Source organism: Anopheles maculipalpis, chromosome 2RL (genome assembly GCF_943734695.1).
Source record: "Anopheles maculipalpis chromosome 2RL, idAnoMacuDA_375_x, whole genome shotgun sequence".
NCBI lineage: Eukaryota > Metazoa > Arthropoda > Insecta > Diptera > Culicidae > Anopheles > Anopheles maculipalpis.
In genome coordinates this window covers 88186923-89146628 of record NC_064871.1, presented here as the reverse complement: position 1 = coordinate 89146628, position 959706 = coordinate 88186923, and the positions used below count along the sequence as shown (strand labels likewise).

At 43.6% G+C, this 959706-nt stretch overlaps 57 protein-coding genes across 69 annotated transcripts; 32 read left to right on the top strand and 25 right to left on the bottom strand.

Moving 5' to 3' along the window:
* The first annotated feature begins 52510 nt into the window (after window positions 1–52510).
* LOC126567895 (protein phosphatase 1 regulatory subunit 12B-like) lies at window positions 52511–87298 on the top strand. The gene is made up of 9 exons (XM_050224242.1): window positions 52511–52724; window positions 65382–65550; window positions 69687–70133; window positions 70216–70341; window positions 70415–70490; window positions 70584–70704; window positions 71206–71302; window positions 83513–84452; window positions 86833–87298. The coding sequence occupies exons 1-9, from the start codon at window positions 52645–52647 to the stop codon at window positions 87294–87296; spliced, it is 2520 nt and encodes an 839-aa protein (XP_050080199.1). The 5' UTR covers window positions 52511–52644; the 3' UTR covers window positions 87297–87298.
* Window positions 87299–93503: 6205 nt separating this feature from the next.
* On the bottom strand, window positions 93504–108303 carry LOC126567984 (uncharacterized). The gene is made up of 2 exons (XM_050224372.1): window positions 108122–108303; window positions 93504–95264 (listed from the first exon to the last, which is right to left on the bottom strand). Exons 1-2 carry the CDS (start codon window positions 108284–108286, stop codon window positions 93504–93506), a joined length of 1926 nt encoding a protein of 641 aa, XP_050080329.1. The 5' UTR covers window positions 108287–108303.
* An 865-nt stretch (window positions 108304–109168) lies between these two features.
* On the top strand, window positions 109169–110426 carry LOC126567610 (zinc finger protein 225-like). Its single transcript, XM_050223826.1, has one exon. It carries the CDS (start codon window positions 109236–109238, stop codon window positions 110424–110426), a length of 1191 nt encoding a protein of 396 aa, XP_050079783.1. The 5' UTR covers window positions 109169–109235.
* Window positions 110427–118004: 7578 nt separating this feature from the next.
* LOC126568400 (Na(+)/H(+) exchange regulatory cofactor NHE-RF1) lies at window positions 118005–118877 on the bottom strand. Its single transcript, XM_050224870.1, has one exon. It carries the CDS (start codon window positions 118875–118877, stop codon window positions 118005–118007), a length of 873 nt encoding a protein of 290 aa, XP_050080827.1.
* Window positions 118878–124059: 5182 nt separating this feature from the next.
* On the bottom strand, window positions 124060–606210 carry LOC126568516 (transmembrane protein 222). Its single transcript, XM_050225003.1, has 2 exons — window positions 605630–606210; window positions 124060–124072 (listed from the first exon to the last, which is right to left on the bottom strand). The coding sequence occupies exon 1, from the start codon at window positions 606199–606201 to the stop codon at window positions 605641–605643; it is 561 nt and encodes a 186-aa protein (XP_050080960.1). The 5' UTR covers window positions 606202–606210; the 3' UTR covers window positions 124060–124072; window positions 605630–605640.
* LOC126568660 (DNA-directed RNA polymerase I subunit RPA1) lies at window positions 137254–143434 on the top strand. The gene is given in 7 exon segments (XM_050225175.1): window positions 137254–137941; window positions 138025–139271; window positions 139336–139528; window positions 139834–140333; window positions 140432–141690; window positions 141773–141971; window positions 142277–143434. Coding segments are annotated over 7 exon segments (5235 nt in total). The 5' UTR covers window positions 137254–137260; the 3' UTR covers window positions 143433–143434.
* On the top strand, window positions 144284–152050 carry LOC126567730 (chromodomain-helicase-DNA-binding protein Mi-2 homolog). The gene is made up of 3 exons (XM_050223997.1): window positions 144284–144408; window positions 145526–151756; window positions 151874–152050. The coding sequence occupies exons 1-3, from the start codon at window positions 144372–144374 to the stop codon at window positions 152041–152043; spliced, it is 6438 nt and encodes a 2145-aa protein (XP_050079954.1). The 5' UTR covers window positions 144284–144371; the 3' UTR covers window positions 152044–152050.
* LOC126568077 (6-phosphofructo-2-kinase/fructose-2,6-bisphosphatase-like) lies at window positions 153415–167507 on the top strand. 3 transcript variants are annotated; one of them, XM_050224490.1, is made up of 8 exons: window positions 153415–153732; window positions 161869–162155; window positions 163066–163200; window positions 164442–164699; window positions 164769–164987; window positions 165058–165292; window positions 165365–165492; window positions 167436–167507. In XM_050224490.1, exons 1-8 carry the CDS (start codon window positions 153435–153437, stop codon window positions 167499–167501), a joined length of 1626 nt encoding a protein of 541 aa, XP_050080447.1. In that variant the 5' UTR covers window positions 153415–153434; the 3' UTR covers window positions 167502–167507. The 3 variants fall into 3 exon arrangements, with proteins under 3 accessions (XP_050080447.1, XP_050080446.1, XP_050080448.1); XM_050224489.1 differs by lacking the exon at window positions 167436–167507 and adding an exon at window positions 166667–166786; XM_050224491.1 differs by lacking the exons at window positions 153415–153732; window positions 167436–167507 and adding exons at window positions 161645–161762; window positions 166667–166786.
* On the bottom strand, window positions 169795–175278 carry LOC126568046 (sorting nexin-8-like). The gene is made up of 7 exons (XM_050224451.1): window positions 174588–175278; window positions 171507–171604; window positions 171335–171426; window positions 170380–170925; window positions 170178–170322; window positions 169943–170098; window positions 169795–169848 (listed from the first exon to the last, which is right to left on the bottom strand). The coding sequence occupies exons 1-7, from the start codon at window positions 175276–175278 to the stop codon at window positions 169795–169797; spliced, it is 1782 nt and encodes a 593-aa protein (XP_050080408.1).
* Window positions 177275–181352, top strand: LOC126567841 (mucin-19). The gene is made up of 5 exons (XM_050224154.1): window positions 177275–177669; window positions 177746–177827; window positions 178328–180645; window positions 180713–180851; window positions 181255–181352. Exons 1-5 carry the CDS (start codon window positions 177298–177300, stop codon window positions 181350–181352), a joined length of 3009 nt encoding a protein of 1002 aa, XP_050080111.1. The 5' UTR covers window positions 177275–177297.
* Window positions 186846–188093, top strand: LOC126568522 (ADP-ribosylation factor 1). The gene is made up of 4 exons (XM_050225011.1): window positions 186846–187028; window positions 187113–187222; window positions 187303–187428; window positions 187926–188093. Exons 1-4 carry the CDS (start codon window positions 186881–186883, stop codon window positions 188088–188090), a joined length of 549 nt encoding a protein of 182 aa, XP_050080968.1. The 5' UTR covers window positions 186846–186880; the 3' UTR covers window positions 188091–188093.
* On the top strand, window positions 198113–246189 carry LOC126567857 (uncharacterized). Its single transcript, XM_050224179.1, has 4 exons — window positions 198113–198158; window positions 229980–232243; window positions 245528–245752; window positions 245815–246189. The coding sequence occupies exons 1-4, from the start codon at window positions 198134–198136 to the stop codon at window positions 246187–246189; spliced, it is 2889 nt and encodes a 962-aa protein (XP_050080136.1). The 5' UTR covers window positions 198113–198133.
* Window positions 246800–247735, bottom strand: LOC126568412 (uncharacterized). The gene is made up of 2 exons (XM_050224882.1): window positions 247010–247735; window positions 246800–246934 (listed from the first exon to the last, which is right to left on the bottom strand). The coding sequence occupies exons 1-2, from the start codon at window positions 247715–247717 to the stop codon at window positions 246800–246802; spliced, it is 843 nt and encodes a 280-aa protein (XP_050080839.1). The 5' UTR covers window positions 247718–247735.
* Window positions 248425–252631, top strand: LOC126568363 (neuronal membrane glycoprotein M6-a). Of its 2 annotated transcripts, none has more exons than XM_050224828.1 (3): window positions 248425–248473; window positions 251702–252172; window positions 252251–252631. In XM_050224828.1, the coding sequence occupies exons 1-3, from the start codon at window positions 248470–248472 to the stop codon at window positions 252526–252528; spliced, it is 753 nt and encodes a 250-aa protein (XP_050080785.1). In that variant the 5' UTR covers window positions 248425–248469; the 3' UTR covers window positions 252529–252631. The 2 variants fall into 2 exon arrangements, with proteins under 2 accessions (XP_050080785.1, XP_050080784.1); XM_050224827.1 differs by lacking the exon at window positions 248425–248473 and adding an exon at window positions 249488–249830.
* LOC126567829 (transmembrane channel-like protein 7) lies at window positions 273777–279034 on the top strand. The gene is made up of 4 exons (XM_050224140.1): window positions 273777–273940; window positions 274035–274172; window positions 276046–276146; window positions 276227–279034. Exons 1-4 carry the CDS (start codon window positions 273778–273780, stop codon window positions 279032–279034), a joined length of 3210 nt encoding a protein of 1069 aa, XP_050080097.1. The 5' UTR covers window position 273777.
* LOC126567609 (uncharacterized) lies at window positions 281132–282277 on the bottom strand. The gene is made up of 3 exons (XM_050223825.1): window positions 282269–282277; window positions 281786–282122; window positions 281132–281487 (listed from the first exon to the last, which is right to left on the bottom strand). Exons 1-3 carry the CDS (start codon window positions 282275–282277, stop codon window positions 281132–281134), a joined length of 702 nt encoding a protein of 233 aa, XP_050079782.1.
* LOC126567608 (uncharacterized) lies at window positions 283617–285332 on the bottom strand. The gene is made up of 6 exons (XM_050223824.1): window positions 285201–285332; window positions 284944–285120; window positions 284711–284889; window positions 284405–284652; window positions 283694–284342; window positions 283617–283626 (listed from the first exon to the last, which is right to left on the bottom strand). The coding sequence occupies exons 1-6, from the start codon at window positions 285330–285332 to the stop codon at window positions 283617–283619; spliced, it is 1395 nt and encodes a 464-aa protein (XP_050079781.1).
* LOC126567903 (uncharacterized) lies at window positions 288406–292290 on the top strand. Its single transcript, XM_050224251.1, has 11 exons — window positions 288406–288460; window positions 288566–288604; window positions 289047–289245; window positions 289318–289485; window positions 289552–289646; window positions 289815–289969; window positions 290031–290467; window positions 290531–290763; window positions 290846–291447; window positions 291514–291850; window positions 291941–292290. The coding sequence occupies exons 1-11, from the start codon at window positions 288406–288408 to the stop codon at window positions 292288–292290; spliced, it is 2670 nt and encodes an 889-aa protein (XP_050080208.1).
* Window positions 293306–297213, top strand: LOC126567905 (uncharacterized). The gene is given in 11 exon segments (XM_050224254.1): window positions 293306–293360; window positions 293476–293514; window positions 293974–294172; window positions 294245–294412; window positions 294479–294573; window positions 294742–294896; window positions 294958–295394; window positions 295458–295690; window positions 295773–296374; window positions 296437–296773; window positions 296864–297213. Coding segments are annotated over 11 exon segments (2670 nt in total).
* On the top strand, window positions 298210–302086 carry LOC126567904 (uncharacterized). The gene is made up of 11 exons (XM_050224253.1): window positions 298210–298264; window positions 298382–298420; window positions 298872–299070; window positions 299143–299310; window positions 299377–299471; window positions 299640–299794; window positions 299856–300292; window positions 300356–300588; window positions 300671–301272; window positions 301335–301671; window positions 301737–302086. The coding sequence occupies exons 1-11, from the start codon at window positions 298210–298212 to the stop codon at window positions 302084–302086; spliced, it is 2670 nt and encodes an 889-aa protein (XP_050080210.1).
* On the top strand, window positions 309666–313461 carry LOC126567607 (uncharacterized). The gene is made up of 11 exons (XM_050223823.1): window positions 309666–309723; window positions 310122–310163; window positions 310234–310432; window positions 310509–310676; window positions 310743–310837; window positions 311006–311160; window positions 311222–311658; window positions 311722–311931; window positions 312020–312644; window positions 312707–313043; window positions 313109–313461. The coding sequence occupies exons 1-11, from the start codon at window positions 309666–309668 to the stop codon at window positions 313459–313461; spliced, it is 2679 nt and encodes an 892-aa protein (XP_050079780.1).
* Window positions 315729–336480, top strand: LOC126567719 (uncharacterized). Its single transcript, XM_050223985.1, has 6 exons — window positions 315729–315851; window positions 316590–316708; window positions 326275–326844; window positions 326922–331671; window positions 331995–333532; window positions 333581–336480. Exons 1-6 carry the CDS (start codon window positions 315737–315739, stop codon window positions 336473–336475), a joined length of 9987 nt encoding a protein of 3328 aa, XP_050079942.1. The 5' UTR covers window positions 315729–315736; the 3' UTR covers window positions 336476–336480.
* On the top strand, window positions 344640–446631 carry LOC126567934 (G protein-coupled receptor kinase 1). The gene is made up of 13 exons (XM_050224304.1): window positions 344640–344770; window positions 398378–398454; window positions 399465–399538; window positions 430812–430913; window positions 431044–431232; window positions 441223–441414; window positions 442537–442692; window positions 444056–444382; window positions 444844–444962; window positions 445060–445278; window positions 445359–445565; window positions 445959–446121; window positions 446205–446631. The coding sequence occupies exons 1-13, from the start codon at window positions 344658–344660 to the stop codon at window positions 446454–446456; spliced, it is 2190 nt and encodes a 729-aa protein (XP_050080261.1). The 5' UTR covers window positions 344640–344657; the 3' UTR covers window positions 446457–446631.
* Window positions 457998–459258, top strand: LOC126568556 (NPC intracellular cholesterol transporter 2 homolog a). The gene is made up of 4 exons (XM_050225054.1): window positions 457998–458094; window positions 458165–458284; window positions 458676–458851; window positions 459168–459258. The coding sequence occupies exons 1-4, from the start codon at window positions 457998–458000 to the stop codon at window positions 459246–459248; spliced, it is 474 nt and encodes a 157-aa protein (XP_050081011.1). The 3' UTR covers window positions 459249–459258.
* LOC126568430 (cytochrome c oxidase assembly factor 7 homolog) lies at window positions 460563–461432 on the top strand. Its single transcript, XM_050224902.1, has 2 exons — window positions 460563–460667; window positions 460744–461432. Exons 1-2 carry the CDS (start codon window positions 460565–460567, stop codon window positions 461430–461432), a joined length of 792 nt encoding a protein of 263 aa, XP_050080859.1. The 5' UTR covers window positions 460563–460564.
* On the bottom strand, window positions 462122–462474 carry LOC126568612 (cysteine-rich DPF motif domain-containing protein 1). Its single transcript, XM_050225119.1, has one exon. The coding sequence runs from the start codon at window positions 462458–462460 to the stop codon at window positions 462128–462130; it is 333 nt and encodes a 110-aa protein (XP_050081076.1). The 5' UTR covers window positions 462461–462474; the 3' UTR covers window positions 462122–462127.
* Window positions 462632–463735, bottom strand: LOC126567606 (putative transferase CAF17 homolog, mitochondrial). The gene has a single exon (XM_050223822.1). It carries the CDS (start codon window positions 463733–463735, stop codon window positions 462632–462634), a length of 1104 nt encoding a protein of 367 aa, XP_050079779.1.
* Window positions 464391–466159, top strand: LOC126567605 (zinc finger protein 660-like). The gene is made up of 3 exons (XM_050223820.1): window positions 464391–465230; window positions 465299–465664; window positions 465738–466159. The coding sequence occupies exons 1-3, from the start codon at window positions 464399–464401 to the stop codon at window positions 466157–466159; spliced, it is 1620 nt and encodes a 539-aa protein (XP_050079777.1). The 5' UTR covers window positions 464391–464398.
* On the bottom strand, window positions 466749–468322 carry LOC126567604 (zinc finger protein 239-like). Its single transcript, XM_050223819.1, has 4 exons — window positions 468162–468322; window positions 467294–468100; window positions 467070–467221; window positions 466749–466992 (listed from the first exon to the last, which is right to left on the bottom strand). Exons 1-4 carry the CDS (start codon window positions 468294–468296, stop codon window positions 466749–466751), a joined length of 1338 nt encoding a protein of 445 aa, XP_050079776.1. The 5' UTR covers window positions 468297–468322.
* On the top strand, window positions 469711–471455 carry LOC126567603 (uncharacterized). The gene is made up of 2 exons (XM_050223818.1): window positions 469711–470841; window positions 470910–471455. The coding sequence occupies exons 1-2, from the start codon at window positions 469711–469713 to the stop codon at window positions 471453–471455; spliced, it is 1677 nt and encodes a 558-aa protein (XP_050079775.1).
* LOC126568113 (protein DDI1 homolog 2) lies at window positions 472246–474897 on the bottom strand. The gene is given in 3 exon segments (XM_050224531.1): window positions 472246–472559; window positions 472561–473533; window positions 474587–474897. Coding segments are annotated over 3 exon segments (1596 nt in total). The 5' UTR covers window position 474897; the 3' UTR covers window position 472246.
* Window positions 475931–476640, top strand: LOC126568638 (copper transport protein ATOX1). The gene is made up of 3 exons (XM_050225150.1): window positions 475931–475998; window positions 476248–476326; window positions 476441–476640. Exons 1-3 carry the CDS (start codon window positions 475996–475998, stop codon window positions 476572–476574), a joined length of 216 nt encoding a protein of 71 aa, XP_050081107.1. The 5' UTR covers window positions 475931–475995; the 3' UTR covers window positions 476575–476640.
* Window positions 476840–483745, bottom strand: LOC126568705 (POC1 centriolar protein homolog). Its single transcript, XM_050225223.1, has 4 exons — window positions 483734–483745; window positions 477550–478431; window positions 477233–477478; window positions 476840–477100 (listed from the first exon to the last, which is right to left on the bottom strand). The coding sequence occupies exons 2-4, from the start codon at window positions 478414–478416 to the stop codon at window positions 476840–476842; spliced, it is 1374 nt and encodes a 457-aa protein (XP_050081180.1). The 5' UTR covers window positions 478417–478431; window positions 483734–483745.
* On the bottom strand, window positions 478933–479588 carry LOC126567601 (39S ribosomal protein L21, mitochondrial). The gene is made up of 2 exons (XM_050223817.1): window positions 479531–479588; window positions 478933–479471 (listed from the first exon to the last, which is right to left on the bottom strand). Exons 1-2 carry the CDS (start codon window positions 479586–479588, stop codon window positions 478933–478935), a joined length of 597 nt encoding a protein of 198 aa, XP_050079774.1.
* LOC126567851 (uncharacterized) lies at window positions 498173–502653 on the top strand. The gene is made up of 3 exons (XM_050224171.1): window positions 498173–498248; window positions 499712–500009; window positions 500073–502653. Exons 1-3 carry the CDS (start codon window positions 498209–498211, stop codon window positions 502651–502653), a joined length of 2919 nt encoding a protein of 972 aa, XP_050080128.1. The 5' UTR covers window positions 498173–498208.
* Window positions 528720–579631, bottom strand: LOC126567600 (putative transcription factor SOX-15). The gene is made up of 3 exons (XM_050223816.1): window positions 579588–579631; window positions 553602–554254; window positions 528720–530701 (listed from the first exon to the last, which is right to left on the bottom strand). Exons 1-3 carry the CDS (start codon window positions 579629–579631, stop codon window positions 528720–528722), a joined length of 2679 nt encoding a protein of 892 aa, XP_050079773.1.
* LOC126568257 (basement membrane-specific heparan sulfate proteoglycan core protein-like) lies at window positions 536272–537641 on the top strand. The gene is made up of 3 exons (XM_050224703.1): window positions 536272–536853; window positions 536914–537135; window positions 537204–537641. Exons 1-3 carry the CDS (start codon window positions 536272–536274, stop codon window positions 537639–537641), a joined length of 1242 nt encoding a protein of 413 aa, XP_050080660.1.
* On the top strand, window positions 562918–646045 carry LOC126568390 (CCR4-NOT transcription complex subunit 9-like). The gene is made up of 5 exons (XM_050224859.1): window positions 562918–562926; window positions 644674–645141; window positions 645211–645405; window positions 645473–645564; window positions 645708–646045. Exons 2-5 carry the CDS (start codon window positions 644704–644706, stop codon window positions 645886–645888), a joined length of 906 nt encoding a protein of 301 aa, XP_050080816.1. The 5' UTR covers window positions 562918–562926; window positions 644674–644703; the 3' UTR covers window positions 645889–646045.
* LOC126567599 (CLIP domain-containing serine protease B4-like) lies at window positions 580911–582593 on the bottom strand. The gene is made up of 4 exons (XM_050223815.1): window positions 582345–582593; window positions 581811–582280; window positions 581326–581600; window positions 580911–581254 (listed from the first exon to the last, which is right to left on the bottom strand). The coding sequence occupies exons 1-4, from the start codon at window positions 582591–582593 to the stop codon at window positions 580911–580913; spliced, it is 1338 nt and encodes a 445-aa protein (XP_050079772.1).
* Window positions 582915–584281, bottom strand: LOC126567598 (CLIP domain-containing serine protease B15-like). Its single transcript, XM_050223814.1, has 4 exons — window positions 584033–584281; window positions 583678–583967; window positions 583326–583609; window positions 582915–583255 (listed from the first exon to the last, which is right to left on the bottom strand). Exons 1-4 carry the CDS (start codon window positions 584279–584281, stop codon window positions 582915–582917), a joined length of 1164 nt encoding a protein of 387 aa, XP_050079771.1.
* Window positions 594653–600236, bottom strand: LOC126568411 (glutamate--cysteine ligase regulatory subunit). The gene is made up of 3 exons (XM_050224881.1): window positions 600125–600236; window positions 594898–595498; window positions 594653–594827 (listed from the first exon to the last, which is right to left on the bottom strand). Exons 1-3 carry the CDS (start codon window positions 600227–600229, stop codon window positions 594685–594687), a joined length of 849 nt encoding a protein of 282 aa, XP_050080838.1. The 5' UTR covers window positions 600230–600236; the 3' UTR covers window positions 594653–594684.
* LOC126568150 (uncharacterized) lies at window positions 602186–603905 on the top strand. Its single transcript, XM_050224575.1, has 2 exons — window positions 602186–602276; window positions 602478–603905. Exons 1-2 carry the CDS (start codon window positions 602190–602192, stop codon window positions 603903–603905), a joined length of 1515 nt encoding a protein of 504 aa, XP_050080532.1. The 5' UTR covers window positions 602186–602189.
* LOC126568619 (RNA polymerase II transcriptional coactivator) lies at window positions 604919–605320 on the top strand. The gene is made up of 2 exons (XM_050225127.1): window positions 604919–604975; window positions 605051–605320. Exons 1-2 carry the CDS (start codon window positions 604919–604921, stop codon window positions 605309–605311), a joined length of 318 nt encoding a protein of 105 aa, XP_050081084.1. The 3' UTR covers window positions 605312–605320.
* Window positions 607490–608451, top strand: LOC126568725 (uncharacterized). The gene is made up of 2 exons (XM_050225242.1): window positions 607490–607779; window positions 607849–608451. The coding sequence occupies exons 1-2, from the start codon at window positions 607492–607494 to the stop codon at window positions 608431–608433; spliced, it is 873 nt and encodes a 290-aa protein (XP_050081199.1). The 5' UTR covers window positions 607490–607491; the 3' UTR covers window positions 608434–608451.
* On the top strand, window positions 608735–610011 carry LOC126568268 (DNA polymerase interacting tetratricopeptide repeat-containing, protein of 47 kDa). Its single transcript, XM_050224714.1, has 2 exons — window positions 608735–609639; window positions 609735–610011. The coding sequence occupies exons 1-2, from the start codon at window positions 608735–608737 to the stop codon at window positions 610009–610011; spliced, it is 1182 nt and encodes a 393-aa protein (XP_050080671.1).
* LOC126567874 (uncharacterized) lies at window positions 620376–624457 on the bottom strand. The gene is made up of 2 exons (XM_050224214.1): window positions 623408–624457; window positions 620376–622087 (listed from the first exon to the last, which is right to left on the bottom strand). Exons 1-2 carry the CDS (start codon window positions 624452–624454, stop codon window positions 620384–620386), a joined length of 2751 nt encoding a protein of 916 aa, XP_050080171.1. The 5' UTR covers window positions 624455–624457; the 3' UTR covers window positions 620376–620383.
* On the top strand, window positions 626252–628785 carry LOC126568003 (zinc transporter 9). Its single transcript, XM_050224398.1, has 7 exons — window positions 626252–626305; window positions 626391–627111; window positions 627180–627306; window positions 627558–627964; window positions 628028–628356; window positions 628431–628619; window positions 628694–628785. The coding sequence occupies exons 1-7, from the start codon at window positions 626258–626260 to the stop codon at window positions 628736–628738; spliced, it is 1866 nt and encodes a 621-aa protein (XP_050080355.1). The 5' UTR covers window positions 626252–626257; the 3' UTR covers window positions 628739–628785.
* Window positions 629412–632306, bottom strand: LOC126567597 (arylsulfatase B-like). The gene is made up of 4 exons (XM_050223813.1): window positions 632302–632306; window positions 630841–631251; window positions 630084–630779; window positions 629412–630018 (listed from the first exon to the last, which is right to left on the bottom strand). The coding sequence occupies exons 1-4, from the start codon at window positions 632304–632306 to the stop codon at window positions 629412–629414; spliced, it is 1719 nt and encodes a 572-aa protein (XP_050079770.1).
* Window positions 633017–642507, top strand: LOC126568195 (probable citrate synthase 2, mitochondrial). Its single transcript, XM_050224636.1, has 4 exons — window positions 633017–633108; window positions 637530–637688; window positions 640612–640738; window positions 641444–642507. Exons 1-4 carry the CDS (start codon window positions 633061–633063, stop codon window positions 642505–642507), a joined length of 1398 nt encoding a protein of 465 aa, XP_050080593.1. The 5' UTR covers window positions 633017–633060.
* Window positions 646046–648145: 2100 nt separating the features above from the next.
* Window positions 648146–649254, top strand: LOC126567596 (CCR4-NOT transcription complex subunit 9-like). The gene is made up of 4 exons (XM_050223812.1): window positions 648146–648562; window positions 648632–648826; window positions 648894–648985; window positions 649128–649254. The coding sequence occupies exons 1-4, from the start codon at window positions 648146–648148 to the stop codon at window positions 649252–649254; spliced, it is 831 nt and encodes a 276-aa protein (XP_050079769.1).
* Window positions 649255–651134: 1880 nt separating this feature from the next.
* On the bottom strand, window positions 651135–673898 carry LOC126567761 (uncharacterized). Its single transcript, XM_050224043.1, has 6 exons — window positions 673753–673898; window positions 655848–655955; window positions 655427–655729; window positions 655128–655328; window positions 654444–655066; window positions 651135–654378 (listed from the first exon to the last, which is right to left on the bottom strand). The coding sequence occupies exons 1-6, from the start codon at window positions 673852–673854 to the stop codon at window positions 651135–651137; spliced, it is 4581 nt and encodes a 1526-aa protein (XP_050080000.1). The 5' UTR covers window positions 673855–673898.
* A 33859-nt stretch (window positions 673899–707757) lies between these two features.
* On the bottom strand, window positions 707758–714103 carry LOC126567735 (uncharacterized). The gene is made up of 2 exons (XM_050224003.1): window positions 713830–714103; window positions 707758–713744 (listed from the first exon to the last, which is right to left on the bottom strand). Exons 1-2 carry the CDS (start codon window positions 714101–714103, stop codon window positions 707758–707760), a joined length of 6261 nt encoding a protein of 2086 aa, XP_050079960.1.
* A 2066-nt stretch (window positions 714104–716169) lies between these two features.
* Window positions 716170–717666, top strand: LOC126568295 (G-box-binding factor-like). Its single transcript, XM_050224749.1, has 4 exons — window positions 716170–716385; window positions 716628–717260; window positions 717323–717487; window positions 717553–717666. The coding sequence occupies exons 1-4, from the start codon at window positions 716173–716175 to the stop codon at window positions 717664–717666; spliced, it is 1125 nt and encodes a 374-aa protein (XP_050080706.1). The 5' UTR covers window positions 716170–716172.
* Window positions 717667–722534: 4868 nt separating this feature from the next.
* On the bottom strand, window positions 722535–731857 carry LOC126568031 (trehalase). 3 transcript variants are annotated; one of them, XM_050224429.1, is made up of 6 exons: window positions 728141–728345; window positions 726666–727017; window positions 725468–726580; window positions 725271–725394; window positions 723211–723328; window positions 722535–722562 (listed from the first exon to the last, which is right to left on the bottom strand). In XM_050224429.1, the coding sequence occupies exons 1-6, from the start codon at window positions 728323–728325 to the stop codon at window positions 722535–722537; spliced, it is 1920 nt and encodes a 639-aa protein (XP_050080386.1). In that variant the 5' UTR covers window positions 728326–728345. The 3 variants fall into 3 exon arrangements, with proteins under 3 accessions (XP_050080386.1, XP_050080385.1, XP_050080384.1); XM_050224428.1 differs by lacking the exons at window positions 722535–722562; window positions 723211–723328; window positions 728141–728345 and adding an exon at window positions 731678–731857 and having other exon boundaries at window positions 725242–725394; XM_050224427.1 differs by lacking the exons at window positions 722535–722562; window positions 723211–723328 and having other exon boundaries at window positions 725242–725394.
* A 29977-nt stretch (window positions 731858–761834) lies between these two features.
* On the bottom strand, window positions 761835–933671 carry LOC126568130 (heterogeneous nuclear ribonucleoprotein L). Of its 8 annotated transcripts, none has more exons than XM_050224547.1 (13): window positions 933464–933671; window positions 858492–858608; window positions 812859–812944; window positions 805952–806048; window positions 803554–803611; window positions 795390–795479; window positions 791591–791659; window positions 769436–769614; window positions 768326–768418; window positions 762545–762669; window positions 762328–762478; window positions 762051–762255; window positions 761835–761987 (listed from the first exon to the last, which is right to left on the bottom strand). In XM_050224547.1, the coding sequence occupies exons 1-13, from the start codon at window positions 933593–933595 to the stop codon at window positions 761836–761838; spliced, it is 1554 nt and encodes a 517-aa protein (XP_050080504.1). In that variant the 5' UTR covers window positions 933596–933671; the 3' UTR covers window position 761835. The 8 variants fall into 8 exon arrangements, with proteins under 8 accessions (XP_050080504.1, XP_050080505.1, XP_050080506.1 ...); XM_050224548.1 differs by having other exon boundaries at window positions 795390–795476; XM_050224549.1 differs by lacking the exon at window positions 791591–791659 and having other exon boundaries at window positions 769436–769620.
* Window positions 933672–943224: 9553 nt separating this feature from the next.
* LOC126567595 (cofilin/actin-depolymerizing factor homolog) lies at window positions 943225–944399 on the bottom strand. The gene is made up of 4 exons (XM_050223810.1): window positions 944370–944399; window positions 943708–943898; window positions 943503–943608; window positions 943225–943397 (listed from the first exon to the last, which is right to left on the bottom strand). The coding sequence occupies exons 1-4, from the start codon at window positions 944397–944399 to the stop codon at window positions 943251–943253; spliced, it is 474 nt and encodes a 157-aa protein (XP_050079767.1). The 3' UTR covers window positions 943225–943250.
* Window positions 944400–955313: 10914 nt separating this feature from the next.
* LOC126567875 (RNA polymerase-associated protein Rtf1) lies at window positions 955314–958795 on the bottom strand. Its single transcript, XM_050224217.1, has 5 exons — window positions 958697–958795; window positions 957541–958618; window positions 956450–957474; window positions 955502–955940; window positions 955314–955423 (listed from the first exon to the last, which is right to left on the bottom strand). Exons 1-5 carry the CDS (start codon window positions 958772–958774, stop codon window positions 955314–955316), a joined length of 2730 nt encoding a protein of 909 aa, XP_050080174.1. The 5' UTR covers window positions 958775–958795.
* Window positions 958796–959706: the final 911 nt, after the last annotated feature.

Sequence of the window (959706 nt, the reverse complement as noted above, 5' to 3'; positions counted from 1 at the left end):
GGGAAAGGTTAAACAGTTCTTTTAAATCTGGTTCGGTGTTGGGTGAGGTGATACCGTTAGCAGAGCATAATTCAACCCCCCTGAGAGGCTGTCTATTTGTCGATTGTTTTGTTGGAAAGTTTTCCCTGCATTCGAAAAAGAAGACATCGAACAGCGCTGGCATAACAGTTGAGTCACAAAACAAGGTATGTAAAATCTCTATCTGTAAGGTTAACAAATACATTGGTCACTTTGATGCACGAGGATGCGATCCCTAACGACACTCTTATTTAATATCAATTTTGCTGTTACTTTTGGTTCCGAAACCCCTTTTTCAAGCAATGAGTTATGACCAGAGAGAAAAGCAACCAAATCACCATCCACTTCACTCCGGGGTCACCAATTCTGCTGTAACAAATCCACCATTTGTCACCCTTCTTTCAGCCACCCGGCCCACAGCTCCTTCCGGTCCGGATGGAGAAAGATGAAGTGAAGGAATTTTATTATGTTTTTCTTCCCTTCACCTCAATTTTTGTTTCCTTTTTCCCTAGTGCTTTGCTTTTTGGGGGCTGTGCGCGGTTTTCATGTCGCACTTGTGGGAAAACATTAATTCGTCAACTCGCTGTTGAAAGCGGTTTGTGACCCTCCATCTCCATTCCCTTCAAAAACATGACAATAGTGGACCAACGAACATGATCATTTTGGCTTTTGGTTGATGAATTGTTGAAAAAAAAAATAGAAATTAAACACACACTTGTTGGCGATGTTGGCAGGAATCAAAATAAGGGAGGAAGATTACGACACTACATCTCATTTGAGAGATTTTAACGAGGGAATCACAAGACAGGGATGGGTGAAGAAGTGAAGTTGGTTTCTGTGCACACCTGTCGTTTTTGGTGACTTATTTAGAATTAGTAGAAATTGAGAAAATGCTCTGTGTTCTTGATTAACCTAGTTAAGATTCTTCAAGTTTCAATAGGGTCAAATAGGTCGTTCCATCCCGGGACCTTCCATAGCCTTCATTTAAGGTGAATTTTCCATCTATTGGATCTGAGAAATTACTTACTTCTAATCGTGACAAACTGGCTGCCACTATTGGATCACTGCGGCTTGAAAACGACCTGTTAGGTCATGCCGGCCATGTAACGACATACTGGACCTATTGATACCACGTAATTGGATAGTCAGTCCTTCACTACGAAGGAACGCCCCGGATGTAATATAAATTGCGGTCCTACTGGGCTTGCATTGCTCCATTTGGGCTATGTTAAGTAAAACTCAACACAAAATAGACCCTTGAAACAAAGTTCAAAGATAGAAGAGATTGATCAGGCCACATACTACTTCGTATTCAGAATTCTTCGATAGGGTCCTGAACTAAACGTTTGGAGACTCTTGGTCTAGAGCACGAGCGTCAGCTCTTGGTCGCGCAAATGCTTGTATCTAGACTTCATCACAGCTCATCAAGCTTGACATCTCTGATCTTGAATGAATGAAGTGGCAAAATTTGGTGCGTTTCGTGTGAAAACATGTCGGTAAGCATTCGTTACCTTTATCTTTGCATGTAAATCTTTCGATAATGTCATCGGAATGTGTCACATTGTGTGGTCTCGGTCAACGGAAGAGATAAGTCAGTTCTCAGTGGTTAAGTTTATCTATCCGCTGTGTTGTGTGTGTGTATGTGAGGACATTTGGTGTTTTTCCCCTGATTTGATTTGCGATATAAAACCGCATGCCAGTCTCTTCTATCTCGCTTGGTTTTTTTAAAGGCAACCGATACTTCCGGCGTTTGAAAGTAATCAATTTGCCATCAAATTTAGATTAATATTTTAGCTCTCTCTCTCCCTGTGCTTTCCCTAGCTTCTTTAGATATTTTTTTTATAGTTCATTTACTTTTGACATTCATTTCCGCTTGTAGCTCATTGCTGCGTGATTTTTACGTCGAGTTAATTTGCGTATTAGATTAAACGATGGTTCCTCAGGTTCCTCAGGAGCGAAAACGAATGCATCCAACGGACAAAATAGAGCAATCACAAGAAGAAGATTAATCAAATTGGTTCCAGTTTCATGCACACACACGAGCCCTATGCTAACGAAGGCTCTGCTTGTATGTTGAAGTAATAGAAAAAGCGTTTGCTACGAATCGTTCATAATTATGTTGAGGTTTCTTCCATTTTTTCCTATCACCCTTCCTCCCTTCCTATTTCACTAGTACATGCCACTGTTTGCCAAGCGGGTGATGGTTATTTTCAAATTTATTTTTAATTACTTATCTTGCCCAACACGCGCAAACCTTCCCCGGTGGCGTTGCTCCGAATTAGACCCCTTCTAATACTTGTTTCGAGTTGCGCCTTGCCGGCTGTGTGTCCAGTTTACAGGTTCTGGAAACCGTTTTCGTATGCTGTTCTTGTGCAAAAGTCGTGTGGCAGAGAGAGCGAGAGCGAGATGCATCCGTTGGGGTCAGGTGGGCGACGGTTTCATGCTTGGCAAAGCGCATCGCCGCCGCCACCACACACAATTCGACGGGAGCTTGTTTCGAGCACACCACATGGGGGGAATAAAAGGGATTGTTTATCAAAGCAAAGGTCCCCCGGGAGAGCAGTGGACAACAACATGGCTTCGTTTACAGTCCGATGGATTTTCGGAGTAAGGTTGCGGGCACGTGGATGCTTTTTTTACGTTTTAATGTGCAATTGCACTCGGTCCACACTCCGGCGTGGTTTGAAAGAATGTGAGGAAAAACATTGAAACTCGCAAGAAAATGAAATTTTTTTAATTTCTGTTGCTTGAAACTTTAAATTCATTTAATCTTCAATTTTGTCTATTGTTATCTTATCCTTTTTTAGTGCTCATCAGATCAACTTAAAAATAATCTTTTATATTTATCCTCTTTGATGAATCGTTATTAATTTTATTGTTATCTGTGAATGTTTTCTTGTTTGTCTTTATTTTTTATATGTTACAACTTTATTTTTATCTTTTGTTTTTTAAAACATCTTCTTTATTTTTCCTTAATAAGTCTTTTTACTATTCTCATTTCTTTCTTTCTCTTAATTTTACCACAGATGTCTATGGAGACGTTAGTCTGTTTTTTCTATGTGTGCTATGACATTTGGAGGCTAAAATGCTGCTTGATATCCATACAAACTGTCAGTCAAAACTAGCCATTTGTCAAAAGATAGATTTTTCTCGAACAAAACAATAACTAAAACTCGACAAGTAGCTCTTCTCCTTAAGATATTCCGGCTTTAAAGCCATCATAAAACCCCACCCCATATAGTTAGAAAAATCAAACAACAAAGTCCTATCTATGACTGGCACTCTCGGATTTGATACTTTTACCTTCGTGTTAGCATCTAGCACCGCTAGCACTATGCTAGCTAGACTCTTTCCTCATTGCTCCTTTAAAATGATTAAAAGTTTGTAGCCAGTTTTGTATTTCTTTCGTCGTTTTTCGTTTGAAAAGAGAATGGAAAATAGAACCTCTACAATTTTGTTACAAAATATCAATTTCTCTTCTCCCAGAAGCTCATAGAAGACATATTAATGCTACATTCTGTTGCTTGATTACAACTATATTGAACTAAGCACACCACTTTTCCTACTGGCGACCGTTTAACCGGTCTTTGCCCTGCTGTCCGGTGATGTTTTGCTGATTGCCAACCACACCTTGTCTCATTTGCTTCCCTTTTCTTGGAATTTACAAAAAAAAAAAAAAACAACCAGCCCCATGAAGGATGGATAAGGGATGGAAATGTACAGACGGGAACTCGTCCGCTTAACTGACCAGAGACCGTTCATGTTGCGTATGTGTTATTCGTACAATGCTCCGTATGCGGTACAACAGTGAGGTGATGTTTCATTGTAGCAGAGGAACACCAAACAGACAAAACAGACAAAAAACATGTTTCAAACAAACACACACACACGCTTAAATGAAGAAGACTACCCCATGCATGCATTTTTTCAATGTTCATTTTCATTCGGAGGTTGAATAAAAATCCGCATTCGAACATAACAAAATTCGCATGCGCAACTCTGTTTCGTTTCGTTTGGTCCGGTCGGGACATTGCATGCCGGGAGGTTAAACAGAAAACTTCAAAAGAAACACGTTTTTCGTCCGGTTTTGCCACCTCATGTTTGAAGTTCACATTTCACCAGCACACAACATCGTCATCATCATCGGGTTTCTATCGCTGATCCTCTCGCCCTTGCTCTCGATCGCATCTAAGTTTTATGACCTTGTCCAGGTTTGTGTTTGTGTGTGTGCGCGTTTCTATGTTCACCACCTTTTGTGAGGTGGTTATCGAGATACCTAGCGAAAAGGCTGCGCAAAAACACAAACCCTCCCCAACTCGGCGAGAGACACGCCAACCGTAACGGAACTGGCTTGTTGGCGAAAATCTCAAAACTAGCTATAGTTCGATCGAGCCTGTGTTGTGTTGACCTGCTGCTTCAACCGCAGCAGCACACACATCATCCCGCTTTTGCAAACAAGCCTCCCGAGACTTCACTTCAACATCATCGTCTCCTTTTGCTGTCCGGCTCTCGAACCACCGGCTTCTTTAGTGTCTGTGGTGTTTCCTTCTTCGTTGGTTTACCGTTCCGGAGATGCGATCGTCGTGTCCCAGTTTTTGCATCCACCTTGCTCCCTATTTCTTGCGCCCCGGGAAAAGTTATGCTACGCGCACAGTGGGGTTATGATGTTTTCATGTTTGTGTTCTTAATTGTATTTTATTAATTTTTCATGTGATTAAATTCTCAAGTCAACAATTTTACAATTTGAAGCGATTTGGTAATCTTTTTTTATCGTTTGTTCATCATGAATTATTTGGTTTGTTTGATCTCTTGTTTTTTCTCATTTATCTTTTTCTTTTTGTACAGAAGACGTTCATTTTTTATTTATCTTTTTTTGTTTTATTTGTTTATTTTTTTTAATTTTGAATTTTTTAATTAGTTTTTTGTATTATTATTTCATCATGAAGTTTATTTACGTTTGCTTTGTTTAATACAAGTGATTTAGTGTATAAAAATGTAATGCATTGTATATTATGTCAGGTATCTGCGTTTTCATTTTTTATTTTCCTCTGTGCCTTTACACTTTACTTTTCTTATTTTTTTAATTCTTTTCAGTTTATCCTTAATTTTAATTTTAAAATTGGTTGGATTGATTATGTTGATATTGTGTTGTTTTTTCTTTAATATTTTGGAGTATTACTTTTTATCAAGAACGTATTTTTAATTTTTTTTTTTCAATTTTTTATTCTAAAGCGAACATTGAGGGAGATAAATAAAACAAATGTAAATTTATTTCCATTACCAATCCTGAGAATGCGTTGAAAAATGCAAGCAAACAGAAAGTTTTTACTTATTTACTTTCTCACTCTTCCTCTCCAGTAATCCCTTTCTCTCGCTCTCTCTTTTTGTCATTAGATTACATATTTACATTGCACTAAAGGTGCTATAATGCATGCCATTCAATTAATTCGCCACTGCTACTGAAAAAATCACACAATCATTTGGCTCGATTGGCTTCCTACGCTCGTTACATTGTCTCTGCCAATTTGCCACCCAGCCAACGCTCGTAGGCATTTCGTTCAAGGCTGCTGGATAGATCACGCCACGCGAAAAGCAATTTGTTAAGATTCTTTCGTGCCGTTATGGTTCTTTAAGCAGCGAAGTTAGGCGAAGTGCTTTGTAGGAATTTAATTTACTTTCCTCGAGCGTTGTTGGGTGGCAGTTTGAGGATGAGAAGTTTTTAATAGGGGAAAATTGCACTTACCTCCTTAGATATGGATTGAATATGGCGGAAAAAGTGGAGAAAAAAAACATGCGTTTGTTTTAATTAATTTTAGAGACTTTTTGGCGTGATTTATATCACTGATTGCTGGACGTTTCGTTTTCATTGAAACCGTGTGCATGACTATGGTTGACTGATCAGCTGTAAGCGTTCATGCATTCAAGCACTTCACCACTTGGAGCATAAGAAATCCCTACCTTACTCGTACGATAGGAAAATTTGTTTTTGCTACATGATTGTCTATGATTTTTCTAGGGTTGTTATCTATTCGCCCTTCCCTGCTTAACACATTCAACTTTGCAGTCTGTTAAAGATCTGACACTGTGAGAAACACTTTAGAACGGATCGTAGCAATGATCTATGCGAGAACCTAAGTGCTTAACCTCTTGAGCGCTGAATCACCGCCGCTTGAATGTCCGGATCGGATTTGATGAATGTTTATTTTCTCCTTTTCCAACAACAAAAACAGGCATGAAACGCGAATCATTACGCCGTGCTAAGCTGAAGTGGATCATCGCTCTAAACTGTACATTCATCCCCGTGTTCCTGCTTTTCTTCACCTACTAACGAAAGAAAAAAGAAGCTCACAAATATCTACTGATCGTACCGTTGGTTTGTGCTTTGTTGTGTGGTGTTGTTATCTTGCAATCCCCGCCCGATTCAACGCCGCCCCGTGCTTTTAGTGCTTTTTAATGATGAAAAGCAAGTAGTTCACCTGTTTTGGATGTTACCATCACCTAAATCGTTCCCAAATTAGGCTGCTGTGCTATCTAGTGGGGAAGCTATTTTTGGCAGGCAACTGGGGTGCGCTAACGGAGCTTTGAAGCTCTGCCGGGTGGGCAAACCCCCCACTGAAGGGGTCATGGAAGCCGATCGTTCATTACGGTCGGAAGGGAAGGGAAAGCGCGCGAACACCGCAACAGGAATATGCGAACAGAGGAAAATCAAGCCGGCGGGAGCTATAAATTGCACGACGATGAATGAAGCCTGAAACACACACAAATTAAAACGGTGTTTGCTTTCTTTGTTAATCGTTTGGTCTTTTTAGATTTGGTTTGGGGTTGGAAAGATTAGATGTTATGGCAATTTTTAGTGCTTATTTACGCTCATTACGCAACTCTAATCGCTCCTTCTTCATTTGTCATCGTTTAAAGTTTAAGGTCAAGCGAAACTAGTCGTTAGTACAGTGGTGGCTATGACAATAAGGCCATTTATCATGTTTTCAATGCGTTTTTTTAAAGTAATATTTTAATTTGCAGTTCGTTGAAGTTTAAATTGGTTAAACATAATATCTTTTCGATGTAGTAATACCGATTCGATTGTAGTATAGAAATAGAAGCAGTTTCAAAACAAGTTCTTGCTTTACGCGCTTTCATGTAGGATAATCAAAAGGCATTGTTCGTCATGGGTGACATTTCGGCGTGCGTGTATTCCAACGGGTTTGCTTCTTAATAATATTTTTTGACAAAAATTATATTCCAACACAATTTTGAAAGAAAACAGGTTCACCCAGTTGAAATACGCACCCAATACTCTGGATGAAGGTAGCCCTAAACTGTCAAAAGAAACGTAATTAAAAAGGTAAACAATTACGTTCTTCTTTTACTTGTTCTTCTTCTTCTTTTAAGCCTGCTCAGGATTGAACATGTCGCCTAGACATGACCATTTCGCCAGGAAACTCGGTCGAGGGCTGCTACAGTCCTCCATCAACGACTGTATCCGATCTCCGACAGGTTTAACTCCATTGGATCCAGCCAACGAGTTTGTTGTGCTCCTCTACGACTCGTGTCGAACGGGTCGCTGACGACCACGATAGTCCTTATCACCCTTCGTTCGAAAATGGCGAGTGCATTGGCGTCCTCCGTCAGTATAGTCCAAGTCTCGTACCCGTAGAGGACTACCGGATGTATCAAGGTGCGGTAAATCGTGCATTTCGTGTGTTGTTGGAGTCTTCTGGATTGCAGGAGTTTGTGGACTCCGTAGTAGGCACGATTCCACTGAACAATCCGAAGTTACGATCGTACCAAGGTAGCAAAACTCCTCTACCACCTCGAGATCGTCTCCGACAACTGATACTCTGCTTCCGAGTCGGGCATTATCACGGTCAGAGCCTCCGGCAAGCAGGTATTTTGTCTTCGTCTCATTGATCCTCAATCCAATTTTATCGGCGTCACGTTTCAGTCGGTTATACGCCTCGCACACCGCCGCAGATGTCCGTCCGATGATGTCGATGTCATCCGCAAAGCCAAGGAATTGAAGAGATCAGGTGAAAATCGTGCCCCGGATGACGAAGCCTGCGCTTTGCATGACACTCTCCACAGCGATGTTGAACAACAAACAGCAGAGTTCGTTTCCTTGCCACAGTATGCTCGAAACTCTCACCTTGCAATGCACCCCGTCCATAGTGGCCTTTTCCAGCCGTACCAGCTTCCCAGGAAATCTGTACCTGCTGTATGGTGTTCTATAGTTCGCTCCGTTCCATTGTATCATAGGCCGCCTTAAAGTCAATAAACAGGTGGTGCGTAGGGATCTGGTGCATTCGGCATTTTTGAAGGATATGCCACAGAGTAAAGATTTCGGTTGTCAATTTGCATCCAACAAATCCAGCTTGGTAGATTCGGACGAAAACTGCAGAATACTCATTCGAGACGTGATCTTATAGTCAAGCGTCAAGCCTCTCCAGACCCATCTTGAACAGTTAAGCCTCATATCAAACAGTCATGCTCATGTAAATAGAAAGAATTATCTTTTTTAGCCTAAAATTAGAAGAAGAAATGGAAAATGTGCAGCAATAACTTTTTTTTTAATTTATAATGTGTTATTTTCTAAGGACTAAGGTTTTATTCAAATCCCATCCAGACCGTCCCTCCGTAGTGAGGTCGGACTAACCAACTACGTGGTATCGGTTGTCTAATAAGCCATTTCGATGGCCGGCATGACCATAGAGGACGTTTAGAAGAAGAAGTGTAAAGTGTTGAATTAAAAAAAACTAACATGTTTAGTTTATTTTTTTCCAATTAATTCAAAGGCAGGGATGGTAATCTTATTTTATTGACACACACTGTAGAAAATATTACGAAAGCTGTTTATTGTTGTTTTCATCACAACTTACTTAAAATATTTATCAAAACTTTTCTTAACCTTTAACCTTTGTTTAAATAAGGATTTTTTCATACAATCATCGTTTTAGTAAAATAATAAAATTATTTTATCCGTTTGTATTACCGGAATTAATTGGGTTTTTTTTTAAATATTTTCGTCACGTCTACGTCTATTACGTCTCTCACCAACAAGATACGGCATAATCTGTACATTAATCGTTTCATTAATAGACACAACACTTACATTCCCCTTCGTGTGGGCCTCCATATCAGCTGTTTGTTTCACAGATTTCTTTGAATAATGAACGCGCACCGCGATTAATGCGTATCGCGTGCGTGTGTGGCATCGCCAACGATGTGACCGAGGTCGAACATATCGGCTACATCGGCAAAGAATGCGCTCCCAGACAGGCGGACCGACCGCACCGAAAGGAAAAGAAAGTGGCACCTTTCTTTGGGCCGGCGATGACACCGTCACGTCGTGTCGTCTAAAGAAAAGGCTCAGAGGCGTCGGCACTACTACTACTACTACTACTAGTACTGCCACATCGGAATTTCGCCCGCGTGTGTTTGCTGCAGACACTGGCAGGCAGCCGGCTTTCTTTGCGCGTTTATTTCTAGTAGCATAGTCTCTCCCCTCTTGGCGTTGAAAGCCGGCTGGCTGCGTATTTGAGTTCATTGATGAAGTTTAACCGTGTGTTGCCTTTGCACACGCACATTGGCATTCTTGTGTCGGCATATAAGGGAGCGAGAGTGAGCTGGGCCGTGTTTGGAAAGTTTCCCCCAGAACAAAGAGGGGGAAGAAAATCGAACAGCTGTGTGTGATATATTGTTGGGTTAGGATTTTGTTTGGATGTTCCCGAAGTGGCGGTTAAAATGAGGAAAAATAAATAGAAAAACAACACGTTTATGCTCCATGCTCTGAGAGAGCGAGGGAGAGAAAGAGTCTTCAGAACATGGGTAAATAAGAAATAGTAAATACAAGAGATATGTTGAAGGAAGAAACATCTGAAGTGTGTACCACAACATTCTTGCTTCTCACGCGTTTTATGTGGTGGGAAATTTTTTTACCAACAAAATGAGGGGAGAAAAAGTAAGAGAAGGTGCATACAAAATATCTAAAAGTCAGAAAATTCCTCACAAAGAGCACAAAACGGTGGAGCAAAGAGCGCGCACCTCGCAAGAACCGGGAGCATAAGCGCCACGGGTAATGAAACATCGAAAAACATCGCATCGCTCTATGCTGCTCTCCGTGCTCTCCAATCTATGCTGTCAGTGGTGTGTTTTTGTTCACCACCATGCCGGTGGGGCCTTTTTGGGGTTTTGGTCAGCAATGTTTTTGCAGAGAGTGCTACCACCAAAACATCCATCCTCACCTCACGCCTGGGGGGTGTATCATTGCACCAGCACCGCTTCATACCCTACCAAGCCGCACCCCCTCCCACAACCATCGCACAAGTGGTCCGATGTTCGATGTTGTTTTAGTACACCGGGGCGTCAGTGTCGTTAGTTGTGAATGAGAATTCAGCGCGTTCGCATGCACGTGTTCGTGGTGCTGAAGCCATTTAAAAAAAAATCTACGGCGTTGTGGTGATCGCAAGTGGTTCGGCGCGCGATTTTGTAACTACGCGACTTTTTTTTGGATACCGAACCGGTCGGTTCCTTACCTCTCTCTCTCGGGGGTTTCTGTTTATTTTAGTGCGCGTGTTTTTGCTGATATTTTGTGTATAGCGCGTCTCCGGTAAGATCTCAGTTCGGTTACAGTTTGCAATTATTAAATGGTGGTTTTGTGCGTGTTTAAATCCGTTTTCAGTTAGTTTATTTTTATTTTAAGAGTGAAAAGAGGGAATAGTTTTCATACCTCTTTAAAGTTAAGTGATTAAGGTAGGATTAAGTGATTTTTCATTATAATGTGCCTTGAAGAAGTTTCTTGTTTATATGGTGGTTTATGTGCAACGATGTGGGGCATCCCCGTTGGTGAAGGCGACAGAGGGAGCCGGTCTTCAAACGGCAGGACCGGGGTTCAAATCCCATCCGGACCGCGTCCACCCGTAGTGAGGAGTGACTATCCAACTACGTGGTATCGGCAAGTCTTGTTAGCCATTAGCAATGGCCACCTTAGAAAGGGGTCGTTAAGCCAAGAAGAAAAATAAGCTACGATTTTAAAATTATTGGTGCTCAATATTCCCAACGTGTATTATCGAAACATTTGCTAATTTATGTACTTCCTACATGACAATCATTCCTAGCCGTTTGAGTGTAAATTTTAGTTTAACATTTGCATGTCAGCTTCAAAATCTCCAATTTGGCGAATATTGATTTGCACGCGAAACATACAAAATATGTTCTACCAAATCCAAGTCAAGGCTGTCAGTTTCTTGTGTGTTTAGGTTTTTTTTTCCTCTGTGGTAAAGCTCGTGCTCCGCGGCAAGTGATCGTGACCATCGTGACATCTTCACACCGATCCGAAAATTCGTTACGAATGCAACACCCCCCCAAAACCTCCCTTGTGTTTGTATGTGGTTATATTTTGTCGTGTGCACTCCACAGTGAGATTCTAAATCGGTGACATCGCAGTGTTGGGATGGGTTTTGTCCGTGTCTGTTCCATCTTTACCCTCGTGTTGGCTTAATGAATTTGCTGCTGAGTCCCATGAACCACTGTGTGTGTTGTGTGGTGATGATTATCCCTCGGTTAAATATCCGCTTCTAACCCCCTTGTGGTGGGTTGGATGATGGTTTTTTGGTACTGTCTGGTTGTTCTGGCGCATCGGAAGCGCATAAACACGTTCAGCCTTCGCTACGGGATTTGCTCGTGCTGACACCGTTGTGCTCGATCGTGAGAGTACTTGACCTTGATGTTGCTGCAACAAGCGACAGAAGAAGCGTTAGCGTGAGCAAAAATTGTGCACACCGGACATCGGTGGTAGAGCAATGATGGGCCAAAGTGGTGGAGCTCTTGATGTGTGTAGCTGATTCAACGGTGCGCCGGTTTTGTGTGTCTGCCATTCGAACACTCTTCTAACGTTGATTTGTGTGCGTGTATGCGGGTTTCGAAGCACTAAAAAAGGTGAGTGGAACAAATTAATTTTTCGACATTGGTGACACGTGTTAAAATGAGCGTTTTGTTTGTGCAGGAAGAGATGACACAACATGTGACATCAATCGGATGTGTCCGGTGTGAGCATTGCAAGCGTAGATTTATTTTACATTATTTAATGCCCGAGGCAGTTTGGAGAGTTGCATTAGAGTAATTCTTCCGTTTCGCCATACAATTTTTTTCTCTTATGTAGATGACGTTTGTTTTACAATATGGAAGTTCGTTTAATCGCATATGCTGTCATCTTTCTCTCAAACATCACGACTTTTCTGAACCAACTATCGACCCCATTACTACTTCTCCTTCTGTCCATAGGACAATTTTTGCGATGGATCTGGAATCATGCTCATGACATGACCAACACACCGGAGCCGAAGAATATTGAAGATTGTGTGACTCCTCCATTGCTCATTCACAAATCCTCTAGAATCTCTAATTCAATTTTGCACGGAGTTCTTCTTGACTTAACGATCTACCATGTCACGCTGGACATTGAATGGCTTATTAGACTTACCGGTACCACTTAGATAGACAGTCAGTCCTCACTACGGTGTAATAGTCCGGATGGGATATGATTCCGGGTCCTACCGTGTGAAGGCCTACGGTATCTGGCCACCCTTTGGACAGACTTCATATATTAGAGTCTCCTAGACTCCTGCAATGTACTTCCAAACATACAAGACCCGAAAATATTCCTCACGAACGTGGCTAATTGAGCTATTAGCAATCCTCGAAATTGTCCACGGTCCAGTTGTTAACATATCAACTCCATTAATTAACGCCAACCTTCCATGACAACCCTCCCCCTTATGAAATATGGGGGTTGTCCGGTATATTTCCCATGTCCGGGATCATCCCACCGGAGCCTGACGAGTCTTATTTGCAGTACTTATCACTGTGCAGCTAAGAGAGACCGTCATCGTACTGTTTCTTCCATTGCCGTTCCACACACTCGAGACCTGCTTCTGAACATGTTCCGCTCGAACGCGATTAAGAAGATTTCGTCAGATTTCGATAAAGTCCATATTTTAGAGGCGTACTAGTGCACTGAAATTATATTTTTTTTACAGTCTCAGCTTCTGGTAGTTTACTCAGGATCGTATGAAAGTTTGAGAGTCAACACCATTTCTCATTTCTCAACCACAATGTTGTTGATGGCGCTGTTTTCTGACTTCTATCTGGTCAAGTTTTGGAAGACTTCGAAGGTGTGATTATTTGCCCCACATTACCTCTGCGTCAAATGGTATTACTTGTCAGTACAGATTAAAGCATTTCCTAGGCATATACGAACTAGTTATGGAAAAAGCAGGCTTTTAAATAAATCGGTTTTGTCATGCCAAAACCCGACAGTACCAAACTCGCAAGCAAAAAAATTCCTACCCAAATTGAAAGCTTTTACGCACCATTTCACACATTTTTCCGCGCGATTCGTTTTGTTTTTCCTACGGTTGTGTGCCGTCGTACGACGTACGTAACATTATGGAAACTTTCCCTTTCTCTTCGACTGTCGCTAGTAGCTAGTAGCCTCAGTAATAATAAAAGAAAAATATGAACACACACACACACACAGTTCCCAATCCCCTTTTACGTCACCTTCACCCGCCCCGTACACTACCCATTTGGTTGTAATTTTTCATCCCTTTGAAAAGAAAAAGACAAGCGTTTTCCATTTTGCAACGCATGATACGGCGGGTGGTTGGCGTAGTTCGGGGTTATTACATATTTCAGCATGTAAACCTTATACTACTCCCTTCGGTACGCGTAGTGTGGTCCAGAAGTTCAGGTCTGTGCCGATGCATTTTGTGTGTGGTGTGATGGCCGATGGGAGGGTAATGTAATGTTGGCCCTCTGGACCGTGCGAGATTTGTACCTCCCACGGAGAAAATTGTCCGATTGCAGACGAACCCTTTTGCACGCTACCGATGTGTTCCGACGTTGCGCTTCTTTTGGAACTTTGATGAAGAAGCGACATCGTGGGAACATTGTGCACATGTTCGTACGTAGTATCGGGTGTTCGGGAGAGTTTCGTATGTGCGTGTGTGTGTGTTATTGGAATCATGTAATTACTAATTTCCCAGCACGTTTGCAAGACGAGGCGCAACAAATGGCCGACCGTGCGCGTAGTCCATGGTTTTAAAGTTCAATCGTTGGGTTTTAGGGGAAAGTAATCGATTTTAGGTTTGTTTAGTGGTCGAAGCCACACCGCACTAAAGAAGCTCAACCGTAAATGCTCTAGTTTGCATACGGCAAAGCTTTATTTACACAGTGGCCACTCAAGGTAGGTGCGCTGGAAATGCTCCATAATCCTAATTATACAATCCATCCACCCTGGTTGAGTTCATCGTTGCGAATCGATTGTACGCGCTCTGTTTAATTATTCAAAGTGCTAGATCGAATCGATGTTACGGATGTATTCAGGTGTAAAGTGGTTACCTGACGATGAAAATCGCCGTATGTTCGAGGGTGGTTTATTAATGATGTACCTTTGTTATTTCAGTGTACAAAAGGATCAAATTTAAGTGTCCTGTTTGTGATTTTGTTAACTGATGAAGGCTTTGTTTGAGTAAGACAAACAGCAAAGCTCTATTGGACTATTTTTTTTCGAAATATGCAGCACCTTCTCAAAAGTTTTCTCGCTTTTCCATGGTAAGATTAACGTAAGGTACAATGTTTTTCCCCATCTCATGCTGTCATGTTATCGTTGCTATTTATATTTTCTCGGAAGAAAGCACTCCCATTGAGCATTGGTACGGTAGAGAGTGTACGGTGTCTGCTTCAAGATCATTGCCACAATTTGCTTCAAGATGACACGTACACGTAACACTTGATGAACGAATGAATCTGCCAATTCAATAGTATATCCGAATTCCAGGAACTTCATCGAACGCGTCTCCCTTCTCTAAAATCCTTGCTCATGGTTCGTTGGTGGTAGCATGATAGCTCACTTAGTATCAATCTATCGAGTTGGACGTATGATTGGTGGTTTGATTGATTTTTATACGTTTCGCAACGCTTCTGATGAACGGAGCTTGATATTTGTCACGTCTTATGTAATTCTGATGCTCAAGCATTCGGCAAAACTAGTTTAACTGTAGGTAAACAAAACTTGCGAACGTATTTCAACGGAGAATAAATCTTAGTACTTGCAAATTCCGATAGATGTCGCACATGTGTTTAAGTATATAAGTATTTCCATATGTCGTTTTTCTTTGGAAAGCTCTCGAAGCTGCAACCTTGTATTAAATTATATTGACAGCTAGGTTTTCCTGTTCCGACATTCTTAAGTACAGCACTTCTCATTTACCTCTATTTAAAATCCTCGCTCTCCTTGCCGAATAAGATCTCCATGATGATGCTGCCATGATTTTGGCACCGGATCACTGAACCTGTGAAGTGTCTTTAACCATATGCGTCCACATGTCTGATTTTGGTCATTTGTGCCCTTCAAAACATTCACATGTTTGCTAAATTTTCAACCACCCTCATGCACGTTCTACTGCACTCCTCCACTTCTCATCGATTTCTGATTCTCTGGTAGTTCGGCCGGATGACTAAATCTCAGTTTCGCTCCAATTAAATTTGACCTCCGGTCGTATTTTCATGTTCAGTTGTGTGCGGCGGCTGAGCGGCTGCCACTGGCCAGAACGGACGAAACAAATTGCCCTTGTCTTTCGTGCGCTAAACCGTGCCAAAAGCACACCCCTAAAAAAACAGAAAAAACAGCATGTTTCGGCATATTTGGAATAGTTTGTTTTACTTTTGTTTTAGTACGATTTTACCAACAAAAATAAAACGTACATGCTTAAGAGGTACTGAGCAGAAGTAGGCGAATGAACACGGCTCTCGTTGTCGACGGTGTCAAAATCAATCAGCTCATTTATATGGGGCACAAATCAGTGCCAACAGCCAGTGGATTGGCATTAATTGGCCGGTGACAGGTTTACTGCACGCGCTTACATAAAACCTATAGGGCGTTAAATTCGAACACGCATTCAAGATCCGAACAATGGTTCGAAATTGTTGGTGATATTGAGACGAAGAAAAAAAAAACAGGTCTAGACAGACGGGCACAGGTCCTGAGCATGATACGGGGTGGAGAAACAACGATTGGATGGATGATTCGCGATAGTCAATATGGGTTTTATTTGTTGAATCAATTGGATTAAATCGACACGACGGTAGATGATGAAGAGCAATTACAGGGTTGATTAGACAGTAGGACTCCTGGTGAGCGTAGGTTGTTTAAAGCTCATCCGGCAGGGTTTATTTTTGTTGGGGATTTTAAAACGTCAAAACCGAGGATTTTTCATGAGTAGTAAATTTTTAGTATCAAATCAACCTAACAATAACCTGTGTCTATAAACGCTCTGTCTCCTAATGGGAGATTTCTCTGCGTGTATTAATCCTACCACTGAAAAGTATCGCATCCGCTTGCTCACAAAGCCAGCTGACCAGCAGCTCATCGCTTAGTATAAAGCAGATGTGCTAAATAGCTTCGCTTGTTTACCTAACCTCATTAGCGCGTTGTGAAAATTAGCTGCTCGCATGCATTACCAGACACTACCGAGACACTTGTGATAGTGTTGTGCGAATTGTGACACGGTTAAGTGATAATGAAAAGGTTCAGCACAATGAATCAATCTATACCCCGGCGGTGAACAGTGTTGTGAGCATCGTTTTCCAATATTGATTATCTCTTATCGGCATTGTTAGCTGTTTGACATGTTTGTTTGTGAAAGTTATGTACACATATTACCTTCGGAGCTTCATAGAGTGCTGTTGGTTGTTTGTATTGTGATTGCATGTGAAAATTAGCCTGCTGTGTAATTTAATCGTCAAATAGAAATGACTTATCATCGGGAGAATTTTTGAAACTGAAATTTTAAAGTCGGAGGAGTCTTATGACACTTATTGATAATTACGTAGTTGGCTAATGCGAGTCCTCACGACGAGGCAACAATCCAGATCCAAACGATCGATCGATCCAAAGGAACGATTCAAACGATCCGCCCCATAGTCGACGAAGTATTTGTCTACATTTTCCCTGCCAGTTGGCCGAGCATCACTATCACTCCAGCATTCTCCTACAACTGTCAAGTGGATGCCGATTGATTGTCAAGTGTTGAAATAAACCCTTGCACGTCGCCCTTGCGGAGATGGGAAAATTCCTCAACGAAAATGAAACGCGTCTGTACACTCGTTTGTCACGACGGCACAGCGGACCACTTGCCTCCGTCGTTAGGTTTATAAAAAGATTTCCCTTCAGTTTTTGCAGACCGCGTAAATGGTGCGGGTTCGCGGGAGATGTGCGTCCATATTGAGGTTAGTCGGTCGAATGAAGGCGGTAGGGAAATCAAACGAGATTCGCGTAACGTACGCATCTTCCGAGTCCGAGTTTTCCTTGGTGAGCGGAAAGAGATAAATCATTCCCCAGTAGTATCACCCCAAAACGAGCAAAAAGTTTCTTCGGTGCGCCTATTACTGATCAGTATCCAACAATTTTCTTTTTTTGTTTTAGTATTTAGGAGGGGCATATCTTTCCATCCTCATTTACGCGTTCCGTGTTCGGCTTGGAGAGCATTTTTAGCAAGTGTTTACTTCAGAGGTGTCGAAAGAGCTTTTTGTAAATCCAGATTCGATTTGTTGAAATATTTTAACCAAATCTTAGCTACGCCTTGACACTGTCCATGTGGTTTTGTCCAAATTATTTTTCTCCATTGTTATCTTTCCGCCCGAAATCGACCACAACTTATCCACGGAAACTCGAAACTCCGCGAATGACGGTTACAGTGATTTTACATAGCTTACACACTAATATCATATGTTTATGCACGTGTACAGTAAGTGTGTACTTTCCGGCTATTCCGGTCACTTTCCCAAGCTGCACAGAGTGTCAGCAGATTTAGTCGGTCAGCAGCGCGCTCATCTCACACTCTGCCACGCGTCATCTACAAGTTTTATCTCGTTTTTTTTTCTCCTTCACGGTAACAGTATCGGTTTGTTTATTTATAAGCGTGGTCGCGCGTTTGTGTGTTTTGGTGGTCCTGACCTTGGTTAGAAATTTGTTGATGGTTTACTGTTTTTTTTTTATCTCTCTTGGGTCGTGAGTGCACTTTTGGCGGTTGTTTAATGGTCGGCTTCATTATCGAATATATCGATACGTTTTTTTTGTTACTTCGTTTTCCACCTTTTTACTCTTTTTACGATCTGTTTGATTAGTCACTTATGTTTCATGTTTAAGCATTTCGTTTCCCTTTGTTTTCCTATTTTTGAAATATATTTTTCTGTTTTATTGTATTTTAGCAGAACTTGTCATGTTGGTTTGGTTTATTTAATTATCTTTATCAATTTCGCACATTTTTATTGTTTTGATTTTTATTTCTGTATACTATTCATGCAGTATTTTCGATTTTATTATATTGAAACATTATTATATTTATGTTTTATTTCATTTATTGTTATTTTATTATTCGTTTTTTATTATTATCGATGTAGGTTTTGTCTCGTTTTATTTTAGTATATTGGTTTTATTTCACTAATTCTGTTACTTTTCATCGTTCCCAGTTGTTTTCATTTGGTTGTGCCTTTCTTATTATCGTATTTCATATTTTAACAAAATGAATGCGAGAATTTTTTTAAATTATCAAACCCGAGCTAGTGCTAAACGTTACAAGTCGAATATCATATCCGTTTGCCGGTGGTATGTCAGCACAGCACAGCATTTTTGTTTGCATTTTCTCACTATACAACCCCTGCCGACAGGTGGCCGTTTGGATAGCTTAGGACGATGACAAATCTCTTGTCACTCAAACGTCCCGAGCGTTGTACATATGTTTGTTTCTTTTTTTTGTAACATACAAAATTAAGAAACATCCTTCTTACCATATTGTGCCAGGTTGTGTAAAAAACAAATCGCTTTGCAACGATGAGAAGGTCAAATCGGTCGACGACAGCGGATGGGAAACGATTGAGTTATTAAAGAAGATTAGTACCGTAGTGGCAGCAGCCTGACCATGACACCAACGAACCGGTGAAAAATGAAGATACCGAAACAAGAGCAACGCAGCGTGTGTGTGTTGCAATCGCATTTCCGTTTAGTGTCTCGTTTCATGTAGGTTTTCCTTTTTTTGTTTTGTTTCTCCTATTCGTTTTTCATCCTCGAACCCTCCCACGCAAGACTGCGTACGTTGGCCTTTTCCATTTGACTGAGCAGAAGCAGTTTCGGTGCTGCGATGTTTTTTGTTTTTCTCTCACCGTACTCCATCTCTACTGGATGCTTATTCCATTTACAAACCAAGCGAAAACCGACACTGGGGCACACATTTTCGATGACCTCCTGATATCCACTGTGTCTTCGATTACTACGCGGTAGTTACGTAGCTCGCAGCGGGCACGTTGTTCGAACCACCTTACCTGTTGGTGTCTGGTTAATTCTGTTCGACGGGAGAATTAGTCCCATTTCCGGTCACATGTGAGCGTCGCGTATGTGGCGTATTGGATTACGTAAGAAGGGTTGGAGAAAATGGTGGGTTCCTTCTACCACTGTCTGTCTGTGGCCATTATCCAGCAGAAGTTGGATCTGCCGTGTTCGGGAGAGGGTGCAAATTTGTCCTCGCGTATGGCTTCCCCCGGAGCTGCCCGTTTTTCGCAGATTTTGGTTCGCAATGGGGGGTGACATGTGCAGTCCCCCTGGTTGAGTTGTGTATGGGTTGTTGTGGGAGTGTTCCATGAACCCCCCGCTGCACTCGCAGGCGACCCCGGCGCTCAAGATGCGTCGGTGTGAGCTGCGAAATTATAACACATTTGCCCGTTGTACCGTTGCGTACTTTTGATCAGTGTCACCCCCGCGTCGATTGCATGCCACGCCAGAAAGCGAAAGTGAAACGGAACACGGTGCACAAAGCCTTGTGTGCATGTCTCTCCCCCATTCTCCCTCGTTGGGTATCCCATTTTTGGATGTCTTTCGAGCGCACGAAACCTGTAGAAAAAGTACGAAAGCAAAAGGCAGTAAGCCGAGGGTTCAATGATTCATTGGTGTGGCTGCGCTGTGCCGTTTTTTTTTTCTTCTCTCTGGCGTGAGCAGAAAAACCGGAATTAAAGGTTTCTAAGTTGCGTAAGTGCAGCTTGGGCGGGGTGGCTGGTTTTTTTTTTTTTGCAGCAGCAGCAGTAGTGCGTATGTGTGAGTGTAATTGCACACAGTTTTGGTGCTTGTTACATTTGGAAGTTTGCCCTTACGGCTAATGGCTTGTTATGACGCCGGCGTTTGTCGGCCATTTTGATGCCTTTGTTTTTTACGAATGCTTGGTTTTCCAACTCTGTTTGTTTTCCCGGATGGTTTTTTTTGTGTATGTTTTGAACCATTTTTCGCTATTTAGTTTGACGTTAAGCTCTCTTCCTCCGTGTTGGAACAAACATCCATTGGCGCGTGGGAGCAAAGACTTTTTTTTGTGCGGCGTACCCCATCTGACCGTTGTTTGATCTTAATCCGACTGCCGGATCCGGTACGGTGTTGCCGCCAGCTTTTTATGTCGCTTTCCATTTTTTCCCGGTATACTTTTCGAGCTTCTGCAGGTCGTTCTTGGGTGTGTGTGCATGAACACACCACATTCGAATGCATTGACAGTCCGGGTTCGGGTGCTGGGGTTGATCCGATTTGAGCATTTCCTGGTGCAATGAATGGTTAAGCTCTTGGTTTGCCGACGGTAAATTTGATGCTTTATTTGTTTGCAACGTACTCTTTCCCGGGCGTCAGGCCTGTCTCGTAATTGCGTGATCCGTGGCAATGCTTCTTTGTAAGTTATGTAAAAAAAAGTCGTGTCGTTGATCGTGTTAAAGCTGTTTTCAACACCTCAAATATTAAGTACAATGGCACCTCGCCGACGGCATAATCTTTTCAGAGCCGAAAAGCAAAGTGAGTTTTTTGTGTGAAAGCTTTGAGGACATTTACAATTGTTTAAGAAATATTAAAATATGTTAGTGTTTAATGTAGCGAGGAAAAAAAGTCATTATAAACTCATTTATTTATAATTATTGACTACAGTTTTCGTTCAACTCTTAACATTTTTTTTAAACTCATTATTAATAATCATTAAAATCATAAAGAATCATTTTAAAAACTCGCAAATTGTCTATCATTAAAAAATGTCAGAGAATCGGTCTCTTTTTAATGATACCTCAAGGATTTTAATGATGAGTTAAAAAAATGTTAAGAGTTGAATAGAATTAAAACATATTAATAAACAATTGCTAAATGAAGAAAAATAGGAATAAAACTAACCTAAAAAGGTAACAATTGTATCCAAAGGCGGTGAAAAATATGCAAAAAGATAAATATATTTTATTAAACATAAAGGACTGAAGAGTAATAGTGAGGACTGACTATCCAATTAAGTAGTATCTGTAAGGCTAGCAACCTATTATACGGCCAGCATGACCTAGCAGGTTGCCAAGCCAACAAGAAGAAAAACTGTTAAATAAAGAAATCCTAAAGAATGGTAGAATATTTTAATCTTTTAATGTAAAGCATATTACAAAATTCTATAATTGTTTTAAATCTCCTCATATACGTGTGCTAGTGATGGGTTATCTGGAGTGAACCCATGGTTCCCGTCCGGTTCCAGCCCAGTGTGATTTCAGCTCCGATTCCGAAGAAATTGAATCGACGGTTTCTTTCGAAAACGTTAAGAATCGTTTAAAATCAACAGTACTGTTAGAAAAGTCAAAATTATCAGAACTGTCCGGAACCGTCGTAACCCTTGAGATCGTTGGAACCGTCGGAATCATCGGAATTGTCCGGAAACGTTCGAAACTGTCAGTACCGATGGAATCGGCGAGAAATGGAATCGTATTCGGCTATGATTTTAATAACACAATTACATTGTAGTTTTTGAGTTCATTTTTATTACACAGACGAAATGCCTTAAAGTATCCAATGGATTCCAAATTTTTTTTACAATGACTTAAGTTCGAAATCGTTTAGAAGAGTCTCTGAATTTAATGCACTGATACTGGTGGTAAAGGTAGCCCAAACACTTTTGCTGGAACCGGGCGTATACTTATGCTCATACTGATCGACTAAGCCGTTCGGATGGTTCCAACGGTTCCGGATTACACCTACCTGTCGGAATTGGTTCTGTTTTTTGGTGTGGAATTATGTGAAAAAAGTTCCCCTTGCCGTATGATAAATTCTCCCATCTCTAATCTGTGCACAGGTGCAGTGTGTTGTGTCAATCAAATTTAACTTCAAATTTTATTTTAATATTTAAAATACACATAAAAAAATGCCCGAAACAAGACGTGTGATGTGCTGTGTATGCAAATCTAACACGTTCTTTATCTGTTTTCTTCCCTTGCAGGTATGCTCGAAGACGATCAAGAGGAAAATACTCTCAAGCCCGACACCTGATCCGAATGTGTGGTAATCTTAGGAAAGCCTTAAGCGTTAGATAAAGTCAGAAGCACGTTTACCCTTTGTTTGGTGATGTAAACTTGGCGAAAGGATGAGTGCAGAGTTAAGGAAGGACTGTGTGAGATGAAAACAAAAAGCACAACAGGAAGCAAATATGGTAATGCGCAAATTCTTGCTGTTGTTTCAAAATTTGTAGCTGATTCAGCGGTTCCCTATTTCCTTTGTAACTGCTTTGTCATGTGGGTGTATTACTTTCGGATGATTATGTGATGAGCTTACGCTTTTGTACGCTTGTGAAAAATTGCAAAATGGACCAGGCCACATGTTTTAAAGATGCTTTTTTTCCCTTTCTTTCTATTAGAATTAAAACACATAACACAAGCAGTGTGCCATCGATACTCGTTACCAGCACAATTGGTCTCATTTGTATCCGGCCGAAAACAATTTGATCAATTTATTACACCCATCCAGTGTCCATTTGCTCACGCTGTGGTCAAGTGATTTCGGTGTCACATTTCAAATGAATCGTAGCTCAATCTTCAAGGAGCTTGCGTCTTTCGGGCTACGAGCGTAGAAGCTTTGAAGTGTCTCCCCTTATCGTTGGGCAACACTGCCATCCGATTGGGTGGGTGCGATTCTGGAGTTATTTATTATCATTGATTCGTTGAGCCCCATCCCAGATTGAACAGCCGATGTGTGTGTGTGTGTATGCCTTGGCCTTGCTATAGTAGGCAGTCCTTGGGACGGTAGTAGCTGTCTGTGATTAAGCGACATTAAAGAGATCGTTCGAAAAGTCAATTAAATCGATTGTTTGCATCGGAATGAGAACAATCATTCCGAGGGTGTAGAGCAGTTTGACGCTCAATAACAACATGCGAGTCTGACTCAGACTCGGCAGTCAAATTTGTAATGTCATTAGATAGGGTGATATGTTCAAGTCAAAAAATTGAGACAGAAAACGTACCCTTCTCGTTCTCGTTTTTATTATTATGAAACCTATATGTGAAGACTTTATTTTAAGAGTTCATTTGACGCTCTTGAACAACGTGTCTGTTGACACGTTTTCTTTTCAATAAAATCAAATTTTATTTACGCTAAGATGACGCCCTACACCTTTGCGTCTGCTGGATATTTATTTCTACCCATTCATTAATGGAATGAATCTTGCTTGAGCGTTTGAACTCGGCCTTCTTCTCAGCGTAGGACATATTGAATGCTATCTTATCACAGCCGGTCGTCGAACACCTCCCCCCCTCCCCCTCCCCAAGCCTCACTGATTCATCACAAAACCGAAACCTCCGGTTTGCTAGCCGTCTGGGTCGAGGTCTGGGTAATAGAAGTAACCGTAGTAGCAACATGATACAACATTCCAACCATTTCGATAAGGACGGTCCCCACCAGGACGGAGGGGCCCCGGGAAAATGGTTGCACACGCAACCAGTCCGGGCATGTTGAAACTGGATTTCGATTCGACTTTGGTCTGCGACCGCGCAGGTGGTTTTGGTGGATGACGTTTCTAAGTTTTCGCGTCTGGCTTGCGGCTGCTGCTGGCGGTGCTGATACATGATACCAGAAGTCATTGACATAGTTGGTTGCCTTTTTCTTCGCAACTCGGTGCGGGTTGCGTTTTGCAGTAGCTTCGACTTTGCAGTACAAATTCGAAGCGTAATCGTAAAATAAGGTTCACACCCGGCCCCTCTCCCTGTGAAGGATTAATCTGAAAAGAGTTTTCACCCGAAGAGTGGTCGATTGATCGAACCCGAAACAAATGGCTGTTCCCTGAGGCACAGCTGGTGTTTGTGTTCGGCACGGTGTTTATCAGTACCCGTGTTGTTGGTTAGGAGGGCCCCATATAAAACACAAACACCAGAAACGAACCGGGGTAATAAGTCTTATCGACACCTCTGGCTGCGCGTTATTGCGCATGTAATATGGGTGGCCGAGTGATGGAGGAGAAAAAAAAAACCTCATTCTACTTGTACCGACCAATACTCCATCAGTTTTCTGTGCGGCACGATGCCGCAATAGTGCTGGCGGATCTAATGCACACTCGTTTGGCGGGATAACCCAACCGTTTGCTTTCCGGCTGCCGACAAAACCCTTCCAGGTGTGGTAGTAGTGTGTTGATCCCTTACAAGACCTACCGGGTACACTTCAATTGGATTTCAGTCGCATTCGATTGTGAACGGAATTTTGATTAGCCGAGGGATTTGTCCTTACCTCGTGCGCTAGTTTGTAAACTTCATTATACAGCTGTGTTTTGGTGTGATTCTCGATTCTCGAAAAGGTAAAAGGTCCGATACGCATTGGTGGATAATTAAGATGGATTTAATTTAGTTCAGAATTCTGCGACTATTTCCAACAAATGGTACAATGAAAAAAGCCCGCTTCATTACGGAAACTAGCGGAACCAGCGTCTAGTTCCTGTTCGTGCGCCAAAAGGGGTTCTTTTTGCCAACTCTTTTCCTACCCATCCGTTGGGTTAGCAGTGTCGAGATGTGGAGATTCTGCCTCTGCAACGGTACCAGCGTAGTAAGCATATGCGTGGTCCAACACCGGTAAAGCACCGTAGAGAGCGGCACATGCAAGGGTACAGGTACTCAGGTTCCATCTGGCAGGAACGCGAATGCGAAAGAGAGCGTAAGAGGGCCTGTATCAATCGCTCCATAGTGTAACAATTTTATCAGCATGTTGTTATCGCCCGTTGTGCCTCAAGTGCAAAAAAAAAAACGCTAGATGGAAGGTGTCCCGGGCGGAAGCAACGGCACATCTTGTTGTTCTTGACTGAGCTGGCAACGAGCTGACTTGTTGGAGGCGTCCATGAACCGTTAGCGATAAAGACCACCAACCGCATCAGCGGATGGTGCGATGTACCGGTTATGCTGCTATCCGTGATGGGGTGAGGTTGGATTTTACGTGAAATACGAAATTAAAAGTATCCACCCGACACTATACACGGGCGGGTACTCATTCTCTGTACGATATTCACTCACGTCAGCTAGTTTTGATCTCTGCTCAAGCGAATATCTAGGTTTCTAGTGCGAGTAACTTATGTGGTGAAGAAGCATAATTTTTTTTTGTTGCATATTTATTGTACGGCCACCTATATGGGGCTTGATTTTTCTCTCTCTTCTCCATCCTTTCATCAACTTCCATCCCACAATCCATCTTGCGGTTTCAGCTTTTCGCTCGATGCGAGTCCTCGCTTGATTGGAATGTAAATGAGTGTATTACAGCCGTACGTTACCGCAAGGCAGCCAGGCAGGCAGGCAACCAGCCATTCACACACACACATATGTCGTGGCAGCATGGCCAGCAAATGGGGATTAGCTATGCGGAAAGTGAAGTTGAGTGTAAAACCTTCGCCATATGATCTACTGGTCTCACCATCACCGCCAGTGGGAATTGGATGGAGCGTGTACGGCTCGATGACTGCTGCTTCTATTTCTCGCCACCATCATCGTCAGAGTCTCCCGTTTGGTTGTGATCGAAAGTGCATTCAGCCGAACGATTCTGGTCTGGCGGCTGGAAGCTGACATTTTCCCTTCCCTAACCCACGATGTGTGTGTGTGTGTGTGTGTGCGCGCTAGTGTTCGGCTCGGTTCTGGTTGGATGATTAAATAGATGGTTGGACCAACAACCAAGGCACGCTAATGCCACAGTTTCAAATTAATATGACTCAATCCACTACCCGGGCAGAGCCGCAGATACATGGAAGCCATTATTTGTGTCTGGTGAAGAATTAGCAGACTGTTGGAATAAGAGCTTCGCTTATATGGTTGAGGCAAAGTGAGGCATCATCTTTCAAATTTGGACACCGATGGACATTATTTGTCGATTGCTGGATATAACTTGCAAGTCGAAAATCTGTTGTTTGTGATTTCTTGTTAAAGGGCAGTTGGCATAGAGGTATAAAGGGTACCCCCGAAAGTGTAAGCATGATTAAAAAATTAAACAAAAAATAAAACCTTTTCCAGAAACTGAACATTTATTTGATAAACAGTGTTTGTGGTGTGTTCTGGACTAATTCCCAAAAAAAAAAAAAATAATAAAAAATTCAATCGTATGCTAATGATCGCACTTTTCATCTGACGCCTCCCATCCAGATCAGCACAGAATTGTCCCGAACGATTTTTGACACTTTCTTCCAGGTTTTTTGAAAACTGTCGATGCTCTCCGTAGCTTTGAAATGCTTTCTCAAGTGTGCCTTGGTTAGCGCCCAAAACAACTCAATCGGTCTGGCAGGGCAGTTCGCGGGATTCATTTCTTTCGGCACGTACCGTACCTCATTTTCTTCATACCATGCGATCGTGTCTTTGGCATAGTGAACAGAGGCCAAATCCGGCCCAAAACAACACTGGACCTGCATGTGTTCGTATCATGGGCAGCAAACATCGATTCAAACACTCCCGGATGAAGGTATCGGTCCTCATCGTCTCCGTTGTCATGAAGCAGTTCGGACATCATCCCGCATTCGCAAATGGCTTGCCAAACCATCGTATTTTTTTTCTGAATTTTTCGAGACACATAGATTTGTCGGCTTCTTCGACATCCTGGCTTTCAGGCAGGGTGTAGTATTGACTACCTAGAAGAGTTTTGCAGTCAAAATTTACGTACGACTCATCGTCCATCACGATGCAAAAGGATTGGCGACACAGCAGCGCTTTGCTTGAACTCTTTCAGCTCTTCCTTTCTTTGGTTGAACGCTATTTCCCGGTCCAACTGTTGATCGACAGGACCAGGATTTTGGCCACTTTGCGGTGCATCCTCGAAGCTGGGCTCCCCACAAAACATTCGGATCACACCTTCGAATTCCGCTAACTGACTTAGCGAAATGTTAGGAGACGAGCACCATTTGTGTACAATGCTTTTGCGCTTTTCGACGGAAATGCCTCGCATTTAAACAGACGCTATTGAAAGAAATAGTTTCAATGCACTAGCTAGTAGCTTTGAATGTAAACAATCAAGCATATTAAGAATCAGTAGTTTTAAGTCATCCGTTTACTAGGAGCGTCATTTAGAAATCATGCTTACACTTTCGGGGGCACCCTTTAGATGTGTTCAGATTAATTGCAGTGGCATCTCCGTACATCGAATCATGAGATTGTGGTCTTCTTATTAGCTTAACGACCTTCTATAGGTCACGCCGGTCATCGAATGGCTTACTAGACTTGTTGATACCATGTAATTGGATATTCAATCCTCACCACTCCTGGGGAACGGTCCGGATGGGATTTGAAATTCGATCCTGCCGTGTGAAGCCCGGGGCATCCTATCACCACCCCATAGCCACCTGAAGTCATCATAGTCCCCATCATTATGTCATGAACTGTACTCTTAATGTACGAGTCTTGTTGTAATGATATGGATTCAAAAATCTTTTCTACTTAAACGGAAGGTGAATGCTAACGATCGATGGTAATGGAGTCCTCGATCGATGATTGATTGAAGGTTGAGCACTACACAGTATCGCTGATATGTGTGATTTTGAATACGAAATCGTACCGGAGATATTGTCAGCAACAATCATTTCGAACGTGCATGTCGAAAAGAAATGTCTGATGTCGTTACAGCAGAAAAAAAGACACCAAACTCAGAGACTTTGACCAACGTTTGATTCGTCTACATAAATGTAACACTCGCTCTATTATTTTACAACATTTCAAAGCATTCGATAGACTCTCTTCACAAGATAAATTTTATTTACTTCGAGCAGTTTTTACACTTGATTCCTGCCCCCATAACTGCCATTACTGCACAGCAGTCACGAACTTTATCTCGATCGAAACTTTGGCCGATAAATCTAAAGCACAAAACCATCCCCTCCCAAAGCCAATGCCCAGGGACCGAAGTGAATTTATCGTCGTAAGTTTCATTTATTGGTACACCCAATGCTCCCGTTCGTTCGTTGGTTTCGAAAAAATAAATAAACAAAATTTGGAAACAGTATTCCACCGGGATAGTGGAGAAGAAATATGTTGGAAATTCTATTTAGGGATATTGATAATGGCAATCGCTAAATATATTTACCAAGTGGATTATGCGAATCGTCCAGTAGGACGGTCACTTTGGAGTCGGTGTGACGGGTTAGATAGATTAATTGTGTTTTAATAACTTTTTGCACATAAAACTGGATAAAATTTCGATAAGATGAGCTCTGCAGGTATCCAACTAGCTATAAAGATATGTGGCTTCAGTTTCACCTTCTGTGATTTAAATTGCAGCATTGCAGCGCTGCGTTCGTGCGTGTATGCATGCATAACTCACCACATTACCGCAAACTAAATGATCATAAAATGCTTCCATAATAAATTCTTCCATTTCGCGAACCAGTGAGATGAAGAGAAAAATCCGTAGAAACCCCAAAACCATCATCATCATCATGAAAATGCAAAAAATGCGTTCCTGCAAACCATTTTCTCACTTGCCGTGCACGTGGCTCTGCCTGCCACCGGAATAATTTTCCAACCTTTTCCCATTCGCCGATACCATTTGTGCGAGAAGTGGGCCGTCCAAATGCTGTAAAGACTAGGCTGAAGGGGGTGTGAGAGGTGGGTGGATGGTATCGGAATCCGTGCGTGGAAGGTAACGAAATACACATTTATAGAATTGAAAATTGGCAATCAATTGAGCAACGCGCTTCTATCGAATGATTTTTCCCGCTCCTTTCGCCTCGATTTTTTGTTGCTGTATTCGCTCGAAAAGGAAAATTGCAGAATTGAGCCGTGGTGTGTACGTGTGTATGTGTGTGTGTGTATATCGTTAATCGCATCATAACTGAGCGCATAAATGCAATAAGCGGTACGACGGTTGGAAAGGATAGGCATGTTGGAAGGTACTCGTTTTCGGTTTCGTCAATCAAATTTATATCGCTTTCGAGCAAATTGGTGCATATCGTGTGCACGTTGCGGAACGCACGTGTCGGCGGTGCACTGCGTACAGGACTGCGTATTCAAAAACAGCTCATTGCTGGGCTCGTTCGTTCGAATCGTTTAATTAATGAAACACCTAACGCTGCAACGGTGCGCTTGTTTCGATCGTATTGCTGAGATCCGTCGGTGGAATGCAATCACTTCGTGATGAGGCACTGCTTCTTTGTGTAAGTTTGCACGTAGCATAATGGCAATGCTTCTATGGTCATATGATTTTCCAATCATTGATCGTAACGACTATTGGATGTGGTTTCGTGAAAACTGATGCGCGTCGTCTGGGAATGTCAGGATTTTCATGCTGTTTGATTGATCTATCTTTAGCATGAATTTAATTTTTCTTGTCTCTCTTTATGGCGTCAAACGTTCGTAAGGCACTTGAAGGTAATTTTAGCATATTTTTTTTAAGTTTTCATTCCTAGTTTTACAATAGTTAAACATTTTTGTGCTCTTTTTCGTTTCTTTTTGTGTTCTGCATGTTTTTTTTTACATTTTTTTCATCGTACGTTACTAGACTTATATTTTCTTTTTGTTCATTATCTGTTTTGTTTTATCTGTTCTTCTTCTCAATATTAGTTTTGTGTTTCTTCTACACTTTCCCTCTCACCCTTTTATATAATATTTTTTTGTTCTTTATGTTTTCTCGAATTACTTTTTTCTTATTTATATTTTCTCTTACTACATTTTTTGGTTTCGCATTTTTTTCGTGAATTTTAAATTTTATTTATTTATTTTGTTTCTCATTTTTATTAACTTATTTTAGTATGACGGCTCTACATGCTATTATTTCTCATGTTGAGCTATTTTTTGTTTATATTTCTGATTTAATGTTAGCTGAAAATGTCAGATTTTGTGTGTGTGTTATGTGCATTGTAAAACTCTGGTTTCTTGATTTTTTCTCTCGTTACAATTTATATATGTACCAATGTTTCACTTCGTCTAAAATTTTTATAAATTCATCGACCGTTATCTTTTGTATAAAGGTCGTTTTTACTTTAGTTCATCTTCTTTTTATTATTTATATTGCGTACATTGACTTTTTTTTTGCTTTTTTGGTTGTTAGTAACGCTTTAACGAAGAAATTTAAGGCATAAAGTACGGCCGGACCTCGTGAGATCCTACGGCACGAAATATTAGTAAAAAGAAAGACTGAATGTGGCCGATAAATACAAAGGGAAAAGACAAAATAGTCATCGTTTCACGGTTACGTCGAATGAAATGTACGCCATGGTGGCGTTGACTGTTATTTTGTTGCTCTGTTTCCACCGTTAAACCCGCGCTCAATAGATACATTTACAAATAGATGAATCATTGTAGAAAATGGTTACAAAGAAAGCATATTTTCCTCGGAAACAATTAGATCTTTTAAAAGCAATGAAGATACATTGTCGTTTGGTCCCAAGGTAGTAAAGATATGCCGCGTAGTGTTCGACGGACGTGTTTCTTTCCATTGTGCACTGTAAATCGTGTAATTTTTGATACCATAAATGTTTTATGCAACCATGCCCAGGAAGAACAGTTGGTGAGAAATATGGTCGTAAATGAAATAATGTTAAATTTAGTAACGTCTCCGGCTTTGTAAGTCATAAAACTGAATAGGATTGGGATGTACAAAATGATCCCTATATCAACCAATGCATCGTCCACTATCGTCCCGAGTAAGGCTTACGTATTTGTCAAGCCTGTCATCGTACAAAACTTCAATGATAAACATCAATCTCCACACAAATCTCACCACAGTGCTCCACGCACACGTGTGCGAGCCTCATATGGAATGTGTATTTTTTCTCCACTTTATACTCTCGTGGGTCTCGTCACGAACCTTCACGTGATTTTTCTACTTGCGTAAGCAAAGAAAAAATATGCTTCGCAATAGTCAATTTGTCGGTGTATCTTCTGTAAGAAAGTGCGCTAGAAAGAAGCACAAAAATAAAAGCAAGCAGAATACCACATTCCACATAACAAAGCGAGCACTTTTCTCTGCGATGTAGGCGAAACCTCATAAATATCTGCAGTGTGGAATAAATCCTCATCAAGCGTCCAGGGAAGCAGCAGGGCGGATATCTTGTCCTAAGTAGCTGATCCCGTGGCGTTCACAGCAGCGAAAATCATGCGTCATGTTGGCATCCAACTCATGCGTTGGGAAATCCTTGTGTGAAGCAGCAGATTTATAATGCGAGATAAAGTGGGCTAGAAAATTGTGTTTACTTTCATTATTTCTTGGGATTTGTAGGTAAATTTATATTGTTACTTAATCCTTAGGGAGACGGTGGTTAAACTATAAATTGCTTGTATGTGCTCGCTGCAGCTTTTGTTCTTGGAACGTTTTATATTTTGATTCAGTAAAGAGGGAAATAAGCGTGAAAAAAATCACAAAAGTATCGATGTACAATTCGATTGTAAAGTACAATGTAAAATGTGTGTTTTTTCAAACAAAAAGAACGCAGATTTCGATTTCCCATCGATATTGATCTTGTAAAAGAAAAAACGTAAATCGATTTTCGCGCTCCATACCAGTGCAAACAGAGCATGCCGGCAAACTCCTCTCCTCTGTCGGTGGGGAAACGCACGCCACTGCCATTTGAAATGTGTGCTTTTTGAACTGGCATAAAAAGCGTAACCGAATGGTACAAATGGTTGCAGAGCGCGCAGAATGGCAGAATTCGATTTATTAAAAATGCATTTACACGATTCTTTTATCTTAGCGCTGCAGCGTTCGGGTTTTTTGTTGAAGAACGAAACATATGTGGGAACAGATAAGGAAGAGAAAGAGAGCAAATGAAAAACTGAGCGGACTGTCTAAGAGGATAGGGAGCAGTGTGGAAGAGCGAGAGAAAGAGAGAGGGAGAGAGAGCGGAAAGAATATACTAGGAGGCGCGCAGTAGGATAAGACATTCGCGTATCGACAGTCAGAACGAAACGACCTTCGAACGTTGTTAATACCTTTACTTTGAAATTTTGTTTAATAAATTCAACTATTTCCTTACATGGGGGCTCAACCGGGATAGTGAGTGAGTTTAAAACAAAAGGATAAGTTGGTGTCAGTTTGAAACGTGTGATAACCAAAGACGATAATATGACGACGGTTGAAGAGCTGTGTGAGAATTTTACGAAGATCGGTTTGATACGCGAGTGCGAAAAGCTTGGTTTGCCAACCACTGGTGGAAAGATGGAAATTGCCGAAAAGATCATCAAACATCGGAGTAAGACGAGCTCCAATAGTGAAAACGGTGATGCTTTAGAAGGCGAAAAGGATGATGATCGTTGTTCGGACGACGGTAACTGTGAGAAAGACGACTCACAACACTCTGGCAACGAGGAACGTGATGAAGACGATGGCCCAAGCACTGATGACGAAGATGACGACGAGGACGATAATATTGATGAAGGAGATTCCGATTCAATATTTCAGACAGCAATTAAAGCTACATCAACACCCAAAAATCCACGACAACATGCACCGAAACTACTGAAAGTGTATTCTTTTAGAGACATGGAAGATAGCATCGAATCTTTCGGTGCCGAGGAAGGAGAAGATGTGAGGATGTGGCTGAAGCAGCTAAAGAGTGTATGCAAAGCAGCGCGATGGGACGACGAACAGCAGCTGATTATGTGCCGTAAGAAACTAGCCGGTACGGCTAGACGATTCGTATTCTCCCTTCGGACCAGTTTCAGTAGTTTTGCGAAGTTGGAGAAGGCGCTGATCAAAGAATTCGCTCCACGCATAAGAGCGAGTGATGTGCATCGTGCATTAACCAACCGGAAGAAAAAGACAAGTGAATCTATCCGAGATTATATTTACGAAATGCAACGGCTTGCGATACCGATCGATCTGGATGAGCCAAGCCTATGTGAGTATATAGTGAGTGGAATAACCGACGATGAGCATCATCAGTCGATATTATTAGAAGCTCAAAGCATCGAGCGACTAAAGAAAAAGTTGTTGAATTTCGAAAAGGTAACGAAGACTGCAAAGAGTAAGACGAAGCGTGAAGAGTTCACAAAAAAGGAAGATAAGCTACGACCGAACGAAAAGGCAAATAATAAACAGATCAAAAGGCAGAATTGTTTCAACTGTGGCGAAACGTCGCACATTTTGTCGGAATGCCCACAAAAGAACGAGGGACCGAAGTGCTTCTCGTGCAATATGTTCGGTCATCGGGCACGCGACTGTAAAAAGGGCAGTACCAGTAGCAAAAGTGGTAAACAAAATGTATCGATGTGCAGCGAACAACAAAGTCATTGTGTGCGCTCCCAGCCAATTCCTGTTAACCGAGAAGACGAAATTGTGACGAAGCAGTCTACGAAACTAACAGGAAAGAAAACAATGATAACCATGAAGATAGGAGCAATCGCCATAGAAACACTCTTCGATACCGGTAGTTCCTTAAACCTGATGACATATCGTACTTACAAGAAAATCGGACAGCCGGGTCTCGACGCTACCACAGTGAAATTTACGGGTTTCGGTGGAACAGAAATCGCGGCACAAGGGGTTTGTACAGTAGATGTGACTATCGAGAACGAACATTACCGGGAAGTGCAATTCTATGTGGTGACAAACGAAAGCATGCCATTCGAGGCTGTACTAGGAACGGCATCCCTAGAACATTTTGATGTGAGTGTGACCACTAACGGTGTTATGTTGAAAAGGAAAGTTAATATTTACGCAGACGTAGAAACATCCCCAGGGAACTTTATTTTCAATATTAATGTTGAAGAGGAAGAAGTGGAAGCACCCGTAAAATACAAGGACGCAATTTCAGAGTGTATTCGAAATTACAAGCCGAAAGATTGTCCGCATGAAGACAATGAATTGAAAATTCAAGTGAGTGATGATATCCCGGTGCGTGCGCACCCAAGACGTCTTGCGCCGCTGGAAAGGAAGGTGGTAAAATCGCAGGTAGACGAGTGGCTACGTGATGGTGTGGTGCGTCCATCAAACAGTCCATACGCTAGTGCAATCGTGGTCGTACCGAAGAAAGACGGGTCGCGTAGAGTGTGTGTGGACTATCGGGAAATTAACCGAAAAATCATACGCGATTCGTATCCCATGCCTATCGTAGAAGATCAAATCGATCAATTAGAAAGTGCTCGAGTGTATTCGACGTTAGACTTAAAAAATTCTTACTTCCATGTGCCGATCGCTGAAGATAGTCGTAAGTACACGTCATTTGTCACCCAAGAAGGACAATATGAGTTCTGCAGAGCTCCATTCGGATTGTGTCTCAGTGGCAGTGCGTTTGGCAGGTTTATAAATTCGGTATTGCGTGAGTTGATTAACGATGGAACCGTATTAGCATTCGTGGATGATATAATAGTGCCAGCGAAGGATGAAGAAGCGGGTTTAAAATCGGTAAAACGGTTGTTGAGTAATGCTGAGAAAGCAGGACTGCAATTTAATTGGAAGAAGTGCAGGTTCTTGCAAAGACGTATTGAGTACCTCGGATACACAATATACGAAGGACGCATAGAACCATCGCAGTTGAAAGTAGAGAAGGTGAAGAGATTTCCGATGCCAACTACGACGAAACAATTGCAGCGGTTTTACGGATTGGCGAGTTACTTTCGGAAATTTGTAGTGAATTTTGCGGAAGTGATGCGTCCATTATCGACATTACTAAGAAAAGACGAAAGATTTGAAGTAACCGATGATGTAAAGAAAGCGTTTGATCATATAAAAACAATATTAAGTCAATATCCAGTGCTTCGGATTTTCAAATCAGGGCTTGAAACGGAAATCCATACTGACGCAAGCAAGGAAGCGTTGGCAGGCATTTTAATGCAGCGGGCGGAAGACGACGGACAGTTCCATCCTTGCTATTATTATAGCCGGTTAACAAATCAGGCAGAAAAGAATTATCATTCTTTTGACTTGGAATCTTTGGCAGTGGTTGAGTCTGTGAAGAAGTTCCGGTGTTACTTGCTTGGACAACGGTTTAAGATAATAACGGACTGCATCGCGTTTAAGCAGTCCTTGGTGAAGAAGAATCCGAACGCGAGAACCAGCAGATGGCTAGATGTGCTAGCTGAATTCGAATACGCGGTGGAACATCGTTCAGCAGACAGGATGCGACACGTGGATGCCTTATCACGAGCGAACGTTATGGTGGTAACGTCAGTGGTGTGTGCGCGAATAGCCGCAGCGCAGCGTGCTGATTCGACTATAGCAGAGATAATACGCAGAATCGAACATGAAGGAAGCTATGATGAATTCACGGTAGTGGATGGTGTTCTTCATAAGGGCAGCGTGGGGGCAGAGAAGTTGTACGTACCGAGCGAAATGCAAAGTCAAATAATACGAAGCGCACATGAGCAAGGACATTTCGGTGTAAAAAAGACGAAAGAACGAATCGCGACAGATTATTTTATTCCCAATGTTGATAATAAGATCGCAAAAGTTATCGCGTCGTGCGTGAGATGCATAGTAGGAGAAAGAAAGCGGGGTAAGATGGAAGGAGAACTTCACTCCATCCCAAAGGGAAGCGTTCCTTTGGACACATTTCATATTGACCATATGGGACCTATGCCCTCAACTAGGAAGTCCTACAATCATATCTTTACGATAATAGATGCGTTCACCAAATTTGTTTGGCTATTTCCGGTAAAATCTACAACGGCAGAAGAAGCAATTAAAAAGTTAAAGATAGTTGCAAATACGTTTGGACATCCAAAAAGAATTATATCCGATAGAGCAACGGCGTTCACTTCGAAAGCGTTCGAAAACTATTGTATGGAAAATAATATAGAATCGCATAAGATTGTTACAGGAGTACCGCGAGGGAACGGGCAAGTCGAACGAATCCACGGCGTAATAATTCCGATCTTAACTAAATTATCTGTGGAAAAGTCAGACGAGTGGTTTAAGCACGTTGATAGGGTACAAACGGTCATAAACAACAGCTGGCAAAAGGCAATTGGAATGACTCCATTCGAGTTGTTCATTGGCGTGAAAATGAAAACGAAGGATGATGTTATGTTGGCGCAAATATTGAAGGAAGAAATGCAGAAAATCTTTAATGATGGACGAGACGAATTACGACAGCACGCGCGGCAAAACATTGTTAAGATGCAAGAGGAAAATAGAAAATACTACAATCTTCGCCGTAAGAAAACACGAATGTACAAGGTGGGTGATTTGGTAGCGTTGCCATTTACCCAATTCAGGACAGGAGGAAAGGTCAAAAAACGATACTTGGGTCCATATGAAATCCAAAGAACACTGCCGAATGATAGATATGAGGTTCGCAAAATAAACGAAGAAGATGAAGGGCCTCTTCTAACGACCACGGCAGGAGATATGTTGAAAAATTGGTCACAATCGGATTGATTGTTATCAGGAAAGGCCGTGTGGGAACAGATAAGGAAGAGAAAGAGAGCAAATGAAAAACTGAGCGGACTGTCTAAGAGGATAGGGAGCAGTGTGGAAGAGCGAGAGAAAGAGAGAGGGAGAGAGAGCGGAAAGAATATACTAGGAGGCGCGCAGTAGGATAAGACATTCGCGTATCGACAGTCAGAACGAAACGACCTTCGAACGTTGTTAATACCTTTACTTTGAAATTTTGTTTAATAAATTCAACTATTTCCTTACACATATGTCACAGGAATGGGTGCAATATGTTCACGATTTGTGAGCATCCATTTTTTGTGTATTTATTACTGTTGCGAACGCATCAATCTATTTCGATGAAATCCTGTTTTCAGTACTGTTTCGATTTGTCACTCTTCTAATCGAAAAATTCAAATAAAAATATAACAAATTTCAAGTCCTCTTTGGCTGTTCTGGCTGTGAATGGACAAACGCGAAAAACGCTACAAAAAGCAATCCACAAATGCACTACCGTTGGCGCTAAGCTGGAGAACATCATTTCGCCAATTTATTTTATCGTAGCATATTCTATTTTTGGACGGTCTGACTTTCTATACAGCCTTTATTTTCCATTGTGGCTTTTTTTTTTTTTTTTTGAACTTTTTGTTCGATCACTGCCATCGTTTTCCCTGTATGAATTCGGAATGATTTATGCGATATTTGCATAAATCGATCAGCGATGGAAAAAAGCAGATTTAGCTGCCAGATACGGGCGCACACGAGTGATCCTTCCGTTTGCTGTTTCCGTTTGTGCGTTGAGATGAATGGATTTTTCCGTTTACCTCTCTCGCGGGTGGTGGTTTGCGTGATTGAGTTAGAAGAATGAACAGAAGAGGTGTTCAAACCCGGAAGTGTGCAACGACTGAGTGTAATGGCTGCAAGAATAAAGGTAGAATAGTATGGTGGAATTTCGACCCGTGATAAATCATTGCACGCGGCATTGCCCGTACAATTGGTGTAAGATAGAAACTGGCTGTGAATAGTATTTTGATAATTTCAGTGTACGGAATCGCCCGGTGTACGATGCCAATGTACGAATCAATGTAGGAGCATCCCGGTGGTGTATGCGACAGCAACGCCGGTTTTATAGGGCACGACCGGGGTTCAAATTCCATCCGGACAGTACCCCCCGTAGTAAGGACTTACAATCCAACTACGTGGTATCGGCGAGTTTAGTAAGCCAACCGATGGCTGGCGTGAGCTATAGAAGGTCGTTAAGCCAAGAAGAAGCATTTTTGAATCCTTGCCTAAAGGCACTATCTACATTGTATGTCACTTCCTGTTTTGTTATTTATTTTACATGCGAAAACATTTATACGTTTTGCTTTTTAATTTCATGTTTTTATCAATAAAATTAATGATATAAGTAGACTTTAAAGCGTGATAAAATTAAAGCGTGTTGGCGCCTAAATGACTGCAATTAGTAATGCACTGGGGCAGTTTTGTGGTTGACACAGACACACGGCAGGTTTCAAAGGCAAAAGTGACACCAGAGGACCATAACGTCAGCTCCTATCCGAATCTGAACTCATCTGAATCACTACCGATCCCTCTTAGTGAAAACTGACTAGTCAAATACGTGGATGTCAATAAGTGTAAGGCCAGTGTGGCCACCTCCGAGGTCGTTAATCCAAGAAGAAGAAGAAGAAGAATAAGTAATACGTTAATCTCATAGTTGACGTTCTGATCCCGGTCCCCGCCGTGGAAGATCCTTATCATTCACATCGAGCATCTGCAGATATCCTGGACTAAGTATGTCCCAATGGCTCTCGGAAAAATTCATCTTACTGTTCATAGGTTCACTTTGAATTCCTTGCTGAAACATTTTGGCTTTCATATTTCCTTGTCATCTTTTCGTCTAGAATAACTTGATAAGTCAGAATATAGGTTTTAGGTTTTTATCAATTGGAGGTGGACTTTTATTATAAAACGAAGCTGTTTAAAGTCGAGGAATATAAAAAGGAAGCTCATGAGAAGAGCTAACAGCCTGTAAAATAATAATTGACATTTTATGGTGACATAACAGTAACATCTTTGTAAGATATGACTCATATCAATGACTTAAATCGAGGAGATATGGAGAGGTATCAGTGTTTTCGTGAATATTCCTACTTCTTTTAATTACTTCAGTCTCTTCCCAAATTTCCATATCAGTTGTAACCCAGTATCAACTCATATTGTTATTTATTGCTTCTTTTACTGTTTTCGACTTCCCTCTACGTTCACTAAAGTTGGCTTCCAATTCCCGCTAGAAAAAAAACTGTCTCAATTTCAATCCCACTTGGTATGATTACGTGTTTTTTCCTTCGTATCGAGCGGTTTGTCAATTCACATACCGTTTTGAGCACGGTAAGTCAAATTTGTGTCAAGTAAAGTGCGCAAAAAAAAAAAGATTTGCATCCCATCATTCACGCAGAGCTCAACCCACCCAGGAAGCGAAGCACGAACCTTTTCCAGTTGATGTGGAAAACATGACTAGCCGGCAAGCAAAAACCAACCGAAGTATGAAATCCTTAGTTAAAGGGTACTTTCGTTTGCAATCGGGAGCAATCATCGCCGAAGCAGGAAAACCGGGGGGAAAAGGGGCGCCAAGAGCAGGGGCAAAACAAACACGAAGCGTAACGACATGCTTTTACATGAGAAAATCACTGAATCATAGGATTTTATCCGTCTCTTTCACCCTTCTCCAGACAAGCGTCTTCTTCAACTTTTGCTGCATCCCAAGTTTTGCGTTCCACCTACCAAGGAGTTTGTGTTTTTTCTTCTGGCCGTAGCGAAAGGAAACTGGTCGGTGAAGAAACTCGGGCGACCCGAGGCGCTAATAATGTGTCTCGCAGCATAACGCGCCGTCTAAGAGTACTGTCGCGCCGTTTTCTTGAGATGTTTTTTCTTCCCTTCTGCTGGCTGGCTAGCATCTCTTGATCGTTTGCGATGAATTGAACGCACTAGACAGCCGATAAAACACCGTCTATAGTCATACCTAACTGTTCCCGGACAGTCACCGATCCGATCCGCTTTCGAACGATGTTCGCATGAATAAATTGTTTGTTTTTATTTTCATGGTTCGATATGTTTCGTTTTTCTCTCTTTGGTGTAGCGTCCCTTTTTTTTCTCTCTCGCCTGGAGGCTTTTCTTGTGAACTCCCATTTTGTACCATTTGTCTTTCACTTGATTGCATTGTTTGTGGTGCTTTCCTTTCTTTCCTCCCTCTTTGGTTATCCGAAATGCGAACGGTAATGGTATCGTTGTCATCTCGTCATCAGGTTCGGGCAGCATCGACGCAACGACGACATCATCATCATCATCGTCATGATTCCCCCATCGGTGGAGGAAAAGTCCAATTTTCTACCTCGCACGCTTCGCGACGCGTTTCCGCACTTCCATACGGCGTTACTGTTCGGTTGTAATCTCGGCGTTCGGTGAGTCGATCCCACGCAACAATCGACATTGCCGTTGTTGCCGCAATCGCGAACCGTTCCCTACTCTTCCGACTGTCGTTTGTAATCGTTAGAAAAGACAACATTATGTTGTAAGTTAAGCGTACGGACTGTTGTTTTTGTTTTTCCTTTACCGTTTTCCCTCCTTTTCGGTTTAGCCTTCCGGTAACGGACGGAAGCATCCAAATTGGTGGGAAGAATGTTGAAGTGGGGACTGAAGAAGCAGTAACATAACGAAGAATAGTTACACAGCTGCTTTGGTAGAGTTTTGTCGGTAAAATTGTTCCCACTTTTACTGGAGTTAATTGTTAGTTCGCGAAAAAAGTTGATTGAAAGTTTTCTGCCATCTACATATGTCAAACCAAGTCATCGAGGTAGGGAAAAGGGTTTATAAATGAAATGAATAGACGGCCATTTACAGTTCACTGAATGGAAGGGTTTCCATTCGGGCAGATATTGATGGAAAAATATTTCCAGGAAAATGGTGATGTTCTTATCCTAGAATGACACTGTACTTAGCGGATGAGATGATCTGCATGATGCTGATGCTGAAGCAATTTTTTATAATCCAAGCGATTGAAGATTTGCTTGCAAGAGCATAAAAGTTTATTATGAGACAGCAGATTGCAGATTGGATATTAACGCTGGCAAAATGGGGTGTAAAACAGTACAGTTTGATAAAGCAGCGGGTAATACTCTAGAGGGCGAGAGTTCAAATCCTTCATTTCCTTCTCAGGGCGGTCCGATGACCTAGGCCGAAAATGATTTCAGGACTCACACGAGACAAGACCGGTGATCGAATCCCATACGGAACGTTTACCGAACGTCGTATCAAAAAGTTTAGTAAGCCATTAGAAAACGGGCATGAAGATGAAACACAACATTCTAGGTCATATAATAGTTCTTTATACAAATTATTTATGATACGTACAGATGAGTAGCTAGAGCTTTAACAATTTGAATCAGACTTGATGCGGTTCCTGTCGTGTGGAAAATCGTGCCACTAACTCTGTACGAAGATCACCACCCTGGAAGCTAGCTGCTTCTGCTTTGGCGCTACAATAGCCAGAGGACTCGACTTTATGTGAAGACCGGCGCCACATAAGCCTCTTCTTCTCGACCGTCCCTAAAAACTATATCCGACTAAAACACAACATAACCAATAACAGTCCAACAAGCTAAGCTTTAACACAAAAGTAACGCGATTTTTGGATTTAATTTTTGTAATATATTTTTCATTTTGGTTCAACGAGGTCACGTTGGCCATCGAATAGTTTACTAGACTTGCTGCTACCACGTAGTTTGATAGTCAGACCTCGCTACGGGAATACGGAACGGATGGGATTTGAACACTGATCCGGTCGTGTGAAGACCTGCGACGTTGTGTTCTGTCGTGTGAAGGACCGTTGGCGTTGTTGTCTATGTCACAGGGAATTTCTAAAAAATCACTGACATTTAACTTTTATAAAAATGGCTATCATTAAAAAAGATAGCAAATACCTTTCTTTTCAGTTAATCGTACATTTTCCGCTGCTACCTGTTATTTATGTGCTTGTTTATCACGTTTTCCAAACAGAAACAAGAATACAAACTCTACCGAAAATATGGCTTCCAGCTAAGTAGAATACATCATTTCTGCTGCCATGTTTGTACATTTGCTTGTTTTCGCCTTGCCCCATTTATGGATGCGATCATATCGTCCATTTTCCCCGAACTCGCTTCAAGCCTCGAGCCAAGATAGATTGGCGTGGATCGTTTATCGTTATCACGCATGAATATTTATTAATTTATAGACCTTTCTGCATTATCGGACGCTTCTAATGGAGCATCCAACGGGGCAGTGGGAAGTTTTGATTGGTCCCATCGATAATGTTCGATAATGTATGTGGGCTTTAATGCGGTGACATTCGGCTTGCGGATAGGCGTCGCTCGGTGCAAGATATTGAACCATATGGTGTGTACACTATGGATATAAATTACAAAATTTGACAGATGTTGTGATTGAGACGAATGTTGCGGAAGGCTATAAATGCGTTGTGATATATTGCAGTCGCAAAATCGGTTAGTAAAGGTGTATATAATACCATGAAGAGCAGCCATTTTGGTTGTAAAAAAAACCTTCTTTCCAATAAGGTTGTCTTTGTCTGTTGCGTTTAACCAATGTCCTGGAGGCTGCCAATGGATCGCTCCACAGCAACCAAATCCATCACACACTGCGTTGATGAAACAAGTTTGATAAGCTTGTGACTATGCGCGACAAAAAAAGGATGTTGCGGTGTGGTGTACGTTGGTATAAAAGCTGACAAACCCAACGATGAGTGAGCGGCTAGGGAGTTGCATGCGATGCCGATCATACACCAGGCTGCCAGCAGATGAGCTATTGTGTAATTATTATCCCGCCAAGAGTTGTGGCGTCTAAACCATTACGGTACGGTACGATGCTCAGTCTCAACTCATTACGCTGTTCCATGCTTAAACAGGGACGATGAAGTGAAGTTACCCGCACGAACCACAACACATGGGAGGCATTCCTGTTTTCAGATGCAATATTGCGTTTCGTTTTACGCAAATGCTGCAGGCATCAGGAAAACTACGGAAAATTTAATGGCAAAATATGCAGCAAGCAAGCAATTGAGGAGAGGAGAATATTTCGAAATCCTTATTCCGTACCTCTTTACTTCGCTGTAAAATTATAGGTAGCGTATAAATTGTTGGAAATTGTATTTTTTTTTTTTACAGCTCAGTTCGTATGTTATTTCTTGGAAAGTAATTGCACTGTAATATGATTTAGTTGGCATGAACCGAAGGGTGTGTGTCGCTTCCATTATTTTGCCTTCTCTGCCGGTAATTCAATGTAGTTACTCTTCCCGTGTTGTGTCTACCGTACTGTCAACCACGTAGAAATTATCTCGCGGTGCGCTAGTGCTTTCGTTGGCAAAGACTTCACTTGGGAGAACGCCGTTACCGCGACAAAAGTCAGCATATATAATTAAATGAACGTAACATACCGGCAGTGTCGTTCTTGGAAACGCACACCAAAGCATGTTACGCGCTCGAACCCTTTTTAGTAAAATACACTGTGTACGTGATTACAGAAATTTAGTTGGCGTTGTACTCTCCAATCCCTGGGGTAGAGGCGAATGCAGTCTCAGAGACTAGAAGCCTCTATAGATAAACGAAACAACCCAAAATCTTTTGGGTTTTAAAATTTTGGAAGAATCTTTAATATTAGAAAAATATTTTATTTGTTTGTGAAGTGTCAGTTTAACCCTGTTTAGCAGTTATCTGAAAAGAAACAACCCATTTTAAAATGGTATGTAGTGTTGGGAGCTCAAGAGCTACCAGGAGGCCTCAACTCAATAAACTGAAGACTCTGAGTGCGCTCTTTTATTTATAAAAAGGTAAAGTTTGGAAGCCTCTTCTCAAATTCAAAGTATATTTCACTAGTGGAAAAACTCCTCGTCTACATTCCCCTTTCAACATTGGCAAGACAGAAACGAAGCGCTCTTCGCCCTCACAAGGTAGCTCTTCGCCCCCGAGGTAGCTCTTTGTGATCATCAAGCTCTTCTTCCTCAGATAGCTCTTTGCTCTTTTCAAGCTCTTCGCCCTAAATGAGCGTGGAGTTAGCGAGTGGCCTAACCTCTCCCATTTTAGTGAGCAGCTGACCTCTCCTTTTTAATAAGAGCTACTTTACATAGCATGAACTGTATGCAATGCTTCAACACAACCTCCATAAGTTTCGCTTTTGCCAAGTGTCAATAGTCTGATGAAAGTGCTGGCAAACATACGCCCGGAAGGAACACGCTTTCTACTGCTACTCCAAACGTCCCAACTAATGTCCTTACAGCGACTTCTGACTGCGAAGAAAACAAAAATCGCCTACATTTCCAAATCTGTCATAAAGCACAATATCCACCCGCACCCAGCATGTTCAACCTAGGACGAATGAAAAATAGGCACGACGGCAGTGGAGAAAAAAAAGAAACCTTTTTTCGGTTTGTTTGTTTGTTTGGAGTTTTTGGCTACTTTGCTTCTTTTTTTTATTATTATTTAGGAGGTTTCTGGGACTGTGTGTGTTGGCGTGGCTAACCGACACCGAATGTGCTTTTGCGAGCATTTGGACTGCTGCAGATTGTGGTGCAAAAAAACATTTTTTCTCCTTTCCGTTACATTCGGAACGGAAATTGAACGCCAACAAGTGTACATATTTAAACAGAAGTTCGAAAAAGGGATGGAACTTTTGGGAGGTTTTGCTTTGTCCCTTCTTCCGGTGACTTCCGGTTGTTTTACCATTCGGGTAGACTTTTGTTCGCGTGGGTCTCAGTTGGGACTGCTTCGGTTTTAGCCAGGACTCGAGGAATAAATAAAATCAACATGGACAATGCCGAACGGTGCTTTTGACGACCCCGAATGATGTGTGTGCCTGAGGATATTTTTTCTTTTGTGGCAAATGGTTTTGTTTTGCACTAACGATTAGTGGTTTGTTTCTTTGCTTAAAGAGCAGTTTGTTTGTTTTTTTTCCAGCATTTGGTTGTATATTTTTTATTCCGTTAGAATGGCCTGACCGCATTGCTGTTGGTATAGTTCTGTATTCATTACTATATTTAATTATTGTTTGTTTTGTTTTTGTTATGTTGTTTCTTCTTTTGTTTCCCATTGTTTGTATTATGTTGTTTTTTTTTATTAATCCGTTTTTCGTAATTTCTACAAAGTTTACCATTGAATAGAACTGTTTTATTCAACAGCTATGCTTCGTTATGTAATTTTTTTTTCTACAGTCATAGATACAGTTACAGTCCAAGTACAACGTTTCGTTTTCTCGTGAAAAATGTTTGAAGTAAAACGGATCAATCATTTTTCGTCTTCCAAATGAAAATTGAATTTCTTATTTCCATGTTTCATCTGAACAAAAATATTTAGATTTAAGAAAAACGCTTTAAGCTTATTTTTTATTTATTTATAATTAATAATGACGGTCCAGTGCCGTATTGTCAACACCGCTTGTGTTTTAAAAAATAAAAAAACAAAATTAAAAACGCTTTAAGCTTGTTTCATTTTTTTTAGTTCTTATTGCAACCCAAAACGATGAAACTACAATCTTACGTAACACTCTTTCTTTCGCCGAAATCCGCCTAGTTTTACGTGAATTCACTCATCATAATAGCAAACAATCAAGCACAAGCACATAAGTTGTAAACACCTTTTCTCTCTGTAGATTATTCCCGCACCTTCCTTCTTAACCCCCTCCCCACCCACATCAACATCGCACTAACCCAGAAAGCGTAGGTCGCAATACTTACCTAACCTCTGTGCCATGGCGAGTTTCACACGGTGTGTTCCTCTTCCAGGTTGCTACCATTTTATATCGTTCGCTTCCGGTGCAATAGCTTTCCAAGGATAGTAGGAACCGGCTGTCCACCTTTGTTTTCGGACTATGCACTCCCGTCAACTTCGGTGGCAGGACGCGAAACGCGTTCCGCATTAAACCAATGGTGGCCTCATTTTCTTGGAATGTTGAACTCCCTGTCGCTTTTTGGAGGGTATGTGGGCGCATTTCCCGTTCCTCCTTGGTGGTGTTTTCCGTACCGAAGCTGCACTTTATCGCGTGTGTTTCGTCTATTAACCTAGATGCTTTTGTGCAATAGTCGAACATATGTAGGGATACACGTCCAATGTGAGCGCACCTGCTTAACTAACCGATAGAACAAAGCTGGGGCAGGTGTTGGTGGTGTTGCAACCCGTAAGATTAGCGTTATAAATCGACCGAAGGCAAGCGTTGCGTGTCGCAAAACGGAGAAAGGAATACAACATCGTAAAACCATGGAAGTTCATTGCATTCCGGCAACCTTGCCCGGTTTGTTTACATGGGACTTTTTTGTTGTTGTTGTTATGTGCTACTGCTTCTCTATCCTTTTTGTCGCTCTATCGTACTCAAGGACCCCGGGAAGCTTAACCTCATTTCGATGTTCTGGAGGGGAACACATTCTGGAAACGGTCGAAAAGTCGGGAGCAGGAAGGAACACTCGTGCAAGTTTCAGAGCGATTGAAATGTGGATAAAAATAGTCGGAAGTCTATTTCTGGGTCATGGTGAAAACTTAAGGCGACTGTCAGGAAACTGTGGGAACGGACCAGCTGTGAATTTCATCAGATTATCGTAATTTAAAATTGTTTGTGGTGAAGCAAACTTTAATTAAAATTAAAATTATAAACATCTTCATAAAAATAGTTCAACTGAAATCCTTACAAACGAGACAGTCAGAACTCGGTCAACGTAATCCCCAAATCAATATAAACCAAATATCCATCACCAGTCGTTCATTTGCATACAGATACGCTATGAGTTTCACACAATTGATGTTTGATTTGCGGCAAAGGGTTGCCTATTTGTTGTGAGAATTTATAATTCCGCGATTGTAATGCGCTTTAGGACTCATTTTACAAACACAATCATTTACAGCACGCGAAAGAGAATAATGGAATCCGGTTTGGCATGCAAACTATAAATTTTGAACTTCTGGTTTGGTGAATTCTAATGAGTCGTGTGCGATGGATTCACGCTCAATTCATTCAATTCTCCATTCTCCACACCCCACCACATGCCAGTGTGTTCCGCGTACAGAAGGACGAATAATAGCGTTGGTTATTTGCTCAGCAGTTTTCAAATGCTCCACAGAATCGATCGTAATTAACACTTCTCCCGGTGGAGTTTTTCCCGGCTGCAAAATCAGATTCGAAACGTACGGTGAGTCGTTTGGCAGTGAAATTATTGCTGAGAACCGTTCGATGCAAACGAACCTTGACCGTTCGGTAGCTGGATTATTTGCGAACGTTTTAGCATCATCTAATGGGATTGAAAGTCGACGTGTCAGCCGTCGGCAATTAATCTCTCTCTCTGTCTCTCTTTCCCTATATCTCGCTCGTGTTGCTTCTAGTAGTGCGTCGGCGTTCCGCTGATCAACTAAAGCGCTCTGATTGAGGGCAGCTGGTTAGGATGGCATCCTGGGGACAGCGAGATGTTTGCCTGTTTCGGTCAAATTATTTCATGAATGGTGGCGGGAAACGTTCGTTCGTTCGCTCAATAAGCTCGATTGATGGACAGGTCTAAGGATTCATTGTCGAGAATCTTGTTAGGATACTTAGGCAACTGTCAATGGCGGTGACGATAGCGAGATGAAAATGATGTTAATTTATTAATGTTCTTCATTTACGCACACGCTCGCATGATTGTAGCATCGAAATGTTTGATAAATTCGCTAATGATGTTTAGTGTCGTAAATTGTAAACGTTGCTACCAAAATGATTATTCATCATTTATAGAGATGTATATTTTTGTTAGAATTGGAACGTATTTGTAACGTATGTTTATGCAACAAAAACATTGAATTTTATAATCAAAAAACTCCCAAAGTGTACATGATTTTCAACAAAAGCATTTCTTAATGGAGACGCCTGGTGGTTCACTCGACCTAACTGGCTGCGTACTGTGCCAACAAGCACGCAAACTAAATCTTTCATACTTTCGTTCCTCATTTGACACGTCTTAAGTTTATTTCATTCCACTTAAACTCTTTCTCTCTGTGGTTTTATCCTTCTACGGTATGAAAACGCAACCAGCCAGCCAATGTTCCCATGAAGCGTAACACTAAAGCAATTTCGCTCGACGAACAACGACGGTGTGGATGAACATCGATAAATCTACCTCCACTTTATCCATGAACCGTGCCAATTAAAATCTTAACCCACCCACGCTTCCTTTTCTGGTTTGTAGAGGTTCCCCTGAACTTGTCACTCGATGCGAACAGACAAACACCTGATCCTTTCGTACCTTTTATGGGCCGTTTAATGCGGCGCTGCCGCTCGTAAATCGACGCACTCATTATAATGTACCGCCGAATGAACGAAGACCCGAAACACCAGTGGGTTGCCGTTAAAGATGATTGATTTTTGTAGAATAAATCCAATTTATCAAAACCGTAGCAAATGGAGAAAAGTTTTATTTATTGCATCAAATGAAAATTTAAACACAGCCGGATTTTTTTGTGGTCTAGGGAGTGGGCTGTGGTGGGAAAATAAATGTTCCTTAAAGCGTTGCACGGTCCCTTTGGGAAATATTGATCGTTTATCATCGTAGCAGCTTTAACAGATTGAACATTTTTCTCACGTACATCGTCGAAATCGGTAAAGTTATATAACGGCCGGTACTTTACTTGCACCGCTTATAATGTTGTCCTGTCAGGTGCCGTCTAGGCGTTTGCTACTGTTGAGTTTGATGCGGCCGCACGATATTTAAATCTAGGCATGCGTGAAAAGAGTGTACGATTCGTGGAACGATTTTCGATGAAGCGAAATACTATCGAATGATTAATATTCCGGTAGAGTACGCGGCATGAATTTGTTGCATGGTTTGCCGGTGCTCCAATTTGTGTTCCATGAATGTTTGATGCGTTCTGTAGATGGAAATCAATCGGAAACAACTAAATCACGGTGCTTGGAGGTGGGTGTTGATATCAAGGGGGAGGCAAATGCATTTTCCGCAGCTTAGCGTACCTGATGTTTGATTTACATTACGAGTTCCGGATGTAGATTTATAAATCGTTTGATGAATTGATAATTTTGATTATGTTATACGTGTTAAATTGATAAACCTTTGTGGGAAATAATTGCAAAACTCATTTATGGTTTTTAATATGCAAAATGAAGTAAATTAAAAGGCTTTGAGTCTGTACAAAAGAGCAAGCTCATAAGAATGAGCTTTGCACTTGGACTAACGTCCTCCAAAGTCAAGGATTACTGGACTCACTGATTTCACGTAGTTGGACATTAAAACCCCTCTACGGGGTAACGGTAAGGACGAGAATTGAGCCCTGGTTCTGTCGTGTGAAGCCTAGCTTTATTGCCGCCTTACCACCGGACTGACCGGGTCTCGTGTACTCGACACTTTTTAGTTCTGATCGAAAAAAAAATAATTCGAAACCCTCAATAGGCCTTTGATGCAAATTGAAGCTGTTTTCCTTTAATAAGATAAATTTGTTTCTTCCGTATTCATAAGATATTCATAATGCTTTTGCTACATTCCCTTTCCTCAGTGGCTTCTTATGTTCAGTCATTATGAAAATCGCAGAGCAAAAATTTGTCGTAAAACCAGCTATAATAGCTCGTACAGCTTTAACCTCACCTCATTCTCAGTCTATTGTAAAATATCTTCCGCCAGGCATGAGTGCTAAAAGCAATGCCAAGTATTTAGCCAAGCAAATTGTTTCCAGGTCTTACGGTCGGCTTCCGTAAGATTAATATATGCCCCACACGGGATTCCAGTTCGGGGGGGAAAATGTTTACTTATCTGAAGAAAAACGACCCCGGGCAGATATCCGAGGCAGTCTGGTGCAAATGCAACAGTGTAAATAAATTAGCAAACTAAATGTAAACAACACGCACATCAGGACAAATTAAACGTTTATGGGTTGCAAGTGCTAAAAGAACATCTTTACGTAGTTATAAACTTTGAACGAAACATATTGTTTCACATCTTTACATTTGTCGCTTGTCGCGGCAATAAGGAAAGAAACATCTTAAAGACGCCCCATAAACGTCGCAATAAAATTATTCAAGCAGTAGCTGTGTCGTCGTCACCTGTTAAGGACGATTAAATTTGATTACACATTTCGCATTTTTGCTATTTTGCCCTTTCATCAACGCTGGCTGGAACGGTTGGAACGTGATTTGGTGCGCTTACGCAACGCTTCACAACGTGGCCGGCTTTTTGATTGGATGCAAAGTGTGCAATCAATTTTCCTCGCCCATTTGCTGCGCACCGGTAATTTAATTTTTGCTACCTGTGTATTAACGGAATCACTTTATCGTATCACTTTGAGCTTCATAAGCGCTCAAATAATATCTTCTATTTAATGTATTGAGCTTTTACTACGGCGGATTTCCGCTAGACCTATTTCTACCTAATAACACAGATTTTTCCTCGCGAGGTCAAGTGCTATTTATTTCACCAGGGTACGCCACGTTTTGTTCACTAATTGGCTCGAAACGATGCTTTCTTTTGCTGTTCCATTTGTTCAAAATTCGATTTGATTTGACCGGTGTGTACCGTTGATTTTGTTTTTTTTTTATTTAATTCACCTTAATCGTATCACCGCACTTACCCTGGTTACCCGGCTGCTCGGGAAGCGTTAAGCTCTCGGAGGGGGTCGAACCCCTAAGCTGCACTGACTGCCACTGACAATATGTGTGCGCTTCGGTATACCTTTCAGGCTTATACCTGGGCAATGTCTTTTTAAAGTTTGTTTTTCTCTTGAGCTTTTCCATTTTTTCTCCCGCATTTCGTGTGTGGTATCCCGTAAGAGTGATAAAGAGCAACACACACTCGTATCAGTTTCTGTCGTGCGAGAAGTAAACACGTGAACGAAATAAACGGCAAACGCTCGTTAGTAGTGGCCGGAGCAGACCTTTCCACACGACTGCAAAACAAAACAAAACAAAAAAAAAGGTGGCAAGGACTGCAAAACATCCCTCCATTTCTGCACATCGATTCATCGGTACAGAAATTCACAAACCGTGGGATCTTTCAACGGAGCTAACAGTTTTCCCTACCCATTTTCCGATGGAGCAAAATATCGTTAATTCGTGAACGTTGAAAACCACACCCGAAGATGAGAGTTTCGAGATGATTGATCGCACTTAGCCGGAGTAGGAATGTATCTCTTACCCGGACTAGGTCTTCCATTTTCTTTTTCCGATACTATTTTTTTTACGGAACTCATGCTCAACAGTGTGGTAGTTTTGCTGTGGCGTGTGTCAGTTACTTCGTGTCTGGCGGCATTTTCAAGCAAGTGCTTTGATAATGGTGATGAGCTGAGAATTAAATTACCGCCTCCTAGATGGGGAGGAGGGATGTGTGTTGCACGCAAGCTTAGCTGCAGCAGCAGCAGCAGCAGCAATCATTAACGCGAAGAAAAGTGGAGTTTAAAAATGTTATATTTACTGTTACACTAAATGAACATTACCAATTTTCCAAGGCGTAGAAAACGATTACTAGTGGCGTGGAAAATGCTTTGATGCGTTAGTTTTGAGAAACGCATCTAATAAGCTCCTAATTGATGTATAAATATGCAATTTAAATATATTTGTGCGTTGAATAAATTAAAATAGCTTCAAATTCGATTTTAATTTGTTGAGAATATGTTTTACATAAAGAGAATACATTAGTTAGACAAAAAATGAGAAAAAAATGAACTTGAAACTGCAAAACGAAAAAAATAATGGGCTCTTTTATCAATAATTAATAGAAGAAACATGTAAAAAAAATCCAAAAGAGGACGAATTAATTAGAAAAATTATACACAACATAAAAGAAAGAAGATGAAAAAATAGGAAAAACGTAAAGAGAAAAATAATAGAGAAATAAAATGTAAAAAAAGAGTATAGAGATACGGAATTAAAATAAAATAATAAAAAATAAAGAAGAAAACAAAACAGATAAGAAGGCGATGATGACGATTATGAAAGTTAAAATAAAGATAATGTAAAATATAAAGCTTACATGGTTACTAATAATTCTTTATATTTCTTTTCATTTTAGATGATTCTACCGGACTCGAACAACAGATCTATTCGATATGTTAAAGTAATCGAACCGATCCAAAGCATCGAAAACTTATAATTTATTTCAAAAAATCGTTTGTGTGAAGACTTGTGTGGATCATGTGATTTTTTTATTGCGTACGTTTGTGCTATACTTATTGTGTACTGTTCCAAAATTATTCAACAGAAAAGTGTCAATTGGTCGCATGATCTCCTTACGATCACTGTGTGTAAATATGAATCCGACGGAAGTGAGTGTGTTTGTTTTTTTTTACGATCTTCAAGTGTTGTTAGTTAAATAAACACAATAATGCAATATTCGTGAGATCAAGTTCAAGATCGTGTTATCACAGTTTTCACGTACAATACCGTAGTACCGAGTGCGTGTGTCTTTGTGTGAAGAGGATAGCGAGGTCACCTAATTATCACATTATCCACGCTCCATTGCGTACGACTGTGCAGTGGTGCAGCAGTGTATTGGTGACCATGACTCTTCCTCAGCTTACCGAAATGCCACGAAAGATGTCTTGTCTTGTGATGTTTGTTCTATGAAGAAAATTTAATCAAATATTAGCGCATAAGTAGTGAAATGCACACAAGATGATTATGTCTTTCTATTGTTTCCAGTTGCCTATCAGCAGGTCCTCTAAGAACGTAAAAACAAACCACCCTGTAACTGTAGTCCCAATGTCCGAATAAACGTGTAAACCCGTGTGTTAAATGTGTGTCAGTACGTGTCGATGTGTGTGTGTATGTGAAACGTCCGGTAAAGCACACAGTGGGTGGTAAGTGGTGCAGCAACGGCGGCGAACATCATCGTAACCGCAACAGCGGCCCCCGGCAGCCGCTTCCATTCCTCCACAAGCTCCGGCACCACCACCAGCGCCCCCGGTGGCGGGAGCCGTAAGCTGAGCTTCAACATCGGCAAGATGGAGCACGCCGATTTAGTCGCCGAGATGGCTCAGGTCGAGCATCTCTCCACGCAGGACCGGCTGCATCTCGCGCGCATGTAAGTAGTCCATTATTTTGGGGGTTTTCTGTTTAGTTTAGTGAACGGAATATAATAGTGTGCGTGTGTTTCATTTCTACGCTTCAGCGAGGGTCTACGATTTTGTGTGTTTGTGTGTGTGTTTTTTTTTGTTAAATCTTCTGCCGCAACTAACGCCCAAAGCGTCTCTAAGTGGTGTCATTAATTCGTTTAGTGCGAGCGAAACGTATTTGCAATTCGTGCCACCAACAACACACACACACACAAACATAGCCACCATACGTACAGTGGGTTGGAAAAGTCATGCAGGTGAAGCTTTCGTTAATTCGCTTATGTGCTCTTGTTGTTTGGTTTGGTGTGTTTTATCATCTCGGACTTAAGTTGGCTCCGGTTGTGGCTTACCCGCTCCGTTAGCTGATTTATTTATTCGGGTTGTTGTGTGCCTGGTGGGGGAGCTTAAATCATACGAGCCCCGTAAAGTGCAGTGTGCGTCGGTTTGTTGTTGGCTTTCGATTCGGTCCCCTTTCTTCCTTTGCACTTCCGTTCATTTCTTTTGCTTCCCTTTTTGCACAACCCTACGCCCGTCTTAAAGCTTGCACACCAAGTGGTTTGTTGCTTACTTTCTTCATCATGTGCCGTGCTGTTCGTGTTTTTTCTTCCTCTTACCACGATCGTCGTGTTGCCACACATTACCCGACGATGCGTAGGGAATCTTTCTTCCGCCATCTTTCGCACCACGTGCGCTCATCCATTCATTCATATGCGTGTGTGTGTGTGTTAGTGGTTTCTTTTCCACCCTTCATGGCTTCACTCACCGCAACAATCTACTTGCTGCTCGTCTCGTTTTCGAGCATTGCGCTTATCATTTGGAAGGTAGCTTGCTGTTTTTCGCTTAATCGCTAACACTTTTTTCCCCCCAATAGTGCTATAGCTTTCATATTTTTATGCGGATGTTTTCATCAGGTGGGGAAAGGTCTTTCTACTTTTGTTGGTGATGAACGATTTGTGCTTTTTTTTCCTCCTTCCCTCGCTATACTACTGCTGCTTACGAACGCAATGAAGATGTTAGTTTTCGGTAGCTTTTTCTCCCAAACTCACGATCACCCGAAGATGGTCGGCACCCTAAAGTGGCCTTTCTCTCTTCCCACCCCCTTCCTGTACTGAGAGGGTCGAACGCTTCGGCTATCGTGCCCTGCTTCTGCTCCTAAAGCTGCTGATGCCGAACCAAACCTCCCCCGGGTTGAAACTCGCTCGTCAAACACACTACTGCTCGGCCGGTCAGTTTTCGGTCGTGGTAAAATCGTGAAAATTGACTCATTACGAAGAGAAAAAAAAGTCACTCCCTTGGGTCGGTTAGCGGGGTCCGCGCATCCGGTTCAGTGCAGTACGATCCGGGTCCGGGTTCGGTAGGCTCAACACGAATTTTGGCAGCGCGTGATAGTGAGTTTGCGACCCAGACGGACGAGATTGATAAAACTGACCGGTGTGACAAAATCGCATCTCTTTGCATGTGTCTGTGTGTGTGTGTGTGTGTGTAGTTTTTTTTTCATTCGAGCCGATCATAAATCTCTCCCAGTGCAACAGTCCGGTGCATTAGTTGGTGAAGGTTTTAAGTTGTTTTGCATTTTTCCTTATCGGTTTTTGTGTCCGCTAAAAGTGACTTTGCACACAACAACAGCTACAAAAGTTGAATTCGGTAACATAAAGTGAAAAGTGACAAAAGTTGATTAAAAACATAATAAAGCATATCATATTGGCTTAATCGATTCGAATTGTCGATGAGAAAAGAATGTGAGATGCGAACCCTGTAACTACGAAGCACATCGCGTAGAATACGGAGAGCAGGAAATTAGGAGTAGCTGAGCTTTTTTTGTCTTGAAAAACTCTCAAAGTACACGATCGAGATATTCCTCCGAAAATGCAGTACCGTCTACCGGAGAGTCAGAATGGCGTTGGTGGCACTACAAGCGGTGGCCGCAGTCGCTCCAAACATCAACGGGGCAAAACCTGCCAACGATACAAGTAAACAAACAAAAACTGTCGAGATTCCTTTTTCTCTAACAACCCAAACCTTCGATCTCTGTGCTTGGTGCACTCTTCTAATTAAGCATCGCTCATTAAGTTATTACTGGTGACCCGCAAGAAGATGTCCTGCCCCCGCTTCACATTATTGTGTGAAAATGTCAACACAAAACATTCCATTTTGAGTCAGATTTGATGGTTTCTTGCTATGATGATACGCACCGGTGGAGGGGATTGTGAGACGAGCAGTAGCAGAAGCAGCACGAGCAGCAGTATTTAATTTAACTACTTACGAGCACATCCTTTGTTCGCCCTCTCTCTCGCTTCCTTGGCGTTTCCTGTGATGAAGCATAATTATGCTAATTCGTTGCCATCGCTCATTGCCTGTCTAACGTTCACCTGATGCGCATGGTATAGCCATTATGTGGCACATGCTCATGTTAATACGTGTGGATGTTTGTGTGAATCAAGCGGAGCACATGGACATAGAGAAAACCGTCTCCTTGTCCTAATCTACATTGAATGTTTAATGGCTTCAGCCAGCGTCGGTGCGCTGGGATTCCCGTACAACCATCGTAGCCTTACTATAGGGGACGCATTTTTTAACGCTTTTTCTTCTTCTAGACATTGAATAATAAACAAAAAGACGTGTAAATAAGAAAGGAATGGCGAATTTTCCCACTAACTCATCCCATTTTCCCGGTATTTGTTTAATCCTGTTCCCAAGAAAGGAGCTCGCTTTGTTGGAGTGTTTATTTTGTGCGTACGCTTTTTTTTGTGTGTGTTACGAATTTTTAATTATGAACCAAATTGACTAGCAAGACGTGTACGTAACGTTACGGAAAAGATCACACTTTTTGTTTGGGGATCTCGCATCTTGCGGGATTCTGTTAGCCTGAAAACTGGAAGAGGCTTTATAATTTAATTTAATATCACCCCAGAGTGCTGTTGATTATTATTAGATCGTAGCTACTGGAAGCCATTGGGATGAGTGGAAGGAGTGTTTATTTTATCCTGCAATTTATCGACAAATGCAGAATTTCTCCACAATTCCTCATGAATACTTTAAAATTCACTAAAAAATCTGAAAAACTCTGCAATATTGATAAGTAAAATCTTCTTCTTGGCCTACTACGTCTTGTCCGTTGTCGCTTCAACCACCGGGACTGTCTTTGTTGTTTGCTTTAGAATCCTTTTTTATGATCGAATACCAATATTTTGTATTTGATCTTGAAAAACTCCTTCTTTGACATTATAAGTTCGAGAATCCTTGTCTAATTAGTCAAGAATTCCTTAACTTGAACTTGCTAATAGCTTACGAATGTTTCCTTCTTATATGGGATTGTAATCCTCGTCATGTAGCGCCTCAAAATCTCTGTAGCAAAAGGTGTCAATATCTGATCTTATCCACCTCAAATTTTCCAATGATTGACATAATCATACTCTCAACTCCGTCAACTACGTGTTGGTTGGGGTGTCCCAAGCGTGTGTTTTTTTTATATTAACAACACAATACACACACGTCAAAGCGTAGAATGTGTCTATCCAAGCAATTATCATCGGCTTGTTAGAGCCAAAAATATATCAAATCCCTTGACCACCGTGTGTGTTACATGTTACGGTCTATCATTCGATCTCTTTCTTTCTGGGATGTTGCTTTCCATCCATCCTAAACTTGCCGTATGAATAACAAACCCTCTTCAAACGGTAGAAACTGTCACGTGTCCGTCAGATGAGTCTTTGATTGGTTAAAATAACTTTTCATTCTTTGGTCGCCTTAGTCTGTCGAAAGGGGAAATTGCTGTGGTCGTATATTATAAAGTTTTATTTAAAATTAATTTTAAATTTATCAAACCGCTTTATAGCCATTCTGGGAACAAAATTAAAACGTCCAGCGTACGTCTCTGGTGCTTAATATTTAAACATTATGTATGTTATTCTCTTGTGAGAATAACATGTAAGCGGAACTGGGAATTATTTATGAAGCTGAATTTAACAGCTCGTAAAATCATTATTATCCCATCCATCATGGTCGAGCAGAATGGAAGCAGGAATAGTGAGACTACCTTACAACTGCTATGTAACACACAACCACACCGTAGACCAGAGGGCTAGCGGAGGAACTCATAAAAATCCGTGCCTTCATCCTTCATGACCAGCTGCAAACTGCAGCTTCCCGATGTCCGGACCCGTCAGGATGAAAGTTATTCCCACTAGGAATTTTTTTTGTGTATGTAGGTTAGTTCCGGTTCTCTCTGTCCTTGTATCCTTCACATTGGAGAAGCGTTTGAACTATTATGTTTTTTTTTTCCAAAGACTATCGTGTGCCTTCAGCACAATTGGACAGCAAGTGTAGGCCAGCTTCCGATCGATGTAGCAAAAGCATCCCTTTTCTGTTTTGCTATCGGTGTGGCAACTATTTCCGAACGGTGTTTTCCCTTTTTCCGGTGAACTATCTATACAACAGCTTGTTCGTATGTTGTGAACCGTAGCAAGTCAAGATGGTTCCTTGCTGTTGCTACTACTGCTATTTTGCTTGATGTTTCTACCTACCGTTTGCTTTTGCCGATCTTCCTCCCACAAGCGTAGGGTCCGGTACGGTAACGGATCAATGTCGTCGTACGCTTTCCTTGTTTGCCCATTTTTCGCCTCTGCATAGGGGGGTTTTTTTGCTACGGTACCGTGAAGTATCGCTTTTATCCTCCTGGTGTCTTCATCACATACCGAAGGAGAAGGCAGCGTCTAATAACTTTTATGGCAAAAACTCTCCCTCGCTGTTTCACTCGCCTGGAGATTTATTTGTAGTACACACATTAAACTTCTGTGACGCGTCGTGAAAGATGTACATCAATAAAGCCGTATCCGGGAGTTTGGTAGAGAAGTGAGATATGGGCGTTAAAAGAAGCTATAAAGCAATTGTTAAAATGTTGTATTTATTGTCGGCAAGTTTGTATAATTGTAGCCAGGCAATCGTGGTTTGGCGTAGGCGAAGATAACATTTTATGGTTTAAAGATATCTTGAAAGGAGATCTTTCAAATAGTCATCTCCAAAAGCAACTTTCTTTCAAAAGTATTAAAATCTTGACACTGTTTAATAACGAATCTAAGAATTCAATTGCACATCTTCAGCTCTCTGTCACAGCTGGTCTCGCCAAGGTACAATTTTCCATTTCACTTCTACGAAACGTACGAAACGTGATGCATTTATCGTGAAGATAATGACCCATCGACCCAACATGTGCTCTGTCTGGGTCCGTGCCCTTCTGTGAAGATCGTGGAGCTGGTCCAAAAAAAAAAACCGCCCCATCTTCATAATTTGCAATCGTCGCAAGTTGTGCTGTCGGACATGACAGCTCAAGGACTGTCCACAGGGGGGTTTGTTTGCACGAACTCTGTCTGGACGCGACACGAGACGGGGGTGTTGCGATTTTTTTTACGTGTTCTAAATTCTGCGATCATTAGCAGATGAAATTTCTTGGAACCAAGTGACCATTCGCTACCCACTCGCTCTCGACCCAATACGTTTTGTAGCTTCAAATTTGTGCATAATTTGCTCTCACTTTTCCATCACATCACATCCTATGCCTCCACAGTTGGCAGACGTTTTCCAGTTTTTCGTTTTTGGTGTACTGCACGTGATATTTCGCTTATCAGCGATGCAATTAATTTTGTTCCAAGTTGCATTCACTCGGCGGCCCATTCCATAAGCACAATTAGGTGATATCTACTCCACCCGACCCTAACGAACCTAATGCTGAAGTGGAAGTAGTGGTTGTTGTTTGAGAACGATATTAAGTGTCCATGTGGTAGCTGTTGGTGGTGTTGATGGTGGAAACAGACGGAGGACGAGCGTTGTTATCTCCTCGCGCTTAGTATGATGGATGTTTGGTACGTTTAGTTATCTCCTAGATGTGTATCTTCTTTATTGGTTGAACAACTGTTGTCGCCGTACGCTTATCAATTGGCTTTCTTGGTGTAAATGGATGATTAAGGGTAGAAAAAAAGCTAACCCTTATTCATAGCTGTTTTTGGTTTAACTTAAGAGAAAAACTTTGTAAAATTCAAGTAAAAATATTGGAAATACAACAAAACAACCACTAGAAGTGAATGCAAGCATTCATCCAATTTTTATAGCATTTTTATAGCACGTTGTCGAAGAGTTAAAAAATATTTTGTACTCCAACTAAAACGATGTTTTTATTGAGTTTACCTTCAATTAGTATTGTGATAAAACTTTCTCAGTTTGTTTTGTTGGCTACAGGCTAGAGACAAACGACGAACATAAAGATATCAAATCAACCTTGAACACTATCGACATCTAACGATATACTGTGCTCAAAAGATACAGTATTTATGGTACAGAGAAAGCTGTAAGATGATTTATTTAACATTTTTCACTTCTATTATGTAGCCAAAAAAGGTTTCCACTGCATCCAATCGATTCTCTTAGCTTCAATCTCAGCAGTTCCGAGCAAGAAATCCAGTTGAGAGCATCAAGAATGCATACTGCTTGCAAGCAAAACTTACGCGAAGGCGTATCCGCCTTTCCTGTACGCTTGTTATTAGCGTAATTAAATGTAAACAACCAACACCTGTTCCCTGGAGCAGTACATGCTTCCACATGTGCCGGTTCTTCGCTTGTTGAAGAAAATTACTCGAAGATGGTAATGGAGAAGCGCACTCGAGGAATGGATGCAAATAGTGCTTTTTTTTCTTGTTTCATTTTTCGACACTCTTTCATCCGTTATTTATCGCCCGCTATCTCATGCAATCGGAAAAATCGATTATCAATGTTCATTATGAAATAGTGAAGTATTTAAAACGGTTATTGTACTGGTTGTTGCTGTTATGAAATGCGCTTGCCTCGCTCGAACATTCCGTTTCCGTCGTGCCTTTAGTTCAATCGATTGATAAACGGCCAAAAGGGGTGACGGACATGATGAACGGCGTTACATCTGTCAGTTATCGATGCTCAATTTCGTTCCATCAGCAGAAAAATTATGATGATGCACATAAATGTTCCCCATTAGGGGCAGCCATAAAGCTTTAACCCTTCACGGGGTGAACCGGACGGGTCGAAAGAGATGTAAAGTTATTTAACGCTGGAAACGTGTGAAAACCAAGGGATGGATACGCTTAATTTATTGTCTTTGGTTGGTTGAAGGTATTTTTTTATTATATTTTTTAAAACGAAAATGTAAGAATTATATTAATAATCACACTGGAAGATAATAGACACGTTTTTATTCTTCTTGACTTAACGACCTGGCTTGACTTGCTTATACACATAACCTTTGAAAAACATTGGATAAGTAAAATCCTTATTACGGGGGAACGGTCCGGATAGAATTTGAACCCCTACCCTGTCGTTTGTAGACCGGCGCCGTTGTCGCCCTACCACAAGGCCCCGAAACGGCACGTTAATGCTGTTGAAGCTGGTGGATTGGGTAAAGAAAGGTATAAAAAAGCGCATTTCATCTACAGTCGCCTAGTGCAGCTGGCTTCGCCGTAAAGGATGTTGATGAAGTTTAAAATCATAAACAAACTATGTGCTCTCGGGATCTCAGATCCGTGCTCTTGTCGGTGGTGGTAAAAGAAGATTTGTTAGCGCCTAGCGGGTCCTAAGGTCATCCGACGATGTTGCCAAAGTTAAACAAGTCATCAACATCTACTTTATCGCCGGATTAAGAATCTGTGAACGCAACGCTGTGTGCCGTTGGTTAAGATGTCTTCGCCTGGTTAGCTGGCAGTGAAAAATGGAGAAGAACTTTGCGTGCAACGAACTGTGGAAGGTCATCAATTTCGCTTAATGTGAGTTGATGCATTGATGTCCATTTTGTCCTGTTTATTGTTTTTGATTTGCCCGTAAACATTGTTTTAAAAACATGTTTCACTTTGCATTTGTCATTAAGAAAAATATTTAAAAAAAATTTTTCACGTTGTTATTTATTGTATTGTGTGTTCTTATTTTCGTGTTGTTTAATTCAAACAAACATAAAGCTCAACAACCAAAAAAAGCTCTTAAAAAAGCACATGCTTTTGTTCCTTTTACGCTATTGCTTTGACATAAAAAAAAATTTCCACAAAAGTTCATCCCATCGATTGTTTTTTCCCCTTTTTCCACTTTCTAGCAGGCTACAGCCAGCGTTCATCTTTTTGTGCGAGAAATGTCCCCGTTACGGTTCGATTCGTTTCATTACGCTTCCGTTCCGTTTCATTTCTAATAAATATAGAAAAGGAAAAACTTCAGGCCCCCAAACTTCCAACACAAACACAGCTGTAAAAAAAAGCGGTGAAAAAAAAAAAAAAAACTACTGCGCCGTTTGTTGATTATTTAGTGAACTGTGTGTTGTTGTGCCACCAGCTTCTTCGGTGCATTATTTGCTAGTTGTTGCCTGTATATATATTTGTTGAATTTATTTTCTACCCGACTGACCGACCCGTTGTTGTGCTGCTAGCCGTACGTTTGAACAATTGGATCATCGACACGGTATCGCGTTGGTCGGATTGGGGTAACGATTGTTGATTGTTGTTCGCTGCTGAACATCCTCCACTCCTGGTGTGTTTGTATATTGATAATAGTCAGCTGACTGGGACACACGTATTCCGTCGGTACTACTGGAACATTTGCTCGTAGTAGTAGTAGAAGAAGCTGTAGATTCTAATTACAATAGAATAGAGATGCTAAACCACGGGAGAGTGGTGTCGGTTTTCCCATTCATTTATCACGGCTGACGGGGGTTGGGTGTTTATGATTGCAATTAGTGTTGGTTCGGTGCATTCCCGCGCTACCGGTCAGCGCTATACCGCATTGAATGTGTGCACATCCCTCCGAAACGATCCGTTTTCGATTGTTTTTTCGCCAGTCGGTCACGGTCACTGTTGCAAAAGGCATCCATTGTTTAATTGAGATGAATGTGTTTTGCTACGGTACCATCGGGAGTTTAGAAGTTGTTTGATAAAATTTACAATTTTTAAGTGGCGAAACAAGTTCGATAGATATCAATTTAGTTGATTTTTCATTATTGAAACGTTTTCATAATTGTTTTTTTTTTGTTTTGCAAAATAATAATTTCTCCTAAACTAATCATTAACGATTTCTAAACGTGTTCAATTCAAAATTCCTAAATGTATGCAAAAAGCTTTCAACCTCAAAGGTGCAACGCGTGAAAGTAGCAATTTTCCCATCTTTTCCGAACAATCTGTCCAACACGGTGAACCTAATGCAAGTGGTCGTACGAAAACTTCAAATGAAATTCAATCACAAGTGTACATTGCTCCACTCGTTCGCAGTCTGCCCGACCTGCGGTACAGCACCGGCCGCTGAAATCGATCGATCGATAAATTGCACCACGGTTCTTGGTGCAGGTCGATTGAAAAGCATGCCGGTCGTGCCGAGTAAAGTGTCCCCACGACAAAACCCATCAACATCAGGGAAAGGAGGAACTACTTAACGAAGCGGGTGTTGAAATTATGGAAAATCTGTCGCACTAACGCGTGTGGGGAGAGTCCGAGAGTGTTGATCGGTGGTGTACAGTACGCTTACTGGAACGTGTTAAATGATGAATTTGTCCATTCCATTATTGCGGTGCGCTAATGCGTCTGATAAATAGACTGACGAGCAGGAAGATGTGGAAGCTTTTGCAGGAAGCACTCTTATTGTCAGGTCGCCCGCTCTCCGCTGGGAATTCTATGGTATGAAAGTGGGGGAATCGTTTTCGCATTCAATGGACGTTTTCCATCATTCCGTGGCGTGATTCTAGGTACGCTAGAATTCTTCCTCGTCTGATCGCTCGAAACCTACTGATAGTCGGGGTTTTTGCTTTAAAGCCGTTCAGCCATTATTATTGGTTGGTGTGTTTATGAAATATTTATCCATTTGTGCTTTATCTCACTGGCTGGAATGGTTGGATCGTGTAGAAAATCACCGTCAATGGTGGTGTGGCGTGCATTTGATGTGCAATCAATCATCCAACTGCCAGGCAACGGTGACAATGTGCAATAGGTTGTAGATTGAATAATGTAGAGAGAGATTGCTTCCTCAAAATGGTTATACATTACCATTTGGTCTTGGTCTGCTTGGAATATTTTAATTTTTTATTCCGGATTTTTCTCTGGTTATCTCGACCACACAGATAAACGAAACATTGGTTCTATGAACTGTGATATTTTCTGAGTTACCAAATAAGCATTGTCAAATAGTGATATCATATTCATTTTTCGATGTAAACATAAAATTACTGAATCTCCTAAAAAGGGCGGAGAATAAATATTGCCACATGTTTTCTGTAGTATGTGAGACATTTGACCTATTTATCCTGAGCGTTTTGGCAAGCCCCAACACCAAGAAGAACCTGTAAAATCCAGAAGATCGATCAAGAAGATTTCAAAAACACACGAATTTCGCGATTCATCGCAAACAAATACGCTCGATAGTTCTCCACGAATACGAGTCCCTGCCTATGCTTACGAAAGACTGCTAAAGATCATCTTAGGCCGTGTGTGCGCTAGGAGGGTGTGTGGAGCAGGAGAATGAACCACGATCTAGCTGAGTTGTTTGGTGGTGCAGATTTCCTGTCGATAGTCAAAGTTCGAAGGATACGATGAGTGAGGCACGTGCTGAGTATGCCGAATTCATGCCCCATCAGCAAGGTGTTCGTCAGCGACCCGTTCGACACGAGGCGTAACGTAGCAAAGCGAGCTCGTTCTATGATGAAGGATTGCTGCCCTAAACCGAGTTTCTTGGAAACGGGTTGGCGACCTGGCCATATCATCACTACTTATTCAACCCTGAGCGGATCAAGAAGACGAAGAAGATGCTCTAGAGGCAATCAATTACTATTAAATGAAAAATTAAATCATTTGCACGTACTATTGGATTAAAAATTTTCATTAGAGGTACCAAAACTTCTTGAAAATCGTTTCTTCTGGTATACGATACTAATCGCTTTAATTTAATAATATACTTCCATTCTCCAGTTAGGTCACATTATTGCATCAATGATGTGCACTAAATCTGCATATTTTCTACTTCAATGTGTAAACCTTATCCTTCTGGGAATCGTATCTCATCAGAGAAACATTATGTTTAATGTTCCATTTTGCAAAACTGGCCATAAAACCTCGTCGTTAGCAGTATTTTATAAAATTGTAACAATTTATGCAAATGCTATTCAAATGAAATTGGCAAAAAAGAAAAACAAACAAAGGAAGAAACAAAATCAAAAAAGCTCTGCTGCTTCTCGCTCAAAGCATATTTTTCTTCCATTTATTTGTGTGTCCATTTTTCGTACACCATTGAGGCAACGGGGAATCGTTGGGAGCAACTTTAAATTGTTCAATTTTCGTTCTTTTTTACCACGTTATGTTAAATAATCACAATTTAATTTGACACCATCGTTTTCATCGTTTAACCTTTTCCATCATCGGAGCGGAAACATTAAGCATGAGTTGGAACATACGTTGCAGTGGATACGTTTGCCAATTACTTCACCCTTGAGTTGACTGCAGTTTAATCACATTTTTTTGTACAAAACAAATTAAAAAAACAGATGAACAGTCTCGTGTGCTACTTCGAGTTATGTACGGAAATGTCATTAAAAAAGTCATTTTCCAGTAGCAGAAGTTCCCGGGATTTTCTATCATTACTGTGACCTTCCATGGTATTTATGGAGCTGGCAAAATACGACAAGAGAACCTTATGCGAATTCTTGTCAAGCTTTTACGACGCAGCACGATCAAGTTTAGTTCATTCCAAATGCAGTAAACAGTGTCCTTACCCCTGGTCAAACGGTCGGCAGTAAGACGGAAAATTACTCCTCCAAGAAGGCACAAGGATAAACGAAATCATCCTATCCTTCCAGCCGACAGAGAGCTATGTCCATACCCGGCCAACGTGGATACTAATGACCACCATGCCCACAGCTTCATTAATAAGAAACACACACGCGCACTTCCAGAGCTTTTCATGACAAAACCCAAAGCACGAAGGACCGAAATTCTTGACCGCACTTCACACAAAACCTTGGCCCCAAGCCTGATGGCGTAAATGGAGCTCCTTCTTTATTTTTAGCTGCTTCATTTTTTCACGCGAAAAGCTTGCCTTACGGTGCCCAAAGTGGAACAGTTTCGTGGTGCACCTAACACCACTAGCTTCGGGGCCGATTATCTGTCCACCGGTACGTGTTACGAATTGGATTGGAACTGGAAAATGGAAGGCAGCACGAAAGGATTTCCACTGTGGTCGCTTTACTACCTTACCATTGATGTTGCATGTCGTCGGCTATCGAATGGTCTGAAGTCAAGGCTTTAAACGGTCACCGTCCGCAGTTGCCTTTCAGTGTTTTCCTTCAAAGGTTGAACGTGTAATTAACCCGCCCAAGTTGACCGTCAACTTGTAACTGACCACACAGTGATGCGATGTTAGTTCAATGGTCTTGCAGTTGTTGTCCTTTGCCGTTCTTGCTGCGATACTTTTTCCCGATGTGGGCAAAGCAGCATGAAAACAGGAAAGGGGGTCGGGAAGTAAAGTGGATTTTTTTCTTCTGCATGATACCATCCTGCATGACACTTTGCAACATATTTTATATTAAATCCTCCACACAAGTTTAATGTATTCCATTTGGTTTCATTTTTGTTTATGCTTTCTCTTTGCAGGCGTCGAGCACAGCAGTTAAAGGTTGCAAAACAGAAGGAAAAAGAATGGCTAAAAGCACAGCGAAGTCGAGATCGGATGGGGACACAGACATCCTCATACAAACGGCACATCACGTTCGAGGACAGTGTCGTCCTGTTGGAGGCTGCGGCACGAAATGACATAGCAGAGGTTTGTATATTTTAATACTGGTTTGGATACACCTTACGCGCGCAAAGGTTGGAAGAAGGGTTTCGATAGCATTTTGATGGAATTTTTAAAGCTGACCAATCACGAATTGATGAAGGTTTAGTCTACGAAAATTATCCTTTTGATGCAACCGTGGCAGTGACTGTGAGGGAATTACAACATGAGAGGTATTGGGCCCGGCATTTCTAGCTATTTTAATTGAAGATAACAGGATAACTGAATATTCAATCCTGCAGCCAGATTTTAATATCTGATCTTGCGGCTGTTTGAAGGACCGGCATCGTAAAATCCCAAGCCGTACCAAAAAACTTACAATTGCAAAAATGCTCAAGCTTATATCGCGCAACGTTTCTCACGCCACTTCACGCCAACTTATTGAATACATTACAAGAGTCAAAGTAAAACTTCTTAAACTGCTTATAATCCCAAGCGAAAAGCTTTTGTCTTAATTGATTTCGCTGGTGGGAAAACTTTTTTCCCTTCATGCTACGGGAAAAAATTCGATTGCTTCTTGAAAGACAAAAATAGATACCGAAAATGAAACTTCCGCGACGCATACTGGGTCAATCCATCGTTATATGGCAATAGTAGATATCTTTCCCACAGTGCCCTGTTATCCTTGTGCTAAAAGCCTATCACCATTAGCAGCCTTTTTTGATGGCCATACGTGAGCTTTCTTCACATCCTAAGCCGTTCTAAGTGACTTTTTCTGTAACGAATTCTTCCCTGTTTTTTTTTACAATTCAACTTACACCCGGAACTAGGCCCTAGCTGTACACGGGGAATAAACGGGAAACAGATGAGTATCGGACCTACTCTATATCCTTCAGAATGAGGTCACTGAATCATTTTTGCTCTGTGCCGATTTTCCTACCATAAGCCCATTTCAACTGCAAACAGTTCCCGGTCACTTCCGGTTGCTATTAGTCAGGCCGCGTTGACCATGATTTCTTGGCTTTTGCAAAAATGCACTAAAGCCAAACACGTGGCAGTTGCATCGTTTGCACTTGGGTTGACGTTGGGCTACGTGTTTGCCACACATACGCCGTTTTGAAAACAGTGCCCAAATCGTGTAAGTACTAATGAGTGAGTACATTTTCTAGGTTAGTTGGGTCGCAAATCTACGAATGATCTATCATCCGTTGGCTGCATTTTCTGCCCAGTCTTTTAGTTGGTGCTGCAGTTGAAAGAAAAATGACCATTTCCGGTCCGAAAGGAGCCGCCGCACACAGTTTTGTTCACTTGTCACGCAAAGTGCTAGCGCCGTGACTAAATGATGTAATTCGGCTGCATACGTTTGCATAGTTTCAGGCGCGCTCAAGCACTTTCATCGAAACGTTTTCTCTTTGTCACTCGACTGTTCCGGGACCGACTTCCCGATGAAATTAATGTGTGCCAGGAAGCAATCGTTGTCCTTTAAGCTAAACTGAGGGGTAGTTTTTTTTTTGGTTCTTTGCATTGCCATATGTTTGGAAAATGTATAAGCATTGCATATCTTTAGGCTGAAATGAGGCCAACCGCGCCAAGGATTGCGATACTTAAGAGAATCAAAGCTCATTTACATACGAGAATACTTCAGAACAGAGAATTGCACACCGACCCATTTCCTCCACTGTGTCTGGAAGATACATTCCGACGAAGGACCTCATTTAAATACAATTCGCAATGCTAATCGACCGTTAAGCTCGGTAATTCAAAGCATACGTGCAGCAACTACTAATAGACAAACTCGACCGCGGAAGGCAAACAGCTTCATTTTTGCCGCCCGTGTGTGGTCTTTTTCAAACACTACTTGAACGTATTCCCTACAACCTATATTCTTTGCCCCTTTTGTGAAACCAAGTCATTTTTGTACCACCACACCGCCACATATAAAAGCGAAGGTCGATTTGCTTCCTTCTTACCACAAAGAAGATGTTTATTTACGAAATTTTACTACCCACTCTGTATCATCCCCTTTACACATAGCTACACATTGGGTTGATAATCTGTGGTGTCATAAAACTGCAAAGTAACGGGCATTAAACCGAGTTGTGGATAGCCGTAGCGAATGAATATTTGTGGCCTTCGGCTTTCTAGTGTAGTCATAAACCAAGTCCATTCAAGTGTGCACTTTGTTAGGTTAGATTTGTGTGTAGTTAATTACATTCAAATTTGATACTTGATGATGGATGGTTGGATATGTGATGGAGATACGACTTGCAGATAGGAATGCATTTTATGAATCTTTCTCAATTTTTGAGTTCGAAGTAAGGACCATGTACAGTGTTCCTCGAACGTAAATAAAATTATCCAGATTGCATCCAGATTGGCCAGTATTCACAGGTCAACCATCCATACCAACCTGACCTTGAAATACATCATCCTTGACCAACCACAACCGTTGCAAGCATGGTGTATGAGCGAAGAAAAAAGTAATCCAAACATGGCTGAAACTCGACAGACAAACCTGGTCCTTCATTCGTTAGCAAGAAATCAATAAACTCACAAACAACACTTCAAAACCACACAATACATCACTCCATCTCCATCTCACTCGCCGACACGATACAATTCGTAGCTCCATCACCATCGGTGTGCAAGTGCCGTTAAAAGATGATCCTGGAATACCTCCAACATGAGCGCCACCAGGGTTGGCGCAACGGACAAGGGACAGTGTACCGTAGAAGACGGGTCCGCAGGGGCTAAATTTACAGGATGGAAAATAAATTACTTTCGCTTCGTTTCATCAACTCCCGCTGGGATCAATTCTGCAGCATTCCGACGCTTGGGACTATCCGTCGGCCGACTGATCTCTGCTGCAGAAATAGCCGGTGTGTCAGGTCAAGGGCTGAATTTTGCAATTTCCCAGCATCCTATTAAATCCTTCGAATGCGACGCTCATCTCCGCGTCCGAGCCGTTTTATCCATTCGCAAACTCCCACACACACATATCGACAAAAGATTGGACGTTTAATCGGATAAGCTTATGGGATGAGTGTGACTCAACTATTAATTATCGCATTCGATGAGATTTAGGTGTTGTTTTTTGCAGTGGACTGAAAGGCGGTGATGAGGGTAAATTGATGTCTCTTTAGAAGGGAACATTATCTTTATAACCTATCGGTTGCTGAATTTGAAAAGGTTACAAATCTCTTGCCATAATTTAGTGTCTCTTTTTCTTATCTCTTAAGATATCTGGAAGATAATTTACAATTAGGCTTTAAAGCTATCCTTCCTTTAGTCCCTTCTCCCAACACCACACTCTAGTTCATTTCAATTGACTCTTGCATAAGCGTAGCTCCCTGATGGGAAACCTTTTTCTAAGAAGCACATTTTTCTCAACTGCAAAGTTTTGTCCCGGCACGGCAGCGATGAGAAAATAAAGCTCTCTAGACAAATAAAACTGCTTCACGCTTGCACCATACGAAATGAGTCCATATTCTCACATGAAATATAAGACGGCTGACAGCCGACAGTCGAGCATCTCCTGGCAAACCCTTTCGTTAGAGCAATTCTTTTCTTTTGCAAAGACTAGCAAACGGACAAACGAACAAACACACTTGACAAAGAAGAACAAATATACGCATCCGAGCGTAACTGGATTCTGATGTTGCTGTTTCGTTCGGCTAGTAAACTGTACGTACGGATTCTTACGCTGTCTTGAGTAGACTAAGTTAAAGCAAACATTCTTGACTTTGGAAACCAACTCCCGTATGACCTTCGTTGAAGGGTTAGTTTGTCCTTGCACTGAAGGTTGGGAAATAGTCGAGAAAGCTGGACATAACCTCAAGCGAAACATTGTATGTAGGTTGCAGTGTATGGGCATGAGGCGAAGAGAATTCCAACAAACTATAATAGTGTTGATGATGATGATGATGTAATGTCGGTTAGTAAGAGCATTTTTCTTGCAAAGGAATAGACCTATTGAAACATGAGCAGCTGATGAGTGGTCATTATCGACTGTGGGAAATGATACTTGCATCCGTTTCCGGTCTCCCACGCTTTTCTTGATTACTTCCGTAAAAGAGCGATAGGGTTGAGCTTGGCGGAGGGACTAGAACTTTCTCTTCTTTGTCTTTCCTTTTTGCTTCTTATTATAACGTCTACTTCTATCCATCTTACTCTTTCCCCCTCAGGTGGCAAAACTCCTCCAGAAGGGTGTCACACCGGATGCAACGAACATGGATGGACTGACAGCACTGCATCAGTGCTGCATCGACGACAATGCGGAAATGTTGAATCTGCTTCTCGATTACGGTGCGAACGTAAACGCACAGGATAGTGAACGGTGGACACCACTGCACGCCGCTGCCACCTGCGGGCATCTGAATCTGGTGAAGATATTGATAGCACGTGGTGCGAACCTGCTGGCGGTTAATGCGGACGGTAACATGCCGTATGACATCTGTGACGACGAGGAAGCGCTCGATTACATCGAGGCGGAAATGTCCAAGCGGGGCGTAACGCAGGAGCTGATCGACGAGACGCGGGCGGCTACCGAAACTCAGATGCTGCACGACCTGCAAGACATTGCGCTGCAGGGTGGTGATCTAGAAATACCGGATCCACAAGGTGCAACACCAGTAAGTGGCCCAATAATCCGTGCGACGATGCAAGAATGCTCGATAGTAGCTAATGCCGGTTTTTTGGTTTTATTCTTCGCAGCTTCACATAGCATCCGCCAACGGGTACACACGGGTCGTCGAGTTCCTACTGGAGCATCACACATCGACCGATGCTGTCGATAACGATCTCTGGACACCGGTACATGCAGCTGCCTGTTGGGGTCACGTAAGTTTCTCCGTCGCACAGTTACCAACTATGTTTAGAAATTTGGAACTAACCGTATCGTTAAACTTTGCAGCTGGAAGTCCTTGAAATGCTTGCCCAAAGTGGAGCCGATTTGAATGCCAAAAATAAGAACGACGAAACACCTTCCGGTGAGTAACTTTATCCTTCGCCAATTTGCACCATTCGAAAACTCTTCTTTAATAATTATTGATGAGTGCGTTTTGTTTTATCACTCATTTTAGATATTTGCGAAGATCCAGAAATACGAGAACGAATAGAGCAGCTGAAGACGGAACAGGAGAGCAAACGGTTAGCAGAAGCGCAACGCAAGCGTGTCCGGCGGTCGCAGAGTAACAACACGAGGTCAGTGGACAAACGCCCCCGCGTGTACAAATACTTGCTTTCATGCTAAGTGATAATTCGCAACGGCATTCTTCATTCTTCTAATTGTGAATCGAATCAAACGAACGATTCCCTTGGGATCATTTGAAGTAGAATTAAGATTTTACATAGGCAGCCCAGCGAAACATCTGAATTGTTGTAGTCCCTCGATAGATAATCCGATTACAAACTAAGCAAATTGTTTGGATAAAGTTTTCCTTTACGAGACCGAACCGGTGGAAAGTGTAAGACTCCCCAGAGAACTTAGTCTGCGGTGAGCTAAGTTAAGATATCATGTTCACACCACGTCGGTGTATTGTCTGCGCTTCCCAACAGCCGACTTGAGAAGTTGACGTCGTAATCCTTTCGCTGGTACTATGAAAACCACAAAACTAAATTGGAAAACGCTAGCCGGTTGTGTGTTAGTCCCAGTTCTAAACCACCACGTCTAACCGTTGCTCCATTTCTCTTGCACCAATACAGGGCACAATCGGTGAGACGAACATCACTGCGTGATAAGGGCCTAACTACCAAGAAGGATGCGGTGGAGGAGGCCCGTTTCCGACTACAAGCGCAAGAGGTAAGTTTCGTAGTGATAAAGTTTCGGATTTTAGGTTTTTAGGCACACGCCGCTGAGTACTGCGAAACATTAAACCTAGCTCGTGATATGGTGTAAAATTAAAGACAGCAGAAGAACTTGGCATTACACTGCCAGCAATTTAATCTCTGTTGTGAATCTCAAACCGTTTCGAATGATACTTCGGCCTCGGTTCCGTTTGGAGCTCAGACAGTAGTAATTAAATTTTAATTTTCTCAACACAAAATACTCTGCACCATCAACACTTTTGTTGGCAAATGCTGCTTTTTCCGCAAAAGGAAACGTTAACTGCGGGTAACTTAAAAGTTCATAAGCCTGGCACGAAAGTTTTCCGAATGGCGGCAATGCTGATTCAATTTCTCTGGCATGGGCCGTTGGTGTGGTAAAACGAGAATACCTTTGAAAACTTTTCACTGTTTGCAATAAAACTTGGCTCATTTTAGAACGGCAATAAGCTCCCTATTTAAAGCAATATTAAACACCAAAAATGAATACGTTGCACGTTTTGGGTAGATTGATACCGTATCGCGTAAGGACCTCATGTGCCTCAAAAAATAGGCATGAAATTGATGAATGTTTTCATAGCAATTTGCAAACTTTCACATCGCCATTTGACGTACTAATGATATTCCAAAACGGAACACAGCAAAATCCGTAACAAAGTATCATCGAACGTCAGTCTTTTTTCCTCGCTATCCCAAAATTCAATTTGCAGCACTGCACGTGACAATCCAATGTGCAAGCCAATGAAAGACTCACAGCAAACAAATGGACATCCAACATGCCTTCCTTCTCGACTAGCAATCCCTGCTGATGATGTTGATGATGATGGAGTGTGCAAAACTGCATCTGTGATGGCCATGAGAAAAGAACTGTTCAATTTCAAAATGGAATGTATTGAACCCACTCACAGCAGAAGGAGTGCCTGCTGTCGAGCTTGGTGCACCGATAACTAAGCCTTCAATAACTGTGGACGCCTGTGTCCTGTCAAATGGACGTTGAATATTTATGGCAGATTAGAAGCAGTGGACGAGTAACAGAAGCACCTGTTTTTTTTTGGGGGGAAGGTGATAGAAATCAGGAAATTTGGAACTTGATCTCTTGTGCATACATCGGAAATGGAAGTGTCCAAGCGAGCCGACACCCTAGTGTTGATAGGCTTGGAGTTGGCAATCGATAGACCGTACTGTCATCAGCATGTCCAGAAGTGCTCCAGGGGAACTTTTCCAGCTTTGCTTGTGATGTGCTGCTAGTTTCGACTTTTTGCTATAGATTTGACTTTGGAACGTTTTTTTTTATTAATAGACTTCAATTGAACAACTACATCAAATGTACACCTTAATCGAGCGCTTAAAGGTAACATGGTACCCATCATTCTTACCTTAACAAACGTTCCCACACATTTTTTTTCCATTTTTGATTGCTAAACTGTGGCCTCATCTGGCTGGAGGTTGTGAGCACAGGTGGATGGAAACATTGAAATTGTCTGCTCTTTATCGTATTCGGACCGGAAGCAAAGTTTAGACAAAAAAAGTGCTGGCTCAACGCTTTGCCGAACCGAGCAGTGTGGTTAGCGAGAAGCGCATTGTTGGTGGCTTAGACGAAAGGCAATCAAAAGTTTTTGAATTATGATGCAAACGACATGAGCATGGGGGAAGGTGCCAGAAATTGGTGCAGAATTTATGATCGGTTTTAGGTGAAGTTTCAATCTATTTATTTCTTTATGGCGGAATCGAAACATTTCAACCGTTAAAAAAAGTTAAGGTAAACAAAAAATCGACAATTATTCAATTCAAATAGACATAATTAAATCCGCGGTACAAAACAACACCGCTCCAATACGTTTCATTGAAAACATCAGCGGGATGAATTCTACTACAAAAGAAATTAACAAAACCGATCGACCTACGGCCTTTTTCCGTTTTGAATGGTTGGGTTAATTAATTTATCACTTTCAATCGATGGTGCTGCGTTCCTTTTGATTGCCACAGGCGACCAGAGACTTCCTCCTTTCGTAGTTATTATTTTACGGCAAAATGTTTCGATCTGATGGGCGAGGTTTATTTTTGTGTTCTCCAATGGAATGCAAGTTAATCTTTTCCTTGTGAAAGCAGCGTTTGATGATGTCAATGAAAAGGATTGTTTTTCTTGTTTTGCAAACCCTGCCAAACTTACTGCATCAGACAATGTTTAATTGGAGTCTGCGATTGACAGGAAACCTGTTTTTGATATTCATGTCACTCCAAGATGGAATAATGCTTTTTGCGACGGGATGAATATAACTGATAACGTTTACTATAATACATACAATTTATCAAGCACGTTGTAGTACAAAACAATATTTACAAATCCGTAAAAAGCAATATTATTTTAATTGCTACTCCACACACACACCCACATGCTTCCCTGTACTTCCTCTCATTTTTTAAATTCATCCGCCTACCTTTTTATACTACAAATCGGAATGTTAATGATGAGCGAACATTTGAAAAAGGGTTTCTCCCAACTACCCCCGAACCGGGTTCGATGGTGTGCACGGTTCCAGCTGAGCAGACATTTTGTGAACTTTGACGCGGAACCTGAAAATGGCGGCGTCGGCCGCAGTGCTGTGTGTCGAGTACGCTTCACTGCACCAACCAATGCATGATTGATGATGACGATTTTCCTACAAAACCTGGGGATTGATCGATTCGATCGGTTCACTTCAGGCTGTAGGGAAGCCAAGGTTAACATACGGAATGTTAGGTGAATTTTTCTTGTCCGATGGATTGAAAGTAGGAAATGAAATGGGATTGTATGGTACGTGGTGTTGGCAGACTGTACCGGGTACGTGCTATTAGTGTATTGGCTTCAAGCTCTTTAATTATCGCACCGGGTATAGGCAGAAAGATAGGGATAGTTACCTTTTTTTTTACAAATATGCCATCAAACGATGCTTTAAGCTATTATACAGGGCCAACATTCGCTTCATATTAACATTGTTGCACGCGTTGTACCAATATGGCGTTGGAAAGTCATGGCGGTAATACATTGTGAGCGATACATCAGTCAACGATGTAGCAAAACAAGACATGAAAGATCCGATTAAGTTTTTGGGATTCCTTACTGGCTTTTTTTTTTTGTTGGTTTGTTGGCAATAAACTTCATTGACTCTTTTACATATTTTGGGGCCCTCACAAGGTTTTTAACCTGCGTTATAGTATTTTTTTTAACTATTTTTTCAATTCTACTATGAAACCTAGCAAAGGATAACTACTTTAACGCCATTTCCATTTAATTAAACAAATAGAAAGATATTTTCACCAAGGTTTCCTTCAAAAACCTTATTATAAGCTAACGTATCGTGTTGCACACCCGTTAATCGTACTACTCTCGTCTTTATTTACGCTACTTGTGCAATCACGCCCCAACACAGTAGCGTCCCCGCGCCAAACCACGAGTGTCACTTCCGTTGATTGGCAAACTTTGTGCAAGCTGGCTGTGGTCGGTTTGCCCAACCCTAGAACCTTCTGCCGCGCAACGCAATGCCGAAACTTTCTCTCATTACTTTAGCTGCAGTTTATAATTGCATCACGACGCACAGCTAAAGGGTGTACCGTTGCGTTGGTCGTTAGAGTTTGCATTTATGCACACACACACACACACGCACACCACTTCCGGTGCTTGATATTCCGGGTTTTCTCTAGTCGGGAAGCGTTCATTGCACTATCGAACGGCCCCGTGGTAAAGAATCTTTGATCGATAGTTTCTTGACTAATTAAAAAGTTTGTTTTGTAGTCGTTTTAAAATGGCGTGACAGGGGCATTAAAGTGGGTATAAATGGAAAAAGCTGCTTTATGTTTCATCTTGACTGAACGACCTACTACGGTCACGCTGGCCATCGAATGGTTTATTATAGTCTTATTGATACCACGTTGTTGAATCGGTTCCGAGAATCGGGCTGGAAGGGATGAATTATTTCAGGCCAAACCAAATTTAGTCTGAATCTGGATGTCTGAAACAAATTTGCATTTTTTTGTGTGTTTATGTTTTTGTAACTGCGACAGTTGTTTAATTCAAGTGGACAATGTTGTGCACACGTTCGCAACACTGTAGTTTTCGGAAAAAGGGTTCATTTTGTTTTTAAACCCTGCTAGACCCTCTAAAAAATGCGTGTAATGTCGTTTTATTGCATAACGTTACAAAAGCAATTAATAATCAAACACTATCAACCGAAAACAAAAATGTAACAAATCATAAATAAACAAATATGCTTCTCGCCACCATCGTCGCCATCGCCATCCATATTTTCCATTTTCTCCGGGCGAGGAAACGTGCCATCTCGTTAAACGCTTTATCATATGTAACCAACCAACAGCAACAACAACAACAACAAAAATCACGCCAAGGAAACACGCCTCAAAGGGTCTATGTCCGTTTTTATTTTTTTCGTTTCTTCTCACTAAATATTCCACAAACCGAATGCACCTGTGTTAACAGCGACGCAAGTGCAACCCGGCACGCACCCACACTTGTTCAGGCGTAGCGAGACGACGGGAGTAACAAAAACACACCCTTAAACGCCATGGTGGCGCACATCGAACTCACGTCGGCCTTTATCCGCACTCTGCAGTGATTACGACGATGCATTCGGGGAGAGGGGGGGGGGAGGGGATTGTTTTTCGGCGATAGCACCCACCCCAAGCCACGTTCGTGTGTGATGGCTAGCGTTAGTCTGGTGCGCGCGTTTTTAAGTGATTTTTTGAAAACAACGCTTCACTTTGCATTACATTACGAACCACCGCATCATTATTAAGTGGTCGTCCCTGTTACACACTCACATGCAACAAAAGGAGCTCCACTCACACACAAAGATCCACCCGCGCTCACCGTCTCGGTATCGGATCCACGAACGCATGCAGGGTCGGCCGGAGAAGGAAAACGTTTTCCATCGCCAACCGAAATTCGCTCCCGAAACGTGCGCCACCGCCTAAACGCGTTTGATCCGGCAAGTAGCGCTCAGTTCAGTTCCAGCAACGGTCCATCGCACGTGCGCACACGTGTGCGATCGCGCGAAAAAGGGTTTTTGCTACTCGATTTGTTTAGTTTCGCGTGTTGTCCCGTGCAGATTTTTAGGCGCACGATTCCGCCTCATTTTGGTAGCATTATTAGGAGTGTTTCTGTTATTGAAAAATTGCAAGCACGAAGCAGTGGGCAGCAAAGCTTAAGTGAGGATCAGCTTTTAAAGTGTTGGTGTGGATGACGTGAGGACGTGAGGGCGTCACGTCCTAAATGTGATCTTCGTGTGTGCACAAAATTAACCGTCTATTGAGCTGCTGTACTGGTGGATTGAGTTTTTGGTGGTGAATAAGCAATCATACGTGTGCCAAGCTGCTAGTGCAAATCATTTTGTGGAAAGGAAGGTCCATAATTGTGTGAAGAAATGAGAGCAGAACGTGTGATAAAATTGCTTTATTTTAATTCGTTATAAATTAAGTGGATCAAACTGGCTGTTTACTGTAGCAAAAGCTGAATTTCATTACAGTTGTTAACATAACTGGATGATTGCTTTAGAACAGATGATGAAGAATAAATTTGAAAAAAAATGTTTCAAAGCTCAAAGCTTTTTTTGTTTTGCTTATAAAGTTAAATTACTTGCTACTAAAAAAAACTCCAAATAATTGTTACATTTTTCTGTGAAAAAGCCACCATTTTCACCAACGCTCTACAAGCAAAACATGCGCCCCTCTGTATGTCGATGTATTCTATTTTCTGCCATCCATTTTTTGCTTCATCAACCAAATTAGATTCCACGTGAGCAGCGCCCAAAATCGGATCCACACCATTGGTGCTAAAAAAAAACACACACAGCAAAAATCAATGTCAATTGAATTGAATGTCAGCAATCCGTATCCGTACCCGGAGCCGGTTATGGATCATTGATTCATTTCATCGCAATACCCACCATTACTTCGCGATTGTCTATTCTTTCGTGGTTCAAACGTCCATTGGGTTACGAAATCGGGATCGAAAAATTATTTTCTCTTACGCAAAAAAAAACATTAGATATGAAGGTATTTTGGGTTTTGAAGCTCATTAATCTTGGAGACAAAATTTCAATATGATCAAAAACATTCACATAACGCTCCACGATGCACACGAAAGCGAAGATGAGAGAGGAAATTAATTAAGCAATATTTAGTGTCCACAAAAGTCGACAATTTATTGTGACGAATATGGGTGCCGAAAAGGACAGACACGAGACACAGCAGCAGTATAAGCCCGTAAACCCAATATAGTAGCGCACCATCCTTGATTAAGTCAAGTTTTAATTATAACTGAAGCTTTGTCCATCATCATCTAACGATGTTTTTCTTTGCTTCCGCGAGCAAAAGAGTGAAGCCGCCTAGTCCTGATTTTCCCTGTTGAGAAGCAGCTGTTTTTATCCGTCCGCTTTTTATGTGTGCCAACAATTAACGTCCTGAAGGGGTTGATGTTTTCCTTCCTCTGCTTGTCATCTCTTTTTCGTCATCATTTGAAGTCCTCGGGCTTTATTTGCGGCGAAAGAATAGCTTCCTATTCCTTACCAAGCTTGCATGTCTTAGCGAAAGCAACGAAAACAAAATTGGATTTTAATTACTGCACAGGATTAAACTGTTCTGTTATCATGCTTAATAAGCTTCCAACAAGCTACCCAATAACGCACCGGTCATTAAATTTCGCTTATTGAAATTGTTGCGTTTAACCGTAGTACACGTACATCGACCCGCTTTTTTCATCCGGGGCCCACGGCTGGGAAAATCAATCACTTTCAATTGACCACTCCCTGTACACCGTACAGCGCGTACGGTGTGTGTACCGATGGTCGATGCAGAGTTGAACACACCGAAAACATTACCATGTTGCTCGTCCACCCATCCCAAACGCCCGTGAGTTGCATCGGATGTAACGTAATTGTGTTTAACGTACGCATCCACGCATTACAGGGTGGAAGTGGGCGTTTTTCATCGTTTTACCACACAGTTTACATCCTCTCTTTTGGCGCTAAAGCTTGCTACTAAATCTTTCTAACTTAGTTAAGTCCAATTATCAAATTATAAGTACTAAGTACCTGAGCATCGAACTCTTCTTTGCTCATAACCATTCTTTCGATAACAAGCCCAAGATCAAGACAGTCTCGATTGTTCCGGTTGCTCGTAAACAACAAACACAACGCCACATGGCGCTGAAAGTGTCTATCGACGCCCAACACCCCCCAAAAGGTTGGCTCGCTCAAGATCGCATGGCACTGAGTCACGCATCGTGCGTTTGTTGATTTCACTTTCAATTCGCGTATCCGTGTGTGTTACCTTATGTTTAGAGGGGGTTTTTTTCTAATAGGCTTTTCTCGTAATTTACCCTTTTTGGAGGAGGCATTAATTTCTTTTCCAATGTACTAGTACAGTATGAACATTATACAGCTTGCTTAACAACATTTGATTAACAACAACAGGAGATGATTGAATTCCTATTTTTCTACCCATCATAAATATTTACTCAAAAAAATCTTGTAATTGCAGTTCTAAGAAGAAACAATCGATTCGTCATTTTGCGTTTATTTCCTTATTTTTATACAACCATACACACACGTACCAACCGTATGACCTTCTGGAGGACGTTTCGGAAGTCGTCAAACACTTGAAGTGAGCTGTTAACCGTTTCACACTTTCCAGCATGATTTTAAATTCCATTCAATTCCTCATACGCCACCCGAAACGCGCTAGAAGGTCATACGGTAGTCCACGGCTTACGGCTCACTTCCGGGCGGCGATACGAACGAGCTTTCAACCGTAAAGCGTGATGTGCGAAACCTTTTTTCTTTCCACGGAACAACGGTGTGCGTGCCCGAAGGGGAAGCTTTTTTCCACCCCTGTGATCATCCTTCGGACAGCAACGCTTCCTTCTCATGGTTTGTTTTCTGTGCTGATTGGGTACTAATAAAGTAGGGCATTCACTTGTGTATTGTTAAAGAAAAAAAAAAACAACCCAGACGTTCCACTGTCGATGCTCTGATCGGAAGGACATGTATCAACAATTTGCACAGGAAACAGATTGACCGACTTCGCAATAGTACTTGTTTACTCGAGTTAAAAAAAGGCATTTTTTTCGTAGCAATTTTGAATTGACATTGGAGTTGCTCAGTGGAAGTAGAGTTATGAGACATAAAGATGATTTTAAAATATGTTTCAATTGACTTTAGAAGAAGTTCATATTAATCGTTGAAGGTTAAAGTTTAAGTCGTTAAACTTTGCAGATAGTTTCACAAGTATAATCAACCTTGCAGGCAACGACAGCACATGACAGCACAAGAGTATCAGTAGATATCAGAAAACTCTCACATTAAGGGCAAAATTCTCAGACGATATCTCATCGAACTTGCATAAAATTTGTTCTTTACACTTATTTTACTTCGTTGCACAGTTAGGCAGATTTTATTTATTTTACTCGTTATTACGGATAACGATCAGAATATCAGAATATTATATTCTGATATTGACATATTGTCTGATGACTTTGTTCTAAATAAGACATCATTGCTGCAGTTTTCATACGGCTGGAATGGGGTTCAACCCGAATCGGATCGTTCCCCCGTAGCCTCTGACGTAGAAGGGACTAACTAATAAGATGATCGATGCCCGGCGTAACTTAAAAGGTCGTTAAGCCAAAAAGAAGCCAAATTAAACTAATTCCTGGACAATACGGCATTGGACCGTCATAATCAATTGTAAATAAATAAACTGATTCCTGTTGTCTAAGCATGTACTTTTGCTCTTTAAGATATTGTTATCTTTATGAAATCAACTAAAAATCCCTTAAATCTCTGACCAAATGTTCAAACCTTCTAATCAAATCGTTTCGGTTGCTAAAGTTGCTGTACAAAGTTTGGTCCTTAGTTTTCAGCTTCTGATGGCGCTCATCAATTGTTAACTGTAAGGCATCCAGTTTTAGAAGTAATTCACAAATTTATTACGGACTACTGGCTGTTCACTGAGTCAAAATTTGGTGCCTTAAAGCTTAAAAATTGCAACGCTCCATAAAAAATGAATATCTTACAGATAAAAATTGATGAACGCTGTCAAAAATGTGTGACCTTTCAAGGCAAAATTAAGCAGCAACTACTGTGACAAACGGCCTACAGGAACTTCTAATTAAACCGGCCATCAATCCTTTTAAATTCGTAGCAAACCATATTAAATGTCAAAATATTCAATGCAAAAATATAAGATAAGAATGCTAAAAGTAAACAAAAACAGGACAGTCAAGCGAGCGAGGGAGTTTATCAAATTCCATTATCATCCGCAAGCATCCGGAGCTACCATTGTGTACCACCACCAGGTGTAGAAAATCTGCTTTACCACGGATCAGTTACTTCCTTGGGATTTGTTGTGGTATTTCTTTTGGTGGTGCAACGGAAAAGAAGTTTTTTGCTTCTTCTCCTCTTTTACTTTTGCTTTGGTTCGGCAGTCGGCTTCATTACTAAGCGTTAAGTAAAAATTACACCAAACGTGCCAGTTTTTCTTATTAACAACTCCGTCAACCACCGCATTCAATACCGCTGACATTCATTCGTCCGCCCCAAACGAAGCATTGTTTGTTGGAGAATTTTGATGAACGGAGAAGAATAGCAAAGTTAGGATTCTGCATCTTCATTCCCATTCTTTGAATGTTTGATTGTGTTTTCTTACCAAACAAATATTGGATCGAACTACCCGTTCTCGGTCAATAACTTGTAATCTTCGCTGCTTTAACTGCTTTTCTATCTGTGTGTGTTTGTACGAGAAAAAAACCTCTTCCAAGCTTTGAGGACTTTTTGAGGAGGAGAATTTTGAAGAATTTTTGAAAGTCAAACAACGAAACGCAATGAACGAAAACTTGAAACATTTCGCACACGACATAATCCATACATGCATAAAATTCTCACTAATCCGTATGCGTCGCGCCAACCACCAGAATATTGGGAGTTTTCCAAGCAGGACGAAAAACTTTAGCTTCTCCACGAGCTCCTCCATGAACCAATCCACCAGTGCTCAGTTGTTTGGTCGTGTACTCAAAAGAGAGAAAAACAATTCTTTAAAAAAATACGATTTTCTTCCCTACTCCGCGCCATTTGTGCAGAAGAAAGCTTCGTTCGTAGCATCTGTGGTTTGCTGAAACTTTGTGCATTTTAACAACAGTGATTGAATTTGTGTAAGTGTGTGCGTGAACAAGAGTATTGCTTTTTTAAGCGTGCTCTGTGTTGTGTGCCGTAAGGAAGCCCTCACAATTAAGTCCAAAATGAGACGCGTCTTTTATCTGGAGCGAGACAAGAAACGGGACTCCACGCTGGACGATACCATAATCGGTTTACGGTACAGGGTAGGTACACGGGAAAGGAAGCAGAATAGTCATAGTCCGGTGTTCCACGAGATGTTCTAAATATAATTAATTACGTATAAAAATATCCTTTCTTTCCCGTTCGTTTCCTTTTCGTCTTGCTGATCGTGAATTATCATCGTTTTGTTGTTTTTTTTCCTTTTAAGAGCTCTTCTTTGTTCTGTACAATACGATCTAGAAAAAAGGAACAAGCTCACCTGTCCGTCCGCGAGTGAAACAATAGATAAAAGCCCTTCAATTTAATAATAGATGACTGGACTAGCGAGAAGCGCCTTTATTGTTTTCTCCTGCCAAGCAATGGCTTTAGTTTGAGCCCTTCAAACAAAACTCATTACACAGTAAAGATGCCGTCAGCTAGGTGCAGCTTTCGGAAGCGTTCGCACAGGTTTTGAGGTGTAATTATAAATTTGTAATTATATTTCAAGTGTTTACTGGTACAGTCTTCGAATCCGATTCACTTGCCCAAAGTTGCCAAGGAGTGCACATTGTTCATTTTGCGAGCTAAAAGCTAAGTCGTGTTACGTTTTAAAGATTTAAACTTATGCATGTTTGTATTTTGTAAATTTTTGAAAAAAATCGCCTACGATTGGCATTTTGGAAATAACATTGAATGAAAATTTTATTAAAATTATTGAAACTTATGTCAACAGTTAAAAATATTTGCGTAACTGTTGTGCAGCAACAATTTTTGAAAAATTGACTTTTTAAAAGCTCTACCTTATAATTTAAAATTTATCTAAAAAAGCTCTAAGCTTTCAGATTTCAAGGACACGTTTTGACAACGCGTCGCAGTTTAGTCTTGATTTTTAAATTATAAATACCTTTGAGTTTCTTATTAAAACATATTTATGTCCAAAAAAAAAACTACAAATTCAAATTTTAAGCAATAAAAATCAAAGCATATTTTTGAAAGGTAGGTTAATAAGATGTGGTTCTTATATGCATAGATGATGCCACTAAGATTTAATAAATACGATTTTCTATTAGTTCATTTGACATCTGTCAGAAAATAGGTCTATGAATTAGGGTACTATAATGAGCTATGCTATTGACTTTCTAATCAGAAGAAAACAGTTCAAACTAAGCTTGATGAATGTTACCCACGCACGAATCTGACCTGTATGTTGCAAAGTTTCAAGAGAATGCTCACTGAAATGAAATCACCAGAATAGAACACCTATTTTGAGGCGATCTCTAAAGGCTTATTAGACTTGCTGGAGCCCTTTACTTGGACTGTCAGTTCTCACTATGGAGGAACGGTCCGGATAGGATTTGAGCCACGGTTCTGTCGTGCGAAGACAGGCGCCGTTATCTTTGCGGGGCTCTTATTGCAAATCTACAGCAAAAAACTTCACTGCGCGTTGCTATCCAAACTTAAAGGGGCTCATGTGGACGAGCCCTAAGGCGAAAAAGCGATAGTTAATCTTCCTTATCTTTAGGAGGGTAAAACTAAGCGACAATATTCATCTGGCAACCGTTTTACAATCCAAACCGTATCAAAAAGTATTTGAATGTTGCTTCCTTTGGAGGATGGGTCGCATCAGTTTATTCGGCCGGAAGTACTTCAAACCTATTAATTTTATCTAGTTTTAAAACAACTGTAAATAGCATATTCATGCCTTTGGAATCATCGAAATTTATTATTAAATGTTTTACATGTAAATTTGCCCGAAGAGCTGCTCACTGTGTCGAAAATTGCGCAGAATCCAACCTAAACCGATAGTTGCAGCATTTCACATTTCACTAATAAATCCTCCATTTTTCTGTTCTTCTCTGTTCCGTTCTTGTTCTGTTCTGTAGGGCTACACAACCCCGGACGGTGTGGCAGCAGCAACGGCAACCGCGACAACGATCGCAACCGCACCCGCGACAGCAAACGGTGACAATAACAATCAGTCATCGTCCACCGCCTCGGTTTCATCCTCCTCCGTGCGCACTAACGCATCCTCCCAGCATGCCAACAACTCCTCCGCATCTTCCACCACCACCACCAGCACCACATCCACCTCCAATACAAGCACGTCCAACAGCACAACCACCACCAGCAGCAGCAGCACTACCACCATCATCAGCAATGGCAGTAGCAATAACAATAACCTTCCCCACAATCACAACCTCCTGCATCACAACCATCACAACGGCAACGGTGTTGCCACCACCCATCTGCTGATGAACAGTGTAAATAACAACAGTCTCCCGAACGGTGGACCGATCGTGAACGGCGGCAGCGGTGGTGGTGGTGGCGGTGGACTAAGCAACAATGTGCGCCACATGAACAGCATCAACAACAACCAAAGTAGCAGCCTGCAGCGGCACCATCATCGGGGCAAGAATACGGGCTCGCCTGTGAGCGGTGGTGGCGGTTCGCCCACGCTCAATCAGTACGATAGGCGGTCGCCGGACGGTAAGGATAATGATGAGACGTACCTGATCGAGTCGAAGGGATCGGGGATCGGGTCGGGCGGTCCCGGCACGGGTGGTGTTGGTGTCGGTGGTCTAGTCAGCAATCATAACAGTAGCAATGGTGGTATGGGAGGTGGCCATCATCATCTGCACCATCACGGTTCGGTTAACATTCCAGCAGGAGGAGGAGGCGCCCTGTCGGCGGCCACTGTTACCGGGGGTGGTAGTGGTGGGGGTACGACGGCCGCCGTTGCAGCCACCGCCACCGCCGCCGAGGTGTACTCCACGTCCAACAGCGAGAACGGCAAGATCAACGTCCAGGTGACGGTCCTAGTCGGTACGTATCGTTCATTATGCTTTACCCATCGTCATCGTCCACGTCATCCTGCAATTCATCCTTCCATTCCATGTCCTTCCCATTGCACTCGCCAAAATGGTTTGTTTGTTTGTTTGTGTGCGTGTTTGTTTGTGTATCATGTATTTGTTGTGCTGCTTTCAGCGATTTTTCCTATGCACAAGATCATTTTCACAAGCTTACTTACTTACTTATCAGGCGCTAGAACCGCTTCACGGTCTTGGTCTGCTGCAATAATCCTCGATACCGCTCACAGTCTCCAGTACCGTTGTCGTTCAGTCCATTATTGCAGTTGTTTTACCGGACGCTTCAATGCCAACACTTCATATCAATTTCCCGTAAATCGTTCTCTCTGGATTGTTTGGTGCCATTCTTATGACAGCCCAACTGAGTAATGAGAGAGCTCTTCAGTGTAGCGAATCCTCTCCATTAAGAATCCAAAAATCCTTCTGAACATCTTCATCTCGAACACGGCTCAGAGAGGGTCTCGTCGCTTTTGGACAGAGTCCACTTCGTACTTTCAGGTAGTTTCCCTTTGCTCTTACCCGAGGTTTTGAGGAGTCTTCTCGATCCTTTGATAACCTTGTGCTACATAGGAGAGCCTCAAACCAACGATATTTATGTCATCAGCGTCATGCCAAGATTTGGATTGACTTTCTGACAAAATAATCCCCGAACTTTCGAATTGAAATTGTAACTAATGAAGAGATGGTAGGAGTTGCCGCATGGTCTTTCCATTTCGGAATCCTCTGCGATAGTTGCCAAATTACGCTGATGAATTCTTCCTCATAAAGTGATTCTGTTTGATCCCCGCGTAAAGAGATTAAAAAGCAAACTCTGCCTTTTTTTCATCCACGCTTCAAACGATAGAAAAGGATTCTCCGGTTCTTGGCGTACCAAAAAAAAAACGCCCGACAAGGAAACGTCTAAATTTATGACAACGTACCAAAAAAAAAAAACGACTTTGGCCTTCAATTTAACAGCCTTGTTGTATTGATCCCACACTCCAAACGAAAACCAGCCATAAAGATGTGTTTGGAGTTTTAACCCATTTTTTATTTTCTACCAAAGGCTAGGCGTCTCCATCAGTATCCCGTAAAAGGGAAGCTTTCACTTTCATTTCTGTTTCACACTTGCGGTTGAGTGCCTTTCGGATTGGAGATTTATTTATATCTTTGGGCTTCAGTTTTATACGTTCAGTTAAATTCCGTCACGGTTTTTTTTCCTAAGGAAGAATAAAAATGTCCGTTTAGGTTTTCTTATTGTCATGTTTTAATTGACTTGCGATAGTGCTTTATTTCTTTATTTTTCTGTTTTTTTTTATTGAAATAAAACGGTTGAGCATTATTTTAACTCATTCGCTTGAGAATTTCATCATGTTGAATCTGAAAAAATATGAACAGTTTTTTCATATTTTTCATAAAACTTTAGTTTGTTTTTTGTAAATTACTGTATTTTTCTTTCATGACCTATCGATTTTACGAAGGTTTCTTGTTCTTTTTCTGTTCACTACAAATCATCCATTAAATTGAGTTTTCCACAAGTGGTCACATAACAGTTTCCGGACGGGTTTTTGCTCTCTTCTGACCGCACCGGAAGCAAACATTAAAAACTTTTATTTGCCGCATCCTTTTTCCACCTTTTTATACATAATAGAAAAAAGAAAAAAATGAGTTACGTTTCTGTTGTGGAATATTGTTTTTTAACTCATACTTTTCGGTTTCCTGATGCGTTAATTTTTTTTCTGCCCATGAAGAGGAAACCCGAAAGTGTGGGTTTTTTTTTTAATAAAAAAATGGCATCTAATTAAGTGCACGTGCAAACAAATTCAGGAGAAAAAAGTGTTTTGCCATTGATTTCATTGAGTTTTTTTTAATGATTAAGACACAGTCAGAAAGCAGAGAAGTGTAATGGAAAAAGGCGACATCGTGATTTGTGATGCTTTTGAAATTCCTTGGTCCATCCACATCAGCGTGCCATTTCCTTCGGACGTTACCGTACGCACGGAACCATATTTGTCATTGAATGTTTTTCTACACCAATACCTTTCGTGTACTATATCTTAACCTTCACTTTTCTTCTCTCTTTCTCTCTTTCTCTCTCTTTCTACACACTTTCCCGTTTTCTAAACACAATTTGGCACAATTTTTGTTTTACGACCATTATTTTGCACCATTGTATTCCTTCCTGTCCTGCCTTCCTTTATATGATTTTTGTATGTTTTTTCTAAAATTTTGTATGCAAACAAATACAACAAAATATGGCTTCCTTGAAACAAAAATCCACACAAACACACACACACACACACACACTTCCCCTCCTGCAACGATAAAAATTCGATACAAAACCAATAAAACCTAAGATCCCTCTGTCGCAGGAACGCTGGCCGATCTGAAGAAACACCGATCACAGAATCGCTCCAGCGTTAGCCCGGAAAACGGTTCCCTGCTCAGCGGTACCGCCCCAAGCCTGGCGGGCAGCATCGGTAACGGCACGGGCAATGGTTCCACAACACCGAACGGTGCCAGTTCCGGTACGCCCCTGGAACTGTCGCTCGTATCGAACGATCTGCAGCATCACCATCATCTGCACCATCCGCAGCACGGCTCGCCACATCTCAACAATCGGCACCACGCGCAGCAACAGCATTACGGTGAAATCGGTACCGGAAACGGATCCCTGCACGGTGGGCCGATGGCGACGGTCGCTGCGAACGGGGAAAGTGAAGCGGGCACGCCGGGCGGTACGCTGTCGAAGTTTAGCGGCAATACCAGTGACGTCGTGAGTGATAGCACACGTTCCAGACGATGCTGTGTGGTGATGTAGAAAAGCGGAAAGCAAGTTCCTTCGGGCGTTTGTTTATCCACAAGAGAGAGAAAGGGAAGAAAAAAAAACCTCGACATTAGTACATCTCGCGGATTAAAACGAGCCTAGGGAGAGGTTTTCGCATCCATAAAATGATTTCTCCGCTTACTGCTGCTTGTCGCTCGTCGAATAAACGACGTTAGCGCCCTCTATGAAGTAATAGCGTAAACTAAATCTTAGCAGATAGCATGCTGTGAGTTTAGCAAGCGTAGCAGAGCAATGCTGTCAGCTGATGGTTCTGAACCAGAACTTCAGCGTAATGTAGGGGGAGAAAAGGAAGGATCCACGAATCCGAAAAACCCGACTGAGATAGAAAGCAATGCAGCAACAAAGTACTTAACATCACTTTATAAAAGCAAAACACACACAACACAACATTTAAAGCAATCTTTTTTTTCGTAATAAGAACTACGCGAAAGTAGGTTTTCAAGAAAATTCTAAATAAATGAAGAAAAGGATTCCGAACGGTATAAAAAGAAGGGAAGCGAATTACAAACCAAAAATACGAAGGAAGGAAAAAATAACAAGTAATCAAAAATACAGCTTTGCTTGGAGAAAATGGCACGGAGCTACAGAAGCTGAAAAAAATTGTGAAAATGTAAACGAAAGAACTGAACAGAAGCAAATAGCTAGGAAAAGCAAGAAAGGATAAAAGAAGAGGTAGAGAAAGCACGTTTGTGAAAGGTTGATTAGCAATAGCTTTTGCTATCACGCACACACATATAGGCAGACAGACAGACAGACAGACAGAGATTCAATTGTGATGGTCCAGATGAATTAAACAGAAAAAAAACCCGGACAATGCTACCCGGTAAGAGGTTGTACATAGGATTATTGTTATTTACTTTATTACTATTGATAAAAATTAATTATTATTATTATTATTTGCTTCTGCTAGAACTATTATAGCAAAAAAAAAACACACACACACACACTATTATTAATACTATTTTCCACCAACGGCCACACAACTTAAGCCAAGTGCAGCAGTGGTAGTAGCAGGACTATGTTTGCTCCTCATCCCCACATCCAGTGTAAAGTGAGTGTGAGGTAGTGTCGCGCGTTGTTTCACATCACACATATACATACTTACTATCAGATTTTGTTTTGATTTTGTTTTTTGTTGTCACATCAGTTATTTTTGTTTTCGTATGTTTTTGTGTTCAGTGTAATGTCATCATCGCAATCATTGTTATCCAATTCAAGAAGGGTTTGTTTTCCTCAACAAGCTTAGTAAGTAGTAAGTCAGAGACAAACAACCAACAAGCAGTAAAAAACGAGTGTGTTTTAAGCATTACAAAAAAAAAACAAAAACTGAGAATGAAATTACTTTCCTCACACAAAGAGCAAAAAACAAACAAAACACATAAAATACGAGCGTGTGTGTGTGCGCGCGTAACCTGTGAGATGTATTCATATATATATATATATATATATAAATATAAAACTATAAATAGTTAGCATGATGTGTAGTGACCGATCGCAAACGATAGTTGCAAGGATTGTGAACGAATCCCGCGGAAAAACACGTGTTCGAACAACAGCAAACTACAGTGAAACGAGTGAAAAGCAATGTAAAAACAAGCAAAAACAGCCAACAAACGCGAGAAGAGAGAAAATATATTCTATGTTGAGAAATGCAAAACGAAAAATGGATCTAGAAAAGGAAGTAAAAGAAGAATATAAAACAAACATCCGATGAAATGGTTATATAAATAACAAAAAAATATATTCTACAATAATTTTGTGGAGGGTGAAGGGATCGGGTTGGGGTGTTCTACAAAAAGGTGCGTGGCTTAAAGACGCATCCAACGGTAAGTCATTCACCCCGTTCGGACCAGGAAAGACCGAGTTATCGCCGATTTTCCACGGTAATGTTTTGGTTTTTCCGAAATAACTGGGCGAGGGGGTGGAGGGATCGGGTTGAGGTGTTCTACAAAAAGATGCGCGGCTCAAAGACCCATCCAACGGTATGCAGGACGCCAAGATCGAACTAGAAATGACCAAGGTATCGCCGATTTTCCACGGGAATGTTTTGGTTTTTCCGGAATAACTGGGCGAGGGGGTAGATGGATCGGGTTGAGGTGTTCTACAAAAAGGCGCGCGGCTCAAAGACTCATCCAACGGTATGCCGGAAGCCAGGATCGAACCAGGAATGACCGAGTTTTCGCTGATTTTCCACTGGAATGTTTTGGTTTTTCCGGAATAACTTGGCGGGGGGTGAAGGGATCGGGTTGGGGTGTTCGACAAAAAGGCGCGCGGTCCAAAGAACCATTCAACGGTATGCTGGACGCCAGGTTCGGACCAGGGATGACCGAGTTATCGCCGATTTTCCACGGGAATGCTGCTGGTGGAATTTCCCGGGAGTTTGTGGAAAATCCTCCTTTTCTCCCCTTCGATAATAAAAATCACGTTTCGGAGGTCTATTTGACAGATTTTTTAGGAAAGAAATAAAAATTAGAGGAAATTACTTAAAATTGTGGAAAAAGTTTAAATTGTGCCGGAAAATATTTGTCTTGTCGGAAAGAAATTATTTTCCAACTCGGTTTTTAAAACTTCCATTTGCTACCTCCTCGGATTCATGCTCTCCTGTTACTCCTGGTCGAATTTTGCCGCATAAAAATTTCCGGATTTTTGCCCAAAATTTCCAGATTTTTGCCACAAAAATCCGACCAGGAGTAACAGGAGAGCATGATTTCGTGGAGGTAGCTCGGGTCGGCCAAAAATGTCCAAAATCAGTTTTAAAATCCAAAGTCAGTTTTAAATTTGGGTTAGAAATTTTAAGTTTGGAATTCAACTAAAATTTTTGCCTCGGGATTTTAAAACTGATTTTGGATTTTAAGATTGGATTTTCGATTTTTCGACCGACCCGAGCTACCTCCTCGGAAACATGTTCTCCTGTTACTACAAGTCGCTCCCGGTGGCAGATTTTCGGCTGAAATCTGGCCGATTTCGATGCGGAAAAATCCGACCAGGAGTAATAGGAGAGCATGAATCCGAGGATGTAGCAAATGGAAGTTTTAAAAACCGATTGGCAAATAATTTCTTTCCGACGAGACAAATATATTCCGGCACAATTATACTTTTTCCACAATTTTAAGTAATTTCCTCTCATTTTTATTTCTTTCCTTAAAAATCGTTTAAATAGACCTCCGCAATGTGATTTTTATTATCGAAGGGGAATAAAGGGAGATTTTCCAGGTACTCCCGGGAAATTCCACCAGCAGCATTCCCGTGGAAAATCGGTGATAACTCAGCCATCCTTGGTTCGATTCTGGCGTCCGGCATACCGTTGGATGCGTATTTGGGCCGCGCATTTTTCTGTAGAACACCTCAACCCGATCCCTTCACCCCTCGCCCAGTTATTCCGGAAAAACCAAAACATTCCCGTGGAAAATCGGCGATAACTCGGTCATCCCTGGTCCGATCCTGGCGTCCAGCGTACCGTTGGATGGGTCTTTGGGCCGCCCACCTTTTTGTCGAACACCCCAACCCGATCCCTTCACCCCCCGCCAAGTTATTCCGGAAAAACCAAAACATTATCGTGGAAAACCGGCGATAACTCGGTCATTCCTAGTTCGATCCTGGCGTCCGGCATACCGTTGGATGGGTCTTTGAGCCGCGCAACTTTTTGTCGAACACCCCAACCCGACCCCTTCACCACCCGCCAAGTTATTCCGGAAAAACCAAAACATTCCCGTGGAAAATCAGCGATAACTCAGCCATCCTTGGTTCGATTCTGGCGTCCGGCATACCGTTGGATGCGTATTTGGGCCGCGCATTTTTTTGTAGAACACCCCAACCCGATCCATTCACCCCCCGCCAAGTTATTCCGGAAAAACCAAAACATTCCCGTGGAAAATCGGCGATAACTCGGTCATCCCTGGTCCGATCCTGGCGTCCAGCGTACCGTTGGATGGGTCTTTGGGCCGCCCACCTTTTTGTCGAACACCCCAACCCGATCCCTTCACCCCCCGCCAAGTTATTCCGGAAAAACCAAAACATTATCGTGGAAAACCGGCGATAACTCGGTCATTCCTAGTTCGATCCTGGCGTCCGGCATACCGTTGGATGGGTCTTTGAGCCGCGCAACTTTTTGTCGAACACCCCAACCCGATCCCTTCACCACCCGCCAAGTTATTCCGGAAAAACCAAAACATTCCCGTGGAAAATCAGCGATAACTCAGCCATCCTTGGTTCGATTCTGGCGTCCGGCATACCGTTGGATGCGTATTTGGGCCGCGCATTTTTTTGTAGAACACCCCAACCCGATCCATTCACCCCCCGCCAAGTTATTCCGGAAAAACCAAAACATTCCCGTGGAAAATCGGCGATAACTCGGTCATCCCTGGTCCGATCCTGGCGTCCAGCGTACCGTTGGATGGGTCTTTAGGCCGCCCACCTTTTTGTCGAACACCCCAACTCGATCCCTTCACCCCCCGCCAAGTTATTCCGGAAAAACCAAAACATTCCCGTGGAAAATCGGCGATAACTCGGTCATCCCTGGTCCGATCCTTTCGTCCAGCGTACCGTTGGATGGATCTTTGGGCCGCGCACCTTTTTGTCGAACACCCCAACCCGATCCCTCCATCCCCTTGCCCAGTTATTCCGGAAAAACCAAAACATTCCCGTGGAAAATCGGCGATAACTCGACCATTCCTAGTTCGATCCTGGCTTTCGGCACACCGTTGGATGCGTCTTAGGGCTGCACACCTTTTTGTAGAACACCCCAACCCGATCCCTCTACCCCCTCACCCAGTTATCCCGGAAAAAACAAAACATTCCTGTGGAAAATCGGCGATAACTCGGTCTTTCCTGGTCCGAACGGGGTGAATGACTTACCGTTGGATGCGTCTTTGAGCCACGCACCTTTTTGTAGAACACCTCAACCCGATCCCCCTACCCCCTCGCCCAGTTATTCCGGAAAAACCAAAACATTATCGTGGAAAATCGGCGATAACTCGGTCATTCCTGGTCCGAACGGGGTGAATGACTTACCGTTGGATGCGTCTTTAAGCCACGCACCTTTTTGTAGAACACCCCAACCCGATCCCTCTACCCCCTCGCCCAGTTATTCTGGAAAAAACAAAACATTCCCGTGGAAAAACGGCGATAACTCGGCCATTTCAGGTTCGATCCTGGCGTCTGGCTTACTGTTGGATGCGTCTTTGGGCCGTGAACCGTATTTTAGAACACCCCAACCCGATCCCTCAAGTTATTATTGTCGAAAAACAACAGCATTACCGTGGAAATTCAGTAATAACTCGCTCAGGTTTGGTCCGATCGATGCGTACAGCATACCGTTGGATGCATCTTTGGGCCGCGCGTCTTTTTCTGGAGTTCCCCGGCCCCATCCCTCTACCCTCCGCCCAACATTTCGCAAAACTCCAATTTTAAAACTCTGGAGATTTAAATTGAAACAAAAAAAACAACGCAACGCAGTTAGTTCAGTTCGGATATTCTGACCATTATTTCACCATGGTCGATGATGGTTGCAATCGTGTTTTAGGCTGTTTGAGCGTGTTTTTAGTGTTTTGCTGCACATGGCGATGGTATATCGTGTCGCCGTTCCACTTCCTTACCGGTTATCATCTCGCTTTCTCTCGCTATCCGTTGTCGCCTTCTTGGGCTTGACTCAAGTCAATTGAAGACAGACACTTCGACATCCGTGCTAGTCGCTTCATGAACTTGATGACCTCTTCTCTATTTTCTCGCCTTTATGCCCCTTTTCTCGTCGCCTTCGCGATAGACCTCCTCTGGGGATATATCCCATCCCGCCACACCCCCACTACAGCTCGGATGACCCCTTTTCTTGGGACTATCGACATTCATACTGCATACTGAATTCCATATCCTGTTTTAGGGGCCCAGGACTCTAGTTTTAGGGGGAGGGTGGAAGGATAGAGCTACAGGAGCGAAGGACAGAGGTAACCCAGGGAGTATTGAAAGACGACACAGCCTCATCGACAGGTGTAACATACGAACAACAAAAAAAAATACATGTATACTAATATTCAATGCTCTTGCTTGAAGGAAACTTTACTTGAGAACAGGAGTGGCAATAGTACATGCCTGAGTATTTTACCGTAATTATAGCTACCACTTATAGCAATTGAGTTTAAGTGTATGTTTGTGTGCGAATACTTTTTTTGAATATTAACTAGCCGTTTAAGTACATTTGCCCGCCTGTTGCTGCTGCTGCATTGTACGAACCGGATCCGCATTTATAAGCCGACAGGTTTGCTTCTCCAGATGCAGCGTGTAGTTTTGCCGATAGCGGAACCCTTTCTTACACCAACCACACCGATAAGCGCACGGCGAATCGTGCTGGTGCGATTTCTGATGATCCCTTAGTAGATCTTCCCTTGTGAAGGTGTGTCGGCAGAGATGACACCGATGGACACTGGTAGTGGCTGAAGAGAAGGACGAAGGTTGCTGCTGTTCCGGCTTTTGCTTCCGCTGAAGATCTTCTAGAGGGCGTGCTGTAAGGTGGTGTGACTTTTGGCTAGACACCGCTTGGTTGGTGTATTTAAGCTTCGAGGAAAGTGGTCCAGGTGGAGCACGTGAGGAAGGACCCGGTTTGGGTTGGCTTGGAGATGGGCTGCTTTGCCCTTCCTGGATCACCATAACGTCCTCATCCTCCTCCTTAATATGCGGTTCCGAAATAGCAGCAGCTGTAGCATCATCTTCTGCTCCAATTTGAACGATCGCAAGTGAGGAAGGATCAGGCCGTAGATCAGTCTCAAGTGAGCTGGTTTCCTTGGAACTATTGCCTTCCTCCTCATCAAATCCATCATCTAGTTCATCGCTCGCAAAGAATGTCCGGTGTAGGGACATTCCCTTCGCTTCCTCCTCCGGCGCCTCCTCCTGATCCTCATCATCATCGTCCGAAAGCTGTATAATATCGCTCTGATCGATCGTGGTGATCGTCGCCTTGCGCGTTCTATCCACCTCCGACGAAACTGCTGACGATGATCGCTCTCGGTGCTGTTGCTGCATCTGTCGCTTCTGTTGCTCGATCGCTCGCGACAGTTCCGACTGATCAAACTCGATCTGCCGATGCGTCTTCCTGTGGACCGCCAAATGGGCTGGCATTTTAAACGATCGTGGGCAAACCTCACACTTGTACGGTCCAGTGATTGGTGGATCCGTACTCTTCCTCTTCTTTTTCACCGCCGGTGGATGAGACATTTCTCCGTAGTTTGATGATTGTTCCGTAAACGATTGCATTGACCCATAGCCATAACATTCCGGTGGAGGACTTTCACCTTCAAGGACTTCATCCGCATGCAGTGCCTTTATGTGACGCCGTAAATTCGTACGATTGTTAAACATTCTACGGCAAACCTTACACTTGAACGGACGTGTCCCATTTCCCACCACCATTAGGTTGTTGACCCGTGCACAGTACTCTTTGGACCAGCTGGCCTGCTCGAGCAGTGTATTATCGATCGAGGAGAATCCGCCGTTCGACTTTCCCAACTCGAACGATGCGAGTGAGGAACGTTTGGCTTGCTCCGGTTCCTTAGAGACACCGAGCACCTCAACCACAACGGTCTGATCGGTCGGATTTCCCTTCCCATCGGAAACGGGAAACTCGAACGTGCTCTGTCGGCGTTTAGCTAAGCTTAAGCGGGACGAGGCTGGTGGTGGCGGTGTTTTGGACACGTTTCTACCGACAAGTGATGCTTTTGCTAACAGATCATCTGTACCTCCGGTAGACTGTGCAGGAGGAGAACTGCCGGGTGGTACGGGAATCGATGGATTGATTTGTGATGTTTGTCCTTCGTCCGGGTAGAATGCGTGCCGGAGCGTCACCCGAAGGTATTCGTCCGATCCGATACACTGTTCGCGGAAGGCGTGCCAATCCTCCAGGCGGACACTGCACAGTTCGCATATTGTGGCAGGGACACCTTCAGTTTGTTCGAGCTAAAATGAATAAAAAAAAAAAACGGGAAAAGAAAAATTAAATTAGTTTATTATTTTTTTTTAGGGTCGAAAACATCTCGGTTCAAATTAGGTTTCTTCTAACGCAAAATCGTAAAAGATAATGTTTTTTTTTTTGCTCCCTGATGACAAACTGCTCTCGTTTTTTTTGGAGAAGTTAAAGCCATTTACAGAGTCTCACAGACGCACAACCGCTCTCGAAATAGCGTGAAATGTTGTGGGTGTAACTGCTCTTTCTTGCGCCCTTCAAGGTTCTTCACAAATTCCAGCTATCCTTGGGCTGGAGTAAGCAGTTGACACAGTAAGCTGGAGAAACGAGTACTTCTTATAAAATAATATTCAAAATACATTATCTTTCGGTTGGGGACATGCCATTTTCGGTTGTGTTCCGTCCTCCAAAAGACGATTTTTTTTAAGATACAATTTGGAATGATCATTTTCTATAATCTATTTGTCTACAATGAAAATCTTTAGCTATCACATCCTAATGCTTGTTGCGCCTTTTTTGGAGGCCATTCTTTATGCTGCACGAAATTCAACACCGAAATCGTCCGGGAAATAAGATCTCTTTAAGATTTTTCTCAATTCTCTTTTCGCCCTAATTTGACCCGATCGTCACTCTAAGAAAAGTGAACGCGTTCTTCCCTTTTAGTGATGTGTGTTTATTTAAAGCTTGATGAATATTAAATGGACCTCATATTTTAAATAATAAACTTTAGAAAGCGTACACTAAAATTCCGATACAAAAACGATAAGTCGTTATTGTTCGTCTGCGTAGTTATTTCTATATTTAACGTTCAGTTATTGGCACCTCCTTGCCACGGAGACAACCGCATTAGATCTGCTGACACAGCATAACAACACAAGGCACATCGTCTGCTCAAGCGGTTTCTCCCATCACCCATAGACACATATAGCGAGCTGACGACGGCAACATCGACCACACTTCGCGCAACGATTTGCTTTACACAGCACAAAAAGGCTATCATAACTCTGGCGAACGTGTGAAATGTGTTGCTGACGCAGCCAATGTATCTTGTGTTCCAGAACGTTGTTGTGTTGTTGGTGGCAGAGACAGATGCAATTTAAAAACGGATGTTCTTGGTTTAAGAAATCAGTTCAGTGTTTGAACTCATGCGAACGAGTAGCTTCAGTTGGAGCTCAAGCTCACCAAGATTGTAGAGCCACACGAGAAGAAGGAGAACGAGTTAAAAACAAAACAAAATGCCCATCAAAGAGACGGACTCAACAGTCGAATAACACTGGTATTGGATTACCAGTGCTAACCTTCACAAAATAAAACATTTACGATTGGATTAATTCAATATCGGTCTCAATACCAGATATTGTAGTTGTTGGGCCACGTCAACGCATCATTGTTGATCCTTTTTTTATCTCATTCGTCGTTTTAATCCATTTTTATTGCTTCAATCTTTCTCTCGCACATAAGACAGAGTTTGATGTTCTTCTATCTTAACTTAGCGTCCTAAACTTATGAAGAAAATATTTTATTACGTCTAATAATTGAAACTGAAATCAAACGCCACAAGCAATTGGATTACTTTGCACAAAATGAGATTAGAAAATAGTCAGCTCAAAACATAATGGACAAAGACTATTCCTTACGGCAATACAGACGGTTTCAAATTCACCCTAGAAAGTAGAGCCAATGCCCACCGGATCCCTTCATTTTCAGCAGGCAGGCGCACGGTGTAGTGTCACAGCACATCCATGAAGAAGGAAATACAAAAAAGCAGCACTCACATGAAGACTTCCACGCCAATGTTGTAACATCAAGGCTCATAAAATTCTCAAGTGCCTGTGCTTTGTGCTCAACGACGGCTCGTGACGCTTGCTATGTTGCGTAAACGCACCCATGTAGAATAATGAGTGAGAACTCTAAAACTTATAAGAAAAAATAGCATTGGTCGTTTGAAGAGAACTATCAGAAACAAATTATTCTCATTGCACAACTGAATCTGCATCTCATTTAGATGGATCTTATGTGGAAATAAACATAAAGCACCGATTAATCCACTGCAGAAAAAACTTCTCATGAATACCCACCATAATGCAATGCTCTGTTCAGCTAATACCATCATCCAGATTGTCTACTGTGGAGTGCTATCCCTCAAGATCGTAATCTTCGAGTCATTGTATCACGCGGCGTCATGTTACAATTCCAATGGAACTTGTATTTCGACTTTCGATTTTCTGTCTGTTTACGGCCAACAGGCCGTTGCTGTTCGCAATATGCGACAGAAAATTCCCTAAACTTCTCTCAAGCTTAACTAACTGATAAGTCCCCGGTCTGGCTGATAAGTCCCCGGTCTAACAAAGAAAAACACATTTTTTGTCAAAATTCGTTTTTATTATTCAACATAGTTCCCTTCAAGAGCGATACAACGATTATAACGACCTTCCAATTTTTTGATACCATTTTGGTAGTACTCCTTCGGTTTTGCCTCAAAATAGGCCTCAGTTTCGGCGACCACCTCTTCATTGCAGCCAAATTTTTTCCCTGCGAGCATCCTTTTGAGATCTGAAAAAAAGAAAAAGTCGCTGGGGGCCAGATCTGGAGAATACGGTGGGTGGGGAAGCAATTCGAAGCCGAATTCATGAATTTTTGCCATCGTTCTCAATGACTTGTGGCACGGTGCGTTGTCTTGGTGGAACAACACTTTTTTCTTCTTCGTTCTTTTTTCGTTCGTCAAGCAACCAAAAGTTGCTTGACAAAAGATGCTCTGTCTCACAAACTAATTGACATACAGACGTCAAATTTTGACAGGAATCATTTGAAGGTTGGTGCTATATAAAAATAATATGCATTTAATACTAGCGGCGCATTCTATGTTTCAGACCGGGGACTTATCAGCCAACCTGTTATTTCTAGTTATTATCTCTTGGTAGTTGACGCAACAGCTGCGGGAAAGAGTTTCAAACCCCACCCGGACCGTTCCTCAATAGTGAGGACTGACTATCCGTGGTTACCAACAAGTCTAGAAAGCCATACGATGACCTGGTACACCTAGGACATAATAGGTCGTTAAGCCAAGCAGAAAAAGGTATTATTTCTTGTAAAACAATTACAGAACTACAGAAAAAGGATCCAATTCCTTACGACCTTGCTCATCTTCAACTTCATTTTGAAATATTTATATACTACTTTATCCGAAATTTATTATTAGGTCAAATGAAGGGTAATGAATGCCCTTCGAAGTAACCTCGTTCCGATGCAGTGTACCTCTTCCACCTCTTCTCCCACTCCTCGAAGCAGGCGGAAAACGCGGATGCAGGGATGTTCTTTTAGTTCCGCCGTCGCTGCGGCTTCTATCTCCTCGATAGTGTCAAAACAGTGTCCCCGAAGCGGCAGTTTAGGTGCCATTTGTTGCGAAAAACACCCTCAAAATGATGGCTGTATGGGAGGGCGCATTATCGTGGTACAAAAAGCAGCTTGTTGTTTTCTTGTTTTTCAGCAAAACCGTGTTGACCGAGGTTTTGGAAATCTGAACTCTTTCCGAAAGGTCTCGTATCGTCAACCGACGATTGTTGACCATCAAATCCTCAATTTGGACGACGTGGACGTCCTCGGTCGAGATGGATGATCTACCCGGACGGTCCTCACGGCCATTCTTGAAATCACTGTACCATTTGTACACATTTTTCTTCGACATAGATTCTTCCCCGAAGACTTTTTGTAACATCCGCAATGTTTTCGCAGCGTTTATTTGATTGCGCAAACAAAATTTTATACATGCGCTCTGCTCCACCAACTGTCATCTTACTTTTCGGACTTTTCGGATCCAATGTCACCTTACTTTTCGGGCAAAGTAGTAGAAATGTTTACCTTATCAACATAAAGCGTGACTTTCATAGCACCAAATTCTGCATGCGGGCAAAGAGACTTATTAAAGGAAATAGAAAAGTTAGTAGTCAAGGTACGTTCGGACCGTCGACAGTGCAATAAAACAGGATCGCTAAAACATATATAAACAAGTTAGGTTCAGACAAAACACGCTGCGTAGAATTTCTACGGGAAGTTACACTATTTATCGGAAGGGAAGCATGCATCGACCCATAGTTAATTTTTTTATACTACTAACATTATTATTTATGATGTTATTGTGAAAAAAAAACTTGTTTGAATGAATCAACGAAAATAAACATTCTTCAAGGGTCCGGTCTTCCAAATCCAGGAAAAAATTGAAAATTGTCAGTGATGTTGTTATTTTTGCACACAACAGTACGGCAATCAAATCCCATCCGGATCGTTCCCATATAACAAAGCTCCGCTATCTTGCTAGCTAGTAAAATTTGCTAACAAAACCTGCAACGTCGAATAGATTGTGTCGCCAAAAAAGAGAGAAAGCGAGGCATGAATAAATCTTGGATCGTTTCAAAATAATTCCAATAAATTCTTCCAACTATTGAAATCCTTCATTTTCTATCGAACCACTTAATCCCTAACTAATAGATCCAGCTTTATAAAAATACCAACAAAAAAAAAACTCCTTTAAACGGCATACACTTCCGAAAGCGAAACACCAATCCAATTTGCCTTACTACCAAAAGCAAAGTCGTCAAACGAAACGAAAAACTTTGTTCTTCGCATCGGCCGTAAAACGAAACAAAAATCGATAGAAAGCTGAAAGGATCTATCCCGAACACGTCCATTTTCCCACTCCGTGGAAGAATCTCTCTTACACAGAAAAGCGAAGATATTTTCGATGCCAGAAGCGTTCGCCAACAGCGATGAAAAGGAAGCAGAGCCCATCTGCCCGCCTGGGTTCTTCTGGCAAATCGATAATCCGACCGAGCGTACGGCAAACGGATGGAGCGATGAACACACATTCATCACCACCATATCATGCTCTACTACTCTGCTAGCTGGGCCTGGTGGACTACTCCCCAACAAGACCTCTACAGATTAGGCGAGCCCGTTCTTGCCAGTGTGGCTCTGGCACAGTAGCAGCACGTAGCAGCAGCAGCAGAGAGCTTGCCATATAGAAACTTGTTCGAACAGCACCATTAGAGGACGAAGATCTCTACCCCCGCGTTTGTAACCCCGGGAGCGAGGGAGGAAGTTTGTGCCCGAGTAAACCCGAAAGCCACACAGAGGAACACGCGGCAAAGTACGGTGCTTCTGCGCATGCTCTACAAATCATGCTGTGGGAGCAGCATCGGATCGCCGACCGGTGGAAACGGCGATGGGTGAAGGAAAGGCATGATGAAGTAGGCGACCGTTTCGATGGGATTTTGAATGAAGCCGGGTTCATGTACGTGAACAGCACGTCACGATGGTAGCCGGTATGCAAGAGGGCTGTATTCAAGAGGCTTCTTTTGCTCATCACACAGCATCAGTTCTCTGCCTCTGGCGTGCAGGCGTAGAGTGCTGCACGTAACGAGCGGAACTAATGACGGGGTAGTTCCGTTTTTGCGCTTTATCTCAAGTGACATGATCGAACTCGTTTGTAAAGACATAAGTAGATCAGTTACAAAACTTAATGCTCCAATTTAGGAAATTCATTCCAACAAGAGCTTTCAAGAGTTCTCATTAGTTGCTGCATATCAACTAGCAAATTTAGTACGGATAAATGCTTTAAGAATTTGCTTATGGGTACACGATCGCTCAAAAAACGAGTCTTCGTAGCTTATTAACACTTCAACTTCACTAAAAACAAGCTTCCAAACAATTCCCCCACAACAATAAAAGCGGTTGCAAAATGCTCTCTAGTTCATCTTACCATCCCATTGTATTCCGGTGGGGGCGAGGCGTGTGTTACCGGCCGCATTATCCGCAAAATCTTGCTTCCCTACCAACGAGAGACACGAGCCCGGAATACCGTCATCGGGCACCATCATCAGCATCATCATCATCGCCGTGACCAATTTTGTGCTCCCTCCCGTGCTTCGCCATCCGGGGTATCGGGCGCACATCATCATTCAGCCCAGCAGAGCTCGAAGGAAGCGGGTCTCTTTAGCGGGGGGGGGGGGGGGGGGAGATTGCTTTTCGAGAATGCTTAACACAGATCTTTAGCCGTACGAAGAATAAGTCCTTCGGCTCCCCCTCCCCCGCACACCCCGTCAGATACAGACATAGGTACGCCCCGTTAGTAAATCCCTTATCTGTCAGCTTTTGTTCCCAGCTAGTTTCCCACAGCACAGAGTAAGGTGCAGAGAGCATGTTTTGACCGACCGACTGGGACACTGGGGCTAGCATTAAAAGGATCTACTAGATTCTTTGCCAAGAGCGCTCTTTTTTTTTTTTTTTGTTGCTTTCTATTCTCCAAAATGTTTTCCAAACCTCACATTTCTTGGTACGAATTTCGTAACGGGTATGGACGGCGAAAGGGCTGTTCAAGGGTAAATCAACCCCGTCGAAAGTGTCGGGTTCGAATTCGAGGACTTTTTTTGTGGCCCGTCCGTTTGCCGTCGCATTTGGAAGGGAGTTGGGCGAACCACCGCATATACGGAGATCTGGACCACCCACAAACCACCAGACCCTTCGCGTTTGGGAGGGAATTAAAACTGAAGGGAGAGATCGCAGAATAATCTGAGCCATCTCTAAAACCCCGGCACTAAACAACGGAGGAAGAAGATATTTTCAAAAACCCACCACCTTCACAGTTTTTTGGGATTGGATAATCGATATGGCAGAGAAATCGTGTTGCCGTAGCAAATGGGGTATTTTAGCCCGACGTGGTGAGCAGAGCTGTGTAGGATGATAAAGTGTCTTCCACATTCTTACATAGCTCCAAAGAGAGAGAGATAGTCGGTGTTGAGCGTAGCAGTTCTAGCAATTTCGCTCATATATAGGGCGTCGTTGATGTTATTGAATGGAATGAAAGACGTTGGAAGTGTCTGCCCAAGGATAAAAATATTTAATGCCTATCTGGAATCTTGCCCGAAACGGGAACAACTTTCTACAAGTTTGGACGTGTTGTAGTGCCTTCCTCGACGGAGGATTATATACGCACTATGGACGAAAGTTTTTGCTTCGGTAAACGGAAAAATTTTCTATTTTTACTTAAAATAATATATTGATACAATTTCTAAAAATGATTGAAAAATATTTTAATATTTAACTAAGTATAATTTAAATTATTAAAAAATATTTCACATATATTCGAAAATTTACAATACTTTTTAATAACAACAATTATTATGTAAAAATATAAATTAAAATAGTAAAACTCGGATATTCCAAATACATATTCAAAATATAAAACTAAAATGTATAACAAAAAGTTAGTTTAATTGATCATTTATATACAAATAGTAGATGCTAATGACGTTGGTAACGTGCTTGACTGCTCACTCGCAACCAAATCGATAAACTTGATCGCTGCTGCTATGTTTGCATGTCGCTGCCCTGACATATAGCTAAGGCAAGCTGTTCGTTACCCGGGCACGCCTTGCAGAGTGTCTACCATACCCTGTGCGGTCTACCAAAAATAGAAAACCTCTACCTCTTAGTACCCACGGGACGCACGACCCAGCGCTATAATACCGTGCGGCATAGCGGCGTCAACGTTGACTGCCTCTATACCATCTCGCTCGCAGCACTGTACATACAAAGCGTCCTGCAGAGAAGTAGACCTCGTTCAAGCAACACGGTCCGTCCATCATCCCCAGAAACCCCGGTGGAGCGGTAAAGCGAAACACGTCTACCAGCACATAACGCCACTACGATGAACGAGCACCGCAAGCGAGGAGGCCGACACAACACCCTTGTGTAGAAAGACGACTTTTGGCACCGTTGTTGAACGGGCGAGTCGAGCTGGGGGTTAGTTATCGATTATTTTCGTACACCGCCTGGCTCTCGGTATGATTTCTCCGGCAAGCGAGCAGAGTGAGCCGGAGAGCAGACCACTGAGAGCAAAATCGTTCGCACAGCATCAGCAAAGGGATTGACTATCGTGGGGAAGGAGGAATTGCGGGCGTAATTCTGTTTTATAGCACAATATAGCTTTATGTGTGCACGGAGCACGGATGCTATACCAGAGGTACAGCACTGCCACGTAATGACCCTCTTCGGGCTGAGGGCACACTGGGCATGTAGAAAGATCCTCTCAAGGGTAAAGCAAAAATTGGACAAAATTTGTTCATTATCCTTTCGAACGTTATTTACTTATTTCACAATCCAAGATCACATTGCTACCCAACTTGATGCAAGTAGTATTGGTGCAAACGATTTTTTCTCCCTTGTTCATAGTATATAACAAGCAAGTCCACCTTGCATCATAGTTGGCCTCGCTCGAGCCAGTTGGAATCGTGAACATTCCATCTGCTGTGCTGTTTTGAAGTATCAAGGCGAGGCGTCGTAGTCTGCAGAGCGCTCTTGTTCGTTCACTCTGTGTACGATCCACCCCGATAAGGATGTTGCTGACGTGCGCCGTCGTTGTGAGGGGTAGGAGAGCCCTCCATTGTATATCAGCGCACAGCAGGCAGCAGTCGGCACACAAAACGCAACGTTGCCGTCATTTTCCATGCAAAGACGTTCGTAGCGCTCTCTCCTCAAGCAGTGCGAGCTTGAAATATAACACATCTAGCAGGCCCTGGTTGTGCAGAGCCCTCTCTCTCCCATCACAACGTTGCGCTGCCTACTAAACGCCGAACGAACCAGACAACACCACCATGTTCGAAATCGTTAGTAGCGCTGTGCACTGCGTACTGGGTAGCGCTGCTGTCCGGTTCGTGCAGGAATTTTGAAATTGAGGTCGCGGTTTTGAGACGGGAACTGGTGTCATTGTACCGGAACGAAACGGCGATGATGATGAGGAGGATGATGACGATGCCTTTCGACGAACGTACTAAGCTTTTGACATCTCCACCAACTTGACAGATGCGAGAGAATGAATGGCGAATCATCCAGAATGTTGCAATCGGGATAGATAACTTTGCACCATTCCAAACAGCAATTCCGAGCATTCCAACGCGAGCGCAAAAGTTTCTTCCTTCGTGCAATTCGTTCATGGATCTTTCATGGTGTACCGTAATGCATCGATTGAACTGCCAAGATCTGAAATGTGGATATCATCTCTGCTGCAAGTTGCCATGACATTGCGCTGATCCCTGCCCCTGCGTCCCACCATCTACCAAGGTTTCATTCGTGTCGGCGTGAGCAAAGCATTTCTCTGGACGTCTTTCTTGCGCCGTATGCGCCCAAAAAGGGAAGGGAAGCAGCAAAACACGTTCGCAACTTCGATGTGCCCGATGGCTTCGAATTACTGTGCGGGCCCCGCTGCAACAGGGTGTAAGCTCCGAGCACCAACGCACGGTTTACCCACTCATCTTGCAAACGAGGCGTCGAGATCGAGCCGAGAGTTGGTAGTTTTCCAAGTCTCTGCAGCACTTAGCGCGCGGCTTGGCCGCCTATATACCCAGGGCTCTTGTGCACGATAGCTTCCGAGGTGTGCGAAGACGAACGGACGGACGGCGAAGCAACGAAACCACACACTCGCAGCGGCACAGCTCTAGAGCAGCAGACGGTAGTCACACAGCATGGCATGTTTCGGAGTCCGATGTTTTCGAGAGCACATGATGCGTCGTCGTCGTCCATCGAGTACGGCGAGAGGAACCGGTCTCCGTGGTGCAAGCTGGGAGCGTAAGCGAGAGAACACAAACGACGCCTGGCACTTGCGGCTACACGGCAACGGTAAGCCAAACGAAACGTACGCAAAAGAAAAATCATCTTCTTTGTTCGCCTTCTCATCCCATCCCATCGGTTAGCAGCCATGAGATCCTTCGTCAACAAATCCAGCCAGCAGTGCGACGGTCGCTTCTTTTCTCTGTCGCTCGTGTACCGGGGCCACATAGCAACGCGTGCGTACTCTTCCCCTTCCGTTTGTATCTGGCGTATCTCCTCACGTATCAAGATACGGAATACGGTGTGACTCTCTGTTATAGCACACGGAGCACTGCACGCCATCACCCTATCCGATGGATCCGCTCGATTCTACCTGCAGCTGTACATTTCTGTCCGCCGTAGTGGTCTACACGACTGCCTGTCTCGTGATATGCTTTGCCGGGCGATTTTCTACAGGCACAAGGACAGTAACCGATTGTTCAAGCGGCATCTACCACACTGTGTGTCTATGTGTGTTGACACATGCACACGAGGGCAAACTGTTCGGCAACGGGTACGGATGTTGGATGTCTGTGATCCTTCCTTTTGCCCTTTTATGGGACTGCCAATTTATTTGACTAATCAGGACTTTTCAGAGCAGCATGGCTAAGCATATTCGACTTATTTTTCAATGTCTGGAAATCGTGTTGAATTCTCGGAAGTTTGGTAACTTAAAAGATAAAATTTACTTGTATTTAATTTACTATAAACTACTTTAACATAAAATTTGCTTCTAATTGATTCCTAAAATGATTTTAATCAACACTGGTTGAGTTAAAACTATTTACATTACAAATAACTTTTAATTTTAAAATAGAAACTTGAGCATCAGTTAATTTTAAACTTTAGTTTTCATATTTTGACATAAAGCGGATTAAGAGATTTCATTGATGCATTCATGTATCGAATTTGATACCCTCAAAACGCGATTTCTAGATGATACAGAAAACAGAAAATTACAGAAAAAAAGCTAAAATTCACTTTCAAACCTTGTTTTTCGTAGCATTCCCAAAACCTCCAGTCTGTGTAAAAATTTCTACTAGACACGGACTGAGCAATTTCAAGTCACAAAGCGCCAGCTATGAGGCCATGGAGGTCAACCCGACCTCAGATGCAAGAGACCAAAGAGAGCATGCGTTGCGTCACGCTCTTCCTTACGAAATTGCATTCACGATTATGCGATGTGTTAAGTACGAATGCAAGAAACTCTTGGAGCTATAAACTAGGTATTTGTATTGTCCATGGTACTGATGTGGACATCTAGAATTAATCACTACTTTTACAATACTTACGCTTGAGAGGAGTCAGTTTTTTCAAAGAATTTCTCTTTGGTGAGCTCTCTTCTAAGAATGCTATTCAAAGTTGTTTGAGGGATTGGAACTTTAGACAACAATTCGACGAATTGGATGGAAGCGAACGAATATGGATGCATAAAGATATGTGTATGCTACAGCTTCTTCTTCATGATTTAACGACCTTCTAGACTTACTGATACCACGTACTTGAATAGTCAGTCCTCACCACAGAGGAAGGTATTTGTACCCCCTGTCCTGCCGTGTGAAGACTGGCACCGTTGCCGAATCACCATCGGGCCGCCCCGTATCCTATATGTATTCTATGAATTCTCTTCAGTTGCAGACAAGGGTAAAACCCGTTTCAAGCAGAATGGCCTTTATGGAATACGAGTAGAAAACCACAAATTCCGCTTCTTTTGCTCTTCAGACATCTGAAGATCTTTGCTTTTTTGGAGAGATTGCCTATGCCACTGGACCACAGCGTATCTGCAGGTAATGGCTTTAAAGTTCTTCATTACTTCGTTTTCGTTGATAGGATAGGATATAGGATATAGGATATAGGATATAGGATAGGATCTTCTGACCAGTGTTGCTGTATGACGATTCATACCATACTACTTCTATTGCTTTGACGCTACAGTTCGGCGAGGTGTTGGGCGGTTCTTTTGATTTATTTGAATCTTGCATCTTGGATATAAAATCTGTAGAGTACATTATCTTTTTCAATATCTGAGCTCGAGCTAACTAACAACGAGTGACAGCGTTGAAGGTTTCATAGCGCTACAAACAAAGGATCGCGACAAATAAGAAGTCTAAGACGCGGATGATCAGTGATGTCCCTACGTCGACCAGCGTAGGAACTATACACTTTTGAGGCAAAAGCGCTCTGTACCTATCGTTCTATAGAAAACGCAAAGGTGTTCAACACTCACTCACACAATGATGAAGTATACCCCTCTAAACCTGACCGTTGTTTTTTCTATAGCCCTACATACCCATCTTATATGGCATTAGACATTCAGAAAATACTAATTAATCAAATCCCAAACATCGATTCGAGTAAGTCAAAATGTTCTATTTCCTTCTATAAAAATGGCTACTTTCTAAGAAAAATCCATAAGTCCATTTCGATATTGCAAACTTCTCCGTATTATAACATTGGCTTCATCCCATTCTACTGTTCATAGTTGCTATTCGTCATGTTGCAGGTACGTTTCATCCATTAGCTGCTGATAGAACCGATAGCTCCAAACTCCACGAAACATACAAAATTCCAGTCGGTTAGAAAGGTTCTGTTTTGACGGACGTATTTAGGTCATAGAGTCTTCTTCAACGACAAAATGGTGTCCTTCGTCAAACCATCTCAATTCTACGAATACTAGATCTAAAGCGTTGCTACGACTTCGACAAGAGCACTGTTGCCAAGCCAACCATGCCTTACTTTGTTCGAATTGAAGAGCACCTCAGACATACCCAGTAGGTAGAATAGTGCTCTTACCATCTCCTCTCTATACGCTTGCATCACCCCATTGCTAAGCCATACTCACTGAGATCACTTTTTACCCTGGTACGTTCCTGGCGGCTATTACACGCCCAAGAGAGAACACATCATCCATCACGTCTAATCTGGTCGATATGGGTAGACATGGTCAAACACCATACGTAGGAAACGCTATCGAGGCCACAGGAGAGTCTGTGCTCTGTATATTTCGAGGGCAATCGAAAAGGTGAGCATATTTCCATTTTCTTTTCCCATGGATTCGCTTTAAGGTAGCGACCTTTTCTACTGGCTTTCACTTAACTGAAGCATTTAGCAAGTCTAGTAAATCATAGCCAAATTTTAAATCTATTATAACCATACTTTTTTTCATCAAGCTAACACTTCTTCTGAAACACCACACCGTCATGGTACTTACCCTAAGGGATGTACACTGCAGTATCCGATGCACCACGGACGTTGAACTGTGTGGATTGCCACCACGTACAGGGAAGATCGGAAACATATCTCCCGCCTCGGAGGCATCCGTTAGGCAGAGGCGACAAACATTTTCGAGGTGCATTTTCTGCAACCCTTCCGACATCGGGCACCCTGAACACTAAAACCTCCCCGTTCGTTTCGAACCACTGCTCTAGATTGGATGATCTGGTCAGCTTTAGTATAGAACAACACTACACAAACTTTTCGTCGAGTTTCTGCAAACGTCTGAACGTTTATTTTGATCTAGTTCGCGAGCTCGCACAGCAGCACGGCATTAAGCACCAAATAACACCAACCGAACAACGTGAAGGCGTACACAACAATATCATCGAACGTACTCACCAACACCAACTAGACCGTTCAATTTGCTGAAAAGAAAAACTAAAAAAATACAACAATTCGACGTCAAAATTTGAATGTCAGATGGACCATCGCAAAGCTTTCTTTTATATTATATATGTTTTATTTACGGAATTTTTGGAACAAAAAGCGAGCCAATGACTAATATGTGCATATTATGTAATAGAGAGTCACAAATCAATAGCATTATTCATACAAAAATGAATAAATAATTTAGAAATAATCGTCATCCACGCGACCACAAAATCAATGCCAACATAATGCTCCGTCTTTGATGGAGCGAAGTAACGTCAAACTGCAAGTTGTTTGTAAACAACGTAAAATCTACGCGCAGGCGCACGAAAAAAAGCGTAGGGGGAGACGAAATGGATAAAACATGAAGTCAAGTAATAAAAAGGACATAAAATGTGTCTTTCAGCGGTTGTTCTGCATAGGAATCCACATGAAACAGGTTGATCGCAGATAATGACCTTAAAGTCAGGTTCAGTACATCGGAGACTGCCAGTGAACAACCGCTGCAGGAAACAAAACATGTCGATCATGTGAGTCACGTACGGTAGTTGACCAGTCTACCAGGGCTTTTAGGTAAACAAGGTAAAACATCTGTAAAACGATCTTGCACTTTAAAACGATGCTTGCTTTTCTAGTATGCCGCCAGTTCCCGTCGAATCTTAACCGCTTGTGGACGCAGGATGTGTGCACCAGCAGGTCCGCGCATCGATTGGTTTGTGGATGCAGGCGATGATGTTTGTGATATGTTGCCGCTGATTGAGGATGCCGATAGTAGTGTTATCGCTAAGGAGGTCACCTTTGATGCTAGTGAGTTTTTCGAGCCACCCGCATTCGAGGAGCTACCTTACGCAGCGGACTTTGTCCTGCACGGTGATCATCAGCTGTTTACGGAAATCGATTGGGGCATAGTGGCTGAAACAAACGTCCAGCAAGTAACATCGATTGCTACAGTTTTAGTGTGTGATATTTGTAACGTGAGATTCAGATGTAAAACGCATCTAAACCGTCACCGGCTTTTGCATCATGCAGAGGATTTGGAAAGCTCTAAGAAAGGCATCGTTTCTCGATGCCTCCAGTGTCGTCAGTGTGATGATCGTTTTGTATCGGCCAAGCAGTTGAAGCTACATCTAACGATACACCATTCAAAGCGCTTGGTGTGTGACCTATGTCTAACAGCATTTCAAAACGAAGCAGCCCTTGAATGGCACCGGAACGATCATCTGGCGAAGGAGAATGAAACCGGAAGATACGTATGTGACGTCTGCCGGAAACAATGTACGAGCTCAAGCCATCTGCATCTGCATCGGAAAATTCATCTCGAGCAGAAATCCTATCCTTGCCCTTTTGGTTGTGATCGTAGCTTCTCATCGTCCGGCAATCGGCAGAAACATATTGTAAGAATGCATACGCGCGAGAAAAAGTACAAATGCACAAACTGTAACGAATCGTTTGTATATGCTCGCCAACTACAGCGTCACCGCGAACGTAAACATGGTGAATTTAAAAAGTACTCCATAGGCAGGATCATTTGCACGAGATGCAAGGAGCCGTTTGATAGCGAGAGCTCTTTCCAGGACCATACAGCGTATGATGAGTGCTTGGAGCATCGTGCATTCCAATGTGTGTTTTGCAGCAAATCCTTCAAACAGGCCACACATCTACGAAACCATCTACTAACGCACAAGCAAGATGCACGGGCTTTTGGGTGTGAATTTTGCCCAAAACGATTCGCTTTGGCAGGGGATCTTAAAGTGCATCGGCGCATACACACAAAGGAGAAACCATTCCGGTGTAGTGTTTGTCCGGCCGCCTTCACGATGGGCAAGCAGTTGAACAAACATCGATTCAAAGCTCATCAAATTGCTAAATGAGCAGAATTGCACGTGAAATATGCCAATGAATTAAGACAATAATCCTCATGCTTAGCTCCTAATATTTAGTGGCAGTTTTGAAAGTGTTTTAGAAACATTAGTAGCAATCTGTTCCAAAAGATCCAAGGTCCCAAGGTTTCCTGAGCAAGCAGACCGGGCAGACAAAACGGGAAGAAAAAAATCTGTCAATTAAAAACAACATTCAGTGACAATAAATAGTATATAATAAGAAGATATTCGTCAGCGACCCCCAGTTCGGCACGAGGCGTCGGGGACCTCAGCGACTTCGTTGGCTGGATCAGGTGAAGGGAGACGTGTCGGAGAACGGATGTCTACATGGATGGGAAGCTGCAGCCAGCGATCTAGTTTCCTGGAGATCTATTGTTGACCGGGCCATGTCACGACGACGTGCTCTTTAAAAGAGCAGGCCAATATAATCATGATGATGATGAGTATATAATATGTAATCCAATAAGGAATTGATGAGCAATACGGTAAAGGAAAAGTGCCGGAGACTCTGATCCTGATAGCATCCGACTTGGATACAGATAGGATAAGTTGACGGCGACGATAACGTAGTGTTAAATGGGTTCTGTTACCTTGGCATGATCATCATCTCGGATATCCAAGAGCATCCTGGATCGTGTAATCAGTAATTATTGTAAGCCGCCATCCTAAACCTCCTGCATCGTGTTATCAATTATAATTGTAAGCCATTTGAAATCCGAAGTAACCTCGTTAGACCATCAAGTTCTTTAAGCCAAAAAGAAGAAGGAAGGATTTCGTCCGAACCGCAATTACTAACTTAGGCAGAATGTGCTAGCCGAACGTTTAACGGATCGTGAGGTCGAATGTGTCGGAGGAAATAGTTTCCAGCCATGACTGGAGGAATAAAACACTGGACCTATTATTTTCGAAACGAATTGGCGATATTGCCATGTCCAAACAACGCATTCAGTTTTTAGGGGGCCAAGAAATAGAAAAATACACAATCATATGATCAAAACAAACCCATAAAAGACTGCCTTTCTAGTCAAATCTTATGATGTGATGACTTAGATCGTATCCTGTTTTAGATGCGAGAGATTGCCAACTGATCGAGACAAACTGGCACCACAAATTAGCTTGAACGTATCTCATCTATATATATATAGACAGCTCTCGTGACAGGTAAAGGTAACGGTAGCAGATATTCCATCTGGCAAACAAGTGACAATGTAACTACTGATCAAGAATTGTGTAAGGTTCAGATAGCGGGTTCAACATCATACGATCGATTGTGTTCGACTTTCTCCTTTGCCTCGAGGCACAACGCGATCGCCCTTTATTCTTTAAACTATGATTAAAAATTTCATCTCTTGCAAAAAAAAAATCTACGGGAAACACACAGAGAGATTCATCCCAAAACGTTTCTTCCACGATCTACAAGGAACCCGTATGATCGATCACTTCTCCCTGACAGTCTCCTCCAACAGCTCCAACTCTAGACAGCTGCTAATTGTGATCCGTGGTACCATTTACAGCACCGCTTCCGGTGCTGAGTGTGTTGCGTGTGTGGGAAAGAACGCCCCGGTAATTAAATCACCACCTCGCTGGCGTCCAAGCAGTACACCGAAATTGATTCGTCTTACCGGCTGGGCTCGTTGCAAGCTACCGGGGCAAGATGGCGTAAGCAAAACTACTGGTAGGAATGCGTAATGTACGTTTAGTTCCCGCAGTGCCACAGAAGGGGTTGCGATAGAGTCCAATAGTTGAAGATCGTTCGGATGGACCGTTAGCTGACAACGATTACAAATTTTATATTCTAATACACCTTATTTGTCTGTTTTCTGGAGCATTCAAGGAGCTACTTTAGCCTCTGTGCCTCCGATTCTCCCAAGAGAATGACTTACAATCTTTCATGAGCTATCGACATAAATCAGTCGGTGTTGTTGTCTTGTCCACCATTTCTTCCTCTCAACTGTCCGTAAAGCGCAACCAGATGAAGTTACATTTTGCTTTTGCCCATTTTCGGTTTCGATTACTTCATACTCTTTCGGTATCGGTAACGTAAATTTTAGCAGCAGTAGCAGCAGCAGCAGCTGCAGACTAGTTAAAGTGCTGGAACGTTCATCACATAACATCATTATAGTGTGGCTAAGCGGATGAACGATTACCGTCCGGCGAGCAGCGACGGGGACAGAGTGTTGGGAACATTTCTTTGTTGCTGTTTGCATCGTCTTAAATGAAATAATGTAGCTGCCATTCCGAAACCTCGTTAATCGATAACGACTAAAGCCGGGTAGATGGAAACAATTCCCAAAAACAAAAAAAAAAAACTAACAGCTGAACAATGTTACTAAATGTCTGTAGACATAGTTTTAGAGAGGAAGAATTGTTTTTTTTACTCATAAAAATTTGTGATTGAAATTTTTATGAGGTACTCTGTTACGTAATTTCACAGAAGACAAACTTCACGATCGAAGAATTTCGAGATTGTACTGTACTTCCAGCTGTTGACAATTTTGTTTTCAAAATGTCCTCATACTTCAAGGCCATAAAAATTGCTGCAAGCTGATGAAAGAATACTGAGGACATGGTGATAGGCATTTTAGAACTATTACCACCTCTAAGCTCGAGACAATTCTTAGGGAGCTTACTGCGAATGGTGTCCTACGCTGTATCAACTAATTGTCGAGTGTTTTTGTCTTGCATTATGTGTTTTATCCGAGCCTGGGTCTTGGGGCAGATCGCTGGCTAGGAGTTAGCTGAATCTAAATCCCAGTGTCTTCTATAAATTGAAAACCTACTCCAATTATTTTGTGTCCAAAATTGAGATATCACTGATCAACAGTTGCACAAAGTGTTGTAAAATATGTCATCCAATCCAATGGCGGGTTTAAGGGTACGAAAAGTGGGCGGCGGAGGCGAAACTATAGCTAGAATCTACAAATGGGGATAGTAGATTCAACTTCCATTCCGCTGCGCTCATCCATCGTTAGCAATACAAGCTAATCTGATCAGGGTGTATGAAGATATTTTTTGCTTAGAAAAGTCATAAAATAGGCAGTTTTGAAATGTGTACCTTAGTAACACGACAGCTACTAAGAGGCTCCAAACTTTTCGATGACTTCAAGGTCGACTTCCAACTCTTGTACCCCGAGCCAACCATTCGTGGACCAATTTTTGGTGCTTAGAAACTCTTAGATATTCATCTTAATCTATATCCAAGTACAAAGCTGCATAAACATATTTAATTAGCTTTAAAAATAAAACGTTAAATACTCAATACTCGTTCAATATCGAAACTTTAGCCATCGCGTTGAACTGCCACTGCTACTGGTCATTATTTCCGATATCAAAAGGCAGGAAAGGCAGGCTGATCGACAATACCAGATACGTCAATACGGCTAACGAGCGTCGGTGTCCAGTACCGGTGGGCGACACCGAGAATCACCGTTGAGAATATTTATACGCTAAAGCTCTACGAAATTCTACGCGACAGCACGGTGTACACAGCTCGTCTAAACAATGGCTCAATGGTACCGAGAGCGATCGTTACCTATCGTAGCATATGCAAAGCACCTGGCACACAATCCACACCCGCACCGGAAATGGAACCGTTTGAAGCGTTCCGGGGTGGGAAAGGGGAGATGTGGGGGGGATGGGAGGTCTTGCTTCCCGGAGAGAAGTGCATTTGGAAACTGATCTACCGAATAATGGGAAGCCATTTGTAATGGGGTTGGGGAACGATCGGGATACACCGTAACCGTCGGATGTATCGGATTGCTACCGGTTAGTGTTAGCTTAGAACTGTATCTATGTGCATACTAAAACGAATCCATTGTTTGATATACCGGGAACGATTTTCTTGCTGCTTTTGTCACCATTTTTTCTCTCTATCGGACGTAATTTCATCCATCAAAACGTCCCTATACACTCACATTTATCATCAATTTTTGATTCACTTTTGAATACGTTTTTTCCCCCAACGTACATCGGGAGCACGTGACTGCATGCTTTGGCCACGTGTTTCTTTCCGTTCGGTACAAGGTCAGCGGGTGACAAATGCAATTGCGCTTTTTTTATTATTCACACACTCACATAAAGTTTCCGAATGATCGCTCCCGGCTACTTGCAACACGTGGTTGATGTCACGCGTAACCCGATCGTTCCCTGTCCCCTGCGTGTCTGAGTAGCATCGGGTGGCATCGGGTGCAGTATGGGTTAGTGAAATTAATTTTTAAACGCTTTTTAAATCCTACCATCCGACCGTAGTGTAGAATTTTATTGTTCTGCCAATATTTCACTTCCCCGATGTTTATTGAAGGAAGCAGAAGATGCCACATCCTGATGCCATGTTGAGCAAGTTCCGACGATGGGGGTAGATGCGATGGGGGTGGGTGGATTAATGATAATGCGCTTGGTCATTTTTTACCATTGTTTGCCATTTGTATGGGGACAGCAGACTCATCAGCGACAGCACAGACACGATAGGTACGTTAGATTATCAGTATCGTTGTTATTTTTGCATTTTACATCTTCGTGCTACGTCAGCCAAGTTTAACGGCCACAACACAATGGCCATAACCGCACCTGTCAAAAACGTGAAATGAATGCGGTGTTCTATGCGCGCGCGCACCATTCGCAAGGAAACACGTGTTTCCATTGTGCACGCACATGCTGCTGATCATGATGATCTTCGTGAGCGCGTTTTAAGATTTTGCTCAGGCTTCAAGCTCACGTACTTGCGCTGCACTGTTGGTAAAAACGTTATTCACGTGCGAAACCTGTAAGCTAACCCTGAAAGTGACCGGTTACAATGATGAGCATTGGGCCGTCGGAATAGTCATCCGCTTTCCGATCACGTTTTGACCATCATCTCATCATGGCCTGAAGCTGGATTGCTTTACAGAGTGCAATAACACCATTTTGGTATCCATAGCGATGATCTAAATCCTTGAAGGATTCTACGGCACGGTAACCTAACGGTACCGAAAGCTTGGTTGTTTTGGTTTGGAAGTTAAATTTCCTCATGTGGGCTCTCCTCAGACAGGGCTGTCAAATCATACCATGTTGTTAATGAAATGTTTCTCACTTCAATTGTCTCAGGGCACACTAGATTAAAATAAGCAAATCAGCAAATCGATCCCAGATGATCCCACCATGTAGGAAAAAGCATGACTTCTCACAATGAATGATCGTTGTGCGGACAATACCCTACAATATCATGCTGAAAGACAGTTTAAACCGAGCGGAAGGGAACACCATGTTAGTGGTGGCCTAGTTTCTTCTTCCTGGCATCCTACGGAACTTTAAATAACCAAAATGCGTAGGCCATTCGGCGAGCCTGGGATTTGGTCGCCCACAATATCATTGCAACGAATAGTCACTGATCAACGACTATGAGTTGGTACTAGGCTCATTTGCTTAAGTCAGTCCTTAAGCCTTATGACTAGTTTTCTCCTGATGCTCCTCCTGATGATGATTAGCCCCACGGAACTAACTTCAGAAGGATATACAATAGTGAAATCCTCTCACAGCTCTACATATACTTACTTGTCAATCTTAACAATTGCCATGAGATCTTGGCCAGATCTTGACCCTGTCAGGATCCGTTGTTTCAGTGAAGTCTGATCTTCGAATGTGCATTTCGAACACAGGCATCCGTTCTGAATAATGCCATGACCATTACTATCCATTTTTGCAGATTGCAGGTTAACAGGTTTTGAGAGGCGTATTCTCGAAAACCTGGAACATTTCGGAAGGGACTTCTTTCCATCTTACATCCTTGCCATTAACAAAACAGAAACACGCACACAAGTGAATTCTTTGCTTACATCATAAATACTTTATTCTACTTATTACAGCTTGGTTTATGCAATCGGTGCGGAATTGTATAACTCCAAGTATACGGCATTTTTTGTGTTTTCATTATTACTTGTACCATCTTAATTGTAACTTTCACTTTTCTTAACACTCTTTTCGCTTTATGTTGTGTGAACGTCTGTGACACACTGTCTCTTAACATTATGTTGCAGGCAATTTAACACCTCTGTGATGATAATAGTTGTGGTTTTTTTTTTTTTTTGTCTGGAGGAGGACGACCATTTTTTTAACCTCCTTTTTCCTATATGGCTACAAAACTAAATCCTAATCGATCGACCGTAAATAATGCAAGCTCAAAAATGCAAACTATGGTTAATTACCGTAAAGGGTTTAGGAGGAATGATTGGAACAGCAGGAGGTGGAGTATGGAGAATTTTGGCACACGTGTTCTCTTTTTGTTTCCGTTTCATCATGCTGTATGCTTGAAAAGTGATCTTTTTTCAACGTATAAAAGTATAGAAAGCGTTGGAACATTTTCGAGCGATGCTGTGCTGTTCACTATCACTTTCCCTATAACTGACCACAACAGTTACGCCTCCTATCTAAAGAATGTGCCAGTTATGTTCCGTATTTTTTTTCGTTTTTTTTTTTTTTGTCTTGTTTACAGCACAACTTCACACAATCAATTAATTTTCTCCACTCTCTCGACTCTGTACACCGTTGTCGTCGTCACATCACTCCGTACATCATATCGAAACAACGCGTGTTGTCAACGTTTTCCGGCTTATCTATCGATCCGATCACAAAGAAGGTGCTGATACAGTTGAGAATGGGTGGATGGGTTTACGTGTCAGACGCTATCAGCTCTCGCACAAACACATAAGTTCAAACGTGTCTTGATAGCGGGTAAACTGCGTTGCAACAAGCCAAACCAAAATATTCAACTTTTGCCGACATTTTTGCTTCCTTATCGGTTGGTCCACATGTCTGGGAGGGGGAGGGGATTTTAAGGTTTTTTTGGTGGGCAAGAAGGATAGTTTTTTTTTTTGTAATAAAACGCTGCCAAAGGTCAATTAGGCAAGCAATAAACCAAAACCCTGAAGGGAATGGGAAATAGGCACAATAAATTAGAACGCAACCATTTAACGCAATCAATCCGTGCCTGTAACAATCTCGATAGCTCTGGTGATAACCGACCGTACACACACACACACATGAGTTCCTCGCCCAACACGCGTTCTTATTGGGGTAGTCTTCTCTCGAGAAAAAAATATATCTTTGCTGCTTGACATTGATCACTTCCGGCACAATGCTTTCTCTGTCAAGTACACCTGTGTTGGCCATAGTAACGTCACAGGTCTACTATCTTTCTACGATGTTTGATCGTATCTAAAACACCTTCCGCCTCAACTTTAAATCCCTTAACAAACAAACAAAAGATTTACTATCTCCAAACACCACGTCCCCCCGGGTGTATCAACGGAGGTGCGCTGCGGATGGCGTTTGGATTTAGCACAAATTTCTTCATTCGAGGAGCTGTTTTGAATAAATATCCGGACCCCCACCGCAATGTTTGCCTGTGTCGTAACTGGCCACCAGCAATGCTTCGCAACAACGGGTTCTAGACAACGATAAGAACCTATCAGGAGAAGGAGGAAACCCTTCCCGAACGCGCGTGAACTAAACTAACTTTCACTTTTAACCGTCTTACACAGGTCTCGTCTACAGGATATCTTTCAGTTGCCAAACCTGCTGCTTACACCTGCTTCATTACATTTTCTGTATAATTTCATACTTTTTGCGCAAATCGCACACCTCACTCTTGGGATCGTACTTCTTGCGGGCGGCTAGCTGTGCCCTCATCTCCGCCGCCGTCATCGGTAGATTAAGCTTCTTGCCCTCGGTTGGCGGTGGTACGGTTTTGCTGGGTTCCGTAGCTGCCGGTGCAGTACCGTTCAGTGCCATCTTACCGACAGCAGCACCATCCGTCACGGTGAGGACCTTTTTCGTGTCGTCGATGATCTTCTCCATGATGGGCGACTCGGTGGCGAGGGGCGCAGTCGTCGTACCGTTGCCATTGCTGTGACTGTGATTGTTGTTGTTGTTGATATTATTATTATTATTCACGGTCGCCGACCCATTCGTGGTGGTGGACTTGGGTGATGACTTCTCTTCCATCTTGACGCCCGTATCCTTCGCGTCCTTCTTAGCTACCCCATTCACCCCATTGCTCTCGTGATGTCCGTTGCTCGTTCCATTACTGTTTGCCGTCCCGTTGCTAACCATCAAACCGGCGGCCGCTTTGGCCAGTGCCAGCTTCAGATCATTCGCATCCGCCCGCGGATCGATCACGAGCAGGCGCGTTTCGTTCGGGACGGCTTTGATCAGCTCGACCACCTTTTTGTGCGTTTCGGTCGTGATGTTCTGACCGTTCACCTCAATAATCCGATCGCCCTGCCGTAGGCCGGCCGATTCTGCCGGCGAACCATCGTCCACCTTGCCGATGTACTGGCCCGGCCGTCCCTTTTCCGCGTGCAGATTAAACCCGTACCCATCGAAATCGGGCCGCTTGACGACGTGACAGAGCCGGGGCTCGTACTTCGCGGTGGTCGAACCGTTCGTGGCGGCCGTTTTGGACGTCATATTGCTTCGCTCGAGGTAGGAGAAGCGCACTGATTGATTCGAGAATTGGGCTTATCAAACGGGGAGACTGCACACTGACACTACCCGTTACGAAGGTGGTCACGCAACTGCACACGCGCACACGAATCGCACTGCTCTGTAGGGTCCCCGTTCGTACGGTAAGAGCGTGCGCGCACTAGAGCTGGCTATCTCGTTTCTTGGACGCACCGTTTCTCACGCTCCACTCCACTCCTTGCGTGCTCCGGATGTTCCGTTATCTGTGAATGAAATCGAAATCGAAGGAAAAGAATTGTTAGTACACACTGTCCATGACTGCCCTACACAAGTGGTACACAAATAATGGGACGCAATTTTAATTCTGATTCATTCTTTTGCACACACACATTGCATCCGAATTGCAGATTGGACGAAAGCAATCCATATCTCACTGCTAGCGTATGTTAAGCTGTGATTAGGAGTGATTTTTTAAACGATCTTCAGACATCCCTTTTTGAATTTTGTACCAGGGGACATAACGAGTCGAAGCAGTTGCAAATTATATAACGAGCATGAGAAGACCAGTGACTCAACACTGTCTACTGCTAAATAGCAAAGCTTTTCTCACCGCACCGCACAAGTGTCGGTATGGTAAGAGGTCTTCTGCACTATGATTGACCCAAGTAACCACCGTAATAAAGTGCCGATCTTTATGAGCTTAACGCGCACTTCAAATCTAAGTCCACTTTCCAACTGCTATAAATATTTCTCCCCGTGGAATGATGGTAAATTCTGTACGTTTGCACCAATTCACTATCTGAATCAGTTATGGTTTAGGTTCGATATTGGGTGCGCAAACAAGTTTATAGCGTAGAGGGAAAATATTTTAATATCAATTATTGTTTTCCAGAAATCTTGAATTTCTCCATGAAAAAACGAAAACTAATTAACCCTGGCAAGGAGAGGTTTTTATTCATCAAAATAATTATCAGTCGAATGGTAACATAACCAAAACATTAAAGTTAAGTCCAATTGAATATTGCCGAAGTGATTTTTTTATCAGATCTACAGTTAAAGTTGTATTACGATACGGTAATGGTACTTTCCTATCATGATATAACTCTCTTAGGGGCGATCTGGTGGAAGAGGCGACAATGGCGCCGATCATCACACCACAGGACCTTCAAATACCGTCCGAACCGTTTTTCTACCGAACCGAAATTTTCTGCTTGATCTAAGGCCTCTTGTTTTCTCCCTGAAACTGCCAGAAACCAAAATCACCCTGTTATATATTTTCAAGTTTAAGTATATCGAACGATTCTGGTGCTTGATAATTTGTTAACTTGCGAAAATTGTTACAGAAACGTCTTAGACATGCCGCTATTCGTTTTTCGATCTATTAAACCCTTAAAATGTTCCCGTAAACTAAACTCAATTGTCTCAAAACATGTCTTGAGACTGATTATGATACAATCTTTAGTGAAAACATTAAAAACTTTCTTATCGACATAATAAGTATTTTATGCGACAACGATCATGCCTACCTACACACCCCCAACACATCTCTAACTAAAACATTGCCCACTGAAGGGTTTTTATTAGTGCACGAAGTTTAACTTTACTATCGCAATTGATTTACAACGATTTTCGGAAGGTCACACGTGAAGGTGATGACAGAAAAAAAGGGAATAAAAACACATCAAACACTGAGCAATCTAAGAGAAGGGACCATCATCACCATTGGTTTGTGAGGCTAAATTGAGCAAGGAAAAAAAGGGAAAACATAAAATAACTGGTTCAGTTTTTTTTGCTTCGATTACCAAGCCGGTGTTTGCGGTGGAGGCCGGTGGCAGTAGTTCTGTGGCAATACTCGCTGTATCGCTATGGAAGTATCGAGGTTAAAGCAAGTGTACTACAGTACATACAGTCTTACTATAGCGGCATCTAGCTCAGCTCTTCAGAGCAAGCGAAAGACCCATACATTCCATTCCTGCGACTTTGAAAGCATGGCCATATCATACGGTCGTACTGGTGCAGGTCATCAACCTGCAGATTCGAAGACTACAACACAAATGTGGCGCGGTAGACGAAGGTGTCCAACCGGACGATTGTATCTGATCTATTTCTGTAAAGCCCACCCCGGCGGCTTACAGGGCTCTCACTCTCTCCCGAGCGCGCGCGCGACGCTAGAAGATAGTTTGAGCTGCACTTTCAAACTTCCGGCGGCTTGCAGCCCCTAGCGATTAGCGCATAGATAGTGCACACGGGCGGCGTTGCAACAGGAAACGCTGATTAGAGCCGATTGCTCACCAAAGGGCCCCCGTCATTGCGTGCACAAGTGGGCACACCAGTGGGCGATCCATAAAAGAAGTCTTCTAGCGATCGGGGAGGGCGACCCTCTAATCAAACGAATAAAAGTGTTAGCGATCGAATTGAGAGCGGTACACCGGTACCAGGCGCAGGTGAAGCTGCTGCAGGTGATTGCTATTTCATGGTCGTACGTTTGCGAGCTGGAAAAGGGTGGCGGGTAACAACATAGCTGAAGATTAATTGCCAGGCTCCTTATTGAGCAACGGCGTCCATCGCATATACAGCAGCGTTTGAATGCGAAATGTGCATAGCTGTCTGCAAAAATCGGTTTCTTGCGATTGGTTTTGGTGCATATCTTGGATCAGTTTTATGCGCACTACCTCCCGCAAGACACTGGACCCCGGTGGGGCTACGTGAAACAGGGCAAGGTTGTGTGGACATTTGTGTAAACAGGTTTTCTTTTACACTACTCACAACAACCTAATATTGTAAGCATAACAAGTCGTCTAATTTTTTTTGTGCAGAAGAATTTTGAAAATCATGATCATTTGGGAGAAGAAATTCATTAAAATGTTATTTAAGCAGCTTGAAACAGTTACAGAATTCTTAGCACGGTCAAGAAAAGGTGCCAATCAGCACACTTTTTTTAATTGATTCCTTCTTGTAGTCGCAACAGACACCTAATAATGCTTCCAATTTGGTCGGTGTTTTTTCAAGAGCTTATCAGACCGTAGCAAATTATGAGATAATATTTTGCTCTGTGGTAAAGTGGAATAATTTAAGAAGCTCGTAAAAGTGTTGGCTCGAGCTAATTAACATTTGTATATAAATTAAAACCTACCACGCGCTCTGGAGGATTATGAGCCATTAAGATGATTGAAAGAGTTTTCCGTTTCTGAGCACTGTTAGTGTGGAATTGTGCGAGTTGCATCGCGTTGAAGTTCGATATGGGACGGAACGGTTCCATTGCGTTTTAGTAGAGAAAAGTGATAAGTGATCAGTCTGATAAGTGTCACCTTTGCTAATTCTTCACACTCTTGAGCGATTTCAGGCGTCTCTCTCGGCACGTGGATTCTCTGGATCATATCCAAAGAGGAGAGGACCAAGTTTGATTTGCGACCAAAATATACTGAAAAGTCTATAACTTACAGGACATAAGACTCTATATCGTGACTCAAGATCATCAAATCGTTCCCTAAATAACTCGCATCGTTAGGAGCTAATAACAAAGACCAGTTCAAATCAAGTTGAGCGATTAATACCGAACAAACCGAACTGTTGTTTCGGGTTGCCCCTCTCGAACAGACTATATGTACACAGACTTGCCCTCCGGTGTATGTAAATCCTAACTCCACATTCCCATGATCTGGGTGGGTTACGATTTAAAAATACAAATTACTAACGAAGACACAAAAGTACGTGCTCTAATACGGCGCAAAACGCAATATTTTACACGCATTAATATACACGTGCGTGCATGGGCAGAAGGTTCACCCGACGACTTTGACACCGCCTGATGTTTGCGACCTGCAAAAATGTGCCAGCGCTCAAGGTCTCTTCGACGGCACGAGAGAACCTGCCGCGGGAGCTTTTTTTGTTGGTGAATATGCATGAGAGTTTATTTGCTAGATGCAAAGCCATCCCCTATCTCCCACACAGCCAGAGATGGAAGCTTCTTCGGCAGCCGGTTTCGAGGGTGGATCGCTGGGCAGGGGTGGTGATCGATGATGCAGCTGCATTCTATTATTTATTCGTTGGAAACTAATTGCTCATTGCGCACGTTTTGCGCACTGCACCACCGGGAGGGGGTTTTTTTTTGAGCAGGTGAAACAACTAACAAACGAGGTTCGCCCATCCGAAGTGGAGTGCCACCCTTCTGCGCCCTAATGCGCTCGGGGGGTTGAATGAGAATCCGAAAACAAGAAATAAATGCAACAAAAGTGCATCTTCCAACACGTTGTTCACCCCCACACACACACACACATGCATGATCACAGATGCACTTTCTCGTTCCACGATGGGGTAAGCAACGAACTGGAAACAATGTGATACCCTGGGCTGGGTGGCTGGCTGGAGGATGTGAGACGGTCGTTTTTAGCGAGCATAGGTCATGAACGAGTCATACCGTGGCACACGGCAACATTAGCCACCACCGTAGTGCATTGTTTTCCCGACCTTACGTAAAATTCTCTGTTTTTGTTCGCGCTTCTCTTTTTGATTTATCACGGGGAAGAGATCCGCCACTGAAACTGAGCACGGAAGATTAATGAGGTGACACGGTTTTGCGTTTGATGAGCGCTTGGTGAATGGGTACGTAATTTTCGTTCGTGAGAATCTACGAAAATAGTCACGAACAGTCGGTAGTGGACGTGAAATGGTAGATATGCTCAATGGAATGAATGCGGTTTGGGTGAGTTATGAGTAAGGTAGCATTCACGTCACTATTCATTTTAATGCACCGGAACGGTGAAAACTTCAAGTACAATCCGCTTCATTAAGCTGTGAGGTAGTTGGGGGACGCATCTCACCGAAGTGGGCTACTGCGAAATAAACCACGTGCCATAAATGGAGGAGGTATGGCACTAAGGATGAAACTACTGATTCTCAAACTACCGCAGGATTCAAGATAGTGTTGGAAGATTCGGGACTCGGAAGAATCGAAGGTTCAATCCCTAGAAAGATTCGGATCGGATTGGATTCTAATTGACGGATGCGTTCCGATAAGGATTTGGATTCTGATGGTGTAATGTCTAAAAAATATGAAATTGAAATGTCAAGTGGTAAAATCGGTTTCAGGATTCGGATTCTTCGAATCCCAATTCAATACTTTGGTACCTCAATAATGGGCATAAATTATGCAAAGATTCAATGATTCAATGACTCATTAGGGCCATTTTTCTGCTCCAAAGCTGTTTCTTAAATAATCCTTGGAATAATCCATAACAATCTATTGCGAAGCGACAGAAAACAATAAGCATATAGATTAGTATACCCACTCGTAAGATGAACGAGAGTTAAGATCTTTCTGGACATGTGCTGCGGTGGTCAAGCCATGAGAATGACACCGGACAATCCATCCCCCAAACGGACAAAGAAGGCACGATAGGTGATCGAACTGATGTGGAGCGATCGCTCACAAAACATTCGTGAGGACACGCCTGAACCATATTCAACGAAAGCTTGTTCAAGCTCGATCAGTTGTGTGCGTGTGCTAGCTCAAGAGTGCCCAATATCTAGGCCTCTTCTTAACAATTCCCTCAAGAACCTAATAATCTACTTCCAAAAGAGAGAAAATGGAGACGATTCATTTCTACTTCTCTCCTCAAATACTTATCTCACGCTAGGATGCAGCATTGAGCCTGACACTTCTTGCAACGTTACGCCTTTATTTGCCACCGCACGGTAAGCTAATTATAATTTCACACAAATTTCATCTTCAAAATAGTGTGTGGGGAGGGTAAATGTACAACACAAATTTCCCGCATTCCCGCCCTTCCCTCCTCCTTCGCATGTGTGGCTTGTATCTTTGAATCTCATGGTGGGTTTTGTTTCCCATTTTCTCACAATTTAAACCACTGGCTGTGGCCTGGCGGCGAAAAGGGTTTACATCTGCATTCAAGCAAATAATGCATTCCAGGGTAAGAAAGGTTGATGTTTAGGTAACTTTTTTTGCTTTTTCGTTTTGCTTTGATTTTGGGGGATCGTGTGAGGGACGCAACGTGAGCGCTCACTTGTTTGCACACCACCCTGTCAGCGATTTTATCCGATTTCACGCACGTGGATTGAAAAGCGCTTGCAGCAAACATTTGCTAGGTTCGTAGAATAGATTAACATCGTCACCAAGCGGAGAGCTCCGCCAGCTACTTAATTTTCACTTATCTATTTCTCCAAAAAAAAAAACCATCAAGGCTCTGCTGCACTGTTGCTCGCTCTATATGGAGTCTGTTTGGCGGTGCGAATCGTGGAGGTGATTTTATATCAGCCTTACCTTTGGTGATTTTATGTGCCGTTTGTTGGATCGGTAAACAATCGTTTAGGATGCCCGACGATCCTCGCTTTCATCTCTCCCCCTCTCGGTGTAGACTTACGATTATTGCGCTTTCCTAATTTAGCCAACCCCAGACCAGATCACTTTCCGCCCATTGCATTACATATTTGAACAGGGATGGGTTTTAATCATTGCCACCGTTTGCTTTTTTATTTCCACCGTAAGATCTTGTTGGTTTAGGCGACAAGGTGAAGCAGAAGACTGCTTGTTAAATATTTTGTCACGAGATGGCGTTTGTCGGTTAGATAATCCCCCCCGAGAGCGAGCTCACACACAAGCCTCGATTGCATCGCGATCGTTTGTATAATGTTTGTGGTGGATTGCCGACTTTTACTTTTACCGCGGCCTGTATCTAGAGGACACATAACACTAAAGAATGTACTTTACCACCCCGTGCTACAATAATGGGGCGTAGCGTTATCAAAAGGAATTGAACCTGGATAAACAATCCACCAAAAAAGCATCCACCCTTGGAACGTCCTTGCTGCTCCCTCTCACCAGCAGCAGCGTAATCGAATCGACCGTTCGTCGTCCGCAAGATGTATTAGCTCATCAATTTAAAGGGCAAAGATATTCCATCAATTACTTCCCGCGCGTGTTCGTCCCGAAGGCTTCTTCCTCATCCGTCATCAGCCACATATGAGATCATCGAACAAGGCGAATAAACACAAGTCGCGCACAATACTCAAGGTCTGCGGTGGAAGGTCACGATCATCTTCTTCGTGTGCAGCAAAGGTAGAACACGGCGGGAAGAAGCGTTTAGAATAAATAATACCTCGGTAGCCTACCGCCAGCGGGATCTACACCGTCTACAGTGATCTAGGGGAAATGTCATCCGAGAGGGTTGTATCAACGTCGATTGTTCCCTCACCAAAAGATAGTGTCAAGTCATCCGGTAAGTGAGAAATGGTGAGAATTATTGGGTAGGAAGAATGGTCCATGCAAGCTAAATTCTCACCATCATCTCGCATCCGATTTCCGATACACGATTGTCAAATAATAACCGGAAACGAGTTTTGCTGAACGTTACCAACACGATCGTCACCGGTTCCTTTCTCGCCATCAATCCGAACGTCAACATGAGCCCTCCCTCATCCACCAAAGCCACCATTCGGCAAATACCGCGCACAGTGCAAATAAAACACTAATAAACACGTACCCCCGGTCCGGAGAAGCCACGTTCGGTGGTGAAACAACATCCCCGTTCGTTCGCCGCCGTTTGGTAGCCCGGTCCAACAGCTCCAAAATCCCGATATGGCAAAAAGAGGAAAACCCCGTCTCGGGGCAATGTCGTTGGAGAGAGGACACGGGAAGCGATAAAAATTTTACGCCACTTTTGCACCGTGTCAACTTTGCCAGTTACACACGTCGATTAAGTCTGTGACAGTCTGTGTTGGAAGCGGTGGATCGGAAATCGGAAATATGTTTGTGCTTCTCTACCGTGTGTTACGTCGTGTTACGTGTACCTCGCGGACTAGCCGAATAAGGGCAGGTGCGGTGGGTTGGAAGGTGTAGGTGAAAATTGGAAATTATTATTTTGCGTTTGCCATTATCAAACACTGTGAATGAGTGGTTTTCTCCATGCCCGTATGCTGGTAATTGCTATATTGGATGCAACAAGCAAATGTGCATGATCGTGGTGTATCATTTGAATGACTTGTACGGGGGAAAAGAAAAACAAGTTAAGAAATTGAAGCCACTCTCATGTCCGTTAGTTTCGGTGGATTTCACAAACGAGATTCGCTAAACGTCGTATAGTTTTTATTAAATTCTTTAGATGTTTGATTCAATTATGCAAAATTCTTACTCTGTCCATCAAATTCTGCAGATCTCATGCTTTTTTTTGGCACAATAAAAAAAGTCGACCTCTTGTTACTTGAAGACGGGCTAGTGGACCAGGAAGTTCTCCATACCCAGAGCTGACTATTCGTCCGGTAAACAACTGGTTCTCAGTCTTTAGCTAGTGCTAGTTAACATTCTCTATTCATGGATTCGAATCCATCGCGTACATTCTTATTTGTGACCGGTGAATGGAGGAGGGGTAGGAGGATTTGTTGTCAAATGTTTGGGGACAGATTCTTTTAAATATGAGGATCCAACCGTATCGGAATTCGGATTCTATTCCTATTCGCAGATTTCCGCGTTAAAATCCCGCATCGATCCAGAATTCGATCCGGAGTCGATCTGTGATCGATTCAGGATGCGTAAGGGATCGAATTCCGGTAGCAATGTGATGTGTATATATTTTACTAATTTGTTAATATTTCTGTCACAATTCTAAGCCGTCTCAATGATCAAGTTATAGTTGTGTTGACGGTTTTCTTTTAAAGACTTTTTTGAAACGTGTTCTAAGTACTTCACGATCATGATCGTACTACTGAATAACACAAGTCCGCCTCAGCACAGCAAAACCTAAAATTTAGTCAACGGCCTTCCTTCCTTAACCTGCAATGCGAAGCGATCGACGATTAAAACACTTCCGACAACGCGTCAAATGGACTTATTGGTCTAACCTTCAAACTCATGTGTGTTAGCAAACTTATTTTTGGTTCATCTATTTATTGTGGAATCATCAGGATTCCACTCTAAGTTGATCGAAATCAGGTATCGATTGTATGCTTAGTTTAGCAATAAAACTTTAAAAAAAGTTAGGTTGTTTTGAGTCATCCTAAATTTGGTTTCGCAATCACATGTTTTCAACAATACGATGCATTCCTGCATGTACATGGCAGCTTCCATTAGTAGACAAACAAATGACATGCACATCTTCGGCCATGACTCATCCGGTCTCGCCATTTATCTGTCTTGCAGAATATATTTAAACCTGACGACGGCACCCCGACAACGAGTCTTCCATTTATTGACTTTATATTGCACTCGGTTGGATTGCAGCCGGAACTGTTTCGCGTGTCACTGCGAGCAATTTCCCAACACAGCTGCGTGTGATATAATTAGCAGCAAACCATCCATGGGGGGATGGGAAGCAAACTGTACGGTTGACTAATGATCGCCTAGATTAAGAGTGAAAGTGGAGGCGAAGAGTTGCGAAAGTATTGCTCTGTACTGTTCAGTGTGTCGCTAGTGGCGGCACTAATGATGCCAGGCAGTATGATTAGAAGAACGTTTGCTACTGTTGAAAGTACCTGTGGCTTGAATGTCAAAGGCAGATGTGTTTTTTTCTCTCACGATCGATCCCCGGCCGGGGAGAGGTTAGTTGGAGTGCCGGTGAGCTTTCAAGCTGATCAAACAAAGATTTCCACACACAACGTGAAAAAATAACGAAATGAATGGTAGATGTTGCTAAATCGGGCACTATTCTCCTGATCAACACTTGCTTGAAATACATGATTGTCTAAAGCCTTACATCCAGTACGGAAGATAAGAATTCATTTTAAAAGCGTCTTTACGATCTGTCTCGAACCATTGCATAACTTCAAAACATTGTTTATCTCAGATAAGATCTCAACGTTTTGAAACTCTTAAAATGCACTCCAAAAGTTGCATCTCCACATCATCCAGCCGCATTCCAAACTCCTTCGAAGAAGCAGGTTTTCATCCATGTTTTTTTTTGTTTGTTTTGCTTTCTTCCTGCTCACCACAAGTATCCAATCCGGACGAACGACACCGTTGTGAAGCGAAAATTATCGTCATAGCACGAATTCCTGCGGTGCATTGTTTTGCACGGCAAGCTATCACCCGTGACGTGATCATCGCCGCACGTAATCGAATTGTGCCGTGCAATCGCTAGCGAAGAAGATGCGCCACAAAACGTAAATCCAAAGCGAAACGACCGATTGGAATGACTGGTTCCAAGGTTACGGTGCGATCGCGAGATCTTCTCCTCATCATCAACATTTTGCTAACCTGTCCACGGTTCGAGCTTGTCTCCCGAGCCCCATTTAGTGTCCTCTATCGTTTGGGACGATTAAATCTCGACACATTTCGACGTGGATGGCCTAAGAAGGTCTCTGAAGGGGGAGTTAGCTTCAGAACATCTAACTCCCCTGGTCGCACGAGCGCTTCTGTCCAATACGATGACGAAGCATCCAAAAACTGACCACGCGATTGAGCGAAACTGTGCTAGCAGAAAAGTGTCTTGGGTTGCTTTGCTTTGCTATGTCTCCAATGTCTAATTAGTTCTGGAGAGGTCCAGCACGCTGATTTCTGCGAACATTACCCCACCAACTCCGGTTGTATGTATATAGGTACCGTAAATGCGATCGACGGGTGTAGCAAACCGCCCAGAACCCAGGCACCAAACATCCCGCAATTGCGCAACTTACAAATTGCAGCCCAATGCGGGAACGCCGGGATCACGGGATCGCACATAGCGGTGACGAGCGCCATGAGTGCCCTGAAGCATGGAGAAAACGATGGACATTCGTTCCAAGCACCGTGACTTCGATGTTTTCTGGCTCCGGACACACAGACACACAGGCATAAAAAAGCCAAACGACAAGGAGATTGATGTAATTCTTTCCGATTTTCTCCACCAATGTGTGCTCCATTCTAGCCGTGTTTCTCTGTGTGTTGAGCGAGCCCTAAACTTGCTCAGAATGCGTTTGTGTGAGTAATGTGCCCACATGGGTCTCCCCACTTTTTGCCCTTCTGACAACCTGCCCAGCCAGCCCCGCACAAATAGCATGACGCATCATGAAAAGCAAAAACAAAAAAGCTTGACGATGCTTCTCCACAATACCGGTTAAAAAAGCGTGGAGGACCATCGAAGACTTCGCTTTCGTACAGGTCACAAACCGGTTCCTCAATTCGGTGGAGTTGGTGGGGTTTTTAGGGGTGGTTGGGTGAAGATATTTATTACCGTCATATACCTTTCTCGCATACACACACACACGTGTGAGGCTCTTCCGATTACACCAGCATCATACACGTTCGCATCTTGGGGAACCAGAACTTCGGTGCAGTGGAGCACACCATACATACACTTGGCCCATGCATATATGTTTGCACCCGCGATCTTTCGTTCCAAGAGCCTCGAAGCGGTTGTGGCGAATCAGGTCCTGATCATCGTCATGAAACTACTACTAGCGAAGGATGCGCCACCCATGAACCCATGTCATTGCCTCAGAACATCGCACAGAACATCATAGCGCTCTGGGTGGAACGCGAATCGTGACTTCTTGTGCTTTGATGCTTCAGATATAAGCCGAAGTTCCTTTGCGTGTTGCAATTTGTACCAGTCCGAGAAATCATGGTCCGAAAACGTACCCACAATAGCTGAACAGAGGTTCAGCTCGCCTGAGGTCAATACCATATGGAATGGGGCAGAGTCGCATAGGAAAGACTTAAACGAGCGTAAAGGAAAAAGAACTATTTACACACACCTCGTTCTTCGTGGTTCCTGCACCGGGGAGCTCTAACGATCCGCGGGCACCATAAACCTTCCAAGATCTTTAAAGCATTTGTCAGTCTTTTTTATTGAACATCCAGAATAATCGGACCGATTATTATGAGCGGCTCTTATTCAGGAATTAATGCTGGGCATTAGGAAAGAATGTAGGTCCAATCGTGGGGACTGATTTAAATTTTTGATTACACTTTAGACAATATTATTAGAAAACAGGTTGCGTGTTTCCACAAGTCGTTCTTGACGAGTTTCTTAGCTGGACTATTAATCCAAGCATTATTAAAGCTTACAACATACCCTATTTCTACTTCACCCAACTTTTACTTTTATATCGTTGTCCAGAATGCTTTCTCTTCTTCTTGCTTTGCGCGTATGGACCTCCTAGGTCACGCCGACCAACCTAGCGGATTTCTAGACATGCCGACACTTTGTGGTTGGATAGTCAGTCCCTAACTACGGGGGAACGGTCCGGATTAGATTTGAACTGCAGTCCTGCCGTGTTGCGACCAACGCCATTATCGCCTCCATCACCGAATCGGCGCACCTTCCAGAATACTATAATATCTCTAATAAATCTAAACATTTTGTTAAAAACACAACAAACGTTTCCTACCATCAGAGAAGAGAAGCATAATTGCGTTTGTTGTTCACTTTCACTTTTTAATGGCGTAATCTCCATTACACTGTCTCGGCCAGCCAAATCTTATTTTGCGTTTCGCCGAGACGCGATCAGCTGATCCAGCTGGTAGTCGGCGCACCGACGGGCTAATGAATTTGATCATTTAGCCCTCTTCTCATTACCCAAACGCTCGCAACGCAGAAGACGCAACCCCGGCACTGGTGAATTTTATCGTCCGCATCGTTCCAAAATCGAAATACAAAACCGGTATGAAAATGCATTGGCCGTATAAACAGATTCGTATAATGGATCATGATCGCACATTAGCAGCACTAGCCCGGTTAATGGGATTACGTTGTGTGACTACTACTGGCTAGGGCATCCACCAAGCAACCATCAAGGTTGCACTGAACCATGGAAGACATGTGTTTCGGTTTGCTTCCACGCATCATAATCTCCAAACGCTTCGCTTTTACAGCTTCCGTGGTGTGGCCGCTTTGCTACACGGAGAATAAATGCATTCTAAATTCGAATTAAATTTGTACGTGTAAATGGGTCACCCGTTTAGGAAGTGGCTTCTCTTCTTGAGACCAGAAGTTTTCGCCCAAACGACAAGCGCGTGTTTACGTGCTGACGCCCCATAGCAACTGCTGCTCGTGCGAATCGTTTTGAAGGGCATTTTTCGGTTTCGACGAGCGTTTTCGGTCACGTTTCTTCCGTCTCACAACGATGTGATATTGGCGTTCCGTTCTGCGTTTCAAAATTTAAATTCATTAGCCATTTATGCTCTCGCAGTTTAATAAACAAACTTAGCCACATCATGTACCGTACGAAATCGAACCGTTAAATGGCGACGGTTTCGCGGCTCGGCAGTAGTTTGACCTTAACTTTGTGGCGCGGATGATGTGGTTTGATGGACACAGTATGGCTAACGCTAGTCACTATTGGATCGTGGTTTTGGTTTTGCTATCAATGGCACATTAGGACGGTTCTATTTCGATTATCAACCGATAAATCCGGACTGACATTGAGCGATGGACATGGGTTGATCACCTCTACAAGCACCGTGCACCGTGGTGCAACCTTCGCGCATAGTCTCCTACCGTACACAATTCCATGCCTTTTTTTACATTGTTTGCGGGTGACTAGAAGAACATGGAATTGATTTTTGCACAGAACAATAAATGAGTCATGGATGAGAACGGATGGACTGATTCATTCGCTAGAATGCGCCCTTTATTCCGCTATTATTCTGGTGCAAAGAATATTAATCAACGCGGTAACTTCCTTGCTGGACAGGTCATACACATTGGAATGATTCTGGGGCTCCGAGTGATGGCGTTTATTTTTTTATTAGAATCTTAGAATTCACGACTGATGCAGATGCTTCTACTGCTGAACAAGGTAGGGGATCACATCTTGTGAAGTCATCCAACACTGAGTCAACATCGTATTGAGATATGGACAAGAGTTCTGGACGCCAACTAGAAGGGTCAGAGCACAGGCTAGTGAGGACCTACTAACCATCTTCTTGGTATCAATAATAGATGAAAAACAGAGAACAACTGGAGGGAGAAAGGGGAATTTCACCACTCAAAACACCTGCCGAAATTGAGTTCCATCACTTTTATAAGCCTATTAGGACATCCACTCTTTCCATGATCGACGAAATAAGAACCATCCACGATCAAGAGAAAGATTCTGCGTTGCAATATTTTGATTTTTTGAAGTTGATGTATTCCTGATGTCTCTTGATGCTCCTAAAACAGCAAAAATAATTACCCTTGTCGCACAGTAGTTTCTACCCCAAAAACGCATCCCAAAACCACATCCACATCTACCAGAACGTCCGCGATTGAATGCCGTTCCCCAAAACCGAAGCTGACCGGATGACGTAATTTGATCGTACGTTCCCGTCAACATGGGGGCACAAATAATGTCAGCAAAACAGCGCACGTCCGGTTGGCGGACGCCAAGAACCAACACAACTACAGAATTACGACGCATTTCATCGAGCAGAGCAACAACAGAAGATTCTGTTTTTTTATCGGTTAAAGATGGACAGAGATGGATATTTAAGAAAAAATCGCTACTGGAAAATCGCAACGCAACATAAACACACAGCCTCGCACGCATGGGAAACAGGCCAATCAGTGACGTGAGCACAAACCGAAAATAACCGAAACAGCAAACAGGTCTGTGCAACAGATGTCCCGTGTCGATCGATGGGAAAGTCCCGGGCAACTGACTGTGAGTGGTCGGCTTGTCAGTAGTGTTGTTTCGGTCCCGTTTTTTACCACTTACCACTGATAAGTGAATCGTATCTTCGATCTCGTAACATGAACCACACACTGCATGATTTTTGATGGCCGCCCGTCAATAGTTGACCCTGTAGCGAGGAGCTCGTTTGCAAGCCCGAGGTTTGCACTTTCATCCGGGATCTCTTCCCCCAAACATCCAAAACAACTCTCCAACGCAGACTTTCAAAGTGTGTCCAACGCGGAAACCTGACAGGGAAATATCATTACATGATCGCGATTTCCCAGGTCTCTGCGCTCTGTTTCACCGTTTGGTCGGCGCAATTTCTATCGCCCACCGGAGCTCAATGGGCACAAGACCTGACACTTTTGCGTAAAAGCTAAACCCCAAACCGTAAGAAAAGACACACGAACAAGTTAACCAAATGTTGCGTATTTACTTCTTCGGGGCAAATTTCAACAACCGGACCGGATTGGGATAGCTGCGGATAGAGGAACAGGTGGACACCACCTAGCCGGCTCTTGGTGGGACCGTAACAACCCTGTCAACCTGCAGTGTCTGTGGTTGCGAGAACAGGTTGTGCTAAGAGACTTCCAAACAAATGTCCCACGACGACGACGTTTCTAGAAAGAGAGTGATCTTCACTGGGTGCTGACCACGTGCACGTAGATTTTAATCGACCGGATGGTTCGGAGAGATTCATCAGGTAGAATCATCACACACACACACACACACACAAGAAAAGCATTAAGATGTCGTGTTGCTTGTTTGTGACGATGTTTTCAAGCTCCGAACGTTTGTTGCCGTTGGTGACACATTATCGTCGGCTGCGAAGTTTCACGTATCGCTGATAAATATGGATGAAAACATTGTCGTTCCTTCGCTCCAATCGTTGCTCAATCTCCAGTGTGAATGTGTTTATTTTCTTATCAAACAAATTTGCACTTTGCAACCACCTCAGGGAGACCTGGGGACCTTTCCTGGGGGAGTGGTGTCAAGATCGAAATCGTTCTATCAAGCTATTACTTCTCTCGAGGTGCTCTTGGCGCACAGAGCACGTGATTGATCAGCAACCGGACCGCAACCTTCATCCCTCTTCTGCCGACGAATGTCTTTCCAATTATCACCGGGCGCGAGGACACACCGAGCAAGAGAGACTAGAAAATCCAGTTCCAAACGCAGCAGCGCAGCTCAGGGAAGCTCAAAAAGTCGAATTCAAACCCAAACACACAGGACCGCAAAGTTTGACCTTGTGCCATCAAAACCAGAGCACAAACAGAATGCAGGTGTTCGGCTCTCTCTCACTTATTCAATTCTGCGTGTCTGAGGTTCGCGTATCGGTATCGGAAAACTAATTCCTTCCACCCCAAAAAGCTGAAGGTCTCTCAAGCTGCAGATAAAGCTCCAAAAAGCAGGGTAGAGATAAAGCTAAGCGAGCCTCGAATCCGACTATTCATGGGTGTTAAAAAGGCAACAAAAAATTGCATTAGTCAACCTGGTTTTGTCATTGATAGCTGTGAACTAGGATTTAATTATGCTTAATTTGATTAGCTCGTACGATCAAATGTGTTTTGGTTGTTGCATAGTAGGGCACCAGAATTAGCGCACTCGCTGAATGATCAATCGTGCGTGGACTTAAGGAAGACACATTCCTAAACATCTATGCTTCCTATATATTGTGTCACAAAGGCGTAAAACTTCATGTTCTTGAAGCTAGTGGAACGGAATGCGCAAAAACGGCCCAATCGGGTCGCGTAACGTAGTTTAGGCTCGTGGTCACGTTCAAGCTAGGCGCAGCAGGGGTTTATTAGAAGCCACCCCGGAGACTACACACATGAGAAGGGCCCTCAATTCTAAGCATCATTTACTCGATTGCTTGCACCGAGGCACGTACAAGAAGACTACTGGCTGCGGCTACTACTGATGCACCATAGTACTGACGCGATCGTACGGTGACAACTTGCACATTCTTTTGCTCAAGGTCTCCTCCGGGCCAGGTCAGATCCGGCTGCACAAAATCAGACGGATGGAGCAAAAGCATTCCTGCGCTGTTGGTGTGTCCAAAAACTTGATCACCTTTTCTCGATGACCTTGATGGACCGATCCGTTTTGTCAAAAATCTACTTTTGCGTATCGATTGTAGGTGTGCTGAGGATCAGATAACAGATATGGGTCTTACCTTGCAGACTGGAGATGCAATAATTACACCACAACTATAAAACTTTATGCTGGACTTGAAGGGCAAATCTGTTGGATTTTTAAATAACCAAACGCACACTGTAACTGCAAAACATAAAATTCAAAAACAAACTTTGTAAGCACACTGCACACGTGTCGATCGTGTAAGATAGTGTATTGGATCCGTCTGGAAATAGGTTTCACTTCATCAATGCAAAAGAAAAAATGATCCAATAAACTACCGATTTATCACTAGGCAAGGGATATGCGAGGATCTCACTGACAATAACGCATCAGGATCTCTGGAAACTCGCTCTGATACCTTAACCGAAAACTTAAGGAGACTTCCTATGATCATTTATTCTCAGCTGTACTTCAGGTAGTTTTGGCCCTTTTTCTGTTCCAGAAGGGCAGACATGAAAAGGAAGCTTAAAACACACACACGCACACAGCAACGCACACACGCACGCACGCACGATCTTGTGTAGAAAAGGGAATGGAAACTTTTCTTCCTTGCTGCAACTTTTCTTAAAGCTTTTGCGAGATGACACACGGATCACGCACACCACAAACAAAGGATCAATTTCATAACAGCACCATAATTATATGCTCCTTTTTTCTAGATTTTCTTTTCACATTCAACTGCACCAATTTAACCACACACTCACCGTTTTCTGAGGAGCGTAAAAACTCTGCTTGCTGTTAGTTAACCTTCCGGCAGCGAGCGGCAACAATATTAACACGGACTGGCGCTGTTTGTAACGAACGAAGTCTTTAAAAGAAGAAAACACAATGGTAGTGATGGGCACGCGTTTCTGGAGATGGAAGACCCAAGGAACGATTCGTACTAGTGGGGTGTCTTTGGTCCGAAAAGGATCAAATAGAAATGCTGAATTGAGTATGAACTGATTTAGCTTTTTCGTTTGTCTATTTTTATCTATATAATGGTTTTTCTTCTTTTTTGGATCTAGAACCTCGAGATGTCTAGGCCTAATATCACAGGATTCCCTTGACTTTATACTAGAAATAACTAAATGATAGGCAATCCTATTTACAAAAATTACTCAAATCGAGCTTTCTCATTCATTATATTGGTATTTCTTCTGCGGAGAAAACCAATCCCAGCAGAACAAAATCAAACGACGACTCGAAATGCCATAATTGACATTTGAACTATCGGGTTGTGTGTTCCGTTCTAATCCACAATCGGAATGATTCCGATCCGAGTGGGAAACAAGTTTAGTTCCAATCCAAAAACCAACTTTCAGAGTGCGAAAAATTACACCAAGCTATTTATTCTTAGTGTAAGAATGTAGTTTACTCCATTTCACATCGTTTTTCATGCTATATTCCTCATTTTTTCGAACAAAACAATAGAACACAGAGCTGGAACTGAGCACCGAGGGGTTAAGATCGCTCCGCATGTTTACATTTTGTAAACATTGCCGGCTCGCAGCTGTCAAACCCGTTGTCAACATCACCAGACCATGTGCGCGATTCAAATCTGTTGAATTTTCAGTGTAATTTAGTCAATTTAACAAACTTTTCCTGTGTGTGAACTTATATTTTCGTGTACCTAATACACGCTTCGTTCTAGAGTAATCGTGTAAAAAAGAAATTCCAGCAACATGACGATCGTCAATCTCGATCCAACAAACCTGGAGTTTACCGTGTTTACCACGGAAGATATACGGAAGATTAGCGTACTGAAGGTAACACAACCAAAGTCGTTCGATGATATGGGCAATACGATCCGGGGCGGACTGTACGATCCGGCCCTCGGTCCTGCCGGGTTCGGCGAGATCTGTACCACGTGCGCGCGCGACATCAACATGTGCGAAGGACACTTTGGTCACATCGAGCTCGATCTGGTCGTGTACAATCCGTTCTTCCTGCGCCCTATTTACAATCTGCTGCGCATCAGCTGCATGTCCTGTGCACGGTTGCAGTTGAACGATGGGGCAAAATCGTTGCTCGAGCTGCAGCTACGACTGGCCGATGCCGGGTACATTGTGGAGGCGGAAGAAATCGATGCGTACAAGACGCGGCTGCAAGCAAACCCGACGGAATCGATACCGGAGTGTGTAACGTATTACGAAGACCTGCTGCGCAAGGAACCGTACAACAAGCTGGGCGATACGAAGCTTTCTACCACGATCCGGACCGCAATAGTGAACAGTTCGTTCCGGCAGGAATGCAAAAAGTGTATCCACTGTACGCAGATGCTGCAGAAGGTACGAATATCCGAGGGGAAAATTGCGATACGATGGACGCAGGGCGATAAGAGAAAGTATTTGTAAGTACAATTGGCGTGGCAAGCAAGACTGCAGCTTACGCATATGTAGTTAGCTAATAATTTGATCATCTTGTTTTCTATTTTAGTGAGGAAAAGGGCAACAAAAATCCAAACGAGCAGCAAATAAAAGCTGCCTCTGTGGTGGTACTGGCACGCGAGAGTCAGCAATTTCTGAGGAAACTTTACGAAACAGATGGTACGCTGTTGAACCTACTGTTTCCGGTGCTGATCACAAACAAGCATTCTTATGCGAATGGTGCTACACCTTATCATCCGACCGATATCTTCTTCATGGAAGTTGTACCCGTAACACCGATAAAAACGCGTCCCATACGACGTCCGAGTAATACCGGTGGACGTGGCACAATCGTTGAGCACGCCCAGTCAGTCCTGCTCCGGAACATTCTACTAGCGAACTCAACCGTACGTGCTGTGCTGATTGCTGGCGAAGGCACCATCCCTCCGGACATGTCAGAAACGTTGTTCAACCAAATGAAGTCCATCAGCCAGTATGCGAAGGGTGAAACGGTGGCGGAAAAGATTTACAACGCCTGGTTTCAGCTGCAGACGAACGTCGATCAGCTGATGGACGTGGAGAAAGTGACCACCGGCAAGCAAACGGTATCGTTTGGGCTGAAACAGCTGATCGAGAAGAAAACCGGCCTGATACGTATGAATATGATGGGCAAACGGGTAAACCATGCCGCCCGTACGGTGATCACACCGGATCCGTACATCGGTGTGGAAGAGATTGGCATTCCGACCCGGTTTGCCAAGAAGCTTACCTATCCCGTGCCCGTCACACCTTGGAACGTGTCCGAGCTACGCCAGTGGGTACTAAACGGACCGGACGTTTATCCAGGCGCAAACATGATCGAAGATTCAAATGGACGTGTAAGCAAAATCTCACCCTCCAACGTGACGCAACGCCAATCGATGGCCAAAACACTGCTCACCCCGCAGGTCGCGGGGGGAGAAGCGGCCGGAGGCGATTCGATCAAAATCGTCCATCGGCATCTGCAGAACGGTGATATTTTGCTGCTTAACCGGCAACCGACACTGCATCGTCCGAGTATTATGGCGCACCGGGCAAAGATCCTTGGAAAGGAGAAGATTTTCCGCCTTCACTACTCAAACTGCAAATCGTACAATGCCGATTTCGATGGGGATGAAATGAACGCCCATTTACCGCAGAATGAGGTAGCGCGGGCGGAGGCATGCGGGCTGGTTGCGGTACCGTATCAGTATCTTGTCCCGAAGGATGGTACACCGCTCGGTGGCTTGATACAGGATCATATCGTGTCCGCCGTGAAGCTGTTTATTCGTGGGAAATTTTTCAATCGGTAAGTTAAGGTACCTTCGTCCTCTTAATGCTTTTTTGGTTGACTCTTTCTGTTACATTCCAAGGGATGATTATCAGCAGCTGGTGTTTCAAGCGCTGAGTAACATGAGAGGCAATATTGATCTGCTGCCACCGTCGATCCTGAAGCCGGTAAAACTTTGGTCGGGAAAGCAAATCATTTCGACCATCATCAAGAACAGTACGCCGAAGGGGATGCCCTACATCAACATGAATGGCAAATCAAAGCTGAATAATAAGGTATAACATATTTCTATTAGTGATGGGCCATACGACTCTTTATGGACTCTTTTTTATCGACTCGGACCTAGGTTCGTTCCTGTACGAAGCTAGCTGTTAGTTTTAATCATTTGAATCATTCTAAAAGGGTCTCCTCCCTGATCGGCGAGACTCCGTCGAGCCAACTCCGCCCATAGGTTGATCCACTACTGGATCCTCCCATAAATCTTTGTGAATTTTGTCCAGTCTGAATCGATTATATCCGCTTCAATGTGAAGTCGTAGGCAGCAAAAATTCTTAATCCTTTACTTTCTTCTCTTCCCCAGCACTGGTGTGTACTTCCTGCCCGCCCGTGGCATCACGGTGGCAGTCCGCTCAAGGAAAACGAACTCTCCGAATCGGAAGTGCTTATCCGTCAGGGCGAACTGCTGTGCGGCATCCTCGACAAGAACCATTTCGGTGCCACTCCGTACGGTCTCATTCACTGCATGTACGAACTGTACGGGGGCGTCTGCTCCTCCGCATTACTTTCGTCCCTTTCCCGGCTCTTCACCTACTACCTGCAGTGGGAAGGCTTCACGCTTGGCGTACGAGACATTTTGGTGCGCGCGAAGGCGGACAAGAAGCGGGCAAAAATTATACGCGAATGTCGCGAGCGGGCTGGCCACGAAGCCACAGCAGCTGCGCTGGAGCTGCCACCGACTGTATCACGCGACGTGCTTGTCAAACGTATGCGCGAGGCGTACGCAAAAAATCCAAAGTTTCGAGCGATTCTCGATCGCAAGTATAAGACGGCACTCGATACGTACACGAACCAGATTAATAAGTGAGTAGAGGAGAATTTCGATTAGTTTAGTGGTTTCTAAGGGTTTGTCCACATGAGAGCGGAAGCCTAACGCTTGCTGTCCTATTCCTTCCTTCCAGTGCCTGCCTTCCGGAAGGACTGATCAGCAAGTTCCCGGAGAACAATCTCCAGCTGATGGTACAGTCCGGTGCGAAAGGTTCAACCGTCAACACGATGCAAATTTCCTGCCTGCTCGGTCAGATCGAGCTCGAAGGCAAGCGTCCACCGCTCATGCTGTCCGGCCGTTCGTTGCCCAGCTTTGCCGATTTTGATACCTCACCGAAATCGGGAGGATTCATCGATGGACGCTTCATGACCGGTATACAACCGCAGGACTTTTTCTTCCATTGTATGGCGGGTCGTGAAGGATTGATCGATACCGCAGTCAAGACGAGTCGTTCCGGGTATTTGCAGCGCTGCTTGGTAAAGCATCTGGAGGGACTCTCGGTGCAGTATGACATGACGGTGCGCGATAGCGATGGAAGTGTGATACAGTTTATGTACGGCGAGGATGGGATGGACATTTCCAAAGCGCAATTCATCGGAAATAGCAAGCAAACGCGCTTCCTCGACATGAACCGGGATGTGATCGTGCAGAAGGACGTCCTGCAACGCTTGAAACCATCCAACGATGTGGATCCGGTCAATGAAGCACTTCGCAAGCACATAAAGAAAATGAAACGTTGGACCAAACAAAATGGTGACAACTTGACGGCGCGAAAAGTTCGCTCATCACCCTTCGCATTGTTCTCGGCGGAAAAGGCAGAAGAACTTCGCACCGATCTTGCAAAAGCGGACAAGCTGAAAAGTTCGGGTCGTACAAAGTTAACGGAAAAGTTACTCAAACGGTGGACTAAGCTGGGTGCGGCCGAAAGACGTGAGTTCGCGAAACGGACGGCTCATTGTCCCGATCCGGTTGCAGCCTTATTTCCACCCGATGCTAATTTTGGTGTGCTGTCCGAAAAGCTGGACGAGCTGGTGCGGAACTACAAGCGGACGGAAACACCGATCCACGATATCGATGAGTTGATGCAGGTTAAGGGAAGCGGTTCGTTGGCTGCCCCTGGTGAACCGGTCGGTGTGCTGGCGGCTCAATCGATCGGTGAACCATCGACACAGATGACGCTGAACACGTTCCACTTTGCGGGGCGTGGTGAAATGAACGTAACGCTCGGTATTCCTCGATTGCGTGAAATTTTACTGTTTGCCGGTGCGAACATTAAAACGCCGACGATGGAGATACCGTTTCTGCCGCACCGGAAACCGGAGCGCTTGAAAGCGGTAGCGGAAAAGTTGCGCAAATCGCTCAACCGTGTTACGGTGGCCGATGTGCTAGAGAGTAAGTGGGGGACAATGGAGTTCATTTCATACACGCGGACGAAATTTAAAATATATTTCGTTGTAATATATTTTTTTTACAGATATCAATATAAAATCGAAACTGGTAGTGATTCCTTCGCGCGGTATGCTTCACACGATCCGGTTCAACTTTCTCCCTCCGGATGCGTACGATCAGGATTATTGTGTGACGCCGGCCGCCATCATGCGCCACATGTCGCGCAAATTCTTCAAGGCAATGTTTATCGCGATTAGAAAAGCGGAAGCAACCAAGAACGTGCTGTAAGTACATTATTGAAGAAAATTAATAACTCTTTTCAAATAATTAATTTACTCTTGCTTATTCCCCGCTGGGATTTCATTCTTTTAATAACTCTTTTGGGAGTCGTTATATCGAGCCAGACGATCCTGTAAAGCAATGTAACATATTTCCTCTTTTAACTTAACCTTTATTTCAATTACCTACCCGTGTATGTTTACCATTTTTATTTTTCAATAACATATGATATGATGGATTAATCAACTTGAAACTTTTGGAATGCCTAGAAAAACATTTTACCTATAATATGTATTCATGTTTCCCGCAGAATCGACACGGAGACGGGAGAGAAGAAATCGCGCAAAGAAAAATCGAATGAAAATTACGAAGATGAACAAATCGATGAGAAGGAACCATCCAAGCGGGATAAAAGCAGGAAAGGGGTTTACTCGGAAAGCGATACCGATTCGGACGATGACGGTAAACTGGGTGCGGATGCAGATGCGTCGGAAGCTAAAATTAAGGATAAAACTTCCGACGAGCATGGTTATGAGGATGAGAACGAGAACGACGAGAGCAGTTCCGATTCCGACACTAGTGAGGCGGAAGATCCGGAAGCGGATCCTAAAAAGGATTTCTTCATTAAAGAATCATCCGATAAGAAAAAGCGAAAGAGTACGGGTACGGAAAGTGCTCCACAAGGACTGGAAGAAGCGCTAATTGACGAGTATGAAAAGGAGCAGGAAAAAATGGAACAAGAGCTTGCAGAACAGATGGCACCGAATGCGAACCAAGTGAATGAAGCCGAAGAAGCACAGTTTGTAAAGCAGCTAGGCAGTCATATCGGTATGTATCAGATCGATCGCGCCAATCATCGCTGGTGTCAAATAGTACTGCACATGTCGCTGAAGCTGAAGGAGATTGACTTTACCAAGCTGTTCCGTGAGGTGGCCGAGAAGTCGGTCATATGGGAAGTGCCACGCATCAAGCGTGCCATCACGTACATGCAGAACGATCAGCTGTACCTGAAAACGGAGGGTACCAATATGGCCGCCATGACGGCACACGCCAAGGTGCTGGATTTGAATCGGCTCTACACGAACGACATTCAGGCGGTGGCAAAACGGTACGGCATTGAGGCGGCTTCCCGTGTGGTGGTGAAGGAAATACAGAACGTGTTCAGTGTGTACGGTATTACGGTCGATCCGCGGCATTTGCTGCTGGTGGCGGACTACATGACCGCGAGCGGTATGTTCCAAGCGATGAACCGTATGTCAATGGAGTTTTCCGCCTCACCGTTACAGCAGATTTCGTTCGAAACTTCGATGAAGTTCCTGAAGGGTGCGCTGTCGAAGGGTATGCATGATCGTTTGGAATCGCCCTCCTCCCGGTTGATCGTGGGACAACCGTGCCGGCTCGGTACGGGTGCGTTTACGCTGTACTCGTCCGCACTGAAGGATTATGCCGATGCGGCAAGTCAGTAAAACAGGCGACGACGAAGAAAATGTGTTGAAGAAATAAATAATTCGCGAAAACTATTGTGAAACATTTTATCGATCGTGTAGCGTGTTTTGAATATTAGCACAAACGTGTTTCACAACTTTTATCAGATGCACTTAAAGGTGATTTTCTAACAAATATGTTCCAAACCGCATTGCTCTCCCGAAGTTCCTACTGAACAAGTGGTCAATTTGAACCAGAGTGGCGTAATCTAGCAGGATCCTAGCTCTATCAATTGTTAGATGTAAATTTTAAAATTAAAATACTTTTGGCATTGTTTTTATGAATATTTCACTCTAGAAAAATTATATTTCTATAACCTAAAGGGATAAAATAATTAATTAGAAATAATTTTGAAATAAATTCATGATCCGCAGACCGTCAAAGTCGACATAATTTGGCCGATATTACTGTCAAAAAATCTGCACATAGGTGTACAGTAGCATCCCAGGTACACAGTGGCCGGTTTGATTCTATATTTCTAAATTACGACCAAAAAAGCACTTTCAGCATCTATTTTTTAGTAAAGGTTCTAAGTTTTTCCGAATGCAATCAAACTACTACAAAATTTGGATGATACGGAGCTTCATTTCGAATATTTATTACAAAACCCGTGAGGCAAAAATCTCACCGACTCTACTGTATATACCTTGCGTCGCCGTTTGTTTTTGTCGTATACACAAGCGTTCGCGCGTTGCTCGCTTCAGCCCACGCCGCCATCTTGGATTGTGTTCGCATTGTGTGCGTGTGTGTCGTTTTGGTCGGTGCCTCGCAAAAGTGTTCCGTTTTTTCGCACGCTTTTAAGGCCCCAAACAGCGCGAAAAGGGCTCGAACAGGTAGAATAGAGTGTGCCCCACGGAAAGGGCAAACGGTGGAACAGTAAGTGTTTGCAGACAAATCAGAAATCCCGCCTCCGATTGACGATGGCTTCTGATGAGGAAATTGATGAATCCATTGCCGGTAAGTGGGCATGGGCAAGGGATGTGGGTGGCGGTGTGTGTATGTGTGCGGAATGGAAGGCTGGGGTGCCATTGTTCGGGGCTGAATATTGTACGCTGGTTGAGGAAATTTTGTGACTTTTTGTGTAAGAAAATACACCACCAACACCGTGTGTGCCGGTAAAATGAGGAAAAAACGTAAACAAAAGCATTTGATACGGCAACCTTGTGTGTGGAAATGGTCGTGAAAGGAGATCATCGGGAACAGTTTCGGGATGATCGGTGTCGAATTTTTTCGATGCGTAATGGCGGCAGTAAATGAGTAATTAGGAACACTATTTGAACAGATCTAGGATCGAAGTCCCACCAACCACTCGGACGAATAAGAGAATGTCCTGAAAATCATTCTTATTCCGGTAGACAAGCAGATCCCTCCCATACTCATACGGACTAGTGGAAGGGGTGGAATAATTACACCCTGCACCACAGCGGAGCGCTAGCGTTCCGCAATGGGGTCACAATGCGTGTGGCAGGATAGAGCGGGAGGGTTGTTTTCCTTCTCGACTTTTCTTTTCTTCCAGTTCTAGTCATTCTCACTTCCTCTACCTTTTTACGATCATATTTCACAGTCCGAATGTGCACCCTCGCCACGGTTTTGGTAACAAAATTTCCCATTTTCCACGATTTGGAGAATCGGGTTCCGCTTTGCTATACCTTCTCAACCCTTAAATAACCCTTAATATGTAGTTCTGAACCCACCGAGGGGTTTATTTATGTTAAATGATTTAGTCATGAGTGTAGTAAAGTAATTTAATGCCGTATTCTTAGCTCTTCTTGAGATAATTTTTTACAAATTCTCAAGGCATCCATGTTTTTTTTTGCCCTATCCCGGGTATGCTCGGTTAAATATAAATTAAATATTATGAAAGAATATATTTACAAACATTTTTCAATAAGCTAAGTCGTCTTCTAAGTCGTTATGAAGGTAATTTTGTCAATAGGGGCAAAGAGTAGGTAGTGGCAGGCGTCGAAATTTAATAATTTTTATTAATACTTTTAGTTATAAAAAACCTCGCTAATAAGCATTTCATTAAATTAAATCTTCTGTTTTCGCACATGTTAAACCCACCCCCGGACAGAGGAAGAGGGCGGTCTGATGGACGAAGCAGCAGACGCCTCGCTCGCCGCAGATGCGGATGACGCTTCGGACGAGGAGGCCAACACGAAGGGTACCGCGCACCAGGACGAGGATGACGATTACGAGCCGGAAGACAATCGCAAAAAGAAGAAGGGCAAAAAGCGCAAAGCCCGCAGCAGCGACGAGAAGCGCGGCCGGAAGAAGAAAAAGCGCAAGAAGAACGACAGCGGGGACGAGAGTGACCAGAAGCAGAGTGACGATGGTGGTAGTAGTAGTGCGGCGGCAGCAGCAGCGGCAGCCGCAGCAGCAGCAGCACAAGCCGAATCGGACTACGAATCGCGCCCGAAGCGGGGTCGCGATCGTAAGAAGGGAGGCAGCAGTAGCCGAGGTGGTGGAGCTAGCAGTGAGGTAGAGAAAAAGTCTGCGGCGGCTGCGGTGGCAGCATCGGTGGAGGAAAAGGAAAAGATGCCCACGATCCAAGAGGTGTGCAGTTCGTTCGATCTGACGGACGTGAAGATCGAGTACACGGAGGATGATTTCGAGAATCTGGTTACGTTCAAACTGTTCCAAACGCACGTGCGGCCGATTCTGACGAAGGAAAATCCGCGCGTCCCGATGGCGAAGCTGATGATGCTGGTTGCGGCCAAGTGGCGCGAGTTTTGCTCGTTGAATCCGAACATTTCGTGCGAGGACGCGACGACACAGGAAACGGGGAGGGAGGACGAAGCGCCGCCCACCCCGGAGTATGTGCCGAAGTCGAGCCGATCGCGCAGCAAGACGGAGAACAAGCACGAGGACATGGTGTATGATGATGAGGACGAGGATGAAGAGGAAGAGGTAGAGCGGGAGCGCACGCGGAAAAGCAAAAAGGGTAAGAGTGGTGGTGGTGGCGGTGGTGGAGGAGGAAGCAGCAGCAACAAGAAGGGTGGCGGTGGAAACAGCCGCAAGCAAAAGGTGCCGACGCTGAAGATTAAGTTCGGCAAACGTAAGAATGCCAGCTCGGACGAAGAGCCGGATGCGAGCGGTGGATCGGAGCGGGAATCGGACGCAGAGTTTGAAAAGATGCTGCAACAGTCCGAGTCGGAAAAGTCAGAAAAACCGGAACGAGAATCATCCACGGGGGGTGGAGGAGATGGAGGTGGAGCGGGCGGTGCGGATGATGCATCCGATCAGCCCCCGGTACGAAAGAAGGCCAAGACAAAGATTGGGAATAAATCAAAGAAGAAGAACAAGTCGAAGAAGAGCAAATTTCCGGACGGTGGGGAGGAGGGTGAGCACGAGCATCAGGATTACTGTGAGGTGTGCCAGCAGGGTGGTGAGATCATCCTGTGCGATACCTGCCCGAAAGCGTACCATCTCGTATGTCTCGATCCGGAGTTGGAAGATACGCCCGAGGGTAAGTGGTCGTGTCCGACGTGTGAAGCGGAAGGACCGGCAGACGAGGATGATGACGAGCATCAGGAGTTTTGCCGGGTGTGCAAGGATGGTGGCGAATTGCTGTGCTGTGACAATTGTCCCTCCGCTTACCATACGTTCTGCTTGAATCCACCGCTGGACGACATCCCCGATGGTGAGTGGCGATGCCCGCGCTGTAGCTGTCCACCGTTGCCGGAAAAGGTACAGAAGATTCTTACCTGGCGCTGGACCGATAAACCGATCAATCCGGATGAACCGTCCACATCGAAGGGTGGTGCCCCAGGTGGATCGACCCGTCGCCGAGAGTATTTCGTTAAGTGGGTCGAAAAATCGTACTGGCACTGTGACTGGATTACGGAACTACAGCTGGACGTGCATCATCCGCTCATGTTTCGGTACTATACGCGCAAGAACGATATGGAAGAACCGCCCAAGCTGGAGGAAGCTCTCGACGAGGAAGATAACCGTTACAAGCGCATCCAGCGCATGCGCGAAACGAACAGCAATTTGAATGAAACCGAGCTAGAGGAGAAGTACTACCGGTACGGCGTAAAACCGGAATGGCTCATGGTGCATCGCGTTATCAACCATCGTACGATGCGGGACGGTCGGACACTTTATTTGGTAAAATGGCGCGAACTACCGTACGATCAAGCGACTTGGGAAGATGAGGAGGATGATATTGCGGGGCTTAAGATGGCCATCGAGTATTATCTCGATCTTCGCGCCAACTGTTCCCAGGACATTGGAGGTTCGGGTAGCGGTGGTAGTGGAAATAGCAAGAAAAACAAAAAGAAAGGTCGTCGTCGTTTGCGTGAGTTGGAGGAGGAAGAGAGAACAGCTGGCGTGAAGCGGTACACACCACCGCCAGAGAAGCCTACGACTGATCTGAAGCGAAAGTTCGAAGTACAGCCACCGTACCTAGACGAAACGGGTATGCGACTTCATCCGTATCAACTCGAGGGTATTAACTGGTTGCGCTACTCATGGGCCAACGGGACGGATACAATTCTGGCCGATGAGATGGGATTGGGCAAAACAATTCAGACCGCAACTTTCCTTTACTCGCTGTACAAGGAAGGCCATTGCCGTGGACCGTTCCTGGTGGCGGTACCACTCTCGACCATCATTAACTGGGAGCGTGAGTTTGAAACATGGGCACCGGATTTCTATTGCATTACGTACGTTGGAGACAAAGAGTCGAGAGCGGTTATACGCGAAAATGAACTCTCATTTGAGGAGGGTGCTGTGCGGGGTGGAAAAGCATCCCGTATTAGGGCCAGCTCGATCAAGTTTAACGTTCTGCTGACGAGCTACGAACTCATCTCGATTGATGCCGCCTGTCTTGGTTCGATTGATTGGTCGGTGCTGGTGGTGGATGAGGCCCATCGGCTCAAGTCCAATCAGAGCAAGTTCTTCAAGGTGCTGAACGCGTACAATATCGCTTACAAGCTGTTGCTGACCGGTACACCGCTTCAAAACAATCTTGAGGAACTGTTCCATCTGCTCAACTTCCTCAACAAGAACAAGTTTAATGAGTTGGCCGAGTTCCAGAACGAATTTGCCGACATTTCCAAGGAGGAACAGGTAAAGCGACTGCACGAAATGTTGGGCCCTCACATGCTGCGTCGCTTGAAGGCGGACGTGCTGAAGAACATGCCCACCAAATCGGAATTTATCGTGCGTGTGGAGTTGTCGCCACTGCAGAAGAAGTACTACAAGTATATACTGACCCGGAACTACGAAGCGCTCAACCCGAAAGGTGGTGGCGGTGCTTGCTCGCTCATCAACATCATGATGGACCTGAAGAAGTGCTGCAACCATCCGTATCTGTTTGCGGCAGCAGCAGAAGAAGCTCAGCTAGGGCCGGGCGGTAACTACGAACTCCAGTCACTAACGAAAGCGGCCGGAAAGTTAGTGCTGTTGGAGAAAATGTTGAAGCTGCTGAAAGCACAGGGTCACCGTGTACTGATCTTTTCGCAGATGACGAAGATGTTGGACATTTTGGAGGATTTTTTGGAGGGATTGGGCTACAAGTACGAGCGTATTGATGGTGGCATTACAGGCAGCATTCGTCAGGAGGCGATCGATCGGTTCAATGCACCGGGTGCACCACAGTTCTGTTTCCTGTTGTCGACACGTGCCGGTGGTCTCGGTATCAATCTGGCTACCGCAGATACTGTCATCATTTACGATTCCGATTGGAATCCTCACAATGACATTCAGGCGTTTTCGCGTGCACATCGTATCGGACAGGCGAACAAGGTGATGATTTATCGGTTTGTGACGCGTAACTCGGTTGAGGAGCGTGTAACACAAGTCGCTAAGCGTAAGATGATGCTAACGCATCTCGTTGTACGGCCCGGTATGGGTGGTAAGGGTACGAATTTCACCAAGCAAGAGTTGGACGATATCTTGCGGTTCGGTACGGAGGAGCTGTTCAAGGAGGATGGAAAGGATGAGGAAGCGATCCATTATGATGATAAAGCGGTGGCAGAATTGTTGGACCGTTCGAACAAGGGCGTTGAGGAGAAGGAGAACTGGGCGAACGAGTATCTGTCGTCGTTTAAGGTCGCTTCCTACTCAACGAAGGAGGACGTTGAGGAGGAAACAGAGACGGAAGTAATTAAGCAGGAAGCGGAAAATTCCGATCCGGCTTACTGGGTGAAGCTGCTCCGGCATCATTACGAGCAGCATCAGGAAGATCTGTCCCGAACTCTTGGTAAAGGAAAGAGAGTTCGTAAGCAGGTCAACTACACCGATGGAGGCGTCATTCAGGCGGATCCTGTAAAGGAAGACTCGACCTGGCAGGAGAACGTTTCCGACTATAACAATTCTGACTATTCCGGTGCTTCGGATGAGGATCGCGATGAGGACGATGAAGAAAGTGAACTCGGTAGACGCAGCAGGCGACGCATTGAACGTAAAGAAGCGGAACGTGATAATCGTCCACTGCCTCCTTTGCTGGCCCGCGTTGGAGGAAATATTGAAGTACTCGGCTTTAATGCTCGTCAGCGCAAGAGCTTCCTGAACGCGATCATGCGATACGGTATGCCACCCCAAGATGCGTTCCATTCGCAGTGGTTGGTTCGTGACTTGCGTGGTAAATCGGAACGAATCTTCAAGGCGTACGTCTCGCTGTTTATGCGCCATCTTTGTGAGCCCGGTGCGGACAATGCGGAAACGTTTGCTGATGGTGTACCGAGGGAAGGACTCAGCCGACAACATGTGTTGACGCGAATCGGTGTAATGTCTTTAATTCGCAAGAAGGTGCAGGAGTTTGAGCACATTAACGGGTACTACAGTATGCCGGAACTGATCAAACGCCCTTGCGAGCCGGTAAAGATCGCAGTTCCTGCAGTTGCTGCTGCAGGTACGAGCGGAGAAGGTACCTCGGGAACTGCCGGTGGGGAAACGTCCAAATCGGCTACTACCAGTACGAGCGCTACACCGGCCACAAGTGCCGCACCAAGTCCAGCTCCGAATGCATCAGCTTCCGGTGAGAAAGAGGACGAAACACCTGTGGGAGCTGCAGGGGAAAAAGAGAAAGCGGACGGTGCTGAAAAGGAGAAATCGGCTGCCAGTGGAACGTCCGCAGCAGAGGGCGATAAAGTGTCCGAAGGTGTGAAGAAGGAAGCGACGGAAGATGGTGACGAATCAGCAGGAACAAGTGGCGAGAAAAAGAAGGATGATAGTGGAGCCACGGTTGCTGCGGTCTCAGCGAAGGTAGAACCAATGGAAACAGATGCAGAGAAGAAGGAGGAAAAATCTTCCACCGAGGAAACGGTTGACACGAAGAACATAAAAATGGAAGACGAGTCTGGCGCTGCGGCAACAGCGAAAAAGGAGGCTGATGATAAGGAAAAGGGAGACGAAAAGAAACCAGCTGTTGAGGGAGCTGTCACCAAGGAAGCTGAGGATACAAAGAAGGATACCGTAACCGGTCAGACGAAGCAGGAGGTAGAGGAAGAGGACGATGATGATGAGGTAAAGTTTGTGGAGGATGGCAGTACAATTCCACCGGTGAAGAAGCAGGAACCGGAGGTTAAGCCGACGCCTGCTCCTGCCCCAATCACGACCACAATTGACGATGACGATGATGATGTGGTGTTCGTGAAGGATGACGATGACGATGTGAAGAAACCGGAACCGGTGCAGGAGAATCTGGAGGTGCATAAGCGTGCCTTCATGTTCAACATCGCTGACGGTGGCTTTACCGAGCTGCACACGCTCTGGATCAATGAGGAAAAGGCGGCTGTCCCCGGGCGGGAGTACGAGATTTGGCACCGTCGCCATGACTACTGGCTGTTGGCAGGCATTGTGACGCACGGTTACGGACGTTGGCAGGACATTCAGAACGATATACGGTTCGCGATCATTAACGAACCGTTCAAGATGGATGTCGGTAAGGGCAATTTCCTCGAGATTAAAAACAAATTCTTGGCCCGTCGCTTCAAACTGCTCGAACAGTCGCTGGTGATTGAGGAGCAGTTGCGCCGCGCGGCACTGCTCAATCTTGCCCAGGATCCGAGCCATCCGGCAATGGCGCTGAATGCACGGTTTGCCGAAGTCGAGTGTTTGGCGGAATCGCATCAGCATCTGAGCAAGGAGTCGCTGGCAGGCAACAAGCCAGCCAATGCCGTACTGCACAAGGTGCTGAACCAGCTGGAGGAGTTGCTGTCGGACATGAAGTCGGACGTTTCGCGGTTGCCGGCGACGCTTGCACGCATTCCGCCCGTTGCCCAGCGGTTGCAGATGTCGGAACGGTCGATCCTGTCGAGGTTAGCGGCTACGGGCAACACCGTGCAGCAGAATCGTAAGTATCGGGCGTATGAATAAGTTGCGTGCCAGTTGAGATCATTGCTAGGCTTTTTTGGATCTGAATTGAAGGCAACCTTCCTATAATCTATTTTCACTTCATCATCCCTTCCAGCACCGATGTCTCAGTTCCCGCCAGGCTATCAGGGAACGACACTACCCGGCTTTGCAGCGGCCGCAGCAGCCAATTTTGCCACCTTCCGGCCAACCTTCTCCGTGCCCGGCCAACCGACCAACTTCCCCGGTGGATCGGGAGCTGCCGGTTCAAGCTCTTCCGGGAAGTAAATGTGCTTAGTAGGCCGTCAACTATCAAACACACATCTATCAGTTCCAGATCAAGAGCTCAGAATCGTGCACCTGTCTGCTGTCTGTCGTCGCGTGGACGATTGAATGTGATGTATCCGTTTTTACAATGACATTCTTCATATAAGTTCAATTCTCTTTTATCTAGACATATGGAAGAAACACACACACACACACACACACACACGCATACAAACACAAATTATGTAACACGATAACGCAAAAGGTTAATACTTCAAGAAGCTCATGTCCCCCAGCACATTGCACACTCATAATTGAACTCATTCGATTTTTGGTAAATGGTAAGGAACAAGTTTTAAGGCATATAGAATCAGATTGGAACGTTTTTAGAATCAGCATGGAGCTGGATCAGGACGAATGAACGGAAAAATATGATTGTAAGAATACAAAACACAACCCCACACACTTAAAGTATAAGAAAAGTTAGCAGTAAATTTCTTAGCGGTTAGGCTGTAGTTGCTTTCACAGCTAGAATGTATTGTAAGCATATATAAATTATCGACTTAATTGGTATACATATAAACGAGTCGGGCTTCTAAAACCCGGCTTAATAAAACTCTTGAAAAATAATTCTCGACGATCGGGGGTCGTCTTGAGTCGATGTTCAACAAGTCCGTCAATCTTGCCAGGATTGTTTCGGCAATTTCTTTAGTATTGAATGCTTTTTACAGGTACAGGGTGCCTATTTTGGTTATGCCTTCCGAACTTATTAGGGGTTTCGTTTCTGTCCAGAGAAGTGTTATGCTTTTTTTTAGGAAGAGTCCTTCATTTGAACCTTAATTGAAGAGTCATTCAAATCAAGAATCGGTCCAAATCGGATTGGTTACCAATCCATCATAATACCGACGTCAACGTTAATATTGTACTAGGATGACTTAAACAGGATGTTCAAATTATATCGTTCCGTTCGGTACAACAATAGATGACAGGATGACAATAGTAAAGAAAGGATATCAAAAGATTTTCCACACCTAATTCCCCTCTTTCCGATAGCTTTTTTCGAACACATTTTCCTTAAAATTCCACGCTGGAAAACGTAAAGCACGCGGCACCATACCTGAGGGGAAAATAAATGCAGCACGGAAGCCGAATCGAAGCAGACAAATGTAAACAAAACGCGCGTTGTTATGGCCCAAGGTCGCGTATTTACGGTGCCTCTTTCGCTTGCGCGCGTCTCTTTCTTGCCACTCTTTTCTCTCTCGCTCTCGTTTACATTTTGCAATTCTTGCTCGCAATTGCGAGAGAGCGCGCGAGAGTGCGCATTTGATCGCGAGATGGTGGCATTTTCGCATAGCGAGATGCGTGTTCGAGCGAAGCACCCACCTTTTGTTTAGCCGCGAAGCTCGTCGAAGATGGACGTGATTGTGAGTGCTGGTGCTACGACTGCGACTGCGACTGCTGGTAGTACCGGTGGCAGCAATCCGCCGGCTACCACGACGTTACCATCAACCGCCCCGACCGCTTCCGCCGTGGCCGCGGCCATCGCGTCTCGTTCGCTGCGAGTGCGCACATCGAGCCAGAGCGGTGGCAAGCAGTACGGTGAGGCGCTGAGCGAAATTCAACTCTGCCCGAGTGTGATGTCCGAGGGGACGCGCAAAATGCTGCCCCCAACGACGGAAACCATCCAGACGAAACCATTTCCAATACGGGGTAAGTTTTTTTCATTTGTAAATTGCGACCTGTTTGGTCAATCTGGCCCAGCGCTAAGACTGTGTGTAAGTGTGTGTGTTGGTAAAGGAATTTTCAGTCGATCAAAGTGACAACTGTTGTGTTTGCTGGCGCGATTTCCGCCGGCATAAGCATAATGGAAGCGTGTGTGAAGCGAGCTGCAGTTTTTTTTGTGCTTTCCTCCGATCCTCTTTTCGCGCCGTGTGCCTTTTTCCATCGTGCGTTCGGTGGAAACTATGGCAACGAGCGTAAATTGGAGCGAGATGGGTAAAAATGCTCGCACGCGAGCGAATGAGAGTAGAAAAGAGAGACCGCTGAGAACGCATAATCACGCCACCTTTCGTCGCACATTTCCACGTCCCCCTCCTTTCGCCCTCTTTCTATTCGCCGGCTTCTGACTCTCGAACGCACCCGTGATATGTGCGTGTCACCGTGACCATGAAAGTGTGATGTAGAGAAGGAGCGCGAGCAACGGAAGATGAAGGTGTGTTAAACATCCGGTCGGACGAAAAAGGGAAAATGGGAGAAAACTCGTCTCTTTTTCCTAGAGTGAGTTGATGAACCATTGACGCTCTCATCAAACACTTACACACCCACAGAGTCAAAATTGGGGTTGGAAAACACCTCAAAATGCTCTGTCTGTCTGGTGATGAACACGATGGAGGCGCGCGGTTGTGAAAATTTTGTTACACATTAAAAATAGAAATCCGTTTTTGCCCGATGTCCGCCATCGTTTTTCAATGGCGATGATGGCGCTAGTCCTGCTTGTAGTAGAGATATTAGTTATCCTTTTTTTTCTTGTTGTTGCTAGGGGGTTTATTGCATTCCTGTGACTCCGTGGCGCTCACACGAGACATGGGGACGCAATTTTCTCGGAAAAGAGCACGTTTTTTAATGGGAACCGTCGCAAGTCTTTACTGATCATTTGCTGTCCTCGTGTGTCCTTCTTGGTGAAAGGGAAAGGTGGAAGTTTCTAAGGGAAGTTTCAGGATTATTAAGTATACATGGAGATCTAGCATATTAGCAGCTTGCACGCCAGACATACATGCTCACATGGCAGGCTCTGTTGCTACTTTGATGGATGTACACGAGAAACGAGACACTTGTTGGCTTGATTCGAAGAAATGTTTCTCAAATTCTCCAGTTTCCAACTTTCCCTTATAGTTAGTTAGCTAGCACTCGGATGTTCTGTTTCTTTTTGTCCCCATTTTTCCCATCTCATTGTGCTCTCTCGCGTTGGAAAATTCGTCTACCATCGTCGATTGACACTCCTCCGGGGTGGGGTGGAAAATTAGCGTGATTCTCTAATCATAACCTCAACAGCGTGGATCAGCTGAGCGAGAACCCACAGCTGCTGTATTTTTAATGGCGAACGTACGTGAATCGTGCCAAAAAGGGGATCATTCAGCGTTTGGTGTGTGAGTGTGTCAAGTCAAAAGGGGAATAGTCTTGCATTCTTTCCTCATCACGACCTGAGCAAGGCCATCACAGTGTTTATATGTATACGGGGTCAGGGTTTTGGTGGAGTCGATCGTTGAACTCACGATTGGGTGGAAATTAAATTATTGAAGATTCGGCATAGAACTTCCCAAAACATTGCGTCTGGTTGGAATTTGGAGCAGTCCTCTGCAGCTACTAGATTCTTTTGACGGTTAAATATTGGAATGGTCCATCGTGTACCATCAATCATCAACAGATCTTGCGCTTTAATTAAGGAAGGTTATCCGGGATCAAACTTAATTTGGGTGAAGCCACCCACAGTCTACAAGTTTAGAAGTGAACCATATTTTTCGGCAAACCCGTGTCATTTTACATACATCATAGAAGGAACGAATCGTTCTCCATTTTCCGATTGCTACGCTACGTTGCTACGCTGTATTTCAATACCCCGTTCTGCGTTGCTAGGGCACCAGCAAGCAATGGAAAGAAGCGAACATTTTCCATTCGTTCGCATCATTCTTTATGAGAAGCCAATTGGACCTCGGGAGTGTGCAGCGCGCGCAAAAAGAAGCGTACATAAATGACACGGAACGCAAGAAGGGCGCAATTTCGCACAGCGTAGTAAAGTGCGATACAATGGAGAACCAGGTTCCAGACCTTCACGGTGGAATTATCCACCCGTAGCGTTGCACACAGAAGTTCTCCGTACGTAGCGTAGTTGGATAATGAGCGACTGCTACTCGTCATTCTCCCTCCCAAAGTTGGGGTACGGTCCGGTGGGCCTGTCGCCCTTGAACTTGATGGGGGAACAAGGGAAACACGGGACAGGCACCAGTTGCGCGTCCTCATTTCTTGCGCAAGACGCGATACAGTTTTGGCGTCGTATGCAGTTGGGTGGTGAAGTGTTGAAGATGCACCTGTTTTCCCCGATGGGTTGTTGTGTGTTTGTAGATCTTAACCACAAGCTGCATCACAGGGGGGGAAAGGCATCCTACCCGACTGTGGACAATGTACTACAATGTCCTTGGATTTTCCTATGCAATTTCCTTTTCCGTTTTGGGGTGTGGCGACCAACGACAAGGTAGAGAACTGTGCTGCATTCGGCGAGTGGTTGCATCTTTTCAAACCGAGCACGTGAATCGTCCTCGTGGTGAGCAGTGAGCGTTCCCGTAGTTTAGTTTATATAACCGGGGAAATGTAGATTGCACCCGAGTGAGTGTGAGTGGGTAGCGTTCCACTGTGCTCACAAGGGAATACGAGTGATGGAATAGTTTCTGATCGACGAAGCAATAGAAGTGTTATTTACGCCCAAACGGAAATGCGTATTCGGATGGCGAGTGGCAAGAGGCAGCAGAGGGTATGTAATTGATTTTCCAACTGGGTCAATAAATAGTGCGTGGGGTCTTCAAATACCGTAGAAAATTGCGAAGCCTATCGATTAGTTGGACTTGGCCATACACAGACAAGAAGATGAATCTGATTTTGCTGTCCTCAAAAGAGGATTGCACACGGCACTATAAAAAAGCAACTTAATTGAGAAAGTAGGGATTTCTAATGTCTTTTTCTTGACTTATTGACCTTGGAGGTTACATCGGCCATCAAATTACTTACTTACTAGACTTACTAGTAAGTACTTACTACTTACTAGACTGAAGCTCCTGAAGAGGACAATAAAATCATTGAATACTGTTTCTTGAAGCACTTCCAACTGTACCAATATAAAGGTATTGGACATGGACGACTTCACCGCTAAAAGGGTTGAGCATTTTAAAACGCAAAACGAAAACGTTATCCTCATGGGTAGTCATTAAATTTTTTGTTACCAATTTTTATTTTTATTTCCTGATCATGATACACGTGCCACAATCAGACCCTTAGAACGTGACCGTACCGCAAATGAAAATGGCTTCGTTGATTGATGTCGATATTATTGCTTTTTCGGTTTGTTTTGGTCAGCCGTTCACACGGTAAAACACCTGAGAGAACTCAATTAAATTACTCTGAAGCTGCCAGGTTTGACTGCCACTAGAATAGAGCGTGGTCTAGAGTCGTGTACCGAGACCGATTGATTGATGGATTGTAACGATCCAAAGGGGTGGCGTTGAAATCAATGAGAAGTGGTTTCGAAATTAAATTTGACATCAAAATTGTGTCTTTAACTTTTTCTGTTTTCATCCTAAAGCGTGTCGTGATACACACAACACACTCTGTCTGCTCTTATCGATAAGATACCGTGCGATGAGTTGCTGAGGTGTGAGTCGCTAAGTCGTCGGACAAGAAATGTAATAAAAAACACCGTAGACAACTCTAGCATGTAATTGCGTATTAATTGTTGCCGTTTGTTTTAAAGGAAATAGACATCCTTTTTTCCGCTTGCCAATTAGAATCTATCTACAAAAATTCAACTAACAATCGAAACCTAATTCTAATGAAGAGCAAAAACATATCTGTTTACGCCTGTGCTGTTATCGCCTTATCGTTCACGGCGCTGTGTGATGTTGTGTTGGCTAGACTTCGCAGCCATTGAACTCGTTGATGGACTTCTTGTCTACCGTACACGCAGCTATTAGGAGTTTTTGCCGCGTGCTAATCTTCCGGGTTCCGGGGTTGTGATAATGGGGTTTCTTGTCCTTTTGAACTCCTTTTGCAATAGAATTGTAGTTTAGTTTTTACACGTGTTTGAAGTTCTCAGTCTCCAGATTGTTTTAAAGTAAAATCTTTTCTAAACCCCCATTTTGGATATGTTCCTGTTCGAACAATTTCCACTAGAGAACTTTGTTTTGCAGTCGCCTTGCACGCCTAGCATGTCTGATAAGGCTTCACACTGAAGCCAAGGCACGGGATGACGCAAATCCTTTCCTAATCAGAGCGAATTTTAGCACACAACAACGAATGTGGAATCATCTCTCAACACACTGTCGGATCTTGTTGGGATTGAACGGGGGAAAAAATGGTCGCATCTTCGATCTTCCAATGACCCACAAGAACCGCTGCCCAGTGACGTGTTCTCCCGGCTTCTCCGCGTAATCGATTACGTCGCAGGGCGACGAAATCTTCTCGTCGGATGATCGGTTTGTTTGGAATGGCGCTTATCAGCGGCTACGTTCGTGGGTAGTAGTAGTAGTAGCTTCATAATTATTACCACCAATGGTCACATTATCAAGCGAAAGTGATTTACGATAGCGGCTTTTGCCGGGCGTGTGTAGCATTTTTGGGCTCTTGTTGCCGAGCGCACTAACCACTCCATGTGGGGTGAAGTGAAGTGAGTGGGTCCATTCGAGTAAATATAGCCCAGTCAGTCATAATGCAGTTATCTGTTTGGTGGCTATCACTTTCTGGCTTGGCCTCCCCTGTGCAATGATGGTTTGTGACCTTGCGAATGACATTAGCGAGCGAAAACCCGAGTACGGGAAGAGTGAGAGTTTGAAGATTAAAGCATAGAATACTCGTCAGAACTACATTCTTCCTCCTCTTGGCTTAACGACCTTCCAGGGGTCACGCCGGCCATCTAATGGCTTACTTGACTTGCTGATACCACGTTGTTGGATAGTCAGTCATGCCTAAGGCGCCCTAGAACTACTATACTAAGCTTCACAGGAACGAACCTAGTAGTTATCCCATATCCCCATCTGCCGTATCATGCGTTAGTCAACAGGTTCTCGGGAACGCTCAACAATTTGTCCATATCCAGCGAGATGACTCACGTCAATCGCATCGCAAAGCGCATTTAGCACTACGTTGCAATATTATTTTCCAGTCCCTAATCTCTGGTGTAACGAAATAGGAGATGTTTATTTTTCTTCCCTGTAACCTAACACACCCTTACATCATATATATGATAAACAAACCACAATCACCCCGCGGTTGCTTATGGCTGTGTGACTTGGGGTGTTGTCTTGATTGATTTGTTGCAAAGTTAATAAACATCATTTTGGATCTTAGCTGAATGTTGATAAATTTTTATTTTTTAGATAAATAACTAAAGCTATTATTACAAGCTCTGGTGTGTCGTTCGCCACTCTTGGACAGTTATTTAAATGTTTCGTGATAAAGAAACGCGTGACCAATTTACAAATAGAGCATAACATCCAATTACGGATGCAGGAAATTAGCGAAAACATTCAAATTAAATCCGGATCGTGGTGGATGACCGACCGGATGGTAGGTACGTGCACGTTAGGTAATTGAAGTAGACAGCAAAAAGGACTGCTGCTGCCTAATAATGTTTGAGGCACGTGTGTGGACCACGTTTTGGCGGTTGCGTGCCTTACGCACCTGTTCGATTCTGTTTGGTGCGCTTGGTGTTATCGATTATCGCTATATTAGAGCGCGGTTCCAAAAATGATGCTTTGGGGTTGATATATTGCGGCAAAAAAATAGTGGACATGTTTTAGATTGACAACTTCCTGGTCCATAAACCAGAACAACACAGATGCTCATTTTTATCTAGCTAAATAATATTTTCACCAACCGGTTTCTTAAGTGTCCGGAGAGATAATCATTCCTCGATCACGTGACCACCGCAAGCATGTATCATCCTACAGCTTCGTGCGTTTGTCCACTTGATCGAAGCGTGTCTTCATTATTACGTCCAAAAAACGAGCTTTTAAAAATAAGCCCAAACCCAAAACCGAAACACATGACACAAGAATGTGCCGGCGATCCACCACCGGTGGATTGGGGTGTAACGGACGTATGACGAATTGATTGCTAGAACAACGAATCCGGTTTTCGCGTCATCAAACGTGGCGTCGAGGTTTCGCGGTGGTGCGCATTTTCAACAAAACAAAACGAAAAAAAAAACCTTCCTTCCGTCGCATTGTCTGTCACTCATCACGGTGAGGAGCGAAGACAAGCTGTGATGCATACGCAGCTGTGTTTCGCCCGCCGCAATGTGTGTGGTTATGGTGTTTAACAGTATGTTTCTGTTGCTCTGTAATTTGTCATCAGCGTTCTTATGATATTTATGGGTGCGATCATTTGTGGTCCGTTCACTATTGCGAGACATTTGCAAACAAACTTGTTGAATGCATAGGTTCTTCTGCTGAATGCGCCGCATAACGTCTCGGAACGGAACCGAAGAGGAAGTGTTGGGGTGTGTGTGGATCAGAATTGCAAATTGATGCCAAACAAGCGCGCCAACCGGCGCACGTGTTCACACTTGTGGAAAGTAGTAGTTTGTAGCGATTTCCTATACGACGAGACAACACCCCATACCCCGAGGCAACTACAACAAAAACTCTTGATGGTGATTTCATGCACCAATCTTCTCCGTTGAAAGAGCGATAACGAGGGTGTGGGTTATAAATATGGGTAATGCAGCCAATGGTAAATTTGAACGTAATTCCAGTGTCTAGTGCAATTGAACCTAATGTAAAGTGCATTACGATTAACCGTTGTTGTGCTTTGTGATTATTCTATAGCGATGGAAAGTGTATTATCATTAATTTTTATCAGACAATAGTGGCACGTGGACTGAATGCTAACAAAATAATTCATATCGAACGTTTTTTGGAAGATTTAATGGAAAAGAAATAAATATTTTGGATGGTTTTTATCCTTGCCGAACGAGAAAATGCATAGGAAATGCATTTCTCCCGCCCACACGATCTGTGTCATCGCTAAATTGTACGTTAATGTAATCGATAGATGGCGCTTACACCACTTGAGAGAATGAAGAGAACTGCAAGGAAATTACTCAACCGAAAGGAAATTCGATTTTAGCACAAGTTGAATCACTTTAATGCAATTGTCTTAAATGTATTACAAGTGAAAATAAAATGTTTTAATTCGTTCAAACAATCTCCACCGTTGAACCCCCCCCCCCCCCCTCCAACGCTGCCCAACCAGCTGTACAACGGTTGGCAAAACTCTTGAACTAGATGCTGTAAACCCGCGGCGTTCGAATTTGACAGCTCCCGGCGCGCAGAACAGCAACGACAACAACATAACAGCAACATTTGGCAAAAAAACAACCAAACATTGTGCAACTTTTCCTTCGAATCGCTCCACGCAAGGTTTTCGTGGCACAAGAAGAAAGGTGCCGGTTTAGTACGAAGGCAAAAGGGATCCGGGTAGCAACAAGAGGAGTCATCTTATAAAGTAGCAGCATAATATCGTCGTTCCTTAAAAAAAATCATCTCTGTACAACGCTAAAGTGGGGGCAGTAGTGTGCGCGATTGCCGCTGTACATAAAGGAACATTGGGCCGACGATTGCATCGTTATCTAATTTCTAGGTCGATTTACTTGCCTCTTCCGTTTGGTGCATTGTGTTGCATCTCGCCTTCCCTAGCGCACCATTCGGTGTCGGTGATAGATTGCAGTAGGACACCTTCCTTGAGGAGAGAGAGAGAGTGTCGTTGAGCTAGGTTTCCTTTCACCGAAGGTCCGTGGCACAAGTGGCATCTAGTAGTTAGGCATTGGTTGTGAATAAGCGCTGCTAGAGTTTTTGCTAAGTAAAAGTAGTGCTCCGCGCCCTCCCCAGTAGGCATGGCCACGGGTGAAAAGGAATCCGGCGACAATATGATTTCCCTTGGTTGGAAATTTCTAAACAAGGAAACATTTGGCAATGGTGTGTGGATTGTTTCTAACTTTAATTTTTTGTTTTGTTTTCCCCATAAAATCCTCAACAAACTAATGGTTTTGTTTTTCATATTCACTTTTTTTTTCGCTTCCAGGTGAACGTGCCAACTATGTGAACAGTCCGCATGTGATTGCGATGGTCGGATTGCCGGCCCGCGGTAAAACGTACATTGCAAAGAAACTGTCCCGCTACCTGAACTGGATCGGCATCAACACGAAGGTGTTTAACCTGGGTGAATACCGGCGCCACGCGACCGACGCCTACCGTAGCCATGAGTTTTTCCGTCCGGATAATGAGGAAGCGATGGCCATCCGGCAGCACTGTGCCGAGCTGGCGCTGGAGGATGTTTGCAATTGGTTGGAAAATGGAGGAGAAGTTGCGGTAAGTTTGGGTTGTGGGGACACGTGTAACCCCCCGGGAGGGTACTGGGTCAAAAAGAGGGTGCGCAGTAGTGTTGTGTTTTGTTTCAAATCTTTCTTATTAATGGATTCTCTAAACTCCTCAAAAAGAGTTTTTAAACTCTGTTGGGAGTCGTTATTATCAAACTCACTCCCAAGGAGTCGCCAGACAAGGATTCGATTTGAAAAGAGAGTTCTGAAAATTGTTGTTTTGGAGTTCGAAGTTTTTAATGAATTCTATACTCTGTTTTGAGAAGGTTATCAAGGTTCTCTTAGCACTCGTAGCTCTAAACCTTTTGAAAAGAGTTGTTATTCTCTGGCTAGGGCGCAGTGACTCTGCGACAGATAAAACGAAGATAAGCTCGGTAAGAGGTAGTATCGATCAATCAAGTTGAAAGCTTTTACGATAATCCATCTAAATGACATCAATTTACGCGACTTAATTCGGGCGTGTTAGTAGTAAAACGATTAAGTTAATCTCGTAAAACTGCGCTGTTTTTAGTGACCGTAATAAAGCGCCTCTTAAAGAGGGCCAACACAGTTTGGACGCGTGTTGGTGATAGCTTTTGTTTACAGAAGCGGGGTGCAATCGATAAGCGGGAATGCACTTGTTGCAGATGCAGCGAGAAGGATGATGATGTAGACGCAACATACAAATTCGATTAAGCGATTGAGTGTAGAGACAAGCAAACGGGCCGTATTATTTACCGAGGTAGATTGTAGGATTGTTTATTTGCATGCATAGAACCATCGAGGTTGGAGGAGAGATTATGCTTGTTTGCTTATGTGAAGCATTTTACAAATGGATCAGAATGGCTTAGAAATACTCTAACTGCATGCTTTCCCTTAGTTAGTCAATTATTCTAACATTTTCCATTATTCCTTCTTTTTAGGTATTCGATGCCACAAATTCTACCCGTGACCGCCGTCAGATGATACGCGAAATTGTGGTAAAAAAAATGGGCTATAAGCTTTTCTTCGTCGAATCGATCTGCGACGATCCCAGCATTATCGAGCAAAACATCATGGTAAGCCTCATTCTTCCGTCCTAGGTGTGAAAACTGGAAAAAATCTGTCTTTTTGGACCATTTCTCATTTAACCGTTTTTCTCTGCAAAACGAAACAAAAAAAGGACGTTTCAGTAAGGAAACAATTGGTTATGAACAATCGAACAAAGACAGTAATTTACTTTACTTATACGAACCGATAACAAACGGTTTTCCTCCCCCCCATTCATCATGCCAGGTCAAGCTCAGTGGCTTGGAACATCATCCACCACTGGTTCCGAACGAGGTGACTATTGTTTGTGCAAAAATGTGTTTGCGTGTGTATTTATCGATGATTAACAACACAGCCGGCGCCCATTTTTTCCTGTTCCATCCTCCGTTTGTTTCTAATCCGTTGATCTATTCGTGTAGATTGCGTGTGTTTGTTTGGTACGTGTTTGGTGTGGTTTGCAACTGATGTAAAGGTTGTAACGGTAGTGATTCCATGGGCGAATTTAGAAGCACTAGCATCCGTTCAACGTTTGGCAAATGTTCACCTTTCACTATCGCTTCCTGAAGTACTTGTTCAAGATATGAGCGAGTGCTTTCCAATTGATAATTTGGTATATTGTTGCAGTTCGATGCCATCAGTGCCACGGTTGTGATGGTTTTCACAAGCTGTAACCCTTCTGCGGACATTTGGCAAGAGATTTGATTTATAATTTTATGGTGTTCAGTACAAAGTAAAGCCACAAAAAAAAATATGCGCGACGAAGGTTTAATAATAATAATAAGAGAATGTTCCAAAGCATACTTTGCTCATTTTTATCAAGCTAGGAGAAAAATAAATTAGATCGTGTGCTTGCTATTGATGGGAAAAACTGTTCTGTTACCGGAACCGGCTCCGATCGAGTACAGAAATAAGAGGAATCGGTGAGTGTGGAACCGGCTACGGATTGAAATCGAAACCGGCTCCGGAACCGTGGGTGCACTCTGTTGCGCCCATCAGTAGTGCTATCCCATTGTGTTGACCAATTTAAAAACTAACGCTTGAATATACCAATTCCGTGTGTAACAAACAACAACCATAAATTACGATAGCAAGACCTTTAACTCATCTACATTACTACATTTAAATTAAAAGACATTTTCCCAACTATAGATAACTGTGTAGCTATTTACCGATTTCCTAATCACACCGGTCACCCGACAGTAACTAACACAACACCGTATGATTTGTTGTTGTATTATTTCCGGTCATTGCGCTTGTTCTGCTCATGCAGGAAGTAAAAGTAAGTAGCCCCGATTACCGGAACATGAACATGGACGAGGCGTTGTCCGACTTCCGGCTACGCATCGAACACTACCAGGAACGGTATGAACCACTGAGCGAAGAGCTAGAGAAGGACCTCTCGTACATGAAGATCTACAACACGGGCGAAAAGGTGGTCGTGCACAAGCACGAGGGTCACATACAGTCGCGCATCGTGTACTACCTGATGAATATTCACATTACCCCGAGAACGATCTATCTCACCAGAGTAAGTGTGGCCTGATGTTAGCTCGAAATCGTAACTAATATCGTAAATTTATGTTTTTTTTCGTTCCAGCACGGAGAAAGTGAACACAATCTACAGGGTCTGATCGGTGGTGATTCTAACCTAAGCGAACGGGGCCGTCGCTATTCACAAGCGCTCGCCAAATACATCGACGAGCAACAGATTGAGGGACTCCGCGTATGGACATCCTGGCTGAAACGGACAATTCAAACGGTCGCCGATGTAAACGCACCTCAGGAACGCTGGAAGGCGCTTAACGAAATCGATGCTGTAAGTTACAGCTTTGCGGTCTCGAATATTAGATTGCCTTACTTAAAATCCCCAATTCATCACCACACAGGGAATTTGTGAGGAGATGACATATGAAGACATTCAGCAACGTTTCCCGGAAGAATTCAAAGCGCGTGATCAGAACAAATTTGCCTATCGCTATCCACGCGGTGAAAGCTACGAAGATTTGGTGGTACGGCTAGAACCGGTAATGATGGAACTCGAGCGGCAAGGAAACGTGCTCGTCGTATCCCATCAGGCGGTGTTGCGATGCGTGTTGGCATACTTTTTGGATAAATCTGCTGGTAAGAGGAAATCGCTTTTGGCATTAAGGATGGTTTCAATTTAAACGATTGATTCACGTTTTTTTTCCTAAGATGAGCTACCGTACTTGAAAGTGCCTCTACACACCATTATTAAGCTGACGCCGGTCGCGTACGGTTGCAAGGTGGAACACATTATGCTGCCGATTCACGCCGTCGATACACATCGCGCCAAACCGGAGGTGAGTGTTTGCTTCTTTTCATCATGAGTTCTCTGTTGCAGTGCTTTTTGACTTATTGCGCTAACATAATTGCTATTTACTGACCATTGTACTATTCGTCATCACTGTGGCGTCCTTAGCTGCGTTTGTTTTCCTTGTTTGATTGATTTAAGTGGAGCTTGTATTGATATCTCGTGCCTAATCCAGCGTTTTTCATATTGTAAGCGAGGTAGAGTAGCCTAATGCTGTTGTCGATGAAGAAAAGACCGTTCAGGTTAGTAATAATGAGTGGTTTTAGATTCCCTTTGCTGTGGATTTTCTTTCTTTCTTTGCAAACGTGTGTATCGTTTTGGAGAAGCTATACAGGGTTTTACTTGTCATCTTGCAAGTGTCATCAGTGTGAATTCTTACTTTTTAAGGGCAATTCTTATCTTATAATTCATACCAAAACGCTCCTTAAAATAATCGTTTGTTTAAATTTTGAACTATCAAACCATTTTTAATACCTTTCATGGACACATTTTTGTAATCCGTCTATGAACATTTCTTCAAAAACGGTTACGGCTTCTGCACAAAACTAGAAAAAATGAGCTTCAAAAAAAGGCCTCCTTGGCCCTTATACTTCAATTTCCAACATTAATTGTCATACAGATAGCGATTCCGAGATTCAGAGGCTTTCAAATTAATTGTTGAATAATTTTTCTTTGAACTAAGCAATGCGGCCAAACCATTTTTTGCATTGATATGAAGTTTATAATATTCAAGAATTAATCCCTTAAAAACCCTGTAAAATAGCTTCAAAACTGCCTATGGTTGAACGTTTATCTCCTGTTGATCCCTGCATCCTTACTGTCCTCCCGCTGGCATCACTCACATGTAACACGCTCCTCAACTAATTCCTCCCTAAATCCTCCTCTAGCTATTACGCTGATCTGATTTCAAACCCAATTCGGTTTTTACTACTAACTGCTGATGGTAGATGTCGTTTGTTTTACACACTTTAGAGTATCGAAAAATCGATTCAAAATTTAAAACATCCAACCTGTTCTGTTCTTTCCTTTCACCTTATAATTATCTACCCTCTGCCTCTCTGTTCACCATGAATACGATCCAAAACCGTACTCCTGTCCATTCCAACATCCATGAAACCATAAACCCCATCGTCCCCAACCTCCACCCTCCATTTCTCTTCCAGAGTGAGCTGGATCTGGACGATTCCTTCGACAGCACCGTGGGCGGTAGCCCTCCGAACGGAAAGCAGATCATTCTGAACGGCTCCAACGGAGAGTGTCGCTTCTTTCCCAACAATTCGTGAAAACACCTCACCCTCGTTTTGGGTTGGCCCTAGGCTCTTTATCGGGGCGGGGATTTTGATGTTTTTTTTTTCGGAGCTGTAAAATGTTCTACGTAATATGTTTAGGTGTTATTGTTTTTGAATTCTCTATGTTACGATAATGTTTTAGCTTTATTTGTCTTTTTCTGCCGCTTTCTCTTCTGATGGGTTAAATGTTTTCCTCTTACGGAATTAGTGCATAATATCATTTTCAAGTGGCATGTATTTAGTTTTTTGCGATTCAGTTTTTCAAATCAAGACAACTGCACCTGTTAAGTAACCTCCATTCAGGCTAAAGTGTCTCATCCATCGAAGCCTTTTATAATTTGTTTAAAAACTATTTTTGTCTGAAGTAGCTGTACGGGGAATAGGTTTTTTTTAAATAATTTTTGCGTGATAAATTCTCTCCTATAATCGTACCAATTTTCCGTTAATTGTTGGCAGGATTTAGGGATCGAATAAACGTACGTTGGTTACTTTCGTTTTCATTTCATTGGTCGCTTTTAGACGCTCTCTCACACACTTTCGCAACAGAATACTTTACATCAAACCGTTGACATTCATTCAATCATCAACGATCCTTCCTCGCTAACCTTGGGTCTCGTGGGATGGGGTTGTCGTTTTGTTTTAGGTGCCGGGCCAACTAGACTCCAAGTTTGTGGGGAAACCGAATCCAAATCCGGACGAGAAAAAGTAGATGATACACTCCTTTCCTCTCTCAACTGTTGACCATGTGGTGGTTTTCGGATTGATGGCAAATCGTATCCCTCCTCAGCAGTTTTAGTTATGTCATCTTACATGTATCACGTTCTGTGTGGAAAATCCATCCAGCGATAAACACGGAGTTTAATTTCTTGATACAAAAGGAAGAAGGCTAGCAGGACTCCCCAATCGAACATCCCAATACGGGTATTTGAACCGTCGAAATTAGCACGATGTGTGTTGTACATAGGGAACAAACAAGTGTTTTGTTGATTAGTTTTGCATTTTAATATGTTGTGCATAGTTTTTTCCACTTTTTTCATTTAAAAAAGCACAGACAAATGCATTTGCTGCTGGTAGGAAAACATTTTATGCTGACATGATAAAGAGAGCCTAGATATCTTAAGAGTGACGCCTGTAAGGATGAACATAACAAAAAGACAAGAGATTTTATAGTTCTTAGACATTAAATATCAAACCATAAAAAGCGAGAGATATAATCAAGAGAACGAACAAGAGAAAGCCAATTTATAGACAGCCAGTTTTGAGCAACAGAAATATGATCGTAGCTGGTCCTATATTTGTTGTCCAAACATTTAAGTTTCTTGTTATATTTTCCTGAACCTATGTCTCTTACTCTCCCTCTCTCTCATCTAAGGCGTAGGTTAGCGAATAAAAAAAAAACAAATCAAAGGATCAAATAATGATGCGCTTCTGAGGCGTGCACGTAAATATAGCAAAATCAGAGGAGCTCTTCTACACAGGGTCAGAAAATAATCGGTACTAGTATTAAGTGTAGCGTGAATAAAATACTAAGCACAGCAGAAGCTAGCAAACGGAGAAAAAAATCCTGAATACCGATATGAAAATCAAGGAAAAAAGGGTCGTTTCTTGAAGCAGTCTAACAGGGTAAGTAAAATTTATTTATCATGGTGTTTGGTTGAATTTTTAACTGGATGACATTACTAAAATCGCGCGTTGCGTTGGATGTGTTACTGTTTTTGTATGGGATTTGCATTAATACGCCATGTCTTTTGCATTTATTGCACTCTTTCATATCAAATTATTCTGCAATTTTACTCTTTTCAGACAATTACAATGCTGTGCACCGATCTGATAGAATTATTAATAGATTGAGTATTGAGTGAAAGTTTTTTAAAATTATTTTTATTATAATCTTATAAAATCTGTTAATCATATGATGTCTACGGTGTCAAAAAATACAAGTAATAATTCAACCACCATAAGTTAGCAATAAAGTGGATCTTATTGTCTACTTCCTAGTTAAATTTTTAATGGAGAATTTTCAGTTGTCATTTAAAAGTTTGAACTCTTCTTCATTTATATTATAACTGCCACAAAGGTTAGACGACTGGAAATCACTTGCATCATGATGTTGCGTGTCGGCCATCAGAATCGCGATATTAGGACTGATATAAAATTTAAAATTTATTTTAAAAACTTATCCCGAACACTATGAAGCTGTTGACAATATGGTATTGTACCTTATAATTTATTACAAAATTTTTTTGAAGTTGTTTCAAAGCGAACACGTGGAGCTTTGCGTCCACGTGGTTTCGTGAGCTGTTTGCGCTCGCGCAAAACAAAAACCGTGAGAGTCTGGTGAGCGAGTAACTCATTGCGTTCGGAACAGGAACTCACTTGAAGTCAGCAAACGATCAATTTTTGTTCAAGAATTAAAATAAGATAAATAATGAACAACAGTTATTAATTTTGTTTCATTTTATTATTTTATGATCATTCCCCTATTAATTCAATCAATAATTTTACGAACTGGCTTAGCTGAAAACGTATCTAATTAGATGGAAAATGTTAGAAAAACAGCACCTGTATCAGTACCAATACTATTTTTAAAGTTGAGATTGATATTCTACCTTTTTCCCTCCTTATTCACTTTCCATACTTGAAATTCAATCCACTATAGGTTGCTCTATTAGTAACATAATTAATTTGAAAAGTTTCCTAAAACAGAAGCCAATCAACTTAAGCACAATCTACACTGCATGTATTCCAACTTTTCTAAAGGTATACAAAATTAAGTGAAAGTGCACACTGAACTCAAACTCCGAAGTGATTCCTCCTAGTTATTGTATTATTTCACATTCTGTACTGAATTGTGCAATCTATTATTTCAAAAAGAAAAACTCATAAATGCGGATGTAATTGAACAAGCGCGCCTTTACTAATTCCTGTACTAATCCTCACAACACTGTTTTTGTGCGTGTGTATTTTTGTTTGTGGAAGAGTGTTAGGTAGCGAGCGTCCGATTAGTCGAGCCGGCTAGACTCGCTAACCACTAACCGATGCCATATCTTCGACATCTGGAGTAAAAGAAAGATTTACGAAACATTTCCAACGGTTAGTATGTGTTTGGTGGTGGCGTTCGCCGCCTCTAACGTGCGGTAGAACCATTACCTTCTGATGGTGCTGTTGCTCCTCGTGTGCGTATGAAAGTAGTATCGAAGGTAAAGATTGTAGATATCGTTCCGCTAGCAGTGTTTCGGCCTGGGCACAGCTAAAAGCGAATGCGGAACGACGAGCCAGGTGTTTGAAGTCGGAAGCCTCGATTTGCTGAGAGTAGATGATTATAGGAATTGTAGAATATCATCCGTACACCAAGGCTATATAGCCCTGCTTCACATCTACTTACCGGAGTAGTAGTGCTTTGATGAATGTTAGGGGCTTTGGATTTGGTACGAACACTGCTAGAACTACCGACTACTCCTCCTGCAGACTTTGCCAAAGCTCGCTGCTGATCCGACATTATGGTTTTTTCAATCCGTTCACACAGCTCGCTGTTCATGAGAGAAGAGTTAGTACACCAACAAATGGACATCGGGGCACTATCTTACCTATGAGCATGCAACACCTCCAGCAACACATCCAACCGCTCCGTGACGGCACGTTGCTGTACCAGCACATAGCGCTCATACTGTTTCGCAACAAGCTGCTCACCCGTCGACATATCCTCGAGCGTTCCATCCGCGTTAAATACTTCCCGCAAATCACAACTCTGCAAAATACCCTCAATTTCGGCACATTCCGCTGGTTGACACCGGGAGTGACACAACCGTCGATCGAACAGTTGCTTCAACCGTCCAATGCTATGCTGAACGCGGCACAAACGTGTTCGCGATTCAGCAAGCGTGTCGACATCCACCTCGGGTAGGGTTGCATCGGGTCGTAATCGGACCAGCTCGTCCATCTGCTTCTCGTACGCCACACGCAACCGGTACTGATGGTCGGTGGTGGTATCGCGCAGAAAGGTACCGACGATCGGTGAGCTTCCCAGTACGGGATGAAGCGAAACGATGATAAGCCATGTCTGAAGCCCTCGGCGGCGTTCCTCGAGTAGTGAGTCTAGCATCAATTGCTTTGGCGGAAGGGCTGGAAGTAGTCTAGTAGAGGTGGGAAGTGAAGTAGTAGCAGGATCTCAAAAATTGGAACAATTAAAACCAACGACTGTGTATGATTGATTGTTCGTTCTAGCCCTTAGCAATCGCCTCGTGTGTAATTAGCGTTATAATGAGAGAATTTTGCACCTAATCGACACTTCTCTAGCTACGCGAACGAAAACAAATTGCACCATCCATTTCATCTCTAGATGATTTACTACTCAACCATTCCTTGCCGTTGAAAGGCACGTGCACGTATGCAAAAGTTTACGACATATTGCTACCACCCTCACGTCACACGTCCGAACGGCTGTTCGTTTCTGCTGCTGCAGTTCTGATGATGCCCGTGCCCTGTACGTGATCGAACGCGGTGGTACATCCACACATAACAAGGTCGACTCTCGCTACTTACCGATATGGATACTTCTCCGCCAGATACCGATGGAGTGTGACGAAATCTTTATACCGCCGCCGTACCGTTTTTTCGACGCCTTTTAGCTTGATCTACAAAAAAAATGGGAAGCTAATCGTTACAACAGAACCTGTGTGAGTTGAGTATGGATGTGTAGAGTGGCATTCCTTACCTCATACTCGGAATGCTTTAGAAAGATTCCTTTTTTCTCCGGGACTATCTTTACACTGACATGGGATTCGTTTAGCTCCCGCTCGGATGATTCATCGGCTGCAGAAAATGTGGAAAAAGAATGGATTTTTAAGATCAGGATTAAGTTAGAAACGAGTGTTAGGAAACACCTGTAGCTTGGTGCTTGGTGAAGTCGAACGATTTTTCCATTTGTTCTATTTGGTAAATACTTGAGCTCAAAACAAAATGTTCTATTCTTCTCCTGCGTGTATAAGTAGAACAAAGCCACACGAAGATCGTTCGTTCTACGCTTTGTTGTTGATAGCACGTGCACTGGTGCCTGCAAGGCTTACCAAAAAGCACAACACAGATGGCAGTTGGCGGGAACTTCCATTAACAACGCCACAATGCAGAGGGTAGTTTAAGTTATATTTAGCATACGATGCTAAAGGAACAAACAGGCCTTTTTTGCATTTTTTTTATAATACTTTTAGATATGTTTTCATTGGATCGGTGCAATTCCTGGTTAATGCTTGGCTTTTAAGATGTATAAAATGTATGTGATGATCGGAATATATCTTGCCATTTGCTGTATTCTATCTATATTTGTTTTAGGTGCATACGATCAATGTCACATCAAAATATTCTTGTCGTAACATGCATACATATCTTGTCTTGCAGTTTCACTCCCATTTGTTTGTATGATCACAACGAACAAAACAAACAAAACAAGACGAGAATATTATCCAATTTCTAGCCGATTACGCATAATTTACGCACTGGAACCCTCCAATACCTGTCAGCACTAGCTCTCTCTCTCTCCCTCTCTGCCTGTGTATCGCATTGCCAAGGTTATCAAATCACCACAACCGCCGGACCGCATGGCCACGGTCGATGATGATATGGACACCTCGCAGAAACGCGATTCTACATCAGAGTACAGCTCACATCGCATCGGAACGCTTAATTCGCGTTAATGTTCTTGCATTCGTTATCAGCCTGGTGTATTTCAACTTGAACAACCTTTTGTTAATGCACCCGAAATCAGGTTCAAATGGCCAACAAATATTAATCAAAGGCAAGAAAAATCATAATAAAAGATCGGAATTTCTCATTGTAATGCATATATTTGCCTTACACCTAAACTTCCAACACCAGCTAATTGGCCAGCTAATTTTGATAATATTTTACTCTTAACGCAATGCTCAATTGCATGTAGGAATAACGATAATGATAAGGCCTGTATATAGGTTGCGTGTCTTTTCGTGCAGCGTTTTTTTTTAGGGCAGCGTTCCAGCAACATTTTGCCGCCACTTCCGTGCATTGTTATTGATTGCATTGCCTGGGTAGTGCGTCACAAGGTAGTGCTTTTCGAAACCGCAACAGTTTTTTTTTTGCTACACGGTTGTCGGTTGTGGTCTTGTGGTTGGATACAGAAGAACAAAAACTGGATAAATATCTGTATGACCTTTAGGTCTCCTCTGTAGGTCAGAAGTTTGTACTTGAGGTGTACTTGAAATAACAACAGATGCAGAATGTTGTGTTAACGGTCTAAGATATTTTTGCAGAACAGAAATAAACAGAAGAAGTTTCTATATTCTCCACAATTACTTCAAAAATGTTTACCTCATTAACTCCAAGTTACCACTTTTAAATGTGTCCAATCGTCAAAAATACAATCCTACGCATCAGACAAGCCCGACGCAAATGGCTCGCCAGGCATTAATGATGTCAGACACGAGTTCCGCATACTTGATCATTAAATAATTTCCACGGGACGAATTGTACAAAAACCGTCCAACGCCAGCTCTCATCAGGTGTAGTTTGACCATCATCAGTCATCATCGGCGTCCGCCGTGGACGCCTTTGGTATCAAAAACAAATCAAAAACCTGTCTGGCATTCTAATTGTTAATATCTTCAGGCAGCAGGCTTACGATCACCGCTGTTCGGTTTGCATGCTAAATACTTCCGAAATCTGAAACCCCGTTCACTGGAGAGGATAGGATTTGAAACCTGTTTACCACACCAACCCGTTCGAGGTCAATCATTGTTGTTGTATCGTGGTTGTTTTGCGACGTGTGACAACCTTTTTTTTCGAGTGAACAAGCGTGGAAGAGATCAGAGCGTTGTTTTTGTGTCCACATCTTACCTCTCCATTTTTTGTTAAACCGGTGTTTTGATAACACAGTTGGTGAAACACAGTAGAAAAGCGCCGTGAAGTAAAATGGAAATTATCGATCGTCGAAACATATGTGTAAACAGCAAGAGAAAAAAGAAACCCAGATCGTTGAAAGGTAACTTTGGCCCCAAGCATTAGCAATAGTAGAAGAGTAAGAAGTATTTTCTAGCATTGACAGACACCGATTAACGTATCAAGTTTTTGGGGAATTGATCGTGTTTGGCTGTAAATTTGTATCTCAAACATACGGCAATCATGTGGCCGTAAAACGATCGAGCCATTCATATTGGAGTGGATCGTGAACTCGTACCTTGTCGCAGTTTTATTAGCAAAGATGGAGGGATCATCCTGTGCTGTGATACGATTTTTTTGCTGTGATACGACGAGAAGAAGCTATTTGCAGGTGATCATGAACTGCCTGATGATCTCCAGCTCACTTTACTCCAGAATAGATGTTTTAGTAGGAACACTGCTTCATACAGAAATATCCCTCGATTATTATGACCATAAGTGCCTCAAGTAATTTAATTAAATCTATCATATTTTGTAGCCAACCGATTGGGCAAAGCCCCAAAATTAGTCTATTGTTCTGTGTGTAGCCGTTAGTTCTAATAAACAATTTTGCAGATGACTCGTATTAGTAGCCGGAAGCAACCGTCAATAGTAGTCAAAACATCTGAAGTGCGCCATCCATTTGCTTGTGTGACTCTTATTACTAATCTACACATTCTTGACTTAGAAAACACGATTAGTCAGTAAAATCAATCAAGATCTTTATCGGTAATCTGTGCTCCTGCTATTCATACCTTATCACACCTCGTAAAGAGATTATTTGCAAACTTCGCCAATACAATAAACATTCTGTTCCGTTATTTCCGTTTTATTGCCGTATACTACTTACCACCGGAACCGAGCGACACCGAAACAGACGTCGTTGCTGATGACGAAGATGGGCCTTGACCTGGTGAAAGTGCTCCTCCCTGCTGTAGAAGCGTATCTGGTGTGCTTTCACTTGCCAGTACGGGACCGGTTGAACCGAATCGATTGGAGGCCCCGTCAGCTGTCGGTGGAACTCGACGCGATCCTGTTACATCTGCCGGATCGATCGAATTATTATTGGCGCCACTGAGCGTAATGGTGGCGGTAGTTATGTACGCAAAGGGAGGAATCCTTTGCTCCGGTACGTCGTATACCACTTCCTCATCCGGACCGGATTCCGAATCATCCGTACTGTCGTCGGAGAATGAGGAAGGATAAGGCAGATCGGATGAGGCTGCCGCAGACACAAACGTATCGCCTACCGAGGGTGACCTGGAAAGGTCCGGGATGGTACCATTCCAGGGATGCAGCAGCAAACCGTTGGTCGAGGTGGTCGAACCATTAATGAAGGTACTATCGCCGAGATTGTCCGCGGATTCGAAGGGGGATTGTCGGGGATTGCCTGAAGCTCCCGACACTTCTCGCATAGCAATGGAGGTGGCAGCATCCGAGACGACAGTGTCCGGAGACATCGTTCTGGAGGAGGGTGTGGTGAGTAGGGATGCTGTTAGGGGGGGTTGACGAAAATCCGTCTCAACAACAACGACAAGCATTTCCTTAATCTAGCTTTCGTGTTGCTATAAATCACACACAATTCACAATTCTTTCTTTTTTTTCACATGTATTGCAGTATTTTAGTACACCGCATTTAATGCCACCCCGTAATAGCGAGGAACTGCATGAGCCGTGAATAATTAACAAAATGCTGCCTTTTGCTCGGACCGTGTAGAATGCTAGCGAGAGAGAGCACCACTAAACACCGAGTCCTCAGAACCGCAACACACCACAATTGCACAATTGTTTCGATTTTCACGGACACACGATTGCACACAGATGAGACAAGATGCTCTACATAGAGGAGGGAAAAAAAATGCACAGAAGCACGCGCGCGCTTTTTAACCAAACTTCTCTAGCCCGCTCCTATTATGCGTAGCTGGATATCGTAATGCACGATATCAACCCCCAGAGATGAGATATTTTCGGGACGGGGTGGGTTTTCCTTTTGTTATTTAGCTACAGGAGAGGAAAGCAATCCCGATGCACCGCGGAAATGCGCCTATATCTCTCGCCGACAAACGCCGACAATGCGCACGAGATAGGAAAATGAACGCCACACCGTTTGGAAGCGCCAGCGGTAAATAACAACCCCTAAACGTGTCGAATGCTCTCGGAGCTGTTCCGTGCGCCAACATCGCATGATTTATGGCGCCACAGTGAGAGCGAGAGAGAGAAATGGGGCGAGCGAGCGAGCATAAACATTTCACCCCTTCTTGGAGGTGTGTAAGTATGAACCCGGTTTGTTATTTTCACAGATTTTTACAGATGTAGATTATTTTATGATTTGATTAATTTATTTTTAACAAAAAGGGATATTTTTTGGCAAAGTAATAATTATCCAAAAATTCAAGTGCTTTGAGAGATAGTGTGAAAATAATTTTTCAGTCTTGCTAATTTTTTGTTTCGTTTTTATTTTTCATTTAAATTAGTATTTTAATTGAAAATTTATTGTAAACGTTTGTCCAAAATACTGTTAATATAATTATCATACAAAAATCATGCTTCGAAACTGAATGCAACGGTCATAAAAAGCGGCAATTTAAATTATTTCCATTTTTCCAATTTATCGCTCTCAGACATCAGATTTTCAGATTTGATGGACTCAAATCGACCATTGTTAGCGTGGGTCTGGCTTGGAAGCTCGATACAAGCGACGCGATCCAAACCAAGACAATTTAGGCTAGTTTTTATTAGATTTTACTGTGAAATAATTCGTGTTAATCGCGTTCCACATTTAGGTTTATTTTTAAAATCCTTCCAAAACGCGACATATATTAAAATCATAAATGTATCGTCGCGTTTGGCAGCATTTTTCGTCCTGTCGGTGAACTCGTACACGCAGCCCGACCACCGTGCGTTTGGTATTGCCCTGTACGCGGTACAAAATTAGCGAACGTACCGTACACCCGAACAGAACAAGCAAGCTAGTAAAAGGGCCACAAACAGTGTGCATGAAGATATTCCCGGTTGTTTTCCCGTTGCTGTGTATTGGCGGTTTCTCGGTACAATCGGGTTTAGGAAAATTGTTTATACGTGGTGTAGTAGTGTGTGATGTTGTGGGAATAAAACCAAAAATTTCCTTCGACTGACTTGGCATTGCGGGCTTTTCGCAAGGAGGGAAAAAATATTCATTGTGTCGCGCTTCTCGGAGTTCTAGCAAAAAGAGGCGCGCGCGTCAATAATCGCACGAAAGTGGTTCACCGTTCAATAATTGCTCGTATCGGATCATCGTTTAAAGTGAATTCAGCTTTTCCGTCAAGGTAAGGCGAACAAAAAAAAAACGAGAACATAAAAACATCCAGCAAATGGCAAATTTTCGCCAGCCCATCAAACGCCGCTAGACTCGCAGCGCACTGTTTCGCCGACGACGAAGCGTCTGTTTGTCTGTTTTATACAACTTGACCTGCATCCAAGTTCCGATGCAACAAACAAATCTCACAAATATCCGTTGATTCTTTCGATAAATATATATTTTTTTAATACGCACACAGATTCCGGCATTAAAGGGAAAAGAAATGGATCCGGCCGATATAGGGAAGCATCCGGATCTGATAAAAAAAGCCCAGTCCGATATATCGCAATGTGATGTGCTGGTGTGTGGACGTTGCCATTCCGTGTTCCATTTGATCGAGCTGTTCCGGGAACACAAGGAGAATGAGCCGGACTGTAAGCGATCGTCCAGCTCGACGCTGCACAACTGTGACGAGGCGCAGGCAAAGGTGTGGGCCTTTCTGCTGTGGAAATCGGCCCAGCGTCAAGCGACCGGAGAGGAGAAAAATACCGGACCAAACAATTCGTGGAAGCTGTACCAAACGTGGGTGAAGTTGGAGGAGTCCGTGCGTGATACGTGGATTGTGGCTGGTAAAACCATTCAATCGTTCTCGAAGGTAAACGTTAGTTGAGTTAAGGGTACAAGAAAGAAATGGTGAATAATACTTTTTAATAAAAAAAAATCCTTTACAGACCGGAGCTGGAAGTCTTCAGGAAATGCCAGTAAAAATTACAAAAACGATTCTTGAGCCGCAAAACGAAGCGCAGGATAAAGGTAAGTTTTATACATTTGTACAGTGCGTAACAGAACAATAGAGCTCGTTAGTTTTTGTTTAGCATAACTGAAAAAGTTGAAGAAATAGTTAAAAGCAGTATTCTGCAAAGTTGTAGAGATGTAAAACATACGTGTAATTACATGTTTTCGGATTTTTAAGCACAATACTACATATTTTTTACTGGGTTGAAAAAAGGTTTTAATATCGTAACTGTAGAGCCTTCTTACAAAGATTCGTTATTTATATGTAAATCATCATTTTAAAATTCGGATAAAATATAAGTAGTAAAAGAGGCTCCCTGGACAATCTAAAAACAATTTTAAACAATTTTTTTAAATGGTTAGCGTACTCTGCTTTGAATTATTTGAGTTTTTACACAAAAAATAGTATTTGAAGCTTTTTTTAACCCAGAAAAACATTTAATAGTATGTTCTGTTACGCATTGTAAATTGAATAATAGACTATTCTTTAAAAAATCGTCATTTAATCGTTATTGCAGCAAATGCTCAGAACCGCTTTACGCCAGCGGTACGCAAGATGGGAGACGGTAAACCAGCCACCACCCCGGTAGGCGACGCGAAAAATCGTATCGTCGTAGGTGCTCAGGCGGGAATCGCGAAGAAAACGGACGGTACCACCTCGGTAAAACCTTCCACTGCAGCAACCTCCGGCACGGGTGCCGCCACCGCAGGCACACCCGCCACCGGGCGACGTTCGTTTGCCACCCGCACCCACCCCAAAACCGGTGCCTGTTCCGAAGAGGAGGTGGAAAAAATTCTAGCCAAACGTTTCAGTCCCATCATCAAGATGCACGAGTATCTGGTAAAGTGGGCCAAAATGTTGAACGATCAAAATACCTGGGAACCGTTAACGCATCTCCACTCGTGCCAAAGCATACTGGAGCATTTCGAGGTACAGCTGGCCAAGCAGAAGGAACAGCGTGCCGCAACGGCAGCCCGCGCCTTACAGATGCAGCGGCAGGAGAAGGGAGGAACCGGTGGTACGACTACCGGTACTGGAACAACGACCACAACTACCACCACCACAGCCGGTGGTGGTTCTTCGATCGCAAATCAATTGCGCCCGATCCGCACCTCGAAAGCAAGCGCAATGGATCGTGTAAAGCAGTGGACGGCCGGTAATCGATCGCCGGGAGATTCCGCGGACGATATCACCAGCGGACAGGCCGGAAAGCGTAAGCTGGATGAATCCGAGTCCGACGCACCGAACGATACCGATGGTGGTGTGGATTCAGCGAAAAAACTGCGAACCGATTCCACTTCCGCCGTTAGCGAGGCACTGACGAAGGTGTCCCAAACGGGCAACGTAAAAATCGTGTCCGTTTCGGCAGCGGGTGCGGGTGGTGCGTCGTCGAGTATTGTAAAATCCACCATGAACGGTACGGTAGCGACTCATGCGAAGGATGGCAGTTCGGCCGAGGTTGTCATCATAAAATCGCCCAAAGACGGTATCGCTAGCGGAATAAGTAAACGATCACCCGGACAGCAGTTGGTTGTGGGTGGGGGCACCGGCGGTACGACAGGGGCCATCACGGCGCGCCTATCGCCACGCAGTGTCGGCGAAGCGGCCAAGGTAAAGATCATCTCGAAGTCGGAAGTGAGTGGTGGTGGTGGTGGTGGTGTGCACGGAATATTCAAAGTCAAATCCGAACCGACCGGTTCTTCCCCACAGAGCTCGGCCCCGAAAGCGACTGTAACGTCGGCATCTTCCGGTACAACAACGACCCATCATCCGCCGTCTCGTCCGATTACCATCGCGACCGGCGCTTCCACGACGGATTCGTCCGGAGTTACGACACGCATCATACGTCGGAACATCGACGGTACGGAGCAGCTGGTAAAGCAGACCATCCGCAAAACGCCCAGGTTGGTTCCGTTCTCGCCCGGGCAGCAGCCGCAGCAACAGCAGCAACGTCTTGCTGGAGATCCCGGCTCGAAGCCGACAGTTTATCCTTCTTCCACTCGGCTGCCTAAACCAGCCCCTTCGGCAGTTATGGGCGGTCAGCAGCGAACGACAGCCTCCCCACGGGTCATTTCAACTTCCCAACCAAAACCAACCGTGAGTCGGTTCGTATCATCCGCTTCCGGCACACCCGGTACGGTGGTCCGCACATCCACCATGACCCGTACCGTCGGTGGCAGCGCCTCGTCCGAGCAGAAGATTAACGCACTACGCCGACAAGGCGTAAATGTGGTGAAGCGTGTCATCACATCCAGTACGGTGGCCGGTGGCAAAAAGGCTATTGGCAATGAGGAGGAAGAGTCTGAACCGATGACCGATGGATTCTCGTCCAATATTTCAATTCCTGCTCCACCAAGTCCACCGCGTGCGATGACCCTCTGCCCGGTAACGGGTAAAGTACTCGCACAGGCAGAAGGTGAACCCACACCCGTTCCCAGCCCGGAAGCGGAACCGGAAGATAAAAAAGGAGGGGACTTGGTGAAGCAGGAATCGGTCGCAACCGCCAACACTGCGTCCTCCTCGGAGCAAGCTACCGCCGAAGGTGAGCAGATGGTAGTGGCAACCGGTGGCGATCAGACGGACACACAGGTTCAGCAACTACTGACGAACGAGGACGGTACACCGATACTGGTGGCGGGTGAGGATGGTACCGTGTATCAGGTGGCGGGCAAGAACGCCGAAGGCCAAACGATACTGATCGCGCAAGGTTCGGATGGGGAGCAGAGTTGTGTGTTGGTTGCATCGCAGGAGGGCGAGGAAGATGGGGCAGGTGGTGCGGGAGGAGTGCTGACGCTGGATGCAGCCGTTTCGGAAGCTGTTGCCGTACCGCAGGAGGTAAGTGTTTGCTTTCGCTAAACCGACAGGAAGAGATTTTACACGCTTTTTTTCCTTCTCATCACAGGGCCAGGAGATGACGGAAGAGCAGGCGGCACAGTATCAGCAGTCCGTCGATACCAACCAGGAGTTGACGATTTCGACCGAAGATTCGCAAGACACACAAATTACGGCCGAGGTTGTGCAAGCCGATCAACCGTCGCCTGGTAAGAGTAGTTTTTTGCTTATTATATTTACATTTGATCGTATTTTTTGTTTGAATCTTGCCATTGGGATAACATTCGAAAAAAATCGTTTGTAGATTGAATAAGTCAAGTTTCAAAATTAAGAAAGCTTTTCAATAATTAAATATAAACTCTAAGAAACAAGGATAAGTTGTTACTACATATAAGGCCATCAAATAAGACCTTTCATCAATTTTGAAATTCGAAATCAGCTTTTTTGGAAAGCGGACATAAAAATGTTCTTACTTTTGACATATTTGTCATTGGTTTGGTGCGACTCCATCGCGATTTTCGTTTTAATTATGAACAACAAAGCAATACAAATCATGTAACATATAGTACATTTATAACATATTCCACCTTTATATACATTTTTCTCCTACAGGCGGTACCAGGCGGGTCGTTCTCCTCCTTCCCGATGGCAGCTTCATGATGACGGAGGTTAATGACGAACAGTATCAATCATTAAATCTGGTTAACTAAAACACAAAAAATCCCAACTCTACACTCTGTAAAGTTGTAGATTGCTAGCCTACCCGAAAGGAGCCCGCTCAGCCAGCTACACGTTAACGTTTATAATTTCTTTTAAGCTACAACTATGCGTACATTGTATTGTTATGATTAAGTGTTATTTAGGGTAGATATTAACTTACTGCTGCTTGCAACTAATTTTCTTCGCATACGGCGGGCTAATTTTTATTCTCTCTCATCTTCATCGGCCCTCACTCCCTGAACCGAACGGTCATGTTTTATAAAAAAAAAAAACGGTAGTGAGTTTTAGTGACTAATTAAATGACCCAAACACACAAATTTAACCATATTAATTCATATGAAATATACACACAAGGGGAAAAGCAATCGATTTCTTTACTTTAACGAAAGTAAGGGAGCATGATCGTACGCTAAATAATCAACCAATCGGCTCACATTAGATCGACTGTCTTATTGTAAGAGAAAGGTTATAAATATAAGTTACAAAAAAAGAAAGTTTAATATTCAAAACTAGCCTTTTCAGATTTAGTTGTATGGAATTGTTTTGAATTGATTTCAGTGTGAGAGTCGCTTTCCCACACTTTTAGCTTGTTATTTAATTAGTAATCAATAAGCTAGCAAATGTCTCTCACGGATTGTCCCGAAAATGAGCGATCTTATCGTGCAGCACATGGTCACCATCGCGCATCCGAATTCTTTGGCTGATTTCAAGTTACAACTCGTGATGGTTTTGCATCGTGCAACTTATATATAACTTTATTGCTTTATTTGCTTTGCCCTGAAGGTTATTAGCTTTTGCCTTCGTTAGCCTTTCCTAGCTCTAACGATCATTTTAAATATTTACAGTAAAATTTCGCAGTTTTACCAATCGAACAAAAAAAATGGTAATAAATTGTGTAGCAATTAGATGAGGTTTACTACAAACCTTTAGGGCAGTTACAGCCCTAGGATCAACATTCTCCTCAGCAAATGTTAATTAAAAATGACCGGTCGATTGGATTGCGATGCGATCGGCGATATAGCTGTCATGTGGAATTAATCATCAAGTATGCGCACTGTTTGGTAGAGCGGTGTGACGAGTGAGAGTGCATAGAGGAAAATCACAACATCCAAATCATTCGGTTTTGCGTTTTGCATTTCCATCGTATCATCGAAAAAGTTGGCGAGAATCCCGATTCCAGGCTGATACGAAAGGTGCATATTACTGCAGATGGGAGGGCGTTTGTCGCGTGTCCTTTTAACGTCTTGCACGGTTCCATACCCATTTCATTGTAACGACGGCGAAAAGAGTGTGGCAATTTGACGACGTGGATACGGTGCGGCATATACCATGGCTTGCTGTGTTGTTTCGTGCATGTTGAGGAAACCGTTTGCAAAGCATATATAAATTACTACCAACTGAATTGTTTGCCGGAGCAGTGTACATTCGCTTTTGTTTGTTGTAGCAAGTGCATGTAGAATTAGAAGGAATAGGGCTAGAAGCATCGTAATTGTTTTTTTTTCTACGTAGAAGGAGGATATAGGACAATCTGAATATGAAGTTTAAAATGTGAAAAACAAAAAGCAATACAGAAAAAGTGCAAATAACATCCACGAAAGCAATATAATCCTGTGACGATGATACCAAAGGAACGAAAAAGTGTCAATATGGTACGGAATGGAAATAGCTTTATCGGCATACAAGCTTTCAAACAATTTTCTTTCCATCCAATACAAGGGCAATGTGTACCAGATACAAAGTGTTATATCCTCTGTGTAATACTTTGTTGTAATGAGTAAAACAAGCAAAATCAACAGCATCAACATCATTCGTGCATTCTGCCTTCTGGGGTGTGCTTTGTTGATGTATTGCCTGCCAGATGGAACCATTATTATGGTTTTTATTGTAATATTTTTCTCTTCCTGTTGGGTAAAATCAACTGTTTACCCGATTATTTGTGACCCTTTTTCTGGTTGTGTGCATTTTTGTTGTTGTAAGTAATATTTTTATTTCATTCCTAAGAAAAAAGGGAAAAACAGCGCCCCTTTGTGTCGACAAAACACCGTGTCTTGCAAAAGCGTTCAAGAAACAAGCTCGCACCACTAAACCTGCCACATGTCGGCCGACGTGGCAGCGAAAGTCGATCAAAACCTCCGGCGTGTGTATACCGGAATCGACATTAGCAGCAACTGTCAATAAAAAAGTAGGCGAAAAACAGAAATGCATGTGTGTGTGTTTGCGTGTGCATGCGTCCGCAGACGAAAGTTAGCTCGCCGCGAGCTTTGAATGTAATTCGTGGTGGCGAAAAGTGACGGAACAGGTCGAGACCGCGAGCACTGGGTTTTGGGCCGCGAATTGCAAAGAAAGTACGTAAGTGAAACGCTGCAAACAGGGATTCGTGCATCGGTGAACGGTCCGTGAATGTCGTGAGCTAGTTTGGTGGATGTGTTTCACGACGCAAGGGTGTGAAAAAATCGGTTTTAGTTGTGCACACGATTGTCGCCCTAGCGGTAACCCGCACAGTCGCCATCTTGGGGCTAGCGCTACCGTGCTGCTTCTTTCTTTTCCTGTGCCTTCTGTCTCGCTCTTGCTTGCTGCGCGTGTACAATTCGTGGTGGTTTTTTCGTTGCCGTCGTCAGCGGATCCGTGCGTTTGTGTATGGGGGTGTGTTTGTGTGTGTGTGCGCGCGTTGTGTGAAGCAAAGTCATCATCATCATCATCACCAACGTCACTCGCATACTACTAAGGAAAAAACCAAGTCAACCAATTTATTGGGCTTTTAATGTAGCGAAAAGGGTTGGCAAAAGCATGAAATACGTGATGTCGCTGTATTCCTGTAAGATAATAGCATAAATGTATGCTTTTTTCGTCCCGGACTTTTGTGAACTTTTCAAGTGTTTCACTATGGAAGAAAAGTGCCAGAAGAAGGGTGTATTTTCACCGTTGCGCTCTGACGTGTTCAAGCGAGAGAGCGAGAGAGAAATTGTGTGAATATGTGTGCAGGAGCAAGTGAGAGCAAAGAAGCATAAATAAGAAAAGAGCTCAAAGAACGAAGAGAAGAACAATGCCACATCTGACGACGACGACGACGTCGGGCGGCGGACAAGTGCACTGGAAATTAAGCCAAACGGCTAGTCTGTGGAAACGATACCCCAGATAGAGAGGGTCTCGATCAAGCGACTCAAGCTCGAAGCACGGCAAAATGTGTGTCCGCTTATGCTTATAGATTGTACCCAGATCTGTTATCAGCGGAAATGGGCGTTCGATTGATTTGGAACAAGTTGCGGAATTACGTGCGCTTTACTTGGTGTCTTCACCCACCGAGGGAAGTTATTTTGGGGTTGTATTCATTTTCAGGCCAATAAGGGGTCTCCGATAAGCGAACAAGAAGCCACGACGGTGTCCATCCATCCATCCATCCAGTAGTTGCGGTGGTGTGGCACAGGCTGATTCACCGTAGAACCCGACCCGATGTACACGTTACTTTACGTTGAAAGCCGTACAACACACATACACCTGCACGTAGAAGAGCGTAGCGTTCGCACCACTACACGCGCGCCCATGGACGGGAAGCCACCCATATGCGTCGGCTAATGTTCCGCAGCAGCAGCAGCCAACATACGGGCAGGGATCCCCCCCCTCTCCTTTTTTTTTAGCTTAGAGCCTGGTGCGTTAGAGTTTTGAACGCGCCTGTGTCAATCAGACACCTAAACCGTTGGGAAGATTACGGAATACCGAATACACTACACACGGGGGCCGTAGTAACAGGTTGGAGAGATGCTTCTTTTCGGCTGGCGGATGGTTGGAAATTTTTCCCGTCCCGGAAAGTCGATCGAATGTGGCTCTATGTCGGTGTGCGTGTGTGCCGTTATGCTCGATTTTCCCTACGCGAGACACACTCGTGTATGTGTGCGTACACGTTTGTGTGTCAGTATCGCAGCCTTATGTGGGGTAAAGTCGTATGCAGTTGATGCTTTCTCCACACATCACCGGCAGCATAAAAAAAGTTGTCCGGTCGGAGGAAAAATGTTGAGTCAACATAGTAACACGGCAACACGGTCACTGTGTTAAAAAATAAAGGAACGAATTGAAGAGGAATGCTTTGAATCCTTTGAAATTAATTAAACCCAATGTTGCTATGGTGATTGTTCCCCAAGTTACTTTGTTTCTAAAAAGCACTGATATTCGGATGCAACTTTCATCCAATGTTAACTTTTAAATCTACATTTCAGTGGTGTGAAACTACAACTTAACAAGGCTGTGAGTCACTAGCGATTTGAAAATCAAAATTTCAGGCTCAAATGAGTTTCTGTGAAATTTTCTCGCTTTGAAATCGTTTTTTGGAAACCTAAGCCAAAAAATTAATAATTAAAAATTTAAAATTAATTTAAATTTAATGTAAAAGTTCATAACAACCCGTGAAATTTTTGTGTGCCGAGCACGGGATCAGCAATTTTCAATCAACTGAAATGAAAATGTCAACTAATTGAAACTTGCTATCGTTTACAAGCGCTTTAGCTGTTTCTACACCGCAATCATCAAGTGATTGTACCCGAAAAGGGCCTTTGTTTTAAGCTAAAGTGTTGCAAATTAAGCCATTTTCGCAATGGGGGGATGAGGGTGATTCATTATCAGCGAAGTGGAGCGTCACGTGAACCAACCATGGCAGCCATACAGAGAGCTCCCCGGCTATCTGAAATATACGAAACGCGGTACAAAATTACCACAGGAAAGGCCCAAGGGATCGGTCGGAATGAATTGATTTGTGAGCACACAGCACAGAGTATCCGGGTATTGATTTTTATAACGAACACAAGAAACACGCACACGTCCGGCAAGCTATAGGGGAATGTTGTGTAGATCAAAACTGCATTCGAAGCACAACTGGCTAATTTAAATTTCCCTCTTTTCTTTCAGATATTATACTAGGCTGGACGCAAGTTCAACAAAAAAAGGCAACAACCCTTCAATAACAATTTCCGATCGTTCGGAATTAAGTGCTGAAGTGCGTGTGGAAAACCGGCAAAGACCGTACCCGCGTGTGTGTTTTAATGTTTCTTTAGCAAAGAACTATAAAGTTCAAACAACAGTATATTACATCCCGTCAGCCAATCGGTGAAAGTGTCGCGTAGTGAGTGGTGTACAAGACACAGACGAGAGAGATAGAGGGAGAGTGATCTAGGTTTATTAGTTTACTAGTAGATCGTGCGCTGTAAGTTAAGCCATTTGTGCTTTTCTGTAACACATTCCATTTACTCCCCAATTCATCATCCCCCACTCCCCCGGGCACACAATCTTGTTTGTGGTCCGGTTGTGTGTGTGATAGAGAGAGAGAAAAGCTTTCCAGCGTAACAAATCTGAGATCATATCGTGTCGATCTTTCAAGGAAAAAGGTGCGTAAGATGATACAAAAGAGGATCATATGAAAGTGGAAGATTGACGAATTTAATTTTAACATTTAACTGCTTTCTATTCTTTTTTAAGGTGTGCGCTTGTGTGTGTACGTGTGTAACAAAACGATAAATTTCAACACAGCAAAATGGGGAACGTATTCGCTAATCTGTTCAAAGGATTGTTCGGCAAAAAGGAGATGAGAATTCTGATGGTCGGATTGGACGCTGCCGGTAAAACCACGATCCTGTATAAACTAAAATTAGGTGAAATTGTTACAACGATTCCTACAATTGGTAAGTTTAAAACGGCAGCAGTGTGAGTGTGTGGATTAATCGTATATTAAATTAACAATTTGTGGAATGTTTCCAATTTTTCAGGTTTCAACGTCGAGACTGTAGAGTATAAAAACATTAGTTTTACGGTTTGGGATGTGGGCGGTCAGGATAAGATTCGGCCCCTCTGGAGGCATTACTTCCAAAACACACAAGTAAGTACTATCATTAGGAAGGTTTCTCGTGTCCCTTTTACTGATGTAAACATGATTCCTGTTCCCACAAAAACTTTCAGGGACTTATCTTCGTGGTCGATAGTAACGACAGAGAGCGTATCGGTGAGGCCCGGGAAGAACTGATGCGAATGCTGGCCGAGGATGAGCTCAGAGATGCTGTTCTACTGATATTCGCAAACAAACAGGTATGGTTCGATTTGAGGAGGGAGGGCAAAGAAGAAATCAAATTGGTTGAATTACACAATCAGTATAAATACTTTCGGGAACAAGCAAGCATCTGCCGTTATTGCAAGGACCGCTGTCCATTTTGTTCATTTTGTCTAGGTACAGACGGATGCTTTGATCCTTCGGATCATTCCTTCCTATGAGTGTACTTAAACGGACCAGCTGAGCTGTTTGTCACTCATTCTATTCTTCTACAAATGGGAAAATCTGAAAAAGAAATAATTTTACCCCAACATTGGTTCGCTACTGCTCTCTTCTGTGCAATGGGTTGATCTCTGTCGCTACTAACAAAGATGTTATTCTGCACGCCGGCGACTGTACGGGATGCGAAGTGTGAATTGCACTTTGCCCCGCTCATTATCACCAAAAATGACAACCAATACCACCAATTAGCATCTCGGCGCATACACACACATTTACACACGATTTAACCATCGTTTTTTTAACCGTTTTATAGGATCTACCAAACGCAATGAACGCGGCAGAAATCACCGACAAGCTAGGACTACACTCGCTACGAAACCGCAACTGGTACATTCAGGCAACCTGTGCAACTAGCGGCGACGGACTGTACGAAGGACTCGACTGGCTTTCCAACCAGCTGAAAAATGCGAACCGTTAAGTAGGCAGAGCGAGAGAGAGTGTGCAAGTGGCGGTGTTTTCGCGTCGCTACCGCCGTCTTAAGACCGGTGGTAAGCAAATTAGCTATTAGCGAAGCAGCAAGAAAAGAAAAGAAAAAAGAGGAAAAAAATACACACACACACATACACAAATAAACTACAAACACAACAAAACTGAAATCATCCATTTGATCGAGAGAGAGAGAGAGAGAAAAGTGTAGGGAAAAACAGAAGAGGAGGGTTCTACGCGCGCTCAGTCGTCATCGCCGGACGCGCCGATCAACTCGAGTTTATTCAGTTTATCTTCTTTTTTTTTGTTGTGGCCGCGTAAAAAGGAACAATGGGACAGTATAAGAAGCTTATAGTGTGTGCAAGAAAAGCGAAAGAGAAGGGGAGAGGGAGGGTAGGAGAGAGACAGGCAAGCAGGCAAACAGGCAAACAAGCGTGTTGTGTGTAGCAGAAGGATCGTTTACTAAGTTTATCCGCTTGCGTGTGTGTGTCCTGTGGTGGGTGTGATGGGTGCGTTGTTGCACTATATGTATGTGCGTGTGTTAAATGTTGGAAAACTGAGTGGCACGATTCCAGATACTACTACTACTGCTACTATTACCACTACAATGGGGTTTTTTTTTCAAGAACAACATCAAGCAGGCGCTGGCTTCAGGAAGAGTGTTGTATGACCTACAATGACTTGGAGAGTAATCTAATCGAACCGAGGACACATCATACTGTGACGCGAAGATAAATTACATACATACACTCCAACACGTAAAAACATACTAGTTTACACACACACACATACATATTCAACTTAAATACTACTACGGAGACAGTAAGGATACGGACTACTACTACTACTACTACACACACACACACACATTCTACGTAAGCTTAGTTTATGATAGGCAAAGAAAGCGAGAAAGCAGATACAAGATTATTTAACCAGGCAATGTAATGTAATAAGAGAGAAGCGCATTATACACATACACACTAACACACACTCTCTCGAGGAGTTAAGCGATAGGCAAATATGTGCGGGATACGATTGATGAGAATGGGTGAACATTTAAAGGATGAAATATAAGCCTCCTCAAAAGCGCGCTTCCGTTGTGTTGTGTTGTTTTTGCACTCTCTTCTCTTCGTAGTAGTAGTAGTAGTAGTATATTACAGTGCCCGTCAAGAGTATCTCCTATTGACAAAATTGCCACAATAATCACTACTAAGGGATTTTTCAATACACAATTGCCCCTTATAGTGCCTTAATTGGTAGATTTTGTCGATAGAGGGGGGTCGTCTCATGTAAAAAAAAGTCCACATGATTAAAACAATGCGGAATTTGAAGTATACAACGTATGCGTTGTGTATATTTTGAACTGTGCGTTGTTTAAAACATGTGGACGCTTGTCGTTTTTTATTGTTTTGTCTGGGCCCTATGCCATTGGTTTCTCATTGAATGTGGGAAAACGAATAGCCGGTTGATGTCTTCATCATTGTGTGGTAAAACAAGATGTCTTATCGATGTTTAAGCCAGGAAATGGAAAAGGACAAATTACACACACGCAAACGACACACAGCAAACACCCGATGATGGCAAAGTTGTGGGGAGGGTGATGACGATACCCGAAGATCATTCAACTCACGCGCATGTTTTGCTAAGCGGAAGGACGAAAATATATATAATTATGTATAATTACAGCTAATGAAACAACATGATGTTTAGGTAAACAAAAAAAAATCTTTAACAAAAATTCCGGGCCGGGTCGTCATATACGTTGCAGAAAAAAATAAATAAACGTAGACAAAGAGGAAAGCAACAGCAACAGCAACAGAACCCCACACCGCAAATGTGTGTGTGTGTGTGTTCCAATAGGAATGTGTGGTAGAATGAAGGATTTTTCATTTTCTTTTACCACCCCCCTGGCGGACACCGACGATAACAAATACCAATATATTATAGACCTTAGGATAAATGCAACACCCATTCCCCGCATCTGCTACTGCCGCCTCAGATGTAAAGCACACGAAAACGGTAAAATCGGTGTGGAGGAGGGTCACGCCCTAGTTGTATTAAGTTTCCCGGGGACGCAAAAAAACGACTTCTCAATAAGAAGTGAGTTTTTTCTTTTTTTTTCGTTTTTTTTCTTCCACAAAACTGAAGATCACTCCATTCTACTACTTAACTGCAGTAGTATGTACGTCTACTACCGCGACTCTCTAAACGCGCCAAGATTTGTAAATTTTCTGATGCAGAAGGCTTTTTCATGTTCATTTTGGCATGGCCTTAAAATCTTCAAACACAATACAGATTAGCAAAAGCAAAGGCAAGAAGTGTAGTGCCACACCTGTGCGAGATCGCAAAGTAATTGCAGAACAGGAGGCAGAAACAAAGGTATTTGCTTCCTCTATTTATTATTATTATTGTATCATCAGCTTATATATCTATTTTCAATGGCATACCACAAATGGATCGAGTAACAGAGAGAGAGAGAGAGAGAGAGAGAGAGAGAGAGAGAGAGAGAACTACAAATGGACGACATGATCAATATGAAGCCACATCTCTTTACTTTATTTTTACTGCAAGTGCAAGAGACTAGAAGGGCTAGTAGAAATAACGAGGAAGTTATTAAGCCAGCAACATTCGAACCACAACCACACATTCACATTCGCGGAGGAGAAGGATGATAGGCGAAACGGGAAGAAGGGTTGAGATCACCATTACTGTGGAGCGGCAAAAAATAAGGCACGGAAATGAAATAAATAAAAAAAAACAAAAACACTAAAAAAAATGATCGAATTGGAGAGAGCTTAACAAGTAGTGCGCTAAAACATGGCTAATAAAAGGATTGCGGTGGTAATAAAGGAATTGTCGAGGAATAAAAGGGGAAAGTCTTGATCAATCGAATCAGAATCTCAGTGGTGTTAGATTTGAGGTACCGTGTGACGAATCCGATCTGGGGTTGAGCGAGAATAGGGACGCTGATAAAAAATCTAGAGCCGCATTTTCCCTGGAGTATGGGAGTTCTGACCGTTTTTTACCAGATGATGATAGTTTTTAGGGTTCCAGATGATGGTCAAGTTGGGCAAAGTTGAAATGCTTGAGACATACGATGGAAATTTTCGTGCCATTAAAGTCTTAAGCGCGACCAACAGTGCTGCCTACAAGTAGTCTGGGGCTATTAACAGCTTAACATTTCGTATGTTCTCGCGTCCTAATCTCGTAACCCAATGTGTAGGGGCTACAAGACTGGGAAGCAGATGAGAGAACAAAGGTAAATGGGTGGTTGTCAAAAGTTCCAGGTTACTTATAGGCATTGGTTTCGGGCTGGCTTTAGGCGGAGAGCAATGCAGAGAACTCGAAGAACATTTGTAAGAGTGAGTAAATAAGCGTCTTTGATCACAAGAAAATGAGTAAGGTTAGCGGAACTGTACGGAAGATTGCTTAGAGGGTAAGCTTGTTCTGGGGATAAGAAACTATTGAATGTTGGATTCAGTTTGTTGGATCCGGATAGTACTCACGTTTTCAAGAATCCAATATGTCTTTGGCATAATACTCTAGTAGACGAAGCAGGGACCGTATAGAACTTTTATTAGTCCGGTATTCGCATACGCCACTGAGACATTCATATGAGTACAACAATCCTTCTGAGCATTATTCCTTCGAACGCTGCTAAGAGAGGTTTACCAGCGTTCATAAGAATAATCTTTAGATGGATTTTTGGCCCTGTATGTATGTCTTGTTTTGGGATTTTTTTATGCCGTCCATGAGGACAGGCTCAAACAGTGGTGAAGTGAAGTGAACATTTGATACCAGAATGACCGGGATAACGGATTGTGTAACGGCGATGGACCGTGAGGATAGCTGCAGCAGGCAAGAGACAACAAAACGGTTGCAGTCCTACCGATAAGCAAGTAAGTAGTAGATAATCATGTTTTCTAGTAATGAAAAATATTCATTACGGGGTTTCGATTACGATATAAATGGAGCTTTTCAATCACTCAGTGGAATTTTTCAAATTTATAGTGGAATTTTGCAATCTGCTGCAGAATTTCTGTCGAGCATTTGAAGTGTTCCCCTGTTAAACCGCCAAGTTAAAATTTAATCCAACAGTTTGATTACATATTCCATATTCCATATGAAAAAATCCTTTTTGAGTGCTGCTACTATTCTATTAAGTTCTCTGAAATTTAATATTTCGAATATTCCAACCAGCGTCTAAGTTTGTGCTTCACTGTAGCCTTAGCTGTCACTTTTCCTCCTTATGAAAATTGACAGTTCACTGACGTACCCGCCGCATTTGCAACTGTATTGGTGTAGCCACCTAGGCTACAGGGTTTGTACCGGAACGCATTTGTTTGCTTTCGGTCGTTCGGTTACCGCCGCCACTTGCGTGCCAAACAGAATTTGAACGTTGAACGTGAAGGGTGTGCGTATGCGCGCGCGAGTGCCTCGAGAGTGTGGTGATCGCGGAAATGTGTTTTGGCAGCGACGTAAATATTTCACCCCGTTTCGCGTTATCGGTGCGTAAGCAAATTAGAAGTGATTTGTTTTTGTTTTGTTTATAAAACACACACGCAAAGCTGAAGTTGTGAGCGAAACGCCTCGGACAACAATGTCACAGACCGCATGCCATTGTTATCACAAACGTATTCTTTCGCAAGTGTACAATGTGGTTCTGGTTTGCGAAAAGTGGGACGAAAGCACGCACGAAATTGGTAGCTCGGGGCGGGGACGTGATCGAAACGCTCGAAAGTGTCACATTTGAGTACAAAATTGCGGCGCGCTCGTGTCTCTGCAGTCACACGTTCGCGTGACTCGAGAAAACGCATATTCGATGACTCGTCGTGGAGGACGTGCCTGTACTCATCCGTGATTTATGGCCATCTTTCCGAGATGGGGCTGCGTGCATTCTTGCCTTTCAGAGCAACGTTTGTCTGTTCCGGCAATCGGTATGCGGGGAGTCTTTCCCGGCTTCGAGTGTTTCGTTCCGCGCTAGAAGAAATTTCAAAAAAGCAATACATTCTTTCGATCACGTCAGTAACCGTTGGCAAGCAAAAACAAAAAGAAAAGTGAATCTTCAATTCCGATATAGAACCAACCATATGGCGGCCATTGTTTGCTGTGGTTTTAGGAGAAGCTAAAGATTAAAAATTAATAATGTTTTCCCCTTTTTAATATTTAAATGTATGTTTCAGCAAAGTGCAAAGTGAAAATAGTGTGAAAAATTACGTTTATCGAAAGTGCACATAATTGTAAGAAGCAAATAGAAGTTAATTACGCTTACAGATTGTGTAAATAATCGAAATTAATTCAATACAAAACAACCAACAGCGCGCAAGCACGTCTTGTTAGTGGGGAAAGTGGAGCAAAACCCGAAAAAAACGAAATCAGCCAAACAGTCGAACCTATTGGCCCTTTTCACGCTGCCCTCGGCAGATAACAGACAAAGCCGAGCGAGAGACGCACATGTGATGCATTTAATTTTGGAAGCTCTTGAGATTGGGGCGTCGTTTTCTAATCGGAAAATTGTACAGATCAGTTCAGTGCATTGAAGTGTTTCGTACGAAAGCAAGCCGTTCGTTGGTTTACTCCTGCTTGGATCTATTTTTTTTTCTTAGCTCAAGTGAAGTGAATGTGTTTCTTATCTTTTTTGCCTCGGAGGTAAAAAAAATAACGAACCATAATCGGAGTAGCCGGGCAGACCGCCTAAGTGCGCCGTGGCCTTCGACTTCCCAGCCGAGAACATGAAATATTACAACGATGGAAGAAGGTAAGTTCACTTATTCATTTCCGTTAGAAAAACATACATCTTTTGGATTTGTGTATAAATATGTTGAGTTACATTACCGAGGCTCGAGGTGTGAGAGGTTAGATCGTTTCCTTCCGTTTACAAATCCTTATCGGGATGTTCCGCCGGGGCAGCACACTGCACCGGATGTTAATGCGAGGGAGGCATTCGTTCGTGCCTTTTTTGCTTCACTTCTTCCATTTCTTCAACACTCAAGTGAATCCTCTTCACAAGCAGAAAACCTGAACGCCACATGTGTTGTTGGAATGGTGGTAGAAATATGGATCATCTGTTTTTCTTCCTAGCGATTCGAAGTAGGCCACGGAAAAATATGTTTTTGCTCCTTGTGTGCTACGATCCTTGTTTTTGCGTTCAACGCCCAGCAGTATTTACAGCATCTTGAATAGAAATCCGTACTATGCTCATATTGAAATTTTTTTTGATTTTGACTCAGCATGATTGTTTGAGGTCTAGAAATAATGAACAATGAAAATTTATTACAAATTCCCTTGGAAAACTTAGTATTCAACAAAATCTTCTTTCGCTAGTAAGGGCTGACTTTCCAACTACGTGCTACCAACAAGTTTAGTAAGCCATTCGATGGCTGGCATTAATCAGGAAATCATTCTTCTTTTTCTAAAATGGCACTTAAATTTTGAAAAGTTCTAAACGGTCTTTAAAGGGCTTGGATAGGTTGTTTCTGTTCAGAGTCGGCTCGATGGTAATGCGAATACAGCGCCGGTCTGCACACGGCAAGACCGGAGTTCAAATCCGATCCGGGCCGTTTCTCCGTAGTGAGGATTGACTATCCAAATACGAGGTTATCAGCAAGCCTAGTTATTCGATAGTCGGCATGACCTTCGTCGTTGATCCAAGAAGTGGACGTATTTCTGTAACGAAAAAAAAAGATAAATAATTTTGAGGAATAATTTTTTTTATATTGTTGATTGGACATAGAATCATTAAGCTATTTAAAAAAAGCCTTCGAAATGTATGATTGCTTTTCTTTGATGCTTTTCTCTTGTCAGTAAATTCAGGCGACATGAGAATTGATTTTCTAAACATGTTTTTGTGACTAGTTAGTAGAAGGGTATTTAAAAATATTTAGAGAAAATCAGTATGTCCTTCACACTTTTTTTAAAATTTATTCCAATAAACGTTATCGATTAGCTAAAGCATCCTTAGCTGTTTTGAGCAGTTTGGAATGAAAAATGCCAAAATAATGGCTTCTTGGCGTTGTTACTCTTTTTCTCTGGGCAAACATTTTGGGGGATGTCACCGGATTTGTTACGCTTTTTAAGCGCTTTTTAAGAACTCATAACCGGTCGCTTAGGGACTCTCGTTAACCGTGCAGTACGATCACGCTTACCTGTCGACAAACACTAAACGGCCGCAGTGACAAATTTGACTTGAACCTAATAAAGCACTTCAGGAAGCTGGACGCGGCACTTTGGATAAAGTTGAAGCTGATGTTTTCCGTGCCAACGAAGTAATAAATTCAGGGAAGGTAAGATGGCCATACCTCGTTGTTTGGTCCTATGTGGTTTACCTTATTTTGTGTTGCCGATGAAATGCGAAGTGCGAGATAAGAGAGGCCCGTTTTTCTTGTTGTTTTTGGTACGCTAAGGGTCATAAAAGGTACTCCCCGGGGGAAGGAACGCACGCATGCCGTTAAAACATTCACACACACTCACACACACACTTGAACCGGAACTCGTTCGGAGATTTCGGAAAGGACGTATAAAACATCCCGAGGGGGTTTAACCGTACGGAGGGAACCATCTGTGGTTCATTAATAAAAACAGTACAGTACGCAGGCTGTTCGCTGGCTGCTAGGCGCCATCCTTCATGTGTCCTTACAGCAGGAAGTTAACGATTTTACCACGTTTCAGTTGCAATTAGTTTCACCGTGCAGCATCTCTGAAGCATCTTGTACATGGGCTTTCCACGAGGGGGAAAATCCACGTCCACAGAGAGTTAGACATCTTGTTAGGATGTTAGGTTAAAGCTGAAACCCTGCAATCGGTGCAACCTTCAATCCTTTTGAGAACGTCACCGGCCCTTAAAACGTTGACTTTGTGAGGATCGTTAATCTGTTAAAAAACGAGGGTTGCTTAACAGTGTGTTGAGGTGTTTATTGTTTGCGAGGAAGATTACCTAGTCGGTGACAATGTTCCGAAGCACCTTTTTTTTTTTTTTGCTGAAGATCCCTCGTTATTCTTGTCTATCAAAAGAAAGCTGGAAGCTGTAGTTGAAGTTCTTTTCTTACGCATTTTCCGATTCCCAAACTTAAGATAGAGAATGAAATTTATTGAGCCTTTTTCCGGTACTGCGCTTTTGTGGATTTATTATTTTCACATTATGCAAATCAAAACTATCGCGCTTTGTGATAATTTTTCCAGATAAATTATTCTATTGTGCGAAGCCTAATCAGCTCCAAATGAAAGCATTGTGGAGATGTAAATTAGTTTCTCAATCGATTCAATAAGGGTTTTTTTTAATTATCAAAGAATCGAATTGAAAAACTCTATTGCTTTCCATTCCAGCTGAGGTGTGAGCAAAAGGTCCTTGACAAACATTCAAACCGATTCCCGCATTCTACCAGCATCCTGCTGTAATTATTCTCCTCCATAAGAACTCTGCCAGCTAAGGAGCGTCCATAAATCGAACCACTTAAAGTTCGATTCGAAAATGTGCATGTGTGTGTGTGTGTGTTTTTTTTAAGCCGCTCGCTCGTCGTGATCCCATTTTCGGTGACGCGGCGGCATATGGAATGGATCGGATTACAGCACGACACCGCCGGACCCCGGTTTCTCGTTGCGCCCGAAGTGCATCTTTCGACTGTTTCCGACTGGAGTAAAATCCCTCACAAAACTCTCATCAGCGGTTTTCGAGTGTTTTTTTTTTATTTTTACTTTATTTTCCAAGCGGTTGTTTCGCGGATTCCGGAGGCTCAGGGGCATTCTACAAAAAAAAACCTCTATTGGGTCCGTTTCGGTTGGAAAAATATGGCATGAAAGACGACAACGACCTACTGCTCGTTACTTGATCCCTTTTGAACTGTTGTGCCCTGTTTTGGCAAAGTCTGCTGGTGAACTGGCGGTTTTGTGCCTTGTGTTACCAATTGTTTTGTGAGGTGACGCGTCTAGATTAGGGGTTTTGTGTTAAGGAATCATTCACATTCAGCAATATACTTCATACTTGAGCATGAAGTCAATTGGTGTAGAAGAAAGACTTTTGAAGTTGAATGGCATTGTTTTAACTCCTGTAGTAGTTACAAAAAAAAAAACAATTTTATTATTTAATAAATTCTTCCATTTCCTCTTCTTTTGCAGAACTCTACACAGTCACCCGAACTTCTCGCGATGATCAAGCTCCAACTCAACTAGATGAGCAATACGGCAGCCACGCGATAAGTTGAGCAACTAAAGTACAAGGTGTAACGCATAAACTTCTGAGCGCTCCAAACGTCGGAACTACAATTTGTTCTGATCCTCCCCCAAGACGGATCGTGCCCTTAAAAAGCGCAAAGGCCAGTGAGCAGTAGTGACACTGAAGCAGCTCCACGGTTCAGAATTACAGCTGATGTTGACAGTTGTGTTGCTTTATTTGCGCTCCATCGGTGGGTGTCAGATTTAGCCAAGATCAGCAGCAAGCAAGAACAAGATCCTCGTTTTGTTTTTTTTTTTTTTTTTGGAGTGAACCGTGTGTGTGCTGATGCAACCGGGTTGCAAAACTGTGCAAAGTGCACCATTTTTGTTGCTCTGATTCCGTTCCTGCAAAAAGGGAGCGGCTTCTCTAGGAGGAGACAAACGAGCACGGGGCGTAGTGAATCATCTTTGCGCCACGTTTTCTAGAGGTAGGCCATATTCCTGAGGAAAGCTTCCCTACCCTTTCCAGTGTTTTGTTTTGTTTGCGTTTGGAGTTTGTTGCTTGACAAAGTTTGCAAAGTTTTGTTTGTGCATGCAATAACAGTGCAGAGTGCATCTTCGTAGAGTGTGTTAACTTCCATTCTTTTCCTTCCCGGTGCATTTGGTTGGTGAAGATATAAATCTATGCAGAATACTTGCGATTAGTCACCGACTAACTCTTCTCTGTGTGTTGTGTGTCTGTGTGTGTGTTGAGCATCTTGAACTAGTGAGAGACATAGCCGGAAGTTGTCACCGATCGTTAGACGATCTAGAAAGACGGCGATTTTCTCTGCAATAGAAGCAGCAGTTACCAAAAACCGTCTCCCAAGCGAAGAAACGGCCCTCAAGATGGTACTCTGTGACAGTGATTTAGGTGAGTACAAATATGGAGTTTTTTTGTTCCTTACTCTCTTTCAGGTTTGATGTTGTTTGTTGTTTGCATTTTTTGTCCATCATTTCCAAGGAACTGCGTCTTGGAGCATGGGTTCCCGACAAAGATCTCTACCATTTGACATACGGGGATGCAATAGAATGGGTTGGATTGTAGTCATCCCCGCATCGGTACTGCATTCAGGGCTTCTTTCTATTTCGGGCATAAATCTTTACCGCAAACGGTTTGACATCTTGTCTGAGCCTACCCAGTCCCCAGTACTTCCGCCATAAGCAATGGATCAAACTTAAATGTCATAAAGTATGCCGCCGCACATAGACATCCCCATCCCGGCTACACGGTTTGAGTGATGCGATACGTCTGTCAATTGACTTTTATCTAATGCACTTTTACCGCCCAAGTTCCCACCGCAGTTGTTTGGCTGGTGTCACATGAACTTCACACGCCGTACTGCATTAATGGCTCTGTTCTGGATGTTCTGGCGGTTCTTTCTAGTGAGCGCGATTTTACGAGCGTCGTAAATCATGGTAATTTCTCACATCGTCTACCCCAATTCATAATCCAACAGATACATGGATTAGTTCTGGTGGGATGTTTTTTAAATGTTTGGCGTGACTTACTAAGCGCGGATATCGGTAAGGATAGTCTTCAAACGGTCAGAACTGTGTCTATTCCCCTGCCTAAGGCTATGTTCAATCGAATTGCATAATTTGATTAATCTCTTGGCACGCCGCGCACACCTTATGTCCCGAAATGTGTGTCTTTCTCCTCAAAAAAGAAACAACTTCGACAGCCGTGATGGTCACGATTTGTTGATTTTCACACATTATAAATGAAGAAAAGGACGCTCTTTTGGGTGCGAATAAAAGAAAGTTCAATTCAATTAATCAAATCGCTTCAAACTGTCCATTTTTATCTACGGCTTACACTGGAGCTGTGAAGTCAATGCCCATCCATCCATCCGTGTTCGTTCACTCGACTGGCCGATTGATGGTCCGTTTGACACATCAAGGGTTCATCGCCACAAACCACCATCCTGTGCCCCGTTCGAAAGATATGCCCCAAAGCCCGACACGTAATGACCTTTGCGTTTCATCGATTCCAAGATTTCCGCCGTTGGCGAAGATGTACGATTTTCACCACCAGCGAAACTATTCCGCCGTGATCGACTTCACACTTTGGCACCGTTTTGTGCTGCGGACTAAACCTCTCTAGACGATCGCTAGTGACCTCAGGATGGTGGTGGGTGCTAGTTGGGTTTTTGTTTCCCACACCGGTGCTATTCGGGTGAACTAGTCTTTCCTCACACCTCGTAATGGTTGGCTCGTTGATGGGCAATTGAAGAAAAGATTCTCTCATTGCTTAATACTGTTCTTCACCAAGTCAGTCCGCATTTTGGGAAATTCCAGAAGAAATTCCTAACCCTTTTGAGATTGAAGTATTGCGAGACGAAGGTGTTGGCATATTTTATAGCATCAAGTCTTTGCTAAGATGTAGTATAAATGTCGCTCTGCTGTTAGTATTTATAACTATAAATTAATGAGATGTTTTTCTATAGAATCTCGGTTAGAAAACTCATCAATAAAATCCTTACTCTTTACTCACCTTCCACTGCAATAGCTTTCATCACTTATAGCAATGTAAAGGTATTTAGCTCAACCATGTTTGTTGTGCCCTTAACTGGCACGCTCTTGGCAGGTACAGGTGACGGAATTGCAATTTTATCCTAAAGTTAAACAACGTTTAATCGGTGGTACAGATACCGCCCAGACCAGTGCAGAATCAACGCATTCAAATGGTATCTAATTAGAGGGAATCTCGCTCGGAACACGAGATGTTTGCAGTCAAAGTGAGACATAACGCATACACGTGTGACACATTATCAGCTTGTTGACGGTCGCCTTCGACATGCTTGCCGAACTGCAGAATGCCATTGCATGCGAAGCTATATGCGGCGAAACGGCTGACATGGAATGGAAGCCTAATTAACGGCACAGCGTTGCATCATTATTGTAATCTCGTCAGCAAGTTTCTCTCGGTGGCCCAACGTGCGAGTCCATCATTTAAATTACAGCGTAAGACGTTACCTGTCAAAAGTTTTGCTTCCTCGGCCGACCGTAAACCAGGTGACCAGGTGGCTAAAGCTGGCGTGCACGACTTTAATAGCTTCCAGGCCTGATTACCTGTGATTGTTTAGCCGTTTGTTTGTTTATTTGTTTGAACGGAGAAATAAAAGAAACACCTAACCGCTTGCTGAAGGGCAGATAAATTATGAAACAATAGACACCTATTTTGAACTTGTTAGGTTATGTGCTTAGGCACGCTGCTCAATGTCGAAGCCGTGATTGATCCACAAACTGATGGTGCCATAAAGAAAAACCTCAAGCTTCAAGGTAAATCTTTTAAAATGTGAAATGTGTAAAGATAGGTCAAGAATTTGAGGGGATGTTGCAGTGTAAAGCCCTATGGAGGAATTTCGTTGGATTGTTGTATTGTTAGAGCGCTCCCCACACGAAACCGGAGCCTAATGCGTGTTTATGAGCAACCAATTTGAAATCTTAACTCGTTCCAGAGACCAGATATTTTAATGGCTGTGGAAACTTATCGATCCGTGACCGACGAGCGGAAAATTCTTCCCTCGCCCGTATATTACGCTCCCTCGCAATTGCAACCACACAAGCATGGTTTGCGTGGTTTGGATGGAGGGCCTCATTTCTTCACTCGAGTTTAGCATTATAATTAGCAAGTATAATTTTTCCCCTCCTTGGTGGGGTGTCTAGAATTCGGATTTAACTCCATTTTAGGTTCTTCATCTGTACAGTGGAGTTCTTATGCTAGAGAGTGCGTGCAACGGCTCCATTGCGATGATGTGTACTTTTAGCAGTTTCAACCTGTCCGCTTGACGACTTACGATCTTTTTGGAACAGGTGAATCGTGCTGTGGTATGCCCGGGACCACCTAACGATGGCGTTGTGCGGTTCTGCTGGTTCACTTTCCTTTTCCTTCTAAGTGCTTAGCTATTTTCAATATTTGGATGTTTGCGTAGCGTTCTTAGCTTCTTAGAATGGAATGTGTCGGACGTGCACGATCGCTTGATGCGTTCCGAAATTATTCCGAATAGTAGAAACCCTGTGGAGATCTCACCGTTGCACAGCATGGAATTTTTCTTGGCTTGAAACCTTTCTCGGCTAGTTTATTCTAGCTGCATATTTTATACAAACGACCGTGGCATCTATGATGGATATTTACATTGACCAAAAACGGACGGAATTCTTCCAACGAACTAGAATGTCCCTCAAGGCACTCGGAACATGCACCAAATCCGATGCATCTCCGCTGCTGGTGGCTTGGTTGGTGGATTAAGAAATCGATGGCATGAAACATGTTTTTTAATGATATGTAGGGTTCCGGGCAGCGGACCATAGCCGGTACGGTGGTCGTAAAGCACGATGAGGTTCGAGACCGATCGCGCTTCTCCCTGATCCACACCACAACGGTGCGCTATCGTATTACAGGGCTTTATAAATCAAGTGGGTAATGAATTTTAATTCTCGGTTCAACCATGACAAGCACCGAATAATGGCTGCCGACTACCGTTGTATTCGTTTGGGGATTTGGGCATGGATACAGATGGGTTTTTATTGATCTTATAGACATATGACGCGTATGAAGCAATGCATAAATTGCAATTTAAGAGTTTCTGCAACGATGATCACCTGATTAAAGCGTATAATGATCCATACAACTACTGCACCAAAATACGTTTCACGTTTGATTCTGATTGTATATTGCACCATTCCTAGAATTGGACACCCTCAAATGATTCGACGATCGCACTCTTTAATACAGAGTTTGCTATAAAATCAACAAAATTCCATCACGCGCCTCAAGTCCCACCGCCGCGACACAGGATCTCTGTCAAGCGTGAAGGAACCGAAACATCCGTTCTAGAGCCGCGATCACGTACGAAGTCCACTGTCATCGTCCGGCACACAGGGGCTTTAAGGTGAGGCTTCACTGTCGCGGAAAGGCTTTGCTGCAGGCAACATCCGCCAAGCCCCGCGCAGTCCCAATAAATGGCTTTCGAATGCCGCAAGGGGTTAGCATGGGGGAATGGCTTTTAGAATTGTCTATCCACTTCAGGCTAGTGAAACAACAAAATAATGTGAAATTAAACAGGAAAGGCAAATAGACATTCATGTGAGAAGATGGGCAAGCGAATGGTGAATTGGTTGGACGTGTACCGGAAAAGCCATCAAGAATTGATCGATTAGCTCGGCCACGGTAACTGTCCGCTCTTCGGGGCTCAGTAGTTGGACGGGAACGGGTCGGGATGCAAGACAGTTCTAGGCAAAGTGGAAGTGATGGGTAAGAATTCTGTAGACAATCGATTTGAATTGTGTGGATATATTTGTAAGCTGATTCCTGATCTGTAAGCTTACCGAGGTGAGGTCGTTGGGTCGCGATGGTTAAAGTCATTAGCAAAAGCAACAACTGGAGAAAGAATACCTTTCTCCATCTGGCATTTGGCCCCTATTTTCCATGCTCCAGGGGTGAATGTTGGAAAGAAAGTTCTTTCTATCCTCGAGCGAAATTTCTTCCCCCGTTTTTGCACTATTGCATCCAAGAATTCTTCATCACGACCCTCCGCAGACGATCAAGCGCTTATTTTCACGTCATTTTGCCATGCTCTGGACGTTATTGTTATTTCACCCGTACGTAAGGTGTGTGCTTGGTGCTGCCCGTTAAAACAATAACACAGTTATTACTGTCAATCATCCAGAGACCCGAAAACCCTTCTACCTTATGGAAACTGTCAAAACTGTTGGACGTACGGTTGGAGATGTATCGCTTACGGCTCAGAACTGCCTCAACAAGCGGCGAACGATAGTCTCGATAAACCGTTGTTTGAATGGTGAAGCCAACGTACGCAATGGTCTTTAATTCCCTCGTCATCGAACTGATTACAGGTCGGCAGACGGCAGGACAAGAAAGATACCGTTCACGGCCCGGTGCATGCATGATTGCACCGAAAACATATACGGGGTGGATAATTTCGTAAAGGGAAAATTTACCTTTAAGCTGCTGCCCGGGTGACCTACGCGATGGGCAGCATCGTGCGTTGGCTTTGCATGCGTTGAGGACACGCGTGTTTGCAAATGAGCAAAAAAACACACTCACTGACCGGCAGTCGGTCGCTTGTTTCTTTCTTGCTTTCCGCTCTTCGCTCGGTGACTTGAAGTTCGTCACTTGGCGGAAGCAAAATTATAAAAGACAGGAAGGCATAATCTGCCACAATGTGCGCCGCCCTTACCATCTGTCGGTCCATTGCGTGCTTTTACTACGAGGATCGAGGATGGACGTGATCGTCAGGTTGATATGGCCTGTGTTTTCTCGACTCATTCGGAGCGAGTGTACAGGTGTGAAAATGATCACCGAGTAGCTACCCAGTGGCCAACTTTTGTAGCTTTGAAGGCATCAGCATTGCTGGACCTAGTTTTTGGTGCTTCGTTTTTGGTGCCAGTAAGTCAGAGGGCGTTTTACAAACCTTGGAGCGTCTAATAAAGCTGCTCTAATTGAAGATGCCACCTCTAAGTTCACATTACATTCTTTTTTGTCCCAAAAAAAACGAAGAAATAAAATTATTGATCTGATCCGAGCAAGATCAGGTTTTGCTTCGCCGATCGGCGAAATTTTCTCCAGCTCTCGAGTACAACAAAAAGGAAGTCCAATCAATATCATCGCGAGGGCTGTCTGAAACTCCAAAAGTGTAGCTTCAGGGCGCTCGCGTGGCATCGTGTTGCGCATGAGCGCTAGCGCCCTGGGTCTGGGGAAGAACATGCCGCATGTGAGGCTCATCGAGATATAGGGCTCCGATGTGCAACCTTCCCGAACGAGCGCACACACGTGCCCAGAGAAGAGTCATTGACGCTCGCACTAAAACTCGTTCACTGTGACAGACCATTTTTAGGACCGCGTGGCCCCCGTTTGGGGCGTACCGTTTCTCGGCTGACTCATCCCGGGAGGAGAGAACTTCCCCATCCAACCCATCACAAAAGGAGGCCGGTGGTGTGCGGTACTGGAATTTTAATGCTTTGGTACCACCCAATCTGACGTTTTGCTGCGTTGTGTATAACCTGAGGATGTTCTGGACGGTACCGTGGGTAGCTGGGTGGGAGGTTCGTCACGGTTGGGAGACATTTCTTTGTTGGAAGTGCTTTTACGGTGTACAACAAACAAAAATGAAAATGGCTAGTGTATTTTAGTAGTGTTGAAAAAGGAATTATAGAAGCCTATTGTGGACTGTTCGCACTGCAGTCACAATACAGTCCAAATTTTTCAAACTGCATCCGTGATGCGTGAACCCAGCGACTCGCCGCAGTATCGCACAGGAAATCAGCCCTGGAATCTGCGGCCGCCTTGCGGCGCATGAATTGCGCCCTATCTCGCGGAACTACGAAACTGACTGACGGGAAAGGAAAACCAAATTGGAAATGTAAAAATCCACTTAAATTGTTACGCTTCTGTGCTCTGCAGTAACTCTTCTCTGTGTGTACGTTTTGTATTGTTTCCCTTGTATTCACGCACATTTGCACACGCATATGCCAGAGCCCTTTTTCCGTGTCCGAAGCGGATGGTTTTCGCGATGTTCCTGATCGGTGATAATTTTATTTTATTTTATATATTCCCAAGAATATCTTGATACAGTTTTATTATAGCTCAAAAAACATCCTCGCGGAGCTGCCTTTTGTAACTGAATCGATGTGACTTTTCTTTATGTCTGCAAGTAATAATTGTATACCCATTAGAATTACAACAATCCGTTCCAGAGGGCTTAAATTCCCTGCTGGAAGCTCACATTGTAATCCTCTTCTCGTCCTCGTTTCTCGGTAAATCTCTTCTGCAAACAAACCAACTGATCCTTCGTGCAGCTTCATTATCCTGCAGTTAAATCGCCCGGAGGTGATGTGCCGTTTGCCGCGTCTGTTTGCTTTCTTTCTTTGCCCATCGCTTAGAGAGTATAGTTACCTATTAAACAGCCATCGGAACGGGGTCGCATGGCGTGATTAATTGCTATAAATTTTTATACCGCATCGGTTCGATACCCACTCTCTCACATCAGCACACACCCAGCGGGATAAATTAGGCGTTTGTTGCTCATTGTGTCGCAGCTATTTTGTTTGTTCGAGTTTGTTTTCCCGTCTATTTCCCCATCACCCTTCAGGATCGGCGCCTGGGGGACTTCGGCCCTTTGGGTTTGCATAAACAAGCGAGTGCTGGGCGAATGCTGCAATCCCGGATACCCGGAGGCCGGAAACAATGAGTGGCGGAACTGGTAGTTTGTTGTTTCGCTGTTGGTCGCGCCCGTAGGGTGAAAGTCATGCTTTATGGGAAAATGACAAACTTTTTGGTCGGTGGCATTTTGTGCAGCGGGAACTATGGGAGTATTTAATGCGCCGAGGGTATGACTGTGTGCAGTAGGGCGACAAAGCAAATTAAATGCAGTCTGATATACTTTGGAAGTGATGTTATATTTTAATTTAAATTCATGTTTTCAATTTTAATTTCATTTGTTTTGCAATTAAAACAACATAATAATTTAGTGTCTTCATGGTGTGGTATGAAGAGCAAACACAATCTTCACTTATTTCCTGGGTGTTAATGAATCTCTCTTCTGAAGAATGCTTCTGTTGTACGTTTCCCATCAATCTACTGCTACATCAGCATCAATTATGATAAAGTGCGCTGATGAAATAAATATGTTTGCACCCATCGAGCCGTCAATTGAGTGCAACAACCCGGGACGATGCGCGCGCATTGCAATATATGCAAACAATCAACCACAATTGAATGTCTTCATCCACTGACGCTGGACACACGTGCAGCTGAGCAACCCATTCCTTCGGTTGATTAGCCGTGGGAGTCCCAACAACGGGCCAGACACCCGTACACAATGAATACTACAAACACCCAGAGCTATTGGTGACTTTTGATTGTAATCATCTGCAAATGCCTGACAGAACTGAGCCGAAGAAGCGTTCTGCCGTTTGAACAGCGTGCCCGAACAGAATCTTGGGAAAAAAGCAACATTACAACTGTAAGTAATTATGCTTCTCGGGCCGGTCTTTGGACAACCACGCGCATTGGAAGCTTGGAAAGATGGAAAGCAGTAGATTAGAGAGAATCCAAATGAACTCGAAACTGGCGTGTGTATCGTGCCTATCGGCACAATGTGCCTTTTTGCGGGACAAAAGTCAAAACGTTGGCTTTATATTATTTTTCCGATTAATCGAAGATAAGGGCTGAGAACTGATACTCCATCTTAACATGAGGCTGTAACGTCTCATCGACAGATGTGGACCAAAAAAAAAAAAAGAAAGAAAAAGAGCTACGTCGTTCGGTGTCATTTGCAAGGCATCCTCAGAGACTAGTTCATCTAATTGCCTCTGCAAGATTGAGCTTTAGTGTCCATCTTACGTCTTCACACGGCAGGACAGGGGTTGAAATCCCATCCGGATTGTTCCCTCGTAGTGAGGATTGCCTAACCTTAGAAATAAGTAGTTTATCTTTATATACGATGGAGAACGTCTTACTCAGAAACATCAGTGATTACTAAGATTCTGTTGTTTTGGACGACTTCCACCGCCATATTATTCATAGAAAAGTTGAAGCAACTAAGAATTTAATTTTGTCCCTCCATTACGTTCTACAAAACCCACTGTGCATTTGTGCAGATTCAAATCGAACTGTTAAACAGCTATATGCTGATGACGTCGGTTAGCACACAAACAAAAAAAAAAAAACGACAATTATTCTGAAACACGCAGCAAACTGCAGTTTGCAATAAATGTGTTTCTATTTATTCGTTTCTTTTACTTTGCCGTTGAAAAATTCACGCATGCACGCACGCATGCTGCGCGAACGCATCTCGTCGCGCTGTGTGGAAAAATTAAATGCATCTTCTTTTATTAGGGATTAGTCTCGCTGGGGTCGCTCGCTGCTGCATCTCGTAATTGCAACGCTAATGTTGTTAGCTTTATGCTTTTGTTTGTTTGTGATGCTTCTCACCGCTCTCATGCTGCAAGCGCATACGTTCAATTGTACCGCGAGCCTCTCTCCATACCTGCGCCCATATCTCTGCCAGCGCATCGTAAGGTCTGCAGCGGTTCTTGTAGTTACTGTTGAAAGCAGCCCTGGTGCCTGCATCGAGATGCAAAACCGTATCGGTTTCATTGCAATTTTTTGTGCGTTACAGTCCGTCGTGCGTGTGTACAAACATTTACTCTTGTTGCTCCGTTTTAGGCAATCACAAAAGCGCTTACCCGTTGAACACGAGAGACCTTAAAAGAGGGTGGTATATGGGGGACAACATAAACGATAGGAGGAGATGAGAAGTGCATGTCAGGTGTAACGAGAGGCAGGAGGTGGAAAAGTGTTAATTGCTTAATTAATAATGCTACGTAATTGAATTCGTTTCGTCAAAAATGCCTAATTAATGTGTGGAAAACTGTGCAGATTTAGTCGAAAAGAAATGTCAAAGCAGCAGCTTGGGTTTGTGCCTTTTTTCTCTCTCTCTCTCTCTCTCGATATTATTTCAGATAGCCATTCCACCAGGCACGATATCAATCAGTTTTCCCTTTCGTTTGGTGGTTTTTCGTCCCGTAAGCGATTCGGTTATCGGATCCGGAGACACACGCACGCTTGTGGTGAGCTAATGTAATGTGTTGGCGCTTTTATTGCATAATATTGGTCTGCACTGAACGAGAGCAATAGGAAGCAGAGCGTTAGATTGTGTGGCGAGCAATTACCGACAGTGCCCCGGAGCCTTATGCTCTGAGATATTATGCGCACGACGATACGGTTCAGCGCCAAGGTGAACCTCCGGACGGTGTTTGGTGCTGGATTTTTTTTACATCTCATTTTTTGGACGCGTAACGATGATAGCATCTAATTATTGTGGTGAATGCACCCAAGTGCATCTACATTTGGTAGCTTGTTCGGTGGTACCGGTTGTGCTTGTAATTGCACGCTTAGCACCTTGCTTTTGCTTGCTTCTCGTAAAAAAAAGGTGAGGGCGATAATTGGGACGGTAATCTCAACGGTAAACGGTGATTTATCTGTATAATTGGATAATTTGTTTGCCTCCTGTTAGATCTCAATTCGTGAGCGATCGGGCGTGTGTGTTCTTTTTGCGAACGAAAAGTTGTTTCCTTTTAAAGATATAATTGGTTTTTTGTTGAGAATTTAATTGCAGCCCACGCGCATATATGTGTGTTGGAATTGGATTGGATGGTAAAATGAGGTTACTTTCGATGCAGTAGTAATCCCTAAATACTGAAATTATTCGTTGAAGTTGAGCCAGATGTTGGAGCTTTGGGTGTAGCGGCAACTTTGTAAACTGAAAAATGGATGATTTCTAATAGTTTTGGGCCTAAAGAGTCTATAAACAACCTGCTAAGGTCAACTCATAATACGAGACTTTCGAATAAAAACGTAGTTGTTCAAGTCAGTTATCAACTAAAGGCCAACGGTTCGTATGAGGTTACTTTCGATGCAGTAGTAATCCCTAAATACTGAAATTATTCGTTGAAGTTGAGCCAGATGTTGGAGCTTTGGGTGTAGCGGCAACTTTGTAAACTGAAAAATGGATGATTTCTAATAGTTTTGGACCTAAAGAGTCTATAAACAACCTGCTAAGGTCAACTCATAATACGAGACTTTCGAATAAAAACGTAGTTGTTCAAGTCAGTTATCAACTAAAGGCCAACGGTTCGTATGAGATTCGATCCCCGGGTTTGTAGTGTGCTAACCGGCGAAGCTATCGACTCTACCAAAGAGTCACCGCAGGTCTGATGTGTCTCTATGTATGCTAAAAGTGAGGATACTACATAGATAGGGATCTTCCTTCTGAAGACTTTGAATGTGGATTTGAGGACTTGCGTTTTTAAGCTTCTTTAGCACGTGATGCTGCAGAATTATGAGTAGAATCGCCTTGTAGAATCTGCCATTTTTGATGATTGTTTGTCAGAGCCATACGCTCTTCCCGGTACGCATAATCAAGATCATGATTTTCATTGAATTATTTAACGCCTTTCGTTTTTAAATATTGACATTGGACCCATTTTAGTCTTACCTACTTATTGGACAGTCCATACTGAAAACATTAGAACTCAACTCATTATAAAAAAATAAGGCACTTTGCATTGCGTTAGAAAAACAGACGTCAACGTCAACTTCACATCTAGAGGTCTTAGGGACCTTGTCTCTGGGAGTTGTCTCTGAAGAAGATGACGATCTGGACGAGATTATATACCCGTTTCGGGCGTGTGAGACACTTTTTTAATATAGTTCAATGGGACATTTTGAGAGCTATGAGATCGGGACCACCGATGATTAAACGCTTGAAAAAACACTTACATTATACACTCTACTCAAGTTACCACTTTCATAGTATTTCCTAGACCCCTAAACGCTTCAACCAAAGCAATAAAAAAGCATAAATTTCAGTAAACAAAAGTGACCTTATTTAAGCGCAGTGAACGCTGCCCCTGGACCCACATCGAACCGAATCGAAAAGATTAATTCTTTCGCCACAAAGAAAAAGGGCTGCCTGCAACGTGCGGCCACCGCCGCTCTCTCCGCGATCACTTTCCAAATATTTACTTCATTCTGCCCGGCCGGAGCCGGAATCCACACTCGGAGGGGAGATCAATTTTCCGCTGAGAATTCCCGAAAAAAAAAACGAGAGAATTGCCGATAACAATGGGTGCAAGATTGGTTTCGAACGGGAAAACTCGTGTTCATCGCTTGCGTCTTTTCTTTGCGGCAAACGCAAACCACCGGAACCACCAAAAAGCATTTTCTTTCTTTCGGCAATTTAATTGGTCCAAGCTGTTCTAAGCCCGGTCGTGGCGCAGTGTGGTAGGAACATGTGTGTTTGAGCTCATGTTTGGTGAGCGGAGTTTGGATCCAATCACTGTAACACAAGTTCTTGTCGGAGTTTTTTTTTTTGTTACTTACGCTGGAATTTGTCCGTTCTCATTCTCCAAATTTTCGAACCATTACACAATTTTGCGCAGATACTACTGCGAGAACCGAGGCTTTCCATTCTGTTGGATGCATGCACTCTAGCAGACGGGTAGAGGTCAAACCCGATGTAAGTACCGTTTTCAGTTGGGCGATCGCGCGCCGATCGAATTACGTCGGGAGATCAGCTTCAACCGCGGCGGCTTATCGAGGGTTCGTTCGCCCGAAAAACTCCACTTGCCGTCGTCCGTTGGCCCGATGAATATTAATTGAAAAATTATCACGAAACAACGGAACGCAGCATCGCTTCGAGTTCAAAGGAAACTCAATGTGTGAGCGAATGATGGAGGCGGAAAAGTTCTAGCTGTGGGGAGAAAAGAAAAACAAACGGGCTGTAGTGAGTGAGAAGATACAAGCCCGGGCTGTTGGATGACTTTACGCATCGAAAGACGCAAGAAATGTTGGCTTGAAGGTTGTGTGTGCCTCTTGAGAACTGCGTGCGTTGGCAGTTTACCGTAAATTGGATGTATGCCCTTTTGCGCAGGTGAATCATCTAATGTCACAGATTAAGAGAGTTTGTACGGCGCACAGCATTGTACTACAAGAAGACAGAGCCGTACAATGTCACATCACACATGTCAGGGACATGGAGAAGGTGCAGTATGGCATAAGCATAGCTTTGGGCACAGCAAACAATAGACAGTTGTTTGCGGGTCGTAAACGGAGAACCCATCATATTAGTAAGCCGACGACCTCCTTAGCTAACTAGATGGATCGAGGTGACATTCGTGCATTTTTACGCATCGTATTGGCCACGACTAGACGACCGCCGCATGACTTCGAATCACATGCATGCCGCCGTTGTGATTTAATCTTCTGACACAAAACAACGACAGACAAGAAGCTTGTGTTGCTACACACACACACACAACCACACAGAATTAGTTGTTGTGGGTGCTCCACCAAGACTTCAGTCTAGAGATATGGTTGAAAAGGTTAGGAAATGGGCCAGCCTTTTTGGATATGTCAGGCACGGCCGAGAATTGCTCACGTGCTTGCATCCGGACGAAGTCTCTTGCTTAAAGCTGTGCGCTGTCATCTACCACCCGCGGCGTAAGTATACGTACACCCATCCAGGTGTCAGGTGACTCCACTTGACATCGTCGGAAGACAACTTATTGTCGGGTTGTCTGATTTCCGGATCTTCGTTCTTCACGCTCCACTCGGTGCGGTTCCAGGTGTTCCCGCCGATTGTACGGAAATGATTTATTCTCTTGTCTTCCCTCTCAACTCGGCAAACACAAGCGTGACACAAATGTCGCCGAATGATTGCTTTAAACGCGGCAATCTTGAAGGTGCAGCGGGTGTTTGGCATGACTGGCTGAGATTTAATTTCACCGTTTGATTATGTCGTTCGCTGGTGGTATGTTGCCCATGCACTTCACAACAGTCGGGACCTCCACAGAGCCTGCCAGCTATTGTCTGTTGCACGGGAACGTGCTTCGGTGAATCGGTGCCCTAACCTCATAAACCGCCTGGTCGGTTTCTCGGACCGCTGGCAAGAATGCAAAATCACAACCAAAACGGAGGTCCCAAGATGGTGTTTTTGGTTTCGCGCAGGGGGAACAACCTGCTATTGAGCAATTACAAAACGCACAACTACGCCTGTATACGAATATGGCACCGAAATCGATTAAACACGCACGACTCGATCAAATAACACAAAAAAAAAGCTGCGAGATAATAGGGGCGAAAAAAACACCTGGCATAACCTTCGAGCAGATAGGAAACACGGTACAGCAATTCATTGTTGGGACGTTTAAATTCGCCACGGCTCATTGGGTTTTGTTTGCACGATCGTACGACAGCCGCGTTGGCGATCATCTGCATACATTTCGTGGTCCGCTGAGCAGCCGTGCCTGCGACGGTAGTAGAATCTTTGACTTTTCGTACACCGGGTCGTGGCCGGTGGCGTGTGGGTCTGCCTAATGTGGGTTACGCCATCGAATCAAACCTGGCACGCGCTTTGATGGAGGATCGATAGAATAGTCTAGCTGTTTTTCCTTACACGATCCATAATTTACCAAGTTAAAAGCTTAAGTGATATGTTTTATTCATCATGAAACATTCTCTTTCCAGTAATGATTTTAGAACGCTCGGAAGTACTCAAGGAATTATAAATTGGAACTGCTCGAATTTGGACACATTCATCAAACTTAAGCATGACCACGTGTGGCATTAGGTGACTTTAGTGTCATTAGGAGAGTGTTTTTAGTATATTCTTCCCCTCACACTATCCCACCGCAGGCATGTTAATCCCATTTCCAGTGTAGGTAGATGATGATCGTGCGATTACTTTTACAGCTTAACAGCTCTGGACGTGTGACACACAAGCGTGGTGGGCAGTATCGGCACCAGCAATTGTCAGTTTGATTTGTTCACGAACATAAACTAGACAAAACATATCCCGGATTGAAACAAGCATGCCCGCGTTCAGGCTGTCATTGCCTATTAACATTCCGTGCTCGTGGCTGTTGATGCTGTGGAACACTGTGTCGCTGGAGTCTGTTTTAGTCTGATCCTGGATCTTAGTTAAGTGGTCCTTGCCGGGTGCTCTGATGGCTGCAAATTGCGCCAAAGATCCAGCGTAGTACGATAGGTATTTTCACCAGTACTTGATGGCAAAAATGGCTGCCAGACTGTCTTTAGCCGAACGGTTAACCGGTTTCACAGTACTCCAAACAGTTCCCCTGCGGGGCGTGCGGATCTTGTCGTGAGATTTCGTGTCGTGGGTGCGCATAACCCTTTGCCACAGGCGGGTCGGAGCATTCGCATTGCATAAGCGCCTTCGGTGACTTCCAAAGGGCCACCGCGCATGCGACCAAGTACCGATGATTAATCCCTAGCTTCCACAAAGGCTTAACGCGCTTCCTTCTGGCGCTGTGCCGGTCGATTTTTGCCGATGCCCTTTTCGGGTGTCAGCTCTAAACTAATGTTTCGATCGATACCCGTTGCATGCACCAAAACAAAGTGTTGTGTGTATGCACTACTCTCTGGCTCCTCTGAAAGCTTTTCGAACAAAAAAACCCGCTAGCGAGCTCCGCGAGTTCCTTAAAATTGCTCTCATCCTGTGTTACACTTTGGTGTTATGCATGTTTGGTGCTTACACCGATCCCGAAGCGGGTAAGCCCTTCACACCCGTTCGGTGCTAGTTTCACGGTGGGGGCACTTGGCAGCAGAAATGGGCAGGCAGCAATTAAAAACCACCGTTGCCTCATGAAAGTGGTCGCCCTATGCAAAAAGGAGGAGTGTGTGTGTGTTGTGCGTAAATTTTTTTTGGAGCACTCCACGTACCCACATGTGACTCAACCCGTTCCGGAAAAGGGTAATTCTTTTTCGAAATACAGAGCCTAAGAGAGAACTCAAAAAAAAAAAACTGTTACACACCCCTTCGGGAGTGTAGCGTAATATATGGGGTAAGTTTAGCGACATAAGCGCTTAAGAGGAAAAAGTTTGATTATAGAATTCCTCCGGAAAGCCACCGTTGTCGGTAGCGTACGTTGGCCGGCGCCATACTGTGTAGTGAAAGTTCTTCTCGCCCGGACGGTTGGAGAAAAATCCATTAAAAAATGTTGCAGCTTATCGGTTTTGGTTCAATCAGCGGCACGATTTATCTGCTGTGATTTACTCACTTAAGATGGCTGTTCTTGTTAAAGCTCAAACCACTTATAAGGGTGGACGGAGCTCACGGCTCGCAGTGAAGCTAAGACCAGCCAAGAGGCTAGCTTAGCTAAGCTAAGTAGAAATAGAAAATGAAAACGTTTAGATTACACTCGAATGTGTGTGTCTGTGGCTTATCTGGTGTGTTGCGTTTAATGTTGTATTTTTTAACTGGAGAACGAAATGGGCCTCCCGGATTGGTACTGTAAAGCAGCGGCGTACCTCTGAAACCATATTGCTTCCGTCAGTAGTAACACAGACACAAAAAACGGCACAAGAATCTGATCTGTTATAGCGTGCCAAGCCTTATGGAACTGTGCCGTGCTTCTCGGCGTCTGGTTGAGCCGACCGCAAAGCGAAAAGGGCCGAGCTGTAGAATGGAATGGAACATTCCTGTCCTATGAAACATAGTGACGGTGGCTACATAAAAATGCCAGACACGCGCCACATATTCTCTCTTTGCGTTGGAGACTAAGAAATTCTACGCGAAAGGAAGCAAAATGGGGTCGTTCAACCCGCTGCGAGCAGTTGGCAGAATTGTTTGCAAGAACGCGCGGCCTCCACGGTGGCCTATTTGAAGCTGAAATTACAAATGTAAATAAAGTGCCAATACCGCGTCTCGCCAGACGTTGACTGGTGGTGATGTACTATTTGACAGAACCAGCTGACCGATCAGAATTTCCGTATTGGAGAATTCTTCTTTCTTCGTTCGCGATCCTCTTTGAAGGGGGAAAGGAGGAATGTGTATTGCTAATGAATTGCACTTGCAGCATTCTTGTGCGAAATTCTTCTGCATATTGACGTTTGTCACTCTAGTGGATCAGATATTGAGCAATGGAGGACGGTTAGGGCCTGTTCCGCAATAAATCTCTGTTTTCAAATTTTACCGATCGCTTTGAAATCGATGCATACCTTCGGTATGTTCGGATCGATCTGTTCATTGAAGCGTTAACTGGCAGAATGAATGGTCAGATGAATGGGAGTGATGTCGTAACCGCAGCACGGTCAGAGCTAGTCTTACCATACACGGGGCCCTGGTGTCGCCATCATCGGTGTCGCAGGCAGATAAACCACGGCGAGTTGTGGAATCGGAATATGGATTTTCGACCCATCCCAGGTGCCAGATGGTGGTGGTGTGATCCCGTGCTCGTCACCATTTATTAATACACATCACTCCACAACGCGTACCCTCTGGACGCGAGGGCTGACATCAGGCGACGGGTCGAGAATTGCGGCAATAATTCTTTGCAACCATTAAGCACTTGAACGGTATCGCAGCCGGGAAGGCGTTTTGGTTTTTTTTGTTCCTCTCCCGGGGAGGATCTCTGGAATACAGTGCTTGATCCGTTACAGTGATCCACACGTTTTCTCGGCAGAATTTAAATATCGCTGAGATCATCAGTGGGAAGTAGCGACGATTTGCGCCGCCGGTACACTGCCTCAGGGAATGCTGTGCCAATCATTAAGTATGATGTATTGTCTGTCGCAGAATTACTGCTATGCATTTTTAGCTACCATCAAATAAAATACAACACGGGTAGCGTGTTGTAGTTAAAGCTTTCCTTTTTTTAAAAGTAATCTTAAAAGTGTCCAATTTTTCTTTGCACCGTCTGTGCCCCTCTCCTCCAAGCTGTTTAAGTTCCGTGATGCAAAATAAATAATTGTATTATTGACACCACAGCACCCGTAACACTCTGACAGATGTCTTGAAGTGCGTGTTTTAGTGTCTCCCTGTACTGTCACTTGCCCATGTCATAACAAAGTAATTTATCATACAGCGCTAAACGGTTCCTTTTGTGGTTTCTCTCCTCCCTGTGCGTGTGGTTGTTGTTTTGCTGGGAAAGCCTTATTAAACTTATTATTTGTTATTCGTTCTTGCTCCCCCCAGGTATGTTGTACACACGTCGTACATCGAACATGATTGACATCACCCTCACGTTAACGTAGCGCTTCCATTAACGACTGTTTACACGATCGGTATGATGTTGATATTTTGATTAATTATAGTCGCAGCCATGACACATCCGTACGGGAACGGAGTAATATAAGTATTGTGACTTTTGACTCATATTGCCCTCATTGTGGTGTGCTCTAGGGGGAAAATTTGTTGATATTAAGTCACACAATTATTTCTTATCAATAGAAGAGCTCCGTATAATTGTGTAAAATCGTGGTTCAACGCACGATTGCACCCTAAGTAGAACGAAAGAGGGAGTTCCATGTAACTTATTACCCGCAGAACGAATTATTGGTGCGATCGAGAAAGTATCACATCACAATAATTAAATGTTTACCGAAAGCACCCCATTTCTTATTGGAACTGCCCTGGCGATGATTAGGAAAACATCTCAATTTCTATTCCGTTTGCCCTTTTATCGCAACTATCGTTTACCGCTGCTCCCCCTTTTCAGCTAAGAGACTTAATCAGTGGCCGGAAGCGTAGAAATGTCAATCGGCGGTTTTTATTTCCTGGGTGGACGTTAATTGGACGCACGTACACGTGTCACCATTTACACCACCATCTAAAAGGAGAGAGAACTACGTCGTAAGGAATGGTTCTTCCATAATGCTCTAGGAAAAAAAACCGAAATGGTTTCCAATTTCATTGCAAGAATTGTTGGGTGGCATCGAAGTTGAACCGTGTAGAAACATTTCCTACCGGTGTGAACTATGCACGGTGTTATTGAACTCCCAGGCCGCTTACAGTCCTAGAAGGGACACTTTTTTTTTTCTCACTACAATTCCGGCCCCGAAAGGGAAACGAACAACTGATAAGATATGCTATGAATCAACCAGCATATATGCTCTCCATGTGTGTTGTTCGCATGCTCTGCATTCCCACCTCTTTGTAGGTTGGCTAAGCATTTGTTGCTTATTTTGGATGGGAGACTACATACTAACAACGATACTTCTATTTCCTCCCTCCCAAAACGAGTTGGAACTTTTCAAGGAATACTCCCGGATTATAGTGCGGGAGTCAGGTTACTCAGTTTGATTAGAAGATTAGTTTTTGTGTTAGAAGTAAGGTTGGATTACTTCCAGTTCAATTGAGTAAAAGAGAAAAATTAAATACGGTTAATGCTCAAAACAACAGCAGGTACATTATGCTTTGTTAAACCACGTTTTACTAAGATGACTGAGTTTTGAAATGAGTACTATAATTAATTTGGAAAATATCGGCAAATATGTTTTGATCTTAGAAAAAAAAAATTGCATGATAAAATGCAAACCTCTTTACATTAGGCATTTATATTTTTTTATGTTTTTTCCAGAGTTTCCTCTTGTTATTTCGCTCTAAAAATTCGAGAGGTCTTAGCCTTTCATTTTTGACTTGATTTTACTCATAACTGAGCACTGCGCATAGAAGTACGGTCTGAATGATGTGCCAGGATTATTTATGTAAAGATAATATTTATTTAATAATACAATCGTTATTTTTTCGACAAATGAGCAGGAGGAAAAGTTACTTCAGCAAGTACTAGTAACATATAATTGGCTCATAAATTGATCTAAAGCGGCTCTCAAATGACAACGATCGGATCAAAATATTGTAATGTTCCTCGAAAAGAACGAAAATCGCAGTTGCGTGCGATGCTTTCTTCGAGGATCTTATTAAAGAGTGGGCAACGAGCCCTTATCAAAACAAAATGAAAAACTTAACCGTCAAAACTTTCGAAACCCTGTGTCAAAACGACAAAAGGTAATTTTTTAAATTATTAAACATTTTTCGTGCATTTCGTCATTTCGTGCATTAATATTTTTAAGTTCTCTGCTATTATTTTTCACACAACTGTATACTACAAAGCCACTGTCAACAAATTACGAAACCACACATGGTGGAGAGATGGTTTTGTGTATACAAGAGCGATAATGCGAAGTTCTGTTGTAAGTTCAATTTCAACATTCGTAAATTGATTTTTTAAGGTTTGATTCAAAATCGCACTTATCAGCCAGAACCTCTCAAGTCTGCTAGAGTTGGCATGGGTGTGTAAACGTTTTGTTTACCAATATTTAAAGAAAAACTCTTATCAGAGTATGATGTCACCATTGCGAAATAAAACCAATCATGGGAGTAGTGTAAGAAGAGGTAACTCGCATTAAATGTGTAGAACTTATCGCCTTTGTAAGCGAAATGTTTTACCACACAAAGCGCATCACTTTCACCACTTCCTACTCTAACGTACAAAAATGCATTGTGTGTGTTTTTGAAGGGAAAAAGGTTCGCTTAGGTTCATTTCTTTCATGCTCGTATCTATGTGTTGTGGTTACGTTGTGGTGCGTTAAAATGCGGGTTCTTTCAATGTGCTCTGTTTACCGATCGAGCTGAGGGCAGCAGCATGAATGGTGCTGCCGCTCTCTAGTTCAATACCTATGCTAATATGAGATAGTAGATAGGAACCATTCCCGGCTAGTGCAGGCTTCCTGCAGGTCGGCGTGAGAAAACCTGCATTTTGATGGAGGTGAACAGGTAGCTCTCGAACCGCTTCCATCCCTAAACCGCAAAAGGGCTTTCGGTACCTTTTTTTTTTTTTGAGCGTACCATCATCATCCTAAAGGGAGAAAAAGGGAAACACATTTCAGTTGATGGCAGCGGCTGGGAAAAAGGAAGGCACCTGCTTTCACAATACGTAAAAGCTCCGTTAGCTTGCCGGTTCCATGATCGAAGCGAGAAAAAGAGTCGTGGTGGCCGGCTTTTATCGCGTCATATTTTTGTACCGAGGTCCGTTTTCTTTTTTTCTGTTAATATCAGATAATAATTATGACAACAGTCTGAGTCTGAGTGTTATAAAGCCGATGTTCGCTCGATTTGATCACAAGCTAATCCGATTCCGATGCGGGATAAGGGCAATCGTTCCTTGTGCCTTGGGTGCTCGTGTGTAGTAAAGCTGTAGTTACGTGCTGTAAAGATTATGTTAATTAAAATTAATAAAACTGTTACTATTGATCCTGTAACTTTTGCGTTGATAATGCGGCAAAGACAAGAAGAAACGCTCAAACAGCCTTGAAGTGATGGTCGATTACACTCAGCTTTACAACACCTTCATTTTCCTCCAAGGGTTTTTTAAGGCCTTCTCCAGCTTCTTGTCTAATCTTTATTTATAACCCATTTATTTTTTCTTCGATCACGTCCTGTTTTGCTCTCTCTGCCGTTCCCGAACCTGAAGACATTTCGGGACATGTCTTTTGTGTGTGTCTGGAACTTTTTTTTTTTTAAAAAGAAGCAATTAAAATCTCGAACGTATCAAATGCATTTGGTCTGTTGAGCTCCAGTTCCTTTTTTTGCTTTCCTTGCCATCGACCAGGGCATCTCCCGTTGTGAGCAATTAAATCACGTCTTTTCTAACGACGGAACACGGAAGCTCTCTCCTGCGTCACGGTCACGGCCATCAGCCACATCTCATCTCCTTTGCACACTGCCTAGGGATGATCAGGTTCCTTGCTAGACTTTTTTTTTGGGAATTACGAGTGATCGTTTGAAGCACGTAGCTGTACAAAAGGCAGCGAAAAGAAAATCGATTCGAAAGCACACAAAAGAAAATCGATGCCCCCTGCCTAAAATGCACCACAAAAGAAGACGTCAATCCGAATTCTAGGCTACTGCATTGTGTCCTGTACCTTTTCATCCTGCATCCGATCCCACGGTACTGTCTTGGGGGTATCCGTGGGCTAATAGAATTAATTATAGTGCCCTTGATTATGTCGCCCTGCACATACGGGAGAGGGTTTGTTTTTATGCAGGAACCGAACGAAAAGCCATCATTTACGATCGAGATTAGATGGGTCTAGGAAGGTGGGCTCCATATATGAGGGTAGAAAGAGGAGAAGTTGATCCTTTTTTTTGTTTTGGAGGGAAAGATGTTCAAAGCAGCGGTTCTAGATCAAAGGATATTTGATTGCTTGAGTGATCTAGAATTTATTTCTCTATCCAAACATCAGACATTGATCTTGAGCTTACCGCGATCTAACTTTTGTTGCGTACATTAGCGGATCACAGAGTTGATCAGGTTTCGTCCAATATTCTGTACGAACAACATTCAAGTGTCGTTAAGCCCCTTCTTTAGAAAACACGACACAACCTTCCCTGTAAACCTAAGTAGGGCTTGTGATCTAACGCTAATTAAATCTCGTTAAGTACACTTCAACTTTGAAGAGATAATAGTCAAATTATGCACATTAAAAGTCAACCCTTTTAGATGTCCCTCATATCGCACGGAGACTTGTCTGGCTCGTAATATGACCTTAATTGCGGGCCTTGCAGGCCTTCCAAATTGAATCGTGTGCCCGTGTGTGTCCACATACATGCTTTAATTAATTAGCAGCTCTTGCAGTACAGCAGCTGAGCTTTAAAACACCACGGCGGATGTGAAGTTTGGCAAGCAGCGTTGTATCTTAAAAGTTGCTCAGATATCTCACCTGATGCGTACCATCCATGCAGTCCGGCTTGAAGCTTTAAATTTCGCAAACCATCAGGGTCATTTGGTTATGCTTTGGTACACAAACCAACAACCGGCCCATCCTCCATAAAACTGCATTCAATAAAGCGTGCGCCATTCACAGATCAACGGCTTAACCTGCACAGTCAATTGCACCTGCTGACGTGCGCCTGCTGCTATCAATGCGCGAGGAGATGCACGGTGGACGGGTCCACATTAATTCGCAACGGACCGGAACACGAGCTACTGCTGAGCTTTACCGGCTTTAAAAGACTGCGTTTGCATGAAACTTTGAAGCAGCAAAAAGTCACTGATCGACAAACTCCGCTCGTAAGACATCATTTAGGCCGGGTAAGAGATGAAAGATGGAGGCTTGGTTTTTTTTCGTTTCGCTTTGTTTTGGTGTCGGAAACCGTTTTTCGGGACCGCTTGCGTAATCCGTTGCGCGCTACAGGTTGCGATCACCTACAGTGATGAGCTGGTGGATGGACCACGCGCAATATCTCGGACCGGAAATTGTAGTCAGTATGGCTCTCGTGCGCAACGAGAAGCAATTTAAAGGAAGGCCACCGGCGGCGGGTTTGGCAGATGTCCGTCTTGTCCGATGGCGCTGATGACCGATAGTGTGCGAAGATTTCGGTTTCGGTTGGATGGGACCGTGAGCCGGATTGGCTCGTGCGCGCGGTCAGTGTCGTCCGTAATTGGCCCACCGGGGGAGGATTGCATCTTTTTTTTTCTTCTATATTTTCTGCTCTTGGAGGGTGGTGCATATTGCGTGCATGTCTAAGACACGAGTAAAGATGTCATATTTTGAGCAGACTAACCGAACCGCCAGAGAGAGGTCAGTAGGTTAGATGGTGCCTTCGTCAGTAGATCCGCGAACACGGTGCGTACTGGAGTGGTTTGGTCGTACGGCGAGCAACGGTTGAAGGTGTGTCGGACGTTTGGTGTGGCTAATCGAAAGTGAACCGAGTGTGTGAGCGTGGAAGGAAAATTGTGTGCTATAAATATCGTACAACAAACCGCAATCGCAGGTTCGTACCTATCGGTGACCCTTTTCTTCCGATCACGGCTGTACTACACGCCCTACGGAAAGGAAGTAGTGATTGTGTTTCCTGTTCGATTTGGGACCAATTGGAAAGCGGTTACGGTAGGCACCTGTTAAATAGAGGGCTCGAAGGTTTCTTCGGTCGAACGAGGACCTAAACATTTGGTAGGCTATAAAAATAAATACAATTTTAACGTCAGTTGGAAGTTCCAATTGACAGATGAAGCATAGAAAAATGAATTATCTGAAAAGGATTAATTGGAGTGAAACAAACGTAGTACTGCCTAAAGATACAACAAAGGTCTGTGAAGGTCATTTTATTTCGTAACATGCACAAGAAGCCATATTCAGGTGCTGCATGTACGTGAATTGTTTTGATTCTGTTGTGAATTCAATGTTTATTTATACTCAGGGCCATTCGAAACCGTCAAAACAATTTGAAAGGCTTCGAGCATGCCGAAAATGATATGCAGAGAGGCTGAAATTACCAAAAACCAACGGAATGTTATTGGAGCAATTGACTTTGAGGTGGAAGAAGGATCCGCTACTTCTGGATCTCTTAGACTGGTATCGTTTGACATGCAAGACTCGTTTTGTATTCTTAAACTGTCCTCGAATGCGTCAAAAGCGTATCGAATCGATAAGTAAGAAACCAAGTTGCTTCTTCGCCGCATTATTTTACTTTGATTTGCTTCTTACCTAACCAAGAGATACATTGAGCGCATTGCAGCTGATCGGAATGGAATGTTGTGGCCTACGGTCATTTCTCATTACCAGGCAGCTCGAAAGCAAGCGGTAACTGAGGTCGTTAAAAATTACCATACCGCAAGTAAAACCACAATTGCCCATTGCTCTGTGCGTCTATACTTGTGATGGGTCATGCGACTCTTTTTTACGGAACGATTCGGAGTCGGGTTCGTACCTAATGGTACCAGGTTTAACCCAAGGACGGGTGCGGATTGACTGGGACCCCAGTTTTCTAGTCGAGCTCGCATATGCTTTGATGCGATCCCCAGGTCGATCCGAACTCGTTATTGGGAATATGATCGGAACCGCTCCGGATCGTTTACGGAACGCTCCGACCCCGATAGGTTCGGTTCGACCCGCCCATCATGAGTCTATACCACGCAGCAATACGTCTTCTATGCGTTACGACCGATAATGATCACACTGCTGACTGTCTTTATTGTACCAAACCGTCGATCGATTGTTTGTCTTACACGCAACGGAATGGATTGTTTCCTATTTTACTCCTCCTGTACATCTCAATTTTGCATGTGGCTTTTGGTTTTCGAAATGGGTCCGGATTTTGTGTTGTCGTTGCGAAGCACACGTTGTCATCCTCACATTCACCCGGAGTTGCGGGTTTACTACATTCTGAACCTGTTTTGTTGAAGACAATATTTGCACCATCACCGCAAGACGTTATGTGTGCCGTGCGAGAGTTTGTTGAATGTTTATTTTGGCTACCGGGGTCGTGTATACACACATCGTGCCGTACTGTCTGGTGTGCGCCATGCGAAGGATAAACATGATCCGAGCGCCGAGGTTGGAATGTTGCCATGTTTCAGAATTTGTGCTTATTTGCCACATTTTATGTTCTTGGTGCGTAACTTCTCTGGAACTAGAACTAGTAGCAATCTTAGGTATCTTTAAAGATATTCATCCACATTGGAAGATCTTTTCCTCAGCTAGTGTTGGACTTTTGTTTCTGTTCACAAGACATTCAATACCTTACGACGTGTGGACAACGTGAAACTTTTACCAACAGCAATCACCACCGCTGCGGGCTGCTGTCACGATCCAGGTCCAATAAATTTCTGGCGTTGATATGCACCGACCGGACATATCGACGTGACGTGGTCGCCTGCGGTGATCGATATCAACGAAAGGAGCAGCAATGTCCCACAAGTTGATGGACATTGGCAACCCGAACTCCCCGTACCCCGCAAATTGCGTCAGGCTGCAGCTCATCGTCGGCAATAACATTAATAAGATTGATTGCATTGCAATTAATGGCAGCGCAGTGTGGGGGTCTCCGCTTTTCGGGGGGCAGCGCTGTAATCACCATCCACTGCGCGCCTGCGAAAAAAAAAACTGGAGGCGAAAGTAAAGCCACACAGCCGTGTTAGTAGATGCGCTCGGCGGGAAAAGGGTTTGAATGTAGGAAGATTGTGTGCCAAAAATTTGCACAAAATTTGTGACCTCCAGTGTAATAAGGGAGATCCGTGCGTGCCCGCGTACTGGCCTGAACAAGTAGGTCAAACGGTGGGTTATTGATCGTTGTCAACCGATGTGGCTGTTATTACTTCAGGCTTTTTTTTTTGCTCTCTTGGTGTTCAACTTTCGAGTGATCGAATTTCGCAAGATCGAGTTGAAGTTGGTACCAAAAAAACACGGCGATCAGTATGTGCGTGTGTGGTCGCGATTGCTGCAAATGATAAGCGACAAGTAGAGAGACAGAACCTAGTAACGATATTGTGGAATTGATCGTTCACCCTTCAAGCTCAAGTCATTTCAAGTCAGCAGCAACTGACAGTTTCTCTCTAGGTACAAATGGATACCTGTCAAAAGAAAGAAGATGATGCAAGTAAATGGCACATCGCAACCATCTTGCTACCACCGTTTGATATGTGTCTCCAACTAGCGTCACTTATTCGAAATTCGATTTGCGTAATTCGGTTCGCCCAGCGATACCAATGCCGCACGCACGATGATTAGTGGCAACACCACGATCAATGTGCAAGATCTTGCCATTATTGCGCCGTGCGTTGAGTGTTAAGCATTGGGTACAGGGAATGTAGTCTATGCCAACAACCTATCACCTCCAAAGTGACTCTCCTGTCATCAGGACGGACCAGTGATTGCTGCATCTGACGAGACCCTCACGGCTCGCGCCGGGAATACAATCGCGCAAGCATGTTCCACTCTCCTGATACATATTCATGAGCTGATGCGATGCGGTGAGTTACTGCAAGACTTCGATCTCTGTGATATCTTCACGGTGATGTGTTTTGGGTGAGCTTGCTGATGTTTTGCATTTGATTACACGTTTGGTTGCCTTCCACGCAACTTCCCAATGTGGGGCACGCCCTGCGGGGATATTTAGTTTTGGATACTATCGCGCACCGACTGGTGACGGATATGGGCGAATTATTCCCAATTTTTACAAAGCATCAGACCGCCTGTGGAGAATTATCCGGCAGACAAACCCTTTTGACAGAGTTATCATTAATGGTGGCTAAGATGGAACTCCACTGCGTTATTATTTTTATACTAAAAAAATACATCCTTTTGGTTGTGATGGTAATGTATTTCTATCTTGAGGCTTTGAGCATAACATTCCCTCTTTAATCCTATTAATACCATGCCCTACCGTGACTTAAGCTTTGCTTAATCCATTCTTTCCCCAAGTCTTTTGCCGATAGTTTTCTCGTCGATTCAGCCGTACCCGTTGACCACGATCCTACCACACAGTGAACCGCGCGCGTTGAACTGAAAGTGTTTTCTTGATTTGTTGGTTTTGATAAACGACCGGTGCCTCCGGCAATCCTTACGATCGCATCCACAATCAGGTTTTTTATTACGCAGTTTTGACTCCCTGTTTTTGGCGATTCCTTTTCGCTCGATGGAAGATGGTAATGCGAGAAAGAAATCGGAATCGGTTGAATTTTGACAGAAGTTTGAAATGCATTTGTTTCGTTTTTTTCCAATTTTATTTTTTTTTATGGCCACATAACCTGGTAGCCAAAATGTCAAGGTCAGTGTGCCGTGTTAAGCGCTACAATGTTTGTAAATTTCGTTTGTTTGACTTTCGCGTGCTTTTTTTACACTGTGTTTTGTTGGTTCGAGTTCAACATTTCTGTCGTTTGAAGCTGTGGTAAGATTTTGTTTGTCTGTTGCAAACTGTTTTACACAAAATGGAAACATTACGCTGAGGTGAACAAAAGGCTGTGTGCAACATATGTTTGATGTAACTTTTCTAAATATTTGATTCAAAAGTGTTTGCTGATCAATCTGCCATCTTGATGATAAGCTTTTAAATAGATTTGAAATGTTGTTTGTTACATGATTTATGATGATATTTTGGACAAACAATTTAAAGCAAAAAATTGATGCGATAGCGCTCTAGGAATCAATATAATTATTTCCAAAAGGGCATCGATTTATCACACCCTTACAGCCATATGTTTTATTGCTCTTTGCAAATTCCCATCCGGTAATTACTTCCCACACACTCACACAAACACAAACACACCTAAACCGAACCACAAACCACAAACAATTTCGTTGCTTGCAATTAAATTTAATCAGCTACAGTAAACCACCCCTGCTTGCCGTGGCAACTATTGCAGACTACGGTCGGTTACTTCAGCCTTACACCCTTAGCCCAAATCAATAAATTGACCCTCTTGTGCGTTATCGTTCTTGCCCTCTTTTTTTTGCAATAACAATATCCGGCACCAAAAATGCACTTCAAAAGCTAACGCAACAGAACGGAAGAATCGTCACTGGATTTGGTGCAATTTCTCATCTCATTGCAATCGATACAGCAAACAGTTTTGGGCGAGAAGAAAAAAATACGCTTCAAAATTAGGGGACAGACAACGGTAGGAATTGCACCCAAAAGCAAGTACAATCCTGCTGTGATGCAATCAAAATTTAATTGCAAAAGCCCAGGAACACATCCCCTACTGTTTTACCCAACATGTCCGGAGTCTTGTAATTCTATGTGCATTCGTGTGTTTTGCGCCGAGTAGCAATAGTCATTCGCGGCCGTGTCCCTACGGATGTGCGAGCATAAACATTATGCAACGGCTCGGGAGAAACCCTTGTGTGCCATACATCCCGAAAACTACACGTTCCCGGTGTCCGATTCCGGTTCTGGGCGCAGCTGCAACTTTCAGCTCGAGGTTTAAAAGGGTCCGTAATGCTCGTGCATTAAAGCCGTGGAAGATAGTCGCGTCGGGCGTGCTTTCCCTTATTTCTGTAAGCCAAACGCCACAATTGAAGGTCACGGACAGGAACGTAACGTAAAAACATATGGGAGGGATAGGAGAAAAAAAACACAACACAGCACCCCATTAGCCGGAGCGTTCCTATCGAAAATCGCTGGATTCATCATCCCGTGTAGTGGAGGCATTAAGCAAGGATGACTGCGGCCTCCTCTGCGCGTTCGATACGCATCGCACGCTTAATTGCACTTCTCGCCACCAAACCAAATGGAACCGATCGACAGTGCGACGGTCGGCGTATCCTTGTGTGATCCTGTGTTTTGCCAGCTGTTGGCTTGTGTTGCTTGGAAGCGTCGGTTAGTGAGGCGGTTCCGATGCATTTACCGATCTGTTTTGTTTAGGAAGGGTGGCATTGAGAAAGCGCCGATCAAAATAAACCTCACTTTTGACGGGTACTTCCGGGGTAAGGCTAGAGCGTCAGAAATCGGTAACCCCAATTCTTCTTTCGAATCACTTAGATAGGTGACTCTCGGTAGGGAAGAAAGCGGCATTCAGGCTAATAAGATGCATCCAGAATTTAGAGTCACTTTGGTGGTAATTGCAACGCTTAATTATCGCTGTCGCTTAAAAGATTCTTCTTCAGTTTTTTTTTGCAAATTTAAAATTTTGGAGATGGAGAAAGGTGTGCCTCAAGTCCCCGACTGTACGAAAATTGGGTCGTTCCATTGGGTTCCTGGGAACTACCACAGCAGATGAAACGTTTGCGTTGTTGTAGCCGTATTGCGGATGTCTTGCTGACACGAGAACAACTGTCGCCGGCTTAGTTAGTTGTGCGGACAAGCAGACGCATTAGCACACTGTCACCATGCCCGCTTTTTGGCACTAGCAAGACAGGCGCCAGCAAGACAGCTGCCGATGGACCGTCTGTGGTCAAGTTTTAGTGATGAGTCACGACCAAAAGCCGTTGTCCACTCAATAGGACGCACTTCAATGGCGTTAAGCTAAAGCAAAGTCTTCATCATCTCTATTTTCCGGAATATTACCTCTCTACACTGGGTTTAACTCACGAGGTTAAACAGAGGTTGTATTGTAACGTTCCAAAACAATTGCAACAAAAGGTGCCGGAACAGCAGTCAGCATCTAGATCGCTTATCGGTTGGCGAGTGATGAGAACAAGAGTAACGGACGGGCGGCTTTTAACTGTCCATTGGAGGTGCCACAAAACATTAGCTTTAGACGATCGTTTTTTTGTGGTGGAGCTCTCAAGTTCAATGTGACTGTTGCTGTAATAGGTGGGATAAATAACTTCAATATGAAGTTTACGAGTTCCTGGTCTGTCGCTAGATGTCTAGATTAAGCTGTTTATGAGAGCCGGTGCTCTTAAGTCGACTTTAGAACGGTATTTGTGAGAGGGATCGTCACAAGAAACCCACCGTAACCTTCTGCTCTGCAATAAGTTGTCCTCTAACTGTCGACTGTGTAAGAGTTGCGTAAGAAAATTCTGCACACCCTATTATCCACTTAAGTCAATTCGAGTGATACTCTCGGTGAGGAGATCACGATGGTCATCGCATTGCACTTGCAAATTATTGCATTTGCTAAATCGGCAACGTAGCAAAATAAACGTCCTTCGTGTCCGTAAGATCGCAAAGCCCGCCAAGTGTGCTGACTGGACGCTTTTATCCAAAAAGTAGCTTCACGAGCAAAACTCTCGGCACCAGGGTATCAGCTTATTGTAAATATTCAACCGTTCATCTCGACGAAGAGGTCTCGACGGCCCTATTAACCTCGCCGTCTCTCCAAGCGTCAACCGGCGGCCGGTGGTAAATTTATGCAAATTGTGTGGCCCGTTGCTTGGTGTGCCGCAAAACAAGAAATCTCAAACCCAATCATCGTCGCAATTGTGTACACTCGCACACACACGTGCACTCAAGCCCTGATTGATTTGTGGATTGTGCAGCGAGTAAGCGAATGCATATTTGCCTTATTTATTTGTCCATTGTTGCGTCTCGAAAGTGCAGTCTTGATCGAAACACGATATGCGTATATATCTACGGTGTGAAGTGGATTTTCTTGGTGGTTGACTTAGGGGATCCAGAATGTTCTAAAGATGGATTTTTTGAACCCAGAAAGCAACGGTAGACATCGCGTCTACGCACGATCACAAGGTCGCATAGCCGGCGTGTTGTATGATGCTTTGTGATGGTAATTAATGTGACTAATGTGTACTTGGCCTCCCCCACAATCACGCTGATCACGTTGGCGTGAAGTTGGAGTGATTTTGAACAATGTAGGGCTCGCTCCGATTTCCTGTTTGTGGGTGTTTGTAGTGACCATAGCCAGGAAGTGTAACATACCACATTGGAAATAGGTGTGGCAGTTGTGGCAGATATCCAAGTTATGATTAGGTGAGAACTGAAGATGTCTAGAATTGTATAGTTCATCATTTTTGTTTTCTTAGCATTTCATTTTGCGAATAAATTAATAAAACACAACCCACTCTAATGCTATGACCTTTTGAAATTTCCAAATGACTATAATAATACGGAGGAGCGACTGATCACTTCCAAAAAGCCTTGTGATCAGCACGATTCTCCACCGGCACGCAGCGCAGGATAAGTGCGTAGGATCGCCCGCTGAGGCACCTGCTGCAGCTCGAATGTATTTCCCTTTGTCGCCGTTGACCCTCACGGCGCAACTACCAATTAAAATCACCATTACCGTCTGCAGCCTACGATGGACAACGTTTCCACTCGGTAGCTCTTTGCTGTGCTAGAATTAAGTGTAATTATTGCTAGCATACCTTACACAAGGCTTTTCCAGCGTTGCCGAACCATTTTGGGAACCACGTTGTAATAAGTCCACCAACGCAACTTGAGTGTCGCACAGTCGCGGCACACATTTAACGTACACTTAAAAAAAAAACGCCCATCCCTTTGAGATTGGGCGAGCTCTGAGGCACCTCTCCGAACGGCTTGTTCGCATCATCGATCGATCCAAACAGCACAGTTCATTTATTCGTCATATTTGTTTAATGTAGTGAATCTAATTAAATGAGTAGTGTAGTGCGCATCGGTATGAGTGCATCGGATCCACCGAGAAGCCCTCGCCTCGCTATAGTCATCAGCTAATAAAGCAACAAATCATTTATCGTTCCATCGCGCCTTTGTGATCCATGCCGATCTCGTGCTCCCTCGGCAGATGACACAACCACTCGGAGGCATCGCCCTTCACATGGAAGTCGTTGTACGGATGATGCACCACATGCACCTAGAAGCATGCTAATAGTGTTTGGATACGTTCTTCCCATTTGGATGCGTGGATTGGGTTATTGTGTGGGTTAGGGTTTTGGGTGAAGGCAACTCGCGGTGCTCGAACTGAACTGAGACAAATAAAGTCAGTCATATTCACATCTCCAAAGGGCTCGGGTGTGCATATGCGTTGTGTGCATACTCGGACCAATCGTCTCGTAAACAGTGCAGCAAAAGCACAATCGTAACTGGGAATTCTTCCTTGAGCGGTGCGTGCCTCCGACCCGGGGCGGAGCGAGCGTCAATTAATTTCAATAATAACTCTCTTGTATTAATCGTCGTCTCCGACATTCGTTTATCGTTCCCAGATTCCGCGGGCATCTTGCAGAAGTGGAGCAAGCTACGACGCCGCTGTGCATCGTTCAAATCAGTCTCCGGTCCGGCATCGCTCGATTCGGACACCAACTTTATCTTGGCCGAGCATCCAGGTCACTATCAGATCATCAGTACGGCGACTGGCTCACCGGTTCCGCCTCGTGCCGCTCTCGTACCGAGCCAGTCGAAGCTGCAGTCACCGTCCCAGCCGCACCATCACCACCATCCACTGTACCACGGGCACCACCATCATCACCACGGTCACCATCCGCATCACCATCACCAACTTCACCATCTGTCGCACCGGGCCCATCCGCACCATCAACATCATCAGCATCATCACAGCCATTTGCATCAGCAGCAGCAGCAGCAGCAGCAACATCAGCTCCATCATCATCCGCTCGTCGATTATCCACTGCCCGGCAGTCATCTGCTGGACGGACCACCGCTTGTGTCCGGATACGATCCAAAAAACTGGGAGCTTCGCCATTCGAGCTCTTCCTCCGCATCTGCCTCGTCTTCCTCGACCATCGGTGCACCACCAGCCATACCGGCGACAGCAGCAGCCTTAGGCCTGCCCGGTGACGACTACTGGCAACACTTTACGCACGAACCGAGCGATGTCAAGCTGTGGCGTCTAGGTGCGCACCAGACGTACGCTCATCGAATACACGTGAATCCGCCCCAGCGGCGCAGTGCGCACAGCATCGACTGGGAGTACAACGTGCAGCGGTACGAGAACATGTGCGACAATATGGCACCACCACCGCAGCGTATCTTCCGCACCGAGAAGCTACAGTACTACGACGAGCTGTCGGATGTGAAGCGAACGAGTGCGACCGATGCTGCCGCCGGGATTGGTACAGGTCTTGAGGGCAACGGGGGCATCAAAGTGGCAAAGGAAATTAAGCTGCCTAGTCTGAAGACGTTCAAGTCGGCGTCGATGCGTCTACCGGGTCAGAAATCGTCCATTCACGAGGTGCAGCAGTTACTGCGCAGTAAGTTTAACCGAATACATGCGGGATTGCGCAAAAGGAGAGCACTTTCGGTGCAGGAGGTGTTCCAAATTCCCGGAACTCCTGGTGCCGCCAGCGTGCAAGCAACACCAACAAAACCAACGTTCTATGTGCCTTCGCCACTGGTTAGTGAACGAACTCCTCACCGCGGTGTACAGGCTCCACGCTACAATGAAGAGGATGAAGCGGACGGTAATAGAACTCCGCTCCTGGATGAGGAAGATCGACCCGATCGTCCGGACACGCTCCCCCCTGAACAGCAGGATGAAGACGATGGCCCTGTCAGCTTACCGTACATTAGCGAAACAATGCTGGCGGATGTGGCAGCATCGAAAAAGGTTACCCTACGAGCGGCGGACCACAGTCCAAGCCCGCGCAAAGAACGCACCAAAACCTGGTACCGGAGCATAGACTTTAATGCGGCGCTACAAAAACTTGACTCCCAGCGACACTCGCTCGACACTTCCGCCAAAGGTACACCAAAGAAACAGCCCGAACCAGAACCGGCAGCCAAGGAGCGTAATCGGACCACCGACGATCAACACCAGTCTGCTACGACCAAACCAAACTTTTCCATCGGTGGACGGGTCAGCCTGCGCGAGCGGGTAGAAAACATGAACTTGAGTCGATTGCGCCCATCAAAGATGTCTTCCAGCAACAGCGGGAGCCCAGTACCATCCCCAACACCGGTGGCCGTTGTGAAGAAGCTATCGGACGCACGCAAGGTACGACCCCGTAGCCATTCGCCGTTGAAAAACATCAAGATAAACCTGTCGCCGGTAAAGAAATCGAATGCTGCCGGTACACCGTCGCACGCTGGGGACAAATCGTCCAAGCGCGAATCGATCGGTCTGTTCGGACGGCTGAACCGGATGATGCATCAGCACGGTCTCGGTGGGCTTTCGTCGGGCGATAAAACGACGGACGCGGCTAGCAGCCGCAAGCAGAACGGTAAATCGGGACCGCTACTAGTAGCAGCCGGTAACAGTGCACCGTCCAAAAATGGAGTCGAGGACGGGTCGGTGACTTCCGCGGTCGGTACACGCACCGGAACCGATAAGGTAATCGTTGGCGGTGGGCCGAACAATGGCGTCAGCTACGGTGGGAATGTTAGTAAACAGTCGACGATACAGAAGCTGACGCAGCTCAGCAGTTGCAATAGGCGCGAGCAGCAGCAACAGCAGCAAATGCAACAGTCAAAGACGGAAACTACGCAGGAACGTGACCGGAAATCCAAACAGGTGAGTGAGAGAACAGCAGGGACTCTTTGAAAAGATGTGATTTTTTTTTCCTTTTGCCGGTGTGATGTATTGGTGTTTCGTGTTTTGAAATTATGAGCAGGTCTGAGAGGTGCATCTTGCTTTGTGTAGTTAAACGTCAGAAGATAGTATTTCTGGGCAATAGGAAAATCTGAACTGTGATCATATTATCAAAAAGTGTAACTTATTAGAACAAAACAAAGAACACTATGGAACAATCTGCACCAGATCATCGTAATTAAGAAGTGTCGTCTTTTCTAACGGGAAACATTAGTTCTAGCACCAGTTCCTTACTAGCAGCTCCTCTCTGCGGGTTTTCAGGGTCAGATCAGCTGATTGTGCTGTAAGTAAGTGTTGAAGTAGCAATACAAACGATGTAGCACGTTTAATTGGGCCCACTGTTGTTCCGGTAACATCTCCGTTCCGTTACAACATTTTTCCCAGCGTTTGTTCAGAAGCCTCAGAACCTCAGCAGCGCCCCCCGAAGAACGCTTCTGCCTTGATTGCATTATATGATTGTAAACATTATTATGCTAATCATGTACGACGATGTAAGAGCGGATGAACCTCCCCGGCCTCAGATCGCTGCCTAGAACAATAATCACTAAATGCGGGGAACCCCTTTGCGAGACAACTCCACGCGAACAATCGCCTTAGGCCACAGAAAGGTGATTAGTTTCACACCCACACGACGCACCGGGTGGTGAAAACGATCGGATGGTTAAGTTTTCTATCGAATCAACACCGTTCGTGTCCGACGAGGAGAAGTCTTGTTGTCAGCTCTCGGTCCTCTTCCCCGTTTATGCGTGGCGTCGATGTGCCTCTAACGCCCGGAAAAGTCGGAACTGATCAAAGCCAAAGCGAGTTCGGACTGTGGCGAATGCACTCCTACACGTGACCCGAGTAATTATTAGATGTTGAGAGCTGGGAACAGCGAGGGCACAAGTCTTTAGATTTATTTGAATGATTTTTTTTTTGGGGAAAAATTTAAAATGTTAATATGAGCTTTTCGGTTCTGGAGCTTTGTTTTTATTGGGGGCATCTGCGTGACCCGTCACAGTTTCTTGTATAGGGTTTTTTTCGCTCAGTTTTTCTTTGCCGGTTACTCGCGATAAAACATGGACCGTATTATAATTTCAAAGGTTTTACTTTGGTTTGCCTCTCGCTCTTCCAACGACGGGGACAGCTCCGCGGAGGTATGAATTTATAGCTCGGGTATATTGTTCGGTGTGGGGCCTTTAACACCGACTAAAGAACCTGCCGACACCGGTGGAATCACTTCAAAGTTGCGCTGTTGATTCGGACGAACCGTTCAACACGATGACCAATTTGTAACCATAAGCGGTTACATGTCGTACAGTCACAGGTTGTGCACGGAATTGCGCTGCAACCCCTTTTCCGTAAGTAAGTAGTTCGGTTGGGATGGGGCTGAGAACGAGCAGCAACGCTTTGCCCAATACGTACCGACCTCGGCATGACTGCTCCGATTCCACCGGAAGGTCCAATTAATCATAGGCACACTGGTACCGCGGATACCGATGTCACATACCACAGCTAATGCCGACCAAATGCCGACTTCGATGGTTGCGAGTCTAGGAATGGTTCACAATCGCGAACATCTGATCGACCGTCCGATCGCAAGCGGGCAGAGCACTGTGGAACCTGAGCGCGCTGATTGTCGAAGGCCAGGGCACATGTATAGCCTCCCATTCTTTCTCGGGAATTTCTTGACTAGAGCTTTTCTGTTTATTTTTTGTGTTCCTCGGAACGGAACACGCAATCAGATCAAAAAGCTGGAAAGGAGGTCTGGTGGACCCGATGATCGAGCCAGCAACACAAGAGACACAACGGCCAGATTTTGTGTGAATTAGTGCATCAAACCTTGATCATGATTAATAACTCTCGCGCGCGCTGGTGGAGTTGATTGTCGGTCGATAAGTGTGCCGTACGTCACGTCGGTTAATTTAAAGAAGCCGCCGAGGGATAAGCGCGTCAACTCTTGTTAAAGCATCATCCCAGCCGGTGGAGAGTTTGTTGAAATGATTGCGCTAGTTCCGGTAAAAATTGGGCACTTCCGTTCCACTGTTGCTACTGAGCTTGCTAGAAAGAATGGAACGGAAGTCACCGTAAGAGTTAATCTACTTACTTTGAACCTGATGTACTGACAGTGGTAATAGCTCAACGACCAGGGTAAATAGTTACGTATCCAACCACAAGAACAGGTGTTTCATCTATGCCCTTTGAGCAGTTGTAGCTACCGCGGTTGTAGTCAGTCAACAGCTCCAAGAAGCCAGTCCCTTCTTGTAGCTTTTCATTAATGTGGTTCCAAAAAAACCTAACAAGCTATTTCCATAACGGGCAGATGTGGACAGAACGAGTTTGTTTTGTGTGTTTTTCGTTTTTCGCGGCATCATCATACAGCTTGGACTAATTTTTGTTACCATTTCGAACAGATGAACCCATTCCCATGCTCGTTGGCGGTGGTTTGCCATGGCGCCTAATTTTGTGTTTTGTTGATGTCTCATTGTCGTTTCTTGCCCTGCGTGCCCTGCACTGGCCTAATTTTGCTGATGAGAAATCGGTTTAAACGCTTACACTGTGTAATAAGTCATTATTTCTTGAGAAAAGGTGAATAGGAAGGGGTCCTGGGATTTCGGAACTGATCAGAATTCGGATACGAGTGGTATGATTAATATATTTTGATATTCTAATCATGGATCATCAAGTTTATGGCAGGCCGGCGGAGTAGCGAAAGTCATGGTGATCTTACACTTGATTGGACTAGGGATGGTTCGGTGGTAGAGATCGCACTGGCACCAGTCTTGAAATCCGGACCGGGGTTCAAAACCAATCCAGATCATTCTCCCGTACTGACGGCTAACTGATCCCACTAATGGGTATGAAGGAACTACGTGTAACGTAAGTCAACGAACGCAGATCTCTCATGAGGTCAAGCCTCACAGGCTTTTTGCTGCGTATTTAGTTAATTTTGACATCTCGTCATAGTGTCAATTTTACCTGATCTCGTCTCGATTGAATCAAACACAAAGAACTCTTGTGTCATCTCTCGTAATAGAAAGGAAAAAATGCAGCAAGATTGCAATTTCCAAGTTTGGAGTATCGTTTTATGTCTTTTTTTGTTTTTGTTCTAACCATTTTAAACCAGCCCACAGAACCACAGATCTGTCTCTTATCTTTATGAGCATAATATCACGCAACCATCTTTGTGAATATCCACTTGTTGTCTATCCTACGACAACCATCATAAAGCGAGAGCTTCAACTTCTCAGCAAACCAACAAACGGGGCATCGTAAAACCCAAATATGTCAACTGCAGCTGCCCCGCCAGGTCCATGTCGGAAGTCGGACAGTTTAAAGCGATCGTAAAGTCGTTTGCAAAAGTAGTTTAAGTGTTTGTGTCATTTTCTGAAGATCATACACCGATGGCTGATTAGATCATCGGTACCAGAATCCGAGACGAGAATTTCAGCTGACGATGCAAATTCAGAAAAAAAAACTGTTATCTTCCCGGAAGCCTGGAACCGAGTTGAATCGTCGTGGTGAAGCGTGGCGTATTTCCGTTTAGGCTTCTATTTCAACCAAATCATATCACTTCGAATTGATACACATTTGTGGTGCTTGATTTTCTTCTGTTTCGCATATAAATTCATCCATTTTACGAAAAAAAAAACCGTTTGTCACCCTAGGTGGCCGGTCTGGAGCTGAACGATCCCTCAGCAGGAAAGAAAGCCTAAACGAAACAACGACAGGATGTGATCGCATTTAGCTGTCCCTCCCGCTGGAATGCATAATTTTTCCTCGTTTTGGTGATTTAATTGGGCCTAACCTTTGTTTTCTCGACCGATCGTACGCACAAGGGGTACATGGTTAGGCTTTCAGCACCTTTTTTTCCATGGAAGCGATGCACGAAATAAACAAAACCCGATCACAGATGCGTCCGGTGATAGTGTGTTGGATGGACCGGAACAACTCACCAAAAACGGTGCGCCCGGGGATTCCGGGATTCCGGTCGAGTAGTGGTGTGGAGTCGGGTGGTCTACCGGTGGCTAAACGATTTTAATAAACAACCAATGTTCAAGCAATTCATTAACAGCGCGACGATCCCGGATGCAGCTCGATGCAGTAGCTTCGCTCGGTGAGATCGTTTAGTTCGTCACTTTCTCATCATTCGGCTGCTGGGGCGATGAGTGGGAAAAATTCTGAGGGCGCCAGTATTCCAGTGCCAGAGTTGAAAGAGAGTATAGCGTTTTTGTTAATAATCTAAATAAGCCCAGAATTCGATTCCGGCATGAAATTGATATTTCGTGTTACCTTCTTTCCCTGCGTCCTTCTCCCCTATCCATCCTACCGTCGAATTGCATCGAACGAAAGATTCAATCGATGAAGCAAGAGGAAACCGTGTCCAAACTCATTTTGAACGTCTTCCTTTTGCCGGTCAAGAAAGCTGGGGTGAAACGAATGCAACCGTTCGCCGAGCTGCTTTCGGAAGCGCAAACCTTATTCGCATGATGTTTTAATTAACTTTCGTCGGGTTGCATCTTACTTTAGCTTGTCTGCCAAAGGAGTCTTCTTGGGTGCAATTGGAAGAGGAAGAAAATTAGCTTTGCAAAATCCATATCCGCTCGTACAGAACTGGTGCACGCATATCTATTTTTGGTACTCTGCGACACATTGTCACAGTTGAAATTTATATTTTCATTACAAGGTTGGTCCATATTTACCCAACTTTAACGTCATGGAACAGAGAGTGCTCTCGTCAAGATCAAGAGCACTTTTCTTCAATCTTTTCAACTTATAAGGTATAAGGACTTACTCGATTTGTTGACTAGATGAGATTTGAACTCCGGTCCTACCGTGCGAAGGCTGGCGCCACTGTCGCCGCCACCACACAACCCAATTCAAATCTGGTTTGATAAATAATCGATTTCCTGAGCATTGTAGCACTAATTGATCTTTTGCTGCTGCTAAACTGTCCTAATTGCCAACAGCAACATTATCCACGGTTTTTACACTACAAACTGCGGCGGGCTCACCCATCGATTTACCGAGCACGCTAAAACTTGATCGGATAAAGATCATACGTCCACCATTGGAAACTCGTTCTCTTTGTTTGGCCTACCAGCATGTTATGCTCCCAAAGCATTGAAACCACGCTGTCCAAACACGAAGAAGCATCGTTGGCACAGTTTAATCTGCCGCACAACATAGGCTTCGATCGGTTCAGTTAATCCAGGAAGTAAAACTGCGATCCCCAAGTACCAATTATTTCGACTTACAAATGCTGCCAGCCCCACAAGAACTGACACGAGGGAGATCTATTCCAGGTATTTTTTTTTTGTTTTCTTGCCTCTTTTTTTTGCCAATCATCGCGACGACCTTGAACAGTCCACGCGAACCGTTTCCCGCGGGTAATGAGCAAACGAGCAGAAATCGATCCAACAAATCTAGGCAAGATGATTCAACAACAACGTACGTTCTCATCTATTCGCGTTTTTCCTTAAGCTGACCCGGTCAATTTCAGCGCATTCCTTCCATCGTTCCATAAAGAGGGACAGGTAAACCGTGTTGAAATCAAAAGCAAAACCCGTCTGTAGGCGCAAGATCAATGTAGGTTCAGGGAAAGGAAGAATGTGGATAAAATCAGCAGCTCCCGGTTTGATGTCTTTGGACATAAGAAGTGGACAAGCTACTCGGTTAGGTTGCTTAACCTAAAGCAACAGGCACAGATTCTTTTGCCACTTAAAAATACGGAAGGATTTTCCAAGCTACTGGAGCTTCTTTACTTCCCCGAGTCCGGCGGGCCTTAAATTGGCGTGCTGCGGTATGGTGTGGGACTTGCGCTAAGCTACGTACAATAATCGCTTGCCGGCATCAGCCCTATCTGCCGCGGAATACTCAATTTCTCATGTCATGGTGACTTGTGTGTGCTCTTAAACGAAATTTGGCAAATGCGGTAGGCTGGTTGATTCTCGAGACCTTTTTTTTACGCGGGACACACTTAACCTCCCATTTTAATGTGATCGACATTAGACGAGATTTTGTGTTGTAGGTTTGCCGAGTAAAAGGTGATGACAGTAGGTAGACGACAAGTGCCGAAAAAAAAACAGCATTTGCTGTCCGTTGATCACTTCCTCGATGTTCATCTTCTTCGCTGTATGTTGCCAACATTGGCGATTGATTCGGACCTCGGTCGGTCTAGGTTAATCGATTCGCTATGTGTAAAATTGGTGTCGGCAAATTAAGAGGCATGCAATGATGGCCCCTATTGTGCCAATCCGGAGTAGTGGGGAAGGTGTTGCTGTCTTTCTCCCTTTCTTGCCCTACTACTACGGTGTGGGTCTCCGGATCCGGATGGAGAGGGAAACCAATTTTAGAGTGAGATCTATATTTTGGGTGCTGTTTTTTTGTTGGAGCGGCTATACCTCAAGTAACAACCGGATAATAAGTAGCTTGTCTGAGCATATAACTATTAAATCAGTTAAGGTTTACAAAGATACTTTTAATACTGTATCTAATATGGACGGATCTAGTTGTGCTACGGTTTCCCATAATTTTGTATCATTTATCAATTATAGTACGCACAATAACTTGATTCTCTGTCTGTAACGTACTTATCCAATACCGTCTAACAAGTGTGAAGTAATTGAGATGTCGATGCCGTTAGTACCACTTCGTCCCAATTTTAGACCATCATCCAAAACAGTCTTATTTTGGGGGTCCCCTCAACAGCAAACCGTGAGCTATAATTCCTTCTCAATGTTAAATGGTTCCCTCTCGTGCAAGATCGGCTAGAAATGGATCAGACGCGTATGGTATTGGTTTAATACCTTGTGTTACCAGTTCTTAATTTGAACTAGTTAGCCCGCTTTTTGTTTTTGCCTAATCACTCTCTGCCTACCGCTGAGCTACTTCTCATAACCTACAACGAGCTTCGGAATGGGTCATCAGCAGTGCAGACCTCCTTCAGTAGCATCGGTTTACGATCAAGCGCGCTAGCACATTGCCACGGTCAGTGGCGCTACGCGTACGACAAGACTCTATAGCTAGCATCCCAAAATGGCTACAAAACTGCCCACCGATGTATCAAATTTCTATTAACAAAAAACCCTCTTGTCAGCCCACGGCGTCAGGGACATTGTTGTCCGTCACACGAAAAACAAACATGTAAAATAGACAAACCGTTTGCGTGCGCCACCATTTTTCCATTCGCCATCTGCCTTATAAGTGATCGCGACGACAGGATCGCGTTTGACCAAATGTCACCGTCGTCGACACGCGTGCGACGGTTGCCGGCAACTATAAAAGCTGTCAAACCACTCAAACGCGTCAATCTAGCCTCTCTCGGTGAAGCAATCATCCAGGCAGTGCGGCACATATCCATGGCTTCATTAGAGGCCGAGAAGTGGATCGTTTTCCCTGACGGCGAACATATGCGAGATGTGCAAGGGTGTCAAATAAACAGCAACATTATTTGTACCACGTGGGCAGCTCACTCGCCCCGATGGACGTCGTCGGATCGGACATTTTAAAGTGCGCGTGTGTGTGTTTCACGAAACACCGAATCCACCGTGTGGGCGGGAACATAAAAAGCGCGAGTTTGTTGCGCGAGAACCGATCGATTGATTTGTAATTATGTTCGCGCGATCGCGTTTCGCGTAGGTTGTGATCGGGTAGATTTAGTAATTAAGAACATCAACGAACGAACCCCACACAGTGATCTACTTCGGTGCGGGTGTTTTCTTTGATAGATTTACAACATAATAAGACGCTTAAGAGCCAGATTAAGCTTGCTACAGTCGTACGTAGGAATAGTGATAAAAAATTTAAAAAAGCAATTGCATGGAGCAATCGCACCGGTAAAAGCTTTATGACACAGCTCTAACGACTAGAAGACCCTACCGCGCGGAGTTGTGATAATCTCCGCCAAAGTACCGTAATGTCTGCACAAATCGCGATGACCTTTTGGTTGAAATCGTATCGCTAAAGATACGGAAGCCACCGCCAGGGAATTAATACGCTCGAGATGAGCTGTTGGGTGGGTCGGTCCATTACAGCACGGAATGAAGTAGACTTGCCCATTCGGATGATGCTATTAATCTGGAAGCGAAAGAAATTGCACCGGAATTAGGCTTTTCGGACTTCATCAGCCAGGTCCAGAGACTAAATTACTATTTTTGCGAGCGCGTTTGCTGTAGCACGCTTACCATTTTATGTGCCATTGTTTTACAACCGAAGAAAGTTCGGTGGCTGAATGGTCCGGTTATTGTTTTCTTTCTCCAACTGCAGATTGGGAGAATCCCGACTGGAACGGATTGTTTTATGGCGTCATCGAGATACAGCGAGGAGGTAATAGGGATTGCTTTTTTTTTTTTAGTAAGACATTAGTGTTGTAAGGTGGTTCCAGTTCACAAGTCTATTAGGCTAGTGTTTAGGTTTCCATTACAGCGGACATTGGAGCAAAATAGATTTCTTGCCCTAGAATCGCGATGAGAGGGTGTCCCTCTTTTTTTGAAGGTGAGTTTTTTACTCAACGAAAGCTCCAGGAAGAGACTGTCGGACATTAAATGTCAATCGTCAAGCAGCTCTTTTTGATCCTTTCTCTCGATGCCCCAAAGACAAAGTCGTTGATGCATATGGAAGTCTTCGACATTTAAACTTTCTAACACAATGCCTTCCAAAACCTGCACCCATATAATACTGAGGCTCGATAGATGAAATCATTAACTCGATTGACTGCGGACATTATCACCACAGAATCGTTACATCGTAACAGATGGTGATTGAGCCACAAATCAATTCCAATGAAAAATGTATTTATTTCTTCGAAGTCACAACACCATTTCCCTAAACAAACTCGTGAAGATTAATGCCATAGGCCTGGCCTCGACAATGCGTATCGTTTAAATAAACAGTCAACTATCAACTGTTCGAAAAGCGCCAGGAAAGCCCCAAAAATCTCCGATTCGATGTGTTTAATGTGCGTTACTATTTACAGCCAACGGGATGGGGAGAAAAATAGTTCCGAAGGTCTTTTTCCAACATGGTGATTATCTCTACTCTACCCATACAACCAATCGATATGTGTTGATTGTTGGCGTTTACCGACCGTACCTCACCCAAGAGGACAAGAAGGAGGACGCCCACACCGGTTCGAATGCTCTCTTATCGCAGGTGATTCAACAACGGCGAACAACAACGACGAAAAAATCGTTGCAGAAGGGTGCACCAACTCGAACTGCTTTGCCATCATCCTACACACATTTTACCTGACCGTGCTGGTCCGCTGTCTGCAACCGAACGTTTAACTCACATGTGGCTTTTCTAATGCTGTTGTTTGTTGACCTAATCGCGAGCAGTTGCTCTGTCCCTCGAGACCACTGCAGCTGTACTTCAAATCCACGTGCCCGCCAGATCTCCGAGGGTACCTGCCAGAGCACGCCCACACGGTCGGATCATTATGCTTGTTTGACTCGTCCGGTTAGATTTGATTGCGTGAGGAAACATGGCACGATTTTGTTGGAAAAAACTAACCTCTCTATCTCTCTCTCTCTCCCCATAATCCATCTGCGCCGTGGCCTTCACCTAGGGGACGGCGTACGCGTCAGATCTCGTGCGGGATGGGTGGTTTGTTCATGACCCTTCGTGTGTCGTAACTGGATTTCGATTGTAACCGTCGACGCATAATGTGCATTATTTTTGTTTTTCAATGGAATCAATTCAAACGGTTTGTATACGGGATTCCTCGTGTAATTTCGATCCGCCGTGTGCCGTTGTCCACATGGCCATGAGTTGGGTAGGTCTTCAACTTCAACTCTCGGATCCAATTGGGATTGTTTGTTTTTACTGTTCCCCTTTCTTCATTAGTTTCAAGATCAACTCAGCGTATCTATCAGGTCAGAAACTGCTCTCAGAATTCTCCGGACAGTAGAGTTACAAGCCTGCGAGAATTCACCACGTTTCCGCCAATTCTAAGTCACTCCACGACGCCCGGTCAACGGCCAGAGTTGTCGATGATCGTTTACCATTTGCTGCGTGCGTGACAGCATTAGTCGGGGTAGAGGACGTGCTCAGAAGTCTTAATTGATAGAAATTGGAAAAAGATTTACTACCGACTTCTTCTTTCGCTTTGTGTGAAGCTCTTAAATGTTTTGCCGCAACTTCCATTTTTGCAAAGCACATCACCGTTACTGCGTCTACATGACTCACAATCAGTGGAACAATATGAAAATGTCGGTACCGCTATTAATGCCTTTTTTGGACCAGGAACATGCCTAAATTTGAGCTTGATTAGAATAGTTTGCTTTTTCTACACCACATTCGCGAACAGTTCGTGATCCGTTACATGCATTAAGCTTGAAGATCTTCGATATGGATGGAGTTCGAATGGCGTCGTAAAACGATGACTTTACTAGCAGAGTGAGCTCCGTTGACAACCGTTACCGAATTTGCTGTTGCATTATTAATTGCTCCATTTACGAGCCTCCTCATCAGCAGGAAGTTACATCATGCCCGATCCATCAAAATTATCTTCGATTTGGAATTTAACTAATGTTGTTGCTTGTACTTTCCCAAACCCCATCTTGAGATGGAAAATTTGCACAAAAAGCACTCTTTTTTGTGTGAGCTTTGTTTTACTATTCGGTCACTTTTCTGGCTGTCCACAAATTAATTTCCTTCTTCGTTTTTTTTGTTGCCAAACCACTCTAAACTGCTCACGATCTCTGATGGTGGGTTGTCTTACCACTATCCTAAGCTTTCTACCGGCAAATCGTTTCCATTTCGTTTGTTTTGCGATCTTTCACCGGTAGAAAAATGAAGCTGCTGCCCGATCATCCGACTCATCTAAATTAGGCAATTCAATTAAGACGGAGCCGAAGCTTAAGCGCAACATCCATCCAACCATCCGGACTGTGGTGTTTGCCACCAGTGTGAATTAGTGGACGAGAGAGCTTCTACACCGATGGACCGAGCATGCCAATATAATTAGACCAGCAATAATCAGGCACACTGGCCAAGACTGCCGGAGACTAGGGCTACAAAATCCGGTACCTGTCCGAAATGCAACCATGCAAACCGAGCCAGTTTCGATCGATTTTACACAAGACCTCCTTTTTTCGGCACGTTAGCTGGTTTAGCATTGTACTGGGTAGTGTTTCTTGTTGCGTTTTCGTTTGTGTCTCCGGCAAAAAGGCATGAGATCTCTTCCGCATTCGTTTGTGCTGACAATTAAAACACACCGGAAAAAAATCTGCAAGCTACCCCGCGCATTGAGATCAACAGGTCAGCGGTACAGTGCAGCAAGACAAGTAAAAAAAGAATACTTGTTTTTACTTGTGAATAATTCCTTTTCTTGCGGTTTCTTTGAACGTAGCTCCGTAGCGATCTTATGCGACTGAGATCTGTCCTTTTATTTCTTGTTATTTGTAAGACAAGCTTAAAAATAGACATATTAAGAAGGCTCGTGTAACTGGAGAGAACAGAAAAGCACTTTATGATAATCTTAAGCTCCACAAAGTTTAGGGAAACTCTGAGCTTGTGGCCCTGTTCTACTAGTCTCTAAGCTGGCTGGTCTCGCGCCGTGAGGAAGCAAGTGACTATCGAACTACTTGGGTTTGCGACATGATCAAGCAGGTCGTTAACCCAAGAAAAAGGGGAAGGAGAAGAATTGCCTTGAATTAAGTGTCGCTACAACCTCAAAAAAGTTACCAAAAGGAAGCTCGATTCATCCTTAAGTCTTCAGCAAAATGATGTCAAGGTCGATAGGGCAGCCAAAGAGGATTCCGCTATCATTAAGACTGTCTACCGTAGTTCGGTCCTGGAGTGTTCATGTGGTCTTTGGAGCCTCACAACTACCTTCTTAAGACACTTCTATGCACAATCTTCCATCGTAGGCTGCGCGACACCATCTTCTGGATTTGGAGCTTCTAAGACTTCTAAGGCTAAGACTTCTGTCGAGATCCTTGTTAAAGGACGATTTGGACGAGCATTACACTGTGAATACTGTGTAGTTGTTAATTTTTGTAATTCAATTATTGTATAATTTCGACGATCTTGTGATCTTGAGATGGATTAAATGTCCCAGTAATTTAAGCTGTTCTTTTTCTTTCAAGTAGAAGACTTAGAAGTAATCTCTGCATTCTATAAAAATATAAACATTCCTCTACGATTCAATATGCAATTGATATACAATTTCTGCACATCATCCATTAATGGCTAGAGGTTTTAACAGGCACTTCCTAGAAGATATACAATGGTTCATTAGGCATGTCGAAAAGCATGACGCACCAGCATCGTCTGTCAGCCATTAGGAATGTCCGCCCCCTTTTTTGGGGGGGATAAACAATGCGTCGGTCAACTGTACGGTAGCGAACCGTTCGAAAGTAAAACGACTAACGGTCTAACACAACATGCTAACCATATTATGCCACCAAACACTGCATGGTCAAAGAACGCCACTATCGGGTCTCTGTGTGTCTTTCTGCGAGACTTTCCAGTATCGACACGTTTTGTCAATGTCCATACTAAATGTCCACAACGCGAGGGTGAGGGTAACAAGCAGCCAACGGGTAGCGAAGAGGGGGAGTTTGGAAGAAATTTATGAGCTATCTAATTTTGTGTCATATAACGTTCCGGCGCGGGTCCTCTAGCGTTGTGTGGTGTTGAATTTTATATCCCTTCAATTGGCCATTCTGTTAGCGGGTGCGTCGGTACTATAAAACTTTTCCGGCAGACCAAAAACAATGTCTGGCTGCCCAGGTCAGCTGTACATGTTTGTGTTTCTTTGTGTACGTCGTCGACCGTCTATCGGATAACACTAATGCGAAACCGTTCATTCGATCGTCGGCTCGATCATGGTGCTGTTATGCATTTTATGGCAGATTGGGTGTCCCGTCGTAGCGAATTGGAGGAACCTACCACCCGTCGTGTGTTTTGGGCGTTTTGTTGATGACGCACGGTTTTTATACAAAAGATTGCGTTGGTGCGAGTTGATTAGATTCTAATCCAATTAATTGTTTTGAGATTTGACTTTGTGAGGATCTAACGAGGAAGAGCTACCTGTTGAGGAGAGAGCTACATATTGACAGCTCTAAGTAAGGATTAAGCTTCCTTTTTTTTAAAAAAAAGCGTGCCCTCAGTGTCCGCAGATTATTGGAGTGAGGCTTCAATATAGCGCTTAGGTTTAAACTACCTTCTATTGTAGCGAATAAATCCTAATCCTGTTATTTTCGTACCCTTTATTGATAGATTTCCGAGTCTACTATCAGTAGCAACGGCTTGACCAAATCGAACGCCGGCATAACATTCGCGGACAGCACTAAACTTGGATCGGATCATCTGCGTCATCTAAACCGTCACAACACTGCCAACGAGGATGAAGACGACGAGGACGAAGACGATGAGGATAGCATCGAGGAGAGCAAGTTCTGTACCCTTCCACGCCACGGTCCGAATGCATTTACCATCCGACAGGTGAGTATTGGAAGTGTGAAAATAAATACACGTATTAAACACGCCTCTATCCCATACTGCAGGCTCGCTTTTCGAAAGGCAACGGAGCAAAAGCGCTCGGATTTTCCATTGTCGGCGGTAAGGATTCGCCCAAGGGTTCGATGGGCATCTACGTGAAGACGATCTACCCGAACGGGCAGGCGGCCGAGAAGGGTACACTGCAGGCAGGGGACGAAATACTGTCCGTAAACGGGAAAGCATTCCAGGGCCTATCGCACCAGGAGGCGATCAATGTGTTCAAGGCGATCAAGACGGGGGAGGTGGTGATACTGATCGGGCGGCGCAATAATCGCCGGAAGCTGGAAACACCATCACCGACGGATTCGGGTACCGGTACGGCACCACCCTCTACGACCGGTTCGCCCACCAATACGATCATCGCGTGCAGTGACGATTGAGCGCTACACTAACAACGGCTACCGATACCAACTTAGTGCTAGGGTTAGGATGTACTGTATATGAAGACATTTTCTAGAACCGATAGGAAGTTGGAATATTTTGAGCGCAATATGATTGAAATATTTAATATTTTTGTACCAAATACCAAAGGCTTCAATATCAAAAAAGGCAAAGGATGACACACTAACAGTGCATTAGAAGAATGGAAAAGGATATTGTGTGTGTGTGTGGAAAAATAAGGGAATCCCAAGAGGCGAAGGGAAAAATCAATTACCAGAACAACATTCATCAACGCAAAACCAAATCGTATAAAGAGCGAAGCGGAAAACGGGAACAAAACAACCGACACAACAGAGTCAATTTCGGGGATATCCTTTCTAATCATTTTTTGTTGTTTTACGAATGTATTACGAATGGAAAATATATCTATTTACATGTAAAGTTGGAGTTTTATTCGCCCAAGAGCTGGAGCAGAGCTTCTCTTGAGTATCGAAAGGAACACACGATCGTTCCCTACAAAATTCCGGAACTTAATTGGAAAATACAACCAAAACGAAGCTTGAATGTTAACTGTTAAATATGTATTTAATAAATTGAATATCGTCCTTCCTACAGCTGCTTCTCTCTGATCGTTTCGTCAATCGTATCGAGACACTCGGACAGCGGAAACACGTCCTTGCTGAGCGTTTTGGTCATGTCGGGCAGTACGTCGGCTTTTTTAATCGATATCGCATAGTGTAATTTCTGCAAATGGACAAAAAGTAGCGCGTAAATTAGTTACCAATCCGAATTTCGCTTATCCAAATCACTCTAGCTTACCGTTTGTAATTGTTTCATCGACTTTACCAACTCACTGCTTATCAACGGTTCCTTCTTCATCGTAACCGATCCATTGCTTTCTGTCTGCTGTTTAAATTCATCCAGCAAGGCTTCCACGTTACGGCATGCCCTCAGATTGGCCGCCCATTCGCGCCGGAACTGTTGGCGCATCTGTGCCAAATCGATACATTCAATCTTTCCATTTTCGATCGCACCCAGCGCAGCGATCGACTGCCGTAAACGATCAACGAGCAATTCCACATCGATCGCTGGTTGCTTGGATGATTTGTTTACCAATGCGGTCATATCGGAGCAGGAACCTGTTAACGAGCTGGTTGAGTTCGCTATCAGATTGGTGTCGTTCAGCAATCGGGATTGTTGCAGAGGTGCGGCCGTTGTTTTCTTAAACGATCCATGCCGTTGGGTCTGCTTGTTGGCACCGGTACCGTTGCTGGTTTGCGACGATCGTGATCGGATTGTGTCGAAAAGTGTGTCAATTTCTTCCTCACTGGGTCGTTCCAGTGGATCGAATGCCTTCACCGGTACTTCTGGGATGTCTTCCTTTGTGAGGGCAAGCAGCGTTGCCGGCAGTTCGTCACTAGTGGTGTGGAATTTAGAAGCGATCTTTGCCTTACCGAGGTATCGATTTATGTGTTCGAGGTTTATGTACACATGCTTTGCCACGGAGTCGAAATCGGCCGGTGTCATAGTTGGAATTGCATTAGTACTGTTCGCACAACGGAGAAAAGAGTAAAATGCAACTGTAATTCGTTGATGAAGGATATTGCACAAACAAAACAAAGCCGCTGCTGCTGCTGTTCAGTTGGACTGGACGTTTCGTTTTCGAATTGAAACACCTGTACGAAACGTCAAACGTACGGACGTGTGCGTGAAGCGAGCCCTGTGTTTTTAGAACATCGTATGCTGGCAGTTTAAGCCGGTTTTAGTTTATTTAAATTAAAATTAATTTAAGTGCAAGATTATACTCCCACTCGCGGGAATAAACAATAATACTGCTCATTTCATGTACACTTCTACTTTATTGAAATTGAATTTCAAATTCAAAAAAAAATCAATTGTCAGCGCCTCTCTCTCGCTGTCGATATAGTCGACATGAAAGGAGAAAGCCAGCGTGAAATGTCAAACGCGCCTTAGCGTGCAACAAAATTTGTTTACGTGCAATTCTGTGTGCTCAGTTTTTTGTTGTTTATAATTATGTTTTACAAATGAAAACTTGCCCTTAATTGCCCACCGTGTGCAGTGATAGTGATCGCTTAAAGTGATACAAAAATTCACTCGAAACTCGTGCCAATCTGGCTTCAATTTCCTCCTCTCTGTTTTGGGGGGTGTGTGTGAACAACGCACATAAAAAAGGAGTGTACTACCTCTTTGCTCTCTCCACCAAGCAGCAGCGCCAGCACCACATTCCGTAGGAGAAAGAATTAAAAGCAACCAGCACGATGGGTAGGTATATGAGCAATGTTGTAGCTGCATCGTATGTTTATCGTTCCGGGGGAAAACAGAAGAGTTTTCTTATCCGTTTTTTGTCAGCGAAAGATAAGATAAAGGAAAAGTATAGTAAGGCTTCGACGAATACTGGTGTATCGCGAGTTACCTAAGCCCACAAAGAGATGTTGCTGGGGTAACCAACACACACACACACACACACACTCCAGCAGACGATCGGATAAGGTGGGGCTTCACTGGCTCTACTAAGGTGCAGCTCATTTAAATTTACTCATTTTAATCGGTAATTCTACGAAGAACAATTAGCATGCACTTTAATTCAGATTGTTCAAATTTCCAATTGGAACACCAGCATTTAATTTGTTCTTCAATCTGTATTTTATTCCCCCCACTTGTTGAGAGTGTTTTGATGTGCTTTGGTATTGGTGTGTTAAAGAACATCATCATCCCCCACCCCTTAACATTAGCAGCTCCGTTCGTTGGGGGGGTTGGAATGTTGTTGATCCAGTGCGTTGTCGGTAGTATTTTTTCCCTCATTCAAAACGACGGGCTCTTGCAACTGTGCGGTGCGCGCGTGCCATTCCCGTGTGCAATAATTAACGCACACTGTCTGACTCAATTATTGTGCCCTTAAGGTTAAACCCGTTAAACAGCAAGATAAAGAGCTGAGGGTGACACATTAGTTAAGTTTTAATTCAACGCACCCTTGGATGTGGTTTGTGAAGATCAACAACAAGTGGCTACGTAACTTGCTCGACGTTCAGCGGATCGATAAAGTAGGTCGCAGTAGGCGCACGTCGTTACCGTTGGATCCTCCCGGTTTGTGGAAAAAAGCGAGATGAGACGATAGAGTTTGGTGTGTTGTACCGTTTTGATTACACGATTATACAGTTCGTGTGTTTCTAGTTCGGTTTGGGACTGTTCCACCCTGTCCTCCTGTGTGACCCGGGACACTCTCTGTGAATCATCAACCAAACACGCGTACATTCACGCGCTTGTGTGTGTTCCGTGAGTCTATACCGCGCATCTCCGACAGTTCAAACGGTCAGCGGCCGAGTGTCAGCCACATCCGGCCACCACCACCATCATCATCCCGACCGGAAGTACCCGCCTGACCAGTGCACCATGACGAACAATCGTAACCGAACACCGACCGGACAGATACGGGACGATTTTCTACTCGAAACCAACTTCGACGACGATGGTGCGCTGACCCGTGCGTACAACACGCTTCCACAGCAACAGGCAGCAGCCCTTAACAGTGGGCTTCAGCGGCGTAGCATAGCTTATCGTTCGAACTTATCGGTGGATCGATACTCGGAGACGACCCTACACGGGAAACCACCGCGGAAAGGTATTTACCGGTGGAAACACAGCGGGTCAATGCACACAAATACACAAACACACACCACCATTGCAAAGTTTATGTGTTCCGCTTTTCACGGCCATCAGACATCAATGGCACCAGTGGCAATGATTCATGTCTGCTCTATTGCACTTGTGATTCTGTTGTTACACCGGCAACAACTGGAGAGCCGGCAAATTGTGTTGAACGTCGTGCTTCGTGGAAATTGTTTCACTTCCATCATCATCATCGTCATCCTCATCATCACCATAATTATCATCATCTGCGGTCAATTAGGGATCCAGATTCATTGGGGATATGTTTTATTCACCGTGTGTGTTATGTTATGTGTCGTATTGTTGTTAACACACTGCAGTAGAAACAGTTCCTTTTTGTATTAGCTTTAAATAATTAATTTTCCATTTTCGTTTTAGCTTGTCATTATGAAATTGCTTTTAAGCATCGATCACACTGCTTTGCGAAGCTCTTTATACATATTTTTTAAAGTTTAGACTGGACAAGGATGTTACAAGACAAGACAAGAAATATTAGCCTAAGAGGCTCGTCTATCAAATACTTAGATTTTTTTCCCAATACTAATCACTAAGGTTAGCAATAGCTCAACGTTCAGTTCATCTTTTACAATTAATTTTTGACAAAATGTGCCAAAATGCAGACCTAAAAATTGCCGAAAAGGATACGATTCTTGTTTTTGTGATCTTCTTCATGATAACGGCTGTTCATCGAAAGTCTTAAAGAAAATGCACTGAAGGAAATCTATCCGGGAACATGATCAGGAAGATTTTAGAGATAAAGTTCCCTTTTCCTCTCACAATTCAAAGAGATTTTTACGATTATTATCAGAGGATCATAGTATGGAAAAACTAAGCGGATTTTTGGGTCCCCAAATCTTCATGGGGCGTTGACGGAGATATCGATTTTTCTATAAGTAGAACCTCTTCGAAACTGTACTCCTAGAAAGGATACGCTCTTTCCAATGACAGAGACAGTAAATCGACTGTAATGTAAATCAACATCAGTCACACGGACGTGGTTTAGACAATTTTCTTGGATGTGTTGGAAAAATTCCTCGGTCGCGCTGTATTGTCGTCCCTGCGATCTGAACACACTAACAGATTCAATCTGGTAATCTGGTGGTGGTTCAAACCACTAACAGATTCAATCTGGTAGGAGCCTACACTTCCATTTAGCTGGGGGCCTCCAAGGAACTGACTCTTTTGATTTGGCCGCCTCCATTGGAAATATCTTTAGCTTCTCCATAAAGGAGAGAACGTTCTAAATCATGAGTCGGCTTAATTTGGTCGCAAGTTTAGTAATATTTCACCAAAAAGCTATGAAGCATACCTCCCATTAAAGTCAAATTTTATCTGTAAATAACCACCAGGTGCCAACAGTTAGGAAAAGCAATCCTTTTGTGGCCTATGCTGTACGTTACTTCCAATGAAATCATCTTCGCCAGCATCGTTAAATGCTCCGTTCTTCTTTATCCACTAAAAACATCAATAATATGTTTCTGTTTGCTGGTGTGTCGTACAGGCAGCAGCTACAAGCAAACAATGGTGATACACGCAATTAACGCTTCCGTGCTAAACAGAGCGGACAACATGCATTATTTATTCTCCGTGTATGGTACCACTTCACCATTTCTTTCCGTTTTTCAGCAACTAAATAGAGCAACGTTTGTGTCCCATCATCGTCCAATGTCGATTTTCATGTCACTTTCTGCTTCTTGTTGTCACAATTCCACGATCGTCTCGCACTAACAATTCATCGATCAAAATCATTCGAATATGTTTCATCCAATTGGCGTTTTCCAACTCCTTTAATCCGACCTTTTTTTTTTTTAAATCACCCACCAGGTGGATGCTGCAAATCATGCGTAACGCGGATACCGTACGCGACACTGATCGCGACGGTCATGTGCCTTATCGGAGTTGGCGTGTTCTGCGGTACGATGTTCCGCGGTACCTCGCTCGCGATCATCATGCTCGATCAGGTGTTCCATCTGCGTCTGCCCTGGATCGAAGCGGTGCAAATAATTTTCGTCGTAATCGGTGCATCGATGGCCGCGCTCGGGCTAATGATTCTGTTTGTGGGCTTCCTGGCGACTGGCGCTACCCGGCACAAGGTGTACCGGGCGTGGGGATCGCGCGTCGGTGGACGCATTTCCTGTGCCGTCTTTATGGCCATCTCGTACGTGCTAAACATTGCGTGGATTCTGATCCTCTGCTTCCTCTCGATCGTAACGTTTGTGTTTACGGTGTTTTGGAATATGTGTGCCAACACGAACGTACAGACGCACCGGGATTGTATCGATCTGACGCAGTTCTGTAAGTTATTTTGTCTTAGTATTGAAAGAAAAACAAAATGTTTACATTTAAATTGCATTTATCACCTTCAAATTCTAGACTTTATGTTCCCGGATGGCGTAAAGCAGGAGGACATGAAGATCTGCGAACCCGCAAAAGTGAAAGCATTCTGCAAGGATGGTGTGGAAAAGTGTGAAATCATGTTTATCCTTGCAACGGTTTCGTGCCTGCTGATCATACTTAGCTTCGTGCATTACCTGATGTGCCTGGCCGCCAACTATGCGCACATACGCGATCACGAAAAGTTCCAGGAGCTGCAGGAAATTCAAAATCTCACCGAGATGGAGTACAGTGCCGCGTCAAAGGATCGGTTCTAGGATACGGCCCAGGAGATCTACATTGAGCACAGCACATGAGGGTGGCCCCACACTGGTAAGCCCGCATATGGCGCTGTACGAGCAGCTTACGTTTAAATTTGCCACCCCTGTTTGAGGAGCGCCTGAAAAAGATGGCCTACTCTGTTCCATTTTCGCTTGTTGTTTCGCTTTTAAAGGGAAGTTAAGTTTACGCGAAGCTCGGATTCACAGTTGATGGGATCATGAATTTCCGCGCCAAAAACATTACGTTCACCACTGTGTGGATAGATTAGATTATGTTTAAAGAAAAAAAAGCCCTTTCACTGCCATGCTGCAGGTTTTTAGGTATTCCCTGCATCCTTATTTCCAACAAATCTTTCAAAAGATTTTTTAATTTCTGCATAATTTTTTGCCTCAATCCGTCCAACCCTGTCATTTGTTTTTCCTGATTTCTCGCTTACAGTTTGAACATAGGCACAGGTTCGTTTTGCCCAATATAGATACTCCTGGAGGCGCCCGCGTAGTAGTAGTAGGAAGCACGGCAACGACATAACTCAGAAAGAATAGAAGTAGCAGTTTGGAAGACGAAAACCCTTCTCAAAAAAAGTCTGACGAGGTAACAATAAGCAAACACACAACGGTTTATATATATAGCACAAAACAACACAAGAGAACAACCGAGATAAAATGGCTTTTGCTTTCGTGTATTCATGTCTTTTCTGGCCGAGATGTTGGAAGTAATATTAAGAGAGAGACATATCGATTGAAGCAAATAGGAATGCTGGTAGGAGCGTTTTTTTGGCACCGAAAAAGTGCCACAAAAACACGAACACAAAGCACAAAAGCCCAGCATACAGCCTGTTGAAGTAAAAGACAAAGCCCAGAAGAAAAAAAAAACATAAATACATTCCAGTGTGATAAAGCTTGGAGGCAATAATATTTGAAAGAGAGAATCCTTCAAACAATCCCCCGTGTAATAGAATGCACAAAACGGAACTAACGGTAGCGAAACGGATATAGTATTTTTATATCTATTGTATTGTAAAATGATAAATGCTACACAACCGATCACATTCCACGTACCCTGCGGTACAATGCATATACGTGCCGATATTTTTTTTATACATAAACAAACCCAGCAAAGCAAACAAAATCATACATTCCCGTTTGAAAGGCGAGTACCGTTTTCGGGACAAACTTGCACGATCTCCTCGAATTATACAGAGCAGACGGTGGAGGATGCATTAGCGATGGTTGCGGTTTCAAAAAGCGGCACACAAGAGTAGGATACTAGGATAAGAGATCCTTAACCGTAACTATATGTATAAAATTTAGTGTTTGTGTACGCATTTATAGTGCGTTCTAAAATTTGTCACAGCTCAGAAACGGAGGAAGGTTCACATATTTATAGCAATGCTTGTCTTTTTTGTTTGCATTTTGCAGAAAGGAAGCTAATATTTTCCGCCACATACGTATATATATATATATGGTGTACGCTTATTTACTCGCGTGTGCATTACATATTTACAAGCTCAATTCGAACTTCTTCCTCTGGGCCTAACACTTTCAGCCTAAAGAAGAAAACAATGCCCCACTATGCTTAAACAATCAATTCCCCTTTTCACTGTAATTCGTGTAAGTGTTTACATTCCCCGCAGTCAGTATTCAATTCAGTATTTAATCGTCGTTCTTGTTGTACACTTTTTACCCACCACATTTGTACCGTGTTCTACTAATTCTCGCTTTCACAATCTAATCATTAGCTTCCTTTCATAATGTTCAGTCTGTCCCTTTGGATGATGGAAGAAGAATGCAAAACAGAGGCATAGGAAGGCGTTTTTTATACTAAACGAGAAAAAAGGAACTAAAAAAATGCATTGAATTTGAAAAATTCATCCTTCTAAATCGTTCTAATTGATAGTGTGTAAGAAATTGTTCAATGGTAGCCGTTAGGTTAATTATTTTTGCACTGTTTGCATTGCATGCATAGGCATAATATTCGTTTTTATTATTTACACACGTATGCATCATTCAACCATTCAGGAAAAAAACGAATAGAAGAAGAGATTCACCAGGCAGTCGAGACATTTTAGTACTTTCTTTAGGAATTAGATTTCTGTTTGTTTCTTTTGCTTTCGTTTTTTATCCCATATTTAAATACTGTCCAATAAACAAAAAAGTATATATTTTAAAGTATCTTGAGCTTGTTACTGCCCCACTGTTATAAGTTAATTAATTTTTATTTGAAATGTGAGGTTAACAATAAGTGTGTAAAATTCAAATAAAAAATATTGAGAAAACTTCCACATTTATGAAAGGCTGGGTTTATAATAACGCATCTTAATAATGTTGAAAATGTAAATAAGGCTAAAAATAACTAGGAATCCGCGACAATTTCACTAATTTGCGTATTTTATTTCCATTTCAAAAGTAACAACCACAAGCAACGGAAACTTTGAATTTGACACTTCATTCAGCCCGTGTGCTGCTTCGACATTTCAATTGCCGTACATAGACCACAGCCTACGCAGTAAATACACAGCCACAGACAAAGTTTAGTCTACAGTCGGCTTTTGTTCTGTTCGCTGCGCGTGTTACGATGTGTTTCTTTCTTTTGAGCAAGAAAGAATTAAATTCGCGTTTTCAGGCATAAAAATGCTCTGTAAATACGTAAAACGTATCGATTTAGTGAAATAAGAAGCAAGTATTCTCAATTTGTAAAGGCGGCCGTAGTGCTGTCTCTTTCCCACGCCTTTCTCTCAATGGGCCGTGGACATCGAACAGCGCGCGCGTTCTCTCTGTATTTTGCTCATTATGTTTCACGCGCTCGAACCGTACGGGCGCGCTGTGCACAAGAAGCTGTCCGGTGCAGACAATTGGTGGTGTGTCGGTGTCGACGGCAAACGCACCGCGTTTTTGCTTTCTGCAGTAGCAGCAGCAGCAGCAGCATCGAGCCGGGGTTGCTGAACGGGCCCATTGTTGTCACAGCAACGCCAGCAAAAACGGAAAGAGAATATTTTGCAATCCAAAGCAAACCGTTCCCGTCGTCGTAGCATCATCCGGTAGGCAAAATTTTCACCTGTACCGTGTGTGTTTGGGTTCGCCGTGCCGTTGCATGTGTGTGTTTCGGGTGTTTTTCTTCTTCCTCTTTGTGCAGGGGTGTGACAACGTTGTGCTGGGTGGGGGTGGCTCGGTGGAGATGTGAAAGGCGCGCATGTGTATACGTGGTACGGTGAGAAGAGAAAGGGCTTCAAAATCATCATTTCTACACACACGGCTGCTTGCGTGTGTGTGTGTGTGTGTGTGTGCGGGCACGCGTTGGATGCTGGCGGAAAAGCTCTCTAAATGATGTGTTGACCGAAGCAGGCAAGCAAAATCAAAGTTCTCCGTGCGGAAGATCGTGCAAGCGTGTAGTTAGGATTGCGGTCAACCTGAATTTACCTTAAGAAAAATCTGTAACAAAAGTTCGCAGCACCGTTGTGTTGGCGATGTGGTGAAGTTTAGCTAAACTGTGAAAATCCGTGTGTTTCCGGAAGGAAGGTGTGTTGGGTCCGTACCGTTCCTCAAGTGTTTCAGCGTACAAGCGATAATGGGCGAAGAAAAAAGGGTGTTAAGCGCCATCATGGAACGAACGAGCGAAGAAGGATGCATCGAAGGAAAACAAAATTTCCTAGAAAATTGAAGTGAAAATTTGGGAAAGATTGCTTCAACCACGGAAAGTGCTCTGGATCCTTACTGTTCCTAGTTTTTCGCCCCACGCAAATCAACAATTGCTCCGGCTGCATTGTGCAAAGGGGTGCAGTCGTCATCTGCAGCACGGGAGGTTGACCAGCAAAAAAAGGCAGTGCCAGTGTTGTTGTAGCGATTCTAATCCATAGTAGGCGAGATGCAGCTTCACCACACCATCAACAGAGTGAGCAGCCGGAGTAAAAGCAGTGAATTGTGTGCGCGTGTGTTTGTGGTAGTGCGTGAAAGTGTGTGTTAAAAAACCGGTGCGTTTGTGTGCTTTTTTTATTCATATAAGTTTTTCGAAAAGTTGTGAAAATTTGTGAAAAAATTAGTTAAAAACAGTGCGCGTTTTATTTTTAAAAAAAGTTTCATAAAGTTTGACAGTTGTGAGTTTGTTTTTCTGTTTACGCAAGTCGGAATCGGTGCAAGCGTTTCCTGCTCCTGGTGTTCTGAAAATACATGTCCGGTTTCGCTAGTGTTCCCACCCGAGCGGTTCTTGTGGACCACATTCCCGAGGCTGTGCATCAAGGTTCTAGGAGCAGCAGCAGCCACCTTTAAGATGGAGTTACCGGTTTAGTGGCGTGCGCCCTACGCTGGTGGGTTGCCTTGGGCAATCAGAAGCAATCTCAGAGGCAATAGGCAATCGCAGTAGACGTGGTTGCCAGTGTGAAGAACAAAGAATTGTGTTTAGTCCCAGCAGTACGGGGCACACCCCGTTTCTCCTGAGCAAGTAGGCTGTTTTGGAGTGGATGCTGGTTAGAAGGTAAGTGGAGCATGTTTTCTACAGTTGGGGTTCTTTGCATTAATGTTACATTTCCCGTTCTGGTGGTGGTGATTTGGTGTTCGAATTAAATACATTCCAGCCACTGTCGTTACATTGTATGAAGGAAGTTGCAGTAGCATGACTTCATTTCATTCCCAATACTTTCTGTCTCATCTAAGGAGCGCTAATGCAGATTATTATTCTGGGCGTTACACGCCAATCTATCAAATGACAGCGTGTGTGGTGCAAACCAGTTCCAGACGTGTTTTGCTGGTGAAAGACGTTTCGAGACAGTCACTCTCTTCTCCACCCCCCCCCCCCCCTCACATGCTCACAATCCACTCATTACGGAAGCAGCACCAGCGGCCTGGATCAGGTTGTAATTACTGCGGTCTCGGTCGTGTACAATCCGCAGCGTTTGAAATGTGTTAGTAGAGTGTCACGACCGAGCATTCTCATCTGGAGCGCACATTATTCATTAGACAAGAAAAAAAAGGTTGGGTCATGAAGTTGATGATGACCTCAAAAAGAATGGTGCTTCGGAGCCTCACGGGAGCCTCGGGAGTTGTGATAAGCGGTTGCGATTAGTTGAGCAAGAAGAGGGCTGAAAAGGTATGAAACTTGTAACCGAAAAATGTTGGAATTTCAGCTCCGTTACGTTTATTACTTACATACTATTAGATCAGCTGAAGCTCTCTAAATCGCAATCTTCTGGCTTCGCGTCTTTCTGATAGAAACACCAACAACTAGATACGCTTAAGCATGGCAAGTCTAACTCGCCAAAGTCATTTCACAGATGCGGGGCTAAATATCCTTTCGAGACCTTCCTTATCTATAGAGTCTATATCTCAGAGACATATGTGAGTACTTGAGACTGTACATAATCTATTGCAGTCCCAGCTTTAGGCCAATTCTTCAACAAGAGCAGACCGATATCCCGTCAGGACCGTCTCCCCGTACACAGCACTGACTAATCAAATCAAGGGTGCCCGCTGCCCTCCAAGATCGCAGAGCCAAACAAGAAGATTGCCTAAGCTTACATTATGTGATCCAAGATAGATGGAATTAAAGATGATAAGAACAGACCGATTACGATTACCTAATGCGTTTGTTTAAGGTTCGATTGAAGTCTCTGATGATCGTTTTTGACGTCTAACTTCCTTCGAAAAAATTCTGGTTCATCGGAGAGCCTCAAACCAATGATGTGTCCCTGTCATCAGCGTATGCCAGGATCGGCATGCTCCCCAAAGATTCTACTTTTGAATCTGAGATGACAATCTCAATCTCATTCTCAGAGAGAGAGAGAGAGGGAGAGAGAGAGAGAGAGAGCGAGAGAGCGAGAGAGGTTGAAGAGGATCCTATCCTCAACGTTCCTCTGCATACAAGAACAATGATTATTGAGGGAAAAAGTAAGGAAGTTAAGAATTTGGCATGGCTGGCATTTGGTAAAGCATAACTTTGTGAAGATTTCGAAGGGTCTAGTGCTGCGGCTTCATTGTTGAATTGTATTGTACACCTGAACCGAGTTGAGCCTGTAAGCTACAGTGAATTGGCAGAAGAATTAAGATCCTTGCTCAATTCATTGACTAATCAGTATGATAGCTTCAAACACATTTACAAGCTACAACTCTGCGTCACACGGAAATGGACTCCCCAATGCAATGTGACCCCATTCGCTGTAATCAATGTTCATCAGTCGGTGCTGCCTTCCTGCCCGATTGCACATCATTCACTGCAATAACGCCGCCGCATCTTTATGCACCTCTCTTAGCACCGTGTGTTGCATAGCATTGCTCATGGCATTCAAAACCAGATCAAACGGCGGATGTGAAACCCCCCATAACACAAGGCAAAAGTGAAGCTCTTCGGACGGCGGCCGAAGTGGCGTATCGGTGCTTTTGCTGCTGTATTTATTCACCGTTGTTGCTTTCGATAAGCAACCGGAGCGTGCATAAATTGCTTATGTTTGTTTTTTTTTTTCTCAGGCTACCATTGCGCGTTATCAAATGTTTATACCTCTGAAACGTACAATAGCACGTGAGTGTTGTAGAACAAGCGATCTAATGCCAATTCTTGCCGCCGTAACACAGGAAACATTTGTCTTTGGTTTGCAACTGGCTTGAGGGGTTCACCTGGGGGAGACACCAAGGCAACTGCGACTCGAAGTAAAGATACACTTATCGTCATTTACCCAAGAGCTTCCCTTCCCCGGGAAGAAATGTAAATCGTTCGCTTCAAATAACAGTGATCGCATAGAACACACATCGCCTTCATCACACTTTAATATGTGATCAACTGACGCCTGACGGATCAACTGACGGATCCCAGACAAGTTTGAACTAAATAAAAACGGCTGAATGGTGGAGATGCACAGTGTTCGCACTCTATGATGGATGGATAAAACATCCAATTTTCATATGATTTAAAATACAAGTCTTAGAGTTGGTTTTGTGCAATGAAACGCTGTCAGTGCATAAATAGGAGTTCAACATCCGGGATCCCTCACTTAAAAAAACTTTTGCAATAATTTAACAAAGTCGTAATGCATTGGAAACTGATAAGATAATATTGGGGGCCTGGCAACTATCGTTCGGCATCTTGGGCTGAACTAGAGATGAGCTCTCCTTCCGATGCGGAGCAGGTCATCCATAGAACTCCCTAACTTCCCTTACCAACGTCTAACAGATTATTGGAGGAACCTCTGTCGAAGGATCAACCCCGATAAATGTTTGGTTTAGCCGGCAGGAACAACTGATGGAGCTAAAGGAGTCCTAAATCTGAAGGTATGTTAACATTTACCTCTAGGATAAACATTTTGAGTACAGATACAACATACGGGCGGTGGTGATTAGATCATCATAAGTAAGGTTTTATATGTAGTAAACTCCCAAGAGCTGAAATTTGCAGGAGCATTGTTGTGAACTCTCTAAACTCAACACATGTTTTTTGGACCTGTTTGGACTGTTACTCGTAGTTTAACAGTCAGACAACGGCCCTAAGTCCTGAGTGGCTAGTGAAGCATCGGGATCACTGGAACTTTGCCGACTTACCATCAATCTAAAGTCCGTTGTTGGGCTATCGCACAATGTGTGCTTTCCACGATGAGCATTATCACGTAATATTTATTTGAACCAGATGTTGTGGGGCAGTCTGGTGGTCGAGACGATACCGACGACTGCAGGACCGGTGATCCCCTTAGTGATGACTGACAATCCTATCAGCAAGTTTCGTAAGTCGCCATTATATGACCGCGCATGTCTTGCTCAGAATTCGCTAAAGTTACAAACTAATTTATCAAAAATAAAAGGATGAAGTTTGAATTCTCTTGATAGCATCATATCCACCAGAGTACGATAAGAACGCGAGGCAGCTGTTTGGAACCTACACACATTTCAACCAATCCAGCTCATCAGGCAGCAGTGCGCAATGGAGAATAATTTATCATAGTGCCATCTTGTCATCAAGCCAAACAATCATTTGTATATATTCCACCGGAGGATAGACCGTGTGATGTGTACAGCCACCTCGCCCAACAGCGCTCGATGATCTAATGCGATCCGTTGCCGCCAGAGATTAAACTCAAGTTAAACGATGTTTAACTCCCTTTCCCGCCATCAGCTCTGCTGCATATTTCGGTATGTTTTGCAGTGCTGCAACGGTGACGAAACAGCGGGAAGGGGGATAAAAATATAAAACACTGCAGCCGCCGTTTGTGTTCTCATCGTCAGTTCGTTCTTTTGCGCTTGCCGTGCGCCATGACCTTCCGGAGCCGCTCCTAAAGGTTGTAGATCCCGTCGCCGATTGGCAATGAGATGATTCGCTTAAAATAGTACCATCCTTGGAGCGTGGGGTTTGCTCGAGGAGTTTTAAATGAATGTTTCCTGCGTTTATGCGTTTAAAGTGCTGACAGTAGTTGGTGGGCAAATTTCGAGGATATTGCGAGTGTTTGAAGAACCTCTCTTTGTAGAGACGCCTTATCAATGATGCCAGACGAATGGAAGTGAAGGTTTGCTCTTGGTAGAGGTTAAAGGATGTGGAAGTTTGGGGGTCTTTGAACATCTCGCCACCCAAAATGAACGAAGTAACGGACTTCAACCACTCTGCAGACGGCACTTCATGCTTGAAAAATGGTTCCAATTATGTTGTTTCACTTTTTTCGGTTGTTTTGTTTCTTTGTGTTCGCTTTCTATCCGAAATTGGAACACTTTTTCCCGTGGCAAGAGAGAGAGAGAGAGAGAGAGAGAGAGAGATTTGTTTTTCACTATCTCGTACATGAACGCAGTGGTAACATTTGCCTTTTTTTATCGGGAGTCAGCTGTTGGTGGCTTCCGGCATCGCAACTATCACAGCTATAGAGAGTATGTACTGATATCAATGCGTTTTGGATGAAGAAAAGGGAAATTTTTTTTCTATTACGGATAGAAAACTGACTCAGAAGAACGTCGTACCACCGGTCTGCGATTGGCAGGGTTTTCATCCATTTCATGGAATAGATAATGGCCGATGAGATCTTCAATTCCAGGTTCTGAGTCTCCAATCGTAAGTCCTATTTCCTTGCGGGGGTCTGTATCGATTGGTCCGGTGCGGTATTTCCTGTTGTTGACTGTTCGTCGCGGTAGTTGTCGTTAGTTTTTTAGGGGTGGCTTGCAAGGTCTCTCCCCCAACCTTCTGTGTCGTTGTAGGGCCTACGCATCCTTGCTTAATGTCCAGGACAGAAGGGACAACCAGCCGCCCCTAACATGCAGAACAGACGCTGGCCCTCACCCGCTCAATTTAGCCATATAATCCATCCTCCTGATAAGGGGATGTGGATTTCCCCGTATACCTAAGCTCAGATATTTGGATATTCGGATTAGAGTATGGAGATCCTACATTAACCTTCAAGAGGTGTCGAACCATACCCGTACCAGTGCGGTATTGCTACAAACACTGACAATAGAACATTGGCGTTGTGTTCGAGCATAGAGTGTGAAGGAAAAGGATGAACCACGAGCTTGCTGAGCTATACGGGGAATCGGACATCCTGACGGTGGTCAAGACCGGCAGGATACGACGGCTGGAGTATGTTATGAGGATGCTGGACTCATGCCCCGCCAAAAAGGTATTCGTCAGCGACACCCCAATTCGCCATTTTACTCTATAATAATGCTCTCCGATCCACAGTCAGCACCTTCTATTTATCGAGTTTTCGATCGATTGTTTTTGTTTTGATCGTTCGATTGCTTGATTGAGTTGTTTATTTTTCCGTTGTTATTTATTTGATTTTTGAGAGTTAGAATCAGCCGTCACCAACAGTATCAGAACCCTCTGTAGCTGTAATAATTGCGAACAACACTCGTTCTTTTGCCAATGCAAATAAATGGAATCGTAATAGATAAACCATATTTGTATCCTCGCCATGCTGCTCTCTTTGTTAGCTGCTGCTGTATGTCACTCATTACTCATGTCACGATTTGCACCTCCCCAGCCGGAAACCATTTACCGTGCCATCTCCATGTTAGTAACAGACACGTTAGCACAAACCGGTAGATCACCGGTAGATCACAAGGGTGATGAGTGATAAGTCATAACCAAACTTTGCTGAGTATCTTTATTTATTTCGCGGTCAAAGTTTTTCCTATCGTTGTCAACGAGCATGATAAACATTTTTTTTGTAAAGAAAAGGATGACAATTTTTTGTCGAAATCCCAATTGTGGGTTGTAGATTTGGCGTGACAAATTTTGCGCAGATATTGATGCAGAGTGACATTCAAAGAGTAGGATCCCGGTCACGTCACCAAGCGTCAGTTGTGAAGGGGACAGTTGCGAAATAGGTGTAATTTAATTAGAGTGATTCTAATTGGAAAGATCGACGATGAATCGCATGCCCGATGGTGGTTTGTTTGGCAATTGCATATTCTCGCCCTTTAGCCAAACTCGGCTACGATCACCAGCAAGGATTATTCTTGATCATTTGTGAACAGTGGATGTTTCTAACGAGGAAATGTTTTCGCACCAAGCGGACGAGTGAAAGACAAAAATTGCGGACGTCTGATGATATATTTTTAACTGGTGCGAATTGAAGCTAGAAACAAGATGAAAGATTGTGGAAACATACACACACACACACACACACACACACACACACACACACACACAGGCGAGGTTTCTTCATTCAAACGTCATCATGTTGCGATCGTAAAGATGGTAACAAAAAAAAAAAAAAACGACAAACGAAACCATGTGCGCCGTTGCGCCGCGAACAATGTTTCCCCCATTTTTCTCGAGTGAGGGAAATTTATGGCCCAAGTGAACTTAACGCTCTCTGGTCGCTCACCAGAGGGCCGGGCAAGAAACAATACTTTTACACCTTCCCCTTAAGCTTTGGTGGTATCTTCTGGTGCGGATGAAGCAAAAAAAAAATTCAAGAGCAACAGCTGAACCGCCGCCAGTCTGATGGGAAATTGTACGCTAAAAAAATGAAAACAATACAAGATGGTTTCGTCGTCTGGCGAAAAACGAGGCGCCACGAGTTAATGCGAGAATTGGGCAATGAAAGTAGTGCCGACACACACACACACTCAGAGAAACATTGGGTGGAATGTTATTTTTGGCATTTAATTGTTTTAAATGTACATTTCGTTGACGAAATGGAGGAGTAAAGTGTTATTCATTTAAAATTCGGTCACTCCTAACAGGCAGGCTCCTCACAGGAATTTTTTATTGTTCGTTTATCACAAAATTCAAGAATAATATAATTGTAAATGTAAGAATGAATTTGAGCAACATTTTTTTTATACCACTCATAAGCTGCCGCACAACTGGTTCATCCACTTCAGTAAGTGTTTTTTCCAATAGTGTACGTGTTGGGTAGTTGGCAAATCTGGCCAGGGCTTAATTGGGCCTTTAAGAGCATTAATAAAAATCAAAAGACACTTTTTCAGGCACTGATCCTTATAAACTGTCAAGTTCATGGATTGATTTGTGGCAACATAGTATTTTTGGCCAGGAATCTGCCTGAAATCCGTTGTTATGTTCGTTTCGTCAGCGTTAAGAACGCAACCGGTGAACCTCGTCAGAATCTGGTCATACAATTTTCGGGCGCGTGTTTTAGCGATGAAATTTTGCCTCAGAATTCTGTTTGGTTGCTTTGAGGCACGAAAAGAGCGGTAGTTTTCACTCAGCCCGATTCCTCTGACGGTACTTATGCTGCACTGTATTTTTTTATTTTTTTTGCAATATCTCCATCCGAAAGTCCGAAGGTAAGCATGTAACGCTCTCAACACCTTCCAGTTCAGCCGACGATCCACTGTTCCTGAAAGACGATTTTGATGTACCTTTCTAGTGATGCTGTGATGTTCCCGAAACCGTTTCAAAACATATACAAAAGTGGAAGACGCATTTTTAAGGAATTTTCCTATTTTTTCAACTTGGCCCGGGAGCCAAGTTGAATTTTCGAAGTTGGTGTGCACAATTGATTGTCTACGTTGGAGCTCTAGCGTTAATAATAACTGAAACAAGCACGATCATCCCAAAATCACTCCATATTAGTACTGAAATGAAATGAGTAACGAACAGTACTTTATCGTTGCGTTGCTTTTAATTGTGTTAAATATCCTGATATTCTTTACTTCCTGACACAGTAAGTAGAATATTGTTCTCATTTTTGTTACCGCGGGTAAACCAACGTTTAATTTTCCAATCAAGTTGAATGATAGATGCGCCGTTTCGCCGTTCGCAAGTCACCACAAATGAATCGCAATTAGACGTTTGATTGCCAATCATTTGATCCATGTCGGGTGGAATAGCTGTGACCGGTGGGTACCCTGCCCTGCCATCTCTCTACGGTAACGTTCCGGTACGTTTATGTGGAATCAGCTGCATCGAACACTTCCCCAGACCAGGCGATCGTTGCGGTTGCCACGATCGCTCAACATCGTCGTTCCATTTCATTTTCTTACCTTTGCCTACCTTACTAGCTTTATCGAGGTTGGTTACATTTTTCCAAAGTTTTGCCAACAGTGTTTAAAAAAAAAAATAATAAAACGTTGGAGGTGAAAGTTTCGCAGTAGGAAAAAAAAGTGCCACCAACTAAGAGGAGTTGCCTGGTTGGTGTTTAACTGATGACACATTGCTTTTGTCCTACCTCACGACCTACCTGTGACTAACGTGTGCAGTTCGAATCGAGAGGAACAGAATAGGCATATAAAAAAATACAACGAATGCAGTGGTTTTTGCTGTTGCGTGCTTAGAGGACAAATACACTGTGGAAGGTGTGGTACACGCTTGATGTCTCTCGGGAAACCTCAAAATGGATTTTTTTGCTGATATTATTTTGATGAAAATTGGTGCCAAAAAGAAAGTACACAGAAATTGTTGGTGAGCTCGTGTCCAGCATGCCGCAAAAATAATGATGCGGTAGTTAGAGGTTTGAGAGGACATTAGAGTACGATTAGTGGTCGGGTGAATTAAGGTTGAGCTTATATATCTGATGTTATTACGTCTATGTAGGAACAAGCAGTCCTTGTTAAGTGGCGTTTGATTAGACGAAAAATGCTTTAGTATTTGAAACGTTTGACTGTTGTAGAAGAATATAAATTTTAAACAGATTTGATGGAGTATGTTGTCGCTTAGACGCGTTGAAGGGAAGCCCAACCAACCAACTATTTGGTATGAATAAGTAAAGTTAGTCATTCGATGGCTGGCGAGACCTAGTTGGTCTTAAAGCCAAGAATGTCAAAAGCTTTTATTATCTTGTCAGGAGCTTGTATTCCAAAATCTCTCTCAGCCTAGTGACCACAAAATTATCGATGATCCTTTCCATATTTTCAAGAAGTATTTAAGATTAATACTAAAGGAGCTTTCGCATACGGGATTGATAACATCTACAAATAATCCATAGGTGTATCGCAACACAAGCCCAAGGCTTTGAAGCGAACGGTCCTCCGAAAGGCTTCGATGAGGCAAAGTCATTCTCATAAACTTCGGCTTCGGCTTTCCATCATCTGATGCTGGTGCTGATGCTGAAGATGCCGTACGTTCATCCTACTTCTGCGTACGGATTCAGTAGTGGATATTGGAGTGCATCGTAAACACGGCTGAGAATTCCGGTGCTACGGTCCTGCAGGACAAAGCACGCGATTGTCCTTATTTGCTGACAAATACCCTCATCGTCAGTTGGACGATTATAGCGACGCATATCGAGACCTGGCAATCCTGCGTTGGTCAGGTTTCGCGTAGAGTGTCATACGTTCGTACGCATGTTGGAATATGGCAGCCAGCGGATTGCATGCGTCGAACATGCTTTGCAGGGTAGCTAAAATCACCCGATCCAGGTTTTTCACACGAATCATGGAAGCATAACTGCGCATACATTGGTGCTTGTCCAGGAAGACGATCAAGCGCTCCAATCCGTTAACACATGGCACCTTTGATACGGTTTGTTTGCGCCCCTCGTCCATCTGCTGCAGTGCGCACAGATGACGTACACGGTCATTCGAAATGGGTTGAACCGCGATTCGTAGCGTCCTATTCACAATTGTAGTGAACTTGTGGAATTGATAAGATTTCTAAGGGGTTTTATCGGCTCTGTAAGTGTTCCAAGAGGCCACCAAAGCATATACATCTTCGATATAATGATCCAGAGCCCTTGATGCAGTGATTCTGATGTTTAATATTACATCACTAACAGCATAACTCCAATACTTGTTCCGGCTCTCCAAATCGCTGGACCTCCATTTTTTCAAAGGCAAAATCGCATATGTACTACGCGGGAATTTCTCTCGATTTACGAGTCGATCCGTGATCAAAGTCGTCATTTAACACAGCAAGTCAATGACATGCAACAATAAATTCACTTTCCCTTTAGCAATGGCATTCAATTGTTTTGCGATTTTATACCCAACAGTAATTAACCGTCCAACCATTCAAAGCCTTCCTCCAAAACCTCCATAAGCTCCATGGTTTGATGTAACCCATTGGTCAACGAGAGTCTTGAACGAACGGTTTCGGCAAACGGTTTCAACGCTTCACCGGTCACTTTTTTAGACTAGCGGTCGGCTTGAGTCATCATTGACTCACACGGTACTCGGTGCTAAAATAGTAATGAAAACAAAACAAAAAAAAACTCTCACACTCTATATGCACGATTGCACAATATGCAACCAATCTAGACAGACGCGCGGACTCTTTTTGCTTTGGTTTTCCGTTGGATCAGAAGGAAGAAAACGGTAGCTGGCAACGCTAGCTGCTTGCTTCGCGATTGCTCTCTTACTATCTTTGCTTCCGTTTGGGCTTAGCACAACATCGCAAAGATAAAGTTAGCAGGGGTAAAGTTTTTTTGGTTTTCACTGCCCAGTCTCACGCAATATATAATTTTGCTGTTCCGGTGGGTGGTTGCCTGTTGGCTTTGGATGGTAATTTGTTTTCGAGTGTGAAGACCCTGCGTACCATTTCTACTTCCGCTAGCCTAGCACAGGCGAGACGATGAATCGAGTTTAAATGAGGGCATTTGTTACTTCTTTTTTTAACCATCTATAAAATCAGTAAGACATAAGATGTATCTTTTACCAAGAAGATGAGGTATGTTGAAAAATTGATTAATTTATAGGATCTATTTATTTACTTATTATAAAGTATGGCAGAAAAAAATGGTGCCTTCATTGCGGCAAATTATCAAACCAATACAGCCGCGAAAAAAAGAACGAAATGACTCATATAAATAGATTCCTAGACAAATGTCAAACGGCCCGGCAAACCTCAGCTGAAAATAGAACTCAAAACGCTTGTGTTCGTGTGCCCTGTTCTTAACTGGTTTGTGGTGGAGTGATCTTGTTGGTGTCTTCTCAATTGAACCCTGCCAAAGCGCATACCGATTGTTAATAAATAGATTAGAATTCGTGTCTTCGATAGGCAGAAGCACGGCCATCAATTTAATAATGCTTGTTTACTGTGTTTTCGATTGAGTGATGATTGAGCGATTGTTGGGAGGGATAAAGATATTAGGCCTGCACTACAATTTTACTACATTTTTTTTTTTTCGTAGGGATATTATTTGAAAAGTTTCATTTTTAATTGATTTTTAAAACTGCTATTTATCTTAGCCCTTAAATCCAGTGTTAGACGAAGCGCATCTAGCAGCTTCACTCTGATTTTGCGAAACGCCTCGACATCGGCGCTGATGTTCAAACGGCAGTACCGGGGTTCAAATTCCATCCGGACTGTACCCTAGTAGGCCATTCGATGACCGGCATGATCTTCGTTGAGCCAAGAAGAAGTATCTGAGTACATGATTGACAGCACGCATTTATTGCTGCATAAAAGTCATGAAACTGGGACTAATTTTTGGAGTCTATATTGAAGCTATCAACTCCTTAAGTGCTAATCTTTTGAAGGGTATCGAATCTGGATCAAATTCTGATATTCTTCTTCTTCTTCTTCTTCTTTTTGGCTTAATGAGCTTCTAAGTCCATGCCGGCCATCTAATGGCTTACTAGCCTTGCTGAGAAACCCCGTAGTTGGATAGTTAGTCTTTGCTACGGGGGGACTGGTTCGGATGGGATTTGAACACCGGTCCGTTCGTTTGATGACTTGTGCCGCTGTCGCCTGCACACCGAGGTTCTTGAGATTCCAAGATTCTAGCCGAAACCAAAACCGATCTCTAGTCGAATCCCGGATCAAATCCCAGATCGAATTCCGAATCGAATCCCGGATCGAATGCCGTATCAAATTTGGGATCGAATCCAGAATCGATGCGCGATTTAGATACGGAAACCCGTGAATAAATGTACGGTTCTAGAAGAGAGCATGGATTCCGAGCTTGAAATAATAGGATTTGGATCAGTTGAATCCTCGCGCAGCTTAAACCGTAAGTGAGATTTGGGTTCGTATTACAATGCAACAAGGATCTAACACGCCTTAATCTGTCACATCACTAACCAAACACATCACGGAAGGACTTTGAAAAAAGGTTTTGAAGTGTGACACATATATTTAAGGCTAAAGGGTTTAAACTGCGTTGAACAGACCTTAAATTGGGCTTAAATTTTAGCTGTTGAATTACATATATCCAAGCTGTCAAAAATGATGTCTTACTGACAATAATAGATGATCACGCAGTACAAAAAAAAGTGACAGCAGCTGTCTTATATTCTTAGCATCTTATAAATCACATCATAAATAAACGAATTAACGGCGGCAGGTCTGAAATAGCTTACCCCTATTTATGGATGATTTTAATAACTCACTGAATACTCTACCTCCTTAAGCACACTTGTGCCACCCTCCCAGCACTTGATCGTACTCTTCTCGACACAGCAAGACAACAATTCAAAGCTCGCTAGACAAATAAACGCACAAATCGAGGACAGGACAATGATCTGGATGATTTGTTTCTGTAGTACCACTTGCGTGCGTGTTGCACCGTAAGATTGCGATTGCTATCAATAAACAAACGCTTTATCCGGTCGGGAAGGGAGATTCAAACTTCTTACCCTGCAGACGACGTTCCTTCTCCGTTCCTGCTAATAGAAGTCTGGCACATTAAACAGACTTAATGCTCATTCAGACGCGCCAAACCATTCACTCCGGATCATGGAGGAGCGGTGGCAATTGGCGGTTGTAGTCTGTCAGGGTACCGATCGCGTTTACTCGTACCAAATAAATACGCTCGATACCACCACCGTCCACATGGATCTGGTTGTTTGCCCAAACGCGTTGTGTGCACGTGCTTCGTTTTGCTACAAACATTGAGTTAGCACCGGTTGTGTACCTTCGTGAGGTGGTGTTTTGCTCGGGGGAGATGTATTTCATTCGTTCGTCTGCGTCTGGCCGGACCAGTGCCTCCGTGTGAAAATGAATTGCAAATAGCGTCTGTTATGGTGAAATTTTGGATGGGGGTAGTTGCTGCAGAAAAACATTTTTCCAAAGCAGAAGTTCCTGTGGGTTTCTTGAAGGTTATATATTTTGGGTGTGTTTAAATAGAGAGGTTAGAAGAAGATGGGATAGTTATCGAGGTGATAAGGTCAGAAAATTTAGAAACCTGGGATATTTTTATTGAAAGCTTGAATCAACTTCAAATTTCTATATCTTCGGACACCATTGGACACCACACTTCCTTGGTACGTCGTCAGAACTACTTGGATCAGACCTGTTTCCTGAGTTAACCAGGACTAGTTTCTTCCGGTGGATCCAAGTGTCTGCTGACAATGCTTTGGGACTAAGCTCGGAGTCATTCTTTTGTCCTGGACTAAAGGAGAAGTATTGAACCCCGGACCAGAGTTCAACTAGCGACGTTTCTTGATCCCCGACGGAGCGGGGAAGCACTACTGCGGAACCGATATCCGTAAAAAAAGCAAAGACGAAACTTATCACAAATCTGAAGCACTGCTGCAGGTCCTAAAGGACTTAAATATGGCGAATAAAATAACCGTTCTTAAGTAGGGTTTCTGAGAAGGACAAGTAATGTTCTAGCGATCTAATGGCAGTCCTTAATCTACTTTGAAGAGAAATAATGCATCACGTCATGACCCTAGAATACAACAAAAAATGGTGTAATTCCAACATCCGTTCCCGTAATTTCGGGAACACAACGCATTCGCATCTATATCCGTCTAGTTGATGTTTAACGCAACCGAAGCGTCTGGAAAGGAAAATGTGTCTATTTACCTACTAATAAAGCACGGCGTGGTTTGAATCCATTTCGAACCGAAAAAGAAAACATCATCTAACCGTCAGCACAAGCCACCCTTCCGGCCAGTGGTGCCATTGCATGGATGCGGATCTTTCGGCGATCTTCATCTCAGATCGGCAAAAAATTCAAAAGAGTAAAACAAAAAATTGCAAGAAGATATTTATCGACACGTTTTCCCAGATCGTCATGACCGGAATGTTGATGTTGTTGTGCTGGTTTGTGTGTTTTTTTTTAAATGGTTGGCAGCCACGACCACACTAGCGCAATTCAAATGTCCGATCGTGCACGGAAACTGTTTAATAATTGTTGGTGTTTTATTTTTTTTCCTTCAAACCACGTCAGATAAGATGATCCAGCACCGTTGGGGATGACAGCACCCAAGCCAAATGAGGTTGCAATTTGGTGCTCTCCATCAACCTTTTTACCCCTTTGCAATTCTCGGGACCATCCAAATAAATGTTTATGCAACGCAACAACGAACCTTCCCGGGAGTGGGTTTTTGACGGACGACATAAACAGTTGCGAGTAAATAAAAATGGTTAAAAATTATGCCAATTCCAATTGCTTTTTATCGATCGACATCAAAAGCTGGTTCAATATCTGGTTTCGACAGTGAACGATCTTGAAATCATTCAAGCACACGAATGGTTTATGTGTTTTCGCTCTTGTATTTTCTCTTCTGCACTGTGTGCTGTGATTTATCGACACGATTGATGGATGATCGTGCGGCTTACAAATTGGCGAACTTCGGCCCATCCGACAAACGGCTTCGGTTCGTTTGAAGATCGCGATCGAGCAACACATCGACTGGTGGAGGTTTTTTTTTATTTTATTTTTAATTCTACTACTCTTACTACGTCTGGCCTCGGGTGAATTCGAGTCTGCAAATGCAACGCGAAGCGTCCATCGGTGGCCAAGACCGAGATGATGATGGCACCTTCTCTTTGAGGTCATGCCCGTCCAAGGTTCGACGCCACATTTTGACGTTTTGAACGACGTACGCAGGACAAAGTGCAGAAATTGACATGAAAACGTCACGTCGTTGTTTGTGTAGTGTCCCTATTTCTGGCGTGCGTGGCATACGCTTTACTTCTTCGAATCGGTAGGAGGTTTAGGAAATTTCGCCGGGTTTTTGCTGTCCGACGAGCTGTGAGCTAAGAGGAGTTGAGGTTAAGGCCAACGACACGCCTCTGTAATATGCGAGTTAAATATGGTAAATAAACTACTGTAAAAGTTTGACAGTCGTTCATGATTTTATAAGAATTGTGGCATATATAGCATAAGTCCTTATATTTGTTGTGAAAGTTCCTGATTCATCCGAGAGAAAATTAGTGACTTGATTTAACAATCATTTGATGGATCTATTTTAACGACTATCACCGTGGTAAACATTATCATAAAAATGTTATAATGTAGTAAAATAATTTTTTCTGTGCTTCTAAATGATTAGTCATCTGTGCGCTTATTTGAAAACCTTCAATTGCCACCAGTCGACGTAAGAAAAAGCACTTTAAAAGTACCTGTTGATTGAAAAAAAAACTCATTACTTTCTTTCTTCTTCTTTGGCCTGCTCAAGATTGAGCACGTCGTGTCGACATGGCCAGGTCTTAATGTGTTGGTTCCCTTTCGTTGCTATTGTATTGGAGGTGGCTTGCAAGGCCTCTCACCCAACCCCCTGTCTCGTCGGAGGGCCTACGCATCCTAGCTGATTAAAGTCCCGTAGGATGCCAGAACAGAAGGACAATCAGCTGCCCCAAACATGGAGAACAAACGCTTTAGCCATATAACCCATCTTCCCAAGGGGTTGGGTTTCCCCGTGTACCCAAGCTCTGATATTTGGAGAGATATGTTACCATTCTGTATGCCGTGGACGTTTTGAGTCGGAGCAGGGTATGGAGATCCTATATTAACCTTCAAGAGGTGTCGGACCATACCCGTATCAGTGCGGTATTGCTAAATACACTGACAACCTGAACCACTGAACCTCATTACTCATTACTTTATGAAATTCCAAATTCAAGTCAATTAAGTCCATGACCATTTCCACTTGAAAGACTACTTCAAAGATTCTCTAGTCACTGGCTTGATACAGTGACGTCCTGTTGATATAGACATTTCCGTTCCAGGGGTTAGTGCAAGAAACACGGAAGAAGGTTTACACATCGAACAACAAAAGCACTGTGAATAACCTCGTATGATTTGAACGACTTTTGAAGTATAATTTACCTTCAATAGCGTAATAAAGCTAGAGATCCTTTGACACGTACTGCTCGTTATGATAAACAACACTCGAGCACTTGGAGCAAGGGGGTCAAACCCAAGTACCGATCAATGCCAACAGATAAGATAACGACTTTCAACTGCAGAAATGCGAGCGAAAGTTTGTTCGATGGTGGCGGTTTTCCCCGGGGCACAGGTTGTCCATACGTTCTTTACGTGAAGAAAATCCTTCAATCAGAGCGGCTTATCTTATCACAATCAGTCACACATGTTTCAACCGACTGTCAATTGGTAATTGAGCCTATTAACGCCTCATCAACATGACGGCTGGTGGCGTATCGGTGATTCCGCTTGCTGTTATGACGTCCGATGTGTGTTGGGGGACATTTCCGATATGTTTGATGGTTGGCTTCAACTAGTGAGCTGGGAAGAGTGGATGCAACTCTCAAGCATACTTGGCGGTGACGAAGACGTGATGATGACAATTAAGCGCAACACTAGACACGATACATGAGTACCGAATGTGTCTGCTTGTCCGGCAGTGCCGATATAATCGTGTGTAATTGTGTAAAGGAAGAATCAAGCGTTCCAGAGGAGGGGGTGTGGGATACTTCCGGGGACTCGCAGGCACCATCATGTGGGTGCGATATGGCACGCTGTACAAATACACTTCATTTTCACCTGTCCACCTAGAACGCGGTATCAGTAACATGCACGGGTTCGCACATTTAGTCAATCGCGATTGAACATTCATTTAACTAACATGTGTGCTGGGCTTGTGCCTTTATTGGTTTCTTCTGTAGGAAACACAACGCATCGAGAGAAGAAATAGTTCATTTCAAGGAAATTCCAGATATTTTGGAGATAAAGAGCAGGCTGTGCATTAACTATGTCCGGCGGTAAGGATCGTCGATCCAGGGCGAGTAAAACGCAAGGATGGGAAGAAGCCGGTGGCGAATTTTACCAGGAAAGCTATCCCGCCGATCTGGAGGGTATGCAGCGAGATCCATCGAAGATCGCAACCCTCCTACCATCGAAACAAACGCGAAATGGTAAGAGATTTGTCGCAGGTCGCTCTCTGGGGTAGAGGAAGCCTCGTCCTGCCTTAGATCCGGAAGGAAACATTAATGTTTAACGTGATTTTAGCCACAACAAGACGAGCTCGGCCCGCACAAGGCCAGGACACGAAAGGAGGCACCCGGCGCAGGGCCAGCTTCTCTACCGTCGCCCGCCGGGGTTCACAATACCACGAAATGCAGGTGGCCACCCTTCCCGATCTTTCAGGTAAGTAGTGTTTGCGAAATCGTCCAAATTCGGTTGAATGTTTTGAACGAAAAAAATACTTGTTGCGTTTAAAAAGTAGAGCCTGGGTCCAGGTTAGATTTGAACCTAATAGCGGATGTAAGGAAGATACGCGCATTAATGATTGTGCTATCTGAAGATGCCGGTTTCAAAGTGCAATAGTGTCCAATTTATCTATTCGTGGCAACATTTTTCTGTATTGTCAATTTATTTGTGTAAATTTGTGAAATATTTAACATGTTGCTGACGACATGCGGAATCGTTTTAACTGTTCAAAATTCAAGATCATTTTGAACTGCCACCCTAATCGTTCCTAACACACACAGTTATTGTTCATTGTATTGCTTTTCGAGTGTTATTAACTTAATGCTTTCTCGTGACAAATGGAGCACCATTTTATCACTCCAAAATCGTTCCAAAATGGACGAAAAACCTATTTCAACCAGAAACCATTGGATTGTGAATGCTAATGAGTAAATTGTTAATAAAACCTTCCTGCATACGCCCTACAGTGTCGGCGACAGGGAATTGTCCCACGATGATGTTCAGTATCCAATCGTTTCACAGCAGTGCTGTCAGCTTTGTTGCTGTGCTTCTGGTTCTTTATCTTTTTTTTTACCTTAATTGTAGCCGGCTCCCTTGTGGGGACGGCACAGTTCAACGAACGTCCGCGTAGTTGATGCCGCCGCCGACTAAGTTCCCTTCGTGCGCGATACTCGAACGGCCAGAGGGTCGGTGCTCGTAAATTATCTCAAGAGCATCATCACGCATCGATGTCGGCATCTCTTCCTGTTGACAAGGGGTCGTCTAGCGTGGTAGCGCTCAATAGATATCCCGTTGCTTGTGGGTGGATGGAATATGATGTATTAGTTTTATTAGGGTCTGTTGGAGGATTCTACTATCCGTCAGATGACAATTCCGGATGAAATAATTTATTTAGTTATTTATCGTGTTTAAACCAAAACTTTTTTACAAGTCAAATTTTTAAATGTGCGTAAAAACTATAAAGATCGTTTACGATTCATGGCAAGATTTAAACTGCTTAAATCTGCTTTGTTTGAAGGTTCTGCAAGGTTGGCAGAAACATGAGTCATCATCTTTTTTTTTACGGACATTTCATCGGAACCCGTTTTGGTGTTTTTGTTCCTGTTCGTCGGCTAAGACTTTGAGAAAACTACCGACCTGGCGTTCCTGGCTTAGTCGACTTAAACTGCTCTTAACTGGATAACCAGTCTTGTGTATGGCTAATGCTCTACACCTGCTTTTTGGTATTAGAAGTTGTACATGAGGAGATTTTAATAAACTTTTGATTATTGTTTCAATATCTTGTTTCAATCACTATGTCACCAAATTAAAACATCTCGCCATCTCCTTAATGAGAATTCTGGAAAGTCTAGGGTGCATATAAGGCACCTTACAGTACGGTTTATATCATGCACAGCAAATCAAATGATTTGTCGCTTCGTTCTAACTATACACGATAACCGCTCGCAAACGGTTGATTGATCTCCATTAGATGACTGAAGGTTCAGAACAAAAGTGCAACGTGCAACGTCGTGATGGACAGTGCAGTTAAAATTGCGGCACTGACATTAACCTAGCACTTGGAACCCATTGTCATGCTGTGCTATGGTTGTTGTGCTTGTGCAAGTCTATACATGTATTACCCGTTGAAGGTACACGAAACAATGCTTCGGGTTGTCACTTGTACAAACGATCAGCGATGACCCGTGACCGTTGGTACAATACTGGAGTAACGTCGACGATCCATCTTCCATCCCGCATCATCAAGGCTTTCAGTTAGTGCATCAGCAGTTGTATTAATACTGTTTTCTACCGTCTCTATCCATCACAGAAAACCTCATCAACGAGGAACGAACATGGGAGGAGATCCGAGAGATCAAATCGATGCCCGTTCCGATGGCACAGAAGCGAGAAATGAAGGCCCAACTACAGGTAGCGATCCTCCACGCCCTCGTAGGTGGTGTCGTATCAGGCTGCTAATTATTGTTCGATGTGTTTGCATTCTCTTTTAGAACGCCACAAAGCTCCGGTTGCAGGGATTCGAGCAGATTAAATGGCGCCGGCGGAAAGCGTGGCAGAGCTTTCGCTCCAAGTGGGGCGAATATCAAACCAAGCTCGAGCTGTGGCGTATGTCGCTTAAAACGATTGAGGGTAATTTCGGCACCGGTGTCGTCGCGTACTTTCTCTTCCTGCGGTGGCTAGTCTTTCTCAACCTGTTGCTGTTTCTGCTAATCTTCGCCTTCGTAGTGCTGCCACATTTAGTGCTGCGCGAACCTAGCGATCTACCGTGTGATCTCGTGACGGACCCAACGTCGGTACAGTGTTGCTCCGAGAGCTACGAAAATGTGACACGCACGGCACAGTTCTCCGTTCTAGATCTTATCCAGGGAACGGGTTTCATGGAGGGAACGCTACTGTTCTACGGCATGTACACGAACCAAATCTATGGCTACAGCCCAATGGAGGATCGGGCGTACCAAAGGGCACGCTCGTTGCGTGTATCGGCGATTGCGGCCAACAACGGATCGAGAAACGGACTGAATGCTACCGGTACGTTAGAGGATAGAGAGGAAGTGTTGGACGAGGAGCGGCAAACGATTCTGTACTACGATTTGCCTCTAGTGTACGTCATTATTATAGCAATCTACTACGTGATAACGCTGGTCGCGATCATGCGTGCGGTTGTGCGACAATTTAAGGATCGCATCGCCGAGGGCGAGGGATTGTTCTACCAGTACTGCAATCTAGTGTTCGGTGGGTGGGACTTCTGTATCCACAACCAAAAATCAGCCGACATTAAGCATCGGGCACTGCACAACGAGATCAAGTCACTACTCTACCAGAAACGCTTTGAGCACGAGCGTAATAACCGGTCCCGCGAATTTATGGCCAAACTGATCGCCATCCGTATGCTGATCAATTTGATCGTGTTCATCATTTTGCTGCTCGCCGCAATCACAATCTACGTGCTGTTTAACGTATCACTTGCCGAGCTGGAACCAAACTTTACGCCCTCGCATCCGGTTAGCTTTAGCGAGAGTCTCGGCAATCGGACACTGTACATGAGCTGGCCGTCGTCTTGGTCGGTGTTTTCTTCGGCATCGCAGCGCGGTGCCATTACGTTTGCCAGCACCATCACACCCTTGCTGTCGTCGATGAATGATGAAATAGGTGGCATGGGAGGTGCATACAATTCCACCGATCCTACCCTGAACCGGCTTACGTTGGAGGAAAAGTTGCGCGTACTGTTTTACGAGTTCCTGCCGTATCTAGCGATAGTCTGCATGAATTTGGTCGTGCCGCAGTTGTTTAATTATTTGGTGCAATACGAGAAATATTCGCCCCTGTTCGTGATCAAGATCAGTCTCTTTCGGACGGTATTTTTGCGACTGTCGTCGCTGGCGGTGCTGCTTAGTCGATTCTACTTTCTCATAACGCCTATGAACGTGACGCAAAAGTTGCTGATCAATGCATCCTCCGAGCAGGGTATGGAACATACCTCCACCAGTACGCTGACTCCACCGACAACGACGACGACAACGATGGCAACCACGACGACTACGCTACCCTCCCTCAGTACCGCCTCCATCTTGGAGTATCAGATGTCCGAGCTAAATGCATCGTTCATCGCTAATCTGACCACGACTACGGTCTCCGTGCTAAGTACAGTGCTGCTGGAACAACAACCTGTAGCCGAGGCACAAACTCAGCAGCAGCAATTGCCACCGCAGCAACAGTGCTACGATGAGCAGAACGGTGCTCCACAGTGCTGGGAAACGTTCGTCGGCCAGCAATTCTACAAGCTGTTCATCGTCGACTTTGCTACACACTTTCTCGTGACGTTTTTCGTCAACTTTCCGCGTGCAATGTTTGCGCGTCATTCGAGCTCACGGTTGGCAAAGTTCATCGGTGAGCAGGAGTTTGAGCTGTCCAAGCACGTGCTGGATGTGATCTACTCGCAAACACTTTGCTGGCTTGGTACATTCTACACACCGTTTCTACCATCGATCGCTGCGCTGTTGACGTTTCTGATGTTCTACATTAAGAAGTTTGCCTGTTTGGTGAACTCTAATCCGTCGGCAATTCTGTACCGGGCGTCTCGATCGAAGTCGTTGTTTATGTCGACACTGCTGATCTCGTTCACGCTCGCACTGGTGCCGGTAGTGTACGCACTCGCGGAAATTGTGCCATCCAGGTCGTGTGGCCCATTCCGAGGACTGCCGTCCGTGTGGGATCGGGCAATAGCGGCGTTCATGAAGATGCCGCAGTTCTTCCAGAATGTGATTTTCTTCTTCGGCACGGCCAGTTTTGCCATACCATGTTTTGTGGTGCTGACATTCTTCATCTACTACTACTACGCTGTCTCGACGGCCAACCGGCATATGGTGCAGGTGTTGAAGCAGCAGCTCGTGCTCGAGGGCCACGATAAGCAATTTCTGCTGAGCCGGCTCAGTTTGTTCATCAAACAGCAGCAGGAGTATCAAAAGCGCATGATGCGGCAAGCTGCCGAACAACAACAGCAGCAGCAGCAGCAGCAGCATCAAATGCAGCAACAGTACCAGCAACACTCCGGTTCTGGTAACTCGGCAAACCATGTGATACCGCCTCCGCCACCATCGTCTTATCAACAGCCACCGATCGTGCCACCACCCCGTACCAACAGCCAATCGCAAGCATCGGAAGTGACGCCTGCCCTACCGCCGCGTGCGGATCGAGACTCGAAGCCAAGCAGTCGAGATCGACCGAAGGATCTGCCACCTCCTCCGATACCAGCTGGTGGTGGTCCTGCGACCACCAGCAATACCACGGCTGCGAATTAAAGATGGCCTACGTGTGCGATAACCATGAGATTAACTCCCCCCCCTCCCCCCATACACACACACACACATACCCACATACTTTTTTTCCTTCTGTCCTGTAGTGGACAACATCTCGAGCCGTGTTCAAGACACGGGATCCCGATATCGTGATATTATATTCCAACTGTTAGGTTTTCTCTTATGATTTTACAAAATTAGGCGAAATTATTATTATTTATTGTTTTAGCTTTAAGCGCACCTAAAACAAACTGTGTCAGGAAAATGAAGCACTGGGATGAAACGCTTCAAAAGGACGGTGAAACAGTTCAATAGAGGCCATTTAAGGTACAAGTCACGGATCACAAGCTCCTTCTTCACGAGATATTAGATTTTCATTTTTCAAGTATACAAGACTCCTCGATAAAGCTGTTGCAATGAGGTTTACAAAAAGAGCGGCAGAACATAATATTTGCACATACGATCAAACTCCAACCTAGCGCGGTGATCAACGAGCTGCGGTGGAGTATATTTCACTTTTAAAGTGTATTGTAAAGAGTTACTCTTAAAAAAGCAGTGCTTTCCTTATTTGCCGTACACTTTGTACATACATCTATATTAGCGTAATTATCTATGTGTGTTTGTGAATAGTTTTAAGTGAAATTATCGACCGACACTGCATGTGATTGATACGGGAACGTGTATCGTATCTTGCCTCTAGCTGCAAGAATGCTGGTAATGCAAAGTTGATCAGTGTTTTTTTTACGCTGTAGTCGGATAGGATTTTTCGGTTAGCAAATAATTTATAAAAAAAAACCTAGTATAAACTTATCGATCACCATTCGATGCAATGCGAAAGCATATTATGTCCAAACTTTAAAGAGTTTTTGATTTGTTTACCGACGAATAATAAATCATACATCGATTTCGATTCGCATGTCTTCCGGGGGACACGACCAAACCACTCACGGCAGCAACCTCCGGTCTCTCCGTTTGCGTTAAAAGTGATGGTCAATCATGCACGATAGTGTGAGTGAAATCGGTTTTTAAAAGCGAACAAGGTAGCGTACTACATGCAGATTAAAAGACTTAGTATAACGTACCAAAAAATCATACATAAACTAGCAAAAACTGGACAGAGCACGAAGCAATCGGGCAGAAAACATGAACGTTCTAACGCCACTTCAGTGCTGCATCCTTTACATGTGAGTGAACGTGAATGCCGATAATGAGACTGCCTATTTTTAAAACTCTTAGTTAGAACGTATACCGGCACGGAGATAAAAAATCAATGGAAGCTCAAATAAACGCACAGGTGCTTGATCTAAACCTCAATCGATATGCACTTACAATTTCGGACGGTCCGTGCAACCTCGAACCAGCTAGACTTGGTTACATATTACAACAAATGCTCAATATACTAGTAGATCCGCTTTTGGAATGATTTACCATAACTACAACAGCATATGTACAGAATGAATAAGACCGGAACATCTTGCATCCGTTCCTTCACCTCCGAGGATTCAGTGATTCATCAAAGATTCACCGTAACTGCATCGCCATCGCATCGTACAGCATCACGTCTTGACAAGCATTCTTCGGTGTTGTGTTTTCTAAATTATCAATCCTCATGTTTCCTTTTTTTTTTTAGTAAATCCACATGAATACCAATCCATGGAAAGACTATCGATATTTAAAAAGAAGATCATGTATAATTCGGCATCTTTCATAAATACAGCTAGTATAATATACGTAACCTACATAAGCTTATGTCGATGGATTAAACTAAGATCTCATTAGGAACAACACGCAACAATTATGTCAGTTAATTTTGTAACATCGGATGCCTCCGTAGCACTGGCAGTCGGTTAGCGACAGGACGAGGTTAAATCGAAAAAGCTTCCATATGGGTCTACCAGTTCGGAGCTTTAGGTAAAAGAAATAAAATCTTCATTAACGCGAAAACGCACCCGGTGTAAGGTTTTTCTTTCAGTGGAAGACATTGCATACACGTAAGAATCCCACTATCATATAAAATGTATTTCTTTTACATTGTATCTCAACTTTATGCTATCTATACACCATGAAATTACACCTTGGAATTGATCAAAATTGAATGTTTTATACAAGTGCTTTCTTAAACAAATCGATATACATGGCGACGCGCTCAACAATACGAATGAACGTATCATTGCATTTACCATGGTTGTAAATATGGACTATGTATTCGGTGTACGTGTTGTTTCGTGTAAAGTTTCTCCAGATCACTGGATTGCCCCTTTGAAAGCATAGAGATTTCATGGCAAAGCTATTTACTCTTTCTAAGAGGTATCCCAGGCCTGTCGAATATCTTACGTTATATTTGATCCATCCCGGATTCATACAAGTTGTTTCTGGTGCTTGAAAAATTGGATCATCGGCTACAGAATCGCAGTCACTTTTGTATATTGGATGAATAGAGAAATATTCGTTAGAATCTGTCGAATTGAAAATTTTTTTTTTTTCGGTGAATTCATTGTCTATTTTATGTTGTAAAATTTGTAAAACAGAAAAAATTGGTAATGATTCCTCCGCTGTTCGTTAGCTGAAACATTAGCAATATTTAGTTTTTTCTACGCCTCCGCTCGGTTAATATCCCCCTCTTGGACTAATAATTGTCATATAGAATTATGTATATGTACAATACGTTGTGTTGTACTTCAACCAGTTAAAATGTTATTAGGTTCAATTAGGTCAAATGTCAAATGTCTTGGCAATACTGTATCGCGTACCTACCAAAATCATACACCTGTTGCAGAAGTGGCGAATGAGTGACATCCTGCAATAGACATCCGGGGAAGACTTGCTCCGATGGTTCAACGGGTGATTCCAGCTTCACTACAGCGACGTTATTCTGTCGATTGACTCTACTATACTTTGGGTATATTTCTACTTTCTCGATTCGAATTGTTTGAGAACCGCCGGAGAATCCCAGGCCTCCCAATCGTACTAGATTTGGCAGTTTGGTCTTTTCTAGAAGACAAGATGCAGAAGTAACAACACCCCGAGTGCTAATCAGGTATCCGTAACAGTCGTGCTTTACTTTGTCTGCCTCTTGCCATCCTATCTCCTCCTGCGAAAGTTGATGTTTTATTTCTGAGCACCTGAGATCGATCTTAAATTGCTACGAAATACTTACGATATGTGTTGTTTACTAGACTTGTAGCTGGGTAGTCGATCCTCACTAACAACTGTTCGGATTTTTTATATTTGACATACCGAGACCATGGTGTGGCAGTTGTATAGCCTAATCTAATTCATTGTTTTATTAATAAGATGACAATGCAACCCTTTCATCGTTCCAAATGGCATGTTGTTACTGTTACTTGACGATACTGTTTGCTTCAAGCAGCTGTGAAATCCAATCGATGTAGAACGATACCCGGTGCGCTATACCAATGAAATTCGAAAAGTCAAAGTTTCGCAGTGTACTGTCCTCCTTATGGAAATCCAGCAGGCTCATCAAATATTCTATCCGTTTACCATCGTTATTCATTCGGTTCCAAACAATCGGAGTGTGAATATTGTAAAACTTTTGGTTTATCTTTCTATCAAGATGAAAAAAACTGCCGAACGCATCATTTGGTACGCATTTTGCTGATTTTTCCATGATTGAAGGGTTATAATAAGAACCACAGGTCCATGGGCTCAGAACCATACATGCTACCGACTCGGCTATCGGTCGTTTCAAGTAAATCTCACAGTCACTGCGGTATATCTGATGAATAGTTTCGCTCGCCTCTCGATTCTCTCCTGTTGGGATATTCCTGATTCCTGATTCTTTATTCTTGTCGGGTAGATTCTTTCCTGCAAAAGTTAACCGAAACCAAACAGCAAAAAAAAAAAATTAATTAGTATTCTTGTTCAACGAAATAATTTAGAAACGTTGGGTCAAATGCATGACCACACCCTACAACGTTAGTAGTGGGCGCTGATTTGTGGTAAGAATTTCTGAACTTTTGAAAGACTTTTCTTTTTCTTCAGTCTTTCTCTACAGTCTTGAAAAGTTTTGGTGAGGCATTACTGTGCTTCCTGGACTAGCTATTATCTCTCGCTGGATAGTCAGTCCTACGTACGGCGAGACTGTATTACTTGTCCATAGTTCTTCCTTGAAATTTGATCGTTCGTGCAAAGTATGTTTGTGTTTCATTAACGAACGCATTTGGTCGGAACACTTTAACTGAGTGAGAGTTGTTACCTTTAAGGGGTTTTACAACTATATAATACTACTTACTACTGTTATAGAACCGTTGTTTCACCGGAGTATAAGTACGGTCCAGCCAAATGCACCCAGGAAATAAGTTCCAGCTAAGAGTGATGGGTGATACCAGTGTCACTAGAGCGATATCATGCAATTGAGCTGTTTCGTTGTACATTGGGTGATAATGTATACTGCGAATCAGTATGAACGTTGCTGCCGCACTGCTATTGGCCCAAAGACCACCCACACGAACGAAATTAGGTTCAGAGCTCTTCCATTTTAGGCATGCAGCTGTTGTTACGATATCGCGAACAGTGATAAGGTAGCCGATACAGTTCAAGAATTTGTGAGATCCATAAACCCATCCTATTTCAACCTGTATAAAGAGAGACGAAGTTTGAGAAACGTCCGATTGGAAACGATTGTAGGCTGCTGCGGCATACCGTACCAGGTGTGGAGATGTGTCCGCTAGTGAGTCGTCCATTGCCAATCGTTCATGCCGTTCTTGGCGTAGATGACTGTAGTGGTTGTCACATTCTATGAGTTCATTTTTAAAGCGTTCAGCTGCCGCGTTTCCTTCCTGAGGGCAGCAAACTATGGTTTGGTTTCCGCAGAAAACGATTTGCTGTTTGGTGCTCACACGCTGTTGAATGCTACTGCAGGTTGCAATAGCTTCACACATTCCTTTAGTGCCGTCGGGGTATCCACATGGATCAGAATATGTAATGTCGTTATCAATGTACGTTAATGCGCTTAATGACTTTGTTGCGTCTGGTTTAGTCGGCGTCGGGAGTAGAATCGATTTCAGCCATGCTTCGTGAGCATCGAAGCGTATACCAATCATTGGAGTGCTGAAGCCACAATCACAGTTGTTCTGATTTAATCCAACTACGAAGCGTGCGGCGGTCCCAGTCATTTGTATCGGAGCTCCCAGCTGTATTTTGTAGGATTTTTGCCCATCAGAAGGATTGTGCAGGAAGCAGAAATACTTATCCCGAGAGTCGTTCGGAATTTGCGATCGATCATACTGCGCTGTGTTGCATTGTTGTTCGCTGAAGCTTGCAATCAGCAATGTTTTGGAAGTCCTGGTATCTACGCAAACATAGGAATCTGCTGTTCAGCAAAGCCATACACAATTTCAGATGTTGTCTTACCTGAACTGTAACCGATCACGCTTGGCAGCGTTGCGGTCACGATTGCATTTACTGCCACACTTCGCGAGGGATTTATGTTTCCATACCAACCGCAAACAGCGGGAATGATACCTGCTGGAGACTCTAGCTTCAAGACGGCAATATCGTTGAAGTTGGGATGCTCGGTGCGTGTGTAGTTGGGATGTACAATTATTTCGCTTATTTTCCGAACAGACGAATCATAAAACATAACCTCAGTGGGAGCGTTCCTGTGAAATGTGATGAGTTGAAAAAAATTGTCACATTTGGCACGTGGACTTATCTTACCCGAGGTAGGAGGTACATTGCGCCAAAGTGATGACTGCACCAGGATCCGTGTGTGCTCCGTAGCAAGTGAGCCCGTTCGTTTCGCCATTTTCCGGCCAGAGGATCTTAACCGTGTGTGAATTGAATTCCATTTTTACTTCGGAAGATTCGACGAACTCGCCAGGATTTGGGAGACCATGCTGATTTGCCCGTAAATGTAAATAACGTCGTGAGCAAGCATCTACATTAAATACAGTAGACGCCGCATCCCCATGTCCCAATTCTTTAAGAGTTCTAATGATCCACTCGCGGTATTTGGTAATTTTTGTGTATATGGCAACATTAGTCGGCATGCACATCATTCCAACCATCAGCGGCACTATTTTTCCATTGTTAATTCGTCTTGCATGTATTTGGCCACGTATGTATGTCTGATAAATAATAGATTTATTGTATAAATATAACTGATAACCCGCTATACGGTATCACTAGCACGCCAGGCCATACTTACGCTGCATGCTTGGTCGTCTTTCACGCATCGCGGTGAGACTGCAGATGAACTGTCGTATCCATAATAGGCATACGAGTACTCCCCGGTACATTTGGTATCGGCAATGGGATTAATGGAAACTGACACAGTCATGTCTGTTTTCGATCATGTGGTTTGGGTTAAAATGTGTTCTTTGCATAAGGACTTATCTCACATACTCACGCTGTGCATTATCTTCACTGTAGAAAAATTTCGATTGTGGTAGCTCTTTGTCAGACCACAAACAAATTGGCAGCACTGAGCGACTTGTGCTAGAAAAACAAGTCGAATGATGTTACGATACGAAGAACAGAGAAAAGTGTCTAGCATTGTTCATACATTACGTTTCTATCCACTTTCATGAGTGCAATGTTGAAGAGCCCCGAATATGGTGAATAATATGGATGCTTCGAGATATCCACAACCGTCAATGTTTGGTTGTAGTACAACTCGCCATTTTCGATGCTACGGTCTAATCCGACATAATATGTATCGCTGGTTGTGAAGTAAAGAAGCGTAATGTTTTCGTTTCATTATTCCTTGCTGAAAACTATGTCACGGGGTTTCCAACGCCCTGTCAGTTGGAAGCCAAATAGAAGTATGGAAAGAAGGAGCGTAAAAGGGTTAGGATTCACCTGCCCCAGGCTCAGTCTCGACGTAACATAGTGCTTAGAATCTTGTGTGAAATAAAAAAAAAGAAACCTTAAGCAGTACGATCTACTCCTGTTAATACCTTTCATCCTCAACGCAGTATGCTGGAGCTAAAACAACATTTTCCCAAATCAACGATCCAGAGCATTTAATCCGCAGGCCAGTTACTGAGTTCGTACCAACATGTACTAGATGCGGATATTCTCCAGCAGCTTCCTTTTGATAGTCACTTGGGTATTGATATGCGAATGGAAAGCGGGTTTTGCAATCTAGATGTATCAAACGTGGGAATTAGAAGAGCGGTGTGACGTAAACAGGAATAATATTTACCATCATACGTTGTTCTCTCGCTGAACACCAATTCCTGTGCTGTCAAGACTAAAGTAGATGTTATTAAAATATAGAGTGATATGCTGCAATGCGTTAGAACAAAAATGTAGAGCCATGCTCTACACAGTTAATCATTCATTCGACATGCTAATGGCAAGTCACTCAAATTCAACTGATCAAAACTACGTACTAGTCCAGAAGGAGGTAGCATTTAAAAGATTTAACTCTTGTTTTGGTCTATGAGGTCCCCTCTTCTTCTTGCTGGGCTGAATGACCTGCTATGTCAATGCCAACCATCGGAAGGCTTGCGAGTCTTCTACTACTTGGTTTAACGACCTTCTAAAGGCCGGGATGGCCATCGAGAAAATGGCTTTCTACCACGTAAGTATGTTAGTCAGTCCGGATGGGATTTGAACTCCGGTCGTGCCGTTTGAAAACCGGCGCCGCTGTTTGCCTACACCACCGGGACGCCCGTTTGCTTACGAGACTTATTCGCACTAAATAGTTGGATATTCATAGTCCTCACTCTCGGGGGAATATAATCCGGTTCGGATTTAAATCCTGGTCCGGACGTGTGAAGATCAGCAACGCTGTCGCCTGTACTGACGGACCACCACGTGCATTTGAAGTTACAGTCAGTCCATCATCAAGCACTGCCCTCCACTGGCATAGAAGTAGCATTAGAATATGATATGAATATGCTGTACTTCCAACGGATAGGGTGAGCTTCTTACATAGCTTATTTTTAATATTTTTGTGTAGTACTACAATACACGTTAGCACTAACACGGTTAAAAACAATCGAAACGCCAACAATTGTTTTGAACATCAGGAAATAGGTCGACACGCATAGGATGAATAATTGGCAGAACGTTTAGAGCCACGTAACACAAGGTCAGAATTGTTCCTCACTAAACCACTTCCCCTCAAGAAGTTACAGCCAATACAGTCATTGCCACAATGTGAAACAGCGCATTTTATGGCGAAGAGCGGTCATCCGAGATTCTTGCTTTATTTTTATCTTCACAGTTCACATCTTTATAGTACCGGGTATCAACGTTGACGCAAGTAACGCAACACACACGATCGACACAGTAGGCATCCTTACTGCTTCACAACTTCCACACTAATGATTTGGTGGACCGACGAGTTTTGCCAAATAGCCATGAATGTTAACAATTATCGCTACGCAATAAACTTGTTTTTCTGCTTAAACAGCTCGTCTAATACGTATGCCAGATACGAAACTCATGCATGTCTAAAATTTAAAAAAATAAATTTTCGCTACTGATATATTTCCTGACTTTTGAGAGACTTGTGGGGTTCTGCAGATGTATGTTTGCATGTTGATTAACTATGCTCCGTTAACACTAGAATGTAATCTATCATAGCTATCAAATTGTTTGGAAACCAGCAGATGATAATCTGCTGAGTCGTTCCTGCCAGAGTGGAACATTCTTATCAAAAGTTCAGAAGTTTCTAGTCTTCGTCGTCTTCTCTTCTGGTATAGCTCTTCTCGTATTCCTTAAAACGGTGTACTGAGACCACTCTTCTTGCTTTGCTGATGTATAATTTATGTAGCGTCCTGCCTCCTGATGGTTATTCTTTTGATGAGCTTTTTTTTATGACCATAATGTGATCAGCTTTGGAACTCGTTGCATTCCTTCATGGAGCCCTTCTAACTTATTTTCATGTTATTTTTTGGCTTTGCAGCGTTAAGCGGCCTGAGCTAGCAAGGGGGCCCGAGCTAGCAACGGGCCCCGAATCCATAAAGAACCTTCGCCCCGATCAGCAGGTTCAATGTGATAGCCCTCAACTTCCATTCCGCTTAGAGCTTCCGAGGGACTCAATCCCCCACTGACTCCATGTTTTATTCTAGGGTTTTCAAAAAGTTTCAATTCCACTACGATGAACACTTACTTGAAAGATTATGTTGCAGATTTGAAGTATAATTTAACCTCATATAAGCTTCTATCATCCAGTGTGGCCTTCAACCAGCCCTGTTTCTTATTTCAAACATTTGATCCAATTAAGAAAGGCGTGCCGAAACGCGTTAACAAATTATATTTCTGGTTGATGTATTCGGCACGTATTTTGTATGCCCAAACCAGTTTGTCCTGCGTCAACAATGCTTAAAGTGAACAGGCAGTCGGATGACCGCATGGGTTAATCTAATCATTAGTGTGGAAGTTCTCGTGCGGGAAGGATGTCTAGTGAGTTGATCGTTTACGTTGTGTTGCTTTTATCACCGTTCATAAGTGGTAAGCTGCGAGAAACACCATCATGTTTTGACACATTTTGTGACATCAAGATTTTTTTAAATTTCTGGTGAATAATTCGGTGGATGTGTTTTGTGTTTATTTTAGGTTACGAAATGATCCCATACGAAAGGTCCTCTATAGATGGTACGTTTGCAAACGCGAACAAAATATCACTCGAAATGCTCTTGCAACGAAATTTTAAACTAACGCGCGAATTAACAAAAACAAACTGGTGCAAATGTGCTTTTACACGTCGATCATGTTCTCCTTCCGCTTTTAAGCATGTGTTTTTGTACAGAGTACAGTACTAAAGTGTTAGAAAAACATTTCTTTTTAATTTCACACGTGTTAGCAAACCAGTAATTTTAAACATGCGGCGATGTATCGATCGAAGCTATGAACTCTATACTTATCTGTTCTACCCAATATATAGAAGATATGCATAAGAATATCCTGGACAGGGTGAATTTAATACGAACCTAGTATATTTTTGTGCAAACGTTGGAAGTCTTGGCGACATTTTTTGACGTTACAAGGTGTTGCATTTGCATGATTAAAGTTACAAAATCCCAAAACTTGATTGCAGATTGTGCAACACGGTTTTATAGATCTCACATTAGCAGTGCAGTAGCTCCTTCCGCCGGGTGGCCTGTGCGCTTGCGCGAGTTTGCTCATATTGCGGCGATTGGATGGACCAATGATGGTAGCAAACGTTGGCTCTGTGCTGGATCATTGATCTGGGAAAACTTCATCCTTACTGCGGCGCATTGTGCAGCCGACGAGAGGTGTGTATGAAATCACTGCAGTGACTGGATCATTTAAGATTTCCCTATCACACTAATCGTGTGTCCCTCAAGCCGTACTCCCCCAGATATTGCTAGGTTTGGAGATATCAATATCAACAGCGACGATGATGACGAATTTGCCCAAGAATTGAGGATCACCGAGATCATTCGTCATCCTAAACATCGGTTTAGTTCGACCTATTACGATATTGCGTTGATGAAGTTGGAGAGAAATGTTGTGTAAGAAATGTGGGCAGAGTGTTTCGCAAGAATACCTTCATGATCTCCGATTCACTCATGTTACAGAGTTACGGACACTGTTGCACCGACCTGTCTGTGGTTGGATGATGAGATACGCTTCCCGAAACTGTTAGCAGCCGGATGGGGTAGAACCGGAGTTGGTAAGACAATATAGTATATTCATAAATTGCGTAAGGATGGGCTCACTGGAATGGTGTTGAAGTCGTTGGTGTTTCGCCCAATGAAACTGTTATCAAAACTCCTGACAGTGTAGCGTTCAATAAGAGATAAAGGTGACTTTAATGTGCTTAACTTAACATCCAAATAAGGTGAGGAACAAACAGACATCCTGCTGAAGGTGGAACTAGCCCTAGTAAGTAACGAGAATTGCTCCAATTATTATGCTGGAGGCGATCGCTCTTTACGGGACGGACTTATGGATCACCAACTTTGTGCAGGTGATGAAAAGATGGATACATGTCCGGTAAGTAATGCTACGATGCATTTTTCACATTCACTTATTCAATCTTTCCACTGTGTGTTAGGGAGACTCCGGTGGGCCACTTCACGTGAAGCTTTTTGATGGCTGGAAACTGATCCCGTTTCTAGTTGGAGTGACATCCTTTGGACAGGCATGTGGTTTATCTGTGCCAGGTGTATATGTAAAGGTGTCCTCGTTCGGGGATTGGATAATTGAAACTCTTCAGCAGCATGGAGAACACGCTACTCGCTTCGAATTTGAGCCAATGGTTTGTACTAATCGCTATCACAAGATTCGAGAGTATAAGCCAGATGTTGTGGTTGTTTATAATGGGAAAGAACACATTAATTGGGAAAAAATATACGTAACCGACGAAAGTAGCGATTACATTGTAAGCTTCGGATGGCTAAATTCGACTGGCCCAGTGGATAGCGATTGCTTTGGAACGCTGGTTGAACCTAACGTTGTGGTGACGTTGGCGGAATGCATACTAAGTACTGAGTACGCGAAATGCAATCATTGCGATTCTGGCCATCGATAGTAACCAATGATCATCAATTATAGGTCGTTGCCAACGCAAATTATCCTGACAGATGCGAACATAGTAGACATCGCGGAAATCGTCGTGCACCCCTTGTATAATCCGTCGTCCAACCCCTACTACAACAACATCGCTGTGGTGAAGCTGAAAACCTTCGCATGGATTGAACCGTTCTGTGTGTGGTATGGTGAATCCATACCAGATGAACAGCTCTTGGTTACAGGAGAAAAAATTATACCGACTGAGAACTCCGAAGGTTTGGAATTACAATGAATCCTCACAATCCACTGCGCAGAGTGCACAGAGTTAATTATGGTCAACATGTCTGTTTGTTTTAGAACCTGATATCAGCAAGTTAATTACTCGTGTCTGGAAGCAGTCGCAGGAACAGTGTAACCTGCCTCGACAATATTCTGAGCGTCTTCCACAGGGTTTGCTAAGCGAGCATATATGTTACGAGAATCAGCCATTCTTTGTCCCTGGTGGGTGCGTTTCATTACCAGGGAGTCCAATCGAAAGGAATGGTGGTAAATATATTTACATCGATGGGATTCATTTGTTTGGACGCGACTGTGGATACGGAGAACCGGCCGTCGGTGTGCGATTGAGTGCACATAAGACGTGGCTGGAATCGGTGTTGCTTCCCCAACCGCAGAGAAGCGAAGCGTTGGTGCACGTTGATCCAGATTTAGATGTGTCAGACACATGCAGGTATGCTGATCGCACTACTGGAACTTGCACTCCTCAGCAAAATTGTCCAACTATTCATACACGTGTACAAAACAAGCAACAGCTATTGTTCTGTAAACGTACATCTGTTGTATGTTGTCCCGAGAAAGCTACCAACCTGGAGACTACGGCTATAGAAAGGGAATTCAATGAATGTGAAGAGCGATATAGACACCTCAGGACAAGCCGACAGGAAAATACAACACATATCGTAAGTATTTAGTAGCTATTTAAGACCGATCTCAGGAGCTCAGAAATAAAACATCAACTTTCCCAGGTGGAGATAGGATGGCAAGAGGCAGACAAAGTAAAGTACGACTGTTACGGATACCTGATCAGCACTCGGGGTGTTGTTACTTCTGCATCTTGTCTACTAGAAAAGACCAAACTGCCAAATCTAGTACGATTGGGAGGCCTGGGAATCTCCGGCGGTTCTCAAACAATTCGAATCGAGAAAGTAGAATTATACCCAAAGTATAGTAGAGTCAATCGACAGAATAACGTCGCTATAGTGAAGCTGGAATCACCCGTTGAACCATCGGCAGATGTGTACCCTGGGTGCCTGTGGCAGAATGTCAGCCACTCGCCATTGCAACAACAAGTGTTTGATATCGGTACGGTAAAATCTGCATTGTTTAGTATAGAACCTGATTTCCTATGTCAGTATAGAAGCTTATATCCTATGCTTTTGTTCTCTTTTACAGCTAAAAGACGTTTTGATCCCATTTACCCGATCTATAAGAGTGATTGCGCAATATTCTTGAAACGGTCGTTCGACGAACCGGAAACGATTTGTATGAACCCAGGATTGGAGTTCTATTATACAGTAATATATCACTTCCAGTTGCAATTTCGCTTTAAAAGAGTCACTCTAATCCCCGATCACTGTTACAACGCCGGAAGTCCGATCGTATGGAAGCAATTTATTGATGCAGATGTATACGTCGAATATCTGGTGAATGTTTATAGCCACGGAAGCTGCAATTCCCTTACCCCGCGTATAGTCAACCGAATGGCAGCATACATTGATTGGTTCAAGAAAGTGTTGCAATAGAAGATTGGGCAAATGACTGCTGCTCTAAACCCAACAAATAAGTGTTTCTCACAATCTAAATCTTGCGGTGCTCGTTAGGCAAGTCCTTTAGCTAATCTCACCCTTGGTTATAGTGTCATATTCCGGCTCGAAAGCTCAACACGGGGTACTTGCTTTGCTGTACTGGGAACACCTAATTTTTTCGACTTTCACAACACTTATCAGAAAGATGATGTGGATTTTAAGTTAGTTATGAGAAGAATTGTCTATACCAGCTGATATGAAAAAAAAAACTCCATCAAAGCAAACCTTCCTATTTTTTTGTTTAAATTCTATTGAGTTTAGGTTTTTCATCGGAGAAAATTACACCACCACTTTCGGCCAAGCAAAGTCTTATGAGTTTAACTTATTTGTTTGTTTTGAGCATCGGTACAGCGAAATGCAAATGTACGTACGGCGTATGTAGGTACGGCGGGCCAACTTTAGAGAATAGCACAAACGAATATGAAATCTTAGACTCTTGTTAAAGAAACACCCATTACATTAGCGAATCAGCAAAAATAGATACAGAATCACCAACAACAGTTATGGAAGTGCGGGCAATTGATGTGGGAAATGAAATTTGACAGGAAGTTTAATTAGTACCAGACTACTTTCAAAGTTCGGTAGGTAAATAAAAAAATAAAAAATACATTTTAACTTGTCCGGTCGTAGTGACAGAAATCTAAATGATTTTCAAAACTGCAACCAAAAATTTTAAGCCATTGGAAACACACGTTTTGATAGGTCAATAATTATCAGATCCAAATAATTTTCTAATTATTTTATCTAAGAAATTTTTTGCACTTTCAAGAGTAGCGAATGTGGTCTCAGAGAGTCAAAGCCTCTATAAAAAACTGAAAGAAAAAAAAACCAAACTCTTAAAATCTAAAACCAGTCAAAATGACTAGTAGATCGTTCTAGTGTTATAAACGAGCATTCGAATGACCGCATGGGTTAATCTAATCATTAGTGTGGAAGTTCTCGTGCGGGAAGGATGTCTAGTGAGTTGATCGTTTACGTTGTGTTGCTTTTATCACCGTTCATAAGTGGTAAGCTGCGAGAAACATCTAGTGCCACCATCATGTTTTGACACATTTTGTGACATCAAGATTTTTTTAAATTTCTGTTGAATAATTCGGTGGATGTGTTTTGTGTTTATTTTAGGTGACGAAATGATCCCATACGAAAGGTCCTCTATAGATGGTACGTTTGCAAACGCGAACAAAATATCAATCGAAATACTCTTGCAACGAAATTTTAAACTAACGCGCGAATTAACAAAAACAAACTGGTTTTTTTGTGCTTTTACACGTCGATCATGTTCTCCTTCCGCTTTTAAGCATTATTTTTAAGCATGTAGTACAGAGCACAGTACTACAGTGTTAGAAAAACATTTCTTTTTAATTTACACGTGTTAGCAAACCAGTAATTTTAAACATGCGGCGAAGTATCGATCGAAGCTATGAATCCTATATCTGTTCTACCCAATATATAGAAGATATGCACAAGAATATCCTGGACAGGGTGAATTTAATACGAACCTAGTATTTTTTTGTGCAAACGTTGGAAGTCTTGGCGACATTTCTTGACGTTACAAGGTGTTGCAAGTTCATTCGCATGATAAAGATTACGAAAAAAGTTAAATCCAAAATTTGCTTGCAGATTGTGCAACACGGTTTTATAGGTCTTACACTGTCAGTACAGTAGCTCCTTCCGCCGGATGGCCTGTGCGCTTGCGCGAGTTTGCCCATATTGCGGCGATTGGATGGACCAATGATGGTAGCAAACGTTGGCTCTGTGCTGGATCATTGATCTGGGAAAACTTCATCCTTACTGCGGCGCATTGTGCAGCCGACGAGAGGTGTGTATGAAATCACTGCAGTGACTGGATCGTTTAAGATTTCCCTATCACACTAATCGTGTGTCCCTCAAGCCGTACTCCCCCAGATATTGCTAGGTTTGGAGATATCAATATCAACAGCGACGATGATGACGAATTTGCCCAAGAATTGAGGATCACCGAGATCATTCGTCATCCTAAACATCGGTTTAGTTCGACCTATTACGATATTGCGTTGATGAAGTTGGAGAGAAATGTTGTGTAAGAAATGTGGGCAGAGTGTTTCGCAAGAATACCTTCATGATCTCCGATTCACTCATGTTACAGAGTTACGGATACTGTTGCACCGACCTGCCTGTGGTTGGATGATGAGATACGCTTCCCGAAACTGTTAGCAGCCGGTTGGGGTAGAACCGGATTTGGTAAGACAATATAGTATATTCATAAATTGCGTAAGGATGGGCTCACTGGAATGGTGTTGAAGTCGTTGGTGTTTCGCCCAATGAAACTGTTATCAAAACTCCTGACAGTGTAGCGTTCAATAAGAGATAAAGGTGACTTTAATGTGCTTAACTTAACATCCAAATAAGGTGAGGAACAAACAGACATCCTGCTGAAGGTGGAACTAGCCCTAGTAAGTAACGAGAATTGTTCCAATTATTATGCTGGAGGCGATCGCTCTTTACGGGACGGACTTATGGATCATCAACTTTGTGCAGGTGATGAAAAGATGGATACATGTCCGGTAAGTAATGCTACGATGCATTTTTCACATTCACTTATTCAATCTTTCCACTGTGTGTTAGGGAGACTCCGGTGGGCCACTTCACGTGAAGCTTTTTGATGGCTGGAAACTGATCCCGTTTCTAGTTGGAGTGACATCCTTTGGACAGGCATGTGGTTTATCTGTGCCAGGTGTATATGTAAAGGTGTCCTCGTTCGGAGATTGGATAATTGAAACTCTTCAGCAGCATGGAGAACACGCTACTCGCTTCGAATTTGAGCCAATGGTTTGTACTAATCGCTATCTCAAGTTTCGAGATTACAAACCAGATGTTGTGGTTATTTATCATGGCGAAGAGTCCATTAACTGGAGTAAAAAATACGTAACCGACGAAAGTAGCGATTACATCGTAAGCTTTGGATGGCCAAATTCGACTGGCCCAGTGGATAGCGATTGCTTTGGAACGTTGATTGAACCTAACGTTGTGGTGACGTTGGCGGAATGCATACTAAGTACTGAGTACGCGAAATGCAATCATTGCGATTCTGGCCATCGGTAGTAACCAATAATTATCCATCATAGATCACTCCCAACGCAAATTATCCTGACAGATGCGAACATAGTAGACATCGCGGAAATCGTCGTGCACCCCTTGTATAATCCGTCGTCCAACCCCTACTACAACAACATCGCTGTGGTGAAGCTGAAAACCTTCGCATGGATTGAACCGTTCTGTGTGTGGTATGGTGAATCCATACCAGATGAACAGCTCTTGGTTACAGGAGAAAAAATTATACCGACTGAGAACTCCGAAGGTTTGGAATCACAATGAATCCTCACAATCCACTGCGCAGAGTGCACAGAGTTAATTATGGTCAACATGTCTGTTTGTTTTAGAACCTGATATCAGCAAGTTAATTACTCGTGTCTGGAAGCAGTCGCAGGACCAGTGTAACCTGCCTCGACAATATTCTGAGCGTCTTCCACAGGGTTTGCTAAGCGAGCATATATGTTACGAGAATCAGCCATTCTTTGTCCCTGGTGGGTGCGTTTCATTACCAGGGAGTCCAATCGAAAGGAATGGTGGTAAATATATTTACATCGATGGGATTCATTTGTTTGGACGCGACTGTGGATACGGAGAACCGGCCGTCGGTGTGCGATTGAGTGCACATAAGGCGTGGCTGGAATCGGTGTTGCTTCCCCGACCGCAGAGAAGCGAAGCGTTGGTGCACGTTGATCCAGATTTGGATGTGTCAGACACATGCAGGTATGCTGATCGCACTACTGGAACTTGCACTCCTCAGCAAAATTGTCCAACTATTCATACACGTGTGCAAAACAAGCAACAGCTATTGTTCTGTAAACGTACATCTGTTGTATGTTGTCCCGAGAAAGCTACCAACCTGGAGACTACGGCTATAGAAAGGGAATTCAATGAATGTGAAGAGCGATATAGACACCTCAGGACAAGTCGACAGGAAAATACAACACATATCGTAAGTAGTAGCTTTTTAAGACCGATCTCAGTTGCTCAGAAATAAAACATCAACTTTCCCAGGTGGAGATAGGATGGCAAGAGGCAGACAAAGTAAAGTACGACTGTTACGGATACCTGATCAGCACTCGGGGTGTTGTTACTTCTGCATCTTGTCTACTAGAAAAGACCAAACTGCCAAATCTAGTACGATTGGGAGGCCTGGGAATCTCAGGCGGTTCTCAAACAATTCGAATCGAGAAAGTAGAATTATACCCAAAGTATAGTAGAGTCAATCGACAGAATAACGTCGCTATAGTGAAGCTGGAATCACCCATTGAACCATCGGCAGATGTGTACCCTGGGTGCCTGTGGCAGAATGTCAGCCACTCGCCATTGCAACAACAAGTGTTTGATATCGGTACGGTAAAATCTGCATTGTTTAGTATAGAACCTGATTTCCTATGTCAGTATAGAAGCTTATATCCTATGCTTTTGTTCTCTTTTACAGCTTAAAGACGTTTTGATCCCATTTACCCGATCTATAAGAGTGATTGCGCAATATTCTTGAAACGGTCGTTCGACGAACCGGAAACGATTTGTATGAACCCAGGATTGGAGTTCTATTATACAGTAATATATCACTTCCAGTTGCAATTTCGCTTTAAAAGAGTCACTCTAATCCCCGATCACTGTTATAACGCCGGAAGTCCGATCGTATGGAAGCAATTTATTGATGCAGATGTTTACGTCGAATATCTGGTGAATGTTTACAGCCACGGAAGCTGCAATTCCCTTACCCCGCGTATAGTCAACCGAATGGCAGCATACATTGATTGGTTCAAGAAAGTGTTGCAATAGAAGATTGGGCAAATGACTGCTGCTGTAAACCCAACCAATAAGTGTTTCTCACAATCTAAATCTTGCGGTGCTCGTTAGGCAAGTCCTTTAGCTAATCTCACCCTTGGTTATAGTGTCATATTCCGGCTCGAAAGCTCAACACGGGGTACTTGCTTTGCTGTACTGGGAACACCTAATTTTTTCGACTTTCACAACACTTATCAGAAAGATGGTTTGGATTTTAAGTTAGTTATGAGAAAAATTGTCTATACCAGCTGATATGAAAAAACTCCATCAAAGCAAACCTTTCTATTTTTTTGTTTAAATTCTATTGAGTTTAGGTTTTTCATCGGAGAAAATTACACCACCACTTTCGGCCAAGCAAAGTCTTGTGAGTTTAACTTATTTGTTTGTTTTGAGCATCGGTACAGCGAAATGCAAATGTACGTACAGCGGGCCAACTTTAGAGAAAAGCACAAACGAATATGAAATCTTAGACTCTTGTTAAAGAAACACCCATTACATTAGCGAATCAGCAAAAATAGATACAGAATCACCAACAACAGTTATGGAAGTGCGGGCAATTGATGTGGGAAATGAAATTTGACAGGAAGTTTAATTAGTACCAGACTACTTTCAAAGTTCGGTAGGTAAATAAAAAAATAAAAAATACATTTTAACTTGTCCGGTCGTAGTGACAGAAATCTAAATGATTTTCAAAACCGCAACCAAAAATTTTAAGCCATTGGAAACACACGTTTTGATAGGTCAATAATTATCAGATCCAAATAATTTTCTAATTATTTTATCTAAGAAATTTTTTGCACTTTCAAGAGTAGCGAATGTGGTCTCAGAGAGTCAAAGCCTCTATAAAAAACTGAAAGAAAAAAAAACCAAACTCTTAAAATCTAAAACCAGTCAAAATGACTAGTAGATCGTTCTAGTGTTATAAACGAGCATTCGAATGACCGCATGGGTTAATCTAATCATTAGTGTGGAAGTTCTCGTGCGGGAAGGATGTCTAGTGAGTTGATCGTTTACGTTGTGTTGCTTTTATCACCGTTCATAAGTGGTAAGCTGCGAGAAACATCTAGTGCCACCATCATGTTTTGACACATTGTGTGACATCAAGATTTTTTTTTTAATTTCTGGTGAATAATTCGGTGGATGTGTTTTGTGTTTATTTTAGGTGACGAAATGATCCCATACGAAAGGTCCTCTATAGAAGGTACGTTTGCAAACGCGAACCAAATATCAATCGAAATGCTCTTGCAACGAAATTTTAAACTAACGCGCGAATTAACAAAAACAAACTGGTGTAAATGTGCTTTTATGCGTCGATCATATCTCCTTCCGCTATTAAGCATGTGTTTTCCGTACAGAGCACAGTACTACAGTGTAAGAAAAACATTAGTTTTATTTTTACAGATGTTAGCAAACCAATAATTTTAAACATGCGGCGAAGTATCGATCGAAGCTATGAATCCTATATCTGTTCTACCCAATATATAGAAGATATGCACAAGAATATCCTGGACAGGGTGAATTTAATACGAACCTAGTATATTTTTGTGCAAACGTTGGAAGTCTTGGCGACATTTCTTGACGTTACAAGGTGTTGCAAGTTCATTTGCATGATTAAGATTACGAAAAAAGTTAAATCCAAAATTTGCTTGCAGATTGTGCAACACGGTTTTATAGGTCTTACACTGTCAGTGCAGTAGCTCCTTCCGCCGGATGGCCTGTGCGCTTGCGCGAGTTTGCCCATATTGCGGCGATTGGATGGACCAATGATGGTAGCAAACGTTGGCTCTGTGCTGGATCATTAATCTGGGAAAACTTCATCCTTACTGCGGCGCATTGTGCAGCCGACGAGAGGTGTGTATGAAATCACTGCAGTGACTGGATCGTTTAAGATTTCCCTATCACACTAATCGTGTGTCCCTCAAGCCGTACTCCCCCAGATATTGCTAGGTTTGGAGATATCAATATCAACAGCGACGATGATGACGAATTTGCCCAAGAATTGAGGATCACCGAGATCATTCGTCATCCTAAACATCGGTTTAGTTCGACCTATTACGATATTGCGCTGATGAAGTTGGAGAGAAATGTTGTGTAAGAAATGTGGGCAGAGTGTTTCGCAAGAATACCTTCGTGATCTCCGATTCACTCATGTTACAGAGTTACGACCACTGTTGCACCGACCTGTCTGTGGTTGGATGATGAGATACGCTTCCCGAAACTGTTAGCAGCCGGATGGGGTAGAACCGGATTTGGTAAGACAATATAGTATATTCATAAATTGCGTAAGGATGGGCTCACTGGAATGGTGTTGAAGTCGTTGGTGTTTCGCCCAATGAAACTGTTATCAAAACTCCTGACAGTGTAGCGTTCAATAAGAGATAAAGGTGACTTTAATGTGCTTAACTTAACATCCAAATAAGGTGAGGAACAAACAGACATCCTGCTGAAGGTGGAACTAGCCCTAGTAAATAACGAGAATTGCTCCAATTATTATGCTGGAGGCGATCGCTCTTTACGGGACGGACTTATGGATCACCAACTTTGTGCAGGTGATGAAAAGATGGATACATGTCCGGTAAGTAATGCTACGATGCATTTTTTACATTCACTTATTCAATCTTTCCACTGTGTGCTAGGGAGACTCCGGTGGGCCACTTCACGTGAAGCTTTTTGATGGCTGGAAACTGATCCCGTTTCTAGTTGGAGTGACATCCTTTGGAAAGGCTTGTGGCTTATCTGTGCCAGGTGTATATGTAAAGGTGTCCTCGTTCGGGGATTGGATAATTGAAACTCTTCAGCAGCATGGAGAACACGCTACTCGCTTAGAATTTGAGCCAATGGTTTGTACTAATCGCTATCTCAAGTTTCGAGATTACAAACCAGATGTTGTGGTTGTTTATAATGGGAAAGAACACATTAATTGGGAAAAAATATACGTAACCGACGAAAGTAGCGATTACATTGTAAGCTTCGGATGGCCAAATTCGACTGGCCCAGTGGATAGCGATTGCTTTGGAACGCTGGTTGAACCTAACGTTGTGGTGACGTTGGCGGAATGCATACTAAGTACTGAGTACGCGAAATGCAATCATTGCGATTCTGGCCATCGGTAGTAACCAATGATCATCAATTATAGGTCATTGCCAACGCAAATTATTCTGACAGATGCGAACATATTAGACATCGCCGAAATCGTCGTGCACCCCTTGTACAATCCGTCCTCCAATCCGTACTACAACAACATCGCTGTGGTGAAGCTGAAAACCTTCGCATGGATTGAACCGTTCTGTGTGTGGTATGGTGAATCCATACCAGATGAACAGCTCTTGATTACAGGAGAAAAAATTATACCGACTGAGAACTCCGAAGGTTTGGAATCACAATGGATCCTCACAATCCACTGCGCAGAGTGCACAGAGTTAATTATGGTCAACATGTCTGTTTGTTTTAGAACCTGATATCAGCAAGTTAATTACTCGTGTCTGGAAGCAGTCGCAGGACCAGTGTAACCTGCCTCGACAATATTCTGAGCGTCTTCCACAGGGTTTGCTGAGCGAGCATATATGTTACGAGAATCAGCCATTCTTTGTCCCTGGGGGGTGCGTTTCATTACCAGGGAGTCCAATCGAAAGGAATGGTGGTAAATATATTTACATCGATGGGATTCATTTGTTTGGACGCGACTGTGGATACGGAGAACCGGCAGTTGGTGTGCGATTGAGTGCACATAAGGCGTGGCTGGAATCGGTGTTGCTTCCCCAACCGCAGAGAAGCGAAGCGTTGGTGCACGTTGATCCAGATTTAGATGTGTCAGACACATGCAGGTATGCTGATCGCATTACTGGAACTTGCACTCCTCAGCAAAATTGTCCAGTTATTCATACACGTGTGCAGAACAAGCAACAGCTATTGTTCTGTAAACGTACATCTGTTGTATGTTGTCCCGAGAAAGCTACCAACCTGGAGACTACGGCTATAGAAAGGGAATTCAATGAATGTGAAGAGCGATATAGACACCTCAGGACAAGCCGACAGGAAACTACAACACATATCGTAAGTAGTAGCTATTTAAGACCGATCTCAGTTGCTCAGAAATAAAACATCAACTTTCCCAGGTGGAGATAGGATGGCAAGAGGCAGACAAAGTAAAGTACGACTGTTACGGATACCTGATCAGCGCTCGGGGTGTTGTTACTTCTGCATCTTGTCTACTAGAAAAGACCAAACTGCCAAATCTAGTACGATTGGGAGGCCTGGGAATCTCCGGCGGTTCTCAAACAATTCGAATCGAGAAAGTAGAATTATACCCAAAGTATAGTAGAGTCAATCGACAGAATAACGTCGCTATAGTGAAGCTGGAATCACCCGTTGAACCATCGGCAGATGTGTACCCTGGGTGCCTGTGGCAGAATGTCAGCCACTCGCCATTGCAACAACAAGTGTTGGATTTCGGTACGGTAAAATCTGCATTGTTTAGTATAGAACCTGATGTCCTATGTTTTTGTACTCTTTTACAGCTAAAGGACGTTTTGATCCTATTTATCCGATCTATAAGAGTGATTGCGCAATATTCTTGAAACGGTCGTTCGACGAACCGGAAACGATTTGTATGAACCCAGGATTGGAGAAGTATAATATCGAACGATATCACTTCCAGTTGCAATTTCGCTTTAAAAAAGTCACTCTAATCCCCGATCACTGTTACAACGCCGGAAGTCCGATCGTATGGAAGCAATTTATTGATGCAGATGTTTACGTTGAATATCTGGTGAATGTTTATAGCCACGGAAGCTGCAATTCCCTTACCCCGCGTATAGTCAACCGAATGGCAGCATACATTGATTGGTTCAAGAAAGTGTTGCAATAGAAGATTGGGCAAATGACTGCTGTAGCACAAACCCAAAACGGGAAAGTGGCTCCAAATAAATACGTGTCGTTACATCCCGTTTTGCTTTCATCCACAGGATTCTAAAGATCGAAGAAAGTCGCTCACCCAAGCCATTAGAAATTATTGTCTGTTTCGACCGTTGGAGTGGTCCAGTACCTTATAGGATTTTTTTTGTAATCTTACTAAACGAGAGCTCTTGCAGCCAACAGTCGATTCCCTAGCGATTGTACAGAATTGTTGATGAAGCATGATAGAGATGACTAATGGTGGAATGTACTTGTAAATTGAGGTCCATCGAATATTTTCAAACGCCATTAAAACATATATCTTGGTCGTCATTTTAAATTGACAACCCGATTGACCCCTACAAACAAGGTAGATGTAACTTTGGCCAGAAAATTTTCAAAAAATGTGCCAAGGTCACTGGAGTTTTATCTTCTTATCTTTCGATACTTACTGTTGGTGTCCATTGTCCGCCGTTTGGTCCTGCGTGATAGTCTGAGCAGCCGTAGAACTATGGGACGACAGCTGCTGAAACGCAAATGTTTGATGATGTTAGTTGCCAGATTGAAATGTGTCAACGATGTACAGCTGCGTCAGTTTGCCTCGTACCGACACCGTTGCTGATGTAACAGCAGGCCTTGTTCTGGCAATATGTTTTGAATCACACTTATAATATATGTCATTGATTTACGTTAAAATGTTCACACACGTTCTAATGCTCGATATAAGCCGTTTATTTGTGTTAATTTTCATAGAATAATTCTTTTAATGAATTTTTATTTGTGTTAATTTTCATAGAATAATTCTTTAAATTAATTTTTAGAATAATTTGACATCGTTTGTTTTAAGAAATGTTGGCAACAATCCAATCAGTGTAAAACCAAAGCCGGTGCACCGTTCCAAACGAACTAAAGAATGGAAACTTGGAAGACTCTTGGTCGTTGTTATTGTATATGCCCGTCAAATAATCAGTCAGTTGACCATTTTCATCCATTAGATTCCCTACAATCAGCGAGCGATAATCGCTGTAGCGATTACTTGTTGGACGTTGAAAGTCAGAAAGAAAACTGCTGAACGCATCATATGGCTTTACACATTTCGCCGACGTTTCCTTGATTGAGGGGTTATAATAATAACCACAACCGGACGGCTGCAAAAACATGCATGCTACCGACTCGTCTATCGTTCGGTTTAAGTAAGCCTCACAGTCGCTGCGGTACATTTGCTGAATGTAGTCGTATGTAATGCTCTCCAGATTCTCCTCATCTGTAATTGATAGAGCGTAACATATGGGGTTAGTTAAAGTTGAGTTATTGTTGCCATAACCAAATCATTGCAACAATTTGTTTTCGAACATAAAGCTAAGCCGAGAGACGCGACTAATTTACAAACGTAAACAGTAATTTGATATACAATCACATCTGACCGATCGCGAACGCCCTTCTGGACCGTTTTACCCGTAACAATTAATAATAAGTATGAGGTACAGGGTATCCCGGTGACTTTTTATGCTTCCCCGTATATTTTTGACTTCTGTTCTTTCTCTAAACGACCTTTTTCAGTCAGGCCGACCACATAATGGCTTACTAGATCCCCAGTGATACCACATACTTGAACAGTCAATTTTCATTACAGGGGGACGGTCCAGATGGGTTTTGAACCTCGGTCCCGTCGTGTGAAAACCTTTAGCGCCTTATTTTTGACGAAGCTCCATGATTTCTTGACGATTTCTGAAACATGTTTTTGTTCGTGTCTTTTTTGTTATTGCTTATTTAAAGATATTTTTGTTTTCGTCCCACAGAGCTTTTTGACCGGTTTCCAGAAATGTTTTAATAAGTTTAAACACACATTTTTTCTGTTAACGTTACTACAAAAACTGTATGAGATAGAACAAAATGATGTTCTAGTAAGTTAAAAAGAATAAATCGACACGTATTTTTACATTTTTTCTCTCATATCTTTAATCCTAATTTTAATATGTTTTTAAACTTAGAAAAAGTTACTACTTGTAACTTAACTTATAGTCTCACAGTTAGAATTGATTGGCTTATGTTTTTGGTGGTTTGAATAGTGGCATAAAATTCATTTCCAAAAATGAAACAGATGCCCGGGGAACGAAACGACGTGAACCAAGGGAAAGCGTCAATAATTCTCGGGATACCCTGTAACATTCCATTGCTCGCTAAAGTTCACACCGGTTAAGAACCAACTTGGTACAGAGTATCACGAGAATCGTCGAAGCATATGAGGTTGATGTTGCAATCATTCGACCAAGCCGTTAGTTTTATTATGTCTTATCTATTGCGCTCCAAACTGAGAGTAAAACAAGCACATAGAGAATAGTAACTCACCCAAGTTAAATTGATCCTTGGCAATCAGTTGTTGTACGAATGGCGAGTGAGTACGGTTCAACCAAATGCATCCAGGGAATAGATTCCAGCTCGGGTTGATGGGCATTTTTAAAGACACCAGTGCAATGTCATGCAGTCGGCTAGTTTCGTTGTACATTGGGTGAAATTCTATGCTGTGAATTGGAATAAAAGTACTGTTGATTGTCCATACGTCAGCCACTCTTACGACATTAGGTTTGGAGCTCTTCAATTTCAGGCATGAGGCTGTTGTTAAAATATCGCGAGTAGTGATGAGGTATCCGATACAATCCAAGAACCTGTCAGATCCGTAAACCCATCCTATGTAAATCTGTTGAAGAAAAACCAAATTTCAGAACCGTCATATTGTAGACCGTTGCGGCATACCATACCAGATGGGGAGATGTTTCCGTCACCGAGCTGTATATTTTCGAATTTTCATATCGTACTTGCCGTAGATGGCTGTAGTCCATTTCACATTCGAGTAGTTCTTTGTTCCGGCGTGTCTGATCTGCCGTGTCTTCTTTCTGCGGGCAGCAAACTATGGTTTGGTTTCCACAGAAAATGATTTGCCTATTCATGCTCAAGCGTCGTTGAATGCCCCTGCAGGATGCAATGGCTTCACACACTCCTTTAATGCCGTCGACGTATCCACATTGATCCGACTGTTGCAGATCGAAATCAATGTAAGAAAATGCGTTCAATGACTTTGCTGCTTCTGGTTGAGTCGGTGTCGGGAGTAGAATCGATTCCAGCCATGCTACGTGAGCATCGAAGCGTATACCAAGCATCGGAGTACTGAAGTCACAATCACACTCATTCAGATTCAATCCAAACACAAAGAAGTCTGTATCCTTCGTGCCTCGTATGGGAGCGCTGAGCTGTATTTTATAAGTCTCTTGCTTATAAGAAGAATTATGCAGGAAGCAGTAATACTTATCCCGAGAGTCGTCCGGAATTTGCGATCGATCGTACTGCGCCGTGTTGCATTGATTTTTCACAATGTTTGCAACCAGTGTTGTGCCGGTGTGTGTGGTTTCTGAAGAAAAAAAAATATTAGAAAGCATCAGCATCTAGCAAAGCTCGTACATATCATTAATAGTACCTGTCGATTTAGTAGTGACATCCGCTTTTACTTGTAAATCGCTTATTAAATGAATATCTCCATACCAACCACAAGTGGTCGGAAATAGGGCTGCTGGAGACTCTAGCTTCAAGACGGCAATATCGTTGAAGTTGGGATGCTCGGTGCGTGTGTAGTTGGGATGTACAATTATTTCGCTTATTTTCCGAACAGACGAATCGTAAAACATAACCTCAGTAGGAGCATTCCTGCGAAGTGTGATGAGTTGAAAAAAATTGTCACATTTGGCACGTGGATTTATCTTACCCGAGGTAGGAGGTACATTGCGCCAAAGTGATGACTGCACCAGGATCCGTGTGTGCTCCGTAACAAGTGAGCCCGTTTGCTCCGCCATTTTCCGGCCAGAGCAGCTTAACCGTGTGTGAATTGAATTCCATTTTTACATCGGAAGATTCGACGAAATCACCAGGGCTTGGGAGACCGTTTACATTCTCTCGCATGTGGATGAAACGTTGTGTGCATGCTTCAACATCAAAAACAGTAGACGCCGCATCGACTTTTCCAAGTTCTTCAAGTGTACTGATTATCCACTCGCGGTATTTCGTAATTCTTGTAATGCTCGTTTGGGAAAAAAGTACATCACACACCATACCGACCATCAGTGGAACGATTTTTCCATTGACATTTCGTCTCTGATGTATCTGCCCAAAGGGAAATATCTGAAAAGAAAACATTAAAAAACACACAGATTTAATGTGCTCGTGAATGCTTTTTTTTAATAAAATTACAATTTACCGAACATATTTTACTCGCTTCATCTACGCATTGTGAAGCGGTACTGTTGCTAGTCTCAGCGTAAAGGTACAAATAGTCCTCGGTGCATTTGGTATCGATAATGGGAGGCATGAAAATCGACTCAGTTCTTCCTGCTGTTCATCAGAATTTATGTTTTATAAATTGAAAAGTATTTTTTGCTGTTGTTCACTCACGTTCATCACTTTCGACGATATGGTAAAGATCAGAATTCGGTATCTCTTTGTAGGGCCATAAACAAATTGGAAGCACAGCTCGATTTATGCTTGCAATCGAAAACCAAGTGCCAACAGTAAATTAATAAGAAACGTAAGGCATAATCTAGTAGAGAAAATGTTAAAACATACTTTACGTTTCCTTCCAACCTCACCAGTGCAATGTTGAAGAGCATCGTGTAGCCGGAATAGAATGGATGAGTGGCAATTTGCACGATTCCCAGGATTTGATTGTAGCGGTAATTGTCATCTCGGAAGTAATGGTCGAATCCAACGAAATAAGGGTTCCTGGGTGCGAATGAAAATAGTCAAATGTTTGCATTAACCAATGGAAAATACGTACAGTACGTGTAGTTGGAATTTGGCGCCGGACTACACATGGAATAGATTTCAATCGGTAAATACCTACTTAAGTCCGTCCAAAAAATAACTTAAATTAATCGAAAAGTTGTTATCCGGTTCTACAATCGCTTAGCGATCCTGGCTCGATCCACAGATATCCTCGAAACCGCTTACGAATTTTACGGGCTCGGTCGTTCGGTGCTCAATTCTCAAGACGTGATCAACCGATCGGAGCTCCTGGCGAGTTTAGGAATTACTGTACAGTGGTATCTCGATGGACGAGTGCCCTACATGAACGCGTTTGCTTTGGCGAACCTAAACCCCGTGCCAGTGATAATTTGTTTTCTGATGTTTGATTGTGAATTGCGATATGAAACCGAGTTCGCTTCGATTGAGGTGTTAAAATTAGGTTTAACCAGGTAAAGGAAGGTTAGTTAGTTAGTGGACCTATTTATCCAATTTACAAACTTTTCCCTTGATATCTTAAATACCTTTCGTATTGAACGCAGGATGCTGGAGCTAGCACAACATCCTCCCAAATCAACGATCCGTAGCATTTGATTTGTTGACCTCGTTTAGAGCTTGTACCAATAATTGCTAGATGAGGATATTCGCCAACAGCGGCCGTCTGATATCCACCCGGGTCGTCGGAGTTGAAAGGAAATCTGGTTTCGCAATCTAAGCGTAAAGTATATGTGCAGCAATTAGCAGAAAATGGTTAAGTATAACATTTAAAAAACAAATCCCTTCACCTTGCAACGATCCTCTTTGATTGGACACCCATTCCTGTGCGGTTAATGCTGAAAGCAAATGTTATTAAAATACAGCATACAAATACGGAGCTGAAGTTCTCAAACATATAAAAATAAAACATAATATAACTATAACATTAGTGACGGGAAAATTCCATGGTTTTTGCAAACGTAATGGAAACAGTTTCTTCCTATTCCGTTAACCTACTTTAACAGGCATTTTAAAAAAGGCTTTGAAAGTCTTTACTAGTGAAAAAAACTAGTGAAAATTTCGTTCCGAACCTGCTACTTTCGATCCGCTTTTTTGATCAAACGGTTGTTACAGGGAACTGCAAATGATAGCGTGCGGCGAGCCAGCTTTGTAGAATAGCGCAAGCGCTTATGAAATCCTAAACTCTTGATATAGAAACACCCAATACATTATCGAATCAGCAAAAATAGACTCAAAATCATCCAAAATAGTTACGGAAGCCGGTGCAATTGATATGGAAAATGTATACTAGCCGGTTGGAGAGTTGCAAAATGGAAACAAGCTCTTTAAAGTTCTATATCAGTGGTTGAGGATTTGATAAGCGCCTGCGCTATTCTCTAAAGCTGGTCCGCAGCTCGCTATCATTTGCAGTTCCCTGTAAGACTTGCTTTGCTACTGTGAGTGATGCACTCATTCTAATATGAAACAGCTCTGGAACTGGGCATAAGAAGTATGAGTGTAGGTGCGGGAAAACTACTTCATAGTGATGAGACATTTTCATTAACTAGTTGTCATTCGGTAGTAGACGGATACAGCCAGCGTAACAGGCTAATTTCTGCGTATGAGGAAACCAGTTTTGTCTCATTTTACTGGCGTTGCATCGACACTGTTTTCTGAGTGGATTGATACAGGACCAACTCGTATGAGGTTCAAGCACAGCACTGCTTTAGTCAAAAAGTTATATTACAAAGATTAATTATAACAAAACAATATTTGTACGCCACTTGTCTGCTAACAAAAATCACGCCACATGCATTTCCAATTTAAAACAAAAAACCACACACGCAAACCCACGTCGTCGATTAATTCCTCATCACACGATCGTTTCATATTTTTCACCAAATGCTGCCAAACTTTGCTTTTACTAATGATTTCATCATTGTCACATCGAGGTTTCTTATGTTACTGTTGTTTTCACAGTACTCTACAATCAACATTGATACAGCTTACCATGCATCAACGCAGATACAATTATCACAACACATAAAGCCGACTCGATAGCCATCCTTCCGGCTTCACAACTTCCACGCTAATGCCTGATTCGGCTCAAGCGTTCCATCAAAAAAGGCGCCCGTATTGAATCATTTTTGATTTGTGAAAAACTGGTTTTTACTCACAAAATTCGTTTCTAATACAGAAACCTGAAACCAGTAGTGTGCCTACCCCAATGATTTTTTTGGTATTTGTATAATTTATCATACACCGGAAAGCTTTTGGATTGTCTACAAACATTGTAAAGTTCGCACACCTTGGCCCCTCGTACGTTGCAGAGCCGTTCGTATAGTTCGTTGATTTTTATATGCAAATTTCTGTCATCATCGTTGCCACCAATCACACCCATAACGAAGCTTCCGTAATGTGGCATACCAATGGACCGATGTTTTCTTTTTTTTTTAAATCATAACGAAGAAGTACAAAATCTATTCCCCGTCGGTGAAGCTGACACAATTGATCCTCGATACATCGTTAGTGCTTTGATTTGTTTCGAACTTAAACTACTACTAAACTTACTAAACTTGGTTTCCAATGCAAAACATTCGATAGATTAGCAAGAGCTTTAAAAAAAAATGTTCATAACTCAATGTTTCACGTTTCTGTCTTCGAAATGTAGTTTTTAAAATCGAAAACCAGTTTAGGTCGTGGCGCGAATTATTTAACTTCCTGGATGTGTTTGAATGTTCGGCTTGGAAATGTCTGACCATTAGTGTGGAAGCTATCTTATGGAAAGGATGTTCCCTAGTGAGTTGATCTTTTGTGCCGTGTTGCTATTATCACCGGTGATACATGGTAAGCTGTAATGATCGATCTTGTGAAGCCACAGTACGGCTGAATGATACTCTGCTCTTGCAGAACTTCACTCCGATTCGAATAGTTTAAATGAAACACGCAGTTTTGAGTGTCATTCCCGCGAATATTGATCACTTGTTCTGTTTAAAAAAAAAGCTCACCGGCCCCTCGATCGGTTTCGAGGGACCGCAAAATGGTTCCGCGAACTTCATCAGACGTTGGTTTGTCTTCGGCACCTTTTGTTAAAGACCAAGTTTTGTAACTTGGGATATTTTTTCTTACATTTCGCACAATTGTTCATGATCGAGGTACTAGGCTTCATGCGTTCATTCAGGAATTTAAATTAATTTCAATTTTCGTTCGTGGCTTTTTTGAATGGGTTTTATATTTTCTTAAAGGCAATGAACAAACGCTCCCCTACGACCGGACATCGATAGAAGGTACGTTCAGGAAGCGTGTACAACCTAAGATAGTGAGAACTGTGTTCTATATTTGATCAATCGGTTGCAGATTGTGGGCTACGGTTCTACAAACAAACATTTACCAAGGTAGCATTTCCTGCAGGAGGACAACCTGTGTTATTGCGCGAGTTTGCCCATATTGCGGCGATTGGATGGATCAATAACGGTAGCAAACGTTGGCTCTGTGCTGGATCATTGATCTGGGAAAACTTCATCCTTACTGCGGCGCATTGTGCAGCCGACGAGAAGTGTGTATGAAATAACTTTTTTCTTTTTGGATTATTAAACTATGGGCTTCAATTTGCTATTGGTATATCACTCAAGCAATAATCCTCCAGACATCGCTCGGTTTGGCGATATCAACATCAACAGCGACGGTGATGACGAATTTGCTCAGGAATTGGAGATCGTTGCAATCATCCGTCATCCCCAACATCGGTTTAGTTCGACCTATTACGATATTGCGCTGATGCAGCTGGAGAGGGGTGTTGTGTAAGAAATGTGGGCAGAATGTTTCGCAAGAATATCTTCATGATCTCCGATTCACCCATGTTATAGAGTTACGGACACTGTTGCACCGACCTGCCTGTGGTTGGATGATGAGATACGCTTCCCGAAACTGTTAGCAGCCGGTTGGGGTAGAACCGGAGTTGGTAAGACAATATAGTATATTCATAAATTGCGTAAGGATGGGCTCACTGGAATGGTGTTGAAGCCGTTGGTGTTTCGCACAACGAAACTGTTATCAAAACTCCTGACAGTGTAGCGTTCAATAAGAGATAAAGGTGACTTTAATGTGCTTAACTTAACATCCAAATAAGGTGAGGAACAAACAGACATCCTGCTGAAGGTGGAACTAGCCCTAGTAAGTAACGAGAATTGTTCCAATTATTATGCTGGAGGCGATCGCTCTTTACGGGACGGACTTATGGATCATCAACTTTGTGCAGGTGATGAAAAGATGGATACATGTCCGGTAAGTAATGCTACGATGCATTTTTCACATTCACTTGTTCAATCTTTCCACTGTGTGTTAGGGAGACTCCGGTGGGCCACTTCACGTGAAGCTTTTTGATGGCTGGAAACTGATCCCGTTTCTAGTTGGAGTGACATCCTTTGGAAAGGCTTGTGGTTTATCTGTGCCAGGTGTATATGTAAAGGTGTCCTCGTTCGGGGATTGGATAATTGAAACTCTTCAGCAGCATGGAGAACACGTTTCGGACTACCATTTCCAGCCAACAGTTTGTACTAATCGCTATCAAAAGTTTCGAGAGTACAAGCCAGATGTTGTGACTGTGGACCACGGTGTAGAAATGGTTGATTGGCATAATATATACGTAGCCTATGAAGGTAGTGACTATATCGTAAACTTTGGATGGCCAATTACGACTGGCCCAGTGGATAGCGATTGCTTTGGAACGCTGGTTGAACCTAACGTTGTGGTGACGTTGGCGGAATGCATACTAAGTACTGAGTACGCGAAATGCAATCATTGCGATTCTGGCCATCGGTAGTAACCAATGATCATCAATTATAGGTCATTGCCAACGCAAATTATTCTGACAGATGCGAACATAGTAGACATCGCGGAAATCGTCGTGCACCCCTTGTACAATTCGTCCTCCAACCCGTACTACAACAACATCGCTGTGGTGAAACTGAAAACATTCGCAAAAATACTACCATACTGTGTGTGGTATGGTGAATCCATTCCGGACCGACAGTTATTAGTTACAGGATATACACTGTTGGTTCCAGCTACAAAAAGATGGAACCTTCAAACCGAAGGTACAAACGAACAGTGAATGTTTTACACTAAAGAGCAGTTTGTAAAGGTCAACATTCCTTTTTCTGATAGAACTTCATTACAGCAAGTTAATTACTCGTGTCTGGAAGCAGTCGCAGGACCAGTGTAACCTGCCTCGACAATATTCTGAGCGTCTTCCACAGGGTTTGCTGAGCGAGCATATATGTTACGAGAATCAGCCATTCTTTGTCCCTGGTGGGTGCATTTCATTACCAGGGAGTCCAATCGAAAGGAATGGTGGTAAATATATTTACATCGATGGGATTCATTTGTTTGGACGCGACTGTGGATACGGAGAACCGGCGGTCGGTGTGCGATTGAGTGCACATAAGGCGTGGCTGGAATCGGTGTTGCTTCCCCAACCGCAGAGAAGCGAAGCGTTGGTGCACGTTGATCCAGATTTAGATGTGTCAGACACATGCAGGTATGCTGATCGCACTACTGGAACTTGCACTCCTCAGCAAAATTGTCCAGCTATTCATACACGTGTACAAAACAAGCAACAGCTATTGTTCTGTAAACGTACATCTGTTGTATGTTGTCCCGAGAAAGCTACCAACCTGGAGACTACGGCTATAGAAAGGGAATTCAATGAATGTGAAGAGCGATATAGACACCTCAGGACAAACCGACAGGAAAATACAACACATATCGTAAGTAGTAGCTATTTAAGACCGATCTCAGGTGCTCAGAAATAAAACATCAACTTTCCCAGGTGGAGATAGGATGGCAAGAGACAGACAAAGTAAAGTACGACTGTTACGGATACTTGATCAGCACTCGGGGTGTTGTTACTTCTGCATCTTGTGTACTAGAAAAGACCAAACTGCCAAATCTAGTACGATTGGGAGGCCTGGGATTCTTCGGCGGTTCTCAAACAATTCGAATCGAGAAAGTAGAAACATACCCAAACTACAACAAAACCATTCAAGAGAAGAACATCGCAATAGTGAAGCTCTCATCGCCCGTTGAACCAACGCAGAACGCATATCCGGGATGCTTGTGGCAGAATGTCAGCCACTCACCTTTGATACAACAAGTGTTGGATTTTGGTACGTACTTTGCTGTAGTTTTCAGTAAAAGCTTTATTTTAAATCAATTTTTCATTTTCACTCAGCGTCCATGTACAACGATCCCATTCATCCGATGTATAAAAGTGATTGTGAAATTATTTTAAATCGATCATTCGACCAACCGGAATCGATTTGCATGAATCCCGGAGTGCAGTCGTATAATAATGATCTATACCATTTTGACTTACAGTTAAATTTTAGTCGTAATAATGAGGATTTTATATATGATCGCTGCTATTCCCCTGGAAGTCCGATCGTATGGAAGCATGTTAGTGATGAAGATGTTTACGTCGAATATCTGGTGAATGTTTACAGCCACGGAAGTTGCGATTCCCTCACCCCGCGCATAGTCAACCGAATGGCAGCATACATTGATTGGTTCAAGAAAGTTTTATGATAAGTGTCACACGCGTCATGCTGATGAAATGACAGTCAAAGCATTAATAATACCTCATCTGTTTTGTTTTATATTACTGCTTGCATCTCCCGTGTAGCTCGTTTGTTAAGTATACAACTGTCGAGACAATCAACCATACCTATCGTGAAGAATATAGAATTTGAAAAGTGAAAAAAATCCACTGTTTACATAATGGGGCAAATTTCTTCATGAGCAGCATGGCGAAGATTCTGTAGTTTTTATAATAATAAAGTATTTCGGATCTACAAAAGACCAATTGAACGATAAGCTTCGACTGAAATCAATCTTGGCAGCACAAAATTGCAAGGTCAGAAGTGTGATCGATGTCTCTTTATTTCGAGCGCTTATGACACCCAACAAATAACTTATCAAATGACTCCTAGTTCACGTTTAAAAAAGTGAATGCAACGTAAATTCGGTAGTACATTATCAAATTGGATGATTAATTTGTTCAATTTAGTTCGTTTTAATCGCAGAATCGCATGCAACCGCAAATGAATCATTTCAATAAAGTATTCAACCCGACCATGTATCCGTACGGCATATCCGCACACTCGCTATTTGATGGCAGTGGAATGGCTAAAATATATGTATTCAGCAACATTTTTAATTATTTAATAATAAAAATCATAATAAAAACTAATGCTGGGCCACACATATTAAATTCATATATTCAGGCACAGAAAATAGGTAAAATTCTATTTGAAAAACACAATACAAACAGGATCTCTGTCAGCCTTTCATTTTTGCGTGCCCGTATGACTAACCAGTGTGAGCTCTCTGCTTTGCTGGTACGCGCTTCTAGTTACTTTTGCCGATTTCCAAGGATCTTTGCTGTTGTTATTCATTTCCATTTCACACATAAACAGGGTCGTGGTGCTGGCGCGGCGTAGTTTTACGGTGTACGGTACTGCTAGAAGAATTCTCGTTTTAGAAAAGCAAAAGAAACGGGAATATCTGCATCGAATAGTGCGTCTTTCGCGTGTTAGCTTAGCGTAGATGTGTTGTGTTGTGTGGATGCGTCGTTTTCTCGCTGAAACGTTCATTAATGCTTTCGCGCCATTTTTATAATCGGTATAGCTACAATCGGTGTTTGTCTGCTGTGATTTTCAATAATATTATAGATGGTAGGCAGGCGATAGAGCAGCTCGAGCTCGGTGAACAGTGATGCTCGTAGAATCGTACCACTTGCGTATGATAAGCGCCCCATTCGTTGTATAGAGCTTATTTCGTAATATTCGACGTTATCGCATTACCATCAAAACAAACGTCCATCATTGTCAAATTCGGTGTCCAAATCCGATGCATTTGTTCCCCGAAAAACTTTCCTTCGTGTCTTTTTACCCCATGCGAAGCAAGCTATGATTTGGTCGCTCGGGTGACTAACGGACGGCTTGTGCAGATGCAGGCAGAAGAGACACAACAGCAAATGGTCAGTTTAGGGGGCTTGCTCATCGTGTTGGGCTTCGGAGGGCGATAGAAAAAAAAACAACCATCTGCCGCTTGCATGACAACAATTTGCAAGGCAGGCGATGAAAAGCAATCCCCTACGATACCGTAAATCGTGCGTAAACACACACACACACATACGCCAAGGCTATTAATACGTGTCTGGTCGGGTGATGGTGTGAGTGTGCGTGAGACGCAGCGATGATGGAGCGTGAGGAGCAGCACGCACCGGCTTTTGATTTCGGGTGTGCTCGGCTGTATATTTGGCAACAGATTCGCATTCGAAGCAGGGGCAGCAGGCGGCGAAGTCGACGAAATAAAATGGCGCGCAATATTTCAATTTTTGGTTGCTTTTCGTAATATTGGCCTGTGTGGAAAATAGTGCTGAAGTATTGGCGTGTATTTATTGTGGTTCAGCATTGTGCAGTGTGCAATGTGTGTGTGTGACGCTTCTGTAGCATAAAAAAACCATCTTCAATTTGTATAAAAGAAACGTGGAAAAGGTAAAATAGTTTCTTTTCAATTAATTACCATCTTCTCCTATTGCGTTTGCCGAATAGAAATGGTTCCTAAACAATATAAATGTACGTGTGTGTGTGCGTGCGTGATTTGTGACAAGCGGTAAAAGTGTCTAAACTTTCCTTAACGGCGTATGTTTACGCGACCATCTATTTGTTCAGCGTTGTGCGAGACGTGTGAGATGTGTCTCGGTGTATAATTGAAATAGACGACGCGAGTCGCTGGTAACGCCTGTACGTTGCCGACTCAGCTCGGGAAGATTGTCCTACTGCGCTACGGCAGAGGAATGGTCTCACCCTCAAAAGCCAAACTTTCCAGGATCGCCGGCCAGCAACAGGAACAGGATCAACAGCCACAACAGCTTCCTCCATCTCAGCAGGCGGCGTCCCAAAGGAAGTCGTGTAAGTTGTTAGTTTCGCAAGCCGTGAGAACAAGAACCGACCGGTGGTGAAGTTGGTGAAGCAAAATTTTGATTACGTATTCATCGCAGAAAAACAAACAGGTTTCTGCTACTCTGGCCCCCAATAGGACGGCGTTGTTTACTTTTGACCGCTTCCTTTTTTTCTGATTGGCATTCCTGTCAAATACGTTTGCTGTGGTGTCAATGCCCCTGGACGTGTTGTGTTTTTCTTCTTTGCATACGCATAGCAGGCTCGTTAATTTGTGTCTTTCTATTAGAAAGACCCTATTCGCTGTTGCGGGTTCAGAAAAATGCTTTGGTATCAGCACAAGAACTCATCTGGAAACGCACAACGGGAATGGTGTCGAGGTAGAGCTGAGCAGACAAAAGCAATAATGACTGTGGTGATGATGATGATGATGATGCTCTGCCGTAATATACAATTTGCTGACGACGTCCGTGATGACTGTCTGCCCGTTGATTTGACAGATGCAGCTGTCGTCGCTATGGTAGCTCTCGTAGTGTGCGTATTAGCATTTACACACACAAACAGATAGTGGGACCGGCGGCCGCAATGGTTTTGTTTTGTTTGTGAACGATTTAAAATGTTTGCTTCTCCATAACTCTGAATATTTCCATCGCTTTAAATGCACGCAAAGAAGTGCTTTAATTTGATGTAAGTTCTAGACCTGTAATAGAGAGATTCATCTGTTCTTTGTTTTTTACTTTCATTTTACAGCTCAAAAGGTGCAGCTGGTCAAGGGCTCGAAGCCATTGGTGTACCATCGGTTCTATCTGGATATTGAGCAGCATCAGATCGCTACCAAGATCGAAAGCACTATCAAACAGCTGGGCGGTGTAAGTATGCAGTATGTAATATCGATGTCACAAAAATGCTTGGTTAGTAGAAAACCATGTTTGTAATGTGATTAGTGTAGTGAGGAAGTCTGCTGCATTGGTACGTTCGTAACTTCAAATTACAAAGGAAGCAGCTCAATCACGAAGTGCATTGTTCAAGGGAATCGTGTCTATTATAACTATGGAACTTTTGAATCACAAATTGGAATGTTTTGGAGCACGTGATGAAGATGTGGGACCCATCATCAGGCACGAGATGTAGAGAAGCACAGCAAGCTCGTTGGCTGGATCAAGTGGAGTCGAAACGATCGAAGATCGGATGCAATTTTGGTTGGAGGAGTGCAGCTTAGGTACCAAGTAGCCTGGAAACGGAGTGGAGTCTATTCTATGGCAGGTTTAACGCGGTGTGCGAAATAGGAGGCTATAGGGGGCTTGTAAGGGGCCACGAATCCACAAAGAATTTCGGCATTTTACTACCATATGCTCACACCTGAGCAGGCCAAGAAGAATATTTTATTGAAGATACATCTAATTGAAGTTTAGTACGCTTGCGGTACTCAATGTGACATAAAGCGTTGTTGAGTAATGATGAGTGAAGTGACCATTTTGCTGATTAAAAGTGGGTCTATAAAATATGATCATGGTCTTTTGGATTTTTCTTAAAAGGTAGCGCCATTTTAGCATTGAAACGTCAAAATACATGCACTACAGTTTCGTTTCCTTTCCCATCCTTTCGCTCTGTGTATGAAAATTTAGAAATTGCCGGCATTCGGGTGAGCGTATAAGAACACAAAAACGGCGAGAAATGCAAACAGGGACAGTTTCTATTTTCAATCCATGCGTAACGCAATTCGTGTGTGTACGTGTGTTCTACATGATCTAATAGAAAGTTGAGTAAGCATTTTATCGCCTAATTTTACAAACGGCGAGGAAATGCATTCACGCAGTAAACATCAAAAATTTTCGTACATTGCTAGAGCAATTTTTTTTGTTTTTTGGAAAAAAACGGGCAAAACAAATGTATGTCAAACTGGACCATAAACGAGCAAAACTTCAACTTCGCAATGTATCTGTCTCACTCGTGCACACGCTACACCCATCAAAACAAGATTGTTTTCTAAGCGTGCATGTGTGTGTATTGTTTGCCATGAAAGTAGTGTGGCGCATCCTGCTAGAAGCAACCCGGGTGTACCTTTAATGTGCCTGGAAATTTTTGTTAAATTGCGAATGAAAATGATTGTTTCGCTGCATCGAACGCCAACGCGTTTTCAATTCGCTCCTTTTTTCGGCCATTTTTGTTCGCTTGTTTCGCCCTGTATTGTCCATAGCTGCTCTGAAGTGACTTTCCGTAGAATTTTCATTGCGCAAACGTGTATGAATGAACGTGTGGGTGAGGAAGAGAGTGAGAGAGAGAGAGCGAAGAATTATGTGCGTATGTGTCTCTGCATGAATGATATTCGCTCTTTTTACTATCTCTCTCACTCTCCCTCTCTCTTTTACTCTTTTACGGGCTCTTCAATAGCATGTTAGAAAGAGAAAGAAGAAAGGAAAGGGAGTAAGCGAGAGAAACGAAAAGAAAGAGATCGATAAAATGGGGAAAAAAATAAGAGCGAGAGTAAATCCTGCAAAACAGTCAATCGCGTGCGGGTAGCTCAGCAACGGCTCAGCTCACCACTTCATTGATATTGTTGCATTTGAGCGGTTCGGACGTGCATGTACGGTTCAGCGCTCTGAGGGCGCGTCACTGAGCTCTGTGTGGGGGGTCGGTGTGTTTGTGGGTGGGGGTCCATCGCATCGGTGTGATGTTGTGCGGTGATGCCTCTGGATGCATGTGTGTGAATGCGTTATTGAAAAAAAAGAATACCCCGTTGTGAACCATACAGAGCGACCGTTTGTGTGTCAAAGAAAACTTCAAGAAAATAGAAAAAGGTGTTCCGGGTATGTGTCTGTGTGCGTCACTCTATAGTGCTTGATGGCAGTAGTGTTGGTGTAATTGAAAGAAAAAATATTGTGCTAAGAAGCAGAGGTTAGTTGGGTTTGTTCCTGTGTAGGAGTTCCGTTTTTTTTTGTTCTCTTTCCTTTACGAAAAATTCACATTCCCATTCTGAATCTAGTTGGCAGTGCGTGCCTGTAAGAAAGTGTATGTGTGTGATTGTTTCGCACCACGCAACCACACACAAACACATAAATTCTTGTTTGTATGGTGTACAGCTCTACCGTGCTGCGATCGATCGTGCTAGTAGTGTATGTGTGTGTGCGTGTACTGTGGGTTTGTGTGTGCGCTGATGCGTCCGACAAATTGCAGATTGTGTGAGAGTATGTGTTGTGGCGGTATGTTGTTTGGTGCTGGTCCGTTGGCTGGCTGGCCTGCTGCTCTGTGTCTACTGCGAGCAAGGGATTGTGTTAAGCGCGCGCGTTGGGCGTTGGAAATGATGGTGGCGTTGATATTGGGGCTTGTTTCTTCATGTTTGCTGCGTGCGGTTGCTTGTCCATCGTTCGTTCGTTCGGTCGACTCGTTTGTTCGGTCCGTTCGTTCGTTGTCGCGGGGCTTGAATTGCGAACGTGTGTGCATTGCGTTGCGGCAATTCTCCCATACCGACGACGTCGATGAACCTACAGGAATGAGCTGATATTCGCCATTTTCTCAACCGACTGACGGGACCGGGGGCTCACAGTGTTCTCCATTTCGCTCCTCGCTTCTGTTGGTTCGACGAATCGAACCGGTGAACCACCCTCCGGGAATAGAATATAGCTGATGATGACTCTGTTGTGTTGGGAGCTGTGTGCTCATGAAGCTATCTCATAGAAGAGAGCTAGCACATCGTCGGACAGGAGTTCCTGTAATGTGACCTTTTCGCTATAGGCCGAAATCGTAGGCTATGGTGAATGTTCTTTTTTGGGAATGTAAAAGTTTAAGGGTTTAATTGAACAGGGAAGTAGCATGAATGTTAAGCGATTTGATTTAAACGTTATAAAAGGGAAAGGAAGTTGTGCTACTTTTGTAGAAAACAATAGCGCGTACATCTCCAGGAGAGGGGTTATATTGATGTCTAATTAAGAGCAGGAAAATACGAAAGACTTCCATACAATGGATACAGGGCGTTTTCTTCAAAAAACGCGTTCAAAAATGGCGTTTTTCTTCGCCCAAATTTTTCATCGATGAAGCAGCAGCACCCACAAATTCCCGACAAGCGCAGCATGTACATGTCCACATACACACACACACACACACACACACACACACACACACACACACACACACAACACAACACATGTATGAAAAGCTTCTCTTTCATTACACATATTGGATGTGTATGCGTGATGTTTCGCTCAGGCAAACGCGCTCACAATAGGGAAATCACCAACCTCGGGAGGAAAGTAAAAACACACCACAAACAGCATTGTGCGCAATATTAATCAATATACGTACAGGTTAAGGAAGATACGGCAGCCGAAACATTGTGTGCTTGTGTGTGGAGTTTTTGTTTGTGTGCGTGTATGATGTGTACAAAAAAAAACAACAGTGAAATGTGTAAAAATTAGTAAGAGGTAGAGAGGTGACTTTGTGTGAGAGTGAAAAAGAGTGAGAGAGAGAGAGAGAGAGTAAGAAAAGTGCTTACTTGGATGCTTGTGTTGAACGGTTACCGTGCATGTGTGTTGGGTAAAGTGAAATCATGCTGCTGTTCTGCGCCAGTAGGGAAGCAACCGAATTTGTGCGAATGTATGGTTTTATTTCTTTTCCATTCCTATTTCCTCCACAAGTATTGTGTGAGAAAAAGCGCGCATGTACGTATGTGTGTGTATGTTTTTTTTTCTCTTCAGTGTGCTTTCCAATACGTGCTATTATTGGGTATCAGGAGCGCGGCTTTACGCTCACACACACTTATAGGCTATTTTATGTGATGCGTGGTCACATAGTTATGTTATGCGTGTGATGAAATACGAACGATTTTGTTTCGGGCGCTGTGTGTTCCGCCTCTTGTGCGCATAATGCATAATGATCGGAATGCTCTGCCACAGGAGAAAACACACGGGAGGAGAATCAATCGATATCAAAATGAGGTCAATTTTCTGCCACAACTACACACTGCGCGCCACGACTGAATTCACATGCAAGAAATAGAATGGTTGTGTTGGCCTAACCCCCCCCCCCCCCGCCCTCCCGTCGTCAAAGTAACCTTTTTCGTTCACTATCTTTCCATCGCACTCTTTCGTAAAACGCGCCACATCGTCCACTGTTCGATTTGAGAGAGCGAGTGAATGAGTGAGCGATAAGCAAAGAAAACGTATTCCACCGTCGATGGTACGCTTGTACGCCTTGATAATGTTTCCCTTCAGTTGTGTACGTGCTTTTTTTTTTGCTGTGAAAATGCTTTGTGGGAACGTGTGCTGACTGTTTTGCCCTGCTTTGTGGGGTGTGGGGGGAAGACTTGAGTGTGTGAGTGGCGTTGAAATGTTGCTTTTTTGGTGGCGTTTCTCGCATACTTCGTCGTCGGCTGTACAACGGCAGTGGATCGCTTAAAGTGGTTTGAAAGAAGCAAACCTACCCTTTTCCATGGTACACCTTGACCATCTCTGTACGAGCCAAGGCCCTCCCTTAACTGGTCCCGCAAAACCTGTGTGGCTTGAAATGTCCTCTCGTTTTCGTCTACTTTGTGATGCTCTGTATGCGCGACGCGATAGCAATAGGAAACACGAATGGTGTGCCTGTTCAAGTCAATTTTATTCCGTGAGGATAGGGAGTAAATGTAAAATTCATTGTATGAATATACGATTTACAAATTTGGAAGGTTTATAGGTTTGGATTAAACAGCCTGGGGTAACTTCTTCCTTTATTACATATTTCGTACTCGCATGCGTTTGTGTATTTGTGTGAAGGTGTCAAACGTCTATTTTGCTACATAAGAAATGACAGTTCGTCTCGAGGTTTGTTGATAGTCTAGGATGGCTACAGTATTCGTAAAAGAGAGTAAGAGAGAGGGTGAGAGCTGTGTTACCTTCCACCCTCTGTTGCGTTGTAGTAGTGAGCTGAGCATTTGTTTACAATGTTTTGTTGTTATTTGTCCTTTAGGAAATCAATTGTGGCAAATCCTAGTGTATAAATTATACAATGTTCAGAGGCAGATAGTTTGATACTGCAATTGATATTTTCTGTCAAAACACAGGCAAACTGTGAAGTATTTTGCAAAAGGAGAATTTAAGTTCCTTCCTCCTTGTTCACCGTTATCTTTGATGAGAAGAACTACAGAGTTTGTGTTAGTCCCATTCGTGTCGATTCCTCTTTTTATGGTGTCTCGCAGTATATAACCTTTTTTTTTTTGAAGTAAAAAGAGTGCTGCAACTTTGAACGGTTGAAAACGGAGGAACCGAAATCGAAATCAAATTAAAAAAATTTATTACCAAGGTCTACTCTCGAGCCCAGCTTTTAGGGAAGAACGCCTCTTCCGACATTCGGCAAGAACTTAATACGTGGCTGAACACACACCCATCACGCGTTTTACCCCAAAGAGATCTGTAATTTTCCAGACAGATGAAGAAGTCTTCGATGCCAAGGAAGAATAATTCTTCATAATATGTATGAAAGACAAAGATGGTTCATTATCCACGAAAGCATCAAAACTTTAGACCTGAAAGTGTGTAAAGGAAGAGTGTTGACGTGTTCGGATCAGCAAACCAGCTTTACGTGGCAAGTCATATATGCCCATGGTGCATGGGCAATGGTTCATTTACCGTGCAGCAAGGCAGAGATCAGAAGAAAGAAGCAAAGTGCAACTGCTTTGCCGTTCTAAAGCACCGTGAAGAAATAAAAAATATAAACGAGACATAAGTTTTGGAATTGCCTGCAGTAGAGTGAGAAACATGGGGGGCCCACACAAGCAAAAAGAAATATCTACCAGTGTATGAAGGCAACGAACATCAACCTTCATCGCATACCCGTGCTTCACCGCACGCTTGCTTCCACTGCTTACCGTAAGCGAATGTTAATAAACTGTCCGCTTCTTGCTGCTTCTACTGGCGAAGCGACTTAAAATATCGTACGTACGGTTGACTCTCGACTACGGAAACGAAAAAGAAAGGTTGGAAGGCACAGTAAGGCAATGAAATGCAGTACAGACGGTAGTACGCTCAAACTCCATAAAGGCCGATCTCAGCTCACACGCATAGCAGCTTTCCGACCATCGGACAGCTTCGTCTTGCTGTATGTGTGCGCGTGTTTAATACCCTCTGGAGGAGTGTGCCGAAGATGTGATATGTTGACGAAGACGTTCGAAGACCGTTTTACCGCTTGCTGCCGTCTGCTTGAATAGTGCCTTCTGTTGGGCGTTGTGGGTGACCATTTCTTCCATTCGGAAGAAGAATGCCTCCTATTCGTGAAGGTATATGCACACTGGTGCACACAAACACACAAATACAATGACGCGTTTGTGCTTCCAACGAGTTCGCTACATACACCGTTTTGTTCATGGTACACACGCTCCGAAAGCAAATTGCTCTTAGCGTTAGCGCGCGCGGACCCACGGACGATGACGACCATGCGCCTTGTATTTCATTATTTCGAACGCAAACGCCGACCATCACACGGTCATCTCCCGGGCACAAAACCACCACGGTTGAGTCGGTTGTTTCGTTGTGTACATCGAGACTGAGAAAACCCACCATTTTGTCGTGTGTAAATGCAACCGCAGCAAGCAAGAACACGTCGCCGTCGAAGTAGGTCCCGCCGTCGCTATGAAAACGGGGCGCGCGCGCTCACTCTACACACACTCTCTAGTTCGCTTTGTTTGCTGACTCAGCAGCAGTCGGTTGACTTTAATTTTCTTTTTCACCTCAATATATATATGGTGCGGTGAAGGCCTCTTCGTTTTTGTTAGCTACGGTGAAGTGTGGAGGTTTTGCGGCCTAAACTATAAAACGAGTTATGCTAGCCATTGTTTGTAGCAGTCGCGTGCGCGCGTGTGTGTGTGTCAAAAAACAAACGTCAAAGCAGCCTGCTCGTGGGGTCTGTTTTTTGACAGAGACACACAGGGAATTACTTCCCCGTTTCTCGCCTTTTCCATCGTTTGTTGATTATTTTGGTGTCGACTTGAGAGGTATATCATCTTCGCATGCTACCGTCATCTAGCGGATGTAATCGGAAGTGCGATTTTGTGTTATCGATTTCAAAATAAATGGATAAATCATGTAGCACCGGAAGGCAAACGGCCTACAGAGAAGGCAATCAGATTGAATTGCGAAGCTCTACCGTGCAAATGGCATTGATTATTTTTATCGCCATTGACGCCCAGCATGTGTCATACGGGCCACCCAGTGTGATTTTTATACAATTCAAAGTACAATCTTATATGAGACAAATTGCCGTTTGCCGATTTGTCAATGCACCTTAGGTATGCTAATCGTGTTGCAGCAGTGGCAGCAATCAGTGTAGACGAAGGTTGTTGTGTTGCAAGTAAAATTGCATTGTTTGCATGAAAGAGTGATGAGTTGGTTACAGGCCACACTGCAACGAGATTGCATTACAGCACACTGTGGAACACAACAAACACACACAAGCATTTGGGCACTGGTTCGATGATGGGAAGTGCCTATAGAAACATCGAGCCCTGTTGGAGCAAAATAGTAGGAAACTCTAGCAAAGCGCAATCAAACATGGCTGCTGCTGCTGCTGTAGCTCGACACGCACAACAGCAGGGCCTTGCCTTTTGCTAAAAGAGCACCAGCAAAAAGGAGGCACATGATTCAACTCCATTTTGTGTTGTGTGTGGTGTTACGCGGCGGCCAGCACCGGGTCTTTTACTCCGCTACGAGAAGAATAAACGAAGAGCGCCTTTTTTGTTGTGTTGTTGAATATGAAAGTTTTCTTGTGTGTGTGTATGTATATGCGAGAGAAATCTCACGAGAGTGGCATGTTTTTATGTTGCCTATGCAACGTTATATGGGTGTTGGTAATGGTTTGTTTACGTGGTGGAGAAAATGAAGAGAAAGAGAGAAAGAGAGCGTTCAATAAACTGCGGATGTATGTATATGTGTAACGGCTTTTCTTGGAACTGTTTTCTTATGTTTCGAGAAATTGTTGCCTTCTTCGATTTTAATTGTGCAAAAAAGGCAAACTGGTTCGCTGTATGGTATAATGATGGTGGAGAATATTGTATTTCTGTTATTTCTTCCCTGCTTTGAAGCGCCCATTTCGTTTAATAGTACTACAAATAAGATAAGTTTAATTTAATTATATATGTATGTACACTCTGTCAAATTTGTGTATATTCTGTCAGAAAAGTATGAACTTTAAAAGATTAAAATGCATCATAAAAAGCTGGAATTAATTATTGAAAGCATTGGGTAACGTTCCTTAGGAACAAACAAGCACAAACAAAAGCTACACCACACAGTACTATTTTAACGTACACCCTCACACATACACAACTCTAGCGTTTGATGGTGTTGGTGTCAGCGTAGTATGATTATGAAAATGTAACAAACTTTTTTGTTTACATCTCACGTTAGACGACCGATTTTTGTATCATGAAAAATGTTTGAGGAAAAATAAACGTTTTACACTTTAAACGTGGAAAAGCGGAACAATAATCGGGTTTAAAGTGAAAAATGTATCAAAAATAAATTATGAACACTATGAAATAGCTAGCTTTCGTTTAGTTAGTATCGCTTTTTTCTCCTGATGCAAGTTACGTTATTTTTGATGATGTGTTCTCCCTCCCGAATGCTCTTTAGGCACATAAAATCGGTAGAAGATCGGTACGTACCATCGTACTTTTTCCTCTGTGTTTGTGTGGCTCATGTTTTCTTCAGTACGAACATCAAATCATGAGCTGCAACGGTTCGTTGTTCTGCTGCACACAGTTAGAATTTACGCGGCCCGAGAGCATAAATTAAAAACTGATTTTTATTAATGCTTGTTGTTGTACTTCTTCGGTGGGTTTATAGGCTTAAGATATGTTAAACCTTTACACGATATAAATATAATATAATTTTTGTTTGCAAAATACAAATGATTTCAATGAAAAGTGTAGCAGTAGAAACTCCCCCAATGCCAACGGAAATCGATCGATTTCTCTCGATATCGAATTTTCGCTTACAAAACGAATAGACTCCCATCGAAAGAGGAGGAGTGTATGCTGCGTTGTATGCTGCACGAAACCTAAATCGCTCCAAACCGTACCCCGTTGTGTGGCAAGTTTGTTGTGGTATAGAAAGGAGAGGTTTGAGCTGAGCACGCGTACACTTGCACGCGTGAGATGGAAAGCATTTGTTAGCCGGGAACGATGATGCCGGGGAAGCAGTAGTAGTAGTAGTAGGACAATAAACACAAACACACACAAGCAAAGCAAGCATTGGGTTTTTTTCCTGTTTTGAAAGTGCTAAATTTGCATATGTTTGACGTTTGATCGTAGTATGCCAAGCAGGACTACAAAAGCACTAGAGAAATAGGGAAAGAGCGATTGAGAATGCAAATGGAGGGCGAGAAAACAAATAGCTGAAATGAAAAAATGTTCCTTGACTTTATACTAATATTTCTCTTGTTTTTTCTTGTTGTGCATCCCCCAAAACAGTCGGTAGAATTCTTCCTCAACAAGGATGTTACACACTTCATAACCGATAAACTACAACAAGGCGGACAATACTCCAACACAGTCACTGCTGGTGGCGGCGAGTCTGGTGAACGCAAGGAACAAAAAGCATCCGTTACTGGTTCGTACGAGAATCTAATCTCAAGTCACCGTAGTATATCGTCGTCGGTTGCATCTCCGGCAGCAGCCACAACCACCAGTGCCGGTACATCGTTTACGCCACCGCGACATTCACAGCAGTTGCAGCGCAGTTCGCGTCAGCTTCTTCATTTGACGCACCAGCAGCAAACCCACGGTCAATATGTAAATGACTACGAACCGGCGACCAGTCGTACATCGTCACCATGTCCACCAACGATAACATCCACCACAGCAGCAGCATCAGCAGCAGCGGCATCTTCCTCCTCAACGGTAGCATGCATCACACCCGGTGGTGGTGCAGCATCCGGGCAGCAGCTGAAGAAGAAGCAGCAGGTGGTGGTGGGATCAGGAGCTGCCTCCAGCAACAGCCTCACCGCCAATGCTTCGCTGTCGGTAGGGTTTGATGGGAAGGTGAGTGTTTGTTTTATATTTGATAAAAAAGTCTATAAATTTGTGTAAATTAATTACAATTCAATTTTAATTTATAGGTTAAACCAATCCACAACCCTTCGGCCAACAGTGTGCCGGCAGCGACAGCATTACCACCGCGCAGCCGTGCAGATGCTATGCTACAGCGTGTTCGTCAACAACAGCAGCATCCATACAGCCAACAGGCATCATCCTGCCATTTGCTAAACTCGTCACCACTAAATCCAACGTACGGCGGCGGATCCACACCGACCAAGCTCGGTACGCCGTCTCCATTCTTTTCGTCGTCGCATCACAAGCAAGCGTCGCCAAGCCCTAATTACAGCCCGACCGGTGCTGGAGTTGGGGTAGGCAATCGCCGGGGACCTGCCGCACCACGGCAAAACAGTCCCGTCCAGTTGGCCCGCTCTTGGGGTACGCTTATCTGGAGCGCGGAGTATGCGCTAAAGTTCTTGCGGAAAGTTCTCGCTTCGTTATCGAACGAAAACCGCGGCAGAACGAAAGGATCGCGCGAAGGCGTTGGTAATGAACAAGGACGGCATCATCATCGATCACACAGACACCATCATGGTTCGTCCGCAACTCGTGCAGCGCAGCATGTCCATCATCTGCGCGGACAGTTCCTAAAGATCGAGTGTCGTTCGGCACCGGGTAACTACCGGCCCGTTTACAAGGAATTTAAACGGTGGCCTGGTTTGTTGCTTAACGCGAAAGATCTTGCCGGTAGGCGGGCACCATTCGCCGACGCGAACGAACCATCGCCGGAGCGTGGCGTTAAGCAGGAACCACCGATCCAGGAGGTGGACGCTGGTGGTAGTGGTGGTGGTGGTGGTACGAGTGCAAATAGGATGACGCGAAAGCATTCTAGCAGTACTGCAACAACAACAACCAACACTACCACAGGAAAAAACGGCGAAAAGGTGGTGAAAAAACGAGTGTTGGAAAAATTGCCGCCAGTAGCTGTAGCGACCATTGCCGCCGCCGCCGCCGCACCACCCAGAGACTGTGGTTATTGTGAAATTTGTCGCATCGAGTACGATTCGCTGGCGGTACACGTACAATCGGAAAATCACCAAGCGTTCGTAAAGAACGATGACAACTTTACGTCACTCGACCGATTGCTAGGCTCTTTTAGTGAGGTGGATGACACCGACGATGACGATACACCGCTAAGGGTTGGTAGTGGTGGTGGTGATGCTGTTGCTGTCGAGACATTTTTTCAGCAGTTGCACAACACAACAACACGCATCAAGCTGAAAGCGGTCGGAGCAAAGCAGCAGCAGCAGCAGGAGGAGCTACTAGTGGACGGACATCAACAGCAGCGGAGGAGGAGGAAAACATCATCAACAACGGTGACGGTGGCGATGACGACGACGGCCGCCGCTGACGACGAACTGATCCAAGGACAACAAACACCGATCGGTGAAAGTAAACTTAAAAAGGAAGAGGAAGAAGAAATAGCGCAAAACCGACCAATAATACTGCAACAACTGCAGGGAAACAACACTACGGAGAAGGATAAAAATGACTGCAAACAACAAGTGTGCGTGCATGCAAAGGTGAAACGAAAGTGTGGTAGTGATGTGGCGGAAGATACTAAAAACCCGCAACAGCAGCAATTGTGTGAGAACAGGATAGTGGAAGTAGTGGTGGGAGGTAGTGGTGATTCGCACAAACCCTCAGCAACACCATCCGGTGTCATCAAGTTGCAGGATAGCTTTGATAGTCGCCGTACTGGTGGTGTTGGTGACAGTACAACACAAAAACTTAACAAAAAGCCTGCTACGATCGGTAAATCGGTGTCAGGAACTGCTTACGACTGCAGTGACAGTGATTTTTTAGCTGACGTTAACGAGGACGATTCGAAACGGATCGAGCCGGGTGGTGGTGGAAATAGTGGTGTGAAGGAAGTGGAGAAGAATCCTTGCGAAAGTGATAATAATAAGCGGTGCAGTGCTGCCAAGAATAGTAATAATAGTGGTAGTAGTAACTTAACAAACCTTGATAGTGTTAGTACGCAAGAGCAAAGAACGACCAGAACTCGGGCGTGCAAACAACAGCAGTCGGAAGCGGTAGTAGCAGTGGCCCGTTCTCGGGTAGGTGAGCGTAGAAGCAGTCGAACGGCATTGGTGGACGGCACGCGTAACAGTGAAGAAGGAATGTTTGGGCGACGGTCAGCAATTCATCATCATCCACATAATCAACTGAACCATCATAACCATCAGAAGCACAAATCAACACTCAGCGCACTATTGCTCAAACAGCAGCAGGAACGGGAACATCAGGAGCAGGCAAAAGCGGCGATCAGCGATTGTAAGAGTGGTGGTGATGATCATCATGCTGCTGCTACTGCCGCTATCGGGATGAAAGTAATAAACGAGTTTCGAAAGCAGCAGCGAGCAGCAGACGGCAGTGAGGCCCTTTTGACAGCAACGGAACCTCCACCGGCATCTATAGAAACGGCTGGTGTAAAATCACCTTCTACCGGTAACCGAAGGAAGCGTACTACTAGGCCGGATCCGCAGCAGCAACAGCAGCAGCAAGAGGAACAAGACCGGCACGCAATGGGATTAAAAGCGTCAACCGTTGCGATGAGTCATCACCATCATCATCTGAATGATGCTGGTGGTAATGGCGGTACAAAAACGCGCCACGCAACTGAACTGGCTGCTACACTGCTCGAATGCGAAGGGTTGGATCCGAAAAACACTAAACGAATCAGTCTTGGGTTACGGCAGAACCCAAAACGGGCAAACCTCAACGAAGACTTTACCAGCTTGCTGGACGAAACGTTGGAACGGTCGAAAGGGTCCGGTTCCGCAGCGACGCCACGTCGAACGGGTCAACAGCATCAGCAGCAGTCCCGGATACGGGTACAAACGAAGGGAAAGGAACAGGCGACCAAGCTAACCATTAAGGGCGAGGACGAAAAGCTTAACCGTGGCTGTGAGGAGGAGGAGGAGAAGGTAAAAAAGCGAGAGCACGATCGTCTGACAGAAGACGTGGATAGTAGTGTCGTCACACCGGCCACCAAGCAGCGAACCGCTGTCAGCAAAAAGGCGGCCACACTGGAGGACATCAAGGTGCGCGGTATACGATGGAGGGCACCGAGCCCGACGACGCGCCCACCGATCAAATCTCCCCTGCTGTACAAAGTAATTGATCATCAAGAAGCCGGAGAAGAGCAAATCTCACCCAACGAACGAATAACGACGTCATCTTCGTCGCGGATGTCCGCCACTTCCGCAACCGTAACATCGCGCAAGGACGACGCGTCAACTGTTGGATCTGCCCAGCAACATCAACCAAACCATCATCCAAGAGCGTCCAAAGCCTCGAAGGTAACGGGAGGACCCTCGCCCGTGAAAAAGAATGGACTGATCGTGAAGATACGACGGGTACGTCAATCCGAGCTTAGTCTGCTAAATGATGAGGCGGAAAACTTTATGTTTCCGAAGAAGGATGACAGTAGTTCGGAGGAGGATACCGATGACGATCGGCAAACATCGTCGGAAGGGTGCCATGCTCTTGGAGGAGGTACCAACAACTATTCGGTCGATTTGGCTAGCAGTAGTGAAGGTGATCACCGACGAGGAGTAGAGCAGGTGATGACTACCGCTACGACAGTAAAGCGGGACGATGAGAGATTTTCGGAGGAGGAACATGTGGTTACAGTAAGTGACGATAAGCATGTTACTGGTGGAAGAAAGCGTAAAAAGGCTGGTGAACAGTTGTCTTCATCACCGTCATCCACTCAGTCATCTCCACAAAAATCGGACGCGGAGCCGACGTTAAAGCGGGCTCGGTTAGATGTGAGTAGCTCACGCTCACGGAAAGGTCCTCGCCAACAGTCGGCTGACTTTGAGAAGGGTCAAGATCCTGCCAGTAGTAAAATGCGATTTCCAGAGGCCCCCATCCAGCCAAGCGCAGTAGCAGCAGCAGCAGCAGCGGCAGCGGCAGTGGTATCAAAAATGACGACTACCGATCGGTTACGCCGCAGTCAGTCGTGCCGCAGTGAATCGGAAGATAAAGTTCATGATGGTGAGAAGCATCATGCTGATGATGCTAGTTCTGGTGACGATGAGAAAGAAGAGGATACTCAGAGTGAGGAGGAGGAGAAGGAGGAGCAAGAACAGAAGCAAAAGGGAAAAGGGAGGAAAGGTACAACGAACTCCTCCGCCGTACGGGGACGACGGGTGCAGAAGAAAAAAGTGATCGAACACGACACGACGACGGTAGCGGATGTTTGCATAAGTTGCGTTGCCCGTTCGAGTCGTGGACGACGTGGTCGAGGAGCTGGAGGTCGCCGTGGCGTTCGGGGTGGTGTTGGTCGCGGAGGAGCGAGACGTGCAAATCGAACTGGTAGCAGTAGTGCGTCTTGTACTTGCCATTTGCTTGATGCTTCCCGGATGCCTCCACCATCCAGCAGACGGCGTACGAACGAATCCGTCGAGCGGTCGTGTACACCGGTGTCGCAACGTGGTGCCATCGGAACGACGCGTGCCTCGAAAACGAAAACTACACCACCGAGCACAGCCATTCCTTCTACTTCATCAACATCATCATCAACGCTAACATCCGCAGGTTGTGCGGCCATTATGACCGGCACCGGCAGCAGCAGCTACATCAAGGGCAAGGAGGATGGGATGGGGGCAGTATTCAAATGGATCAACTTTCGGAAACGATGCGAAGAGATTGAACCGTATCGGTTCGCGTTCGAGCGGGTCCCATCGCTGGAACCGTGGTACGAAACATTTCAGCGCCAGGATGACGGCACGGAGAAGGTGTACGAATATTTTGGCAGCACGGGTAAGTTTCAATGCTTTACAGTTTTTTTTAAATTTAGTTGAAATTGAGAGCAAGTGTGTCCACGTTGTGCAATTTATGCTATAACTTATTTTTAAATTTTATTTAACAGCTGGATTTTCTTTCTATTATTTACTTTTACTTTTCCTATTACTCACGAATTTACTATTATTTGCGTAATTCGTTATACTAGAACCAGTCACAGGTACAAAGAACTTTTCTGGAAAAAATAATAGGTGGCTCACATGGCCTCCATTTCCGCTACATTTTTTCATATTTCTGTTATATTTTAAATGTTCTTGCTTCTCTCTATCTTCCTTTTCCAGGCTACCGGAAATTACCGTACGAGATGGGTCCGTTACCGGCACTCGGTCAAAACTGTTGCATACTAAACTATAAGATGATCGCTAGCCGCAAATCGAACCGAACAACATCACTTCAATCGACCTCAACCGAACCGGCGTCACCAAGCGGCGGTGCTAAAAAAGGAGCTGGAGGATCGCGGCTCAACTCGTCCGATGCTGCTCAGCATACGGCAGCGACCTCTGTCAATGAGCCGGATACTAAGAAATCATCTCCATCCTCATCTTTGTCCTCGTTGCCGTTGAAAAAACGCAAACTATTACTCCAGGAAGCGGCAGCTGGTGCCGAAGCGTCGGCCGAAGCGAGCAGTAGTCACAGCAGCCGCATAGCGAGATTGATTGCCGGTGGTAATGAACGGCCACGTAAATCACCCCGAGAACATGCTTCAACGCTTGCGATTCTTAGTCTCCTTCAACAACAGCAACATCGCAAGCGGGCAGGCACTATTAAGATTCTTACCAGTCCAAAGAAAGCTACCACGGCTACGGCAACCACACAAACGACTGGCAGCAATAGCAGCCTTCTGCTGCAGCATCAGCCTCACCATCTGCTGCAGGACGCACCGGACAGCAATGGGGAAGAGTCGATCAGCCGTTCCTGTTCGCGGGCAAGCGATCAGGATAGTTCGCGGGCAGGTTCGTCCACCGGTGGCATCAAGTTCGAAAGACCGCTTTTCCCGGACAGTAACTACGTTAACAGTCGTACGTTGTGTCAGGAGCTGGATGCGTTCCTATCGGACGAGCTGAAGCGTGTCGCTGGCGGACAAATGGATGGAATTGTGAAGAAAGAGCTTACGGAAGATGACGAACTTCAGCAGGAGGCAAATAAAACATCGGAGAGTCCATCGCTTGGGCATCCTTCGGTGGAAGTGCCAGAAATGGAGCTAATTCCTCCACCTTCGGCTGTGCAGGAAGGGATCGCCATCGAACGGAACGGGCTGGCCGTAAGCAAGCGAGATCTGCTGGATGTTTTGCAGACGGTTGGTACGGAACCACCGCTTAGTTTGAAGCTCGTACAGCGATGTGAAACCGTGGTGAAGAAGATCGTGCAGTACGATCGGAAGGAACGTTCAATGCTAGCCAGTGGATCTGGGTCGGGGCTCGCCATTTCATCCTCCTCTCCAGTGATTGGTCTTCAGCTGTTTGACAGTGGTTCGAGCATGGGTCCGTGTGGTCCGGGTAGTGGTGTCGTCGGAAGTGTCGGTGGATCATTCCTGAAGAAGCGCATCAATCGAACCGGTTGGCCAACAAACAAGCGTAAAATCGGTACACGTACTAGGCAGCAATCGAGGTTCCTGTTACCATCGGTGACGGTTAAAAAATCACTCTCGAGCGAATCAGTTAAAAAGGAAGAACCGGGAGAGGAAGAAGAAGCGAAGAACTTAACCGATTTGTCTCGCGAGTGTGGTATGGTGAAGAAACAAGATGATGATGATGAAGAAGATGGCGAAGATGACGAAGACGAGGATGTGGAGGAGGATGATAATCCGGGTGAGGAGGACGTTGAGGACGAGGAGCTCGATGATGCTGATACGGTTTTGGAAGAGAAGGAGCACGAAGAACAAGAAGATGAAGAGGAGGAAGAAGCAGGTCCTGCTAGACGAAGGAATATTCCCAATGAAAAGACTGTCTGCAATCGTCGGAATCGTTCCGAAGATCCGAAACCACCTGTAGAGCGAAGAAGAAGGAAGCGTTCCTTTGGAAAGCAGCAAAAAGCAGCAGTTTGTGATGACGACGACCTTCACACGGATGATGAAAAAAGGAATGAAACGAATGTAGATGCTGGTTCGTTGCATGACAGCGATAAAGGAAGCAAAGCATTATCCGCCAGTTCTACCTACGATTCCATGCCAACGCTTCGTGCCGCGCTTATGCGTGACAACAGTCAACTGCAGCGGCATGTAACATCCTCGATGTTGCTCCAACCCTCATCACTACGACAAACGCCCACCGGTTTGGTAGCTCCCGGGAGTTTAAATCGTGGCACTGTTCCTTTCGCTTCAGCGACCATTGACCGAGAAACAAAACCGGCGCCGACGTCGGCGACTGGTTGTGAAGCGCTGTTGTGTCCAACTTCCGGTTCCGGCTCTTCAGGACAAACAGTTCTTGGTGCCAACTGTTGCAAGTACGTCACGAAAACAACTACCACCATGACGCGGGTTGATTACGATGGTGGAGGAGGGAACGTCACTTCCAGTGGATTGTCTCCGTTGGGTCGTGTCAAACATTCCCGCGAGGAAAACGATCAGCAGCCGGATCAAGACGATCAACAGAAGGAAGACAATCGACAAAAGCAATCCAGTAGTAGCAGCGGCACCTCGAATCGTTATCGAGGTGCTGCTACATCTGCACTGACGACGACGACGACGCACGATAGCGACGACAAGGAGTGTGATTCGATCAGCTCCCGTAGCATCTTCGTCAGCGATGACTGTGATACAACCTCCTCCTCGACCGCCATTAATCCGCCCGACGATCGTCCACCGTCGGCAACGAGTGAGCGGCCGCAATCTTCTCACCCAAACCACCACCACTGTGATCATCCCTCGGAGAGTGGCGTCCAAGAATCGGCCAAGCAAACAGAACTTGCCGATTCATCAACAACCCTCTTCCTGGACAGCAACAAACCTACCACCAAAACGCCTCGAACCCCGAGCGAAAGGATACGGAACAAAATGGTGAAAAATCGCCGTGCCGCTATCCGGATGGAGTTGGCCAGTAAGAAGAAGGAGTCGAAGGAACGCCACCACAACCATGACGTACAAACGAAGCGGCGAAAATCGTCCACGCTCGGTCCACCGTTACCACCTCCCTCCATGATGCCACTTTCGCCTCCACTAACCACCTCCACGTCCTCTTCATCCTCTTCATCGTACGGTGCGGATGATAAAGCACCTTTATCACCGCAACCCGTCACATCGATACAGCAGCACGATGACAACGACGACGATAACGACCTCCTATTGCCAGACAGCGGGCAACAACATTCTTCTTCCAGTGCCAACAATGGTGGCAGTAGTAGTAAGACTATCCTACTCACACCATCCAAAATAAAGACTCGCTCATCGACGTTTGGTTTTTCGCCACCGAAACGGACCTACGGAGGTGCGAAACTATCCTCCAAAAAGCTCCCCTTCGTAAGTTTGGTAAAGGCAACCTTTCTTCCAGCGAGCGAAATTACAACAGCAGTTGCAACATCTGCCACAATTGTTGTAAATGGTGGTATTGGAAAGAAGCAGAGAAGGATTAGTCTTAGCAGTAACAGTAAACGTAATCGGCGAAAGACAGCACCGCCTGTGATGGAAGGATGTGTTGCGCCGTCAGCTGGTGTGAAAAAGGTGCTCAAAAAGCGGTTGCTAGTAGTGGAACCGAAGCAGCAGCAAGTTGTTACGATGGCGAAGAAGAAACGATTACAACAGGGTACTGAGAAGAGTAGAAAGTTGTCTGCTTCGAGAGGAAAACAGCAAAAACACGTCGAGGAACTCTCTGCGCCTGTCGTTAGTAGTGCTGGCCATTTCAACAATAGCGAGGCTCCATCAAGTACGATTGATTGTGTGGAAAAAGACGAGGAAGAGGAGGATCCTTTGGGCATACTTCACAAGCATCAGAATCCCTTGCAACAGCAGCAGCAGAACCATCATCACGATCAAGGTATAGCTGATGAGGAGGAGGATGATCACCACAGTAGCAATCATCTAATGGAGGAGCATTTGCTAGAGGAGGAGGACGAAGTCGGCGGCGAACACCACCAAGATGAGGACGGAGAGGATCATGATCACGAGTTGTTGGATCGGAAGGAAGAAGAGGAAGAACTGGATGGAGTCGAGGAGGAAGAGGAACAGTACGAATTACTCGAGCTGTTGGAAGTTGATGAAGAACAAGAGATCGAGGCGAATGAAGAGGACGAGGAGGAGCATCAGGTGGAAACGGAGGAAGAGGAAGAGGATGGTTTCCTAATGCGCGACGATAAGGTAGCGGCTGACCGAGCCGAACAGAAGCGGAAGCGTCAAGATGATGAGGAACGCAAACTCGTTATGGCCGATCATGACTATAGTGATCAGCATGATCCCGGTGCGATCGTCGTAGATGCGGAGTTCGTTGAGGTAGAAGAAGAGCTGGAAGAGCATCACGATCTCGAGGAAGATGTAGACGAAGAGCAAGAAGAAGAGGAAGAAGAGCATAGTGATGATGAGGTAGATGAAGAAGCTGATCATGATCCACATGCTTCCGATTCCAACTTTGGCAAACTCCAGCAGCAGCAACGTGTAAAGCTAACCTTCGCCTCCTGCTCTGGGACGGCTTCGTCTGGTACGATGGTGGCGACTACAACGGCCAGTACAAGCACTGCCGCCGGTACAACTACGACAAAAGTCTCGTCCTCTCCGACAAAGTATAGCCCTCGGAAGTTGCGGAAACCTCGTGGCCGGTGGTATCGGGAACGATGAGTATGGAATGTATCAATCGATGAGCTGGAAAGGATCAATAATGGGCGTCACCCTGCTTGTGTAAGATATTGATAAAGAAGTAGAACCAGAAGGAAACCTATACACATATATACTTACACATACACACAACCATAGTTGGAAGAGGATGGATCTGTCTGCTCTCTATCAAAGGAAGAAAATTCATCCACACACACCCACACACCCACACACCCACACATACACACACCAGTTTTGCCTTTTAGTTTTCACTCCTTTCTGGTCAATTAGCTCGGCGCGTGTGTGTGTTTTGGGTTCCCTCCGCGCAGTTATCGAGCTTTTTAATTACTGTCCGTTTGCTTGTCGTTTTTTGTTTAAACGTGCTACATTCAACATATCCCGTCGTGTGGGATCGGTCGGCGTGAACGCGTGAATATTGTGTAAATGTATTTTAAGTTCGTGTTTAGATATTAGGCTTTTAGTTTAGTTGGTAGCAGATCATCATTTAGTACGACAAGGAATCCCCTTTTTGTTTTTCTTTTAAATGCAGCTTATAGAGAAAAAAGCGACTGTCACAACTATACACACACACACACACACACACACACACACACACACACACGCACACATACAGACATTTAAAGTAGGGAAAGCAAACGAAACACACACAGACAACCAGGAGTATTATATGGAAGGTAAATTATAAACAGCAGGAAAAAGAGGTAGCAGCTTTGTGCGAAAAATCACACGAAACAGCCTCTAATTTGTGTACAGAAAAAGAAAAAAAGCCGAATTAAACGATAAGCTACAAGTTGTGCAGGTGTAAAGGACACACCGAAGAAGAAGGAGGGACAAACATGCAATTTTGTCTCCCTCTTAGAGTGCCAAGAAGAAGTAAAAAATCGGTTCGAATCCAATGATATCAAATTCACAGAGTTGTTCACACAAAAGGGAAGGATCTATCCTTGCGCATTTCGTCGGGGGACTAGTAAAAGAAGAGAAAATAGAAATGTGAAAAAATAAGTTTTGTGCAAGTGTTTTTTGTTGGAGCCTTCGTGCAAAACAGGAAAAATGGGAGTAAAAACCCTGGGAAAGATTTAATTTGTGAAATGAAAAACAGAAACAAACACACAACTCGTGGTAGTAGAGCAAAGTGTTACACAAAAATATGAAGAAAGTTACACGCGAAACGATGGTATGTTTTGTTTTAATTTTATTTTCTTATGTTTTTGTGCTCTTTATGTTATTTTATTTCTTTTTTAATTTTTTATTCTACTATTTTGTTGTACAATGTACAATGTTTTTGAGGTGGATTTTATTCTGTTTATGCTTCTCGATCTCTTGTGTACTTTTTTAAACTATTTTTCACGTGTTTTACTACTTCTTCTGTTACTAATTGCTCGTCCAACGCGAGTTCTGCGCCATTCTTTTTTCTGTTCCTCTAGCACAAATTTTGTTATCGATAGCAATAATGGCTTAACATTTGCTTGTTTTCTGCTGCACAAAAACAAATTGCAGTTGCTGTTGGTGGTAGCCTAACAATCATCCCTTGTCGAGCAGAACTGAGGAATTAAGAAGAAACATTCGAATAAATCTGAAAGAGTAAATATAATCGAGCAGCAAAATTGAAGTTGAGACTCTTTTAGGGTTAAAATTCTGGACATATGGAATGGTAGATGGGTATCACCCATACCCTATATGCACAGATCCGCTCACATCTACCTATCGAAAAACAGAAGTTTTCAAAATTACGAACCAAACTACGAAGGAATAGCAACATACCATTTAACTAAAACTGAAGAAAAAGTAATTGTAGAAAACAAAAATACGGCGAAAAGAGCAAAATTGAAGCAGGGCTAAATTTAACACAAGAAATGTGTTGTGAAACAGTTTGGAACACAGAAAACAAAAGAAAAAAGACAAGAAAAAATAATCCGATGTTGGAATAAATACCTAAACACTGAATCGTCGAATAGGGGATGATGATGATGATGATGGTTGATGAACTGAAACAATGGTTTTGTGTGTGTTTGTTTAGTGGTGAAAGAAATTAACTTATAAGTACACAAGAATGTGCTAATAACCGCCATTTTAAAAAAACGTCCCTCTGCTCAAGAACGACAACAAACGGTATAAACGGAAAGGAATTCTCTTGGTTCGCAAAATATCATCACGATATATTTTTATATTTACAAAAAAAATGAGTTTTCACATAAAATGGTGCTTATCTTATTGTAATAACTACGTTGTCTTTTGTTTTTAGTTAAATTTCTACATTTTCTACTATAATGCTACACTAGCCAGGCGCCTCCATCTTCGTCTGTGTGGGGCACATGATTCATCGTTTAAAACAAACAGAAAAAAGGATGATTTCACATAAAATACACACTCACACATTTTTTTGTTTATCAATATAAACTAACTGTATAAAACAAAATTCGAATCGCATGTTATTGAGTTCGGTTTCATATTTACTCATCAAATGTTTACAATTTCATGTTCCTTCAAAATGTTAACCTCTCAACGAGACATTTTACCCCGAGCACATTAAAATAATAACAAAATAAGCAAATCAATATACTTTTACCGAAAGGAAGGGTATTATACATACTAGCGTGTACTACAGCAGCTCCAACCGCTTTCGAAGTGTAATTCAAATTTTGACAGCTCCACCCAAACCCTCGCTTTGACGTTTCGGCTCCACACGCTTCGTCCACCTGCACTATAGACCACAGCCTGCTCAGCAAACATTTCAATCGACTCCCCGCAAACGCAAGGTGCGCTGTTGTGTGTGTCCGCAAAAACCGACCGTGATTCAGACGAGTTTCGTTTCCTTTGCGTATCGCGGTGTTTTGCTTCCGGTTATTCAGGGCAACATCAGTAGCAGCAAAGCGTGTAAAATTCGTGTGACAAAACATTCGGGGGTGTCGGTCGGTAGTGTTCCGCTCCGTGCGGTGGAGTCTGCTGTCACGTTCGAAAACATTGCGCTAAAGGGAATCGCGCAGAAGAGTTTTTTTTTTCTTCCTGCGAGCGAGCAACACGACGACGCGGTGATCTCGTGTGTGTTCGACCACCATCGCCACAGTACACAGTAGGCATCGGTTCGATTCACACGCACCGCATTCGGATTCCCTGAAGCCAGCGGCTGCTGTGAACGGGCTTGTTTGGGCAGGCAAAGTAAAGCAGTAAAGGTAATGTAAAGTGTGTTAAAGCCGTGCAAGAAAAAGGTGGAGAAAAAAGTAAATAAGTATGTGTAGATATCTACGGGCGGAAAAGCACCCCAAAAGGAACCAGTTTTTACTGACCGTAAACCAAAATCTGTCGTCTGTTCTCAAGTGCGTCATACACACTTGTGGAGCGAAAAAAGTGTGTGTGTGTGGCCGAAGTGTTGCGAAAAGGGTTTTTTTTCTTCTGCGTATCGTAGTTGCAAAACCAATGTCCGGAAGTGATGAACTCACATACACACACGCACACAGGCAAACTCACATAGTTCACTTATCAATTTTATCAGTGTAAAATATAGTCCGTAATCAAAACTGGTCACAGGCGTGCTCCTACCACACGCGCGGGGCTGGGGCATTTATTATCTAAAGTGAAGTGTGAAAAAATCCCTTTCGTACAAATGAAAAGAAAAACCATGTAGAAAACAGTGTGACAAAATATATCTCCAGTGTGATGCTTTTAATGCCGCCGCCATCCATCATCACACATAATCGATTCTGCCGTATGCGTGCAAGTGTTTCTTCCTCCGTGTGCTTTTTGTTTCGTTGTTGCACTAAAAACAACAGAAACAAAAGGGAAGTAGCAAAAAAAAGGGGTGCGAAACACACAAATAGACGACCCACTCCGTGTGTCGCGTACACTGTTGCGTGTGCTGTCCGCGGGCTCGTATCCAAGCTGTGTGTGCGTGCGCGTAGTGCACACGGCAAGGGAAGGTTGATTCGTTTCTTCCCCGGGTTTGAAGCAACAGCAGTTGTTTTTCTGTGTATTAGCAAAAGCAGGCTGTGGAGGAAGCAAAAAAAACGGAGAGGCTATAAAGAGCGGCTTGTGCGCGTACGCAAATTACACCAACTGTTCTCCACTACCCCCAAGTGGATTCCGTGCGTTTGTAAGCGTGTGTGTGTGTGTGTGTGTTTTTGTGGGGGGGGGGGGGGGGGTTATGAAGTGAAAAAAAGCATTATTATACACATTCTTTACAAGCAGGAAAAAGTAATGATTCCAACAACAGTGTATACTGAAACAATTGCGTGAAGTTTGTTGTTTCTTTGTGTTGTTTTTTTTTCACTTGTCACCATTACTCTTTAGTTCTCTCTCACTAAGCGCGAGTGGCAAATAGTGAAGTGCTAAATGCGTTCTTTGTTTGTGCTAGTAGTTCGACAGCAGTTTGTAGTTTTCTTTAGCTAATTTGCTAGAAAATGGTGTGATTAGTAGTATAAAGTTTGAAGAAGGGCACACTTTTATCGAGAACGCCTGTGCGAGACGTGAGAGCGAATGCACGAATCGTGTGAGTGAGAATAAGCTTGTGAGAGCGAGAGCGGGCGCGCGCGTGAGAATGTGTCAAAATGTGTGTGACTGTTGTGGCAGCAAGCTCATTGATGCATTCATGTTTTTTTTTTAATTAGAAAATCAGTAAATAATGATTTAAATTTTGAAAGCCAAAAACAGATGTTTTTAAATGGAAGCTTAAAAGTGCAAAAAGATAGTCCAATTATCAGCATTTTTCCCCCTTTCTTATTGTTTTTGCACAACACCCGCCGGATATGATGATCAAGGTAGGAGCTTTATGCTTGGCCTACTCAGCAGCATCCAATAAAGACGAAATTTTTGAAAATTCTATTTCGAGAGAGTTAAATAGAGAGGAAGAGAGTTTCTTCTGAAAAATCTCTTTATTCCGTTTCATTCCCAACCCCCCCTTCTCATCCCCCCTGGTGGGGATGGTTATTCCATGTATTTTTTTTCTTCTGCCAGTCCTCTCAGGCTCCTACTTGGGGTTGCGAATTGTTGCGTTTAGTTTATATTTTGGACTCCTGACACGCGCATCGCACGGTTTGTCTGTGAGTGTATGTGTGAGTAGTATACCTTTGAATAGAGTTCCAAACCTACCGGCAAAGCGAGGTTCCAAGGGAGAGGTGAAAAGGGAAGCAAGAAATCGTGTACGAATGTTTACAAAACGCAGTTGGCCCATATTTTTAGCGCCCAGTTGCCCAGTTTACACAACAGTTCAGAACATGCAAAAAAGTTGGAATTTTGTGCTCAAGAATCGTTTTTTTCGGAAATTGAAAGTGCCTGCTTTTTTCGTCTGCAATCTTTAGTGCGCAAATGAGATAAAAGGGGAAAACCAATTGCTTGAAAAACACAACTACCACCCGTTCATCATTAGCGTCAAGTTGTTGTTGAGCGGGGAGAGCCATTTTGGAGGAGTCACATTCATCATACTAATCCCCCAAACACACCCTGCCGTTGGATGCGAAGGACGCAAACGACACAATTGCAGCCCTAGAGCAGTTGCTGTGCGTGAGTTTGTTTTATTGTGTCGCCTAGTTTTTTTTTTTCAATTAAAACTTCGCCCATCAATGGCTTTGTGTGGTGTAGGCAGTAGTGGTGCGTGTGTGTGTGTGTGTGTGTAGGTCATCGTGTTTCTCGCGGTCGTCGGCATTGGCAAGGCAAGTTGAAGGTTGGCGGTGTAACGCAAGGTTCGCCAAGGTTGGTGACTTCATGCACCGTGCTCTACACGTTTCGTGCACCCTTCACACCACCCATAAGAGAATGGACAGTGGAACATAACCACCCCGTATCAGAAGAAACGTCGTGAAACATCATCATCAGAATAATTTTGATTAGTTGGGCGATTTTCTTTGTCATAAAAAGATAAAAGAATCGGATGTTAAAGAATTGGAGGAGCAAGGCTCCAAGGTCACAGCCATATAAGTTGAATTTCTGAGTTGAATTTCTGACTAAAATCCTCACTAGTCATATGAAAAGCATGTAAAGAAAGATCGTTGATAAAGCAAATTAAGATGAAGACCTCCAGAAAAGTTGAGACTTCCCCAAACATCTCATTAGGATGTCCAGTAGAATAAGAGTAATATCACATAGTTTGTTATAATCTGAAGGTCCGATTCTATACACCTTATGAGGTTTTTGGTGACTTTAGCATGAAAATCTGAAGAATTTAAGCTAGCTTTTGTCGAACAATTATGTATAAGCAGTTAGGACCGCAACGAGCAAACTCATCACGAGGCGATGATGTATTGATTTGGAGGAGTCGTTGCTAAATGTATCAAAAAAAAAAAAAAAAAAAAAAAAAAAACATTTCGGACATCAGCTGGAATCGAATTTTTAAACTTTGAAATTAACAGGCTGGCCAGTTTGATTGGAAGGACAAGCAGTATTTTAGCCGAGTTTGCTCGTGAGTGAGCGCTGACTATCCTGCTACATAGAATCAATAAGCCATTAGATGGTCTATATGAACTAGTACGTTGTTTAACCCGAGGAGAATTAATAAAAACACTTACTCTGTGAGAGAGTCTTCCATAAATGCTTGCCAAATGTCTTGGCTCAAATGTCTGAGAGTCCTCCAGAGATTTGATCCACAATCTTCGGGCGTATCAAACCGCACACTGATGCCTTGGACGCTCATTCGATGGACACTTAATTCTAATTGGTTTCTAACCTACAGCCATGGGACATGTTGTATTGTATTGAAAAAAAACCTCTCTCTCTATCTCCTAACTTGTACTTCGTTCTCTAGAGAAGTTGAGATGGAAAACAAGTTGGAAGATTATTAGGAACTTATTAAACTCTACAACGAAGCTCTTTCATCATTATAAAATCTGCTTTTTGATTCATTAGAGTCGATTTTCAAGCCCTCTCCTATACATATTGAGGTGATCGAAAAGAATACTTACTTATTTATCAGTAACTCTCACCTCAATCTGGGTATACCACGCCTCCTCTGTCCGTGTGGATGGCCTAATTCGATGCACGACGGTGAGGTTGTCATAGAGTTCGTACAGCTCATCGTTGTTCCACACATACGGGGCCAACAATCCTTCTGAGCATCTTCCTCTCGAACGTGGCTAAGAGGTCTTCTTCTGTTTTGGATAGGGCCGCCATGTCACAGAGGCGTATGTGAGTACTGGGACTGTAAAGGTATGATACAGTCCCAGTTTCGACCGTCGCGACTGATTTTTTGAGGTGAGACGTTTCCTCAGGCTGTAGAATGACCGGCTGGTTGTCAGCATCCTAGCGCGCAACTCCGTCTCTATGCCGTCAGTTAGATCTTTGCCTCGTTAATCTGCAACACGATGCTTTCTGCCGCCAGCTCGATCCTCCAACTCCGAGTCACGGATGGCCCAAGTTGAATAGGAGATAGGCGAGCCCATCTCCCTGATGCGGATGATCTCCCGTCACCTGACATGTGACGTTGGTCATTCTAACAAGCCTGATCAGATTGGCCGTGATTCCAAAACAGCTCATCGCCTCGTAAAGTTTTACCCTGGTTATGCTGTCATATGTGGCCTTGAAGATCTGGTCCGTGGATCAAAAAAGAATACCATAAATAATTTAATTTCATCAACCCAAAAAATGTGTGGAAGAAACACTAAGGATTCACCATGCGCCATTCTTTATTTAAAGTGTTTCTGGCGTAAAGTTAAAAATGATTTGTTCTCCTACTTTCCAGGCTTGTTGCAGGCTTTAGTGTGACCTCTCGTATTGGATGTGTGTTGGCAAAACATTTGTCTCCAATTTTTTCTCGAAGCGTTAATGTGTTTTTTAAGCAAAACGTGCTAAAGTGTCCTGTGGCCGTGCGTTCTCGTGGTCCAATGTGATCCAAATAGTGTGTATGCGTGCGTGTGTGTGATTGAGTGGAAGTGGAGTACGCATGTCAAAAAGGGAGTGAAGGGAAAAGAAAGCATCATCCAAGTGATAGAAGAAGTATGTTAGCTAAAGTGTAAACCATTCTGAAAGAAGTAAAAATAACGCCAAAATAAAGGGGAAATCAACAAAGTTACTACACTGGCAAGTGTTGTGGAAGTTTGTTGGTGTGGCCTTGATTAAAGCAAGTGTTAGAGAACCCACAACACAACTACACCGATAAGAAACGACCCCACTGTTGTTGTGGCCTGTGGCGTGTGAAGTAGTGTAACACCCTCCCTTCCCCTGTCAGTGTAACGGCGGCTGCTGTCAAAACGCCAAACGCAAGATGGCGGACCTGGAAGCAGTGCTGGCAGACGTCAGCTATCTGATGGCGATGGAGAAATCCAAGTGTATGCCGGCGGCCCGGGCCAGCAAGAAAATCGTTCTGCCCGATCCAAGGTAAGTGTCTGTTTATTTCTGCTAAATAGCTACGTTTTCTCCAACAGCACAACAAAAAAAAAAATCTTCAATTTCCAAAGATGGCCTCAAGCTTTCCTTTTGAGAGAGATTGTTTTGTGGGACGAATTAGCGAACGCGAAATTAAGTTTTTGGTGCTGTAAATGTGTGTGTCTGCTTGCTGTCTTGATCTCTGCCCTGCTCATTTAGTAGCTCGAACGTTTAATTTATGCCTCGACCCAAAAACACCATATTCCTTTTCGACTTTTCGGCAAACGATCTCATCCAGCACGCTTCTCGTATCATCACTTTTCCCCCCATGTTTGTTTACGTTACGCCGATACTACTCCTCGGAGATTTAAGAGTGAGCCGGGGCGGGTCTACATTTCCAAACCACCGGGCGCCTCCATTTCCACCTGTAATGTGCTCCCGGTTTCGCCAGAGTGCGCGCACCGTGCCACAAAACAACCGATGGACCGTATATAAAGCAGTGTAAACAACAGGCGCAACAGACACAATGGCAATCGGCGGTGGATGGAAACTTGCGGCGGCCATATCGGCTTCAAACATCCATTTCCCGGGAAAAGAAAATAACTCTCCTAAGGGTTCTTTCGGTGTGGGTTTAGTGGTGGGGATGTAGACAATTTCGAACCCTCCCGCCACACGACACAGGATTAGTGGGGAAGGTGGGGGGAGGGGGGGGGGGAGTTATGTTGGCAAAAGTTGGAAGAAAATCCTCGCTATAGTAGCAAATGTTGTACTTATTTTGCTAGTAGCTCGTTTTTCGTTGTGCCTGCTTGCCATCCGTTTTGTAAAATCACATTAATCCTCGGATTCGGAGAATTTCTGCACCATCGAAACAGGTGGATGATGGGTGGGCGGACGGAAGGTTGCGTATCAAAACAATAGAATAGCTTGAATTTCATCAGTGTTTTTGGATGTTTAATTTTACGTTTTTTATTTAGGTTCGCCGGTAGGAACCATTTTGCAATTTTTATCCAGACTTTCAGTCTGATGTTTGATTTTTTTTAAATGTTTTGTTTCGTAATGACGGCCAGACCGTATTCCTTGAAATCTAATCTTATGTCTAGCTTTACAACTCATTCAACTTATATCCTATTTGGAGGGTAGCCATTTCCTTCTCCCTCAATTCAAGTGCACCTTATCCCGGGTGAGCTCGGTTGTGGATGTTGTTGATACGATTCTGATGTTGTCCTCTCTATTTTCGCTAAGGGGTTAGCGCCTCTTTGGAGTATCGTGCCGTGGAGACTGCTTCATATCGTTGCCAGCGTTTGGATGTTGTGGCTGGCGGTCCCACCATCGGCAGAACGCACGAGTCCTGTAAGCCACTACAACTTTGTGAAACTACAGTAGCATTTAATTCACGCATTCCGCCAACAGTAAAGCCGCCAGTCACCACTTCACGTCGTCCAAATCTAATTCAATTGGTTCAGAGCTGGCGACCCAGACGCCTGCAAAACGCAAACAGTGGATAGTCACAATAACCTTGTAAGGTTACTGAAGAATCGAATCCAGACATTTAACCAACGACAGAGTCGCCAGTTACGACCTTAGATCCCCTAAATCAAATTTTTATCGACTCTAGGGCCGAAATCTTGGAAACGGATCAAAGGACGATTCCCATCTTTTTGGCGAAGTCAAAAAAAATCCGCACATATTCGTAGTCGTTCGGCACAGCCGGGGGATTTTCCTGATGCCCGAACGGCTGCTAAGAGCCCGGGTCTAGCCGCATCGAACTCCACATATGACCAGAGTGTGTGGTCAATCATGCGAAAAAAGCACGATCTACCGGGAGCCCGTGAAACCAGGGACGCAGGGAAACCTGTGATGAGATGGAGTGCAGGAACTTCCCGAGTTTGTCCTCCTTCCACAGGTTCTGCCAGCGGGCCATGCACAGCTCTATGTTATTTGCTTGATTCGGTTTGAATTAACCGCAAGAGTTTTTTGACGATCGCTTTGAAAAATATTGTAGTGGACGCAAACATCCCTCCACTCTTTGTTTCTAAAATATCACTGATGATGTTGTTGAAGAATAGAGCTCTTCATTGTTTGCTACCCCATAGAAAATGGGTCCAAAATTCATACTTTACTTTATCCTCTACAAGTTATCCAAGTTCATGGATTCCAAGGATTGCATGGGCTTTCTAGGAGTGCTGATGTCTTCGTAGCTTATGTTAGAAATGATGTCAAATGACATGGTCGAGGATGAAAGTAGCGAGCATTGCGATATGCAGATATCTGATAAAAAATCTGATGAATTAATGAATGTTCCCTTTTTTTTGGAATCTTCGCTATTTGCTCCTGATGTTTCCATCTATCTCTTCTATGCAGGAATTTATTGGATCAATGGATACAGCTATAAGGGTGAGCGTATAATATGAGCTCAACAAATACACTTCTGATGTCATCTTGCAAAAAAAAAAATCACCTTCATAAAGCTTGTTTGGAGCTTCAATTACACACTCGATATAATGAAAATTGGATATTTTCATATTTCATTTTCATAACTGCCCTAGACTCCCTCCCCTATGATCCCTTTATTTCAATTTTGCACTCTCAATCACACACAACCACAAACAGCGAAGCCAAATATGTCAATTGAATCATCCCGATCACGGGGGTACGCACCATTATTTAATCAATTAAAATCGATTATCGAACCGAAATGTGGAACAAACGGCGACCCTTTTTCCTGAACACCTTCCCGCCTTCAGCTTCACCCACCTTTGGTTGCAATCCTGGGTAGGTGAGTGCGTGGGGGGGGGGGGGGGGGCGTGGGAGGATAGTTATGCACCAGCCCGACAGTGACAAACATCGACAAACGGGTGCGTGAATGCAATTGTACCCGGAGCAGAGAAGGATGGGAAACATGGGCAAATTGGTGGATCCCCATTTTCACCATTTTCCATTTCCGCTACTAACAACGGTTTAATTAAATCGAACCCAAGCGTCACCGTGGGTGAAACGTCCCAAGCGTTGGCGTTCGGTGACCATTCTCGGTGTTTTGGTGAATGATCAAAAAGTTTGTTGAATTTTGCTTTCGATCGGCTATAGTTGTTTTTGTCATCAATAACTTCGAATGCGGAATAAATGTGCCGGATGGTCTACCAATTATGGCTCGTTTGAATATAAAGCATGATGAAACCTGGTTTAAAAATAGTCTAGAAATACAAATTATAAAATAATCTTTTGAAATTCCCCATGTCATTCGAGGATGTAAAGAAAAATCAATTCAGATGCTATAATTTTTGCGCGCTTAAGTAGTATTCCTGTTTACATTAGCGGATCGAGTGTTTGAAAGCTATAAATGAACTACTAAGCACTTCCTTTATTCCCCGTTCCACTGTTTTTGTTTCACTAATGCACTAATTTAATAAATAATTAACAATTCCCCCTGACCCTCTCATTGGCATCCAAGAGGGGAAAATTGTGGCAGCTAGTGTCGACATTTCCCCAAAGGTAATTTCGCTGCCAGTACTCCTTGAGCTTTTGAAGCAATAGTAGGAACGCACTGCTGATGGAGCGTGTAAATGCGCTTGATAATTCATACCTGTGCTTTACAACTTGCCTCCTCATCCCCGCAGTTTCCAACCACCCTTATAGCGCTATAGGTCTCGCCCACTTTCGATGCGCGTGCGTCATTGTGGAACGGGGTGGAAAATTTAAAAAAAGAAAACACCTAGTACAACAATAGCACTAATAACTCTGATACGCTGATGATCTTGCTGGCAATGATGACGTTTGTAGAGAACCGTTTGCTTCGATTTCATTCTAAAAGGGATGGTCTGTGGGTACCGGAGCTCCGCCGGGTGTTTCACGCGACCATTTCGATTATTGTTTCCTCACTCGCAACGTTTCGACAGGGGCTGGCGGGATGAATTTTGGGGAGAGATGCTCAATTGATTGACCGCTTGGATGGATAATTAACTCGTAATAGTCGTTTGTGCCTCTCCGATCGAACGGTCCCAAATGCGTGTGCGGCGAGCTCTTGCGAGAGCACTCCCTGAAAGCTAACCGATAATTAAATTAATCTGTATTTGTAGAACATTCATTCCTAAAACTCATTTTGAGGAATAAGCTAAAGCCTCCACACTAGCGAACAAAGCTACAAAGTTCGTTTGGATGCAGCAAGCAAACCCCCTTGATGCCTCCCTTTCCATTACTGTAGTCATCTCGTAATAGTGCTCGGAGGTAAAATAAATCATACCGACACAATCTTCGCTCCGTTGTTCTACCACCAGCAGCATCCCCATAGAGCCTCCTAGAGGGGGGTAGGTGGGGTTTTTGGATTTAGAGTGTCCGGTTACGTTCCCGGCACTATGGGGTTTTACCGCAAACAGTGCCCCAAACACGCTCTAGGAGCCGAGAACTAGCCGACAGTAACGAGAATCGAGCGGGCGTGTACGTGCCCATGTGCAAATGTCACCGAGAAAGGGTACAATAAATCATCCCCGTACTCGTTTTGAGGGTCACGCTCTCTGTGACCAGTCCAAAAGCTGGGCGTAGTGCGAGTAGAATGTCTGATAGTTATGGTGGTTGATGGAGAGGTTTGAAGATACCACTTGAAGGGATAATATTATGAAGCTACATTTGGTTGGAATAGCTTTCTTAATGATAGAAATAAACATTATTTTCACAATGTTATTACGTGCTATAAATGGCAAAGTTTGGATGTATAGAAATACTTTAGCTTGCTTTGAATGATCTCAATGACCTCAATGTGTCAAATTGTGGCATAATTTGACTCAAAATGTCGTGTTCGAAGTTTCGGTCTAATGCTCCAGAGATCCTTACATCGAAGTTCACCTGAAACTTCCGTTCCCGAGTCTAAGTCTTAAGACCCTTAACAGACTTCTCATTTCTCAGATCGCTCAATCACACTTTGTTCATGAATCTGAAGTTCCGCTGAATGACTTCAAGCTCACTGCAAAAACGGGCCCCAACAAAGCCCGCAAGAAGAGAAATTTGGTTTCGATTGTTCATAGTCTTGGAGGAGTCTGATGGGCATCAAAATTAAGAAATTTGAAGTACTTCTTTTTCTAAGGGCTCTTAGCCTTTTGCTCTTGCCTGAGTGTCAACTCTTCTTCGTAATAGACCCAACACAATGTTATGATCTTTCCAACAAAACATCAATATTAATAATCAGTCCCAAGCACTACTACCGCCATTAGTTTAAATGCTCACCAGCCCCAGCGAAAGCCTGAAGAGAGCGGACAAAAACAAACAATCCACATCATTAAACCAATTTTCTTCCGCTCGAAATTTATTGTCGTGTTCCCTGTCCCTCCCCACGTCCGACTATCCTGAAAAACTAACATATGAAAGGATACAGACTCACACTATCTCTCGGTATCTCGGTGACGCGTTCGCGGCTGGTGCATCTGTCGGTGATGTTGGCTTGGCTGGCGTCTGGAAGTGAAATTCCTGTCACAAACAGTAATACACGTTGCTCCTGTGTCTAGAGTGTGTGCCCTTTGGAACACAGCAGCCAGGGTTACATACATGAGTAGGAAAAAAAATCGTGGCAAGCTCCCTGGCAGAAAGATGCCGCTTGTAAGATGGCTTACCCGAGTGGATGTGTTTGCGGTGTGTGTGTGTGTTTGTGTGTCCTAGACGGTGGCCGTATGTTTGAGGACAACACTTAGAAAATAAAATTATGTCCACACAGCACAAGGGCGCACAGACTGAAAGGAAGGAGGGATAAAATTATTAGAGGGTTTGTTGCTTGGCTGTTGTTGTGCTAGGGAAAGGTAGAGGAGGCGTAAGATGTTGATCTCTGTCTCGTAGTCTGTCTAGTTCATGCATGGGATCTTGAACGTGAGGCCCCTTCTGAAGGTTCTTCTGTAACCGAGTGTACAGCATTGGGGTTTTCTAATAGAGCTCTTGCACTTGATGTGTCTGTTAAGCTATCTATCATAAGATTTTATCAAAAAAGGGCATCAAAGAAACCTCGTTAAGTACATCAAAGTGATTTGAAATGTCTATTAATTCGCTACACCGTTAATATGCTAATTTGGCGAGTAATGCAGTGTAATTTAATTCTTCTCAGGGTATTACTAGTTTAAAAAGATTTACACAATTATTGCATCGTCTCTCCAAAATGTCCAGTACAGACAGTTGACCTACTCTTCTACAGCATTGTGCTAGATAAACATTTCCAATGCCAAAATGTGTGATTACACTCGTAGCTCTGTACAACAACGTCTGTACAATTTCTAGACAGACTCCTGCCAACGCCAAAACGTAACATTGTTATTGCTAGAACTTTCATAAAATCGAGATGAGCCAGCACGTTTTGCTTCTTTTGCCACGGATGATTATTTGATGACCGCTTTATGGCGATTTCTTGATGGGAAAGGGGGAACAACGTTCACGTGGCCACGGCTGACGCTCGCAGCGGATCTTGATGATGTTGTTTTAGTTTCACCCCTCTTTATCGTCTCCCAACATCTTCACCCCGTTAAAAGTGGTCGCTCGGTCGCTATAGGGGGGGAGGAAGGTAGCGTAGCGTCACAAAACGATACCCATTATGTGCGGCCGGGTCTCCGTAGTTGGCAAAAGATGGAGTTTGCTGCTGCCGGGTACGGGACGATCGATCGCGGTGAATTAAATATTGAAAAGGAAAGTATGCCATTGGTTTTCCGTTGGCCAAGTGAGCCGGTATGGTTGCTACATAATTTGTGTGTTTCGTTAATTAATTGATGTAACATTTAGCTTATTGTTTACGCCGTCGGAAATGAGAGTGTATTTGCGCTTTGGATCGATCTCAGCCAATCAGTTCGTCAGTTACGTCATTTATTTTTGCATAAATGGTAGGGTTGTGTTTTGCGGTGTAGTTTTTGGCTGTATTATTAATTGCTGCTGTTAAAGTAAAACATTTAAAGCAATTTTTCAGTTTTTAGGGCTTTTAAAAATTATAACTAGTTTGCGAAATGATCAGTGCTATGATTGGATATGATCATAACTGGTGTGTGTGTGTGTGTGTGTGTGGTTCATTTGCTTTCATTTTAGTTCATTTTTGTTGTTGTAGAGTACTAAATTGTCCATGGCAAATATCGTCTGAACCACTCATTTTCAATGTCATCTTGAAATCATAAGCGAAAGACTTGAGGAGGTTTTAGTAGGCAACAATTTGAGAGTACCCAATGGATTGTCCCAAGGGTCTCTATGAATATCTTCTTCTAGGTTTGCTCAGGTTTGAGCACATCGAGTAGACATGGTGAGGTCGTAAATCGGTTTTTCAGGAACCTCGGTCTAGGGCTGCAGACCTCCATCCATGGCTGCATCCGATCTCCGACAGGTTTGACTCCTTTTGATCGATTCTTCTACGCCTCGTGCTGAACGGGTCGCTGACGACCACGATAGTCTTTATCACTCTCCGTTCGAAAATGGCGAGAGCATTGCAGCCCTCCGTCTGTATAGTCCAGGAAATTTCGTGTGTTGTTGGAGTCTTCTGGATGGCAGAAGTTTGTGCAGTCCTTAGTAGGCACGATTCCCCTGAACAATGCGACTTCGTATTTCGCTGCTTACGTTATTTTCAGAAGTTACGATCGTACCAAGGTAGCAGAACTCCTCTACCTCCTCGAGATAGTCGCCGTCAACTGATATTATGATTCCGAGTCGGTCTCTGTAACGATCATAGCCTCCGGCAAGCAGGCATTTTGTCTTCGTCTTGTTGATCCTCAATCCAATTCTATTGGCCTTGTGTTTCAGTCGTGTGTATGTCTCGCATCGGCGAAGCCAAGGAATTGGAGAGATTGGGTGAAAATCGTGTCTCGAATATCGAAGCTCGCGCTTCGCATGACACCCTTCAGAGCGACTTTAAACAACAAACAGAATGAAGATCTACCACACGAAAAAAAAAAAAATAAGAACGATCTCCCTGCTTCATTTGAAGTGAATTCTGAGAGGTTCTTGGATGCAAACACGTTCAACAAAGTCCAGGGTGGTATTATTACACACACTGACGACAGAACCAGATACTTAACCTTTGTCGTATTGATCCTAACTCCAATTCTAGTTTCCCCCGTTGCAAATGAATCCTTTCAGATCTCCAAAAATATCGCCACATGCTCATGAAAGCAACAACCGCATCTTCTTCGGTGAATGCAATTAATACAGCTGCCAACTCACATCCACCGACCGTTCCACGCGCACCAAACCCACTCTCCGCTCGCTGCCTATTTAATAAAACAAACAACAAAACCATCGCAAGATAATGCAAGCCTTTCCAACGCTACAATCAAAACCACTGTCGGCGAATACACGTGATCACACACGCGCGCTTCCCCCCAAACCATAAGCTTAAAACCGGAGTCGGCCTCATTTTCTTCTGCCCCGTCCCGTTTGCGAGCCAGCACCGGATAAGCTTACCGAATCGTGATAGTTGTACGGTGTGATACCAGCGGGGCCAAGGCGGCACAGGTCGGCTCTTTGATGTGAGCAAAATGCGAATAAACATCGACATACAAAAATTGCGCGTACATTATAAGCGGTGAATGCGCGCGCACGCGCTAGCCGATTAATCGAATCCGTTCGTGCTGAGGGCGAAGGGGGGGAGGGTTTGTTCGACATTTTCGTATGACGAGAAATTGAATTTTGCAGTGCATTTTGTGTGGCGTTGGAAGTAGCAAAATGGAAATAAAAGGAGCAACAAAAAACGAACCGTAATCGCGCTTGATCGAGCTGGTTGATGTCATTAATGGCTTCCCTCCGATAGCTACGCACAGCTAGACACAGTCGCCTTTAGGGGGGTGTCGTTTCTTCAACGTCAGTCGAGTCAGTTTTGCAATCGATGGCGCGGTCTGTTGTTTTTTTTTTTTTGCAAAAATTGCAACTGCCGGCGCTTTTGCGACACATTGCTGGTCGAGTCTCGTGTGTGCTCCCCATATCAACTCACCCTTTGCTCAAGGGCTTTGCTTTTTGGATAGGTTAGTGAGGGAAGGGGAGGAAGGGTTTCGCGTTGCGTCACACGTGTGTGTGTGTGTTGTGCTGGAACACCATCGTCGAGACTCACCGTCGCCATATTTCGCGAACCGCCTTTGTGAATGTGCTGCCTCAAGGTGAGCCTGATCGATCGACGGGGCGCTTTAAGCTTTGGGCGCTAAAATGTTACTTGTGCAGCTGGGTCGACTTCAAAGGTGAACAGCATTACCTGCGATCCTCGCAGTCTGTGGGTACGATCACCAGGAGCTAGCAGTAGCAGCTACCGAGTGTGACAAATGAGCGCTTATTGTGAGGCTGTGAAATGAAGTTAAAGATGCTCAATTAAATATAAATAATGCGTACTTCGGGTCGAAGGGTCGAGCTATAAGTTAAACCAATTATTTTGGACTCGAAGAAGCGGGTAGATTTTATTTGAACAATGTTTGCCTCGTCATTTACCATTTGTTGAACAGATGTGCCTTTTGAAATTGTTTCTACAAACAGCGTGCAAAAGCATTCGCTTTCGTTTACATTGGCCCGTATTTGTACAAATAGCGAAATTGTGAATTCCCTCAACAATGAATAATTATTATGTCAATTGGGCGGCGTACTGCCTTTCCCCGTGTACCACGGTGGCACGATGATCTGATCACGTCGGACCAAGCCGTCCAAGTGGCCAAACAACCAGGGGTTAGTGATGATGGGTTTTGGGGGGAGGCTGGAAGCAGCAACCGGATAAGATAATATTTAACTAATGCTTTGACGCAAACGATCGAACCAATGTTTACACGATCAGTTACCGGACGTGTCGTACGCACGCTACTGGGGCCGCAAAACGGATTCGTACGCATTTGCGGTGATAAAATTGCTTTTCCCTTTGGCAAAACTTCTTCCGTCTCGATGCCTCCACAAAACGCCCAGTGGAATTTCGATAGAAGTGGTTTGTTTTATTTGTTATAATGAATTGTTTTCTTGTTCTTACTTTCATTCCAAAGCCAACAGGCTTAACCGAGTTGATAAAGCCGGATAATACTGTGAGAGATAAAAAATTGAGACACACATTTAGTGCTATATCGTTGGATTCGATCGTTTCCAAAGCGTTCGTTGCGATTGTCGACAATATTTGTTTGTCGATGATGATTTTCAGATCCATAATAAATTAATGTAGAAAAACAGTTACAGTCAAGCGGGGCGTTTCGAGCGAAAGCGGGAATTGCCATCGGCCCGATCCACTGCCAAAACTCATATAAAAATCAGTCGATAACAAATCACTTTTCGTTAAGTTTTAACTTCATTTACATAGTTTAATTACAAGAAATTTTTGAGGCGGTCCGGTGGCAGGACCTGAGGTTCGAATCCCAACCAGACCGTCCCCCCGTATTTCATTTTTCACATCAATTGCACGCGCTTCCTTACTTATTTTTGCCGATTCGCTTTTGTATAGAATTTCTTCTATGTCAAATGTGGAGCTCGCCGCTCCAAATAATTAGCATTTACCATTTAAACCACCTGTCCAATCTGATATTCCATATCTATTGCACGCGTTTCTATATCTACTTTTGCTGATTCCATATCATTTTTTGGCTGATTCGTCAATGAATTGGATATCTATATCAATGGTCGAGTATTTCATATTCGTTAGCACAGTTTATTTATATAGTATTTATTTTCAACTCCATGATGACGGCGCTTGATGGCATGTGTTGCCCAATTACAAATTTAATAAGGCATTTCTTTCTTGGATTTTACCTTATCTCCGTCATACTCGTTTAATTTGCTCCATTTACAGTTTTTAGCCATCAAAATATTGGTCATTTGTTGGTAAATTTCAGTAAATTGCAGTAGCAAACAAAACATTTATTGTATCCATGTTTTTTGTTCACAAAGGACGGCCAGGCCATATTGCTAGATTTTATCCATTAAATGAGTAAAATAAAAATATTTTTCATAAATATTTTTAACCTATTCGCACGCTCGCTCCATCTGTCTATTGGCATAAGAAAATCGGTATGAGTTACAAACGTTTCCGAACTCGATCGAATCCAACGATAGCTTCTTGATTAATACCCGTGTTTGGTGGGGAACAATGTATGATAAGCGTTTGACGTTTAATACCACTGCCCAGAGGAGGATACGAGTGGATTTTTATGTGGGGAGATAAGGGAAGTCAACCCACCACTCTCGCTTCCAGCGTTGCACTTGCATATTGTGTCGAGGCCATTCGTTGTATGCTGAACAAATAGATTGAGCGTTTGATTGGGCAATATTTGCAATGTTTGGCTCTTTTTGGGGCAGCCAAAGGAAAGGTGGGTTTAACGATTTAAAGGAAAATATCAAACAAAAAGGGTAGAAATCCATATGCAGGCAATAAATCAATCCTCCTCATAAAATCGGGCCTGTCTGTCCATCTTTTTTACGTCCTCAAAAAATGTGTGTTCCCGTGCAATTACTCATAAAGATGCTGCTTTTATTTGCACACTTTGCCAATTCTAATGCTCACTCTCGCTGTCCTTCTATGTTTGTCTGGCCGTTCGCGAAAGGTATTGTTTCAGTGTGCGCTATATTGCACACATAGAAACATAAAAATATATTATGCCCATGCATAAATGATGGGACGCGGAACCGAAACCTCGTGTTTTGCTCTCTCATTTCACCAAGGCTTCACACATTTTATCTGCAAAAACATATCCAAATCGATCGACCATCGAGCGAAGCTGCTGTGCTCTTGAGCTTCCCAATCCCAAAGCTCCCTTTTAAAGCTCGAACTGGTTCAAACATCTTTTGCTTAAGGTAAAACAGGAAATTTGCGTACTCTGTGGCATGGCGTGGGTAATATTATCCCCCCCCCCCCCCCCTTTGGGAAACACTTTTCCATCTGGCGCGATTCATTGTATTAGTATCGTGCCATCGGCCAACAAGAAATCGTCCCAAAGTTCCGTCAATGTGTTTGTTTTTTGTGCGACGGGGAAAAAAGTAGATAAAAATACTTCCTTCTGTTTAAAGAAAAGAACAACAAAAGGGAGCATCTTTTATGGTGCCTTCCCAGTTCCGGTCGTTTCGTCGCGTTCGCTGCGCGCCTGTTAATGTGCTTTTATGTTTGCGGCGCTGTATGCGCGCTCTGGTGTGTTTGTGCGCGGATGTTGCAATCATCCGCAGCTTTACGATGCTCACAGGTACGCAACGCACACAATGTCACCCGGCGAGGGGGGGGGGGGGGTTTGATAAGTCTGGTGGTGAGTTTTTTTTTATTTGCACAATATTCGACGGAAATATTTGGCTTCCCTTTTGGCTCGTTGGGGCGAGTGGATTGCTCGAAGATAGCGACGTTTGTTTTGCATCTTTGTGTTGTTCGAGGGAAGAAAGAAAGACAAGGGGAAGCTTGTGGGGGGCGCAAGGAAGGAAGTGTTTCTTTATATTGTTGTTGCATAGGCACAGTATTGATCTTAAACCTGGAGCCCCTTCAGGATGGATGGGCTTCTTACTTATCTTTTGGTTTCCTGGGTCTGGGTTTGTGTGGTGGCGTTGTTGAAGGTACAGACCTTCTGACATTGTGGGTCTGGGTGGGTGGTATGATGGTAGGAGCACAGGAAGCGAGCATGAATGGAATTAAATTTAATGTCAACAGCGTATGATGCCGTGCATAAAGTGGCGCACCAGATGCGGTGACGATCGTGTTTTTCGCGTGCGTTTGGTAGTTTTTTCTTTCTTTTCGCCCGTGAGTTGGTGCATATTTTATTTATCACTTTTTCTGCTCGGTACTCACTCGCCGTTTATTTTCCCGCTCGCTTAGTCTCCCGAAAAGAGGAAAAATGTTAGAGATTTTTGTGAAGCAAACCCGCCCACTTGACACTGGAGTGTCCGTTTTGTGTGGCCTTTTCCGCCATATATCGTGCACTAAGGGATGCTTCCTTTTTTCCTCTCTCTCTCTCTCTCTCTCTCTCTCTCTCTCTCTCTCTCTTTCTCTTTCTGTGTTACTGTGACGTTACTACAACTCTCCAGCCAGGTCAGAAAAAATCGAGCAAAAAAGCGGGAGAGAGAAAAGGGAAAGATTACCATGGAAATCAATTGCAATGTGTGGGCTTGGCAGGGTAGTGCACTATGGGTAATGCACTATGGATCAGGCATCAAATCCCATCCGAACCGTTTCCTCATGGGGAGGACTAAAGATCCAACTACTAGTCTAGTAAGTCATTATATGGCCGCCATGACCTCTCAGGTATTGAAGCCGACTTTAACTGCTTGCGATTGGTTTATTGTTTGACACAAGCTGGCTAAAAATGATCACATTTTTAAACTGAGGTTATCATATTCCTCAAAACAATATTTATCAATTTAAGAAAAAGTTTCTGTTGTTCATCTAGTGGTTTTTTTCCTAGCTTAATCAACATAATAATTTACTGCAGACTTGAAGCTAAATTTTGGCATTTAATTCCGGCCCATCGTGCGAGATGGTAGAAAATCATCTCGCAATAGAAACGATAAAAGAAAAGTAACGGGAAAAAAAGCAATTGCCTGTTGTTTTCATTTCATTAGATTGCCTAGCTCGCGCGGTTTCGCTCGCAAAGAGTAATGGTGGTGGGTAGAAAAATTCCACCGAACGATGCGCGTACACTGTCCGAAGGATAATTTTCCATTCGAACACCCGAACAGCCGAGCATTAAATGGGCTGATGGTAGCAAGGGAGAGGAAGAAAAATGATCTTCAATAAACGGAAAAATCGAGTAGAAAATAAAGGAAAAAGAAAATTTCCAACAGTAAGATAATTAAGTAATTGTGCTCGGTGCGCAATGTACAAGTCTGGGGTTTTTTGTCTCTCTTTTTCTGGCCTTCAAACGGTATGGAAAGTGTATCTTTCGCTGTACCCCATATTGCCTACTTATTATGAAGGAATTTCTATTTGAAACACTCCGGCGTTTAAGACTATCATTCCAGCTGACTGATGAGAGATGAAATAATTTTATTTTCTTTGAAGTTTACTGATGAAAAAAAAAAAATTGGGACGTCTGGGAAAAAAAGATGTCAATACAGTGGAAAAGAAAATGTAACTTAAGTTGCCAGCTGCCCCACAAATGACAAATGAGAAAGAGAGAAGCTCTTCATCCGCGTAATAGCGCCAGGAACGCGCGAAGCAGAAGCAAAACTGTCACGCTAATAAAATAAAGCTTCCCGGGACGAGTTTTCCCCTCAAACACGCACTCTTCCGAAGCTCTCCAACAGGCAGCGGGGAGGAAAAAGGGCCTCAAAGAAAATGAAATCCACCGCTCTCCGCCAACAACCGGTTGGTGAAGGTCGAAATGGTCAAAACATTTCACTAATTAATCACATCCAAACAGCAGCAACACGCACCGATAAAATCGGCGTTCGAGCCAGGCCTATGCGTTAATGATAGATGAATGAAACGAGAGTAGGGTGACTTTGAGGTTTTGCCCGTGCCGACTACCCTTAAGCCGAGAAAATGCGATATCGGAAAATTGGATGCCTTCAATCACGCAATACCTAGCACTTTCCCCACGCCATGTGATAAGAATGCCCCGAAATGGACGGAGGTTTGGTATGAAATAGGACTGAAATGAAGGGCTAGAATGAGGGGGGAAATTGTTTCCGCCGTTTTGCTAGGGAGAGATAAGAAGGTGTTACAACCATGGTGGCATAAAATAGATTACTGGGAAAATCCTGCTATTGTTACCGATTAAGCCACGTATTTGTGTTAATGCAATGTGTGATGGTAGTGCTTAATTTAATGGAATAATGGATGGAATAATTGAGGAATATTTTACGAAAATATGCGCACTAACTTACTGACTAACTGATATGAAGTTAAAACTGCTTTCTGAGTCTTAAGCTACTGTAAGAGTCCTCTGAACTGTCAACCAATTATTTCTATCGTTTTGGTTGGTTTTGGACACTGGCATCGACTAATTCAAGTTTAGGACAATGAAGTCTTTAAGTACTGATGGAATACAATGGAATACTTGTTCTTCTTGGTTTAATGATTTCCTAAGTCACGCAGACCATCGAAAGGTTTACTAGACATGCTGATACCACTTAGGTGGATAGTCAGTCTTCACAGGTCAACGAGGGAACAATCCGGAAGGGATTTGAGTCCTGGTCTTGCCGTGTGCAGAGTTTCGTCGCTGTAGCCTTACCACCGGACCACATTCAGTACCCGGATCGCCTCATAGTTCACATGAATCCTGAATACTTCACTGTCCAAAATCATCTCATCTCATCTCAGTACACATCTCATAGGTAATTTTTTCAGAATTTGGTGACATGCTGCTGCTTGTGGAGCGTATAGTCCGGTTCATATTTGAGTGTTGGCTACCTATGAGAGTTATAAACAAGTATTCTAATTATTTATTACTATTTATTATGTTCAATTGTTCGCCAACAATGGCTTAACAAAAAAGTATTCTTAAGTAACTAATTGGTAGAGGAGGTAAAGGATAGGGAGAGGGGATAGGTTGGGATAGGGAGGAAGAGCTAGATGGTAATCGGTAAGGAAGCGCTGAACAGCTACCTGCGTAAATTTGCGATGAACACTCTCCAGTCTGGCCATCGCGGTTGAGCCTGGAGGAGACCACAGCTGGGTATTCCAGGGAAGATCGAACCCAACAACAGGATTTCGGACGATAGCCTAACTATAGCCAAGCCCAATACCATGTTATCAGGATCTACTAGGCTCGGAATGAATCAGTAGAATATAATTCTAGAAGATATTACTTGTGGCTTCAGTATGTACAGCGACTGTAGACATTCAAGCTTATCCTCTTCCCTGGCATGAACTCCTGGTGATAGTATTGGCTTTTGAAAGTGCCTCCTATACCTGGTATGTTACGTGTTACGTTGTAGTAGTAAAGATGAAAGACTAAAGAATGAGAGGGTTAAGTATCTCTTGTATATAATCTGTCTGTCTGTCATGTGCAGCTTTGGATAGCCATCTTTTCCATAATTAATTATAGCTGCTACTATTTCCCTTTCCTTTGATATATTAAGAGACATCAAGTGATCTTTAACAATTGAAAATTATATAAAATACCAGTAATGGTATGGTTACTTTACATAGGCAAACACAGAAATATAGTGACAGCTGTCAGTCATACTGCAGCCTAAACAATATCCCCAGCAATGAGATAAAACTGCCAGCAGAAACCACACACTCCCTTTATAGAAACAACAAACCATGAATGCGAGCGAAGGAACTAAACCGGAAAAGCAGCCTCATGTCGCGAACCACTGTTCAACGTTCGCTCATCATCCAATGCTGATGAATTGTACAAAAACTGTCAACGCCTACGTCTGTCAGCGCATCCTGACGAGATGCCCGATTGTATGCGAAGCTTTCACTCTTAATATAACAGCGCTCCCGGACAGCTACCGGGGTGAGTGATGGGTAAAGTTCTCCTTACCACCAGTGTGGACCAGTGCAGTGATCCGTCCGGGTTCTGCTTTTCCGAATACTGTAATCACAATTGTAAGCAGTACGCAGCAGGGGTCCGCTTTGCCAACCTTCGGCCCATGGGACATTCTTAATTAGAAACCCCTCTTTGAATGCATCATGGACCGACACAAAATCGGATCCGTATGGGGTTTCACACCGACCACACTCGCGTTCGTCTTTCCATTGGACGAGGTTAGTTCATGGAATCCTGGTTCATGGTACCGGCGTTGAAGTGTGCCGGACAGAAGGATGCTCATGGGTTACACGGTCGCTTGCAAATGACATGAAACATGATCGATTCTTGTCCGATGAAGTAAACGAATCACATGTGTGTGTGGAGTGCTTTTCTAATATTGTGCGTTCCGTGTAAGTGTGTGGTCGTTTTGGTGTTGGTTGTTTTAGATTTTATTTTAAGATTTCCAGAAACTCGACCCGATCCGGCCACCGACCGATCCTTTTGTGTGGGTGTGTGTTCTACTTCATTGGTATCGCCGGTTCGGGTTGGCTGTCCCCTTGCTAGGGCTAAGTGAACGGAAATTGGGACTCCTTTGGGAGCTTTTTTGGGAAAGTTAAATTAATCCACTAAAACCGAACTTTTCATGAATGGATTCTTATTATAAAAAAAGGATTTTCCACGAAACTAATTGATACATTTTATCGGTCTACCATCATCATCGTCGGGATTAGGTAATTGAATACATCGTCGATTTTGGCGTGCGGCTTGCATAACTTCGGGCGTTAATTTAATTTTGAATAATCAAATTTTTCGCAATATCCACGGCCTGATGTTGGCCTGATGATTTGGAGAGAATTTCCATACCTTTCGGCCTGTTTGGCAAAATGATTCGCGCATGCCATGCTTGCCGAAAATCTTTTCCCTATCAATCATGTGTTTTTTTGGTTTCGGTTTTTACGCTGTTTATGGTGAATATTTCCTAATAAAGCATGACACTGACACAGCGTAAAACGTTGGGCTGTGTGTTGAAGAAAATGCAATATAGAAAAAAGGTAAACCTGTGATGAAAAATTAATTTTCCAATGCGGGCAGTCGCTTAGAAGTCTGTACAAAATAGCTTACTGAAAACGGCATAAACAAACCGAAAATTATGTTTCGTCCCCCCCTAAATAAAACAAGTAAAATTTGTGGGAAACAAAACTCATTTCCTTTCAAAGTTTTAACTGGTAGAAAGTAGGAAAAAACAACTTCTTGCTGCAAAAAAGACAATTTAGAACACTTTTGTTTTATTTATTTACCATCATAGCAACGTTCTGTTATGGATATTTCTATTCTCAGGCGAGTTGGCGCGCAATGAAAAAGCACAAAACCTCCCCAATGAAACTCATTTTAATTAACAAATGAGTTCGCACTCCTCACTTGCTCAGGTGGGTACGTCAGATGGCAGGGTCCCCCGTCCCCAGCTTGTCGTCTGCTTTTTCGTCGAGGGGGATGGAAACCATTACACCTTCGAACGATTCTCCGCCTCGTGAAGTGTGGTGTTGACCCAGTTCTCGCCACTGTGAATGATGTTGCTATTTTCATTCCGCCGGTGTATCAAATTCATCCAGCCGATGCGCGCTGTTTATTGATGAAGTGTTTCCTTTTCCACAGTTTTGGTTTGTTTTTAGTGATGGGGTTTTGCATTTTATCTGGCCATATGTTTGCATAAGTGCCGAGCCGAGAAGTAGGTGCAGATTAGTTGTATGAAGAGAAATTTATTTTAGAAGTATGTAACTCTGTAGAGCCCGTAATATGTTATCAAGCAACGGACCAGATTGCGTGCTTTAAATTATCGATAAAATGAAACGTATTACCCGTAGGCACTAAGTGCAATTTATGTTCGAAGAAGCATTGAATTTCTTCACCTCGCCACAGTTATCCTCATCCCGAAAAGGAAGTAAATTGTCACGCGCACGGAGACATTATAGCGAGAGGGATTAATGGATGCTTAAAAAGACACATTTGTTCCTATTACGTTTATGGGCAACGGTGTGATGCGCTCTAGAAGATTGCAGTGAGGTGACACATGCTGTAATAGACATAAATTATGATCAATATATTCACGTCTTTCGGGTGGGATGTTGAGCAAACGGAGAGAGATGTTAGGGATGTTCGGTGAGGTGTCTTTGCCAGTCTCTTAATTTTATGTGTCATTTTTGGTTATTGACGTAATATCTCTATGGCGGCACATGTGGACTAGACATGTGCTGTAGCTTAACTAAGGTTTGGTTCATTCAGATATGGGGAATTTTCTTTCAATGGTAGTGGCGCCACTTGTGGACAAAACTGGAAACTATTGACAGTGTTTTGTTGAGTAAAGGACCGAGGACATTGTTCGTGATCGATAAGTGTAATTGTTTTCTACACTAGAGCATCTGGCAGAGACCAGTCAAAGCTAGAGTCAATTGGCCCGGTTACAGGGCTACGCAGCATAACTCTGAGGTGTATTTTAACACCAGAGTGTACGCTTTTTAGGGATGCATAAAAACATGTTCAAATTTGATCGGTCAATAATTTAAGATTATTGACAAACAAAATGGTGACAAAATCAAAATGCTGCCTGCTGCCGTGATAATAAAAATTCTATCACCTATGCTGACAAATATGCCACCGCCTTCATCGTCAGTTGGACGATTATAGCGACGCATATCGAACCCTGGCAATCCTGCGTTGGTCAGGTTTTGCGTGGAGTGTCATACGTTCGTACGCATGCTGGAATATGGCAGTCAGCGGATTGCATGCGTCGAACATGGTTTGGAGGGTAGCCACAATCACCCGATCCAGGTTTTTCCACTCGAATCGTGGAAGCATAACTGTCCATCTGCTACAATGCAGTCCTGACGTACACGGTCATCCTGTCGCACTCATGCTCCCATCGATGTAAATTGTAAAATTGAATTGAAAGACTTGTCATATTGGTATACGATTTCGGAGAAACTGCAATCCAAGTTAGAGTAAAGTCTACTCTATTCTACGGCATCACACCTTTCCATACAATTTGTATGGAGACAAATTTACAAATTTGCCCATCGCAAAATATGTTACAGCGATTTTCACGCAATTTATTTATACCACGCATAACCTTCAATCAGTACATTTGCCAGGAGCTTACATCGTTCAATGCCAAAGTGCATTCCGTTTCCAATTATCGCTCGATTAACCTTCTTTGTCGATAGAAAGTCGAGGCTGCAGTAAAGGTGGGTATATAGCTGATAAAAGAAAGAGGTCAAGCGAACCTGGTTAGGTGTCGCCCGATAGAAGTGCATGGTGTTGTTACGTTACGCGAACCAGAGTAATGTAATAACGTTTCATCGACATGGTGGTGTCTCTTGTTTTATTTTCGATTTTATATACATATAATCCATTATTGTCGTTGATTGTTTATGCAACTTCCGTAGCTTTATGGTGCATCTGTATCGTTCGCATTTTCTATCCGTTATGAAGTTTATTTGTTCTTCGGGGTGGAATAAACTCGTTTGGATGGATGGGATGGGGATGCGGAAGGTATAATCAAAATAAAGGATTAAAATTAAACCAACAATTCATGGCTGCATTGGCCATTCCATGTACACTGAGCAAAAGGAGCCACGAATGGTAGAGCTCATCGTTTTTTCGTACCGGTCGTGATGTTATGCCCGTTTTATTTCACTTTTTATTACTACCCCAAAGCAACCACACAAACCACATAAAATGATATAATGGGAAGTTGTTGGTTTGGAATGTGTGTAGGTGAGGAGGAGGGGGGGGGGGGGTGGATTGTTTTGTGTGTCCTAGTGGGAAAATGCAAATATGTGCAAGGACTACGATACCAATCAGTAAACGCGTCTGAGCGCAAACAGTAATAATTTGAAACATACAAAAAAAAATTGGCAATCACTTTTACACACACACACACGTACACAAAAATACAGGCTAATAAGGACCGTTTATATTTTTGTTGAAATTCACATAGAACAGCCAAGGCCGTATTGCTATGGACAGTTTGTAAATAAAGAAGAAATGAAGCGATCATAAGCGGTCACTCCTGTGTGGGCAGGGTGGCAAAAAACTCCCATTAAAGGGTGTGATGTGTCGTGCGGGGAGAAGCTGGGGGAGGGGGGGGGGTAGTGAATAATAAACCTATTATGCGGCAGGTCAAACGAGCTAAATAAAGCCAAGCAAGGGACGTTGTACAGTAATTCGATAAAACGTGATTAAATTTAAATTATTTTTTTTTGGATTGCAAAAAATTTACTAATTTTATACATTACATATCTGCGAATGAAGTCTGATTTCTATGCCTTTGGAGCAATTTTCCAATTTAGCTGGAAAATGTAGTTCCAATGGGGATGGGAAACGTCGGGTTGTGGGACGGTTTTGGCTGATGGTTGAGCTTACTAATTGAATCAGTTTTCCATTAAAGCAACACCACCCCGACCCCAAAAACATCAAAGTGGGGCGCAGAGCGCTGAAGGATCATTTAATTTTAGTGAAACATTTTTACCCTGTCAGGCTTACGACAGGATCCTCCGGAGCTTCTAATTATGCTCAAGCGAGGGAGAGACAGAAGGGTTAATTTTTCGTGCAATGCTTTGGGGAAACCTTTGTAAAACCTACCTGCAATTAAAAAGGGCGAAATATTTGCGAACGGTTCGTTAAATACAGCCCAATAGGAGTGATTTTTTTTTATTGTTATGATAAATATAACAATCGATACACTTTTTTATCAAAGAAAAGTAGTATGTTTTCTAGGTCCGGTTACTTTGGACCTATGTTTGGGACACACGCACACGCACCTGATCGACAAGAAAGAAAACGAAGCTCGGAAATGGTTCAAAGGAAACCATATTTTCTCCCAATTCCTTCACGGATGCAACAAAAAAAAGGTTTGCTTGATCGTATTTGATTTTATGCTACGTAACATTCCTTCTATTTCTCGCTCCCGATCGAACCCGACCAAGCACCACACCCTTGCCAATTGCTCTTTAGCAACAAAAGCTCAATAAAGGTAAGGTAAAGATATATTTTCCCATCAAGTACGGTGTGCTATGAATGTGCCAAGCAAGTAAAAACAAACTTCCAAAAATAGCGTACGGAACGCCGGTTCGGCGTTCGACCGAAGCTGGGCAGGTTCGGGGCCGGTTCGGGATGCAGAATCGAATAGGGAAATGAGTTTTTCTTTCGGGCGTTTTCCCATGCGCACGTAGCTTTGAAAATCGTATTATGGCGCTATTTTTTTCGCTGATCTATTTTCACCCCACTCAAAACCCTTATTGAAGTGGAAGTTGCAAGCGAGCTTAAAAAAGGTAACCAAACCGGCCCAATGCTGCTAGGAGGAGGACAAGAGAAAACGTTGGCGGAACATCGTCGAAAGCTTAAAACAAAAATGGAAGTTTCGTTTGTAGATTGGTGATGTTGCAGAAAATGAAAGGCAATTGTAAAATTATTGATAATTTTGTATTTGTTTGTTAGCTTGTTTTTGTTATTTTTTGGCAAAAAACGGATTTCAAAAGGAACATTCAACAATTATTGTTTCTTTGCCCTTTTCGGAGTATCACATTTGACAGTGAATCAAAAAGCTCTTATCCTTTTTTGCAGGATTTCCATACAATTAATGCAACTTTTGAATCACCCAGTGGAAATTTTCTACTGTATGATGGAATATTGTAAGCTTTTTGTGGAATTTTGCAATCATTTAGTGGAATCTTGCATTCAGATGTCGATCGGTTCGGTCAATGATGATTTTTTTCAACTTATAAAATGAGAAATGTCGTCCAACAACTTTGTTTACGTCATGCACGCCATATAATACACATTTATTCCAAAAATTTGTTAGAAAAAATATTTTAACAGTCGCTTCATTCATCCAAAGCTCGTTACGAAATTTCTGATTTCTGTTTCCCTTCCAAATTCCTTTATATTAATGCAAAGGTTTAAAAACGTGCTTCCACTATTGCCATTATTGATTTGAAATCTTCCCTTAAGTGATTCTACAATTCCATTAAAAGGATCTAAACCCTCTTTGTTATTTAAAATATCGTTCTTTTTTAAATACAAAAAGGTGAAACAAAATCAATCTTTTTCAAGTGGTTGCTTTTCCATCTAAGCAAAACGTTCATTCATTAATATTTGTGTAGAAAAAATCTTACCAAAAAACCTTTTTCATCGAGAGAAAGAGAGACTGCGCGCAATAGAAAAAGGGTTTAATGTCCCTGTGTATGGGGCTCAGGCACCAAAGTAAAGCAGTTCTATTAAAACCCTCTTTAACCAGCACTAGCTATGATGTATTGATGCGTACCTAAAATAAATGCTCAACCAACCGTACGTAAAACGGTTGCCTCGCACGGTATAGGGATGGCAGTAAATTTTCGATCAAAGAAATTCTAGCAATAAGTTCGGATGGGGTTGAGCAATGCCTTTCGAATGCCGTTGAAGCGATCCGTAAGAAGACAAACGTGGCATCTAGCCACTGGTTGCTGACTGCAAATTTAGAACGAATGTAAACGAACGAAGGATACCTTCCTGGCCCAACTGTTGCTGGATGGGTCATAAAATTGGGTGAAAGGAAAATTGGACAAAGATATGAAATACTTGTTAATGTTTCATTCCACTTTTCAACCCCGGTCCTGACCGTGAATGGGACACCCCGCTCAAAATTACTCCATTCCGTGATTACCACGTATGATACGGATATTACGGGAATGGAAAAAGCTATTGACATATAATTCTGTAAATCGCTGTAAAGCTTGACATTTTTGGCTTTTTTTTAGTTTTTAATATCTTTTGTCTAGTTTTGCTAACTTTTTAGTGTTGCTTCCATTCCTGCTTCATCGAAAAGCCCTCACAATTTTGCCAAATGTTTTGTTTCTTATATTAAATTTAGTCATCCTGTGTTCTATGTTCGTTGTATGAACACGCACACCCTCGCTTTCATGTTTTGTTTTATTTACTTTAAACTTTTTATCATCTCTCTTCGTATCAATTTAAAGTTTTGCAATATTTTTTCCTCATACTTTGTTTTTGATCACAACAAAGCAAACACTTTTTATATACTGTTGCCTGCTGTACATCTTGCGTGCGTTAACGGTAAGGGTTTGTTATTCGGGAGATGGTATCAATTTTCCACACCGTGTCTCCTCAACGGTTTTAACCTGTGCGGGTTGCGGTGGCTGTCTAATCTTTCATCTCCGCCCAAGGGACGCTCCGGAGCCGAAGAGACGGAGAAAAGGATCAAACGATTTAAACGAGAAGAAAATTTATTCGCACCGAGCGCTCTCGGTTTATTGGCGATTTGGACGGTGGAATTTGATGCTGTTCCGCTTGTACCGCGTATCGTTCATCGTTCATCATCTTGGCGCTGAAAGATAATCCTTCAAATCTGTCCCCGTGTGCACTTTTTGTTGTTGCTCTGGACGATGTTTATTTCTTTTGCCCTTTGATGTTGTCGCCTTGCTTGTAGTGAGTGTGTTTTTTCGAGGGGATTTTTTTTGTCTCGGATTTGAAGTATATGTGCTTTGTGAAGGGAAAACGTTTGAAATAAATTTATATTTCTTTACGTTTTCGAATGCAAAACGATAGTAAACTACAACCAAGAATAGAAACAGTTTGTCGTGTTGCCAACGCAAGTGAAAGTCTACATTTTATTATCCTTATCCTCGCTCACTCACGCGAAAAATGTGTTAGTGTTCTGAACCTTCATAACTTCCGCTTGTCGTCTTAAAGCAACCATTTCGACGATTATTTCATCCCTCAAATGAAGAAATTCTGGATTAACATTCTCTCCGGCTCTCTACGCTTAGGGGGTTCCACGCTCGCCATCACTTCTGGACGCTAAGGAAGGACACCATCGCCAAATAAACGACCCAACAAGGGATGAAGTTTTTCTTCCCCTTCCCGCGAGGGTGATACTGATTAAGGGTGCGCTTTATTATTATGTGACTTTCATCCGGCACGATCACGGCTCATCCATCGCTCACCCTCCACCACCGAACCGCATTCTAACACCCCCTTTTTCGGTTTGGGGTCGAAAAATGGACGCGAACGATGACCTGAATAAGACAAACGATTATTATCCTTGTCGTCGCTGGAGACCGCCAAAGGGGACTTGTTGTGGGGGCGGGTTTTGTGCGTGTCTTATAACGGTTGCTGTGGTGCTTTGGTTCCGTACGTGAGTGTGGAGTGTTTCGCGTCGCGCGGACCCTCCAAAAAACTTTGCCCATGCGTTTTGTCGCTGTAGAAGTGTCGTCGATGGCGCAAGAAAGACGGGGGAAAAAATACTACGAATCGACCTCACTCGCGAAGATGCGTGAATGTGTGTGTGTGTGTGTACGTAGTGTGCTTGGTCGTTCCGAGTTTGTGGCTTTTTTGTTGGTCGGTTTCCAAGTGTTTCGATGCGACGGGGCGAAGGATAAGGGATTTATTTATTAACGAGAACGGAATCCATTTATCCTCAAATTCGCGCGCGTTTCTTTGTTGGGCGTGTTGTGGCTACTTCTTTCTGGTTTTACTATTGTTCGTGTTGCTTCAAAATCGTTTGGCATCGTACGTATATCGATCCTGGTTTTGTTTTTATTTGCTGCAGAATAGATTGGCGTGTTGGTTTATTTGTTTTCCATCTCATGGCATCAGCCGTTTGGTTTGATTTCTGTACACACAAGCCCCTACGTTGTGCTACAAAGAATCGTTGAGAAATGGAGCTTAATGTATGGTAGTAAACTCTGCTGTCGCACGCACATGAAACTGGTCTAGTAGTAGTAGTGTCCTTAGTCGGGTTACTATCACAAAACATAACACTAACACTTACCAAGCATGGCAAACAATTCCAACCTGGGGACGGATGGTAATAAATACAATAAGGAACTAATTAGAAAGAGAGCTTCCGAATATTGAGACAAGCGTACGCGAGCACAGTAGTGAAGTGTTCTGATGCGATTCGGTTGTTGAACTTAATTTTCCTCTTCTTGTTACTTGTCTTCTCATGCCTCTGCCAGTGGAACTGGTGGTGGAATTTTCCATTCCCTTCAATCTTCCTAACGATCGATGCGACTGTGTGTTTGTTCGGTTTTTGCCCTGGTAGATGGATATGTGGTGGTGAAGAATTGTGAACGTGACCGTTCGAAAATTGTTCATCCATCGTTCGTCCAGAAGTAGACGACCGTGCAGTGAGCATGACTCGGACGAGTATTTTATTTGTTCTGATTTAGTTTCCAGTTTTTATCGTTGTTTGCGGGTCGCTGTCTAAAGTGTGGTTTGGGGGAATTTTCTCTTTAGAATTGTTGGATCCGTCGCTCAAACACAGTTAGGTTTCAAGTGCAGACTAACTTCAGTATCTGATTATGATGAGTGACAGTTCGATTTGGCTGCAAGCTTTCATTGCCGTCGTCGAAAGAATGGTCTAGGAAAATTTTAGTTTGCATTTGAAGTTTGTAAATATATTGACTTTTTTTTATTGGAAAGAATATTCCTTCGTCGAAATGGCGTTTTGTATTATCAATCTGCGATAAAAACAAGTTACAATTTACCCAACACAATCTAAATCGTTGTCACTGGAAACTCTCGTAATGTCTATTAAGCTATCATATTGTTGAACCACGCTACAGGGGCAAATTGAGCTTGTTTGCGTGTATTACATGCTTCTATCAACGAATGAAAAATAACACACCACTAATGAGCCATGAGGGGTGGTAGGCGTTTGCGTAATGAAGTGTGGTGCGCGCTGTAATCGTTACGGGTCTCGCGTGTGTATCGCCACGAAAGTGATTCGCCTGAAATCGGAAACTTTCCTTTATTATCTACGAACAAATGGGACACAACAAGAACACAGCACAGGTGATTTATTTTCTCTTGATAATGAGCGAAAAAATTTTGCTTGACGTGAAAAGCACGTGCTCGATGGAGGCGCATGGTACTTCACGCTGGGAGACGATTTAAAAATGTATTTTTTTTGTGATAAATTTCTCTTTTGTTTTTATTGTTTTTTTAACAAATAACGCTCGTCCGTCCTCGCGTCGTGCAATCTTGCAAATTTCTAACTACAGTCTCTTTTTTTAACTACCAAATTATGATTTGCTCCAAAAACTTGTTTTGGATGGAGGCGCCTGGTACTTCACATTGAAAGAAGATTAAAAAAATTATTTTAGAAAAATTTGCTTTGCACAAATTTTTTTTTTTGTTTTAAATTTTTAAAGCAAAACGATCGAGAATGCTTTTGCACGAACAGCAAAAATAAATCCACCTACCATCTTGCTTCCTTGGCATCGATAAAAGTTACTCTGCAATCTCTGAAAGACGTTGTGCACGTGCCTCGACAAAAATCACTCCTCAAACCATGTACCCTTCCCTCGATCGAGGAGCGATAAAAAAACTCAACACAACATGTAAGGTTATGCAATTGCCGTGATTTGCGAAAGAACAAAACCAAAAGTTTCATCGCATCAAATCGGCTTGCATTGGAACTTTATAGTTCTAGCTCGAAGTTGGTCTCGTTGCTTTTTGTGTGGTGGGTTAGTTTTGAATGCCAAAAAAAAAAGTTTCCTTTTTGCACACTCGCCTCCCATACCAAGAGTGTGCCACTATTGCCACATGAGAATTGAGCTGCTTTGTTGTTTGTTATTGCTTCGCCGGTACACAGTGAATGTATCCTTTCCTTCAGCTCACCGTTTGAAAGAAGAAAAAGCTTGTGCTGAGTGGTCTCCCTATGTCTGTCGAGTTTGTCGAGAATATCGTTTCGTTGTGGTGCCGCGAGGGCTGTTGGGTGGGTGAGAATAAATGGAAAACTTCGCCCAAAAAACCTCACAGCTAAAGTCAAGCTAGGTTTCGAGTTTTGGCTTCCGACAGACTTGTGTTTGTGTGTGTGTGTGTGGGGGGGAGGGGGGGTTGGATTTTCGGGCTTTCGCAACATTGGATTGTGGCTTTAAGCGATACAATAAACGCTCTGAATAAAATTATGCATATCATATAGGTTAATTTAAATTATTTAAATATTAAATCTCTTCCATTTTCCTGCTGTGGAAGCATTCTTTTAATTTCGTTCTTAAGTTTTGTGTGTGTTAATTGATTGTAGGCTGTTAAATAAATGTCATAACCTCAAAGCAGGGCCAACAGACATGATCGATGATCGTGGTGGTGGTGAATCCCAAATGAAGAAGAGAAATCTCGCTCCTCGTTAAACTAAAAAAAGAAAAGCAGATGCCAGATATTTTACCATCGTTCGTGATTCACAAACGAAAAAAAAAACCGAAATGGTTGGTTGTGTTGTTGGATGTTGGATGTGGATGTGTATGTTGATGTAAACCTTGATGATGGTAGAGAATCAGTTCTCCGCCGTGATACATCTTCTTTGCACGAGAAAACGTAAAATTGCTGGAAAGAGATTGATTGCTTTCGCTTCGCTGGAGCTGATCGCTCGAACGTTTTCCATCGGGATTGGCCGAGTGGTTTTGGATGGCGATGCAAGGTTTACGCTCGAGGCCACGCTCTTCTACTTAAATCGTTGTCTTACGGTGTATTTATTTAGATGGAAAGTTTGTAATTAAAATCTGCCCGCGCCCGACGAGCTTGATCCGTCTTCAGTGGAAATCTTTATACAGATGTCACTCTTTTAAATGTTAATATTTATATAAAATTGGATAGAGTTCCTGAATCTCTTTCTCTTCTGAAGCTTCCCAGCTCTTCTTGAGCTGATTTTGTACAAATTTCTCAAGGGAATGTTCTGAACCTCCACGTGAAAGATTGTCGCTCACTAAACCGATTGGTAACACTATCCTCAGAAGAAGGACACGCTCCCTGAAAGTGCTTCAATTTCCTAGAGCTGATCGAAAGAAGATTATTACGATTTGGCAGATCAATAAACCAAAGTGACCCCCTTGGTGGCGCTTTCTCGCTCCAACAACGTTCGTTCCCGATTGTGCCAGTCTAGTTTTGAAAACTTTCCGTTCGACTTTTCCCCCGCGTTCGAGATGCTTTGATCAAATGTGGCGAAACTAATACGATTCATCTAAGCTTATCGGGGTCCCTGGGATAGATGGCTGCAGACTGTAACGAACTTCGGGTACACGGGATGTATTTAATTCCCAGCGGTCGCTTGACGTTTGCGCCTCGAACGTTTCTCGAACCAACTTGTCCGGGTGATGGGGACAAGTGCAATGAATCATGAACCGAAACCATTTTCCCTTCAGTGTACAAGCGCACTGCTGGGGCCGCCTTTTCTGGTAGAAGGCAAGAGCGAGAATGTCATCATCATTTTTCAACCGATAGACTAGAGGGGAGAGGATCTTAGGGGTGTGGTGGAAATGTAAGATAATCATCGTAATGCAATATGCAACCGTTCGCGTTCGCTCTCCCGTAGTGATGGGAGTTAGGGCTCGATGCAATGTAATGAAACACCACCGTGATTGGCGTGGAATAGTGGAGGAAATTGGGGAGCGAGAGCCGGATGAGGAATGAAGGGGCGGGGGGGGGGACAAGAGGGCAAGAGTAATAGAAAGAAGGAAAACTGTGACCTAATCGCTCCCCGTGCTTTGCTCGTTGCCAAGCGGAAGATCTTCGTTGTTACGAAAGATTAGTTTGATAATACAAGACGAAAAAGCCTGACAAGAGTGCAATGCTTGGAAACGCTTGGATTTTAACTGTTAAGAGAGGGTTAATGTTCGTCCCACATTGGTTAGAAGTATTAATTTAGGTTATTTAAAAAAAATGCATACTATCTCTTAAGTGTTACAAAAGATCTGACGAATGAAATGTGGGCACAGCGTCAATTATAATTTTACAGCAAGATTCAATAAAGTTTATGAATAAATTTTACTCGAAACGTGCACAAACCTGTCCCGGTTGTGGGGTGAAAAAATGCAAATGAAGTATGGAAATGTCTGGGAGCGTTTCGTGTCCTTCGTGTGTGTAAATTTCCCTTCATTTGCCGGAGCTGTGAGAGGGTCATTAGGAATGTTTGAAGGCCTGCCGAACATCGTAAACCACATGCTGTTTGCTGTTCGGTTTACTACTGAAGCAGGGAAACCCGACGTTCCCTTGTGCGTGTGTGTGTGGCCAATTTTGTGTGTGTAGCGCGCGGGATCAGATTCCGTTGGGGTTGTGATGCGATCCTAGGGATCCCCGTTCCATTGGACGACGGCTCGTTCGGCCCGGTGTATTCCGCTGTGATCTATATTAAGCAATCTGTGTATCACGTGGAGTGGAACGGTTTGCATAATCTAGCAAGCGGATGGTGAAGAACTTTTCATTCCTCACACCGCCCCACCCCGCCCCATTCCGAATCCGATTCACGGTGGTTCATATTTTCCACCAAAGTTGACTGTTGCAAGCGTAATATCATAAATGTTCGTAGCGCCGGGCGTGTGCGTGTGTGCGGTGGAATAAAATTGAATTTTCCAAAACTCTCCGGTAAAAGCTTTGGCGCTTTGGCCCCGGAGCAAAATGGAGAACACCGCAAGCGTTACGGCTGGAATCGAATAAACTAGGTGGATGATTTAACAAGCCTGGAGGAATTTTCGCTTGTAACCTTGCAACCCCGCTTAGGAGGAGGAGGAACCAATTGTCTTTGGGTTACATCAACTTCATCGCTTGATTGTGGTTGATGAGTTTTGTTGTTGTTGCTTTGGCATGTATAGGTTGATATTTATTAAACACAAAATGTGAATCATTCTGTAACGGCTTTAGGTGGGTGTGTCTTAAGCCTCCGGATTGAAAATTTGTTCAACACGAACATACCGCAGAGCTGTTAAATATCCATCGCAGCCATCTTGTTTTTCTCTCTTCCGTGGTTCGCGTTAGATGTGTGCTAATGACAGCTGCCACTGGGAGTGACAGCACGTTGTTTTTTTGTTCAATTATTTCGCTTGTTTCTGTTTGTTTTTCTTGGTTTGTGTTACAAGTTCACATCTAAGCAGAGGGTTTGCTTAAAATTCATGGTAACTTACGGGGGATTTTCTTCTTTTTGGCGCAATGACTTGGTAGGTCATGCTGGCCATCAAATGGCTTCCGAGATTTATTGATATCACGTGGTTGGATAGCCAGTTTTCACAGGTGCGGGATAATATGATGCTCATCTCTTGCAGTTTCTTTTATAACATGATAACGTACGTGTACCGGAAGAGTTCTAATAGCCGTGTGGATCGCTTTTGGAATTGCATATCGAAAGTTCGTGGATCAATTCTCAATGAGTCTTTGGAATTTTTTCTTGATTTAACGACGTACTAGGTCACGCCGGCCATCGAACGGCCTTACTACTAAGACTTGCTGATATTGCCTACTACTACTATTGCCTTTGGATAGTAGTAAGAAAGAGAGAGAGAAAGAGAGAGAAAGACATAAATAAACACAAAGAAATGTTGTGGAAATCCCCACAAAAAACTCACTCGCACGGCTGTGACAAAATAGAACCGTTTCTTCATGAAACAATTTTCGAAAATATAGACGAATTAATCCCTTTCTTTACCTTTTGTACAATCAAAATTTTACTAGATCCCCCCCCCCCCTCTCCCTCTCTCTCATCCATAGAAACATAAAACTTATCACTTTGGATTATCTTTTCCCCCGCTCGCTTCCTTAACGATTTCAGCTGCACGACGGCTACGACCGGCGGTTGCAATGTGTGTGCCCAATGGCAATATAGCTGTAAAATCTTTCCGATCGTTGGAATGAAAATTAATTCAATTCCAGCTTCTCCAGCCACCCAGCGCGCGCGCATACGTTGGTGTGATGGGGTGTGCGCTTGTCGCCGACGGGGCAACCGGGCTAGATTGAATTTGGATTTTATCCAATAATCCAATTACACACACACACATTGGCCCCCCGTTGAACGTGTACCCCGGGAAGAAGGCGGTAACATTCTACAATTGGCCAACACACAACACACTTGCACTGCATTTGTTGCACATGATTTGTTATCATGGCGAAACATCTAGCTGTGGCGTGGTGGCACGGGTAGTACCAGCATGGTGGTGGTGGTGGTGCAGATTTGTACAGTCTGTTTACAAATTAAATTAGCCTTTCGGACGGGGATGAGAGTGTCTTTGGTACTTTTTCGACAAAAGGACGTTTTATTGTGTGCGAACATTTTGTGATTTTTTGTTTGATTTGAGTGCTTTGCTATCGAACTTTTCGGGAGGTTTTTTTTTTTCGTTGTAATTCATGTTAAGTGCACTGCAATACTTGAGGATGTATGTGTTGCTCGTTTATGTATTTTTGTGTGACACACAATTCGGATGAGCAAAGATACATCATTTATTGGGCCTTTTATTTTGATACCGAAGTAAAGGTAAAAACAAATGCTTTTGCTTCGAGCAAACACACTCCATCCTGGCTCAAACCGCAATCGATCATAACGTTTCTTGTCACGTTTCTTGTATGGTGGAAAAACAAACATATCCCCCAAAATAAAAAGACAAGGGGAGATTTGCACCGCAAAAGGAAAACGCCAAGCCGAAACGAAACGCCTGCTCATATCTTGTTCGCTTTTAGGTGCTTTGTGACGGTTCTCAAATGTGTCACCGTTAGTTGGGTCCCCCCCCCCAAATTTCCCACCGGAAGATTGATCGGTCCGGGAAATGGAGATAAAATTCGATTCCATGTTCACTGACTGGCCCGTACACACATCCATACCGAGTGTTTGCTGGACATTTTGGAATTTCTCACACTGTCCGGAAATAACGAAGTTGACCTTTTATCGGGCAAACTAAAAAGACAAAACACTGTGGCAAGAAAGACAGATTTTTCGGTTGGCGTGAAATTCGCTTGTGCACGGTTCGTTTTGTGACAGGAGATTCTATGTCGTCCGGGTGACACCCTTCGTTCCTTCAGCGCTGTTAATATTGTTTCGTTGGTTGATCTAATCCACGGTCAGATCCTTCCTGTCTTTTTCCTAGCACCATTCGAACCTTTTGGGAATGCTTTTTCCTTGTGTTGGAGGGTTTCTTGAGCTCCTTCTTATGTTTACGCGTTTGCCGATAATGATAAAGTATGCCGGTACCGGAAGAAAAATCGATTGAAGTTCGGCAAATGTTGGGAGGCGAAAATTTAGGATCCATCCAAGTGCTTCCAACAACCACAGGCACGCACCCATGGCTTGTGTTTGTCGATGGAAACGCAAAATCGAAAATCAATTTTCCACTGTCTGAACAAACACACACACACACATGTGGCTGCTTCGGGTTGGAGCTAGAGGGAAGCAGCAAAAAGAAGGAAACGTCGCAATAATCGAAAATGATAAATAACGTGTAAACAAAATGAATAGCTAAGCTCTAAACAAAGATAAAACACATTAAAATAAACAAAAGAAAGCGAAATAAAAAAGGAGAAAAAAGAGAACTTCAAAACAGAAGGATAAAACAGGAAAATAACGCAACAAAGCAGAAAGCTGCCATTCGGTCTGCGTCGGGTTAGATCCTTTGGCAGCCTCAGGTCCCCAGGATAAAGGCGACAGGGATAAGGTTTTGATAGGATAACGAGAGCGTGGGCCGACAAAGATTTTCCGTTGCGCGAGACAGCGGTGCAGGACCTTCCGAACCAAGGGATTTGCTTGTGTCATGTTTTGTTTATTCGGACTTTTGCTCGTTTTTTTTTTTATCTGCGCATCCTTCTTCTGGTGAGATCCCAGATTTTTGGATTTCGTTTTGGGACCGTAGGGAGGTAAAAAAGGGATAAACTTGGTTGTTCGCCACCAAGAGAAGATGTTTTTTACTTCAAGCGTGTTGGCTTTTTCTGCGCTGGAAAGCAAACATACTCCAAAGCTGTATGACTTATCCGTCAGCTTAAGCTTTTGACGAAGGGAAAACTATAGAAGCAGGATTTAACGGTGGCTTTAACAGATGCGAAGAGGGTATGAAATCTTGTAGTAGATAAAATTAATAAACAAAGTAAAAGGTGTTAGTAGAAAACAAAGCCAAAGAAATACTTTAAAATGAAAAATTTATAAAAAAAGAACTGAATATTCTGAAAAGTATTAAAAATAATAAAAATTAAACAAGCGAATGAGTAAAACAGAAGAAAATAATATAAGGGAAAGAGATAACAAAAGCAGTAAATTGTAATGGAAAATAGACACACCTGGGCATTATCATACTTCCCCAGGACCAGGACAAATTAGGACAGGTAAAATGTTAATGCAGCTGTGGTGGTACAACACGGCTTCTCACGTCGTACTCGAACCACACCGGGAGTTCCCTCATTTGTCTTCGTCACAATGATGGTACTGGCCAATGTTTTTGTGGTCGTTTATTTATGCTCTCGAGGTTGTGTTGTTTTACTTCTACAGGAAAACAACACAACTATATCTGCCTAAAATGGAATGTAAAAGAAGATCCTCAAACAGCTGCTGCCAAAAGGTAAAACACAAAAAAGCAAAGAGAGTTCTCGCTCCGCCGACATCCAGTACCGAAGTGAACCCTTGGAGAGAACCAAGGAGCAACGAAAAACTGGACTAAATGTTGTGTTGTTGCGTGTTTTGCTTGATGAATTTTAATTCGGAGAACTAGAAGCTGGGTGCAAAACCAGGAACCAGCATGTATCAACTCAAGTTTCCAAAAAAAAAAGTACACCTATGAGGGTTGGATCCTGGATAGGAATGTTTGGGTTTTTGTTTGCTTTTGCTGCTCGGTTTTATGCTTGTTGTAGTTACCGAGTCGGTTGTGGTTTCGCCAGCTTAACACAAGGAAACAGAAGGACCAACCGAATGGACAAATTGGTAAGGTGTGTGTGTGTGTATGTGTAAGTTTACGTTTCAAATAAGGCAAACACCCAACGAAACTAGGAAGACTGCTGTATTCGAGATATTCGAGATAAGAGCCCAGTCAATCGAAACAAAAAATCGATAAACCCGCAGAGCAAATGAAAACCCGGAAATGGATTAGTCTTTTCTCCCGGGGCGCTCTGGGAGGACCCTTTTTACCGGTGTGATTGGGGGCGTTACCTTCTTGGACAAGAGGTGATTGTTTCAACCAATGTATACCACTGGTGTGCTATCGATTACGTGAAGCAGCTGATTGGTAGTACAAGAGTGTAGAAGAGTGAACAAAACCAACTAACAGATAAATAAACATGCCTCCTCGAGGAGGGGGGGGGGGGGGGGGGGTGGAAAGGACGAACATTCGATTGGTTCGGTAATGTAATTTATGTTCGACCTCCGAGGGCAGGTTTATGAATTGCTAAAAACAACCACCTTCTATCGATCGGGCCCGAAACACGGTCACAGAGTCATCGTTGAGTGTGGCTCATTGCTTGTGTTTGTGTTTGTTTTTTTTTTTTGTGGTACGGAGGGCTTTTTGGCAGCATTCGGTGGTGATGTTTTTCTGCTGACCGGCAAAAAAGGGGGCCATTAATCATCGAATTGGAATAGTTTGGCTCGGACTCGGTCTCATTGTCCGCGGCCCATGAAAGTCAAATCAGGTAACCGGAGCTGCTATTTTGTGTGATACTTTTGCTCATCAATAATTCATAATTGATGAGTTGAAACGAGATGAAAACTTTGCTGGACTGGTGGAGGGCTGCTGTGCGATCTTGGTGTTTGCGTTAAAATTTAATGAAAAGCCAGTTGTTTGCTGTTGTGTTGTGAGTGGGGAAAATTAATGACAATCTAATAGGATGTAATAGGTAGCTGGAACACAAGAGTTGAAATGAAGATCGAACAAAATGGTAAATGTCAAACAGGAAATGCCATTTGGCTTGGTGGTGTAAATAAGACTAGAATATGAGGTGAGCTAAAAATAGAAACAAATTGAGGCATTCTTAAGTTGAAGTTCTTATTCTTGTCTAGGATGTCAAAGTTACTCACTCGGGTATTGTTGTATCTTCAGAAATTCATCTGATTTTTTTGATTATAGCAGGATTATAGCAAGTCGTAAGCTTCATATTTTAAATAACAAAGACTCTAAACATGGTCGTCAAATCTTCACTGACTTCAAAGCGGCATTACCTCACGATATTATCCTAAAAAAATTGAAAAAACTTGAGCCCTCGGGCGACATTGTCTTGTGGCTTTTACTCATATTTATCAAACCGTGTATATCAAGTCAAACTTGAAAATATTTTTTCGTCATGCTTTATGGCTCACTCTGGCGTACCCCAAGGAATTGTTTTAAGTCCATGTCTATTTATTAACGATTTACGCGAGGTCTTACCTCAAGATTAATTTCTTTGTTATGCTAACGATGTTAAATTGTTCTCTCGGATATCCTCTTACTCTGACTGTTTGTCCCTACAATCCCATCTTGACAACTTCTACATGTGGTGTCAAACAATTTGCTCCTATCTTGGGTTGGACTGCATACTTTCATTCGCTGATCATTTAAATATAATCATAAAATAAGCGAACAAGTGTCTAGGCTTGATTCAGCGCCTAGCATCTTCTTGCGTGCCATTCTTTGCTTCAACAACAGTTATGCTCTGTTCGATTTTAGCCTTTCCTTAACATCTTTCCGTTCTCGCCTCCGTTTTCCAGCTTCCTCATAAGTGTTTCCCTTCCCTATCTACCTCCATGATGACGTGAAGCCCATGAAGACCCAACGTTTAGTCTTAAGAATTTTCAATATTGTTAACGCAATGGCGGACAATTCTTAATAAATAATACAACAACAATCCAAAATCAGGTCAGGATTAAGATCAGATGTCTTCCTCTTGGCTTAACTACATAGTGGAGTAGGTCGAATGACTTGCTAGTCTTATTTGCACCACTACCGGAAAACAGACGATCAGGTGTATAACTTTTGAACTGGCGAAAAACTCACCACTTTGAAGATACTTGATATTGTTTCAATCTTTGTGAGTGCTACTGATCTCTCCCAGGATTCTAGTCCCACAATCTGAGAGTTGCTTTAAGCTATCAGTGACAACAAAACAACAACTTCAAAGACCGGTTTCCAATGTCAATTGAAATTGTTTTCTGTTAACTCAGGTTTTCATTTCGAATTCGTCTGTTCGGGTAGAAAGAGAAAAAAAAGGAAAACACCACAACTTACAATTTGTGGTCTTGTTATTTGAGCCGTTTGTTAGCTCGCTTCGGAATGTGAAGAGTTGGTAAAAGCGAGCAAAACCTTAAGTATTTCAGAAATTAAAGCACTGCCTCAACAGCCAAATGAAATCGGAACTCGCAAAGCTAAACAATGCGACCAAACAAACATGAAACGAAAAAGTAGATGAAACACACTCGATCTAGACGTACGATACCTTTCCTTTTTGGACAGCTATTATGTTCTCCATGTCAAACGGCCGTCGAATCTGTATCGTCTAACAATTTCTTTCCAATTTTCTTTCTCTTTGCTAGGTAAGTCCTTAAACAACGCAAAAAAACGCCTACCGGTGAAGAAGATGCACAGTGCTACGTGATGATCGAGCTCTTGGACGGTGCGCAATTTCATCGATTTACACATTTGTATGATAACAACAGGAAGAAGTGAATGTGAAGAGATATTCTTATCGCCAATGACACTAACGCATCATGAGATTTACCACAAATTCATTCTCATTCTCATAAAAAACAACCCATCACCACGACCAATACCTACCTATCGTGAAGATGAGCCACTTTCGAGTGAATTGGTTCTACCGCCAGTGCGTTGTTTTGTTATTCTACAAAATCAAACACCATCAAATTGATTTGGATGAAATTGAACGACGTCGGATAGATGTCGTTCTTAAGTTCTTTCAGTCTAGCTGAGGCTGTCTGGCCTAGCTGGCAGTCTCTATCCCTCTCTTGCACTCCTTCTCTCTAAACACTCACTAATCCAATACGACGTCAAAATGATCTGACACAGTGATCGGAGCGTTCGTGCCGGTCGGATAGAAGACCGTGCCATCGGATAGAAGAAAGAAAAAACGGCTTTTTCGTAGGACATGAAAACCCATATACATTTTCCCGCACATCGCAAAGGCTTCGTATCGCACGAGGTGTGAGAGGGCCTGATTTTGGTTCGTCACGCCCCGCTCCTCTTCTGTTTGATCAGATCAGTGCTTGGGTTGTGCGTGCCTTTTCGACATCCTTTGGCTGGGCTTGTCTCGCTTGTGCCCCGTCGGCGTCTGTCTGCTATGTCTTACGGCAAGACTTTGCTCATATCTTGACAATTTCGCAGCAAATTATCCACCTTAATTTTGACGTGTTTCGGTATCGGATTACAAACGGTACCGGCGATGGCTTCGGTGTCGTTTGCAGGTGGTCGATTCGAACGGGAATACATGCCATATTGTGTGTGACCATGAAACGTGTTTCCGTTCGTGCGTTTGAAACCACCATCTGTGCTACCAGTGATAGGGCCGGGAATCAGTGGTTGGTTGACTTTTTTTTTTCCTCTATCGGCACTCGTCCATCAGTAACATCAGCAGCCCCTCCGGCATTCGTTTCGATACACCTGCCAAACAGTAGATGGCACGTGACGATCATATTAAATTCTTGTCGCTCGTGCATGTGCGACTAAATTGGCCACGGTCGTAACAAACAGGGAAGAGCAAGAGAGAGAGAAAAAAACAGGATAAGTTTGTACTTTAAATTTATTTAATATAATTTGACCTACTATTTTAGTTTGATAGTAAGATTCCCAAAACTATAAATTAAAGCTATGAAATAGTTGCTCAAAGTTGTATTTTAAGTATCCGTTGAGCCAGTTGTTTTGTGTCTCAAATAGCGTATTATAAGTTTTTGTTCCTTTCATGGCTGTTTGTTCATGAGAGATGCAATTTTTAATTCTGTTTTTATGTTCAACCTCAACAAAAAGTACTTTTCTACCTCTGTTGATGATACTGACAATCACATTTTCGTGGTGACACTGCACATGGATGCAGTTAGCAACATCTTTATCCGATAAAAATAATTTCAGATGAATAATTTCTCACGAGACGTGTGACCACTTGCCTTTAATCGCTTGTTTTTCTCGTGGCTTCTGTTGTGTTGTATAAATCTTCACAGAATTAGAATGAATTAAATAAAAGGACCCACGAAAAAATCCGTATCTTCGTCAAGAACGTGACTAGAATGTGAATTATATAGAAATATTAACAAAAAACCCGTAAGGTACACATAGCTCGAGCGGGAAACAAATAGAAAAGGGGAGATGAAATCATCCGCTGACGTTCATCAATATTGAGAAGAAGCGTTTTATACACCTGCAAAGAAAAAAAAGTATGTCCTGAAGTGACAAAGTTAGCCAGATTGAAAAATTATAACGCGTGGAAAGCGTCCCTTCAAGCTAGCGTAAAATGGCTACAATAAATAGACACGACGTGGATGAAATCTCGAACACAAAACCAGTTATACCAAGCACAGTACCCAGAGTAAGTAAGTTGCAAAACTTGAAAAGTTAAGTTTGCAGAAAGGAACGGCGGAGAGTAGTATGAAAAAAAAAACGAAACTTTCGACCCAACAAAACATCCAACGGTCGATTTAAGTTGCAACGACTTAGGACCGTTCCAGGAATCGCAAAAAAACCCTAAAAAGAAAACTCTTGAAGTCAAGGTCGTTGTTGGGCTCTTAACGTTGGGTTACTTTTTTACCCTCCCGCACCAGTGACAGTAAGGATTAAATGGTTGACGAGGGTTTGTTGTATGAGCTGGTAAACCTGGTTGCCAGCAGTCTATTCTTGATTCAAAATTGATTTTTTTTATATTTTCATTTCCATACTGCATTTTATTGCCTTTTAATATTAACTCTTGTCACGAATTCACTTCCTTAAGACGATATCAAACTGTCATACAGTAATGGCAGTTACAATAGTTGTCAATTCCCGCCTATCAATTGCATCCGACTGTCGAACGTCATCCGTGCCGATGGGGCGAACTATGGTGAGCACACATTGCTATGAAGCGTATCACGTTCGCGTTCAATAATTTTGTGTCGCGTTTCTATGCCTGCCACCGGAAGATTGCAGGAACCGTTTTCACATTTTGCGACATGCATCCACCGGGCGCGTAGCCGAGAGCCCGGGCTCTCGTTATCGAAAGCTGTCAGAGCCTAGCGTAATGCACTCTAGGATTGGCAAGAAATTGATATGCAAAAGGCATTCGCCTGGCGCTAGTCGAGCACACACACAAGCACATGGGTATCATTGTCTGAAGACGACTCTTCACGGGAGCTCATTAGAAGGTTTCGTGACAGAAATTCCACAAACCGAGCACCGGTTCCTTACATACGCTTGGAGAGCTTTACTCTGCCGCAGGCGCAAGCAAGAAAACAGTCAAGTTGATGAAGTTTTTTCAAAGAGTAACCTTATTTAGTATGCATGCTTTGGGAGGTTGCGATAGAAGGCTTCCCAATTCTTGGAGGAATTTAATTCTCACAAAACTTGCGATAATTCTGCGAAAACTTTTTGCCAAAATTACTAATAGGAATTATAATTCCGCTAACGAAGTAGCGTACGAGCATCAGTGTGATGCCACCGAACTGAAGTTTCGGATACCTTTTGGGAGGCTCAAAATTATCGGAGAAAAGCCTGTGACTTGGGATTGACCAACTTGATTGAAATTTGGCAGTAAAGATTGACATGAATTAGCAGGTCGTTAAGTCATGAAGAAGGCTTAATTTCTCTGGTGTCCTGGTCATGTCATGAAAATGGCACCGGACGATATAGCCCGCGAAGCCACCCATGTACAATGAGAGGTTTCGAATACTTATGCAGCAGGCTGATATCGTGAAACGGTTGGTAACGCTTGATAGTTTGGCCGATCGATCACGGTCAGCGAATTCTTAATATAGTTATCGCCAATCGCCAACTCAACCTTACACTGTCATTAATTTTCCCAGACTTGTCGCCCTAGTTCTTGCCGGGAGTCGATTGTTTTCAAATGTTGAAGCCGTCAGTGAAAAGAATAATTATCACTACTAAATACTTCTTCTTCGTGGCTTAACGACCTTCTATTCTAGGTCACGCCAGATATCAAATGACTTTTGAGACCTATTACCTAAACCTCACGTAGTTGGAGTCTATCCTCACTACGGGAGAATGGTTCATATAGGATTTAAACCTATAAACTCTGCACGCTGCCTTTGGATACTTAAAGGTGCTCAGAACAAATCGATGTCTTGACATTTCATGAGAGAACTTGAAGCACTAAAACTTGGATTAAAAATTTAAACGATAAATGGTTCTGCAAATGTTTTCTACTAGTGAGAAAATTGTCAAAATTTTCCAAAGTAATGATTCCAACAGCTAATGTTGCATACATCACGGGAAAACAAAATGTCAGCCCTTCAGACCGAATCCTTCATCCATTCCACCATCTTTATTCATGAGCGTTTTACTATCATCCACAAAAAAAAAGTTTCATATAATGGGAAATTTTTCTCTAGACTGGTTCAAGCTTTCCGCATGTTTTTTTTTTCCTTTATCCCATCAAGCATCAAAATCAGCCAAACCATAATGCGCTCCTTGGGAAATGTTTCCCACGCTTCCGGTTGAGGTCCATTTTCCGGTTTTTGGAGTTTTCTGGAGAAGCATTCGCTTTGTGGCTGCTCCATTTCATTCCGACTCATCCTATCACGCCACGGTGTAAAGAGCGTGAGAAATCGCCCGGCATGTGGTTAGAGGGAAGAATAAGCAACGAAAAAAAGCGAACAGTTAAGCGACGGATTCGTCGTTAAAATACCGGAAGTACATTTCTACAGTTCGGTGTCCATTTTCTGTTCTGAGATCTGGGCCAACGAATGGAATTGCAAGAAATATAAGAAAGAAAACAAACTCTTCTAGAATGTATTTTATCGTAAAAGTGACAGAAACGTAAGGAAAGCTCACCGGAAGAAGGGTGATCTTCTTTACCAATGCCACATCGAGCCTTTTACCTTCTGTTGTCTCTTGGTATTTCTTTTGAATTATTTCATGCCTTGGCCCTAGTGGCTATGCTTTTCTCTTTCGTCTTTTTTTTCCATTTGCGGGACAGGACCTTCCGGTGCAGAAAAAAGATACACTATCGTCAATTTTCAGAAAAGTAAAACGAAAATCTCCATTTATCAGGTGCTTTTGGGCTCGTTTGCCTCGTTTTGTCCGCAACGTACCAAACCACGAGGAACAACCGGACGAAGGTGCCTCTGCGGGTGTGGAGACGCCTATAGCGATACCCGTTGGGTATTTCTTTCAAGGCATGTCACGAAACCTTTTTCCCCAGTTCCCCGGGAGATCCATTCATTTTCCCGCGAAAAAATCGACCATAAAAGGTCGACCACTGCACTACTGTTTCGCTCGGGGAAGAAAGTACGGAATAATGCACGACCAAAAAGCTTTCCCGATCCTATTTTCCTGCTTTCGACCCCGGTCGGCAATTGTCGTGGCACAGTGAAAAGAGGGGAATCAATAAGAAGCCCGGCCACGAACGAACGAGGAACTGGTGCCGGTGAACTATTCTATCTTTTCCTTACTGTACTATCACTTAACTTACGTCTCGTTAGTGGTACAATCCGTGGCGGAGTCCCTTGCCTTACCGTAGGGTGGTACATCGACATTTTTGCTGTTCACTTTTTTCTCTTAAAGTAAGCTTTAGTTTTGATGAGTGAAACTGTGCGCGAGAGTTGAATAAAATATGATGCCAGCCTAACCGGGACCACCTGATGGTTGGTGTGTGGGCGGGGTGAGGAAATTTGGGATGCCCAAAATGGATGCAGTATCCGGTTCGCTTCATAGTTTTCCGGTGTGCCAACCAGGCGCCAAAGGGAGACAGATAGCGGCCCATTAGTGATGGATGAGCTGGGAGAGTTCTGCTTTTTTCCATTTACTTTTCGTTGGTTCCCTGTTCTTGGTTGGACACGGTGAATGATTATCGTAGTTCTGGTTGGGTGCTTAGTGTCCTGCCATGCGCTAGTTTCCGGGCTAGTACTGTGAAAGTGATACCGGGATGCATTTTCACTGGAGCTGGGGCATTGTGTACACGCTTAAGTGATGCGGTTTGGATTTAATTTTTGCCGATTTTAGGCTGGTAAAGCTTGTTTGTGATAGTACAGCGCTGCTTGTTGAAGCATTCGATTCGAATTATTATGAAGGATTTAGCTAAAGTGCTGTTAAAGCTCCCCTGCTAGTTTTTCAACCACTTTTGGCAGTACTTTAGTCTACTTTTGTAGGCACTTTGGTACATAATATAACTAATAAGCTTATAAATTTAAGCAGATGAGTAGCTGCCTCCAAATTTAAAGTAAGATTTTACTTCAGTCAAAATTTTTTTCTTCTTCGTGACTTAACGTCCTTCCAGGTCACACTGGCCATCAAATGCATGCTAGACTTCCTGATAGTCAATCCTCAACTATGGTGCAACTGTCCGGATGAGATTTGAACCCTAGGTCCTACCGTTTAAAGACGGGCATCGAACTGCTCTGATCGCATCAAACAGTGTTTATTTTAAACCGGTTGGGCTGTTGGAACATTTGTTGAGCCCAACTCAAGACACTTTGTTGAGTCTGAAAATGAGCCTACTTCGGAAAAGTCGTAGCGAGTAGCAGTCCTTCCTAGTAAAGAGAGACTTCGCAACTCACCTATATTAGGCCTCATTGTCAAACCCAAATGGAAATGGTCCGATGGTAGACTCTAACCAAACGGAAAACTGATTTATCTTTCATGCGAGGTAAGGTGTCGTCGCCCTACCGCATGGCCAATGCATCATGCATTTGCTTACAGTTTCGTGAAGCTCCTCGTTTGCAGAATCGGGAATTTCAGCCAAAACCAATCGGCCGTAATCCGCCGCCGACCGTGGTTTGTCCGCTTCACCGAAGATCAGCAAACAGTGAGCTTGGGGAAGACCATGTTTTTGATACTAAATTACATGAATGCGTGCGTTCGGAAGCCCAAGCACCTTCGCTAAAAGGTCCTCCAGGATTGCCTTAAGTCTCAGTTGAGAAACACGTGAAGTGAGATCTGGTCCATCGAAAGCTACCTGCCGTGATAATAAAGACTCGATCGCCACTGGCCACTTTGCGTTGCACGTTACTGTAATGAAGAGATCAGGCATAACATGCCTTCCTGCTTGCTCAAATGTTTGGCCTTGTTCAGGTGCTCCATTTTGCCAATGCTGATCGGCTGTACAGGTAAAGTCCATAATGTCATCGTATACATCAACACGCAGTTGTGCTTGATGGTTTTGTTGAAATTTTTAGGCGCTGCTCCTCGATTTTGCAACTCTGATCAACGCAGTACTGCTGCGTGTCATAAGTCGTCCGGAACAATGGATCAATGCATTTTCGCCTCTTCTTGTGCATGATCTGAGTCAAAGCCATTCTCACGAACCTTGGCTTTGGCTCCATCATCACCTGGTGCTGATATCTTCCGTGCGCGTTCACCTCGCGATGTATTTAAGATGCCGCACGTCCATCCTACTTCTGCCTACGAATTCAGAAGAGGATATTGGAATGTATTGTAAAACTGATGCGACTCGTAAACATGGCTGAGGATTCCGGTGGTACGGTTCTGCAGGACATCATATCACGCGGCTGTCCTTGTCCTTGACAAATTTTCCATTGCCATCATCGTCAATTGGACGATCTGTCATCGTCTTTTAAACGTCTGATTTAGTCAAACGCAAAGTCATAATACCAAAGTGACAACTATGTGTCATTTAAGAAGACTTTTGTTATTCAGGCTTATTATCTAGGCTTCTACAGAATATGAGTGTACTTGAAATAAGTTTTATAATATAAATGATTCATTCTTTATCCCAGATAACTTCAAGTCATTTTTTCGAGACTCTCAATGTACTATTCCGAACTGTTGCTCAACTGTTCACAAGTAAAATGTCAACAGTAGCTGGAAAATGGGGTAGTAATGCGCGGTATAAAAGCTCTCTGATAAGTATTCGGACATTGAAAACTGCATTTTATTTCCCTCATTGTTGAATGGTAGTATTATCTTGAACGACTATACATTTCCAGCCAAAAAAATCCTTTTCTCCGGCAAAATGTCGATCTCGCTGCGGTAGATTAGCAACCGGACAGAAAAAAAGATGATAGCATTATCTGTGATATTTGATTGCTAGGTAGACAAGTTTATTGCAAAGAGCGGATGCTAAATTGTACCCATCAGCTCATCTGCCCCATTCTTCCCGATCCGCTGAAGCTGACGCAGAACATGTGCATCTACAACGCAGACCCACCTTAAAACTCCGAACCACCGTAGCAATGGCTGCAGTTACGAAATGTAGTTTTTACAGCTCTAACGAACCAGTAATAGTCGAGTGAGAGGCAAGATCTGTAGCTAGCACGGATTGTTCTCTCCACCGGTTGGATTGTTATGCTTTGTCGAAGTCGAAAGCCAGCGCTCCTTTGCTTCTTTATCCTACCGAACCACGGTGAAGCGGGCAAAGAAATTATGGTCTTCAATTCTCAACTGAATTGCGGCGCTGCAACGGAGCTCCTCGCGCCTGACGATCCCACTTGCGTGCTCTCCACCCAGCCAAGTCAGCCGGAAGCCATTTGGCATCGGGATGTAAACATTTCAGTTCGTTCGCCCAGGGGCCTGGGAGTGTGGGCGAGAACCGTCCGTCCGTGTCGTCGTCGTCTGGTGGGTTGCGGGTTGGTTCCGGATCCGCGGTTTATGGTTCAACTTCCGCCCGTTCAGTTTTGTTCCAGTTTTTCGCCTCCCGTTCGGTTCAGGATTTGCACAACATAAAACATCATGCACCACCGCACCGGGGGAGGCTGTCTCCGGTCTCCGTCGGTTCGTGGTGTACACATTTTTATGGCATTACCTGGTGCCATTTTTCTTCGGCAACTGTTGGAACAAGCGCACCCACCTAAGGCGTGTGTATGTGTGGTGTGTTGTGTGCATTTCTCTTAAGCTTTCTGTTCTCTGCCCGGCCCCCGTTCGCCCTTCTGGCAAGTGTAATCCCTGAGGAACCGAGGACACACAATAATGATAATTTGCGACGTTTGTACAACGGATTATCGTCCTCGTCGCCCGTTTGTCCGTTTGTTGTAGGTCCTTGGTTCGGAAGGTCCTGTTTTGCTTTTAATGGCATAAAGTTAGGTTGGAAGTTTTCAATGGTGGCGATTGTCGTTCCCTTGTTAACGGTAGCCAGTGTTTAAATGCATGTTTTGTCGAAGCATGTGTCCTGTTTTGCCATCTTTAAATTGCCCAAACCATTTTTGTTTTATAATCGCAGACGAGTAGTAGCGCCGTAGCTTCGGTTTAACGGCAGTTTCGTTATTTAACGTAGCTGAAGGCTTTTAATTGAAAAATAAAAAACCAAGGTCATGCTTACGAAATATTCAATTTGATCATATACCAGATTGGAGTATAAAGTTTAACGCTCATTATTATAGCTACACAGGCTGGAAGTCACTCTGCTACCTTTTTACTCATCGTAACAACTAATTGGACGATCTCTGGACATCTTGATGGTATTCTACGAGCTCCAAAAAATGAACGGTTAGAATTGTTTTGCTTTCCCCATCGTTTTTTTTTTTTTCATCCAAAAACCTTCTCGGCAGACATTTTTGTGTTGTTTACGACAGCTAGAAGCTTCCATTTTGAGCCTGGATAATGAAGGAAACGAGTCTCCGGTGGGCAATTCCTCTTGGCCGTGCCGGCTGTAGACCTTGGGATGCAATCTAGCGGAAATTTTCGCAAGCAGCTAACCGAGGCTCACACCATTACTCGTAATAACATGTGACTCACTTCTCGTCCCACGTTAACCTCAGTTGAAGAACACTCCAACGGTGCACTTTAGCGCGATCCTTTTCCGTCCTTTTCCATGTTTGTTTGTAGCTGTTTTTTTTTCTCATGCTAGACGCAAGACACAGAGATCTGTGTTATTTCCTGAATTCTAGCAAAATTGTAAGGACATCCGACCACGCGGATGCGCAACACTTGCTAGTTGGCGGCGGCGGTGGTGGTGGCAACTGCCCATTTGGCCAGAAATAACAGGCTTCGACCCCATTAGTGGGAAGCGACCGAGATGGCCGCCGTACTAGAAGTGGAGTTTTTTTTTTTGTGTTTGACAAGGTTGTCCCGTGTGCTTCGTTCGTCCTGATCCCAAGATCACTTCAAACTCGGTCCACAGCTCATTATGCAGCAAGATGAACGAATGGGGCTTGGCGCTTCCTTATCGACGCGCGGGTAGAACGAAAATTCAGCCATGAGCATGCAGCAAGCAATTTAGTTCGTTACTTTTCGATTTTAAAATTCAGCAAAAGAAGCTTTGTGTTTGAGCTTTTATGTTACATTTTCTTTGAACGAAAAACAAAACGGCAACAATAGAATATCAAATCCTTTTTGAGGGTGCCACAAAAGCACCGGGACGCTAGGTCAACTGGTGGTGCTAGTCTAATCATATTTTTACGCTACGGTGCACTCATCGTTTGCATCGAATTTTTCCCCATCCATAAGGAGTCCTTTCGCCCTAGCCCGAAAGAACCTATCGCAGCACAAGCGACCGGAGTTAAGTTTGCATTGTTTACGGTTCGTTAGAGTACAGAGAGAAGCGTTGTATTCCTTCCGAATTCGAGCGGATGTGATACCAACACACACGCAAAACGATGAGCAAAAGCAGCAACTTTTGGAAGGATCCGCCACTACACTATGATCCTGTTTCCGGTTTTGGGGAGGATTTTAAGAGGACTGTGGCGGAAGATGTGAAGGACCCTCACGTGTATGTGTGTGTGAAGTCGTGTGTTTTTGTCTCTTTTTTTGCTTTTTACCATCCATTGATTCGCTCGTTACGCTCTTGACAGATTGTTTGCTTAGAGCGTCGCCGTTCGAACAAATCGAGTGGCTCTAGCTACTAGCGTTGTCAAGTGGAGCAAATTATATTATCCCATGCACATCATCGTTAGGCTACAGTTTTCTCTCTTCTTCTTTGTTGTTGATACTGTAAAATACGATTTATATGCTTTTTTTCGTCTTTATGGATTGGATGTGACATGGATTGGTTGGGAAGTTTCCTGTTTGTTTGTTCTTATTGTGCCACACTGATGGATTTGGTTTTTGAATAGGTAGAATACGGTAATTTTTAAAAGGATTTTCACCAACTCATCCCATTCAAGGTTTGACGGGATTTGGAATTAAAAATGGCGATAGAGGGCGCTAATGGTGGGACTCTTACTAAGTAAAACTCACTAAAGTAACAGAAAGAGAAGCAGCTAAGCATCAGTAGAGAGGTCTGGCTGTTTTATGATAAGAAATTGACAGCGATGGCAGCATTGATAGAACGCTTTTTGTCTAACGTGTGCCTTGAGAGGAATATGGCAAATTGGGGATTTAATTTTCCTTAGCTGTTACTTTAAAATGTGAAATATTACTGCAATGTATCTTTGAAGTTTTAATGCTCCCATTTTTGAATATGCTTAAGCCATTTATGAGATTGGCTAACATTAGAAGGGCCATGATTAAGAAAGTACCTTTTCGACTGGACCAGTCAAAATTACTGGTCATTTTTTAGAACGAATATCTCGAGTTGTACACACAAACACTGTAAAAAGATCGAACCCACTCCTGCCAAATTGTGTTTCATTTTTCTACAGCCGCAACTGTCAGATCTTTCGTGAAGAAGTCCACTACGGTACAATAAATTCTCAACATGCTGCTGACATGGCATGCAATTCGTTTCCAGGAAACTCTGTCTGTCGAATGCAGCTTCCCATCCACGGCTGCATTCGATCTCCGACAGGTTCGACTACACCTGATCCATCCAGCGAGCGAGTGAGCTGTGCTCCTCTACACCTTCTTGGTGGAGCATGAGTTCAGAATTCCCACCACGTGCCCCAACAATCGTGAGGATATTTTCAGCGCCAAACAGTTCAACAGCTAGCTCATGGTTCATTCACTTTCTCCACACGCCCTGCTCGCGTACTCCGCCAAAGATAGTTGGGAACCTTGACTGTTCTAAAATGGCTTATGTTTTTGCATCCTCTATCTGCATAGTACAGAGACTCGTCCCCGTAGTGTGCGATTCATCGTGCATTTTGTGTGTTGTTGTTGTCTTCAAAAGGCGTTGATCCTTACCCTTATCAGTGCGGTATTGCTACACCGACAGCAGAAGCTGATGATGGTTTAGAACAACTGATGGAATACTTGCGTTAGCCTAAACTCTTGGTAATCAAACTGCATCACTTTCTTGCTGGTAGTTCCTTTTCTGCGTAATATCTTTTCATCGAATGACTTATTAGACGCTCTTTAAAGTTATTATTACCGCTAGCGAAATGAATTTTGATCGACACCCTCCAGCTGAAAATCTGTCAAAATATTATAAAAAGCATGCTTTTCTGTGGTAAATGTAGTTTTCTGTGGTAAATACTTAATTTATAATGAAACCTCGTAGGCAGATTTCAGTAGAAAAAAATATCTTCAATTGTTGCTATTTTAATTTTTCTACCTCTACAATTGCCTGCTTTGAGCAAGTATAAATCTTTCTCCAATCCTTCAAGAAAGACAAATTTCTTTCCCCAAGCATTTTTTTTTCTTTCTTTCGGCAAAGCCGAAAAGGTCGAACCACACCTGCTTAAAGGCGGCTTAATCTTCATCTGACGTGGTTTGCCATTAATCAATTATTATCTGTCGGAATTATCTTTTCCACCGATAGACAAGTTTCGCTTGCCGTGCACAAATGCTCTTGCTAATCGTTGCTTGAAGCCAACCGCGAACTCCATGCACACACACACATAAAGGCACAAAGACCTAATCAGGTTGTGTGTTGGAGTCGAAAATTAGCAAAAACCGAACCGACCGACAAGATTGAGATCATTTTCTCGTCTCGCCGGTGAGAAGGCGTAGGTTTCGTTTTGCGTCCCCAACCACGCGTTACCACTTTCTTTCCGACCAAGCCACGCGCAAAGGGCGTTGGCGGGTTGCAACCTTCCTTCACCGACGTCCCACACAATCGCACTGAAGTTGTGCTACCAAGTGAAAGACGCTGCCAATTGCGTGTCTTTGCATTTAATTTGACACCAATTTGACGAACGGATCAGTTCGGTGACTTTCATCCAATGTTTTTGTTTGCATGTACTTGGGTTGCACAAGTGATTTGTTTTGAATTGACAATGTGATGTGAATTTGAGGCTCTTTTCTGTGTATATTAGTAGTCTTCAATTCGTTGGTTTGGTGTTGCAATGAAATATGCAGCTTGTTTTCGTGGAAGTAAATATGATATTTAAATTTTATATGCTTTTTTCGGTTGTTGATGTACTTTTAAATTATCTTAAAATTAATCTACCATATTTATACAACCCAAATTTAAATTGAAACGTGATCATCTTATTTTCCTAGCAACAGGAACATCTCTTTATTAGGATGTTATTTACTTCCTAATTAGAGCCGGGCCAGTGGTGTGACAGTGGCGCCGGTCTTCACACGGCAGAAGCAGGATTCAAATCCCACCCAGACCGATCCCTCGAAAAATGCTCGAAACTCGATGTTATCGGACAAAAATTTAAGATCTTTCTGTGTTTCTCCCATCTACCAGCACACCGGAGCGCTTCGACGATTAATGAGGCTAACATGGTTTGACCTTAACCCACACAAAAGACGGCCGGTGAAAGTTTCTTTGCGGATTTTTTGTGCTTATGTTGTCGGCTGTCGGACAAACAGCTTATGGCGGCGTAGAGTTGTTTTCTGTGTACGATGATTCATGATGGAGAGAATGAAGCAACAAAAAAAAAAAAAAAAACCGGCATGTCCCATCCGTAACCAGTTTGTTTTACGAGTTTTTGCTTTGTTCGGTTGGTTGGTTTGCTGTGACTGGATCTCAAGTGTCTCCTTCAGCTCGAGTCGGTGGTTGTAGCAGCCTGGTTGAAAGCTTGTTTGATATTAAAACCTCCAGCCATTTAAAAAACCTTACTGCAATGCCGAAATGTGCACATACTTCCCACACGCGTATCGAGTTCGAACTTTGAGCATGCTGAGTTGAGGTGTGTGTGTGTGTGTGTGTCTTTAGGTCTTTTGCTTGTTCTGTTCTGTGGAATGTCAAATGGTACGAAGTGCTAAATTGAATCAATCCCCCTGTCCCGATCAACCGGGTGTCATTTACGTGTCATCAACCTTTTTGCGGTTCCATATGATGGTTAACATTTTTCAACACGTTCCACCCGAACGCAAATTAATCATATTCAATCACAATTGATGTTTGATCACAATCGCCGAGATGGAGATTTTTTTTTTTTTTTTTGGGAGGGAGGTCATCATGGGCATACCAACAACAACTCCTTTCTGTTTAAGGGTGTATTCGTTGCGGTCCGGGTCGTTGCTCTAATCGATGGGGATGGTAGTCTGAAATGATGTTAAGCAAGCTTGTCGTTTTTTGTCGTTGCTGCTTTGTTTGGACACCCCCGACAATAAAATATAGGTCAGTCTGTTATGCTTCCGGACTCTGACTTCTGGTCCATAGCCGAGGGTGCTGTAATTTCTTGGTTGGTTGACTTCATTTCCTGATTATTACTTGTCGAGACATCCGGCTTTGTCCTACTTTTTTTTTTTTTTGAGGTTGTGTGTACTGTTGCCAAAAATACCAAATGTCATGTGAATTGATAAATGTTATGCTTTCATGGAGATGAACCGTCCTGTCGTTGTGGATGTTGGACATACTTTTGGTTCACCACAAAATGAAATAAATCAAATTGATTAATTTATCATCGTGCTGCAATGGTGTGTTTGGGCTGTATCTTTTGCATCGCATGGGAGAATGGTTTTTTAGAGCATAAAGTTGATGGATTGCGGAGTAATTGTTTAATTAATATGATGGGAGTTCAAATAGGATGGCCCGGTGGTAAGGCTCAAACGGCGCCGGTCTTCACTCGGCAGGACCAGAGTTCCTGCCCGGATTTTAATCCTCGTTCTACTATGGGTATCCTCTAATTACTGAAGTCCTTAACAGCCTTGCAATTTTCTAAACCTGGTTCTTAGGTTTTAAAACATTTCTGTGGAGTTTTTGGTCCAAATCAGAAGTGTAACCGGGGCCGAGTGCTTGTCTCGTCGCGATCGGGTGGAGTGTTTCGGATGAAAGATTTAGGCGGATGGCAATTAGCCGGGACCGAATTCTAGCCTCATCGAAGATTGTTTTCAAATTGACCATGAGTGTATTCTAATTATTCGTTCTTATGTACCTAAAAATTGCTTACAATTACTTCGTTTTTTAATTGTGCGTACGATTTTATTCGATTATAAATCGATGTTGCTGGTCAGCACATAAGGCCCATGACGACCCATCTTGGGCGCTGCCAGTGTCAGCATCTGAGGACTCTGAGCCAGAGTCATCTGAGTCTGAGTACAATACTCAACAAAACAATCGAGGATTGCCCAAGACAGTCTCGGACGAAACTGTAAAGGAGTTAACTTAATTTTTCCTCATTTATAGGACGAAAAGTTGGACTTTATTCCTCAAAGCAGTAATCCAAACATTCCTTTCTTTAACGAGTTTTGCAGCATAGCGAAAGCTGCAAATATGCTTTGCTGTTCATCATCGGATAGATTTATCACGTGCACAGGATAATTAAGTTCTTACCACAGCCGGACAGGATCGGCATTAAACAGTAATTTATGGCACAATAGCATTACGATTAGTATGGCAATGTTTGACGATTAATCAGGCGGACAGAAAACCTGAAACCTCCCCCTCCCCCTCCCCGTTTTGAGTTACGCCGCCTGGGAAAAAGGAGTCGCCGATGAAGTGTTTCTGATCCCAACATTGTACCCGACAATCGAAGTTAAGATCGGTACAAGCTGGTAGATAAGGTGTGATGCCCCGACGTGCTCCCACCAATATCTCATTGGGGCGCTCACTGGAAGCGCCGTCACACCGAGAGTTGGGAGTAAAAATGATCGGGTTGAAAAATTAATCACCGATTGTGTTTTGTGTTCGGAAAGTTCACACAACGCAAGGCACAAATATAACACCCCATCGCGCCCGCTGGGCCTTTTGAGTTATTAATGGAATTTATAATTAACTAAAAGGCTTTGGCTCTAGTTTCTTTCTGTGTGTGTGTGTATGGATGGTTGGTGAAAACGTTGGAAATGTGGCAGCACGGGATAAAGAGAGAGAGAGAGTGTCATCATTCTCGATTCAATAAAACATCCTGTCCCGCTGGAAGAAGTGTTCACCGGGACAAAGCTCGTTGGTGTTTGGGAATCTGGTGTTGGGCATGAAATAGTGAAAATGAAAACTTTTCCCAACCTACAACCCTGGCATAACTAATCGGTAGTTTTATGCACTAGTGAGCGAACGCAAAAACGAAGAACGCGCGTGTGTGCACACTTTCGGGAGCGAGGCCCAACTAAACCTAAAACTAGATTGAGTAATTAATTACCCTCCGGATTGTGTAGCGCGGGTGCGGCCGTCAAATAGATTCTGTCGAGTTTTAGGACACTTCAAATTCTAACCTCAACCGTGTCCCTTCTATCACCACGGGTTAGGAAGCTACAGAATCATCCTGCCCTGCCGAGGAAGCAATTAAGCGATAGTCATCCAAATCACGCGAGAAAAAGAGACACGCTTACCGAAGGAACAGGATGGAAACGAAGGCCAAAATGGGGCGAATGTTTTACTCGAGTTCTTCAAGCATACTTTAGCTAGGGTATGTCCTTGCGCTTAAAACCCAAACCCGACGAACTCTCCTTTGGGAATCCTTTCACGTATCCTGCAACGAAGTCACACTTGTTCGTTTTTCACCTCGGATCGGTCGCACAACTTTTGGCCTGATAGTGGGGTCCAACGATGATGGCATGTCTGGTTGGACGTTTGAGTTTAATTAATTATGAATGGTCTTCATCGCTGTCGCCATCGTCGTAATGGTCCGTCGAGGTGTACTTGTGAAACGATTGGAGCATACTGCTCGACCATCACCACCACCACCTACCAGTCCATACCCAGCCAGGTACCGCAGGATGAGAATTTACAATTCAAAAATCTAGTCCCCAAAACCACCCAAACCCAACGTTAGGGGCACGACTTTGGAAGCGGATTGAGCTGCAACTTTGTGCGCTCAGAGCCACGGGACGCGGGTGAATGGTTCGTAAGATATTCCATAAATATGTAACACCCACTTTTCAGGACAGAGCGCTCTCCCTTCTCTCGTGAAGGGAGATGCGGCATTGATGATCCTCAAACTGCCAAAAACGGAGCCATCTTATCACCATTACCATCCTCATTTTCATCCTTACATGCTCTCTCTCTTTCTCTTTTTGGTACCATTCAACTCAGTTTCGATCAACTCATCCTGAGGAATCCATTATTAGCTAGTTCTGATGGAATAGTTTACCATAGTTCACAACCAGTATGGTTTGATTTGATTAATCTTCTTCCAATTTGATGAATTTTTACTTATGTCTGTCTCTCTCTCCATATCTTTCTCTTTCAGTGTTCGAAGTGTGATGCACAAATATCTGGAGAAGGAAAACGAGGTCAACTTTGATAAAATTTTCAACCAAGTATTAGGTGAGTAATTTCGTCCTAAAAACTGCTTCAAATTACCCTTGCTAGAAACATTTTTTCTCAGTAAAGGTCCATGTACTGTTCGTCCCATAAAAACTCCCTTGCCGTACGTGTAAATGATTTGGAGTTGGTCTAACGTCTCAAGTGTCGAGTGATTCCCTTACACTGGTGGGAAAATGGAAACGATTGATGTCGTTTCAGTTGTCTTTGACTCAAGCATGCAGAGTTATAATCATCAATTCCTCAGTAGATACTAGTTGTGTTTGATTATGTTAAATTTTTGGGAATGGTTGATTTGTCGAGAGTTAAATACGAGTTTTATTGCAGTTTCTAATCATAGGAATACAAATTATATAATATAATTGCTCGCAATACATTTTTAATTGTTAACAGTTGGTTTATTTGCCCATACGGCAGTTATACGTATTTCGATGGCCGATCTTACCTTAGAGGTCGTTAAACCAAGAAACTAATATGAGGAGTGTATAGCGATCGCTGTAATGTACGGAAGTCGACTAGGAGCGTAGTTTTGTGAGATTTCGTTGGATGAACTTCGGGCGGGCCGAAGATCAAGCAGCTGTAGGCCACACCATTACGAGTGCGTGCTCTACGATTGATTGGACTATCGAACAGTAGATCGATTCAGCTGTCCAATGCTTCTGATGACTAAGTGCTCTAACTGGTTGTGGTATTTCACTATTTATTACAGTAAGAAGAGTTAGTATGCTATTTTACTATTCATAGAAGTTCAACTTATCGCTAAGGAGTACTACAAAGTCCCGCAGTATTCTCTTGAGGCACCCGTGAGGTTGTGTCAATGCCTCATTTTCACGCAATACTTTCGATTGCTCAAACAAGAGCGCAACCACCCAATTAGATCATCTGTCACTCGATTCCGGTTTGATAGATAATTAATTCATCTTGATTCTTGAACAAGAATCTTATCTGTTATTTAATGTAATTAATTGGAATATCCATTCGCATTCTAAAACCCATTTATTTTTCCATTCTAGGCTATCTATTATTCAGAGACTTTTGCGACAATGTTTCAGAGGAACCGGTGCCACATTTGAAGTTCTACGAAGAGGTGAGTTTCGCAATGTTTTTAAATGTATTTCAGCTGCGCTTTTACTTAGTACATATTTGGGATCGAATAGGAAAATTAATTTCTACCGAATGCAGGAAAATGCTAATTCTGTATTAAGCTTTATTTATTTCCGGAGCTTTTTCCTGGTGAACGTAGCCTTAAACTACGATTATGGTATTTTATGGTTGCTCATAACAATTCCGGAACTCGTTTTGTAGCGCACCCTTTTTCTCTAAAAGCAAAAGAAGTAGAAACAGTATTAGGTGGTTGTATTTATTGCCTCGGGGGCAATATTACTTCAATTTATCTCAACAACATGCTAATTACTCTTTTCATTATGACGATGCGTTTTGCTCACGCACACCAAGAAGCACATGCAAATTATGGTAGAAAGAGAAGCTGCCGGCAAACGAATTACCAGTACCAACGAAGAATGGAAGGGGAGGGGAGGGGGGGGGGGTGTTTGTTTTAAGGTGTAATCTTTCGAACAGTTTGCTTGCGGGGGAAGCAAGCAGCAAAACAAATCGCAGAAATTACTCACAAAAAGGCATGAAATTAAATGAATTGTATGGAATACTTTTTTGTTGGGATTTTGCTTTCTTCTGTACGTCCTTCAACTCATGTAGCCTTTCCTCCTCTGTGTGTTGTGTGTGTGCATCTTTCGGGACAGAATTTCTTCAATCTCTCGTTGAACGAAAACAGAAGAAAAAACCTTCTCAAGCTTCAAACGGAAGACACTAAGCCTCAGTCATTCGCCCCGGTTTCTGCTAATTAAAGGCGGCGATTTAGGCACTGATCCTAATTTCCCGTAACTTTTCTACCCGTCCGACAAGGGAAAGGTTCCGTGTAGGCGTAACCGAAATGAAGGCACGATCATTAGAACCTACGCCCTGTTGGTCGTGTGCTTCCGATTATTCACCCATGCAGAACTCATAAATTACGAAAAAGTCGAAAAAACGAGCCACTGCCTACGGAGAGACGTAATGGGGAAAATGCTCCCGAGAGTGTGCGAGGGAATGATTATCACGAGCTAGGGAATTGGAAGGAATTGGAAGGTCGCAGCAAACGATGAGTGTGCGCTTAATCTTTGCCTCTTCCGTGAGTCCTTTTTGGAGTAAACCGCAAAAAAAAAACGTACAAAGGTATACCCCGGAAGGTGAATTGGATTTCTTGGAAGTGGAGTTTTCTCACCCAGATCGGGCTGGCACTTGCAACTGTGTGGTGGGCAATTTGTGTGCAGTTTTATTGCCCAAAGATTACCAAACTTCGTTGCTTCATTGTGTTTGTAATAATATTTCGTTGTCGGTTCGGTTTTGGGGATTGTTGGAAAGAATTTTTTAAATTTTCTAGATTTTCCTAGTATCCTTGATTTTTTTTTCGGATGGTTACGAGACAAAATCATCTCACCACCAGAGGGACCACAATAATTCGCATGAAAAAGCATGTAAAGCATGGTTTTCCAACTGATGAGAAGCGTACTGTGTGTACTCGACAAAATTAATTCTCGGAAAATGGAATGATATTTCTGGGCAAAATTATCTCTACTTGATACAACGAATTATTGGAAGTGTCTCGAGCATAATGATGTAGACATAAACCAGATTCTCCTTAACTGAGAGTTCGATAAGGTAGAATCTCTTTTCTGGTTTATGCGAACAAAGTTTGCTGATAAAAAGAGGTCCGTAAAATACAAGATATACTGAACGAACCTTCGTCATACGATGGCCCTAATATTGTGTCCTACTACTTGATAAAATGGAGACTAAAAAATGAAGCTAACAATCTTAATGGATGACTAACATACGGTTGGTGCATCATGACGACGGTATGTTGACAAATCGCTTCCTGTGATGCAAGGCCATCACAGATATCCCTCTCACGTTTCTTCCTGCGTACGGACAAACACGGTTTAAGTAGCTTCACCTTTTCCAACGAAAAGAGGTAAGCAAAGGTGGCCAAAGAAGTGCAGAAAAACAGGAAGGAACAGAAAGAAAAATCGAAACATGTTTGAAGATGTAAAATTTCTCATTTAAATGCAAATTAGTTGATAGCGGCGGTGGCGTTTGTTTGAGGTTTTGCGGTGATCTTGACGAGTTTGGCAGCGACGGCTCGAAGTTTCACTCGCCAGTGGACGCTAGGCTCCAGACGAACCTAGACGGTTGTTGACAAGGAGAAGTACTCTCTTCCCAGAGCCTATGCTTCCCGCTAGCGCAATATATTCCACAACGGTTTCAAAACATCAAGCCCCGCGTCTTCACTTCGATCAAGCTTCCGTTTTTCCGCGGTGATTATAACCGAGCCGGTCGGCGACCTAGTTTGACTTTCTTTTAACCTCACGGCTGTTTGTTTTTTGTGTTCCGTGCACTTCTGTTCCGTCGGAGCTTCTAACTCTTCCTAGCGGACCTGCTAGACACACTGGCACCCACGGTATAACCGTTTTCTTGCATCTCATTTCGGTGGTGGTTTTGTTTGCTTCTAACTCTACCACCTGCGCAAGACGCTGGCAGGCGGGTAAGTGTTTGTGATAAATGGAGCGAACGCCACGGATGAGTTATGGCCATCGGCGACAACGCGCGCAATCGATCGATATGAAATCAAAGGCGTAACTTTCGATAAAGTAGTTGTTGGAACTTGCGAATTTTGTTGAAGTTCGCAAAAAATGACAACAAAGATTGTAGAATTTCTAGTTTGCCATCGACTCGGTTCTTTCAAATAGCGTTTTTCTCCGGGTACTTCAAACCACATCCATTTCTCAGCCACACATGATAAATGGCGACATTCACTAATCGGTTTTTGCATGCTGTCAGTTACAAAACGGCAGCTGGGGTGAGGTGAAAAATTGGACCACCAAAAATGTTGGGCATGACAAATGTATGCAATCGGTGTGGTGACTTGAAAGCAATAAACTATTTTAAACAAGCGCGCACGTACACACAGACAGACACGACACGCCACCCGGTTACCTCGGCCTTGCCCTTGGCGACTTAACAAGGCGCTAAGAAACACAAGTGCAAGCTGTGATCGCGCAAGGCGGCCACTAGCGCACGATCTTGTTGGCATGGAATATCAAAACAAACTTCGCCTTGTCACAAACAGACCTCAAGGTTGTGCACGGAAACAAGCGGCGGCCCTCTGTATGTGCCGAGAGCTGCTGCTGCTGCCCAGTGATTATTATTTTTAGTCCTGCCACATGTGACACAGCTGCAGTTTATTAGTGCCTGCACGTGGGTAAACGGTAAAATCGCTTCGATTGGTTTAAATTGTCACGAAATGTGTGGGTTCGAATGTGTGTGTGTGTGTGGTTGGTTTGGAAAAATGGATCACAAACAGTCGCACGACTGAGCACACTCACTCTTGTCCACAGTGAAATGTCAACGACTTTTCTCTACGGTCATTTTACTCTATTGAATTAACCGCTTAAGTGTCCAGCGGCTAGACCCCGCTCGAACCGCCCCCGTTGCATACGTTTGGGCAAATTGCTGGACTTCAATTGGATGACTTTTAGTATTTTAGCTGTGCACAATACCAAAACGAATGGGATTTTAAATTGTGATAAAACGTGGGCGTGAATTCATCGGAAGGGAGAAGTGTGTTGTTTATGTTTGGAAAGCAAGCTGGTTAGTTTGTGGTTGTTTGTTTGCATTTATTTGCGTTGAAGCAACCAGATGGTTACGGGTTAGATCGAGCAATGTCCACGCTTCATGATGAGATCAATGTCCGAGTAAATTGATCCATAAAATTATAGCTTTGCTCGATGCTTGATCGTTCTGCGAGTGTTCATTTGTGGTTCATTTTCTCGTTTAAAGTGACTTAGTTGAGGATCTCAGTTGAAAGTTCAGATTGTTGATAGTTGCATAAAAATAGACTAATACAGTAAGCCGACATAATTTTTGGTAGAAATAGAGATAGAACTCGTTCACGATTGAATCGCCTTCAAACTTACCTCATATAACGCCATAAAAAAGGCTGATTGTACAGTTTTTATGGCAAATAAGTATCCTTGAAGCACAACCATATACTCCACACCTTTTTTTCCATGTGCACAGAGCACATTTGTTGGAAAAGGAAATTCAATCTGCCAAAATTGAAATCCTTTCCTTGCCGCCTTTGCCGAGCGATGTTCATCGTAATGTTTGCTTTCTTCCACCTACCGACAGCTGTTTGGCTGAAGACTTTTGGCAGAATAGAACTGAGCAGAATAACAGCGACAACAACAAAAATATACCCCAAACACACACACACAGTACTCGCTTCAAATATTGTCAAAATAGAGCGATTCCACCGTGGGAAGTAATGCAATCCCTTAGCACGGTTCAAAAGAACGAAGGAATCCTAGTGAGAGTGGGAATCCAGGTTGTTCAGGAGGCTCTGGGGGGTTTCTCTTTCTCCCTCCTTATAACCACAGCATCCGTTGGCTTGAACGTGGCATCCACCAAGCGTCCCGAACTCATCGTTTTCATCCGGCACTTTCGGATTCTTTTTCGTATTACAGCCGCCATATTGGGTTTTGTTTGTGTCTTTGCGTGTCGGACGTGTTTTTTCCTCGATTCGTGTGCATTCTTTTGCCACAGTTGATCCAAGGATATCCGCCGGATGGTTGTGAGTATGTCTCTGTGTGTGTGTTTTTCACTCGCCCGTATGATTCTTGATTGCAGTAAACTTTCAAGTCACCAAAGGAGGATGTTCGACGAGAGATGTATTGCTGGGATATGCCGGCTGTGGTCTTGATTGTCGGTTGCCGAAGATATCGATGTATAAAATGGCAAGAATTACCTCTCTAGGTACAACCTCGTTGATTGTTGTCCATCCTAAAGGACTATGTTTTTTTTTTCAAGTTCGCTATTGATGTAGAACTCATACTCAACGAAAGACTCGCTCACAAGCTTTGAACATTCAGAGGAAACCCTTTTCCCATGAGCTTTACGCTTATTCTTTTTTCCATCATGCTACTAACTCCCAGGTCCATTGAATCCTATACTGGAGGAAACAAAATTGAAAGCACACATGGGAATAGGTTTGAAACGAAATGAGGAAACATCTCGCAATAGCTACATTCAAACTGTCTTTTTTCTGGTTTTACTGTAATGTTCAGCAGAAAAAGAGGAACAAGGAATTCTTCATCATATTAATAGCTTTAAAAAAGAAACCTTCCATACTATTCTCCACGCTATTTACTTTGTGAAATAACTTACCCGTAACTATCCTTCCGATACGTTCACATTGCGAGCGTTTGTTTCGTTGCATTCTTATCGTTCTGTCAGGATATTCTGCAACTTATGACATTTCCGATAGCCAGCAACTTTGTGCACAGGAAGTAGTAAAAAGCCAACCACAGGTGTCTCTTGCTGTTTCTGGCCCAAGCTTTATGTTCTTCATCCATTTCATTAGTCGGTAGTAGTAGAAGCAGCAGTACGCGACAGCCAATGCCGTAAGTTTTCAACCGAGAAGGCATAAAAGGGGTAACTGACCATGTAACGTTTGTCGCTTGCCCACCATTCGATTGCCATTCGAATGCAACACCCAGTTACAAGAGCTTTTTTCGTAATCTTCTTTTGTTTCTGTATCGGTGTGTAAGGTAGTAGTGGTAGCTGGATGCAGGTGTGCAGGTTGAATGGTGTTACATTATGATGATTACTTCCCCCAACCGATAGTGATACTGTCCTAGTTCAGTGTATCGTACGAAGGAAGTATAGTTTGCTTTTAAAAAGGAAACTCTAAAACGACTCCCTTTGTGTGTATGTGTGTTGAAATGGGTTTATTTCTTACATAACAGTGCCATTTTCTTTCCATTCTTTCGTTTCTTCCGGTGTACAGGGTTTCACGGAGCATTTTTAAAGGATTCTTATTTTTTGAGTTGGAATGTGTATTCACATTGTGATATCTCAGCGAAAAACGTAGACATGGTAGAATACAACTTCTCCCATTTTCTGACTTCATCAGACTGACACGATAACTTTTGTCGTCCTTAATTTTACAAACAAATCCAAATCTTATCACTCCCAACCATGGTGTAACAATAACCGGTTCCACCGTAACAAAACATGTTGCCAATACACCTACCAAGATCAAAAGGCGCCGATCGTCACACCAATGTATCAACGGTGGCCTATGGAAAGGATGATATCCATCTCTCTTAACAAACCCCAAAAAAATATTAAAAAATCACTCGATTTAACATTGCTTCAAAATGAATTGACAAAACGAAAATTTATTTGTACACACGGAAAAGAAATATGCCTGGCATTGTGGAAAATACCTATACAGAAAAGGCAACTGAGGTTCGCATTTTAAAAGTAGCCTGTAAAACCCTGTATGTATTTTTTTAAAACATTTTTTCCAATTTAATTTTCGACTATCGAGTTTAAAAGTTTTCCTTTTGTTCAATTCTACTAATCGTATTTATTCGTTTATTTTTTATTTTTATTTCGCACGGTATGTTTTGTGTCTTGCATTCTTTCTCTGTTGGGAAAGTTTATCTGTTTATTCGATGATTTATTTTGGCATTGTTATCATAAAAAAGTTTGCTTTTTCATTTGTTTGCCTTCCCAAAAGTTTTTTGTTTTTGTTGTGCTTTCACCCACGGTTTTAAAACTTTTTTTTCTACTGTTTTTTACTCTATTTTAATGCATCATTTGTGTGAATTATCGCTTTGAAGTTGTGTTGCGCGTTCGAAGCAAAAGTTTGCTGTCGCCTGCTCTGCGCTCGAACTCCAAGTTTTTAGGGTCACCCTGAACTATTCTTTTTTTTTTTTTGTTCTTGTTTTAGTCACCCTCAATTTACGTTCTCCTTTGATCATTTCCCATTTACCAAGCGAGCAATAAAACAATTCCCAAGAATTGCATTCTCGTTCTGGCTTTTACTATCGCCATCTAGCGCTCCCGAACCCGGATAGCTAGAATAGTTCCTTCGACGGTCATCCAATATTTTTTCTTCCACTTTCCATCCTACTTTCTTGTTTTCCCGAGCATTCAAACAATTTATTATCCCCTCCACCGCCTTCAACACGCTTTCAGTTGGTTGTTTACTGGGCAAAGTTGAATACCATATTTCCTTCCCTCCACCCGAAGGGTTTGACCCGGTGGACCGGAATATATTTTGTAATTTATTACAACTTATCGGTAGCGTTCGGTCGTTTCTTTGGGAAGTGGTCTCGTCACTAGAAGCACACATAAAACTAGATCAAGAGAGCGATTTCGTTTCCGTGACCTGGAAAAAAAACCCCAGCAGAAAGATCACTGACAGAGGTTAGTTCTGGCGGGGGAGTGGCGAAGTTGAGGACATCACTTTAGAGTTACGGTGGAACACGACAAATATATTGCTCACGTACAATACTGTTGACTCGTTTTAATGGTTGCATTTTATCTTCAATTGTGGATGCACAATGCACCATAAAGTTGCGTTGTGTTTCTATCTTTCTTCTCGATCGATTTATGTACAGCGTCATGTTTTATTTAATGTGTTTTCTTATCTCCAAAACGATGTGGAGTAAAATAATTCTAGCCTTAATTTCCAAGACTTGTTTAATGTAGGGCGAAATTGTTTCCACTTTAATCGCTTTAATTTGTAGCTAAAAAGTAATCTCGTTAGGAATTGCTCTTATTAAGACAAAAGCCAACTTTTCCTTTAGATATAAATATTAAACTTAACAGGAGAAAAAATGAAAGCAATCAATACAACAAACTTTTACTGCCAAACCTAGCACGGTACCCGGCACACTAAGCTTACACACCGGGCTTCGAGAACGAAATCGAATGAAAGTTTTAATTACAACTCTATTAGTGGCGCCAAACGTCTCGAAGAAAGGTTCAACCTTTCTTCTCCGAAAGGTGTGTCCGGGAAATGGTGACGACTACCGACGTTTCTCGGGTTGTTGGTGGAGAAAATTACCAACAACTTCAGTGTAACGTAACTATCCGCCAGGCAGAGTTTCATTTGGGAGAAGGTGAAGGTCCAAAAACAAAGTTAATCTAATGGTGCACAAAGAAACCAAAAGTAAAACCCGTACTTAGATCGTTGTGTGGGGGGTTTTCTTAATTTCCGGAAACTGCTGGTTCGTAGGTGCGCGAGCAATCACACAGTGGCAAACCGTGGCTATGACACTTTTTCTTTGTACGGAAATCTGACACAGCAGCAAGGTAACGGGGCGCACTAAGGCTGATTAGTTTGGCAGCAGTAAGCGTGGAAAGTGGTCCGCAACTGTGGGTGATTTGAAGTTTGTCGCTTCTTTATTGTTATTTTGTTGCCGTTTGTTGCCAAGCGGGGTTATGTTTGTAATTTCCTCTGTCAAAAATCCATTGTAAATTGATATTGCTCCAATAAGAGAACCTTATTGACACTTAAACAGTGCTTAAACAGTTCGTAAGCAGCAATCAATACTCACTAGAGCCCCCTTGCTCGTAACAGTCACAAATAAACGTCGCTGAGAACACAAGGGACATTCTTCAGCAGCTGGAAAAGAACCTAATAAGGACCGCGTCCTACTACAACTGTTGAGGCAGAAATGTCATTTTCACGTACTTAGCCGGGTACGTGCCTCTTGTGAGATGTGTAATTGAAAGCTCTGAATCGATTTCTACTCGTTGAGCGTACTCATTGAACGGAGAAAAACAATTAACACAAAAGAGGACGCAGAAAGCATAACAATCAAAGTCGATAAGTTGAAGCTTCCCACAATGGGGCAACTGGTGGGACTGCAAAAACTGCACAAAAGTTGTGATGACAGATTATCTCTAAGTGAGTGTGTGTGTGTGTGTGAACGCCAATATTCTACCCCCTCTCAATTGTTCCAATGAGGATGAAAATCGATTCGTTTCCACTGAAGAGCAGCTAATTCTGCAGCGTTGTGTGTGAACAGGGGTTTTAAGCAGTGTTCATTATGATTTTACCATGAAACAATTATTTAAGCCATTCACTGTTACAAATTGCACGTTTGCTTTTGCGACTTGTTTTTCAACAAATTAATTTAATTGATTTTTTTTTTTTGGCTCGAAATTGTAAATTGCCCCTTTCGCGGGAACTTGCTGTAATATGAAACGATTCGTCTGAATTGTGAACAAATGGTTTAACTTCCATTCTTGGAACGTGAACCTGTATTCCTACACGAGGGTTTATTCATGGAATTGAGAGAAAATTGAATGGGAATGTTTAAAAATGATTGCATTTGCAAACCAAAGCTTGACAGAAATTACACAGCAGGTAGCGAAATCCTACAGTTGAGTTAGAAGAATCCCCTAACTGAATGCAAGATTCCTCTTTAAGCCTGCAATATTCCACAAAATGGTGCTTTATTCCGCTCAAAAACCCTATAAAATCCCCCGTAAAAATCCCCTGCAAAAATCATGTAAAGTTTTGCGCTAACCCTTTAAAACTTCACTATTAATTCTGATTTTTCTTCCTTAAGCATAATTCTTAACGCTTGGATGCGCATTTTCCACTCACACCGGTAATGAGGTACTGACGGCTTGTAAAACTTGTAATCCACATCCAGGGGGCCTCTATGGGGCTGGTTGCGTGGTGTGTAGCAAGGAACCAGCAAGACTCTAAAACTGGTGCCGAACTCCATTCCGCTCTACAGAGCGTAAGTGAACGAGCCGGAAACTCCGGTACTTACCTTTGGGTACGGTGTGTGTGTGTATGTATGTAAAGGGGTTTTTCATGCGAAATATGCTTGCCACAGCGCCGCAATTCGACAGAACACGTGTGTGCGACGCAGTGTTTGTCTTATATTGTATTTAAAGCCTCTTTTCCCACTTGCCGGCGAGCAAATGTGCAATGTAACTTAATTATTTGTGAGTGGCGTGGTACGCCATTTTTCATGTGCTTGTCCGTAATTAAGGTGTGCCAGGTTTTACTATCGAGGTGCAAATGATATTTTGCATTTGTATTTATTTATTCCTGTTATTTCTAGATGATTTTTTTTTTTTTAAAAGCCATTATTATGTTTATTTCTCTTCTTTATCTTCGTTTATGAAATCTTAAAGATTTCAAACGGCGATTTTCAGTCCCGTGTCTCACAGTCGTGCGTTAATGCGTTTTCAATTTCCCGGCAACATCGCATAGCACCCCAACGCTCAAAAGGCGGGCGTGTCGTAAAAATTAATGGCACCATCTGCATAAAGAAATTGAATATGTCCCTTCCCAACCTCAATAACACTCCCTTGAATCACGCACACACCCACTGCCATATTCCAGACTTGTACGAAAACGTTAACGAATGGGACAAGCAACGAGTCAGGCGGACGCAAAAAGCTATGCAAAATGGGATCTCTCTTGGGCATTGCACGAATCGGACCTCGGGTTTGCTCGTACATTTGCTGGATAACTTTAGCGAGACACCCCCGTTTTTCCCGGAAGGGTTGAGTGCAAGAGTGCAAATCCCTTCCCACGCAAAGTGGTGTCACCCTTGCAGGTCTACCGAAAGATGCTTTATGGACTTCTGGATAACCTTACCAAACCTCTCTGTGTGTGTATGCTATCGATGTAGATTTTAGTTCGTGGTAGGGCCTCATAACATCCCCAAGCGCATCGAGTCGTCCGAGAGAGCGATACCAAGTGCCACGGTATGGGGTGCTGCTGTACATTATTCGTGGAAGGTTTTTATTCCAACCAACATCAGCCGTACGGCTGAGGAGGCTTGTGGAGGAAGGAAAAAGGGTTCCCACCCACGGCTCGAAGGACAAACAAGCTGCTGCTAGATGGAAGGTGAATGATAACAACGTTTTGCCATTGTGTATCCCATTCCTGTCAGCTCATGCCGTGTCTAAATCATGGTCGCCTGCATCCGGCATCCTCGGAATATCGTGTGTGTGTGTGCAAGTGTTTTCCGCTTCCGCTTCGGATCTCTACCATTTCGAGCCGAAGAAGCAACTGAAGCGCGTTTTCCTTCCTGTCCTTCCAGGCAGTTGGAATATCTTTGCGAAACGGATAAGTCACCTACCAAAAGTAGCAGCTTGGTGTGATATGCACCCACTTCTGCTGCTGCTGCTGCTACCTCATTGTGACCTGTACCTTTAATGGATACCGGGAGGCCAACCTCCACCAGTCCTGCAGGAACTAACCTTACAAAACACGCTGTCTTTCCGGGAAAGCTCCTGGGAGTGTGCGCTACGAGAAGGTTCTGTGCGGTTTGCACCAATAGATAAACGTAATCTTCTCTCCCTCTGCACAGACTCACACGCTTACATACGACACACACACGTACGCGCACGTATGCGGACTTCTGTTGCGTAAGTTTCTCCGGCTTCGGGCGCGAAGGGAGTTTTAGGCTGCAGGCACTACTGGTGGGTGCCGCTCGTAACAATCGAGATGTTGCAACATGACAATCTTGTTACATTTTAAGTGCACATCCTTGCAGAACCCCGTGGGCGCATGCTGCTGGTTGGGGAAAGGTTGGGAGTCAACTGTGCTGTGCTTTATTGTGACCGCACTTGAACAGATGCGCTCGATGCGGCGCCATCCCTTACTCATATCTGTGGGACGGACAAAAGAATCAACCCGGAAGAATGTTCCCCAGCCAGAGTGGTTCTTTGTAATGTTCTGATTTGCATTTATTTATTTTTTTTTCCAAGGAGATAACTTGTTTGCTTGTTTTGGAAGCATTTAAAGGAGATTCGCTTATTAACTCTTCTGCACTCTTTGTTATGAATTGTTTTGTTTGTTAATTGTTTTCTAAACCACTTAAATTATTAACTTAAAATTTTTATTCTATTACAGTGTTTCACGGGTCATTATTTAGTTGTCAGCCGCAGTTTTTATTTCGTAAATGAGCTTTTTCGCATTTTCTTCGACAATTATTTTCTGTTGATAAAAAAGTATGTTTTGTCACACGTGTCAAACCGAGAGTTTAACAACACTTTTTGCAAGTTTTCACAAGCCAGATGAATGCCATTAATTTCAACATGTTACAATAACTTAGAATTAAACAATTGAGTTACATCCAGATGGAATTCCTAATACTTCTTATACCTAAAAATCTTCCTCCCCTTCTTGGTTTAACGACCTATTAGGACATGCAGGCCACTGAATTGCTTGAAAGATTTATGGATGAATACTACGTATTTGAATAGTCAATCCTCACTACGGGAGAACGGCCTGAATGTCATTTGAACCTTGGTGCTGTCGTGTGATGACCGGCCCCGCTGTCGCCTCTGCATCAGGCCGTCCTACTCATTGGTCTGGTTCTTCTTCTTGGCTTAACGTGTTTCGAAGGTCACGCCGGCCATCGAAATGGCTTACTAGACTGCCGATACCACGTATTTGTTAAAAAAAATTAACATTGGATGGCGAAAAAGTCCTTTAGGAAATGAAAAATGTAATTTTCATTTCAAAATAGCCTTTAAAATTCTGTGTTGATTATCAACTCTTTGCTTCAATTGTTTTTCTTTGTGTTTTGTTTTGTTTATCGTTTTATTAAATATAAATTTTAAATGGTTTTTCTATAATTTTTTATTGTATTTAATTAACTTATATGTTTTTTTGTGTGTGAGTTTCTTTCGAGAATTTATGTTTTGCAAATAAAGTACATATCGTGTTTTTTTTTTCATTGGGTTTCTTTCAAAATATGTTTATTAAATCGTTTGTCGTTTGTAAAACTGATTCAACTTCTTCTGTAAACAATTTTGGTTGTTTTCTTTAGTTTATGTTTATTTTAAAAAAACAGTATTTCTTATTTTTGAAAAAAGTTATATAATGCTATTTTTTTAAACCCCTTATCATCATGTTGTTGTTACTGCTTTGGTAGATTTTTCTCACCAGAAACATCAACACCAACGAACGATAAACTATTGCCAAAGCACATCTACCTTGCCAGCCTAGCAACTGGCCACCATCAACTTGCTGTTCGCCTATGAAAAGACAACGTTTTTCCCTCCACAACGTTGCCTCGGCCGGTTCTCTCAGCGAGTGTATAATGAAAAATGTAGAGAAAAGAAAACACTGAAAACAAACTCTGGGTGTTTGATGAGCTGCAGAAGGGATGTGTGTGTGTGTGTGAGTGCTGAGCAGGGCAAAGTATGTTTTTGTATGGGAATGTGATTGCTTTCGCTAGCACTTCGAATGGAAAATGATAGAGCTTTGGCTGATGAATGAATGAATGAATGATGTTTACTAAACAGCTGTAGCTGAAAGCAGCAATATCAATAGCACAGTTAGAGGTGGGTTCGAGTTGATGTAAAGTCCGGGCAGTTTTATGTTTTACGTGTGTGTCGTGGGAAGAGATCTGCCGCCCATGGATACATTCTTTGTCGTGCCGTAGCGTGGCACAGGCTGGGTAGGAGTTTCATTTTATAGGTAGGGTTTTGAAGGAAGAAGTTGTGAGTCTAAAACATGAAAGAGAAGCAAAATAAAAAACAAAAAACAGTGACAAGTATGGAACAAAAACGGGCAGTTTAATACTTTATTAGGCTCTTCATTACTGTTTGTTTGGTGTTATGCATTTGGGTTGAAAGTTTTTTTTAGTGATGTTTTGTTTGTTTTCTTAAGAAAAACTTTAAGAAAATGATATTGAATTTTTTTGTTCATTTCGATCTACCTTACTGTCAAAATAACCAAATATAGGACAATATAAAATTCAACGAAATAGATTTCTTATAGAAAGAAAATTTGTGCAATGTAAATAAAATTATATAACACGATAATCCTTCTTGAAATTACTGCAGCACGTGGGAAACAAACTTTTGCTCGCGTGTGGCCTTGTCCTACTTCCCGATCACCTTTCAAAAGCAGTTTCGTTTGAAAAAAAAAGCACACCAACCAACGGAACTCATCTTATAAATGCTTCATAACGCTCCGGGCTATCGTCACAATAGCGGAACAGCGAAATAAAAAGTTAAGGAAAAAGAAAATCCCGCTGCTGAGTCGCGCGCGCGCTTTGCCCCGATTCATGACGGTGCAGTTATGTAGATTTTAATTTCACTCCAGCATACGCCGGGAAAGCGCAAACCGGATGAATAATAGTGTTGGTTTAGGTGGTCATGCCCCCGTACCATGCCCAGAAACCGACTGGAGTTTCGCGTCATGCGAGCGCATGGGTTTTTCGTCCCCCGACATTTGAATTGGATTTATCGAGCACCAGGCGCCTCCATTGGATGATGGAAATTTGAAAAGCTTACGGGTGGGTTGGTTGATTTTAGAAAGGCTGTAAGTAACAGTGAAGCGTGGTAGAATGGAGGCATTTTTCAGACACTTTTCAAGGTTTTTGCATATTAGCTTCGGGGCTTTTGCTTTTACAGTAAATAAGCGGCTGTACTCTGGCGCATTTCTACGACAACTTTAGAGTATTATTAGCAATCATTGAAGCACAATGTTTTACAAGAAAATGCGGTGTTTTGCTAATCTAAACTCTATTAATTTTGTTTTAATACACTACCGTTGCAGTTGAAGGCGACTGCCTGTCAACCGTCATTGCTCATTTCGAAATATCACACACACAGCTGAAGAGGCTTGGCGCTGCACGCTACCAGCAAGATAAAGTCGTCTTTGTTTGCTCAACAATCGTTTCCTTCTGTATGCATTATCTTCCGCTGCGTGCAGACATAATACGATGCTGTTCAAAGTGCTGCTGGTTGCATCACGATATCCTAAGATGGTGCAGAAAACAACAGCAAACGCGCTTATAAGCGCAACATCAACATACTCCGACACGGGATGCAATCGATCTATCAGAGCGATAAGCGTTGATGAAGTAATTGTGCAGCTCGGTAAAGCTATTAATCTTGCCGGAAGAAAGGGTTTTTCCCTATCGTACCCTGGCCAAAGCAAGTTTCTACACCCTATCATCAGTCTTCATCATCGTCATTGTGTTGTGTGACCCTTACATATATGTTTTTGAAGGCAGGGATCGATTTTATTATTCGCGGTCCGGAAAACTCTCACGGGACCAATTGCCTGGTGAGCCCGGGATCGCATGATCGAAGGTAATGGTAAAGAGGTTAAGGTTGGCCATTTTCCTTATCTTCTTTTTTGCCGTGGTCATGTATGGGGGAAGCTATGGTACGTCGGAGGATGCCATTCTTTATCGGTGAAATATGGGATTTTTCTCGATGGTGAAGGTGTGTATGTGTGTGATACTATGATTGTAATAATCATGATGATAATGATGATGATAATGCATAAGCGCTGCTGAGAGTGATTTATTTGAGGACATTTATTCTGGTCGTTCGACAAATTTCGCTTAGGAGGTAATTTTTTTTTCTCCATTCATTCAATTTTTGCGATGTTTGCGCCAAGTGAGCACATGGTAAAAATTCACTGTGTTTGTGAGCATCGAATATAATGTTATCTTTTTTTTTAATATTGTTTAATTAATTTTTGCGTTTACGATGAAAACGTTTACAATTTTTTTTATTGTTTCGTATTTGAAAATATTCTAAGCAATTTAAAAGTCATTTATTCAATTCTACTTATGTAAAAATATTTGGAATACATTTTCTCGTAAAAGTTTTGTTGAGAATTAAACGAATATAGTTTGAATATCTCTAGACCAATTGTGGTGAAGAATCAAGCAACGCATTTTCCAGGGTCGATTTGGCGATTTACGGATTATCGTTCATTGATACCCAACTCGATAGGGGTTAACGATTCCTAATTGCATCTGAAATTTCGGAGAATCGTTTTACATTGCTGAACAGCCAATGTTACACCACTGCGCGGGCCTGAGAAACCCTGTAAGGGGATTACCTTCGGAAAATTCTCACCTTCCCTGGAAAATCCAAACACCCCAAAACACCCGCTAATGCGCAAACGTTTCCTCATCAACGCCAACCGAACAATGACCCGATTAGAGTACACCGTGAAGGTAAAGTTTTCTTCGTTCCACTCGATTTTGTCGGCCCTCGCCAACGCTACCAACTGAAAGGGAAGGGGTGCGCGCGCGCTCGGGGAATTCGGCGGATAAGAGACACCGAAAAACCTCGTCATGCGTTATTAATCGCATCGTTTCGTATGAAGCCATGGTTCGAGGTTTCGAGGATTTGTGGAAATTTCATGATTGTAAATACTTCATCACCCTTCGATCGGGGATCGTTCGCGCTAGAGATGTCCGCGCTGGGTAAGAGTGAGTGAGTGAGTTTAATCCTGCATAGGGAATTATGGTTTCAAGTTAGCACAAAGCGGTTATGTGATTGTTTTTGCTATTCAATGTTCACTTTTTTATGACTCATTCTTTTCGCTCTATACTCATACACTCAATCTGTGTGCGAAGTGATACCGTAAGGTGACCCCTTGGGAGGTTGTGTAGGGTTCCAGGAGAGTTTTTTTCTAGAATTTTAGAGTTAATATTCATCCTAGAAAGCCTACGAGCGTCACTCCCTATGCAGGCTCCCAAGGAATCGCTTAAGGTAATACGTCTTAGGTAATTGCGCTTCGCGTGGAGCGGATTTAAAGCGCAAGAGAGTCATAGAGAGTCATTTTACGGCACAGAAAAGAGTGAGTGAGTCATTAGTCAACAAAAAGAGTGAGTGAGTAATCATCCGAATAAAAGAATTGTAGTGCATTGCTCTTTAATAAATCTTTAAAGAGTAAGCGAAGTATTTTAAGTCTCTTTAACCACACTCCTTTTCTGATTCAAACCACTAAAAAGAGTCAGTTTTCTCATCTCTAGTTTGCACCCTTTTAATACTGTTGCTTGGGTGCTTTCCTTTTAAATTTGTGAGTTTGTGCGTGTGGTAGCTTCGTTTTGGTTAGTTCTCAATTTTCCGTTTCTCAGTATTTTGCACGTTCGGGACATAATTTTCAAAGTAGTGGAAAAAAGACTAGGCCATACAGTCTCCCGCTCTTTCTTGTTCTTCAGTTTAAGTTTCCCTTTTCCTTTTTTGTAAATATTATTTTCCCTTTCACGCTCTGTTCCTCTATGTGCGTGTCTGTGTATTGGAGTTTAATTTCGGAAAAAGCTTTGCCTCTAATTAGTAGCTGCGTGCTTGCTTGTGGATGACCCAGTAGTATGGGTAGATCCGTACTGTGATTTTGATAGTAATTTTCCTTACCACACGGACAAAACGTGACGAATAATGCGGCGATACGTGTTTGAAGCTAAGCTCAAGGATATTCCCCGAATGCTTTTGGATTCTGATGAAATCGTTCTTTCGGTGTACGATTTTGTTAGGATTTTAGTTCATACATGACAGTCATGCATGTTTCTCTGTCAGGATTAAGCATGAAAAATTCCTCTTGCAGTTTCAAAGCAGCATTAAAGAGCAAACTAAGATGATACGGATCTTCGCGTATTTATTAAAAAAAAAACACACACACAATCGTAAAATTAAATTCCACTCCTGCTAGAATTCATCTGCACCCCTCCCCCATCCGCGGACGGTTGCAGACCGTTCGAGTGTGCCAGCATAGAAAATCGCTTCATCAGCGACATCGTTCAATGGAGCAGAAAATTGGACCCAATTCATGCGATAAAATGTGTTCTCAATCGTTTGCCTACGGTCGAGGGCAGACAGGCAGGTGATGGTCCATCTACTATCATAGAATATGAAAATCTACTTCATCATAAACTGACGAACGCATCGAAAAAGTTTGCCCCCTGCCCTGCGGTATGAAGTTGGCCAAATCCGACGCAAAAATCTGCAGGTGGTGGTGCCGTGAGGCGTGTTTCTGTTGGATTTTCTTGTTGCTTTCCTCTATCTACCTTGTTTATCTTGCTGATCCTTATATCCAATATGGGCCGATAGGGAGGTCGCTTCTTGGAAAACAATTTTGAGCTACAAATAATGAACCAATCATGTGCTCGTCGCGCCTTTATTTTGCCTTTAAACTACACGATAATGAAATAAACATTTCAAGCCGAATACACAGCAAAAGCAAACTTGTTGTTTTCATGTTAAGCAGCAAATAAATAAGGAAGCGGGGATTGGGTTTTTTTTGTCAATAGTCTGATTTTATTAAAACTTTCCAAACCCACTGTTGGAATTAGAATAATTATTTTCGAACATAAATTTGAATTGCATAAAACAAAGCGTTAGGAAACTAAGATTAGGTTATAAACTACTCGACGTTAGAAACTGCTCGATCTACACGAATTATGAACTGCATGAAATATTATATACAAAAAAGGACAAACGAATATACAGTTGCAAACCGACCAGCGATAAAGGTGTACACTTTCCTATTCAAATTTCCTCCAAATATCACAGCCAGCCCCTTTTCGTGAATATATTTCACATTTCTGGTCCTTCGAACCGGATCTTGATATACGGAGAAGAAATAAGTTTCATTCTGCATCAAGAGTGGAATTCGGTATTCGTCGTCAAGTGTGCAAGTCATTCCGTGACAATTCCCGCCATCGCATATCGCCCCGCATCAAGGGCATCGGTCGGTTACACGCCTTCATTTTGAATTTCGCGCCATCGCTTTGTTCGTTATTTTCGTGTGATATCGCAGTATTTTCTTTGTGCAATGGATAAGAAAATTAAAGCAGTGCAACTGAAAAAGAGAATCGCCCTGGAGAACATAAAATCGCTGGAACGGTTCCAGGCGAAATATTCGAGTGATGATGCCAAGCAGATTCCGGAGGTGTTAGAAGATCTGGCGAAACATAAGGAAGAGTTTTTCACCGCAGTTTCGAAACTGGAAGAGCTTGAAGATAAAGACGAAGCGGTCGAAGCCAGCATAATGGAACGGATCGACATTGAAGAACGCTGTCGCAAGCTAAAATCATTTCTACGGGAAAGACAGCCAAAGGAAGAAGGTTCGCTCAACGATACAACGGGCTTGGCTTCCTCAACGCTTGCATTCGGTCGACCCCACGCGCCAAATTTACGTTTGCCCAAAATCGAACTTCCAACATTTGACGGAGATCACACAAAATGGCTTTCTTTCCGAGATCGCTTCATCGCAATGATCGACGCTTCAGCCGAGCTTCCATCTATCGCGAAGCTACAATACTTACTGTCATCGTTGAAGGGGGACGCGGCGGTACCCTTCGAGCATACACCTTTAACGGCGGACAACTATTCGGTTACCTGGGCGGCGCTTCTTAAACGGTACGACAATTCTCGTCTTTTGATTCGCGAATACTATCGCAAATTGCACTACCTTCCGGGAGTGCAATTGGTGTGCGTTGACAAGCTCACGCACCTGGTGGATGAATTCACCCGCTTCGTCAACGGGTTGAAAAAGCTGAACGAACCGGTTGACTCGTGGGACACACCCCTCTCAAACATGCTGCTGATGAAGTTGGATCGAGAGACATTGTTGGCTTGGGAGAAACATTCCGTGCACTTCACGACGGACAAATATAAGGATGTGATCGACTTCGTGCAAGATCGTATCCAAATCTTGAAATCGACCAACAACTTCGTGAAGGATCAAGCAGCTAGTGGTATCAAGGTGGCCGGTCTCATTCGTCAACCAGGGCAACGGAGATTCATCGCGAATGCAGCTACATCTCGCTCGGCTCCTGCTGCATCGACTGCGCACACCCAACAGCCAAAGTGTCCATTGGAGTGTTCCGAAGACCACACACTGCGCAACTGTCCAGTGTTCATCGCCAAGGAGGTCCAACAGCGACGGGACGTCGTCGCATCGAAGCGGCTGTGCTGGAACTGTTTGAGCAGCAATCATCAGGTTAGAGCGTGCAAGTCGGATTATTCGTGTCGCACGTGTCGTGAGCGTCATCACACACTTCTACATCATTCACCACCCTATGCTCCACCCGCAACGGTAACATTGTCAGCTCAGTCGAATGAAGACAATGTGTTTCTGGCGACGGCAAACATCCAGATCAAGGATGACTACGGGAACACCCATGAAGCAAGGGCGTTGTTGGATTCGGGATCCATGTCGAATTTCATCGCTGAGGAGTTCGCACGGAAACTGCTGACGAGTCGCAAAAGGGTCAACGTCGCTGTATCGGGCATCGGCAATGCAGTACAGCAGATCAAGGGTTCCATCGTCGCTACCGTTCAGTCCAAGACACAACCCTTCGCAACGGAGATGACTTTCTTGGTTCTGGACACGCCATCCGCAAACATCCCTACATCACCAACGGACGTCTCTTCATGGAAAATGCCGGACGTGGCATTGGCGGACAGCACCTTTAACAGTCCGGGGCAAATCGACATCGTCATCGGAGGCGATACGTTCTGGGAGCTCCACACCGGTCGCAAGTGCTCTATCGGTAGAGGCAAACCGTGGCTGGTCGAAACCCACTTTGGTTGGGTTGTCACCGGCAACACTCATCATTCGTCAGTCGGTCCGCGGCTGTGCCATCTATCTGCATACGACACCCCACTGGAGGAGACCATGCAGCGGTTCTGGGAGAGTGAAACCATAGCCGAGGATCCTGTGCTATCGGTTGAGGAGAATGCTTGCGAGAAGCATTTCGCAGCAACAACTGTTCGCAACTCAAGTGGAAGGTATGTCGTTAGTTTGCCATTTAACTCCAACCCTAATATCGTTTTAGGAGAGTCGAAGGAAATAGCCGATCGCAGACTGCGTTCTATCGAACGGCGGTTGAATACCAATGCTAAAATGAAAGAAGAGTATGTGAAATTTATGAAAGAATATGAGCATTTGGGGCATATGAAGCGGCTTACCAGTCCTGCAAACGATTCGGTAGAGCATTACTACCTCCCACATCACGCTGTCGTTAAAGAGTCAAGCACAACCACGAAGGTGCGTGTCGTGTTCGATGCATCCTGTAAGACTTCGAGTGGTTACTCATTGAACGATAAACTCTTAGTGGGACCAGTCGTTCAAGAAGATCTTTTATCGCTTATCCTTCGGTTTCGTTCTCGTGCCATTGCTCTCACTGCAGACGTAGAGAAGATGTATCGGCAAATTTTACATAGCCCTCATGATCGTAACTATCTACGCATCCGGTACAGAGAACATCATGCAGATCCTATATCGACCTTTGAGCTACAGACGGTTACGTACGGCACAGCCTCTGCTCCATTTTTGGCAACCAGGACCCTCAAACAGATTGCTCTTGACCACAAGGAAGAGTATCCTTTGGCAATGAACGCGGTCATGAACGATTTTTACGTAGATGATTTGCTAACGGGTACCGATGATTTGTCCGAAGCAATCGTTATACAAAGGCAAATCTCAGACATGCTAAATTCAGCTGGTTTCACGCTGAAGAAATGGGCATCGAACCGCTCCGAAGCATTGAAGAACGTTCCTTCAGAAGATGTGGCGGTACAACTCTCGCACGAGTGGAAGAGCTCGAAACAAGTATCCACACTAGGCATCGTTTGGGAACCGGCAACTGATACACTACGGTTTCGTATTGAGATACCACCTACAACACCCAGCATGACGAAAAGGTTAATTTTGTCATATATCGCCAAGATATTTGATCCCCTCGGGCTACTGGGCCCAACGATCATCATCGCAAAGATGTTCATGCAGCAACTATGGGCTCTCAAGATTCATGGAAAGGCATATGACTGGGACAGCGAGCTACCATCGCACTTACAGCATGAATGGTCGAAATTTCACTCTACATTATCTTCACTACGCAATTTGACAGTCCCACGGTACATATCGCAATGCACGGCAACAAGTCTGCAAATTCATATCTTTGCTGACGCATCACAACTAGCATATGGTGCTTGTTGCTACATTCGGGCTGAAAGCATGGAAGGAGTCACCGTGCAGCTGCTAACAGCCAAGTCAAAGGTCGTTGCGTTATCCAATTCACATTCCATAGCTCGATTGGAATTATGTGCAGCACGACTAGCCACACTTCTTTACGAGAAAGTCCAGCAATCACTGAAAATTTCTGCTACCACCATCTGTTGGACCGATTCCATGACTGTCCTTCACTGGCTGAATTCAGCACCAAATCGATGGAAGCCCTTCGTTGCAAACAGGGTTGCAAAAATTCAGCACACGGCTGGAATACAATGCTGGAAGCATGTTCCAGGCTCGGACAATCCAGCAGACGACATTTCGCGAGGTTTAACGCCGGAAAAGTTGCTAGTGTGTGAGCGCTGGTGGCACGGGCCACATTGGTTAGCACGCAACTCGGAAGAATGGCCACAGAACACACCATCACCAAGCGAAGATGAGAGCGCAGAAGAAGAAAAACTATCGTCACGGGTTGCAAGCACAGCATTAATCTGCGAATTTCGAAACAGTTTGTTCTCACGATTTTCGATCTACCACAAACTGCAAAGAGTTGTTGCACATTGTTTGCGCTTTATACAAAACGCAAAGCGCCGCGTAGGAAACAAGGTCCATGCTAAGGATATCCCACCGCTCACTGTAGACGAACTCAAGGCGGCAGAACTCAAGTTGTGTTATCTTTCGCAACAAGACACCTTTTCCGAGGAGATACAACACCTGCAGAAGGGCAAAGAGATTCCGAAGAACTCCAAACTGAAATGGATTTCCCCTTTCATAGATACGCAAGGTATTCTGCGCATTGGTGGCCGGCTCAGTAACGCACATCTGTCGGAATCAGAAAAACACCCGGTAATATTATCATCGAAACATCCACTGTCCGCACTACTAGCTGTTTCGATACACTTGAGTAAGCTGCATGCTGCACCACAACTGCTTTTAACAACACTACGCCAAAGCTTTTGGATAATTGGCGGTCGCAATTTATGCAAGTCTGTGTACCACAGTTGCCACGCATGTTTTAAGGCCAAACCCACACTTATTAAGCAAAGTATCGCCGATTTGCCAACATCACGAGTCACACCAACAAGACCATTCTCAGTATGCGGAGTAGACTATTGCGGACCAATCTATATAAAACAAACCATACGCAACAGAAGTCCGATTAAAGCATACATCGCCATATTTGTATGTTTTTCAACAAGAGCGGTACATATCGAACTGGTTGGCGATTTAACATCAACAGCATTTATCAATGCACTTCGTCGTTTGATTGCACGTCGTGGTCAAATCAGTGAACTGCATTCCGACAATGCAACCACCTTTAAGGGAGCGGCACATGAGCTGAATCGCGTCTACAAGATGCTAAAGAGCGACGAACACGATCGAGCTGCTATATTTGATTGGTGCGCGATGAATCATATGAAGTGGAAGTTTATCCCACCAAGAGCACCACATTTTGGAGGTTTATGGGAGGCGGCGGTGAAGGCAGCTAAAAAGCATATAGTCAGAACAATAGGAACAACAAGCATCACACAGGAGAGCATGCTTACCCTACTTGCCCAGGTAGAGCAATGTTTGAATTCGCGACCAATTACACCTCTATCCGATGAGCCGTCGGACTTGGAACCATTGACACCGGGACACTTCCTCGTCGGTGGCAATCTGCAAGCGGTACCAATCATCGATTACACCGAGACACCGAGCAACTATTTGAGGGAATACCAGTTGGTACAAAAACATCTGCAAACCATTTGGGCTCGATGGTATCCGGAGTACCTGCAGCAGTTACAAGCTCGAGCCAAATATTGCAACGGGAAATCAGCGGTTCTGAAAGAAAATACACTGGTGATTATTAAGGAAGACAATGTACATCCTACCTCGTGGCCGATGGGGCGCATCGTTGCAGTACACCCTGGAAAGGACGATGTTGTTCGCGTCGTTACACTGCGCACTGCTTCAGGGAAGCAAATCGTCCGCGCAGCTAATCGTCTGGCAGTTTTGCCTAATCCGGACGTAATTGGCAACTTAGAACAGAAGGAAACCACTGGCACTGAGTAACGCGCAGCTGCAAGCCACGCGACATTGTTTACATTTCGCACTCATGGCAGAACAAGATACACGCAACACACATTCACACACCTACACACACGAGCAGTATGATAGGAGATAAGCGTCAGGTTCCAGAGTCGAACTGTTTTTGAATTCTTTTTTGAACTCATTTTTGGATTTATATTTTGCATGAAATTTAAAGAAGTTCTTCTTTGGTGGCCGGGAATGTTGGAATTAGAATAATTATTTTCGAACATAAATTTGAATTGCATAAAACAAAGCGTTAGGAAACTAAGATTAGGTTATAAACTACTCGACGTTAGAAACTGCTCGATCTACACGAATTATGAACTGCATGAAATATTATATACAAAAAAGGACAAACGAATATACAGTTGCAAACCGACCAGCGATAAAGGTGTACACTTTCCTATTCAAATTTCCTCCAAATATCACAGCCAGCCCCTTTTCGTGAATATATTTCACACCCACCGAACGATGTTTTGTTTTGTTTCCACGCTGAACGGAAAATTAATTTTCACTCGCAAAACGTTCCGTGCAAAACAAAACAATCATTCAGCTTTTTTTCTGCGGATTTCTCCCCTCCTCGTTTGGATCGGACACGAGATCGACAAACAAATCCACCACAGACGGCTTTTCCCCCCACAAGCGCATACGCGTGCGTGTGTGTACCACCCGCCGAGTTTGGCCGCGTTCCGTTCGGTGGAAAATTCAGCGAACCGCGTTTCTGTTAGTGGTCGCTGGCTGGATGATAAAACATTGCCAACAGTTGGCGTTGAGGTAGACTGCTGCTGGCTGCTGCTGAAAGATTGCAAATTTAGTACCATCGAAGAGAGTTGCAGAGGACACGACGACGACGGCTAGTGCTGCCTCGGGGGAATATGCTGCCTGGCGATTGAAAGGATGAAGTGAGAAAGCGAACGAGTTCTAAAAATAGTCTATAAACTCCGGTGAATCGGTGATAGACATTCCGTGCAGAACGGGGGTGGGGGAGAAATTCATTCGTGCCTTGGTACACCCGAAACAGATCAACCGACCGGACACAGTACGGTGCGAAGTTTTGGCTGCACGCATCCTTGTGTTGGTGCTATGGAATTTGGCAGATAGAATAGTGTCGGAAACAATTGGGCGGTACTTGGTATCGGTACGGGGGATTATGTTCACAAATATGAATTTTGTTGATAAACAGACACGCACGCACGCACGACAGGAGGCGTACATATTTTTTATCCGTTTCTGTCGACCAACGCAACGTTGCCCACTGCTATGGCGATTTATGAAACCCCGTCCCCGACTACTATACAGGTGAGCAACGATTGCTTGCCGAGATTCCAGTCCGCATGACGAGGGAAACCATTATCCCTTTTTTTTTGTTCTACGCTGACTGACTGGGCGGACAAAAAAGGATTAAAGTATGTGAAGGTGTTTCTTGGTAGTGGTAGAAAATTCGGATTTGTATTTATGAATCTCCTTTTCCGGTTTTGTCGCTGAAGTATTTGATTTTAGTTCGAGGAAATTCTGTAGCTCCGCACAGTCCAGCACATTTCCTATGGTCGAGCAAATCTGGATTGTTTCGAAAAATTTTCCAACTAACTTATGCCAATCATATCAGTAGTTTGCACCAAAAGATTCCTCACCAGCCTAGGGGAAGTTTGAGATTTGTTTGTAAATTGATTCCAAAATCACTTCTTAAACTCTGGATCTATTTTTGAGGAAATTCTAGAGAAGATTTTGGCACTTTATAGAGTCTGGTCCGGTGGTAGATGCAACAGCGCTGGTCGTCATAAGGCAGAACCGGTATTTAAATCACATTCGTACTGTTTCTTCGGCAATTAGACCTGACCTGGAAGGTCGTTAAACTAAGAATTAGAAGAAGAAGCCAACATTATTCGTACTGTTTCGAACCACTCCGGTGGACTGCTTCATAAAGCTTCAGATGCTTCCCACGTACTTTGGCACCTCTTCGAAACTACGAGGGACTTCTATAGCCGTGTCCAGTGTTTCGAGGGTTCAGAACTCTTCCGGGTTGCTTCAACTTATTACGATTACTCCACAGTTTGTTTAAATTACTCGATCTCAATGGATTTGAGGTTGACTCCAAAGGTTAATGGAGGTTCTTCGATCTTCTTCGATTCCATTCTCACTTTGTTAGGTTCTCAGTTTGGAGAGTTCGATTTCCATTTCAGGATTGCTTCAAAAAAGCTCCATACAGTTGGGAAGTACCAACAAAAAATTCAACGATTAATCCATTGTGCTCTTAGTTTAAACAAAACATTCTCGGAAAAGATTTATAAATTCACGTAGAGCTTAAACGTAGAGAAGAGCTAACATACCTCTTTAATGTTTCTTCATAGCATGACTCCACTCGATCGGATAAATATAAAAATCAAAATAAAGGTTTTATAGGTCTCAAGTTGTATGGCGGTTGACATGATACTAATCCATACCTACGCACTTCACATCAAAAGGGTTGGTACCGTTTGGTGTATGACAAGAAATGTTATCCAAAATTCGTTGAAGCGTTCCACGAATAAAAATTCCACCCAACAACACACGGACAGAAGCAGCTTCCCCGGACACAAACGTATATTGAAAAGGGAAGGTATAGATTTCAACTCCTTTTCATCTTCCGGCGCTTTCCTTTGCACACAACCACTACAGCACCATGCGAAACGTAACCCTCGTTTTTGGGAATGTTTTGCAGACACAACCCAAACGGTGACGTCTGCTCGAAAGAGTTCAAGTAGATCAAATAAATCAAACTACAATCAGAGAGCAGTGATATAAAATCTCCATAAACAATGGACAGCTTTCGGACAAGTTTCTCCATTCACTTACGCGTACCGTGCAGCGGATGTGTTGGAGAAAGAACTAAAATAGAGCTTGCTGCAGTAGGTGGAATTGCTGATCGATCGAACGAAGTGATGGAACGAAATCAATGGAAAGAAAAGGGATAAGCCATCGCGCTCATTGATTGCTTGGGGAAAAGTTTATCCTCACCACTTATAACATTCTTTGTTGCATGCTGTATTACGAGCAATTTGCAAGTTTGTCTCGAAAATCAAATAAAAATAGGGTGCCCGAAAAATTACTTTTACGTGAAGTAGTTTTGGTAGCACCACAAGGCTCTATCCCTTTTTGGTGAGCGTAAAAAAAGGGGTTTCACATAATACAGATACATTTTTGGTCGGTGCATGTATGAGATCCGTGTTTTTCCTTCTATTTTTTTGTATAATCCTTGCCCATCCGTTTGCCAAGGGAAAACACCCATATTACGAAACCTCGGCAGAAGAGGTAAAATGCAAACATTAAGCACACAATCGGTAACGTTCGCCCTGTTCATCTCTAAATGTGCGGATGGGAATACTTTTGCTGTTTCGGCGCATGAGATTGGGTCCATTTTTCTGTCGAAATGGTTCTCTTCTGCTCGAATCCATTCGCCCCCTTTCCCCCCACATTGGATTAGATTTTCTCGATCGAATGTCGGGTATTGAGAGCACATGGTCAATTGTATACAGGAGCGAAATAGAGCCGAAGCGCGCCGTTGGGCAGCTCTTTTTAAAATGGAAAGACTCTTCCATCGGATTGGGTTTTCCACACACAGAGGGGAAAAAATCCATTTCATCTGAGAGCAATAACCAGAAAGTGATTTTTTTTAACAATGTTTTGTTGAATTCGAGACCGTTTTGTGTTGCAACGTGCTCAATTTGTAGTATCAAGTTTCAATTAATTTTTAGCCAGGATTCGATCAACGAGATTACCTTAAGTTGGTGTCCTTTAAATTCCCTTCCGTTAGCTGTCAAAGGTATCAAACAGTTTTATCAAAACAACTTGCAAAAACTTACTTAACAACACTCCAATTTCGTGCTATAAACGTAGCTACATAATTTTTGCTGTCAATTGTACAATCATTTCCCAACCAAACAGATTGAGAACTGTCATTCGAAAACATCCGCCAACGAACATAAAGACAACTAATTAAAACTATATCTCATCAATGAAGGTATCACAAATCAATGAAAAGCAATACGTACTGTGTGTGTTAATGATTGCGTTCCCCCCACACCACCGTTCAAAGACTGTTTCATCGACCAAGTTTCATCAGTTCATGGACCATTAAATTTCGTTACTTTGGTCGCGCCAAGCCAATCGAACGCCCGGTGCTATGTTTTCGCTTCCTTTTTGCTCCGATACTCGGGGGGGGGGGGGGGGGGGTACAAAGGAAGCAATGCCGGATTTTACGCGTCCAGCATTGTACCGGCAGGATGGCAGGGGCGTGGGAAAAAAAAACGGTCGTCGAAGTCGAAATGCAAACCGTACTAAAATTGGACAGACGTTGTTAAACCATTTCCTGTGCTCTTTTTTTTCTGGGAGGATGATGATTAGGTTGTGCTAAGGAGTTGAGGGAACGAGGTAGCGCAATAATAATGTTGTTGGAAGGTGCTTGGGCTGTAGCCGGGTGGCTCGTTGAATAGATTTGAATTGAAATGACGCTGTTAGTCTTGTTGCTACTGTTCCAAGTGTTCCGTGCGTCGGGGGTTTTTGATTAGTTTTCCCGGTACCGGGGGTTATTTCGAGACATGACTTCCGAAGTTTCATCTGATCATCATAGAACCCTTTTCCGGAGCGGTGCGGGTCGTAATTTGCTTTGGAAATTGAACCGAACGAAGGACATTGCTATCGAAAATGGTAGTGAAATGATGATTTACAGTCCAGTTTTTATTAGCGTTCGGTCGGTTACGGAAGGAAGTTTTCTGGCCGGAAAGATTATGGGTGCTACCACCCATTCTGCTGAATTGCAGCACAATTTAGCAAAGTTTAATGTGAATGAAGGGTGTATTTTATGTTATTTTTGAAAGAGTTTATTATAATGATTTATTGGGCAGGAATGTCATGAAAAGAACTGAAGGAGGGAAATTTGCCTTGTAGCAAAGCTAAATCGAAATCGAAATCAAGTTTCCAACGGTACAGTTTCCATCGCATCGCAAGGTGATCATCGCCACAACTCTGCTTTAGCTCACTTACCTCTTGTGCAACACAAACAAATGCCGCTGCTCAACAAGCCAACAGCCATTGCGCACCGCATCAGCAAACAGTGCGGCGCTCCAACATTCCAACATTGCGCAATTCGAATGGGTTTATGTGTGTGTGTGTGTTTCGGTGGCTGAGCAGATTTCTGGGCCGTATTTGCGCGGCCCAAATAAATAAACAAACAAACAGCGTCTCATTCAAACAGCCACGAGCAATCCTGGAGGTTAATTGAACAGTCCATTTGGAGATCGGAAACGTGGCAAGGTGGTGGCTCATCCGAGGGTTGAAGCGGATGATTTCATATTCGGTACATCCACACGCACGCACACACGTTTCCACTTTCGCGCAAGCTAATGAATGAAATTTCACGCGCCCCTTTTGTGCCAAACGAACAAGTAAAGTGGCCAGTTTTAGAAGACAATATTTTATTCCTTTTGATTTGCTTGTGTTTTTGCATGGACACACGTGCGCTCGCGCCCCAAACCCACCACAAAACAAAGCCCGAACCAACAATTGGATTAAGAAGAGAGCGAGCTTAAAAGAATTAACAATTAAGAGTGCAAATGAAAATGGAAAGCTGTCACATTTCCTTTTGTACAGAGAGGGTGTAGGGAAAACAAGAAAATTGAACTCGACCAACAACAGCAAAAAAAAAAGTGGGTAATTTTTGTGTGTTTTTACTTCGACCTTTTTGCATAAAATAAAAAGTTCCTTTTACCACCCCAATGACGCTCATGAGTTCCGCGCTGTTGTTTTTCTTTTTCTGTTGGTCCCGTCATAGGTATGGGAACGGCTCAGGGAATTGTAAACACAATTAAACGAAGTTAAAAACATTATTTCTTATCGTGCTCTCCTTCCCAGTGAAGGGGGGGGGGGGGGGGGCGAGATGGCAAACTGTGTGGCTGTGTATATTTCTCATTCTGGTGTGTTTTTTATTGCGCCCGCGTTGTGCTGCACCTCAAAACCACCTGAATAGAGGCGAGTTTTGTGGTACAAAAAATGGCCGCTTTGTGCCATGGTTGTAGGCAAATTGTTCCGCAAGAGATCCTAGCCACGAACACACCCGACGATGGCTCTTCGGGGCAAGTTGGTAAAGTTGTAAACAGTTAACTCTGGAACGAGTGTAATGGAAAGTGGATGGCAAAGAAGAAGTTTTTTTTTTATTGATAATATTAACTGGAGCTTTTGCTTGCGGAAGGCCATTTAATGTTCGTTATACATTGATTTACTACACATGCTTTATTGAGGTTAAAAATTGTCCAAGAAGATTTTTTTAATGAATTTTCATTACACCCTTTAATTTTGAAACTATTTTAACAAATCCCCAATATTTTTCTCTTTGTTTTTTCCCCTAATAATTTAATTTAAAATTCAAATAAAATTCTTTCTTTCCACTGCTTCCTGCCCATCTTCTTTTTCTTGGCTGTTCGGTGTACTAGGTCGCTAGGTCGCCGGCCATCAAATGGCTTACTAGGCTTTAATCGGTTTAACTGCGTTTCAAAAAGCTAAAATTTTCGAATTGAAAACTGAAATTATCATTAACCCCAGATTCAGAATAGTAAGGACTATCTGGTGGTAGCGCAAAAGCGGCCCCAATTTTCACACTGCAAAAGGTGGCGTTCAAATCCCATCGAAACCGTTTACCCGCAGTGTAGACTGGCTATTCAGAAGATTAGTGTTAGTTTTAAAAATATTTATTATCGAAAAAGGAACCATTTTTCATCACTAAACAGATCAATGTTACTCTAGGAATTTGTTGGAAAAGTTTAGTTTTCTGCTTAATAGTTTCTCAATATTTTTGCTGCAATGCCTGCATGTTTTTTTACTTCAACCCAACAACTTCTCAACAAAAAGCCATTCGTGCCATTACGGAAAAGGTTCCATGAAAAACAGCACATGAAAAGGGCTCAGACAAAAAGCCTAAGCTTCGGAAGCCTAAAACTTGAGCTAAACCTAAACTAAACAGAACCGGCATATCGGCATGAAAAGAAATTGGGTTTTGATGTTGCGAAAAGGGAAGAAAGGAGGGGAGATGAGGGCGGTATGCAAGGCTTCACAGGTTTTTTATGTTTCGTGCAGATAGAATATTGGAAATTTACACTAGATTCAAGATGGAAGCTTCTCTCATTTTTACTATGAAAACCATTTACATATTCAAGAAAAAAGTTTATTGTTTTCTGCAAAAAGCTCTCGATCGAAATGTTTAATTTAACTAAATATGTTTTGCAAAGCAGCATGATGATATAGCACAGCCTTCGGTAGCGGAAAACCTTCAATTAGACGTTCACTCGTTCCAACTACGGTCGTTCGTTCGAAAATTTGTGAAATAAAAACAAATCAAAGATCCTTCGCAGAATAAAAGAAATCATTTTGTTTGCGTTTATTTAAGAACAGAAAATATGGTCGCACAACGCTTCTCGTTTGTTGTTATTATAGGATGAAAAACACTTTTCATTCGGTCAAATTTTAAAGAAAAATATTTACACAAAACTCTTGATTTGCTTGTTTTCCCTCCCTCCAACGCCTTTTCTCCATTATTCTCTGGATCGTTGCATTCAAATTAACCCCTTTTTTCGATGTCCGGTTCCTTTTCCAGATCAAAGCCTACGAAAAGACAGAGTGCCATGATGAGAGGCGGAAGCAAGCGCGCGACATCTACGACAATTACATCATGAAGGAAATGTTGTCCCACACACACGTAAGTACCAAGAAAGACCAATAAAAACAATCAATCGAACCAATTAGGGTCATTCATTAGCATTTAATGATTATCATTTCTCTTCACACGTCTCTCGCTCTCACTCTCTCTCTCTCGCGCGCGCTTGTAGGAATATTCCAAGGAAGCGGTCGCACACGTCCAGAAGTATCTGATGAAAAACGAGGTGCCAGTGAACCTGTTCGAGCCGTACATTGAGGAAATATTTCACCATCTGCGGGGCGAACCGTTTCGAAAGTTTCTCGAAAGCGACAAGTACACCCGCTTCTGCCAGTGGAAAAACTTGGAACTCAACATACAGGTAGGTGCCGAGGACGAGATCCGTGTTCGTTACAGTGTGCACACGTGGGAAATGGGGTGGAAATTTGATAATTCACCTCCGCGATTGAACCGCTCTCTCGGGTTGCGCTACCAACCGTTTTTCCTCGAATCGTTCGGAATGGATCATAAGCGTTAGAATGTTGCAGGCCACAGCAGGCCACCGGGAATGGTGGATTTGGCTATTTTTAGATTCGCTCTTCACACACACTCTCTCTCTGTCTCTCCGTTTCCAGATCCGTTTCCACCAGTCGGGGAGACGCGATGATGAGATTTATTTGGAGAGAGAGAGAGAGAGAGAGAGAGAGAGAGAGAGGGAGAGAGAGAAACAGATGGATGGTTTTGTGAGGAAAAACGGAAATGGATCCTTCAGTTGGCCATGGCGGGCGTTGGCAGTGATGGTGGTACTGTTTGGGTCCAATTGATTCTATTTTTAGCTTCCACGCTGGCTTCTATGTGCGGGAAGAGGTCCTTTAGACAAGGTTGGCATATATTTACACAGGCGCAAATCTACATCGTACACCGGTATCTGCTTCCATATTACCTGGCCGGCTGTTCGGTTGTTGATTTCGTTTTCTTTTGTATGATTTTGTTGCTTATCCTAGAATAGGACACAACCACCCACCCACCATTAAGGACTTGTGAATGGAGATACGCTATTCAACCTAGAATTTCCAGGAATTCCTTAACTACTTCTCTTTGATTTTGTATCATCCAGGTGCGGTTCATACGATGATGATATTTTAGTATTAAAGCTGCCGCTTAAAGTCTCGCTTAAAGTCGTTTGCTAGCGAGCTTCTCCTTCAAAGAAAAACAAAAATGGTACTAACTTCGAACCGCATTTGCGACAAAAACTGTAACTAGTGTAAAAGGGTGCAAATAAAATTTCATCCTTCCTACAATCCACTTAGCTAGCTGCCCCCGAAGGTGTTGCCGAACCGAAATTCGGACGCCTTTGCCTTAAGGGCGGTAAAGAAGCGGTGTGGACCTTTTTATCCGTTTCCGGGGAAGAGTGAGGGAAAAGGATTACCGGTACCGGTATTTTCCCACGAGTCAGCACCATATTACCCTTGAGGCGGTTGAGCTTAGCGTCGCGAAACAGCAGTTTTTTTGTGAGCGGCCAGGCGCCTCCATCGCGTACAATCGACCTATCTTTCCTTTCATTTTTCCAAGTCCCTCGAGAGGAGCGTTAGGTTAGGAAGCGAATTTGCGCTTCTCAAGCATTGCACTGACACTGTGCGAAGAAATCTGATTAGAATATTGGTTGCCGCGTGCTTTTGGCCGACGCTGACGTGGCGACTGCTGACTGTCTCGAGATAAGCTTTATCACCCGGGAGGGAATAAAATATTTGGGGCGGGGTTTTTTCTGTACTATCTCTTTCTCCTCTAAGGGAACTTTAGTGTGTGAGTATGTGGAGCAGCTAAACGGATGATTTCTTGTCAGGTTTTTGTGTATTCAGATCAGCTTTCAACGGGGGAAATATCACTTTGAACACGAGGCGTCTTTATTTTTTTTTGTTGGCCTGCCAGTACTCTACACGTGTTGGATGGTGATAACTTCCACTCGTTACCAGTTCTCGCACGTCGAGTTTATCATCCTTTTTTTTTCTAAACACTGAAACGGAATTGCAAATTCCACAACCCCGCTGACAGGTTGTTTGAAAGGCAAGACAGCAAAAGAAAAACCCTCCCAAAGGCGCAGGGATGCACGGGACGGCTTTCAATGTCACACATTCGCACCGAACTAGATATATGCATGTGTGAATGTAACACTAGCCGGAAGCTAAATGAGCCAGTAAGTAGCCACCCTGTTGATGCTCCCTAGCCTGACTACAATGTGCTGTCTGCTGTCAGCTAGAGCGGGGTGGTAGTTGGCAAACTTTTCTTCAACAACTGTATCCGGGATTTGTTGCCCGGCGGTGTAATGAAAAAACAAGTCGACATACATACCGTAGGCTCTTCCGTTTGCTTGCGTGTACGTTCCTCATCCGGGAGGAAAGCTTTTTCCTAGTGGCAAAGAGTAGCAGAATGTCATTAACTTGTCGCTGGTTTGCTGATAGGTAGCAGTAGCTGTACTACTGGTCTAGCCCGGGGTACGTCTTCCGGATATGGTTCTTATCTTTGCCTTTGATCAAAGGTAGCAGCGACGTACGGTACCTCTGTCACGCATCCGGCTGTAGCGTGCGAGAGGAAGCTTAATCGCTCATATAGACGGAACTTCACAAGGATTACGGATGAGCCTTGCGTAATCTATGCTGCTGCTGCTGCTGGATGACTAACACATCAGAAGAGTCTGTCATCTTTCTGTGCTAATTTTTCTCAAGACTACACTTTATTTTGCCTGACACCAAACCACGAACGCTACTATCCTTTTGTAGCTGTTTATGTACTCCTTATCGCTTAGCTATTTTGAGGATTGTTTATTTTTTAGTTCAGTGTTTCCTCCCAATCTCTCCCAATCTACCCTCCAAAAATGGCCTTTTTCTAGTCTTCTCCATGTTCTTCTGTAAAACAATTTAATAATACTTTCGCCTTAATTATCTCTAATGATTTGCCCCATAGTTTCTGTGATGTTTCATAACAGCTTTATGCTGCTTCAATTTCACTAATCACATTTTCATTTTTGCCATCCACTTGTTGTATGAAAAAGGCGTGCCATAGTACCTAGCTTCTGCTCGCACAGAAAATGCTACCCACGCCAACAAAACACAGCTCAGCTCACAGCCCCAAAAAGCAACACAAGTGAAAACACTTCTCCCAGCGAAAAGTTTCTCTAGATGGAATGAAGTTTTCTGCTTTCATAGGTACTTCCTTTTTTTTTTTTGAGAGGGAGGGAATTATTTTAACGATACTGTAGACATCAGGCATCAAGCTCTCTGAACCATATGTTGTCCGTCCGGGAAGATACCTTACCTTATCAGAAAAAGCAGCCCTACACGAGATCCCCTTTCCACTAGCAATTTCATTACACTTGTCTCCATCAACACTCGGGCAGCGATTTGGGTCAACGTTCGGTCATTCGGTTGGTGTTTCACTTTCTCATTTGCTGTCTCTCTTTCGCTCTCTCACATTGAACTATGCTAATGCTTGGCACAGAGAGTATGCCTAGGAATAGGCAATTTTACCTACCAGCAAACGGTGCTGTGTCTGTGTAATGTGTTGAGACTATTTTGTGGTCATCATTTTCCCACCTCCACCCCAAAAGACCCACCTTTTGTGAAGGGTAATAACAAAATAAAATGTTGACTTTTTAATAAAACAAAAAAAAAGAGAAGGAAAAGCTCTTCACATTTTACAGCACACAAAAGCCGCCACCGAAAAGCGCCGTCCGTTGGGACTGAGTCGAGTTTCGAGTTGAAACTCGACTGATTAGATTAGTTTTTATGAGGTTTTATGTCTTCTGAATAGGTGAAACTTTTGCTCCACTGTATCGACGGTTTTGTCCGGTGTGTGCATTATGGTGCGCGCGTGGAAGGAAGGAAAATAATAAAAACAGTCAATATGAGCGGTTGGAGCCGTTTGCTTCGTTCATCCTCCGGGGACTCTGGAGGCTCGTTTAGTGTGTTTATTTCCCCTTTCCGCATATTGCTTGTTTGGTTGTTTCCATTTTTAAAAAGGATACCAAGTGTGTGTGTGCGTGTGTTTAAACGTAGAGCTATTATAAATTTTTAACCGCTGATAGATATATTCAGAGGGAATTGCGTTGTGTTTTCCTACCACACCGATCAATATCGTCCCGGTTATAGTGAGTGCAGAAAACATTGCATTTGGTTGTACTTTACCATTAAAGAAGGGTTCATTTTGGCTTTCTACTACTTATTAGGTCACGACGGCCATCGATTAACTTACTAGACTTGCTGATAGTTGAATAGTCAATCCTCGTAGTTTGATAGTTAGTCAACACTGCGGGAAAACGGTATGGATAAGATTTAAATCGCGGTCTAACCGCCCCTATTACTGCAGGTTTGTTTAGAAGATTATTCAGTTTTGCCCAAAAATTAAACTTACGGTTTTTATTTTTTTATTTTAAAATGAGATGAGGATGCTAGAAAATCAATTGACTCTTGACACCTTTTCCATTAGGATTATTTATTGTAACAATTCTTTTCAGAGGCTTTATAGTTAAAATCACCCTAAGGCAGTTGGTAATCGCCAAAGCGACTCAAATTAAAGAAGAGAAACGTGTCTCATATCAGTGATTTGAATCAGAAAAAGAGTGTGGTGACTAAAGAGATTTAAATCATTTACTTACACTTCCAAGATCCATAAATAAATTATACACCACAATCGTTTAATTCGGAATACACTGCCTCGCTCTCTCTGTTGACGATTCTCTCTTTTCGCATTATATTCACTCTTTTGGTTTATACTTTCTCACTAATTCACTTATTTTAATCCTTAAAGAGTTGAGGATGTTTTTTTCATTTAAAATGAGCTTTTTATTCAGTATAGTCAATATAAAAAAGCTATCGATTCTAAAGGTTTTTCCTTTTAATTGACTTTTCATAGCAAATAATTGCTTTGAATTAGTAATTTACAGAATATATGCAAAGCAAAAGTAGGTAATAGACAAATTATTTAGCTTACTGATCGTCACCTTTATTTATATAAAAATTATTCTTCGAAATGTTTCAACCGCAAGCTGATTTGCCAGGCGTCGTCTTTGGGTCAGAAGGTGGTTGGTCTAATTAAGAAAGCCTATGCGGAGAACAATGATTTCTTGCAAATTTTATTCTCATTAACAGGAACAGATGTGACTGACTGATCATCTTGAACATGGCATCTCAAAATACGCAACTAATTATTTTATATTAAAATTCTTGTAGCAACACTGATTAGCGTGTTTATGGCGAAACACAAATTTTCTTCTCTCCGCCACCGTAATCTAGTTCCATAACGTTATCACATGCGGTGTTGACAATACGTCACAAGCCGTAATATTTAAAATAAATGTAAAACATATTTTCTCCGCTCTGTACAAACTGTAATGAAAAAGAACGATCCATCCTTCTTTTGTCAAGCGAGCTCTCTCTACGCTGTCATTTAAAGTGACAGTTAAATTACTCAAAGATCGAACCAATTTGCGCCATTCGACGGACGTGCCCAAAACGCTCGGCGCTATTCAACCGAAGCGCATGCCGCGTCACCACATGTGACCGGCGGCGCGTCCCGATGCTAAACACCCAGCCCGCCTTTCGTTATCTTTCCGCCAGAGAGCAGACACTTTTTCCCATTTTCACCAATAATGGAGCCAACCCTGCCATCATCACAGGCACACACGCTCATCAAGAGTTATCCTGTGAAGCTTTTAGCATGGTTGGTTGGTTGGTTGGTTGGTGGGTGTGTGTGTATACGCTGTTGGAACGGTGAAGCTTAACCGGATGAGTGATTTCATTTTTTCGCTCCACCGATGAGGAATGAAATGACTTGATTTCATTCTCCATTTCTTTCGACTTTATTTTTCGCTAGGATTTTTCGTTTCGTTTGTTCGTGCCGCGCGTTGTAAGAGCCGTACACCATCGTAGATAACATTCTTTTGGCACTTTAGGGGGGGTTAGCTTTCAGAAATGAGCTGCTGACTCGACACTCGACGCCGTACAAAAGCAAATCGCAGTGAAATGTGTTGATCCTTCCAATCTTCCACATATCCACTCAGGCACACGAACACATACGCGCACCGTACTATCGAAACGATCCGAGCAAAGGAAGAGCACCGCACCGAAGGCATAAAGAGGAAAAGTAAAGCGGGAACAGATACGCATCCAACACTTCTACGCCCAACGGTCCCGCGGTCCCGGTGTGTTTCGCCTAGCGCCAGCCAGGATCCGTTTCTTGCGATAACTCATACGCGCTTAAAGTCGTAAAAAATAACGATAATGATAGCTACGTGATATTTATTCAGCACCAGAGTGGCGTCGATTCCTGAAGACTGTCATTCCCGCTTATACTGTTCGCACTGTTCGCTGCTGCTGATCCATTTTTTTTTTTTTGTTTTTTGTTTTGCACCGTGGTAACGGTGACGCTCGGGTGTCGTTCAAAGGCACAGTAATAAATGATTGCTTCTGGGTAATTAGTGAATCAAACGGGCTCGATCTTTTCGCTTTTTTTTTAGATCTGGTTTTATTATGTGAGTGTGCGTCAGACAGCAAGAAAGTGTGAGTAGGATCAATTTTGAACCTTCTGAACAGGGGGCCCTCTTGTCTGTTCGGAGGGTTTCATTGTTGCAAAATTGAGATTGGACTCGTGGCACAATGGGATTCTGGCGCGATTCGAAATTCGAAATTCAGAGGGAAAAATGATCTATTTCTTGGATTTAGTTTGTTTATTTGTACACAAATAATATACAGGCTAACAACAAATGGTGTTCAAAGTTTAATTTACAACATTAAAAATATTTTATCTGAGCTTGAGCATCATTCAAAAGCCTTATTTAATCTAAAACTGTACTCAAATTGTGTCAATTGGATTCGAAAAGCAAGCATAGATTAATTTGATAAAAATGTCTCTAAACTACATGGCCCGTTAGTTAAAAGTCCCAACATGATATTTATAAAAAAATGCTACAAATTCTTTCCATCTTCCGCTTACAATCAATCACGTTACTTTAGCAAAAAAAAAAAAACTGTAAATTTAATTACAAGAAATACAGCTATGTGAGGCCTTTTTCCACGTATTTTTACTGGGTTTGCCCAGAGAGCACACTCGCATGGCCATTCAAGGAATTTTATTCCTAGTAATAGTGTTAAGTATATCATCATTTCACATAAAATTTGTAATTATTTTGCCCCAAAATTGGTTCTTAAATGTTTACTATGCCTAGGGAGAGATTTATGTTTGAAGTGGTACGCCAAAAGACGATTCTTTGCCTGTGTGTATGTGTTTTTGGTGGAAACCGGGCACGAATGCAAGTGAAGCGTGTCACGGGAAATTCAATCATCCAATCACACAACTTAAACGACTCCCGAAAACGATTTGGAACGTTACCTCTACCCTCATAATAGAGGCGTTTGTCAAAAGTGCGGCATGGACACAGCGGATTGCCGGAAATTTTAAAGCCAAAGACGAATTTTCATTTTAAGATAGTTTTTTTTTTTCTTTCTTTCTTTGCTACTTAGAAATTCACTTTCATCGATTCGAAATTGCGCACCATATTTGGAGTGCGGTTTTTCCATCGCATCGTCTCGCAAATCGTCTCACAATATCTCCAGAGTTTTGATCATGATGCTCCCTTTGGCAGGGCTTCCGGCTTTACTACCATAAACTCTCAACTTCATTCGACGTTTGCATTCGTTTGCTTCAGCCGAATTGAAGCGACGGGTGTTTCATCTTTTTGTATAAATTTTCCATTTCCCTCAGCTGAGGGAAGCAATGGAACAAACGGAAGACAGCAGAGCAGCGCCCCTGAAATGTATGGACGGGACGGACAAATCTCCGGCAAATTGAAATCGAGGAATTCAATTAGCGAGTGTTCGTGATCTATATTTCCTACCTTTTGCCCTCGTTTGGTTGGCTGCCGCCCAGTTGCATTACCACTCACACCGATCGTACCGGTTTCATCAGCTTTGTGCGCCACTGCGCTTGACAGTTTTTTCGGTGGGTTCGGAAATAAAATCCGAAAACCGTGCGAAAAGTAAGTGTGCTGGTGACAGTTTTTCTGTCAATTTCTTCTCGGTTTTTTTTTTCTTTTGTGGTCGCTTGTTAGCTTGAGTTTTCTTTCTATTCTGTCTGCAGGCAATTTTCCCAATCCGGGGATCCCGGATGCTGCGGCGAAAAGATTTCGATATCATTTTAAACCAATTTAATTAAGCCTCTTTCGGGGTGGTGGATGGATTAGGGTAAAAGTAAAAAAAAAAGTTTAAAAAAGACCGAATGTTGCAAAAGAAATATAGAATTGACAGAGAATCGATTTTGTGTAGGATATTTTCGTTTAATTTTTAGAAGAATTTGACGCACACAATGCATTCATTTTGGTTACTTAAAACAAAGCAAGCTCATGTATTGTTCTTGCCAATAATCCGAGCCCAACCTAAAGGGCTCTATTAGATTTTATTGAAATTACTTCCGTATTAAGCCCATCTTAAATAGAGCACAATCCAGCAACGAAAACACCCACTTCTATAAAGTGAATGTAACTCCACGCCCATGGATGAGCCGATGTTAGCGCGCGCGTGTTAGTTAATTAATCGAATTATCTAATCGTAAAACCGCACGAAACGGCATGCGGCATGCAAACCGCGACAAGTTTAATGGCCAACAAGGACGCACAATGTGCTGCTAGGCATTTAAATCGTGCTCGGTACGATTTTATCCCGCTCCGAAGTAATCGAACCACTTCTCACTTCTCCAGTCAGCCCTTACTCGGTTCGGCAATAAAAACCGAACCCGCGTCCTCGTTATCTTGGTACTTTATCGACGAGAAATCATTTCGTCCTGTTTTGCGCTATTGTCTGATCGTGTTGCTTTTTATTTTCGCCTTGTTTCTTACGTTTAAAGACTATTTTCACGTTCGCTCTTTTTCCAAAGTTTTGAAATCGATCGTGGATTAGAAGTGTGGCTGCGTGCTGATTGCATACTGCAGCCGTGGGGAGGTGACCCCCCTCCCCAGCGGGCCCGCGTAAATGTGCTTCATTAAGAGTGTTCGATTGGCGGTCGTTCGCTAATCCCGCGGGTCCCGCGGAAAGTACGTGATTTGTAAGCGAAACGGAACAGAAAGATATACGCGCGTATTAGTCTTCGGTTGGTTGTGGGTTTTAGGTGGTATTTTAGGTGGAAGGTGCGTTGATTGATCTCACATTTTCATGGTGGTGTCATTGGTTTAATGTAGGTTCTCCCTTTGGGAGGTATTAAATACGGTTGAGGCTTCAGTTTCGGATTTAAAAGGAAACGCAATGGCAATTAATCAGCTGATTCGCTGGAAATGAGAACAAAATGTTTCCTATCAAAATAATCCTTAACAATGCTTTTTTGTGGTAGAAATGTCATTGTTTGTCTGTCGATTGTTTTGATTGTCTTTTACCGTCATTGTAATTATGTTTAATTTAATATTATTTGAATGAAATAAGCAATAGCAACGGCTTTACATTTTCCATCACCATTAAATTGCTATTTTCTAATATTTGGTTTCAAGGCTGTCATGCCTATAGTCCTTGCTTTGAACTGACATTCCAAGATTTAGCGAACAAAGCCGCGCTTTAAATAATTTTTATATGAAATTTGAATTTATTTTTAACCAATTATTGATTTTCTAGATTGTTTTATGCTTTATATAGTTTTGAAGGTTTTTACGAGATTATTTACGATAATCTAAAACGTTAGATGTTTTCCGTTGTCCCATTCTATAGAAAATATCGAATCAAATCACCTACTTCGATCAACCAATACACGCTGTTCTAGCATAAATGACTAAGCGCCTCCATCGCTTCACGAAACAAAAATCGTCTACGAATGTCTCCCTAATTTCCTTTTATAATCACCGCATAAAGACCCAATTATAATTTTATTAGACTAGAATCTAGTATTACGACGCGCTACCGTTCTGTCAATTATAATTTTGTCACACATTTTAATAACGTTGATTGTGTCATTCACATCCCGTCTTTCACAATGGTTATGAAGAACCAAAGTGATTTTTTGTTGCTAAATTCATGCTTAGCACTTGTTATTCTTACAGATAATTACTATCCGCTTTTCACGTTGAATCTAACCCAAAACACGTCCCATTTTCCAACAGTCAAAAGATGTATCCTTCTTTACGAAATGCACATTTTACCCTAATAAGCGGTCAGGCGTCTCCATCCGCACAAAAATTCGTCTGCAAATGTCAACCTACCCTACTCATTCCTTCATCAACTGTTTAAAGACGCTCGAAATAAAATAAAAGAATCACAACTTTGTTCTATATTGTTTGCAATTTAATTGTATCTTTCTTACACTTCTTCTCAACCTTCTCTCCCTCGTTCACTTCTTTTCGCAGCTAACGATGAACGATTTCAGTGTCCATCGAATCATCGGCCGGGGTGGTTTCGGTGAGGTGTACGGTTGCCGCAAGGCGGACACAGGCAAGATGTACGCGATGAAGTGCTTGGACAAGAAGCGCATCAAAATGAAGCAGGGCGAAACGTTAGCACTGAACGAACGGACAATGCTGTCACTCGTCAGCACGGGGGTAAGTAAGTTTTCCCGGTGGGGAAATTGTGGGTCAGGGGGCGAGCATGAAATTACACTACCCCGCGGTTGCAAACGAGCAAACGAAAAATGTTCCAAACTGCGTATTTGGTAACAGTAGCAAAGTAAACATTTTAATAACTGCGGCAAGGTAGCATTGAACCTCAGTGAAGACAAAAAATCCAACAAATTAACGACACACACTGCTCTACTTAGCACAGAAACTGTAAGATTGCTGACGGTACCATAAATCCGACAGTGGGTTATGGGGAAGTTTTACTCGTCACGTGTAGATTTACAGCAAGAAACGTAGAGGACACTGTGCCGGTCTTTCACTCCAGGGCAGTCAGAAATCGCCCACTTTATTTACACACACACACACACACACACACACACACACCACCCTGTTGGAGGAAAAGTTTCCGAGCAAGTGCTCGTCGAGAAAGGATAGGATGAGAAAGGTGCACACCCCGAACGCTTCATTATGCGGAAGACTCGTTTATAATGGCTTTGGTAGAAGATTAAGCAAGACATGACATGGCAGACAGACACCGTGGAGAGCGTGGACACCGTAGAAAGCACTCCGTAAAAAAGCGGAAACGGAAAGTCCCAGAAGTCGGCAAATGATCATCATATGGCGTACAAGTGTCGTTCAACGTTTCCGGACCATTCGAGCACAGGTCCCCCTTAATGTTCTAGAGCAGAAGCCCATCTCCCTCTTCCCCATCAAGAAGTAGGAGAAAGTTTCCCCGAGAGTCCTCACTTACGTCATTTGACGTCCATCAATTACTTTAGCCCCGTCGTAGCAGTTTGCAGCACTTAATATGAAAAGTTTTGCACCGAAACTTTCCCACTAAACCGTCATAGACACAACCGTAGTGGTCCGCAAGTACCTAGGTCCTAGGCTCTGATCTTTGCCGCACAGTGTGTCGGGTAATGGGTGATAAAGAAAGAGAGAGAGATGCCCCGGGATGGAAGCCTCTCAACCAGCTGTACTCACACAGCTTCACGTACTGTAGCACCCACTGGTTACTGATGCGTTCTTCACATCCGTTTCTTTCTTTTCCGGTTCCCTGGGACGACGTGCTTTTACCGTTGTGAACCTCATCATCCATTCTCGCAGGTCGATTGCCCATTCATCGTGTGCATGACGTACGCTTTCCACACACCGGACAAGCTCTGCTTCATCCTGGACCTCATGAACGGTGGCGACCTGCACTACCATCTGTCCCAGCACGGTGTCTTCAACGAATCGGACATGAAGTTCTACGCGGCGGAGGTAAGTGACATGTGTCCAACCGTGCGTGCCAAGCTAGGCGCACAAAACTTGACTTTCCTCGCCTTTTGTTTGCTGCCGGAGCTGAACCGAGCAAGCATTAATGTCACACGAGAACGAGAGAACCTGAGTTTAATTATGGGCAACTGTCCTGGGTGTCCGTCGATCGTTGGGAAAACTTTCCACCAGCTCGGGGCACACCTGTACACGAATTGACCGTTAATCCAAACTATCCGACAGTTTGCTCCGCGTGCGGCATTGAAACCGTAAACCGGGAATGGTCTGCCATTCGCCAGTCTGTTAGATGATGATTAACGAGCATGAGTCGAACGATAGAGCGAGAGAGTAGAGCAAGTGACTATGGCAATGGCTCATTTCGTGCCATGACACATCGGTCCCTGATTACGGTGCTTTTACGGTGGAAGTTTTAACGATCGATTTATTACACACCGGAGCTTTGTTTCAAAGATTCGCCGAAAGGTGTGTGTATGTTTCTGTGAGTAGAGCAGAGTAGAACACAATAAGTGCACCTCACTATTTTCGCTGTGTTTCGCGCTGTATTGGTGTATCATCAAAAAAGGATTAAGAGCGCACCGTTTGGGGACATTACTTAAACCATCGGTTTGAGGATGATAAATGGGTTTTCCCGCTTTCGTTTTTTCGTCTATTTATTTTTCAATAAAATAATAAGAAAATTCCCATGCTGAGAACCGCTGAATGAATGAATGAATGTTCTACTCCTATCTCATTTTAATTTGAAATTCCTTTCTGCAAAAAAAAAAAGAACTGTTTTCCAACTTCCAAGAACAACTTCATACCATCACCGTACACGTGCGAGACAAATTAATTAAATTACATGTACCACTTACCGTCCCACTTGTTGTTCTGCCGCCCGTGAATTGATTTTAAATTGTAGCATTCAAATCGTTTCCGACGTACGGCGGTTAGAGTTGCCTAGCACTAGCGCTGCACCACCTTCCGATTAAAGCAATAATTTAGAAATTCTGTCAGCAATTTACAATAATTACGTTAGCGTTTAGCAGGAAACGCCAACGCTTCGCTTCGGGAACGCTGCAGCGATGTGTGTCTCGACGAATTGGCGCACAAGTTAGCGCGTCTTCAAAATGATTACGTTCTTTTGGAATAAATCGTTGCTGCAGGTAGCTTGATATAATCGTAAAATTCAACTTTCATGCCATATCGCATTCATTTATTTGTAAATTAGTAGATAAATGAATGCAGTTAGCGCTGCTGTGGTTCGCTATAGTGTATTGAAATTTAAAATCGTTTTTAATTATTTCATAATTAAACAATTTTTTTTAATATTCCTTTCTCTTTCCTCTACACGCCTTTTTCTTCGTTCCAGGTAATCCTCGGACTCGAACACATGCACAAACGGTTCATCGTATACCGGGATCTCAAACCGGCCAACATACTGCTGGACGAGAACGGTCACGTGCGCATCTCCGATCTCGGGCTGGCCTGTGATTTTAGCAAAAAGAAACCGCACGCCTCGGTCGGCACCCACGGCTACATGGCGCCGGAGGTCCTGTCCAAGGGTACGCCGTACGATTCAAGCGCGGACTGGTTCAGCTTTGGCTGCATGCTGTACAAACTGCTCAAGGGCCACTCGCCGTTCCGGCAGCACAAAACCAAGGACAAGCACGAGATCGACCGGATGACACTAACGATGGTAGGTTGAAAGAATTACTTCTTGAAAACACCTGGCACCTTTGTGTTCCTTAAATCTTGGCGGTTTTTTTTTTTTGTTTTCTTTGTGTGAGAAGCTCACTTTTAACGTTTAGCTGAATGGTGAAAGGAAAAATCCACAAAGAAAATTTAAAAAAAAAAACCAAACAAGGCTTCAAAAGAAAGAAAAAAGAACCATTTTCAAAAGGATTCTATTTGGCACGATTATTGACCCTTGTACCGCAAAACGCGAACAAATCATTTTGCAAAATTGAACAGTAAGTGTTCTTTCTTTCCCCACCTAGATTAAGAGCTCTCTATTGGCTACTCTATTACTACCACTCCTGCAAGGACATCTTTCCTAAATCCCTTTTTTTGTCATCCCTTCCCCCTTGATGCTAAACCATAACCCGAACGATGCGAACAGAATTTGTGTATGAATATTAAATGGCTGTTTTAAAAAAGCAACCTTCCTCCTTGCAGAACGTGGAGCTGCCGGAATCGTTCAGCAAAGAACTGAGAGACCTGCTGGAGGGCTTGCTGCAGCGCGACATCGACAAGCGGTTAGGCTGTAAGGGTGGCGGGTAAGTTACGCTTTGGCTAGTGCTGCTCGGTGGCACACATACCGTGCCGCGGATAAATAATTCATGCCTGAATCAACATTCCACCAACACGCACTAGTGCCGAGGAGGTCAAGTCACATCCGTTCTTTGCCGGTATTGACTGGAATCAGGTGTACTACCAGAAGTACACGCCACCACTAATACCACCGCGCGGTGAGGTCAATGCCGCGGATGCGTTCGATATCGGTTCATTCGATGAGGAGGACACGAAGGGCATCAAGCTGACCGAACAGGATCAGGAACTGTACCGATACTTCCCGCTAACGATCTCGGAACGGTATGTAACGGTGCTACAATGGACCGCATGTAGTTCTGCTAAAAGTAAATTTTTCACCCACATTTTCTCTCTCTCTCCAGATGGCAACAGGAGGTGGCCGAAACGGTGTTCGAAACGGTCAACACGGAAGCGGACAAGGTGGAACAGAAACGCAAAGCCAAACAGAAGCAGCGCTTCGATGCGGACGAGAAGGATTCGGATTGCATACTACACGGGTATATTAAAAAGTATGGCGGTTCGTTTGCGTCCGTCTGGCAGACGCGCTACGCCAAACTCTATCCTAACAGGTACGAAGGTCTCTTTATTTTTTTGTCACACATTTACCTCTTGCACTATGGGGTGCAAGTGATCGGTCTTTTGTGTATATTTGGTTCAATTTTTTGTGCGATTATTGATTTTAATGTTGGCGTTATAAAGGTTGTTAAAAAAGTCTTAAAGTTGTTGTGTCGTTGAAGTTAAGAAAGCTCATTCAAGCTTTACCCAAACATTAACATTACCCGAAGTGAGGTCTGAATAGATTCTCTACTCAGAGCCGAGGCTAGATTCTCGGCATTAGTAGATTGTTATGCTAAGATGAAGAATCTTATTATTCGATTGATAGATCGTTCCATAGTGTTTCTAATTCGCAAAGGATTGAAATGATACTAATCTTTTCTTACCTCTTTCTTTTCTCTTCTCAGACTGGAGCTGCACACGGAAAGCGGCAGCACCAAACCGGAACTGGTGTTCATGGATCAGATCGAGGAGGTGTCACCGGACTTTGTCCAGTTCAAGAACGAGCAGTGCGTGCAGATCCGGTTTCGCGACGGTATACGCGACGGCAAGCTAATCCTAACGAACTCGGTAAGTATAACTGGTGCACTGTTATTTCCATCAGCAGCATGCTTTTACTAATACGTCCGAATGTTTTCCACCTGCTTTCGTAGGATGAAATCGGTTTGAAGGAATGGGCCTTATCACTGCGCGCCGCACACAAAGAAAGCCAGGAGCTGCTCGGTTCGATGGCGAAAAAGGCGGGCAAAATCTATGGCACCGAGGGTCAACGGGGTGCTGGACCGGACGGTAACAGGCAGATGGGTGCAACGGGTATGGTTATCTCGAGCGGTGGTGGTGCGGCAGCGGGCGGTGGTGTGATCGCTGCCGGTGGTCAAAAGAATGCGAACGGTGGCTCTAACTAGCGGTTACTGTTGCGATCTCGGTCCTGCTTCATAGAACCGAATCGTTTGAAGGAACCGCTGCTAAAGATGAAGTGCAAGGACACATAAGCGTGATCTTTACTCATCGTACGCGCTAAGTATTAACCACTTTCATGACTCCGAGTTGCAAATAAACGGGTTTTTTCTACTAGTGAAAATTAAATTATGTCACGCACACGCACCTCCTGCGCGTGTGCGTCCGTGCGCAAACACATATATTCGATGTGATTGAGCGTCGTGGACTTGTTGAATGTTTCGGTAACCAGTGCAGCCAGCAGCAAACAGCGCAGTGATATATTTGAACGCAGGGTCGCATCCAAAGAATGCCAGTGTTATGCGAAACAGGTATGTGCGCTCCATGACGGTGGTATTTAGAATTTTTGAGACTTAAAAAGAAGGATGGTCATACCTGGACAATCCCACCACACACACACAGGGGGAAACCGGGAGGAGATTTGATTCGGTTTTTTTTTTGTGACAAACACACAAAAAAACAAGTCCTAGGCGAACAGAACAAAAAGTGAAGAAGAAGAAGCAAAAAACTTGAAAACAAAACATTAACTCTAGAATAATGAATGTGTCAATTTAGTATTGTATTATTACGACGTGATATAAATAAAGGGTAGAGAAGGCACATGGGAGGTGTGAGGAGGAGAAGCAAAGGGATACTCACACAAATACACGTACACACCTCCCACCACGTGTAGTTCGTACACGATCGATAATATCCCTCGCGGCAGGTTGGATGAGAGGGAATAAAGCAAAGTATAGTAGCATTACTTAACGGCCATAGTTACACGCAATACAGTTTATACAACAGAACTAGAAGGAAAGATAGGGAATGTTTCGCGCGCCTCTAGAGAGAGATAGAGAGGCGACAATCTTCCATTAAACACAAATAAACAAAAAAAAAGCAGGGCCTAGCCAGCTAGCTAGCCTGCTACTGCGGCGGGTCTGTATGCAATATTGTTCCTTACTTTTGTATTTAAAAAAAAATAGGACAAAGAAAGTTAGATTCGTTTTGTGACAATTTTATTTTTATTTTCCATTTTTAAAGCATCAAAGCACAATCAATGACAATAGAAAGATCGCAACCAAATCTGCACACACACAAACACATACAAATAGCACAGACAGACATTACAATAATCGTACTAATAAGCAAACCATATTCAGAGCTGGGCTTTATTAAGACGAGAGAGAGAGTTTATGTGAGCGATTTCATAGAAATTCGTTTCTTGATCGCCTCTTCCCGTACAAACACTCATCCACCATCACGCGTCACTACCCCGCAAAGCGACAACCCCTTACCGAAGGGAGGGGATATAAAATATAAATTCTTTAGAGAAGCATTATGTAGGCATTATTACAGAGAGAGAAAGAGAGAGAGAGAGAGAGAGAGAGAGAGAGAGAGAGAGAGCGAAAAAAATACAAAACATTATTACAAACAAACAACGCGCACGAACAATCCTCAACATATAGTGAGTAGGTAGTGGACCGGCGGATAAAACGCTGTGTCCTCGCGTGTGAGATGAGTTTGGCGGGGGTTTTATTTTTTTTTTAGAGAATGTAAAGAAAATCCTCCTCCTCCTCCTCCTCCGGCTATAATGTATGTGAGGTGTGAGGATTGTGTGTGTGTGTTTTTTTTCTTCTTCTATTGTTTGCGGGAGATCGTACATCCCCATAAGCCACGAGACTACTTTACAATCAATTAGCTAGCGAGGTAGGAGTGCCTGTGGGTGTGCGTGTTTAAAGTTTAAAGCTGTTTTTTAATAGTCGACGTCGTGTATGTATAAACAAATCACAAAATCGCCCAACCGAACCCTTTCTGATATCATAACCTTTCCCCTATATTAGTGAATCGGGAGCGTTGATATCGTGCACTCACTCTGCATGGATGTACAATGTCCTTCGCGTGTATGTTAATCACAACTCAATGTGAAAAAGAAAAACGCTACTTACAGTACGATTCAATCAGCGATGTGTGTCTATTTGTAGCAACAAACAAAAATGGGACTGGTTTTTTTTTATTTTAAAAGGATAGTAATGTGGCTTACATGTGGCATTCATCTTTACGCTGGCAGGGTGATGATAAGAAAAAAAAGAAAGAAAGAAAGAAGGGCAGCAGATGAAAGCAAAAACAAGGCAAAGAAAAAGTATATTCAAAGAAAAAACGAACAAAAAAAACAAAACAAGTATATAACGTAAAAAAATCAGCAGCTCACTGTTATGCAACACCAAGACTTTAGAGTAGATGATTTGATTTTTGTTCTTTCATCGTTCAAAACACACACTAACACACTGGCGCAATGTGCGATATATTATTGTTGTTGTGCTGTGTGGTTGTGGTAGACACACACACACACACACACGCATGCCGGAAATTAAAGTATTTAACGTGATTAACCGACACAGCATCGCCCTTTGATTGTATGTAACTCTCGGATAATAATAACACGAAACAAACAGTAAGCAAGCAAAACAGGCAGAACATTTAGGAGCTCACCAACATTTTTACTAGGAAAGCGATCAGACGGTACAAGTGGGGAAGTCTAATGTTTAAAGTCCTAAATTCTTGCGCCTTGTAATCAAGAATACCCTTTTAAAAAAGGTTTACCAAAGCAAAATCAATCGATCCTTCAACGTGAGGTAATTTTTTTTTTTGGCTTGTCTTTGTGTCGGGAGAGGGAGCTGCATTTAAACCTCCAGCGCAACTCCCCTAGTGAAGGAAACAAAGCAGCTTCATTAGGTTGATGAATTAATTTCTCTAGAATAGAAATATCATGCTCTATTCCTGGGCAAAGTTCGTTGAACGTTGAAGTCTCTTGGTAGACGTAGATGCATCGCATCAACTACAAGGCCTCTTAGAAGAAGAAGACGAAAATCTGCTAGGTCTCTTGATAGGCGAGGAGAGCCTTTTAGACGAAGAAGAATCCTTTACCAACTACATTAGAGAACCATATCCCTTGATCGATGGGTATTTTTAAACGACGAGGTTATTTAGAAGATGAATTCTCCCCTTGAAAGACAAGTAAGCTCTTGGTCCTTAACACGTTGTATGCCACACACATTTTGGTGATGGTTTCCTAGCAGGCCATGGCATTTTTTGTTTACAAATTGACTGTCTATCGTTTTTGATGGACATGCAAATTTCAAACTGTTATTTATCCTCGGTGAATGCACTTTTTTACTTACAACGTTCGGCAAGTATGCAGATTAGACTTTTATAAAACTAATTTGTAGTTGTTTTTTGCAAAAACGTTTAGTCAAACAATTTATACAAGCATTCGTCGTGCGATCGTCTGTTATGCAAAGATATATTTGTCTCACTCGCACAGCAGACGAATGAACGGCGCGACATGAGAGATAGCAATATGAACAAAAGGTAAGATTTTTTGAAAAAAAAGGAATCCCAAAAACATACTTTTATCAAATGATTGACTAAGGATTTGCGCAAAACCAACTATATAATTAGTTTCTTACAAGTCTAATCTGCATATTTGCAGAAGGTTTTCAGTAAAAAAGTGATTTCTCCGCGGTGAAATAACAGTTTGAAAATCACTGACTACTGTCCATCGAAAATGATAGACATGGCACACAACGTGTTAAAAACGACACCGCCATTGCTCAACAAATTAAAAGGGCACGGCTAGTTTATGGTGTTTGACAGCCCCCTAAGCACAGCAATTTTGCAGTAGTATTTAATATACTGCTTTGGTAAGCTACCTTTTTTGTTTTGGCTCTGGAACCCTGCTTTCTACATCTTCGGAGACTTAAGTTACGCGTAGCAGTTTGCATTGGATGTTTAGTGCCAGAGACACGGACCGTAGTGAGGACTGACTTTCCAACTACATGGCATCAACAAGTCTAGTAAAAGATCGTTAAACCAAGAAGAAGTTTAGTGCCAGGGATCTTCTAGAATGCTTAGAACTACAGGTCAGCCCCCGCAATGTTCCTACTTGTACCGTGTCTGATATTCATTCATTCTCTTATGGCTTGATTTCTCGTAACGCTTGTCTAATTTTGAACAATCGAAGCAAAAACCTTGTTAATAGTGCAGACACTTTAGCAACAGTATTGTGGTGCACCCCTTCGAATGTACATCATAAAATAGTAGCTGAAGCCACAACACACATATTAGACCGACCTAAACGTAAAAACGGGATAGAGTCATTGCCAAGTAAATAGTACGCGGCAGGGAACCAGCGTTAGTGATCGGCTCCCGCACACCGGCGGACACTTTCAATAGTGAGTAGTAGTACGATTTAGTTGAATTATTCACTTTCATTACACACACAAAAAAGGGTAAAATCCTTACAACAAATTCTAATGTAAATAAGTCATCGTTGCTCCCCTCTCTTCCAAAAACCTAACAGCTCTTTGTTCGGTGGTTTTACTCTCTCTGTACATGGGTGTATAAGTGTCCGTTGCCTGTGGTGTGCGTGTACAAAAAAAAAAAGAATCGGACCCTTGATATTATAGTTTCCTTCTTAAAACAAAGCCAAGAAGCAACAGCATGCGCGCCGATACGAAAACGGATTCCGATAGCTCTAAATAAAAACTACGCAGTGTACGTGTACGTCGATGTGTGGTGGTGGTGTGGTGGGGGAGTGTCCCCAAGCAGAGAATGGCCATATACATATACCGTACACTAACACCCCACGACGATAAGCCCCAAATTAACTGGAAAAAAAGTTTAGACGTTAGTGTGTAAGTAAATAGGGATTTAAATGACGTGAGTTGAGAAGTTCTAGCGCGCCACCCTTAATCAGGTGTCCGGAAGATGGCGCTGCCTGGGGGAGGGTACGAGCTGTATAGTAAGTAGTGTGCCGTATTAAGTAACCCTGTGAAACATTTGCTGTTCCCCGGGGGGACAATCCCTCAGTAGTATTAAAGAGAGAAAGAGAGAGAGAGAGACATTAAAGAGAGCGGAAGCTAAGCGGTAGTCGATTGATCGCGCAGAGGGGTCTTCTTACAAGAATAAAAGGAAGGCGCCCTCCCCCTCCATTAGCACAAATATTAATAATCGATAAAACACACACACACACACACAAAAGGAAACAGCAAAAAGAATGTAAAGAACATAGTGATTGAACAAGCTAGTGCAAAACTTTAGAAGCGTATTACATTAATGCATTAATACTGTGTCTGTATGTGTCTTGATGGGGGAAAAAAGAGCAAGAATACTAATCCGCTGGTGGTGGAGAAGTAGTAGAAAAGAGAAAGTGGAGAAGAGAGAAGAGTGAGGTGTAGTAGGAAGGAACGAACTGGTAGAAATCGTGTGTATTATGTGTGCGTTTTGTTTGTCACAAAACAAATCAAGTGACCGTGGTGTGTGCATTTACCATATACACATATACACACACATATATATATATTGAGCCAGTTACTTTTGTGCATGAAGATGTTGATATTTTTAAGAATAATTTACCCCTTAGCAGCAGAAGCAGCAGCAGCAGCAAGCAGAAGAAGAATATAGCTCTCCCAAAAACAAAAAGAAAAAGGGTTCTAAACATTGCACCTTTGCCAAAAATTAAGTAAAGAACACACACTGTAGATGGGAAAACCCTGCATTTAACAAGCAAGTACACTGTCACAGCTATCGTGCACGATTAGGAGGGGAAAAATAGTAAAAAAATAGAAAAGAGAAGAAAGAAGTTAGCTGCCCTTTTCCTCTTCTTCCTCCTCTGGCTCCTCCCCCTTCCCCACCTCTACCCCAAGCGTGAATTGTATGTGTTAATTAAATTGTGTAGCATTTACTGAGCACACACACACACACACACACACGCACGCAAACACAAAGAAAATACATATAAGCAAATATTATTCAAACAATCGGAAGCACACACACACACACACACACACACACTCATAAATGCACAAGAAAAACAAAAAGAGAAAAAGAGAAAACAGCACACAGTGTTAACATGCAATGTATTATGTGTGTGCGTAATAGAACAAGACGCGAGCAAAACTGAACAAATATGCAGAGGAAAAAGGTACACAAAAAAAAAGTATCAAAAAATATTTAATATGAAACAAAACAGAAATTGTGCGTATGAGTACGTGTGAGTGTGTGTGTGTGTGTGTGCATGCTGATGAAAAAAGTGGTAAAACACTGAAAAATTGTTACGATTGCCTGTTTAGATCGAGGATGTATGCGTCGCGTGCGTGCGTGTGTGTGTGTGTGTGTCAGTGTATCTAAATTTGAAAAAAATCAAATGAAGTAAAGTCAAACATGATAGGATGGAAAGTATTTCAATGAAAATGCGAAATGGGAAAACGCGTAAAAGTAGCATTGTAGGAAGCAAAGAAGAAGAGAAAACGATTGCAAGCATCGTTAAGCATTCAAACAAAACAAAAACAAACAAACAAACAAACAAACAAAGAGAACATTTGTATATAACACCGGGTGTTACAAACATTGCAACGTGTTACAAAATAATAAAAAAACAACATGCAAGAAAAAAAACATAACAAAAAAACTCTGAATGTAAATCAATTGTAAAGTGCAGAAAGAAATGGAATTTTCCGAATTGGAAATCAAAACATGTCTCCTCCTAAATGGTTTTGGTACAAACGACTCCTCCTAAATGACTCCTCCTGGCAACAGAAATCAATAAAAAGATCACAAAACGCAAAGACGCATCCAACGGTATGCCGCATGTCAAGATCGGACCAGGAATGGCCGAGTTATCGTCGATTTTCCACGGGAATGTTTTGGTTTTTTCTCAATAACTAGGTGAGGGGGTGGAGGGATCGGGTTGAGGTGTTCTACATAAAGGTGGGCGGCTCCAAGACGCATCCAACGGTATGCCGGACGCTAGGATCGGACCAGGAATGGCCGAGTTATCGCCGATTTTCCACGGGAATGTTTTGGTTTTTCCTCAATAACTAGGTGAGGGGGTGGATGGATCGGGTTGAGGTGTTCTACAAAAAGGTGGGCGGCTTAAAGACGCATCCAACGGTATGCCGGACGCCAGGATCGGACCAGGAATGGCCGAGTTATCGTCGATTTTCCACGGGAATTCTTTTGGCGGAATTTCCCGGGAGTGTGTGGAAAATCTCCCTTTATACCCCTTCGATATCAAAAACCACGTGTTTGAGGTCTATTTGACAGATTTTTGAGGAAAGAAATAAAAATGAGAGAAAATGACTCAAAATTGAAGAAAAAGTTTAAATTGTGCCGGAAAATATTTGTCTTGTCGGAAAGAAATTATTTTCCAATCAGTTTTTAAAACTTCCATTTGCTACCTCCTCGGATTCATGCTCTCCTGTTACTCCTGGTCGGATTTTGCCGCATCAAAATTGGCCAGATTTTAGCCGAAAATCTGCCACCGGGAGCGACTTGTAGTAACAGGAGAACATGTTTCCGAGGAGGTAGCTCGGGTCGGCCGAAAAATCGAAAATCCAATCTTAAAATCCAAAATCAGTTTTAAAATCCCGAGGCAAAAATTTTAGTTGAATTCCAAACTTAAAATTTCCAACCCAAATTTAAAACTGACTTTGGATTATAAAACTGATTTTGGAAATTTTTGGCTGACCCGAGCTTCCTCCACGAAATCATGCTCTCCTGTTACTCCTGGTTGGATTTTTGTGGCAAAAATCTGGAAATTTTGGGCAAAAATCCGGAAATTTTATGCGGCAAAATTCGACCAGGAGTAACAGGAGAGCATGAATCCGAGGAGGTAGCAAATGGAAGTTTTAAAAACCGATTGGAAAATAATTTCTTTCCGACAAGACAAATATTTTCCGGCACAATTTTAACTTTTTCTTCAATTTTAAGTCATTTTCTCTCATTTTTATTTCTTTCCTTAAAAATCGTTTTAAAAGACCTCAAACACGTGGTTTTTGCTATCGAAGGGGTATAAAGGGAGATTTTCCACACACTCCCGGGAAATTCCGCCAAAAGTATTCCCGTGGAAAATCGACGATAACTCGGCCATTCCTGGTCCGATCCTGGCGTCCGGCATACCGTTGGATGCGTCTTGAGGCCGTCCACCTTTTTGTAGAACACCTCAACCCGATCCCTCCACCCCTTCACCTAGTTATTGAGGAAAAACCAAAACATTCCCGTGGAAAATCGACGATAACTCGGCCATTCCTGGGCCGACCCTGGCGTCCGGCATACCGTTGGATGGGTCTTTAAGCCGTCCACCTTTTTGTAGAACACCTCAACCCGATCCCTCCACCCCTTCACCTAGTTATTGAGGAAAAACCAAAACATTCCCGTGGAAAATCGACGATAACTCGGCCATTCCTGGTCCGATCCTAGTGTCCGGCATACCGTTGGATGGGTCTTTAAGCCGTCCACCTTTTTGTAGAACACCTCAACCCGATCCCTCCACCCCTTCACCTAGTTATTGAGGAAAAACCAAAACATTCCCGTGGAAAATCGACGATAACTCGGCCATTCCTGGGCCGACCCTGGCGTCCGGCATACCGTTGGATGGGTCTTTAAGCCGTCCACCTTTTTGTAGAACACCTCAACCCGATCCCTCCACCCCTTCACCTAGTTATTGAGGAAAAACCAAAACATTCCCATGGAAAATCAACGATAACTCGGCCATTCCTGGGCCGACCCTGGCGTCCGGCATACCGTTGGATGGGTCTTTAAGCCGTCCACCTTTTTGTAGAACACCTCAACCCGATCCCTCCACCCCTTCACCTAGTTATTGAGGAAAAACCAAAACATTCCCGTGGAAAATCGACGATAACTCGGCCATTCCTGGGCCGACCCTGGCGTCCGGCATACCGTTGGATGGGTCTTTAAGCCGTCCACCTTTTTGTAGAACACCTCAACCCGATCCCTCCACCCCTTCACCTAGTTATTGAGGAAAAACCAAAACATTCCCGTGGAAAATCGACGATAACTCGGCCATTCCTGGGCCGACCCTGGCGTCCGGCATACCGTTGGATGGGTCTTTAAGCCGTCCACCTTTTTGTAGAACACCTCAACCCGATCCCTCCACCCCTTCACCTAGTTATTGAGGAAAAACCAAAACATTCCCGTGGAAAATCGACGATAACTCGGCCATTCCTGGGCCGACCCTGGCGTCCGGCATACCGTTGGATGGGTCTTTAAGCCGCCTACCTTTTTGTAGAACACCTCAACCCGATCCCTCCACCCCCTCACCTAGTTATTGAGGAAAAAACAAAACATTCCCGTGAAAATCGACGATAACTCGGCCATTCCTGGTCCGATCCTGGCGTCCGGCATACCGTTGGATGGGTCTTTAAGCCGTCCACCTTTTTGTAGAACACCTCAACCCGATCCCTCCACCCCTTCACCTAGTTATTGAGGAAAAACCAAAACATTCCCGTGGAAAATCGACGATAACTCGGCCATTCCTGGTCCGATCCTGGCGTCCGGCATACCGTTGGATGGGTCTTTAAGCCGTCCACCTTTTTGTAGAACACCTCAACCCGATCCCTCCACCCCCTCACCTAGTTATTGAGGAAAAAACAAAACATCTCCGTGAAAATCGACGATAACTCGGCCATTCCTGGTCCGATCTTGACATGCGGCATACTGTTGGATGGGTCTTTAAGCCGCCTACCTTTTTGTAGAACACCTCAACCCGATCCCTCCACCCCTCGCCAAGTTATTCCGGAAAAACCAAAACACTCCCGTGAGAAATCGGCGATAACTCGGCCATTTCTGGTCCGATCCTGGCGTCCGGCATACCGTTGGATGGGTCTTTGGGCCGCGCACCTTTTTGTAGTACACCTCAACCCGATCCCTCCACCCCTTCACCTAGTTATTGAGGAAAAACCAAAACATTCCCGTGGAAAATAGACGATAACTCGGCCATTCCTGGTCCGATCCTGGCGTCCGGCATACCGTTGGATGCGTCTTTAAGCCGCCTACCTTTTTGTAGAACTTCTCAACCCGATCCCTCCTCCCCCTGCCAAGTTTTTCCGGAAAAACCAAAACACTCCCGTGAGAAATCGACGATAACTCGGCCATTTCTGGTCCGATCTTGTCATGCGACATACCATTGTAAGCATCTTTGGACCGCGCCACCCCACACCATCCCATCCGATTTCTGTACAGACTTTGTTCACATTATTGTTTAATGTATTGTGTTTGGAGTTTGGAATGTGTTTTTCTTTCTTTCACTATGGAGAGTAATCGAAGCAAAGAAGGAGATACTAAAATTAGGTTAATAACCAAATTAGAATAAATGTTCGCAACTCTGCGCCCTTTTTCCATCACTTCCTGTGCTGTACGTATTAGTCAAGGCATTTCCTTTATTTGCTCATTGGCCGGGAGCGGGAGGGGTGCCATTGACAAACTGAACCAATCCCTAGTCTGCTCTGGCGAGGATGGAAGATTGATGGGGTTTGCCCATCTAAGACAAAAGAGGTTCTCCAGCCGGCGAGGTCCTTGGCGATCGCCAGCTCCGATCATAGGTTCATCCTCCACTAATCATTAGTTCGGGCATTCGCTTCATGTGCATCGCATAAAGTGCTTTGCACTTTAGCGGGCATTAGGTGTCGAAACGATGCAACCATAAACATCCGTTTGCTGACCATTGTACATTCCTGTTCACGTCCATTGTCTTGCCCAAAGCTCCTTAAGGTCGCCTGAATAGAGTAGCACTACCACTGGAAGCACCTAGCGCGTACGCTTCCGAAACCCATCCGACCGCATGGTTATCGCTGCGAATGCTGTTCACGAGTCACTCGAGTAACCAATTGTTTGGAAATGAGGCACCCATTTGAGGGAAATTCGTCACAAAATCCCGTACACCGTGCACGAGCTGCGTTCAGTGAAACCATCTAGTTGAGCTAACAGGCCAGTTTAAAGTGTGGTAGTGTGGGTTTCCGCTCGTTGCGCTTTGACAGTCAGGGCGGGCAGGTACGTCATCCAGTGTATTGTATGCATTTTTTCACAAGGTGGAGCGTTAGCGTTTTAATGTGCTACGACCGTTAGGCTAAGGATGAGACTAAGAAAATTATTTTATAATTAACCATTCACGAAAAAGAACTCGAAAAATATAAACGCGTATGCTAACGCTTTGCAAACATAAAAAAATATGATAAATATACTGACTTTTAATTCCTTACCATAATTTTTTAAAAAGTAAATCTGGGATTATTATCGCTTCCAATGTCGCAATTTATCACCGTCACTTATTAACGGTGTAAAAAAAATGTGTCCCATTCTACATGCAATCCACTACAATTCATCCATTCATCCGCGCGCACAAGCGTATGCGTGTATGCGCTCGTTCACCGGCGGGCTTCGCCATTCCGTCTCGTGTTACGATCATTTAAATACGTGCCAGCGTTCAAGCCAATCGGACGTGTCCGAAGTGTGGTGTAGTAAGTTCCGTTTCAAGCAACTTTGTTGCATCTTTCAGCAGCGACAACAACCTCTGACCTGTGTGTTTCCTGCTACTGATAACAACAAGCAAGCGTGGTACCGAACAACATACCGTGTGACTCAACGCAGACATCGCAAGAAAAGGCTTTGTGAAGAAAAGAAGAAAAACGAAACCCCAAATTCTCACAACCATGATGAGCAAGTCGGCAGCGATAATTCTTCTAGCGGGAGCAATTTGTTTCACGCTCATGCCAACGTTGACTCGGGCAGCAGAGTTCGCCAATTGTGGTACGTGGAAGCTTCTAAATTAAACGCCAATTGTGGCTGGCTTTGTAAACCGTCCCTTCTTTACCCGCAGCCAATGCAACGGCCATCGGAAAGTATACCTTGGTGGAGGTGTCAAACTGTGCCGACACGGATGCGTCCTGTGTCCTTAAGCGCAACTCCAACGCTACCATCTCCATCACCTTCACGAGCGGTACGTATCGATCGGTGGAAGTGACGATAAAGAACCCGCCAGCCAGGCACGCGTAGTTCAACGTGAGAACCGCGAAGAATGCATTCTGATAGTTTTCTCGTTCTCGCCATACGATAAGCGAGAAGCCATAACAATTCTACACACCTTTGCAAGGTCGCTCTTTGTTGCTGTCCTTGAAAAATGGAACAATCGGCACGGACACACACGAGCGTAGGAGTGATTTTAATTAACTAATTGGTTTCAGCTTTTGTTCTCGGCTTAACGAGCTAAAGGTCGCCATTTGTACTAATTCTATTCTTCGCGAACAGATGCAGATGAGTCACACACCATGTCACCCAGCAAAAGCCTGATCTTATTCATCGTTTATATCGCTTCTTATCTCCCTAACTAGCCGAGGACTTGACGGAACTGAAAGCGGTCGTGCACGGTATCATTCTCGGTATGCAGGTACCATTCAAGCTACCGAATGATGACGGCTGTAAGGATAGTGGACTTGAATGTCCGCTCTCGAAGGATACCAGCTACCGTTACAGTACCACGCTGCCCGTGCTGAAGCAATATCCCAAGGTAGGGCTATTAAAATTAACGAATAGTTCTTTTCTAGACTTTTCTAGTTGCCAGTAGTTTTTCCCCCACTAATAGAGTTTGTTCATGCCCCAAAATCCGTCAACAATGCGGAACATATTTACACAGACACAAAAAAAAAGCCGAACATGAACTCATCGTTGCGTATCAAAACAAATAATCTGGTCGATGTTGTTTTTTTTTTTTCGTTTGCTTACTGGCACTACTGGCAGTTTTTCAGTCGCCGTCGATACAGTTGGCGTTGAGAGGTGTTATTCTATGTTCTAAGTGGTTGTTTTTCTGTTCATTTCTTTTGCAGGTGTCGGTCGAGGTAAAGTGGGAACTTATGGCAGGCGACAAGGATGTTCTATGCGTGCTGATTCCCGCCAAAATTCAGTAGACGAGACGGACTTTACTAAAATAAAACGCAAGCAGCTCTCTTACTCAGTATACCCTTTGGTGGATTCTGCAGCGAAAAGAAGGTCAAACACGTGCTTTCTTTGCGAGTATCCGCCTAACTCTCTACGTCTGTCCGATGCAAATGGGCAATCGTCCCAAATCTCGAATGCATCATTGGACAGGCCAGTTCTTGCTTGCGAAACGCAACCAGATCACACCAGCAGTCAAAACCGGATGAGTGCATTATTATACATTCTCTTTCGTTCCGGATTCTTGCCGTCCCGCCAGCCATATCGCAAACCAGCAGCAGCTGCAAGGTGCCGAGCTGCTTCTTAACCCGTTAATTAGATTACAATTGAACGTTTGTGTAGTCGTCAATCTAATAAACATCATCCAAATACTGGATCCCCAGTTTTACAACCATCCGCGTGCAGGCGGCCCCTTGCTGGGTGATTGCTTTATTCTTCCGCTTTTCTAAGCGCTCCCGGATTCTTACAAATCACAATCACTCAGAGTCAGCCGATCGGTCCACGGCGACACATCTGCGGAAATGAAAATTTTTCAAACTCAATCCATTCTATCCCGCATGGTACCGCATCGGCGGTGTGGCAGATGGCAGGCGTTCGAGGGGGACTCGCTCGTTGATTGTTTGATTGCATTTAACCAAACGAGCGGAACGTGCTTGAAATCATGGCATGGTGTGGTAGGGGATTATCGCGTGTTAACGCATGGAATTAGGTAAGGGTGATGCCTAGATGGGGATGATTCATCGCGGATGATAGCTGTGTTTGTGACTTTTTCTGCTGATCGTTCTTCCAAGATCCATCACATGTTACATTACTTTGATAAGAATTTGTAATAACGGATACTGGGATCAGATTTGGATTTTTTCTGCTAACAGGCTAAGTACATGAGGAATCCTCGTTCAAAAAGAATCTCAAATATGTCCTTTACCATATTACATTCGATCAATGTAGAAACGATCAACTGTTCCTTTCCTCGATAGTTTTTTTTTCATAAAATTCTATTCACCTCGGGCTGTTGTAGCTTCACCTCGGGCCAACCAAGTTGTAGCTGCCGCAAGTGTCAACTCCATCAAAACACTCGCCTAACAGCTCGAGTGGAAATGAAAAAAAAAAAACAAAGCAAAATATTTTGCATCTGTCAAAAGTTACGTGAAGTTGCGAATTGCATCTATTTTCACTCTCTAGATCCGGGAGAGAAACCTTTCGCGCGGTTTGTTATAGAATAATTTCTTCCTACAGATAAAGTGTTTAATCGCGTTATCACACACACGGATTACGTTACATTCGAAAAATGTCCTCGTTTGATTTGAAAAACGAGACCGAAGTGAAGGAGTACATCGACAAGCTGGGCGTCGAGTACCGGTTCGGTTGTTATTCGGAGAAAAAACCGGAAGGTATGACTGAAAGTGGTTTTTAAGAGCACTAGAAACAAACTATACCCCCCCTCTCCCCTCTTTGTATCTTCTCCAGTGTGCCACCTGTTGGGCGACTATCTAGAAGGCATCCGCAAAGACTTTGAGAAAGCCGCCAAAGTGTACCGATCGAACTGTGACGATTACAACTACGGCAAGAGTTGTCTCAAGTATGGCAACTACACGTTCCTAGGCAAGGGTCGCACGTCGGAAAAGGGTGACCCAGCGAAAGCGTTCAGCTACTACGAAAAGGGTTGCACACTGAACGATCCCGACGCTTGTCTGCACAGTGGACTGCTGCTTGTGTCGAAGCTAATGCCCAAAGAAATCACCCGCGACGTGCCGAAGGGTTTTGAGCTGTTAAAGAAAAGCTGCGAAATGAACAATGCGGGGGCTTGCTTTTACCTTTCCGGCATGTATATCTCCGGTGTGCTGAAGGAGGAGTACCAGCAACAGCAACAGCAGGCAGCAAAAGCAGCCGAATCAAAGCCCACGACAGAACAACGACCACCCGGTGCGTACGTTGTCGAACGCAACATGGAAAAAGCTTTCGAGTTCGCGTACAAAGCGTGTGAGCTGCGCAACATGTACGCTTGTGCCAATTTGAGCCAGATGTACGCGAAGGGCGACGGTACAGCGCGCGATGAAAAGAAGGCCGAAAAGTACAAAAAGCTCGCCCTGGAAATGCAGGACGAGGTAAAGAAGCAGCAGCAACTCACATTCCAGCAGGGTTTGAATCCGACGTAAGCGAACAGTGATGCAACCGGATTGCACTGGTGGAGAGAAGAAAAAAAAGGAAATTGATAAAAATCGAAAGAGGATTAATTATTGGAAAAAGTAAAGTAACGTTTTGTAAACGTATGTGGATATGTTCCGTTGAGACCGTAGCATAACCACCTTTCTACCGTTTTAGTAAGCGTTCAGTTATGATGTAAAAAAATGGACTGCTTACCACATTATATCCCAAAGCTGGGAAAATGTGAATTGTATGTTGGACAGTTAGTATCAGTGAAAATAGATAACGGTAAATGTTGTTCCGCTTGAGAAGTAGTAATACAATTTGAAACAAACAAAAAACCTTCAATGAATTAATCCCTGTTTTACAATGAGCGAAAATAGAATAGTACCACCATGTTCTTTGACTATTTCTTACATAACATATTGAACTTCATGTTTGTTTTGCCATTTTTTGTACGAAACTTTACCTCCAGTGAGAATTAACTTCACTCGTAGTCAAAAGCTGACAAAAATTTAACTTTTTCATAAATTTAACGGCGTTAAGGTGAATGGTTCATTCAAATTTCGATGCAATGATTCAAAAAAATTCAACGTCCAAACTCTCTAAACTTCTCTGGCTCTCTAAACTTAACAAAACGCAAATTCGGAATTGTCAAAACACATGGTGGTGCTATTCTTATTTCGCTCAGTGTAGCTATCGTAACTTATGCAAATTGCTTTTTTATTTTGCTCCGCACTTCGAGCGGAAATTCCTGCACCCGTGCCGTGGCGCAGTGCCGGCAAAAGGTAGCTCCGTAGAAAAAACTACACTCACTCGCTTTACAGACACTCTTCTGGCAAAGATTACAATCCGCACCCAGCAGAAGATAGTGTTCGCTCGACGGTTTATCCGGTACGGCTTGTGGTGGTGGTGCGAACGGATCCCGCATTACATAACACTCTTCGGAAAGTTCGATTTTGCCTGCAAACGGTGGTCGACGGCCTCGATAGTCGCAGCTTTCGCTTAATCCGCACAGCTCGCACCGGAAAGCGATCATGGTGTGCTTTGTTTCTGCTGGTCCGGTCGAAGCATGCTGTGATGTTGTCATGTCTGCTGTACAGCGAGATTGTTTTCAGGATGCAAAGAGGGATAGAAAGAGAAAAGAAAGTCTCATAATCCTTTGCAGAATTAATCGTATTTTGTAGCTCTTTTTAAAAATTTAAACAAATTAAACTCGTGAGTTGATTTCCTTGGGCCACCAGGAAGGTTTGCCCGTGCTGCACGGAACGGGACTAGCTACACCCGCCACATTCAACGTTAGCTGTCCTCCCGGTTGAACCTTCTCGATTCGCAACAATCCCACTCCACGATCGCCGGTCAGCCCACGCAACTTTCCAACTACAGCTCCTTCTCCATTTTTAATCTCAGCATCACGCAACGTTTCTGGGTCTGCACCGGACAAATTAGGCGCAATTTCAAACACGAGCGGCATCAACCTTTTTCTTATCACACCTGTGTGGTACGTTCTTGCAGTTAGCTCCTGCCCGATATAGCATCCTTTATGAAAGCTAACACCGTGCAGCAGATCGCAGTTGCACTCCAGTGGGAAACATTTCCCGTCTGGTAGATTTTCTTCTCCCTCTCCAATGCCGAGAGAATAACGGAAACGGGTGTATGGTTGTGATGTGTCCACGATTGGTCCTGCATCAGGGAAAACGCTCTTCAAAAGCTCCTTACTGTTGGCTTCATCCGCACGACTGAGCACCCGATATCCGAGCCTTGGCATTCGTGGATCTTTAATCGTATATAATGGACTGTTTGTAGCCGGTCCTCCTTCTTCCCCATTCGCCATTTCTTCCTTGAACGCGACCCACACCCGGTATTCTTCGTCCAACCCCACCTGCACCTTCTTTCGCAGCCGGTATAGCTTCAAATGCCTCTCCAACCTTGGTGCCACCGTTGCATCACACTCGAGTAGATAATCGTGCTGCTCCTTCTCCACTGCCAGTGGTCGTTTGTAGATGAGTGTATCACAAAAGACGCGTCCATTTGCTTTCAGAAACATCGCATAAATTGCCCCACTGTGTTCAAAGTGACGCATATCGTTCGTCATCAGTCCTTGCAGAAAGCTCACCGAATCGGAACCTTGCACACGCACAAACTTTCGCTCGGGAAGCGGTGCTATGGTGAATGGCGCTTGTACTAGGCCGGTTCGATGAAGCCATCGGGTATTTTTCACCGGTAGGTGTAGATTATCTCCTGTGGTTAGCTTCATCGTAGCAGGCCATCGTAGATGCTGTACGGTGGCGATTGTACAGCGTCTGAGCAACATTTTGTTTTATGCTGGTTTGTTCCTAGCGATAGAATGGTGTGTTCAGTGTGCAACTATCATCCGCGCACACATGGTAACATCGGGTTTCACGATTAAATGCTTACCTATAGCGAATTATGCTGTTCAGGTCGCGGTATGGTCTAAGCAAATCCAATGTAAACAATGCACAGCTGTATGAATGACAGTTGCGAGTGCTTGGAAGTTGTAGGTCCGTTGCGCGTTGTGTGCTGTAAAAAAGCAGAATTATTTTAATGTTTTATCCACACAAGTTTACGCATAATTTATTGGTAATAATAATCATTTTTACAAATTGAATATTAAATTGCTACTAATTATATTCCATCCCGTTCAGAAATAGATGAAAACGCATTTCCATCCACGCGACTATAGAGGCAATAAATGGAATTTTAAATCTGGCATTTGACCGAAGTGTCAAGTCGTCAGCAAACAAGCGCTTGCCAGCAAACAAACTGTACCGAAATCGCAAAACAATCGAACGGCAGTGCAAACTTATTAATTAAAAACACTCCATTTCGGTTCAAACTATTGTACATAGGAGCTTTCACTGTTAATACTCAGTCAATCAACGTTGGCAAATAACCTTCCTCCTTCATTCAACTGTCCAACGGTCGAAAGGTGTGCTACTAAGGGTCAATCTTTACGATGGCGTCATCGGAGATGGAGGATCTTATGTTTGGCGAGATCTGCCGATGCTGCATGGCTAGCAAACCCCGCATGAAGCCTCTGTACGAAACCAACTTATTCACAATGCTCAACGCCATCACCGGACTAAACGTGCATCAAAACGATGGACTACCATCGCAGCTTTGCGTACCGTGCATGCTTCAGATCAGACGTTCCCACTTCTTCAAGCTGCAGTGCGAAACTACGGACCTAACTTTACGTAGCTACGCGATAGAGACGACGAAACTTGAGCCAACGATGGATGAAGGCGGGAACATAAAAAAGAAAGCCGATTCCTCATCGAAAAACGATAGCCAAATTGAGAAGGTATATCCAACCACCACCACAACTAATACGCTGATAAGACAACCGCTATCCATAAAATTTTTCTGCCAGGAGTGTTCGAAAGAGTTTGAAACGGACAAAAAGCTGAAGCGCCACATACGTACGCACTACGTCGAGAAGCCACACGCGTGCCACGTATGTGGGGTGGCATTTCTGGAGAAGTGTAATCTTAACAAGCACATGCTCAAGCACACGGGCGAATTACGGAACAGCACGGATAAGCCGCACCTGTGCTGTGAGTGTGGAAAATCTTTCAAGTACAGTACCTCACTGTCACGACACAAACGGTTCCACGCACAGCGTAATCTGTTCGATTGTCCGATCTGTTCGAGATCGTACGTCGAGCAAAGCTCACTCGATGTCCACATACGGACACACACGAACGAGCGACCGTTTCTGTGTGTCACCTGCAACAAAGCATTCTCGTTGAAAGCTAATCTCGAACGGCACGAGCGGACACACACGGGTAATGCAACGACCGGGGTCCGATCGGGCTAGGTGTGATTCTGTATAATGGGAGTTTCTTTTTCACAGGTGAAAAACCCTACAGCTGTGATCTGTGCGGCAAGTGCTTCTCGCAGAAGAGCTACCTGTGCATTCACAAGCGGATACACGCGAGAGAAAAACCATTCAGTTGTCCTAACTGTAGCATGTGCTTTGTTTCGCGCAATGCGCTGCTAAAACATCAGCAGAAACCGTGCTCGACCAGCGCGCACCGATGTAATACGTGTGAGAAAACGTTCCGCTACAAGAGCCGGCTTCGTTTGCATCGGCGGACCCATCATTTAAAAAATGTCGCTTACCCTTGTCCGATCTGCGATCGAGGATTTGTGCAGGCGAAAAGGCTGAATTCGCACATAAAGATCGAACATCCAGATGTACCGATGTCGAGTGAGGGAGGTAAGCATTTCGAACGCCAGTTTTATGCTAATGAAGATGGTGTGTAATATGTTGCACATGTTTCTCTCTTTAGAGTTTCTTTTCAACGAAGGAGAAGCAAACGGTACCGTTCGAAAAACATCCTGGAGGAGACAGAGAACGAAACGATCAGCTAATAGCATCGGTTATGATGAAGCATACACCGAACAAGGGGAAGAGGAGGAGCAAGCGGAAGAGGAACTAGAAGCAGAGGAAGAAGGAGAAGAGGAGGAGGAGGAAGAGGTAGAAATGGAGGAGAGTTTAAGCATACTGGAAGATTACGAAGAAGGCGAAGAGGAAGAAATACATTCAAACGAGGAGTATCTGGTGGATGTGTTGTCCAATGTTGGTAGCATGGTCGATCAGGACGCTTATGAAGACATTGGCACTGAGTACGATGATGTAGTGAAAGAGGAACCACTGCTCGAAATTAGTATCATGAACCCGGACGAACACGAGAATCGACAAATTGAATAATAGGAATAATACAGTTTATCTAGTTCTTTTTATACTTTTCTTTGTTAATTAGAGTTCTTTTTTTAGAAATGCTTGCTACTATTAGAAGAAAAAAATTAAGGATTAGAATTAAACAATGCTAATGACCGTATAAATCTAATTCGAAAACAACAAACCAATAGTCTATTGCCACCTTCTTCACGAGATACGAATCACATTTGCTTTACCTTCGTTTCAATGACCAAAAATACGCCATAACCACCCGCACGGGTAAGACATATATTTTGCATGGGAAAAGCCAATAACTTTAAACCTGCTGTTCGTCATATCAACATGAAAATTTAAAGAAAGATGAGGCTATTCGTTGTGTAACTAATCAAAGTTATTTGAGACTTTTTTAAATAAATAATTCAAGCAATTACACAGACGAACGTAAGTGAAGACTGGCAAAAATATTTCACCCGTAGTTGGATAGTCAGTCTTCACTACGAGGGAATGATTTGGATGGGATTAGTACTTCGGTCCTGTCGTGTGTAGAGCGATGTCCCTTCATCACTGGACCGTTCGAAATAAAACTGTATACTTATCTGCAAACAGTCGATATGATGAATCATAATCCATCGTTGACATCCGCTGCGCTTACGCTTAATTCTGGATGATCCTTCTTTATGTGTATGCTTAGAAGGCATTTGTAGCGGTAGGATTTATCACAGGACGTACATTGGAAGATGACACCACTGTGCGTTAGTTCGTGCGTTTTTCGAGCGTACTCACTTTTGAAACCTTTCGGACATTGGCTGCAGGTAAACGGTTTTTCGTTTGAATGCACACGCTGATGATTCCGATGGTCACGTCTACCAGAAGACAATAGACAAACGAAAGATATTTTGAAAAAAAAAAAACTGTGGTACGAAATAATATCCATGCATACCTTTCTTTGAACTGTTTCCCGCACGTGGAGCAGGCGAATTTTCTTTCATCGCTATGACAACGGAGATTGTGTATGCGATAGTTGCCGGGATGATTGAATGTTTTTGGGCACAGCTTACATGAGTACGTTTCCCCTATATCATGTTCCGATCGCTAAAAAGAAATTGAAAAAAAAGCGATGAACCTCCATTATTGCCCTTTTTCCCTGTATCGCGTCCAAATTACCATGTGCGATTTGTAAGAGCCTTTGCTGGTAAATCCTTTCCCACAAACTTCGCACGATTTTATCACCTTCTTCAGATGGACTGCTTGAACATGGCGATACAAATTCCCATGATTCGCCATCCGCACAGGACAGTGGGGACATGCGTACCTCAGTTCCTTCGTGTGGGTCGTCATATGGTCACTGATCTTTTGTACCACTTTCCCGCATACGTCACACAGTTGAGATCGGTTTCCTTTGGATAATTTTTCCCGTAGAAGGAGCGTATTGTTGGAGCTGCTCTCACAGCCACTGCTTTCGTTGGTCCTTATCTCTTCCTGTTGTTGCTGCTGCTGCTCCTGTGCAGCACGTATAAGGCGCATACTTTCTGCAAACAGTGCATCCTTGTCCAGTGTTACTGGATTTCCAAGGTGTTTCGCTGGCACCGTTTCATCGTCCTCACCATCGCTGGAGTACAATTCGCCTGGCTCGATACGATTTGCACAGTAATCGAATTCGACTATTTCTTCCTCTTTCACGAAGGCACACGGAGTTCGTTCTATTGCATCTTCTTGCTTAATCTCTCTTGCTTTCCTTCTCTTGGGCTTATCAACAATAACAATTTCGATTTCCGATACTCTTTCGATGGGTTCCAGCACGGAAATTTTATCCGTTTCATCACAACTCTCTACCAACTCTTCCACTTTCGGACAAAATTCTCTAAAGAAAGCTTCATTAGCCAAGCAACTGTGACGGAAAGTTACGGCATTAATCAACTTGATGTGGCAATCCCTACACAGCACGTACGAGCCATGGTCCTCCTCTAGATTCTGCAAGTAGCTCTTGGTGTAACAAAGAAGCAACAGGAAATGAGAAGAGATGCAAACATACCTCGATTCCAGTAAATCGTTCAACATCCTCCGGAGTCAGTGTACTGTTCATTATCGTGCTTAATGGAACCAGATTATGCCAATCCTGGCTCAAACAGAAACGACAAATCTGTGAATAATGTAGGTGGAGCGCCATGTCGTACGGAATGCTGTTGTTTAATAACAAACAACCCTTGAATGTGGAGCGATTATAGAGCAAGCAGATGACAGCAGTCAGTCAGCTATAAATAAAAAACTGAGAAGCTATAAAATCATTTTATAGCATTGGCAGTTCTTTTAAATCCAGCGGCAATCGAGGAGCAATTTTGAAAATAAAATATTTAAGCCTCGGTGCATTGCTTAGCTGGCAATTGCTGGTCCTCTCTACATTCATAAGTACGCTCCGTCTGGCTCGTAGCCAACAACATCTAAAAATAGGCACCGGCTGATGATGAAAACAAGCGATGATTTTGATACATCCGGTAGAAAGTCAGGATTATTGAACTGCTGCAACAGATTCTCACCATAATATCAATTTTAAGTTGAACTGGAATGGAACATCGTGTGATTTTTTGGTGCTGGTCTAAAAAAGGGAATTAAGAAATTAAATTTAACACCACAAGCTTACTGAATGTTGATGGAGGGAGATGGGCGCATTTCCTTTTCCCCGTTGAACCATATGTGCTAGGATGGTTGAAATTTCTGCCACATATGCCACCATCTTGCGTTCTTCTGATCGCATTTTGTCATCACTGAAAATCAAAATTGAATTGTTAAAAGCGACATTCGAAAAGGCTATCTATTTACTTAGCATATGCGACACATGCGATGATGGTAAACACTTTATCACAAATTTCGCAACATCTAACATTTTGTATGAACGAATGTCATTTCAGATTTCGACTACCGGACACTTGCCTTTCGCAGTTCAGCAAACTTCTCTTCCTTCGTTTGGGTTCGTATGACGTACGTGAATATAAGTTTCTTGCAGTCTTCCTGTATCTTCTTCTTCAACGTTCTCTTCGCTTTCATTTGCCGTCCCTCCATAAGCACATTTGTCCATGACTGTATCGCGAAATAATACAGCTGCACAACCAGTGCGGGCCGCGAGCAATACGTTGCCAATTTATTACAATGAGAAGGAATAAAACACATTACCGACTGATGATGCTTTGCGAAGTGGATAAGCAAACGAAGCTGCTGCAGAACGATCTACAGTTTCAGCGGCAACAGCCTCACTTACAACTTCCGAAGATGGAATCAAATACTCCGCCTCCTGGAGTATGCGCGCTTTTTTATTGTTTTGGGCTGTATTATGTGTCACAACTGTCAACACAGTGACGTACAACACAATTCAAATGCACCAACCGGCTATTGACAAAAGCTTTGTAAATACGTCAACCAAGGCACTACTAAGGAAGTTTGTTCTGAAAAACCCTCACAAGTGGTTATTAAGGCAATTTTGTCAATAGATTTCTAATCGCTCTACCACATGCTCGTCTAGCTAACATCGGTGTACCATTCCGATTTCATTTGTCTACAGTGCAGGTTAAGAATCATTCTTTTTTCGAATGAGAACGACACGGAGTGCGGCTAAAGCCGCTAGCGAAAAGGTCCATTGCAAACAGGAGCGGAAATATATTCGTCAGCTGAAGAAGAAACCACAAAAACACAAACAGTTCGAAGTTTCGCAGCATGGTCCTCCGGGAGAGCAGAAGCAAGAAAGCATTCCTACCATTAATTTTGATTCGTCGCTTGAATCTGCTCTACCTCTTCTTGAAGAAGGACCTCCTAATGACCCTAGCCCAATAGCTGAACTGGGCCCAGAAGATGTCGTCGAAAACCAACCAAAGACGTACGAGTGTCACCAACTGGTAGCAGGACACGATACGATTAGCGATCCCTTGGTACTGCTTGCCGGGTGCTTGGAAGACGTAAAGTATGAAGTGATCAATTTTGAGAGTCAGCCAAACAAATTAATTGAAGAAGATAAAACCAAACTGCTTCAGACACTAGCAGCTGATAAAATGGTGACAGTGTTGAAGCTTCATGATGAAGATGCAATCGAAACCATTATGCCATCATCAAAGGAGTCTGAACCGGCACCATCATGTTCCATGGCAATGCAAGCAGAAAAGCTTCCGATCAGTCAATCGAACAAGCAAGCTTCCTCCTCGTCGTTCAACGGTGCCTTTAAGCTGTATCGCTTTATGGTATGCGAATGGTTTTATAGCCACATCGATCGTCCACTGTTTGCCGATGGATACAGCAAGAATTTGGATTTGGGTGCACTGTTAAAAACCCATTTTCCAACCCTTTTTACACGTTCGCTGAATCGAGCAGAGTGGAACTATGTCCGCATGGGACTGCGTAAGGAAAGGCCGGTTCGTCGCTTGTCACCCACGTTCTTACTTCAGGAGCGTCTCAATCTCGAGCGCCGCCGCGAAAAGTTGCGCTTTCTGATGGAAAATTCAATGATAGAATATTTGGACGACGATATACCGTCTACCATTCCGAAACCGATCGACGTTGGCAGTAAGGTTAGAAGCACATCATTCGTCCCACACTACGGATCCTACTCGGGGGAGGTGGTTGGCGTAGAAAACCTGGACATGCCATATTTTCGAGTACGCTTTAGCAATACTGGGGGTGCCAGTGCCAGTGAGCAACTACTTCCAGACTATCGCGTAGCGCTGGAGCAGGTAAGTCAACATGTTCTCGTGTTCTCGTTTTTACAACTCTTCACATAATGCCATACTTTTGCTCAAAGTCATTTCAAATCACAGATGCTTCGGATACAGTTATGGTAACATTTAGGCACCTCAAACAGATCGCTCTACTGGAAGAAAATTTGAATGAGAAAATCCGTCTACTACAGGCATTGGAAAACATTCGACTCAACATGGCCGCCAGACATGTGCTGGGGACTCTCAACACGGACCAAACCCGTGAGCAAATCGAGCGTTATGATCACACCGTGCGAAACTTGTTTCAGCTGAATCGCACCTTGGTGCAACTAATGAAGCAGGTCACCGCGGACTATGAACAGCACGTGTCCGAACCGCTGACAGTAGAAGATGATAAGGAGGACATTGTCATAGTAGATAGGTACGTCGTTGAGCTGTCCGATCAGCTGCTCGCGGCATACGCTCAGATGGATAACGTTCACAACAATCCTGCTGCGAGCCAGCTTTGGCAGGACACGATGCAACGCTTACGTAGACGTCCCGAATATTTGCAACAGTTCGAGACGTACCTTGCGTCCAACGTTGGAACGTTATTTAATGCTTACTGTACGACACAAGAGTCAAGTTAAATGTTAACAATAGGCCAAAGATTTTTGTTTTGTTTCTCAATTTGTGTTCACATATGGAACATTAAAAAACGATTGTTTTTACCAGTAATGTCCTAATAGGTTTTATTCTTATGTATCTTACACCTAGTAGAAAATTCGTTAAACCCTGAAGCCCACCCAAACACAAGTACAGTGGTAGAAAGAAGAGAAGGAGCAAGAAAAACCGATGTATAAAGCAGACAAAAACTGATGAACAAGGTGGTGCTGCGACCCTAATTTACCCAGCTCATCTTCATCCTCGAAGCAAATTCAGTCCTTTTTCTCCATTAAATTGTAGACGATCGAAACACCCTACGATTTTAACCATCTTCCCCACTTGGCGCTTACTCAGTTTTGCGTTATATCGATCGCGACCGTGAAACAGCGATGAAGATTTAAGGGATGAAGAACACTTGGATTGAGGATCCTCAAGCCATGTGGTCACAATAAATCTAGAAAGTCAGTCCAGAAGATTATAAAGTTATAAAGAAAAAAAAATTATAAAGAAAAAATAATTATGTCAATCATAAGCCGAAAAAGATCCAAATCTCAGCGAGTCACACGATAGTGAAGTGCAAAACATTCGACTAAATTATTAACAGGAACCAACCGGATAGTACGCTCAAATTGAGACCCAAAAACAGTTGTCGTCGTCGTGGTCGTTGTATGTGTGTAAAATGGTGCACAACAGTCAGGGATTTTTCAGGATGTGTTGTTAGCAGGATCCCTTTTTTGCCTGAGAATGGTGATTGTGGGGCTGTGCTCCAATTATATTATCCTAGTTTCGAAAACAGGCCCGCAGTGGCCTTCGTTTTGTCACCGTTCGCCGCCCGGAGTTCATCGATCACCATCTGTCGCTTGAAGCCCATCGATTCCAGCTCAACGACATCCATTTCGGTGAAGCGATCTGTCGGCAGAAGCGTCAGCGGTGGATCGTCGTCTTGCTGCATAGGTTCCGGTTCCGACGATGGAGGAATTTTTGTTGTAGCGGCGCTGCTGGCAGGAGCTTCTGTGGTCGGTGTGACATTGCTACCACTGCTTCCAGCACCACTCGATGATGCTACAAGAAGAAGAGAGGAAACGCCAGTTAGAATTGATCCCGAAAACCTTAACTCCCAATAGCACACCTTGATCACTTTGACTCTTGCTTAGTGCTTCCTTGATGGCAAGTTCTTCGGCTAGCTTTGCCGATTCGGCCAGGACACGCTTTTCCTCCTCCGGACTGCCCGTCAGACGGGCACATTCGGGCAGATCGCCTTCCGCCAAAAACGGAGTCTCCGTACCGGTCGTTCCTATGCGCAGCACATTGTTCTTCAGATCGATATTGCACTGGTGACGCTTGAGCATGTCCAGCCCCAGCAACATATCCATCGGCTGTTCCTCTAGCACTGAAAAGCTGGACGTCAGGAAATCCTTCTCTATCTGTATCTGCACCATATGAATACGCCCGATAATGCGCTGCACACCGACACCTTTCGCAATGCCGGCCCATCTCGTGTCGACCAGCCGCATAATGTTGCAGCGTTCTGCCGCCGCTGCACTCATAATCGTTGCTTGTGCACCGGAATCGATGAACGCTTTTACTGGATAGCCGTTTACCTTGCAGTTGATGTACAGCATCACGACAGTGCCGAACGTTTCCGGATTGTACTCCATCGCCGCTTCCATGTTCGCTTCGATATTTTTCTGCTTAATTTCCTCCGCAATCAGGCGCTGTGCTTCGGCATCGAACGGGCTGGCCTGCAGTATTCGGAGCCGCTGCTGCTGCTTTTCCATACGTTCGGCAATCTGTTTCCGCAGTACGGTCGCAAAAGTTTCCAGATTGCCGGAGAGAAGGGCTTCCGCTAGGCGCGGATTATTTTGCTTTAGCAGCGCCAGTTGGTCCGGTTTAGAGAGGAACATTTCGCGAACAACTGCAGGATCATCCTCGAGACCGACGGACGGTGAGGGACGGTTTAATCCGCTAGAGGAACCATTTCCTCCGTTACCACCGGCACCGGAACGGACCGAGTAGGGTACTTGAATCGAACTAAAGTCCAAATTGGCCAGTGCCGCTGGTTCTGTGTGTGGATATAGATATAAATCATTTAGCTAGAAGCTAGAGTTGGTAAAGTTCTTACATTCAGTTCAGTTCCTATTTCATTGAACTGAACGAACTGTACAGTTACCGTTCTTTGGACCCAACTCTAATTTGGATGATGCTTGGGTATATTGACCTTCATAAAATCATTAAATTCTTTGTCTATAAAAAAACATCCTGAGTATGGAAAGTCCAAGAAGGCACATATTTCATTGCTATGGTGACTCAAGAAATTGTCACACGGGAGAAACCCTGATGTCTAGACGAAATTGCTGCCCACCTGGCTCAGCGTGTTTGCGGTAAACATTCCGGTGCCAAATAAAAATTAATTTTACTTTCTTCATATTCCAAATATTCTATTGCAGGTGTTGGGGAAAAATATCGACGAAATCATTGCACCATGTTCTCGGTGGTTTTTAGTGAAATGAATCTGCGCCGAGGTGGAAAAACTTGCCGCGCGCCTGAGCTCATCTGAGGTCATCTTTCGCGCGAAAAACGCAAGCGACGCAAAACCGCCTCACATACACACGCGCTACTCGCATTGCAGCAAATGCCGATGCAGTTCATTGCACTTTGCGAGCAGTAGTAGTAGGCAGCAAGCAGACCAAACACCCCAAACGTGTGAATGGGCGCGCAATCGTACTAAGAGGAGCTCTCGGATGTTGTTGACGCGCGAAATTTTATATTTTTTGTTGTTGTTGTGGTCGTACAATTGAACAACGGGATGCGAATAACGAAAAACCGCGATGTGTTTTCAACCATTTTTGTGAGATGCGTGGGATGAAAATTTAAACCGTGCTCTGTGTGTGGGGCCTTTAGAAGGTTGTCCAGAGCTTATACGAATAGAAGTTTAAAATTGGACATTCATTCCTTTTTTCTTGCATTGTTATTCTGATTTCAACATGCATAAAAGCTAGATCGTGTGCTAATGCGTTTCATACTAATTGCACCGCGGCCATTCTTTGTCTTGGACTCGAAGACCCCCTAATGAGTTGGCAAATTTGTAAATGAGTTGTGAGTGCGTTTCGCTTACCCTCCCGGTTAGAAGGCGGCGGCATCATTGGACGGGCCCGAGCGGCTGAAGATCCGGTCGCTACTCCGGGCGTTTGTGCAATCGGTGTCTTATGGAGCAGCAGCATATCACCATCCTTGACATCGTAATGCGTAAGCGTTTGTTTCTGGTCCAGCAGCATCTGCTGTTTGGCCGACAGTACCAGCTCCAGATGTGCAGGTATGCTGAATTCCATCCGGCAGAGGGCGATCAAATTTTCCAGCTCCATATCATCGGCCACCTCGAACGTGGACATGTCCGAGGAATTAGCGTCCATCACGGTGATGCGCATTGTGTGGCGTTGTTGAAAGTGCCCGCGTTTTGAACCGAAGGAGGTCTTGACTTGCGGAAGGGTTCGGGGGGTGCACACGCACAGCTTTCTTCTATCACTGAATTTATCTTTACGGTGCAGAATAAATTAATATATGACGCGATCCTGTGACACGATGGCCGGAGTAGTATCGGACTCAACTTTCACTAGCGAATTACGGAGACAACTGTGATAAAGAACGCAAGGGTGCGATATGAATGAGCAAAACCTGTGCTCGATGTTTGTTTGTTGTAGGTACAGCCAGCCGTGATATGACAACGCACAAACTGAATGATTGGTCAGAACGTGCATTGACCGAAACCGAATGGAAAACCTGTTCGAACCCAAAGCCTACCGGGGAAACTGTTAGAATCAGGTGAAAAAACGGAGAATTTTTAAACTTTCCGTACGGGATCTAATAAAAGAAATGCCGAATGTATTGCACAAACACACTGCTTCATAACAATAGCGGATCGAGTGCGGTGTGATAGGTGTAAACCTTGGTTGCATGCTGCTGTCAAATCGGATTCGAACGCCGGGGTAATTTGAAATAGATTTCTGTTATTTTAACCTCAGAGAACAATTTCTGAATGCTTTAATATAATAGAAAATTAAAATTTCCCAAATTGTTTGCGTGCAAGAGGCTGATTGTTTAAAAAAATCGATAAATAAATGTTCAATTCGAACTCAAGTTTACCACTAGCCTGTATAAGCACAACCACACGCACACACATTAACAAACATGCATTTTCCTGTGTCAAGTATGCAGAGTGCCAAAAAGCAAACAAACTCTCATCTCGTATCTGCTTGTGTGTATCGCTAGTTTTGCCTCTAGAAGAAAGCTTCTATTTACTATTCTGATCCAGTTTGGACACGTATTATAATATTTGCATAATCAACTACATCCGATTAATTTTAAACAACAAAGTGTGACGTTCTTGAATCGCAAAAATTGAGTGTTAAACTGTTTTTAGTAAAGTTTTAAAAGTAGATCGCGCTTTGTGGAACTTTCCTTCGACTATCAAACATATTGAATAATTGACTCGATTGGAACGCTTCCCACACCAACGACACGAGCATAATGGTAAGTGGTCTATTCAGCGCGGTAGATTAGATTATACCCATCGGAAATGGTATCGTACATCAGAATCACTGCTACCACCCCAACGGAATATCTCATGCTCAACAGCCCATTTTGCTGGACACGGTGTCATTGTGCGATAAGAAAGTTCAACGATGACCAGAACTGGACCATCCTTTCCAGGATGGATCCTGTACTGAATCGGAATCAGCGATGAAATATTAATCTTCGATTCACTACCGTTTTTTATAGGCTGTTCACGAATTTAAAGTCGAAATGACATGTACCGGTTGTTCGGGAGCGGTTGAGCGTGTGCTCGGCAAACTAAAAGGTAAGCAAATAGCCAACAGTTGGCCTACGGTTACCCTTGGATACCATTGGCGGTTGTTGAAGAACATTGAATATAACCCACCCATATGTACATCGTTTTTCTCTTGCATTACAGAAAAAGTCGAAAAGGTTGAAATCGATTTAGATAATAAAAAAGTGTTTGTCACTTCATCGTTGTCTGCCGACGAGCTGCTGGAAACGATTAAGAAAACCGGAAAGGAAACCAGCTACGTTGGAGTTAAGAATTAAGAGGTGCTGTTCCTGTGTACTCGTAAATGGCTGGGACGTGCAAAGTACAGGGAGGAAAGGAGTTACGACGAGAGATATTACTGATAAGAACGTATCTGAAGTGACTGTTTTGGGTAACTTTATGTTTTAAATGTGTCTTTTTTCATTTACTGTATGCAAATAGTATATTATAAATCGTATAGCAAAATAAGCGAATTATGATGAACGATAAAGGATCGTACAAATAAACGTGTAAAATTGCTCAACCCTAGCCTTGTGTGTTGGCTTATGATCGTTCGAGGAGAATATCTTCAAGCAACGAAATTCGTCTATGAAAACTGTCCATCCTTCGGCTGATGCTGTTCAGACACACAAGGACATGTGCTTCAAATTCGTTTCGATTGCTTGTAGAAGGTTCGTGCGTCAGATTTGGAGCACCAGAACATTGTGCCTGTTGGCGTTTCCCCGTAAAACTGACACTCAATCCGTGCGTCGTTTCGTTTCGAGACTTTTCGGGAGTGGATTTATTCAGCTTGATTACGATTTCCTTTGGGAGGGACAACATGAGAACGGCATTAAAGCATATATTTTAAGTTCATGATTAGTGGGAAGAAGGAAATATAACTTCTCAGATAAATATATAGAAACAATTAAGCCTAGTCGTGTACTACTCGCTAACCTCGACGGCGTCCGATATTTTGAAATTTTCCGTCTTTGTCGCATCGACAAAAATGCTCGTATCCGGGAGATTCTCTTTGTTGCAACTGTAGGCCGAATCTTCGTCGGCATGTGCCTCTGTAACGTCACGATTGAAGCTAAATTTGCGCTGGCCACCGGTTGCATTCGTTATCTCGCAGGTGCTCTCCGGTGAGTACAGTGAGCTTTGTGTCGAATCTGGTTCTAAATTTGCTTTCCACAACATGACCTGTGAAAAGAGGAACAAAAGGAGAGTTACAGAACTTTTCTTTCTGGATTATAAAACGCTACTCCACTTACATGACAATCATCGCTACCTGTCGCAAATAGCTGCCCATCTTTCGAAAATTTTACCGTCGTCACCGGACCACGGTGCCCGGTAAGTGTAAATATTTGCCGCCCTTCCAGCAGATCGATGATTTTCGTCACACCATCGTCGCTTCCCGTAATAAGATAATTGCCAGACGGATGGAAGTCTAACGAATTCACGGCACCATCATAGATCCGGTAGTACTGAATCAATTTCCTTATGTTCACATCGAAGATCTTCACCCGGCAGTTGTCCAACGCGATAGCTACCAGTGTGCTGTCCGGATGCCAAGCCACCTTACATCCCGCTCCTTTCTGATCGTGAAAGGTATGAACACACTGGCCAGTTGCAGGGTCAAACAACTTCAGCGAACGATCATCACCACAAGAAGCGATCATTTTACCGTTTGGCGAGAAGCGAGCACAGCGCACCCAATTTGTATGCCCAGTGAAGGACGACAGGAACTGCTTCCGGGACACCTTCCACAGCTTGACCGTTTTGTCATCTGAAGCGGTTAAAAGCTTCTTCCCGGTCGGATCAAAGTCTACCGAGCGTACGTTAGAGGTGTGACCCCGAAACTCGTCACAATTACCAAGCATGGATGGTACCCATATCTTTACGGAGCGATCCTTGGAGACGGTTGCTATGATTCTACCGTCCGGCGACCAGCAAACATCATTCACAACATCCGTGTGTGCCTCGAATCGCATGCAGCGTACCTGCTCGTTGTTGGTCCAAACGATTGCCGAATGGTCGAGGGAGCTTGTCACGAAACGTGTCCCTTCCGGATTGAAGGAAAGCCCGGTCAGCTTACCCCGATGGCCCTTTAGGTGCCGCTGCAGTACAGGATCCAACATTTCCAGCAGGTTTCACTCTTTTTCCGAAAGATAGTTACGAACGATTGCCACGGACTGGTACAACAAGAGGAGCTACAAAATACAACCGTTTGGTCTGCGGAGCCGTTTGCTTTGAAGTTTTGACAGGTCCTTTTGACAGCAGTACATTTGGATTGAAAATTCACAAGCCGGCTTGAATGTGGATTGTGTTGTACTAAAAATGAATACCCTTGTAGGACACCCTGTTGCTGTTGAAACGAAGTAAAGCTGTGCACGGAAATTGCTTCTCTTTGTGTTAAAACTAGCAAAATCTATAAAAATACTTTCAAATACAACTTACACGGTGAAATTTCACGAATATTTTTTGAACATTTGCTCATGATATACACCTCATGTATCAAGGTACGCCTGAAGTATTTCTACCTAACCAGAATAAACAAAAAAAAAACGCTTTGACGATAATAGCAAGATTAGTTTTATATCTTCCTGCTGCAATTGGAGCTTCTACAAACTACAACTTGAAATAAACCAAATAAACTAGAAAAATCTTTCCTCGCTAGTTTCCTTGCCCAAGCTCGATTCACTCAGCTTTCGCGTAATATCGATCGAATTGATACGAATCATCGTCTGCTGTGTGCGGTAGAAATTGATACGAGTGTACTGCTTTCGGCGCTTCTTGCGAAAATGTGTCCGGGTATGGGAAAGCGTTTTCTCGATAATGGTAGCTTGTACATCAACCAGTCCGGGAGTTAACAGTGGACGACCGATAAGCGAAAAGTCCTTGCCGCCTGCAAGCAGCACTTTATCCAGCCGCAACCGATCACCATTCTCCGGAGGCCAATAACCTTCAACGACGATTATATCGCCAGAAGTGATTTTAAACTGCTTGCCACACAACTGGACGACGGCGAACAATCTTCCTTCTGATCCAGTTTCTAGCTGCTGGTTTACGGTATCGATGGTAGATTTGTCTGCGGAGATGGCTGTGGCAGCAGCGCTAGTGCTATTCCAACGAAGGTTTGCAAATGCAGGCACGTTGCTCCATCGTGCGGCTAGTGGTACTGATTTGAGTGGATCTGTAAAGATGAGAAAACGGTCGGTAATCAGCTCCTATTTACACTGAATTGTGATTTACCAATGAGCGTGCTGATTGTGGAAGGCTTCAACAAGCCGGTCAATTGCCTGAGGAACATTTTGGGAAGCAGTTGAAGGCTTGTCCGTTATGATAATGCTTATTACGGAACAACTTGGTTCCGATCCCTTCCCGTACTACTGGACCTAGAAGCACAACACACCATCAGAACCGGCAAAACAAGTGGAGCACTCGCTGGTTGCGATGTTACCTCTAGCGTCCGATCAATTCCGTTATTGACGTTAAACAATCAACATCGGAAGTACTTTCACGAGCTAAATATACAGAAAGGCAACCTATTATTATCAAATTCAGTGCGAATTGTTGTTTTTAATCACAAGGAAAAGCACCTGCATTTATTTAGATGGTTTTGTAACCAAAATGCCTGCTGTCATCAGTAGATGCTGATGACATTAATGACAAACAGACAGCATTGGTGCATTGGTGTGCGTGTGATCTGTAGCTATGGCGGTAAAATTCAAAACGACGGTTAGAGGTTGAATGAATGAATGCGTTTTGGTATTTCGCATTATAAACTTAGAAAACTTTAATTGTACTGATTATTAATTGATTTTTTTGCTGTGGTAATAGCTTTTCGTAGACATAACTCCAATACTCTACATAATACAATAACTCCATAACTCCGGAGATAACAAACCACACCGTAATTTGTGTAAAATGTTGTCTTGACTTGACTCTCGCCTACCAAAATTGTGCAATAAAATGGGTGATTTTTTCCTTTACTTTAAACTGAGACACAACCTACAATAAGTTTATCCCCGGCCTCTAATTAAAAAGTAATTTACTTGAAAATATTCTTTTCAAGCAAAATAACTCATTAGAACCTTTTGCATGCGATACCAAAACCGGTCCCGACCCAACCCCCTTGCAACCAAGTCAAGCTCATGTCCAGATTTGTCACATTATTTAACAAAAAGACGGACCGGTGTTGGGTGTTTTTACGTGTCCAGTGGTCACGCTCTTGTGTAAACAAAAGAAAGGTATTCGCGACCCACACGCGGACTCCAACTATTTGTGTAACAAAAACCAACGCATTTTTGCAAAGCAAAGACACGGCATTTTATTCCGGCTGAAGTATCGCGGACGATTTGTTTCCAAATTTTCAAAAATCCTAAACAGTAACGCTGTTGTGTTTCATGTTACAAAATGTTGAAGCAAAAAACAAAACTAAAATTACCAAACAGGTATGTCGGAATCGGAATTGGTTGTTGTTAGACAAAACTGTTCGCGCAAAGCACAAGACACGCGACCATTGGCAGCGTTGGAATGGTTCGGCAAATAGCAGCTCTTTTCCCGTCAAGTTCAAACGGTCAGCTCGCGCGGGCGGAACGAACCGTGCTACGGTTTTGTGGTCTTTATTTACATTGCTCTACAATTGTCATCGTAAATTGCCCTTTGTTTGGAGGTCCGGTAGTCTCGTAAAAGGAAACGGAATGTTTCACCAACGGTGTTGAATGTTACTTTGTGTGTAAGCTTTCAGCTGGTGATTTAGACGATTTTGGGACGGGATCGGGCTTGGAAGCTGTGTACTTTGGTACCGCGCACCAATCACGCAAAACAGTTGAATAGTATTCCAATTATTTTCGTTGCTTTATGTTAAATTGCTAATAATATTCGCAAAATCCATACTGGGAGATGTATCGTTGCTATAAAACTTGCACAAGTCTTCGCATTCTTGTTATAAAACGGGTAGTAAAACAGTACGAAACAAATCTAAATTGTATAAAATGATGATTTTACAGCAAACGTTCAAGATACGTGGGTAGCTACGTGATGCGACACTGATGACTTCCTTCCCGTATTGTACGAAATTAGCAACGGGCAGAGCTTCAGTTTTCGCAAACAACTACTTCGTCTTCGCGAGTTCTTGTATCCAGCGATGCGATGGCAGTGAAGAATCGTTACAACTTGTGTGATTTATGGTGGGTGACGAACACCGTCGTCCTCCTCGGTCACCCGTGATTATCGCGGAAGAAAGACATAAAAAAAGGTATCCGCCACACTTCATGTCCACCGGGAGGGGGTGTTAGAGATTATGATTTGCTCACTTCATCAGCTTTAATTTGACAAACGGGCCGAGGATCAACCTGGACGCTAATGAAGATTTATTTACGAGCAATTCGAATGCTTTGAATCTCCCCTGGGACATAGCCCCGGGGATTCGAGCTACCGGGAGGTTGTCCGCTGTGGTCTATGTCTAGTGTTTGACCGTAGCGGACCTACATCGATAGCTGCTAAGGGTGCTTTTTAGCATAAGAAATAGCACCCGGTTTTTGAGTGGGCGCCTCCATCGTAAATTTTTACTTGCAAACCATGCTTCAAGGTGTCATCGGGCATGTTCGAGGAGGCTGTTCGAATGAGTTTCAACTATCTAGAAACTAGGTAGAGGTAGCTTGTCGTAGGCAGGATAGAACCCATGCCGTGTTGCAATAAGTGACGGGGACGGGTGGGCTTATACTAATTACCGATCGAACAAGTAAGACCCAACAACGCTCCACCGATACCGAGGGCAAAGGAAAAGGAGTACTCACGCTGGCAAGCTGACATCCAAACCATGAATGGCAACCGGAGAATCGTCATCCCGGCAGATCCCGAACCGGTCGTCAATTGACAGTTTCTTGCTTTCCCACCACAATCTAGTCAACCGCCCTAAACGATCGGTAATTTCCCAAAGCATCTCTACCACCATTCGTACCATAAATATAAGCAGTTGTAAAGTGTTTTTACTTTCGAGTCGTGCGTGTCGTTGCTGTGTGGGATGTGTTCTTCACACCGATGGTCGGCGCTTCCTCACACTTGGTCTGTGCCACCAATTTCCGTAGATGGTAGTTAATCGCGCTGCATGCTTGTCCTCGGACAGGTTCGTAACTTCCACGCTTCACTTTCGGTGCTCGTCCTTGTGGGGTCAGATCTACGGTTGAGATTCTGCAAAAGCAACGTCAACGGGTTACGATCGGTGTCCACAATCGGACGGCGAATCAAGTCACGAAGGTGGTACGGTACAGTTGTTTTCGAAAGATACGTCGCTGTATCTTCCCTTTCGTTCCTTGAGAAATCTTTGTTCCTTATAATTCATCCACAAGCTCAGCAAAATCTGCAAAATCTCCACGATACACTGTGTAACTCCCACCCAACAAAAGGCTCGAAAGAAACAGACGAAGGTGATGGGTTTTATATTTTACTGCCCTTAATTTTAACATGCGCTCGCTTTACGCTTTGCACATTTGTTTTGGATTATTAATTTTCTCTCGAATTCACGCGGCTTTCGGGTTCTGGGGTGGTATACGTGGTCGGCGTTGATTGTTTCCGATGTTACTTTAAATTCATCGGTTCAATTAGGTTACTTTGGCAATTTGGGTTTCCAAATCGATCGAACGCACACCGTTCGTTGAGCCCATTAAATGTCCGCTTGGAAAACTGTAAGTCCTAGGTTTAGCGAGGTTCTCCGGCTCCTGCTGGGGACAACAAGAGACTTTCACCTTGAGGGGTTTAGCCCCTGCTCTGGGAATATGCAGTTTTGTGCGCTTTGTTTGCAGTTCAACGGACGTTGCAGATCGGTGTGACGCACACAGAAGCAGACTGAACTGCAGATGCATCTCAATAACCATATCTGTTTTATTTGATGTCTGAATATGGAAGATCTTCTCCGCGCGTGGGAATAACTGACCCCATAATACTAAGCTAAAGGACACAGGAAATGTAGGACTCGTCCGATGATTGCAACCAGCACGCAAAACGGTAACTTTGAAATACTCGTTCGGGAATGTTGGTTGGCACTGTACAACTATGCAATCAGTGTACTAGAGTTGTCCAAAATCATGTCCAAGCTGAAGAAAAAAAAAAACAGTTAAACTGCATAGCAAGTTGTGTTGCAAGCATGTAATTAATAGTGGCAAACCGATTGCAGTGGACTGGACGGGGTCGTTATAAATCGGTGATCGAGACTTGCTGTATAGCTGCCACCTGATTATGTCATTTTGTGCATATGATCTCGATGCATCTGGCCGGTGCAATGGTCGTGCAGCTCTCTCTCTCTCTCTCTCCCTTTTGACCACCGCCTGAACTACCGTAATGAAGGTAATAACAATAATAAAGCGGACAAAATCAGACACGCCGGAGTAGTAGTTACTGGGACGCCCGAGGGTAAAATGGCACCAAAGGGGACCATTCGAACCTAACGGTAACGCTCAATCGCCGTTGCTGGATGCTTCGTAATTTATTTCAATTAATTTTAATGCTAATTTAGATTAGAGTCGGCGCATAAATTAACACCGCTCATGATTATGGTGCGGCTGGATCGGTTTGAATTCGCTTGCTCCTACGGTTCGATCCGAAACGGTCGATCCGGTTTTTTTCGCTCGTTACAGTTCTGGACGCTTGGTTGCTGTTTCCCCCTGTATGTTTACCGATGTAATTTCGTATCGAGATCGAACATGGGTTGTGGCGCCCAAAGACGGGATTTAGTTTGAAGTCTGCGAGATGACGAGCATTCGGTAGTCGGTTTTTAGTAGGCGATTTTTATTGCTGATCAATCATGTCAATTTCAATACGAAGACTTACCACTTGCTCAATTATATTCATATTGAATAATTTGTATTCTTACAAAAAATAAAAATAAAAAGCTTTCAGTTGATCAATTTGCTTGTAGGATTACTTTTGCAAGTTTCCTTGTAGGAAGTTCACCATAGGAATATTGAAAGACGCCATGTTTAGCGGATAAATACTACCATTGCCCATTACCCAGTATCGTACCCTAGTGTCTAATGATATGCAACTACTTAAATGGAACTGACCCTCGCCTTTGGATGGGGTGCGCGAGGGTGAGACGACCTGCCGGTTCTTAACAAGCTTCAGCAAGGATGATGTCAAAACACGGCCATGCTCGCCCTCGTGCATCGCAATCGATTGCAATGATGCAGGGAAATGATTTATGAACTTAATCCTGGTTTCCATAAGCGGGAACGCGATCGCCAAAACCAACCAACCAGTAGTGCAACATCTTCTGAGGGAAGTGCGTGCAGAAAACAAAACAAAAAAATTGCGACACTTCCCAGCAGCCGACCACCCAGGCCCAGACTCATTTATGGCTTCATTGCGACCTGTTTGTTCTTGGGCGCACAATTAAGCGACGAAAAAGAGCGCGCTGTGCCATCGCTCGTTCGATTGTGCCGTGTACCAAGATGGTCATTATTATTGGATTAAGGAAAATACACAAGGTATACGGTATTCATTATTCGCGTAATGTGTTGCTGATTCTTGCTGCTGCTGGCCACGAAGCGAAAGCTGACACGTTTTGGGGGAGCGTTAAGTTCCCATTCCTTTCAGCGGTGCTGTTTTGGCCAAAAAATATGGTCCGATCGAAGGATATATTTGGCATTAGGCCCAAACTAGGTGCATCAATGACTGTTGTTTGAGATGATGCCAAACATGGATGATCGCGGATGTGCAATAGATCCCCCGGGCCAGAGATGGCCTCACCGATCCTCCTGGAGGTGTGTTTGGATGGATCCAGAAGAATAAAATAGTAAACAATTCTATTAAGACTACTATTTCCAAATCGGAATGCTAAGCAGCGAGTGGTATAAGTAGATGTATTTAGGCTAGCTACAAATTCCTTCAAGACTAGCTCCACACTACACAGCCACTACCACTTCGCTTAATGTCAACCTACTTTCAACGGTAGAGTGCGTTCGTGTCGCTACAAATGCAGGTGCTTGTTGCACATTTGTAGCTTGGGCCGATAGGCGAAAAACATAATTCAGTAATCAATTCCAGGCATACCAGGGGGCATAGCAAATAACTTCACATTCCACCGGAGCCCTGGAGCATGTACCATGCCGTAGGGTACATGTCACCTGAGAGGACAATTCTGCTAATGTACATAGTCGGTAAGGGCACACAGACACACAATCGTTGCATGGCCGTTCCACGACCGTAGTTGGGCTTTCCCATGCCCAATCGCCGGTAGTCGACCAACGCAGTTATGGTGAATGCCCTAGACAATCGTACCACCGTGCGCCCTCCTCGGCAAAACATGGTCAAACGGACGAAGAACACAAAACATGTAAAAGTCTCCGTTCTTTGGCCGGACAGTTTGTGTTTTACCTTCACCTACGCATGATTGTCCGTATTTGGAAGAATAAAATTTCGCCATCGAGAATTCATAATTTATAAAGCTTTTTTCATCCCCTCAACGTCTCTCTCCCGCACTGTTTTTCATCCAGAGCCCGGGAATGGCCTTGCTCCCCGGAGCAAGGCATGGTTGTCCGGGTAGCAAAAGGTTTTGGTATTTGACGCTCGTTGCCCAAACATGGGGAGACGACGCACGGTTTTCTGCGTCGCGGTGGGCACACAATTAGGATATGCAGGTTGGGTCGAATGGCGGTACTCTGGGCACTGTTTTTGTCCGATTAATTATAGATACCCGAATAGGGCCAGCTGGCCATAGCTCCGGTTGATGGTGCAGGCATATCTAATGGCAATGGCGGTGGTGGCAACGCGGATGCTTTTGGGCAAACAAAAGCATCCAGCAACCATTATGGATCCGAGTTCTGACTCGGTGCGAAAAGTTCTGGGGTTGGGCAAAATGGGGCCCAAAAGAAGATTTCTACTGGGGATCTCATTCGCTTTGGCAGTGGCTCAATAAGGAAGTAAGAAAAAGATGAATCATTTACGTTGTTGTTAAGTGTAGCTCAGCTCGTTTTTACAACCGGATTTATCTCCCAAACGAACAAGATATTGCACTTATCTTGCTTGTACAATTGGTATGGTTTACACCGAGGTCCTCTATTGCTAGTTATAACAGTTAGGAGATTAAATTGTTGTATGGTTCTCCCTACGGATACGGGACATCCAGAGCAGGAAAGATGACAAATACTGTTGATCGTGAACAACATATCCCGAGACCGTAGCAGTAACGCGTTCGAAAAACGGGACAACTATTGGGAAGCGCTGAAAGACGTTCGATACAAATTCGCAACACTTCCTCCACTGCAACTAACGCCAAGGGACCGGTTTGATTGCAAGCAGCGGTAGGTCCGCATCCATATAACTTGCCAATGCAGCTGCAGATTGATACCAAACGCCCGTCCGCGTCCATGAGGGTAGGCTTGGGCTTGGGTCTCTACAACACCACCACTTCATGTAAGGTCCACTCCACTTCACTTTATCTGCAAAGCATGCGCGACAGAACACGATCAGCTTGAAGGGTTCTCCTCGCAAGTGCGAATGAAATGGCAACAATAATAAATACACGTGGGTGTCTAGCTGGTTTTTCGAGTTGTACACTTCACCTCCCATCTTCCAACATCTCCCAGTTTTTGGGGTGAACCTTCCCTTCCCTTCGTACTTGGAGCCAACGGGTTGTGTTGGGGCGCCCTGTGCCAGTCGATGATCGCGTACCCGCAAACTCGCGACACGGTCCACCAATGTCCCCAATTGTACCATCGTGTAGTCTGTGTGTGCGTTTGTTTGTATAGACTCGTTATTGCCATATAAGCAATCAAAGAAGCGAAGAGAGAAGTAGGAGCCAACGGCTAAAAGCCCATCGCAGCCCGCCGCACAGGTATATGTTGGAATATGAGCAAAACGAAACGGTACCCCACAAAGGGGAGACAACTCATTCATTCCAATCACCGTGGCGTGTGGTGGGGGCATATGGGCGGACCGGTTGCGGTGGAGAAGCGTCCACGGAATTGCTGAAGCAGCCAGTCTGTCTACGAGTGGGCGCTAAGATATCGACGAGTTATCGTTGGAGGGTGGAAAAAACACGGGGGGTTTTGCGCGAGAATGGCAAGCGAGATTGACTCTGGGGTATCTCTTGAAGGGCTGCACTTCCTATCCACCATGATCCATTGGAGTTGCAGAGATGTTGAGGTAAACTTGCATGAGTTCAATGATAAAAATATGCACCATTATATTAAATGGGTTATTAAGAGATGTTGAACGAATTTTATCACGCCCTTGAAGTCCTTGATGTTGAATATACTATCATCATGGACTCTCTGAACTCCTCAATAACCGATACCCCATTTTTAATCCTCACAAGATGACGTTGCTTTCGAACATCTTGGTCAGATTGAGCCATAAAATACTACCTCTGCAAAGTTATAAAGCTTTGTACAGTGTTCACGTACATGCCGAGAACCGTAAGAACAGTACACTCGCCATTCAGTTTGTGAACGCACAAAACAAACGCCCCTACTGAGGTAGTGGCGGATGGACGGCCAACCGTATGCAAAAAGGGAAATATACAATGCACTGTCAACAAAGCGCATGTTGCCGTAGTATACTCGAACTATTATCACCTTAAATGACGACCTCCGGGTTTGGTGCGTGTGTGCGCCGCTATAATCTCTGCTCGCTTGCACCAGTGGACGGTGCGTTTACGATTACAGCTTCGAGACTCGACGGACGACGGCCCAAGGCCAGGTTCGGTTGTGAAGTGTTCCTGAAGTGGTTGTCCGCTGCATTTGACCTCTCTTCTCGAGAGGCGTTGCACTGATCAAACCAAGCCTAAGTGTGCAGAGCATTATACTGCCTTTTATGGTACATTTCCGGGGGAGCCTGTAGGAGGTCCCGCGCGTGATGTCCAATTAATGTGGACAGGTATTTTCTGTCATCTGCCGCGATCGCGATCGTTAAATTATATATTTCGTATAATCAGCTCATTTCGCACAGCAGGCGTCGAACGCTTAGAACGCTGGCCGTTTCGTTGACCGTTGGCTGGATGGTTCGCGCGTCCTAGCTAGTACACGCGCGCGCGCTGCCTAAGGTGCTGATGCTCCGTTTCACCTGTCGGATTTTGGTGGCAATCGGGTCGTGCGTGGCAATTGTCACCGACGGAGTGTAATTAATTATCTAGTAAACTAAATCGGTAACGGATACGCTGAGCTAGAAAGAGGGACGGCCCGTCAACGTTCCGCTGCGTTGCGTTGTACATGCGGAGGAGTTGCAAATGGATCGAACGATTTTGTCGCAGGTTGGAACAGGTTGGTCCGCACGGCATATTTGATGGCTGGTGGACCAGTTTAGAAGAAACAGAAAAAAAGTGTGCTGCCGAAAATCCATCCATCCCCTCGATCCCGTCGACAGTTCCAGCGCCTCGCAATGCAACGGGGGTAGGCTCTTCTGTTGGCGATAGCCATCCTTAAGCCGCTTTTCGTGTATTTTGGTTAAACTGAGCCATTTGCTACGAATGATCGATTGGAGATATTAATCAGATAAAACGCGCGGTGATTTGGGGGGACTATATTCGCTTCCTTTTTTGACGAAACGCAACACATCAAGAATGTACCCATACGTCTTCGTCATCGATACTGCCAAAGCTGGTAAAAAGCTCGGTACGAAGTGGCACAGTGAAGTGGTTTTGCCATACTCTGGTTCCTTTCTGCAGTATCAATATTTGAAGAGTGAGTCAGCTTGTACGACGAAGCTGTCGAAATGGTAATTATAACAGGTACAGGAGGGTGGTAAAAGGCCAACCCTCGTTGAACCGGGTTGTCAAATCGGAAGTTGAAATATCTGAAGAGTGATGTTTCACAAACTATGGCATCCAAAGTGTTTGCAAGTTTTTTTTTCTTTTACGACTCCGAGACTCCGCACCGGTAATCCGACGCGCCTACGCAGCGCGAACTGCGTGCTCCAACAAACAAAGCTCCAGTGAAAAAGTTCGTAAAGTTACTCTACTTTTAACGATGCTCATTATACGCCATGACTGGCGCGAAGCTAAACAATAGTGCCTGCGCCTTAAATAGTCACAAAAATCGTGTGACACTCTTGAAAACTACTTCGTCCGCTTCGTTAAGCCGATTCGTTTTAGGGCTCGGCGAGGGGAAAATAAACCGGTGGACGGTGTACAAATATTGATTCCGTAAAGCTGTGGAGGATTTGTTTGGTTTTGATTTGAGCGTGACTTCGAAGTGGCACTTCGAGGAGCCATTCCATGCTTTTGGGTATGTGTTTTTTTTTTTTGGAAAGCTATCCCGATCCGGACCGAACTGGGTAGTAGCAATATCTTAAGCAGACCGGGAAGATAGATACCTTCGGGCTGAAGGATAGGCTACCGCGAAGAAAGCGGAACCGGCCTCGGACAAAAATGCAGATGAAAATGGACATAATACACGACACACTCCAGTTTGCGCACCAAGCAACGCACTGGATGCTGGGGGAGGCGCAATTTTAAACACCAACGCAACGTTTACGTCTCGCGTAAGTGGTGGTCGGGCGCAGGTCGTGTGCTGTTGTCATCAAGGCACCGGGCGTGTATGCCCCATTAGCTATGCATGTATTCTGAAGCTACGCGAGTGCGCCTCGCCGTTGGTTCGATCGGTTCGGAACGATCGACGCGGCATTTTCTTCCTGCTCCAGCAGCAGCCCACAGCAGTGCGCCTGGGCCGCGCACGTTGGTCGGAACCCGTAATATCTTCATTTGTTTAGAAGCGGTGCTCGCGAGCGGTCGTGTATGCTGCCGTGTCCGGTGTGACGGAGATGTGAATCTGTGTGGCCTATCGGTCGTGATAAAGAAGTGGGTGATGATAGTGTTCCCACCAGTGTGAGCTAGGAAACGATGAGATATGTAACTGACCTATCGAACAAAGATCAACTCGTTTGTGTCGTTGCCTGAGAGGAGTTGTCATTTAAATTAATTATCATTCCGGTTGCAGTGGGACCGGGCAAAGTCACCCGTTCGCTGGTGATCTCATGAAGCTAAAACGACTTTTAATTTCTACTCCATACGCCTTCATCTTGTGAGACGTTTTGCTGTTGTGCTGTGGTGCTGTGCCATTAAACTATTCTCACCACTGTACAGAGCACTCAGAGAACGAAAGTGTCACATGGTGGCAGTGTTCTGAGTGGATTATTGCTGTGTTATGAATGAATTTATCTTACGTCACGGCGATCGGTGCTGTCTGTCTGTGTGTAGCGCATGGTGATGATAATAAAAGCAGGCCTTGCTGTAACTGTGTGCCACTGGAATTAAGGAAGAATAATCGACGCATTCTTCTCCGTGCCGTTGGCAACGGAAGTGACCGGCCATTTCGGTGTAAAGAAAAAGGTGTGACTCAACGAAGCTGTGAAGTGATAGTGATTCAAACCGGAGCAAGAAGCGTTTTTGGTTGCTATGGCAAATCGTCTCAACTCGGGCGAGCTGTTGTGACACGGTTGCGTGTCACAGTGTGGTTATGTATCATTTGTGCCACAAGGTTACATTCAAGCCGGAATTTGTTAGTGATTCATATCGGTTCAGCAGCTACTGGAGGTGATTGAGGAAATTAACGAACATCATTCAGCAGCCTCATAATGGATTTGTATAAGGTTGGTCAGTAGTTGATAATTACGTCGGAATGTAAACAGATCAAGGTCTGTGTAATGAATTCGTTAGGTGATTGTTTATGTTATCCTTATTGAGATCTTGAAATATTACAGGTTAAGCTATTTGTGATGTAGGAAACATAAGAAGGAAAATATTTGAAGTGTTTGTTAGCAATAACTATAGAGGCTGGAACTCATACAAGTGTTATTTGTATGGTTTAGTTTGTGAATCTTTGGTGTAAAACCAGTGGCGAATTTAGACCCTTGGAGAACCAAAGTTAAACCCGCCACTGTGTATGTGAATTTTAGTAATTATTTACATGATGCCTTCAACAGCATTGCTTTTTTATAGGTAAAGTCGTATACATCTTTATGGATTTAATCAACAATTTTGTCTACTCAAGATGTTGAGGCATTTCTTTACTAATCAACTTTTCATCGCTGGTAATTGATGGTAATTTATATTATTGATATTTTGAGCACTTTAGCAACTCAAGAAAGACCTCTGATAAGAAAAATCAGCTACCGATTTAATGTTGAAATTGTTAAGAATTATTTTCAAAAATTTTCGGCCATAAAATGACGTTATCTGTAGGGCTTATCGATGAAGTGGTCCTACACAGGTGTCATTGACCAATTAAGTTGATAGTAAGTGATTTGTGATAGTGCTTGTAGTAGGCATTTCTAAATAAAGTACATTGATACAGGGTTTTGATCTATTTTTATTAGAATTCTACTATATCTGAGGGGAAATTGGTTCAAATTTCTTATACGATGGTGATGATACGGTCTGCTGATGTAAACAAGGCATTTTTTCATTTTGCTAGTGTAAAAGAAGAGCAGGAAACGTTCAGGAGAAATTCCACTATATCATTGTAATTTTACTCTAATTAAATGTAAGATTCCACTGTATAATTGTAAAGATGCCCAAGAGGCTTTTAATATTGCCACTAACTATTTTAAAAGTTCTGAACTCCCACTAAATTATTTGAGTGATTCAAAAGCTCCGTTGCGTGGATTGAAAACCTGTTACGCTCCTTAAATTCCAAAAGCTAGACTCCACCATTAAAGCACCTGCAACTCGTAATAACGATATTTCTTATGCTTCTTTGTTTAAAGGCCTACTAGGATCACTTACTGAGCCCGGCCTGGTGGTATAGGCGACAGCGGCGCCGGTCTTCAAACGGCAGGAACGGGGCTCAAATCCCATCCGGACCGTCCCCCCGTAGTGAGGACTGACTAACCAACTACGTGGTATCGGCAGTCTAGAAAGCCATTTCGATGGCCGGCATGACCTGAGAGGTCGTTAAGCCAAGAAGAAAAATGGTCACTTACTAGACGGATACCACGTAGCTAGATAGAAAGGGGGGCCCTTACGATGAAACGGTCCGAATGGGATTTGAGCCCCAATTCTGTCTATGAAGTTCTATAACGCTACGTTGATAACGTTATTTTCTGAGGTGCAATTTCTAGCACGGCTGTAAACCGATCGAACTGATCGAGGAACGCTGATGTACAACCTTTTTTAAAACGATTTATTTGGATTACAACCATTAACGTCCATTCGACGAGAGTATCCTTTTGGGAGCGTCTCGTATGGTACGCAATTTAATGTGATATACTCCCATTTACTAAACAAATGGCCGGCAAGTGATTACATCAATCGAACAGTCCCATAGTTTTTTAATGAAAACAAAGGTGATGTTCATTTGCCATAACGGGGAAGGTAACGCTTAGACGAATAAATTTAGCACACACCCAAGTTCGGACCACAAAGCGACAAAAAATAAATTAAAATAGATAAAACCATATTGTCACCGCGTGGTGCGTGTTGCGCAATGCGTCATCGATTTAATAATCTGTGTAGGATATCTCCTACCAAAATATGTTACGTTTGATTGGCAATATTGAATCGTAAAATCGTTTACAAATTCGGCATTTTGCATTGGGCTGGTGTTTGATGCTTTGTAGCGCGGGGTCTGCTCAATTTTGTTGTTTTTTTTTTTCGGTTCGTTTTTTCACCAAATTCTGCGCGGGTGGATTTTAGTTTCTGATCGTGGAAGAAGCAAAAGCTACAACGCTACAACTATACAGCCACAGCCACATATTCATCAATGAAAAGTGGTAAATGAGAGAAGGGGGAAAAAAACATGCTAATTCTGATGTTTCATGTCCCCAATGTCTACACATCCTCTTGGCGAACATCTTACTTCAGCGGTAGTGGACCCGTTCGCCGTAGTCTCGGTGCCAAAATCGTATGGAAATGTTTAGCCATATTTACGGCCGATCAGCCCGCATATGCACCCGCGCCTGCCGATCGTTTCTGGAATGGAATCGATTTTCGAATCTTTTGGACGCGCTCGCGAATCGACCGTTATTACACGGCTCACGACTGTAAACAGCCATCACACCCATCAGCGTAAGCCTGAAAAATGACGACTGGCTCAATGGGGCACAGGCTTAGGCGCGGGTCCTCCGGCACTCCAAAATCAATATTCGTCGAGACGAGCTTGTCAGTCAGCGATAAGTCTGGCCCGAGCATATGCGCGGCCTATCTTGCTTACCCTTTGCCCGTTCGTGTGCGACTTCCAGAGCAGTTGAGGGAGCTTAGGTGAGCGTTTGTATCTTCATTGCTGGATTCGGATAAGCTACAGCGCTTAAGCGACAAAAAAAGACCTATCGAGTGCACTCGTAACAACCAGACAGTGGAATTCTACGCCATTTCAACGCCCTGCTTGAGTGTTATTCGAAAACAATCTCTTGCGAACAAGTGCCACCATCAAGCGGCTCCCGCGTCCTCCATGCAACTTCACCAAGCGCACGAACTGGGTGCTAAATAAACACCCAAACCCGTGGTGTGGCAGTGTCGCCTAATTTTTTTGTCACTTTGCAGCATGGATCCGCATCCTACGGAGGAACAGGCAAGGCGAGAGTGTTTGTGTGTCGTTCAATATTCATAGAGAGCCAAAACCATTTAATACCTTTTCGGGCCGAAGTCACACGGCGTCGTAATAAACATTAGAGAAGGCGAGAGAGAGAGAGAGAGAGAGAGAGAGAGAGCGCGGGAAAGGTGAGCAGTTTTTATGTGCCTACCTGTGTGGGTGGATGTTGAATTGGCCGCCCAACTTCACCCGGTCCCAATCCCACAACTTCTGCGCACAGTGTAGTTGGTCTGGTCTTACGGTTTGGGGATGGAAATACTTTCAAATTTAGAAGCGAACAGGTTCGAGGATGGAGGACTTTGGGCCGTTTGACGATTTTTGGTCTTATCTATTATGACTGACATCGACAAACTGCAAGTCAGAGGGAGGGAGAGAGAGAGAGAGAGAGAGAGAGAGAGAGAGGGAGAGGTGGTGACGAGGGGGAGGGGGTTTCAGTTTGATTTTTAATGGACACTGAACGACAACAACGATCATCATCACTCCCATCGCAAAGACCTGATCCTGCCTGATCGGCAGGGAATTGCGGGTGTTGAGCAGCAAGTTGAACCGAGTCCCACGGCCTCTGCCCTCCATAACCATTCACGTATTCCATTCCGACAAAAGGCAGCCAAGGTGTGGCTTTATGGAGCCGGCCCAGGTAAGGTATTGGGACGGAACAGCATCCACGGAACAAATCGACATAAAACTCACCAAAACACGACGCTAGACCTGACCAGTTGACTATGCGGGAAACGCATTGATTAGCTCATTACCGTGGCGTAAGTAGGCGAACGGACGTTTTCGGACCGCCTTCTGCGTCTTCTCGATCGGCGCTAATCAATAGTGTGTGACAGAAAAATTGACAGCGACAGGAAATGGTTCGTGTTTCCCCCCCGGTGTATCACATGATTCACACCGATACCGAAATTGTGCGCATTGTGACATTTACGGGTCACAAAAAAACAACAGTTTTACAGACCCATACCCCGACGTGCTTGTTGCACGGTACCGAACGCCCACCTGAACTGGCTGCAATCATCTGTTTGCATATGGCGCAATTCTGGTGAGGAACTCTCACGACGCGTGTACCTGTCGCGTACTTCACATGACGGATCGTTCGGTTTCACTGGCGTCGATTTCGTTTAGTTTATTTTTTTTATGGCGCTAGACCTGGTTTGCGAGCTGGCGCTATAGGTTCGCATCCGTCAGGATCCGTGGGAGAACACTCGTAAAAGAAGTGTTATAAAAGGGTTTTGTTTAAATTGCGGAAATGCGGTCACCGGGGGAAGGGGTCTGAGTGGGATATGAAACCGTGGATTATGGACCAATTCATTCGGAGCTTTCAGGGTTACTAAAGGTGTTGGTGCAATTTGTGTATGTCACTCAGAAGGGGGAGGAGAACGCTGTTGAATATAGTTGATTTTAATGTATACGATCGCTGTCCTACTATTGTGATTGTTGTTTATTGTAGTAGCGTAACGTCTCAATTTACGCAATGTTTGATTGGTTGGTAATACTGTCTAAATGGCTAGAGATACTCATTTTGAGAAGGGGTGGTTCTGTGGTCCTGTATTTTTGAACTGTAAAAACAGGCTTATGAGTCTATTTCGATGGATACGTTGTCCATGCCACGAGACTTTGATCAATAACATGCTGTGGAGGATCTTCATCGGTCGCTGCGCCAAATGGCGATTAGAAGTTCTCATAGACAGAAGTTTGAATTGCAGTCACACAGAACACACTGAAAATTGCTACCTTTGAGAGTGACAAATTTAGACTTTGCTTACTTACTCCTTAGATACATTAACTTTATCCAAAGGCTAAGGAAATTTTATTGACTGCATTGAAGAGGATAACGTTGAAAAAAAAAAATTCAGGTCACGAGCGTAAACAAACATGGATGACTCAGACCAAAAAGTTGCAGATATTACAGACATTGCTTGGTTGTAATACCATGTTGTAGAAGAAAAAGTTGTGTGGAAGCGATGACTAACTTTGTGATCTGTACTGAGACCTCAATATTCTAGAGCTTATTCGAATCACCATCGTATTGGGGTGTTCAAACCGTAGTACAAAACCAGTCCTCCATACGCAGGGCAATATTAAATAAAGAAAGTTAGAAATTTGCTGGCCAAGAACTCTCGGGGATTGTAAATTGAGATAGAGTGACGATTTTTGGAAGGCAGGCTAGCCTTTATCCTATTGAGATTTCTCTTGGCTTACGAGACAAACGTATGTATATCACGTCGTTGAACAGTCAGTCCTGACTACGGCAAAACGGTCTAGATTAAATTTGAACTCCGGTTCTGCCGTGTGAAGACCGGCGCTGCTGTACACCACCACCGCACTGGCCTTTCGTACTTGACTTAGAGCAGCTTAATGGAGGCAGACCAAGATTGAGTAGAAGATATAATTTCCCATCTTACCACAATCCCAACAACACCGCAAACGTCAGAATTAGTTTACTAAATTCAACAAATTAGCAATTATAATTGAATTTCAAAGCACAAGGAAAACCAAACATACCACATCTCGGGTGATATATAGGCATTTGAAAAATGTAACACCCATCAAAATATATTGCTATCCACGTATGTGCTGTTCCCCGTCTGTTTCGAAACACATGTTTCTCCGATCGTTTTGCCATCCATTCGCCCCGAAAAATAACCCCCCCGTTTGGGATCGCCGCCGGGTGGCTTTGAGGGGTGAGTGATCGCTCGATTAGATTATGTTTACATGATGAATCACATCCACGCTGGGCCGGGCCCCACTTTTGGCAAGACCCGTAAGCTTCGTAATGCAATGCTCTCAAATGGACTAATTTTAGTACGTGAGAATTGACACCCCGATCGTTCCGAGGTTACTCGACAATCTTACGCGCTCGCTTGTGAGATTATTGTGAAGATGGGGAGAAACTATAGAGACTGAGGCGAAGAACACAGTGTAATCTCAACTGAAATCGGATACTGTAGACAGAGAGCAGTGAGAGGTGAGAGAAGGGAGCAGCCCATGTCGTGTGATAAGTTCTGACGAAGTCCATATATGGGCAAATGGCGCAAATGGAAGTCAAGAACCGATTTACAGCCAATCACTACACCGGTGATCGGTATTTCTTGGCTCATAAAGAATTTGACTGTCAATATCCTTTGTATTCCTCTGGGACATAATAAAAAGTGAAGCTTGTTGTTCAATTTTGTAACTTGATACGCTCAGTGATCGCTCTTCATGCAGCCAGACAACAGATGCAATGCGATACATCCTGCCCACGGCTACAAGCAAATCTAATTCAAGTACTTTGACACCTCGAAACGGATCCGACAGGCAGCGGGTGTCTCTAGTGTCTCGATCCACCCGATCGCGGGTCACCCGGTCGATCAGTGTTGCAACATTGTAGCGTACTGTTGCGATGCAATTGAGTCCCATCCCCCCAGCGTTCGAGGCAGAAAATTGTCCTCCGATCATCGACACGAACAACAACGCAACGAACATTTCCTTTTACGGACCTAGAGACGACGACTCTGCTCTCTACTCGTAGCCGTGGAAACTCAAAACAAAATCCGTCTGGCCGTAGAATGTAGGTCGAGAGAACGTTGTCGGGAAATTGTGCTCCTCGGGGCGTTGAGGTTTTTCCACCGGTTTTTCCTTCTCTCGGCACCCATCCGGGCGTGCTGCATAAGGGATTAATGGGGAGAGACCCTTTGCGCCATATGAATGAAAAGAAAATTTGTTTCGGGAAATGGACCGCGATCGCGCCGAGCAACGTAGCCGTCATGTGCTCCTGCGCAGATCGGGATTGCGCATTCTAGCCAAATATTAACCACCGTCTCAGCGTACGCAGCATAGGTACGGTGCGGGAAAACTACGGATCGTTGAATATGGGAGAGAGAGAGAGAGAGAAAATAGAGAGAGAGAGAGCGAGAGAGAAGGCTATGTGTGGGGTGGAAGGCTCGCATGTTTTCGCTGGTCGCCTGGTAGCCGTTTGGTGTGTTACCAATTTCTGCTATTATTATTTTGATCCCTTTCCGGCCTATCGTCGATCGCCGATCGCGTGTACGGGTCGGGTCGGGGATGAGATTTTCAGCTCAATCTAGTCATGTTCCGTGCGCTGCCGTCTTGAGACGTGCAGGTCGTCAGGGGTGTTTTGGTGCGTGCGCGAGATTTTCTTCTTACTCAATTTCGGGTTCGGATCGTGCCTCGATCGGCACTCGATTACGGCTTCGGACACGCAGCTCAGTAATACCATATAAGGAAGCAAGTGATTGTGCTTGAGTGTGGAGGTTTTTTTTTTTTTGTATGAATGTGGACGTTGTTTATCAGCCGCGTATTGGCTTTTAGTTGAGAGCGAGTGAAAATACTGTTTCCTTCGTGCTTCTCCTGCTCAAGCGTCGCGAAAATTGAATGAACAGTTACAGGCAACGGCAGCTATATGATCATATCGGAAATGCTACCAGAACTGCTGTTTTCGGGTAAACACCGATTTATCTCGCATGTTCCTGCTTCCCCAGAAAAACAATATTAGCTAAATTTAGCATCAACCAGACCAGAATGGCCCACAATAACCGGTGGGCCCATTAAACATCGCCATGCGAATGTGCCAAAGCCGGACAGACAGGGTGATGTTGATCTGCCACAAATGATGTAGAATTAAGAAGGCTGCACGGGTTTCCGTGCATAAAACCATCGAAACACGACAAAACTACAAACGCGGGTTTTACCGCAGAACCAACGCGAGAGCGCGGCTATGTTGTCGAAAACCCGGGGTGCCGGGAGTGATGATATGCAACCACTTTGCAACCAGACGATCCTCCCCACACTGTACAGCAGAACACCGAGAGTGTGAATGCCGAATGTGTGTGTGTGTGTGTTCAGGAAAAAGCTGAATATAGAATTCCGAACCGAGAAATCCATTTTTTGCGTGAAGGGACATTTTTTAAATTTCTTCTACCAAAACGGTCCCGGTCTTAGCGGGAGTGCTGGGGGTTTTTTTCGCTCGTGTTTGGCCCGTAATTCGGGGTAATTCTTTACGACGCGCGGTACACGACATTGCGTAGCGTGCCAAGATTTTGGGTACATAGATCGTGCGATCGTACTTTCTGCGATTATTTTGTACTATCTGCGAACTTTTTTTCCCCCGGGCTAGATATCTCCCGGTCTGTATCAGGGATATCTTGACATGAGCAGAGATTAGTTTTGTAAGGTGTTTGAAGTTATTTATTTTTGATTTAAAGTACAAGTCTCTTGGAGGATGTATGGTCGAAGATGCAGTTGAACTAAGCACTTCGATCTTCTTAAGCTGAGCCTCACCGTTCCAGTCACAAGAACACTCTTTGTGACTCCCATGGAAACCACTCAAAAATCAACACGTGTTCCTGCTGACATCGGAGCCAGATATTTCTAAATTAGTACCATTTTCCATCGTGCGTTCCATTTTCCTTCTTCCCCCAAAAAAAAAAACCTTCCAACGAAGGCAAAGATCGCTCGGTGGAGTGGAGATTGTAAAAATTTATCACAATATGGAAATTCGTTGTGCGTACCGCGGTGCCAGCAGCAGTGGCCGCACGGTGGCAGTAGTTATTTTGGTCCCAGTGAATCAGATGTGCGCTCCAAACGCGGTCCGGGTCGCATGGACAACCAATGTGCATGAGGTGGCGCTCACGATGAAAATGAGCGCAGTTTTTTCCCGACTGCACGAACGAGCGGCTTATGCTGCTTCGCATATTTATTGCTCCGGTGGACCTATTTTTGTACTATTAAGAATATTTTGTTGTTGGTGTGGATTTGGTCAGGAAATACCAATCAAGGTTTATTCAAAAGCAGTGTGGAGTATTTTTATTGTTTGTGTTAAATTTCCAGATACTTATTTTTTAGGTTTCTTTCAAGAGATTTTAATAGATTTCCGGTTTTCATCTTTCTTTTTACTCAAAACTAGTTGGAGGTGGCATGCAAGACTTCTCGAAGGATGATCTAGGATTGCTGGGTTCTAGTGGCGTCAGTCACGAAAAAGACACTCTCGTACATACGCACGCACAGCACGATCATCACAACGCCGTTCACCAGAGTCATTTGAGTTCAACCGGAAGCGGACACTCGGTGGGCCTTGTAGTGGATGAGATTAAGCTAACGCACATACCGGATCTACTGGAACCGGGCGATGGTGGCAAGTTGGAAGAATCAGATCGTGACTTATATCCCTGGCATACTGGAGCTACCATTGGGAGTAGGTTTCTGTAAGTACAAGTAATGTAGATAAACGTCTCCCGGTACTAATAGGACACTTTTTCCTCTTCTAGGCGCAGTTCAGATGATCCGTTGATCTCCGGTGGTACCAACGATAATCCGCACGATAATGAGCTTAGTGTGCCCACGGTCAGCCAGTCTATGTGTCCGTCGCCAATCACACCACCACCACCAGCCAAACATCGTCACCCGAGCGTCATCCTATCACCGGTCGACCTGCCGGACGCGACCCTCTCACCCTTACCGACACCACCGAAGGTCGTCGGCCCGAAGGAGCAACCGCAAAAGCGCACCAACGGTGCTCCTAGGGCGCGCCGAAAGGGACCGCTCAAGCTGCGGTTCCACCACCAGGCACTGCCCCAGGAATATCTCGACCACTATGAGGCAACGCAAAACAATCTGCAAACCAAGAGGGATAATCCAGTGCCTGCATCGTCCAATCAATCGAAACCATCGTCACAGCGGCAGCTGGCGAAAGCAAACCACACCACGGCACACACATCAAGGAAGGGAATGATGGAACGGCAAGCCGCCCTAGAGCGTGAGGAACGTACGAACGAATCGGTACGGAGCTGGCTGCAGAAGATACTGGAGCTGCAAAAGGAAGGTGTGTCAATGGCACCGCTCAAGGAAGAGATAGTGCCACCGTCCCAGACCTCGCCGTGCAGTGTGGTGAGCGATGGTGCCACCAGCAATCAGAACGGTGTGCAGCAGAAAAGGATCGTAAGCTACACGGATCTACCGTACATGGGGGAAATAACGCTCGAGAACTCGAAACCGAGACGTGGAAGAAAGCCAAAAAAGGCCGATATTTGTCACTTGATCTACAAGAACTATGGCACCATTCTCCCGGGCACTCCTAGCCGAGAGCTTGGGCTGGAGAAAGGGATGCTACCGAAGGGATGTTCAAAGTCTGTCGCTAGCCTCCTCGAGCGACGTCTCACGTCGTCCGATGAGAGGAAACAGTTGTGTGTTGGGGACAGCAAACCACTAGACGCATTGGAACTGGTTGCAAGCAAAGGACGACGGAAAGAGGAACCCTTAAATCTGTGTGTCCGTGATTCGGGTGGCAATGTCCTACCGGCGCCCGGTGGAGAAACGTTTAGTGTTTCTAGCTCCGAAGAAGATCCCGATGAGGTGTTTGCATCGTCGTGTCCAACGCCCATAATTACTCCATCGGACATTTACACCGATCAAGCGCTGGCTGCCAACATGAAGCTCTCACTGCCAACTTTGCAATCATCAGCGGGAAGTACAACGGAGACACCGTCAACCGCTGAAACTCCACCCGGATGCACGTACTGGTCTTCCAGTGCGAATGGTCTATTTGCTCATCCAATATCGATGTACAAATCGGCATCCTCGGTCCCCTCTGGGGAAGTTCACAGTAAGCTTCCGGAAGATCACTTGAGTAGAGATAGTCGCCCGGTACCCCCTTCCTCGAGCGCATCGTCTCCTCCGAACTCTCCGGATGCTGCGAAGGCTAATCATCAGCTGCATCCTCTGCTTGTTCCGAAGCACATATCGCAGCTGATCAAGCACGATAAGCAATCGTCACCTACTAGCACCGGATCAGCAGCAGGACAGCGATCTCCCCCGGCACAGAAACGGAAACGATCGGCCATTTTTATCCCACCGGTCCCGGCAGAGAACAGTCCCAATCCGGCGACGGAGGTGAGCATCTGTAAGTTTAAGTTCACCGGCGGTGCCAAACCATGTCTGCAGGAGAAGAAGATACTGAGCGTTGATTCGGGTGGTAACTTCCGATACTACTCCGGCACGGGCGATAAATCGATGCGTGGCTATGAGTTTTTCCCGCGCGAAAGTCTTCAGCAGAGCAGCATCAATGCCACCAGCACTACGGGTGCTTTTTTGAATGCATCCGGTGAACGGATTGCCTGTGACCTTCCACCTCCTTCGCTCGGGTTAAGTAACGATCTGCTTCAAATACCGGAGTTCCCAACATCACCCCAACCGTGCGGATCACTGCCAGGAGATCCATCATCGCCGGTTCCATGCAATGGGAACCAACCGTACCGGATGAACGTGGCCAACAGTGCGGCCGATAGAAGGCGCCGGAAAACTCGTCGTGCAACGCAGCGTGAGTCGCTGGAAAAGACGTTCAAGGAAAAGGGATTCCTCATCCAAACGCAACAGCTCCAATCGGCCGAAGGTGCGACCTACTGTAAATTTAGACAATTACGCAAATTTACCCGCTATCTCTTCCGAAGCTGGAAAGACTATCTGCCCGGAGAGCTGCAGCAGCAGCAACAACAATCGCCGGAGCAACAGACACACCCGCTACCGGATGGAGAGCTTACTAACATGACACTGCCAGCTCGGGAGGATCACACGATCGACGAAGAGTCCTTGCTTGCTTCCTCAACCAGCAGCGCTCAGCGAATGGACACGGTGGAGGTTTGTGAGAATGGCAATTCACCGAATAGGGCACCATCGAGGACATATCATCGCTTACCAGGACGAAATCATGAGTCTTCTGCTAGCGTTACAGCGCAGCAGGTCGTCCATTCCGAAACGCTGGTGATCGATTCCACCTACCATCGACACGGAACTTCCTCACCGGTGGTCAACTATCGCCGTCATGCGGATGAAGCGAAAAGCGTTCTGCCTTAGATGTAGCGTCTGCTTAACATATCATCTTCTTCGTTTGTTACGAACAACCAAGACCAAAGAGTACTTTTATGCTAGGTTAAGTACTAGAGATAGCTGCATAAGTCTCAGCTTCGATAAAAAAACTGGAACCACTTTTATTTAAATTCTGCTTTTACTGCATATCCTTCTAATTTAATCACACAACAGACCGTGTGCGAATGCTTGCCACTTTCCGTTCGTACCAGTTCGGATGCAATCTAGTCTCTCTTATCGTTTGGATTAATATCGGCAAAGATGACCCTACAATAACTTAATACCTTGCCTTTCTCGACTGTTGGCTGAAATACGGCAAAGGAGGGTTTCAGCTTGTATTGTTGTTAATTTTCGTAGCTGAATAATACGGTTTTAGTAATGATTTTGTCTGGAATGTTTTATTTTATGATCGATCCACTTCGATCACGATGGAAAGGAAATCTTTTTTTTAAATAACTGAAAAAAAATAAAGTGATTGACAGAATTAATCAAACAACATGTTGTGTATTTGTTTATCTTTTTTTTTAATTTTCTTATCAGCATCTCTACCACGTTTTTTACCATTCTTGTTTAAGCTTCTGGCAGCAGCACGGTAAAGCCAAGAAAATGAAGCTTCTCATCGAAATAATTCAACATAAAATATTTTTTGGGTGTAAAGTTGACCAATTACTAACTTTTTCAATGAAAATGCGTGAAATTAATCCAAACGCTATTTACATTTAAAATTTAAAAATATTCGAGTCTAGTTTTCTCATGCACCATGCTTGCGTACAATACTTAATCGTACAAAAGCTTGTATACAAGCCTTTCGTACAGCTTACAGGTAGCTTAAACTGCGAAGCGAGTTGAGTGGTTTATGTCTTGAGAGCTAGCCGATGATGTTGTACTAAAATTTCAAATAATGTGATCATACGATTATTGCATGAATTTATGTAAACATTGTTTCTTGTAATACAAACTGCATTCACTTCTTTTCCACTTCTTCATTTTAATAACATAACAGTACATAGAGCTAGACGTAGAAAAATATTTATAGATGATCTGTTATTAGTACAAAGGTTCACACAGGCAAATTTGAGGTTAATTTTGCCATTTGTTTAAAAAAGAAACTAAGACTTTAAAGTCTTAATTTTGGAGGGCTTCGTAAGCTCTTGCAGCGTACAATTAATAATTTTATTGATAGGCAGCTGCAGCTTTCAATAACAATAGAAGAATGGTGCGTTCGGTACAGTTAGCTGGAGGCGCCCAGTACTTGAGAGAAGTAAGCTTTAAAAGTAACCTCAATATTATGCTCTAAACTGTGTATAGAAAGTCAAATGGTAACAGGAGCACTTGAAATATGTTTTATTATTTAATTAAATTACTTTAAGTAAAAAATTTCACCCTATTTTATTAACTAAATGTTTGCTTGGTATGAAAATATAAAAATTTAACCATTTTGAGTTACAAATTGATAACTTGAAAATATTTTTTATACTCAGAAATGAAATGTCTAATTCTAGAACGAAGGAGAGTTACGAAGGGACAAGTTTTCTTACGCATCTGTTGTGTGGTGGCCTACTGCTGCTCTGGTCTCTGGCGCGCTTGGAGTTCATCCACTGAAAATTCATCAAATTCCCGCTACATTCCTGGTAGACTACCGCCGATTATAGCGGTCTCTGTGCACTACTCGGGCCTGTAACACGCAGAGATCCTTTGTAACGAACCTTTTGGACAATCGGTTCGACTCGCCGGATTTACTCTCTGCACTTAGTGTTTACGTTCCGGTAAGAACTCTCCGAGGTAGGAAACTACTAGACGCTGAGGAACGCCGCATTCGCTTTTGGTTCCTCATTAATTTACGTGTTAGTTTATTCGTTTAATAATAAAATTCGAAATTATTAATAAATAAACAAATTGAGCTTCCCTCTTCTTTTTGATATAACGACCTTCTAAAGACATGCTGGCAGTTGGATAGTCAGTCCTCACTACGGGGACACGTGATTGGATGGGATTTGAACCCGGGCCTCACCACCGACAGTTTTATTGAGCAACAAAAGCTAAAAAGGTCCATGACTGGAGGATTTATATTCATCTGAAGAGTCATACTTGAAGCAATTATTCCTAACTGTCTGTTATTATCAAGTACAATGACGACGATGACTTGCTTATGGTCTCAAATTGTGTGTTTTTGAGTTACAATTCAATCAAGTTGTGCTTATTCATCCTAGCCTAGCTTTATATTAACTTCCAATAATGGATTGAAAAATTACAATGAATCTTACAACTTCCGAATAGAAATTATGATCATTCACGAGAAAAGCGTTACTTTACGTTACAGCATTCAATGCAATGCAAATAGCGCTGTGAACAAAGATGCAAATTACCATCACCTTCAATTTTCCTTATCCATCCATCTAATCCTTCGACTGATCGACACCGGTGATAATCTCGCATCTTGAATCTGGACAGCGTGTCCAAAGTGTGGCAGATCGATAAGGTAAGTAACGTGTTGTTTATCTTTCATTTCCATACTGACCACCCTCGGTACGGTAGCCGGCATCAAATGCCGTCCAAAATCCGATGTAAACATATGCAAATGAACTGCAGTGCTGTACTGTGCTGGTCATATTCACACGCGCAACAAAACCGCAGGCAGAATAGAAGCCCCTAAACATACCTAGAGCGGAGGAGGAACTGTACACACGCAACGGAACACAACCGTTGTTTCAAATATGGCCAGGATTTATTGTGTGCGAAGAGGAAAGCTCCGTGATCTCCCTCTCTCTCTCTCTCGTTTGGTATCGAGATCGGCGAGTGCAATTACACTTCGACTAAAGGATGTTGCAAGGTTAATCGAGGTTAGGCTCCCTCGAGGTGGTCAACTCCCGAACAACATCGCCCGCCCGACGCTTATCGTTTACCCGTGGCACATCGGACTTCGGGGGAGTCTCGGTGGAGTCACGCTTTTTGCGGTTCACGTTCCGGCGCAAGACATTTCAATTCAATGGAGTTTGCCTGTGGACCTGCGCTCGTTTGCGCGCGAAACAATTTTACCTATGCATGTCGATTTTAATGCCGACACTGGGTAGACACTTCTAGCACTTGACAAGCCGTTGGCGGGGTTTGAACAGCTAGAACAGCTAGGATTGTTGTCCACCAGCTTGAATCGTGGTGGTCGACGATTGGCGACTAATTCATCATATCGCTACAAATTGGGATTTGGCTAGGCGAGCGAAGTAGGGAAGAGGTGCGATGGACACGCTTGGAATTGGTAAATCATGAACCGTGCACTCTAGTTGCAGGGGGGGGGGGGTGGAAGAATAGGGCAGAAACAAAGCCAAAAAGACACCCTCGGCTCACGAACCACGAGCGGAGAAGAAAAACAGGACAGGAGAAGGAAAAAAAACGGTTCGAATGTAACGGCTTCTTCCTTCGCGCGCGCGCCATTTCCATGCGAAACGTTTGCGACTCATCAAGCGTGTATCTGGAGCGGAATCACGGTGCATCGGAATACATCAAAAGGAGGCCCGGCGTTAAGCTGAAGCGCGTTTTGGGCTTTCGGACACGCTACGCTTTGAAATGCAAAGGGCCGCCATCTTGAAAATCAAACCACTAGAACCGCAATTTCCAATGGTCATTCTCACACCACTCAAGTTCGTCAAGGTTTGTTTTTTTTTTCCGCTGTGATGTCTCCAGATGGTACGATCGATCGCGATGAAGTTGCTCAAATTGCCGCGGACGATCGGTAGGCACTTGGGGAGGCGGGATGAGGAATCGTATTTCAATATGGCGTCCCGGTCCGTGCCGAAAACCTGCTGCACGAAATCACCTTTCGTCATCGTGATCCCCGTGGTAAATTAATTAAAATAGCACAGTCTCCGGATCGAAGAATATATCGCCAGAATGATTGAGTAATCGTACTTCGGGGCGAAGTATATGTGAGGATGGTAAGGTGGAGAAGGTTTACAGGCTTGACAGGCGCGTGATGAGCAGCGCAGCGGTGATTTTGAATTTCGAGCACGATCCATTTGACTGGTTAAGTTGGAAGGAAGTGAACACGAAGCGATGAAAAAAATCACCCTAAAGAATGATCGAAGCGGAGAATCATGGTCCCTAAACAGAAGCTTTTGCCGGTCTAGAATTCGCTCCATCTGATCAATAGATAATGGCGGTGGGTATGCTCGATCGTGTAGAAAAAGCGTGCCAGTAGTATTGCATTGGTTTTTGTTGTGCGATGTAACCAAAGTGACCGTGGAACTGCTGTAGGCATTTAGGTTGGCAGGTTTTCCCATCGAAAACCTGAATGCGGTTGCTGACCAAGTGTTTGGCAAGGAAACTCACAAAACGCAGAACAAAACGAAGAAATGATCGACAAAGTGGTTGCAACCGCTTCAAATGCTCTTAATTGTCAAAGACCGATGGAATTCTTGACCTATAGCAGTCAGGTATTAAAATTAATTCATCTCTGCAAGTAGAAAAATAGTAATAATTCTCAAGGCTAATTCAATATTCGTAGATTACTACTGGAATTTACAAACAAACAATTATAATTGTTTCTGGAATATCTGGTGCATTGTTGACAAGAACGCCCTCTATCGAGCTTCAAGTGGTCCAATGTACTTAGCTAGTCATGGTCAAGCTAACGCTGAGCTGGGATTGATTCCAAGCTTTCTGTGACTTAACCATCTATTAGAGCAGATTTCTCAGAATAGTTTAGCTAACTCACTACTAATCTTTTGCGAGGCATCTTTCGCTCTCTACGAGCAGTAGGTTGAGTCTTGTATAATAGTCCAGAGAGCCTCAGTGAATCAGGAGAGCCTAAAATTGATCAAAAGGCTTCTTGGCATGGTTCTGTTCATGTATCTGTAGGATTCGGGAAGAGTTTTCACCATTTAAATGCTTTTAGTAATATTTGAGAAGTTGATCGTCATAAGGATAAGGCTGGACTCTATGACTATATTATTTTTAATAAACTCTTCTCGTTTTCTCAAACCCTAAGATACATTACTGCAATCTCTCTCATGTACCATTCCATCCATCCAAGGGGTTGCAGCACCCTAGCTTAAACTCGTGTGCCACAAGCAAGCTGCCAAGTAGATAAATTATTCCACTCGCAAAACATTTCCGCCCCGAATCTGTTGCACAAGTTGCATCGCGACCGCACGCCAGCACGACCCCGCGGCATGGTGCAATTGCCGACACGAACAACCCTGCCATCCGTCAGAACAAGCGTGTGCAAGCGGGGTCGACACACACAAATACAGAACGTTTCGGCTGGCCTGGTGTGGACAAGAATTTCGAAAGTACCGTCACTCGGCGCAGTTGTTCGGTCGGTTTGGTCGGGAAATCCGCTACGGTATCGTTCATCGGTGTGCGCGGGAAAAAATGTCCCCTCTCCGTTTTCCCGCCTTCCACGGCTCATACCGTTGGGTGGAAAACAATCGCTTCCATTTTATAACATACCCCAATTCACACGGATTTATTATTTTTTATTGCTACCGCGCGCGCCGACCAAACCGTATCGCTTTTCTTCTTGGTTGGGCCGATCGGCTTAAGATCTGCTTGCTCTTTCTCTCCTGCACCGTTTTAGACACGGCTTTCCACACCCGCTACTTGAGCGAATCGAGATCGCTCATTTTCCATAGGTTTTTCCTGCTCTAGCGTGGTTCTCTGTTCGGCGCTCTAGCACCAGCGGCCAGCAGTAAGAGCACGGCAAAAGCACAAGCACGGTGGAATGTGGTTCGCTTATCGTGTGGATGATTGAAGAACCGCTTGAGCTGTTTAGCCGCTGTTCGGGGGAGATTGTTTTCTCTCTTACTAAGCACCGTACCAAGGCAATGCATGTCCTCACATGTTAGAAAAAATATTTCATAGAAGTAGTGCCGGCGATTCAAGGTGTTGTAGACCGTTTATTAGAAAAAGATTCTGACCTGATGATGTAGTATATTAAATTAATATTTTGTTTGGAAATTTTATAGCAATAAAGTGCACCGATCATGGTACTGATCATGTGAATTAAGTGTATCTGTGACGCTTCTAATTTGCTCTCTTCCATGTATTAATCTTTGCCTACTAGATCTGCTCTAAAGATATGGTTGGTCTAAAGATATGTTTATCTATTATAATATTCTGTATTAATCAAATTTAATAGCATTTTTAGCAAAGCAATAGCAATAAAATAAGCGAGAAAGGACAGCTTAGACATTACACATAACTTATAAAAAAAAGCATATAAAAAGTGTGTACAAATTTCAATAAATAACACTAAAATACTCAAAGATTATTTTCCAAACACAGTACCAAAGCAAAGCCCCCAGCTATGACAGCTCCATGCGGTCTTTGTCTGAAATCTTCACAACTGAAGTCTTATGCCACCTGTTTCGTTACGTGCTGTGTCGGTTTCTTGCATTGCATGAACTAACTACAGGTCTCAACCACCAGTCCAGTGTTAGTGCTCCAAACCGGAAAGAAGCTATGAAATATGGAGCAAAGCAAAGTACTAATCGCGCAACTCCAGCGCCTGCAAAGTTGAGATTGCAAATAGGGTACTCATTTCGACATCTTCACCCTCGCACAAGCAAAAAGGGGGGTTCGATGGAGCCAGAGTTCAACACCTATGCTACTCCCTCTTGCGACAGCCACACACACACGGCAGCTAAGGTTTTGTTACTGCGCGAACGCTTCCCTTGTCTTAGACGTACGGCCCCACATTAGTCTACTTAACCTTACCGGTACGCTTGCATGCAGTACGTTGCAGAAGTATGCTAACGATATGGATACAGGTGAACTTCTTCTTGCCCCTATGACCATGGGGGTGATGTGTTTTTTTTTGCTCTCCATTACTTGCTTCTTTTCCGTGTCGGCTAAACTTATCATGCCACCTTAAAATGATGGATCGTTTCCACTTGTCCCGGCACAAACTGTTAGCCCATTTTTTTTCTGAGCAGTTTGCTGTCTTTTTGCACCACTCGTCACGAGATGGACACTTTCAATGGGTGCTTTTTGTGGATGTTTTGTATGGGTGTGCTAGTGAAAGGTGCTGCATATTTTGGTGCTGCTTATGGTCTAAAGTCAGCCAAGACAAGCAGGATTTCTGGTGAACTAGCTGGTAGTTTTTTGTAGTTTGAATATTTTTTCGTTATTTTTTAAATTGCAATACACGCAGGATTGAACCAACATATGACATTTAGCTGTACAAATCTTCACATCGCACCTCAACACGATTTATCAAAGCAATCCACTATCCTTTACAGAATCACCTGCTGTAAACCTTCAACCCACCCATATAAATGCGATAGCAAAATGCCATAATCGGACAAAAATCAAACAAACCTACAAATTCTTCCGCCGACCGATCGAAGATTAAACCATCCCGGGCGGGAATTCAAATAAAGCAAAATGCTCTCCCCCCGCCCCTCCGTTCCTTTCTCTCTCCTCACAGCTCCATCACCAAAAAAACCCATAACCTCAAAGTGGGCCGTAGTGGAAAACATTTATCAATGCAAAACGTCAGTATCGGTGCCGCCCTAGCGCGATGTTGGAAAGCGGACTCTGAAACTGATCTTCCACAGCCAACACACACACACACACACACAAAAGGAGGGGGGGGGAACATATCTTCGAAGCCCTTTTGGAAGCGGAGTTCGAACGGTTTTCGCACTTTTATGCATACATTTATGTCTTTGTTGGCACCTCCTTCTCGTGCGATAAAGGCCCGGGGCACATCATGGTTGTTGGTTGTTTTGCCCCCCCGAAGAGGGCCAGAATCCGTGGCACTGACCGTGCCTTATGATGATGCATCGCTTTTTGCTCATGTTTACCGATCGCGTCGGCTGATAATCGGCAGTGCGAAAGGCATCGTGCGAAGGAATCGAGTCGAAGGAGATTTTCTGTTGTTACCGTGCCCTCCCCGAGGATCGCCGAGGAGTGCGTGCGTGTGGTTAAAGAACGCTTTTAGCATGTTGTTGAACATGTTAATGAACTTGTTCCTGTGGTAGGATGCATGAGGCGAAGGATGCACATGGCAATAATTTAAGATAACGTTTTAAAATACATCTGTTTCTTTAATTATCATTTAGCGATACAGCTTCGAAAGCGGAAATTCGATTTGTGTTTTTGCTTTTCTTAGCGTAGTTATTTGTGTAGTAGCATTTTTTACATTAAGTTCATTCATATCAAAGTACTAAGTTATTCAGGTGAAGATGATATAACCATTGCTGATCAAGGTAAGATACGCAGACGTGAACGATTTATGAACATGTCCCAACGGAAGAAACCGGGGGCTTCGTCATTCAGAAGATCTCGCTATCAAAGACTTAACAAAGTTCTTTATCATTCCTGGGTTTCTTCTATCAAAAGATCTCCTCTTCTAAGGAAACTCATCGCATTACAGGCCTTGTCTTTCAAAGGAAGTCGTCTACCGAGACACATGGTCTACCAACCTCATCTGCCAAAGAGTATTTTCTTCCAAAAAACTTCGAAGACGTTACAATAGTATCTAAGAAGCCTCGTTGCCCAAAGAGTATCATCGAGTAAGGACTTTGTCATACGTTTGGTCCTAAAAGCTTCAAGAACCTCAACACAGGGCCTGTTAATGCCAGAATCCATCCCAATTCAACTATTATAATGAACATTTTTGCTAAAAAAATCAGACGAAAAAGGTAAAGCACACATGCATGGGCCTTTACAAACCTGTCACAGAAATCTCCGATTGTCTCTCTTTAACAGCTTTTTATCGACCTCATATCAGATCAAGCTTACCTCCAAATCATAACTTATTCGAAGAGCTTTTTAAGCCACCGGGGGTCAACCAACAGCTCTTTCCCAACTGCCTTAAAATTTGCACACCCAAGTCAACCGAGGCTCAACTTAGCGCTGAGGGGTTACTTGTCACTCGCCCGTTTAAATCGTCCTGGACTGACACGTTTGGTCAACGCCACCATCACCCCATCACTGACGCCGCCGTTCTTCGTTTGGCAATAAAAATAAATAATGGATTTATAATTCATTCATTAAGATAGATATCGTCCGGACTGCTCTTGAATTTTAATTTTCCCTTCTCGTGGTCTCCAGGGCTGTCGTGGGTTTCTCGCGCGTACTGCACGCACGCAACTCTCGGCATGGGTCGTTTTGCTAAAAGCTTACGCCCAGTTACAGCCTCCAAAAAAAGAGGGGATGAGGAGGGACTGTAGAGGGAGGGGAGGAGGTGTCTGAAGGAGGAGTTGAGTGAGGTTTAATGCTAAAATGCTCTGCATCGTTAAAGCGCACCTGTTGGAAAGTGGTCGCGCACTCATCTGACATATTCTAGCGTGGAGACACAGCCACACACAAAAAACGGTAAAAATGAAATTTGACCCCCTTCGGCCATTCCATTTTTCCAACAGAAGGTGCCAAATGTACGCAATCTTCGTGTAGAAGCTCGTTGCTGAAGGCCATCCCGACCAAAAAGAAAAGCCCCCACAGCAGAAGGGTCATCGTCACAGCGCCATCGCCCTTACCCGTCGGGGAATGGTTTATTTTGGGAAAAATTCAAATCAATCCCATTGTGTGCGGAGTTTGGGCGGTCGGCCGGTGACATTCGGCCAATTCCGAGTAAACGTTGCGCCAGTTTTCAGTTTTCACTTCAACCGAAAAGAATGGAAATGCGCGTTAACGCCGGGACACTTTCCCGGGTTGAGCTGGCCGACAACCGGACTGGGTAGGAGGTGGAGAATGGAAAATGGGGAGGGTTTTTTTTTCGAAATTGGCGTGATAATTTGTTCGCTGATTTAATAACCGTTGCACCGTTAGCAGTCAGTTTGAAGGTTAGCTTTGGTGGCCGGAGGCTTGCTCAGATGTTTGCCTTATTTCGTTGCAATATTTGCACATTACGGTTCAAGGGAAGTCAAGCTGGGAGTTGAAGCTGCAACACAGGTGCATTGGAAGCTTTTAAGTTTAATCGGTTTTTGTTACCGGTCGGCTTCAAACTCGCTGCTGAAGGTGATGAGAGTGTAAGAGGGTATAGTTGATCGTTAAAGTTTGCAAAAATCTGGTCGGCAAAACCTTGGACGATGAGGTCGCTTAAGATGAGCCAAGCAAGCACCAGACGGGCAAGAAAATGGAATACTCTTCATCTTCATAATAGATAATAATTCATCAGGAAAATTGGACGCCCATTTTGCGAAAATCAAATCGAACTTCAGCACGCGTAAATTCTAGGAATAATGACAAGTCGAAATCGGAACTCGGACATCGAACATCGCCCGCACAGGATAACTTATCTCGCGCGCGCACTGTTGCTGTCTCCACAAAATGCCTCTTCGACTTCGACCCATCGTTGTCAAGTGAATGGTCCTCGAACGCTGCCGGAGACAGACAGACTCGGTACGTACGTTAAGGACACACCGATAGGAGGTTGTTGACGACACAGAGACACCTGTTGTGCGCCAAACAACTGATCTACCATCAGTTGCGCGGGGAGTTTGTTGTTTGTTAAGTGCCCGAGTGCGACTTTCTGTGTGGCTGTGCGACGTTAGTGACTGGAGTGTGCGCTATGTTTTCGTTAGTTTTCAGTCAATGGATTAGCGTCAGTTGCGTCCATATCTAAGCAAGCACACACTGATCATACTGCGCTTGTGTAAGTGAAAACAGCTTCGAAAGCAAGACCCATCACGCACACTAGCGGTAGCCTGAGCTGTGACTAAGTGAGGTGGGTCAAGACCCAAAGTGAACGTATGCGTGCGCGCTAGCAACTTAGTGCCTTGTGAGTGTCCTGAGAGTGTGAGTGTCCTGTGAGAGTGAGTGTCCTGAGAGCGTCCAGTGTGGGTGCCGTAAACGTTAAGTGTCAGTGCTTAAGGCTCATATCCACGAAGCGCGATCAAGCATCCCAAATGTGATGAGCAACCACGGCGCGAATCACCCAAATCCTTTGGGTATTACCTCCTTCTTTGGGAGGAGCAATAAAACCGTACGATCACCACCGGTAGGAGATGCCCAGCAGGATGCAGTAGAAACTGGAGATGAAGGTGGTGTGGCAGGTAAGCCAACTTGTGCTGTAGAAGGAGAACTGGTTGTGCTGGAATCGTACAGCAAGATGCCTGCAGATGATTCCGTGCAAATTGTAAGCCGTGACGAAGGAAACCATGTTCAGAGGACTGAGCCATTATCGCGTGTTCCGCTGAGCCAGGCTTTCCAAAAAAACATGGATCTGCAGGAAGCCCTGGAGACTGCCAAGGAATTGCACCTTTTCACAAAGGATCGCAACAACGTCCATGCTCCCATTAAGAAAATGGCGGTGAAGATCTTGGCATCCCTTAGCCGTGTAGAAAGTGACCTGCTCACTTGGAGGTTACGGGCGGAAAAGGCAGAAAAGGCACTCAGCGAGGCTCGAGACGCTAGAAGCCTACCTTCTACACCCTTCTTTCCGTTAGTGGGAGGGTCTAAAAGGGGCATGAAAGACCGAACGCCGGAAGCGGAGGAGGAAGAGGAAGCACAAAAGAAGCAGAAAAAAGGTGAGGCAACAAAGCCTGAAAACAAAACTGTGCTCCAAGAACGATGGACTACAGTAGTGAAACGAAAGCAGCAGAGGGCGATTCATACCGGCGAAAATGCAGCAAAAACACCAACTGGGCATATTGGCATTGAGCCCAAGCCGAGAAAGACTACACGGCCGAAGACGGAGGCGATCATGGTTGGGCTAAACGATAAGGAGTCCTACGCATCAGTTCTCCAGAAGGTGAAAGCAGATCCCAAGCTCAAAACGCTAGCAAAGCAAGTATCGAAGATCAGGCGCTCCAGGGAGGGCAACATGATCTTTGAACTGAAGACAGAGGATACTGCATGTGGAGCTGACTACAAGGATCTTCTGCAGGATTCGATAGGAGAAGTCGGCCAGGTCACCGTTCGCGGAAATGACGCGACTATTGAATGTCGCGACATAGACGAGGTGACAACCACGGAAATGGTAGAGGGTGTTTTGCGGAAGAGATTCGAGCTTGGCAATGTTCGGCTGGAAACAAGAATAAAGCCAGCTTTTAACGGGACACGAACAGCCTACATAAAGATGCCTGCTAAGGCAGCATCGCTAGTGGCTGCAGCCGGTGAAGTGGAGATAGACTGGTCTATCTGCCGTGTCCGCATCCTCCCCCAAACAAGGAGGTGTTTCCGCTGCTGGGAGTTCAACCATGTCCAGCGGGATTGCAAGGGTCCTGACAGAAGGGACAACTGTCTTCGCTGCGGAGATAAGGGACATCAGGCCCGCACTTGCGTAAAACCAGCCTTATGCCTGGTGTGTGCTCCTGACAACAACGCGCACCAAGTCGGAGGAATGTACTGCATGGCTGCAAGAAAAGCATGGAAATAGTACAAGCAAATCTGAACCACTGCGAGGCTGCGCAGGATCTACTGTGGCAGACGATGCGCGAGGAGAAAGGAGATGTTGCCATCTTGTCGGAGCCATATCGGAAACCAAATGGCAATAACAATTGGGTATCAGACAAGACGGGGATGGCCGTAATCTGCGCGGCGGGAAAATATCCCATCCAGAAGGTGGTCTCTTCGACCTACGAGGGTTTTGTGATTGCAGAAATCAACAGCATTTGTTTCTGCAGCTGCTACGCTCCCCCAAGCTGGGATGAGCAGAGGTTCGAAACAATGCTAGACAACCTCACATCGGAACTCTGTGGACGAAATACGGTGGTGATTGCGGGAGATTTTAATGCCTGGGCGGTTGAGTGGGGCAGCAGGCACACAAACAGCAGGGGCGATGCGGTTTTGGAGAGCTTCGCCCGCTTGAATCTCGTGTTGGGTAATGTTGGCTCCGTACCAACGTTCACCAGAAACGATAGGTCCTCTATTGTGGACATCACGTTCTGCAGCCCAGTACTATCGCGTGACCTGAACTGGAGAGTGGGTGATACCTACACGCTCAGCGACCACCGTGTGATTCGGTACACCGTCGGAAGAAAAAGGCAGCCGACCCAATGGCCCTCTGTAAGCACTCGTGGTTGGAGACTACAATTCTTCGACGAGGAACTGTTTGTGGAGGCTCTAAGCTTTGGCGGCTTCGGAGAGGTGCAGAACGCCCAAGAGTTGGTATCCGCTCTGGCAGGGGCCTGTGATGCAACGATGCCGAGGAGGAATTTTGCTGGCTGTAGGCGGGCTCCCGTGTATTGGTGGAACGACAGCATCAAAATTCAGCGTGCCGAGTGCATCGCATCCCGGAGAAAGCTACAACGTGAGACAAGTCCTGCGATCAGAGAGCGGTTGCGAGTCGACTACGTTACGGCCAGATCAAATCTGAAACGCGAAATAAAGGCGAGTAAACGACGCTGCTTCCTTGAGCTCTGTGCAGAGATCGCCCATAAACCCTGGGGTTTTGCATACAAAACAATTATGCACAAGGTGAAAAGCAGTCGCGAGCCGGTCGAGCGCAGCCCTTCAAAACTTAAGGAGATTGTAGAGCAGCTGTTCCCCACCCACGATCCTCCGGTATTAAGCTCAACGTTCAATACACCGGAGACAGAAGCAGAGCATATAACAACGGCCGAGATCCTGAAGCTAGCGGACCGCCTCAAACCTGGGAAAGCACCCGGTCCTGATGGCATCCCCAACGAGGCAGTGAAGGCAGCGATGCAGGCCTACCCCGAGGTTTTTCGAACGGTGCTTCAGTGTCCTCTATCGACAGGACAATTTCCAGCATTTTGGAAGAAGCAGAAACTGGTGTTGATTCCAAAGCCGGGTAAACCAGCAGGCGATCCGTCAGCCCTTAGGCCATTGGGACTCGTCGACTCCCTGGCTAAGGCACAAGAGATTCCAATCCTGGATCGCTTGGCTGTCTACACTGAAGGACGACACGGCCTTTCAGAGAGGCAGTACGGATTTCGGAAGGGGAGGTCAACGGTCGACGCCATGTTAGCTGTGCTGAAAAGAGGCGAGGCCGCGTTCAAACGGAAGAGAGGTGGAGCTCGCTACTGTGCCGTCATCACAATTGATGTTAAGAATGCCTTCAACAGTGCAAGCTGGGCAGCAATTGCGATGGCGCTGGATCGCATGAAGGTTCCCCCGTACCTGTGTAGGCTGCTAAGGAGTTATCTCGACGAACGAGTTCTGCTGTACGACACGGAAGAAGGGCCGAAAACAGCCAAAATAACCGCTGGCGTTCCGCAGGGCTCAGTTCTCGGTCCCACTCTATGGAACGCCATGTATGACGCAGTGCTTACTCTCTCACTCCCGCCCGGAGCAGAGCTCACCGGATTTGCAGACGACATCGCACTGACAGTCACCGGGGAGTCGATAGAAGAGGTTGAAGTGTTGGCTACTGAAGCGGTCGGTACGATCGATGCATGGATGCGGGAGGCTCATCTCCAGATAGCTCACTCGAAAACTGAGTTTATCATCATTAGCAGCCATAAAGAAGTGCAGAAGGCGACGATACGAGTTGGCTCGAGCAACATCGAATCTGTACGACACCTCAGGTACCTTGGAGTTACCATCGATGATCGTTTAAACTTCAAGAAACACCTTGAGGAGTCCTGCACGAAAGCGATGAAAATATTCAACGCGTTGGCGTCCTTCATGCCCAATATTGGAGGAGCAAGCAGCAGAATAAGACGACTTCATTGCAACGTAGCCACTTCAGTGTTGAGATATGGTGCGCCAGTTTGGGCGCACATTTTGCAGCAGAAGCAGCACCAAGACGCAGTGAACAAAATACATAGGCGGCTGGCTATGCGAGTCGCTAGCGCCTATCGTACGATCTCGTACGAAGCAGTTTGCGTGATTGCTGGGTTGACGCCTGTGTGCATAACGCTCGAGGAGGACTCAGAGTGCTTCCAAATTGCACGTACGGGGGAACCCAACGCGGGAGCTGCTAGAAAGGCTGCGAGGGCGAACTCCATCAGGATGTGGCAGAACAGCTGGTCCAACGCTGTGAACGGTAGGTGGACACACACGCTGATCCCTGATATAGCAGCATGGTTGGATAGGAAGCACGGTGACGTGGACTTCTTTGTCACCCAGATACTTTCTGGCCATGGCTGTTTTAGGCACTACCTGTACAGGTTTCGGCACACGTCTTCACCTCAATGTCCAGCGTGTCCGGATGCAGACGAGACGGCAGAACATGTCATGTTCCGCTGCCCAAGATTCAGCGCAGAACGGCAGCAGCTGAACGGCATATGCGGTACAGAGGTGAGCCAGTCGAACCTGGTGCAGCTGATGCTGCAGAGCAGGGAGTTGTGGGAAGCAGCGTCAACAACGATGCGGCTGATAACGTCCAAACTGCAGCAGTGGTGGAAAGACGACCAGCTACATAGTCGTGCCTAAGCATTAAGCGTTCAGTGTTAAATGGTGTGCTGTTTGTATAGTGAATGTCCGTAAATGTCTGTGAACGTTTGTGTAGTGAACGAGAGTGTTATAGTTGCTAGCGCGTATTAGTCAGACTAAGTGCACAGCACTGCCCCTCCCATGAAGTAATACCGCGAGGTGATCCCGTGGGAGGGTGCATAGGGTCCAAGGAGAGTTTTTTACTGGGTAAAAATCCCATGTCGCCTCACCAGGTGTCTTTATGAAGATTTTAAACTCCTTGTATAAAAAAAAAAAAAAAAAAAAAAAAAAAAAAAAAAAAAAAACACCGATAGGGGGGGGGGGGGGGGGAAACAAAACCTCCCTACACACACACACACACACACAGACACACACACACTCGTAGTCATCGAAACGTCGCGGTAAAGGTATAAAAGAAATAAAAACTTTGACACTTATTAATGTTTATATCGGGCTCATGCATAAAACATCGTGGCGCGACAGGAAGAATCAGTGGGGTCGATCAGGGAGAGCGAAAGAGGATCGCATGGTAGGGCTCGCGATAATCGCGGAAAAATCGAACAGCAAAGCGTGGTGGTAGATGTCACGCGTGGTTAGGCCCTTTTTTGTGCCACCGATCCGCATCTTCGGTGTATTTACTTGCGTTTTGGCTTTTTCGCTTATTTTCCTCTCTCTCTCTCTCTTTTTCTCTTTTTTGTTGGTGCCGATGATAAGCATAAGAAGACTTGCCGGGATGGAATGGGGGTCCGGCCGTTTGACAGCGTAGCATAAGAAGCGCATAATTTTGCACACGGAACCGAAAACGGACTTCCGAAGAAGACAACCCAATTGAATCCCGCAGCAGCAGCAGCAGCAGCAACGGGATAACCGTGCATAACGACTTCAAACGAAACAGGAGAAGCAAGCAAAAAAAAAAAAAGAGGCGAGGATAAATAAAATCCCATGACCGTGTGCAGGGTGAGGGTGAATGGTTGTGCTGCAAAAACCGAAACAGCAGGGAGACTTGAAAGTCCCCAAAGATTCAACCCTAAAAAAGGTGCTTCTATCGAAAAACGAAAAACACCAACAACTGCAACTGCCGTCACTTGGCTTGCCGATCGACATCGAATGATATTGAATCGGCAAAACTGCTGGACAGGATGGGCAGGACGAGCCGTGGCGATCTGCTCTACATAGGCAGATCGCGCTGCCGCCCTTCTTCCGCGGTATTCCTTCCAGCGCATGCCAGCCAGTACCGTGTCCGTGTCCAGTGGATTTTTATTGGATTTTTAAAGAAATCGAAAGCGCGGTACGGTTGGGTATTTTGCAAACTAATTCAAAACGCGCGACGTGCGGTGAGATAGAGTATACACAGTGGTGTACGGATGTTTGGTGGAAATCGATGAGTGTGTTTTGTACGGATATTGGTGCGGGATCGTTTAAAACTTTCTGCTTATTAGAATATTCTTAAAGTATAGTAATGCCTCTGGGACAGCAGAATAAACTGAGAATGAGAAAATATTTGTACTAAGTCATGCATACGAATTGGGACTTACAGGTGAGATTACGGTCGTTTTGAGGATAATTTTGTGCGTGTATACAATTGGCAAAAAAGCTCTTTTACGCAGGACTGATTTTTGGGTCAAAAATGCCTAATATGTCAGGTCAAGACTTCTCGAGGTTTTTCTCCTGAAGAAGAAGTTAATTAATGATACAGAAAATTGCTCAAATTCAGTGCTTTGCTGATAATCGTCATCTAGATTTAACGATTTGAAATACGAATGACCTAATTTAAACGCAACCTAGGCAACATTATCTCAGTCATCTCACTACAGTGAGAAGTAAAATTTAGTAAGTAAAATAGTATATAAAGTTTATGAAGTCCCAAAAAATGCGGAGTAATAATCTTCCTTAAATTGTCTTTACATTAGGAACTATGGTTTTAAAGAAGGGCCTTCAGGGTCATAAAAGGCAACATTTTTCACTTAGTATGCTCAGCAACTTAATTCGTTAATCGTTATGGTGGTTACGGTTTATACACAGAAATCTTGTAGAATATGCTGTTGGATGAGACCTAAATTTATTGGAAAACTGCTCTTGAAAGTTGACAATCTTCAATGCTCTCAGCCTTCGCTGTAGAGACATCTATTGGGAAATACTATAAGTAAAGGGCTCTGAAGAGGGTTCCTTACTGATAAAAACGAAAATGGATAAAGTAAAGCTCCTCGTTGAACATAAATCGAATTCAAATCGATGTTTTCCAAATAAAAAAAGCTGCACACCACACTGTAAAACCAGAGATTCTTCCCATCCTCGCTGCTTGCTCGCTTGTTATCGTTTGCGTTCGCCCCGTTATTCGACGACCCTGCCAAAACATTATCGTCAACGTCCCAGCGTCGTTTGTTGATGTCACCGGTGTGTGCCGGCAACCGTTGCGAGCTTTGCATCCACCGTGCATATATGTGTGAGCGGCTGCATCTCATGCATTGCTCGCCAACCGACCAGTCGGTTCCGACAGTTTTCCTGGAACACCGAAGCACCGCAAGCAGCAAAGATGCAGATGCACACCGCTGGGCCGTAGTGCAAGGGAGCGTGAAGATCCACTCGGCACTGAAGCGTCCGACCCTGTCTGAGTCGGTCGATTTCTTTGAGCAAATTTAATTTCCAATCCTGCGACTTTGACGCCGAAGCCGATTCCGATACCGGGCGGCAGATTTGCATCCATTCGCTGTTTCCTGCTTGTTCTCCTGCTTTGCTCCGCTTTCCCGCCACCTGCAGACGTGGTGAAGACGATTGCGCACCGCGTAATGCTGCGGGTATTGGACAATTTTAATAATCCTGCACGGTACGACGGGGAAGCAAAGGGGAACTACACGTTGGTGGACTGGATTTTATTCTGTACCTCGAGCGCTTGTCTTTGGCTCGACAAAGGCGACATTTGCCGCACCGTACCGAGATACGCGATGGCCCAATGGAGATGACACTCGAGCTCTCGAAAGGCTCTCGTTGACTACTGCAGCGGCTTCAGACTAGAACGAAGTCACGAGCCGCCGGGCCAGCGGATGCTCGTATCGTTTTAATTCAGTGATTTCTGCGCGCGCGCGCTTGCGAGTATCAAAGTCGCAATGTCATCGGAAAAAAACTGCGCCCGGATGGTTGGACGAGGGGATCCTGGAGTGGACCGATCAGTCGCCAGTACAGCCCGCATTACGCATTAAAGTGTGTACCGGTTGCGAAGTTGGCATGCGCCCGATAAGACAGTTTGTCGACAATTTATTGTCAAACCGGACGGTTAAATTTAATCGCAAAAATGTAGAATATATTATATCATTAAACGCCTAGGCGGTGCTGACCGGTTGCGTGGTGCACCGGAAATCAAAATGGCCTCCAAGACTAGGCAAGTAACATCGAGAGTATGAGCGGTCGGTACGGTACAGTTTGATCGAGACCATATCGAGGCGGATCACAACTTACGACCGAAACTCTGTCGCGGTGTAATTCCATCGATCGCACACGGTTGGCATTTTTGCCACGCATCGGGCACGGGCTCGGTTCTACTACGATCCGCGGGCGGGCGGAAACGATCCTCGCATCCACGCCATACCATACATACCGTAACGGGGATCTCAGTTAGGGGGGTGGAGGAGCCTCGCTGAAATATCTTGCGTAGATCACACAGTAAAACGAGCGGGTGCCATGACACGAAACAAATCTGACCAACCGGACCAGCCGGTGGTACCGTTTTGCTCATTTCCATTTCACTGTTGCACCGCTTGTTAAGACTGCTGCCCGTTGCTGCTATGGTGAATCAGGGACAGGACACGGCAGGGCTATAAATTTCCACCGGAACAGATTTACTGCTACCGAGCACGGTTGTACCAAGGGGATCGTTAGAGGGTGCTCGTGTCGAAAAAGGCGATCGAATGGAAACGGGCCGGCGATCGCTGGGCCGTTGTAATGCGGTGCTATAAACTTACATGCATACCGGGAGGTTACCTGGATCGGGTGTCTTATTTCGAGGGAGATGTGGAACTGAAACGTCTAACCAGACCCGGGGGACATAGAACATGCAGAAGGAGATTTGTAATTACTTGTCGATGGTTTAGCTGTGAGTTTTCCATTCCTACTAATAACTAGGATATGGAGATTGGCTGTTAGAATTGATCACTGAATAAGTCATTTGACAACTAGGACATTGAGCTCCTTGAGTCCTTGTAATCGTTAGCGTGGCTATCTATTTTCATTTGAATTATTTGTATTTTGATTTTATGTTAGCTTTAAGATGCTTCAAGAGAGCTTTGTGATCCGTTGAAGTTTCCACACTTCACACACCAACAAAACAAATTGTTTGAAAGAATCATCCAACCTATCCCTTGATTATATGAGTTTTTGATAACCTGACATTCTATCTCTTTATTTTTTACTACAAACCATTCTGATCTTTCTGCAATCATCAGATGCATTTAATTGTTTCTAAAAGACTAGAAACAATTGATGATTAAATTGCTTCAAAGTGGTTCAGGAGTCCATCGCATGCTCATAATACTATTCATCGTGTGGACATTTTGCAGTAAGATATGTTGGAAAAACCCTGGAATCATTCCACCAAATCACAATCCCGTCATGAGATGACATTTCCTGATGAAGGTATTGAAGTTGTTTGGCTAAGTCTCTATGCAATTTTAATTCGTGAAAAGTAGGCAAAGGCGGCCCCGGTCGTCAAACGGCAGAACTTCAAGGGTTTCAGTCACATCCGGACCCCTTTAGTGAGGACGTCAATTGCCAACATGACCTATTAGATTGTTAAGCCAAGAAGAAAAAGAAGTAGACAAGAGGCTTGCTTCAATAACTCTCGAGATGAATGAACGAAACTGTCTTTACCCCGTACATTTTCTTCCTGTTGGCTTAACGGTCATACTAGGTCATAAGGTACGGATTGAATTTCATCAACGGTCCTGTCGCGTTTTTTGGACCTTTGGAAGCACCAAGTAATTTGGATGTTGGGACTACCACCAGAGGTGGATTTTGCCCTTCTGTGGCCCCTTCTCGGAGGGGGGGGGGGTCATGATTCCCTTGCACAAGAGGTACCCTAACCTGTGAGGCTCCATGATCGGTGAAGCTCCCCTCTCCAGCGAGGCTTCGCCTGGTCGACGAAGCCTCCCTTAATCGAAGAGGTCCCCTGGCCTTCGAGACTTCTCAGGACGGTGAGTCTGCCAGATCGGCGAGGCATCCCTTGGAGCTCTGGGTGGGGGCCCCACGTGGCCGCTCAGTCCGCTTATAGGCAGATCCACCACTGGCTACCACAGCTAACTACCAGCGTAACGATAGCTTTCCTCATGGTGTCTCTGTCTTTGGAAGAGGCCTCCTTAAAACGTTCGGGAATTGATCTATACGTCCAATAATCCTATAATCAAATAGGCTCTTATAGAAAGATCTAACTCTGTCTGGGCCTCATGAAAAAAGCTCTAGGACGCAAGTTTTGCTTGCTTCCAAACTCTCCAAGAATCTCCGAACTTTCACTTAAAACTTGCCATTCAGTTTTGTGTCCCGGGCAATCGGTATCATGAATACAACACAGGGAAATAGAGAGTTCTCTCTCCAGCTTCCCTAAACATCATGTCCGGTTACAGTAATGTGATAGTCGAGCGAAAGCCTAGCCACATTAGCTACAACACTCGGTACAAGGGTTTGTTTGTAATCTACCATGTGAAACTCCCGGAACTTTTGTACGAATATCTGGATCTGGACAATTCTCTGCTGGCACAGAATGCCCAATCGGTTCCCCGGAATCGATCCTTTTTTGCCATCTTCGTACGGTGGGAACAAGGTTACAAGCAACAAGTGGTTTATCTGGAGAGGATGTGCCCACTTCCCGAAAGGTTGCAGCAGGCGCATGTAAAAGGGCGAATTAGCTTTTTTTCCCCCGCTGTCTTAACACACCGTGGTGGTGATGGTGTTCGAATGTGTTAAAAAGATTTCTTCTACCATCGTACCCGAACCTGATATCGCCTGATTTGCCAAGAAAAGCTCTCGACCACACGACCTGGGCCATGAATGAAGCGAAGCGGGTTAATGAAACGTACGTGTGTGTGTGCGAAATTTGGTCCAGCGTTGTTTTTCTTCTCCGAGGTTACAGATCTCTTTACAAACCACCGTTCAAGTCCATTAATCCTCCAACCCCCCCCCCCCCCCCCCCCTCGAGGCTCGGGCTCGAGCGGGCTGCACTCCCCACGGATAGGAAAGAATTCCCTGTTTCGTATTAATTATAAACGCAAAAGTGTATCATTACAGCGTGTTTTCTACCGACGGGATGATGTTTGGCCTTTCGGTTGAACGGTGGGTTTCACCACCAGCGCTCGGGTGGGTGGTGACTGCGATGCTGCTGCTTGCTGCTGCTTGCAAGTTAGCGCTACAAGCGTGCGGGACATGTTGCGCATGTTACGGATGTTTTGCCGCACAACCCCCTCCCCACCTCCCTTCTGAGCACATTGCACCTGGATCGTGGCAGAAGTACGCCGGAGAAGGTGCACCTTCCAATTCCAATGTTAACGGACCCAATGCTACCTCAGATCTCAGCTGTCCCGGTGCGTACATCGGGCGCGGGTGGTGGTAATTGTGGCATGTTGCCACTTTGCCGCACCTCCCTCACCCACTTATCTAGAGTGCACGGGTCAGATTAAGTCTCGCCACGGTGTGTTGCGTTACGTTGCGTTTCGAAATGCGTTTTTCCTCGTTCCAGGTGTTCCGAGAGCAGGACAACCAACCTCCTTCCCAGCTTTCCCCTTACGTGTTGATACGAGTGTCCCCTGCCCCTCCCTACCTTACCCACCCTTCCCTCCAATGGAATTAAAGAGGAGAAAAATCACAATCAAGCCGAGATCAAAGCCTTTGGGGTGTGTTACTACTACAACCGCACCATATACGCCACACGCCACACGGGCCACCCGTGGAAAACCGTGGGAAAATTTTGATTGTTTTTTCCCCTCTTTATCATCCCCGCAATCCTCTCCCCCACCACCGCTCCTCTCTCCTCCGCCATCCAACGAACCAAATCACACAACACGCTGCTGCCTGTTGCTCCCTTGTGCTGGCATTAATTAAATATGCGATTTAATTTATAATTTTATCATCATTATATACGGCTTCTCTTTCTTTCACTCTTGTTCTTTCCTTTCCTTCCTACTGTTTTCTCTTGTTTTTACGATTTAGATTACGTGTCTATGTGTGTTTGTAGATGTTTTTTTTCTTTTTGCATCTTCAAAGGCTTCATGTGTAACTCTCTCCATCTCGAGTACATTTCTTTCATGTTGTGTGTGTGTTTGTTTTCCTTTTCTTCTTATTTACATTTTTTACGCATTTTTTCCCTCTCTATCTCTTTTCCTTTTCACCTCCTGCATGCGTCCCTTTTCTTATTGATGCACTTTTCCTTGCTTCCGATTGCACTTGTTACCACTAAGCCTTTTCGCGTATCGACACGATCACTTTGAAAGGTTCTATGCTTAATGGGAGTTTTAGTTTTTATTTTAGTTTCTAGTAAGCACGCTATGGTCAAAAGGAGAGTGAATAACAGTGTGAGAATGAGGAGAAGATGAACATTGTTTGACCAATTGGAATAAAACCTAAGATAATATTTTTTAGTTTTGTGTTATTCATTTTGCTATCCACTTGTTAACAAGTTACCAACAATATTTACTACTTTTCGCGTTGTTTTATACTCCTTTTGCTTATTACCTTTAAAAAGCATTAACTAGTACAAAGTCTAGAGTCTTTAAGAACTATAAAGCTATAAGACAAACCAACACAAGGCACCGTTTTCAAAACGTTTACAGTTAAAATGGCAAAACACATGAAGTACCAGTGACGCTAGCAAAATAGACCGACTAGATAGGTTTAGAATTTTCACCGTCGTTTCTTCTTTTTTCACTAACAGGTACCGAGGTTCGAGGTTCGTATTTACGACATTTCCGCAAGATAATAAAGCTTGTTAAGCTCCCCCGTTAATGATTTCCGCCATTCATTTCCATTTGCTTCACTGCTTTCTTCGGTGTGCTTTCTTTCCTTGTTTCTTATCGTTCTTGTGTTTGGCTGGATGCAAATGAGAGGGAAAAAAGAGGTCTTAGCAGCTGTTCTTCTGATAAAAATGGAAGCCTTTTATTACTCAACGAAAAAATGGATCAACATCACCTCGTCTAAGAATGTCGTAAAATAGGATTGAGTGCAGTTTCGGTATTCTTTTTTCTTTCTTTCTTTTCCTTTCTTCTTTCAGCATTGGCGTCAGGTCGATCCGTTTGATGGTGTTAGAGTGCCACCCTTCAAAAAGGGTTATACTATCTTCCGGGAATGAAAATCATCTTTTTCTCCTTCACACACGCTCTCCCCGCGTGCTTGCATTGGCATGAAAATGAGTGTGGCAAAGAAGATAAAGGCGAAACGACGGTGGGGTGGGAGTTGAGGGGGAGACCAGATAGGAGTGAAACCGACGCCAACGCTAGAAGAAATAACAGCAAGCTCCAACCCACCGGCAACAGCAGAAGTAACAAACGGGGAAAACGTTTCGGGCGCATTTCCCATGAAAACTCACCGAACCGGAACGGAACAGCGCACAAACACACCAACATGTATGTGTGTTGGTGTACTGCGTTCCTTCAGCATGCCGTCACGCAGAGTTGCAAGGGGAGAGATGGGCAGAAAAGGGGGTATGAGTTGCCCATTTGACCCCCGAGCGGAACCCCTGTTGGAACGCCTGGCGGGCGCGCTTTCTCCTTATCACTAAAGGCCTTCCCGATTGCGTTCATGTTTTGCGGTTGGTTGGGGGGGGGGGGGGGGGGGGGCAGATGGAGGAGAGTTCCAGCGAGGGTGGAAAAAAGGCATACCCAATTCACGCACCGGTTGGTAGAAGAAATCTGAACGAGCTAGCACTTAACAAGCGCACTGCGCGGCGAACCAGATTCCAAACAACTGGGAAAGGGAAGGTCTTAAAACGGCGCATCTTAAAATTGCTAATGGCCAGAAGTCAGCAGGCTCTGGACGACCGAATGTCTTCGGATAAGTTTGCGGATAAGGACGGATCGCGATTTGGCGTAAATGCGCATGCGGGAGATTGGTGTGCTAAGTGCTGCAAAGAGCTGTTTTGAGGTCGTAGTAGGCTCTGAGCCCGTTAGGATTTGTGGATTTGTGAGTTACTTACCGAATAAAGTCTAAAAAGTAACAAAATTAAATTTTAAAAGGCCAAAATAATAGCAATAAAAAGCGTGCGTGTGTGTATTGGTTGAACATCTATCATTGCGTTTTAATTTATTTCTCATTCTTTTATTTTATGGTGCCACAAGTTTCGCATTAAAACGGCGTTCCGGCAACCGATGAGGAGCCTGCGTGACATGAAAGTGTGACCCTAACAAACCGACTCGAACCCGAAAGTCCCGAAAATGTGGAAAACTCCACAATAATGACATCTTCTCCCCCTCTTCATCGTCAATTAAAAAGCTCAAGAAGAAAAAAATGCCGAAGCAGCTCCACAGGTGACTTTGATGTGATTCCAATTTAATGATCTCCAACATAAATGATTCATCGAGATACGGCTTGCTTTGATTTACGTCTTTAAGTTTTCCCATCACTAAAAATCAAGAAAACAAAGAAGATGGCGCATTTTCGAATCTTCGATCGTTAGGGCATCACCACCTCCCATGCACTCGGTCACTCTACAGGTCACTAGGGAGTCGTGTCGTCCGGTTTCCGGGTCTCTGGCGCGCTCGTAATACCTAGCGATTAATTAACCTATAATCATGTATTTTCATGTTTCTTCCACTAATCTACTAATCATTATTCTATTGCTTGGAATCGCGTGTCGATGCGTGTTTTTGCTTCTCTTTTCTTTTCGTTTTCGGTTTTTTTCTCTTTTTCCATCTACTTTTTCTCTGTTTTTTTCTATTCTTTTTTTCGCATTTTACTATAAATGTACGCAATTTTCTACAACTTTTCATTTACTTCAACCTTCTCCTTTTTTCTGTACAGTGCAGTTTCACGAAGAAACCGAACAAAAGATAACACACAAATCTATAAAACAAATGTCAAACATTATAAAAATACCGAAAAGAAGTGGGTACTAACCTTGTGTGTCTGTTCTTTGAAATAAGATGAAGTAAAACAGCTTACCTCAACTATTAATATGTCTGCCCACTACTTACATCGCTAACACTCTTGTATGTTTTTGCTCGCACTTGTTGTTTGCGAAAGATAGAAAACCTTTGGTTCACTCGTGTTTGCAAGGGCATTTATATATTGATTCTTAAACTCATTTCCCACACACACACACACACTGATCGCATAACACATTGATCGTCGGAATGATCGATGGAATTTGTCGGTGGGTGCCAACGAATGTGTGATTGAGTGACGGGAAGTCAGACGCGATACTATCTGATTCCGAGTCTGCTTCCGGAACCGATTCCGACTCCGAAACAGAATCTGATTCCGAGCTCGATTCCGACAAAAATTGCATTTTACCCATCTATAGTGTGTGGCGTGCAGCTGATGAGTACGACTGACTACTACTTCTACTAGCATTTACAAGAGAGAGAAAAAAAAACACTTACACACTTAACCTAAGCGAATATTACTATTGCAGTACCGTAACGAGTGAATGAATGAATGTGGAAGGGTTTGTTGAATTTTTATGCTAGATTACTGAAATGAAGCTACCAACTACCACTATTACTAGCATTTTTTGGAAGAAGGGTCTACTATCTACACACAACTGAGTATTTCCACGTAGTGTCTGTAGCTCACGCACATTAGTTGCTGTAGCAGGTTTTACGCACACCGGCCAGTATGTTGCTAAACTCGTCATCCTTTAGCTGCTGCTCGTTGGCGACGTAAATGTCCGCCATGGTACCGTTTGGGCCGAGTGGATGAACGCCATGCTGGACGGACACGACCTGAGCTCCATTACCGGCAGCTGCGGCAAGATGTTGTGCGTGTTGAAGCTGTGGCAAAGCGTACAGTGCTACCGGAGTTGATGGGTGTTGATGTGACGCCGGGCCTCCTCCACCTTGTAGCATCACGTCCGAGAGCTTAGCGATGCCTTGTCCTCCGTTTGCCGATAACGATAGTTGATGGGGCTGTTGGTGTTGATGCTGCTGTTGGTGTTGCTGCTGTTGATGCTGCTGCTGCTGCTGTCCCTGATGTTGGGGAGACTGATGAGCGAGCACCGCACCTCCATAGCTGTAGTACTCGCCTTGCGATAATCCATAGATGGAACCACCGGCGGGTGAGGATGCCGCCGACTGATGATAGGACGCACTATCGTACCCGTTGAAGTTGTGATTGCTGTCCGGATACTTTAGATATTTGTCCAGATCGCGGGCATCAACCGCATCCACATCCTGGCCGGGCAGGGTGTGCGTTTCGTACATGATGCCATAGTCTTTGTAGGCGTACGAGTACGTCGGCAGTGTTCCGTTCGGTAGCGATGCCGTCCCGTAGTAGCTATTGAGTTGATCCTGCTGTTGCTGCTGTTGCTGCTGGTGCTGCTGCTGCTGCATATGCTGTTGCGCACTGCTGTTACTAATCTGGGACATCTGCGTGTTTGCGGTGGACACACCAGCGCCCAGCAATCCGTTGGAGTTTTTAATCGGATTCTGAGCACCTGTGCCGCTATTGCTATTCCCACTACTGTGATTGTTTGTACTGAGATGCGGACCATGGCTGCTGGTCGTCATGGTGGTCGTTCCGAGTGTCTGGTGATCCTCGGACGTAGCCAACGGTGGGAAGTAGGTGCCAGTCACAATGTGACCCTGGTCCAGAATGCTCCGGTTCGTGCACATTACGTACATCCCGTTCACCATGGCGGTGGTTGTCGTCGAGCCGGAACTTACCGATAGGTAGTTGCGCTTCTCGTGAAGTCCTCCTCCGTTGACGAGCTGACCTTCGTACGTGTACCGCTTATCACCTCCAAGCCCGAATCCTCCATACTCGCGCTTCACCAAACCCTCCTGTTGGTGATGTTGATGGGAATTCTGGTGATGTTGCTGTTGCTGCTGCTGCTGCTGCTGCTGATGTGAATGATGCGTCTCATGATCGTACGCATGTGACGGGAAGGTAGCCGGCAACTTCTGCTCACTCTTCACCCCATACACCCCATCGTACGTCAGCTTCTGCTTGCTCTTCAGGTCATCGTAACTGCCCGCGTGCGTGGAATGTAGCCCACCTCCAAAGCCCGGTTCCTTCTCCAACTCCAACGGACTCATCTCAGGTGTTGGCAGTGCGGACGATACGTCCTCCATCTTCTGTCCAGCCGCATCACCGTTCGTCGAAACTCCTCCATTAGCAGCAGCTGCGGCTGCTGCTGCCGCTACCGCTGCCAGTTTGCGACTTCCGACCGTCGGTGGGACAGCGATCGGTTCCGGGCTCTGGGTGGGGCTCGAGTCAGGTGTGTTGAGTGCATTGTTGCTACCGGCATAGTAGTGCGGGTTGTACGTGAACGGGCTCATACGCTGCGAAGAGTCACCCTCACCGTAGTTCAGCTCGCTCGGGGACGAATTGTTGACCGTGAGGTTTGCTCCAGCTGCCGAACCTTGACTGTTTGCCGTCGGACCCGTTCCGAGAGAGCCTGCCGTCGGTCCGGTCCCTGGACCTGCTCTTGCTTTGGCATGCTTTCGGCGCCGTGGACGGTACTTGTAGTTCGGGTGTTCGGTCATGTGGATCACTCGTAGCCGTTCCGCTTCTTCGACGTACGGACGACGATCCTGGGGCGTTAGAGAGCGCCACTTTTTACCTTTGAAAGGAGAGAGGGAGATTAAGAGACAGTAAAACTATTAATATTCTTTATCAAAATGAGCATTTTTTTAGAGGAAAGTATTTAAAGAATTTTCCAAAAAATAATCCATTCTTCAACTCTCGAACTATAAACGCAATCCTTCCCAAAAAAAAGAGTCGTCTAATTGCGTCATCATTCTCTAATTCTGGAGCAACAAAGTAAAGACTGTTCCTCTTCACACTCACCCATCGCGATAAAGGCGCGTGCCAATTATATTCTGAAGCCATTAAGCTCATCACACAAACACCGAAAAGGGCGAAGCCAATGAAGAACAACAAACCACTGGCTAAAGAGATCTCATCCAAAAGCTTGGAGATTCAATGTTGGGTGCAGTGCAGCAAAATAAAAAAAAACCCGGCAAACACCGCCCGAGATGAATCGATGATGCTGACGGTGAGGTACTACCCTCGCGGTACGACCTAACACCCAAAGTTTGCGAATATTATTCTTTCGCTGTTCCATCCTTCCGCACTATGTAGAGGTGCCGCAACAAACAAAAACCAGAGGAGCAAAACGCCCGCCGACTTCGACTTCAATATCGTCCGCTCGTGGGAGAGTAAATTATGTTCTGGCGATAAATAATTCTGCCCTGCACACACACACACACACGCGCGCGCTGGCGGTCCTTCTGGGCGGCATTTATCGCTCTCGTCTGCTTTCGCCTTTCAAACTCACTATCAGGCAAGAATCGCACACACATGGTCCCTGAGTCCCATGCCTCGTCTGGCTGCTGTTCATTTCGAGGCGTTTTTTTTTTTTGTATTTATCTCCCTGACGTCCAAGTAATCGGCCATCGGGTGATGACACACGCGGTAGAGCAACGGCACAGCACCGTACCACACCGATGCGATGACATTGGTAAATTAAGTTTGACATTTATTATCAGTGCGGCATATGCTGGTTGGTTTGTTTGCTGCCGGTTTGCCGGTTGAGCGCAGTTGAGCTCATAAATCTGGCGATTGTTAGCGCTGCAGCAGCCGTAAGCCGCTCTCGGTATGGCTAAGGTGGATGGCGATTCGTTTCGGTGCTGTCGAATTCAATTTAGCGGTAGACTTGGGGTTGAGTGCTTGATTTACCGGGCTTCCCAATTACCGAATCCTGGGCCCGGTGGCTTCCGCTTCGTTCCGGTTGGGCTGATTATCACCGGAGCATTCCGGGGGATACGACGAGATCACGGCATCTTGTTCTGATCGAATTTCGCCCCAGGTGATGCATTTAATTGATAGTCTAGAATTATGCGATGATGGCCGCAGTGAGGGCTTTACAGCCACAAGACCATGTGCCCCAAATCAGGATAGTCTAATCTCCAAACATTGATTACTTTTGGGTTCTCTGGACACATTAGCGAAGGTAATTTTCATCCCTTAATAGCCTTAAAGCATGCATATCCTACGGACGAATCTACTTAAGCCACTAAATGCATTCGATCAGAGCGTTATGGCAAAGCGAGTGAACCTGAGATGTCTTTAGCTGTCACCCTGTCAACCGTAGCTGGCAAAAACAACGACCAACAAGCGCTCTAACAATCGAACAGTTATGGGACAGTAAATTTGTTTATGCTTTCTCATACCCTTTCGCCGTGCCGCTGGCTAGCTATCCCGCGAACTGAGCTCTCCACGTACATGGAGTAATATGAGACGTACCGAGAGTATAGCCCTACCAAACAGCAGCAACAAAAATCTCGACACAAACCTATTATTCAAATAGACGTTGGCGTGCTGCTGCTGGCGGTCATTGTACCGTTGTTCTTTTCCCTTCCCTTCCCTGGTTCCCCCGTTTGCTGGGAGCACCCTTTTTTGGGCTCGTGCTAAATGGAGCTGGAACACGTGGTCAGCTTGAATATTAATGTTGCAATGTTGGTTGGTAGGAGGGCTTTTTGTCTGTCTTTGTGTGTGTGTGTGTGTATGTGCACAACATAAACGGAACATCACCGTAGAAAGGCGAGTGCTGGCGAGTGTCTTTTTTTTCTGTCGCTTCTTTTTGCAACAGCAAGCAACAGGTGCCCTCCGTCCGCAGATCGGTCGAAGACATGTTTTCGAGAACCGTTTGAAATGTTTAGCGGTTGTTGGATTGTTTTTCTTCCTGTTTTGCTGCTGCCGCGCAGTGTTGTGGGTGAATTTTAATAACGAAAAGCTCTGTTAAAACTCCTCCTCTCTTTATCCCTCTTCCTTCCTTCTGGTGAGCTAATTGCTTCTACGAGTCACCTTTCCTTACCATCGATCGCAAGGGACTTAAAATTCATCGCCACGAAAAGAAAGGTGAATCATGCGCTTTTTTTTTTTTTTGGGAAGGGTTTGCCTCCTGTACGATTTTGATCGTTGCTCGATGATTAATGCTCGAAGATGCTACTACCATTCCGAAATGGCGCATGGCGGGGAACAAAAAACAATGGCTGGTAATTAATCAACAATTACATTGCCCGGTCGGTGGCATCACGCAGTAAAATTGCCTCTTTTAGCGAGCAATTTGAGCTACGATGAGTTCATCATCGACTCCATCCAGTCGCGAAAAGGAGTTCTTGACTGTAAAGCCAGACACAGGCGCGTAGAACTCTGCCTTAAGTCGGGGAGGTTGGAATCTCGCTACACCATCCACACTTAAGTTTATTATTAAGATCCTTTTTTTCTCTCTCTGTCTCCCTTCCTTTCCCTCTATACCTCTTTGCTATCCTTCCGCTGCATTGATTTAGCAAAATCCGATTGAGCGTGACTAAAAGCGCGTAGGAATTATTGGGCGAGTGGTGAAGCTCTAATCGTACATCTTGCACTTCATCGCCAATTAGCGTGGCATAAGCGTGCAGGGAAGCAATTATTTTTGCAATTTTCTTCCCTTCTCGCCCTCCTGGGAACGTGGAATGTCGTGTACGGCGGCGTGACGGAGTAGATGTCATCTTCAATCGCCGTGTGTAGGATATGCGTCTTGTTTTTTGAAGATGTATGAGTGCATATTGGTTTGAAAGATCTCTTTCAGGAGTTGTCTTTGCAGCACAATTTTGCCATGGAAATTCAATTTAATTACACTACAAATTAGAAACCGTATAAATTCAACTGATTTTATCTCCACTCTCTTTTATATGATGGAATTTATTTATTTATTTTAAGAAAGTGTTCTGGAAACAACTCAACAATTCAAAAAAAATCCTTTTACCTTAAAATAGGACCCTAGATTCCCGCGCGGCCTGGTCGTGTATGCGACAGCGGCGCCGGTCTTTAATCTGCAGGATCGGAGTTCAAATCTCATCCAGACCAGTCCTCCCGTAGTGAGGACTCTGACTATCCAACTACGTGGCATCGACAAGTCTAGTAACCCATTCTATGGCCAGCGTGACCTTAGAGGGGTCATTAAGCCAAGAAGAAGAAGGACCCTAGACTCAGCAAAGTCCGCGCTAGTGTCTAGGCGAGAAACCGCTGCTGGGATTTTCAGGTGAGTTTAAATCCTATCCGGATCGTCCTCTGTCAGCATAGTCTAAGACGCGTATTGGAGAACGTTTCGTGCATTATTGTAGTCTTCTGGTTCGCAGAAGTTTGTGGATCGGATCGTAGAAGAAGCGCAAAGCCCGTAGTAGACATCCTGTGGTTCAAAGTGACGATCGTACTAAAGTAAGTGAACCCTTCCATCACCTCAAGATCGTCACCATCAACTGGTAATGGTGGCATCAATAAAGTCTACTGAGCCATTAGATGAACGGCAAGTCCTGCAGTCCTGAAGAGTCTTGGAACCGATTTGATCGTTTTAATTGAAAGATCTCAATGTTTCCTCACTATCTCGACTTTATTGGGAAAAAGTGTGAAAGAGTCTAGGTTTCATTGAATTTTATTCTATTATTATTCCCAATAAGACTCAATGGAGAATTTTTATCCGAAGCAATATCTGATCTCGTACGGTCGCTCTAGATAACATAAAAATTATCCATCCTAGCTTTGATGCCACAAGACCTCATACTTGGGGAACAAGAATACTGTCTTCTTAAACCAGCATGGACCGCTTCTCCAGCATAAAGTACTAATGGTGACCGAAAACCAAAATCATTCAAAAGGGACAAGAAAATTCTACGAAAGGTGCAAATCGATGGGTGCAAAGCATTTTTTTTTTATAACGACATACAACATTCAAGCCACAGGGCATAAGAGCGTTTAAGTTTTATTCCTTTTTTCGCCATATAATATACAACAACCGCAAAGTAAAAAACCCTCGAAATGAAAAGCATCACAAAATCGCAAGCATTTTGATGAGTTTTGAATTATTCATTCGATGCAGTTCGTGGCAAGCTGGTTGGCGCTCGACGTTCTGTAAGCTGGCGCAGAACTTTTGAGGCATTTTCTCTTCATTTCAATGGAGAGAGAGAGAGAGAGAGAACTGTATCGCAGTTGACACACACGCACATTGGGGGTTTTGGGGCGCTGTGGATTAAAAATTCTAATCAGCCGCCGGATTTGGTGTTGCTCACTTTTCCGAGAATGGAGCTGACGATTTCAGTTCAGGTTTTTTTTTTCGGACACGGGTTGGATAGTTTAAGCGGGACTGCAGGGACAAGCGTCCTGCAGAATTTATGATTCCTCTCCCCCTCCCCCTCCAACACCAAAACAAACCGAAACTCCTCAACAAGTACAAGGGCTTTCGGGGTAACGAGCATAACTGAATGTCATTGCTCCGTTTCCGCCATGGCGCCACACGTTTTACCTCTTCTTGTCGTCTAATGTTTGTCCGTTTCAGTTTAAATAATAAGGGATAATCCACCCGATCCTCGCGATCCTCTGGCCTACCCCAAGGCCCCATGAAGGTAATGATTTATGGATCGGGTTTTTTGGTTGCTACTTTTAATAAAAATCTAATAAAGTACCCGTGCACCCCCTTGAGCGATCCCCTTGCGCCACCACCAGTCACGATTTCGACAAATCAAATTCGAAAAAATAGGCATAATAAATCAATATTCGAACGCACCGCACCAGCGTACGAGGGAAATGGGGACCGTCACCCGAAAACGCACACGAAAGTGCGTGCCCAATCAGAGCCGATGAACGACGGCTAAAACCATGCTACAAACAATTGAAAATCGAAACGAAGAACACAACGCACGCGTCGGTAAAGAATCGTTAATAGACTAACGCCTTTTGCGGCCGAAACTGGCCGGGTGACACGCGCGGGCTCGTGCTTACTGTCGATCCCGCAACGATCGGTTCGAGCGGCATTTATTGCGTCTTCCTAAGCTAAAAAGGCCCTTTGATTTGGCCGGGGTACAACAGAAGAAATCGACGAGTCGGTGGAAGGATGGGAACACATTTACCGCTTTTCCGGTGCGTTGGATGGAATTGATATTTTGAAGTTTGATCAACTTACATCGACAGAATATCAGAATCACTAACAAACAGAGGGAGAGAGAGTGAGGTTATGTTGATATGTTCCCTAGCCTTATCCAACAAACGAATATGAGTCCCGTCGCGGCGACTATCATCACAAAAACAAAACCCAGATGCCCATCCGGGAACGATCTGCGTCGCGTTATCAGTCGCGAAATACCAGTCCCAGCTATGACACACAAATGGCTGCTCATTGTGGTACTAACTGTTCCAGCCGTCAGTGTCATCGCTGTCGATAGAACACCTCTAAGATACATCCCGTTCCGGTGTCGAAGTGGTATATCCGTCTCGCTAACGTTCCGTTGTGATGGATTTGCTCACTGTCCGGACGGATCGGATGAGGACGGATGTGTGGCTGCATCAGTGGTGCAACGTCCCCCCGAGATGGTTAAAGTTCGCGTCGGCGAGTGGATGAATCTAACCTGTCAAGGAGCTGGCGTTCCGCCTCCAACAGTACGTTGGAAAATGAATGGAAACGAGCTGCTGGATCCTGTTTGCGATTGGATTACGGAAGATGGAACCGGACACTTATCCTGCCGGATGAGGCTGATCGATACGGGTAATTATTCGTGTCATCTGGCACATCCACTTGGGATGGTTGATGTCCAGCCGGTAACGATGGCCGTTGTGGAAGGTAATCCTTGTCCGAAAGGAGAGTTTCTAGCCGGCGAGGAACACGCCGAAACATGCATCAAATGTTTCTGTTCCGGTGTGTCTGAGCTGTGTCATAAGTTTGAGCTGTTTCGATGGAATGTAAGTCCCTTCGGAGAGTAAAAGACCAAATTCGTTAAGTCGACTCCTGCTCCTCTTTAGTACACGATGGCAATGAACGATTGGAAAATGGGATTTGCTACGTGGGACGGCCATGGACCGGTGGAAACAGTGAAGAGTATCAAAGAGTTCTCTGCAAATCGTACCCTTTACTACAGCCTACCGTATCGATTTATTGAGCATCAAGTAAAGTCTTACGGAGGGTATCTACGGATTCCACTGGCATCAGACGCACTTGACGAGATTCCAGACGTTATTCTAATGGTTAGGTGGAACGTTTATTGGATCTCTGATGACGGAAGTGAAGAGAACACTTTTCTTCCTAATTTCAGGGCTACAACAGAACCATCGTATACAAGAAGAACCCCACCAATACCGTCTTCAATCGAACGCTTCAAATTAAGCTCCAAGAATCAAGCTTCATCCACCAAAATGGCTCTTCCCTCGATCGTACCGACTTCCTGACGGTGTTTGCCTACATTGACCGATTTCTGATTCGCATGCGCCCAACAAATGGACGCTTTGAGCCAAGCGAACAGAGCATCGTGATGGATTCTGCCAGTGACTATCAGCGTGGCATAGGCCATGCTGGTCACATCGAACAGTGTCGCTGTCCGGTCGGGTTTCGTGGTACATCTTGTGAGCGATGTGACTTTGGCTACAACCGGGCGTTTATAGGACCACCGATGGGTTTGTGCATGCCTTGGGAGTGGCACCGGAAGCGATACGTCCCCAAGAGTACTACACCAAGAACTTACCATTACGTGTAGATGGATGTTAGCGAGTAAAGGGTTTAGGAGAGACTTACCTAAAAATAGACGAGAAAAGAAAAAAACGTTATTAAAGTATACAATTTATGGTAAACATAACATTGTAAATCGATTAAAGTTCTTGAATGACTTGTGTGCATTTTATGGTATGTTGATCTTGAATCTTCCTCCTTTCTACGTCATCCAGCTCCTCTTCTTCTAGCATATCTCTCACTTTCTTGCCCTTTAGCCGTTCCGGTTCGTGGACTGTTGGTGAGAAATTTTACCCACCCTGGGAAAATTTCACCCCGAACCGATCCGTCACCCTTCCGTGCGTTTGTTGTGCGGGCGCAAATGTTTATGTATGTGTGTATCTACCTTTCACCCACACCAAACCGAAGGGGTGTATTTGTAGTATCTTGAGGTTCAAAACAGCACATCTTAACAACAACAACGTAAAGCTAACGGGTAAATAAAAGTCTTCCCTCATGAAACTCCCTCACACCGACACCGACGGGGCGTCTTGGGTGTCTTTGGATCAAAAACATTCCATCCAGTTTGGGCTGGTGTGCGTGTTTTTCTTCCCTTCCCTTCGCGAGACATTATACGGGTGAACGAACCCGAGGAAGTGTGTATGTTGCGCCAATTCCTTCCAGCGCTCTTGCTGTCTTGCTGCCCGCTCCGGCGCTTCCCCTCATAAACGGGGCGAGCTGATATTTCCGTTCCAGTGAACACCAGGTGTCTTCACTTCCGTCCGGATGTTCCACAATCCTCATGCAAAAGAAGGTAGCCGTGAGAGGTCTCGGTACGAGTTTTCGCGCGACTAGTCGTCTTTTTCATAGATGGATCCACATATGTGGTGATTGGGGTTTTGTTTTCGCTACTTGCAACAGCTCCAGACGACCAGCAGCACTGCTCTCGGCGGATCTATGGTACGTTTCTTAGCGCGAGGATTAATTGCTAGCTCGCTACGTTTGTAAATCTTGACCACCACACGCTTCACTGAACCGGAGAATAGCACACAACACATCGCACCCGAACACGGTTCAATTAAGACGGCCGTAAAGGGATGTCTGCTTGCTTCACGCTTCAGCCGAGAGTGTGGGAAAAACGGGCTTTGCTGCAGAAAGAACATTTGACGCGGTGGAAAATGTTTAACACACGGGCGGACATGTTTGTTGAGGTTGAGCTGCTGAGCTTGATTAAAAGCAAAAAATCGTTCGAAAGGAATCACTCAATAAATATGTTTCCACAAGAGACTTGGTACAAGGAACGTAAGCTGGACTCCACAAAAAAAAAAACAGACGACGAAACCTGCCTGTCAGATTAATTTATCTTTCATCGAACGCTAAAAACTGCTAAATTTGATGGGCTGCCGCAAAACAAAAAACCAGCATAAAAATCCAACAAATTCCATTCCAAGAAATCGTCACACGTCCGAACGCTCCAACGTCAGGTGATTGATCGACATCGATCCGCAAACGCAAAACGCAACCCCAAAAACGAACCATACAAATACAGCTCCAGTTCGCTGAAGCCCGGCTTGATTTGTAACTTCCTTTCCATTGGTTTTTCGTCTCGTGCGCTAAGACGACGCAATTGATATTTGACAAGTTGCTCCTAAAGGCCACACCCAGCCCGCAAGATGATCGTGCGTCCCTTGGACGCATCTGATCTGACATCAGCCATTTGGTCAACTCGCTAGGCTCGAAGCAAAATCACGTTCTGCTGAGAGCCGCCACCGTCTTGTCAGCAGCGATCGGAGTCGGCGCAAACCCGGTAGCCAGGCACTGTCAGTAGCAGGCAGGTTGATTGAGGATTTGAATCTCCCCATCTCGATCACATCGAAGACAAATGTCAGTCAAATCAAGGTAGGGTTTAAGGTAGATGGAGCGGCGAGAATGTTCCCGATCTTACCCTTACTCCCTTCATGCGTTTGAGGATCGAATCGAAACTTGGCAACAAGTTGTATGTGTGTAGTTGTGCGTATACCTTCGAAATGTCCAGATGAGCTTGCGAGACCGTAATTAAGCCGTCTTTACTGCAAATTACCTACAATTGCGTTGGGTTGCGTGGAAATGTGTGAGGTGGAAAATTATCGGCATCGGTGAGATGATTTCATCGATTATGCAGCTGCGAGACACCGGGGCGATTTTGTGTAGATCTAGGCGATTGATCGCGTGCAAGGATAGGAGCATTTTTTTAAAGACAGACTTTTGCTGGAATTGAGAAAATCGATGCCAGGCACTCAGGCCTGGGTTGTTCGGAAAATGATCAGCACTGATCTTTATCAAGAGAACGCCGTGTTGATAATGAATTGCTGGAAGGTAATCAACGGTAAGAGTAGAGTGTATCAGAGTATGAGTTATTGATGAGTTGTTTACCATTTTTTAAGTTTCTTTTTCACACAGCAGCAGGAAAAGACTTTATTAAACCATTTCCGCTTGCCAAAATGAAGCCATTTTCTTCCAAATCTGTGAGCTTTCCTTTCCTTTCCTGCACAAAACACACCACAATCATTGTAGGCGAAAACGATTAAACGACTGATTAAAAGGTCGCACCATAAATCATTGTTCAGCACTCATCGTCGCATCATCCTCGACTCGCTTTCTAGTGCAGGTCTAATCCGGCGTCCGACAATTATTTCGCCTGGGAATTGTGTCAATGCGAGCTGTGTGACCTCTCTCCCGTCCCGAGATCTACCAAGTTGGTCCGGGAAAAGGGCGTGAAAAATGGTTTCTCGATGTAAATGAGGATGTGCTCCCGTTTGATGGACGACACCAGTTCTGTCGTCGGTGATTGTGATTTACCGCTAAAATATACCGATAAGTCTTGACGAACAAGCCCTCGGTCCTTACCGGCAGTGAAGGATATAACAAATTAGTCTAATATCCTAGGACCTAAGGCATTCATAATTTGGAGAGAATAAAACATGAGGCTTATTTGTATTTTTGCTGATGACTTTTATCCAAATACACTACTTTAACAACAATTCTCGACACCTCCAACTGAGACAGACAGAAGAAGAAAGTAGAGAGTACTGTGCTCTTGTTTCTCTTCGTCTTCGGTTGCTTGTGCTCAAGCAAAACATTTAATTAGCATAATCTCCCACGCGACGCAACGCACCAAAACATCGTTTTTTTTTTTGAGTTCGTGCCCAACAAGACTCGCGCCACACCGGTACACAAGTCAAACAACATAAATTTTCATGTACACTTTCTCTGCCCTTCCCTCTCACTCCTAAGCTGCTTCCTGAAGATCCCTCCCTGAAGCTTAGTTCCTCCACTAAATAAAAGGAAACCAAGCAGCTTGGAAGAGGTTCACGGTTGAGGATTAGACGGGCGTGGATTGCGTGCGGCCCAATCCCGGGACCCAAAACAATAGCAACATCAAAACGCACACACTTCAGCAACGCGGACCCCTGCCCCTTATCCAAGGGGAGCGGTCGAGGGAATCCGTAATGCGGAAGGTTTACTTTTAGTTTTTAATTTCCTCACCATGTCGTCTAGCGTCTTTCTCCGCTAATCGGGACGGCTCGATCTGATATTCAGTGCGTTCCATCCGCCTAGATGGGAGGTATGAAGATCGACCGATCGAGATTGTTGCACCTGCACCAGGTTGATGTGTATAGGGTAGCGGGCAAGAGATGAGATCATGTGCCGTTAGATGTTTAAAAACGCGGGTGGCGTTATCAAGCATCGCTTTCTAGTGATGGGGGCGCAGTTTTTTGCGTTTTGTTCGATCGGATCACGGCTACAAACTCGCGCATTCGCTCAATGTGGGTAGGATTGATTTTTATCGCACATCATAGACACACGAGGGGCACATCTTACAATGTATCTACTGTGCGCCTGTAGCGGAATGTGCTGCACAGCGCGTTTTCAAAGAGAATGCTTTCTGTTTAGTTGTTTTGTGTTGTTTACAGTGATATGAATATCTGGCAGCTGGCACAGCTATAGGGCAGAGTGGTCAGCAGTTCTAGGAGTCTTAGCTATCAAGCGGTCTGGTAGTCGTAAGGGTATCTCCTCGTCTTCTTAGTACCCTCCTAGTCGAAGCTGGTTCATTTACCAAGAGTCCTTAATATCCACGCTTCGTCCATCAAGACATCTTCAAGAGATCTTGCTAACTTCAAGGTGCCTTATCTATCAAGAGTCCTAGTAGTTGTAGGGGCCTCCTGGTCTGGGATTTATTTACCAAGATCCATTGCAATCGAAGAATCCTTATCTTCCATGTTTCCTCCTAGTTGAAGGTGAAGTCAGGAACAGGAGACCTTTTTCATATAACTTTCATCTACCAGGGTATGTCGCAGACATACAGGATACCGCTTTGGTACAAGCTTAATCCATCAAGAAACAGTAATGTACAAGGCCTCTTCGCCCAACTGTAATCTACGATGCCTCTTGACCTAAGATAAATTTTGCCATCCACGAAGATCCAAGAAGAGATTCAAAAAGGTATTTTCGCCCAAAGGATTTTGTTATGAAAGAGGTTTCACCCTGCAAGAGGTCTCCGCCCAGAATCCAAGAGTTCTTTCCGAGACAACCCTCCTAGAATCTATTCGGAAGAGACTAGCAAGTTTAGAGCGAAGTCACTGAACTTCAATATGTAGTTTTCAAAACTAATCTTAACCAATACCTCCAGAAAATCTTCTACTTCCTGTTTAGTGAGCACTCATGACTAGTTTCTTTGTCGTCATAGACTGAGACATGCAACATTTGACCTGCGTCACCGATGTAAGGGAAGAATTCAGAAGATATCGCATTGAACAATCTACTAGCACCGCACACAAAGTGACAAGCCGTGTCCCCGTGTCATCGTGCTCGTTGATGACGAATGACGGAACCGGAAAGTAAAAAAGATGGCAGCTTAATGTGTGCGTTGATAAGGAAGCAGAATTGAACTAGCATTTCATTATTTTTAATACTTGTAACACGACAACTTTATGAAGATTTTTTAAAAGCAAACTTTATAGCAGCTGTTAACATGGTCCATTCGGACAATCTTTTTCGCAATATCTATCCGCCCTCCCAACACACCCGACATCGCTCCGAATCTCATCTTCGATAATGTTTTCCAACTACGATCCAAGTGCTAGAGCTCTTAGCAGCCGTACCTAACGTATCTAATACTTCATCGTTCAAGTGTGACTACATCTCCAACACAGATCGGTAGGAAAATATCCGGAGAAAACAGCAAAAAATCGCGCAATACCCCGAGAGCCAAGCGAGCGAGTGCAGATTAGTTACCGCAGTAAGTATTGCTGCAGTTTCCAAGTGCAATTGCAGCGCACCGTTTCACGTGTGCTAGTACTATAATTGCACACTCTGCCTCTACATCTGTGTGTTTGTGTGTGTGTAAGGTTTTTTTCTTCTTTTGCAAAATATCCACCCCATTGTTCTCCGACGCAAGCGTCTTGTTGTTGTTCCCACAGTCTAGATTCTCTCTGTTTTTTTGTTGTTGTTGCGCCCTCTGCCCGCCATGTCCGTGTTGTTTGCTGCCTGATGTCTGATAGTAATTTTCGCGTGGCAGCGACAGACAGCAGTAGCAACAGCTGCAGCTGCTGCTGATGATGATGATGCTACTGCAATCCGAGCGATTTTGCCACCCAGCCATTCCGTGGCAAGTGCAACAACTGCAGCAATTGTAGCGCTCTCGTTCCTGGAGGTTTCCTAGCCCTCGCGGCAGCGGAAAGTTTGCACGCGCTTGTCTCGGGAGTGTTTAAGCGTAATTCGTCCGTTGCTAAATGTGTATTAACTGTAATGCGATTGCTGTTTTGCTGGCTTCTACGCCTCCCAAAAAAAAAAAAAAAAAGAACCGACCCCATCATCATTATCAATGGTGATGCTGTCAGCGGCGTAATGAGTTGCACATTGCATTGCGACATCCGTGCCTCAAACGAATCAACCACATACACACACACTAAGAAGGAAGCGTTTTTCTAAGCAAACGCTTCAAGTGTCATCCATCAGTAAGAATAGCAAATGTCAAGTTGCTGATGCGACTCTAAGCATTCTTAGCTTACCAACGTATCGAAACGAGCATGATTCATGTGATTCACCGCAAAAAAGCACACACATCGGGACGCTCTACAGGAAACGCCTGTAATTGAAATGCATAACACGGGGGGCCAGATTAAATCTACCTTTGCCCTACATTTGCGCCTCCAATCAGCCCCCGAACAAGCGCGATCGAGCTCGTCACACGGCGCACTGTACAAACCCAGGGACCGTGCTTCTCATTCACCCTCGCGGACCCTCCGAAACGGTACTTTTCGGGAACGACAGCATAACCGGATGCTAAAAGAGATTAATGTACATCCAGTACTCCGTTTGGCCACCACTATACCACCCATCCCATATGCTGCCCGGGCATTCACTGTGTCTGTGATGAATGAAAAATTAACTCCAACTAATCGATCGCCCTTCATAGTGCACACACATAAGCCTCCACTGTGTCTTCTATCTCCTATTTCCCGTTCTTTTTTTTTTTGTCTTCATTTCTCCCAATAAGCCGGGATCGAGTGCATAGCATAGACAAACCCATTCGAACGTTCTCCGTTCCTACCGTTTCGATTAAAAATTAAATTAAACAAAATTCTTACCCCACTCGCATACACACCTACCCAGGGTACGACGTACGACACGCAATATCGCTTATAAAATAAATTTTTATTTCCCTCTTTTGGCTTTGGGTGCGAGCGAGCGGAGGTGCCTTCAACGGCTCGCCGAATGCGTACGCTGGGCACGCTTTCGTCCGGAAAATGTTTATTTCAATCACTGGCAGCTGATCAGAATACGTAATACCCGGCGGGTCAGTGCTGTTGTACCATCCGTTCGTGGCACGTCTTCGCTAGGTTCTTCTATCCCGGTCGAGCTGACCCGTAGAAGGAGATTTCAGTTGCAATTATTAGAGTTCAGCTTCAACCAAAATAAATATCCTCAAGAGCACATATTTCCCGAAGAAAAAAAGGTTAGCAACCCTAAAGGGAATTGCGCAACACTAATGAGTATTAATCATGTTAGGCTTCTTTTTTTTTTTGGCATCCAAACACCATAAATTATGTGCCACTTTGTATCACAACAAGAGGAAGAATTGCAGCATGATCACGTGCGCAAGTGCCCGAGTGCGTCCGAAAGCGAAGCCACAAATTGAGGCAAAATTTATTATGTGTCAAAATGCATTTTTGTTCATTCAAGCGAGCTTCCGGCCCTTCAGAAACGGTCTTGCTGGACCTTTTCTTCCTTTTTTTCAGATTTCCATACCTTTCTTGGTTTGCAGAACTTTTTTGCCAGGAATGCCCCTTTACGCATCGCAATAAATTGCAATTTATTAAGGCGACACTCTACCGAGGTGCTGATTTGCACCCGTGAAGAACATCGAACGCATAAGGAACGGGCAAAAGCGGGCTGCTTGTCACAGAGGATCCGATGCCTGTTCCACCGCCAAATTCTTCCCGTCTTCGCGTTGCCCTGTGGCCCACGCTACTGTTCGATGGTAATTTTGCGTGCTTTTCATCGTTAATTATCACCCAACGGTGTGTCGTCGTCGAAGGCGTCGGTCTGCACTCTTTGCAAAATGCCGGTAGGGTTGCCATTTTTGGGGAATTTTGCTGTCGGCAAAAAACTTCAGGCAGCGCCATCGGGTTCAGCAAGCGCCTCCAACCCGATACCGATGAACGCCCTGTGTGTGCGCCAAAGTGTGCGCGGTTGTTGCTTTATGGCGATATACAGCGCCCTTCGGAATACCAAAACAGGGGGCTAACCTAACTTTTTAGCAGCTTTGGCAGCAGCTTGTATGGCGATGTGGCTTGTGTGGCGCGTGTTTGCGAAACCATACGGAAAGGGGAAGAAAATATGTTTATGTACTTTATGGCGCAGAAGCGAAGGCAACTGAAAAGCGAAATATAACGCACACCGCCGCTTGGTTGGTTAGGAAGCAACGATGTGAAGTTTGGCGCTGATCGATCCCGCACTGAATGAAGTGATCGTAAAATTAGCGGGCGTTGAAAACATATTTATTTTCTGTTAACCTTTTTTGAGCGTTTCTTGCTGCGAGCGATGAGTAGAAAATCAATTTTCCACACACGAAACGGACATTGAGTTTTTATTTTATATATTTTATGAGGTTCGACGGGTGGTTAGGAGCTTCTCGGAGGTGACGAGTTTTTGGAAATGATTATTTCTTTTATTACTAGAGTTGTGGATCCGGTCTCTCTTGCTTTATGATAGTATTAGTTGAGAGTCAAGTTTGAATCGAGATTCTCAGCAGAACCCATTAAGGTCTTCGCCATTTTAAGTCTGAACAAGATTTGAGATTGGGAGGTCCTGGAGATCCGGATAGTTCAACTACAACGCTAAGGCTCGTGGTAGCACAATTCCTAAAAAAACCGTACTCCAAGATACCAAATGAAAGATCTTTTAGAATCCAAAGAATCCTTAGCATCAATTCTTAGTAGTAGAGAGATTTCAGAGCAAATACCACAAAATAATTGAAGAATCATCAGACAGCTCTAGATAGCAAGTGCTAGATGGCAAAGAAAACTAGACTTTGATATCCGGATTTATGTAACAAAAGTCCTACCTAGGTCCTAGCCACGACCAACAGTTTTTGGAGAGCTCCTGAGTAACTAAATAACCGCAACTACTGTTCATTCAATCACTGCTCAAACGCCATTACAGTCTTCCACTTGCTCTTAGCTTGCCTTCACGATGCTAACCTTCAGCTGCCGTCCTTCGCACAAGAAATAAATCTGCACAACGCAGTCACTCGCGTTTGCGTTCTAGGACTACGACCACCCGAACAGCTCTGCCGACACAAAACAACCTTGGCACGCAGATTCCCCGGCTCGCAAGCGGATGCAATAAATGTCAACGGAAATGTTAAAATGCACACCGAACCGTGCACGTGCTCTCGGCCCCGAAGGTTTCGAGCAGTCGTCATTCATCCATCAGGCCCTGTGTGTACGTCTTCGGGTAAGGAAGAATCGCAATCGAATCTCGGACCAGTGAAGGTTCCGACGACAAAATGGCAGCACCAGGCATCAGATATCGATCGCAAGATCGCGGGGAGTCAACAATTGCCCATTTTTAGCTACATTCTCGTCCCCTTTAGTCTGCGAATGTAAACGAATGTCGAAGGATTTGTAAATCATTGATATCGGTCCAGCACCCGGGCAGCTTATCTGTCGTGTGCAATCGAGCTGGATGGGCAGGCAACATGACGAACGAAGAGTGAATGCAATTGCGCCCATTAAGCCGGGCTCTCCCCGCTAACAATGCTAAGCAGGATCGATCTGTCTTCGGGATGGTTGGGCAGATCGTGTGAGTGGATAGGGCGAATTTTTGCACTACACCATCATGTTTGCGCCCTTTTGCGCCGATTCGAAATGTGATCTAGGAAGTACTCCGTGTAAGGCATTTGACGAGCAGCGTTGATAGATCGCCTACTTTAATAATCTCCATCTTTAGGAAGAAACAACAGCAACAAGCGTTTAAATCACCGAAAGGCAGCGAGATTCTGATTCTTGATGGCACAACCATATACTCTGGATCACAAGTGTGCTTCAAGTGAGTCGGATTTGATGTCGATAAATGTTAATGTCATCCTTCCTTCCTCCTTAGTCACGGTTTCACGGCTTCTTCTGCTGCCCAAAAGCAGGCAACATTTGGCATTAAAGCTAATGACGCGTCTGCGTTCTCTTATTCGACGCAATTGAACGATCTTTTCGAGGGGTCGTTCCGGCAAACTACGAGCCACGAAATAAATCTAATTACGGCACCATTTTTTCGACGTCTTCTTTATCTTCCAGCGAGTGGAAGACACATGAAACTTAATTTCAACCCAATGAGAACATCTATTAGCGCCCTACCGGGTGAACATCCGTGAACGGGTTTAGATACGGTTTTATACTTCTTTCCAAACTCTGCACACCACTCACTCACTAGTTGGAGGTGATCTGTGCCTCGGCTACTATTGCTTAGAGGTTGTAAGCTAAACGGACAGACACACACACACACACCACACAAGCAATCACGGCCAGACCTCAAAACCGTTCAAAACACGCGGTGGCCATTTTGGGGTAAGATACCCGCGGCGAGATCCGAAAAAATCTTCCTCCCGTGTGGAGGTGGGTTTGGTGGTCGATTTCGTCGAAGCAATTATTGGTGTCTATCTTTCCACGCCGACTAAAAAGGGGGTGTCTATCTGTCGTTCATTAGTGAAGCCCCCTCTCGGTGGCCAGGTTTGGAGGTTGTGTGAGTTGAAGAAGAAGAAAAAAATCTGTTCCATTTCGAAACTCTGCTTTTCTGAGGTTTTACGAGGCCTTTTTTCTGCTTCAACTTCAGCAGTCTGTGCCGTAACGGAAGAGCTTTTTTTTTTGAAGCGGTTGAAACTATACTCTCCTCGGCAAGAAAGTGGGTTGGTACTCGTTTGGTGGGCAATGCGAGGTTGTTTTTGAGTGGTTGCGATGGGGGCAATGGAAAAAAAAACATTAACTTCTTTGAGTCTGAGGGTCCAAGGAAAAAAAATGAACGCCGACTAATGAACTATCCGGTGGAAGAGCATGTCAAAATTCCTGCATTTAAGAAGAAGTTTTCTCCATTTTAAGCGAAATCATGTGATACTGTAATGTATGAATAATTTATTTATCATTTCAAAGAAATTTCTTAAAATTTCGATACTTTACTCGTTTGACATGTAGAGGGCACTCTGTGGTATACTTATGATTTTCACTGGATAAAGATTGGCGTAAGTTCTGATAATAATTTATACAAACGAGCAGAGAGCAAAGCAACGCATATGTCAAACTATCGATAATGGAAGATCCAGACTGAATCCAGAGCTCTGTAGCGAAATTCACTCCGAGCATGACTCTTATAAATATGGCCTAGACGGATCTCTTTTAAGATTTGCTTTCGTGGCAAGAACTCTTCGATTATATGGTTTCTTGGTATATGAAGCTTGAACGAGTAAGATCTGCTGACTACAAGACCTCCTATACTTTCGAGTTTGTTTTGACTGAGAAAGCTCTTGATAGAGAAGCTTGCACAAACAGACTGCTTGTTAGATAGGACTACGAGAACTCTTGGACTATGAGGACTCTTCAATTGTTTGGTCTCTCGGTACATGAGGATTTAACGAAGAGGTCGCTTCGAAGATGAGGTCCTTTGAAAGACAATTAGTCTTGATTGATAAGGACTCATCGATGAAGAACCTCCTTCAACGAGGAGATCGTTTAAATTATAGCATATAGTCTGTAGATCTCTTGAACGACCTCCTTTGGCTGCTTACCTGTGCATGGATAATATTTGGGGAATATTATGTTAAAAAACCTTCACCACATGGAAGAATTCCTATTCAAAAATAACAACTTATTACGAGATTCCTCGATGAAAACATGCCAGCGTGGCGCCTGTTTGTAGATTTAATTTTAATTCTAATTAAATTTTAGGGATGGTGATTTATCTTCAATCCAGGCCAGCCAGCACATGTGGGGTACCCACACCCTGAATATCGCTGCTTGGTGCTCCGGAAACGGCCTTCCACTTAATTTAGTTGTTTCTTTCTTACCTTACACATCTCTCTACCTCTCCCTCTCTCTCTCTTTCTGTACTCTACTCTGCTTGTGCAATAACAGCATTGATGACATCGAACGTATCGTACGCACGAGATCGTCGGCAAGTCACAGCCAGGGTTCGTTGTTTGCGTTCTTCATCTCATCCCACCCTCATGCGTCCTACCCTTCCATGCCCTCGCACAAAACGGCCACGCTTCGCGCTTGGTTGCATCGGCCCCAAAAAAGGAAGGGATCGTCATTTCCGGCTTCGGTTGCGCCCTCTTCAGCTGACCGCCCGGAAACCCCTCCCCCCCCCGCGCTCTCTTCATCCTAAAAAAAAACTGCACCCATCCATCACCATCGGTCGATTTTGTTGAAGCAATCGAGGTGGTGTGTTTTTACGCGTTGCCTTCTTTTAAGCCCAACCCGAACTTTACGATGACGAGAATTTAGGTTGATCAGTTTAGACTGAGGGTGGAGGGAGAGGGGGGACTTTTTTACGCCTAGTCTTCTTTTCCATTCTGTTTTTTTTTTTTCTGTAGGGGAATTCATTCATCACCATCACCGATGTGGAGCGATTTTTAGTTCAACCGAAAAGCTCATTTGCATGTCGCTTGATCGGTTGGATGATTCGAGTTCCCCCCCCCCCATCCCTTCCCCTATCCAGCTTTCTGTCGGTGGCTGCGGTTCACGCAACATCGCATCAAAAACCGTCTGCAAAACCGTGGACTTGATGGATGGATTGGTTTCAAATGCCTCACGAAAGTGGCAGCGACCGGATTGAATCTCCGTGAAATCGACCTCGAAAAGCCGCGTCGGTGAGGTAAAAATCAAACTGCCACTCTAGTATTTTTGGACTTTATTCCGTCACCGTCGGGTAAGTTGGTTGTGTACCTTCGCGACTTGTTCAATGTGGGTAAGGACGCACGAGAAAGACGAAAAAACGAAGCGAATAATTAACGTACTACGCAGTAATGTAACCCGCAAAGCAGTAGTCATTTTGAGGAGGCTGTTTTGCCGCAATAAAATTGCTTCAATAATTACTCGCCCTAGAAAACTGGACCAGATTTCGAGGTCTGTCAAAATGGTTGCGTACCATCGGATAATGGTGCAATTCACTCTCTAATGACCTCTAGCGTGAAAATGGAAGCTATGATGAGAGGTTGCAGTAAGGTTCGGTCCAATATTGATGGCAGAGAGATCGCTTTATGTGCAATCTTGAAGGGGCCACTTTTTTCGCAAAAGAAGTCATTCAAAGCCTCATAATTCATGCATCCACCCCATTCTCAATAGTCGCGTAAAATATAAACTACCCTCAAGCATAGTTTGTACCATTACAAGCTTCCGTTTAAAGGCTTGCGGTCCTCCTCATTAGCTCGGTTACCCGTTGGCCGGGTTTAGTATCGTGTCACGACTAGCTCAATTTATTGCATATCCGCGATTAAAAACGATTAAACTGATGAATGTACGAATATATGCCGCAAACAAACCGACACTGCTGCCGAACGCCATTCTACCGTTTGCTTGATTTATTTGTAAACAATCTGATTTACAGCCAGCGCGACCCGAAAGACGTCGGCACCGAACAACCATTGCACCAACAACCCCAAACCTCAAAACGGAAACGTGCGCTTTTTTTTTGCTAATAACGAAAATAAAACGAAAGACTCACGCCTAGCGAGAGACGCCTGCACAAGCGACGAACCCGACGCGCGTATTTGCACGGATTGGACGCACGTACCGGTACCGGGGAAAATCATACACAACATTATGGTAAATCAACCAATCGGATCGAATTAAAAGAGGGCGGTGTCTATAATTGCCCGATTTGCTTTCTGCGGCGGATCTGCCCGCTCCTCGTTACGGTGAGAAGCTGTGAGAAGAGCGAGCAGGGGCACAATATGTGCTGCTGCGGAGCGCTGAGAATGAAACGGGCGCGTGCAAGTGAGAAAACAGAGAGAGAGAGATAACTGGATTACAAAATCGCTCTCGCGTGAAGAGTGAACAAGTGAGAGAGAACAAGATCGTGCTCTGTGATTTCTCACCTGCAGCATCTCATCTCATCTTAATCTTGTGGCAAAAGCAATGGAACGATACGAAGGAAATCCACGGCTTCTTTGAATCTTGCTTGGCTTCTTTGGAGTTTCAAGATTAACCGGAGTCTTCTTGAGCCCACATTACCAATCGGAAAACGAGTCACACTGCATTCGCCGTCTGTAACCGTGCCTTTCCATGATGTTCTCCATTGCAAATGTGCATTATATTCCCTTTGCTTAAGATCTTCTTGCCTGAGGACTCCCAATACGTAGCATGCCTTGGACGCTGTGCCATAAACAACAGCCGAGTAGGCAAAGAAATAAATATAAATAAACCCGAATCACCACTACAAACCGGGGGCCCGGTTACACACCCGGTACGGAGATAATTTATGCGGCACACTTGGCGGCCCTAATTGGAGTTCGAGCAAATCGAAGTCTTCGGTCCGCCCGGGTTTGGGGCTTTATTTCCAAGCTCGTCCGTCCTCAAGTTGTCTTTGCTTTGTATGGGAACAACGCTTCTTGTAAAAGGAAATGGCTGCTTTGATGGCAGAGAGCTCAGTCTTTTTTTTTTTGCTTCCCATTAGAAGTCGAATCAGTATGATGCTATAAAAACAGAAGACACTTTTTTATAGCATACAACTAAAACTCGTGGGGTGGTTAGTCATGCGTGTTTTGCCACCTACGCGGAATTTTTATCACTAAACCACTTTTTCCAAAGATGGATGTGTCATCCAATGTTTGGTCAAAACCATTTTACTAATCTTATCTATCAAAAGCGGCCGGGCCGGTTTAAGACTCGGTGGATTAAAAAACCATCCCGTGGTTTCGTGCTTTTGGTTTATGGTTTATGGTTGATTTGTAATTTTGTTGTTGTTGTGCCCTCCTCTGATCCAACCGACAAATTAGTCAACCTTTGTGCGTCAACCAGTAGCTCTACTAAACGATCTCTGCCCAGCAACGTGACAATTTCCTGTCCAACAGTCACAATCGATCGTCTCTAGGAGTGGTCACGTGGAAGATCATGTAATCATCAGCCACACTTCTTGTTCCACCTATTTCCAACCAGGTCAATTCAATTCTAACCCAAATGTCCTATCAATAGCTAATTTGTCGTTCAATTCGTTTCCGATCAATGTCGAAAATCTGTCAAACAGCCTCCAGCTGGGCCTTGCATACACGCAAGCAGGAAATTGTTCTCGTTTGCAATAGGATGGGATGGATTTTCATTTGATGTTTAACTCGCGTGTTAGGCCAGATGCGAGTGAGTCACCTTTTTACGTTACGTAAACTCAAACAGCAAGTTCTAGCACGAGCCGGGGGGGAGCAAGATCCATATCAGCTGGGAAATTTCGATAATAGTCAACACGGTTGACTCTGACTCATCGCCGAGAGCCTTAGATAATTGTGAAAACTTAAAAAATCCAACCTAACTCTTAGCTCATCTTCATCAGGTACCTTATACTCGAGCCTCTCAATAGTGTTCTAGCTCCGTAACGCTCCATACCTCATTAAACCATCCGAAGATCTACTGAGGTCGAGTGTAGCGAGTGATACGTAATGGGGTTTTATCGCTGACGATAAGATTGACCACCCTGCTGCTTACTGCTGTGCTACCTGTTACAGCGACCGAATGGTCATCCGGAATAGGGTGTAATCTTATCACTTGTGTACACTTCAAGACGAACCAACCAACTAAAAAAAAAAGACCACAACAACAACAAAAAACGTCATGCCCACGAGATAGAGGGAGCAGGAGCGACGGAGGACGACTTCTTGCGCCAGCTTAAGACAGCGTGGACGGTTCGATTTGGTGATTAAACTGATTGATTGGCCATTGATTGAGCACATGGGCCGGTGCTGGTAATGGCTGGTAAGGTCAGCGAGCGTACGGTACGCACCATTGACAGATGGGCCAGCAGAGTGTTTGATTGGAAAAGCCCTTTTACCCCGTTCGAACGATCAGATGTCTATTAGGCTGCGCCATTCGGCTGATAATGTAATGGTGTAGATGATGACTGCGCTATTTGGGGAAATGATGTCGACACTGTTGGATGTCGATCGATCTGCACGGGTTTTTGGTTAGAACGGTTGTGTAATACGTGAGATAAATTCCCTGACTGAACGGGCCTTGGAAGTCTAAACATGAAGTTGACCTATCTCCAAGTATAGTTCAAAATAAAATTTGATGATCAACTCCTGCTCGAATTTGCTTAAAGTTATAAATAGATCCGAGACATAAGAGTCCCACGGTGTTGTGTCCCCAGATTCACTAACTGACCTACCCCGATAAACTATAACGCTCGTCGACGACACACAACAACAACCCGTCGTCGTCGTCTACCGAACCTTCTTATCATTTAATCCCCAACCGGGCTTTACTGGGCTTACCTAGCATTTTGCTGAGATCGGCATTGTGCAGATCGGGATTCTCGTCTGCCAGCTTCTTCCGCTCGACCTTGGCCCACACCATGAACGCGTTCATGGGCCGTCGGATTCGGGCCTCCTTGGCACTCTTCAAACCTCCGTGTGGGCCAAGCTTGCCGGGACCGTGGGGACCACCGTACGCCTGCCGTTGATGCAACACACCGTAGTTCGAGGCACAGAACTCGCTCTGATAAGGACCGGCCGCAGTCAGTGCGTAGTGCCCTCCCCAACCACCTCCACCACCGCCCGGTTCGTCCTGGGGCAGAATGGTTGGCATCGGTACGTCCTGATGATGGTAAGGACTGTACTGGCTCATCAGCGGTGAGCTGGACAGCAGAGGCGATTGTGATTGAAGCAGGGAAGCGTTAGATGAGAGCAGCGGTGAGTGTGACTGCATTAGCGGTGAGGGCATCATGCCATTACTGCCTCCAAGCATACTAGGGCTCTGCGGGGCCAACATACTACCGTGCTGGGAGAGGGTAGAGAGGGGCGAGCTGGCTGCTGGATTGTGTTGCTGCTGTTGTTGTTGTTGCTGCTGCTGCTGCTGTTGTTGCATCGGATGAACATAGTCCTCGTAGTTCCGATGATAGCTCTGTTGCGATTGATGCTGAGGAGAACTGCAACAAAAAAAAACGAAAACAAGAACATCAGAATCAATTATCAAAATCAATGATTTATGGTAGCATCAAGGCGGCTCTTCAATAATAAAACTCCAATAAACACGGCGCGGCCGTTTGTTGGAAGAAAACCCTTCCAGTTACTGGAGTACTGAACCGATTCCCTAGACATGTTAGCTTAACGATAAGCAACGATATGGGTCACACGGTAGGTGACGTCGCCGTCGGTAATCGTGCTCGTCTTTCCCCATCCGTTCGTGTGGAGCAGAAGCTACTGAAGCGGTATGTCCATGTTTGCTCACTTTCGTGCCCTCGCTCGGCAAACATGGAGTGCTGCTCCTCTAGATAACGCACTAGGACCACCAACAGTGCTGACGTGAGGCGAGCTCGATCGGCAACACGTTTTTGCGGCACATAGGACTTTGTCCTACCCAATTTGTCCACTTTTGAAATCGATCGAAGATGATCCTCACGAATCGGCCCCCGGGGCTCGCTATTGCTTCTCGGTGGATCATGATCTCGTTTGTGTTGCCAGTGTCAGCGAAAAAATCACGAACGGATTCCCCGAACGGAATATCGTGACAACCTGGTCCGGGACAAACAACCGAGATATTAGCTTCCGCTCGGTGTACATTACGGTATCGTGGCATTGTAATAGAGTCTGAGCGTTGTAAGAATTGTTGATCTTAAGATTGAGAAGATCGAACATAGTGGAGCACAATTGATTTGGTTAAGAATTCGTTAGGAATCCTTGAGAAGAGCCGTGAATTTTTGCATCTTGAAGAATTATGTTCCAGTAAGTTGTAATTAGTCTTCCAACAAACTAATTCTAGCCCACAGCAGTTGTAAAGCAAACAATTACAAGGAACCTAGACGTAAGAGAAAAGCCAATCTCTTCTCATCAACAAACGGTAGAGCATCCAGTCAATGCAAAGCTAAACGCGAACTTCACGAACGTCCACGCGCCATCCAGACAACAATGCAATGCAAATCGAAGCAGTTTCACTCATGGGAAGTGTACCAATCGCCCACCCATCCTCCCATTCAAAGATTTTCTCTCTCTCTCTCCCTCTCTCGCCCGAAAAAGCACTTGGAATATTTCAAGTTCAACCTGTACCACCTGGCACAGCACCAGATATCAACAATTGCCGACCATTTCGGTGTTTGATCAGCTGGCTTTTGTTGTAGCTTTGTTCTCTGTGTTGCATCACCAGATGTGATGCTCTGAGAATTTCTCATCCAAATTATTTACCCCCAAAACTGTTCCTCCCATCGGGAAAGGTTATTGTGTTCTAGCTGCGCTGAAAGAAATCAGGAGTCAGGTGGGTTCAAAGTTTACAAAGTGCTATGAACCCTGGGAAGTGACACGAGGCGGTGTAAAACTGAGACAGGAACATCACCGTTGTGAGACGATTTTTGTTCCAAATTCTCCCATCCCACCCGCCCAACTCGCTGATAACCTTGGTGAGAAATACATCAAAACAAAGACCCCTTCCCAAAAAAAAAAAAATACTGCTCCCGTTCCTGATGTTTGCATCTTCTGATGCTTCGCACACACAAACACACACAAACCAACATGAAACCGAAAGTTCCCAGACGTGCACGTGCATCTTAAGCAAGTGTTAACTTGCACTTGTTCTGTCTCCGCTAGCTCCAATTGGCAAATTCTTCTAGCCTTCCGGAACTTCCCGAGTCGGGTGACGAATTCGCAAACTATACAAACACCTCTGAAGGTTATAAGGGGCGTAAGCACAGTGCTGTGAGACAAAGATTATGTCTCGTCTCGGGAGAGAACCCAAACCGGGGGCCTGGGTAATTTTAATACAATAATCAATTGTTCTCAGCCTCAGGTCGCGCAGCGATTCGGAGGCGGAAGGGGTACCGATGAGGTTGGTAGCTTTGACACAAAGTTGTAGTAGCTACACCCCTCCCCTCACCCACAACCCTTCAAACAAACAGAAACAAACATTCTCACCAGTAGGGCCAGCCGGCAAAAGGGAAGAAAAACCGGGCCACTGGGACAATCCATCTCTGGGGTTTGCTCAATTTTCTTATATGGAAACAAACAATGGATCAGCTGGTGCGGCACAATGAACTTAATACTCTTTCCACAAAATCCCCCACGCTTGAGGGGTGTAGTCCGGTGAGGTAGGAAAAAGTTCGTCCTTCAGATTGTAACCTTTGGAATACTATAGCACGCACACTTAAAGAGAGTCAAAACAAACCGAACGTGTTCTAAAGTTCCGGTGGGACAATGGGAAACACCTTGTGTGCGATGGATGGCATCTTGGCAATGTCTAGAGAGGTGAGGATTCAAACGGAGCGGAGGAACCTTTGTTTACTTTGGAAGAGTGAAACTGACAATTGTTTTGGTGCGTTGGGTAAAAATTGCGACATTTTGGGGCGTAATTATACTCCAGAATTTCCCCGAGACTTCTTCAGATCGCAGAATACCTTAAAAAAAAACAGAGTAAAAGTTTAAGTCCCCCGAAAGAAAAATCATCAACCTTTTGTTACAACTTTAACGCATTCCTGAACCCTCCCCGGACTGACTAGACCTTGTACTGGTAAGGTTACGCTTCGCTAGACATGGTCGCATCTTGTTATTTCGGGGTGTAATAAAACGCATACTCCAAACAGAACAGTAAACAGCCCAAACGTCTAACGACACGAACTTTACCCTCTGGCCATGAGAATTCTCAGTTTATGACATGGACAACTTGCTAACCATCGCTGCTCGTAGCGTTCGTAGAATTCGCTCTCGTCCGTGTGTGTATGTGTTGTGCGAAATGGTTGTACTTGTCGTTACCTAAGCTGAATCTTCCCAAATATAAACCCGTGTCACGTCGGACCAATGCTCCGGACGTGTCCGCCCCTTGTCTTGTCAAGATGAACATCGCACAAGATCCTCCTGCGACTACAATAAATTTCCCTCACCGTTGTAGGCTGTACATTTGAAGATGTGGATATCCAAAATCTCTCTCGTCCATAGATCCTACGGTATCTCGCATTCATCTAACCCTAACACACTCTGAAAGTCCTCGAGCACGCCTACAAATGATTACCGATAAAACCCAAAAAGCAATCCAATCCTCAGTATCTCCCGTAAATCGTGTCATCCTCGGCAACGCACGTGCGCGCATCTCGCAAGACATGTTGACCTCCGCCGTCAGGAAATGCCTTCGCGTGCTCGCGAGAAGAGTGAGAGTTTGTCCCAAAATCTACACACACACTCACACGCACACACTAACGGTACACACGGAGTTAAAGCGTTAAATGGCGCACGTGCCGGCACGTCCTGGTTTATTTTTTGTAGTTTTACGCTGGATATTGTTTGATTCGCGTACACCACGCGCGAATACGACCCTACTACGCTGCCGACTCGTTTAATGACTCATTCTAACCGGTTTCTTTTTTGTTCGAAAAGGTATTTGTTGCCAGTTGTAGTTGACGCGACTTTTATGTGCAGTAAAAATCACCACAACAATTGTTCAGAAGCGCCGGACGGTTGGCAAACAGCCGCCACAGCAACCTCGTGGCCTGTCCGTACCGTAAATCATGTACCATCATAGAAGGTCTTATCGGCTGGCGTCAACTGGCGTTCTCGTTTCTGGGGTACGGGCTCGTCTGGAAGGTGACAAATTTCACATCGTCGATTATGATTGATTCGTCCCCGATGACGGGGCGAGTGCAATCGGTTTGACGGCTAGGAAGAGTGCGATCGGCTATCATCCGAAAACAGATCCGGCCCTGGGACCTGGTTCGCCCGTTGAAGAAGCAGTTGGAAAATCCACCACCATCGCACAGATGATTGATTGAGTGAGCTGCTCTGAGCTGGTGTGACTCGTGAGCGGAAATTACGACTAGATTAAGTGGCTTTACCGTGGTTGAAGTTTGACCAGGAAGCGATCGACATCACAAAGTTCATCTTTTTCACGTGCACGATTGACCCTTCCGGAAGGCTTCAATTTTAAAGTAGCACCAAGTTAACCCAGCCCAGTAGCTGAATGATCTCAACTCGATCAACAACTTTATTCGAAATAGGTTAAGATTTCTTCACCCTTCTAAACTCGACAGTAACGAAATCGAAGAAGTGCGCGCCCGCGAACGGGACTACACACGAGGCACACACGTCCTTCTTGGAAACGATCCCAGCAATTTCTCCTTGCCCTCCAGACCGTGCCTACAAAGCTCCGTACGTCAACACTAGACGAGCCCGAGAGCCCGCAAAACAGAGAGAAAGATCGACCACGAGCGATAAGCGGACCCGCGGTCTTTCAGCGGTCGGGTACGTCGAATCCATCAACTGGCTGGATGGATCACCGCCGAAATCCCGGGCCCGTGTTTGTTGCCACGTCCGACAGACCGGAGATTCCATCCCGGCGATAGGATGCGCTACAAATCATCCCGTTGTTGTGTTGCTTGTCGCCTTTTCGGCTTTCTAACCAACGCCAAACCTGTAGTTGTTTGTTGGAGTAGTGATAAACCCTTTGGTAGAAAAATTTCCGCCCATATACATCAAACACAGGGGCTCAGCTGTTCCGGACAGCGGCTTAAAAAAAATTGTTTTTTTTTCCCCTGCAGCGATCATAAACTATTCCCTGCGAAATAGCTTTTTTCGGCAAATATCTACCGCATCAAAAGACGCGACGGGTTAGCCACGGTTCCAAGGACACACCATCAAAGACATTTAGCAGGGATATTATGGCGCTTTATGGCGATCATTTTGCGGCCTTTCTAGAAATGGGAAACAGCATCAAGACGCAATGTCGCAAAAAACTGGGGACCAGTGCTATAAAAAAAAGATCAAGGAACCTTACCGATTTCGGACGATCTTTGGAGTCTTAAGGAGGCTCTTCTCGGTTGGGGGTTTCTCGGAGCATCGGAAAGATGTTCTTGTGCTCAGAGAAACCGTAGTAAGTTAGAGTTCTAGATCCATATCTCTTCGGAAGGAAAGCTTACGGGAGGCGATTTCTTGTACCTTTCGGTATGGCTGCAGCTTCTTCAGCAACGTTGCGCTCCGCAGCGACGAAAGTCACCGTTGTAAAAGTCGTGACATTCAACGCCACGCACAGCGACCCGTTACCGGCGGGTCAGACACACCACATTTACTTTAATGTGTAACTGGTTATGGTCGTTCTGCTGTTTTGCCGCATCCGCAGCGAGTTTTGGGAAGGTAAGTTAGTTTAAATAGTTATGACCCGAGCGCGCGGCCGAGGCTTTTATGCCAGGACAAACCTACCCACCAAACGGTTCAAATAAATTGGAGCTAAAGCTTTACTTTAACAGCATGTTCGCTTGTGCCAAAAAGGCACGCGAGGCACAGACAGCTCCGTGCAGTAATTCATCGCTAAAGCTTGATTAGTATGCCGACCGTGAGGTCGCGTACGCTGACGCTCCAAAACGACAGACAGCAGCAGACATAACAGTACCAGAATTAAATGTCATTATGAGGACAGTAAGGGGAAAAAATATGAGACATTCGAGTCAACTGACGCATCTCGATCAGAAAATCGCAAATCCAAAGCGCGAATACCTTCACATAACTTGGCGATTTCCGCCGACAGCCCCCAAATATGTCCACCACACACTCGGGAGGCTTGCGCCCCATTCGGGTAAGAGTGTGTCTGCCGAACGGCAAACAAAATTAAAAACTCACCCCAACCAACTGATTGCCATTGACTGATAGGGAACTTGGCACGAAGTTTTCGTCTTCATTGGCTTCCCCCTTTTTTCTTCAAGCGAGGTAGATGGCGCCTGCCTGGAGAATCCCTGTCGATCGTACTGTGTTAAACAATATCCGCCCGTTATCACGTGTCGGTATATTTCTCCTACAAGTGTTACTCACTTGCCCGACAGCTTGTTCTTCCCCGTTCGCGTTGTACTTCGTCGATCGAATGTTTGAATGTCAAACAACACCGTAAAAAACATCGAATTGCCTTGTCAAAACAACGCACGATGACAAATGTCAATCGCCCACCCCGACCCGTTTCTGAACGAACACGACAGACGACTGCACCGACGGCGACGACTAAATCGATGACAATCAAAGGTGCACAGCAAAAAAAAAGTGACAGTTGATAATCGTGTACAATCGTGTGAAGTTTGGAGCTAGTAGATGGAAGAGCAAGACAAAAAAAAAGCGATCGACATTTGCTGTGATTATCAGTAAATGAGGTGAGTTTGGCATTCAGCTTCCACACTTTAGACGAATCCAAAAAAGGCCACAAAAAAGCAGCATGTTGTTGTTATCGCAATTGGGTGACACACACACAAACACTCATTTCACGGCTCATATGTGTGATAAATGTTTCATGAGAGGGACTCCCCGTAAATCTGATTGTGCCTTGTCTAACCGACGCCACGGTCAGCAGCCAGCTGTGAAATAGTAATCACTGTTAAATTAGGTGCTAAAACCGTGTCAACAAACCCACTTCTGGTAGGCCACTTCCGTCTCTCCGTCTGTTATTATCATCCGGTACGGTTCCGATTGGATTACCCGTGCTAAATTGACCACAACAGCACAGAAAACCCACCAGAAGTAGTGGTCACCGGTGGCGTCCATCCATGAAAAAGCCTACCGGAGAACATAAATCACACATGACTTCAACCGTTTGGACCTATTTTGTCTGATTGTGGGGTTTACATCAGCCGACACCGACACACACGATGATTGCCCCATCATCTTCCAGTCCAGTAGACCCGCGCGTGTTTATCACCTATCAAGCTGTGAAGACTTCCTTCTGGACGCGGTCGCCAGTAGTAGTCAGTAGCCGTCCGGATATTGGGTAGAATTTTCACGACACCCACCCGGCCCCTCTGACTGTGATGGCCAACCCATTTAATGTCACTATTTATGGACCCAGGCAAGATTTTCGCTCCGGTGCGTACGATGCGCTAGCTAGCAGAAGTCCTACCCACTTCCAGCACAACTCATCCGCGAAACCGGGCCCGGTAAGGCACGGAGTCAAATCGTTGTCATTAATTTTGTTTTCGTACACCATTACCACTGTTATTATGATGTTTTCAGTTTATCATAAATTACGTACGTACGCGGAAAAACGCTCTCTAAGTCGAAAAGTGGTACTTGGGTCCCCTCGGCAGTGTGGTGTGCCAGGCCGGTAAGGGTGTGATTTCCTTTCTTGGGGGTACCAGTGTACAACCCGCGCGACCGGGTAAAGCACAAAGAAACGGATCATGGTTGGTCGATCATGCGGTCCGATGTTCTTTCTCCCGGAAAACGTTTGCCCAGAGGGGAGTTGGAGTGTGGATGAGCTTTTTTTCCCCTCTATCCTCTGACCGACTACCTCGTGAATGTTGCAGTTATTTTCATTTTTCATCATCGCGTCATGGCCCAAGGTGAGTAGAGAAGCGTTAGTACTTTTTATTATTTAATTTTGCCCTTTTTAACTCCATCCGCATTCCATTCTTGGGAGGTTTGATTAATGAGATTGGTGGAAAAACTGTCGTAATATCCGCGGAGTATGTGACTAATAAAGCAATTTTCATTTTTTTACAGCAAAGGAAGTTTTTTTAAAGCGGATGAACCTTTTATATCATAATACTTAAGGGAAACTTCTAGTTCTAGATACTAAGTGTCATTTTAAGGTCTTTTAGAGAACATTGCAGCGAGAAGTTTCAGTCTGCAGCTATCTAGCACCGTACCTAAAATTTATTCACCCCAGTAACAGGATGATGTTACAAATTTTCCACACACTTTACCGCATAAATAATACAAAAATGAACCCTCCCCATACCCGGCTCAGACCAGTCACGGAGAACCATGTAAATTATGCATCAGATATTGCACCAAACAGCTGTTATTTGATGTTCCATTTTACTGTTGCTGCTACCACCGCTTGACATAGCGATGATTTATGCACCGTGCTACCGACCATCAAATCGGATATTAGGAAATTCCAGTTTTCCACCATTTTTCCTCCAACCAAATACAAGCTTCACTTCGAGTTCACTTTGTTGCCCGCTGATCATGACGATCCGCACTAGAAACGATCGCTCGGCCATAGGAAAGAACAGTTCAATCACCAACCTCAAAGAGATGGGGAGGTGGGTGGTACTGTTTTCCGCGCCCGTCACGTCGAAAAATCGAGGGCGATCTGTTCGTAGCGGCCGGCCACACCTTCACGGATACGCATCACACACACACACACACACCCATCCACCCTGGGCCCGTCTGTTGGAGCACAAATGGCTTCTCATTTCCTTCACGCACCACAACATCCAACGTGACGTTGCGCACGTAAGATTGAGCGCTGGCTGGCTGGCTGGCTGGCTTCTCGTGCTCCATCGAAGCAAACTGATTGCAGCCATCTCTATCTGTTTCAATTTCTTTCCACTAAATCAACTACGCCTCCTGCTCGGTAATGGTCAGGTCAGATGGGTTGGAAGGGGAGCGACGGGGGCTTCACCTTCTCCCGCTTAACGTTCAGAGGTCAGCTTAGGGGCAACTGCATTGCAAATAAAAATGCAAATTATGTAGCACAAAATAAATAGTTTATTTTTCCTTCAGTTTTCCCAACCGGCAACCGGCATCGGCTCCGCTTGCCGTAAAGGTAGAGTTCGAGTTAGAGTGAAACAATTTTAATTATGTAGAAATACCGTACTGTGTACTAACCTTACATCCACGGTAAGATCAATGTGCTAGAGGAACTGTGCCAAGGTAGAAAATGGAATGATCGTATTGCGATGATGACTGCGTGTGTGTTGGTGATTACTAAGCTTACTTAGATAGATTTTGTGTAGTAGTAAGTAATCTGTCGGTCATTTTTTTGGCATTTCAGTGGTTGGAAAAAAAACTCTGCACTGGAAGAAACGACCAGGACAGGATTAGGATAGAACGAGATCAGGAATAAGTCATTTTGGCAGTACAAGATTGTTTATTTAACCCTATCTCGGGCATCCAAAAAACACTTCATATTCCTGGCAGCCGGGAACTTTGGAGCGCAAGCCAGGCTGGCTTGCGCTGGGTAGCCAGGAACTTTGGAGGCTTATAACTTTTTTAAACAAAGTCAAATATCAATGCAATAATCTGATGAAAGTTAAGTCAACTCTCCTTCTTTCTATTATATTAAATATTCTGTCTCAACTCTAAGTAATTTCCAAATAATAGATCTTCAAAGTTTATATGTTTTTATCGGAAAAATGATTTTAATGCTTTAACAAAATTTGACAACATAATGTTTCTAAACAGATGATAGAACTTTACACCACGGATATAGCATGATGTTTTCAAAATTTGACTGCGAGTAAGTGAAAAGTTGAAGATGTTTTTATTTGAATAAAAACTGTTACAGAAGACCTCGTATACATTCTTTCCAAATCTATAGCCAATATAGCCTAAACACAGTTGAAATTCATATGTAACGTTGATGGCTCTTCAGTTACGGTTTTTATTTAAATAAAAACACCTATAACTTCTTATTTCTCGGTAATTAAATGCTGAAAATTTCACAGTAGACTTGTGATAAAATCGTCACAAAGCTGCAAAAAGCGTTTTATTGTAAAAATTGTGCGAAGCACTTAAATAATTATTTTTGACGTTTTTTTTCCGATTTTTGGAAGAACAAAAACATGTCATCTTTGAAGAATCATAGCTTAAAAAGGACTAAGAGTAGAGGCATCATATTTACATCAGTACAAAGAAGAAAAGTTAGTTTAATTTTCATTAGAAAACAGTACCACAATTAAATAATGATTAAAAAAGTTAAAAGCCTCCAAAGTAGCCGGGCTTCAAGGGGAAGCCCGGTTGCCTGGAATAAAAGGTATACGTAAAAACTGTTCTAAAAAGAAGATTTATCCAAATTCAGAAAAATTTCAGAAAATGTACAGATAAAGATAGCTAGAATTTGCTTACATAAAATAAATTTCAAGTCAATCGTTAAGCTACAATCGGAGAAAAAGGCAATTGAAATCGGTTTCCGGCTACCCGATTATCCGGTTGCCTGGAATAGGGTTAAGCTAAAATGCAAGCTCGTTAATCGATGGAAAACACAATCGTGACGAATTTATTACGGGTTTTTCGGCTATAATAATTTCCCTGGTTTGATTTTGCTATTATAATTTAATCTGGAAAAAAATATCTAAATCATTCACTGCTGCTATTCACTATGGAGTTTAAATAATTAATTGTTATATTAAATAAAGCGTTTTAATCCATGTAGTGATTTTCCAACAACCCTAATTCTGAAACATATAGAGTTGAGGTATATAAATTTAAAAATAATAGAAAATTTAAAATGAAAACAGTTGACACTAAAAGATTCTGAATATTTTTAAAAACATTTACGAAAAATTTACTCTAATCATCAAGCGAGAAAAATTGGATATCATTGGAGGTCTTATTCTTGCCATTCTTTGACCTGCTTCATTTCGATTATTACTAATCATTTTTACTTAAATTTTGCATTGTAAATGATCGTAAGTTTCGCCATGCAACTATTTAAACGTCATGCTCTCGTTTGCACCAAGCATTGCATCCAATTTGATCAGTGTTTTATTTTTCATTCAACTCTGTAACCTGTAGCAAACCAACCTCACCTACTATCCGGACAGTACCGTACTCGCAACAACCCTCACAATAGACGCTACCGGGCTTTCAGCGCGTACTGCCAGAGAGCTAATCTCTAGCGCGGCATCTCACCGCAGAAAAGCACCAACCACGCTGGAGCCTGAAAACTGTGTGTCCGATTGTGTCCAATCGTCACCGTTAGAAAAGCCGCACCGAGCACCAGAACGCGCACAACAATTCACTTCCCGCCTGTTTGACTTCCCCGGACGCTGGCCGCGTTGCACCGAACAAGGTGACGTTGCACCAACGCTGCATCGCGGTGCGACGGACCGGGAAAATGAATGGCATTAGGTGAACGATTAATTAAAAGGAAGCATGATTGACAAATGGAAACGTTCGTTGTTTGCTGTAGTACTGTGTGTGTTAGATTAACGTGCAGTTAGATGGTGATGTGTGGGTCACAAGAGGAAGGAAGTCGATGTTTTGTCACCGGGGTGTTTTATAATGCGTTTTAGGATTGATTCGATTCGAGGCGGTCTCGTTCTGTCCGCAAATTTTATTGAGTGCTATGAATTAATGAACTTCACATACTAGAATTTTCCTAACAAGAAGGAAACAGTTTTTAAAATAATTTAATAATCGTTAAACGAGTGTGACTCTTACATGAAAACAAACGAGGGTTTGTGCTGCTCGAGCACGATTTGATCGAATTAAATAAAAATTCAAACCTAATTTGTACCGCACTCTTTACACAATGCACAAATAAACCAATCGCAAGGCATGAGAACCGCAGCCCAAACGATCGGTCAATTAAGCTCCGGCTAAATGACACAACACATGCACACACACTTCGAAACATTCCCTGCTGCGTGCGAATGCGCATGATTTGCGTGCCGGTAAGCGAATAATAATGGAACGCGCCCCAGGGAAGCATTTCCCGGTTTTTTTTTTTTTTTTGGGAAAAGAAAACAACAAAAAATACAAACCAACGCAACCCCGGGAAGTCCCGGCAGCTCTAGCTCTATGGAGGGTCCTAAAATAATAGCGCTGTACAAATGTCAACGAACGAGGAATAGGGGGGAGAGAGAGAGGGATTGGAAAATCAATTGCAACCAAGGGCTGCAGGAATCCAAAGGACTTTGCATCTTCGCGAGGACCCTCGCGCACAAAATGGCGTCCATTTGGTAAACGTCTGCAAACGACTTTTGTGAGGTTAAAGGTTACGATAAGATTTGTTCGCTAATTTCTCTCTGCAGTGAGCTCGTCAGCTGCCGTTTCTTACGCGCCTTGGTGACCATTGTTTATCGACATTGTTCTCAACATCGTCCAAACACTGCCTCCGTTCAGAGTGCTCGAACAAAAAAAAAAAACCGCTCCCGGCTATCCACCAAGGAAACAATGACATCAGGATGAAGAATTTGCTAACGTTTTTTTAATTTACCAAATGTCGCCGATATTCATTAGAGACCTCAAAATAGAACCAGCTGCAGTTATTCGCGTGCACAAACGTTTCCGATATCCACTTCAATCGATTAGAAAAGTGCTTTACAGGAAAGCGTAATATGATGCACAAGAGCGATACTTAATTGTCCCTCAGCGTTCGTGCCAAGCTCTCGGATCGGTTTGCAGAGTGTGTGTGGACGGTAGAGATTAGCGCCAGTTCGAGACCACTGTTTGTGATCCACTCGAAAGTTCGAAGAGAGAAATTGAGCCGTGCGCGCATTCCGACTTTTATTGCAACCCTTCCCCGTCGGCAGCGCAAAGCACTGTGTGCTATTGATTTTTGATTTCTCAAGTGCAACGTCGACGAGTTTTGGTGTGTGGTTTTTTTCCTTTTTTTTTATTGATTATTGATTTGTCCTTTTGGTGTCACCCCGCTTGACGTTCCTAGGGCAAGTGGGTAGTAGTGTGGGAATAATTGATCGGCAAGAGATCTGATAGCGATACGTTTCCGGTGAAGTTATCGGCTGCTGATGAGGTGTCTTTTTTGTGTTTCAATCTCTTCTGCTTTAAGCTCATCAATCGATTATTGTGGGCCAAGCCCATCTCCTACTTCTTCTTCTAGACGATCTTCTACTGTCATACCGGCCATCTTCTAATGGCTGACTAGACTTGCTGATACCACGTAGTTGGTTAGTCGGTTTTCACTACGGGGGTAAGGTCTGGATGGGATTTGAACCCTGATCTCTAATGAGTGACTTTTGGTGATTTCACTAACTAAGTTATCAGTTAGTTATTTCACAAAGTTATCACTAACTGAAGACATAAATTCTGAGCTTGGAGTTCACTGGATTAGCCAATATTTGAACTTAGACCAGAATATGTTGTTGACTCCGGGAGTTCTCCGAGGAAATATTAACTTCTCTCGAAATGAAACTGAAACTTTAAATTGACTTATTAAAAACTAATGCCAGAGACCTATGCCTCGAATAAGATATTCGGTAGTCCGAGTGTTCGATCGAATCTCATCCTTCATCTGGAATAGTCCAACAATTTTTAGTTCATTTTAAATACGTTTCTTTTATTAGACTTTCTCAGATGTATCAGATCGCCGAACACTGCTCATACAAACACCCCAAAGTAATGTATGAAATTCCAAACTTCATCCCTTAGTTCATTGATCATTGACCACTGGAAAGCAACGTACAAAACAATTTCCCGAACCACCGCGCTTGAGTTATAACCGGTAAGGACACAGCCCAGCCACAAAAAAGCAATGGGACATAACCTGCCGAAAAAAAAAACGACAAACGCTCCAAAAAAGGGCACCCAAACGCTCCCTGCAGACAAAAAGACGGGAAGCATTCAGCTGGAGGGAAGCTTCTTCGAGGACCCACAGTGGAAAGCGAAAATGCAAAAGAAAAACGGAGTAGCAATATCTGCCCTGACATCCGAAGGATATATGTCACACGGCATTGATTTATGCTGCAGCGCAAAGGCAAGCGGACAAACCGCTTCGCACAAGGCACAGGCTCCGCACGAATGTATGGATATGTTATGCACGGGCACTGTTGCACATCTACATACCCGGCCGGGTATCCAGTCCAGTTCCAGTGCGCCCCATATCCCGGATAGGTTCGATATCGTTATTCCCCCCAAAACGGAGGATCGAATGTTGCGTATGCGCTTTTGATGCGTCCCGCCACTAACATGCCCGCGCGCTTGTGGGATTGTGGGAGACAGAGAAAATCACGATGACACACACACACACGATGGTCCCGGGATCGGGCAGATAGGAACGGACGGACGGATTTGTGTTTCAAAGGAGATTACAGAATGGAAGCCGCTTCTTGGCTTACAGCCTCTGCGCATGGTTCGGGCCAGTTCTGAACATAATAAGAATGGCAATAAGCATACAGAACACACACTGCACCGAGACACCAGTGCCGGCGGTGGTTAGAATGCGCACGATTATTCGAATTGCCAATAAGCGAAATGGGCTCAACGCGTGCGCAAACGCTCTCCCTTCCCCTCGTTCTCGCGCGAGCGAGCTTCAAGCAACTCCACCCTTCAGTAGGGGGTGCGCTCCCCATTTTTCTGCCGGAGAAAGATCACAATCTTGCAGCACAGCGCACACAGCCCTTAGGGACGGGCGCGCAAAAGCTCAAGAGGCAAGAGAGATGCAGCATGCAGGCTCGCGATCGACAAACTGCGATGATCCTGATCCTTGGTTTGGGAGATGTCGTCCTTCGCCCTCCAAAAAGGTAAGCCTCCCCCCTCGTATCGCTCACCGAGCCTTGGTGCCTAGAGACAAAACGTAGCAAAACAGCTAACAAAAAAAACGGCAGCGGCTACAATTTTATGCTACAGTTTTTCCTCCTCTTTTTTTTTTGTATCTTGTTTGGTGGCTTGTTTGCTTTTTGTTTCTTTTGTTTTTTGCTTCTACTTTCTAGTTTGTTTTACTTTTCTTTCTTACTTTGCTTCTCATTGCAAAAAATGTATTTTTGTTACATTTTTTTCCACTTGCCTTTTTTTTCTTGTTTTGATCTTCAAAGTTCTTACTTACTTACTGCTCTGCGTAGTTTGTTCTTTATGCCAATGGGACGACGCATTCATTTCTAGTTCTGTAACCTGATGGTGACGGTTTGTGTGTGTCTTTTTTTTTGGGGGAAACTGCGAAACGTTTTTCACGTTATTCTTTCAATTTCATTTGATATTCTCGTTTGCCGCAAAAATTATGGACCAACCACACTCCTGCCTGGTGGTGGTGCAGATTTTATGCTGATTTTATGTGAGCGGCATTGCGTTTGAGGAGGAGGTGAACGAAAGAGGAACGAGATAGTGAGGGAAGGAAAGGGGAAAGGAGAAAAGGGAGGACAAAAATATGCGCAAAATCATCGTGTTCGCGGACATTTCCTTGAAAACGCAACAGTAACGGCAAAGAGAACAGTTTTGATGCCATCGAACGATGTCCGGATGTCCCGAAAGGATCGATCCGATACCAGGAAGATAGCGGAGCGAACGTTTCGAACGTGACGAATATGTATGCTACATATTTTAGAAGATCCCGAGGATGCCAATGCTGGAAGAGGGAGAAGAACCAACTCCAAATCTGGACGAGATTTATGGTGATGCTGGAACGAGACGAGGCCTGGTAGAATATTGCCCAGTTGAACTTCAGGGTGACGATCCGGAGAATTTCTTGAAGTTCACTTTTGTGGCTAGTCGTCTGGACCCAGTCACAACTTATTCGTCCGAAATCGAACCAGCGAAGCTGTGGTTTGCATCTTCAAGAACTTGCTTAGAACTCTGGCCGCACTCACAAAATTCTATCCCCCTCGAAAGGAACGTACCCCATAAAACCCTTACCGAGGATCGTAAATATTTGCCGACAAAGTTCGGAAGGAGCTTCTTTGTCCCAGCTAACGGGGGTTTTTTCTGCAGTTTATCTGATTCATTTTAAATTAAATAACCCAAGTCAAGTCTTCAAGCCACCCCAAAAAAAAAAAAAGAAAACCTCCAAAATACGCCTGTAAGCCCTAGGTCTCATTTGACTGCTTCGCGGAACTACGTACTAGTCCTAAAAGCGATCGCTCGTCACCTTCAAATGTTCTGACACGCTCAGCTGACTTCGGCCGGGAGAGCTGACGCATTCGTTGTCTGGACTCCATGCACGTTCATGCTGGTCGGGACGGGAAAAAGGCAACCTGCAACTAGGGGTCAACGCACACACACACACACCTACACCCAGATACATTGGGCACCCACTCGTTCATTACAACCGAACACGGCTGACCCTTGCGTGAAGACGTCCCGAGAGAACCCATCCATCCGGCGGTTTACGTTTCGCGTGAGGCACACTACGCAGGCAAAGCTACGCTCGTCTCGGTAAGCAAGACAGCAGCAGGCACACTGTCGAGTCTCTTACGCATCACCAAGCGCACCTCCGCAGGTTCATTTCCGATCGCTATTAACGCTTCCGGTGGATGGCTGCATGGTGGCGAAGGCCTACGCAGTAACACGCTGTAGGGAGTCAGTGTAAACAGAACACTTGCATAATGCAAAAGGGGAAGTCATAGGAAGACATTTTACCACGTTTCGATCGTACAACTATTATTGCCCTTTTCCGAGGTGTTGGTTAGCAATCGGACTGATGTCGCTAGAAATCGTTGGACATGGGTGTATTTTATCGCCCGCTTCGTATCGCATACGAGATGGATGTTTACGAAGTGCCTTCGACACTATCAGTCGTGTAAGATTGTGAGGCAACACAGGTGAATTATGGTAATAGCTGTACTTGGTGTTGGAGTCTCCAGATAATGAAAGTAGTTGGAATAGAAAGACACTGCAATATTTAAAAAAAAAACTAGGTTCATTCGAGCTCAAAAAGTGTCAGAAATGCCTCACCAAAGACCTGGTGCATTCTTTAATTATTTCAATAATCATCATGCCTTATCAACAGAGCCCGTTCGCTAGCTCCCATCGATACAAGCGGATCAAGTACTTTCAACTGCTCCCAACCGTCCCATTATCCACACCCACAAAGAAAGCGCTTGATTGCACGGCCGATTGACCGATCATCATAAACCTGCCGCCTCATGAGGCTTCATCCATCCACCCGGTCGTGCAGTGGATTTATTTTGAGCCACCCGTGGATTAGCCCGTGCTTCAATCGATTGGCACCGGAGTGCTCGCCCCGTCAGCTCGTCTAATCACGGCGGTAATCTATCGGTCTACTCCCGAAATATCTACCAACCCGAATCGCTATCGAAACGTGGCACGAAATGATTTATGATCACACTCGTTACCGGCGATGACCGAACGGCTTCACTGATAGTCGCCGGTTTTTCGATGATTAGCAAGACTATCAACAAGCGCGTGACGTCACATGGCCAATAACATCCGGTCGGGTGACCAGAACTTATCCGAATCCGAACTGTAAACAGCTTTCTTCAGCGAAAACAGAGGACAGAGGCCATTTCACCACCACTGGTTCTGATCACCCTCCCGGAATGTCAGTCAGATCAGGAGCACACACGTGTTGCCATTAGGCAATTGTGGCACCAATTACAGCTGCAACCGATGCAACGATCATCAGCGTCGTTCGATCGGAGAAGTTGATCAAAGCGTGAAAGGAACACAAATCTGCTGGGAATTATGTTACGAAGTAGCAAACCGAAACGTCCGAAAGCAGGACGACCAATCACGAATTGTTACAACGGGACCATAGGACATGAAGATATTTGCCACTGGGACACGTTAACTGGTTCACAGGGTGAAGACTTGCTTTTTATTGGGAAGTTTGGGAAGCGTTTTTGATACCTCAAGGAACAAGTTGATACTATTTCTTCCACATTTCTTTACAATAATAATATTATCGCATCTGTAGAATGTTTGTATGACGTCTTAACATTTAAAGGTGCCACCAATAAACGCTCGGCAAGTTCTGGAGACACACAAAGAACAGTGTAGAGAAAAATTGAGGATCGCCTTCGTTCTGTAAACTTCCCCGAGTGTCGTCATCCTCGAAACTTCGTCAACCGGAACGAAAATGGTCAAAACCCCAAACGCCTGTACAGCTCTGTAGCCGTAGCAACATGCCAAACCCATTCGTGCGGGAACAGTCGTCGACTACGATCGTCTTTGTGGTATGTAAAGCAGCCAAGTTGTACAAGTCTCTGTAGATGTATTATGCGTGTCGTTTGGGGCAGAATTTAGAAATCCAAAGCACACAGCATTTTTAGAATCCAAATGTTTTAGAATTGTCCAAGAAAATTGGTTGTTAAATTTTAAAACAACATTAATCTTTAAGCTTCTGAGGTAAAACATCAGGCTTTCTACAAAGCAAACAACGCCAATCGACCTGAGCCTCGAATAATAATGCATAAATTACCCTCCAAAAGTCCAAAAACTCAGCATGAGAATAATTTTCAAACATCCCGAATGTTGTTTTTCACCTCATCAGCAAAACACAAATAGGACATCGAATTGCTGGCGTAATAATTTCACCATTATAATCATCATCATCATTCGGTAGCAGCAGCAGACGGGTTTGGACTACGCATCGCTTCACACAAAAATTCCACCCCGTGCGCAATCCAATCCGGTACGGCCGGCGTAGGAGACAATCTAATTTACGCCTGCCTATAAATTGTTCAAAATAATAACAACACACAAGAACATGAAGGCTCTCAGCAAAAAAAGCACAAGGGACAAGAAAAAACATGCTTCACCCCGTTCAAGCGAGTGTAAAAATTTCTGCCGACAAAATTACTCCATTACCTCACGCATTTTGGGCATTCGATGAGCCACAATATTACGCGTTTTTTTGTGTATCTACTCTCCACGTCTGCCTATTGCCTTCTCCAACCGCATCAATCCTGACAGTCGGTGCCGTGCGTTGACTATCCTCCACTCGGGATTAAATTGAGTGAAACACTTTCAATTTTGTGTGCTTTTTTGCTACAAAAACCAATGACCTCCGGATGACGGCAAGCGTAATGGGTAAGGACAATTAATTTATACCGAAACCGAGGTACCTCCTCCTGGTAAACAACCGCCTACACGCTTTGAAGATAGAAAAAAGTGCACCCTCCGAGGCGACACTCATCTGCATGCCGGTGGTAATCAGCCTACCGGAGTCATCCCACTCTTGTAAGCTTAATAGACGCTCGTTAGAGTGACAGACGAAGCGCGTCCTTTTTGGACGCACGCAAAGGCGCAGCAAAACATAACACAAGGGGGTCGTCACCAGTGACTGGCTGTTTTCGGTTGTCATTCACTTTGTTTGGAAAATGGGGTATAAAAGGGAGAAGGGGGGGGGGCGGTCTTGGTTCCCGCCGCTCCGCCTGTGCATCCTTTTTTTGCCCTCTCCCCACAAAATCATCTGAACTATGAAGCGATTAGATTTTCCACGCAACTGTGACAGCAGCCGAACCAGATCTAATGCTCGCCCACCGCGCCGCGAAGTTTCTGCGCTCGGTCGGCGCGCAATCGTTTCAATAGTAAAAGTGAGAAAGTTTTACCACTTACTCTAGTACCAGCTACCCGAACCGTAACCGAACCCAGACATTATGCAGGCACTATTTTCAAGGGTAGTCTTAGGCGCGATTGCCTAAGAATAGTCTCTGTGTGTGGTGGTGGTGGTGGTGGTGGTGGTGTGCCACACATGAGGACAAGGCGACATGAGGCCGACATGAGTGAAAGTTTTCCAAGGTAATGTACTTTGCAAAAGGGTTGTCTTTAACCTGCACTAATGGGTTGATGCATGCGTGGTAGGGGACACTTAGGCAAGCTGATGTGGCGTTTCAACTCTATTTCGATATTAGTTACCTCCAAAGTTTGAAAAAATCTCAAATTGTTAAGATACATCTGAGATATACCATTTGACAGTCGTCGAAACATGGAATGGCTTGAAGATTTAGTTTAGAGGCTTGAAGAAGCTCCTATTTGGGCGGTTCTGGTGGTAAAGGCGACGGTTGGGCCAATCTTCAAACGCTTGGACCAGGTTTCAAATCCCTGGTTACTGACTATCCAACTACGTGGTGTCAACAAGTCTAATACGATATTCGACGACCAGTGTGACCCCGGAGGTCATTAAGTCAAGATAGCAACTGACGATCGCTCAGAGGAAGCCGCCTGAGAGGAAGATTCTGATGAAACTCAAATTTGCTACGTAATGGATTACCGTGACTTCAATTAAATTGAGAAGACCGGGATGAATGCTATAAGTCCAGCTTATTCTTCTTTTTAGCCGAAGGACCTGCTAGGTCATACCATTCATCTAATGGCTTACGAGGCTTGATGATACTTCATAGCTGGTAACTAAGTCCTTACTACGAGGACTCCAGTCCTCCAGCTGGGCATTGAGCCCTGATCTTGTAGTAAGAAAAGCGGTATCACGATCGTCTCTACTCACCGATAAACAGAAAATAGAATGTTTGGACCAACTACGAGTCAGAGGACTCTCTACAGAAATTATGAGATTAAAGTGCAAAAATAATAAACTAAACTAAAATAAATATTTAAAGAAGAAATTACCACCTCATCTAGCAATTCGAAATAGAGCCTTGAATTCTTCTGCTCACGCCCTCCACAACACCCACCCACACTCTCGCTCGATCCCCACCTGCATCTCCTTCTTTTGCAATCCTCTAAATAACCTTCGCTGCACATGATTTACTTATCTAGTCGGAGCAAATTCTACTCTAAAATGTTCACCACCATCGAAACATTCCGGTGCCGTAGCCAACCGTTAGCGGTAACACTATTAGAACGACAGCCACAATCTGCCGGCGGAATGCACGGCTACACATGTCACCCCTTCACCGAGGCCTCCCCCCCCCCCCCCCCCCTTCTCCCCGTTCCATTCCGGTGACGTTATCGCCAGCGCCAACGGCAGCCAGCCCTCGGCAGCATAAAGACGCATTCGGGCGCATGTACTTTTAAAATACCGACAAGATTGTCTTACACCGTACAGCACCCGGAAAGGGAACCGGCGGTTGGGCACTAATCTCGACATTTCTGAACCCAGCAGCCACCGTTGAGCATTTAGCTGATCGAAGAAAGCACTTAAGTTATTAAAATTATTATCAACGTCCAATAATCTTGCCGGCGGTTTTTAACCGGTGGGTTCACTGCTTTCGGGATGGTCCCAGAGCTACGCGCGCGCGAATATGTTAAGGCATCATCGTTCTGCTGGATTGCAGTGTTTTTTTGCTGTGGTTGTTGCGTTTATTATTTACTTATACTCTACACCAGTTTTTTTTATTATCAGTACGCTTGGTGTATGTTGTCTTTTTGTTCTGTTTTTTTCCCTCCCGCCTATTCGCGCTTTGTTTTTAAAGGTCTGACTTGACTTTGTGCATTTTACTGTATGCAACTGGTTTTGCAAGTTATGTGTGTGTGTTTTTTCTCTTATTTTCTTGTTGCTTTTGTAACTCCCGTTTTTATGTTTTGCTTTTCTTGTTGTTGTTGAAAGTTTATTTAATTTTTTTCATCGTTTTCCTTCTCTACTTTTGCACTTTTTAGTCACCTCAGGTTAGAGATTGTTTTTCTTTTTTCGATATTTTTTCTTTCACCAGGGTAAGCGCTTTCTTTAGGTGCGCGTGTTTGATACACCGTGCTAATATCTAGTTTTGCGATCCAATTAAAATCCTTCGGAGGGTTTTTATGTGTGTGAGTGTGTGGAGGTTTTTTTCTCTTCATTTACCTTTCTTCATTCATTTATCCTTCGATGCATGGGCTGGAAAGGGGAGGGAGTAGGAACAGCAACCCAAACCGCAATTGCATCAGTCGCGGATCGGCGGAAGCCGCGAAACTTGTTGCCAAGATCGCGAAAGATCGCACCGCTAAAGGGAGAGAGGGAGCGGAAGGTTGAGTGCCACCAAGTGACGACAACTGGACGCCCTTCGGATAAACCGTTTTCTCCCTGCCTCTCTCGCTACCTCTCTCTCTCTCGGCCACCACTGCCACCGAAGAAGAGAGCGCAACGTGCGCTTATCCAAATATGGACACGAGCTTACAAACCTTCCCCCTTTAAAGCGGGCGCAAATCGGCGCAAAACAAACTCGATAAGCTTAAAATCGTCTCCGTTCCGCATCGCCATCGTCGGGCGGTATTAAATCGCGAATTTTGCCGCTCCCTCGCTTCCGGCGCGTCCCGCCCCGTTGTGCCCTCGTAATCCTTCTGGCAGGAATGCTGCCCCGCTTGGCACAAGCGGGAGTCAATTAAGCTCACTTTATAAATTTAAAGCGAGAAAATGAAATCTTCCAGTACGTGGGGGGATTTCGGTACGTGACGGTTTTTTTTTTTTCTAGGCGTTTAAAGGTTTTCATAATTAATCGACATTCTCATCGACACGCACCTGACGGAGATGGGTGGATGTCCAAAAATAGAGCATCATCATCATCTTTCATGATTGTTTCATATGCAACAGGGCGCTCAAAATTAAAGCTAGCGAAGGAACTCGCACACCGCTGGGATGCATCTTAATTACCAACCCGGCAAGGTAATGCATCTTTCCCTCCCTTTCGACTCGGCTTTGATTTACTGACATTATTTATATATTTCAACTATTTTCTTGTTTGCAATTTTTGTCTGCCAACTCACTTCAACGTTTAATAAATTCAGCTTTCTCACTCCCTTGGTTTTGGGTATTGTATTTAATTTCGCCTTCCAGGTTTGTTGGCCTTGTTTTCCTTTTTTCGCTTTTAATTCTGACTGCCTTTTTTTTCTCAGCGCCTAAAGTTCCTCAAGCGTCGCATATTTTAAACCGTTTGTCATAAGATGATGTTTTTAAAAATGACAACTTTCTCTCCGGCACCGACGACTTTTTTAAGGTATTAGCAGCTGACTATTAAGGCCAGCTAATGAGTTTGCCGAACGTTGCGTGGCAAGATGCTGGAGGGTGCAAATTAAAATTCTATCAACGCTGTCCCGGGGGATGCAGGTTTTCTTTTTGCTCTTGCGCTTAAGCTTATGTTAAAGGGGAAACAGTAATAAAACAATTTATTCGCAAAGGCATGATGAATGCTGCTTGCTAAATGAAACGACGCGCGGAGAAAGTGGAACTATGTTTGTGGAACTTTAAAAAGAGTGGAAGTTTCCTCAAAATCCTCCAAAAAACGCTCCAAAGCAATGTTCTATATTTTTCAACGCAACCAAGCAAAGCTCTAAGCGTCGTATTCTCTACAGTCCACGTTCCACGTTTGATGAATGAAACTTGTTCGAAATCAATCAATCACTGGGTAACTCTCTGGCGTGGCACCGGAAATCGCCCATTTCGGATCAGACCACACCTTCACCGATCGATCGACGGTGCAGGATTCCTGCTGGCATTGCGACTAAGTCGTTTTTTTTTCGGGGGTGTTTTAAACACTTCACCCCCCACCTGTCAGCCCTGGTTTGTCCAGAATCAATGCCAAGTACGGTGAGAGATACACCCCCCCAAAAAAGAGCAAAAGCAAAACAACAACAAAACCCATCTTCATATGCTCCGTCATTCTCGTCATCGTTCATCTGCATGCGAAGACGTCTCGGTCAGGCCAAGCAAGGGAAAAGGTGCCATTTGATGACGAAAGATCAAAGATCGGAGAGAAAATTTGTCAGACCCTGCGGGCCGCGTCTGCGGGCGACACGTTGCCCTTGGTGCAGCTTGGCAAACCGCTGCCATCACTGCGCCCAACGGATGATCGTTGTGCGCGCGTGGGTGTAAATTGCTAAGACCTTCTCGGCTGGGGGGATACCTTTAGACGAGCGCCACACCGACCGAAACCTGTAATTCCGAAAATTCGTGCCAGGCTGCGCAAGCCCTTACTGATCGGTGTCTGCGAGTGGGCATCGGCACGGATCGATCGGTGGAAGAAGGATCGAAAAACTCATCCAGACCGTTCGATTAACCCTTTGGGGCTGGGATAAGCAATGTTTGTGATCATGTTGAGAGATTGTTTTTCGAGAATTTTTGGGAGAGAGTGATCGAAGCTGATGATCTTCTTGAAGTTAAAGTTCAACTCAGTTTTAACGCTTGAATAAGCTCAACTGTAGGTCTTTTAAGATTATTTTTGTCGTGAGCATATTACTAAGATTAAGATTTGTTTTCGTACTTAGTTGCTTCAGCCTCTGGAAATTGTAGGCCCCTTGACTTCTGTAAGACGTTCAGTCCAGATGGGAATTGAGATCAGATTACATATTCTACTACTACTTCGAGGCTACTATTTCGAGTTAGTACCCTTCTCAAGATCAAGATCATTTTCCAAAACGTCGGGAGTACAATATTGTTCCAGAGTTCCAAATTCCTTCTCAAAACTAAGCACATCCTCAAGGGTTCTCGGTGTGGAATCACTTCCGCGGCTCATCTCTCGCTTAATCGCCTCTTCCCGGGAAGTGTTGTGATTGTCGCCGTCGTTCGCATTGCGAAATGTGCAACCATAACGCACACACGACGCGTCTGGCCGACGCGCGTCCGGCACCATCGGACGGGGTAGAAAATTATACAAATTATCTTTTATAAGCTCCAATGAAATGTTTGTTTTTCTTTCTAAGACCGTGCGGACCGTGCTTTACGCCGCTGCATCATCACACTTCCGTCAGGATGTGATGATGGAAAAAAAGGGGATCGTTACCGATTTTTTGTATTTGTTCCTTCCCACCGTTCCCTTGGTGTGGCTCGTTGGTAGGAACGATCGTATCGTATACATGATGTAAATCCCGTACACATCATCCATCCCGGCATCTTCGTGCCGGGTGTTTCGTGCAAATGCGCGTGCTGCGCGGCGTGATGTCACATGATTATCGCGCACCTTAGACCAAAACCCCCGGGGGGAAGGAACGGCCACGAGCGAGGGGTAAATTTGGATGCAAATTATACCCTACGGTTTAAAGTCTTAATTTGAGCTTCGGAAAGAGGATTTACATTTCCTTGGCACTATCGTTCGTCGCTGTCGTCAGCGATTTTTGTGACGAAGCATAGCTCTTCGCTTGTTGTGCACGGTTTATTGGTTTTACTTCTATTTGCATCCTTCCTTCGCATAAGCGCACACTTCGACAGAAACGAAGGCATAAGGGTTGTGAAATGCTGCATCAAAGCCACATCGTATAAGGTCTGCAAGAGCCAGAGTCTCACAAAAAAGCTCTGGGACGCTGCAAAGAGCCTTGCAAAGATAATTGAGATAATGCAACACAGTCTAAGGTAAAGCACACGCGGGAACACTTTGTTGCAGAGATGTTGGATAGCTGCAGCGACCTGCGTTAGTGTTTTGATGATCTTCTTCTCCAGCTAGAACTGCAACTTCCTCTCGTAAAGCCCTTGAGGAGTCGTTCTAAAGTCGCGACACTAATTCTACGAGGCTTAATGGGCATAGCCGTCAACGATTCTCCAATAATGGACCGTAAAGAAAACTCCGCGACATGATTCACTAGGAATCTAGTTTGAAGTGCTAATAAAGCTGGTCTCGCTAATAAATATATTTAAATTCGGCGAGCCCTTAACAGCAAAAGTTATCTTTTTAAACCCACTCTGTCCAAACCTATTCCTTTCCATCACGATCACCATCGACAGCGACTCCGCCAAAACAACGCCGTCTGTTTGGCCTCTCCTTCTGCTTGATGCATTTGCGGAAGTGCATCACCGATTCGAGTGCGATTTGATCTTGCGTTCAGTTGCAAACTCGCATTCACAAACCCCAACTGATGGGCGCAATTCAAAGTGATCGTCGGAATGGAAATGAATTACCCATGTTGGCACTTTCGCCATCCCAGAATTTTACGACTCACATTGACACAGACACTTTGAAATGATTGTTTGAATTTAGAAAATCAAACCCTTACAAAAAAAACATTTTAAATGACAGTCATATTTGCACTCACTTGTAATGATTGTATCCGGCATCACGCTCCCCATCCGACTCCATGGTTGTTGGTGATGTTGGGCTTTCTCTTCGGTTTTGTCGACTTTAAGTTCAGTGGAACTGCATATGCGCAATCAAGTCGGAAATGGGAATTCTTAATCTAAACTTGTGGTTTTTCTTACACACTTTTGTAATGCACTTTGCTTTGAAAAAAAAAACGACACACTTTCTTTACTTATTATCTACACCAAAAACCACACTCCGATTCGAATTATTTTGAATGTAATTTTTCTCTTTTTTATTTCTTCACAACATTCACACCAACTTTTTAGATTTTTGAAAGCTTCCAGATGAACGTTTTAATATTACACTCAACACAACGAAATTTTTTTTTCCACAATAATCTCCCAACAACCTGATACCCTTCTTCGTTATTGGTTAATCAGATACTCCTTGCCTACACTAGCGACATCCATTTTAAGGCGAACAAAACTTCAACTTCGTTCTACTCGGTTCACTTTTATGTACAACTTTTTGGAACAAAAATTCTTGCACCTTTTTTGTAATTCACATCGCTCTCTATTATTTCACTGTTATGCTTTAAAGTACTTCACGATTCACACGTGTATACATCTGGCACGGTTGACGCGATTAACACGCAGGCGACGGGAATAAACGTACACCCGACACACTCGTTTGCTCGAACGCTCAAATAACAAAGCAGCAGCACTGAAAACGGACAACGAAACTGACGTGCGATGCGTGCGCGAGCTGCTCGGTGAGTAATGGGTGAGTGCATGAATTTTGCTCACCTCACCTATGGTTTTCGTCGTTGTTCCCTGTAACCGTGTGAGCGTGAGAGAGACAGGAGTAGGAGTGAAAACGAGATGAACAGTGTGTACTGTGCAAAGGAGATCAGTCACTTACGCACACCTGAAAACACAGGTAGGTTATATTGCGTGTGAGAACGAGAAAAGGAGAACGAGAAGGAGTGAGTACGTCGCAGTGAGAGAACAAGCAAAATACATCTGGAGTGTGGTTTTTTTTTATTTTCGCACGATGAGTGAGCGAGTAAGATAAACACGATTTTCCTTCCACAGGTAAACATCGCGCTATCGCACTGTGATCGGAATATCTCTCTCTTTCTTGCTCTTTTTCACGCACAAGCATTTTTTTTAGAAAAGTAAATCACACCATGTTGTTTTGATTTGATGTATGACAGCTTAATTTTTATTTAAATTATCCTTGAGTTTAAGAAAGTAGACACAACTTTAAACTATTTAGATGAAGTATTAAAGGAGAAAAATCTAGCTAAGCAAGATTTGTTTAAGCGTTCCGCCACTCAAAAACCCTCTATTCGCTTCATACTGGTAAGAATCCAATTGTTGTACTCGGACACTCGCGTAGCAATGCCCGGGGCAAGTTTGGTAGAATTTCCCGCCGCAGGATCACACTTGGGCCCAGTACTAACCACACCAACCACGTAGAACCGTTTGTCGCGAAAATGTAACATCGGTGCACCGGAGTCTCCCTGACACACGTCCTGGCCTCTCAGCACGCCCAGTGTACACATCACGCTGAAGAACATGGATGGATTGATGCGTGTGTTGTTCGTAAGATACTCGCTACATTCGTCCTGCGAGATCACGTTAAGATAGACGAGACGCTTCGAGTCACTCATACCACCTACAATGGAAAAGCAATTCATTTTAGCTATTTTTACGATGAGACATCTTTCCGGCAAGCCTCTCACACACCATATCCAGTTTTACCCCAACCAAGCGAAAGGACACGCTTGTCGTCCGGTAGGTTCTCGTCGAATACATGATCCAGCGACAGGCAGGCAGGCATGACGGCATCGGAAGTGTATACCGGTTCGCTTACTCTAATTAGCGCCACATCGTTGGTAGAGCTGTGCGCATTGTAACCGGGATGTATGAGGAACTCGGCCGCCCTACGCTCCTGACATTCGCCATCGGCCAAACACTGGTCCAGTACACTGATTAAGCTTACGCCAAAAAATAGCTTGATACTAACGGGAGAGAGTCAAGTGTTAGATCACAGTTCACATTGATTTGAAATATTCGATCAAAGTAGACATCAAAAAGAGGAGACTGCGATGTTGAACTAGTTAGTTGAATAGTAATCCTTGACCAGGGTAAATAGTCTAGTGCTCTATCTAGGTCATATCTAACAATAAGGTCAGGCTTCCTATGCAATCCCTCACCACTTAAAGACTTACTTCTCTACCGGCAGAAAGTGTACACAGTGTGCTGCGGTCAGGACGTAACGTTCCTGGATTAACGTTCCGACGCATCGTGCTGGAGTGGTCAGTTTCGGTTTTCTAATCTCCAAGTGTACTGCCCACACGTGCGTGTTGTCTTCGTCCTCTGCGTCTGAAAGTATGGAAGGGACGGGTTGTCGCATACCGCAACGCACCGGTAGAACATCCTTAAAGTGATCGTAGTCAGCCATGGTTCGGGTGCGAACGGTTGTGGACGCTCGTGCACGTGTAGGCCTTCTGGTGATGGGTTCGGTAGGGATAGTAACCCTTACTCGTCTTGTTGGTGGACTGACCGTACTCAGTCGTGCACGTGTGGGTCTTCTGGTGATTGGTATAGGGGGCGTAGTAGTTGTAGTTGTTGTTGTAGTGGTGGAAGTAGTTGCTGACACTGTAGCTACTACACCACGTCTCCCTGCTTCACAACAAACCTGAAATGAAAAACACACATAGCTACACTCTCGATTGAACGTCACACACACATGGCACACATACGATCGGATCAGATGAATTCTCATCACTAGCACAGGCACCCAGGACGGCTCTTATCTTTTGCGTTTCCCACTGGTATAGCACAATGCGCTTCGCTAGCTCAGCTATCTCGGTACACTCGGCCAGTCGGATGCATCGTCCGGATCGTCCATTCGTGAGGATGCACACCTGATCTACCTCTCGCTGTGCAACTACCATCAACAGTGGTAATAGGGCGATGCACACAAGCACCGAAAACGTCGCAGAAATCATCGTACAGACCCGTTGACACACATTTGTGGTGTGACTTTTGCGAATCGTCTTCCTAACACTCCGTTCACAGTTCACGGTCACTCTCGACTGAGCTGTTCGCTGATCGACAGGCAAGCAGCGGGTTCGAGCTGCTGCCTTCTGATTGTGCCGCTAATCGTTAACTGAGTGCGTTATCGCCGAACGCCAGCGAAGAGATGCAGGGCAAAACAAACGCCTCTCCAACTACTACGAGCAAAGTTCCTGTACAACGTAGTACGTTTATTTTGGTTTACGCTTTCTTTATTAGCATCAGGGAATAATCATAAAGCGGTAATACATCTATCACACCCTACTGTCGTCTGTTTTGAAGTGAATGTTTTCCAAAATCCAATCCGTATACTGTTGCACATTCAACGACACCACCGGGAACTCGTTGCTCGTGCTGCCAACCCCAAAATTAATCAACCCTATCAAGAACCAGGTGCCATCTTTTCGATACATCAGTGGACCACCGGAATAGCCCGCAAACGCGTCATGCCCGGTAATGGTAATCGTGCAGATGTTACGTTCCGTCACTAGTACCCTTTGAAGCAGTGCCACCCGTAGCGAATCCATCCGTGCTTGGCACAGCTCCAGAGAGATACGTTCCAGCGTTATCCACTGCTTGCTGTTACTAGGTTTACCTGTGGTGAAGAAGCGTTACATGCGTTACAATTCTGACTAAGACGAGCTCTCGACTTTTAGAAGTTTTACCATCAGCATTAACACCCCAACCGAAACAGCTCAGCGTGTGTCCAACGGAAGCAATCTCATCGTGTACCGTACCGATCGGGATGCAGATCGGCCTGGGTGATCCTGCCTCTCCTATAGCTACACTCTCGTTCAATCGCAGCAAAGCAATATCATGATCGCGCGTCGTAGTGTTGTACTCTCCGTGAATGACTGCTTCTCGGACGAACCGTGGTTTCACGTCTGCCTTCAGACCACCGTGCACTGTGTCACGCGTGACGTGGTGTGCATTGACGTACAAAACCATCCTGAAAGTGTCCCAGAAATCGAGAATCGTTGTAGAAAATGGTGGCGAGCTGAATGATCAGTAACCGACCCGTTCCAGTTTTGCACGCAATGAGCCGCTGTTAGGACGTACTCGGGTGTGATCAAGCTTCCAACACATCTGCTGTACTTTTTCCTTCCCGTGTAGGCTATAAACACGCCGAACGAGGAATCTAGCGATGCGCGCCCTATGAAACGTTCATCCATTCCAAGCCGAGTTTGAAGGCAATCGGTATCTAGAATGGCGTTGTACTCGTCCAACGGCGGTGGCGTTGCCTTTTTCGAAGGTTTGGACGTAGTCTTGGCGAACCAACGAATATCTCCATCGGCACAACAATAAAGCTACAAAAGCAGCACACAATAAATTATTAAACTGTCCTGATTAAACGCACCAAAATCGCACACACCTCCAAGTCCGGTGGACAGGCACCGGCAGCTCCTATTAGTAGATTCATCTCCTGCCGGGATAGGTACGGTTTCTCGTCGATTGCTCTCAATTTAGGGCAATACTTCAACGCAACACACATCCCTTGCAGTCCACTCGACGATCGGCAGAGTGATCCTCGCTCGCGATTTATTTTGGCAGTCGCACCAAACGTCACCACCAGACACAGGAGCAGATTTGCACATCTCAACTTCGGAATGCTTCGAACCATTGGTGCCACAAACACTGCACACCGCTCAATGAAGTCAGAGGCAAAAGACGCCAATTGATGATTAAGGCTGAAGCGACGCAAATCGACTGTAGCGCGGCTTTAGGGGCTTTCGGATAGTGAGTAAGAATGGCACCGGCTTATCAGCACTAGCCGAAAGGGGAAATCCCTTGTGTGCGATGCATTCCTTTCGCGTGTATTGTGGCAGCAAGTGGCTATAAATTGAGTATGTATGAGATGCAGGGAACTCATATTGTTCGACTGCTGCTTGGCCAGTGCGTTCTCAGACATCTCAGCTGACGCTTAATTGCAACAGCTCGGTGCACGCGAACGGAAGTACCGAAGAAAAGGGATCGAATCGTTTAATGCTAAGCTACGCGTTTAGATCCTCTCTGGACTTTTTTTTTTTTTTGTTTTGGAGCACGACATACGCGACCTTCGTTATGGTCCTAACGCGCGAGGTGTGTAACAGGTGTTACGATAGCACCAAAAAAAGAGCACTTCGATTAACTCGATTCGATCACCAAAGAACGCGAACTTGTAAGCTTAGAAATTGTGAACAGGAAGTTAAGGTGGAGAGCGAGAGAAAAACGCTCGACGCATCCGACATTCATTCGTAACATGTGGACATCGACATCCGGCTGTGTCCGTCGTCGCGCAATTCGATCGCTCACAGTTCACTGACCGGCAGGCAGAGGTACTTCAATTCCCACCTTCTATCCCTTAATGCCAGTTTTTTTTCTGGACCCTGCATTAGAACGATGCCTTGGCGAAGCCCGGATTGTAAAGCTCCTTTTAACGTCTCTTTGCTCCACAAAAAGAAGATGTTGCATATACTCACCCCGATCGTATCTTGATGCTAGCGCCACTCCCCCAGTTCGCTCGATGGGCGATCTGGGCTTAAATCCAATAGCTACGATATTGAGGATCTTTCCCCCGCGTCGAGACCACACTGGGACGATCCTCGCGGATCTCGCATGGGCACGTTCACTGGTTGGCCTATCGCAACCAACCGATCGGATCGCTCGAGGGTGTGCAAGCTGTGGTTCTGGTGGATTTCTTCCATTCTTTCGATCTGAGAGAGAGAGAGAGAGAGAGAGAGAGAGAGAGGCGGGGGGGGGGGGATCCCAAGAGCCAACAAGAATCAGTCCAACATATTAACAGATTAACCCGATCTGGCTGTTGGTGCCGAGTCCGAGTATCTCTTCCTGTAGAAAGGCATCGGTGGGAGATAATTCATTAAGGCAAGCAAGATAGTGTGCGCCATTCAAGGTGGAACGTGCCACGTGCATCGGGTTGATCAAGTACGATAGGGCAGCATCATAGCAACAGAAAGCAGAGAAAAGATCCATTAATAATTTACAGCACAATCTGATCCGAGCTGCACAATGTACGGGATGTGAGCTTATCCTCGTGAGGGGAGTCTAGATTCTAGAGTCTTCATATCATTAATCGACCATTTTCGTTGTGATCTTGGAACAAGCTTACAATGCTTATCCCCTCCAAAAAAAAGCCCATTCCCAAGTACCAATAATAGTCTAAAGCTGAACACGATCCACTGATCATTCATCACTAACGGAGTCTTTACACTCCTTTGTCTAGCCTTCGTCCTCGTCCGCGTTACCGAAAGACATTGCGTGCGACTAATCGACGCTTTTTTTTGCGTAACTTTGTTGCACACGCATCCACACACGGACCACGCATCGGCGGGCGCAAACGGAACGGAATGTCGTGCGCAATGGTACATTGCTGTCTGCACGCACTGCCAAAGCCGTTGATCGCGCCCCGATTCAGTTCGAATCTTACCGTTTTTGTGTTTATGTTGTTCCTCGACTTTTACTCTACTTCCCAGTCGGTTACCCCGTCGAGCTTTGTACGCTAATTAAGCGCAAAAAGCCATCAAATTATCCCCGCCCATGCCTGGTCGATGGGCTGGGACCTGGGACGAACACTACTGCACCACGTAGCGAGATCGTTGCTAAAAGGGCTCACACGAGGTACATGAACTGGACTGGCAGCAGCAGAACGGGCGAACTAGATTTAAATCATTATCCAATATTCAAATCGCTGCAGCAAGAGGTCGAGCGTTTTTTTTTTTATTATTAGCAGCTAACGGTGGGAAATTGTTTCAATAGACGAATCAAAGCCAGGTCAAATAAATGCGACTTAAAGTCGCTTTGTGTGCTTTGTTTGAAGTTGATTGTATATTTTCTTGCCCAAGCTAGATTTTATTTAATTTTGCCCCCCGTTAATTCGAATGCTTTATCGGGTCCAAGTCCTGGGAGGCTTTTCCTAGCTTCCAAGAAATTACTCAACAACACACTACATTGTAATTGTCGATTTGTCCCTGCCGGTAAAGTGACTTTGAAAGTGAAAAGTCCTCCGTCCCCCCTTTCTCCACCACGTTTTCCTTTATACCATGACTTGTACCACGAAGTACTCTACTAAATACAATCAGTCAGCCGCACACGAACGCATTTGCCCCGTTCGCTTTACAGAGCGGAAAATTGTCCACGCTCGGTGCTCAATGGGTTTTTTTTGTGTTTAATGTTTGTGTAATGCTCCTGCCAAAAGGAGGGGAAGGTGAGAAGGGAGGGGGGGGGGTCTTATGGTTGCGCAAGAAAATATTTCAACGACACTTCACGCCAGGAGCATGATGCGATGGCCTCGAAAGTGAAATCGGGCAATGACGGTTGCAATCGCAGCCATTGCAGCGTTCATTCGTTGATGGTATTTTGGGGGCATTGGTGTTTTTTTTTTTTGGGAATTTTGTTGACTCATTTCATCGCTGTTTACGTGTTACTAAAGTGATCTAATACATCTTTGAATATCCTACAATCAACATCCATTGGAAGGACAGGACTGGGATTCAACTACTATTCGTAGCGTTTTCCCTTAGCAAGGACTCACTTTTCAACTATCCAAGTCATTCCCGTCACCTATTAGGTCCCGGCATGACCAAGTAGGTCGTTATGCCAAGAAGAACAATTCACATCTAGAGTTCTGACAAGATTCCTTCAGATCTTATCTGAAAAAAGCCCCAAAAAGCTAAGTATTCGAAGAAGAATCCAGATCACAGTCGACTAGGTTCACTGGCCGAAGTTGCCACTTTCACTTCAAAGTCTCTTGATCGATAAAAGACCATTCGACTCAGGAATGTCTTGGCAGAGAAGATACCTTCAATTATGAAGTTTGGACACCAAGGACACTTACTTACGAAATTACGAGGAGTATAAGTATTATAAGCCCTTCACACCACGCGCATTACATGAAGAATTGGACGCGTTTCGGCTCCAACATTCCTCTCAACCCTTCAACCTCCAAAATATCTAAATCCGATCCAAAATCCGACCATTCTTAATATCTCATACGGATCATTTGTCGATTTCGATCCTATCGTGCAACTATAAAGCAACTCGTAGTCTTTGCCGGACCACCCGGCCCGTTCGAAATGGACGGTTTCGATGAAGTGGAAAACTCGCGAAAAAACTAGCAACCAGAAACCAATTAACCTGGTACAAGAAGCCAAACAGTTAAGCACAACAAACGTGAGAATGGTTCCAATTAAAGAGGCATAATAAATGTACCATACCTCACCATGTGGGTCCTGCCCGGTGACTGTCAGCGAAATTGATGTTGATGCTCACTAGACGGTTTTTGCATTTTTTAATGCTTTGAACAAAAATGGAACTCCTCAGAAGTAAAGTCACATAATGGATGGAAATTCTCACGGAGCAGAAGTTTTTAGCTTCGCTACGGTACCTCTTCTTCCCGATCGACAATCATGTCCGTGCGTCGCGTATGTCCTGTCGAGTGTTCGCTCTCTTAAGCAGCAGGGAATCGCGAAGAACGCGTTACAGGACCTTCCTCCAGTGGAGAGTCTCGATGGGAATTCGATATATTAATGTTGTGCGTTTGCTTCGTCTTCGGATCTCGCGCACTACTTATCGAAAGCCCGAGACCACACCGTGTGCAGCCGCACACCGTCCGCGTCTTTCGAGAAGGTTACGCGCGGAAGGTTAAGGAGCTGACCCAACTCAGCCGACTCCATGCCACCACAACCGAGGGCTAAAGTAGGCTTACCCTGCTTCAATCGTATGCAACTTTTCGATCGATCGGCGAAAAAACTTCACCCCGCGGTGTGCCCAAGTCGTCTTTTGCGTCCGCGCAGCAGCAAGAAGAGGTAGAAGATGAAGAAAGAAAAAAGGGGGAAAAGACGCACAAGCGCTCGATGCGAACCGTTTGCGAGCGACGGGAAATCGATCGGAAAATAGGGACCACCGTTCCCTGCCGTCGAACGCAGCAGGATCAACGGTGTACACGCACACACAAGAGGAATCTTGTTCGCGTCTTTGAGATTCGGATCGATAGCAGTCCTTTCTGGTGGCACTCCCGTCACAACAGGACAGTGGGAAATCGATGAAAAATTTTGCTCACCAGCTAAACGAGAGGTTTTGGCTGGGAAAGCATCAAAACGCTCCAGCCACAAAGGGATTTATTTCTGGCCGGATGTCAAGGATGCTGTCGAAGTCGGCGAAATTTGAGACGAACTTGCCGGTCGACTGTAGATCGAGGAAAGCCGTTTGCCCCCTTTGCCTGTTTCTATTTCCTTTATTTTATCCCTCCACGGAACGAAATTACAAGGAAGTGACCTATGCCTTCGTAGGTTAGGGATTGCTTGTGGGCAGAAGGTTGTGGTAGACATTTGACATACACGATGGTGACCGGAAATGCGGGATTTAATTTTACCGCGTTGACACGTGAGTTAATCACAGCATACAAAAGGTTGCGAATTTTTCCATTTGATTGCTTTTCTCGGGATGAAGAACGGACCCACCCGCCTGCGCCAGCCCGGGAAGAGGAATTTAGATGAATGAAATAATTGGATTAAAATAATTTTTGGCATTCTCTCAAAATTGGTGAAAATATGGCCAGACGAAAATAGGTTTTTTACTTATTTTATGACAGAGACCATTTTGCTGGTGGTTGTCTAGGTCGTGCTGAAGATTGGATTGTCGTAGTTTTAAGGATTTTTCTATCGCTTTTCTATCGTACAGCTCAATTTGTTCTAGAGACTCGCATACGTTGCAATCGTCATATCTTTTTACAATTAATTACTGTCGCGATTAAAACCCTCTGAAGTCATCATATTCATCATGATCCTTAACCTATTCCGTAGGGACTAACGCTTAAAGAATAGTGCAAGGAATTCGCATGCTTGGTCTTGGAGCTCAGTATAGATGCATCCAAAAATTCTGGAGAATCCGTGTCAGAGTGAAGATGTGACTATTAACGGATTTTACTCTAATAAATCGTTGATAATTTTTTTGATGATCCTTGAAATACTTTTAATGCTAAACTCTTTGGGTTAAGCCAATGACTAATCACTTTTCTTGAATAGATTCAAAACATCGATGTCAACATTCGGTTCTTTGTTGATGCTGACGATATGACTGCTCTGTCCGCTATTCGTAGTCCCTGATTCCCAGATCGTAGTCCGATAGGATGCCTTGTTCTCGATTTAACCATATCAATCATCCAAGGCTTTATTTCATGTGCTCAAGGACAGATGCTTGCCGGGATATATTGAGAGTTCTCTTCGATGTACTTTGGATCTATTCCCTTAAAATCAAGTGTCACTGGTCAATATCAACAAGACATCTAAACTAATCTCTCCTAGGTTGATCTACTGGAAGATAAACACAATCTTCAGCAAAAAAAAAAGACAAACAACGATCGATCAACATTCCATAACGCCAATATTACTCTGAACAACTTTCCTTAATTACTCATCACATGCCGACAAACACACACACACACACTGCAGTGGGGGGAGTAACATAAGCACACGGCAAGCCGGCATCAGACAACTCGCCCAACTTCCGTTCCATATCGAGCAGAAACGCCGTCTAAAGGTGCGCCCTGGATTCGCGGAAAGCAATGACAGCTTCTACTTCTCGCCTCCCGAACTCATCATCCTTGTTGATGGTTTGTTCCGAAACGACGGATTCGTGGGTTCCCATTCTCGATTCCGATCACGCCCTATCGGTGACATTATTGACCATAGCACTCCGGGGCCTTCACTCGGTCGATTGGATCTTCCGAGACATATCGCAACCGTGTCCTTCCGTACATGGACTCACGACTCATCGGTTTCTTTCTTATGCCGCACTTCCATAACTGCCATTACCGGGTTGGTGATTAATTGGCCGGCGGTGTGAATTCCTGTGCGCTTCACAAGACACCAAACGACAACCCGTCTACACGGTCGGTTGAGGGTTTTTTGTCTGTACTTTGACGATGATTAACGCCCCGATTGGGGCTGTAGAGACCTGCCGGGGAGATTAATCCACGGAGCAAGTATTGGAAAGCTAATAAATTCACCTTCGACGGCGATTCGAACGCGATGGTATTTTTGCATCATTATAAATTAATTTAGCACCGATAGATAATTACACTTTGTCCAGTAAAATAGGAATCAACACAAGAATGTTGTTTACCAACAACGAGATCATGACTTGAAGGTCTATTTGAAGTTTTATATTAAGTTATAAATAGGTAGGAATTTTCTAAATTAATTAACTTAAGTTGATCATACTAGGACCACCTTACAAGGGTATTAAGTGCTGTATAATTATGAGCCAAATTCCCTACGAAAGGTCCTACAAATTGAACCTCAACGAAGAAAGATCGAAGATTGCAGATAAGGCAATCGATTGGAATTGAATCATACTTCCTCCAGTTCATCTTTCTCTCTCTCTCTCTCTCACATGCTTGACGGCGCGTGTGGGTGGCTTTGCCAGGTCATTCGTAGGGATCCCTCCAGATCTCCAGTGGTTTCCCAATCGTTATGTATCGTTATCTACATGGAGTGAAAACTCGCGAAGCCCAACCCACCCAAACAGACTTGCAGCTTGCAGAGTAAGGCGTTTTGCCGGGTAAAGCATCGAACGTGCCTCGTTTCATTAAAAGACCCTCGGGGTGAAATCATCCCGATGGGAGGTTACAACCCCCCCCCTTCCTCCATGTCTTTTAAGGTCGATTATCAACACCGGTCAATCGGATATAAAATAATTACTTTGTTTTCTCGACCACTCGCGTTCGAGACCAGGTCCCGTACACGCGTAACGACTCTATTGCTTGCCCTGCCGTTCTCGTGTACGAAGAATCAATCCAGCTCAACCGTGATCTTGAGCCTCGTGGCAGTTTTGGAAGACTTACTCGCAGAGCTTTACGTCCATCAAGATTAGGGGAATGCTGCTCTGCTTGGGGAGAAATTACTGCGGAAGACTAAAGCAAATAAACTCCTCAACTTTAAGCAGAATTATCCTTCACACTCGTGGGGGATTTAAAGGCAGAAAGTGCGTTCTCTTCGGTCATGATCGATCGTCGTGGGCTATGGTTGGTGGTCGAAACTCGATCCCAACGCTGGCGCCTACAGATAACCGCAATGATGTCGATAAGACGCCAGACGCCAGGCGAAAGCGACCTCTCGAAGAAGAGGTTCGCTAACTAAACTCCATAGTGTACCACCGTCGACGGACGCGCATCGAGTTGCATCGCGATAAATTGTAGTTTTGGATGTTTATTTGTGGCTTTTTTTTTGTCCTGTTGCGAAACAGCAATCAAGAGGTTGAATATTTAAACCGAAACTTTCCTTCCCGTTGAAACGGCATCGTTCAAATTATGGTACATGGCACATGTTTGAGATACATATGAAACTCAATCATATCTGCCTATTCTTGTCCTATCGATTAAACCTGCCACACTGCCATAAATCTCGCCCCAATGTCAGACGCGAGCTGCGGAATGCGTCCTTTACGGTTTGACTTCCGAAGATTTAAATACACATCATCCTTAAATTCATCATAAAGTTTCTTGTCGGCCAATCGAATTTGAATAAGAACCAGACAGACAGATGTCGCTTACTGTTACCGCTAAAATGCGCACAGTAGGGACACTACCGTCCGTCCGGTTGATTGTTTCGCCACAGAACGAGTCCCGCTACAGGCGGGCGGGAACTTCAACAAGAGAAAAACCAACCAAAATAAAATAAAAATCAAAGCCAGCGATACCGGTTTGATGAATGGGATCGACGAATGAATGAAACGTATATCATCCTTTTTTCTGTTTTTTTTTTTGTCGATGCTTCCGTGAAAGGGTTAGGGAACTGGATGCATTTGTGTCGGAATTTGTTCGAGATGGCATTTTTTTAGCGAGCCTAAACTGAACAATAAAAATGCATCGCGCTCTTTAACCTGGGTCTCGGAGGTTGCAGTGAAATTCGTAGAAAAGCATTTCTTCCACCATGTTAAGGGTTTTGCTTAAATTTTTTTACGATTCTCTTTTTGCATGCTTTAAAGAATAAGTGACACGATACAATGAAAGAAGCAATTGGTTTTGCAACGCTTTCACATTTAACGCAAGGTTCTCAGTTGATATTGTAATTTGTAGCAAAGCATAGCAAAAACTCCGTAATGTAGCTTTAAGGAAGATCTTCCTTGGTGCAAAGTGTCCCACAAGAAATCTGCTTTACCAAACAGCTCAATTAGCAGCAGAATCCAGAACTTATTCGTACCCATAGTCTCGGGACATATCCGTACCGATCGTACATTAAGAATGCTGTTTCGAGAGTCTTCTTGATATCAGACGTTTGTGTTGCCCATACTAGTGTCGTTCCCCACGTTCTGGTGGGTTTTGCGTCACAGTTGCATACTTACTCCACTACAGTGAGCGTTGCGCTCGAGCCATCGAAGCCATCGTCTTGGGTTTCAGCTCGGGCCACTTTTGTGCCAGAGGCTCCTCGCGGCCGCTCAGTCTGCTAGTAAGATCCGCGTCTATAGGAAGATCCGCCTCTGCTGGTTAGGGTTGGGCACGTCGCACAGACATGGCCAGGTCTCCAATCCGTTTGCAGGAAACATCGGTCCTCTATACACTCCTCTACGCCTTTGGCGAACGGGTCGCTGACGAGCCCCGTCAGGATATCTGCACCGCTAAACAGTTATGCCTAGCACGTGGTTCATCCCCGTTCGCCACATGCTCTGTTCGCACACTCCGCCCAAGATAGTCCCTAGCACCCGCCGTTCGAAAATGGCGAATGCATTGGCGTCCTCCGTCAGCATAGTCCTGGACTCGTACCCGTAGAGGACTACCGGACGCAGGAGTTTGTGGAGGCCCGTAACAGGCACGATTCCACCTTAGAATTTCGCTGTTTACGTTGCTGTTCCGTGTCGGGCTCTAGCAGGTACTTTGTATTCGTCGCATTGATCCTCAAATCCAATCCTATCGGCGTCGCGTTTCATTCGGGTGACAAACAAACACTAGCAAAAACTTATCTACACAAATATATCCACAAGACGGATGATGCTATTTTGTTTTTATTGGTAAAGATATCCATCAAAGACTTGTCCTTTGTATTGCACAAAGCAATGCATTGCTATTGGCCGGTTGATGAGCTTGCATTACCGGTGAAAAGTTATTAAGCGTGTGTGTCCGTGTAGTCTCTGGGAGACAAGAATCTGAGTTTGCCATAGCTTCATCTCTCTACTCATCTGTCTGTCTTAACCATTCTTCACATAAAAACTAACAACCATTTGCACATTATCTAATCACATTGAAAAAGACTGTCACATTGACCGATATTAGCCGGTGAACCTTGTCATCCGAAAGGGAAAAAAGAGCTTAATCTCCAGTCCCTTCAGGCACATTCTTTCCTCCAACTCGATGTGTTGTGAACCTAAACCGCTGATCACCGCTGATTCGCTAACAATAATCATAGTTTATCAATAAGTCGTCATAAAAGCGATAAAAAACTACGGAAACGTTTACTACTCTCGCTGCGTGGCTCAATCTTCTCGTAAAAAGGCCTCCATCCATCGGAAAAGAAAGAAACCCACAGAGCGCTAAACCACTAAAAAAAATGAAGCGTTCCCATATGTCTTTTTTCTGTTTCTGATTTGTGTAACTACGGCTATTACTACTCTCAAACTAACCACACGCGTCTCTACACATATCTAAGCCTCATCCTGTAAAGCTGGCAAATACTTGTTCCTCCACTGTCCCCGCCGCATGTACGGCGACGTTCGACAGCAGAATCTACCCGCTCCTTACACACTACTGTTAACATCGAATGTTGTTAAGTGCATCTGTTTGCTGTTAAGTTTTGTAGAAGACGGTTCGAATAACATCCGCCAAAATCTCCTCCCCTTTCGTGTCTCAATGCAACACAAACTTCCTGTTTTTGTGCCCGAACCGCACGGTGTGTTTTTGTGTGTGTGCGAGAGACAGTTGCAGTGCTGCACAATGTCCCCAGTGTGAAACGGTACTGTCCCGCAGTCCCACTTAACGTTTTACGGGCTCCGCGGAATGGCAATCGGTGGAATATCGGTGTCATCGCCCAGAATCGCTCAGTTTACGCGCTCCAGACTCACGATAAAACCTTTTGCTGCCAGTACGCCACGGCACTTGATGTGTACCTGATAGCGTGACGTCCATCCTGCAACATAGCTGGCCAGTTCTAGCTCATTCAATACGACCCTTGGCAGTAGTTCTAAAACGGTAATAGGAAAATGCAATTATTAGCACGGAAATACAACGGACACCACGTGTTCCGTACTTACCCTGTGGGTCGCTGTGCGTAAGGAGCTGTATTTCATTCTGATTGCAGTACGCCTGCAGCTGAGGTGGTACGACACAGCACGCGGCAAGATTGATCTGCGCTATCGACGGATGCACCGTGGACGCTTCGTACAGCTCCTTCAGCGAGTCTGCATCCAGGTCGGCAATACCGAGTTGTCCAATTTTTCCATCCCCAGCGTACCGTTCCAATAGTGCCCAGAGTTTCTTCAAATTTCCCACCGCATTGTCACTCCCGACGGCCCACTCGATCACACCCTCCTTCACTTCCGCCTCCTCCGGTTCATCGTCCAGTGCTCCGTTGGTACCATTGGTAGCTCCTGCCGTTCCCGTCGGATGGTACGCCAGTATAAGATTGTCCAGGTACGAAACGTTCAGCGTTTCGAACAGCTTCTCAACCGCTTCGGTCAGTGCCGGTTCGGAAAACCGATTGAGGAAAATCTTTGCCCCGATTTTTATGTCCGCCCGCGGATGTTCCTTCACTTTTTCGAGCAGATCGTTGTTGCGGCGTGTGAGCAGCCGACGGTTCGGTGGCAGGTCGGTCACTTCCGCTTCGCCGAACGTTGAACGGAGACAGTCCGTCAGCTGGAATGGTGGAAATTGGAAAGTCGTATTAGTACGTATTAGAGACCAAGCAAAATATCTTTCCCCGAATGGTTTGGCAATGTGCCCTCGTGGTAGTAACGGTGGTGCGTCCGGACTGTCAATCACGATTTCTCCCGTTGACCGTTACCGGTGGGATGAATTACAAGGCGATTTTTTTTTCTTGTTGGGCGGAGTGTGATGATATAAATAAACGAGGCATCTGGGCTTAAAACAGATTTACCCACGCCGATGTGAACCGAATCGAAGAACGACGGTTTGATGCGGCTGAACGATAACCTTTTGCCGGAGAATTTCGTTTCGGGGGATGGGTAATTTCCTTTTCCCGCTTCTACTTTCATCGATTGATGTTTTATTGATGTCAGAATGTTTGCCAAATTTTTAATTACAGCAATTATTTGTGCTACTTGCTAGTTCTACAGGGTATTCTGTAGCTTGTACTTCGTTTGTAACTTTTCTTAATAAATTAATTTAGAAAAATATGTGTCGGTTTGTTTAAGTTGGCTGTTTCTGTACAGCTATAATATATGGCTAAACGGTAGACTGTAAAACTGTCTTCCGGGGGTCGAATCTCATCTGGGAGCCAAAAATGACAGGCCTTTGGAGGTTGTAGAGAAAAACACTTGCTTCCCAGACTCTCAGAAGCTTTCTTTTTGCACTATAAGAAGTTGTTAGCAACGATAATTCATAACCCGATTCTGATTTTTAGTAGTAAAATGTTTATCCATATAATTTTGAAGGTAGCGACGCCATTTGTTATCTCGACGATATCGGAATCTCCTTGGGACAGTCTGGGATGTTTCTCAGCACGCAAAACTAGCTGTCCAAACATTATAGCATAAGCAAACTAAGAGAAACTTAGGACCCTGAGCATTCAGGTGACCCACGAATCTTTATAGAGATAGTTTTTCGGTCAGGAGAACCTGGAGTATTTAGAAGATCTCGAATAAGAGGACATGTTCTATCAAAGACCGAGGCTTCATCATCGAAAGCAACAACAACCCAGCTTCTTTTTAGCTTGGAGTCTCCGAGCTGAGGATCTGCCTGCTATGTCCTACAGAGGATAAATTATGTCAAATCTATAAGACGAACAACGTCTAGAAAAAGAGCTCTCGAGGATGGAATAGAATTGCAGAAATTGGAGTTCGACTTCTACGATTCGAAACACTAAGACTGAGAGGCTCAATTTCCTCTATTTACAAATGGTTTAGTGATATTTTTAGTAGATGGATCAAGCAATTAAGCTCGCACAACTACTTATCCAAGATAATAAAATTATCTTTCTTATTAGTTATTATTAAATAGGCAATTTGTTCTCACATTTTGCTCTATTCGATGCTCAACAAATCATTCGCCCTTCAAACCTACAAAAAAGTTGAGAGAACAGACACGGAAAAATTATACGAACCGTCCCATTACGCAACTGACTGCTCAGTGGACTCCACTTTACGTTCGGTATTTCTGACATACAAGCACAACAACAACAAAAAACAAAAAAAACATCCACCGAAGCGAAAAGATCAAATATCACTTGCAGCAACACTTTCCGGGAACGCTGCCCAGCGAGTGCACGCGGCGCCGATGGAATGGTTCCAAATGCATATTTTAAGTGGTGTCATTTTTGCAACTCCCCAAACCATCTTGCCTGTCCAAGCATAATTAGTGCAAAACTATTTCTACATATAACTCTATTTCCGATCGGATCGATTCGTCGCGATCGAGTTGCTCTAGTGTATCGCTACTAGTGAGTGACATTTTGGGTTGGTTTGGTTTGAAAAAAAAAGGTAGGAAAAAAATCCTCCATCTCCGTCTAACCTCTAATCGACCGCAAGCTGACCTTCTGTTCGTTATCGCACAATTTCTTTAAAAAAATTCTTCCCTAGAGACACACCCGAAAAATATGACTCTAAGATTGTGATGCTGCTACTCAGTGCACTTAAACTAAACAGAACACAAACACGTCTGCCTTTTCTCTCCGAAAAAAAAGACCAACCAGTCATTAGGCAACCAAATCTCTACACTCTGTCAAGGCGACCACTCAGCGGAAATTACTCATTTGGGACGTTTTGCTTTTATTTTTATAAACTCCGTGGTGTGTACACAGGGCAAAGACAGGGGGGACAAGAACAGATTTTTGACCCACTTTTTTTTTTTGCTTCTTTCCGTTTTCGATATGTAGCGCGGCATAATTACACATGAAACTTTCTCACTTTCATTTAGAATTTTCTTGTCTTTTCTTGATGCTTCGTTGACGATAAAAATAAACATTAGAAGCCTCAACAGTGAGCAAACCAAACATAGTAAGCATCCATCAGTCTTCCGGTACCACCAGCCGCGTGTGTGACCCATTTCTTGCGCCATTTTATGCGTAGTAAGGAAACGTATTTTTGACGACTAAATGATACTGCTGCCGCAAGGGACTGCACCAGGCAGGGTGATGATCGGGTTACATTTTCCGCTGAATGATGGTTGATGTCATTTTCTTCCACTATTCTGCAGGTAGTAGCTTATCACACCATTCGCTAACTTTTCCCTTGTCTTATCACAGGCCCACTGATTTCATGCCACAAATAAATAGCGTGCAATTTAAAATGCATTGTCACGTTTTGCTTCTAGAAACAATTCTCTACTTTCAAGCTTCCATGTTGCTGCCTTCAAGTATCGGATGGAGAGCACTTTTGCATGTTGCATAAGTACATAGTGCAAATGAGAAAACAAACCTGCTAAGCAATGTTTCTCTGTTGATTCTATACGGTTCCCAAGGCATTGCTAGAAGGACAAAAACATCATCTTTTTTGTGAGAAGAAAATCGTTGCGCTCGCATCCTTACTGACAAGCTTCTACTCGGTTGAGAGGACACACCATAATTTCATGGTACAAAGAAATTGCTTTGGCTAGCGTCCTTGATGCTTCCTACCGTGCCGGGAAGATTGCGGTAACATCCGATGATACCGGAAATTAATGTCAAGATTCCAAGCCACCGCGAACCTATCTATCTGTGTGTACGAGAGAGAAAGAGCATTGATCTAATTCGCTTCCATAACACATAGCTCACATGATGGAAAGATGGATTTTAAATTACATTTTGGGTATACAGTGTCCTCCATATTTTCTTCCTATATTGTGAAAAACTGATTAAAACTCAATTGCCAGCAGCCAGAAACGAGCTACAGAGCATAGGGAAGTTGATTTTTTGGAAGAACTTCTCAAACTCAAACTTCGGACATAGGTTTTTTCTTAGCAATTTCTTCTAAAATGGCATACTGATTCCACTTAATTTATTCATGCTGAATATAAGATGCAGATTTTGAGGATAAAAAGGATTTTCTTGGGGCTTAACGACTTTCTAGATCACGATGCTTGACTTACTGGCTGGAATGGCCTCCTAGACTTGCTGATATACACCACGTAGTTGGATAGTCAGTCTTCACCACGGGAGAGCGGTTCAGATGGGATTTGAACCACGATCCTGCTGTTTGAAGACCGGCGCCGTTATCGCATACAGCAACGGGGCGCCAAATATTCCATCAACTATTAGAAATATTCCACTGAACTGACTCAAACATCCGTTACAAGGATCGAAGCCTTCTAGATCTAAATCACGAAAGGAAGTTTAAAGATATCAGGGATATTCCAAGGGTTTGCAATGCACTGGAACTACAATTCTGATTATAAATCGCCGTTGTCCTTATGGTTGTTGGACAGCAGCACCGAAACGATCTGGAAACATCTTTCCAATCTTTCAGAGACAATCGTAAAGCTAAGCCACCCTTTTATTAGTCATAACCGGTAAAGAAAACTATTAAAAATATTGCCACAAAAAAGGGCTATCCGGCACTCGGCCTATGACTTGCAATAAACTGACTTTCCGCCTGTCTTTCGTCTACTTCAGACATAAGGTCATTGATTTTTGAGCAGTTTTTTCTCCGTAAAAATACAAAACGGAACAGTGTTGAAAAAATCTATCCTTCCACCTCATATAATCATGATCGATTGAATTGGTTTTTTTAGGGTGGTCATACCGACGTCAGACGTGCATCGATGACGACATTATTTTGATGACACCACACGTTTGGCACAGTTCGACGCTCGTACAATCGATAATGCTCAAGTGCATTATGGGCAGTTTGCCAAACGTTCTACTGTTTCCCTTTCGATAAGATTTACAACGAAAAATCCACGTGCCCCATTTGCGGCATGACATCATCGGGTCGGGTCATCTAATAGCTGGTCTGGGGTGTCGAATTTTTGCCAGTCATCGTGACTACAATGTTCCATACACGGATATCCAAATAGAATAATACCCACATCTCTCTTCCCACAGCCGAAGAACGCCGAAATTCACTTTTTCAGTATGGTTCGTTGTCATGGAGATTATTTGAACCGGCACAAAACGAACGAACTGGCGTGCTAACCTGATCTAGTAAATTCCTCGCTCATCGAGCGGCTGGCCTTGAACCGGAGGGCGATACTGATGCAACATTCCAACGCAGCTTGGACAGCGGGGTGTGTAAATATTTACACCATAAAATGTGAAATCAATCCGTTCAACCTTATCCCGGGTTCAATTGGAATAATGTACACACAGTGTATGAGCTTTCTCCTTACCTCATCGGTTGGCTTTTGGCCCGCCTTCTTGCGCAATTCGCTCACATTCAGCACGTTGCCGGTACTGACGATCACGCTGGCATCTTTCAACAAGTGCGACAACATGTTGCTGGTGTCGGGTCGTCCGGTGGTGGTTTGTTCTGTTCTGTTTATCGTTTTTCCCCTCTGCTGGGTGCTGCTTTTCCTTATCGAACGGTGGTTACGAATTGGTGCTGTTTCGTGTTGGTACAGCTTTGATTTCTTTTCGCTGGAACACCAGAAATAAAACCGATTAGACTGGGGAGAGTCGTATCAATCAATCAATTGCTTTTTGCTGCACGAAACACCGAACACACTTGGCCTTGACCGATGGCTGATCAATGCTGCACGAACAAAAGCACACACACACACAGTCAAGCGAACACCAGCGAAACAGCTGTCAGAATGGCACACGCACACAAACACAAATACACTCACAAATTAGAGGCACACAACCGCGAAATCAAAAAGTAACACAACCTTGCAATACAGAACGAATGTTTACCACGCGATTACAGATTGTGGTGTTGGAAATAAATGGTTTGTATGACGACAAGACCTTATCGGAATGGAACGTGCAAGCACACTGCAGGGGATTGAATTCCTGTCTGGGATGTTCCAGTATATTACCCGCACTATCTTATAGCACTCCCCGTGTAAGGTGGAAACAAACTGTGGCTACTACGCTCCGACCGCAATGAATGTTAGCTAAGTACTAAAGCAAACTTCGCTGCTTATACACGGTTTTATTTAGCATCACACAAACACACTACCACTGCTGCTGCTGCTACTGCCTGATTGACACCGAGAGACACTCCGGTGTGCGTATGCGGTGTCACGCAAAGATGTTTAACACTGTTTAATCTTATCAGGTCCGGTGGGGTGTATCTATATTTAAGCGATTGAATTATTTCATGTTTAAGTATACCAAAAAGGAGTTTTTTCAATTATTTTTTCTAACAAATTTAATTCACATTAGCAAGTATTATCATGCTGACGTCAACTTTTTCTGTTGTCTGTTGTACTTTTAACTATTTGTACTTATTGTGCAATCATTTCATCAGTGAATCTTATCACGATGTAAAACATCTTCAACATTATCACTCTTGCATGATTTTTTTTTTTGCCTCACGATGAGTTGGCGAACTTTTTCTTGCACAATTCCATTAATACCACGTGTTTTTTCATCACACAGATTTAACGTCGATTATTTCGCTGTATCCTGGAGCTAGTATCTTAAAGATACCGATTGAATAGCTCCACAGGACTTGATCGTAAATGTTCTGTTCTGATATAGCACCCAAAGGGTTAGCATACATGTGCGGCAACGAGGTTCGCACGGTCCGCACGGTACGCACGCTTATAAACAAATCAGACCACACTCAATCACGCCACTGATTGTGTGCGATTTAGCACACAACCATTAAATTCCTTCACCGGTAGAAACACTCGTTTTACCTTGTTTTATGTTTGAGGTAGAACTGCTTTTAGCACCGTTTATCGATGGAAAAACTTGACCGAAACCAACCTACACAGGACCCCACGACCTGCTGGCCGATGTTATTATGAGGAAAGAACAACAAAAGAAACACGCTGCTATGCTGAACTGTCAAAGCTGTCAACGAATGATGTGGTGTTCCGCCACAGTGGTTCTCCCGCGTTGACATAATTTAATTTTAGCACAAATTAAAATTAAAATAAATTTTAACGAACGTTTGTTGAAATGGATCCATGCACCGCGAACCTACCTTAATTTTGTTTATTGTCCGCGGTGCTTCGGAGAGCAAACCCCGGTGTTCGTTGGCAACTGCGTCGGGTGCGATTCGTTGACCGTGTGCGCGCTTGAGCTGACCGAAAAATCTGACCGCCTGTGGAAGTTCATAGTAGGCAATGGGCAAACAGTTGGTGTTTGTGGCTTTGTAAGATCAGTTTTCCAAGTGCATCTTTTCTAGTAAGCTGCACCTTAAACGCTCGGATTAAAGAAAGCAAATAGAACAGCTTGCTAGGTACCGACAGCGTTTCGTAATTGCGAGCGAAGAAAATTACAATGGCGACAAACAATGTAAAGCTACCGGATTTGATCCACAAATGGATCGAGGTGCAAAAAAAGGTTACGGAACTGGAACGAACAAAGGTAAGTAAACGGCAAATTGTGTTCTTCTCGTGTTTCTTTTAAGCATTTGCACATACCGACTTGAATCGAAAATTTGCTCCCGCCCTCGGTACGCTATTTAGTATTCCATCAGTATACAGTGATGCCCAAAAAAGGAAAACAGCACTGTATTGTACGTATCCACCAAATTATTCCTAACACATCGAACGATCCCTTTTTTAGCCACTTGATATTGACGCAATCAATTTGACGCTGTTGCTAAAATCAATGGGCCTACGGTTGCAGTATCTGGACTTTGAGGCGGAAAAGAGCAATGCCGATAATCTGACGATCACCGTCAAATGTAACCGTTCCGGCATGAGGGCGGAACTTAGCTACGAGCTGCTACGGTGCAGCTGTCCGGACCGCTCCGACCGGGAAAGCTCGTTCTGGGAGGTTCAAGGTACAGGGCCGACAGTATTTTCCAAGTGTAAGAATAACGCCTCATCGAACCTGCTGCCGGACGTGTCGGAAAGTTGTGCGCTCGTGTCGAAGGCGATGCTTTCGAATCTGTTGGACTTTTACGAGGCAAGCATCCGGGAGGTGAAGGAAGGCAAGGAGCAGGCTATGTTACATTCGCCGCTAAAATCACCTCGTCCGAAGGTGAGCGTGATAAGTCCGGGATTGACAATTAAGAAACCGTTTTCCACACCACCGGCCGAAGGGAAATGCTCTTCGCGTATCGATGGGGTGCCGGGTTCGAGCGATGTTGTAGCAATGGCCAAGGAAGAGCAGCAAGAAATTGAATCTAAAGACATGAAGAGATCTAAAGAGTTGAATGACACGAAATCAAATACATCCTCCGAGAGTGTGGGAATAAATAATAAAACACACGAGCTGGTGAACTCAGAACATCCGGCAAACAAGCCGGTGGTCGATTCCGTCCTCAGCCCCGCCCAAACCAGCGTTGCGGACGATAATGCGTACGAAGCTATGAAAACGCTCGTCACCTCGAGTCCAAATGAAAAACCCATCGACATGCCGCTCAACATCCAGCATGATCGTGATCTGAACGTTATTAGCTATCTGCAGGAAGCACGTAGCCAGATCGATATGGCTTTAATGCTGATGAAAGTCAACACAACACAGGATGTTTCGAACGGGTTTACGGGTACCATTACACCGCACCACGCAACGGCCATCTCGCGAAAATCGCTCGTTTCCACACCAAGATTTGCGCAACCCCGTTCCAGCTCTTTGCTAAGCATCGAACGAAGACGTCCAGCGGGTGATGCTGGAGCAGTTAAAAAAATATCCTCGGCATCCACAGTCCAGCCCAGCTCTCGACTATCCATCGGTAGTGTAACGGGACGTGCTGACACACCGAGACCATCCATAGCACAAGTAAAATCGGTTGCTGCACTACGCAAACCTGGCGGTATGCGACCACTGGGATCACCTAATGGAACACCCCAAGCACAAGGTTTGAAGAAGCCACCCACCGGTTCTATTGGATTGCTGTCAAGCCAAAGAAAATTACTACCCCAAAGCGGCACTACTTCATCGATCGGAAGAACGATTCCTAAACCACCGACAACTAGCGGACGGCCACCGTCTAGCAGTGGTCTACTTCAACGATCATCCAGTGCTTCGCAGATAAGCAAAAAATAGACCACTCCTTTAGTGTTTAGTCCTTTCAATAACCATCATCTCCTAATCGTACGCAGGGCGCATAGCTTGTTTGTATTGCATGAAATAATCGTAATTAAATAGTTCTTTTTGATGGTGCCAAATATATTGTTTCGTTTTGTCAAAAAAAAAAAACATGAATTCTATCTACTTAATGCATTATTTATAATCGTGAAATTCGATGGTAAGATAAACTAAACTTACACCATTTTGTGCAATTTGCATCATTTGTGATTTAAATGGGTTTTCCCTATTCCAGACACCTGGCCGCTCGGGTAGTCATCAACTTGGAACGCTTTTAACTTTTTTATGCGTTATTAAATTGCGTTGTTATATTCTAATGAAAATTAAATGGTTTTGTCTTCTTTCACGTGATATTCATACGACGCCTTATGAATATTCATATTGATTACTTTGCACAATTTTCACAATAAAACGTTTCTTTCAGTTGTACCCCTTTAGCTTTCTAAATAATCGTAGTAAAAATATGAAAAAAATCATATCATATTCGTGGTTTACAGTTCTACAAACTGGTAGAAACATTTTGATATGAAAGTTTATTAAAGCATTTAAATAATAATTTTTAAATGGTTTTTTATATGTTGTCCGTAAAAACGTGTTAACTTTGAAGCTCCATAAATTCGAAGTAACTTAGAAATTACTTCGAATGGAGACTGCACAATCAAATGATTAGAAAGTAAAGGAGATAACTTAACATTCGTTGCATTGATATTAGATTATGTATAAAAAAGTTGCAGGCTACTGCTTGGAATGAAGTTTTTCTGTTTGCCCGTGACAGGCTTAACGGTTTATTTATAAAAATGGCACATTGGGATATTTGCATAACAAAAAGGTGGCAGCTGTCTGTTTATTGCAGCTGTCAAACGTGTTTACAGCAAAACAAGCGGAAAACTGCTCCGCGGCACCGATATTGTAGCATCCATTGTGTAAAACCACGCTACTTTTCCAACGCAAAAACTAAAAAACTCCGCAAAATGCCGAAAAACAAGAAAGTTCAAGATTCAACCGATTCCGACACTAGCTTTGAGGATGTAAGTACCAAAAAGCCACCTGAAAACTAGCAAAGTTTGGTGTTTTATATTTTTCCCTCCATTTTTTGGTCGCAGCGCACACCGGCAAAGCAAGCGAAGAAGACACAGAAACCCACCGATTCCGATACGAAGGATGAAAATAGCTTCGAGCTGGAGAAAAATCGCAAAGTGTCCGTGTCCGAGTTTAAAGGCAAAGTGTACGTTGGTATACGCGAGTTTTACGAGAAGGATGGCAAAACATTGCCCTCCAAGAAAGGTATTAGCCTCACGGTTCCACAATGGAAGAAGCTGCTCGAACAGGCGGATGCGATCAATGAGGCCATAAAAAATTTCTAAATCTAACTCCGATGCTATACGATGGCGAGGGAGGGGAAAGGTCCCGATGATTCCTAACTGCATTTTTCTCCAGCAGAAAAAAACTCACCACCAAACACCACCTTGTGTACCGTATTGTTTTGTTAATAAATTACTGATTTTCTGCACCAGTTTCCTGCAGGTGTCGTATATTCATGTTGATTTTTACACACATACACATCCAGTACATCCTATGCCTAATGAATAAATTGTCAGCCTCCTGCCGGTCGAAAGCAACGATCCCAAGGAATGAAATGCTTTAAGAGGGACGGTCAACGATCGATTCTGCGTTCCGTTCACCGTGTGTCTTATTAGATAGTCCACTTAGAGTACATCGCAACCAGTGCGCAAATGGTCAATATGATGAGAAACGGTAGCCAGGTTTTGATGAAGCCCCGAACACCGACGTACTTTCCTCTGAAAAACATCCAAAACGCAAGCACTACCATGTTCCAGTTGCTGTACTCCTTGTACCGCATCAGTGCCAGCGCCATCCCGACGTGCGAGTGGCAATTGTCACAGAACAGATTGTGCATTCTCGCCCCGTACGTAGCCGACGCCTTAATTACCGATTCATCCCAGTTCTGGGAACCGCCAAACGCGTGTGCTGGATGTAGACGCAAGTAACGCGTAGGCCGCCCGAAACCCATATTGTCCTCGGACACAAAGTATGGTCCGGCAAAGTCGCGTATAACGCCATTCGACATGGCGATGCCCATGTGACCGATGAACGGGAAAAACCAGGTCAGCACCGGTATCGGTGTCCAGACGATGCAGTACGGATATTTGTCGTCGGTAAAGTTGATTGGGGGCAGTCCCATCTCGGTTGAGTTGCGCGATAAATCTTCGGAAGTATCGCTATGCAAGGACATGATACGCTGCGTTCCAGTTGTGTATACTGTAGGAGAAGCAGATTTTTAAAAAGGCACCAGTTACAGGAAAAGCGTAAAACTGAGTTAGCGTATTGGAAACATACCTTTTTTATTCGTGAAATAAAACTTTCTTGTAAAGAATATAAAAATGAAATTTGTATTTTTGGTTGAACAAAAAAAAGCTTGTTTTGTTATGATTTTTGTTGACAGTCTTGACGTTTCATCAGTAACGGTTTATAGTGGCTTGTTGACGGCTTGCTGCACGTTGACTTAATTAAATTCAAATATGCTTTTTTTCGATTTATTAGTTTGGATAAATTTAATGTTTAAGCTCCATTTAAAATTGAGTAAATCTCTTCAATGCTTTTTCCATTCCATTCTTAAATCGCTAAAATTGTATTAACTATTTGTAAAAATTACTTTTTTTACCATGACTCACGCGGCTGAAGCACCATCGCAACCCATGGACGCTGCACGCACAATCAAATCATGTTTTGCATACTAATCGAAAACCATTGCTTGCTCGGTGGGAGTCAATTATTACTTCACCTACTCGAGCTGCATATCCCCACGTGAATAACAACTCTCACGTGCGAGGAGGAGAGACGCATATTTTGATGAATTATCAATTCTTCACCATCGCGAAAAAGGACACGTTTGGCAGATATGACACGCCGCGGAGGTCAAGTTCTCCTGGCGCATTTTAAGTGCACCGCCAACCATTCTCACACCGTTAAGAAGGAAATAAAACCTTCAGCAAAGCACGAACGTGTCGTTACCATCACCGGTAGGTGTTTACTACACGCCGCTAGAAAGGATTTTTGTAGCACCAAAAAAAAAAAGTTCCACGCAAAGGTTGTTTCACACTAATCGCTGCGTGGAATTTTTTATTACATCTATTACAACCGATGAATGGATTCTGCCGATGCTGATGATCTATATGCGAAGTTGGTCATATTTGGGGCTGCACTGTTCGGTTGAACCAGTCAGGCAGCATGCATACCATAAAGCTTTATTGCGTTAGCTGTCCAGAAGGCGCTATCGACGTCTTCTGCACTCGCAGGGGCACCCAAGGTGCATATTAATCACGAAGATTGATTTGCTCGCCAGCGCGCTTTCGGTAGCAGCAAGCTCTGCGTTCTTCCGAATGACTTTGAAGCGATTGAACACACTGACCTACCTTGCCACTGGATGGATTGCCTATTAATGAGATTTCAAAATATAAAAGTCTAGTTATTGTTCAGAATCGCTATCAGTCTTCACTGGAACGTAAGAGAGTAAGACAACGCAATGTATCGCTACGTCGTACTAGTAGCATTCCTTGCGGTCGCGGTGACTGCCGAGGCACCTTATCCTGCAGCCGGGTGGCGTCCGGAAGGAGCTCAATTCCGTCTTCCGTCGGAGCACGGGGCACCGTTGCTATTCCTGCAGCCCCAACCGCAACGTGTTGAAGTGCAAATTACACGTGAAAACGTACAATTCGCTGGACGTCAAATTGCTCAGGAGCAGGCAACCACTACCACGGCTGAGCCAGTAACGCAAACGAACCCAACAACAACCTCATCCACAACTGAACAGGTAAATTGGCGGGCACAATCGATCTTCAAATGTAAGCTGTTAATAAATTTATCTATTTTAATTCGATAGGCAGAACAAGATCCTCTAAACCTACAAGGTCTTCCATCCGACCAGCGGAAGGATTTCCAGCAGCGTGCGAATCTTCGTGAGCAGCGGGTTAACCGTCCATTGCCGGTCAACTTTGCGCAACGGCCACTGTTTCCGGTCAGTGGACAACTGCGTGCACTTCCCGTGGTGCGTGGAAATGTATTCCAGCAACAGGTAGTTCAACCTCAGCCAGCCCCAGTTCAAACGCTAGCAACACCAGCTGAAACGTACGGTCCACCGGAACAGGAAGAAGAACCACAGCAACCGGAAGAGCAACCAGTAACGACCGAACAACCGCAAGTACCGCAAGACGAAAGCGAGGATGATTACGATGAAAATACTGGCCGTACGGTGGTTGCCGTATCAAACTCGTTCTCGGGACAGTACTACATCCTAGCTCCGGACAACACCCTGCAGCGCGTCGTCTTCAGCACCATGGTTACTGATGAGGATCGTCAGGTGAATGGATTTTCCGCCCAGCTAAAATATTCTCCGGTGGATCCGATTCGCGATCCAGTGTACACGTACGACGAGCAAGGACAGTTGGTCCGAATCTACAAGAAGTGAAAGGGTTAAAAGAGTGTTATTTACCACCACACTTTTCTTTCGTTGTTGAATATTTTCACACCTTCAGGTCTCGATTTTTTTCTCTGTTTTTAAAAGAATAAAACATGCAAATGCTTAAATTATGCTAAATTTCAATTGTTTACTGCTCTTGCACAATCACCATCTGATGAACTCCACAACTATCGCGCTTAAACGTACCACCTGACACTTTACAATCAAGACAACTTCGTGTGTTCCAGTTTTGCTTGCCGTCTATCGTAAATAAAGTTCCTCAGCATTGTCCACCGCCAACATTCCGATCATGGAAGAAAAGCAAACGAAAAAGGTACTTACCGACCAGGAACGGCTCGATTTAGCAGCCCAGCTAGATGAAGACCTCGATGTGTTCATCAACTCACTCGAGAAACGACGCTACACCGAAGGATGGCCCGAAGATCGCTGGGAAGAAGAGATGGCAAAGCATCCGTTTTTCATGAAAAAATCCCCCGAGCCGGGCGAACAGCTTAGCCCGCTTATGGAAGGCCTGCAGCAACTGAAGTACGATCCACAAGAAAACACAGAACAGGAGCTTGCCGATACATACAAAGAGGACGGACGGTTCTACATGCAGCATCGCAAGTTCCGAATGGCTGTGCTAAGTTACACCGAAGCACTCCGGTACAAGGTCGGTGATGCCTCGTACAAAGCGGTTCTGTATAATAATCGTAGCGCAGCAAACTACTTACTCCAAAACTATCGCTCTTCTCTGCAAGATGCACAGAAAGCGTTGGAGTTGAATCCCGACTACGATAAGTCTCGGTGGCGTGCAGCTCAATGTGCTGCAGCACTCGATCGTTTCGATTTGTGCGTTGAACTGTGCGACACAATACTGCAGCGAGATTCCACGAACAGTGGCGCGATCGAACTGCGAAAATCTTGTCTTGGACGGAAAGTGGCAAAACTTCGTGACAGCCGGAAGGAAGCTCGCCAGCAGCGGGAAAAGGAACAGAAATGGGACCGGCTCGTAGCTGAGTTGGAGAAACGGATGGTAAAGTTCGAGGAACGGGAAGCACTGGAGGATGAGCGTCAGCTTCGGCCACGTTTGGCACCGTTGGAAGATTTTATGGTATCGTGCAATGAAAGGGGTGTCCTGTCCTGGCCGGTAGTGTTCTGCTATCCAGAGTTTCTAACGACCGATTTTCAGCAGCAACTTCTGGAAACGATTACGTACGTAGCCGCGTGTATTTCTGGCCAGGTTAAGGAGTGCCAGGTGGAGCAGCATTACTGATAGACCTCTTTCTTTCTCTTCCGCCTTTTTACAGAATGCAAGATGTACTGGAGGAACTATTCGAGGAACCACTCATGTACGAAAAAGCAGTATTGTACCTGGCAAACGATGTAAACGTGTACTACGAAAATAGGATTCTTGGCCTTCCCTACATGGTTGACAAGAATAAAACGATCCAGGAGATTGTAGCGGAACGGACGTTCGTCGTGTACCATGGAACGCTTACGTTTTACATCGTGGCGAAAGGATCCAAGCACGAGGAAGCGTTCGTTAATCAAACAAGGACACCACTTACAATAAATTATTGGTAAAAAAGGGGAAAAGGAGAGGATAATAAAAATGTGTGAAGTTCGCACTGTGAAAATAAAATTTGAACATTACATGAGCATAAGTACAGATTGCGTCAGAAGCTACTAAGTAGGATTTGTTGGATATCCCGCCCGAGAACGTTGCGGCAGATACAGAAATGTCGATAGCACCGTCCATGAAGTACAGGGAGACTTACGATACTACAGATCAGAATGAACTATGGAACACCATGTAGCAGTAGGGTTTCCCTGGGAAGCTGATACGGCAAGAGAGTCGAACGTGTTGTCGGAATCTTCTCCTGTTCAATGTTGCTATAGAAATTGTCGAAGCACAGGCTTGGACATCCGAGCCGTGATTTTCATCCGATTGATATCCTGACAGACATCTGAGATTGGATTGAGGATCACCACGACGAAGACAAAATGAAGTTGTTGGACATAACACGTGAAATTCAGGATGTATCCGCGACCTCTATGGGTACGAGTCTTAGACTAGACTTTGCCGAGGGCTTGTGCTTGTGCTTCAGGATCTGCTCAACACTCAGCATACCCTAGCTAAGAAGAAGATATAAGCAGAAAATAAACTTCGGATACCGAATTGAAGAAACCAAAACCCCATCCGCCAATGAATATTAGTGAATTACACATGGTTTTTATTCATATTTTTATGTTGCAATATATAATATGCGTTTTAAAGGATTATTCTCTCTCTCTCTCTCTCTCTCTCTCTGAAGAAGAAACTTTTTTGCTCAGAAGTAACAAAAACGAATTAAAAAAAAATTTGGTAGCTCTTTTTAAAAAATGGTTTCACATCGAGGAGGAAAATAGTTCGAATGATTGTTGAGATGGATAAGCAATTATTACGAGCAGCCGAGCACACATTTTCTTTCCGGATCGTAAGCTAAAATACTACACCTCAAAGAGGATGAAAATGTAGGAAATAAATGTGTTGAAAATGAACCTTTCGAGATGGGGAAAAAATGGCGCAAACGAATGAATGGATTTTAGACCATTTTCGTTGCAGAAATAGGAAGCTAAAGAAGTCAATGCAGCTCAACATTTTGAAGGGAATGGCAAAACAGATGGAACATGATGAAACCATTGTACAAATAAATGGGAGTTGGTTTTGTATGAATTTTCACAGCATCGTGACGACGATCAACCACACACTACTAACTCACGGGGGTATCTCTCTCTCCAATTCGCTCATCGAATCATTACTGTCCCTAAAAGTGTACATTCTGTTGCTCTCCATCATCACATGATCCAAACGAGTGTGTGTGGGCAATTATGTAGTTTTGGTGGGGATAAAACAAAATTTTATCCCTTGTATCGGGAGTGTTGGAGGACCTGTTTTGTGTCCATTTTATTTATATTTATTTTAAACTGTACTGTTGTATAATTCAGTGAGCTATATAGAGACTTTTTGTTTGGATCAATGTGTATTTTTTCCTGGCGTTGTATCCTTTTTTTGATATTTAAACATTACGTTTGTTCGTTTGTTTTGTGAGCATAGTATTTGTGTTCAGAAGATACAATCGAGAGCACACTACACAAAAACTCACTCGCGGCTTTGGGGAGGTTACTGGATAGAAGGTATTGGTTGTGTGTGTGTGTTTTTTTGCTCTCTTGAGTCATATATTACAACGTCAACCCGTTGTGTAATATTGTGTGTTTCTGTGTTGCTCAAAAAGGGCAGCAGAAAAAATACTACAAAATTTACAACAACGAATTTGCCTGTCTGTTTCACTCTTTTACACTCTCTTCAAAGACACGCGCCTTTCTTGCGCTCCAAATTCCACTACAACGGCCCTTATTATATCGATTTCTTCACATTACACACACATCCAGCCGATAATACAGATTTTTGCGATTATAGCCCGCATCTGTCCTGTCCTGGGTTTCTCTGGGTTGGTAAGCTTAATATACGCACGAAATTGCTGTTTACCACAGGATGCTTCTTATTTTGACTTTATCCTTTTTTTCCGGTCCGGATTATTGGACAATTTTGTTGGGTTTTGAGATCCTTATCTTCGTTCTAGCGCTGCTGCTGGTGAGCGTCGGATACTTATCGGTTTCGTTCTCACAAATTCGTATAAGCGTATTGGGCTTTTTAGCTTGTATTTTTTTTTTTCTGTTTCCCTATTAGTTCCCTATTTCTGCACGCGGCGCACCATCTATTCTAGAGTTTAGGAAATTCTTCCCAAAACCATCCGTTTTTGTGGCTGTCTGGCGGCGCTGCTTTTTCGCTTCCTTTTGTTTCGTGTGGTTTCGTTTTTTTGAGTGTATATGTGTGTGTGTGGTTTTGTAGATGTTTTTTTTTTACATATTAACTTTAAATATAAAATATCACAATGGTACATTTTTTTCTCGCCTCTCGAGTTTTCATTCAGCGTTCTAGGTGTTTTCACAAAAATATAGTTATATTAATATTGTTTAATACCCTGTGGAACACAAACAAAAAAAAAACAACAACACGGAACACCTCTCGGAACACGTGGACACATGCAAACAGACACACTTGTGTGTGTAGCGCTTGTATTGATGTTGATGTTGTATGACCCTTTTTGTCCCTGTGCCATACACGACCGTCAACAGTCAAGAGCCTTTAGTTTTGTTCGAAAATTGGCCATTTACATAATCGCCATCGTGCGAAACATTATACAATTTTAAATGTTTCATATAATCGTGCACACAAGCATGACCATGGTGAATGATCAACTACACCATTCCACCATCATGATCATCATCATTAATTTATTATGAAAAGGTACTTGGCTCCTCTAGGTGTAGACTTCCACAGTCCAATTTGCTATTGTGTTTTGGAATACATGGCTAATTTCGATATTATTCCCTCCGTTGCGGCATATGCACAACAATTATCACAATTTCCCACGGGAATAGTGAGATCGGGAAAGCAGTTGTATTATTACCTTATTGATCTTTCTTCTTCTAAATCAATTGAGATCAGCAAAGGATGCAATTATGTGTCTAATGAGAGACACATTTTATGTTTTTAGTTCAGGTTTGGTACTACTGCATTGGTATGGGCATACCCCTCGATTCTGGGGCACGCAGCAGCAGTAAATCAAATTTGATTTGTGTTTGCATATGTTCCGTTCTATTTTCGTTTCACTTACGCTTCCCCCTTTCAGGTTCGTGTGCGTGTGTGTGTTGTTTTTAAATATGCATTTGAAAATTTCACATAAACATATTATTCCTGCACATTACACACATTATTATCCTTGCTACAACACAAACAAAGTTTGGGAGGTTTCTGGTATTCCGTTTTTGTTCCGTTTGTTTTATGGTTCATGTTGCGCATTTTTGTAAAGACTTTTTTGGTTAATTTCATCTTTTTTTCTAGTTAAAAATTTATAATTTTCTCTCGTTGAAATTACTTTTCAGTATTTTCTTTGTTCTTCTCTTTGCTTTTTGTGAAAACCTTGTTCGCTGTATGGTAAGCTTCTTAAATTCAGAGACATGGGAAAAAAGCAAAAAATTCGGGGGGTTCGTTTGTGCCCCCTCTTCCTTTTTTTGCTCTTTCGGCACACCATTCTGTGCGCTCTAAATGTATTATTGGCGATATCTTACGCTTGTTCGTTATATGCATGCAAAATACATCTTATTTCTCACTACCGTTTCGGCTGCTGCTGCTAGTTTGGTAATTTCTTGTGTGTTAATTCTTCGTCTTTGCCTTTCGCTTCTATTCAGCAGAGCAACGACCACAACACACTCTTTTGATGTAATAAATGTCCAACACGCTTGGGGCCCTCTCTCCTGCCGTGTGCGCATTAATTTCTGCACACAAGTTGATCATAAATGTAGTGTGTGTTTTTTTTCTTCTAACTTGTAGTTTCCCTCAGCTCGATCCTGCCCCTCGATACTCCATTTTTTGTGGATCATCTTTCAGTGTTTGAATCGTCTTTGAAACACAGCCCAGCACCCCTCGTCTGTTCATTGTTTTAATCTTTTGTAACGTTTTTTCCAGCGTTTTCGGTTACTTTTTGGCGGGGGAAAAATAAACCAACAGCACACACGCGTTCTCTTGCTATTCAATACGTTTTCTTCACTAGTTGTATAGCTTCGTCGTGGGGTTTTTGTTTATATGTTCTTCCTAAATGAAACCTGCTTTTATTAGACTTAGCGAAACAAAATGGCAAATTTGAGCGCGATGAATTTCCTATCGGGTTGCGGAGTTAAAAGGCTAATCTTTCTAGCTCTTTTAGATGAATACCCTACACTGCAGAGCAACTCAAATACACGTGCGTTTTGTTATTATATCGTTATAAGCGAAAGGTGCTTAATTTAATCTGATCTTCAACAAAAGAATGCTCACTTAATGTGGTTGCATAATAATTATCATTATTTTCCTGAACCGAGGGACTGAATTGGTATGGTTTTTGTTTACATTAAAAGGAAAATAAACTTAAATCTAATCATTAAAAAACACATCAAAACCCCTTAACCTTACGCACGTGACAATAAATGTGGAAATTTAGAAGAAAAATGGATGACGAACGCGTGTGACAGCAAAGAACCTTCCTTACTTGTTTGTTGCGCGCTGTGTTTTGTTGTACTATGAAAAGAAATTGAAACTTGTGTCTCAACACGTGATACACCAAACATGCATTGCTAGTTTAGCTGCCAACCCTCTTATATCAGCTGATGTTTCTTATTTTGCGGATCGTGTAAAGGAGGGTATGAATTTCGATTCACCCTCCGTTGGACGAAACACATTTATCGGTCCGATTTACTAAACCCCCCCCCCCCTGGTCCTCTCTTGGGTGTTCTTATTTCGACGCGATCATTTTCGCTCTTCAAACTCTGTCTCTCACTCTCTCTCTCGATCGTCGATGCTTTTAAAAGTTCATAAGAAAGTAAAAAATTGTTTCACATCAATTTTTTGCAACGCATCTGATTATTGTAGTAAAGATATGAATCCTTAGCCGTTTTTTTTTTTTGTTTAAACGCTACCAGTTCCATCTAAGACATTAATATGTTTGCTCGTGGGCATTTTTCGTGTTATCTTCTCCATTAGCAAATTGGCGCCGCAACGCGTATTGATTATATGCTTATCATATATGTGTGCTTTGTTTTGTTTTTTCCAATAATTGTAACGACTTTTAATTGTGTTATTATGCATGCTGTCCAATACACCGAAACATTATAGCTCGAAGCAAACAGCCAGCTTTAGTTGAAACATCGATGAAAATTGTTGTCGGAAAATGGGTTTTTCCTTGCGCTAACATACACACACTTATTCGAATTATCAAGCACGCATGTTTTCACGTTCATCCTCGGTACATATATTCGAACCAAATGAGATGCATTTGGCGGCCTCGAGTAAATGGTAGGTGTGTAGACGGGTTCAAACAATTGTTTTCCTGTTGTTATTCTAACTGTTAGGTTAATGTTGTGATGAGAAACAATAGGTTCAGCCTAATCCTTTTTCTTCTGATAAACATATTGGCGTTTTTTGTTTTTTTTTCATAGCGCACACCCAAAAAAAACACACATTGACTTAATTACTAGAATGTTAAGAAAATTATATTTGTGTGTGTGTTTTATATATATATATTTAATATTATAATATGTGTAATAAAGGGATATATGTAATTAGCAAACGAAGAACGACAAATTTATCAAACGACTTGCTTCATTCTACTTCCATTTCGTCCGTAGTGTTATGTATATTTCTTCCGTTTTCAGTGGATTGTTTGGACAATTGTGTTTCATATTTCTTCAAGTTCAAACTTTGTCTTATGATTTTCCAATTTTCAAGTTGCAAAGAAAAAAAAATCACCAACCATTCCGCTTTTCCCTGCGGTGTCGCTCTCTCAATCGAGTGTTGCTTCTTGTTGTGTGTTTTGTTTTCTGTCAAGTTAGCATTCTTATTAGTTGCGCTGTAATTGTTGCATATCTCGCAAAAAGAACCCATCCGGAAGCAAGGGGCTCGCTTTAAAATTAATGTTCACAAAGACTGATTGAGGGATCGCTCCTTCGTCATCTCTAGAAACAGTGGAACGATCGATCGACGACGGATTATTTGCCCAATTTACAACACCAATAGTACAGCAGACCGGGGATCATATTTCAAATTCTCTTGTATGTATGTATGTTCTCTTTTTTTGCTAATCAAAAAGCGCAACTTGTGCAACTCATACTAAAATTATAGAATCCTTATATACCTTTGTGTACTTGTTGCATTTTCCCTTTTTTTCATCCCTCTAAAAGAGAGGCGAGCGTTACAATGTTTTTTTTTCTTTAAAAGATGCATTTCCCTATACACATCCTGTCCCCATTGTTGCCAAGGTAAAAAACAAATTATTTAATTATAAGAGAGATCTGCTGGTTCAGGGGCAAAGAGCCTCTTAGCCTCGGCTTTTTAGAGTAATGATTCGCGCTTTTCTTTTCTCCTCCAATTTCCGTTGCTTCTGTTGCTTGGCAGAGTCTTGCGCACATTAATCGATTCGAAATGAAAAAAATGCGCTATCTGCATTTAGTATGGGTTGGTGGGATTATTCGTTTGTAGGAGATTTTATCCTACAATTTGTTGTATTAATTAGAAAAGTGAGCGCGCGCTTATTCGAATCCGGGGGATGTTCAGTCTCTAACGGTGATCCTTATTCGAAACGGAACAATTTGCACCATACTTCTTCTCTCTCTCTCCTAACCTCTCTCTGCTTGCAATCCCACAAAACCCAAGTCTATCACATGAGCCTCTTCAGGAGGAGACGTTACTCCCATGTGTAAAGTAGAGCGCACAATGTACGGTGATCGTGTTTCGCTTCCCGTAGGAGGGGCCGCCTCTTAGCTCACAGGCACGGAATAATTAAAAACAAAACAGTGAAACTCTGAAACATAACTGTATCCCCTAAATACTGCAAAGGTCCTGCTACCCACTATGGATCTGGGTTCGCCCAATTCGATGTGCCTTACGATCAGATTCGAAAGCTCGGAGAACTTGGAGCAAACTTTGGATCAATTGTCAACTACATTGCATCATTAGGAAGATTTACCGCATTTAATGCGCGCTTCCTTCCCCGTGTCACGAAGCAGATAACGAACGAAGCAGAAGTTAATCAACATCGTTCATGCTTCGTTACTTTTAGTAAATTGAGGCATACAGTCGTTGAGCTAAATTCCACCAATACTCCAGCTGCTGTTCGTAACTATTTCCACGAACATAGCCCCATCCCGACAGCTACCTGGACTCGTCCCCTCGTCTGCAAAGGTCCATATATTTGGTTTAAAATTCTATTTGCATGGCCTGTCCTTTGAAGAATTCCCCTGTAAACTAAGGACAAGAATGACAATTCTTCTTAGAAGTGTGTATTTTAGTTTTCACAACACAATTCTTGCTGTCTAGTAGTTTATATTTTTTGCACACTAGAATGTAGCAGAATCTGTTTCTGTCGTACCATATTATTTGCTCTCTTAATTTGTAATTCAGACAACGAACAGAAGAAAAAAACACACAAAAACGTGTCTTACTTTGGCCTTTCTTCGTGAGCTAAAATCACCACTAATCACATACGTGCGCACCGCAACTCTGGGGCTCCTGGGTGTGCGTATCCGGAGAGCGGCACAAACAATTGAATAAGGAACACGGAGATTCGATCACAGTTTACAGAAGGCATTATGTTTTTGTTTTTCTTTGTTCTTGCTTGTATTGTAAGTGGTATGATGAGTAATGTAATTTGCGCCGAAGGACACCATCATGCTTGCGCGCTTTTTTGCATTGGTAGATTCGTCCCTATTTCACAGTATTCCACTCGTTTCGGGGGGCAGCAAAACGATTCATAACCACAGTTTTGCTTATCCACGTCTAAAATAGCGCAAACACTGGGGGTGGGTTCTGCTGTGTGTTGTCAAAAATTGCCTTTTCTCATCCATAACCCCGCCCCGCCGGACGCCTCGGGGTGATGGGTTTCATTGCCGTTCTGACTAGAGATATAATGCGCGAGGATTTCGAAAGCAAACGCATTGAGTCAGGACGCTGTTTTTTTTCATGTACACAACAACGCGCTTGTGCTAATACATATGATAGAGAGAGATGGGTTCGAACTAAGAAGAACAACGACACAGAAAAAAACTTGCACAATACATCGAACTTAAATTGTGTCTATCATTATCGATACATTTATATATTGTGTGGCAACACAAGCTGGCACCTATTAGTAAGTATTCTCGTCTTGGCTAATTTTGTTTTCTAATCTCAACTGGAGTTTCCTTTTGCATTTTTTTTCTGCTGTTCCACGACGACCACACACCACCCAACATCATGCTCGTCAAGCGGGTCAAGCATTTAAACAGGTACACACTGGTGACTTTGGAAGTTTGGAATATATGTATGTTTCCAGTTTTACTACTTTTCTTTGATACATCGTTTTCGGAGTGCAAAAAGGAATGTATCTTTTGATTATTGTTGGGAGTGATTTAAAATTATTAGAAAAAAAAATTGGAGAGAAAAGTGTGTGGTCATGACTATAAAAGCAACAATTTTACTATTATGACGATTCTCTTTTTTGTTAGAAAATTATCCATTGTTTTGTTTGTATAACACACATTCTCCCCTCCCAATCAGTTCAATTGTATAACTAACTTTGGAGAATACTTTACACTAAGCGCGCGTTTAATAAGGGACAATAAAAATGCTTCTTTTTTAATGCTGTGTTATCCAACACAAACTTGTGGGCGCTCGCCTTCTCTTGTTGCACATATTTAATTTAAAAAATTGTGTTTTTTTTTCTTCTTATAAGAGAATTCCCCCCTTGCTGTATGATCCTTGTAAAGTTGCTGTACTTGTTTGATGTTTATTTCCTTTTTTTTAATGTATTCTTTTAACCTTGAAATAAGACAACAAGTTAAAAGAGAGATTCAGTTCTGTGTTGTTCCCCGAAAAGGAAGGGAATTGTGTTTTCTGCGGTATAACTACACAATCGTGTAAAGCAGGGAGAGAATACTGCGCACATCATGCCGGGATCGAGCGATATATACCGCGCGTATCCCCCCTCCCCAGTAAATTAAATCTGACCCACACAACGCTGGCAAACAGATTCAAAAACCGAAAAAGCGACTTGTGCATTGCATTTTCCTGTATTATTGCCAGCAGTTTTACAACAACGATTGCACACCTGTCTCCTACACTTTTATCCCCCCCTACTGATAACAATCAGCTTTTTGAGGAGAATTTGAGAGCACACGCACACACACACTCGTATCATTATTAGTTCTGATTCTTACTTTTCTTTTTGTGGTTCTGTTTGTTTCCCGGACACAAAATTGTGTTTATTAAACATTTCCACACGGTTCATTTTTCTACACGTGGGAAGTTCGAATGACTACCGTTCGTTTAACAAAATTTGTTTTCTACTATTCTGACATACATATTACGAACAGACACACACACACACACATACATACTGTGAGATGCTTTACGATCCGGACGCGCGCACCCGGGGAAACCAATAGAGTTTCCACTTTCCGCGCGCCCCAAAACAAACACAGAACCTCACCGTGCCCGTGGGTAAAAAGGGCGTCATTTTTTGCCTTTTACATTGGCCTCTTGGTTGTTTGTTTTCGTTTACATCTTAGATAACAGTTTGTTGTGGTGTTTTTATTACAAGAGAGAAGAAAAAAAACAAACGCAAAAATTCAAAAAGTTTATCGTATATCGTATATACTCGCTCCGCGAACGCTGCTTTCTTCCTCGTTTCATTGTTTCGCTCCCTATTTTTGTATCTGCCCACATTTGCCTTGCAGACACTGTTCGCATCCTATCGAGGGCCAGCGTGCGTACACGAGTCTAGTATGTGTATCTCCCCCATATCTCTAATCATTTACGAAAAAAGGTTATATAGTGTTATACATTAATGTATGTTAGTTTTCTTGCGATCAGAAGTTTCAGCAACGTAAGTTTTCTATCTTCCGGAAATTGAATACAGTGTGAGTGGAAAAACAAATAATATTACATAGGGTTTTTCAGGCCCGCTGAAGGGTTCCCTCCCCTCAGGCCTGGTTGGATGTTTGTTGCAAACACGGAACTTTGCGCTGCAATTGTGTCACAAAAAGGGGGGTTTGTTTCTGCTTTTTTTTCTTTTCTGCCTTGTAATACATGTGAGATACTTTCTTAATTATATTAATTTCCCCCGTTTTTTTTTTCTTCGCTTTCTCGCACACTAAGTCAAATCGATAGTTTAAAAATGGTTTCTTTTCTCCCGGGGGTGCAGCATTTCGATTTTTAGCGTACTATAATATAGCTATGGTGGTGGATTTGGTTGGATAAATAAAGGAAGATACTAAAAACTAACCTTGCTTTCTCTCTCCGATCGTGTTTCGTGGGATGTGGTGTGTGTGAGTTCCCGGCACCTTACTGCTGTACCGGTGGAACGACAGGGGCCGCCTGGGCCTGCGGTGGTGGCGGTGGAGCGGTAGCCGCAGGGTACGGATAGTACGTAGCGGTCGCGGCCGTTATCGGGTACGATGCCTGATACTGCAGTGTACCGGTAGGGTCGAACCCGGTAAAACCGGCCGGTGCCGCCGTCGGAATGGTTTGGCCAGCAGCGGCAGCTGCAGCAGCCGCCGCCAGTTGTGGATACTGATGGCTTGGATTGGCCGGTCCGGCCGCGTAGCTATTGTTGTACTGTTTCGGTGGATACGTGCCACGACCGTTGTTCGGTTTCGGTGTACCGTCCATGTTGAACTGTCCACCGTTCGGGTTGTACCGGGCACCGGGTTGCGATCCGGGCTGCATACCACCCGGACCACCCTGATGCGCCTTGTTCTGGTAGTAGCGCATACCACCGCCCGGTGCAGCTGCGGTCGCACCACCGGCAAACAGTGCCGTGTAATCATCAAACTGGCCCGGATACATGTTCTTCGGGTGATAGGCACGTAGCTGTGCTTGTGGCGGTTCGTACATCTGCTGACCGGAAGCGGCTGCCACTGCAGCAGCCTGTGGTGATTGGGGCGAGTGGGACTGATAGCCACCTGGGCCGCCGCCCATCATTGCCGGTCCGGTCGGACCCTTGTTCCAGTTGTTCTCGCCCCGGTACATACCGCCGTCACGGAACTTGTTCGGCATGCCGCCACCCATACGGTTGCCACCACCGCCCATCGGACCGTTCTGCATGCCACCGTACTTGGGCGGTCCACCGAATCCACCGCCACCATTGAACGGTGGTCGTCGCTGGTAGCTGTTCATGCTGCTGCTGCCCCCGTAACTGCCTCGGGTCGAGTAACGCAGCCGACCACCTTTACCGCCCGGTGCCTGCTTCGCCATCTCGATCAGCTGCACCGTTGGCTGCTGACCGGCCTCCTCCAGCACGGACAGCAATTCCCGTGCCTGGCGTCCGTTGTTTGGTGTGAAGAAAGTGTACGCCGTACCGTACTGTGAGCAGCGTCCCGTGCGCCCAATACGATGGATATAATCCTCCGACGAGTTCGGATAGTCGAAGTTAATCACATACTTAACGTCCTCCACGTCCAGACCCCGGGCCGCCACATCCGTCGCCACCAGGATGGTGCTCTTGCCATGCCGGAAATCTTGCAGCACATAGTCCCGCTCGGTTTGACTCTTATCGCCATGAATCGACGTTGCTCCATACCCATCGCGCACAATGTTCTTTAGCAAATCGTCCACCTTCTTCTTCGTTTCGACGAAAATAATAATCTTATTCGTCGCATCCGAGGTGGCTATTTCCTTCAGCAGCTTCAACAGCTTACCCTCCTTCTCGTTCTCCTCGCACACATCGACTATCTGGTGGATGTTGTGATTTGCCGCCAGGCTCAGCGAACCAATGTTGATCTGAATGTAATCGCGCAGGAAATCTTCCGCCAGCGTTTGTACCTCCTTTGGCCAGGTTGCGGACCACATCAGTACCTGACGGTCCGGACGGATCTGCTCGACGATCTTGCGAATCTGGGGCTCGAAACCCATGTCAAGCATACGGTCCGCTTCGTCCAGCACGAGGTACGTGCAGCGGCGCAGATTGGTGATGCCACGCTCGAGGAAATCGATCAGTCGACCGGGAGTAGCAATTACAACCTCAACACCACGCTCCAAATCACGCACCTAGGTGTGAGGAAAGTGGTTAGGTTAGGTTACTTACATAAAAGATTGATATCACCAAGACCAAGGGAAAGAGTTGAAAATATAAGAGGCAGCTTTAACATTATTCTTGTAGTACCAGAAATTGGGGCTTTTAAAAAGCAATTTATAGACATTTTTTAAGCAATTCATACTGTGTAACTTATTTAAATCGATTGTAACTTATAGAAAGTTGCATTAGCTACGATAAGCATTGTCATTGCCATTTTACGCTTATTTTCGGTCCTATTAATCAGTCATAGAAAAAATAATTGTTTTATAAAAGTTTTAAAAATGGTAAAAAATGTGGTATTTTCTTGGGTATTAAGGGGACAAGAGTGTCATCCATAGGGGACAAGACAGCGCTATAGATAAAATAATCGAAAATTATGTAAAAATGGCATATCAGTTCAGGTGTTTTCAATACTACATGCAAGATGTAAATTTACTTCACCAATTCCTCCTTCTTGGGGTTTTAAAAAATAGTTTCATAACGACGAGAACATAGCTCTTTACTGGTAGTAAGATTTGCCTCCTTGGCCTTCTAGCATTTCGCGTATGTTATCGGTCAATCTGCCGATTCCATTCTAACCCTTGGTCACCCTTTTATGGGACCTGTATTGATTATTAGTAAACACCAACTTGCTTCTCTCGCACTCTCTCTCTCTCTCTCTCTCTCTCTCTCTCTCTCTCTCTCTCTCTCTCTCTCTCTCTCTCTCTCTCTCTCTCTCTCTCTCTCTCTGAACTACTAATGAAAAAAGACGAACCGCAAAGTTTGCAGCACTATTGGCCCGAAATAGTGGAGGCCTTTTTCCACAAAAGTTAATTATTTTTGGAAGTTAAATTTTTTTTTAATATTTGTTATTTTTCAGCTGACTTCACATAGTGATGATCAACACTTATATCAGAGACCTAAACAATGTCAAAAGGAAATACAGCTCTGAAGTATCAAAACATTTAACATTACAGACTCGATAAATCGGTCTCAATATGCACAACAGGGTTAGCCAAAGAAGGAGCATTAAGCGGCCAGATAATAAGCAATCAGTTACGCATGAAAGATGCCCTATGGATTTTAAAACAAAAAACTATTGCAGAAAATCACCAATGGTACAAAGAGACGAGTCTTACCAAAGAGCGGAAAAATTAAAACATCTGTATGTCTAAAGAACAGAGCAAAAATATGAATGCAAGTTAACTATTTGTATTTTTTGCTCATTGCCATCCGAAGTTATCTTCTTTTTTCTTGATGTCCTTATGTAAAATATAAATCAATATAATAAGAAAAAAAACAAAATAACTTACCTGTGGTCCTTTAAGTGCTCCTCCAAACACACACGTATAGCGGATGTTGGGCTTCGAATGGTTGCCAAAGTCCCGGACGACGGTCTGGATCTGTTGGGCCAGTTCACGTGTCGGTGCAAGCACCAACACAATCGGTCCCTCGCCGCGGCTCAACGGTTTCTGGTGCGAGATGTGCACCAAACCCGGCAGCATGTAGGCGAGCGTTTTGCCCGAACCGGTCTGCGCAATGCCGACCATATCGCGGCCACTCAGCGCAATCGGCCAACCCTGCGACTGGATCGAGGTTGGGCGTGGGAAGCCCTGCTTCTTGATCTCGGTCATCACGTACTCCGGGAAGTTGCCCTCCTCAAAGTTCTGGCACGGATGCGGCACATTGTTGCCCATCACCGTGATCTGCATCTGCTCGCGGAACGTTTGCACTTCCTCCGCCGACCGAGCCATCACGTTCGGGTGCGGTACGTAGAAATCTTTCTGGAACGGTTCCAGATTTTCCCACATCGGTTTCATCAGATTCTGTCCCGGGTACTTTGCCTTCAGGGACTGAATCTTAGCACGGTCGTCCTTGTTGAAGCCGTTATAGTCCGAGCGCATTCCGTACCCGGTACGGTTTCCCATACCGCCACCATATCCACCGCCCATGCCCATACCCATACCCATGCCCGGGTTCGTGTTCTGGTACTTCTTCGGTCCTCCGAACGTGTCGAATGGCTTGTCCTCACCGTACGGCTTGCTGCCACCCGGCCCATACATCTTCGGTCCACCGAAGTCCTTCTTCGGCATCGTACCCGGTTGGCCACCGAATGCACGGCCTGCACCATTAAACTTGTTAAACCCACCGGGGCCAACGCCATTGACAGCATTCTGCTGGTACATCGGTTTCGGGCCTCCGAACGCATTCGCATTGAACGGAGGAATCGAGGGTGGGCCCTGCTTATTCATGAAGTGCGGTGGCTTGCTGCCGGGCTGGCCAACGTAGAAATCGTTTTTCTCCGGACGAGGTCCACGGAATCCACCCTGATGCGGTTGTGCTGCGCCTTGGAACTGCATTTTTTCGCTGAGCTCTGTTCGATTCGTTTAGCAAACAAGTACTTGACTGCAAAGATGGCTGCTTTGGGAAGTTTTATTCTTCTAACTCCCTCCTGTGTGCACTTGTGCGCAATCGATATAAAATGGGACTCCGCTACTGCTGATGTGGGGTCCGTCGTCTAGCAAAACCTGGATCAATGGCTCGCTCTCTTTTTTCTTTCTTCCTAACTAAACGCTAACTGCTTCTCTCTCTATCTGTCTCTCTCTGCTAATTATGGTACTGCAATGGCGGCGATGTATGGAAGAAGCAAAAAGAAGAAAAATCTGGTCGCTGTACGAGATGTGCTAGGCAAATTTTTTCAAACCCAATTTTACTTACGTAAAGTTCCGTTTTCGATGTTTCCGCACACTATTCTGATGCACTGCACGTTTGGGCTGTAAGTTTTGTCGGATTTTTACAGCACGGGACACTGGAAATTATGAAATTTTCCAATTTTTGTTCACACCATATCACGGAACACCTTCACGGATCGAAGAGAGAAAGCAGAGAGCGATGAAAAATCAACCGAGGTGTTGGTAAAAAACCACGAAGCTGCGGTGTGGTGAGTTTGGTGGAAAAAAGGAAGCAATGTTGACCTGTGAACGGCTGTCGTAATCCCATAGTTTGTATTACACCGGTCGACTGCACTAGTGTTGGCAGATTCGGGATTTCGAAGATTCTTTACTCTAGGAAGATTTAATAATCTAATTGAAGGAATCGATCCTTTTTTTTATTCATAAAGGACGGCCAGGCCGTATTGCTTACAATAAACTTAAAATTAGTATACTCGTTTCATCTTTGCTGGGAGACATTTCCTTCTCCGAGCTGTGAAAGGGCACCATATCCCGGGTGTGCTCGGTTGAAGGAATCGATCCTATTGGAATTCAATTGGGATATCCCCTATCGAATCCCAGTAGGATCCTTATCCCCTAGGGAGATTTAATAATCTAATTGAAGGATTCGATTGTATTGGGATCGAGTTCGCCCTCTTCCGATCGCCGTAGATTCTAGTCCCGATTGGGACTCGCTTTTCCCAACACTAGAAAATACGGTATATTTGCTTTTAATTACTAATCAAAAAGTCTATGAAAGGGAATTAGAAAGGCTCTTTGTGTTGTCAGGAAAATAATACAACATATTTTTTACTTGTAAAGCGAATTATAGATCGGCAATTGCGAACATGAGCGGTACGATCATTGGACGTGCAGATTTAAACAAAAGGTGAAATTGGATGCACACTAGACTCAATACTAGAGATATTCTTTTGGACATAAATTAAGATCTTGATGTTTTTTCATGTTAACTTTTGTTGTTTCTACAACAAAAATATTACGGATCTTTTGAATTAGAATCTTTTGAAAATATTTTTTTGTTCAACATTTGCGAGGTTTGCATAACAAAATTTTACAAAACAAAATTGCTTCTTGTGTATACGCTGCCAAAACAACCTCACGGCAAACGTCAAGCACAAATTGTCAACAAAACAGAATATTTTCGGCAAGAAATAATAAGTGCAAAAATATAACAGTGAGCCATAACAGCCTACAGGGAATGCGAAAAATGTACCCATTCGTTGTGAAATATCGGCAAAATTAATTGTGAAAGAAGGCCTTTTCGCAACCAAATTCCTACATCCCCCCGTACCGGTTACTGCCAACTTAAGCGCTGAGATAGGAACCGGCCGAACCCCATTTTTACCCGAAAGAAGTTAGGACATAGGGCACGCTCCCCCCCTAGGTGGAGGTGCCCCAATCGTACGCTTGCTCTTAAATCGGTCTCACAACATGACGATTCACCGAGCAGCATGGCTGTTGCTATGCCACCGGAGTCAGGTGACTAAACCCTCGATCGACCGATCGGATCGATCATAAACAAACAATTTCTATGTAATGTTTTTTTCACATTTTCATTTTGTAGCTGCATCAGGTGCCGATGCGAAAACTTTCGCTCGGATGCCCACCAAGGCCGCACGCGTGGATGGACGCCGTACTGACTGGACAGGTGTTGCGTGGCGATAAGCGATACCGCCAAAGAAGTTTCACCTCGTCACGCGTCGTCAACCAGTCGAAGGAGGAGGAGCAGGACAAGCTGAAGGCAAAGGTAGCAGCACGAGGTGGCGTGCAATCCACCAGTTCACCGATCGAGCAGGAATCGCGTCTCGAAATCGACACGAAGCGTGGCAAACTGTTGGTGAAAACCACGCTGACCGATTCGAAGCTGCAGGAGATTATCATTGAAAAACCAAAACAGGAGCCGGGGAAACGGGAGGATGCACAGAAACCGTCCCTCATAGCGGAAGAGGATGCCCGAGCCAAAGCGGAAGCTGATCTGAAGGAACAGCTGGCGGAAAAGAATCGCCAGCTAGCGAAGAAACGCATCCGGGTGGATTTTTCACGCTCCTCGCTGGAGCGCAACTTTATCACGCCGGTACGGGCGATGTCGGATTTTTTGCTTAAACCGTCCGATTTGGAATCGTTAGCCAAAACAAAACGTCGCTCACCTTACGAGCAAGAACCGCCGATCACGGTCTACTGGCGGAAGGATGTGGAAGCGAAAGCGATCGAGGTGTGGGGATCGCGGGAAAACCTACTGAAGGAATGCTTGAAACGTGAAATCGAGAAAAAGATGCATCAACAGAGTATGTTAGGAGAGTGTAAATTAATCTGAAGACGAATTTAATTATAATATTCTTTACCTCTATTGCAGATATATTTACGGTAAAGCGAAGATTGCGGGATTACCGACGAGAGATTGGCAGCCGCACAAACGTGGTCGATTCTGAGCCGGGGCTGTTTGGGAAGTCGGGCAAGGTGGTGCTGACGGCGATTGCAATGTAATTCCCTCTTACATTCTAAGGACGAGTGATGAGATTAACAGCTCTTTTCAAAGAATTAATTCACACTTACTCCCTTTTGTGAGTTTGATGATAACGATTCCCAAATGAGTTTAGACACTATTTGCGTTTCAAATGCAAAAAGAGCTGTAAAAACACTTTATTATTAGGAGGTTATTTAAATCATTCACTAGAAGGATTTCACTAAGGATCTAATTTCCTAATTCGATTTTTCTTTCTGTCTCCGGTAGCAATGCGACAAACTGTCTGTTCAAGTTCGGTGCCTGGTTGTATACGGGTTCGCACAGTATGTTTGCGGAAACGATCCACTCACTGGCGGATACGATCAATCAGCTCATCCTGGCGTACGGCATCCACAAGTCAACGCAGATCGCCGATTCCGATCATCCGTACGGGTACAGCAACATGAAGTATGTGTCATCGTTAATATCGGGCGTCGGCATTTTCTGTGTCGGTACGGGGCTGTCGTTTTATCACGGTATCATGGGGCTCGTAGATCCTCATCCGATCGATGACTTTTTCTGGGCATTCTTTATCCTGGGAGGTTCGCTGGTATCGGAAGGTGCCACCTTGCTGGTAGCGATCAATAGCTGTCGGAGTGGTGCAAAAGCCCTAGGAATGAGCTTTAGAGATTACGGTAAGAGGCACACACTGAAGTTTTGTTGTGTTTAGGCATATAATAATCCCTTTTTAATTCTAGTCGTCCGCGGACAGGATCCGTGCGTTAATGTAGTACTTACGGAGGATGCGGCCGCGGTATTAAGTGTAGCACTGGCAGCGACCTGCATGGGACTATCCACCTACACCGGTTCACCGATACCGGATGCGGTAGGATCGCTCCTGGTCGGTTGCATGCTCGGTGGCGTGGCGTCCTTCATTATCTACACGAACGTGGCAGCATTGGTTGGGCGTTCGATTCGCCAGGAGAATCTCGACAAGATCAATGCTGAGCTGGAGAGTGACATTATGATCCGGGCGATCCATGACGTGAAGGGTATAGATATGGGGAACTCTTTGGTTAGATATAAGGTAATCGAGCCACAAGGTTCCATTCGAGCATCCGTTGAATAAATCCTTCATTTTTGTGAATTTTTGTTTTGCAGGCTGAAATGGATTTCGATGGACGCGAGCTAACGCGCGTGTATCTGGATAAGCAGGATCTTAACCTGTTGCTAGAGGAGGTCCGCACGTTCCAAACGATCGACGAGCTAGAAGCATTTCTGCTGACGCACGGCGAAAACATTGTCGATCTGATGGGTGGTGAGATTGATAGGATTGAAATGAAACTACGGGTAGGTAGCGCACCTGGAACTAGAACTAAAAAAAACTCCATGTTAATACTCTTCTTACCACCTTATAATTACAGAAAAAATTCCCCGAAATAAGACACTGTGATTTGGAGATACTGTAAGCGGTAAAAGTAAATTTGCTTCCTTAGTTTTTGAATTTTTATTTTTTATCGTCATACTGATGATGATCACGCTTTTGCGGCGTAAGCACTATAAAAGGAGGAAGGAAAATGTCGATCAAAAGATATCAAGAACTGTCCATGTGAACTGTCTGTGCGCGTTTTTCCAGCTCGTGCAAACAGGAAAAAAGTGTAGAATTTAAAAAATTCAACTACAAATACAATAGAAAAGTTCCGGCCGATCCTTCGCCGATGTTCATTGTTAGACAATATACTGTGCTACTACTACTACTACTACTACTAATAGAACAAATAAATGCAAAGCAAACACACGCAAACTAACGCTTGTCTACCGATGCAAACTGCTACTAGAGAGCTGTTGTGATTCTACTGATGTTAATAATAATAATACGAATAGAACACGGGAAGCTGTTGTAATGTTTAATTCTAATCTAATATCTAAAGAATTAATTTATTTAGTTATTTTTTTCTCTAGAAGTTATTTAATGACCTTTTTCTTGTGTGTTGAAAATGAAAAATAAAAAGCTACTCAGTATTAACAACTTGGTATTGGTGCCTCGTCTGATCTATAGTTTCGTCTAAAGCTAGAGGATCTCCAGAGCTTTCCCTTTTGTTTTACCATAGTGATAGACATACAGCGTCTAGACAACAGTCGCTACCAATCTTGACTTTCGTTTAGCAAAACTTCCGGTTCCGGTTCGTCGCCAAAGTTGTGCCACGTGTAGTTCCAGTGCTGTGGTGCACCTCGTGGATCATCTTCTAAGTTCGCGGGCGGCACAGCCGTGCTGTTGTAATCGGCCAACCGTGCCAGCAAGCTTTGCAAAATGTGCACATGTTCGGAGGCAAAATTATTGTACTCGCAGGGATCACTTTCCACATCGAACAGACAAGCACTTTCCAGCGGGTTACATTCGTTTGCCATGTGAGCACCGGCACCACACGAAACCGTACCTTCACGGCGCAGTTGCGTTATGCGATCGCGCGAAGGAAGCATTTTCAGGTCCTCCATTACTTGGCCCGCCGGGCTGCCCGAGACGGCATCCAGTGAGTAGGCTTTTTCATCCCTAATCCCTGCCGGGCCGTACCAACCGTCCCAGGTGCGATTGTAGTGCGAACCCTTGACAAGCTTCCAGTTGCCCACGGTAAGTGCCGAACTGCCCCAAATGTCGTCGATGTTATGCAGTATTTCGATGCGTCTTGTTGGTGTACCGCTGCTCAGTTCATGCCACACGCTGATACCGTCCAGGTCGGTTGGAAGGGAGCTACAAAGATAGTCATGCATGAGGAGATTTACACAACCGCTCTTCAACATTTAAAAACCTCTCACCTGACATTGCCACCTGCTGCTTCGTAAAGCGTCGGAAGCCAATCACTAACCTGCACCATTTGGTGCGAAACTCGGCTCACATTCTGAAGCATTGGGCTCCAAATAAACCCGGCCGCTCGTACGCCACCTTCCCACAGCGTATTCTTCACCCCCCGCAGTGGCCAATTTGAAGCGGCATTATCGTTGAATCCATCCGCCGGTCCACCATTATCGCTGCTAAACACGATGATCGTATTTTCCAGCATGCCACGTGCGTGCAATGCTTCCACGAGACTACCGACCGTTCGGTCCAGTTCCACCATCATGGCAGCAAACTTACGCCGACGATAATTTTCTATGTGGTTCAGTTCCTCGACGGTTGCATCCGGAGCTGGTAGAAAGTCGTAAGGATTTGCCGAATGCACGGCTGCATGTGCTACGTACAAAAATAAGGGCACGCTAGTATTGTGATCGTGCACTATATTGATCGCTTCCGAGCCGATCACGTGCGTTGTATACTTTCCGTGAAGATCGTATGCTACATCGTAGTCACGCCGCATATCAAGACCCCAGTGGCCGTGTTCGACTGCCGTGTGATCGTTCATATGATGGTGTCCGGTCCAGAAACCGGTGTGACTGTCGAAGCCACGCTGGAGTGGTGTGTAGCGAAGCTGATAGTGTCCCAGATGCCATTTACCAACCATTTGATTGGAGTATCTGTGCTTTTGTATCGAAAATTAATATTTGCAAATTTTATTTAAAAAACGCACCATCTCACCCAAGATCCTTCAGGTACTGTGGCAACAGTTTCTCCGCCAACGGAAGTCCTCGCGGTTCCATCGCGTAAAGTACTGTATGTTGCATACCGGTGTGTATCGGATACTTGCCCGTCATAAGGGCGGATCGAGACGGAGTACAGATTGGATTCACGTAGTACCGGTTGAGTATGATGCCCGCGTAGGCCAACGCGTCCAGATTGGGCGTGGGGATTTGTGCGGATCCATGAAAACCGACATCGTTCCAGCCCAAATCATCAGCTAAAATGAAAACGATATTGGGCCGAGGACTTGCTGCAGCATGCACCACTTTGAAGAACAGTACCAGATGAACGCCAATAAGGATCGCCCCAAAATAACGACCACTAGACGAAGACATTCCTCGATATTGTTCAATCAGTTGGAATTCTCTTCTAGCAGCACAAACCCCATTCGTGACTTAATGGATATAGAATTATGAACACAAATAAAAACTGTTGTCACCAATTTGTCAACTATTAGCTTAAAGCAATAAGACGGTGCACAATAGAATCGTTTTCTGAATCACAGTGCGTGACTACACTTTTTGTTTTCGCACAAACACACACTCCAAAAACCTGATCCTGTTGGTCGTGAACTGGCGACCGGTTTTTCGTTGTAATACCGATGAGCAGCAGTCGGCCCCTTACAACCAGGCCAAAGTGCGTGATTGACTATAACTGCCACCGCGGGAGAATTTGAATGCGTGTCGCAGGGGCCCCCTGATGCAATATCACATCTCACATATCTCACATACACACACACGTGTTTGCTGTTACCCCCAAAAACCCGGGTGGCGGCATTTATGGCTATTTATTTGTAAATATCTTTTCACACATTCACCCCGTTTTTCGCAACTAGGGGTACCCGCATGGAGAAGAGCAGAAGATAAAAAAGTGCCGCTGTTGGTGGAAGTGAAATTGGCCCTGGGTATTGTGAGCATGGGTTTGGTAAACATGATTATCTCACTGTTTACGATGAGCAGAAAGCTGAATAAACAAATTATTTTTATTCTTCTTAGTTTTACGTGGATTACTTGCTGATACCACATAGTTGGATAGTCAGTCCTAACTAAGTGGCCCGGATGGGATTTGAACATGGTTCTGCCGTGTGAAGACCTACGCCGTTGTCGCCTTCCTGGCGGGACGCTCCCTACAAATAAATTAATGATTATTTTACAAAAAGGAGAAGCAACTTAGCGCTGGTTTAAGCTATCTTTCTAATAAGAATTGTTTTGCTAGACTTTTTTTTTTACTAGTGCACTGTTTTCTGTTGGTAAAACAAAAGCAATTAGAGTTCAAACAGCCATAATTTACAGTGTATTTGCCCCGGCGTGTTGACGTTTTGATTTGTGTTGACGTAGAAATGTGCGTGAGTGAATAAAATTGTTCAAGAAAATTTATTTTTTAATGCACAAAGCTCAGCAAATTTCAACTGTTTTTAACCTCATTGTCATTCCTATAAAATATAACAAAAAGCTAAACGAAAAACAAAAATCAGATCATCAGAAAGAGCGACGTGTAGTCGGGCCTTCTTTCACCTTCCGAACGTCAAGCATCTTAAAATATCTTCCCTCTCACTCTGCTAGAGTTGGGAACGAATGAGTATGTGTAATCCGTATGATTGATATTGTTGTCTAAACTTGTAATTTTTGTAATTTTGATGGTTTTTTTACACTTTTTAAAGCAACAAAATAATTTAATTTAACTGAAACACTCCAAATAATTCAATTTCACACCAGTTCGATCAAGAAAAGCGGTCCCTTTTTCGGAATGATCCATCCACTAGTGAGCCAAACCGTTCCGACAGTTTCAACTCGGAATGCCCATCGCTACCCTTTCTTTTCTGTCGCCCGCGAAACCGTCGTCGACTTGCGCGCTCGGGACTTTTCTCGGAATATAGCATTTCCACAAATAGGTAAGTCGTCGAAAAACGTCTCAGCAATCGCGGTTCGCTTATCGGCAGCGGAAGAGACCAAGTGAGTTTGGACCGTGCGGCCAAGCAGACAAATATTGGGTTCGGACTTTACCGGCTTCCTGGTCGTGTGGCGTAGTGTGATACCGCCACCTGCCCGTTGCCCACCAAAATCTCTAACCGACCGTGGTAGAACAGAAGTTGTTCGAGTGGTGTGAGACTTATACCGTTTTTCTTCTCGTTCGGCACTTTACTTGCAGCAATCACTAGAAGCAGCAGCAGCAGCAACAATGGCCCTCAGCCGCATCTATGCATCCAAATTGGCCTGTGCCAATAAGGTGAGTGTTGGGTAAAAGTAACCCGTTGTCGTCGTCATCGTCAAGTGTGTCGTCCACGTTGCGACTAGGAAATGAGCCACGGAACCGTTTCTGTGATAACGTGTGACCATAGGACTGACACGCGGGTTTAAAGGACCCACTAAACTGGCCGTGCGCGTGCTGTCCTTGAATAGAGGAGGTATATCCTGCTGCTTTACGGCCCTACACGAATGGCGTGTGTGTTCCGTGGTGTCAATATGTGCGTGCGTGTGTGTGTGCGCGATTTGCTCAAGAACTTGACCGCGTCATCGTGCGCACTTGTCCCGTGTAAAAAGCGGACCACGGCCGAGATTGCGGATATGTGTGGCGGTTGTCTTTTTTCCGCCTCACAGACGAAAAAGCGAATCCATTACATAACACAAGTGACGCAAAAAAGGAAACAGTGCCTACTTTTGTCCAAGTGAAAATGTGAAAATTCTCTTGCCCACATTCCAGTACAAAATCGTTTTCCTTTCGGAAAGTGTATGTGTGTGAATTGTAAAACTGGAGGAAATAGAGAAAATCTTTCATCCGTACACGAATATGTGGTGAAGACGGAGAAGTTTGAGGCGAAGGTTAAACGCTCGTCGCACTGCCCTTGCGAAACGTGGAAAACGTGGATTTAATCATCAAGTAGGCTTGTGTGGTGTGGAGGGTTGCTACGAAGCGCGAGATGCGGTTGCTGCTTGTGCCTCTGCCTGCACACACAGGCGCCGATGATGAGATAATTTTGTGTTTGAGTAGCCGTAGGAAGAGAAGGTATAAATGGCAAACTAAGCAAAACTGAGGGACTTGCACAATAGGCGGATTTGTGTGGGCTCGTAGAGGATTCGATAAAGCATCTTGAAAAGCCTTATCATTCGCTTTAAAAAAACATACACACAAGGAGTTGCGAAATAATGTAGGAAAGACATTAAATAGTAGTAGAAAGCACAGGAGCACATTACAGGGGTTTGTTAAGATTAAGGGGGTTTGATTTGTTAAGATGTTAAATAGCTCGAATTTTGTCGTCAGTTTGTTCGATATTTGGATAGAATCATGCGTTTTTGGTCCAACCGTATTGTGTTGTAAAATGTCTAGGCAAACTGTACAGTTACTATGTACAGAGCTATATAAACTAGGATGAAAAATGTGTGATTCTACAATCCTGCGGGAACAATCCAAAGACTACATCTTGCAGATAATATACCTGAATGAATCCATATCTCGGCGAACTTGTTCGTTATATCCTCAGAAAACCCTGTACGTAGTGAAGCGCGCGCAGAGGAAAAAATCCTACCAGAGAAAGATTGGTCGCGTTCGGTGTCGTCACTTGACGCAATCCAATGACTTCTCCCAATTTTCCCTCGTTTTCATTCCCCACTACAGGGGAGCAAAAAGCGGGTTTGTGTGTGGAGCGAAATGTTAGGTAACAACTCCACTTGCGTGCGGGTGTGTGTTTTTATTATGATTTAACGATGAAGCAGGGAAATTAGTTTCTTTTTCTAAAGATTCTGGGATTCTCTTTTTTAAATTTAGGTTAGGTTAGGTTAGGTTGGGTATCGTTAAAAAGATCTTACTTCACTTGCTGCTGCTTAGAAGTGTCCAAGAATTATTTTTGTCTCGTAAAATAGCCAAGAAGCGCAGTACCAGGGAAGAGAAAACGCGCCTTTTGCTGGTCGAAAGTTCGGGTTCCTCCAGTGCGCAAATTACCATTGCAAATGTGGCCGTTGTAGAAAAAAGGGGTCATAAATACTCGCTTGCACAGTGTAGTATTAAATGATTTAAGCTATCGATTACTCCCTTTCCATGACTCGGTGTTTGTGTGACGGCCAAAATTAGATTTCTGTAGTAAAATAGCTTAACAAAACGGACGGCGGGAAGTACGGGTATATTCTCTTCGTTATGTAATAATATTTTCCTTTAATAACAAACTGGTTAGTTGCTGATTTGGTCTTTTAACACAAATCGAGAAATTGACATGGAATGTAAAAATCGCTTACTGGATTCGGTGACGTAGAAATGATAAAATATTCAATGTCAACGATAAGCCCCCCTAGGCAGTAGAGCTTGCCACGGGGGTTTGAACCTATTAAGTCAGTCAAACGGCAATCAGTTTGTTCAGCAGCTCAATACGATATGGCCTGCGTGATGATTTTAGAGTTTTGGAAATTTATTTGAAAGGGCCACGTGCCACGATCGATTTGAAAATATAAATTTTAGGTTCTTATAAAATTTTCTAGCTTTAAAATCGCTTTTTGAGCACCTGGCGCATACACAAACTACCTAGACGAGGCAACGTAGAAAAAGCTAAAATTGCAATTTTTTTTGTTTTTTGGCAGTTGAATTTCGATATTTCAACTGCTTGAAATTTACGGTGGCCCTTACTTCATGTTCTATATCCCTAAAAAGAATGAGAGAGAGAGAGAGAGAGAAAGAGAGAGAAAGAGAGAGATTACCCCCGCGATCCATCCATCAATGCCATCTGCATCCATCCCATCCATTATCAAGCCAGCCCACCAAGCCGGTGGCACTATCGCGCGATAAGAAATCTCCTATCAACAGCCATTCCGCGCGGAGTTGCGTAGCGCAATACGTACACACCATCGGATTGGCAGGCACCGGCGACGACCGTGCACGACCGTAGAAAATGATTGTACTACCCGTGCAAAGATCACCTGATCCAGCGAGACCTTTTGCCGGACGCATCTGTACGGACATAGTGTGCGGCAATGCTTTTTTTGTGCCCACCAACTGCTGCTCTTCCCTCCATGTGATTGGTTGGAGGACATTAAAACGATTGAGAGCGAGCCGACCACATGGAGAATGAAATGCCCATAAAGGCGAGCTGTTGTGTGCATTGCTATGCCACGAAAGCACGATGAGGGTCGATGATGATGACATTTGGAAGATGGGAGAAGACTGCTCACGCTAAGGACATAATCGCGACAGGCCAAAAGGTACAATGTCATTGCACGAATAGGTAGGCAGTTTGCCAAGCCTTCCGCGATTTTTTTTTTTTGCTGTGACGCTTGACTTCCTTCTTCGCTCGGAATCTGTCAATGTTCCGGGATCTTTGAGGCTAAAATTAGTGTTAGTACACCGATCGTGCTTTACCGTACAGCGATCCTATTTTTGTCTCAGAATAAATGCCAACCTTATCGATCGATAGGCAACCAAGCCCGATGGGGGCGTGTGTGTGTATTAGAACCGTTAGATAATGCAAAGCTAGGTGGCTGATGTTACATCACCTCTGGCTCGGTTGTTTTCTATTAGCTCTTCACGGTGTGTGACCCGGTTTCTTTCGATTGTTACATACGGCTTACGGTTCTGCTGATTCTGCTTCCTAGAGCATTAGCCCCATTGTAGAGCTTCCCTGCTCTGTGGCATCTGCCCATTAGTAGGCAAGCTATTGGTTTGAAGATTTTTGTAAGCAAAGAAATTGGAAAACATACCGGCTATAACCGGTTGTTGGAGATTTTTTCTGTTCTTTAGTATTTTACGCCACGATGGGGAATTGCCCTTGTGGGAAGAACTCGAGTCAACTCGATTACGGACACGAGTGCTGGATTTTTTTTTAATACTATCCAACATCCAACGTCAATGAAACAGGTTTTATGTCCCAACACTTTTTATGGGTTTCAGTTCGCAAGAGATCCTAAGAATGAGTTGGCGTCAGTCGAAACTATTCCTCTCCGTAATAGTCATCATCTCGAACAATTCTTTTTCGAAGGCCACTGAAGGAGGTGTGCTGTTTGTGAATCAGAAATCAGCAAGGCTGGAACATTCTGGAGAATTTGTCTGCATTAAAATATAATTCAGCTTGTACGGGCAACTGGCGTCGCGATAGATAAACAGATAAGTCACACACTGACCAGATACCCCCTCCTATCACGTAGCAGTGTGGAAGAATAATTTTCAGTTTAAACATAAAATGATAACGACTTCATACGACGGTACAGTAACTCACTTCAGCACTTGATCCTCGTGATCGTCTACTGCTAGGAAGGGATATGCAATAGGTCTTACCGAAACACAATCTGTTTCCACACTTTACGGAGGATGGGTTGGATGTAAGTTTGTGCAACGTTTTTTTTTCGTTCCTTTGCTTTCGCTACTGACGAACGGAGGACGTCTATAATTAACCACGCCACGGACGAATCCCATTCGCGTCTCGGGCGTAAAAGTTACGCATGTACCAAACGGATTCTTCGAGCAATCGAAAGATTTGCTGTATTCGTTTTATTTTTTCCGTTTTCTGATATCTGTCCCGACTACAGTCTATTCGCGTTTGTTTTGTAAATACTTTGTTACGTCAAAGAAAAAGTCATCGATCCGCGAGAAACGCGCGTCAGAAGGACGCCTCCGATTGTGTTTCGTTTTCTTTTATCATACTTATTGTTTTCTCTTCTTTTCATTTGCAGAATGCCCTGCCGGTAATCACTACCTTTGTGCGCAATGCCTCCGACAGCACAGACCTGAAGGGCGTCCTGTCGGAAAAGATTCCGAAGGAGCAGGAGCGCATCAAGAACTTCCGCAAGCAGCACGGCAACACCAAAGTTGGCGAAGTCACCGTCGATATGGTAAGTGTTTGTTTGTCGGCCTGTTACCACCCTCCCCCAACCGTCGCTAATTCTTTGGAGGTTAAAAATTCGGGACCAGGCATAGATGCAGTCGACTGCTACCGCCCAATCACCGAAGATGGGTTTAAATTTAGCATTGCACCCGAATGTGAATGCACTCTAGTGTGAGAAAATGTAGGGACAAGTATTCAACATGCTTGATCTCTGCTGACATCCCAGGGAACGTATCGCGGGATATAAAAGGTCATGGTGGAGACACGGTGTATTCTATGTTTGGCGCAATGTTCAACATATCCCTATCGCTTTCCTCGAGAGGGAGATGTAATCACAGAACGGTTTGCCTCGTGTGCTCGCACGCATGCCCTTACCCCAGACACAAGACCTGCCTAATTGAGTTAAACGACTGCTATCAAATTGCGGCGGCCTGGTTGACAATTGATTTGCTGCACCAGGTTTCGTCGCCATCGTCGCACTACTGACCGACTGGCTTTCCCTCCCTCTCTGTGCGGGCAGTGTAGTCACTGGAGCGTGTCATCGCTCGACGGTCGGATCATTGGGCATACACAATGAACCGGTTGTTGGATGTTGACCACCAGCAGGCAAGCGTCTAGTAGGGATGATTGAAATGCGTCCGTGCGGCGACTGGTTTGATGTAATAACGGCCAGACAGACAGAGAGATCATTGTGCTTTCGTATGATCGGCACGTGAAGCGGGAATTCGCTGCAAATCGTATGATGCGACTATAAAAGTAATATTCATTTTGCAGGAATTTAGGATATCCAAAACATCGATTTTGGATATTCAGCGCAACTTTACGACTGATGGAATCTATTAACAGATTATTTACTGATTTTGAGCGCTTGTATTGCGATCAGTGCCAAGTGTTCTAGTGATACATTTGGCTGTCCATCGTCTCTGAATTCATTAAATCATTTGAGGTAGTTTTATTATCATTTACTTTTTTTTACGGAAGATCTTGTCTATTTACGGAACAGCATGAAACGTGTTAGCATGTCTCTGTCTGCAGAAATTGTGACCAGCACATTAGCATAGTGTCGGTAAACTATTTACTAAGCCAACACTCAATGTCATCCATATGTCAACCAGAATGTTCTGCGTTACGTTTAACGTTTGTAGCGAGTAATAGTAAGTTGTTATTGGAAGTGCATGTCACGTGCCAAATTGTCCACCGTCTTCCTCCCGCATACTCCCGCTAACCGGCTCACTCGTTTATTTTTCTCACACAATCAGCAAACGCCGGTCCCAGCAAACTTTATGGCTGTACTTTGGAGTTTTCATGCTGATGATGCTCGAGTGAGATGAGACACATCGATCAAACGGTTGTAAACAGTGCACTGATAGCATGTTTACCAATAATTTCCCTGCAAACGTGTACCGTCAAATGTGGATTGTGGGTGCATTATAATATTGCACATTGTAGGATTGCGGCCGTCCGGAGCTAGAATGTGAAATAATTGGCATAATAATAGCCGTGTGTGCGAGTGTATCTCATGGTGATTTTTTTACGTGTGATCATCGCACGGTAAGGGACCGTTCCATTCACAATGAAATTAACTACCGTTTGAGCTGATTTGAAGTTTGAAGGGCGCGAGCAAATTGTATTGTATCGAACCTTGAGGACGGGACAAGATAACGTGCTGGCTAGTGCGTTTGTATACTCGTGGGAAGGCTAAACTAGGATGCCTAAGCAGATAAAACCCTTTTCTAGCTACACTAATACTCTTGTACCTTAGTTATCTTTCACCTTGCCTTGGTAGAGTGAACCGATCAGATTCCCTCTCTATACGTGTGTACCGTCACATGATTGGCAGCGTTAGACACTTCCAAGAGATCAAAAATAAAAGAATCATTTCGGTAGTTTTGTTTTCTCACTCATTAGCAAGATTCTTTAAACCTTCGAAGTCGTTGTTTGTGCTGATGGTAGCGAAATAATATTTAGGACGCTAATGGGACAAGGAACGTGGCTAGCGCATTTTAGCGCTGATGCTATTGCGTATGGCAGCACTAGTAGTAGTAGCAGCGGGTGTGTTCAATGGCTGTCGATTTTTTCAAATTCAACTTTTTTTCCCGTTTGTTTGTGTAAAACATTCCGCACCCACATTGTTTGTGACATCATAGTACGGTCAGCTGACCGACCGTGCACATATGATGTCGACATGATAACACCGACACAGATCGAAGGATGGGGGGATTTCACTTATCTCCATTTTGCTGCTGCTGTGCGTCCACGGTGTCGTCTACTCTGGGGTTTCTTTGGGATTTTTTCGCTTTTGCTTCTCTGTCTCTCTCTCTCTCTCAACCAGTCCTTCTCAGGCTTCTTCCACACGCGCTCGCTTAATGTTCCAGCGGCTTTTAATGAAGTCAAGTTCAATAACGCTCCAAGGCAAAGGCCCGTCCGCTTGTCGTGAATGCGGTTGGTTGTGCACGGTGCCTGCTATCGTCGCCTCTTTCGTTGCGTGCTTCCATCAGCAGAGCCAACCTCGTGGTAGACAGCAGTTTAATGGGCAGTCTTGAAATGGTTCGATGTTCATTCCCCCATTGAGCATCAGCGTCGATCATGGTCGATATGATGCCAGGGGTGTAAGTGTGTTAATTCTTAATTGACCCCTCTACTCCCCACAATGAGGTATGTCTGGAATAATTCTGGCAAGAATTATTGCAAAAATTTGGCATCGAATTCTTCTTGGAAAGCCTTCCGGTGCCTTTGCCAGAACTGATAATGAACACATGAATGGAACACTTGGAGAAGATATGAAAAAAAATCGTACCCGAAATTTTCAACCGTTATGAGGCTTTTTCCGGTTATGTTCCCGCCCCTTTCGAATAGTTCGTTTGTAGTAGTAACCTTATCATTTTGTACGAAATACTAATTGTTTGTCTTTTGCTTTCGGATCATTCCAGATGTATGGCGGTATGCGTGGCATCAAGGGTCTGGTGTGCGAAACTTCCGTACTCGATCCGGAGGAGGGCATCCGTTTCCGCGGTTTGTCGATCCCCGAATGTCAGCAGGTGCTCCCGAAGGCACCAGGTAGGTGTTACATAAATGGTTTTTTGTAACGTTTTAAGGGTGTTTTTTTTTAGTTTTAATATACAATGAGCGTAAATATTGTAAGACAATTTTTAATGACGATCGTCAAAAATCTGATTTTGAGTCTTTCAAGCAAAGTTCAAGGAAAAAGTTCAAAAATGAAGGAGTGAAAAGTAATTCAAAATATCTAACATTTTATTTGATGCATTATGAATTCAGCCCAGGAATAGATGTAGATGAAGTAATCGAAATTTGTATTATTAACTTGTTTGACCGGAATCGATCGTCCCTGCGACGGACGATGCATCACGAGATGTATAAATGCAGTCGCGCTGAAGGTTGAATAATCGCTATCGAGACAACACGAGTCACATGAGGTTAGGTAATGGCGCGAAGGACGTATGTGATACATGCAGTCGGATGTACATCGGCAGTGGAAGGGACGTTCGGTTACCTCGGATTGTTTGCTAGTTGTAATAATTTATTTTAAGCTCTTCTGCATCAGAAGCCATGGCACTGGGCGTTAGGAGACACTTTGTAAGGAAATTAGAGGACTTGTCCTTTTTCTTTTAATCGTTTCTTCTATTAAAGACATAACGATCATTAAAATGATCGTTTAGACAACTGTCCCTTAAAGGGGTAGCATTGAATAATACTAAAACGCTCGCTCATTACGATACCTTCTCTCTTTTTCGTTCGTTCCAGGTGGTCAGGAACCACTGCCGGAGGGTCTGTTCTGGCTGCTGATCACTGGTGACGTACCGTCGAAGGCTCAGGTTGATGCGCTGTCCCGCGAATGGGCTAACCGTGCTGCACTGCCATCGCACGTGGTCACCATGCTCAACAACATGCCCACCTCGCTCCACCCGATGTCGCAGCTGAGCTGCGCCGTGACTGCTCTTAACCACGAGAGCAAATTCGCGAAAGCGTACTCGGATGGTGTGCACAAGAGCAAGTACTGGGAGTACGTATACGAGGACAGCATGGACCTGATCGCTAAGCTGCCCGTGATTGCGGCCACTATCTACCGTAACACGTACCGCGACGGTAAGGGTATTGGTGCAATCGATCCGAAGAAGGATTGGTCTGCCAACTTCACCAAGATGTTGGGCTACGAGGACGAGAAGTTTACCGAGCTGATGCGCCTGTACCTGACGATCCACAGTGACCACGAGGGTGGTAACGTGTCGGCACACACGGTCCATCTGGTCGGTTCGGCACTGAGCGACCCTTACCTGTCGTTTGCCGCCGGTATGAACGGTCTTGCCGGTCCGCTGCACGGTTTGGCCAACCAGGAAGTGTTGGTGTGGCTGCAGAAGCTGCGCAAGGAGCTGGGCGACAATGCGAGCGAGGATAAGGTGAAGGAATTCATCTGGAAGACGCTGAAGTCGGGCCAGGTTGTGCCTGGCTATGGTCACGCCGTGCTGCGTAAGACCGATCCCCGCTATACCTGCCAGCGCGAGTTCGCCCTCAAGCACCTGCCAAACGATCCGCTGTTCGGGCTGGTCTCGAACATCTACAAGGTTGTGCCACCAATCCTGACCGAGCTGGGCAAGGTGAAGAACCCGTGGCCGAACGTAGATGCTCACTCTGGTGTGCTGCTGCAGTACTACGGTCTGAAGGAGATGAACTACTACACCGTACTGTTCGGTGTGTCGCGTGCCCTCGGTGTGTTGGCCTCGCTGGTGTGGGACCGTGCCCTGGGTCTGCCGATCGAGCGCCCGAAATCGATGTCGACCGATGGACTGATCAAGGCCACCTCCAAGTAAAAAGGGAAAGAGGAGCGCAAGTTGCCTCCCTTGAATAAACCATACACACACAAACAAAAAACACACTTAAATCACACACACACTCGCATCCTTTGCAAACTCTAAGCATAAGTTTTCATCGAAATGAGTAATTTAAACACACCGACAAAGCAAACACGAATTGTGGCGTCGGCAACCACAAGTCCCCGCATCACAGAACCAACAGCAGCAGCTGATCCCGTATCAGAGCAGTGTGTCCACAACACCGAAGGACACGTACATAAAGGGCTAGGGAGATCGGGAAGCAATTCTATTCGATATTAAGGGCCAGTTATGCCGGGGAAACGTTAGTCCTCAGTCTCCTCAGGAGAAGAAGAAACGTGCTAGGAGCGAATATAGAAGTGTAACACACGCATACACACACACAACCAAAAACTACCAAACTCTGCGATTAGTAAATGAGTTAAAAACTATAATACAAATAGCTTTTAGAGTGAGGATAGATAAACAATCCCCTTGTCCCTTCCCGATGTGGTGATGCTGTATTTGGTGCGTGACATCCTCTTCCCGTGCTTTAAGCGAAAAGATTGAAGGACAACGACGGCAAGACAGGATGTGTGTCGGAGCGACAGGAAAAACGACAACTTAAAAAAAAGAAAACAAGAAATATGTAATAATAATACCTTATCCTCTCTCGTAGAGAGTGTCGCAAAAAAAGAAGAAAAAAAAAACAAACATCAAGAAGTCGTCGTGTTGGGAAAAAGAAAAAGGGAAGAAAGAATTGTGGGGTTTTCCTATGTTTTTTTCTTCCTGTTCTGGGTAAAAGGGGATCGTTCTGTTGTAGTCTCGAATCGATGAAAATGAATGCAATTGGATCATTTCATCCCTTGGCACAGAATGGAAGTGAGAAATGGTTAGAAGAAATCGATTTAATATTTAAATTAGTAGCTTAAATTAGCACGTGTGTAATGCTCGTAGCAGTAGCGTGTTCCACATGACCGTATGGTGGTCTACAGGTTCCAGCGTTCCTTTTGATTAATTTGCAATAAGTTGAGTGTGTGTCTGTGGACGTGACCGTCTAGCAACTTAATTAGTTTAGAATGATTGTTTTGACATGGATTCTTGCTCTATGGTGGCAGCAGTAAGCCTCGCTTTGTTCAGGTTCATAATTTAAACGATCTTTTCTTTCACACGTTAATGTGCAAAGATATTTAAGTCAAGTTCGGGGAGGTAGAAAATAGAAAACTACACATGCATACACTCTTTGATTAGGCGGATGCAATCAATTCGGCATGAATGTTGTGCCCGTTCTATATTGTACACCGACCCAATAATTAATATTTATTGCTTTCCGAGACCGTATGACTTGGACACAGGGTGCGAAATGTATGCGAACAATAAGGAAGCGCCAAATTGCTGCTTTGCTAACTGCTGTACGTGTAGTGAGTTGATCAACAAGGACACGATTTACTTCTACTTTCTCCTTCTCGGACTTGGCTAGGTGTTATGCTTTCCGTTCGGTGACTTTCGATATTAGTTAGTGGATGAGTTTGTTTTGGTTAACAAGTAAATAAATTAAACAAAAAGTTATGACAAACACCGCTAATGCATTAATAGAAAAGACCTCGGAAAATACATTCTCTCACCCTGACAATAAAACAAAGAAACCCATAATGTATCGCAACGCCTGTATCGAATTGTATTGCACACACATTGAAAACACTGCCAAAGGCGCCAAAGCTGCGAAGCTTTCTCGTACAAATTTACTTAATAAATTGAACTTTCATGTATGGCGTATAAGAAACTTGATCATCTGTGAAGAAAACGAGAAATTTTAAGATAGTTTTTTCAATGTAAAAGATTCTGGAAATAAAAATTTCACAATAACGATTTATTTGAATGATAATTATTTATTAACCTTGCGTTTGTGTTTAGTGGCAAATCTCATCTAGCGTAACCTTGCATTACGCACACGCAAAAGAGTGACAGCTGAAAATCTTGCTGCAAACGCTTCACAGAAAACGCTTCATTTGTGCCGCTGTCGGATTTGCATTTGTTGCAAGAGAACAACATTGCTGCTGTACCTGCTAATTAAAACCGAATCAAAATACGCTGCTGTGTGGTGCAAACGTTCACTAGTCCAATCGGGTAAGCCTTTGTACCAGTGTGCTTTAACGGTAGGAAAAGTATCCAGCACAGTCGAGAACCTTGGTGAGGATGGCCGGCGTACAGCAAGCAGGCAATATGCAACAAATGGCGTCTCACAGCGAGAAGGTTTTCCAGTGGATAAATGAACTATCGAACCCGGAATCGCGCGAAACGGCACTGCTGGAGCTGAGCAAGAAGCGTGAATCAGTCCCGGATCTGGCTCCAATGCTATGGCACAGCTTCGGCACAACGGCGGCACTGTTGCAGGAAATCATTCACATCTACCCGTCGATCAATCCGGCCACCCTCACGGCACACCAATCGAACCGGGTGTGCAATGCGCTAGCCTTGTTGCAGTGTGTCGCATCCCATCCGGAAACGCGTTCCGCCTTTCTGGCCGCACACATTCCACTGTTTCTGTATCCGTTCCTGCACACTACCTCGAAGACGCGTCCGTTCGAGTATCTACGGCTGACGTCGCTCGGTGTGATCGGAGCGCTGGTAAAGGTAAACATAAAGCAACGGTGGAACATGAGAATGGACCATTTCAATATTGTGTAATTATGTATTTTTTAGACCGACGAGCAGGAAGTAATAACGTTCCTGCTTACGACGGAAATCATTCCACTGTGCCTGCGTATCATGGAGTCGGGCTCGGAACTGAGCAAAACGGTGGCCACCTTCATATTGCAAAAAATTCTACTGGACGATAGTGGCTTGTCGTACATCTGTCACACGTACGATCGGTTCTCGCATGTTGCCATAATTCTGGTGAGTTTGTTTATGCATGGAAATCAGGTAGAAAAGCAAAAATTAGTAATCATTTTATCCACTACAGGGAAAGATGGTAATCTCGCTATCGAAGGAGCCATCGGCTAGATTGTTGAAGCATGTCGTACGTTGTTACCTTCGACTGTCGGATAATCCGCGGTAAGAAAACTACATTACAAAGCAAACAGTACAGTACATTGCAAAGCGTTGACCGTTCCGGCTCGAACATAGCAAAATTGTTCTGTTCCGATCCTTTTTTAAACCTCATTTCTCAACACCTCTTTTTATTTTCGTTTGTACAGTGCACGCGAAGCATTGCGTCAATGTTTACCTGATCAGCTGCGGGATGGAACGTTTACTGCGTGCCTGCAGGAGGACAAATCTACCAAGCACTGGCTGACGATGCTGCTGAAGAATCTCGACACACCAGCCGGACCCGTGACCGATCCGCGCCAGGTTGGCATTGCTCCGCTCGCCTCGTAAGCGGCTAAGACCAGATTTAAATTCACACTTCAAGGGCTGTAACCGTACAACCAGTGCCAGAGCGTTGACCGTCAGGCAACGTAGAGAGCAACTTCGTTGTCCGTCTTTTTTCTTTCAGTTTTTTTGTTTGTTGAGCTAATGTGAGCTACCACCAGATAGCAATTTAGAGTAAGACGAGCTGGACGATCGGACCGCTCACTACGATTAGAATTAAACTGTCATCTTCTTTTTTGGAACAATATCGGATTACAATTCCGAGAGGTTGATGGTTAATTTCTGGTTTCCGTGACAACATTATTACCCGTAGATAGTCATAAGTCCTGGATAGGAAGTCCTTCTTACGCGGGGATCTTTATGTGAAAGCTCATCGTCGCTACCATTCACAAAAGGACTGACCGTCTGGTTACGTGGTACCATTAAGTCCAGTAAGCCGTATCGCCGATAACTATCAGGCACGGGAAAACTTATTCTGAACCACAATGATCTATCGTCGAACTATCGCCTCACGAAACTGCATGAATTGAACCGCACTAAATCTTTGAAAATGGATCGTTTTCCCCATGTCTAGTCGTTAAGTCCGGAATAAGAAGAGACAAACCGTTTCGCCCCGCATAATTGTACACTGTGGAATAGAGATTGGTTTTTGCTTTACTACTGCGCACTAGTGGACGTGATACGTGCGAAGACCTGTGTACAGACAATTTTTAAGACAAACAGTTCGAAGAGGTAAAAAGTTAGGCAAAAAAATTCAATTTCCCTCCCCGTTTTTAGGAGCTTTCTGTGAAAGAAAATTTGGGAGCATTAAAAACACATTAAGGAACCAACTAATTCGTAATAGGAAAAGTTCAAATTTCGTTTGGTTGACATTGTAAAACATAAAAATACGCAGAAATAGATTAATGATTAAAGGCAGATAAGCGTTAGTAGAAATTCCGATACATTTGACAGACCCCTTCCAAACGAGAGCTTGTTATTCGAGGTTTTCGCGTGCAGATAGACAAGAACGACACCTAAACTCAATACCTACACCTGGTTAGTATTAAATGTGCATAGAAACATAATTTGACGCTTGTTGCGGGTGTTGAAATGCGTTTAATTTCAAGGATGACACAACAATTAAGATGCGGATATTTGTACAACAAATAGTTGAAAACTGTCCGATTCCGCAGCGGGACGTCCGACAGTAAACAGCGACTGTGAATCCTGGGAAGCAGTTGGCACCTTCATCAGGGATGCCTCTGTAGAATCGTTGAGAGATGGACACAAACGCAATATCTCAATACTACACATGAGGCCAACAGTGCAGCAGCATCAACTATGAGAGATTCCTACATCTCTTTGCATAGGCAATAGCGAATAGCAGGATCGGCCATCGAGCAAGTTGCACAAAACCTTTGATATCAGATGACGATTGAAGATCCACTGCCACTCCTGTTTAAAAATACTATACTTGATCCAACCAGCTATCTCTTGCGGCGCCCTGACACGGTGATGGATAAAGTCCCTTGCAGACATCTACTCATCTATAGGTAAGCTACTAAATTCGATTGCGCATCGATCAATACGATGCTCTTTCCATTGTGCTTCGTACTAGCATCGTCAGGCTGCGGTGTCAGGCTATGGACGTAGCTCGTAAAGTCTATCTACGTCTTCCCTGTCCACTTGGAAGACGTAGATAGACTGGTGGCGAGGTGGCGTGATAGAACCAAATTGTGATGGAATGATGGCATTGAGGCGTTCACCAGAATGAAAGCCTCTAATGAATGATATTGGATTGGTAGATGACGGCGGAAGTACTTAACCGGTATCTATGCTTAATGCAGTAGGTTGGGTAAGTATTGAGGGGATGGGCAAGGCGCTCTTATCCCTGTTACAAAAAATGGCGAAGAAACCTCCTGCAGTCCTGAAAGGGCTTTTGCTTAAGAGACCTTTTTTGTAACGTTCGATTTGAAACGGACTCAATTATGATTCATAAAATTCAACAAACATAGCAGAATTCAATATTTAAAATTAAAACTGAGATTTATTTATCCTATTCTGGTCCAACAGTGAAATTTGTCTGAGGTGGTCGTTTTGTTCCATTTGGTTTGTTCCGTTGAAGATATTGCTCCGAAAAACGCTTCACAAACGCTTGAAAGACGCGCGTAACATGCTGTCGCCAATTTCTAGTTACAACGAAATGTGGTCCGACGTGTATAAAGATTCACCAGTTCATCGGGTGCGTATAAATTCTGCTCAACTGAGTAGCTCTGTGAAAATGGACGGCGTACAGCAAATGTCTGACAAAGAATTGGTTTTCCTGTGGGTAAATCAACTATCGTACCCGGAAACGCGGGAAAAAGCACTGGAAAATCTGAGCAAGAAGCGCAATTCCATCCCGTACCTTGCCCCGATCCTGTGGCACAGCCTAGGTACGATGGCGGCGTTGTTGCAGGAAATCATTCACATATACCCGTCGATCAATCCGGCCACCCTCACGGCACACCAATCGAACCGGGTGTGTAATGCGCTAGCCTTGTTGCAGTGTGTCGCCTCCCATCCGGAAACGCGTTCTGCCTTTCTGGCCGCACACATTCCACTGTTTCTGTATCCGTTCCTGCACACTACCTCGAAGACGCGTCCGTTCGAGTATCTACGTCTGACGTCGCTCGTTGTGGTCGGAGCGCTGGTAAAGGTAAACATAAAGCAACGGTGGAACATGAGAATGGACCATTTTATTATTGTGTAATTATCTATTTTTTAGACCGACGAGCAGGAAGTAATAACGTTCCTGCTTACGACGGAAATCATTCCACTGTGCCTGCGTATCATGGAGTCGGGCTCGGAACTGAGCAAAACGGTGGCCACCTTCATATTGCAAAAAATTCTGCTGGACGATAGTGGCTTGTCGTACATCTGTCACACGTACGATCGGTTCTCGCATGTTGCCATAATTCTGGTGAGTTTGTTTATGCATGGAAAACAGGTAGAAAAGCAAAAATTAGTAATCATTTAATCCACTACAGGGAAAGATGGTAATCTCGCTATCGAAGGAGCCATCGGCTAGATTGTTGAAGCATGTCGTACGTTGTTACCTTCGACTGTCGGATAATCCGCGGTAAGAAAACTACATTACAAAGCAAACAGTACAGTACATTGCAAAGCGTTGACCGTTCCGGCTCGAACCTAGCAAAATTGTTCTGTTCCGATCCTTTTTAAACCTCATTTCTCAACACCTCTTTTTATTTTCGTTTGTATAGTGCACGCGAAGCATTGCGTCAATGTTTACCTGATCAGCTGCGGGATGGAACGTTTACTGCGTGCCTGCAGGTGAACACAGTTACCAACGACTTGCTGATGATGCTGCTAAGGAACATCGATTTTTAAAGCTAGATTCAAAATCACACTTCGAGGGCTGTAACCGTACAGCTAGAGCCAGAGAGTTTGACCGTTACGCGACAAAAGGAGGAACCTCATTATCTATCTTGTTTCTTTCATTTTTGCTTTGATGAGCTATTACCAGATAGTGATCCCTGAATAAGAGGAACTGGACGTTCGAATCCCTCGCTATGAGTTAGAATTTAACTATGATTTTCTTGGGTCTGGGGTACCACTGGGCTACTGGCTTTTATTCTAGAGATACTCATAGCTGGATAGTGAGTTCTTCGTAAGGGAGGATAGGCGCGTGAAACTTTGGCGACTCATCCATCAGATAGTAGAATAATTCAAGTTATGTGAATATTTTTACCGCCAGAGGGATTTACTATTCGGCTACACTTTTCTTATCAGGCGCTACGGTCGAGCGAGGTAGTCTGCCATTCAAATTCTTCTTGGCTTAACGATCTCTAAGGTTCTGCCGGCCATCGAAATTGGCTTACTAGACTACCGATGCCACGTAGTTAGTTAAGGGACTAACCAACGTCGGGGGGACGGTTCGGATGGGTTTTGAACCCCGGTCCTGCCATTCGAATATTCCGGTGGCCGCCTTTACCACCGGGCCTGCCATTCAAATATTCGGAGCATTTTGGCAGATTTTAGCTAAAAAGACTTTCGAGCTGGTTCGTCCGGTGGCTTTTTCCATTATCCTACCACTCATGTAGTTAGCACAAAACCCTTCTGAGGACCTTCCTCTCGAACGCAGTTAAGAGAGTTTCAGATATTTGGACAGGTGTCATGTTTTCGAGAGAAGTTTCCTCAGGGCTGTAGTAGGATCCGTTGGCAGTCAACACCCTTGCGAGTAATTCAAGGCCACAGGTGGTGCCACTATCGTTTTGGTTATCGGTTTCGCATGCTTGTGCTGGATAGAAGAGCTCAAATTAAAGATATCCAGTATCTGGAGCGAGGCTTGAATGGCCCTCTCTTGTGCCAGGCTGAAGAAAAGGCAGACAAGCCAACCTGTGACAAGCCCAGTCTGTGATTTTTAGTGCGTTGGTGGTTAAATTAGCTCTCTACCAACATTTGCATGAAAGTACCCCAAAATGATTTTTACGCCATGGTCTTTCTCCTCTTCATCCTAGTCTTTGATAGGGGTGTGAGGCTGTTAATGAAGCCGCTGTTGAAGAATTTGCTTCGCATGCGCAAGGTGCTTAGCCTACCACGCTACCACGCCTGTTGTGCACACTATACCTTGGGCAACAAATCTCTTGCAGAATTACGACAACTCAGTGTGGCTTCAAGTTGCCTAAAAATCGTTGCCTGTTGTTGCCGTTGCAAGTTGCCAGATTTCGATGCAAATATTACCACATTGACAAAATTGCCTTTTATAGTTGTCAATAAGGCGTGTATGCTTCGAAAAATCTCGTTACAAAACGCTTGAAAGACGCGCGGCACACGCCGTCGTCACGTTCCTGTTACGAGTCTCAGGCCGACGCGTGCTTCAGCAAGACCTTCATCAGTTCATCGGGTAAGCCCTTGTAAGTCGCAACGTCTCCGGTGTGCGTTTATTGTAGTGAAAGCTGACACAAGTAAAAAGTTATGCTTTTAAAAATTTAGCTTTATTATCAACAGAAGCTTCGACTTAGGTAATTCAACTTTTTCGTCGCTTCTCTTGCTTCGATAAAACGAGAAAACACATATTCGAGTAACAGAGCGTTAGAAGCTTAATGTGCTTATCTATACAAATACGTACTGGAGCGAAAAATAATTTAAATACGGGAAAAATAGGAAAAGATAAAGTGGCCTTACGTATCTAGCGATTAATCAACAGATAGCTTAGCTCTAAAACAACGCCTCAATAATTGCTGTACAACAAGGGGAAGGGTCAGTCACTAGACTAAGCTAGAAGCGCCAAGCTTGTAGAGGGCTTGCTGTTTTTGCTCCACCGCAGCATGTAGCTGGGCCGTCGTTTGTCCCGCCGTTGGATGTATTCCGGCTGCTACCGACGCACTAGATCCGGCCGGTGGAGGAACGATCGAGGTCACCACACTGCCGTGGTGCGGTGGTGTTGCACCGTTGCGTTGATGCATCGACGTTACCAGCGGATGGTGATGATGGCTGTACGGAAGAAAGTGTTTCGGAGAGGAAGAGGAAGCGGGCGGCGGTATGATGAGGACGTTGCTGGCGGTGGCCGAAAGGAGTGGGCTGGCACCTCCACTCGGGATGTGAATTTCACTCACTTTCCCACTTACGTAACCGGAATCTTCTCCGTTGGAGGATAGCTGATCGACCGATTTACGACCGGCGGCCATCATTGTCATCATTGCATGCGAATGGCCACCGATGACGGATGCAGTACCGGCGGAAGGATACGTTGGTTGACCGATGGAGGATGCAGCCAGCTGCGGCTGGTGATGGTGGTACAGTGGGAACTCTGGTGAAGGAGTTCCGGTGCTGGCGAGTGATACGGCGGATGAAGGATTGATGTACTTCCGCGTAGATAGGAGCTTCTCCTGTTGCTGCTGTTGCAGGTGTAAGTGACCGTGCGGGTGATGGTGGTTCACAGGGGTAGGTAGTCCAACAGGAGGTAAGAACCCATCGGCAGGAATGGGATACGAATTCATCGTCGGTGGCATTCGGTGCTGAGGAAGTGGTTGATGATTCGGGAAGTCATCGAAGTAACCCTGCTGCTGTGAATATCCTGCGGAAGACGGTCCTTGCTGGTCTAGGATGTCCGGCGATTGTTGCTGGAACAGTTCACCTGCGCCCTCCTGCAATAGGTACGATGGCAAAGGATTTCGGCTTCGAGCAGTTTGATGCACGCGTGACGTTAGCCCGGGCACGGAGTTTAGTTCCGGCGGTGGCAACAGCTTCCTCGGTGGTAACTCGTGGAAGTAAGCATCCTTGGGAACGCTTGCAAATGGACCATTCGGGACAGGCTTCCCGATAGCACCGTTTGCGGACGTGGAGGACGAGGATTGTTCGTACAGTTGGATCAAGCTCTTTGCAGTCCCAATCCCAATTTCGCGTTGCTTTTCCTGTTCCGATTCTCCGTTCACCGGAATTGGAGGACCATCCACACATTCCTCATCCTCGTCCTCAATCTGATGCTGTACCTGATGGTGATGATGATGATAATGCGGGTGATGCTCATCCTGTACTACATCCTCTTCATCCTCTTCGCTACTGCTATCGGAAAAATCTTCACACCGAGCCATAGGAGGAATTTGGTGCTGTGTCCTAACCGTCGCTACATCACCAGTACTGTTACCACTTTGCTGTAACTTCGAAATGATGTACTTTACACGATTTGTCTCTCCTAAGACCTGGGAGGGGTCCTGCTCTTGCGATCCAGAGATGGAATCCGTTCCCTCTCCGTTTCGCAACAGTTCCTGGACACTCTTCTGCAGCACTTGACTGCGCCAGTTTGTACCGTTTAGGATTCGGCTCTTGAGTTCCTTCAGCTCGGCCAGATTCGCCATTGCCGAGAGATCACATCGATCAGAGAGATCGCTCGCGTCCTCCTCATCCTGATCATCCTCATCCTGATCGTCCTCTTCGTCTTCCTGTTCCTTAGTGTCATCCTGATCGTGCTCCTCATCTGCCTCTCGCTCGTCCTCTTCGTCCTCTTCCTGTTCCAGCTCCGAATCTACCGCCTCCTGCTGTCTACGAGGTCCTGCCGATTTAATCGTCGTGTTCGAGGAACTTGGCGGAGCATCTTCGAAGCAGCTGTTCGAGTAGAATCCATTCATCAATGCACCCATTGCGGTGGTCACGTTTTGTTCATCACACGGCCCATCCCCCATGAAGTTGGTGGACGCGAGATGTTGCCTATCCGAGGCGAATGGGGAACTTCGTGATGGAGCTGCCTGTCCACCGAGCAGTGACGAACTGGGAGACATCGTCGAGAGGGGCGTCGTGGATAGTGGAGACGATTCCTGCGGTGTTGTACGCCGGTGTGGATGGGGAGGTTGCTGATAGGACGCATACATAACAGTCGTTGGACGCTCCTTGCGCGTTGTAATGTCTTTCGCAATCTCGGGCGAAACCGGTGCGGCAGGTAAGAGTGACTTCGTGATCTTCTCCATCTCCTGGGCAATATCGTACCCGGGCGAATCGCGAGCCGATCGTCCAGAAGGTTTCGTCCCACTAGCGGACGGTTCGTAGTGATGGATGTCTCGCAGCTTATCCAACGCTAATATGTACCGATTATCGGTCGTTGGTGCGATGGCGGAGGCTTGGTGGGATGCGATCAGTGGGGAAGAAACCATTCCGGACGGCGATCCACCTCCACCGCCTTTAGTCATCTTTTCTAGTTCGAGAATCTTTTTCGTCTTGCTCAGCAGCTCCTCGAGCCGTTCGGTGACTTTGGCTTTTTCGCTTTTTGCCGATGCGACGACCACTGCTCCTGTACCTCCATTGGAAGAAATGGCCGATGTCGGTGTGGATGAGGTTGGTGGTAGTGAACGCTTCTTGTTTAGCTTCGGATCGTGAGCCCCGTTGGCGAGCCGATGGTGCGGTGCTGGTTTCTCACGATCATTGTCTTTGTTGTTGTCGGAGGAGTACGAGTAGCTGTCCCGCCCGGACATGGAAGAGGAACGTGGTCGACGTGCTATCCTGATACCTGCCGCATCGGGAATTGGTGGCGTTTCGGCTGATTCGGAATGGTTCTTCATGTTGGAGTTGTTGGAGCTTTCGAGTGCATCCGACGTATGGCCACCACCGACAGCCGCATACTGAAGCAATCGAAGATGGCTCTCAAGTTCTTGCTGCTGCTGATGTTGCTGCCGATGTAACCGATGGCCGTGGTCCGAGTCTCCGTTGGTAGTGGCATCGAGGAAGTCTATACTGCGCGAGAACAGTGCTCTGGTTGGTGTCGAGGATTTTCTTAGCTGGTCATCGATTCCGTCGACACCGGCCGAAAGAAGCATCGCATCGTGATCGTCCAGCAATTCTAGGCTTCGACAGCGCGTCAGCGTGTTAGTGTTAGCCTCATCCTTTTTGGTTTTACTGTTGCTGTGCTCCAACCCGCCCGAAGTGGCGGTAGTCGTGGACCGTTCGGCAATGCCCCGTTTAAGCCACTGTTCCAGATGGAGCCGCTTGTTCTCGCACTGAACCCGACTCGCGATCATCGATCTGCAAAGAAAGAAATAGTTGGAGATTTAACCGTGGTAAATTGTTGGACAAAAAGCAACACTCACTTGGTAAGCTCCTCGATCTGATCGTCGGTTCGCATCGCGAGCGCAGTCATCCGGCTGTCCAGCTTCTCCGTCGCCCGGTGCACATACTTTCGAATGCTGCGCCGGTTCTGGTTCATACGCTGCTCCAGATGCTTGAAGAACGGTGCACAGTAGCACGTGTTGCCAACTCCCACTGGACCTTTCCGAATGTTACCGGCCAAATCGAGGAAGTATTGTTCCCCATTCCCAAGCGGTTCCTTCGGCAAGGTTTCCAACTTTGGCGAAGGGAAGTTCCGCGGATCGGGAAAGTAGTGACAACCGTACGGTGACCAATGCTTTGGATCGATTGCATCTGCCCGAGTAGCAGCGTCATCATTGGAATTACTACGACGACCCGATTTTCGTGTACCTTCCTCCTTGCTGCGCGATCGACGCTCGGCAGGATTGGGGGGCGGATCGTGTGGTGAAGATTTATGGTGCACACCGCCATTAGCGACTAGGCCGTCAACTTTAGTACGGTGGTGTTGTGAACTGCTGCTGGAACGTTCCCGCGACCGCCGGGCCGACAGATCGACCGGTGTGTTGAGGATGTTGATGATCTCGACCAGATTCTTGCGCTGCGCAATGTCCCGCGGTGTTTCATCCTGTGGAGTGTGGAGTTTAAAGTTAAAAGAAGTACCTCCAAAAGTATGCAACGGAATGTACCTGAGCATTCTTGGTGTCCTGCCGACAGCCAGCCTCGAGCAGAATGCGTGTCAACTTCCGACGGCCCATCGCACACGCTATATGCAGCGCAGTGTCTCCGTTCAGATTTATCCGCTCAAAGTCACATTTGGCTGAAAGTAGGATCCGAATGGCACCGGCATGTCCGTACCGGCACGCGGTATGAAGTGGCGTGTCGCCGTACTGGATACAACGATAAAAAAACGGAACACAATTAAAGCCACCAATAAAGGCAGTTAATTTCACGCGGATAATACTCAAAAAAAAAAAACAGGCCTTACATTGTTCTGTACATCAGGATCGGCACCAGCCAGCAATATCTCACGGCAGCTCTGATTGTGACCGTTCTGGGCGGCCAAATGTAGCGCAGAAAAGCCACCAAAGTTGCGCGTACCCAGCAGTGCACTGTGCAGCGCTCCTTTCGTGTCGTGAAGGGCGTGCTTGATCTTGGTCGCGTCCTTTAGCAGATCGATCGACAGTCCCTTCGTACCGCTCGTTGGCTTGGTTTTGGGTAGCGCGCAGAGCAGCTTCACGCAGCGACTGTATCCCTTCCAGGAGGCTTCGTGAAGTGGTGTGTTACCGTGCTTAAGGGATTAGGTTGAGGAAGAGACGAAATAGGCAAAAAAAGACGTCATCAAACCGGTGATAAAGTGTACGGTATTGTCGTAGCAGGTGCGGCTCTCGCGATCAGTTTGTACTTACCACCGATTCCTTGGCATTTCGATCGGCACCGGCGGCCAGGAGGGTTTCCACCTTCGTTTCGTCCCCGCCGGCTGCTGCCTCATGCAGTGGTGTTCGGGTTGTGTTTTCCTGCAGGATAGGAACATAGAAAGCAAATAAAGGGGGAAACAAAATTAATTAACGTCTTAACGGTCAGTGAGATGATAGCGATACAAAAAGGGGAAAAGATCGCCGAGATGATGGAGTGTTTCATTATAGCATCATGGATGTGTTTTTTTAGAACTTCTTAACGATTATTCTACCAGATATGGGAGCAGTAGAGGAACCATTTAATTATATTTTCCACATTTCATTTCATTTATACCATTGTATCATTATTATCATTGAAATTTCTTGCTTTTCTCTTCAATGTGTCTTTTTTATATTAATGAAAAGATTATTACTTTAATTTTTTTCTTTATCGGGACTATTTTTTCCGAAATTGAATGCTTTACTATGGAGAATGGATAACTCTTTGAATTTCTAAAGTATTTTCTATCGTTTATTACTACTTTTTCCCATGTTTTTGGCAAATTACGGATCGAGAAAATCGAGATCCATCGAGAAAAAAGAAGCATTGTCTCTCGGCTGTGTGCGGTAGGTAGGGTAGGGCATTCCATTTCAGCGTTTTAAAATATTTTTTAAACCGGTGCTGCCACATGTTGCCATTTTAGAAGCTCTTGGAGTACTACTTGTTTTATACTTCAGCAAAATGACTGCTAGGGGGAAAAGAAATCCTGGAGATGACACTTCAGAATGGCAGTGACGCTTGTACTACTTATAGTCCTGATATTTTATACTTTTTTGTAATTTTTTAATATTACTATTAAAAAAATGCAGGAATGATTCCATACTTTTAAGCTTGGAAGCTCAATCGATGAGTCCTAGTAGTAGAAAAAATCCATTTTTCATTGAATTTGGTACTTTGGTGATTTCATGAATCCTCTAACGGTAGTAGTCAGTCAGTAGGCAGTGTCGCCGACCAGCAGCTGCAGCCATGAATCACGTGAATTATAAAGGGCCCTTTCAGCATATCGATGATGTTTATGTGACGAGTGATATGACGGATTTTCAACAAGCTCTTTAAGCTTGAATTTAAGCTTTAAGACCACATTTGTTTGAAATTGATTTACTTCACTTTATTAACTTTTTGTGGAGTTATTTAAACTAAGCAAGAGAAAAAAATACGACAAAATGTTCCGATTGTTCATGCGATCACTTTATCATCTGATGGTTGGTCCACTGTAAATATTTGAGAACTTCATCAGTTTATTTACGGTAGCTGCGACGCGCATATTGAACGCACTTTGCGCTACAGTATGTTCATACTTCCAACAAAAACGTAAACCATTGTGTCGCCACTTCGTGTCGAGCAGATATCATAAATCAGGCAAATATCTACCAGATCATAGCCGACCGACCGGAGCATTCACCTGAATTTGTGGTTCCCAAACAGTGGAAAGGATGTCACGTTCCGACTTATTTTCTTGAGGATTGGCAAGGTCCTGAAAGATTTATAATACAAGGAGGCTCCCAAAGATTGCTACCATAAAAATGGCGAACTAGTGTCGTTATACAATGTGCCCCAGTTCCACCCGATCGATAATCTCTGGGCTAATTTGAAGAGAAGGATGTGTTGAAATAATTTTGTCATCAAAACCAGGATGAAGGAAAAAAAGGTAATATAACATAACAATTGAAATCTAAGAAACTTGCATTTCCAGGAGCAGTTAAAACAGCATAAAGCGTACTATTTTTGCGGCGAAAAAAACGGGGCAAACAAGCAGCTAATTTCTCCTTAAAGCATACCCAACAGAAGCATCTACACAACTGCAACTGCAAGTAACCAAAAAATGCATCATAAAAACCAAAGGGAAAGGGGACCAGCAAAAAAAAAAAAAAAAACAGTGGAATGGTTCACCCTTTCTCACTTTCCTCTGGAGGTTAATGATGACAGCACGGTTTCCTCGCTGACCGACGCCAAGCTTTGCAAAACAAATCGTGTAAATTATTGGTTCGATGGCGGCCGCTTCGTAATGTGTACCGGGACCCGAGAGAGTGTGCGCGTGTGCACAGCGAAGCTTTAGGTGAGCATAATGTCTTTTTTTTTTGGTTTGGTTTAGTTGCCAGTGGACATGCCAGTGGGACAGACGCGACAGCAAAAAAAAAAAGGAAACAAAGCTTAAGAGAATAATTTGATGTATATTGGCTAGACGTGATGAGGGTGATCATAATGCTCTGACAAAGTCGTCTACCAGAATAGAACGAGAGCTCTAGAGGCAAATACCCTCTCACCAGCCTCACACGCTCTAAGGACCAGCCCACGCATGATGCAGTTTTGCGAAGTGCAGCTTTTTGTTCTGTTGTTGCTGTTTGCCGCGGAAAAGGCTTGAGTCACGATCGGGCAATAAGCAAAACCATCATCATTCTAATATCCCACCGAATGGTAGGGTGCCCCCTCGCCTCTGGCGACAACGGCGATTTCGATCGACCTCACCTTCACGCGCCGACCATCTCATTTCTGCTGGTGCTGCTGGCCGTTTGGAAACAGCTTTTTTTTTTAGTGAACCAAACATGAGGGGGAAGGAAATTTAGATCGAAATGAGCTACAGCCGTTGATGTGAGCAATTGAAAAGAAACTTGGGTGTACAGCATGAAGCAAATAAATGTCGACTTAAATGAACATAAATAACGTTCCAATGAAAAAAGGAGTTAGAAACATAGGGGAAGCAAATGGAAAATATTACAAAATTATAGAAAGTATTATAGAAGCGGATTGAGAAAAAAATGCTAATAGTAGCAAACAAAATGAAAGTATATTAAAATTTTAACGATAAAAAAGGAGAATTGCAGAAAAACGATAGAATGAATAAAACAAAAATAGATAAACAAATATTCAAATTGAATATCATGAAAACGTGACAGTATTTTGAAAAAACTTAGATATAAAGTTAAAAAAATTAAAAACTACTATAAATTTAAAAGAAAAAGTAATAATAGGGTACAATTTTAGAAAATTGTGATTGTTTTTTTTTGTAGAAAATTGTTTTATGTTAACACAATACTAAATAGAAATTGAAATAGAGTTAGAAAAGAGTAAGAAATTGAGAAAAAATATGTTTAACAACAAAACACACCCAAATGAAACTACAAATCCATCTTTTATCCAACATAACGGATAAAAGAAAACAAAAAACAGTCGCCAAGGTTCGGCTTACCGAAGGCAATTTTTCGCCTGGTCTTGTAAACGTGAAGGAGCAGTGCCCTCACTGGGGGAAAGATGATGGCATTGCCCCGAAGGAATGGAAGCATATGCGCGTCTGAAAATGGAAAGCATCGCGTACGTCGGTATATGGGCTCATTGTTGGCTGCCATTTCTATATATACTGTACGAGGACGGAATGCAAATGAGCAACTGCATCATGTAGTAAAGCGAAGCAACTGGCCCCGGGTAGAAGATAAGAAGCACTGGCAGACCGAGCGTGATTCGGTCGGTGCACGAGAAGATGATTTTGGTGGAATTTAATATATTTTTTTTTGTTGATCACTCACTTACTCGTCAGTCGGCGTTGGCATAACGAACACAGGACAGGATGGATGGATGGATGGATCAGCCATTGTAAGACAATCATCAAGGCTCATCCGTCGAAGGAAAGAGCACGTTGGTGGTGTGTTTCGATGCATTAAAAGCACATTTACTGTTTGCTTTGGTAAGAAATTATTATTGTGTCGCACGATACGAAAGAGAGAGAGAGAAAGTGAGTGGGCGAGGGCATAAAAAGTAGATAAAGAAGAGGTGACAGGATGTGAAGGAACTTCCTTTCTTTCCCCGTTCGTGAGTGAGTGGGCTTTTGTTTGGAAACCATAACTCTTTGCCCTTTCCAGGGTGACTTCCGCGCGGCGTTCGGTATGGGTTTTAAACTACGCTCTACTTCCTCTACAAGGCAGGAAGAGACTCCCTGTGGAGTTTTGTAGATGGGTGACACAAGTTATGGGTTTGTTGCATAGTTATCATCGATCGAAAGAGAAACGATCGAGGTTAATGATTGGATTATTTGTCAAAAAGCCTTGTGCTTTTTTTTTTTAAAGACTAGTAATCATTTCATTAAGCATCGAGGATTGCGTGACTGAAGACGTTTTGTAATGCAATTTGTTTACATTTCATTATAAATGCGTCTTACAGCCATGCAATTTGAATAGTCTTTTAATGGAGTATTTATTAGAAGCTCGCAAGTCGCGTCAGAAGTTATCAAAATGATGAATTGAAAGGCATAAAGCGAACCAATAAAATCTAAAGCAATTTCCTGATTTGGCTTGCTGGTCAAATAAGCCGAAGATCGTGAGGTCCTCTAAGTACACTGGATGCATCGCTCGATGCTCTTGAGGCCATGTTTGCAGAGCTTCAAACCTTAGAGGGCATTAATTTTTCAATTGTTTGATTTAGAGGCATTGGAGCAATTATTCCTCCAGATTTCTTCCTCCAGAATATCTCACGATCACTGATCTCTACTTGCAAAGCAGCTCCAACTATTTCGAATTCCACACGAGTCACCATAAAAGTTTAAACAATTATAAATAATTGTTACCCATCGCTATAAAGCCAGAGAAATAAAAATTGAAACCGATCGTCAGAGAACTGTTCCTGTTCCTCATTTTACAGCCACCAAGTGGATGGTACCTTCCAGCACCAATTATTGCTTAGCTTGTTATAAAAGCCATATAAAAGATGATAGTCCCTTCCTGCCTTGACACTCGGCTCGCTCGTAACGAATCTTATCTATATAATAGCAGCAATAAAAGACAGCTCAACGGCCGATGCTGCTACTACTACTCTCGTACGCAAACGAGTGAAGACCCCAAAATGAACTAGTTCTCCCAGTGCAACTATCGCCCAGCGGGCGGTGCAATATTCCTCCATGCTGGGGGGTGGTGCAGTTTCTCGCTATATTTCCGTGCCCGGATCATGTCCACTCGAATCCGGTTCGGGGATATTTTTATCACCCTTTTTGCCAAGGGTCCTAACGGCGTTTCCTGCCAAAGACTTGTTCTTTGGTGGATTTTTATACATTTGTGTGCACTTGATGTACCAGTGTGACTTCTCGTTTTTCTAATGTGTGGTGTGAAAAGTCCCAAGACGGAACATAATTTAGTTGTAATCCGGAAAAAAAAACTTTGCACCCGCCCGAAGCTCTCTGGTAGATTAATAATCGTTGCGTAAATTAATCCCATATTTTACCACCAGCCACCAGCTTAGTGCAGCTGCTCCGGTCTCCAAACGGACAGATAAATCATGTCGAAAACCCCATCCTCGGCTCAACGGTAGGTCGTGTTTCGCTGTCCTGTAAGTGGCTTAATTATTTGCCGTCACGCAGGATAGTGCTAGCCGGTGGAACGCGCCATTCGCTGAAAAGGATACTTCTTCCTATCGCGTGGTGAGTTCGATTCCATGCCATTAAGCGGTTTAGATTATGAAACGACCCGGCCAAAATGGAATACGAAACCGAGTGTGCGTTAAGTGCTAATCGCGGGGTGCGGCAACACACACTTAAAAGGGGGTCGGTGCCGTCTGTATAGGTGTTTTCATTTAGAGATGTTGACTTTTTTTTTCGCAGTGACTGTAAGGTGACAAATGCAATTAAAATGCAATAAATCAATGTCCCACGAAGGCGCCAAGTATGGGCGTGTGCTCGATGGGCTGTGTGAGCATGAGTTCAATGATAAAAATTAATAAATCAGGCCGGTGGAATTTATTGCATTAGAAACGAAAAGCATTGAAATGTGATGGATTGTAGAAATATGAAAAATGGGATCTATAATGCCTTAAGTAAGAGATCTTGCATTTAATATAACCTAACGAGATGAAGGATTCTACAACGATGATACAAAAGGTAGAGTATTAAGGAATTGAATTTCAATGTCATCTAGAATACTGATGGTTTGAGGCTGTTTTTAGCGAAACTTGACATGCGTCGAGTTTGCTCCAATGTGAGATAGATTCGCTCCTACGTGGCTGAGCAATAGATTGTCCCGTAGTATAGCTCGTGCAGCTCATGAGTCTCTCAGAGGAGTGATTTAAATCCTCCCCTATGGAGTCCTATTCCTGCTCTATGCGAATGATGTAGCCATAATATTATCAAAACATGAGGTATATTAACATTAACCAACCGACACTGGAACGGTCTCTTCTGGACCGTTCCCCGGTAGTGAGGACTGACTGAACCACGTGGTATCAGCAAGTCTTGTAAGCCATTTGATGGCCGACGAGATCTAGTAGATCGCTTAGCCAAGAAGAGCACTGGAATGCACCTATCATTATCGTGACTTCGATGTCTTACTTGATAGCCGTCTTTCTTTTAGACCTCAAATAGAATCGGTAATCTCCAGGGCAAACCAAATGTTAGCAAATGTAATACAACGAATAGCAAGAGAATTTGACGATACTTTTGACTACAAAAGCACGTAATTGTTCCTTGGTTCGATATGTCCTTGGGTATGCTAATATATTCTGGAGTCTTACCCCTGGAATATGAACTGTGTGCACAGTAAAATAACTCAGTGTCTTTGTGGGTACCGAGCATTCTTGGACACTAACAACATTTTAAAAAAATCATGTAGACGGAAGCACGGTTGATAACCTACATTAAAATGCATTATGATAAGAATACGCATCGAATAAAAGCCTCTATCGCGATCGTAGCTCCTCCATATATGTGTTTTCATAAGAGGCGCCATCGTACAGAATCGCACTTTGCTGTCATAATAGCGACTAAGACACTTTTTGACACATTATTTTGACATTTGGCCAAGCGACCATTTAAATTTATTTTTAAATATTTTTAGCAAGCTTAAGTACTTCAGAGGCTTAATACACATAACGATGAGTAGAGGTCATATGTGTGACATTAAAAGGCAATCATTAACAGTAAAATACTCCCTGCATGGCAAGTGTTTACCCCGTCGCAGACAGTACAAAACGGTAGTAAAACAAAACAAATAATTTGCCATCATCAGCAGCCAAAACATAAAAATAAAAGAGGCAAAATTATGTTACCAATTCACCATGCATCAAAGCCATAATTGGCGTTCGTAATCGTGTAATGGTGCTTCCCGTAATGGGCCAGCTGAAATGTGCTTTGATTGATGCAAATGTGGACGCATCATGCACACACGGTGGAAGTGTTGCAAATGCACTCTCGTCTTGTGCACCATTTTTGCTTTTGTTTGTTGTATGTCTGCCAAGACGGCTTCAACCAACTTTGAGGTAGGAACTGCAATTAATGGCTCTACGATGACACCCATCTTTTATATTATAATGTTGTCCAGCCAAGATAGACGGATACGAAATAAACGCCTACAAGACATTCGGAACAGAACTGTTCCGTTTCGTTTGTTATTATTTTTCTTGCAATCAGTCACTGGAAGAGAAAGAGAAGGAACATCATGCTCGAGGTCGGAAAAACCAATTTATCTTCAACGGACGGAAATCAACGCCGCGTCAAAGCTGGGAATTTGTTGTGGGGTGTGGGTTGTGAGTGGGAAAATTAATTCCACACTCTGAACCAGCCTCCCCCCCCCCCCCCTAACCAAACACTGGCGTTGATTTTCAATTGGAAAACTGCTTTTGGGCATTCGCATTCGTTCGTAATTATAGATAATATCTGCCAAAAACTAGTACCGCTGGTCAAGCACAACAATTGCCGGTTCAGCATGCCTACAAGACAAGCAAAAAAAAAACCTGCTCCCTTGTTTTCATTTTCCGGCCCCAACACACAATGGGTGAAGGTGACCATGGATTATTTTTCTGGGTTTTTTATTATTAATTTTAACCACAAGCTTTCTTCCGCGTTCTCCACTCTCACACCCTACACTCTCACGTCTGTCGGCATGAATTGAAGGTTTCAAGAGGTACAAGAGTCATCAGAACATGATGCAAGAGGTAGGCAATGCAACCTTGCCAAAGTTTTGCGTCCCGGTCAACTTCAAATAGAATTCTCCGTCTTTTTTGTCCTCCGAACGTTCACAGGTTAGTAAGGTCCGTTAATTTATGGTCGCAAAAACAATTGTTGCGAGCTGGGTGGTGAGTGGTGGTTCTCGGTGCAAAATTTATTTGCCTGGCTAATTTATTGTGCCAAAAAAAAAAAAATTAAGATGGGAAAATTCGGATGAAGTTGAAAAGCGGTACAGAAGAGAAAATAAAAAGCTATGCGCACACTGATTATACAATGTTAAGCTTCAATTTGTAATCATAAAGCAGAGAATGTAATAAAAGTGAGCAACAAGATACGGTAGAAGATATGAAAATAAGTAAATGAAGCGGGAAAATGTTAAAAAATTAGAAGGGAAAATAAACAAATTTAATAAAAAAGAGTATAAAACAAAATCACAATGCACAACCGGCAAGCTTTTTGAGAAATATTTGTAAGCCGCAATACATAATTGTTTCATCCAATAATGTACCAACAGTCGTTCGATTGTGTCGGCAATTTTAAACCACAAACCATTGTTTACATGACCTACATTCCTTCATTCAGTTGTCGGTGGACAATTTTGATGGAATAAACGGTCTTTTACAATGCTTACTGCTTACTCTGCTGATTATCATTGCTATAACCTTTCCCTAAAAAAGGCTAGCCGCAATATTCACCCTTTACAACGGCACAAACCATCTCACATCTCAATTCTGTTCCTTCCGCTGCCTGTGTGATCGTTGAAGTCGTGCGTTTAACGCTGGTAAATATTTGTTCATTCCCGACTCTTCCGAAGCCATCTCCAAAGGAAAGGAACCAGAAAGAGGGAAAATTATGCTTTTGTGCGGTTCACCTGCGATGGCAGAAGGGCTGTGGCTGCCATAATGCACTTACTTTCTTCGCGCCGAGCAGCCAACGCGAAGCTGCAGGAGAAAGTGCGATCGAATTTTAATGATGAAGGAAACGATCGTCACAATTGGTATGAAATAATTGAACGGTCTGCAATCGTCCCGAGCAACGTGTTCACCAACCACGATCCTACCGAGAAGGTCACAGAGAAGGGAAAAAGTAATCCTCCGTATCACACAAACACGCCGTTTGACACCTGTTGTAATTGTTGTTATGCTGTTTGTGGTTCAAAACATTGTCATGCTGGTGTGCTTGATTATCGTTACAAGAGCAACAATTCGGAACATGGCTAGGTAGGTTTAATCGGTGAGTAAAGCTTGCTGCTGTCGGAACAGCTGAATAGGGCGCATAATTTCGATGCAAATAGCTCAGCACAGCTCACCTGCTTGCCTTGAGCGGGAAAAGAGCGTTCAGGTTGCAACTCGTTGTTCGATGGGAGTGTTCGATGTGCCGTTTATGGTTGATCGGGTTATGTTGTATTTTTCGGAAAGACAGGGGAGTAGGATAAGAAGAGCAAGTCTGAGAGAAGAGGGTTGATTTTTAATGTTGATGGAGACCATACGCGACAAGGAATGTCATAGACAGTTTTTAATCTAGAATTATGTAAACTGGCTTTCTGTTATGATCTCCTAAGTTAAAATGTGTACTTAAATGTTATACATAGCGCGGGCTGGCTTAGGAAAAGTCTTATTCAGTATGCAAAAAATAAAGGAAAAATTTTACACTTCAGTTTATATAAATATCGGTGATCAGTGAGAGGAGATTTCTGTAAATAATACCTTACTATCTTCTTCTTTTTGTATCGTTAGTTCATACTACAGCATTGTCCCAATACTTTAGTATATGCACGCTTAAACTTGACCGTTTTTATAGCAACTGTAGCAGCTGTCAAAAATATGCATTCTCAAGGCGTTTATATCAGAGGATACCCTTCTTAGAAATTCTACTCAAACATGAGCGATTTTTCGCTCGTGAATTCGTGCTAATGTTGCCAACGTTTTTACATAATTTCAATAAATCTTTGGGGAAAGTTTGATTGATAGAAGAATGTTTTATTGGAAGAAATTGTAAGAAAGAATATTAAATTATACAAAGAAACAATTTACTTGATTTACCAACACAGAAAATATTCTTAACTTGTGCTTGGTTGGTTGGTTCAGATTTATTGGGGCATCGAACAGGATTTTACTAAAATGATTTATAGAATTTGTACTCTTCTTCAGCTTGATGAAAATTTTAAAATAAATAATAGCGGCTTGGGGATATATTTTCCATTGCTATTTCAACTAAGTACACAATAAGGAACAGGTCCTAACTGTGCTTTAATTTCTTGCACATTGTTTAAAATAATTTTGAAAGCATTTCTTATTCACATCAAGTAACAAATAAAACTTAACACATGTAAGGTCTTTTGTACACTATTTAACATACTGTTAGGTAGCTCTTGTTTTAAACCGGGCGTAAATTCTACTCACTAAAAGCAGCAGAAGAAAGCATTTGTGGGTGAACAACGATTGGCAACACACATGCTGACTGTTCTCTCCATTTGGCTGCTTCCGCTTGCGGTTCATCAACTTTTGCTCACCCAACCCATCCGGCCCGAGGGGATACATGCAGACACTTTTTCCTAACATCTATCATATCACCTTGCCATTTCTCTATTCTTGCAGTATCCCAGCTAAAGGTGAAGCAGCCAGACGCAAGGGTTTTTTAAAAAAAAACGTAAGAAAAACGCGTCGTCAACGCCGCAGTCGTCTGCAGCATCATGACTGTCATTTGCAAAGTTGTGATGGAATGTGTCTTTCTGTTGCTTTATTTTAGGTTGTTGGTGCTTTGTGTTCGTTGTCTTTTCCACTGCAAAACCGTGAGTCGTGAGCCAGAGATAAATGCATAGTTCCTCCTGCTCTCCCGTCCGCCGTCCGTGGGAGACGCGTGGCACGTTTGAAGGTGATGAAGAAGTTTAATAAAACTAATCTATCCATTAAATGAAATCAAAGTATAAAACGTTGGACAGCTCGTGCGGAGGTGCTGAGGCACGACGGTTGTGAAGCACGACGAAACGGGAAAAACGGAAATGGCAAAGGAAGTGGGACCCCTTTTCCATGCATGACCCCGGGTGGAGAAGATTGCCTGTAGGAAGGGCTGTTTTTTGCTTTGCTTTTGCGTTTGTCTGGCTGTCAGCAAAACCCTACAAAACCGGTCGTGTCGGATGTTTGGTTGATGTGGAAAATTAGCTTATCGCCCTTTCGTGTGTGTGTGTGTGAGAAAGAAAATTCGTCACGAACACAGCAAACAACAGACAGGCCTTAACACTACCTTTTGTGTCCAGGTTGATGGGTGGAAGGAAAGCTGGAAGGGAAGGAAGAGAGAGCGAGACATCAGAGAAGGTCACTGGAAACGGTGACACATTCTGCACAAGGGGTCGTTGCTGTATCATTCCAGCGAACTCTGTGGGCAAACGAATGGCTTATTCATTGGGTGGAACACGTCGCCCACGGGGCCATTGTTTAATTCGCTTTTTCATCTGGTTTCATCTGACAAAATGAACGCAAGGCTCTCTCTAACGAACGGAGCAATATGGAGAAATGCATGTGGGTATAAGATCCTTGCGGCTGTTGTATGATGAGATATATTTCGAGAAAAGTGTGGGATTGCTCGATAAATAATATGAAAACAAGAGGAAAGTGACTAATAATCATAATAAGATTCTTATGAAATTGAAACAGCGCGACGAAAGACTTTCTTGAATAAAAAAAAGAGAAGGGGAATAAATAAGAAATTAAAATAAAAGCAACGTGTAGCAGTTGTTCCATATTGTTTCGTAAAAAATCGCTTTTTTGCCAAATATTTGTAAAATATCAAAGAATCATCAGATTCAATACGAAAAGAATAAAGAATAAAGAAAAGAGGTGGTGTAAGAGCTTAGTATAAATTATTTGTTTTTAATCAAATTCAAAGTAAATAACAAGCAAAAACCCAAAAAGTGATTGGAAAATAAAGAAGACAAGAAAGATTAACTAAGCAAAACATGAAAAGTGATCAACAACATTGGGTTGAAACAATAAATTAAAATAAGAATGAGAAAAACACAATAAAGCAGATAATTACTGTATGCCATTCAAAACATTTTGTCACCCAGAATAAAATAAACTATTGTACAAATTTCAGTACAACAAATCGATGCATACAAATTTATACAAATAAATAGTTGATTTAAAATTTCAAAATGAAGAATGAAACACAAAAATATAAGCTGAAAATCGCTCAATAAACAATTTCAACCAACAAAAAGGAGTAAAAAATCATTATTAATTATTGAATGAAGAATTATTAAATGAACATGATAATAAAGTATAAAATAATAAAGAAAAGATATTTACTGCAATCATAATGAAATCAATTTTATTTTAATATTCCTAAGAAACTTCTCAATTTACCCACTGCTATTTTTTGGGTAGAAAAAAAATCCACTTAATGCACGCATGTACATCATAAATATTTGCGCACACTTCAGGCTATAAAGATCCGAGAACGAAGATTTCGTAACAACAAAGCAGCCAGATTTACCGCGCCACAACAACGCACAACCTTTCTGGACGAACACTTTACACCAACAGCCAACAATTCCGACCACCGGGCCCAATACGTTTTATGAAATGCTAGGTGTTTTTTTCTCTCCATATTCCCAACCACATTGTTGCAGCGGCAACAAGCAGCATTTTTTCTGTGCAGATATAATGCCTTGTTGTTCGGGGTTTGGGCTGGAATTAAGCTCAAGTTTGACGATAAGATAAAATTGGCTGAAGAACCCACCGGGGGCCGATTGTATTTCCCGTTCGATCTTGGCAGCTTCTTGTCGGGCTGGAATTTTTGTATTGTTGTCTTCTTCTTCCCCACTAATAAAGGATGAAGGTTGTTTCTCTCTTAAAAGCTTCAGTAGTAAAGCACTTACTAATAGAAGGTGTGAATACTACACGATCATGTGTAAGCGTACCGATACGGTGAAGAAAATCCCACTTATATTTTTAAATCTTTGTACTTGCTGCTGCTCCCCATACCTATTCTTAAACTCTGGGATGAAAAAAGGGGGGGGGGGGGGGAAAGAAAAGTGGCAAAACATATTTTCCTAGCAAAAGATTCGCGTGCGGTACACCGCGCTGTGCCAGAAGAACAGCTGTCGGAACTGGCGTGCTTTTTTTCCCGGGTTGGTGTTAGGATTGCTGTCGGAAAAAAGTGGTGAAAATTGCAACAATGCAACAACGGTGGGATGAAGAGTGAGTGAGTGACTGTGAGAGGGTTCGGTGCATGTCGGCCTGTCGTCGTCTGCATCTGATAACAAATAGTGGCAGCGACGGCTAGCAATAAAGTGAAGTGATAATTGTTCACCCCATTCCGAAAGCGGATTAGTGGAACGGTTCCCAGGAGCTTCTGGATAGAGGATTGAAGAAGCAACGCCAAACCATGACAATCTTGAGCGTAACGAGATCAAATTAAAGCCCACTTGTTGGCACTGGTTCAAGCCGACGGGTTTGAAATGTGTGTCTCAAAACTCTGAATGTAAATTCCACCCCAGCCACTAGCGTAATGATAAATGATCATTTGGTTTTATGAAATCGCTTGCTTGTCGTAGCTCCGAATCGACAAGCACGGTGATAAATATTGTCCATTAAAAATGTACACGATTTTATCTTTAACCCTATAAGCGCTCCCACTTGGGAATTCGAAATCCACCCGGGAACGATTACAACATATCGCAGCAAAAGCGTTGGGTTGGGCTTTTCCTTACACAAACAGTAGCTCTACATAAGAGGGGAACACATTTATCATCGGTTCGATAGAGCAAAACCGACCTCCTAGAAGGACACTCGAACGATCATCGACCGACCGCCAACGGTGCGCGAAGATCTCTACACCCGTTGAACGCAAGACAGCAACGATCGATCAAGCGACGAACCCTTTTTGGTGGTTCTTTTACAGATACAAAAAAAAAACTTTTCCAACCAGGAACCGAACTTTGAGATGCAGGAATGACCTCCCACCAAGGGGGGATAATCCTACCACCCCTACTGCCTCTCTTCCTTCTCCACATGAACCGGTACTTTGACGGGATTTGATCATAACCCTGAGTCAGAGTGAGGAACAGAACACCACCGCATGCTCGCAAGTTGCTCCACATTTTGACGAATGAGCGAATTATTAAAGCGAATTATTAAATAAACACCTTCTCGCCCAGGCTCGCCCTGGCGGCTTACCGCTTCTGAAGTGTTGATGGACGCGTTGATTTTGCTCACGTGTGAGCGCGGACAGGTCAGCCCAGGAAGTCATTCGGCGCGAACGTGTGAAAGCTCGGAAGAAGAGAACAAAACCAAAAAAAAAAAAAACATCCCTTTGCCCAGGTCATGCCGGATAAGAGGCATCGAATAATATTTGCTTCTTTTTTGTTCGTTGTTTCCTTTTCTGGAACGATCACCATTCCATTCCGATCGACGATGATTGGTGAAGTGGTTTGAGCTGATGGGAGAGTTATTCAAAATCAAAATAATTCTTCGGTGGATTAATTCTGCGTGCTAGCCAGGCAAACCTTCCGGATCTGTTGTTTGGAAGAGTTCCATCAAACTAGTGCGATCTGTTTGCTCTGCTTGTTGCTTCAGCGTCTTATTCGGCAGCAATATGCAGCAGAGTTTCAATGAGCAAGCAGAGAAAAATTGAAATATGAATGAAGCGCGGGGTAGCCTTGCTTTCATCGAAAACAACGGAAGAACCGTTTCATGCAAAGCTTCGAATTTTTCGATGGTATTAATTTAAAGTTCCGCACAAAAATCCACCTCCAACAAGCAGGGGAAAAGCCGCAACATGCAGAGGAAACTAACGGGCGATTGAATCGCGATGTTTGATTTGCCTTTAAGCTGTTCGATGTTGCGCTAGGCTACCGAAAAATCGGCTTCCTTCCAACGCGCTACGTAGCAGTAGCAGTTAATGGGGGAGTCGATGCCGTTGCGCTGATAAATTAGGAGCAATCCGTTCAACGTTTGCCACAAACAGCCGGCCGAGTGTGTGGAAACGATCACCGTTTCATGAAGCAGAGGGTGCTGGTAGCAGAGTGGAAGCAATAGGTTTCGCTTGCTAGTTTCGCTGCCACAAAGCGGTTACCAAGATCGTGGTAAGATAGAGGGCATTAAATCTTGCCCCCCTGTCCTACAGCAAGGCACAAGGAGGGATACTCACACGAATCAATAGTGATTATGTTTGATGTCAAGTAATAAATAATTGGAACAGAGCATACGCGTTCTACGAAATGTATGCCGTAATCTGTTACACGGCCATTTGGTATGCGAATTAATGCGGCTAGTGTACGGTAGCTGATTCTTGGCACATAAGTCGTGCAAACTTTAGGGTGGCCACGAATGTATTTCTGTCATTCATAATCTAACTCGATGGTCACAGAAGACTCTTGCATAGCGAGGATCTTTGAGGAGGACCAATGATAATATTCTGGACGAGAAACTGCATCAAATGACGAGCACCTTTGTACTACAAGGTTCTTTAGACTAAAAGGTTCTTTGCAAGACAGTGTTCCTTGTGACACGAGCCTTCTTGGTCGAACGGTGCCCCTTGGAGTAAGAGGATTTTTGTACGCTGAGGTTCCTTAGGGGACAACACTCCTTGCAAGACAAGGGAACATGTAAGATGAGCATTCTTGGGGGACGAGGTCTATTAAACTTTGTACTTGGATGACAGGATTCCTCATACGACATTCCAAATTTAAGGTTATTTGGTTGTCGTGGTAACCCGCAAGGTAGAGTCTCTTACACCATTGCGTTACTTTCGACGACTAGGTTTCATGGTGGACAAAGTGTTATGCACGTTATGGGGAATTTGATCGATTAATCCCTGTGGACGAACCAGATATTTGTGCGACTGAAGACCAGCTTGGACTTCTTGAAGGACAAAATATTTTGGTTGATGAAAATTCTCGGATGGCGAGGGTCTTTGTGCCGCCAAGTTCTTTTGATGGCGAGGATCGTTAGACAATAGGGGATGACTTTTTGATCGCCGGGCTATCTCAACGCATACTTGGATAGCGAGGATTTTTGTTCTTGTTGTTTGATGAAGTCCCTTGGATGAAGACATTTTTTGAACGATGTTTTTGATGAGGCTAGCAGGAAGAGATAATTCCTTTGCACGATTAAGTCTCTTTAGATGGCTAGGTTCCTTAGACGACAAGCTCTCTTATACGAGATGGTTTTTTAGTCGAAGAGATTTTTCGGTCCTTTAGAGGACATTGAAGAAGAGGTTCTTTGGACGAAAAGCTTTTGCACCGGAAATGTATGAGGAACAAGAAGAAAAAGGCTTTAAGTCACATGTATGTCATAACTTACATACGCTTATTTTGATGAGGAAACCCAGCGGCATAAAATGTAATCCAATCAACCGGTTCAGTGCAGATCAGATCTCTTTAAACGTCGGCCGTCACAAGATCCATCACGCTTGATACATCACATCATATGAGGAGATTAAACAAAATTGTTCCCACTCAATGCAAACATTTGTGCACAAAAACGTTCCCGCACGCAACAGAAGTATGTGGCCAGGTGTGTGTTTGTTCAACAGGAGAAGACTGTGGGGAACAGGGGAACACCCGAGATAATCATCGTGAAACAATGACACTGCATTGTGGGTGAGATGAAGTTTGTTACCTTTCGCCTTGTCATATGTCCGCCCGCCTGCCATCATAAAAGAGCGCACGCCTTCGCGCGATACTGTGCTTCAGCATCAGCACTGGGATATGGGGATGCTTCAATCCGGTATACCTCGGCAGCATTTGAAGATCGGGGCAGAAAACATTAATCTACTCGCTGTGCCGACATAAATGCCAGCGAAGAAGACACGATCTGCTCGCATTAACTACGGGAAGCGGCTAGATCTGGTGATGAAAAGCTTTTTAATTTATTTAATCATCACTCCACATTCATACACTACAAGCGTCGACGGCGGCATCCGATGCGGCAGCGATTATGCGAAATGTGGTTTGTTTTATCGGCAGGGAACGAGTTCGTTGTGAAACGTGATCTTCTTGTGCGAGGAGAGCGAGTGCGAGCATCAGAATTTATTACAGATCGTGTGCCCATCATCATCATCGCCGCCGATTTGATTTCTCACTGTGTCGCCGCCTGTGGTGCGTGTAAAAAAAGGCTACCATGGGAAGGAAAACTGTCCGGCCCGGACCCGGACAGCATTCTTTTCCGATGAGACACACGATAACCTTCGAAAAATCCCATTCTTTATACGCAGAATGACAGATTTTTAACTGTGCCGGAAGAAACAAGTACAAAAGACTTAAATGCTTTTTTTCAAGCGACGAACCCCGTTTCGGGCGGGCGGAATTTAAATTGCCATTAAAATGATTTTCTAAATGAAACATTCATCGTAATGGAAATGTTGTGGCAAGTGAAACCGCTTTCCCCTCTCCACCACCATGCCCGAGGGACCCTTCCCAGTTCCACCGCAGTTCACTAAACATCGTTGCGTAATCGATTTTTGCTCGAAAAATTACTCCCAAAACAGACTGGCCATGCTCCAGCTGTGGGGTGTGCGACCCAGCGGGAGTTTTGATCGATTTTCTATTGTGCGCATCTCCAGCGCTGGCGGGTGGAAAAATCTACGCTTCATTAGTCCCATTTTTCTAACGTTCACGCTGTCAAAAAGACTAGCAACGAAATCTGCGCGCCAGAGCCTGTGGGGTGTGCGTTTTTTTTTATTACAAAAAAGGGTGGTAAAAAAGGGATTCCTTTCCCCCGGATAGGTTTGAGAATGGGCTAGCTAATGTGGTAAACTCCTTCCTCTGTTGTTGATCGGAAGGCCACTAGGTGCCAGCGCCGTGTGCCGGAATAAAGACCGTTAATGATTTTACCGCACATGACGCCGAATTCTTCTCCTCTGGGGACCCTAAGCGGTCATTTGTTGGGAAGGAAGAAGATAAAAAAAAGCAACAAATGGGAATTTCAACTTACCGGTACTGCACCATTGCCGTTGATGTGAGGTACGATCGTGGTGGTGTCGGTGTTCGGGAGTGGCTTCTCCCTCGCAGGCTGCAGGGTGGGCTCATTATGCATGTCTGGGTTCTAGAGCGAAGACCGGATTCCGTTTCGCATCGCCTGTCCTGATCGATGTTTTGGGCTCATACAGCAAACATAAAAATACTGCAAAGAAAGAGAGAGAGAACAGAAGACGCTTTAAAAGAGAGGCATACAACCACAAGAGCCATTAGGCCCGACATGACAAACAAGGCAGGGGAGCGATTGCGTGAAATATGTGGCTGTGCTCTGTTTTTCCGGTTCGTTGGCAATAAATGATCGCATTTTCCTGCTGACCCGTTCGGGAGCATATGGTCTGTAAATGATAGCGAGCAGTTGTAATAATAAGCAGATACACATTCAGAGAAGCTATTTAAGGGAATGGAAATTGCACCTGTGTTGTTAGAAGAGTGGCAATAAACATGGATAAAGCTCAAAGACATTTATGAAAGAATTGTATATCTGCATCAAAATTCGTTTCGCGATGACCGGAACTCCAAGCTCCAAACTGGCGATAGGAGTTGACTCGTTAGGCTTCAAGTGCTTCACTAATTTTGTCGGTTAAAAGTCATATTCCTGAGCAGTCGTCTGCCAGGAGTTCTTATCACCGAAGCTCTCTTTCCAGTCACTCAATCCATCTGGGACTTGACCCGCTTATAAGTACGTAAGATCGATCCGGATACGATTCCAAAACCCATGATCAAGATGCTGAGATTCTGAACATCGTTTTGGATAGCTTTACCCTTAGATCACGCCAGTCATCTTATGACTTACTACACTTGCTGATACCACGTAGTAAGAAATTCAGTCCTCACTACGGAGGAATGATCAAAATTAGGACTTGAACCTCGGTTCTACCATGTGGAGATCGGCGCCACTGACGCCTTTGCTACCGGAACACTCTTTTCTCTTAATTATTGACGATCCTGTCCAATTTATTCCCTTTTGAATGATTTTATAAAAAGTTGTACACTAATTTAATGTCAAAAGATAGATTAAAATCATACAACCTTCATTTGTTTGGCAAAATGGCTCTCTTATATTGAGTAATTTGTGGCTGTTGACGTAAAACCTGCTATTTTTAATTCCATACCTGTAGGTATGGATTATTTTGATGAGTTTTCTGGGTTTTTTTTCGTTTTTTTTTTTTAATCCAAACCGAGCAGTTGTAGTAAGCAACCTAGGAACACTTTTTGCTTCTCATTTGTAAACTGTAAACTTTCAAACAGCTTCAGGCAATCGATAGCATCCGATAACAAATTTTGAACCTACCTACCACAACCAATAAAACTATCTCACTCGAGATTTAAATTTCAAACCACCAGTGAAAGGAGCTCATTAATATTGGCTGCGAGCTCAGTTTCACGGCAACAAATCCCCGCAGGTGGTTCTGTTAGCTGGCAGGGTAATGTTTCATATTTGGTCGCGTTTAGTATGCATTTCACTAGCACGGCAGATCGCGTCTTCCCCACTCCCGAATCCGATCGCATCCCTTTCAATAAGAAACAGCATGCGTGCTATTTCTTCACTTCCTTTCGCAGTACGGTGCTAATGGAAGCATAAAAGAGGAACAACGAATACAACAAAAAAACGCTCACACACAAAGCAAATATTTGTCGTACAAAAAAAAAAGAAAAGGTGAACAAAAAACTTGAGAACAACACACACGGGGGACACGGATGCTGTGTACTTTTTTTCTGTGTGTATCTAGGATTGTCTGTGTTCGACGTTTTTTTTCTCTCCTCTGCTGATCAATGCCTTATCTCGGAAGCGAAACAAGCGGAAGCTAAAAGTATCAAGTACCCTTTTTGATCCGAACGCAAGAAAAAAATTCATTTATGATGATAGGAAGCAAAATAGAAAAGAATGACCGTCATTTAAGGCGTCCACGACGATGGAAGGAGCGCTGCTTGAGGCACCTTCGAACAGGTCAGGTGTGAAGTAATAATGGTAGCCAACCGAACATTGGAAATCCATTAGCATGTTTGATTTTGGTTTTCCATTTTCGTCATGCCGCCCAACTACTACTATTTGAACAAATACTAAGGCGAGCTGTAAGGCAGAAGGGAAGCCACAAGCAAACACGCCGAGTGATCGCGTAGAAAGCGAACAGTTGGTTTAATCCCACTTGACCGATTCCCTCTTCCTCTAATCGGTCCTAAAAAGGGGAGACACCGGCGAGGGTGGAGCAGGTTTGTTTGTTTTTTCATTGACGCTCCTGCCAGTTTGAGAGGATTAAGCTTTCTTTCCTGCACGCACGCGCGTTCTTCCTATTTTTGGCCGCAAAACACTTTCGAAGGTGATCTCGTTTATCTAAATTTTGGATAACGCGATCGAGTTTTGTGTTGTGTCGTTCGAATAGACACTTTCGCCGCTATCTTGCCGTCTGTCCTTTTGCCGGTTAGACGACAGGATGTGATTCATCATCGTAGAACAACGGTTCGATGTGCGAGTACGAAAATAGACGCCCAGTTTGCCTATCCGTTCTCTTGAGACATTTCCATATATGTCGGCTGCCACACGCACAAAATTAGCACCACCTTAAGACTCCGCCAATCGAACAAGCACAACTGTAGTTTCGGTTCATAAATCATCACCAAAAAGGCCGTATCGCTGCGTGCTTTTGCTTAGCTGCCCAAAAGCGGAAATGTCAAATAGATCATCGGTGCTCCGCGTTCTGCTAGTCGAAGAACGTTTCCCTCGCTGGGGAAACGGTTCTGGCCGGACGATTATAGTCGGTTGTTTAGCTAGATGGCGTATTTGATTTATGCTACTTAAGCGCAAAAAAGCGATTTTTCCACGCCAGTAAAGTACAGCTAACAAGCCCGCCAACATACCAGTTGTTGGTGGCCACGAGGCTGGGGACAGCAATTTTTTGAGACCTTTTTTTTCTTAAAACTTTCGTTGATGCCATTCTTCTGCTTTTTTTACGGCTCCTTCTTATTGCTTCCTTGTACTAGTGTACGTAGCAATTCATTTCTCTGTAGTTTCGTCATTAGCATGAAAATGAAAAACCTTCCCAAGCGGTACGGTGGCAAATAACGTCGAAGAAGAGGAAGTGGTTGGGAAGTGAAACCTTCTCGAGTCGAAACAATCGAACCGGTTCTGTGTAGATGGATGGGCCACATCGAATCCATCACATCGCGGCCGTTGGAGGTGATCGATCTGTCACCGTCATCTGGCAAAAACTGGAAGGTCCACGGTCCACACACCTTTTTTGCTTGTCTTTTTCCTTTTTTTTACGAGTGATTTAAAATTGGTAGCGAGTGAGCTTCAAGTATAAGTTTTCTTCTTAAGTCAGAAGAAGTTAAAAAAAATATTAGTCAATTATTTACGCTTAAAAGTAAATAAAATAAAATTCTTCAGTATCGGAAAAGGCCTTTTTATATCCACGATCAATTGTCAGTCACATATCATTTTATTAAGGCACTCGGAGTTACACAAGATTGAGTTACTCCGGTCACGAGTTCAAATCCCATTTCGAATGACTTCTCTGGCAAAAAAGGTTTTGAGAAGTTGTTGAATCAAGAAAGATAAGGATATAAAAAGATTCTTATGAAAAGTATATCGTAAAGAGAGAAAGTGTATCAAAAATAGCTGCTTACATAAAATTAAAATCATTTCTGTTTCTCACTTTGTATCGCTGTATACACATCGATAAGTAAAGCGAACATTCCTCTTCCAGTGACATCTCACGCTCGATAAAGGTTGGAATTTTGACAAGCTTAAAAAATTAACCACCACCTCAGCTTTTACAGCTTGCTGCTGAAGGGGGTCACACCTTGAAAGTAAAAAAAAATGAAGGAGTGAAACCAACGCCAGAAGCAGGCAGCACCCGCAGAGAGTGTGATCCACCCAACCCGAGATGATACAGAATAAATAAGATTGAATGTCAAACGCTCCGGAATCGTTGGCTGTACTGATGGCTGTGTCCAAGGCAACTCAAATTACCTTTTCCCAACAGAGATCCCAAGAATTTAGAGACACACACACATACACCTGGACACGTTTTTGGGAAGCCCTTTAGCTTTTTCTTTGTCCACTGTCGACTGTCGCGCCAACCCCAAACGGATGGCGAATGAACGCTCTGGAATGTGTCGCGTCGTGAAAGCGAAATTAAGTGATCACGCCGGTCGATCGATCGGCTGTGCAATTCCGTCCCGAGTGAGTACAAACCTACCCCCACCCAAAAAAAAAACAAAAAACTCTAGCTTTTTTGGGAAAGGTCGATGAATCGAAAATCGAAAGTATGGTAAAAAGACGCTGTTGGAATATTGAAGTTTTGGCTTATTCCTTCTTTTCCCGTGACTTCCAAGCAAGCGACCGAGAATTACACAGTGCTGCTGCATTCTTCTTTCCCTATATGGGCGAGCGTGACGAAGGGCTTGTCATTAATAGCGTGACTAGATCGATGAGGGTCACTCACACACACACACACACACGCACCGGGACACATGTTAACATTTATGAGACAGATGTTTGGCTGTCCCCAAAGGACATGGGTATTATTACCGGCAATGTATGAACACATTTATTCCGCTGTGGTGCAGAAGAAAAAAAAACGGTCCACAGCTACTACCACCACCGTACGCTCTTGTCTCTACGGAGCCCTATTATTATCGTGAGGGCTTTCGCTTCTTTTGGAGCCGTTTGGAGGGCACCCAAAAGTGACTTGTGTGCTTGGGAAGTTGATCACTTGATCACCTAGCAATCAGTCGCTCGTTTTATGGGTGGCCCACAACGATCCGGCACTGTGGTCCGGTTGGATTGTGATCCAGATAAATACGTGTTTCCCCATCGAAACAGCGAAAAACATTAGTTATTGGGCTTCGGGAAGCGAAAAGCCGAAAAAAAAACACGCGGAAGCACACACGGAAATAGATATTTGTTTATGGTTCCTTTTCAGTAACGATAAACGGCGGCTAGTAAATGATTTAGTGTGATTAACTAGCCGACCCGAGAGAGCCAGATAGATAGAGGGCCAGCGGTAGAGAAACACATCCGGAGGAACGACGAACGGAACTGCTGGTTAGAGATAAAATTATGATAATTTTTATAACCCCAGACCAGTTAACAAATAGTCTCCCGTGTTGCGAGTAAATCTCGAGCGTGTGTTGTTGCTCCAATGCATGTCGATTTCTTCCACGAGCTCGGCACTCGCTTGAGGCTCACGTACATGGGAGGGTTTTAAAAAACCAACTCCGCTGTAGATCGTAAAATTAAAACACACAAAATTTGGTTCAACAAACGCGTCTACACACGCTGGGACTATCATTAACAAACGGTTTGGTGCGTTTAATCGCTGTCGCTTTGGGAGCATGATCACAATCGTCCCCGTCGTCGTCGTCGTGCGTTTGATGATAACGAGTGCCATATTTTGGTACACGAAACAACTGCATCTATTTTGAGAGTGTGGGATTTTTTGGGAAGATAATTAGGAGAAAGAAAATAAAGAGGCCAAGTAGAAGTAAATTGTGGGGTCCAGTTACTTTTAGTGATCAACAGGAGAGTAGGACAAAATGGACTGTTGGTTGTAAAGTTGGAGTGTTTGCGTTCAAGAATTCAGGAACAATGTTTAATGTTTACCGGTGTTGTGTAGAAGAATCAACTTCTTTTATGCAATGATTATGTTCAGAGGTGTGGTATGCTGGAGCAAGAAATAAATTTAAAGTTTTAAGACCGTTTGACGCTTAATGTCAGATATTAAATCTGGACATTTAAAGACTGATCACATGCTTAGCGTTCACTCAGACGTGATTGCGAAATTGAAAAAATGTACTACAAGGACTTTAAATTTCATAAGGGTTTCCGAGTGACGTTAAATGTTTGAAATTATCGTTTGATTTTATGTAAAGTTTCCTAATTTGAAGGACATTCTGAGGTGGCGTTGAGTGGTGAGACATGAAATGAAGATTATTTTTAATAAACAGTAAAATAACCGGAACCGGAGCACGGATATTTTCGTGAATATTATAACTCGTATAATATATAACTCGTGAATATTATAACATGAGCTTCACAGCATATCCGCACTGCCCATACTGCTCAGGAGTCGACAAATCGGTGAAGTATGTATTGTTCTTATTGTTCTTTTCAGGCTGATGATTGTGATTTGCAGGACCAGCTTCTGAGCAGCTCGTCTCGATAGAGCGAGAACTGTGATGCTGTGATGCTGCATAGCTTCTGGACCTCCAAGGGAAACAGTGATAGGAAAGTCTAGCATCGTGTCTTCCTATTACACTAACAAACTGCAGGTAGAAGTAGACGAAATAGAACACCTCTTTTGGTGCAATACCGGCAAGGCAAACTGGGATTAATATTCGGCTCTGGCTGGGGTGGATCGGAGATCGCCGCAAGACGATTATCCTTTTTTGGAATGCATAAAAAAGGCTCTTCTGCGTACACTCTGTAGTTTGTGTACACCTTGGAGTGCGTCCGGACCAAATCGTCAAGGTAAATTCGTTCCTAAAAATAAAACACTTGAAAAAGCATTCATTCCCCCAACCCCTAAATATTTTCTCAACACAAGAGGCTTTACATTTCCAGACGATCAACCAAAGCAACCTGTTTTTCCCACTTTACAACAATTCTTGCAAAAATATGTCCCAACCCCATGAAGCTTGAGGTGTGGCTTGGTCAACAGCGCTTAAAAAACTCGAAATATCTAGAGCAAAAGCTGTTCGTGTGTAAAATCGACTTTTAAACGTAATGTAGATTGCTTGTACATTATCCAACAACTTAAACGACAATAATTATGTGCCGGGAAAAAGGAAAGACAAAACAAGCACCAAAGAAAAGAAACAGGAATCGATAAACATGTGCCGATCGCGGGCAATCATTGCAATCGATAAAAACGTGTCGCGGTGACGGTGAGCATTAAAGATTGAAAACGCCAAGCGCCAATAACTGCCCCAAAATCGAAATTTCCTTTCCTCGTTTTTTTTCTCTCTCTCTTGGCGTCCCTCTGCAAATTTGACAATGGCTTCTGGTGAGCTTCCGAGGTGAGGCTTTTGAAAATGGAACGAGGGCCACCTCAGTCTGGGTGAGCGTAACCGCCCGGATGGATGCTAAACATTGCTAACCGTTTTAACAACCCCTTTTTTTGTCTTCTCCCCAAAAGGGAAAGTGTTCAGCAAAGAGCAGGATGACATTTGTGACCATCAATAAGCCGGAAATAGGTAGCATTGTTCCGGTGGGTTCAGTAAAAGAATAGAAACGGTATAAGAAAAAGTAATATGCAAAGAGGGGCGTTAAATCGTTTCGCGAAAAAAAAACGGGAAGCTTTCATCGATCGGTTATAAACAAAAGAGCGATAGCGAGGGTGCAAAGAAGAGCAATCGAATTTGTCTTACAAGAGACTTCGCCATTAGGTTGGAAGTGAAAAAAAAGCTGTTCCGGATCGATCCAGATATCGGTGGGTTTGTCGGTTTTGTTTGTCCACCAGGCCTCGGGGGCACCGGAGCCTATGAGGTGAGCTGATTGGTCATAAAATAAAACGAGGAAACCCGGTTGGGAGCGATGGTTATTTGGGCGATTCGGGTAAACGTCACTTCGCGAGCGAGTTCCCCCAACGGAACCAAACCGGATGAGCGTAAAATCGATTTCACCTCAGCAACGCGACAACGACCATGCGACTTTGAATACGGCGTTGTGCCACGATGTAAGCTTTATCCCTCTTGGTTTCTGTACAACAAACCAGCGATCGATAGAGTTTGATCGTAAGTTTTGTCCGCCGCAGCCCTTCGCCAACCGCTGCCGGAAGCATGTTTATCACGTTTTCCCCGAGCAAACGATCGTCGGGTTCGACTGTTCAAGTCGAACGCGAATCGAATGTAATCGAAATCGATTTCAAGTAGCAAGCAAACGACAGAAGAAAGAGTAAGTAGCAATAAATCGACCGGTGGGTATGGGCTCGAGTCCTTCCGTTTGATTGCAGTTCTGGATGATGTTAAACAAACCAATCAACTGTCAGGCGAGCTTCGATCAAGCGTCATGCCCTCGGAAATGCACTCCTTTTGCAATTGAGTTTAACCGTGTTTGCTGCCTGCAATTACCGAGAGACACAGCGAGAGGTCAACGATTGTAGCTACAATAAACAAAAAGAAAGGGAGGGGGGGGGGGGGAGGAAGAATAAACAATGTTACGAATGCAAATACATCCACACTGGGGAAAATCACACTCTCTAGCCGTGTGTTTAAGATGTTTCTGCTCGTGAAGCTTTCTAAAAGCAAGCGTCACCTTTCTATGCACTTAAGGGGTTTGATGTGTTTACACTAGAATTGGGATGACCGAAAGGGACGGGGAAGCATTGAGAAACCGATTTATTGCCCAACGAATAATTTATTTCTCGGGCTGTGGTTTTTCTTCAACTTCACCACTCTGCACTCGATATGGATGGGTGATGGACATGTGGTTGCAATCAGATCGAACAGTCTGATCTTTTACTTCTGAAATAAGGGCTCGATTCATCGATTGGGAGCATCGATGATTTTAGACCAGAATGCGGACCAACGGTCCGAGGAGACATTGGTGCCAGTATTCACACACAGAGACTGGGGTTCAAGACCGTTCCCCCGTGAGTGAGGAATGACAATCCAATTACGTAGATTCTTAAGCCAAGAAGCGACCAGAATCCAGAAGTCTGCCTTCAGAAATTGGGCTGCCTAACCAGATTCCTATATTTTTAAAATTTTTAGTAACTTGAGTTGTAGTTACCAAGAATATGAAGAGCTCTGAAGGAGTGATATCGGGTACAGAAATCGCCATATTAGTTACCCAAGGATAAACTTTGGTATTCAGTTTTAATCAACAAGAGAATTAAGTTGTCTAATAGAAAGGCATGCATCGTACAAGGGCACCCAACTAGCTAGTGACATATAAGATCACATGAAGGAGAATGTCTTTTATCTATGGACGTCCTGTCGTATTCTTTTATGAAAAATCCTATGCGAACCTTAGAGACCTGGACGATCATAGCTCTTAATTAGTGTAGAAATATTACAAATATTATGAGGACGCTTTTTCAGTTTTAAAGAATGCGCCGAATACTATTCTCAAATTTCACAAGACTTATAAGAAACCATTAAACCGGCGACTTAGTCTGTGCCTGTCAGTAGCGATCATTATCGCCTTCCGTGGAAGCTACTACCCCTTCAAGCCAATCGTGTTCGGGTAGAGATCACCTCTGCGTACTCGCAACCTTGGGTTGCTGCAATCTTGCTTCCAATTGCACCTTACTTTCTATTTCTACCGCATCCGCAGACGCTCGAGGGCTGCAGTTGCCTTCGCAACTTCACAATCACGAAAACCCCCACAGTGGCCACGGGGCGCGAAGAAACATGGAATGCACGTTGCAGCCGATCGATCGATGTCGATTACGTTGGTTGGTAAATTGGTCTCATTAGTGTGGGGCAGGAATTTGATGCCACATACCAACGGGCGTGCGTGGTATGGGACGCACACAAACAGATGTTTCTCGGTGGTTGCGACAAGAAGTGCCAACAAGTGTTCGGAAGCATCACGCCAAACCAATGTACCATACCCGGTTATGTGCGATCGAAGCCCACGGCCCGCAAGAAAGGGTAATGACTTTTGCTGAGCTCTCTGAACCCGAATGATGATCGCCCAAGCGCCACGGATGGCTGATTCAAAGACAGCAGGATACGGACGGGGTGCGATAAGTTTCACAAGCTCCGGTGAATCGTTTGACAAGCGTGTGACTGATTTCATGCATCGTTAAAGCAGAAGATCACGACTCCTATTACCGATACCTATTAGATGGTTTTGTGGTGAAGTCATAGAGTCAGAACAGCAAAAAAAAAGGGACAAGAACGAGACATTAACATATTGATTCTTGTTTCGCAGAGTAGCAAACTTATAAACATCCCTACATAATCGCCAGCGTGATCAAACAATGCTAATGGAATGCTGTTTTGGGACTGTCTAACAATGTCTCCCCAAAAAACAGATCGCATTTCGCGCCGATTTAAAAAGTTTAGAGCTACCTGAAACAGGAACCTTTGCCTTCTACCCGGTCCGGTTGTGCTTGTGAGATCGTTTCAGTAATTAAGTGTCTAATTCATTCCTCCCATGGGCGTGCGGTGTGATATGTCTGCTTGGTGTGGTGAATTTCGCAAAAAAAGTTTCCATTTTTATCAAGCTTCAAAATCTAGCGAATCTAATTGTCAACGGTCGATGGCACGTGTTCGAGCATCGACTGGCATCGTCCGATATGGATCTTAATATCTTCACAACTCTTCTTAGTGGTGCTTCGGGGGACCACTAAGCACTAACAACGGGGAGTTAGTCACCTTTTCTTAGGTTGGAATTAGCATCATTTTACCATAAATCATTGCCGACGATCGTCGCGAGGTAAGCTCTAATTAAGAATCGAACGATTGAGCTCGGTTTGATGTTTTGTTTTTCGGCTTGGGAACGTACGTCTTAACGATCCTGCTGCTGGCTTTGAACCTACCAGACTCAGCGCCCTTTACGCTGAGGGCTAAATAAATGAAATGATTAAGCGAATCAAAACAAAGCACCAAAATACAATCCTGATCGGCTCATAAAAACAAACACTCTTGGACCCACGGGTCACTCCTAATGCTAGGAATTATGGAGGAAAAGTAGCTTATAGAGAGGGGATACAGATTCTGGGATGAGTCGGAGACAAAGCGATAAAAAAATATTATCACCATTAATATTCATTATCAAACGGCTCAAAGCCGAACACAAACTGTTGCGCGAATGGTGGTGATGAGTGTTTTTGGGCGATGAGATGAGCCTTTTTTTCGAATCGAATCTCATATTCCTGTAGCCGAAGTTGCTTGAGGTCCGCGCGTCCGCAACAATGGCAACCGAGTGAACAAACGAATGATCAAACATTAATCTTATTAATCGTCATCCGTTTGCGGGGACAACGAACAAGAGCGGGAGGTTCAGAAATGGTAATCGAGAAAACGGAGCGAAAGAACAAACCTCAAGTCAATCATTCACGAACGACCCTCTCGTATACGCTCTGCTCTGGTTGGTTTGAAGGTTCTCGACTTGTGTTAAAGTCAGCAAAGAAAGATTTCAGAAAAAAATACACGATCGTTCTGAATCGTCTCGACCACCGCTCGAAGGTTCCGTAGTCCTCTGCACTGGGAAGCAACCAATCGCGAAAGTCATTAACATTCCGCAAAACGAACACGCGGAGTCAGCGCCACCTTTAAACCGACCGGTGGGGCGAAGCGTTTTAGTTTGTTTGAACGATGAATGGCCGGCCCGGCCAGCATCGGTGCTGGCCGTGGAGCAGGGTTAAAAGGCGCAAGGGTAGGGAGGAAAATAGTGTTTTTTTATTGTTGCTGGTTGGGCAACCAGGCAAGCAGAGAACCGATTTAAAACGGTGCGGTGATCATGATTGAGATGAAACTGTGTCGTTGGTTGGCGACGAAAAACAGACAGAAACATGCGCTTGTGCTCGAATATGTTGTGCTGGGTTGCAGGATGCTTGTAGTCATTTTTTAATCCACCTAAATTTGGCGATTTTCAGTGATAAATTTATATGAAGGTACAGTGAGTTAAATTACAGTAAGCGCACACACTGAATTGATGTTATAGGTATTTAAGTTTTAGTTGCTAAAATCGCTTCAATTTTTGATATATTGTGTGAAAATTTGACACATATTGATGGCTTATTGGCGAACGTAGATGCGAAAAATTACAATCAATTTATTGTCCAATTTCACAGCTACCAGCTATATTGAACAATCTCGTGAGAATTTAGCCGTTTTCTTCAACCCAAAAATTTTAGAGTTATTTCTTTACAAGCGGATAAATAACCAAAGATTTATGTAAGATTTTTTTCCTTGGTCTACGTCGTTAAGGCAAGAAGTTAGTGTCGTGATAAAAACATTTATTATTTAGTATTAGCTCATCGACAATAGGGCGACAAGCCGTCATATTTAATAATAAAATAAATAAGTTTAGCTGTTTAGGTTTCAAATGTATTTAACCTACAGCATTCATATCGATGCTGGATCCACAAATCTTAAAGAAATGGTCATTAAACCGTAAACAAGAAGGACTATGGCTACATCTTCATATGTGATTGACAGAATGATGAACGAATTACTATCCTTAATCAAATGGTGAATGAAGGAGCAAACAAGCCAAAATCTTGTAAATTTTCTCGAAAATCCATCAAACCAGACATGATCGTGTGTGCAGTTTCATCTGATCACGTTGGATAGTTTTAATTTTCATTCGAATGTAACATGAATTACTGTACATAGCTAAAGCCTAGTTAAAAATAAATTATATTACACTTACAGTGATTTAACTCACTGTATTACGCTCATTAGTTAAGGTTTTGTGTTGCACCAGGATACATATGTTTCTGCGCGTGTCTTCATCCGTTTCAAAATGATATTTTAAACTACTTCGTTTCCTTTTTTTGTGCGCACAGCATTCCTCTAAAATCGTTCAACAAAATCATTTGGCCTGTGCTCGCTGAAAACCCATGTAAGCTTTCAACAGTGGTGCTGCAAAACACATAAAACTGCTCCAGTGTCGACCGGAAGTGAAATCCTTTTTTTTTTTGCATAACCGCGGCGCATGGTGATCCGCCTTAAATTCGCGATCGTTTAAGGGTTGAAGCTCACTGTCCACAAAAACGATCGAGCATAATAAAGTGTTATGATTGTGTTTTTTTTAACTCCGTTTCTTTATGCAATAACCGGACTCAGCCATAGTCTTTCACAGCAAAAATTTAATTGGTTAGTTTGAGTTCAAAAGGAAGGTTGCAATTTGTCTCTACCTTAGCGCAAACACTGCACACAACCGAGCCCATTTTCAAGTGTATTTAAATCTTAGAAAGTGATCTCATTACACGAGTTCCCCGAAAAAACGGAGATGAACGCGAAATGCAAGACGGGAAACAAAACTTGAAGGAACAAACAACATTACTTTTCACCATTCTGTTGCCACCTGAACAGTTTCACCCTGCGCCAACGGTTAGACAAAAGTACATAGGCCGATGTACGAAAAAAAAACTAAAGCTGGTCGCCCAAGCGCATGCCGTACCATTACCGTCACAATACACAACGACCGAACGTTTGGACGCACGCTTCTTTAATTTAATTATATGGCGTGAGCATAATATTAAGAGCATACTTCCTACCGTCCAGAAAAAGAAACAAAAAAAAAAATAGCTCGCGAGGTGGATGCCGATTTTTCTAACGATTTTTTACTATCCGTTTTACTGTCGTCGTTTTTTGTCTGTTTCTTTCTAACTCTACAATGGCCTCGTTATAGTTTTTTTTCATTCTGTGATCTTCGCTTTGTCTCCCGAAAAGTTTCCTCCCCCGAATTTGTCGTGTTGTTCGTTTATTTACCTTTGTGGTGTGTCTCTTTTGGCCGGATTATGGCCCTAAAAACGACGTTCGAAAAATAAAAAATAAAAACGCCGACCAGTACATTGCCTTGGAGGACCTTGGACCGAGCTAGTTCTTTGGGGCCCGTTCGTTTGAGCCGTTTCTAATGACGCATAATTGTGTCTCGTTACGAGTTTTGGATCGCTCGAGAAGAAAAACGACGGTTTCGTGGGTGATGATTATGATTAATCTCTGGTCGCACGAGCTTCAAACAACGAATCTAGGAATGTAGCAAAGTCTTTCGGAGCGAAGGTTTATCTGTAGAGCTTTGTGCTTTGCCTAGCCTAGATGTAGATGATATGAGGAAACAGAAGAGGTAATGGCGGCAAGTAAAAAAAAACTCTGTGCCGAACGTCCATCAAGTCCATCGGTGGCTCGGGTACAACGGAAGTGCCAACCGCTGTCACAAATGTCCCGCTAGTGGCGTTGAAATTACTCACGATTCGGGCTACCTACGAGGCTCGGTTCTGCCGCAATCTGATGCCATACCATCGTGAGATGAACAGATGGCAATAAGACGAAGAAACATGGCTTGTTGCTTTCTGTTTCTTGCGTTTTCAGTCTCAAAACCACCTCAAACTGAGCGTATAAACGAACGACTGCACGCACAAGCGACGAACCCTTGGTTCGAGTGTGACCGCATGTCACCCCCGTGCGATGACGATTCTCACACTTCACGCGATGAATTGGGGCCACGCGGCCTTGATGCAGCGGGTGTTGTGTGATGTCCGAACATGATTTCCCAAATAAAAAGCTCACCCTAACACTCGTCCAAGCCCGGTATGGCGATCCGTAACTGTTGTTAAAATACTCCATCGGAGATTATCGTGTTGACCTTTCTTTCCCTGCTCGACCACAAATGGGAAGATTTATTTCTCTTGTCCCACCAAGCAAAAGCGACCTGGCACAGTTCAGGATGAAACGTGATCTATTGCCAAAAAGGATGCCGCAATAACGCTAGGAAGGGAGAAACGTCATTATCGGCCAAACCGACCAACTAATGAGCACCTTCAGTATCGCGCAGTATCACAGTGAAAGCGCAACCATGGAAAAATCAATCGCCAAACACCATTAAAACGTGACGCTATTCGATGCTATCGGGCACGGTGGATAGTGCGATCGGTTGATACAACCCACCCGATGCCGGTAATACTTTGTAAGGCCACGTTCTTGGTATTTTTTTTGCACCGATGGCGGTGTTCCGATGATGAACTGGCACGCATCGTCTTAGCAGCGCTTCCTGACGACCGCCCCCAGTCACCAACGAGCGTCGTCGTGTATGATTACGGCCGATTACGATGCCGGTGTGCCAATTGGGAGTTTGGGGTAAAACATGCGAGAAAATGACAGATAAAGATAGATCTATCCAACAGCATCTGGAGGCTAATCATCTGATGGATTCAGCACAGTGGGTTGTTTAAATTGAATGAAAATGGATAAAATGGAATCCGTCATTTGCGTGGAACAAGTCATTCCGAGAGCATATTCTTAACATACTATTTTTAAAAAACTTAACACTGTTAATTTAGAATTTTTCCGCTAGAAGGCATATCCATATGTACAAGTGTGCTTCCTTACATTAATTTAGGGAGCAAATAGAGACTCAAGTAGATTGCATACGGTGGATCCATCCAACCGTTTCTTGCTCGATTTTTGCATAAAAGTTGGTTCTTTAATTCTTTTATTTCTTTTTTCTAGACAGATACGAAAATACAATCAGTCGTAGATTCATAAGACTCTCAAAAACGTTTGAAAAGCATTTTGGACCTACAGAATATTGTTTTTAAAAATAATGAAGATCTCAGGGCCGATACCAAATTATTCAATGTTTTAAGCTGAAGCTATTCGTTTACTCTAAACATCTTTTGCTCTAAATTATGAACCAATTTGTTGTTCGCGCTAGGCCTTTAAGACTTCAGACTGGGGTCGGATTCGTTGCGATCGCCTCTATTTAGACAAATATTCTCCCAAGCATAGTTGAGTTTAGAGCATTTAGAGTTTGTAGTAAAGATGAAGTCTAACAATACTTAAACAGGTCGAACTTAATATCAAGACGTGAGGCATGAAAATCTTAGGCGGTGTCCATTGTTGCTTGTATGATTTGCTATCAAATTTCTTTTGCGAATTTCGAAATATTTTACTATAAAATTTTCTCATTTCATGTTCTCAACTATCGACAGTGATGTTGAGTTATTGAACAGTTTTTTATTCAAGGTTTCATCCCACAAAAAAATACGCCCACTGTGCTGCATGTACTGCGAAGAAGACCAAATTTGTGACCGGCGATCATAATCGCGTCACGAGCAGCAGTTCAAGTGGGACTTACAGACAAGATCCTCGCAGCATCGTTTCGCCGCCATAAGTGAAATCGAAATTCGAAAAGATGAAGTACTACGGTAGACTCGCGGATGTTATAATATTTTAATGGATTAATTAAATTTTCATTACGACTCACGTACACGAGATGCGCATGCAACTCTCGCCAACGGAGAGCTAGGCAGAGAGTAAAAGTAAAAAAATGGAAACAAACGGTATAAAAGGCCGGAGCCCCAACCACAGTAGACGCGTCAAACGGAACGAGATTCACACGCTGACCAGCGGACCGATGCAGAACAGGTTCGGCATGTGTGTGTGTGTGATTACCCGCCCCACACACCATTTCAAGCGCATTTCCCTCTCGCAACACCTGGCAATCCAGTTAAGCTTATCGCAAAAGTTGACGCTGGTAGGAATGTCTTTCCCTTCATCCGGAACATGCTTCCCATTAGCTGCAACAACTTACACCGGATGAATGTGGATTTTTCCAACCAACACTTCCGCAGCCGGATTCGAACGATTTTTCTCACACACGCACACACGGGGGAGAATCGGTTGTTTTGTACAATTGAAATTATGTACCAAAACAAGCCATCATGGGAGGATGAAAATTGTATTACAGAGAAGGGAGCAGACAATTCTAGTGAAGTTTTCTTTCAACAAATCTTTCACTTGGCGTGTTTCTTGAGCGTCATTGCTTCAGGGAGCAGCGCTGCAAAGTTGGCATCGCTAAGCAGTAGTTTCAGCAGTGCCCTACAATCAACTTGTACCGATGAAAACGATGAAAAGAATGAGGCTAGTTTCGAAATTATAGTGTTCTGCTTGTGCTGCTTTTACTTATCCAATTCTATCTGATTATAGAGCGCGAAAGAAACGAAATCTTTGCTATGATCGTTGTTTGGAAGATGCTTCTTTTTCCTTGTTTTTGCCTATTTGTAGCAACAGCTTAGCATTTTTATGTGTGATTGCATTCACCTAACGAGATTTTGGACACATTAGAGTGATCGCACATGAGCAAACAAAACGAAAGACCTGCAACAAGCGACGAACCGCTACGAATAAAAAGATCCTGTGAAAGCGAGCAATTGTGGTTGAAAATGGCTTATTTATGCCACACTGGTAGATCACTTTCACCGTAACCTTCGAGCGGCGGGCGATCCTTCAGGGTGGGATGTCGATCGATTTCCACATAATTAGATAATTAGCACCGGTAGGGAACACAACCCCCTTCTCATAATTAATGTCGTGGTGCTTCGCCCGGGAACCGCTTGCCTCCCCAAATGCGTCGCTTGATTTGTTTCCGCTTTCCGTTCCGTGAATTTTTCCCATCCCTTGGGGTGGTGTCGATAGTGAAAACTGATCCCGCCAGCTCGTGGATCAAAAGAAGGGAGAAGAAAATTATTATTATCCGCCCATTTGACTTTGGGACAACATATCGACAAGGCGTTGAATGAATGAATGGAAGGGAATGGATTAGATTTCACCCCGAAGGCTCAATTTTCCCATGTTTGCCCACCCGGGGAGGGGTTTTTTCTGCACTTTGATTGCGGTGTCACAGGCGATAAACTAGGTGCGTTTTGCGGAGACTTCAATGCAAATCAGACAGCGAAATGAATTACCTACCGGCCCTTCAACCGAAAGGCAGCACATCATCGATGAGAACTTCCATTATGCGCCTCGGTGTGTAGCATAATGCTGCGAATCATAAACATGATCTCGTGTGTACGGGCGCCTCAACAGCGATCGCACTCGGCTCACTCACTCACTCACACGCCCGGTAGCCTTTTTGCATACATTTTTTTTCACATCACACACACAACAACGACGGAACGGAAGAAAGTGAAATTTTATGCCATCGTAATAATAATAGACTTTTAAGCTAAAGTCGAGTAGAGGTTATTGTGGTGATGTCTATAAAAGAAAAAGATTGGAAGCCCGATCCATCATAAAAAACCTGTTTCCTCTTCTCAACCACCCTTTTTGTTGTGTTTTTGTTTTGGCGGTGTGCGAGGCACCGGGAGAGGGTTTTGCATCGAAACGAAAAGCCGTAATCGACACTGGCAATTTACATTTTCACCCCAAACATCGATCCCGTAATGATGAAAATAATAATAAAGAAAGCCCAAGCCAACCAGTGTCTGTTTGGCGCAGCGAGGGGACGACGACCATTGAGCGATCCATGTCGGCATGTTTCTTAATGCGCTTTTTTTGTTGTACTTTATTTTCTTGCATTCTCCCTCTCGTTTCACATAGTGGTGCGATTTATCAAACTCTTCCGTTTTTTTTTGTTGCTGCTTCTATGGCAACGGACGCGTGGTAGAAGGAATTGTTTTGCAGCGGGGAAAAAATTGCGCGAAAATTCACATACGATCGTGATCGACACTTTCGACCGAAGGATACAACAATTGTGATGGCGGGGTAACGAGAAAGTGAGCATCACGAAGATTGTACGTGTCTTGAATCAAATGAATTTTTATTTTCTGCCGCTCCGAACGAACGAGAACTGTTTGGGCGAATCATTTCTCTAATTTCTGTAATAGACAAGAGCATCATGCGAGATGATAAGGGTTTTGTGTATCGGAAGATGGCATGATCTTGTTAAGCTTTGTATTGGCATCATTATGTTGCTGTACTGTGCACGAACGGTGCCGTCAGATTGCGGCCAGAGCCCGTTGAACCGGAATGAATCAGACCCGCTCGACTGCTCATTAGTACGCCCATCATCATCATTTTGGGATTAGATTAGCGTCCAATTGTTTTCGATTCGACAAAAAAAAGAAATAGACGAAGAGATAAGATTGCTGATAAATTATCTCAAATAATCAGTGCGCCTTGAGGCAACAAAGTGGAAATGATTAACATCAATTTACTGATTGCACAACTCAGAAATATGGTTTTTTGATTTTCCATCGTACAATTATTGGTGAGGTTGTTTGCTTGTCTTTTGCTTATTTCAGAAGTAAGAAAAATTTTCCTGACATTATGTTTAAAGTTACAAATAAAAATAAATAGAATATTAATTACATTACTTTGGTCCCCTGCGGACGGTAAAGCGGATAGCCACGTATAATCCGTATTAGTAAGAACCTACTTAGATGAAAGCCTGAACCACGGATAATCCGATCAGTCGACGATACAGAAACATTAAATAGTGCAATATACATGAAAAATACCAGTTCTAAATAAGCTTTTCTCCATAAAAGACTAAGCATTATCCATAAAAAAATGAAACCTCTATATCAATAAACTTAAGATGGATTTAGCTCAAGAATGAGCAGGTTCCTTGAAGGTTTCCCCCCAGTTCGAAACAACCGCACGATACTAATCTGCTTCCCACTTAGCCTTGTAAACGTCGGCAAGCCACAACACAACCATTTTGTTCGACACAGAAACGTCAACCGGTAGCTTCTGTTTTCGCGCCCCAAAAAACTCGAGTGTCATTGACCTTCGTTGAGGGTTGGTTCGCCGTCCAGCGTCAAAGAACACACTCTGTCAAGCCCAGCTAATAAAACAATTCAAGAAGCAGAATAATGAATTGCACACAACCAAGAACGAAATACAGAGAGAGAGAGAGAGAGAGAGAGAGAGAGAGACGGATGAGTTCTCGCACACCGCGACGTAGAATGGCGGCGGCAATGACAAATGCCGCGAAGGTCGACTACCGATTATTGTTTGGCCCAATCTTGTGGGCTCAAATAAAAAGTAAAATAAAAAAAACAAGAAACACATTCGGGAGAAAATAAAGTTGAGCGCAACAGAATAAATAACACGGCAACATGCGCGACGGTAACAAGTTTCGTGTGATTGAAGAGATCGGTTGGCGTTGGGGACGGCTTGAAGCCTCGCAAATAATTCATCCCGACTGCGCTGGCCTTTCAAATGGCTCGGTGGCAGCAAACTGGACCAACCGTTTCGGTGTGTGTGTTTTTTTTTTTGATAGCGAAGGCTTCATTCTGAGGCGATGTCGGGGAAAAAAACGACAACAACCGTTGCGCGAATCTGTCAAAAAGCGCGAGCGAGTTGGTTTTGTGCGATAAGTTGTTTTTTCTCGGGCAGGGGAGCGAACCGTGTACGAGGGGGGCCACCAGTTAATCACTTTATTGCGTGGAGAGTCAACGCGCCCGGTTAGGCAGACACTCCCGTAGGCAGACGAGACCTTGTTCTACTCATGCACGAGATGACAGTTCACTAGCTACCGGTGAAATTGATCAGCGCGAAAATCGGGCTGGGGTTTTGCTAGAGCTGGCCTTCCTCACTTACGCAGCGCGCGAGTGCATCCCGTGTGTTGACAAACCTACGCCACGCGACAAACGATGAGATTGAGTAGGAACATCGGCAGTACACGTTTGCGTGTTTGCGTGCATGTTGTTCCGGTTAGACGGTGGTCTTATAATTGATATGTCTATTCAACGAGCATCCGGTTTGTCCACCTGACATTGTTTTCCAACTAAAGTGTAGCTAGGTTATTTGTAAATTAGTTCAAAACAAAATTATCAAAATGAAATATTTGTAACAATCGTAATATATCATAGGAACTATTTGTATTCTACGAGAGAATTATTCTTCTCTAGAAATTTTCTCATACGGACGGCGGTAAGTCGTAATTCTATTGCTATGTAATACTAAAATATAATCGATACAAATATCAATATAACATCAGCAAATTGTTTGGATTTTATTATAAAGAATTAAGCATAGAAACTGAATAAAAGCTCTTTAAAAGTTACAATCCTTTCTACGCTGAATAAAATCTGTTTAAGGGTTTCAAGATCTTTAAAGCTGTATATTATAAAAATGTTAATAAAACAACATATGGCTATTTTGTGTTTATTTTACACACACACACCATCGCCTCACATTGACCTATCGCATGTTCCTTATTACAACGCGCATGAATACAGAAAACGCATGTCACAGATTCTAGGCAATCACATCTCAAGCTCCCAACACGAACCCACTTTACTGTCCCAGCCGGACACCTGTACCTGTGCACGTTCCATCGCGGACAAGTGAGTTGTTTTCCAAAGTGACAATTATCCGGGACAGATAATTGAGCTCGTGCAGAAGAGGCAAGGCGCTTGAAGTCTTGTTGTTCACGAACAAACATATCCACTTCATCGCAAGCAAGGAACAAGCGAACACAGCGAAGAAAGCATTAGGCATCGTTTATATGCTGCCAACGCTGCTAATAATAACATTTTGAACCACTCTTTTCGTCACACAAGCTCGCAACAATGTAGCCCAGAAGAGGAGGCTTGATATGCTTTGCTGTTTGTGTTTCTAATGCGCGCGATGTACGAAAATTTACACATAATAGACCGAAAAGGTGCACACGGTTCGTCGTGACCCAAATCGTAGTGAAGCACAAGCCGGTAAATAATATTTAAGCCAGTTTTTGAGTCGATGTAAAGCGTGCGAGCAGCACGCAGCCTCCGTGTGCTCCACTTTGCTGCGGCCAGTGTCGATCGGTAGGTCGATCGGCCCACAACACTGAAGTAAAACTATGCAAATCCTCTCGAAAACCCCATACGTATGATTCACTTTGCCAAGGAGGAAAGAAATGGAAACAATAAGCTCCATGGTCCATTCATTTGGAGCTAGTTTTCTTTAGCCCGATTTTACATTAAAATTCGCAAAAATTGTACAAAAAGCAGCTGCTTATAGAGTAAATATTAAAATACAAAATAAGCAATCGAGATAGAGTTTTATAACGATCATTAGCATTAGCAGAAAGTATCGCTCGCGCTTGGAGTTGAAGTTTTTTTCCCACCAGCCAAATCGCACTTCATACCGAAAACAAACAATCGGTGCGATTTTTTTCCCATTTGTTTCCACCCAATTCAGTCCACCAGGGTCCAATAATTTGCGAGTTCCGAGTTCAATAAAAACTGATTGCATTGCTTCTGCGAGACATAAGCGGACGAAGATGGCCTTTCTACTGCCAACGCTCGAATGGTGCAAGTGCCGGTAGAATGGACATTTTCTCACCGAAGCAAACAGTTCAAGGAAATGGGGAAAAAATGACTGTTTTTTGGTCTTGGAGGAGCGAGGATTTGGATTGCATTTGTCCCTTCTCATTTTAGCTTTTCTATCGCTATTAGAGAATGGAACATCGAAGCCAAGTTCGGGTGGTTCTTCACCCGACGTCGAATGAGAGTATATTGAAGAGAGAGAGATTTTATTGCTCCAGCACACGAAATTTTAACGGCTATTTTCTGTGCCTTTCGAGGCAACCAATAAAGACTCACGGGGAAAAAAAGGGCCAAACTAGAGAGGCGAAGAAAAATGATTAGTTTATATGCCGCTTCACACCATAAGTTCGAATAGTGTGGTCGTTGGGTTGGTTTTGCTACCCGTCCGTTTATGGCTTTGGCCTTTCGGTGTGCCGGGTTTGTGTGTGTGTGAGTAAATATGATGAAGAAAACGGGAAAAAGCATGCCCTCGAGGAGATTATCGCCCAAACGCGATCCATAAACCACCCTGTGTGGAGGTGATGGCCTCTGGAGGGTTCTTGTGGGAGAGGACTGTGTCGGTCAAACCTCCATTAGGCATCATATTGCATTAAAAGCAACGGACGATCGAATGATCGAGCGGTGGGAAGTAATAGATCTCCAACAGACCACCTCAAAATGAGTCTTTGGTGGACATCTTCGAATGGGTTTACAAAGGGAAGGAAAACAATCCCTCCCGAGACGAAATGACAGCGAACGAAACCGTTTACGACCACTTTTTTATTGCATAATTACCAGTTGACCTTCGCCGATCGCAGAAAAAAAAAAAGACCAGTAAGTGGAAAAACTGATGAAAACACGCATCTCCAGCGACTGAGCGAGGAAAATAAATGCATCCGTAAAACACCATAGTTTCATAAAATATTGTCCATGGTGGATTTGCATCGAAAATGAAACTCACACCCGTAAACCTCAATAGCTTGTCCTTGGGCGCGGTTGTAGTTGTCGCTTTTCAAAGTGTATTTTGCATTTCAAAAGCTGCAACGAAGCGGCGGTTTGTTTGAATGGGTTTGGCGGTAAATTACGCCGATGATTGTTGTACCAGAGTGTTGAATTATTTATTATGCAAATAATAAGCCACTTTTTTGGATTTGCGATTTTAAAAAAGAGCTTTGCAAGAGGCATTTTGGTTGGGAAAAATTAATGGAATATAGCAACGGTTGTCCGTGTCACGAAAGGTAATGAGATCTTGAACTGTGCAATAGTTTTAAGGAGAAAAATTAGAGGAAATCATCAATGCTGTGATGAAAAATTGACACCACTGAGAGCATAGAAACCTTTTGTAGTCCTTAGTAAAAGTATAAAGTATCAGGTTGAACTCGCATTCTCGAACTCTGAACAAGACATCGAACAGGAACCATCCCAAAGAATAGTATGGAGATGTTCGGTCAGGCAACCTTAAGCAATACATCGCCAATCCATTGCAAAGAGCTCGCTGATACGACGCAGCTTCTTGCTGGAGCATGAGTCCAGCATCCTTACCACGGACCAGAAACACGTCCAAGACTCGTACCGCTTCGTACTCGTTCAGCACGTTTACATATCTCACCAATTATCGTAGTGTACGTGTACGGGGAAATTTGAAAGCAAAGCTAGCGTCTGTTCTGTATGTTAGGGAAAGCTGGTTATCCCTTGTATCAACTTGGATGCTCATGGTTCTCCTACGAGGCATTGGAAGCAAAACCCCACTACGACTGCAACAAATAGTTATTATAAAATCAGTCAAGTAAATCAGATAGTTAGCAGTAAATTCAAAATATTTAAATTTACAGGAGAGATAAACAAAATATCCCCGTGAAGAATTAATTTCAAATCTGCCAGCAGAAAAATGCTGATGAAACGAAAATTGACAGCACTTACACTGCATGTAGGGCCTGCTCTTAGTAAACGTTTAAAGGGTGGTATTGGTTTCTTGGTTCCGAGTGACAGTAGGATTAAAATTTATATAAAATTTTTAAAGAAGTTTTTCCTTAAGAAATCAGCCTCAAATCCTTATTTAGAAGCTAATTTATTTCAATAAAATAAAAAAGGCTAGATCAGAACCTAAGCCATTCCTTAATAACTGGTCACTTAAGCACTATAAAAACATCTAATTATGTGCTGACAACGCTAGTGAACAGGTTCTGCTCGTCAAACCCAACATTACACCTCGGAAAAGGTTAAAAAAAACGGAAGAGTTTGATCGAAGGATATCCTAAATCGATTTACATAATATCGCCATAAATCGCGTGTTGTAAAGCTATCCCATCAAGAGGCTTGTTCAATTCAATCACAGCACGAACGCTAAAGGGGCAAAAGAAAAGAAGAAAAACCTAATCACAAACTCCACCCTTATCACGTGAAAGTTGTTGTGTGGAGTCACTGTCAGGACAATTACCAACCGACGACGGCGACGCAACGAGCTTCCCCCATAGCTTGTTTTAATGAGCTGATCGATTACCCGACCGTGGTCCATCCGTCCGTCTGCGGTCTGGACTTCATCTCCGAGGGAAAACCACACCGAGTGGGAAAGACAGAAACGATCTTTTCAAAGAGTGCGCGCGCGCTCATCATTACCCGCCCGCTTGCACCATTATTGTCATCATCAGCAGCGCTCATCATCATCGTTTGTCTCGGTTTCTTGAGAAAAACCCGCCAGCGAAGTGTTTTTCGCTTGGAAATTCGATCGGAAGCACTTACGCGGGGTACGCCGCGTCTCAAAAGACTCATTTTCCAAAGGGCAAGCTTCTTGCAAAATGGAACCCCCCTTTGAACAGGGTATGTGTGTGTGTGTGTGAGTGCCATTTAATCTGGAGCGCGTAAGTAATTAGCTGCCCACTTTAGCCTAAGCACGGTAATCCTGATGAGGTGTAGAGTTTGAGGGCGCTTTTTGCAGTGCTTGGATTTCTTGGAATCATTAAAAGCTAAATAGTCGCGTAGGAAATCGAACCTCCTAAAGGTGGGCAAAATGTCGCTTAAAGTTGGGCCTGGAAGTTGGAGATGGTGTCAAGGTTTAAGGCGCTTTGAGAGCAATAAAATGGCACCTGTGTTTTTTCCCCTCTAGCTGCTGGACTTTTATCGATTGCCGCAAACAGGGATGGTGGAATCACGATTCTGTTTAGATTCAATTGCTTCGTGGGTGTACCTCTTAACCCTACCGGCCCTCATTCCTCCCGGTGTGGTGTTAAAATGTCGTGTCGTTTTGCAACAAATAAGCAGAAACAGGGCCACACCTTCTGTAAGTGGTTTGTGGTTCTTCGATTGTAAAATGGTGCTCATTCTCCATTTTCTAACTCGCCAGCAGAAGAGAGAAGACGACAACACAGTACCTCTTGGCGGTAAAATCGTCGATTACACGGACACATAAATGGTGGAATGAGTGAGGTCACATTTTCTCAAACCGTAAGAAGCATTTTGGTTATGAAAATTGAAAAATATCTCAAACTCCACCGATCGATCGATCCACACAACAATAATGCATTTTAATTGGTGTAAGAAAGTTGAAAAAATTGCTCTTAAAAGCGTTATTGAAGGTCCAAAAAAGACTTTCATCATTGACGTTCGGCGGGTCTCGAACTTTCAAACCAAACCACTTTCCACCTGGAAACCTGAACCTTCGCTGAATGGTAGCTCGCTGCCACCTGCAGCAAGTCTGATCCGGCCGGTGACGATCGATACTTCGTGTGCGCGATCGTTCGAATCCAGTTCAGTCGAAACAATGGCGGCACACCTTCCTACCGTCCTTCCAGCTCCTTTCTTATCACCAGGTTTTGCCCACTCACTCTCTCTCTCTCTCTCTCTCTCTCTCTTTCTGTGTATTCGGCACGACCAAACGTCGCCCGAGAGCTCCAACAATTGTGTCTCAATTAGTGCACCAAAATGCAGGAGGGAAGAAACGAGAGAAACGGAAACCCAGCCCCAAAACTTGGGAGGCTGGGGTGGTAAATGGTTTGGCCTCTAGGCGGTGGTGTCGGCTTCTGAACCGATTTTCGATTCACCTCGTTTTCTGCGGGCTAGATTTTCCCCGGATCAGCTCATCAAGTAGGATTGTTGGGGTGTGTTGGGGCTGTTTTTCCAGCTGCCAGCCAGACGCCACCGACCGCTTTGACTGTGAAGGTAATTGTTGGCTTCGATCGGAAACGAGCGGTAGCAAATGGGCTTATACACACTCTCTCACACGCACAGGTAAAGCAAAAGGAAAACATTTTCATGATTGTGAACAGTGGAATACGCGAGCTGCTGGATGTTGGGACTTTTTTGGCTTCATAAGGGGACGATTTAATAGCAGAGTAAGCTGCCGGCAGCTTCGAATAAATGCCGGGATAAAATTGTATGTTTTGAGTGCTTGTAGTAGTCAAAGCTACTCCACCTGGTGGGTCAACTTAAAATAATTTAGCTTCTAACAATATCATTGGAAACTTCAACAAGTTCTTTCTAAATTTTTTATCGATAAAAATCGCTATTATACTCCACATACACAGCCTTGAGAACTTTTATGAGAATTCATACTCCAATAGTAGTTTCTGGGATTATTTATAGACAAAGGAAAGCTATCAGTTATAAATAATGCTGATACGATTCCTTCATGGGACAGTGGAGGATCAAGTGGAGGTCTATGAAGGCCCTAGGCGGCATGGATGTTGGGGCCAATATCATATCCAAATCAAAAGTACTGATCGAGGCGTGAAGGGGTCTCTTTTCCTTTGGAGACAGCTAGCACGTACGAGGTCATTACCCTGGTATGAACCTCTATACGAGGCCCTTACTACAAAGCTACTACTGTAAAGCAGCTAACGCTGTCCCCTTTTACTAGATCTCTTGTACTAAGCAGCTTCGGGGCTTTAGGCGATCGACTACTCCGCTCGCCGTTAGATCCGCTACTGCATAAGGAATAAAAAATCCTTCAAAGGGCCTTCTTTTCATGTCTCCGAGGCGTATGTAAGTACTGAGACTTTGAAGGTTCTATACAGCATCCCGTTTCGTTCATCCCGACGCATGTTTCGTGGGGAAATTTTTGCTCAGGCTGTAGTATGACATCCTTGCCCGCAACTCAACATCTATGTTGTTGTTTTTGTTTACTTTTAACCCCAAATAGGTTCGATCTCTCATCTGTACATTACCCTCGGGTAAATCAATGTTTGTTTGCAGGACCACTGTTGATGCTACCATAATTTTGGATTTCATATTCTTAATCTCCAACACGAGATATAGAGGCGCTTGATTTGAGATCCTTTGCAAGAATCTGCTACATAGGCGAGCCTCAAACTGATGATGTCTGTGTTATGATGGCCTCCAAAGTTTCTACTCTGGATGGTGAGAATCTCCCTCCAGAAGAAAAGAAAGGTCTTGGTAGGACAAGATGGAACTACGCTTTGAGTTGCAAATGCTAGTACTCTTGCTAGGACACTTGTTTATTTAAATTGTATTTTTAAACAATCACTCAATCACATTGGACTTAGAAAAATTGTCCAATAATTAGCACTTAAGCTTCGTTGAAGCTTAAGCTACATAAGACGATTCCAAAGAAGGCATAGTTGTGAACAATAATCACGACTGAACTTCAGACGGTAACAACAGTATTATCTTAAATGGTTCCTGCTAATAAATTTTAGATTGAAGTACAAAATGTCTTGGAATTCCATCAATTTTTATTGATGAAAACTCTTATCGCAAACACTCTATAGTTTAGCTCTTTCCTATAAAACCAATTTTTTGGACATTCATCCCTCCAAAAGCTCAACAATGCAGTGGTGTAAATTTCGCCTGAAGAAAGTTCATTTATTGCGCCTTTTATTTTACCATTTCCTGCACTTCAGACAGAAACAATTACTCTTCGCCTGCTGTTTGTGGGCATGAAGTTTTGTCTACTTGAAATCCGTACCTCATCAGTATCCGAACCACACCGGCGCCGTGCCACCATCGACAGCAGCAGATGATGCAGTTCGATTGGTGGAAAACTGGTTATTCGTGGACAAGCTATTTCCAGCGGTATTTCCCCCAACAATCCAAAACATTCCATACGGAGCGAGTGCGCGCCGAAGAGTGCACCATCATCATCATCATCATCATCATCATTTGTGAGCATCATTGTAATCTTTTGCATTATCATCCGCAGACTGCGAACCCGAAAAAATCAAGCCTTCCAGCCAAGCCTAAAATTGAGCACAATTATCGTTGGTTTTGGTTTGAAGAGCTTTGTTCTGGGCGTTGTCTACCTTAAGAAGACCTGCACGAGGAAAAATGGGCCAATTTTCGGGGGGTCCATCCCGTTACCGATCCACCAGTTACACCACCCAGAACAGGATGCAAATCGAGAGCAAAAAAAAAGAAGGGAAGCAATTTTACCGGCCATTTATACCGATCCCTCATCTCTTTGGGAGGTCTGGGGTTTTGGAGGGAACACAGGGTAATTTTGTCTCAAAAATCGATGCCAATTTCCCTCCTTCCCAGACCCCCTTACCCCAAAAAAGGACAGAATATCCACCCTTTAAGGCACATAAGGCAAACGTAAACACGACGGAAAGGAGCGATTTAAATATGGCTTACGGGGAAGAACTTTTGGAAGGCCCTTTGAACGAAAAAAACACCCTAAACACGCATGCAATGCGAGTCGTCTCACCGAAGGCATAAGCCCAGTTTAAACTCTATTTTCCTTTTCAAACTAACAAAAAAAAAAAAAACAAAAAGAAGGAAACAGGATAAAACAACAGCGAAAATTCAGGCCAACAGTAGAACGGGGGCCTCGAGTTTTCGAGTGGGATGTATCATGTGAAGAAGAATGTGGTTCGTGTGCCGAAAATACATGAAAAAAGGAGGAGAAACATTCCAAAACTACAAACACACACACACCTTGTCCCCCCCCCCCCTCTATTTATCCATAAACAGTCCGGTAAGCAAGCACGCCAACATCTGACGCACGTTGCAAACGGATCCGCGCATTTGTTTGCTTCTTATTTTGGGTTTAAAGTTGCGTTAAAGGTTCGTCGCTTGGTAGACAGCGCGCAGCTCTTTCGTATCCAAGGCAACGCTATGCGCGCCTGGGTTGTGTGGTTGTATTTGGGGCTGTAACGCACACAAGCAAACCGTCTTAAGCGGAGCCAGATGCGATGGGAAAGAAATGATGATAAAACAGAGTTAAGAGAATGGAGCAGAAGAAAACAAAGGAGAAACAACAGGAACGTCACAATCTACGTTTGATTCTTTAATAAGAACGGAATGGAAAACCCTACCAGCAAGTATATTTTCCATTGGGCAAACAAATAAAAATGCATTCGAACGTAAAAAAAGAAGCATTCTTTAACTCACCCGAAGACTACTGCCTGGCGCTCTTTGTTCGTACGTTTGTATCGAGCGATCTAGAGCGATTGAAACCTGCGTAATCGGAATCGAATTGCTTGGAAACTTAAGAAGTTGGCTTCAGAAGGCTTCAACACACACACACGCGCACGAAGATGCACTTTTTAATTCCCTTTTTTCCGTCACCTCCACCCCTTCCCCTTCTTCTACGCACTGTACGCCGTTGCGCAATTACTATTCTGCGCAAGTAATTCCGCAATTCGATGCACGACGGCGGACCGTCGGTGATGTCGGTCTACCTGCGCGATTCTGCTTCCTGCTAGCGAGAGCAAACGCACACAAACACAGCTGAAAACGCACTTACATACACACATACACACAAACGCGCGTTATGCTGCGAACCGGTTCAACATAGAGAGCCGCCGGATGATGATGGTGAAGCTGGAAGAAAAGGCCGAACAGCGTAACTGAACCACCGCCGCCAGCTTCGGGGTTCGGGGAAGCGTTGAACAACACACCACAGCAAAAGCCACAACAAGCCGATCGACCTCTTTGCGTGACTTTTCTTGCTTCGATCTACGAACCACCATTCACTGCACTCTTCAGTTAAAATGCACTTTTAATGTAGGGGGAAAAAAGGATTCGGAGCGATGCTTTCTTTCACTTGTGGGTAACATTTTCACACAAACACATCTTTGGAAAGAAACAACAGGAACTCATAAAGGGAGGATTAAATTACATCACCACGTTGGGACACTTTACACTTGTTCTCACACAGGGGAGGATGAGAAGGATAAGCCTAATCTCCTCGTAGCCGATAAAAAGGGCTAACGGTAACGCACATTTACCTTAAACCCGCGTAACACTCACGATCGCTCTGATCGAGCTTGTTTGGTGCCTTCGTTAGCTGGTGAGGTGTATCTAATTTTGTTTTGATTTTGTGTTCCTTCCTCTCGTTCTTGGATCTTTGAATCCGGACCTGCTCACCCAGTTCGACCGAAAAAGGGCATTGGTGATCAATGTTTATTGTTGTCGCTTCTCACCTTCTTCTTGAAGATGAAGAAAACTGCCACCAAAAAGGCGTTATGTGTCCTGCCTTTATTGATGATGTTAATGTTGAGCGTTTATGAACTAACAGGGGGTCGAATATTTGTTCGTTCGTTCGACGGGTTAACCGCAAACACAGCGCTTAAGCAGTGCTGAACAATGACGCAGACAGCAGCGACAATGTCACCGAGGACGCCATGTTTACCGACGGTATGACATACGTTGCGCCTTGTAGCACCCCGCCGAGGCCACCATCTATACGACGTGCACGCCTTCTAAACACTGCTGCTGCATCCTGATGAACGATCAGGAAGAATGGAACACGAAACGCGATGGAAGGAAAATTAATACATCAATCTACGGTGTGTCGGAGCACAGGCCCTCGGCGGTTGCCAAGGGTTGCCAAGCAAACAAACAGAAAAAAAAGCACAACACATGCGCCACACCACTCCTGAACACGATGCAAAGCACGCAACACCGGAATCGGAACAGTTTTTTTTTGTTTTTTGGGCCGCAAACCGTGATCACGTTTTCTGTCAATTATCGAAGGGAAGGTTGATTGAACATTCAATCAATATACATTCAATAGCACAACAACGCACAAATTCAGTTTAAACCGCGCGGAGGGATTGGCGTATAAAAATGCGTCTTAAGCGGACGGAAGCTCTAAGTGAAACGCATCACGCACGCAGAAGGTTCGTCGCTAGCAGTGATGATCAGCTCTTTTGAATTAAATGCGAAGAGAGAGAGCATACGAACGCTTTTGAGAGAGTAATTTTGAACGGATCGGGGAAACTTGGAGAGTGAATGAGATGAAAGTGTAAAAAGCTCGCTCTAGCAAACACAATCTCTCGCTCTCTTTATATGATGATTTGTTTTATAAATGGAAAACCTGTTTTTTGGATCAAACATGCATACCACATGAAAAGACAGGAGAGAAAGTGCTCTTCTGAGCATACTTTACTTATGCTCTCAAAAGAGTGAGGGTGAGAGAGAGAATGAATGGGTGCTTTTGGAGGGAGTATCGAAGAGCTATTTTCTTATGTCGACCAGCAGGAGGCAGAAAGCTCGATCAACATTAACCCTTCGATCTTAACGCATGTGAAATTTGAACGATGTTCTATCAAACGATCAAAAAATTCTAGCGATCAGTCCAACTATTAGTCGTCTTTTCAGTCAAATAATCAGTGCCAGATTAACCTATGGGCGGTATTGACGGCTGGCAGGATCCAACAGTATACTGTACGCCCCGATCGGAATAAAACTGCTTTGGTTTTTTCTCAATGACTGGAGGAAAGGTAGAGGGATTGGGTTGAGGTGTTCTACAAAAAAGTGCGCTGCTCCAAGACGCATGCAACGGTATGCCGGACGACAGGATCGGACCAGGAATGGCCGAGTTATCGTCGATTTTCCACGGGAATGTTTTGTTTTTTCCTCAATAACTGGGTAAGGGGGTAGAGGGATCGGGTTAAGGTGTTCTACAAAAAGGTGGACGGCCCCAAGACACATCCAACAGTATGCCGGACGCCAGGATCGGACCAGGAATGGCCGAGTTATCGTCGATTTTCCACATGAATGTTTTGGGTTTTCCTCTATAACTGGGCGAGTGGGTGGAGGGATCGGGTTGAGGTGTTCTACAAAAAGGTGGGTGGTTCCAAGACGCATCCAACGGTATGCCCGTTGCCAGGATCGGACCAGGAATGGCCGAGTTATCGTCGATTTTCCACCGGAATGTTTTGGTTTTTCCTCTATAACTGGGCGAGTGGGTGGAGGGATTGGGTTGAGGTGTTCTGCAAAAAGGTGGACGGCCCCAAGACACATCCAACAGTATGCCGGACGCCAGGATCGGACCAGGAATGGCCGAGTTATCGTCGATTTTTCACGGGAATGTTTTGATTTTTCTGCAATAACTGGGCGAGTGGGTGGAGGGATCGGGTTGAGGTGTTGTACAAAAAGGTGGACGGCTCCAAGACGCATCCAACGGTATGCCGGACGCCAGGATCGGACCAGGAATGGCCGAGTTATCGTCGATTTTCCACGGGAATGCCGTCGGCGGAATTTCCCGGGAGTTTGTGGAAAATCCTCCTTTTTTCCCTTCGATAATAAAAATCAAGTTTTGGAGGTCTACTTGACAGATTTTTGAGGAAAGAAATAAAATGAGAGAAAATGACTTAAAATTGAAGAAAAAGTTAAAATTGTGCCGGTAAATATTTGTCTTGTCGGAAAGAAATTATTTTCCAATCAGTTTTTAAAACTTCCATTTGCTACCTCCTCGGATTCATGCTCTCCTGTTACTCCTGGTCGGATTTTGCCGCATCGAAATTGGCCGATTTTCGCCGAAAATCTGCCACCGGGAGCGACTTGTAGTAACAGGAGAGCATGTTTCCGAGGAGGTAGCTCGTGTCGGCCGAAAAATCGAAAATCCAATCTTAAAATCCAAAGACAGTTTTAAAATCCTGAGGCAAAAATTATAGTTGAATTCCAAACTTAAAATTTCCAACCCAAATTTAAACTGACTTTGGATTTTAAAACTGATTTTGGAAATTTTTGGCTGACCCGAGCTTCCTCCACGAAATCATGCTCTCCTGTTACTCCTGGTTGGATTTTTGTGGCAAAAATCTGGAAATTTTGGGCAAAAATCCGGAAATTTTTATGCGGCAAAATTCGACCAGGAGTAACAGGAGAGCATGAATCCAAGGAGGTAGCAAATGGAAATTTAAAAAACCGATAGGAAAATAATTTCTTTCCAAAAAGACAAATATTTTCCGGCACAATTTAAACTTTTTCCACAATTTTAAGTAATTTCCTCTCCTTTTGATTTCTTTCCTCTAAAATCTTTAAAAAGACTTCTGCAACGTGATTTTTTTTATCGAAGAGGAACAAAGGGAGATTTTCCACAAACTCACGGGAAATTCCGCCAGCAGTATTCCCATGGAAAATCGGCGATAACTCGGACACTCCTGGTCCGAACGGGGTGAATGACTTACCGTTGGATGCGTCTTTGAGCCGCCCACCTTTTTATAGAACACCTCAACTCGATCCCTCCACCCCCTCGCCCAGTTATTGAGGAAAAACCCAACATTCCCGTGGACAATCGGTCATACCTCGACCATTCCTGGTCCGATCCTAGCGTCCGGCATACCGTTGGATGTGTCTTTAGGCCGCGCTCCTTTTTGTAGAACACCTCAACCCGATCCCTTCACCCCCTCGTCCAGTTATTGAGGAAAACTCAAAACATTCCCGTGGAAAATCGGTGATATCTTGGTCAGTTTTGGTCAGATCAGGTAGGAAATTCGTACAAACCCGCAATAATCTCGATGCAGCAAAATTTAATCTCGAGTAACAGGAGGACATACCAAGCAAGGAGGTAGCAAACCGAAGATCAAAAAGACCACACAAAATAATTTTCTTTCGGTCATGAATATACTTTTCTACGTTTCAATTGGTTGTGTTTTTCAATTTCATTTTATTTAGTCTCATTTTTGTTCTCTCTTTAAATATGTTATACAAACTTCTCCACAGCGTGTTTTTCAATACTATAGTCGGGTTTCTTGCGATTACGTTTATAATTTTTTGATCCGTTTTCTCCATAGCACTACAAAAATCCGAAGCCTATTATAAACCGAGTGCCGAGTGAAAAGGGCCTTCATACCGTAACCCTGTTGGAGAAAACGGTTGTAGATCATTTTCCTACTATTCCTATTATTCACCATCGAATAAAAGATTTATTTTTTCATACATACCTTATGTTTACCAAATGGTCATCAGTTTGTATTCAATATTAAGCGACTTCATGTTATTCTTACCTAATTTATTTTTATATAATTTGTAAGCCAATAGTAACAAAAAATTATTCTTAATTATTCTTCTCAACACATTCACTCATCCACTTCTGTCTCAACGTCCTCTTCAATCTTTTCATTAACACCATCTTCTTCATCGTCATTTTCCATACTAACTCCTTCCATCACAACGTCGACCTCTTCCAGCTCATCCTTCACCTCAATGGTCGAATCACCCTTCTGGCAGTTACACCAACGCATCACGAATCTTCTCAGCGCTAGTACGATCAGACTGGTGGTCTGATCCACACCAACTTCCTGTAGCTTTCTACCCATCGTCGTGTCATCATCGATGGCAAACGTTCCACACCGTCGCACGTACCGCACACACCACATATGCTCCGCGAACAATGTTTCGAAGTACTCGAGCAGCTGTTCCATCACCTCCGCACTGACCAACGACATCAGATGTTGATAACCGTGCCAGGGGGAAGTGGTCTTTTCGAGCAAGTTTAAGAACCGTTTCAACGTAATGCTCGAACTTCGCGGTGACAGTAGCGGGAGAAACTTAAGCGTTAAGATCAGCATACCACGCTGGAAGAATACCGTCGACCGTGGTTGATGGTGTTGTGAGCGGGATCGGTACGAAATAGCCATCACCTGCATCGAATACCAGCAATCGCTAAGCAGCCCCAGAAATGCTTCAATCGTATCAAACTCAAAGCTTTCGATCACGTCAATACGCTCACTCAGCCAACCGACAAACCCAAGCGAATCTACCAGAAATTGACAAGATCGCGGGATTTTAGCAATAGCGTTCAGTAGGTTCAGGATGGCCATGTTCAGCTCACGGTTGGACAGTGGTGAACCGTGGAATGCCATCATCACCTGTATGATGGGCGAGGCACGTAGTACGGCAAAGTCACGATGCGACTTCACCCCGAGATAAAGCGTCCGAACCATAAACATCCGCTGAACGTTATTCTCCACATCGCTGCTGTTGAACAGTTGCAAAAAATTGGGCACCATGCGGAAGTTGTACACGTCCTGGTGGATGAGGTACTGTGTCATTGGGCCGTGCAGTTTGCTCAGCACGTTCGGAAGCAGCTTAACCGTTTCGGCGATGAAAAGCATCGACAGGAATGGAGCTCGCGGCACGTGTCCATTCTTTTGCACGTTTTCGTTGTAACTTGCTGCCGTTGCGTACATCTCAATGAAGCGTCGCTGTATAACGGCTAGCAGATGAAGCCATGTTTTCGAATCGGTTAACCGTTTCGTTAGCTCCAAGTGGCTACGTATGCGAAGGAGAACACTGCCACCGGCTAGACGCATCTGCTCATCGTTGCTCGAAAGGCACAGGAAGGGTAGTGTGAGGATGCCGGAACGAATCCCACGCCGCAGCATGTCCGGTTGTTCGCTCGCAAACATGTAGTTTATCATTGGCATCAGAAATGCGGGATCGTACGTTACGGAATTCTGCTCCGCGTTGATGGAATTCATCTCCAACAGGTCGATATGTGGATGATGTTTTCGACCGTGTCCTCGACGCGATTTCTCCACAAATCGTTCGACCGGCCCATCCGCTTGATAGTCCACCAGAAGTCCTCGTTTCTCGGAATCCGATTGCTGCATGAGCTCATCAAAGGTGGTTTCCGGGAGTTGCGAACAGGCATCAAGCTTTCGCCACACAGGGAAGTTTTCTATCGTGCTAATAACTTTATCTTCCATCAGTAAGGCAAACACTTCCGTTACGTTCGTACGGAATGATCCACGTGCAGTTGTTTCGTTAGCTGTTTCGTCGTTTTGTGCAGCTGCCGTAGATTCCAGGGAGAAATGTTTGATGGCTGTTTCACCCCACAGGAAGGGTCGAAATTCATGCATCTGTACTCCGGATCGTTCGTAGTGTTGAAGCAGCGCCAGAATGTACCGGTTAGCGTCGGTCAGTGTTGCACCGTATGCACCCAAGAGTAGTGGAACATGCTTATCGCTCACAACTGATGGATTTTTGCGTGCAAGCGAGTACATCAGCTGCACCAGAGCTGTCTTCGGTTTGTACTGATACTGCAAGAGCAAGACGCGGAGAAAATTGGAGTGAGATAAAACCCAATCATAGCACCGACCGATATCAGCCTGTTCCTTTTGCCCGTCCTCATAGAACAGATCCACCAAAACCGCCATCAGCTTCAGCAGCACGTGCAATCGCTCATCGAACCGTCGATCGTTATCGCCACGCCGTACCGTCTCCATACCAAACTTAAGACAACTCTTACAAAACGCTGTCCACTGGGAAGTCTTCGTAACGGACGCGAAAGTTATCCTCTCGCCCTTGGTACGGTTCCGTGCGGCTGCCTGCGATGCCCACCGATAAGTCGCCAGCACCAACTCATTCATCCGTTGCAACTGTACCTCCTGCTGTAGTAGATAGTTCGCCGAAGAAATCGATTTGAAAAGTGCTTCAAAACACTGCAACAGTACACCGAATCCGTTACAGAAGATGGGCTGCAATGCCGGTGCGTTTGCACCATCTCCGAGCGTCTTCAACGCTGCTCCATAAATTTCCATCAACACACGCAGCTGGAACGATTCAACGGCTTCAATTCGGAGCTTTTTGCGTGAAAAATCAACACACTCGTTGCGTGGCATGCAGAACCGTACGAGCTGTTCGCTTGCGAGTGCATTTTCACGATAAATAACAGCAGCTTTGTTCGGTTTTTCCAACATCTTTAGGATGGGACCCTTAAACTCGACGTAAATCTGCCCCAGTAGAGTTTTGATATGCTTTTCCTCGGCGGTTGTCTCGCTAATGATACCTTTTCGGAAGGCAACGTTAAGCAGTGGATAAACCAACTCTTTCTTTGACGCATTCGGCCCGACAAGCTGCAGGAAGGGTGCGTGAAGATGAGAACTGCGTGAGAGCAAGAACGCTGCCAGCTTGATGGTCGTTTTACCGATTCGACGATCGTTTTCGAAGAACACACGCATCAGATCCGGCTCGATGTGGGCAATGCAGTGCGGGAACATGTTGAAGTAATCCAGGAGAGCTTTTTCCAACTCTTCCAACTCAATCGTTTCGCTGCCGCCTTCTTCATTACGGCCACATTCGATGTAGATACGTATCAGTCCTCGAACGGCTTCCTCCGGAAGGAAATATTCCTCCCGGCATCGGTTTCGCGCTATCAACTGCTGCAATGCGAAACACATCTGCTGGTAGTGATACGTTCTTTCATTTCCCGCCACAAACACACTGGCCGGAAGGTTCGCGTAATGCCGCAAAAGTGTTGCACAGTGACGTTCGTTCAGTTTAAAAACGGTCAGCAATTTCTCCGTTAGCTCCCCATCTAGGTGAGACTCTTCGTCCACGGTTGAAGCTGCCATCAGCTCGGTAAGAATCTTGTTCGAGTAAAGCTCAGTGTAGTCCTCAAAATGTGGCAGTTGATGCATCATCTCCATTAGCTCGTACACCAACTCGGACACCTGCTGGCGTAAAGTATCTTGCGTTCGCTTCACGATGGAGAAATTCTGAAAGATGACCGGACGGCGCAGGAACAATCCCTCCATCAGTTCGCCAACATCACGCTCCGAAAGTATGCCCGGTTCTAGTAAACGCTTCAGGAATAGTTTGCCGTAATATCTCAATACTTCCACCTGCTCCGGGACGAGCGTTCGCGATGCAACCCAACGGCTAAAATAAAACATCGTCAGGTGGAAGAAATCCAGCATGGAAACGCGCACAGCTTTCTTCCGGCCGACGAAACGATCGTAAAGCTCAGTATTCGATCGCTTTTCCACCAGAGCGATGCTAAGCGAACAAAACAAGGGATTGCCAGTTTTTTGCAATGCCAAACCTTCGTTTCCCGTTAGCCAGCTGGCTGCGTACTGGCGTACGGAGGACAGTAGATTATCGATACCGGGTATCGCTTTTACTGCGCGATGAATGATCTCCGGATGGGATGCGGAGTGAAGATAGCGCAATACTACTCCCTCGAAATACGGGCGAAACTTTGCCGGCCGTTTGGTGGTGCCAGAGAAAATATACAGGAACAAGTTGTCTGCTGCGGGTCGCTCAATCTGTGCGTCTAGAAGTGCTTCCGATGCGGCAACGGTAGTAGTGACGGATGTGTCCGTTTCTCGCTCTACTCTCGCGAAAAGTGCCCGCAATTCGTTCTTGCCTGTTGATGCACCGACATCGAACGCTTCTTCAGCGGAGGTGAACTTTTTATCGTACTTGCCTTTCTTTTTTTGTCCAACCTGTTCTGCAGCTTGCCGTATCTGAACGGTAAGATAGTTGACCAGTTCGGGAATGTCCTCCGTCGTTTCGATGTCGTGCATTGCTTGAAACCAAAATTCAATCTCCGTACCACGATTGCCGAACAGGGCCGTATTGCGGAACAGTGACAGCAGCTGTTCCGTTGCATCCAGCCGTACCTCCGGTGTTCCATTTAGGTACGCTTTGGTCAGCAACGACAGCACCGCCGGAAATAACTCGGACGTGAACGAAACGCTTTGTGGTTCGAGCTGGATGATGACTTTTATCGCTTTAAACTCATAGTTTAAAAAATATCGCTCAACCACCGTTGAATGGTAGGCCGGTTTGATCAGAATGTCCCCGAAGGTGGTCATAAACGAGGATGCATCGATGTACGCCCGGAACGAGCGTATGCAGACGAGCAAAATGTCCATCGCATATTCGAGCGTTACTTCGCGCTTTTGGACCTCCCGATTGTCCCGATGGGACTTCATCGCTACCATTATACGATCAACGCTGGGAAACATTGTTACGATCTTGTTGATTGCATCCAGCTTTACCTTTTTCAGGCCGAACTGATCTAGCAGGCTGGAGCGTTCGATTACCTGGATATATTCCTCGCAGCGGGCTACCATTACGGCAAGAAATTCGAAACAGTACGGGATGTTGTTGGGCTGTGTGTCCAGCACTGTACCAATGTGTTCGAGTATCGTGCGTGGTAGTGTGCTTTGTACGACGAAATTCGACAGCGCTTTGGCGGAGACGGTTTTTTCTAGCTTCGGGATTAATTCGTCGGGTTTGTGCAGAAGAAGTATTTGCTTAAGCATTTCACGGACGTGCTCGGATTTTGACTTTAACATACCGCCGTACATGTCGAGCGTGGCCGGTATTACTTCGGGACACATTTCCAGCATTCCCATCACCAGCCGCCGTTGGTGTTCGTGTAGATAGGTGTGCTTTAGATCCTGCAACAGCTGCCGATAACGTGGACTGGCTCGTTCTAGATCGATCGATTTCGGCACTAAAAAGCAACGTCGTGAAGTGAGCAGTGGTAGCACGAATTCTTCAGCAGCAGTCAGAACATTCAGTTTGTCCTGCTCCTTAATTTCCATCTTTTCCGGACCGACCCACTCGTACAGATGGACGAGTGCTTTCAGAATATCGGGCGTAAAGGCGGTACGGTAGATGTACTTATCGATTTCAGGATTATCGAGCACGTACTTGCGCAGTGTCTTCATCACGAGTATTACGTTTGCCGTACTATCGTACACCAGGTTTAGCACCAGCGGATAAACCAAAGCATGGCGTGCGAGCCAGAAACGCACCAGCTGTGTTGGTGTATCGATCAGAAACGCTAGATTAAACTCGATAAACGCTGTGCGTAGCGAATTTCCGATATAACCTTCCGGCCGGGAAAGCGATTCACGATACTCGCTTATACTCATCTTCGCACTGGAACTGTCTACCAACCGCAACACATCACGCCAGTACGTTTGACCGTCCACCAGCAGAACGGCCTTGAGCAGACGCAATGCACACGCTTTGCTGGACACTGCATGCGTTCCCTGATCCTGTAGCAGACTGCAAACAACCGTCTGATAGTTGGTCATGATGGACCTAACGCATTTGGTGGCATATTTTACGTGCGTTTCATCACAATCCAAACTTCTCAGCAGCACAATCTGTACCAAATGCAGCACGTCGGCAATATCGTTCAGCTTTTCCTTCTCACAGGAGGAAAGAATATCCAGCAGCGGTTTAAACGTACCACCGCAGTGTATGTAATGAATAACAATGTCCGGATTTGTGTACGTTTCCTGCAGAAAGTGTCGAACGGCTGTGGATGTGTGTGGTAAAAAGAAAAGCGAGAGAGGTAAGATGTAAATGGACCGCATGGCACGGGAAAGAAACCCCACACTTACCACTCATCGCCATCACCCCGGACTGTAACTCCTGGCGGAAGTTTTCTGCGATTTTGTTAATCTTTCTCTCCTCCGCGGACGGTTCCACATATCCAATCGGTTTGCGTTTACGGAAAGCTTGCGATACGAGCCGGCCTTTCGGTTGCTGCTTCCGAAACGGTAGGGCCAGCGATTGCACTCCATTCGTTGCATTGCCTGGCTTTGATTTTTTCTGTTCTACCGGACACTCAGCTCCGTTCGGTTTAAGCTTACGTTTAACTACTTTTGTAGTCATTTTCGGTAAATAAAAAAACTTTTTCTAGATTATTTAGAAACCAATTCGCTGCACAGTATGCGGCAGTAAACCACACCAAACCGCAAACACGCGGTGATAGATCAAAATAAACAAACGTCATTTGGCTGCTGTCAAGCTATGCTCAAGGTGTAGAGAGGACGAGATGAGACTGCGGCGAGCGAAACAACAACAAACCGATTCAAATGTTTCGGTTTGAAGTTAGATATCGTTGCCATTGAGTCAATTTCAGATTTAAAAAAGAAATTGAGCGTTTTAAACAAATATGCAAATCTGGGAAAGGTAGATAAGAGATATTAGGTTAATTTAGATCCACCACGTTCAGTTTTGAAGTTATTTAGGCATACCAAATAGTCTCGGGAATGTTCATCGCTTCGCTTGCTTTACAGGAAATACAACACATGTGTGTCCCTCACGATAAAATGTTTCGAAAACGTAGACGTTGATCCTGCAGATGCAATATATATCGGTCGAATACTCCCGCATACATCGTCTGTAAAGCAAACATTTCGCCGCATCCAGACACGCGGTGGAAAAACATCCAACATGTGTTTTCACACCGATGCACTTTTTCCATCCAACAACCGATTGCGCGTTATTTTCGGTTTGCTGAGTTGTGTCGACCGTTTTGCCATCTGCCTGCGTCCCTGCCCCATCTGGCTTGGTGTTCTTGACGAAAAGCGAGCGTGGGAAAACGTTGCGAGAGAATTTTCCGCGAGAGTGCGCAGTAGGTGGAAAAATCCTGAGATTTTCCAACGGGTTTGATATGTGTGGGTCCGAGAGGAATTGGACCAACTTCTCGCAGATTGATTCATACGGTCGATGGCGTACGCTTGGGTAGGATCGCATCGTGATCGTGGCGATTACTGCATCCGGTAGTAGGAACAACGAATTGTCGATAGTGTTAAGCCTCGTGATCTTGATTTGATCACTTCGTTTCCAGCACCGGAAGGTTCTATCCCACTAGCCTAGATAAAGGAGATCACATACAGGTAAGCGATGATAACCTTTGTGTCCTTTAGCCATGGTCAAAATGGGTGTCCATCGATCGCTCTGCGCTAGGGTCGCGATCAGAAAAAATAAATCAATTCCTCATCATCAACATCGTAGTGTGGTTTTTCGATTTAAACTCCAATTGCGTATCGTTATCTTCCGCAGATATACTTCGGGCACATGAGATGCTAGTGTCCGTGACACGTACGTGATTGAGGTAGAATTTTCCGCACCAACGTTACCACCAACCAGTGCGAGCGGACGTGCCGGGTGGTGCGTGTCGACGTGTATACGCGAGCAATGTGGGCGTGAGGTGCGCCATATTGGAAAAACTCTACATCTCCACAGCCAAAGATCGGACGAATCATCCTCACCAACACTATCGAGCGTACTGACGGTGTTTTTGTTTGCGTTTTCCGATACACAAGACGAAGAAGAAGGGAAACGATCTCGGGCCACAGGCACGGAGTGAGGGATAAGCAGCATTTGCAGGTGCCACATGTGCAGTCATGGAAGGATAAGAGCGTGAAGGAACGCAAATACTTCCCGGAAATTGCAATTTCTTTGGAACAATTTCTACACCCGTGGGTCCCGAGGAACGGCTCGCTAAACCGTAGTCGAGACAGACGGCACACAACAGAGCATATTATTGCCACCAGCACCACCACCGTACACTGCCGGTGTGTGTTGGGCTAAAAATAGTGAAAACGAAGTATTTTTACCGCCTAACACCATATCGAACGGGTGTTGTGGCAACACATATCTCGTCAGGGCAGTTGGGACGGGAACGCAAACGATCATCATCAGCGAAGGTGTTGGATGCGGCGAAATTGGAGAGTCGGGAGTCCTAGCGTGTGTTGGTGTTTTCACCTGTATTCTTCCTGGTACAGTGGCGTGTGTTTATGAGCTGTGCATTCGTGAATTTCCGTGATCCGTGATCGCGCGTACTCTGCGATCGCTTGAGGGAGTGATTTATACTGCTGCCAGCGTTGGTGTTTTGGGGGCGAACAAACAAAGTGTAAACAAGTGAGTCAGCCGCTCGATCTGAAACGATTTCCATGTGTACGCTTGCCACGTCTGTGACGACTCTGGGACTGGGAACGGGAAGGATGGGGCTGGATGCGATTCAACCGAGGCAGGGCAGTACGGAGAGTGCGGGAAGTGGTGATTCGGACAGTGGCGGTGTGTATGGATCTCCGATCGCTTCAGCAGCAGCAGCCGCCCTGCAGTGGTACTATCTGGCGAACCCACATTCGAGCGAATCTATGCAGGTAAGGAGCCAGGTACTATAGGCCAGAAATTGGAGATCAAAATGAGGAGAATCAAAGTTTGGATAGATTGACCCTGTCAAGGAGTGAAGGAGTTGTAATGCTACAGACTAGTCCAGAGACCAGAGAATAGAGTCTTAGTTTTAGAATGAGCTCAAAATGAGTCACAGCGATCTCTACAGATTAGAGATCGCTCCGTTAATGAATAGTTACCGAAAATTTTTCTGTTTTTTGTCCTATTTTAGAGCTCGAAACTGTTCTCTCCCGCTTATTGGGCCGGAATTGATACATTCGCCCCATCCACGCTGCCCAAGGAGGCTCTTAAAATTGACCAAGATACAAAAGACGATTGCGAGTCACCACTGCTTGCCGAAGAACTCGCAGAACTGTGCGATCAGTTCGATGATCTTGGTCTGTTCGAGTTATCTTCAAGAGCACGTCCCAATCAGCTGGAGCTGGACCATTTCGCCGGATACGGTAGGGCTTCTCTTAGTGCCTCACTAAAAGGACTTGCTGGATATGGAAGAAGCTTGTCGCCAACATCTTCGCTTCATCAGCATCGTCATCACCATCATCATGTAAAGCACCAGCAGCAGCAACACTCCCACCATCACCACGAGTTGCCATTGACGAGGCCTCATCATCAGCAGCAACAGCAGCACGCCTTTCATCATCATCAACCACTGCCCTTAACGAACCACCATTATCAACCGACGTACGGAGGACATCACCCGTTGCCGTTGCACAATGGCGCTTCTGCCGAACAGCATCAGTACCATCTGCAGAACACGGCCCAAAAGTATAGCAAAGTACCGCCATCGAACTATCTCTGCCATTTGTGCTTTAAGAAAGGACACTACATACGCGACTGTCCTCAGGTGAAGCTTTGAAGAAGATTTGTTGAAAAGGCTTAGTAAAAGAGATTCATCTTTGCTTATAGGCACGTCCAAAAGCGGAAGGGAAAACACCGTACCAAGGGAAGAAGCGTTGCTTCGGCGAGTACAAGTGTCCCAAGTGCAAGCGAAAGTGGATGTCGGGCAATTCGTGGGCAAACCACGGTCAGGAGTGCATCAAGTGTCACATCAATGTCTACCCACACAAACAGGTATGCATTGGGCGTTAGGATATCTAATGTCGATTATTCACTGGATTCCTATTTTTATTTGACAGCGCCCACTGGAGAAACCCGACGGACTGGATGTGTCCGATCAATCGAAAGTTCATCCACAGATGCTTTGCGAAAAGTGCAAGACGTTGGGCTACTACTGCCGAAGGATTCAGTAGCTTCGTTCGGAACCGGAATCACAGCAAGCAAGCCACAGAAGGACCTAGCTCTAGCTCTATCCAGAAAGAGATATTTTTTTGATACTATTTTTACCTAACATAGTTGCAAATAGTTTTCTTTACAAGCAGAATGCTTGCAGATTACTGCTCCTTAATCTCTAATACCTTCTCATCCACGAAAATATTCATAACACGAGCAACGTAAAACGAATTCCAAAATTTGTATATTTGTAGGAGCTTGGTGAGAAGTTGGTTTGGCAAACACAGTGCCAATTGAAACAAGAAACGGTGGCCTCACCTGAAGGGTTCAAATTTCATTCGAAATTCTAGAAAGCAAACGAAACACTCTTGCACTAGCGTTATGTGCCTGTAGGAATGCATTAATTTGTATTATTTTTTTGAGAACTTTTTGCTGAACTTTTTCTTTCTAACGTCTCAAACATAAACAGAACGGAAAAACAAATGAAATGTGTACAATTCGAACATAGAGAAAAGAATAATGCATCGCGTTCATACATTAGCGTTTGCAAAAACACACGAACGAGCAAAAGCATTCGTTTCGAAATAAATAAATCGATATCATACGAAGCAGAAAGACGTTTGAAAGTGTACAAGTGGAAACAGTCAAGTAGATCTTCCGAAATGTTCCAGTTCTGTACGATAAAAGGTAGATCGACATGCTTTGAATTTGAAATGAAGATATTCTCAACTAACTGATCCTATGTATCCGTTGCAATTGTTGAAGCTTTGAGGGCTATTTTAAGGAAAGAAACCTCATTTATGGCCTCTGAGATATATTTTCAAGACGCATTCAGCAGTACGCCACGTGCCCAGATCGGACCATAAATGAGCGAGTTATCGTCGATTTTCCACGAAAATGCTTTGGTATTTCCTCAATAACTGAGCGAGATGATGGAGGGATCGGGTTGAGGTGTTCTACAAAAGGTACGCGGCCCCAAGAAGCATCCAACGGTATGCCGGACGACAGGATCGGACCAGGAATGACCGAGTTATCGTCGATTTTCCACGGGAATGTTTTGGTTTTTCCTCAATAACTGGGCGAAGGGGTGGAGGGATCGGGTTGAGGTGTTGTACAAAAAGGTGGACGGCCTCAAGACGCATCCAACGGTATGCGGGACGCCAGGATCGGACCAGGAATGGCCGAGTTATCGTCGATTTTCCACGGGAATGTTTTGGTTTTTCCGCGATAACTAGGTGAAGGGGTGAAGGGATTGGGTTGAGGTGTTCTGCAAAAAGGTGGACGGCCCCAAGACGCATCTAACGGTATGCCGGACGCCAGAATCGGACCAGGAATGGCCGAGTTATCGTCGATTTTCCACGAGAATGTTTTGGTTTTTCCGCGATAACTAGGTGAAGGGGTGAAGGGATTGGGTTGAGGTGTTCTGCAAAAAGGTGGACGGCTCCAAGACGCATCCAACGGTATGCGGGACGCCAGGATCGGACCAGGAATGGCCGAGTTATCGTCGATTTTCCACGGGAATGTTTTGGTTTTTCCGCGATAACTAGGTGAAGGGGTGAAGGGATTGGGTTGAGGTGTTCTGCAAAAAGGTGGACGGCTCCAAGACGCATCCAACGGTATGCGGGACGCCAGGATCGGACCAGGAATGGCCGAGTTATCGTCGATTTTCCACGGGAATGTTTTGTTTTTTCCTCAATAATTGGGCGAGGGGGTGAAGGGATCGGGTTGAGGTGTTCTACAAAAAGGTGGACGGCCCCAAGACGCATCCAACGGTATGCCGGACGCCAGGATCGGACCAGGAATGGCCGAGTTATCGTCGATTTTCCATGGGAATGTTTTGGTTTTTCCGCGATAACTAGGTGAAGGGGTGGAGGAATCGGGTTGAGATGTTCTACAAAAAGGTGGACGGCTCCAAGACGCATTCAACGGTATGCCAGACGCCAGGATCGGACCAGGAATGGCCGAGTTATCGTCGATTTTCCACGGGAATGTTTTGGTTTTTCCTCAATAACTGGGCGAGGAAGTGGATCGATTGGGTTGAGGTGTTCTGCAAAAAGGTGGATGGCCCCAAGAAGCATCCAACGGTATGCCGGACGACAGGATCGGACCAGGAATGACCGAGTTATCGTCGATTTTCCACGGGAATGTTTTGGTTTTTCCTCAATAACTGGGCGAGGAGGTGGAGGTATTGAGTTGAGGTGTTCTACAAAAAGATGGACGGCCCCAAGACGCATCCAACGGTATGTGGGACGCCAGGATCGGACCAGGAATGGCCGAGTTATCGTCGTTTTTCCACGGGAATGTTTTGGTTTTTCCTCAATAACTAGGTGAAGGGGTGGAGGGATCGGGTTGAGGTGTTGTACAAAAAGGTGGACGGCCTCAAGACGCATCCAACGGTATGCGGGACGCCAGGATCGGACCAGGAATGGCCGAGTTATCGTCGATTTTCCACGGGAATGTTTTGGTTTTTCCTCAATAACTGGGCGAGGGGGTGGAGGGATCGGGTTGAGGTGTTCTACAAAAAGGTGGACGGCCCCAAGACGCATCTAACGGTATGCCGGACGCCAGAATCGGACCAGGAATGGCCGAGTTATCGTCGATTTTCCACGAGAATGTTTTGGTTTTTCCGCGATAACTAGGTGAAGGGGTGAAGGGATTGGGTTGAGGTGTTCTGCAAAAAGGTGGACGGCTCCAAGACGCATCCAACGGTATGCGGGACGCCAGGATCGGACCAGGAATGGCCGAGTTATCGTCGATTTTCCACGGGAATGTTTTGGTTTTTCCTCAATAACTGGGCGACGGGGTGAAGGGATTGGGTTGAGGTGTTCTGCAAAAAGGTGGACGGCCTCAAGACGCATCCAACGGTATGCCGCATACCAAGATCGGACCAGGAATGGCCGAGTTGTCGTCGATTTTCCACGGGAATGTTTTGGTTTTTCCTCAATAACTGGGCGACGGGGTGAAGGGATTGGGTTGAGGTGTTCTGCAAAAAGGTGGACGGCCTCAAGACGCATCCAACGGTATGCCGGACGCCAGGATCGGACCAGGAATGGCCGAGTTGTCAACGATTTTCCACGGGAATGTTTGGTTTTTCCGTGATAACTAGGTGAAGGGGTGGAGGGATCGGGTTGAGGTGTTCTACAAAAAGGTGGACGGCTCCAAGACGCATCTAACGGTATGCCGGACGCCAGGATTGGACCAGGAATGGCCGAGTTATCGTCGATTTTCCACGGGAATGCCGTCGGCGGAATTTCCCGGGAGTTTGTGGAAAATCCTCCTTTTTTCCCCTTCGATAATTAAAAATCATGTTTCGGAGGTCTATTTGACAGATTTTTGAGGAAAGAAATAAAAATGAGAGAAAATGACTCAAAATTGAAGAAAAAGTTAAAATTGTGCCGGAAAATATTTGTCTTGTCCGAAAGAAATTATTTTCCAATCAGTTTTTAAAACTTCCATTTGCTACCTCCTCGGATTCATGCTCTCCTGTTACTCCTGGTCGAATTTTGCCGCATAAAATTTCCGGATTTTTGCCACAAAAATCCGACCAGGAGTAACAGGAGAGCATGATATAGTGGAGGTAGCTCGGGTCGACCGAAAAATCGAAAATCTAATCTTAAAATCGGCCAATTTCGATGCGGCAAAATCCGACCAGGAGTAACAGGAGAGCATGAATCCGAGGAGGAAGCAAATGGAAATTTTAAAAACTGATTGGAAAATAATTTCTTTCCGACAAGACAAATATTTTCCGGCACAATTTTAACTTTTTCTTCAATTTTGAGTCATTTTCTCTCATTTTTATTTCTTTCCTCAAAAATCTGTCAAAAAGACCTCCAAAACGTGATTTTTATTATCGAAGGGAGGAGAATTTTCCACAAACTCCCGGGAAATTCCGCCGACGGCATTCCCGTGGAAAATCGACGATAACTCGGCCATTCCTGGTCCGATCCTGGCGTCTGGCATACCGTTAGATGCGTCTTGGAGCCGTCCACCTTTTTGTAGAACACCTCAACCCGATCCTTCCACCCCTTCACCTAGTTATCGCGGAAAAACCAAACATTCCCGTGGAAAATCGTTGACAACTCAGCCATTCCTGGTCCGATTCTGGCGTCCGGCATACCGTTAGATGCGTCTTGGAGCCATCCACCTTTTTGTAGAACACCTCAACCCGATCCCTCCACCCCTTTACCTTGTTATCGCGGAAAAACCCAACATTCCCGTGGAAAATCGTTGACAACTCGGCCATTCCTGGTCCGATCTTGGTATGCGGCATACCGTTGGATGCGTCTTGAGGCCGTCCACCTTTTTGCAGAACACCTCAACCCGATCCCTTCACCCCCTCGCCCAGTTATTGAGGAAAACCCAAAACATTCCCGTGGAAAATCGACGATAACTCGGCCATTCCTGATCCGATCCTGGCGTCCCGCATACCGTTGGATGCGTCTTGGGGCCGTCCACCTTTTTGCAGAACACCTCAACCCGATCCCTTCACCCCCTCGCCCAGTTATTGAGAAAAACCCAAAACATTCCCGTGGAAAATCGACGATAACTCTGCCATTCCTGATCCGATCCTGGCGTCCGGCATACCGTTGGATGCGTCTTGGAGCAGCGCACCTTTTTGTAGAACACCTCAACCCGATCCCTCGTCCCCCTCGCCCAGTTAAGTATGCATAAGTGCACATAAGTGTGGGGAAAATTAGCTAAAAATTGGCAGCGAACAACAGACACTTACCGTACCTTCGATTCAATGTGATAAATTCACCACTGGCTGTGAACGAATACACCCAAAGCAGAAAAAAAAACTAGAATTTATATTAAAATATTTATTTAAAAAAAAAACGAAAACGTTAAGTAATTCTCCGTTGGTGCAGACGCACGTCCAAGAGTTCGTTCATCGACCGAAAAACCTTCGGAATATGCTGCTGGTGGATAGTTTCAGTAACAGACAATAAGAGGGTGCCACGGGAAGGATAAGAAAAAAGGGGAATTAATTATTCAATAACATTTCTTTCACGACTGTCAAGCTGAGAATGAAGGAATGTAGAACACACAAATAATGTTTTATGAATTATTATTTAAGTCCACGCAACAGCAGAATACGATCGATGATCGATGATAAAACAGGGCGCCTTTTTCTACAACTTGGAAAGCGCAATACGGTGATCGTACTTTTACTAATACTTGACTTGGTAGTTTCTGTTTAGGGGAATGATTGGTTACGGGGGATCAACGGGGGAAGGAGCTGGGAATGTTATTTTTCTTTTTTTTCAGGTTATCACATATTTAGAGCAGCAGTAGCAGCGAGCAAAGCCCCCCACACACGCACATTGAGACACAAATTCAATGTGTAAGGCTGCCGTGGCCAACTGTCCGGTCTGCCTCTGCTCTCGTGCGATTAATATATTACACTGTGGAGTGCTTGTTTGTTCCGAAAACGGATGGAAAGGGTGAATCAGCGGTTACGATTTAGCTGCAAAAGGAACGACGAAAAAGAGAGATTAATTCAGTTGTACAACTACTGAGGCAGCTTTTTTCTCTGGTTTTGGAGTACGATCGTCTTACCTCACCCGAACACGCCAACAAAGAATGCTAGAATCGTGGCAATAATGCCAGTATTGATGGAGTATGCTACCAGCGCACCGTTTCCATTTCCATTACCATCCTCCGCATTATCGTTGGCATCCACTAAAATAGAGAAGAGAGAATTATAGTTCAGTTTTCGAGCCGATTTTCCAATAATGTAAAACATGCACAAAGCACTTAACCACTACGCTACACAAAACTAATGAAACAAAATGAAAGCGAAAAGGGGTAACACTTACAGACACTTCCATGACGAGTTAAACGTGCGGCGTACAGATGATGTGGAACAAAATTTGGAATATCACGTCAATTGAACGATTACTAAAGGAAACCCAATATGCTAGGTTTCGAACCATGTTATAACGAAACCCTTTAATGTGTGTGTGCAGTAATAGATATGGACAGAAGTTTACCTTCGATGGTGCTGAGGAAAGTTGTGGACGTACACAGATGAGTTCCTATAATTTTCTTTTCGGGGAGGTGTTTTCTTTTTTTGCTTCATCTCGTTGATGAATGAATGGGTTATTGCCGATAGGTTTTTTTCATTCTGTTCTGTTATTGCAAATTTTCTTCGTATTTATTTCATACGCAATACTACTCACACACGCACTTGGTTGTATTTTCTCACTGCACTTGTATGCTTGATCTGGCCTGGGGGCAAGAAAAAGTGTTCGAAAAATCGTCCCCAATGAGACCCCTGGAGGCGATTTCGAATCTATTCTACTCTGAGCAACCACAACAAACACCACACAACTTAACCAGCGTGATTGTACCAGGGTGTGTAAAATGTGTTTACCAAAGAATGGTTTTCCCTTAGGTCCTTTAGGCTCTTGGTTAAAATTGAAGCAAATTTTTGTCCTAACTATCACATCAGCTTCTACTAACCACGTGTGGGGTACACTACAATCTATCTGGGGGAGGGTTTGTTGCGTTTTTTTTCCTTATTCTTTTCATTCATTCGTTGCTGCTGGCACATGTATGCTTGTTTGAAAATAATTGGGGATAAAAAAAAGAAATTAAAATGCTTCCTCTTTCTGCTCGCTAGCTTTAAATAAAATTCTTCTTCATACAGGGAAATGCAAATGATACCGTACGGCGGTGAGCATTCTTTAGAGAATAGCACAAGTGAATATGAAATCCTCGGTCTTTGCTAGAGAAACATTCAGTACATTAGCGAAAAATAGACACAGAATCATCGAAAATTGTTATGAAAGCGCGTGCAATTAATATCGGAAAAGTTTAAACTGTCAAATTTTGTTTAAATGTTACACAGCAAATGCACGCGCTTCCATAATTATTTTTGCTGATTAGCTAATGTATAGGGTGTATCTCTATCAATGGTCGAGAATTTCATATTCGCTTGCGCATTTTCATTTCCCTTGCAAGAAAGATCCACAAATTTTAAAGGAAAGGTATACAATATTCTCGTAAAAATTCTCGTTAAAGCATTAGTGCAAGAGTTGTCAAATAAATATGTTACTGCTCTATTGCCACTTGACTCACACATCCGGGCACAGAAAAACCTGATCCATCTGCTGCTGTGAGTAAGAGGACAGAAGATTATGTTGTCATTTTTGCGTTTTGTTTGTTTGCTTTGTACTAATCTCTAAGCCTAACCGCTCTTTTCTAGCCGTGCTAGCCGTCATTTGTGCAGATCTTTTTTTCCTTAAAAGCCCCGCGAAAAACAACAGAAACAGAAATTAATAATGCATATGCTCCGCAAACCGGATAAGAAACCAACAAACACATACAAACATAAACAAATGCGAGTGTCGATGAGTGTCGAATGTGAATCGCCGTTTCCATTTTCTCTACTCTCGTCGAGATGAAAAATCATAATGAAAATGATTGTTGTGCGCATTTGACGAAACACGTCGGACGACGTCGGAGAAAGATGGATGCAGGACACATATACAACGGCACCAAGGTTGGTTGAAAATTGAATGAATCTGTGAAGTCTTTTGGATGGACGGACGCTCGCTCCCTCCCTCGCTCTCTCTCTCTCTCTCTCTCTCTCCTCATCCTGCCGTTCACTCTATCGCACCTGTTGTCAGTCTGTCGGCGTACTTGTTCATCAGATCCATTGCGGCACCGTTGGTCCAGCCGAAACCGGTCTGCACATCGTACTCACCACCACCACCATGTCCACCGAGCTCTTGTGCGTCGTACTGTTGTGAAAAAGAACGAATTAGTATTAGTAAGCCACACGATCCTTAAGAGGGTAACTCATCCGATCCTTACCTTCTCAAACATGGCATGCGTTTTGTTGAAGGTAAGATAGTTCCCCCGTACCCAACGCTGTGCCCAGCTGAAAGCAAGTTCCTTCGCTTCCGCACTGTCCAGCGAATCGAGCCCCATCACGAGCATGTGCTGCATCGGTGCCCATACGTTCGGGAAGTCCCACTGCTCGTTGGTGTTTTGCAGCGTGTTCGGTACACCACCCGGATACTGATCCAGCTGCAGCCGGTCGATGTAGGCAAGGATGCGCTTCGGCAGGTTCTTATCCGTCCGATCGTAACATCCAACCCACAGTGGCGAAAGGTTCGTTGGGGTGAAGTATTTGCGTAGCTTCTTGTTGATCAGATCGTAATCAAACCAAGCACCTTCCTTTTCATCCCACAGGACCGCATTGATCGCTTTCTTAAGCTCGTCCGCTTTCGCCAAATATTCTTCCTTTTTCGCGATAGAGTTGATGTCGTTCCGGTAGCCGTAAAATTCGGCAATAATGAGCGCATTCCAGTACAGGATAGCGTTCAGCTCGACCGCCACGATCGAGCGGCACTTGAGATCGGTCAGGTTACCGGAATTCGTACCATCCTTGATGAACCAACGGCTCGAGAAATCCATACCACTTTCGGCGGCTGCCTTCAGCTCACAGTAGTAGTCCTGTTTGTCCTCCTCCCGCTCGAAGATGGCCGCACTGAGTACGTCCTCGCGGTAGGATTCTGGTCGGGGGCCGCTCGATTTGTACCCGTACGTCGCTAGCTGATGATTGTTCACCTCCGTCACGTAGTTGTTCATGAAGAATTGGAACTCACGCTCGAGAATTTCTACGCTGTCCATCGCAAACTTGGTGTCGTTGGTGGCTTCCACGTACGCCTTGAACATACCGCACAGTAGTGGTGGTTGCGACCGCATACTGTAGTAGATACGTCCTCCGTTCGGGATGAAACCGTAGCGCTGGATGATCGACAGGAAGTTCTCCAGCATGCCCTTGGTGGTTGTGTACATTTCGGACAGCAGCAAACCTTTCACGATCCAGTACGAATCCCAGTAGTAGAACTCCCGGAATCGACCACCCGGAACGATTACCGGATTGTCCACGTGGATGATCGAGTATAGGTCCGGATTGAGCTAAAGTTGGAGGAAACCAAAGGGGAAGTAAATAAAAATTGTTTCCACTTCCAAACAAAAAAAAAAAGAGTCTCTTCATCCTTACCGCAACATCCGTCGTCATTTTGCGTCCAAGATCGTGCCAAATCTTATTCAGATCCGACGCAAACTGGCGCAAATCTGCATCCTTGATGCGTTCCAGGAATTTCGGTTTTGCAGTCCAGTCATCGGGCGTCCATACTTCAAACTCTGCGCCAGGCTTGTCAAAGTTCAGCTCTACCCACTCTTGCAGCTTTGCCTTCGTCGGACTGTTGTTCTGGGCCGTCATAAACTCGTGGAACGAATCGAGCGTTTCGTTCGGCGATTGCTTCATCTTCATGTCCACGAACGTTTTCGAGTCGGCGTAGATCTCGCTCATCTGCACCGTCTTGAGCAGATCGCCATGACAGTAGATTTCACTGAACAGCGAGGGAAAAGAATGAGGAAGGATTATAAGTATGGCCATCTGGACAAGGGACGAAGGAATAAAGATGCAAAAATTTACAACAATAATGACAGTAGAATGACATTTGTTTACAGAGCGCGAGCGCATTTACACAAAGGTTGCTAGGATGTTGCTTTCACGACAACGTGACGACATAACCGTTGTAGGGTTTCCTTCCAATTTTCGACCTCTGATGTGATGCATTCCCGTCTCGTCGAAGTCTCTCTAATGTCCTATATTTATCGACTACGCTTGGTGCATTACTTTATTTTTACACCACTTATTGGTCATTTCCATTAGATTTTACGATACAAAAACTCTCACTATCGGAAGCTAACTGATTGTACTGCAAAAGCCCGCCGTACGCCACAAACTGGAACAATGGAAATTCATTTCATTCCATGACTAAACAAGTTCCCCGACGCTACAATATTGAATGATGAATGTTTAAGTGCTTTATTTTGAAAAGGAAGTTGCTGTTGTTTTTTTTGATGTTGTACTTTAAACCGAACGCGGTGAGCCGCACACGTGAGGCACATAAAAGCATCGTAAAAGCTTGTGGTTTGTCTATTGATGTTGGTAAATTTTTATCGAATTTGATGTCCACAATAATTGCTCAAAGAATTTCAAGAACAGTCCCTTATTATGTTTCTTTAACTGCGTCAAATCTACAGCAATTACGTGTATCACATCAAATACGAGTATAGAAGCGTTTTTTCCTACTTGACTTTCTAGAACTCACCAAGCGCTTATCGACTCAATTATTTCTGCATAACTCTAACGAGGTACTTGCATTTCTATGTACGCATGCATCAGTGAGGTATGTCATATTAGATGTTGTTCTGCTTATAGTCGTTAGCTGTTAACACCTTCATTATCTATTCGGCATAACTAGTCTCGGACCGTGCTTCAATATTTGCATCTTTAATTTACTAGTCGCAAGGTGGCCTTTGTAAGCTACGTGCCCAATTAGCTTGGAACGTGTCACAGAACGTGGCAGAGAGGAATAATCATATAAAGTTCTTAATTTCTAAGTGTTTTTGGGTTGGTTTTCGGAGCTGCTGCAGGAAATGCAATTTCACAACAAACCATCTTACCTCTTGCACGAAGGCTCGAGTGCTTCTAGCTGCCGATTATCGACAATATAGGAAACTTCTTTTGCTACAAGGGCTGCTGCCCGTACGGTCGCCGGAACGCCGACCAACAGACAGACAACTATCACAATGCCCAGCGTACATGCTGGTTGCCTTCGTTTGGCCACTGGTTGCCGCGTTTGTAACATCACTAGAGTATTATGCTAGAAGCGTCGTGTTTGGGGGAGGGTACACTATAACACTATGGGTTCGCTTATCACGTGGAAGTCTTGCGGGATGACCTTAACACACAGACACACGGAAGGAATAAGGGGGAGCAATAAATACAAATGGAGACATATTTGGAATGCCGGGAAGGAGTAGTAGAACACATATTTTGCACCGCAAGCACGACGACAAGCAACCTTCGGTGGGTCTTTCCGGGCCCTAGAGCGCGATCGGTGCATATCAACGCCTTTTAATGCTTGTGTCACTCTAGCAACAGTCACTAACGATTGGGGAAGACCCCGTGAGGGGATCATCTGGTCAAGGAATTTAATACCACGCAAGGAATCAACTCTGCTGAGCTTCATTTAACCCGGACGCCTTTGTGGAACAGGATTTTGTGGGAAGTTTGAAGTTATATTTGCACACTGTTACTCAATACCGAACGAGTTCCTGACTGACTGACGGACTAAAATAACCCCACTGCTAGTGTGGGAAGCGGTTGGGAGTTTCGCAAACGATCCATGCAGAAATATATTGCCAGATCGCATTAGGGAATTCCCAAAATAATGCTTTATTTTTTTTTTTATTTATTCTTTGCTAAGCTGGACACTTTGGAAGTATAAAATAGCCATAATCAACTACTGCAACTTGCCGATGATGAGGTGTTTAATCAATCATAATGATACTAGGTTATTATTAGCAGAAACAAGCACATTATCAAACCTATTATAACGTTAGAAACAATGAAACAAGCTTAATCCGCTTGACAGAACATGATAGATCAGAGAGACAAATCGTGAATAGAGAACAGCCAATGTTAGTACTAATACAAGCAATAAGGTGCACAACTGATAAAGCATGTGGGGTGACTTTAAAAGTACCCCGATGAGCTAGCGGAAGGGCAACGAAGCGTTACCAAAATTTCAAACGATTCTTCGCCGACCTTGGAACTTAATTTGCAAAATGATACAATGGAGTCACATCATCATGCTTCTAGTTTTCATATTTTTTGCGCTTACCGATTGGTAACTTTACCGGAAGAATTGCCGGAAGTGGCACTGGTTTGGCTTTTTTGAGGGACAGTTGAGATGTACAAAAAAAAAAAGGGCAGAAGAACCAAGAAGAGCCACAAGGATGCCCATGTGAAGAAAGTAAAATAAAAATAGTATTTGTGCGTTTAGTAAATATGTATATCGATCGATAAACACTTGAGCTAAGATGAGGTCGACGAGTGGATGGCGCGAAGGTGACGATGAAAATGCGTGCTTTGAAAAGATGTTTGGTTTGGTCGGCAAATGTCGTTCAGTTGCCCGGTATGGAATTAAGGTCGCGAAGGTTCTTGGACAAATAAAACATTGTTTCAACCTGCCACAAGATTTGACACAAGGCCAATATTTCGGGTCCGGCTTTTCTTGGCACCGGCAAACTAATGGTAAGCAATCGTAATTACTTTCTGACGGGATATAAATAAAAAATGTCGTCAGTCGGCAGCTGTTTCGTTTGAGATTTCAGACAGTTGATTCCTTAATGCGAAATTAAACACCATATCCACACTTAATGCACTAGAACCCTCGTTTTTGGCAACAGAAATTTCACTTCATATTTTTAACTTCACCAATAAACAACCTCAAAATCTCCTCCCTTAGTAGTGCAATGCTTTCAAGTATAAGCTAATAAACTACTCTACAAGGAGATGACTAATAAACGACACAAACACTTCTTCTTCCCGCGATAACACCGTGTATCCCGTTAGTGATAAGAGACTGTTTTTACACCGCAAATTGTATCACAGAAGCCGGGAGAATAACATCCGAAGAAGCAGATCGTCCATCACTGGAGTTTCCCTTTATGTTAAGTAAGGATCTCGCGCTGTTCACTAATGATCCTGCTTGCAAGGACTCACAAACACTAACCCACCACAAACACCCTTCGCGGACAGAATACTCGCGCGAACGGCTGTACACAGATATGCTCTCGACCGCGCGGTTCGTACGTAAATGAATTGGGCAAAATTGGCACCCAACCGTTTTATAACCGATGCGACAGACGATTGGAGAAACACACCTCCACCGCCACGGTTCCTCTTTTTTGCGAATCAGTCAGAGACACGACGTGGTATCGCACACCAGCTTACACAGAGCGGATGGATGGGATCTACACTAAAAGCGAACTCTTCTCTTCTGACGCTTCTAGCCGCGTTTAGCCGCATATTGTCCGATAGATTGTGTGCTTGCTGTTACATACGTTACACTGGTAATGGTGGGGACAAATGGCCGATACCAGAGGAAAAAAATTGCACCCGAAGTCTCGCCTACTTCGACACTTTCGTCTATCAAGCGTGGTGACGTAGTGCGCTGTTGTTGATCCGATTTAGTAGATACAAGCAAGTGAGATACCGCACACTAGGCAGGCAGAGGCCCTTTTAAGCGTGTTTGTGTGTTGACAGTGGACACACTTCTAACGGACGATTGTGTGATTGCGGTATTATATTAGTACACACTTTTGCCAATTATTGTTATCTTTGTCACCGGCCTTCCGATCCTCGCTCACCCTTAATGGCGGCGCATTTGGAAACAATAAAGAGGGATTTCTAGTTCTAACTAGTTCTAGCGTGAAGTTGTGTAGGCAATCTCGTTTCTAGCCCGTTCTATGGGAACGTGGACGAGTGAAAAGTGAAACGGCGCTAATGGACTATGCGAAAGGTGCCATTTTCCATACTTTTTGCCCCTATCTAAGTTCCTCTAGAAAGTCACAATTAATAATTGTATTATCACATTCTAAAATTAACAACTGTGTCTTTAGGGCAATTTATATTTACGACCGGAAATACGATCAAGTAGTAAATTCCTGATGATATTAACTAGCTCTAGGGTCTCGCCCTCTAGATAACAAAGAAGGTTCTAAAATTGGGTTACGCTCCGCCATGTTATCTAAAACTTGTTCGTATTGAGACCAAGGATAGCGTAAAAATTTTATTTCTAATTAAATTCTTTGCGATGAGTTGAAATCCTTGAAATGCCTCATTCAGAGTACTTGGGTCTTGGGATTTGACAACTCTGTCTAGATTATTTCAATAAAATTTATTATAGCCGCACGTGCCACACGTGAAGCAACAACATTCGATGCAATTTTGTGATCAACAACGTTTAGCGCTTAATTATTAAGCCCGCTTTGTGCAACCACCTAGAGCCAGAGAGAGAGAGAGAGAGAGGGAGCCTCCGTTGCAGAAGGTATTTGTTTCGCACATAGTACCCCATCGTGTCTGGGGCTACAGTAGCCGGGGTATGGTAATTAGTTTTGTTTGGCATTCGGCACTCTTTGTCTTCAACCTACCTCATCAACTCCCACAGTGTTGGTTCCCGCAGTTTGACACTGACATTGCACGAGGTCCTTCGCTGAGTCCCGGTCGAGGCCAAGGTTCCACAGCTGCCGCCAGTTGAGCAAATAGTGGAACCGACGTAGCACGTAACATCCCACCGCCGACCAGGGCGGATTGATCGCAGCACAAGCAATGACATATTTCTACTCGAAATGGTTTGCTGTTAAAGGTTTACTGTCCACACTTTTCTCCCTGCGTTCGGTGGTACTTATACATGACCACTGAGTATTAGAATTCTGCACAATCCGACTGCTCGCTATCAACTAACTCGGCTGGCAGAGCTAACCCGAACGGAGTGAAATCTAGCTTCCTTTTCTGGATTAATCACGTTCGTCTCAGTACGATTGTGGAATGACGTACACGTGAGCTGTGCTTGTTTGTCTGCGTTTGTACCGATCGACTGCTGATAACTGCTGATGCTGATTCGATCGCAAAACGTCTGGAAGCCGTGAAGAATCGAGATCATCGATCTACCCCAATGCTACACGTGCTTGAGACTTGTGCTTAGGACGAAGCGCACACTCGTCTAGTCAAAGTCAACGTGAGTGTGAATTGCGCTCGCTCGCAACCTTGCCACCAATTATCAGCTACGAGTCCTTATCACGGCGTAAGGGACGAAGATGAGCCGAAATTCTTTGCATACAAACGCACACGATGAAACACAGATAAGATTGTCGTCATCATCAAGGGTGGCGTTCTATCGCTACTAGCAACGCTGTGTTGTGCCGTACCGCCCCGTACATGGATTACTACGATGATTGCTTTAACAGGTGCGTAGAATAGAACCACATGGAGGACGACTTCTCTACCCGTTTTGCGGTCCATTTGCTACCAGCAAGTGTACCAGGGTTGGCTTATCTTGACACAGTCAGTTCTCAAGATCACGTCGTTCTGGTACGAAGGCCAAGAACAACCCGATCAAGGGTAGACAGGCCGACGACACGAAGCGATTTAATAATATGCCATAAAAGTAAAGTAATAAATTAGGAAACAAACAAATGAAGCCTCTACCGGCTGGCACGATGACAAGCGATACGCGTTTGTGCATATCATTTAGCGCCTGTTTTTTTTTCCCCTTTCCAAATCTCATGTCCTAACATTGTACATTAACTACGCTTTTTTTGTGTCTTACAGCGCTTTATGAGAGCTTAACGTTTGTCACGCTTATCAGCATGTTTATCTTGCCAAACCATTAGTGAATTGGCGTTTGCAAAATTAATGAGGCCCATTTTTGCGAGATTTTTATTACCCTTGACGAAAGATGTTTCGTGTTCGACGTGGGACAGAAAAAAACAAACCATTAAACTGCTCCGTTAAGTGGCACCGAGTTTCGAGGGGGACCGTATTGAGTTGAGGGCAATAAATATTGCTTAATTTTTTGTAGCCGATTCTCGCTGACAGGTTTCCCCGTTGTTATTTCAACATCAGGTTCGAGGTTAATGTGGGAAGTTGTACACACGACCTCTTCGTCTCCCGAACAGGATAGCGTTTTGCATATTCTTTTTTGGCTTATTTCGAAAGGGGTGGAAAAGGTCAATCAAAGGTTTGCCAAAATCTCACGGTATTAAAATGGAATCCGGTTGGCTGATGGAGAGGGTAGGTTGAAAAGTTTGTTTGTAGGATAAACATTCGCTTATCGCCTGGTAAACCCTAAAATGAATATTTCATCAATTTTACAAATGTACCTGTCGGGGAAGGATTGAATCGGAACCGTCGTTGTGTTGGTGTTGCCCGTTACCAGCATCATGATCGCTCAAGTTCCACCTCAAAGACTCCTACCAAAGCAAAAGGTCGTTCGCTTTTTCACAGGACGCTTTCCTTCCGTAATGGCCGTTCAGTGCACGTTTCTCTCTCCACGTCTGCACGACGCTGTCGTTTCGTGTCACAAATTCTTAGTAGCACATTGTTACAGATGGTTTTCGTATAGAAATAACACTTTCACAACGGATGAACAAGATGGCTGGAATGGATGGCTAAACCAGGAAACGGGTGTGCTTGGGTGATCGCTGTCGTCGACACTGTTTCAGATAAGCGGAATGCCAAAGTGGCGCTCGGAAAACACGCGCCACACTTTTCCGACTACCACCCGGGTGGAAAAGGCCCGCTGTCTGTGTCGGCTACAGGATGCGCACACCACGCCTCTGGAATTTGTAAGCTCCAAGCCAAACTTTGTTCAACCAAGACACGATGCACGCGTTGCAATGTGCTGACGAAGGTGGAAACGTAAACAAAGGCAACCTGGCTGTTACTGTCAGTACGGTTTGACAGTTGTCATTTTCCAAAGCTGCCAGTGCGTTTCAAATGCTGGCATTCAAATTTTTCTGCAGTTTGAATTGTGTTCGGTAAGTTTACATCGTTTGAGTAAATTTCATTAACAGATTGTATGATAAAATCGGCATTGAATTGAAGACGTAAAAGGTAAAGGCTACCCAAAACGATCTTAACCTCCAAATTCTACATGTTAATTTTTTTTCGATTCCTATCGACGATCTAGTCATGAAACGATGCATCTTTTTGCAAGGTCAGCTTCAGATCAGACTGTCGGAGAATTGCACCAAATCATTTGCTTCACGCTTCAAACGCTCGAACCAGCTAAACAATAAGTTTCCCAGGTCATTTTCTTGCAAGGACGATCATACGATAAAGTAGGAAATTTGATGCATTACAAATCTGCTTGATATATCAATCTTTCGAATAGCTGTAAATAGTCGCTGCTGCTTCGTCTCGCCTCTTTTCAGACAAATTATCTATGAGTATTTAGAAATCTTTGGAATTGCGGCATTTACAAAGCATAGCAATTAAGCATAATTAAAAAATGATATCTGCCATCTTTGTGTGCTGCTTGTAAAAGCAAAAATGGTTGTTGAAGCTATGAGAGGGGATCGACGCCATTTCATTCAATAGAAAAAAGTAGTAAGTCAGATATAAACGACTGTATTATTCATAGTAGAAACGTTCTGCTTAAAAGCATTATTTCCAATAATCCAGCTTTAGACAAATCGTTTCGATCTTCTCACAAGTACTCTACCGCGAAATGATGTTAGTGGAATGCTTATGATTAATCCCCCCTCATTAGTTCAACCGCTCCATGACGTTGACAACTTCCGCCCTCTAGACCTGCCATGTGCATGAATCCACATGCACATGCACATGTTGGATCCCCATTGTTCTCTTACGCAAGCAGCATCGTTCCGCGTTATTCCCACACAGATGAGACAGATGCACAGCGAGCCTTGATAGTGTGATGTGAACCCGAAACCAGAAGTCCTCGGTGACTGTAGTATTATCAGCAGGACACGGAACAAGCTTTGGAACAGAATCGTGTGTTTGAATTTTTATATTCTTCCACAGAACAAGCCGTCCCAGTACGACGGACCGGTAACGATAAGAACCGTCGGCTTACTTTCACGAGCGTCAAGGTTTTCTAAGGCACGAACCGGATATGAGTTCCAGTTCACGACATCCATTCACACGTTCCAGCTAGACCGGCAGGGTAGGTGCCTGCTTCCACGAAGGACTTCTGACGATCGTCTGTGCAGGTGTGTGCATTTTTCGCACACGGATCGAAACTCCGGCCAAGAAAACGGAAGTAGCATTTCACCAACGACATCACGCGTGGCCTTCGCGGACTGGTCGTTTCGCTTTTCGCATGGTTCTGTTCTCTGTATGAAGTGATTTTCTGTTTTTCCTTTTTGTTTTTAGCCCGTACCGCCTTCGTCTAGTGATGACCACGAGTGACCGAAAGATAAACAACAAACTTAAGACCCTTGCAAAAAAAATGGTTGTCGTTTGCAAAAAAAAGGTCAGCACTACATGGCGGAAAACCCCACCGAAAGGTGGTGGCGTCTACGGGTTTCCAATTCCTTTCTCAAACACGTACGAACCACCAACGGGGACACAGGAGAGGGATGGCAACATAAGGGAGGGTAAGTGGAGAAATTCTGCAACCGATCGCAGTCTTGCCACAATCTCACTATGTTTCACACACATACACAACACACACACACACAGACACGTGCGGTTTGTTTAGCCGCGGGAAAACACACACGTGTTGCAGGTGATGCAATGGGAGGAACACGCACTATCAAACGAACTACTAAAACCCCGAAACCCCGAACGACGATGACGTTTCGACAGGTTGCACACACTACGTCACCGTTGCTGGTGTCATTCCTTAAGTAATCGATTTACTTGTTTAGTAAGGCACAGGTCTTACGACACACGCAAAAATTGGCGATCGCGACCGCAATCTGAAGCGGATTTCTCGGCAGGTTTCGCACGCGCTACATATACGGCTCGCACTACTGACGGACTGACCTAGCGGCTTCCGTGCGCTCGTGCCGCAAGTGAAACCCGACGACCCTCTGCACCGATTGATGCGGAGTTGTCAGCTCCACGGCTGGAGTAGGGGGACTGAATTCAAAACTCCCCCCGGTTTTTTATTTTTCTACTCTCGCTCAGTCAGGTCGGGCCGTGTGTTTCTTTACTACTATTCGCACACCACAATCGCTCGGACTAGCGCTGCTGATTACTGTTGGCTTTGTCTCTCCACATTCTCGGACACACCAACAGACGCAGCACATATAGGGGTGGTTTGGTGGGGTGAGTGGATGGAGGGGAAGCAATAGGGACCGGGGGTACAGTAATTGTACTGTGATAGAGTTGTTTCACACCGCCTGCCAGCGCAAATCGTATTACTACCGTAACCGGGGCCCTTGAAGGCGTTGCTCGGTGGTGAAAGGGTGACGAACAGTGATCTATCTGATTGGTTCGAATCTCAAGCGAGAAGGATGAGAGTGATGGGCGTTCGGAAAGGCGAGGACTGTTGGAGGTAATAAAGATAAGCTAAGCGTTAAAGCAGATGATGAACAGCGAAGAAGGATCTTTTCGGAATGGAAGAGTTTGAGAATAGGAGACGAAGAATTACTAAAGATTTTTTTGTAGAAATAATCAAGTTAAACATCCAAAAGAGCTCTTTTTGTATCACACATTCACGACAAGCACTGTACTCTAGTTACGAGTGCATGATAACGACTAACTCGTGAGATTTATGGCACCGGCCCACAATGACGCGAAGAGCAGTCGACAAAGGGATAAGGGTAATTCATATCAGATCCACCTCCCGCCCGCTCACTGTTTTCTCCCTTCATCCTCAACAAATATGCTGAACGAAAGGGTGTAAATGGCTGTGTAACACAGATGATACTGATACTACTACTACTAACACCGTCAACTCTCGGCAGAACAGGAAGGAAGTTACGGTGACAGTTGCGTGTTGTCGCATTTTTGTGGATCGGACAAAACATGTTCGGCTCATCGTACGGTCAACGATCTCTGCCGCGGTTTCATGTTGAATGAAGGTTTCCTACAGCCATACGGTGGGAAAAAAATAGTCAAATCATGCTTTGAATCGAATTCTCACGTGCCTTTTAATATCAAGGTTATACGGTAATGGCTACAGTTGGGTTAGGTTCTGAAGGTCACAAAATCTGCTCATTGACTAGCGGTAGAAGTCATCGAACTATGACGTTGTGAAATATAGAGGGAAATTCTTACCTATTTGTACTAAATATATTCCTAATTCTACTAGTATATAACGCACTTATTCGGAGTACTCTTGTTCTACAGATTAACTGTCCAATGATTTCAATATTTTATTTAATGTTATAAAATTCTTAATTGTTTGGAAAATATTAAAGTCACTGTAATGTACCTTTTTCTATATTTTCCTTCTTATGGGTTTGTTTAAAATGATATAAAATCTGCAGAAATCAAAGATGCATTACTCTTCCTTAAACCCCTTCTATGCAACATTCAGTATGTAGCGTCAAAGGTGTACAACTGGTTGAAACACTTATTCATGCGAAATTGGAAGAAAAATTTAACATAGTCATTTGCAACTTCAATAACTGAAGAGTCATTATGATATTGTGATCAAATAAAATAAATATCTGCCTCTAAATTGTACAAAAAGAATGTCCACTATTTTTTTTGTTTTAAGCCAAGACACAAACCAATCATTCAAACGCAACGTTGCACAGCTGCTTCTAACTGGCAGCATTCAAAAATGCTCTTTTTAGCGGTTTGCCCTCTCCGCCGATCGGTTGTCGGTGCGGGCAAATCGTATATTAGTTGATTCACTGTAATGTGTGTGACGTGTAGGAAGGCGGACGCTATTTTTGGCGGCCATTGAACCAAACCACCGCGAATAGTACCTATGTTCACGACGGTCAAGGGTGCTGTAGTACCCGGCGTCATAGGTCACCAAACAAAAAACCATAGCATCGTCGTCGGCGGAAGATCGTAACACCGGTACGTGGTTTGTGTTAGTGTGGTGTTTTTAAGTGGGTAAATTGAACTCGAAACAATCTCACACACTCACTTGGCTGAGCGTACCCACGTACCGGAAGTGACGAAATGCTCAATTTACATTGCGCGGATTATGCTTTTGCGCAGTGGACATAACTCCGACCGGGTGGCCAATTGGTGAAATTGTTCAAAAATTGAGATGTGCCCCCTGATGTGCGTCATCGTCGCATCTTGTGTGGGGCGAATAATTGCGTCATCGGTAAGGGACAGGGACAAATTTACATACACGTGACGCTGACGTTCCTACGTCATGTTTAGATTATTAAATCAACAAAAATAAAAGAAAGCAATTCAATTCATCTAGTTGGTTTCTCCTATTACTATCTGTTAGTTAAATTTGTCACACAGTAAATAGCAAATAATATGCTAAGCAATTGACAAGAAGTATGCAAAATTTCCCCACAACACTCTTATGGCAACATGTTCAACACTAGATAAATAACTACAAAACAGAAAGGTGTGTAAAGTACATTCACAAGTGATGTTACTATCTTGCCAACGTCATCATCTAATTGCTGATAAGAAAGTAAAATGACTAGCATGATAGGGTTTCACTGTTTGTTGCATTAGCGTAAATTGCAATATGACTAATTGCTAGCGCTCCCCCCAAAACTGGACGTGGATGTGAATGAAGTAATTGCCATTAAAGGCTGCCCTAGAAGGAGTACCAACCATCAAATTGTAAAATAAATCACAAAATACCCGCTATCGGTAGGCCGGTGATAAGCTTCGAAATTTGTGTGATAAAGGCTCGCCAATCAATTGGCGATTTGGACTATGGAAAAACGTGCCACAACGCATCGATTTTAAACGACGGAACAGAATGACTTCCCCGTATGAGTAGTGTGCAGGGTGTGTTGCGTCATAAAGCCATACGTTGTGTATGAAAGAGGTTCATTATAAAGATGGATATTCCACACGAACGAACGGCACCGAACGAGGCTGATGGCATGAGATAGACAGCGGATCATGAGGGAGCTGGTAACAGATAATGCTATTAACCAGTACGAAACGGCATACAGTTTGTGGAAGTAACGGGTGAGATATTTCTACGAGGATTTGTAACACTTCTTGTATGATTAAGTCTCATGTTATATCTGGCTGAAAAACTTTACTAAGCTGTTTTGTAATACGAAATATTGATATGACCGTCTTGTGTAAATATCAAGTGATAGAAATCGTTCAATCAGCTTATCGCAAATTAAATATTATCTATTAAAAAATCTGTCCATTAAAATAATTGAAGGGAAAAACTCATAACTCATTAACAACTGTTTGCGCCTGGTGGTTATGCAATACGCAAAAATTGAACAGTAAAATTAGAACTTTTTTTTGTTAAGCAAAATTGTATCTTTCTAAATTAGTTTTGTTAATGTTTTTGGCAAAAACTTTGTCCCCGAATACAGTGCGCTACAAAACGATACGAAAAGCTAAATTTAAATGACAGCTTTATTCGCAGTATAAAGCAATAAAGACGATCATACAAAATTTTCTTTTGTTGGGAGATCGAGTCCACTAGAAACAATCCTAACTTTTATTTAAAATAGATAAAAACAGATAAATAAGCATTACAATGTTTCTAATGTACTCGATGAAGTGAAATTTTGTATGATAAACGATATTGCTTAGTGCTGCGAATAAAATGATCATTTAAAGTTAACGTTTCGTATCGTTTTGTTGTGCACTGTATTAGTGGACTAAATTTGTGCAAAAAAAACAAGAAAAAATGTAATTAAAAAGAACGTTTGTTAAATAAGAATGTATAGATAAAAACCGAACAGAAAAATTGGTTTTGTTTGTAGGTTTTGTTATTGAGATACTTTAAAGTTTCTTTTTACAGCATTTTCATTAGCAGCAATAAGTATATTGACCACCTTATTCGGAAGTTTAATGCCAAAGTTTCACAATGAAATCATTCAACAGCATCACCCCTGTCCGTTCGATCGATCGTAAATGTTTGCTTCTGTTTGTTCAACTTTGCGTCATCTCCATTAAAATGGTAAACAATCCCGAACCTGCCAGAATCATCATCAAATTAACTCAAAGTAAGGAAAGATAATAATAAAAAAGCAAGTGTTTTGCAATTACCGAGAGTTCAAGCAGATTGTTTTTTATCGTATCCACACGTAATGTCCCATCAAATACACCTTACTGGTATCGCTTAGCTCTCAAACAGATTGGTCCAACTCCCTTCCGATCTAGCCTTGAACCGGTGGTACGAGCGGTAAACAGGAAGTGAAGGATGCAGTGGACGCTATTCGCTCGCTCGAGATTGATCTCGTTCTCGTTACAAGCCAACGGAAACGATCACTAAAAACAGCAGTGGTCGTGAGTCCGTGATGGATTAATTAATGTTAATTTTAACCTCATCCCCGATGCGATGCAGCAGCAGCATCAATGGGGAAGCCATTCGCAATCGACAGAAAAATGTCGAGTTCTCGATTCACCGAGGACGATGACCAGCCGGGCGGACCGAGTTTGCATGAGTGGCAAATTTTATCTTGGTCGCACGTTTTATCACCTCCAGCACGATATCCAACATATCAGTACGAAAAGTCATCGCAAGGCACCGCACGACGACGGAGCAAGAAAGAAAAAAAAAACCCGGCAAAACGAAAACGAAGAACACGCAGCTCCGGTCCGGTCTGAAGGTTAATGAAAATGACCCAAGTCGTGCGAAACGTGAAGCCGGTCGCGTAAACAGACGCCCTTTCACTAATACGACCGCACAAAAATGCTATCTCCGAAAACGAGTCACAAACACGTGCTTGGTTTTTTGAAAAACTGATCGCGTTCCTGGTCTCTAACTTTATGTGCTAAACGGCGTTCCCGTGTGCGTAGAGCGTGGCATTCTTCCGTACAACTTTGTCTTCAGCAGGAGGTGAGAAAACAGGCAAATAAAAAACAAGCTGCCCACAACAACTACCACTACTCTCTTGCTCTTGAAATACGGTGTAGTCGTGGCAGTTCCTTTCCCTCCCAAGCCCGTGCCAGGTGGCAGACTAGTGGGGTAGCGTCGTGATGTTTTGGTGAAATAATTTTAGACCCGGGTTAGATTTGACATTCACCGGTCCGACTCAGGGTCAGTATCGTCCGAGGGACGGAAACAGCTATTACGAGATAAAAACGGAACCGTCGGAAACATTCGCAAAAACAAACCAACGTGTCACGAGATGATGGTGTAATATATAAGGTGGGCTTCTTCACTTTATCACCACACAACAACCGACCAAACCAATTGAAGCAATGAATGAGAAGATGAAAATAAACGTTCTCACACGCTTTCCTAAACTTACCTGGACATTTTGCGATTAGAATAGGTGACACGCAAATCAACTGTGATGTGGCGTTTTGTTTGCAGCAGTAACCGTCTCGTAATGTTTGCTAACGCACCGTAACGCATCCACAGCACACGACAGTAACGAGGAAGTAGTACTACTACTGGCTTAGTAGTTTTGGAGCGCGATTTTCCTTTCGCTTTTCACATGCAACACACACATACACACCAAAGAACACGAGCACATTCACATGGGTTTGGTCCACGTGCGCGCGAACTGGAGTTGGAGTTTTTTCTTCCTCCCTTTTGATTCGATTTGGCTTCAAATCCGGTGTTTGGATAAAACACTTGTTGCACTTGTGTACTTATCCACCTTCCCTTCTACTGTAGCAGGAAACACTTTGGCAGACTGTACTTAATCGCCTTATGTTACACTGTTTCCCTTTTTCTCTCTATCTCTCTTTTCTACGCAATAAATTAAGTAGCCTTCTTTCGAGGCGAAATAAATCGTTACAGCACCACCACAAACAACATTCACCCACCCACGGAAGGATCGCACGGTAAAAAAAAGGCAAAATAAAATCACTCCGGCGGAAGCCTTGTCAAACGTAGCGCTAACGGCAAACGATCGAAACGGACTAAACCGTTCGGCATGGAGCTCGACGAGATTTTTATATCATTTTTCCTTTGTTTTTCTACCGCTACCCACCTCGCCTTACCCGCTCCTTCATCGGTCACCGACGCAGCCAACCCCTTTGTCGATATTTTTTCGCGAAGAGGTCTCGTCGTTTGCTCGCTCGGTTCGTTCGTGTTGCGGTACAGGGATGGCAACAAATGTAGCTCGTCAGTCGACAGTTGGAAAGTCGCCGAGAACATTGAGCAGTGTATTGATGGCTGACGACAAATGAAAGCACAACATTGTCTTTAATATTTTTGAAAGCAAAAGTAAATTCCAACATAAAAGTAAGTTCCAAGTTCAAAGAAATTTAAGAATGCAGTATATTCTAGCAATTATTGATGCTTCACCATGTGTTTTGGATTGAATTCTGCGATGCCTTGCAAATTAGTTAATGCACTTTTGAACTCATTTCTACTATCTTTTACTTTAATTTTTAGCCAGTTTAATTTTTATTTTTAAAACGAAAACTTGACTAAAACCAACTAATTAATTAAAATAGACAAAATTCTAAGGAAGGCTAAACATAATGTTAAAGTAAGTTGAAAAGAATGAAATTAAAATTTTGAATGAAAATTTACATTATTTTGCCCTCAGTTTCAAACTCACTTTCGATACTTTATTCTAGCTAGACATAAAATTCCTAATTCTAAATTTAAAATCGAATTTCAATATAAATTTATAAAAAAAAGAATTTGGTTTTGTTTCTAGCAATACGCAATTCATCATGGAATATTCAAATATTATTTAAAATAAAAATTATCCATGAAAGCATTTAAAAAGTTCGTGCGGATACTAACCTTCTGTGGGATAGCTCATGCTACTATTTTGCACATATCTGTACGATAGGGTAGTTTGCCATTTATACACCCCATCCTCGTGCCATTCTCCATTTTCCTCCACACGGCCCGCTAGTGTTGATCTAAATGGTGGCCGTTGTTCGCGATGCTCCGACGACGGGTAGCCGCTAAGCGAAGAGCCGAGATGAAGCAGCATACACGATACATATGCTCGTGTTCGAAGGCCACCACCAAGCGGTCAAAGCGAACGATAATTATGACGTATATCGGGCCGCTCGAATCCGGCCATGACTGTTTGCTGCATGCACGTGGCCAATGCAACGTTCCGGAGGGTTGGATGGTCCGAGGGATGTGATGTTGCACGACATTATTGTTTGTGGGAGGGTGTGTGCAATTTGTATGAAGTATGTTGGAACGGTTTGTTCAAATAAGGGATGCGGCTTTGTGCCACAATTCTTATGTGGTTAATATTTTAAATTACTATAAATTTAAAAAAATTTAGTGGCTACCAAGTTACCCGAAGCTTGCGAGCATAATTATAAGTTAATTATGCTCGCAAGCGCAAAAATTATAACTATAAATTATAGTTATAATTTTTGTTTATAAATAATCCAATATCGGTACTAATGTTCTAATGAAAAATTCACACAGCATAACTGAATGATGAAAAAACCCTTGTAGTTTGGAATGACTGTCTAACTACCTGGTATTAATACGTCTCGTAAGTTATAAGATGAACGGAATGACCCATAACAGATCGTTGGGCTCAAGAAGAAGGCTTAAAAATTGGCAGAAATTTGGGAACAATTAGGGGTAAAATAAGACATGTACTACTCCCGAGGATTGTTCAGTTGCAAAAAATGCATGATGCAACGTTGCATCGTTCGATAGAAATCAAACTTTCGTTTCACGCACACGAATGTGAGTCATGCCTTGTGGATTCGGCTCTGCGTTTCGTTGTAAGAAAAACATAAAAAACGGTGCAAATTGAGCAAAAACCGCGCTCTATATGACGTCACGCACGCCAAAGGTGTAATTGGCACCGCGGCCACACAACCACACACAGCAAGAAATCCACCGACTGCGACAGGTGGTGTTGGATCCGGGTTTTTGTCCGGGTGGGGGCTCGTCTCTTTCGTGTGAACAACTTTTTAAAGCAAAAGTAGCAAATCAACCCCCCCACGTCTACCCTTTCTTGGCCATCTACCCCATTCGTGCCATTTTTAAGAGTGTTTGTGTGTTGTGAGGGGGATTTTTCGTGCTTTACAACCTTGAGCGTCTGGTCGGATCGGATCGGATCGGGCTGCAGTTGAGAAATAAAATAAAAAGCCCTGCTGGAGGTGTGTCTCGAGACTCTTGCGTGTGCGTGTGTAGCTTTGCTGGAATGCTGACTTGACACTGGTTCAACAATCACCCTCGATTTTACCCTTTACCATTCAAAATAGCCGAACAGGACGCCAATGGACGCCAGAAAATGCCACAATTTGCGTCAAGCTCAAATTTCCCTCCCAAACAACCGTTGCACGAACTGGAGCTACCACTGTTTGTGCAATTGTTTATTCATCTGTTTTTGTTCTCCTTCTACGAGCTTTCTGAACTTGTTTTCTTTGCAGGTGAAGAATAGAAAGCCACAGAGCTTGAGGATGAAATTGGCATAGTCACGTGGCGACTCTCACGTTTCGAAATTGCCTCAACAATATCGGTGAATGTTGCGCGTGCAAGCGGCAGGTATCTTTTGCATCATTTAAATAGTTCATATGGCAGAAAATGTTATCAGTGTGATTAATTTATTCGTCGCCCGTTGAGGTTTATGGAAATGGCAATACGAGAAAAGAAATTAATAATGTATTGATACGAATCTGGCATCGACCGAACAGTTGAACAGTGCAGACACGACAGACTAGAAAATAATTTATGGGAATATAATTACAGTGGTATGTTCCTTTAATGCGTCTACTCTTGCGCTGTGTCAATCAAAGGTTGTCGAACAGGATTTACGATCTATAATTACGATTTCAGCTTGATTAACGATTCTAAAGGAAACACTAATAGGATTGGCCCACGGGTGGATCATACTGTGAGCAAACGAGGCAGATACTCGGGGCCCTTAATACAAGTAGCCTTTTTGGTTATAAGTATCGACCAACTAGAGGGCAGCGAGAACATCCCCAAATAAATTGGCCACTAGTTTTTTGAGAATTGTTCTAAAAGTTGAAGATACAGGTAAAAGTGATGTTGTGCTAAGTTGTAGAGAATAAAACAACACGTTCACTCGTATTTTTTTCATATTTTTACGTACACTTTTACACATTTTTTACTGAAGTGGAAAGAGCTTCGAATATCGTAATTAAAGGGCCACTTAAGAAAATCCCTTATTTTTATGCAAATCATCATTTAAAAATTCGATAAAAAAATACAAATAGTAAAAGAGACTCCTGGACAATGTGAAACCAATTTAAAAAATTTCTTTTTTAAATGTTTAGTCAACCCTGGCGTGTAATTATTTGCCTTTTTATGCAAAATTTTGTATGTTTCGTATATATTTTCGTGGTAGGACGGAATGAAAACATACGAAAATTTTGTATAAAAACTCATATAATTACGCAACAATGTTCACTAAACATAAAAAATGTTTAAAGTTGGTTTTATATCGTCCAGGAGCCTCTTTTATTACCTGTATTTTTACCGAATTTAAAAAAAATGGATTTTCGTAAGTGGCCCTTATATTTATTTTATTTGCATTTTCATGCTCTTTTCATTCAAGTAAAAATGGTAATAGTCTGAGTAAAAATATGAAAAAACATGAGTGAACGTGCTTTTTTATTCTATACCACATTGTAGAACATTACTTTTACCTATATCTTCTACTATTCTAGTTAACCACAAAAAACTAGTGGCCCACGTTAGAGTTTAAAGTTATAGTTGTTCAACAATAAAAAAGAAAGAAAAAATAGAATTGAACCAAATCCTATTATCATTGTCTCTACTAGGATCATTATACATAAAGTAAGATAATTTTCATTCGAAATTGGGTTAAGTTGGCAACAAAGTTATTTTCTCCCTCCAATGAGAACATTTTTCAAATCTCATTTTGACCCGAAAAGCAGAGCAAAATTGGTACCAAAATTTGATTTCGAGTAACAGGAGATCATATCAGTCAGGAGGTAGCATAAGCCCCGGAAAACGCTTTAAAACATATTGCAAATTTAGGGTCAGAATTTGAATTTTTGGCACGAGCAGAAAAATTGGGCGCAAAAAGGGAAATTGTGTTGCAGCAAAATTAATGCTCGATTTAAAGAAGGGCATACCAGGCTAGAAGGTCACCCATATTATCGGCCTATTAAGTAAGATAATCAAAAACCCGAATAAATGCAGAGAAAATTTCGTAAAAATCTTAGAACATCGCGTCACTCAGCTTAGGGTCTCCTAGGGAGGGCCAGCACGAGCTTACAGTCCAAGCGTATGACGAGCAAGACGAAGAATGTCAACAAGCTCTACTTTGTGCTCACTGCTGCTGAGTTGCAGTGAAGTTTCACAACCATTCATCAACCCTAGAACGGTCCAGCTGAGCAAAGTTCGTTTGTTAAATAATAGCTCAAGGACACAGCAACTTTTTTTTCGAACATGCTTTCGTGTGCCAGCTTCAATTTGGAATCATAATTTGCCTGCCCCGGCGGTCATATTGGACAAACAAATTAAGGCTTCATTTATGTGAGACAGTGCTAAATTTTTATCACGCTGAATTGATTTTGATTCGCTCTTAAATAAATTTGAGCCACGAATCTCTGCACAACAACAGACTTTCCGGCCTTGATTGATAATTATGTACGTACGAGACCGTGCATGTCGCGCAACATTTCTGACTTGTGTTGTGTATTGTAATGTTGTTACAGTACAGTGAAGGATAAAATAATTAGCACCCGAGAGAGGAAATTAAGTAAAAGTATAGAATAGTTTGCCGACTGTGCGATGAAAAGATGACTTGCCGCAACGAGTGGTTGTGAATTTTACGCTTCTAGTTATAATTTGAAAGGGTTTGAAGTTTTGCACTAAATAACTAATTTTAGAAGATGTTTACCACTTCCTCTATAAATAGTTTGAATAAAGAAGATAACAAACATAAAGAAATATAAGACAAAAAGGAGCGAAACTTGCGTTAGGCTTTAAAGCTAATTTGAAACAATATAATGTGATATTAGGCTCACAGTGGCCATGGCAATCACACATACACATACACACACAAACAATCAGCAAAAAGTTCCATTCCCATGAAATATTTTTCTACGTCTTGTCGATTGTTTTATTTGCGTTACGTTTTTTGTTTCTGTTTCTGGTTTTTGCAGCATCCAGTTTTCAACCTTTCTTGTTTTTTTACCTTCTGTTTTTTGCTTCTTATTTGTAATACTTTGTAACCTTTTCATGTTTTTTTTCATTTATTACCAGTTCTTCGCTGTTCGATGGCTAAAATGGATGCAATACTTTGCGGTGTTACTTTATTTTTGTTAGTTTTCTCAAACAATTTGCTGCGGCGGTTTCATTTGCTCGTTGTCATTGCTATCACCCCATTTTCTTTGCTGCTGCTAAATGTTTTGATAGTTTAATGTTTTTCTTTTTATCTGTTTCTCGTCTTTTCTTTTTTTATAATTCACTTTTAACTTGCAGCAATATTTCTATTCAAAATGATGTTTCTCCTCTACGTGCGCTTTGCTTTACATGAAATTGACATGTGCAGTTTTGGGTGTGCGTATTTGGTATTTGTGTGAATTTGATAAACTGATGCGAATGTGTGCGCTTTTCTAGAGCGTTGTTGCCTCCGGAGATTTTTTTTAAGCTTTTATATCAACTTTATGATAGAACTGTTTCCAACTGTTGAGCCTTTTCTATATCATCACTGGAAGGTATTTTTCAATTTGGTCTCTTTTGCACCTTTTTTTCGTTTTTTTTCTGTTTGGGCAGAATTATTTTGCATTTCTTAACAACACTTTACCTACTCATAATCATAAAAGCTAAACTCATTATTTGGCCATTTTTCTCTTCATTTTCCATAACTTCTCTTGGTAAGAGTTTCAAATGTTTTCTTCTCTATTCTTCCCGCGTCTCTTTCTTCTTTTACAAGAAGAGCCACCAAGCAGAATAAAGCGCCTAAATTTATATATATGTTGCAAATGTTTCCTAGTATGTTTATTATCTTTCATTTTACCCCCTTTTCTGGTAACGAGCTCAACAGTATTAGTTTTGTGTTTGTTAAATGTTATTTTTTGTTGTAAGATTTTCTGTAAGATTTCTCTCACCTTACCTTACGTTTGTTTTCCTTTCGTCCTATTTACATACTTGGTTTGTTCTGCTTTAGCTTTTACATTGAAGAAGGGTATTTTTCTATTCTTTTCTCTTGTTGTCAGTGTTAAAAGTCTACTACAACAGCATCAGCATAGACACGGCGGGCAAAATGATGGACGACACACGATGGTTAGGTTTAAGTAGGTATATAGCAGGCGCATACAGATTACATCTTGTTTTCGATTGGTGAATTTCTGTATGGTTAGTGATTTTTATTTTAATGTTGTTTCACTTTTTACGGATAAACATTGGCATTCTACGACAGTAATGCATGAGGGTGTGTATATGTGATTGGTTTAGTAGGGAGCTTATTCTGGAGCTTCTTTCTTCGCCTTCACCCCCCCATCAGCAAAATTTCTGCCATGCTTTTTTGTTTTAAATAGTAAATAGTTCCAATAGCTCTACTAGATACGTTTTGGTAGACGGTGTATACAGTTGACAGTCATTTTTAAAACATTGATCCCTGACATTGCGCAAAAAACGTGTATCGGTCGCATTTTGGTTTGCTGCAGCAGCATATGCAACCAGTTTTTTTTTCTACATCGTTCCATGTTTTGTTTTGGTTTTCATTTTTAAAAAACATTTTCATGCTTTCCGAATGTAAAAAAATAGCTTAAGTATTTTATATAAAAATAACTTTTTTAACAAAAATAGAATACTTCAACAGCAACAGTTTGTGGCAGCGATAGTAATTAGATTAGGTGGGTAGTATTGGTAAAAAGGTGTTGCAACGATCGAAAAAAAGTGAGTTAAAAAAAGAATGAGAAAACAGTGTAACAAGTTAACAGGACTTAAACCACACTGTATGAAACAACATCATCCAATAGGAACTGTACAAGAAGAAGAGAAAAAAACAAATCCAACAACTAACACGCAAACCAGCTGATGAAGTGGTGGGACTGGGGCTTTGTTGTTTAGATTGTTTTATCAACTTCCTTTATCCGGTTCATTTAGCTTACTTTATCATCTAGTTTAATATCTCTAACTAATTACTTGCTTGCTTTTTTTTAATGTTTTTTGTTTTTCTTCTAATTTTATTTTCTGTTAATTTTTTTATCCCTTTTGTTTCCTACCTTCTTTACCAACTGCTGTTGCTGTACTTATAAGTATGTGTGTACGTCATACACAGGTTCCTTACAAACAACTCGCTCCCCCCCTTTTCTGGTTTGGGATTTTCATTTTCTCCAATGGTTCGTTACACTTTAATAATTGACAGTAGAGATCTCTGCTTAACATCATTTTCTGTTGTCGATGATATCGTACGCTTTCGGGTTACGGTTTGGCTTGCCGTGTGTGAAAGTCCGTTGAGTGCTGGGTGAGTGCAAAGTTGGGGGAAGTGTAACACTATTACCTACGAGTCCGAGTGTGTCCTTACATCGAGTATGCGGCGGTGATGAGCAATTAAGGATTGGTTTGGATTTTTTGCGGGCTTAAGGTGCCGCGCTTGGGGTTTCCAGAGGGACAGAGTTTTGTATATTGCAAGTGCTTCCGGGTTTGTTTAGTTTGTCTTTACTTTTGATAAGGAGTCTAACGGCTAATCCCAAGGGTTAACGTTATTGTGGTGTAGTATGTGCAGCTTCTATCTTGGGTTCGATTCTCTACTTGTGTGTTGATAAGTTACTAAGCAACGCATCACGTTTTTATATGATGGGTTTGTGTGTGTTTATATCTCCTACTTGACTACTGCTACCTTCCTACAACTACAACCAGCCCAGGCTAAATCGGTGCAAGTGGTGTGGAAATTGTTGGAGTTATGCCTTAAAACAATTGACATTGTAGTGTTTGTGAGTGTGTGTGTATGTGTGTGTGTCTTGCTTCAATAAAGACATCGCTCGAAACAACAAGCCTTCGACTATGTACACGAACTATCATTAGAAAGATGTAGAAAACGGAGTTTTACTTAATTTAAGAGTTGATGTCAATTAATAAACCATACAACAGCTTCTCTTCTCTCAATAACATAAAATAAATTAAAAATAAATACTACTTACCCTAGGTGTACGACCAGCACTAGTGCGCCGCAAATGGAGGGCCTGTCGTGAGAAAAATGGGCAAACAGGAAGCTTCAATGCGATCGCGGACAAAAAGATGATGAACACATCCAGAAAGAATGGACAAAACAGCAGACAGAAAGACAGACATACAGACAGACAGGACAGGACAAAACAGACGAACAGGACAAATACGAACGAGTGTTTGCTATAAATCCCTCTCTTTCTCTCTAACCTGATGGTGATGGTGATCGTGGTGGAAGAAGCGCTGATTGTTGTTGATGTTGTGGTGATGAAATTGTAAGTGTTTCGGGATGTTGGTCTGGTTGGTGCTGTTCGGTTTTCGGAATGTATTTTTTTTAAAACGTTCGTTGCTTAAAATATTAAAAAAATAAGAAAAAACGGAAAAAATCAATAAAAAATGTAATTAAACGAGAAAAATAAATGAAAACTGATGAAAGACAGTTAAATAAAGCATAAAATAAAACAAAAACTTTAACAGGTAAGCAAAAAAAAAAAATGGATAATTTCTCATTACATTATCGAACAAAAGTTAAGTTGAGTTAAAACTAAAACACGCCAACGAACGTATGAACAAAAAAGAACAGGGCGCAAAAAAGAAACAAGTTTCGTGTTCTTTTTTTTCTCTTTTTCATCAGTGTTTAAATGTATAATGCGTGTATTAATGTATCTTTTTTTTTTGTTTTACATGTAAGAGAGTGGGGTTGGGTATATTAATGTATCTTTTTTTTTGTTTGTTTGTTTGTTTCATACGTTTCTAGCAAATCTAGTAGCAATTTGTATTTGTTTTTTGTTTGTATTTTTTCTCTTGTCTGCTTCTTCTATATTCTGCTGCTGCTGCTGCTTTGTTTTGCTGTGTGTGTTTTTGTTTTGTTTGCTGTTGTTGCTGTTTGTTGTCAGTTTTTCGATGGTGATTGGGAATTTTGGTTTTACCATGGTTAGCATAAGTTTTAGTGTTTTTTTTCTTCTCCTGTTTGCGTTTGCTTTTGTGTGTGTGTGTGTAATAACTGGGGGATGTTGTGTGTTACTTATATCACCAAATCCTTCGATATGACTCTTATGCTCTCCTGACATTGTTTTCTTTATTAATTGATCGCTCTCTCTTGCTTTCTCTTGCTCTCATTTGCGCTCTAAACTGTTTTCTACAACAGCAACATTTATCTGATACGTGATACGCGTTTTTGTAATGTGTTACTTCTTTATCGTTTTGTTATATCGTGTGTATGTGTGTATAGTGTTGTGTTGTTTTACAGTGAACGAAATAAGCACAGCACCACGATCATGTTTTTTGATAATATTTTTAGAACCGATTCTTCTGTGTTACCGTTTAGAATGACAATACAATGTATTTTGAACCTTTCTAAACCTTCGAGTCATTGGATCATAATCAACGGATTCCTGTTAAAATAAATTTCCTCTTTCAAGATATTAGAAGTAAGAGAACAGGTTATAAATTTGAATTATTTCAAACAACCGTCATATGACATGGCAATGATTCAATTTACCTACAGATTCTCAACTAATACTCCTAAAAATACTATAAAAAAACATGCTGGTGATGCTAAACTTATTTCGCTCCAGTGTATGTGTTTTATCTGCAACACACACCGAGGTTCAGGGTAGTGGCCAACAAACACTACAGGATTCGCTTGTTTCCCTTTCCTTCTCTTTTAAGGTAATACTACTACAGTGTTATTGTTTATCGGCAACAGAAGGGCAAACGATAAAGAGCCTTTTGCGAATTGTTGTTTCGTGTTCTTGTTTTGCTTCCTCTCTGTGTCTCTACTCACTACTTGTTTTGCTCGATCTTTCTCTTTTCTTTTCTTTTTTTTGTTTCTTCTACTCTTCCCTTTCTGGCTAGTACACCTTCACCCGATTTAATCTACTAATAGTTGCTAATGGTTCTACTATCTGCTGTATGTCCATTTAAACCAGCTTGTAAGTGTATCGTTCTTCTCTTTACTCGTTTGTTTTATGTTTTTCAATAGTGTTTTCATTTGCTTATGTTTTTGTTATAGTGTGTATTAGTGTGTTAACCCTAGTGTACGTAGTGTTGTGTAGTAGTAGTAGTATTGTGTAGTATTTAAGCTGTGTGTAACATTTATATTTATCATGTATTAATTCATTATCGGCGACACTTTTTCTTTTTTCCCCCTTGTCCCCTACTACATGATGTAGCTGCTTAATTTTTGTTTGTTTATATTTTCCCAATTTGCCAAACAAAAAAGAAAGAACTGATGGTTTGCTACATCGCGGAAGAGAATTTTGTGTTATTATCTTTCCTCCCATCCGTACGAGTCACTACAATTTTGACCATTTACTTCCCTCTACAGCATCGCCTTACAACTTCTTGCTTGCCATCTAATGTAATGTGTACGTCTTTTTTGTACGCATGTATGCATCGTTTTTTTATGTATGTAGTTTTTAAATGTTTTTTTTTCCATGTTTCTTTGTATGTATGTATGTATGAATGTATACGTGTATATGCTTACGCGCCTTTTGCAGCTCTTTAGCAGCGATAGTGGTAGTAGTAATAGTAGTTAGTAGTAGTAATGATAGTAGTGGTGATAATGGTGGTGGTAGAAGTAGTAGCAGCAGTAGTAGAAGTAGTAGTGAGCACCGTTTGTTTTTCTTTATTCCACCGCACGCGCGCGCCAGGGAGATTACAAGAGTAAAGAGTAGTTTATTCTCGCAAACGATATGTTTTGTTCTAGAATTTATTTGCTTCTCTTTCTGGGTCAGGATATTTATTTTGTTTTTACGTTTTTATCTTACTTACTTTGCTTTTCCCCGTTTTTATTTCGTTTCTCTTTCTTTTGCTCCTTTTTTTTTAGTGCTGATTCCCTTGACTTTTCTTAATCGCGCTTTCGTTTCTGCTGATTTTGTTTCACCGTTTTTGCTTTGCCTCTTATTGGCACATTTAACTATTATCACACATACACACACACACACACACATACGTTGTTCTGGTGCTTGTGTGCTGATGTTTTCGTGTTATTTATCTCCATCTTTTTGTTTAGTTTTTGTGTTGTTAGTATTCTTCTGTTAGTGTGTTTTAAGTGTGTGTGTGTGTGTGTGTGTTGCTTGTAAGTGTTCGGTGTCGCGTTCGATGTTTCAACGTGCATGTGGGCTTACCGTCAAACCGGCTGACAAATGATTACTATAACGAGCTGTCAACGATGTAAGGACTCTGGTTTAGACAGCTAGCCAAGTCAATTACGACTTATGCCAGTCAACAACAGTTTTTTTTTTTACTTTACACACTTATCTCTCGCACTCGCATCTCAATCGCTATGAATAGAATTCAACAAATCTACCAACAAAACAGACTAAAATTTGAACGGAAACAGTTAATTTCGTTGTGTTCGCTGTGATCGGTCTCTGTTTGCTGATAGTAACGCGAGGAGCGTTTGCTGGGATATTGAATTAAGAAAATAAACTAACAAAACCACAGGTGAACTCGCACCTTTCCCACATACACACCCATACGCATACACTCACAACTAGTTTGCTAAAAATTTACTAACTTTGTCTGCTGCGCTTTTCTTTTCCTGTACTTTAAAATTAGCTAACTTTCTTTCCACAAGCCACTAAAATCAAATGTTTATGATATACTGTCTGCTTTCTCGGTTTTTGCTATTCACATTCCTCTCTTTTTCTCTCTCTCTTTTGGCACGTCATTCTGTCCTTATATCTGTCATTGTCGACTTGATCCAAGTGTCCGGAGTGTGCAACATTCATGTCCTCAGTGTTCTCAGTGTTTAGTGTTGAGGGTTGAGTTATTATAGCTGTTACTTAAACGATTGTTACTTGGATTTTTTTTCCAGGTAGCATTTTCTTTACTGCGGCTGCGAGAAGATTCTGGTGGTGTGTGCTGAAGAAGTTCGAATTCGAAGTTCCGAGTAGGCACATATACATTTGTTTCCATTTGTTTTTTCGTGTGTGTTTGAGTATGTGGTATGTGTTGCTGGTTACAATCACTATGCAGTGTTTTGTTTTGGTTTTATAGAGAAAAATAATTGACACTTGCCCTTCCTTTTATACTGGCCCGCATTGGTTTGTTTTCAGTGTGCTTTCGGCCAAGCCGAAACGCTGTTTGCCGCCCTTCGAAAAAACACACACACGCACACATGGCCACCACAGAGCGTTGGAGAGGGCTTGGATTGCGCATTAGGCGCTGCGGTAAATTGTCCGCATAAATCCGCCAGGTTGCGTATAGAATTTTTTCTCGGAAAATAGTGGTTTTTAGTTTTGCTATCTTTTGTTGTCGCTTTTTTCTGGCTTTTGTAGTTGTTTTTTTCACTTCGATTGGTCATTTTGTCATTTTTTCCCCCCTTTTTTCTTCTTGCGAGAGTTTGAGAAAGCGCGCCTTTGTATGGTTGTTGTTTTTTCCCCCCTTTTGTAATTTCCTTTCAATAGGTTTTCCTCTTTAGTACTAACATTTAGCCTACGTTTTGCTTAGAATTCATCTTAATGTTTGTTGTTTTTTTTTGTTTCTTCTTTTTAATACAATAATATGCTTTTATAGTATATCAATCTTACTTGTGTGTGTGTGTGTGTGCATCCACTTTTATCCATTTTCTTTTTGCTTTACCCTCACACACTTGCACATAGAAAAAGACACTAATTGTGTCCAATTCTTTTCTCCATTGTCCTCGCACCCTTCCCGCTCGCGGACACATTTAATTTGACTTGGATGATTTTAATGATTAGGATGGGTGTGTTTTGAAGTAGTTTTTGTCCCACAATCTTCACAAGAAGCCGACAAAGATGCTAAAAATTGGTGAAGAAAAAAAAACACAATATTGCGGGACAGCGAGCATCTTTCTGCCTTTGTCGCGTTACACACTAAAACTAGCCAAACTACACTATCTTCACTAATCTAAAGCGGAGCTAATATAATCTTTACCCGGACATCGGGTACGCTGGAGTGGAACTTTATGGACACTGTGTCCATGTGTGGGAGAATGCTTTAACCCACTACAACACTGACAAAAGGGAAGAAACTGAGGAGAAAAATTGGGAAGAAACACGACCTGCTTTTAAAGATGATTTTCTTCGCATTAACTATAAAAAGTAAGCAACAAATGAAACACACCCACACACATACATACACTCCTTTTCTCTGCCCTCGAGCATCGATATGTTCAATTCGTTTACCAAACAACCATCGCCGCCCGACCCACTCTTTTGCCGCCCTTTGCTTCGCTACTTTAAACGCAACCATTTAAATATTGTCGTAATTTTTCTGTTTGTTTCGCCCATCACGGTAGTAATGTGTGTTCTTCATGATGAGTATATAAGTAAGCACACACATGCGCTACACTAAAATAATAACTCACGCATTTCACCAGAGCCATACCTCATTCTCACTAACTTCTTTACTTTCGTCACTGCACTTTCTTCTATGTGTGTGTGTCTGTGTGTAATTTTTTAAAGAAGGGTTTTTCCTCTCGTTTTTCATCTTTCTCGTTTGTGTATATTAAAGGTGGGAATAGAATTTGCCCCGGGGGCCTGTTTTGACCCCCGAAACTGTGTGATAACGGAGGAGCATGCCGCCATTTTGCGAAAGAAGAAAGACACACACACACTCTCATTCACACACACACACACACATTACCTTCAGTGTCTCCTTTTTTTGTGTCGGGATAATGTAAAGGACAGAGAAAATTAGTCTACTTATGAAGCTAGTAATTAATAAATACTTGCATACCTGCGCTGCTGATGATGTTGCCTTCGTTTCGCATTCGGCACCATACTATTATTGCACTGAATTACTTTGAAACGATAGCTTTTGCGATACTAAAAAGGATCGACGATGACACACAACCTGTGCCGAGGAGGTTGTGATTTGATTGAGCAAAAAATCTTGATTACCGTACTGTGCTGTGTTTCGATTCGATTGCTTTGCGGGTTTAAGATTAAGTGAGGAGGGTATAGAATACGGAATAACATTCCGTTATAAAATCGGTTTTCTGGTCTAAGCTTGGAACTAGTCTGTGGGCCCTATACACTATCTCAAAGAGGAGATGGGCCTCTTAGATGTGGACAGAGTCCATATCTAAGAGGCAAACTAAGGATGAGAAATTGTTTCCTCAGTTAGTGTCCCTGAAAAGAGTGCCTCAAATCAAAGATCTTTTGCTAGATGCCAGGATTTTGTCTTTACAAGATGGACCTCAAGGTATCCAGTTTCGTGAGCTCCGGATGACTCTCGCTAGGTGCCACAGATTGGCGATTGATTGACAGACAAGCCTATTTCCTTCGGTCCAAAGACTTTTCCATTCCAAACCTTGACCCGAATTCCGTACAGTATAGAAATGGTCAAAATAAAAGAAACTGAGAGCAATTATTTAACAACAACTAACGTGAACATCATTCTCTAAGTCACCCCATTTGCACAGGAGGTTTCTGATTGCACAACTATGCTTCTTTCCCATAATAGCACCATCATTAGTTAAACAAAAAGCCAACAATTAAATACCCAACCATACATACACACACATGCGCGCGCGTACATACACATCCACAGCCTGAGAGATAGAGTAGTATAGTGGGTAGTATAAAGGATTTTAATTTGTAAGACACACAGAAAAAAAAATCATTAAACCTATACATAGCCTCGTATGGTATTGATTCTGGCTCTGTTTAGTTGCATCCTGATTGTAGTCCTGTAGCCATAACAATTGATTTAAAGAGATAGAGAGAGAAAGATAGGAAAACAAATCGAACTAGCAAAACGAAACACATAAACAGATTATTGTAGTGATTGTATATGCTTTGCACGAGTGTCTCGATCTCCCCTCAGTTGCAAAGTTAGGAGCTTCCAGACCAATGCTTGGTGGGTTACTTGTATAGCGAGCGTACTTTGCTTTCCGCACTTTCCTTTCATTGTCACACATCTTTCGCACACCTTGGGCGCCTTGTTTCGCTAAAATTGGGTAAATAAAATAATGCTCCTTTTCTTGTTTTTTGTAAAATGCTTCTTTGCTCTGTTCTGCCTAACGTTTGTCTACAGGTTTTTTTTTTCGGTTGTTTGTTTGAATTTGGTTAAGGATTTGGTTTGTTTTGGGTATGCTTCTTGTTTTCGTTAGCTGTAAAATGATATTATTTCAACATTGGACCACCATATATATTATTATTATTATTGATTTTTTTTTCATACACACACACCCGCACGCGCACGCACGAAGCTTCCCAACACACGGTATTAGTAGTTGTAGTAGTGCCCAGGAACTGCTTCTACTCTTAAACTATTTTCAAGTTTAAGGAGATTGAATTGTTCCGTACCGCACCTACAACTACCCTGCCCAAGTGCCCCTTTTTCCATACCGTGTGCCACGTATTCTTAAATGTCTACTAATGTCTTTACGTTGTTTCCTTTTCACTGTGTAAATATAAGTAGGTGTATAATTCTTCTCTTGTTCTGGGAGGCCCCCCATCCCATCCTCGATAATAGGCCCGTTTTATGTCCCGTTTGCAGAGAGCGTCGTCTTAAAGATTGGATGCAAATACAATCTCCCTGGAAGAGATGCGTTTTGTCCCGGTTGCGTTGAGCTTACTTTCGGCGCATCCTGCGGGTTTCAGAGTAATTTCGCTAGGATATGTAGATTCTGAAGAAATCGGAAGTGATGGAAGAAGAAGAGAAGAAAAAGCACACAGAAACCAAACCAGGGACAAATAACAGACACTGAAGGACAAAAGGATAGGGTTTCTTTCAAAACTAAAGAGGATGTTCAGGTGCACAAGTTCAGGCTTCGATTTCAGATGTTCCTTTCTGGTCCGTTTTTCGATTCCGATTCCCCTTACGCTGGCTTCAACTGAATTCCATCTATTTTTTATTGAAACAATAAAAAAAAATATCGCAAAGGAAAAAAGGAAAGAGCTCAACTTAAATTAAATGAAAAAGAAAGAAACGAATTGTAAATCGAACAAAATCTTAACTCTCTGTTCTGCTTTCCCTTTTTGATGTACTAACAAACTATCGAAATTGCACATTTGTCTCATTTGTTTCTTGTTTGCTTTGTTTTATACTTTTTATTCTACGCTAGTGATTGGGATGGATTATTGTATTTTGTTTGAACCTTTTTCAAACACCCAATATCAGAAGCAGCAAAAGAAAGGAGAAAAAAAGAACACAAACTTTGCTGCACTGTAGCGGACAACAAAAGAAAGAAAATCTAACCTCAACTAATCGATAATCGTAGTTAATAATTATAATAATTATAATAAACATAAACATAAAAATAAAACAAAGCTCTAACAAATTGTCTTACACATCGAACGCCCTAATGAACTAATTAGCTAATGATAAGAGTTAAACGACAAGAACAAAAAGAAAAGAGAAAGAAGAAGAAAAAAAGAACATAAAGAAAAACAAAACAACAGTGATGATAATAAAGAAAATAATTTAGACATCAAAAAACGAAAAGCTAAAAATCGTTCGTTTTCGATGCTTTTTTTTGTGTTACTTCTTTTGGTTCCGCAGCGTGAAATTGTAACGTCCTCGAAACGTGACGGCTCGGGTTGCGTGTGTGTGCTTCGGTGCGGTGTGGTGGTGGTTTATGTTTTAATATAAGTGGTGTTGTTATATGTTGTTATGCTGAAAAGTTAAGTGTATAATTGTATAACTCTCTCTTGCTGCGCTTCAGCAATAGGAGCCTCTATTCTTGGATGTTTCTTTTGTTGCATTTTGAGTGTAAGTGTGTGTAAGGGTAGGAGTGTGTGTGTGTGTGTGTTTGAGTGTTTTTAGCTCGTACGCTAGAACTAAAGACACAAAAGTTATTATCTTAAATGAAAAACGTATAAGTAAGCTTAATTTAATGCATGTTGTCTGGGAGTTGTGACTTCCCAAACGTTCCTGCTGTGAAGTTCGTTTGATTTGACAGTGGGACAACCCGACGGCCTTGTTGTTAGCGGCATCAAATGTTAACACGAAAGGATCGATTTCAAATCCCCCAATAACTTTTCGACTACCACACAGGGTTTTAAAATTAAGTCAAGGAAGTCAACAAACTTTACAAGATCCTTCCACTTCTCGTGGTCGAGGGCACGAGCCCAAAATGAGAAGGAGAAGTCGATTGTTTTAAGGTCGTTGTTGCTGCTCTACTAACTTTGGGATTTTTCCCTATTTTAGGCAACAACACATACTAACAAATCTGTTTTGTTATATGCTTACGAACTGAACTGAAGTGTGTGTATTCGTATGTGTGTGTTTGTCTGTATAATTTGTTAATATATCTGTGAGTGTATGTGTATGAGTGTTGCTGTTGGGTTTCGTTTGTTTTTTTTTGCTTTTGCTTCGTGATTGTGTGTCAAACCTTTCGCCTTTTCGCGTTTCGGTGCGCATTTATACGTAGGATTTATCAATATCAATTTCCCCATTTCTAATTTGTTCATGTCACGCATTTGCAATTTTAAGACAAATTTCCTTAATGTAACCGCCAGTTATTAATGTTAGTTTTCTACGCTTTGCTAACTTTGTTGTAACCATTTTTTGCAAAAGTTAGCGCGCCATGTCACATTTCATTCATCCCTCATTTTGTCTAAATTCAAGTGTGTTTCTGTTCCTTCTCGAGTACATGTAAGATTCTGCCTCATTTATTCCACCTCGAAATCTTGCCTGAACCTAATGTAAAACTATATAAACGAGAGAACTGAAGAAAATATCTTGCAAACCATCCGCATTACTATACACAAAAGGATACATACACACGCGCACGAACAAACAAGCATGCTCTAGCGCTCGTTCTCGGTCATACTGATGGTCGGCCATTTAAAGGACTTTCGCATCCTGCACGCACACGCACAATCGCAAACCTCGTTCGTTCGTTCATCACATATACAAGCGTACCGGAAGAGCTTTCGGAGCTTCAGAAGAGAGCAGCACGCGAGCGGGAGAAGGAGAGAGAGCAGACCATTGCACATTACAATTCTTACTATCCTTTTAGTAGCTTAGTATACCCTCTTTGCTTAGACATTTCTGTTCTTTTTTACCTCCAAAGAACACCTCTTCTCGTCTGCTCTCTTCATGCACTCTTCTGTAACTCTTCCGATCTCTGCACGCATTTCCTTTTTTACTAAATTAGTAAACAATAAATAATGTCTTTTCTCTTGTTTGTGTTGTATCAATGTATCTAATAGGAAAACAACGGGACTCACGAAAACGCGCGGGAATAATTAACAAATCGATAAAGGAGATAGATAAATGAAGAAAGAAAAAAAAGGGAGATATAAATTGAACCGACAAAAAAAAAATGGGGAGGAACAACAACATTAAGGAGTAGATATGACAATAAATTGGACAGATAGTTGCTGGCATTAAAAGTTAGGCTTGCTTTTTTGCTTACTTAATTGTCTAAAAATCGAACACACGGCCGCACAAGGCGCACACACAAGGGGACGCACCAACCTTAGCCAATTGCAGCAACAACGAAAAATCTATCCCGTGTGTGGGGCGCCATTTTTGCTCACCCCCAAGGTTGCACTGTCCCACCGGAATTTTAACATCTGTTGAGTGGGGGGGGTGGATCCCTAACCTTCCTCCATTTTTGTTTGTTTGTTTTTGGTTTCAAAGCTTTCATTCGTTTGCCATTCCTATTTGTCCTCCCCTTCGCTATATCCGCATTGCAGCTCCTAGTCTTTTCTTTTCTACTTGATTGTGACGATTGTTTGCATGATGTGGGATTCGATTGTAAAGCGGTTAAAGAAAAGAGAAGGGAAAACTCTCCCTTACTTTTCTCTCTCTTTCTCTGTTTCTTACCCCGTACCGGGTTCACTGTTTTCTCCCCTGTGTGCTGCCAATAGGACAGCAAGCAAGGATTGGGGGTTTAAGAATCCTGATCTAGCGTTGTAGGCGTAATCCCAATCTTTCCATCCTGCACGCTTGTCGTTTCCGCGTGTCGTCAAATCTTTACACTAGCTTTTCATCTTCCGGCGGGTGGTTTTCTTCTTTCGTGCTCTCTGTCGCCATTCCTTTTGCTAATTAAACTAAAACTTCTATACCATACTGCTGTGCTGTGCTGTATGTATCCACCATCTTTTCTCTCTCTCTCTCTCTCTCTCTCTCTCTCTCTATACACATATTGGACGATATCCTTGCGCTCATCTCATAGAACGAACGAGCAAAGCTATTAGTTGCGCGCGGTTCTGCTTCTTAATTCTACGCGTTTTTGATAGCGCAATATACGGATAGACGACAGAGATGCAATGAGCGTGTTTATGGGGTGTTGTGTTGCGGTGTGGCAAGCACAACACAACGGCACGATCCTTTATATTGGAAGGTGATTGCGACGGCAGCACTAGGGCAGCGGCCTGCCGTACTAGCCGTACAAAAACGGTGGTTGCTTTACAATGATTCGGTGATGAATAATGTTCTCTTGGCTCTTCTGGTCTTGGTGGATAGTGGATGACTGAAAACTGCGATCGGCCTTTTGTATGAATTAATATCGTTTCCTTCGTTTCCTACTTCACTCGTTAGCATCACATCACCAAAACAAAAACACTAAAAAATAAACACACACATCAGGGCTGCGAACACCCGTAGCTTCTCTTTTCCCCACAAAAAAAAAAAAAAAACACGTTTGTTGCTAACAGGATCGCAGGGAACGACGCAGCAATAGGCGCTTTCTATTGAATGGGCGATTTATCGTGCCTGCATCGGCTCATCCTCGGCGCCGGGCGTCGTCGGGATGGCGGAACCTTGCTTCATGTTTTCGATGTTCTCGTTATTCCACGCACCGTTCATCGTTTTGGACGACGAAAAGCATAGCTTCATGATGAACGGGAACTTTGTGCCTAAAATTGCAGCATCAAACAATTATTTTGCTAAGAAAAGGACTCTTGCAGTAGAATAGTCACCTTTGTGATCGATGGCGGTGTGGTTGCACTTCATGATCGCCTGGACGGCTAGGGCGACGCTCGGGAATTCCACCAGCCCGGACGAGGAGCGTTCCGATTTCAGCGGGAACATGCGTACTTGCGACGGGTGACAATCGTTGCTGCTGAACGCAGCAATCAGCTGATCGTCGGTTAGCCCTGGTGGTGTGTTGAAGAAATGGAGAATCTGTGCGGGAGAGAAAGCAACATTCTTAGCATGATATTCAAGTCTAAGACTATTCCTACGGTCGCACAGTACCTTGCTTGGCGGTTGGATGCGGTTCTTGCTTGCCTGCGTCAGCGACAAGAAGCGATTGTTCTTCGAGCCGGTGTATTCCTTGAAGCTGGGCGTATGATCCGGCAGCGTGTACGGGTTTGTGACCTCGGACAAAAAGTTTTGCTTGGAGAATCTGTACAAAATGACAATGAAATACGTACTCATTAAACATCTCTGACCTTCCACCGAATATACTTACGCGATTTGAATTTTGCCATCATTTCCGATTGGAATGTTGTTCAGGTGCTGGACGCAACGTTCGACTGCAATGGCGTCACCCATCTGGACCATGGCGGTACCCTCCTTGGTCTTCAGGAACTTTATCTGTGCGTGTGTACGTGCGGCAGGGAAATTGAATAATGCACATGTTAGCAAGCTTATTGTCTAGACACACGCACAACAAACTAATTAGCATCAGCGAATTTGCATTCTCGGTATTCTCGGTATAATAAATCACTACGCCAATATTTGACTCCATTATTGAAAATAATCATTTGCTCCGACCCGCCGGGTTCATGCCATTTCCAGGTTTCGTACGAAAGCTTACGCACGTCACGAGCAAATGGTTTCAGGGTAATGTGTGGCTCTGTTATGCCGCTTTTACCGGGATTGTGCCACAACTCATATCGAGTTCGGTATAATGAATTTAATGGCGGGAACGCAAACGGCCAAATTCCTGGTGCATTGATGGAGAAAATTGAAACGCACCCATTCGGTGGTGTGTTCTGAGCTGGGCTTGGGGGTGGGGTGGGGAACGTTAAATTAAATTGACTCTACCTGCTGTAACAGCTTAATGAATCTGTTTATTTTATGTCAAATTTATTACAAAATGCTGATAGAAAAGCAGAGTGTTCCATCCGGATAATATCCTGGTCATGGCATTAAATATTTGCCGAACCGTCAAGGACAATTGAAACAGTTTTATTGTAAATATTTATGTAATATGGTAGCTTTAGAAACATTTTTTATTTTCAATATATTTTGAAGCAGTTTTAATGAAATCCTGGTCACGGCACCAGCACTTTAAAAGAGGATAAAGTTTGCACTGCAAATAATAGTATAAAAGGTTCAATAAATTCAATCAAAAACGGATGCAACTACGACACTTTCATCTCAGTTATCGACATTTTTACATTACACCAAGCCAAATTTCGTTCAAATGATCATCCATCCATCCAAACCCATCACTCATCGGTACCTGAAGGCATCCTTTGCACGACGTTGAGGGCCCCTTCAAGATGTGTCCGTGGCATTCATGCGCGTAATGAACACAAAAGCCAAATCCACACACCACAAAAAAAAAAAAAAACATTATAGCCGACATTTCCCAGAACACAACAAACGGAACAAAATAGAATTCCTCAACATTTCAGGATCGCACAGAAGGAATGTGTTGATGATGGTTTGGTCGTCGGCCACAAGCACAGCGTCAGCTGTACGATCATTGCGCCCAAAGTGTCCTATCGTGATCGTACGGACAAGGCAGTACCATTACCGGGACGAGGGAATTGAAATTAATTATTCTTCCCCCGGTTCGGTGCCACTTCATGCGCCTCATCGTCCAACCACTATCGCTTGGCTGACGCGTCCAATCTCGGCGTCGCTATCGGTTCACAACATCGGACCTTCTGATGTCTCGGCGAACAGGGCTATTTTCAACTCCCATTTTCCGCTTGATGGTGTCGCACGTTCCGGGGTTGGACTGGGACCAGTTGGGCCGTCGTCCGTAGGTTTCCCCGGGGGCCATTGAGATCGAAGCGTTACAAGAATGCTTGCACTCTTCCGTATCGTACATACGGGCTGGGACTGGTTTCGCTTCAAACGATGGTGTGTGCTGTGTGCATTGTTTTTCGATGTCACCTTTTTTTTTTGTTTTGCCTAATGTCCTAACAACAACCCGCCAGATGGGTGACTGTGCGCAGACAGGAAGTACGAAAGCGGGGCTTACATAGGCATAAATCATTGTGATTGAAATGATTCGCAGTAAAACTCAACCGGGAACGGGAACAGTGGAGACTGCACGAATTTTCCCACCAGACCAGACCCCATTGTCGTACGGACGAGCCGACAGCAGCTCTTGAGGATGTATCTTTGGGTGGGCAAAAAATGCGTTTTTTATTTAAATCTAGTGATCCCCATGTACCAGCAGGTACTCTGAACCCTGGTAGAATCGATTTTTGTATTTGATTTGTGACTCCCGATTTATAGGCTACTCTCTTGCTGAAGAGCCTTTTGGGAGAGGCAAAAAATATACCCATCGATGCCATGGTTATTGTTCATAAAGTTTGCTCCTGATGTTGGGAAGGGAAGGTTGCTTTATGGCCGCCACTGTTTGATGGATATGAGTTACCCCAATGTCGGCTATCGAACCTAGTCAAGCTACATTCGCAATCATTCCGATCTGGCCTGTTTTCCTGTTAGCTTTAACAAGTTTTTAGTATGGTAATGATAGTTTGGCTTCTTCCACAAAAACATTAAGCTTCTAAATTGATCCATCGATCAAGACGTTTTGCAGCGCAACGTTCACTTGCCTTCGATTCGTGCTATCTTCGCTAGTGCGTCACTCCGGTACGGTCCATCGCACAAACGTACTTCGGCAACAGCTTAATCTAGTCATACGTTCAAACTTTTTTTTTACAGTGCCTCCATAAAGAGCTCACTCGTCCGAAAGTTTCTGCTGCCCAAAAGAAGAAAGAAATCCGTTCCGTTTTGTTCCACCCAAATAGCTTTGACCATATGGCGCACACCAAGTTTTTTTTCCTTTAACTTCCCCAGCAAAAGATTAAGTCCGGGAATTGAATTGAAAACCTTCACACAAAACGTGCAGATTTCAATCGGCTCTTGCACCCACACACACACGAACACAATCACATACGTACTCATGAGATGATCATTTGCAAATATTACACCGAAGCAGGTCTGGAGCTTTTCAGTTATTCACCTAGCGTATCGAACGTTTTTCGCCGTATCAAAATCACTCTACCCGCCCTGCCCCAAAATGAGAAGGATTTAAGTGCCAACGGTAAAATTTGAAGTTTTGAAGCGGAAAGAAACGGCATCACCACCACGCCACCAAATGACGATCCTTTTTTTTATGGTTTCGAAACAGACAGCCGGATGAAATGGGAAATGCACGACTCCAAACTCGGCTTTTTTCCTCTGTTATTTCATTCAATTTTATGTACCACCACCTTCCATATTTCGCACGCTTTTTGCCACTTGGCCCTTCATTTTCGGTTCGTTGTTTCCCGGCCTTTTTTGTTATCTCGGGTTTTCCGACTTTCGGACCGTTATGGTGGTTCGGGTGTGGTTCACGATTTTCATTGTACAGGAGATTTCCTGGGTGAAACAGCAAACAAGTGTTATTTCCTTTAACCAATTTTTGCCTGTTCAACATGTGTACAGTCCGTAACACAACTATACGATTGCATATCATGATTTTTTGAGAATAAAAATAAAACTAAAGGGACTAGTTACAGTTGATGTTTTAGCCCATTATAGAGAATAACAGAACACATATTTGGATTAACCAAACGATCACCTACTGGACCTATTTTTCTCACCAAATGTGACGATTTTGAAAATCGTTCAAAAATACAAGAAGCTTAAGACGATGTTTATTAAAGTGGTCGTATTTTTTATTCATTTGAAAAAAAAAAACGACTTGAGCTCTCTACGATGAAGTTTTCACTATCAAGAAACAATTTTTTCATACTTTGAGATGTAAGATGAAGATCAAAGATGTTGAAAAAATATAGCCATATTTATAATACTACCAGATCGGGCAATATCTTCTACTTTTAGTTTCATTCGCAAGAAACAATTGATTGTATAGTTACGTTAAGCACTGTATATCTGTGTGTATTTTTGAGAGCAAGATTTTTCCTTCCGCATTTCGATGATCCCCGTGCCCCGTTATATCAATTTTTACGATCACCATCTGTTGCGGGGGTTTAGGCGTGGAATATTGCCTTCCAAAGGCTTCTCGTCTAGGATGTCTGATTTCTAAGTAGGTTGGGAAATGCTATTGTCTAAAACGCAATAACGCTAGTACTGTTGAGGACAATTGCACTTTTCACTAGCACACGCCTCCTCTCTCTGAAAGTATAAGCCTCACAGTGAAAACTCTTCACTAGAATTCGTACCATGATCATCCAACTGTCGCCCAAGGTGACAAAAGCGAACCACAAACGGTTCCTCGAAAGCCGGTCCGCCGGAAACCAGAACCAGCTTGAAGCTGACAGCAGTATACGTGGAAAGTATGTGCTTCCTTTCAAAAATTCTGTTACGTTTTATGGCGCGTACTTCATCCGCAACCAGCGTAGTTTTATTTTTATTTTGTTCGATTTTTCAGAATGACAGTTGCAAACGAATTTTTCGAATTCTGGCACTCTTTCTCTCGCTAGTCAGGGTTTTAGATGTACCCTGCAAGCGACGTGAGTCGTTTTTTTTTTCTTCGCGTTTCTAGAACACCCAACACCAATAGACACAATTTCCTTTCCACAAACAAATTGAAATGCATAGAAGAAAAAAAGGGAAATTGAAAAGACGTTTCCTGCGCGCAAACAAAACACCCAGTCATTGAAAGAGCGGCTCCTCGCTGGTGTGGCGTAGGATTCTTTTCCTCTATCTGTGTTAATTCTAGAATCATGTTTCCTTGATGCAGCCATTGCAATTCCACTGCACCGAAGATAGCTTTGGAATGGTTGAAAAGGAAAAAGTAAGTTCTTGTCTATGTGTGTGTTCGTGTTGTAGTTGTACTTCAAAGTTACAACATACGTTTTACAAAGTTCCTCAACCACGTTCAATACAACAGCTGGCTACGCGTAGTGAATAAATAGTTGTGACGTTGTGGGATGCGTACGCCAGGCCCCACCGGATGGGACAATCAGGACATCTTATGAGAAACGTGCTCGAGAAACGTGTAATTTACATGCAATCTGTTGTTTGAGGGGTTTTTCATTCGATAGAGAGAGTCGGAAAAACGTGATGAGAGGAAGGAAATCTGGCCCAAAGGGAGTTGAGTCGGTTATGATGCTAACTTATGTAATAATTTGGAAAAGTGGGTGTAGTTTGAAAAGTTGAATTCAATATGTACTCTTATGATATCTGTAACTGATCAAAAATACGTGATGAGCACATGGTTTAATTTGTCATTCCTCTATTGCTAGATTGCTAGACCAACAGGAAATTGTTCGAGTGTTCTTCAGTCTTATGTTTATAAAAAAAACAGTCCACACAGGCCACATAATAATAAAAAAAAGCGACGGATCAAATTCCAACCGATTGACTCACTCAGGCGAAGCTAATCCTATCCCTGGTTTAGCATTCCTTTACACCACAACCACAGGTTCGCGCCACAACCATAGCGGATGGATGTGATTTATGAAGGGCAGCGCGACTAACCATCACTATTCGTTCCCAAACTCTCTCTCTCTCTCTCTCTCTTTTTGCCCAATTAGATTCGTTCTAGAGAAGCAAAAAAGATTGAAACTGCAAGCAAATCGTGTTTCACTCACACTCACCGAAAAAAAACCCTGACAGTCGCGTGAGTGACAGGCCATAAAATGTGAGCTAATTAGTCACCATTTTGCTAGCATTTCTTTTCCTTTTTCTCGCTCTATTTGAGTAAGTACGTTTTGCGCGGTACATTCGGTAGGGGTTGATCGCAGGTTGTGTTAGATTTTCCTACCAGATTGTGCTAAATAACGACGCCTCAGTGAAGGGGATTTGAAATGTTTGTTGTTGCTTCTCTTCCTTATTGCTTTCGCGTAATGCGTGATATCAGAAGCGGGAGCTTATTTATAATACTGATTGCAGCACACTTTAGAGTGTTCTCAATTTCCCGTGAATCCATTACACGTGTTTTTCACATTCAAATAGCTATTTTCTCGTTCTGTGTAATCACACAAACACTCGTTGAACCGACCGAGAACACGGACATTGCAATGCAGAAAAAAAGGGTGTCGCTTTTACTTACCCGCACTACATTGCCGTAGAGGCAGAACAGATTGAAAAGCTTATCGGTGTTGGCGGTTCCATTGTCGAGTCCGTAAACCATCATCACTGCGCCCTGGGATGCGGATGAGAGAGAGAGAGAAAGAAACAGAAAAATATGAATCAACACAGAGACAAAATATGATGGAGATGATATTTATTAGATTTTTCCGTAGTTTCGACAGATATGCGGCGAAGATGCGGAACCAATCCGGAGACACAAATATTGGAAAGATATCGATGTATGTACACACACAATAACATCTCAGCGTTGCTGCAGAACTGAGCAGGAGTGCCGCAAAACGAAGTAAGATTTAATTAAATGATAAAGCAAAAACTGAACTTGAAGTTGTGTGTGACAGTCGAAAATGGGTGCTTATGTTATTGAGGAGTGGAGGACAAAACAGATGACGAATGAGATTATCAAACAGAAAAAGGGAAAGCGATAGACAGCAGAGACGTGCTTTTCGATTACATAAAAATAAAATGGATTGAGAAAGTATTTCGTTTTCTTTTTTTGAGTGGAAAATCTTTTTTTATAAATTTAATACAACTCAACCCTATTACAGGTAAATATTATTTGGCCGTAAAAATCTCCAATTAAGCTAGCTATAAAAAAAATTAAAACCACAAATTGCATACCTTGCAGGCGCTTTCGTGAAATACCAGGCGTCTCCATATTTATTGCTTGAGCAAGAATTTCGAAATAAAAACACTTTTGCTTACAAAACAAAACGAAAAGCGAATTCAAACACTTGTTTACATTGCCCGGTGGCGACAGTCAACCTGTGTTCCATTTAAAATATTTTCGTACGATTGCGGGTGTGGTATTGGCGAGAAAATTGGCGAACGGTTAACGTGGACATGAGAATTAAAACATTTCGTTCGAATAAAAAACATCCCTACAGAGCCGTGTGCGTTGATGGCCGATGTGTTAACCGAATTATTGTATTTCGAAACCAATCAGTTTTGTGTCTATATCGGGCAGGGTAGTTGCAATCAGTTCCAATTTAACACGGGAAACATGGGACAATATTTTCCCATTCATGCGTGTGTGAATGTAGGAGGAGAACACCCGGTTGTTGACACGTACCTGTTGCTGTGTTGGTTGGATAAAGTTGGTCGGTCCATTGCGCGGCAACGGTGGATCCTTCATCAGACCGACGTGTGTACCGGCTGCGGCCGGTTTCCAGTTCTCCGACGGATGGAAGTCCGGTGGTGAAAAGTTGGGCGGAAAACCGTTACCTCCGCCGGCACCTAGCAGAGCAGGTTCTAGACCAGGGGTGGGAAAAGAAAAAACAAATGGCAAAAAATTATATTATCTTTCACTGGGGTCGTGCCGGGATCGTTAAATAATGTTTGCTACACAGGATTCATTCTACCACTACTCGCATTCACTACTCTACTACGAGGGAAAGATGAGATAAGGAAAAAAGGGGAGAAAAAGAGGTAACGAGAAAAGGTAAAACGACACTCGGACGACTTTGTCAGCGGTAAAAGTGCAATGATCTTTATCCGTCGGAAAGCATCCCTCCTACTAGCAGCTATTGGTAAGTGCACATGACATTGGAATAAGATTGGAACGAACGAAGACATAAATGGTCTAGTGGTAAGTGGTTTTAGCAGTTTCGAAACTGGAAACTCCCAGCACTTCCACCGACAGATAGACAGACAGCAAAAGAAAGATGAAACGATTCTCATTTACGTTCCAACAGCAACAGAATCCGGCACACGCAAACACACAGAATGTCCAACGGAAAGCGCAATGCACCAGCGCAATTCATTCTATTGTTTCTTCTGCTTTTTATTTGTACGCAAAGTTTCGTCGCTTTTTTCCAAAAACTTGAAACACAAACACGCTCTTCTATAGAGAAACACATTCTACTTCGTGCAAACGCGAACGAACGATTTGTCACTTGAGAGCACCGTGTTTGTGTGTCTGTTCCGTTCTCCGATCTCCGATAGCTACCAGCACCATGCTGGTAGAGAAATAGTAGCAAAGAAACGAAAGAAAACGGATACCCACGTTCTGCTCGGATCCATCTCCGATTAGAACAGAAGCGACCGACCATAGACCCGACGGCCATAGTTAATTGTGTGGTTTTTTCGGGACACACAACACAGTGTGCAGCGAAATAAGTGGGGAATAGTGTGTCGGCCGGTGGCCGACGTCGTAACTTAATCATGATAAAAATCGGTCACCCAAAACGCTGAAGTTTATAAAGGGTTCATTTGTTTTAATCCTTGCCCGGAGACCGAAACCGGGGGTATACTGCAACATCCAGGAAGATGGATGATGTTATTTGGACAGAAGCGATATTGCATTCCGAAGAGGAGTTCGTTTATCATGGGCAACAGTGTTTTTGCGTGCTTGTTTGTGTGTGTGTGTGTATGTGTGTATCCTGTTTTGAAAAGCGTATAATCGTTTATCGTCTTAGGATGAGGTTTTGTTGGAAAGTGCGCAAAGGTGTGCAGAATTAATGATTTACAAATTAATTTAAGATGTTATTTACGTTCAAATTGTAGTTTCTTGTTCTTTAGAAATGTGCATATTTGTGGTTGAAGTAGTGTCGGTTGCACTTGGAATAGTAGTAGAAGCAGTAAGGAAATGACAGGATTTTAAATCACATATTGGGAATTGTAGCATCATTTAGGAGAAAATTTTAAAATATCATTAATTATTTCAAGTCCTTTGTCAAAATCATACAATGGAGTTTTCGCATTCACTGAGGATTCAAAGAGGATTGTAGTTAAACAGCTTATACAACAAATTTCCCAGACCCAACCGAGCACACCCGGACTAAGGTGCCCTTTTAAGGTTTGGAAAAAATTACGGCTTTAAAAAATTTTAAAATTCGAAATTTGAAAACCCCGGTCCTGCGGTGCGAAGATCGATGCTGCTGTAACCTAATCAAGACGCGAGTTCTATTTCCTTTTTTGTCTTATTCCAACTTACAAAACTCTTCTCATGCTTCAGATAAAGCACCGCGTGTTTCTAAATATTCTTCACAAAATCAATTCTTACTTCTTAACCTTATAAACGTCAGAGCTGTCAATCTACACGAAAATTTCGCAATAAAATGCATCAAAAAGTAAGACAGGCACGCTACCGTTGCCAACGAATCTCGTTGCCAACAGCACTCGACAAATAGTTGCTCCCCCTAGTGGCTCTTGTCCAAGTACGATGTCCCGAATGTACACACAGTCGGTCAAAAGAGGCGTTTGATAAACAAAATACCTTTCCCACCAGCGATCAATCCATCAATCAAATCGCCGTTCGAGAGAAACTGTTGCAACAGTTGTGTCGATTCGATTGCAGATGATCACCAGAAGGCCCTCGCGCTCTTGAAATGATTTCACCCATTTTGCCTTTTTTTTTTGCAACGCTTTGTTCTGTTTGGATTTCTTTTTTGGATTATGAGGAAAAAAGAAACGAAACTCTCATGGAAAACCTCCATTCAATCAACATCAACGCACACCACGGCACCAGGCAAGGTGGTAGAGATCGTTCGTGAATCAAAAAGGTTACGGCACGAGCATGGCGTTTTCGGCGATCCAGTTCCGGTGCGTTTGATTTCGCGTTCAAGTGGTTTTGCACCATGCTGATGTGTTGGTTTTCTTCCTTTTTTCCTTTTTTTTTCCCTCCCACCGTACGATGATGCTCCATTTGTGATTGAATCGGAGCCGTTGGTGTCGTCTTGCTTTGTGCAAGGGTTTGAAGTTGTTCGACAACTCGCCGTCATTTGGTCCAAACACACACACACACAGACACACACACAAACGGACAAACGGGACGAACAAGATCCAATTTTTGGGGCCGTCATGGGGACATGGGGCAACGATGAAAAACAATTTATTTCCATTTCGTCACCGATCACCACGAATGCACGCGTGCATCTCGAAATGCTAACCGAAACATGACACCAGGGGAATTCGATCGAAATTTGCTGTGCCGAACAAAGAGTGAGTCTCCCCTCCTGTGTATGCACCAACCAAATGCCAAATCCTACGAGTAGAGCAGCATCGTGCAGTGCATTCGATGTCCTCCGTATTCGAGATATACGAATTTTTTATCCTTTTCGCAAATTGAACGCAACAAGAGATTGATTTTATTTCAACATACGATATTTCGTGCGCTTTTTCGGAAGGCCTCGTGCTCCGTGTTGAACGAGATGCACGGTGGAGACGGTGGGGAAACGAAAGCAAATTGAGTTTTGAGTATGACTTCCAACCAAGCGATAGAATGGGCAGAAAAAAAAAAACGGTTGCACGAAAAGGTGTCGAAAAACGAAATCGGAAATAGAGTGGTCAGTTCGATGATGTTCTCTATTAGTTTTTCGAAATGAAAATGGATTTATATACCTTTGTATGAAACAAAAGGCAAATAAAACAAGAATAATTTGTATAATTATAAGAGAAAAGCATCTAACAAGTGTGAGTATCGTCTCTTTCGACAGTTCACAGTATGACTTCAATGTACTCCACACTATATTGCCCTAACAATCATCACACTCACGCACAAACGCTTTTGAATGAAGCGTTGGTGCAAGAAGCACCAAAAACACACCCAAACCAACAGAGCAACAAACAAATGGGCCAAAGTTAAAGTTGGGCCACTTTTGGAGGTTTTAACCTCTCTGGAAGTAAAACTTTTCCGTGCCAGCAAATCACATCACGTGCGCCGTGTTCTCACACTGACATCGAGAAAGCTTCTTTTTGCAGACACACACATGTTTGAGGGGGGGGGGGGGTTGTTTTCACCACAAAAAAGCTTTTGGAAAATGCTTTTCCACCGGGAACGAGACTTTAGACTTTATTTCTTCCATGCGGAGAAATCACATCCTACGGTAGCACTTGCAAATTGTGTTTACAACTAATTCGATGGGTTTGTGATGAAACAAGAAGCCCCTGTATGTACGATGCAATTGACCTCCTTTTTAAATAAATAAATAAAAAAAAAACATTCCGCCGGAAGTACACGTTTTATGCAACCGAAACTGGTAAGTCGTTGAGTGCAGGACGTGACGAAAGGTTTCGAAAGAAGATGAAAAAAAGGAAGCTTTAACCACAGAAAGGGCTTGCCCTGATTCTTGCACTCACTGTACGTTGGGGGGGTCGTCGGACCAGACCAGACTGGAAGGCTTTTCGTTCGTAAGGAATACTCAATGCAGAAAAGTCCTCGCTCGCAAGCATTTTCGTTACTTTGCAATTTAAGATTTTCTGTGTGTGTGTGCGTCCTCGGATGCTTGGAAAATCTTTCGAAATCCGCTTAGCATTGCTGTTCCTATTTGGGTTTGGTAAAATGTAGTATGCAAGCGAATTGGAGGTGAAATGATAATATTCTTTTGCTATGTGACGCAAGAGCTTGTTGAGAACACAATATTGTTAGGAATAATTTATAACCTTCGGAAATTGACAAACGATTTTGAATCAAAATCGGGCAGAAGCCTGAATTTAAAACACGTTTTAAGAAGTAAGTTAAATTTAGTATATTGAGCGCTATAAACATTACTACGCTTGCCATAAATTTACTTATCCGTTGAAAAATACACTGTGATAAAAAATCCCTTTTTAACTGATGATTTAAGGTCTACATAGGTTCTATAAAAATATCAAGAAAATTGTTAGCAATCAGCAAGAAAATCTTGGCAGCCGATTGAGATTAATATACTTTGTGCTATAATTTGTTTAAAATTTGCTATAAAAATTAAATCATTTAACAAACATCCCCTTCTCATGCACAACAACAATCACGTCAACACAAACAAAAGTCATGTAAAACTCATCTATTCTCATCGAGATGCATCTAAAGAGATGTGTTTCAAGAAGGACATCGCCTCGCCTGGTGCCTTTTAACCACCACTTCGAGCGTATTACCACCCACACACACATACAAAACATTCCTATTTTGTGTTCAAGCATCCACTTGAGTGACACTTGTGTGCAACCAGTGTTGCACATATTTGCCATCCCTTTACATTGCTCCATCTCATTTTCCAGCGCCGCCTTTGGCCAGAAACCGACACCGTAAGGACGTCATAGTAAACGACTTTCAAGTCAGTTCGTAAGCTTCGTAAAAATCACGTCCGAGCGTCTTCAGTGTGGAAGGGGGCTGCGTTGCATTTATCTGTTTCCCATTTCGTACCAAACCAGCAGCCTGAACCGTCACGTTCCACGTTTTCCGGATCAGAACAGTGGCAACAGTTTGCAGGCAGAGTGTGTGTGTGTGTGCGTGCATGCAACAGTCAACAGGGGATGTTTGCTGCCTCTCACACCAACGCCGAAAAAAAAATGGACGTAAATGTGGCGATAAGTTGAAGCTTTCTTCATCAATTGCTGCTAAACAAGCAAACGCGTCGATGCATAATGCGATCGTTTACGCGAACCATTCGACGTGGATGGTTTATTTTTATATCTTTCCGTTTTCTTGCAAGGATTTTTCTAGCTTTTTTTTTATTGGCCGGACGAATCTAATCGGGGTAGACTGTGTCCTAGTAGAACCCAGCAGTCTTTCTTCGGGAGTGCGAGAAGGACGATGATTCGTCCTAAAAGTGTACACCGTTTTACTAAATTGCTTCCACAGCTTGGTTGCGTAAGTGTGTACCTCCCGCAATCCGTACGGGAGAAATATGTGTGCAATGGGGGATTTTTGGGGATGTAAGTTTCGGGTTGAATAATTTCCTAACCTCCCTCCTCCCCCCCTCCCTGTGCCCTTTTCCCTTCTCTCCCCCGGGGGCGGGTGTTAATGAAATGATACTCACTACAGTTGTTTCCCTGGCGTAGTAAGCCCTCGGCACGTGCAAAAAGCTTTAGCTCTTGTCCGGCATTTGTCTTCCGGTAGAAAAACAGCTACGAGAAACAGGAAGTGAACTGATTCTATGTGCTGCTCTCCACTCCGGAAATAGTGGCCCAGCGGAGGTGGGATTGGGGGGGGGGAGGTAGTTCACAGCACGAATGGGGTAGCACATAAATTGCGCTTTATTGCACCAGCGGGGTAGGAAACATAAATGCAAAACCCCCGTCAGCCACACATACAGATTCCGATTACAAATCGCAAACGGCTGGCTTGGTGTAGTAGTTGTTCGTTCGTCGTTACACTAAAGCTGTTGGTAAATCCTTCGCTCCATGGGGGAGGTTGGTAGGTTCGAAGCTAGGCTAAGCACGGCAGGCAAGCTATGAGGATAACGAGAAAACTCTGCTTTAAATGGATAGTTTGGTATCATAACTCCCGCCCGGCTTGCTGGATGACGAAATGACGATGGTTTCGTTTAGGGGCAGTTTAAATGAAATTAAAAAAGTTTCCACACAATGACACTGCCCGGTGGGGTGGAAGATAAAGAGGTAGAGATGTGTTTAGAAACAGTAGTTTAAGAGCGGCTAAAGTAATTATTAGAACAATGGAAGCGTGTTTTTGTAAATGTAAATAAATGTGCTGGGGAATAAAAAAGTCAATAGAAAATAATTAAACTAATGTACAATAAAGTAATTAAAATAAAAGAAACACTTTAAATAAGTTTTTAAATCATTTAAATAAAGAAACCATCATTTAAAAGTGTGTTGCATCTGTTCGATGATTCAAAACAAACCACGAAAGCAATAAACCAACCAAAATAAAGGACTAAATAATAGATCGAAAAATTAAACAATATCAAAAAATTAGTAGTGAAAAGAATATTTTTATATTCATGCCATTGAATGGAGTTTCATACCTTCAAAAACTAGAACAATTTGCTCTTAACATCCGGGCACTTTTCGCAGCTTTCTTCACACTTCGTGCGCATTAGTTTTATCCACCATAACGTTAAGTTTACGCAAGGCTCAACCACGCTTAAGCACGAATTTATAGTGCTCTCCCCATGCCAAACATTTTCCCTATTATGCACCGGAGCTTTTAACTCCCAAACACCAAACGATGCGCAACCGCGTTTCGCGTGTGTTATTAATTGGTTAGCCACAAAAAAAAAAAAATGGACCAACAATGCAGCAGCCAACCATCCGCCGGTATGGGAAAGCATGCGATAGAAAGGCGAAAGTGCGGCTAGTTGATTATGGTGCTGGAGTTTTCTCTTTTCCCAATCCTTTACAGTTCAACAGATGAAAGTTTAAAGTCCTTTCCGCGGCGCAACGCAGCTATAGCTGGTGGTCTGGCTCGGTGTGGCCACTTGTGTCGGGCATGCTATTGGTTTCGTTGTGGATTCGAGGAAACGGAAGCAATAAATTGTGGTCGTGGCCAAAAGGGATACTAACGCCCAGCAGTAGCAGCACTTGAAGGAGGAGAGACTGTTTTGTGCATCGCGTCGCGAACAATTAGAAGCTATTTGTCAAGTGAGTAGTGTGTGTATTGGTAGCGTTGCTTTAGAGCATAAAAATTAATGGTTTGTAATATTGAGCGGGTTATGATTTAGTTGGCTCGGATAGGATACAATCCAATCGATAGCGTTGAGTTGGGGGGGGGGGGGGGGGGAGCGATAAAAGAGGTTTAATTAAGAAAATAGAACGCGATAACAGAAATCCATTTCCAGCGTATAGAATAAAGCTTTTGGTAGCATTAAGTAATCCAATCCAATAGCTGTAACCAACAGTAGTCGCCTCGACTTCGGTTCAAATTTTAACTAGACTGTGGAACTTAAGAAGGAGAAGAATTGATGAGCTAATGCGTAGATGGATTTAAAATTTGTATAGTCAAAATTTCTATCGCCAAAGAGTCGTTTGATTGAATTTCAAGAGCTGGCTGATTTCGACTGTCAGACTTTATGGAAAGCAAGCAGAATGTGCTTCGAAACATCGAAACACATAGTCCGCAATATCAAAAATTGGTTAAGCAAAGTTATTAGGAAATTCGAAGCTACAGAGCTCCTGAGAAGAGCTAAAGCTACTCAAAATTCTATCATGATCTCTCTCTTTCCTTTTTCGTCTTAAGAAGGTAAGAATGCGTCATCATCTTCAACCCCCGAATGCTCATCATCCAATGGCATCAAGGCGAAAGGGTCCATTAATTTTCTTTAATGTGAAGCACTCTCAAGTCTCCTCCTTCTCGAGCACATTAAGACGTTAAACTGTGAACCATTTTTCAAAGCAAATTTTCAACGGAATGACAGTTTATTTGTTATTTCTATAGCGGTAGAATAGTATTGTCTTCAGTTGCACCGCCCCGTTTTTGGCACGCGCAACGCCAGTGCTGTTCGTTCCATTAAAGTTCATGCCGAAACACTGGGCCTACTGCCAATTGAAACGCCAAAAAATTTAAAAACGACCGCAAACGGTGTCGTAAATATTTTCTCAAGCATCTCAGTGTGTGTGTTTGGGGTCGGTATAGGTTTTTATCATGTGACCATGAGCACCCCCACTAGCCACCGTTGGGGTCTGCTAATGCGACGCGGATTTCCGCGGATTAGAACATGTTAATAAGCTCCCGAAGGAAAATGGGTCCCCTTCAAACAAAAAAAAAAAAACTTTACCAAACCCACCTAATCCAGCACAACAGCCGTGGGGAACCGTGCATTAAATTTGCGTAAAATCTTGGTACTTAAATCTGCCAAGCCGTTTGGAGATTCTTTATATTTTTGAGCTTGCAAAACTCCGCTCCCATCCTGTGCTTCGCCGAGAAGAGAAAGACACGAGCAGTTGATAAAACGATCATAAAACAAGATAACACCTGGCGCATGCAAAGGTTCGCGCCCGGAGTGAGTTTGTGGAAATGAAATAATAAAACAGTAATGTTTCTGGCGCTTCCGCCAGCTATTCAAGGCTTTGGCCACCCTTACAAATAGGGAGGAAAACAAAGCAAAACACCGTATCTCCCGCTTCGAAAGAAAAAAAAGCCCTGTGACACAATGAAATGTCACATTTTTGCATACCTTTCACGGGTGCAAAAGAGCGAAAGGGAAAGAGATTCGGTCACAAAAAAAAAGTCCTGGTCTCGGAGGCTATAGAAGGTGTGAAAAACTTTTCCCGACACTCCGTGTTTTCCTTACCGAGTTTATTAGTCGTACCGGCCTTTACGTGCACCATCGTGCGCGAAACTTTCCATTTCCACCGTTGATATAATTTTGTGTAAAATTTATTTTTTTCCTTCTCGCTGTCCCCTCTTACGAGTTCTTCTCCTTCTTCTCCCGAATACACTCGATCCTATATCTGAGATTGTTCCCCGGGTTAGCGTGTAGAGTTTTCAATCCGGTTTTCAAATTGCTTCTAGAGGACTTTTCTTTAACCGTCCGAAGCGCACGGCAGCGCTGCTTGTTTTGGCGAAAGTTCTCTGGTGGCAAAACTTGACCCTCGTCGTTTTTCGGTGACTGATAAAAAGATATCGAAGAGGGAGGAATAAGATGTCGCTTTTTGGAAGTCGGGGCTACGTTCCCATTCGAAGGGAACGACTTTATTCACGGTCTCCACCTGGATTACCTGGCTTTACAACTTGCAATCGGGGAAGTCATATTGAACGGCACCGGAAAGAAAAGATTCTTTTGGCAATTTGTCAGGTGATTGGAAGTGGTAATGTAAACCGAACGAAGAATTTTAAAACTTGCGCGAAACTTTGCCGAACACTTCTAGGCGTGAGTTTCGGCAATGGTTTAGATTCTTTCCTGAAGGACCACATACATATCTAAACCATACAGCTCAGAGTACATATCTAAATGCTGGAATAAAAACATTGCTTCATAATACCATAAAAATGCTTTAGGATACATATAAAAGGCATTCAAAATATCCTAGAGACAACAATGATTGTAGTTTTCTAAGTAAAAAGGAGTATCCAGTCAGTAAATTGGATGTGGACTCTATAGACTAGTTTTCGATGGTGTAGGAACAAATACCTGGAAGAAACTAGCAGGAACATAAGGTATAGAGCCGTTGCAAAAGTATATATTCAGAATTTCTTGAGAATTATTGATGCCTTAGTGAACATACCCTTTTTTCTATTTTACAATTATTATGTGGATTGGGAATAAAAGATCTCTGATTTTTATTGGCTTCCTTACGACCTGCTGGATCATGTCCGCCATTTAATAACTTATTGATGCCACATAGGTGGATAGCAAGATCCTTTATACGAGGGAGCAAATCAGATAGGATTTGTCTTTCAACAACAGGATCAACACAGAAGATTATCGCTAAGACACTGGTTCATCACATGAAAACTTTTTGTGATCTCCAGAATTTTAATTCATTCCTTGAAAATGAGCCAGTTTTCAACAAGTCACAATCGATTTTCTGGATTATTTCAAACTGCGCGATTAAAGACGAACAAGGACTATCATAAATCCGTCAAGCCAAACTCCCCGATCCGACTCGATCTCCACTTCAGCCATCAATCAAACTACTGAAATATGTACTTCACGCCATGTTTTACCGCTCGAGTAGGTCCACCAGCACCAGCAGAGAAAAACACAATAAGAACGCTAACCAAACAGAAAAAAGCTCACCAATTTTGTTCTCGCATCGTAGTTGTTGTATGAAAATACTCAACGTTGTCGATGAATTAAAACGACATCATAATCCGTCAGATAATGTTCATAAATCAAAATAAAATAAATGGTCATACGGTTGCTGTCGCTTGTCGGTGGCTTGTTTTTTTTTTTTGTTGTACCCACTCACTACCCATTCGCTGCCAGAGGTCTTTTTCGTGTTTGGGGTGGCTTTTAATAATCATCCGTGTGGAAAGTGCAACCATGAAGGGTTTTCCGAGAGATGCAGTGCAACCACCACCCGGGGTAGAGTTCATCAGATTAAATTCATATAAATAAACATGTCCCGAGATGAATTATGAATTAAACTTTGCCATTCGCGGACGCTCGTCCGCCTGCAACGCCGCACACTAAGTGAGATGGATGGATGCCCGGGAAAATTGTGTTTTCCGTGCTCGATACATATAGAGCCGGGAACATGCACGCACACAGATACACACACACACACACACACACACGAATGATGGCTCATGATGGATGCAAATTTCTTTCCCCCCCCATCAACCGTGATAGAAGTGTGACGGAATCTACTCGAGCCCGGTTGCTGTGCGTGGAGAGTGGATCATATTTCAGCTTTCCACTCGAGACGACTCGATGGTCGTCTTTCAAGATGATCGGTTGAAACAATTTCCGAGTGGAGTACATCGAACGGACGGGTAATTTGTTAGGTCCAAACATTCGCGTCCGCATACTCGTGTTTCGTGGCGATGGTGGAAATTCTATCGGCGCACATTGATCAGCGCACGACGGGTGTCGTTTTCCACCATGGTCGGAATCATTAAATTCGTAACCGAATCCATACCGTCTAGTACGTGGCGTTGATACCGAAAGTGACCCACTTTTCATCGAGTGGGCCTTCCGACTGCTTTTACTCGTCTGGGCTTGGGGTCGAGGGAGATAATAAAGATTCTGTTTATTTTCTGTCGCTATCAGAACGCAGAAAAAGGAGGAAAAAAAACCATCCAACCACCATTATCATTATCATCAATAGCTTATTTTGCTCTCCAGACATGCTCCCGGCCGTGGAGCGTGTCGCTGAAGCTGAACAAATGGCAAGGCATTAAAGTGGACTGTGTTGTACTTGCGAAGCGGAGGATCCTCTGAGGTTTTCCCACAGGATGAGGTTTTTCCTTCCTTTCTGGTTCTATTTCTTTTTGCGACGTCGTCTCCCGGAGAAAAGTGATCCTTGTCCGGGTGACACAATGACAAAACGCACACTCCCGCACACGACGATTGTCGGTCTCCCATTAGACATTCGACATGCATTAACATAAAGCGGCATTAAAATGTGAATGCGAACCCACCATGGAGGCGCTGGGCGTGGCTCTTCAGAAGACTCTTCGGGAAAAGGTTCGCATAACGTTAGTTTTCCTTAGCCTACAGTGAAGTAATACGGTGTAAGTATGCCACTACTAGGAGGGCGAGGTTCTTACGCTACTTTTGCGAACGCTCGAACCACTCGAACGCAGCCACTCAATCAAACGTGCGAGATACACGGTAAGGAATACCTTTTCCGGCGTCGTAAGTGTTTCCAACCACTCGCCATACCCCACCAACCGTTGACGCATTTGACCCAGTTACTGTCGGCGAGAGACTACTGATAAGCGTAAAGGAGATGCTGGTTTTAATAAGAAATTTTCGGTAGGTTTACTGTGTGTGTTCTGATGGCTTTTTCTTCCGGGAGCGATAATAGAAGTGTTTGGAAAACATTTTTAACAAGAGGTGGCTCGAAACACAGCAGAGAGTGCTCTCGTCAGTTTTTTTTTCCAAATTTTTCTTGCCAAACACATATGTTTCAACAAACCAGCCAAGGATCCATCAGAAGATCTGGCTAGTGCGTGCAGTTTTTTTTTGTGGCTCTCTAACACACCAAATATTACGAGAGGAAGCGCTGAAGTAAGCCTAGAATATCTGTTGGGGTTTGTTCTATCGGAAGAAAAAATAAATGCAAGATTTTTTCCCTCTCCAAGCACAACGACTAGCAGCATCAGGACGGTTTGTTTTTCTCATTTCCAGCCACTTTATGCTACCAAGCAATCAGCAAATATGTTCCGAAGCGACATTTTGCCTTTGCTCTGTCAGAGATCGTTGTTTCTGGCACTATTTGCGAATCCTTGCACCATGGTCTAGTGGCGGTACTGAGGATAGAAATTAAGCGGATTTTTTTGTGATTTTTGAATAAACAAATGGTATTATTATGAAACTAAAATACGGGTGTTTTAAAATTGCAATACGTTTATCTAGCGCAACTAATAATAGAAAAATTATAAAAGGCTTTCTTTTGTAGCAAACACAAACAGCAAAGCAATAACACAAAACTAGGAAAATCAACAACTGTTGCAAAAACAGCGATCCATTGTCGCACAACTGACGGGTGAAGGCATGCGAATGGAATCAAATATCCCAACTTTTCCTACAAGCAAGACACGAGCTTTTTCCCCATTCCCAAAACTAAGAGAAAAGCCGGCCAAACGATTGGACACGGGCATAAAACAGCTGTGAAAAACGGTCAAAAATCGGTCGATCGGTGTTTGTCTGCTGTTTCGTCTCTGCCTTCGAATGATTGAATTATTCTGTGCGACCGAACCGTCTACCAAAAATTGCTGCACACATCGGCAGAAGACATTTGCCGGCTGCCAATGCCGGCTTGGTGGCGCACAACAGCAAACAGACACGTACGAAATGAACCGTTAAGTTTTCCACAAAACAACAAAACAACTGAGACCCTACCGGAACCTCCCAGCCAACCGATATCCACCGGGGAAATCTTCCGGGCGTGGTGACGCGGAAGCACAAAAGGTCAAACACGCGCAGCAAACGTGCTGTCGTCGACACGTTTCCGGGGGGTGGTGGCCTATCGGTTTTCACAAATATCGGGGAGGAGGGGAGGGGGGGGGGAGGATGGGAAGCTTCCTTAAGCGGAAGTAGCACGTGTTTCCGGTGCTTTGACTTGCTGATATTGTATCGAAAAGTTTACCCTCTCCCACTCCACACCGAGAACTGGCCCGAATGCACGAGAGAATCGATAGTGGTGAAAGCTGTGGGGGGAAATATTATTGCCCCAAACAAAACCCACTAGACTCTAGATGACAGGCATACAGCCTCGTGGTTGTGTTTAGCCGCGTACAAAGAGGATAAATGGAAATTTGCATCAAATACGCGGCCATATGACGCCTGTGTGTGCTTTTGACGTACGTTCGGTTAGCCGCTGGCAATTGAAATTGAATAAACGAAGGCTTTCGCAATCAACAGCAGCGATGGCGGACTTCAGTCGATTTAGACGAGTTTGAGAAGTTTGATGGGGAGGTCGATGCGGTGAGGAGGAAGCTTGAGTCAATTGAATATGATGATTCCATTAATCCTGGCACATTGCGAACGCCAATAATGGGTGGGATTGAAATCTGGTTTAATAAACTGCATTCCTCTTTCCAGGTGTTTCGGCCAGGGAGAAAGTTGAAGCAAGAGCGTTGAATATTTATGGCACACAATTTATAGCCAAATTCTTATCGCAAAATTCGCTCGCCACACAATGCTGTGCGCTTAAAGAACGGCCAGGAAACGAATGTGGTGTGTATGTTTATTTATTTAAATTGTCCATCCGTTGGCAACTTGTCAGTGTCGTTAATTTTCATCTAAGCCTGCGTCCCCTGTGAAGCTGAGACCCGGTAGAGATATCGAAAAACAGAGCAAATGGTTCCGTTTATTATGTTTCTCTCCAATTTCCATACAACATGCTTCATTTGGTCGCACACGAGAGCTTAGAAATTGGAAGCCATTGGTCAACTAGGCACTCAGAATTCGGGATACAAAACACTAAAACACAATGCTCCGACGCTGCGAAGGACGCTCGAAGTGGCGAGTGAGACGAAAATTATGCTTTCGGCCATTTTCAAACATCGATGGCCGGTGGGCCATTTGGTGTGGTCCGACCGACAACAAATGCACCAGGAATCGTAGAAGCACTCTATCTCTGGAGGGAGATTGGGCGTCAACGTCAACAAGCAGACAAAAAGGAGAGACAGATGCATTCGAGGCATCGACACACACACATACACGGGAGAGGTTGGTCATTTAATTGAATTTCCATTTTAACGACTTCGACGATTGTCGCCGTTATAGTGGGGTTTTCCGAAATCGCAAATGGATGTGAAACGAGCATATCGGGAAAAGCTTCCAGCAGAAAAAGGGGAGCTTTCAACAATGACATCCAAAAAAAAAAGAAGCCACTTGAGAGCTGAAGTTTGTACAAGAATTTTAGGGGCTGGTAGTATAAAAATTTCTTCCCATAAGAATGTCACACAAACACACTTGCATTGGTGGCGCTGAAAAGTGTGTTTGAGCCCGTCAATTGCGCTTAAAAACAATTACACGGCCAACGATTCCAGGGACCCGGCAGTGCATTATTTATTCGTTCTCTAGCCATCGCAAACATGGCCCCCGGCGCACATCGCAAACATAATGTTGGCAGCTACGTGACAAAGTAATGCGAACCCTAGCCCGGGGTTTTCGTTCGGGCCTTGTGTCAGTGCTCAGCCGCCGTACCATTTCGCTTGATTTGATTAATTGTCGCCGAAGCGTAGCGAAACGTCAAAACGGGTTTAAGGAAACGGAATTCAGAACGGACGGAAAATGAATTCCCTGCTGTAGTAGAACAGTTTGCAACAATGTTAGTTGACACTGCGCCCAGGTCGTCCGCCCGTTTTCTCCATCCGAAAACCAAGGAAGGGGAGGGGAAAAAACGATAATCGTTGGGATGACACTTTTCACACTACGCACGGCTTCGGCCGCGTAAGGCTTGGTGTGCTTTTCTTCTTTTCCAACCGATGCTGCCCCTTTCCTGGTTGACGGAAAAGATTAATTATTCTCGATTACAAATTTGCCCTTCTGCATGCTGATGAGCTCACACACACAGCCATCCATGGTGGCGCAAATATTTCAGGGATGCCTTTCAAGTGCCCTGTCTCTAGGCGGAACGCGTTAAAACATCATAACTCTTCCACTTGGAAAGTGTTTCATTTTTCCCGGTACTGCTTCCGATTGGACGCTGACTTCCTGTGTGCGTGTGTGTGTGTGTGTGTGTGCGTGTGCCGAGTGTTTACATGCGGTTAATGAAAGAAAAACATTTCATTCGCTCTCGAAAAGGAAGTCGACTCTGGGATGAGAATAATGCTAAAAGCTAATTTCTCAGGCACTAGGCCAGTTGCGGTGAGCAACGGTTTTTAATTATTTTCATTCAATATGCTGTACAACCTGATGTGATATAATAAAAAAGTGCTACAAGAGAAAAACATTCAAACGAGCAAAAAAAAAAAACCTGTTTAATTTTGGCTTGATACAATTTGCCTCCCGAGGGCTAATAAATGACGCTAACCAGCGTCCAGTTGATGAAAGTTTCATTATAAATTTTTCTCACATGTGGTACTATTATTGTAACATTAATTATGCCCACCAGGCACCAGCAGGATCAACCCAGAGTATCATGATTTTGGTATTTCATTAGACCTTTTCTGCACGGACGTCATTCAACGAAAACCAGTTCAATGCTCCAGTAGTTCCAAGTTTAAAATATTTTATAAAAAATCCCCCGCTCACGAATTGCACGTGTCTTTCGTGGAGTGCTTTCATCGGTTCACACACCAGCGACCAGGCGTCTCCACTTTCATCACAAACCATTTGCTTTCACGACTGACCAGGCGTCTCCACTTTCAACACGACTGTCCAGGCGTATCAAACGGGAAAAAAAACATACAGTGGAGGCATGATTAATCGCAGGCGACATTCCGTCCCGAAATGGTCACGGTACAGTTGGTTGGTTGGTTGGCACAACACACCGCGCCACAACATTCCTGGACACACACACACATACACACAATTTTTGCACTAATTAGTCACACCCGGGAATGGTTGGTCCTAGCCCTTGTCACCTCTTTATGCTCCACCGGGTAGGGATCGTTGTGCCGCCGACGTTGATGATTGTGTCATGGTGCGTTATCGTGTACGTCGGTTGAGGAAAAATTTACGCACACAGTCGCATACGGTGCAGCTGTGATGCGCGTGTTGATGGCATGTCAGAATCGTCGGAAAAGCAACGGTAGCACAGCGCGCACGGTGATGAGTAATTACTGACTAATCTAGAAAAATGTAGCCATCCGAAACGTGAAATTAATCACATTAATAACAGTTCAATGCGTAACCCAGTGTGTGGTGGTGGTTGCGTGTGTTGCGATGTGTGAAACAAAACTAAAACCAAAAAAAAATGGCAATCATAAAATGTATTCGGTTCATTTACCATCCTGAATGCAGCCTGCATCATAATGCAAAGCGAAAGAAACGTTGCAAACACACACATAAGCTGTGGCTTGTTTGTGTGCAGATGAAACGAGGTTCCTTACAAAATCTGGCGTAGCTTAAACCACTAATCCCTACTAACATTACAAATGCAGTTACACTAACAGGATTACAGACTGTGTGTGCGTGTACAAATGGAATAAAAATAATGAAACCGATTTTCCACATCGTTGCTACTTCCCGTGCATCTACAACATGAAATAGGATTATAGCTGACGTATTAAAAATCTTCTTAACATGAATGTAGTAGTTTCTCTTGACATTCAACACAGTCAAATGTAACAACGAAACCCAATTGTCCTATTACCAATTACACTTTTCATTCCATCACAGTCCAGTTTGAGAAGCAAAACAAATCGTTTGAAGACACATTTTTAAGGTAGTGTTTGTTGATGTTTAAATAATCTATTTCAGCTCGACTTGGGTGAAGGTGCTTTCTACCGAGAAGAGGATTTCTACGATCATCCATCTTTCCCTTCTAGCTTTCCATTTAAACAGCAAGAAAATGTCGAAACGATGTCAAGAATAAACCAATGAAATATTCAATAATATACACCGGGACATTTTCCGCCCCATCTCCATTACGCTTCTCCATTCCCGGGGAGTTTGCCATATCCCGCCACATCTCGAGATAATTGAATCGAGCAGGATGGTAAGCTGTCAGTAGCTGCAAGCAAACGGAGCTGCATTGTTGCCGATATGTTGAATTATTTTATTCCTTCGCTTGGTTCCCTCCCCCAAAACAGGCCGAGCGCTGGAAAATTGTCATTCCCTGTACGATTCCGGAAGCACATTCCCATTGCAACCGGGACATGCCACGCGCAGGAAAAGGATACTTACAGCAAAAGCCGCCGTAGCCTCCAAGTGTGTAAGAAAAGGCAAAGTAACGTTTCCATTTACCGTTTCATCTACCTTGTCGTTTGGACTTAAGCATCTGTCCCCAAGGTTTGTCCCCGGTAGATTGGCTTGCCAGGTTCGTACCATCTTCTGTATCGTCTGTTGCATAACGTACACTTAACCTGCCCGGTGTTCCTGGGTAGAAACTAGGTGATACAACCGGAAGTTAAATTTGTCCTCCCCGAGGGTAGACAGACAACCCACCGCAGGACACTTGCCAAACAGTAGGTGGTGCAAGGGAAACAACAAATGTAAAGTGCGGGGGTTTTCTTGGTTTCTCATCTATTTCCGGCTCGGCTCGATAGCGAGCGTGAAAGGGATGCGAGATTGGATGGAATTTTAAACACGCTTTGAGAAGGCATACCCCGAATCCTCGTGAAGGTGTGGCCCGAGAATGGTAGTCTTGTCCGACGGATTGTGGATGGGAATGTAAGCATGCCCCGGGAATTTGTGCCTAGGGGGTGGATGGGGGAATTCGTCGCGAAGGGGGCATCTGTGTGTGGGAGGTAAGAGATGATGGGCAGATTTAATTTAGTATCAAATGCATGCAGCATTCGTCCAGACTTGTTTCGAGGGATTTGCATGATTATGGAACCGGGAGTTTTGGGGGCGGGGGGCGGTGAAGGTTTAGCGCATGAAGCAAGATGAAACACACGGTTGGTCTATTCACGTTGTTTGATTAAAATGCCGCCATATGAGCTTGTGTGCAAAAGGGCAGGATTTACCTTTAGCCCGGGCGGAAGCTTTACATGCTGATGATTTATGCATGGAATATCGTTTATCCTACGGTTTTAGGGGTTACGTTACGCGATTGGCAGTAATGATTTACGAAACATTATAATAAGGCAAGCAAATATTGATTTCAATTAATTGTTATGCAACAAATAAATAGAAAATCAATTATTCTTCTTAAAATAATGTTGGAGACATAAAAAACAACCTGTCGAACTCTTATTAACAAATTAATAATTACAATTAAATACGACAAGAACAAACTGATAAAGGAATACTAAAATAAATAAATTAAAATAACATAAAAATTATTTTTAAAAAACACACAAAAATGCAATAAATCGGGAAAAATATTTACAATGGTAAATATCTTAATAAAAAAAAGAAACAATATGCAGACGAACGAAAAGTTTGTCATTGAACACAAAACAATAAAACTTTTCGAACATAACACGATTAGCTCAAAATAAAGAAGATTTATTATTAAAACCACATACACAAATCTGTATAAATTATTCCACTCCACCGTGTATTTATCTCCAAAGCTCTGATGCATGACAATTTCTCGAAAGCAAAATTTAATCTTCACATTTCTTTGTTTATTGATTCGACGAGTACGAAAATCAACATATTTGGCACATACTCACACACCCACACATGACAGGAAATGAATTAAAAAATCGAGCGCCTAGCCTCAGATCTAGCTTCAGCCATAATGCTATAAGCCTCGGGGGAGGATTGCGCTTTTCATCAACGAATCCGAATCGATGTTGTGATATCAGGCACATAAATCCACCATAACATCGATATCGGTGGTGGTGGTGAGGAATACGGGGTAAGCCCACGGTTCCATAGCCAAATCCATCATATTTATCACACCGATTCGAGTTGCTGGTTTCAAGAGTGCCTTTTTGGAAGGGAAAAGAAAAAAAAGAGAATGGCTTATGATGATGAGGACGACAAAAAAAAACAACGAAAATGATGATGATGGTTATGGATTTGTTTCGATACGGATCATCGGCCATCGTCGTACCAGCCATCGAAAAGCCAATAAGCAGAGCACGATGGAGGCGCATTATTTATTACGGGCTTGTTTTTCCCTCTTTCTCTCGCTCTCTCCTTCTCGCGCTTTTGCTAGTGATCATCAATCGATCGTAGGCATGAACCATAACCGTGGGGACCCGCGGAAACAATAACGAAACCCAAATATGTTACCACCGTCCCGGATTCACTCACTCGTCGTCCACTTGGTTGTGATAATCTTTCATCATCGTTCGCCTTGAAGAAATCAATAACAAGAGGCAGCATCTTCTTACGGCACTTTGTTATCGTTTGGCCAATGCTGATGGCCGTTTGGCTAGCACCCGTTGGCTTCTGTTTCCTGCCGGCAAGCTAAAGCTTTTGATTGTTCCAGAAAGCGAAAGTCCAGATACTCTGATTCGAATTTTGCCGCGCTAGTAGCAGCCGTTTTTCCAATATATTTTGATCATTCAATTTCGAAGTCCGTCCATCTAGTGTCTTTTTTCCATCCATCACCCACTGCAAGCGCACCCATTATTGTGCTTCGATGGTGAACACAAAAAAAAAACACATTTTCGCATCATTTTTCTTCTCATCAACCAGCAAAAGAGAAAATATTTCTTTTGTCGAAAAAAAAAAAACTGATTCTCGCTGAAACCACTAATCGGATTTACCTTGTCCCTTTAGAGGCGTGATCCCTTCAACATATCATTGGTACAGCCCCATTCTGCCCTCTCGGGGAGAGTCTGACAAAAGGCCGATTTGCTTGGTGATAAGTTTCTGAATTCAATTTCCCATTCCACGCCACAGGACGGGCTTAAGAACAGCGGAAAAGTGTCCGCTAATGAGCCGAGTAAATGAACCGGGGTGATTTTATAAAACAGCAACCGTCTTCAGCAAAATATTCGTCTTTTGAGAGCAAGAAAATCCAGGCGGAAAAATAGCATAAAACTCACACCAGCACTGTGACTTGATTGATAGATCGTTGGATCGGTCAATAAAATATAATTTTCTTTTCCATCATAGAAAGACACCCTCCCTTACACAGTCCAATCCCGTCGCTATCTTTATGAGCACCCATGGTACGTGGACACGTGTGTGCCTTATCATTAAAGGGGAGGCGGGGGTGGAGGGATGGTGTTCTTTTCCACCGATGGATAAAGTTTTCCCATCGGAGAGAAAACTTTCAACGCGCCAATTTTGTGACGAGTTCTCTGTTCAACTTTTCCATCAATCCCGTTTCCGTTTCCCGTGGACAGGACGACACTAAATGGACGGATCGAGAAGGGACGGATTTCGTGTGCCATTTTCAGATTGGCTGGCCGATAATGATCCAACAGTTTTCAGTGCGATTCGCTGTAAGCGACTGTAAACCATCAAGATGGAGAAGGAAAACTCGTTTCGAGAAAATAAGGTGAAGTAGTTTTGAGGAATAAATATTTTCTTAAGGTTGATCGAACTCATAAAAGTCCTTTAAGATCATATTTTCCCAATGTCCAAAAGACTTGAACAACCTTTCTTTCACACATTCCAAATTCTAATCAAATCTTGAAGTAGCCAACTAAATCTTTTTCCGTACGATTAAAGGTCCGCAAACATTATCGAAAAGATTTATCTTTATTTCCCTGGTGAACACCAGGAAGTTAGCTTTCTCGAACGGATTTCACACTTTCAAACGGGCGTCCAGCAGGTCCAGCCAACCGTTCAACCGAAAAAACCCAAACCACAACCAACATGTTCGTGGCCAAGGAAAAGCTGCTTATAACTAACCCCGCTGGCTTTCCGGTTGAAGCTGGCAAGTTCGAAAAGTAAGCGAAAAGTGCAGTGCTGCGAAAAAGAGATTCCGCTTATCGGTTGCAGAGGACGATTTTCGAGCTTGGATTCTTGATAGAGACACTAAGACGAAGATATCATTCTTGGGCTCTACACACTCGGCAAAACTGCTGGGTGAAGAAATCATTCTTCAAAGTTTAATCGAACGTAAAAATAATTGCCACAACTAGAATAATCTTGCACCCATGTTGGGCCCTCTTAGACACACATTAGTTCTTGATGGTTCGTGATTTTCTTGTGAAGAAACGAACATCGATTCGGTGTGTCCAGCTTTCCAAGTGGTTAGGGTGCAGAATTGAAACTATCTCCGAACGTCCCGTAAGTACGTCGAAGCGAGTCGGATTTTTGCCCAAAAGTTAGAGACCACCAACGTGAGAGAAGGAGGTGATATCAACAAGCGAAACTCTCGAGTAAGGGAGTATTTTAACTTTTCCAACTTTTACACCGATCAAGAAGCGTGCAGTGAGCGAAACTTCCGGTTGGATAGTGAGCACAAGATTTCCGGGAAGTAAGTTCGACACGCAAAAAAGCAGATTTCGCAAATTTCCGGATCGGTGATTAATTTTTTACATCATGAAAACAACCGATTTTTGACCGATCGCTATGAGTGGAGCAAATGAATCGATCCAGGGGAAGAAACAAGAATTGTTCAAGAGGAAAAAAGATATTCAAAAGTGAACAAGTTTTAGGCTTCTTATAGGACCAAACCTCTTCCCTACAGGCAGTGAAATAAAAGTTTTCAAAATACCCCGGAAGCTCAGCCCAGTGCCGGAAGGTGCATGAAAGTATTATTCGTTTCTTTAACGTTTTACTGTAGCAAGGCCGTACACACGACGTTTGATTTGGACAGGGAATTGTGGGACTGTACAATCTACGTGATTTCATCGGAAGTGGAGCTTTTTGGAAAGGAAATCTACAGCTGCGGAAGGGGGTGGAAACAGGATGTTACTTACTTGAGCGGGTCCCTTGAGTAGGTTGAGAGTACTCGTTGTAGGGTGTATGTGATGGTGAAAGGTACTTACCTGAAAGCAAAGCAAGAGAAAAAGAAAAAAGAAACCAATAATTATCAAACATACGAAATAAACAGAAACAAAAAAAAAACATAACAATCAAAACGATAAACCAAAAAAAAAACGCTTCAAACACACATTCAGGTGCTGTTGTACGTGCCGCGTAAGCCAATAAACAGTAAGGAGCAATTGAATGCGGAAGCGATCCACAAAATGGGGTGAAAAAAAATAGAAGAAAGAAAAACAACATCAAGGGGTTTTTTTAATGGTATGACAGAGGGAACGCATACACTCACATACACACACTGTACAGTAAAAATATGAAAATCAATTTAATTCTTGTTTGATTGCACATTTTCTGCACCGATATGGCATTTAATCTCCGGCTTTCGTTTGAAATACGCGCGCGTTCGGAGCCTTTTTTCCCCGGGAAGTTTTTCCCGCCGTGAAAATCACAATTCATCAATGGGAATCAATGGGAAAACTGGTGATTGAGAAGCTTATGGGGAATGTGTTGAGATAAGTTGACAAAGCGTGCGGGAAGTAAATTGAGAGGCTAGTAAATAACTGTTGTGAGGGATAAATGTGAGGTAAGGAAATGAGTGAGGAAACTGATTAAAGGAATTCGCATTGGGAAAATAAAAACTACGAAAAATTTTGCATGTTTAACAAAGGATAAAAATAGGAAATAAATTAACATCGAGCTTTCTTAAAAATGAATATTAAAAATTTTCTTTCTCTCGATTTTTGGATGCAAATTTCACCCCAGAAGCATCTGCCTGATGCAGCGCTCGTTTTATCGATCAGCTGACTTCAAAAGACGTCAGTGAGCACGGCGCAATCGGAAAGGAAATGATGCATTCCTCTGCCCAATCAGACGTAAACCGAACGCCTCAAGATGTGCTTGATTTGAGTGTGCTCCGTAAGGTACTTTCCATACGTGAAACACGCGAAACAGTCGAAGCAAATAAGCGATTTTGAGTGCTTTTTATACAGCGAGCTTCAATTTGTGACACACGCTGCATCTCTGATGTGTCTTCAGATTTGCAATGCGAATAGAATACTTTCCCGGTGAGTCGGGAAAGGGAATTTCTAGGTCCTTATGGAAAGCGATATGCGAAACGAAAAATTCATTATGTATCTTCAATTTTTATCTTTAATTTGCATCTATTTTTATATTCAGTTTTCTGTATCGGAATTCTTTTGTCTGTATTTTTTTTCTTTAAAAATTATCTTCCTCGTCTTATTTATTATTTCACTATTTTTTCATAAATTTGTAGCACTTTTCCAAAAGATGTTTAAGATTAAAAAAACTATACTCGATAATAAGCTTAAGATGATCTATTTTTTATTCTTAAAACCACGACCAACACCGAATTGCATAAAAGCTTTCAAATCATCACTGGATGTGCATTCGTGCATTTCCGATTCCATCCTCCCCGCCTTCGAAAGCCTAATGAATAATCGATTGCAAGATACTAATTTTCCACTGGCCAACAAAGCCCGTGAGCAAACGATCCCAACCGTGGAGGCCGAATATTTGGCATTATAATTTAAATTGACATAATACACATTGTTTGCCTTTACTCGCGGTTCGCACATCTCCTTCATCGTCTCCTCGGTAAAAGCAGACCAAATTTAATGCCCGGTATCGAATCCGATGGTGTTAATTAGATTGTCAAAATGGCCGACGGTTACCCATTTTCCAGCTGTGCACAAAACCCTTGCTGCTAATGTGTGTGAGTGTGACTACCACAACAAAACCACCCTTGGTCGTCGAGGGTCGCCGTACGCGTTTGATTGACAAATGGGGGTGGTGGGTTCGGGTGGTCCAGTCTGTCAACTGTCACGGGGAGAAGCACACACACACGCACTCGGTGATGTACGTGTGAGTGTGTCACAGGCTTTAGCGTCACTTTCCAGCCTACAGTAGCTTTATAATTCAATCATTTCCATCACCATCAGTGGTAACGGTGGGCCTTGTGGCGTCAGTACGCAAATCCTTCCGGCCCTCGAGCGATGCATCATTGTGGTGGTGCATGAGAGCATACAGGGAGCAGATTTTGATTGACAGCTCCTGTCAGGTTGACCAACTGCATTCAGAAGCACCTTGCAGGCAAAATGGCCTCGCTTTGCAGTTCAATTGCTTGCAGCATGTGGCTTATCGCGTGTGTCAATTGGATCGATATTTTTTTGGGGGAGCGGATTAGTTTTTTTTTTTTTGAATTTTTGTTGAATTTCTAATTTTTATTGTTCATTCAACTAGGTTGGTAATAGATTAACCATTTTCTATGGCTTCAAATTGTTCTGATAGGTAAATCTCTACTTCTTAAGTAGACCTTGAAAAGCTAGGATTTAGAATGGGAACCACAATGTCCAACACTTCCATTCTCTAGCAGCCAATCAAACGATCAACAGATAAATCTCGCCCACAAACTTCAGGCCGGTGTCCAACTCGCCACCAACTGCACTCCATCACGCTCTGAAACAGGTTACAACAACGGCTTTCAACGAAACCACTCACTACTTTCGCAGCTTTTAAACGCAAACACATTAACAAGTTTGTAGCGACACAAGAGAAAAAGTAAACCAGTTCAGCAGGCGGTGGGTGCGTGCTATTTGCGCTTTAAAAACCAACCCACCCAGCTAACGCCTACACGCAAGAATTAACCGAACCGAAAGCATCTCCAAGTACGGCGATCAGCTGAAAGTGGGTGACTTTCTGGAGCAGTAGCTACACTTTTACTTTTGGAAGGCTTAAGCGGACAAACGGCCGTTGTCGCTTAGCTAACTGGATACGATAAAAGCCTGTTTTGAAGGGGGTGGCGGCCACCCTTATCGCAGCATGTAGTAATCGGTGGGAACGAATTGGATTTGTTTTGCTTCGATCGATTAATGACAGTCTTAAATTCGCGACCGAGAGATCTAGATTAATTCTTGCAGCGAAGCATACTTTTGAATGTCTAATTCCGATGAAATTCGGGTACGAATTTCACTATAAAACATAAAGTTCGTTTATAGCTGCGTTTCGATGCTTAAGTCTCTTGGTAGTCGAGCTTTTTCTTTTTATTTTGTCATCGTTTCTTAACATTTGTTCCAGATTTCAGAAGCGCATTGAGGCGCCGTATTCCAACAGAGAAGCTTCACAAAACTTGCATCCAAAAAAATGTAAAGGACAGACATACTATCGTTATGCACGAAATAAAGAAATCTAAAACTAAAGCTCAAAGTGCCACATTAAGGTAAAAGCATTAAATTTAAATAAAGAAAAAAGAAATAGCTAGTGGGTAGAGATAGAACAGGAAAGCAGGATATTGTAGGTAAAGAAGAAAATGAATATGAAGATGAGATGAAGGTGATAGCTTGTATGGAATGATTATCATTGTAGCCCATAATTTATCCAAAAATTATTTTTTTTTTCAACACAAACAACACAAGAATAAAACACCAAAAAGAAGAGATAAAAAACCTAAAACACCGAAAACAATACATAAAATCTGTAACTAACTTAATCGTAAAACGTCTATTACCCTCAAAACTAAAAACAAGTATCAAACTACATCCAAAAAACACACTCGCTATCCCGCGCTCAAAACAGAAAAAAAGAGGAGAAAAAAACACTAACTAATAAGAGAAGCTAACAGGAGGGAAAGGAAAAAGCTGGAGGGAACGGAATGGGCAGGGAGATGGGAGAGAGAGAGAGAGATGGGAGTTGGTAAACAAACAGCAAAACTCTACTCACTGTACGGCTGCGGTCGTCCACCGAAGAGCGTTGGATCCTGGAGCAGGGGCGAGCGTCCATTACCGACCTCCTTGACTGTGGCGGCAGCTACTTTTGGTTGAGCGTTATATGTATGGCGTGGCGCGTGTGTGTATGTAATTTGGGTTTTTTTTTTGGGAAACGTTTTATGTATTTTTTTTTAAACGATTGTTGGCCATAGAGCGTGTTGGTGTTTGTGGGGCGAAAGTAGTGACCAAGTGACAAGTAGTTTTGCGTTTACATGTGTGTGTGTATGTTTGAGAAGTGCATGTTTAGTTTTCCCATACGATTGCGTGAGTGTGTGTGTGTGTATGATCAATTGTCACGAGTTTTATTCCGTTGTGAATTTGTGTGCACAATTTCCGGAAGTTGGACAACGAGTTATTCCCCACCGGAAACGTCGCCCAAACAGCCAGGATGGACAAACGAATCATAAACCCATCAGTAAACGGGATCATCGCGTTTAGTAGTGAGTAGTTTGATTAGATTACACAATTATTGCATTTGAAGATGTGAAAATGTTTTGACAATGAAACGAGGTTTCAAGAGAGGAGCGTTTTATTTTTGGGGCAGGAGTTTCAACGTTGTAAAGTTGTTTCGTTTGGCGGTGGTAAGTTTTGTTTTGAATAGTAATTACATTTTTGTACCCGACAAACGGATGGTTTTGTCGTGGTTATAGTTTGCCAGAAAGAAGTTGAATTTTTTTTCGGTTTATATTTATATATTTTTTATGCAGAACATACACAACGGAAACGGTAATGAAAAAAGAAAGAAAAGCAGAAGAAAAAAATCCCAATTAGAAACGGCTTGAAGGCACTGCTGGAAGGTTGGATGGGATGGAGATGATGATAAGGGGGGAAAGAGAGAGAGAGTGTGTGTGTGAGAGAGAGAGAGAGAGCAGAGTAGTTTTTGCGGTGATTTGTGAGAACAGTAAAACAAAAAAAGAAAGTAAAACAGAAAGACAGACAGAGCGTAAAGACATACAAACAGAGAGGATGAAACGGTCAGATTGTAATTATGTTTTGTGTAAGACTGACAGAGAAAAACAGAAAAAAGGGGGTAAGATAAAGTTGTAATAGACAGTTGAAAGAAGAAAAACCAAAGGACATAAATGCAACTGCGGGTTCGAACTGCTTTACAGTAAATGCTAATATTGTAACGGAAAAGGTTTAAAAAAAAACCGATAGAAAGTGGCTAAACAAGAGAAAGAAGAGATATGTACGACAGAATCTGAAGTTTACCATGTACTAGTACAAAATGAATGATGCGCTAAAATTTAGATTGGTTAACTAAAACATTCAAATAGAAAATAAAACTAACTAAAAGCGAAAAACAAACAACAAACACAAAATCTTACTATGATTTAAACTTTTTTCTGTAAAACATCAATATTCTACGCAAAAGTAAAAAAGAAACATAGAAAAACAGATGGAAAAATTCATGAAAACCATATTTCATATAAAGGAAGAATCGCAAAAGAGAAGGCAAAGGAAAGAAAAGCTACAAATGATAATACAAGGTAGCACCCCGTCATTCTAATGAAAGGAAGAAATAAAATAAAAAGTAGTTGTTGCTGATGTTTTCTTTTCCCCTGAACAAGGGCACGCTGCTGATTGCAAGTAGTATTTGACAATTTTATTTTGCACAACTTTTTCACGTTGATTTGCACAAATTCCCTTATTCCGTATCGTTTGTGCTAGTCGGGACCGGTACTTCCAGCATTTTCTTATCATTTATTTAACGCCATAGGTTTCCCTTCGGGGTTGCACGCTTCATAAACTAGCTTAAACAGTTGAGGTGTAATTTTCTCCCGCTGAGAATTGCTTCTCTGATTATTATAGCCAGCGAAGAGGAGAAGTATATAAAAAACTTTACGAAGGAAAAACATATTGTTTGTGCGTGGTGCGCAATGATGTGCCGCAAAGATACAATTGGCGTGGATTTTTGTGCTCGGTTTTGTGCAGCATTTGAAAGGCAAAGCGAGAAAAGCGGAGACAACATTTTCTCTCAGTTTTGATGGGACGTGGTGACGGTGGGAAAATGGTACGAGAAAATAAAAATTGCTCTAAATTCAAGTTTAATATGTTTGAATACTTTTCATTCATAACGTACTTTTTTAAAGCATTTCCATTGGAAAACGTACATATTCTAGACATTACTACCTGCTTACAGCATTCACAAGGCAAAAGATTTTATTCGAACACGCATGTTAACGTGCAAATAAACAACAAACGCTAATCCCATCCACCGGAACAAGCGTAATATCCCTTTAGTTTATTTTAATTCCCGCTCGACCTATTAAAACCGTTTCAAAAAGTACCGTTTGTCCCCCACCACAGCATGTCCCCTTATCTGCCAGCATTCCCGATTGAACACACACATACACACACCCGAACGCTTTATCGTACACCATTGAAAAAATGTTCTCAGGTAATCTGATTTGCACTTAATTTTAGCGCCCATCGACACACACACACACGCGCCTGTGATCGGTGTCCCAGTGGGGTGATATGGTGGTGACGTTTCCTATCGGCACAACAGGGAACATTTTAACTTGTTCGATCGTTACTGACAACGAGGGCGTACAAAAAGGGGCACGAAAGACACTCTTTGTGCTGCTGCATCGGTGCTGATAATGGGTAAAATTGAATCAATACTAAATACCCTTCGGTCGCCAGGCTTCAGGAAAACATTTTACCACAGGCAAAACGGTCGGAAAAGTATCAAACATGTTTCACGAGGAAGGACACACAAAATGGCCCATTTTTTTTCCACTATTGTCACGAACTTTCCATGTTTTGATTTAGGAAAGACACTTAATGGTGTTATCGCTTGCATTAGCACAATCGTCAAAACTGTGAGCGGGTCGAGAGTCAATTATGAATGATCATAAATTTTGTGGAATCTTTCCACCCTTTCCACCAGGCACCGGCACTGCGGGGTGGTCGCACTTACAACGATGAGAAAATATTTCCGGGAAAAAGCCTCCCCTTTGTAGGAAAGTTTATTTGTTAGAAGAATTGAATAAATGGCACAAAAATAAAACCCATTTCGGTGCGAGGGTGGCTAATGTTTTGCTGTAGCAAAAGTCAATCTTCGTTTTTGGATGAGTTCTTTTCGGAATTCCTGGAGCACGTGATTTTTTGAGAACAACCAGGCGTCTCCATTGGTTGATCGATTTTTTTTTTTGATAATTTGTTTTCCTTTTTTCCGTTTTTACCTTCGTAAAATAGTGCAATTTTCCTTCCCCTTTTCTTACACGGTAGGAAAAATCTTTCGAGTAGAAAAATTGTACATTACACTAGCGAGAATTCGTATTAACCTGAAGCGTAAACATATGTGTGAGAGAGAGATTGGAACCAGCGGGAGCTGGGCAATCAAAACTTGATATTTGCTACCCCAAACAACTCTCGACAAACAACTAGAAAGTGCAGCAAAAGTAGTCAAGCCGTAAAAGTTTTCTCGCAAGGTACGGTAGGACACATCTTCTGGAAAATTAGTCACCTTCGATACAGATTTGTTCCTCGGAGGACTTTTGGAAATCCACTCCACTGAAACACTTGCGGTACGGTACTCTCAACCGAAGAGCGTCACAACGTTTCGCTAGTATCAAACCGAGAGAGTTTGTTGTGAAAATTATTTTGCAACTTTTATTGCAAGGTAATGGTAACTTTTAGCTTGGCTTTTCGAGTGCCGAGAAAGTTACATTCGCGGAAAACTATTCGTGTTGTAAGATTTTACAGCGAACCCTACTACGGGGAGACTTTTGCCGACCTAGCTGCCTGTGTATGCTTCTCAAACACTCAAGTATAGGTAGTTCAGCTTAAATCTAGACATTTTCTAGATCTATCATTCAGTCTGTTATCAACCAAACACCGCTGTTCGCTATTGGCTCATGCGAAAGAATCCGATACCGAATCCTATTTTAAGTAGATCGTAACCGGCACAAATTGCGTACAGCTTTTCAACGTCACCACACGACGGTCTCCCCTCCCTTCTGGTGGATTTACCCGTCTCTTCGGTCATCCTCACACACCCAGTTGAACTCAACCGGTGGCATATTTGTGCTGAATATTTCACATACCATCCGGTCAAGCGGACGGAACAGGACCGGCTCACGTTCACACACACACACACACACACACACACACACACACACACACACACTTGTGTCCGGTCGCTTTAAACTTCGGTCAGGGATGGTCAGGCATTTTTGTTTGGTGAAATGTTGAGTAGCAAGAGAAAGCGGTAGAAGGACACCGTTACTGCTCGTATTTCGCATGTCATCCGATCCGCTTCTCTATTGTGAAATTGCATTAACCAAACGCAAGCGGCTGCACATTGAACGATGTTTTTGTTTTGCGGGCAAGCCGAGGGTGAACGACCGATTTATTTTCGGCAGTAGAGCAAACAAGCCCCGCGAAGCGTTTGCAAAATTACGGTCAATGGAACTGGGCCGATCAAATTAACTTCGCTGCATACGGCGTTGATCAGCAATTAAACTAATGTTAGTTAAGGAAGTTTAATATGAATTTACTTATAATATTGTGCTATCCTGCATCTTCATTATATAATAAAATAATAACAGAAAAAGCAAAAGTGAAGTAAAATTATGTCTTCAAATATTCGAAGCAAATATTTTAAGTACAACTTTACAAGAATTCAATCACTTATCCTTAAAAAAACATCACCAAAACAACTCTTTTCCGTTCGACTTTTTAATCAACTTCCAGCCGATTCCGTCACGTTTGATGCTGCGCTCTAATTGAATTCCAAGCTGGGTCGAAATTCGTGCCTTCCGAACGGTTTATGTGTGCGTCTGAGAACTTCGAATGTGCTCTTGTTGATCAAGCAAAAGCAAAGATGTGCTGTATGTGCTGCAAAAAGGCAAGAAACATAATTTTCGAGCAGCAATAAACTCTGTGTCGCGAGCGCTCTCGATATATGGCAGCAAATCTATACACAAGACGAGAAAAATTGCTTTTTCCTGTAGGCTTTTGGGCGAGAGACCTTGAAGGAACCCGGTCGAAACAATCGTGCTGATGTGTTCCCATTTCGGAAGGACCTATGAGATTAATCATCATTGACAACCTCCTCTTCCTTTGCGTCGGACCCCGTACGACAGTCGCATCTAAGCGTAATGAGTGTTGTACAATGTAGCAGTCACCGGCGTCACAGCAAAACACGATCTGGCTCAAGCACAACCGAAAACCGAACTAACCATAAAAGCAAATTTCCCAGTGGACCATCATCATCACTCGAGTGAGCGCGTGGTGGGTGAGAGCGTGTGGTTTGCGCGCTTGTGATGAGCGTTACGTCAATGCTGTGGGGAAGGAACTTCCGGCACGAGTTTTGAGGTTATGCTTTTCCAGCGTACACTTGCGCTACGGGACAGAACCGTCGCTTCAAGGGCGACAAATCCTCCGTAAAACGTGTCAAACCCGTGCCCGAAAGAATGGAATTTTCTTGCGACGAAATGAAGTTGCAAGTTCGTTGTGTTTTGGGGGAGGGAACCCGCAGCAAACCCGGTTAACCCGGGGCCAAAGAAAAAAAAAAAAAAAAAGGAGGATGGTAGTACGGCGCACCGAAAATATCACCCACATCAATCTCTTTTACGATGACTTCGTCATTCAAGCTGTCATCGTTGTGCGATCAAAGGTACAACTGACTGCTGACAGCTGAATGGGTGAAGGTTTTTCCGCTCGCAATAGAAAACGGTTCGGAGATCTATCCGCGCAGTGCGTTCCGGAGATGTTTTGCAGGCTATTTAAAATTAGACGATATTGTTACACACCGGATAGGAAAACGAGTTGCGCTTGAGGCCGTTCTGTAACTGCATAATCGCGTTTGAACACAACGTCCACTACAAGTGGCAAATTCGAGCTCTGCCATGAGCGCCATCTGTTGGCAAACTTTGAGAATAAAAACCTTCCAAGCAATCTGCTTGACAGCTGTCAACTAGACCAAGAGTAGTACACAAACAAGCAACATTAAATGCCACATAAATAGAGCGTAATTGAAAAGAAAAACATACAACGGAACCGATCCACTGAGATGCATCGAGTAGGAAAATTGAATCTCACCCATCAATCAGTGGCGCACAGATTGGAGGTTTATGGATTCAATTTTTCTATGTCCCGAAGAAAACTATCTGCTCTCTCTTTCTCTCACTCCATCGCACACAGCGCCATCGACACACGATGGTAATTAATTCAACCAAACTGCACATCCATCCAAACAGGGAACTTCCGATTGAGATTGCATTTGCAAATGCTGAAATTTTCCCCACCTCAATATATCGGGCCCGCGGCGTTCCGTGGGAAATTATTCAGTGAAATATTTGTTTGTTATTTGTCTACCAAGGGGTATTCTGGCGCGGTCGTTTCCTTCCTTCCTGCTCCAGAAGCGTAATACCCCGTGATTTGCGTAAACATGTTACGGTATGGTAACATTTATTTTTAAGCAGTGGCACGTTCCTCGTTGGGACGAACCGCACCAACTGGTGGCGGTCTAGTAGTGCGCACAGTCCGGCGAAAAACAATCCAGCTCGATTGCGCTCAAAAACACACACGCACGCGATGCACTACGCGAAGATATTAATTGCTCAATCAAGATCGAATTTCGCATTTTGCCATGTTTTGTGAGCATCGATGCAGGGAGAGCAGGTTTGGGATGGTTGGGATGTGCATCAAATTCTAGCGGCTTGAATCACCATTAATTGAACGCCATCTGCGCCTATAGGCCGACGTGTATGTGACGTTCGTAGCGCGGCAAATTAAATCAATAAAGCACTCGTCGGCAAAAGCATTTTAATTGAAACACGAAACCCTGAGCGTCCTCCTGCCCTGTCAGATTGGTATTTGGTGAAGTTTGTTAAGAGGAGAAGGGCAAAGCAACCATCCGAATTGATAAAGATAGATTTATGGTGGCACATTTAAATTTGCTAAAATCGGTTAGAACGGATGACTTGGATGATGAATGCGAATTAAATTTAACCTGTAACTTAAACCTACTGGACAACAAAAAAGGAATTTGACGAAGAACAGCAGCCACCAAAACATGGTAATCGATTCTGTCATATAACTCTCTTCTTTCGTAAAACTGACCTGAATTTTTTGCAGTCTCAAAATCACTTCCTATGTGTTCCTTCATGATAGAAAATGAACAACTAGCAAATGGTAACTTTGAAACGCTCCTACTAAAATCAAAATCAATCAATTAAAACAATATTGTGTCCGTGAGCAAGTAAACGATAACCGAACCAAGTTCCAAACGTACGCCGCCATCGCTGCTCTTAAAACAAAACAATATGAAGTAACATGTGAAGTAACAATAACACAACAGCTCGCCGATAGCAATACAGTACAGTTTGGTAGCAAGTAAGTGGCAGACGCGTGCAGACAACAACAAAAAAAAAAAAAACAACAGAAACGCAACAAGAAAAATAACTCACACAAGTTTAGATAACCAAACTTGAAAAAAGTTAAAAATAAACAGAAAAACAAATAATATGCATCAAATGAGGGTGACATAAATCAAAATTGAAAAATAGATTTCATAAAAAAACTTTAACTATGTTCGAAAAAAAAAACTAATGTAACACCAAGAATGGTTGATGGAGTGAAATAAACACAACAGAAGCTCGATCGTTACACGACAGAGAGCACAATGATATGAGCACGAATGTCAAACCGGGAACAAGTGAAGGGAAGGATGTGGGTAGGAGAGCGTAAGGGGGGGGGGGGGGGGGGGAAGGGAAGAAGATTGAAAAGGAGTTTGGTTGAAAACAGAACCGACAGTTCGACCAAAAGAAAACCTTCTTCAGTATGAGAAAATCGTTCTTAAAATCGCACTTGAAGGTACATGGAGAAGGAGAGGTGAGGGGGGGGGGGAGTCGTGGGTTGGGGGTGGTTGTTTTGGGGAATGGGGAGGGGTGAGGGTGAAGTAAGTAGTAGTTTAGTAGTAGTAATAATATTTGAGTTTACTTTCTGTTTTATTTGTTTTTAAAACATTATATTATTTTTGTTTTAGAGAAGAAGAAGAAGAAGATGAGGTAAAGTTTTTTGAGGAGGGAATAAAAATGTGATAAATATTCAACAAGGAAAAAGAAACTTGAACAAAGTAAAGGAAGAGAAAACATCCTTACCCAGCGTGTAGTCCCAACTGGAGTCACTGTCGTTTTTGTAAACATTGAGTTTTTCTGGCTGTTGATGTTGATGTTGTTGTTGGAGAGTTGTAGTTGTTGTTGTTGTTGTTGTTGTTGTATATTAATATATGCAGGTGCATTTATAGAATAAATTTGTTGCGAATGTTTTGAAATATTGATGGCGAGATTGTTGTTGATGTTTTTTTTTTGGTTGTTGGAAAGGTTGGAGGTTTTTTTTTAAATTATTTAGGCGATAGAAAAAGATTGTTTTGTTGATGTTGTTGTTGTTGTAGTTGTTGTTGATGTTGTTGTTGTTGCCGCAACCAGGTCAGGTATCAGGTATTTGTTTAGCAGGTGTGATTTGCGCCGAAATGTTTCCCGAAAAGAGACCGAAAAAAGGAAGAAGGAACGATTTCGTATTCCGTGTTGTTGTTGTTTGTTGATTGTGTTGCCAATGTTGTTGATGTTGTTTTCATGTGGTGGTAAAAATGGGTAAATGGGTGGTAGAAGAAGTAAGAGTAATTGTATTAGAGTTCATTGTTGATGGCAGAATGGGGTAGGAAATACGAGTAGGGGTGGAGGAATTCGGGTCAAGATGGGGGAAGGCAGAATGGAGAAAAGAGGGGAAGGTTGTAAAGAAGAGTATAAGGCAAATTTAACGAAAAAACGGATATAAAAAATGGAGCAGGATAAAGAGAAAGAGAGAAACAAATGAAGAAGAGAAAGAGAGAGAGAGAAAGAGAGAGAGAGAGAGAGAGAGAGAGAGAGAAAGAGAGAAATAGAGCGATGTGAGTGACCATTGTAGGTGATGTTGATGTTTTGTTGTTTGAAGGTTTCGGTTGGTTTTTAATAAATTATTTTATATATTTTGCGACAGATTCGGAGAGAAAAGAAAGACAGTAAAATGTACAAAATAATGGAAAAATAAATATTTTGGTATCGATCTGATATTTTTTTATGTCTAACGCGTATTGTAATAAAGAACAATGGGAAAATGGAAAGAGCATGTAAAACTGAACAAAATTTCCAAAGTACCGGGAAAAAGGGGAGCAGTACGGGACTTATGGGTGTTTGAGGAGCGAAATATATGGTTTTCAGCAAAATAGTTGGCTTGTTGCTGCTGCTTTTTCTAACTTATTTTTTACTTCGAAAAAACGATTCAGTGTTTGACACAACCACATTCGTACAGATGGAAAAAGTAAGAAAAAAATAATTGTAAACCTAATATAAACACAAACAAAACGTCAGCTTGCCAAGGTTCTACACGAACGGAGCTCACAACACTATTGTTGCTGAAGGGGATCGTTACATAATTACAAGTGAGAATTTATTTTTTTATGACATTTACTCTACAAATGAATGTGAAAAAGCTAGTAATGTAATACATAAACTAGTTTGTGTAACAACTAAGTCACAAAGAAATGATTTTGTTCTTGCTTTAATTTTTACAGTTCTATTTATATGTTCCAACTGCTTACAGTGAGAGAAGAAGTGGTTTAGAAATTTGATACGAAGAAGAAATTAAAATAAACTGAAACAGATGTAGGAAGAGAAGAAAAAACTAAACTAAACAATGAAAAAGATAATGAAAGATAGCACCTTTGCTTCGCAGTTTTTTGAGCTTCTCTACCAAAAGAAAATTCTGTCTGAGTTCAAGAGTACTGACGATCGTTTAAAAGGTGACGGAAGGAAAGTTTCTGTTTCTGTTCTGTGGCTTTTCAATGGAAAGGGATCAAGCAGACATAGTATATAGGGCGAGAAAAGTAGTTAGAAAGTATTCGTACGTTTCTTTTTCATTATCTGTAGTTCTGTTGCATGTTTATCGATTTTATTTTGAATTGACAGAATCAATGAAAAGAAAGGAAAGGAAAGAAAATAAGAACAAACGAATCAAAAACACACGATTTAGCGAAGTTGAATGATGGTTTTGTTTTGTAAATTTTTATTTTGTTTAAGAAGAAAAGATAAAAAGAGTGGAAACTTATGTACGATTTTGGAATTTTATTTTAGTTTTCTTGCATAACGGAACCAACGAGCAAAACCAAAAAAAAAAAAAAAGAAAGGACAAATAAAGGGAATTGGAAATATACTGTTTGGTGGCAAAAAAAGTAAAAGAAGAGGAGGTTGATGTAGAATTTAAGAGGTGGAATTGGGGTCGAGAAATTTCGAAGCAAAGAAGAACAAAGAAAGAGATGGACAGAGAGGAGACAGCCAAGATGGAGTTGTAAGGATAGAGAGTGAAAGATGGTTTTGCTAGAGTTTGGGTTGGTGTGAGGAAACGGATCTTGGAGGATGGGGTGGGTGAGCTTCCTAACAGGCAGGTGGGAATTGAGAAGGACGAGACGAAAGGGTAGAGGGTTTCGGGGCGATTTTCGGGAGGGCGGTGGGCTTCAATTACCTTTGCGTAGTCGATCTTCAGTGTGCAGCAGCCGGAGTAGATGTCGCAACCGTTCAGGCTGTCTTTGGCACGAGTCGCTGACTCTATGCTGTCGAACGTGTCGGGACGAAATAATGGATCTTGGTTAAGGAAAAGGCTTGTTGCTTTTGCATGTCATTAACAGGTTTTGCTTAGTTTTGATTGAATCTGGAAAAATGGGGATGATTCCCAAAAGTCCTACAATTCGCAAAACGTCTCCAATATTTCCATAATTTCTGAGACTTCGGTTAAATGGGAATAGAGAGAACAAGCAACAATGAAGCATATTACACATGTTATAAAAACTTGAAACATTTTATACAGCTCTCCAGAGTTCACTTATTCTCATTTTAAAGTTTCGGACAAGGGCCTTATGCAAACGAGAAGAACCGAAAATACCGAAATTCGATGAAATATGTTTCTCCAATGTTATGTTTTCTTCCTTCTCTGAGCGATAAAAGAATCCTTTCTTGGTTTTCAAAATTCAAAACGCTTTTAACAGGCACTCAAGCATACTCGGCATGAGGACCGCCATTAAGAAAAACTAAAATCCTTTTGAAGTGTTCCCTACTTTTGCCAGCTTCCTAGTTCTGCCCCCTGTTAGCTGTTAGTGTTTGCCACTCTTTCTCTCTCGCTACTACTTCAGTACCAATCTACGCTAGCAGCTAATGGTTTTAAATGTTCACCATCGTATCAGCACAACGTCCACTGAGAAGCCTTAAATATCCCTCGCTCTAGCTCTTTCTTTCCCTCTTTCAACAACAAAAACCCAGCTCCCCAATTCTCATTCCCAAGACGCTACCGAAAAGGCGCAAACATCAAAAAGTTAAAAACCCCACCAACAACAGTTGGCCAACAGAAGGCGGGATGCAAATCAGACCGCTCCACCAGGCTCTTGGCACACTCAATAATAGTTCCGCTTTGCCAGCCAGGAAGGCGCCCCACAGAAACGAGGGAAACGAGCCGCCCATGGGGCTTAAGGAAATTGTTTCCGAATTAAACCATTCCTGCCGCGGGGAGCGGGGGGGGGGAATGGGGCGGTGCCAGGCGTCCCATTTTCATGGATGATTTCCTTGATGAACGCCCGAACACTTCCCTTTCTCGCTTGTTCGAGCAGAAAATGAGAAGGGCTTAATCGGCAAATTTTAGCTCTACGCACAGTAGAGGGTGCTCTCTAAACATTGTGGCCTAACCACACCTGCGAAATGCCTCTGTTGCCTCGTAGTTATATACTGTTATGCAGGAACGAAGTATATTAATGTCTCTGATACGGGCTATATTGTCTGGACAAAATATTTAATAAAAAAAAAAAGGCTGAAACAAGGAGAATGACAGTGTGCCACAGATTTGGCCCAACAAAGATCAAAGTCTCCAGAAAACCGAGAATATCCTTAACCGCTCTAGTGTTGTGTCGGTGCGAGTGAGTGTGTATATGACAAAATGAAACGAGCGTTTAAATATCTCCAAGGATCTAAGCCATCTTTTGACCAGCTTAGGCTAGCAAAGCCTTACTAAACACAATCCACATCACTTGCTCGACTAGTAGTGCTGCTGCTTCCTGGAAATCCCTCTCAAAGCCCGGCCATTGGAAAGGGGCAAACTAAATGTTCCTGACACACGCGCATTCCATAACCAAAACCTTTGTTCGTTCCGGATAAACTTCTGACTTTTGGGACCGTGCTGGAAGAAGTTTGCCGAAGCAGCTTACGTACGGAGGATCGTCGCAGATTTTGCGGACACAGTTGTCAGCACTTTTGCACGATAGGCTCACGCTCTTTCCTTCTCTCTCTTTATCTTTCATTCTTGGAGAACGGTCACTAATTTAGTTTGGTGTTCGTGTTTTTGGGGGGCAAGCGTCTTACGATAACTTTGCACATAATTAACACTGATGATGACACATTATGGGGTTCGTCATCAAGACTTGACTTCCTTGAACCCTTGTTGGGGATCAGAGTAACGACAATCATTACTTGCAGAGCATCCTAAAATATAATTCGCATACAGGGTAATGAATTTTCAAACTAGTTGTACTTAACTATAAAAAGTTTTCAAAGAGAAAATTTCAATCCCTCCTATTCTTGGACCTACTGGAACCTGCCAGAGCACAAAAAATCTTTTCCCGTATCCGGCTAGTCATTAAATTTTCATCAAACAATTTGCAATATATTCACACAACTGTCGTCGTAATGCTTAATCTCCACAGAATTGAGCTAGTAGTTGTGCGTTCGGCAAACAAAAACGTTCACAATTCACACACATCGCATCAAGAATTTAAACAGAGCGGATCATCCATCAGCATAACCGGCAGATGGGAACATCCTCCACGGTGTCTCCTGCTTTTTCCTTACCATGCGTACTTTACCTAGCTTTTTGCACTCTTTAAAAGGTTTAGCAAACCGTTTTCTAACAACAAAAAGGTCTGGCTCAGACGCAGGCACCGTACACATCATGTGCGAAAATGATATTTTAGTTTAGAAGCAAAAATTCCAACGTTTTTGTTTTTACGACGCGTCTACTTATTTTCTCTCTCAGTTCCACTCGGTACACACACACACACACGGAAGCACGCACCATCGGGTACGGTCGGGTCGTGAAGGATTCATCAATAACGAATGACATCCTGAGTTTTATGAGGTCCTAAATCCTGCAAGACGGCATGTTGTTTGTTGTAAGCGGATAAGCACACGCCGTTGAAAACGATCCGCTTGACTAAAGTGTCTTTTACAGGAAAATTTATGAGTTCATCTTTCGAGAAGAGATGATCGACATTGACACGGTAAAAATGTCGCTTGTGAGTTCTACTTAATTTTCAAACGTGCTATAATGTGCTATAATTTGATAAAATTACTTAAATATTTCGATTTTCAAACCCTCTGGAACATATTACCATGAAGTAGACCAAAAAATCCTGTATTGGTTCTCATTTTGAAACAACAATTTCCTAGAATTTCATAACAGAAATTGCCGAGCTTCAGCTACATATGGTTGTGGCATTTTAATTTCAAATCCAAATGTACACCAAAAATTTCACCACAAAAATATATGTATGCCTGGTAATTGTGGTTAAAAAAAAAACATTACGAGAAAGATATCATGATTAAAGAAAATACAAAGGAAAATCTTTTTGTAACCGAATGTTGCGTTGTTAAATTGAAAACCAAACAAAATTCCAAGGAAAGATATTTTGTAATTAAAATTAAAGTCCCTTCAGGCGATACGAAAACAAAAACCCGGAGAACAGAGCATTACATGGCACGAACCTGTTGTATTCCGCACGTTTCGCTATCGAGGATTATCCCGCGTAATGACTTTTGGCTAGTAAAAAAAAAAAGTTTACCAATGCTACTTCCATTCGGCTCTCGCTCGTACGAAGAGCGCGTATCGACTAAAAACTGCTGCTGTTTTTATTTTCACTGAAGGTGCACAAACCAATTTGTTGTTTTGCTTCATACTTCACTTCCCGGCGGTGCATTGGGGCATTATACTACGCCGTACTGCAGATGATTACATCGTAAAATTCGCCCCGGTAAGCACACAAGGGACCCATAAGATTATAGAATGAATCGAACGGGCAGGAGAGCACCTCGAGAATGCATCTTCTCAAGCAGAAGAAACAGCGGATAGTTAACAGAGTTTTATTTTATGCTAAAGCTCCGTTGTCTGTGCCGCGAAGCATCGCTTCCTTTCGTGCCTTTTCACAGCGGTTTGGGAAATGTGTGTGTGTGTGTGTGTGTGTGTGCTCATCTGTGAAAAATTAAAATCCCACCTGTTCAGCCTCGGGATGGAATGGCAGCCATGCTAAAAGCCACGGTGTGATAAAGTGGAAACGAAACGCGCGCTGCAGTAACGCTTAAGACGATACTTTACAGCCCTCATTATCGGACCGTTTCGTGGTGTCGCAGTCCGGGGGAAAATAAAAACAACACAACGGCCTTAAAAATGATCAGAATTTATCACTGATTAAAGCTTGAAGCGCTGGAAGCAAAAGTGTTATTAAGGTTTTTTTGACGGTGACCGTTTTGTTGAATTGTCCTGTTCACCACATTGCTTTTATTGCTTCCGGGTTCCGGGCGTGTTTCAGCACCAGGCAGTGTAGACACACTAACGACAGGACTTGTATCTCCCCAACCGGAAGCAGCATCACTCCGGCAAGTCCTAGCTACTCGGAACTATTGAGATTAGTGTCGGTGGCAAAACAAGGCTACTCGAGCGGAAGAAAGTAAAAACAACACAGCCCTAACACTGAGCCACACACACACACCAACGTACGGTCTGTCACACACTACAACGGAAGAGAGATGGGCTCAATTATCATTTATTACTGGAGCTCTCGAGCGCCATTTCTACGAGCGAGCGCACGACGAGCTGCAGAACGAGCGGCAGGATCGGGTGGATTTGGCACACTAATGAGCCACCAATTAGCGTATCACACAGCTCGGGATGAGTCAAGAAACAAAAAGGACACTGGACAGGCCACGGTTTGTCACCGGCCATTTGTGTGTTGCTTTTTCTTTCTTCTATCGCTCGCTTCCCATTTGCAACTCCCTGATGACACAACAGCCCGTGTTTTGGCTAGCTTTGTGTGTCGCTTTACGAATTCATTTCATCTTCTCGTTCTCGCCGCGTTAAGCGTTAATTTTTCCACCCAAGGAATGACAGCGGGACAAAAACTTTCTTGCCGCGTCTTGGTGGAACGTAACGATGCAACTAAATGAATTGGCTCGTATATCCATTTGCCGTTCGCTTCACTTGATTTCATTCATTTTGCACTTCACAGGCACAAAACACGACAACGGACAGCATTAGCGGCAGCTTTTTACACCGGACGCCCTTGTCTTATTACGTACCGAGAGTGCGAGAGGGAGAGCACCGAATGCTCATTTGAGTTAATTGATCATCAGCGATAATGATAAGAGGATATTCACCCGCCATCTTTGTGCCTGAAGGGATCAGGGATAAGATGTGTTTTTGTATATACTATCATCCAAAGATGGTGCCTCGTTTGCTGCTGTTTTGTGTGCCGCAATGATTGGATATTCAGAATTTCAATCAGTATTATCGTTTTGGATAATGGGCGCGCTTTAGTAATTCATTCTCATCATAGAAAGAACGAAAAAAAAAAGGATTAATGCGAATGATGCACATAAAATAGAATTGAAAAATAAAAATTAATGCTAAGATCAGGAAAAGAAAGTGAGAGCATAATAATGTTTTTTTCTCCATTAACGATATGCATTAAGCACGAAAATGTTTAAAATACAGTGTGTCATATAATTATACGATTTTTTGATTAATCAATGTTAAGATTTACTCAATCCTCAATGCGTAGAGGTGGACAAACATTTAGTTTTACTCATTTCCTTGCTCACACTCTTTTTCGACTTGCAATTGATTTTATCGGATTGACCAAATACTACTCATAAATCAATCAAATGAGCGTTGTCAATACATCGGAGATGTCCGTTATATTAGACACCTCACTCAATCTATTTCTAATGAAAATTTTGATACTTCCGATCACATTTCCCTTCTCCAAATTCCCTACTTCAAGCCATACAAAAAAAGAAAGCGAAACTGTTCCCAAAACAAACCATCGATTTAAATTACTGCTAATGTTTGCGATTATAAAATGCGATTTTCCTACCAGCAGCTCACGTGCTCGGCCACAGCCAGTACAGCGATCAGAACCAATTTCGGGCTGACGATATAAAAACATGCCCCAGGCTACAAATCTTTCGCACGGTGCCACTGTACGGAAATGAACGACAACGATTAAATGAACTTCCGTTGCGTGAAACACCCGCCTCAAGCCCTCAAGAACCGATCGAAAATCACATTAAACGATTACACCTTCGTATCCGCAAACCGACATCAATTACCGACAGGTGAGCGGGCGCAGTGAGTGTAATTTCTGCGCGACAACGGCCAATTTTTCGCAAACCGTGGCCACGCTCCTGCTACTACTTCGTCTTTATGGTGAAGTGGTGAGCCAAAGACCAAAAAGAGCAAACCATATTAACCGCCTTGCCACGTTGAAAAATATACATCACCTCGTGACAATTAATTTTGAGTGACAATTTTCTTGTGCCGAATTATTTCCTCCTCAGGATTGCTTCTTTGGTCGCAGACTTCATACCACCGACCACCAGATGGCGTGTGCCGATTATAACCGACCGCGGAGGAATAAATTTTGCCTCGCACCTTCTCTTTGCTCGTCGCTATTCGTCACCCCAACTCGGTACCGCTAGCAGGGAAAAGCTAATACCGATCGGCGACGAGAAAATCTATTCAACGAGGTGCGAAACGGTGCGTAACAACGAGCGTGTGTGCAAGCAAGTAAATGTGGCAAAACGTGGGAAAATTTATCGCAATGCGTCTCTCTCTCGTCCCACACTTTGTGCGAGAAGCTGTTGTTTCCTTTACTTTTTGCATGCTACTTAATTTCCTTGCCTCAAGGCGGCAAACGCAAACGCCTCTCGCCGCACGCATGGCATGGTAGAGCGTAATTTCCGTCAACAAATAAACGGTGGTTGGCATTAAACGAGCGCAAATTACGAACCATCCAACGGTCCGGTGTGTTGCCGAATGTTACGACTAGAGCTGTTACGGAGGTCCTGGCCCACTGTTTCATGCCCGGCTCCGATAGCCGGATGGGCCATTTTCTGGGAGGGGGCCGAGCGATTTATCGCACACTAAATTCATTCAATTTTCTCATCCCAACGTGTCGTTTGATCCTCTACCGCTGGCTGGCACGTTGAAGAGGAGTTGATGGGGTGGAGAGGATATAGAAGACATGGCAAACAAATCAAGCTTCCGTTGATAAGGATTACGGTGGCATTAAAACAGAGAGAGGTTACAACACGGTAAGTTATCATTTGGAAAAGGATATTCGACCATTGCTTGGACGCCATTCTTCTTGAATATCACGATGCGTTGCACTTGGCCATTTGGTTGACAGATCGTGTGCAGTACGTCCTGGAGGAGAAAAAAGAGAGAACGAAAGACAATAAATTAGTATGATGCTTTATTGCAATAAAGAACAATTCGTGTAGAAATGTACGAGGAGAACACGATGGACATGAAAGAGACATTAAACCTACTGATGTCACTTTTGATTTCAAAGACTTGTTGCATTCCTAGTTAACTTGTAAGACTTGGACTTATAGAGATGTACTAGACTGAAGGCATAAACCATAAGCGACAGCTGCAGCTTCATAAACAATTTTAGTCGGAGTAGTTTCCATTCCAAACCACCGTCTTTATAAACTGTATCAGAATATATTCATAGAAACTTTCATAGAAACTTCACAACATTGCTAAAAGCCATATAGTTAAAACTAACCAGCAAAACATCGCAAACTACTCGCGATCCATCGTTCACTAATGACACACTCGCTTTCTCCGACAGTCTCGGGTATTTTAGAGCCTTTTTACAAGAACCGCATATAAAGTCCCGCTTTCGTCGAGGACTCATTACTTCCAGCAAACGTCACACGAATCACCGAAAATCCTCTTCGCTTTTACACTCTGCCAGTCAAACCAATTTCAATTTCCTCTGACAGACCGGCATCGTCCGGCGCTTAAGTCTTAATGTCAACGGTAGAAAGGTGCGGACTTTTGGAGCATGGAGCATCACGAAGACACTCAGCCGCCAACCAAAGTTCCCGGAAAACGGAGTACCGTCCGCACACAAATTGGAAGCACGTGCACTCAATTAAAATGTCAAACCGTTACCACACCATCGACGACTCCCGTATGTGCAGGATGATGTTAGGATGCCCGTGTCCGGCTCTTACCCGGCAGCTTAGGACGCGAAACAAATGAATACATTATTTAGGCACTGGATGTCGCCTCCGTCGCTCAAGAAGAGATCGGGGTTGACGGAGTGTTGCTGACGTCCGGCACACAACACGGGACGGGTCATTTACAACTTTTTCGCTAACACTGCACAAATGCTCTCCTACGGGACGAAAGCGCTGGGTTTGGGGAAAACTTGGAGTCGTTCGTTCGAGGATAAGAGTAGGAAAGGACACGGACGAACCACTTCGTCTCGTCTACTCTTCAGTTGCAATTTCACTAGAGATGTTATCCTTGTGTATGTGTGCTGTGTGTGTGTGTGTGTGTGTGTGCACTGTGGCTATAAACGGAACAAGAAAGATAAACGAAAAGCTAGCTCCGGACGTCTTATCTTTACAGCTTGTGCGGTAAATGTCAATGCTACTCTTGCCTTCCCTCTGCACACCCTCCCACAAAGGACATCCGGTGGACGAGCTGGCAGGCTATTAATTCAACGCAATTCCAGCACTAGTAGCACATGGGTCGTCCCTGAAGTAACAAATCGGTCTGCTAGTAGGTCGTTCCGGATCAGTGTTCGCGGTCTGACTGACTGACCACCAAACAACCAAGGACCCCAAAAACTGGGCACAAATTAAGCGATACGTTGGAATGTTATAGATCGGCACTGTATATCACAACCACAATCCTCGATTTAAGCAACCAACCCGCACGATGTGCAACACGTTTCCGCCCGGTTCGTTCAAGCGTTACTGACAAATGAAGGCCCTTCCGTCTGTGGATGCCAGGGTTTCATTGTTATTGGCACAACACAGTATAGAAGTTTGTTAGATATTTATAGAAGACCCACATAAAAGCCGGTGTTTTACATTACTGTAACTCAGTATTACACGCTTCCAGGAAAAAGCATGTTTTACATCACAACAAATTTCTCTTTCCCAACTCCCAGAGATGCCCAAACGGTCTGGATCCGTGTTGTGGAGAGGTTTTCTTTGTGAAAGTAACAATACCCGCAATCCCAGCACACTTGACAGGTAGACTTGCTTCAGTAGAATCAATTTGTTTGAAGCGATTTGCTCAAAAAGCTGTTTATAATCTCTAGAGACAGTGTGCACTACGGCGGACATATGTGATTCAAATCTTTTTTACAGCGGGGTCTTACATAAGATTCTTATATCTTTAATAAAAGAACTTCTTGTAGAAATTCCTTGCAGGCCTACAAAACAATGGCTACGGAAAGCTTTTTAAATAATGAATTTTATTTTGATGCCTACAACATCACAAGAACGTCTCAATTCTCAAGAGATACGTACTACGAATGAAGGTAAAAAAAATCCTGCCATCATTAACAGAATGATACGGACTTTCAAAGGAAGAGGGCGCGCAAATGATCGCCACTAATCACCGACCACCATAATCATCACTTTGGCCAAAGATCTACAAACCATTTAATGAGTTCGATCTGTCGTATCCAAACACATCTTGAAGTTGTTTAGTTTTTTTCCCCCATCTAAACTCCAACAAACCCGGATTCAGAATACAGCCGTCCCGAACAACAAGAAGAATAAATAAATCGCATGTCATTGTTTCGCTGTATCCTTATTCTTTGAGCTTACAGCTGTGGAGCTTCCATTGTTGGGTTCCCTCAGAATTTGGTAGGGAAACAAATTCGCCTCTTGGAACCATTAAAGCACAGGCACAAAACAAAAATCACAACAAGCAAATGGTGATCCCCTTCCGTTATAAGAAATCAACTTGTGGACAACTGATGATTAGGAAGATTAGCCCTCCCTCTTAGTTGTCAAAAGGGAACCGAAAAAAAAAACCTTCCTTCTGCCCGTTTTATGGTGGTCCAGAGAAATATCAGAAACACAACACAACAAAGACCAAAACGCTTCCCCCAATTTGACTAATGTTGGCCTGGTTGTTGCTGGTATAGAACAACAACGAAAAAAGTAAACCATTTTGGAGAGTTATCTGTAGGTGGTTTACTACTAACAGCAAGGCTTCTTGCTAATGACACAGAGAGAGAGACAAAAGTGCTACAACGCACAGCCAGGAAATATTCGCTACTTCATGCTAATCCAATTAGCTGACAGTAAGCATGATTTGCTGTCAGTGTCGCTCGAAAGGTTTTCCCCGAACCAGCGTGGAATCGTGAACAAAAGTCCCAAACGAAACTGTGCAAATAATAAAAACAAGGGGAACCGTGACATTCGGGAACGAAAGCTGCAATCAACTATCTGAAGTAGAATTGATGATAAATGAATAGAATGAACCGGGTGTAGCCAGTGTCATTGCTGGATATGTGTGTTGTATCGATCCGAAAAGAGGGGTTGAATGTAAATATTGGTGAAGAAACTTTCCATCCGGGTTTTCGGTTTCAATTAATTGACGATGTTACCGGTGCCGACGGCACGGAATCAAGTAATCACCGAGGACACTCTTGGACAAATCAATTGAAAGGCGTTGCACCATTCATTACTGGCGAGGGAAGACATGATGTACTGTTTGGTGGACGTACAGGTCCACTCCTGTGTGCACAAAAACGCCTAAACACTGGATAATGAAACTCCGCCAATGGGCGTTAACTCTACATCAGCAGCTTACAATAGATTCCGCTAGATGGCACTTACTTCCGTGGGCTAGTTTAGTGTGCTCCACCTCCACGCTAGTAAAGCTATAATCCAATTGCTAACAATCATTTCATTAACAACCGGCAGAATGTAACGACTTCAGTGCAATTAGGTGACAATAGTAGCATCGGTGGCAAACGAATGGCAAAAAGTGGTGCATCGCATGCACGAAACAGTAACACATCTCGAACGGGTACAATACAGCGCCCGTCACATGTCTCTCACGTGGCTGCACATCAGCCCGGGCGCAATGAAGCCGACCGTGGACGTGTTTGATGGGCTGGAAGTGGCTTTTATTATGTGTGCCTGCCATAAATCAATCCCCACCGTCGTTTGATGCGTACGCACAGGACAGATTCTCGGAACGGCTCCACTGTGCATGTGGATGCCCCGTACGATGGAAGGAATATTTTTATCGTCGACAGCTTCACCATGGTCAGGGGCTTAATTTTTGTCATAACTTGCATGATGTCTTCCGGAAAGTGACATTGCTTCAGGGAGGAATTGACAGCATTCGGCAGGCATGGGAAGATTGTTGTTTTGCTGACCCCCCTGCTGGGCCGATTACGTTCGTATCGTATAATTGACCTTTCAGAGAATTGTTGTGACGCTTCATTACAGCTCATTTTTGGGGTATCGAATTCCAATAGCAGATGACACATGAGATCTCGCACGTAATCAAGATGCATGTCCAGAAGCAAATAACGCAATGTTAACTAGCAGTTTTGCATGAGCCTGGCAAAGATGTCCGAATTGCGTTCCAAGAATTCTCTTCTAAACGTCTTTCCCTACGTAACCACAAGGCTCTTCAATGACTGGACCAAACTAAACTTCACCTAGGGGGAAAATCTGTGTTTGTTTACTTCAAATTTTGCCGAACAAACACGCATCCTCTCGCCCGAAATCGATTCTCCATTGCGACCAAAACGGATCCTTTTCGATGACGGTCGACCCAATAGACCTGTACCTTGGAGTCTGAGCACAAATCTGAGCACCAGCCAAAAGGCTCATGAATAATCATGAGGGCAGACTTTAGCCCGCACGAAACCGGAAGCCGAAGGCCTGAGGAGAGAGATGAAATTGGAAGCAGCCCCATATCAACAGTTGTTCGACGAGGGCTCCCGTGCTGAAGCCTTTTACGGCCCAGCTCCCCCGGCATCGAGCTCGGACCAATCGAAGTAACAGGATGTTGGAGATTCGCCACGCTGGATTATCTTTAGATGACATGCCTTAGAGGTGAGTTTCGGTTGTTTCTTTTCCGTTCCAGTGCGCTGCTGACCAGGCAGCGCTCCGTAAATAACCTGTCAATCTGGTCCGATTTATGTGAAGCGGAACGAAAAAGCATAAATCCTCCGGACTTGGGTGCGCTTCTCATCCGGCGGGGAGAGAGAAGAAGAAAGAAAAACTGCAACCTTTTAAATATCGATTGTTTTGGTCCAGTTTGATGGAGGGATTTAATATTCAAAATTGAAAATTATAGCTCATTGCTTTTCATACTGCTGCGCCACCACTTGCATAAGCTTTTCGGCTTTAGTTTATGAAAATTATAAGTAACATCAATCGGGAGAGGATTTCTTTTTTTTTTCTGTGTGGAATAACGGAATTCTTTACCCAGCTGGGCAACACTAGGAAATGAATTTATCATCACTCTTTCGATGAAAGACGAACAATCTCAACCCGTCAAACGATCGAAAGGGAGTTCGCAGTTCGTTTCTAGCACACCGTAAGCGAATGATTTTATGTGAAAATTATTCACGAGAGAAAAAAAAGCACGAACTAAGCCCAAGTTTGCGTCAGTTCAGTCCTAGGACAAACTGAGCAAAACTCAACGCGAAAACATGCACTATCTACATAGCGGTGGGCACGTCTGGATGCATCTAGACTGCAGTTTTATGCAGCGCATTGATTGAAATTTATGATTTTATGAACACCAGCTGCGGCAAATTTTTCCCTTTTTTTCCCCCGGGAAAACACACAGCAGGAGTCGCCCGAGAATGGAGATATTTTTAAGGTGGGTTTTTATATGAAATCTGACGTTTTAATTTGACCATTTCTGCACGATGATTAAACTCTACGGGGGTTTATAGAAAAACTTTTTGCAAAAGCAAATCTTTTTTTCGAAAATCTCCACACGAATTTTTTATCATTCAAATTTGAACCATTTCTTCGCGCAAAAGTTGTATTTAGTGGAACAATCTTTTCAACTACAATTAAAAATGCCCTACATTAAGTAACAAAAAAAAAAATTAGTTAAAAATGTTCCATCCCTATAAAGCGCATCGGGGACACGACGCTCCGGCCTCAGAGCAAAAATTATGCAAATCACATCAAATTATTCACGCTGCAGGCGGCTAATGCAATGTTCGGGCCGGAAAATGCCCCCATCGTGCGACTTTTCTTTTACTCGCTCGTCGTACCAACCGAAAACAACTCACGCTGAGCAACCGGGAATTACGCAGGGCACCAAAAAAAAAAGCGGCCATCTTTTCGTGTTCTGATTTTTATTTCGAAGAAATTAACAATTCTCACCCACCTCTCTTTGCTACATAACTTACCCCAATAGGGGATAAGGACTTTTTTTTTTTGCTAATGCTTCCACCCATCAAAAGCGAACAGACGGCAGGTTTACTAGTCTTTTTAGCAGGAAAAATCTCCCGGGGGGAGAAAAAGCTCGACCACCAAGCCCCAAAGAAACATGGTGATTAGTTTTCCCATCGACGCACAAAAGAGCGCAAAGTTTGACCGGGAAAACCCTGCCCTCCCTCCCCCACAGCTGGGGTGGTAGACGGTTGGGAACGGCGGATGAACAGTGTTTAATGAAAAATGGGCGATAATTTAATTTCAACAAGTGAAAGATTAATTTCCACCCATTATGGTTTGGAGCCCTGTCTAGGGATGAACAAAGAGGGGAAAAAGGGGGATGCAAACAAGACTTAGAAAGCTTCTGGTTTGAGTAATGTTAATACTGCTAGCTCGAAGCTTGAAAAGCCAAGGAAAAGACAGCATAATTATTAATAAATAAGCGAGCTTTAAGTCATTTACGGCAAGCAGCAAGATCTTAATTTTATACACAAAAGAAGCATAAAATACCGAGCAGGAACCATTCAATTCGATCCGATGGTTCGTGTCTTTGTGTAGGAATCTGTTTCGTTGAAGTGGTCGGGCTGCCATGTCAAGAGCGTTACCTTCGGTTAGCGTCAACATTTTCACATAAATCCTACGCTTGCTCTCGCATACAGACACCTGAAATAACTTGCGTCTGAAATTTCCCCCGGACAAGTAATCCATCAAACAGATTTTCATGCTCTCTCGTCACGATGCTTGTCTACTTCTTTTGCAATTTAAATCGCTTCTTGAAAAGACTTGCAGAATTTACAAATCATAAATTGCTCTTAGTACAACAGTAGAAAACACACACAGACAGTGTGTTCCCTCTAGTTTTTAGGAAATATTTTCATCGCTTTTCAGATTCTTAATAAAGTCGAAAAATCGATTCTGCACAACGATCGCTGTCACCTTTTGTTGGACGGGAGCAAATCCTTTTGAACCCCACTTTGGTGTTATTAAATTTGGTTACACAACCGCGAACTAACGAAGCACAACAAGCAGCTAGACGACCGGGTGTTGAGAGTATGATTTAATTTTGCCAATTTAATGACACGTCCACGCGCCATTTTGCGAACGCTTTTTCTACACAGTACCAGAAGATGTATTTTTTATACACACGTTTGAAATCATTTTCCCACCCCAGTTACAAGGAAGATTTCAAACCGCAGCATTCTGAACCCCGCCGGGAAAATCTACAAGGAAAATCAATTTTTCAATACCTCACTCTCATGGCTCTACATCAGCTTCCGCGCGCCACGCGAAGAGCGCGAACCAGCCGTAGCAGCACGCGCCCATTATGACGTTGCCGAGTGGGGGAGAGCTCATAACCATCAAAATTCTATTAAATTCGCATCATCTCGAGCATGAATCGATCCCAGAAGCAAACGAAGGGAGAACTTTTTATTTTTATTCGGCCAAATCTTCAGAAAGCGCCCTAGCCACCGGGAGGACACGACAAAACGGATGGTTAAAAGCTACAATTTGCTGATTTTTAGAAGCGCATTATGTGTGGAAAAATTAGCTATTATTATGAACACAGCGAGAACACAAATCTATTTACTAAAAATTTGTGTAAAATAATAAAGTTTTGCAATAAATAAAAGAGAAAAATATTTAGCAAAAACATCAAAGCGGACGCCTGGTCATTTACTCTCGTGTGCCTTGCCAACCTCATCGTTGGATCAAAAGATCACGAAGCAAAAAAGCGTCCCCTAGAGCAGCAAGTTCCACGGCATGCCAAAGGCCGTCCCTTAATGTCATGTGCTCATTCATAAGAGATACATCCCTTGCGAAGGAATTGAGGAATTTAGATCAATTTCCACTCATATTGATACACAGCCAAACACACACCAACACGAAGCAAGGGCCATCAGTTCGTTCCCGTGTTTCACCATTCATTATCCACGTTCAGCTCGATTTAAACGCTTTTTTTTCTAGGATGATGATAAAGGACACAAGATAGTACGGAAAGCGTTGGGCGATAGGGCCGAGATTTTAATGGAAAAGCTCTCCCACTCCGGACACCACTTTCTGGACGGGCAAACAAAAACCTAACCGTGACAGAGAGAGGGAGTGATGGAAAAAAATCTGCCCTAAATCGAAAAGCTAGCTGCCTTTTCGTAAGGATAATGCGGTGAATGATGGGTGGAATACAGTGGCAGGATATTGAATGATTTTCTTCACGATAGACGATCGCTGGACCCGTGTCTCTGGACGATACACAGCGCTCGGACAGCGATGGCAGCAAGATAAAGATGAATGAAAAGCTTTAAATGGAGGAGGGGGGTCGAATATATGTATTTTTTCCCGTTCGCTCGTATGTTCCCTCCACCAAGGTGACTATCATATTTTAGGGAAAGATATGGAGCATGGTAGAATAAATGGGTAACAGCAGAAAAATGCAAGCAAAACGCCAACCAGATACACATCATCAAACGGACGAGAGCAAACTAGAATTGAATTTCAACATGATACGCTGACGGCAAACACCCGGTCGTTCTGGAGGTTCATTGGCCAGTGGATGTTTGGGCGTATCCAGAACAAAGTCAACGAACAGAAGAAAAAAAAAAAGCTTCTACACTTTTATCCCTCCTTGCTGTATCTGCTAGAACGGGCTCTCGATCTTAAATTTTATTTCACAAACCATTTGCTGCTAGTGTGCTGTTGCTGCTTTGTTGATGGGAGATTTTGCGACGACGGAATCAGTTCAAATGATTAGCAACGGATCGTTGTCAAAACGGTGGGCGGGACGGTATGGCTGGACAAAACTATTCCATTCACATTCACTGCTTGGAATTTCATTTGCTGCTGCTCGAGTGTATACCGGAGATGAATGAAATTCTTCGAACCTAATTGAACGAATAAGCACAGCTGAACGAAAGTGAAATATAGGAAAAGTTGTAGCGCGTAACATTAGGCAAGGAATGAGAGGAGGTTTCCGAAATGTTTGAGTGATTGTGATTTATTTGTGGGAGCAAATACTTCTAACAATTGGATTTTTTCAGGAGTAAATTAGTTTCAAAACTAGTAACAAATATGAAAATAGGTTAATTTTAATTCAGATGGAAATTCGACGTAAACACATCACAAAAACAACAAAGAATGAACAAAACATTCTATAAAACTCTATAAACTATAGGAGAATTTGAAACAGAAAAAAGAAAAGTTAACAAGTAATAAGTTGAACTGATACACCAAAAAAAAAAAAAATAAATAAATTCTAAAGCAACAAGCACAATCAACAAAACAGCGCAAAACGACAACTTACCATGAAAAGAAAAGATAATCGACCACTCAACCAAACAAGATAATAACAACACCAGACGTACATAACCGCATTCGTTATGTTTTCTGCCACGTCAGCAAAAAAAAAAAACACAACCTCTTATTAGTAAGCAAAAACAGATGCTAATCCATCCACAGGTTTTCCACCGAAAAGCAACCCCCCGAACCTCTACAGGTGTTTTCAATTTTTTCATCACGAGGGAAAATCACAATTTCCACCCTTCAGCTCGTCCAATTTTCTCATAACTTCACATCATGCCATCATCATTCTACCGTGTCTGAGAAGAGAAATATTCTACTCAGGCGTTGGCAGCAAACTTGTCAAATAACTTGTTTTAACCAAAATTTCCATTCATCTTTCAGTGGCCTGATTCAGCAGAGGGGTCCCACAAACAAGCAGCAGCCGAATCATCTAATTCGCAGGACAGAAACCCCATAACCATTGCTCGTTCAGCGCCAAAGACATCCGATCTCGAGCGCGATCCTAACTGATGTGTTATGGTTTTCGTCGCTTTAGCCTTTTTTTTTTCCTCTTCGCTTCTTACACCAATCGTTACCCTGTGCACACTGCTGCGTTTTATCAGTCTCAGTCAGGTCGGCGTCTCTATCTTCCTAAATCATTATTAAACTTCCATCGCAGAAACTCTGCTGCTGCTGCTGCTGTGTGAACACAGGTGTGCCAGCCAACGACGACCAAACGGTTGGCAGTGGCACACGGTAGAAATATGAACGTTGTTTGTCTCGCCAAACATAAGACGGAGCGTGATACGTATCGAGAAGAGGTTTAGGTGCTGCCACGTTTGGGTCGGGAAAGGAGAGTGCGTCGATGCAAGAGGTAACGATGATGAGATGAGAACACTCGTGGGTGTTGCTACAGGGAGTTATCTACTGTGTGGGTATTTATTGTCATATTGAAGCTTATACAAGTTTAGTCGGAAGACCCTTTATGATATGAATTTGACTATTCAAAACGACGGAAAAAATCAAATAATTTTTAATTCTTTGGTATATCATATACTTGCATCATTTTCTTATTTCGTTTCATAAACGTTATTAGCTCAATCGATGCCAAATTCATGTACGTGATCGGCCCTGCGTTATGGTAGATAGAAAGGCCTGGCTGTATTGTGATAGATTGTTGATTAAAATCAACAAATATTTGAAAACCAAATCTACACAAAAATCTACATACTTTTGATGAACAAATGATCAGAAAAAATGACCACAAAAAAGGTTTTGAATTATTTTCATCCGACTTTTTGATAACTTTTTCTTATTGACATTGCCTGATTTAAATCGAGCATATCCGGGGCGGCCCGGTGTTGCAAAGGACAACGGCACCAGCCTTTACAGGGCAGGACCGGGGTTCAAATCCCAGTGAGACCGCCCTTTGTATTGAGAACCGACTGTCCTATTACGTGGTATCGGCAAGTCTAGTAAGCCATTGGATGTCCGGCGTGATCTGAACGTAGTCAAGCCAATAAAAATACAGAAAAATCAAACTCTCGCTGAAAAATAAAAATTGGAAGCCCAAACGTGCATAAAAATAATACAAAATAATATATTGCACTTCAAAAACAAACACATAACGAAATGGATAACACCCTTGGCAGGTTTGTAATCCCACGACAAATCATCTTCCCGCACTTCCGAGCAAAAACTACGACACAGACAGGTTGAAATAAAACAACAACCACGCGGCACACAAACGAACAGAAGCACCAAGCACCAGAGCACACAAAAAAAAAATAAATGGCGAACGTATTAAGTGCACGACGAACGAAAGACAAATGGTCATTTATAATAAAATTTACTTCCCTCCCACTTAAACCACGCCACCAGGCACCCTTCTTCCACCCCTGCCAGCACCAGGCTAGTAGCTTTTATCCTCCCCAGCCGGTAGATGGCGACAAATGGCGCAAATGAGCGAGAATTAAGTGGAATCTCTTCGCGAACGCTGGGGGTGCGGCGCTCGTGCGAGTGTGTTTGTTTGTTTACGTTAATTTCATGCTCCATTCTACAGCCCCTTTACCGTGTGCCACGTTGCATCCACGAACCATAATTTGTGAACTTCGGGCCCTGTCATCTGTCAATGGTGATGCGTGATGCTGGGTGAGATTTGATCCAGCAGCGAGCAGCATATTGCAAAGCACACACACACACACACGAGGTGGATCAAAAGCAGCACACAAATCTCTCACCCATAATCGATTGAATTTCACTTCTCTGATGGGTACAGGAGGTTGGAAAAAGGGGGGTGGACAGGCAGGGGGACAGATTTAACAACCAATCAGTCACTCCATTGCACTCCACACCACACTTCGATCAATAGAAGGATCAAACTTCAAATGTTTGAACCGCAGTTTTACGGTTCACGCAAGATTTCATGCTAAAGTGTGATCGATCGATGACGCTCTGCACGCACTTTAGATTATTTGATGCGGGTAAAGTGAGCGAAATTGTATATTGATATAAATGTCTATTAGCTGTTCTATTTCAAGTTTATACCTAACAATTTTCAGTAATTTGCTATTAATATTTTATACTGATTTAACAAGCAAGTGCTTGAAACCGGAGCTCGGCATTGTTGCAGGAAAAAGATTTGTTTAAAAAGAGAAAAAAAAGTTTTATTATTGAGACAGTTCAATAATAAGGTCACAGACGAACAACCCAAAACAACATAAAACGGTTCAATTCATTAGAAAGCGCAATCTAAAATAAGTACCTACTTCGAAATGATTTTCCCCCCAAAAAAAGGACACTCGCTAAGCTCCCACTCCTCGGCAACAGGTTGTCATTAAGGTTTGGAAAATTAAATAACCAAATCCAAAAAGGGACACACACACATTTCAAGTACGGTCCAAAAACCATTTCTTTACCAAACACCGTCCCATGAATCCGAAACACGCGCACACGGACTAAACTAATTGTGGTAAACCGATTTAATGCCGTGTCGATTGTGTTGGGAATTGATTTGATATCCCCAGGCTGGGAAATGTGAGCTCAATACGAGGGGGAAAATGGGTTCTCCACGTTTGGATGTTTTTCCACATATTCCATTATTTTACAACAGCCCGGGAAACAGCCTGATGACCAGATGCAGGGAAAAAGAAAGCTGCAACTCCACTTTGATTTGAATACGCAAACTACTCATATTTTGAATTGCTTTTACAATTTCCAGTTGGACCAGTGTTTTTTCCTCCAAAACGTTTCTGAACCGAACATGACCTACACTCCAGGCACGTTATGTAGACATAATCTAAATGATAACTGTTGATTTTTATTTATTGTTTGTTGATTTCTTTTTATTGTTTGTTGATTTTTTTTTATTTATTTATGTTGTTTGTTTGAAAATCCTTTGATTGCGTTCATTTAAGCTTGATGAATCGGTAGCGAGTATCATTTTTAAATTGTAACGAGTAATAACTTTTCTGTTTGTATTTCAACGTCAACTTTTATTTATTTATTTTTAATGTGCAATTTAAAAAGCATATCAAAACGGAATAAAAATTATTTGCAAAACAAAGAGAAAGCTTTCGCCATGCAATACCTTCAGCAAAAAATGTGTTTTAATAAGAAGATTAATCAAACGTACTACATTTTTGTTATTTACAAAAACTCCCCGAACAACTTTTCCTTTTTTTCCGATTGCAAAATCACACATACGGATACAAAAAAATAAATATTTCAGAATCGATTGGCTCAATGAAAACCACTCAGCATTCTCGGCGGGTGGAAACCGAGCATCCACAGGATACCAATATATACGTTCAACAACACAAAATAAAACAAAACACCAGCAGCACCGAAGGACGAGCGTGTGGGCGCGTTGGAGACGTTTTCTCCAACGCCCAAAGGACCACTTCACATGTACAATATGCCGCTCGGCATCACACACCCGGTCAAACCGGTCGGTGGTACGGCAAACCCACCCACCCATTCGGGCCAACAAAATAATTGCAAAGGCAAGGCAAATAAAGCGTCGGACGTGCGGCAAATTCGAAACGATGTTCTCCCGCAACAACCCGGGGAGGAGTCAGATGAAATTTAATAGTGTTATCATTTCATTTGAATTTTTAATTCCCATTTCACCGCGTGTGTGTGAGTGTGTGTTGGGCCCGCCCGGTTAGAAGTGGTTTTAATTTTGCATAAAAATCCTTTCATCCCTCCTCTCCCAACTGGTAGGTGGTGGTGCCCGCTAGGCGCCCTGTGAATCGAGAAATCCTCGCCAAATCTGGACGACGATGGCTTCGACGTGTCGATTTCTTTTTCGTTTCGTTTTTGCATCCCGCCCTAAGCATACTCAAAATTACCGGTTTATGGAACCTACTCATTAACCTGGTGCCATTTTTTTTTTTGGTGTGGGTGTTCCAAACGAAAATCTGTTCATCCCGGTGTAGCTTCAGGATCACCGAAGGGAGAAGCTGTCCATTCTAACAGCAACGAAAAAGGGCGTCAAAAGCTTGACTGGCTGCACAGTGAAAAATTCTTCCAAAAGGTGGAGCAGTGAAACACATAAAATAAACTTTTCATCAACCGATCCTTTCATTTCACTCCTCACCTCTTTCCCTTGCATTCTCAACGAGTATTTCACCCGTGCCGCACGTAGTTAAGGGCAGTGTGTGTCTCGAAAACTAGTCGCAAAATTTCGTCTCGTTTGATGAAAAATGGAAAAGTTTGACTGGTGGTTTTTTGTTATTATTTTCCATAAACATGGGTGAATGTACGTTAGGAAAATGTTGAAGTTATGGTAACACACTGTCAACGCAATATAGCTGAATTTTACTCGTACATTTTTCTATTAGTTGTCGTTTTCCATTCTATTCAAAACTTGTTTATGAATCTCTTTAAATAATTTTATTTTTTCTTGTTTACTTAAATTTCTTTTTTTATAGGATTTTTTAGTATTTATTTTCCACTTGGATTTTGTTTTCGCTTTTTTATGTGTTTTCTCATTTGATTCTTGATTTAATTTTTAAGAACTACAACTATACTTTTCTTTATGTAACTTTATTTGTTGAAAATATTGGAAATAATTCAAACCAATCGCACTAAAAATTTTAAAAAGTCCTCCAGAATATGTAACAACACTCGATTAGCTGACAACTCCATAAAAAAAACGCCGTTAAAAAATTTTACGTCCACATGAATCATGTACGGTAAAGCCATAAAATAGTTTTGTCAATAAAACGTGTACCGCATAAAACTTTCCTTCTCGATCCCTTTTTCAAACCCCGAACTGCACACACATAAACACGCTCATCTCCAGCCCGAAGTATTTTCTCTATCCCTTCCCGTTCCTGCCGTTGACCTTCCGTTGGCTTAAACACAAATAATAGCCATGGTGCTAATGAAGCTTTTCATAATATTGACAGACAGTGCTGCTGCCCGTTGAGTAAGTGAGACGATGGGGAAGGAAAAGTTATGGAAATCTCGGTGCAAGTTGGAATACATTTTATTAGCAGTGGGTTGCGCTACACCAAAACCACGTACACACACACACACTCGTGTCCACCAACAGGATAATGCGAATAATCCACCGTAAACCACACATTGATACTGATGTGATGTGGGAAAAATCCGCCATCTTGCCCGGGTCTATTATCTGCCATAAAAGAGGGAGAGCTTTTTCGCTTTGTTCCGTTGGGATTATTTACGCTTTTCGGATCACAGGAACGTGATCCCGGGCAAGTGTATCTAGATTGTATTGCCGCCTTACCCTTGGGGGTGCCCGAGACCGGGAAGGGCGCAATACAAAGCAGCTTGATTAAACACTCGCCTCCGAACGCAGCCACTCGGTCCAAACCGATCTCATATTTTAGCCAGCGCCTTAATTGAATGGAACCCTTCGAACGCTGGAAGAAGCTTGTAGCAACAGTTCCGGGGAATTGCTCATTTTCTAGCCTACCACCGTCCGGCGCTGCTCAAGTGCCAATCGCCGCCATCTTCATTGCGTGTCAATAAAATTAACGAATTTATGTGCTTCACAGAAGGTGGGCTCTAGCTATTCTGAAACTCTGCACACCTGATGAAGGTAAACAAAGACGCAAGCGAACTATTGAAGACTTCTACTAATGTAGATCCACTGCGTTTAACCCTGGAATCCCTGGCAGGCTTTGTCCGTGCAGCCAACCATGAACAGGGCAAGAATTATGATAGACATCCGCCCTGGGCCTCCCTCGACGATTTGCGGAAGGTTTGCGGAAAACTTTTTCCACAAAACCCATGAAACGAGAAAAGCTCTCTTCGAGCGATGGGTCGCTCGTTATGATGTGCTTAAAAGCGAGGAAAGGAAGGAGCTGCGTGTCCGAAACCGCATGATGCGATTGATTCAACCCGACTCCTTAAGTACCGGATTTGAACCGACCACTACGACCATTCCGTGTACGAATCCGTGCGAGGCGGTCGCCCTGTTGTGCTGTGCTGTGCTTATAAATATAGCACAAGCAAATCGTTATAGCTTGTGGTTCGAAACCCGGCAGGAGACCTTTTTTTTTCTTCTCCCGCACAGCTATTTCTTGGCGCTTTTTGTATCAACAACCGATCGGAGAGGATGAAAAAAAAAAACTCCTCCTTTATGGTTATGAAATGGAAAGCAGCAGTTTAAAATTCCTTTTTGTGCTTGTTTTGTGCATTGCTTCCTGCCCTGCTCCATGCTTGAATGAGTATTTCCGGTCGTTAGGCTAATGAATTGATGACATTCTGAGGTTTTGTGCGTTCGGGAGTAATTTGCTCAACCAAAGTCTGAAACCTGCCGGTAGGAAACCAACCAAAACAGCGGCAGCGGAAGCAGTAAATAGACCGGGGGGCAGAAGGCTTTTAAAACATATCCTTTTGCCATTTTCAAATGTATATGATGAGTTTTCTGTTCTTGGTAGATTGTTGCATTGTAAAATCGGCAGGAAGGATGCCTTTGTTGTTAAAAAGATGCAGATTTCAATTTCTCTTTGTGCAAGATCTGTTCAGTTCTGTAATGCGCGTTTAGTATACCATTATTACCCTTTTTGTGTTACTACATCTTGGAAGTTGGAAGTTTTTAGTTTCCCCGGGACGTCTGCAGTCTCGGAAGGGATCCTCGGGACTACTTTTCCACTCTCATGTTTAATTCTTCCCAAAGTTGATGTTACATATGCAGATATAGTAGCTCACTCTCTCTCTCTATCTCATTCCACATCCCAAACTAGTTGGCTGAGCATCTTCACGATGCTCCAATAATACCGCCGGATGTCCAGAACGCTCGTTACAATACCAGAAGGTACAGATTTGCGAAAAGTAAAACCAAACGAACCGTATCATCCTACCCGGATGAAGCTACTGTTCCGGATATTACCAGCGAGGCTCTAAAATATGGCTGCAACCTTCAACGAACCCTGGTCCTTGTCCAATGAGTATAAGCCCTCTTCTCCCCCCGGTGAAAGGTAATCCAGTTAGTAACAACCTACATGATGACGAGCTAACACCTCCCCCCCCACGTATCCTTCCAACCGTCGATCTCCTTTTCATCGTCTGATTATTAATTCACCACATTTCATTTTATGATGTTCCACGAACGAGTTTCACCTTGTTGCTCGCTCACTCTCCCAAATGACTTCCCTTGCAGTCCCGCCGCCCCTTTAGAGTGAGGTCATTTTTTCCAGCTCAGTAACCGCAAGATGTTACGAAATATTAGCCAACCCCGTCCTTAAATGGCCACTCATTTTGCATTGTCAGACCTGCTACTGCTGCTGTAACTCGGCTGCTGGATGCTCAAATCCCATGCTCATTCATTTATTGCACACGCGTTGCTCGCAGGAAAGCTACATTGTAACCTGTCTGCAGGTCACACAATCCACGCGCCAGATGGTGCGCCGCTGGACAATGTTCTGAAAGCGGCAAATAACAAAAAAAAAACAGGAACGACCGTAACATCCTGTAAAGCATACCAAATGAGCGTCATGTTTCGTTGATAATCCAGATAAAACAGATCTACGTTCGTTCCGAACTGCTTTCGAACAGTGAATTTCGACCGATTTCGAACCGTGCTTATACGTCCACGTACTGGAAAAAAGTTCACTTAACGGGCAGCGAGGTTTCCCCAAAAAAAGCGCCAAAAACTCATCCAACATACACTTTGAGTGGTTGGGGAATATTCTACTACAAGCTGCTACATTTTTAAAATCCAATAAAACCTCCATTTTCGAAACAACCTGCATTCGCTACTGCTGGTCAAAGACCGCAAAACGTGTCCCCGCCGTTGCTGGTGGTAGTGGATTAGCCCTTTTTCCCAAAAAAAAACCCAACACGAATACCCATACCCATCATGGGTATGATGATTTGTGAAGAGGCTATAGGAGCAAGTGCATTTTAAATATTCCACCAACGAAAGTGCGACCAAAACTACACACGCCCCATATACGGCCTGCCTCTCTCCAGAGAGGCTGGCGCGTCAGACCAGCCTTCGTATGTCATCCATCCGGATGGCGCGTCATCTTTATCGGGCTTGTTCGGGGGTTTTTGGCGTACCCGAGAGCATGTTGAATTATTTATTTAAATTTCATGCATACCGAAAGAGAACGAGAAGGGCCAGGGGGCTCATCGCGACACAGGGTTTTGAAGGATTTTTTTTTGTGAGTGATGATCTACGTACGTAAAAAGGGTCCTCAAATTTTGCTGATTATATTTGGACGAGTTGGATATACTGTTTGCGCTGTTTTGTGTGATGCCGACAATGAACTTAATCGAAGTATAAATGAGCAAGAATCCACTAGAGAACATTTGACATCAAAATTTGTAAGCATAGATCTTTATTGATTTAGCGATATTGATCTTCAAACGCCCCGATCAGGCATCAGAGCCCTCTCGGACTGTTTCTCCATAGCGAGGACTGGGGTAACCAACGATGTGGTGTCACTTACTCCAGTAAGTTATTAGATTTGGCTGCCATAGACGAGCAGCTCATCAAACCAAAAAGAAGCTTCCGTTTAAGATATTGGGTCAAAATGTCATATGACCCAACTCCAAATCGGCAAGATTATTCAGGACTCTTCTACGATTCTTTTGCAACTCTTTTGTTGTCTCGCTACGAGAATCGTTTAATATTTCAAATTGCACGCTTTCGGTTGGAGCGTCTCCCTCATCCGACAAACAATCCTCGCCTTTCGTATGTATCATATTTATTTACTGCTTTTCTCATCATCACGATAAACTGCTCTCTACTACTGTTTTTAGCTGCAGTGGTCATAAACTTCTCTGGACACTGTCTTACTCGCAGCACTTGCCAGACAGACAGTGCATGTGCCGACATGTTTATAGTAGTGCGATGTACAAGACTCCAACCACCAGTCGATGTATTCGCTTACAGGAAAATCGTTATCATCGGACGTATTTACCCCTCAACCTATGCTTCCCGTTCCCACATTCTCCTGCCTCAGACGCTCCAGCCGTAGATGTTTTCCTTCTTCATACGCAGGAAAAACACTTCATTAAACAAATGCTCGCCTGAGGAAAATCCATCCACTTTTACGACTTCTTCCATTGGGGATATCGTTTTTTTTTTTTTTTGGGGGGGGGGGGTGCCTCAGCGGACAAAAGAATACGCTCGATAGTGCGCTTCTTGGCTGATTAGAAAAGTTCATTGAACTTGGCACGCAAGAACGGCGCGGCAGTTGAGAAAGAAAAGTTACAGATAAAAGCCGAAATGCTCTTGAAGAAATGATTGAACTTTTTTGGAACTGTTGATAAATTTTTACCATCGTTTTTATTCAAAAAAAAAAAGGTAAACAAAACTCAACTTCTTCTTTTTGTTGTACTCTGGCTTCCTTGCAGAATGGTTTGCTATAACAACAATCGATTCAATTATCGCAATTCGATTTCCATTTCCCTCCTTAGCCGTTTTGTCTGTTTGTGGCCTTCTTGTTTTTGAATTTTGAAAGCATCTCCATATTGACATTTGTGCAAAAATAAAGCATTGTTCTGACTTAGCATTCTCTCCTCCTCGTTAGTCAAATGGTGCTAGCTCACTGCCATCCTTTTGCTTCTCCAGTTATGCTCCTGTACCCGAACAAGCGGCACGCAAAACCAAACAGCTAACTGCTGATCGAATTTCAAATCAACCTCCGGTCGAGTTAAAATGTAAATGAGCTTAAGTTCGTTCCCGTTACCTTCTTTTTTCTCCTGGTTCGTTTTGTTGTGATTTCGCTTTCATTTCCGAACTCGATAGAACTCGTCCGAGATGGGATAAATTGCATAGTTGCTTTCCGGTTGGGAATGGTTAGCAACTCGTTGCATAAATAAAAACCATTGTTCAACGGTCCTTAGTGAGTCAATTTACACCAATCGGAAGGAAACCAATGCCATAGTTGAATATAGTTATAGACCAGAACTGATAAAAAAAAAAGATATAAATGCTTTAGTGAATAGTTTCTGAGCGTACTGAAACGTACAGAATAATGATTTTAACAGATTCGAATAAATAAAAATAAAAAGATTCGCAAAATACGGTTCATGACAGGAAGATGAATAAAGAAACGAACACAAGAACGAATAACAAAAAAAAGCAACGCTCAAGGTGCCGTTTAATCGGATCATGATTTTGATCGATCATAAGCAACTTGACATTCAACGTCCTCACGGTAGAAGGGACGGACAGTTGCATGACCGATCACTTACCGGTGAATCGCTCACGGAACTTAATTCTCAATCAAGCAAAAGAAGCCGAGAACGAAAATCCATCTCCATTCAAAACCACACACATACATGGCCGGATTAATCCGGCCAGGAACAATAATACGGTAAATATTGAATGTTCTTTAACGTTGCGTGAGAGGTGTTTTGTGAAGCTCTCGCTAAATTCATCGCGCCTTATGAAAGCGTAACTAAAAGAATGGACGTTGGACGATAAAAAGGGGGCAAAATTATTAAGTGCTGTTCTTTTGATGCATTTTTAAGCAGGCTTACTAATAACAGTACCTGTCCGATGATGGAACGACCGGTGATGGGCAGAAAAAAACCCACACACACACATACACACAGGTTTAAAAGATGAATCGTGTAGTTGTGCTGGTCAGCAATTACTTACCTAAAAAGAGAAGTAAAATAAAAAAGAATTAAATACATTTATATGAGACGAGATTTTTATATATTTATAAAGATTTGTAGCATTAAATGGGCTTCTTATTCTTCTTCTTTTTGGCTTAACAACCTTCCAAAGTCACACCCCGGCCATCTTATGGAATACTTTGAAAACTTTGCTGATACCACGTAAAGGGGTTTCCCCGAAAGTATAAGCACGACTATAGAATTAAATGAAAACAAAACAGTTTTTGTGGTGTGTTTTGGACCATGGTCAAAGAAAAAAAGTTAAAAAAATTTCAATTGTATGCTAAGGATCGCACTTTTGATCTGACGCCTCCCACAAGATTCAGCACAGATTTGTCCCGAACGATTTTTGACACTTTCTTCCAGTCTTTTTGCAAACTGTTCGAAGTTCGCCGCAGCTTTAAAATGCTTTCTCAAGTGTGTGCCTTGGTTAGCGTCCAAAATCAGTCTTAATCGGTCGGGATTTAGGGCAGTTCGGGGGATTCATTTGTTTCGGCACGTACCGTAGCCTACGATCGTGTCGTAGTGAACAGAGGCCAAATCCGGTCCAAAACAACACTGGGCCAGCATGTTTTCTTTTCGTATCACATCGTCTCCACCATCGCCTTTTTTCCGAATTTTTCGAGAAAAATAGATTTGTCTTCGACTTCTTCGACATCCTGGCTATCAGACAAGGTGTAGTATTAAATATCTGAAAGAGTTTTGTACTCCAAATTTACGTACAACTTATCATCCATCACGATGCAAGAGGATTGACGACACAGAACCTTGTCGTACAGCTTTCCGTGCCCGATCGCGATTGAGCCACATCGCGAATGGAAGTTTCCTTTTGCTTTGCTTGAACGCTTTTGCTATTTCTCGGTCCATCTGTGGATCGATAGGACCAGGATTTCGATTACTTTTCGGCGCGTCTTCGATGCTGGCCTCCTCCCGAAACTTTCGGATGGCGGTTCGCTAATTGACTTAGCGAAATTTTCGGAGTCGAGCACCATTTATGTTCGAATGCTTTTGCGCTTTTCGACTGAAATGCCTCTCATTTTAACAGACGCTATTGAAGAAAATAGTTTCATTGCACTAGCTAATAGTAGCATAAAATGTAAACAATCAAGCACATCAAAAATACGCTGTTTTATGTCATCCGTTTACTAGAAACGTCATTTAGAAATCGTCCGTATACTATCGGGAAGGCACCTTTTATTTGGATAGTCACGGTTCTCACTATGGAAGAACGATCCGGGTGGGATTTGAGCCCGGGTTCTACCGTGAGACGAACGACACTGTAGTAAGCTGACCTCAGAGGTGGTCAAGCTAAACAAGAATACCGACTTCCATGGTAAAACCCGATTTAGAGAGCTTCTGTCAAACGTTCGAGCATGATAATTAGACTTGCTCAAGCACAGAAGAGCATATAGACTTGGACAAATGTTTTTAAATCAAATTAGCCTAATTTTTCGATTGGTTGTAGCAGAAGAAATTACTGACTTGTTGGGGTGTACAACAACAATATTGTCCACATCAATCAATATCTATCAGCTTTATTTGCTCTTAACCATTTCATAGTCGACACAAGCATTCAATCAAACATGAAAGCGATACCATTTTTTATTGCTCTTAACTGTCATACAAACACTCCTCACGCTCAATAGATACACAGCATAAATCAAAGCTGTTCTATGCATTTCTCCAATGTAACATTTTCCTACCCAGGGAACCACCCCGCGGGACCTACATATTTTCCCTTTGGGCATGGGGAAAAAACATACAAACAAACGCTTCATATCTACCATCAACCGGTACCGGCATGGTTTATGGGAGAAAATTACCATCTTCCAACCATCCCTTATCCACCATCCCTCGCAGGTAATGTGAAAAGATAATGAGTGCACTGCACTGTCCATGCAAACTAGCAGCACCGACAGCGAAAGCATAAACAATCACACAACACCAAGTCAGGCTTTAGAGCAAATCCGTTGGAAAAATTAACCTATAAACATTGCTCAACAACCACACACATCATGGGCGTTATGCACCAGCGCAGACACAGATGCAACAATGCATCATCGTCCCCCTTTCGGATCAGCGTCGTGGTGGAAAATTATTTTCATTTTTGCACTAAAGAAACCGTTTTTCCTTGCTGCCTCACACGCCCCTGCTTCTTCCCATTAATTGAGTGCACTTTCACCGTTCCGCTGTGCTGTGTCTTGTCTGTACGCCGGCCATATCGTGCACATCGACGAAAGTTTTTCTTTCCCACGGCAAACGTGGCACTTTTTTCCCTCGTGGCTTTACCGCACCAGAGCATTAGCGACACAGCTGCTGTACATGCAGAATTGTCCGGTGCACTTAAACGATTCTTCGCGCGTTTTTTGTTTTGTTTTGCCGTTGATGCAATTTACACCTTGTGCGGAAAAGGAGGTAGGTCACAGGTTGCACGTGAAGTGAGTGTAAATTTTTCCCTTTTTTTTGCTAGCAATTTTTTTCACACACGATACATAAAGGTGCAACAAGCGAACGAAAAGAAAACGCACTGGAAATGGGCTCACTTTGTGTGTGTGTGTGTGTGTGTGTCGGTGTGTGTGTGCAGCAGACAACTTTTCGATCTGGTGCGGTGCGGTGTGGAAAGTAACGCAGCCCCACAAGAAACACATGAAGCTTGTTGTGCATCCTCCCACCTATTTTCCATCGGTGTGTTGTATTGTTGGGAAAACTTTATACCCCCCACGCATACACAAACACACATACAGCTGCCTCCCCATAAAGGAGCACACAATGGGCAGTGGTTGTGATGCGTGCGTGTGTCCAAGTTTTCATTCGAGGTCGGAAAAATGATTTTTCCTCCACAAGCCCTATTATGAATCCGGCTCGTGTGTAATTATTTGTTCCGAAAAACTAACGCACGAACCTGTTCTGTTTCCCTCTTTTTTTTTTTTTTTTTTGCTCGGAAAACTTTTCCCAAGGGGAGTCACAAGCCAATGGGAGAGAGGAGAGTTGGAACATTGAAGGAAAATTAAAATGGAAAGCGGAAATGCATGCTACAGGGAATGCACCTTTTTCCTTCACAACCCCTACAATACGAGGGAGGAAAAGTTCATTTTCGCATGCAATTGGAGAGGATGGATTGAACTTTTCTTCTGCTGCAAATGCAAACCTCAACAGTTTGAGTTCGGTTCGATGGAAAATACAACTTTAGATGCGTTTTGTGCGGATTTATTGCTGCAACACATCCCACGCCAGAATGAGGCGCAAATTTTCCATCATAAAACGAATCTCACCAACAAGCAAACAAATAAAGTGCTTTATGACAATGATCGAAGGCGGAAAACTCGCCCGGCTGTGTCCGTGTGTGTTTCCCAACCCCCCCCCCCCCTCACCTCTTTTCAGCTCTCCTGGCCATCCACAGTGCAGAGTGCAGCACGATCAAGCCTAATTTGCGTCTCACAAATTGTGCCTTTTTGCCTCGTAATTATTTTAAATAGTCCATCTCGTTCGTACCACCGAACCCGGGCGGAAAACTGTCCCCGCCTAATGGGTTGACCGTGCGCGAGCAATTCGGGTTACGCAATAAGCCTCCGCCGGGCGGGCGCACGGATTATTGTGAAAGCAATGGCGGCGGAGATCGCTTTTCCGTGTGCTCGGGAAAAAGCCAATCGAAAGCATTTGCCCCCGCTGTGGCGATAAAACGCATCGGTGCTCTTAATAGCCAGGCCCGCATTATCGTCCGCCGGTTGTTGTTTAGAGGCAGGCACATATTACTGCATCTCGCGCTACTCTCTCGTTTTCTAGTTGAAGTAATATTGCTGTGTACGGGAGATAATTCGAGAAAGATTGTTTGTTTGTTACGTTCCCATCCAGCAACGGCGGGCCTACATCGAACGGCAGACCAGTGGGCAAAAAAGGTAATTGGATTCGTTAAAGGAACAATGAAACATGTGTTCTCTCGTTGTTGCAATGCAGTGAAATGGAACGTTATGCAAAGTAATTTCTGTAAACGATCGCCAGCCTCCATTATTGGAATATTGCTGATGCTTGAAGCTTGCGATTATTTAGGAGAGGGTTTTTCTGTTTGAGTTTTGACTCGATTGAAGTCAAACTAATCTGCGATCAATTGCTGATGCTTTGATCGTCATCTTGCTGCAAGATTTCATAAGAAAATATCTAAAGAATATCCTTAAATTATTTTGCGGAAACCTGCTCAAATCTAATTCTTGATGTTCTGCTCAACGAGTTTTGAATGGGTTTTGAGCTTGCTGGTTGTAACTGTCAGTATGTATCGAGAGCAAGGAGCATTAAAGTCTCGAAATGTCAAAACACAAATAAAAAAAACTGGCTTAAGTCTTCATACACCCTTATGTCAGGGGAAGATATCTTAAGATATTCTCCAGGATGAAGAAGAATTCGTCTGTCGTGAAGAATTGTCAACTCCTGCTGGATAAATTAGAGTGCCATCTTCTACTGTTGATATTCTTTCACTGCAAAATAAATTTTACCGATACCGGATTAAAATTTCTACTCTTAATCTTAATAAACTCCCATTACCCTGAGGATAACCGTTACAAACACACACAAAAAACGATAAAATAATAGAGATAAAGCTTCCCAAACACAGCAAATTGATCCACTGAGATTAGCCGATTTACAAGTGGATGACAACCGTAAAAGAAAATGAGCTAATGACGCGAGAAAAGGGACAACCGTTTTTTCTGAGTTTATTTGTAAAAAAAAAAAATATCCTAACCCCTCTATACATTACGCTTCATTGACCTCTGGGAAGTAAGATAAATCATCAGTACACGTAGCCTTCCCTTTTCTCTCGCTTCTGTCCCGCTTGCCGTACCAAATCCTATCCACATCATCACCTTTTTGCGGTGGAAAACTGAGAAGAAAGAAAAAAAAAACTCCCCGCTACGCACGCAATGACGCAACGTTGAGGCGATCTTCCGTTTTTTCTAGCGGATTCCACCACTCCATTGCACACATCCGTGTAGCAAACACAATTTTCACTCCTTTCCTTCAGTACAAGTGAAAACAAAAGCGCAAGCAGAAATGGGTAAAGGGAACGAACGGAAAATTTGATCATCTTTCAGCAAATTTTTCCGAGCGTCATCGTCGTCGTTTTTCCCCTCTGTGGTTCCTCCACCTCCTGCATGCACTGAGGGGGGGGGGGGGGGGGGGGAGAATGCAAGAATAAGAACACTTTGCAAGGAAATGATGTGCCTCCTCCGGTTGCCCGGAACCGCAGCAACGGTGAAAAACTCGGTTACATGATCGAAAGTGATCTAATTAGGAACGAACGTCGAAACATTCCGCGTTCCACTGTTCGTCATTGGGACGGGGTGATATTTTCCGTCACGATTTTCCACCACCCCGGCAGCATCCTCGCTCGTACCCAATCTACCCACCCACCCGGACACATATTTTCGGCGTCTTCTGTGTGACAGACATTGTGTTTGACGCTCGCCACCTCCCCGTTGAATGCCATTCCTCTTTTCCTTCCTAGTGCCTTGTGTGTGTGTGTTTTGGGGACGTAGAGTTCCGCTCTTGACAACTCATTTTCCACTACCAGACTAGCGGAGAAGAAGATGAAGAAGAGAGATTTTTTTTTTTTCCTTCACATCATCATGCGTGTTTGTGTGAGTGAAAGTCGTGTGTTTGTTTTTCTTTACTTAGCTGCGCTATCTTTCAGGTTCGAAACCTTCCTTTCGGCGTGCTGAATTTCCCTCCTCTGGCGGACGTCTTAGTTTTCCTTCACCAGCCGTGAATGATTGATGAGCGAACACATGTTTCGGGTGTTGGTTGCGTGACGCGCAACCGGACCCACACAAAGAGTGACAGAGTGAGGAGGGAGCGGGAGAGGGAGACAGACCAATCACGGACAGAGAAGCTGCTGCCTTATCCACGGCGCTTGTTTTACCTTCATCGAAAATACACAAGAAACTAGAGACAGCGATCGGTTTGAAGATTAGAATGTGCGGGACCCCAACCCTAAATCGAACCGAACTTCCTCCTTTCAAGCGTCCAAAAACCCATTTAATCCTCATTTTCACGCGCCTTCTTGTCCGTTTTCGGTCATTTTTTTTCATGGAGTGGAATCGAAACGAATGGGGAAACATATTTTAAACCAGTTTCAAGTGGGGAAAATTCTTTCGAGACCTTTTTCCCCATACATTTATTCACGTACCCAACGCATTTCTGAACCGGATCCTATCGAGCAACAAACACAAATGTGATCACATTCAGAGAACATGGTAAACATCAATCGAACAACATAGTTTTTCTTCCTCTTCCGTCGTTTGAAAATGTTCACCAATTTTTCAAAATTTCTTTTCCATCAAAATAACGCATCGTTCGCGGCCCAAAACAGTCGAGCTTCCTAATAGCACGAGCTAGTTAACATGCACCGCCCATGTAATCAAGTCGATCGGGCTCATTTCTTAAGCTACTGCACACACACACACGCACAAAAACCGTTCTTGGCTTTCGAAACAAAAAAAAAACGCCATGATGAATTGGTTGACATGTTGCGATGCGTAAAGATTAAGAGAACATTTGTAAAGACTTTGTAAAACAACCATTTATTCCGCGGCAGTAAGCTAGCTGCACGGGGGCAGCTAGGAAACACGTCTACATAATTCGATGAAAACAATAAGTAATGTTTGAGTGGTGTGGTAAGTCGTTAGTTGAGATTGGGGAATCAAAATGACAAGAACATAAGCTTAAAATGTGTTCAAAAATCGAAGCTGTTATTTAATTTGAATAACTAGTGGAAAATTGAAAGAGAAAATAATAAAAATAAATGCTCATAAATAAAGAGCAGAAAAAGAAGTAAAGAGAGATGACAAATGTGTTCATTGAAATCAATAAAAAAAAATGTAAATTAATCAATAAAAGATTATATAAAATGAATGGATTTTTCATGTCTGAAACAACTGTAACTTAATACCAAAAAAACCAGAATTTGAGAAGAAAAATAAACGAAAAAAGGAGCAAACAAGAGTAATCAATTATCAACACATTTTGAAGCAATGAAATCAACAAACAATTCAATCAATCGATAAAAAGAATAATTATTAGGAGTATTAATGTGTTCGTGCGGTTTTTAACCAAAGTTTTGGGCTCTGTTTTGGCGAAATGGTAATTTATTCAATTTTCAAAATACTGTCCGTCACTTTCCACAACCTTCTTCCACCTTTCAGGCAACTTTCTGATCCCGTCGCGGAAAAAAGATGGCGGTTTGGCCGCTAACCAATCCTCCATCCATTTTTGCACTTCTTGGTGATTATGGAACTGCTGGTCAGCCAGGCTGTGTTCCATCGACCGGAACAAATAGTAATCAGAAGGAGCAATGTCTGGGCTATACGGCGGGTGGGGTAGGACATCCCATTTGCGTGTTTTTAAATAATTTTTAACGTGATCTTTTCGTTTGGTTGTAGCAGCTCATAATACACCACACCCAGCTGGTCCCACCAAATACACAGCATGATCTTCGCGCCATGAATATTCGGCTTGGCTGTCGATGATGTGGCATGTCCGGGGTATCCATACGTTGCACGACGTTTTGGATTATCGTAATGTACCCACTTTTCATCACCAGTCACTATTCGATGCAAAAATCCCTTCCGCTCTTGCCCTTGGAGCAGTTGTTCACAAGTGAACAAACGGCGTTCGACGTCTCTTGGCTTCAGGTCATAGGGCAACCAATTTCCCACCTTCCGGATCATTCCCATTGCTTTTAATCGAAGAGAAATGGTTGGCTGAGCCACTCCCAGTGTCTGTGCAAGTGTTTTTAGGTTTTGTGATGGATCTTCATCCAGTATTGCCTCTAATTCTCCATCCTCAAACTTTCGTGGTCCTCCGAAACTCTCCTCATCTTCCAAATCAAAATTGCCACTTTTGAACCGTGCAAACCACTTCTGACACGTTCGTTCAGCTAGAGCATGGTCACCACACACTTCTACCAAAATTTTATGACTTTCGGCAGCCTTTTTCTTCATATTGAAATAATGAAGCAAAACTCCCCGCAAAAACACATTATTTGGTACAAATGATGCCATGTTCGGTGCTCGCAGATACTTTGTTATTTACTATTTATCAAAATGACAGATAGTGGATATTGTAGCCCAATAATGACACTTCAAATTGGCAGTGTTGCCAGATTCAATAAATATGTACTAAATAAATGGGAGCATTAATACCAAAACCGCACGAACACATTAATACACCTAATAAATTAAAAAGTAATAGAAAAAATCTGTTTTTGATTTAACGCAGACAAAACGACGTGATCGAAAAGTAATAAATGAACCAGAAAATTATTTTATAAAAACAAGAGATTTAACATTTTTGTCCTATTTTTACACCTCTTTGAATATCTTTTTTTTTTAATTAAAAAAACTGACTTTTTTCTTAATTTTTCTCACCGTGTCTTGAAATTTCCTCTTTGTTTTTCACACATTTTGCAACATCTTCAGCAAAAGCAAGCGGCAGCTCGCTGACATATTTATGCGATTATGTGAATTTAACGATACAATTTTTCACTTCTTCTTTCCCTAGATATCGGCCCCAATCACACGTATTTGTTTTTCGCCAATTCACTCCATAAAACATCACACCGAGAGCGCTGCTGGCACGTTCGACGAAACATCTGTTGGATTTTAATTTCTGTTTGAGAGACGATTTTTGCTTCCCTCAATCCCGCCAGATGATTCTGGCGTAAGTCTACAACGCTACAATAAAGCTGTATTTGTAAAAAAAAAAGCCCCCCACATCAATAAAGAACATGTCGAGAAAAAGATGGACGAAAAGTCGTCCACGAGATGAACGTTCTCTAAACGGCAGCAGCCGGTTGGGTGATTTGTGTTTTCATTCATGGATTTATGATTCGTCATGTTTGACACGTGCCCCGCTGCGCTTCGTCGCCGGTTCTTCCTGTCTTCAATGTCAACCTGACAGACGAGAGCGTACACCCGTGTGCCGTGTCGGTCGCACACCGGCGTACAACTGCCGCGTTTTTGTTTGTTTAACAAGATGGTTTTGTGGTAAGCAAATAGAAAAACATTTATTCATACATCCATTTCAGCAGCCGAAAACCACAGAACTCCGGGGGAGGCTGGATGATCGGGGTGAAGCGAAGAATTTTCTTTCACAACATGCACCAGCTAACCCCTCCGCCCTACCTGATACGGGTGATCTGGTATAGGGGGCAATAAACTTATGGAAAGCGTGCTCTCGTTAGGAAAAGGGGAAATAACGTCCCAAAAAAAAAACGATGTTTGTATGCAACCGCAAACACATCGTGATGGTAGAGAAATAGCTGAGGTCCAATGCATCATCATTAGAGCAGATAACAGATATTTTTATAGGACTGTAGCGTGCACCCCGATCCACTAGTATAAACAATTAGCGTTAGCATAGGAGAAGCGTAGGCGTAGGATAAGAAATATAGTTAGTAAGTCATCAACCACCGAACCGACAACAGCCTCGTCCCAATTAATTAATATCGAGCGAACGGTTGTGGGGAGTGCTCGAAGCCATATGTTAAAAAGGACCGCGTCGGAACATATGTCCCCGCCCGTTCGACGCATCTCTGCCAACAGTTGGCTCGGCTTCTGATCGCCAAGTGACACACCGGATAGCAAACTCGTCAGCCTTCGGTTTTCGGAAGGCTTGTAGTACTCGATGACCGCCGTTTTCATCGTCACATATTTGTCGCTTGTTGCCGTGGTATTACACTTCGCAATGGTGGAGTGAAAGTGTTTGGCTTTGGTGCCCAGTGCTACGACAACCGCGTTAAACATATGTTTATCGAGCTTAATGCCGTTCATGCAAAATGCAGCCTCGAGACACACGAACCATATCTCTACGTTGTCCGCGTCAAACGGCGGGCACCACATTCGCGGGCATGATGCCGCGATCTCCTGTCCTTCTTCTTTGCAATCGACGGGTGGATTCATCTTCGGCGTTAAAAAAAAAAAAAAACGATTTTTTTTATGCACTGCACGGTTCGAATCACGTCGGGGTCACCAGTTTGGGAGTACTCGAGAAGGACGTTTCGGACGATATTAATTAATTGGGACGAGGCTGTTGTCGGTTCGGTGGTTGATGACTTACTAACTATATTTCTTATCCTACGCCTACGCTTCTCCTATGCTAACGCTAATTGTTTATACTAGTGGATCGGGGTGCACGCTACAGGACCTAAGATTAACCTCAAGAATTATTGAAATTTTTTCTTGGCATTTTAAATATTTTAGGTTTAATATCGAATAAGAATGTTTCCTCCCTGCTTAAAGCAATTGCCCAGAAGCGCCAAGAAGATCCATAAAAATTTATTATAAATTTAAAACATTGGAAAATTTCACCTTTCCCAGACTTGCAGCCATGCACAAAGTATATTCTGCTTCGAATCAATATTGAATTAATAGATGAGTAAACATCGTTCATCAAGAAATCAATTGTTGACCTTCTTGAAATGATATTTTTATTGGCTTTAACCCTTTTTTTTCACGACCAGAATTCCAATTTCCTTCCAGAAGAAATGAAAACCGTTGGATTCCAAGCATACAGACTACAGAGAGAGAGAGAGACAGAGAAAAACAATCAACCAAACAAAGAAATAATCGAAGGTTTGCTACCTTATCGGAAAAGTCCACTCTTTCCAAAGAATTTCAACATCAGTTTCAAGCGAGAACAAAGGAAGAATTTCTTCCAAATCGAACAGCACAGCATAAGAGTCTTAGAAATCAATTGTGTGCTTCCCTTGCACAACATAAACAGACAGTGAGCGGGTGCTATAAAATTTAAACAATAAAATTGCCATAAATTCGCCCTCCCCATGATGGATGGTCCATTTCCCGGCAGGGTAGCAGAGAATGAGTGGCACATCGTATTTGTGAGCATTTATGATCGTTTGCAAACCAGAAGCTGCTACCTAAACCATTGCCTGGAACTTGATCCATTTATTTTAGCTCGTGTGTTATCTGGGGACAGAGTTGGTTGAATTTATATTTCATTTTTTAGTACAACATAGAAGAAAAATTGTTCCTCTTTTCAATTTTTTAAATTTGGCAATCCACTTAAACGATGCATTTCGATGAATGTCTTAAAAAGAGTAGGGGAAAAACCCTCTACGCGGCAGACATTTTCAAGCAAAATTCAAGAGAAACCTAATGCACCTCACAACACACACACACACAACCATTGCGTCAGCATAATTTGAGCCATTTTGTAAACCAGCTGCAACCGCAGTTTTACAACGCGACAAACTGGGCTGTGTAAAATGAGGAAAAATGCCATCAGTAAACACCTACGGGCGCGTTTCTAATGCTTATGCCCAGTTTAAGCCTTTCCTTTTGTTGGGGGAAATTCCTTTTGTTGGAATTGTGCCTTTTCATCCTTCTACCTTCTACAACCGGAGAAGCCCGCAAATGGAATCACAACGATGATAGCAGCAATTCATTGTCAAGCGATGTTTTAAAACTCTGAGAAAAGCGTCACATGGCCGAAGCAAACGCGAACGAATGACGCAAGTTGCAAGAAAATGGCTACGCAAAAGCGGCTACGCAAAAGCGTGGGGTGCGCTGTGTCAAAGGGCGAATGAAGAGAGTAAAGTGAGCCGTTTAAAAATAAGCGAATAACCGTTGAAGAACTAAAGCCGATGTTATAACCCATAGTTTAACGCATTATAGCAATGAATTATAGCAACAGTTCATTTTCTATCCATAATGAATTTTCGATGTTCTACTGCATTCGCGAATTCTTCTATAGAAAGTGCTACATAAGTGCTGCAGTAGTCTAAGTTCGCAAAGCTTCTGTTGATATTTCAACCGCAGTCATTTCAAAAACCCGAGCTGCCAAGTAAACGCAGCATAGCATAGAACGGTCGCGGTCACCAAGGTAGCCGGAACTGGAAGTTCCACACAAACTGCTACCGCTGCTGTTGCTGACGATGCACTTCTGTGCTTCCTCACAATTTTCCATGCGCACCGAGTTGTCATACGACTGTGCAAACATAAGGCTACGTCCCTGCCTCGGTCCCTGCTCCATCCTTCACAGTCGCCCACGGCACAAGAAAACACACACACACACAGCGATGAACCTACCCGCCCGGAGAGGGTTGCATTCATAATTTCGGATGTTTACTTATGCAAAGCAAGCGTGCCATATTCATGCACCGATGCACATTGCAATCCATCTCCGCCCTTCGGCATCCTTCACTTCACCCTCTGTAGCTGCCTCTGTGACAGGTCACACTCCGTCACACACACACACACACACACCAGTTGACGACATTGCTCCAAAATGGCGATGAAACTCACCATCGCCGTCACTCACCGTCAACTAAGCCATTTCAACACTGCAACCGATCCACTCGCCGAAATGCTCGAAACGTGGAAAACTCAATTGCAAAATAAACCTTCACTTATTCGATTTTTCTTCCACCCCCGCTCCACCCACATCCTTTTGACACAACATAACCTCTAGTGCACTTTATCTGTCCACTTCTTGATCGACGTATTTGTCCAGTCATAATCGACTCGCAAAGTGCAAACGGTCGGGAGACCGAAACCGAATAAAGGCAATTAAATTTAGTGCGAAGACTCCAAACCACCTGGATATACACTTTTGTGCTAGGAAAAAACCCGGATGGACACATGTGACACAGTGTGACATGCGAACGAATATTTCCCCACCGATCCTTACCGGGGACGGGACGCTTCGATCGGAAGTGCTAAAGCCGGTGAATGTTTTGTGGATGTAGTTGAGCGCAGGGGATGCTCGGGTACGGGTAGGTTATTATGTGAATTAGGCAAACGAGTGAAACGTCAAGCCCCCGGGCTAGGTGAGCAATCTTGAATGGCCCGACGGGTAAAGTGCACTCACTGATTGGAATGTGCCTCGTCACACGGGCATCTGGCATGACAGCATTCGAGCAGACTTGCAGAGAGGCATACTGCGGCGAATAAGTGCATCATCATTAGGTTGCAGAGCGCATTGGAAAAGCGGAAAATGTCTGCTGTGCAACCTTTTGAACCGTGACAAAGTATGTGTAGAGCTGACAACGGAGCTTTTCCTTCCCAAAAAGAAAAATTTATGTTAAAAATAGTGTTTGAAATTTTCACTTCTTACAGTTTGTAAATCTCCAAAGACTACAAGGATGAGTAGGATTTGTCCCATTTTTAACCAAAGGGGTGATTCCTCAAAAAATTCAGTTTAAAAAACAGCTCAGTTGAAGATTTTTATGATAACTAAACTTACAACCAACAGCTAATAAAGGTTCCTTAAAGTGTCTTAAAATAAGAATAGAAACTCTATAGAAACTGAACACAGTTGTAGAATTTCTGAAGCGCTCAGAATTTCCACCGAGATACACTTTTCTTGCTAAACAAAAATGAATTGTAATTCTACAACGTTGGATTTTCTTCCAACAGTTTCCCAGAAAACACAACCACAGTTCGAGAAATAATTTAAATTCTTCCTTACCGTCTTGGCACCTCAAAACCGAACTAACCAGCCAACCAACACATTGTACTTCTGCTTTCGCTCCTGTAAAGCCATAAACTCATTCTGGCGCAGTAGTAAAGCAACAAATTATAGACATTGCGACAGCAGCGCAAATTCAAAAGCACGAGATAAAAAGCGTTCAGACGAATCAAGGACACTATTGTTGATACAAAAAAAAAATAAGCATCCCATCAGATGTCCTGCCCTTTTTCCAAAGATACTTCGAGTTTACCAAGAGCGAATTGAAGAGTGAAGCAGTAGACGATAAATAAAGAATTCATCTCCCGGCACATAAGGGCAACAAATACAGCCACACATGGTGGCCGTGTACCAGCGCGTCTGTAAATCTTCACAGTATATACAATAATTTCTTCATTTTGAAAACTAATCCCATGGTGGTAATAATTTCACTTCACTGTTATACAACATCGGTATCCTTTTCGCTATCGCACGGCCGCATGATGAAACGGAGGAAAACCCGGATCGCATCTTGGAATTGGCAGACGCATTCTAGAGTGTGTGTGTGTGTGTGTGTCCTCGGTCGCAACACACGAAACGGGGCAACAACAGGGCAGGGAAAATTTATTGCACCATTCACGATCCCACGCTGTCATTCGCCAGGATGAAATACCTTCGTGCTACGCAGGAAAATGCCATCCTGGTGGAGCTTTTGCACGGCCACCCCTAAACCGGACACACAAAACCGGAGACAAGAGTTTGGAAAATGAAGAAAAATTACTTGTCTAGCTGTTGGCGAGCGGCCAGCTTGAGTGGCTGTGAACGTGAACGACAAATATCGCTACGTTCTAATCTATGTCCATTAACGTGAGCAACAACAAAACAGACCTGATCTGATTGTGCCATTCCGAGAGCTGAGTCATATTTGTTGACCACAGGCTATCGTAGCAAGGATTCGCTCGGGTGCGAGGGAAAAATCAAACAGGTCTTCTGGTCGGTGCCGATTCTTCCACGCCTGATTCACACTCAATTGCATCCTCTTCAACCAGCCAGGTTTCGGTGAAAGATTATAAAAATATGCAAATTGCACCATTTTGCCCAGAAAAGTCCTTCCGACGATCCTTCCTGTTGTAGGGCGTTACCTACTTTAACTTTCAGCACTCTACACCACTGGAGGTTCATTATTCAGCAGGGCACGATTGCACTTGAACGGGATAACAAACCAACGCACAAAAAAAAAAGTGGTGAATGATAACGCTCAACTCGGCCACCTTTTAACTCGTGGCCACCTGTAGAACGGAAGGAAAATGGTTCTTGTGAGCAAGATGTTCAACGGTTCTACTCGTCCGGCAGAAGAACGCAACTGCAGTATGCAACTTTATGCACTGTCGTCCTACCAACTATGGGACGTTACAAGTAAGAGGAGAGTACATTGAAGAAAAATATTATTTTCCATAATATTTTTTACTGAAAATGAAATAACTTCCCAGGATGTTTTTCGAGCTTAGTTTAAATTACGAAGAGCCAAAATGCCTCTTCTGCATCACCTCAACACACATTCACGAGGAATAATTTTCCTCTCAAAAAGTAATTCAAAACCCCATTTCCATTCGATTGAGCTGTTTTCCCTCTTAATTCGACTCACAAAGCGTGTAAAACGTAATAAAACAAAAAACCCCCCGAAAATCACGTCATGCTTTCGTATCACAACCGTGACACGATGATTATTTTATCCCAGTTTCCCAATGTGTGTGTGTGTGGCTGTGCGGTTTTTACACTGCACACCACATAAACGCTCTTACGCGGTGGAAAAGATACAGCGAAAACGGCAAGATGCCAACCCCAACCGTGAACGACTGCACCAAACACTTTAACGATATTCCAACGACCGTGCCAGTCGTACCGCTGGCTGACTGACTGACTCGGGGTCGGGGAGTAGAAGGAGAAAGTAAATTTATTCATTAAAACACTCCCATTTCGCAAAAACCATCCACGCGCGTTTGTCAACCATTCTCCCACCTGCAGGTAAGCGCTAGGAACCGCGGAAGCACTTGTGCAATCGTGTGCCCCCCTCTGCTCGTAGTGCAGCAGCTCTTCTAGTGCCTCGATTCGAATTGATAAGCCACCTACAAGGTCTCGGCACTCGTCTCGGATGCATCTTTCCGATGCACACAACGTGGAATGATTAATTATTATTTATGTGTGGGGTTTGTGTGTGTTTCTTTCTTGCTGTCGTCGTTGTTGTACGGGCGTTTGGGAAGCTGTGTTGCTGCCGCGTTCCCACCAGGTTAGTGCTTAGTGCAGAACTTAGATCGTTTGCCCAACCGTTCAGCCAGCACACACACACACACGTCCGCTAAATGTGACACATTGCTACAAAAAACGGCAAGCAACCGGTGGTTTCTGTATCACCATGGCGTCGTGGCTCTCCCATCGGCTTCATTAGTATTCGACTTCGATTAAGATTAATGTACGTGAGAGCTGGTGCAGCAGCAAACGCTTTTGTGTTTTGTTTGCACGGGAACGCGTATCGGAATGCATACCTGTACTGACTACCAGGAGAATTGAGCACGTTATTGCATCGTTATCGACGGTTCTCGGATACGTCTTATAAGCAAGGGAAAATACTTAGATATTTGCAATATTTTAAATTCCTTTTTAAAATGATAAAGATTCTTTAAGCTTTTCCAAAAATGAACAATTGCTCGCAAGAGATCAGTTAGAAATTGTTAAAACCATTTATTTATACATTTACCAAACTAGCGAAATAGCACAGAAAATAGTGCCAACCACACACAACGGCGCGTAATAAATTGGCAATAAATTAGACGCATTCGAGACTAACTCATAAAACGTCCCGAGCGCACAGCGAAAGCGAACGAAAACACGCATGAAATAGCGCATTTGCCGTTAGGAGTTAATTTAAATTTATGTTGCTTTTAATAGGCCCTAATAAGCGGCAGAGAGTGGCAAGCGAACGCACGAGCGAGTAAAAAGCAGTATTCCTGATTTGGTGCTATGACCAGGATATTAATATTTTAAATACGATAATATTCGCTACTTTCATAACTCCATTTTGATGGGGGAGCGCTTTCCAGTCTCGTCTAAGCAGCTTCACAAAAATGGCGAAACGCAATGACCTAATTCAAGGAAAGCCTCTCGCTCGAAGAAACAATCAATCGCTGCAATGATTTTCAATAGAACGGCTCCTTAGCCACCATTCACGAACCAGTCTTTATTCAATCAATACTTAACCCCTTCCCGACGCATTCAAGAAGTATTTGATTAGCTTGCACCAGAAATGCATACAATTATGTCGCAAGGGACGCTCTCTAACCCACCACTAACCGACATCAGGGAAAAGCTCGAACCAAACATGAACGAAAAACTTACGAGATCGATCGATTATGGAAAATTCGAACCCATGTCGGGTACGGAAAAATTGTACGGTGCTGTGCAAACGGGGGGGGGGGGGGGGGGGGGGTGAGGGGATTTACACCCACTTTCACTAGAAAGTAAAAACAAAGCCGGTAAAACTCGCTGTACAGTCGCTTTTGCTGCAAAAGAATCGATCTTCTAACGATAGGATGGTTGGGTAATTGACTAATTACCGATAATCACAGTGCATTGCACCGTGCCGTGCAGCGCTATTTAAAATGCAAAATAGATGCTATTCATCATTACCGTCCCGAGACTTGGTAGAGGACCCTCCCTACGGGATATTGAAGCCAGATTGTGGTTATAAATTTTACGCCTACCAGAGTCAACTGGCTGGATCTCGTACCCATGGTTTCGAATAATCGTCAAGCAGCTCTGGATTGTCAATTTGTACACACAAATAAAATGGCAGCTGGACGCTATCCTTCGCCGGAATGTAATAAAGGCCATGTTCCGGGAGTGTACACCATGGTTGATATCGTAGCACCAGATCCGGAGCACACCAGATGGACATAAACTGGGTCAAATCTGCGCTCAACGTTTTGATGACACTGAATCCTAAGCGTGACCAGCGTGGAAAATAAAACCATGACAATATATCCAATCATCGTTAAAATTCTTACTTACAACGAAACAAAGAAATCCATGCGCGGACTCTCTACGCTGAGGCGAACTTACGGCTAGAGACTAGAGTTTTATGAAGCTCCGACACAATTTGTCGTCTAGCGTGGTAATGGCGAAGTTCGTTTCCAAAGTTTTGCAATTGATTTAATTTTTGATGTTTTGATGCGCAGCAACGGAAACGTAAGCTTCGTTTTTCACATCTACAAACAAGAAGCAGAAGATGTTTTAGAGCACTCCTAAATCCATCGACTTTGCCAATTTTGAGGGAAAATATGTGTGTGTTTCCTCTGATGAAGGAAACTATTCCAAGAATACGTTTAAAAGAAATTGTTTAACCTAACTTTTGCACTGTCTTGTCTTCGTACATCAGTTTCTGCGTGAAAGCGGTCAAGGCGATTAACTTCCGGTTTTGTATCTACCACGCCACTAGCAAGCATAGGTCAAAAGCTTCGTCCACCAGCAGTCTACACAGCAGACGAAAGGTTATGAGCAAAGTTTTCCATCGACAAAAAGGCCGTAATTCGAGGAAGCTAGTAGGAAACTTTTTTGTCATGCAGCCTACTCTCGCCCACCTTTTAGTCCAGCCAAACAGCCACGTACGGAACAACGGCAAAAAAAATCTTGTCTGATTTACGACGAGAAGAGTAAAGTTACCGGAGGAGTTGTCTTGCTTTCGGGTCAGTGTCATGATACAGGGGCAACGAAGTAGAAAAGAATCGGACAGGACGTGTTGACTCCCCGGAGAGTGCATTGGACACCCAGATTGAATGTGACTGGCTGAACTTCAACCGAAGCGTGTTAAGCGACACATTTACGCTACAATGTTGCTGTATTTAAGGTGATGTAACTACTGACCACGAACCGTCCACCTTGTGGTGGACTCTACGCAGACAATGCGGCGAAAATTGCTTCTCCTGCTGGGGCTGCTGCCCTTTTGCGTTTCAAGACACAATTCTCCAAATCCGATTGGAAGGGTGTGTGTGTGTACTCTACTTTCGAACACCACTACTGGATGCTGAGATGCTCCCATCTAGGATCATTCAATTATCGATGCGCCATGCTTCCGTTCGCACACGTTAGGGCGTAGTTCTACAATTATCCCATTATCTGCAACCCAGACAGACATTAAATTACACACCATCTTACAACCCCTGTTGTGGGACGTGGAAGCTTTTCCGAGCTTTCCATAGACCAGCAGAAGCAGCAACAGAAGCATTGATGTCACAAGCCCGGAACACTGCCAGACAACGGCGTTATTCATGACAGCTTTCTCCAGTTGCTTATCGCCGGAAGTTCCCATTATCGATGGAATGGATGTCGCTATCGGGTGTAGCGGAAAGCGATTGGATTCAGACAGTAGGTCGGCAAATTATATCACGCCAGTCGGAACTGGTTTTACAATCAATTGGGCCACTCCCTGATCTTTTTTTTTTTTTTTTTTTGTGACATCAACATCAGCAAAAGTGTCCAGTAATTGGATTAGAACTATACTGGTAGATGTCCATTGAAGGAGTGATCCGGTGACATTAGGCAATAAAGTTGCTGGTCTTCCCACGGTAGAGAAGTTGCAAATTTACAATTTTAAAATTGCTATAGCTCAGAGGTTAATCCCTGAGAACTAGTGTGTTTGATGATATCTGAAGTGATGTCTTAACCTTGCCGAGACCTAACCCCAGTCTTTTCCAGTTATCTTTAACCGTTATCTTCCAACCGAAAGGCTTTCATCCATAAGATACGCTTTTATGACATCAAATGTTCCTGTATTAACGCCCATGTTGACTCCAAACAAACGCCGTACAACACCGCCATGTTCCAAGCAATCCTGGGCCACGGAAATCTTCGCACCGAGAAGGCTAAACAACATATTTATTGCTCTTTGATCTTGATCGCACTGCTCAGGAAGCGTGTTTACGGAAAGCGGTTTCCGTTACAAATAGTCCACCCTCCCAACCGGCCCGTACCACACACCAAGGATACAACTCTTCTTCAGGCTACAGGTTTGCCACCCGAATTCGTGCGAAATACGCACACAACCCACGATAGCGGACGCGTGTAAACGTAACGTTTGCGGAGCGCTTATCATCACTAACGCATCGTTCTCACACACGCACACAAAGGGCTTTTATTTGTACGATAAACTACCTTCAATTCTTCCGATTTTCCTAACCCACCATCGAGCAATATTTTCGCGATTCTTTTATTTTCCTCGCACTGACACTCTTGTCCTGAAGCATAAAATCACAAAGCTCCCACACACAGGGCGCAAGTTGGGGAAGGCTCATAAAATCCCATAGATACCACACATCACACCCTCCAACATATCGGTGAAGTGAAAGCTGCCAGCTAACACTGGCACACTCGGCAGAGCAAAACAAAACAGCCAAAAACAAACAGCGACCCATAACAAAATAATGTCCCTTTTTTGCCTGCGGCCTCGCGCGAGAATTCGGCCAGCTTTGGGGGGGAGGGGGGGGGGGGAGGTTAATATTTTATCACAACACAAACCCGAGTGCCGTTGGGATGTGTGCGAAGCGCGGATAACGCTTTTCAGGCATATAAAAGGCAAATCCTTCCACAGTGCAGCACATGGGCTGGCACATAGGGCTGGCATTTCCTTTAATCTTCCAGTTCGTTACCTTCTCCGGCACGCTGGAAACACGGCTACATTGACGCGCACAAACACGCAGCATCGCTTCGGTTGCGTCCGTAGCTTAGCGTCTGGTAGGTTTGATGAGTTTGCCCAACCAAAAGCAAAAGGGGAAAAAATGGAAAAAGCAAATCAAAAATATTAAAATCATCACAACCGACCGGTAGAAGGACCCAGGAGGATGATCCGTCCAGTTGATGATGATCACGCCGCTACAGCACGTTTCGTAAGTAATTAAGAGCCGCGTGGAAGGGCTTTTTGCAGGATGAAACGGTTTCGACTGGGCACACCTAACGCGTGTCCATTACACCAACGGACGAAGAAGCCAGCATACACACACAGAGAGGCAAACATTGGGATAATCGAAAAGGACCAAATCAATTTCGTTCCCGCACGGGGCTGTGAGTATGTGGATTAGCGCAATCGTACTCGCCCAGTGATTCATTTATCTCAAATGTGATGGAACCCTCGGTCGTCACGTACAGAGCGAGGAGGTTGGATCGATCGGTTCAACCCTTTACGGGTTAGTGGGCAGATAACCGCGATATAACCGATACGCATACGTAATGACAGTATCCGGATCGTTCGTGATACACCCGTCTGGACCCGTTTCGATTGGGAATAAATGTATTGGCGATTAGAACACACTCATCAAATGGAATGGTTTGTTAAAGTGATAGGCAAAAACGACCGTAGAGAGTATCCTGGCCAGAGGCATTTTCATTATGTGAGTGACTGTGACATGTGAAGCACAAAGTTAAACCGTAGAATTAAACTTTCTATTGACCAGCAGAAGAGTTGTGACGTATCACAATAGAAGTGTTACTATCGCAATTATTCCTAACCCCTGAAGGATCCTAGGACTTTGAGCTTATTGACTGACATTTGCCTCTTTAAAGCTAGCTACGAAAAGAGAGGCTCCTTGATGTAAGGTTGCAGTTATGTATGTTACCGAACCTTCTACCATCCTTGTATCTGTCCCTGTTTCGACTTCATCACTTCACTATGTGCTATAAATGGGCCCGTGTTATCGCGGATGCTCATTAATAATATGTATCCGCATGTTAAAGTCGACATCTTCCCCACCTATGCATATCTCAGGAGATTAGCGGCGCATTAATACACACTTCAACACACTTCTGGTCAACAAATGTTGATACCTACAAGGTGTGCTTGTCTGTAACCTCGTCAGCAGGATTACAAGATTAAATCAAGCAGTGTGAAAATGAAGATGTGATGAATTACTGGATGTTGGCAGTAAGTTCAAGCCGGCATTCGATTAATTATTAATCAACACTCATCAATTCTTCAGCCCAGGAAGTTGCTTGGAGAGTTCCGACAGTGTTTTCTGTGTAAATTTGTAGCCTGCTATTGTATAGTGTACATATTTTCGAGCAAAACAAAACTATTCCAAGTACCTGCGCCGAACATGTGATTGAAAATTCCTTTTTGCTGCCATTCGAGTTATCACCACTAGCAGCAGGGTTTCTTTCCCACGCTCTCTCGGTGTGAGTGTGTCATAACTCATGTCGAACATCATCAACTAACCGAAAATCTTCTGCTCCACACTCCATTACTGTCACCAGTACCCTCCTCTTCGGTGACATTTTACTGGATGCGTAGTAATGGAGCAAAAAGACGACGTCTAGAAGGACTGAATAAAAAGGCGAATGTCGCCATTGAGTAGCGCAAACGTCGAACGTTGGAACTGCAAACTCACAGACATTAGAAGTAGTTCATTTTTCCCACCTGATACAATGCTCCGATTGGTACCGTGGTACAGGCAGATCACACGTACGATATACCGTGGACCCTGCTTTCACCAGTGTTGCCCCTCGCTCTCTCTCTCTCGTCGTCGTCCGATCGGATCTCCTGAGGGACGACGACATCATTGTGAAACGAGAGAAGATTGATGTACCTCGCGACCAAGCTACCACGTACAATCGAACATCATTCATCCCGAGATACACGTGGAGCACACACACACACACCAACCATATCAGTGGTACCAGCAGCAGTACCAGCCAGATTCACGAGATAACTAATGATAACCGCCCATGTCTAGTCTTCCACCTGCAAACAGCGGGGAAACCAACATTGTAGCATGGACCACGAAGCGAGAATAAAGAAGAAAAAACGCTACCCAAGTAATTCAATACACCATCATCATCCTTCGCTTTGCCAAAGTAGATGCAACGAGCCAAATGGCGCAGTAATGGGCGGCGTGATTCGGTTCGATATGCACCATTTTGTGTGGTCATAATGGACGATGCCTCGCAAAACGCTTCTGAATATGCCAATCCCGACAGTGCAGAAACGTCGTCAATCCATTTGTCATCCCGTACTGGTCTCTCTCTCTCTCTCTCTCTCTCTCTCTCTCTCTCTCGCTTTGCCCGGAGCATCAATTATCGTACGTCCGCAAAATGGATTCGGTGCGCTCCCGCTCTTCGAACGGCATGTGGAAAAACATGTCCCGAAATGTGCGGTAGAGCAATCGGTCAGGCGGAAGAAGGCGAACATGGGCGGGATGTGGAATACATAGGAGTAAATTTAAATCGACATCACATACCACCTAGAATAATTTGATCATGCATCCAGATCGCATGATAGGTAGGTGGTAGTACCCGCCGGAACATGCCGCAATTAATTACAGCGTGGTGCATCTCTCAGCGGCAAAACAGTGGCGTCTTCTGACCGCTCGAATGACCACTCGTACTCTCCCATTTTCAAGAGGGAAGCGAAGAGCTTGGGGAGGGCTCATCAATCTCGAAGAACACTCCACCCGTGCATCATCGTCACCGTCATTGACGATCGCGAACGGACATACGTTTCATTTCCTTGGCAACGGACTGACTCTGGTGGTAGAATATTAATGAGCAGCTAGGTCGGGATGCGAAAGGTTCGCTAGGTGCTGCAGGAGGAGGTGGTGTAAAGATGACATTTTAGTGCATCGCAAAAAATTTTCCTCAGTCGAGCCGCGAGAGTGATTCATGGTTGAGACACGTCGCTAACTAAAGAACCACAGGTGGCCACAATCGTCGATGCTGCCAGGGAACGTTTCATCTCGGCCGCGCACGTGTTGTCTTTGTAGTCTAATGATTCTTGATGTTGTCTTGATAGTCTAACGATTCTTGTAGTTGTCTTGGCATGATTCACGGGTTTGTCTTGATATTCTGACGGTTATAGGTCTGATTCTTGTTATTTATTGATAGACCAATGATTTTTTTTTTTGTTGCTATTTGGGTAGGTGGACAATGCTTCGAAGTCTAATAATTGTTGGAGTTTGATTAGAACATAGAAGATTGAGAAGTTTTGATAGGCAAACATTTTTTGGATCATCATGAAGTCAACGCAAAGCTATATCCGGATATTTGGAGCTCTTGAAGTGGTACAAAACTAGTCCAAGTTGGACACCAGAAATGTTAATTCCAAAAAAACATATAATAGAAGACTCTCCATAGTCCATCACCTTACAGGACTTAGTGTCTAAATGGATAAAATTGTATCTTCAATTTCCATTCAACTCTATGACTCTATCTTCCTTTGCACTACTCCTCTGGGAGCAAGGCAACATCACATCACTCCAGCCTTCGCATTACTTCACAGTTAATCGTTCATCTCCGCTTAGAATTGCGGGCACATCGATCATCCTAAGGTCTCGCACCGATTCCTGCATCTCCCTCCTTCAACACTAATTATCCTCCACTCTATGCGGTGCTATCTCACGTGCATAGTAGGTCACCTCACCAACACACAAGATTAATGCGTTTGCTGAGCGATATCTCGCTCGATTATCCCTTTCTGTCACCGGCTCCACCGATATTCCCTACGACAACTCTACTAACGATCGGAGCCCATTGCATCGAAAAACCCTGCAATTATTGCAAAACTCCCCACACATCTTCAGCGTTTCCTTGCTTTCTTTCGCTAACACACACCGAAACATTCCTGTCGTGGAAGGAAAAGGGTCACAATTTCCTGCAGCGAAATGGTATAGCGAAGTGACAAAAAACTGGCTTCTCGGCTAGTTAATGTCGAAGGGTCCGGCACTGTTTAAATGAGGCCAATTAAAATGGGTCATCCGGTGTGGTACGGGCGGCAGAAAAACATGGGATTTTCCCCCCTTCGCTAACGGCAACCATTTATCGGTGAGTTTAAGGGAATGCATTATTAATACCGACCTGGGAAAATGGAGGGCTTTTTCCCACTTCCTGTCGAACAGTGGATCGTCCCTTTCCTTGCCACGGAGAAACCTATTACACTCTCTCCGTATTTTTGAAGATCTGAAGGAGGACTATCGGTGTAGTATGGGAACACAGGACATACGGTTTAGCAGGATATGTGTCATACGATGTTCATGAGTATACAGTTTCGGGAATTATGTCATACTTGTTTGGTCCTCGCTTTACGACGTACTCATCCCACGATCAAACAACGCCACCCACGAGTCCTGGATCAAACAACGTTATTTAAACTCGTCTGATTAAAACAGAACCCGGCGTAGGGTTAAAATTCCGATATTAAGTTTTTCTCTTTGGAGAAAACCCTTTGCCCTCAGTAGATTTTGGGAATTTCCTCAAACCCAGATTGGAAAAAAACTCCTTTTTTCTTGCCCTGGTAACTGTTTTCGAAGCCGGCGTTGTGGTTTCGAACCGCACTTGCAAACCCTTTTTTGCCATTTGAGGCTCCGGTGAAAATTCCCCAAAAAGGGTCAGGAAAATATGTGACCTGGGTCTGAGGAAAATATTCTACTATCGGTACAACAACCAACAAAAAAAAGTGGGTCCTCCAAAAATTGATACATGCCAGGCATGAAGGATTTATGTTTCTTTTTCCCACTTTTTTTCTCTTGCTGTGCCGAGACATGATTGAAAGGATTCTAGTTGATTTAATAACGAAACATGAAATAGTTTGTCGCCTGGTCTATCTGCACACTGCCCAATAAACTTCTACTCACCACTGTGATCGGATAGATCGGGTTCAGGATCGTGAACAGCAGGATATGGTTGGGGCGTGTCGCAACGTCACGCTTCCGGCGCGGTTCGTCTGTGACGTTGATGTTGTTGTTATTGTTCTGCAAAATGACAAATAGAAACAAAAACAGTGTTTGATTAGTTAAATTTCATTAATTCACACCATTCGGTTAATTCACAGATTCTTTTCATTTTTAAAATGAGGATACATTCCCTTCCATTAAATTAAATAGTACACAATTAATCAACACTACACAGGAAAAAAACGGGGTATAAAATAGAGACCGCGCGAATAAGAGACCGGGAGAGAATAAGAGTGTTTATCCTGTCGTTTTGTTTTGAAATTACGCTTCAAATTGAGTCTAGTCGAATGGCCCAAAAGATTTCCATGTCTCAATGAATGATGGCATGGAATGTGATGCTTTCCACCGTGAAACCACACGATCGGGACACACGTGTACGAAACGTTTCCCAAAAAAACCTTCTAAATTAAACAAAAAACCTTGCATGCGAGAGTAACCAGAGCCAGATAGTATAAGAGAGCGAGAGAACGAGAATCGAATCGTTTATTTATACGCGCGCCCATGCCGAACCGTGTTTAGTACGAATTTAACTATCGTTCAAATGTGTAATTTATTTTTAAAACAACGTTTTTCTCCCTGATGCGTGGTGTGTACGTACACACACACACCGCTACAGATGATGACGCCTGGTGTGGTGACGGAGAACATGGGCGAAAAATCAATACCAACTCACCCGAACCTAAACTCTCCGTTCGGCAATCAGTCACACAGCATCATTCAGTGAAAAATCCGTCCGCGGTAATGAAGCCGAAGCGAGCAAGCATTTCCACAAATCGGATAATTACGAACCTTTTTAAGAATTTTATTCACGGTTCATGGAGACTAAAACAAACAAGAAATCCCGTGCACGTCCTGATCGACGTGTTACGACGTCGGCCAACAAGTAAGCCAGCTGTTTCTCCGACTAATACCGGCAACGGACCGTTTTTCTTGGAGTCTAAAATTACGCCATTGGAGCGGTGCGGAGCCGAGATGCGAGCGAGAGAGCACAAGAGCACCGTTAACGCAGCACACGAGTTAGTTCGGCAGTAAAAGCCGGGTAAAAGGGAATGAAATCGTCTGACTAATTTATGAGACGCTGGCAGTTTTAGGGCCCCGTTTTTATCGGGAAAAAAGGAGTTTGAGTGTTTTTTTTTTGGCTTTAATAGGAAAAAGCGTAATAGACACGTACATGTTCTGTAATGACTAATGTGGAGGTATGAAAATCTTCTGAAATTCTATTATAGTGATTAAAAAGGCATGAGAAGCAGTCGTGTAAGGTGGTTCCGGGTGAGAGATAATGCTTTCAGAAATCCTTTGGAACGTGTTTCCCAGACATATTTGGAGCTTCTGGCCAGCCGTTTTTACAGTATATTATTGGAAAATACTGCTAAAGGCATGCAAATAATGAATCCTGGAAATCCTAGCTCCAAAAATTAGTTCTTGGATTAAATTCAACGAGGTTTGCTATAAAATGTGATGTGGAAAGAGAGCAGTAAATTGTGTTCCAGAATAAAACATATCCCTTTCAAGCGAAAAACAACTACACATGAATTCTTTAAACTGAAAAATCGACTCTCCCTACCGAATGACTAAGTTCATTAGAGCCTGGAAGAAATAACCATAAAATATTTAATCAAGGCAATTTGTTTTTTGAACCACCTACCAAAGAACTAACAACGATTTCTTCTAAACTTAGACTTAATGTTTGCTATGAGCTTCAATTTCCACAAACAATTGCTGTCCAATCAAAACAACAAGCTACTTCCAAAGTATCTTAAGTAACTGTAGTAACTGAGAGTCCCAAGATGAATAATGAATGCAACGGTTCTTTTCCCTGCGCCTGGAACAAAACTGGAACATATTCTACCGGAGACTCACTGGTGGAAAATGTTGTGCCTTGCAAAAAGGCACAATCATACAATCTCTTGTTACGCTTCACTTGGAGGAAAAACAAATCTTATCAACGCTGATGTTGCAAGTTTACCCTCGTCCGTCACAAGAAACGCAAGAAAACCAATGTTACCAACCACAAAACATACCCCTTCCAACAGAAACAATCTACGTCAAAAGACACCTAGATATGACGCTGATGAAAGGAAGTTACCGTCCCTGCTGTTCTTCCAGACCACCAGATCTTCCAGTGCACGCCATAATACCTCCCCAACCGCAACCAGCGAGATGGCAGAAGCACACGGGCTTTAATTATATTCTATTATTTACAGTAAAAACAACACCACCGCCACACCGATTTTCATCAGCAGTGCCAAAAACCTGAAGGAAAATTAATTTCTCGCACAAAACAACCCAATAAACAGGACAGACAGAGGAGAGGGAGCGTGCGAATGCCCGAACGCGCGCTCGGCGAGGTAATGAATTATTTAAAATAATCGTCAAGAAGGGCTTGGCGGTGGCCTCTGCCTAACTGACCCTGCTGCTCTTATTCCACGGGTGCTATTCGAGTGAGGTCTTAGAATCCCAACATCAAACGGTCAATTACGAGATGAAAAACAAATAGCAGCAGCATCAGCAGCTTTCGAGTGTGGCTTTGACCGCGTGTTGTAAGGTGGAGTTGCTGGAACATTTTCATGAATTTCATATCGGATTAATTTTGGGCAGGCAAGTTCTGCCACTGTGGAGCTGCTGCGGAAACGAAACTCTAAACAATGCTATTACAAAAACCAGGACATTTGAACGTAAGGATCTCTGTACACATTACTCTCCATTGGTATAATACACTCCCACGAGCATTAGACGGCACAGATAAGAGACACGGTAGTCTCGGTCTCGGTCTCCACTAACCGATACACCATAAAACGAAGCTCAATCGAATCGAACGCCATTTTTGATCGCTTTTTTCCCTCCTCCAAGCTTGGAAAGGAGCTCCGAGAACACAAGCACAAACTGTCATTATCAATCCATGTTCAATCGGCCACAATGCTTTCCTGCGGGTGTAAAGTTGGATGAGAGAAACAAGGACGAAGGAAAAACTAGGCCACAATCGAACATGTCGAGTAAAATCACAGGATATGGGTGTGTGTGTGTCGATGAAAAAACACATTTTCCGTTTATTCATCTAATGTCTACCAAACCGGAGCTGTGAGCGAATAACAGGAATCTACCGGATGTACGCCGCAGGATCAACGCCAGTAAACGACAGCTTCCACGAGCCCCCTAAAAAAAAACAAACGCACCAAAAAGGCAATCGGCCACAAAAATTTGGCTTTTTCCGATACTGTCAGCGAAATTTGAGGGACTCCTGGTTGCGTTTCACCAACACCCGCGCGATCACAGTTTCGGAGGCCGGGAAAGGGGCCAAATAAAATGGTGCGACCCCCACACATGGTGAGTGTGTTGTGCCGGGGCAGTTTTGTGTGGTTTGTTGTGGGAAAGGGGAGATTAAGAAACCGTTCAAATAGCGATTATGGATGACGATTAACCACAAACGGGCACGCACTTCTCTAGCCAACCGATAGCACCGGTATCGGAGCAAAAGCGTCATCCTCTCGACACGTCCAACTGTGTATGCGTCAGCACAATTGGGACGATTTTTCTGCTCGAAAATCGAAATTTCTACCATTCCATTGCCCGGCAGACCACCGGGCTAGGCTTCCAACTAAATACCTTGGGTCAGCAGAACCCATCATCGATGAAGCATGACAAACGTGTTTTCTAGCTGCAGGTTGTAATAGTATACAGGAGGATGGTTAGCAAAAATTGCCTCCCAAGTCCCGCAAAACCCACACCAGCACCACATTTCACCATTTTATCATCAGTTTTGGGCAAAATGATTCAAAAAGGTGCCAAAAACTGTCCGCCACAAATTTTATGCTGAATAATCGGTGCAGGAAGTGTAATAATTAACCACGAATGCAGGGTTTTACAGGTTGATAATTAAATGTCAAAATATGATTTTATTAATTCAATAATATTTTTGACAGGCTTTTGACAGGTCTAAAACACAAAGCAATACATTAATTTAAAATTTTTAAACCAAAGCTTTAGGTGGTGCTAGCGTATGCGGTAAAATGAACTGGTAGTAAAGCATGACTGACCATCACAGTCAGTGTTAGCCTTGCTGAATCTGTCATTTGAATGATATTTCAAATTTTGTTACTTGTTAGAGCGTTCGACGCCTTCCGGCAAAATATTAGCACCCAAGTGAGATGTCATGCTTAAAAAATAAACTTTAAAAATGCTCCTTTCGAAGAATTAATTTACAATTAAAAGAAAACTATTCCACTATTCACCGAATAAAACCCCTTACTAGTTACTTCTGTGAGCCACTGAAAATCTTTTTCTTTGAAAGCAAAAAACTACACTCGAAAAGCTTTGAATACATTAACAGCGCAATGTAGCCCCTAACTTTTGGCGCAGTTTCTTCGATGCGATTGTTTTGAAATGGCTTCCAGCCCCCAACCAGCCATCAACTTTTTACCCTTTTACATTTATTTCAAACCACTTTGGTACCTTATGGTACCTTCGGATTCGGGGAAACTAAAATTTGTGCGCACACAGCATCACCGAAGCACCTCTGCACAACCGTTCAGGCTCAAGCAATCAAGCTATGTTTTGTGTACATCAGAAGAGCAGTTTTCACAAATCGAGCAAAAGAAAGAAAAGAAAACAGCTGTAAAATGTCTCGCGACGCACTAGTTGCAAAAAGTTTTACCATCGTTTCAAAGCGTTCAGCGAGAACAAACACGCGAGAATAAAAAAAAAAAACAATAACTTGAACCACTTCTTCCCAGCTTCTATTACCCGGGAGCCAGCAGTTCAGCGCGCTCAAGAACTCTTGTTTCATTCAACTGTGTTTTGTCAAAAAATGTTCCACATCTTTTAATTAGGTGTGAATGTGATGCGGTGAGCAGCGAGGAGGGAAGAAGGTAAGCAAAACGAATTGAAACTTTTGCAACACGCTGCGGGACAGTTTGCCCTCAAAACGCTTTTAGCACAGTGGGAAAAAATGGGATCAAAAGTTTTCGTATCATAGTAAAAATTTGGAAAATTACAGGCAAAATTGGTAAAGGAAATAAAGTGATAAACCAAGAAATCAAAAGGAATTTAAAACTTTATAATAAAAAAAATATGACCATTGCTTATGCATCTGTTCCCCAAAATTACTTCGTGACTCCTCCTGAGTGGGAGCTTAATGAAATTAATAAATGTGCGAATATTAAGCACGACCATGCAGAACACATGAAGCCAACCCTGCCTCGCCCTAGGAACGAACGCGCACATCGTCGCCCATAATGAATTCTTGCAAAATTTATGCAAAAAACAGCTTTTCGCTCCACGTTCTTTAACTTCAATTACATTCCGCTTGAAAGTTTGCCATGTTTATCTTCAAAACAAATTCCAATAGCGTTCGACAACGCCATCATACAATCATTTCTTCGGGCACAGTCAAGTGTTTACAGACGAAACAGGACCGTAGCCACATTTTAAATAATGGATAAATCCCGAAACAGTGTAAACAATAAAAAAACACACACAATTCACAAACAAGTACCATCACGATTCCCGGAAATCCCGTCAACGTGTTTTCAAATCAAGTTTGAAGTTCGAGCACTCCATTCGAAATTTGTTAACCTTCACGGTAACTCCTTCAAAGTCAAAATTCTCAGAATTATGCTGATGTTTGTCAAACATCCTTTTCACCTTTTTTGGAGCAGTATTTTCTCCCGCCGGTCCTCATCTTCAAAATTGCCACCCGGAAAAAAGGTAACAGGACACACTTAATTCGATGCTAATTTGGGACTCCGTAATCCTTGATGATCCTAATTGGTGGGGTGACCTACCCGAGAGAGAGGGTGGGTAAGGGATACAGCTCTCAGCAGATAAATGGTGCAAACGGGTAATCCTTGCTCCCGGAAGGAATGCCAGGAAACTCTATCCTTCATTTGTTGTTGACCTGTTGCTTGTCATGCTGCGAACAGCCTTTCTTTCATTTGCTCAAAACTATCCTCAAAATTCACAACTCTGCGAAACCCTACGGAAAAGGGAATATTCCTGACGAAAAGCGTCAAAGTTGGAAAATGTCTTTACTCACACAGCCCTCCCCCCAGGGAAGCAGACAGGCAGGAGGTCCGTAATATTGGACCGAAAATGGAATAGATTTTAATTAATTTCTCACTTCAACTTCACAGCCACCTCAGCCCTCATAGTCGGTCAAACACTGCAAACGTGCTTTATTGTCCCTTTCTTCCAAAGTGTCCTTTTCCGTTGATTGGCATATTTTTCATTACGTCAAAGCGGTCGGCAACACGGTCTTCCTGGCACTTCCGGGGAGATCCGCTCTCATCGGGGTTTAATCTCCCCTTGGGACGCGCGCGCGCGCGCTTTTAATAAATTACTCCTAGGTCGTGTCTTTTAAGAAAGGATCCTTCCTTTTTCAGCAAAAAAGGACGAAAGAGAGACATTTTACACGCTTTCTGCTTTCGTCAGACTCTTGCTGACAGACACCACATCGGCTGGACGATGTAAAACAATCCAAGCTGCTCAAATTACGACCGAAGCATCCTTTTTCTCATCATCATCATTTACAGCATTAGCAGGAAGAAGGCAAAAATAAGTGAAAAGAAAACAACCCAAATGGTTGCAATAAAACACTGCATTGACTCACGCGCACCAAATCCGCACGAATCCTGGAAGCGAATTAAGCTGAATCGCACTGTGTTCTCCCTGTTCAAGGTGTGTCTATTTTCCCAGCCGAGTGCTCCGTAAGAGATTACGCTTCACACCCTCTAGCTGCAACTGGGGGCTGCCTCACCAGTGTCACTCGTGTACTTCACGGATGTAAACGAGAAATTCCAATCCAACACGAGAGACCAGCAATGGATGAGGTAAAAACAACAAATTACACCGAAAAAAAAACTAAAGGACAACGACGGCCTGTCATCTCTGCCCTTCTCGAACGGAAAACCCGACCCAATCGCAAAGGACCCGATGTTTTGCAACCATTTCGAACAGTCTTACACAATTTATTCAACAATACACCGAAAACAAAAAACGCCCGTCAACTTTTCTAAACGATAGCAAAGGCCTTGACATTTGGACAACGTTAGTGAGCAGATATTCTACACTTCAAGGTGCTCCGCTGTGTGTCAAGCCGCGTTACTGTGTTGGACAGGGTAGGGTATGGATCTATTTTTCATTCCGGCTGGAAAATGCAACGGTGTCACTGCTCGTTGCTGCTGAGTCTCGTTGTATTATTCATTGTAAATGGTTCGCAGAAAAAGTGCACCAACCCAGGTGGCATCCAAGTGCTTGCAAAGTGATCTAAAAATAATGGCAAATAGTGCCAGTGAGAGAGAGTTACTTCAGCATTTACTGAGAATTGGTCACAAAAGTTGATTTTTCCAACAGAACAATCTGGAGCTTTTCCTACGCTTTTTGAGGAAAAAGCGAACAAATTTTCTAGGAGTATCGTCGAGAAATTCAACACACAAAAAAACTTACACTGCCTCCAAGAATATCAGCGAAAAAGATTAAATATGATTAGCCATTAATCCTCAACTACTCACTCCATGACGCTCTTCTTTTCTTCCAGGAAATCAGGACATCATCCTTACCGAACAATAAATAATTGCGACGTTTCCCTTCGGTCGACGTATCCTTATCGTCTGCTAATACCACGGATAAACACCCACAGAACTGGCAGCCAAAATCGTAGGCCCTTCCGGATATGTTTTTATTTTCTTCCAAGAAACTCACCAGTTTTACACATCGTGGTTCGAAACGATACATCGTGGGTGAACTTGCTTCTTCGCTACACAGCAACATGATTAATCGTTTCACATTTTCCACCTCTTGGAGCCATCTTGTTTCTCTTTCTCTCTTGCCATTAGTCCAAATCTTTCGCCCGGGAACTTTAATGCACCCTTAAGGGGATGCTCCATCCGTGACAACTTCCCTGTGTTATGAGATCTCCTACGCAATCGTTCTTTAAAAAAAACACACACATTGGAAAACCGTTTGCGTGGAAAACTTTCCCAAAGCTAACCGGCGGCGGTTTAAGGGACTTCTAACAGCGTCTTGGCCGTTCTTTAATCCTTTTTTCTCCGCTTTTACTCCCTCTATTGGTTGGTGTTACATCGTTTTCATGCAGTCTTACAAAAAGCTGCGTAGGAAGATCGTAAACGTAAGTTTTCCGGGCTTGCCTTCTCCAGAAGAAAACCCCGGAAACACCCTCTGCATAGGAAGTATGTTTGACGAAAACATGGCGAAACAAAGTAGCAAATGTGTCAACTGCAGTAAAACCATCCCACCAAGCACAGATTGTCCCAGAGTGTTTGTCTTTAATGCTGCGAGCGACATTTTCTTTTTGCACTCTTTCTATTCGGAAGGAACTCTTCCTGTGTGTGCCTTTGGAAGGAAAAAAACAAGGTTTTTCACTGTTTTCTTTTCCTTGCTGCGGTTGCAAAGAAAACCTTCCATATCACGCATAACACCGTATCTGTTTTTCCACCCCCAGGAGACCAATAGTGACGCGATAGAGGAAAATAAAACTCATCCTTAGCGAAGCTGAGTTTGTTTGTAGAAGGGTTTGTGTCCCACTTTTCTTTCCCCCATTGTCACTGTAAGTTAGCAGGGTCGAAGCTTGTCATTCGTATTCAAAATCTGCTGGCCGTAACATCATTCTACCCCCATATTGTATACGCATTTTGGTGGGCAGGACAAAACACCCAAAAGTCTTTTATTCAACCCTTAAAAGTCTCTCGCAGTCGGTGTGTTGTGAGTCTCTATAAAAAGCCTCACCAAACAGCCATTACAATATCCGACGAGGTAGCGGGAAGATTATTGTTCGCTTCCGGGTGGAGGTAGTTTTGGGAATTTCAATAATTTATAAATAATTCAACCAGCAAAAGGAGCTGCGCCGTTGAGGCGCTTGTCGGGGAAAATCGACCCCACGAGAATGGAGCACATAACACAGGCACACAAACACACACATACGGAACCCCAAAAAAAAGGAGGTCAAAAGTGAGTTTTTGTTCTCATGCTTTCGCATTTTTCTCCCCCATTCACGTAGCAGGACGCGTTCGTTTGGGGTTGAGGCTAAAAACAAACACTTAAAAGATAAAGTGGTTACCTTCCTGAGATTATTCAGCTTCCCTCTTCGCACAATTTGCTTCCGTATTCCGTGTGTTGGAGCAAAAAATGAAGCATCCTCACGCTTTTACTCCATTCTAAATCAATAAGCGCAAGCACGAGCTACACCGTGAAACGGTGCTTTAAATTTGCAGCACACATGTTGCAGCACACGAAATAACAAAGGAAAAATTATGATATCTCGATCAGAACGCTTCGTTTTCGGGAAGTTTCTTTCCCTCGTTCCATCTTGTGCAGCACTTGCGACCGGGAAAAAGTTTCAAGTGCATCTGTCTAGCTTGTTGCGCAATTTATGAACTAAGCGGTCGTAAACATAACCACCATCAAAGCGATTAGCTCGAGGTGGAGCATCTGTGTTGCGTCTTTGTGATTTTGTGCGAAGTAAGAGTAACGATAAATAAATAAGAAATTCCAAACAGGATTTCTTATCACTTCAGGAGCAAATAAAGACAAATAATTCAAATTGAAAATGATTATCTAAGCATTAGGAAGCTAAAATAAAGCTTCAAAATAACACAACAAAAGATAAAGGAAAAAGAAAGAAGTAAAAGCAATACAGAAAGAAAACAAGGGAAGACCTGTACACAATAAATAAGAGTAGAAAAATAAAGAACAAGTTACAAAATTGCTAGAAAAAAAAGAGAAAAGAAACAGTTGAAAAACGCAAAAATAAAGGAGAAAACAAACAAACAAAAGATAAAGTAAAATATGGTAAAGCGCTTGAATAAAGTTGCTAATCATATGACTCAAACTCTTCAAATTAAAGCCATCACAATCAAATGCTCTACTGGGGATTTATGCATAGCAGAAAGCGATGGGATTTATTACACAATTTAAGTTAATTAAATGCTTCTCGAATTCAATTAAAACTCACAGTGGCAGATCGCTTAGCACAAATTAAGTAATTGACGTTGTTGTGACTGAGATTTCGGCAACGGCTAATCCATCCGGTATTATGAAGTTTCGTACTAACACTTTCCAACGATTCCCAGGCCCGGTATCTATAGCTCGATCGTCTCATCATCATTACCCACCGTTCCCCCTTCATGCATAACCTCCAACTCGCAGCCTAAACAAAAACACAACTAAAGTAGTCAACTAAAAACGCATCGTCGAGTACGGGAGAGTTATCCTTCTTCGGGTGCTTAGAAAATTCGACAAAAACTTTACCCATCAAATCACGCCCACAACAAAACACTCAAACCCACAAAGTACCACGCCGCTTAAGATTATCTCGAAACCAAAAGGAATTTCGGTCGCCATGCGCCCTTCCGTTGGCAAGATGCTAATCCTCGATGCTAAAGTGCTGCAAACAGGCGTACTACTACTGCACGTTGCATCCAGTGCCACTGCAGATTTTATCTAAATGAAAAAACTTTCCGCTCAAGTGAAAGCACACACACACTTCTTCCCAGAATTTCCCCCGGAGGACCCACTCATCATCCCCCGGGGGTGCGAGTATGGAGGAAGGCACGCAAATAGATGACATAAGTCACGATTCCCGAACAAATACAGCACACATAAACGAGAGGACCTCTTGTAGGAGAAACCTCATCCTCTTCCTGCCAAGTGCATCTTCGTGGAAACGGGTGCCGCTTTGCCTTTTGTCTACGATCATTATCAAAGATTCATGTTCCCCGGGAACTGCGGGAGTCGCTGCCCAAACCATACGCTGACGGTACAGTGACGATCTACAACTGCAGCAATAAAGTGCATTGTTCTTTGCGAGACCGTTGAATGCACTGGATAATTTATCTCGCCCGTTTCGATATGAAGCGCTAGCGCTAGAGGGCGCTAGCGATGGTAGGTCGTGAAGATGTCTTAAAAGATGGTTTCAGCAAAATACCAACGATGACAACGACGATGGCACGTCGTCGAAGAAGCTGCTGTTGCGCTCGCGTGGATGAGCGGGATAGCAGCTGGATGTTCCTGCGTCTGGAACCATTCAAACGAAACTTCCTCCCGGGAAGCTGGAGGCGCATTATGCCACATTGTGTCACGTGTAAGGAAAATCAGGGTAGTCCTGTGATACAGAATCGATGGTAGTGTGCTGCAACACAATCGACCGACTTCGCGTGTCTCGCGTGTCGCCCAGCACGGGCAGCAGACAGCTGGAAAACGAAAATGATAAGAGACATAACGATGGGAGATAAATCGGTGCATCTTCTTGGAGCGGTACCCGCATCAGGGATGCTGCTGCCAACGTCATGACAGTGATTGTGCCCGTTTGCAAGAAAAAAAAAGATGGATGAAAAACAGCGAGAAAATGTGGCCCCTTGGCACGTTCTGTTGACAATGCTTCAACAAGCGGCAGAGACAAAATGAGCAAAACTCGTTAATGAGATTGATTGGGTGTGATTTTATAGCACACACACACACACAAAATGGCGAAGGATGAGAAGCTTTGTTGTTAAAAGTAAATTATGAGAAATAAGAATCTAGTGCTAACGGTTCCTTGAAAGCTTATCGCGATGGTATGAGGAGCAGAAAACGAAAGGAAAAAAGGAGATATTCCAATAGAAGTAATTAAGATTCTATAGCACCTTGTATGAGGAACAATGTTTCAACAGGAAAACAAATAGTGAGATGAAGTGAATCTTCCCTATTGAAAAAAATTCCGTAATAACCACTACATAGGTTCATTTCTATATCAGTTTGCCGTGCCTTAATTGGTGGATTTAGATCGATTTTGTCCATAGGGCATAGGGTTAATAAGAATAAACAAAAAAAATAAAAAGTATAAGAATGAATAATGAATTATAGCAATGAACTACTTGCCATAATTAGCAAATTAACTTTTAAATAATCTGAGAGACAACCTTAAGTTGTAAAAATTTTTGAACTTCCTAATTTCTTGCATTCTTGCTTGAATAATATAGAAAACTCTCGACCGAATACTTTTGCAGATGATACTCGGAGCGTTCCAGTGCTGTAGGCGACATTGTCCAGTCTTCGAACGTCAGGACGTTGACGACTGACTATTCAACTACGTGATATCGGCAAGTCTAGTAAACCATTCGATGACCGGTCTGACCGGGGAAGGTCTTTAAGCCAAGAAGAGCTCCCAGATACATACACTTCCATATTCGAGAAATCCCTAGTCAAGGTTTTGATCACATCAATCAAAGGTTCACCTGCTTTACGAGCTAATTTGTTACTTGCAATGAAAACAAGACGCCAAAACTTCAATCCTCACCATTCCTGACCCATGCCAACATCTTCAAGAGTTTGCCAAGAGAATCGTTCTACCATAACCGAAATTACAAGGACCAATTTACCAAACTCGACGACCTTTCCTAGCGTAATGTCTTGTAAAATCCAACTTCTGAACCGGATACAACCAGCAACAGCGCACAGAAAAAAAAAACAAGCTTTCCCGTTTCGCTTGTGGTCTTTTTTCATTCGTACCACAATCAGCACCGAAATTGTGAAGCTCCAAAACGCTATCGACCATTACCGACCATTTTCGACCGAACGCACCAAGCGTCGGGGCACCGGGTCCGCGGTTTATTTGCGCTCGTTTCGGTTAATGCTGCCACATAAACCCACACACACACACACATACACACACCGAAGTAAAGCTGCTCTTGTTTCCCGGTACCCAGCCCCAAATCAATTTCAACGCACTTAAGCAAGCTGAACTGACCCCAGGGTGGGGCCGCCGCCGTCCGAAAGGAAAAACCAGTTCACGCTTCGACGAGTTCGTCTTAGCGTGCCCACTTTCGCTCTCATTGCTGGTTTGCCAATCTCCACACCACCGTTTCTTTGGTCCGGAGAGGTCGATTATGGTTGATTCGCCGGAGCACGGACAAGATGTAAAGGTAACAGCAACAACAAAAAAAAGCACACGGAACAACGCACTTCCTCAGCAGGTTCCTTGCCTCCAAGAAGAAACGGAGGAACCAATTGCCAGACCAATGCGAGACACAGTTTCACGGACTCTGGGGTTCACCTTTTTTCCGAGGCCACTTTCGTTTCACTTTCTTCGCGCTTCGGTTGCTGCAGTTTTGATTCAGTTTTGAACCGGTTTGCTGTCTCGCTTTTGCAATCTGCTTGCAATTTTAGCAGTAAAAAGCTTACTGCTGGAGCTGGAGTACGTGATTTGCTTGCCAGAGACGAGAAATTCCTGGTCGAATGGTCGAGTTCAATCGCACTCTCATCTGTCAAGGTGAAGTGAACAGGGAATTGTGGAGCTCTGGATGCTAGAATTAAGTCAGTTTTGTTGTACGGTTCAAAGATTGCTGGAAAGTTCCAGGGAATTGGTGTATCAGTATTTCAATTTTACGATTCAGAAAAGCGTGTAAAATACTTCAAAATAATTGGTGCGACTGTTTCCCATTAGTGCTTTGCTGATTAATTTCACTTCTTAGAAGACTTCAGATATTTAACAAAAAAATTAAGGTATAAAAGTTTGAAGTTTAGGGCACTGTAGAGCGTCTGAATTTTGAACATGAGAAGCGACTCAAACTTTTGCTATCAAGCGAGCTATGGACAAGCTTCAAAGATATTGAACAATTGATCATTTTGAATGGCATTTAATCTCATCAACTATAAATAGTAAAGCTAACCAATAAAATGGACTCCCGGTTAGGATTACCATCACCGCTCTGAACACAAACCTCACCCACACAATCTGTCTTCAGCAAAGTCACGGATTGTTCACTTCCCATTCGCTAATCAAGAGATCTGTCAATCGTTTTGTGCCGAGACATCAACTCTTTCAACGCCTTCGTAGTTTTAATCCAATTTTTTTCTTGTTTGCCCACCAACATTCGATCGACACCCTCTCTCTCTCTTCCTCTCGATCTGTCAGCCTCTTGTCGTGACCGGCTGTTGCCAGCAAAATCATTGCACCAACCCAAAACCAATTTCATAAGGCTTCGATTCAGTTTCTTTTCCCGGCCCGGGTACACCAAATTTCCGCCCAAAATTGACAATCGAAAGCAAAAGGCTGCGAAACGTGTCAGTTAGTTTGCCATTGTTAATGATAGGTGAGATGAACCAGAAAAAGGGTGAGAAAGAGAGATCAAAAAAAGGCTACAAGAATAACTATAAGATGGTGTATGTCACGCGCACAGCGTGATTGTCGACAGCTGCACCGAGCGTGTGGTGCCCCTGGCGGCAAACTTTCAAACCAGTAGCCAAGAGAGCGTGCAATAAAATGCATCTCGAGTGAAAATAAATGCAATATCCGTCCGCAGGGTGTGAGTGCACCATCTGCCAACGGAGTGAAAGATAAGTGGAGCAAACGGTTAACGGTTGCGATGAAGGAATTTTCTAGAAATGACACTGGACATTGTTGAAGTAGGGCCGTGGTGCAGGCACAATGTGGAGTAGAAAGGAAGACAAAAAAAAATGTATAAGCTTCTTTAGAAACGAAGGATGCATTTTATTACTAAGTTCGCTGCCTGAACGATGTACAGAAAGTCTTTGAAATAAACGAAAAAATTACTAATGAAATAGTAATAAATATTTATTTATTTTAAGTATGGCAGCTTGCGCCGTTTTACCACATAATAACAAATAAGCAAAACCAAATTATAATTGAGTAAAAATAGAAATAAGATTTCAGCAAACAGAAAAAATTATCATAACATAAATAAAAAATAAAACATAATAATTATAATAAAAACACAGGAAATAAAATGTAAAAAATATAATTAAACAATCAAATATTGAAATTTGAATTTGAATTTTGACATAAATTTTCAAAATTAAAAACAAAAAATTCAATAGACAAATAATTTATTCAAGAGAATAATTTTTTTCGTTTTAAAACTTCGGCGACAAATGGTCGGAAAATATTCTTGCGAACTTGCTTCGTGCAGTTCCTTTTTAATAACATTTCGAGTGCCACAAACATTCGCAAACATTTTGTATTGAAAATGTAAAATTCTTTTCTTCTTTGGTCTCTTCATCCTCCAACATTCAGACCGTTTACTTATCAAAAACTTGGATTTTTTCTTTACTGAGCTTTAGTTTTCTCTTCTCTCTAGGTAAAAGCAACACCAATCATAGAAATGTAACCAGATCACGGATCCTCAAAAACCAGGAACCATCACCACGAGTCAAAACGAATGTTGTTTTCTTGACCGGCATTATTTTAAGTGCAGATTATATGAAAAATGTTTCCTAACCACCCGTTGCTTTTCCCACGCTGATATGGAGACACATTTTCGCGCTTCGCTCTATCCCGCTTTCCTGTGTCCTTGTGCACTACAAACAGGTCAAAGTTTCGTCTTCATCGCGATAAGTTACAGAAATTACGGGAAAAAACAGCAGTATGCACCGTTTAACCCACTCAAAAATGCCACCGAAAGTCGTCCCAGCTGCTTTTCGTACATTGGCTTCCTGCTTTGCTTATTGGCAAATAAGCTGCAATCCTTTCGCCTTCTTTCCTAGCTTTTGACAGAGCGCACGGCAACTTATAATTGCGCTTAAAACTTTTCCACAATCACACGGCCGGGACCAAAAGTAAAACAGTACTAAATAAAATAAGTCGCACACAAGAAGCACTGAAAAAACCCAGTAAATGTAAGCAGAATATTCCCGCAACAGTGCAGCCATTTTGTTTTTCTTTGCTACCCCTTTTTCTGTCCCCAACCAAGCAAAGGACAGCAGCAACAACAAAAACCCCCCCGTACAAATCAAACTATAAATCCATGGTGGAAAATTAATTACGGAAAATGTAATAAAACTGCTGCAAAACGGAAAACTTTCCCCTTTTTCTCCCGCAACTGCTGAATAAACAACTGTCGCGCGAGCTAAACTGCTGTTTGCGTTGTGTTTCTTTTTTTTTTTGTCTAGAACTGGAAAAAAGCTTTACAAAAGTGCACCCGAAATCTGTGCCATATTTGCAAGAGAGAAGAAAAAAGCACCGCTGTCCTTCAGCGTCAGCGTAGACAAGCGAAATGATGTGCACATTAAGCTTCCTTTTCCCACTCTAAGACAAAGAAAGTTTCTGTGCAACCAGGCGGAGAAATACATGTCAAAAATAGTTTCAATCCTAGATAAGAGATTGCACTATCACACGCACACCCGAAACGATTATAGCAAGCAAGCAGTGAGCGAAGAAGCGTAAGCAGGAAGAAAACTTCATGTTAACCTAATTTTTTCCACCTTTTACAAACTTTGACTTCTTTTCGGCAAACTTTCCTACCACTGTCGCTCTGCTGCTGTTGGAAGTAAAGCTCCCAAAAGGGGAAGCTTATGCCAACATGCTCTACTCGTGGCAGTGTGTCTTTGCGGCCAAACAAAGAAACTACTACCAAAAAAAAAGGCTGGGTAAAATGCATGTGTGAGTTTTCATTGGCCCTTTTGCCATCGACCGAAGGAACGTTACTTTAATTGACTGAGGCCTTTATGGCTTACATTTTATGGCGAGGAAACCCAAACTGGCCGGTAGCTGGGCAGAGCAGCGATAAAAAAGGCAAGTCAAATAAATAGCGGAAATCGAGAATGGTTCGTTTAGTAAACTTTTCATTAGTTTAAGCTTCCAGTAGGGCGATACTGAAGCGGGGAAACGAAAAAAAAAATTGAAGGAATGAAAAGAAAACAAGTTCATATCGAAGTCAATTTGATTGTTCAAACTAAACAACGTATGTATCGATTTGTAACGTGCTTTTTTGTTATCTGCTATCTGTATTAGGGCAAAATATAGCATAAAATACTAAGCGGATACAGGGTTTCGTTCCTTATAATGAGACGTTTAAATCACTTAGTGGAATTTGACAAACGGATAGTGAAATATTGCAAGCTTCTTAGGGAACTTTACGATTCTACAAGGTCAACTATATCACTTTTTTAAATTTTATAAAATGAAAACTACAAGAGATATTTAAATTATTTTATTTCGCGATTCAAGTGTTCAACGCTTATATCTTTCGCTTAACAATGGTAGTTTTTTTTTCTTTTTGGGTAGTTTTTACCCACATGACAAGTAAAACGATAATCCTGAGAATAAATGAGAAATAAAATATACATAAACATTGAAAAGAAAATAAATAAATACAGAATAGAACAGAATAAATTCAAAACCAGCATAAAAGAACACCAAAATAACAAAAACTTAAAGAATGCATAACCAAAGAATGAAAAAAGAGTAAAGCAAAGATACATAATTTAGCAATCAAACACAATACCAACAACATTGTAAAAAGAGGAGGATTAAATAAAATAAATAACATATCAAAATAATAAATGAAGTACAAAAACTACTAAATTCTGCTTTCATTCGAACAAAAAAAGGTTTTTTATACAATAAAAGTTTCGAAAACTACCAGAACATGCAGAGCTTGAGATAAGATACCTGAAACTGCTACAAATTCCAGCAGTATTTAAGGCTTATCAAATTAAATTATACATGTGATACTTCATTTTCCACAGTAAATAAATATTCTGCTTCACCAGTACGGTCGGGCCGTCCTTCATGAAATACAAAAAAAAAAGCTATGCATAATTAAAAGTCCTAACAGCAACCATTTAGTGCAAATAGAAAACTGATCGCCCGTGTTATCAGAAGGCCAAAAAGTAACTTATTTACCACCGAACTAAAACAACAGAATTCAGACAAAGAATCAACGCAGAATAAATGTTCGCACAAGTATTGTTTGCATGTATTTTTATAGTTTCTGCCTCGTCTCAGTCCCCCAACAGTCCCCCGTCCTGGTATGACGGAATGGAAACATCCTCTCGCCGCACCGAAAACAATAAAAGCGAAACCGAAATTCATTTGCATAAATTTAATGCCATTTCTCCAAGCAAAATAGGGCTGAGAGAAGCGTTGGAACGGAACTTTTTTCATGAATTCAGAAACTGTTCCGTTCCAGTAAAAAGCAAAAAAAAACGCAGCACAAACAAAAAGAAAGGTTTGATTTGATTTGACGTTTGGTTAAATAAAATCCACCGCCGGAAGAGGCCCGTTAATGTCGCTGTGCCTTGAGGCGCGTTGCCTGTAATACGAACGTGATAACACGAATTAAATATTTGTCGAAGCCGACCATTACCGGCACACACCCGGCAGGCTAAAAGCCATAAATCAAGAATTAACAACAGGACGAGAGCCAATGAGCCGTGCGCGCGGGTGTGTCCCTTTTCCCTTACACACACACACACACACACGTCTGCACTGTTCCTCGTCCTTAAACAACTTTCACACGCCTTTCCTCGGACACGCTTCATTAACGATCTTTGAACCAGTGCGAGTTGGCAAAGGAAAGCTTCGAGCGGAAAAAAGAGGAAAAACGCGAAACTTGAAATTGAATCTGGAAGAAATTGGCATTGCGGGGCACAACAACGTGTGGGAAAAAAAGTCTAACACACGCAATCTTTTAAGTGAACGCGCGTGTGTGTGTGTGTATGTGAAAATGCCACTGAAAAATGGGAAAATCTGGCACACGCACACGGAAAAAAAGGGGTTCTTGTGGGAAACATTTTCCCACCACTTTCCACAATTCCCGCGAGATAGCACTGGGGCTGCGTGTTATGTCGCAACCTCCGGGGCCGTGGAATATTCGGCTTATTTGTCCAGGCTTTGATTTATCATTAAACAGGGTAGGAAATACTTTTCTTCATCAACCAACTAACCTCGCTTGTTTCGACCGGAAAAATGTTACCACTTGACGTGAAATATTGATTCACTAATTTGCTGTGTGTACGGAACGGACGGCAGTGAGGAAAATGATTTTTCCCTTTTCCTTTTTTCCCCCCTTGTTGGCAGCTGTTGTTGGATGAACACGCGAATGAAATTTTGCAACCGACGGGTAAGCGGTAGTGCCAGAGGAGCAGAGGGAGAAAGAGAGAGAGAAAGGAGGAGCAAAAAATCTAATTTTCCAGTCATGCTCATGTTCTTTATGCCGTGTGGGGGCCAAAGTTTTCCATCGCCACAATCATGTTATCTTATCCACCACAACTCGAGCACACACACGCGCGCGTTACATTCCTGGTTGTGAAAAACATGATGAAGGCTTTTCCGATTTTTTGCCCCAATCCGTTTCACAATGCGCGCGGCGCTCTTTGTATCCGAAATGGAACGTTTTTCCGCGTGTTTTAGGTGCTATGATCGGGTGGTGGTGGGTCGGCGGGTGCGTATGTATTTTGCATGTAAATTTTCCCACCCGATCCGAACCCATTCTGGGCGCGTACAGATTTTTCCTCGACGTGTAAATGAGCGCTACATGTGAAATTCCAATCCGGGGATTCGGAAGGGAGGTTTGGATGATGCTACGGCGGCTGACCAATTAAGCGTGAAAAACGCACACCGAAAGGAAGGTGGAAAAATATCAATCCAGTGGGAAAATTTGACACTCATTTAACCCGCGTCCAGACCACGGCGAGTAGGTTTGAGCCAAAAGGCACGTCCTTGGCACAGCTGGATCACGCTGGACTAATATTTACATCGATGTCACGAACGTGCCACAGAGTTCCGAAGGGTGGGCAGACATGTAAGGCAACACACACGCACTTGCAATGTAGAGGCAAGTTTTGGTAGGTTTTTTTTTCTGTTAGTATAATTTTTAAGGTAAATTAATTCATTGCACAGAACGGCGAATCAGCAGAATGCTTTCGCACAACGAATTAATCAGCACATTTTACAGCGCTGTTTGCTCGCTGTTTCAGCCAGCAAATCCTTTGTTTACAATACTTTTAAACACAGATACTATCACCATGGAAGAGATACCATTTCAACATAATTATTTCCTTTTTATGCTGTCAGCACCAACGATCCACAGATCCGTGTGCACAGATATGAACGAGATATTAATTTGCCTTTTTCGTAGAGAACCCCCTTCTTACACAACTGTCATTTAAACGTTTAAGATTAACCCTTCCACAAACACCTACATCTTCATCATTGCGTCCAACTCTTCCCGGTTCCATATTTGTGTATCAAACTAATCGCCCATCGTCAACCTGGTGGAAGATTCTACGGGGCCGCTATTCGGATCCCACGCACACCCGTTCGATCCCATACATCGGCGAACAAATCACGTTTGACGAGGGCTTAACGAGCCCGGCCTCATGTCGCATTCCGCCCAAGACAGACCCTGTGTTTCACGTGAAGACGTCGCTGTTTCTAAGACAAAGCGCGCACCACAGCACAATAGCTTAATTGCGGTAATTTTGCGAGTAGGTGATCCAATTTCGCCCAGTTTGTTTAGACCCGCTCGTTCCGCCTTGCCCACCACCAGTATCTCTCACTTCCCGAGGGTTCTCATATGTTTGATTCACCGCTGCCGGCACCATTAAGCCATCGAAATTATTGTGGACTTTAAATTAGGCATGATTTGTGGAGGTTTTTGAAGCTGGGTTAGCGCTTCAAAAACCGCACCGAGTTTGTGCATTTAAATTTTCATCGCCTGCTTAGGTTGGCAGGGATTCCCAAGAAAAAAGGGGGTGTAATTAAAAATCCATTAAATGAATTAATAGGGAGGATTCAAATATCGAAAAGCTGAGGCGATTGGGTACAAGGAATTTACTTCAATAAATTAGGCGTTGAATGAATTTATTGCACCAAATATATAATGTTTGAAAATGTAATGTAAATTTAAAATATTGAATGTAATTTCAGGAAGAAAGGACACGCACATACTCTTAAAAACTGCTTCACAAGGTACGCTGCAAAGGCCTAGTGAAGCCACTTATAACGCCATGAATTCTACTCGAAATTCACCCTCAGGCGAGCACTTTGTCGTTCGGGATCACAAGCTTTGGTGAAAAGGTCGTAAACGCCCAACATTGCGTCCTCCGAAGGGTGTGTAACTATTTAATACAAAACATGTTGAAAGGGATTGAAAGTCGAATGAATTCTGATTCATCCGTTTGACAGATAATGAACTCTCTCTTGTAAAACCATGTAAATCGGTTTCAGATTCCCAGTACGGGTTGCTCTCTGGAGTTCAAAAGGACAAAGTGACCACAACTAGGATATCGTTTTCTTCTTCTTTATATTATTTTTGACCTGCTGACGGTTGAGAAACACGTCGTGATGACAAAGCTAGTTTTCCAACCCCGTTTTGGCAGCTAGAATTAGTAGTATTCGGGAAAACTCTAAAAATCCTTTATTTTTGAGGTTCTCTCGATTAGATCCTTAGAAAGGATCTAATCAAAGGGTGAAATATGAAATTTTATGTCACTGTGCACAGCTTTCGACATCTTCTTTAGCTCAAAAACCCCCGGTCGGGTTCCTTGGCTTGAGTATACCCACGTAGGTTGATGCCCAAGTCCTGCCCACGAGTAGACGCTGAACACGCGCTCGAGATTAATCAGACTACATTTGTGTAAGTCTGGTCATCTTTCCACTTCATGAATTCAAAGTTGGTTCAAGTCACAAGTGTATTTGAACACTGTATTAGTGAAGTTTCAGAATTTCATCATTATAGCGCCATCTTTCCTATCACTTAGTCACCCTCAACAATCAGGTCACAGCAATTGAGATACTCACACACCGACACTCAGGCATAAACTTGACTGACTTGTGCCATACAACATGAATCTACTCCACACAAATGGAACGATGGGAATGCAAATTTTTAATGCAACCCAACCCTCGATCCAACAGTAATCATTGAAGCCAGCCGCTCTCCAATGACCGGGTGGAACTTTACGAGTAGGTTCTTAATTTCGTTACCGTTTTAATCTATCATGCAAAACGAAACAGGAAAAAAAGGAAAAAAACGCACAGCACACAATTTTCCACTGCTAAAGACATTATCGTGGAACAATTTTTGAGTCTATTTCGAAGCACAGCGGAAAACTGTGAAACGTTACACCACCTTCTGACGTATCCAAGAAGCTTCACGGGCGCGGCGGCTTCAACACCACGCGGCAGAAGAAAGGACGCCGCAGGAGGACATCTTCATTATGCATGAAGCCACGGCAAATGTGCCATACCAGCACACAGCCCAGTGGCATAACTCCACTCGGCAAGCAAGGGGGGAAAAAAATCTTCCCCACTTCCGTCACGTACACGATACGTGTCCGTGGTCCTACGCTTCCGAAACCCCCCAAAAGAACGGAGTTTTCTTACTTCTCTGCTCGTCCCATCCCGACTCATCAAAAATTAAACTCACACGTGTGTAATAGCGAGCCAAAACGAAGTGCCTCGTACGAAGGTGAAAATGGGTTCCCCATAAAAAAGTAAGTACCTGCACACGCTGGAGCTAAGGGTTGGAAAACTACAAAACGAAACACTTCCCTTCCCGAAGCACCAAACCACATCCGCTGCTCGTCAAAGGAATTCGTGTGCCGGATCGAAATGGTAGAAAAATAAAAGCAAAAATCATTCTCACAACACCACACACACACACACGCGCGCGACTCAGGTTTACCAACACCTGCCGCCGGCTGCTGATGGCGCAATGCACCTGAGACGAAATGTGGCAGGATCATCAGCCAAGCCGGAGAAGGAAATTCATAAACCAGCTCATTAATACTGCAACACAGTACATCCGATTATTCGCGGTCCGATGGACGATTGCTACGAACGTAAGTGGGATTGTGCCCCTGCCCTGCCTGGACGACGGGTGTTTTAGTTTTTTTTTTACGGGACGGCTTGACTAGTTACCAGAAAACAACACCAAAAAAAGGAACGATTTTTTTAAGCTTGCCTGCCCATAACACGTGCCGCGTGGAATTAGTTTTTTAGGCAAATTTAAAAGAAAATAATACACATGGAAACGTGAATCCTTCCGTTGGACATGGAATCCCGACTTTCCGTTGTGTCCATTTGGATCAACCAAAGCCCAACCATGAAAAGTAGCCCGATGCAACTGCCGGATCGTATTAAAAACCGTTTTCCTTTATTTGAAGCGACTGTGAGCACTATGGGAACACGGAATAAAAACTGGTGGACAGAACTAGAAATAGCTAAATAAACTTAACCTTCAATGTCCAGTTTCAACACATACACGATCGATCAAAGCGCCTAGAACAAAAATATAAAAATGTTTTAATCACGCATATATGAACTTTTGATAAATTTACAAATTTTTTTCAGATATGATATGTTTTTCAGACAATTTGGCAAAAAGCCGTCAGAAAAAAAAAAAATATTTTTGTTCAAACCGTGTTTTTTTGAATCCTAAAAAATTAAATAGGTCCATGATGATGGGGCGTCCCGGTGGTAAGACAACTAAGGCGCCGGTTTTCACACGGCAGGACCGAGTTTCAGTCCGTTGGTAGTGGCGACAGCGTTGCCGGATTAGCAATAAATTTCACTTTAACTGCCTACGATTGCTAGACTTTTTGACAAAAGCAAGCTAGTAATTTTCAGATTCAAGCTTAAAAGCCATCGTAGAAACTTGATTTTGGTGCATTAAAATGTTAATTTGAAAACGAATACCATTTTACATCCCATAGTGCATTTGTCTGTTACCGTATAAAAACACAACCTTCGCCGTGTGCGAACACATTCACCGGAAAAGAAAGAAAAATCTTCTACACTGTTGAGCACAAGTCGATCCTAATGCTCCTATGGTCTCCTTGCATGGTCTTAATTCTTTCTCCCCTGTTTTCCCCCTAAAGCCCCGCTATTTCTCCCAACAGTTCACCGCATGGACGCATAAAAAGGGACCTAGAAAACTCATCGCACACAGAGAGAGCAAAAAAGATCCTTTTCTATACAACCGGCAGCATGGTTGAAGAGAGTGTCGCTGGCGGATATTTGCACTGTCTGGCCGAGTGAGTGTGTGTGTGTGTTATCTTTCTTTCGCGCACGGCACTCCTCCGACAAACGGCAACAGAATTCCTCTTCTCCACCGAAAACACAACCTCAAGCTCAACGACATAACAACAACTTCAACCCGCCGTTTGCGCCCGTGCCCTCGGTGTTTGTCAACACCCACAGAATCCTCCTGTCCTGTCGGTTCTGGGAAGAAGCTACAGTTCGTTCAGCTTTTACATACAAAACCCATAGCATCCTGCTTTCTTGTCTGGGGTTTCTCTAGCTTTTTTTTTTTTTTCACTGAAAAATCCTACTTTAGCCAAGCGTGGAATGGTTTTGCTATAAATGCAAGCCTTTCCCCCGTGGCGCACACGGTACCAGCAGCACAGCAAATGCATTCTACTTCCGCCAATGCAACGGACGATGTTTAATCCTCCAGCACTGCCCACTCCAGCGCTCTGCACCCTCCCCTCTCGATACTTCCGCTATCATTCGCATTTATGAGCATGGAAGCTGTGTACATCCACTGAGAAGAAGGTCAAAAGCAAACGAGCCGTTACCTACCGCGTCTTTGAAAGTGGGATGCGATCCGGTACATCTTTTATTATAACCGTGTACCATAAGCAGAGCACCAGCAGCAGCATATGGGGGCAGCATACCCCCAGTTTCTACGGTGCCGCAAAACTTTTCCAAGAAGCTTTCAACCATCGCTTTCCCAGTAGGGAGCGACTCCAGAAAATGGAGGAATAATAGCACACGGTTCATCCTTCAGCTTCCTCTAGCGCAGAGTCTTATCTCACGCACACTACACACCGCGTACACCCCGGCGTGCTGGCAGGTGGTAGCGGCTCAATCATCATGCAAAGTAGATAATCATTCTTCTTTGCTTGCTTTCCAACTTCTCCATTTAACTGGGTGCATCGGGCGTTTCTTTTCAAAACCCTTACGACCATCCTAGAACAGAGCATTGGCACTTTGAAGCGAATTCTTTGTGAACTTTAAATCCTGCAAATATATGAAGATCATTCATTTCTTAAAAATAGTTAGATTTTTTTGAAAGTGTTATCCAAAATTCCTGCCACACAAGTATGAAGAATTAGAAGAATAGAATTTTATAGTTTAGATCGCAATCTATACGTCCAACCTTTCTTGTAATCCCTAACGATAGCATAACCAATGCCAAAGGATGAATATAAAAATATGATAACACACCATTCATATCGCGGCACCCCGCTAAGACGCTCATTCCGAGTCACATTAGCTCCCATTTAACGACATTACCGATGACTATTTCCTCGCCATTATTATAAATTCTACTGCCTCGAAAAGCAAGACGCTCCACGCAAATCTACCCGTCGCCAGGGACATAATCTGGCCCGTTGCTAATGTTTCAATTTATATTCTATCCCTGATGCGCCCACCGTAGTCAATAGTCATGCCCGCCTATAAACTAGTTCGCGCAACTATCTACAGAACGCCATCTAATGAAGAAAAGGAACAAAAAAAATCGGACATTCTCGCATTTCTTTTACTTCCCCCCATTCGGTCGGGGCGAGATTTCATTTCATATTCTAGTCGGTTGTTGCTTATTAGCTGTGTGCTTGCTATCCGTATTCCGTTCGCAAATCCACCACGCTATTCGCCATCTGTTACGTTGTGCACCATCCATTTCACACCAGCAGCTAAAGGATGAAGGTTGCAAGACAACAGAACACGAACGCGAGAACGCCAAGAAAGCCGGGAGCAAGGGAAATTGAAAACAAGAAACAACAAATCAAATCATAACTAATTTATATCTCATCTTTCCCTACGCTTTCCGTCACGTTTACGATGGGATAAATAACACACAAAAAAAGCACGACTATCTATCTTAGAGCCTGCGCAACAACCTGTTTAGTTCTTCGACATTCCATAGCTCACAACGTTGGACAACTCCGCTTGTAAAACGTACATATTTCAACCGGCTAGCCGTCGTATTACAAAACCTTTGGCGATTTTCTAGCTGCTCGCTATCATACGCAAGCCCAATGTCAACGAAATGGGTTCCTATTTGAATAAGGGGAAGCATAGCTTTTTGCGTTGTGTGGTGCCTTTCATAATTTAATGACCACTTCTCTCGCTTCGTTCGTGGGCGAGTTCGATCGAAAGACCGCACCGTCGGGTTTGGATGAGAATGAGAAGCACTTCTCATTAACTGGAAGAGGGCCCTGGTTAGTTTTTGTAATATTCTGTAGCATCATTACGAAAGCGAAGTTTTAATTTATGTCTATCCGCAGGTTTATTGCTAGCTACGCATACAAGCCGAAGCGTGTAAAGTATTGATTCATGGTCAATTCCAATAGGAAGAATAGGAATTTCGAATCGCAAATCAGCAAACCTGAATCAGGCCCGGTTGAAGTGTTTAATTGCTAGACATAAAACTGTGTCTACGAAGATGGAAGAAGCTTCTTTCGGAATTCTGGTTAGTACTTTTATTTCAACTCCTTAGCGCGAGCGATTTGCTTACTTCTTTAACACGTTGACTGCCACATCACCCATTTCGTGGGTGATAGTAACACTTCCTACGGGGCCGCATCACCCAATTTTTGGGTGATGATAGAAGCGCTCAACGTACCGTGTACAAAAGACACTAATACCATGCCGTGCTTGCGAAAGACCCCTATGAGCAAAATCGCCATGCTTATGCAACAGCTTTGAGGAAAGGAATCAAATGGTACCGGAAACTGAGAATACATTTGTTGCTAGGAATTTCTGTGGTTAATGCCTAAGTGATTTACAAAACAGCTACTAGCAAACAAATAAAAATTAGAAAATTTAAGGAAATCATAGCAGAACAACTACTAGGATTACCTGCCAGCAATATTTGTAAATCTTCGGATAAAAATCATACCATCGCCATCGGGAAGAATGATTTGGGTAGACCGATGCGCCGTGCTTGTAAACGATGTTATTCCTTACGCAGAAATACAATGGACTACGCGAAGGCTCATGGTAATGTAAAAAAAAACCGTAACATATTGTCCCCATTGTCCGGACCAGCCACAAATGTGTGAGGATTGCTTCAAAATCCTACACCGCAAATAATATAATGAACTAAATTATGAATAAAAAAATTTAATTTTTCTCAAATACCAATAAAACTTGTTTTTTTCATCGTCCAACAAAACTTATAAGAAGGATAACGACAAAACGGCTAGCCTGTTCTCTCCTGAACACAAAACATTTCTCTTCCTTAGAATCATATTGCTGGAAATTTCCGATGCGCTGAGCACCAACACATACGCGTGAGCCGTGCGCGGTTTGTGTGGCCTCACGAAGAATTTCACTCAAAATTGCTTGGCAGTCAACGTGTTAATATTCTAGAACGTATCTGGTGCCGTGACCAGGATACGAAACGCAAAACTTGGAAAACTATTTTTTTACGCATAGTAAACTATGTCACTTATCAGAATTGATTTCCTTGCATGCTTTACTTCCAGCGTTGCTAAACTGCTAAAAGCCGCTTAACGCCAAAAACAAAACATAAACGAACTAATTAATTCTTGCACACAGGAAAGTAATGTCTTATCAACAGCGTACAGCCGTACAGTCGTTGTATTATCGACTTTTTGACCCCTTCACAGTCGGCCAACTTTCTGCGCGTACACACGAGAGAGGCAGTACAAATATAACCTCATTTATTTCGATCCCATCCATCCATCCTTAACACGGACGGCTCTTGCCCTACGCCTTTAGCAGCATACTTCATACGACGACGCAATGATTGAAGTTCGTTTGAGCAGCAATGACAGAAAAACGGGGTGGAGGGTGAAGAAAAAACACACATATTCACACACACACACAGACGCGCGCGTTGCGAACACAAATAGAATCCTAAATAAATTACAACCACCTTCATGCTACCTTTTGGACATGTCAGCCCCCTCCGGCACCAGAGTGGCAGCACCAAAAGCCGTTCCGTCACTCAGTGTAGTCAAACGCAAGGACATACCGACAAATCAGAGATTCGGGGTCGAATAAGGAAACGTTTCTTCGCTTCCCTGACCGGCATATCATGCTTGAGTTGCCTTTTGTGGTTTTGCTGTAGACGTTAAAGGAGTGAAGGAGAGCGAAAGGACGAACCAAAAAAAAAAATGTCAAAAGCACACTTATTACCCCTAAGACCAGACACTCGATCTAGAACGCTTGTCATCACAAGCGCGTCCTGGATTGGCCATTTTGTACCTACAACCAGGCACAAAAAAAAACCGCCGTCATCGTACGCACACGAAGTTCTCCGTGTGTGTGTGTGTGTGTGTGTTGACCTCGATGGAAAACTAGGGGAAAAGAAAATATAGCTACCCCTCCCAGTATCCTTCGCGTGTCCAGTTGCTTCGAAGCAGACAGGAAGAAAGGCAAAACAAAAACAAATTAAATGCTTTACTGTCACTGGCACAAAACAAAAAATCCAGAACCCACCAAACCGGAAGCGCCAAGGATCAATTAATCAAAAAGCTTTACTCTGCTTCCTTTTGTTTTTGTTGCCAAACAAATCGCTGTGCATTTCGGCACACGAGGGCACGAGGCACAACAGCAGCACAAACTAGCCACTATTTGTTGGTCCTTTGTTAAGGGTTTCAGGCGAGCGCACACACTGAAGCTCTTCGCCAAAGGTCCACCCGAGCGCTACGAGCGAGGGAATTAATCAAACCGAAATCGAACCACAACGATTGGAACGATTTTCGACGGCAGCTGAAGTTTGATCGGGAGTATATTTAGCTATGTACCCTCCACCGGTTCACCTGCTACAATCTTAACCATCGGACTTCCTACATGAAACGCATTTTCACAGCAGGAATAGCAAGGAAGGCGTAAGTATGGCAGCTGTTGAGCTGCCACAGAAAATCCCCCTTTCCTAGACTCTGCTTTTTTATTTATTGGATCCAGTCACCGATATGTATTTCATTTCCTTTCGCTTTGCTCCACTTTTTTCGTGGTCCCTCACCACCAGCAGCCGAAACCCGACCAACCGGAAACGCACGCACCGGAACCGGAAACTTGTTTCGATCGGCCCACTATAAAGCAGGTTCTCGTGTGGTTCGCAACAAAAACACGCACCATTTGGATTATATAATATTACAACTCATTCATTTCAATCCAGTTTTTTTTTTGGTCGGGGTACTCACGCAATGGTGGACGAAGAAGAGAGAGAGAAAGAGAGGAAAAACATCAGGACGGCATCCGATGGAGACGCCTGGTAGTTTTGGAGATTTTGCCTTTTTTTTTTTGCTCCTAACAAGACACCCCACAGTAACCTGCCTATTTGGAGGCGTATTTCTTGTCAGATATTCTTCTTGATTAACAAGAGCTCACACAAAAAAAAACTCCCCTCTCCCTAGCTCCCCAATGTGTGCTCCACTTGTGTGCATTGGGGAGAAAATGGCGAATGGGCACGATATGGCGATACGGGGCCCAGAACAAGCCGTCCACCGGAATCGACGGATGTGTCCTGCAGTAACGAGATATGAGCACCGGCTTCCTGTTACTACTAGCGCGCCATTACTACCTGGGCCACGATTGTTGAAGCGAATGATGGTTGGAGCTTTATCGTTTGGTAGCTTCGTTCGCGACACAGAACATCACAGGGAACACGGAACACACAATACACATACCTGCGAAAAGCGAGAGAAAAAGAGAAGAGAAAATGAGAAAAAAAGTCCATTAACAAATCTAGATTCATTGCACGACGGATCCGAAAGTCTACAGACGTCCGTTGTCCTAGTTGTTTTCAACTGCATGTGTGTTGGAATTATCCTTATCCAGGGCGCACAGCGCCGTTTGAAGCCGTCCGTTCTGTGATCTTCTGATGTGGCTTTGTTTAGTTTTTGGTGCCTTTTTTCCCTTCGCTTTATGGAAACGGGTTTCATCTCATTCTTTGCAGATGGTTGAAAAAAAAACAACAACATCAAAATGGTCGAATAAAGTTCGCTAGATGAGCCCCAATCGCGCAACCAGAGAGACACGTGCAGCCAACCCATGGCGAAACATGGGTTTGTCAAGGATGAGTTAATACCTTGATTGTGTCCACGGCACGGTGGCAGGATATCCGGACCAAGCGTTGAGCTTTTCTTCGATGATGTCTATTCATGACGGGCTGGGCACGCAAACAGTACAAACACAGGAAGGCAGTGAAGGCATATTTACCGCCAGCGCCAGGACACGCGCACGAAACAAATCAAATTTGTGTCAAACAGCGTCATATTCGTTTCGCCGTACAACGAATCGTGTCGATAGATCACACATCTGCACGTCTGCAGCGAGCCTTGCACGAACGAAACTCAATCTCATTTTACATGTACATCGATTGCCATTCGCATTATCGGCGAGGAGTTGAGGTTCGCTGGAACGAAAAATAGTGTCAGACGAAGGTGACGATTGCAGCAATCTCAACCTCTGTCCCTCTCTCACTCTCTCACTCTTTGCTGGAGAAGAAGCTCCATAATTCGTCCTTTCAACGAATGCACATCGTTCCACGTTCCACACAACACAATGGTCGCATACGCTAGGGTCTGCTGTCAGAGCGCCGGAGAGGGCCAGGATTTGCAAGGACGCAGAAAATCGGGTATCCTATTTTTATCCATCCGGGGTACACACTCGCACACGGAAAGGACATTCAACAAGACATACATACACACACACACACCTTTGGAGGAATTTTCCCACATCGGTGGTATCTATATCAAACGGAAGGCGATAAGATGTGTTCCCTTTTTTGTGCTTTACACCTGCACAGAAACCCCTTGCCGCTTGGAATTTGGTTCGAAATTTCCTTCCTTCCAAACAACTGCCATTTGCAATGACAGTGCGCGAGTGTGTAAGTGTGTCTTCTGGCATGCACGAGTGGGGCAAATGTTTTGTACGAATATATCGAACTTCCCACAAGCGCATACCTTTGCTACTGGCAAACACTTTCCAATCAGGTTATCCAGCTTCCGTTTGTTTTTCCCATCTTTTCTTGGTCTTGCTTGTGATACAAAAAAAAGAGTAAAGCAAAAATCATTGTCCTTATGCCTGTAAAACTCCCTCTTATATATGCATCCAGGGGTTTCAGGTTCCCCCATTTTGCTTCCTCTACCGTACAAGACACCTTTCATCAAATTCTCATTGTTTCATTTGTACGGGAATATTCAATTAAACCTTGTCGCTTCTTCTGTTTTGGTTTCCAGCTGCAACACTTCCACTTTTATTTCACAAGTATCGTTCGGCACAAGACGCTTCTCGTTGAGGATTTCTTCCGCCCTTCTAAACAAAATGGGCAAACAACGCTGCCCACTGCTGCTGGTTCAGTGCAGCAAAAAAGGGCCTTCTCTTTCGCACGCAATCGAATTTTAATTTTATGAAGATTGGAGCGACCATCTCCAACCTAGATCGAATGTGGGACAACACAAGATAAAACCGAACGGATGTGTGCGATGGCGATACATGTGACGAACCTTCTCTCTGCTTGGCGATGGAAACTCATTATGCTCAAACGATCGAAACGAACGTGCTTGTGTCAACAATCCACACTCCAGAGTGTGTTTCTATTTTTTCCCTTGCTGCTCATCTCGGGACACACACGTTCGAATTTCTTTGATGAAATCCATCAAACGGTGATGATATGTTCTCATCGGTAAATCGGACAACAGACTGAGCATTTGACGTGTATATCGGTTGCAATACCGGCAATGGGTGAATGGGTAGCACGTTCTGTACTTTGCTAGTTTCACTTTTTTCCACTCAACTGACCACATTTTTCCCATGCTGTTTCCGATGTTTGATGTCTACTTTTCGAGGCTTCGAATTGGGAAAGCATTTAAAAAAGGTTTCTATCAAACAACCGTCGACTGTTTGGTTAAAGGTTTGTGTGTGAGTCTTTAGCTTTAAGTAGAAAATAATTCTTAACACTAAAATTAATCTTTTGTTGCGATTGATGGCTTACTTTCCTGTTTTATCTATTGCTTTAAATGCTTTGACTTCGCTATGTGGTCTGATCGTTTTAAAGCTCTTTCAAATCTGTGTGTGCAGTAATCAAAAACGTTATAAAATTTAAAGAATAAATCCTACGGACCGCACGACATCTATGAAAACTGCTGTTTTTAATAATAAAATAGAACTGTACGATCATTTAGATTTAGAAACGGCTACATTTTATACAAAAATTTGCTGAGCCTATTTCGAAGCTGTAACAATTTATAATGTGCTGCAACACAATTAAACTTGATTCTAACCCGGTCAAGCCGGCAAATGATGGACACAATATTTAAATAAATAAACAAACATTGCATACATCAAGGCGCAAAAACCCCAAGCCTTATTGCTACGTGTAGTATTTCATCAAAGTTTATAACAAAATTCAACAAAAAAAAAACAATCATGAGAACGTATCAAACTGAAGTAAACCAATCATGGGACAATATATTTGGTTCAATGTTTAATTAAAAATCGATTGCACAATTCCGTTGAAAACTTTTCCCATTCCCGGGGTTCGCTATTAAATTGTTGAGAAATTCTACTGAACACAAACTAATTTATGCCAGGGTTTTTCTGTGTAGCATATCGATCATAACTCTATAACGATGTAACACATACAATTAATAGGACATACGAGAATAAATCGATTTGGAGCCACGTAAAAAAAGAAAAAAGTTTTTGGAAAACGCAAATAAGCTAAACGAATTGCAGGAAAATATCCATTTTACATCCGAAATCAATATCAAGCTTCTCAGTCAAATATTTTCATTTCTATAAACGAATTCGTGCTATCAGCTAGGCTGCTATTAAAATTGATTCATATTTCTCTAGGCACATGCAATTTAAATATGCCTCCGAAAATTCGCTCCACCGTTTTAGAAATATCCACCGCTTTGCGCTACTGTTACGAAAGCTTTCCTATTTAGCTAAGGGCCAACAATCATCCTTATCGGATGCACTCGGGACTAAAGTATGGTGGTTTGAATGTTTTAAAAAACCACTCACTCGCACAAAGAAACATGGCTTTTCGCTCTTCAATCACGAATGGAAGAAAGGAAAATCTCGCTCAGCTTTCCACTGGTAACAGCTTGTTACTCTCCCTTCCCCACACCCCGGTGCTTATGGCTCATTACGCTCATTCGCGTGCGTGCTACCGAATGCCGGACGCAGATGGATGATGATTGACGTGATTGAGTGGATTAAACGGGAAGTGAACACCCTTGAGGGGAAGGGTGAAAGGGGAAGCGATAAATTTTTGTCACGGTGACGTGCCGGTATGATAAGTTTTTCGTCAACATTTGTCAAAAACAGCCAGATTTGGGGATGGGAATGTACAATGAATATTTAAACTCTTGGAAATGGGTTTATTAAAATATTTTGTTCCTGTTTGTTGCTGTATTCTTAGCTTTGCTTGCTTTCGCTTTATTTTACTATTTCTTATGTTTACTTTTCCATGTTTACTTTTTCCTCCATTTTTTCCTACTTATATATTTTTTTGGTTTTATTTATTTATTTTTTTATTTCTTTCCTTTTCATTATAATTCGATAATCTGATATTCTTTTTTCTATTTTGTCCTTTTTATTTATCTTCTATGTTTTTTCTTTTAGCAGGTTCAATAAACCTACTATTTTTTTATATTTTACGACAAAAAAAAACATTTAAAAAAATTAAATTTAACACACATAATGTTGAGGTTAAAATTCCATTATGATTAAAATTTAAGATCCAAATCCATCCAATACGCCTCGACAATAAACGCAAAAAAACTCAAAAGCGATTCTTTTTCTACCATTATTGCACAGTAGTAGCCTCGAAAGTACGCGAAAAATCCACCCCCCCAAAATCGATAGTGCTTAAGCCTCAAAACACTATCGTGCGGTAAATTTTGGTCTTAAATAAAATCATCCCCTAGCTTAGGCGTGGCCGTGCGCGCGGTTGCAGGATAAAAAACGTCCGACAATATACTTCTGCGGTCTCTGCCTTCCGGCTTTTCACAGCACGGGATTCGTAAGCCCCGAACGCAAAGTGATCACCAACCAAAAGAAGACAGAGAAGAAAAAAACTAAAAGGCAAAAAATAAGAAAGGCACCTCTGTAATCATGTTACATGCAGCACTAACCATTTCGGGTAGATTAAGTTCACCTCTTCTCGTGTGCACACTTCGAGCAAAACCCCGGTCCACCAGACCTGCCGACTTTATCGATATTCGTACGTTAAAATGAACGCGTTGCCGGTAAGGGATTAGACGAGGGAAACTGCCGGAACGTAAAGGAAACCCTATCAGTACTGCTGCTACTACTGCCGGAAGTAGAGGCCCACTCACACAAGGATTAGCAGCACAAAGAACGTCGAACCGGTCGAATCGGTTGATTCACATTTCACACGATTCTTCTGCCCGGGGATTTCTTCGATACCTTCTTTTTTTTTTTTGTTTGTTCCTTTTCTTCTGGAGGCCACTGTTGCGCGTCGCCATTCAACAAGAGCGTACAGACCACCTCCTCGGAACAGTTCGATCAACACAGCGAAAGTAACAGGGTATATGGGGGAGGGATAAGCGTTTTCAACGTGCGTGCGTCTGAAACGGCGACCGATTGCATTTTCACGTGTCTATTGAATTAAAATGGGAAAACGTGTTCTCGTCGATGAATCGAGAGCGCGTAGCCCTTCTCGTAATTTTCGCTTCGGAGCCCATTTAGGATTGTTTTTTTTTTTTTTTCGTTGTGATAAAGAAAGCTTATTTGAAACTTTTTGTACTGGAAAGAGTCATTCGGTCGAAAAATGTCCATTTTGGGAGTCGAAATTCATGTCAATCGTTCATTGGAATTCGAGCTAGCCAATAGCCGACGGTCCATTTGGATCGAACTCCTTTCGGGAAGGATTAAGACCCTTTGTATTCGTAGTCTTCGTATTCTTCATACCCTTCTTCTTCTTCTTCTTCTTCTTCTTCTTCTTCTTATATTCTTATTCTTTTATTCTTCTTATTGTTCTTCTTATTGTTCTTCTTATTGTTCTTATTGTTCTTCTTATTGTTCTTCTTATTGTTATTCTTATTGTTCTTCTTATTGTTATTCTTATTGTTCTTATTGTTCTTCTTATTCTTTTTATTCTTTTTATTCTTTTTATTCCTTTTATTCTTTTTATTCTTTTTATTCTTTTTATTCTTCTTATTCTTCTTATTCTCAAAGATAATGCGCGCTTTTGCTTGACAGTAAATTCTCGAATGTTCTCTCATATTTCCTCAGACTAATTTCTTTGAAAAATTCAATTTTTAATTCGGAAATCTATTTGTACATCGCACATACATTACGATTTCGATCGACAACAAAATTTCTATCGAAATCGAATCGTGTTTGCTTGTGCGAATCCAACCATTGGTACAAAACGTCTTTTTCTGATTAAAATCAACGAAACCAAATTTGTAGCCTGACAGATTGAACGCTTTCACCGTAATCCTATTTATTGTATTATAATCCAACATTAAAAACTCTGATCTCTCTCGAAACGCTGGAAAATGATCCAGAAAAAAAACCCGGAAAAATGATCGATGTGCTTTCCACTAAACATGATCGATGGGCTTTAGCTCTCGCCGGTACCAAATGGTCGTCAGATTTAATATTACCCACAAACGAATTAAGCGAGCACCCATTCAGGGCGACAAAACCATAAGCCACAAAAGGACAAATCCAAATCAGAGGGGGAGGGGGGGGAGGGGGTCGTTGGGGGTGTGGGTGCTCCACGATTTCTTTACGCATCTCGGGGCACGGTGCGTTTATACCTTTTTTGATTGAAACATAATCTTTTGCTGCCGCGCTGTCAGAAAATGGTATTCATACCTGTCTCCGGTCTATTCGCGTGTGTGTGTGTGTGTGTCTGTGTCGCGTTGCGTTTTACGTAATTGCCAAATAATGATATAGGCAATTAGCTGCCACCAAAATGTCCCGCCGTGTTCGCAAATTCATCGACCGCGGGGGCGACCGACATTCAAGGGAAACCCACAACGGTGTGTTAGCGACCCCAAGCGTGAAAGACGACATTCATTGTGATTAAATGGTTTTAGGACGGGGGGGGGGGAGGGAGTTCCGGAATGTCCGGAGACGACAACGAGGATGGTGCGGGGGCAAATAATCGACTCCGGAACGAGAAGTGGCGGGGAAATATTTCGAAGTCAAGCCAAGTTTGGCAGAAAGACGCCAAAAAAGGTCTTCATTTTCCACTTCTTTGGAACACCGTACTTCTCGATGATAATTTGACACAGTTTCTTACGTGGAGTTGAGTATGCAAGCCAGAAAATTCGTTTTTCTTTTTTTTTTCGACCACATTTAAAAGAAACGGAAGACGATATTAAGTTCCTTAGTGTGTGTGTGTGTCGACAAGTAAGACATCGGTACGAGAAAAAAATATGGAATATTAAGAATAATGGTTTCCACCTTATCGGAGCGCCCGATACTTAGTTGAGGACCTGCGAATTCTTGTAAAGCATAGAATCGTTACAGGCAAACGATGGGAGGTTCTGAGCAGAGGCGGCACTAATGAAATTCGTCGTGAAAACAAATTAACGCCAACAATCATTCCCATTCCACCAAAACGATTCTAAACGATTCGGTTAAGTGTTGGGTCCTGGTGGTCGCATATTCTAATTTATGTTTCGTAGTTCGCGAAACTGTCGTGACACATTTTACTTGACACACCATCGATCGATCGTACGGCATGAAGTGAACCGTTACACCCGTCAATTGCAGAACCCCGGGCAGGATGGTCAACATGGATAACTTCAAACACGAAGCAAGACCAAACCAAACTCAAGAAGATGTGTGTAGTTTGTGTGTCGCGCAAGTCACGCTCTACACTGCTGCCCACCTGTGAAGGTGTGTGTGTGTATGAAATGAACTATTCGATCCAGTACAGCAGAGGAAGTTAATTGCAATCCCGGACCAAACGACGGAGAGGAAGGAAAGTGCATCTTCTCGCACTGGGCACACACCACAGACCAAACCATTACAAGTGATGCGGTTCCTTAGCACCAAACAAAGCCGAACCGGTCGTCGTCTGTACGGTTTGGCATGTGTCTTTGTGTGCCTTCCGGTTTCCGGGCGGTTTAGACCACAATTTTCCCAAACTTGGCACACGCTCACCTACCCCGGCCAGATGCTCGGTGCATCATTCTGTCTGATCCACCGATGTGTGGGGTTTCAATGTCTGTTTGTTTGTCGATTTGTTCGATGAGAAGGTCTTGGGAAATTGGTTTTCCTAGGGCAGATACCAGGACTCGAAGAGAATTCGTGCTCGATTGTGTGACGCGCGCTTAATGTACGTGCCTTCGTAATTCGATCCAGATTAAATGAAGAGTGCAAATAAATAAAGACAGATAAAGACTACTATTCGATCTAACGATGCTGATCCAGATTAAAACATTTGTAATGAAAATCAAACATCAGAGTCCAGACTATTTCAATCGATTCGGTATTCGTGGCCCTTTATAAAAGCTTAATCGAAGATTCGATTATGAGAACAGTTTAAAGTCAAAAACGCCGTCGTCGTTCAAAGTCAAAGGCACCTCCAACAATCATATGTAAACGCTTTTATAGAATAATTCATCCAAACGATTGCCTTTCACATCATTCAAATCATAATACACTTCGAACCAATCAACTGCGGCCAAACACCATCTCAGAGCGAGCCCGAGTTTCCCAGTTTGCCATCCGGGCGTCGCCCTCGTATCGAACCGATCATTACCTTCGCCGTTGGGCCGTTGTCTGCAACGATTAGTCTCACTGCAAGGCACCATTAGCAACTTAAAACACTCCATTTCCATCGACGCAACTTTCACTGGCGCACGGCCCGTGTCGTGTACTGTTACATCTTGTCCTGCGCACCAAAGTACGATTGCACAGCACATTCCACAAGATTTAACAAAACCAATTAATCCACTACCATAATGATAAAAAAAAAACCCACTGACGGCTGGAGTGAAGAAGGTGAAGGACTTGCGCTTTTTCATTCGTTTGCCAAGAGAGGCACAGGGGAAACAGACGATGCGACGCGGCAGGTTAATCTAGCGTTTCTAATTATGCGATAGAAACACATGGAAAGGATTGGTGTTTCGTCGTGTGAGTGTTTGGCTTTAGGGATGGCTTTTAATTACGGATATTCGCGATAACTCTTCAGATACTATTTCAACGGAAGTAATATGAGCCGCGATCCGTTTGGTCTGCATTTGGTTGCACAGCTGAAAGGAAACCAAGTCAAATAGGGCATAAAGTTAAACCAGCAAACCGTCCCGGGAGCTCGCCAAATCAACATAAGGAATGTTGCTTCCATACGCACGCAATAACACAGCAAATAATCTTTCGATAACAATGTGAACATGAAACCGATCCTTCAAGCCGTACGGAGCAGGATTTCTTGGGAACTGGTGGCACTTTCGAGATGGATATTACGACTTCCGCACATCCAAAAGCTATGGATTCAACTTCAAGATCAATCTATACAACCGTCAGCAAATCGCGGCGTTACTTCGATTGTGTTTGCTTTAGGGATCTCAAAAAGCCCACGCCATCCACCACCCCAACAGAAGCGCCGAACAACTAACAACAACAAAAAAATGGCCACCAGCAACAGCAAAAAAAAAAGGGGGTAGCACACCTAGCGATGTGTGAGATTTATGCTGAGCGTCGATGTCACTCTGTTGCTTTCGGCAAATATTTGCCCTGCCCTGGCACCAAAGGGCAACATTAACCCGAAACCGGCAAACGGAGTGAAAGAGTAAACACACACACACACAAACGACAATAGACGGCCCCCAACACTTCGCACACAGTGGTGTCGCCGGTGTTGATGGTGTTGACTTCGTTTAATGGTTGGTGGACACTCTCGGAATCTCGCCACTCCGAACTGCTGCCTTTTCTTTTTTTTTTTTTTTTTTGGACGATGGAACACAGTAGGACAACACGCACAGGCAAACAAGAGCCCCAGCGATAACCGAGGACGATAATCTAATCCACCTCTTTGGTTCATTGTGAAGCGAGAACAGGGCCTGTGCGTTGTTGTGACCGGTTCTGACGGTTCTGACTACCGATCCCGGATCAAAGGATCGGATCGGGTCAAAACGGAACGCTTTGATCCACTTTTAGGGTGCGCTGGAGAGAAAAGAATCGCCGAATCTTTACATTCACTTTGTTACGGATGAATCGGTTGCGTTACACAAACAAATCTTCACCTTTTTCTGGTTGGAATTGGACCGAAGGAAACGGGTGCGACGTCTTCATTTTCGGACCAACTCTAGAGGAACCTCGGTGGGTCAAACTTATTGCTTCTGATGATTTCGGGCACAGCTGACCAAACAACTGATGACATTCAACCCAACTGAATGGGTAATTAGACAGTCCTCAGACAACACCAATAACTGCTTGGATCGTTCTTTAAAGAATCATTCTGCAATAACTATACTCCATTTTCGAAATATGGTAGCATCGGCATAAATGCTTAGTCAAACAACTATCGGCCAAACCTTTCAACTTCCATCTTGTTTCGAAGAACAGGTTCATCTAGCTTCCTGTGTCCAACGAGCGGCAGCATCATGATAACACGGAACCGGAATCTATACACCTCCCGAAGCACTCTACACGTTCATCGCATTAACCTTGAATGCTCAAAAACAAAACCTTCGACTTATCCAATGTTCACCCGGTTTCCGACGATGGAACGAACGATGATGAAATGGTGGCTGCGTGACCGGCCCCAACAATTTCTACAGGCACACATCGTTGTTCCGGGTGGTAAAAAAGTGCTGCCTTTGCTCCAGTGCCTAACATTATGGGCGGTTTTTTTTTGCCCGGTAGTCGGTACTTCTACAGCAGGATTACCTGGTACGGGAGCGCTCCAAAAGCGCTGATTCATCTCGCATAATTTGCTAAAACGTAACCCCGGTGTAGGTCACTCGAGGCACAGAAGTGTGCACCAGATCCGTCTTTTGTCGGATCATGATATTTCGGTGCCGGAATGGGAATTGTGACCACGCTGCGCCACACAGAGGTGACTCCGGAACGGGTGAACTAGAAGATTCTAATTCTTTTTTAATCAATTTTCAACACGTAAGACGCACGGACTGATGGCTGATTTCTGATGATGCTAAATCAAATCACTAGCCAATGGCCAATCATTTTAAAATTTCCCACACTTACCTAGGAGGGTAAAGCAATATAGTCGCAACAACAAAAAACACCCTTTTCGGTAGCCATTTTGAAATGAAGTTTTCCCAACGCTCCTACTAAACGTCAGTAGCTAAAAGACTGGATAAAGCACACCAAGCAGCACCGTCTAATGCAATAAAAAGAAGCACACGAATAGATTGCCCACCCGGCAGCAGAGTGTTTGACAAACAAAACGTTCAAATTCAAATCCTCATTCGGTGCTACTAGCTTTGGTAGAGTGTCATCCTTTTAGCCTGCAGACCAAAGCTAGACCGGGAAAAAAGCCGAGGTTCTGGCACACACACATACACGCTACTGCTCAAAGATGTTGTTCAGGTGAAGTTGAGGTTTTCTCTAGCGAAAGCAAATTGCATTCCAAAGTAGAATAAACGCCACACAAATGGCTACCCTGGAAGCCACCGAGAAGTCCTACGTGTGTGTGTGTGTATGGGTGATGTGATGTGGCTATGTGGAGCAAAGCAGCTATTGAATTTGAATTTTCAGTTTTCCACTTCTTCCGTACAGCTTGAAAGTTCAAGCAAACGTATCTGACTCACACGAAACCAATTTATCGTCGCCAGCAAAATCTAGACGACTTTGAATATTTCGGTAACAATCACAAGGAGTCAGAGAGCCTCGAAGAAAGTCATAGGCTAAGGCAACGACGCCTCGGGCGCTTCACTTTGGGCCAAGTTGAAAACGATAACAAAGCGTTCTCTTGCTGCTTTTCCGACACAAAGTTCATTAGTTGTGCAAGGACTCGTGTCACCAACACCGACAAGAATTCATTTGATCTAAATTTGATTGTATCAACTCGTGTTTAAGTTTAAAAAAAAACGACTCAATGCTCCAACAATAAATAAATCTTCCAGACCTGAAGCTATCCTCCTGTTTACCTAATGTTTTACACTAAATTACACCTGTCCGTCCGTTGCTTCAATATTAACATTTCTCACGGTACGCTGGCTCCTCGTGCTCTCGAGGTAATTAATCCAAGGGTCCGGGGGGTAAACCGTTTAAAAAAAAAATCGGCATACAACCTCAAACAAATCACCATCGACCTAACCTCAGCTGCTCCAGTGCTGGTGAAACAAATGACAGCGAAAAACCGCGAAACCTCACAACAACCCACCTCACCCACCTTCCAGCCAGTTTCGTGGAAAAGGCTTCATCGCGCACAGCTTCATCACACCGATGTCTTTCGCGCCCCGGTGCTAAATGGTCAACTAAACAAACGACGACCACTCGTGCCCATCGCCCTCCCTCTCTCTCTCTCTCTCTCTCTCTCCCTCTGTTCCGGCTACAACCCATAATGGCGTCGAACGGCTGCAATGTGACTTCCCAGCCATCACTCGAGGGTGGCGCATGAGCAAACAAGTGATTAAATCAATTATCGCCAGCAAACGCTGTGGATGCGTACTGTAATCGATACCGCTTTTTTCCACCGGGTCGTGGTGGTTAGTTTGGAGAAGAAAAAAAACGGAGACCAGGGGGGGGGGGGGGGATATGATATTGACACTACTGATGGCTGGCGGTGGTGTGAGCTGCAAGCTCAATTTGCAACTGGGCCAGAAAAATGTAACGGTATGCGGTGAGTGCAATCACCTGTGATGATATTGATTACGCGAAGAAATTATGCAATCGAATGGAAATGGTAAAATAATTCACTAATTACATTATAATAGCTTTTCGCTAGAAGATCCTGGAGGACCTAGTCTTCAAACTTTCGTACTGAGACTTGCTAAACTTAGTCCCCTACGCTTGGAACTGACGTTTCGAGCATTTTGCCATTGATAGCCAAAGAAAAGTATAAAAGCATGTGTGAGATTATGAGGATGTTTATAATAGTTGTTACTCAAACAACGTTAGCAACCAATTAAAAATGATCTCATCGTTTCTTCATCACAATTGAAGTTGCGTTTACAAGTTAATGTCCCTTCGGTTGCTAACAGATGAGGCCCAATATGCCCTAAAATAGTACAGCGCAGTTAGACGCAGTCTCTTTTATGAAGCTCAGAAACATATTGTGTCTAAAGTCCCAATTCCCTCGGACCAAAAAACATTACTCGTCACTTTCCAGAGTCCCCTAAAAACACACACAAAAGAAAACGATATATTCTTGTTAATAACTGTTCCCGCACTGAACAGCAGCCCAAAGTCATTACGCGTAACTGTCATCGCGCGAAGTCGTTCGGTTTAATGGAATCCTCAAATCGGAGTTTTCCTCGTTTCTCGTACCAGAACTTCGTCTAAATCACGCGACTAATGTTCAGCAAACCACCGCGTGGTGACGCGACCAGCAAGATAACAGAGGACACCCGTTTAATACTGGTCTACGGCTACACAGCACATGAAGCCATAACACATGCCACAATACTTGTGATGGTAGGTGTAATAAAAACTTATACCCGCGAGCTGTGGTACAGCCGTAACCATTTACAACTATCGGGCGTAGTTGGATTTGGAGCAGTAGAAACAGTGCAGGAGCTGACGAACTTGTCTGATGTTAATGAATCGTGAGTAAAAAGTGTTGTCCGGTCTACACCCTTCCCGGTAAATGTGTTTCCTCTATCCTGCCACTGTCCAATGACCACACGAGACCATTTTCCTGGCTCCTCATCAATAGCTCAACAATGTTTTCCAAGCCATCCAACTACATGGTACACTCCCATAACGGTGAGTGCTTGAGTACACATCGGCAAATGTGGAGCAATAACTGATTGTAATTTCCCCGATTAAACAGCGATGGCGATTACTGATCCTTTGTTTAATGTCTAATCCTATAGCATTGCAACTCGCCAACTGCGTCAGATTTATGCAGAAAAGAAACATCATACAGACCGCTACTATCTGCTTATCTGCTTGGGTATAGTTTCATTCACCTCATTCACTTCATTAAATGTCACCAGCAAAGGCAATGTTTTGTCATGATCCGTGTTACTTATCAATCAATAAGTTGTACAACCCTGGTTTCCATTACCGATTGGATACTCTTCCAATTATCGCTTATCGTTAAAAGCTACCCATTATCCCGACGTCCCCAGCAGCTATCTAACGCTCCATTTTAAACCTGACCATCACTAAAACATGCTCCACACTGTTGGCTACTCGCTTTCAATTATTTTCTTCACCCAACAAAGCCTACCTACCGGGTTCACTAAATTCACGTACCCACCGCACGATATAGCGCACCGAGTAATTACGACCCGGCCGGATACGTGAAGGGCAAACGGCTCCCCCTTGAAGAACCAGTCTGAGGACGAGCTCATGGTGGTGCGGTATTCAAACGATTAGACCACCATTAGAATAAACGTGCAAAAGAAAATAACTCCCTGGCAGAGCAGAGCCAGCAGTCGAACAAATCCCAAGAAATACCGGTTACCGCTACAAAACTGGGTCAAACAACTTAAACATGGCCTCCTGCACAGAAGCGCAAAGAAGAAACTTTAAAGTTGTGAATTAAAAAAAAAGGTAAAGATATCACACAGCAGGAGCTTTAAGTTGCTGCGTACCTGGAAGAAAGGCTAGTGGAAAGATATTTGTTGGGCCTCGGCAAAAACCGGATCCCTTTTTCTAATTACAAAGTTCCACCACTTATGCCCTGATTGTACATATTGCACAAGTCGGTTTGTGCATCGGACCTGTCGGTAGCTGATAGTGATGAGCGACACATTAGACAACAAACTCTCTGTGTTGTTTGTACACAATATTGCTGATAGTCTTTAGCGATGTTTTCAATAGCCATTACGTAGTCTGAATTGTATGTTTTATCGTACAGCTACTTAAGCTTGTTTGATGCGAACCTACAGATAGACATATTTCAAACACATCAAACTGTTAGACTTGAACCCAACGAAACTAACGATTTCTTGTCGGTGTGTGAAGCAAAGAATCATTTGCATTCTCACCCTCTACAAAACTATATCCATTACTCATCGTGAAAGAACTAGCTATCTTACAGAGCACAATGAAACATGCACATAATGTCACCATGGGCAATCGGTACGGTACGGCTATTCCAGATATCTCCAAGACAGGTGTTACGTGTGCTTCGAAGAACTTTTTATTCCAACCCACCAAACATCACTTAGGAAATGAAACTAATAAATAATCGCGCATAAATCGTCCCTGTTCTGCTCTGCCGCTACTACATCGTGAAAGGAAGCGACGCGATAAATATAAACCACAACCCGCCGGATGCATTCCGGCGGACGGACGGGCACGAACGAAACATTAGGAACGCTCCGAACGTACAGCAAGACATACATATATCGCGCACCGCAAAAAAAAAAAAGCAACGAATTGCAATAGATGATTGGATACCATTGAACAACAACATTACGAAGCCCGTTAGCACGTGTTCGGCGGCAAAGATGGTTTCTTCTGAGATGGTACATCGTATCGTGCAGTGCATAACGGACCACACCAAACGAGCCTGTCGATTATTAAATCACTGATGCACGGATGCAATAGTGAATTATTTTTATCGGAAGAACCCTTGGTAGTTCATGGAATTCTTCAATAGATGGCGCTCATACTGACGTATGCAATTGTCAATATTTTTCTCCATGTATTGAAAGATTAATCCTCATCTTCTCAGCAAATAAGCAGTACAGTATTCAATCAACGTTGTAAACAAATAAGCTACAAGGTTTAATTGATGAAATCGCTCTCACTCACACTTCTGATCAATATCAAATGAAAGGCACGATTTAAAGGGAACCTGTGCACGGCAACACAGACATTCCTGCGTGCTGTGAGCGCATTCTTTGCCCTCCTACTTCTGAGGTGTGACCCAATCCGAATGAAATCACGCTATAAAATGGGCGATACAGCAATAACGCCCAAACACTGCCGACCGTAAGTCTCACCTTCATAAAACGCACCCCGGAGGTATACGAGTGCACTGAACTGCATGCATTACGCGTGTGGATGGCGCAATCAGGTGAAGCAAATATGCACAGCCCAAGCATCGAACCCGTAAATATAAAGATAAATATTTTGTGTATATAGATTTTTTTTCGATAAAACCCGAACTTCGTATCTGATGCTTCGTTGGAGGAATTAGATTAACTGTTGCTTTATTGAATTTAGTTGATTGAGTCATCATCATCGATTTTTTTTTTTTTTTTTTGAAAACAACTAGAGACCAGGAATCCCTTAAACGTATACAACAAGGCCTCAAATAAAAGCACAAAAAAAATGGCCGATAAACTGAGGACACCAACCATCGAGTGACGTTACCCAACTCACATACTATTTTGCATTTTTGTCTACCTTTTAACGGTTAATTTCAAACCCTGGTGCGGTACAGGGCAAAGCGGCCAACACTCACCCGTGCCAAAAAGCGGGAACGGCAACACTGAATTGAAATGAGGAAACAATAATCAAACGCGATACAGCAGCCTCTCGCACGTACTACGCCAAAGTATCTCGTTACGCTTAACGACCTGACGTGCCGTGACGCGATGGTAATGCGCACCCCCGTCAAAGGTGAAACCCCCCCCCACACACACACACACACACGGGGATACGTAATCCGTAAGAATCACACAATCTTTACGCACACCGTGCGGACTCTGACGAATTACCGGGAACGAAAAACGCCAAGCACGACGACATGTTGCTTACAAACTTTGCTATAATAAAATGCAAAAATGGCAGAGAGGGGGGAGGGGGGGGGAGGTTGGATTAATTATTGTAAAACCGTTCGACACATAGCTTGACGCCGAAAAGAAACAAGAATCCCACTGAAACCGAACCTCACTTTTTTATAGCAGCCCTGGGTGTTTTGTTCGAATGATTGAGTGGTGAATCATTTGTCAGCTAGTTAATGCGGTGAAGCATTTATCCTGCAAGCGCTTTTGAGTGGAGTGAATTTTATCTGTCCCTACTTTTAATCTGATAAAATATGTTGATTTTATGCAAAACATTTGGAAAAGAGATTGAAAATTATGGGCCATACAGATTGTTCAATAAAGCACCAAATAAAGTGCTAAAGGTTTCAAAGGTTTGGCAAAAGAGATGAATAATAAGGTTCCAAAATAGCGGGAGACAAACTCCCAAAGTCTGACTAAGTTCTTTGACATATACTGAAGTCATTCCTTAGGTCCTTAACAGCTTAGTAACAATTTAACAATTACGTCACTAATTTCAGAGACACATCCATTTTGTGCTCTACTTGAAGCGAAATGTGTTGGATCGATATCGAAGTCAACATTAGCCCTAACCCGTGTTCTAATCGTATTAATTTTGTTTTGCCAAAATCAGCTTTGGATCAACAAGTTTGGGGCTTAATGTTTCATGCTATAAAAAAATGCTTACGCCATGAAAAACTCTCCAAATTTGATACTGTCTCTGTGTATGTGAAAATTTAAATAACACATTACGAAAATCTCGCATTCCAACATCCTTAACCTCAACCTAAATTCCATCTCTAACGTTCATCATGCGCTATCTAATCAATACGAAAACACTGGTTGCGGTTTGCCACCACCAATAACTCTTCCGCCGAATGACACGCACAAAAAGGGTGCTGGAAGCATTCGATAATCGATCGTTTATATGCACGCACGGTTATCTCACACCCAACACAAAACTGTCAACGTGCGAAAGGTTAACTTATGGTTGTAAGTTTTTTTTCCCTCCCATCGCCAGGAATCCACCTGGACTCTAATAGACTCCAACAAAAAGAGGCAGAACGTTCTACCCATCTTCATTAACCGGTTACGGCACGGGTCCCTCCTTTGCTGCGTCCCACAGCTGCCGTGATGCCATCAAACACACATTAGCACATCATTTGAAAGCTATCGCACGGATCAGGATATCGGACGGTCAAAAAGGCCACCCCCAAACATCTCGTTGTAACCGCGCACATATACCGGGAGATGTCGTTTGATGTTCGTCTGGGAATTGATTTGAATATCCAAACAGGTCGACTTTTATTCGGACCCGACGACCGGATTTGGAGAATTTTCGGGAGGGAGATAGACTGAAAGGCGGGAAGAGTTGAATTCTAACCGCTTGTCTTTATGGTTTATTTATTCAGCCTAAGGGATTCGCTGGTTTCCTACTCCGACTTCCTTTTTTTTTTGTAGGAATAGAATTCACAGATTTCCGAAGACCTATTTATTCAAAGCGCAAAAAATTGGAATAAACAATCAAACTATTCATTCGACCCCCGTTTTTCCTCCAGCAAAATCATTCCATTGGCTTCACACTAATCATCTTCCGGTAATAATCAATAAAGCGTTCCATAAAAATTACCCAAACCACCCTCTTTCCTTCCTACTAACTCCCTCCGAAATAAGCGAAAGATGATGAAGCAGCCCCAGGTGGGCACTGATGGCGCTTCGCGTCTCGCGAATTTAATTTATATCCACCATCGCCGGCCTGTGTGCTCTTGTAGGTCCGACAACGAAGGCGTGAAACCTGCACCGAAGCATGTTTATTTATTTATTTTCCCTTACGTGGGTTTACTTGTTCCCCTCCCGCAATTCAGCGAGCCCACATTCCCGGTGATTAATCCAACGCATTTATTTGTTTTATTTCTTACCACCTTGCACCACTACCAATCTGCCCCGTGCCGCACCGTATCCTGCGGCACGCGAAACCAAAGATCGGTCGTTAATGAACCCCGACCTCATCAATTCCTTGCGTCAAAGTCGGCAAAGAAGAAGCGAAACTTCTCTGCAAGCGTCTTCTGACAAGGATTGTATTTCTTTTTCGCTACGCGCGCGCGCGCGCTCTCTCTCTCGTGTCGTTAAATTGCCGTATGTTTCTGCTTCCTCGGTGCCATTCCATTCGTTAATGTCTCATTAAAATGGCTTCATTTACTGTGCGATTCTGAGTGAATGTTTTATTTATTTTATTTGCTGTACCAGTCAACAGTTTCCATTTCTTTTTTTTTCTTTTTTTTCGAAAGACAACTTTCAATGTTTGGTTGGAAAATTTGAAACCCCGCGCGCCGACATAACCACACACTCCATTATCGCGTAGCGCGCGCGTTGATGTCTTTTTAACAGCCAAATCGCTATTTAAAGTTCGTTCTCGATACGTTTCAAGTCCTCATTTTTACTACATATTTTAGAAAAAAAAGCAAACAAACACCCATTACATGAGCAATTTTTACTTCAGAGTTTCTTGCCATTTTCTTGCCACAACGCAGCAAACACATGGTAATACAGATTTGCAACAGATTGACAACACACACGCTCAATCTGCTTTGCAGTCAGCCTTCTTTCAACGGTCCCCACATAGTGTTTCGGTGGGTGAATAATCCACGTTTCGGTGAGGCGTTATGGCTCGGTTCCGATCGCGTACCCCCCCACACACAGCAGTCGTCATAGTCGCGCACCTTAAATCTAAAACCATCGCCACGTGAATGTCACGGCTCACTTCCTTCCAGGCCAGCTGGTTTGCTGCCAGGTTATGGTTTACGGTTTGACGACACGATGAGCGAAAACGGTATCGAGGAAAGTTACACCGAGCTGAACAGCTGGGCTCTTGAAGAAACGAGCCGGTCGACTGTCGTAGAGACATCCGTAAACCAAATCCGTCACAGTGCCTGCAGCAAGTAGCAGGAAGTAAACCTAGTGGAAGAGGTTTGCTTCTTGTATGTGCGCCTACGACGTAGAGATGCCTAACATTGGACATAAATATTAACCCAACAACAGCAAAAAAAAAAACTGAAGCAACTCCACGCAACGCACGTTCGCGCTTGACGGTACGTTCCATTCATCCAACGATTCCCATATCCAACGTTCACTCGCACGACGTATGAAAATCAAACAAGCAAACGTAACATCACACAACAACATTCAACACGAACAACAGTCAAAAAAAAAAAAATGTCGCCGATATGGACCACTCACCTCCACACGCCATTAAGCGTCATAATTTGCCGAAATTAATGTCTCAATCGTACGGATTTTCACCTTTTCGTTACGCCACCACCAACACCGACGATCCCGACATAAAGTAGAGGAGAACGCGACCCCCGACCGCGAGTTGGTGGGGTGAAATTTATGATGCACGCCAACCCTTCCTCTCTAACTATCGTCTGAAGAGAGATTTCTGAATCTGAAAAAGATCTGTTGAGAACCACCGGTGGAAAATGCGTGAAACCGGATTTCGGCCATTCCGGGGCCCATCTTCTTCCTAATGCTCGCTTACACTCTATTCCGGTTTCCGGTAAAGATCAATAAGCAAACAGAAAATGGCTGTGATCGGTGAGAAGATGATAATAATGGCGAAACATCCATGGCTCGTCGAATGAGTTCTCGCAAAGACTTCTTCCATCACTCGCAACACTGTAAGGGATGTGTATCGGTGTCCCTGTGTGTGTGTGTGTGTGTGTGTGTGTCATCCGCTTGTACGAAGCGAGTAGGATTAGGTCTACTTTGAGGGATAAAAATAGATAATCTCTAAGGAATGCTGACGGCGCGAAACTGAACCAAACAGAACCACGACCATGACACATGATGTGCCTTTCGTCATTGACTGAAGGAAGTATTGGAGGTGGATTGAAGGGAGAAGAAAGCAACAACAAAAAAACTGCGAACATCCCAACCCGACGCTTGATTAGTCGGTCAAGTTTGCATCTGCTGCTCTGACGGATGAGAGATCTGTCGAATTGATGGATCCCAAAAATAGGTTGATCGATTAGACATTGCAACTCCCAAATATCTTCAGGCATTGTTAATTTTCCGAAATCAAATTTTGATCTTTACACCGCTCTTCCATAGCCCGTTGTGTCCCGGTTAGGACTATTCATCCGCGCTACATGATCACTACATTGGCAGTATAGTGATTGGCATGCATCATATCCCGTTCCGCTGGGTGTCTCGTACGGTGTGCTACCGGAGCATGTCTATTTTTCAATGCAACTACACCAACCATCCACAGTTGTGAAAGCACACGGTTTAAGGTTTTTGCGGATGGAATACTATCCCCGTCTTGCAAACTGGTTAAACGTCAAGGTTAAACATCTTCGATAGCGCACCTCCACCAGCGGCGTATCTCCTGGGAAGTGGGCCGGCACACCCTACCGCGTGATTCAAGGCTTATTACCATGATGACTTTGAACCAGTCGAAGTACACGGTCGGGGGACGTATGAGCTCATCCACTTGTAGGAACGCGGTGGATGGATTGCAACAGTCAGGCGCAGGCGAGAACAGCTTAGGCAAGAGATCACGGGAATGATCCACAACACAAACGAACGCAACGGGACGCACATAATTTTTGACTTAATCCATACTTCAGGCATCACCTCCCTCCTCCAACAGTGGTGTTCTAAACACTAGAGGAACTGGAGCCAGTGCAAGCATGCGGCAATGTCCGAAGATTCTGAGAGACCACACACTTGGACGACACAGATGCCAAAATTTTTACCCAAGAAAGACATACCCCATTTAATGCGATAGTTTATAGCTTAGTTTGCACACGATGTCATCTTTGCGGCGCGATTCCATATCACCCCAGGGGCCCCGTTTATCCACAAGCAAATAAACATTAAATCTGATTGCAACTCAAGATCACTTTAAGATCGTAATAACATCGGAAGCAGCACAGCGAAACTGAAATGTTTGACAGCAAATACTGATCCATCCAGATCCAGGCAAACAGTTTCGGGCTTCACCGGTTTCGGGACATGGCGATTATCCCCACAAAGATTCAAACAAACAACAACAAAAATACGTCTCATCGTACTACTCCAGCGGTCGATGGCTTGCATTGCAACTGTCCGTGTCGGGTACATCGAACCGCGCCTGTTCAAACATTTGACCCACTTTCAAGGTCAAAGAGAGTCCGGAGTCTTTTGGGCGTGCAGGGACGACTCCCATTTTTTGTTCCTTTCGTCCACATGATTTATAGCTCGTGACTCGTGACTCGCCGTCCCAATTATAACGGGTTGATTGGATCTCGAACGGCTCCGAAAGCACACAAACGACTTCGTAACGATCCCTGATACGTTGCTGTTATAGACCACCATTTCGGGGTTTCCTTTTGCTTCTCCTTATCTACCTGCACACCACGACCACCAAGCGCATCGTCACGTTGCCATGCCGTCCGATGAAACTAGAATGTACAGTACACCCCCATCCTACTTGCTCGGCAGTACACTGTGTACGCCATAAAAAGACAGTTTTTAATGTGCTTCATAATCATAAAAGCAACAGCAAAATAAAAGATATCAGCGTAAAACCGATGGTGGGAATGGTGCACACAAATGAGTACGATATTCCGAATTTTATATTTCTCCTCAAGCCTCAACCATATCCAGAGTTCATTAGGGTTTCGATTGATGTTACCAGAAATTACCCAAAATAGAAAAGCCACCCAATTCCAAACTATAGCCCACGAGGAAGTACCAGAAGGGGACCAACTTTGATAGGCAACTCAATCACAATTATTCATAAAATTGGACAATCTCACTTCAAACGAATGTCGCATACCTCAGGCAGGCAAAAAAAGGTCTAAAGCGAGTTCCAAGGAACAGTTTTATAACGCCAATTTCGTAACCCAGAGCGCCTCATGCATCTCATTTTATGTCTCTACAAACTTTAACTATTCATCCCCTGTCCTCAGGGTTTGCTTCTTATCATATTCCCTACACTCTTTCGTTTTGCATAAGAGCGCCGTCAGTGTCGGCGCATCCGGAACCAACCACACGATACGCACAAGGTGACATAAATCAACAATTAATAGTGTAAAAGAAGGACCCAATATATTGCGCTATACAGGTAAGAACCGAGCACTGATACCGGCCGCTATCACGCGTGTGTCTATCGGCGAGGGTTAAGGTGCCTATCTACCAGCGTTATCACACCTCCAACCGCCGGGGATACTGACTGTCGCGTCGCGCTGTAAGCCACGACGACTTAAAACCCCATCACACACGGGGTTTATCTTATCATATTACGGCGCACACCGTGCTATGTGCAAAAGGTGCGACAGACTAGTATCACTTGGCCGGGAGTTGTCTACAGATATTTAAGTATTGGTCCTACACGATGTTCATTGGTTCTTCGCTATCTCATGCCGTTGTGGCTCAACTTTATGATCCCTCACCGGTTCAATTGGCGATTGAAGGCTTTGTAGGCCCTTCTATCGTTTGTCTGGCCAACGCGTTGCTCCATTCTCCCTATCACACCATGTCCCCCACACACCCGTTTGTCATAAATCGTGGTCGCTTTCTTACAACCTTCACAGGAACGATCACGCGCCCGCATTCGTGCCGCTTAATGAACCACACTAATGGTGGATGATTCATTAGGTTGTGTACCTGCTGGTTGCAAGTTGCCGGTCAAAACAAAACCCCTCCTTCTCCTTCCCGTGCCTTTCCCGTGTCTAAGATACAACACCTTCAGGACCCAGCTGGCCGGCGAAACCGCCAGCCAACCAAGGTGCGGGACACAACACTGCAGAGTTCGTCAACGCAGTACTAAAAGGAAAGGATTGTGTGCATTACGGCTCGGGGACGTAATTTACTCATCAGCAAACAAAATAAATAAACGCAAACGACGACTGCAAAATTCAATTTAAATTATTTTAACATCATCTTTGCTTTTTCTCTCACACGTCGGATTTCTCCGACTCGGCGGAGAGCAGAGACGGACCTTTAGGGGTTGACAGTGCGATCGCCGCCCGGTTTAAAACTGCACCGTGCAAAATGGTACGATGGTCGTCTTAGTCCCGTTTCGTCCCCCTTTACACTCTGATGCACGGCATTAGAGCACTGCGACTTAGAGTAAAAGCTGTACAAACAGCACAGCATCCTCACTGAGTCACGTTTGACAGTTACTAATTTATGCCACCACATTTTGTGACACCCCCGGTGCCGGACCCTGCAACCGATCGGACCCGGTAAAACGTATATCGGCAGGCAAAATTCACGGCAGCGTAAGGAAAACAAAATTCAACTACATCGGCACATCCACCATTGCATCGAATCAAGAAGACAGGTCGGTCGTGCACCAGACCGAGCAGACGAGAAGACGTTGGACGCGAAACAACAAACATCAGCACAGTGAGTTTTGCATGGGCAAATTGATAGACGTGGATCGTTGCAAGAGGAAACCCACGAGGAAGTGCGAATCCCTTTCGAATCCCTCATTAACTTGAAACCACTGCTGCTACTCGCACACGAGCGCAAGCATGTCCAACGTTTTTGGGTGGCGATCATTACTGACTTTTGGGGCAGGGTGTACAGCCGCGGGAAGTTGACGAGTTTTCTCATTTGTTAATCCACCAGGAATGTTGCATCTTATGCAGGTTCTTCCTTTACTGTTCCTGTCGCTGTTCTTGCTTGAAGGTTATGTGCAGTTGGCAAACTGCATTAACTAACAAAACCCTGTCAGATAGTACACGGCCGTACAAGGAAAACAACAGCAAACCCCTTTTTCCCATTGCAATGCAAATATGCTTGTTTTCTTCTCTTTTCCAAAACATTAGAACGTCAAAACGAAGTGAAAAACATTGTGACATTTCTCGCGCCACACACAACGAGATCGTCGTCGATCGAGGCGTAACATTTTTCCTGTGCGGGAAAGATAACCAAGTGATGTATTTGCGTTTTGCAAGAGGATACACATTCACCCTGAGAAGATGATTCGTCGAAGTATGTCGACGAAGTTCATAATTTCAAAATTAAATTAAAATAATTACTCTAAGGCACACTACACAAGGAAGCAAATGGATCAACTGGTAGATCCTACTAAGGATAATTACCTAACCATCCGAACCACATCATGTTTTAACGCGCCGTTTTGGGGGCCTCCCGAAAGGACCGTTGGTAAGTATGCGCATGTACGGCGCCGTAAGTCAATGGTTCAAATCTTGATATCTTGAAGTCCCTCGAACTCTTTCCAAATTCAAAAACACATGCTTAACGACACATAACTTTATCGCAAAAAATAAAAAAGTGTCCTTTATCAAGTGTGTATTCTTATTATATACCCTCAAGTCCATCGAAACTGTAAAACACTCCAACGCCCGAACGCCCGCATAAACCGAACCTGTGTCTTGTGAAATTTATAAACATTATTATCTGCTCTGCCTGCTCGTAAAAATGATGTATGCTTTGTACCTCCCCGCATCGGTACGAGGACAGTGCGTAGCCCATGTAAACGCCATTAAGTATGATCGAGTACGTGTCCCACGGATTCTCGATACTACAGACATGTTTTCGCTTTACTCGCAAACCGATTCGATTAAACCACATCCGGGGGGACGAGCCGCGCGCATCCTCTTAAAACCTTAAGCCCTTTCATTTCTAATCGTCCACCTCCCAGGTCCCTTTTCCCACTATCCTTTTCCCTTTGGACATGATTTTTGCACGTTTCTATCGGAGGCTACCTACCTACCAAATAATTCACGTCGATATGGCCGGGCAGATGCAAATTACCAGATGATGCTCAAACCCCCGGGATGAGCATCCATCAGCTCACCCGGCCGCCCGGTGAAACACACGGTGCTACGCAAAAAACATGCGCATTTTCGTTCATAATTTTTACCCCGTGTAGAAGGAAAAGCTTGCGAACCGTCTATCCAACTGTCAGACTATTATGAAAAGTGCGGAAGCCCCCAAGCGTATACCCAATTTCGGAACTGTGTAATCGGATGCACACTCCCCTCCCGCTAACGGTCGCGTGGTAATTATTGGACGAAAAATGATCCTCGTTTGGTGAAATACAATTTTCGAAGGCCCATTAGCGGTAGAGAGATTTTGGTCCTTGGTACGTGGCTAATTAATAAGCAAGCAGAAGCGCCGTCAGTTGAAATATTGGTAGCTGTTGAGGTAAGGAATACACAAGCTAACTTGGAGCTGACATCAGTGGGGAGTTCAATAAAATTGAATGTTTCTTATTCTTTTTGTCTCTATTATTAACCCCCAATAAAATCCTCCTTTTTTGTTGTAATCATCACCAGAATGCAGAATCACTGGTAGTCCAGAGTGCTGATGTAATTAAGCTTATTTTTAAAACACTCAACAGTAAATCAACCACTACCATTCACCCAAGAGGCATCCAGTGTCGATAGCGGTACGCAAAATTCATTTAATCGTTTTATAGCCCTCGACTACTACTACTACAACTGCTCCGCCAATCAGCTCCGGGCAGGGACGGCCATTAAATCAAAACCTTCAAATGGGATCATCATCTCCACTTAGAGCGGCTATCATATGAGGCAAGAAATAACAACAGCAGGCCGAAAAAAAAATCCTCTAATCCTCATCGGAATGCACTCACCTCTAGAATCGTCGCGGTGGCTATTTGGGATTTTGATTTAGGACAATAAAAGAAAGCCAGAATTCGAACAACTGCAACAGCAAAGATAGTGCACCGAAATGGGTCTCCACCTGCCGGGTGTGCCGCCTTTTTCTTTTTCTTTGCCTAACGCCACGCCAACAAACAGCTGAGCCTGACCGGCCAGATACATAAATCACGTCCAAGTGGACGGAAAAGTGCGTACCGCAATTGTGCGATGCTCTCGATGTAGCAGCCAGGCAACAGAACACAATGCAATCGTGATAAATGGACGCACCGAGTCGGACTTCCGCTGCGAGAAAGATTCTCGGACGACCGTTCGGAAAACGCAAAACCCCACAAAACAATACGATTCCGTACGACCCCAGAGGATCACGCAGATGTGATCGACCGACCTCGGTTGCGCATACGATAAACCTTAACCCACCGCCGCCTGGGACCCTTTTAGCCTATTCCTTCTGCTGGGACGAGTTTAGAGGGGGTTTTTTGCTAAAGGAAGACGAACCAATGGACACTAAAGCGTTCGTCTATTAATACTGCTACTAGTGTCACTTTCCGATTGGGTCGGTAATCGCAGATCAGGTCTTTCACACAATCTGACTGTGCGAGAAAGAAAAAGCTTCAAATTCGACGAAAAAATCGAACCCATTTTGTCGGGACCGGCTGTACGCGGGCGATATTTGTTGCTTTGTCACCACAGCGAAACTACCTTATTCTGTGCGAGTGTCGGCACAGTCGTTTCGTCGATAAATTGTGCTCCTCTCTACCCCATCAAGGCTCAAATTACTTGCTTTTAATTCCTGATGTTGTTTTATGGTTCCCGAGGTTCCTTTCTTCTCTTGCCTGTGTACCCCCCCCTTATTTCCCTGCTGAAAATCGGTGACCGACACCGAAATGCCACGGTGTTGATGATCCGAGGAAAGAGTAACCTCAAACCAGGTTTTTGAGAATGTCGAGCTGAATTTGAACCGGGAAGCGCAACCACACTACACGAACAAATCGTGTTCGGAGGTCTGGGGAGAAGCCAGATTCGGGGAGCTTCCGCTCCGAAGGGTGTTGGCATGTAGGCAGCGCATCTTATAGGAAGGTGGACACAAACAACAAGGACACTCGATCGCTTCTACCAGTGAGGAAGAAACTATGCGCTCTCCACTGCTAGAGCGAAGCTTAGTAGGTAGGTTTTTGGTGGCAGTAAATTAGATTGACGTTTGATAATGAGCGATTCGCTTCATCCGCTCAGCTTACCCGCATGCCACAAAAACACACCCGCCGGGCCAGCACCGGTGTAAACCCAGGAGTTTCGAAGGTTCAGCTACCGAGAACATGCCGCTGTACGCAGCGTCGACCAGCAAAAACCCCGGACGGACAACGGACCTGACGGTGCGTGTTACGTCGTCGTCGTCGATTGGTCGTCGCAAACAGAAATAGATTGCCGGCCTTCATTCCTGCTTTCGCGAGTGCGGTGACACACATGCACACACACGCTTATCCCGGTGGCCAGGGGCAGCCAGACGGGCGAAGCCGAAAAATGTGCCTTCTCTTAGTAACCAAGAGTATACATACAAACACACACACACACACACCTCACATGCGGCGTGGCACACACCGTTTAAATTTCGTTTTTCACGCACTTTTCACGCCCCCGGAGGGGGGAAGAATACGGTACGGTGCAGTGAGTGAGTGAGGCAGCGGCCGGGAGTAGTGTTGTGCCGGTAGTCGGATGACGATGATGGGAATCGACTCCGAACACGGCCGGCCCGCTGCGCTGGCTCAGTGCGCGCTAGCCCGAAATGGGAAATATGTTTCGGAGACGAAGAAGCTGGGCGCGAGAACGACGACAGCAGCGGCAAACAACGACAATCTTTGATGAAATCGCTTGATGGTCGTTCTTCTTTCACGCGTTTGTTTTAATTAGATTGATTATAAATTTAGACAACGCTCGCACCGGGATACATGCACACGCACGCACGCAGACAGGCCTGTCCTGATGAACGTACCAACAGTGCGTACTTGCGTACCGTGACTGTCGTTGTTACGCAAGGTTTCAAAAACCAAAACTCACGCAAAGAAACAACTCTCACACGGTGGTTCCAAGTCCTAAAGGGGATCTAGCTAACGTGTTTCCCTTTACAGTGTGTAGCCAGACTCGTCACGCAACAGGAATGAATTGAACATGCCTCGCTCTCCCCTTGGTGGACATCTCTCGGGCTGACAACGCACCGAATGATAATCCGTGTGTGTGTCGTCCCCCCAGGAAGACGCGTGTTGATGGAGATACAACTACATTGTTGGACGGTGGTGCTACGACCGGCAACAAAAACATGCACGTATTACAAGCCAAATCATCATAACAAATCCAAAACAGTAGACGGCATACATTGTAGTTGACACGCATTCTTTGTCGCGTTTCACGCAGAATGCTCCATATGCCACTGAGAGCACGTCTACTAGACCACAAACCACATTTTCATAGGATGGGCAGTACGGTTTTCATATCTACGGTAGAAGAAAAGTTATTTAGACTGTGGCGGAATATGGTTAAGCATTTCATCCATCTTTGGTGGAGGGGAGAGATCTATGATTTACTCGCCATATACGTCTCGCAGACAAATCTGGTGGATCTCGACCATGCACAGCAGTTGAAAACAGAACGCGGGTTGCCATTTTACCTGCCGATAATGGAGTCGTGCAAACACTTACCTGCAAAGAAATAGAAAATAAAACAAAGCAAATCCATTAGTTATAAATGACCAATCAGGGAACGCGAGAGAGTTATTTTTATAGCAAAAACGAAGTTCAAAGCGCACCAGAAACACAATTTCTAACTCTACACCTCATTAATCACGTTGTTATCTTGCTATTATATACCTGATGCGAAAGTGTTGCTTCTCCGCCACTGACCAACCGAAAGTTCCATGGGTAAACTTCACCCTGCGCTAAGCAGAAATCAGCTGTTTCCATTCTGGCAATTTGTTTCTTTGCCTCTTGCCGAAATTCCGAAGGACCGAAGATATCTTCTCTTCCAAAAAAAAAACCACAACTTCGAAGTTTTAAGTATTTCACTGAATGTAAACCGAACGTCTTCTCTTGAAGCGGGACGTCACTTAACCACCAAAAATAAACTACAAACGAAGTAACGTCCAAAAAGGTCCAGAATTAGGGTTCCAAAAATTCGCCCACACAACTAGAAACGCCTCCAAAAACAGTGCACACCCTCTCTCCGTGGAGCAGGTGAGCAACAATGACCGAATTCTTTAAGGCGAAAGACCAAACCACACCACCGCCAGCTTGAAAACCAACGTGTCACTTCGGTTAAGAACTACTGCCAACTGTACATGAGATACGCGCGAGAGTACGGGGCCGGAACAAGTTCAGCAGCTCTTTCCTTTTCGTCCACAAAACCGAGACATTGCCACGTAAATCGCTAAAGCTTGGTGGACATTTTTTCACCACGGAAGGAAGACAACAAACTGTCGAAATATCGATTTTTCTGGTTTTAATTCCTCGCCATGGCCGCCACAGCAGGATACTGCCGTCGCCAGTGTGTGTGTGTGTGTTCGGACACGTTGTTGGACAGGGGAAGCAAAAAACTAACGCACTGCGGTCGGTGGACTTCGAGCAGTAAACCGTCGCTGACAGCCGCGTGTGCGGCTGTGTGCGCCTGGCAAGTGTCGGCATCGAGCACTACGCTGACATATAGTTTCCATTTCTTCGTACAACAATTTACGTCCAGGACAAATGGACAGCAGGCAAATTAACGGGTGGTGGGCAAACATACGATGAGCAACACTGTGTCTGCCTTCCCGAGTAGTAGATACAATAATAAGAGCTTCCGTTTAGACGACCTGATATGTCTTGGTGCGAAACTGGAGGTGCTGTCTAGCTGTCCCACCGATATGCTGCAATTTAATTAATTTTTAGCCTAGCCATCCGGTGAACATTACGACCTTGCACGTACACCCACGAGCCTAGTAAGATCTCGACAGGCCATCTTGTTCCCTCCCTGGAGTTCTCAGTTCACGGTGAATCTTCTTTACCTCCCGGTCGATCTATATCGACCAACAGGCCGGGCCCCAAACAGGCAAGTAAACGACGACGTTGGCACGTATTGCGGTATGTTTCCTGTGCTCGTCTGCCGAGGTCATCCGGTCATTGATTGGATAGCCTAACCGCGGCCAGAAATTCATTATTGCACAACTCGTCTGCCCCATCCTGGCGACCTATGGCCCCGAGTGGTCCGTTTTTTGTAACGCAAAACAGAAAACTAAACAGAAAAATAAAGCACAAAGTACAACCAACGATCAAGAATGGCTTGCCAACACGCAAACGGTGGAGGGAACCGGGGCGGAAGGGTAGTGAAAATAAATCCTGTCCAAACTGGCACTAGATCATGGCTGCCATGACCGGTTTTCCCCCCTTAGCCCCTTTCTCACCCGTAGGAACTCGCCGGATAGTGGACACGCTTCGCTTGTCTCTTTCGTGCGCGGGCACAGTCGCTCTTCTACCAACGCGGAATTCTTCACCTACCAAAGCAAGTTCACCTCAAAAAAAAACACACACACACAAACTCCAACCCGGGGACCTTGGTTCCTACGAAACACCACAGCTCGCCCAGCACACCAAGTTGCCGTGGAGAGGATTTGTGGTTTTTCAGCTTCGAAGATCGGAGAGGCAACGTGTTCCTCCTGCCGAGAAGGTTTCACACGCGGGCAGAACTTTCTACCTTTGAAAACCTTGAATAAGTTGACAGTACATGTACAGGGCGGCGAATAAGTCGACCTCCATCTGGATGCTGCCGCAGAGAGAAGGAGGAAGCAAACCAAAGAAAGAAAGAAAAAAAGATAACTTCACAGTGGAACTTTAATTGCGATTCATTGTCCAGAGCCTTGGATTATCGGACCGTGGAAGATATCGGCGTGCGTCGTTCGACGGGTCGATTGTGGGAAATGGAGTGAGCAAGAAAACAAAATATACACCTTAAACTACGCAGGCCGTGCATAAACGAAGCGATAAACATTTATGGTGGACATAAAGTGAAGAAGTCACAATAAATAATCAATATGGTAGGGAGGCGATGCAGTTATAAAGATTATTCGAGCTTTAGCGTTGAGATTGGCACAAGACGCGGCATGGCAAAACATTGTCAGAACGCGTTATGAATTGATGCATCAATTGAGCAATTTGTGCGTCCTTAAACCAATAACTTCCAAGCGAAGTTAACTGCAAGCCCTGGTGGGGAATGCCTTGGACGGACTACATAGCATGACTCCCACACAAGCGAACTGATTTCTAGACATCGTTTTTAGCCCTCACGCACACGCCCCTTTCAAGTTTACCTCAGAGTTTAGGCGTCCGGCGAAAGTCTTGAAGTAACTGCCCACGGTCTAAGAGCGGACAGGCGGTTACGGAGTTTTAGATCTACAAGGCAACACCAACCTCCACCAACAAGGAGAGAACGTAAAACGTAGTTGCGCGACCGGTAGAACAACTCTGACCACGCTCGCTGTGCTGAGGGGCTGCGTTACCGACAACAACTCATGAGCAAACCTGTCCCGATCGTACGGCATAGATAGCGAAACAAGAAATCAACCCCGAAAATGGGGACTGGATCTAGCGATCGTGCGAGCACACACTAGAGCACGATCGATACGGAAGGTGCGCACCAAATACAAATATGGCGATACACACCAAGATGTTCCGGGCTACAATCCGAAATGGGCGAAGGAACCACAAACACCTCAAAACCCTAAGCCTGCCACGCACACCATCGTGACACAGGTTGACCACCGGTAATAAGTACGGGACATGGGTATGTTGGTCAAGCTACTCGTCATCAGCGCGGGGTACGCCCAGAGCACGAGCCAATGAAGAAAGCGCCGCTTGGCCGAGAATGCGGTCAGTAACGGGACGTCCATAAGCGATTTAGGGCTGAAACTGAAAGTTCTTCAAACACAACGTGTGACGTGTGGTGAATTTTAATTAATTGACGGATAGCTGTTGGCTGCGGCAGTGATAAACCTATCCCTCGGTTGGGTGTAAAACGTTCGGTGGACGCCGGTTGTTGACCGAAAATTGTCTTCGGGCGTGTGGTTTATGGCCGTGCAGAAGGGAATGCAAATGAGATACTTTAAAGTGTGGCAATATATTCTGACGCTCCAAAACATCATTCGTATGCAACGGAACACACCGACAGCAAATCATTTTAAATATCCTATTAGCTAGTTTGCGATAACCTAGTTTATTGCTGGGCTTTGTTGAAGTAGATCAACAACAAGTCACCTCTGTTGGAGATGGAATCTGCCCACGAGATCAGAATCCCTTGGAATCTGCTGGATGTAACATATTCTCGTCTTCTCTGAGTGTTTTGAGCCAAAAAAACCTCTCTAAATTGCTGTCAAACGCCCAGAATATTTTATGTATTACTGGCATCTGAATTGGCAAACCATTTCAGGCGATTGACTTTTGCTACCGACCACTTCCAAAGCTCTTATCTCCATTTAATTGTTGGATTGTCCTTTTTTAAAGATTCGCTTTTAAAGCTGCTTTCTTGCTTCGCTTTTAAATATCAACACATCGGAGCGGAAACAAAATGTCAAACAGGGAAAATGGAATTGGAAAAAAATGTTGAATGTTTCTCCCAACATTCCCCATTCCCGCAACCCATACGGATACGGAACTCAGAAATTCCCGGAGCAGAATTGGAGAAAATACAAGCAGCAGCACACAAAAAATCGACAACCATCGTACGTGCATATAAACTTTTCGCTCATTGCGCTTAACTTTCCGCTTGGGGAGATAGTTCGGAGACTTGGATACATTTTGCATATGCAAACGATGTTAGGTTCCCTCTTTTGTTTTTTGTTTCTTATTTTGCCTTCTCCACTCGAATGCATTTAACACGCGAAGGTAGCGCGACAATAAGAATCAAGGGATGAAATAAAAGGAAAGCAGAATGATGCTTCGCTTTTAGTAACCTTTAAGCGGTGTTGAAAGATTTCAAGCGCAACACACCGCACCATCTACGCTGTGAATAATTTTCCATGTCTTTGGGTGGAAATTTTAAACATTTCCAGACTCCAAAAAATGGGTTTTTTTTGTATGAGCTTCACAATTTTGCTATCGCATAGTTCAATTAAAAAATGCCAAGAAATTATGGTTTTGAAACATAAAAATAATTGAAACTATAAAGAGGAAAAGCAGGGATGAGCAACCAAATGACGGTAGAATATAAAAAAAAAAGTTTAATAAATTTAAAAAAATCATTAAATAAATCAATTGGTATAAACATAAATTGAAAACACAAAGCATTTATTTTAATATTTTTTAATAAATTTTATTTAAAAAAAACGTATATACTCCGTCCGGTGTCCGAGTTATTCATTGACCTTTTAATTGTACTACCCTTGTACGCTTAGAGAATAACTGTTGAGCTTAACTTTTATTGCCTGCTCTACCCTTTCTGTCAAGAAGCAACAGCACAACACAAGGCTTATGTTTCTTCTTCTTTCAGTGACCGTCCCGAAAAAAAAAACATGCAAAAAGGTATGTTAAAACACTAAAACTCCCTTCCGGATGTAGTGGATGTTTTGGAAGCGCTAGGTAAAAGTGCTACCAGGAGGGTTTGTCACCCCGGAGGGATCCGCGTCCTGGCAGAACCCACTAATGTCATTTTGATTAAAAAGTAGCGTCGCAAAAGTACAACATGCGCCATCTATTCCATCACTACCAGCAGCAGCAGCAGCAGCAACGGTGACGTGGCGGCAGCTGTGGTACAAATGAAAATTGTCTAACTTAATTCTTCCCGTCCGACGCAAACCAAAGGGTGCAGGACGTGTGACATGGGGAGTTCAGAACCGGAACTGACATTTGTTGGAAAATCCCCCATTTCAACCCTCGAGATAGTCATGTTGGTCAAGCGGTTTTGGTAGGTCCATGAGCCCCCGAAAAAAAAAAACTAAACCACCGAGAAACGCTAAAAACAAGCATTCGTCATCCGTTTCGCGGTAATGCTTGGAAGACACACAGATCAAAAATTTTAAAACACAAAAAATAAAAGTCCGGATGGGCCTTTCGAAAATTAAATAAAATGACAACCCTTTCTTTGTGAGAGCACACACCGAGAGATAAAAGATAAAAACAAAGTTTGCCACCGCGGGTTGCGGAGTTGAAAAAATTTCATTACCATTTCACCTACTGCCTGCCTGCCTGTCTGCTACACGTTTTCATAAAAGCGACCGTACGCGTGCGGGACAAGACCACACAACCGGGTACAATGGGGGGGAGGGCGAAGAAGCTAAACCCACCAACGCCGAAAAGGCAAAAGTTCGGCACCGTCGAGTTTTTGGACTAAATTAAATTTTTGATGCACTTCCGGCACACCGAACCAGGCCACACACACACACGCGGCAGCAGCAGCAGCGGGTGTTAGGGTGGGGCACAGAGAAAACTTCCGATTGAAAACCACTGGCATTAACAAAAAAGCTAGCTGGTCGCGTACTAATTAGTGAGCTGACGAGTTGGATGGCAATATTTTGAGCATATTTCAACCACTGGATTTGGTGAGGAATAGTGGGATGAAAGTATTTAAATTTAAACCTTTTTTATTAACACAAGAACGGTCGCGATTTTGAAGCGTGCAACTCTACCGCAACGAATCAACATGGCTGTGGGTTACCAAATAAATATTTTTTTTAAATAAATCGACTAACATTGTTTTTATTTTGTTGAATTTTTAGACCTTACTTAATGCACATTTTTCATTTTTTATCTCATTAAGACACACATTAAAGCCCAACAATTCTTCCAAAACAAGTTCAAGTTGCTCAAGTTTGCTTTGAAGTTTGATAGAAGCCGGCTAAAATTATCTTATTTCAAGGCTGAAGTCATCATAGACTTCAGCCAATATTAGATTAGATTTTTAATTTTTGAATTCATACAAATAAGCATCCTATTGAATGTGTCAAAGTCGTGCACTAACATCGGCATAATTGTTTTGCCATGAAAAAATATTTTGGTGGAAAGGTAGGAAACTAATCAAAATCACTGGTCCGTTAGCTCTAGGGTTAAACCTGATAAAATTGTTAAAATTTACAAAATAACTAATTTTTCGAGGCGACTTGAATGATAAACAATTTTAAATTAGATAACAATCCATCCAGAATTCGACACAAGCAACAAACAACAAGAATCGCATCAGTACGACAGCAAAATTAACCCAAACGCTTATAGATCTTTGCCGTAAAACATCAAAAAAATACAAAAACAATCTAGGCTTCCCTAAATCCTTTCCGAACATCAAACTCCCGTTTCAAATTCTTCATCCATAAAAAGAAAGCATTCATCTTCAATCGCGATGGCGCGTACGAAAACTTTTCTCATTTATCCCGCGCGCGCGATGTTGCAGAAAATAAGCGAAACACGGTGAGGAAAATAAAGTCTTCGCAAGCAAGCGGGGAAGAACATTCTACACCTCAAAGCCCCGCACAATGCCCACAGTTCCGATGTCGGGAGTTTCGGAAAGGATTGATTATGCAACTAACCAAGGGTCCGATGATGGATACAGAATCTTGCTGCCAAAAAAGGCATCACCAAACCGTGGACGAAAACTGTTGCGCCAAGTGTTATATTTTATGTATCTGCTTTCTTCCCCCCCTTCATGGAAGCAAATGAAGGGTATTTATTTTATTCCGAAGCTACAGCACGAATAATGGACTGCTTCCCATCATCATCGTCCTCGGTGGTGTTTGGTGGTTCTGGCAAAATAAATAAATAAATAAAACTCCATGCGCGAAAAGTGATCCGCCGTTCGGGTGGTAAATCAACCGGTGCTGATTGGAGGACCAGCAGAGCCCACTGAATAATGGAAATGCGACGAATATCGATGAGGCTCACATACACGGCCCAAAACTAAGGCGAAAAGCAAGCATGGCACGGATGTTCTTCTGGAGTGCACATTGTGGAAAGACTTTCCCGATTCTGAACGCATCGAAGCGTCTCTCTCAACAATTTTTGCGATGAATTTTATGCTTCATTTGGACGCGAGCCCAGAAACACAAACACCCCGACTATCATGGCTGCATTTTACGATATGGAAATAAAATTCAAATCCTATCAATGTCATAATTTTTAACACCTACCCAGACTTATCATCTCCACACAGATACAATCACAGAGTGACAGCATGAGAAGGAACTACAACATCATCCATCAGGTTGTTGCACCCCTTCACCAGCTTCAACGAGTTTGCCGATGTTACGGCTCTTTGCCGCGCGCACGATTAACATGTGCTTATTAATATAAAAAAGAGCGCTTCCCCAAAATCAACACGTTTTTTCGATGCCGGTCGTTTCGGACAAAAAAATCTTTAAACATAAGAAAACCTGTTTTAGCGTCGCCGGAGCTCGGTGTGTGACACTTTCGGTGAGTAATTGTCAGTAGAAAAAAAAAAAATGAAAAGCAAAGACACCTCATTTATCAAACACCAAAAGAGCAAAGAGTAGCAAACGAAAGGCGGCAACGAAAAACGAGAAACCCCTCAATGTGTGTCCTCCACTTTTGGGCTTCCATTTTGTGCGCATCTTGCGGAAAGTTGAAACTCTTTCTCGCTTATCAGCGCAAATGGTTCGGTAATCCCTTGCCAGATACTTCACTATCTGCCCCGTGTGCGAATTGCTTATCGAACGACATACCGGCCCTTGTGCGATGTCTTGGTTGTTGGGCTCAGGAACAGCAAGATAAGGCCTACGGCGGAACCTCAAGTATTGCGGTGGAGGATGATGAAATCAGCCAAGAGACTCCACCAGAGCTACTCTGCGGACTTCTATCATTACGTTCGATTAAATACAATGATAAAAGACAAACTTTCCTTAGGGAAAGGTTCTGCAACACAGACCTCCAACTACTGCAAAGTTTGAAACCCCTAAAGCAAATCCCGACACTATCATATCATCCGGAAACAAAATTAGTACTCATTAGTACATTCCATGTTCGACACACCACACCTTCGGGGACGATAATTTCTCCTCCGCAGTGTCCGAAATCTATTATCGTGCTGCATACGCCCGATACACCACAAGAAACGCACCCGGCTTGAAGCCAATAGCCGTAAGAAGTTTGGGCAGCTAATTTTAGCCAACCCAAAACCAACGCGCTTAAGCTGATCGCTTCCAATTGGTGTTCTCTCATCGGTTCGGGTTTTTTGATCTGCCGGTTTGATGCTAGCAGCTGTCAGAGCAGTGTTTGGCCGGTGGTAGCAGAAGCAAAAACTCCTTTCACTTACATATTTGAAGAATTCAAACCCATTCGGGTGTTTCTTCCTCAAAAAAAAAAAACATTTTTTGAGATAACTTCCGAAATGGGACAGTCAATCGATTGAAGTTTGGGTGGGCCTCTGGGGGAAAAAAAAACCTTAAACCCACGGAAATTGTGATGCTATTATGTATGGCCGCGGAGTTCCTTTAGAGTTCTACTTTGATTTGAACTTTTCACGACTGAAGAATGTTGTACACATGACGTGTTGCACTGTTTTACAAATAACTCTTCAGATCTGTGTTCCGGAAAACAACAACAGCACAACTTCCTTCTTGCCACACATATTCCAGTACTGACTCAACGCCAATAATCGAGCACGCCGACTTCGAGTAGGCACAATTTATGTGCACTCATCTCTACCGGCCGAGTCCATTAGCGAGGGGATACGCTCGGTTCGGTATGGGCTGGTGGTTTCAACTTGGTTTTTGACCCATGCGTGTTTGTAGGTGAAACTGTTTTGCGATAAATTAGTCCTGGGTGGCGTTTCAGTATCATAACATATTTATAAAGCATGATTCAAACAATATATTTCATTCACCCGGTACGGCCGCTGGAACGCGACCGACCTGCGGCGAAGTAATCGCTTACCTCGAGCGTCTAATTTATGGATACCAAAATCAGGGTGGGAGAGGGACCAAATTACTACTTATGGAAGTCCAGATGTTTTGCAAAAGATTGAGAAATCAGCTAGATTGCTGTCTTTAGTAACAGAGCTTAGCAGGGATTTGTATTTGATTGCACGTAACACGATCATCGAACGAAATATATTGTTTCAAGCTTTTAGGCAATGCTTTTCAAATCGGTCAGCATGCTCAAAATATTGACATTTTAACCACATCAAATATGAGGTTCTACAATATCTAGAGACCCCAACCATTCTTCAGAAACATCAAATATTTTGGGCATAAATATATTAACCTTTAACCAATCTGCCAGATCTGCCCTTTTATCTTTCATCCAAAACGGAACACAGACCAGACCACTTTCAAAACGTTTTTCACACTGACCACAAACGATAAAGTCGACCTATTCCCTTACACGACAACGCTCCCAAGGTTTTCAGAACACCCACAGATGAGCAACGACATTTGGGGCATTTTTCCACCCTTGCGGTTGATCTTGCCCAAGTTGCTGCTGCATGGTACGAGAATTAAAAGGCCTCCATATTTGGATGAGACAGAGTGGTTAGTGGAGCATCTCTGGTCTGTCTGGTGGCATGGTCCGAAACCTTAAAAACGGAAAAATAGAATCCATTTTATGTTGCGTGTTATGTGTCCGTATCGTACCGTTCAACCAACCAGCAATCGAAAACTCATTTTTAGAGAACGTGTCAGCAATTTCTTCTCGACCAATCGAATTCGATTCGGTAATATTATCAAAAATATTTGAATTTGTTTCCATGAAAATGAGGGTGAGGTTTTGTGCCGAGTCTATGTAGAAAATAAGTTTAAAAATTGTCCCTATTAAATACGAATCCGCACGGCAAGCTAAAAATCGATCATTATTGAAAAGAGCGGACGGCTCTTGAGTGGCACCGAACGTCGTACACTTTGTGTGCTGTGCTGCTACTACTTGATTGTCATCAAACTACTTGAATCGCCATCCTCCGAGCCACTACCATTGTCTCACACACTCGCCCTGTACACAGTCGTCTGGGGTAAGATTTAATGGCTATAAGCCGGCTCCCTACAGATGATGAGAACGACGAGCAAGAGCACCGTTGAAGTGATCAACACGAACGAGTATAAACGCATCCTTCTCACCCTGATGACTAGCGCGGAACAGCCTTAAGAGCTGGTTGGTTCCATTACGCGATTGTCTCACCGTCGTACACACAGTGTAAGGCTCTTCAGGGGCCTTATCTCGTTGTGTTTCCTCACCTATCTTCTCTCGACTACAACGTTGCTAACCCCCAAAAACCGGTACACCCTTTGTCACTACCTCACGAAACGTCACGCATCGGAAACCGTGGCCAAACACCCTCCGAATAGCCATTCAAATACTGCTGAGACCTGTGTTTCGTTTAATCCGTCACCGTCTCTGAGTCTCAGCGCATCTAACTGACACACGCTTGGTGACACGCTCCTATTTTGTGGTTTTACATGTCTCTCTCCTTCTCTCTCTCCCTCCCATGATATTGCATATTTCGGGGCCACCGCACAAGCAAGGACAATAGGTACTTCGGGGTGTACCGAAGGGCGCAACGGACCGTGCCAACCTGAAATGCAAGGTGCCTCTGGCTGGTGTGGTAACACCAAGGGCGAAATCTAATACGACACTGCGCTCCTCTTGCTTGATGCGATGACAATAGACATTGGGTGGACAATAGACATTTGGGGAAATTTGCCGGCTAAACGCACGCAAGAAGGCGAAACGTCATACCATCATAACCACCGGAGAGAGCTTGTGGACGGGTGTCTAGCATTGGGATACAATCGGTGAACGTTGGGCGGCAAGATTGAATCTCAGTTTTTTGCAAGCGTAGTTTTGGGTTGGTGGAAAACTTCGTCACTACATTACAGAACCAATGGTAGAATTGAGAAATTGAATGATCAAAAATTCTTCAAATTGGAACGTCGCTTAGGATTTAATAGCAGACACCATTTGCAATATTCCACAAAGAAATTGGAGAATTCTAGCTAAAATGCAGGACCAAGACCAAGAGTTAAGGGTCGCAACTTATCGTCATACCCAACGCGAAACTTAATCCATAGAAGTAATGCATTTTGATGGTGCTTTTTGAATGTTGAGCGCGCTCGTCTAGTCCTAACGCATGTATTGCAACAGCAGTGAGACAGATACCGTCAGACGATGCCACTAGCTAATAATGTAATGGGTTTTGTTGGACAGATACGTGACGGTTAGCAATGTACCATTATGAGAGATCTGTGTCTGGATTGAGCAACTACAAGCTAGCATTGTTTGAGGTCTCTTCAAGAGATGTCTACGAACCCCCAAACCGTAGCATTTTGAGGAACAAAGACTTCGAGTTGCTAAAATGTCGAGCGCAACTGTACTGCTTCTTCTTGACTTAACGACCTACTAGGTCACGCCGGCTATCGAAAATGGCTTACTAAACTGCCAATACCACGTAGTTGGATAGTCGGTCCTCACTAAGGGAGGACGGGCTGGATGGGATTTGAACCTCGGTCCTGCCGTTTGAAGGACCAGTGCCGCTGTCGCCTACACCACCGGTCCGCGCAACTAAACCGCGTCTTCTCTTTAACAAAACAAATTTTACTCTGAATAAAAAACAATTTCTCTTCCACAGATTCAAGTCTATTTTGTGCCTTGTAATGATACCCCTCTTTTACGATAACACCAACGTATGTGGCATTTAAATTGTCCACTTTATTTGTTTAACCTTTTTTCCAACAAAAAAAAACACCCTCATCGCATCGAGTTTCACACACTTTCCGTTTCATCTTAACCCCGTTTCGTTTCCTCTTGCTATTTCGCCTCTTAAATCATATTCAGAATGATATGATTTGGTCGACGAGCCTCTACAAAACGTATATGGGACAATGGTGGAAGCCGTCCAAACGAGATTGAAATTTTCTCCCCCATAGGTCTGTGTAGGACGGACGGACGGACGGAGGACGGTGGACGGAGAGAGCCACAAATTAGCCCATTTTAATGCAAATGCTTAATGTGTTTTACCCTGGCTGCGAACTCCGCTTCGGACCAGAACCTCGACTCGACACACCGTCACCAATACCTCCCAATGTTACTTGCCATTCTCGGCGGTGAAATCAAAATATTAAAGCGGTAGATAAAAACCAACGCAAAATAAAAACCGGTTATGCCTCGTATAACCCACAACTTTCTGCCACTACTGACCGAAATTTACGCGTCAAGGTTCCAATTTTCGGCCAGCCGAGGGAATGATGTCGTTTTCACTTTCGTATCAACCGAACACACGGCTCCCGTCGCCTGGTGATCGAATTTGGGGAGCAGCAGCAGGACATGGTTACAGCATAAAATAAGATTTAAACGTCCGGCATCTGGAGGTAGGGCCATCGATGAGCGCTCCATGCGCGTGCAACCAGAGATGGGACGATGCTTGTGTTTCATAAAATGAAACTCTTCAAGCTGGGGACGATAATGATGATGAAGCAGTTATCCTTGGGTGCACAGAAGGATCGATTCGTGCAGACATGCTTTAAGCTGGCTCTTTGTGCAGCAAGAATAATTACAGTGTGCGTCTTCCTCTCGCTGGAGACGAACGGGTTTGTCTTGCTCATTTATCATTGGTCTCATCGTCCGCTACCCTACACCGGAACACACACACACGCCGGAATGCAATTCAACCCTCTTCTGCCTCTTTTCTTTTGCGTAACAGATGCACTTTCGTTGCATAAAAGTTGATACACGAACGTCACCACAGACTGAAACGGCGATAACGTGGCGCGAGTCATTAATGGATCAATTTTGTAAATAAAAACCCTGTGCCCAACATTGGTCACCGAAGAAATGGGAGGGATGCGTCGAGGACACGAAGCTTTGCGCTTTAAAAATGCAACACTTTTGAATATTTCATTCCGTATGGCTTCTTCCTGTGTGTGTTTCTCCATTTCGGAGACTAACTTACACCGTAGACCCCCGCATTGGGAGTCCCAAAACAGACTGAATAGCAATCCTTTTAAGGAGAGGTGAACCAAAAAAAAAACCACTTTACCGGCCCCCCGAAACATCCATTCATCTTTCGAGATCTATGACAGTGGTCGTAAGGGAAGTATTTCTAACCAGGGAAAAATGGGGAAAGAAAGGAAAACCCCTTTTTTCCCGCAAACCAAAAACATGAAAGTACACTTCCTCGTGCGAAGGAAAATGACAACGTGACTAACGGCAGCTGAAGAGAAATGGGATGATTTTGATAAGACATTTGAATAAGGTGGAAAATTGCCATTTTTATGTTGAACTTGAATTACTTCTGTGCCCGAAAAATAAAATGAATTTGCGTTTTTTTTTCTTAAATGGTTTTTTTTTTTCATTAGGCTAAATGAAGGACATCGAAGTAATCCCCTTCCGATGCAATGCACCTCTTCCACTTCTTCTCCCACTTCTCGAAGCAGGTGGAAAACGCGGATGCTGGGATGTGTCCTTTAGTTCCGTCGTCGCTGTGGCTTCTATCTCCTCGATAGTGTCAAAACGGTGCCTTCGAAGCGTTTAGCTTGTTGAACAGCCACAAGTCGGCTGGTGCCAAACCAGCTGTTTTTCCGCAAATCCGACCGCTTTCGCCGGATGGAGGTTCCGAAAGGTTCCTTATCGTCAACCGACGATTGTTGACCACCAAATCCTTGATTTGGACAAGATGGATAGTCTCCCCGAACAGTCCTCGTCTTCGACCTTTTGACGGCCATTCTTGAAATCACTGTACGATTTGTACACATTTTTCTTCAACATAGATTCTTCCCCGAAAGCTTTTTGGCTTTCATTGCGCAATCAAAATTTGATACATGCGCGCTGCTCCGCAAAGCTTGCACATGGTCAATATGGACAAAAACAATTGGCGCACCTCCAAAAAACAAATTGTCACTTCTAGGCCAGATTGATGTTGTGACTTGAAACGTGGCAAAACTGTCAAAAACATACATATTGACAAACGAAAAATAAAAACTGTGGGGCTTCTTTTGTCGCGCGAAATTTGACATCCAATGTCACCTTACTTTTCGGACACAATAGTATAAAATTAGGAAAAAAGGCGTTTTGATATTCTGTAACAAATTATTAGATTTTTTTTTAGAGCAAATCTGTTCAAATTCGCGAAATCTGTTCAAATCCATATAATTCACGAAACGCATTATGTAAAAAAAAGTATTATTGGGAGTGATGTGTTATAGATGAATATGTATATGAAAATTGTATCTTTTTGTTAAAAAAAATTGTTTAACTGATTAATATTAATCAAAGCGCGGGATAAGGCAAGAAACAAAGAGAAAATGCCTTGAGAAATTTGTACAAAATCAGCTAGAAAAAAAGCTGATTTTGCCGATAACATTTGCCGGTACCGAGCCAAAATAAATATAAACTAAAATTAAAAAAACAAAAACATTGCTCAAATAAACTTATTAATGCATAGTCAAGTAAGTCCACCTAAAGGAGCACGAAAGAAAAGAAAATTCATCAAAAATTATCAAGCACATTAGAAGCAACTGTAGTGAATGAAGAATTATGCCCAGAAGTGTAAAAACAGTGAACACCAAATCGAAAAACACACTACAACCAATACATTGTACAAAAAGTATCAAATCTTAGAAATGAAATTCAAGCCAGCAGCTTCCATCGCCAGCGCTTTATAATTCCACTTAACAACTACATCAAATCCCGCTGCCAAGGCAGCGGGAACACATGCGTTCCGAAATTCGTAAATCAATTCACAACAAGTGTCACATACCGGCTGGCTTGTCCACAGCATTCCACGCTACGGAAACCATCGCAAAACCACAACCAAGGAGACGCATCAGGACACAGGGATGATGCTGAGCGGTTCGCCATATGTTCGACACACCGGCTTTCATCATAAATTGTGTGCAGCGTGTGATGGTTTTATAGCACAAAATTCACATTTTATATCGGTGCGCCATTTACCGAAACAACAGCAAAGCTGTCAAGCAAAATGCCAGTAAAGTCCAATTTTCCAGCGCAAAGACGAAAGAGCGCGAGCGTTGGTAGTAAAAATGTTTATTAGTGTTCCCCACTAATTCGAACATCCATCGGCAGCGGTTTTTATTGCCTTGAGAAAGTGCGAAATACAAAATGCATTCGGCGCAACGCAACCAGCAGCAGCAAAGCGGCAAATGTTAATCGTTGGCCACTTTGGCACAACCGAACAAAATAAAAACTTCAGTCGGCGCAGGCCGGTTGCTGTCATCCATGCAAGCGCCATTCCGTCTGGATCGACAAAAACAATACCCCAGTTTCGTATACAAATGAAAAACAGAGAAAAACTAGCGAGAATTAGGGGAATCCAGAATTGCCGATCGATGCTATCTCGGGCTCTGGTTTGACCTATTTTTCTCCCCTCGCAAAGAGAGTTTCTGCGTTACTAAAAACCGAGAGGGTGGGTGCGCTGGAAGCCATCAGCCGAGTCGAAGATGCCTTTTTTCCCTACGCAGCGCGCATGGAAACATTCAATCAATGAAAACCCAAACACAGGGCACAGAACTGGTAAATAAATGCCTGCCCGTTCGCACACACACACACACACTTGTTAGGGTGAAAAGTGTAATTTCACTCGAAATTGGGGTGTTTCATTCTTCATGAGGGTGTGTTGGTGGTGGTGGTTGGAAAATCTTTACGCAAATAATGCCCGACAAAAGGGAAATCAGAGGGATATTATAGTATCTCTTTCTATCCCCTTTGGCCGAGAGGTCCTTGTTTACGAGTGCGCAAGGTTTAAACAACGCACAGTGGTACCGGACACAGAACATCACATCCATGAAGCATTTAGTATATCACAATATAAGTAAAAATTGTGGAAGATACAAAGAAACACACAAAGAACACCATTCAATTTATATTTTTATGTTAAGAACTAATAACTATCGCAATTCCACAGTTTGAAGGTTTAACATTTACCGTTTATTTATTCAAATAAATGACAGAATAAATCCGTTTGACAAGATAAATACAACACTAAGAATGTTAGTAGCATGGATTGATGCATTACGAATCAAAAAGGAGAACACTCAAGTTTGCCTTGCAGTTGATTTTTTTATTTTTTGCACATACAGAATTCTTCAAGCCTCTTTCAGAAATAGCTGTAAATAAAAGCATCAGCGAAGATCTCCATATTGAAAAGCTGAAGTCAAGTTTCCGAGCTATTATATATTTAAACTTATCGTTTTCGTATGACTTCTGTCAGAACTGACGCTATCAGTAGAAGTCTCCAGCTGTGATTTGTAATATTGCTGAGGTCGCACTATTAGGTCATATGTGCTAGGTTCTCTCGACGAAGAGTTCTCTATTCTTTTCAAGCACCCAGCCGAGATCATTGAGATTCTTGCTGGGCATTTGTTTGGCAGCTCTGGCAAGCAAAGTTAGCCACCATGAGGAGCATTCAGTTTTGTTTTATTGTTTTATTGGCAATATTGGTAAGCTGACTTAAATTTCGCTACTTCATGGTGACATCGTCTCATGACTTTAGAAATTGAGTATCTTCGGTTCTCTCTCAGACAACTATTCTTCTGTAGGACTCAGGCCAAATAATTGGGATAGGCTTTCCAAAGCAAATTCTGTACCAGAGATTCTCTTTCTGGGAGTTGAAAAGCTGCTCCGTCTCTTGGCGGCAGTTTCCTTCCTCTCCCGTCTCCATTTCAACCAATATCTTGCAGGACACACGGATCTGCCAACTTACCCGACTATTGAGCGGCACCTCGCTCATCTCCTGGCCGGTACAGAGCCGCTTGTTGTGCGGTCCATCCTGGCCGCCGCCACCGCCACCGCCGCCGCCCGCCGCACTGCCACCGTTGAATGACGCCATGATCATCACACCGGCACCGGGAGGATGTTGTTGCTGTGTGAACGCGATCGTTGTGCCTGGGTCGTGTAGCCTGCGCGGCTGCCTGGGTTGCTGAGAGTGTTTTACTGGGCTTTAGGAGCGAACACAGGGCGATTAACGCTTCTTTTTTTCTTGGCTCGGGCAGCAATCGAAGGCGCTACCCGAAGTTTAGTTGGCTTTGTGGTTTTTTTTTTATTTGAATGTGTTTATGTTTATTTTTCTGTCAACTCTGTAAAGAGTTGGTGTCAGTCGAACTGGGGTGTGGACAGTGTGTATTTTTTTAAGGAGACAGAAATATGTTGAGTACAGTAGAGGAGAGAGAGAGTGAGAGAGAGATAGATAGATACAGAGATCGTGTGTTTCGTGTAGTAGTTCGTGTGAGTATTTTTTTTATTGGGGTGATAGCACCGGCTCAGCTGATTCGCTTCCACGGATGACACACGGGAAGGGCTAGTTGAAGATTTTTAGGCTCTCGGTCGAGCGCTGGTCGTGCGCTGATGTACAACTCACGCACTGATGCTGCTGGAAAGCTGGGGTATGACCCTTGCAGAAAGGGATTTTGGGGGGCAACTTGCTTTCTTTTGGGACCTTTCTTCCTCTTTTCTATTACGCACACACACACTTGCACACACTCGGGGAATTGCACACTTTAAGCACGGACGCACTCTCTCACCTCAAGATGCACCACAAATACACGTGAACGCGCGCGGGAGCCAGCAGAACAAGCTCCACCAACGCACCGCCCGGGGATCTCAATTGGCCGCGGAAGGATATACTTTTATATCGTGCCAACCACACTTTTACAACACCACTTGCTTTTGCATGCACTCTGCTAGATGGGAGATAGGAAATGGGTAAAAAAAAACCTCGAAAACTTGAAATAGCTGTCAAAGAACTCTTGGACGACACAGCCTACTTCAATAGTCGATAAAAAAAATGGTTGCTTTGATCCGCTCGTTTTGCTCTCGAAATGGTTTTCACACAAAAAGATACGCAATGTCCGATCAACAATCACTGGCAACGTTCACGTCTGGGAGTAGGGTTGAAAAACTTTCTAAAAACGGCACATACCCAAGTTATCCAATTCGATTGTTTTATTTATGCACAATTGCTATAGCCTTAGCTTCATTCATCGAACGAAAGCAGACACGAGAGTGAAATGGTGAGTCAAGTAAACCCTCCCCCTCCCAACACACACACACACAATCATACACAAAGCCCAATGAATTTTCCTGACAACCAAGGAAATGAATTCTCTCCTCTCATTTCTCACCGATGGAGCTGTATCACTGTTTTGTGTTATTTAATCCAAATGATTCCACAATTTACCCCTTCTTCAGGACAAAGATAAGCGTACAAACAGTATGCCGGTATGAATATCCCCCCAAAAGCACGTACCAAGAACAACCGGAAATGTCAAAAAATGCAACCCACAAAGAACTGTCAAAAAATGTCCTTTCACCTCTCCACCATCAACAAAACGTACTCAGGCTGGCTGTCAAAAATTTCTACCAATTCTCAACACGCACACACCAACAATACCAGGGAGCAAAACTGCGTTTCGGGGGAAAAAAAAAACACATTCAAACAAATGGAATTTCACCATATAACGCACACCACCAAAAGTACAAGCGATCCTTCTCAAATATAGAATAAAATGGGGGAAATTCCTGCCTTTCTCCGGTGGTGGCTTGCAGAGTGAGTGAGATCTGCCTCCTTAACTAGCTTGAAACGTCGAAAAGGAAATGTCGATGAAACGCACTATCAATGGCTGGCAAGAAAATGGACGATAGAACGATTTTCTTGAACGGAGCAAATGGCCACACACACACACACACACACACACACACACACGGAATCCAGGATAAAGGACACTTTTTCCAACGAGACCATGAAACTTTGTTGCGCGCGAGAAAGCGAGACCGAGTGAGACAGAGAGAGAGAGAGAGTCGGCTTTGCTGCTGGAGGCAGCTTGTCTGGTTGAAAAACCAGCAGCTACCACGCTTTCCACACGCTTTCCCAACAAAATCTCCCTCTCTCTTTTCCTCCTCTCTCTCTCTCTCTCTCTCTCTCTCTCTCTCTCTCTCTCTCTCTCTCTCTCTCTCTCTCTCTCTCTGTCTCTCTCTGTCTCTCTCTCTCTCTCTCTCTCTCTTTCTAGCGTGTTATCGTGGTAAAAGCTTTGCAGCGAAAACCATTTGCCGAGGAGGAAAATGTCGGTGACTGAATAAATTCCCCCTCCCGCTTGACCCACCCCTTTCGGTTACCATGACAGCGTCCCACCACGAGTGTGTAGTGGTTCGTGCGTGTGTGAATGTGGAAAAATACAAGTCAAGGTTCGGTTTGCCTACTTCGATTAGGGCACAACAAGCAACCAAAAAAAAAAGCCGGTCGACCACTATGCGCTAATGTTTTGTTCAAGATTTTCCTCGAAAATCGAAAGAGAAAAGCACTACCACACACTAGAGAAGAGCATTTACTGCTGGCCACTGAACTCATCAGCATACGGCGCTTAAAGATGATAATACGCCAGCATAAGAGGCACTCTTCAAACACACCCTCTCATGCACGCACACACACATAGATGCGTGCACATAAGGGGGAAAAATAGGGAAAAGAATACGTATCAAAAGGTGAACAGTTTCCTTCCAGTCAGAGCGCGTTGGGTGGAAAATTTAATTACGAGCCACAGAGCTAATTCGAACTTGACGAAACCCCGGTAAGCAGATACCGCGAGGTGATTGTACGCGTGTGTATTATTGGTTGGTTGGAAAATAAGTTGTTTTTTTTTTTGGTCTTCCATCGCCAGTTTCGGGGGGCCATGCATTAACATGTCTCGCTTTCCTTCCGTTTTTCCGGTTGCACAAGCACTTTTGCGTACATGCGCGTTTCTATGTATCGTCCAACAGCAAAGCGTGCTCGTCGTTGTGTTTGTAGGTAATCGAGCATGCTGATTGTGTATGTGTGTGTGTTTCGTTTTTGTTGCTCCCCATCGTATGCTTCGCGTATGTTTACATCGTCTATGCTCGAGCAGCAGCATGGGGTTGATGTACGGTAGGGGAAGAAAGGGAAGGAGGTGTGGGTGAATATATTTTCTTCCACCTCTTCTCCCAGTTCCCCTTCTTTTCCTACTCCACCATGTACAGCACAAAAAAGGCGACTAGAAAATGTTGAATTGGAAAGCGAATCGAGCAGCAAACCATGCAAAAGGCTTCTCACGCAGCTCTCTCGACGTAAGCGCGCGCGTCCCATTGTGAGAAACACTGCTCACTAATAATCATACACCCGATACGGAACCGAGCGATTAAGTATACAAATGGAAATATTCTTTAAGGAGAATAAAAACGTTTTTGTGTCGTTTTTTATCCACAAAAATTAAGCAAAAAGGTCCCCGTGAACCGTGACAGGCCAACACAAACCGGTGAGATGTGAGATGTCACAAACAAAAACAACCAACCAGCTTTGACACATTACTCTCACCCTCACACAATGCAACGCAAGCATCGTGCGGGGTGCGTGCGTGCGTACATACGTGTGTCTTGCACAGCATTACGACGGCGGTAAAGAGGGTCCATTGTTTTACGGTCAATTGTCCTCCGGTCGACCTCGAAAAGCGCGGCTGTACTGTGTCTTCCGTGACGTCGCGCGCGCTATCTCCCTCTTTCTCTCGCGCTCTCATTCAATCTCACGCGGGGGACGCTGTCTCACCCAAGCGCACACATTCCAGCGGCATGTTGGGGGGTGGGCGAACAAAGTGGTGATTTCCCGTGTTCATACACCCGTCTCATAGAGCAGAGATAGTAGCGAAGAGATATCAACACTCAATCATAGATTACCAGCCCGCTTTTTTACTAATGCTCGGGAGCATTATGCTGTGTTGTTATTCACGCACGCACACACACTTCTTAACCAGGTGGCTGCTACTCCTCCAGCGATGTGCAAATTGCTGGATAGCTTCCAACAAACACACACACACACACACTACGATGCCCGCGATCTGGCCTACTATATTATCTATTCGCAGTTTCTTCTCTTATTTACAACAAACGGGCTGGCTGCTACTCCGAACCTCACACACCACACATCGCGAGAGAGAGAATGAGAAGCAACATAAGTGCGAAAAAAAAGCATAGCCAGCAGTGGTACACTACTAGTGCGAACAGCGAACGGACGATATTTCGCGTAGTTTTCTTCGTTTTTGCTTTTCTCTTATGCTTCACAATCGTACGCGCGTGCAAAAAAAACCTCCACCGGGAAGCTTCTGCCGGAAAGAAGAAAACGAAAAACCAGACTGCTAAAAAAGCGAACGCTCCACGGCGCGTTGCCCGCTTCTTCACGCAATACGCGCCTGTGTGTTCTCGATCAGTTTTAATCGATTAAAAATCTACCACAATCATCAATAAATGACAGAACCGCAACGACACAACCCCAGACGTCAGCCTTTTGTTGGGGGCTCTGTGTTTTCTTTGACCTGATGGGGCCCTGAAAGATCAATAAAAGCACACACCCGCCGCAGCAACAGCAGCAATCTACTAGAGAAACATCACGGCCAACTACCACTACACTACCAACCAACACGGGAACGATGGTATTGTGGAACTGTCAAAAGCGGAGTGTGCTTGGCCTGTCTGCGGTAAAGTAAACAAACGGCACTGTAAGCAGTGACGAATGTGTACGCCTCAAAGGGCTTTTACCGATTTGTTTACCATCGTTGTCGGTTGTGTACTACAGTCTCGCCCGGAAGCAAAAGTATGCTTCACAAAGCAGCTACTGCTAACACACCAGGAGGGAAGGAGCCTAGGTAAGTAGAGTAGTACTAAGGGCTTCCGGACCGTCCATCTACCGTATGCAGCAAGCAGACTCATATCGTATCAGCTATGCGCAGAGCATTTCCAGATTCCTTTTCAGGTACGAATAAAATCAAGTCTAGTATGTTCGGAGCACTGGGACTGTCATTTGTGTTGCTATAGAACCGTCAATGGCTACTAGGATAACACATAGAAATAGCGATGCATGTATCAACACTATAGAAAGGAAGACGGAGTTCTTCTAGGTCACGCTGGCCATCTAATCATTCTTTGGAGGAATGTTTCGGATGGGATTTGAACCCCGGTCTTGCCGTGTAAAGACTTATGTCTCTATGGTATAAGACGGAGTTATAATTTATCTAACCTCAAAATAGGAAAATCATTAACAATTCGCGCTTCTCTATTGGACCACACGTCGGAGAAGCGCACGTAGGCACTAATCAGACAGGGTCTCCCCCATCATAAGTGTTCTTCGCAGATGGAGACGCGCCTCAGCAATAAAGAACTCACATGTACAGTCATCCCAACCACACGGAGGCCTCTACGATGATTAGTTAAGTGACAATCAAAAGAAAAACGAAGCGCCTACAATAGAGCGAGATCCCGCAAACCGGAATGGGGAGCAATGAGCAAAAAAAAAAAAAAATATGGACAATGGAGCGCCATTTCGTGGTCAATCCATGTCTATCCATGCCCGGGCGGCAATCGAAACCTATTTGCCGGAAGATAGAGAAACACAAGAGCGCGCGCGCACGCACACCATCAAGCTGCTGCTGCTGCGTGCCTCTGGTCTCGATATAGTACCTACTACAAGTCGAACGCAACACAGCGTGAACGGGGACGACGCCATCCCTTTAATTTCATGCCTCCCCACACACACACACACACACACCTACAAACGGTGATGTGCTGGTTCTATCGATCTTTCCCTTATTCCGGGATGCCCAGAGAAGACAGCGAAAAGAGATCCGACCCATCTAACCCTAGCAGCACACATTGAAGGGCGAGACCACATTTTACCACCTGGCCACACACTACTAAATACCGCTACAAAGGTCAAAGGTGAATCTGAGGCAGCAGATTTTGTTTGCTATTGTAGAAGCCGCACACACAAAGCCGGAGCAAAACATACAGCGGATCAAACCAGTTTCGTCACTACTCCCGAAAGGTTGCGTTAGACATCAAACAATTGTGCCTCGTGTCCGAAGGTTGTTGTGCCTTGCTCCAATTCCTGATCAACCCGATTTTACTGTTCACCGAGAGACGCACGCACACTGCACAAAAGGCACAAGTACACACGCACACTGTACATGTGGTTTTGGTAGGAGTTTTGCTTAACGCTACCACAGTGATCACTTATCGTTCACAATAGAGGCACTGGTTTGTTGTTGGGAAACGCTTGGCTGTAAAAAAAAAAGACACATACACTTCTCCGGTTGGAAGATACGTGAAGAAAACACGGCTGTATGATGCTCACGACACTTCTCAGAACTCGGCGGGCTCAGGAAAAACGGAAACTAACGCGAATGACAGCGAACGCAACGCTCGAAGGTCTCGAATGCGAAATTCCGCGAGAGCTAGGCTTGCGTACAAGCATGAGCGACGAGATCTCCCAAGACAGAGAGTGGGAACGAGCGAGACCGCAACTACACGAAGTACACTGTTATCCTTCTCATTCCTACTACAGGCACACGCATCCAAAAACGTTGCTTTCCTGCTCGCTCATTTCAGCTGCTCATCCATTCTCTTCACTATCTGTCTACTCTCCCGTCTACTAAAAGTGACCTCGCAAACAAGAGTACAAAACACAGCAAGAGAGAATATGTTGGAAATTTTCAATCACTTCTCACATCACGCCATCTCACACTGTCATTGCGTAGAAACGATTTCTCATCTCACTTTTACTCGCAGCTTCTCACCTGTTCACCTGTTCTCGCCCGACACGCGGAAACGACGGACATAAACTGCGCGCGAGCGCATTCTCTGGCGGCGTTTAATCTTCTCACCGCTTCTCGCGTACGGTATGCGTTTTGCTTACGCACAATTGTGCATCTCTTTCGCTGGCATTGTTCTGCTTGATTCACCTGTCACTTTTGTGTGCACTCTTCTTCAACGCATGAGTGAAAGAGAAGCTAACGCAAGCGTAGACGAACGCCAACATTGGAAGGAATGGTAGACAGAGAGCAAGATAGGTGTACTCTTTCTATCCCCAAGTATCAAAAGCCGCCATTGCCATGCTGTGAGGGAAAAGTGACGTTTGACGAAACTTCAGATGCTCTTTAAAAGTGAACGGAAGCTTTTATGAAGCTTCAATGCTTATTATGGTACCCTTGAAGGCGCTTCTGGTTATTTTTACATAACTTGTGTATCGGCGACTTACGGAATTAAAGATTAACTTAATTATTAGCTGATTAAAAGCGGAAATAATCATTTTCTATTCGAGCCGGATTTGTCCGAAGGAAATAACTTCAACTTGGTGAAGCAGTAGAGATGGAATGTGAAGTTGATGATCAATATTTAAGAAAAAGCAACGAGTTGGCAAGAAGATAATTCACTCCAATAGGTTTTTTTGTGATGTTAATGAGTTGATATGTACAACTCAGCAGTAGTTTACCCTTCCACGTGACTGGACTGAGATGACCCACCTGGATAAGTCAAGAGAGCCAAATAAGGTAAAAATTTCGAGATTGTACGAAGTTCGAGGTGTACCAAGGAAGAAAAAGATGAGTATAGATTAGAGTTACTAATGCATGTATTTTAGAAAAGGCAAAAGCAAATAATTTTGTAATTCAGTATCTCTAATATCTCGAATATCGAATCTAGTCCGATCCGACCGACTATACGTAGGACTGACTATCCAGATACGGATAAAATCATTCCAAGGAGAATTGACAAACCAAGAATTCTTGAAGTTATACTGCCAAAGAAAATGAATAGGAAGAATAAATTAGCAATGGCAAACTCTCTAAAAGCTTGCTTGTAGTCCTGACTAATATTGCAAAAAATTAAACAAATATCACCTTTTGTTGGGCTACGAAGCTAACGAAGCTAGTAGCATCGCATTTTACCACACAGTCAAGTCCGGATTGGACATAATTTTCATCTTTCCAAATGACAAAAACCTTCATAAGGAGTAGGATTTGATTGAACCGAGTATCGGAATCCCCCGTTCGGAACGTTCTCGCGTAGTGCAAACTGAATATCCAACTAAGTGGTATCAATAAACCTAGCAAGCCATCGGATGGTCGGAGTGACCTACCACGTAGTCACTACGGTCACATCAGGGCTCTTAAACGAAGTAGAAGAAGAAAGGACTCGTTTCTATGCTACTTAGCAAAGGACCCTTGCATTGCCGTTTTCATACTTTCTATCACGACACAGGGTGATTAAAATCGAATCAAGAAAGTCAGGTCTGGAAAACCAAGATCTCTTGAGGTTGTGTAATGCCAACAAACAAAGAAGAAATGGAAAAATATCTAACTAATTAGCTCTATGAAACAGATCACCGGCAGCCACCGACAGATGGTTACGGTTAAAGTTATAGATGACTCCCGGTACCCAATAATCAAATAAAAAATTCTGCGGCTATTCTGTGACAAATATCGTTAAACATACAATCCACTGCTGAATCTTAATGGTTCCTCTTTTTTCAAACATCAAAAAATAAAGCAAAAGACAGTTCGAGAGAGTTCTTGATAAGGGAAACCATCAGAAAACGTCAAATAATCTTAAGAATAAAATTTTCATTCATAAGAATCATAAGAAGAGTGAGGGAACAAGTGCAACGGATTCAAAACTAGCTGAGAAATCGTCCAAAAACTTAAGAATACCTCACGCCCCCAAAAACATACGAAACTTATAAAGAAAGATGCACATATAAGTGGCTAATTTCTTTCGATCTCATCATGGACTTCCTGTGCAAACTAACATATCTACACAATACAACATATCCACAACAACCAAAATGTGAATCGTCTTTGTAGCTCAGTTTTCTTCCCTTTTTTTTCTTATCTTTGCTTACGTTTTTATTATTTTTCCTTCACTCGTCCGATCCATTCAACCGCTTTCTACTCCTTCCTTTTTCTCCCCTTTCACATTCTGCGCGCGCATTGTGTGTTGTGTGTCGTGTGTTTAGGTTGTGATTTGACTACTACTCCGCTCGATTGCTCTTCTGTTTATATCTGTTTGTCTCGAAGTCCTGGGGGATGATGTTCGTTTGTCACACACTAGTACCGCGGATCCGTCGTCCTGGCTAGGCTAGGCACAGAGCACTACTACTACAACAAACACACATCCACATAAAGCCGTCTTTCTTTCCCAATAAACTAATATGATGATTATTAGTAAGATAATACCCGCCCCACACAACTTATTTGCAGAATAATAATAGTCGACTCCCGATAGTAGTATTTTTTTAATAGTTAGCTGTTGTTATTCTTCTGTAAAGTAGTTTGTGTTTAATCGAGTCTGCGTGTATATGCATGATGCATGTATAAATGAAGTTTAATGTTGTTGTTTCTATTTTGCCTGACTGGACATCATCTAGTACTACTTTCGATTACTTTCCCTTTTTCTTTTAATTCCTAACCGCTCCGCCTCCTTCTTCCTTGTGTTTTTGTCCACTCTGCACGATTTTGATGTCTTCTTTTTCCTCTCTGTGTGTGTGAGTGTGTACCGGGGGAGGAGTACACCGTACATCCACCCGGAGGGTTGTTGGTATGGTGTTTTATGTCGGAGTATGTGTAAGTGTATGTATATGCCTTCCTTCTTTTTTTTTTTGCTTGTTGTGTGCGACTTCCTTAAGTAGTACTGTTGTTGTTGTATGTAGTGTTTGTTCCTTACTGACGATCAGTGGCGCGCAGCTTCTCCTCGACCGCTTCCCGAGATGCTTCGGAAAGGTCAGTGGCCTGAATGTATTTCTGGACGCCGACAAGCGACTTCTTCAGCGCATCGAACGAGCTCGAGTACAACATCTTCTTCTTAACCTAAAAAAAGCAAGTGGACAAAGAAGAAGACAAATGTATTAAAACACCGTACGGATAAACATTGGGAGGAAGGATGTGCGTGCGTTAGTAATGAGCAACCCCCACCTTGGCAGTATCTGGGCACCAGGACATCAGGAACAGCTTCTGCTTCTTCGAACTCTCGGACGTTCCCTGACACTGGTGCATATACTCAAAATCGAACAGTCCATATCTGTGTGATGCGCACAAGAAGAAGAAAAGCATACAAAAATCATTAGAAAGAATTGGCTAAAATTTGGAAAAGAAAACGAAGGACTCTTCGATCACTTACCGGCATTCGCCCGGGCCACCTTTCTGTATGTCCTCCAGGAAGCTGTCATATTCCGCGTTACGGTCACCGATCACCTCGACATCGATCTGTTTCTCGTCGCGAATGTAGAAGATCACGTAACGGTGCTTCTTATCTTTCTTTATTTCTTCATAAGTGGTCTTGCACACGTCCGATACAGTTACTCCGGAAGCCTAAACACAAGTGTGGAGAAAGGTGGGAAGAAACGAGAGAGAGAGAGAGAAAAAGACGTCATTCAAACTGGCCTGACATGAATATGCGGAGGTATAGAAGTAGTGGATTATATTTTAATTACCGGCGGGTGTGGGGTGGGTTTGTTTCAGTAAACACATAACCAAAAAACAAAATTAGCAAAGCACACAAGCTTTTGTCTGCTTCCTTTAGGCGTGTACAAATGCACTTTACTTTTGTATGAAAACTTAAAACAAAAACTTAAACGATCGCGAGAAGGAAAAGCAACGATACGCGTGATCACCCCCACGAACGTTGGAGGTAAGGGATCTCTGATGGACGGATTGCGAGAAGGTTTATAGAAGAAGCGCAGCAGTTGAGGATGCGGACGAACGAACTCTCTTGAACACACTTGGTGGAGCGTACGCGCGCGCGCGTTCTTTTGCCGGTCGGTTGAAGTTAAAAATAAGTACCTCTTTTCCAACCGCCGTCATCATCTTCATTTCGGCCATGCGTGTCTTTTAACCGTGGTAGCGGAAATAATGTAATTTTTTCGCTGTTGTATATGTGTGCGTGGAAAAGTAAGGGCGCATACATCTTACCATGGCACTATTCTCTCTCTACTGTAGGTCCTAAAAGCAGTAAATAGGAACACGGCTCTGGTAAGACACGTGTTTCCGTCCTCACGCATTGGAGGAACCTTGGAGAGGTGAGAACATGTAGTAGAGAGTGTGCGGTAGATCAAAGTGATCATCAAATTTTCTTCTCCAAAGTTCAAAGGCGTCTTATACAGCGAAAATGGAGTTTTAATTTGAACACACTCCAGCATTAAAGCTATCTATAGGACTAGAAATAGAAGAAATGTGTCTTATCTTCCTAGACGCACTTGACTCCTCGCTCCACGTGGTAGCTGCTGATCATCGCACAAGACACAACACCACCCTTGTGTTCTAAATCTAGAAAATCGTTCACCTTTTTCTTCCAACATTCAAATGGCTTTCGTGTCTCGTTTGGAACACATCATCGATTCTTCAAGTCACCAAACTCTCTCTCTCTTTCTCTGTGTCTTCGCTAGACAGCAGGCTCAAGCGTAATAGTGTACATTTTACCAGGAGGAAAGTTTGATCCGTACGACGTTTGAAGCAGCAGCAGCAGCAGCACCACACACAACACACCAACCAGGAAAGTAAAGATTTTTGCTCTAAATTTAAAACCTATTTTTGGAACCATGAAGATCGCGATCGTGCTGCTGCTGCTGCTGCGTGTACCATACCGAGCAGACAGAAGCACCAAAATCTGTATAGTTGAGTATGGTGCTGCATTATAAGAATTTCAAGCGATCAGAAGTCCTTCCTTCACATGCATCTTGAGCTCCACACACTATTTTTCCTATTGTGGCGACATTTTGGAGGCTCTTTTTGGATCGAGATCTTTGGAGTTCTAGATTGCTGTTATCCGCAAAAGAAGAGCAACCAAAAAAATGGACTATTGTATTTGCCGAAGTGTACAAAACATCAACTAAGGCTACAGAGAAAGCTTTCACCACATTTTTTCTTGTCGGTGGCCTGATATATGCAATTGTACGTGACGTACGTGTTCTTTAAGCATATGACCTAACGCCGCACCAACACATGTCTGGCTGAAGGCACCACCGGGTGTGTGTTCTAGGAGCGCGAACAACGAACACCCGGTCCCGGTTTATATTATGCGAGTTGTCACCAAAGCTCACGTATTTTCTTATCCATTGAAGGAAATCGCTGTTGATAACATATCAGTTATATAAAATGATGAGCGTCAGCAAGGCAAGGGAGAAAAACCTCTCTTTACTTTTTTCGATAAATGTTTGGGTACAGTTTGGGTACATTTTTAACTCTTTATGAATTTCTTGATATCAGGCTCGTCATCATAGAATGTATTGATGTATTTTTGGTGAATCCTAGAACTCTATAAAAAAAATCCAACAAAACTAATCAGTCCAGAGACATTACAAAGAACAACAGACAGGATGAAGCATGTCAACATATATGAAAGCAAATAACACAATAAAAAAGAAAATAAACGAAACAGAAAATCAGAAAACGATTACATACAATTACAGCAGTTAAGCTTTGGATCAATAACGCATGAAAACATCAGCAAAAATCAAGCAAGATATTCAGAAAATTGCAATGAATCAGGGCACTATGGAATGTGTCAGAAGTATTTACAACTCTAAGCTCCTGGTTTGAAGATCGATGCATGCCTCACGGCAATTAAATGTGACTGTGTTGTTAGAAACTATGGTGTGACGTGATGATGAGCAGTTTTACAATGACGATACAACCCAAATTACATTTCGATTACTCACTCACTATCAAAGAGATCACCACCACAGTACACACAGTACTCGCCATCCAGGTGATGGAGCTCGTGAGAGATTAGTCATGACGTTTTCTTTAATTGCTATGATTAAATCGTATTGATTTCAGCCAGATTTTAGTCGAGACGGGTGCAGTACATAGTGACTCAAACTGTCTCTATGAACTACAGTCGACTAATCCTCTTTACCGTCTGCAGAAAACAGGTTCCACCGCGGGCGACCTTCATCTGCAGGGCGCACCGTAACAATAACCATTGAGTCACCCAAAAATGGAGTTTCCTCTCGCAGGAACTGATTCCCGGGACACCCCTTCAGACTACTGGGCGATTTTGTGTGGGGTCTCACTCACTCCCCACTACCACCAGCCATATATAAAGTACATTCAAACATCAACATCTCCTCCTTGCGGTTGACCATAAAAGGACATCACACTGCTCCCCATACAAAAATCGAAATTCGACGGGGAAAGGAGCTCCATTAAAGGAGAGTCTTTCCCCCCGAGGAGGAGGAGGAGCCATTGTTTCCAGGGAAGGGAGAGGAGGGAGAGAGCTCGTATTTAGCCAACAAACATGACATGCAACACACCACAACGCTAAAATGGATGATGGAAACACCGTCCGTCATATGTCTGGGATTGTTCCTCCGCTACACGACGTGGCGGCTGGCGCTGCTGCTGGTTAAAGATCGTCTGAACCATGACCGTGACGAGATTTGGATGGACACACACACACACACACACACACACACACACACACACACACACACACACACACACACACACACACACAAGTGGCAAGAGGAAGCAAACGAAATGTAGAAATGATCGTAAATGGATGCGTGATCATGCAGAAGGCAACAAGCGCAACACCAAAACCTTCTCCCCCCCTAGTGTGCAGAGAGGGGTTCTTATGCATCACACACCGTCAAGGTTGTGGCATACATTTTGGCACCAATTACTCTGCTCTTACTGTGTATGTGGTTCTGCTGCATGGCATGCATATCTCAACGTGTTCGCAGCAAAAGCTTCCCTTGCGTGAAGGACTCTCTCGCGTGGAAGGGATGTTCCTTTTGCCGTATCGGGAAATCGGGTTGCGTGCCGCTATTCCCGTTCGTGCCATGTTTATCGACAACAACACGTCACACGACATCATCCACGACACCCCACAGGTTTATAAAACGCCCGACACGGCTGGAATCGAGAACATGTAATTCCTCACTTTAAATGAACTCGAGGGATTCAAAATTGTTTGGGTTTTTGAAAAGATTAGAAAAGGGGATCGAGGACGAAACAAAACCTACCTCAATTTGAAGAGGAAGACAAGATCGGGTTGATAACATATTTCTTGTAACTCTATTCTGGACGTCCATGCATGCATTTTTTTTTAGGTACAGTGTTCAGGACTCTTTTCTGACATCCTAACCAACTAATTTTCTTTTCCTATATTTTAGCTTTTTTGCCACAAAACTTTGGAAGTTCTTAAGAAGCGTTTTATCTCGATCAAGTTCTAGTTGAAGTTCTATTGCAAGCGAATGATTTAATTTGCCATTCATTTTATTTAAAAATCATCCCAAAAGACTTAAGAACCCTCATCCAATCGTTATCAGGAACCGACCACCGATTCACCAGACGCTTCCATAATGGTGGAAAGATGAGAAGATTAATGCCAAAAAATGAAAGTGTTCCTCGTAGCAGAGGGTCAATGACCGCATATATAAGCCAGAACAGCAGCAGGAGATGATGATACGCATTAATTTATGTACAACAAGGATCAGTAACCTTCGTAGCAAGCGTACGTGTAGTTGTGTGAACGTTTTTTGTCGAACTTCCACCCCACCAGAAAAGGAAAAACGCTCAGATTCTTCTCACTGGGAAAATGAGTATTTTCCCCTAAAAATGGTCCAAAGCACAGTGACTGAATTCCCCTCAAAACTCTTCATTAACTTCCCCTTCTAACATACAAGAAGGAGAAGAATTTACTATCATCATATCTGTGTGTCTGTGTGTCACAGGACGATATTACCTTTTCGGTGATTCCCTCTAGTGGGAAAGAAGGATCTACCGGAAGTCTCACCCGACATAAACTGACATACGAACGGTCTAGCAGAGCACATGCTGCTTGTTGCTATATTCCATTACCACCCACTACTAGGCAACTGTAGAGTGATAAGAAGAGTAGAGATCCGTCTGTCAAAATAAAAACAATCTCAACCCCATCAACCTCTGATTACAAACAATTCAAGCCCGAACCAAGTCAAACATATAATTTGTGGATGATTCAGCGCCAAAGCCAAAAAACGAACGGCAGCGGGACGCGCACGCGACCCAACAAAATCCCCATTTCATTCTGTGGTTTGTCTCAAGCATTTGCGGATGCCCCACACAAACAACACTGACTGGTCACTCCTGTGTGTCCTTACTTCCTGTGTTTTTAAATATCCTAAACAATTTGGTCTGCTGTTGACTCAGAAAACTATGCAGAAGAATGAATGGAAGTGGCGAGGGCCAAAAGGAATTTTCATAAAAACGCGACGCATATTTTCCTTCGTCTTACGGGGTGGGTGACATACACATACACAGCTAATCGGTTTAAGGGTGGTTTTTAATTGCAAATTCATCATTGTTTTTTATTTATTTTCAACAACTTCATGCATCCCCTCCCCTCTTCTCTGTCTGCTGCTGTATGAATCATGAACAGTTTTTGCCGCTTTTTATCTTATCGGAACCGGACCGGGACGGGACAATCTTTGTAAAAGTTGCACTTGACAAAGCAGCAACTCATTTTACAACGGTCCCAAACCGATACGTCATATTGATACACAAAGCGGGGGAAAAAATTCAAGAGGAAGTTCATTGAGATTATTGATTCTTCCCAACTGAACTGGCAGGGGTTATATTATTGGCGACTAGCGAGTTTGGGAAATCAAGAGGCCTACAAAATTACAGGTTTCTGGATTGAAGCCATTAGAGAGTCCCCATTCAATGAAATGAGTTTGTTTTCTCATTCATTTATAAAAGTTTCGAGAGATCTCTAAGGCTAAATTCGTCGATTTACTCCAAATTCTGTTCTGTTGATCTTCTTCATTGGCATTACAACATCAAGAGTTGTTCTTCTTTTGGTGCACGGGAGCAACGGCCGGTTTACGTTCAAAACCAGCGGTGCTTCCATCCACAGCACCAGGTCTTTAGCTCACTGCAATTAAAATGAGGCTTATCTAACTCTGATTGACGGGAAATTAAGTTCATATAAGATGAGTCAAAACTTGTTCGCAACTTATCCATACAAATTCCTTATACGGACTCGATCAATGATCTTCGTATCAACATCCCCAATGTCCCATGTTGCGATGTGGACATATTTTTCGTGGCCTTGCTCCCTTCCGTCCCGCAGTCGGTACACATACACACACATATATTCTCAATGAAGCGACGTAGAAAGAAAAAAATGATTCCATGATACCGGTGTCACACATCGATACCACAACTTGATGTGTGTTGGTAACGTGTGCAACTCTCAAACGCCTTCACCAATTTTCAGACAGCAGCGAGAGCATCGCACCACACACTCGGTGCGCGAATTGCAAAACCCCGTCGAGTACGTCACCACCACCGTTTTCCGTTTCCGGCCAGACCATCATCCCCGTGCTGGGTGTGCAACGCGAATCGTCAGAATAAAAATCTCTCCCTCGAGTAGTATGTGGCATGACCGGCTTTACACCAACAATAATTTTCTGCCACGCCAAGGCACCGTTATCTCCTTCTTTTCAAATGTACTTCGAAAAAATGCTCCGTAATGGAGGGGGTGGGGAGGTGAATGCCACCACCCAACAGCAAACCCCCCACCCGAATGTGGAGATGGGTTTTTATTCAACACTCCTTCGTTCTTCTTCACACCCGATCGCTCGTATGAGGGGAGAACCTTCATCCCTAGAACGGGGAACAGGTTGACTCATCTCTTGTCGTTTGGGGTGCGCGCTAGGCGAGCTTGCAAAAGAAAAAGGTGGAAAAAACAACATTCAACGCCTTTGTTGCACCCTGTTCCACCCTTCGCAAATATATGGAAGGAGGGGGGCAGGGGGGTGAGAAAGAGACCTGGAAGCGACCGACGTTTATCAGTAAAAACCCACACACTCACCACGGTTTATCGCAAAAGAACGCGCTTCAGTGAGCCCACGCACCACAGGAAAAAAAGAGACAGTAAATGGAAGAACGTTTCATAGTATTCGTGTGGTTAAGTATGCTGAAAACAAAACGAGAAAGCAAAACCCGGCATATTGAAGCATTAAAACACGAACCGGTCTTTCAATCTCTCTCTCTCTCTCTCTCTTTGCGAGCGCATATCGAAAAGCCCGTCTCTATCGTGTGCAACTGTATTGGTGTGAGTGAGTGGAAACTTCTCATCGCCTACAAAAAAAAGGAGCGAGACGAAGTAAAACACTGTTCGCCTCACTTCATCTGACACATTTCCATAAAAACGTACACTGCAAATTCACTAATGACTCACTGACACTGCACGTCCTTTCCAAAATACATCTCTTCCTTTTTGCTCTCTCTCTCGCTCTCTCTCTTTCTAACGTTCGAGCTCCGCTTATCCTTATCATTATTCCACAGTGAATTCGGTTTCCCCCGTCGAACCGCGGCCAGACTTTTGCTTGCCTTCTACTTCTCACGATCATTGCTGACAACTTTGACCATATATGGTAATTTGGCTCTGTTTTTCCAATGCTCCCTGTGTGTATGTGTGTGTGTGTCTATGCCTGTGTTGTGAAAGCGCCGCGCGCGCGCAACGATGCAAAAATACTATTTTTCCGGCTCATCATCATCATTGTGCATTCGCACTGGAACATATATGTCATATTGAAGTCAAATCCATTTTGATGGGGGAAGTATATTGCTCCTCCGGTCAACTGTGATAACACTTATCAATATATCGCAATAATATTGGACGTGGGGCGCCCTTTCTTACTGACATCGTTTTCCATGAAAGCGCGGTGTATTACCTTTTAAGGTAAATCGATGCTCGCGCCACCTTTCCCCTCTTGGACTTGGCAGCAGGACAGGGGGGGTGATACGTACGTACGTGGTACAGTCACACACCACAACGAAACTACCCCCAAGTACTACCCCTTCCTCTTCGTCTTGTACCTCTATCTCTCTCTCGATGTCTCTCTTGTAACATCAAACACTTCATACAACGGAGTCTTCTTCCCATGCACACACACATCCATAAAATCGAAATATGCGCTTTCGCTCTTCGATGCTTATTAGTGAGGCGAAATGCGGGGGAATGGAGAAGCATTTTTACTACTAATATGGGTGTTTTTCGCGATCATTGACGCGATTTTGATTTGACAGCCACACACACGCACATTCGTCCAACAGAGCTCATCAAAAGAGAGCCGAATGTGCCCGTTTGAGAGAGAGAGATAGATACAGATGAGATGATTCGTTTGAAAAAGGCCGGCTTGATTATTTACTTCCTTCTCTGTTCCTTCTCACTACACGCAGTGTGTTCGGTCGTTTCGCTCACACTCGCATACGGCCTCCCATATAGTGTGTTGGTAGTGTGTGCGCCGCCGTGTGGTAGCGCGTAGCATAGCTGGCGTTGTGTAAAATTGGGCGTATGACACACAGTAGCGATGACTGTACCATGGCCTGTCAAATTTATTCCGCAACATTATGATGACGCGCGCTGCTGATCGTTGTGTGGAGGGCGATTTTTCTAAAATAAATTCATCACACACACGCACACAGTTTCGCCCACTTTTCTCTCGCTGGTCCTTTTCACCACATACACACCACCAATTGCTAATTTCACTCTCCACACTCACGCACACACACACACTCCATACCCCAAAACCCACCATATTTACTCACCATTGTAGTTGCTTTCTGCCTTTTCTTCTACTGATGTCCGTTTATCTCTCTAAAAATTTAAAATGCGATGCTTTTCCGGCTTTTCCGACAGGGCTCTGACACTGGTGTGAGATGAGTTTCTTTCACACAAATACGCACGCACGCACTAATTTACGATTTTTTTTATACCGGTCACACCACACCCAGGCGAGAGGGTTTTATCTACTGTGTCACACCAACAACACAGCGTCTTTTTTCCCTGGAGAAGAGGTCACACACTTCTTCCAACAACCTTTCAGCGAACGCACTTGAAAGACACACTAACACACTTGCACGCGCGCGCCGAAGTTCCTTTTACACACTCGAGGGATTCTTGTCGCACAATTCCAAACGTGGAAAACACTCGCGCCGGAAACTGTAAGAAGCCGAAAAGAAGTAAATATTATAATTTATCTATTACAAGAAAGATGAAATCAGACGAGAATGATTTGCAAAACATGTGCGCGCCCCCCTCAAAATTTCGATTTCGAAGGGATATTACTTGGGGGGAGAAGGCACTTACACTGCAATTGCGGAATTCAACAGAAGTTGTCGTCCACACACAACCTACCGTCGTCAGTGGAAGAAAAGTATACTCTGATCGGTACCGTCAAATGTGAGGAGGGTTTTAGTCTGTGCCTTCGCTTCTCCAACCATAAAACCGACAACCGAGCGAGACAGCGCATTCGTAGCAACGGTAGCGGCGATTGCTTGATGTGCGTGTACGAGAGTGAGAGAGAGATTGCGAGAGTGCAAATATTCACCGCTAGCGCTAGTTGTGTGCGTGTGATTGGATGATGGAGCCGGCTCCTACACACGCACACAAACATCGGCGACACACATTCACATCAGAAGCCACTACACACACATTCGAACGAACGAAATGAATAAACGGTTCTGAACTTTTTTCCACATACACGCGGGTACGTGGAAGAATCCTTTGTGTTTTCATTCTTCTTTTCCCATATGCAACAGCGAGGCCATATATGCACGAAAAGCATAGCGACCGGAACCGGAAAACAGCTTCTTCTTTACTTCTTATCTTCCCCTCGCTCCCTTTTCTCTTCTATTTTCCATTGAACCCTCGAATACAGACAAGCACGTGTGTGTAGTGGTTAACGCTCAGATAATTTTAACCTTCTTATCCAGGTGAGAGAAAAAGAGATCAAATTCTCATTTAACAAAGTCACACACATATGCAAGGTTCGTTCTCGCTCATTAAACCCGGCGCTCCCGTTCGTTGTGTTGTTTTCTATCGATGTTGCAGATTCTTTTCTTCCCAAACCAACACACACACATAAATGGCACAAAATGGGTGTGTGCGGCTGTACGGGAGACGATGATCATCATCCGTGCCGGCGTAGTGCGCCTACACACACACACACACACACACGCACACACTAATGCACGCGTACTATGGGGAGAGAAAAAAAAACGCCGCCTTTGATGGCTTTTTTCTTGACTCGCTGGGAGATGAAAAACGGACAATTTTAGCACAGCTTTTTAACTGTGGACAGCAAACAAATTAAAATGTTAGATCAAAAACAACAATTTTGTATCTAGTTTGAAGAAATAAAAGTTTGTAAGAGGCCCCCGGCGTTAAAACATAATGCCGGTTCTGCTTCACTTCTCAATGATGCGAGGAATGTGTGCCCCCCGTATATCCCAAACCACGCGCTCTCATCGATGATACACAGGAATATAACAACATGACACACTCTAGAGCGATAATAATACCGCGGTAATCGAAGGTAGCGCACTTTCCGATTCAATTGCGATAAAATATATATCCATTTAAGGCGAAAATCCACGGATGAGCGCATCCCCTCACTCACACACATGCATACACGCGCGACCAGTGCAGGGGGCCCGAGGTATGCGTTCTCACCTAACGGCTCTATTTTTTCTTATGCTACGAGCGTGCCCGATTTTACAAAATATTCATGTGCTGAAGAGAATATAAAGTCCATCAGCACCACTTAACAACGGAAACTTACCTGAAACGGTAAAAGAATATCCCAGACACTAAAGTCTACACGCGAGGAGTGAGATTGGAGACACGTCCGCTCACTGTGGATGTTTTCACAAAGTAAGAGCAGGAGTCTTCAGCATACACACATAAACACCGAAGTAATCAACTCACCCCGAGTGGTGCGTATAAACGATTGCTTGTGCCGGAAAAAATGCCCAAGTGACGTTTGAAGTGGCAATTACCCAATGAACATTATTGTAACCGTCGGTTTTTTAAGAGTTTTGATTCTTTTTCACTAAAATTATTTTATAAATTACATTCTTTGGAGTTGAATAGAATTTCATACTTCATAGCAAAAGTAGAAGTATCGAATTGGTGAAATATATAAGATATAAGTAAGCACAAACAGAAGAACAAAAAAAAATCGTTCGATTTGTGGTACACCTCCAGAGTTCGCAAAATTTGTCGCCATTCTTTATTTACCCGTTACAATTACGGCTACTATAAGAGTGCTATAGTAGTAGCGTAGTAACTACCATTCCTATCGCTACAATAATGTGTCTCAATACGAGTTTGTATCTCGCTTATAATTGCTTGAGTGTTTTTTTTTTTTTTTTGCTAAATTTTTCCCCTGATTCTTAGTTGCTGTTTTGCTTACTTGCTTTGTCTAGGTGCAGCATTTGCATTTTGCCCGAAAAGGCGTGTTTGAATTGGGTGCACGTTTTCTTCGATGCAAGAACCCATCCAAATAACCTGCTCCTCGCTTACCCAGACACCCCGAAAAGGTAATGTGGAAACGGTAAAAGAAACGAAACACTCCAAAAAATGAGCTAAAAATACAGTCAACTAAACAGGCATTAAATAAATTATAATCCTACATATCGTCCCTCCTATTATCATACGACGCTCCGATACGTGTAATAATACCCATACAAAACATACAAAACATGCACGGATGTTATGTTCTTCTTACGTTTGACGACATTTTCCTACGCAACTGGCTTTATGGAAGATGAAAGCTGTGGGTACAAACACGCCTTCACGGGTGAAAATGGGTGACTAACATAATCAATGTACAATTACGGGACAAACATCCGTACCGGAGGTTCCAACTCCAAAACCCCGATGTGCCGTGTCCGTTTCGTTTAAACCGTGGTTCAGTACGTGCTTTAAACCCACCGGCAAAGTCCGAACTAGATCAGTCCACGCTTCTTTTTGTAATCTTCCAGATTGAGTGATCGTTTCGGGCCGGATTCTCGTACTGGTTTTTCTACCGGTTTCGGGAGCACGTTGACGCTGCTTACTGAAAAATGAGATTGGAGGAAAATAGCATATTAGCAACGAGTAGCAACAACAAGCCAAAGAGGGGTTGGGAACGCACTTGGTAGTGGAACTTCCAGGTCGATATCGAAATCATGCAGCGAGTAAAGGTTGTTATCCGCCTGTCCACCCTGATTTGGTTTCTTTTCGTCCGTCTTTTTCTTGCCTGTCTGACCGGGCGGTGGTGGTGCTTGCATCGGTAGCATAGGCGTATCGTCACGCTTATCATCCTTCTTGAAGGACATACGGGGTTGGGTCTGCCGGCGTGTGAATGGATCTTCAATTTTTAATCCACGCGTAGCTCGCTTCTCCTCCATAATTGCTTTCTCGGCGTCCTCCACGTTACGCTTCCGGTTGCGATCGTTAATGTACGAGATCAGACTAATGCTGCTGCTGCGCTTTTTGTCCAGTGTGCTTGCACGCTCTTCGATTTCCTGGATCTGTGAGTTGAGTTCGCGGGCCAGATCGTCCTCACCGCGAAGCTGAGCGGCATCACGCTCCTGTAATTGAGAAGGAGAGAGAGATGATTTATTGAATCAGTTTATACATTTTTGAACATCTAGTGTATCCCAACGATATTTGATTATATTTTCCTTAATATTTAGGAATAAATAAATAATCGGACATATACAGCATGACGGTAGCATCGCTTTCCCAAGAGATATGATCACGATCAACGCAAATTTCTTCTACTTTTAGTGGAACAATGATGTTGAAATCTTAGAAATGGCTTCCAAAAACATAAATATCTAACCTATTTGCAACCACCAACAGTTAAATACTCTTCCGTCTAAGGCATAGAATGTTTAAAAAAGGTTCTCCAAAAGCGGTTAGCCCAGAAAGCTCAACTTTTTCTTGGTTTAACACGACCTACTAGGTCACACCTTTATACCACTTTCTTGTTCAAGTGATCTACAAAAAAACCCTCTCCATGGATTCCGAAATTCGCACCATCCTAAGATAGATAGCTTCATCGACACCCTCAGCCCCCAACCACTACACCACTTACCTTCATCAGGATCGTTTTCTTCATAGCATAATTCGTTGGATGCGCCCGGAACCGATTCTTTTCCTCCACCAACCGGTCAATATCCGCATCCTTAAACTCGTACTGTGACGCCTCCTTAATGTCACGCTGCTTTCGGTCGATCATGTCCACCGTCGGCAGCGGTGTGCCGGTCGATTGACACACCGTCAACCATTTCTGATACTCCGTGTCGGAAAAGTCCTGATTCGATACAAATTCCAACCGAAACACCCGCTCCTGGCTGCCGTGCTTTAGCTTGAACCCTTTGTTCGTTCGGCTGCGGCCAAATTGATAGATTTTGGCCGTCTCTACCACACCGATAATCTCCGCCACCCGGTACACCGGTTTGCCCTGATTGTTGCCAATGTTGATGCGCACGAAGCAATTCATAACGGTCGGTTCGAAGATGGGCAAATTGATGAACCGTTCCAGCTTGTGGCGCGAGATTCGCAGCTTGTTCAGTTCCGCGTTCGAACTGATGGCGACCGGTTTGCGACTGCTCGAGCCAGACCCCGAACCAGATCCGGACCCCGACCCAGATCCAGATCCAGAGCCGGATTTTTTCTCCTTATCTTCGCCCTCGGAATCGCTGGACGATCGACTATCGCTGCCACTTCCACTGTCCCCGCTACCACCGGACCGTGATCTCCGGTCGCTGCGTGCCTTTTTGTCCCGTTCGCTTGAACCACCCCCACCGCCACCTTCGTCATCTTCATCGTCCGAACTGCCCGAATCGTCCGAGTAGATGTCGGACGCTTTTAGCTTCATCTGGGACTTTCCGCCCGGTACATCCGATAGCTCTTCTTTGTCTTCCTGTTGGCTAGCGTCCTGTTTGCGCTGTGCTTCCCGTTTCGCTTCCTCCTCTTCCCGCTTTGCTTTGCCTTCACGTTTCGCCTTCAACATTGCCATCGCATTGCTCCGCTTGTCGTCGGTACGATTCATTTCTACCGTTTTTTTACGCTCCTTCGAACGTTCCTTCGGGTCAAAGTATTCCGAGGCGCTTGATACTGGAAAAAGAAAATTTAAATTTATATTACCACAGGAGCTGAATGACCCGGTAGAGCGTAACTTACCATCATCGCTTTTCTTCTCCGGAGACGAAGAAGGACTATCCGCCCGGCCCATCCCTCCTCCGCTACCCACGTCGCCCGTATCCATCGCACCCGGACCGGACATCCCGTCGCCTCCCACCGCTCCAGTTCCCATTGCTTTCGCTGATGCAGCGGCCACTGCCGCCGCAGCTGCATTAGCGGCTGCCGTCTGTGCAGCGGCCGCCGCTGCCGCCGCCGCCTTCTTACGCTCCCGTTCCGCGTTCGCCGCCGCCGCTGCAGCGGCCGCTTTTTTCTGTGCCTTTTTCTTCTCCTTCTTTTTCTTCTTGCGTTCGGGCTGTGCTTGTCTGTCCCGGGCCCGTTCCGCCCGCTTCGCTAGCTTCAGCTTCCGCTCGATTTCCCAGCGCGTTTTCATCACATCACGCCGCTCGATACGTTTGAAAATTTCCGTCTCACGCTCCTTCTCGGACAGTGCGTTTAGGCGGGCCCGATCCGCATCATCACCCATCAGGTTTTCGTCGTACCCATCGTTAAATTCTGAATCGCTGCTACTACTGCTGCTGCTACTACTACTGCCACTACTGTCGTCGCTAGAATTGCCATCGCTCGAATCGTCTTCACTCGATGGTTTGGTTCCGGTCGCGTTTCCGGTCCCTCGCCGCGTTTTCTCCGAATCGGACGATACTTGACCCTCTTCCGGTTCAGATCCATCGCCCTCATCGATCGGTTGTTTACGTTTTAATCCACCACCACCGAGCACTGTGTTGTTGATGGATGCTGCTGCCGCTGCTGCTGCTTGTGGTGCTGCTGATGGTTGCTGTGGTGCCGTGGCGTTATTGCCTCGTTTCCGATCTTCTCCATCACGCTCACTTTCCGATTCGGAGGAGGATGTCGGTTTGCCACCTTTTCGCTTGCGTTTTGCCATCGCTTCCGAGCCGGATGCTTCCTCCTCTTCGTCATCGTCATCATCATCATCCGAGTCGGATCCGGACCCGGACCCGGAATCCGATCCAGATCCGGATCGGTTGTGGTGGTTGGCATGATTCGGTGATGCGGATGCAAGACGGGTTGTTTTCTTCTTCTTGGCCAATGAAAGCAGCTCCTAAGAGAGTGTGGAAAACGGAGCCAGAATATCAATCTTTGCGCCCCTTTTTACCGAAACTTGTTGTTGTACACTTACCGAATCGAGATCCGAACCAGATTCCGAATCACTGCTGCTCTCCGAATCGATCATAGCCTGTGGTTTACGTTTTACCATTTTAGCGTATTTTCTGTTTTTATACCTCTCAAACCGCGTATGTATGTGTGTGCGTGTGAGTGAGTGCGTGCACGTTTGTGTGTGTTGGTGGTGGATGCGTAATTTCGACTCTTTTGCCACAGAACACGCCTGAATCGCCTCTAAAAACTACTTTCCAGCACTTAGGAATCTTTTCCTCTTTGTTCCTGATTCCTGATGCGCCAACTTATTTTGACCTTAACCCAGGCAAATGCACACACGCGCTCGTTCACAGAAACACGCTTAAGATTTCCCCAGCCCAAGCCCCGACGCGTCCGGATCGCATTCGACGACGGTGGTTGAGAAGCGACCAATAAGAACTTCCACTTCCGCTGGTAAACTAGCCACCCGTGTCGTGGATACACTTACGAATGTGCCCCGGTCCTGGTGGAATGGCGTTGTTGGCCTTAATGATAAAATGGTTACGCGATGGGTTCCGTAAGCGCCAGCCCGGCCACTTTTTTGTTCGATCGAAGCACAAGATGACAACAACCGCTGTTGCGTTTTCAAGGCGAGAACAAAACCAGCGAGCTGTCTCTTTCGCACACAGATCCAGCAAACGTTGCTGTCAAATGGCTGTTCTAACAAAGGTGTAGGGAGCGTACCAACCAAGGTATTGTAGACCAAGATTGAGGTGGGAGGATGGCGTAGAATCATCCGCCATCAAGGCCGGGATAACGGATTGGCGGACTACGGCTCGGGACCGTTTCCGAGTTCTGCTGCAGCAGGCCAAGACCGCAAAGCGGTTGTAGCACATGATATGTAAGTAATGGCATATTAGCACAATTAAACCAAAAATGTAGTTTTAACTACAGTACATTTGTTTTTGGCATATCACCTTATCCCACTGTGCTGCACTCAACTGTCAATTGACATTTCGAACAAAACGAAGCAAGCAAAAGAGAAGAAAAACA

What these genes read in the sequence shown, in the direction of transcription:
- LOC126567608 (XM_050223824.1), bottom strand. Translation starts at nt 285,332, where the DNA reads ATGACTGTGTCAGTTTCCATTAATCCCATTGCCGATACCAAATGTACC. An exon ending in ATGGGGATGCGGCGTCTACT is followed by an intron (nt 284,890 to 284,943) that starts GTATTTAATGTA and finishes CGGGCAAATCAG; the next exon opens with CATGGTCTCCCAAATCCTGG. An exon ending in CAATGTACCTCCTACCTCGG is followed by an intron (nt 284,653 to 284,710) that starts GTAAGATAAGTC and finishes CACATTTCACAG; the next exon opens with GAACGCTCCCACTGAGGTTA.
- LOC126567735 (XM_050224003.1), bottom strand. Translation starts at nt 714,103, where the DNA reads ATGACTACAAAAGTAGTTAAACGTAAGCTTAAACCGAACGGAGCTGAG. An exon ending in CGGGGTGATGGCGATGAGTG is followed by an intron (nt 713,745 to 713,829) that starts GTAAGTGTGGGG and finishes ACACATCCACAG; the next exon opens with CCGTTCGACACTTTCTGCAG.
- LOC126568725 (XM_050225242.1), top strand. Translation starts at nt 607,492, where the DNA reads ATGTATCGCTACGTCGTACTAGTAGCATTCCTTGCGGTCGCGGTGACT. An exon ending in CCTCATCCACAACTGAACAG is followed by an intron (nt 607,780 to 607,848) that starts GTAAATTGGCGG and finishes TTAATTCGATAG; the next exon opens with GCAGAACAAGATCCTCTAAA.
- LOC126567904 (XM_050224253.1), top strand. Translation starts at nt 298,210, where the DNA reads ATGTCTAGTGAGTTGATCGTTTACGTTGTGTTGCTTTTATCACCGTTC. An exon ending in CATTGTGCAGCCGACGAGAG is followed by an intron (nt 299,071 to 299,142) that starts GTGTGTATGAAA and finishes GTGTCCCTCAAG; the next exon opens with CCGTACTCCCCCAGATATTG. An exon ending in AGGAAACTACAACACATATC is followed by an intron (nt 301,273 to 301,334) that starts GTAAGTAGTAGC and finishes CAACTTTCCCAG; the next exon opens with GTGGAGATAGGATGGCAAGA.
- LOC126568430 (XM_050224902.1), top strand. Translation starts at nt 460,565, where the DNA reads ATGTCCTCGTTTGATTTGAAAAACGAGACCGAAGTGAAGGAGTACATC. An exon ending in TTCGGAGAAAAAACCGGAAG is followed by an intron (nt 460,668 to 460,743) that starts GTATGACTGAAA and finishes TATCTTCTCCAG; the next exon opens with TGTGCCACCTGTTGGGCGAC.
- LOC126567857 (XM_050224179.1), top strand. Translation starts at nt 198,134, where the DNA reads ATGGTACTCTGTGACAGTGATTTAG. An exon ending in ACTCTGTGACAGTGATTTAG is followed by an intron (nt 198,159 to 229,979) that starts GTGAGTACAAAT and finishes TATCGTTCCCAG; the next exon opens with ATTCCGCGGGCATCTTGCAG. An exon ending in ATGCATTTACCATCCGACAG is followed by an intron (nt 245,753 to 245,814) that starts GTGAGTATTGGA and finishes CCCATACTGCAG; the next exon opens with GCTCGCTTTTCGAAAGGCAA.
- LOC126567597 (XM_050223813.1), bottom strand. An exon ending in CAGTACCTGAAGGATCTTGG is followed by an intron (nt 630,780 to 630,840) that starts GTGAGATGGTGC and finishes ACAAAAGCACAG; the next exon opens with ATACTCCAATCAAATGGTTG. An exon ending in GCAGCAGGTGGCAATGTCAG is followed by an intron (nt 630,019 to 630,083) that starts GTGAGAGGTTTT and finishes CTATCTTTGTAG; the next exon opens with CTCCCTTCCAACCGACCTGG.
- LOC126568046 (XM_050224451.1), bottom strand. Translation starts at nt 175,278, where the DNA reads ATGCTTGTCGTTGTTGTTGAGACGGATTTTCGTCAACCCCCCCTAACA. An exon ending in TAAAGCATTCCGAGTATGAG is followed by an intron (nt 171,427 to 171,506) that starts GTAAGGAATGCC and finishes TTTTTTTTGTAG; the next exon opens with ATCAAGCTAAAAGGCGTCGA. An exon ending in GCGGAGAAGTATCCATATCG is followed by an intron (nt 170,926 to 171,334) that starts GTAAGTAGCGAG and finishes CACCTCTACTAG; the next exon opens with ACTACTTCCAGCCCTTCCGC.
- LOC126568363 (XM_050224827.1), top strand. Translation starts at nt 249,602, where the DNA reads ATGACGAACAATCGTAACCGAACACCGACCGGACAGATACGGGACGAT. An exon ending in CGGGAAACCACCGCGGAAAG is followed by an intron (nt 249,831 to 251,701) that starts GTATTTACCGGT and finishes ATCACCCACCAG; the next exon opens with GTGGATGCTGCAAATCATGC. An exon ending in TATCGATCTGACGCAGTTCT is followed by an intron (nt 252,173 to 252,250) that starts GTAAGTTATTTT and finishes TTCAAATTCTAG; the next exon opens with ACTTTATGTTCCCGGATGGC.
- LOC126567719 (XM_050223985.1), top strand. Translation starts at nt 315,737, where the DNA reads ATGGTCTCACCCTCAAAAGCCAAACTTTCCAGGATCGCCGGCCAGCAA. An exon ending in GGCGTCCCAAAGGAAGTCGT is followed by an intron (nt 315,852 to 316,589) that starts GTAAGTTGTTAG and finishes TTCATTTTACAG; the next exon opens with CTCAAAAGGTGCAGCTGGTC. An exon ending in CTATCAAACAGCTGGGCGGT is followed by an intron (nt 316,709 to 326,274) that starts GTAAGTATGCAG and finishes CCCCCAAAACAG; the next exon opens with TCGGTAGAATTCTTCCTCAA.
- LOC126568195 (XM_050224636.1), top strand. Translation starts at nt 633,061, where the DNA reads ATGGCCCTCAGCCGCATCTATGCATCCAAATTGGCCTGTGCCAATAAG. An exon ending in AATTGGCCTGTGCCAATAAG is followed by an intron (nt 633,109 to 637,529) that starts GTGAGTGTTGGG and finishes TTTCATTTGCAG; the next exon opens with AATGCCCTGCCGGTAATCAC. An exon ending in GGTGCTCCCGAAGGCACCAG is followed by an intron (nt 640,739 to 641,443) that starts GTAGGTGTTACA and finishes CGTTCGTTCCAG; the next exon opens with GTGGTCAGGAACCACTGCCG.
- LOC126567599 (XM_050223815.1), bottom strand. Translation starts at nt 582,593, where the DNA reads ATGATTTCTGCGACGTTTTCGGTGCTTGTGTGCATCGCCCTATTACCA. An exon ending in AGAATTCATCTGATCCGATC is followed by an intron (nt 582,281 to 582,344) that starts GTATGTGTGCCA and finishes TTTTCATTTCAG; the next exon opens with GTTTGTTGTGAAGCAGGGAG. An exon ending in TTGGGGTAAAACTGGATATG is followed by an intron (nt 581,255 to 581,325) that starts GTGTGTGAGAGG and finishes TTTCCATTGTAG; the next exon opens with GTGGTATGAGTGACTCGAAG.
- LOC126568295 (XM_050224749.1), top strand. Translation starts at nt 716,173, where the DNA reads ATGTGTACGCTTGCCACGTCTGTGACGACTCTGGGACTGGGAACGGGA. An exon ending in ACATACGCGACTGTCCTCAG is followed by an intron (nt 717,261 to 717,322) that starts GTGAAGCTTTGA and finishes CTTTGCTTATAG; the next exon opens with GCACGTCCAAAAGCGGAAGG. An exon ending in ATGTCTACCCACACAAACAG is followed by an intron (nt 717,488 to 717,552) that starts GTATGCATTGGG and finishes TTTATTTGACAG; the next exon opens with CGCCCACTGGAGAAACCCGA.
- LOC126567984 (XM_050224372.1), bottom strand. Translation starts at nt 108,286, where the DNA reads ATGTCGGAAGGGTTGCAGAAAATGCACCTCGAAAATGTTTGTCGCCTC. An exon ending in TGCAGTGTACATCCCTTAGG is followed by an intron (nt 95,265 to 108,121) that starts GTAAGTACCATG and finishes TATTCATTTTAG; the next exon opens with CTCGAACAAACTGAAGGTGT.
- LOC126567761 (XM_050224043.1), bottom strand. Translation starts at nt 673,854, where the DNA reads ATGCATAATGAGCCCACCCTGCAGCCTGCGAGGGAGAAGCCACTCCCG. An exon ending in ACGGCAATGGTGCAGTACCG is followed by an intron (nt 655,956 to 673,752) that starts GTAAGTTGAAAT and finishes CCTATCCTGCAG; the next exon opens with GAAAACACAACCCGAACACC. An exon ending in GAAATGCCAAGGAATCGGTG is followed by an intron (nt 655,730 to 655,847) that starts GTAAGTACAAAC and finishes TAATCCCTTAAG; the next exon opens with CACGGTAACACACCACTTCA.
- LOC126567730 (XM_050223997.1), top strand. Translation starts at nt 144,372, where the DNA reads ATGGCTTCTGATGAGGAAATTGATGAATCCATTGCCG. An exon ending in AATTGATGAATCCATTGCCG is followed by an intron (nt 144,409 to 145,525) that starts GTAAGTGGGCAT and finishes ACCCCCGGACAG; the next exon opens with AGGAAGAGGGCGGTCTGATG. An exon ending in CAACACCGTGCAGCAGAATC is followed by an intron (nt 151,757 to 151,873) that starts GTAAGTATCGGG and finishes CATCCCTTCCAG; the next exon opens with CACCGATGTCTCAGTTCCCG.
- LOC126567603 (XM_050223818.1), top strand. Translation starts at nt 469,711, where the DNA reads ATGAGAACGACACGGAGTGCGGCTAAAGCCGCTAGCGAAAAGGTCCAT. An exon ending in ATCGCGTAGCGCTGGAGCAG is followed by an intron (nt 470,842 to 470,909) that starts GTAAGTCAACAT and finishes TTTTGCTCAAAG; the next exon opens with TCATTTCAAATCACAGATGC.
- LOC126567610 (XM_050223826.1), top strand. Translation starts at nt 109,236, where the DNA reads ATGTGTGCACCAGCAGGTCCGCGCATCGATTGGTTTGTGGATGCAGGC.
- LOC126567606 (XM_050223822.1), bottom strand. Translation starts at nt 463,735, where the DNA reads ATGTTGCTCAGACGCTGTACAATCGCCACCGTACAGCATCTACGATGG.
- LOC126568150 (XM_050224575.1), top strand. Translation starts at nt 602,190, where the DNA reads ATGGCGACAAACAATGTAAAGCTACCGGATTTGATCCACAAATGGATC. An exon ending in CGGAACTGGAACGAACAAAG is followed by an intron (nt 602,277 to 602,477) that starts GTAAGTAAACGG and finishes TCCCTTTTTTAG; the next exon opens with CCACTTGATATTGACGCAAT.
- LOC126567601 (XM_050223817.1), bottom strand. Translation starts at nt 479,588, where the DNA reads ATGTTCCTCAGGCAATTGACCGGCTTGTTGAAGCCTTCCACAATCAGC. An exon ending in CACAATCAGCACGCTCATTG is followed by an intron (nt 479,472 to 479,530) that starts GTAAATCACAAT and finishes TCATCTTTACAG; the next exon opens with ATCCACTCAAATCAGTACCA.
- LOC126568556 (XM_050225054.1), top strand. Translation starts at nt 457,998, where the DNA reads ATGATGAGCAAGTCGGCAGCGATAATTCTTCTAGCGGGAGCAATTTGT. An exon ending in CTCCATCACCTTCACGAGCG is followed by an intron (nt 458,285 to 458,675) that starts GTACGTATCGAT and finishes CTCCCTAACTAG; the next exon opens with CCGAGGACTTGACGGAACTG. An exon ending in TGCTGAAGCAATATCCCAAG is followed by an intron (nt 458,852 to 459,167) that starts GTAGGGCTATTA and finishes TTTCTTTTGCAG; the next exon opens with GTGTCGGTCGAGGTAAAGTG.
- LOC126567874 (XM_050224214.1), bottom strand. Translation starts at nt 624,454, where the DNA reads ATGCAGTTCCAAGGCGCAGCACAACCGCATCAGGGTGGATTCCGTGGA. An exon ending in GAGCACTTAAAGGACCACAG is followed by an intron (nt 622,088 to 623,407) that starts GTAAGTTATTTT and finishes CCTCACACCTAG; the next exon opens with GTGCGTGATTTGGAGCGTGG.
- LOC126567595 (XM_050223810.1), bottom strand. Translation starts at nt 944,399, where the DNA reads ATGAAGATGATGACGGCGGTTGGAAAAGAG. An exon ending in TGACGGCGGTTGGAAAAGAG is followed by an intron (nt 943,899 to 944,369) that starts GTACTTATTTTT and finishes ACTTGTGTTTAG; the next exon opens with GCTTCCGGAGTAACTGTATC. An exon ending in GGTGCCCAGATACTGCCAAG is followed by an intron (nt 943,398 to 943,502) that starts GTGGGGGTTGCT and finishes TGCTTTTTTTAG; the next exon opens with GTTAAGAAGAAGATGTTGTA.
- LOC126568077 (XM_050224489.1), top strand. Translation starts at nt 153,435, where the DNA reads ATGGACGTGATTGTGAGTGCTGGTGCTACGACTGCGACTGCGACTGCT. An exon ending in GAAACCATTTCCAATACGGG is followed by an intron (nt 153,733 to 161,868) that starts GTAAGTTTTTTT and finishes TTTCGCTTCCAG; the next exon opens with GTGAACGTGCCAACTATGTG. An exon ending in CTTTTTGGATAAATCTGCTG is followed by an intron (nt 165,293 to 165,364) that starts GTAAGAGGAAAT and finishes TTTTTTCCTAAG; the next exon opens with ATGAGCTACCGTACTTGAAA.
- LOC126567903 (XM_050224251.1), top strand. Translation starts at nt 288,406, where the DNA reads ATGTCTAGTGAGTTGATCGTTTACGTTGTGTTGCTTTTATCACCGTTC. An exon ending in CGAAAGGTCCTCTATAGATG is followed by an intron (nt 288,605 to 289,046) that starts GTACGTTTGCAA and finishes ACTTGATTGCAG; the next exon opens with ATTGTGCAACACGGTTTTAT. An exon ending in CATTGTGCAGCCGACGAGAG is followed by an intron (nt 289,246 to 289,317) that starts GTGTGTATGAAA and finishes GTGTCCCTCAAG; the next exon opens with CCGTACTCCCCCAGATATTG.
- LOC126567934 (XM_050224304.1), top strand. Translation starts at nt 344,658, where the DNA reads ATGGCGGACCTGGAAGCAGTGCTGGCAGACGTCAGCTATCTGATGGCG. An exon ending in TTAGGCTGTAAGGGTGGCGG is followed by an intron (nt 444,963 to 445,059) that starts GTAAGTTACGCT and finishes AACACGCACTAG; the next exon opens with TGCCGAGGAGGTCAAGTCAC. An exon ending in AGCTAATCCTAACGAACTCG is followed by an intron (nt 446,122 to 446,204) that starts GTAAGTATAACT and finishes CTGCTTTCGTAG; the next exon opens with GATGAAATCGGTTTGAAGGA.
- LOC126568619 (XM_050225127.1), top strand. Translation starts at nt 604,919, where the DNA reads ATGCCGAAAAACAAGAAAGTTCAAGATTCAACCGATTCCGACACTAGC. An exon ending in CCGACACTAGCTTTGAGGAT is followed by an intron (nt 604,976 to 605,050) that starts GTAAGTACCAAA and finishes TTTTGGTCGCAG; the next exon opens with CGCACACCGGCAAAGCAAGC.
- LOC126567596 (XM_050223812.1), top strand. Translation starts at nt 648,146, where the DNA reads ATGGACGGCGTACAGCAAATGTCTGACAAAGAATTGGTTTTCCTGTGG. An exon ending in CGCATGTTGCCATAATTCTG is followed by an intron (nt 648,827 to 648,893) that starts GTGAGTTTGTTT and finishes AATCCACTACAG; the next exon opens with GGAAAGATGGTAATCTCGCT. An exon ending in CGACTGTCGGATAATCCGCG is followed by an intron (nt 648,986 to 649,127) that starts GTAAGAAAACTA and finishes TCGTTTGTATAG; the next exon opens with TGCACGCGAAGCATTGCGTC.
- LOC126568516 (XM_050225003.1), bottom strand. Translation starts at nt 606,201, where the DNA reads ATGTCCTTGCATAGCGATACTTCCGAAGATTTATCGCGCAACTCAACC.
- LOC126568130 (XM_050224547.1), bottom strand. Translation starts at nt 933,595, where the DNA reads ATGATCATGGCGTCATTCAACGGTGGCAGTGCGGCGGGCGGCGGCGGT. An exon ending in AGGTGCCGCTCAATAGTCGG is followed by an intron (nt 858,609 to 933,463) that starts GTAAGTTGGCAG and finishes GTCATTTTGCAG; the next exon opens with AACAATAACAACAACATCAA. An exon ending in CAGTTGGGACTACACGCTGG is followed by an intron (nt 795,480 to 803,553) that starts GTAAGGATGTTT and finishes CTCAACCAAAAG; the next exon opens with TAGCTGCCGCCACAGTCAAG.
- LOC126568522 (XM_050225011.1), top strand. Translation starts at nt 186,881, where the DNA reads ATGGGGAACGTATTCGCTAATCTGTTCAAAGGATTGTTCGGCAAAAAG. An exon ending in ATTACTTCCAAAACACACAA is followed by an intron (nt 187,223 to 187,302) that starts GTAAGTACTATC and finishes AAAAACTTTCAG; the next exon opens with GGACTTATCTTCGTGGTCGA. An exon ending in TGATATTCGCAAACAAACAG is followed by an intron (nt 187,429 to 187,925) that starts GTATGGTTCGAT and finishes ACCGTTTTATAG; the next exon opens with GATCTACCAAACGCAATGAA.
- LOC126567605 (XM_050223820.1), top strand. Translation starts at nt 464,399, where the DNA reads ATGGCGTCATCGGAGATGGAGGATCTTATGTTTGGCGAGATCTGCCGA. An exon ending in GCACGAGCGGACACACACGG is followed by an intron (nt 465,231 to 465,298) that starts GTAATGCAACGA and finishes TCTTTTTCACAG; the next exon opens with GTGAAAAACCCTACAGCTGT. An exon ending in ACCGATGTCGAGTGAGGGAG is followed by an intron (nt 465,665 to 465,737) that starts GTAAGCATTTCG and finishes TTCTCTCTTTAG; the next exon opens with AGTTTCTTTTCAACGAAGGA.
- LOC126568411 (XM_050224881.1), bottom strand. Translation starts at nt 600,229, where the DNA reads ATGTTGTCGCACTTGTTGAAAGATGCCAGCGTGATCGTCAGTACCGGC. An exon ending in GCCAAAAGCCAACCGATGAG is followed by an intron (nt 595,499 to 600,124) that starts GTAAGGAGAAAG and finishes CCACCATTCCAG; the next exon opens with CTGACGGACTGTCTCCGTTC. An exon ending in TACGCACAGCGACCCACAGG is followed by an intron (nt 594,828 to 594,897) that starts GTAAGTACGGAA and finishes TTACCGTTTTAG; the next exon opens with AACTACTGCCAAGGGTCGTA.
- LOC126568257 (XM_050224703.1), top strand. Translation starts at nt 536,272, where the DNA reads ATGACACACAAATGGCTGCTCATTGTGGTACTAACTGTTCCAGCCGTC. An exon ending in TTGAGCTGTTTCGATGGAAT is followed by an intron (nt 536,854 to 536,913) that starts GTAAGTCCCTTC and finishes GCTCCTCTTTAG; the next exon opens with TACACGATGGCAATGAACGA. An exon ending in TTCCAGACGTTATTCTAATG is followed by an intron (nt 537,136 to 537,203) that starts GTTAGGTGGAAC and finishes TCCTAATTTCAG; the next exon opens with GGCTACAACAGAACCATCGT.
- LOC126568412 (XM_050224882.1), bottom strand. Translation starts at nt 247,717, where the DNA reads ATGACACCGGCCGATTTCGACTCCGTGGCAAAGCATGTGTACATAAAC. An exon ending in CGATGAAACAATTACAAACG is followed by an intron (nt 246,935 to 247,009) that starts GTAAGCTAGAGT and finishes GTCCATTTGCAG; the next exon opens with AAATTACACTATGCGATATC.
- LOC126567829 (XM_050224140.1), top strand. Translation starts at nt 273,778, where the DNA reads ATGTCCGGCGGTAAGGATCGTCGATCCAGGGCGAGTAAAACGCAAGGA. An exon ending in CACCCTTCCCGATCTTTCAG is followed by an intron (nt 274,173 to 276,045) that starts GTAAGTAGTGTT and finishes TATCCATCACAG; the next exon opens with AAAACCTCATCAACGAGGAA. An exon ending in AAATGAAGGCCCAACTACAG is followed by an intron (nt 276,147 to 276,226) that starts GTAGCGATCCTC and finishes ATTCTCTTTTAG; the next exon opens with AACGCCACAAAGCTCCGGTT.
- LOC126568003 (XM_050224398.1), top strand. Translation starts at nt 626,258, where the DNA reads ATGACGATTCACCGAGCAGCATGGCTGTTGCTATGCCACCGGAGTCAG. An exon ending in AATGAGCTTTAGAGATTACG is followed by an intron (nt 627,965 to 628,027) that starts GTAAGAGGCACA and finishes TTTTAATTCTAG; the next exon opens with TCGTCCGCGGACAGGATCCG. An exon ending in GGATTGAAATGAAACTACGG is followed by an intron (nt 628,620 to 628,693) that starts GTAGGTAGCGCA and finishes TTATAATTACAG; the next exon opens with AAAAAATTCCCCGAAATAAG.
- LOC126567841 (XM_050224154.1), top strand. Translation starts at nt 177,298, where the DNA reads ATGGATCCGGCCGATATAGGGAAGCATCCGGATCTGATAAAAAAAGCC. An exon ending in CCATTCAATCGTTCTCGAAG is followed by an intron (nt 177,670 to 177,745) that starts GTAAACGTTAGT and finishes AATCCTTTACAG; the next exon opens with ACCGGAGCTGGAAGTCTTCA. An exon ending in AGCCGATCAACCGTCGCCTG is followed by an intron (nt 180,852 to 181,254) that starts GTAAGAGTAGTT and finishes TTTCTCCTACAG; the next exon opens with GCGGTACCAGGCGGGTCGTT.
- LOC126567598 (XM_050223814.1), bottom strand. Translation starts at nt 584,281, where the DNA reads ATGGTTCGAAGCATTCCGAAGTTGAGATGTGCAAATCTGCTCCTGTGT. An exon ending in TGCGTGCAAAACTGGAACGG is followed by an intron (nt 583,610 to 583,677) that starts GTCGGTTACTGA and finishes GGACACTTTCAG; the next exon opens with GATGGTTTTGTACGTCAATG. An exon ending in TTGGGGTGTTAATGCTGATG is followed by an intron (nt 583,256 to 583,325) that starts GTAAAACTTCTA and finishes TCTTCACCACAG; the next exon opens with GTAAACCTAGTAACAGCAAG.
- LOC126567604 (XM_050223819.1), bottom strand. Translation starts at nt 468,296, where the DNA reads ATGGCGCTCCACCTACATTATTCACAGATTTGTCGTTTCTGTTTGAGC. An exon ending in GCTCTTACAAATCGCACATG is followed by an intron (nt 467,222 to 467,293) that starts GTAATTTGGACG and finishes ATTTCTTTTTAG; the next exon opens with CGATCGGAACATGATATAGG. An exon ending in GGGAAACAGTTCAAAGAAAG is followed by an intron (nt 466,993 to 467,069) that starts GTATGCATGGAT and finishes GTCTTCTGGTAG; the next exon opens with ACGTGACCATCGGAATCATC.
- LOC126567600 (XM_050223816.1), bottom strand. Translation starts at nt 579,631, where the DNA reads ATGGAGTCGGATGGGGAGCGTGATGCCGGATACAATCATTACAA. An exon ending in GCCGGATACAATCATTACAA is followed by an intron (nt 554,255 to 579,587) that starts GTGAGTGCAAAT and finishes TTTTTGTTGCAG; the next exon opens with TTCTCCTCAGCATCAATCGC. An exon ending in CGATCTCAGCAAAATGCTAG is followed by an intron (nt 530,702 to 553,601) that starts GTAAGCCCAGTA and finishes CTCCTTTCAAAG; the next exon opens with GTAAAAAGTGGCGCTCTCTA.
- LOC126567607 (XM_050223823.1), top strand. Translation starts at nt 309,666, where the DNA reads ATGTTCCCTAGTGAGTTGATCTTTTGTGCCGTGTTGCTATTATCACCG. An exon ending in ATTATCACCGGTGATACATG is followed by an intron (nt 309,724 to 310,121) that starts GTAAGCTGTAAT and finishes ATTTTCTTAAAG; the next exon opens with GCAATGAACAAACGCTCCCC. An exon ending in CAGCTGGAGAGGGGTGTTGT is followed by an intron (nt 310,677 to 310,742) that starts GTAAGAAATGTG and finishes CCCATGTTATAG; the next exon opens with AGTTACGGACACTGTTGCAC.
- LOC126568268 (XM_050224714.1), top strand. Translation starts at nt 608,735, where the DNA reads ATGGAAGAAAAGCAAACGAAAAAGGTACTTACCGACCAGGAACGGCTC. An exon ending in CAACTTCTGGAAACGATTAC is followed by an intron (nt 609,640 to 609,734) that starts GTACGTAGCCGC and finishes GCCTTTTTACAG; the next exon opens with AATGCAAGATGTACTGGAGG.
- LOC126568390 (XM_050224859.1), top strand. Translation starts at nt 644,704, where the DNA reads ATGGCCGGCGTACAGCAAGCAGGCAATATGCAACAAATGGCGTCTCAC. An exon ending in CGCATGTTGCCATAATTCTG is followed by an intron (nt 645,406 to 645,472) that starts GTGAGTTTGTTT and finishes TATCCACTACAG; the next exon opens with GGAAAGATGGTAATCTCGCT. An exon ending in CGACTGTCGGATAATCCGCG is followed by an intron (nt 645,565 to 645,707) that starts GTAAGAAAACTA and finishes TCGTTTGTACAG; the next exon opens with TGCACGCGAAGCATTGCGTC.
- LOC126568612 (XM_050225119.1), bottom strand. Translation starts at nt 462,460, where the DNA reads ATGATCGCTTTCCGGTGCGAGCTGTGCGGATTAAGCGAAAGCTGCGAC.
- LOC126568705 (XM_050225223.1), bottom strand. Translation starts at nt 478,416, where the DNA reads ATGTTGGATCCTGTACTGCAGCGGCACCTAAAGGGCCATCGGGGTAAG. An exon ending in CAGGTAGCGATGATTGTCAT is followed by an intron (nt 477,479 to 477,549) that starts GTAAGTGGAGTA and finishes CTCTTTTCACAG; the next exon opens with GTCATGTTGTGGAAAGCAAA. An exon ending in AAATATCGGACGCCGTCGAG is followed by an intron (nt 477,101 to 477,232) that starts GTTAGCGAGTAG and finishes TCCCTCCCAAAG; the next exon opens with GAAATCGTAATCAAGCTGAA.
- LOC126568638 (XM_050225150.1), top strand. An exon ending in TGTGCTCGGCAAACTAAAAG is followed by an intron (nt 476,327 to 476,440) that starts GTAAGCAAATAG and finishes CTTGCATTACAG; the next exon opens with AAAAAGTCGAAAAGGTTGAA.
- LOC126567875 (XM_050224217.1), bottom strand. Translation starts at nt 958,774, where the DNA reads ATGGTAAAACGTAAACCACAGGCTATGATCGATTCGGAGAGCAGCAGT. An exon ending in CTGGTTCGGATCTCGATTCG is followed by an intron (nt 958,619 to 958,696) that starts GTAAGTGTACAA and finishes ACACTCTCTTAG; the next exon opens with GAGCTGCTTTCATTGGCCAA. An exon ending in CCTGGAAGTTCCACTACCAA is followed by an intron (nt 955,424 to 955,501) that starts GTGCGTTCCCAA and finishes CTCATTTTTCAG; the next exon opens with TAAGCAGCGTCAACGTGCTC.
- LOC126567851 (XM_050224171.1), top strand. Translation starts at nt 498,209, where the DNA reads ATGATCATATCGGAAATGCTACCAGAACTGCTGTTTTCGG. An exon ending in ACCAGAACTGCTGTTTTCGG is followed by an intron (nt 498,249 to 499,711) that starts GTAAACACCGAT and finishes ACTCAAAACTAG; the next exon opens with TTGGAGGTGGCATGCAAGAC. An exon ending in ACCATTGGGAGTAGGTTTCT is followed by an intron (nt 500,010 to 500,072) that starts GTAAGTACAAGT and finishes TTCCTCTTCTAG; the next exon opens with GCGCAGTTCAGATGATCCGT.
- LOC126567609 (XM_050223825.1), bottom strand. An exon ending in GCAACAGGTGTATGATTTTG is followed by an intron (nt 281,488 to 281,785) that starts GTAGGTACGCGA and finishes TCAATTCGACAG; the next exon opens with ATTCTAACGAATATTTCTCT.
- LOC126568400 (XM_050224870.1), bottom strand. Translation starts at nt 118,877, where the DNA reads ATGACGTCCAAAACGGCCGCCACGAACGGTTCGACCACCGCGAAGTAC.
- LOC126567895 (XM_050224242.1), top strand. Translation starts at nt 52,645, where the DNA reads ATGGAGCACGCCGATTTAGTCGCCGAGATGGCTCAGGTCGAGCATCTC. An exon ending in CGGCTGCATCTCGCGCGCAT is followed by an intron (nt 52,725 to 65,381) that starts GTAAGTAGTCCA and finishes TTCTCTTTGCAG; the next exon opens with GCGTCGAGCACAGCAGTTAA. An exon ending in CAGCTGCCTGTTGGGGTCAC is followed by an intron (nt 70,342 to 70,414) that starts GTAAGTTTCTCC and finishes TAAACTTTGCAG; the next exon opens with CTGGAAGTCCTTGAAATGCT.
- LOC126568031 (XM_050224429.1), bottom strand. Translation starts at nt 728,325, where the DNA reads ATGTTACAAACGCGGCAACCAGTGGCCAAACGAAGGCAACCAGCATGT. An exon ending in CGCATGCCATGTTTGAGAAG is followed by an intron (nt 725,395 to 725,467) that starts GTAAGGATCGGA and finishes TTTTCACAACAG; the next exon opens with TACGACGCACAAGAGCTCGG. An exon ending in CGCCGACAGACTGACAACAG is followed by an intron (nt 723,329 to 725,270) that starts GTGCGATAGAGT and finishes TCTCTATTTTAG; the next exon opens with TGGATGCCAACGATAATGCG.